At 37.6% G+C, this 1,153,433-nt stretch overlaps 13 protein-coding genes, 1 long non-coding RNA gene, 3 other non-coding genes and 3 pseudogenes across 49 annotated transcripts; 7 read left to right on the top strand and 13 right to left on the bottom strand.

Annotated features, from left to right (window-relative positions):
* The first annotated feature begins 31,304 nt into the window (after positions 1-31,304).
* On the top strand, positions 31,305-187,530 carry Akap9 (A-kinase anchoring protein 9). Of its 8 annotated transcripts, none has more exons than XM_074064767.1 (51): positions 31,305-31,572; positions 51,829-52,071; positions 55,558-55,602; positions 61,758-61,811; positions 62,167-62,337; positions 63,303-63,458; positions 64,291-64,488; positions 69,830-72,205; positions 78,443-78,656; positions 81,159-81,253; positions 82,810-82,945; positions 83,680-83,765; positions 86,591-86,705; positions 87,160-87,355; positions 92,950-93,046; positions 94,458-94,550; positions 99,830-100,183; positions 102,162-102,386; positions 103,469-103,609; positions 104,101-104,204; positions 104,982-105,077; positions 106,655-106,860; positions 127,395-127,621; positions 145,172-145,334; positions 146,071-146,283; positions 148,784-149,016; positions 150,192-150,311; positions 153,698-153,874; positions 154,364-154,468; positions 159,806-159,958; positions 160,308-160,487; positions 161,693-162,772; positions 164,182-164,319; positions 164,838-164,969; positions 165,748-165,811; positions 165,901-166,022; positions 166,603-166,794; positions 167,022-167,210; positions 170,400-170,544; positions 172,611-172,830; positions 173,657-173,807; positions 176,502-177,170; positions 177,420-177,628; positions 177,914-178,019; positions 179,468-179,650; positions 180,570-180,770; positions 181,619-181,851; positions 183,781-183,866; positions 185,004-185,130; positions 185,829-185,968; positions 186,980-187,530. In XM_074064767.1, the coding sequence occupies exons 1-51, from the start codon at positions 31,525-31,527 to the stop codon at positions 187,015-187,017; spliced, it is 11,445 nt and encodes a 3,814-aa protein (XP_073920868.1). In that variant the 5' UTR covers positions 31,305-31,524; the 3' UTR covers positions 187,018-187,530. The 8 variants fall into 8 exon arrangements, with proteins under 8 accessions (XP_073920868.1, XP_073920863.1, XP_073920864.1 ...); XM_074064762.1 differs by having other exon boundaries at positions 164,838-165,326; XM_074064763.1 differs by lacking the exon at positions 61,758-61,811 and having other exon boundaries at positions 164,838-165,326.
* On the top strand, positions 55,613-61,751 carry LOC109696872 (heat shock protein HSP 90-beta-like; annotated as a pseudogene).
* On the bottom strand, positions 136,531-136,602 carry LOC141421089 (small nucleolar RNA SNORD60). The gene has a single exon (XR_012445774.1). It is a non-coding gene; the product is annotated as a small nucleolar RNA SNORD60 (small nucleolar RNA).
* Positions 187,531-189,246: 1,716 nt separating the features above from the next.
* Positions 189,247-213,797, bottom strand: Cyp51a1 (cytochrome P450 family 51 subfamily A member 1). Of its 2 annotated transcripts, none has more exons than XM_074064770.1 (10): positions 213,663-213,797; positions 210,421-210,519; positions 205,525-205,701; positions 204,872-204,998; positions 203,302-203,476; positions 200,031-200,150; positions 199,443-199,638; positions 194,199-194,294; positions 193,278-193,446; positions 189,247-190,651 (listed from the first exon to the last, which is right to left on the bottom strand). In XM_074064770.1, the coding sequence occupies exons 3-10, from the start codon at positions 205,675-205,677 to the stop codon at positions 190,473-190,475; spliced, it is 1,215 nt and encodes a 404-aa protein (XP_073920871.1). In that variant the 5' UTR covers positions 205,678-205,701; positions 210,421-210,519; positions 213,663-213,797; the 3' UTR covers positions 189,247-190,472. The 2 variants fall into 2 exon arrangements, with proteins under 2 accessions (XP_073920871.1, XP_020016756.1); XM_020161167.2 differs by lacking the exon at positions 213,663-213,797 and adding an exon at positions 213,213-213,526.
* A 2,584-nt stretch (positions 213,798-216,381) lies between these two features.
* Positions 216,382-216,943, bottom strand: LOC109684668 (translationally-controlled tumor protein pseudogene; annotated as a pseudogene).
* Positions 216,944-237,674: 20,731 nt separating this feature from the next.
* Krit1 (KRIT1 ankyrin repeat containing) lies at positions 237,675-302,342 on the bottom strand. Of its 11 annotated transcripts, none has more exons than XM_074064753.1 (20): positions 301,802-302,342; positions 299,154-299,281; positions 298,338-298,497; positions 295,164-295,256; positions 293,867-293,996; positions 293,002-293,245; positions 292,696-292,811; positions 292,295-292,438; positions 286,741-286,897; positions 286,024-286,131; positions 283,284-283,440; positions 282,174-282,325; positions 275,917-276,083; positions 275,162-275,249; positions 274,005-274,211; positions 268,603-268,719; positions 250,705-250,903; positions 240,755-240,916; positions 238,492-238,612; positions 237,675-237,873 (listed from the first exon to the last, which is right to left on the bottom strand). In XM_074064753.1, the coding sequence occupies exons 2-20, from the start codon at positions 299,253-299,255 to the stop codon at positions 237,690-237,692; spliced, it is 2,808 nt and encodes a 935-aa protein (XP_073920854.1). In that variant the 5' UTR covers positions 299,256-299,281; positions 301,802-302,342; the 3' UTR covers positions 237,675-237,689. The 11 variants fall into 11 exon arrangements, with proteins under 11 accessions (XP_073920854.1, XP_073920853.1, XP_073920855.1 ...); XM_074064752.1 differs by having other exon boundaries at positions 299,154-299,257; XM_074064754.1 differs by having other exon boundaries at positions 301,818-302,342.
* Ankib1 (ankyrin repeat and IBR domain containing 1) lies at positions 302,310-431,952 on the top strand. 6 transcript variants are annotated; one of them, XM_074064750.1, is made up of 20 exons: positions 302,310-302,331; positions 335,288-335,568; positions 349,139-349,439; positions 360,691-360,873; positions 365,367-365,484; positions 382,681-382,889; positions 384,184-384,272; positions 391,352-391,496; positions 392,492-392,658; positions 402,959-403,047; positions 411,108-411,238; positions 416,501-416,635; positions 417,524-417,610; positions 417,705-417,771; positions 419,919-420,064; positions 421,925-422,103; positions 423,177-423,228; positions 427,170-427,266; positions 428,309-428,442; positions 428,770-431,952. In XM_074064750.1, exons 2-20 carry the CDS (start codon positions 335,381-335,383, stop codon positions 429,508-429,510), a joined length of 3,258 nt encoding a protein of 1,085 aa, XP_073920851.1. In that variant the 5' UTR covers positions 302,310-302,331; positions 335,288-335,380; the 3' UTR covers positions 429,511-431,952. The 6 variants fall into 6 exon arrangements, with proteins under 6 accessions (XP_073920851.1, XP_073920849.1, XP_073920850.1 ...); XM_074064748.1 differs by having other exon boundaries at positions 427,152-427,266; positions 428,306-428,442; XM_074064749.1 differs by lacking the exon at positions 302,310-302,331 and adding an exon at positions 302,666-302,810 and having other exon boundaries at positions 428,306-428,442.
* A 13,596-nt stretch (positions 431,953-445,548) lies between these two features.
* Tmbim7 (protein lifeguard 2) lies at positions 445,549-484,678 on the bottom strand. The gene is made up of 11 exons (XM_074064746.1): positions 484,314-484,678; positions 479,752-479,883; positions 475,873-476,144; positions 471,995-472,073; positions 464,519-464,572; positions 463,781-463,871; positions 460,395-460,432; positions 460,224-460,311; positions 456,195-456,284; positions 448,821-448,868; positions 445,549-446,038 (listed from the first exon to the last, which is right to left on the bottom strand). Coding segments are annotated over exons 2-11 (915 nt in total). The 5' UTR covers positions 479,754-479,883; positions 484,314-484,678; the 3' UTR covers positions 445,549-445,885.
* Gatad1 (GATA zinc finger domain containing 1) lies at positions 484,623-506,331 on the top strand. Its single transcript, XM_020161182.2, has 5 exons — positions 484,623-485,027; positions 485,550-485,675; positions 487,670-487,729; positions 502,876-503,059; positions 504,859-506,331. The coding sequence occupies exons 1-5, from the start codon at positions 484,773-484,775 to the stop codon at positions 505,047-505,049; spliced, it is 816 nt and encodes a 271-aa protein (XP_020016771.1). The 5' UTR covers positions 484,623-484,772; the 3' UTR covers positions 505,050-506,331.
* A 6,420-nt stretch (positions 506,332-512,751) lies between these two features.
* Pex1 (peroxisomal biogenesis factor 1) lies at positions 512,752-565,515 on the bottom strand. Of its 3 annotated transcripts, XM_020161183.2 has the most exons (24): positions 565,234-565,513; positions 559,694-559,837; positions 556,690-556,773; positions 556,064-556,178; positions 555,199-555,965; positions 552,269-552,388; positions 549,581-549,704; positions 549,252-549,379; positions 548,188-548,270; positions 546,915-547,047; positions 542,938-543,034; positions 541,573-541,743; positions 539,918-540,072; positions 534,603-534,792; positions 534,227-534,393; positions 532,566-532,700; positions 530,374-530,438; positions 528,696-528,838; positions 528,507-528,610; positions 527,550-527,726; positions 526,088-526,318; positions 515,963-516,160; positions 515,357-515,487; positions 512,752-513,260 (listed from the first exon to the last, which is right to left on the bottom strand). In XM_020161183.2, the coding sequence occupies exons 1-24, from the start codon at positions 565,360-565,362 to the stop codon at positions 513,176-513,178; spliced, it is 3,876 nt and encodes a 1,291-aa protein (XP_020016772.2). In that variant the 5' UTR covers positions 565,363-565,513; the 3' UTR covers positions 512,752-513,175. The 3 variants fall into 3 exon arrangements, with proteins under 3 accessions (XP_020016772.2, XP_073920843.1, XP_073920844.1); XM_074064742.1 differs by lacking the exon at positions 512,752-513,260 and having other exon boundaries at positions 515,354-515,487; positions 515,968-516,160; positions 565,234-565,515; XM_074064743.1 differs by lacking the exon at positions 512,752-513,260 and having other exon boundaries at positions 515,354-515,487; positions 515,986-516,160; positions 565,234-565,515.
* On the top strand, positions 563,543-563,672 carry LOC141421129 (small nucleolar RNA SNORA51). The gene has a single exon (XR_012445803.1). It is a non-coding gene; the product is annotated as a small nucleolar RNA SNORA51 (small nucleolar RNA).
* Positions 565,516-565,678: 163 nt separating the features above from the next.
* Rbm48 (RNA binding motif protein 48) lies at positions 565,679-574,361 on the top strand. 2 transcript variants are annotated; one of them, XM_020161185.2, is made up of 5 exons: positions 565,679-565,834; positions 566,351-566,541; positions 568,639-568,784; positions 571,029-571,597; positions 574,009-574,361. In XM_020161185.2, the coding sequence occupies exons 1-5, from the start codon at positions 565,724-565,726 to the stop codon at positions 574,093-574,095; spliced, it is 1,104 nt and encodes a 367-aa protein (XP_020016774.1). In that variant the 5' UTR covers positions 565,679-565,723; the 3' UTR covers positions 574,096-574,361. The 2 variants fall into 2 exon arrangements, with proteins under 2 accessions (XP_020016774.1, XP_073920845.1); XM_074064744.1 differs by lacking the exon at positions 566,351-566,541 and having other exon boundaries at positions 565,690-565,834.
* A 43-nt stretch (positions 574,362-574,404) lies between these two features.
* Positions 574,405-584,691, bottom strand: LOC109684689 (calaxin-like). The gene is made up of 6 exons (XM_020161186.2): positions 584,493-584,691; positions 579,439-579,591; positions 577,716-577,820; positions 576,090-576,241; positions 575,203-575,307; positions 574,405-574,461 (listed from the first exon to the last, which is right to left on the bottom strand). Exons 1-6 carry the CDS (start codon positions 584,548-584,550, stop codon positions 574,405-574,407), a joined length of 630 nt encoding a protein of 209 aa, XP_020016775.2. The 5' UTR covers positions 584,551-584,691.
* A 1,920-nt stretch (positions 584,692-586,611) lies between these two features.
* On the bottom strand, positions 586,612-615,575 carry Fam133b (family with sequence similarity 133 member B). Its single transcript, XM_020161187.2, has 11 exons — positions 615,445-615,575; positions 609,004-609,101; positions 607,364-607,442; positions 607,034-607,108; positions 606,870-606,902; positions 606,465-606,527; positions 605,947-606,039; positions 604,246-604,296; positions 594,079-594,171; positions 590,405-590,452; positions 586,612-588,172 (listed from the first exon to the last, which is right to left on the bottom strand). Exons 1-11 carry the CDS (start codon positions 615,466-615,468, stop codon positions 588,086-588,088), a joined length of 744 nt encoding a protein of 247 aa, XP_020016776.1. The 5' UTR covers positions 615,469-615,575; the 3' UTR covers positions 586,612-588,085.
* Positions 615,576-625,302: 9,727 nt separating this feature from the next.
* Cdk6 (cyclin dependent kinase 6) lies at positions 625,303-832,380 on the bottom strand. The gene is made up of 7 exons (XM_074064745.1): positions 832,143-832,380; positions 782,145-782,280; positions 738,448-738,615; positions 692,009-692,118; positions 641,254-641,304; positions 637,368-637,503; positions 625,303-634,567 (listed from the first exon to the last, which is right to left on the bottom strand). Exons 1-7 carry the CDS (start codon positions 832,373-832,375, stop codon positions 634,421-634,423), a joined length of 981 nt encoding a protein of 326 aa, XP_073920846.1. The 5' UTR covers positions 832,376-832,380; the 3' UTR covers positions 625,303-634,420.
* Positions 832,378-833,285, bottom strand: LOC141418024 (uncharacterized; annotated as a pseudogene).
* A 1,139-nt stretch (positions 833,286-834,424) lies between these two features.
* On the top strand, positions 834,425-1,022,044 carry LOC141420647 (uncharacterized). Its single transcript, XR_012445148.1, has 8 exons — positions 834,425-835,597; positions 962,997-963,145; positions 976,320-976,421; positions 999,466-999,574; positions 1,007,620-1,007,665; positions 1,013,285-1,013,376; positions 1,019,844-1,020,065; positions 1,020,447-1,022,044. It is a non-coding gene; the product is annotated as an uncharacterized lncRNA (long non-coding RNA).
* A 67,750-nt stretch (positions 1,022,045-1,089,794) lies between these two features.
* Samd9 (sterile alpha motif domain containing 9) lies at positions 1,089,795-1,115,092 on the bottom strand. Of its 2 annotated transcripts, XM_074064740.1 has the most exons (3): positions 1,114,820-1,115,092; positions 1,104,683-1,104,761; positions 1,089,795-1,097,286 (listed from the first exon to the last, which is right to left on the bottom strand). In XM_074064740.1, the coding sequence occupies exon 3, from the start codon at positions 1,097,276-1,097,278 to the stop codon at positions 1,092,521-1,092,523; it is 4,758 nt and encodes a 1,585-aa protein (XP_073920841.1). In that variant the 5' UTR covers positions 1,097,279-1,097,286; positions 1,104,683-1,104,761; positions 1,114,820-1,115,092; the 3' UTR covers positions 1,089,795-1,092,520. The 2 variants fall into 2 exon arrangements, with proteins under 2 accessions (XP_073920841.1, XP_020016740.2); XM_020161151.2 differs by lacking the exon at positions 1,104,683-1,104,761.
* On the bottom strand, positions 1,105,935-1,106,041 carry LOC141420990 (U6 spliceosomal RNA). Its single transcript, XR_012445698.1, has one exon. It is a non-coding gene; the product is annotated as a U6 spliceosomal RNA (small nuclear RNA).
* Positions 1,115,093-1,127,760: 12,668 nt separating the features above from the next.
* Samd9l (sterile alpha motif domain containing 9 like) lies at positions 1,127,761-1,149,943 on the bottom strand. 6 transcript variants are annotated; one of them, XM_020161155.2, is made up of 4 exons: positions 1,149,737-1,149,943; positions 1,148,127-1,148,204; positions 1,135,564-1,135,743; positions 1,127,761-1,134,754 (listed from the first exon to the last, which is right to left on the bottom strand). In XM_020161155.2, exon 4 carries the CDS (start codon positions 1,134,730-1,134,732, stop codon positions 1,129,984-1,129,986), a length of 4,749 nt encoding a protein of 1,582 aa, XP_020016744.1. In that variant the 5' UTR covers positions 1,134,733-1,134,754; positions 1,135,564-1,135,743; positions 1,148,127-1,148,204; positions 1,149,737-1,149,943; the 3' UTR covers positions 1,127,761-1,129,983. The 6 variants fall into 6 exon arrangements, with proteins under 6 accessions (XP_020016744.1, XP_073920840.1, XP_020016746.1 ...); XM_074064739.1 differs by lacking the exon at positions 1,135,564-1,135,743; XM_020161157.2 differs by lacking the exon at positions 1,148,127-1,148,204 and having other exon boundaries at positions 1,135,564-1,135,746.
* Between the last annotated feature and the right edge of the window lie 3,490 nt (positions 1,149,944-1,153,433).

Below are 1,153,433 nucleotides of genomic sequence, written 5' to 3'. Positions count from 1 at the left end.
AAAGCATTAAATACTAATTCTCACAATTATTTTTATGGTAAGCACATTGAACTGTTGCAACCTGTATAATTTTATAATTAAATAACTAATCTCATTCAAAACTCCAAGGAAAATGTGTTTTTCCTCCCCTTGATTAACTCACCTATTGTAGCTGAAACAAATAGGAATTTGTTTTTTCTGATATAACAAAAAGTCTGGAGGTGGGTAATTACTGTAGTGGCTCAGTGATTTAGCAATGTTACAACAGTCTCTCCAATTCTTTTGGTCTTTCAAATGACTGTGGTAACTCCAACAATCATGCCCTGGAGAAAAGTGATGGCTGACCTGGGCACTGGCAGCTCACACCTGTAATCCTAGATACTCAGGAGGCAGAGATCAGGAGGATTGAGGTCCAAAGCCAGCCCAGGCAAACAGTTCTCAAGACCCTATCTCAAAAAAACCCTTCACAAAAAAGGGCTGGTGGAGTGGCTCAAGGTGTAGGCCCTGAGTTCAAACCCCAGTAACCCTCCCCCCCAAAAAAAAAGAAAAAGAAAAAAGAAGAAAGAAAGAAAGAAAAGGATGACTGAAGGGCAGGCAAACTACTTCTGTTTCTTTTCTTTTTATTTTTTTAAATTGTAAATTTAAAAATTCTATTTTTAATGTAGTAAAATGAGCATACCTTAAATATACCAATGAATGAATACTGATGGATGTAAACATGAATGTGATTATCATACAAATCAACACATAGAACATCCCTTGAAACATACAGAACATCACTGAACACCATAGAAAATTACCCTGAAAAGTGCCCTTGTGGTCCTTTACAATCTCCTACCCATCCCAGAAGCAATTGTAGTTCAGATTGGCCTATTCTTAAATTTCACAAAAGTTAAATTTTACAGTATGCACACTTTTCTTGTTTTTTTTCAGTCAAATTTTGAAATTGTCTTGGGTTATGTGAATCAATAGAGAATACCTTTTTATATTGCCAAGTAGTATTTCATTGTCGGTTCCTTTTTTTGGGGAGAGGGTAGGACTGGGGTTTGAACTCAGGGCTTCACATTTGCAAATCAGGCACTCTACTATTTGTGCCACATCTCCAGACCATTTTGCTTTGGTTATATTGAAGATGAAGTCTTGGAAACTATTTGTCTGGGCTAGCCTTAAACCTTTATCCTCCTAGTCTCAACTTCCCATGTAGCAAGGATTACAGATGTGAGCCACTATGCACAACATTACTATATCATTTTTATACACTGACGGTAATGATCCAGTTAAGAGTAAACTGCAGGTAAAAGAGGGGAAATTACTGAAACAGTTCCCTAGAGCAAGAAGAGGGAAAAGGAGCTGGTGGAAAGATTGATCTTAAATAGGAGCGAGGTAAACATTGTTACAGGAGGGAAGGAACTTTTAGAGTAAGAAAAATGAGTACACATACAAGTATATTGACTAATATGGTGGTGGGAAAATGTGAACATTTTCTTCAGGTCGTGTCTATTTTCTAAGTAATCAGGAATAAATATCATTATTTATGAGTGAGATTTTCAAAAAAAGCTATTGGAAATTTATATGAATTAAGTAAAAAATGAGTGAATAAAATAATTGACTATGTAAATTTAAAGTAAGGTTAGTATAATTGAGCATTCTTTCAGCCAAGTTCAACTGCTGGGATACATTTTATCCACATGTAGGGAGGACAGATGGGGATCAAAGGAGTTAAGGCATGTGCAAGCAGCAAGTATAATAATGGCCATTCAACATGAGCTGTACAAGGCAGCTGAAAAACTAAGAGGGGGTATTAGAGAGTGGGTTACTTAGAGATTAATAAGGGGTGGTGGTGCAGACATTAGTGATACAAAGTCTGCATTGGAACAATGGATAAGAATGACTAAGGTAGTATGGAGGACAAGATCACTGGAAGACAGAAAGTAAACGAACCTGAGAGGTCAGGGTACTAGAAGGAACACCACATGAATACTGAAATCACAAAGAATTGTGACAGGAAGTACAGAAGAGTCAGTGAGGACAGGTCTAAAATCTTCAACCAATGAGGGACTGGGATTGCAATAAGGAGGTGATACTATGGGTGGCATGAGGTTCAAAAGGGCTCTGGGCAAGTAGATTCTTATCACATTCCCATGCTCAGTGATACAAAAGGTTTGGGGGAGAAAGAACTCCCACATAAGAGGGCTTCAGGGGAAACAACTGACTAGGGAAGATCAAGCACTGAAAGAAATATCAGAGGAAAAGTTTGAGATATTTGGGATTTTGCTGTTAAAAGGGCACAATGGGAAGTTTGATTTGACAGATAAAAAAGAATGGGAGAGGACACAGAAGGCAGGGGTTGTATACAAAATGTGAAAGATTCAGTTGAGTCTTAGTTTTGTTTAAAAAAAAAGAGCTTGGCATAGGCAGCTCATGTCTGTAATCTTAGCTACTTGGGAGGCTGAAATTGGGAGGATTGTGGTTTGAGACCAGCCTGGGCAAATACTTTGCAAGAACCCATCTCCAAAATAGCCAGAGCAAAATGAACTGGAGGTATGGCTCAAGTGGTAGAGTGTCTGCTTTGCAACACAGAGCCCTGAGTTCAAACCTGAGTCCCACCAAAAAAAGAAAAAGAAAGTGGATAATTGAAGCCACTAGTAATCAAATTAGCCAGCTTTCTGTTACTGTAAGAAAATGCCCAAGGTAATCAAGAAAAAAAGGGCCTAAAAATCTCCCAATAAGCCCCCTCTTAAAGGTTCCACTCTCCCCCCTCCCCAATAGTGCCATGCTGGGACCAAGACTTTACTACAATATACCTGGGTGACATTCCAGATCCAAACTATAACAATGAGTGAATTGCTTGTTCTGCTCAAATCTTTTATATCATTACATTAATTATTGTGTATAACTCTATTGTGCAGATTTAACTTTCATCAATTATCAAAGATGAAATTATGTGAGATTAGAGATCACAACTGAACTTAGACTCTGTGGATTCGTTGCTTCCACTACTTTCTCATCTCTAGTTTCCAGGGAGTGCAAAGATTGCTATAATAAATGGGAGATTAAAATACACAGAACAAAAAGTATATCACAAGAAATTTACTGAGAGTCAATTCATGTTTTTTTATTAACTGAACAGGTAACAAAGAAAACTTAGGGTGAAAAGTACAGCAATACTGATAATAGTCTGTGATCTATTTCTAATTTAATCTTCACATTTAAGTCTTTTTATTAGAGTATATTAATTGTGCAAAAATAATGGGTTTCATTATGACATTTTCATGCATGTATACAATATACTTTGATCACAGATATTCACCCCATTGCATTCTCCTGTCCCCACACCCTCCCCTGATAATCTTCTTTTTCCTAATAGGTTTGAGACTACTTGATAATTTTTCTGAGTCTGGCTTATCTCACTTAACATGATCTCCAGTTACATCCATTTTCCTGAAAATAACATGATTTCATTTTTCTAATAGCTCAATAATACTACATTGTATGTATACACTACATTATCTTTATCCATTCATCTGCCGATGAGCACTTAGCCTGATTTCATAACTTGGCTATTGTGAATAGTGCTATGGTAAACATAGGTAAGTGTCTCTGCTGTATACTGACTTTGATTCTTTTGCTATATGCCTAGAAGTGGTATGGCTTGATCATATGGGAGTTCTATTTTTAGGGTTTTGTGTTTGTGGTGTTGGAGTTGGCCATCGTAGATGTTAGGCAAGCACTCTACCATTAAACCACACGCCAGCCCCATTTGTAGTTTTTTGAGGAATCTTCAAGTTGATTTCCATGGTGGCTCTACTGACGTACATTCCCACCATCCATGTGGGAATCCCCCCACATCCTTGCCAGCATTTTTCTGCTTTGTTTTCTTGATTGTCATTCTGACTGGAATGAGATGGAATCTCCAGGTAGTTTTTGATTTGGATTTCCTTGATGACTAAAGATGTCTTTTGAAAAATGTCCAGTTAATTTTTCAATGTATTGATGAAATTACTTGTGATTTTGGTGGAAAATGTTTTTGAGTTCTTTATATACTTTATGAAGGATAAATAGCTAGAAAAGATTTTCTTTCATTCTATAGGCTCTCTCTTAACTGTCATTTTGCTGGTGCTATTTGTTAAAGAGGCTCCTTTTTCCAGTGCATGTTTTGGGCACTTTTGTTAAGAATTAGATGGCTGTAACTGTGTGGGTTTATTTCTGGGTCCTCTATCCTATTACATTGGAATGTGTGTCTGTTTTTGTGCTAGTATCATGCTGGGTTTTTTTTACTATGGCTCTGTAGTATAATTTGAAGTTGGAAACTATGATACCTCCAGCAATATTCTTTTTACTCAGAATTGCTTTGGCTATTCATGGTCTTTTGTGCTTCCATATGAATTTTAGGATGATTTTTCTAGTTCTGTGAAGAATGCTACTGGAATTTTGATGAGGATTACACTGAATCTGTAAATCACTTTTGGTAATATAGCAATTTAAAAAATATTAGCTGCTGACCAATGAACATAGGCTGTCTTACCATTTTATGTATCATCTTCTTCAATTTCTTCCCTTCTCCCCCCAACTTTTCTTTCTTTCTTTTTTTTTTTTTTTTTGCAGTACTGGGTTGAACTTAGGGCCTTGTGCTTTCTAGGCAAGCACTCTATCACTTAAGCCATGCCCCCAGGCCTTTTTGCTTTGATTATTTTTCAGATAGGGTCTCAAGCTTTTGTCCAGAGCCAGGCTTGGATCACAATTCTCCTATCTCTGCTTCCCACATAGCTAGGATTAAAAGTGTGTACCATTGTGCCTGGCTTGTTCTTTGAGATAGGCTCTCACTAACTTTTTGCACAGGCCGGCCTCAAACTGAACTCCTCCTATCCTGTAGCTTGGTGTGAGTCACCAAGCTCAGCAAAATCTTCAATTTATTTTTTCAGTATTTTAAGATTTTTATTGTAGAAGTCTTTCTCCTCATTTGTTAGGTTTATTCCTAAGGTTTTTTTTTTTTTTTCTTTTTGGAGGCTATCAAGAATGAGATTGCTTTCCTGATTTCTTTCTCAGCAAGTTTGTTAATGGTTTGGCAAAGCTATTGATTTTTGTATGTAGATTTTGTATTCTGCTACTTGCTGAAAGTGTTGATTAGAGCTAAGAGTCTTATAGAGAGGTTCTAAGGGTCTTTAAATAATAGGATTATACCTGCAAATAGGGAAAATTTGACTTCTTCCTTTCCTATTTGTATCCCTTTCATTTCTTTCTCTTGCCTTATTGCTCTGGGTAAGATTTCAAATATTATATGGAGTAAGAGTGGTGAGAGTAGACACCCTTGTCTCAATCCTGATTTCAGAGAAAATACTTTCAATTTTTCTCCATTTACCATAGTGTTGGCATTGGTTTCTAATATATAGCCTTTGTTATTTTGAGTTATGATTCTTCTATTCCTAGTTTCTTTAGGGCTTTCATCATGAAGGTATGCTGAATTTTGTCAAAGGCTTTTTCTGTATCTATTGAGATGATCATGTGATTTGTGTCCTTAATTCTATGTAGCATTGATTGGTACACGTTGAACCAACCTGGACTCAAGCCAACTTCATCATGGTGTATGGTCTTTTCAATGTGTTTTAAAATTTAGTTTCCAAGTATTTTGTTGAGGATTTTTGCATCTATGTTCATCAAAGAACTTGGTCTATAGTTTTCTGTCTTTGTTGTGTTGTTATCCAGCTTTGATATCAGGACAATACTGACTTCATACAATTTTGATCACGTTTCTTCCATTACTACTTTATGGAATAGTTTGAGGGGCACTAGTGTTAGTTCTTCTATTAAGATCTGTTAGAATATAACAGTGAATTTATCCAGTCCTGGTCTTTTTTTTGTTGGGAGACTGCTTCAATTTCATTTCTTATTATAGATCTCTTTATGTGGTTTATATCCTCTTGATTCAATTTTGGTAGATCATATGAATCTAGAAATTTATCCATTTCTTCTAGATTTTCCAATTGATTGGAATTAAGTTTTCAAAATATTCCCTAATGATCATCTGGATTTCAGTGGTATCTGTTGTAATAACCCCCTTTTCATCTGTAATTATATTAATTTGGGTCTTCCCTTTTTCTTGGATAGTTTGGCTAAGGGCTTATCAATCTTTTTAAGCAACCATTTTTTTTGTTTCATTTTCCTTTGTATTGCTCTTTTAGACTCCATTTCATTAATTTCAGTTTTGACCTTTATTATTCCTTTCCATCTACTAATTTGGGGCTTGTTTTTTTTTTTTTCCTAAAACCTTGGAGTACATCTCTGTTTTTTTAATGTAGGCACTATAATAGCTATGAACTTCTTTCTTAGAATTGTCTTCACTATATCCCACATATTCTGCTCTTTTCATTTTTGTTCATTTGGTGGTTATAGGGTTTGAGCTCAAACACAGGTGCTCTACCAACTGAGCCATGCCTCCAGCCCATGGCACATATTCTGATAAGTTTTGTTTTCATTTATATCTGATTTGAGGAGTTTTTAAATTCTCTCCCCCATTCCAAAATTCTTGTATGACCTAGTATAATTGCTCAAAAGTTTATCTTTTAGCCAGGTATGGTGTTTCACATCCAAAATCTCAACACTCAAGGGGCTAAGGCAGGAGGATTGTGAGTTTAAGGTTAGTCTGGGCTATATAATAAGACACTGTCTCCAAAAACTGTAGTGTCTAGTCTGCATGTGATTGTATATTATGCATAATTCCTCTTGTTGTTGATTTCCAATTTTATTAAATTATTATCTAACAATAAAAGAAATTATTTCAGTTTTTGTGTTTGTTAAGAGATGATTTATGGGGCTGGCAGAATGACTCAAGTGGTAAGACCACCTGCCTAGCTACCAAAAAAAAGTTGCATTATAGCCAAAAATATAATGTTTTGAAAAAAGTTCCATGGGATGCTGAGAAGAATGTGTATTCTGTTGCTATTGGGTGGAATAGTCTATGGATGTCTAAGTCTATTTAATCTATGGTTCAGTTTAATTCTGGAATTTCTTTGATTTTTTTTTTGTTTGATGATCTACCTATTGATGAGAGTGGGGTACTGAAGTAATACACTATTCTTGTATCTGGATTAATCTGTCCCCTTTAATTCCAGTAGTGTTGTGTTATGAAATTGGCTGCATCAATGTTTGGTACATATAGGTTTGCAATCATTATATCTTCTTGATTTATTATTCCCTTTATTAATATGTAGTGCACTATTTTGTGTGTGTGTGGTTTTGGGGGAATCTAACTTTGGGCCTTAAACATGGAAGGCAAGTGCTCTACCATTGAGACCCCACCCTCACTCATATAGTAATCACTTTTAATGTCTTTTAACTAATTTTGGCTTAAAGTCTGCTTTGTCAGAGATGCATATAGCTACTTCTGTTTACTTTCAGATTTTCTGTTCTTTCACTTTCAGTCTGTGTATTTCTTTGCCAGTGGTTTGAGATGGATCCTGTTTCTTAATCCATATGGCAAGACTGAGTCCTGTGATTAAAGAGTTAAGACTATTGCATTTAGGGTTAATATTGAAAGGCATGTTCTATTTCTTGTTATTTTGTTATTGCTATTGTTTCTGGTTATTTCAAATACTGTGTATTCTTTTTTTTTCCTTTTCATCTTAGTGATTTTATGGTTTACTGAATCAATGTTTGATTCTTTCTGAATTCTCATTTGGTTGTTTGTTTCTCTAGTGAGATGTGTTTTTTCCCTAAGCTCTTGTGATTGTATATATTCTTCTTCTTCATGTACAGTTCCTTTAAATATCTTCCGTAAGTTTGGCTAGTACTCATGAATTGGTTTAGTGTATGCTTATTTTTCCTTCAATTTTAGAGAATAACTTTGTGGATAGTCATCATGGTTAGCAGTTATTTTCTTTCATAGCTTGAAATACATCATTCCATGCCTACCTGGACTTTAATATTTCTGTTGAGAAGTTTGCTGTTATTCTGTTGGGTTCACCTTTGTAAATAACTTGGCACTTCTCTCTTAGAGCTTTCAATATTCTTTCTTTGTGTACTCTTGGCATTTCAAGTTTAAGAGTATATTTTAAGTGTAATATGATGTAGAGAGGTTCTTTTCTAGTCATGACTATTTGGGGTTCTGAATGCCCATTGTAGCTTATGCCCATATCGTTCCCTAGACTTGGGAAATTTTCTGCTATTATTTCACTGAATAAGTTTTCTATGGTTTTATTATGTATTTTGGCTCCCTTGTATGTGCCAAAGATTCATAAGCTTGTTCTCTTGTGCTTCAGAGGTCTTGGGTACTGTGATTATAATTTCTTATTTTTTGTTTATTACTATCTCAATATAATAACTCATCAACCTTATCTTCAATACTTGATATTCTTTCTTCCACTTGCTATAATGAGGCCATGTCTGGTTCTTCCAGTTTGATGACTTTGTTCAGCAGGTTCAGATGGTCTAGCCTTATCCTTTCATGTGAAGTTTCCTATTAGTCATATAACAAATATTTTTAACATCTATTGATAAAGGTTGTCCAGATTCATTGTTTCACTAGGATCCACAAAATGATCATTTTAAAATTCTATCATTTCTTCTGTATTTATCTTTCCTAAGTGTGGTTATGCCACTATATTGGTATACAGTGGGGTTTGTTTCTTCTTTTTTCTTTTTTCTTTTAGGGATTCTTTTAGTTTCCATTTTGATTTAGGCTTGCTTTTTCTTTGGAAACAGAAAAGAATTATATAATTTCACAATGATAAGTTCTATTCCTAGTTTCTTGGATGAAGGTTGTGGGGAATAAAATGAATATGAAAACATCAATCAATTCTGGGAATACAGAAAGATTTCAAATACTTTATATTATTTTACACATTTTATAAAATGGCAGATAGTGTATCTAAGATCTATTTGTTATGCTCCTTAAAAATACAAAGAAAAGTTATACCCACATCATCTTTGGCAATGGAGGATGTAAGGACATAGTGAGACGTAAGGTATTCCACAATGTTATCTTCTGAGTTATATAATTACTCTGGGTACTTCCAAGATTGGAAATTACAGCAAGGGAGACCTCGTGGAAAATTGGAATCCTGCCTAAATTCTAATGACTTGAATTCTATTAGTTCATAAGACATGTTACTTTCTAAGAAGGAGAAGATGTGCTTAGGGACTATACATTCAAAATAGAGTGGTATATTTAATTTGGATTTTATACTAGTCCAACTCACAGGTCTTCTTTGCTGAGTGTTTATAGTAGTCCAACTCAGTCTTCTTTGCTCAGTGTTTATAGTAGTCTAAATCCTTGTAGGCCAGGATCAACAGAGCTGATTTCACACTAAACCAACACTAGCTATTGCACCGTCCAGCAGCTCCCCCAAGAAGAGCAATGCAAAAATAATGAGCTTTTAACATTTCAGACTCTTGGCTACAAAAAAAGAGACACTGAAAGACTAACTACTTGAAATTTCCTTTTTATTTAAATCGAATATATTGCAAGTATAGTAACTGTATGGACCCTTGACTCTTTTGGGGACTCATTTTAGTTTATATTTTGTGACTAGTTAGTGGTATGAAAATCCTTGAAGATCTGAAATTAGTGTGTATATATTCTATTGTTAGGAGAAATTTATCCTGAGCTTAACACTTTTTATAATTATTTATAATTATCAGACTTATAATTACATCCTTTATAAATAATATCTTAAAATTCTTTAATACTTCATTGGATTATAACCCACTTAGAAGGAATATGAGTTTCATAAGTTATTATTTCAAAAGGCTTACTTTTTGAAAGTTAAAACACCAACAAATTTGTCCTAAATTTTATCTAACACATTCTGTAAGCATGAATTTATTCTTCTTAAACCTAACTACTGATTTTGTTTGGAGACACAGCTTAGTAAATGGAGTAAATTTTAAATCAGGGTGTTGAGGACTAGAATTAGCTAGGACTTTTGTTACCAAACCATGGAAAGCTGGCAAGTAATTTAACCTCTCAAGTATTCCATTTCTTACTTTATAAAATGTGGAAGATATGCCACTATACTTCCTCCTATTTTCTTTGTTTATATACACATTACTTCTATTTATTAGTACAAATAACCATGTTGGTTTTGGTGCTTAATATCTCTACTTAGCTTGAAAGTAGTTACAAAGAGCACTAGTCACATTTACAAAATTAGCTTAATTGTATGTCCCGTGAATCTTTGTACTGTAAAAACTATGACATTGGTGGTGGATTCCTGGCATATGTAAAATTTGATTATGCATGGGAGCCCAGTCATCAGCTGCCTGACTAGACTGAGAAAATGATGAAGGGGAGGAAAAGAAGTTAGGTCTACATAGTTAAATTGGGGTCAAATGATGGAGGGCCTAAAATGTCATTTAGGAATTTGAAGTTCATTTTGTGTGCAGCAGGAAGTAATTTAATGATGGGTAAATTTAGTGAAATTTGTATTTTAGAAAGCTAATCTTACAGTCTGGGGACTGGAATGCAATGAGGAGGAATGAAACAGACATACCAGCTTGGATTATCCTACAATTTTCACAATATGAAATTATATAGATCTTGTTTACCATGGTGGCAATGGAAAAGGAAAATAAGGGAAGAGATCAAGAGACACTGGGGAAAAAGCACAATAGGACATGGTACCTGATAAGATATGACAGATGAGATAAATGAAAGATGAGGAGTTGAGAAGACTGGAGGAAGGTCATTATCTGGAATAGAGAGGTTTGAAGTATTGGCACTGCAGGAAAGACTTGGACATAGTCTAGGGTAGTCTGCCTGACAAATGATAGTTAGAAATGTTCAGTGTAAATGGTAGCTGGCAAAGTCTTCTAAGGGGAAGCAAAGCCATGAAGACAGACAAAATGGTTAAGTAACTGTCATGGTTTGTGTATGACATGGTCCCAAAAAGCTTATGTATTCAAGGCTTCATACCCAGCAGGTAGAAATCATTGAGGGGTGACTGGATCATGAGGGTGCTAAGTTATCAACCTAATAATCCATTGATGAGTTCATAGCTGAATGGGCTATTAGGATGAAGGGCTCACATGGTGGAAGTGGGTCATTGGGGACATACCTTGAAAAGATATACCTTGTTCCTGGCCCCTTTCTGTCTCTCTCTCTCTCTCCCCTTCCTGGTCCCATGAAGTGAGCTATTTTTCTTCACCATATGCTCCCTGCCAGAATGTTCAGCCTTATTTCAGTCCCACAACAATGGAGCCACTGACCATGGACTGAAACATCTGAAACCATGAACCAACATAAATCTTTCTTCTTTTAAGTTGTTTATGTTAGGTATCTAGTCACAGTGATGAGAAAACAATACAGCAACTGATCTACCTGGTTTAACAAAACAAGCAAACACAAATGAAAGTTTTCTCTGAAAAATTTTGGTCCTGGTTATAATCTAGTAACAGTTTTATTACCATTGGATTGCTTATCTGGATCATCAGTATATTAATTTAGACTTGTAAAAATTGAAAAAATAACCAACAAAATCCCATGTATTTCAATTTTACAACAAATACTTTTGAAAAATGAGCCAAATGGCCTGTAATCCCAGCACGCAGGAACTAAGGCAGCAGTATCGTGAGATGGAGGCCAGCCTGAACTCCATAGCAGCAAGTCCAAGGCCAGCCTAGGTTATGTAGTAAAACTGTCTAAAAGACAGAAACAGAGAGAGAGAGAGAGAGAGAAATATTTTGCCTATTTATAAAGAGTTCTTGATGAGATGACTGAAGAAATATGACTCTGTACAGGTAACATTTTTAAAATGGTGGTTTGGATAACAAGATAAAGAATTCACCAGTGGGTGGTGAGGTGACTTAAAGAACTTGATTTGCACATTTTAGAGATTTGTGGACAATGACATGCTTGAATTGGAAGTTGATAAGTTAGTTATTTGATGAAAATTCCAGAAAGACACAAGCTATAGAGGAGGCAAAACCATCACTGTAAGCAAAAGACATATCTGCACTTAAATGAAAATGAGGTTAATAAGTCAATCATGTAGTATTGTCATTAAAGTATGTGGGACACAAGTAGGAATTAAACATGTAAGAATTATAATTGTGAGACGTATGGTTCAAATATTTAATGAAAATCACTAACTTATTAAAATAAGTTATAGAGAATTAGGCAAAGATCCAGATGATGACAACAAAAATCAAATATATTTTAAGTAGATCACATAAGCAAAGGCTAAAGAAAAGTTTTTTTTAATCCACAAGCAAAGGCTAAAGATAAACTGTAATGTCTTCCTCATGATTTAGGAGGTATATTTTGTCCTGAGTAATACAGGAGAGATGTATCTTGTATTTTTTTTGTTAGTTTTTACAGCTCTAAGGAATTGTCTCAATTGCTTCTGCAGCTTTTGAATTAATGGTCTAGTGATACACTGATGACTAAAATGAAATGATTGATGGGTTATTTCTGACCAACTTGTGAAAAACCAAATAACATGGAAATGACAATCAATATTTTGGGGTGACAGAGAAAGCTTTTCAAGATATGATTTAACTATTAGACCAATCTTATTTGCTGATCACATATGTACTCTACATACATTGTTTGATATATTGCCAAAGAAAAACTAGCACTATTTAAATGCAAAATATAAAAAGTACCTTTAGAAATCTTGAATTTAATTCCACTGGGAAAACAAGTTAGTCCAATATTCTTACCACTGAGTAGGCAAGTCAACACTAAAAGAAGTATAGTTTAATTAACATGAATCTTATAAATGCTACAAGCAGAAAATCACTAGAAACTAATTCCAATAAAGTTAGATTTCATTTCACTTTTCAATTCTGGTTTATTGGAAGTGACTGCTAGGGACTGGACTCTTTGAAAATATGACGTGGTGTTACTGGAATAAGGTCCAGTCTACTTACACTTGAAGGCCAATATTTAAGAGATGAGAGTTGCCAGCACCCTGGAAAATGGAAGGGTATTATTATTATGCTGAGCAGAGCATGTGTCTCCTTGTTTTTAAACTCTAGCCAGAACATCATGACATTGCATTGTACCTGGACACCTACTATGGGATAGTTTCTGTGCGTGTTCATATTCTCTCTCTCTCCAGTCCTGGGATGGAACCCATGACTCTATCTTCATAAAATAGACAGATTACTTTTCTGTAAGTAAAACCTCATAGCAATTTACAGACCTTGTGTTCACTGATGCACAGAACTAACCACTGAAGAGAGGCATTACTCGGTCACCAAATGTTCTGAGTTCTCTAAACCTAAACAAAGATTACTGAAGGGCTGGAGGCGTGGCTCAAGCATTATATTGCCTGCCTAGCAAGTTTGAAGCCCTGAGTTCAAGCCCCAGTACCACAAAAAAAAATTAGCAGTTATCATCTTAACCATTTTGATGGTATTTCTCATGCCTAATTTATATGTTTAAGTTATAATGTCCAAAATTGAATTCTTATTCAATTTTCTGGAGTCAACGTTGATTCTTCTTTTTCTCTCAAATATTCAATGTATAACTCCTATGACCCTATTAGCTGTTGTTGGGGTCCAAGGCCGGCCACCTTCTGATAGGACAAAAGACACTTGCGACAATGTAAGTCACAAAGCGAGGTTTATTTCTAGTTAGCTAGGGTCCGAGTATCCGCCCGGCACAGCGGGTTTCTTTTTTTTTTTTTTTTTTTTCTTTTACTATTCATATGTGCATACAAGGCTTGGTTCATTTCTCCCCTCTGCCCCCACCCCCTCCCTTACCACCCACTCCACCCCCTCCCGCTTCCCCCCTCAATACCCAGCAGAAACTATTTTGCCCTTATTTCTAATTTTGTTGTAGAGAGAGTATAAGCAATAATAGGAAGGAACAAGGGGTTTTGCTGGTTGAGATAAGGATAGTTATACAGGGCATTGACTCACATTGATTTCCTGTGCGTGGGTGTTACCTTCTAGGTTAATTCTTTTTGATCTAACCTTTTCTCTAGTTCCTGGTCCCCTTTTCCTATTGGCCTCAGTTGCTTTAAGGTATCTGCTTTAGTTTCTCTGCGTTAAGGGCAACAAATGCTAGCTAGTTTTTTAGGTGTCTTACCTATCCTCACCCCTCCCTTGTGTGCTCTCGCTTTTATCATGTGCTCATAGACCAATCCCCTTGTTGTGTTTGCCCTTGATCTAATGTCCACATATGAGGGAGAACATACGATTTTTGGTCTTTTGGGCCAGGCTAACCTCACTCAGAATGATGTTCTCCAATTCCATCCATTTACCAGCGAATGATAACATTTCGTTCTTCTTCATGGCTGCATAAAATTCCATTGTGTATAGATACCACATTTTCTTAATCCATTCGTCAGTGCTGGGGCATCTTGGCTGTTTCCATAACTTGGCTATTGTGAATAGTGCCGCAATAAACATGGATGTGCAGGTGCCTCTGGAGTAACAGTCTTTTGGGTATATCCCCAAGAGTGGTATTGCTGGATCAAATGGTAGATCGATGTCCAGCTTTTTAAGTAGCCTCCAAATTTTTTTCCAGAGTGGTTGTACTAGTCTACATTCCCACCAACAGTGTAAGAGGGTTCCTTTTTCCCCGCATCCTCGCCAACACCTGTTGTTGGTGGTGTTGCTCATGATGGCTATTCTAACAGGGGTGAGGTGGAATCTTAGTGTGGTTTTAATTTGCATTTCCTTTATTGCTAGAGATGGTGAGCATTTTTTCATGTGTTTTCTGGCCATTTGAATTTCTTCTTTTGAGAAAGTTCTGTTTAGTTCACATGCCCATTTCTTTATTGGTTCATTAGTTTTGGGAGAATTTAGTTTTTTAAGTTCCCTATATATTCTGGTTATCAGTCCTTTGTCTGATGTATAATTGGCAAATATTTTCTCCCACTCTGTGGGTGTTCTCTTCAGTTTAGAGACCATTTCTTTTGATGAACAGAAGCTTTTTAGTTTTATGAGGTCCCATTTATCTATGCTATCTCTTAGTTGCTGTGCTGCTGGGGTTTCATTGAGAAAGTTCTTAGCTATACCTACTAACTCCAGAGTATTTCCTACTCTTTCTTGTATCAACTTAAGAGTTTGGGGTCTGATATTAAGATCCTTGATCCATTTTGAGTTAATCTTGGTATAGGGTGATATACATGGATCTAGTTTCAGTTTTTTGCAGACTGCTAACCAGTTTTCCCAGCAGTTTTTGTTGAAGAGGCTGCTATTTCTCCATCGTATATTTTTAGCTCCTTTGTCAAAGATAAGTTGCTCATAGTTGTGTGGCTTCATATCCGGATCCTCTATTCTGTTCCACTGGTCTTCATATCTGTTTTTGTGCCAGTACCATGCTGTTTTTATTGTTATTGCTTTGTAATATAGTTTGAAGTCAGGTATTGTGATACCTCTTGAATTGTTCTTTTGACTGAGTATTGCCTTGGCTATTCGTGGCCTCTTGTGTTTCCATATAAATTTAACAGTAGATTTTTCAATCTCTTTAATGAATGTCATTGGAATTTTGATGGGAATTGCATTAAACATGTAGATTACTTTTGGGAGTATTGACATTTTTACTATGTTGATTCTACCAATCCATGAGCATGGGAGATCTCTCCACTTTCTATAGTCTTCCTCAATCTCTTTCTTCAGAAGTGTATAGTTTTCCTTGTAGAGGTCTTTCACATCTTTTGTTAGGTTTACACCTAGGTATTTGATTTTTTTGGAGGCTATTGTAAATGGAATTGTTTTCATACATTCTTTTTCCATTTGCTCATTGTAGTGTATAGAAATGCTAATGATTTTTCTATGTTGATTTTATATCCTGCTACCTTGCTATAGCTATTGATGATGTCTAGAAGCTTCTGAGTAGAGTTTTTTTGGGTCTTTAAGGTTTGGATCATGTCGTCTGCAAATAGGGATATTTTGACAGTTTCTTTACCTATTTGTATTCCTTTTATTCCTTCTTCTTGCCTAATTGCTCTGGCTAGGAATTCCAGTACTATGTTGAATAGGAGTGGAGATAGTGGGCATCCCTGTCTGGTTCCTGATTTTAGAGGGAATGGTTTTAATTTTTCTCCGTTAAGTATAATGCTGGCTGTAGGTTTGTCATATATTGCTTTTATAATGTTGAGGAACTTTCCTTCTATTCCTAGTTTTCTTAGAGCTTTTATCATGAAATGATGTTGGATCTTATCAAAGGCTTTTTCTGCATCTATTGAGATGATCAAGTGGTTTTAGTCTTTGCTTCTGTTAATGTGGTTTATTACGTTTATTGATTTTCCTATGTTGAACCACCCCTGCATCCCTGGGATGAAGCCTACCTGGTCGTGGTGAATAATCTTTTTGATGTGTTGCTGAATTCGATTTGCCATTATTTTGTTGAGGATTTTTGCATCAATGTTCATTAAGGAGATTGGCCTATAGTTCTCCTTTTTGGAGGTGTCTTTGCCTGGTTTTGGGATAAGTGTAATACTGGCTTCATAAAATGTGTTTGGCAGTTTTCCTTCCCTTTCTATTTCATGGAACAGTTTAAGGAGGGTTGGTATCAGTTCTTCTTTAAAGGTCTGATAGAATTCAGCAGAGAATCCATCAGGTCCTGGACTTTTCTTTTTGGGGAGAATCTTCATTGCTGCTTCAATTTCATTTTGTGTTATAGGTCTATTCAGGTGATTAATTTCCTCTTGGTTCAGTTTTGGATGATCATATGTATCTAGAAATCTGTCCATTTCTTTTAGATTTTCAAATTTATTTGAATATAGGTTCTCAAAGTAGTCTCTGATGATTTCCTGGACTTCCATGGTGTTTGTGGTTATCTCCTCTTTTGCATTCCTAATTCTACTAATTTGGGTTTTTTCTCTCCTCATTTTAGTCAGGTTTGCCAGGGGTCTATCGATCTTGTTTATTTTTTTCAAAGAACCAACTTTTTGTTTCATTAATTCTTTGTATGGTTTTTTTGGTTTCTATTTCATTGATTTCAGCTCTTATTTTTATTATTTCTCTCCTTCTATTTGTTTTGGGATTTGCTTGTTCTTGTTTTTCTAGGAGTTTGAGATGTATCATTAGGTCATTGATTTGGGATCTTTCAATCTTTTTAATATATGCACTCATGGCTATAAACTTTCCTCTCAAGACTGCCTTAGCTGTGTCCCATAGGTTCCGGTAGGTTGTGTTTTCATTTTCATTGACTTCTAGGAACTTTTTCATTTCCTCTTTTATTGCATTGATGATCCATTCTTCATTAAGTAATGAGTTATTTAGTTTCCAGCTGTTTGCATGTTTTTTGTTTTGACTTTTGTTGTTGAGTTCTACTTTTACTGCATTGTGGTCAGATAGTATGCACGGTATTATTTCTATTTTCTTATATTTGCTGAGGCTTGCTTTGTGCCCTAGGATATGATCTATTTTGGAGAAGGTTCCATGGGCTGCTGAGAAGAATGTATATTGTGTAGAGGTTGGATGAAATGTTCTGTAGACATCTACTAGGTCCACTTGATCTATTGCATATTTTAGATCTTGGATTTCTTTATTGAGTTTTTGTTTGGATGACCTATCTATTGATGATAATGGAGTGTTAAAGTCTCCCACAACCACTGTGTTGGCGTTTATATATGCTTTTAGGTCTTTCAGGGTATGTTTGATGAAATTGGGTGCGTTGACATTGGGTGCGTACAGATTGATGATTATTATTTCCTTTTGGTCTATTTCCCCTTTTATTAGTATGGAATGTCCTTCTTTATCTCGTTTGATCAATGTAGGTTTGAAGTCTACTTTGTCAGAGATAAGTATTGCTACTCCTGCTTGTTTTTGGGGGCCATTGGCTTGGTAAATCTTCTTCCAGCCTTTCATCCTAAGCATATGCTTATTTCTGTCAGTGAGATGAGTCTCCTGTAAGCAACAAATTGTTGGATCTTCTTTTTTAATCCATTTTGTCAAACGGTGTCTTTTGATGGGTGAATTAAGTCCATTAACATTAAGTGTTAGTACTGATAGGTATGTGGTGATTCCTGCCATTTAGTTATCTTAGTTGTTTGAAGGTTTGATTGTGTGTACCTAACTTGATGTTACTCTCTACTGTCTTGCTTTTTCTTATCCTGTGGTTTGGTGCTGCCTGCCTTTTCATGGTTAAGTTGGGTGTCACTTTCTGTGTGCAGGATCCCTTGCAGAATCTTTTGTAATGGTGGCTTTGTGGTCACATATTGTTTTAGTTTCTGCTTATCATGGAAGACTTTTATTGCTCCATCTATTTTGAATGATAGCTTTGCTGGGTAGAGTATCCTGGGGTTGAAGTTATTTTCATTCAGTGCCCGGAAGATCTCACCCCATGCTCTTCTTGCTTTTAATGTTTCTGTTGAGAAGTCTGCTGTTATTTTGATGGGTTTACCTTTGTATGTTACTTGTTTTTTCTCTCTTACAGCCTTCAATATTCTTTCCTTAGTTTCTGAACTTGTTGTTTTAATGATGATATGTCGTGGAGTAGTTCTATTTTGATCTGGTCTGTTTGGTGTCCTGGAGGCCTCTTGCATTTGTATGGGAATATCTTTCTCTAGATTTGGGAAATTTTCCGTTATTATTTTGTTGAATATATTACGCATTCCCTTCGCTTGCACCTCTTCTCCTTCTTCGATGCCCATGATTCTCAAGTTTGGTCTTTTGATGGAGTCAGTGAGTTCTTGCATCTTCTTTTCACAGGTCTTGAGTTGTTTAATTAATAGTTCTTCAGTTTTTCCTTTAATTACCATTTCATCTTCAAGTTCTGAGATTCTGTCTTCTGTTTGTTCTATTCTGCTGGATTGGCCTTCCGTTTTGTTTTGCAGTTCTGTTTCGTTCTTTTTTCTGAGGTTTTCCATATCCTGGCTGTTTTCTTCTTTATTGTTGTCTATTTTTGTCCTGAGTTCATTTATCCATTTATTCATTGTGTTCTCTCTTTCACTTTGGTGTTTATACAGTGCTTCTATGGTTTCCTTTATTTCTCCTTTTGCTTTTTCAAATTCTCTATTTTTATTGTCTTGGAATTTCTTGAGTGTCTCCTGTACATTTTGGTTGACCCTATCCAGTATCATCTCTATAAAATTCTCATTGAGTACTTGTAGTATGTCTTCTTTTAAATTATTCTTGTGGGCTTCATTGGGTCCTTTGGCATAGTTTATCTTCATTTTGTTGGAGTCTGGCTCTGAGTTTCTGTTCTCTTCATTCCCCTCTGGTTCCTGTACTAATTTTTTGCTGTGTGGAAACTGGTTTCCTTGTTTCTTCTGTCTTCCTGTCATTGTCCTTGGTGTTGTTACTGTCCCTGTACTGTGTGTAATTAAGTATTTTCTAGCTTGTAATAATAACAATGGTAATATTGAGAATGGAAGAGTGAGCTGAGATGGAAAGCAAGAAGTTAAAGAAAAGGGGAAAACAAATATACAGACAAGAGGGAGAAAGCAGAACAAGGTATCAGACAAGAGAGTTTCAAAGGTATAAACAGGGAGTGTTAGTGTACTAATCGACAGTAAGCTGAACAGACAATAGAGAGACAGAGAGAGGATTGAAAATCAAAGATAAAAAAAATAAAAAAATAAGTATATGAAAGTAATATCTATATATAAAAATGAATTAAAATAAAATGGAAAATAGAAAATTAAAAAAAAAAAAAACCAAAAAACTTCCAAGTTTATATGCAATGCAATTTCAGTCTTAATAATTTGGATGTCCGTCTCAATCTCCTGTCCTGGAGTTGGTGCCTCAGATGTTGTTCTGTAGTTGTCTCATCAAAGGGGATGCATAAAGTAGAACAAAACTACACTCACACACACACAGAAGAAAAAAAGAAAAGCCCTACCAAGTGTCCCCAGTTCAAATGCAATACAGTTTCGGTAAGTTTTTCGGCTTGCAGGTGTAATTCGGTTGTTCTCTCATCAAAGGTAGGGAGAAAAAGAAAAAAAAGCGTCTGGAGGCAGTTCTGAGAGTGGTATCTGCAACTGTGGCTTGCCTGCTTGCTGCTCTCAGCCTGTAGCTGGCGGCGTTATTTATGCAGATCTCTGGGGTGAGCTTAGCACTCACCTGGTCCCACAGGCTTTGTTTGCTCAGAGTTCTCCTGTGCGGGGGGCCTCTGCTACAGGCTTTCCCCTTTCCAAGCACTGGGAAAGGTGACACTGCCCCGCGTTGTCAGGCCTGCGTGTTTATTTACAGTTCACGTGGGAAGTGGGTCTTCCCTCCTCTCACAAGCGTCCCCGCTCCTGGTTGCTGGGCACGCCCGCTCCCGCCAGAGCCTCTCCGGCCCACCCGGCTCGTTTATTTACAGTCCCGGGAAGGATTCCCTTCCCCCAATCTTCAGCGCTCAGGGCGCCCCACCCTCTTTCCAGCGTGTCTTAACTGTTCTTATTGCTTAGGACTCAGTTTCTCTTTTTTTCCCGGGTGGAGGTCAGTCTGTCCAGGGGGCTATGCTGCTCTGGCCCAGGCTTGTCTGTGGGGCTACCGCGGTACCGCAAAGCTCACCTGGTCCACGTCTTCCCAAGCCGTATGGGCGCCGGCCACTGGCGGCCCCGGGGGCCTCCTTGTTTCTCCGTTTAACGTGAGGTGGAGATTCTCTACGCCAGCTGATCTCCTGCAGATCCTTGGTGGTTCAGTCCCTGTCCTCCTCTGACAGCAGTGCCAGCACAGCGGGTTTCAACAAGGACCCTGAATGCAAAGTTTAAGCAGGTTTTATACTCTCTTAAAACATCAATCATTGTCACACAGGAATTTTTCATGGCTTGGGGTCACATTTTTCTGACATTGCCCACATCCTGGTGGTGGGGTAAGATTACTTATTAGGAACTGGCAAAAACACCAGATGTTTACTTATCAGGTTTACTTGTCAGGAACTTGAAAAACACCAGATGTCTTAACATATTGACTCACATACCGTTCAGCAAGATCAATCAGAAACACTCCCTGTTCCCAGAAACCATTCCACCTCCCTTTGTTCCAGGAAGTGGGGGCTTGAGGTTACCCAAGGGTCATGCTAGCTATGGCTGGTTTTAGGCTAAGTGGGCTGCAAGTCAAAGGTACCCTAATATTCCCCCTCTTTAGTTGTTTATAATGAGGAATCATGCTCATCTAGGTGACAAGCGTAAACATTCTCAGGGCTAGGTAGCCTTTCATATTGCTGTCTCAGGACCATGAGTTGGACTGTACTAACTCAATCTTTCACAAAGGTCACTAGCTTATTCAGAATGCAAGGACCGAAGGTTAAGATAAGCAGCAGTATAACCAAGGGACCCACAAGGGTGGAGACCAAGGTAGTAAACCAGGGGGACCTATTGAACCAAGCTTCCAACCAATTTTCTTGGGTTTCTCTTCCTCGCTTTTTTTTTGCCAGTCCTTCCCTCACTTTAGACATGGACTCCCCAACTACTCCTGAATGGTCAGCAAAGAAACAACATTCCTCCCCTAGGGCTGTGCATAGTCCCCTCTGCTGAAGGAACAATAAGTCTAGGCCCCGTCTGTTCTGAAGCACTACCTCAGATAGAGAGGTAAGGGATTTTTCCAGGTGACTAATGGAGGCTTCTATTCTCTCTATGTCCTCATCTATGGCCGTGCGCAGCGAGGACATCCCGTTATGTTGAGTAGCCAGGGAGACTATGCCGGTTTCTGCCCTGGCCACTCCCAAGCTAAGTAGGGTAGCAATGGTTATGGCAGAAATAGGCTCTCTCTTCTTTCTCTCACCTGTCCTTATATTCCAGTATGAATATAGGCTCTCCTCGGAATGATAGATGAGGCGGGGCAGCACAGTCACTAGGACACAGAATTCTTTAGAGTCATTAAAGACCTTAGTTGATAGGCAAGGGGTAATCCCAGACTGTGAGCATACCCACCACCCATTGCCTCTCGGAATTACCCACTTAATACCATCGCCCCAGGTGGGATTGTTATCTATAGTAGCACATAGGTCCTGTTTTTTCCCCGGTACCTTCCCTAAGCAGGTTCCTTGGCCACTCACTTCTTGTATGGTCAGACCTCTCTTGTGGTCTCCCCAGGAACATTGAGTGGGATTTTCACTAGTTGAGGCATTGTAGGTGACATTTAGCCCTATCGCCTCATAGAATAGGGGCCTCACATCATAGCACAGCCAGCAGGAGGTAGTCATATTAGGGTTGGTGTGGTTTAATGTTAGGAATGCAGCATTTACCAAATTCCAGAGAGGATCTGTGGATCCAGGCGTGATATTGAGCATTCCCAGGGGAGGACCGGTGCCTAACGGTCCTAGGGTTTTAATGTTAGCATTTGTGCGAGGCCAGGGAGGGGCCAGGGTGGTGCGAGGTTGGAAAGGTGGCTCTACATAGGGTGGCTTGAGTAGTTTGTTGGGGTCTACCATCTTGGACGGTGGCCCTATGGGCTCAATCTTTAATCTGATTACTACGGTTGAGCCAGAATGTTCACCATATTTATAATACACAAGTCCCCACCTTCTGCCTTGTATCCACCTGGGGGTGTCCCTTTTGCCACTGTCAGTGAAAGTGACCTTGATTCTATCTAGATCGGTGGGCTGGCATTCTTGAGTGGGTAATGGCTTTTTAATTTTCTTGCAACACGTCCGAATCAGATGAGTCATGGCACCCCGGTACCTCCTTGTTTACAAAGGCAAATTTAACCAGGTCCGGATTTGTTATCCCCCATTTCCAATTACCATCATTAGATGTAACACATGCCCATGACTTACAGAAGGAGTCTTGCACCCCCCCACAATCTCTACTTATCTTGTGGCCGGGGCAAGCATAAAAACCATGTCAGGCTTGCTCCAGGGCAGCAGACTTGTAGGCAGAATTGAGGTCTCTAAAGCAGAATTGAAGCTCTGGCCACCAAGTTTCTGTAGGGGCAATGTGTGTAGTCTCGTTAAGGGCGGTATGGGTTTCCCCGTCGGTGATTATCCAGGTTTGCTTATAGGGCTGGTGAGGGTTGGTTTCTGTGAGGCTCTTGCTCTGGGCATTGAGCAAGATCAGAGCGACCAGCCAACCCATCCGTGGCTGTCCTTCAAGACTCTGCATGTTCCCAGGGCCGCAAGAGCTTCAGCTTCAATGGGTTATCTAGGTGCCGCCGTGCGGTCCACTCTCTGGCGTCTGTCTGTTCTTACTGACTGGCTTGACACACGTGGGAGTGATGGACCCAAGGCCCGACACCGTCAACCTTAAGAGCAGTGGGGGTAACCAGAATGACCATGTAAGGACCTTTCCATCTTTTTTCTAGAGTGTGGACTCTGTGTCTCTTTACCCATACCCAATCCCCTGGGACGATGCCATGTTCCGGGTTTGATGCATCCTTTGTCTCATACAAGGAGCGCACTAAGGGCCAGATTTCCCGTTGGACTTCCTGTAGGGCCTTTAAGCTGGCCAAGTAATTTGGGGCCGTACTGGAGTCTTGGTCCGGTAGAGCTCGGACAACAATGGGGGGCGGAGCCCCATATAGAATTTTAAATGGTGTCAATCCATGTACATATGGTGAATTTCGAACCCGGAAGATGGCATAGGGTAGGAGGGCCACCCAGTCTCCGCCAATCTCGATGGCTAATTTAGATAAGGTCTCCTTCAGGATCCGATCATTCTTTCTACCTGCCCTGAGCTCTGGGGTTTATATTTACAATGCAGTTTCCAATTAGTCCCCACTGCCCAGGCCAGTCCTTGTAGGACATTACTGATGAAAGCCAGGCCATTATCAGAGCCTAGAGTTTCAGGAATACCATATCTGGATATGATTTCTTTCAACAAAACCTTAGCTACAACCTGGGCAGTCTCCCATTTTGTAGGAAAGGCTTCCATCCAGCCTGAGAAGCTGTTTATTAGAACCAACAAATACTTATACCCATACCTTCCCGGCTTTACTTCAGTAAAATCCACTTCCCAGCTCCGTCCCGGCGCCCTCCCCTGTACCCGTGTACCTGTATGTAGGAGTCCCTTTTTGCTGGGTTTCATAGCCTGGCACCTGGCACATTGGTCCACAATCTTTTGAATCTGGGCTGTTTGGTGGGGGAACCAGAGGCGGGCCGACTCAAGGAGGGCAAGTAGTTTCTTCTTGCCTAAATGGTTGGCTCGATGTAAATTGGAGAGGAGAAACAGTCCTAACTTTTCAGGAAGGATCAGCCGCCCTTCGATATCACAATACCAGCCTTGCTGATTGGGCTCTGGGCATCGGTGCTCTTGGACCCACTGTTTGTCTTCCAGGGTGTACTCAGGTCGCGGTGGCAAGCATGGAAGCTTGGGCATGGGTAAGGTCAGCGCTAGGGTCATGGAGGCCAAAGCAGCATTTCAGGCCACTTCATCTGCACACCAGTTTCCCATAGCTTCCGGAGTCTGGGCAGATTGATGACCAGGAACATGTACTACTGCAACCGCTTGGGGCTTCTGCACCGCAGTCAGTAGTCTCTGGATCTCCGGGAGGTTACGTAGCTTCTTTCCTTCCACTGTAATGAAACCCCTTTCCCGGTAGATGGTGCCATGTACATGGATGGTGCCGAAAGCATTAACGACTGTCGGTATAAACAGTCACTCATTTCCCCTCAGCCCACTCGAGTGCCTCTGCCAACGCGATCAGTTCGGCCTTCTGGGCTGAGGTTTCCGGGGGTAATGGGGCACTCCAAATTTTGTTCCTACCTTGGTCCACCACTGCTGCGCCCACTTTACGCACCCCATCTGAGACGAAGCTACTCCCATCTGTATACCATACCAGCTCACTGTTGGGTAGGGCTGAGTCCTGGAGATCGGGGTGCACTTGGGTGATTTCAGATAGGATCTCCTGACAGTTATGGAGGGGGGCTTCCAGGTCCAGATTTGGCAGCAAGGTGGCCGGGTTTAGAGAGACTGGTTCGGAGAAGAGGATGGGGGAGCATCCAGCAACAGCCCTTGGTAATGAGTCAGTCGGGCGTTGGTCATCCATCTACCTGGATGGTGCTTAAGGACCCCCTCTACTACATGGGGGGTTACCACTTCTAGATGTTGCCCAAAAGTGAGCTTATCTGCGTCCTTTACCATGAGGGCAACTGCCGCTATGATCCACAGGCATGGGGGCCAGCCCGCCACAACTGGGTCTAACCTTTTGGATAGATAAGCAACTGGACGCTTCCAGGGCCCCAGGCACTGCATTAGTACCCCTTTCGCTAGCCCTCTCCTTTCGTCTACAAAGAAAGTGAAGGGCTTTAGAGGATCTGGCAGCACTAGGGCCGGGCTCTCAGGAGGGTGGTCTTGAGCTCCTCAAAGGCCTTTTGTTGCTCTGGCCCCCAACAAGGCCCAAGGGGCCTTGTCCTTAGTTGCCTTGTATAAAGGTTTTGCTAGTTCAGCATACCCCAGTATCCATAGCCGGCAGTAGCCCGCCATCCCCAGGAACTCGTGAACTTCTCGAGCCGAGGTGGGGATGGGGAGTCTGAGAATAGTTTCTTTTATAGCATTCATTAACCATCTGGTTCCCCTTTTAGTTTATATCCCAGGTAAGTGACTGTTTGTCTACAAATTTGAGCCTTCTTTGCACTGGCCCAATAGTCCAACTTCCCCAGCTTCTGGAGGAGGTCTCCAGTGGCTCGCCGGCACTCAGCTTCAGATGCAGCCGCCAGAAGCAAATCATCTACATACTGCAAAAAGGTGACGGAACTGTGGCTCCAGCGATATGAGTCCAGATCCTCATTGAACAGAGTAGGGGAGTTTTTGAAACCTTGTGGAAGTCTAGTCCATGTTAGCTGCCCGGGGGTTCCCGTATTTTCATTGTGCCATTTGAAGGCAAAAATGTGTTGACTGTAGGGTGCCAGGGCTATGCTAAAAAAAGCATCTTTCAAGTCCAAAGTGGTATACCAAACATGGAAGGGAGGCAAATGGCTCAGCAAGGTATAGGGGTTGGGGACTGTGGGGTGGATGTCCTCAACCCTCTTATTTACTTCCCTTAAATCTTGGACTGGCCTATAGTCTTTTCCCCCAGGTTTCTTAACGGGGAGGAGTGGAGTGTTCCAAGCAGAACGGCAGGGACATAATATTCCGGCCTCCAGGAGATGGTTAATGTGAGGGGCAATCCCCCTCTGTGCCTAGGAAGACATGGGATATTGACAGACTCGGATGGGCTGAGCTGAAGCCTTGATTTCTACTATTACCGGGGCTCGATGTTCCTCCAGCCCCACACCTGCTATTACTGCCCAAGCCTGGGGGTAGGTTTGAATCCAATAAGCCATTTCAGGGGACCACTCAATAGGTTTCGGAGGAGGGTCCCATAGGAGAACAAGTGATGTTCATCCTCGAGAGACATGGTCAAGACTTGGAGGGGCTGTCCTTGTCCATCTGTCACTTTGATACCATCCAGCTCAAAGTGAATGTGAGCCCTCACCTTAGTTAGCAGATTACGTCCCAGAACAGGGGCAGAGCACTCAGGAATGACCAGAAAGGAATGGGTCACCTGATGTTGGCCCAAATCCACCTGATGCCTGCTAGTCCATTGATATGCCTTGGACCCAGTGGCTCCCTGCACCAGACTAATTTTCTGGGACAGTGGCTCAGTAGGTTTATTAAGGACTGAAGATTGGGCCCCTGTGTCCATCATGCATCTCATGGGCTTTCCCTCCACATATATGGTTACCCAAGACTCGGGGAGGGATCCGAGTCCCGTCCCCTCTAGTCACTGTCCATTTTGGCTAACATGACCTGGGCGTCATTATTGGGCCTGCTATTTGGTCCTGGGCGACCCTGGAGTTTGGGACATTCCTTCTTCCAGTGTCCATATTCCTTAGAATAGGCGCATTGTCCCTGGTCTAGCCTGGGTCGATCTCTTCGGGGATGGGGTGGGGGGGGCGGTCCATCCAGAACTCGGTCCAGCCAAACCCTGGACTCCTGCTAGCAATATCTTAGCCATCTCCTTTTGCTGTTTCTTGTTTTCCTTACTCTGGTGTTCCCTGTCCTCCTGAATCCTTTCTTGTAGTTCCTGATTCTCCTTCCTGATTCTATCCTCTCGTTCTTCTGGGGTTTCTCGGGTGTTAAAAACCCTTTCGGCTACTTTCATCAGATCCCGGATAGTCATTTCTCCAAGTCCTTCCTGCTTATATAGTTTCTTCCTGATATCTGGGGCAGCCTGATTTATGAAGGACATTATCACGGCCGACTGATTCACCTCTGTTAGTGGGTCTAGGGGGGTATACTGTCTGTATGCATCGTAAAGACACTCAAGGAATTCAGCCGGGCTTTCATTTTCCCCCTGCATTATTGCCTTTACCTTAGCCAAATTGGTAGGGCGGCGAGCTGCTGCCTGGAGGCCTGCCATAAGAGTCTGGCGGTAGACCCAGAGACGCTCCCTACCTTCTGCGTTCCCAGAGTCCCAGTCGGGTCTGTTCAAAGGAAAACGATCATCAATCAGGTTCGGCAGGGTGGTCGGTCATCCATTGTCGCCAGGGACATTCTTTCTAGCTTCAGTGAGAATCCGCTCCCGTTCCTCGGTGGTGAATAGAGTCTTAAGGAGCTGCTGACAGTCATCCCATGTGGGACTGTGAGTATGCAAAATGGACTCGAACAGATCAGTCAGGCCTCTAGGGTCCTCAGAAAAAGGAGGATTCTGGGCTTTCCAGTTGTACAGGTCACTACTTGATAAGGGTCAATACTGATAGGTGTGTCCCCCATCGGGACCAGCACCACCCAAGGGCCCGCACTGGGAGGATGGGGGGCCCAGTGGAAGTGGAGGAGGGCTCCTCCTCTGAGGCTTCTTCTTGCTGTCTACGGGGCCTGAGTCCCCTCACCGGTCCGGAGACCGGGGCAGGGGGTGCAGATGGGGAGGCTGACGAGTGGGGAGGCTCAGGAGGGCCAGCTGCCTCTGGCTGGAGTGGCACGGCAGCGGCATATGGCAGGGGATGTACTTCAAAATCTAAGTCTATCAAGGACAGATGGAGAGTCGGTTCTTCCTGCAGAATAGGCTTCTTAGGGATTAATGGGAGTGGGGGTGTTCCCCGACACGGCCAGTTCGTGGGCCAGTCTGTAGGTGCCTCATGGATGAATGGCCGCAGCCAGGAAGGAGGGTCCTCTACTAAAGTCTGCCACATAAGGACGTAGGGATATTGATCAGGGTGGCCATGAAGACCGCATCTATTAATGACATCTCGGACCTTCTTAATTGTGTCCAAGGAGAAGGTACCTTGAGGAGGCCAGCCTACATTAAAGGTTGGCCATTCCACTGAGCAAAGGGTGTCAAACTTACCTTTCTTAATTTCCACGCCATAATTGTGTCCCTTAGCGCAGATTTCTGAAAAATGACTCAGAAAAAGGGTCTTAGGAGTTACCTGAGCCTGTCCCATGATGATCAAAAGAGATGAACAGAGGAGACAACAAAGAACAAGAGAGACAATCCAGCAGACAAACAAATTCACACAAGACTCTCCAACATACACAAGTACTGGCCGGTCAACCAGACTACTCTCACAGGTGTAATTCCATTCACACCAGATTCAGGATCCTTACCCAAAGACCACCCAAACGGCATCCACTGAGGACGTCGGCGTGGTTCCAGACTGTCAGGGATGTCTCCCACAACTTCCAATAGTGGAGCCTCCAGGGCTGTAACCCATTCCCTCCACTCAATGAGAATTCTCAACCAAATTCAGACGGGGACTCCAAGTCCCTCCAAACAGAGGTGGCCAATCCTCCTTCCACGGTCTTTTTCAATTAAACCTCGGTATCGGAGGCCGTTTGTTCCTCTCAGGGAGGGGCCAATCTCGCTGGGGCCTCCAGATGTTGGGGTCTGAGGCCGGCCACCTTCCGAGAGGCGAAAAGACACTCGTGACAATGTAAGCCACAAAGCGAGGTTTAGTTCTAGTTAGCTAGAGCTAGGGTCCGAGTATCCACCCGACGCAGCGGGGTTTCAACAAGGACCCTGAATGCAAAATTTAAGCAGGTTTTATACTCTTTTAAGCATCAATCATTGTCACACGGGAATTTTTCATGGCTTGGGGTCACATTTTTCTGACATTGCCCACATCCTGGTGGTGGGGTAAGATTACTTATTAGGAACTGGCAAAAACACCAGATGTTTACTTATCAGGTTTACTTGTCAGGAACTTGAAAAACACCAGATGTCTTAACATATTGACTCACATACCGTTCAGCAAGATCAATCAGAAACACTCCCTGTTCCCAGAAACCGTTCCACCTCCCTTTGTTCCAGGAAGTGGGGGCTCGAGGTTACCCAAGGGTCATGCTAGTTATGGCTGGTTTTAGGTTAAGTAGACTGCTAGTCAAAGGTACCCTAACACTGTATGTTCAGAATATACTCTGAATCTGATCCCATATCATTGTTTTCATTAACTACTATACTATGGTCCAATCTCCCATTATCTCTTTTCTGGAGTATTGCAATGATAGCCAAACAGATCTCCCACAGTCCTCTCTCTTCATAGCAGCCATTTCATGCCACTTATCTGCTAAGAACTTTCCACTGTCTTCTGATTTTATTCAGAGTAAAAGCCAAAGTTCTAAAATGACCTTCAGAATTCCATTAGATCTAGTCCCTGTCACCTCTCTGACTTTATTTGACTTTATTTCCTACTATTCTCCTTGTTTAGTCCATTCTAGACACCCTTGCCTCCTGTTCCTCCTATAACACATAAGCCATACTCTAACTTGAGGACCTTTGATTTTGCTATACCCTTAATTATTTTCATGGCTCACTACCTTATCTTTTTTCAGGTCTTTGCTGAAATATCAACTTTTTTTAATAACCTAAGTGAATGAATGAATGAATAGGTGCTATAAGGAAGAGCTATTTTCACATGCTTGCCCTTCTAACAGAAGTCAACACACAACTTTCAACATTTATCTAGGAGACATTATACATGTTGCTTTAGCAGGTGTTCTTGAACATATCCAGCACATAATGGAACAAATAGTTGGGATCCTTAGTCACTAAGAAAGCAGTATTCATTAGTAAACAGGAATATCAGATCTCTTGCGCTTCCTCCTTCTAAGCAATCAGAATCTGCAAGACATAACTACTCAGTTTAGGCAGTATTTAAATCACTGTACTATTAGAACATTTGGCTGTAGTCCAAGTTCTATATAGCATGATGAGTGACTCAGTAAATCACTTCTTTTTATTGTCTCAATTATTTTATTCCTATGATAAGATGTTTAATTTCACCCAGTTCCCAATTCAAGTTGTGATAATACGACAATATATACTTGGGTGCTTCAAGTTGGCACAGTTATGTATGTAATATGAAGCCTGAGGGGGAAAAACACCTTTCTTAAATCTAACAATTTCTAATAGGGCTACTGAAATTTGGTTCACAGTAGACTTAAAGTCTTTAGTCTTTCCTTTCTTCCTTTTTTTAACCCCACTTTCACTTAGCTTAACATCACTTCTTGGATTAAACTCAGCCTATTTTAGTTCTCACCTGCCAGTTTTTCAGGTTAACCTAGCTCAAAACCAAAGAAAAACGTTCAATCTGAGATATTAACGTGTGTAGTTCACCACAGGAATGGAGTTCACCATGGGCTGGAGGGTAGGGAGATAAAGAAAAGGACTGAGAAAGCAGATGAAAGTATAAAAGGATTGTAACATTCGATTTATAAACAGCTCACTTCAACCCAAGAAGTTTACCAGGGGCAAAGTAGCATGTTAGTTATTTTAGTAGTAAAATGGGCAAAATGATTATGCCATCAAGGAGTCAGGAGTCCTAGAATATGTGCCTAAAAAGCACACAAATTATTAAAACATAACTCAGAGGACATAAAGGAAATACTAAGAGAAATAAGACAGACATTAATTCAGAAATGTTACAATGCCAGGGATAGTCACATACATCAACAATCCTTCCAAAAATTCCAGGTAAGGTCAGAGGAAGGGTAAGTTTTTTATGGTCATAAAAGCTAGAAAGTTAATGTAGACTGGCTTTGTCCCCAACTTAAACCCCGAAGTTCATGCACCTTTCAGGATTCCGTCGCTAAAGGGAAGCTCCAGGGAGGAGTAGGAGAGCAGTGTCGGGATGCACACATTCGCAATCTCGCTGCAGGAAACAAAGAGCTCGGAGAAGCACTGTGGCTGCAGCACGGGAGGTGGGCCTGGCAGAAGGAACCCGAGATTGGGCGGGAACCAGCGTGGGGAAGAGGGAGGGGCTTTCAGGCTGAGGAAGACAGGCGAGGGGCATAACTGCAGTCCAAAAGCTAGTGCCCCTCATTCCCTCATCTTTCCTACCCCGGCTTTTCAGCGTTCACCGTTAGACACCTGGATTTCTGTAATCTGAATAACCAACATTCTAGAAGCACCGACCCCTGGACGGTGTGGGACAGTCAGGCAGGAGCCGCTGACCCCCAGGATCTCTCGGCCCCGCGGGCTCCTGGTCCCCGGAGGCCGGGCGGAGGGGGGCGGGCCGCGGACGCACCTGCCCGGCGCGGGGGGCGGGGCTTATGACGGCTGCGCGCTGACGTCTGCGCTGCCCCGCCCCGCCCCGCCGTGTGTTTACGTGGAGATGAAGATGGCGTCGATGACGGCGCGGCCCGTGCGGATGAGGACTATTCGCCAGTGAGCGCAGCTTGGTTCCGCTCCGGACGGGGAGCGCCAGCGCGGCCTTGCTGACCGGGACGCGGAGCTTGAGTCCCGCCTCCGTCTGAACCGACCTTTCCTTTCCCCCGACCCCTCCCTGCCTTCCCCGTAGAGGCCATGGAGGACGGGGAGCGGCAGAAGAAGCTGGAGGCTGGCAAAGCGAAGGTAGGAGCCCGAGGCCCGCGGGCCGCGGCGGGGGGCGGGGACCGGCGGGGGCCCCGAGGCCCGCGGAGGGAGGGCTGCAACCCGCGTGCTCTTCCCACGCCCCTCTTTCTCTCCGCGTTCCCGGAGGGACGCCGCTGCCACCACTAGCGGAGACACCTATGTTGTGACAGTGCTCTGGCCCCTTCCTCGCGAATGCGGGGTTAAGCCCTCTCCTGTGTCCCCGAAGCCGCTCACCAACTGCCTTTCAGTACCCAGCCTTTCACTTTCTTGAGGGAGTTTCTGGGCGGCGTAGGCACAGTGCTGTATTGCTAGGGTGGGGACTTAGGGCTTTTCTTTTTTCCGCGGGGGAATTGGCGCCCCGGTCACCAGCTCATCTGAAGTGGCACGTTGGCACCCAAGGGTGTGTATGATTGGCCGGTGACAGCTGCCTCGGCAGCGGCTTCAGTGCCACAAGTGCCAGCTGCGAACTTGGCTTTATGAAGGGGCGTTTTTAGCAGCATGTCTTTGTATGTCTGTTCGGAGGTCTTTGTCAAGCACGCGCTTTTATATCATGTGGGGTGGATCTGCTGGGGACCCAAAGATTCCATATACCAGAGCAATACCTATAGTTTCCTCCTTTAAGTAATCTGTTTGTTGTGTATGTATCTGGTGAGCTTCGATTTTGTGTGTGTGTGTGTGTGATCCTGTAAAGTAAAACAATACAGATTTATAGCTGTTGCCAGTGGGCTTCATGAGCAATTTTGACCTAGACGAAAGATAAATGGAATAGCATAGTCCTCTTAAAAATTACTTGTTTGAGCGTATCTTTTGGCCGGACTGAAAGGCTCTCTTCTTCTGTACAATGAAGGTACCTTTTTATAGATTATATTGCCTTTTTAGAGATCGTTGTTAGCAATTACACCTGCACTACATTTAAAGGATAATGTATTTAATGGTGTTACCTCGCCTTCCTTCTTTCTTTCCTCTCTCCCCACATAAACAAAGGAAACCAGGCTAGTGGTTTCAGTCCTGCCTGAAGGACCCTACTGCCGAGATGGAGTAGATGTCCAATGCCCGTTTGTTAAAGGAATACACACATTAACTAGCTTCATTTTTCTAAAATAGTATTGGTCTTCATATGCCCCCTCTGTCTAAGGTCAAGGCTTAAATGCGTGTGTGTGGCCAAGTAGATTTTGTTACTCTAGAATCTGTAAATGGAGGTAATCGGGAATCAGGACATTTTCAGAAGCCTAAATTGCTTGTATTTGTGCACCTGGGCGAGCTCTGTGTATCCAAGGAATTGGAGGTGTGGTGTGGGCTCCCTTCCAAAAGCATTGAGGTTCTGATGAGATGTCTTCAATATTTGTAACATCCCCCAAAATATCTTTCCTAAATATATGTGAAGCAGTCATACTACCTGTGGTTCACTTTAGGCAGACCCATTTCATAAAAATTAAATCATCTGCTATGAGTAGCTGATTTGCCAAAATAGAATTTTTCCATGTGTGTATTTCTTTGTCTTTCAGAATTCTACTTAATGGGATAAATATGTGTTTTTTTCTCTTAGAGTTAGCTTTCATTGTAGAATATTGTTTTCTTCTAGAATTGAGCCGTTTTTCCAGTGAGAAATAAATCTGTGAGACTTGTTAGGCAAGGTTATGCTTGCTGCACTATTAACTGCACAGTATAAAAACAGTCATAATAATCTTTGAAGACAACTTGAAGAGAATCATTTTCAAAATTATGTAAGTATGATGGAATATTAATATAGTTATACCTTTGTGAAAACTGAGAGGAACATGGGAAATAGAGTGAAAACAGCATCATCAAAAATAGTATGTGAGCCCAGTGTAGTGCGACATGCCTGCAATCCCAGCACTCAGGGGGCTGTGGCAGGGGAATGGTAAATTTGAGGTCATCCTGGGCTGCATACCAAGATCCTGTCTCAAAAAAAATAACATATGCATTGTTTTCATTGTATAAACATACATGCTTTTAGATTATATAAACCTAATTATAGATTATTAATTAACCTAATTATTAGATTATATAAACCTAATTATAAACCCTGAATTTATAAATGTCATTCAGAGGCTGAAGCTCTGTAATGCAGAGTGCAAGGCCTGAATTCAACACTAAAACATTTTAAGAATATTGAATTCCTGTTTTATACCAAGAACTAGAACTATAGAGGTGGTGCTCTATATTTCTGCTTTCCAGTTGCTCATAGTCACAGTGGCAGAGACTGACACTGGGTAGTAAGTACAATGAGAGAGTCAAATGTAGTGGGATTTGGGGTGATTTTTTTTTTCTCCCACAATTTGTTAAACATTTTTAATGCTGCTATCTCATTTTCTACAGTACTGTACAAAGAAGGCCCTTAGTATCGATATCAATACAGTCTAGCATAATACCTATCAAATAATTGGTATTTAATAAGTATTTGCTTATTGAATGAATGAGCAAAATGACTAATGAATCTTTAATGGGTCCTGGCTTTCTTAGCATGGTTATAATTTAATAATAGCCATTCAGAATGCTCTTATTCGGAGCTATTATTGCTGACATCAGAAACCACTTCAGATTATCCAGACTTGGTTCTCCAAATGTCTCATTTGTTCATTAGACTTAATTATTGTATTTGATAACCTAGTTTTACAAATCACAACTCTTAAATCTTTTTCTTGGTAACTGACTGATGAGATATTCCATTGAAATTTTGCTTTTACCTAGACCTCATAATTGATTTTTTTTTTTGTGGGACCTAATCCACTTGCTTTAACATTTGAGCCACTCCACCAGCCCTGAAAATAATACTTTTTAAAATAAAGCTTCGCATGACTACAGTAAAATATACTTTATATTTTATAGCAACCCAAATCTACAATAATAGAATAAATTATGGCATTTGTAGCCATTAAAATAAATCTATAAAGACTTTTTGTGTTGGGAAAATGTCAGGTTAAGAAATTACCAAGAAAAGACTATATTGATATATGAAGACAACTGGAAAAACAATTGCACCAAGAAGTAAGTGGTGATTATCTCTGGGTAGTGGGTTATAGGCAATTGGAAGTTTCTTACCCTTTTGGTATTTTCCAGTTCTCTACAATATATTTATTTCATAATCAGACAAAAATGTTCAAATGTCATGTGTAAAAAATAATAAAGACTGATCAAATACACTATGATAAAGAACACGTTAGATTGCATGAGCATAATACACAACAAGAACATGAGGTGCAGAAAACTAGGTGTCCTACTTTCTATGGTCTTGGAACTGTAATTCTTACTCTAGTACTGCTTGTATTATACAGTTGGGATTTGACATTATTAGACATGTATGGATCTTACATTCTTACCCTTCTTTAGGTCATTTCTCATTGGTATAAACATGTTCATTTAGCCTTGTTCCTCCTAATTTGCCTTTTCTCCTTATTTACCGTTCTGTTTTTTTGTTTGGTGGTACTGGGGTTTGAATTTATGCTTGCTAGGCAAGTGCCCTAACACTTGAGCCATGCTCTCAGCTCTTTTTTGTCTTAGTTATTTTTCAAATAGGGTCTTGTGCTTTTTGCCCAAGGCAGGCCTCATATCATGATCCTCCCCATCTTTGCTTACCAGTAGCTGGAATTACAGGAGTGTACCACCAAGCCCATCTTGTTTGTTGAAATAGGGTCTTGTTAAATTTTTGCCCGAGCTGGCCACAAATCATTAATTCTCTCTCCTAAGTAGCTGTGGTTATAGGTAGTGCCACAACACCTGGCTGGCCTTATTTGCTGGTTTAGATTTGCCCTGACTAGAGAACCCAGAAACAGATTAAGGGAATGGTTTGTAAAAATTGAAAGCCTGTGGAGCCTGGTGGAATGGACTTTATGTTCAATTTAGTTTTTCTGCTGCTTGGTGGTGGTTTGATTTAACTGTCAGGCTCCTAGCTACGTCTTCAGTATTGATGTTGCAAGAATCTGCCCCGACACCTGTAAATATAACACATTATTGCATTATTAACTAAGTATTTTCAGAGCTGGGTTAACCCCATTTACAATGTGCTGACCTGACCAGAATGGCAACACAAAGCTCTCCTTGTGTTGAAACAAACTATCTCAACTCCACTGTGATGACCTCCTCTTTTTCTAAGTAAAATGATCTCTGAGCATATAAAGAAATTATTGTAACCTTAGTGAACAAAATTAAGTAGAGTACAGTTGTATATTTAGTATAAAGTTATTTCTAGAGATCATATTAGGTATACTTTTTAAAGTTCTAAGGGAATCCAGCAGAACACAATCTATTCATCATTTTATGTAATTGGCATTATTTATTGAATAATTACTAAAATTTTTGCCGTCCGTATTCAGTAGCTTGTAATTATATGATTTCTTTTTAACAAGCATTTGCAGGTTGAAGCATAATGCCAATTCTGAGCAAAAAACTACAGGGTTCTGTGTGAACTGTCTTAAGTTATTGATAGCAAGACTTTTTGATTACTGTTTCCCCTATAATAAGCAAAGTTAGTTGTGAAAATTCTTCTTTCCATATTTCAGGTACACAACTTCACATCTAAGAAAGCTGTTCTCCTTCCCTGCTTTCTTTTGATGTTCTAGATTTCTATGCTTATGTGTCATAGAGCTTATTTAATTTTGAAAGTGCATGCAGCAGTTTGATGCCTTCATCAATATTCGTTTAACACTTGTGCATTTCTGTAATTTAAAACTAATTCATGACCTTCAGGCTTTGCTGAAATGAAAATCAGACTAAATGTGGTGTTCAGGGAGGTAAGATGGAGGAAAGAAGGGGCAGACCAGGCCTCTGGAAATGTATATTAAAGAAAGGTCTCTGAGCCAAATCCAAAAAGTAGTGGGACATGGACAGAAAAGACATGCTTTTGTTTGAAAGCAGTTTTTGTCCCACTCTGTCATAGTTTGCTCCCTTGAATATAGCCTATCTTTTTTTGCTGCTGCTTTTCAGTGTGCTGTCATTCAACAAGGAGGGTAGGTCTAAGGTGTTCTGTCAATGAAACTGAAAGCTGAAAAGAGGAAGTAAAGAAAGATAGGATACATCCAAGAGATTGGGCAAGAGTGACAAGAGTGGGACAAAAATTGTTTTCAAACAAAAAAACATGGCTTATTTTTATAAATAAAAAGTTATAGTGAGAGCTGAACTATGAGTAAAAAACATTATAGCTACTGATTTTTGAAATGTAAGTCAGTTCCTAATATGGCTTCTAGAAAAAATTCTCATGATAAATTGTTAAGTATTGATAGTAAGGGATGTTATGTTTATTTCTCAGTGATATTTCTCTAAAATTAAAGTTGGGCATCCCATTTAATTGTTTAAAATCTCTTTAAAAATTCTAACTTAGAGAAACTACTGAAAATTTAAAAATGTTTTTATGAAGATTTGTCTTGCATGTGTGAGCACATGTGTGTATCAGAGAGAAAGAATTTATAATACTGCCATTTGGCCTGGTAAAAAAGGCACTGGAACTTTGGAGACATTTATTTTCTTACTCGTTCAGTGAACATTTTTGAACGCCTACAGCTGCAGCTATGGACTTTTACTTAGTAAGTATTTCTATAAAATTACTGTAAGTTTCTATGCCTTATTGTCTTTGGAAATAATCCTATCACAGTATATGGAACACAAGCCAGGTTTTGAAGGATGGGTGAAATAATATTAGAGAACTTTTGAGTTCTTCTGGTGCTAAAAAAAATCTAGGATTATATTTTAAATTGAGATAGACTCACATAGCAAAAATTAACCATTTCAAAGTGAACATTACAGTGGTGTGTTGTAGCCACCACTTCTGTATAGCGCCACAACATTTTTTATCATTCCAGAATAAAACCCTATTCTATAGACACCTCATTTCCACCTCCCTGCAGCTGCTAGCCACTTTGTTTCTGTGGATTTACTTATTCTAGATACTTATATAAATGGAATTCTACAAGACATGACCCTTGTGTGTCTGCCTGCTCTCACTTAGTATTTTTTGGGTTCCTTCATGCTATAGCATGTATCAGTACTTCATTTGCTCTTCTGGCTGAATAATATTCCAATGTATCTATATACCACAATTTGTTTATACTTTTATCTATTAATAGGCATTTGGTTTGTTTTCACCTTTTGTCTGTTGTGTATAGTGCTGCTGTAAACATTTGTATGTAAGTGTTTGAGTCCCTGTTTTCATTTCTTTTGCATATATACCCATGAGGGGAACTGCTGGATCATTTGCTAATTCTGTTTTTAACCTTTTGAGGAATCATCACGTAGGGTTCCATAGTGGCTATACCATTTTACACCCCATTGGCAGTGTATGAAGATTCCAGTATGTCTCTCTCTCACCAACATTTGTACTCTCCATTTTTAAATTATAGCCATTCTAGTATATGTGAGATAGTAACTCATTATGGTTTTAATTTGCATTTACCTAATGACTAATGATACTAAGCACCTTTTCATGTGCTTATTGGCCATTGTAGATCTTTGGAGAAATGGCTATTCAAGTCTCTTGCTAATTTTTTTTTTACTGTGTTGTCAGTTTGTTTTATATATTATTATTTATGTATATATAATCTTTCATAAGCACATGTACATATACATGTGTATACTTACACACTGGAAACAGACATTACATTGTTCATGGAGAGAGAGAGTGCACACATACTTGTGTGCAAGAGAGGAGCAGGAGAAACTTGTTTCCAGTTGGATTATTTTTCTGGGCTCACCAAAATTTAAATTGTTGCTTCCTTTGAATAACAGGTTCTTGGTAGGTTGATTAGAGCATAATGCTAAAGTTTGATTTCTTTGTGAGCTAATGAGTCATTTGGTTCCATGGTCAGCTGTTCTACAAGTGCATGCAGTTGGTCAAAGTGACACCTGTTGGGTTTTTGGCTTGATCATTGCCAATCCATATCCACTGTGGGGGAATAAAACATAGTTCTCAATATTGAATGGCCTGTCATTTTGATATGTGAATGTGACAGACTTGCATTTATGTTTCACCAGTGTGAAATACTTTTGTTATAATACTGACTCTCCTTTTACTTTTTGTGATGGTTGTCACAAAATACAACTTAGGATCCTTAATTCCTGTCTGAGCCACTGTGGAAAGCTTTGGTTGATTTCCACGTGGGCTTAACACTATTCAAAAGTGTTAAACATTCAAACTACTCAAAAATTTAGCGTTGTAAAATTTAGCAGTAGTAGTTGTGCCCAAGTTGTTTATTTAAATCTATGTATTCTTTTGTACTGTGTAAAATGCCTTTATATTCTTTGTTCATAAACAGTGTAATATTTGTTTTCGTTTGCCAATGGGTGGGGGAGGGCGTTATGTTTCCTTCTGTAGGTTACTGTTAACTGAGATTTTTATGTAATCTAAGTTCAGGGGCTTTTTGCTTGTATGTTTGTGATTTTTTTTTTTCCCTCCTTTCAAGCTTTCTTTTTTGTTTGTTTGGTAGTACTGGGATTTGAACTTAGGGCCTCATGCTTGCTAGGCAGGCTCGGTACCACTTGAGCCACTCCACCAGCCATGTCTGAATATTTCTAATGAATTTACTTTTCTTCTTGAAACAACCAATAGCAGTTTTTTCACATTTTTATGAGTGCATATAGTTACATAATACAGGAGTTTCATTGTGATTATTTCTGTACATGCATATAATATACTTTGACCATATTCACCCCTGCTATTATTCTTTCTCCTCCCCCATTCCCCTCACAAATAATAGTTTTTAAGATAAAGTTTGAGAAAAAAAGATAATTAACATTTATTATTAGTTGAGAAGAATACTTTTTAATTGAAAGGATAAAATGAAGTAACACTTTAATCTTATGACAGAAGTGTTTGTCTATAGTTGTTTTTCACTAAGATCTAGATTTAAATTTTTTTAATGTTCTAAGTTTTCTATCAAATGTGCCATCATGTTTTCTGGCACAGTAGTTTATGCTTACCTTGGAAAGGATCCTGGTTGAAAACTTCTTTGAATTATTCTGTGATTATTTTCCTTCATTCTGCATCCTTAAAACCAAATCCCATTTTTTAATTCAAAATTTGCCTCATACTTAGTCTTTTTGTTTTCGTTCTCACACCATAACCCAATAAATCAGCCCCACCTCATCTTCCATCTGGTTTCCTTGCCTCAATTAATACTGTCCAGTTGGTTCTATACATTGTCACTAAATTAATCTTAAAACATCCCTTTTGTTGTGTTATTTAGTTCTTTTCAGTCTTTCAGCTCAAATCCTAGATTTATTCACTCATTAAGCATTTATTTGATTGAGCCTCCACTCATGGGAATTCAGATATAAAGTCACAGGCTGCTCTTAATGTTTTCACATCCTAATAGTGTAGGAAGTTACCACAGTAGAGTAAGTATTTAGAGTGAAGTGCAATGAACCATTTATTTATTTACTTGGTAAATATAATTGAGCTCTTACTATTTGCAAGGCACTGTAGATGTGAAAGACATGGACTTTGCCAAACACAGGACTTACTTACTTAGTAGACAGAAACATAAACAAAAAATTAAAAGAATTTTGGATCTGTGAAAAACTTGGGGGTGAGATGTCTAATTCCATTTTGGCAGTTAGAGAAAGTTTCCTGATTGTATAAACACTGCGTGAATCCTTAAAGGAGGGGAAAGAAGTAGCTAGGTGAAAAGGGAGTAAGGGATGCATAGAAACTTCCAGAAGAGTAGGACATGGTGAATAAAGCACAGAGGTGTGAAGTAGTTTGCCGCCTTTGGTGGAAGGCATACAGGAATTTGGTAGTATTGAAATATAAAATGATAAGCAGGGTGTGGCAAGAGATGAGGCTAATCAAATAGGCCAAGGCTCTATCTTGAAGATCCTTGAATCTCAGGTTAAGGAGATTGAATTTTGTCTTCTAGGTTGTGGGGATCTGTTGATGAGTTTATAAGCTGGGTCATAAAGTGGTTATGGATTTGCATATCATTTTAGTTTCTTAAAATTTTATTTTTAACTGATACATAGATTTGCATTTTAGTTGAGTATGGTAGCTTATGCCTGTAATCCTAACTACTTGGGAGGCAGAGATCTGAAGGATCATGGTTCAAGGCCAGACTGGGTAAAAAGTTCAACTCTTATCTCAACTAACAAGCCGAACATGGTAGCTTGCACCTGCCATTCCAGCTTTGCTGCTGGCGGATGTTGGAGGATAGCAGTTCCAAGCCCGCCCCGGGCAAAGACTCGGAATCCTATCTAAAAATAACTAAAGCAAAAAAGGACCGAGGTGATGGCTCAAGTGGTAGAGCGCCTGCATGTAAGCATGAGACCCCAGTACCAATAAAAAATAAGAAAAAGATTCACATTTAGATGGATCAGTTTGGCAGCTGTGTGGAGGATAGAATGAGAAGGACAAAACCATTTAGGAGGCTGTTGAAGTACAAGTGAGAGACAGTGAGGTAGAAATAGAACTGTGGATAAATCATGAATGCAATGAGGGTGTGACTAGCTGTTATTTACCAATGAAGATGCTTTTTTTTCCCTCCCACACCCCGTAGTATGGGATTTTAACTCAGAGCCTCAAGCTTGCTAGACAAGTGTTCTACCACATGAGCCATACCCTGTGTCCCAAGATGCTTTGTGATAGAAACAAACTGTCATGCCTAGAAAATTGAATAGCACATGAGACCAAAAGGGGAAACACATCACATCCAATCCAGTCCTAGATTGAATCCATCAGTAGTCATTGGTTGGTAAAAGAGAGAGAAGGTTGATATTACCACTAAGAGAGAAGAGTAATATGAAAAAGAACAGTTTTAGTTGTTGACTTTAGGTAAGACCGTGAAATCAGTTTTGGATATATTATTGTAGAAGTTCTTTATGAGACACCTGAGTGAAATTTTTCAAAGATTTTGTTGTGAAAAGCAGTATAATTGTAGTGGTGATGAGGTTGGCCTAAACTAAAACATCTGAGATCAAAATGTGACTGCCATTTACTGGTTTTTATCACTGAAATGTTACTTAAACTCTCTATTTGTCATCTTTAAAATGAGAGCAATGGTAGTACCCGCCTTAATTGGGGTGTTTGTGAAGATTTAGCTAATACGTGTAAAGTACTTAGAACACTGTCAGACTTTACAAAGTGTTCGAGACGTGTTAGCCATTATTATCAACATTTGTCACTCTGGAGCTGTGTAGCAGAAAATTAGAGAAATAGGCTGATATCAGATAATGAGGAACCATATGTTCCTCATTTAAAGTAGTATAGATTTTATCCAGAAAGTAGGAAAACACTGCTACAAAAATATTATTCATCATGTCAAACCTCTGAAAAGACTCTTTCCAAATAGTATACTCATTATTCAAGCAGCAGGTAACAGTTATATGTTATTGCCATGTAGATGAAACAGTAAAACATCGTTTAAAAAAATATGAAACATTGACTTGTATTAGCAAAAATGTAAACAGTATTCTTTTGTTCAAAAACAAACAGATTAGTTTAAAGGAAAAATAAAACAGGGTTATTATAAAAGATACAGAATTTTTGAAGGAAGGACAGAGTAGTTAGTCCTCATGGACCAACTGAAGAATCATTAGAAACATTCTCTCCATCATTCATTTATTCATTCACTTATTTGTTTTTCTGGCGGAACTGGGGTTTGAACTTAGGACTTTGTGCTTACAAAGCAGGCATTACAGTGCTTGTGCCACACTTCTAGTCCATTTTGTTCCGGTTACTTTGGAGATGGGGGTCTCACAGACTATTTGCCCAAACTGGCCTTGAAAAGCAATCCTTCAATCTTAGCCTCTCAAGTAACTAGGATTACAGGCATGAACCACCAATGCCCGGACTTTCCATCATTTCTGGTTCTACTTTCATAGTATCTTTTTCTCCTTTCTTTGCAGATGAGCTTCCTTTGCCAGTTTGTATGTGATCAAAAATTATGAATGAGTTCCCAAATCTGTTCTGTCCAATGGAGGTTTTTTTTTCCCCTCTCCCATTAAATACACTTTAAAAATAAAAAAGGAGGGCTGGGGGAGTGACTCAAGTGGTAGGGTGCCTCCATAGCAAGCATGAGGCCCTGAGATTTTCAAATCACAGTCTGCTAAAAAAAAAAAAAAGAGCAAATAAACTATAAATAATGAAAGCAATTCTACTCCCATTTTCTTAACCATATGTTAAAAGTACCTGGGAACCTAAGGTTTTGATGTCTAGGTCATACCCCCATACCAAAATCTGAAAATTTAGGGTTGGAACCAAGCCTTAGTATTTAAAAAATCCTCAATGAGCAGTAAAGTTCAAGAGCCACTTAGAGAACAGTTTTGCATGATTCTGTACCACTGAGTGATTATACTTCATTACTTCTTATAAGCAAGCTACTTTACTTGGTGTTCATCTGAAGAAATAGGGATGATTTAATGCCATAAATTAAATTGGCTACATTGGATAAAGAGAAGAGCTTTAGTTAGCAAGTTGTCTAGTAGGGTGATCTGTAAATTGTACTTCAGAAGTCTTTTAACAGAATAAAGATTTATATGAATATACCATCATACACTGATTTTAGAATCTGTAATATGTTTCCCCTGTTATTTCTTAGCTTTGCTGCCTTTTTCCCTAATTTCAAGAGAAGAATCCAATAGAGTCATCTCTCTTTTCTCATCAAATGAGGTGGGAAGAGAGGCTAATATGTCATGAATGGCAGAAGGCTGGGAGCACTAGCTAGTTCTCTAGGAAGGAAATTTTGCATATTCTACTTAAATGTTTCACCCACAAAAGAATATATACCAAATGTACACATAAGACAAATTATAAGAAAGAACACCTATCATCAGCTTAAGAAATACACATGTACAAATACATTTGAAACCTTTCCCCATCTAATCCCACCCCTTCTTACCAACTGAGATAGCTACAATTCTGAATTTGTTTATCATTACCTTGCTTTTAAGTACCACAAATCATATTAGTTTTCCTGTTTTAGAACTTCATGGTATCATATTACACATTGTATGACGTCTTCAGCGATTTGCTTTTTGTTAAATATCAGGCAGAGTATATTTGCTCCTGCTTAGTATTCCATTATAGGAATTTACCTGAGAATTCATTCTCATATTAATAGTTGAGTCTTTCCAGTTTTATTACTATTTCAAATATTGCTGCCTTATTAACTTTTGTTTGCACATGCCACAGCCTAATGTATTCGGGGTCATGATCCCATGGTCCCTTACTCCTTAAGGACTAGTAAGTGTGGTCTAGAATGAGGTGGAAGGAGGGAGTAAAGTCAAAAGCAAATCTATACTGTGTGTTTCTTATCTTCCTGATTTCATCACATAAATGATCTTTGACGGGTGTCACTCAGTGTCCATCAGCATGGCACTGAAGTGACCAGATACAGAAGTTCTTTTATTTTTTTAGTCAGTGTTTCCTATATAAAATTATGCTTATCAAAAGGAATCATCTATAAGCCAGGCTTACAAGTGAACCTGAGATGATAAACTGGCATGCATTTATGCTGCTGAGAATATGTCTACTTGTTACAGATACACTTTGGTTTAGGAAGTCTCCTTTATGACAACTATGAATTGTCATTTCGCCTCTATTTTTAGATTAAACTTCGTACTACGTGGAGACTGGATAAGGTTAGAGGTGAAAGGTGAAGTGCTGTTTTCCTCACTGTTCATTAATAATGGAGATGGCAGTGAAATGAAGCAGAGGTGGGTGGCATCTGAACAGCATTGCCAATTCTGAGCAGAGATGAAACTTCTTGTAGGTAGGCAGTTTTATTATCCTTTTAAAAATGGTTATATTAACACATGGGTCCCTGATAATTTTTATTAGTAATATTCCTTACAAATCTGTGGGGGAGGAAGCACAGAAGATCTTTCAAAGAAGAAAACAATCACCCATTGTCTCATAATCCACAAGTAATCAATTTAAAACAATTTGTTTACTAGGTTGAGGTGATGCCTGCTTGTAACCTCTGCACTCAGGAGGCTGAGATAGGAGGATTGCAAATTCAAGGGCAAACTGGGCTATATAGGGACTTCTAGGCCAGCCTAAGTCACATAGCAGGATCCTGTTTCAAAACAAAATAATTTGTTGTTTTTATTGTTTGTTTCCATGCATATGTATGTTTTAAACTTCACTTAATGCATACTCGCAGGTTTTTGTTTTTTGTGTCTTTTTTTTTTTGCAGTTCAGGATTTGAACTCAGGGCCTTCAGCTTGCTAGGCAAGCACTTCTACCACTTGAGCTACACCTCTTCCCTTTTTTGCTTTAAGTTACTGAGATAGGGCTTATGCATTTTGCCCAGGCCTGCCTCACACATGATGATGCCTCCATGTAGCTAGGATTAAAAGGGTGACTTGTGTGTTGAGATGAGGTCTAGCTAACTTTTTGCCTGGGCTGGCCTCAAACTTTGATCCTCCTGATCTCCACCTCCTTAGTAGCTGGGATTACAGTCATTGAATCACTTCGCCCAGCAGTTTCTTCTTTTTGCCCATTTTTATTTTGAGGACATTTTCCCACATTAAATTTTTGAAAACATTATTTTTGACAGCTCATAATATTACATTGCATATTTATACCGTGACGTAACCATGGACCTAATATGTCATCTTAGTTTTAAGAAAATGAGTATTCTCAAGTTCTGAGAAATAATGTCTAAAATTATTGTTTAATGGTACCTCTTTGCTATATAAAAATCAGTTTTTTTTTAACTCAACAAATATTTGAGAGCCTATGTGTAGCTATTGTTCTAGGCCTAAGAGTATATAAGATTTGATTTTGCTCAAAAGAAAATATCCCTGCCTTCCTAAAACTTACTTTCTAGTTATTTTTCTGAAACTGTAAGACTTCATATAATTAGTAACATGAAGCTAAAATAAAGTGATTTGTTCTAAACATCATTTGCATAATTCCATTTTTTTCTTGTTTATCTCTTTTCATTTGAGATAATTTAATAACAGTAGTTTCTTGTTTTTTTCAACTAACAGTTTACAGTGTTTCATAATGTATGTCATCGTTGTACAGTTGAAGAAACTGAGCTCTGTGGAGGTTAAGTAGCTTGTCCAGTGTCACATAGCCAGTTTGTTAGTCTTTGTATGTATAACAGTCCAGTACTGTATTATATGCAATCTAAATCTTCTTGAAATTCAACAAATACTTGCGTCTACTATATGCCAGGCAATGAAATGCAATAATAAAGTATGCAAAATTAACGTGATTCCTGAAGCTGCAGAATCTGCTTATTTTCTTCTTACACATGAAAGTGTTCAAACATTTTTATTTTTTTTTTTCAACAGCACTGGGGTTTGAACTCAGGGTTTCAGTGCTCGCTAGGCAGGCGCTGTATACCACTTGAGCCACTCCACCAGCCCTCTTTTTTGTGTTGGGTATTTTTGAGATAGTGTCTCATGGACTGTTTTCCCAGGGTTGGCTTCAAACTGAAATTCTACTGATCTCTGCCTCCTGAGTAGCTAGGATTATGGGTGTGAGCCACCAGCACCTGGTCAAATCCTTTATTTAAAAAACAAAAAAGCATTACATTGCATGAGATTACAGGACAAAAATATATTCAGTGGCTCAATAATGTAGTCTTATGGCCTTTTCCATTCTTGATTTCTGTAAGTCTATTTGGCACTGTTATTGTCCAGTAGGGCTTTATTTTGTTTTGTTTGTTTTTGCTTTTTGAACAGACTCTTTCTGTTAGCCAGGCTAGCCTCAAAGTCTTGGACCAAAGTCATCCTCCTGTGTTAGCCTCTTAAGTAGCTTGAGGTTACAGTGCCTGGTTTGTACCTTGTTGGTAATTGTTGGAAAATATGCTTCAGAGCATCCTTAAAATCATGCTTTTGTCTGCTTTGCTTTCAGTTGCCCTGCTTCAGTATAGGTACAAGTGGTCTTTAGGTCAATTGTAATCTTTTTGTTTCCATACTTAGATCACTAAAGTTTTGTTGTAACAGTTTATATAGCATTCTTGTTTATTGTTCATTAAGAAATATTTTAAAAGGTTAAAACAGCACTGACAAGTGCAAGTTCTGACATGTCACATAATTAGAATTAATTAGGATTTATTAAAATTTCTATAGAAAAACATGAAAAGTCATTCCATAGCTTTTTAAAATACTGTAAAGACTTCATATTTTGTAACATTCTCTTTGTGTGTGTGTGTGTGTGTGTGTGTGTGTGTGTGTGTGTGTGATGGTGTCATCTTTGGTTTTTTTCCCTTATAAAAAGATACTTGTCAATTTGGTGACTTTATTTGTTCATACCTTTAAGGTTAGTGTCTAGAATTGTGAGGTATAATGACAAATGAAGGAAAAGAGAGCTAAGAATACACAGAAAGCAAATTGATACAATGGGAAGTTGGATTTGAGTCATATTTTCCTTTTGTCTTGCCACTTACTGATTATGATTTTGAGCAGGTAATTCATTTTCATCTTTATATCTCAGCTCCCACATTCTTGACTCAATAAGGTGTTTTCTGACCCTGTTTATATCCCCATCCAAATTAAGTCTTTCAGTTGCAGGCTCTCATAATACTGTACTTTTTCTTCACAGCACTTTTTGTCACTTGAAATTACATATATCTGTATTTTATTTGTTTAATTTTGTTTTTCCTTCTGAATTACAATTCATGAGAACAGAGGGGGTTTTTTTGTTTGTTTTTAAAAATCTGTTTCATTCATCACTGTGTATCCTACCGTAGCCTTAGCATACCTGGACACATGATAAGCAGACAATAAATGTTGAATAAATAAACTACATATTTATTCCCTAACATGCCAAGTTATAGCCTTCACAGATGCAAAACTGTACAATTGCATCTCTTCTTTGAGAAAATCAGGACAAGGGAGGTTCCTATAACACCTCTTACATACATCCAGGACTATCGAGTTTAACAAATCTTACTCAGACCTTTGCTATTTATTTCTCACAGTTCAGTGAAGTGACAGGTTGGCATATACAAAAAGGTACTACTTTTAGGACCATATATTTTGACTCGTGTCTAGCAGAGAGCCTGGCACATAGTAAACACTCAGTGAACATGCACATTAACCTAAGCACATTAGCACTAGTTTTTGTTTGAAGTGACATAAAAATTTGGCATGTTTTTATGGCATTTTGAAAATTCATTATTTTATTGAGAATGATCATTTATAAAGTTACAAATCTTAAGTTTAGGAATAGATTTGTTATTTATATTTAGTCATTTATTCATGTTCCCCATAGAGTAAGACATTTGCTTGATTTGAACCAGTTTTGAAAGACAAGTGTATATGGATACAATATCTTTCCAGTAAATCTTGCAACTATTTCTGTGATTACATATGTTAACATTTTTATAATTGGCTTCCAAATGACAAACACAGATGGCTGTAGTCTGAATTTTTGGCATGTTTTAGAATAAATGTTTTCTCAGTAAAGTGCATCATTTCAGTATCAGATGGTTACCTAATTGAGTAGTGTTTTTTGCTTATCTGCTAGCATACCTTTTTTTAAAATTTAAAATAAAAATAAGTATAAGAAATTAAATACGTGATGTGATCTTGTTCCTTCTCTCATTTTTTCAAACAGGACTCTTGCCAGAAAGCTGTTGTGTATATTATTTTTCTGAGAATTTAAGTTGTTTTGATTTTTTTTCTTGGTAGAAGAGAGAGATTATAGTGAGGATTATTTTTGTTTTCATTCGTTTAATAAATAACTAGAAAGTTACTATTTTTTAATCCTTAAGTCATAGAACCTTTAAAAAGTAGAATTAAGTATGTGTCATATCATCTTAGTTCTCAGGTTCTGTGAAGCAGTGCTTAAAACTATGGCTTAGCCAGGCACTAGTGGCTCATACCTGTAATCCTAGCTATTCAGGAGGCAGAGATCAGGAGGACAACAGTTCAAAGCCAGCTCAGGCAAATACTTTGCAAGACCCTATCTCAAAAATACCCATCACAAAAAAGGGCTGGTGGAGTGGCTCAAGGTATAGGTCCCGAGTTCAAATCCCAGTACCAGAGGGAAAAAAACCCAACAAAAAAACCTCCCCCCAGAAAAGACTATTTACATAGTGGTAACTTTTCTGTAAAAGATAATTTTCCCCTGTTTAATTCAAAATATATTTATTGAGCATGATTCGAGGCTTTGAATATATAGAAGTAAGCTTACCATGGAGCTTACCTTCTGGTTAATTGTTCTGAAAAAAATAATATGGCTTCCATATGTTAGCATTATAGGCCTAAAACAATGTCTTTGTTTTGTTTTGTTGGTAGTACTGGGGTTTGAACTCAGGACCTCATGCTTGCCAGGCAGGCACTCTATCACTTGAGCCACTCTGCCAGCCCCTAAAACAATGTATTTATAATTTTATGTCCTGAGAAGGTGATTCATTCTAAATACTAAAGTAGATGCATTCTACTTTTTATTCCATGTCTGTCTGCTGTCTTTTTTCATTTGGGTTCATATAGTAATGAATAGTGTTACCTCAGAGGTTTTTTTTTTTAAGTCAAACTTTTTATAATTCAAGGTTTTATTTTTTCTCCTTTGTTACATACATGCACATCTGAATAGATATCATATATAAACTATATAACTTAACAGAATTGTAATTTTAAGCAAAAATTTCATCTTTACACTAATATATTCTGCTGTCTAAATGTATTCTAATGCAGACAACACAGTATTTCAAGAAGTTTCTGAAATTGAGTATAAACATATTAAGAATGTTATTAATATATTTTGGCATTACATTCTCTTTGAGGGATCTTCCCTTTTTAAATGATGTGCCTGGACTTCTGATTCTGTTTATAGATCATATATTTAATAGTATTTTAGTTTACAACATCTTAATAATGTTCAAATAAAGACAGATAGAGGCAACTGGTCTTGCACCCATTCCTTAAGCAGACACGAGTTGAAATAATGGGTAGTTGATAAACAACTAGAATAAAATTAAATGTGAAAAGTTTTTATGTTTTATAATGCTAGTGACTAGCTGCTGTTTCTCATTTCTTTTTTCATTTTCATTTTCCTGCCTACCTGCTTTCCTTCCTTCTTTCTTTTTTCATTTGAGACAGAGTATATGTAGCCTGTGATGGCCTCAAACTCTGGGTCCTCCTGCGTCGGCCTCTCAAGTGCTGGGATTACATGTGTGTGCCACCATGCCTGGCTGTCATTAGCTATTTTTTTGTTTGTGTGTGGTACTGGGGCTTGAACTCAGGGCCTACACCTTGAGCCACTCTTTGAGCCCTTTTTTTGTGTTGGTATTTTTGAGATAGGGTCTCACAAAGTATTTGCCTATGCTGGCTTCGAACCACTGTCCTCCTGATCTCTGCCTCCTGAGTAGCTAGGATTACAGGTGTGAGCCACTGGTGCCTGGTTGCTATTTTTGATTTATGAATTAAATATCTTTATTTAGTAAATAAGACAAGCATATCTATATATTTTTCTTTGACTACAGCAGATTGAGGGTAAGAATACTATGTTATTTATAGAAAATATATTTTTGTCACATATTTTAATAGTTAATAGCATTGACATCAATACCAAGAATGCTTTAATATTGCATAATAAAGCCATTTTTGTAATTGGTCTAATTAATAGTTATTCTAATTGTATATTCCCTCTATTTAAGGCACAGAGGAACTTGCACCTGGTCTTCTTTTGCTTTTCTCAGAGTGATTAAAGGGCTCAAATTAAATTTGGGACTTGGTCATTTGTAGTTGTTTCATGTAAAAATCAGAACATTTACTGCATAAAAAAGGAAATTCAAATTAGCAAAAGGAAAATCACCTGTAATCTCAACTCCAAACATACACCAAAGTTGTTATGGGTACATTCTATGCCCGTGAATACATTATTAAAATTCAAGCTAGATATAATTGTTGAAGGCCATTTGTGTGATGCCTTCCTTGTCTTTATTAAGAAGAGGTGTACATAGTCTTCCTTTCATAGAAAAGTAATTATACTGCAGTACTATTTCATACCTATTAGTGTGTCACGAATTTATTAGAACTAATGGTTTGCATTAATATTTTAATATGGATTCACTGTAGTTATCCAGTGTTGCTTAAAGTGTGTATTGTGTCCTTCTCATTTTATTTTTTAGCAGTATTGGGGTTTGGACTCAGGGCTTTACACTTACTTGCTAGGCAGGTGCTGTACCACCTGAGCCATGCTTCAGGCCCTTTTTGCTTTAGTTATTTTTTGGGTATGGTCTAGCATTTTTGCCTGGGACTGGCTTTAGATGGCAGTTCTCCTACCTATGGACTCCCTTCATAGCTAGGACTGCAGGCATGTGCCACCATGCCCAGCTTATTTGATGACATGGGGTCTCCCTAACGTTTTGCCATGGCTGGCTTAGAACCTTGATCCTCCCAATCTCTACCTCCTGAGTAGCTGGGATTATAGAAATGAGCCACTGCACCCAGCCATACTTGTGATTTTAGATGATGATGAGGTGTTTTATGTATATTCTGGTTCAGTGTTAAAAAAAAAAAAAAGCACTGAATAGTACTGTAAGAAAATTTTTACTTTTTCCTGTTTTCTTCCTGCTTATGATGGCCATATTTGATGCTCTTTTATCCCCACAACACTTTTAGCACTTGCCCATTTCTTTTATAGCCTTCAACAACTTCTAAATTTTAATAATGGATTTGTCATTTTTTTTCATTTTTATTTCTTTTTAAAAATAAAATCACAAGTGAGACTGACTTTTAATTTCTAACAAGGATTAAAAGTCTCCTTTTAAAAGTAAATTTAAATAAGAAAGGTACACTAGTTAGAACATATTAAGTAATGGCACATAAGTGGCACTAGGATATGGCAGAAGTCTTGATGACATGCAAATGATTAAGGGCTGGTACACAGTAGTTATAAAATTTCAGTTATTTTAAACTTTTTTCCTTTATAATTAAGCCTCAGTGACCATTTTTTGAGCTAAATCTTTTAGCATAAAGTAATTGTTTTTAATATAAAATAGAAATCCTAGAAATTTCACAAAGTAAATGTACTTGGAACTCCTTGTGTATGAGTGTCAATAATCTTAAATCCAGAGATTATACTCTTACCTTACCACACAATGAATTTGAGCACCTGTTTCCTCTTATTCCACCTACCTTAGCTAATTTCACAAATTACATTTTAATTTTTACTTCTCATTCAGAAATACCTAGTTTCTTTACAGTCCAGTAGTTATTTATTTTGTCAGTATTTTTCTTTAGTGATAGCTTGGTCTTTTAAAGAAAGTGACCCCAAAGCTACTTTATTCTTAATGGCAATAAAGAAAAATTCTTTGATGATAATGGCACTTTTCTTTGTTTCTGTAGCTTGCCCAGTTTCGACTAAGAAAAGCTCAATCTGATGGGCAGAATCCTCCCAAGAAGCAGAAAAAAAAAAGAAAAACCTCAAGCTGTAAACATGACATGCATGGCTTGTGTATTGATCAGAGCAATGAGATGTACGTAAATAGTTCTCAGGGGGTAGAATCACCCGTGACTCCTGATCCTGCAGTAGCGAGAACTCTGCACAGTGAAGAAATGATCAAGCATGACCAGGTCTTCTCTGTTGAAGTAAGTATTTATCCAGGTGTTTAAACCAGATAGTTCTAGGTTTGCTTTGTTTTGTTTTGGTAGTACTAGGGTTTTAACTCAGGCTTTGCGCTTGCTAGGTAGGTGCTTTACCAGTTAAGTCATGCAGTCAGTTCTAAATCATATAGTTCTAAATAGACAGTAGTTGCAATGAAAACAGTCATTGGTAGCCCATGCAATTTAATCATGATTTTTGTAAATTTCAGTAATCTAGTGACTAAACAACTAGAACTGAAGTATTTAGTAACCTCTGAGAGTGCTATTGTGAGTTTCATTCAATAAACATTTATTGAGTAACTGTAGTACACCAAGGATTACAAAGCAATCGTTTGTATTACCAGCAATACAAAGATCAGTGTGACAGTCTATGCCCTTTAGTAAAGTGAGTTTACTGGGGAAGGCTGATGTAAATATGTGCAGCAGAGCTATGCTAGCAACAATGCACATGGTACTCCGTAGACCATAGGGAATGCCCAAGTCCCTTATGTATGTTATTTGGGAAGATTTCTTGGAAAGGGCAATAGAACTGAGTATTAAGTATGGGTTGAAGTTAGCTAGAGGGAAAAAGTGGGGAAAGTACTCTCTGTGCAGAAGAAACAGCATTTGCAAAGACTGTTCTATGAACTGGAAACCATAGGTAGTTTGGTTTTAAATGGATCACAAAGTGATGGAATAGGGTGGTGGCAATGGTGAAGATCTGGAGATGGCACCTGGCCCATGACCCATACTAGGTGCTCAGTGAATGTTAATTCTACCAATAACCCCTACTCTGCTTAATGATGTAACTTTCTGGGGCAGATGAAGGGAAGTTAAGAGTGCATTGAGATGGTTGAGCCATTAACCGAGATCAGGCCAGAGAAGAGTGAGTTGCTTAGGAAGATGAGTATTGGACAGGGAAGATGATTATGCTATGGCATATTTATGTGGAAACAGCAACATTGTGATAGACAGTAATTTGAGCTTTATTCAAGAGTCAGGTAGCAGTAATAGAGATATACTGTTCATGATAAGAATGAGAGAGTCCTCTCAAAAGAATAAGAATACAGTGTAAAAAGAAGGCTGGAGAGCTGGGTGTGGTAGTGCATGCCTTTAATCCCAGCACTTTGGGAAGGTTAGGCATGAGGCTCACTAGTTTGAAGCCAGTCTAAGATGCACAGGGAAACTTTGCGTCAAACACACACGTGCGCGCATGCGCACACGTGTGGAGGGATGGAACCCTGGAAATGTAACTATATTTGGTATGTAATAATTATTCATTCAAATACAGGCAATTCCTGTCATCTTCCATAGCTGAATTCTATAAAGTTGCTATTAATGCTGAATTAGTGACTACTGAACCATTGTTCCTAGGAAAAATTAGATTTAGGTTCCTGTGAGCCACTAGTCAATTTGTCAATTGATAAATAATCTTGTTTTATGTATGTTTCTGTTTCAAGACCCTTTATTAGTATATGTTGTTGATTCAGTAACAGTGAACTGTGGTTAATGAATCAATAATACGTATGTACTGAATTGTCCATATATATATATATAAGTTGGAGACCTTGAATCAGAAACACACATAAACAGTATGACTTGTGCCTAAACCGTGCTTATCTAACACACATTTTCTCCATAAGGCACATCACAACTTTCCTCCTCTTAGAAGCACTAGATAACACTTCAACATTACACTTGGGGTCATTTTTCACAGTGAAATAATCAATAAAATGCATAAAAATGTGAAAAATATGCCACTACATAGATCCTGAACAATAGTTTACATTATGAAAGTTGAAACAAGAAGGCGAAGTGTTGCCTGTTCTGTGTCATTTAGGAATCCCTGTCTTAAGTGATTCAATTTTTCACTGTTCTGCTCATGTCCGCAAATGACCATGTAAGTGCTGTGACTATTGATTTGGGGGTTACAAATAAATTTTATTGAGGAGGTGAATTCAAAACTACAGGATCTGAGTAATGAAGAGCAGCTGTATTCTTAGATATATAATCTTACTCTATAGTGTTTTGTTTGTTTGTTTCGGGAACTAGGGATTGAATCCAGGGCCTCCCACTTGCTCTGCAAGTGTTCCTCCACTTGAGCCATGCTTTTAGCACTTACTTTCCTTATAGTATCTTTGATACACAAAGTTGTTAATTTTGAAAAAAGTGGTGAGAGCAGACATCAGTTTTTTACCTCGAGTATTCTATTAACTTACAGAATAGTGTAGAATATATACATTGAGTTTTTTGTAGGTGCCCTTTACCAGATTGGGGAACTTCCTTTCTTCCTGATTCATAGAGTTTGTTATGTATCTATCTTTCTATTTTAATTTTTTGCTGTGCTAGGGATGAAATCCAGAGTCTTGGGCATGCTAAGCAAGTACTCTACCACTGAACTACACCCTCAGCCCACATTGAGTATTTTTGTCATGGAGCAGTGTTGAATTTTGTTAAATGCTTTTTCTGTATCTATTGAGGTGACAATAACACAAAAACTTTTAGTACTGAAAAAAGATATTAGAAAAGAAATAATTTCAAACATTTAAAAAATTTTTTATCTTAATGGCTTTACGTGTGATCTTTTTCCTAGTCTTCATACTGAATAATTTCAATTGACATAATTTGAAGCTTGGTTATTCTTTCTTCTTGTTTAGATCTGCTCTTGAGTTATTTAGTGACTTTTTCATTTGTGATTGTTTTCAATTTGTTATTTTTCTTATCAACTGCAGAACTTCTCTTTGGTTCTCTTAAAATTCCTTTCTGTTTGGTGTGGCATAGTTCTTATAATTTTCTTTATAGTTTTTTTAGATGTTATTTTGTTTAGTTATTTGATAAACAGTGTTTAAAATAACCAATTTTAAGTCTTTGTCTAGTAAATTCAATATCCGTATTTCCATAGGGACAATTTCTGTTTATAGACCATTTTTCTTGCATACAGGCCATAGTTTTCTTTTTCTTGTGTCTTGTATTTTTTTAACTGGACATTTAAAATAATACAATGTGGCAATCTTGTTTATAATTTGGTTTGAGGATATACTTTCTTTGATGCAGAGCAAATATTTGGGTTCTTCACTATAGTTTTAGCATTTTGAATGCAATAACTATCTTGTTAACCATTTTATTTTCTATTCCAGTTTGTAATACATAATATACTCTTACCATTGACTATGGTACATGTTTGATATAAATAACGTCCTCATTACTTAAGAACCATTGTTGTAGAATTTCAGAATAGAGACAAGCTTATTTCTATTTCTGGTATCAGTTACTACTTCATGGAGAAGGCTAACTTGGATCTTGATCTTAGATGTTGAATAACATTTCCATAGGTTTCGATAAGAAAGTCAACAGTGACAATTAACGTTTGTTTAATGAAAAGGGAGAAACTCTGTGAGTCTCATACTAGATTGGGAATGGGGAACAGAATAAGCAATATTTAGCAGTTTAAAAAAAAGTCATAATTGTAACTGGTTTTTTATTTTGTTTTAGCCGGAAAGTGAAATTTCAACCACAGCAGATGATTATAGTTCAGAGGTAAGACTAACATAATGTCAAATGTCATAAGCAAAATCATATTTTATATTTTTTCTACTTTATTTCATATAAATTTACATGCTTCTATTGTACTTTTATAAAAATAAAAAAATAACAGTTACTTTTGTATGGCTAGAAAACCTACAGTATGTTTTACTGTTCTTTCTCTTTTTTTTTTTTTTTTTCCCATCACTGGTGTTTGAACTCAGGGCTTTGCGCTTGCTAGGGAAACATTTGACCACCTGCTGCCAACCCTTGTTGTCCTGGTTATTTTGCAGATAGTGTCTCACTTTTTGCTGAGGCCAACCTGGACTGAAATCTTCATATTTTACACTTTCCACTATAACTTGAGATGATAGGTACACACCACTACACCCAGCCTTTTTCCATTGAGATGTGGTCTCAAGAACTTTTATGCCTGGGCTGGCTTGGAACCCTTATCCTCTGAATCTCAGCCTCCTCCCTACCTTGAAATGACAAGTATGTACCACCATGCCCAGCTATTGTTTGAGTTGGAGTCTCACTAACTCTTTGCCTGGGGGCCTCAAACTGTGATCAGTCCTTTCTCAGCTTCCCAAGTAGCTAGGATTATAGGTGTGAGCCAGTGGTGCCTGACTTTTTTCTCAGATTTTTAGATGAACTTTTACTTGTTGAATAGCATGGTCCTATATTAGATAGAAGTACTGTTTTAGTTTCTGGGAAAATGCTTGATATTGGGTTTCTAGAATATATGACCATTACAAGGTATCATTATTTAGCACAGTAAAAATTTTATAATATAGTATATTTTGTTTTAAGTAAAGCTTTTTACAAATGCTCAAATTCTTGTTAACCATATGAAAGTTTTTTGACATTCATAATTATTTTAGGTGATAAACTATAAAATAGGCATTGTCCTCTTTAGGAAATATCTTCCTTTTATATTGGTAATAAATATACATCATTTTGATATCTTACTCTTTTAGATATAATTGTCATTTCTTTGGTCCAGAGTTAGAGGACATAGAAAAACTATTCCTTACTCTGAATGCTTCAGCAACTTAATGCATTCCATAAGTCTCAATTTATTGTAAACGTCAAAACCCTTTATGTTCTTCATTTAACTTATGACAGCTTTATATACAGGAACAAAAACTTTGACATTTAGAAGTTTGATGTCTAAAAGCTGAGAATATACTTAGTCTGATCAGAAAAATTATTAACCAAGTTTAAATAGATAAATTGGTATCTGATTTATGCTATGTAAAGTTGCCATTATGGGAAGTATCTTGATTTAAAATCAACACTTGCCATTCAGAATCTGCTCTTGTGACTTTAAGACTTATTTATGAAAACACTGTTTTGTCTTTCTTGACTGGAAGTTTCAGATGCTTTGGCACCTGAACTACCTATATTTTTGAGTCACCCAAACTCCACAAAGTTCATTTTTTCTTTATACCAAAGTGAAATTTTGTTATATGCCAGTTGGCTATAAGTGAGACCATACTATATGTACCCATGAAATTTAGTCAACATTTATAGTCATTTCCTTCCATTGGGATACAGAGCATAATTTAATTCTATTAACTTGATTCGAAAAGTTAGACTTCAACAAGTGGTAATATTGGAAATTCTTGTTATAGTAAGACACTGTTTGCCTCAAATTTTAAAATTAGGCTGATGGGGATTATTATAAGGTCCAAAAATGTATTGAAGTTATATCTTTATGATACCTAGTAAATACGTATTTCAAAGCATTATATAAGCATTGCAGATAAAATTTAGAATAGCTATCATACTTGTTTACAGTAAGAAATATATATAATTTCATATGTAGACATAATGTAGTTACATATATGTGGTTATATACATGAATAAATATATACATATACACATATGTATGCTTTTCAAACAAGTTTCAAGAAAGATAGTCTTACAAAAAGACATATCCTGTGATACCTGTTTGTTATTTGATGATCACAAAAACTATATTAATTCACTGCCTTAGAGTTTGGGAAAATCTTGAATATCTTTTTTTTCAATCTTAAAAAAGATTGAAAAAGATACAGTTTGAGTCACCCTTGCACAGCCTGAGTGCCACATGTGAATCAGACACAGTCCTGGTCCACTCTGCTCTCTGGTACTTGCAGCGCCTTTCATTCAAAATGGCTGAAGAAGCATACCATGCAAAGGAGGAGATGTTCTGGCAAAAACATCTTACATCACTTATCATCAGTACCTTCCATTTCAGCTAGGAGAATTTTCTTCTGGAGTTGACCTCTAAAAATTCTGATGCTTTGGACAAGGTTTGCAATGAGAGCCAAACACACACTTCCTGTTAGACAATGATAAAGAGCTGAAAATTGACATCTTCATCAACCCTCAGGAATGCAGTCTGGCTTTGTGGGATACAGGCATTGATATGACCAAGGCTGATCTCATATAATTTGGGAAACATTGCCAAGTATGGTACTAAAGCATTTGTGGAGGCTCTTCAGGCTGGTGCAGATATTTCCATGACTAGGAAATTTGATGTTGGCTTTTATTCTGCCTTTCTGGTGGCAGTGAAAGTAGTTGTAATCACAAAGCATAATGATGATGAATAGTATGCTTGAGGGTCTTCTGTTGAGAATCCTTCACTGTATATGCCAGTTACAGTGAGCCCAATTGGCTAGGTGATCCTCCACCTTAAAGAATACCAGAGGCTAGGTGAGTGGCTCATGCCTGTAATCCCAGCTACTTGGGAGGAAGAGTTTGGGAAGATCACTGTTTAAGGCTAGCCCAGGACAAAAATTAGCAAAATCTTATCTCAACAAATAAACTGGGTATTGTGGCATGAGCCTCTTGATTCCAGCTATGCAGGAGACAGGTAGGAAGATCATGGCCTGAGGCTAACCTGGCAATAAGCAAGACCCTCTCTGAAAAACAGCTAAAGTAGCTAAAGGGCTGAGGACATGGCTTGAGTTGTAGAGCAACTGCCTAGCAAGCACAAGGCCCTGAGTTCAAAGCCTAGTACCACCAAAAAATATACACATAATATATAAATATTTACATATATATGTATATATTTTTGGCCAGTACCACCAAAAACAAACAAAAAACAGAGTACATAGAAGAGAAGCAAGTCAAAAAGGAGGTGAAGGAGCACTTATAGTTCATAGGCTGTCCCATTACCCTTTATTTGGAGAAGGAACGAGAGAAGGAAATCAGTGATAATGAGGTACAGGAAGAGAATTATGATGGGGAGAAGCCCAGGATTGAAGATGTAGACTCAGATGAGGAGGCTGACAGCAGTAAGGATTGAAAAAAAAGAAAACCAAGATTAAGGAAAATTATTTTGATCAGGAAGAATTGAACAAGACCAAGCCCATTTGGGTCGAAAACCCTGACTGTGTCACTCAGGAAGCTATGGAGAATTCTACAAGAGCCTCACTAATGACTGGGACGATCACATGGCAGTTAAGCAGTTCTCTGTAGAAGGACAGTTGGAATTCAGGGCATTGTTGTTCATCCCTTGACAGGCTCCTTTTGACCTCTTTGTGAACAAGGAGTAAAAACAACAGCATCAAATTCTGTCCCCTCATGTGGTCATCATGGACAGCTGTGTTGAGTTGAGAGTACCTTACCTTTATTTATGGTTTGGTTGACTCTGAGGGCCTGCCCCTAAACATCACCTGAGAAATGCTCCTGGAGAGCAAACTCTTGAAAGTCATTCACAAAAACATTGTTAAGAAGTGCCTTAAACTCTTGTCAGAGCTGGTGGAAGATGAAGAGAACTCTGAAATTCTGTGAGGCATTCTCTAAGAATCTGAGACTTGGAAATCCATGAGGATTCTAGTAGCTGGAGACACCTTTCTGAGCTTTGCAGTCTGGAAATGAGATGGCTTCTCTGTGTGTGTATGTCTGTCTGTCTGTCTGTCTTTTCTGTAAGTATTTTTTGAGTTGAATCTTGAATTTATACCCCACTTGGCCTAGACTGTGATCGTATTTATGTTTCCCATATAGCTGAGGTGACAGGCACATGCTACTACAGCCAGCTTTCATTGATAGAGATTGAGAAGGAATCTTGCAAACTTTTTGTCTGGGCTGGTCTTGAACTGTGATCCTCTTGATCTCTACCTCCTGAATGACTAGGTGTAAGCCACTACACCTGGCTTGTCAGAGTATGTCTCTTGCATGAGGAGACACAAATCCATCTGCTACTTAATGGTGAGAGCAAGTTGCAGCCAGCCAACTCTGCTTTTGTGAATCAAGGCTTTGAGGTAGTATGTGTGACTAATGAGCCTATTTGATAACTACTGCATGAAGCAACTCAAGGAATTGATGGGAAGAGCTTGAACTCAGTTACAAGAAAGGCCTAGAGCTACCCAAAGATGAGGAGAAGAAAGTAAAGGAGAGCAAGGTGAAGTTTGAGATCTTCTGCAAGCTCATGAAAGAAATGTTGGATAAGAAGATTGAGAAGGTAATTATTGCCAGCACACTTATGTCTTCACCTTGCTGCATTGTGACTATCATCTGTGTCTGGCAGCCAATACGGAGTGAATCATGAAGACTCAGACACTTTGAGACAGCTCTATAATGGGCTACATGATGGCCTAACAGCACCTGAAGGTCAACCCTGGTCACCCCATTGTGGGACAGTATAAAGTTTGCTTAACTAAATCTTTAATTTAGTTCCTCTTTAAGGAATTAGACTGAACATTGGATGGAAGGTATTAGATTCAATTTATTATAAGTAGACAACAATACATAATAAGATAATTTAAAGACTGTCCTTTGCTAAATGTGATGTTTGAAGATATTTGTAAACACCCATTTTATTTCACTGTTACTCTAAAGTAAAAATTTTAATCTGCTAAAATCAGAATGCATTGTCTCTGAATCAAGAAATGTAATTAAAATTTAGCAGTTGAAAAAGAAATTGAAATGAAATATAACTTAAGTGTTATAAATTATATTAATAATCTTAATAGGGTTAGCACTCCTGTCTTCTAATAATTTTCACCAGTTATTATAATGTGTTATTATAAAAATTTTGTTTTCTTTTGGCTTTTTTTTTTCTTCCAAGAATTACCCTTAGGATAAATGGAAAATAATTAAGATAATTAAACTCTGATTAAAACTTTTTTTTTTAACACCTTAAGCCCCTTTTTAACATCAGCCCTTTTTTGTGATGGGTTTTTTCAAGATAGGGTCTTGCAAACTCTGCCCAGGCTAGTTTCAAACTGCGATCCTCCTGATCTCTGCCTCCAGAGTAGCTAGGATTATGGCATGAGCCACTGGCACCTGACTGGAAAAAACTCTTGATCAGGATTTTCACCTTTTAAAGTATGGCTCATGCAGATCTAATCCTAATCCTAGCTGTGTATTTCTACAGTAACAACTTCATTATTTTAGATTCTGTTTATATAGAATTGTGACTAATTAAGATACATGCAAGGATGGAGTTGTTTTCCGTAATGTTAGTGGGAAAGAGGGAATTATTATGTGAATTAACTGACCTGAAATTAATTTCTCATGAGGTAAAATCTGGAGACATAAGTTCTGTTATTCTTCTTTCTCCTACCACAAAATACCTGTGATAAACACAGATGATGATGTATTTTAAAAAATCCCCAAGCCCTCCACATGTATCTGGTTGGAATAAAGATTAGTAGTACTAGCTAGCCCCAAAGGAAAGTTCTTAGGTGGGAGTTGGGGAGTGTCTTTTTTTCTCTCTCTTTCATTCCAGTTGGTTTGCCTATCAGCCTTCAAGAAATTTATATCAGCAAATGGTTTTACTTGAAAATGAACAGGGCTTGATGAAAAAACAATTATTTAAATGATTTTAAGGAAGGATTTTGTTGAAAAGGATCTAGTAACTTGAGGTTTATAGTTATCCTTCTAAAGACTGAATAGAAAATACACTTAGTTAAAACTTTAATTTAAATGAAAATCTATAGAATGGTGTGTTTTGCATTGTAAGCACTCAGGTGTTTGAGAAGTGATTGGCATTTTAAATGATTGTGATGTCTTTTGGATACTACAATTAAATTTAATCAGCATATCTTTTTTTACCAATGAGACATTTTCCCTAATCATAAAAGACAAATAAACACAGGTAATAGAAATGTTATTGTTAGATAAATTAAATTCAGTTTAAGATCATAATGTATCAGGAAATTGTTTTTATACAGGTAAATGGTTGCAGTTTTGTGATGAAAACAGGAAAGCCTACAAATTTATTAAGGGTACAGTATTTAAACAACTCACAGTACTAATGTTTTGTATTATTTTAAACCATCTGGCTTACTAACAGAGCTTTTTTCTGCATGTATTTCTTTCTGTTTGTGATTTTTCAGTGCTTTTAATGTTTAACAAAACAAATGTTTATCTGTAACACTCCATTGTTACAAAATTTGCTGCTGTCCTGTTTATGCTCTTAAAGTATATATCACATAAACAAAAGTAGGTTGTCATACTAGTAAACTTCCAGGAGACGAGGGTGTTTTTAAAGTGGACTTTGCTATGGAATTCAATATTTGAATCTTTCTCCCTGAGGAAAGTTGCTAGTAGTGAATTATTAAAAACCTTGGGTTTATTTAGGAAGAAGAATTTGGCGTTGATGATTCTTATTCTGAACAAGGAGCACAGTACAGTCAGACCCACATAGAGATGATGGAAAATGAATTGGCTGGCAAACAGCATGAGATTGAAGAGCTAAACAGAGAACTGGAAGAAATGAGGGCCACCTGTGGGACTGAAGGACTGCAGCAGGTACGTTTACTTCTATGGCTTTTGGTTCCCTACTCAAAAAACAAAAACAGGAAATTTGAATGATAATATATGTACACTCTTTAAAATGGGGTCTTAAAGGGTAATTTATGGTCATCTCATAATTTTTGTGCTTGGACATAATATAAACCATCCCATTTGAGACTAGGATTGCACTAACAGGTAATATTTGGACTTTTTTTTTTTTTTTTTTTTTGCAGTACTGGGTCTTGAACTCAGGGCCTTCACCTTGAACCACTCTGCCAGCCCTTTTTTGTGATGAGTATTTTCAAGATAGGGTCTTATGAATTATTTGCCTGGGCTGGCTTTGAACCACAGTCCTCCTGATCTCTGCCTCCTGAGTAGTTAGGATTACAGGTGTGAGGCACCAGGGCCCAGCTTATGGACTTCTTTTATTTAATATTGCAAGATAGCCAGAAAGAAATCCGTAGGACAGATGTTTTTCTAACTTATGGCAAAACTGCAAAAAAATTATGACTTAAACCTATCAAGAATGTCAGTGAGTCCTTGATTGTGCTCTCTGTAGTTAAAGGACATCTGTTGTCCAGACCAGGTAGTTAGGAGATCAAGATGAAATCAAATATTGAGGAAGGTTTCAGAGAACATACTTCGGTTTCAGCCTTTTCACAAATAAGTTGGGATTAAACCTATTAGTATTGTCTAGGAACAGATTGGAGCACCCTAAAATGTAAAGGCACTTGTTCTTCTAGAAGTAGATGTATAGAAAAGCTGGGCCAAATGTATTTTTTCCTTAGGCAGATAAAATTTTTAAAAATTGATGTGGAAACAAATTGTGAGAAGCCAGTTACCTTCAAATATGGAAGGTTGCTTAAAAATTGAAAGAATTCCACCAATGTGTTTTGAGTCTCATATTTTTGAAAAACAATAATAAATTTTGTTTTGAAAAAGTAAGCCCAGCACCTAATCTTTTTACTGGTTTCCTTTAGTTACAAGAATTTGAAGCTGCCATTAAACAAAGAGATGGCATCATAACACAGCTTACTGCTAATTTACAACAAGCAAGAAGAGAAAAGGATGAGACAATGAGAGAATTTCTAGAGTTGACAGAACAAAGTCAAAAATTACAGATTCAATTCCAGCATGTAAGTATTAGTAGAACAAGATTTACTAGATTTTTTAGTAATGAATTAAATTTTTTCACTTTCTAGAACAAATTTAAATTTGTTGCAAAGCCATTTGCTTATTGTATTATATTAGAAAAGTTAGCGAATATGTATTGTATGTTAAGCAAAAATTTAACTCATACTTACTAAGAGGTTTCCTGCTGTTACTTTCTTTGTACTTCTTCCCTATCTCTGTTTTGAAATCCTACAAAATCTTACCAGGCTGACTAAGATTTTTGTAGAAATTAACTTTTGCCAACTCTGGTATGGTTTTATTTTAGTTAGGTTCTAAAAATGGTAACTAGACTGAGTATATTCCCTTACTTTTAGTTATAGCCACAGGAATCTTATTGCATTAATCAGGGTTTCTGATAGCAAGTAACAGAAAACAATCCAAAATAGCTTAAGCCGAAGGGAACAGTTTAAAGTACAAGGCTTGACTTGCAAAAACAAAATCAGGCCTTCGAAGAAAATTGGAACTAGGGTCCAGAAAGTCACTGGGAATCCAGGGGGTACTCTTTTTCAGTCCCTCCTTCTTACTGAATGTCTGTCTCAGTCCCGTTTCCCTTACTAGACCTACTTTCTCTTCTTTATCATGAGAGAGATAATTTTTTTGGCTTAGTCAGTCATGACAGCCTGTTGCTTAAATCTCAAGCCTATAAAGTAAGCTGAATTCCCAGAGAACTAGTGTGAACTGAGTGATGCCCTAAAAGATTCTACAAAAATCTCAATCAGCCTGATAAGAATGACTCTGTTCTCTAACATAATCATTCCAGAATTTGATATTTTGAGGTTCCTTTCTATTTTTAAGTTACAGGCTAGTGAAACTCTGAGAAACAGCACTCATAGTAGCACAGCTGCAGATTTACTACAAGCCAAACAACAGATCCTCACTCATCAACAACAGCTGGAAGAACAAGACCATCTGTTAGAAGATTATCACAAAAAGAAGGAAGACTTCAAAATGCAAATTAGTTTTTTGCAAGAGAAAATTAAAGTATATGAAATGGTATGTTTATTTGAAGAGAAAGTCAGCCAGCTTGTAGCAGCTTTGTAATTTAAAGTTTTTTATGGGCCAGGTGCTGGTGGCTCACACCTGTAATCCTACCTACTTAGGAGGCAGAAATCAGGAGGATCATGGTTTAAGGCCAACCTAGGCAAATAGTTCCTGAGACCTTCTCTCAAAAATACCCAGCACAAATGAACAGAGCTAATGGAGTGGCTCAAGTGTCAGAGCGTCCGCTTAGCAAGTGTGAGGCCCTGAGTTCAAACCCCAGGACTGAGGGAAAAAATTAATGAATGTATTTTTTGTATTGTGTTATTTTATGTTTTATGCACATAATATAAAATTTCATAATTAAGATAAACTCCTTGAGTATGTAAAATAATTTATTTCTAAAGCAATTAGAAATCTCAGTTAATGCAGTACTATTCATTGTGTTCCTTCAATGTGATCAATGTGTTAAAGTGAATTCTCAGGAGAATCTAAATTTATAAGTAGAATTTCTGCCTTTTTTTTTTTTTGCAATCTAAAAGTATTTCCACTTATTTTAGCCATGATTCTTAAAATTCTGAAAGTATTTCCTGAACAAAATGAAATTTTATGGATTTCAGTTAGAAAAACTGAATGATTTGATTCTCTTTACTCACATAGGTTATGTTCTAGTTATTGGAAACTTACTTAGCAAATAAGTGCTCCTGTGTGGGTGGGATTATGGATTATAAATTCAAATCCTAAGAAGAATATCCTGGTAGGGTCTACTTTTCTTGTTTTTCAAAAGAAATTTTCAAAATTCAGAAGTCATCTACTGCAAGCTTTCCCACTAACAGGTTGCAGGAGTTGCAATTCAAAACCTGTCCAATTGGTCCAGGGTCAGAGCTTCTTATACTGACTACACTGCCCTCTACCGGCTGCATCCTCTGGTTCTCTCTGGAAACAAGGCAGTGTAGTTACCTTGTTTGACCACAGCTGAAAACAGGTGTCCAGTAATTCAAACTTTATTCTACTCTGCACATCTGAAAATGATTCTGAAAGCACAATCATTGTTGACTTTGGGGTTGCAAATAAATTTTAGCAGTTAGGCAGATTTGCAAACATAGAATTTGTGAATATTGAGTATGGGTAGTGCATGGAATGCATTACTTTTTTTTTTTGGTGGTAATGGGGTTTGAATTCAGTGCTTTGTGCTTGCAAGGCAGGTACCTACTGCTTAAGCCATGCCTCCAGCCCTACAGAATGTTTTATAAATTTAGAAGATTCTTCTATAAGAAGTTGAGAAATACTGTTTGGATAATAATAAAAGTATTAGCTAGCATTTATTAAGTACTTGCTCAATAACGGGCAGTATTCATAGCATCTTACATAAACTAGCACACTGAATCATCACTACAACCTTGTGAAATAGAACCATTATTACCTTCATTTTATAAATGAGGACACTAAGATGAGGCAAGATGAAGGAAATTGTCCAGTGTCAGGTAATGAGTTGGGAGAGCCAGATTTTAAACTGTGTTTGTCTGAGTGTAGAGATTTCTCTTTGAAGAATAGAAAATATACAAATTGAAGACAGTGAAATTACAAAAAGGGCACTGTTTACAACTAAGGTAATTTAAAAATTGCATAGATATCCATAGAACATCTGTGTTGTAGCAGACCCTTGTAAGACATATAATGATGCTTACAATATGCCCTTTTTCTCATTGAAGCCATTCAGCCTCAAAATAATTGAGTTATGCCATGCACCCACAAAATAAGTGTAGGTAGAAAGGTGTTTTGAAAGTTCTGAGTGGATCTGGCTTCATGAGAGAAGAGATTCAGGCTTTAGCAGGGAGATGATATTTGAAATAAATGTGTAAATTGGAATAATCTCTTGTTGATTATATTTTTCCCCAGAAATTGTCATAATGTACAGAACACATTATCTAGTTAGTACTTCTTTGATTAATGACTGAGTAAATTACAAATCTCAGCTATTAGAGATGAGTGGGACATTTTAGACAGGGTGGAGTAGATATGATCCAGGCCGAAACGTGTTGAAAATGTAGAGGAAGCAAAAATAATTTGTCTAGAAAGCAGTAGCCTTTGAAAATGAGTCTTCCCAGGGAATAAGATTAGAAAGATAGTCTAGGTCTAGGTTAGAAGTGCCTGGATATTGTATTTATTATATTTAGTAGGTGGGATGACTTGAGATTATTTAAAATTCAAGAAATTTATTTTAGTATGAGGAATAGCCTTTGTTTATTTGAATGTTGGCAAGCATACTCAAAACTCTTTAATTACATATATATCTTTAGCTCTTTCTCTCTCTCTCTCTCTCTGGAGGTACTAGGGTTTGAACTCAGAGCCTCACATTTGCTAGTCAGATGCTTTACCACTTGAGCCATACCTCCAGCCCTTTCTGCCGTAGTTATTTTTCAGAAAGGGGCTCACAGTTTTTGTCCAGAACTGGCCTCAATCCATAATCCTCCTACCTACTGCCTCCCACATAGCTGGGATGACAAATATTTGCCACCTTGCCCAGATCATTTATTGAAATGAGGGCTTGCTCACTTTTAGCCAAGACTGGCTTCAAACGTTGATCCTCATTTCTGCCTCTCAAGTAACTGGAATTACAAGTGTGAGCCACTGCACCTAGCCTAATTTCTCTCTCTCTCTTTTTAAATTCTTTTGAGTAGTTCTATCAGAGCAGCTAAGGAACTAAGACAGTAGGGTCACAGTTGAAAATGTTTTGGTTCCCTAGACAGTTGGGGTCAAAGGTTCTTTCTCATTCAAATCCTCTAAACTTCCCATGGTACAGTAGTTGCAAACAGGAAGTGTCTTGTTTCCCACTCTCTCACGTATGTTTCCAAAAATAGAAGGATTGTATCTCCAGTCACAGGGTCATCAGAATTAGTGATTTAAAACCATGTTCTTTGAAATAAGCAGTAGTACTTAATAGTTGAATGAATTGTTACTATATATAATTTTATCACATGTTTTATGAGGGGACTCCACCATAAAGTCAAGAAGTGGGATGGTGGAGTGGCTCAAGTGGTAAGAAACACCTGCCTAGCAAGTGTGAGGTGCTGAATTCAAACCTCATTCTGAAAAAAAGAAAAAAGGAAGTAAAAATGTTAATAACTTTTATAGCAATGTTGACATTTTTCAAAACTAGTTATTTAACAATTTGAGAGTGACTATCATGTATTGATTACTTTTTTATAGGTTCCAAATACCTTACAGATTTCTTTCTTATTTATAATCATATCTGTATATAGCACAGTAAGAATCAAATATGTTAATATATTTATTTTAGCCTCAAACACATTCTTTGAGATAGAGGAAATAATACTGAATTGTACAGATGGAAATGCCAGGATTAAGTGATTAACCTAATTAACTAATGCCATAGTGTAGTGCAGAAATTAAAGTAAGAAAACATAGCGTGTGGTAATAACATTTGGTGACATTGAATGGGATATGTGACACCAAGACAAAACCTGATAGAACTTTGATCAAGAGACTGTTCAGGATATCATTCATTGCCTTGGTTAACTTATATAATGCATAATCTCTTGGCCTTTGATTTGTAGGCTCAGAAGTCTTTTTTTCTGTCAACTGAGACTTCAACTATATCAGAGGTGAACTCAGATTTTCCAAATTCAAGAGGCTATTTAAAGCTTGACTACAAGCTGCATGAGAGGCAGAGATAGGAAGATAACAGTTCAAGACCAGCTTAGGCAAAAAAAAATTAGCAAGACCCTGTCTCAAAAAACAGACCAGACATGGTGGTACACTGCTGTAATCCCAGTTACTCAGGAGATGGAGGTGGGAGGATCACTGTCTGATGATCACTGTTTGAAAAACAAACTAAAGCAAAAACTGCTGGGGGTGCATGGCTCAAGTGGCAGAGCCCCTGCCTAGCAAGCAAGAGATCCTGAGTTCAAATCCCAGTACTGCCAAAAAAAAAAAAGAAACCCTAAATATAAGAAAATTTATTTACAATGAGAACTAAGAACACTTATTTTTCAGATTGATTGGATTTTAATTTCTTTCCATGTACAAGTGAATTTAAAAAGCCAAATAGTAATTTTAAAAGTTGTTTAATGAGCATAAAATTAAGGGATGTTGGAGGAATCAGATGTTGAGTGGCATTCTACTGAGATAACCTGATGTATCCATCTCAGTAGTGTTCCTACCTATACACTGAAATTCTTAAATGTTGTTTGCAACAATTCCCAGTTTTGCTTTCAACATTAGGCATAGTTTTTCTAGAGCAACCAGAATACTTGAAGGCTGATGGTACCTTGGTCCTTCTATGTGGGGTGTACTTGAATGGGTCGGGCCAAGGTTTCCCTTTGAGCCTTTCCTTTTGCTAGGCTTTAACATTTTTTCTTTCAATGTGTTCATACATTCATTCAAGGTGCCTTTAAGTCCTGTTTGCCAAGGACTACTGTCCCCTTAAGGTAATTTTACTTACCTGCTTATACTTTGATCAATTCTGTGGATTTTATTTGTGGTTGGGATTACAGCCTTTAACTACTTACCAAAGCAACTAAGTAACTGAGCCAGAACTTTGCCCAAGGTTCTGCTGGATTTGTTATTCTGATATAATTGTGCTAATGAGTATACTTGGTGTGTATGTCTAAGCTTAGCATCGATTCCAGAATTGAGTCCTCAATAAGAAGTAGGGAGAAGTATTTCTTCAAATTTCTGTTTAACTAAAAGTCTAGGGCCAAGGTAACATGCCATAAATACTGTAGCTGTCTTACCTATCCCTAAATTTCTGATCCACTTAAGAGCCCAGGAATGACATTAAAGGAGACCATAGGAATCTTTTCCTTACTATTGTTTTTCTAATTTCATAGCACATGCTAATAGAATACCTTCAAGTTACTAGAATCCCTGGAAAGAACCTGGATTTATTTTTTATTTTCTTTGAGAGTATCCAGTAGAGTATGTAGTACTATCACTAGCTATCAAAAATGCTAAATATTTGATCAGTTAATTAGAAAAATGAAATATAATGGTTTATTTAGAGATATTTTAATCAGACTGGGGTTTTTTTTTTCTGTTAGTGCTGTCATAATGGCCTCACACATGCTAGACAAGGGGTTTTAAATTAAGCATTTTAATCATAGCAGTATATGGGATATTTGTTCTCAAGAATGCTATAACTGTTGTAGTGTAAGCTCACAAGTAGTGTGTGAGTATACAAGTCCCTAGGTATCATTGTTATGGGAAAAATTGGGGGTAGGCCCAACTTTTCATAGAACTATGTAAAAAGGAAATTTGGGGCTGTGTTTTGGTAATGAAGTTAAGCAATAGATATTGCCTGAAGTTCTTATATTTTCATATTTTCTTTCTTAAGGAACAAGATAAAAAAATAGAAAATGCAAATAAAATAGAAATACATGAAAAAGAGGCAATCATTGAAGCATTAAATACAAAAATAATAGAAGAAGAAAAAAAAACTCTTGAGTTAAAGGATAAAGTAACAGCTACTGATAAATTACTAGGAGACTTACAAGAACAGGTTGTACAAAAGAATCTAGAAATAAAAAATATGAAATCGGAGCTGACTAATTCTAAGCAAAAAGAGAGGCAGTGTTCTGAAGAAATAAAACAGTTAATGGGGACAGTTGAAGAACTTCAGAAGAGAAATCATAAAGATAGCCAGTTTGAAATTGATACAGTGCAAAGAATGGAACAAGAAACACAAAGAAAGTTAGAACAACTCCGAGCAGAGCTGGATGAAATGTATGGGCAGCAGATAGTGCAGATGAAACAAGAATTAATAAAACAACACATGTCACAGATAGAGGAACTTAAAATACAACATAAGGGAGAAATGGAGAATGCTTTAAAATCATATTTACATATTTCAGTTAATGAAGATCAAGTAAAGTTAATGAATATGGCAATAAATGAACTGAACGTAAAATTACAAGATACTAATTCACAAAAGGAAAAACTCAAGGAAGAACTAATGGTAGTTTCAGGAGAAAAGTCTGCTCTGCAGAGACAGCTGGAAGACCTTTTTGAAGAGTTGGGCTTTTTAAGAGACCAAATTCAGAGAGCTAGACAGACGGTAGCTGAACAAGAAAGTAAGCTGAATGATGCCCATAAGTCCCTCAGTACAGTGGAAGATTTGAAAGCTGAGATTGTTTCTGCATCTGAATGCAGGAAGGAACTGGAGTTAAAACATGAAGCAGAAGTTACAAATTATAAGATAAAACTTGAAATGTTAGAAAAAGAAAAGGATGCTGTGTTAGACAGAATGGCTGAATCACAAGAAGCTGAATTAGAGAGGCTGAGAACACAACTCTTATTTAGTCATGAGGAGGAACTTTCCAAACTAAAGGAAGATTTAGAAATTGAACATCAAGTAAGTATTGAAAAACTTAAAGATAACTTAGGCATTCATTATAAGCAGCAGATTGATGGCTTACAGAATGAAATGAGTCAAAAGATAGAAGCTATGCAGTTGGAAAAGGACAATTTGATAACTAAACAGAATCAATTAATTTTGGAAATTTCAAAGCTAAAAGATTTGCAGCAGTCCCTTGTGACTTCAAAATCAGAAGAAATGACTCTTCAAATCAGTGAACTTCAAAAAGAAATTGAAATACTCAAGCAAGAAGAAAAGGAAAAGGGTACCTTTGAACAAGAAGTTCAGGAATTACAGCTTAAAACAGAGTTACTACAGAAACAGATGAAGGAAAACGAGGATGACCATCAAGAAAAATTCGCACAACTTGAAGCAGAAAATAGCATTCTCAAAGATGAGAAGAAAGCCCTTCAAAATATGCTGAAAATGTATACTCCTGTTAACCAAGAAGAAAAATTGATTTTCACAGATTCTAGTAAGTCCAACCCCAAAGACTGTAGCTGGCAAAAAGAAATACAGATACTTACAGAGGAAAATGAGGACCTCAAACAACAATGTGTTCATCTAAATGAGGAGATTGAAAAGCAAAGGAATACATTTTCATTTGCTGAAAAAAACTTTGAGGTTAACTATCAAGAATTGCAAGAAGAGTATGCTTGCCTTCTTAAAGTGAAAGATGATTTAGAAGACAGTAAAAATAAGCTAGAATTAGAGTATCAAAGTAAGGTTAAAGCACTTAATGAACAGCTTCATTTACAAAGAGTAAATCCAACTATAGTGAAAGTGAAAAGTTCCATCTTTGATGATGACAAAACTTTTATCTCTCAGCCATTGGAAATTGGTGAGGTTGTTGAGAAAGATACAACAGAGCTTATGGAAAAACTTGAAGTAACCAAGCGAGAAAAATTAGAACTTTCAGAGAAACTGTATGATCTTTCTGAACAGTTAAAACAGAAACATGGTGAGGTCAACTTACTAAGTGAAGAAGTTAGATCTTTAAAGCAAGAAAAGGAGCAAGTTTTGTTGAGATGTAAAGAGTTAGAAATCATAATTAACCATAATAGGGCAGAAAATGTAAATGCATGTGATGTTCAATTAAGTGCTTTAGAAGATGGAGTTATGACTATGACACACAGGGATTCTGGAGGACATGTTTCTAAAAATAGTAAAGATTTTGATAGAGAATCAGAAGTAATGTTGGACGATCATAGTCGTTTTGAAAATATCACTATTAGAAAGAAAAGCAAGCAAGAACAGTTTTTGCCATCAGTAACAAATGAATCATTGCCTGGGCCCACTGAGCCATGGGAAAATGATAAACTCCAGCAAGAACTTGAGACACTTAAATCAGAACAGGTATGTTTACCTATTTATGTGTAGTATTGCATGTGAAAATTTTATTTCTTAAAAAAAGTTTTCATCTTCATAAAACATGAATTTACATCCTTACAAAAGAAAGCGAACCCTTTCATGTAATTTTCATTTGGGCCTGTCACTTACCATTTAGCTATTTTTTCTTAAACATTGTTGCCTGTCTTTTAATTAATTTGTTATATATTCTGCTCAGGCAATAAAACATTAATGGATTCACATTTTCTTTTTGACTGTATAATTTAATGAGAATCTCAGCTTTCTAAATTATTAATTATTGTAATAATTATGCAATCTCAAAGGTTGTTTTTAGTTTTTAGGATTCCACAATAATAAGTGAACACTTTTTTTCTTTTTTAATTGCTCTATTTAGTTTTTCGGTGGTTATGAGATTATATTTCCCTGGGGGAAATAAAATGTTAAATCCTAGAGTTCTCTGAGTCTTATTATACCTGAAGTGGGGAAAAAAAAACAGTATCAACTCTAAATATAGTTAAAGAATTAAAGAATGCATTTAATGAGTAATAATGGTTTACTTCCAATAATTCTTATTTGTCAGATACTGATATTAGAAGTAATAGGACAATTCTAGTGTGTATCTGCAATATAATGATGCTAACTACAGTTTTGTGTTTTTCTAAATTTACACAACAGATATTGAATTTATTTCCAGGTATAAGTATAGTGGTGAACAAGAGATAAAGGGTTCTCTCTTGGTCTCAAGGATCATATATTCTATTAAGGGAGGCAGGTAATAAATAAGAAAACAATTAGGGCAGTTAGAAATAGTGATCAATTCTATGAAGAAATGAAACAGACTAATGGGATAGAGAATGATGGGTGGTGGCATCATTAATGTAGTTGTCAGGAGAGGTCTCTTGAAGGAATTGTCTTGTGAACTAACATCTGAATGACAGGGAGGAGCCTGCCACATAGAAATTAGAGCAATTGTAAAGGCCTGGGTGACTTTGAGGAAGAGAATGAAGGCCTGAGTTTGAGAGAGTTGAAAAGGGAGAAAGAGTTTGAAATGGGAAGAGACAAATATTAAGAGACCTTTATAAACTTTATAGGAAGTTTAAATTTTATCCTAAGATCCTAAGTAAGAAGCCATTGGAAAGATTTCTGTTTTTATTTCTAATTTACATATGCTCATATTTATGATCCTATATCAAATGTAGAGTTTTTTTAATAACTAAAATAAAGTCAGGAAATTGTTAACTATTAATACCATATTAAATACCTAGAATTGTTTTCAAAAGTATAATGTGTGGTAATTACTCCTAAAATGCTAGACACCATTTAAATCTTTAAAAAAGCATTATTGTGAGAGGACCTGATTTTGAAGCTGTCAAAATGTTCAGCTTTCCTCAGTAAGAATTTTATTTTCTCTACTAAAAATAAATGGCATTCAGATAACCTGTTCATGTCTACGGCCATACCACCTTGAACACACCCAGTCTTGTCAGATAACCTATTCATGGCATTAACTACACAAAGTAAAGAAAAACAAGATTGGAGGCATGGATTACCAAGACCAACCTTTATTGATGGAAAGGGAGTAAGGCGTGCATGCATGTGTTAAATGGCCCACACACACAGATGGAAGCTTCCAGAAAATGAGTAGTGACTTACACAGCTGTAACACTTGAGAGCAGTCTAAATATGCTTAGAATAATGCAAAGGCCACAAAAAATACTCCTGCTCTTGGTACTAAGCTTAATAACTATAATAGATATGTCTCACTGAAACCAAAATAGTTGTGGCCATTAGAAGTTTTCGTTTCAACTGAAAAAAAAAGTAATTTTGAGTACAGTTCCATATTATTTTAATATACTTAGGAAATGTGGACAGAAAGGAAAAGATAAAAAGATCATAGAAGTCTTGTCACTGTTGGAATGCAAGGAAGACAGGAGTAGCAGGAATGTTATAAGTGCTGATTATTTATGCCAGAAAAGGCTATAGATTGAAGTGTGCCTGTTTAAAATTGAAGGTAATTATTGGAATTGAAGGAGATACTGGAACTTAGTAACTACAAGAGAAACTGCTACAGTATCAGTTCCTTGAGAGCAAAGATTTTTGTCTGCTGAATCCCTAGTTCGTAGAATAATGTCTGGCACACATTAGGCAGTTAATAAATTTTTATAAATAAATGCAAGGGGAAATAAACAGAGCCCACTTTTCAAGAATCAACAGTCACCCGTGCACCAGTGGCTCATACCTGTATCCTAGCTGTTTGGGAGGCTGAGATCCAAAGTATTGAGGTTTGAGGCAAGCCAGGGCAAATAGTTCTCAAGACCCCATCTCCAAAATAGCCACAGCAACATGGATTGGAGTTGTGACTCAAGCAGTAGAGCCCCTGCTTTGCAAATGTGAAGCCCTGAATTCTAAACCCCAGTCCTAAAAAAAAAGTGTAACAACATAGACCTTCACCAGAGGGAGAGGAACAGAATACCTTTTGTCATTTGCTGTACAGCATTGTTCTGTAAGTCCTAATGGTTTCCAAGAGAAAAAGATACATGGCATTAATGGAGAGTAAGATAGTTAATTCTCATAATTCACTGTATAATAAAAAAGAAATAAGAAAATCTAAGCAAATTACCTGAAAAGCCATAATGTAAAATAAGTATGGAAAAAACTTAACATAGAAATGTGTAAACCCAATTTAAGTAAAACTAATTCTACCAGGTGTGTTGGCACATGTCTGTAATCCAGCATACAGAAAGCTGAGGCAAGAGGATTTCAAGTTCAAGGCCAGCCTGGGCTACCTGTTGTATAAAATAAACAACAACAACAATAAGCCTACTACAATGTTTTAATAAAGGAGAATGCAAGACTGAAATAAATGAAAAGCCTCATTTTTAGTGGAAAAATTTTAATACTATAAAATGCCACTTTGCTTTATGTATTTCCAATCCAACTATCAGTGAAAAGTCACTAAAATTTGACTTTATTGGTTTATGGTTCACCTGGAAGAGCAAATACACAGGAAGAGCCAAGAATATTTTTAAAAAGGGAAGAATGAATGTAATGTGGCATATAGAAAATGAGTTTAGGCTTAAATATATCAGTTTAATGTAAAAGTATTAAAAATAAGTTAAGCTATTCAAGAGGGTAGAACAGTGTCAGAGTATCTACATTCATAGAAAGTAGACAGAAGGAAATAATAAAGTTAAGACCAGAAGTAAGGGAACTTGAAATAACCAAAAGGGAGTGTAGTGTTTGGGGATTTATTACTTGAAAAAAAAAATTGGTAAGTTGCCATTATTAGACAAATCTCCAAGAATATAATCAAGAGGGAAAAAGATGAAGAATGAAAATAATAAATATAGGCACAATAAATCAGAAATGAATGCTATAAATAAACTGCCAATAAATTTGTATGTATAGATAAACTAGATGGTTTCTGGCAGAATATAGGTTACTAATACTACCTCAAGCAGAAATGAAAATTTTTAGTAAGGCAGAACCATTAAAGAATTTGAAGTAGTAAGAATTTCTCCTCTCACCTCTTCTCTAATCAAAACTGTTAGACTGAGAAGATTTTACAGTTGGGTCTCATCAGTATTCAAAGATCAAGTGTATAATCGCTTACTAAAATAGGATTAAAAAGAGAATGGGAGGAGAAGAAAGAAAACAACAAAGTCAGAAGAACAGTTCATTATGTGAACCTGATACTGAAGTGCAGATTTAAGAAGAATGGTACAAGAATATAAAATTACAGATTGACCTCTCAGTGGTGACAGGAATCCTAAATAAAACACTTGCTAATTATCCCATGAATGGAAGAATAGTTCAGTTTCTGAATAATCTATGGAACTGCTACATTTATATATAGCAGGAGAAAATCCATATCATTTTGATACATGCTGGAAAAAAATCCCCCAAATTAACAACTCATTTACAATTAAATATAAAAACCCTTAGGAAATCAGGAATAGAAGGGAAATTTCTTAACCATGATAATGGTTTTCATCAAAACAGTTAGCAAGTGGCTTTTCTATTTAGAAACATTCCTATTGAAATAAAATGTGAGATCAAGGATACCCATTGTCAACTTTACTCTTTCAACATTGTTTTATAGCTTCTAACCAATGCAATATGACAAGAATAAGAAATGAGAAAGAATATGAACAGATTAAGCAAATCTGTAAACCCTAGGTAAAATGTTTTGAAATTTTGTTTAGAAAATTATAAAACATTGAAGGACATAAAGACCTAAGTGGCAACATATATCAATAGTGAAAAGATATGAAGAAAAATACCAGTGTTCTCCAAGCTGATGTCCACATTCAGTGTAACTCCAGTCAGAATTCTCAAAGGGTTTTACATGGACCTTGAAAAACTAGTTCTAAAATTGATGTAAAATAGTAAAAATACCTGAGAATAGTGAGACAGTCCTAAAATTCATGTATTAAGTCTGATATGAAGACTTGTTTCAAAATCATAATAGATGATATGGTTTCATATTAGAATGGATAAACAGATCAGTGGAACATAATAGTCCAACAAACACACCCAGATCCGTGTAAAATTTTACTATGTTCCAAGGTGTCCCTAAAAATCAGCATTTATTTAATAATACTTAATCAGCTTCTACTACATTCCTGGCACTGTCCTAAACAATGGTGATATAACAATAAAAATAGGCAATAATGAATAAGGTTTAGCTTTAGAGGCTTGAAGGGCATTAAAAAAGACAAATATACAATGTATCAAGTAGCAATATAAAGATTAAAAATTAAAGCTTAATAAGCAGGAGATCTAGAGGGTGAGTATGGTGTCTGTTTTACAAACAGTACCGTATAACAGGTTTGTGGACTGCAACCAGATGTTTGTCATATATATTGCAAACAAAACAAAGGCATATTAAGAAGATATAAAGGCTGTAACATACAAAGAGGTCCAAAAAATTTAAATGAACAAAAGATATGAATAAATGTGTCTCAGAATAGGAAACCAAATGGCTAATAAACATGAAAATATGCAACAATATACAAGCATTTTAGATTATACAGGTCAATGAAATAAGTCTGACAAAACGTATGGTGAGAATGTGGGGATAAGTACTCACTCGGCTGACAGCAGTGCAACCTACAGTTATATAAAAAAAAAGATGGTAAAATTTAATACAATTAAAAATGTGCTTTTATCTATGACCCAACACCTACATTTCTCGATGGTTCTGAAGAACCAGCAGCATCAGCCTCACTTAAAAACAGGTTGGACCCCTGAATCAGAAAAAAACAAAACCTCTGAGACAGAGTCTAGCAACCTATTTTAATAAGAGATTCTGATGCCTTTTAAAGCTTGAGAACTACTACAGTAGAGAAATATTAGCACATTTGTTTAAGATGGTATATATAAGATTTCTTACATTATTTTTGAAATATCCAAAAATTAGAAAACCATTTGATTTCGAGAAAGGAAAATGGGAGACATATTAAATGAAAAAGAAAATTTCACAATATATACCATTTTATACCATTTATGTAAATCCACAAAATATAAAATATGTGTATATATATATGCACAAATGTATGTTTGTAGATATATATATCTACAAACATATATATATACACATATATATAAACATATATGTATATATATACAATGAGAAGCAGTAATAGAAGAAATGGCCTGGATTTGTACAAAACCTGTGATAGTGGTTACTGGTGGCAAGGGGTAATGAGAACATAACAGATTGAATTTTATCTGCAGTGTTTTCTTTCTAAACAAAGAGGAGTGTGGGAGTAATGGAATGAAAGGGAAAAAAAGACAAAATGATAGCATTTGTTCATTTAGATTATGAGTATTTTAATGTTTATTACATTACTTTTTGCATGTTTTGGCATTTAATATTATTTTTAAAAATCAAAGATAAATCCTACTTGCTATAACAAGTATCAGATTTTACTATAAAATTGAGATAATGGAAACATTGTGTTCCTTTCCTCAAAAAAGAGAAATAGATCGATGCAACTGGATGATGAGAGAAAAAGATAGACTTTATCCCAACCTGTACAATGAATACATATTAATTTAAAGAAAGATACTAGAATAGTAGCAGTAAAAAAAAAAATTAGACTTTAGTTCTTTTATATGAATTTTTAAGCTGTAATTTAGTGTATTTTTTTCTTTGTAGTTCAGAATATGCAAAGAAAAAAGTTACATTGCTTTGTTATTTTTTAAAACATTCTAATATTCATATATATTCACCTAAAGAATGATTTAAGGCTACAGATGGAAGCCCAACGCATATGCCTCCCTCTGGTTTACTCAACTCATGTGGATCAGGTTCGTGAATATATGGAAAATGAAAAAGATAAAGCTCTTTGCAGTCTTAAAGAGGAGCTTATTTCTGCTCAAGAGGAAAAGATCAAGGAACTTAAGAAAATACACCAGTTAGAGCTACAGAATATGAAAACAGAAGAAGCAGGTAAATGGGTTTTAACTTGTAAATACTGTGAAGTAGTACCACTTAGAACTTACCATTTCATAATTCTTTCTTTCTTTGAGAACCCTTAGCAGATGGTGAGGCAGATTTCTGAGTCTTGGATTCACTTGTTCTTGTAATAATTACATACTCATTTAAGTGCTTGAGAAAGCTAAAGTTGTCAAATCACTTTCCCATAGTAAGTTGTAATCCATTCAGAAAGCATATAAAAATAAGCTGACAATTTTTGAAATAAAAGAATGGAAAGGAGAAAAGTCTAATGCTTCCTGGAAAGATGAGTAGGAAGAGGTGGTGGGCAGGAATAATTTGGGTTGCAAATTCAAGGAAGGCTTCAAAGTCTTGCGCATTGAGCTGTGAATGTGCTTCCATTCTGGAGAACTGGCAGTTCAAATTGTGTGAGAAAGTAGAGTGTAAAGCTGGGGAGAGTATTGAGAGCTTGATCAGAAAGAAGCCTTATGTACCCTGAATGAAACATGTTTAAGCTTTATGCTATTGGTGGTAGGACCTATTAACAGGATTTTTATGACACCAGTGGGATGAGTTGAGGAGGTTAGATTATTATCAGAAAGTCTTGGCCGTGATCCAATAAACAGTAAAAATTGAGTTTAAGTAATATTAAGAGTGGAAAGGAAAGTTCAAGAGTGAAAGCACTAGGCTATCATTGGTAGTTTATATTAGCAGTAAAAGCAGGAAGAATTACGAATAATCCCTAAATTTCTTGATTAAATAACTCGATGAAGTGTGATTCTAGTCACAAAGAAAAGCATATTTGTAGAAAAATTATAAAGCATTTGGAAAAAAACTGAGTTAAGTATATGTATTGACTTTGAAAAAGACATAATCAGTAGTCCAGTTGAAAATAAGTCTGAAAGTCAGAGAATTTTAAGCTCAAGATAAAAGATGTACAATCAACACAGAAGAGAAGATAAGAGGCTAAGAACAAGAATGTGACATCCTGGGAAATTGTGCAGAGTGACCCTAAAGACCCAAGATGGCACTGTAGGAAGCGACCATAAATGGTAGGCGAAACCTGTGTATAGCCTAGTTAGTTAACTTTTGTCTTTAATAATTATTTAGTCACCCAGTTAACTGTGCTTCCTGTGTTTAGGGTATCCACTTTCACCTTTAGGAGTGAGGTAGTTCATACGTTTTTCCAATGGAATTGCTCTTAAAGTGTGAAACCCTGAGTTTAAAGCCCAGTTCCACCAAAAAAAAAAAAAAAGAGTGGCTTAATCAAGAATACCATACTTTTTCCTTTCAGGAGTTCTATAGGTTTGAACACTTAGATTGAATAAGATTTTAAGCAAGTAGGACTGGAAGTATGTCTCAAGCGGTAGAGTACCTGCCTAGCAAAGTATGAAGCCCAGAATTCAAATCCCAGTACTGCCAAAAAACAATTTTAAAAAATAAATGCATAAATCCACTTGTTAGCCAGGCACCGGTGTCTCACACATGTCCTACCTACTTAAGAAGCTGAGATTGGGAGGATTGTGGTTCAAGGCCAACTCAGACAAATAGTTTGTGAGACTCCATCTCCAAAATAATCAGAGCAAAATGGACTGGAGATGTAGTGTGAATGGTAGAGCACCTGCATTGCAAGCACCTGCTTTGAAAGTGTGAAGCCCTAAGTTCGAACCCCAGTCCCACAAAAAAAAAAAAAAAAAAAAGAAAACCTTTTAAGCAGGTGGTATTGTTACTTTCATTGTTATTTTGTCAGGATTTTAATTTAAAATTGCCAGATTGATTCTTTATACATAAATTTTAGCTATCTTATTTGTAAAGAAATGATATTTAGAGAGAAAAAAAATCTTTGCTGTAGGAATGAAAATGTACTTCATTTTATTTTTTATTGGTATCCTCTTAAGATAGTCTGTCTAGTACTTTCAAAATTGCAAGTCAATTAGCGGCTCTATTAATTAATAGGCCTTAAAGTCAGTTTAGTGAATAGTGACCAGCATTTTTAAAATAAAAGGGTAGAATAGAACAGAAAACCTTAAAGTACATAGCATGTAGAAAGGGGTAAATTATTTTATTTTATTATCATTATTATTGTTTTGCTGTATTGGGAATCAAGCCCAGGGCATTGTGCATGGTGATCAAGTGTGTATCACTAAGCTATACCTAGCTTGAAAGGATAAATACTGCTTTGTGAAATTTTTGTTTCATATATATATATACACATATATATATGCTTATATATGTATATACATATGCTCATGTATAATAGATAATGATGTGTGATGTGTTTCTTGTATTGGAAAGTAGGAGAAAAAACTGGTAACTTTGAAAGTTACCAGTTTATATCATGTATAGAAGTTAAAATCATACAAATTATCTGAGGCAGTTAAGAATGAGCAGTGGAAAATAACTTTGTAAGAAATGAAAAATTTAAAACCAGTTTTATTGCAGGGAAGCTTCCAGTTGAAACATAATCTAAATATAATAATTGTACTAAAGTATGTAAATTAAATGTCTTAAATACAGGATCTGATCTGTTGGATGGTGAAGCAAAGCCTTTACAGATGCTCATTAGAAGACTTCAGAAGGCAGTGTCTGAAGAATGTTCAGACATCTCAAAGGTAAAATATTAATTAAAAGGTAGCTTGTGACAAGAGGCACTAAATTTTAGGTTGCTATTAATTTGATGAGCAGAATGATCCAACCTAGTTTTTTCCACTGTCACACTTCTAGAACTACACTTAGAAATATTTCTGAATTGTCAAGCTTAAAATGAGGATGAAAATTTTTCTAGTAATCAGTTTAAAACAAAAGAAATTCAGGATTGAGGTATGCCCCAGTGATAGAACACTTGCCTAGCACACATGAAGTCTTGGATGCAATCCCCAGTATCACTTAAAACAAAAACACATTCAGATAACTATCTCACCAGTACAGTAGACACCAATCATTGATGTTGCCATGGAGGAGCTACTTAATCTTTCTGGGTCACAGTTACCTCATCTATAAATTGAGTAGTCATTAAGATTTCTAAAACCAACTCTGATGTGGTAAAATTCCATTTGGGGCTGTGTTGAAAGTTTAGTGTACTCCAATTACTAACTAACAGTATAGTTTAATTTTTAAGCACATTTCAAGAAATCTCACAAAATAGCAGCAATAAACAATTCGCTTTTTAAATCTAAAAGTTGTTTATGGTATTTCCAATTGTTTGAGGGACAAAGGAGAAACTTATTTGGAGGACTTATCAAATGATTTCAGGTCATATATTATTTTTAAATGAGGATAGAGTTGTCTGTTGCTTAGGAAAACAAATAGAACAATGCCAAGTGTTTTTAATTTTTGTGTGGGTATAAACCACCAAAACTACTCTCAGATGTTATAGGAAGCATGTATCTCCTGTTGGATAAATTATAATTTCTGTAGATTTTATAGATTTCTAATCAATTCATCATTTCTGAACTCCTGTGCTGTGATGTATTTTCAAAGGTAGTTGACATAATAGATATATTAAGACTACAGAGATAACATCAGAATAGGATCCAAGGAATTAGATATATTTTATTGTGCTGGGTGTGGTGGTAGACATTTGTGATCCCAGCTACTTAGTGGGTGGAGATCAGGAAATTCATGGTTCAAGATCAGCCGGGCAAAAAATTAGCAAGACGCCATCTCACACAATACCTGGCAGGTGATATGTGTCTGTAGTCTCAGATACATGGGAGGCATAGGTAGGATGATCATGGTCTGAGCCTGGCCCCAGGCAAAATCACAAGCTGCTAAATGAAAAATAACTAAAGCAGAAAAGGGCGGGTGGTATGTCTCAACTGGTAGAGTGCCTGCTTAATAAGCCTGAGGCCCTGAGTTTAAACCCTAGTACTGCCAAAAAAAAGAAAAACAAAAGATATATTTTATTATTAGAAGGAGGCAAAAAAATTATAGTTTACTGCAATGAAGATTATCAATATTTTCCTCATGTTAGAATTTTCTGTCAGAGAGTAGAAAACATTTAAACTTGATTATTTCTTTTGCAGATTGATTGTGAGTGTGGAGGAAGAGTGAGTTCTGTTTTTTTCTCTTGACATTTTGACTCTTTTCATCTAGGATAATAATGTTTAATAGTATTTAGAGGTAGAAATCAAAAATTTCAATCTTAAAATACTGAATTTTTTAACAGACTTTATGCAGTGTCCTTGGTGAATATTATACTTCTTTAAAATGTGAAATGAATGTAGAAGAGAGAAAGAATTCTGGTGTTCACAGCTCTCCAAATCAAGAAGCAGAATTGCAGGAGTGTGGCTCTGAAGTTCAAGGTAAGAAAAGCTCGCTGCATTGTATTAAATGGTGCTTGAGTCAGTTGGTGACGAGCTGCTAGCTTAGTCACGGCACACTCGCCAGCCAGCTGGAGTCACAACCTAATATCCTTCCTTCTTTTCAGAAAGGAAATCTTGTATTTAATATGTATACTACCATTCTATGCTGCAGTAATTGTGCTGCGAAGATAGTGCCAACTATCTACAGACTTCCTTCTCGCTTTGTCCTCTATTCCTCTACTCTTACCTTTTTCCTTATTCTAATACCATAGATCCTAATTTTAAAAGTAACCTTTCTTAATGCAAATCTGGTCTTAGTTTATTTTAACAAATTACAATCTCAGTTAGTTTTTTGATGTTCCTTCACAGATGAAATGTTTCCTAGTCTTGTTCATGTGTATGGATAATAATTAAGCCATTTAATTAAAGAATAACAAAATAAATTAACATTTAATATGAAAATTTCAAATTTTATAGTGTTTCACATTAGTGAGCTTTATATTTTTCATTACTAAATCATGAGGTTTATCACAAGCAGACAGTTTCTTAAATTATAAATAGGTGAATAACATGAGAAAATGGGCTGAACCAAACCAAGGTATATTGTATAAATATATGGAAATGTCACAACACACCCCCTAGGGTACAGCTATTATATACTAATAAAAACGTTTAGAAAAAAAATTGTAGACTTTTACTATGAAGTGAAATCATTTTGATTATTTATCCTCTAGACTTTCAAGAAAACATGCATAACCTTCTCAACAAAGTAGCAGAAGAATACAACAAATTCTTGGTACTCCAGACAAGGTTAAGCAAGGTCAGTGAAATAGCAAATGTATCATGTATAATGTTTGCATATTTGTGTTACCTGCTGTTTTTTAAGTGGTTTTATCAACAATACATTCTAAAATAAATAAACATAAAAAAGGAAATTAGAAAAAGTAACATATTTATGTTTATAATAGAACGTTTGTATCTGTGAACTGAAAAGATTCCTATAAGTTGAATAATATATAACCCCCGAGAATGGTTTTGAAATCATGATAAAGTTTGTATCTGTGAGCTGAAAAGATTCCTGTAAGTTGAATAATATATAACCCCCGAGAAAGGTTTTGAAATCATGATAAAGTATGTATGTCAAATGATGGCTGTGTACACAATTGCATTTAATTGTATATAGAAATTACTTTTCAGTGCCAGAGATTGAACCAAGGCCCTTGTACATGCTAGGTAAACACTCTATTACTGAGCTATATCCCCAGCCCCCTGCATTTTTAAAGCAGTGGGTCTGTTTTTCTATTACAGAGAAATATGGTTATTAGTTTAGTTGTTTAGCTTATAGCCAATTAGTAACACATAGTGTTGTATATATCAATTTTATTATTAAGCAGTTGTCTTAAAAATATGTTCATAGAAAAATAGGTAAGAAAATATACATGGCACAATATAATTTATTAATTAGAGAAATAACAGCACATATTGGCAAAGAGAAGTGTTATAATCTTCATGCAGAAGAAAACCTGTCAAAGGAGGAAACAGAGTTCTTATCAACCCATTCGCAGATGACTAATTTGCAAAACATTGGTAAAGTTTGATGATACACCACATTGTGGTATTTTTATGCAAGTATTCATTAATTTGCTTTTTTATTTTAAAATTTGAGATAATTTGGTGACTGAGGGTATTTCACTGAAACTTACCTGGACTTAATTTTCTCATCCTTAAAATTATAGGTGTAGACTACTCAACTCTTTGTTCCTTTCTCTTTTCTTATGTTCTGTTTCTAAATTGTTTTAAATTTATAGATATAAAATCATTGAATTTAGAGAAATTATAGCCATGAGGACAAAAGAAATTATCTTGAATTACACTATTTGTTTTCTTCAATCAATAAATCAAATTGAAACTAAAGTTATTACCACTAAAAGCATTTTTCAAAGGAGAATAAACATTTTGTATGCACATAAAAAAGTGATTTTGTTATTTCACTGAGAAGTTTACATTCAGATGTGCATTTTATTCTGTTCTTATAACATAGATGTCAATCACAAAAGCAAGTTATCTTCTCTGCAAGATATCAAAATTAAACAACTTGAAGAGCAAGTTCAAGAATTAGAAAACTTCATATCCTCTTTGCAAAAACAAATGAAAGAATATAATACATCCCTGCCTAATCATCTGCCTCTTCAATCAGGTTTTAAATCTTTAGAATCAGGGAATCCTCTGTGTCTTCTCATCTCTTAGCCTAGTGTTTGCTTAGTACACAGTAAAGGCCCAGTAAATGCTGAATGAATTAAGTGAGAAAGGTCTTTGTCAGTTTATTTTTAGTACTTTTTGATTAGTTCTGTTAAAATGTTAGACAGATTTAAAAGTTTTAACTGATAGTGAAAGTTTTATTTCTAATGAGAGATGTTTGAGCTGGAAACCTACAAATTTACACAGTGGTCTTTATTTTCTCTGGAAAGTAGTTGGCATGATCCCCTATTGAAATAACTCAGGAGGTAGGAGTGGGATAAAGGACATTTGATAAGAAGTGACCAATTGGAACAGCCTTCATGAGAAGTAGCTTTTATCCTGTTACTTACCTGCTTTTATAGTTACCCTTTGTTCATCTAGTCTAGAAAGTCCAGATTCTTTTCCCTTTCTTTTAAGGTCCTCTAGAATTTAGAGTTACTTCATTTATCTAGTTTTATTTCCTACTTTTTTATCCAAATTAACCTCCTGTCAGCAAGGTCATTATCTTTGCTAATTACAACATAGGTCATTTATTCACAAATACGCTTACTCTTTATTGTAGTCTTTCAAAAAAAAATCATTTCTGAAAATGATTGAGGCCCAAACAAACTTGACTTCCTTCACAGTTACCTAGAGCCACATCAGTCTTCTGTGTCATTGTTGTTTCATTCAAACTCCATAGTTGGTACTTCTTGAATAGCTTAATTTTAATTTCTCCAATTACTTGATAAGTTCTGTGTGAAATATACATATATGTGAGTATACACACACACACACACATACACACATACACATATACTGATTTTGTACTACCTTGTCACAATGCTGGCCACATAGATTAAGTATTCAGTGAATGAATAAATTAATATACATGCATCTGACATTGCTGTCTAGTTTTAATAGTTTAGGAAGTAAGCTATGATTTACTTGTTTTCATTATTTTCCTTCCTTATGTTTATTGTAACCAGTAGCATGCCATTTGTCAGTTATCTGGGTTGTACCTGTTGTCCAAATAGGAACAACAGTTATGTTTTCAAGTATTGATAATAAAAATTTTGTGTATGAGTTGAAGTTTCAAAGATGAAGTTGGATTATAAATATTGTTACAGGGTTTTTACCAAAACTCTATGGAGCACTTGTTTTTGTGAAGATGAATTTTCTTTGGAGTATCATAGAATATTGCAAATATAATTTCAGTGCTGTGAAGGAAATTGGATGAATCACTAGTCAAAAGAGAACAGGAATAACCTACAAGGGAAATTTTTGTATCAGAATGTCACAGTTTTAGGAGGTTTTGTAAAAACATCTTAAGTGCAAAGTTGTTTTAATTGCTTTAATATATATTTCTACATCATATAAATACTACATCATGTATTTATGACACTGATCATTTGTTTTTTTCAATAGGTTCAGGGACAGCAAGCAAATGGTATAAAACTTGAATTTGCAGAAGAAAACCTGTCAAAGGAGGAAACAGAGTTCTTATCAACCCATTCTCAGATGACTAATTTGCAAAACATTGGTAAAGTTTGATGATATACCACATTGTGGTATTTTTATGCAAGTATTCATTAATTTGCTTTTTTATTTTAAAATTTGAGATAATTTGGTGACTGAGGGTATTTCACTGAAACTTACCTGGACTTAATTTTCTCATCCTTAAAATTATAGGTGTAGACTACTCAACTCTTTGTTCCTTTCTCTTTTCTTATGTTCTGTTTCTAAATTGTTTTAAATTTATAGATATAAAATCATTGAATTTAGAGAAATTATAGCCATGAGGACAAAAGAAATTATCTTGAATTACACTATTTGTTTTCTTCAATCAATAAATCAAATTGAAACTAAAGTTATTACCACTAAAAGCATTTTTCAAAGGAGAATAAACATTTTGTATGCACATAAAAAAGTGATTTTGTTATTTCACTGAGAAGTTTACATTCAGATGTGCATTTTATTCTGTTCTTATAACATAGATGTCAATCACAAAAGCAAGTTATCTTCTCTGCAAGATATCAAAATTAAACAACTTGAAGAGCAAGTTCAAGAATTAGAAAACTTCATATCCTCTTTGCAAAAACAAATGAAAGAAACTGAAGAAAACTATGTGGCAGAGATCCATTGTTTACAAGAGAAGCGTCTAGCTGTTAGTGAGTCCACAGTTCAGCCCAGGTATCTGTCTACTAATAGCTTCATGCAACAGTATTTGTAGCTTAACAACAACCATAATGTTACCTGGAATTGTTGTTTTAAGACTAAAATGTAACTTAAGCAAAAAGATAGGTTGTAACATTTTGAAAAAATAAGAGCAGGAGGTAATTCTGTACCTTTGAAATATGTGAAGTAAATGTTGGTGCAAACCAAAAGCATTTTATTATAGAAATTTTACTTACGCTTTTATAAAGATGTTGTGATTAAGCTGCTGGACTAAACTGGCAATAGATGTATATTTGTTGTTTATTCTGTATGTGGACTTTGCTACTTTGATGTGAATACCCAGGCACCATAAGATGGGATCATTCTATTCATGGCTCAATTTCCTCCACTTCATTGTGTAATGTTAAAATTTACCATGCCTAAAGTAGAACCTTAGATCTTCTCAACTTGCTCCTTTTGCAGTCATCTTCATCCAACATATGTCCATCTCTCTCATACCTCTCTTTCAGTCTCTGAAGAAATACTGTTTTCTCTACCTTTAAAGTACATCTGAACTGTACCATTCCTTACCACTCCACTGCCATCATTGTATCTTAGTTGGATTACTCTTAACTCCTCCCTACGGTCTTTTGTCTACATAGTCAACACAGGTGCTAGAACTTGACTTTAAACCTTAAACTAAAGCATGTGATTCCAGTGTTTTTCTGTACTTACAGTATCCTACTAGGTCCTACACAGTAACCTCCATGATATCTCTGGCTTTTATCTCCTAGTGATGTGGCTATCACTTTATTCTCAAGAAATACAAGCTTTTTGAGGTCCTCAAGAAGGACTTTAAACTTTAGATGGGTGGGGTCTTTACCCATTTAAGTAATTGGTATATTCTATTTCCTGCATATAGTAGGTGCTTAATAGATATTTGGTAAATGAATGCATAGTTTATAATTTAGTTGGGAAATGTGCTTTAGCATATAAGAAGCTCTGTAAAAGCCTTAAATTTATTCTCACTTCGACTGGCTCTACAAAGCTAGGACCAATGTCTTAAAAGACATTTAAAAAAATTTTTTTATTTTATCATGTTTACATTTACTTGTGTATATATTGTTTGGACCACCTCCCCCACTTACGCCCCCCACTCCCTAACATTTGTTAATGGAACCTCAAGAAACTTTTCTGTTGTGGTGGAGGGGGACAAAATACAGAATGTCCTTATTTCTTTGAAAGCAATCTGTTACTCCCTTTTTTACTCAGGGCCTACATACAGGCCTTGGGATTGGTCACTCATTATTGACACAATCTTAAAAAGCCCCCAGCTTCTTTGAATTCAGTGGTTCCTAAATATGACCATGCATCAGAAACACTAGAGGCTTTTGAAATTTAATACTTTTTAGTGTTTAGAATCACAAATTACTTAGTTGCACATTTAGAGAGTCAGACCAAAATGTTTTTAAGAAAATAATTCTGGCCAGGTGCCGATGGCTCATACCTATAATCCTAGCTACTCAGGAGGTAGAGATCAGTAGGATTGTAGTTCAAAGCCAGCCTGGGAAAATAGTTCATGAGACCCTAACTCAAAAAACCCCATCACAAAAAAAAAAAAAAAAGATACAGAATGGTTTAAGGTGTAGGCCCTGAGTTCAAGCCCTAGTACTGCAAAAGAAAAAAGAAAAGAATTCTGATGTACACAGCCCATGGATTGACATTTGGGAACCGTTGCTTTAGGCTTTCTAATATGAAAGAAATCTCTCTTAACCAGTTACTCTATTTCAAGTTGTCCTTCTTTAGTTAGTGGTGCTTTCTCTCCAGTGCATGAAGAAAAGGGTGATTCTGGAAATGTAGACTTACTTTGCTGTTCCTGCATTTAGGCTTCTGACAGCTCACTACTGTCTGTCAGACCTCCTGTAATAATCAGTAGAAATGTGTTGACAATATCTTTCAGCTAAAACTGTTGTTTACTGTCCTCTACGCTCCCCCAAATAGTTCTTTCTTACAATAATGAGTCAAACTTATTTCTTATAAATATCATCAAATGCGTCACATTTTGGACACATTTGTAACACATTTTGAATAAAGAGTTTACTCTTCTCTGGAAGTAGACTTGAAATAGTTTAAGAAAAATAATTGAGTCATTCATTTGATAAACATTTGGTGACTTCATTCCAGAGGCCTCCTAGAGAAATACCGAGGACTGGAAAGACCATGAGTTTTAGAGTCAAATAAACATGCGTTTGACCCTCAATTTTATCTTTATGTGATCATGAGCAGATGATTTAAACATTTCTAAATAGTAATAAGGATTATAACAAATACCTTTAAGATTATGAGGATTAAGTGAAACAGTAACTAAGAAGAACCTTGACTTGATCCTATGGAGAATATTAAAGTGACTCTTTCCAGAGGTTTCAGTGTAATCATTGAAATAAGAATTGTTACAAATAATTTTAAAAAGGTAGTGGTTGGGGGTTATAACCTAGTGACATAACCAGAGTGTTGGAATTTAAACCTATGTCCATATGGCAGTTTTCATTGCACATTTCTGTAATAATGCCTACAGGGAAATGGAAATGAAGGATGAATATTGAGAAAATGTGACAGAAGGAATGTTGAAATCATAAGGAAAAATAAAAATGATCCTGTATAATTTGGACCTAAGAAATATGAAGAATGACAGTGTATTAATATAAACAGTGAAATTTGACAGGGAGAAAGGAGTAAGAGCAGTGTTAGCTGGACTTTTTTTTTTCCATTTTGGAATAAACACTTTCAAATGCTAGAAGTCTTACAGAATGAAGTCATTGAGAACCAAGTAGTACTTTTTTGGAGTTTGATCATAACAGTATGTAATCCAGACTATGAAATTCAAAGACAAGAACTTGAGTCAAGGATCAGAATAGTGTGTGAAAGGGACAGTGAGAAAAACAGATAAAATGGTGAGAAAGATAAGAGAAGCGGGAAAGGTTAGAGATGAAGTACAAAGGAAACAAGGTTTTAGAAACCTGAGATTGGTACAAAGTATGAATGTGTAGTTCACAGCAGGAGAAACTTAAATGTCCGGAAGCATTTGAAAGAGGATGTAACTCAGAAATATATGTTCCAATAGAGTTTGAAGATTATAGCTACTCTTTGTTGTTGAAATTAAAAAAAAATTTATAATGATACTTTTATAAGATTGAGATTAATTTGGAATATTTAAAATGATACTCTTTTGAGATTGAGATTAATTTGGAATATGGTACTGTACCACAATTTTGAATATTAATCTTTAAAATTAGATCTTACCACAGAAATACCTAGAAGTATGAAAAGCCATATCTATAAGAATCAATATTATAACATTGTTTACAATAGTGACTATTTCAGAACAACCAAATGTCCATCAGAAGTTAGATGAGTTATGAAATTGGACAATGGCATATTTTGGACAGAGAAAAATGTGGAAGAGAATAGAAGAAAGAGGGTGGGTAGACAAGAGGTGAATGGAATGAAAAGCGCAGTATGGGTGCACCTGAAAATGGGAGTGACAAATTATGTTTGCCTAAAATTAAAATTTTCTCCTTTTTGTCCATTCTCTATGTTTCCTAAACACTAATCTTACCTTATTATCCAAGTTAAGCATTTTAAGGAAAGTGAATTATAACATGGTGATGGTTTGTAGAAGAATATAGCGTACAGACACAAATACCAAAAGATACATAAATAGATTAAAGACAACAAAGTCCAAAAGCCATTGTGTAAATTAAGAATCTTGTCTTTACTGCCAGTGTACCTCAGTTCCACTATAGGTAATCATTGTTACTTTTGATGTGTATTCTCTTCTAGACCTTTGTCTGTGACTATATATATATATATATATATATATTTTTTTTTTTTACATTTAAAACAGTTTTTGTTTTTAATTCACTCAGCAGAATTATTGGTTAAATTTGTGCCTAAGTGTTTTGTTGCTGTTGTTGTTTTGCTGCTATCATAAGTGGATTTTTCTCTTGGTTTCTTTTGTGGATAGTTCCTCTTAGTGTATGGAAACACCACTGATTTTTGTGTGTTGATTATGTATTACTGAATTGGCTTATTAGTTCTAACAGTTTTTTGGTGAGGTCTTTAGGGTTTTTCTATCTATAAGATCCTATTTTCTGCGAAGACAATTTAACCTTTTCATTTAAATTTGGATTCCTTTTCTTTCCTTCTCTTGCCCAAGTGTTCAGTCTAGGATTTCTGCACTGTGTTGAATGGAAGTGTTGAGTAAGCATTTCCTGTCTTGTCCTAATCTTTTGTTGTTGTTGTTCATATGTGCATGCAATGTTTGGATCATTTCTCCCCCCTTCCTCCACCCCCTCCCTTACTCCCTCCCCCACACCCCTTCCCTCTCCCCCCCACCCCCTCGCTACCCGGCAGAAACTATTTTGCCCTTATCTCTAATTTTGTTGAAGAGAGAGTATAAGCAATAATAGGAAGGACCAAGGGTTTTTGCTAGTTGAGATAAGGAGTTGACTCACAGTGATTTCCTGTGCATATGTGTTACCTTCTAGGTTAATTCTTTTTGATCTACACTTGCTAGGAAGCCCCTCTACTATTTATGTCACTCTGCCAGGCTTTTTGTGTGTTTGATATGTTGGATAATTTTGAAATAAGGTCTCAAGAACTATTTCCCCAGAATGGTTTCGATCCTTGATCCTTCTGATCTCTGCCACTGGTGCCAGCAAAGTTAACTTTTTTGGAAGATTAAATATTTCTCAAGCTTTTCACAGGCATTGTATCATTTAATCTTCATTATACTCTATTAGAAATGCTGTTCCTGCCGGGCACCAGTCCATAGATTTCATTAAATTTGCTCAAGACATCTAACTTTTTAGAAAACATTTTTATGTGAGAGGGAAGTCCTTATAGTCATTGACTTCTCTGCTCCCCTTTCTTTGCCACAGTATTAACTAAAAAATAAATGGCAAGCTTATGCTAAGACTGCTAGGGTTCTGGAGACTTCAAGGGCAAGGGGCCAAGTTCTAGGGGAAAGGGTTAACAGTTTTTCCTAAATTTTAAGAGCAATACTTTTTTTTTCCATCGTTTTTACATTTACTTACATGTGTATACATTATTTGGGCCACATCCTCCCCCCCCCCCCACCCAGTACAACACTTCTGAATAAACAATAGCAACCCTAAAAAAAAAAATTCTTTTTAATCTAACCTTTTCTCTAGTTCCTGGTCCCTTCTATTGGCCTCAGTTGCTTTAAAGTATCTGCTTTAGTTTCTCTGCGTTGAGGTATTTTTTTTTAAACAAGTTTTTAATAAAAGTAAGATTTTACCAATTTTTCTGTTAAATAATATACCTTAGGTGACTTAAGAAAATCAGTACCTTTAAATACTTACATCATACATTTGTAGTAGACTTTATAAAATGTCGTAAGTTTTATTTGGTGATCTGTTAAAATACTGTCATGCAATTATGTTACTTTCAAATGGAAAAATTCATCATAATGTGATTTAAGTTATAATACCTGTTCCTTTGACCTTTCGTTTTTTTTCCTTTCTTGCCCTAGCACTAATGGTATAAATTTTGGACAAATAGTAAAACACACAACTCTAATTCCTTTACTCTCTTTTATTTATATTTAGCTTCTCCATTGATTCAGTGCTAATTAAAGAATCTGATGTACAGAGAACAATGTACCCTGAAAACTGTCTAAAAGAGAATGTTGATGGTACAGTAGAGGTATCATATTTTTAATCTTATTTTTGAATTGTCTACATTGACTTTATTTTCCTTGTATCATTTTTATACCTATAATATTGTAACTATTCAATAATTGCTTTTGTAATTATCCAGTAAATCCCCATAATAGGTATGAGGAATAGTAACATCTATAAACGACCCCAATATTTAAAGAAATAATGTATTTTCATAGAAACCAGGCACTGGTTGCTCACGCCTGTAATCCTAGCTATTCAGGAGGCAGACATCACAAGGATCACGGTTCAAAGCCAGCCTGGGCAAATAGGTCACAAGACCCTATGTCAAAAATACCAAACACAAAACAGGGCTAGCAGAGTGGCTCAACTGGTAGAGTGCTTGCCTAGCAACCATGAAGCCTTGAATTCAAAGTCACAAAAAAAAAAACCCACAAAAATGTTAAAATCTTCCTCTTGAGTGTATTATGGTTTAGATTTTGTTTAATTTTTTTGTAACATTTATTTATGGGCTATATAACAAATCAATTTCAGTACCCTAGCCAGCATAATTTTTTTCTTCTACAGTGGAAAGTAGGACCAAGCCATCTTTAGTATAGTTCTTGGTAATCCAAAAAATCAAAGGTGCTAGGGCTATGATGATTGATGAGGCCTCCTGCTGTACCCTATATAAAAGCTCCTCATCTTTTACAGTGCATCCCATCTAGATAAATCACTCTCTGCCTTTCCTCAACATTGTATTATTTCCAATTCTAAAAACTTTTCTCAACCCTCTTAACTGTAGAACCCTAGTCTTCATCTTCACTCAGTAGATTTTTAGCTTGTATGTCCTAGAGAAAGTAAAGATCATTGTCCTTGCTCATTCTCTTTATCAAGGAGATACATTAGTGACATTTCAGATTCTTCTGAAATATCTGTTTGGATGAACTTCAGATAATTGGTAAATACACAGATACTTTTATGCTGAGAACGTGTTTACATTTACTTTAAAAGTTTATGGTTTTTCATATTAATATAAATTATTTGTATTTGTGTAAAATTGGTCCTACTAATAAATACCAAGAAAAGAAAAACTGCTTATAATTCACTAGCAAACATAGCCACTGTTTAGCATAATTACTTGAAATGTACATATATACATAATCATATTAAAGTATCCTTAACCCACTCTAGAATTATATTAGTAAAATTATAAATATGTAAATACATTTACCTCTTTTCATCTCTAGGTTCACAGAAACAAGTATAACTGGTAGAATTACTCACTAGAATTAATGTTTTTAGTTAAATGAGAACGAAAAAAAACTTTTTTACTGAAAATATCCAGAAGTTTTCTAAAAAGTAGTGATATTTTGAGAACATTTTGAGAGTAGGGGCTTAAAATAAGTGGTGTACAATTAGTGTAAATAAATGCCATATTTTGCTTTTTAATTTAGTTTTCTGGTGAATTTGGAGTGAAACAAGAAAAAAATATGGTGACGTTGCTGGAAAAACAGTATCAAGAACGATTAGAAGAAGAAGTAGCTAAGGTAAGTGTATAGTTTATCTGTAAGATTGTCTTGGTTAATATTTTCTATGAACCTTCAAAAACATAGGTTTTACTGATGATATACACCATATTTTTAGTTACAAGTTTCATATATAGCTCATCTTTAAGTCAAATGTGTGCCACCATACCTGGTGTTATAATTGCTTTTAAGTGGAATATCCTGTGACTTTTTCTTTGAAACAAACATTCTTCTCTTGATACAGAATAGTAATTAACAGCTTTTCAGAATGCCACAGGTCTTTGTTGCCTTGTGAGTGGTTATCTGTGAAGGAGTTTGACCTTCCTTAAAAGTAGGAGAGAAGGTAGTTGGTCCTCTGTATGTTACCTTTGCCTAGCTCTTCTCAGAGAAGGTACTGTGGTGTTAGATAGTGACTACAGATACTAAGGGAGGATTATCACTGAACATTAGCTGCTGGCTAAGTGGAGGAGTTTATCATTGTAAAGCTTGTTTATCTTTGTATCCCAGAGTCATTCTTTTAAACTCTTGAGCATAAACCATGTAACCTAGTCAACCATTATGGTTCCATTTAGTTTTTGCATTTTCTTTCAGAATGCGTATACCCAGTTCAATATAAAATTAGAACTGCTGAATTATGAGTTTGTTTATTTTTTATAATATTCCAACTATTCCAATATAGCAATCCAGGTGGAGAATAACGTACATGTTATAAAGGAGGAGAATTGATATACTGTACAACATATACATAAGATATTAGGGAAAACATAAATTACATGAGGAGTCAAGACCCAACAAAATACTGAGTCATGAAGACTTACCCATTTACTATGTCTGAGCAGAATGAATAGTTCTTAACAATCAAGGTAAAAAATTAAGCACCATCATTTGTATACAGGCCTCACTGGTTCTAAGAGAAATGCAAGTTTTCTCTTGCACTTAACTCCTACGTAAGTTGGTTAAATAAAATGTTACATCTGGTACCATATTATAATAAATAACATGAACTGTGATGTTGGGCATAGCATAATTTAAATTCTTATTCTTCTGGCTTACTATATTTGTGACCTTAGGAAAGTTACTTAACTTCTGAATCTTAGGTCCCTATATGTTAAAAGAGGAGAATAATAGTTCTTGTAAGGATTGTATGAACTAATGAATATAGAGCACATAACAAATCGGTTGATACATACTATAGATTCATAAATAATATTTTTGAAGTAGTCTAATCACCATGATAATAGAAAGATGATTTATATAACATCCTTCATCCAAGCTGAGAGCAGAACACCAAAGTACAGGTCATTGAAAACGATTTGTGTTTTTTAGTAGCAGGTATTGCTAGTAGCGCAGGCTGGCCTCTACCTCCTGAGGTAGAATTATAGGCATGTAACACCATTCCTGATAGCGAAAACTATTCTAAAGATCATTCTATGGCCCAGGAGACAACAGCTTGGTCTTAGAATAATATAAATTATTAGCAGTAGTCATCAGTACTGATGAGATTATTTTATACATTTGCCCTGAGATAATGGTTTTGGAAAAAGATTAAGAACCATTTTTCTAAAAGCTCAGGCAATATAGAAACCCAATAGGAGTGGTACAGATGCCAGTATAGATCCCTGTGATTTGGGTACTTACTGCTAAAAACAGACATTTATTTATGTTTCATTGCCAGGCAATGTTCTGGGTGCTGGGGTATAGCAAAGAAAAAGAAAAGATGAAACCTTTGTCCATAGACCTTACATTCCACTTAGAATAAATAAATGCAGATGGTGATAGTACTGCAAAGAAAAAAACAAGTAGAGAATAATACTAAGAAAATCCGTGAGGAGCAATGCAGTGTTGTTTTACATTGGGTTGTCATGGGAGACCTCACTTATAAAGTGATAATTAAAAGGGAATCCTGAAGGAAGTGAGGGAGTAAATTTATATACACACACATATTACACACACACACACACACACACACACACACACACACACTCTCACTCTCTCTGTCTTTCTCTCTCTCTCTCTCTCTTTCTCTCTCACACATATGCTGGGTTGAAGACCTTGTAAGGAATTGGGAAAAAAAGGTAACTGAGAGAGACAAGAACTAAAAAAAGAATTACTCTAACAAAGTCTCCAAAAGGATAGCAAGGTACCTTAAACAAGCAAAAATGTAATTTCTTGCAAAATTGGAGAACAGGTCCTCCCTGGTATGGGGGCAAAGGGGTTGATACCAGTGGGAGCTGGGAGGAGGTGGGGAAAGGGTGTAAGAGGTGAATATGGTGCAAATACTGTGTACACATGTGTAAATGGAAAAAAGGTAACTGTTGAAACTATTTCTTGAATAGGGGGAGGGAAGGATAAAGGAGAATGGTGGAGGAGGTAAATATAAATATGATATAGTTGATATATTGTAAGAACCTTTGTAAATGCCACAGTGTACCCCCACCCAGCACAATAAAGTAAAAATTTTTTTAAGAAAGGGTAGCAAAGAGACTTACTTAGCTGGTACTTGCCCAGCTGCTAAGTACATTAGGTTAGAGGAGTTTGATTGGGTTCTTTATTTAGTAGGATGCAAAAAACTGCAAAAGAGTAATTTTGAGAGAGTTGTGGAAGATAAAAGAATTTAGTTTTTGATTCAGTAAGTGGAAAAACATCATCTGAATGAATGTTCCATATGTACCTGGAAAGAATGTGTATCTTGCTGTTGTTCAAATTTCAGATTCCCTCTGGTATTGTTGGTCTTCAGCCTGAAAAACTTCCTTTAGCCTGCCTATAGTGAGTTCACCATGCAATGAATTACATATCATCCGGCGGTTCTGAATAGTGTATTAAACATTTTGAATATTATGTGTTGCAGACCCTGAGTCTCATTATAATCCTCTGGAGAATGTGAATTTAAAAAAAAAAAAAAGAAGCATGCAATCAGTCCAGTTAGGTTCAGACCACAGGTTCCATATTACCTTTCCCCTACAGATTACTTTTCTAAGTTTTGGCTCCCCTCTTCAGTCAGCTTGCCTTTGCTTACTTTACAGAGTTCTCAGGTAGTTGCTTGTTTACTTTCAAGGTTTTGAGTCATAATTATGCAAGAAAAGATGTAATGGGCTTACTATATGCTACCCAGAAGGAATGTTAATTATTGCTTTACTTTATATCAGATGTAATTAGTGCTTTATACCATTAGTATTTAAATTTGGGGTTTTTTGTTGTTTGCTGCTGTTGTATGGGGTACTTTGTGTTTTGTTTGTTTGTTTAGCACTATTGGGGGTTGAACTAAGAGCATTGTGCTTCCAAGCAGGTGGTCCACCACCTGATCCAAGGCACTAGCCCTTTTTGCTTTAGTTATTTTATGAATAGGGTCTCACTGCTATACCAGGGCTGGCCTGGACTGCGATTCTCCTGTTTACACCTCCTGCCTACTTGAGATGACAGGCACATGACAGGCACATTGAGATGACATGCCCAGTTTTTTATTGGTTGAGTTGGGGTCTTGCTTTTGTCATGGCTGGCCTTGAATTGCAGTCTTTGTGATCTCTACCTCAGGAGGCAGGCATGAGCCACCTGGCCTGGTTCTGTTTTGTTTTACAGTGCTAATGATAGAATCATGCTAGGCAAGTAATTTACCATTAAGCTACATCTGCAGTTTTATGTGAAATGTTTTTAATTTTCTAATTCTTTTTTGCATCTGAAGCTTTCCTTTTAGGATCATTGTTCTGCTTTTCAAAAGACATCCTTTCGAAGTTCTTTTACTGATGATTCATTGGGAATCAACTTTCTCTTTCTTTTATGTCTTTATTTTATGTTGGTCCATAGAAGATAGTTGTATTGGCCATTTGAACCAGGATTGGCAGTGTTTTTTGTCAGAACTTTGAAGATAGCATCCCACTATTTTCTGATTTCTCTTGTTCTGCTAAGAAGATCCTTCTCACCTTCTAGTTCTTATAAAGATAGTATCTTTGGAAGCCTTTATGATCATTTTGTTCTTGGTGTTTTCTTCATTTGTCCTTCTTACTAAGTCATATTATTTAGTTAACTAATTCATCTCTGTCTTTTGACATTTTGCTATAATGATGTGTGTTCCAGATGACCGTGTAGAACATTATTATCAAACCCTTTCTGTCTGAGCTAGCATAGCCATCTAAGAGGTCCAGTTTAGTAGGTAAGATGTAGTCATGGGATTGTCTGATCACAAGCAATGTAATATAGAGTGTTTTAAGGTACTTGAGCTCCATAGTTAGACTGCTTTCATACAAGTCTCTCTCTGCTCTGACTTTGATTAGGTTTGTGTCAGAATTTCTAAGTACCTGTGCTAGGGGGAAACTAAAATAACATGGATTCAGGGTCATAAATGTAGTAGAAACTCAGATTAGATTGAAATGTATAATCATACTTACTAGTCATATAAATCATATGTCCTACTTGAAGGAATTTATTGTGGAGAAGTAAGAAAGATTTACACAGTGATATAATTACAAAAGTTTCATCATAGTGATGTTTAAAATAGTGTAAGAATGGAATAGGTTGGGCATGGTGGTACACCTCTGCAATCCCAGCACTTGGGAGGGTAAAGGAAGACGATTATGGGTTCAACACAAGCCTGGGTTGCACAGCAAAGATCCTATCTCAAAAATAGGTAGGTAGGTAGGTAGGTGCATGGATGGATGGATAAATGGAAGGAATGAATGAATCAGCCTAAATATCCAACAATAAAAATGGTTGGATAAATTTATAATACATCTATATAGAAAACACTGAACTTATTGAAAATTATATAGAAATGTATTACTTGCCCAGAAGAGATGTTTACTATAAATAGGGTATAAAAAGTGATTGCAAATCGAGTATGGTTGCACTTTTTGTAGAAAAATGCATACTAATATCTATGTAAAGAAGAGGAAGAAGGTTTGGAGAAGTATTTACTAAAGTGTTTGTAATAAATTTTCTTAGAAGAAAGAATTGGAGACTTATTTTCTAGGGTTTTTTTTTACTGTATATTTATTGCTATTACAAGAAAAATTTTACTTGTATTTTACTTAAAAAAGCAAGCAGTAAAATAAATACTTTGAAATTCAGTTCATTGTAGGGCTGAGGGCACAACCCAAGTAATAAAGCAACTGACTTGCAAGGACCATTGTAAAATAGAGAATTTATCTATTTGTCACTGTATCATAAGATTTTTTTTTTTGCTTAAAAGTATGAGGCCAGATTTTTTTCTAATTCATATAAATTTTTGAATAGTAGCTTGTGTTTTAAATTCCAACTGCTGTTTATAAATATAATCTTTTTTTTTTTCACTTACTTTATTTCTTTAGGTCATTGTGTCAATGAGTGTGGCATTTGCCCAACAGACTGAACTGTCCAGAATATCTGGAGGGAAAGAAAATACTATATCATCAAAACAAGCACATGCTTTGTGTCAGCAGGATGAGCATTTTAAAGAAATGAACTTAACACAGAGTCAAGTTTGCCTTCAGACTTTTGAGGCAATAGATAAGAAATTTCAAGAAGAATTTAAACCACTTAGTAAAGAGTTAGGAGAAGATGAAAAAGAAGTTCTGATATCAAATAATTATGATCTTGAAGACATACTAGAATCAAAAGACCATGAATTGACTATTTCAGAAGAAATGTTCTCCAAAGATAAAACATTTATAGCCAGAGAATCTGTGAGTATGCTCCCTTAAATATAAAATAACATAAAAACAATGACTTCCTTCACTATAAAGTTGTTAATAGAAATACTTAATACAGGAGGAAAGTATCAAGTCTAGGCCTTTAATTTTTTTATTGGCATATATTTATTATACATAGTAGGAGTTTCATTATACTTCCATACAGGCGTGCAATGTGCTTTTTTTTTTTTTTTAATCTGTACTGAGGTTTGAACTCATGGCCACTGGGACTGGCTTAATTCACTTAACATGATGATCTACTGTTCCATTCATTTTTCAGCAAATAACACAACTTTATTTATTTATTTTTTCCAGTATTGGGGTTTCAACTCAGGGCTTTGTGCTTGCTAGGCAGTACTGTACCACTTAGCCATGCCCCCAGTGCATTTTTTGCTTTATTTTTTAGATAGGATCTCCTGTTTTAGACTGGGGACAGTCTCAGACTTCGATCCTTCTACCTACAGCCTCCTGCATAGCTGGGACTGTGGGCCCATGCCACCATGCCCAGCTTATTGATTGAGATGGGCTCTCAAACTTTTTGCCAGGCTGGCCTTGAATCTTGATCCTCCCTATCTCTGCCTTCTGAGTAGCGGGGACCAAAGGCATGAGGCACCATGCCCAGCCATAATTTCATTCTTCTCTAACGGCTAGGTGAAACTCAACTGTAGCCATATACCACATGTTCTCTTTTTTCTAATCAGCAACTCAGGGCCTCACATTTGCTAGGCAGGCACTCTTACCGCTTCAGCCACAGCCCTTTTTTTGTGATGGGTTTTTTTGAGGGTCTGGAGAACTGTTTGCCTGGGGCTGGCTTTGAACTGCAATTCTCCCAGTCTCTGCCTCGTGAGTAGCTAAGTTTACAAGTGTGAGCCACCATGCCTGGCTTTTCTTTTTTAAACTTTTTAACCATTTTCTTTATCCATTCATGCACTGATGGGCACCTAGGCCAATTCTACAATTTAGCTATTGTGAATAGTGTTGCAAATAAGCATGGGCATACAGGTGTCTCTGTGGTTAAGCTGACTTTCATTCTTTTGGGTATATGTCCAGAAGTGGTATTGCTGGGTCATATGGGACTTCTGTTTTTATTGTTTTGAAGAACAGTCATACTGATTTCCACAGTGGCTGTTCTAATGTGTATTCCAACCAGTGACTAAGAGTTCCCTTTTTTCCAACATCCTCATCAGCATTTGTTGTTATTTGTTTCATGATCCATTCTGACTTGGGTGTGGTAGAATTCAAAATAATTTTCTTTCTTTTTTGGTGGGTCTTGGGTTTGAACTCAGCTTCACACTTGCAAAGCAGGCACTCTATCATCAGTATAGTTTTGACTTGCATTTTCCTGATGGCTACAGATGTTGAACATTTTTGTCTGTACTTACTGGCCATATGTACTTCTTTATTTGAAAAGTGTCAATTGAGTTCATTTGTCCACTTATTGATTAGATTATTTGTTATTTTGGTGTTTATTCTTTTGAGGTCTTTATATTTTCTGTGTATTAATTCCCTGTCAGGTGAATATCTGGCAAAGATTCTATATGCTCTCTCTCTCTACTTTTTTTGAATGTTTGCCTGGGCTTGAGTTAATGATTCACATTATTATGTTTTATTAATTGTAGTATATGGTTAACTATCATAATACTGATATTACATAAAACAAATCTGGCTCATAGTAGTCTTGTTTGTCTGTACACATTATGCATATTAAAATCTCACTGTAAGTTACACTTACATTAATTTTGTTTCATCTAATTTAGGATTAATTATACCATAATTTGGCAATATCTGACTTAAAGATTTGCTCAGTTAAACATATAAGGAAAGAGCTACCTACTTAAGATAGTTTAAAGCATTTTATTGGTATTGAGAGAAATACCATTTTAAAAGTTTATTCATGCTGTTATTAAATTATCAGTGCTTACGAATTTGCAGAAAATGTGTATGGTTTAATTTTTTTTTTTTACTATTAAAGATCCATGATCAAATGTTGATGTCAAGCATGGATGCTTCTAAACAGCTGATGTTAAATGAAGAACAGTTGGAAGATATGAGGCAGGAACTTGTACGACAATATGAAGAACATCAGCAGGCAACAGAATTGCTGAGGCAGGCACACATGCGACAGATGGAGAGACAGCGAGAAGACCAGGAACAGCTGCAAGAGGAGATTAAGAGACTAAATAGGCAATTAGCCCAGGTATGGGACTTAGAGTCCCTCTTCTCCACAATTAAAATAGCAGTATTCTTTATTTAGTCTTTTTTTTTTCTTTTTAAACAAAATGACTGCCAAGATTTGTATAAACTACAAATATTTAGCATCCGGAACACACTCCATCATCACAACAGTTTTAGATCTTGTTAGGCACACCTAACTCAGTCTTGTAGTGTACATTGTGTTCCTGTAATTTTATTTTACTGTGTTTGAAAAAATGGCTACAAGGTTCATTAAAAACAAAAAAGTATTCTGTTGGTCATATATAGCAAAAGCACTTAAACGGTTTTGGAAATACTTTGTGCTGAGGTGCTTGTGTATGCAGTTGCTATCATTCAGTTTTCCCATATGCATTTATTCTTCTTTGAGTCCACCAATTAGCAGCTCCAAAGTTTACCTTTATCTATCTTTAATCTATCTTTAATCATGAATGGGAATCTTCTGAAGTAGCATGTTTCTAAAAATTTCTCCAGGGAAATATCTGTTGTTGATTTAAGAAATGGAAATTAATATAACACTTACCCCTTTCTTGAGTAAATTTTAATATTCTTTGGTACTTGGGACCTATATTCTTGTTTATTACTATATAAAATATACTCACAAATCATTGCAGAAAAGCAAGAAATATTTTAAAAATTCTTATGAAAACATCATTTTTGAAAACTAAAACTAAAAGAAATAAGAAATAGGGAACTTTCAACATATGTTCTTTCAAAAATAATAAGAAAATTGGGATTGAAGCATAAGTTGCATTATATGGAAGAATCAGTTTTGCTTTTCTTCATTGTATTTTGTGAATTCATATTTCTGAATTTTCAATGCAAAATTGACCTAAAAATACTGAACTGTACAAATTTCTGTATATTTAAACTAAATTAACTTTTTTCTAAAGTTTCAGATTTTGCATTGAACTTTGTATATGCCTTTTAACCCCTTATAATGGAATATGAATCATACTTAAAACCAAGGCCTTTTGGTTCCAAGGGGTTAAAAGAAACCTGCTTAATGTTTCTCTTCCTTTCCTCTGTCGCAAACAATATTCTCTCATGACCTTTTTTCTTATTTAGAGATCCTCAATAGATAATGAAAACCTGGTTTCAGAGAGAGAGAGGGTGCTTTTAGAGGAGCTGGAAGCACTAAAGCAGCTGTCTTTAGCTGGAAGAGAGAAGCTGTGTTGTGAGCTGCGCAACAGCAGTACGCAAACACAGGTAGTATGGACCTTGGCTCACCTAGGAGCAATGGATCAACAATGCAGTAGGATTTGTTTGTCTCTATTGTTGGTGTGACATGTATTTTTATAGGTATTGAGCTTAACATATTTGTGATCACTTACATGTAAGGTAGGTGGAGTCAAAATGCTTTGCATTTCATTTAAAGTAATTTGATTCTGGCATTGCTATGGCAGCAACTGTTGCTCCACCAAGGAACAGCCTAACAAACTTTATTGTAGCATTATATAGCATGCATTAGTTTGAAACCATTAAAATGTCTTTCATCTGTGGACTAGAATGTTTTATCTTTTTTTGATAATGCTAGACTCTTGGTAAAATGTAGTTAAATATTATTTCAAGTAGTATCTACTTTGTGCACAGAAGTTTCAGTTTCACCTCATACCAGTATATAAAAATGTCATGCTCTTTCCATGATGACAGGTTTTCTTTCTGTCTTGTCCTCTCTGCCTTTACACAAACTTAAACAGGATGGAACTGAAAACCAAGTGGAAGTTGAGGAACAGACGTTTAAAGAAAAGGAATTAGACAGAAAACCTGGAGATGTACCTCTTGATATTCTGTCCACTGAAAGGTATATAAAATGTTTTTTTTATAATGCAAAGTTGTTTCAGTGTAATAAACATTATTTGTTCTTATTTTTATCTTGTGAATTTGTACTTTGTACAGATCATACTATTTCTGCCATCATACTATCTGTGTACGAACCTGTCCATTTATGTGTACTGTATAAAGGATTATTAATGTTTTTATCATTAAATAGACTAGTGTTTTAAAACTTTTATAATAATATAATTTGTAATGGATATTGCTCATTTACTTGCCTTTAAATATTTAGGAATTATTTGGATATTGGACCTTGATTAATTTTATTCTTAATGCAGTTTTGTATCCTAAAAACAGTTGTACCTGTGAGCTTTATTTTTTGATTCCTCATTTATTTTATGGACATGCATTCGGTATTAGCTATTCCCTGGATTATTTATGCTGAGAAAAAAATTACTATAAATATAAATATTCTGCATTTAGCTTCTTTCATGCATTTGCTGCATAACAGAACTTTTAATCCATAGCCCAGTTTTATAGAGAAATAAATTAATCACCCAATGTCAACAAAACTTTTCCTTACTTTGATTTTGTAGAGGTTAATATAAAAATATTCAGTACTGTACTATCTAAGAAGTTAGCCCATATTAATATTAAGGCCTTTAAAAACAATGTTCTAAAATTTCTTTTGTTCAAATAAAAATAATTTCTTTAAATTAAAACTAATATCTACTAACTTAATTTCCTCCTTTTCCAATTTCTGTGACTGTCAACCCTTTTATGTCCTCCTAACCTCCTTCCTCAGCTTGCATGGAGGAATTTGGCCCCTAAGATTTTGGCTTCCCCATTGGATCATCAGTATGGAACACAGTCAGTATGGAACTCAAACAAGAAAGACAGTGTATGAAAATTAGAGTTACCATGGCAATATAAAATAAACAGTGTTTATTTTATATTATTTATCACTAATTTGTATATTTTGCAAATTTTTAGGAATTTTATAATGAGTGTTGATAAAAATGAGTATCTCTTTTTAACATTATACTTTAATTACTTCTGTTAAGTTCAAATATTGAACAATATTCTGCTGGGATTTTAGGCTTAAACAAAACTTCAGTAAAAGTTAAGGCAATAAACGCTTTACTTCCTGCTAAGTTATTTAGAGTTTTATTTTAAATTACTTGGTTATATAAACAGAGAACTTGAGTTTTATTTTTAATTACATGATTATATAAGCAGAGAATTTGATCTGGATACAAAAATAGGACTGTCTCTTCACTTGACAAATACTAAAGCAAAACTTGTCTTAAAATAGGTATATCATGTGCCTGTGAAACCGATATCCTTTAACTTGATTGTTGGTAATCTACAATGTGAAGTTGAGAGATAAAACTCTCGTAAGCCAGACACCTTTAGTCTCTTATTTTATCTACATGTATTAAATATATAGTTTGCTGTTAGAAAGAATGAGTTGTTTAGTTGTTTAAATATTAATCAGGTTATTTTTTTAATGACAACTTATGGAAGTACATTTTTTGACATGGTAAAATGGTCAATGTAAGCCAGAAAGAAAGCTTACAACAACACTTTGTCCAGCATAATCCCATTTTTGTTTTTAAAATGTATGTATGGGCATTAAAGTATAAATAGTGATTATTTCTAGTGCTGAGCTATTTTGGAAGATGGTTAACAGTATTTTCTAATCTTTAAAAAAATAATGCATTTTTATCTTTTAAAAAAAGTGAGACACTATTATTTCCATTTATTTGAAAATATTTTTTCTACTTACTAAAATGTGATGTGTGTAATTAGATACATTTTTGTCTCTAGAGCAGCTGTAATAATGATAATAGCTTATTATATTCCTTCTGCTGTTGGCAGACTGAAATTTATCTACAGACCTTCTTAAAAATTGGCCTCTGCCTATTACTTTTTATAATTTAACCATGCAGTTCATCACTACTAAATTGCAGAAATAATACATTTTTTATTCTAGAGGCATTTTTAAATTATATTTTAAAATATGTTGCAAAAATTCACATAATAAGAGATGAAATGTAAAATGTGCATGTGAGTAACTATGAATACTATTGCCAGCTCAATAAATTACATATGCTAAGGTATTACATACTTTTTCAAACTTCAATTTTACATGTCCTTAAAATTTTCTTCTGATTTAGCTACCTAATAGTTTAGTTATTTGATTTATTTTTCAGGTCAATAAGATGCATATTTAACAAAAAATGTCATAGTTAAACTGGCCAAACATTTAGAAGAAAACAGGTCTTTTCATATTTTTAAGATAAACCAAAAATACAAAGCACTTCATTGTAGGTGCAATTGCATATTATTTTAATAGAGAGGATCATATATGTGATTTTCCAATCACATATGTTAGAGTGCATTTTTGTGGGATATTAGCAAGGAGTTTTCTTTAAAAAGATTAATATATTAAGAAATGATTCTTTATCTGTACAGGTATGCACTGCAGAAAGCTAATAACAGACTTTTGAAGATTCTCTTAGAAGTTGTGAAGACAACAGCAGCTGTTGAAGAAACAATTGGCCGCCATGTCCTTGGGATTCTAGATAGATCTAGTAAAAGCCAGTCACCTGCCAGCCTGATTTGGAGGTCAGAAGCAGAAGCATCTGTAAAGCCATGTGTCCAAGAGGAACATGCAAGAGGTACTAGTTTCATACACTGTGAAATAACCATCTTTAGCAAATCTTTTTGTTGTTCTTTTTTTATTAGCATATATTGTGTTATTTCCATATATACAAATAGTGTACTTTGATCAAATTCATCCCCTCTTACTCTTTCTTAACCCCCCTCCATCCTCTTTTAAACAAATTTTAATGGGTTTCACTATTCTATTTTCACATATGCATATGAAGTAATTCAGTTATAGTCACCCTCCCTCCTTCACTGTTTCCCTTCACCCTCCCTTTTGTTGGTTCCCAACCCCTAACAGTTCCTATTTTATACTTGTGTCCTTAATTTTTTTAGATAGAAATTTCATATGTGAGAGAAAACATGCATTATTTGTCTTTCTCTGGCTTATTTTGCTTAACATGATGATTTCTGTATCTGACATTTTTCTTATGTACTCATTGTTTGATGGGCATATAGGCTGATTCCATAGTCTGGCCATTGTGAATAGTGCTGCTGTAACATGGTTGTACAGGATTCTCTGTTGTATGCTGATTTACATTCCTTCAGATATAGCAGGATCCTATAGTAATTGTATTTTTAGTTTCTTGAGAATCCTCCATACTGATTTCCATAATGGTTGCATAAATTTTCTTTCCGACCAGTAGTGTATAACGGTTCTTTTTTTCCTACCACAACCTTTCCTGCATATGTTAGTTTGTTTTCTTGATGATTGTCATTCCAACTGGGATAAGATGGAAACTCAGTGTAGTTTTTTTTGCATTATGGGTAAGGATGTTAAACATTTTTCATGCATTGATAAACAATTTGTACTTCTTTGAGAACTGTTCAATTTAGTTTCCCATTTATTAATTGGATTGTTTGTCCTTTCATTGCTCACTTTTTTTTTAACTCTGTATATATTCTTTTATCTGATGACTAGCTGACAAGATTTTCTACCATTCTGTAGGTCTTTTCTTGATTTCTGGTAATTGTTTCCTTTGTTGTGCAGAAGCTTTTTAATATTGATGCAATCCCATTTGTCAGTTCTTGCTTTTATTTCCTGAGCAATTCAAGTCCTAATTAGAAAGATCTTATCTATTCTTATATTTTCCCCTAGTATTTTCAAAGTTTTAGATCTTAAATTTAGATCTTTGATCCATTTTGATAGGGATCTAATTTCAGTTTTCTACATGTAGACATCCAGTTTTCTCAGCACCATTTGTAAAAATCAGGTGGTTGTACCTGTATAGGCTTATTTCTGAATCTTCTGTTCCATTGATCTGCATGTCTGTTTTTGTGCCAGTACCATGCTGTTTGTGTTACTATGACTCTGTACTATACTTTGAAGTCAGGTATTGTGATACCATCAGCACTGCTCTTTTTCTCAGGATTGTGTTGGTTATTTGGGATTTTGTGTGCTTCCATATGAATTTTAGTATTGATTTTTTATAATTCTGGAGTAAATAACATTGGAATTTTGATGGGAATTGCATTGAATCTGCATATTGTTTTCAGTAGTGTAGACATATTTATTATATTCACTCTGCTGAGGCATGAACATTGGTGGTGTTTGTCATCTTTGATTTCTTGTTCCAAGGTTTTATAGTTTTCAGGGTAGAAGTCTTTCACCTCCTTTGTTAGATTCATTCCTATTTTTTTCTAGCTATTGTGAATAAGATTATTTTCCTGAGTTTTTTTTCTCAATCTAGTACTAGTATGTAGAAAAGCTACTGATTTTTGTACGTTGATTTTTTTTTTTAATCCTGCTGCTTTGCTGAAAATGTTTATGAGACCTAAGTTTTTTGGGGTCTTTTAAGTATAGGATCATATCATCTGCAAATAGGGCTAATAAAGTTGGCTACTTTCCTATCTGTATCCCTTTTCTTTCTCTTAACATTGTTCTGGCTAGAAATTCAAGCACTATATTGAATAAGAGTACAGAAAGTGGATACCCTTGTCTAGTTCATGACATTGGAGGAAATGGTTTCAGTTTTACCTCATTTAGTAAGATGTTCACTATAATTTTATTGCATATAGTTTTTACCATTTTGAGGTACAGTCCTATTAGTTTGTTCAGAGTTTTTATCATGAAGGAGTGTTGAAGTTTGTCAGTGGCTTTATCTGCATCTCGAGATAATTGTGATTTTTGTACTTTATTCTGTTTATGTGCTATATTAATTTTTTTGATTTACTTAATGCTGAACCATTCTTATGCCCTGAAATGAAACCAGTTTGATCATGGTATATGATCTTTTAAATGTAGTGGTGAATTTGGTTTGCAAATTTTGGTTTGCAAATTTTGAGACAAACAAAAGAATTTTGGAGTCTATATTCATCAAGGAAATTGGTCTGTAATTTTCTTTTTTTTTTTTTTTTTTTTTGTCATGTCTGTATCTGACTTTGGTATCAGGGAATACTGGCTTAAAAGAATGAGTTTGGTAGTGTTTCGCTTCTATTCTATGGAATAGTTTGAGGAGCACTGGTGTTAGTCCTTCTCCAAGGGTCTGGTAGAATTCAGCAGGGAAGTCATCTGATCCTGCGCTTTTCTTTGTTGGGAGACTCTTTATTACTACTTCAGTTTCATTGTTGTAAGGTATGTTTTGATTGCTTATATCTTCTTGGTTCAATTTTGGTAAGTCACATCTATCTAGAAATTTACCCATTTCTCCTGCATTTTCCAATTTACTGAAGTATAAGTTTTCAAAATATTCTGTAATAATCCTGTGAATTTAATGGTATTTGTTGTGTTATTTTCTTTCCCATCTCTAATTTTATTATTTAGGTCTTCTCTCTCTTTTGGTTAGTTTGGCTAAGGGTTTCTCAGTCTTGTTTATCTTTTCAAGAACCACCTCTTTACTGATTTGTAGTATTGTTCTTTTAGTTTCTATTTCATTAATTTCTGCCCTGATATTTATAATTTCTTCTATCTACTGCTTTTGGGTTTAGCTTGTTCTTATTTTTATAAGAACTTAAGGTGTATTGTTAGGTGATGTATTTGATATCTTCTGATTTTTTTTTTTAATATGTATGCCCTTGTAGCTATAAACTTCCTCTTAGCACTGCCTTTGCTGTGTCCCAAAAGTTGTGTACGCATTTTCAATTGATTTAAAATATTCTTTTATGGCTGGGGGAGTGGCTCAAGTGGTAGAGCACCTGCCTAGCAAGCGTGAGGCCCCAAATCCAAACTCCAGTACAACACACACAGAAAAAAGATTTAAAATTTTTTCTGTTTTCACGTTTTTTACTTTGATGACCCACTTAGCATTCAAGAGTGAGTTGTTAGTCTCCAGGTGTTTCAGTATTTTCTGTAGTTTCTCTTGTTATTGGTATCTCATTTTATTCCATTGTAATCTGGTAAAATGTAGGAAGTTATTTCAGTTATTTAATATTTGTTAAGAGTTGCTTTATTTTCTAAGGTATCCATTTTGGAGAAAGTTTCGTGAGCTGCTGAGAACTTATATTCTGTGGCTGTTGGGTAGAATATTCTGTAGATGTCTGTTAAGTCCATTTGGTCTGTAGTATTTAATTCTGAAGTTTCCTTATTGATATTTTGTCTGGATCAACTGTATATTGGTGAGAATGTGATACCAAAGTAACCCACTGTTCCTATGTTGGGGTCTATGAATTTTTATGTTCAGTAATATTTGCTTAATGAACTTGGGTGAGCCGATGTTCAGTACACGTTTATAGTTGTTATATCCTTCTGCTGGACTGTTCCCTTTATCAATTTGAAGTGACCTTCTTTGTCTCTTCTAATTGTGGTTTGAAGTCTGCCTTATCAGATATTGTTATAGCTACCCCTGCTTGATTTTGGACTCTTACTTGCTTAGAAAATCTTTTTCCATCTTTTCACTTTAAGCCTATGTATGTCCCTGCCAGTGAGGTGCATTTCTTTCAAGCAAAAATAATTGGATCTTATTTTTTTATTAACTAAATACACCAGTCTGTGTCTTTTTGATTGGAGAATTGACACCATTGACATTCAGTTATTATTTAAAGGTATGATGTAATTCCTGCTGTTTTGCTGATTTTGTAGTATTTGTTCTTCCTTACTTCTCATTTGCTTACATACTCATTTAGTGACATTTATTCTTTCTCCATTTTCCTGGCTATATTTATCATCCTCTTGTATACATATAATTCTTTTGCGTATCTTCTGCAGTGATGGTTCAGTGATCATAAATTGTTTTAGTTTTTGCTTATAATGGAAGGTTTTATTTTTCCTTCAATTACAATGGGTAGCTTTGCTAGGTGCAATAATCTGTGTTCACAGTTATTTTCTTTCAGAGCTTTAAATATGTCATTCCATGCCCTCCTTGCTTTTAAGTTTAAGGTTCTGTTGAGAAACCTGCTGTTATTTTTTTCTCTCCTGTTTTTGTGTTGTTGTTTCAACTCAGTGTCTTACACTTGTTAGATGTGCACTGTGTTACTTGAGCCACATTCCCAGCCTTTTTTGTTTTAGTTACTTTTCAGGCAGGGTCTTTTATGTTTTGTGTGTGCTATTATGTCTGGCTTTTTTATTGAGATGAGGTCTCACTAACTTTTTGCCTGATCTGACCTTGAACTGCCATCCTCCTGATCTCCACTTACTGAGTAGGTGTGAGACCTGATCCAGACAGTCTCCTGTTACTCTGATTGATTTGCCTTTATAGTTGATAGGGTGATTCTCTCTCTTGCTGCTTTCAGTATTCTTTCCTTGTTCTGAATATATGCCTAATGTTTTAACTATAGTATGACATAGGGAGGTTCTTTCCTGGTCTAATCTGTTTGGAGTCCTAAAACACCCCTGTGCCTAAATGACCATCCTTTCTCATGATTTGGGAAGTTTTCTGCTGTTACTTTACTGAATTTATTTTCTATGCCTTTTGCTTGTGCCTCTTTTTTTTTTTCCACTTCTAAAAAATTTATTCTTCTAACTAGTCATTGTATGCATAGGTTTCTCTGTATGAGACTTCAGACAAGAAGCTGAGCCATGTAGATAAGTCTGCATCTAGTTTTTGTTCTTTTTGTGGTTTGTTTTGTTTTGGTTTTTTTTTTTTTGTCTTGTTCGGATGCTTTTAAAAAATCTTTTAATCTCAGACAAGGCTGACTTGCAAAAAATATGCCCACAAACACCTGCCCCTAGTGTCCACCTGTATCTCAACAATGAGACTTCTATCACAACTTGGGGGACACTGGGATGGTCTGGTCTCTTTGCGTTTTACTTTCCTCTGCTGAGGAAACGCAGAGTAAAACTTTGCGTTTTACTATCCTCTGCTGAGGCCCTGAGTCCTGTCAGGGCACCTCTAGGATACCCCTCCATGTGGGGTGTCTGAGGCTTGTTCCATTTGAACCCCGGGTGACAGGTTTCTTTATTGTCCCTGATGCAGAAAGCACAAGGGAGCCCATGCTTTGTAAGGCATCTTGGTTCCAGGGCTGGACATGGTGAGTACCTTTCTAGTGAGTGCAGGGCAATATAGCAGCGCATGGTCCTCGGAACCATGCGGCAATGCCACGCTACTTCTTTTTGTGTGGTCATGATTCATAGGTTTGGTCTATTAATTTAATGGTGTCTCAGAGGTCTTAATGTGTTCTGTTTATACTTCTTCAGGTTTTTTCTTTTCCTTTTTTTTTTTTTAATCCTCATGTACGTTTCCTAATACATCTGCCTTGTCTTCAAGCCCTGCTAGTTTGTTTTCAATTTGTTTCAGTCTGTGGGGAGACTTTTAACTGAGTCTTTTATTTGACTTACTAAGCTTTTCATTTCCAGAATTTCAATTTGATTTTTTTTTCAGAATTTCTGTATCTTTATTGATTTCCTCTTTCATGTCCTACATTATCCTATTTCATTGAGCTCTCTATTTGAGTTTTCCTAGAATTCATTCTGGCATTTATTCATGTCTTTAATTTCATTGATCGCTCTTACAATTATTGTTTTGAATCCTTTGAAATTTCATCCACTTCACTATTGTTAGTATTTGTTACTCTGGAGTTGTTGAGTTTTAGAGGAGTCATGTTGTCTTGTTTTGCTTTCGTATTTCTTATGTGTATTTAAGGTATTTGTGTACCTTGAAGCCAAGTCATTAGTTGGAAGTTTTAACCACATGTAGTCTTATCGGTTGAAATATTATCAATATTCAGGCAGAATAGCTGTAGTGGCTGGTTGAAGTGCTGTTTCTCACCACTAGACTGGAGGTGTGTATGAGTAGCAAAGCATTTGTTCACTGGGGCACTGGGCCTGATGCCCAGCCCTGCTCAGTTTGAGAAAAACCACCTGGAGTTTCTCACTGAAGGGATGGTTGTCAGCTTCTGGACTACTTTCACTATGAAAGCGTCCCCTTTTTTTGTGTACTGGGAGCCACTGCTGGCTGTAGGGAGCTTTATAGCCTATACTGAACAGGTTCCCACTTGTTCCATTAACCTTTCAGTTAATTTTCTAGAGATAAGTGTCCAAACCTGGGGATGATCCTTGAATATGTCAAGAGTGGGGGTAGCAAACAGGGCATTTGTTCTGCACTGGCAGGGGGAGAACTGAAGGATCTACATACTCCTCCTGCTGGTTTCTCTGCTTACAGACTTTGCTCAGTACTTCACCTCCTAGGGGGCAGAGGGAGGGCTATGAAAAATCATATGATTCCAGAGGCCTGGACTGAGCTGTCAGAATGGCTTCAGTGGTAGAGCTCCTGCCTAGCCAGCATAAGGCCTGAGTTCAAACCCCAGTACTGCCAAAAAAATAAAAATTTAAAAAAAAACAAAAACAGGCTTGAACTCAGGGCCCTCAGACCCACTTGTCAGCCAATGCATGTAGCCAGGAGGCAGTCCTTAGGGACGAGATACTACACCAGCCACTGGCCTGGTGCGTAGTTTCTACCACAATTCTCATGTAATGGGCCTCACTCAGCACCTGAGGCTCCCCCCAGCACCGCCCCCCCCGCCCCCCCCCCTGCCCAAACTACTGTGCCCTTCTCTGCTGGAGATCCCCACTGCCCACTGCTTGAATTTCTCTGCAAGTCTACATCAGACCGCCACAGCCACACCTCATGGACATCTGCCACACACTGTGCCAGAGTGTCCTAAGACTTTCTGAGCCATGATTGCTACTTATTTTCAAGATCGCCTTCCCCCAAATAGCTGTCTCAAACAACAGGCCCTCTCCAAAATGGCATCTTGCTATAGCTTTCAAAAATGAGGGAAGCCACATGTTTTTTTGTCACCAAGACTTGCCTTCCACACTGGAACAGTCACAGTGTTAGCAAATCCCTGCAGTAAGTGTAAATTTACTAAGCGTAATCCTGCAGCTAGATTTGCCAGCCTATCTCTAGGGCCCTCTCTGGCTTACCTTGTGATTGTATCTTTGGCTTCCCCTCCTTTTTATGGAGAGCTGCGGATGGAACCTGAACTGTTTGGTGCTTTTTCTGTTGCGTCTGTTTCTCTGTACTTTTCTCCTGTCCTGCCATCTCTTTCATGATTTCCAGTGCTTTTCCTCTCTTAAAATATAGCCTTCCTTTGTTACTTGACTGTTCTCATTCACAGAATCAAAACAGAAGACACTTGAATCTGATCTTAAGCAAATCTTGCTGACCTCAAGGCATTTTTCTACACATGGAAAATATAGAAGAGAGAATATTCAAGTATTTTCCAACAAATAAGCTTCCAAACATAAATGCATAAAAACTACTCTTCTTAAAACACCATTATTTGGTAGCATTTGCACGTTAGTGTCTTGAAGTTGTTGTCATAAATACCACTGGATATTACTGGTCACTACTGGGTCTACATAAACCAAAAAGCTGTTTCATTTTTCCATAGATAAATAAAAATTTCCACATAGCCAATTGTGATTCTTATGGTCACCTTATAAACTAAGGAAAGCTGAAAATGAAGAGATTTTAGGAGCCCAGCACCAATTTCACCTACATGTTCAGATGGTTAGACGAATGTCTTTATCTAAAAACCAAAGGTTTGGTTTTATCTTTGGACTATCCTCTGAAAGGTCCTTTTGGAAAAGTGGTTTGAAATATGACAGAATATGTCATATGTGTAGCTCTAGAGATTAGATCCTGTCATGACATAGCCATCTTTTCAATTTGGTATTTTTCTAGCTATCTGGACTGGCCTCTTTTTTCAGTTCCTTACCATCACATTGCTGGCCTTCCTTCAATCCCTCTTTGTTTTTTTTCAGCTCCCTATATCTTGCTAGAGAACAAATCAGAAAATCAAAAAAGGAGAAAGATTTCATAAGATGCAAAAAGATAGGAGTTTGACACAACAAGGGGATTGGACTTTGAGCACATGATAAAAGTGAGAGCACACAAGGGAGGGGTGAGGATAGGTAAGACACCTAAAAAATTAGCTAGCATTTGTTGCCCTTAATGCAGAGAAACTAAAGCAGATACCTTAAAAGGAACTGAGGCCAATAGGGAAAGGGGACCAGGAACTAGATCAAAAAGAATTAACCTAGAAGGTAACACACATGCACAGGAAATTAATGTGATTCAATTCCCTTTATAGCTATCCTTATCTCAACACTTGTTCCTTTCTATTATTGCTTATACTTTCTCTTCAACAAAATTAGAGGTAAGGGCAAAATAGTTTCTGCTGGGTATTGGGATGATGGGGAGAGGAAGGGGGCCAAGTGGGTGGTAAGAGAGAGGGTGGGGGCAGGGGGGAGAAATGACCCAAGCATTGTATGCACATATGAATAATAAAGCAATAATAAAAAAAAAAGATAGGAGTTTGAATTCAGGGCCTTGGGCTTGGCAAGGCAGGTGCTCTACCATTTGAACTACACTCCAGATAACATTTATTGAACTTTTAGAAACATCTATTGAACAATTTCTCTGTAGTTTCTGTTTTATAGACTCCTTCTATAATGAAGGAGTCACTGAGATTTCCATTCAATTCAAGATAAAGTAGTACTTAATTTACTTAAAACTATTATATATATATACACATATATTTTATATATATATTATGAGAGAATCACTTCAGTCCTTTATTATTTAACTGTTGTCTAATTTTGAAAGAATAATATTATGTAAAAAGAAAAATTAAATCCCCTGAAAAAAATGCAGTGTATAGAATATTATAACAGGTAATTTTGTTGATATTAGCTCCACTGGTTATAATGTGCACTTTTGAATTAATTAGCTCAATCTTTATGTCTTTTTTTTATGTTTGCCAATGGTGTGTAAATCTAATAAAATTATTATGACCTCCAGAATCACTGAGGGACACATATCAGATCCATTTTGCATCTTTTAAGAGAGAGTGAATTAATAGAATTTATGACTTAAAACATTTAATTTTTTTTAAACTCTGATAATCTTTTGGCTTCAAAAGATTGACAGTGTGTTTTGTGTGTAAGAATTTATTCCGTCATTACTTTGTATTTTTAATGGAAGCATTATTATAAAAGCTGAAACACATCTCTCAAAGATTGCTTGTGTGTCTTATTTAACATAAAAATACTGAGTTTTAATCTGATTCCAAACTGACTTTTGCCTTTCACCTTTTGCAACATGTGACTTTTGTTGTAACACTTGTGATCTATCTTCAGCCTTCAAGTTTGAACTTGTTTAGATTTTAAACATGTTTGAACTTGTTAACACTTGAAAAAAATTGACTTGCTAATATTTGCTTCCTTTTAAAGGTAAATGAGTTTATGAAATTAAAAGGAAATTTTGAGCCGATGTCAATCACTTCACCCGGAGTGAATATTAGATCACTTCATAAAAATAAGTTCCCCAAATGTGTTGAAAAAAAAAAAAATTTCCTTTAGATCTACATTGTGATAGTTCAGGGGTAGAATGTCTTCCTCTCTGATCAGAGACCAGGGACTAAAGTTGGTTTGCTGCAGCTTCCTCTTGGAGCAGTGTGAAGTTGGCCATGGTTCCTTTTTGGCTTCCTTTGACTTTGGGCAAATCTCTTAAGTATCCTACATCTTTAGTACAGTTTTCTTATCTGTTAGATACTAGGGTCAGAACTAGACTCTAATGGTTCCCAGCTGGTGCCATAGAGCTCATCAGAGAGCCATTGAGGCAGGGAAAGCTCTGTCATATTTCCCACTCAGCTTTAACTTGAAGAGTTTACAATCATCTATCAGAGAATGGATGGTATAATCCATAAAGTACTTGACTAAAGGACTTGAATGATAATTTGCTATGTTTGCAGTATAGAGCTGAGTGATTCATCAATCTGAAATGGTTCTGTTCACTAAATTGGCTGTTCTGAGATATCTGTTGGCATATTGTGAAATTTCCCTGATTATTTATATTGTCCTCCAATTTTCCCCAAAAAATAGTTTTATGAATAAAGTATAAACTTGGCCTCTTCTCCATTCCTTTATTTCATAGGAATTTTTTTAATTAAAAAAAAAACTGTTTCTTCAATGAATATGTCTTCAAAATGGTTTTTTTTTTTCCTTTTTTTTGGTTTTGTTTTGTTTGTGGTGCTGGGGGTCAAGCCTAAGGGCCTTGAGCACACTTAATCAAGTGTTTTACCACTGAACTGTACTTTTCCCCCTTCCTTCAGCCCTGAAAAATGTTATTAGTAAAATACATTAAGGTTGTTGGCAGCTTTTATCTTTTTAAGGTACTTATTTTTTATTAACTTTTCCAAAAACTAAGGTTCAGTGGCCTCCATTTCATATGTCCTCTGTATTTTGTGCTTGAAATTTGCCCCCAGGTTCATAGAATATCCTCAGTCTTTTCCTTACCAGATTGCCTTTCGATAACAAACCACAAAATGTACTGCAGTCTTCATAGTATTAAAAAAAAAAAAAGTGTTGACTGTTTTCAACTTTGCCCTCCCCTAGAAGTGTACTCTATTCTTCAGTACACTTAAGAATAGACTGGCTCCTGCCTTCATTCACCAGCTTTAGTTTTTCTTCTTATAGTACCAACACTGTTCTCTCAGAGAGTAGCACTGTCTTCCCAATCATTAAATCTATAACATCTTCTCAGTCCTTGCCTGAATAACATTGAAGGTTTTCCTTTTTGACATTTTCTCTTCTTGCCTCCTGGAACTTCTCTCTCTGTTCTTTGATATTTTTTATGCAGCTTCTTTTGTTAACTTAAAGTCTCTCTTTTCTCTCTCTCACTAAAGATTACTCCAAAAACATTCATTTCCAGTGTTTAAACTCTCGCTTTTCTACAAGACTACTAAGTCTGAAGATCCAAATTTACCAGTTTATACATCTCCACAGTTCTATAAACACTGAAGACCAATCCTTTTTCATGCCTACTGTATGTAACTTCTCCTTACTTTTTATTGTTCTTCTTAAAAACTCCTGTCTTTAGGTAAGAATCATTTAAACTAGAAACCTGGAATTATCTTTTACCTTTCTTCCCACCTTGCCTTATCTGTTCAGTCTTTTCCAACTTGTGTCCTTTTCCCACCCTGCCCCCAGCCCTATCTTATTTCACGTTATCATCTGGATACGCAATAGCCTTTTAGCCAGTCTTTTTCTGCTTCTCCAACTTGCTTCTGTGTGTTATACAACTCACTTCCTGATTCACAGATTTAATACTGTCTTCCTGCTCAAAAACATGATTTACCCTCCCCATTGTTTAGCCAGAACTCCTGCATTCCTATAAAATCTGAGACCATTCATAACTTGGCCTCCTTTCTACCCACCTTCTTTTAACTCTTTCCCTACTCCTTCCCCTATTCTCCATATAGTTTTGCTCTATAAAGCCTAAAGTTCCTATCATGTCAAACTGTTCTTTGTCTCAGACTTGTCCTAGTCTCTGAACCCATGAAAGAAAATGTCACTAGAATGCATTTAATGCCTCAGACAAAATACGGTATGCCATATTTTTAGTTTTTTAAGCATCAACTAAGAATTATTAACATTTCTTGCTTCCATAGCCTCTTCAAAATATCTATTTCTAGACTACATTAATTTAGTAATGTTGTAATACATGTTATTCTATACTTTGGTATACTTTGTGTATCATTTTGAATTCCATGATTGTTTTGAATTGAAATATTTATGAAGTATTAGCCAATATAATCATGGTATTCTGTTTTGAATACATGGAATGATATAAATAAATATCAGTGTAGTTGTTTTTTAATTTGGAGAATAAAATAAGTAAAAATTATGTTACACTAAAAAATAGAATTAGACAAACCCATGTGTAATAGCAGATATTTAAAATCATGTCCTAGAATGTAGTTTTGGACCCTTTAGGTAGTAACTTGTACTCAAGAGGTGTTTAGTGAAGCTGCATCTCATGTCACTACTGCATGAGATTGAGAGAACTCCATGTGGCACCAGCTACTTTACCAAGATGAGTGCTGATTTATTCCAGTGAAGGTGTCAAAGAGGATGTTTCTCTAAATACTTTGGACATTGAAGATTTCTCTTCTTTATTAACTTTGCACAATACTGAAAACTACTGTGTGCCCATGTAATAAAAGAATAAATAATTCCTCTTTGGGAAATTTCATTGTTGGGTTGTGATACACTGCCACAGATGAGTATTGTATTGGATGCAGTGGTGAATAACCTGTGCTTTCATGCTTTTACTTTAATTTAGGGAAAACACTTGCAAAGCTTTTCTTCTGTCCATGTAAACTCAATTTTCCTTACATAAGAGATAATAATACTGTCAGTACTGTGAATAACAATGTCTATAGTTAAATCAAAACTGGTTATCAGTCTACTCTCTTCCCAATTTACTTCTTACAAAAATAGCACACTGCAACATTTTCTTAGTCTGTGCGGCAGAAGCAAGTTAAACTGTCTAGTGCACAGCTCAAAAGTTGAAAGTTCAAATATAAGCACTTATTCTATTCTTCTGTATACTTGGAATATCTGATTTTGCACATTTTTGGTTTTTATTTTTTCTTTCTCATATGTTTGTGCATTTGTTTCTTGTTACCCTACAAAGTCTTTGAAGATAGGAACCAGATCTTGTCACCTGTGTGTCCTCCTTACTTAGCAAACCCTACATGCTGGATATTTGGTAACTATTGAAAGTTGTCTTAAAAGTTTTTATCAGGCTCAGCAATAGAGCACATTCTTAGAATGTGTAAGGCCCTGTGTTTGATTCCCGGCACCAAGAAAGAAGAGGTTTTCACCAAAGAAAATATTAATTTCTGCAAAGTCTTATTAGCATGGCATTATCCTTCTTATTCTTGTATACTTGGCTATTCAATATTATATTGTGCATTGGCATATTTCATTTTGTTGCAGTGCTGTTGTTAAAAGACCTTGTAATTTCAATTACTTCAATTTTTAATTTGACTAGATTTTGTTTTTTTGTTTTTTTTTTTTTTCATTTTTCTTTTATTATTCATATGTGCATACAAGGCTTGGTTCATTTCTCCCCCCTGCCCCCACCCCCTCCCTTACCTCCCACTCCACCCCCTCCCGCTCCCCCCCTCAATACCCAGCAGAAACTATTTTGCCCTTATCTCTAATTTTGTTGTAGAGAGAGTATAAGCAATAATAGGAAGGAACAAGGGGTTTTGCTGGTTGAGATAAGGATAGCTATACAGGGCATTGACTCACATTGATTTCCTGTGCATGGGTGTTACCTTCTAGGTTAATTCTTTTTGATCTAACCTTTTCTCTAGTTCCTGGTCCCCTTTTCCTATTGGCCTCAGTTGCTTTAAGGTATCTGCTTTAGTTTCTCTGCATTAAGGGCAACAAATGCTAGCTAGTTTTTTAGGTGTCTTACCTATCCTCACCCCTCCCTTGTGTGCTCTCGCTTTTATCATGTGCTCATAGTCCAATCTCCTTGTTGTGTTTGCCCTTGATCTAATGTCCACATATGAGGGAGAACATACGATTTTTGGTCTTTTGGGCCAGGCTAACCTCACTCAGAATGATGTTCTCCAATTCCATCCATTTACCAGCGAATGATAACATTTCGTTCTTCTTCATGGCTGCATAAAATTCCATTGTGTATAGATACCACATTTTCTTAATCCATTCGTCAGTGGTGGGGCATCTTGGCTGTTTCCATAACTTGGCTATTGTGAATAGTGCCGCAATAAACATGGATGTGCAGGTGCCTCTGGAGTAACAGTCTTTTGGGTATATCCCCAAGAGTGGTATTGCTGGATCAAATGGTAGATCGATGTCCAGCTTTTTAAGTAGCCTCCAAATTTTTTTCCAGAGTGGTTGTACTAGTCTACATTCCCACCAACAGTGTAAGAGGGTTCCTTTTTCCCCGCATCCTCGCCAACACCTGTTGTTGGTGGTGTTGCTGATGATGGCTATTCTAACAGGGGTGAGGTGGAATCTTAGTGTGGTTTTAATTTGCATTTCCTTTATTGCTAGAGATGGTGAGCATTTTTTCATGTGTTTTCTGGCCATTTGAATTTCTTCTTTTGAGAAAGTTCTGTTTAGTTCACGTGCCCATTTCTTTATTGGTTCATTAGTTTTGGGAGAATTTATTTTTTTAAGTTCCCTGTATATTCTGGTTATCAGTCCTTTGTCTGATGTATAGTTGGCAAATATTTTCTCCCACTCTGTGGGTGTTCTCTTCAGTTTAGAGACCATTTCTTTTGATGAACAGAAGCTTTTTAGTTTTATGAGGTCCCATTTATCTATGCTATCTCTTAGTTGCTGTGCTGCTGGGGTTTCATTGAGGAAGTTCTTACCTATACCTACTAACTCGAGAGTATTTCCTACTCTTTCTTGTATCAACTTAAGAGTTTGGGGTCTGATATTAAGATCCTTGATCCATTTTGAGTTAATCTTGGTATAGGGTGATATACATGGATCTAGTTTCAGTTTTTTGCAGACTGCTAACCAGTTTTCCCAGCAGTTTTTGTTGAAGAGGCTGCTATTTCTCCATCGTATATTTTTAGCTCCTTTGTCAAAGATAAGTTGCTTATAGTTGTGTGGCTTCATATCTGGATCCTCTATTCTGTTCCACTGGTCTTCATGTCTGTTTTTGTGCCAGTACCATGCTGTTTTTATTATTATTGCTTTGTAATATAGTTTGAAGTCAGGTATTGTGATACCTCCTGCATTGTTCTTTTGACTGAGTATTGCCTTGGCTATTCGTGGCCTCTTGTGTTTCCATATAAATTTAACAGTAGATTTTTCAATCTCTTTGATGAATGTCATTGGAATTTTGATGGGAATTGCATTAAACATGTAGATTACTTTGGGGAGTATCGACATTTTTACTATGTTGATTCTACCAATCCATGAGCATGGGAGATCTCTCCACTTTCTATAGTCTTCCTCAATCTCTTTCTTCAGAAGTGTATAGTTTTCCTTGTAGAGGTCTTTCACATCTTTTGTTAGGTTTACACCTAGGTATTTGATTTTTTTTGAGGCTATTATAAATGGAATTGTTTTCATACATTCTTTTTCCGTTTGCTCATTGTTAGTGTATAGAAATGCTAATGATTTTTCTATGTTGATTTTATATCCTGCTACCTTGCTATAGCTATTGATGATGTCTAGAAGCTTCTGAGTAGAGTTTTTTGGGTCTTTAAGGTATAGGATCATGTCGTCTGCAAATAGGGATATTTTGACAGTTTCTTTACCTATTTGTATTCCTTTTATTCCTTCTTCTTGCCTAATTGCTCTGGCTAGGAATTCCAGTACTATGTTGAATAGGAGTGGAGATAGTGGGCATGCTTGTCTGGTTCCTGATTTTAGAGGGAATGGTTTTAATTTTTCTCCGTTAAGTATAATGCTGGCTGTAGGTTTGTCATATATAGCTTTTATAATGTTGAGGAACTTTCCTTCTATTCCTAGTTTTCTTAGAGCTTTTATCATGAAATGATGTTGGATCTTATCAAAGGCTTTTTCTGCATCTATTGAGATGATCAAGTGGTTTTTGTCTTTGCTTCTGTTAACGTGGTTTATTACGTTTATTGATTTTCGTATGTTGAACCACCCCTGCATCCCTGGGATGAAGCCTACCTGGTCGTGGTGAATAATCTTTTTGATGTGTTGCTGAATTCGATTTGCCATTATTTTGTTGAGGATTTTTGCATCAATGTTCATTAAGGAGATTGGCCTATAGTTCTCCTTTTTGGAGGTGTCTTTGCCTGGTTTTGGGATAAGTGTAATACTGGCTTCATAAAATGTGTTTGGCAGTTTTCCTTCCCTTTCTATTTCATGGAACAGTTTAAGGAGGGTTGGTATCAGTTCTTCTTTAAAGGTCTGATAGATTTCAGCAGAGAATCCATCAGGTCCTGGACTTTTCTTTTTGGGGAGACTCTTGATTGCTGCTTCAATTTCATTTTGTGTTATAGGTCTATTCAGGTGATTAATTTCCTCTTGGTTCAGTTTTGGATGATCATATGTATCTAGAAATCTGTCCATTTCTTTTAGATTTTCAAATTTATTTGAATATAGGTTCTCAAAGTAGTCTCTGATGATTTCCTGGACTTCCATGGTGTTTGTTGTTATCTCCCCTTTTGCATTCCCGATTCTACTAATTTGGGTTTTTTCTCTCCTCATTTTAGTCAGGTTTGCCAGGGGTCTATCGATCTTGTTTATTTTTTCAAAGAACCAACTTTTTGTTTCATTAATTCTTTGTATGGTTTTTTTGGTTTCTATTTCGTTGATTTCAGCTCTTATTTTTATTATTTCTCTCCTTCTATTTGTTTTGGGATTTGCTTGTTCTTGTTTTTCTAGGAGTTTGAGATGTATCATTAGGTCATTGATTTGGGATCTTTCAATCTTTTTAATATATGCACTCATGGCTATAAACTTTCCTCTCAAGACTGCCTTAGCTGTGTCCCATAGGTTCTGGTAGGTTGTGTTTTCATTTTCATTGACTTCTAGGAACTTTTTAATTTCCTCTTTTATTGCATCGATGATCCATTCTTCATTAAGTAATGAGTTATTTAGTTTCCAGCTGTTTGCATGTTTTTTGTCTTTACTTTTGTTGTTGAGTTCTACTTTTACTGCATTGTGGTCAGATAGTATGCACGGTATTATTTCTATTTTCTTATATTTGCTGAGGCTTGCTTTGTGCCCTAGGATATGATCTATTTTGGAGAAGGTTCCATGGGCTGCTGAGAAGAATGTATATTGTGTAGAGGTTGGATGAAATGTTCTGTAGACATCTACTAGGTCCACTTGATCTATTGCATATTTTAGATCTTGGATTTCTTTATTGAGTTTTTGTTTGGATGATCTATCTATTGATGATAATGGAGTGTTAAAGTCTCCCACAACCACTGTGTTGGCGTTTATATATGCTTTTAGGTCTTTCAGGGTATGTTTGATGAAATTGGGTGCGTTGACATTGGGTGCGTACAGATTGATGATTATTATTTCCTTTTGGTCTATTTCCCCTTTTATTAGTATGGAATGTCCTTCTTTATCTCGTTTGATCAATGTAGGTTTGAAGTCTACTTTGTCAGAGATAAGTATTGCTACTCCTGCTTGTTTTCGGGGGCCATTGGCTTGGTAAATCTTCTTCCAGCCTTTCATCCTAAGCATATGCTTATTTCTGTCGGTGAGATGAGTCTCCTGTAAGCAACAAATTGTTGGATCTTCTTTTTTAATCCATTTTGTCAAACGGTGTCTTTTGATGGGTGAATTAAGTCCATTAACATTAAGTGTTAGTACTGATAGGTATGTGGTGATTCCTGCCATTTAGTTATCTTAGTTGTTTGAAGGTTTGATTGTGTGTACCTAACTTGATGTTACTCTCTACTGTCTTGCTTTTTCTTATCCTGTGGTTTGGTGCTGCCTGCCTTTTCATGGTTAAGTTGGGTGTCACTTTCTGTGTGCAGGATCCCTTGCAGAATCTTTTGTAATGGTGGCTTTGTGGTCACATATTGTTTTAGTTTCTGCTTATCATGGAAGACTTTTATTGCTCCATCTATTTTGAATGATAGCTTTGCTGGGTAGAGTATCCTGGGGTTGAAGTTATTTTCATTCAGTGCCCGGAAGATCTCACCCCACGCTCTTCTTGCTTTTAATGTTTCTGTTGAGAAGTCTGCTGTGATTTTGATGGGTTTACCTTTATATGTTACTTGTTTTTTCTCTCTTGCAGCCTTCAATATTCTTTCCTTAGTTTCTGAACTTGTTGTTTTAATGATGATATGTCGTGGAGTAGTTCTATTTTGATCTGGTCTGTTTGGTGTCCTGGAGGCCTCTTGCATTTGTATGGGAATATCTTTCTCTAGATTTGGGAAATTTTCCGTTATTATTTTGTTGAATATATTACGCATTCCCTTCGCTTGCACCTCTTCTCCTTCTTCGATGCCCATGATTCTCAAGTTTGGTCTTTTGATGGAGTCAGTGAGTTCTTGCATTTTCTTTTCACAGGTCTTGAGTTGTTTAATTAGTAGTTCTTCAGTTTTTCCTTTAATTACCATTTCATCTTCAAGTTCTGAGATTCTGTCTTCTGTTTGTTCTATTCTGCTGGATTGGCCTTCCGTTTTGTTTTGCAGTTCTGTTTCGTTCTTTTTTCTGAGGTTTTCCATATCCTGGCTGTTTTCTTCTTTATTGTTGTCTATTTTTGTCCTGAGTTCATTTATCCATTTATTCATTGTGTTCTCTCTTTCACTTTGGTGTTTATACAGTGCTTCTATGGTTTCCTTTATTTCTCCTTTTGCTTTTTCAAATTCTCTATTTTTATTGTCTTGGAATTTCTTGAGTGTCTCCTGTACATTTTGGTTGACCCTATCCAGTATCATCTCTATAAAATTCTCATTGAGTACTTGTAGTATGTCTTCTTTTAAATTATTCTTGTAGGCTTCATTGGGTCCTTTGGCATAGTTTATCTTCATTTTGTTGGAGTCTGGCTCTGAGTTTCTGTTCTCTTCATTCCCCTCTGGTTCCTGTACTAATTTTTTGCTGTGTGGAAACTGGTTTCCTTGTTTTTTCTGTCTTCCTGTCATTGTCCTTGGTGTTGTTACTGTCCCTGTACTGTGTGTAATTAAGTATTTTCTAGCTTGTAATAATAACAATGGTAATATTGAGAATGGAAGAGTGAGCTGAGATGGAAAGCAAGAAGTTAAAGAAAAGGGGAAAACAAATATACAGACAAGAGGGAGAAAGCAGAACAAGGTATCAGACAAGAGAGTTTCAAAGGTATAAACAGGGAGTGTTAGTGTACTAATCGACAGTAAGCTGAACAGACAATAGAGTGACAGAGAGAGGATTGAAAATCAAAGATAAAAAAAATAAAAAATAAGTATATGAAAGTAATATCTATTTATAAAAATGAATTAAAATAAAATGGAAAATAGAAAATTAAAAAAAACAAAAAAAACCAAAAAAACAAAAAACTTCCAAGTTTATATGCAATGCAATTTCAGTCTTAATAATTTGGATGTCCGTCTCAATCTCCAGTCCTGGAGTTGGTGCCTCAGATGTTGTTCTGTAGTTGTCTCATCAAAGGGGATGCATAAAGTAGAACAAAACTACACTCACACACACACAGAAGAGAAAAAAAAAAGCCCCACCAAGTGTCCCCAGTTCAAATGCAATACAGTTTCAGTAAGTTTTTCGGCTTGCAGGTGTAATTCGGTTGTTCTCTCATCAAAGGTAGGGAGAAAAAGAAAAAAAAAGCGTCTGGAGACAGTTCTGAGAGTGGTATCTGCAACTGTGGCTTGCCTGCCTCTGCTCTCAGCCTGTAGCTGGCGGCGTTATTTATGCAGATCTCTGGGGTGAGCTTAGCACTCACCTGGTCCCACAGGCTTTGTTTGCTCAGAGTTCTCCTGTGCGGGGGAGGGGGGCCTCTGCTACAGGCTTTTCCCTTTCCAAGCACTGGGAAAGGCGACACTGCCCCGCGTTGTCAGGCCTGCGTATTTATTTACAGTTCACGTGGGAAGTGGGTCTTCCCTCCTCTCACAAGCGTCCCCGCTCCTGGTTGCTGGCGCGCCCCGCTCCCGCCAGAGCCTCTCCGGCCCGCCCGGCTCGTTTATTTCCAGTCCCGGGAAGGAGTCCCTTCCCCCAATCTTCAGCGCTCAGGGCGCCCCACCCTCTTTCCAGCGTGTTTTAACTGTTCTTATTGCTTAGTACTCAGTTTCTCTTTTTTTCCCGGGTGGAGGTCAGTCTGTCCAGGGGGCTATGCTGCTCTGGCCCAGGCTTGTCTGTGGGGGAACCGCGGTACCGCGAAGCTCACCTGGTCCGCGTCTTCCCAAGCCGTATGGGCGCCGGCCACTGGCGGCCCCGGGGGCCTCCTCGGTTCTCCGTTTAACGTGAAGTGGAGATTCTCTGCGCTGGCTGGAGATGTGGAGGAGTCAAAGTTATGCCTTTTCTCGGTGATTATGCCTGCAAAGTGTGTCTCCAGCGTCTCTCCAAGATTTCACTATAGGAGGGTTGCTTTCTGCTTCCTACCTCTAGCCGCCATCTTGGAATTCCCTCATTAGGTCATTGATTTGGGATCTTTCAATCTTTTTAATATATGCACTCATGGCTATAAACTTTCCTCTCAAGACTGCCTTAGCTGTGTCCCATAGGTTCCGGTAGGTTGTGTTTTCATTTTCATTGACTTCTAGGAACTTTTTAATTTCCTCTTTTATTGCATCGATGATCCATTCTTCATTAAGTAATGAGTTATTTAGTTTCCAGCTGTTTTGACTAGATTTTGTAATGTTAAAATATAATGATTATACCGATATTCTATTATTATTATAGATGAATCAGTACCCTCTTATTCTGGAAGTGATATGCCAAGGAATGACAGTATCATGTGGTCAAAAGTAACTGAGGAAGGAACAGAGCTGTCACAACGGCTTGGGAGGAGTGGTTTTGCTGGAACTGAAATAGACCCTGAAAATGAAGAACTTATGCTGAATATTAGCTCTCGACTACAAGCAGCAGTTGAAAAACTTCTGGAAGCAATAAGTGAAACCAGTAGTCAGGTAACTGCTTTATCATGCTAATGTCTACTGAGTTAGAAGCAATGGAATGTTTCTCTTAGCTATCCACAGAAATGTCATTAAGCTTCCCTTTAATACTTGATTGTATTTGTGACAACCAACACTGGTATCAGGAGTATTCAGGTGGTAATAGGTAATGTAATATGCTAATTGGCTCTTCCATTTCTAAAATTCAGTTTTGTTTTAATTCAGATTGCTATACGTTACTTATTTTAGATTTGAAAGACTAGTATTAGGAATCTCTAAAACCATATGCTCTAGTATATCGTAACATACTGTTACAATCAAATTGAACTTATAATTCCTTCATGTGGTTTTTTTACATTCATTTTACAAATAGGACTTATAAACCATCTCTTGGTAGGAAATTAGTTTGGGAAGTTTTTACATCACAATACATTTTTATAGAAACTTTAAAAGTGGTATTTATAAACTGTATTTCTCTATCTGTACAATTTTTATAGCAGGTATGGTCATTTTCTCTTAAATTAACGTAGGCAGAATTTAGTAAATTATTTACTGCTTTAAAATAATATTTTCAGAATGTTTAACTTAAAAGTGTCAAATCCTAGCTGTAATGTTAATTAAATGAATAGCATCTACTGACAGGTGTTAGCATTTTCATTATTATCTTTATTCAGAGTATCTTAGATCCAGATGTATTTGAAAGAGAAGTTGGGAAGTTGAATGGGTCTCAGATCTCATTTCCGGTGTCTGGCTTTTTTTGATGCTACTGTTTTCTCCAAGAAATTATTCATTGTGGCATGTTTCTGCAATAGCACTAACAATTAGCTGTAGAAACTATGACAAGTGTTGTTATGTATTTTGTATTTTAATGCCAAATTTATAGGCCATTTCTTGAGTTAGTGACACTTAAAATAATTTGTTAACTACCTAGTATTTGGTTAGCTTATCATTATTAATCTATTCTTTTTTTTTCCTGGCAATTTGCTATTGGAATTCAATAAGAAAGGCATGATCCAAACAAGAAGTTTCTTTTGAACTGTTTGTCCTCTGAATAGTCTTCAGATGTGACACTTAGTTAGAATTTTCCCCAGATTTACTCTTTTGGTTTGGGAATAATCTAACTCATCTTCTGTGATAGAGTGTGAACTGTCTCTGGAAGAGCACAAGAATGTTGCATCTATTGAGATGATCATGAATTTTGTCTTTGCTTCTCTTAATATGCTGTATTATGTTTAATAATTTGTATATGTTGAACCATCCCTGTATACCTGGAATGAAACTGACTTGATCATGGTGTATGATCTTTCTGATACACCATGAATTCAGTTTGCCAGTATTTTATTGAGAATTTTTGCGAGTTTGTCCTGTAATTCTCTTTGTTTGTTGTGTCCTTGTCGATTTTGAAATGCATATAATATTAGCATCATTGAATGATTGTGATAGTGGTCCTTCCTTTTCTATTTCATGGAAAAGTTTGAGAAGTGTTGGTATTAATTCTTCTTTAAAGGTCTGTTAGAATTCAGCAGTGAATCCGTCAGATTTGGAACTTCTTTTTTTGGAGACTCTATTGCTACTTCAATTTCATTACTTGTTATGGATCTGTTTAGATTGATTTATATCCTCTGGGTTTAATTTTGGTTGGTTATTTGTGTCTGGAAATTTATCCATTTCTTCTAGATTTTCCAATTTATTTGAATATACATTTTCAAAATCTTCCCTAATAATCCCCCAGATTTCATTAAGTGTTTGTTATGATACCCCTTTTTTCTCTTCCAAGTTTATTGATTGGGTCTTTTCCCTCCTCATCTGAGTCTGGTATGTAAAAGGTTTATCAATCTTATTTATCTTTTCGAAGTACCAACCTTTTGTTTCATTGGTTGTTTGTATTCTCTCTCTTATGCATGCATGCTATCTCTCTCTGTTTCTCTCTCTCTGTCTCTCTCTGTCTCTCTGTCTCTCTCTCTCTTTCTCTCTCTCTCTCTCATTGATTTAGGGCCTTATTTTTATTATTTCTCTCCTGCTGGTTTTGGGTAGCTTGTTGTTTTTCTAGGAATTTCATATGCAACATTAAGTCATTTATTTGAGATCTTTCTGAGATCTTAATATATGCATTCATGGATATAAACTTTCCTCTTAGCACTGCCTTTTCTCTATCCCATAGGTTCTGGTAGGTTTTGCTTTCATTTGTGTTAGATTCCAAGAACTTCTTGATTTCCTCCCTATTTCTTTGATGACCCACTGGTCATGGAACAATGTGCTTGAGTATTTTCTGCTGATGTTTTGTTGTTGAGTTCTAGTTTTATTCTGTTGTAGTCAAACAGTATGCAGGGTTATTTCAGTTTTGCTTTGTGACCTTAAATATGATCTATTTTGGAGAAAGTTCTGCTGAGAAATATGCTATTGTTAGATGAAATACTCTGTAGAAGTCTCGCAGGTCCATTTGATCTATAGTGTCATTCACTTCTGAAGTTTTTTGTTGATTCTTTATCTGGGTGACCTGTCTTTTGGTGACAGTGAAGTATTGAAGTCTGCTATTATCACTGTGTTGGGTCTGTCTTTGTTTTTATGTCTAGTTGTTTTGCTGAATGAAGTTGGGTGCATCAAAATTGGGAGCATATAAATTAACAATTGTTATTTCCTCTAAGAAGTGACATTTGTCTCTTCTGACTAATTTAGGTTTGAAGTCTGCATTATCAGATAGAAGTATAGCTACTCCTGCCTCTTTTTGGGGCCCTATTTGCTTGGTAAATCTTTTTCCACCCTTTCTCCCTAAGCCAGTGTTTGTTTCTGTCTGTGATGTGGGTTTCTTATAAACAACAAATTGTCAGGTCTTCCTTTTTAGTCCAACATGTCAATCAGTGTCTTTTGACGGGAAAGTTGAGACCATTAATATTCAGTGTTAATATTGAGAGGTATGTGGTTATTTCTGTCATTTAGTTGGGTTTTTTTTTTTTTTTTTGGTGTGGTGTTTAAGGTTTTGTGTCTGTACAATTCTTTGCTACTGTATAATTGTCTTAAGATTTAATAATTCCTGTCCTTTCATGGCTATGTTTATTTTCATCTTCTTTGTGTAGGATTTCTTTGAGTATCTTCTGGAGTGTTGGTTTAATGGTCATACATTGTTTTAGTTTCTGTTTATCATAGAAGGTTTTTATTTCTCCTTTAATTATGAATGATAGACTTGCTGGGTAGAGTATTCTAGGTTTGAAATTGTTTCTTTCAGTACTCAAAAGACCTCACTCTGTGTCCTTCTTTTCTGTTGAGAAATTTACTGTTATTTTGATGGGTTTGCCTTTATATGTTATTTAATTTTTAAGTCTTCAGTGTTCTCTCCTTGTTTCCTGTTCTAATTGTTTTAACTATAATATGTCAGGGAGAAAGAAGTTCTATTTTTGTCATGTCTGTTCATTGTCTTAGAGGCCTCCTGTAGCTGATCATCATCTCTTTCTAGAAATTTGGAAAGTTTTCTACTTATTTTGTGGATTATGTTTCCTATTCCTTTCGCTTGCACTTTTTATCCTTTGATAATGTTCATGATTCATAGGTTTGGTCTTTTGATGGATTTGCAGAGTTCTTGCATAGTCCTTTCTTAACTCTTCACAATTAAAGATTTGTGAAAGGAACTGTTTTTTTCTTATTATCTGTTTTGTCTTCAAGTCCTGAAATTCTTCTGTCTACCAATTGGTCAGTCTGCTGGAATGCCTTTCAACTGTATTTTTTATTTGACTTAAGGAACTTTTTATTTCTAGGGACTCCATTTGATTTTTTCTTTTTGAGACTTAAAAGTCTTTAAAAGTTTTTGTCAAAAGTTTCGCTGCTTACTTTTTCTTCAGCCTGAAGTTCAGTAGACTTTATTTCAGCATTGATATAACTTGTTATGTGATCATGTGAAATTCTATAGTAATTAAAAGAAAATACACATTTTGTACCAAGATTTACTGTTTCAAATTTTTTTTTTTTCTATCTGGTGCCAGTGGCCCATGCCTGTAATTGTAGCTAGTGAGAAGGCAGAGATTGGGAGGATTGCAGCTTGAGGTCAGCCTGAGCAAAAAGCAAGATTCCTTCTCAAAAATACCCAACACAAAAAAGAACTGACTGACTGTCTGAAGTGGTGTAGCACAAGTCCTTTATTCCAACTCCAGTACCACCAAGTCTGAATTGGCTTTATTTTAGAATGCTTATCCATAAACCTCTTTTACTATATGCTATCTTACTGAGTCTACTGAGCTAATTCAAATATTTTCAGTCATTGTTTTTCAGCACCTTTAAGCTTGAGTGCATATGGATTACAATTATCCATTTTATTCTATGAAAGTTGAGTAGTATAGAATATATTATTTTACACTGAATTCCTGTTTTATACTGCTTTTTGTTTGGTTTTGATTGGCTTATTTCAACCATAGTAGTACTTAATTTCAGTGATTGGTACTTTCTTTCACTGTGAAAACAAATACTTTTTCTTTCTTTGCCATCATTAAATAATTTTGATATAGATTTTCACCACTGTTAATACTGTTGTTGCTGCTTGATGCCATTATAAGTTATGGACAGTCTGGTTAATGGAATATGGTATTTACCTTTTGATAAGAACCATGGAAAATGGCAAACAAATGACAAGTGATCAGCGGTTCCTACCGGCTATTTGTTCTTATAGGCAGCTAGAGAAAAGCTTCCTCATAATTGTTTATGCTGTCAAGTGGGTAGGATCCACCCAAAACACCTAGTTTCCCAGGCCAAGTCCACAACTCATAACAACCATCTGCTTTCATGACCAAGTAGTGAGGTACAGTAGGAGCCTAACCATGGCATTTTCCAGGTTATTCTCAAGTTTGTTAAATCTGAAAGCAACAGTATATTGTTTAGCTTTTCTGTGCTGTTGTGTTTTAAATATCATTCAACAGATCACAGATGATTTGTAGAGCAGTAATTCTATGTAGGGACTTCTCAAAGTGCAGCCACAGCACCAGCAACATCAATATCACTTAGCAGTTTGTTTCAAATGTCAGTTCTCAGGCTCCACCCCAGACCTATCTGTGTTTTAATGTCTTTTGGGTGGTTCTGATAAACAGTAAAGTTTGAGAGCCACTGATCTAGAAATTATTTATGTAACTTTATATTGTTCTGGCTTAATTTTGAGGTGCTATACCAGTGTCTATTATGTAAAACATTAAGTTAGTTGATGGTAGGTATAGAATGTTACAAAAATGAGGCATTTCTTAGGTGAATTATATTTTTAAGGCAACAGGAATAGGGGCTTTGTGAAAAATATTTTTAAAGTAAATTTAGTTCATAATGTTTAAAGTTATTGACTTCTTTTGTGTAGTTTCATTAATGACAAATTATTTTAAACCTAATCTAACAGTCAATTAGACTAACAGAAAACAATAAAGAGTATCTTTGTGAAATAAATACTATTCCAGTTTCCTCCTTAAATGTATCATCATTTGGTTCTTTTTCATAATAGAAATATTTCCCTTTTACCTTGCCTTTTTTTTCACTTGTTCTAACAAAATCTAAAACAACTGGGTGGCACTGCTGTAATATCTTTTTTCAGTAAAAGAGAAATTCAGGCAATTTGCTCTAGCAATTTCTGTCTAGATAATGGAGATATGATAGCAAGCAAAACAAAATCCATGCTTTTGGGAGTAAATTTAATGGTGGAGGCCAATAATAAGTAGAATCATAGTATGTTAGATGGTAATAACTGCTGTAAAGAAAAGTAAAATAGAGCATGATTCAGGAAGGAAGTGTTTTATATATGAAAAACAGAGAAGACCTCCTTGATGAAGTGCTATTCAAGCATATAGCTTAATAAACCAATTGGGGTTATAATACATATATACGTGGAAATATCCCAAGGAAACTGCCTGCATAGCTACCTTTATCTCAAACAAACTAAAACGTCATGTTTTTCATTTTATCTTTTCTCTTTTTTCTTCTACAAAATCAGAGGACAGTAGGGCGGAACAAGTTCTGCGGGGGATGGGGGGCTGGCACCAGTGGGAGAGGAGAGGTATTGGGGAATGGGGTAGGAGGGTAGGAGGGTGAATATGATGCAAAAAATGTGTACACATGTAAGTAAATGCAAAAATGATACCTGTTGAAACTATTCCAGATTGGGGGAGGGGTGGATGAATGAGAATGGATGAAGGAGAGTGGTTGAGGAGATAAATTCATGTATGATATATTTGATTCATTGTAAGAATCTGTGTAAATGCCACAGTGTACTCCCACCTATCACAACAATAAAGGGAAAAAAAAAGAAAATATGGAGTTCACCAGACAGGTGGAAAGAATGTCTAGATAGTAAATGTGCTTATAGTAACTGTAATGTCATTACTTCTAGGTTCTCTTTGTGAACAATTTGAAATTTGTATGTATACTGGTCCTTGTCTCTGTAGTTATTTCTGTTATCTGTCTCTATCTATACAGTAAAAAGAACCATAAATTCATACTGACACCTCTATCTCCAGTTCCAATCCATAGTATTCATTTTACCCTTCCCCTTTTTCTGCAGCATTTCTTCAACTGTAACATACACATAATTTCAGAATTAATAACTCATTCCCCTATGAGAAGCAAATTTGCTAGAATAGAGTATTTGTGAATACTACTTTCGTCTCTGCTCTTATAGTGTACAGTCAAGATACTGTTTTTCAAAGTTCCTTTGGTTAATTCTTTTCTACTCCAACAATTAGTTTTTATTATTTTTTATGTAGTTGTACTGACTTGTAATAGGTTTTTTGTTCCTTCTTGGGTTCCTGCTTATGGTGATTAATATTTTTTCTAAATTTATATATATGATAAAATTCACTCTATGTAGACGGTTCATAGAGTGACAGATACATAGAGTCATGTATTTATAACCACAGTCATAAAACAACATAGTTCCATCACCTCAATATTCCCCCCAACTGTCAGCCCCTTTCCACCTCCTGCCTTTGTCACACACTGGCTTGCTTTCCTTACCTACAGTTTTGCCTTTTTCACAGTGTCATAAATGAAATCCTACATTATGTAGTCTTTCTGATCTAACTTTATTACCTTAACAAAGTGTATTTATTATTCACCTGTGTTGTTATATGTAGTAATAGTTTGTTCCTTTTTTATCTATGAGGAATCTTTCATGGTAGGAATGTACCAGTTTGTTTATATATCTCACAGCCAGCGTGAGCAGGTCCCTTGACCTGACTGGGAGCGATTGGGGATTTAGAAAAAAGACACAAAGACAGACATACAGAAAAGCTGGGATCAGGTGGGTCTGACACTCCTGATGAGAGATGCCGGCGACCCCCTCCACCTCCAAGCGCATTTATTTATACAGCGAGTATGGGAAAGCAGGGTGAAAATGTAGGTCGTGTTCTCATGGGTCCAGTTGCATAGGAGCTAGGAACAGTGCAGCTATGGTATGTTGTTATTTACTACAGACTATCCTGACTACATCAGTATGTCCTGTTTTACCTGCAAGGCAGCCTGACTGAACCTTGCCTCCGCTTGGCTGGGCCCATGCCTATCAGCCAGGAGGCCCTTTGACAGAGCTTTGCTCATGCCATGGTCTGTCTCCACTGCTTCAGTCTCCCTACTTGCAAGGCAGCCTTGCTGAACCTTGCTCACCTCCTTCGTGCCAGGGCCTTGCCTTCTCAGCACAAAGGACTTTGACAATGGCCTTGCTCATGTCAGAGTTTCTTCTCAGTCTGTTTAGTTACTCATCTCCCACCATATATGTGCTGTGTAAAGGACGTACAGTTTTTTTCCATCTTTGGGTCATTAGAAAAATCTTCATGTTTCAAAATGATCACTGTGGCCATCTTGTTAAAAAGAGATAAGTAAGTAAGGAGTGATAGGTGTTGTGGGGGTAGGGGAAGAGAATGTGCAGGGCAGAAGCATAGAAAACAGCTAATCTTTGAAGTTAGGTGCTAGAGTTAGAATTTGAACCCAGACGATTTGGCTTCAGAGCCCATGCTCTCAGCCACTACTTCTACCCTCCGAAAATGAGTGACTCATTCTGTCATGCACTGCTGATATGTCATGCAAGTTACAAACCAAGAAATGGGTTTTGAGATCTGGGTATCATTGGTGACTCTATAAGAACCACTTCAGTGAAGTACTAGAGATGAAAGCCTGATTCAAGAGAGAATGAATGGAAAGGAAATCGAGATTTGTAAGAAGTAAGTACATGGTCAAGAAGAAAATTTGTGACAATAGGCATAGTGTGATAGTGTACAACACCACGATGTGTTTGATGTGTTGATGATGCAATAGATGTAGTTCTGTATTACAGACAACACCCAGAGCAGAACATGAGAAAATGGTAGAAGAGGAGAGTTGAGGAATATGCAGTGGTCACGTGTGAGCTGAATTAATTACTGTTTCAGGAATCTCTCTAAATAGAGGCACAAATTTACCATTATTGCCTGCTAAAATATTTCAGTGACTTCCACACTTTTCAGCATAATGGGCGGATGGGGAGGAGTTGGGGTACCAAATGTAGAGAAAAAGGAGACTCAGAAAAAGGAGTATTCCCAGTGAGAAGTCATAAAGATCAAGTTAAGGCAGGAAGAATGTGATTTGGAAACTATTTAGAAGGTTGAATTTGATAAAAAGTTGATGTAACTGATTGGATGTGGGGGCTGTAAATCAGGAATGCATTCCTGACTGAACAAGTTGACAGTTACTTCATTTAGTGAGGTAGGAGATGCAAAAGAAGTGAGTAATGAGTTCAGTTACATATGTGAATGAAAAGTGTGGCAGTCACTGAAATATTCTTAGCAGGAAAATAATACCAGACATAACAATAAACATATTTATTAAAGTCCAGAGTTTGAAAAGGACTAAATTGGAAGTTGTTACAATTTTAAGATACTTGCAGCCTTTCTTTTCTTTCTTTATTTATTTATTTTTCCTTCCCCGCCTCCCCACCCCCCAAGCTTCAGTCTTGCAAAATAATCAGATTATGTATGTTAGATGTCAGAAGTTAAAGGAATTCTTCACAGGCTTTATGGTTTTAGAGATATACAAAATGGTTGGTTGATTGATTTGTTGTCACTACTACAATACTGACATTTAAAAGAGATTAAAGATAGATAAGTCTACAGAGGATATTGAGAATCAGAGTTAAGTGGAAAATCAAAAGAATAATTTCATAAAAGCCAAAATGTGTCAGGTACCAAGGAGAAGTTAGGGATGCGAAGGATTTAGTGTCGCAAGAACAGTTTCATAGAGTGGTTAAGGAGAATTCAAAATTCAGATTATAAAGAAACAGTTGAAAAAGTAAAGATAACAATCTCATGAGACCTCATTCGATAAAATAGGAGAGCACTATACGGGAAGAGAAGAGTACTTTTTTACAAGTTGGATTAGTTTGTATTGATCAGAATGGAGAAGTAAGAGATGCAGAACAGAAAAGCCAGGCTTTGTACAGCCAGTTCCAGTTCCTTGGAATAAGTAGGGATGGACTGTAAACCACAGTTGTAAAGTGAAGCCTTTGCATTACAGAGATCTTGCCTCCATTAAGTTTGGAGAGAGGGACTATTACAGGTGATTATGGGGAGGAAAATTTCACTGAAAAGGCCCCAAGTCTAAGTAAATGTTGAAATTCAAGGTTCTTCTTTTGCAATTTTCTTTCTTAATGGTTTTTATATTATGTATAATTTTAGTAGAAGGTAAATGATTAAACTTTGTACTTCATTTTAAAGTTGTGGGCTGCCTTAGGCCCCATAGGCATATGCTGTTTAAAAAAAGAGCAGGTGAGCATTTACTAAGTATCAGGAACAAGTATCTGCCTTATATGCTGATTTTTTTCTAAAATAGATGACAGAAGTATTTTACTTTATATGTTTGATTTGAAAGGTAATTTGCCCAGTGGTATGTCCAAGATCATATAATGCTTTTTTTTGAGTTTTTTAATAGTATATTTATTTCAATGGGTTTTACTTCTTGTTTGCTCAGACTACTATAAAATGAAACTTATATTCCACATATCTGTAGTTTCCTATTGGTTGTAATAGCTTTCACTATAATGTGATGAAAAGTATTTAGGGACTGTATTAAAGCCCTTTAAAAGGTCACCTTAATAGTACAGTCTTCATTCAGTATTCTATGTTTCTGCAGAAAAGTCATCTTTGAGAGTATGGTTTCATAGATTCTTGACTCTTGGATTAGGTAGAAATATAAATGTTCTGTAGGAATAGTCTTTGCAGCAATTAAAGTTTAACATAATCGAGAGGTATTATATAGAGCCGTAGGAAATTATTTACCAAGAAATTCCTTGAAGAATCCCTTGGGCCAGGAGCCATGGCTCACGCTTGTAATCCTAGCTAAGAGGGAGACGTGAATTGGGAGGATCTTGGTGCAGGCTGGCCTGGGCCTATAAATGTGCCTAAAGCAGAAAGGGCCTCTGGAGCCTGGCTCAAGTGGTAAAGCACCTGCCTCAGTAGGTGCAAGGCCCAGAGTACCACCAGAAATTATTGAACACATAATTTGTCCCTATGGAATGATTTTCATGATGGAATATGTTCATGAGTTTACTAATACTCATTTTTGAGAATATAGGAATCAAGAATACATGAATCTCTATTTTCCCAAAGCAGAATTGGAATGAAGCATAGTATAAGATTTGTTTTGTCATTGTTGTATTTTAAACATAACTGTAATCAAATGCTGATTGTCCCATCAGGTGTCATCCCAGGCTGTTTAGCATTGGTCAGGGATATGTCCGGTAGTTATGCAGGATTTGGTTCTCTGTGAAATAAGAGAAATAAGTTTTAAAAAAGAAAACAGTCCGAAAGAGAGCAATAGAAGTGTTTTACAACTTGAATGAAATAATACATGGGGGGAAAGGTTAAATGGTTTGAAATTATATGACTAATGTAAAGCTGTTTCATTTTAGGAAACAGCTGTACTGTAAATTAATACCATTCAAGTATATATTAAAATCTTGATCTGAATCCCGGTGATAATCATCTTGCCTGCATAATTAAAATTGTTTCCTTGTAAAAATTGCAGTCATTTTATTTTGATGGTTTTTTTATTATAAAAGGGTTTATATGGTTCCTAAAATAGAGGAGGAAGACAAAATTGAATATAATTTGAGTTCTTCTAAGTCTCACCATATGCCACTATCCTGAATTATGTTTACTGCTTTTTTTTTTTTTAATAGGTCTTTTCCTCCAGTTTTACACTATGGTTAGTTTCTTACCTTGACCTATGTTCCTGATTATAAGGGAATACCTCTTACTTATAAGCTTTTGTTTTATATGGATGGAAACAAGTTGTACATGCCTTCCTCAAATGGATATAAGCAGTAGACTATAATTATTTTAATTCGGAATCTTTCTGAGCATCAATTAATATAATATACCATCAGTTAATACACTATTAATAAGGGCTGTTTGCCCCATTCTAAATCATCTTAGACTATTACTTTTTTGTTTATTTTTCCTCTCCCTACCCTTTTCTCTTTCTTTGTAGTTAGTGCTTACCTTGAGCTAAATGTTACTATTTATGAAGGGTTATTTCTTGTCTGCAGGTTTTCATTTTTACTTCAAGTGAGAGAAATTGGGTACCAGATTATCAAAATAAGCTATAATTTACAGAGAGAATAGGAAAATAGTATTTTAAGAGCTATTTGATATCTGCTGAAGCCTCATTAAAATCCCTCTTAAGCTGCGGCAGTGGTAAGGTTAGACCTCCATCTTTCATAGGGGGTAAGATATCTTCATAGACTAACTGGAGGATATAAAAAATTATAATAAGCAAAAATGTTCAGAACTGTAAGAAGTAGCTGCGCTTTCCAGCCACAAGCCAGCTCCTTGAATATTCTGGGCTTTGCAGAAAATCTCTTTTCTTCCCTAATTATTAGTCTACTGTGAAGGAGTTAAATACTAGCTCCTCAAAACAACTTCATGCACTGAGAGTGGCTATTGAAGGGATTTTTTTTGTTGATATTACCTGCTTGCTTTATTTTTCTACTTGGGTAAAGGCTTTGCGGGTTTTGAATATTTAGTTACCAGACAGAAAAAAAGTCACCAAAATGAAAGCCTTTCCTTTATTTAAAACAACTTTGGACTTCTGTATTTCAGTTGTGGTTCATAGGCTACCTTAAGTGGTATAACTACCAGCTATTATTCAAAGCAGCTTTAAAAAGGATTTTTTTTCTTTCCTAAGCACGCATTCTGGAAACAAGTCCAGAAATAGGTTACAACTGAATTGTTTATATTTAGTCTCAGTGACTACTCAAACATGTTATTTCTAAGGAAATATCAAAAAAGGATTCTAATTCAGTTTTCAAGAAATAATTATGATTATTTGGAATACCTGAATAACTGATGAGTAATGTGGATTCAAACATGCTTTATTCACATTTTTAAATTAAATGAATTTTTATTGGGATGAATAAATAGCAGCTTATCTTAGAAATGTAATAAACTTGTCTAAGTACCCTTTCAAAGGTCTGACGTGGAACTTGGATCCTGTTAGGCAGGCTTTTTGTAGGTGTGTTAATTCACATTCCACCTGTCAGCCAACATATAGACATAAAGCCACACCCTCTGTTCTGACCCTTCCCTCGGGGGACACTCACTAGAATCCTCTGGCTTCCTTGGAGACTATTTGAATAGCTCCTTCAGAAGAGCTTTTCCCTTTCAATAGGACAAAGCTGCAAGAACTAGGGAAATAAGGTTGCAGCTACATTTCTCCACACTGCTCTAGGGATTTAAAACCTGACCACCTTGCCAGCTTCTGCTTGGAAGGCCTCTTTATTACCACAGACAGACTTGGGAACAGTATTGTTGCTTAGCTAGCTGAGTATCTATTTTCATTCTTCCATTCATCAAGGATTTAATTATTTCAGTTAAAACTATTTTACATTTGTTTGTTTGGTTTTTTTGTTTTTATTGGTTTTGTTTTGTTTTATTTTAGATTTTTTTGGACTAATCAACCTTTTTTTTTTAGATTTATAGTTTTTATCTGGACTTTCTCACCCCCTTTTATTGTTGAATTGTAAGAATTTATGATAGTGCTAAAAAGAAAATTTCATGCTAGTATGGAATATCTTTATGAACTAAAAGGAACTTTTTAATGAAGTAGAAAATTGATAAACTCAGTAAAGGATCTTGGCAGCCTCATCTTCCAGAATGGACTCTTACAGGTCCTATTTGGCAACATTCAAACTCGGTGGCTCTTGGCTGGAAGAACAAGATGAAGACATTTATGAGGTTGAATCTAGAGTACCTTTACCATATCCTTTTCCTCTGTGTGAACATTTGGATGAAAATAACTCAGTAATTATTAATACTTCTATTTTTCATTTTATTCATGAAAGAAATGGGCACATATTAAAGCTTATTTCTAAAATTTCACTGCCTACCCCTCCTTATTCAGTAAGTATTTTAAAAGTAATTTATTTTAAGAACTAAATATAATAATAAATGAAAATTTTAAGTATCTTTATTAAAGTTAAATGGAATAGAATCTTGTTTTGTTATTGTTTGATGTGTTACTACCCATTCATCCTAGATTTATTGAAGGGCTAAATTTGGTCCTAGAGCCGCAACTTAGCCTAGAATGAGATAATACTACATTTCTCCAGTGCCAGGCAAGCTATTGAAAAAGATCCTGCTTGTACTTAAGATTCTTGCATTTGTGTGTTTACGATGCTGATCCTAAATTAAAATGAAATGCTGTCTTTGAGAGAATAGGCATTGTGATATCTACAACAGGTAAGTGACTTGTCATTGAGCCATTTAGGTGTTTATAATCATATGGCATATTGGTTTTAGTTCCAAACAGACAAGAAAAAAGGAAGCTTGAATTTTAAATTTTCTTAACACCCTAAGGAACTTACTTTCTGTTTTTAATATGCCTACTGTTCCTGTAAAGAAATACCCTTTTCTGCTTTCAATGTGAAGTGTATTTTCTCAGGGTTTTTAGCATAAAGATCCTGCATATTCAGTATTGCAGTTTCATTTGATACTTAAGTATGTTTGAATGATTCACCACAAACTATTCAGCACTTTTTATGACATTGTTTACCTATATATCCTAGCTAATATTTAACAAACCAGATGGACTTCATAATAGTTTTGTTACCTCTTTGTCAACTTTTATTTTAAAGTGACAGAATATTTACTGATGTTTTACTCATACTTTAAGTGTAATAATAAGTTTCCTAAAAACTTTTAAAATACTGAATTTGATTTTTTATACACTTCACATTGTCTAGATATTAGGAATAAATTGTACCCTAACTAGATGGGAGAGATTTTTTTTAAGTATGTAAAGTATTTAGATAAAAATTTGAAGGGGATCTTGTATCCCAATAAAGTGTGGATCCATCTACTATCATAAAATTTGTTTGCTAGGTTTACTGTATTTGGTTGCTTCATCTGTTTCGTTTTGTTTTGTAAAACCAGTTATTTATGTTTTTATGGTAAATACTTAAATGTGTTGTAAGGCTGATTCAGATCTTGTAAAATAAAACATACAAGCAAAGACTTACTTAATACTTACTTAAAGCAAGTATTTATCATGTTTTAAATACCTGATTCTGTAGTAAATTTGAAACAGGAAAAAATTTACCTGTTTTAATAATGGCTTTGAACTCTTAGAAGTTTCATGTATTCAATAGCCATTGGATAATATGCAGGGAAAATATAAGTCTGTACATATGTGTATATACACACATATACACACATGTAGAAGCAATTGACATACTTTTTAGTGTGGGTTATGGCCAAGTTCAGGAGAATAGTTATATAACTTCATATTTCATGTTCATATTTCTGTATAATAAATTGCAAGTTAAAAGTAAGGATGTTTATAAAGTTTTATCCTTTTTTGTGGCAACATCATATTTTCACAGATATTTTAGAAAATCATTTGTGATTTAAAACTTATGCTTACTTTTCTACTATGACTCTTACATGTGTAGTTATTTTCAAATAAGTCATAAATGATATTTAAAATACCTTACTAAAACTGTATACTAGATATTTTAAAAATAGATTTAGAGTGATCATAAGTTTTAGTAACACTAAAATCCATTTGCTATGATAAATGTCACTCAGATGTGGAGAGCAGAACTCCTTAGTTTAAAAATAAAATAGTCTTAAGTGTTATAATTTTTATAATACATCACTGTATCAGAAACCACCACATTTGAACATAGTTTAAGCATTAAACATGGTAGTAATATCTTTCAGATGCACAAAGTACTTTACATGTAAATTTAGAAATGTTTATGAGACTTGCTGTGAGCCTGTTTTTAATACATATAAATTTTTTTAATTTAGACTAAGTATAAAAGCATTAAGATCAACTCTTCACCTACAAAGTTGTTTCAGTAAGACAGATAAACAGATGTGATACTCGGGATAACTAAAGTAGAGACAGTGCTGTTCTATAATTTCATACAGCTGACCCAACAGCAGAGATCATCAACTCCTATCTGAAGACTTTGGCCTCAGAGCTGCACTGCCATTCCGAGAGGTTTTCAGGGGTGGAGTTAGTAGTGGTGCAATGGTAACATTTTAAGAAGACTGTACTTTTAATGCTTCTGCATTCTAAGGTTTTGAAAATAAGCAGAATATTTACAGTCTTTAGATTTTTCACAAAGGATAGAAACATAAAGCTTTAGTTAAATAAATTTGTGAGTTATAAATATAATTTCATTTTTGTGCCACTGTGATTTTGTTACTTGATACGATTATATATATTCTATATTATTAGTCCACCATAAAGTAGAGTAGATACTGTGGGAGTCATAATCAACAAGTGTTAAATATCAAAGAAATAAAATTTCTGTAGACCAAATAGCTATATAAAATTCCTTAGCAGATACAATAAAAGCCTGTACTTTACTAACTTTATACTTCCCTTTATAAGATATAATACATATCCATTAAAGTGGTTTATATTTATATAAGAACCATAGTGGTATTTTTTTTCCTTTTGTTTCCCTAGGTGGTGCTGGGGATTAAACTCAGGCCAGGCAGTTGCTCTACCACTTGAGCCACACCCCAGTCCTTTTCCTTTTAGTTTGTTTTTCACATAGGATATTGAGCTTTTGCCTGGGCCTGGCCTCAGACTGGGATTCTCCCACCTCCACTCTGAGTAGCTGAGATTACCGGCTAAGCTTCTTAGTGAGATAGGGTCTCCCTAACTTTTGCCTGGGCTAGCCTTAAACTCTAATCTTCCTATCTGTGCCTCCCAGATAGCTGGAATTGCAGGTGTCCACCACTTCACCTGGCCCAGAAACATATTATTTTGCTTAGTAAAACTGTACTAAATCTCTTATAGGTGTGGTACATAGCCAACCCACTTTTCTTTTTTTTTTTTTTTAAGTTTTCAGTTAGTTTCCACTAAAATCTTTTTTTTTTCATTTTTCTTTTATTATTCATATTTGCATACAAGGCTTGGTTCATTTCTCCCCCCTGCCCCCACCCCCTCCCTTACCACCCACTCCGCCCCCTCCCTCTCCCCCCCAATACCCAGCAGAAACTATTTTGCCCTTATCTCTAATTTTGTTGTAGAGAGAGTATAAGCAATAATAGGAAGGAACAAGGGTTTTTGCTGGTTGAGATAAGGATAGCTATACAGGGCATTGACTCTCATTGATTTCCTGTGCGTGAGTGTTACCTTCTAGGTTAATTCTTTTTGATCTAACCTTTTCTGTAGTACCTGTTCCCCTTTTCCTATTGGCCTCAGTTGCTTTAAGGTATCTGCTTTAGTTTCTCTGCGTTAAGGGCAACAAATGCTAGCTAGTTTTTTAGGTGTCTTACCTATCCTCACCCCTCCCTTGTGTGCTCTCGCTTTTATCATGTGCTCATAGTCCAATCTCCTTGTTGTGTTTGCCCTTGATCTAATGTCCACATATGAGGGAGAACATACGATTTTTGGTCTTTTGGGCCAGGCTGACCTCACTCAGAATGATGTTCTCCAATTCCATCCATTTACCAGCGAATGATAACATTTCGTTCTTCTTCATGGCTGCATAAAATTCCATTGTGTATAGATACCACATTTTCTTAATCCATTCGTCAGTGCTGGGGCATCTTGGCTGTTTCCATAACTTGGCTATTGTGAATAGTGCCGCAATAAACATGGATGTGCAGGTGCCTCTGGAGTAACAGTCTTTTGGGTACATCCCCAAGAGTGGTATTGCTGGATCAAATGGTAGATCGATGTCCAGGTTTTTAAGTAGCCTCCAAATTTTTTTCCAGAGTGGTTGTACTAGTCTACATTCCCACCAACAGTGTAAGAGGGTTCCTTTTTCCCCGCATCCTCGCCAACACCTGTTGTTGGTGGTGTTGCTGATGATGGCTATTCTAACAGGTGAGGTGGAATCTTAGCGTGGTTTTAATTTGCATTTCCTTTATTGCTAGAGATGCCAACCCACTTTTCTACTGTGACTTATACTGCCTGCCAATGTTAACGTGCACTGAAAGTATTTAAGTGACTATAATTCAATAGTATATCTTTATTTAAAATCTTTTTTTATTTTTTAGTTTTCATGAAAAATGACACTGGTAATCCCAACACTTCTTGTACTCTTTCCCATTTGTTTAGCTTGAACATGCGAAAATTACGCAGACAGAATTGATGCGTGAGTCATTTAGACAGAAACAAGAAGCAGCAGAGTCCCTCAAGTGCCAAGAAGAACTGCGAGAGCGCCTTCATGAGGAATCTCGGGCCAGAGAGCAGCTGGCTGTGGAGCTCAGCAAGGCTGAGGGTGAGCACCTGCCATTAGCAGCTGAAGAGTCCAGCATTTGAGTCTTAGCCTAGAGGTTCTGCTATTCCGACAGCTGTGGAGGCCACTAGTGTACTTTAGAGTGACTATGAAAATGTAGTGTAGAGTTCCTCCAAGCAATTTTTAAATTTTAAAATAAGAACACACATTTAGTTGTAAAAAGAGTTTATAGAATTTCAGAAAATACAGTAAAAATTTTAGAAAATACAAAAAAAATTGCATCTTTTAATTTAAAGATGAGAAAGCTAAAGCTAAAAGCTGTTATTAAGTAGTTAAGGTCTCCATTAAGTGGTAACTGTATGCTTTAAACCCCTGAAGCCCCAGGTTTTTTTCATGCTGTGTGTCTGCTGACCTTCTAGAATTACTTAAAATGTCAACCTTCTCAAGTATATGTAAAATGGGATTCAACTCACAAACACCTGATTTATATTAAGCTTTCCAGTAACCTATCTTTTATTAAAGTGAGTTGCATATTCATGATGTGGTACTTTAGTATAGGAAAGTTTAGAGAAAGTTTATATATATGCACAGTGGTAAATAAGAAAGTCTGTGTTGAACATACCATGGTAAAGGTTAAGAGTAGCTGCTGTCAGTAGCAATTCATTCAAACTTTTAATAGTTTGGAATGGTTTAAAGTTTTGCTTACAGAATATTAATATGAAAGCCCAATGGCAAATTTAAATGAGTAGTAATTCCATTTCCTGTCGATTCTTAACAGGTGCCATCGATGGCTACACAGATGAGAAAACTCTTTTTGAAAGGCAAATTCAGGAAAAAACTGATATAATAGATCGACTTGAGCAGGAATTGTTATGTGCAGGTAATAGATTGCAAGAATTAGAAGCAGAACAACAGCAGATCCAAGAAGAAAGAGAGTTACTAACCAGACAGAAGGAGGCTATGAAAGCGGAGGCAGGCCCAGTTGAACAGCGTATGTATTTTCAGACTTTGTATGATACATTCCTCTTTTTGCTTCAAAATTACTTTGTTCTCCTCTTTCAGTGCCATTATTCATACATTTTATATAGGGACTTGAAAAATTATAAGAAAATTAACCTTGTGTACACAGATGAATTGCCATTCATGTGCAATCAGGATTTTTTTTTCCTTTTACATTTGATAAATGTTACCAGGAAAGGATAGTTTTTTATTTATCCTCAAACCTCTGCCTCAAATAATGAGGCAGAATATTTTGTAAACTGTGTAAAGTTTAGTTCTTTTAATAGAAGAGTGGTACCAAAAATATATTGTTGGGTTAAGTGATTAAGAACAGTTTTCTGGTACAAGTAGTAGATGTGGGGGAACTTGAGCTCCCAAGCAGAACAGATTGGAAAGGTCACTTGCTGCTAGTAGCAGACTGACATCTAGCTTAATCTAGGACAAGTGCAAAGAGTATTTCAATTTACAAGGTAGAAATTAAGTAACATCTTAATGCTTATTTAGCAATAAATGTCAGTCTTTTTAATGATGGAACTTTAAATCCTGTTTATCTTGATCTCTTAATTTTATATATTAAACATAGTTGGAATTACAAATGTATAGTTTCTCTACACATTTCTATCTATTTAGAAATACAGCACACGTTTTTGTCATGGTGAAGCTTCTTTCTGGAGCTCAAATTAGTTCAGCAGAGGTTTAGGGCTGGAATTTTTAATGTGGAAAGAACACATATAAAATGTTTGCTATACACTGTAACTTCTCAACATGTCACCAGTGATAATAGTCAGAGGCTTCAACTTGTGCACATGTGTCATATTATTTTAGGAAATAGAAGATGTATAATTACATGCTTGTTGTTTTTGTTTGTTTGTTCTTCCTGTTTTCATAGGACCAGTAGATGCTGCAGTTGCTGCAGCACCTGGAGCAGGTGTGTGTGCATAATTGCATGGACTACTTTTGGGTGGTAGATTTAACTCAAAATTGAGTGACCCTTGGATTTTCAACCAACTAACATGTCTAATTTTTCAGTTTTGCTATTGTGTTCCATGCTTACAGTTTTTCACTTTCACAGCTCAACTTACTTTACAATAGAAATATATATTTCTATTTGAAATTAACAATTGGTGTTCATAGAGCTTAAAACTGTTTCGGTTTTTCAAAGAAAATGTTTATTTAAAATTTTTTTTTCATAGACTTTTCAGAGTGCTCCATCTAAATCAGGAAGTTTATGAGGTGATGATAGCTAAAGGATACATGAAATTTAGTAAGAGGGCTGGGCACCCGTGGCTGACACCTATAATCTTTGCTTCTCAGAAAGCAGAAATCAGGAGGATCACGGTTCAAGGCCAGCCCAGGGAAATAATTCAGGAGGCCCTATGTCAAAAACACATAGCACACACAAAAAAAATTACTTATAACATGAGTCCCTGAGTTCAAACCCCAGTACCACCAAAAGAAGGGGAGGACGGGCTTTCCCTGATCTAAGGGTGTGGGGGGTGACTGACTCCAAATAAAGGCAATTAAAAATTTTAGTAAGAGGCTTCTAGTTAGTATACTTCTACATTAACATCTAATATCAACATTGCTCTAAAAAGGAATGATGTTTTCTGTAGATTCTCAGTCCTGAGTACAGTATTGGCACATCAATTAGTATAAAAATTCTAGTGATCCTTTCTTTCCATTTTCTTTATTAGAGGTTTGTTTTACTTTTATAAAGTATATGTACTTTATAATTGTATTAATAGTAACTAATACTTACCATACCCACTGTTCTTTATTTATTTTAAGTCATTTGATTCCCAAATGTAAGAAATAAGTAAAGATGTTATTCCCATTTTACTTATGAGGAAACTGAAGACTATCACATTAAATGTCACACAGGAGAGACATGGTATAGCTAGGATTCGAACCCATAGTCTGCTCTTAAGTACTAACGGCACTGCCTTTTATATGTGTGAGCATGCAGAAGCAACTCAGGAATATGGATCTAATAAGGACCGAGACTCACAGAAGTTTTGTTTATAGTTGTAGGGAGGTTTTTTTGGTAACTTTTACTTGCCTTGGTTAAAGATTTACATTATTTGATCTTTGTGTGTATTGTATATGCATATAAAACTGACTTAAATGAATTTGGAATGATTTTGCCTGGGTAAAGAAAATGGTGAGTTTTTTCTGTTTGAATTTAATCAACCTTTGTTCCTTTTCTAATAGAGTAGATTATTTTGTTATTTATTATATTGTTTTTTAAAAATATTTTTGTGACAAGGATGTATTTGTTAATTCTGCATAATTTTATTACTACTGTCTTAATTATGTAGGAAGGAGTAAGATATTTTGATTGTTTCATAAAAGAATATTTACCTTTTTATGAGTATTTAAAATAATTCTCAGCTTTTATTTAATGAATATAAATTTAAATGTAGCTATGGGTGATTTCATTGTCATATCATTACTTATGATTTAACTATGTATACTTTCACATTTTTTAACAGAATTACTACAGGAGACAGAAAAACTAATGAAGGAAAAGCTAGAAGTACAGTGTCAAGCTGAAAAAGTACGTGATGATCTTCAGAAACAAGTGAAAGCTCTAGAAGTAGATGTTGAGGAACAAGTCAGTAGGTTTATTGAGCTGGAACAAGAAAAAAATGCTGAATTAATGGACTTAAGACAGCAAAACCAAGCACTGGAAAAGCAGTTAGAAAAAATGAGAAAATTTTTAGATGTAAGTAATTCTCTGTTTTAATACTGATTTTTCTCAATGGAATGCTACTCGCTACTAATCTAGGCTGTATACTTGAAAGTAAATTTAAATTAATTTAATTTAATCAATTTAATTTAAATTAAATTGACTTTTAAATTAGTATTTTCACCTATATGCACATTCTACCAAAATTTTTATTGTGCAGCAGTCAAAATTAAAAGTAGTATACTCTGGCCATAGCCATGTATGCCTGTAATCCCAGTTCTCAAGATTAGGCAGAAGGATGCAGAGGATCATAAATTCAAGGCCACCTGGGCTACCTAGTAAGTCCCTGTCTCAAAATAATTAATTTAAGTAAAATAAAATTGTAGTACATCTAGGACTGGGGTTTTAACTTAGTGACAGAGCCCATTTTTAGCATTCGTCTGGCTCTGGGTTCAATCCTTAGGCCCTCCCCTCCACCCCGAAAAAAAATCAGTAGTATATATAGCTTGTTTTATAAGTCCAACCAGTTATCGTTCCCAAGTTCAGAGTTTAGCTTATCCTACTCTTTCATTTAACAAATAGCAAAATGAGGCAGCAAAATGAGGCAGTAATTCCAAGAGCTCATTGAGCATGGCTCCTTCCCCCTCAAAAGATACATACAGGTAACAGTGGGGCACTCAGAATCAGGACTGGAACTTTTGTCCTGCGGCCTTCACTCTCTTCCAAAAAGTTGCTAAACTTACTGTTTAACATGGATTTTCTTGTTCGCATATCTGAGAATCAGTCTTGCACATTTTATCATTTTTATATTTAAAATTTAGGATTAAAAAATTGATTTACCAACTTGTTTACTTACTTTGTTTAATGACTACATTAGCAGAATTGCTCCTCTGTACAAAAAGGTGACTTCATTTTAAGAAGAATTTTTGTGTTGCATTTAAAATACTACTTGAATAAAAAACTGTACTTCAAATAATTTTTAAATACTAAATTTTTCATTGAAGAGGCAAAATAGGCTATGTACCATACCACAAAAACAAAACAAAACAAAACAATAGTTATCTTTTTAAAGCTTTGTGGTTTAGGGTATTCTATAGTCAGCAGTTCTTTATCTTCAAACCAAACTAAGCTGTAACTAAAGGGATATAAAGGAAATAATAGGTTCAGTAAATATTGCTTCTCCAGTTAATATTATTACTATTAAATTTCAGGAGCAAGCCATTGATAGAGAACATGAGAGGGATGTATTCCAACAGGAAATACAGAAACTAGAGCAGCAACTTAAGGTCATACCTCGACTCCAGCCTGTCAGTGAACATCAAACTAGAGAGGTAAGAACACTTACTAATATTACCTACCTCATATTAATTTGTATCTTGAGTGTAACATAGGAAACATGAAAAATTTAAATACTTTCTATTGTATACAAATTGTAATAATCAGAAAATTAAATATGAGGAGATCATTAATCCTAAAAATTATTTGTATTGAAATTTGGAATCATTCCCATCTATATCTAGTATTACCCAATTAAATAAACTTCTCTATCCCCATTGCCCCAAGAAACTGATCAAGAGAGTTATCTGTATCAGTCCTTACAACCCTATATCCCATTCTCTTCCGAATCCACTCCAGTGAGGTTTCCAGTGCCTCCATCTTGGGGTTTAGTACCCTCTGATCTATTTAAACTGACCTTGGAAAGGTTATCCAGAGCTTCATGGGTATATCCAATAATATCTCTACTTCATCTGCTCAGAGACATTCATTACAGTCTTCTTCTGGGAACACTCCCTTCTCTTGACTTCTGTGATACACCTATTCCACTGGTCTCTCTCCTCTAACATTTGTTTCTTCTCTGTTTGCCTAAAATAAGTAATGTAGCACTCCACAACTTAGTCTTCAGCCCCTTTTTCTTCCATGTATATATTCTCTTCACAGGCAATCATAGGTCAATGAGTCCTCATTTTTACCTTCATTGCTGACATTTCTGTGGAACTTCATACTTGTATATTCTACTGTCTACTCTGTCTCTACTCAGATGTCTCAAGGTTAACATGTCCAAAAGAAAATTGTTATGTTTTCTACACCTTCCTCATTGCTGAGACCTCGAATTCTTACTCAGCCCTGCTTACTACTCATTGATGGGTCAGATTTGTACTGCATCTTTCTATTCTTTCCACCTTCATTCATTTCACTACATCCTAGTTCTCATCTTTATTTGTCTGAAAAGTTGTAGTATGCTCTTAAAAAGTCTGTTTCTCCATTTTCACTCATGACTGCAATCTCAGCTCCTTGGGAGATGATGAAAACAACCTACTATCATGGTTCCCTCAGTAACCATCTCATGATCAGCCCTGATGCTGTGGACTCCTTCCTCACCCCTATCCCCAGGAAGCTGTTCCTAACAGTAGTTAGGGAGATTATTGAGAGGGGGACTTGAAGGGCAGATCGCAGGAGGTCCATGTATTCCCAAAAGATGTCAATTAGCCAGGGGAAAAAACGCCCTTTCTCCTTCCCATGAAACATCTATTCACACCAAGGAGACACTTCTCCTTTGACATTATCCACACCAAAATCTCCACCCTTGGGCAATAAAGATATAAAACCCAATTTCCAATCAGACCTAAGGGACCACTGGTTTCCAGGTCCCTCTGCATGACCCCCATGTGCCCTTTCCTTTCTCTTCTCTGCAAATAAAACCTTTTTGACCTTTGCTGCTCGAATCCGCCTTTGATTTCCATCTAAGAGCAGACCAAGGACCCTTACCAGCTCCCTTGCATATCAAGATCAGGAGGATAATAGTTTGAAGCTAGCCCAGGCAGAAGTGAGTGAGACTCCATCTCAACCAACAAGCTGGGAATGGTGGATCACTTTATAATCCCAGCTATGCAGGAGGCATAGGTAGAAGAATCACAAACTGTGGCCTACCCTGAGCAAAAATGTGAAATCCTATCTAAATAAATGAGGGAGGGAAGGGAAGAAAAGAAAAAAGGGTTAAGATGTGGCTAGCCTGCAGGGTGATCTACCTAGCAAATGCAAGGCCCTGAAGTTCAAATCCCAGTACCACCAAAAAAAAGAGAGAGAGATTGTGTCTGGGGCAAGGCAAACCTAGTTTGGATCATGGTGCTGCTATTTACTAGGTATTTAACAATAACTGAGTCACCTAGCTGTCAAACCTCTATTTCTAAAATCGATACAGGAATAGTTCCCACTTTATAGGAGTATTGGCATGGCCCATAGTGAACACTTTAATGTATTGTTTCTGAAAATAATTTTTATTTTTTAAACTAATTTGTAATTTCTGCGCATTTTAGTAGGCTAAACATATACCTAAGAAATATAAAATGCTATATACTACACCAGACGCCGGTGGCTCACACCTGTAATCCTAGCTATTCAGAAGGTAGAGATCAGGAAGATTGTGGTTCGAAGCCATCATAGGCAAATACTTTGCAAGACCCTATCTCAAAAATACCCATCATAAAAAAAAAGGTGGGGGGCTGGCAGAGTGACTCAAGGTGTAGGCCCTGAGTTCAAATCCCAGTATCTCAAAAAAGGGGAGAGATAAATAATATAAAACAAAATGCTATAAACTACTCAGTCCCCACAGTTTATAGCTATTCCTAACAAAGGTGTTTTCAGCTTTAAAAAAAAATAGTGATTTGTTTGTTGAAACTCAAAAGATTATTTTACTTGCTTTGTTGCCCTTTTTTCTCAGCTTTACTCTGAATCAATCTCTTTTTGCTAAAGCCTTTCCTCAAGAGCACTATTGCTGTCAGCCTTGAGCAGTTTTGAATTCTGAGGGATATTTGGTATTTGGGGTTAATATTCTCAAAATATTTCACTAAAAAAAGTCATATTCCTTTATTTCTTACCATCACATATTTTGGGGGGAAACTTTTTTCTCCTCACTTGATGAGAACTAATTTCATAAACTGTCTTACTGACCTTTCTTACACTCTTGGGTCACAGAGCCATTCACTGGAAGGGATCTGCGTGTCAGTCTTAGGGGATAAGTCTCACTTCATCCTTTATTTTGGTTAGAGGAGAAGCCAAGACTAGCAACACTTAGAGGACTTATAAGGTATACACACCTCTTCACCACCTATCCTCATTCTGGCTTGGTAGAATATATAAAGTGAAAAAGCTTTCCAAATAACTGTTACCAAAATGTAATCCATAAGACAGTCTTTTTAAAAGGTCACCTTATCTCAAATAAGAGTAAGTCAGTGACTCTGCAAATTTGTCATCTTTGGTAAGTCATTAGGTCCTGCTGTGGTTGTGCTGTTAGGTAACTCAACATTACTCAAAGTGAATTTTCTCCTCTTCCTAACTGGAGAAAGTCTTAGCTTTAAGAGAAATAATTTTTTAAAGCAAGGTTACTGAATGCAATATTACTTCTTTTTTACTAATACTGTCTAGTTTTAATCTGAAAAATGTCACCTTTGGTGGAGACAGTAGTGTCTATTCTTATTAAAAATGAAGTTTTTGCATAGTGCTTTAAAAAACTTTTTGAAGAGAAGTACTTTTGTGTATGTGTCTGTGTGTGGTGCTAGGATTAAACCTGGAACTTTGTACATGCTGGGCAAGTACTCTGCTACTGAGCTACATCCCCAGCCCTAAAAGAAAAAAAAAAACTTTATTAAATGAAGATAAATATGATTTATAGGTAGAAGCTTCCTAAATTTAAAACAAAAATTGCTTATCATATTTTTAGGTTGAACAGTTAACAAATCATCTAAAAGAAAAAACAGACAAATGCAGTGAACTTTTGTTGTCGAAAGAACAGCTTCAGAGAGATGTACAAGAGCGGAATGAAGAAATTGAGAAATTGGAGTTCAGAGTAAGAGAACTGGAGCAAGCCTTACTTGTTAGCACGGACACATTTCAAAAGGTGTGACGATTTATTTGAGTTAACTTTATCAGCAGCTTTAATGAAGATCATTCTTAGTTGCACAAACATCAGTTCTTTTAAAAAGATTGTATTGGCTTATCAATGTTAGTATGTAATGTATCTTTATGTCTTTTACTTCAGAACCATTTTTATTTTACATACAAACATTGCTTGCATACTTTAGTCCTGATAAAGGAAAATTAGTTAAATCGTAAGAGTTAATTACCTTTTAACCATCAATAAAGCTAGGTAGAAAACAGACACCAACTTAGGCTTATGCTTTACCCCAAAATAATTTGTAGTAAAACCATCCCCATTAATGAAAATTGCATTTAGTTTTTGAATATTGGGAATTTTGTGACTATACATCAATGTAAGTTTTCTCTTCTAACCAGAGAAATACAATTTCTGGTTGTTAAAACACGCACACACAATGGATAATCAGAATGTAATGGCTAAAATTTTGAGAAGATTCTTATGTATTTAAAGGTAGAGGATCGAAAACAATTTGGAGCTGTAGAAGCTAAAGCAGAATTATCTCTAGAAGTACAGTTGCAGGCTGAGCGAGATGCAATAGACAGAAAGGAAAAAGAGGTGAGTTTATTTTTAAATGACGAAATGTGGTTTGAATTATTTTAAATCGGTTATCTTGACAGGATCATTTGAAGATTGAAGTTTATAGTCTAAAACTAAAGTTAGACTATTTCTTAGTTCGGTGACTAAGTTTACATTAAAGATAATAAGCGTGAACAAATAAGTTGATGTAAGAAAGAGTGTTCCATGTGGAGAAGATAACCAGTGTGAAAGCTTGAAGCTAGAAAAAATTTAGAGGAGGGGGAAAAAGACCAATTTAGCAGATATGGTCTGATTGAAGAGGACAGGAAAGAGTGATGGTGTTAGGACAAAAGATAGTATTTCTCTTTTGTCCTATTCATTCCATAGACATTGAGTTATTTTGCTACTCGGGTTTGGGTTTTTTGTTTTTATTTAAACTGTTGCCGTGGAAGATAATAGTACTGTTTTACAATATGTGAAGCATATTCTTAAAATAAATGATTAACAATAAAGTGACTAGGGCTGAGAATGTAACTCAGTGTTAGAGCACTTGCCTAGCATTTACGGGCCCTAGGTTCAATTCCCCAACACTGCAAAAAATAAAAAATAATAAAATAACTGTATAAATTTTCCTATGTTTCTGTGTTCCACCTTGGCACAGAGGTATGGGCCTGTATCCCCATCTGCTCCCACAGCTAAGGCAGTAGAATTGCTTCAGCCCAAGAGTTTGAATTCAAGACAATGTAACAAGATCCTGTTTCAAAAGAATAAATATCTACTTTTAGAACAATAGTAATCTCAACTTCTAAATCATGTATAACTTATTTAAGCCTTTGTCTGCTAATAGTTTTCCTAAAAGATAATATAATCTATATTATCTAATGATACTGATATCTTTTTAAATGTTTTAAGTTATTTTTTGTTTCCATATAATTTTCTCAGGGCATTTAAGTATATACAAATATTGTTGGACTTAGAAGTATTAATAAGTACTTTGAAAACGACAAGAATAATTTAGACATCAGCTAAAAAAAGTACAGCTCAGAGAATTTGTAGTTTAGAAGAAGAAAAAAAGGTGTCTTTTCAAATGACTGTAGTTTATACCATTTCGTGAGGATGATTTTCTTTTTACCAATCATGTAATACTGAGTAATGTTTACCTGAGTGGCTCTTGTTTATTTTGTGTTTTGTTTTTATTGAAACAGAAAACACATTTGTTTATATGTAACCACTTCTATTTATTTGCAAAGAATTGATGTTTAAAGATTGCTCTTGGGCTAGGGGAATGGCTTAAGTGGTAGAGCACCTCCCTAGCAAGCACAAGGCCACAATACCATCAAAACAAAAACCAAAAGATTTCTCTTACATTAAATATGGAAATGATCTCTTCCCCAAAACATGAACCTTAAAAACTGGATCCAAAAGCAGTGGTAATTGATTATGGATAATTGTTTAAGCTTACTAGCTTTCATTTTTTGTTTTTGTTTTCTCCCTGTTGCTCAGGATTAGAGTCAGAACCACACATAAGCTCTACCACTGAGCTATATCTTCAACTCTGATTATGTATAGTTATACACACATGTTTTTTTATGCTTTGTATGGGGTCTTACTATGTTGCCTAGGCTGACCCTGAACACCTAGGCTCTGGTAACCCTTCTGCCTCAGCCTCCTGTACTGTTGCTGGGGCAACAGGCATCCAACACCATGACCCACTATTTTTATTATTTTGAATATAGTATAGCTTACTAACACCTTAATTTCTTGAATTAGTTATCTATTAAGTGTCTACCTTTTACTCAGAAACAAAATCATTTATAACTACAAGAAACCTGAGAGAGTATTTATCAGTGAACTCCCAGTTTTTAACAGATGACACAGGTTCAGAGATGTTGAGTGAGTTAAACTGACAGCTGACTCTCATCTACTAGTTTTTAATAACAGTAACAAGTATTCTGTCAGAACTACTCACTTACCTGTAACTGGAGAATAAGAGGCAGGAAAATAGAATTAAAACATGTCTTTTAATAAAAAAAAAAAAAGTTAAGCATTCTCTCCAAAAACTAAATATTTTCAGATATATATGTCTATATGTATCATTATATTTGAGTTACCTTCAAATACTCTCAGAGCCTAAATTTGTAAAAAAAAAAAAAAAAAAACACACATTTTTGGGGGTTGGGTGGGACTGGGATTTGAACTGAGGGCTTTGCAAAGCAGGTACTGTACTACCTGAGCCGTGCCTCTAATCCATTTTGCTTTGGTTATTTTGTGAAGATGGGGTCTCAAAAACTGTTTGCACAGGCTGGCCCCAAAACCATGATCCTCCTGATCTCAACCTCTCAAGTAGCTAGGGATCACAAGTATGGGCCACGGGTGCCTGGCCACAAAAACATATTTTAAGATTTGTTAAGCTATTCAGGATGGATAGAAAGAAACTAAGAATTTCAGAATTACAGAAGAGAGGCAATAATATAAAGAAAAGTAGGTTTTCTTTTAGAAAAAGATTCCTTCAATAAGTTTTAGCTCTCTGTAGAGCTGATGAGTTCTAGCTTATAGATGGCAGTAATAAATAATAATTAACTTTGTTGAGGACTGAGTGCTAGAAAGTGCTAAGTATTTTAAGTGCCTTACACCATTAATCCTTACACTATCCTTGGAAACAGGCTTCATTATCTCCATTTTGCCAATATATAAACTTAAGTGTTAAGAGAGTTGATGCTTAGCACAAAACAAGAATTCTCCCAGGTTTTGTTAATGCTTGAGCCCTTATGATATTATACTACAAAGCATTAGGGCATACTTTGGTAGTTGGTGAGAAGTGTTAAAGACTGTAATTCAACATTAATTGAACCCTTGCTGCATGTAAAGCACCTCTATCCAATTGCAAAATCAACACCGGATTTCAAGGAATGCTATCTAATGAGATACATGTGTATATTTGAAAGAGCTAAAATACTTTAAAAAAAACAAATAGGTACAAATTATTGTAATCCAAAATAGTCTAACTATCAGTTAATAGATACATGAATGAAGATTAGAACAAGTTTAAACCTTTATAAGTTCTTCTGTCTTGGTCTTTGGGAGCTTTGTAGTAAGACAGTCTGGGCCAGGCACAGTGGCTCATGCCTGTAATCCTATATACGTTGGAGGTGCACATAGGGAGGATCACAGTTCAAGGTCAGCCTGTGCAAATTAGCAAGGGACTCCCCTCCCCCCCAATCTCCACCAATAAAAGCTGGGTATGGTGTTGAGGGCCTGTCATCCCAGCTATGTGGGTCTAGGCTAGCCAGACATAAACTCAAGACCCTATTCAAAAACTAACTTAAAGCATAAAAGGGCTGTGAGTGTGGCTCTAGTGGCAGAGTGCCTGCCTAGCAAGCACAAGACCCTGAGTTTGAACCCCAGTACTCCCACCCCCAAAAAAGTATGGGCCTTTAAAAATTGTGAAAAAGAAAAAGAGGGGTATGAGAGAGTAGTGGGGGTGAATTCCATCAAAGTATATTATACGCATGTGTAGAAATATCACAATGAAATCCCCCCTTTGTACAATCAATATAAAGCAATTAAAAAAAAAAGCCTTGGACTGAAACTAAAGTGGCTAAATAAGAAGAAAGAATGTTCCATAGTGTCATTTGGAAGGATTAAATTCTCTAACATGATGTTCAAGCAACTACTTAAAATGTTAGTGATTTAGACCAGTGCTTCTCAAACTTTAATGGCCTCTGAATCACCTGGGGATATTGTTAAAATGCAAGTCTTGAGTGTTGCATGAGATTCTGCACATCTGTCATGCTTCCACATGGTGCCAGTTCTGCTGCTCCAGAGAACACACTCTGAGTACCAAGGCTCTAGATCACAGAGCCTTGAATTGACTATAAACTGATGCATCAAAAAAAGAACGTAAATGTCATGTGAGCTAGGGCAGTAATTTTGAACTTAAGTAACTACATGTGTGTTTTATAATGCCTTATCTTTGAGGTGTAAGTACTATTAGATGACTGAAGAACGTATAATCATCATAGCTTTCATCAGATAACCTGATAATTATGTATGCACAACCACTAAATGTATTTGTGTCTGCAGAGTTTAATAGCAGTGTTACAAAAAAAATTTAGATGTGTTAGGCATTAGTTATTAGAAACAAAATAAATAATACTTTATAATGGAAGGTTCCAGAGGTAAACTCCCCAGCTTCAAAAGGTGGCTTCCCTACATACTAATCATGTGATCTCAGGACAAGTTAGTCTTCTTTATGACTCGCTTCTTTATCTTTAAAAAAGAGGATAATCACAGAATAGATCTTAAGAGTTTGTTACACTTTTTAAAAAAATAATAATACATGCAAAGCATTTTGTATAGTGCCTAGCAATAAACTGTCTATAAATGGGGGCTGTTATCACTAGTTTTGATACTTTTTCTGTTTAATAAATATTAGGCTGATTTTTAAGGTCTTGCCAGAGCTAACATAATTCTAATTTCCGTGATGTGTCAATGTGTAAGCAGCCTATGCCCCTTTCCAGTTTATAATGCACTAAAAGATTTATAGATTACTCTAACCAGCTGCCACTGTATGCTACTCCTGCATGTTAGGTGGTTTTTAATGCAGCAGTTTTGATCATCAAATAATTACACATTTGGAAATTTGTTCATTGAACATTTATTCAGTAATTACAGAGCAGTGAGCTAAATGACTATTGGTCCTCAGTCAAAACTACTTTTAGTTTTATAATAATACCTAGTCATTAGGTTCACTTTCTATATAACTATTGAGCACAGTTGTTTTACTATTTATTGCTGATAATCTGTCTTCAGAAAATAGCTAAATTTCTATCATCCTACTATATAATAGGACGATAGAAAGGTCTCTATTATTCAGATCTGGCATCTCCTGGTCTGCTTCCTTCTACTTAGGCAAACCACAAAGCATCCAGACCTTTTCATTGAGTTAATTTGATATTCATGGACTAAATTGAGCTAGTCTTACATGGTGCTGAAATAACTGACTGAATTCTACAGCTTTTTTGAGCTTTTTGATATCAACTAAATTTAACATATATTGTGGTTTAGTATATAGACTCCTCCTTTCTCCCATGACTTTTTTTATGCTTCATCAGAAAATATTTTAGGTAGGAAATAGCAACTTTTGTTCTTCCTTAAGTTCTCCTATCTGCTTGGGGCAGAATAATTTATAAGGATGCAATTTGAGCATATCTAGGAATTACACATTACACCTGACTTAGTAAATCACTTTTCTTTACACCCATGGTTTACATATTTTAAGCATATATTTGTGAAACAAATATAGCACTCTTCTTCTGTCTTGACAAAAAAAATTGTATAAACAGTGTTTTTCTTTTGATAATTTTGATATTAAAGATTACAAACTTAGAAGAACAGTTAGAGCAGTTTAGAGAAGAACTGGAAAATAAGAGTGAAGAGGTTCAGCAACTACATATGCAATTAGAGATACAGAAGAAGGAGTCTGCTGCCCGCTTGCAGGAACTTGGACAAGAGAACAAGTTACTGAAGGTAATCAGTTTAGAAAAGCTTTTGGCTGTGAATTGGTTTTTGGTCTTTTGTAGCTTTACCAAGTATTTGCTGAATCCAGCTGTTAAGTAATATTAACAGAGGAATATTAATAGGCAAATAGATTTGCATGAAACTTACTTTCTGTTTAACCTAAATATTACAATTCATCATAAATGAAAAATTTTTAATTCTTTATCAAAATATTTTAAGAATTGCTGAAATGCAGTATCTATTTTTTTTTCATTTGCCCATCAGAGGCTGTATGTCTTTTATAAAACTTAATTGAAAATATGTTCTGAAAATGACATGTAATAACATATCCAACCACGACAATTATTTTTTTCCCTAGAATGAAATGGAAAGACTGAGATTTGCCACAAAGGAATCTGATGCTATCTCTACTCAGGACCAACATGAGCTATTTGGAAAATTTACCCAGATAATACAAGAAAAAGAGGTAGAAACTGACCAGTTAAATGAGCAAATTATAAAACTTCAGCAGCAACTTAAACTTACAACAGAAAACAAGGTATAACTCACTTAAAATTGATTTTTACCTGAAATTACTGTGTGCTAGAATTTTAAAGCACAAAATGGTGATAATTTTCACTTTCCCATTGAATTTAAAAGTCGAATTTTAATTCTTTCTTACCCATTAATTTTACTTTATTAAGAAATAATGTGGCCAGACATGGTGACTCATGCCTGCAGTTACTCAGAAAGCGGAGATCAGGAGGATCACAGTTCTAGAGCAGCCTAGGGAAAAAAGTTCACAAGACAACAGCTGAACTAATAAACTGGGCATGGTAGCTCACATCTGTCATCTCAGCCATGCAGGAAGCATAAATAGGATTGTGGTCCAGGCCAACCTAGGCATAAAAATATGAAACCCTATTTGAAAAATAAAAGCAATAAGAGCTGGAGGCATGACCCAAATGGCAAAGTACCTGCCTAGCAAGCACAAGGCCCTGAGTTCAGATCCCACTACCACCAGAAAATTAATTTAAAAACTAAATAAATGATGGCAATGTTTAACAAGCTATATGTATCTTTGACTCCTCCTAATATTTTCAGAAGGTGGTTTTATTTTTTTAGGGACACTCTGTGTCTTGTTTCATCATATCATTCTAACTAAATGTATTAAAAATTCTTCTATTTAAGAGTTGAATGGTATAATTACCTGTGAGTGCCATTTGTTATAAACATTATTTCAATGCTTCACCCCATTTTTTGTACTAGGATTTGAAGTCAGGGCCTCAAGCTTGGTAGACATGCATTCTACCACTTGAGCCACCACCCCACCAGCCCTTTTGTAGGTATTTTCTAGATATGGGTCTTGAACTATTTGCTGTTGCTGGCTTCTAAATGTGATCCTCTTTACCTCTGCCTCCTGAGTAGCAAGGATTACAGGCATGCACTACTAGCTCAGTATTTTATCTTTTCTAATAGAATGTAATGATATGGACTGTTTTCCTAATAGAAATCAATTACTAAAAGCATAAACTACTTTACACTTAACAGATCTTCCAGAATGAAATCCTAAATAAGGTTCCTGTTTGATATGATAAAGGAGGTGGTGGTCTATATTGAAAGTAGCATAGTGTGTGTGTGAAATATATTGTTTTTTTGTGCTTGATCATCTCTTTTAAAATCTGTTTAAGGTCCTGCCCTAAAATAAAATTTCCAAAATATAAATACATATATATTAGGTGTGTTTCCTTCTTTCATTTATAGGTCGTTGAAGAAAAAAATGAACTTATTAGGGATCTTGAAACCCAAATAGAGTGTTTGATGAGTGATCAAGAACGTATGAAGAAAAATAAAGAAGAAGAAATAGAACAGCTCAATGAAGTGATTGAAAAACTTCAACAGGAATTGGCCAATATTGAGCAGAAGACATCAGTGGATGCTGATTCCTTCCCAGAAGAAGCAGACAGTTTAAAACATCAATTGGATAAGGTTATAGCTGAAAAGCTGGCTTTGGAACAGCAAGTAGAAACCACTAATGAAGAAATGGCCTTCACAAAAAGTGAACTTAAAGAAACCAATTTAAAAATGAACCAGCTAACACAAGAATTATGCAGCTTAAAGAAAGAATGTGAAAATAAGGAAAAAGTCCAAAGTATACCTGAAGAAAGTGTTAACTTGGCTGTAGATGACCTCAACAAAGACAAATCTGAAATGGAAGAAGTAGTCCTTACTGAGGATGCTCTTAAACCCCTAGAAAATCAGCCTTACCTCAGATCCTTTAGAGAAAGCACCAAAGTTTCCACGAGAAGTTTGGAAACAAAATTGCTGCAACTTGAGAGCTCTATTAGTACAAAGGACTTAGAACTTATCCAGTGTTATAAACAAATAAAAGACATGCAAGAGCAAGGCCAATCTGAAACAGACATGCTTCAAAAAAAGATTGTAAACCTACAGAAAATACTTGAGGAAAAAGTAGCTGCTGCTCTTGTAAGTCAAGTCCAACTTGAGGCAGTTCAGGAATATGTGAAGTTCTATAAAGATAAACAAGCAGTTTTGCCAGAACCTGAAAGGATACATACACAGAACTTAAATCAACTCACCGAAAACAATATGGAGTCTGATGTGTCCTCATTAACCTTGAGAATATCAGAACTAGAAAGACAAGTGGTTGAAATGCATGCTAGTTTGGTTTTGGAAAAAGAACAAGTAGAAATTGCAGAGAAAACTGCTTTGGAAAAAGAAAAGAAGCTGCTAGAACTACAGAAGCTATTGGAGGATAGTAAGAAAAAGCAGGAAGGGAAAGAAAGGCTAAGCGGTCCTCAAGGAGATTTTGAAATTCTCAAGGTTAGTTTCATACATGATTTATTTTTACCTAAATACCTTAGGAAACTGTTTTTCCTTTGTTCATTAAGCTGATTGCTAACTTAACAGTTTATTTGAACAAAGTATGATTCGTGAATTATGCAGCACTCAGAGCCAGTAGAGATTCAAAAAGTTCCATTCTATATCAGCAGGCGGTGAGTATTTATAGACAGAAGTCCCAAGTAAAGTACAGAAAATCGCTTGATTGGTTACATCTAGGCCTTACTTGAACATAATCTGATTGTTTGGTTGCCTATGATTTGCTGAAGCATGGCTGCATGTGATTGGCTGAGACTTGGCTGATTATTATACTCCTAAATTAGATTATCAGTTTGCATACTTAAGTTACATTCCAGTTCTTCACATAGGAACTCCAGATACAGCAGGCCAAATTTAATTTAACAGTCTGCAGTCATATTATTATTCCTAGAATAATGTATACAAATTACATTTTGTGGTCTTCAAACATGGTATTTTTTCCATTAGCCAAGCCATTAATTACAGCATTCAGAAACATTAAGTTTAGCAAATGTCCTTGAGGACTTGTGGGGGTTTTTTTCCCTTTAATCTCTTTCTAATATGCATGTATGTCATCATTCCTTTTAAGTAATGAAAAATATCATGACATATTAGTAATCTACTGAATTAATGTGTCAAGTCATAGCTTTTATAAATTTTATGCCTGATAATAGATTTCATCCTTCTTAGGAAAAAATTTGTGTTTGACCTCTATAAGTCTGCTTTTGTAAATACCTGAAATCATAGTTATTTTTAGTGTATGACAAATATGACAAAGACTTTTTTCCCTTTAAATTCTCACTTTATAAATTTACAATTTTGACTAGTGAATGTGCAATGTTATGTGACCATCAGATTAATTGATATATCAGGATATTATAATATAATGTTACAAAGAATAATCCCACAGGCTTTTTCCCTCTAGCTCATTATAACTACATATTACTGTAGGTAATATGTGTTAAAATGCTAATAGCATTTCCCATAAGAAATGTCTTATTTATATCAGGTATCCTTTGAAGAAAGTAACATGAATATAAAACTCTTGAATAATAAAATTCTTAATAATTTATACATTTTTAAAGTACATACTGATGACATGATTTACCTTCATTCTCAGCAAATCACTCTTATTCCCTTAAGACTATAAAACGCAGAGGGGAAGGAGAGAGGGACAAAGGCAAAAAAAAAAAAAAGAGAATATGAAATGGTTTAGAAAAGGTTTGCCTCTTTGTTGAAAAAGTATTGTAATTTCAACCTCTTTGATCTGTAGGCAGTCATTTCTGGAAAAGCTTCATTAGAATCTGTAAGTACCTTGAACTTAGCTGTTATTTTTAAATGATGTGTTTCTTATGTTTTCTGCTGTCACTCAGGCAACTACTGAACTAATTCATACCCATGGAGAAAGTGGATTTTTTGGTGAACTTGAGGCTCTTAGAGCTGAGTCAGTGACTAACAAAGAATTTGCCAGTTATAAAGAAAAGGCAGAGAAACTTCAAGAAGAGCTTTTGGTAAGATAAGTACCATAGATCTAATTCATTCATTTCTACCTGTCTTATTTTCCTTTTAGAATATATTCTAAAAAATAAAACCCAAATCCATAATTTCAAATGCTAGAAAAAAAAATCTTTTGTAGATTTAATGAAACATTCACTGTTACACATTTCTTTACCAGCATCTTCTCCTTACTTGACTTTCCTGGGAATCTTTGTTAGGAGAATGCTTTTACTCTCTAGTTTATTAGCAGTAAAGGAGAAAGACAGGCGTTAAAGAGAACTATAAATCCCATGAAAACCAAAAGTAGAGGCTGATAAAATTATTTCACTCCTATAGTAGATCTGTGGCCATACATATGGTATATGTGACAGTATATGTAAACTCTGAGGGTTTCTGCAATGTTTTTTCTATTATTCAGAGGCAAATGAACATACAAGCATGAATTACACTCTCCCGTTCCTCACCTGAGTTCAATTAATATGCAAAAATTTTAACTGAATTCTCTATTGCTGTTTTATTCATTATGTTTTAGGTAAAAGAAAGAAATATAGCATCTCTTCAGAACGATTTAAGCCAAGTCAAGTATCAGCTTACAAAGGCAGAAGAGAAATTATCCTTCTTCTTAGACAAAGAAGATAAAACTGAAGTACAAGAACACAGAAAGGTCTGCATGTTAGAGCCACTTCCTGTTAAAGTGGGTAAAAGCTGTGCTTCTCAGATAGAGGGAACGCTCCAGGTCAGCAGCGGCAGTCAAACCCCACAGACTCTTGTTAGAAATGCAGGGATTCAGAGTGATGTACAGAGTGAGTGTTCATCAGAGGAAGTCAATGAGGTAATCAGTCAGTTTACTGAAAAAATTGAGCAGATGCAAGAACTACATGCTGCTGAAATTTTGGATATGGAATCCAGACATATCTCAGAAACTGAAACTTTGAAGAGGGAGCATTATGTTGCCATTCAGTTACTGACAGAGGAATGTGGCTCCTTGAAGGCAGTGATACAGTGTCTGAGCTCTAAAGAGGTATTTGGTTCTCATAATACATGTTTTGTTTTGTTTTTCCAACAATCCATGATTTTTCTTTTAACATTCTATGTTTTTAAGAAAATTTTTTTTAAATATGAGAAATGTCTATTTTTTCATGATGCTATTATGATTTTAAATTTTCCCATCATGTGGAATTAGGTAATAAAGTTCTTATATGGATTTAGAACCTGTTATGATTCCTTAATTCATGAATGTCTCTCCTTATTATGGCAATACCCATGAGGAAAAAATATATGTGTCATAAACTTTAGATAGTTTAATTTATTGTGACAAATATGGACATTAGATTTATTTTTCCTTTTTTAACTATATCAGAAACTAGAATGGTTCATTGGGTCTTATGTTTACTAAAGTAAAAAATACTTTTTTTTTTTTTGCTGTTTTTTCCTCTAATTAGGGATCCTCAATTCCCGAATTGTCATATTCTAATGCTTACCAAACTAGAGAAGTATGTTCCAGTGGTAAGTTTTTCTGAAATGGTTATATTATTTGTCTAAAAAGTGTTGTATTTGTATGTGTGAATTACAAATGGTTGTTTTCTTTATTTTAGATTCTGGATCAGACTGGGGTCAGGGAACTTATCTTACACAAAGTCAGGGATTTGACACAGTATTAGAAGGCCAAGGAGAAGAAGGTGAAAGTTTAACAGATTCATTTCCCCAAAAAATAAAGGTAATAAAAACTGAAAATCTCCTAATAAACTTAGCCAGTATTATTTCTTTCTTGAAGATAGTAGTTTATTTGAAATTACATAGTAGCATCCTTTCTGAAGAGAGAATTGCATAGCTAGAAAGCTCCTTGGGGATGGAGGGTCTGTTTCATCTTATTCCCATATTTCACAGATAATAAAGTACAGTATACTTTGTGATTATGCTTATGAAGGGTTTTTTTTAATAATTTTATTCCCAGTGTCTTTATTTGCCAAAATTATTAAAGCAATCTCAAGGAGTAAGAGTTACTTCCCACCTTCTTTCTTTTGGTCAAATCAGTGGCTAGTCATTAAATCTAGGAAGAGTACATTGGCTAAATAGAAAGAAGGAACTTAGAAATGAGAATTGTGAAAAGTCATAGAGAGTCTTGGGATTAGCTTACCCCTCCACAGGAAGCAGCATTTGGAAGAATCTGGCTGGGTCTCCTGTCTTCATTGACTTTTCTGAGTCAGACTAGTTTGATAAGTTACATTGCTTTAAATATACTTATTTTTATATGTTCAGTCTTTGAAGAAGTCATAATTTTGGGTTTTGGTTTCTAGGGATTACTGAGAGCTGTCCATAATGAGGGCATGCAGGTGCTTTCTCTCACAGAGTCACCCTATGGTGATAGAGAGGACCCTTCTGTTCAGCAAATTTCAGAATCTTGGCTAGAAGAGAGAAGAGCTTACCTCAGTACCATCTCATCTCTTAAGGATTTAATTACCAAAATGCAAGTGCAAAGGGAAGCTGAGGTACTCAATATTATGTTTGTAAATAGTTTTATATTAACGACAGTGATACAATTTATGAGTTAAATTATGTTTATATGTGTTTTACATGAATTACTATAGTTTCCAATTTGAAAATACATATGCTCTTAAGTTTTTAAATTTTTATTTTGGTTAGTAGATAATATTTTTAGGATGCTTTTAAAACATGCTTATTTGAAAACTAACTTTTGTATTTCATACTCTGCTAGGTTTATGATAGTTCTCAATCTCGTGAAAGCCTCTCAGACTGGCGTGGTGAACTCCTACTTGCCCTTCAACATGTTTTCTTGAAGGAACGCAGCACTTTACTAGCTGCATTTCAGACTGAGCTGACAGCTCTAGGCACTAGAGATGTAGCTGGACTGTTAAACTGTTTGGAACAGAGAATACAAGAACAGGTATCAAAAAGCAAACTTTCTTTTTAAAAAAATGCTTTACAAATAGTAATAAGAAAGTGAGTTATTGGTTTTACAATTTTGAATATGAAAATTAACATTTTAGCAGGGGCCACTGAGAATATTTAGGAGAAAAAGATTCTAAATGTTTTATCCTATGTTAGAAAGTAGTAAAATCAGAAAATTTCTGAGCTAATCATCAAACTCAGGAAGTTAGAAAAAAGCAACAGAATAAACCCAAAGAAAATGCAGAAACAATACAGACATTTCTCATTTTTCTCAGTAATTATGTTTTGTAAAATTGTTATGAGCCATTGCTTCTAGTGGAAACACAGGGTTAGGTTCCAATAAGCCTCCAGTCACACATTTTTATCAGCCATTCAATAGACAATCTTGTTTTCTGTGTGATTGTATTAAACTTTGTCACTGTGACAAAATACCTGACATAAGCAATTTACAGAGGGGTAAACTTGTTTTAGCTCACAGTTTCAGAGGTTTCAGTCCATAATCCTTGGCTCTATTGATTCTGGGCCTCTGATGAACCAAAACACCATGGAGTAGGTGCTATGACAGAGGCCACTCACCTCATGCCAGACAGGAAGTAGAGAGAAAGAGAGAGAGGAAGGAATCAGGTGTACCCCCAGTGACTTATTTCCTCCTTCTCAGCCCCTTCTCCTAAAATTTCCACTACTTCCCAAAATAGTGTCACAAGCTGGGAACCAAGCTTTCAGCCCATGAGCCTATGGGGAACATTTCATAGTCAAACCCTAACAGTGTTTCCATTTGAAGATATCTTTTTTAGTATATATTATTGATTCATTGACATTGAACATGGTCAAAAACAGTGTAACTCATGCCTGAAAGAAGTTTATGTGATACACATTTTTACCTTAAGATGCTGCACAGGTTTCATGTACTAAAAAACATGTGGTGCTTTACTTGGGGGCCATTTTAAACCATAAAATCACAAATAAAACACATAAATATGAAAAATAAGACACCAAACAGACTGAAAACATTTGTGTCTACACTATGAGAGCTAAAGTGAAAAGGCACAGTGTTCCCTTGTTTGACTTCAGCTAGGAACATTAATCAGTTTATATTTTTTGCTGTTCTGTATGTGTATGAATGACAGTGAAAGCAATACTAGTATTGATTTTGAGATTACACATAAATTTTAATGAGTAGTCAAATATGCAAGTATGGAATCTATGAATAATGAAGATTAAAGTTGGCTCTTTGAAAAGGCTAATAAAACAAGCTTTTCTGGAGAATTGTGTTAAGAAAAATAAAATATTTTTAAGCATTAAGAATGAAGTAGGATCATAACTAAAAATATAGCTGAGATATAAAAACAAAAAAATACTATGAATAATTTCCTACATTTTAAAACATGGGTGAAATGAACAGGTTTTCTTTTTTTAAAAAATTATGCAGATTCATTTAGTAAGAAATGGAAAACCTAAAAAGACCTATGACTAGTAACAGAGTCCTATCAATAGTTAAAAGTCTATTCATAACGCTTTTGCCCAGGTCTCAGTTTTTAAATATATTCTCCTTTAAAAAGAACTAGGGTTCCTTGGAGTCCTGGTAATATACCAGGGCTATATCAGGGAAGATACAGATGAACCAGGAATATCTTGTTTTGCTAACAAGTAGGAATTGTTCAAAGAACAAAATGAATATGTCAAAAGGACTCAGACGCCAGCTATTAAGGCTCTCTCATTGGCCAAATTTGGAAAATTTAAACATCAAACTAAATGGTAGTGACAGATTAAGAAGCAGAATAAAATAACAATTCATGAGCTCATACTTATATTATTAGATAAGTAAATATTATCACAGTAGAATGCTACCTAGTAAAAGGAATGATGGAATTAGAAAATCATCCTTTATTAAACATGACCTATTCAAGCAGTAATCATCAATGGATGCTAAAACTAGTATGAAAAAGTTGTTAAAAGCATATTTGCATAGTCTCAAAGTAAATCCCCAGAAGGTTCTTTTCATTATAGAGGGAAAAGCAGTAACTTTGTAGTGGAGAAACCTTGCAGACACCACCTTACCCAGGCAATCAGAGTTAATATTAGCAGCAATGGAAAAAGCAAAGACAGCAGATACTTCCTCATATTAAGGACACAACATCATTTTTGTGGTACTTCTGTTAAATGCATAACAAGAATCCCCACCGAATGCTGATGGATGTGCGAAGTGGGAATGTAAAGTGGGAAAGCCAAGTTAAACATACCTGTGCCTTATGACCTAGCAGTCACACTCATAAATACTTAGACAGGAATGAAAATTTGCATCTCCCTAAGCACATACACATGAATATTCATAGCTGTTTTATTTGTAATGTCCTCTAGCAAATAAATGGATGGACAAACTGTGATATATCCATATAATGAAATACTATCAAGCATTTAAAAAGAAACAAACTTGGTACTCTCAACATCCTTCGTGTTAGGTATGTTGAAATGGCAGAATTATGACAGAGAACAGATGAGTGGTTGCTCAAGTTAAAGGTAGGGAGAAGCTGTGACTACAAGTAGTCTTTAGTGAAGTAGTTCCGTACCATAATTGTGGTACATGTTTAAGAACCTGCAACAAGTGATAAAATTTCATAGTATTGTAACACCAAAGAAAAAAAGCTGCGTAAATAGTAATGAAATGTGAATAAACCTATAGTTTGAATAATATTGCCAGTGTTAGTTTCCTGATTTTGACAATGTGCTGCAATTATTTAACATGCTGTCATTAGGGAAAGCTGGCTGAGGGGTGCATGGGAACTTAAATTAGTACAAAATAAAAAGGTCTTTTTTTTTTTTAATTGAGGAGCATACACACAAAATACCTAGTCTATACTCTTTAAAAAGCTCAAGGTTATAAAAAACTTAATATCAGCACTTGCAAACTTTGAATAATCTCTATTAGATAATATTGTTTTAGTAATGTTAATTCCTCTGGATATTTGCACTGGGGTTACATAAAAGAATGTTCTTATTTTTAGGAAACACAGCAATATTTAGAGGTAAAAGAATATCTGTTTTCAACAAATCCTCACACATTTTGAACAAGAAAAAGTGAAATTCTTAAAAATATTTTAGCACATTTGTTTCATTCCTCCTTCAGACTTTCTGGTTGTTAATTTTATTGTCTTTACATTTGATTTTTCACTTTACTTTGTTACAGGGTATTGGCTATCAAGCAGCTATGGACTGTCTGCAGAAGGCAGATAGAAGGAGTTTGTTATCTGAAATTCAAGCACTGCATGCTCAAATTAATGGTAGAAAAATGGCCCTGAAAAGAGAACAAGAAATTGATAAACCAAGCCAAGGTATATTATATGACAGATTCATATGATTACACAAATAAGTGAAAATATTTCACCTCATTGTCCTTATTATTATTCAGTTAAATATTTCCACTTACTCACATTTTCATCTCATTATCATAACATAAGTAGATAATCTATGTTCATTACTGTAGGGTTAGAGGATTTACAAATTGCTCTTGTACAGCTGTATCTAATTTAAAACAAACACCCTTTACTTTGATCAGTCTAAATACATTAAGTTCTTTATCTTTGTTTTAAAACTGTGTATTAGTTGGGCAGATGGCTTGATGCCTATAATTCCACTACTTGGGAGGCAGAAATTGGGAGGATCATGGTTCGAGGGTAGCGTGGGCAAAAAAGTAGTGAACCTCCCCTTGCAACAAAAAAAGCCAGATGTGGTGCAGCGATGTAATCCCAGCTACTCAGGAGGTACTAGGTCCTGAGTTCAAACTCCAGTGCTATCAAAAATATTGTAAAAATAAGCCATATGTTAAGAAAACAGTCTTTCCTACTCTCTTTAGAGGATAACTGCCTAAAAGAAAAGGAAATCCATAATGAAAGTAACTATTTCCTCTTAATTCTTTGTTTACAAAATTGTGAACTATCCAGTACATATAAAAAAGTAAAAAATTCAAATACACAGTGTGACAAGAAATTTAATGAGTATTATCCTGATCTTCCTTTAGTTAAAACTTACCAGTTTATATATCTCTAAACCATGCATGTTTAAAGTTCCCTGATTTTGACCATTATCAGTCTATATATTTCATGTCTGGCTTTTTCATCTTTCTTTAACATTGTCCCAAGTTAAACATTTGGGTGTTTCTGCTTGTCAGCTATTATACTCAGTGCCGTTATGGACATTATTCTACAATGTTTCTGAGTCACACAACATGCATGAGTCTTCAGAGGAGTGGAATTGCTGAGTCATTGCATGAATATCTTCAAATTTATTAGATAATACCAAACTTTTAAAAAGCAGTCATATCAGTTTGTGTACTCAGTAGCAGTGTGTAGATTCTGTTGCTTCACGTCTTTCCCAACAGCTGGTATTGTCAGGCCTTTTTTGCTAATCTCTTGGGTGTGCAGTGGTTTGGAGAGAGGGTTATTGTGGAGCTAGGCATTGAACCCAGAAACTTGCACATGGTAGGCACTCTACCACTTGATCCATGCCCCTATCCACTTATTATAGTTTTAATTAACTTTAGTTACTGAAATAGTTTAGTGTTTTACATGATTACTGACTAGTTGGATTTTTGCTTTGGTGATAACAATCCCTCCTAGAATCACATAAAGCCTAAAATAATGACTAATATGTCTGCAGAGCTTTTCTCTGTGAGTGTGTGTGTGTGTGTGTGTATACATGTATAAATACATATATTTACATAAATGTAAAATCCTGGTGCATATTTGGAAATCATTAAGTGTAATGTTTTCACTTGAAGATTTAAGTCTCTGGATTTGTTTTTCTTGTAGTAAACATATATAAAGGGTTTGATTGGTTTTTAATGGAAAAAACAGAATCCAAACTGGGATTTGGACTTCCCATTTCTGGAGATACAGTTACATTAAAGTTCAAGTTTTTGCTGGCAATGATGGTTCACACCAGTGATCCTAGCTAGCTACTTGGGAGGATCTCGATTCAAGGCCAACCTGGGGAAGTAGTTTTTGAAACTCCCATCTCCAAAATAACCAAAGCAAGATGGACTGGAGGTGTGGCTTAAGCAGTAGAATATCTGCTTTGCAAGTGCGAAGTCCTGAGCTCAAACCCCAGTCTCACCCAAAAATAAAAAAAAGGTCTAGTTTCTTATTTTAAGTTTTACATCCATTAACATATTCTGTTAAACTTTTATCAGTCTTATATTTAGAGTTCTTGAATCTTGGCCAGTAGCCCTCTGAGAAAAACGGTTTATTTATATAAATTACCAATGCTAGAGATTCTAAATCTTCTCAAAATTGCTTTGCAGTAATCTCCTAAATTGTAAATCAGTTTTATCAATAAAGTATTTATAACCCAAGTATGAATTGCTAGATTATATTTTAAATATTTATCATGTTCCCTTTAGAACTGATGGAATATAATATGCAGCAGAAGCAGTCTCAAATGCTGGAGATGCAAGTGGAACTCAGCAGTGTGAAAGACAGAGCAGCAGAGCTGCAGGAACAGCTAAGTTCGGAAAAAATGGTGGTTGCCGAACTAAAAAGTGAACTTGCACAAACAAAATTGGAACTAGAAACAACCCTCAAAGCACAGCATAAGCACCTAAAGGAATTAGAAGCATTCAGGTGTGCCAAGCTTCGTATAGAATAAACATGTATTAGTGAAGGAATTAGCACAGTTTTGTCACAGACATTGTGCAGATATTACAGAAGCACAACAGTATGCATAATGTTTAAGTGTGAAACTTTAATTTTAGAAAAAGTGTACTAGAGAAGGAACACCCAAATTTTTCCAAATTATAAAGTCATGGTTATTTTACATTCTGTGCCACAGCTTTAGTTCTATTTGAGACTTGTAAAAAATACAGTTTTGACTTTTATTTTGCCACCAACTAATTTGAAGTGATCTCAGTCAGATTCATGGTTTAGTTAGCTAAAATATGCAAAGTATTTGAAGAGATAATGCTTGTAAAAAGAATAGATTTGTTGATGTAAATACTGAGATACTCTACTTTCTAAAGATATTGCAAGTGCAGTCATTTTATTTGAACATTGACTTCATATGCACAAATTCACATGATGATTTCCATGTTCAGTAAAAGACAAGGAAAAATCTTTATTGATACTATTTTAGTAGTAATAAGCTGCATAATTTTTTATAATGGTAAATAATAAGTTGTGCTATGAGAAACAGTTAATTTGAAATGAACCACAGTCAAGAATCTGGGGGCATGGCTCAAGTGGTAAAGCGCCTGTCAAGCAATCTCAAAACCCTGAATTCCAACCCCAGTACCACAAAAAAAAAAAAATTCTAAATCTTTATATTGTTTACATTTTCCTATTAGGTAGTTAATAATATGTCTCAACTTTTCAGTGGATGCTGTTTTCTCTTTACTCTCTATAAGTATATATTTGATCACTATAGTTTTATAAAAGCTCATTTGTCTCTTAGGTTGGAAGTAAAAGATAAAACAGATGAAGTACATTTGCTTAATGATACATTAGCAAGTGAACAGAAAAAATCAAGAGAGCTCCAATGGGCTTTGGAGAAAGAGAAAGCCAAGTTGGGACACAATGAAGAATGTGATAAAGAAGAACTTGAGGTATTGTTAACTTCATCTTTATATGTCTCTGGAGAATCCAGTCTCGATGCTTTCCTCTGTCTAAAGTGCCAACCTTATCCTGTTTAAAGAGTATCATAGGATAGATCAGGATCTTAATATCAGACCACAAATTCTAAAGTTGATACAGGAAAGAGTAGGAAATACTCTGGAGTTAGTAGGTATAGGTAAGAACTTTCTCAATGGAACCCCAGCAGCACAGCAACTAAGAGATAGCATAGATAAATAGGACTTCGTAAAACTAAAAAGCTTCTGTTCATCAAAAGAAATGGTCTCTAAACTGAAGAGAACACCCACAGAGTGGGAGAAAATATTTGCCAGCTACACATCAGACAAAGGACTGATAACCAGAATATATAGGGAACTTAAAAAACTAAATTCTCCTAAAACTAATGAACCAATAAAGAAATGGGCAAGTGAACTAAACAGAACTTTCTCAAAAGAAGAAATTCAAGTGGCCAAAAAACACATGAAAAAATGCTCACCATCTCTAGCCATAAAGGAAATGCAAATTAAAACCACACTAAGATTCCACCTCACCCCTGTTAGAATAGCCATCGTTGGCAACACCACCACCAACAGGTGTTGGCGAGGATGCGGGGACAAAGGAACCCTCTTAACACTGTTGGTGGGAACGTAAACTAGTACAACCACTCTGGAAAAAAATTTGGAGACTACTTAAAAAGCTAAACATTGATCTACCGTTTGATCCAGCAATACCACTCTTGGGATATACCCAAAAGACTGTGACACAGGTTACGCCAGAGGCACCTGCACACCCATGTTTATTACAGCACTATTCACAATAGCCAAGTTATGGAAACAGCCAAGATGCCCCACTACTGATGAATGGATCAAGAAAATGAGGTATCTATACACAATGGAATTTTATGCAGCCATGAAGAAGAACAAAACGTTACCATTCGCTGGTAAATGGATGGAATTGGAGAACATCATTCTGAGTGAGGTTAGCCTGGCCCAAAAGACCAAAAATCATGTGTTCTCCCTCATATGCGGACATTAGATCAAGGGCAAACATAACAAGGGGATTGGACTTTGAGCACATGATAAAAGCAAGAACACACTAGGGAGGTGTGAGGATAGGTAAGACACCTAAAAAATTAGCTAGCATTTGTTGCCCTCAACACAGAGAAACTAAAGCAGATACTTTAAAACAACTGAGGCCAATAGGAGAAGGGGACCAGGAACTAGAGAAAAGGTTAGATCAAAAAGAATTAACCTAGAAGGTAACACATATGGACAGGAAATTAATGTGAGTCAACTCCCTGTATAGCTATCCTTATCTCAACTAGCAAAAACCCTTGTTCCTTCCTATTATTGCTTATACTCTCTCTTCAACAAAATTAGAGATAAGGGCAAAATAGTTTCTGGTTGGTATTGAGGGGGTGGGGGGGAGAGGGAGGGGGTGGAGTGGGTGGTAAGGGAGGGGGTTGGGGCAGGGAGGGAGAAATGACCCAAGCATTGTATGCACATATGAATAATAAAACAATAAAAATTTTTTAAAAAGAGTATAATAGGCTACATAATGAAAGACCCTGTCTCAAAAACCAAAAAAAAAATCTAAGAGTATAATAAGTTGTTCACTATATGTTAAATAGTATTGTAATGTTACCTAACTGTATTATGAGGAAATGTTAGTGGTGATAACTTTTTATATTTTGCTGTATCCAAGGATGCATACTGATTCTTTGCTGCACCATACTTTGGAGATGTGAATTAGTGCAGTTACAGTTTAATAAATAGGGCAAGCATGTCACTTTAATGCAGAAGTTTTTGATTCCTATTTTCTCCCAGAGAAGGGGCGCAGGGATAATTTTCTGGTAGCAGGAGTACTTGCTGCTGTACTTGAAGAAACTTTGGTATGAGCATTGAACTCTATCAAGGCTGGGCTCACCCAGCCTTGCATGACTTTCGGCTCAAGGCACGTTGTCTTACATGGACAATAGCCTCACTTTCTCAGAGCTCTTCCTCTATAAATCTAATCCAGTATTCACTGACTATGGGAAAAATATGTTGCCAGCATTTTTGTCCTATTTTCTTTCTTTGTTAAATTTCTCCTGTGATAACAGTTGCACAGGGAAATGTTATAAACTTGTAAATCTATTAAATTTTTTGTGGTATTTTTAATAATTCTGTACATGAAACAAAGTTTGTTCATTAAATTATCAAATAGAAAAGGTGTCACTGTCTCATCCACCCTGTGGAAAATCTGTGGACAGTTTAGTAGTTTGGTATCATAATCATTCTTAACATGGCATTTATATGGTACTAATAAGTTATTTTCTCACATTTATTCACATATAAGTACTGAACAGTAAAAGCAATCACATGTCATTAATATATGAAAAGGTAATATAAGAACACTTATTTTTAAGGATTGTTATTAAGAGAAATGTCCCTGCTTCATATTTAGCCAGAGAAAGTAAATGCTTTAAGAGGAAAATATTATTGTACCTGTCTTTTATTTATATTACTTGATGAAAATCAGATGACTGTCCAAATAATTATTTTCGAGCCAATGAAAATTTAAATTAACTGAATAACAGTTCTGTCTTCCATTACCAGAGGCCACTGATTTGGTCTAAAGTCTTAGTTATATATTACAAAGTTTTTTCAATAATATTAATGATTCTTAAATTTGATTTCTCTTGCAAGGATCTGAAGTTTTCACTTGAGGATCAGAAACAGAGAAATATTCAGCTAAATCTACTTTTGGAACAGCAGAAACAACTACTAAATGAATCACAGCAGAAAATAGAGTCACAAAGAATGCTGTATGATGCCCAGTTGTCAGAAGAACAAGGCCGAAACTTAGAGCTTCAAGTACTTCTAGAGTCTGAGAAAATTCGAATTCAGGAAATGAGTACTACCCTAGCTAGGGAGCGGGAGTTGCATGCTCAGCTGCAGAGCAATGATGATGGTGTGCAGTCTCGGCCGTCCTTACCCTCGGAGGACTTACTTAAAGAGTTGCAGAAACAGCTAGAGGAAAAACACAGTCGCATAGTAGAATTATTAAATGAGACTGAAAAATATAAACTGGATTCTTTGCAAACAAGACAACAAATGGAAAAAGATAGACAGGTTCATAGGAAGACACTGCAGACGGAACAAGATGCCAATACTGAAGGACAGAAAAAAATGCATGAACTGCAGTCCAAAGTGGAAGATCTTCAACACCAACTGGAAGAGAAAAGACAACAAGTTTATAAGTTAGACCTTGAAGGAAAGCGACTACAAGGAATTATGCAGGAGTTCCAGAAGCAAGAGCTAGAACGAGAAGAAAAGCGAGAAAGTAGACGAATCTTGTATCAGAATCTTAATGAGGTAAACTGGCACTTTATTTCCTTTTAATATTTTTAAGGTTTTTAAAGTATTTTAAATTTTCTTTTTAACTTTTTGATCATAAAATTTTGATCTCGGACTCAATTTATTTAAATAGTTAATATAGTTATGTGCAAATCACTTAATGAAATCTATAGAACTTTATTTGTTATATAATTATGCTTTCTTAAGAAAATATGACATGCTGCTCATTTATAATTACTGTTTTATTTTTCTGTCCAAAATTGCCAGCCAAGCACTTGGAGCTTGAGTAATGATCGAACTAGAAATTGGGTTCTTCAACAGAAAATAGAAGGAGAGACAAAAGAATCAAGCTATCCAAAATTGATTGAACTGAATGGAGGAGAAACTGGCTGTAAACATGAATTGGAAATGATCAAGCAAAAGCTTCAACATGTGTCTTCAAAACTTGAGTATCTAGCCCAGAAAGCCTCTAATAGGTTAGACTTGCCTGATCCTCAAAAATGTCATTCTTAGACATACCAGCCCAGAGTGGGGAAGTAATTGTAAAACTAATGTTTCTTTACATTAAGAGATGATATTCTTTAATAAAACTCATACATCTGAAAAAAACTTAACGTTTTGACCCACAGAAAGAGAATACTCAGTGTAAGAAATAAGTAATAAGTGAAACAGAGCATCCCTTAATCTGTAATGTTTTTGTTAGGAAACACCCCTGAGAAGGTCTGTTTTGATTTTTTTTTTTTTTAATCTTTTTCTTGAAGACAACAGTTTGAAACAGCAGATGATGAAGCTTTCATTTGGATTGAGGAAAATATTGACGGAATTCTTTTACAACTACAGAAGTTAACTGGACAGCCAGGTGAAGAGGTAAGATATTTTTTTAAAGCTCTTCGTAAACCATAGGAAGCAGCGATATAATACAAATTATGACTTGTTTAAAACTGGCAGCATATTGTATAAGAGTTTCTACTTGCTCTTTTTTTAATTTTAAATATAATGTTTCCCTTTCCCCAATAAGAATAGTGAAAGCTTGAAGGAAAGTCATTATACATTATTCATTATTCACTATTCACTATTATTATTATTATTATTATTGAGTAGTTACTTTGCCTTCTTATAAAGAGACCAAGATTCTTTAAAGAGCAGCCTGGCTTCTCTTCACCACTCCCTGAAGCCATCCTTAGAATCTTGCTGGTGTCTACTGTTGACTAACCTGATGAATTTTTTTCACTGGCTGTCTTTAATCTTTGTAATTTTTGACCTCGTTACAAATTCCATCTTGTTAGAACCCTTTTTCCTTGATTTTGTGTGATCATTCTTCTCTCGTTTCATCTGCTTCTTCAGTCAGTCACCCTCATGAGTTCCTCTTTCTCCTCTCATCCTCTGACTATAGCTATGAAAGCTTCTTCATTCCTACAGCCTGAGCTCTCACTAGATTTGTTTATTAAACACTTACCTTAAGCCCCTACCATATGTCAGGTACTGTGCTGGGTTCTGGAGATAATAGTGAACAAATTTGGAGATTATCATCTGGTAGACTGCTGTTGTAGTATAAACCATGAATCTGTGGTCCAGTCTTATATTTTCAGTTAGTTATTAGATGTCTCTTCTTGGGAAAATGTTCCCCCATGGTGACCCCTTAGGAACCTCACAGGCACATTCCAAACTGAACATCATCTTTCCTTTATCCTTCCTGACCCAGAACCCACTTTAGAAAGATGGAAGTCACCATAGACCACCTTCCTTCACCCCTCCCTGTACATCTAAGCAGTCACTAAGTCAGGATTTTACCTCCCAAATACCTATCCCTATGTGCCTTCTACTCTCTGTCCCTAGTCATTGCCTTGGGCTTTCAATATTTCTTACCTGGACTGTTGCAACAACTTCCTGGTGGGTCTGCCTGATGCTAGGATATTTATTCTGTAAGTTTTGCATGCTGCTACCAAAGGAATCTTTCTAGACACATACATCTTGCTTGTGACATGCTCCTGCCTAAAGACTTTCATGACTCTCCTTTATCTGTATTCAGGTCTATCATTCATAAAGTGAAGCAGCATCTTCTCTAGTCTTACCATGAAACTTGTAGCTCCCTAAAAGCAACACGCTCTTGAATAAGCCTCTGTGCCTTTACAGATCACTCTTCCTGTTCTCATTGTGTCCTTCCCTCGCCTTTTTCCTGTCTGGCAAATTTCTACCTGTTATTTAACGAAGCACCAGTTCATGAAGTCTTTTGCTCTCAGTGTCTGTTCACACTTTTATGAGTTATTCAACATACATTTGTGCTTTTGTGACCTTACACCATTTTATTTTTCCAGTCCAACTTCATGTCTCCAGGTACTTCCTGTGGCTCATTGACTGAAAGACTACTGAGACAAAATGCTGAGCTGACAGGACATATCAGCCAACTGACTGAAGAAAAGAATGATTTAAGGAACATGAGTATGAAGCTGGAAGAGCAGATAAGGTGTTATCGACAAACAGGAGCTGGTAGAGGTTATGTACGTCTATTTTTAGAAGTAGCACAAAGTTACTGCTATCTAGTTTTCTTTTGAACCATATAAAAGTATCAAGTATCTGATTCTTAGGAGGAACTATGAAAAATTTTATAGAGATTACAATAATAATAGCTATTATTTTGTGGGAAGCTTTTCTGTACCAGACTCTGGATTGTATACATACAGAATTTCTAATTCACATCTCGCTTTGTACGTGAGAAAACTGAAATGAAGTCATAATCAAATCATCTGTTTCTCTCCAAAGTCATACACATGTTGACAGCAGACACATGTAAAGAAATACTCAAAAGCAAATCCTGACTATTCTCTTTGGTTGTTTATCAGTTGCTGTGTATATGACTCAAGTGAAAAATGCTGTTAAATTATATATTTCTGACTAAGAAACTACTCTGGGAGTTTAAATTTTTTCCATTTGAAAAGCTACAAAATAAATTACTGGTTTCTATAATCACCCATGTATTTACTGGAGAGACAAGTCAGACAACTGTACAGTCAAATAGATAGTAACACATTTGCCACCTTCCATATCTGCTTACCTATATATATAGTGGCTTACTTTGTCTCTGCTTCTCTAATATAGGCTCAACATTCTCTTCCCAGGTGGTCTGTTACATCTCTTTATCTTTTTAGTTCAAAGCTCTGCTAATTCTGCTAAATCTTCCCTGGCTGTGCTTTTGCCAGGGCCTGTAGTTATAAAGCTAGTCTCAGCAGCGGACCCTAAATTAGAGTTGCTGAATATTCTTTCACAGCATTTGCAATTGACTGTAAGCTTTCCCTGTATGAGGTTGGAGAGCTGAGACTAGGTATCCATCATGAGGTTACCTTTTAATATATTTAATTTAGATTCTTCTTCAGAAACTTGTTCTTAAAACTCATGTTAAGTAGGCTGTGGTCTCTCCAGTCTTCTAGGTTTGCATTTGGTGGTAGTGCTAACATTGAAGCCATCATTGCTTCTGAAAAAGAAGTATGGAACAGAGAAAAATTGACTCTCCAAAAATCTTTGAAAAGGACAGAAGCTGAAGTATGTAAACTGAAAGCTGAACTAAGAAACGAGACTTTACTTAGGAATCTGAGCCCTGACTCAGAACATGGCACCCTAAAGGTAGGAGACATCATCCATCCGTTTTTGTCGTTTCATCTTTCACTGACCTTAATTGAACAGCATAAAGACATATAGGTAGTGCTCAGACTGTGTCTTTAGGTTTCTTTATCAGTCTGTCACAATTGATTACAAGGACTCTAGCTGGTCACAGGTGGTTTATGGAGAGATGTGTCCAGGACTGGTACCAGATTAGGCTCTGTTAATTGTCACAGTGTCAGCACCCAGAGCTTGTGGTCTTATTTCCCAAAGTTTCTTCACCAAATAGGCAAATAAAAATGTTACCTTTTTAACTCCTAACAAAAGCTGTCAGTGTAAGAGCATCATGCCCTATAGGATGGAAGCCCTCCCAGTAGCCTCTCTAATGTCTCAAGAGTGAATATTGGAGTAAAAATACCTTAATCAGTTAGCCTGAAGTCCAAAACAAAAAGGAGGATAACTATTTGGAATATTTATTCCAGCTATGAAGGGAACATATATTTATGACTCTTACAAGGCCAGAAAACATTAACTTATTAAAAAGCTAAATAAATGAGCTTTTACATAGTTTTTTAAACCTGCATGATAATAGGATGGCAAAAATATTTTCAATGAATATGATGAACAGGAAATAAAATTCAAAACAAAACAAAAAGCGTAAAGTTGGTACTCACACGCCATTGACTAAAGAGAGGACAAGTATGAAGGCTAATTATGTTAGCTTTCAACTTTGCTGATAAAGCAGAAAACAGTGATAGATTACCTGACATTCTGCTGCTGTTTTTTATTTCTGATCTAGGTAATCTTCTCCTAAAGAACAATTTGAATGACTTCTTATGTTGTCTTTATGTTCTTCCCTTCTTTAAATATAGAGGATTTATGGTAAATACTTGAGGGCAGAAAGTTTTCGAAAAGCTCTTATTTATCAGAAGAAATACCTGCTGCTGTTACTGGGTGGGTTCCAGGAATGTGAAGAGGCAACCCTGACACTGCTTGCCCGCATGGGGGGGCAACCAGCCTTTACTGATCTAGAGGTGATTACCAACCGCCCAAAGGGCTTCACCAGGTTTCGTTCGGCTGTCAGAGTGTGCATTGCAATTTCAAGGTAAAGTCTTTGAAAGAAAATTCATTTTAATAGATTTTCTAAAAGACGTTTCTATAGGAAGAACTTGCTATCACTCAGACATGCCTACCTGCTTATTTATTTCTAGGATTTCATCTTTCCAGGAGGATTTTCTTTTTCTTTTTTTTTTTTTTTTTTTTTTTTTGGTGATAATAGAGTTTGAACTCAGGACCTTGAGCTTGCTTATTGTGCCACACATAGCACCATTTGAGCCACACCTTCAGCCCCTTTTTGCATTAGTTATTTTTCAGATAGGATCTTGCTGTTTGCATGGGTTGGCCTCAGACCACAATCCTCCTACCTGTTTCCTGTGTAACTGGGACTTTAGGTACATGTCACCATGCCTGACTTTGTTGTTTGAGATGGAGGTCTCACCATTTTCCCAGGCTGGCCTTGAACCATCTCCTCCTACCAATAGCTGGGATTACAGGCATGATCCACTGTGACTGGCTCAAACAGGAATTTTTTATACTTACACTGTGTAAACCCTTTGTAAAGGGCCTTCCCAAACACATGCATCTGTTGACTCAGAGCTGGCACATCCAGTCTGGATTGTCTTTTCTTAAAATAATTCAAATAAGCCCATGAACTATATATGGTATAGGCATATACATAGGTGAAGTCTTAGAGGGGAAAAAATGTTTTTGAAAAATTACTCCTTAAGCTGGTGTACTTTTATTTTCTTCACTACTAAATTAACCCACACATGGTACCCAATACAGAAAACCCTGACCTAATTCTGCTTCCAGGTATTAGTCTTTTGGGCCTTTGTCTCTGCTAATGCTCTTGCCACTCTTTCCCTAGTAGTTTCAGGCTAGGAACTTGGTATTTATTCTGTTTGTGGTTGAAATGGAATTAAAATCCAAACTGCCTTGAAGTCCTAGCCCCCGGTAGTCCTGACCTGTCCAGTATGTACCTGACATTCACTTCTCCAGGGATCTCTGCCCTTTTGTTTCACTGGGGCCAGAATCCCAAAGGAATTTTGCTGCTTAAAAAGTTGTATCTTTCAGGTCACATCTTATGCTTTTTCAAGGGATTTTGTTCTGCTTACTTATTTTTCTTTGAAAAATATAGCTCAATATCTTCTGTTTGAAATTACCTAGTCCAGAATCTGGACTGGGTGATAATGTTGATCAAAAAGACTTAAAATGTACTCACTTTCTAGTGGGGATGAGTATTATGCACAGAACTTAGAAGACACTGAGAGGTCAGAGGACTTAGGTATTTTGATTAGAGGAATAGTGGAGGCTCCATGAACATAGTGTGGAAGGAGCTTTTGAAACACTTCATTCTACAGCCTTCTTTTTCTTGTCCTTGTTTATGGTCATGTATTTTGACTCTCCTAAAACTGAGCCTTAAAACTGAAATTAAGAAATCACATCTGGCTCTCCAGAAAGCTCCATGTGCCAGGATGAGCCAGACAGCAGCAACTTAACGCAACTGCTTCATGACACTAACACCCCCTTGAAGCCAACAGTTTTTTGTTTGTGATCACATGGTCTGACCCCTCCTCTAGCTTTCCCAGTTAATTCTTACTGCCAAATTAAATGTCTTTTTTCTTCTCCTTTCATTCTCCACTCTCTTTTTTCATCACTTTTCATCCTTTCTTATTTATCCACATTTGCCCTCTATCTTGTCGGGTTCCTTTAATCCTTAAAGCTAGAAACAGACACTAGCAACATTAGAAACCTGTACTGCCTCTTGGGAAGGGGGTGAGGAGAACTCACAGTCCTGTCCTTCTTTTCCAGTTGATTGTGCCATAATCCTCAGAGGTTTTTGTTAAGTTTAAATTAGATAATCATGATTATGTTGAAATTTCTTCTGTTCATAATTGACTTAATTTTTTTTGTGGTTGTTACATATACTCTTTATAGATGTGCCATGAAATTTTTATCTTGGGATCTTTTTTAGAATGAAATTTTTGGTTCGGCGGTGGCATCGAGTCACAGGTTCTGGTTCCATCAATATTAACAGGGATGGCTTTGGACTGAATCCAGGTGAAGTTAAAATAATGTATTTTCTTGTTTATGGCTTTGAAATCACTGTATAATAGCTGCCAAATAATGAATTCTAAAGCCTATGTTGTCCAAAAACAGCCCTTGTAACTAACAAGGCTAGGGATCTCATTGTTTTAAGAGAGTAGTAACAGTTTATTTAATGACAGTCTGCACTAAGCCCAGCGGTTTTCATGTATTCTGCCAGTCCTATGATGTAAGCACAATTACTCTTATTTACACTTTACAGATAAAAACTGAGTCACTGAAAACACATCATTTGTCCCAGATTACCCAGCAGGAAGTAGTGGAGCCAAGACCAAACTGCTGGCTCCAAAGCCATTCTTCTTACAACATTTAAGTCTGCCTCAAGAAAGGATTGCTGTTAGCCATGGGAAAGAGTTATGGGTTGAATATTTAGCAATATTCATATACTTTCTGAGTTTACTAAGGGGTCATATAATAATAATAAGTTAGAAGTCCCTCTCTCTTCACCTAGAAGGAAATACTGTATTTTGAGCATCTCGGTATAAGGATGAGGTCAGAAGCTGCAGAGTATGTGGAGTTACAGAGGACACTGCATAGCTGTGCTGTGTTGGCACTGAATTACTTGTAGATACTCCACTAGTAGCTGAACTGCAGAGAAAAGGAAACACATTTGGCACACTGAAAATATTTTGTAGTACACTGAAACACCTGAAGTTTTTAAAAACCATAATGAGTTCTCTTTTATTGAAAGTTAACATCTTGATTGTTTTTTCCTATAATGGCATGATAATAGGACTCAGTCTTATATTTCTTATCCACGCTATCTTTTGTCCCAAGTCACATACACTCAGATACTCTTCACCTCTTACCTTGTTATAGCTAAAAAGAGATCTTTTAAAAGAAAATATTCCAATTAGTTTAGGTCTTTTTTTTGAAATTTAGTTCCTAATATCAGAAAGTCATGTTCAAAGGTAAACCAAATATTGAAAGATAAATTTTTTGTAGTGTTCTCTCCATTAACAAGAATAATTGAAACTGACTATCACTAGAACACAGTATAGTACAGTCATTTGAGCCTTTATTAGTTGTGTAGAAATTTTCCAAGGGCATGGCATTTTTTTCTTTACAGTGGTGTATTTTGGGTCACTTTAGGTGCTGAAAAGACTGATCCATTTTATCATTCTGGTGGGTTGGAGCTATATGGAGAAACAAGACATACAACATACCGCTCAAGATCAGATCTAGACTACCCTAGGTCTCCATTACCATTTCAGAACAGGTAAGAATTCAATTAAACCTTCGTGTAGCAAATAATTAATTTTAACAGCAAGATAGACAGTTAGGCCTTTGTCTTCTTTGCATTCCAGTAGCTAGACATCTTTAATTATGTGTGATTTATACAACCTAAGACTAAGAATCAGAGGTAGTTTAATTCATAATGGTTTCTAAGGGTTTAGAAAACCAAGTGTTATTTAATATATGATGTGATTAAACATTTGAAAAAATATTGACTAAAATTGATACTCAGTGGTCATTACAAAAAACATTAGAATCTGTATGACAGCTGAGCACTGGTGGCTCACACCTATAATCCTAGCTACTAAGGAGGCAGAGATCAGGAGGATCACAGTTCGAAGCCAGCCTGAGCAAATAGTTTGGGAGACCCTATCTTGAAAAAAACCCTTCACAAAAATAAAGCTGGTGGAGTGGCTCAAGGTGAAGGCCCTGAGTTCATGCCCTAGTACCACAAAAAAAAAAAAAAATCTGTATGACAAGATGCATTTATATATACATATCCAACATTTACTGAGAAACTCTTTGACATGCCTTGTACTGGACATTCTTATAATGACTTGGTACCTTTTTTGAAGAGTTACTTCTTTGTTCCCCTTTGGGAAGCAGGGAATGGGCAAAGTTGGTAATTTAGGTGCATTATTTCTGGATCATTTGGACTCATGTACATACTTTAATCCTTAGGTACCCAGGCACTCCAGCTGATTTATATCCTGGTTCCTTAGCATGTTCTCAGCTTCAGAATTATGATCCTGACAGAGCTCTGACAGATTATATCACTCGGCTAGAAGCACTGCAAAGACGACTTGGAACTGTACAGTCAGGTGCTCTGTTTTTACCACTTACTGGTAGCACCACAGGGTTTGACCCACAGCTCTTTTCTCTTTTTGAAACTCCTTGACTTTCATATTTTAGAATAATCAAATCTTCTAATTCAGTGCATAGTTACCAAGTTAGACAATGCTTAGTCTCTGAAACCAGCAGAGAAATTTACTTCAAAGGATTAAAGACATAATTTTCTCACCTCAGAGAAAATCCACTCCTCTCCAAAAGTGATGCCACACTGTCTTCATTCAGCAAAACTGTTTAGATAAAATATGCATGATGAGCACCATTGTGCAAGGAACTCTGAGGCTGTAGTCTGCTGGAGAATATGTTCTTAAGTAACACATGGTAGAAAGTGGTAAGGCACACAAAACAAGGTGGGAGCAGGTGGAGGAAGCAATTGCCTTAAGCATTTAATGTAATAATTCCCACTATATGTTGTGTTTTTATGTGTCAACCAAAAAAAAATCCATTTAAAAGACTTTGTAAGAATGGCCTCTCATTTTTCTCTCCTCAAAAATATACTCACTTTCATACTTTGTAATAGAAGTGGGTTCACCGTTTATGATGGAAAAACCTCTTTTCCTTGTCTAGTTTTAGTTCACTCCTGATCTGTTAGTAGCTTTCTTTATTCAAGAAATCATTTGTTTAAGCCAACCGAACACCTTATGATAGCTGAAGCTTTTTTGTTGTTGTTGGTTGGGTTTAGCTTGTTTTGTTTTGAGCATCAAAGTTCCTCAAGGCATAGATTTTGAGGACCCAAAAGATTTTTCAGTATGTATGAGGTCTACAACATTCAACCTCCAGAGGACTTAGCAGCATTAGTCTTGGTTACCTAGCTGTAGAGCCAGTCATGGTGGGTCTTAAATATATAATCAGAAATCTCTTCCAAATCAGTGCAGGTATGAGTAAGACATTTGAAGGAAAATAGAGTAATCTCCTGCCCTGTGTGCTGACATAGTTAGCAGTCCATTTTGAAATCATTTATATGTCCTCCTTTTCTCTTACAGGTTCAACTACTCAGTTTCACACTGGCATGAGAAGATAATCCTTTGAAACATCATTAACGTGATTTTAAACAAATTTCCTTTTGTAAATCAATGATTCTTTTGTGCTTTTGTATTGTGAATATTCAGTGGGACCAATTCAAACACGGCTTATGATTGTATACAAATCCCTCGCCAGCTCATGAAAACAAACTGGAGTTTGTATATAGAAGCATTGTGTATGTATTCATGCACAATAATCATTAAATTACATGTATATTTGTGGAATGCTAATTTAAATGATTAAATTATAAACCTTGTGTATTTATCAAATGGGTGAAAAGATTAAACTTTTGCAAATTATGATACTGCTGAATGTGTAGCTTGCGGTGTCCTGCACTTTTCTTACAAGGCTACTGAAGTTACATGTTTCTGCCTAATATATTTGCTACTGGTGATGAAGACAGAACATATCACTTGTAGAGACCTATTTTTGTATAATGGTAGAAGTTTTGAATTTTATGGGGTATTTTGTCAAGTACTGGAATAAAAATGACTTCACCATTTTCACCACACTGTATTTGAACTGTCTTCATTTTTAACTGAGGCGTAGTTCTTGGTGCATATCATCTTGTTCCATGTGAGGTAAGTAACTTCTTTGAGGAAGTCAGAGTTCTACTTGTAGAGCTGATACCAACGAAGAGAAGCTTTCCATGTGTCTGTGTCAACTTTCTGTCTAGAGAATGTATGGTATTTTTATGATCAGTCCGCGTGTGTTTTAGTGTTACTTGTATCTAATGATGTGTCCTCACAAATCCACGTCTTACTAAGATACAGAAACCTTTTAGCTCAGCAGGAATTCCTGCTCTCCAAGCCAACCCTAACAGAGATAAAACCCCCAGTGTTATTTTTCATCTCAAGTATCCCGACTAATACTGCAACTCACTAAAACAGCATTTAGAGAATTGTCTTATCATTTGATGTTCTGTGATGTATGCAACACAAATAGCTGTGGTGGCAAGTTGTACATTTTTGGAAGTTTCAATTAAGTTTTCTGTAGTAGCAGCTGTTCTCCAATAAGAGAAGTTGTAGGAATAACAGTGAGTTGAAAGGGAGAGCTATGGGTAAAAATCTTTCAAAGCTAACATGGTTGCCACTGAAGGGTGTCCTGTAAGACTGCAGGGAAGACAGCAAACGTGTAAGTACTCTGCAACTGAGTTCACTCCCATTTTTGACCATCAACTCTTCTTCCATCAAGGCCTCTGCCATCACTCTTATTCATGCTTCTCAATAATTAGTTGCTGACCTGACTAGCATGTACAAGGCCCAGGATCCTCTCCTCAGCACTTCCCCCAAAAAATCTGTTGAAGTCTAAAACTATCCACTAAAACAAGCTGGCCTTCCTTCAGGGTCTTAATAAGTCTTTTGTTTTTGTTTTGTTATTGATGGTACTGAAGTTTGGTCTCAAGGCCTCACAATTGCTAGGCAGGTGCTCTACCACTTAAGACACTCTACCAGCTCTTTTTTGTGTTGAGTATTTTTGAGATAGGATCTCTGGAATGATTTGCCTGGGCTAGCCTCGATCTATGATTCTCCTGATCTCTGCCTCGTGAGTAGCTATAGGATTACAGGCATGAGCTACTGGTACCTGGCTAGGCCCCTAAGTTTTCTTTTAATGCCATGAAACTCTTTAGTTCTGTGGTGAAACTATAGATCCCTTCTCAGAAAGATGCTGTTTTGTTTGGTTTTGGTGGGACTAGAGTTTAACTCAGGGCTTCATGTTTGTAAAGCAAGCACTCTACTACTTAAGCCACACCTTCAGTCCTTTTTGCTGTGTATTTTTAAAGATGGAGTCTCAAGCACTATTTCCCCAGTACTTAGGATTACGGGTGTCAGCCACTGGCACCCAGCAAGAAAAATGCTTTTAAAACCTTAAGGTATCTCGAATTGCAAAAGTAATCAATTAAACAAAGATTTGTCAAACTTTGTTTTTAAATTTGTGATATAATACCTACAATTGAAACATTAACTATGATCTAACAATAAGTCTAGAAACTTCAAAGTAGTGATGAGAGTAAATAATGCTTGAAGAGATTTGCAACAGCTGTAATTTATTGTGAAAAAACCTGTGGTTTCTATTGATGAATTCATGGGGTACCACTAATACTATGTGACTTGTCCAAAGTCATAAATGAAAGAAATAGTAAATTTTAGACAAACCAGTATAAATAAAGGTGTAATTTTCCCCATCCAGATCCCTGAACTCCACTTACTGAAGCAGACACTAGAAATCATGAATACAAACTGTGTTTTTAATGTGAAAAGATATCAAACAAAAAAAAGGCCTTCACAATTAGAGTTTAATATGAATCTTCCAGCCTCTTAAACAGAACTATAAATATACATCAGGAAAGAAAAATAAACTTGAGACAAGGTCTGGTTGTAGCCCCAGGCTGGCCCTGAATTTGTCATCCTGTCTCAGCCTCCTAAGTGCTGGGATTACAAATGTGTGCCACATCGTGCCCAGCAAGAGAAAATATTTCAACTTCATCCAGTAAAAACAGGTATCTCGTTACAGGTATCTCGTTAGCCCCCTCCCCTCACCCCTACCCTTGTTATAATGTGAGTTAGGTTGATTCCTGAACAGAGCCTCCAGAGATTATGATTGATGACACCATTTCCCAAAGAACCTACTTTATATTACCTTATCTTAAAGCCAGAGTTCCCTATAATTTCATATTTTATACTTTAAAAGTTAACCATTTGAATCAACAGAACTGGCAATAAGCATCCCTAATTGGAATCTGGAGAAGGTGCAGGGAACAATCTTGAGCCAAATAATAAAAACCCCTAAGAATTTGATTCTGGAATTGACATAAATATGGCCTTGTGGAACCAGATACATATTGATCATACTGTTCAGTATTATTATTTTTAAGAAATGTGATTATCAACATGGCCCTAGATATCTCAACTTCCAGAGGACACATTTTCATAAAAGCTCGTCACTACTGAGTATTTTCATGCCAAAACAGACCTCTCTTACCCATGGCTTTTACCATGAAATATTCCCTACCCTCCCATTTTCACACACAGAAACCTGCCCAGGTAAATCAATAACCTATGGCCTTTTGAAGTAGTTCACTGGGCATTTATACCTTGCTGAACTCGTTTCCAGATATCAATCTCCTGAGCCTGTTTGCCAAGAGCTATGTATGCTTTTTAAATGAGCACCTGAAGACTATTATTTACAATCTTCCAGTGATCTAGATTCCCCCTAAGTAAGTTTTTTACTAATAAACTTGGAATCTTTAAAACACATAGTATCAGAACTATTATAAAATGTTTCAAATCCCATTAGATTTGATATAATCATTCTATTAATGAAATATTAAAATCATAAACTGGCTTTTAGAATTACACTAAAAAAAAACAACAGATGTTTCATAAACTTCATTCTCTTCAAATGCTTTTGTAGCTTACAATGTTGTATCATGTTAATTCCTTGTAGTTTTTTTCATTTTGATCTTCGTTTGTAACGGATTAGTGGGTTTTCAGGAGTGTGAATCATGGTTGTGTAATTCACAACGGGAAAATATCCATCGATTAGATCAAATTCATATAAACGAAGCATAGTGGACCAAATTGTCTTAATTTGAACATAAGCAAAATTTTCCCCAATACAACGATGACGTCCTGTTTGAAAAAAAAAAAGTTATTAGAATCAATTTAATTCTTTTTGCCTTTTTTAGCCTGGAGTAATATTTGTTTATATACATTTTAGATGACTCACCTGACCCACATGTACAGATAGTCTAATAAAAGGATATCTTCATTGTGTTAGGGAAACAGCAATTGGCTAATTATGATGACTTTTCCAATGACCTTTTTTTGAAATGTAACATATATCCAGGTTAAACATACAGAAGGTTTATTCATAAAATAATAATCTAGGAGCACCCTCTCTTGGGACCCTCCTAGCTACTCAGGAGGCAGAGATCAGAAGGATCAAGGTTCAAAGTCAGCCCAGGCAAATAGTTCACAAGACCCTAGGAGTAGCTCAAGTGGTAGAGTGCCTGCCTAGCAAGTGTGAGACCCGGAGTTCAAACCCCAGTGCCACTGAAATAAAAGTAAAAACTAAAAGCTGATAACTGAGGCCACTCATTTGTCAAAACTCTGAGAACTGACTTAGGATTTGGGCATTCATTGTAAAATTTCCTATCGAAAGATAGAAAATAAAACTAATACCAAATGTTTAGCACAGTGCTTGCTTGACCCATAATGGCTCTTTCTTCTGGGAGCCACAACCGAGTTGGGGCGTTTACAGATTTGTCCATATTCAAAAAGAACAACTAAGATGATGTCTGGCTTACAGGAAAAATAGTTAAAGGGTTATTTTTAATAGGAACAAACTAGAAGTATCCCAGCTAAATCAACAGAACCTACAAGTTCTGAAGAATAACAAAATGATGTAAAATTCTAAAAATGAATGAACTACAATGCACCAATATAGATAAACAGCATGACTGCAAAGTAAAAGAATGGGTTAGCCAGGCACCATGGCATGTGATCCTAGCTACTTGGGAGGATGAGATTGGGAGGATTAATGTATAAGGCCAGCCTAGGCAGGAAGTTTACAAGACTCCCACCTCAACCAATAGCTGGGTAGATGTGTACTTCTTATCCCAGACTACACGGGATAAGAACTGAGATCAGGTGGGTCACAGTTCCAGGCCAGCTTGGGCAAAAAGCTGGGCCTGTCATCCCAGCTACAGCAGGAAGCATAAAGTAGGAGGATCGAGGTAGGCCAACCTGAGGTTTAAAAAGCAATACCCTATCTCCAGAATAACCAGAACAAAAAAGGCAGAAGCCGTGGCTCAAGCAGTAGAGCACCCTCTCTCAAACTTGAAGCCCTGAGTTCAAACCCAGGTACCACCTAAAAAAGAATAAAGCTGGGTAGGGTGGCGGTCCCAGCCTCCAGACTGCCAGGAATTTGGTGCCAACCTAGACACCATTGCAAGCCTGTCCCAAAAAAAGCTGGCAGTGTGGCTCAAGTGGTAGAAAATACAACAACGAAAAAACTGGTCGGGACAGATCTACATTCAAATAGCTCATAGATAACATAGCTTCAGTGACTGTGATTAGGACCAACTATAATCTTTGTTTTACTGTACTGGGGGGTTTGAACTCAGGGCCTTATACTTGCAAGGCAGGTGCTCTATCACTTGAGCCACTCTACCAACCCTTCTTTGTGTTGGGTATTTTGAGATAGGGTCTCACAAACTATTTGCCCAGGCTGACCTCCAACCTCAGTTCTCCTGGTCTCTACCTCCTGAGTAGCTAGGATTACAGGTGTGAGCCACTGGCGCCCGGCTAGGGCCTCCCACTTGATAGGCTGGTGCTCTACCTCAAGCCACATCTCCAGCCCAGGACCAAATATACATAGGGTGTTTAAAAGATTTAGTATAAGGTTCCAAAACTGAAATATGTTGCCCTATACGGTAACTGAGCAACTCATCATCTGAAAAGTTTAAGTGGAAGCAGGTAATTACCAGTATAGAAATGATTCCTCTCTCTCGCTGTAGAATTTGGGCTACATAGCTAATGACCACTCCAACTATTAATCTAAAATCCCTTACATGTTATGTTATATACCACATTATTAAATTTATTTAATAACTAAAGATCTAAATTAAAAATTCCCACAGACTTCACACTTTCCTTTATATGACAAAAAAGTCATCTGACACTTAAATGATCTCCTTGGAAAGAACAAATAAGCCAATAAGAGTGCCTACCAGTGGACACAGAAATTGGAGGAACAAGAGTCTGCCTGATTTATTTTAGGATCCTATTAGAAATGAAGAATTTTCCAAACCTACACACAATTTGCCCAAATTTAGAGACCATTTTGTCATGAGGATCTTCAGAAAGCTGAAATTTTGACTCATCAGAAAAGCTTCAACTTTAAAAGGCTGCCTTTGCTCTCTTCTGAAATGCTGGGAGTGTTATCTAACCTGATACAGGTCCCTAATTGTGTGCTAACTGCAATGGTTCAAAGAGTTCTAAATAGTATTACAAGGGAAAACAAGAGTGAACTATAAAAATTAGAACTAATAAAGCTAGGCACATTAGAAGGCAATGGAGGATGACAAGGACTCACAGAACAACTTCCCTTAATACAAATGAATTTTTTTCTTTCAACTTAGAAAAATTCTACTCCTAATGAAATCTGCTCCAAAGAAATTCACATGGATTATTTTGACAGGAATAAATATGTCACCAGGACAAACATTTCAAACTTAAAATACAATCATCTTACCAGCTCCAAAGGGCACATAGGCAAACTTCTCTGCAGATGCTGGGTTGTCCTGTAGATAGCGATCAGGGTTAAAGTCCAGGCGTTCTACCCATGAGTCTTTGAGTCTTTGATTGACAGTGGGAGAAACGCACACCTGATGTCCTGGAGGAATGGTATACCCTGCCACAGTCTACAAATGAAAGTATCACATTTCATTAATGTTTAGATATGCTGCCACATAAATAGATCATTTATTAATTAAAGCATTAATTAATACAAAGGAGATAAACATATATATCTATATTTAAAAGGTGGCTGGATCATAGGCCAACTAAAATTTGTTTTAGCTCAAAACTGATCTGAAGTGAGCCAATGAATGGAAAGTATATACACAAACCACCTCCTCATGCCTCAGAGGTAGAATGGAATTTCAAGGCGTCGTTCACCTGATGTGTGCAATTCATACTGTTAGACTTGTTTACAGCGAAACATTTTTAGCTCATTTTGTTGTTTGTTTTCTCTGTGGTGCTAGAGATCAAACCCAGGACCTCACATATGCTAGGCAAGCGCTCTGCCACTGAGCTACATCCCCAGCCCAAAACATTATTTTTAAAACCAAGAAAAAATATACTTCTATTTTTAAAAACCTCTATTCAGTGAAAATAACAAGCATAATACATTAGAGACTAGCATGTACAGTATCTGCAATTGTGTACAAGTGTTCATGTTTCTTATAAAGATTATGTGCTAGTGATGATTGACTTTTTTAATTTAAAAACGGTCTCTGGCCGGTACTCAGAAGGCTAAGGCCAGATGATTGCAAGTTCAAATCCAGCCTAGGCTACATAACAAGATCTCATATCTCTTTGATACTATTATATTTCCTGTTCTTGATAAATAAAATCTGGGGCGCAGAAGGGGCAATCTAGCCAGCAGACTTACCTGAGGAGTTTTGACCATTCTCATCATGGTCATTATCGGAGGTCTAAGTCTCAATGTTTCTTTTATGCAGCGGTCAAGTAAATTTAGATCCTTGAGCTAAAAAGAGAAAGTATTTCCTGATATTTAACAATCAATTAGCATTGTTCGACAATATAAAAATTATTTTAGTACAAGAAAAGCTTGCATTCTGGGTCGAAGCACAGAGTAAGTGGTGTTAGTTCAAGATGGTTGAGACTGTCATGTCTGAATCAGCAAGGGAGCAGTGAGGCCCCTGCAGAATGGTATGGAGAGGACTTTACAAAATTCATTCCTTTAAAAAGGGAAAACATTATCAAACATCATCAATGTCAACTGTTTCAAAACGGATGAATTAACCAAAGGCTTCTAACAAGCTAAGGAAAGTTAATTCAAGGGAAAAGAAAAAAGGTAAACCTTGGTGAAAACAGCAAGCCCTGTGGGGATGTCGGTTATACTACTGGCAGATACATGGGTGGCCTTAGAAACCCCAAGGACCACGCTGCGGCAGAGCAACCACAGCAGCCCAACTCCAGAGGAGGCAGAACCAACCTGTCAAAACAACCAGCAGAAACTGCAAAACATTGCAGGTGCCTGAGGTGGTAGTATGGAGCCAGCAAGAGATCAAACAAAAAGCTTAAAAGGAAAAGGGCGTGAGATGTGCACAGGAGACTGAAGGCGTCCAACACAAGGTGACCTTGCAGGCTGCATACAAGCACGGGCTGTGATGTGCCCAGGGCTCTGTTCGATCGCCCTGTGACTCATGGGAACACACAAGGGAGCAAGGGAGGCACGGGGACGCTGACATGTCTCGAAACACAAAGGCCCTTGGCAAAAGCTGGGAACTTAGTTGTCTAAGACACTTCAAGAAATAAGCAAAGAGTTCAGTGGTTTCACTAGACAAATACAAACTTTATGCAATTAATAAATAAAAGCCACCAAACTTAAACAGCAACAACAAACCCATGGAATGGGGAATCTGATTGCCAGAGCGTCGAGTGTTTTTTAAATGTGTGCTTTACAATCAAAATATTAGAAACACAAAAAAATAGCAAAGTATATCTAATACATAGGACAAAAAGCAAAAAGTAGTTTAATAGAAATTGTCCCTGAAAGCCAAAGATTGAATTTAGTAAATGATGAAGATCAATTATTATAAACAGATTCAAGGACCTAAAAGAAAACAATGTCTAAGGAATTGAAGAAAAATATGAATATCTCACAAAATAAAGAATACCAACAGAGAATTATTTAAAAAAAAAACAGAAACAGATATTCTGGAATTGGAAAGTATAAGAAATGAACATTTTAGCCAGGTAAGGTGGCTCATGCCTGTAATCTCAGCTACTTGGAAGGTAGAAATCAGGAGGATCATGGTTAGAGACCAGCCCAGGCAAAAAATCAGTGAGATGCCATCTCAACCAACAAGCTGGGCATGCTGATACACATCTGTAATCCCAACTACTGGGACTGGGGATGTGTGGCTCAAGTGGTAGAGTGCCTGCCTAACAAGCATGAGGTCCTCAGTTCAAAAAAATCCAAGTACCATCAAAAAAAAAAAAAGAAATGAAAATTTCACTAGAGTGGATCAGCAGCAGATTTGGACCTGCAGAAGAAAGAATGATACCAAACAGAATGAGTACATTTAGCAAAGGAAGTGGAAGACTTGTTCACTGAAAACTAAAAAACACTGTTGAAAGAAATTAAATGCGCAGAAGAGTGGAAAGACATCCAGTGTTTTTGGATCCAGACTACAATTGTTAAAAGAGGGCCAAACGTGCTACCAGCCACCGTCCACCATCACACACTTCGCCAGACTGACAGGCTGGCCCTAAACTCATAGGAAAGCCAAAGGAGCCAAGAAGAGCTACAACAGAATACAGAGGCAGAGACTGACAACCCCAAAGTCAAATTTAGTGCAAGACTAGGGTTGTCAGGCGCCAGTAGCTCACACCTGTAATCCTGGCTACTCAGGAGGCAGAGATCAGGTGGATCGCAGTTCTAAGCCAGCCTAGGGAAATAGTTGGCAAGACCCTGTCCAGAAAAACTCTTCAAAAAAAAGGCTGGTGGAATGGCTCAAGGTGGAGGCCCTGAGTTCAAGACCCTGTAGTACAAACAAACAACAAAAAAAAGACTAGGGTAATGGTTTAAGGCTGAACCTAGAGATCAGAGACGTGGAAGCCCGAGTCCAGAAGCAAACCTAAAATTCATGGGCAATAGTTTCTTGATAAAACCACTCAATGCAGAAAGGAGAGTCTTTTCAACAAATGGTGTTTGGCATGCCAGATTTCTACATGCAGAAGAGGTGAGTGGGTCCCCTACCTCACACTATATGCAAAAATTAACTCAAAATGGATCAAAAGCCTCAAGCTAAGCGATGAAAACACCTTTTGATAGGCAATGGTTTCTTAGACACTAAAAGCACAAGGAAAAAAACATGACTCACACAACTCAACAAAACCGGGACAAGAAACTGAGCAAACATCTTTCTGAAGAAGATATACCAAGGCCTAAGAGGACATCAAAAGACACTCAACGTCATTAGTCCTCAGGGAAGTGGCAAATGAAAACAGAATACCACTTCACATCCATCACAGTCGTAAGTGGAGCACAAAGCGTGGCAAGGACGAGCAGGGAGCCCTGACACGCTGGGTGGGGCTGAGGGTGGAGCGCAGCATGGGAACCACCCTGGCAGGTGTTTCAGCACATCAACCCTTAAGTTGCCACACTACCCAGCTAAGTACCCATGAAACTGCACACAGATGTCCCCACAAAAGCAGAGCACATTGCAACACATTCACAATAGCCTACTGATGCAATTAGCCTGGGCGCCCATCATGGATGAATGCGTAAAGAAAATCTGGAGTTTTGTTGACAATGGAGTTGCATTCAGTCCTAAAAAAAAATGATATTCTGTCATTTGCATGAAAATCATTTGCATGAGATCATGTTAGGTAAAATAAAGCAAACTCACACAAATACCGCATCTTTTCTCTCATATACAGAATCTAGATTTTAAGAAGACATGAAAGTAAAAGGGAGACTACCTGGGAAGAGGAAAGGGAGACAGGAGGGGGTTAAGAGACAGTATTGTATTGGGGGGTGAATATGATCAAAGTCCATCAAATACATGTATGAAAATGTCATAAGGAAACCCATTATTTTGTTCAGCTAATATATACCAATAATAAAGAATGGAAAAAAAGTTTAAAAAAAATAGCACAGCACAAATGTTTAAGTGGTGTTATTTGTTATATCAGAAAGGTGAAAACAACCCACGTGTCCATAAACTGATAAGGGGTATGTCCACCTGATGGAAGGTTGTGTAATCATAATTAAACAATGGTGATGACTCAAAGCTAATACATGCTACAACATTAACCTTAATGCTGCTATGACTTAGACCTTGTTTAATGTGTCCTCCAAAGGTTCACGTAGAGGGAATTTGGTCCCCAGTTCGGTGATGGTAAGAGGTGGTGCAACCTTTGAGTGGAGGTCATTTGGGGTGCTGGCCTCAGAATGGATTAAGGTAGCTCTCATGAGACCCTGAGTTAATTCTTAAGAGAGAGTTGTTACAAAAAAAAAGACAACCCATCCCTGCTTTAGCTTTCTATCTCACCATGTGATCTCTCCCTCTTGGCACGCTCCTGCCATGATGCCATCACCGTGATATGTCACAGTCAAGGGTGCCTTGGCCACAACCAGTATAATTCTTTGGGACTTTGATCCTCCCGTTTCAAAAACAGACTTGTCTATTATTGAGCTGTAACAGTTTTCGGTGTATTTTCTTGATGTGCTTTTGGTATCTAAGAAACCACTGCCTAATCAAAAAGCTTGAAGGTTTACTCTTAAGTGAACTAAATAAATCTTTTTTCTTTATAAAGTACCCAGCCTTGGGTATTTCATTACAATAATGGAAAAGTGAGTAAAACACATTAAGCGAAAGAAGTTAGTTATAAAAGACCACACGTTGTTGTATCATTCCATTTATACTAAATGTCCAGAATGGAAAGACCCACAGAGACAAAAAGTAGATTCCTGGTTCCCAGGGGGTAAAGGACAGGGGAATGGAGCCTGACTGCTCATGGGCACTGAGTCTTTCAGAAGTGATAAAAATGCTCTAAAAGTAATTGTATACTAACCACACAGTGGATATCATGGTGTTTAAGAGTTTCTAAAATTAAGAATGACAGACAAGGTATCACCACTGATCTTACAAAAATAATGATTATAAAAGAATACTATGAGCAACTGAAGTGATCAAGACGAAATGGACAGATTCCTGAAAAGACACAAAAAACAAATGGCATATCTGAACATAGCTGTAGCAAAGAAAATGAATCAGTCATCAAGAACCTTTCCACTGGATAGGTGCCTGCCTACGACCAAAAAAAGAAAGTCAGAAACTTCCCACAAAGAAAGGCACAGACCCAGCTGGATCCACTGGTGAATTCTAGTCATACAAAAAATACTAATCCTTCACAAACTCCAAAAAATAGAAGAGAAAGGGAACACCTCCAAACTTAGTCTGAGACTAGTATGAACCTGACAGCAAAACCAGTCAAAGAAAGCCGTCGCAATAAAACTACAGGGATCTCTTATGAATACAGATGGAAAATTCTCCCCAAAATACTCAGACAGAATGCAATGACATAGAAAAAGGACAGTAGACAAAGTAGGATTTATCACAGGAATAAAACAATATTAATACCAAATATTAATAAACGACCAAAACACAAAAAAATAACAGGAAGGGGATTTGACCAGGGTTTGCTTCGAAGATGGAATAAGGGTTGTACAAAGAGTCTGTCTCTCTCCCTTTGCGGAACCAGCAAGCTGAGTGTAGGGCTTGGATTTCTGGACCCCATTACTCCCACCACCATGTGAGATCTTTGTCTAATCCCAGGCCATCTAATGGACAGAAAGAACTGTAAGTGATTCGGAGGCCTCTGTAGTTCCTAAGACACAACACGCACACAACCTCTCACTGCAAGAGCCAGATGTTAATACCGTGAAGTACCAAGAAGCAACTCCCAAACGCACCACTCCAAAACATATCTGCTAAGGTAAGTGGAAAGAAGCAGTATATTAGGATTCTTTTCTTTATGGGAAATTTTCCAAAAATAAAAAAGTTTATCACTTAATGCTAAAGTATACAGAAAACCTCCAATGTTCCCTTTAAGAGGGGAAAGATTTAAGGTAGCAATGAAACTGAAAAATCCAACGAACCTGGTCATATGTTAGAGGAGGCAGACCCTCTCCACAGACGGTTTTCTGCTCCAGATAACACTTCTCTTGAAGTGTTTTGTCCCTGGCCAAAAAGAAGCCCAACCAGGCACCAGTTGTTGAGGACGTGTGCTGTCCCGCCAGGAGCAGCCCGATAAGCATCCCTGCTACTTCATCATCTGTCAGTGGGTGCCCGTCCCTAGGGAATGAACCACACACACCAGCTCATCATTGTGGCAGACACATCTCGTGCCTCCACCTTTAAATAAAGAGTTGTAAGGAACACCTGTTTCAGGTATTATCATCTCTTTCATTGGCCTACTGCAAATAAGAGTCCCCAGACCCACAAGAAGAGCCCAGCCAGTAGAAAACAAGATTACAAAAGATTTCATTACATATTAGCCAATTTTCACTATGCACAATCACTGGCTTTCCAGTAAGGCATGGGATCCCAATAATTTACATTTTAATAATTTAAAAGGGCCAAAGGTCATAGTTGTCACCTCCTGTTTTAACTAGAAATATTATTTAACCATGCTTCCATGGGTAATTTCCTGACTCAGCTTAACAGGTGATCTGATCAGCTCTTACTTGTACGTAGAGTTTAGTAAAGTTTGGAGAAAGTCATCAATGTTTTCTTCGGACTGCCTGCGTTTCTGGATTGCCTTATAGAAAATATTCTTGATCTCCCGATGGGCTCTGTCCCTGCGTCTGTAATCCAAAAATAAAAATGATTTTTTTTTAAATAGCTTAAGGCACTCTTTATTTATTTAACAACTCTAAAATAAATCACAAAAACTCAGAACCAAGGGGGGAAAAAAAGAAGTTATAAAACTCTTATACTGTTAAGAATTTTTATGGAGCAAGGCAGATTTCTTTCTTTTTTTTTTGGCAGTACTGGGTTTGAACTCAGGGCCTTGAGCTTGCTCTACCACTTGAGCACACGGTCCCCAGTCCATTTTTGCTTTAGTTATTTTTCAGGTAGGGTCTCACTTTTTTTGCCTGGGAACAGCCTCAGACAGCAAACCTCCTAAATACAGGTTCTTTTGTAACTGGGATGACAGGCACGTGCTACCATGCCCAGCGTATGGACTGAGAGGTAGTATGTCACTAACTTTTGCCCAGGCTGGCTTGGAACCACAATCTTCCTGATCTCCGCCTCCCAGGTAGCTGGGCTTTACAGCCACCATGCCCAAGAAAATCTCAGATTCTTATTAATGTATTACCTATCTTCTCACTAACAACCTAAAATAAGCATGAAATCCCTTTACAAGCATTTTTCAGTTCAACAGAAAGCTCAAACGCTTTTAAATGAACATGAAATACTAATTTTAGCCAAATTAATTCTTGAAGCACAACAGTCATTCTGGTTCCTCTAGAGATTTGAGAATACTTTTCACCTAAAACAACATAGTTTTTGCAGGGGTAAAATACTAATAGATTCAGAAAACAAGTTTCAGCTCCCAAAACTCTGCCCTTAAAAACAGTGCTATGTAGCAAGTTCTGAGACATAGATATTATTCTCCTATGTTCACAGAAGCCAGTAAGCAATGAACCTGAAACATAAAGCCAGACAATGACCCCAAACCCCCTTTAAATCAAGCCCTCTAATAAAAAGCTTGCCCTATTTTACTTGCAAGACTGCTATTGAGAATTAACTGAGATATGTACAGAAAGGAAGAAGACAACCCAGCTGAACAGTGTGAACAGAGCAGAGCCAGGAAAACAGAAGGCCTGTTTAAGAAGGTAAATGGAGGTGTGGCTCAGTGGAAAAATATATGCTTAGTATGCGTGAGACCCTGTGTTCAATCTCCAGCACCAAAAAATAAATAAAAGGAAAGTGAGTGAAATAATTTAATCAGCTGGTCTAAAAACTAGGCTCAAGAATTCTGATTTAACCCAGGAGATAGGCTGGATACACAGTTACAGAAAACCGACTACAGACTGAGAGCTGTGCTGGGTGTTCTAACGTAATCATGAAAGCATTTTTAAAAACTGCAAAACTTCTTAAAATATTAAGGTGCTACAAGTCCCAGAGAACTCTAGAGAACCTCTCCCGACTTTCCCTTTAACTTCTGCCCTTTTATTTGGTAACTAGAAGGAAGGAGGAGACATAAAAGGCAAGGGACTGTCAACTTAACTCTCCCAATCTCTCACCTAACAGAAGTGGTCCAGCAGAGCACAGAAACCTGTTCACATGCAGACCGCTAAGCTTACATCAAGTCCTAGGGAAAGTGCCTCTGAAACAGAGACAGCCCCTGCTCTCATGGAGCTCACAGTACAGTTGGCAAGGACACAAACAGAAAATTAAATGAAAGCACAAGAAAGACGTTTCACAATGTACACACTAGACACACTACGAAACCATCAGAGACTTTCAAACACATGCTTAAAAGCATGCTGCACTGTGTGGTCACCCACCATTCAATCGTGTCCCAATAAGTCTTTGTTTTCTCCAACTCTGTCTTGGTAAATTCTTTTACCAACTTGTGGCTTTCCAAAATTCATGACATAAAATGGGGGCCCTTACGGGGATTAATACAGGAATTCAAAGAACTCCTTTCTTTTTATACCAGACAAGGATACAATTGCAGGTCTCTGGCCAGGACAATCCCCAAGATGAGGTCCAAAAGTCTCCTCTTTCCAATGTCTAGAACCCATTTCCCTTAGGGGTGAAGGACCCGAGATTTACATAAACTCTTCGGTGGAACGACCTACTTCCTCTGAAATCTGTGGGTCTCTAGCCAGGTCAACTCTCTGGTGAAATCCCCCCACCCAAAAAAAAAACCAGAAAAAAGGGGTCTACTCACCTACCCATGAGGGTCAGGAGCCTGTCTGTCCTTTCCCCACCTCCACCATACAGTGAAATGAGCAGTGGAAACTCAGCAGGCCAACCTGTGTATGCTACAGGGGACCCTACCTCTCTCCTCACACTTTTACTTTCAAATCCTCTTACCTACAACTCTGATGACATCATCTCAGCCCTGTGGAAGGATTATTTTTGCCCTGTGGAAGGAGCTGCAGTACCAGTGGCCATAAAATTACAAATGATGCTGCAATGTAGGTTGCATCCCCTACCACTGATCCTCCAGTGCCTCTTAGCCCCCTGGACCAGGCTTCATACAATTTTATTTTAGTATTCAATTAGATCCTGCAATATCCCTGCAGAGTACCCCATCATCCTCTGCCAGAAAAACAAATACATCACCAGAGGCATCTTCATGACCTTACCAGCCTTGAAACAGCTACAAAATGACCTCCACCCCCCTAAAAGCAGGATTGCTTTTATTTTTCAGTCAGGGGGAATGTGGAGGAAAATCCCCCATTTATTCTGGCATGGCAGGAACAAAATACCAAAAGCCAGATGGAATGAGGAAGGAGAAGCTGAGTTAAGGAGATGTCTGTCAAACTCAAACCATGGTCAGAGAAAAGGAAAACCAATAATTAAGGTCCACAAAAAGGGAGACAGCCAACCAAAAGTGATCTAACCCAAAATATAAAACCTATTCTCAACCCTGTCTTGTCATGCTCCTTTGCATAGGTGCCCACCATTCTATCCCCTTTCAATGGTGTTCTAATAAATCTTTTTCTCTTAAAAAAATCTGGGGGGGAGGCTGTATCTTCCTCAGGTACAGTTCAGAGTCTTTCCTATGTACAAGGAGTGCGTGAGGTAGATTTCAAAATATAAGAAGCCACCTTTTTTAATGAAATGAAACTTACTTTAAGCGATCTCACTAAAGAAAATCTGCCTTGAATTCTTATAAAAGAATGTAGGTTCATCCTCCCCCCAAAGATGAAAACATACCAACATTATGTAGTTATGGAAAGTTTAAAAACTAAGTGCAATTGTGTTCATCCATACCTGAAACTAGGCAGAGGCAGCCAACCTGGCAACAGCCAGGCTGCATGGGTAAAACCTCCATCCAAATCTGCATACAGCTGTGCAACCTTCTCATTGAGTTGACTTCTGATTTCCTTTCCATGTAGACAATGGCTGGCTGTTAAAATTATGAGCTCAGAAAGCGCTTCAAACAAATCTGCGGGGGGAAAGGATCATTCTAATTAATATTTTCAAAGACTCTTTTGAAATGCTATTTTCTTGAAAACATAAAGATTATGAAGGAAAATTGAGAATAAAAAAACTAAAGAACATTCAAGCATGGTGGTGCGCGTATAATCACAGTTACTCAGAAGGAGAAGGGATGAAGATCATGAGTTTGAAGCCAGCCTGGGCAAAGTTAGCAAGCCTCTATCTCAAAAAAAAAAGAGGGGTGGGGGGCAGGGAGACATAGCGGAAGAGTGCTAACCACAGGGCCCTGGGTTCAGTCCCTAATATCCCAAAAAAACACCTAAAGAACAAGATCCCATTCATACCACAAAAAGTCCACAGATAAATATGTGGTTATGCAGAACACTGAAGGCAATAATCCAGAGGGATGCTCCTCTGGTCAGCCAAAAGAGATACCACAAATGCATCTCTAAACCTCATCCATAAGTTCTTCAATACAAAAAGATAAAATGGAAAAATAAATGTGCTTATCTGATTTCCAGATCACAGTGCAAAAATGTTATTTAAGGCATATGGACAGTAACGAGGTACCTCCCAAGAAACAGCAGTCCAAGACCAAAGACTAGATTTTCCCAATCAAATGCAGAAGATCGGACCTAACATTGAAGTCTTAGTGATATTTGGAAGAAAACCATAGAACTAATTACCAGTTGGTTATAGCCCAGCATTGGAGACAGATACATCAGGCAAGCACACTTTGTTGACACTTAAAAGTCATAAAAAATATCCCAATACTTCCCTGTCTTTAATTTTGCATTCATCAAATGAACTTCCAATTAGATTTGTCAAAAAAGAGCAAATATTCTGGTTCTCTTGATGCTATAATCATATACCTCACACGTATTTATTAAATTGGCATTCTGGCCAGGCATGTTGGCAAATGCTATAATCCCAGCAATAAGAAAACTGAGACAGAAGGATAGTGAGTTCAAGGACAGCCTGGGCTACACAGAAAGACCCTGTATAAAAAATACAAATAGGCATTCTAATATGTGTATATGTTCACTTCTTGTACAGTTAGAAAACACACATCACCTTTAGGTGTACTAAAAATAGAACCAAGTTTCTAGACCTTTTATAGAAGCTAAACTCAAACCACAATGAGGTGATGTGCTGCCGTGAGTCCGCTGGCTTGTGAACAAATGTTGCTTCCTGCTATAGACATGGTGCTGGCCTCTGACGGCAATGCTTGCTTCAGTCAGAGTGAAGGCTGCATTCAGTCACGACTCCAGAATGTGCCCCTCTCGTTAAAACCAAGGTACTTGCACGCATATAGAAAGTACTTTGTTTTACATATACACACATATACATACTCCACATCTCTAGTCACAGAAAGAATAACAAATGCAAAAGTTTTGCTTACTTTTTTCTCCACTTTCTCCCCAACTTTCAAAGTATTCTTTTGTTTCTTTTTCAATTATAGAAACATGCTGTTTAAAGTGGGCTATGTTAAGGCCACTTTTTAACATTTTCTTCTGCTCCAAGAAAACCTTCAAAAATGGAGTTACACAGCATTAAAGCACATTTTATCCTAGATCTGTTAGGTTACTCTAACTACATAACACTCAAAAGAAAACATTTTCAAAACTGAACATAAAAGTAGCAAAGGGATTTTTAAAAATTATACCAGAGATGGGAAACATGGACCATCTATACATATTTGATGTAACATGTAGAAAGGTGTCTGCTACCAGGGTCCTAGACAAATGACAAACTAGGGACCCACCTGTGTCCTTCCCATACACCCTTTCCCACCCTCTCATGTTCCCTTCTTCTATTATGGCTCCCTTCCAGTCTTCCAACCTAATACAGATGCCAAAATAATTTCCCAAAGGTCCACTATACTTTGATATTACTTTTATCCTCCTCAGTTTTTCTTTTAAATTTCTCATGATTCTTCAAATTTTTTAAACCTAGGAATCAATTCTTCCTACATTATAAATGTATCATATTATACTTCGAACTACCCTATTATGTTACAGATCTGTCTCTGCTCAAGATAACAGTGTCACCTACCGCATTAGGCACATCATACGCAACACCCTTTCCAAAGACGGGTGTTGTCAGACGGCCATAGACATCTTCTGCGTTCAGATCCTCATTTTTACTGTTAAACAGCAGTGCAGCAGCATCACTCCCCAGGAGGTAAGTAAACGTCTTTCCCACCATGGTGAAACTAAATACAGGTCCATACTAAAGAAAGAGAGGTACCCATAGTGATGTTACATAAAAATTCGCAAGACTAAGGCACTAATTTCTTAAGTCACAAAATAAGACACTGTTGAAAAACTCTGTAACATCATAAGTCTTAAAACAATACTGTTTACATTGCTAATTATATGCATCTAGTTGCAAATGCAGTATTAATGCAACTTTTGTTCTTTTTTCACTGTTTTTTTGTTTGTTTTGTTTTGTTTAAGGGACTGAGGTTTGAACTCAGGGCTTCATGCTTGCAAAGCAGGCGCTCTACTGCTTGAGCCACGCCTCCAGTACACTTTGCTCTGGTTATTTGGGAGATGGGGTCTCACAAACTATTTGCCTGGGCTGGCCTCAAAGCTCAATCCTCTCTTGGACTTGAACTGCAATCCTACTGATCTCAGTTTCCCAGACAGCTAGGGTTACAAGCATGATACACTAACATCCGGCCAGGGTTTGGTTGGTTGGTTGTTTGGTTTTTACTTAATATTCAGAATTCTATAATGAACATCTCTGAGAATATACTTTCTTTTCTTTAGTTAAAATAAACGTACAAGAGTAGCCAAAAGATAGGACCTTTTCTATAGTACTGGTTATTGAAGACACTAGAAGTTTACTTAATTATCAGTTTTACACTATCTCACCAACACTGAATGAGTTAACTTTGTGATTATTTTAACCTTGTTAGGTGTTAAGTGCTTTATCTTGCAGTTCTTTTATTATTATTGAAGACTAGTCCCTGAGGAGGCAACCATGAAAAAAAAATACTGTCCCTGACTCATGAAGTTTTATCTATTGGGAAAGTTACAAATTAATCAAATAATCACATTAACAAATGCAGAACTGCAAATACGACAAGTATACAGAAAGGAAAGCTACAGTGTGACTAGACAATCTAAAACACGGAGACCCAGTGAGGCGCTTGTGGCTCAGGTCTGTAGTTCTAGCTACTTGGGAGGCTGAGGTTGGGAAGATCGTGATTCAAGGCCTGCCTGGGTAAACAGTTTGCAAGACCCTCATCTCCAAAAATAACCAGAGCAAAATGGATGGAGGTGTGGCTCAAGCAGTAGAGTGCCTGCTTTGCAAGCATAAAGCCGAGTTCAAACCCTAGCACCACCCAAAAAAAAAAAAGGCTAAACAGGAAAACATACATGGGCTAAACCTCAAGTATGAGCATGAGTTAGGTCCTAAAGGTGAAAGGTTCTAAGCTGCACAAAGGTCCTAAAGGAGAAAAAAATAAAAGATAAAGGAGAAAAGATGAGATGAGATGATATGAGATGACATGAGATGACATGAGATGAGAGTCAAGAGTCAGGCAGGGCCTAGACATAAAGAGCCTGATGAGCCGGGCACTGGTGGCTCAAGCCTGTAAGCCTAGCTACTCAGGAGGCAGAGATCAAGAGGATCGTAGTTCAAAGCCAGCCTGGGCAAATAGTTCCATGAGACCCTATCTCGAAAAATCCTTAACAAAAAGGGGCTGGTGCAGTGGCTCAAGGTGTAGGCCCTGAGTTCAAGCCCCAGTACCACAAAAAAAAAAAACCACCTGATGAAACATATTAAGGAACTTTTTCCTTGCAAGCAATGGAAGACCATGAAAAAGTGGCGAAGACACATTAATCTATGTGTGTATAAATACACAGCATATATTTGGGAATACTGAGAAAAATCTCTATGCACTTTAAAAAGACGTTTCCCCTGCTGTGTGCAAAAGATGGAGAGGCAGAAGCAGAGCAGAGGGATGTGGGAAGACCAGTTTGAGCCCACTGCAGAAACTTAACAAGCACTTGAACAAGGTAATGGTGACATAAGGGAGGAAGAAGCAGATAGAATAACTAAGCTATTTTGGAGACAGAATATCCAGACGTGGCAATGGATTAAGAGAGGGAGAGGAAAATATCAAGAAAGAATTTTATGCTTCTGGTACATTGCAAAATAGGAAAAACAATGATAAAAGACTAGGATAGGATGACCAAAATTGGAGAGAGAAAAACGAGGGGTTAAACATTAGAAATACTAGCTTTCGGATGCCTTTGAGACAACTAAGAGAAAGAATCATGTGAGAATTGGACATCCAGGTTTGTGGCCCAGAGAAGAGATCTGAGCCAAAAGGCATTCGTGTGTCATCTACGTATGGCCCGCAATTGAAGCTGCAAGTAAAGAGAACACTTAGAAAATAAAGGAACAGGACTGAACCTTAAAGAACCCCAACAGTAATGGCCAGTATCTGCCCACAATCGAGTTACAAAACAGGTCAAGTCCACTGGACATGGAGCTCATTGATGAAGGGCCTAGAAGAAAGACCAGAGTGGACTGAAGAGTTTGTGGAAATAAGAGACAGAGAGTACAGACAAGTCATCAAAGTGAGAGGGGGATGAAAGGAGACTGGATGGTTTAGAGAAGCTCTTCTAGCCAGGTGCCAGTTGCTCATGCCTGTAATCTTACCTATTTGGGAGACAGAGATCAGGAGGATCACAGTTAGAGAGGCAGAGATCAGGAGGATCACGGTTCAAGGCCAGCCTGGGCAAATAGTTCATGAGACCCCCAGCCCCCATTTCCAAAATAACTAGAGCAAAATGGACTAGAGGTGTGGCTCAAGTAGTAGAGTTCCTGCTTTGCAAGAACAGAGCCCTAAATTCAATCTCCAGTTGCACCAAAAAAAAAAAAAAAAAATGAGAGAGAGAGAGAGAAGTTTTGCTCTTCTTAAATGAGCAACACTTGAATGTTTTTAGAGAAAAAGGAAAGAGACCCAGTTAAGAGAGAAGATGCACACTGAGAGCAGAAATAATATGTTACAGTTCCTGAGGCAAAAGAGAGGATGGAAAGTTCAGCCTCCAATACAATAAAATTAAGGTGGTAGAACACAGTGAGTTACAGCACAAGATTCTGGTACCAGATTTCCTGGGTTCAATCTCAGCTCCTCCACAGATTAGCTGTGTGACCTTCACCCCTTAGTCAGAAAACAACCTTTCTGTGCTACAGTTTCTCTCATCTATAAAATGATAATAACGAAAATAAGTACCCCTTCGTAGAACTGCTATCAAGGTTATATAAAATATCTGGAGAGGACAGAAAAAAGTCCCTCGGCCATAGTAAATGCAACTTTCTTTCTGTTATTATTATCACTACTATTATTAAAAACCTAGGCTCAGCCAGGCACTCAGGAGGAGATCAGAAGGATCACAGTTCAAAGCCATCCTGGGTAAACAGTTTGTGAAGCCCTATCTCCAAAATACCCCACAAAAAAAGGGCTGGTGGAGTGGCTCAAGTGGCTGAGTGCCTACAAGCATAAAGCCCTAAGTTTAAATCCCAGCAGAGCCAAAATAAATGAATAAACAAGTCAATCAATCCTAGGCCCAGAAATTAATTCATATACAGCTAAAAAGGTCAGCAATGACCACAACAACAAATACATAATCTCTGTTTCTCAATTTTGTTATCTGTAACATGAACATTCCCGAAGGAGTTTTTAAGGAGCTTCACTAAAAGAAATCTATGAAAAACACTGAATCCTGATATAAAGTAAATGTTTTATAATTATTTCTGTGATAGGAAGAGGACAGAATTATGTAGACATGCACAGGTTTGTGTGTTTGAAATTGAGAATATAAGGGAGTTCTCATTGGATGTTTTTAAATCACTTTTCAACTAGGAGGCAAAGTCAATTGCTTTGATGGAGAAGTAGAGTCAGAAGTTTACACAAGGTTTCAATTAGTCATCGTAGTAAGGGGGAAGCCAATCACAGGAACATAATAAAATTGCTGAGCAGTATTAAATCTCATGCAAGATAGGCAATCAAGAAATTAGCGGCTCAAGGAGTAGAGTGCCTACCTAGCAAGCACGAAGCCCTGAGTTCAAACTCCAATGCTAAAGAAAAAAGAAAAAATGCCCTTAAGAAATTAGGAAGGAACCAATCTAGTATGAGGATGAAGAAAATAAGTAACTGTCTCTCACCACAGTTGATGTTTTGCCAAGTGAGCACAACTAAAAGATCCAGAGACAAAGAAACTGAAGGTAGTGGCAACAGTGTAACTGAAGTGGTAGACCATGCAGCCAAAGTGGAAAAAGAAGAACAAGAAAGAAGGCTGAGAAATGGAAACAAAGTAAATAGGAAAATGAACTGGATCTAGTAGTCTAAGAATGATTATAATCAGGAGAGTTGCACCAGCAAACCAGGAGAAGGCATGGCCTAAGAATAGAGTGACTAAATTAACTTAATGAGGTGAAACAGTTAACAAGTCCAAAGCAGGACCATGGTGAATGGCAGAATTGACACGGGAAAGCTGATTAGAGAGGAGTGGGCAAAGATCTGAGTGCCCATGATACCCTGTGTGTCCATTCAAGTGGAGAGGGAAGTCAGGAGGATAGGTAGAGCAAGTTAGAAAATTCCAAAGTTGCATGCTTAAGAAAAAAAGAGGGTCAATTTTATCAATTGTAACTACAGTCAATGAAAAAAATTAGAAGTGTTTTTAAAACCATAATTGCCACAACTACAGGATTCCTCAGCAGTGTCTGAGAGACTGTTCCAGAACACTGGGAAAAGCTAAAAGGGTAGGGTCTACAAGTCTTTCCATCTCTTAAACAAGAGCGTTTTCAGTTTTATGTTTTCTATAGCATCAATAAGCATAGTGTCACAATTTTTTAATGACTCGTGATTAAAAAGAAAGGTTTGAGAAGCAATTAAGTAGTTTCTTTGCCTCTAATTATTTGAAAACTTACCTTATCATATGCATTTTCTAGGAATTCAATTGGACTTTTCCCAAATGCTATGGCATGCCCAAGGAATGGAATTGGAGAGTAAATGTACGGTGGACTTTTCTGCAAGAGAAAAAAAATTATTTTTCAGTTTTCATTCCACTTGAAGAGAAAAATCCAGTTTAGTTTCATGACCAAACAACTAAATGGACACCGGTAGTTCACACCTACAATCCTAGTTACTCAGGAAGTGGAGATCTGCCCAAAGCCAGCCTGGGTAAAAAGTGAGACTCTATCTCAAAAACACTCAACACACGCGCACACACACACACACACCCCAACAAAGAGCTGGTAGTGTCTCAAGTGGTAGAGCGCCTGCCTAGCAAGCATGAGGTCTTGAGTTCAAACCCTAGAACCACAAAACAAAAAAGTTACTTAAGTGTGAAGCACCAAAAAAGCAGCCAAACTGCCAGTATCTTTGAAGAGAAGCTACAGTTAAAAAGAATAGAAACTCAAAGCATAGCAAAAGATAAATGATTCAATGAATAGGGCACTGCAATTTTAAAAGACAGGCACTTCAAGAATGTCCAATAGTACTAGAGGCTCCAGGCAACTTTTCTAACCATAAGTAAAAAGAAAGAGAGAGAGAGAGAGAGAGAGAGAGAGAGAGAGAGAGAGAGAGAGAAGAAGGGAGGGACAAAGAAGAAAAGAAAGCAAGTCAAGCCATCTTTCCTTAACTTCAACTACCACTCACAATTTCAGCCCCAGAACCTTGCCTAGAGAAGGAATAGAAAAAATCAAACATCACAATAGCCAAACCACTGAATCAGCCTGGCTGCCCATCAATCAATCAATGAACAAATAAAGAAAATATATATACAATGAAGTATTATTTAGCTATAATAATGAAATTGTCATTTGCACACAAATGAGCTAGAGATCATCATAAACAAAGATAAGCCAGACTTGGAAAAACAAACACAGCATGTCTTCTCTCATATGTAGAATCTAGTCCTAAAAAAAAAAATCAAAACAAAAAAAAAAATAAGGACACACATGCAAAAGGGAACTGTTTGGGGAGGGTAACCAGTGAGAGGAGAAGGTGAAAGGAGAGCTGGTGATGGGGGTCAATGTGATTGAAGTACATTATATGCATGTATGAAAACAGAATAATGAAACACATTAAAAATTGTAAAAAAAAAAAAAAAAAAGGGGGGGTGCCAAGAAAGAGGAGGTGAATGTGATCAAAATACATTATATGCATGTATGGAAATATCACAATAAGCCCCACTGTAAAATTAAAAAGAAAATAAAAATATTTCTAGTTAGGACTATGTGAGTTAAAGAGTATGGATTTTTTTCACTAAAAATAGCATTAACATTTTCCATCTTAAAAATGCATATCATTATTATTGTCTATATTCTGTAGTACTGATTTTTTTTCTCCTCTAAAGGATTTATAGCTGTATTTTAAGTTTTTTGAGATAATTTTATATTTTCTTTCACCTTAATTTTACATATTATACCATGGTGGTCAGGAAAGAAAAAGAGAAGGGGAGAGGGAGAGGGAAGGAGTGTTGAGGGAGCAAGGGAGGGAGGGAGAGAGGGAGGAAGGAAGGAAGGAAGGAAGGGAGAGAGCCAAACAGCTACAAAGTAGAAAGCAAGGAAATGTTTAAGCTACACTACAGTGAACAGAACATAGACCATGTTTCTCTCACTGAAAAAGAATTAGATCCACTGATTTTAAGAAGTAAAACAACTCCAGAAGAAATTCTCTAGCACTCACCATAAAAGGTACTTTTGATGCTGTAAAACCTGCAGATTACACGACTAAGACTCCTGGAAATCAAACTTAGAATGATTTAAAAAAAAAAAGTCTTTGGCGGTCTCAAAAAGAACATCACAACCTCACAGCACTCCTCAGATAATAAGAACAACTTTGAACACTAATGGTATCTTTGTTTTCCAAATGATAAATACCACTTCGTCAAAAATCTCACGTGCAGGAAAAATAATAAAAGTTACTCGGCCTCATGCCCGTTACGGTTCCAACAAAAACTATTTTAAGAGCTACTTGGTCAGAACCTAGTGCTAAGTACAACGTACTTCAGTTGGCACGTTCCCTTGTCGGTGTTCAAAGGGTAGTTTTCAAAAGGTACCTGGCGTTGAATGTTAAGGGTGCATTTATCAAATACACTGGGAAGTTTGAAGCAAGTGGTCAAAAAAGCTGCTAAATTAGAGAAACTGATACGTGAACAGCGTGATAGGAAAGCCATGTCCACACTCTAGTCACCGCCTCTACCAAACTGAACACATACACCCTAATACTGAAATAAGTCGCTATTAGGGACAATGCCATGGCCTACCGGCCCCTAAACCACACAGGCAGGCCCCAGGGCCACAACGCCGCGACGCCAGCCAGCAAGGCCACCGGGGCGCTCAGGACCACAGCCAGGGCCAGGCTGCCAGACAGACCACGGCAGGTAAGGCCACCAGTACTACAGCCATCACTGCTCAGCAAGAACGACCTGATCGCGGCTAGAGAGGCACACGGTCCTCCCGGGGTGGCCGCGGTGCTGGGGACCGTGCTGGTCGCCGCGATTCTAGTGGCAGGCGAAGCCGCGGTGGTCGCGACTGTTGGCGCCAACAGCAGCAGCCGTGCAGTCGCTTCGGCCACCACCCCATCCCCCAGCGCGCCACGCCAAGCACGGCTGCGGTGGCCGCCACCAGCGCCAGGACAGAATCCAAGCCCGGCCAGCCGGGCGGGGGCATCGATCAGCACACAGTCGGTCCCGGACTCCGCAGCGCGCACGTACCGCTCCGGGTGGCAGCTGGACCATGTGGCTGACAGCGAGGCGGAACAGGTAAACCAGGCTGAGGGTGAAAGCGCAGGCGATCAGTAGCGTGGAGAGGAGGCTGCCGCCTGTCACCTGCTCCATTGCCTGTCCCAGCACCGACCCACCCGCCTGCAGTAAGCCCAGCAACACCATCCTGGCTGCAGCTTCACTCCACCGGAGACACTAGTGGAGGCCGAGGTCGCCGCCGCTCCGCAGAATAGAGGGAGCAAGAGAAGCTGGCAGATGCGCGTTGGGAGGCGGCCGCGTTGGGAGGCGGCCCCGGCCTCCCGGTTTCCTACTAAACCTAACGCCACCCCGACTCGCCACCCTCCCGCGCGCCACCCCGTGCGTCACGGAACGGGGCGGGGTCTTCCGGGGGCCACGCCCATACATAGCACTCCGTGATGCCGAGGTCTCCCTGCGCCGTACCGAGGGCCTGAGGCAGCGGGTTGCACCGGTGGCACGAGGGGTACAGGGATGGAAGAGAGTTGGCTTAGGAGGCGATCCCGCCTGGGAAGCCGCGGGTCGCCCGCGCCAGTGCGTCTGGGGTGCGCGGCGCCAGGACACCGCGCGGGAGGGGCCTGGCGGAGGGATCTGCGATGGGGCCGGCGCCGTGCGGCCGGCGCGCTGTGATTGCACCACGCGCGCCTGAGGTGATCTCGGCCTAGGTCGCGTCAGCCGCGCGGGGGCTGGGGCGCCGCCCCTGCGGGACGCGCGGGCTCGCGGCACCGGGCTGGCTCGGGTGTACCTCTCCCGGGCATTCCAAGAGTCCACCCCCGCTTTTCCCTGGGGACTCGGAGACCGGCAAAGTGAGGTCCCAAAGACACATCACACCGACGGGTGGGACAGTGAGGTCAGCCTGGTCCTAACTAATTAAACCAGTTGACGGTGTTAATGTGTGGCCATAAAGCTAACTGGTGATGGTGAGTTCAAAACAGCCCTTCCGAGGACTGGAGGCGTGGCTCAAGTGGTTGAGCACCTGCTTTGCACACCCCAAACATGAGTTCAAACTCCAGTACCACCGAAAAAAAACAAAAAAAGAGAGCGAGATAAACAGAAGCCTCCCACGGAAATGGCATTGGAAGTCGTGAAGACTTTGAGGCCACGTTTCCCAAGTACACCTGTCAGTCTGAGGATTCAGTGGTCAAAGATTTTCGGACAGTGTTACCTTGATCTCATACGGTCCTGTGGCTTCAAATGTAAGCGTCTCTGATAACATGACTACCAAACTTAACCCCCCTCCCAGACCAGATTCACTTATTTATTCAATCAACGTTAAGAGCTGGGTTTTGTGCTAAGCTGGGGATGCGGCAATGGACCAGACAAAACTGCAAGGCCCTCCAGGGATAAGTAGGAATGTCTAATTGCCTGCTACACGCCTGTGCCTAAAGATCTCGCATCTCATCTCAGCAAATACAAAAACTGAAATCATTATCCCCTCTCACCCCTCTGCCAAACCTGCCCTCCTGTAATGCCTGGGTAAAAAGGGACCACTATGCACCCTGTTTTCCTCCTCCTCCAGCCTTCACATCTGATCCAAATCCTAAAATCCTACCATCTTAAAAGTGTCTCCATTCCTATTGTCACTGCCTTAGGTCCTTACCTCATTTCTCATCTGCTTTACTGCAACAGAATCCTATCTGGTCTTCCTACTCCCTACCTTGTCTTTATCCTGTACACTACTGCCACTTCTTGAATCATTAAAGTGAGTTTGGGCCACAACTCCCAAAGACACAATCCTGAACAACATAATTCCAATTGTTGAAATCCTGAAAGGTCAAAATCCTTAAAATATAATTCTGGACAAATTAATTCTTTTTTTAAAAAAAAAGCATTTATTTACATTATTAAAGAGAGATTTATTTGAGAAATATAAAAAAGCAGCAAAATACTTCATAGGCCACTTTATACGAATAGGCAACAAAATACATATTTTTACAAGCAGAAACATTTAGGTATACTGATAGTTACACTAGTGTTAACAGTTATGAGAAGATGAATGGTTATTCATAAGGAAGTTGGTTAAAAATGAATATTGATCCATATCTTTGTAGCTGGTAATTGTGTGCACTCAGCTCTGTCACTACAGTCACCCGAAATACCAAAACAACACCCCAAGTCTTAAGGAGACTGATCAAAAATCACTAGGTGAGAATTACCAGTTACCATGCATATGCAGTGTGGAGTGCCCCAAACAGCCAAGACATCTCTCCGTTTATTGAGGAAGTTTCAACGTGCTTACATACACACACATAATGTTCACACACAAAATAAATGTGTAATGCACTTTTGCAGAGTCAAATTTACAGAAAAAAAAAAAGAACTCTCCCAAAGTCTTTACACAATTTAAATTCCTAGTACTGAAGTGATATAAAGCTGAAACACATACTATGGTGAGTTGTAAAAAATAATGCTGACAAATTGAAATCAGCAATGCTGATAATCATTTAAGTGGGACTAGGGTTTGAACTCAGGGCTTTGCACTTGCAGAGCAAGCACTCTACCACTTGAGCCACACCTCCAGCCCATTTTGGCCTGGTTATTTTAGAGATGGGGGGGTGGTCTCAAGAAATATCTGCCTAGCTGGCCTTGAACCTCAATCTTCCTGATATCAGCCTCCCAAGTAGCTAGGATTACAGATGTGAGCCACCAAGGTGCCCTGCTTCATTAGCTGCTTTTTTTTTTCTTTTAGGACATAGGTCTCTTTAAAGAATATATCACATTCATTTTCTATGTGGCGCTGCTCTTTTTGAAATTCTTTTGATTCAATATACACCAATATGAGCACTGTCTATTTTCCCATCTTCTGGGTTGTGCTTCTGTATTGTTTTGGGTATGTAGAAATCTACTCCACATGCACTCATCTTCAGACCCAAATTTTTGCAGAAAGAAGAGTAGTGATGGAAAAACAGCACCATTGTCAACTGGGAAATAAGGACACTTGTCTTTTTATCCTCTCGCACTTTATTTTTTAACAAGTCAGTAACTGCTGGCTTCTAAATGTGACCTTTGTTTTTTTTAGTTTAAATGCACTTTATTTGTTAGACAATCTACATGACATGCTTTTCTTCAAAAACAATGCCTCTGCTCCACATAAATCACAGTCAAGAGAAATGAAGAGCTAACGATGACATCAGTCCCATTTGTCTTAAGTCCAGGTGTTGTGTGATGACAAGCAGCAGCCAGTTATGATGACAGGTGCCCAATTTGTTAAAAATTTTTCCATTTCTAAACCATCCTTAAAAGAAAATCATAAATGGGGTCACACCATCATCAGAGTAGTCCAAGAGAGCACCATGCCATCTGGATTCATGTTTCACCAACAAAAAACTGGTAGTTATTGAAATTAGCAAGAATGTACTTGATTTTTTTCTGCAGCCCCTGTCATGAAGGGTTTTACTCTTTCTGGTCTCTGTTCTTCAAATTTGCCTTTGAGCAGATTTCACATAAGTTTTGATGTACTTCATGAGGGCTTCTTTTTTGTGAAGCTGGTTTCCTGTAAGTGATGGTTTACGACAATGCCAACACTAGTGATCACTGTGCTTTCAGTACCTTCACTCTCAGGATCTTTAGTGGAGGCATTTCCACCAGTGAGTCATTGAGCCCACTGCTCTTGCCCTCCACTTCCAGGCACAGCCCATCCTTGATCTCTCAGATCTTGTAAATGTAGAACACTCATTGTGGCTGATAAGGTCCTGGTAGATGATCATGACAGTGGCTGGAGAGTGATGGTGGCTGGAGGGAGAAAGCAGCTCTAGCTCAACAGGAGCCCAGAGCCGGAGCTAGATGCAGCCTGAGCGGTGCTGGGGTGGGAGTGAGGGGGAGCAGGCCTACTGGGCAAATGTGCTGAGTGGGGGTACATTGTGGCATTTACAAAAGTTCTTACAATATATCAAATATATTATACTTGAATTCACCCCTTCCACCATACTCCTTCATCGCTGCCCCCCCCTTCATGGATTTGTGTGCAGTATTTGCACCATATTCACCCTCCTTCACCATTTCCCCCATCTCCTACCCCCTCCCACTAGTACCAACCCCCATAGGCAGGATCTGTTCCACCCTCCTGTTCTCTGATTTTTGTATAAGGAAAGAAATGACATTTTTGCTTAAGATAGTTACACAGGGAGTTTCCTTGTGGCATTTCCATGTATATATGTGTTATAGCCTGATTTGGTTCATATCTTTCTTCTTTCTACCATAGGCCTTTTCTTATGTTGGTTTCAACCTGTTTAAAAATTCTGTGTTCATTCTTGTATAGAGAATACCCACCCCACCCCATTCCTGTAGTATCAGCTGGAAAGAATGCCATTTCAGACAGAGGACAAATTTTTAGTGGAAACTTTCATTGATGCCAAATCATGTGGCCAATCTCTTTCCCCCAAATTTGGATTTATAAACTTCTTATATGGACTTCCTCCCTCCCCATGGAAACTGCAGTTTTGAAATTTCAACTTTCAAAATTTTAGCATGGAAGATCTTAAACGTTTCCGGATGGTGATGGGGGTTTGAGATATTAGGGAAATTGATCATTCGGGATTATCTCGTTTTGGACTTTTGTCTCTTGGATTATGATGGCACCACTTTGTATCATATCTAAGAAACCATTGCCTAACCCAAGATTTATTCTCATGTTTTTCCCTAAGAGTTTTATAGGGCTAGCCCTTTTATTTATGACTTTGACCCATTTTAACTTAATTTTTATACGGTGTGAAGTAGGTGTCTAAATTCATTCTTTTGCATGTGGATATCATGCTGTTCCAGCATTACTTGTTAAAGAATTTTCCCCCAGTCTATCATCTGGCACCCTTGTTAAAAATCAACTGACTGTGAATGTTACGATTTATTTCTGGACTCTCAATCCATTCCATCAACCTTTATGTCTGTACTTGTGTAATACCATACTGTCTTGATTACTGTAGTTTGTACTAAGTTTGAAATTAACAAGTATGAGTCCTCTAAATGTGTTGTTTTCCAAGATTGGTATGGGTACTCTGGGTCCCTTCACGTTTAGTTTACTTTAGCATCAGCCTGTCATTTCTACAAAGAAGCCAGCTGGGAATTTGCTAGGGGCTTCTTGGAACCATAAACCAATTGAGAAAAAAATGCCATCTTAACATTGTCCTCCAACACATGAAAACAGAAGTCTTTCCATATATTTATGTATTCTGTATTGTCTTGAACAGCACTTGGTCCTTCTCTCCTCTAGGGAGCGTTAGCGATGTCCTGAACCCCGGGCAATATCCCTACGGTGGGATTGGGATATGGCCCAAGACAGACTAAGAGTAGAGGCAACGAAACTACAGCAATGTCCCTGAAAGACCACTCAGACACACTGTGCCCTCAGGAGGTGTCCTTTTTATGTGATTTTTCTCCTCCAGGGTGTTCCCCTCTTATGTCATTTAGTCCTCTGCTGATTGGTTACACCCAAAAGTGGGGATCCCAGCTTGCTGCTCTAGACGTCATCACGTCTTAGCTTAAGTAATCACACTGGATGCTATATTGATTGCATGCCTTATCAGTCCTGTCCACATAGACAGTGTCCTGGTATTGGTGACAGCTGTTTATCTATAGTCTAAAGGTCTGGTAGCTCACTGATTCTAAACTGCACTACACCCAAAGTTCAGACAAACATTGCAGCTTGTTAAGTGAGGCCCTATGTTCTTTACATGTACTTTCTTTCAATAATGCTTCATAGTTTCGGTTTCAAAACCTCGTACTTGTGTTGTTAAATGTATTGGTAAGTCAGTCTCCTTTCTGATGGTACTAAGATTTGACCTCAGGGCCTCATGCTTGCTAGGCAAATGCTCCACGACTTGAGCCATGCCTCCAGCCCTTTTTTGTTTTAGTTATTTTTCAGGTAGGGTCTTCATCCCATCTGGCCTCTGTCTGCAATCCTCCTACCCATAGCCTCCCATGTAGCTGGAATCACAGGCATTTACCACCTTAATTGAGATGGAAAGAGAGGTGTCTCGCTAACTTTTTTGCCCAGGCTGGCCTGGAGATCCTTCCAAGCTGTGCCTCCCAAGTAACTGAGATTACAGTCATGTACCACCACACCTGGCTTTTTACTCTTCTGGATGCGATTATGAATGGAATGGTTTTCTTTTATTTTCATATGTATTAAATTATATAGAAATACAATTGATTTTTGTATATTGATTTTATAGCCTGATCCCTTGGTGAGCTCAATTCTTAGTTCTAATAGGGTTTTGTTTGTTTTTATGAACACAGGAAAGACTTTAGTGGAGGCTTTGCCTCAAGAAAGGGGACAGCACTGATTGAGAGGAAACCCAGACTGCCCCCTGGACAAAAGAACCAACAAGCTTTCATTGAGTTGCTGGAATGGACTAGAACTTCCTATTCTCCACTGGGCATGAGTGTGGTATTTTTACAAAATGTTTTTTTCTAGTGTAAGATACAGCAAGTCGATGGTCCTTTAGTTTATTCTTAGAGATGTATGGTGTAAATATTATACTCTAATCTGGTCCTGATAGTCCATCTTCTAGGATGTGGATCATTATTCTCTCTCTTGTGCCTCTGTGTTTTCTTCTGCAGGTCAACTAGTAGTGCTTGTCACTCCACACGATGACTCAGGAACCCTGGGTGATTGTGGTGCCACTGTGCTATAGTTGCTATATCTAGGCTGTGATCCAAATTGGACACTGGTATTTCTGTGCTTTGCTTGGAAGTGATTCACTGGTCACGATTATTCCCCTGGTCCTGACTAACTGCAAGGGTGCTTGAAAACCTTTTACAAAGTGACATACTCTCTGATGTATTATTTTACATCAGATTCTAAGTAAATTCCTCATATTCCCCACCCAAAGGGAGATTCTCTTCTAGAACCTAGAGGGGTTTCAGCTTCAAATTCTGGGTTCCTGAGCCCTGGAAATCTCCTTCCCATCATTGAATGTCCAATTATAAGTAAATTCCTCATGTTCCTGAGAAATTATCAATTTTAAACCAATGTTGTTGTGTCACATGGCCATGATTTCTGGCTCCTGTGGTGTCCAGCATCTTTCCAATGGAACTCAGCACTGGTGGGTGACAGGGCAACAGAGGCTGTTGGCAGAGCCATGTCTAATAGTTTAATAGGTTCATTAGGATTTTCTGTATACAGGCTCATTTCATCCACAAAATAGAGATAATTTTATTTCTTCCTTTCTAATATGATGATGCCTTGAATTTTTCCTTGCCTAATTGCTATAGCTAGAAGGTCTAATGAAATGTTGAATGAATTGTCTGGAAGAAATATCTTTGCCTTGCTCCTGATCTTAGGAGAAAAACATTCAGTATACTGATTAATCTTGATTTTAAAGTTGATTGAATTGAGATTAGTAAAACACACTTCTGGGTGTGTCTGTGAGGGCATTTTGAAAGGATTAACTGAAGGGGGGAAAGACCTGTCCCAATGTGGGTGGACTCATCCCTTAGATTGGGAGCCCAGATGGAATAAAAGGGCAAGAAAATGAGAGGGCCTGTAGTGCAGGCCTTCCCTCTGCTTCCTGCTCACCATGGTGTGAACAGCTCTTACCTGCCATGCCCTCTTTGCCATGATGGACTAAAACCTCTGAGCCAGCTGCTGGTGGCTCATACCTGTAATCCTAGCTACTCAGGAAGCAAAAATCAGGATGGTGATTGGAAGTCAGCACAGGCAAGTAGTTGGCAAGACCCTGTCTCAAAAAACCTTCACAAAAATAGGGCTGGTGGAGTGGCTCAAGGTGTAGGTCCTGAGTTCAAGCCCCAGTACTAAAAAAATAAAAACCCTCTGAAACCATGAGCCAAAATAAAATTTTCCTCTTTTAAGTTGTTTATATCAGGTATTTTTTCCCCTTGATGAAAAGTCTAACACAAAAAATTGATAGCAGGAGTAGGGTTGATTGCTGTGACTAAACCTGAACCTGTGGTTCTTAAGTGTTTGGAACTGGTTTGAAAGAAAAATTTTGAGAAGTGGACTAGAGTAGCCTTGGAATGCTCTTAAGAGTTTAATGGGTAATTCTGGTGTGAGCTTAGAAGATCAAAATGCCAAAAGGAATATGGATAGTAAAGACTTTGCTCTTGAGGTTTCAGATGGGAAGAAGAACTCCATTGGGAATTGGACTAGAAGCCATTCATGTTATGCAGGAAAAGAAGTTAGCTACATTTTGTCCATGCCCTGAGACTTTAAGTAAAGCTGTATTTAAAGGTGGTAGAGAAATTTCAAGGCAACCCAGCACTCAGGCTGGTGTTTTTTAACCAAGTTTATAATGAGAAATCAGCAAAAAAGCAAAGAAAGTGGAAAGATTTGAAAAACTTGAGTTTGCTAAGAAAACAAAGCCTGTGTAAAATTGTGGCTTCTGAAGAGATTAATGCCATTAAAAAGAAGCCAAGTACTTTCCATGGAGACAATAGGAAGCATGCCTTGAGGGTATCTCAGAAATTGGCCAGACCCACCAATCACAGGTTCAAAGGAAATGAAAGAATAAACTCATTTGAGAAAACAGTGCCTTCAGAGCACTAAGATGCCCTGCTTGCTCCTAGGAAGTTGTTTCTCCAGGATTCAATTCACTGTGCTCAGCTGCCCAGGTGCTCAGCTGCCCAGGTACTCAGTGGCCACTGCAGCCACAGTTCAAAGGGACTCAACTACTGATTGAGCTGGCAGTAGAACTCTTCATCATCCTCATGGTGCTGGTTTTGCAGGCATGCAGAATGCAAGAGTTATGGAACTCCACCCAGATTTCAAAGGAATGTTTCAGGAGTTTTGGGATCTCAGCCTAAATTCCTGGGTTCCATAGGTCAAGTCTCACATCTCACTCCAGTATTCCAAATACTGGAATAATGATGGATGTCAGAGAAAGAAGATTGCCTCAGGAAGAGGCAAGGTATACATTTGAATCCATCTTATTTGTAGAAGTATGCATGTTTGTTTTAGGTTTGAATGAGGAGGAATTTGGGGGCAGGGAGAGAGGTCTGCATAACTATTACACAGTCCCTGTCACAGGTGTGTTCCAGTGGTTGTAGGTGTGGACCACAAGTGGTCTAGTAGCTCATTGCTGCAGGGTTGGCCAGGGGCCTTGTACAATAAGAGTCAGTGCTGCCTTGCATGGGGTAGCTTTATCTCCTTTCACACAATGTTTATCTATCAGTCTGTCCCTGCTTGATTACAAGATGGGTACAAAGCAACTGCAGATGAGAATGGCTCAGAGCCAAGGAAACATACACACAATCCTCCTGTCTCAGCCTCCCAGGTGCTGGGATTACAGGCGTGTGCACAGCCGTAGCCAGCTAGCCATATATGTATATGAACTTAGACTCCAGAATTTCTTGACAATGCAGGTAAAAGAGCTCTGAAGACAGGGACCATGGTGACCAGGTAAGTTTTGTGCACAAACCAAGACAAGAGACATCATGGGGGTAACCAAGTAATATCTTGGTGGTTGGTATACTGGAGGCTGTGTGATGTGTGAATGAGATGTGTCAGGTGATGAAGGGAAAGCGGAGTCCTGATCCACAGTTCTGTGGCGACCTCATACTGTTTAAGGCAGAATTAGATTCTTGAATCTAATCCAGGTCAGCCGCTTATACTGACCTGCCAGCTACCAAGAGGTCCCTCAAGCTCCCATGAGGGATATGGCTGGAGACAAAGAAAAAGAGAATCAGAGGCAAGAAACCTCCAAGGCAAAGGGGGGTTGAACTCCTGATAGAGCACAGTCAACCAGAAGGGAGAAATAAGAAATAAAGGCAGCAAAGGGGGGAGAAAGAAAACAAAGGCCCAAGATAAAATACTCTCTGAGAGCCACATAGGGAAGATATCAAAACATTGGAATGATAGCCCCCATACTAAAGGGAAAAAGAAACAAAGAATGGTTAAATATTGTTGTTTTATCTGGACCCTGTTGGAAATGTAGGCCCCAAAAGTGACCACGTGGAGAGGAGTGATCTGGCCAAGAGATTCTTTATTGCCGGGTGGGAGAGGGAGGGAGCCAAAAGAGAGAGAAGCAGGAGGGACAAGGGCTTAAATACCCCTCAGTGAGACTCAGCATGATCTGATTGTTTAGGATCTTATGGTTCATGCTGATTGGAGGTTGGGGCAGAAGGAGGATTCAAGTTAGACTTGAGGCAGGACTGTGACTCTGGAAAACAGGAGCTTAAGGGTGCAGTAAGAACTGAAACCTATTGGCGCCATTATTGCCAACATTCCTCTCTTTTTTGTTTGTTAAGGAAGGGGGCGTTGTGTTCGCTCTGGCTTCTTCGAGCTGGCAAGGGGCGGCGTAGGGGAAGGGAGGGTTAGTTGGCAAACAATGTTGGGGTGCTGAGCCTCATGATGGCATACACCCAGGCTCTGAAAATGAAGACTTCCTCTTCCCTGAAGTTGATGAAGGTCCCCTGTAGCCATAGGTCATAAAGAGTCTTGAGCCACTCCTCTGGGCCTCGTATGGCAGGTATTAGCCAGCTGTCCTCACATAGGGAATCAAGGAACTGCAGTAGGTGCCTCGTAAGGGATTGAAGTGGCTCATAGTCCAGTGTCCCGGTAGGGTTCATCGCGGGTGTCCTCTGGCTGAGCTATGAGGGGGTGATACCCCTGAAGGAGAAGCTGGCTGAAAGTTTGGTTAGAGATTCTGTTCACCTGAGATCTGAGAAACTGGAGTAAGCAGGGTAGGAGGGCGCAGAGAGTAGTGAGCATAAGAAAGGGCCCAAGAAAGGCAGGAGTCAGGTGACGAGAGGAGAGCTCTGCAGGTCAGTTAGGGTGTTTTTAGTGGGTCTTTTTAGGAGGTCCTCGGCCAAGTCCATTAATTTTTTGACATTCTTTTCCACAATCCCAGACTCATTAACATAATAGCAACATTCTTCCCAGAGGAAGAAACAGGTACCCCCTTTTTCAGCCATTAAGAGGTCTAGGGCCCTACGATTTTGGAGGGCCACCTGAGCTAGAGAGGTGAGCTGACACTGAAGGGAGGCCAGTGAGGCCGAGGTGGATTTAAGGGTGATCTGTAAACGCTCCTCAAAGTCCCTTGCTGAAATAACACTATGGCCAAGAGCCCCCACTGTGAAGCCTGCAGTGGCCATGGAAGTTGCCAAACTTACACCCACCATGATGGGCAAGAAGGTGGCACACTTTGGTTGAATGCCAAATAGGAGGAAGAATTCAGCTTCTCCATAAAGAGTAAGTTGGGGAACTATAATTACCAGTATGCAGGGCCCAGGAGTGTAGGGTGTTGTGGCACCAGAAATATAGCCCCAAGGGGGACACCAGTTCTGTAACCATGAGATTGATATGACAGGAGAGAGAAAGCTTGGACCTGGATGTTGAGGGCGGGTTATGACAGGTGTGTGTAGGAAGGGGACCTAGTGTGGAGTCAGGTGCCCATAGAGGTACCGATGACAAGGGAGGAGTGCATGAGGAGTTCTGTAAGGCAGGGGAAGCCTTGATAGAAGATGAAGCATTGATGGGGACTGCAGCCAGCAAGGGATGCTGGAGGGAGGCACAAAGAAAGCAGTCAGCGACATTAATGGAGGTGGTGAGGTTCATGAGTTGGAGTGAAGCCTGGAACAGTTGGAGCCAGGTAGGGGTGGAGGATTGTTGAAGAGCCTTTTGTGGGCTTTGTTCAGACTGGAGAACCTCAGTAGTCACCTCCCTTTGAGTGGGAACTGGAAGGGTGAGCTCCCTGGAAATCATAATGTGAGCTGAGGGTTTGGAGGCAGTGCACCCAGCATAGAGGGCTATCATTTCACCCCGGATCCATCTGTTGTCCCACAGGTTGGGGATGTGGGCCATGATGGACCCATTTTGTCCCCTACAAAGGTGAAATTCATTGTCTGGGCCCTTTGATCCTAATATCCAGTAGGACCAATAGGGACGTCCCCCATAGTCCTGGGTCCATGGGGACCCCCTTTTGCAATAGTCCTTAGTCTGGGAGAGGAAAGGACAGTGGCAGCCAAAGTCGCTATCACTCCTGGGTTTGAAGGGGACTGAGAGAGGGGTCTGGCACCCCTTAGGAGGGCAGTCTCTGGTGCCCACCAGACTGGTGAGAGAGGTTTGTGAGACAGTGTAGGTCTCCCGTATCTTAAACCTCCAAAAGTACCCTCTGGCGTTAGCCTGCCTACTCATGGAGAGGAGGGTGAGAACAGCGAATAAAAAGAGAGAGTCAAGGCACACCTTGGGGGCCGGGGAGGGAACATGAGCCCGAGAGATGTGAAGTTTCAAGGGGTTTCCAGGGGAAGGGGTGCAAATGAAGGGGGGGGAGGCAAAGGGTCACTGGGATCACTCTGCTGGTTGTCTCAGGGGAGCTAGGCTGGCTTTAGCCTGGAAATATGATTCCAAGATGTTAGTTTTCCTGGAGTCTCTTCTAATAGGGCTGCAGTAGGAGTGCAGAGGATGATTTTAAAGGGCCCTTTCCATTTTGGGGTGAGGGGTTTCTTTTCGGGGAAAGGGGGAGAGAAATAGACCCAGTCCCCCAGGTTCAAAGGGAAAGAGAGATGAGTGCATGAAGGGTCCGGAGATAAGGTATCATGGTGTCTCCACAGTTGGGTTCGAAGGAAGGAGAGCAGGGTAAAGGCAAGGTGTCCCAGGAGGGGGCCCATGGCAGAGGTGATCCCCGGAGGCAAAGCTGGGCGACCGAACATTAACTCAAAAGGGAATATTTGCGTGGGTTTCTGTGGGAGCACCCGTAGGCAGAAGAGGGCTATTGGAAGGAGTTGAACCCAGTCTAGGTGTAGTTCTAAGGTAAGTTTGGTGAGAACCTCCTTTAGTGCATGGTTGGAGCATTCTACCTTCCCTGATGAGGGGGGGTGGTAAGGGATATGGAACTGCCATGGGATATTAAGGGCCTTGATAGTTGTTTGGGTCACCTGGGACGTGAACTCCTAGGCATCCCAAACCTAGGAATGATGTTGAAGCCCTCTTATTAGAGGTTGGGAAGGCCTCTACCCACTCCGAGAAAGTGTCCACCAAAACCAAAAGGTATTTGTGTTTCTTTACCTTGGGCATGTTAGTAAAGTCTATCTGCCAATCCGCCCCTGGGATGCATCCCATGGCCTGGTGAGTAGGGAATGGGCTAGGCCTTAGAGGGGTGTGTAGGTTAGTCCTTTGACAAGCGGGACATGTGGAGGTGATCTGGTGTAGATATTGGGAATCCTCCAGGGTAAGGGGGAAGAAAGAGTTTAAGAAAAGTTTGAGATTCTGAGTGCTAGTGTGGAAGATGGAGTGTAGATACGAAAGGAGAATGTGTCTAGGGAGTGACTCATGGGCCGGTTCAGGAGTCTGGTCCTGAGGCTTTGCTAGGGCCAGAGTGGAATAGTTCTCCCCTGCCGCCTGTCGGGCAGCCTGATCTGCCTTAGAATTGCCCGTAGTTATGGGTGATGAATCCGTTTGGTGGGACTGGCAGTGGGTGATCCCAATCTTAGAGGGGAGGAGAGAGGCATGGAGAAGGTTGGTAATGAAGGTGGAGTTGGTGACAGAGGTCCCTCTGGTGGTTAATAGTCCCCTTTCCTTCCAGATAGCTGAGTGAGAGAGGAGGATGTGGAAGACATATTTAAAGTCAGTGTATAGAGTGAGAGAATGGTCGGCTGCCAGCTCAAAAGCCCTTGTAACTGCAAACAGTTCAGCCTGCTGATTGGTGGTACTGGGAGGGAGGGGCTGTGCCTTGATGACTTGGGTTAAGGACACTATAGTATAACTCCGTATACCCGCCTCTACATATGAGCTGCCATCAGTGAACCAGGTGTAGGTGGAGCCCTACAGGGGCCCCTCCTGGATGTGTGAAGGGCAGGGGAGAAGGGCCTCTGGGGTCTCAATGCAGTAGTGGGTAGGCATGGCAGTAGAGGTGGGCAGGAGGGTGGCAGGATTTAAGGAAGAGCAAGCACGGAGGGTAATGGAGGAGTCATGGAGGAAGGAGACAAGAAGCGACAGGATCCGGCAAGGGGGAAGGGTTCTTAAGCCCTTATATGTCAGGAGTTCCACCAGGTGATGGGGGGAGATGATTTTGATTGACCCCCAGAAAGTAAGTTTTTTTGCTTCCTGAACTAGAACATAGGCTGCTGACAAGGCCTGTAGACAGGGGGCCCATCCCCGGACTGTGGGGTCAAGTTTTTTTGATAGATATGCTACTGGGGCAAATGTTAGACCCTATCCTGACCCAGAACTCCCAAGGCTAAGCCTTTATTTTCATGGACATAGAGGGTGAACGGTTTTTGGGTATCTGGCGAGTGGAGGGCCAGGGCCTGGAGAAGTGCCTGTTGAAGGTGCCGGAAAGGGGTGTTGACAGAGGTAAGTAGGGGTTCAGAAGGGTCTCCCTTAGTGGCATCATATAAGGGGGCTGCCAAGAGGAAATAGTTGGGAATCCAGATGTGGAAGTATCTGGCCAGCCCCAAAAAGGAAAGTATTTCTTCCTTTGTCTTGGGAGCCGGTATTTCCCAAATGAACTGCTTTCTGTCCAGAGTAATTGCCTTGGAGTCATGTGATAACTGAACTCCCAAGTATGTGACTGTAACTTGGGAAAGTTGGGCCTTATGGAGGGAAGCCCGGTATCCTTTGTCAGCCAGAAAGTTTAAGAGTAGAGTGGTGTCAGATTGAGAGATGCCCAGAGAAGGGCTACACAAGAGTAGATCATCTACATATTGGAGGAGGATAGACCTAGAGAGATGGAGGTCCCTGAGATCTTTGGTAAGGGCCTGTCCAAACAGATGTGGGCTTTCCCTAAAACCCTGAGGGAGGACCGTCCAGGTGAGTTGTTGTGAGTGATGTGTGTGTGGGTCCATCCACGTAAAGGTGAAAATGTCCTGTGACTCGGGGGAGAAGGGAGTGGTAAAAAAGGCATCCTTGAGATCAAGGACAGAGAAGTGAGTGGAAGAGGCAGGAATAGAAGAAAGAATGGTGTAAGGGTTAGGAATGAGGGGATGTATAGGTTTAACAGCATTATTAATGAGTCTAAGATCTTGGACAAGCGGTAGGTGCCATTTGCCTTTTTTACAGCTAGGATGGGAGAGTTGTATGGGGAATGGGTGGGTCTGAGGAGCTCCTTGTGGAGTAAATCAGTAATGATTGGTTGTAACCCCAACAGGCTGGAAGTAGGAAGGGGGTACTGAGGCTGGCACAGAAAGTGATGAGAGTCTGTAAGAGGATCTTAACGGGATGACAAGTTGCCAGAAAAGGAGTGTCAGTGTCCCATACTTTAGGGTCCACCCGTGAAGGGAGGATTTGACCGGTGGGATCAGAGGGGCCATCTGTAGCCATAAGGGCAAGAAGGGGGATAGGCCTGAGGTTAAATGAGATGGAGGCCTGAAATTTGGTTAAAATATCTCTTCCCAACAATGGGGTGGGACATTGGGACATGACCAGAAACTGATGGGCAAAAGGATGACCTGAAAAGGAGCAGGAAAGTGTGGGAGTCTTTCTGGGAAAAATGGTTTATCCCCCTACCCTGACAATAGGGGTTTGTGATGAGCTGGTGGGCCCCCAAAACTCTGTCAGGACCGAGAAAGTGGTGCCAGTGTCCAGGAGGAGGCATATGGGGCATTCATCAATCAAAAGACTTAACTTGGGCTCCTGAAATGAGATGGTAGTCGCTGGGAGGGAAGTCCCAAGGCCCCTTCAGTTGTCTGTTGCAAGCCCAATGAAGTCAGGACTGGAGCGAAAGTCTGATCCAGCCCCCACTGGGAGCTGGGGCAATCAATTGCCCAATGTCCATGCAAATGGCATCTGGGGCAAGGCTGGGTTGGTGGCCTAGGATTTGGGCAAAAATTAGCCCAATGTCCCTCCTTTCCGAATCTGAAACAGGGACCCGAGAGGCCTTTGTTTGATGGATGTTGATTCCCTCGCTCGGTCCAAGGGTTTGGGCCTTGCATAGCCTGGGCCAACATTTGGCATTTTTGGTGTCTCACCTTTTCATCATGGGAGTGGAACACCTTGAAGGCGGCTGCCAACACCTCGGTCTGAGGAGTGAGGGGGCCTCTATCAAGTTTTTTAAATTTTACCTTAATGTCGGGGTAACTTTGGGAGAAAAAATAAGTCATAAGGAGTTGTTTACTGTCTGTGGATTCAGGGTCAATGTTGGTGTATTGTTGGAGAGCCCTGGTTAACCTGTCTAAGAAGGTAGAGGGGTTTTCTGTTCTGTCCTGGATGATTTCCTGGAGTTTTTCAAAATTCATGGCTTTTTGTGATGCCCATTTTAGCTCTGCCAGGAGGCAGGTGGCAAATTGGTCCCGGAGGGTAAGTCCAGCCTGGGTTTATAATCCCATTTGGGATCATGGTCAGGCACCGCAAGGGTACCTGTGGGGTGATTGGGATTTGTCTGATGGACCTCATCTGCATACGTGCGAGTCTGTTCCCAAACCCTTCTACATTCCTCAGGCAGGAGGGTGTTAGAGAGAATGATATAGATATCATGGTAGGTTAGGCTGTAAGACTGGAATAGATACTGAAATTGTTTGACATAGGCTGAGGGGTTAGTTGTATAGGAGCCCAGGCAGGCTTCAATTTGGGAGAGATTGAGCATGGAGAAGGGGACATGGACCCTGACAATTCCCTCTGATCTGGCTACCTCTTGAAGGGGTGCCAGGAGGCGGGGGCTGACAGCGAGTGTGCATGATCTAGTAGCAGGGGGGCTGAAGGAGGGGGAGTGGGGAGAAGAGGCAGAGGATATAGTGGGGGCAGGGGGAGGCGGCAATGAAGGGGATGAAGAAGGAGGAAGTGGAGGAGTCACCAAAGATGGCAGAGCAGGTCACAGAAGAAGAGGATTGGGCAGAGCCTGTTGGCGGTATGGAGGGGGCTCATTGGCCAGGTTGAAATCTGAAGAGAGGGCAGAGGTTGAGGTTGAGGGCTTCAGAGCAAGAAGTACATGTTTAGGTTTGCAAGTGGTGCAGAGAGCCAGATTTAGACAGAGGTATGAAAAGGCTTGGATATATGGAATCTCTCCCCATCGTCCTGATTGCTCACAGTAGTTATATAGGTCCTGTAGGAGATTGGGATCTAAAGACCTAAAAAGGGGCCAGTGACTTTGATTGTCTAAAGGATAAGTGGGCCAGGTTTGGGTGCAAAAGCAGATCAATCTTTTTGGTTTTATCTCTGGGGTCAGACCCAAGGTGTCTAAATTATTGAGGAGGAATTTTAGTGGGGAGTCAGACAGCAAAGAGGAGGTGGCCCCCATAGTGGGAGCCGGTTGGAAGGATATATGGAATCATGGAGCGTCCCCGCATGGCTCGAATATCCTGAGAACGGTACAAGGCACACGAGAAACAGTTGTCGCTGCATTCAGTGGCTTGTAGGGCCCCCAGGGCCCAGAGGCTGTGGGTCACCCAGCGCTGGGCTTTGCAGATGGGTGGTCTCTGACGACAAAAATAGACCCAAGCTGAACAGAGGGAAGGGAACCCCCTTCTACTGTCTGAGTCCCAGAGATATCCAAAAAGGGAGGGTGTTTAAACCCCAGAGACACCAAAGGAAGAGACCGCAAAGGGAGCCCAATAAGGGTATGTGGACTCACCAAAGAATGTCTGGTGTTGGATGCAAGCAGGGCGATTGGGAGGATGAGTTCTGGCCAGTCACGTCCTCAGGATGGTCGTGGGGTGAGTTGGAATGGGGGTCCCACCAGGATTAGTGGGGAGTCCCCATCCGAGTCATGGCACCAAAATGTTGGAAATGTAGGCCCTGAAAGTGACCATGTGGAGAGGAGTGATCTGGCCAAGAGATTCTTTATTGCCAGGTGGGACAGGGAGAGAGCCAAGAGATAGAGAGAAGCAGGAAGGGTACGGGCTTAAATACCCCTCAGTGAGACTCAGCATGATCTGATTGGTTAGGATCTTATGGTTCATGCTGATTGGAGGTTGGGGCAGAAGGAGGATTCAAGCTAGACTTGAGGCAAGACTGTGACTCTGAAAAACAGAAGCTTAAGGGTGCAGTAAGAACTGAAACCTATCACCACCATTATTGCCAACAGACTCAAGAACCTATCTTAACACCTTTGATTTTTTTGGCCAAAATTTGGGTCTGACAAGGACTGGGTCTGTCAACTATTAATTGAGCATGTAAATGACAAAGAGCCCAGTCACTCAAGAGGAGATGGAATATGGCCTCTGCTGGAGACAGAGTCATGTAGTCCTGTTTCCACTTAAAGAAAAGGAAAGAAGACAAAAAGAAAAAAACCCCAAACCCCTTCTAACTGGGATTTACTCTCCTCCCTCCCCCCTTATAACCCTGCTGTTCCTTCAGTTCAGGCATCAGAGCCAGCCCACTCCACCACCCCAGGCTTCAGCCTCTCCACCTCCCTCTCCTAACCCTTCCACCTCCACACCCCCCCTTCCCTCCCTACCGTGACTTCAAAGGTAGCTAGAACAATGTCATCAAGACATCGAGAATCTACCTTTTCCTCAGTCTGAAGAAGAAAACCCCACTCCCTCTTTCCTCTCAGGAGGTTCCCCTCAGAGGAGGTGAAATTGGGTTTGTAAATGCCCCTCTTAAAAGCTCTGAGATCTGAAATTTTAAAAAGAAGTTGTGAACCCTTCCCGAGGATCCCTTCAGGGTCTCAGAACAAGTTGATCAATTTCCGGGACCACAGAGCTATATTCTTGGGCTGAGTTAATGTCTCTTTTGGGAATTCTCTTCTCGGGGAAGGAAAGAGCCATGATTGTATAGTGGCAATGGCTATCTGAGAGCACAAACATCCCCCGGGACAAAGTGTCTTGGCAGCTGATGTTAAGTCTCCTAATCAAGATCTCTTATGGGATAATAGCACCCCAGGGCACTGAGAAAATATAAGAGACTTGAGAGATTTAATAATGAGGGGATAATTAGGGGGAGGTGATTAACACAACCATGGGAAGACAGGGACTTTGTATTTCAAAAACTAAGTTACAATTTGCTGAGACTGAAGTAAAGTATCTGTGACATTTGATCAGTAAGGGCCAATGAAGGATTGGTACAGGAAGGATTGGTTCAGAAAGGATAGAAGGAATCACTGGTCTCCCACTCCCAGGAGCAAAACAAGAATTAAGAAAGTCCCTCAGCTTAGTGGGATAGTGCCGTTTTTGTGGATAGATGCATACGCCCTTAAAACTAAATCTTTCTATCTCAAATTGACTCAAGAGGGTCCAGACCCCCTTCTATGGGCCCCCAGGGAGATAGAACATGTAGATGAGCTAAAACAAGCCCTTATCACAGCCCAGATGCTAGCTTTGCCCTCTCTTGAACAGCCCTTTCACCTCTTTGTAAATGTAAACAAAGGAGTTGCCCTTGGGCTGCTAACCCCAAAATATGAGGGTCAACATCAACCCATGGCCTTTTTATCTAAATTCCTAGATCCTGTCACCTGAGGTTAGCCTGAGTGCATTCAGGCAATAGTGGCTATAGCCCTTCTAACTGAAGAAATTAGAAAAATAATCTTTGGGGAACGTCTAGTTATTAGCACTCCCCATCAGAACAATCTAAAACGAAAAGGTGAGTAGATGGCTGACAGATTCCAGGATCCTAAAGTATGAGGCTATCTTGCTATAAAAAGATGACCTGACTCTAACTACTGATGAAGCCCTAAATCCAGCCACTTTCAGCAGGAAGGAGGAGCCCCGCACATAAATGTTTAGATATTATTAAATACCAAATCAACGTAAGGCCAGACCTCGGGGAAACTCCCTTCCAGCCCGGGTTCCATTTCTTTGTGGGTGATCCTCTCAGGTAATTGAGGAAAAAAGACATAATGGGTAGGCCTTAACTATAATATAATCATGCTGACTCCCTAATAATTGATCAGCACAGACTTTGAATTGTTTGCTCTAAATCAGACTCTTAAAAATCAGCCCACTATATAAGTCTTAGAGACCAGATTATGTTGGATTAAATGCCTTCCCATAGCACTACTCAGGGTTAGGACAACCTTTTGGAAGGACATTGGCCTCTCCCTCTATGAAAATGCTTTATGGGCTTCCTCCCCTTAGCTCTGTTACTGATGTACCTTCCTTTAAAACCAAAAACTATTTCTTCAAAAATTATATGCTTGAATTGTCCTCTACTTTACTTTGTCTTAGGAAAAAAGGATTGTTAGCACAGGCTCCTCCATTTGACTTTCCTGTTCATCCACACCAGCCTGGCAATCATGTGCTGATCAAGACGTGGAAAGGTCCTGCTGACCACAAAAACATCCTTCTGGACCATGGAGAGGGGGTGGACTCCTCACACACGGGTAAAGAAGGCGCTCCCACCTGACCAGAAGGAACAATGGACCATGCTCTCACATCCAGGAGACACCAGAGTAAACTTAAAAAGACTATAGTGAAATTATTCTTTCTCTTTCATCTGGGAAATGGTATGTTTATTATTAAGGTAACTCAGAGTACTTTTCCCTTAACTGTTGAATTCAATGCATGTCAGGTCCTTCCTTGTGGGAGCCTTATGTCACAACTCCAGCTCCAAGGATATTCCTTTTATATGTGCCCCATCCCGAGACCCACAGGGAAGCTAGTATCTGTCCAGAGTGGATGGATGTGGGGTAAGACACTGGGTAAAAAGGATACACTTCTCCCTTTTATGACAATCCTAAGGGCTGGACCAGACCCCGAGACACTGGTAAGACTCCAATTTCCACCATCCAGAACAGTCAACAGTCTGTTAAAAGACTGCAGTCAAAATTACTGCACGCCCTTCTCCTACTTGTAAAGATAAACAATGTAACCTACTTAGATTAGTCATAGAAAGCCCTTGGAGTATGACATGAGAACCATCTATATTTCGTAGATACAGGTTGGGGGCAGATGTCTCAGGGACAAACCTGTTAGGTGCCTTTGAGATCCATCTAGCTCCCAACCCCTCTCAGGTGACACCCAGTTCTACGTCCACTCCAGCGTTACCTCCACGTTTGCACAACAATTGAACTCAGGTAACCGTAGTAGAAGTCAAGGACCTAAGACAAAGTGTGGCTACTGAAATCGGGTACAGGGATACAAATGCTTGGATGGAATGGATAAAATATTCTGTCCACACATTAAATAAGAGCGATTGCTATATTTATACTATTGGGAGACCAGAGTCTCAGGTGGTCCCGTTTTCATTAGGATGGTCCTCAGACCCAGATGGAATGTATTGCATGTTGGCTCTGTTTCAGGATGCCAAGGCTTGGGGCAATGAATCCTGCTGGACGCTATCACTACTGTTAAAAGAGGTCAGAGGTCCTGTGGGTCAGCCCCTGAGGACTATTAGGCCACCTGCCCTAGGCGTTAATTATACCTCATGTCTCACCAGACCTGGGATGGGGGGAGGGGTGATTGACAAATGTAGGAAACCTGACAGGATGCAGTGAAAGCCCATCCTTCGACAGCTTCACAAACCAGTCCACACTCTCGGTGGGCAGAGCCAATGTCTGTTGGTACTGCAGAGGACCTTTATTTGAGATCCCAAGTAACTGGGCAGGCACCTGTGCTTTGGTGCAGTTGGCAATCCCTTTCACCCTAGCATTTAGATCCCCAGCCCATGCCACAACATCTAGAAAAAGGAGAGACATAGACATAGACACTGCAGTCAACTGCAGAGGCTCCTTTGATTCCCATGTTTACATTGATGCCATTGAGGTTCCTAGGGTAGTGCCAAATGAATTCAAAGCCAGGAACCAACTTGCAGCAGGGTTTGAATCAGTACTCTTTTGGTGGTCCACTATAAATAAAAATGTCAATTGGATTAATTATATTTATTATAACCAATAAAGGTTTGTTAACTATATCAGGGATGCCATCAAAAGAACAGCAGAGCAACTGGGACCAACTAGCCAGATGGCTTGGGAGAACAGGCTAGCATTACACATGATGTTGGCTGAAAAGGGAGGAGTTTGCATAATGATTGGAGTTTTGTGTTGCATGTATATACTAAATAATACACCCCTGATGGAACTATTACCAAGGCCCTATAGGGATTAACTACCCTATCCAACGAGCTAGCTGAAAACTCAGGTATAAATGATCCCTTCACTGACTTAATGGAAAAATGGTTTGGAAGATGGAAGGGCTAGATGACTTCAGTTTTAACCTCCTTGATTGTAGTGGCTAGAGTTTTAATTTTAGTAGGTTGCTGCAAAATTACTTGTGTCCGAGGACTAACACAGCAGTTAATTGAGATAACCCTCACCAAACAATCACCCCCACCCTACCAAAATAACTTGTTTCTATTAGAAACACAGGAACTTGAGAGCCAATAGCTCCTAAATGAGTTTGAAGAAAACAATTTAAATTAAAAGAGGGAGGAAACTGTAAGAAAAATGATCTTTTCTATCAAAGTATTTGTTACCCTCTTAAATTACTTAAACATTCTTCAGGTCACCATATTAGATGACTTGTATATTTAAAGGGTCCTTGCTTCTTCTTCCAGGTTCCTGTACAACTCCATTTTCCACTAAACTGTATGCCCTAACCCATCCCCCAAGCCTTTTTGCCATTCAAGGGAGATTGTAAACATTTGACCTGGCCAAATCCTGGGTTGGGGCAGGTACAAGTGCGTCAGGGGTCAGGGATGTAAGGAGGAGCCATGGTTGGCCATTTTGTGCTTGTGTGTCTGCTCAGCTGGAGTAAGTACATGGTTGCACCCTTTTGCTCAAAAGAAGTTGCCTTGTCAAGATTTTCTCTCTCTTGTGTGTCTGTTCAGCATCAGAGGGTCTTTAATTCCAACAATGGATATGTTCATTTTCTTTACTATGGTATTTATTTTACTATGTAAATGTATCTGAAAACATCAAACATCAAACTATACCTTAAATGCACACAATAAAACAAAAAAAATTCTCAAATGTTTAAAAGTGATTTGTGATTAGGAAAGTGACATAGTTACGTTGGCTTTGGGATTCAGAAGACAAAATGAGCCAGTGCCCCCATCCCATGTGAGAGCATTGTGGGCCCCACATCCTGTGAAGGGATGGACGGTTTCATAAGTCATGGCCCCCTGAGGATGCCTCAACAAGGCTGATAAGCAGGAGGCTTTCACAGAACTGTGTATATGTTCCTGCAGAGATATGTTAAGAGACCACTCCACTCCTGACTCCTGTACCTCTCCTCCACAACAAAGTGTGTTTCTACAAAAATATATCAAAAGATCACTCCACCCCTGACTCCTAACTCCCCTCCCAAACAAAAAGGACCAAATAAAAACCCTCTCTATGAATGAAAGAGTGCTACCAACTTTCTGGGCTCCCTGCTCTTTTCTAAGGGCAGCTTTTCCTTCCTCTATAATAAATCCTACTTGTGTGCTGAGTCAATTCACCTGCCTCACTGGCCAATTCTTTGTCTAGTGAAGACAAGAAACTTCACCACTGGCCTGCAACAGTTAGATCTGTGTTTTGAAAAGATAAACCTGGTAGCAATGTACAGTTTGGTTTGGGTGAGGTGAGTCTATACAGTAGGATATTTGTTAAAAGGTTATCGCAACAAAAGATGATAAGGATTGGAAATTCTCATTGTTCTGATATTATCCGTATCTCTCTTACCAAAGTTTCACCTAGAACATTTTCTATATATTTATATATTTATCGCTGAAGGAAGGACAGAAAAGAAGCTGGTTTGTATCACTTAATTTTTCTAGACCCTAAATTTCATTTGTAAAATGAGCAGATTTCACTAGAAATTTCCAGGGTCCTTTCCACTTTAGTGTTCTGTGGAAATACCTTGCCTCTAGTGGGGAACACTAACAACAATCATTAAGCTAACATAAACCTTAGATACTATTAGGTTACAAGCTACAAGGGCACCTCTACCTAAAATACGTGAAATATATTCCCCCTATGAAAGGGAGTTTCTGCAATCAATATAGACTTTAAAAAATGAAGGACAGGAAGGTAAAATACATCCTTTCCAGGAATGGGTATCAGTGGGAGGGGGGAAGATAAATGGTAAGGGTGAAGGTGGATGAATATGGTCCATGTACTTTGTACAGAACGATGATACCTGTTGAAATTGTTCTAACAAAGGAGGAGGGGGATGGGGGTAAATGACGGAGGGGGTGAGTCTAATTAAGATACTTGTAGGCACATATGTAAATATCACAATGAATCCCTCTGTATAACTATTATAGCCTAATAAGATTTAAAAAAAAAGTTTTCTGATAGCAGAAGGAAGGAAGAGGCACGTAGGTAGGAAGGCAGCAGATGGTCATTTCAGCAATCATATCATGACACTCAAGTAAAGGAATACTGGCCCTAGTCCCAATTTGTTAAGCTAAGTCACTAATAACCTTATTACCTCTAAGACTTGGGTTGTTTAAAAGCATTATATGTCAAAATTTTAATAGAATTATTTTCAAATTCAATATCACTGTAAGGCAACAGAACAATTATACAAAACTGTAATATTTTGCTAACATTAGAATGGTAGTCATAAATTGGTCTCATCGCTTCATGATGAATGAAAAGAGACAGGACATGCAATGATTCTCTTGTAAGATAACGTGAAGTCAGATAGCTCAGAAATCCAGTTTCAACCATATAGGCGCATCATCAGTTTTTATTATGGATTCAGAGGTTAGAATTTAATTGCACGTGTATAAAGATGTAAAGCTGTTATTTTGTCCATTATGTCATGTGCTCCTATCATTTTTAGTGACCGAACTAGTTGGTCTCTTAAAGCAGCAGCAGGTAGTGATAAATTATTTTCTGTTCTCCATTTAGCAAACGCTTGACAGACTCTTTCATTTAATGGAATAGGGCTGAAAAATTTAAATAACAATTATTTCAATTAATGATTAAGAACATTATTTTAAACTACTTAAATATTATATATCTAGGTTTTCAAACCAATGTACCAGATTAAAGTGAGTCTAAAATTAATTAGTGAAAAGTGAATGTGAAAGTTTGCCACAGAGCTTGGCGCATAGTGAATGTTAGCTCCATCCTAGCTCTTGTTTCCTTGTGAGAAGTCAACCCTTCACATCCATTCAGTTTCCAAGACCTCAGATAGAAATTGTGGATTATTTGCTCTAAATCAGCACAATGCTGCTACTGTACCACTGTACCACAAACTGAAGTGGACTTCACTTCAGTCTCATGGCAACTCTTAGGTAAGTGTATCCATTTTACCAGTGAGGAAAGGACTTGCCCAGTCAGAAAGCCAGCAGGATAAAAAGCCAACAGTTTGTCCTCAGAGCTCTTGCTCTTTATTATACTACATAACCTGTAAACACGGATCCCAAATATGTAATAAAGTAAAAGACAGCCTCTTATAGCAAATTAGAGTTTAATATGACTATTTCAAAACCATGTAATATTAATATGATATAAATCAATACAAGGATAAATTTATATCAAATGTTGTCATTCCTACATACCTCTTTGTGGTAGGGGCTTTAGTTTCTGAGTTTGCCAGTTTTAGTTTTTGACATAAAAATTCAAAATTTGTTTCGGTGATATTTTTGGCAACTATCTTGAATATCTTCTCTAAGATCTTCTCTACATTTGGAAATAAAAGAAAATTTTAGCTATTTCTTTTGAAAAAGATACTCTATTTTGACTTAATACTTAGTTTTCTTCTGTACGTCTTTCAAATATATGTCAAGTAAAATTGAAAACGACAATTCACATCTAAAATATCTGAAATTCGAACCATTCATCCCATTTCTTCTAAAATCTGAAAAGTCCTACAACCTAAAATGGATGCTTAAAAAAGGATAGCATAAGCAACTTTAAAATTGGTTTCCAAACTTTTTTTTTTGGGAGGAGGGGCTGTACTGGGGTTTGAACTCAGGGCCTATACCTTGAGCCACTCCACCAGCCCTTTTTGTGATGGGTCTTTTTGTTTGAGATAGCTCTAGAGCTATTTGCCCTGGCAGGCTTCAAACTGCAATCCTCCTGATCTCTGCCTCCTTACTTGCAGGATTCCAGGTGTGAGCCATTAGCGCCTGACTTTTATGTCCTTATTTATGAAGCAACTTGAGAAACCATCATCTACTAATAAATATAGTTTATAAATACATATTTATATTGCAATCACTTATTTAGTAAGCATTGGCTTTATAGTTTTTAAGAAAGCTTCTACCTAATTTGAACTAGATCCATTTCTCATTAATAAGGCACTATGAGAATTTTCAAAAGCTAGAACTCTCACACACCCTATAGTCATCTCAAATATATTCTAATTTTTCTGTTTTAAAAATTTGTGTATATGTTATTACTCCCTCAGACTAGATTGCATGCTAATTATGGAAATTCCAACTCCCTAAGTAAAAGATTCAGAAAGACACTCCCTGATCTTTGATAGCTGTAGAACAAATGCATCTCCTATGTTAGTTCTCCCTATGTTCACTGAGTGCCAGGCCTGCAGAAGGAAGACCCTTTGAGTATATAGAAAGGTGAGATATATCGGAGGTTCTCTCATTTTTGCTGGCTTTGATCTGTTGCCATTGCCTACTGCATTTTCCCCATAAAGACTACATGAATTCTTCCTTAAGACCTTGAAAAACAATTTAAGCAAGGAGGTCCAGTCATGTAACTTTACAGCCTTTCCCTAAAGTACTATACCTAAGAGAAATGCTTTATGGGTCCTTAAAAATCCTTAAATATTTTATAGAAGTGGAATTATCATAACACACCCCTTTTACAGAAGTAACTAGTACACCCTGCACAACAAATTAAAGAAGACAGCTGCTGTGACTTTTAATTTTATTTCTTAGGTTCCTTCTATCAGTGAGGCTAAAGTCTTGCAAAAGTTTCTGAATAGGCATCCTGTGAATGTATAATGCATCTTATAAAGAATAGTACCTAGATTATGAGATCATGACAGTATCCACTCATGGTTATGTAGACAAGGTACATGATAGAATGATGTGGGGACAATTTTAGATATTCCATTTCCCCAAATCTGAATCAGTACTTCTTGGTCTATTACATTAAATTGAAGGGTCAAAATCTGGATTGACTGTGAGGAGTGATAATGAGTGGAAAAGTCAGAGTTCTAAGGAGAAGCCTGACTGCTATAAACTCAGCCAAAGGTAAAGAAAGGGACAGTGAAGCTTCCCTCCCAGAAGCTTATGGAAACCAATCTCCATCTTGTTCACTGAAAGACCATTTAAACAGAATGGACTTGCTCTTAGTGGTACACACACACACTGGAGAAGCCCCCAAGGAAAAAGTGATGAAGACTATTCAAGGATATCAAACAGATGGTCCCAGTGGACCCCAAACTGACTGGTCCCAGTGGAAGGGATCCGTGGATGTCTTTACAGTATAGATGGCTGAGTGCTTGTAGAACAATTACATCCGGTAAAATAGATTAGAAATGAAGAACTTCACATGGGGATTCTCTGAGTCTGATCACAACCATGATGAAAAAGCTATTGGAAGGCATGGTGGGTGTGTGGGAATCAGCCCACTCCTTCATGAGGATTTGCTTGTTTTCAAAGGCTCAAATTGTATGAATCTACATTAAATAATCTGAATTATCAGACCCCCTAACCCTTAGAAAAGGAAAGCTGATAAATATTGTAATGTCTCTGCCAGACTGAAAGTCTCCAATCAAAGCAAGCTATCTTTTAATTTACAGATGATACCAGAAAATTACTTGTAAATATGATTTGTCAATCGCTCATCACCTACCATCTCTTTCATCTGCCTTCTGTAGATAGCGTCCAATAGTGTACAACTGTTTTCCTTTACAGATTTCCACTGGAGGTCTCAGCAAAGGGTTGTCATCAAAATTTATCTCCTTCAGTGACGAAAGACTGTAAATGGCACTAGGCAGAGTTGTTAGATTATTTCCTAGTAGAAAAATTTAGTCAAATTGTACCTTTCTGTAAAATAGAACTATGGAGACAAATAACTATATAAGAAGAATCTACTGTCCTAGCAAAGTATCAGAGGACGTTCTCAATGGTGGGAAGTCCTATGTTCTTACTCATGTCCACATGCTAGGAGGGTGTATAGGAGGGCTGTGGTCCCTCTCTTAGGGGTAGAAAAACAAGACAGGAGATTATCTCTTACAATACAGGACTTTACAGAGTGGTTATAATGGTAATTTTTTTTTTTAGTGGTGGTGGTGGTAGTAGGGTGTGCACTCAGGGCTTCACACTTGCTAGGCAAGCATTCTACCACTTGAGCCACTCCACCAGCCCAGTGATGATAATTTTTTAAATAAATGTTTTATTCAGAATAATTAATTGGTTTACAGAAAAGCTGCAGAGAGTGTAGTGAGTTCATATATACTCCTCGCTGTTTTAGTTCCTCTTAATGTTATCTACATCATATTTGTCCAGTCTAAGGAAACAACACTGGCACATTACTATTCACTGAACCCCAGACTTTTGGGATTTATTAGTTTTTCCATTGATGTCCTTTCTTTATTCCAGAATCCATTCTAGGACCCACACTGGATATGTCTGTGTCTCTTCAGTCCACTCTGGTATGTGACAGTTTCTCAGTCTTTCTGTGTGTTTAATGACCTGACAGTTATGCACGTTACTGGTTAGGAATTTTGTAGAATGTCTATGATTTGAATTTGTCCAATATATTCTTTTATGATTAAATTGGGATTCTGGGTTTTTGGAAAGAATACCACAGAATTGAGTTAACTTCATCCCATAATATCAAGGGCATCTGATGTCAACATGACATCTCTAGCATTGTTAATTTTGATCATGGCTAACAGAGTATTTACCAGATTTCTCCAATGTAATATGATTTTTTTTTCTCCTTCCATACTCCTCTGTTCTTTGAAAGTGAATCACTAAGTCTTAACCATCTTCAATGGGGATAAGGGATTAAGCTCCACCATCCTAAATATAGGACTGGGCTTTGAATTTCGGGACTTCAAGCTTGCAAAACAGACACTCTACTGTTTGAGTCATGCCTCTAGTCCATTTTGTCTTGGTTATTTTGGAGATGAGAGTCTCTTGAACTACTTGCCCAGGCTGTCTGAGAACTGCAGTCCTCCCAATCTCAGCCTCCCAATCCAAGTAGTTAGGATTACAGGCATGAGTCACTGGTGCCCAGCCTGAATGAAGTCTTTTCAATACCATATTAAGCCAACGTAGAACTAACATAAAAAGTAAAACTGTGGCAATAAAAATTTTTCAATCACTTTAGAAGACCTAATTTTTGATGACAATCCTTTGCTGAAAACTCCAATGGAAATCTAAAAGGAAAACAGTTGCCTTTACATTATCTATATATTTTATGTCTATATTATTTATAAATACAAATAAAGGGACATGGTTCCTTTTAGTGAAAAATGTTCTTTAGATATCAAGATCTGGGGCTGGAGATACAGCACGACAGTAGATAAAGTACTTGCCCAGCATAAGCAAGACTCTAGCTTCCACCCCCAAGCCGCCCCCTACCCAAAAAAAGAAATCAGGGTCTGAATACTATTCTTGTTTATTCTAAGTGTGTGTTTACAAAATACACATAAGTCTAGAATTATATACAAAGGTGTAGCATATATATGCTTAAATCACAGTGTATAGTCTTTGGGACATGACTTTTTCTCTTGTCACTTCAGATTCATCAGCGTTCTTGTATATAGCAGTAGTTTCATTCCGTTTCATTCATAAGAAATGTTGTATGATATGGGTGTAATTCGTCCATTCATTAGACAAAGGGACACTCCAGGAGTTTCCAGTTTGGTAGCTATGAATAAAGTCATTCTATACACTTGCACTCAAGTGTTTTTTTTTTTATTGTGAAGTTATTTTTATTGTGAAGTGAGTTTTCACTTAAAAGTGATTGATGGGTCATTTGGTAAGGGTACATACATATAGCTTTATAAGAAGTTTATTGAATTTTCAAGAAAATAGAAGAAAAAAATTAACAGTTTTCTGAAGTGACTACACCATTTTGCATTTCTACTAATAATGTATCAGAATTCCAGTTACTCCATATTTTAACTGATTTTTCTCAGATTTTTTTGGGTTTTTTTGTGGTATTGGAGTTTGAACTCAAGGCCTATACCTTGAGCCACTCCACCAGCCGCCTCCCCCCCTTTTTTGTGAAGGGTTTTATCAAGATAGGGTCTCATGAACTATTTGCCCAGGCTGGCTTTGAACTGTGATCCTCTTGATCTCTGTCTTCTGAATAGCTGGGATTACAGGCATGAGCCACTGTGACTGGCTCAACTTTGTTTTGAGAGTTGTTTTTTTATGTAGTCAGCAAATATTTTCTTCCAGTTGTGGTTTTGCTTTTCTTGTCATTCTTTTCTTTTTATTCTCTCTCTCTCTCTCTCTCTCTCTCTCTCTCTCTCTCTCTCTCTCTCTCTCTTTTTCTTTCGATGTTTTGAGACAAGATCTTTCTATGTAGCCCAAGCTGGCCTCATATGCCCAGTTTTCCTGCCTCAGCCTCCTTACTGCTGGGAACAATGTCTTTTGAAGAGAAGTTTCTACTTTTGTTGAAACCCAATGTGTCAATTATTTTTGCTTATAGGTTGTGATTTTTCTTTTATTTTTTGAGGTGCTGGGTTCAATACCCAGATGCCAGATAGATGATGTACTGCTGAACTATATCCCCAGCTATAGATTTCAATTTTTTCTTTATTCATTTATCCATATGTGCATACATTGTTTGGGCCATTTCACCCCACTGGCTTCCCCACTACCTCTCCCGCCCCACCTTTCTTGCTTCCAGCCAGTGGAGGATTTTGGTTTTTTTTTTTTTAATTTTTATTTTATTCATATGTGCATACAATGTTTGGGTCATTTCTCCCCCCTTCCCCCCGCCCCCTTTCTTCCCCCCTCACCCCACTCCCTCCCTTATCCCCCTTACCCCTCGCTACCAAGCAGAAACTATTCTGCCCTTATCTCTAATTTTGTTGAAGAGAGAGTATAAGCAATAATAGGAAGGACCAAGGTTTTTTGCTAGTTGAGATAAGGATAGCTATACAGGGCATTGACTCACATTGCTTACCTGTACATGTGTGTTACCGTCTAAGTTAATTCTTCTTGAACTAACCTTTTCTCTAGTTCCTGGTCCCCTTCTCCTATTGGCCTCAGTTGCTTTTAAGGTATCTGCTTTAGTTTGTCTGCGTTGAGGGCAACAAATGCTATCTAGTTTTTTAGGTGTCTTACCTTCCTTGTGCTCTTGCTTTATCATGTGATCAAAGTCCAATCCCCTTGTTGTGTTTCAGGCAGTGGATTTTGATTTTAGTGTAGTATCTAAGAAATCTTTGCCAAGGTCATGGAGTTATTTCTCTCCATTCTTATCTAAATGTTTTATAGTTTTATCTTCCAAATTTAGATCTGTGATTCATACTGAGTTCATTTTTATGTGGTGTATGGTGTGGATCAAAGTTTTGTTGTGGTTGTTTTTGTTTTGTTTTAGATTTGGATTTGGGGCATCTTGTTTTCAGTGCTGTTTGTTAAAAATTCTATTCTTTCTCCGTTGAAATACCTTTGTACATTTGTTAAAAATCAATTGATCATATGTGTGGGGGTCCATTTCTAGCCTTTGTATTCTGCCCCATCAGTCTTTATGACTTTATGACTGTCGTCTTGCCAATACTGCACTATGTTCTGCATTGTAGGTTGGCATAGCATGAAATCGTGCTGTATGAGTCATCAATTTGTTTTTCTTTTTCAAAATTGTTTCACCTACTCTAGTTCCTTTGACATCTTATATGAATTTTAGATTATCTTGTTGTTTTCTTTATTTTCTAAAACAAAAAAAACTGCTGGAATTTTTATTAGTACTCAGTTGAATTTTGAGATAAGTTTAGGAAGAATTGGCATATTAACAATATTGAATCTTCCAATTTATGAAAACTGCCTCTCTTTACTTCTTAAGGTTTTGGCTCATTTTATCTATGTTTATAGTTTTTAGCAGATAGCTCTTTTATATATCTTTTTAGATTTTTTTCTATTTCATCATTTTTGGTGCTATTTAGAACAGTACTTAAAAATCAGTTTCTGATAATTTATTTCTAGTATCTAGAAATATGACTAATTTTAAAATATTAACCTTGCATATTGCAACCTTGCTAAACTCACCAATTAGTTCTAGTACCTTTTTGTGTTGATTCTTTGGGATTTTCTGCCTAGACAATGTATCTCTATTGTCAGACACAGTTTTTTTCCTTCTCTAGTCTGTATCCTTTTCATTTCATTTTCTTGCCTTGTTGCATTAACTAGGACTTGTTTGTTTTAAATCATGATTGGAAACTGTATTTGTCATATGATGCTTGCTTTTTATATATCTATTAAGAAGTCCATACGGCTTTTCCTTTGCCTATTGACATAGTAAATTACAAGGGTTAATTTCTTTAACATTAACCCAGCCTTACATTTCCAGTGCAAATCCTACTTGATCATGATATGTTATTATTTTCATATTGATGGATTTGGTTTAATATTGTTGAAGAATTCTGCATCAATGTTCATGCAGGATATTGGTCTAGAAGTTTCTGAAAGTAATGTCTTTGTCTCATTATACTGTTAGGATAATGCTGGCCTAATAGAATTAGCCTTAATTTTATGAAAGACAACTTTTTAAAATTGAAATTATTTCTTCTTCAATTACTTGATAGAATTCACTGAAAGCATCTGGGCCTGCAATTTTGTGTGAAAGCTTTTAGCTACAAATTTAATTACTTGTATATAGGGCTATCTCTTAGCCCCCAATAATGCCCACTTCCTATTATTTAACCCCTTGTGTCATCCTTTCACATGTTATAACAGGGTTGGTTTCTTAGGCTTGGTCTGTTACTTTCTGGGTCAGTAGCTCAGAGAAAACCAGTTTGCTTAGATGACTAGGCTCATAAGGCAAGGAACTAAAACCTGCTGCCAGTAGCCACGTGGGGAAACTTGGAAGTAAATCCACGCACTAGTCCTAGTAAAGCTTGACTATAGCCCAAACTAACAGATTGACTGACTCTCATGTAAGACCCTAACACAGAACAAGTTAGCGAAACTATGCCTAGCTTCCTCGTTCTCATTAATTTAAGAAGCTAAATTCTGTGAAAATTGACAGCAATAATAGGTAATTAATACAATAGCTAGTGACTAACAGTACTGAAGTGAGATCTGGGGAGCTGCCAAATGCAGAGAAGGAGTTTATACTTGTAGTGCCTGATGACAAAAATGACAAATACCAATGTTCACTGAAGACAGAGTCTCTGATTCAAAGCAGAGATAAAATGTTGCTCACTCCCAAGAGGAACAATGATAAAATTGTTGTAGGTAGCATGTAAATTTTGATGCAGCTAATAAAACTATACTCAAGAATGTAAAGAAGATATGTCTATAACGAACGGGTAAAAACCCTAGGAGTAAATTATAAACTATAAAAAAATGAAACAAATGGAAATTCTAGGAGTAACTTTTTTGGTATTTTTTTTTTGCGGTGGGAGTACTGGGGTTTGAACTCAGGGCCTCATGCTTGCTAGGCAGGCGATCTACCACTTGGCTACTCTGCCAGCCCCAAATTGAAATTTTAGAACTGAAAAATATAGTATCTGAAATTAAAAAATTATTAAATGGATTTTTCTCATGAGAAGCAATAGAAGAATCTATGAACTTGAAGACAGATTAAGATAAGATTTTATATACTCACACACACCACAGATTTATTTATTTATCACAGAATGATGGGTACTTGTAAAATAATATAAAAAGGTAATTGGAATCTCAGAAGAGAATGAGCCAGAAAAAATGTTTGAAGAAATACTGGCTGAAAAAATCTCCAAATTTGTGAAAATAGACAAGAATCTCAGTGAAATCCAAGAGTATGAATATAATGCCCCCCCAAAAAAACCCACACAAGAAAATGTCATGAAAAATACAGGAGAGAGTACAGCAAAGTGTCAGTCTCCACTCAAATTATCATATCGGCAAAGGCTGACATTGGTAACTTTTTCAGAATTTTTCTGGAATTTAATCAAAATCTTACAGCAGCCAAGAGACTGCTAAATGATGAAGAAGGCAGAACATTGCTAAGCGCCTGTGACTTTTCCACTCACTTGCCTCCGCCCCCAGTTTCTCAGCATGGCAGCTGCAGCATAGGGTTGGCGCCCTAAGTTCCTACTGCAGCCTGCTGGTGCCAGCAGGCTAATTAGGACTTTGATTTAAAAATACCATGTTTGTGCATTTTGACCTGGCTTGTGGTTCCTTGAGGGACTGGCATAGAGGCTGACTTTTTTTTTTTTTCTTCCCATTCAGGTGAAAGCTGCTTTCCTAGAGATGGTTGTCATAACATGCAAAATCACATACCATCCTATAGTTTATTTGTTCCTCTTTTTCTCTCTTGCAATTTCCCTTTGCGTTTTGTTTTTATACACACACACACACACACACACACACACAAATCAAAACAGCACTAACAAATTCAGCAAAGCTGCAGAATACAATATTTACCTACAAAAATCAGTTGTGTTTCTAACAATGAACAGTCCAGAAAAGAAGTTAAGGAAACAATCTCACTGAAAATGGCATCAAAAGTAATAAAATACTTAGGGTTTGGTTTGTTGCTGTTGTTATTACTTGGGGAGGGAGTGGCACTGGCTAGGGTTAGCCACTTGAGCCACTCCCCCAGCCATTCTTGCTTTTTGTTATTTTTCAGATATGGTCTCACACTTTTTTCCCTGGCTGACCTTGGACCCCAATCCTTCTACCTACACCTTCCATGTAGCCGAGGGCACAGGTGTGCCACAAACTGACTTGCTCTTTGAGATGTGGTCTCACTAACTTTTTGTTCAGGCTGGCTTTGAACTGTGATCTTACTGTCTCTGCCTCCCAAGTAGCTGGGATAACAGGAGTGAGTCATTGCACCTGGCAGGAATACTTAAATTTAACCAGCTCTCCAGACAGACTGGAGAAAGAGAAAGGAATGCATGCAGTCTTTAGGGAGATAACAGTTTAGAATTTTTTAGGTCACTTGAAACACATCAATCCACAGATGCCAGAAGTCCAAGAAAACCCAAGAAGAGTAAATAAAAGGAAACCACTTAGTCATGCACAGAATAAACTCACATAAATCCCAAAATAGGACCTCTATTTGAAAAAGACATTGATAAAAGACCGTTACCACTTAAAATCCACCAATGAGAAAACAAACAACTAAATAATTAAGAAATAACCAAAGCAGCTTTCACCTGAGTGAGAGGACAAAAAAAAAAAAAAAGTCAGTCTTTATGCCAGTCCCTCAAGGCAACCCTATGCTGCAGCTGCCATGCTGAGAAACTGGGGGCGGAGGCAAGTGAGTGGAAAAGTCACAGGCGCTTAGCAATGTTCTGCCTTCTTCATCATTTAGCAGTCTCTTGGCTGCTGTAAGATTTTGATTAAATTCCAGAAAAATTCTGAAAAAGTTACCAATGTCAGCCTTTGCCTATACGATAATTTGACTGGAGACTGACTCTTTGATGTTCTCTACTCTGTATTTTCAAGACACGAATCTTGTATGGTGTTTTTGTTTGCCATTTGCTGTTTTCCCAACACTAGCAGAATCACTTTATGATTCCTAGCCCACCAGCACAAAGCAGCCCCAGCCACCAAGACTGTTCTCAGACATTGAGTTTCACCCCTGGGTGGCCCCTGGTCTAAGCTTCTAAGTTTTAATAATTCCAACTTCTTTTTATGTCCTTAGCCCTAAGTTTGGCTACCGCCTAGTGCTATTTCTACTCTGTGATAACCTCAGATTTCTTTCAACCTTTCCATTACGTAATAATATTACACTTCATCATCAGCTGCCTCCTGATTGGAGTTCGGTTTGGTTTTGTTTGTTTGTTCAGGTGCTGGGGATTGAAGCACGCAGCCCCGTACAGTTTTGCACTGATGTACTCAGTCGTTAACTGCCCCGATTGCATGCTCTTTTGCTTTTGTTTGTTTTGAGTGGGGATTGCCGCATTCACTGACTTACACCCCGGCCCTTCTGACTGGGTCTTGACTAAACAGTGGGTTTTAATTCTTTCTCATTTTTACAGGGAACAACAGAGAACTGCTGTTCCACCTTGCAGAAAAGTATATGATGTTCCTTTCCACTGTCTTGATCCTCTCCTAACCAGCATGCCTCCAGAGAACTGTGCTTTCCACTGGTATCTAGTCTTCAATAGGAAAATGGGTTCTGAAGGACATTTTTGTCTTTGCTTTTTGTTAATTTTTGTTTTGTTCCTCATACACAAATAGCAGGTAAATGGAGTATTTCCTACACTATGACAAAATAGATAACCTCCCTCAAGTAGAGTAACACAAATGAAACAAAAAAATCAATCGTAGGGTTGAGCTACTGAAACTTATTTCAATTTATTGTGACTATAATAGTTGGGAAATGTCCCAATTCACACCGTCCCAGCTAGCATGCTTGGGAGTTCTGGGTTGTCAGGGCACAAATGTCTGTTGCATTACCTCTGACTAAGGCATTACTAGTACTATTGCAGCGAGAAAGTGAGCTTTGTTTTTAATCTGAAAGACCTCCAGATTTATAAGGCATGGGGCACTGGTCACAAATGCCACCTGAAAGATATATACTCAACTGTTCATGTGGCTAGCTGGCACAACTATTATGGAGGTCAATTTGTTGAACTCAGATGAAGATGTACTTATGCTTTCTGGCCACTCTACTTACAGCTCTATGCCCTAGAGAAACTCAAGCAGATGTGTGTCAGGGATGTTCACAAAGATGCTTACCACAGTAAAGAAATTGAAAGCCACCGAATCATCCATTGACATAATGGATTGATTGTGTTTAACTATTCAATTAAATATTATATAGCATTTTAAATTAGTGAATTAAGTATATGTATTAGCGAACTAAGTATGGATAAACAAGGATGAACTTTAGAAATTATAGAATGATCTGTATAGTACTAAAAGCTCAAAATAGTGCAACTTTTTATGGAAAGATATATTAAAATATATATCAAAAAAGGTATACACCAATTTCAATGTAGTGCTTATTTTTAGTTTGGAGAAAAGTATGAAAAGGGTTTCAACTATTATTTTGTTTAATATCTCAAATATATTACAAAATGTTAATATCACAAAATGTTACCATCCTGTGTCTAGGAATAGGCACATAGGTGTTTATTATTTTCTGTAAGCTTGAATATTTCATAATAGAAATTACTTTGAAAAAATCCCAGCCTAGTATTTCTTGTACTTTGGAAAATCTTTCTGATGTCTCTCGAGTGAGTGATTTACTTTTTTTTCCCATGTCATTTTTTATTTTGTTAACTTTGTGAAAGACTGTGTGCAAGCTATTAGAGTATTATAGGGTATAGGAGCAGGAGCAGAGAAGCCAGAAAAGAAGGAAATGCAAATAAAATGGTGACTTGAGGTTGCACAAGTATGTGTAGGAGGGGTGAGGTCAGGTGTAGAAAGAGAAGAAATACTGAATGATTGGGTGTGACCAGAGAAGACAGAAATAAATGAAGATATGTTTGCCTTCTTGAGCTAGAGTATAAACTCTTTGGGCAAGAACTGGATCTTATGCTTGGCTTTCATTTTCTGTATCTATTTCCCTCCAGTGGGCCCTTAATGCATTTTATTGACTGTTTGCCACTCTGTATCTTGTCAGCAAAGTTTGTAGCTCACACATTAATATTCTACATATTGATTCTACTTGACACTCACCTCTTAGGTTTAGTTGCTGGAGAGCTGTTAAAGATAAAAACGATGGTGGAAGATAACTTATTTGATTGTTGATTGCATCTAAACTCACCAGGCTTCTCAGATCCCCTATATTTCTTGGAATCTCTTTGATTGCATTATCTGAGATATCAAGTTTTTTAAGTTGAGTCATATTAGACAGCTCTTCTGGAAGTCTTGTTAACTGTAACAAAGATTAAACAATTATGATTTTATAAATTCAGCTACATATACTGACGGTACATGGGTATAAATCGGAACTAAAGGAAACCTTATGTAGAAGATGACACTTGAATGGCCTGTTAAGAATGAGAAGGATTGGACAGAAGTTACGGGATACTAAAGCAAGGCTAATGCCATGCATAAACATGGCTAATGAGGAGCCGACCAGGAAGGAGTGGGAATGGGAGACAGGGAGATAGGTTTGGATAGAGAACCAGGCTATAACAAGCTTGAAAACCAGGCCAATAAAGAAGGGCAATTCAACATAGCTGCACATGCAGCCATTTGCATTTCCTTTAACTTGCTCAGCACTTATCAGGGAAGTATCTGAGAACAGTGTGAGACAGAATTCCTGTTGGGCAGGAGTAAAAGCCCCATAGTTAATCCGACTCATCTTTTTCAGATGACTCGTTAGCAATCATTTGTTAGATAAATTAATCTTTTGGGCTTTTCACCTTCACTCCCAGGGGGACATAAAGTCATATTTTCAAACATATGGGATATTCTTCTTGAGAGGAGTTCTTATAAACAATTCTCTCCATCTGGAAATCTTTAAAGTGGTGTTACAAGGATGTGAACTGGTGCCTATGGCAACCGTTCACTTTGAGTAGGCAATAGATATGTATCCTAGGTTTCCTTTCCTTGTGTGTGTGTGTGTGTGTGCGTGACAAGGTCTCACTTGTAGCCCAGGCCACCCTCAAACTGCCTGCCTTATCCTCCCAAACTGCATGTGCCACCTGCCCAACTGCATCCTGGATTTCTGAAAGACATGTCATAATTAATTGTAGTCCTCTGGAATGAAGTCTGATAGCTTTGATAAGAGCTGCTAAAAGGAGGAGACTAAGTCAGAGAGGTCGCCAGGAGGCTTCTGGAGTCACCTAGGCATGAAAGGCCAGGCTATAGTTCCGCTGGAACCCACAGGGCAATTGGAAACTGGAGGAGGAGCCCTGGCCATGACAGCTCCAAATAGGCACTTTCAGTGACTGAGCACATGCAAGAAGACAGGGCACGGGAAGGTCTAAGAAGTTAATAAAGCACGGAAAGTTAAGGATGTGATCTTGGGCATGCAAGCTACAGAAGAGAGTGAGAGAACAAAAAATTAGTCACAGAATTACCTGATGATTATATGACAGAACTAAAAAGAGTTATTTGATACAACAGCGACTTTTCAAAAAACACAATGTATATCATTACTTATTCCATCTACTTAGACAAATATTCCTTGGAGGATCCCTGCTGGAAATGTATTAAATAATGGATGGTATATTTAATTAATTAATTTTTTTGCAGTAATGGGGTTTGAGCTTAAGGCCTCACGCTTGCTTAAGTGGGTGCTCTACCACTTGACCCAGTCCACCAGCTCTTTTTGCTTTTAGTTATTTTTCAGATAGGGTCTTGAGTTTTTTGCCCAGGCCTGCCTTTGACTGTAATATACTTACTTATACTTCCCATATAGCTTGGATTATAGGCATGACCCATCACACTCAGCTTATTAGTTGAGATGAGATGTCATTCACTCTATTTACCCTGGCTGGTCTTGAACTGTGATCCTTCTGATACCTGCCTCTTAAGTACCTGGGACTATAGGCGTGAGTCATCATGCCTGGCCTAGATGTTATAATTTTAAAAGGTGAAATAAGTTTGGACCTGAGCTATGTCCCCAGCCATAGATAGATAGATGAATAAATAGATAAACATGCAGTTGTTGTTTTTTTAAACAAAAGTTCACAGAACTAGGGTTTTTACTATCAGACCTTTGGGAATCTTGTTTTAGACATTAGTCCAATATTAGCCATAGCTATAGCTATGGTTACTGAAATGTAAGATAAGTTGGTGGGGAAGGAGGGAGCCTATCTTAAAAAAGCATTTCACCTAAGTTTATAACACAGATACACTACATCTTTGATTCTGATCACTGTGAATCCTCTTTCCCCAAAGCACAAAGTATGTCATTTACCTTTCTCCCATTAGTCTGACTTATAATGAGCTCTTCTAGTGATTGAAGTTGGCACAGTTCAATAGGAAAACACATAAATTGATTGCTTGAGAAGTTTAATTTCTGGATTCTTTTTAAATTGCATATCTCTGAAGGTATTGTCTGTAATTGGTTTTCTGAAAGATCAAGTGCTTGCAAATTTTCTAAAGTACACAATTCTGAAGGGAAAGTTTCAAACTTGTTGCAGGATAAAATAAGTACATGGAGTGATACCATATCAGAAATAGGTGGAGGAATTTTCTCTATTTGGTTTTTACCAAGATCCAGGTATTCAAGATCAGTTAGAGAACACAAGTGCTCAGAAAATATGAGGAGTTTGTTTTCATTCAACTCTAAATGAAGCAGTTGTTTACTGAAAGATAGATCCACAGGTATTTCTGAAATAGAATTTCCATTAAAACTCAAATAATACAATGAGTCTAAGGCACACAGTCCTACTGGGAAATACACTATTTTATTATAATTCAATTCAACTTTAGTTAGTTTTCTGCAGCTTTTTATTTCAATGGGAACATATGTGATAATATTTCCTGAAAATTCCAGGCTATGTATATTATTAAGATGTGATATATGTTCAGTTAGTCTCACCATATTATTTCTGTTTACATGGAGTTTTCTTAAGTTTTTGAGCTTATGGATGCTTTTAGGAAGTTCTGTCAATTTATTGTCACTAAGACTAAGCCATTCCATCATCAGACAGTAGGAAATTTTTTCTGGTATATTTTTCAGTAAATTTTCATCAAGTATAAGAATCCTAAGTTCCTTGAAATTCTCAATTTTGTGTGAAATAACTTTCAATTTATTGTCAGCCAGTCGGAGTTCTTTCATTTTGGGTAACTGAAAAATTTCCACAGCCAAAAAGGTAAGTTTATTGTGATCCAATGAAAGCTTTTCTAAACATTTAAGTTCTCTAATTTCTTTGGGGAGACTTTCTATCAGGTTCCCAGTGAGGTTTAGTGAAATTAATTTTGGAAGGAAGCATAGAGCTTTAGGAAATATTTCTAACTGATTAAATTCCAGATTGAGAATCCTCAAGTTTTTCAAACTAGGCAGGGTGTCTGGTATATGCCTTAACTTATTTTTACCCAAAATTAAAATTTGCAAGTTTCTAAGACTTTCTAATCCAGAAGATGGGAAATTCTCAATATAATTGTTATTTAAAAAGAGTTGTCTTATATTCCCAAGGTGTGATATTTCTTTAGGTATATATGATATTTGGTTGTGACTGGCATTTAGTATCTTTAAATTATGAAGTAACTGAATTTCAGATGGAAGTGTTGATAACCCGTTTTCTTGCAAGGACAGAATTTCAAGCCTTAGGAGATCTGCTGAGTCTGCCCCTTGAAAAGTTTTTATTTGATTCTTGTCTAAGAATAAATATTTTATGTATTTGACTTTTAAAATATCCTTAGGGAATACTTGTAAACCTTGGGCTTCAAGATTAACTGTAAACTTATCAGATTCTAAAGCAAATCCTTCCTCATCTTCTTCAGAGGCCAGAGAACTAACTTTTCCTGCTTTTTCCTGAGCTGGGAATGTAACTGACACCTGATAGTCTCCCACCATCTCTGTTCCTGCTGCTGCTGAACTCTGTGAAGGTTCTGGCTTTACCAGCGAGCTGGCATCTCTGGCGTTTCTTTCAGAACGCTGAAGTTTTTTCTGTTTTTCATTTTTGTTAGACTTGGTTTCAGAGAAAGGTGTTGACAGTAATGTGGGGTGTGTTTCATAAAACTGGTTGGATGGTTTTAGTTCCTGGTAATAAGAAACTTCATTTAACAAATTTGATGTGTCTTTAATGAATCTTGTCTCCTTCACCAACTGCGATCTAGAATCTTTCCTGAATTGCGGGGCAGTGCCCTCCTCTTCAGACATCTTATTCTCCACTACGCTTTATACCAACTCAGGATTGTAACTCTACTTTTTCGTGCTTTCTCCTTTGAACCTACAAAATAAACAACATTAAAGAAGTATAATAAAGATGTCACAATTCCAAGTGAATGGTAACACAACTATTTTATTCTATAGGGAATAACTTAATAAGTAAAGACAATACAGCTATAACAAACTAATTTTATACAAGATAGTTTATTGATTGAATGTGTTTATCAAATGTTACTTTTTAAATTACACTAAAATTGTAGAAAAAGAATGAGAAAGATCAAAGAAAATAAGAAAGGAAACATAAATGAATCTAGAAAAGGGACAGGCAGTGGTCTACTGTGCCAGGTGCATTTGCATTGTGGACGTTTTAGGTTTCCATGTGGTACTAACGCGTTTGTTCTAACAAAAGCAGTACATCACAGCACTTTTCCAATGGATGGAAGTCAAATTCTCTTAAGGAAGAGGATGCTGTCTGTAAGAGTAAACAAGCAACACACACCATGGTCTGACTGAGTTTTTCGTGATCCTCTTGAGGTACCAACACCAGCTGGCAGCACCACTCCACAGAGATCTGGCTCCCTGCCTCAAAGTGTGCAGCTTCTGATAACCCCATGTCTTTCTTCCCTTTGTCCCTGTATCCCTAGGCATGGCAGCCATGTCTTCTATTTACTGTCTCTGTTACGCAGTTGCTGCAGTTACGGCTTTACATTTTTGGTCCTCTAGTACTCATGGCTACTCCATATATTAAATTCTATGAAATGGGTATTGTTTCAACATTTTTCAACACTCCCAGAAATAGAAAAAGAGGGGGCTTTTTCCAGATTGCTTAAGTAACCTTGGTATCAACACTTAACAAAGGAGGATAATATGAAAAAAGACAATTTTACTCAAGAACAAAAATGCAAAAATTCTAAACTTCAGAAAACGTTGTAAACATTACAGTTCTAGCAATATATGAAAAGATGAATATTTTATGAATAACTTGCAATTGTCTCATAAATGCAAGGCTGGACTTTAATATTAGAAAATTAGTATAGTTTGCCACATTGAGAGATTAAAAGAGGGGTAGGAGGAGAGCTGTATGGCACAGCAACTGCTTAGCATGCATAAGGTCCTAGGTTCAATATCATACCGGCCAGAACAAACCAATCACAATAGATGCAGAACCATTTGACAAATTACAACTCTTTCATGCTTTCAAAGAAAACTTTTAGTTGGACACCAGTGGCTCACACCTCTAATCCTAGTTACTTGGGAGACTGAGATAGGATTACAGTTCCAGGCCAGCCCAGGAAAATAGTTCACAAGACCCCATCTCCAGAACAACCAGAGCAAAGTGGACTGAAGGTATGGTTCAACAGTAGAGCACCTGCTTCACAAGTGCGAAGCCCTGGGTTCAAACCCCACTCCCACCAAAAAACCAAAAAGAAAGAAAGAAAACTTAGCAAACTAGGAATAGATTGGAATTTCCTTAATTTGCTAAAATATGTCCATAAGAAGTCTTTAATAAATAATTATACCCAGTGGTGGAACACTGAAAACATTTCTTTGAGATTGGAAGCAAAGAAAGATTGCCTTCATCATTACTTCTATTCAGTATTGTATTGAGATCTTAACCAGTGTTATAAGGCAAGAACAAAGGTATAAGATCACCTAGTAGCCAGAGCGATTAGGCAAGAAGAAGGAATAAAAGGAATACAAATAGGTAAAGAAACTGTCAAAATATCCCTATTTGCAGATGACATGATCCTGTACTTTAAAGACCCAAAAAACTCTACTCAAAAGCTCCTAGACATCATCAATAGCTATAGCAAGGTAGCAGGATATAAAATCAACATAGAAAAATCATTAGCATTTCTATACACTAATAATGAACAAACTGAGAAAGAATATATGAAAACAATTCCATTTACAATAGCCTCAAAAAAAATCAAATACCTAGGTGTAAACCTAACAAAGGATGTGAATGACCTCTACAAGGAAAACTATACACTTCTGAAGAAAGAGATTGAGGAAGACTATAGAAAGTGGAGAGATCTCCCATGCTCATGGATTGGTAGAATCAACATAGTAAAAATGTCGATACTCCCAAAAGCAATCTACATGTTTAATGCAATTCCCATCAACATTCCAATGACATTCATTAAAGACATTGAAAAATCTACCATTAAATTTATATGGAAACACAAGAGGCCACGAATAGCCAAGGCAATACTCAGTCAAAAGAACAATGCAGGAGGTATCACAATACCTGACTTCAAACTATATTACAAAGCAATAACGATAAAAACAGCATGGTACTGGCACAAAAACAGACATGAAGACCAGTGGAACAGAATAGAGGACCCAGATATGAAGCCACACAACTATAACCAACTTGTCTTTGACAAAGGCACTAAAAATATACAATGGAGAAAAGACAGCCTCTTCAACAAAAACTGCTGGGAAAACTGGTTAGCAGTCTGCAAAAAACTGAAACTAGATCCATGTATATCACCCTATACCAGTATTAACTCAAAATGGATCAAGGATCTTAATATCAGACCCCAAACTCTAAAGTTGGTACAGGAAAGAGTAGGAAATACTCTGGAATTAATAGGTATAGGTAAGAACTTTCTCAATGGAACCCCAGTAGCACAGCAACTAAGAGATAGCATAGATAAATGGAACTTCGTAAAACGAAAAAGCTTCTGCTCAACAAACGAAATGGAGAGAACACCCACAGAGTGGGAGAAGATATTTGCCAGCTACACATCAGACAAAGGACTGATAACCAGAATATATAGGGAACTTAAAAAACTAAATTCTCCCAAAATTAATGAACCAATAAAGAAATGGGCAAGTGAACTAAAAAGAACTTTCTCAAAAGAAGAAATTCAAGTGGCCAAAAAACACATGAAAATATGCTCACCATCTCTAGCAATAAAGGAAATGCAAATTAAAACCACACTAAGATTCCACCTCACCCCTGTTAGAATAGCCATCATTAGCAACACCACTAACAACAGGTGTTGGCGAGGATGTGGGGAAAAAGGAACCCTCTTACACTGCTGGTGGGAATGTAAACTAGTACAACCACTCTGGAAAAAAATTCGGAGGCTACTTAAAAATCTAAACATTGATCTACCATATGATCCAGCAATACCACTCTTGGGGATATACCCAAAAGACTGTGACACAGGTTACTCCAGAGGCACCTGCACACCCATGTTTATTGTGGCACTATTCACAATAGCCAAGTTATGGAAACAGCCAAGATGCCCCACCACTGACGAATGGATTAAGAAAATGTGGTATCTATACACAATGGAATTTTATGCAGCCATGAAGAAGAACGAAATGTTATCATTCACTGGTAAAGGGATGGAATTGGAGAACATCATTCTGAGTGAGGTTAGCCTGGCCCAAAAGACCAAAAATCGTATGTTCTCCCTCATATTTGGACATTAGATCAAGGGCAAACACAACAAGGGAATTGGACTTTGATTACATGATAAAGTGAGAGCACACAAGGAAGGTATGGGGATAGGTAAGACACCTAAAAAACTAGATAGCACTTTTTGCCCTCAATGCAGAGAAACTAAAGCAGATACTTTAAAGCAACAGAGGCCAATAGGAGAAGGGGAGCAGGAACTAGAGAAAAGGTTAGATCAAGAAGAATTAACTTAGAAGGTAACACACATGCACAGGAAATTAATGTGAGTCAACTCCCTGTATAGCTATCCTTATCTCAACCAGCAAAAACCCTTGTTCCTTCCTATTATTGCTTATACTCTCTCTACAACAAAATTAGAGATAAGGGCAAAATAGTTTCTGCCAGGTAGTAAGGGGATGGGGGGGTAAGGGAGGGGGCAGAGGAGTAGGGGAGGGGGTGGGAGCAGGGGGGAGAAATGACCCAAATGTTGTATGCACATATGAATAATAAAAAAAAAAGAATTATCTAGGAAGAAATAAAACTGCCATTGGTCACAGATACCATTGAAAACCCAACATCTTCCACAGATACATTATTAGAATACATAAGAACATTAAGTAATATTGCTAAATGCAGAGTAAACATAGTTTTCTAAACTTTAGAAAACCGTTCTAAATCTAGTTTTATATAAAAAGACATATTTCACAACTAATTTGCTTTTTCCCAGAAATGTTAGAAAGAAGTAATTTTCCTTTCTTATGCTGGCAAAAGGGACTTAGACAATGAAAGTTCAGAGAGCTATTTACAATCAACAAGAAATATCATTACCTAGGAATAAACCTAACAAAAAATGTGCAGGAATTCTACAGAATAATACTATTTACTGTTAATACAAAATATAATTAGAGAAATTAGAGAAGACCCAAATGAATGGGATTTTCATATATTGGAGACTCAGTGTTTGAATTATAAATTGAAAATAATCTCAATTAAAATCCTAACATTGTTTTTGTAGAACTTAACAAGTTGATTTGGGACAAAACAAGGGTCAAAAATACTCATGGTCATTTTTTTTTTTTGGCAGTACTTGGGTTTGAACTCAGAGCCTTGCACTTCAGTTGCGCTACCACTGAGCCACTCCCCCAGCCCTTTTCACTTCATTTTGTTTTTCAAATAGGGTCTTTCACCCACCTCTGCCTCCTGGGATTATAGGTATGCACTACCGTGCATGGCCCCAGGCAATGAAACTTTTTTTTGCGGTATGGGGTCTTGAACTCAGGGTCTACAACTTGAGCCTGTTGACCAGCCCTTTTTCATGAAGGGCTTTTTTGAGATAGGGTCTCACAAACTATTTGCCCAGGCTGGCTTCGAACCTCAGTCCTCCTGATCTCCGCCTCCTGAGTAACTAGAATTATAGGTGTGAGCCACTGGCACTCAGCAGGAATGAAGTTGGGAATGAAGCATTGTTTATGATACAACAGATTGGAAATAAGATACATGTTCATAACAGGAGACACATTAAATAAATTATTTTCATGCATAGACCTAACTTCAATAGAACCTTACCCACTCCAGGTTGGAATGGGATCTAGCCAATCCACTTTTGGCTTTTTTTCTAGAGTCATTAACATAATTCGTTTCCAAGTTATTTCCACTCAAAGTTTCTCAAAATGTATGGCTTATGGCTTTTACTATAATTTTTACTATGGGTAAGTCAAAGTATTTGAGTTTATAATTTTCTATTTCTAAGTGTATTTTTGTCATATTTTAATTTTAATATGGTTTTTGCTCTTCTTTTGTTGTAAACCAGGGGCTCTTTAATGCTATGCCCAAAGCTTGGCATTCTCCCAGGGATGCCATAGTCACTCTATAGTGCTGTTGCCCCGAGAAGAGAAAATTTAGCCACTCTTAATCATACCATGGTTGATGATATGGGAAAATAAATGTCTCAAAGTTAAAAAAATTCTTCTCTATTTACTTCTTTAATAGTCAGGGTTCCACAGGAAAAGTTGATCTCTCTCGAATTGGGTAATTTCAGAAAAATTTAACAAGACTACTGTTTTACAAAGTCACTGGTAGAGTGTAGGACGGCCACACATTTTAAAAAATCTTTGCTTTTCACACATAGTTATCCAGTCCATACAGAGGTTGCTTTTCATATGTTGTAAAGTAGAGATGTCATGTAATATTTTTCTCATATACCTTGCCTCCAACAATTTAATGAGTAGTAAATTCTTCAGTGATTTCTAGTGTTGCTTCAAATGTACATTGTGGATGTGTGGGAATGTTTCTGGACTTTCAATTCTATTTTTGTCTAATTTTGCATTAATACCATGTTTTAATAATTGTAACTTTATGAGCTTGATATCTGTCAGGGAAAGTCCTCTCATTTTATCTTCTTTCTTACAGCTATTGTTGTTATTCATAATCCTTTAGAAAGATGAATTTCAGAATCAGTGTATCAAGTTCCACAAAATATCTTGAATTTCAATTAGAACTAAAAGAGCAATTATGTTACATTCATGGGCAAATTATTAAAAGTCTACTTAGCTGCAGACCAATGCCATCTTATCTAAGCTGCTTTAACTTTAATAAAGGTGATATTTTCACCCCCAGGTTAGAAGCTTTGGCTAAACATTTTGACTGGTATTTGATGTGCTGAAAGACAACTGGAGAAATGAAGGCTATTAGGATCACCAAGTTCCAGATTGACAGCCTTAAGTTTGGACCTTGCCACTCTGTAGCAGCCAGATTGTGCTGTTGGCTTTTGTGAGGATGGCTTTTTCAGATGGCGTTAACTGTGGGCTTTAGTAAGCATGGAGTACTGGGATTGTGATCTTGATGTGTCAATGAAGTTTATGGTAGTTTTGTCTCCAGCTGTTTGGTTGTTTTTATGCAAAGCTCCCCCCTTTTGTGGTTTAAATATAAGTAACATAAAATTTATCATTTTAACTTTTTAAATTTTGAGAAAGGGTATCACCATATAGTCCAGGCTAGCCTTGAACTCAGGATCCTGCTGCTTCAGCCTCCCAAGTGCTGGGATTACAGGTGAGCACCACCACGTCCAGCTTGATTTTAACCATTTTTAAGTGTTCAGTTGGTGGCATTTGGTGTATTCACATTGTTGTGGAACAAAAGAACTATTTTTAAAAGATGCAGAACTGCCTCAGTGTGAGGACATCTATAGACTAACCTTGGACACTGTGACCAGCTTAGTACTGGAGAAGAGACCAGATCTCTTCCATTTCCCCATTAGGTCACATTCCCAACCCTGAACCAAGGTTCAGGAAATGGAACAATGCTGTTGATTTAGATAGCCCGGGTATGTCTCCCCCAAATCACAGGGGCTGTAGCGGGGCAACAGAGCAACCCAAAGAAGAATCAGATGCTGGAGAAAGAACCAAGGTAACTTCCTAGAGGTAACTGTTGTCAAACATCACCCATATGCTTTCTTTGGACAAAACTGAGACCCGAACTATGTACTGTCATTGTCCAAAAAGATAAGTTATCAAAATAAAATTACATAAAATTGCCTTTCAGCTCTCTGGTCACAGTGGCCGTATTTCAAGTGGTCTTGGCGGAGTGGCTCAAGGGGCAGAGCGCCTGTCTAGCCGGGGTGAGTGCTGGTTCAACCCTCAGTACTATATAAATAAATAAAAATAAATTATCAACCTCCTTACTGAGCAGTGCAGACGCCCAGCATTTTCATCATCACAAAGTACACTTAGTAGTTCACGTGCAATGGTTTGAAAACAAATGATTACTTGAAAAGCATATTTTTCGTGGCTGCAAAATTAGCCATTTCCATACAGGCATTTTAAAGGTTGAAACACACAGCTAAATAACATCCTAAAATGCATGTGAGTGAGTCTTTCTTCCTTCGTTCTCACAATCGTGGAGTTTCATTTAAAAACAAATATTAAAAAAATACATAAAAACAAATATTACACACTTGGTAAGCAAAAATAGATCCAAAGTTTGTGTTAACAAGTATCAGTAAAGTTAAAGACCCAAGGTACTTTGTCACCTATGTGGAAGTCATGGACTTTCAGCAAGCCATGGCACGTTTTCATATAGTGCAGCTGGAGGCAGAGCAACTGGGGACAGAATGCGAACGCGAACGCGCGGGCGTGGAGAAGGGGAGAACACGCAGGCGGAAAGTGATGCCCTGGCCTGGCCCAGAACTCCCACAGAGTTCCAGCGACCTCACCTGGGCTCCTCGCGCAGCCGGCAGGGTACGCGCGGGGCCAGAGCCCGCGATTGTGGCGACGGTGGCGGGGGCGGCGCGTTTGTGAGCTGTCCTCGGGCACACCGGAACACCCGAGCCCGAGGCTGGGCACCGAGGATCGCGAGCCCCCGGACGGAGCGCTGCGGGTTGGTCCTGATTCAGGGCTCCCCGCGGGATGGTCGCGCCCTGAGCGGCCTTCTGTAAGCTGGTTTCGGGGTCTGCTAACTGGGGCAGCAGGTAGGATAGGATCGGCGAAGATGGCGAAGTGATGGGAGGACCCAGCTTGCCACCCTTCAGCCACACTTTACTAAGTCAGATTTCCTGGGGTTTGAACTCAGGGAATTTCGCTTGCAAAGCAGGTGCTCTACCGCTTGAGCCAGGCCTCTAGTCCATTTTGCTCTGGTTATTTTGGCGATGGGGTCTCAAGAACTATTTGCCTAGGCTGGCCTCCAACCGCGATCCTACTGATCACAGCCTTCCATGTAGCTAGCATTACAAGTGTCTACCACTGGCGCAGCCAAATCTTGCCTTTCCTTAGCAGGGTCCCTGGTCTTCAGGGCAGAAGGCTGTGCCAGGAGCTGGTGGCAGTCACCTTGATAAAGGGACAGCCCTGCTTGTTAACAGGATGGTGGGGCTCTGGCTTTCCCTGGTAGCTTGCAACTATTTCCAAATTGTTTCAGTGTATGGACCCATGCTACAGTTTTCCCATCGCCACAATATTTCAGTTCTGAATTGAAAGATAAATAATGAATGCAGTTAACTTTCTAGAATTTATGAGAAGCAGTAATAGTCCCATTTCTGTAATTCTACATGTGTGGCATTTTAATGTTATTCTATGGATTATTCTCATTTGCCTCAGTTGTCAATCTAACAGAACCTGGTAAATGCTTGGAAATAAATATACTCTGTTAGCAGTACTGGGGGGTTGAACTCAGGGCCGCACACTTGCTAGGCAGGCGCTCTACCACTTGAGCCATTCTGCCCACCCTTGTTTCCTTTTAATAGAGGGCATTAGAAGCTACTTACTATAGTATATTTACCTGCTTTACTCAGGATAGAAGTGAAAAATTTCTTAATTTTAATTTAACAATTTATATAACCTTTGATCTTTGGAATACAGATAGTTTGGAGTGTGGCTCAAGTGGTAGAGCTCCTGCCTAGCAAATTCATCAGAGACTTGAGTTCAAGCCCCAGGGTGGTAAAAAGAGACTGGGTCCTTTTTATTTTTAACTTTTGCATATCTCTCTTTTACCTAATCAATATCTGAGTTCAGAAGCCAGACAGCCAGATTTTGAATTCTGACTCCCACTCACCAGTTTTTGACCTTACACAAGTAACACAGCTTCTCTCAATACAATTACATTCAAAGTTGTACGACATGTAAAATGAAAACATTTGTATCACTGTTAGAAACTTTGGCTCCTGAGCTTTTAAAATAACACAAAACAAATATCTCATATTTTCATGGGGCATACATGCTTCTGATTCACTTATATACTCTAGAGCCAGATTTCCTAGACGTGAATCTCAGCTCTCCTATTTATATCAGCTATATTCTCTTTGGCAAGTTACTTTAATTTTCATTTGCCTTATTTGTCAAATAGGATACAAGAGTACCTGCCTCCTAGTATCCCACTTGAGGACTGTTACGACGAGGAAATGAATATAATTAAAAGTGCTTCAAACAATGCTGGGCATATAGTGAGCATTATTTTAAGTATGAGCCATTATTTAAACAGTGGGCAAATAAGTCCCTAATTTCCCAGCCATCTAGGTACTCTTCCACTAAATTTTGAACAGCTCAGTGCTTCCCTTCTATCATAGAAGTTAACACAATATATTGAAACTATTTTTCAAATGTACCCTAAGATGAGTGAAAGACAGATCTTTGTTTCAAACTCTGTGGCCTCTAAAAACCTCCAGAATTTACCCCTTTTCTTCGTTAGGGTCTCTGTGTATTCCTGCCTCTCCAAAAACCATAGATGCCCAAAGCCAGGTATTATGAATCATACCATTACAGATGGATTTTTGTTGAAAGTATTTTCTGGTATGCCTATAAACCAATTTAATTTCTTAAATCAGTTTTCTACACAGTATAGCAAGACCAATTTATACTTGTTCCATTTTCATCTTGTTGAAATTATTTTCATTGGAAGCATTTCTTTCTACGTAAATTATAAGGCAAGGAATTGATTGATCAGGTTTTGCAAACATCAAATTCTTCCAATTACAGTTTTTGCCACTGAGTTCCTCAGAATCAAATTAAAACCTTAGTTTATTGATGCATTTCTTCCATTAAATTTAATCAAGAACTGTGGGAAGTTTTACTTTGCTGAATATTTCTAGCAAATCTAATTTCTCTAGCTAATTTTAAATCTTGTTCTTAGGTATTTTTCTCCAAAACATTTATCATGGGCAGTGTCAGCTGTTCTGATTTTATTTCTATAATGGAAATTCATGATTGGAGAAACCATTGTTTGAGCTCATATCTTAGCTAAACACAAGAAAACTGTAATTCCTCATCATTTCTCTGGGACTGTTCTCGAGGTCAAAACATTTCCCATTTTACTTCCTGTCAGCTACTTTCACGATTTAACTTCTGCTCACACCTCAGATTCAAGTCATATATTGCCTACTGTTCATGAAGGCCCTCCAGATCCCCAAGACTAGATCAAGTTTCTCTCCTTATGCTTAGACTGTATGCTTCACTTTTATCATAATTATTAGAGTTTATGACTGCATTTCCTTAAGTATTTATTGCCTACCTCACAAACTCTGTTTTCTGAGGGCAGGGACTTTGTTTTCCCTACTGGATCCCTGCCACACACAAAAAAAAAAAAAAAAAAAAAAAAAAAAGCACTCCAACTTACTGAAAGAAAAGGAAAAAAGAAAATGACATCTTATGTTTCACCCTCAATACAAATAATGCCTGATCACTACTACACACTCATTAAAAGCTGTTTGATTTCCCCATTATTGTAGTATTTCTGACTTGCTATGGTTTGACAGACAATGATCAATTTTTTAAATACTAATTTTGAAGACTATTTAACCACACACACACACACACATTTTGGTGATGAGGAACTGAACCAAGGGACTTGCAAAGAGCTAAGCTATACCCCCAGCCTGTAATGCTATGTATTTTAAAACTTTTAGTAGCTATGTTACTTTAATAGCCTCCTCTTCCTTTCTCTATAGCCTGTCATACCATACAACTCCAGAATGGGAGACTACTTTATAGAGCAGGGAAAGGAAAAAGGTCTAGCTATCTCCTTATTAAAGTGAGTTATAAGTAGTTTTAATCCCTTAGCCATATAACAAAAGCTCATGGGAGATGGGCATAGTGGCATGCACCTACAATCCCAGTCCCAGCACTAGGGAGGCAGAGGCAGGGCTGTAAATTCAAGGCTAGACTGGATATGTGAGACCCTGCCTCATAAAAACAAAAACAAAAAATCTGCCCTAAAATTGAATTAGAATGTACTAAATTTCCATGTGACTGCAAGGCCAAGGCAAGGAAACACTGGGTTGGAGCTTAGGATAAATGTGGGAAAAGTGGTTAGATATTAATCTGGACAGGTAGGTAAACTACAGAATATTAGGGACCTCTGTTCGATACTTTTTTTTTTCCTTGTGGTACTGGGGTTTGAACTCAAAGTCTCATGTTTGCTTGGTAGGTGGCTCCACCACCTGAGTAACGCCCCTGCCCAAGGGTAATGAAATAGTAATCTGGCATCAGTATGGCAGATAGGCAGTCAAGGGGTACATCCTGAGTCAGGCACAGGAAGCTATGTACTAAAAAGCAAGGAAAAGATGGCAAGGATTTGAACCAGGGTGGACGCTACAACCAGGGAGGAGGGAATGGCAAAGAACTCACAAGACATTAGACATCATGTGATCAACAAAATGCATACAATGAGAAAAGGAGGAAAAGTTGAAGACGACTCCAAGTTTTCCAGGCTAAGCAACTAAATAAAATTTGATGATTCCATTAACAAATAGGAACACAGGAAGGAAAGAATGGAGTAAACAGAGCAAACAATTCTGCTTCCAGCTATAATGAAAGCGAAGCTCCTCACAGGCCAATTCAGATGGGGATAGAATAACAGGAACTTGGGTTGAAGAGTTCAGAGAGAGGTTGAGGCTAAAATTTTAGGTTTGGGAGTCAACAGGGTATTTGGTAACAGTGAACTATTGGAATGAATGAAACAGACCAGGAAATTATTTATATAGAATTAAAAGTACCAAGCACAGAATTAAAGATAAATCAGGCTTTCTTATTAATATTCATTAACTACATAATCTTAATTTTAATAAGGGTTAGATACAGCACCTTTAAAATAAGCAGAGTTAATGGAAGAGTAGAAAATGATATATAAAAATCATCTGCAATCTGTAAGACAACTTTAAATAAGACCAATACATCTCTGAACTTAGCGTAGAACTATCAGCCTATTATTTTGGAAAGACTGTAGTTTCTACTTACTAAATAGCACATTAATCAAGTTGGCTCCTCATCTATGGTATCAATACTCTCCTACATGAAATCGGATGCTTGGTGATTTATTGCCTAAAACGTAAATGTAATATAAATATGCCATTGAGTCAAGTCATAAAAATACAGTGATTGTTTAACAAGTGAAACTGCTGACTTCTGAGATTATTACAAAAAATGCATGTATATGTTTGTGTGTGTGTGTGTATATGTGCTTGTGTGGCAGGCAGTGGTCTAATTTTTCAACTTTGATATAAATTACGTACTGGGTCTGAAATAATTTCAAAAGAAAAAAATACACCATCAAAACTTAAGAAAATATTCTCTGTTCCTGCTACTTCCAGAGAATGAATGAACTTGTTTGAAACACTCAGGTAGTAATCATGCAAGGTTTCAAGAACAATACATTGAAAAAAAATACACTGAGAAACACTATCTAATATTAGATATACATTTTAACTAAGAACTAAAAAAATGCTGAAAAAATGTTTATAAACTACAGAAAAATGTATTAAAAACAGTAGCATATAGTCCAAGTAGAAAATACATTTTCTTTATTCAAGTAATGTTGACTTTCAATATTATTTTAAAATAACACACAGTTATACCAAAGCTACATTTTAATTTAATCACAGTCCACTCTAATTTTTGCCATTTCCAAAAATAACTTCTTACAAAGCTTACTATTTTGTCTAATACTATACAGACTGTCAACCTATATTTTTGTGTTTCTCTCAAAAAGTAGAATAGCTTATGAGGATTATATAAAACTATTTGGTATAATACACACCAAACATAAGTACAGATTCTGTACAGTGTAATAGTATACATATATATTACAAGAGACTAAATGCCTTGTTAAAAGTAATGTTTTAAGAAATCTTTCATGGAAAAAATTCTGTATTATAAAACGTGGTGGCTTGAGTACCAGCTATTTTCCTTTCATGAATTTCTTTCAGTGAGTATTAACTGTCCATTTAGCTTCATTAGCAGTTTTACCACCAGACCAGCCTGGAAAGTAAAATACTTGTCAGCAATAAATATGAAACATATAGGAAAGTTCAAAAACATACATGGCAGTGGGCAGTTTCCTATTTATTTGGAAGGGAATTTCCTTATCAGGAGGCAACTTGTTAAGCAACTGGCACACAGGAAAAATTCAGTCAGGGTTTTTGAAGAGATTTAAGAAGGAACCTGACAGATTTAAGTAGTGTCTAAGATAAGACACTGGTCAAGAAGAAACATTACTTAATACCTTTATAGAAGAGACAGGGAATAACTAATTGGAATTAAAAGAAATGACAGGAAGGTCATAAAAAAGGAAGTTTTTATTTATTTATTTATTTGGGGTGGAACTGGGGTTTATACTCAGGGATTGGCACTTGCAAAGCAGGCATTCCACTGCTTGAGCCATGCCTCCAGCCCAAGTTTTAATCGTTTAAAGACAAATTATTCAACTAAGTTTATGGTTTTTCTATGTTCAGGAAAGGTCTTCCATTTTTCCTTGGTGTTAAATATTTAAATTTCATCAAATATTAGAGGTTTCCCTGGAGGTTAAATGGATATATCACTTAAAAAAAAAAAAAAAGAACTTTACTAAAACAGCAGTTCATTATTAGAAACCCAAAATAATTGATACTTACCTGTTTTGTGTGTACTATAAAGCTCATTTTATTTTCCATACTATGGATCTGAAAACAAGTATCAGCATCTCCCAACTGCCACATAAAACAACCATACTTAAGACTGATGAGCAAAGCCTGCAACATAATTAGAAATCATTATATGAAATATATTACTAAAAGCAACACTTAATCTTCTTTTATTGTTTACACTCATCTAGTCTGTTCTAAATATAAAGGTTTTGAATATTGTTAGTCTATTCATAGTGCCCACACTAACCCTGCACAATCTATATGGTAGACTTCAGGGGAATGCTATGAGCAATGTTCTTTAATAGTTTTAAAAACACCCACTCTATCAGTGACTTCCAGGAAAACAAAATGTACCACAAACTTTTATTTTCTTTAAGCTATAAGTGATTTCTTTATTCAGTACATTTTGAATATGCACATAGTACTTTCAAAGCTAAAACTTATGCAATAGTGTAGTAGGATGAATTAGGTAATTTCACTTCACTGAAAATACAGATATAGTATAGAAATAAGTGTAATTATAAAGATGAGCAACACATCCTTCATAAATTCAACGGAACTATTTAAAAAATAAGATTATAGTAACCCATTCCTATACTTTCCTAACACAATGTTACATTTATATACACATTCAACATGCTTTTACTTTTAAAACTTAAAACATTTTTTAATTGACAGAATTTTGTACATTTTTATGGTACAATGTGTTTTAATTCATATATACAATGATTAGTGATCAGTGCAGTATAACTGGCATGCCTATCATTTTAAACTTTATCATTTCTTCATGGTAAGTAGATTCAAATTCCTCTTTTAAGTAGTATGAGACATATTTATTTTTAATAATTCTTTTAGTAGTAACTTTCATTTTCTTGCCCTAAACATACTTTCTATGTATGTATAAACAAAGTGTTCAGACTGTTCTTTACAATAGGCATGTTTAGAATATATTCTAATAAAAATGGGAAAAAAAAGAACACAAATGCTTAAAGACAATTCCCCAAAGCAGCAGACAAAAAAATTCTACATTGGCCTGTTAATCTTCATCAGCACAGTGTCGAGTGTGCAAGTTTGTCCAGTCTCCACTCTTCAAATTCACCATTTCCAAGTAATATATTTTTTCCACTTTCTGGATATTTATGGAATTTAACTTAACTTAGTAGATATGTCCAGGGATTATATAAGGATTGGTATCTTTCTTTCATAATTGTTCTGGTATATGGTAGGATAACTGTTTAGTGTCTTCTGCTATTTTTCTTTGTTTTGTTGAGTGTAATTTTACTTGTTTTTTAGTAGTCTCAAATATGCTTGTCTCTGTACTATTGGCTCCTTCCAAGTTACTTTCTCTTATCTTTGTCATCAAAGTATATTTGTACCAGATATGAGAATGCATGTTCTTATGATTTATATTAATGTTTAATATCCTAGCTTAGTCTTATTCTGGGGATGAACCATCTTGGTTGTCTTTTTCATTGTGATGACAGAATATCCCTCAAAAATTTTAAATTTCTGTCCATTTTCATGTATACAAGTTTCAGTGACTGATTTTCACTTTTTCCTGTTTTCCCCATTTTCGTGATTTTTTAAGGAATGCATTATTTGTGACTTTTGAAAATTCAAGATATGTACAAATAACACTTTATTTCCATTATTTTTGATTTAATATGTGTATTAAATTTGAATTTTTCTTTGTCTTACTCATCTAGTCGCAACTGACTTATCTCTTAGCCTAGGTGAAAGACAGTAATGTAAATAGTTGCCTGCTGAGTTGCATTTTCCACTGAAAAAACTAAAGTCCTCAAACTTAAAAAAAAAAAAAAAAAGGCACATTGAGGAATATTAGCTGTTTATGAATGGCGATTCTTAAAATCTGACTGTAAATAATAAACTAAGAATATGCCAAAATGTGGTACTTTAGGGCATTTTTAAAGTAAGGTTCTGTAAGGAAACATGTATACAGAATGTACATTATGTACAATAAAAACACTAATGACACCTTGTTAAGAATGTAACTTTATACAGAGGATATGCTAAAATAGCTACCGGTAAATAGGTACAGATGGAAAAACACTGTGTCAAGATATCAACTATCTTTTGGATCACTTGAAATTTTTGAATGAAAGTCAAAAAACCGTCCTTTGACGTGCCTTCAAAACAGCATTAATATATATAAAAAAAAATCTGTGGTAGAGCAATTCTCAATTATATGTAGGCCAGATTTCCAACACAAATACTACTGAGCTCAAATGTTAAAAAATAAGTATTTTGTTGTTAAAGGACAACATGCAGCGAGAAATCTCAAGTAATGAAAACAGCCAAATGGCATTGAAAGGCCAGGATCTACATGGTGATTTTAAGTGATCAGTCTGCACCAGAAGGAAAAAGAGCCCTGGTGAGGTGATAAAACCTGCAATGGGCAAGGTGCTCAGTGAGGAAAGTCAAAAATCACAAGAGAAATAGTTGAGAGGGATAGTTGATAGCAGGAAAAAGAAACCATCAAAGTGAGCAGCAGCACAGAGATAACAGGAGAAACAGTGATGCAACACTGGTTATGTAGAATTGCTATTGGGGGGCGGGGTTTAACAACCAATTCAATTCAGGAGGGCATTCTGAATTTCTTCAGAATTCTTATTTCTAGAAATTCTTCAGAGCTTGTTTGGAGGTTCTAGCAGGGCAGCAAAGCTACCTGTATACCCTTGATTGAAGAATGGTCCTCTTCTATCAGGGATGGTAGTTCTCTTCAATCGAGCGCACAGCTTTGGGAAGGACGCATATGGAACCATGAGGGAGGAAGGGGACACCCGCCTAGCTAGCCAGATCAGCCAAATCAACCCTGGCAATCAATGGGGTGACACATGTTGCAGCCAGATCACCCTCACATCCTTATTCTAGAAATTCTTATTTCTAGAAATTGAACATATTATTTTGAAAAGGCTCTATTTACTAATACTCTTGCTATAATCCTTCTGCTTGCTATCTCACTTATTCAACTCCTGGACCAGAATATTATTAATAATATGAAATGTTTAAGGATATTTCTAAAACCCCCATCTTCATTATATATATATATACATATAAAATTTCTATTGTTGCCTAAATTTGGAATGCTACCAAAAATCAAACATAAAGTACAGCTCTGATAAATATCATACCATTACCATCCAGTTCTATGAAGAAGGATCTGTAAAATGTTGGTATAATATGCTCTTCACATAAATAGCACAGGAGAAAGTTCTTGAAATGATGGGAGGTATTTCTCCTTTATTTCTTTTAACAAACTTAGCACACAGAAATAAAAAACACGCTGCATAACCGGTAGCCTATTTTACATGAACAAAATAGGATTTGAACTCAGAGCTTCAAACTTGCTAGACAGGCGCTCTACCACTTAAGCCAAGCCTCCAGCAACTTTTGCTCTGGTTATTTTGCATACAGGGTCTCGCTTTTTACCTGGACCGGCCTAGACCAAGATCCTCCTGTTTTATGCTTCCCACAGTTGCTGATATGATAGGTATGTACTACAATGCCCAGCTTTATTTCATTAAGATGGGGTTTGCCAACATTTTTGCCTGGGCTGACCTGGAGCTGAGATCCTCCAGATTTCAGCTTCCTGTGTAACCTGGATAGGTATGAGCCACCAGTGCTCCTCAGCAAAATAGTTTTAATAGAAAATGATTAAACAGAGTAGCTAAAGTGATAAAAGCACCTGCCTAGCAAGTGTGAGGCCAAGAGTTCAAATCCCAGTGCCACCAGTAAACAAACTCCAGTTCAGCTACTGAAATCAGATGCTATTCTGCTCTATGTCTTCAGATATTTTCTGTCTCCATCCATGGGTTTAATCTAACAGCATACCAAAATAATTGTTGCTCATAAGGATGACACAGAGTTAATATGAAACGACTAAACTACCTTAAGAAGTTATATGATTCCATAATTAAGACCTATTAAAATGAGGGAAATAAAAATTTAGTTTATGAGAAAATTTCCTAACCTCAAATGACTTTTTAAAATGCTTAAATTTAGCTATGACTATAACTGGATTGGAAAAATCATCTACATTGATAAATCTATTAGCTTCCTACTATAACTAGAATGTTGTTCATCCTGCCTAAATGTGCTAAATATATTAAAATAATAATCTTCCATTTTATACTAATTAGAAAAGGAACATCACTGAGTATCAAACTTCAGTGTTCTAATGAACAGTCACAATTCTGTCCACACTAAATCCTGCCCCTAAAAGCTTCTTATCACTAACCCAAAATTTCAAAATGAAGTAACTGTGTCAGATATAATTTTTCTTTTTTGGGTCTCTCTCTCTCTCTCTCTCTCTTTCTCTCTCCATGGTCTCACGATGTAAACTCAGCCTTCTGGGTGCTGGGATTATGGGTGTGTACACCACACCTAGCTAAATCTGCATTTTTTTCATATAAACCTAATTGATATTTTAAACAGGTAATATCACATTGTTAAAAATTTTAAGTTGCAAAATGGTATTATTATGAACTGAACGTTTCTGTCTCTCTCCAAAACATATATGTTGAAATTCTGATTCTTAGAGTGAAGTCATCAGGAAGTGTGGCCTTTGGGAAGTAATTAGATCATGAGGTAGAGACTTCATTAACGGGATTAAGTTCCCTTATAAAGATGTCCCCAGAGAGCTTGCTCCTATTTTCCACTATGTGAGGAATGACAAGAAGTAAGCAGTCTGCAATCCAGAAAAGGCCCTCATGAGAAGCTGACATACTTGTGCCCTGACCTCAGACTTCTAGCTTCTAGAACCGTGAGAAATCAATTTCTATTGTTTATACTCCACTCACTCAGACTATGGTTCTTTGTTACAGAAGCCTGAGCAACAAGTGGTAGAGTGCCTGCCTAATAAGTGTGAGGCCCTGAGTTCAAATCCCAGTACCAAAACAAAACAAAACAAACAAACAAACAAACCAGAAGCCTGAGCAAAGGAATGGAGGTGTATAGTGAAGTTTCCCTTCTAACTCCAGTTCTCAGTTACTTGGTTCTCTTCTCTAAAGTCTTCAAGAGATTTTTAATACATACTTATGTAAGCATAGTCTTCAGTGCCTTCCAGATTTACAATAGTAGCACATAACACATAGTTTAACACCCTTTACAATAAATGTTATCTTATAAATATATCATTCTATATAAAAATACTAGGTTATTCTTTCATATGGCTGAAAGGTATTCCAATGCAGAAATGTTATTACGTTATAACCTCCTACTGATAGTTATTTAGTTTCCCCCATATCTTTCTCAAAGAATGAAATTAGAATGAACTGCTTTGTGTATTTGCCATGTCAGATTCTTCACGTAGGCTGGTACTTATTTTAAGTGTTGTATAACATGACTGGTCAAAAAAGCTGAAAATCTACCTTCGTTTCCATGTTGAGGAGATGAAGTCCTTTTATATTCACTCCCACATACACAGGGATGACTTTGTGATTGCTGGGGCTTGCCTTTGTAAATATCTGTCCTGTGAAGAAAGCTGCTCCATATGTAGGAATTTCCCAACAATTCTGCAAGAACATGCGCTGCAGGTGATGCATTTCCTTACTGACCCCCTCGCTTGTACTAAGGTTCTGAAAACAAATAAGGTAGAATAGAGTGATTTAAAGAATTATACCTTTGGAAATCTAAACAGGTTAACTAAGCATTTCTAAAATCAAGGTTATCCCCAAAGAATGAAATTATGGCACATTATCCTGAGTACCTTTTTTATTGTTTGGTGGTACTGGACTCAGGCCTTGGACTTGCCAAGCAGGAGCTCTACCTTTGAGCCATGCCTCCTGCCCTTTTCATTTTAGTTATTTTTCAGATAGGGTCCCCTTTTTCTCCTGGGGCTGGCCTCAGACTGAGATAGTCCTACCTATGTCTCTCTTGTAGCTGGGATTATAGGTGTTCACTACTATGCTTACCTTCTTCTTTGAAATAGGTATCTTGCTAACTTGTGTCCCTGGGCTGGCCTCAAACTGCTTCCCAAAGTAGCTAGTATTATAGGCATGAGCCTTGTTTCTAGCCCTGGCTTATTTTTTGATAGGGTATTGCTAATATTTCTGCCTCCTGAGAGTAGGTGGGATTACATGAACATGCCACCATGACCAACCTAAAATTATTTTTTCTTTTGTGATATATTAAAAATAAATAAGATCTAAAATTATTAATCTATTAGAGCACCTGCCTAGCAAGTATGAGGCACTGAGTTCAAACTCCAGTACCACTAAATAAATAAGCAAATAAATAAATGAAATTATTTACCTATTCTATTAGATTTTAAGGTGCTCATGCTCAGGGATAGTATATTACTTCAAATTCTTATCTCTCAGCTGTCAGTAGTATTTAGCATATAGAAGATATTCAGCAAAAGATTCTACATTACTAAAACTAAAAATATCTTCTACTTCTAGTTTCAGGCATTGTGAACTAGCAGGTCCAACCTTAATTTCAGTACTATGTATTTAATGTACTTATGTTTGAAACAGTAGCACTGACAAAATATAAAGTATCTTTTTATTTCTATGAAACAGCTTACCTTGTACTCGTGCAGTATTCGATTTGTCCAGTGAGGTGCCTTACTTTTCAGTTTGGTAATAGGTACAATGGATTTTAGATTTTCTTCACTGTAAGTACACATGTCAAAATCCTTTAAGTAAGTCACTTTTAGTAAAAGAAGTACAATAAACTTGTCATAAGTGGTTTTAAGTAACGTAATTTCTAACCTGAAAAGTACTACATGTTAACATATCAGAGATCTCTAAAAATTAGAGTTAAAAAAACTAGAATCTTAACATTATCAGGTAGAGAAATGTTTTTTTCTTTCAAAAACCAGAAAATGTTTTTGAAAATTGAGAATCATAATAAACAAGTTTTAGATGTGCTAAGATGCATTTTCTCTCTTTTCTCAAAAACTAAACGTGATTAGTTTTTATGACAGCATTCTCAAGCATATTAAATAGTCAAGTACCTGAAAAGTAACTTTAATAATGCTTTATTATAGTAGTTTTTTTCTCTTATTTCTATGCCTTATATTATTTAATTCTAAACCAATATATAAATATTTTCTGGGTTTATTTCTTTTATTTTGAGACAGAGCTTTACTATGCAGACCAGGTTGGCCTTGAACTTGCAATCTACTTGCCTCAATTTCCTGAATGCTGGGGATTACAGAAATGTGTCACCACTCTTGGCTACCAATATAGATATATTTTCTAATAACATTTTTAAATTTTCATGGTTAAATAAAATCTTGAACATAGCACAAGACCATGCATTGTATTAAATACTTACTTTAGGAAACCTTGTTTGTGTTTCTTACTCTCATAATTTCCATATACTATTTGTAACAGAAGACTTGCCAATGTTATCAGTTTAGCATCAGGAGCTGTATAAAAGCCCTTTAATAAATTATATCTGGCTTCATCAAAGAGAATAAGAATAGCTAGTGGGTCTTCAATCTTAAAAGAAAAAAAGTATAATTTGGTTATTAAGCTATAATTTCTTTTTAAAACATACAACTTGCTGCTATCTAATATAGAAAAATAAAAAGTTACAAATTTGTATATAAATGAGCTGTCATTATTTTAGAACAGGAATTAAGGGCTAGATAATAATATTTTGAGCTTTGTGACATACCACCTATGTTGCCAACTACTTAACTTTGCCATTACAGCACAAAAAAAGCCACAGGTAACACATTGACAAATGGGTGTGGCAATGATAGTCCAATTTTTTTGTATAAAAACTAAAATGTGAATTCCATAATATTGCTCTTTTGATATTTTTAACCATTAAAATATAAAAAAAGTTCTTAGCCTGCAGGGTATTAAAAAATGAGTAGCAGATAGGATATGGCAATAGGCTAGGTTAGTTTGTTAATCCCCAATTTCTCCTCTCATAATCTTATCACCAATTCATGGATATGAATAAATTCTAGTACAATAACCCCGCCCCCCCCTTTCTCACTTGTTTTTGGCAGTACTGGGGTTTGAACTGAGGGCTTCACACTTCCTGAGCAGGCAGTCTACCACTTGAGCTATACCTCCAGTCTATAACATTATTTTCTATTACCAATGCTTCCCTCAAAGAAGATAAAAGAGGTGAGTTACTTCTCAGATGGACAAATGTAGTTTTAAAAAGCTTGCTTTACAACACAGATTTCATTTCATCCCAGTCAGAATGGCTAGTATCAAAAAAAAACAACAATAAATGTTGGTAAGGATGCCAGGGAAGCAACCCTTATACACTGTTGGTGGGAATATAAATTAGTGCAACCACTATGGAAATCAGTATGGAGGTTCCTCAAATACCTAAAAATAGAACTATAATATGATTCAGCTTTACCACTCCAAAAGAATGTAAGTCAACACAGTAGAGAAACCAGCACACCCATATTTATTGCAGCCCTATTCACAATAGCCAAGTTATGGAGTCAGCCTGGGTGCTCATTAGCAGATGAATGGAGAATGAAAATGTGATATTTATATAAATGAGGTATTATTCAGACATAAAGAAGAATGAAATCATCATCTGCAGGAAAATGGATAGAACTGGAAATCATCAAGCTAAGCAAAATAAGCCAGACCCAGAAAGATCAATACCACATCCATTCAATCTACATGTTAAAAAAAAAAAAAGACATGGAGTTCAAACCCCAGTACCACCAAAAACCAAACAAACAAACAAAAAGACATGAAGAAAAAAAGGGGAATATTGGGGGGGAGCAAATACCAGCAGGCGACGAGAGGGGAAAACAAGAGGGTAGTGGTGAGAATATAATGGAAGCACATTGTATGCATATATGAAAAGGACATAAATCCTAGTTACATGGAAGGCAGAGATCAAGAGCATCACAGCTTGAGATCAGCCTGGGCAAAAAGTTAGCGAGACCCCCCCCCATCTCAACTAATAAGCTGGGCAAAGAAGTATGCACACATAATCCCACCTTGACTGGAGGCATAGGTAGGTCTAAGGCCATCCCCAGGGGAAAACAGTTAAGACCCTGTCTGAAAAATAACTATAAAGCAAAAAAAAGGGCCGGGGATGTGGCTTAAGAAGTAGAGTATGTGGCTGCCTAGCAAGCACGAGGCTCTGGGTTCAAACCTGAATACTCCCTCCACCAAAAAACAAAGCATGTAATGAAATCCATTTATAAGAGAGTTAAAAAGCAGTCAGGAGAGAGTGTAAGAAAGGATAACAGGGAGGGGGATAAATATGATCAAAGTATATTACATGTTTGTATGGAAAATACTAAAATGAAACCACTCACTCTGTACATGCTAATAAAAATAATTTTTAAAAATCTTGTTTTAAGACAAACTTTGATTTGAATAAAAAGACTGCACTCTGAAATGACATTAAAGGAGTGTGTAGTTTTTTCAAAGTTATAAAAATTTTACCCAGTAGGATTAATAAAGATTGAAAAATGCAAGCCTACAGAATGTGTTTCTACTTGGAATCGATTACCAATAATAAAATTTCTGGGTGAATACTTGAAGTATTTCCGAGTATAATTTCACAATGATCCCACATCCTTATAGTAAAAATGATTTTCATCAAAGTAAATAAAACAATTCTATGTTTCTTGTAATGCTCAGCACAATATTAAAAAACCAAAAAAATTTAATAAAAAAAAACAAACATGAGAAGACCATTCTTAATTAAGAAACTAAGGAGATAGGTGAATACAGAGTTTAAACCTTGACTAAATCTTGTAAGTGGGAACTTTTATAAAAGACTTTTTGAAATAATTGCAAAAATCTTCATCTGGACATTAGATGTTACTATGGAGCTATTAATTTTACTAGGTTGAGAATGGTATTGTGAAATGTAGGTATGTCCTTAGAAGATGCCAAAAGAAGCAAGAATGAAGTGCTATGATAGCTGCAACTCAATTTATAATGGTGTACAAAGGAAAAAAGATGAAGCAAATTAACAAAATGCTAGCAATTAGTGAATCTAATGAATGATTTATGGTGTAAATTATATTACTTTTTTAAGTTTCCTATGGCTTTTTTTTTTTGATTACTCAAAATGATGGGAAAAATGACTACATGAAAACTTATTTTTCTAATAAAAATTGACAGTGAATCTGAAGAGTTTGAGTATATAGGAAAATACAATTCTCAATAGTTTGTTAGATGACCTTTTAATCAACAACTGTTCTTTTCTAATGATATGAGGCTGTTTTAATCCTAGAAGAAAAAAATGACACTAACCAATAAATGCAGTTCTATTTTTCAGATGTTTTAATACCAATTTCTCAATTATGTGTGAAAAGATAAAAATATTTTACCAGATGATTACGTTCTGATTTACCCTAAAAATTTAGTAATCCTTGCTTCCTTTTTGAGTCCACTTTATTTTACAGTACAATTAAAAATTGTGGTAACAGTATTTGTCATTAGCCATATATATAGATATATCTATATATATCTATATAGATATATCTATATATATATCTATATATATATATATAGATATATATAGATATATCTATATATATATATTTTTTTTTTTTTTGCGGTACTGGGGCTTGACTCAGGGCCTACAGCCACTTCACCAGCCCTATTTTTGTGTTAGGTATTTTGTAGATAGGGTCTCGGGAACTATTTCTCTGTCTGGCTTCGAACCAAGATCCTCCTGATCTCTGCTGAGTAGCTAGGATTACAGGTGTGAGCCACCGGCACCTGGCACAAACCATTTTTAAGAGCATAATTGAGTAGCATCAATATATTCACAATGTTGCACTACCTCCACCCCTACTTCCACAGCTTCTATATCACTCCACACAGAAACTGTAGCCATGTTAATTCCCATGCTGGTGGTGTAGCTCAGTGGTAGAGCACACACTTAGCACAAAGACCTAGGTTTGATTCCCAGCACAAAACAAGAATTCCCCACTTCCTCTAATAAAACTGGTAAACCTCTGTTTCTGTATTTATTAGCTTACCTATCCTAGATTATTTAATGTAAGTGGAATCATGCAGTATTTGTCCTTTTGTCTTGCTGATTTCACTTAGCATGTTTTCAAGGTTCATTCACATTGTGGCATGTACCAGAACTCCATTCTTTTTAACTATTTCTGTTATACATACCACATGTTGCTTGCCCACTCATCTACTTGATACTTAAGTTGTTTCTAACTTTTTAGCTATTATGAATAACATTGCAGTGAGTATCTGTTTGAACCCTTGTTTTAAATTCTTTCAGGTGTATACTACCTAGGAATGGAATTGCTGGATCATATGGTAACTCAGAGGCTTTTGTTTTTGAGACAGGGTCTTGCTATGCATATGAGCCTCGAACTCAAATTTGAGATCCTCTTGCCTTTTTCCTCACCCTCCTGAGTGCTAGGATTATAGGCATGGACCACCATGCCTGGCCATACATAGGGTTTTGAAGAACCACAAAATGGCTTTCCTCAGCACTGCACGATTTTACATTCCCACCTGCAATTTACAGGGGTTGCAAATCCTCATTTGTCCCTGCACCCTCTGTAGAAGAGGCTATTCTTTCACCATCAGATGAATTTGGCACTCTTGGCAAAAATCAATAGCCCACAGATGTGAGGGTTTATTCTGAGACTCTCAATTCCATTCTATTGATCTACATGTTGATCCTTATACTAACACCACAACACTGTGATTACTAGAACTTTGTGAATCCTCTGACTTTATTCTTTCTTCAAGATTATTTTGACTATATGAGACCCATATTCCACGGGAATTTCAAATTTTCAAAATTTAGCAATCTTCTGTTCTGCTAAAAAAATCAAAACCAAAAACAAAACCTGTTGGAATTTTGTTAGATTGCACTGAACCTGTGGATCACTTTGCTAACACTGACAATTTAACAACACTAAATATTCTTATCCTTAAGCAAAGGGATGTCTCTCTAGTTATTTAGGTCTGATTTAATTTTTCTGTAATAGTTTGTATTTTTGGTGTACAAACCTTGAACTTCTTTTGCTAAATTTTTTGGGAGTATTTTATTCTTTCAGATGCTATTTTAATGGATTTCTTAATTTCCCGGTATATAGCAATTGCTGCTATACAGAAAGACAACTAATTTTTATGTGTTGAGTTTTAACCCTGCAAGTTTCTTCAATTAATTTATTGGCTTCTATAATTTTCTTGTGGATTCTTTGGGATGTCCTACATATAGGAACATGTCATTTGCAAATACAAATAATTTTGGTTTTTCCTTTCTGGTTTCTTATCTAACTGCTCCAGTTAGAACTTTCAGAACAATGTTAAATCTCAGTAGTGAAAGTGGGAATCCTTATCTTGTTCCCAATCTTAGGAGGAATGTTTTTAGTCTTTTATCCTTGAGTATGCTAGCTGTGGAGTTTTTCGTAAGTAAGTTTACAATTCCCTTCCATTTTCAGTTTTCTGAAAATGATGAAAGGGTGTTGGACTTTTGTCAACTGCCTTTTCTGCATCAATTGAGATGCTGCATGTATGTTTTTCATTCTATTAATGTATTTCTCACACATGTTTAATAACTAAGACTTTAGTTTCTGGTCAATTTCATACAAAGTACAATTTAACTCCCAGTCGTAATAGTGCAAGAAGGTGTAGCTCAAATGCTTGGCTAACAAGCATGAGGCTCTGGGCTCAATAGCCATCAGCAAAAATATTTTTTAAAAATTATAAATAAATAAATATATATAGACAATATAAGCAGACACAAAACATTATTAAATTTGGACATGGCCAATAAAAATTTCATGTGCTGAAATTTGCTTAGCCTAGTCTGTTTAACATTCCTTTGGATAAATCATGAAATGCACTGGATTTTTATTCTTAGCAATATGGTGAGACCTCAGTGATATTTTCTACCTTTAAATTTTTACAGCTCCTACTATATTTATACTGTCATACCTCATTTAAGTTATTGTCATCTCTCTCTTAGGTTTCTCCTTCATATATTTATCCTTCTTATAACATTCTCTCAACTCTTCTCTGAGATGTATAGATGATCTTGTACAGACTTGTTTGGAACACATCTTTCTATTAAACTTAAAATTCTATTCTCATTTTTTACTACCTATGTGGTTCTCTGCTTGAGTCAAGTGTTTAGAATAACTTTCTATGTTACCTTTGCAAATATATTCTCCATTCAAAAGTTTTTTTCGTTCTCTCCCACATCTCCAAAAATCACACAACTGATTAGTCCTTTATTAAATTTATCTTTGACACTTTTTCTTAATAATTTCAAAAATTATTTTCTTTAAAAATTCTCTCCCCATATGATTGTTTCTTTTCTTTAGGATAGTTTATCTAGCATTTTTCAAAAGGAATTTTTTGTGTATGGGTGTGTTCTTTAAGATGATGGAAATGCAAAGGAAAAAAATATGGATCAAAAGTTTTGTATGTAGACTAACTGAAATTCTGTAACTTATTTACTATGGGAATGTAAGGACTGAACAGAAACACAAGTAAAATTCCCTTCTACAGGAACAGCACAATTTCTGCCTTTTGTGACTACAGTGGGAACCCAATAGATTTTATCTAAATGACTGTAAATAAGATTTCCAAGCAAACCTTTTTTTCAACTTCTAAAGGAAGTCTCACATCTCTTCGTAGGAAAAGCTGTGGTGTTTCCCTTTGGGGATCCAAATTAGTCAATTCAGAGAGTATTTCTGGCCAGTCACGAACATGTTGCAAGGGTTTATGATAGGGCTTGAGCTGAAGGCCTGAAAAACATCTTTTCTTTTATAAACGGTAATGTAAAAATACATCAATTATGGCAATGCATAGAAATTTTGTATTAAACCATCTATGCTTAAGTACTGATAGATGCAAACTAAAGGTCTAAATTAAAACCAATACTTAATCATTATTAGTACACAATTTGTAGGTAAATGCTTGATTTTAAGAATATAATTATAAGAATAATTCTTGGGCTGGAGATATAGCTCAGTGGTAGAGCACTTGCCTAGCATGCATAAGGCACTGGGTTTACTCCCCAGCAATGGAAAATAAGATGCAGAACACTTCTTTTTCTTTCTTTTTTTTTTTTAAGCCAAATTTATTTTACAGACTAAAGCAGGAAAAACGGGGGTGGGGAAGGAGAAACATTTCCTGCTTCCCACACAAGAAATGGTAGACCCCACTCTCCAAAATACTTCTTAAATAAAATGTATCAAATGTACATTAAATTCTTAATTCCATTGTAGTTTAATTTTAAAATAATCAGTATAACTTGGTGTTAAAGATAACCAATGACATCAATTAATTAAATTCTTTATGTATTTGCAGTACTTTGAAGGAAAAATCTGTAATGATTTTACGCTGATTTTTAAATAAAGTGGTATGCTGGAAAAACTAATGTAAAGAAAAAAGAACATTTGTCTTATTTTGAGTTCAACACTAAAAAGAAAGGCAAGTTATGAGCTCTACATTTAATGGCATTCAAATCAAATGCATTGCCAGAGAAGGAAAGTTTTGTCTTTCACTACTTACCAAATGCTTTGAGTCAGGGAAGGGGCTAGAGGATAATCTATTCTAGTGGTTTAAACACTAATAATTTATAGAAAAGAGACCAGTAGTATTTAAAACTTAAAAGTCAACAATGAATGTTATACTGACATGTACCAACCCACCTCCAAAAAGGAATAATGAGATTTCAACAACAAAGTAAAAAACTCTTACTAAGATTTTCTGAGCAGATCCAAATAGTGAAATATTGCTGAGTTTCTGGAGAGAGACGCATCCCTTCCATTATCTGTTGCACTGTGGTATTATTTCCATGCTTTAGTTCAACAGAACGGTATGATCCATCCATTCTGTATATCCGCACTTTCTCATACTAGGACAAAATGATGGTAAATTATGCAATCTGCTTTAAAATTACAAACCACAATCCATCAAGGTACTTTACTTTCAATTTTCTATCCTTTATAATATAGATTTCTAACATGGAAGATATAAAAAAAAATTGGTTCAAATGGGAACTTGTTGACAATTTATTAAAAACACCTTTACTTCTATTAAATAATATTTGTATTTTCTAACTTATTTTCTTCTGAATGTTCAATGGTCAAACAAGTTTGGGAAACTAATGAAAGTGGCTATTAAAAAAATAGTATCAGCCAGGTGTGGCAGCACATGCTTGTAATAAACAGCTACTTGGATGACAGGTATCAGGAAGATTGTGGGTCAAGGCCAATCTGGACAAAATGTTAGTGAGACCCCCCCATCTCAACAAACTAGCTGGGTATGGTGGTTCACAGCTATATTTCTTGCTACAAAGGAGGCATAAGTAGGAGAGTTGAAGTCTGAGGCAAACTCTGGGCAAAAAGCAAGACTTTATCTGAAAATAACCTAAAGCAAAAAAGGGCCGGAGCCATGGATTGAATGTCAAATTCCTCTAAGTGGTTGTTTCAGAGTCTCTATACAATGTAAATATCATAAGGGAGATACAGACATGGCTATTGAATCCAGTGTCAATTAAATACCTCGTGTGTCTAGAGGTCCACAAATCATACTGAGAAAAATGTATTATCAATACCTTTTTTTTTATTCATATGTGCATACAATGTTTGGGTCATTTCTTCTCCCTTCCCCACCCCTATCAATACCTTGCACGAAAAGGCAATAATGGAAGACTCTGAAGGTAAAAGTTGTGGAATAATGGACTATGAGCTAGTTTCCTTCCTTTAGTTCAGAAAATCCCAGAGCTGTGGATTCCAAATAATTTTTTTTTACTAAGGGAAGTAGCCAGTCCTCCTACATAACTTCTAGGCCATTTGTTTTGGATCAAAGCAACCAATTCCTTTTATCCATTAACAATATAAAAATTATGCCAGAAATAAAAACACTTTAACTGCACAGAAAATAAATTAGAATGAAGTTTAACATAAGGTTGTATCTACTGCTTGTCTACTTCACTCTGTTATGCTCTTAGAACAGTGTTTCAACAAAATGTGCATGATTGTGTGGTGAGTATATGTGTGAATAATATTCCTTAAAGGCACAGATCATGTATTCTTTATCATTTTTCACACTTTATGGTACGAAACTCCCAAGAGATACTCAGCAACTACTTATTGTCTAGTTAATGGTTCATATATATCTATCTATATCTATAATAGATATAGATAGATATATATGGATTATATCTTTTGGTATCAAGCTTTCATCTTTTATCCAATGGTATTGTTTTATCTAGTTTGCAAGTTTTCAAATGACTTTTAAATTAATGATAGTTTTGTCATCACTATAACATTCAGGCATAACTGAGTTTCTTCTGTTAATTCTTCTCTATCTTGTTAAGATAATTATCAATTAAATGTCAGTGTATTTAATACAATTTTTTTTTTCTTTTTTTGGTATTGGGGCTTGAACTCAGGGCTTCATACTTGCTAAGTAGGCCCTCTACCACACGAGTCACTCCACCAGCCCTTTTTTGTGTTGGGTATTTTCAGGATAGGGTCTGGCAAACTATTTGCCTGGGATGGTTTCAAATTACGATCCTCCTGATCTCTGCCTCCTGATAGCTAGGATTACAGGCATGAGTCACCAGCACCCAGCTATATAATATTTTTTTAACAGCTATGTGTGCCCAGCATTAGATGTATGATTTAGTTTGGGTGTTATGAGATGGAAAGGCCAGGTTAAATTAATTGAATAAAAGAACTTGGAACTCATCAATTTCACTTTTGTGAGTAGGAAAATGAGTTTGTTATACATTGACTAACTGAGACAAAATTAATGAAAGATGAGCAATGCTGTTATTTACAAGTACAAAATGTTGCTTGGTAGGTCTAAGTAAAGGGATATTCTTCAACAAATAGATGTAATTGTAATCAACACATCAAGTACAATCAAGCTCCACTTAACATTTTGGCAATGAGAAAATCACATACATGAAGGGACCATACAGATGACAGTATATACATTTAGCCTACGTGTATAGCAGGCTATACACCTAAATCATCTAGGTTTGTATAAATAAACTGCGATGAAACTGCCTAATGACACATTTATCAGAACATATCTGTAGTGATAAGTAACACATGGTTATATAGAGATTATTCTGGAAATAAAGATTTTTTTTTTTCTAGTAAAAGAGATTGAACCTGGGACACTGCATGTACTAAGCATGCACTCTAACACTGAGCTGCAGGCCCAATACAGAAATTAGATTAATTTTATATGTCCTTAACAGTTTTATTTATTTGTTTTCTAAGTTCAATTTGGTTATGCAAGAATAAACATCTGAATGCTAGGAATAACACCAAATCAATACATATAAATTCTAATAATGAGGTTGTATAGTAGTAAAGAACTTAACTACCTAGTAATTTTTCTGCTCTTACTATGGATCCTCACATTACCTATGAATTTAAATACAATGTTTGGCTCTAACTATTAATGAGATAGTTCTTACTGGTTTGTTAATTGCTTCCTTTAACAATTTTGCTGCTTCTTCCCAATTATTTTGTTTGTTTTCTTCACAGATATTTAATGGGGATCTTCCTTGTTGGTCTGTTATGTGCTAGAAATGAGGAGAGGGGATAGAAAAAGTCATTACAAATATATGATATTCTATGGAAAAATTTTATTTGGTTAATATTAACTAAATTTGGCACAAACTAAAACAAGAATTGCCACAGATACAAGACTCAAAGCACTAATCAATGAAACTATTGTTTTTTAAAAGTTCTGGTATAGATATAACAAAGGTTTTGTTAATTCTATTTTCTCCTTTATAAAATACTTGTTATTACAAATTCTAGAAAATGGACAGAAAACCTTTCCAAGACTTTTGGGGAAATACAATGTAAAATGAATTTTATGTACATTCTGGAAATGAATAGCGGTAATAATTTTACAATAATGTGAATCTACTTAATACCAATTAACTGTGCACCCCAAAATGGTTGAAATTATAATTTGTGGTGTATTTTATCACAGTAAAAAATACAAATTTATGTTCGAAAGCACAGCTCACATGAAACTGTTACTTACTCTATAACAAAATTTGTTTTTTTTTTTTTTAGTTGACCTCTCAAGTGTACAAGTAAACACTTTGTGGTCATTACTTGTTACTCACAGTTTGGATATTAGAAACAACAAACAAACAGAACCCCATGAAATAACTTACTCTGTCAATCTCTGGATGGCTCAGGAGAATCTCAACTATTTCAGCATGTCCTCCTCCAGCAGCAAAATGAAGAGGGGAACTCAGCTGTCCATTTAAAAGGTTTGGGTTGCACTTTCCTTTCTCTAACAATATGCGAGTGGCCTCAACTTTCCCATACCTATAAAAAATGAAACTTACTAAAGAAGGCATCTAAAATATTTAAAAAATCCAAATTTTAGATGACAACTCAAAGAAAGCTAAGATTTTTCTAGGATGGAATGCAAAGGATTTGGATACTGACATGAATGTTTTCAATGTTTAGAGATTTTTTTCATGAATTATTCTAGTTCAACACAACTGTTTCTATTTCTGATCAAATGAGAGAAAATATAAGCTCAAATATGACAGAGAAGATGACAGAGAAACACCCCAAAGTACAAAAGTTATGAATTAGGAAATACCAAAAATAGGTTCAGAGGATGTGGCTTACTGATAGAACACATGCTTAGCATGCTTGAGGCCTTAGGTTCAATCCCTAGCCCCCCCAAAAAGGAAAAAAAGGCTCAGAATCAGAAATTAAGTCATAAACTCGTAAGAATGTTTTACATTGAGGCCTGACTGTGATTTACAATGCAGTTGCAATATTATGCAACTACAGACTCAAAGATGTGTAAAATACATGTGTTCTCTGCTCTGAAAGGGTTGCAATGTAATCAGAGAGACAAGACATAAAATAAACATGGATAAATTATATAATACTGTAAAGATTTCAGTAACAATCAATAAAACAAGGCACTTCATATTTGCTAAATCAAATTAGTATATAATTGATTCTTTATTAAAAAATTTCAGGTAAGACAGAACTGACTTCAATCTAACATGATCCTGAAAACTATTTTCAAAGAATAATTTGAAATAGATTTTTAAATAAGAAAAATCTGAAGAGGTGTTGAAGGAGGCAAAATATTCTATTCTATGTAGAGGGAAAAGGAGCAAGCAAACCAAGGTCTCTTTTGAGTACAAAGCAAGTACTCTCAAGATACAGTGAGTCAATCCTTTGGTTAGAGCCAAAGACCTATGTAAAGCTTCAATCTAAAGCAATGGTGGCAAGTAATTTGTTGCTTGGTAATAACAGGGTGGTAGGAAGAGAAGGGGAAGGGAAAGTTGGTTTTAGCTATTTGAAAGGAAAAGAACACGTACATCATTAGAACTGATCTGATTTAGGTGAGTGTCAATGGCTCACACCTATAATCCTAGCTACCTGGGAGGCTGAGAATCAGGAGGATTGAGGTTTGAGGCCAGCCCAGGAAAACACTTCTTGAGACCCCATATCCAAAATTACCAGAGCAAAATGGACTGCAGGTAGGCTCAAGAAGTAAAGCTCAAGCTTTGGGAGCTTGAAGCCCTGAGTTCAAACCCCAGTGTTTGTTTTACCAAACAAACAAAAACTGATCTGATTTGCCTGCACCTTCTCTTTTCTTTCTCTTCATAACCCCTGTGGTTTTCCTATACTCTGAATTGGTCACTTATATGTTAACCCTTCTTACTGGTATTAATTTATGCTTGTGTTGTTTTCTTTTTTTGTGAACTGGAATTAGAACTCAGGGCCTTATTCTACCACTTGAGTCTCATCCCTAGCTTTTTTTTTTTTTTTTAGTTGTTTTTTAGATAGGGTCTCATGCTTTTTTTTTTTTTTTTTTTTGGCCTGGGGCTGCCCTTGGAACATGATTCTCCTACCTATGCCACTGGTGTAGCTGGGATTACAGTTACACGACCAAACCTGGCTTACTGCGTTGAAATGGGTGTGTGTTCGGAGCAGTGTCTTGCTAACTTTTTGCCTGAGCTGGCCTTAAACCTTGACCTACCAATCTCTGATTCTTGAGCATGCACCACCAAGCCTGACTGTTTTTTGCTACGAAGGTGTCTTTTTCCCTTTCCTTATTTTGTTCAAGTTAAACTTCATTATTCCTTTCAAACAGTTTAAGATATAATTCCTCTATGTTCTCAATACATTTAATTTTTGTTTCTCTTACAGGACTTAACTTATTTTACCTAATTTTATCCTTGTTTATGTACTTCTTTTCTCTATCAGCCAGGAAGTTCTGTAAGAGTATGAATGGTGTCAGTGAATTCTCCAAAGTGCTTTATGCGTGAAAGATGAGTGACTAAACCATTTGGTAGGCAATTGAAAATGAAAGACTGGTACTTAGGAAAGAAGCAAAGGTTTAGACTATCTAAGAATATATTTAATCATCTAACTGGAAAGAATTACTATTAAGGGTAGAAGAATAGACAAAATCTTCTTGAGAATTTAGAGAAAGATGATCATCTTACAACAATGAATTGCATCTTAAAAACCACCCTTTCAAGAAAGGACAGGAAGAGAAGTGAAAATGCAATTCAAAAAGTAGTTAGCAAAAAATAAAAATGAATTTTGCAAGCTTTAAAGTTTTGCAGAACATTCTTATCTAATTACTTAATAGAATCATTTGAGAAATTATGAAGTAGGCAGAAGTAATTTCATTGCACAGATAAGAAAAATGAAGCTTGATCCAGTTAAGTAACTTGCCCAGCATCTCATGGTTACTAGTCTAGAATCTGTTTTTATAAATCTTAGTATTTTCCATGCTTTGGTACATGCTTGAATTAAAGAATGGAGGCCAGTATTTCAGTAAGTGCAATGATAACAAAATTATCTTGCATTTGTACTGACCTTCATTATAGTTCTATCGTGCCCTTTCAACTGTAATTTGCTCTTAGAATGATGGGGCGGTAAAAAGTATTCAATGCTGCTATGTAAGGCAACAGATTAAAAACTCAGAAAAGTTGAAAATCAGAGAATGTGGCCCATTTACCTTTAAAGTGGCTGTAAAAGGATGGATAGTAGCTAGAAGAAAAAATAGATTCAAATTAAGGTTGAAGGAGGGTAGAAAGAACCATGCATATGTGAAGGTAAGATCAAAGAAACCCTGATAAAGGAAAATGAATTTAATGAGGGAAAGGGAGAATTTTTATATGAACACCCTATGATGTAGGAGAGAAATGGGAAGAAACTGATCATTAGTGGTGAAGAGGGACATTTCTGTTTTCAATTTTCTTTGAAAGTAGAGGGTAAGAGAGTATAGGGGTTATGAAAGTAGACAAAGAAATTAGTGGAAGTTTAAGTACTTAGGAATAGAAAGGCTTGAACGGCTTGCAGGGGAGGATCGAAAGTCTGAGAATAAATGAAACAAAGAGGACAATCAGCTAAGCTATAGTGAAGACCCAAATGAAATCAGATAGAATAATCTGAAGGGAGTCATACTATCATAGTTCTCTAATACTCTCCAACAATGATATGAAGTCTAAAAGTGTATCAGAGAAAGACACTGAATTGATCAAAACAGAGGTCTGGCATAGGAGCATAGAAAAGATAAAGGGGTGAGAGAACAAGGGATAATGATACATGTACTGAATGACTGATATGTTTTCCATGTGGAAGTCAAAGCCAATTTAAATAGTTTGGGAACATGGTGATTCTAGAGAATAAAGAATAGTTTTTAGGTGCAAGGTCACTGACTTGAAATTTTAAAAGCTTTGAGCAATCCTGGAATTGATATGATTAAATGGTCCTCAAAAAGTGATCCAAAACCACAGGAGGATTCCTGAAACTTTTGCAGGGTGTTCTTTAAGTCAATCATAGTTTCATAGATATTATTCTAAAATATTATTTTCCCTTTCATTCTCATTTTCTCGTAAGTATAGTGTGGAGTTTTCTAGAAGCTATGTGAAATGTTTTGCAACAGATTGAAGGCAGAAGCAAATATGAGATTCCAGCTTTTTTTTTTTTTTTTTTTTTTTTTTTTTGTGGTACTAAGACTTAAACTCAGGGCCTTCACCTTGAGCCACTCTAGCCCAATTTTTGGTGAAGAGTTTTTTCAAGACAGGGTCTCTCAAACTATTTGCTTAGGCTGGCTTCGAACTGTGATCCTCCTGATCTCTGCCTCCTGAGTATCTAGGATTATAGGTGTGAAAAAACTGCTAAGCTACTATATACTATGTTGTTATTTTTAAATAAATTGATAAATATCTAAATATTTTTCTACTTTTATTTCTAATATGGTAGATAACACTGGATTAATTCAACATAAACAAAAACTCTTCATCTTACAACATTTAAGAGAAAAAGGGGTCCTGAGACCAAAAAGTTTGAGAACTGCTAATCTAATCAAAGCCTTCATTTTGAAGATGAGAAGATCAAGAGTGGTGAAACCTATTGTCTAACCTTATAAAGATAGGACCAAACCCCAGTCTCTGAAGTGGTAGCACAGGGCCCCTCCATCTTTTTATTAATTTGTGAATAAGAAATTAATAAATGAAGTAATTAAAAATTTTAACAAATAGTAAAACCATTGTTTATTAAATTCAGAGCAATAAAATGATACATCTGATTAAAAGTATTGCAAGATGACCCATATTACTAGTAGTATATTAAACTTGATCATTACTTCTATCTAACAGAAAATTTATCAAAAGATAACTCTCTTGTTGTACTCTATTAACAAGAAGTTGTAATAAAAAATACTATACATTAGGCTTGGCAAAGTAGCTGAAGTAATCCCATCTACTCCCTCCTGTGGAGATCAGGAAGATGGGCTATAGCATTCAGTTATCCACTTCCATGACTAAGAAATCAGCTTATCTAGGAAGCATTATTATTATTAGATAAGAAGAATAAGAGAGCAAGAGTCACATTGGGCTATAGTAGAAAGAACACTCCCTAACTCTGTTCCAATCCTCATGTCTAATAAAATGAAGGTTAGGATTCTAATGAAGGCATTGGGAGCCTTCTTTTTTTTTGGCGGGGGGGGGCGACATTATGGTTTGAACTCAGGGCTTTGTGCTTCCTAGGCAGGCCTTCTACAACCTGAGCCATGTCTTCATCCCTTTTTGCTATGGTTACTTTGGAGATAGGGGCTCACATTTTGCCCAAGCAGTCCTGGATCACGATCCTCCTATTTTACAATTCCCACCTTAGCTGAGATGACAGATATATGCCACTATGAGCAGCTTTTTTCAATTGAGATGGGGGTCTCACAAATTTTTTGCCTGGGCTGGCCTGGAACTGTTATCCTCTAGATCTTAGTCTCTTAAGTAGCTAGGGTTACAGTGTGAGCCACTAGCACCCAGCTTTTTGGAGGCTTCTTGATACCCGCAGTTTCCAAAGAACTAAAAAGATACCTTTCAAACATGATGCAAGGTGAAATCCAAACCAGTCAATACATGCATATTTCAGAGGAAGGATAAAGTGCCATAAAACAAACCCAATATAAAACAACAGAAACTGCCACAGTGAATATGGGACTTCATTCTTGCTAGTCATTATCTATCCTGCTTTATGACTTGGCAATGGCTAAGAATACTGAAGTACTTTTGTTGTGGGGCCAATCTTACAATTCTGAGCAGTAATAAAATCAAAATAGAAAGTTCAGAAGATATACACTATATAAAGTATCGGGAGTGAGGTTTTTGATACTAATATTTGTAACTACAAATTTATTCTTTCTAAAAAGAAAAGAATAAGCAATCTATTTACCAGCATGCATAATGAATGGGCGCCCAGTGGTCACTATCTAATTGGTTGACTGAAAATCTCTCATTGAGAAGACGGCTTAGTAATTCTGAGTCTCCTTCACAGGCACTTCGATGAAGAGGAAAATCATCCACCCACTGTCGTTCTCTAATCATTAAAAAGAAAAATTAAAAAAATACAAACAACACTGTTGAAATCTAAATGGTTTCAAAACAAATTTGATACATCTATGAAAACTACATATCATTGAGCAGCTGTAAGCTAACTAGTGATAGATTGTATCCTTACTGAACAATTTTAAACAACATTTTGATTAGATTGCATACTTACTGCACAAATAATTTTAAACAACATTTTAACATTAAAGTTTTTAAAGAACAATATGGAGTAAAACCAAACAATACTTGTCTTCTGTGACACTGCTCATGCTTCTCTGCCATTTTTCCTGCTTGGGAATTTGTATTTTTGAGTAGTCTGGAGCTCCTAGACCAAAGTATGGATTTATCACCACTTTATCTACCTAGGAAGGGAAAACAAAACAGAAACAAAAACCCCTTAAGAGCTTTAGATAGTTGATTTTTATATATGTAAATACAGCATGGATGTCATCTTAATGTTTATAATTAACAATACATGTATTTATCTCAGGGAAAAAAGTTACACTTAAGATGAAATGACTTTTGAAACCAGAGCCAAAATTCAACTCTTACCCGATTTGTATACTGAAGATCTGATCCAAACAAAGGATTGTAAATACAGGTATCTGCTCTCTCTAGGGCTAACATTTTACTCTTTATTTCTAGTGCACTATAGCCCATATGTAGTGAGTTTTCTGTCTGACCTGATTCAGTAGCATATGCAGGGTTTATCACATTAGTTTTTATCCGCTCAAGGGGAGAAGGTCGAAATAAAGCTGGAATAAAGTGAGATTGTGCATGACGTTCATCTAACCACCTGGCAAAAAGGAAAGAGGTAGAAGTATCTGTTCAAAAGTGGAGATGAAAAAGGCAGACTACTAGCTCACTCTGATATGTCATACTTTCTCATGTTACATTTAATTTTAATATTTTTAATTAGTATTAAGTACTTTATTAATCCAAGTTTTCTCAATGAACCTAGCTAACGTACTTTTAAATTTAAAGCACTGATATGTGACATTATTACTATTGTTACAAAAAGACAAGAGGTTAAATGATTTGTTCACTGATAAACACAACTACTAAATCTAGTTTATAACAAAAGAATCTCAATTCTTAAGCCAGGGTGGTGCTGGTTACTTTTTTTTTTTTTTTCTTTTTGGCAGAACTGGAGTTTGAATTCAGGGCCTCATGCTTGCTAGGCAGGCATTCTACCACTCTGCCAGCCCAACACTGGTTACTTCTGAAGGAAAAATTAACATGTTTTAAGTATATCACAGAGACTTGTCTGGGGCAGGCATTTCATTTTTTATACTGTAATTGAAGAACTTCATATTTCTTAATACAATGTTATTTTCATTACTTTATTCCAAAAGTATCCATATTAACAATGAACATGTATTTGATTAATTAAAAAAAATTTAATGGCATTTCTTACTTATCCAAGGCTATTAACATCCTTGCTGTAAGTGTTGCAAAGTGAGTACTGGATTCACTACAGACTCTCATAATGTCTTGTAAGCAATAAAAAAGTGGGCATCCTGGTGTATATGTATATTTAGTATTATCTGAAAAAGAAAAATGAAGAATTATGTCATCATATAGAGTTTTTTTTTTTAATCTTGCTAAATATAAGAAAGTGTTCTTGGTGTGGAATCAGAAAGCCTTGACTAAGTGATGGCTACCTCTGTAAATGTGTCCCCTTAGGAGAATGCAGCATTTACAACCTTTGGTGGACTTCAGAAATCACTCTTCTTCCTCAACAATGTTCTAAAACTTCTTAGTAAGATTTTCAGCACCATTTATATATATATATATATATATCTGTAATGCCAGAGCTGGATAATAAGATATATGTAAGTACTGTAAAGCAGTAGCTGATGGCCTGTCTATGGTGGCCATTTAACATTTCATCACAATTATTACTACCTTATGTAAGGCCAGGAATCCATAGCTTTCAGTGATGTTACATCTAATACCACAATTAATTTTTCCTGTACTATGAACCAAGTGAGGATAGGTAACAATTATTTTACAAATAAAGAGCTAAAGCTTAAAGAGGATTTTGGCCAAAGTCATAAAATTACCTACAAGGGAATGTGTACTGAAATTCAAAATGATTGTTATTATTCCAGGAAGTCAAAGACTAAAACTGAATTTTCATATTAGATCCTCATTCCTTAAATATTGTCAACAATATTATTGGGCCAAGTATTTTAGTGCTATTATTGACATTTTCTTGTCACCAGTACAAGACAGACTCTAACATAAGTGGTTAATTTTCTAAAATACTTAAACACCTATTTCTATTATAGTCTATCTATATCACATCCTTTGAAAAACTCATTATAACCTGAATACTTTTAATTTCAATTATTCCTTCCATCCTCATTTCTCCATTCTACTTTTTAAAACCAAAACAAAAGCATTACTGTTAAGCCAAGAAGCCTATATACTACTTTGAAATCAAAACTTTTTAAATTTTTTTGCAGTATGGGGATTTGAACTCAGGGCCTCACACTTGCTAGGTAAGAACTGTATCACTTGCGCCACTACACCAACCCAAAACATTTTTGATAGATAACAAATTTTCTTTTTTCTATTAATATAAAAGCATGTATTTTCACAACAGTACTATAGTAGAAAGTGTAAATGCAAATCCCTAAGATCTTCAATGGACTTTTAATTAGTATCTAAAGTAGATAAAAAATTTATAAGATAAATTTAGACTTAACCTTTGACAACTGATGGAACAATAAATAATGCTGCTTCTCTGCCCATCTTCTCTCCATCCAGAGGAAATTTCTTCATTAGTACCACTCGTCTTCCTACTCATTAAAAAAAAAAAAAGGTCAGCAAAGATAAAAATAGTAAAATTTTGTTTGTTTTGTTTTATTGAGATAGGATATGCTGTGGAGTCCTGGCCTAGAATTTTCCATTTAGACCTGACTAGCCTATAATTCCCAAATCCCCTGTCTCAGCCTCCCAAGTGCTGGGATTATAGGAATGTGCCACCTTATTCATGTAAAAATAATAGATTTTTAAATCTTATACTCTAAAATCCCTCATCCTCTAGATACCTTAAACATGATATTGAGCAACCCTTCCAGTCTCCTCACCACAAGAAAGAGAATAGCTAACTAGCATGTTGGATGCCATCTGTGGACAGGAAATGTAAAAGTAAAGATTTTAAACAGTTTTATGTATTCACAAAATACTGAGTAAATATTTGTGAAAATTAAGACCTATTATAGCTCCCAAAATTAATTTACAAAGTGGACACTTGCAAAAAATACAAGTGTTAGATACAATAACATTCTAATAACCTTTAGAGACATTATGTCTTCTATCTAGCTGGAGGTTCTATCTCTACTCGATCTTCCTTGGTTTGCTGCTTCCCCAAATTTAGTTATAATCAACTGTCTAATTGTCAACTCAGAAATTACATGTGAAACTATGAGATCTATAGTGGGGAAAAAGCACTGACTATAAGGTGGAATACGAGGGTTCCAGCCCTAATTCCTCTATTAACGGCAATATGTGAATAGCAGGTAACAACCCATGTCTGCATTGCCATTCACAGATGGAAAATGACTATATAAAGTAAGTGTGCTGGTGCTTTGCAACTACATATGGCACTGTACTAAATGTAAAGCATACCTATTGCTACTGCCATCATTTGTGATTTTCATGTGGTTCTTATAATAAGAAACTATAAAAATACCTCAGGGGCTAGCATGTAGCTCATGTGATTACAGTGCATGAAACCCGGAGTTTGCTCCCCAGCACCAAACAAATGAACAAAAACCAACACCAAAACCAAAAACCTTATACATTTAGGAAAACTCAGTGGAATAGGAAGACACTGAGGATATGGTATGGCTTATTAATATAATCTATTATTTAAGACTTTTCTATTTTAATTTCTCTTATTAAAAACCTACCTGAAACTGGACACACCTGCAATCTCAGCACTCTAGAGACTGAGGTAGAAGGATTTTAAGTTCAAGTCAGCCTTGGCTATATAGTGAGACCCTGCCTCAAAACAAACAAACCAAAACCAAACAAACAAACCAAAACCAAACAAACAAAAGCTATCTGAAAACATATTAATATATTCTACTGTCAAAGTGTAAAAGGCAGGGCTGGGCACGTGGCTGAAGCAGTTGCGCACCTACCTACCAAGTGTAAGGCCCTGAGTTCAAACCACAGTTACTACTTACACAAAACTATGACTTGTCTATCTCAGCTCAAATATGTGATTAGGCCAAGCAGATTTCTGTTTTAGGGATTCAGTTTTAGGATAAGTCCTGATAACTATAATAATCTAGCCATAGTAGAATAAATCTGAGGAAAATTTAAAAGAGAAATCCAAGATGGATGTAGAAAAGACTGACAAATTTGTCAGTCTTTACCCAAATGGACAGTTGTCTTCCCCTTGCCCCAACTTTATGCTAAAATTGGTTTCTAGATCATTTTATCAAAAAGTGCGTATGATGTCAGGTGTAGTACCACCTATAATTCCAGCTACTCAGAAGGTAGAGGCAGGAAGATCATAAGTTTGAAGTCAGTCCAGGCAAAGTTAGCTAGACCCTATATCAAAAAACAAAATACAAGCGAAAAGGATGGGGGCTTGGCTCAAGTAGCAGGCCCTGGGTTCAATGTGCAGTAATGTAAAAAAAAAAAAAAAAAAAAGTAAATCTGATAATAATTAGGGAAAACAGATTCTCCTTGTGAAATTCAGAATGTACTTCAAAGATCTGTAAATTTATGCAGGAACTTCTTATAATGTTGAGATATAATGCTTACAGTACCAACTCACAAAAACCCTTAAGGCCCTACTGTGGAAATGACGTACTGAGGAGGTATAATGTAGTGAATGGTACCTCCAGAAGTTATGAAATACAGACTTACAGTTCAGCTATGTTATGTCTAGAGAACAAATATCCAAAAAAACTAACACATAAAATCACAAGATATGACTGTATCTCTGTAACCATTGAGTGCTGAAACAGATTTATCAGACTAGGCACAGAAGTACTCTTTGCCTCACAACTGTTTACAACTGCTGATTGAAGTAAGCATTACCTTTTTAAAATTATAATGTTTGACTTGGACATAGTTTAAAATTCTCTGTAACTTTTGACTACTGTCTGCTCCTTATGAGGCTATAGCCTGAGAAAATGGATCATTAATTTTTAAGCACTTTCACAGGGTATATATTATTTAGTATTTTAAGTGTTGCTTCAATCTTTTAGGCTAATTATTTCTACAACTCAGTTTGGTTCTTTGAAAAGGATCTTCTTCCTATGACTAAATGAGAGGAAAATCTTTGCTACCTGGCTACTTAGAAGGATTTTTCCTAATTCATGAATATTAGCTTTTACTTAGTTATATAGAAATGTTTCTAGCTCTGTCTTGGAAAAATAATAATAAATAAAAGATACTTACGTAGAAAACTGTACTTCAAGCAAAAGTCATTTGTATTCCCTGTCTTTCCATTAAACATATCATTAACACTATGATTTCTTTGAATGCTTTTCAGGTTTTAAAAATATATATATACAGTTGATATTTGGGAGGAGGAAGGGGACTAGTAGGGGGGCAGTCAAGAAAGGGTAATGGTGGTGGTAAATGTGTATATATACGTAATATACGTGTATGAAAATATCACAATGAAACCATTTTGTACAATATATACTAATTAAAGAATGAGAAGAAATACAGTCAAGTTACTTCTTAAAGAAGGTTGGCTATAGCTTGAAAAACTGAGTCTTTTCCATTTCAAAAATGGAAAGTAACATAAAAGGAAATCATCTTAACATATTTTGAAAAATATTTTCCTTCACAAGTATTTAAAGCAAATTGTTGAAAAGACAGAAGTAAAGAAGAGAAAACAAGTTTCCTACCTCTGATACCCTGGTTTGCAGGAGAAATTGGTTTGGTAGTTTCTACTACATAATCCAATATGCCTTGTGTTATTTCACTGTTGCCTTGAAGTTTAGTTTCCAACAAAACTTTCTTTCTCTTTTTTTTCTGTCCTTCAATGGGAACTTCATGCAACAAAATCTTAGATGTGGAAAATAGTATTAAGAGAAAGTTAGTGCAGCCAGGAATGAGAAATGGTAAGCAAGAGCACTGTTGAAGTACCACCCTTGTGAGAACCCCTGCAATACCCATTAACAGGTTTCAGATAACCTTAAAAAAAAACAACTGAAAGAAAATGCTAGAGAAATTAGCATTGAAAGTATTTAGATTAAAAGTATTCAACAGTGCTAGAAATCTGTCTCAATTATATGTTTACTAGTATATGTACGTAATACAAGACTAAAAATTAAGGCAAAAAGATAATTTTAAATGATAATTTTTAAACAAAAAAGTTAAACATAATTTGAAAATAACCAAGCTCAATCTCTGTATTAAAATTTTTAGTGAGCCGAGTTTTGAATATTTTTAAATTTTCAAGCCATTCTATAAATTGTACAAACATCTAAGTACATAAACTGTAAGAAAAAGGCAAATAAGAAACTTTTAGTTTCTAATAACCTACATATGTAAATGAATAGCAAATGGGCAAAAGGCATGCAGCAGAAAAAAGCGATAAAAGATCTAGGATAACTAGCTTGTCAATTTATTAATTTACAGCATATGGTAAGGCTTTATCTGAAATGGTAGTACAGAGTGACATTCACTGGCAGAAATCAAATATTAGCAAATTTTCTCACTTCATAGGACTTAGCTCTGTATTCTCGAGAGTTGAGACTGGCAGCATTCTTTGGACGAATAACAGCAACATAAGCATCTTCTATGTTTTCTGGGTTTCCCATTGCTTTATAAGACAAACAAATATTTCCTTGGAAAATTAAATGGCACAATCGGTGGCAAGGTAAAAAAAAATACAGTATTATATCCCAATCTACAACTATTATTTCCACATAATCACTTTGAAAAACCAGCCAGAGATGACTTTGACTGGATTTATATTACTGAACTATTCAAAACCTTAGCTTCTAAATTGAGATTTTTTTTCCCCTGTATTCTGTTTATTCCTTTTCCATTAAAGGTAAAAAACATTTTAAAATGGGAATGCGTATTTTCATAGCTGTCTTTACTGCAGGGTAAGAATCTGTTTTTGGAGCTTAAAAAGTAATATTATTATAAAATATCTTGTAAATAGTGACTTGAAATAGTGATTCAGAATAATGCATACTTATTTTTCACATATTACATAAGTGAATGTTACAATGCTATTTGGAAGTTAGAAGTAGCTAGCTGCTTTATATCCATGGATATTTACTTCCAAATCTTTAGATATTAGGCATTTTTATTGGCTAATGTAGAGTTTTTCATTTTCTTTGGAGGTGCCTACTGTAGAACCAAAACCCATTTGGTCAGTTGATAAGAACTTTCTGACGATGATTTAAGAATCTTTTCCATCTCCCTTATCAATTCTCTAGATAATCCAAACTTTATCTTCCAAATATACTCACTTTGTGTGTCTATGTAAATAGACACACAAATTTATGTCCCTATACTAATTTCAAGTCTCCATGTTTTAACCACACTCTTGCTTGTTCAATGATCCCTTTGGTAAATGCTATTACAAACTTTTTCATGGCTAGTCTAAAAAGCACCTGTCTGAGTATCTTTTATTTACCTTTCTTGTTTTTAAAGGGTCTCCTCAGTGATACACCAGTAATTTCTAAAAGAATATCACAGAATTTCTTTCCTAGCCATGTTGACATGAACTTTCATCAGTTTTTTTACACCCCATAAGACATTTAAACGGGCCATTCATACTTAATGAGTTCCTTATTGCTCCAACTCTCAGAAGAGGAAAAAAAGACCATTTTCAAGAAAGGGTTTTGAATGTTATTTGAGAAGATAGAGTAATTTATTCAGTTTTCTCAACTGCAATTGATAATGTCACTTTAGAATCCTTAATTCACTTTCCTAAATAATTCAAAAATGGCTTATTGGAAAATTTCAAGAAAATCGAATTCATTTAAAACCCAGTAACTTCTGGTATCATTAAAAAATGTTTAGCTTAAGACCATAACTATTAAAATTACTGTATATCTTTTGTTTTAAATAAAATAATTTAAATAATTTTACAATCTGTTTTAAACTCTAAAAATTTTCATTGATTTAAGTCCATAGAAATTTTGTTTCACTTGATGAAACTACAGTGAAACGTCAGGACCCCTGCATTTAACTTTGTTTCAAGTTTGTGAACATCATTCATTCCCATTCTATGTTTTTGTTCTTTTTTTTTTTTTTCAGTTCAGTTTTTTCATAAAACCATTCATAAGACCCACACCATACACGAAGGCTTCTGAAATCATGTGAACAGGAGGGCTTTTCCATCTCAGGATTCAGCAATTACTTTTCACCTCACATTAACAATGACTTAAACATGGTGAAACTACAAATTATGAGATATAGGGATGCCTCCTTAAAGACTGCAAGCTCTCTAGAAAAGACATTGTATTGTGCAAACACTGAATAATACACATGGCACGATTACAGGAGCAGTGTTTTCTGTACAGCATCTAAAAAGAGAAATTTAGTACTTCTTAGTTTTCCAAACATAATTTAAAGCAAATCAATTCCTATCTTGACCAACTCATGCAAAAAAAACATCTATTAGCAAAGTGCTTTACTTGTTAATGCTCATCACTTACGGTATTTTTTTTTTTTTCTTAAAAATCATGTCATGTTAAAACATCCCCAAAAGACTCTTAAATTTGATTTTCGATAGTCAGACATACTTGACTATTTGAAATATACATTCTTTCAGCGACACGAAAGAATGAAATAAAGGTTTATGGAAGAAAAATAGTAAAAACTAGTACACGAAGGCTGCTAAGGCAGAAACACACAAAAATGATTTGGGTGAGTGCAACTTGAGCTAAGAACAGTAAAAATGTATCTAGAGGTTGAAATGTTTAGATGGGTTTTGCCTGACTGGAGATGCTCAAGCCTAAGTGTCAATATCCTAAGTAGAAGGGACACGGCGGGGGAAGCAGCTCTGACCACTGGGCGTGGTACCCGTCGGGGACAGGTGGAAATCCGCAGAGCGTTCTGGGTTGTCATGTAGTGCCCACGGGCACTTTACTATGTTGGATGGTCCCCTGGAGTGGAAAGGAATGGAGGTAATACTCTGAATTAGGCTAGCAAGATAAAAGACTTCTGAGCAATCTAAAAAACAAAACAAAAAGCCACGCATGTAGAAAACGGATCCGCTTCCTTCGCCGCCGCCCCCCATCAACATGCACGCCGGGGAAACGGCAAGTTTCCTGGCTCACAGGTGACTTGGGTCTCTCGGTAGCTACGTCTAGAACGAGCAGACATGCGACGGTTCGGTCCCCACCTCCGTCTTCTCTCACCCGAGTCGGGATCTCGCTTCTCCTCGGTGCCGCCGAGAAGACCGAGCGGTCGCACCCAGGCGGGCGCGCGGGCGGCCGGCTTTCTCTTGGGCTGCTACATTAACTCACGGAGTGGGACAGTCACCTGGGGACGAGAGCCGTCACCGTGTTCCCATTCCTCCTGCCTTGCTCGCAGGCACAGCGGCCCGACCCAACTTCCTGTGGCGGAAAGACCCTCGGCCACTGCAGCCGCCGGGCGTGTGCCGCCGTGCTCTCAGCCCCGCGCCTGGAGAGCGCGGGTTTCTCTGCAGTCGGAGAAACTCTCGCGCACCAGCTCTTTATTACTGTCCTTTCCTTTCCTCCTGCCTCAGCACTAGCTACCCTCCACCCTCTCCAGAAACTAGGAGAACCCGAGTCTTTCCAAAGGCCTCAGCTTTCCATCCTGCCGTTACCGGGGCGAGGAAATTGCTTCCGGGTTCACAGCCTTTGCAGCCTCGCAATTGACGGCGCAAGAACTTCCGGGTCGGCAGCTGAGGTGCCGCTGTTCCTGCTGTTATTTGCTGGGGCTTCAGGCTCTGTGGGGTTGTGACGGGCGGCGGGAGAGTCGGCTAAGGAACCCCAGGCAGGGGAGGGGAGGAGGGCGGCAGGGGCTGCGCGCGCGCAAAGCTGGAGTATGAGCTGGACTTGACCGCGAGGCGGAGGCAAGAGCCACCGCCCCCTCTTCCCCTCCCCCGAGAGGCGGCGGCGGCGGCCGGAGAAGGATGGGGGGCGCCGGTTCTGTCTGAGCTTCGGCGTGGTGTCTTCGGCTCGCGCGGGCCCTCTGTGCGCACCCTCGGCTCCAGCGGCGTCCGCCCGCGGGTGCACCTGGGCCGGCGGAGAAGGGGCGCCGTCCTGGTGGGTGGGGCGGGGAGGGTACCCGAGGTCACCGGCTAGGGGCAGGGGTGGCGGCGACGAAGGCAGAACTGCACACCAGCGGGGTCCATCCGACCCTCTCCCTCAGCTGCAGAAGTAACCGTAAGTCTCAGCTTCGCGCTTTTCTGCCCATTTTGGATTCCGAGTCCGGAGCTTCCTAGTTCACGCCCTCTCGAGTCTCCTGCGTGTATGCCGCTCTTCCCTTCTGGAGCACTGTCCCTCGGTCCACCATCCTCTGTCCGCTCCGTGGGGCTTTTCTCCCTACGAATTTGCAAGCCGCCTGGCTTCCGGGGCGCGTCCTATCCTCCCAGTGTGGATGCATCGCCGTGTCTGCCCCTCCGTCCTCAAGGATTTGTACCCTCCCTCTTTTTCTGTCAGCATCCCGAAGCACACAGCGTTGCCTGCCCATCTTTGAGACGTGTGTGCTGCAGACCTCATGAGCTAAGAGTCTTGAGCAGCGGGTGGGTTAAAGTGTTCTTCAGGGCTGGGATAGGTGGGGACAGGTGCAGATGGCTTCAGCGAACCTTTATTTTTTGCTGCTTCTGCCACCAAAACAAAAGAATGGGCATTTCCCTGTACCCTCATGCCTCTCCCTTACTAAGCGTGGGCATGAACTGCTTTCTGTACAGTGCTGTTTGAGTCGAAGGGAATTAGAACTCGAGCTGTAATGAGGCATCTCCCGAGGAAGGTTTGAGAATTAGGCTAAGAATCTCTGTGCTGATGGAATGGCACGTTGAACAATCTTGTATTGAAAGGAAGACCTATTTCCCAAAAGCTTTACTAGTAGATCTGAGAAAATACTGTGACAAGTCATGTTTCAAATAGTGTGTTTTGGGTACCTTTAGGTAATTTTTAGTGTTCTGATTTACAGTTCTTAATTTACATGTGTGACTGTATGAATGTGACATGAAAACCCTTCTTTTGAAAGCTTTTGCAAGGAGTCATAATAGTGGTTTAAAATTTTTTAATATTAAAGTGATTTTTAAAGATGTCAGATTGCATTTTTGTAAGATGTTTCTAATTCTTTTTTTTCTCATTTTTCTTTTATTATTCATATGTGCATACAAGGCTTGGTTCATTTCTCCCCCCTGCCCCCACCCCCTCCCTTACCACCCACTCCACCCCCTCCCGCTCCCCCCCCTCAATACCCAGCAGAAACTATTTTGCCCTTATCTCTAATTTTGTTGTAGAGAGAGTATAAGCAATAATAGGAAGGAACAAGGGGTTTTGCTGGTTGAGATAAGGATAGCTATACAGGGCATTGACTCACATTGATTTCCTGTGAGTGTGTGTTACCTTCTAGGTTAATTCTTTTTGATCTAACCTTTTCTCTAGTACCTGGTCCCCTTTTCCTATTGGCCTCAGTTGCTTTTAAGGTATCTGCTTTAGTTTCTCTGCGTTAAGGGCAACAAATGCTAGCTAGTTTTTTAGGTTTCTAATTCTTAATCTCAGAGAAACTGCTTTTACTAATTTGTATCAACCACCCCCAGATGTTAAACATGTTTGTGGCTATGTTCTTCCTGCTTAGTTTAAAATTTTATTGTAAATATCTTCAATGTGAATTTTCAGATTTTTGACTAGATTTTCTTTTCATTAAAATTTGGTTTGCTTTTTTAAGTTGCTACTACAGAACTTTCCAGAAATTAGAATAAGATATAATTTTTATGTTGTCAGTGGATATTAGCTGTCATGTGCCCTCATGCGTTTACTACTTTTCAAGACACCACAGAAAGGAACTAACTTAAGAATAATATTACTCTGTACATTGTAGGCTCATTTTTTAGTCAGTAAACTGTATAATGTAGTTTGGTAGCATTAGTGATTAAAACATTGTTATTTCGTTAAGAAAGATAGATGTATTTAATGTTTATCCCCCCCCTCCCAAAACCTTCTTTTAACAGTTGATACGCTGTTTAATTTGTAACCTTGCATTTCACAGATTTTAGTTTGATGCAGGATCAGGAAATTAGCTCCAGCTATCTCTCTGGAAATGTACTTTATTTGGCAAAGAAGCCGAGCAGTGGGCAGAGTTGAGTGGATTATGAAGGGTGTGGCTTTTGTTTTCTTTAAAGTTGATCAGCTTCTGAATGATTGATGGACAGTAGCTTGGAGAAATCTTTTTATAAACAATCATTAGTTCCTTTTATCCTTGGTTAGGGTGTGAAAGAAAAGACCACATTTTCTATACCATTTGTTCCATCATCCATAACGCTGAGAATTTTGAGTTTATAATGTGAAAAAGTCCTGAATTCATGCAGACTATCTCAGCAAAGGCTGTAACAGGTACTGCTGAGACATGGGAGGTAAGTTTTGTTAGCTACTCCTGTGGCACTGCCTACTTCTGAGAGAGTTGTCTTTCTTCTTCTATATATGGGTGTGTACTCAAACTTGTGAAAGTGAACCATGTATTTACAACTTATTTGTAGGTAAATGTTCAAGCTGATTTTCATGTCTGTCTGTCTATGCAGAGTAGATGGAAGAAGTATGAGTTAAGTTTATCTGATTCTCAATGAATGGAAGTTAGAAAAGATTCCTTGATGCTTTGGGTAAAATTTTTTCCCCTTTGAGGATGCACATATTTATTTAGGTTAAATTTTAAAATACTTTGTTCAAATATTAAACTTTAGGCTGGTTGTGGTGGATTATTCCTATTATCCCAGCAACTCAGGAAGATCATGATTTGAGACCAGCCTAGGCAAAAAGTGAGACCCCATCCATTTCAACCAATCCCTGGGTGTGATAGAGTGGGCCTGGCATCTCAGCTATGTGAGAAGCATAAGCAGGGAGATCTTGGTATAGCCTGCTCAGGTGAAAACATGAGACCTTGTCCCAAAAATAACTAACACAAAAAGAACAGGGGTGTGGCTCAAGTGATAGAGTGCCTGCTTGACAAGCTTGAGACCCTAAATTCAACCTCCATACCAAAAAAAAAAAAAGTTGACTTTATGTATAACACATTTGCCAAAAAGGGTTTGAGAGCAGGCTCAGTGTTCTTACAGACCAGCCTTAGGGTCATCATTCAATGCTTCACTATTATATTTCTCTCCTCTGATTTATTTTTTACATGATCTCATACTGCCTTTTTTTTTTCTTATCAGATAACTTTCATGCTCACTTCATTTCAATAAACAACTTTCCAAACAACTATTTGTGCAAAGTTCTGTACAAAGATAAATATATCAAAATTTCCTTTATTCATTGAATTTGCCAGTCTAGATATTTGACTATGATTCTATCCATACGCTTTTTTAGATTTTGCTAATAGGTTTTAAAATACTTGGGCCAGTCGCTCACTTAGAACTTGCTAACCAGGAGGCAGAGATTGTGAAGATCACAGTTCAAGGCCAACCCAGGCAAAAAGTTAACAAGACCCATTCTCAGCAAACAATTGGGCATGGTAGGACATGTTTGTAATCCCAGCTATGAGAGAGGGGAGTTGTAGGTAGAAGGATCATATGTAGGCCAGCCCCAGGCAAAAAGTTTAAACTCCTTTCTAGGCGAAAAAGCCTAGGGAAGTGGCTCAAGGGGTAGAGTACCTACCTATCTAGCAAGAATGAGGTCCTGAGTTCATACCCCAGTACCATTTAAAAAAAAAAAAGGACACTTTATCTTAATACAGAGTTTCTGTATCTTAATACCTTTTCTATAATAATAAGCATGATAACTGACATGAAAGTACTTAATTTGTGCTGGTCTTGCTAAGTGTTTTACATATATTATTCATTTAATTCTTAGCATAATCTTAAGAAATATTTCATCTCCATTTAAAGACTACACAGATTCTGGTTTTTAGTATTGCTGATTTTTTTTTTTTTTCTTTTTATCTGTTCTGGTGTTTGAACTAAGGGCCTCATGCTTGCTAGACTGGCTCTTAACCACTTGAGCCAGCCTGAATTTTTTTTGTTTGTAATATGCTATAAAAAATTTGATGTATGCTCTTTAAGTAACAGCTTTTAATTCTCTAATATTGCTTTAAATAGTAAAATCTTAATATCATATAGTATTAGTATCTTTTATGTTTTAAAGCAGGTAGACATTTTGACATCCTGTCAAAATGTGATTTTCAGTTACTATAATTTAAAACTTTGAAAAGACATAAATTCATTATGCTCTATGGTAGAGCATAGATCTTTTGCCATGTGTGATTTTTTTTTTCAAGTTGAGCAATTGGATCAAGAGCCTACAAAATTAATTTTAAAATGTATATATTCTCTAGAAAGGGTAGAATGTTGAGCCACGTAAAGTCCACTTAGCTTTTAAAAATTCTGAGTTTAATTTTGAAAGCTATCCATATGCCTTGGAAAGTTTTGCGTTTTGCAATGACAGTGTATTCCTTTGGATTTGAGAATGATTTTACTTCTCTGTTATTAATAAGATTATCATCAATTTGATACAGTCTAATGTAATAATTTTTCAGACCCTGTAACTTTTTTGTTTTATTTTCTCATAGTGCCTAGGACCTTGTAGGCAAGCACTTACACTGAGCCCTTTCAGCTTTTTTTTTTTTTACAAAAACATGGTCTTCCACTATCAACCCTTCTACAAAAGCCTTATTTATATTCTAGAAATATCTTTTGTTTTAAACCAAAAACAGTTAACAGTTTGCTATTCTGTAGGCTAATCCCTTTTGCTACTAGCTACACTTCTGTCTTTAGGATTGTAGAGCAGATAATACTTCTTGCATTCCTAAGAAAAGCATTTATTTATTTATTTTTCTGTCATCTGGGATTGAACCCAGGGCCTTTTGCTCGTTTAGCAAGTGTTCTACCACTTAAGCCATGCCTCCTACCTTTCTGTATTTTGGTTTTGAGATAGGATTTAACAAACTTTGCCTGAGCTGGCCTTGAACTCTGGATATCCTGCCTCTCCTCCCAAGTAGCTGGGATTGTAGCTATATACTACCATGCCCACTTTTACTTGATATTTTTCTGTTCTCAGTCTTATGTATATTTTAACTTAACACAGATAGTCCTTCCCTTTCAGTGTGATAGAATCATTGATGTTACTCAAGTCACTGTATTTTTCTGATTGGAACAATATTGGGGCTGAAATTTCTCTTCAAGGATACAAAATTATAAATGTGTTAGGTGCTGGGTGAACTTCCTTCAGTGAGCTGTGAAGTTCGTACTTAAAATCCATGAGGAAAAAGTTAATATAAAACATTGAGATGCTCTTAGTTCCCCAAAAGGTATAAACACATTGCCCTCCTTGTTAATGCGTCCTCTCAGAGTATGAAAAGGTGGTATGTAAATAAACATATTAAGCCATGTTTTTCATTCAGTTCCCTGTCCTCAGACAATGGATGATTCATATTTGTCCTAGCAGTAAATGTTCTATATTACATCTTTACTTCAGATTTTTAAAAAATCATTTTGAAGTAATGCCAGACTTAGAGAAAAAAATCCCAGAAGTGTACAAAGAGCTGCTGTATCTTCCTCATCTAGATACACTGCTAATATTTTGCTGCATTCTATTGCCTGCCCTCTCACTGTTTGTGTATTTACATATGTATACCCTTTATCAGTCTTGTCCTAAATCTGCTGAGCAAACTCCAGGCGTGGTGGACCATCACTACTGTGTGTACTTCTTAAAAATAAGGCACTCTGTTTTACAACCAACATACAACCCTCCAGGAATATATGTTGTGTTTAGTTGTCATAGCAACCTCAGTTTTCCTTATCTTTTATGTCTGGTAGTTTTATAAAGTATAAGCACTGCATTCTGTAGGATGATCCTCTTCCTAGATCTATATAATAGTTAATGTGACCCTAATCAGATGATGCTTTCATGGCAGGAATATCACAGAAGAGGTGCTGTGCCCTTCTCAGGGCTTTGTATCCAGAGACATACAGTATTGCTATCTCACTCTTAGTAATGTTAGTTAGCAAGGTCATATATGTGTCCCTTTGTAATTTGTGGAATGTATCCTGTTTCTTACCATGCCTTTACTCACTATGAACCTTAGTGAGTGTCATTGATAGCTACTACCTGAATTTATTGCCAAATGATACTTATTTATATTACTTCTACGTGATATTTTATTGAAAGGTACTTATTTTCTCCCTGTTTGTTAATTTAGTCAGTAAAGACTCATGGATTTTTGACTTCATGTAGTGCATTGTGATTTGTTACTATTATCATTTATTTTGTTTAAATCATTCCCAATTTAGTGTGTGGGGGGTTCAGGTTGATTCCTATCTCTCTCCTTGTGAAAATCCTTATGATTTTCTGGCTGAATGAGCTGTTCCTGGTTCATCTTGTGCTTTGCTTGATATAGTCCTGAAATTAGCCTGGTCTCCAAAGAGCCCTATTTTTGTTTTGTATTTTGTAAAAGTCGGTGTTTAAAAAGAAATATTTAGGACTTAGTGTATTCATTGCTACTGGGGACATAACTGCTTCAAAGCCCTCTTAGTGGACAAAATTAGGATAAATGTGTGTATGGTTTGTAAACAGATACATATATAATACACACATTTATATATAGATATTGCTATACCTGTGTGTATATATTATAAAATCATAAGTTTCCACAGTTTCATTTCTAGTCCAATAGCCAGGATTCTTTAAAAAACAACCCTTAGTATTAGCTTTAATGTATTTATCATTTGCCTTGTTTTCCTTTGTGTTACGATTGTCCCTGCCATGTAGACCATCTCCTACCTCCATCTCCCCCTGTATTGTTAACTGCTGAACTTGCTGGCCTGTGCCTCTTTGTAGACATACCATTCCTTGGGCCCATACAACACCTGGTGTCCTCCCCTCTGGGCTGTTTGGCCCACACCTCTGCTTGCCTTCCTCTGTGCCCTCACTGCTCTGCATCCTTAGCCAGCATGCTGACTTCTTTGCATATCTCAGTATGTAGCTAATTTTTAAATATATCTTAAGGATTTACAAACAAATACATGTGATAAACAGGTACATAATTACGCACACACACAAATGATAACATATTAAATGTTCTACAACTTGGTTTTTGTGTTTTATTTAGCATATTTTGGAAAACTTTCCATGTGAGTATGTAAAGCAACACCTCTTTCTTTTAAGCTTAAATTTCTATGGTTGTTTCTATAGTTGTGTCACTGTGTACATGTGAATGCATGTATATATCTAGACATACACTTAGAGCTACATATGGTAGAATGTTTAACAATTACAGATTTTTTCCATCTGCAGTGTGCCTTTGCTACTTCTTCCATCAAAAGAGGAATCTGTTTCCTCATCTCTTGAGTTTCAGTTAGCCTTGTGACTTATTTTGACCAGTGAATATGGTAATCAATTTGCAAGTTCTGAAGCCAAATCCTTAGGAGGCTTCAAAGAGTACTTTCCCATAGAAGAATAGGAGAACTAAGCTGCCTCAGCTGACAGCTGGCACCAGACATTAAAGTGAGTTATCTTGGAGCTACTAGCCCAGCTGACCCTTTAACTGGATGTACCTGCAGAGGAGCCAGAGATGAAACAAGCAGAAAAGCTGTAGATGAAACCAGCAAAGAAACTTCTAGCCAAATCACAAAGTTTGAGAAGTAACATAGTGTTTCAGTACTTGAAGTTTGGGATGGTTTGTTCTGTACAAACAGATAATTGAAAGCAAACTGTTCATTGTGACATCTAAGTCATCTTTACTTTTCTATTATGAATACTATGTTGCAATAAATATCTTTCAACATAGTATACACATTTAATTTTAGCACATAATGCCAAGTTATTTTCTGGAGATACTGACACAGATCTTACTGTTACCATTAATGTCTGAGAGTGACTATTTCCCCTGCAAATTCACTATTCCTGAATGCTTTTCTTTGACAAGAAAATTTAACCCAAAAAACAAAAAGCTTCTTACAGTGCTTAATTCTACATTTTGCTAACTACTTACGAGGCTAAGCATCTTTAGACACATTTATTGGTTATTTTAATTTTTAGTTTTATGAACTGTCTTCATGTCTGCAGTTTTTTCTTATTGAAATTTTTTCCTTTACTGTGACTATAATTATTTATTATGGACATAATCCATATTTGCAAACATGGTTTGTTAGTCTTTTGGTTTTTTGTCTTAATTTATGGTATTATTTACCATGAATTTTTCTTTGGGCATTTCACGTAATCACTTACGTCTTTTTCTGTATGACTTCCAATGTTCTTGTTTTGAGACTCTCTCCTAACTAAGTTATAGAGACTTCCCTAAATTTTCTTCTGATGTTGTATTGTTTTTACTGTTGAATAGGAATCATGTTCAGTTGCCACAGAAATAAAAAAATAAAGAGTTATATAATAAATTAGGAGAAGGTTGCAGTGGTGGTGCATGCCTGTAGTCCTAACTACTCCCGAGGCTGAGGTAGGATCATTTAAGCTCTGAGTTCAAACCATCCTGTCTCAAAACACAGCAAAAATGAGCTGGGGATGGGGGGGTTGTAGCTCAGGAATAGACTGCTTGCCTACCATTCTTGCAATGCTAGTTTTCATTCCCAGCATGGAAATAAACAAAGGAAAAATAAGAATATTTCCCTCAAGTACTAAGAAATTAGAGGTAGACTGTCCAGGGGTGAATGATGGCTCCACAATGGTTTCAGGAATATAGGCTCATTTCTCTTTCTGTTTGGTCATCTGATCTTGTCAGCTTGTGGTCTTGAGATGACATGCTAAGCTGAGCAGCAGCAGCTTTCTATTCTTTTGAGATCTATACTTCTGCTTGTTTTAACAGGATCATGTCTAGTTTGGTGACTGTAGTCTCTGGGGATAGGGCAAGACAAAGGAGGCCCCTCAGAATAACAAGTTTTTGTGCAGCTTTTTTTCTGTTCTTTGAAAAAATAGTGCTGGCTTTGCTTTTTGGTTCATAATAAATGTATCTGCAGAGGAAGGCCCCAGAAATTTTTCTCTATAACCTACTTAGTTTCCATGTTATTTAAAACAAATTATGTTATTTGTAAGCAGACAGGGACATAAACCTGGCTATGTTCTCAAATTGGAAACTAATGTTGGGAACACATGGGTTTATCATTGTGTTTAAAAGTAATGTTCATTAAAAGCATTTTATGTGCCAGTAGGTGTGATTAAGCAGGAAGTAAAAAACTGAATATGGCTTGGTGGCAGAGCACTTGTCTACCATGTGCAAGGCCCTGGGTTCACTCCCCAGCACTGGAAAAGAACAACAATGTGTGACCTTTTTCCTTAATGAGTTTACTACATAACTGGGGAAGCAGATAAACGTTTAATTAAAGTTTTAGTTGGTAAGTTGAGTGTACTATTAAGTTGGAGAGACAAGACATCTAACTTAGTCAGGGGTTGGGAAGCTATGATCAGAGAACTTGATAGAGAAAATGACTGTTAAGATGAGACCTGAATGACCTATAGGAGTTTGCCTACTGGGGAGGAGCTTGCCGGAGTTGGGAAAGAACACATCCAGGAACTTTAATAGTTCAGTGGTGGGCTGAGTTATAAGAGATAGGCTGGGAGGAGATAAGTACTAGTCTTGGTAAGGAATTTTTCTTTACAGCTGGGAACCTTTGGAAGATCTAGAATAGATTGGACAAGATCATATTTGATAAAGTTAATCTGGTTGTAGTAGGGAAAATGCAGTTGGGCATGGAAAGTGGAATGAAGTTCTTATATATTAAAATCAATTTTGTATTAATATTTATTAAATATTAAATGTTTATTAAATATTAAGTATTTATTGAACACGAGTAAATATAATGCGGGGGAAGTCATATAAAACATGAAGTTCCTATTCTCAAGGAATTTGTATTTTAACATATAGGTCAGATATCAACAATATGAGGCAGTTTGCTAATACTATTGTTTGTACCTTATACAATGAAGTCAAGTAAGGGCTAGAATTAAGACTTGAACCTCAAAGATCTTAAGCCCATATTCTTCCCATACATATATTGCATTCCACAGCACTTATTTCCCCCTGACCTATTTATTATCTGTATGTTGCTGAATCTACCACAGAATCCTTTTGAAATAAGAGCATAATTAAAATGGGTTTCAGTTTTGAACACAAATATGAACAAATTCTACTCTGGCTTTCTCCAGGACACTCTGTATTGGATGGAGTATAACCAGGAAGAAAAATGTGGGTCAGAAAAATTGCCACATTGCAGTGCTGAGATTAGTTTCTGAGAAACTTATTATTGAACCGATAGGGCAATAACACTGGCATGCATGTCTTTAGATAGCTGACTAGCACTCTTTTTAATGTTAAGATCCCTCCATATTTGTAACTCTTCACTTAAATTGATTAAAATAGCTACTTAGACTTAGGCCAGGTAAAGTTTAGACTTTAGGCCAGGATAGACTTAGACTTTAGACTTAGGCCAGGATAAGTTTATTCATTGGTCCTCTGTCTGCTTTTGTAAAGGATGTGCTTGCCATGTAGCCAGTGTGGCTATATTTTACCTGTATCTTGTGCTTGTCATATATTACCAATGTGGCCACATTTTACCTGTATTTGAAATGTGACTTGGCTTTGACATGGCATCTGTAGACTTAACTTTTAAAGTTATGTTATTCTGATTGGAAAACATTTTACTATAAAGTAGGGAGAACTAGGAAGGGAGGATAAAGGTTGGGATGATAATTTGTTATCCTGGGATGTGGAGAAACAGGGAAACTCAGAGGGGGGTTCTGACTTTGGAACTACTCAAAAACTGAATGTGGCTTTAATGTAAGGCAAGAGACAATGGAACAAATAAGGTTCTTGTGTTTAAGGATATTATAGTCTCATAGCATATAATAGCCAATTTTCTCATTTCTTGAGAAAATTGAACCTTAATGCTCCAGGCCAGAGGTTCTCCAAGTTTAGCGTGTATCAGAATCATGTTGATGGCTTGTTCATATACAGATTACTAGGTCTTACCTCCAGAGTTTCTAATTCATTATGTCTTGGTGGAGCTTGAGAGTTTTCATTCCTAATAAGTTCCCAGATGCTGCTGTTGTTGCTGTTATCTAGTGTATGGAATTAATTTATTTCCTATGCCTCTAGAGTGGTACTAGTTGTATATAATCACTGGAAGAATTTAAGAAATAGTTTTCATTTCATTTTTCTGTGTTTTCTATGCATTAGATGAAGAACTCTAATGTAGAAAACTTGAATGGATGGGCAGTTTTCTTTAAAATGGATGGAATTAGCTATAATTCCAAACCATAACTCACAAGAGAAGGTTAAAATAAGGGTGTATGTATAACCAAAGTCCTAGTTCAGTGGTCCAAGTGTGAGGTGGGGAGAAGGCAGGAGGTCCTAACACATTAAGTTTGGCCATCAAATGGAAACATAATGGCAGAAAGGCAGGAAAGGATTTTAACCAACATGACCATTCTGGAAAGATAGAGATCAAGCATCTCAGCCCATTTATAGATACTAACATGAGCTTTAGATTTAAATGCAGGAAGAATTGGGACAGGACAGGGGCCGAGAGGGATACATAGTTAAGCACTGTTGGTCAAACAGTGGTCTGGTTGGTTATTATCTCTGGAGAAGTCCTTATCATTCCAATGAGATGCTTGCTCTTGCTGGAGAGGGGCAGCCTTAGTTTTCATCATGGGGTATTTGCTTCCATTTTGGGGGTGATCTATCTGTGAGGCTTCATTGTTCCTGGAATCCAGGGTGACTTCAGGTTTAGGACAGAGACTTGAGAATTGAGGACTCTTTTTAGGGGTCTGGAACAGGACATTGTAAAAGCTGGTAGTAAAAATACTTTAGTCACTCTTACAGTTGCACTTTCAGTATTGAAGGGGAATTAGATAGGTTAGGTAAATTTAGGGCTGATCAATCTTGTATTCCCAATTTTTACAGAGTCACTTTTTGTGTGTGTGTGTGTGTGTGTGTGGTACTGGAGTTTGAACTCAGGGCCTCATACTTGCTAGGCAGGCACTGTACAATTGAGCCACATCTTTAGCCCCAGTACAGGCACTTCTTAAATGATTAACATGTCTGCATGCAGAGTTGAGCAGGACTCTGACTCAAAGTAAAGGAGACATAAAATATGAAGGCAGAGAGGCCAGGCTTTTTTCTTGCTTAATAGTTACCTTTTGGGCCCAAGTGAGAAATCAGTGCTTTTTATCAAAAGCAGTTTCTAAGTACCTGTTATACATGGGTATAGGAAGATTAATTTAGTATCATGTGCAGGATGGATCGAAGTGGGATAAAACAGGGTACAGGTCCATTTATTCAGGAGACTCTCTCATCTATCTGCTATCCAGAAAATGAATTAAAAAGAGACCTACCTCTCCATTTGGAATTTTTTGCCTTCAGACCTGGCACCATCAACTAACACGAATAATTCATTTTTTGAATAGCATACACCATGTCAGTATGCCAGTTTTTACCCTCAAAGTTACATAAATATTTAACCTTCTCCATGATGCTTCTACCCTCCTTATCCATACTCTCTTACTCCTTGGTTTAGTTATGTATACTTCTATCTCCACAATTAGATTTCTGGCTTCTAATTTTTGTATCCTATTTAACATATGCATATTAATTCATTAGACAGGCGGGAGGAAAATCTCACCTTTTTAAAACTGGGAAAATACAGGTGGGAAATAACAGTTTATATTTTTACAGACTTTTTGTAAAAGCAACTTAATACTGTCTATAAATTGTCAATTTCCAAATTGCGTATCCAATCTAGATCTTTCACTTTAGCTTCAGTTTTGTATATTCTTGTAATACCTAATAAGTCTCTGAAATAGAAGATCTCTCTCTTTACACTCAAACTTCACCTCCTTTAGTCTTCCTTTTTCAGTATTGGTAACTACATCCTACCATGTGCTCCAACCCAACAACCTTGGAGACATTCTTACCTTTTCTTTCTCTCACTCCTACTTCTAGCTTGTCAGCATGTTCTGTCTGCTCATTGTTTCTGAGTATATTCAGAGCCTGATTAAATATTCACCACATCTACTGCTACTTCCTATGTCTAAGCTACTGTCTTTTTTTTTTCCAAAATGAAAACTTTTTTTTAATCATATTGTTGTACTGGGGATACATTGTGACATTTAGAAAAGTTCTTAAAATATATCATAGTTGAATTCACCCCCTCTATCATTCTCCTTTATCTCCTCTCCCCCCATTCCTGGAATAGTTTCAACAGGTATTATTTTTCCATTTTTCATACATGAGTACATACTATTTCCACCATAATCATCCTCCTACACCCTTTCATTATATCCTTCCCCTTCTCACTGGTACCATCCCCCAGACAGGACATGTTTTGCCTCCCTGTTCTCCATTTCTAAGCTGCTATCATCTTTACTTGGATTAGTACAGCTACTTCCTAAATGATCTGCTTCTTGGTCTTTCCCCTACCCCCATTAGTTTTCCCAACAGCCAGTCAGGGTGATCCTAACTTGTAAGTCAGGTCATTACACTGCCTGTTTAAAACCCCCAGTGGCTTTCCTTTTCACCCAGAATAAAAGCATAGTGATTTATAGTATCCTTCAAGAACCTACCTGAACACACTTTATGCTCTCATTAGTTCTCTTGACCTTATGTCTACTGCTTTCTTCCTTCCTACAAGTATTTTGGCCTCCTCTGTTCCTTGAATACTCAAGGCCTGTTTTTGTCTATGTGCTGGCTATTCCCACTGTCTGAAATAGTCTTTCACCTAAATACTGCATGACTTACTACTTCATCTCTTTACTGAAATATCAGCTTGGAAAAGGCTTCCCTGATTACCCTTTTATACATTACATCATCCCAACACACTCTTCTTCCGGGATTTTTGTTTTTCAAAATAACTAAGGTTATTGAACATAGAGTATAAACTCCATGGGTTTAGTAATTTTAGTTTATTTTACTCCTGCTGTATTCCATTGTACCTAGAATAATAGCTGGCATTTGGTAGATGGTCAGTGCGTAGTTGTTGTATGAGTTTATCTGACTGAAAAAGTTGTACCTTTCCTCTGAGAAGTGCACCTGAAAATCATGTGGCTCTTTGTGTATAGGCTACCAGTCACTGACTTCCAATGCAATTCTGCTTTTCCCATTTCTAAAATCTGTAAGCCAGATGCCTTTCTCTTGCTTATATTTGAAACTATGATGTTTTTTGGAACATACTTCCTCTAATATAAACTAGTTACTACGCTTATGTATTATGTGGGGGAAAAATTAAGCATCCTTTAATCATCTATAAAGTTCATGAATTATTAATTACTGTCATTGACTATGGTATTTCCTAGCAGTCTTAGTAACATTTTGGTCTGACCAAAATGTTAAGTTAATATCACGATTCATAGATGTAACTATTTCCTCTTTTAAACGTGAATTGAGAGTACTTGTTCCTGTTTTGATACTTGAGTATTCTATAGATAGTAGTTTTGTGTAACCAGTGCTTAATAGCTTCTTACAGCAGTTAGGCCCTTCAGAAGTACCTTCTCAGTTTCTTTTGGTTCAGTAAGACTTGAATTTTATGTACTTGCTATGATAGCCTTAGATTTTTCATTTCAAGTAGTCTGCCCTGCTGTCAACTCATGTTTTGAATCATGTCCTAACCTTTTAATTTGAAAAAGTCACTATATCACTTACATTCATTCTCCTACCATTTCTTCAGGATATAAGGAAGCAAAGCACAGGTAACTTAAGCCTCAATTCTTTATATCTTTGTGAGATATATAGACCAGTATATTCTTATGTGACCCTTCATTGCCGTGTTAAGATATGTGGAATATAAAATGCATTCCAAAATATTAAGTCAAGTACATAGGATTCAGATTCTGCTTCCTGATGTTGGATAGTTTCCTATCTGAGATAGGGTCTATGGTTTTGGCAATAGACAATAGATATGAGGAAGCCCTTAAAATTAATTATATTTTGTTGCCATGGTGAGAGAATGTACTTAATGTTAAGACTCAGTATCAATAGCTAAAGATATATACAGTATAAATGAATTCTTTCTTTCATGTACAGACCAGGATTTGAATATCAACATGTTAGTGAATGGTAGTATCAGGATTCAAACTGAGGTTTATCCTCAGAATTTTCTCAGGAAACCATTAAGCCTTTCCAAAATAATTAACTTTCCAAAGTTGTTTATATTTATTGTAAAATGCAGGTGAGATTGTTTGTGAATTAAGTAACAGAAGATGTATTTAACAGGAGTAGGTTCTTTCCTTACCATCTTCCTATAAATCTAGGCTTCTGGCCTTTGGAACAGTCTGCTTCTGCACATGTATTATTCAAGCTTTGTTAATTATTTTCATTAACAACATTGTCTGAAATTTAGCTCTGTAATAGTAAATGTATAAATTACATTTCTTTCTCTTAAAAAAGCTACTGGAAAGTATAATGAATTGGGTCTTAGCTGATAGTTTTTGTTATAGTCAGCAAAATATAAACATAGGTACATAGATGATTTATAAAATAGGTGTGTATTGTTTATTCTTATGTTTAGTTGTGCCATTCTTTATGGATATCATAAACATACCTTCCAGAAAACCTATGACAAGTGTGATTTCAAGTGTTATATTTGGATTCTGCATTTTTCTACTTGTGTCTTAATTTTGGATTTGAAAAACATGTCCACTATTGCCTGTGGGAAATCAGAATTATAAAAACCATTTTACACACAGGTTTGCAATCGAATTGGATAAATAAAACATTCTTTTAGACAATGGACACGTACATTTATGTTTTGGCTACTGCATAGTATTCTATTTTATGATTAACTACCACTTATTTTATATACTCTTGTGATAAATAGGAAGATCTGCATTTTTAAAAACCGAACTTCAGAGTACTAGTTTTTCTGTTGCGACAGAGGGAGGGCTTAATTGTGTTATACCTTTAAAAAATAGATTAGAAACACTTAGGAGAAGATATGGCAATATAAACATGAAGTAAATTAATGTTAACATTTCACAAATTCAGAGAAGGAAGAGAATACTTTGCGGAATGACTCTTTTACTCTTTCAATAAACATTTGTTAAGCATTTTTTATATGCCAAAGTGCTTAGTGCTATCTTTAAACTGCTGAATAAAACATCCTTAGCAAACTTATAATTTAGTGAGGTAGACAACCACTGAACATGTAAATAAATCAAACAGCAAATGATTTGAATGGATATATATTTGAAATGATAGAGAATGATGTGAAGGCAGGAATGAATGTATATTTTGATAGGGTATAAAATGTGTCTCTGAGGACATGGTATTTCAAACAGAAATGGAAAGATGAGAAGATGTTAAGTGTAAGAAGAATGGGGAATGGAATAATGCTAAGAATGTTCCAGGTAGAAGTGCCTATGTAATGCCCTGAGGTTTAAAAAGAAACAAGGGAAGGGAATTGGTATATTCAAGGAGCAGGAAAGAAGCTAGTGTGGCTGGAGCATACTGAGCAAGGGATGAGAGGAATTTGGATTCTGTTCCAGTTATAGCTTTAATTCATCAAATTATGTTAAAGAGCAAAACAAAATCTTCACACTACTGTGTGGAACATAGATTATAGAGGTTGGGGGAGCAAAAATAGAAATAGACATACTTATTAGGGTGCTTTAGAAGTTGTTGAAGGAAGAGATGAAGGTGACCAGAGCTGGGGTTGTCCAAGACATGGTGAGGTTTGATAATATTCATAATGCATGTATTTTCAAAATGGACCTGACAGCTTACTCTTGGGATAAATATAGTAAACCCACCTTATTTATGGACTTATCATGTGGTTGTGACCATGTGCCATCAAAAAATAATAAATTTTTAAAAATCAAAAGAAATTTCGAAAACAAAAAATTTAAATTCCTGCACACACATTATGCAGCTCAGTTGTTGTGGCGAAGCTCCCAATCACTCTCATGTTATTGTTAGTTGTTTTTACATCATTGTGTGATCTGCTGAGTATTTCTCTGCCCTTGATTTTGTGAAAATATGTCTCACAAAATCATAAGCCAGATGAAAGTGTAGGTACTAAATTTAAGTTAGATTTGTTGAAAGGCCCATGTCTTTAATGGAAATTGGGCAATGTTATGGGAAAAATGAATTAAGCATCTGCAGTACAGTACTGAAACCTGTGCATCCTAACCTTCAAGATTTTTCCTCAGTGTGCTGTCCTTAGAACCATGTATGTGGATACTGAGTGTCTCCTGCATATGATAAGAGGATTCGGGATAACTTCTTTTGTTATTGGCCTGAGTGGTAGGTGGTAATGTCATTTATGACATGTAGGATTGCAGGAGGAACAGACTGATGGAAGGAATCAAGAGGACATGTCATTTAAGGTAGTTGATTATACTTAACATACAAGATGTCAGTTAGGACTTGATACGGGAATCTAGTTTTCAGAACAGAAGTCAGTATTTATGAAGTTGAGAGTCTGTATGTGTGTGTGTGTGTGTGTGTGTGTGTGTGTGTGTGTGTGTGTGTGTGTGTGTGTATTAGTTATATAGACACCAACATCTAGATACAGAACATAACCAGTATTCCAGGAGCCTCCTTTATTCATGCTATCTCTCAAGCAGTCAAAATTCTGCCTTCCAAAAGTAATGATTATCATAACTTCAACAACATAACTTTGCCTTTGTTGTCATTGTTCTTTATATAAATTGAATCATATAGAATATATGCTAATCTATGGCATCTTTCACTAAATTTATTTTTTCATATTATATGTTTTTTTTTTATTCCTCAGTAGTATTTCAATTTGGGAATATACCACAATGTATCCAATTTACTAATAATGGACTTTTAGTCTGTGTCCAGTTTTGCTAAAACAGTTTTACCTGTTTTGCTACACACACACACACACACACACAGAGATACAAATATCAGTGAGATACATGCCTAGGAATGAAATTGCTCAATGGTTGGACGTATATAAGCTCAACTTCACTAGGTAATGCCAAACAGTTTTCTGATATGTCTGTACCAATTTATACTGGTATATATTCTGTGTGAGGGCAATTTCTATTCTTTTCTATATTTTCTTCGAAAAGCGTTATTATCTTACTTTTCACATGTAAGTCTGAAATGCACCTGGAGTTTTACTTTGATGTGGGCTTTTAGGGAAGGTTCAAAATTACTTTTTTCATGTGGATATACATTTACTGAAGTATTCATTGAGAAGACTTAAGGAATGAGATTTCCCTCCTCCTTGTAATCATGTGTGTGAGTGTGTGTTTTACTCAGGGCCTTGCTGGTGTTAGGCAGGTAGTCTACCACTTGAATCACTGCACCAGCCCTTTTAGCATTAGCTATTTGTGAAATAGGGTCTCCCTGTGCCCAGGCTGACCTTCACCACAAACTTCTATTTATGCTTTTCTGAATAGCAGGCCTGAGAGGCACATGCCACTGTGCCCAGCTATTGGGTGAGATGGGGGATCTCATGAACTTTTGGCCCAGGCCTCAAATGGAGATCCTCCCAATCTCTGCCTCTCAAATGGCTTTGAGTGCAGGCTTGAGCCATTGCACAGCCTGTTTTTGTTTGTTTGTTTTTCATATAGGGTGCTCACTTTCCCTTACCTGCCCTGGTGTTGAATCACTGTCTTCCTATCTCTGCTTCCTGAGTAGGTGAGACCATAGGCGTGTGCCAACACACCTGGAGATTTCTTTGTAAAGACAGAAAATAGTTAGACATGTTTGCTGTTTATGGGTACTGTAGGCTATATCACTCTCTGGACTCTAGGGACTTGGTGGCATAGGAATAGGATAAGGTGAAAGAATGTAATGTTTTGAAAAGGAAGGAAACATTTTTTGAGAAGGAAGACATTCGTAGCATAAATAGAACATATGTCTTTGCTTTGAAGGGATGTAATCCATCATAAAAGGAAGAAGAGAAAAATAAGTTCAAGTACAAGATAGTTTATAAACTTGACTATGAGAAGATGAAGGCCTTTCTTTGCTTCTGTTTTGTTTGTGAGATAAGGATGGGTCCTGAGAAGGCAGGTCAAGAAGGGAATGAATTATGAGCATAGTAGGCAAGCCTCCATCACTGCCTATACTCTCAGCCTGAGGGAATGGTTTCTTTTACACATGGATGTCTAGTTGATTCAGCATCATTTATTGAAAAAAACTATTCTTTCTCCATTAAATTGTTCCACACCTGGAGTGGAACTAGTCTTATTAAACCTTATCATGATTGTGGTAGAAATGAACTTCTTCAGAAAAACTGAATTATTCTTACTACAGAAGGGATGTAATACTTGCTGGGTAAATAAAATTGTATTAGAATATAAGAGAGGAAAGCATTTGTAGCACTTTGATCTATAATGGAGTTTGATTGTCTTTTTGTAAAAAAATTAGTGAATTAAAATTGAGGTCATCATGTTGTAAATATAATCGTACTATAAATTCTTTTATTTTTTATTTTTGTGGCTACACTGGGGTTTGAATTCAGGGCCTCATGATTGCTAGGCAGGCACATTACCACTTGGCCACTCTGCCAGTTATAAATCCTTTTAGAATGTCTCATCTGCTAATTCCATGTCCTCTGAATACCAACATTGCTATAGCGATTGTGGGCATTTCCTTCTAGATTGCATCTCTTCCTTTATCTTACATTAAGTTTTGTTCAGTAAGTTTTGTAAAAGGGACTTAATGGGGGAAATACTCTTTGCCTTTAGAACAACCTATTATGGGGTATTTGGGGAGGGCATTACTCTAAAGTACAAATTATTCATCATAGGAAGATACTTTTGTAGAAATAGAAATAGGCCACAGTGTTTTCCAGACTCTTTAATGTTTGACTTTAAACAGAAGGAACAGTAGAAATTGTGTATTTTATCTTTTATTACCATTGAAAGTATTATATGATGCCTATGGGATAGGTTAACTATTTTCTGAAACCCCTTTTGTAATAACATATTTCACTCTGTTTCTTAGATTAAATTAGTGGGCTAGCATTGAGGGACAGGAAAAAAAAAATCCCCAGATGCTCAACCTGTTTCTTTAAGTTGTAGGCTATAGTTATTTAGCAGTAGGAGAATATACCTCTCATCAAATAAGCCTATGATTCTGAAATGATCTGTCACTTAAATTAGAGAAAAGAAGTAGGTTGGGATGGTAGTTCAGTGGCAGAGCACTTGCTTAGTGAGGCATTGGGTTTGATTCCAGCACCCCAAAAAATAAAATTCATAAAATTTAACCAGAAAGCTATCACAATATGCTCAGGCTGAACAACTGAATTTTTAAACATTTTCATAATGGATTTACATGATTTCCTCCCTTATTTTTCCTCACCAACTATGTATGAGCAGCTCAGGCAAAAATAGTGTCTTTTTGGATAACGCTGCATTTAGTAATCAAACTTCCTCACTGAGCTGTATGTACCAGGATAAAGGTAAGGGAAGTACCTTTATGGGTCCATTTTTGTAAATGGCTGAACTTAAGTCAGTAGTGGTTAGATATCCTCTATAGGAAGTCCAAAATCCATTATGTTTGGAGTAGATGGGAGGAGTCATACTCATTGTGGTATACCCTCTTCCAACTAGCAGCTTTTGGCAAAAATCACAAGTTAGGAATGCAATTAGCTACTGCATCAGAAATGCAGAGTTGATCAGCAGCCTAATTTCAGATTGTCCCATCAGAAAATAAGCCCTTTCCTGCAGCATTTGGATATGACCCAGACTATCCAGCTGGCATCCATTGATGTTTTTCATATTTTAAGGCCCGCAGAGGAGTGTTCTGAATCTGCAATAGCCCCAGAGTCTGAGTTCTGTTCATTGAGCCTGTGCCTATTTTCAGTTCAACAGAGCTCATGTTGAGGCTGACAAGGGCCCTGATTAGACAGTATCAGGTTTTAGCTCGGAGTCAGGACTGGACAGTTAATGGTCTGTGAATTCACAATTCTAAAAAAACTAGCAGGTAGTCTTTTGTGGCAGCAAGCCAAAACTGCAGTTGTGTTCCAAGTTCAAATGACAAACAAGGCTTCCTTAAGCTCTTTTAATCTTACCAATCTAATGTCCAAATTGGCCCACTCAAAAGTGTGTACATCAGGTTAAAAAATCATCAGCTCCTAAGGTCAAGCATTTGATTTCGTATCAGCTTGTTAGCAACTAAAATCTGGTTTTTAAAACTACTAAGGTGTATGTACTTCTAGAGGTTGTCTCATTTTATGTTATCACCTTTTCTGTAGAGTCTCCAGTAGGCAAAAATCATCAGTTATGGAGACTTAAATCTTTAGCTCATATTCAAAGTACTTAAATGTTAGTTTACTCACTAGCAGCAAAATACACAAATTTTGTTCCATTACTTTTTTTCCCCTTTTAGCTTTCCAGATTGGGATGATCCCTCTAGTGTTTATGAAATTACAAGCACATAACATTTTACATCAGCTTTATCATATATCCAGATACAATAGTCACAAAATACCAAACAATTTTGTAAAATTTTCTTCTTCCATTGCAAATTTTTGAAATTCTTAGCAGTAAATTTTGCATTTATTTATTAGCATTACAGCTATGGGGATGAGGAATGAGGGTGGGGTTTGGAATGTATAATAGCTGGAATACAAAGGAAATGGAGTTGATACACAGCAGTAGGTAGGCTGCAGAAACTGTTGAAAGGTACTCCCTCTCCTCCCCCCTTTTTTTCCCTCTTGAGTTTATCCAAACCTTTATTTCAGTCTAGGAATTAATGTAACCTTTTTCCCTTCTCTGTACTGGGGAAAGAAATGTAAACTCTTTAATATTTTTGGCCTACCCAACGCTCACCTTTGGGCATAAATGAGCCCTACATCCTCACTCTTGCAGGAAAGAGCAAGAATTAGACATTGCCCAGGTGTGCTTCTCCTCTCCCTGAGTTTGCTAGTTTAGCCAAAGGAGTCAGGATTGGCAAGCCAACTTTTGCCTGCTGTCAAGTCTATCATTTTCAAATTTCAAAGGTAACTTTTACCTCTCATAACAGAAGGCAGCTTATTTTACGTTTGATATTATAGCTAACTATCGCTACTCAAGGCACTAAGAGTTTATCATACTCCATCCTTCATTAGGCACAGTGTCTAATTCTCTTCTCCCTTTGGAGTCACACAAGATGTGCTTCACATCACACACATGAAATGTTGTCTACCAAGAAAGCTCATTAGAGACTCACTACCTAAGGTTTTGAATTGAAGGCTGGTCATGTGGACTCCTTCTGTCTAGCATGTACCAGATTCCCAGTAGGAAAAGCAGGTGTGTGGTATATACTACATTATTTTTACAGGTTAGGCACACTGAGCTACTCCATTCAGGGAATGGTAGGAGCCCTTCTAAAATCCAAGTTCCCAAACATCAGTGATGGGTCTTCTAAACAGACCTTTCTAAATGTAGCTGTCTCAAGTCTGCTATTTAACTTTTCCATACAATATGATAGAATATCTATGCATGAGGCTGAAATTATAATCTTAAACAGCTTAACTTGATAAATTCATTTAGGCTTAGGAGGACAATGAGTAAGAAAAAGTGAGGGCTCCTGAAAGAGAGAGTTTTATATCATGACACAATATAATGCTTCTAGATTTTTTCCTCCCAGAATAATTTTAAGAGTACCTTACAGTGGAGTACACAGCAAAACAAGGAAGACTTAGGATGAGCTGGTAGCGTGGTTCAAAGGGTAATAGTGCTTGCCTAGCAAGCACAAGGCTCTGAGTTCAAACTCCAGTGTCACTTAAAAAAAAAAACAGTGGATGATAGAATAAAGTCTTTCCAATGACAATAATTAAACAAATTTGTGTTGTAGCAAATCTGTGTTTGTTCTTTGTAGTTAGTTTGAGAAAGGGAATCATTTTCTTTTAATATTATTTTGTAAACTTTTACTAATTTTGTATGTACATAATACTAGAGATGTGTTAGGAAACAGTTTAGCTCCCTGAAATGTAAATATAAAATTCCCAATTACAATTTACTTTTAAAATTTTGAAGCATTTAATGCTGCTTACAAACATTAAAATTAATGATTTTAAAATAATATCTAACTACAGATTTCTAAGCTTCCATATATAGAATACATTTTTTTTTTTGATGGAACTGGGTTTGAACTCAGGGCTTCATACTTGCAAAGCAAGTGCCCTACTGCTTGAGTCATATCTAGTCATTTTTGCTGTGGTTATTTTGGAAATGGGTTCTTGAGAACTATTTGCCCATGCTGGCCTCCAACCAAGATCCTCTCTATCTCAGCCTCCCAAGTTGCTGGGATTATAGGCATGAGCCATTGGTACCTGGCTTCTTACGTTTATCTTTAACCGAATATATGATTGATTTAAGTTTAGGAAAAGGGTCCTTTTGGCAAACAGTAATTTTTGTCTTTGTTTAAAGTATATATATCAACTTTGAGACTGTGATTTCACTAATTTAAAAAACTTCCAATTTAACATTTTCAATTTATTTTTTAAAATAAGAAAATACAGTATTCAAAAATTATGAAAGCACACGATGCTGAATAGTCAGAGATACCAGAGTTGGTGAAATTAAACTAGCTGCTGACAGTACCATTGCATTAGAGTCTGAAGTGTTTGTTTGTTATGAAACTCTGAACTCAAAGTTTGAAAAATAGTTGATGGAGTATTTAAAGTAGCTGAAAAGTCAAATGTATGATGGCTGAATATTGCCTAAGAAAAAATTTAGCCCCTGAAAATTTTATTTATGTGAAGAGCTGTGATCATTATAGGTAATTATGTTTTAGGAGAAAATAGAAGGATGTTTCAGACAATGGTTGTATCCCAAGTCTGTACAGCTTCTCACTTGTGGACCTCATGCAACTATTTTCACTGTTCATTTGCTAGTTTGGCAAAAAGCAGCAGTCAGTTGCTGCCTTTACTAGTTATTTTCGTTTCTTCCTTTTCTAAATGTAATATTCTTTACACACTTTGAAAGCTTTGTGGATCTAAAAGATACCCAAAATGTGCCAGAATATGTTGGATTTTCTCCTTTCCTTATGTACTAGAAAGATTTTTCAGCTCAGGTCACTTTCACAATAACATGTAATACTCAGAAGTTTTTCTGTACATTATAGGTATTTATGAACCTCTACGAAGCCAACAAGATTGAACCCACATTTGATTCCATCCTAATATGCAGTTTGGCAAGCTAAACAGCAAATCTCTTAAGCCAGACTTCATTTTTAGCAACACTTCAGAAATAGAACCCTTTACTCACTGTCAAAGGGGTGTGTTTGTGTGTTTCATATACTGCCAGTGTGAGATCTGTCTCCTGCTCCTGACTTTGAACTTGCTAATTCTATATCCTTTCTACTTAGTATTTGTCAGTGCAATTACACAGGAGGGACGTTTGTTAATACTGCCATCTACCTAGAAAAATAATGAAAAATGAAATTAACCTTTGTTCAGAATACAGTTGAGAAAATGTATAATTTTTTAACTTGCCAAAGGTCACCCAATAAAGATAAAGTCTAGATTTCTAGTTATTTATCATTCCTGATATAGAACAGAAGGGACAATGACACTTTCCTTAAGGTTTCACTGTCTTTTATAAAAGATAAGTAATGAGTTCTTCCAAGGCAGCAATGTCTACCAATTGCTTGCAAATCCTAATAGGGATAAAACTTATTGAGTATCTGCTGTGTGCCAGGCACTTAAGTATTCTACCTGTGTGGTCATGAAAATTAGGTGTCATCCCCATTTTACCAAGGATGAAATTGAGATCCAGAGAAACAATTTATGATAGAATTGGGAAGTAGGTATGGGGTTCCAACACAAATTGTTCCATTCTCTGTTCCTTCTACCAAACCAGGGATTGGTAAAATACAGCCCATGGTCTAAAATTCCTCTGTTTTTGTTAATAATAAGATTTTATTGGAACCCAGTCATGTCCATTATTTTAGGTATTGACTATGATTTTGGAACTACAATAGCAGAGTTGAGTAGTTGTGACAGAGATCATATGGTTCACAAAGCCATGTTTACTATCTGACTCTTTCTAGAAAAAAACTCACTGATCCCTGGACTGAAACGATACATTTCTTGGAGGTACTATGAACTGTGTGCCTTAAGTAACATAATTTTCAATTTCATTGAAGCATTAGACTTAGATGAGAGCAGTAGATTCCCCATAATCTAATGAGGAAAGCAAAATATTAACTAGCGATAAGCAATGAATGTTCAGAAGCTTGTGGTGTTAAATTTGGAAAGATAATCCCTTTAGACAATCAATTTACGCTAATTTTTTTAACTTTGGAAAGAGACTAAGATGACTTAAATATAATCCTTTGTATGCCTATAATTTTCTTGTATTATAATTCATTAAAAAGTCAGTACTTGAAAATATTTCAGTTTTTTGTGAAGATAAGTATAAATTATTTTTCTTATTCTTTGTTCTATTTTTGGTGAGTACAGGTTAACATTTCGCTAGTTTATTTGTGACTTTTAAACTATTCTTCCAGTTGTGTTAATGTTTTCAGTCAAGCAGAATTGTTTATAACAAGATATAACATACCTTAAAAAATTAAATCTGTTGTTATAGGATTAAGATGAAGAGATGTAAATTGGAGAGTCAGAAGTACATAGGGACTACTTGTTGCAGTGAGTAATCTTATTGGTTACTACTTCTCAGTAGGCTCACCAGTTTGCCATCACATTTATAAAAGGTTTTGTTTATAGTCAGTTTGTCAATCAGACCTAACCTTTTTCTTTGAAGTTATTTTCTGAGTGAATAACACTTTTACCTTACTGTAATAATTTTAATAGTACTTTTTTTTTTGCCATACTGGGGATTGAATCCAGAGTGTCTGAGCAAGTGCTCTACCACTTGGAGCCAAGGCCTAGCTCTTTTGTTTGAATTTGTTTTTACTAATTTTGGTACCTCCACCACCTGAGTTGTCTAATAACACTTTTGTTGTTGTTGTTCCTAAAATCTTTGAGGACTTTTATGTACAGCAGTTCTCTAATCTTTGATATCTCAGTACTTAAAAGAATAAAATGAGATGTGGGGAATTAATATTGAGGATTTTTTTTTCCTGTTCTTTTTTTTTTTTCGTTCATATGTACATATAATGTTTGGGTCATTTCTCCCCCCTACTCCCTACCTTCCTCCTTCCCCAACATTGAGGATTTTTAATGAAAAAAAAATCATTTTAACTTTTAAATTTTCATGCTTTCTGGATGGAGGCATGGCTCAAGCAGTATGCACCTGCCTAGCAAGCATGAAGTTCTGAGTTCAAATCCTAGTACTACCAAAAATGACTGTTTTCTTAGTATTGAGAGGGACAACCTATACCTCACTAAATGCTTACAATACTCTGTCTTCTGTATGAAGTATGTTTAATAAAGGATTTCACTGACCATTTCATTGCCTAATTTACCACAGAATTTTTAGGAATCTATTGTAGAAGGAAATTACTTACTTAAAATAAGCTATGAATGTTAAGAGCTTTTGTAGTTAAATCTGGGAATACAGACTGGGAATATTTAAATGTAGTATGTTCTGTTCCTCTCATTTTTATGAACTACTGATAATTTTATGCTTTAAACAGTTTTCATTTAGAGAAGTATGAGGTATGACTTAACATTGGTGAATTTGATAGTTTTAAATGTAAGAGAGATTGTGTGATATTAATTATTTCTTATAAATTACTGAACTTTCTATACATTATCAAATCTAATCTTTAAATTGGCTGTCTGAAGTGAATATTATTTTCTAAATGGGAAAACCAAGGTTGACCTTAAAAGATTTGAATTCTAGACTAGCTCTGTCTATCTTAAAAGCAGCTTCAGCTCACTATACCACATTGCATTAATTAATTTGTCAAAGGAAACAGGATATATATACATGAGACTGAATTATGCTAGTCAAGTTCAAAGTAGTCAAAATAATTTGTGAGCTATATTAGAGGTAGGATATTTCATGACCTGAAATTAGGTTGTGGAAGTTAAAGCTAAAGCCAAACTTTAGTGTAAGAATCCCATTCAAGCCTTACCCAGCTATACAGCTTTGCCTCTGCTTATTAACTCAAGTAAATTTGCAGCTTCAGACAAACTATTTAAAAAAAAAAAAACAACTTTTATGATACAGCCTTAGTCATGCATTCCCTAAGAGTTTGCCATTGCCTCATCACTTATGGGAGGCAGTTGAAGATTTTATAGAAAGTAACGCATAATAATCACACTACCCCTTCCATCTGTTATACTTGCATTGAGAAATCCTAAACCCTGGTGTCACTGGAGCTGAATACATACTCAAAATTGTATGAGAAGCCAAGGTATTCCTTTTCCTTTATTTTCCTCCACATGAGATTTTTTTGCTTTTTTGGTTTTTGGAAATGAGATGTTTTAATGTTGGTCCTGAATACTAGGGTGTGTACTTATTACTAGGAAGGATGCAGATTAGATTTAGGCAAGCTAGTCTTAACCATTTTTTTCTCCACTTTGTCTCTTCTTACCATCAGAGATATATAGTATGCGGGAATGGGTCTTGTGATTTACACATGACATAGCTTAATATCCTGGGGTAAGAGATTATATAGAGGTTAGAGCTTTATAACTAAAATAGTGGTAAATAGCATTAATTTTTCTTGAAATGGCCTTTATATTTGTTTTCCAGTGGAAACTGATCTTCACTTGTGAATTTAGGACATTGTCCATTTTTATTCCATCTGTTACTTTATCAGAAGGCTAATAATCTGTACTCCTTGATTTTTGTACTCTTAAAGGGTATCCCATAAATACTGTTTAAAATGTATGCAGAGTCCAGACACTTCTCAATAACTCCACCACTCTGGTTTGACTGAAGTAGCTATCGTATTTTGCCTGAATTACCTTAGTGGCCTCCAATTTGGTCTCCTATTTCTACACATGCTGTCCTATAGCCTGTTAACAATATAGGAAATAGAATTTTTTCTGCCTTTCTATTTTTAAGTAATTTAATAAGACTTAGAGAAAAGTTGTAAAAACAGTATAGACAGTTCTTGTCTAACCTTCAGTTGGTTTCCTCTATTGTTTAACTTCTTGCATAACCATAGTTCAGTTATTAAAACTAAGAAATTAACATTGATGCAGTACTATAAACCACACTTGTTCTATGTGGGTTCTGTAGCCATGGGTTCAGCCAACTGTGGCTCAGAAATATTTGAAAAAAAAATTGTGTCTGCACTGAACTTTTTTTTTTCTTGGCATTAGTCCTTAAACAGTATGAGATCTTTACTTAGAATTTACCTTGTATTACATATTACAAGTAATCTAGAGGTGATTTAAAGGAAGAATTATGGAAGGATGTATGTAGGCCATATGCAGACACTGTGCCATTTTATACACACAACTTGAGCATCAATGGATTTTGATACCCACAGAGGGATCCAATCCCTCTGGATTATTGGTGAACAACTATATCTACTTTATTTGGATTTCACTCATTTTCCATTATTGTCTTTTTCCATTTCACATCTAGACTTCCACATTGCATTTAGTTGTTGTGTATCCTTGGTCTCCACTAATTGGTGAACAGTTGTATAGGGTTTTCTTATCATTCCTGGTCTTAACACTTTTGAGGTTGCTGATCATTTATTTTGTGAGAAGTCTCTCCATTTAAATGTTTAATGTTTTCTCATATTTTGATAGATGTTATTCATTTTTTTCATTAGAACTTAAGCTAATTTTAAAATCTGTTTATCTTTTATTGTTGTACTGAGGGTACATTGTGACCTTTACCAAAGTTCTTACAGTATGTCATAGTTGAATTCACCCCATCCATCATCCTCCTTTACCCCTCTCTGCCACCATTTTCCTGAAACAGTTTCAGCAGGTCTTATTTTTCCATTTTCATACATGAGTACAGAATATTTTCTCAACATTCACCCCCTCCACCCTTTTCTTATACCCTCCTCTTTTCTGCTGGTGCCAACCCCTAGACAAGACCTGTTTTACTTTGTTCCTTGTTTTTGAAAAAAGACATTTTTGTTTGTTCAAGATATTAAACTGCCTTTTTTGTGCATCAAATTAGGATACAGTATGTCAGTATGTTGCAGGGGGTGTTAGTCTGATTACTCTATTAAGGTGGCATTTCTCATGTTTCTCTACTATAAAATTGGTATTATTCACTTTATAATTTTTAAATATCCTGAGGGAAATGCTTTGAATGTATGCAGATAATGCTGTTTCTCCTCAAACTTCTGCCCACTTATTTGAAATCCATCCAGCTAGTGCATACAGTGAGGCAAGATAAAAGGAAGAAACACAACTGTAATCATTCATTATAAATGATGTGACTCTACTTTAGACAACCCCCCCAAATCTAGTTTTTTTAAACTCCTAAAAGTAGTAAGTGAACTTAGCAGGTTCATAGAATATAAAGTCAATATAAATTCACTTGTATTTCAATATACTGGGAAGGAATACTTAGAATTTGACTTTTTTGAGGTTCTGTGAGAATAAATCTGTGCAGAGTGGAGCTGTGACTTTTAAATGATGTGTTTCCTGGTGACTTTCAGGCTTAAAAATGCAACAGACTTGGTGATAACTGAAAGCCACAAAAAAGCTTCTAGATCCCATTTTCTACATAAGTAACAGTAGTATGTAATACACATTTAGAATATTGGTTTTTTTAGAAGTATCTTATTACTTTAAATAAGTCTCCTAAAATACTGTTGCTTTCATAGATACTTGGTTTTTTTTTACATCTTGGTTTCAAATTATTTTTGTAATAGAACATTTTGCTAAAGTAACACAGAACTGTAAATCAAAGGAAACGTGTTATTTACTAATCTAACCCACAACTTTGAAAAATTATACAAAAACAAGTGAAAGTTTACTAATCCTTAGAAAAGACTCCTCAGAACCCACATTATTTATGCTTGTATACATAAAAATATATAGTAATCTGAATGGAATTCTTATTAAGAATAATAAATATAAGTTGGATGTGGTGGTATACCCCCGTAATCCTAGCACTGAGGAGGCAGAGGCAGGAGGATCACCAGAGACCAGACATGGTGAGACCCTATCTCAAAAAAAAAAAAAAAGGCATAATAAACATTTAAGTGCTTAGACTTATACAGTAAAACACAATTGCTTCATGGAGAATAAGCATATCACTCCTACATATGCACACAAGTATATGTGTGTGTGTGTGTGTGTATGCCTGTACACATTATATAGGGTTATCATACACATTATAAAACAGTGGTTATTGTACAATAAATCGATGAGTTTTGTTCTTTTTATTTATGTTTTCCAAGAAATTTTATAGTGCATGTGTTTGTATAGTAACAGAGTACCCATAGAAGATCCAATTGGTGACTTCATTAAGTATATTAATGGGCTAGAAAATGTACTGCTATACTAAGTCAATAACACCTGCCTCTAAAATAGGTTTGGCAGATGTCCCCACATTTAGCTGGAAGAATACAGGAAACTTTTTATTTGTGATGTTTTATATTGAAATCACCCAAGGAAGTTAAATGTCAGTGCCTGGATGCTACCTTGATTGAAGTTTTTAATTGGTCTGGGATATAGCTTGATCAATAGGATACTTTGAGGTTCTCCAGGTTATTAGGATATACAGCCACTGTTGGGTTGTTGTCTTTTTGGCCAGTGTTACAGTTTGAACTCAGGACCTTGTGCTTGCTAGGCAGGCATTCTACCACTTGAGCCATCATATTCCCAGTTTTTTAAAAAGCAGCTGCAAAGCCACTATTTTATAGGAAACTTAAAATAACTCATTTGTTTTCTGTCTTTAAATTGTAATCTGTTGTAATTGTTACTACATTGAATAGCATGGATATAATTTCAAATGTTTCTTTAAAGCTATGTTTTAGTGTTCAGCCTGCCACTGAATTATTTGGCTAACATGATAGAATCTTACATTCTCTGCCTTTAAGTTTTCCTTCCTGTATTCTAGCTTCTATATTTTTACAGTAGTTAATTTTCTTCTTTTTTATTGTTGTGCTAGGTTAGGGTACATTCTGTCCTTTATAAAAGTTCTTACAATATATCAAGTATATCATATTTTAACTCATCCCCTCTATCATTCTACTTTTTATTTCCCCTCCATTTCTTGAATCATTTCAACAGGTGTCATTTTTCCATTTACATACATGTGTACACAGTATTTTGCCCTGTATTCACCCTCCCACACCCTTTCTCCACCTCCTCCCCCTCTCACACCCTTTCTCTACCTCCTCCCCCTCTCACAATAGTTAATTTTCTAAAGCCCAAAATAATTATAAATAAATACGTTTGACAATTTGTCCTTTTCCAGTTAAACTGTAAATTCCTTCTCTGGCCCAACCTGTTTTATCTTCTGTACATTCAATGCTAGAGACCCTAAATTCCATGCATACTCAGCAGTTCTTCCACAGGGCTTTTCTGGGTTTTTTTCATACTTGCTTTTGTTTATGCTATTTCCTTTGACGTTAATTTTAATAATTGTGTTGCTTTCTGCTACTGTGACAGAATACCTAATAATCAACTTAAAGGAGAGAAGGTATATTTTGGGTCAGGCTGTTTTCAGAGGTCTCAGCCTATGGTCACTTGGATCTGTTGCTTAGGTTCTGTGGTGGCACACATAGCAAAAACATGTAGCAGAGGTGGCCTGTTCACCTCAAGATGGCAGAGAAGTAAAAAAAAGTGAAGAAAGGTCTGGGGTCCCAATATACAATTCAAGTGCGTGGACCTAATGATCTAACTTCTTCTGGATAGTGCCACAGGCTAGGGACTAAGCCTTCAACATTTAGCCTTTTAGGGATTATTCAGCTATAACAATCATAATTCAATATAGATTCAGAAAGAACACTTATTTCAATAGAGCAACACTGGCATTGAACAAGAACTGCTCTAGGCACTTTACCAAAATTTGATTTTATATTCCTTGTAGCTATGCCTAAGAAATAGTCATTTTCCTTGCTGTACATATGGTACTTGAGGCTTTTAGAAGGTGAATAGCTTGCTTAAAATTACACTTTGTGTAGGTAAATATGATATTCCAAATTTCAAGTCCAGTGATTGTTTCTATGACTTACCCCCGACACACATCTCACATTGTGTTGTGATCTTTATCATAATATCTTTCTAAACATAGTATACATAAACATTTAATGTTTCAGCCTTGTTTTGAATTCTTTATAGTAGAAGGAAATAAATTTAATGGTTTTTAAAGGTAGAATAATCACTATCTCATTTTTTCTATGTGTAATCAGTTTTATTAGTTTGCTGTGGTTATCTAAGTATCAGTAAATTGTGTAGCTGTATATATTTGCACTTGTAAAGTCTTTGCTCTGATGTCTGTATGAGTGCTGAGCAGTTTCCCTTTTCCTTTATCATAGTTTAAGACTATTCTTCAGTTCTTACTCATATATTTTTTTACTATCCCACAAGTTGTCTGAGTAAGAAATTTAAGTGTATTCAACCATAAAACTTCATGAAACTGATTTCCTGCCCATGTGAAAAGGGAAATTAAAAAAGCTCATATATATGGATAACTTTTATGGGACAAAGTGCAGTCTGTGAAACCTTAGCAGTCTCTGTGTGGAAAAATGTTATAGTTTAACAAGAAGTTAATTTGGGTAATGTTAAAAATTTGAGATTTTTCTGCTAAGATAGATTTGGTAACATGTAATAGTGTTTGTTTCTTACATATGCTTCCCAGATTTTATTAGTGTTTCTAATTGCTTCTTTAGGATGTTGTTTTGTAATTACTGTTTTATAATCTAATTTGAATAACTTTTCCCTCATTAGAATGTGGAACATGTTGCAGAAGCATTCACGAAGTGGCTGAAGGAAGAAAGAAAAAAGTGCCACTGCCTATCAGAAAAGAAAAGAGAACAAAACATGGGAAATACAACCACCAAATTCCGGAAGGCACTCATCAATGGTGATGAAAACCTGGCTTGCCAAATATATGAAAACAATCCTCAGCTAAAAGAATCCCTCGATCCAAATATATCTTATGGGGAACCCTACCAGCATAATACTCCATTACACTATGCTGCTCGACATGGAATGAATAGAATATTAGGGTAAGTCTTACTGTAAACCAATTGATACACTATTGGTAGAAGGGAAAAACACTGTGATCTTTGAATATGATATGCAGATATATGTACATGCTGTTTGATACTGTAATGAGGTAAACTATTTAAAATTGCATGTACCTAAACTATTTGGTTATGATTTTCTTTGTTATGATTTAGTATTATTTTCTTTATTGTACCTAAATTAGACCACATATTGTTGCTATAAATGTATTTTGGTTGTTATATTTCATTAGTATGAATGAAATGTATTTAATCTACTACATAGAGTCTTTAATTTACATTTTAATTCTTAAAAAGTACTTGCCAGCTATCAAAAAATTGTAGGGTTTGTGCCAGAGGCAACGTTCTAAGCTCTGACTTGAATTTTAAGTTGAAAGCAGGTGTGTTTCCCTTGTCTAGTTATGGTCAGTTTTGAGTTTTATTTCTTTTATTGAGTTTCATTTACTTGAAAAGCCTTTTCTAAAGGCAGAACATTTCCTTAAAACTGAAAATACTAAGAAACCTTAAGAATAACTTTTCAATATGAAGCATAACTGACAGCAAATATATGAAGATTCTTACTTAATTACATATGAGACTTACTAGTTGACAAAATAAGAGGAATAAAGGACAGAATAGTACTTCTAAAACAATTTAACTTTTCAGTTTTTAGAAGTAGATGATGTAGCTAGGGAAGTCAAACTAAAAAAGAAAGAAAAATGCTTCTTGGCTTGTACAGTGAAATACGATCCTTAAACCAGTATTTGAAGCTCTTTAGAACTTGACAAAAACTTTCAATCCTGTTGAATTTCCTCTGTGTACACATTGTTCAAGTTCAGCTGCTGTTTTTGGTTTCCCTGAATGTGCCATGTGTATTCTATTTGCCATGTCTATGTTGCTGCCTATACTAGAAAATCCTCTTCCCCACTCTATCATCTTTCTCTTAATTGCCTCCATTTACTCCTTTCAAGGTCCTGTATATGCTACATGTATCTTCTTAGATTGTCACAACCCACAGTAACCTCTTTTTTAAAATAAACTTCTGCAGCTTTCTTTTGTTAGTGTCATTTATTTCTTATATATTGTCTTACTGCGTTTTACAATTTTGTATATTTTCTCCCTGTCCACTTTTTTTAAGGTACCTTTGTACTTCTAGCATCCAATGTATCTTACGCAAAGTAAAGAGAAGTTTTATAAAACCGTTACACAAGGAACTATCTATATGATCAGGATTTGTACTTCTAAAAAAATTTCATAAATAATTAAGTCATCCATGCCCATGATCTTATCAAGTACATCTGGACTTTTGTAGTTATTGCTACAAAAGTACTTCATTTAAAAATATATTTAAAATTTTTATTTATCTAAAAATACCTGTGTAGATGCCATTTCCAATTTAGCTAGTTTGAAATTTTATATTTTTACATCCCAAACTATATCTTCTGTATACTAATGACACCATCGTATTGTGCTGATACAATAATGTCAAATGTCTGTTTGGATGTACTATTTCCTCACTATGGTTCTATGAGGTAATTTACTATCTGAAATTTACAGATAAGAAAACTGAAGCACAGTAAAGTCAAGCAACCTCATAGCTTACAAGTGGCAGAGCCACTTACAAGCAGGCAGGTGACTGTAGGCTTTGGTATATAGCTTGTTATCTCAACAGTTAGATCAAGAGATGTGTCAAGGGTGCCTTAGTTACTTTATTACCAAGGCAAGTTACTTAATCACTCAACTTCAGCTTCCTTATCTATAAAATGAATGTTTATCTCAGAGTTTATGACAATTAATGTGTTGTGTTTCTTTTATGCTGCTTAGCATACAATGCATTGCTCTTAATCTTTATTACTTCTTACCTCTATAATCCTAATCGTCTTTGAATCATCTTTAATTTGCTCTTCTCCTTAACTTAACCTATTATTAATACTAAATTAATTATCACTTGGATTCACTTCATTTCATTCCCATTGCCCCAAACTTAGCTCACTATGAACCTCTGCTCCCAATACTTAAAGTATCTGGCTCCCAAATGGTCTTTCTGTAAGTCTGTTCCTCTTATAATCAAATGTCTAAATTAATATTCCTAAAGTATAGTCTTTCAGTAATCTTTCTGTCATAAGAAATATATAATACTATGTTGTCTACATTATTCTGTGGTTTCCAAAACATTCTTGACTTCTGTCCTCATTCTATCCAGTTAGCCTGATCTCTCATTACTGACTGACTTGGTCTTGTACTTAAATTAGTTGATTGACTTTTTCTGCTTTCCCCACCTTTAGGAATGCAATTCTCCACCCCCTCCAGCTTTACTCCTATTGCTTTGATTCTCAAAGGTCTTCTTTCTTCACTAATTATCTGTCCTTTAAGTCCTAATTTGGTTTTTATCTTATTTATCAAGTACTTCTCAACTACTGGAACCTGTTCTCTTAAATTCCTACAACTTAGATTTAAGACCATACAATCATTATTAAAGTCATCTCCTCCAGTAGATTATAAATTTCATAAATACAATGCTAGACCATATTGTTCTAAGTGGATTAACTATTGGTTGCTTAATCTATCAAGGAATTCTTATTTTGGTTTAAGTTAAATATTTTCAGTGTGGTGACTATTGGTTTTGCTTCGTAATATCAAACACTCCAATGACATTTAACATCAAATCTTACATATAATTAATTAAAACTTGTTTAGAATACCAGTGTAAAGCATATCTAAATGTTCTTTTTTCTAAAGTAATATGTATATTTTAACACAAAAGAAACAAGCAAAATATTTTTGATCACCTGTATGTAACTTACAAATACAGATAAATATACAATTCTAAATTAGCAAACATAAAATCATTTAGAGTTCAATGTGGTGGTACATGTCTGTTCCCAGCTACTTGGGATGAATCAGGAGGATCATTTGAGTTCAAGAGTTTGAACCTTGCCTGGGCAACATAGCAAGAACCCACCTCCAAAAAAAAGAAAAGAGAAAAATATTGTTACTCTTAATGTCACTTCACTTCCTTATATAAAAAGAAAATCATTTAGTCTGATAATTCTTAAAATGTGTTCTGAGGACCCCCCTGGATCCCGAGACTCTTTCAAATAGTATGTGAGATCAAAGATCAAAACTATTCTTTTTTTGTGTATGTGTGGTACTGGGGCTTGAACTCAGAGCCTACACTTTGAGCTACTCCACCAACCCTTTTCTGTGAATGGTTTTTTGAAATAGGGTCTCATAAACTATTTCCCTGGCTGGGCTCAAACCGTGATCCTCCTGATCTCTGCCTCCTGTGTAGTTATTATAGGCGTGAGCCACCAGTGCCCAGCTCAAAACTTTTTATAACAATACTAAGATGTGAGTTGGCATTTGCAATCATAGCGCTAAAAACATTGGGTTAAAACTGCTGGCACTAGGAGCCTGTGGCTCACACCTGTAATCCCAGCTACTCAGGAGGCAGAGATCAGGAGGATCAGGGTACAAAGCCAGCCCTAGCAAATAGTTTGTGAGACCTTATCTCAAAAATACCTAACATAAAAAGGGATGATTTAGTGGCTCAAGGTGTAGGCTCTAGTTCAAACCCCGGTACCAAAAAAAAAAAAATCAAAACTGCTGGCGCTTTTAGATGAAGCAAGGCAGTGACACCTTATTCTTCTAGTAATCATTGCATTTATCACTGTTAGGTATTTATAGTTAAAAACAAGTCAATTTCACTTAAAAATAATTTTCATGATTAGTAAAATTCTTATTTTTAATTAACCTCCATCCTTAAGTGTACATCTTTTTAATATTCTATATGATCAGAAAGTGTGCATGCATAAAGTACTTCTGTTGCATATCAAAATATGATAATAGCTCTGAGGCGCCCTGCTTGTGTTGTTTAACTTGTGAGTTGAACCACTTCTTTAATGGAATACCATTTTACAATCAAAAACATCGTGAACATGGTGGTTGCTCAGACTTGGGTACTAGACTGACATTTTCTTCAAAATACTAATTCAAGGAGAAAATCTCATGGTATTTGTTGCTAATGATAAAATTTGAGCTTTCAAGTGATTGATAAATGTTTGAAAAACTTCACTAACCTTCAGCTTGATAACTTGCTAATATTTACCTTTCTGATAAGATTGGTGATAGAAGCTAACCTAATTTTGTTTTTCATATTATATAATGAAATATGAAAAAAAGAGATATTTCCAAACATGGAAAGCAGCACCACTTCTCACTTATTTATTTTTTTGGTGGGATTAAAGTTTGAACTCAGTGCTTCTGACTGGCAATCTCCAGTCTATTTTTGCTATGGTTATTTTGGAGATGGGGTTTTTCGAACTATTTGCCCAGGCTGACCTGGAACCACAGTCCTCCTGATCTCGGCCTCCTAAGTAGCTAGGTTTACAGGTGCCACAGCACCAGCATTAATTTTTGAAGATATAGTTATTTTTTGTTTTAAAATCTTAAGTTAATATGTAATGTATTTTTTTAAATTAATAAATAGCCCACATAAACAAAAGTTCTTGAGAACCAGCAGCAATTTTTAAAATTGCCAAAGGGTATAAAAAATATAAGACTACTGGGTGTCAGTGGCTCATGCCACTAGCAATCCTAGTGATTTAGGTGGCAGAGATCAGGATTGTGGTTAGAAAAGAGACCAGGCAAATAGTTTATGAGACCCTGTCTCGAAAATACCCACACAAAAAAAGGTCTGACTAGAGTGGCTCAAGTGTCTACTTAGCAAGCACAAGACCCTGAGTTTAAACCACAGTATGCCAAAAAAAAAAAAGTATAAGACAAACAAATGCAGTAATGTATTAGACTTGGTTCACACACTAAGGGGAGAAGACATACAGGAGGAATAGGGAAAGGTAGGAAACCCAAAACTTGAAAGTGTTTGATGTGTCCACTGTAGAGGACCTAATATAGTAACCTTAAAATGACAGAGGTCACTATGGGAAGGTGACTGGGAAGTAATGAAGAGGTCTGGTAGAGATGAACCAATTCAGGTTGTAATATACTTGTGCATGGAAGCAATGCTAGGAATCTCTGTATAAGCTATCCTTATCTCAACTAGCAAAATGCTTTGTCCTTCTTATTATTGCTTGTCTTCCCTTCAACAAAATTGGAGAAAAGGGCAGTGAGGGAGTCGGAGGGAGAGGGAGGGAGTGAGAACAGGGGTGGAGGCGGGGGAAAGATGGCCAAAACAATGTATGCACATGTGAATAAATTAATAAAAAAAAAAATCACACTGTAAAAAAAAAAAGACTTGCTAATCTAGTCAGTATTCTTGGTTCCTTTATCTGTCCCTATCAATTAGTTATCATCTACTATGTAAGTACTTTAAAAATGTATGAAAAAGACAATTGTAGTTTCTCTTTTATTTACCATTTTGAGTTATTTTTATCATTTGACCGTATACATTCTACTTAACAACGTCAGCCTCCAATTGGCAAGTGTTTTCTGTTTTCTCTCCTTAATTGTTTGAAGAACACTGGCTCATAATTTCTTTACTACAGCATTAAGCCTACTATATTAGAATCAGAAATTACCTTATTGCTCTTCTTTCCTAAGAATAAAGAAGCCTAACTAATTTTTATTTAGGAAAATTTATTTAGGTAGTGTATATAGAGTCACAGATGAAATTATTTTTTTACCAGCTTTAGTGGGGCGTAATTAACAAATTGTATATATTTAAGGTGTACAATGTGACATTTTGATATATGAATGTGTTGATTACCACAGGCAAAATAATTAGCATATCCATTACCTCACATTGTTACCTTTTTCTCTGTGTGAGGTGAGAATGCTCAGACAGGCACCAGTGACTGACGTCTGTAATCCTTGCTACTTGGGAAGGCAGAGATCTGGAGGATGGCAGTTTGAGGCCAGCCTTAGCAAATAGTTTGTGAACCTCATCTCAACAAACAGCTGGGTGCTGTGGTGTGCGCCTGTCATTCCAAGGTACATAAGAGGCTGAGATCTGGAGAATCACATTTCTAGGCCAGCCCTGGGCAAAAACAATAACAACAAAAAGTTTGTAAGACCCGAGTTTCCTTCTTTCAAGAGAAGGAAAAAAGCTGGGTGTGGTGACATAGGCCTATCATCCCAGCTCTAGATGAGGTAAAATAGGAGTATGGCCATCCATGCCAATCCAAGTCACCCTAGGCAAAAAGTGAGACCTTATCTCCAAAATGGCTAGAACAGAAAGGGTTGGAGGCATGGCTCAAGTGGTACAGTGTCTGCCTAGCAAGTGTGAAGCCCCCAGTATAAACTCATAACCACCAAACAAAAAGGGGGGGATACTCATGATCTCTTGTTGAAGCAAATTTCAAGCGTATAACACATAATTAGAGACTAATCACTGTGCTGTACATTAGGTAATCTATGTAATAACTGATAGTTTATACCCTTTGATGAATATTTCACCATTTCTCCATACCATTTTACTCTCTAGTTCTGTGAGTTTAGCTTTTTTATATTCTACATAGAAGTGGAGTCGTGTACTATTTGTTTTTCTGTATCTAGTTCATTTCAGTTAACAAAATGTCCTTCAGGTTCATTCATATTGTCACACATGGTAAGAGTTGTTTCTTTTTAAAGATTGAATAATATTCCATTGTATGTATACAACAACTCCTTTTTTCATTCATCCCTGTTCATTCATCCTTCAATTAATATTTAGGTTGTTTTCTGGCTATTGTAAATAATGCTTCAATGTACATAGGAATGCAGATATCTTTTTAAAATAGTGATTTTATTGATTGATTGATTGACTAATTGAGTGATTGTACTAGGGATCAATCCCAGGATCTCATGCATGCTAGCCAAACATTCAACCACTGAGCTACACTGAGCCAAGAGATAGTGATTTTATTTCCTTTGGATATATTCCAAAGGTGGGATTGCTAGATCATATGCTTGTTCTTTTGTTAATATTTTGAGGAACTTCCATACTGTTTTCCTTAATGAATGTACCAATTTACCTTCTCACCAGCACTATACTTCAGTTTTCCATATCCTTACCAACACTTACCTTTTGACTTTTTGATAATAACCATCCTAACAGCAGTAAAGTTATACCTTTTTAAGTGTTTTGATTTGCATTTCCAGTGTGATTAGTGATGTTGAATATTTTTTCATGTACTTTTGGCCATTTGTATATCTGTGGAAAATGTCTATTTAGGTCCTTTGCCTGTTTTTAAAATCAGATTTTTTTTTCTTTGCTGTAGGGTTGTATGAGTTCTTTATATATTTTAGATTTTAACCATTTTCTTTCAGATGTATTGTCTACAGATATTTTCTCCCATGCCATAGATTCCCTTTTCATTTTGTCAAATTATTATTGCAAATAGTCAGTTGCTTTTGAGATAAAGAATTATGTCTTCTTAATACATCTATAACATTTATTTTCTTGACATTATCCAAAATAAGTATTTTAATTATTTGTGTTTTAAATAGCTTCATATATTTCACTGGATTTAACCTTAATTAACTTTCTAGCAAGTTGGTAACTATTATATTTTTAGACTGCTTCTTGTGTTCTAGAGTACTTGTCTGCTACTTTAGTGTGTGCTCTGGCTGTTTGGCTAGATTTCTACTCTGTGACATACATGTATAGAGAAACATAGATATACCTAGTCACGGCCATTTTAGCCATAAGGAAAAGTACCACTTTGGAATAAGTCCGTGATTCTTTTCTCATTTCCTTTAGCTTTAATGGTAACTGCAATAGCAGGCATCATTTTCCTCCTCAGAATGATAGGATAAAAGCAGAGGAGATTATAGTCCAGCAGCTACTTGATATCTATTTTTCTCTGATCCCAAGTGCTGAGTGTTTACATTATACTTTAACCACACTGCCTCTTTTATGGGAAACTAAATCCATCCTCACTGTTGCTGTTTAATGTAGCAAGAAGCTGTGGACTTTAGAGCCATTGTGTTCTAAGTTAGATATATAATTATTGGTTGTGTCTTATACAATAACTTCTTTTGTTTCTTTGGAATAAGAGGTCTGTCTTTGGGTATACACATAATATAAAATCTTTTTTAGAGCTTGTCTTTATTAGGCATAGGTTTGTATCAAGGTTCATAGCTTTGAGGACTAGTTAATACAGAGTTTACAATTACCGTTTTCTATTTTTTGTTTCTCTTAATAGTTTAGGAGTTAAGTTATTTTAAATGAATTGAAATGCAGACATCTTTTCCCACCCCTAAGAAGAAGAATTTACTCTGTTTTCCATGCATATATGCCTAACTTCTAGAACAGTATCTGGCTAATAATGCTTAGTTAGTATTTGTTGCACAAAGGAGGAGATTTTTAAAAAACTGAAGATGTAAGTAGATGGTATTGACTGGAAAGATAGGATTATATAAGAGAGAGGGGCCTATATGAAGTTGAAACATGACTGGGGATATATCTTAGTGTTAGCATGCATGTCTGGCATATGCAAGTTCCTGGGTTCAATTCCTAGTACCACAAAAAAAAAAGTTGAAATATGTTTTAGAGGTCGGATAAAATCATACAGGGTGACAGCACAGAAATAATAGTAGAAGCCCTTTGAGAGAATCCATAATTCTTCCACCACTGCCTGTCATTTGAGTAGTGATCATACTTTTAATTACAAAGTATATTTACAGAAACCACTGAAAAATAGCTTTGAGAGTGGATGTACTCTCTAAATGTAATATCAAGAAGGAAATTAATCAAGAACTGAAATTTGCTTCTAATAATGGGTGGGATTTTCTTCTCTTTTCTTTCTTTCTTTTTTTTTTTTTATTTCAACACAGCTTCACTTTTACCTGAAATGGCTGGGAAAAAAATTGCTATTGAAAAGGTTTGTGGTTAAGGAAACCAAGGTAATAAGATAGGAAGGTCTGGATAAAAATAAAACAGTTTCAGGTTTAGGAGAAAATTAAAAACAATGATGAAGAAATTAGCTTCTAGGAATTTCCTGGTGATATAAGAGAGTGGAATTTTGCTGGGCACCTGTGGCTCACGCTTGGAATTCTAGCTACTCAGGAGGCAGAGATCAGGAGGATCCTGATTCAAAGCCAGCCTGGGCAAATAGTTTACGAGACCCTATCTTGAAAAAGCCCATCACAAAAAAAGGACTGGTGGAGTGGCTTAAGACGTAGACTAGTAATACACACACACACACACACACACAAGTGAAATTTCAATGTAGTGATAAGAATAAGACATATCGAAGTGAAGAATGAATGTAGAAATAGAGATGACAGTGACAAGCTAGCCATTTGAGAATAAATAGTAAAAGAATGTAGAAAGCACATGACTGACTTCTCTGGATTATTAGGATCAAATGAAAGAGATGAGATTTCCCCCCTAAGCTAATGTTTTCCTTAATGCACTTTCCTGTTAATCCTTCATCCCTCCAACCTGTTCCAGAAATTACCTTGTATGCAAATAGTAGAAAGCATTTTATAACTACTAACATAGTTACAGAAAGGGGTCCATCTAAAACTTAGATATAGACTGACGTGCTCCTAACTTGCGTTAATTTTCATGGTGATAAGAACCTATGGTCACCTGAACACACTAAAAGAATAACTGATATATTAGAAATTTGACTCGGAAAGTGTAAATAAATGTGGCTTTACAGAATAGTGCTGAATTGGTATTCATTTAATAATTTCTAAATAAATTTTAGAGGAAATGAACATTTTTTGTTTTTAATATTATCACCTAAAAGAAATACTAATCTTGAAAACATTTTTTAGAGTATGGTTGTAATATTAATTACTCATTTTAATCTATCATCTGATCATTGTAAACATATGAAGATATGATTGGTAATTTTGTCAACAGCTGTTGATAAAAGGAAAGCATAGTATATTTGGTCTGGATATACAAACAAAAATTGCCCATATTCCTGTGTAATGTAGACAACTGTTAGAATTCTTCTATGTTCCCTTCCTGTTTTCAGTCATATATATTCAGGGTATTATCCCCTGAAGGGAAAAGGAATTATTTTCTTATGTTTCCACTTAGCTCGAAGCACTAGTGGATAGATTTTAAACAACTTTAATTTTCTATTGGATAGGTATACCATGATTTACATTTCCTATTTCTCTCACTGCCAGATATTTAAGTAGTTTCCAAATTTTTCTGTTGAAAAATAACACTGTTTTGAATTTCAGTGATCTATAGATTTTTATTTTTTTTAACTTCTTGTAAGATAAATTCCCAGAAATAGGTTTACTTGGTCAAAGGGAATGAATCATATATTAGTTAATAAGCGATATTATGCAAATTGCATAGCCTCACACAGCTAGAGAATGACAGCTGGGATTAAGACCTAGCACTCATTGTATACTAAATGCCATGTTCTTGACCAATGGATTCCCAATCCCATGTCACTGATCTAGATCATAATTTGCATTCAGAGTTCATCTCTGAAAATTTTAACGTGAGTTGGATATATATCTGGTAGTGTGCTAGGGATTCAAGACCAAAAAAAAGCTAAGATATAGGCCCAGCTTAGAAGCCTATAAACCAAGTGGAAGAAGGTAACAGACACATAAGAAAATAACTATGATGAAGTGAAATAAATTATATAATTAAGATGCTGCATGAGGACAAAGAAGAAAGTGGCCAATTCAACTGGGAGGAGCCTAGTTTAAAGAAATTTCTAAATAGGGTTGAATCTGCTTAGATGGTCTGGTCAGTTCCTGGGAATCCAAATAGAACAACAAGCCCTGGTGAGAACTGTGGGTGTCAGAAGTCCATAAAGGCTATGTGGAACTGTAGGAAGAAAATAGGCATGTAGAGAAAGTCTGAGCAAATTCACTGAAATTTGAGATCTAGTATCCTCAAGATGAGCTCTGGAAGTTAATTATGACTGATAAGAGATTTACCTTCCAGGTACTTAGCTACAAAGGAGTAGATGAGACTTCAGATCATGGACATACTCCCTAAATTATTAGTTAAAACCCAGTGTTTCCTCTCCTTTTAAATTCTGAAGGGTGGGAACTCAAGATCTTTCCCTAGGAGAATTTGTTTATACTTAGGAAATGGTTCCACCCCTTCCCCCAATCTCCAGAGGAAAGGTGATCATCAATACAAATCTCACTGTTTAACCTCCTAGATTGTTATCTTCAGGATACCTTGCTGTATTAGTATGTCAGTCAGTTTTTGTTTTTGTTTTTTTGTCACTGTGACAAACACCAAAGAGAAATGATTTAAAAGAAGGAAAGATTTATTTTGGCTTACAGTTTTAGAGATTTTATTCCATGCTTAGCTGGCTCCATTGTTTTGGGCCTGAGGTGAAGCAGAACATTATGACAGAGAGGGTATGATGATGAAGCAAAGCTGCTCTGCAGAGAGACAAGGACACTTCCAAACCATATTGTTACCCAAACCATAACAATTAGTTTCCCATTGGCTGCTGTCACAAATTACTACAAATGCAATGATTTAGAATAATATAAATTTGTTAACTTACAGTTTTGGAGATCACAGTAGTTCTAGTGCACTAAACTCTAGGTGTTAGTAGAGCTACTTTCCTATTGGCAGCTCTAGTACTTTTGTTTGTTTGTTTGTTTATGGCCCTTTTCTCCAACTTTAAACCCAGAAGCATAGCAGCTTCTGATCTCTCTCTTTAAAGGACCCTTGATTAAACTGGCCAGCTAGATAATCCAGTATAACTTCCACATCTTAAAATCCTTATTTAAATAAGGTAAATAATCACATGTTCTAGAGATTATGGAGTGGATATCTTGAGAGTGGAGGCATTATTCTGCCTACCACACTTGCCTACGGGGCAGAGCCTAGTAAATGCAGGGTGACATCTGATCATTTGTGCCATTGGGAAAAGTGGAATGTGAGGAACTGGTGTGATTATTACAAGTTAGTGGTAATAGTTTATTCCTGGTCTAGAGAACTTGTATTTGCTTCCAGGACAGTTCTTACAAATGTAGATGCTAAAAACCTAACAAACTAGATTTGAAAAACTGTGCTGCTGATCATTGTAGAGTCTTGAATTAGGAACTGAAGAGATCTAAAATGATTCTAAAGCAAAGGGACCTTTGTTATTAGACTAGAGTTCTTCCTCACAGCTTTCTAGCTTGCCTAATTCCTTCAAATGGAATAGTTTGTGCTAGTACCTTTATGTTTTCTTTCTGTCAGAGGCATGTGTTTTAAGCTAAGTCATCTTAAAAGCAACCGAAATGTAACTAGGATTTAAGGTTTAGCTCTCTTCCCTTCCCTTTGCCATTCTCGCCTTGGCTATAGGAATCCTAATGATCTCAGACCTACCTCTATATTGGTGACATTTATCTTCACACTTGTATGCCCATTTCATAGTATATTTATAGACTACTCTTAGACAAGTTCTTACTATGGTAGGACTCAGGTTGGCCCCAAACTCACAGTCCTCCTGCCTTAGCCTCCTGAGTGCAGGGGTTGTAGGTGTATACCAGCACACCCAGCCTTTTAAAACAGTTTTCAGTATCCTAGTATAACTACTCAACTATATTGAGTAGCTCAACTCTTTATCTTGAAACTTTAACTTACGAATTTATTAGGAGGTAGGCTCAACTCTTAGATCTGGATTTGGCCATATTTAAGGCAGTTCATTTAGATATGTCTTTGTTAAAAGCTACCAGCATGAAATTAGATCTTGGTCTTTTAGAAGTAAATACAAATGAATTCTCAGGAAATTTTGTACTGTGTGCTAGGGTTTGAATGTTTGTGCCCCTCCAAAAATCATATATTTAAAATCCTAATCACCAAGTTTATTAAGAAATGGGCCCTTTGGGAGGTCATGTGATTGGATCCTTCATGCAAGGGATTAGTGCCCTTATAAAATAGGCCCCAGAAAGCTGCTTTGCCCCTCCTACCATATGCAAACACAGCAGAGAGACTTCTCTGAAGAGCAGGCTCTCAGCAGACACTGAATATACTGATTCCTTGATCTTGAGCTTTCCAGTCTACAGAACTGTGAAAAATACAGTTCTGCTATTTATAAGCCATCAAATTTGTAGTATTTAAAAAAAAAAAAAGCATAAATGCTTTCTAATCCCAAAAGTCAGCTGATGACCTTAAAGTAGAGAGAATTTTTCCCATATTTAAAATTTAGTTTCAGGCTTATACATTACCTTCTGTTTTAAAATTAGTTATCAACATCCTTTTAAAATAAATGCACACATAAGATTAATAGAACAGAGTAATAAAGACAAAAATACTGGTATAGAATGCTTAATGTACCCCTAAGACATTTCTGTAATAGATATATTAATCTGCAAACTGTCCCTTTGCTTTCTTCTTTACCTTCCTGTCTATCCACACCCCTTCCTTTTTTCTTACCTTTCCTTTTTGTTTTCCCTTTCCTTACCTTGGTCTCCTTATTAACAAGTACTGTATAGGTATTGATGTTTACTTTTCTTAGTAGTAGTATTCTAGAATGGTGATTTTTTGAAATGTAAGAATTAGTCATTCAACCTATTGTAAGCCAAATATTTCAATAAAAATTTAACTTTCAGCTTTAAAGTAGAATTTATTGTTTAAATTTGTACTCTAATTTCCAGGTAGGAAAAAAGTGGTTCTCATCCTTCCTTTCCATTTTAGGACCTTTCTTTTTGGTAGAGATGGAAATCCAAATAAACGGAACGTTCACAATGAAACATCTATGCATTTGTTGTGTATGGGACCTCAAATCATGATATCTGAAGGAGCCCTCCATCCTCGCTTAGCACGCCCTGTGGAAGATGATTTTAGAAGAGCAGATTGTCTACAAATGATCTTAAGGTGGAAAGGAGCAAAACTTGACCAGGGTGAATATGAGAGAGCAGCTATTGATGCTGTTGATAACAAAAAAAACACACCCCTCCACTATGCTGCTGCCTCAGGGATGAAAGCCTGTGTAGAGGTAAAACTTTGTTTTGAATGTTCTGCATTATGAAATTTGTATCTTGATAATACATAATGATCAATGTCTGTTTTACTTGTCTTAACAATATTTTAACTAGCCATTTTGTCCTTTTTGTCCTTCAAAAAGAATCAGGGCCCTTTAAACACAAAGTTGTTTCATTATCTTGGAAGGGGACTGAAAGCCCACACTTAATAGTCAATGTTTGAAATAAAATGAAGAACAATTAACAATCTGTTAACATCTAAGATAATGATCATCAGTTAAGCACTGTTATATTGAGTAATCATTTTAGTCTGATTTTTTTTTTGCTGATTTTTTTTATAGATAATTTATAAAATTTAGATCCATTGGATATGGTAATTGGACAAATGGGACCTAGAGATGTATTATCTAAAATTGATTAGTTCACTAAGCAGTGGATAAATATTAACATTATTTGTTGAAGTGTTTTAATATAATTTTTAAATGTGGGGTTTTTTAAATCTGCATTAAAGTACTTCTGAATACATACTATATTACATTTTAGTTTTTTATGTATCTCATATAAATATTTATATATTACTAATATACCTATATATAAAACATCTAACAACAGGATTAGTTGAACTAACCCATATAATCTTGGGTTTCTTAATTAAGAAATCATTACTCTATACTATCATTAATACTGTATACACAATAGTACAGATTTTTTTCAGCTATCAATATTTGTGTCAATCCATACATAACTCATAGAAGTTCTTTTCTATAGACCTATTAACTATGATTAGGGAACATTTTAATTTGGATCACGGTATTTTCATTTCCAAAAAATGTGTGCTTTTATTGGAAAAGCAGTGATCCTTATGAAATGAAAAAATATATATCTATCAAAAGAACAATGCCGGAGGTATCACGATACCCGACTTCAAACTATATTACAAAGCAATAACAATAAAAATAGCATGGTACTGGCACAAAAACAGACATGAAAACTAGTGGAACAGAATAGAGGACCCAGATATGAAGCCACACAACTATAACCAACTTGTCTTTGACAAAGGCGCTAAAAATATACGATGGAGAAAAAGCAGCCTCTTCAACAAAAACTGCTGGGAAAACTGGCTAGCAGTCTACAAAAAACTGAAACTAGATCCATGTATATCACCCTATACCAATATTAACTCAAAATGGATCAAGGATCTTAATATCAGACCACAAACTCTAAAGTTGATACAGGAAAGAGTAGGAAATATTCTGGAGTTAGTAGGTATAGGTAAGAACTTTCTCAATGGAACCCCAGCAGCACAGCAACTAAGAGATAGCATAGATAAATGGGACTTCATAAAACTAAAAAGCTTCTGCTCAACAAAAGAAATGGTCTCTAAACTGAAGAGAACACCCACAGAGTGGGACAAAATATTTGCCAGCTACACATCAGACAAAGGACTGATAACCAGAATATATAGGGAACTTAAAAAACTAAATTCTCCCAAAATTAATGAACCAATAAAGAAATGGGCAAGTGAACTAAACAGAACTTTCTCAAAAGAAGAAATTCAAATGGCCAAAAAAACACATGAAAAAATGCTTAGCATCTCTAGCAATAAAGGAAATGCAAATGAAAACCACACTAAGATTCCATCTCACCCCTGTTAGAATAGCCATCATCAGCAACACCACCAACAACAGGTGTTGGCGAGGATGCGGGGGAAAAAGGAACCCTCTTACACTGCTGGTGGGAGTGTAAACTAGTACAACCACTCTGGAAAAAAATTTGGAGGCTACTTAAAAATCTAAACATTGATCTACCATATGATCCAGCAATACCACTCTTGGGGATATACCCAAAAGACTGTGACACAGGTTACTCCAGAGGCACCTGCACACCCATGTTTATTGTGGCACTATTCACAATAGCCAAGTTATGGAAACAGCCAAGATGCCCCACTACTGACGAATGGATTAAGAAAATGTGGTATTTATACACAGTGGAATTTTATGCAGCCACGAAGAAGAACGAAATGTTATCATTCGCTGGTAAATGGATGGAATTGGAGAACATCATTCTGAGTGAGGTTAGCCTGGCCCAAAAGAACAAAAATCGTATGTTCTCCCTCATATGCAGATGTTAGATCAAGGGCAAACACAACAAGGGAATTGGACTTTGATCCCATGATAAAGCAAGAGCACACAAAGGAGGTATGAGGATAGGTAAGACACCTAAAAAACTAGATAGCATTTGTTGCCCTCAACGCAGAGAAACTAAAGCAGATACTTTAAAGCAACTGAGGCCAATAGGAGAAGGGGACCAGGAACTAGAGAAAAGGTTAGTTTCAGAAGAATTAACTTAGAAGGTAACACATGCGCACAGGAAATCAATGCGAGTCAACTCCTTGTATAGCTATCCTTATCTCAATTAGCAAAAACCCTTGGTCCTTCCTATTATTGCTTATACTCTCTCTTCAACAATATAAGAGATAAGGGCAAAATAGTTTCTGCCGAGTAGCGATTGGGTAGGGGGCGAGAGGGAGGGGGCCGGGAGGTGGGGGTAAGGGAGGGGTTGAGGGAAGGGGGCAGAAATGACCCAAACATTGTATGCACATATGAAGAAAATAAAAATTTAATAAAATATCTAAAACTTTATTATGTAATGTTTCTTAAATATTTTTCTACTTCTAAATCAATGTATCATTTTTTTTAACATTTAAAGATTATAACTGCTTATGATTTCATTAGTATATCTCAAGTGTCAATTCTTTTTACTTTAGAACTCTTGTGATCTTGTCTTTTGTTTACTGCCATTATTTATGATACTTGTTAGAATCTTTTAGAATCGTCATTTCATTTCTTGTATTTGTGTGGCCTTTGCCTACTAATTAATGAGTGACAATCATTAACTTGAAGCTGTTTTTCCAAACAATGCATTCTAACACTGTTTCAGTATAGTGGAAGGATGTCTTTGGATTTGGGGGCAGGAGGAGTACTAATAGTAGAATTCCTAAGACTTTCTACACAAGCTTTTCTGGATATTGTCTTTTGCTTACTTCCTCTAGAGGAATCCCTGATAATAGTGACCCACCATTATTGATGCAGACTGCATCATATTTCTCAAGTGGGTTAGGGTAGAAAATAGCTTATTCTTGATAATAGTAATAATGCTGTTAAATTGCTGTTTAACATCTTCCAAAATTTCTCAATATGCATTGCTTTAGTAAGCATTGATTTTGAAATATATTTACATTGTTGTCTTATTAAATTGTTCAAAAATTTGAGTGCTGTATTTTTAGCAGCATTACTTTGTCTTCACTAAGGCAAATTGGTGCCAGGTTTATTCTTTACTGCCTGGAAGGCCTGATGATTTGCCTGATATGTATGAGTTTTATTTGTTACAACTGCTTGAGCTAACTGCAAATCACATTATGTAAGCCATTATTTGATCATTGTTTTCACTTTTCTGTATTCACAGGAACTCTTTGACTTAATGTAAAACCTTCTCAATGAACCTCATGAATACCTTACATTTATTTTAGTACAAATTTCAGGATATTGTTTTATACATTTAAGTTTAATCTCTCTTACTTGACTATACTTATGCCCAGTTTTAGGCCTATAATGACCTTTGATTATGTTTATTGTTATTTAAACTAGAAATGCTTCCCAGGGAAAGGTATTACTGTTTTCTAGTATAAATCCATAAGATAAATACATCGTAATATACAGCCCACTATATAACTGCACTTCCTAGACTATTAGTTATCTGGTATATTCAGATGATATCATACTTCTTTGATAAACAAGGAAGAGCTTAGATTTCTGTTGTAGAATTTACAATCATGATACACCCAAAGCCTGTGGCCTATGCCTGTAATTCTAGCTACTCAGGAAACAGATATCAGGAAGATTATGGTTAAAAAACATGCTGGGCAAATAGTTTCCAAGATCCTATCTGAAAAAATACTCAACCAAAAAACGGCTGGTGGGGTGGCTCAAATGGTAGAGTGCCTGCTCTAACAAGCATGAGGCCCTGAATTCAAACCCCAGTACCAATGGATAGATAGATAGATAGATAGATAGATAGATGATAGATTAAACAAAATTTACTATCATGGGTAATTTAAATATGTTTTTCTAAACTTTTCTACATCATTGTTTTTGGTATTTGGCTATAAGAATAATAGTGATAATAAATACCATTTCTGTAATACTTTTCAGTTTTCATAGCGTTCATTGATACCAAGCATGACATAAAGGTTAAAATTGAAAAAAACAAAAATCACTAGATACTTTTTTTTTTTCATAAAACTAAGAGATTGACTTATTGTGAAAAGAGCATTAGTGTCTAGTGTTGGTCTTCATAGCGACTATCTATAGAATCTTGGGTAAATCGTATAGCCTCTGTGATAGTTTCCTTCTGAATGGTTTGGATATACAATCTCAATATCATCTCAAGTGACCCCTTTTATCACTTAATTTTCTATGAATCTGTGATTGTAGTAAAATAGGTCTCTTTTTCAGTCTAGCCATTACGATTAAGGAGTTTTTTTCAAAGGTTAAGGCCAGCCTGCTTTTTAGCTCTCATTTTTATGGAAATATATCTTCTTTGTTGTAGAATTTTTTTTCTTTGTATGCTTATTTAAGGCTAGAATTGATACATTTCATAAATGCATAATCTCATAAGAGCATTTAATAACTTAAACAGTGTCCTGTGCCTCATTATTTTGAACTGTAGAAATGAAATACTCATTTTAAAACTCCTCCCTATTATTGTTTTTTTTATAATAATATACACACACACATACACATGTACAACATAAATTAAAACCTTTTAATCATAACATTCTTCTAGAACCTCTAGGTGTGGACTTGTTTTTGGTTACGTATAGAATTGCATTGGCATCTGCCTCTCTGATATCTAGCCCTGACTTCTCTGAAGTTGCTAGTGCTAATTGATGCCTAGTTGATTTCCTCACATGAATATTTCATCAGTCTTAAATTTGGCATTTCTGAAATTTTCATGAATCCTCTCTACTAGTAGTTTCTCTGTGACTATCTTTTTCTATTAATGATGCTACAATTCTCTCCATAACCATTTTGATACCTAAACTTATCTTCGATTACTCATATTCTATCTGTCTCTCTCTTTCTCTCTCTCTCTCTCTGTCTCTCTGTTTCTCTCTCTCTTACACACACACACACACACACACACACACCCATCAAACTAATTCCACTCATTGGCTGAGTAGAACTTTTCATTGTCACTTTTAGCCAGCCCTTTAATCTTAATTTAATCTCTTTGGCCAAGTGCTTTATATTGAATCTTCACATTGGTGTTTTTAAAACTTCCTTACAGGAAAATCTGTAGTTTCATAAATATAATCATTCAGAATGATTTATGAGATAGAAGTTTTGCAAAGAATAGTCTTAAATTGTTTGAAAATTGGAAATGTTCATATGACATTCATTGATAATTTATAGGTCCTTATTTTTCATATACCAAGAAATTATTTGGAAGCTACTAAACTTTTTTCTGTGAAACCCTAGATAGTAAATATTTCAGAAAACTCTGCCATTGTAGCCTGAAAGGAGCCATGTACAATACATAAACAAAGAAGCATAACAGTGTTCCAAAAAATCTTTATTTGTGGACACTGTTCATGTCATCTTCACATTTCATGCAATACTCTTCATTTTTTTTAAACCATTTAAAAATGTAGAAACTGTTCGTAGCTCATGGGCTATACTGAAGCAGGAACAGGATGGATTTGGCACATGGGCCTCGGTTTGGGACACCGCTTCACAATGCAAGAATTGAGAAAGGAAAGCAAAAGTGACCCAATACATCAAAAGCTTACTTTAAATACAAAATACAGCATTATAATTATATAAGAAGTTACATATGTTTTCATTTACACCGAGCACTTAAAAGTGCTGCTTGGGTGTCCAGAACATAAACATAAAACATAAAACTTTCAGTAATTTAGTATAATGAACAATATACTTTTTGGGGGGGCATACCTGATATTGAACAGGTTAAGACAGGTACTCTGCTGCTTAAGCCACAACTCCAGCACAAATAGTATGCTATTTTTAATTGCTGAGAGTTTTTGTTTCCCACTTTGCAATAAAAGGAACTTTGGGGAAAGATGAAGAGTTATGTGTATCAATATGATCTAATAAAAAGCCCAGTGATACTGTTCCCTCTTGGTAAACTTTCCAAGAGCAATCCTAGTCATTAGACCATATTTTGTTATTGCTAGAGTTCAACCTGTAGTTGTAATTCAGTGACGTGACAGAGTTTTTTTGTTCGTTTGTTTTGGTTTTGGCCTGACTCTGGTTTGAACTCAGAGTATTATTCTTGCTAGGCGAGTGCTCTACCACTTGAGCCACACTTCCAGCATCTTTTTTGCTGTATTTTTCAGATGGAGTCTCACATTTTTACCCTGGGTGACCTGAGCATCGATACTCCTATTTTCATCTTCTGTGTACCTGGGATGGCAGGTGCATGCCACCACATCCATCTTAATGGTTGAGGTGGAGTTTTGGTAACTTTTTGCCTGGGCTGACCTCTAACTGTGATCCTATTGATCTCTGCCTCCTTAGTATCTGGGATTGCAGCCTTGCAAATCCCAGATACCAGTGCAAACCCACTGTGCCTGGCCAGGTCTCTGTTTTTGATAGTTCTTTACTCTTTGTGAAAAGCACTTTTTAAAAATTAGTGTTATATGTATTTCCTGTATATTCCTCCCTAATGGTTTATTCAGAGCTATAAGTGTAGCTGCTTAGTGTCAAATCAAACAGAGATCATTAGACAACAAAACACTTTTCCCTTTATAGTCTTAGAGCTTGTTTGACGCTTTGGCACCTCTCAGATCATTTTATACTTAATTGAAAAGCAAAAAAAAAAAAAAAAAAAAAACCAAAAAACAAAACTTTAAAAGATCAGATTGAAGCGTTTATACAGCTCAGCAACTGAGTACCTTCCTTTCTGGGCCTCAGTAGTCTATTTTTAATCCAAAGAGAAAAGTTCTCATTGTTCCCAAATACTATTGATGTGTTAAGGGCTATATTAAGACAGTGACTACTGAAGGCATTAATTTCACAATTCTCGAAGGGCTTATAGGTAGTAGTAACATTTTAGTATTTGGAGGACTTATTTGGAGGTAGATACTGAAAATGTACATTTTGGACCTGCAGCATCAGTAATTTCTGTGAACTTGTATAAATACAAACTGCTGGTTTCACCAGGGTCTGTAGAGTCCACAGCAAAATCTCTAGGGGTAATTTCCAGGATCGTTTTGGCAAATTCTTCTACTGATTCCTTTGTATGGTAATTTGAAAAACACTTCTCAAGCATATGCAGGTTAAAATATTTCATAGATTAATACTAAGATAATTGACTGAAAAGGAAGACAGAGCCCATATCAAATATCAAAAAACTACTAAATGCCAGGATAAAGGGCTTGGGAGTTTCTTTTCCAGAAAATTGAATCATTAAAATAATTTGACTGGAGAAGTAGAAATATAAAAGCAAATGATTCGAATGTAGAGTGGATTTGAATTGGATACTTATATACCAGTGCTATTAAGAAGCACTAGCTTAGACTATAGTTTTGGGCACCCTCTGCACTGGAATTACTTGTAAAAATTGTAAATCCTCTTTACAATCCCTGCTCCATGTCCTCTTAATAATACTATCAAGCTACCCAGTTGAATCTTACACAGTTTGAAAACCTTGCACTAGAACAGTGCTTCTATCCATTGCTGACCAGAAACCTCATACCAATTCAGTCAAAATCTCTGAAGGTAAACCCCATGCACAAGTTTCTTAAAATTCTCTTGATGATCTTACTGTTCACTCTAGTCAAGGTTGGGAACCAGTGTACTAGGGGAAGTCATAGGAGCTAGGGGATTATTGCACTAATACTGTTGTAATTCTGGATTTGTATGGTAGTATTGGTTGTGGAATGAATGAGGTCAATAAAGGAGGCATTCAGAAGAATTGGTAGCATTGCTTGACATAAGAAAGCAAGGGAGAGAAAGGTTTAAAATGATGGTGTCTTTAAAATGTCAATGTTGACAATGATGAGCTATCTTTGAATGATGGAATTTTCTCTTTGATTTTCTATAATCTGCTTTTAACTACTATAGAGTAAAAAAATTAATTTTATTTCTAAGTAAAATGAACATGGTTTTGAACCTAAGTAACTTGGAAGCCTAACAATCACCAGACATTTGAAAAATGAGATGTGTTGAAGGGATTGGTTGGAAGGAAGGGATAATATTTATTGAATTTTTATTTAGGACAGAGATTAAGTTCTTAGATTATACATGCAGAATGTTAGGCAGGCTATTGAAGTTTAAAATAAAGAATATAGATTTGGAATTCAGTGTTATATAGGGTTGATAACTAAAAGCAAGATCATGTATAAATGTGAGATCCAAGGAAAAGACTTTAGGTTATAGATAAAATAACAGTATTTAAGTCATCGTATCAATTTAGAGAATTCCTATGATTGAAGAAAATGAGAACAAGAAGTGAAGCCAACAAAGGAAGCAGAAAAAATAGAGAAGAGGGCCAAGGATGCCAAGAGAAGAATTTTAAGCAAAAGAGGGTACTCAGGCATGTGACATGCTACAGAATGATAAGGAATTGAAGGACTGAAAAAAACTTGTACATTTGAGAGTTACAAGGTGTTGATGACTTTCAAGAATATTATTTCTATAAAACGATCAGTATACAAATCATATTTCTTGGAGTAATTGAGTCATTTGCTGAAGAAATAGTGAGATAGTGGGTATCAAATCATGTTTGAGAAATGTGGCTGAGAAAGAAAGTAGAGTCGTGTTTCACTTAGTGACAGGGTTATCTTCTCAGAAATGTGTCAGTAGGTGGTTTTTCTGTTGTGTTAACATTATAGTGGTTATGCAAATCTAGATGGTATAGCCTACTACAGCCTAATGTACATGATTGTAAGTGCAATAGTTTCATAGCAGTGCAGTACATTTGTTTACACCAGCATCACCACAAACATGAGTGCTGCATTGCTGTACAACTGCCATGATCATACCAAGCAATAGAAATTTTGCAGCTCCATCATAATCTTTTTGCATCTCCTTCGAACGTACACACCAAAATGTCATTATCCAGTACAAGGCTGTATTAAGAAAGTAATAGAAGGATAGCAATATTAAGCTAAAGAATTCCAGTGTCATGATCTCATATAGTAAAAATGGAGGAGATGGAGAGAATGATGGAGTGTTCAAGTTCATACAGGACACAGAGATGGTGAAGTGATAGATCAGACTTTAAGAACGACATTGTTACTCTGGAGGTGTGACTCAAGCAGTAGAGCACCTGCTTAGTAAGTGCGAAGCCCTTACTTCAAACACTTGTCCTGCCAAAAACAAACAAACAAGACAAAAAAGAATCATCTTGTTTGATAGTTTTCCTCAGTTATGTAAGCCTCATTTTATAGACAGACTGTATAAACTGAGACTTAAAACAGTCAGATGTCTTGCCCAGCATCACCAGGTATTTAGATTATGGATCAAAAGGGTGAAGTGCGATTTGTTTTGAATTCTATGAGTTATCCCTCTTTCTGTGGAATTCTGAGTGGAAAGAAGGGCAGAATAGAAGAACATGTGTTCATATAGTGATGATTTGATGTTTGTTTAAAGATACTACATTTTATGTACCACCAAGTGTTTGGGATAGGCTAAAAAAAATTACATTTGTATAAAATATTCGGTCCTCCTATTCAGTCCTCCTTAGCTTATTTGAGAGTGAGGAAATTGACACTTACTTAGTTGGGGTACTTTGGTTGAAGCACTTTAAAAATACCTCTTCAGAACCATATATAACTCCCTATTATGACAAAGCAAAACAACTGACTTGATGCAGCAACACTTTCATGGGTATGTCCACCTTATACAACTTTCACTTACTGATGTTCCTAATTTTATGCTTCAGAGGTGAGTACACTCAAGTACTGTTTAACATATTACCCTCCAATGTCTAGCAGTATTTCTGTTTCCTAGTTTTTGTACAAATGTAGCATGTGAGCAGATTTTCATCACAAAGACAAGTACTGCAAATATCGTTTCCATTCCTTCACTGATGATGAGGTTCTCTACAGATGGCTAGTTGCAGCAACAAGATATAGGTCTTTGGGGTCCCTTCACCCATTTAATCAAACTCATTTGGTGACTGCTTGCAAAGCAGATTACCTGGCAATCTCACCCAAGTGAGTCAACAGTTATTTCTCATACATTTCTTTTAAGAAGGTTTCTTTAATGGGAGTGAGGCTCAACTGCTAGAATGCCTGCCTAGCAACTATGAGGCCTTGAGTTCAACTGTGAGATCTTGAGTTCAACCCCCTAGTACCAAAAAAAAAAAAGGTTTCCCTAACAAAACTTCTGAAGTTTTATATCTTTGTTAAGGAACTAGGGCGTTAAGATGACTTGACTCATTTGTCTTAACTTTTAGTATCTCCTTTGTGGTAATATGTTCTGAGAGTAAATCAAATCATGACTTTGAAAACTATCACAGTGTGGGTTTTAAAGATCATGTTCTACAACCCTAAATAGCAAACCAAAGAATAAAACCAGCACTCTTAGTTATGCAGCAGTCGGAAGCACATAGTTTGCTTTGTGTTTAGGTACTAGATATCCTATGAAACAAAGGCCCCCAAAATAGTAATAGAACCTGTAGTTGGTATCAGCCTATAGACTTGCCACAAGTTCTCAGTATTGACAGAATAACTTTACAGATAGATGCATATATATCAGTTTCCTTAGCCACAGTGGTTGTACTCTAGGTTCATTGCTTCTCAAACTTGTATGTGCACAGGGGTCTCCTGAAGGGCTAGGGACATAGGTCAAGTGTGACATCCTAAATTCAAACCCTGTACTACAAAAAGTTTTTTTTGGGGGGGAGGGGTGTGGAATCTCCTAGAGATCATAATCAAACTGATTTCCAGGAAAAGGAGGGGAAGGTTTGTAAGAAAAATTTAAGTTTAAGGCATTAAATAATTGAATAACTATAAACTTCTTTGTTTTTAAGTAATACTTTACTATACAGGATGCTGAAGAATTTCTTTTTAAAGTTTATTGTTTTAACTAAAGGTACTTGTTACTGAAAAACAAGAATATCTAATCTTAAAAATCAGAAGGCACTTCTATGTAAATACCTATTTTTTAAATGTGTGGCATGAAGTAACTTACTTAATCTGTGGTTACAAGTTTTTGAACAAAAACGTTTTTTTAGCTTTTAGTAAAACATGGAGGAGACTTATTTGCTGAGAATGAAAATAAAGATACTCCTTGTGATTGTGCTGAAAAGCAGCACCACAAAGATCTAGCCCTCAATCTGGAATCTCAGATGGTGTTCTCAAGGGACCCCGAGGCTGAAGAAATAGAAGCTGAATATGCTGCATTAGACAAACGAGAGGTAAGTTTTTTTTTTTAATAATTATATGTAATTATAATTTTAGATTTTTATGTTAAATTTTATTTATCTGTTCTTAAAAACCCAGTTTGTGTGGTCATCTTTGCAATATGCTAGGTACTCTGTCATATCCATTGCAGTAAGTATAAAAATACAGCTAGAAAACCTGGAAGTGAGGTCTTTTGTCTAACATGTGAATATGTTTACTGACATGTAAATAGAGGTGCTGATGTGTGATGTAACTCCTGTCCATCCGTGTTCATGAGTCTCTCCTTCTCTTCTAGTGGTTTTTATTAACAAACATGCTTTGGTAACTCCCATCTAACCAAAATACAACCATTTACTACTCTTGCCCAGCTTTGTCCTTTGTTGTAGCCTCATGCCTCTGATCTTCATACAATAGAAACAAAACATAAGAATTGTCAATACTTACCAACTTCCTTACCCTCTGTTCATTCTTCAACCCACTGTATTATGACTTTCCTCAATTGTGCTAAGATAGAACTACACTTGCCATGGAGTCGTATGTTGCCTAATCCTCATCTTACTTGAATTCCTCAGTAGCACTTGACCACTTCCTTCCTAGTAAAATACTCTTCCCTTGGTTCCTGAGATACTGTTCTTTTATTGCTACCTTGTCTCAGTAAACATTTCTTCCATCTACTGAGTTGTTCACACACTAAGTATGGCAGATAGTCTTGATTCCTCACATCTTAATCATCACATTCAGTCAGAGAATTTTACCTTAAAAAATATAAACTAAATCTGTTTGTTTATCCCAATCTCTACTCCTTCCCCTCTGACCTTCATTATGCTCACTTCTTATCTGAACTATTGTTATAGTTTCCTTACTGGTCTACTTCCCTCAATTCTGGTCCTTTTAGAATTGATTTTGTGCCCAGGAGCCAGAATGACATTTTAAAACATATCACATCCTGTCACTTTAATCAATTGGTGACTGTATTAGTCAATTCCGTATTACTATAACAAAATACTGAGGCAGGCTTACTTCATATAGAAAAGAAGTTCGCTTATTATTTCACAGTTTTGGAAGCTGAAAGTCCAAACACCAGGGTCTAGCAAGGGCCCCATGATAAATAGTGGGAAAAAAATGCAAGAGGAAGGACCACATCTTGAAACAGAAAGCCAGAGGGAGACTGTGGTCACACATTCCCTATGTAGGAAATATCCCTAGTTGACCTAAGGACCTCCCACTAGGCCCTGCATCTTAAAGGTTCTACACTATCATTGCCACTGAGGATCAACCTTTCAACATGTGAACCTTTGGGGATACACATTTAAACATATCCAAACAGTAGGAATGACTTTCATTGTCCTTAGAATAAAATCTGAACTATTTGCCTTAGCTGGCTGGCCTGCTTAGCAGGTTTAATCTTCTCTGCTCTGTAGGAGAACTACCTTCCTGTTAAAGGATAGAATGGTCTAAGTCTCGATGCCCAGGAAAGAATAACTGAATGAGAAGAAAATGAAATAAAAGACCTTCCCTGTTTATTTTTCCTTTCTCTCCTTCCCAAGCTAAGCTCATGGATCAGCTAAGGAGAAATTTGTAGTAAAGGAATTGGAAATATCTCTTCTCTCCCTTAAATATCTTTTACAACTTTAAAATTTTTCACAGTTACCAATATATTTAGATAAATAAGTTCTTCCTTCCACTCCCCTTCTTCTAACAATGAATATGCTTCACTGATATGGGGGGGGGAGGATATTTTCATTGTGGAAAAAAATAAATGCTCTTTCTATAATGCCTTTATGTCATAATATTCATGAAACAGTTTTTGAAGATAACTCATTTTTTTACATGTATCAAAATAGTACAGTTTATACAATACTTTGCTTCTCCTTTTTCTTGTTTTGTGTTTGTAGCAGTAGTATGCATTGATACAGAACAGGTACTTTTATTCTGTTTCTTTTTAATTCGGTTTCCTTTTTCTTCATATCAGTGCTGACTCCTTTGAAGGTTGTTCCTAGATTGTGTTTATAGTCTGAAAATAGAAATAGTTTATCTTTGTAACAGGAAAAAGAGAAAAGGCACCTTCATTTTAATCTTCCTCCAGAAGAGAATTAGAGTTCAATTGAGACTGAGCAATGAAATGTATTGAGATGCTTCACGTGACCTAATTACATTTCTGTTGCAGATATTCAGAGTGAATATGTTACGTTTTCATGAAGACAATATGTCTTTGTCCTTGTACCTATTAGAAATATTGCATACATTTAAAAAACTTAATCTACACAGATTGCTTTATATTATCCCTTCATATATATCTAAAATCAAAACTCTATATATTATGTCAGAATTGCATGGAAAGCTAATTTTTTTCCACTCATTAATTACACTGTCAGTTTCTGGGTTACTGTAGAGTCAGAATTAAATTCACTATTTTCTCTCTACTTAGTTGACCTACTATGAATAAATGATGGTTAATCTGAAAAGGAACATGTAGGAAATAAGTCCAGGAAATATTCAATTGCTACTATTGGGAATGTCAAGAAATACTCTCATTGCTGAAGCATGGAGATGTATCAAGAGAAGAGAAGTACCTAAAATCCCAAGCCTTAACTTGGAACATTTTCTAGAAGCAAATGGCATTCTATAGAATTGCTAATTCTATACTAGAATGAGTACTACAGAGTTAACCATTAAAGGGTTTACTAGGTTTTTGCAGGGGAAAGTCTGCTTCATAATTAGTTTAAACCAAACTGTGCATTATGGGTTGGGGCTTTTTCTAAGGTTAATTAGGATTAAATTGCATTGTTTCTTTATTTAGTGATATCCCTATGTGGGATAGTTTGAATAAATATTCCATTTCTTTTTAGATAAGCTCATGAAATACCTGTATATATAGACATTCATGGCAGTATAGCTGAGTAGATACATAGGTGAAGTTGGCTGTTAATGCCATGTGATAGAAAATGAATTTAACATGGTCTGTACTGTAATTTTTTTTTGGAGGGGGTTGATGTTGGGAGTTGAACTTAAGGCCTCATGTTTGCCCTTTTCTTTAGCTATTTTGGGGATAGGTTTTGCTTTTTGTTCAGGCCAGCCTGGACAGTGATCTTCCTATTTTTGAATGACGTAGCTAAAATAACAGGCATGTGCCACCATACCCTGCTATTGGTTGAGAAGGAATCTCACTTACTTTTTGCCTGGGCTGGCCTTGAACCATGATTCTTCTGAGTAGCTGGGATTAGAGGTATGAGTCACAGTGTCAGGTTTTGCACCATAATTTCTTAAAAGGAAGACCACTGTAGACTGATTGTATACATTGCCACTGCTGGCAGCTCTTTAGCATCCAAATGGCTTTTCTTTTATTTTCAAGATATTTTTCTTGCAAAACACATGCTTTATAAAAAGAAGCAGAATGAAATCTTTAAATATTTATAATTCTACCACTTTCAAGTAAATCCTTATAGCATTTTATAGGATTACCTTTCATTTTTCTCTTTGCATATATTATATCATTGTGATGATACTATGTATTTTATATCCAGTAGGGTTTTTTAATTTCTCATCATGAAAATCATTTTGAATGACTACTGAATTATTGTAACATGGGGTTGTCCTATTACTTCCTTATATTTGTTAACTTTCCAGAGTGCTATGAGAACTATAAGAATTGCTGCCAGAGGACATTCTCATTGGTTGTTTATTTAATAAGTATTTGGTGATTTCTACTGCTCTTAAAGCTATGATCTTTAGTTCTGTATTCACTGCAGTAAACTAGTTCAATGACTAAAACTGAGGCTAGGTGCAGTGACGCACAACTGTAATCCTGGCCACTCAGGTGTGAAAATGGGAGGATCACGGTTCAAGGCCAACCTAGGCAAGAAGTTAGTGAGATCCTATTTAAGCAAGTTGACACATGCCTATAATCCTAACTAAGCAGAAAGTGGAATTAAGAGGGTCACAGTCTGAGGTTGGCTTGGGTAAAAGTACAAGAACCTATCTGAAAAATAACTAAAGAAAAAAGGGCTGAAAGCGTAGCTCAAGTGGTAGAGTACTTGCCTAGGAAGCAAGAGACCCTGAGTTCAAAACCCCAATACTGCCAAAAAACCAAAAAACAAAAAAAAAAAATCTGCTGAAACTGTGCCTAAGTGAGCACACATATATTCACACACAGTTGATTTGCAAAAAATACCAGATTGAATAAAAATCAGAACTGTAATAATGATTATTGTTAAATGGTGTGGTTATTTCATTTCTAATACTTTTCATATCATCCACATTTTTAAAACTGATACTTTTACTTTTAGAATTACAAGGTACATATTTCCTCTCATCTATTTTCTAGCATAAAAGTTACTTGTGAAAGGACAGATTAGAAGTCGAGCCTAAAAAACCCTTTACACTTCCATAATCAAAATTGAAACTAGAAAATTAAATAACTGCTAATCATATATATTTGTTCATAAGTATTCTGATACTTCCCTAGAATATAGTAGCCAATTTAACTTTATTTTTCTTCTTTTGAAAGCCATATGAAGGATTAAGGCCCCAGGATCTTCGCAGATTAAAAGACATGCTTATTGTGGAAACTGCAGACATGCTTCAGGCTCCTCTGTTTACTGCTGAAGCTTTACTTCGAGCTCATGGTAATGCAAGAAATGTCTTATGCTTCTGATAACACAGGTGCCTTTTTGTATTTTAATATAAAACAAAATGTTTTGTTAATAAACCTTTGTGGTTTTTTGTGCAGCAGTTGCTGCAGTAATTATTATCCCGTGACATTTTGTATTTTAAGCATCCAGTGCCTATAAATCAAAAAGGGAAAGTAGAAATTTCTATTTAAAAATCAGGCTACTTAAGTCAGCTTACAGAATGTCTCTTTTAGAAATGTAACTGATTTGCATGTGATTGGATGTTGGAATCCACAGTGCTGGTTTTAACAGTAATTTTTGCTGAAGTCATTCAAGTATAAAATTATAGTAGTACAATTAAATACCTAAGAATTATGGTATGAGTTTTGTTAGTTGTCTTTATATAAAAGCTATTTCTAACCATGAAATCCACAAAATGAAGTTAAAGATTCAAGAATATACTGTATCTTTTAAAGGTTTTGTTTTGTTCTTATTTCTTTATGACATAACTATCTTAGGAAAATTTTCCTAAGCTTGTGATTCTTAAGTCAGCCATCCTGTAGATGCTTGGATTGGACTCTCATTATACACTTGATACTTGACATTTTAAAATATTTTTAAAGAGAAAGGCAAATGCTGAATTTTAACAAAAATGCATTAAAATATAGTAAGGTAAATAGTTACTGTATTCCAATTATTTTGAGGCTTTACTTGTCTATTTTAAGCAAGAAAAAAACATTTTTGTTGGTACGTGGGTTTAATTCAGGATTTGTGCAAGCACTCTGTCACTTGATCCACATCTCCAGCTCTTTTTGTTTTAGGTTATTGTTTAGGTGGGGTCTCATGTTTTTGCCAGAGACATGCCTGAACCACATCTTTATCTCTGTGGCCTTCCACCTAGCTAGGACCACACCCAGCTTGTTTCTTGAAATGGGATTGCTCTAACTTTTTCCTGGGCTGGCCTTGAACCACAATCCTGATCTCTGCCTCTTGTATACTTGGTGTTACAGGCATGAGCCACAAGACCTGGCCAAGAAATATTTGTCATCCGTATCAAAATAGAATGCCACCTTTGAAAATGTTTATATAATCTTTTGGTCCGAAGACAACTTAAAATTCTTATTTCAATATCTATTGATCACCACTATTAATTTGTTAAATAAAACTCCAGAATCATTTCCTTCATTATTTATGTCTGTACAGTTCTGTCATTAGCATTCTTTTCTTTTGAGCTACTGTAATAAAGTAATTCCATTTGTATACCAATGATTTTTAAGTTTTAATATGTAAAGAGTGACCTGAGAAACTAAACATAGATTTCTACAACTAATTCTAAAGAGTTTTAAGTCATTAAGTGTTGGCTAAGCATAAAAATGCATTGTAAACAAGCCTATTAAGTGGGCTATCTCTCAGAAGCATTGCTAGGCACATTTATGAAGTGAAACCAGTAGTTTCAAAAACCACCTAAAACAATAAGGACTATATCTACAATCTGATTTTAATCAAATATTCTAGGCTGTGTTTCTACATGCCTATTTATCATTTCCTCCCCAACCTAAGAATGTTCACAGCTGCCCTGTCCCTTTCTCCTTGTCCCTTGATGAGGTGGGCACCTGCATTCTCTTTATTAACTCTAGCCAGAACTTGAATGTCAGACTTTTTTCCCCATCTCTGTTATATGTGGCCTCAATCCCATCATTTCTCTTCCTAAATATCTCTCACCCTCCATGTGTACCTTCTCTTGTTCTTTCCATTCCTGCTGCCGACTTAAATTCAGGCTCTCATTTTTCATCTAGAGTGCCCTGAGTCTGAGTCCTTGTCTCCACTTTGTTTTCTTCAATCCCATTAATTTTTTCATATTGCCATTAGAGTATTCTTTTAAAATGTCAGTCTGCGCATTACCCCTCTGAAACCCTTCACTGACTCTGTACAAACTGAAAACTGTTCAAAACTTTTAGCATATTTTATGACAATCTTCTTTACCGGGGCTGCTAGCCTCCCCAGTTCCTTACCTTACCCACTCCAACTTGTCCTTAAAATTTACCTCTCCCAGGAAACCTTATCTGACTATGTCTTCCCACTCTCCATTGGATCCCTTTCTATCTTTTCCTGTTACATAACATGCATATATGTGTTGTACACCTAGAATTCAATACTGCAGTATCTTTGCCCTGGGAACTCCTTAAGGGCAGGTTTTAATGGTTTTTGTTGTTGTTGTTGTTGTTTCCATGATATCTAAGATACATTAATCTCTTAGAAGATAGTTGTGGAATGAATAAATAATATTCATAATAAATAATATAACCTGAGATGTTATTTATGTATTTTTGAAAAATTCATGCGTTTGTTATAAAATAATATTTCTCTTTTGTCATCTTGTAAACTTTAAAGTAAATCCTGGGCCAAGAAAATCAAATTTAGAAATTCATGCTATCTCTTAAAATCATATAAGTATAAAATATTTTCTTTTTAGCTATTAATAGTGATTAATAATCATAATATAAAAACTTGTGTAGAAGCTGGGAATGGTGACACATACCTGGAATCTGAGCACTCTAGAGACTGAAACGAGAATCACAAATTGGAGGTCAGCCTGGTCTACATAGGCAGACCCTGTCTCAAAAGAGCAAAACCAAAAACAAAAAACTTATGCAGAAATATGAAGTACTTTAAATTGTGTTTCTTTACAGCAAGGTTCATAGCACCTGAAGATAGCCACTATTCTTTGCTTGAGATTTAATATAGAGCATGTATTTAAATATAATGTAGAATTGGCAGATAAATTGAAGCCATTAATCAGTGGAGAGATGTAGCATCACATCTGTGTAGTACTTCCACCAGCTTGTCTGGGGATTTGCTTTCCCTAGTTTCAGTTACCCATGGTCAACTACAGTTCAAAATTATTAAATGGAAAATTCCTGAATGAAACACTTCATAACTATCCTATCTCAGACATAAATCATCTTTGTGACCAACCTATGTATGCTATATACACTACCCACCCATTAAATCACTTAGTAGCCATCTCCATTATAACAGATTGACTGTTACATCACAGTGCTTGTGTTCAAGGAACTCTTTTGCTTAATAATTGCTACAACGCACAAGATTGTGATGCTGAGTTTTATTACAGTATATTAACTATTAACTATTCTGTTATCAGATACTGCTAATTTATAAATTCAACTTTATCATAAAGATGTATGTATAAGAGAAAATAATGCATATATATGAATATATGTATATTTTGTATCATATATTTTATATATATAACTGAATGCATCCACAGTTTCAGGCATCCAGTGGAAGTCTTGGAATATATATATATATATATATATATACACACACACACACACACACACACACATACCTGTGGGACATTTGTTAGTATTTCCTAATCATGTAATAGCTCAAAGCATTTCCATGATTAAGTGGAATGGGGGCTCTACTCCACATAAGACAATGACCCTGAGTGAGACCTTGCCATCTTAAACAAAATGGCATTTTGAATTTGTCCTGGGGATTATCTCCATTCCTTGGGAAGATTTTTGAGCTAGTCAGCAATTAATATTCAGCTAGATAATATAATGTGTCATAAGTCGTAAGGCATAGTATCATGTTAGTTATCTAAGACTAACTTTACCAATAACTTCACTGTAATGAAAAGGAACATTTTCATTTCTTTTTTTTTTACACAAGTATTATCAAGTATTAAATGATTAACCCCATTTTTAATTCATTGGTATTTCTTTATACTACTTCTTTCACACAATAGGAGCAAATTCTAATAAGGTGGAATGTAACTGAATTTTTCTACTTGGCATTTGTCTAATACTTTTTGCTGTTCATTGATTGGTGATTTTTTTCTTTATTTTTATTTTTTATTTTTTTTATTTATTTATTTATTTATTTATTTATTTAGATAGGCTCTTGCTCTGTAGTCCAGGCTTAACCAGAATTCATGATTCTCTTGCCTTAGCCTTTCAAATGCTAGCTTTCTAGGTGTGCAACATCCATACCTGGCTGTGATAACTTTTTCCATAACTTACAAGCATTTGTTCATATTTCATTTCCTTATTATACATAAAATACAGGCTACTGTAAGTTTTTTTTCTTTTTCTTTTGGTGGTATTGAGGCTTGAGTTGAGGGCCTCGCATATATGAGGCAGGCGCTATTGCTTTAGCTACTCCTCCAGCCCTTTTTTCTTTAGTTATTTTTCAGATAGAGTCTCATGTTTTTTTCTCATGAGGGCCTTGAACTGCAGTCCTCCTAAATGTGCCCTTCTTTGGCTGCAGCCACAGGTACTTGTGTACCACCAGGCCTGGCTTTTTTGTTGAGATGGAATCTCACTCACTTTCTCCCAGGTTGGCCTTGAACCTTGATTCTCCCAGTCTCTGCCTCCCAAGTAGCTAGTATTACAGATACATGTGCCACCACAACAGGCAATATTGCCTTTGTTTGTTTGTTTGTTTTAATGGTTCTGAGGTTTGAACTTAGGACCTTGCTGGTCCTAAGCGCCCAACCACTTGATCCATGCCTGCAGCCCTGTGAGTTTTCCAATGAGCATCTCTTCTATATTGTTTACGTAACTTCAGTGACATATGATAATCAAATAAAGTTTGCTGAGATAAATGGCATTAGGTGAATAAAATAGTTCACCTTGCTGTTGTTCATTGACAGGCTTTGCTTCAGAGCTATTAAACTAAACTGTCTGAAAGATTTATAGATTATATCCTTGGTAACAGTTGTTCAGAATTAAGTATTACACTGTCTGTTGTTAAATTTAGTTCCAAGATAATGAAGCTGGTCTAGATTTAGCAGAAAGCAGAAATGTTTGGCAGTATTTACTGAATAGTAATTGAATTTTAAGGACTATGTTAGGAATACAAAGTTCATTCTCTTGAATTTCCTCAGTAATTAAAGTAACTTACATTATTGAATACTAACTAATAAGAAAATAAAATTTACAAAATATGAAAGTGCTTCCACACCCAGCCTTTCTTTTCATTTCTGCTACCATCACCTAGCCCAGCTGCCATTATCTCTCACTTATACTATACAGTGATTTCTTCCTGGTCTGCCTTCCTTCCACTCACTCCCCCTCCAATTTTTGTTTTCCCATACTATAATCAGAATTATCTTTTCAAGTCTAATCATGGCAATCTGTCCATCTTATCTCCAGTTCTAGCTTTTCATTGATTTTATATCACTCTTAAAGTGACATTAGAACTGTTTATAAAATATTCTCTGTGACTCAACCCCTGCCAGTTTCTCCAGCCTCATCTCATACAATCCTTCACCTCTGGACTGCATGCTCTTGCTACATCGAACTATTTCATTTCCCAAGGGTGCCATCTTCCTCCTGCCACAAGGCCTTTGAACCAGCTGTGTTCCCTTTGTATAGAATGCCTTTCCCTCTCCTTTTCACCTGTTTAACTTTCAACATTTTTTAGTTAATGCACTCCATGCCATTTCTCCCCAGTGTCACTCTCTCTGGACTCTCTGACTGGTATTCTCTGCCTATTCTTCATGGTACTTCTGACAGTAATGATTTGTTGTTGTTGTTGTTTTGTTGTTGTTCATTTGTTCATTATATTAATGTCTTCTTACTAACTTTAAGTTTCTTTGAAGGTAGGGATTATGATTGCTTTTTCCTGCCATTATGTTTTTACTGCCTGACATAGTACATGGCACATAAAAAACATTCATTAAGTGTTTGCTAAGTGACTGCTATGCTAGAATCAAAACAGATACTGTACTGAAAAATATTTGTAGTAGATAATACTAAATTTTAGCACATTATATCTGTGTATGTCTAATAGTTTTTTTTTCCTTTATGTAGACGTCACATAATGGAAAGTTTTTTTTAAAAAAAAGAATCATATTGGACTGGAGGTGTGGCTCAAGTGAGTAGAGTGGCTGCTTTGCAAGCAGTCCCACCAAAAAAAAAAAATATATATATATATATATATCATCCTAAGAAAGTTATTTTTACTTAATATCCCTCACAATTTGATAATAATTAAAATATTTTTACTTGTTACCAATATTTATTACAATTTTCTTGAAATACATTCTAACATTTTTAAACAGTTGTAATAATTACCACTTTTATTGGCTACATCTTAGAATATTGTTTGAATGTCCTTAACTAAATTTGGGAAAAGGCACTTACTCTTGAAATAGTTTGTTATTACTTTATTCCAAAGAGAAAGGTTTTTGTTTTGTTTAGTTTTTGCTTGAGTTATTTTTCAGAGAGGGCCTCATGTTTTCTCTTGGGCCAGGCTTGGATTGCAATCCTCCTACCCATGCCTTCCACCTTGATGGTGTCACAGGTGTGTATAACCATGCCTGTTTTTTTGTTGAGATGGTGTCTTGCTAGCTTTTTTCCTGGGTTGACCATAAACCATTATCCTCCTAGTCTCTGCCTCTTGAGTAGGGATTATAGGCATAAAGCCACTGTGCCCAGCAAAGAGAAAGTTTTCAAGAGTTAATAGTACTTAAATGGTACCATCTCTTAGTGTTGTAGACCCTATACTAAATGCTTTACAAACACTGAGAGTTGAAAGAATTAGTCAAAGTGGGTATAACTTTTCTGGATTTTGCTAGTCCATATAGTTAAGAAGTAGTAGACAGATCTGGAATTTGAACTCAAGACTGATTCCAAAGGATGATCTTCTTTATTAAGCAGTGCACCATTGTAAACATTTTGAATGACAGCAATGAGAAAATTTGAGGAACTATATGGGGAATGTATTTCACTTGTAGTATATTGACATATTATCAAAAATTAGTAAGAATTATTTCCTCATAGGCACGAAGACATATTTTTTGACAATATACTTTTCAAATAGCAAAATACTAGTAGGAAAAAGTAAAAACTCTTATAGTTGTTTTTGTCACACAAAAATGACTTTTAATTTAATGACTTGTTTTCTACTTTTTTTCTTTGTCTCAATGATTTTTATGTTTTTAAAAATAACATCTATGTGAAAGAAAATCAAGTATAAGGAAATTACCATTTTTAACAACAACAGAATTAATCTACATATGCTATTATAATATGCTTTTAAAAATTATTACATGGTATAAGGCTTTCCAAATTAGATACATGCCTATTTAATCTTATAATTATTTAATCATTCCTTTGTTCATTATTTGTACCCTTTTTGCTGTACAAGTAATGCCTTGAGACATTATTGAAATAGACACATTGGCCGAGTATCATCTCCCATCTGGTTTCTGCTTGCTGCTCATTGCTTTATGGTGGCTTCAGATAGTTGTGATTTATGTTTTGTCCAGCATTTATAGTTATCTGTAGGAGGCTTGGTCTTATAGTAGCTACTTAACCATTACCAGAAACAGAACCCTACTTACTATATTTTTCAAAGCATCCTTTATGGTTTTCTTAAGATTACAAGGACATCATATCATTTGTGAGTCACAGTAATTCTGCCCCATCTTTTCCTTATTTTTTATCTGGTTTAATTACATTGACTAGCACTCCTGTATAACACTTGTTATTGATAATGCCTAGCATTTTCTTGGATTAAGTGGATACTCAGTCCTTCACCAGTTCATTACTGTGTGGTAAGCCATGGACTTTGAGAAAACCAAATGAGAAAATTGTCTAGCACTCAGAATCATTTGGGCAGGAAATAGATTCATGTAATGCATCAGGGAGTAGATGATAATTGAAATCCTAAGAATGCCTCTGGTATTTTAAATTAAAGGATGGCTATTGGTTTGAATCTGTTTCCTTTTATCATATTAAAGAAGTATCTTTCCCTTGGTATTTAAAGGCTTCTTTTTTTATTCTTTATTCATTTATTCATATGTGCATACGTTGTTTGGGCCATTTCTACCTCCTGTCCCCAACCCCCTACTTCTCCCTCCACCCCCCTCACTTCCAGGCAGAACCTTTTCTGCCCTTTTCTCCAATTTTGTTGAAGGGAAAACATAAGCAATAAAAAGAAAGACATAGTGTTTTTGCTAGTTGAGATAAGGTTAGCTATACAGAGAGATTCCTAGCATTGCTTCCAGGCACAAGTGTATTACAACCTGAATTGATTCGTCTCTACCTGACCTCTTCACTACTTCTTGGTCACCTTCCCATATTGACCTCTGTCGCTTTAAGGTTACTGTATTAGCTCCTCTGCAGTGGGAACATCAAACACTTTGAAGTTTTGTGTTTCCTACCTATCCCCATTCCTCCTATATGTGCTCTCCCCTTAGTGTGTGACCCAAGTCCAACAACATTACTGCCTTTTCCCTAGATCTAAAGTCCGCATATGAGGGAGAACATACAATTTTTGGTCTTCTGAGCCTGGCTAACCTCGCTCAGGATGATGTTCTCCAGTTCCATCCATTTACTTGTGAATGATAAGATTTCATTCTTCATAGCTGAGTAAAATTCCATTGTATATAAATACCACATTTTCTTAATCCATTCATCAGTAGTGGGGCATCTTGGCTGTTTCCATAACTTGGCTATTGTGAATAGCGCTGCAATAAACATGGGTGTGTGGGTGCCTCTGCAGTAACCTGAGTCGCATTCCTTTGGGTATATCCCTAGGAGTGGGATTGCTGGATCATATGACAGATCTATGTTTAGTTTTTTAAGAAGCCTCCATATTGTTTTCCAGAGTGGTTATGCTAGCTTGCATTCCCACCAGCAGTGTATGAGGGTTCCTTTTTCCCCACATCCTCACCAACACCTGTTGTTGGTGGTGTTTATGATGATAGCTATTCTAACAGGGGTGAGGTGGAATCTTAGTGTGGTTTTGATTTGCATTTCCTTTATGACCAGAGATGGTGAGCATTTTTTCATGTGTTTCTTGGCCATTTGAATTTCTTCTTTTGAAAAAGTTCTATTTAGTTCAGTTGCCCATTTCTTTATTGGTTCATTGATTTTGGGAGAGTTTAGTTTTTTGAGTTCCCTATATATTCTGGTTATCAATTTTTTGTCTGATGTATAGCTGGCAGATGATTTCTCCCACTCTGTGGGTGGTCTCTTCAGTTTAAAGACCATTTCTTTCGTTATGCAGAATCTTTTTAATTTTATGCGGTCCCATTTGTCCATCCTTTTCTTAGTTGCTGAGCTGCTAGGGCTCTATTGAGGAAGTCCTTGCCTTATTCCAGAGTATTCCCTGCTTTTTCCTGTACTAACTTCAGGGTTTCAGGTCTGATATTAAGGTCCTTCATCCATTTTGAGTTGATACTAGTACAGGGTGATAAGCATGGATCTAGTTTCAGTTTTCTGCAAGCAGATAACCACTTTTCCCAGCAACATTTGTTGAAGAGGCTGTCTTTTCGCCATCGTATGTCTTTGGTGCCTTTGTGAAAAATAAGGTGGGCATAGTTGTGTGGATTCATATCCGGGTCCTCTATTCTGTTCCACTGGTCTTCATACCTGTTTTTGTACCAGTACCTTGATGTTTTTATTGCTATTGCTTTGTAATATAGTTTGAAGTCAGGTATTGTGATACCTCCAGCATTGCTTTTGCTGAGTATTGTCTTGGCTATTCATGGTCTCTTGTGTGTCCAAATGAACTTTAAGGTAGATTTTTCAATCTCTATGATGAATGTCATTGGGATTTTGATGGGAATTGCATTAAACACGTAGATTGCTTTTGGTAGAATAGCCATTTTTACTGTGTTAATTCTACCAATCCATGAGCACAGGAGGTCTTTCTACCTTCTGTAGTTTTCCTCAATCTCTTTCTTTAGGGGTTTGTAGTTCTCCTTGTAGAGATCATTCTCCTCCTTTGTTAAGTTTACTCCTAGGTATTTGACTTTTTTTGAGGCGATTGTAAATGGAATTGTTTCCATATATTCTTTCTCAATTAGTTCGTTGTTGGTGTATAAAAAAGGTAATGATTTTTGTAAGTTGATTTTGTATCCTGCCACCTTGCTGTAGCTCTTTATGGTGTCTAGGAGTTTTTGGGTAGAGTTTTTTTGGGTCTTTAAGGTATAGGATCATAATGACTGCAAATAGGGATATTTTGACAGTTTCTTTACCTGTTTGAATTCCTTTTATTTCTTCTTCTTGCCTGATTGTTCTGGCTAGGAATTCCAGGACTATGTTGAATAGGAGTGGGGATAGTGGACACCCTTGTCTTGCTCCTGATTTTAGGGAAAATGGTTTCAGTTTTCCTCCATTAAGTATGATAAAGGCTTCTTTTTTAAAAATTCAGAAATAATATTTCAGGTTTCTTTCTTTTTTTTCCAAATCTTAAAAAGAAGTGATAATACTCTTTTTCTCTTGATATATTGGTATTATAAATTACCTTTTATAATACTGAACTAATTTTATATTCCAAGAATAAGGCATACTTGGTCTTGTTATGTATCATCCTATATTTGGTTTCCTAATTTATTTAGTGTTTGGCATTATAATATAGTAAATACTCCTGCCATTGTCAGTTTAACTTGACTTCTGTGATCTTCCTTGTCAAGTAGACTGAATGTTCTTGTCTGAGAAGCTCCTCTTTAGAATTTTTGTTCATTTAACTTGAATTCGTGCTTACCAAGTGTGATTATCCAAGTTGTACATTGTAATGTGATTAAATAATGTAATGAACTATTACTGATAAACCATGATTAAAAATAATTATTTCTCTGTAATCTAAATCAGATGCCCTGGAAAACCTTGACAAAAACAAGGTACTTTTATAATTGCTCTTTTGTGTGAGTGAAACTAGTAAAAACAAAGAGGGAGATCATAATGTAGGGCTCTACGTTCAGTTTACTGACTGTCTTTTCAATCTGACACTAAAGAAAAAACATTGTAGACAATGTTTTGTTGGTATAATTCAGGCAAGAAATAGAAAATAGCCAGGCACTGGTGGCTCATACCTATAATTCTAGGTACGAAGCTGTACCAGCCTGGGCAAATAGATTGCAAGACCCCATCTCCAATATAACTGGAGCAAAATGGACTTCTGGTGTGACTTGAGCAGTAGAGTGCTTTCTTTGCAAGGTCTAAGCCCTAAGTTAAAACCCCAGTCGTCATTGTTCCCCCCCTCCAAAAAAAAGAAAAGATAGAAACAGAATGATAGAAAAAAATGCCTTGGCCATACATGAAAAGATTAGTAAATTAATGTGTATGTTTTTATTAAAGGTTTGAGGCCTGTGTATGTAATTACTTTTTTGTAATTCCACATTTAACTGATCAGTAATGCTTGCTGATGATGTCAAGTAAGAGGACTTATTTTGTAAATAACACTGAGCTTCAGAGGCTCAAGCTTTTATAGTAGTTTTTAAAAAATGTTAGAAAAGATGTTTAGCTTTTTTTTGTTTTTAATTTATGCTTGTGAAATAACCTAATAATTACTTGCTACGTGAAAATTTGGGAATGTTTGCTTATGAAATCATGAACCCAGTACTTTTCAGTTTCTTCCATATTTAGTCTACTTAGATTTAATATCTTTTCATATGTTTTTCTGTTAGTCATTTACAATTCCCTAGAACATTGTTCACTTCACACAGATTTTAATAATGTTGACATGTAATTTTATATCCATTTCTTTATTTGGCAGATATTTATTAAATACATATTTTGATCTAGGCCCCATGCAGAGCAGTCGAGAAAAAATAGATTTTAGTTTAGCTGTATAAGTACTAGCTCTGACCTTTTATAAGTTAACAATTTGAAAGATACTTTGTTTCCTTGTATTTCTTTTAATTTTCTAGCTGTGTATTGCTGTGTCTCATTTTCAATTGAAATATGTATATCTTGAGATTTTTTTTCTACTATACCAATGTTGGCTTAACTTTTTTTATTTTTCAATTCATAGATTTTTATCTAACATTTAAGTGTTTTTATTTGAATCTCATTTAGGACCATTTTCTTTATTTGGCCACAGTTTTTTAAAATTATGTTGTTTTATGCTAATGTTAGTTCTTGCTATGTTCTTACTGATATTTTGTTTGTTATTCTCTTCTGCATCGTCAAAGAGCTCTTTATTTTAGTGGTTAAGTGTTCTGTTTGATGTTCACTTTTTTTTTTGTCATGGCAGTACCTTCTCTGCATCCATCTCCTTTCACTCTTAGCCCACTTGAGATGTAAACAGGAGACTTCAGCCTCCCTATTCAGCTTCTCAGTTTCATTAATATCAGAGAGATCAAGTACACACCACTGATTGCAGTGAAAGGAACGAGACTTACCTTAAAGTAAGGCTATAAACCAATGTAATTAAGTCAGTGTGGCACTTGCTCAAATCTAGACCAGTAGACCATAGAAACAGAACAGAGAACACATTTTCTAATATTTGAGATTTTAATTTACAGTAAAGATGATATTCTAGCTCAATAGGATAAGGATAGATAATTTAATATATCGTGCTGATATGACTGGCTAGCCACCTGGAATTAAGCAAAAAGAAATTTAAAAAGAAATTCACGTACATGTGATTTCAAGAACAGAGAAAGACCTGACTTCCTAAGACAGTAAACTAAGAAACTAAGGAAGAGATAGACATTTGAAGATGTATTGAATTTCTAAATTTTTGTTGCTAAATAAACTGTAAATTAAGCCAAGAAACAAAATTTTGATTTGGAAAATGCATTAATATTTATTGTATACAAAGACCTTCATTAAGTTGATTAAAATGTTGAAAGGATATGGATAAGTAATTCACAGAAGAGCAAATCTTAGTGGCCAACAAATACATGAAAAGATTTTTCAATTCATCAAGAATCATTACAATAGCAGTAAACCATCACTTTAGAAACATTTGAAAGAACTATAACATCCACGCTGGAGAAGAAACTGGTAAAGTCCAGCAATGCTGGCAGAAATACATTTACAGCATTTTTGGAATGCCATCATGCATTACCTTTCTTTTTTCTTCTTTTGTGTTATCTTTTAAAAGCATATGGTTCCTAAAATGATTAGCCCTACTCTTGGGAATTTATCCCAAAGAACTATAGACAGAAATACATACTTAAACATATGTAGTGATGTACAGTGCAGCATTATTGTTGTAGCAAAAAAGAGCCAAAAGCAGGAGAGTATTTAAATCATAGACAAATTGTTTCACATAATGGACACAGCCATTAAAATGAAGGAATTAATACTGAATTACTTGGAGAGCTTTTCAGGAGGTTGACTAAGTATAAAAGGAGATACAGTTTATAAGTATTTGTGTAAAATAATCAGAAAAGCCTCTTGATATCTTTGTGTTTGAGTGTTTTTTATATGTATTTGTATTGCATGGAGAAAACTGTGGAAGGAAAGATATGTGGTTGCTAACATAGATTAACTGACAAAGAAGAAAGATGGAGAAACCAATGAAAGAATAAAAGCTCCTGCTTTAAGCACATCTCTATCCTAGCATTCAGGAAGCTAACACAGGAGGATCATGAGTTTAAGGCTAGCCTGAGCTACATAGTGAGACCCTATCTCAAAAACAAAAATAATTCTCCAAAAAATAATAGATATGATATACCATGTGTACTTTTATGCATAACTATATACATGTTTGTATATTTATTAGACTTCAAGAAAATAATTTAGGGAATTTCCTTCAGTGTAGCAGATACTAAGTACAATGTAACTCTAAAGATCTTTTAAAAATAATGAAAATATTGGTCAGCCATACTTAAAAGAAAAGCTGTATCAATTCTTATACAGAGAATTGTTTTGTTGTTGTTGTTATTGTTATTGTTTTACTAGGCAAGCACTCTACCACTGAGCCACCCCCTGGTCCTTTTTAGCTTTACTTATTTTTTAGATAGTATCTGGCTCACTTTTTTTCAGATCATGTTCTTCCGACTTGTGCCTCCCTCATAGCTGGATTACAGATGTGAGCCACCATGCCTGCTTGTTTTTTTACAGTGGGGGGGTCTTGCTAATTTTTTGCCCTGGTTGGCCTCAAATCATGATACTTCTGATCTCTACTCCCCAAGTAGCTGGGATTACAGGCTGCCCAGCCATTAATTTTCCTTTATATAAAAATCTTTAAGTATGTTTTCAAATTATGTTATAGTGAATACATTTTTCATAATTTCTTTTATAAAACAAAAATGAAGGCTGGGCTTGGTAGCTCACACCTGTGACACTACCTGTTCTGGAGGCAGATATCTGAAAGATTGCTATTAGAGGCCAGACCAAGCAAACAGTTAATGAAAATCCCATCTTAACCAATAAAAGCTGGGCATGGTGGCGTGTGTCTGTCATCCCAGCTACTGGAGAAGCATAAATACAATCACAGTCCAGGCCGATCTGGGAATAAAAGTGAGATCCTAATTAAAAAAAAGAAAAATCTAAAGCAAAAACTAGAGCACCTGCCTAGCAAAAGTACAAGAGTAAGGCCTTGAGTTCAAACCCCAGTACCACTTAAAAAGAAAAGAAGATCCAAGCAAGGTATTTAAAATTGATTGGTTGGTTGGTTGGTTGGTTGGTTGGTTTAGCAGTACTGGGGATTGAACCCAGGGCCTTAAGCATGCTAGGCAATCACTCTACCACTTGAGGCATTTTAATAATGTGATGTTTTTCCATCATTTATTATTATAACTTTTAACCTATTCTTTTCTGCTTACTAGTATATTTTCAGTGGAAAACTTTGCCTCATTTTAGCATAAAGTTCTGTTAGTGTTTAAAATTTTATGTAGACACTCAGAAGATGACTAGTGATGTGTGAGATGTGTTCTGTACATGGCAGTCTAGAAAAGGTTGCAATCTTAGGAAAACTATTCCCCCACGTTTTTAATCAGAATTTTGTCAAACCTTTAATAAAGCTGAATTAATAGTAAAACAATTTATTCTGTCATTCTTTAAAGGACTAATTCCATCTCCTTTTGCTCCATACTTCTTTAAATTTACTAACCAAGCTTTATGGTGTGAGGGCAGAGATAAGGTTATTATTAAAGACTTTTTAGCTTAGCCTGTGTGCCGCCAGACATAGTTTATTTGCTCCTTAAAACTTTTTTAATTTTCCAAAGTAAGTTCCTGATTCCTCACTAGAATCCTCCAGCTAAAGCCCTCTTTTCTGGTTCTTGTAGTAGAACTCCTGAGATTATGAATCATATACCTTGAGATCACCAGGACTAGTTTGATAAGCTCTGAAATAATGCTGGTAGGTAATTATAGCTACACTTATTTATGCTGCCGTCTGCCATAATCTGATTCAAGCATATTACATATTATTTCAGTTAATTCTCTTGAATCCAATAGGATAGATGGTAATTATCCCAAATTAACACAAGGAGCTGATTCACAAAGACGTTAATTGACTTGCCCATTATCCTCTTCTGAAAGTGTTAACTTATGAAAGTGGACATGGCATTTTAATTTTTCCTGATAGACTGCAAATTCCTATAGCTGCTAAAAACAATAAATGATATCTTTATTTATCTTCATACCAGTCATTATCACACAAGTCAAGTTTTAAGAAACCATCATGGTATTATATGATGTCCTTGGAACTAAGAATAGTGAGGTTTACAGAAATGATTTTTGTGAGACATCTCAGGCAGACAAAAGATTTATGTAGTACTCTCATCTCTAATAAAATTCCTGTAAATACCTACTCAAATAAAGGATTGCTTTTATGCATTTAATGACTTTATACTGACACAGTTAGTAGATGATTTGCTAAATTTTATGCCGTATGTTTTAGAAGCAAAAGTCATAGTTCTTTCTAACAAATGTTAATGCCTATTTTAAATGTGAACTTGCCACACAGGTAGAAAATTTAGGTTCCTAATGCAGTATTTGAAACATGCAGAATTTAAGAGTGCAATCTGTAGAATATTAAGAAAGTGGCATACAGGCAGTGAGCCTATCACAGCAGTGACTTATCAGAACACTGATATCTACCTTGAAACTTTCCTGGAATGCATTCAGATGCAGTTTTTTTCAATTGTTAATTTTTTTCTTACCCTTTGTAAGCTGACCTCTATTTCCTATCTACTTTTTTCCATCTCCTCAAACCACAGCATCCTATACTGCACCTTTACTCAACTACTTAATTCTCTCACTTTATACTTCTTCACTTTTGTTCTTGTGGTTTCCTTAGCTAGAAATGCACATCTTCAGTCTTCGTTGAATGTCTAAGTCATGTTTATCTTCTTGCTGCGAAATGCATTGGCTTAATGTGGTTGAAAAAAAAATCTTGGGTAGAAACTTTCCATGGCTATTTGTATGTGAGCTATTAAATTTTATGGAATTGGACTCACAGTAAATAAATTTGCCCTTTTTAATACACGTGAGAAATAGTGTGTGGCAGTCGAAAGAACACAGCTTTGGCGTCACAAAAGAGGTTTCAAATCTGTTGAGCTTGGACAGATTGTGTAAGTTCCTGAGTTGTGGTTTCTCTACCTACATAGCTTACTGAGAGGAATAAATTAAATAATATGTGTAAAACATCTAGCAAAATAATTTTATATGATATATGTATGCTATATAATATTTATATTATATATATACACGCACACATATATATATTGTTTTTAAAGGATTGTGTTGTGACTCCAGACTTTATAATAACATGTTTCACTTGGCCATTTTATAAGTGTTTATGGTAGAAAGATAGTCTTTTTTAATTAAGCTACGTTTAAGTTCACTTAGTACAGAATTCATACCTAATTCACTAAAACTTTATTTATAACCCACATCCCTTGGGAAGTTCCTTCTTCTTTCAAGCTGTTTATCAAATGATATTTAGGATTTGCTGTTGGCATTTTGAGATGTTTATAGTAACTATAATCATTTCACAACTTGACACCAGTGAGGCCAATTGCAAAATTATATACTGAAAAAGAAATCTAAATTAAACTTATACCAACAAAAATTTAATAAATTCTAAAAGTGGTGTGTCATCTGTTTTGAATATTGGTAAAAATTACTGAGAATTTTTAGCATATTGTTAGATCTTTACACAGTTATGGAGCATGGTAGTTTTATTAAACGTAAATTCTGTTTTAAAATATTAATAAAAACTTAACATACCTTGATGTTCATTTGCAATTTACTTCTTTTTTTCCCCCTAAGTGACCTAAATCTTCATTTATTCTTACTATTACTTTTTTTGTTTGTTTTTTTGGTGGTAATACTGGGGTTTGAACTCAGGGCTCTCACACTTGCAAAGCAGGCACTGTTCCACTTGTGCCACATCGCTAGTCCTTACTATTTCTTCTATTACTATATAACTTTAAAAACATTGTCAAAGTTTCTGAGTTTTGAGAGATTTCCATTTTTCTTGAAGATTGGGACAGGGAGAAATTACTTGAAGCATGGATGTCCAACCCAGAGAACTGCTGCCAACGATCAGGTGTTCAAATGCCAACTCCACCACCAAGTGGGTATAATGCCTGGGACACACTCCCTTCTCCACGAACTCCGAGGACTACACGCTCTTCTGTCACCTCTCCAGATGAAATCAGTTTATCTCCTGGGGATTTAGACACCACTTTGGTATGGCTTAGAATTCATTGTACTTCCCATAACTTTGTTTCTAGTCTTTTAGCTTTTAGATTATTTAATGCTATTCCAAGGAGTGTCTGGTTGTGTTCTTGTTATTGAATCTTATGCCCTTCTTTAAAGGTTCAGTTATTTTCATGCTTTGGTAAATACTATCACAGCCTATTTTTATGATCTCTGAACTGTAAATCAAAACCAAAAAGATTTTCTTTTCTCATTTCAAAACAGGAGACAGTTTGGGGAACCCATCTGTATTTCACTTAAAAGCTTCCATATGTTTAAACACAACACACTTCAGTATTAAAAATTGAGTTTGTGTTAGGCACTTTAAACCAAAAATACATGAACATCTTTTATAGTTTCTTAAAAGCTGTTAATTTTTAAACAGTTACAATATATTGATAATCATATATTTTTTTCAGCAGAGCTTCTGGAGTTTGTCATCCAGATGGATTTCCATAGTAAATGTTTTCTCATTATTAAGGAACAGAACTGCCTTTGTGTGGGATAAATTGGCATACCATTGGTGTGCTGTGTAGGAAATTTTGATGGTTCTTGAGTGGTTCAGCCACTCAAAATTTGTGACAAATTACGAAAGAATTCCTTGTTTTATGTAGGCTATTTTGGAAAACAGAACCCTATTTCTGTAATTTGCATCTGTAACATTATAAAGCAAGTACTTGTTGAGCAGACACATAGTTTTATATCAGGGTTCCTTGCTTAGAAAGCCTTAAATTGCTACTCGTTTAACATCCTGAGTTGCTGTGCTAAAAACACAAAGTCACTCTGTTCCCAGTGTACAGTAAAGGACATAATACTGAAGTGACTGTTTTATAGCCTGCAATTTGATAATCACCTGAATAGATTGTAATGATTTGTTTTCTTGGACTTCCTTTTCCAACTGCACAGATGCTGATTGATAGGTAATCTTAGAATTTAAGACTTTGACTTTTGCATTAAAACATCTAAATCCCGGGGTTGGGGATTTAGCTCAGTGGAAGAGCGCTTGCCTGGCAAGTGCAAGGCCCTGAGTTCAGTCCCCAGCACCGGGGGGAAAAAAAAGGAAAACATCTAAATCCCACAATAGTTTATATTGAGGTCGTCATAGCATTTGTTTTTCAATCAAAGGTAGGCACTTTAACTGTCCTTATAACTTTGAAACACTTAACTTTTCAATTTTATAATTACCATACTAATTTTTCGCCTTTAAACTAATGAGCAAAATGAATGTATTGTTCTCTCTCCCAAGTATGACCCTGTTTAAGTCATTATTCATCTTCATCTCCAGTGTGACATTTGTATGTGCAGTATTTCTGTATTTGAAGATCCAGTGGATATGCCCTGTGGACATGACTTTTGTAGAGGATGTTGGGAGTCGTGAGTATATGAGCAACTTAGTATCTCTTACTGCATGACAGTACTCTGAGTTGGTAATAAAAATTGTTTGTTTTCCATATTCATTGATACAGATTATTGGTTTCTGTGTTCCCAAAAGTGTATTAACATTTTACTACTAAGGAAGAATATTTCTGTTTTTCTTATTTTGACCTCAAAGAAAGTATCTAAATAATTTTTCTTTGTATTACAATTTATGTTACATCTTCTATAAATTTTAAGCCTAGGCCTTAATATCAAGAATCAGTTTGTCTTGTGTTCTGAGCATTTTATGCATTCATTTTTGTGCTTTCTCTGGTATTTTTTTGTGACAAGCAAATAGCCTTGAAAAATCTATAAAAATATGGATTTTTAAAGTTCCTATTAAGTTAAATCAAAATTAAATGTCTCCACTAGATGTGATTGGGTATATCTTACTAATGAAAAATTTATTTTCCTTCTCGTGTTTATCTAGTTTCCTTCCTATTTCCTTGCGTAGATTTGTACTTTCTCATTATCCATTAACTTTGCTCTTAGTATGCAATTTTTAAGAGATTTGTAAACAAATGCAGATCAGTTTAATGAGCAATATAATATCTTGTTATCTCTGGAGACACACAGTTATTATTTGAGGACTTAAGCAAAGTATGTCATTAACATTTAAGGAAATCTTAAAAATAAGTTTCAAACTTTTTCTCATGGAGTACTGAGTACCAATTGTAGGGAGCTAGCAAACACATGGGTAAGAGAGCAAGACCCCAGCACTTCCTCTGGTTTTGGTGGTGGTGGTGGTGGTGATTTTAAGAGCTTTTTGGGTGCAGTTGACATACATAAAACCACATGTTTAAAATAAATATTTTGAAAATTTTTGACATATATGTATACCTGTGAAACCATCACCACAATCAATATAGTGACTATATACACCTCAAAATTTCCCTTCTCTTTCTGCCTCCCTATATAATCCTCCCGTACCAACTCCCCTACACCAAAATCTGTAGTCAGATTACTGGCCTGTCATTTCTAAATATTTTTATTCCTTTTTTTTTTTTAATCTGTTCTCCAAAATGGAATATGATGCAAGATCTTATTTAGAGGGACAAAACTATTGCTTTTTAAGAAAATCAAAGTAAGTAAGAGTATCTGGTTGTTCCCTTTAAAACATAGGCTTGACTTTAAGCATAACAGATAGGACCAGATTAGTGTAGCTGATATAAGTAAACTAATTGCCAAGGGTGTAAAACAATCTTTGATCAAGTTCTGAAGGTAGAAAATCTTCCCCAGGTACAGTACTTTATTTAGCTTAAAATGTATGGCTCAAGTAGTAGAGGGCCTGCCTAGCAAGTATAAGGCCCTGAGTTCAAACTGCACTAGTTAGAAAGAAATAAAGTCATTTTTTAAATCATTAACTCTACCGTTGGAGGAAGTCTTACCTGGGTTTTACCAAGTTAGTGAGCTCACTCAAGAATTACTTGAATTTTTTTGAACTTTCTCACCTAACTCCCAGGAACTATCTCCCATACTCATCATAGACTAGTCATGAGAACTTTATGGTAAGATTTAAATTTTAAAGATTTAATTATTGTTTTCCTTGGTATCTTACCAACCTTCGTAAGATTTTTCTCTACCCAGTCCTGCTCGTGTCTTATCAAACACCAGTAAAGCAAGTTCCATGTTGAGTGATTCATATGTTGATAAAAATCATTTTTAAATTAATTGTAGTCTTTGCAGCAACATATAGAAAAGAAACTTGTCTTAAATATCCTTGAATAGTTTGCAAGTCCCTCAGTCTAATTACTCTTCCCAACTCTATCCTATCAGTACAAAGTGTACGGATGCTCTGAGGCATCAATACCTAGAGGTTATTATTTTCTGTCCAGACTAGAATGTTCTTCCTGATAGTAAGGATAAGAGTTTGGGTTCTGTATGTAATAGTCTTCTGTGTTGTGAATTTCAGTTCTGCCATTTATTAATTGTTGATAACAGTTGTTAGGTAAGTGATAACCTTCCTGTGCCTCAGTTTTCTAATTTCTAAAGTGGTGATAAAAGAAAGTACTTCATAATATTGTTGTCAGTTTATTAAGTGACTTAATATATATAAACTTAGTACAGGACACGTAGTAATCATTCAATAAATGTTACTTATTTTCCTAAGCATTGTAATAAGCAAAAAGCTTAACTATGATAGCATCTGACGCTGATGTACTAGACAAAAATGTAGGTAAAGTTTGCACCAAATTTAACTCTTACTAACACTCATCAACTCCATGTTCTACTCATAAACTTAATGGAAAATTGTATCTTAAGGAGAATTAATAACATGATTAACAGGGAACCAAGGTTTACTCCATTCTTTCATTTAATTCAGGGATAATTAAATCTGCTCTGATATGTTTAGAATACATACGATTCAAAAGTTCTTCGTTTTGTAACTATGTCTAAGCAAACTGTGCACTTTCATAGGGACTATATGTATTAAAACAAACTGTAGCCAACTTTCCAGGGAACCTATTCATAGCTGAAAGGAAGAGCTTCCAGTGATGTGAAAAAGGAAAGACTACAGTTAGTAGTTCACAAAGTTTACACTTTTAGAAATTATTGAGAATTAGCTGAGTACCACCAGTGGCTCACACCTACAATCCTAGCTACTTGAGAAGCTGAGATCAGGAGGATTACAGTTTGAAGCCAGCCGGGGCAAATAGTAGGCGAGACCCCATCTCCACAAACAGCCAGAGCAAAATGGACTGGGCGTGTGGCTCAAGTGGTAGAGTGCCTGCTTTGCAAACGGGAAGCCCTGAGTTCAAAGCCCAGTCCCAACAAAAATAAATAAATAAATAATAAAATTTGTTGAGGGTTCTAAAGAACTTTTGTCTTTTAGGGGTTATATCTATCCTTATGAAAAAAATAATATTCATTAAAAATAACAATAATAAATATGTATGTTAACATAAATAACACTTAGTATGAACAATATATACATGCTTCCAAAAAGTTAGAAGAGTGGCATTGGTTTACACTTTTTTTTTTAATCTCTGTCTTAAAGAAAAACCATTAGTCTCATATCTGCTTCTGCATCCGATCTGCTGCAATATGTTATTTTGGTTAGAAAATTACAAGTCAGGCATGGTGATACATACCTACAACCCCAAAACTAAGGAGGCTGAGCAGCAGGATGGAGAGTTTAAGGCCACTGGGGCTAACTTGTGAGACCTTTTTGAAAGAAAGAGAAGGAGGAGATGGAGAAGAAGGGAGAAAGGAAAAAATAAAGAAAATGAGGCTGCACACAAATGTGTAGATGGAAAAGGTTGTATGTCAATGTATAGTTCAGATAATTTTGAATCCTCTGATACATATCAATACCCACAAATAGATTTTTAATGGTTAGTTGAAAGGTAAAATCTGAAATCATTATTAGTCAGCTTTTATACTCTCTTGCCTTTAAATCCATTGATCTCTTCTGATTTTGACAAGATCTTTTTACCTATGCATGGTTTTGTAACATCGTTTATTGATCATTTGGAAAATATTAGTTCCTTGAATTATGCAGATCTTCCAGTGCTGGCATAAATACAGTGAACAATCATAATAGTTCATCTCACCACCAATCCTATCAGAAAAGACTCTTAAGTGTTGGGAAACTGACAGGCTTACAGTAACAGATAAAACTTTTTCAGAATTCTCATTTTTATTTGATGGCTTCCATTTTATCATTGGCAACAAATACTGTCAGACTTTTCCCTGAAGTAACAGGCTCATTTAACTCACTTCCAAAAAAAGAAAAAGTGTCTACCATATTCTTAAGTGTAGATAATCGTTGTTTATAGTCACTTTTTCTAAATGAAAATAGTGTTTCATTAAAAGGAGCAGGTATAGAGCTTTTAACTTGAACATCGTCTCATAAGAACCTTTCTTTAGTGCCTGTGCTGTGGTTTGTACTAAGGCCCTAGCAGTTTTAACTAAAAGAAAATAAAGTCTTAATAACTTGTGAAAATAGTCTTGACCTCATAAATTCCCTAAAAGGGGTCAGGAACCTCCCAGAACTCCACAGATAATATTTTGAGAACTGATGTACTACATTTTCCTTGAGTGCTTTATCCATCCAAAATGTTTACCCTGACATCTAGAGGAATGCAGTAATTTTTAACTGGCAACCAAGGTACTGAAAGCTCTTCTTCAGGTTGTGTCAGTTTCATAGGAACAGATAGTTTTTCAATCATACAGAAAGTAGAGGGGGAATTGAAAATGCTTATGGAATATTTAATGCTTATGGAATTTAAAATGCTTGTAGAATGTTTAAATATAAATACACTGTGTGTAATCAAGATGTGTACCTAAGGTGGGGAGGTGGGATCTGGATTTTTAGTGTCATTCATTAACATATAGTTTAAGTTAGGCATGTTCAGATCACTGAGGGAGTGTATATTTTTGTGGTGGAACCCAAGAAACAATAAAATGTAAGGCATCAAGAACAAAAAGGCACTAGTGAGAAAAAAGTAAGAGCTGCTACCAGTGGTAAGAATAGCAAGAAAAAGCTTGGCACAGTGGCTCAAGCCTAATTGCAGCTACTCAGGAGGTAGAGATCAGGAGATTTGTGATTCAAGGTCAGCCCAGGCAAAAAATTGAGAAGATCGCATCTCAGCCAATAAAAAGTTGGACATAGTGGTTCACACCTGTCATCTCAGCTAGGCAGTAAGCATTAATAGGAGGATTGGGGTCTAGGCCTGCCTAGACGTAAACATAAGACCCTACCTCAAAAATTACCAAAGCAAAAAGAGCTGGGGGCATGGCTTATGTGGTAGAGTGCCTGCCTAGCAAGTGCAAGGCCCCAAGTTCTAGCCCCAGTACTGACTTAAAAAAATAAAAATAAAAAAATTAATTGCAGAAAGCCAAAAGGAAGAGAACATTTGAAAGAAGAAACTGTTCAGCAGCATCTGATGCTCCAGAGAAGTCTTGAGTAAAGTGGCCTAATCAGTAGGTATCATGACCTAGTTGAGCCAACCATTCAGTGAAGTGATGAAAGCTTGAGTGCTACAGGTAGAACAATGAATGGGATGGACTTGAGGAATGAATGACAAATCATCACAATCTATTTTGTCAAGAAATTTTGATATGAAAGTAAAAGAAAGGGGAACTAAAGAGTCATTTGGTTAGAAAGAGTTTTCAAGATTGGAAAAACCTGAGCATGGTTATTATGCCCAAGGCAGGAACATGTTAGCAAGGGACAGAGGAAAAGTACATGAAAGGACCCATCCCAGAGCTAGCCAGAGGACTGAAGATTATTCAAGAAGTAAAGCACAAAGCCTCTTTTCACTGAAGTAACTGGGAGAAAGACAAAGATAGCTAGATACTGCTAGGTTTCAGGTTCAGCAGAGAACTTAAGGAAAAATACATTATAGTCAGTGGAATAATCAAACTTGTTGATGGTGATAACTAAAGAATTTTGATTCAATTATTCTTTTCCATTTATTTTCTCTAGGCCAATAGAATCTAGACTTAAAAGTTTGTATCTTAAATAACAATAATAAATTGTTGCTAAAATTTATAGGTCCTTATCAGTGTCAAGCACCTTGCAGGTACTTCCCATGTATGATCCATGTAATAGCACTGAGAAATACAGATTATCATACCCATTTTATATATGGTGAAACAGAGGCAAGGCAGAGTTAAATAAACTTATCATTAAGTCCTAGAATTAATTAATTAATTTATTTTTTATTATTCATATGTGCATACAAGGCTTGGGTCATTTCTCCCCCTGCCCCCACCCACTCCCTTACCACCCACTCCGTCCCCTGCTTCTTCCCCCCCCTGGCCCCCTCAATACCCAGCAGAAACTATTTTGCCCTTATCTCTAATTTTGTTGAAGAGAGAGTATAAGCAATAATAGAAGGAACAAGTGTTTTTGCTGGTTGAGATAAGGATAGCTATACAGGGAGTTGACTCACATTAATTTCCTGTGCGTGGGTGTTACCTTCTAGGTTAATTCTTTTTGACCTAACCTTTTCTCTAGTTCCTGGTACCCTTTTCCTATTGGCCTCAGTTGTTTTTAAGGTATCTGCTTTAGTTTCTCTGCGTTAAGGGCAACAAATGCTAACTAATTTTTTAGGTGTCTTACCTATCCTCACCCCTCCCTTGTGTGCTCTCACTTTCATCATGTGCTCAAAGTCCAGTCCCCTTGTTGTGTTTGCCCTTGATCTAAAGTCCACATATGAATTTTTTTAGCTCAGAATTCTGTTCTTATGACTTAATTCACCCAGGGTATTTTTCAGGATGCCTTTTTTTTACTACCTCAATGATATATCTAGAGTAGAACAAAGAAGTCATTTTAATATTCATTTAAATGAAATATAAGGAGAAACTTTTCTTTAAAAAAAAGCATGCTGTGGGCATGGCTCAAATGGTAGAGCACCTGTCTAGCAAGAGCAAGGCCCTGAGTTCAACCCTCCAGAACCACCAAAAAAATTAAAATAATAGCAAAGCATGCTATATTCCAGTGCTACCCCCAAAATACCTTGAATTACCTATGGTTAATTTTTGTACCATTGCTTTGCTTTATTTAAAGTTGTAGAATATTGAAAATTAAATATAATGTTTCTAAGACAGTCATTCCTAAAATTTTAATGTTAAATGTTTCAAATTTTTAGAGGATAAAGCAAAAGCAGAAATATTAAAATCTGTAAAATATATATATGATCATTCATATGTATAAATAATTGAGCAGGTACTCAGTGTTACAATTGATATTCCATGCCATGTTTGAATTTTTTGGTTGTAGTTTTGTTTTTTTGAGACAAGGTCTCACTGTGTAGCCTAGGATGGCCTCAAACTCATAATCTTCCTGCCTCAGCCCCTGAGTGCGGGATTACTTTCTTTTTCCACCACATCTGGCTTTGTGTATGTGTGCTAAAACCCGGGGCTTGGTCCATGCTAATCAGGTTACCACTGAGCTATGCTATGCACCCAGCACTTGTGCTATTTTAAGTATACTCTTAAAAGAAAATTCAACACAAAGAAAAAATTCTCAGACAGTACAAATAACTTACATGTTTGCATTTTTTTCTATCAATTGATAATTTTAATAGGTTTTTGAATCTGAAAATTCAAGAAGGTGAAGCTCACAACATTTTCTGCCCTGCATATGATTGTTTTCAACTTGTACCTGTGGATATCATAGAAAGTGTAGTTTCTAAGGAGATGGACAAACGATACCTACAGTTTGATATTAAGGTATGCTGCCATTTATTATTTTAATTTTATTAAACAATATTTTTGTGTTATTTCTGAGAAACAAAATAATCTCTAATTTTTGTTTCTCAGAAAAACTGACTAAAGGAATTATGACATCAATTAAAATTTTGAGCAATTATTTTATAAAAATAGCAGGGAAAATGAAAGGATAAAGTAGCAATTCTCTCCCCAAAAAATGAGTTATTGCTCAGAAGTATTTACTAATTTGCTTATTGCACATTTATAACTGTTTGGTCAAGATAATGGTCAAAGTATATAGGCCCTACTTTAAGTTTTCTAAAAGATTTTATCCTAAAAATAAATATTCTTTAACAATTTTTTTAAGTTAGAAATTTGTGGGGTTTTTTTGTTCTAAGTAATAGTTTCATATAACAAATTTTAATGTTTCATCTTTTTTCTTTATTTTCTTTCAGAAATTATTCAGCAGTATATGAAAATTACTCTGATTTTATGTGATTTAAAAGCTACATTTTAATTGCTTTCTGCAGATTTTTCTTAATCTATACTAATTTTATGTACTTTTAAAAAGGACGCACTGCTTTAACATCAAAAGCATCATCATAGTTTTGATTTTTGTGTATTAAGTGCCATTTATAAATTTACTTTTCTAATACAACTAATGATTATATATAAGAATCTACTTAGAATATTTTATCTGAAATGTGGCACATTATATGACAAAATATTTTCTGTGTAAATAATTACATTTTTACTTTGTCATCATTTATCTGATTTTAAGATTAAAGAAAATAAGTTTTGAAAATCATGTCATTTTCGAAAAAACTGAGGTTTTTGCTACTTTTTTCTGTAAGTTTTTTTCAGTATTTTCCAATACTATTTTTAGTATCTTTTGAGACTAATGGCTCCTTGAATTTTTGTTTCATTCTTTTGCTTTTAATTGCTGTGGAGCTACACTCCATATTAGAATTTACACCTGAAATAGTTTTTGGTTTTTGTTTTTACTGCACAAACAGGCCTTTGTTGAAAATAATCCTGCCATTAAATGGTGTCCTACTGCGGGATGTGAAAGGGCAGTCAGGCTAACGAACCAAGGGTCAAACACATCTGGAACTGACACACTCAGCTTCCCATTGCTGAGAGCCCCTGCTGTGGACTGTGGGAAAGGACACCTCTTCTGCTGGTTAGTACAGACAAGTTACAATCAGCCTCACCACTTTCCTAACAATTCTATTTTGAATCAAGCATTTAAATTGTGCTATTCTTGATGTTATTCTTATTAACTTAAACATGTGTAATAAATAGTGACATGCCAGGCACTACGCAAAAGTTTTTTTTGGTAGTACTGGGATTTGAACTCAGGACCTGGAGCTTGCTTGGCAAGTGCTCTACCACTTGAGCTGCACCCTCAGACCTTTTTGCTTTAGTTATTTTTCAGATAGGGTCTTGTACTTTTTCCCTGGCCAACCTTGGACCATGATCCTCCTACGCCTGCCTCCTGTGTTACTGGTATTACAGGCATGAACCACCACACCTGGCTTGTTTTTTTTTTAGATAGGATCTTGCTAAGTTTTCCCTAGGCTGGCCTCAAATCATGTTCCTCCTGTTTCTGCCTCCTGAGGACCTGGGATTACAGGCATGGATGACCAAATATTTTTTAAATATTGAATTCTTCCAGCAATGTTATGGATAGAATTCTTTTATTATGCCCATTTTGAATGTAAAGAAATTCAGGTGCATACTAAAAGCTAGGTAGGGCTGTCTAGGTCTTCCTCAGACAGACACAACTTGTTCCCTACTGCTACCTCTTCCCAAGATCACCGCTTTTCCACCTCCAAGTTCAATACTTTGTGTTTTCTGTTGTTGGGCACTTAGGAGCCTAGAACCCCTGGGCCATTCTGTTGAATGGATGGATGGGATGGAAGGGAGGGAAGGAAGGAGAGAGACAGAAGGGAGGGGAGGACAGGCAGGGAGGAATTCAGGCAGGAAAGAGCAGAAATGATATTGTCTATAATAACAAAGTTGCTGACCATAGGTTTAAAAATATTACAGTTTAACTTCTCTTCTTAAAACATAAGCCTTTAGTAATGATCTTTAACTGGGCCCACACAAGTGAGATTTTGATTTAGTAGGTTTTTGAGTGGTGTTCAAAAACCAAACGAAAAGAAACACCTATATCAGTTGATACTAATACATAGTTCTAGTTAGGAGGCAATAACTATAGGCTTTTTCTGTGTCATGTTTTGTTTAGTTTTTACATCTTCATAGATCCTGAATAAGGATGACTTGATAATAAACAGCAACGGGAAGGATGTAATTCTGTATGCTCATTGAACTGTAAATAAGTCAGCATTCTGCTTTTTTCATAGATTTGGTTCACTGTCTTGTTTAAATAATTACATGATCAAAAAAATAGGTATTTATTCTGCTTTTTATTTTCTGAAGTAGCACACATGAATGGTTATATCATAGATGGGTATAAAACTCTAGTTTTTCTAATAGGTATAGGCAAAGACTTTCTCAATGGAACCCCAGCAATTCAGCAACTAAGAGATAGCATAGATAAATGGGACTTCATAAAACTAAAAAGCTTCTGCTCAACAAAAGAAATGGTCTCTAAACTGGAGAGAACACCCACAGAGTGGGAGAAAATATTTGCCAGCTACACATCAGACAAAGGACTGATAACCAGAATACACAGGGAACTTAAAAAACTCAATTCTCGCAAAATTAATGAACCAATAAAGAAATGTGCAAGTGAACTAAGCAGAACTTTCTCAAAAGAAGAAATTCAAATGGCCAAAAACACATGAAAAAATGCTCAGCATCTCTAGCAATAAAGGAAATGCAAATGAAAACCACACTAAGATTCCACCTCACCCCTGTTAGAATAGCCATCATTAGCAACACCACTAACAACAGGTGTTGGCGAGGATGCGGGGGAAAAAGGAACCCTTTTATACTGCTGGTGGGAATGTAAACTAGTACAACCACTCTGGAAAAAAATTTGGAGGCTACTTAAAAACCTAAACATTGATCTACCATATGATCCAGCAATACCACTCTTGGGGATATACCCAAAAGACTGTGACACAGGTTACTCCAGAGGCACCTGCACACCCATGTTTATTGTGGCACTATTCACAATAGCCAAGTTATGGAAACAGCCAAGATGCCCCACTACTGACGAATGGATTAAGAAAATGTGGTATCTATACACAATGGAATTTTATGCAGCCACGAAGAAGAACGAAATGTTATCATTCGCAAGTAAATGGATAGAACTGGAGAACATCATTCTGAGTGAGGTTAGCCTGGCCCAAAAGACCAAAAATCGTATGTTTTCCCTCATATGCAGACATTAGATCAAGCGCAAACACAACAAGGGGATTGGACTTTGATCACATGATAAAGCGAGAGCACACTAGGGAGGTATGAGGATAGATAAGATACCCAAAAAACTAGATAGCATTTGTTGCCCTCAATGCAGAGAAACTAATGCAGATACTTTAAAGCAACAGAGGCCAATAGGAGAAGGGAACCAGGAACTAGAGAAAAGGTTAGTTTGAGATGAAGTAATTTAGAAGGTAACACACATGCACAGGAAAGCAATGCAAGTCAAATCCTTGTATAGCTATCCTTATCTCAACTAGCAAAAACCCTTGGTCCTTCCTATTATTGCTTATACTCTCTCTTCAACAAAACTAGAGATAAGGGCAAAATAGTTTCTGCCGGGTAGCGAGGGGGTGGGAGGGTAAGGGACAGGGCCCTGACCTGTCTATTTCTGCCATCATCGTTAACTACAGATATTTATCAAACTATCAACGTATAGATAACACCAAGTTGTAGGTCAGAGGTTAGCAAACTACTGTGTGTGTCTGATTTTGAAGTTTCATTGGAACACAGCCACACAGTTTGATGCCACTTGATTTATGTATTATCTGCTTCTGCAGAATTGAGTGAAAGCAAAATTGAGTAGTTACTAGAGAGACTATGGCCAGCAAAACTCTTTTGCTGACCCCTGCCCTATGTACTTGGATATAGTTGTTAATGAAAAGAAAACACTCATTATACTGAGCAAATAAAACAGCAGCAAAATACTGAGCAACAGGTTATATCACATGCCTTAAGATAATTTTTCAGAACATATAGAAGAGAAATTCTAATCTTGAAAGTTTAACATTTTATTATTCATGTTTGGTTACTAATTACACCTCACCAATGTGACATGAGAGATAAGGCTGGAACTATAGAATGAGAAGGAAGTTAATTTGCTTTATTGCTAGCAAATAAATGGAATTTAGATGAATATGAATCTACTGTAAAGTAAAAACTTTAAAGTATAAATGAACATCTCTTCTGAGTCAGTGGGAGGTTTCTTGAGAAAATTAAACTCTGTTCCCCTAAGACACCCATTGTGTGCTTCCTGTGCTTCTGGAATAGTACTGGTTTTTTGCCATCCTTGAGAATATTGAGAAAAATTAGCACATAAATCATTTTATGAGTACTCTGGTTCACATGATGAATCCTTGCTGAGAAAGGCTGATTCTTAGTGGATTAATTGGAGATATGACAGAGAAGGAAAACAAAAATTAGTAAAATGTCTTAAAGACAAAACAATATAGCATTTGTGAGATCACAGAAAAATAAAAATTTTGAAGGGAAAAGAAAAACCTGTGGTTAGCATTGTCTTAAGCTCTGTGGTTTCTGTGGTTTAATTTTACTAGCTGTCACTGTAGTTTAGCTTTTGCTTTTTTTGTGTTCTTCCCCATTCTGTTTGTGCTATGCTCCAAGTAGTAAGTTTGATTTGACCCAAGATAAGTAAAACTGCCAGAATAGGTCATACTCTTAAAACTGTGTGTATACATTCATATAAACATAGACCATGTTATAAACTGTAACAATAGTTTTTAGACCAAATTTGGACAAATGTGTTTTTTTTTGTTTTTGGTTTGTTTGTTTGTTTTGGTTTGGTTTGGTTTTTGGCAGTAGTAGAGTTTTAACTTGGAGCCTTTTACTTACTTAGGTGTGCTATCACTTGAGCCATTACTCCCTGCCCAGTCCTTTTTTGTTTTTTAAGTATGTTTTAGAAAGGACCTCACATTTTTTGCTCAGGGCAAGCTTGACCATGATCTTCCTACCTATGACTTTCTTGCAGCTAGAACCATAGGTATATGCCACATCTCAAGCAACAATAAAAGAACTTAGCAAATAGAATCATCATTTTCTAGACTTAGCACCTGGGGGAAAGTGAATGAAGTAACTTGAATGAAATAGGTTTTATGAAGGCCAAACTCAGATTTAAGTTCTTCAACTTAATTGTTTTCTGTTCAGTTTTGATATTCATTAAGCTATTAGTTTGTGAGGTAGATTCTCTAGGATTTTACATTGTCTATTTCACCTTTCTAGACATTATTTTACAATCCCTGTGTTTACATTCTTAACCTCTTACTCAGAGTGTGAGAACTTTGACTATAATCAGAAATTCAAAATAGAAATGATCACATTTTCTGCTGCTGTCATTTCTTATTTTAGTAAGAAATAAAATCTATAAAAGGAAGTTCTGCAAGAACTACATGTGACAGAATCAGTTGAGCCATGCCCAGGAGATATCTTTCTGGGTATAACTGAATGTATCATTGTTGGGCGAGAAAGTATTATTTGCAGTTTCCTTTCCACCACAGGAGAGCCTTTCTTTTGTAACTTGTTCACCATTGAGTTCTGTGCCCTTCGTAACTGAGTGCAGGATGCTTTCTTCCCTTGGCCATTATAATTAGAGTTTCTGATCTGGGCAAATGGTATTCAGAGCTGGGTGGAATTTGACTTGGACCAATGATCTTTTTCCCTTTTTCTTCGTATTAAGTAGAATATGCTGCTATGTAACTTCTCTGCCCTCTGAGCTAGCACAAAGTCTGTCTTTTCTTAGACAATACTTTCAAAGATTTGTTGTGAAAAATACTTCTTGGCCACCACTATTCTTATCTGTCAAGAGAAGAACTCAAATTTAACCTGGTATAATAAGTCATTTCTCTTCTATTTTGCTTCAGAGTGCTCTCTGTCCTTAATTTTAATCATGAATATGTCTATTGAAAACTGAGAACCTTACTTGGAATTCTTTTCATAGTCCAGAAACAGTAAAACGTATTTCAGAGTTATTTGCTCACATTTACTGGCAAGAATATTCTAAACAATAATGTGATAGGTTTGTAATATATCACTCATTGATGGAGTATTTATTTACTGAAACCGTACAAAAAAGCTATCATAATAGTTTCACCACCACCAAGAAAAACACTTAAACCCCTACTCGGAAGGTTTGAATCATAGTGATGCACAAGTTGAGAAACGACAGTATCCCACTTAAGTTTCCAGTGATACACTGTGCATACTTGTCAAGTATTCAGGGAAAACTCCAAAAGTGAATTTGCATGAAAGTTGTCATCAACTCATTCTGGCTTCATCCAGTATCAATAAGGATTTTGATAACACTTACTCCCTTGTTAGGATCCTGAGTCCTAATTGAAGTAAAGCAATAGTTTCATGTTTCTTCTGTCTCTACATCAACATCTTGGGCAAAGAAACTCTGTAAGAGTCCTTTGGGCAAAATAGATGAAGATATCAGTACTTGTGGATGTAATACTTATATTTCATTTTCTCTTGAAAATCAGTTTCATTCAGACCCTTAGCTTAACAACAATCATTATGGGGAAAAATATTTCAGGTTGGTGGTGTTTATCTTTTGAAATATCAGAGTGCCTCCAACTAGCACAACATTTCCCGGCTCTTCATAACTAGAAATAAAAACATGAAGCCAGGTGTGGTAGGTAGCACATACCTATATACCCAGCACTCAAGAGGTAGAAGCAGGGGGATCTCATTTGAGAATGGCTTGGGCAAAGTTAATGAGACCCTATCTCACTAACAAAATAATAAAACAAAAACAAAAGGGCTGGGATGTAGCTCAAGTGGTAGAACAATTGACTAGTGAGCAAAGAACACACATAAGGCCCTGGGTTCAATCGCCAATACAAAAAGGAAAAACCCTCTATTTAGCAGAGTTCAATCGTAATAAATAAATTAATAAAATACTGCCTGCCAATTTAATTTACCAAATTTCAATAGAGCACATACTGATATTTTGGGAGACTCAGAACCTGTATTTGAGACTTAGCTCTGCCACTACCTAGCTATGTGGCTTGGTGATCAACAAGCATCCTCTCTTACAATGCAATAATAAAATAAAAGCCTTCTTAATTGATGTAGTCAACATGAAGTGTTCCAGTAGCAAATATTGAGTTTTAAATTTTAGCCCATCCATCTGCTACCTATATGACCTGTGGCAAAATACCAAACTTGTCTATGCAAAGTGTAAAGTGGGGATAAGAAATACCAATTCCAAAGAGTTGTTATGAGGAATATACGAGTCAGTAGATGTGGTGTTAAGAATATTGATTTCTAGACTCAAAACTCTAGCTTTAGAAGATAATTTTTAAAACAAAAGTTTCTACTTAATCCACTTTAGGATTGGTCATTAATAAAGTTCTAAAAATGGCATGAACTGAAGTCGCCAACTTCTTGATAGGAATTTCTCCCATCAAATAATGAAGCTTGAAACTTGTTTTGTTTGTTAATAGGGTCTCTCTGTAGCCCAGGTGGGACTTGAACTCTAAGCAATTCTCTTGCCTTGCCTTCCTAAGTGCTGGAATCATAGGCATCCACCAGCAAGCCTGGCTGAAGCTTAAATTTTAGTAAAAGATTTTTCCTTTCCCAGAGCCTTTTGGAGCCACTGTATGTTTCTGCCAGTAGTTTTGCATATTGACACATATTTAAGGAAAGAGCTATTCCTTGATCTGCTGATATTATGTTTACCATCCAGATATACTTATACTCAGTTGAGGACTTTTGTCTTTAGAATCTCTTACCGAGTCACTTTCTTTTCTTGAAAGATTCATTCCATTGGTGTCTCCAGCCAAGATTCGGTCGTGTATGTGCCAAGATTACCCTCCCTATACACATTTTACTGAGATTTCAAGATGTGGTTTCAGCAACAGGTAGTAGGCCTTTCACATTACAATCACAAGTTATTGATTAAATTAGGTGTGGTGGCACATGCCTATAATCCCAATGCTAGGGAGGCTGAGGCAGGAGGATCATGAGTTTGAGACCAGCCTAGGCTACAAAGAAAGACCCTGTCTCAAATAAACTCTAGGAATTTAATTCTCTAGTGTTAACAGAACTACATTTTAATCCAGATTATCAATCATCTATTACTGCTGGTACCATTTTAAGACTTTCCAGAAGTTATTTTCCCAGATACCTCAGCACTCATTTAATAGTATTAAATGATACCCTCTAGCTCACTTTCTAATCTGCAGAGCTTGCTGTAGCTTCTTTATTTATAAGCTTTTCCCTTTTATTCCCACTCTTAGTATTGCACTGAAAACTAGTAGATACTGCCAAGCTGTTACAGCACTCTGAAGAGATTCTACTTATTGGGCTAGCACCCGAGGAAGCAGCAGGTCTGTGTCCTGTGAGGTTCTGGAAAGGACCTTGTGTCTCATGCAACATACCCTCAGAGAGCCAAGCACATTGATAAGTGATAATGGCCTTTTGAAGAAGTGCTGGCTCTTTCAGATTCTGTTTGAGATTTTTGAGCTTTTTTTCCCCATAATTGTTTTCATTTTGTCTCAGAAAATATTCTTGCAGCAGGACCAGTGTACTAGTATTGATTCTTCTTGGAATATGCTGTTTAATCTCCAAGGAACAAAATCTTAAATTTCATGTAAACAGATTTTTCATTGATTTCATTTGTTTGTTTTAGATACTGCAAACGTATAAAGGTATTTGTATCCTAAGACTTTTTATAATCACTTTTTTTTTGGTGGTACTGGGGTTTGAACTCAGGGCCTTGTGCTTGCTAGGCAAGCACTCTACCACTTGAGCCATGCCCTCAGCCCTCTAAGACTTTTTTTCTAGCTTTATTGAGGTACAATTAACAAGTAAGCTTTTCTTAAAAAAAAAAATAATAAATTGTGATAAGTGTAGATTCTTCATTCCCACATGAATTCTCAAGCACCATATGGAAACACTGTTTCTAGGTCAATGGCATATTTCTTATTCTTGTGTGTGCTAGTAGATGTACTAAGTGATAATTTGCAGTTATCACAGATATTCCTTACATTTCTGGAAAGCAGAGGTAATCTGAGTATCCACTTAAATGAATATAATACATGTAGTTTCAAACAGCCCATTATTTTTTTATTAACATTTAAGTTACCACTAAGATACTAAGAGCTGTATTAAAAAAAACACATTTATAAGAATAATGTCTAAAATGGTGGGTTTTTTGTTTTCTGGGTTATTTTGGTGTTTTATTTTTGCATTGTAGCCATTTTCACATATGCAAGTCAATGACATCAGTTGCATTCACAATGCATTTTCAGAACTTCTTCATGTTCCCAGAGTTTCTATAACTAATAAGCAATAATTCTAGTAATAATAAAACTAATAAGCAATAATTCTCCATCTTCCTCTCCCTGGGCAGTGATAACCACTGTTCAATTTTCTGTCTCTGAATTAGCCTATGCTAGATATTTAATATATGTGGAATCCTACAATTTTAGTTCTTTTGTGTCTGCTTATTTCACGTAACAAAATGAAGGATCATCCATGATGTAGCATGTATTAGAATATCATTCTGAGTAATATTCCATTGTGAGTATATACCACTCTTTGTTTATCCATTCATGTGTTGATGGACACATGTTTCCAACTTTTGGCTGTTGTATCCTGCTATGGACATTGATATACAAGTTTGAATCTTTGCTGATAAAGGACCATCAGACTTTTCCATAACAACTACATCAGCACCCACATTTCTTTTTTCCTTTTTTGATGGTACTGGGGCTTGAACTCAGGGCCTCACTTGCTAGGCAAGTGCTTTACCACTTGAATCACTCTGCCAGCCCCATTTTGTGTTGGATTTTTTTGAGATGGGGTTTTGCAAACTATATTGCCTTGGGACTAGCTTCAAACCACTATCTCTGATCTCTGATCTCTGCCTTGTGAGTAACTTCAGCGTTACAGACATGAACTAATAGCGCCCAACTAGCATTTACATTTCTATCATTACATCCAAGCCAAGGGTCGCAATTATTGTAAGTCCTCATCAACACATGTTATTTTCTAGTTTTTAATAATAGTCATCCTAATGAGTGTGAAGTAGAAATGGTACATTCTTAATATAATGAAATATTACCTCTTAGTTTGTAACTCTACATGAGTCAATTGGTATATCTTAACAAACTTAACTTTGGCGGGTAAGATCTTTATTTAAAATGACAGTGGTGATGGTGATATCATCTCCAGCTTGGGTTTGTCTCTCCCAAAAATGATATTTTATTATTACCTGAAGTAATGACCTTTGTCCTGCACAATATAGCATAATGTTAAATTAAAATGAGCAGTTCAGGGCTGGTGGAGTGGCTCAGGCAGTAGAGGGCTTGCCTAGCAAGCATGAGGCCCTGAATTCAAACCCCAGTACCGCCAAAAAAAAGAAAAAAAGGTTTAAAATGAGCAGTTCATAAAGACTTTAGGCTCTTTTTTTTTTTTCTTGACTCCTCCCCCTCCACACATGCACACAACTAGGGATTGAACCTAAGGCCTCAAGCGTCCTAGATAAGCACTTTACCACTCGATTTATGCCCCCAGCTCTTTTGCCTTTATTTTGTTTTTAAGACAGAGCTTGCTAACTTTCCCAGGCTAGCTTTAAACTTGTCTGCCTCCTGAGTGGCTGGGATTACAGTCATGGACTACCATGGCTTACCTTACTGTGTTCTTATAATAATCATAGAAACAATATAAAATTAATTTGATGTTTTGAATTATTTAAATCAAAATTTCCCTAATTCCAATAAAAACACCTTAGATTTTCTTAGCAGTTACTTGAGAATTTAAAGGCAAAAAGTAAGTATAAGAAATTGACATTAAACAGTGCTTCTCAAACTGTAAAATGAAGAGTAGTAATTTTGATAAAAGTCTGTTCTAATCTATAGGTCTCATAGGGCCTGCTATTCTAGTTGTCTAATAAACCCCTCAGAAGTGGCAATATTGCCTGCCAGGGGAATACTCCTTGAGTTGCAAGAATTTAAAGTGTTAATGAGGGTAAAACCTAATTGACAAAAAATGTTTTGTAGCTCTTAAGTTATTCAAAACAATGTTACGTATCTTCGGTAATCTATTTGGAACTTTTAAAATGTGTAAATGAATTTACTGATTCTTTAAAAAAAAAAACTAGTCTGATGGTATCAGGCTTTGGAATCATATTTTCAGTTCCAGTTTCTGTTGAAATGCCTCATGTCTCATTAGTCACTGGGTTTTAGTCTTGTCTCACATCAGAATTGTACAAATACTTCCCATCTTTGTTTTCTACCTTGATACTGATAAAGAATATTTCTAAGTGCCTTTTTTATTTTCTTCCTTAGGGAGTGCCTTGGAGAAGCACATGAGCCTTGTGACTGCCAAACATGGAAAAATTGGCTACAAAAAATAACTGAAATGAAACCAGAAGAACGTAAGAAGGATTTTAGATAGCTATACTACATATTTCCTAATAGCATTCAAAATATAATGTAACCTTATTTCTTATAATCTTTAAGAGGTTTTCATGTTTGTTAATGCTAGATCTCCCATATTTAGCATTGCTCCTCTAGCTGACATCCTTTTTGGAGATCAGAGAATTTATGAAAGGAGGAATCATAGACAGGTCCCATGCTTCTAAAAAGACTTTACAACCTAAGGTAAACAGAGCAAATGGAGGTCACATTTAGCCTTCCCCTTTTACCTGATCTTTGGGTTTTGTTTTGGTTGAGGAGGGGGTTGTTGTTTTTATTTGTTTATTTGTTTTTTGTTATACAGGGGATCTAACCCAGGGTTTTTCACATTCTAAACAAGTACTGTCTTACTGAACTATAACCCCAGTCCTTGTAGCCCTTTTTTTGTTCTAGAGTGGGCCCACCTATTTTTTTTTTTTGTATTTTATGCAAAGGTAGTATATGATCTGAGCTTGTCATTTTCTAAATGCTTTTAGTGAAGAATAAGACAAGTTAATTTCTTGCTATTAGGTGGTTCTATGATTCTAACTACATGAAATAACATGTCTGTAACTGTTGTTATTGAGAATTCCATAACACATATTATCTCTGTTACCTTCACAGAAATGCTATGAGGTAATGTTAGTAATCCTATTTTAAAGATAAAACTACTTCTTAGGTTGGGTTGAATGACACAGGACAATACGCCTAGTGGTGGAGTAGGTTGAATCTCTGAGGAGAAGCCTTTTTAAAACCTTCCCAGTATCAATTACTACATTTAATAAATTACATCTGCTTTGTAATAATTTCCCATCTCCTAAAATGTTTTATAGCATGGACTATGAATTGGGTTTGAACATATTTGCAGAGGCTGAGATGTGAAATGGCACTGGGAGAGACTGGATAGCAGCTATGAGACCTTACAGGCTTGCATTCTATCAGGGAATTTCCTGTTGCTCAAGGGTTGGTGCTCAGCATTTTAGGTCCAAGCATTTTGTTCATTGAGGGTAGAATGTCACTTACTTTTAATAGAATAAGCCATGAGTACATTATTTAAGTTACGAAGTAGAATTATCAGAGATACATTTTTAATAAAATAGCTGTACTGTGAAGGGTGAGATAGAACAGAGTTAGGGAGAAGACTCTTAGTTTGGGCCAGAGAACAGATGCTATTAATCAAAGTTAGCAGATTCAGATAAAGGTCTTACTTTCAAGGAAAAATAATGGGGCATGGTGTAGACATTTTAAACTTGAGGTAGTTGCAGGACATACATGTAGAGTTGTCCTGTGGAATTTTAGAATTACTTGTGTCAAGTTCAGAAGAGATGCCATCAAAATTTAGAAGTAATGTTTTCATTTTTAAATGGTATTTTCATTATTTATAAGTGCTCTCATGTGTTGGAATACAGAAATAAGATGCCTTCTGTGCTTCTGAAATTTATATTTTAGGATGAGATATATTACAAATCTGGGAGAACATTGTTCCTCTGGTAAATTGTGGAGGAGGGGAATAACAAGAACAAGGTAATCAGTTATCTCTGGGAGATGTATCAGGGTCTACTGAAATGCTAGGTAAGAATACCATACCTGAGACCTACTTCAGAATGTCCAGGTGAGAGGCTCTGAGAGCTTAAACAAGATGGACAATGCATATGGGAGAGATGTGCTTTACAGAAAGACAAAGAAGATATAATTTTATTAAGCTGGAACTCTAGTGTGCTTACTAGTTGCCTAGAAAGTTAAAAGCACCACAAGAAAGTAGTCTAGGGTCCTATTTTATTTTTGAGTAAAAAAAATGACCTAAAGTATCTGATTTGAGTCATAAGGCAACTTTTTTTTGTTGTTTTATTATTCATATGTGCATACAAGGCTTGGGTCATTTCTCCCCCATGCCCCCACCCTCTCCCTTACCACCCACTTTACCCCCTCCCTCTCCCCCCACCCCCTCAATACCCAGCAGAAACTATTTTGCCCTTATCTCTAATTTTGTTGAAGACAGAATATAAGCAATAATAGGAAGGAACAAGTGTTTTTGCTGGTTGAGATAAGGATAGCTACACAGGGAGTTGACTCACATTAATTTCCTGTGCGTGTGTGTTACCTTCTAGGTTAATTCTTTTTAATCTAATCTTTTCTGTAGTTCCTGGTCCCTTTTCCTATTGGCCTCAGTTGCTTTTAAGGTATCTGCTTTTAGTTTCTCTGCGTTAAGGGCAACAAATGCTAGCTAATTTTTTAGGTGTCTTACCTATCCTCACACCTCCCTTGTGTGCTCTCGCTTTTATCATGTGCTCATAGTCCAATCCCCTTGTTGTGTTTACCCTTGATCTAATGTCCACATATGAGGGAGAACGTACAATTTTTGGTCTTTTGGGCCAGGCTAACCTCACTCAGAATGATGTTCTCCAATTCCATCCATTTACCAGCGAATGATAACATTTCGTTCTTCTTCATGGCTGCATAGAATTCCATTGTGTATAGATACCACATTTTTTTAATCCATTCTTCAGTGGTGGGGCATCTTGGCTGTTTCCATAACTTGGCTATTGTGAATAGTGCCGCAATAAACATGGGTGTGCAGATGCCTCTGGAGTAACCTGTGTCACAGTCTTTTGGATATATCCCCAAGAGTGGTATTGCTGGATCATATGGTAGACCAATGTTTAGCTTTTTAAGTAGCCTCCAAATTTTTTTCCAGAGTGGTTGTACTAGTTTACATTCCCACCAACAGTGTAAGAGGGTTCCTTTTTCCCCCGCATCCTCGCCAACACCTGTTGTTGGTGGTGTTGCTAATGATGGCTATTCTAACAGGGGTGAGATGGAATCTTAGTGTGGTTTTCATTTGCATTTCCTTTATTGCTAGAGATGCTAAGCATTTTTTCATGTGTTTTTTGGCCATTTGAATTTCTTCTTTTGAGAAAGTTCTGTTTAGTTCACTTGCCCATTTCTTTATTGGTTCATTAGTTTTGGGAGAATTTAGTTTTTTAAGTTCCCTATATATTCTGGTTATCAGTCCTTTGTCTGATGTATAGTTGGCAAATATTTTCTCCCACTCTGTGGGTGTTCTCTTCAGTTTAGAGACCATTTCTTTTGTTGAGCAGAAGCTTTTTAGTTTTATGAGGTCCCATTTATCTATGCTATCTCTTCGTTGCTATGCTGCTGGGGTTTCGTTGAGAAAGTTCTTACCTATACCTACTAACTCCAGAGTATTTCCTACTCTTTCCTGTATCAACTTTAGAGTTTGTGGTCTGATATTAAGAACCTTGATCCATTTTGAGTTAATATTGGTATAGGGTGATATGCCTGGATCTAGTTTCAGTTTTTTGCAGACTGCTAACCAGTTTTCCCAGCAGTTTTTGTCGAAGAGGCTGCTATTTGTCCATCGTATATTTTTAGCTCCTTTGTCAAAGACAAGTTGGTTATAGTTGTGTGGCTTCATATCTGGGTCCTCTATTCTGTTCCACTGGTCTTCATGTCTGTTTTTATGCCGGTACCATGCTGTTTTTATTGTTATTGCTTTGTAATATAGTTTGAAGTCAGGTATCGTGATACCTCCTGCATTGTTCTTTTGACTGAGTATTGCCTTGGCTATTCGTGGCCTCTTGTGTTTCCATATAAATTTAACGGTAGATTTTTCAATGTCTTTAATGAATGTCATTGGAATTTTGATGGAAATTGCATTAAACATGTAGATTACTTTTGGGAGTATAGATATTTTTACTATGTTGATTCATAAAGCAACTATTTTAAGATTGGCAATTATTTGTAGTTGTCTCTTACCATTTTAAGATTATCAGTCATTTCATACCAACAGATAAGTTTTTTATAGGGAAGGAGAGGAAGAGAGACCTGGCTATTGGAAAAGACTATTGGTGGGATTGTGAAAGAATATTCTTGCATATGATAATGATCCTGATAAGAAGAAGAAAGAAATAGAAGACTAGAAAATGGTATACATGTTATGAACATGGTTACTTCTGGAGTCTAGAGAAGGACACTGCAGATTAAAAACTCACCCTTGAAGAGCCTAAATAGAATTTGATTCAGAAAGGTAGATGAATGTTAGGAAATAGGATATGTGATAAGAGATCACCTGAGAATGAGCCAACACCAAGACTGCAAAGAAAGTTCCAAGTGTCAAGAAAAACCTAGGGGTTTTCTTACATACTGATGTGTGTCCTCCACATGTGAAAGAGGATGACCAATAGGCTACTGTTAATCACCACCTAAATTTGTGAAATTTAGGGTGAGGCTTACAGCAGACAATTATAGTTCTAAAGTAAAACGTGATCATTAAATATACATAAAATGATATTCTAAAAAAAGTATGACAGTGCTATTTTATGTTTTTATTACTTTGTGTCATAAGCATTTTTATCTGCATTTTTATGCAAAAAATGGCATAAGCATTTTTTTGTTGCTGTCTGTTAGAGACAGGGACTTGCTATGTTGCCCAGGTTGACCTCCAATTCATGATCTTCCTGCCTCATCCTTCTGAGTAGCTAGGATTATAGGCATGTGCCACCATGTCTGGCTCTCATAACATTTTTAATCAAGCTTACAGATTCATAAGATAGTTTTCGCCCTTAGACTCAGTTTTCCAAAGTCTTTGAAAGGGTAAAACTTAAAAGGAGTGACAAAATCTAATGAGAAGAGGTATTAGAAAATATACTAAAAATCACTTGAAAGAATTAACTTCATATAAAGATATAAATGGGTTTTTCTTGGGGGAAGGAGTAGCTTGTCTTTGGTGGCACTAGGGTTTGAACTCAGGGCTTTGGACTTGTTAGGAAAGCCCCTCTACCATTTCAGCCACACTACCAGCCTCACATTGTTTTTTTAAGCACTAAATTGCCCATATTGTGTCAGAGCAAGAAGTTGGAATGATTATATTTTCTGTGAAATGGTGAATAATTTACAATTTTTTTCATATTTCATATTCAATAAATGGTTATAGAATGGAATTCATATTGTCTATTAAAAATTCAGTCATTTAAAATCAACTTTTCAAATTCTGATTCTACTACTAAGTCTTAAATTCTATATATTCTTATATTCTATCACTTTATTAAGTGAAGTCATTGTCTCTTACCAAGAGATTTAAACACTCTAGATTATTTTAAAAAACAAGATCAAGATATAATAAACATGTAACTGAACAGAAGAGTTTCCAAATCAGTAGGGGTGAAGAAGACTTGGCAGATAGTTTGACGGGAGATGAGGTATTGCAGATGTTTATGAACAGTATGTACAAAGAAACAGATATATGGAATATGCCTGTTCAGAGAATTAGAAGTGAAAACATCTTCCCCACATAATATTTTATTATAGTAATAGTTGGTTTTTTCCTGACCATAATTCATGCAATCCACTAGAATGCAGTTAGGAGATAACATTCTCTCCGGGAGAAAACTTGTTACGTTGCATACTACACAGCTGCTTTGTTTAATGGCTTTGTGCTTTATGATGACAATGGACAATAAGGGTCATAAAAAATGATGTCGGTGCTGAAGAGAGGAGAACAACCACTGCTTTTATATTAAAATTTGATATTTTAAATGTGGAAAACACTCAGTGATTATAATAATACCTTTTTATGAACAGCATTGCCTCCACAGCTTGACCATATTATCCATAAGTATACAAAAGTCCATTCAAAATTCCTATCCCCACCAAATTATCTGAGAATTCCCCATGTTAGCACCCTCATTGAACTATCTTCTACAAGTAGGTTTATAACTGGAGTGAAGTCTGATCGCTGCATTGTTGCTGTTGTTTGTCTCTGCTACATAGAATTGAAATATTGTGCTTGGTAGTCTAACATGTTGGTAGAAATTTAAATGGGTAGTTACTCAGGGTTCCTGCAGTAAAACAGCCCCACTCCTCGACTGCTAGGCTTCATCAAAGGGTGGTGCATGGTCCCAGCCCCTGTACTTCATATACAGAGCCACTTCTCAGGCATTGGTCAGCCCAAACCTTTGTCCTCTTTCCCTCTCCAGTAGGTTGTATCTGGAGGTTGGGTAATTTTTAATCTTTAAAAATTCAAAAGGTGTGGTTTCTCCCCTGCTTTGAACAGTGGGGCTAAACCCTTGCCCATGACCCTTTTGAAACTGTCTTTATGTAGTCAAAGCCTCCGTGGGCTCGGTGCTGGTAGCTCATGCTGTTATCCTAGCTACTCAGGAGGCAGAGATCAGGAGGATCATGGTTCAAAGCCAGCCCAGGCAAATAGCTCCACACAGACCCTATCCCGAAAAAACCCTTCACAAAAAAGGACTGGTAGAGTGGCTCAAGGTGTAGGCCCTGAGTTCAAGCACCAGTACCGAAAAAAAAAAAAAAAGCCTCAATGGAATGGAGCACTTTCAATAGTTCTAAAGTGATTTTCTGATGTATGTTTCACTAAAGAAAAGGCAGTGCTAGAAAAGAAAACAAAAGCTACCTAATCACTGCCGTTCTTGAAGGAAAAAAATGTTTGTGTCTCTAGAACTCTCTCCAACTCTACCCCACCCCTCCATTAGAAGAGAAGAGTTTATAAAATACAAAATTTAGATTCTTTTGAAAATCACGGCATTCCTTAAGATTGCAGATTTCAAATTATAGTAGGGTAAATTGAATTTAAGAAGATTAAGTGTACCAGGCACCAGGGGCTGATGCCTATAATCCTAGCTACTTGGGAGGCTGAGATTAGAAGGGTCACAGTTTGAGGCCAGCCCAAGCAAAAAGTTTGTGAAATCCCATCTCAAAAGACAAAAAGATGGGCATAGTGGCGCGTGCCTATCATTCCAGCTACGGCAGCAAACAGAAAATAGCATGGTCCAGGCTGACCTCATCAAAAAGCAAGATCCTATTCCCAAAATAACCAGAACAATAAGGACTGGAGGTGTGGCTCAAGCATTAGAGTGCCTGCCTAGCAAATGTAAAGCCCTGAGTTCAAACCCCAGTACTGCCCCCACCCCAACCCAAGAAAAGAATGAAAAGTTGTTGAGAGGGTAAGAGAAGCTTACCAAGTAAATGGGCCAGATCATGAAGGACTTTGTATTCTTTGCTAAAGTAATTTAATTTTATCTTGTATGTAGTGGGGAGCAATTGAAAGATTTTAAACAGATTTTTATTTTGAAAAGAGCACTGTGTAGGCAGCATGGTTGAGAGTGAGTGAGGGAATGAGCTAGGGAAATAGATTGGTTTTCTGTGCTTTTGTTGTCTAGGCAAGAGGTGTGGAGGGCTATTGCTAAAATAATAAAAAGTGGAAATGGGGAGCAAACGGGAGAAAGTAGTAGAATCAATGGGATGTCCATTAGTAAGGGAACAAGGAGGGTGTTCCAGTACTCCTCGTAGATTGATTATGGACAGATGATCTGGTCATTTTTCACGATAGAGGATAGAAAGAAAAAAAGATTGGACAAAATGTTAGTTTACTTTAGTTTTAGGCATATCACATTAGATTCATTTTAAGTTTACCCAAAGTAATCATGAATTAAAAAAGATGTTGAGCCAGACATAGTGGTACACACCTGTAATCCCAGCATTTGGAGGCTAAGGCAGAATTCTGAGTCTGAGTTTAGGCAGGGCTACACTAACGAGACCCTGCCCAAAAAAAAAAAAAGTTGGTATCTCATTCTTTTCACTATAGTAAAAAAAGTTTCCAGTAATTGTGTTTGCAAGTACCCTGTTTTAGAAATTACTGTCTAAAGTAAATCATTCTTTCTATAATTTTCTTGAATAGTTATTTTAAACAAAGTAACATTGCTTTTTTTTTTTTCTTTTTAACTTTGGATTTTTTACTTTCTGAATTCATTTGGATACAAATTCACAGAGAAATCTCCTTTAAACCATGTTTTATAAATAGGACTTTTGGTATACAACACCTTTTCTAATAATTATTCAAAATCAAGTAGTCCAAAAACTTCGCAATAGTCTTTAATAGGAGCATAAATACTTAAAAAGGAGAAACAACCTGCAAAGAAAAGTCTGTTTCTGCCCACCCTGCCCCGTCCCGAAGTTGTGTTCTAAATCATTTACTTTTATGTTTGTGCTTACTATCCCAAAGTTGTAGGAGTTAGTGAAGCTTATGAGGATGCTGCCAATTGTCTCTGGTTGTTAACTAACTCCAAGCCTTGTGCTAATTGTAAGTCTCCGATACAGAAGAATGAAGGCTGCAATCACATGCAGTGTGCTAAGGTAAGACATTAAAAAGTATTTTGCATGCTTTACAGTTGGAATCTTAATTTAGTTTCTCAGTTCAAAGCAGAAATGTTATTCTGTTAATGAAACCATCAATAAAGTAAGTAATCCAGTAGTATTACTTACCTAAAATGCCAACAAAGATCCACTTGGCTGAAAACCAATTAATATAAATAATGACTTTTAGAGGACTGCAGTCTAGATAGAATATGCCCACCTGACTTCATTGCACAGAAAGAAACTGCCATATGTTTAAAACAAATATTCTGGAGTGAGAGTAACAATATTTTGTTAATGTACACCTGTATTTCTAAACATTTTTGCTACAAAATTGTAATGTCATTCAATTTTTTTCCTTTTATTCAAAGTGCTGTGTTAAAAATGATTATTTAAAATTATTTAATCGACAATGTAATTTTTTCTAATTTAGAATATGAAAGACTAAAATTCCAATAAGATATGTGATTATAAGAATTACTCTTGAATTTTAACCTTGAAGCTTAATGATCATTTTATATATATAAACATATTTATGGTTTTTGCAAGTTATTATATATTTGGTGGTTACTAATTATTTTATGACTCCATATAGTTACAAAATTAATGTGAATGAATTTGCTTAGTGAAGCAGTAATGATTCTCTAAGAGCCAGAAGAAAAAACCTAGTACAGTGTTCTAAGCAAATTCTCAAAAGTGCTTATTAGCTTAGCTAAGGATTAAATTAAAAATACTTTATCTTATTATGATCTTATCTTCAATGTCTTTAGTTTTTTTCTTGTAAAATCCAATATAGACTCCCTAGGTGTATTAAAGAGTATAGATTGACTATAGAAATCAGCAGTTAGCTGCTGAGGTAGAATCCAGCAGTACCTTTATATCCTTCCTAGCACCTAGCTGTAGTAAGTACTTAATAAATATGTATTGAATGAAGGAAAATTAACCATAATAATGACATAGAGGTACCAACTTGAACATATTCTGCTTAAGCTTCTATGGCATTTAAAACAAATTTTTGCCTACATGCTCTGTAAATGTAGTCATCTTATTTAATATGCTATCTAAAATAATTGCAATGAAAATAGAAACTGAAAAGTAGTATTCTTATTATGACATAGAAGACTTATCTAGAAGGTAATAACCTTGCTGTAGAAAAATTGAATACTTTCAGAATATTTTTTAAAGATACGACTATAACATCATGTCACATACAATTGAGCCCAAGCTCTAACACAAAGACTAAATCATAATATGCCTCTGTGTTGATTATGAGTCAGTAGACTTTTTTTTTTAACTGTCTGGAATCAAATGTGTTAAGCATTTTAAAAGAATGACAAGTTTATTATTGTTATTATTTGGCTATGTTGGGGTTTTGAACTCAGGACCTTGTACTTGCTTGCTAGGCAGGTGCTATACCATTTGATCCATGCCCTTCATCCCTTTTTTACTTTAGGTATTTTTCACATCATGTCTCACATTTATGCCAGGGCCTGCCTGAGCCATGATCCTTATATTTTAATGTTTGTTGCATAGCTGGAATAACAGGCATGGGCCTCACACCCATCTTTTATTGGTTGAGATGAGGTCTGCCAAACATTTTTTGCCCAAGGTGGCCTCGAACCACAATTTTCCCAATCTCACCCTCCCTACTAACTAGGATTACATGCATGAATCAATGTACCCAGGTCACTCATTTATTTTAAAAAGATTTTATTCTGTTTATTTCCCCCCTAGATAATTTTTGGTTACTATTTAAGTTTTTCATCCTTAAATATGTTCACTTATTTTTCTTCATCTGAGTCTGTATAAGACATGTGCTCCAACTTAAAAAAAAACTATCATAGTTCTGTATTCTTTCCCATCATAGAAGATAATCTTTGGCTGTTTTATAAATGTTTTGTCTCTAATTTTGAGAAATTAGTAAAGTTGCTTTGAAGGCTATTTATATCAAATCAGGCACAAGATTTGCTCATACTGGGCAAGAAAACAGTTTTCATCAGAACCATGAAATAAGTTCACAGCTTATTGTGTAAGCACATGTTGTGAAGGGATAGATGATTACAGAAACTTTAATTCAGTTCTCTGTCCATGATGTATCAGGCAGACAAAGAAATTAGTAAAGAAATAGAAGGTAGAAATACCATATTACTAAGGTATATGTGATTGTTAAATATATTCAAACTCAATATCCTAGAAATGAGGACAGTGCTATCTTTTCAAGTACCTGTGGAGCACTCACAAAAAAGTTGTCCATTGACTGTCAAAGAAAACCTTTATAGCATTCCAGAAAATCAAAAATAGTAGTAAACAACATTCTCTGGTTCTAAGGGAATAAAATGGAAATTAATAATAAAGTTACTAATGTCCTTTTCACATGGAGATTTTTAAACTTTTAAACAACTCAAGTTAAAAAATGGAAATTAAAGAACTTCTAGAAAAAAATAATGAAAATATTTATCAGAACCTGAGGGTTGCAGCTAATGCAATGCTCAGAAATATGTACAGCCTTATGCACTTAAAACTATACAAAATAATGAATTAAGAATGCACTTCAAAAATTTAGAGAAACAAATGAAGGAGAACCAGCAAGAGGATTTTGTAAGCAGAAATTAGTGAACTAAAATTCTGATAAAGATTGCAGCAATAAATCCAAAAAGTAGTTTTCTGAAGTAAAATAAGATAGGTAAATCTCTAAGCTAGCATAATATTAAAAAAATAGAGTTGAAAGAGTTCACATATGCAGTATTAGAAATAAAGGAAGTAACCAGAGAAACAAACTAAAACAATAACTTTACCTTACCCTTGCAGATGTATTTCAACTTGGATTTCAATGTATTGATTTTCTAAGAAAAAGTCATTAAAACTGATCCTAGAAGAGAGAGAATATCCAAATATTCTCATTCACATAGAGGAAATAAAATTGTTTTTCAAAGATCTCCTCACCGTAGACTGCCTCCATTCCTCTCCATGGGCCCTGACAGTTTCACATTAGAATTTTTTCAAACTTTGAAGGATCAAGTAATTCTAATGTTATTTAAACTATTTCTAGGAATTTTTTTAAGAAAACTTTCAAATTATTTTTATAAAGTGAGTAGAACAGTAATGCCACTTGACAAGATGATGAAAATTAAGACTCTACAGTAATCTTACTTGTAAATAGCAATGCAAAAGTCCCAATAAGCTTTTAGAACACATACATCCACACACAGGTATGCAACGCACACATATGTTAGGAAATATAATCCAACAGAACACATAGAGAGTAATTGACAGGCAGGTTGTTCCAGGAATACAAGAATAGTTCTACATCAGGAAAGCTGTTGTGATACTTATCTTATTGTAGATCCAAAGAGGAAGATCTACTAGTATATATATTTTCTGTAAATACTACAAGACATTTGAAAAGAAAAAATTAGAATGGAGACTTGCCTTAAGTGGTAGAGTGCCTGCCTAGCAAGCGTGAAGCCCTCTGTTCTCCCTGCCCCTAAAAAAGTCAACAAGCTTTCTTTTTAACACACTCAAAAAAAAAAAATGGGAGATAGAATGGATTCTTGTTAAGTATGATAAAAATAAATATATCCGTCCAAAAATAAGCATATTTAATGGAGACACCAAAAGTAATTTCCCTAAACTGAGAACAAAATGAGGATGCCCTTCATCACCAATATTATTAGCATTGAACTGGTAATACCAGTCACCATAATTAGACAATAGAAAGAAGTGAGAAGTGAAAAACTTAGAAATGAGGTGATAAAATTAATTGTTTTAATCCAGGCTGGGTGTTTCACACCTGTAATCCCAGTACTTGGGAGGCTGAGGCAGGAGGATCATGAGTTTGAGGCCAGGCTAGACTACATAGAGAGATCTGTCTCAAAAAAAAGAAAAAAAATCACATGATTTTTACCTAGAAAATGCATGATTGTATACCTAGAAAATCCACAAGAATCAACTGAAAAGCTACAAACAATAGAAATTCTATTAAGTAACAGAGCACAAAATTGGTACATAGAAATAATAATGCACACCAACAGCATCCAGATGAGTACATTCAGAAATATGTCATGCATTTAGAAATAAGCCAAAGTGTGCAAGACTTACATAGAAATAGTTTTAAAGTCCTCTTTAGGACAGAAAAGATGACAGACAAACGGGAATACACCCAAGGTCTTAAATAGAAAATTACAACAAAAATATTAACAAGTTTTTTTTTCTGCATCTTAATTCAAATGTCCTATGGGGGTTGAGGGGTTCACATCCCACTTCTGCCAAAAAAAAGTTCATATGGAAAATCAAGGTAAGAATAACTAGGAAAACTGAAAAAGAAAAGTACAGGAGAACTAGCCTTGTGAAATAATAAGCCATATGCCGTATTAGCCTTACTAATTAACAATATAATGCTGGCATGTGAATAAACAGGTCATGAAACAGAATAGAAAGCAAGCCCAGAAAATGTACACACTTACATAAGAATTTAATATATAATAAATGTCATATCTTACCCAGTGAAGAAACATCAATATTCAGTAAGTGGTTTGGGGATAAATGAGCAGCTATGTGGGGAAAAAATAAAATTAAATTGCTACTGTAATATTATATACCCAGATACTTTTCCAATAGTTCAAAGATTTCAATGTTCCTTTAAAAAATAAGTTTAGTACAGAAGACAAATAGATTTGGAATGGAAGATCTTTCTAACTGACTCAAAATCCATAAGCTTAAAACCAGAAGATTTCATTTTATTTTCATACTGGAATGCTCATATTTTTGGCATTGTCTTCTACTTATGGTATACAAGGAAGTGACATTTTCTTTAAAATGGGAAATAGATTTTATGTCAGTTGTTGTACCTTTTGAACTTATTTCCAGTTTCAATTTGTCAAACTTACCAGATGTTTTCAACATAGACTGGTGAAACTTTATAGACCAATGTCAGATTACTACACACTTAAAAAATGAAACATTTATCAGTATCTTTTTTCATTATTTGGAAAGTGTCCTGTTGATATTTTTAATGATTCCTTGTGATTGCTTCACATATTGATTTTCAATTTAATTTATCCATCAATAATTTTAAACTACCCCTGCATCTTTCCATAATACAGATAAGCTATCCAAAGGAAACATAAAGGGGACACATCTCTGAGATTCATTTCTGGTCACACAAGCAGGATTGTTTAATCATTACACATCGTTTTATGAGAAAGCAGAACATCATTTGTCTATTAACATAGAAATGTTTACATAATATGTTTTCTTTTGAAGTGCAAGTATGACTTTTGCTGGATTTGCCTAGAGGAATGGAAAAAGCATAGCTCTTCCACTGGAGGTTATTACAGATGTACTCGTTATGAAGTTATTCAGCATGTGGAGGAGCAGTCCAAGGAAATGACTGTGGAGGTAAAGAGAGCCTGTTAAACCAGCACCATTGCATAAGCCTGTTAATACCATTTCTTCTTTTCCTGTCTTCATCTTAATGAAGCATCAAATTGAATGCACTTTAGAGTGGCCTTTAATTTAAATAAATAGCTCTAAAACTTAGGATTTTTTCTTTTAAGTTTTCTATTTTTTATTTTGGTTAAAGATATGAAAAGTCCAGCTTCAGCCTGCCTCTCTAAAGACTTAAAAACAATTTTAACATAATTTCAACAATACAATATTTTATTACAACATACAGTTAAGTATCTTAGTATGTTCAGCTACCATAGTCTGGGTAGCTTAAACAACTGACATTTATTTCTCATACTTCTGGAGGTTCTGACATTAAAGATCAAGATTCCAGGTGACTGGTTCTTGGCAGGCGTTCTCACCTTGATTTACAGACAGACAGCCACCTTCTCACCTATGTCCTCACGTTGGCTGGGAAAGAGAGCTGTGGTCCCCTCTTCCTCTTATAATGGTACCAGTCCTACCAGAATAGATCCTACCCTAATGACCTTATTAACTTCTGTTACCTCCTCACAGGTCTTGTCTCCAAACAAGACACACTAGGGGTTAGGGCTTCAACACAAATTTTGAGGGGACTCAAATCAGTCTATAGCAATAACCATGTAATAAAACATTGAAGATGTGGGGTTACAGGTTTAGTGGTTTATCATGGGAATACAAATGTAAGACTTTGTTCTAGGAGCCTTTAAAATGTATTGGATTTTATATTTGCTCAACAGAATAATCAGTAAATCTGTATGTATTGCTATCTTTTACTAATAAAAACATTAAATAATTCTCCCCAAAACCAATTTTAATAGTTGTTTTTTAAAAAGTCATCCATGGACTTTTGTTTCCTAGGCTGAGAAAAAACATAAACGATTTCAGGAACTTGACAGATTTATGCACTATTATACAAGATTCAAAAACCATGAGCATAGTTACCAGGTATGTCCCAAATCATTTCAAATGAGCTAAACTGTACTGTTATGAATGAATAAATAAAGAGAATGCTTTAAATTATTTATTTCTGTTCCTTTAGCTAGAACAACGCCTTCTTAAAACAGCCAAAGAAAAGATGGAGCAATTGAGTAGAGCTCTCAAAGAAAGTAAGTTCTACGTGGTATATGTGATAGTTAATATAAAATATCCTTCCAAACTAAGTCAGTTTACTGGTAGGAGGTTAGGCCCCTATAGGTATACATTAGATCCATTAGCCCCTTTTGGTACTGCTTTGAGTTCTTTTAAGCCCTGAGTACAGCCTAACAGATGAGGCCGCTGTGATTGTGTTTTCTACCAGGCACCTAAAAGCTCCTTTTAATGCAGCCTTCACTGTAGCAGACAAAAACACATCACAGTTTTGTTTACTCTGTGCTTTGCTGATGTTCTAGTCTTGAGAAAAGTGGATTGGTGGTTACTCTAACCTAGTTGAAGGGAACAAGATACACATGCTATTCAATTGTTAAGTAACTGAATATCCAGAAATCTTTTAGAAAATTTAGCATAATGTCTAATGGAGTAGAAGCCAAATGCAGTTTGGGGAGTAATCATTTCACTGGCAAATAATGAAATTGAGGTCAAAAAGCAAAGCTATGAGAAGGGTTAAGTTGTGAATCCTTAATTGAAAGTTATAAAAAACAAATCCCTAAATATGAATTCAGTGTTGGTTGGATCATTAGGACGTTATATCCCACAATGACTCCATTGAGTTCAAATTCTTGTATGTTTGTTTTTAAAAGTAACATTTTTTAAATAATCATATCTTGTATATGAAAACTGTATTTTAAGCCTAAAAATGTGATACTTACATTTTCTCCATTTATAAAATGAGTACTAACATCCATTTTGTGAGATTAATATTATAAGATAGTAAGCATAAGTTAAATAGATTCTAATGGAGTAGAGAGTGTCCATATCAGCTTAGTCTCCTTGTTAATTATTAGTTTGTAGATATCAATAATACATTGTACCAATATCAAACTTTGGAAGTACTGCCTACAATGAAATTGAAATGAAAAGTCTCACAGAGTGTATAGTTCCTTTAGCGAGGATTTTTGTCTATTTCATCACTAATGTATCCCTCGTGCTTAGAACTGTGCCTAACATACATTAAACACTCAGTATTTGCAGATTCAAATTATTGCTTTTGTTCAACATACCTGAAGTTCCAGGCAGCATAGTAATATATGAAAAAATATAAAATCAAATGTATAAACCAGGTACCAGTGACTCATTCCTGTAATCCTAGCTACTTTGAGGCTGAAATTGAGAGGATCACTGTTCATGGCCAGCCTGAGCAGATAGTTCATGAAACCCCATCTCCAAAATAACCAGAGTTTTTACTGGACTGCAGGCATTGCTCAACCAGTAGAGTACCTGCTTTGCAAGCACAAAGCCCTGAATTCAAAGCCCAGCCCACCAAAAAAAATATATAGCAATTGAAAAGGGAAATGAACTTCATAAGCTTCTCACACACACAATGAGCAAGGGGGAGGGGTGCTTGGTTTGTTTTGTTTTTTACATCTTAGCTCAGATGCCAACCCTTGGGACTGAATGTACTCAGAAATTGTAGGACAGTCTATAGATCAGTTTGTGTACATGCACATGTAATAATCTTTGTAGAGGCATACAGAACAAGCTGATTTTCAGCATTATTTATTTAGTTTCTATAGCTTAATTTCTGTTTATTTGCAGCTGAAGAAAAAGCTAGAATGTTATAATGATATCTTTGCCTTATTTTATTAAGAGAATTTTCCCCCCTCCTCCTCAATCTTCTTCCCTTTTTTTTTTTCTCCCTAACATTGTTATCTAGTTGTTCCTCACAGTGTAGTGTCTTTTATCATACAATGGTGTTTTTACAGAGGCATAGTTATTATTAAACTTATTTTTTTTCAAGCAGGCAAGCAAGCAACTTAGCAAAAGCATTGATTCAAATTCTTAAGCATCAAAATTCCCGGGGAGATAATATGAAAATTTTAGTAACGCGGTATCCTTTGTGTTGACCTAAAGCCACATTTGTTTTCCAGTAGGGTAACAACAGAATGAGTATGTGCATTCCTTCATGGCTACTGGGCTGTGGGAGCAGTACTTTACTTATAAATATAGACATGTCACCTATGAGTGTTTTATGTAGATTGTCAGTCTAGTTCAAATACTTTACTTTTCTCTCAGGAATTCTTTTATTTAAAAAAAACATAGTTTAATTTTATAAATAGAATACTTACAAAAATTTCACTGTGCCTCACTTATTTTATAGCTGAAGGAGGCTGTCCAGATACCACTTTCATTGAAGATGCAGTTCATGTGCTCTTAAAAACTCGGCGTATTCTCAAGTGTTCTTACCCATATGGATTTTTCTTAGAACCTAAAAGCACAAAGAAAGAAATATTTGAACTAATGCAAGTAAGATACCTTTTTAAATTATATTTAAAAGGGGTAAAGTTATTATGAAAACAGGTTTTTCTCCTCTTTCAATCACTTAACTAACTTTTGACTAATTTGGGTGTGACTACTAAAACAATTTTGTTCTTATTTTAAAAATGGTTTTTAAATGTCAGCTTATTAATGCTGACATTTTCTTATGTTTAATTTTGTTTGAATGAGTTCTGGGCTGTGCTAACATTTCTTTGTTTTCAACTGATTAAAGTGGAAATCTGGCCTATTTATGATCAGGTTATTTTGTCTTCAAGGATAAAACAAACCACATTACATACTAGATTAGAAAGTTACTTTTTTGCCAGTCTATTTTAAAAATACAACTCAGAATATTACAGTATTTTTTTTTATTTCTTTTTTTTTTTACAGTGTATTCAGTTTTTTTTTTCATTTTTCTTTTATTATTCATATGTGCATACAAGGCTTGGTTCATTTCTCCCCCCTGCCCCCACCCCCTCCCTTACCACCCACTCCGCCCCCTCCCTCTCCCCCCCCCCAATACCCAGCAGAAACTATTTTGCCCTTATTTCTAATTTTGTTGTAGAGAGAGTATAAGCAATAATAGGAAGGAACAAGTGTTTTTGCTGGTTGAGATAAGGATAGCTATACAGGGCATTGACTCACATTGATTTCCTGTGCGTGGGTGTTACCTTCTAGGTTAATTCTTTTTGATCTAACCTTTTCTCTAGTACCTGTTCCCCTTTTCCTATTGGCCTCAGTTGCTTTAAGGTATCTGCTTTAGTTTCTCTGCGTTAAGGGCAACAAATGCTAGCTAGTTTTTTAGGTGTCTTACCTATCCTCACCCCTCCCTTGTGTGCTCTCGCTTTTATCATGTGCTCATAGTCCAATCCCCTTGTTGTGTTTGCCCTTGATCTAATGTCCACATATGAGGGAGAACATACGATTTTTGGTCTTTTGGGCCAGGCTAACCTCACTCAGAATGATGTTCTCCAATTCCATCCATTTACCAGCAAATGATAACATTTCGTTCTTTTTCATGGCTGCATAAAATTCCATTGTGTATAGATACCACATTTTCTTAATCCATTCGTCAGTGCTGGGGCATCTTGGCTGTTTCCATAACTTGGCTATTGTGAATAGTGCCGCAATAAACATGGATGTGCAGGTGCCTCTGGAGTAACAGTCTTTTGGGTATATCCCCAAGAGTGGTATTGCTGGATCAAATGGAGAATATTACAGTATTTAAAAAACAAAAACACCTGTCCAGTTTACATCACTATAACTAAGTAGTGGCACTGTACATTCCTTTTGTTTGAACCCACCACACTTTCTCTTCTTTACAATTTTCATTTCATTCTGTTTGAACTTCCCTCTACTAAATGATAGCCTACACTTCTTTCAAAGCTTAATATTCATTTTCTCCATAAAGCTTTCTAGACCTAACCCCAAATCACAGTAGTCTTGCCCTGCCTGAAATTCCTTTGGTGTTTCTGTGTAGTCTGCACTATAGCATTTGTGCTTTTTCTTGTACAGCACCTTGAAATGTGCTAGTTTTTTTTCACAAATTATAAATTCCTTGTAGACAGTTGCTCTACTCAACTACTTCATAATCGATACCATCTATGTTGCTATAAGTGCCTGTCAAATGAGTGCTATTTTTCTGAATTTAAGATGACTGTATATGGTCCTTTCATTACCTGGAAAAAATGTACAAAATAGAAAATACATTGAACAGAAAATTGTTTGAAAATTTGGATTGATTTCTAACTTTAAAAGAGATTTAACTGAGAAACCAGATAGTCTCTGGATTTGCTATTTACCAACCAATGCAGCATGTAATCTTTTTTCTCCCTCTTCTTTCTATAGACAGACCTAGAAATGGTCACTGAAGACCTTGCCCAAAAAGTCAATAGGCCTTATCTTCGCACACCCCGCCACAAGATCATCAAGGCAGCTTGCCTTGTGCAGCAGAAGAGGCAAGAATTCCTTGCATCTGTGGCTCGCGGAGTCGCTCCTGCAGACTCACCAGAAGCTCCAAGGCGCAGGTAAAAAAGGATGTGGTCTGTGGAAAGGACCCCAGCTTGAGTCACAAATGCCAGAACTTTTGTTTTTTTTCTAACTAACATTCATATTCCTGGAAGTTACTTACATCTAAAATATAGATAGCTGATAAAAGTATGCTAACTTCTTTTGTGATGCTTTTTCCTCAGTACTACTTCTATTTTTCTTGGTGTTTTGTTTCTTATCTTGGAATTCCTCAGACTAAATTAGGCAAGGTTAATCTCACATTTCAAGTAAATTCATAATTTAAAGAGAATTCTAACGTGTAATTAAATGTGTAACATTTGTAGTGATATGATGACAGTTATAAACATCTTAGGATCTAGGATTTGGGAACCTTGCCACCTTGTTTTGGTCATAGTTATACTTTTGTGTAAAGAAATTGTAAAAAAACACTGTCCTGGCTCCAGTGGCTCACACCTATAATCCTAGCTACTCAAAAGGATTGTGGTTTGAAGCCAGCCCAGGCAAATAGTTCCGCAAGACTCTTATCTTCAAGTGACTCGAAGGTGAAGGCCCTGAGTTCAAGCCCCAGTACCACCAAAAAAATAAAGAAAGAAAGAAGAAATTGTAAAAAACAAAAAATGTGAAAACTTCAGTTAGTAAAGTTATTTATTTAAGTAATCCATAGTCATCCCTTTAACAACAGTTGTGTTGGTTGTTCAGTTTTTTCCCCAGATATTTATACCACTTCTGCCATTATAAACTGAAGCATGTTTTCTTATTTAAGAATTATAAGTATTACAGATTCCATCAACTTTATTTTTTACAAAATTATTTATAATGAAATGTATTAGTTATTTATAAAATAAGATTAGAAGTAATCATAAAATACTTTGTTGTATCATAGTCATTTTTATTTTTTTTCCATCATTTTCACAAACTTAAACCTAGAATTTGAAAGGATTAATGAAAATAATTATATTTTAAATAGTTGATCTACTTTGGTTAAGCAAATTCTGAGCAGAAGAATTAAAAGTTCAAAGGACAAAAGTCTGGTTGTGTGTACTTTGTAGTGCTGACAATAAATCAAATGGTATGTCTAATTTCTTTATAGCTTTGCTGGTGGAACATGGGATTGGGAATATTTAGGATTTGCATCACCTGAGGTAATTGTTTGTTGGGGGTTTTTTTGGTTTGCTTTGTACTTTTCCTTAGTGAACCCTGCTTGCATTTGCACCCTCATCTATTCTAAACCCTATGAAATTATTAGCAATACTTTCTCTTTCTTTTGTAACAAAAATGCGTCAGCAAAGCCTACATTCAGATATTTGTTATACTGGAGTGTCATATAGTTAATTGCATTCCCCTTTTATTTTTCTTACTTAGTAAACAGAATTTAAGCAAATTTACAACATACATTTTTAAAAGATAGTTTCTAATTTAATAAGTGCTGTAATTTTGTTTTAAATGTTTTTCTAATTATCCTGTTACTCTAGCCTGTATCTATTGAAAACCTAAATGAACAACCTATGCTTTGAAGTTAATGCAGAATCTTAAGATAATTCATTTATAAACAATTGTGAAGGTAGAAAATTTCACAGTAATAATGTTTATATAGAAAGAAATGTTTTGCTTAGTTGCTGCAGGTTCCCTTTAAGATTTTCACATTCTTCCTTTTTTCTTATTATTCACATTGTTCTTGTTATTGATAGGCCATTTTAAAATATAGAGGTAACACTGCGAGTAGCAATCATGACAAATGAAAATAAGACAGTGAAAATCTTAGCTGTCTAGCTGTTTTCTGTGGTTTAAATTACCACTGTCACTCTTACGTCTGATTTTAAGATGATTTTAGCAGTTCTTTCCACCTCTCCACTGCTCTTTCCTTTGCTCTTTATAAAATAGGATACCATTTGATAACATAGATTATGATAATTCTTCAACTTAATTCTTATACAGACAAATGATACAACCATTTGTTTTCTGGAACTGAAAAAAAAAAAAACTGTCATTTTTATCCAGAAATGACCGTGGCTTATTTAAATCAGATTTTGTCTTTTCAGCTGCTGAGGATACTTGCAATCACCCTGTGGCCTTTTGTATTGTTAGATACAGGAAAATACTGACTTGAGAATATAACTGCTTAGAGCACATATGGAAATTTTAAGTCCACTTAAATTGCACAAAAATTAATATACTAATGAACTTCTATTGTAAAACAAACTAAGAACTTTTTTCTTTACCTGATTCTGAACTTAATTTTCTGTGTTATAATGTGATTACAGTTTGGGGGATATTATGTAAAATTTCTGCCTAAGCAAACGAATAAAAAAGTTTCATTTATCAAAAAACGAACACAATTTAGCAAAAATGAAAACTTGATCAGTGTATTCACAGTTACATATATAACATCTTGCAGCTTTGGACTCTGGCAGTAACTTCAGGAATCCTGAAATATTTGTCCTGAAATACAATTAGCAGTTAAATTTTTTTGTGTGTGTGAATTGACAAATTTGATGAAAATTGCTTTATTTCCTTTTATTTTTCTTTAAAGTCTTGCACGTTGTAACACCAGGCTTTTATGTAAACTTTACTGTAAGTCTAGGGTTACCACATTGTAAGACTTTCAAAGTTTATATGTATGTAACTGTCTCAAGTAATTGCCAAAATTACACTTTTTAAATTAGTTCTTTGCCCTTAATACAGACTATAGGAAACAAAATAATGTTACCAGACCCCATTTTTTCACTGAAGTTAATTCATGTTATTCTCTTTAAATTAAATTGAATGAGGTCATAACAGGAAATATTTATTTCATGCCACTTTAAAGACAGTAGAGCTTGTAGAAACAGCATAGTCCTGAAATCAGAGGGACAGTTGAATTCACATTTTAGTTCTTAACTTGTTAGATCTTAGACCGTGTTTGTCCTTAATGTCTCATCTTTAAAATATGCGCAGTCCCAGATACCAGTGGCTCACGCCTGACATCCTAGCTACTTAAGGAAGCAAAGATCAGGAGGATGGCAGTTTGAATCCAACTTAGGCAAATAGACTAGTATCTCAAAAATACCACAAAAAAGGGCTTGGTGGAATGACTCAAGTGGTAGAGCACTGCCTAGCAAGCATGAGGCCCTGAGCTCAAACTCCAGTCCCACTATATGGGCAGTGATACCCAGTGGAAGTTCTGGAAGGATTAAAGCATCTCATTAAGGCAGTGAGAAGACTGATGCAAGTAAATGTTGTCTATTATTATTTAAAACAAAAAAATCCTGGTAGGTTTTTTTTCCCCTATAAATCTGAGAACTTTTTAATCTTCTTTGTGACCTTAATACTCTCAAACCATGAGGAGCATCCTGACTAAAGGCCTTTTAATATTTTTTACTTAAAGATCTTAAGATTTCTTGGAAATTTTTGGATAGTTTTATGAGAACAGTTCTTTTAAACCACTCGTATCATGAAAGAATACCACTTGAGGGTTTTGTATCAGAATAGTTAAAAATATAACAGGTTTCTTTTGCAGCTGTTTTTCAAATTAGATGCATGTATATTCTGGTCAGTAATAGTTTATATAATTCAGAATAACTTTGTATTGTCATCAGAGCTACAGAATAAGCAAGTTCTGCTTAACTATAAACCTTTAATTCAGATAAATTTAATATAATCTTTAAGAAATATTGTGGTCTTCAGTAATCTAGAAGCCATGATGACACATAAGTCAACCAGTTTGAGATTATGGGCCTCCAGGAAAAGAGGAAATAATGCCCCGGCCCACAAAGAAATTTTTAAAGAAACTAAGTAATCCCTTACAGGATTTTCATTACAGTATCTTTCATTCATTGATTTCTCACCTCATAAGATGCCCTCCACCTCTTAATAAGAGTCATCGGAACTCAGATAGATGGAATTTGAATAAATTTAACCAGAATGAGCTGGGGGTGTTGCTCAGTGGTAAAGCACTTAGCATGCACAGGGCCTTGGATCCAATTCTCAGTACCACAAAAAATTAATTTAACTAGAGTAGTACAATAATATTCAATGATATATAACTTATCTTCACCTATTACTCATACTTTCACTGTACAAGTATATTGAATATTCTGGAGTAACTGAGATAATCATAAACCCAAGGATCTTAGTGTTTAGCACTGGAAGAGTCTACAGTGATTCTTAAATCCAGTCTTTTTACACTGTCATATACCTTGGCTTCCCTTTTATTCTAATTTCTCTGTCTCTAAAATCTGGAAAAACACACTTGTAGCTAAGTTATAGTAGATACTCCAAGGTCATAGCCTGTGGTAATAACAAACCTACCTTAAACTGTTGTCACAAGGACTGGAGGTGTGGTTCAAGCTGTAGTGTTCCTGCTTTGTAAGCTTGAAGCCCTAAGTTCAAACCCTAGTACCACCAAAAAACAAAACAAACTATTGTCACAAATGTAAATTAGATTCATGAACATTTGCCTAAATATGTGTTTTTCCCACATGCTAAATAGAAAACATGTCCCTTTCCTATGTTGTAGATAACACCACATATTAGCTAATAGGGAGAGGAACCCCAGTAGCATCTTACTTTAAAGCTAACCTAACATTTTTCTTTTTCATCTAGTCATTTGACTTGTGAGTATGGTATATAGTATTTGCAAAGAATAGAAAGTTCAACTGTGCAAATACTTAACAAGTTTGGGTTTTCTGTTGTTTTTTTTGTTCTTCCCCTGTCCCTCTTGCATTTGTTAGTATAATGGTTATGATATTAGTTATAATATTAGATAAGAAATTATAATATTAGGTGACAAGATAAAATCATCAAGCAGATAAAGTAGCATTCAGTTGTAATCTAGCATTGGGCCCTGCAAGTATTCCTAGTTTATCTAGGCACTTGTAATGAGTATTTGAAATTTTTCTTTTTCCTTTTGCTTTTTCCATTTCCTTGGCATGGCAAAACTTGAAGTTTCTTTTTCTAAAGTCAAGTGATTTTATAATATGTATAAAATCACACATTTTTCCCCTGGAAAAAAAGTGTATTGTCTGTTTTATTTGCATTTTTAAAAATTGCATGCTCTCCCGTATTTTATAACCTTTGGTTTATGCAGGAATATGCTGAATTTCAGTATCGGAGGAGGCACAGGCAGCAGCGCCGGCGAGGAGATGTGCACAGTCTGCTCAGTAATCCTCCTGACCCTGATGAGCCAAGTGAAAGCACTTTAGGTAAGCTCTTTGGTAGAATATGGTTTAATCTCTTAGTTCTCCTGAGCTTACTTTTAAAACTGGCTGATGTCAATCCTTGTGAATTTATAATTTAGAAACACAGTAAATGTCACAGGATACCACAAAATGAGAGTTATAAGCATGTGTTTAGGAGTTGGACAGACCTGGGTTTATGACACCATCTCTGCTGTAACTTTAGTCAAGACATTTAATCTCTCTAATCTTCAGTTTCCTCATTCTAAAGAAACAATAGTGCCTCCTCATAGACTCATTGTGAGCATTTAGTTAGATAACACATGTAAAACACCTCATGAGCATGTTACTGTGTTCATAGACTATTTTTCTCATAGCCTTAGTTTTCCTAGAAACATTCTTAAGCGCTAAATTATTAGTTGAAGATCTCCAAACTATAATGTCAGGATCTCCAAACTATAAAGTCAGGATTAAAGATTTGCTCTTCAGGCACTAATTCCCCAAATTCTTTAAGAAATCTGAAGGCCAGGAGTGATGACTCAGGACTGTAATCCCACCACTCAGGAGATGGAGTATCACAGTCTGAGGCTGTGAGGCTGGCCTGACCAAAAAAAAAGAAAAAAAGACCCTATCCAAAAAATAACTAAAGCATAGAAGGGCTGAAAGCATGACTCAAGTGGTAGAGCACTTGCCTGACAAGTGCAAGGCCCTGAGTTCGAACTCTAGTACTGCCCCCCCCCAAAAAGAAGAAATCTGAAGACAGAAATACCTTTATTTGTTATTACTTAAGGAAAATGATAAAGGAATGGACAGTAGCACTTGTATTTAGAGGAAATACAAAGTGCAAGCAAAAATGTAAAAGTAGTCACAGAATTGAAGTGATGGTGTTAGATACATATTACTGCTTACAGTGAGATAAATACACAGAGAAATCCCAGGAAGATTGAGTAAACATGTATGTGAGCATTGGCTCTGAAAGAGAAATTGTCAATTTAAATAGCAAGATGTATAGACAAAGGAATGAATCTTACTTGTCACTAAATTATCTGTTCCAATTGCTTTGAAGCAGATATTCCAGAGGGTGGCAGCGGCCGCAGGCCTGGTGCATCTGTGGTAAGTTCTGCGTCTATGAGTGTGCTGCACAGTTCTTCCCTGCGTGACTACACGCCTGCCAGTCACTCTGAAAACCAGGACTCTCTACAGGTAACTTTTCAAGACATTCTCATGCCCATGCTTTTACTCTTTCTCTGTTCAGCATGGTTCCCTATTTGTACTTTTACTGCTTTCCTTTTCCTTCCATTGTAAAATGTTCATTTCATAGACATTGTAGAAGAAAAGATTCCTATATTTCACATTTATCTTGGTCTGTTTTCCCGTTAGCATAGACAAAGAGAAAATTATAGTAAGATTTGAATGTATAATTTGTAAAAATAAAAAATTACCTGCTTGATAAAGGAAGAATGGTAAATCTGATTCAGTTATTTTTGCATTAGTCAAATTTTAAAGTGGTTTTATTTTCTGTTGGCTCAGGCTCTGAGTTCCTTGGATGAAGATGATCCCAATATACTTCTTGCAATTCAGTTGTCACTGCAAGAGTCTGGACTGGCCATTGATGAAGAAACTAGAGACTTCCTCAGTAATGAAGCATCCCTAGGAGCAATAGGCACTTCTTTACCCTCCAGACTGGACTCTGTCCCTAGGAATACAGATAGCGCTCGAGGTGCACTGAGCAGCTCTGAGCTGTTGGAACTTGGTGACAGCCTCATGAGACTAGGAGCAGAAAGTGATCCATTTTCAACTGACACCTTGAGTTCACACCCTCTCAGTGAGGCACGAAGTGATTTGTGTCCCTCATCCAGTGACCCTGACTCAGCTGGCCATGAACCCAATATCAATGACAATCTTCTTGGCAATATCATGGCTTGGTTTCATGACATGAACCCTCAGAGCATTGCCCTGATTCCTCCAGCAACTACTGAAATTAGTACAGATTCTCAGCTTCCCGGTATCAAAGGTGGGTCAGAAGGTATGAGGGCCATGGAACTGGTGCCACCAGAAGAAGATGCAGTATTTGAAGATGTTGCTGTCAGTGAACGTGGAGGAACCCAGATAGAAGAGAATCCTTTGGAAGAGAATATTCTGGCTGGGGAAGCATCGTCTGAAGCTGCTGACAGTGGTAATGAAGCAGCCAACAGAGGGGTCGGTTCAGATGTTTCAAGTCAAACACCTCAAACCTCAAGTGATTGGCTTGAACAAGTACATTTAGTATGAACTGCACACATCTGGGCTCCAAATGAATCACAGGTACAGATGGTATGCTAGGTGGAGTATGCTTTATAGAGACTTTGATCCACTTAATTCCAATTCAATTATAAACCACTGAAGTTAGGATTGAATACAAAGAATTCCTCTTGAATGGTAGCTTCATTGTTGATCTAAACTTACAGGGAATTTCTTTTGTGTTTAGTTGGGTAGCTTTTCCCCTTTTTACTGACAAAATGAAGAGCAGGAGAGCAAGAAAAACACAAATGGAATAAACAAGTTGTAATCCACATTCTAAGAAAATGCAGTGCTCTGTTTAGCCTAGAGTTGGCAATACTTAAATTGAACATTTAAATCAAAGACTTACTCCCTAATCTTTGATCTTTGGATGGCTTTCCTCTTTAAAAAGACAAAAAAAAAAAAGCTTTCTTCATTTTAGAAGTTTGGTTTGGACCAATCTGATGACATGTATGTCCTCAATCTCTCTGTGCTCTTTCATAACTTTCTTTCTCCTTTTTTTGTCTGAGCAGTGTGAATTGAGCTATCCAAGGTCTCTCTTTAGTGCTGCAAATACTACAGTATAATTAATTTTAATTTTTACATGAATCAAATATTTTTTCTCATGTCTACTTACAGTCCATTGTGCCAAACTCTGACTTATGTGCTGACTAACAAGGCATTCAGGTGTGCAGCATCCTAACATGCTCCAGGGCAGTGTCAGCATTCTTGGAAGTAATAGGTGCCATTCGGTAGTAATGATGTTCCAGAATTTAATGGGCTTTTGTTGCCATGGAGACTGCATTTAAATAAATGTAGCCTGTAGCTTAAGTTAACTAAACCTAATGCTGCTGTTAAGAACAGTTTATTTTCATATTAAAATACAGTTGATTAGCAACAGCGGTGCTGTATTTTAAGAGACACTTTATTGGAAGTGCAATCATAGTTCTTTGTTTTCACAGTTTTACAGTGCATTCTAATTACTAATGGGTGCAATTACTTTTAATGGTGTTTTATAAAATAGAAAAAAGTGGAGTTTTCATGAGTTATAGTAAATCCCACAATTATTAAAAAATTGAATAAAACATCCTGCGCAACATGTTACTGTGCCTTTGCCTAACCTAAATGGATAGTTGCCAGTTAAATAAGTCATTAATTCCAATTTCATGTTTCTTCTGAAGTAACTATGCTACGGATTGCAAAGACCTCCATAAAACCACCCATGGCCTTGCCTTTACAGTAAATATAACAACTAAATGTCCATTCAGTTTGTTTGCCTAAAGAGCAAATGCTGACAAGTGTTTGTTCTCTTGCACAATACTCATTTGCTGTGTGATTACTGTTTAGTATTGAAAAAAACCAACTTCCTAGTTATCAGTGTCGTATAACTGTGAAGAAAATACTGGTCTTAGCTGTAATTAAGATACAATGGTACAGTGTGTAATTAAAACCTAGAGTAAACTGTTGAAATGGCTGTTTTACTTACATATTATCAAAATTAGCATAACATAAGCAAAATAGATATGTGCAGCACTCCATTTAATGTTTTGCCAGATTGTTACTAGAAATCTGCAGAAACCAAAATTTCTGTTCTGTGTGTGTACAGGCAAGTCCTAGGCCAGGAAAAAGGTAATTTTTACTATCAATATCTATGTGAGTTTTGATTATAGTTTTTGATTACTTTTTTTTTTCCAAACTCTGCTTTTGAAATATCCTTTACTTTGAATTCATAAGGCCAGGACAAATTATATTAGAGTATTGAAAACTCCCCATGTTTCCCCAAGATAAACTGTGTGGGAATTACTCCTATGCCATGAATATCGAAGGTTGACATTAGTTTTTATTTCTCCAGTTATCAGAAACACTGATATCAAATGCCTATTAAAGTTTGTGGAGGGAAATATTAACTTTATCTACAGTGTATTACTGTATATTAAACTGAAATAGTCCATAAAGGATTTTTTTACAATTATTTTGGATTAAACACATTAACACCATTAAGTTTTTAGACTGAGAAAATGGAGTTTGCATCACATTGAGGTGTCTTGCACAGCTGCAGTGAGGAGAGAAGTGCTCTGTGTGAAGATCCATTCGTGCTGGGTTGTGGTTTCCTTGCACCTTGTGCAGTAGCCTTTGTTTCTGTGTGGTCTCTCCTGAGCATGAAACGTGATCATCCAGTTTGTATTTCCTTGGTACATATTTTAAAACAACACAGTCATTGACTTTACAATTCAGTAATAAAGTTTGGCAAAGCCTATTTTGTAAACAAGTTAATTTTATAATGTAAAAAAAAAATAATCTAACCTTGACTTGTTATTTGCACTTTCATAGTCTATACTTGATACATTCCCACTTTATATACAGTAGGATTCTATGAACGTGTAGATGTTTGGCCAAACGAATGCTGTTAATAATATGTAAAATTCTTTGATTAAACATTTATTACTTAAACTACTTCCATTTTGTCTCATTACATTATAAGCTTCATTTTAAGCTAGTCAGGAACTTAATTTTGTTCAAATTAAATACCTTCCAATACGAATTTGGTTGTAATATGTAATTGGTTAGCGACTAACATTTTTATACTTACACACTTAGCATTTTATACCCCTAAACATAACCCTGATAAAGTGATATGATCCTGTGTTAAAACATCATGATTTAAGTGCTCATTTTATTTTCATCACTGTAGATTTCAAGAGAATAATGTTATTATTTTCCTTTGAGATCTAATAGAAATGCAGAAAAATATTGTGGAATTTTCAGATTTTTTTTTAAATTGCTTAGGGGGGAAAAATGTGCCATATGAATAAAATCGCCTGTTGTCTCCATCACTTTATTTTTCTGTACCTTCTGATTTACCAAAACAACCTTTGTCATCTGACCTTAATGCACATACATAAGTTCCAGGTCAGCAGCTCCTTCTTCATAGTATCTACTATTGATATCAATTAAAGTCTTATGGTTTTGTGTGGATCTGAAATATAACTACCAATATCCTTATGCTGATTATTGTGGCCATTGATCTCTTCTTTGTTCTTGTTTTAGTCCTAGATACTTGTCCCTTATACTGTTATGAATTAAAGTCTAGGACTTATTAAAGTTTGGTTGTGATTTTATAACAATTATAGTTAGTGTGTCTCTAAAGAATAAAACCTTGGAACCTAAATATTAAACCATGGTACACATTTTTCGGGGTTTTCTAAGACCAAAATAACTCATAGGAAAAAGATTTTTTCATATGCTCAGCTCTTAGACTGAGTGGTAGTTTCAGCATTGTGCCAAGGGCATAATTACTGGATCTTCTTTGCAACAGGTAGTTGTTGCCTTGGCAGTTCTATAACCTCATCAGATCCAGGAGTTTTCTAGAAAAATAGAAGTGGCCCTTCCTGGACTGTATTTTATGACAGTCCTTATATTAGGGACTGGCAGTAATAATAGTTCTCTTAAGGAAAGATGGACCAGAAAAGTTTCCTACAGCTCTCAGTTCCACTTGCAATTGACAAGTAGCTGACAGTGATAGCCAAACTTTTGAAGGAATTATTCTTCAGTCTTTGAAACTATAATTTGATAGTATGTTTGATCAGGCTATCTGTCATTTCTTAGCCCCTTGTCTTATTTTTTATTGCATAAGGACCTATTTTGCATGAGGCGTCAGTTTATAGACAGGTTAAGAGTAAAATACATGAAAGAGTGAACAGAACAACATAGAAAAAGGATAATCGCTGGAAATTATGGTCAGTCCTCTTGAGTCTCTAATGTGCCTGCATATCCTGCTGGATGTGCCAAAACTGCTTGTAGTTTTGATGAGTTTTTCGTGAGCCATCTGTCTGGATTTATGTAATGAGTGACCTTGAGGCTTAACTGCATGCTATAAAAGTGCTATGTGCCTCATGCTTCGTATTCTTCTGTAGCATGAACCTACTCATGCCCAGAATCCATCCAGATCCATTGTGTTGCCCCTGTGAACTGGAGACACAAATGTGCCAGGATGCATTGTGTGTGCTGTGCCATAAGTGAAGTCCTTTGCTTCTGACCCAGGAATCTTGTGTCTTTTGTCAAGATGAATAAGACAGAGGGTAGCAGGCCAACCTTCTGGTTTGTAAGGATAAAATGAATTCCTAAACCTGACGATTTGGCAAAGAAGATGGAATGCTGACCAGAGACATGATTTTCTGGAAAAGAAACCACCACCCAGGGGAAGGTAGAACACCCTCACAGAAAGAATGAAGTGCTGGGTGCAGAGTAGCAGATGGTACCAAACGCTGGGAGGTAAAATGCAGCCATGTATGGGGAGGAGACAGCTCCAGAGCCCTGGTTCTCTAACTGCGGAGGCATCACCACTACCACAGGAGGGTAATTGTTCAATCCCTTAGCACTAATCGTGGAGCAGAAGCGGTAGGAGAAAATGGGCTATGGTTCTTGCCCACAGCTAGCCTCTTCTGCCTTCCTGGCTCCCCACCCATTTTCTGACTCTTGCTCTGCCACATTTAGCTCACATTCTTGGCTTCTCAGTAGGTTCCCGTGGTGGAAATGGGTTGGGGACATGTTCTGTGATGGGGAAGGGAAGCTTAACAGATCTTGTGGTTGGGCAATTCAATGTAATGTGGCTTCCAAATCGGAATGAATAATGGAATTGATGCATTGTAGGCCTGCACTTTCTGTTTCACAGTTTTCAGTGGGTTCTCCCTTTCAGGAGCTTCTACATATAAAGAAGTAACAAATGGAACATGTAAGTCACTCCTCAGCCTGTCTTCCTGTCCCCTCCCTGGTGGCCCAGCAGAAATAATGTAGAATCCTAGGAGGAGAAAGGAAAAACTGCTTCAGAAGGCCAAAAGCCACATGTTTTCTCTCATGTGGAATATATACCTAATACAAATAAAAACAGGTCATGCTAAGGAGAGGTCACATATGTGAGGTGGAGGGTAAAAGAAGTTAAGAAGGTGAGCATGGTTGATGTACTCTACAAGAATGAATGTAGAATATTTAAAACTCTTGAAACAACCATAAGAAGGGAATTAAGGTAAGTAGGAGAAAAATAGAGGAGATGAACCAATTTGGGTTCTAATACACATATACATGGAAATGTCACAAGGAAACTCCCTGTGTAACTATCTTAAACAAAAAATGTCTTTTTTTTTTCCTTAACCGAAATCGGGAGAACAGGAGGGCAGAACAGGTCCTGCCTGCGGGGGAGGGAGTGGGAGTTTGGTACCAGTGTGTGTGGGGGGGGGGTAAAGGGCATGGGAGGGTGAATATGGTAAAATAAATATATTTATATACACATGTATGTAAATGGAAAAATGAGACGTATTGAAACTTCTAGGAATGGGGGCAGGGGATAAAGGAGAACATTGGAGATGGTGAATTCAGGTATGATGTATTTGACATATTGTAAGAACTTTTGTAAATGCCACAATGTATCTCCACCTGGCACAATTTTAAAAATTAAAAAAAAAAAAACACCTTAGCCTAAATTAACACTGAGGCCTTTTCCTAGTACAACATCGCCACCTGCTTGATGAGGCCTCCAAGTACACCCATGAATGCCTGATCTTGCTTTGTGACTTCCTGATCTGACATGACTTTGGAGTAGGTCAACTCAAATTAGAAGATTAATTAAGATGGAAAGAGTCCAATGGGCCTCATACATGCTAGGCAAGCACTGTACCATTGAACAAGATTTTTTGTAACTATAGATAAGATAATCCTGAAATGTATATAGAAAAGCAAAGGAACAGGAGTAGCTAAAACAATTTTGGAAAATTAAACTAAAATGAGAAGAATCATTCTATCCAATCTCAGGACTACACTAATCAAGACTATGACCTACTGGAGAGCAACAGAATGAAATGGAGGACCAGAAATAGCCCTACACAGTTACTTTCAACTGATTTTGACAAAAGTACAAAAAGAGAAATAATTTTTTCAACAAATGATACTGAAACATTTGGTATGAGGCAGGCAAAAGTACGAACCTCTGCATAAACCTCACACCTTATATAAAACTTGAAATGGATTATAGATTTAAGTGTAAATTCTGAAACTTTCAAAAACTCCTCAGAAACTAGGGTAAGAAAGAATTTTTAGATTTGGCTCCAAGAGCATAATCTATAAAAAAAAATGAGCATCAAAATATAAAACTTTTGCTCTGTGAAAGACGTGATGAAGAAAAGGAAAAAATGTATAGCCTGGGAGAAAGTATTTATAAACCATATACTTTCAACAATAAAAAGACAACCCAATATAAAGTGGACAAAAAAAACGAGAGGCATTTCACCAAAAGAGGTAAATGACTACACATGAAAATATGTTCAGCATCACTCTCCATCTGAAAAATGAAAAATAAAATGACAAAAAGGCACACCACACATTACCAGGATGACTAAAATAAATACTAGAGTCAACACCAAATGCTGGCAAGAAGACAGAAACTAAATTACTCATACATTGCTGATGAAAATATAAAATGGTACATCCACTGTGGAAAATGGTAGTTTCTATAAAAACTAAGAATATACTAACCGTATGGTCACACATTTGGATTTGTGGACATTTCTCACAGGGAAATGAAAACTTACATCCATACAAAAACCTGTGCAGGATTGTTCATAGCTACATTATTTGTAACAGTCCAACTGAAATCCACCAAAATGCTAATAATAGATGAATTGCTAACTGAGGTATGTCCATAAAGTGAATACTACTCAGCAATAAAAAATGCACAAGTTGTTACACCCAACAATGATGGATCTTAAGGGTATTAGACTACAATTTCACAAATGTCACATTTCATATTCATTTAATATAACATTTTTAAGTGACAAAAGAATAGAAGTGAAAACAAACTTGTGGTGCCAGAAATTGGCGGGGGAGGGGGGGATGTTCAAGAAGTTTTGTATGTGCATGTGAGAGAGGGAAAGAGAAAGAAGGCACACACGGCACAAGGGTTATTTTTGTATCAATGGAATAGTCTCCATACATGACCACTTTTTGACAGATGTTCAAATTGCACTCTTTTCTCAAAAGAATTTGCAATATTGAAGACAGATTAATCTCATTTGATAGACTGAGCCCAATAAGTGTGCCTTGCCCAGAGCCTACACAAAACGCATACATCAAAAGATTGTCAAAGAAGGATTAGAATTTCTTTAATCAAGTCACCACCCCCACCAAACAGCACATACAGTAGGTGCCTGCAATAGGCTGTGTGTGGGTAGGAGCACTGCTGAGGCAGCAGCAATGTCTGATGCTGTGCTGGGTCAGCAAAAGCTCTAGAAAGCAGTTAGCCTATTGTGTGCAATAACGTTCTCCTGCTGCCCAGGAGAATTCGCAAAACTCCAGCTTCCCAGTTGCATTTGCCTGCTTGTATGAAATTAATTCACTGTGACTTTGGTACCAGTATATACACAGTGACATTTATTTAGGTATCCAGGACCAGGAGCTTTGCTGAGTCCTCCCAGATTTTTTGCTGAGTGACTTTAAAGTTCCATTTGCTTCTACCTTAGCTCATGTTTCAGAGGTGAATATGTATTCCAGGACTTTTCTAGTAAGGAGGTTACAAAATACAATATGAAACTCTGCTAGAGTCCCCTTCTGAGAATTACCACAATCAGAAAATAGTGAAATAGAGGACTCTGAAGCAAGAGATCATAAGAAAGTCAGGTGTCAGGGATGCACAAAAGGCTGTACTCACATCCAACCATCTTTCCCCAGCTCTGCAAATCCAGCAAAACCGCAGCCTTATTTCCACTTCTGATGAAAGAGGAAGGAGTTACCTCATCCTCTCTGATTGACTTTGTTGTGCACAACTGGATCAAACCTCCACTGTTCTCTAAGCCCACTCCTCCAGCCTTCATTCCTCTTTCCTCTGCTCAGTGTCTTCCTGCCTCCACCTCAAAAGAGGCTGTCCTTGGCCTATCTACCTATGCCTCCTTGCTTTGTCTCAGTTTCTAGCACCTTCACTTCCTTCTGCCTTAACATGCCCAAATCTTCTCCTAACCTGTAAAGTCTAGAAGCAAAAGCACAGCCTTCTCCTGCCCCTGCTACTTCTCTCCTCTCTGGGGGTGAACTTCTTATTCCACACCAACCATTCCTTCCCTGCAGTCTAGACTCCTCCCTGCTGCCTCAGAGTTGGTGATTCAAATAGTCATTGTCAAGTTCATTGGCACTGTTCTTCATTTCATTGTGCTTTGATCTTTTGATGATGAAAAGTCTCAGGCATTCTCAAGGTCCTGGGTCACAACCCTGGATGAATTGTAGCCACACTGCACTACCTCCCCGAGAGCCTTGGCTGCCTCCACTGTGTTATGCTGTTGCCTTTCTCATATTTTGGTGACCAGTGTCTTTTTCCTTCCTTCCTTCCATCTTCGAATTCCAGGCATCCTTAGAATTCATCCTTTACATTCTCCCTTTTCTCTCACTCCTGCCAATTGCATCTGTTCTCACAGCACCAGTTCAAACCAGACTGCAGTGGCCCCCAATTCTCTCTCTCCATCCCTGAGTCCCAGCTCCCAAGCTTCTACCAAGTGGTTTCTACATATTGAAAATGTCTAAACCTACATTTATTGCCTTCCCCCAAACTCCCCAAGCCATTTTCTCCTTTCTTAAGATGGCCTTTTTTAGTGACAATTGCCCACAGGAAAACCTGGGACATCCCTAATTTCCCCTGCTCTGCAGATCCATCCAACCAAAACATCAACTTCTTTGTCCATTATCTTGATTACATAATTAGTTCACTACCCCCATTCAGCACCCTAGCTCTGGCCTTTCCTGGCTTAGGTCTAGGTTGTTGCATTAGTCCTTAAACTGCCCTTCCTCCTCCAGTATCTCCCTTCTCTGCCTTAATCCACCCACTGTGACCAGACAAATTCTAAAGCAGTGCCTTTGCCATGATACTATAACCCAGCCTTGTGCCTACAAGTGTGAAATCCTAAGCCTTTGAGGATTATTTGAGGGTCTACATCTGGCACAACCATCCCTCCTCATAAATATTTCTAGTTTCCTCCCCAGACCACCTGAAGTACACAAGTGATGCACAGCTGACATACGCAGGAATTTCAGGTATTCAGGGTTCTTGAGTCCACTCTGAGAATGAAAGCACAGGCGGTCTCCAGCAGCAGAGGTCAGAAAGATTTTATTTGTAGAGAAGAGAAGAGAAAGGCTGCACAGGGGCGGGGGGGATACAAGGGGACCCAGAAGCCAATGGTTCCAAGTGTTAGGAAAAATGCCGCTCTCAAAGAAAGCTCAGGAGAAAAGTCTCACGTCCATAGAGCAAAGTTTAATGGCAGGCCCAAACTGCCATGCTGGCCGGGGAAAGATGGTACAGCCCCAAGTCTGGGTGAGCAGTGGCTTTTATGGAAGGGGGGAGAGTAAGGAAGTTAGTGCATGTGCAGTAGTCTCTGGTAGGGTTGGAGCTGTCTTAGAGCACAGGAACTTAAGGGTGGGGGTGCCAGTTTGGCTAATTCACAAAATGGCGACATTATTGTTCTATCATTCACCCGTTTTTTCTTTAATAATGATGAGGGTAGGGGCTGAGGATCAGGAATTGGGGTGAAGCATTGGTCTCTTTAGCTGCTTCCTGCTGGCAGGAGGTGTTGTATGGGGCAGGATCCTCAGGCTCCTGTGTCCTGGTGGGGGCCCTCATAGCAGTCCTCTGCACGGTTTTGGAGAGGTTGGGATCCCTGGAGATACAACTGGTTAAAACTTCTGATTAGCAATAGCAGACATGTAGTATGATACAAGGGAGGAAGCTTAAGAACAGGAGAGCAAGAAACATAGACATTAGGATGGGCACTGGGCAGGAGAACCACTGTGAAATGTTGTTCCCTAGACAATTTCAAGAGTCCTCCAATTCCCTTCTCCATTTTTCTAATTGTTCTTGAGAGGTGCCGCCATTGGGGGAACCCATTGAGCTTGACAGCAGTGGGTGTCATGAGAATGACCAGATGAGGGCTGGTCCATCGAAGTCCCAATGGAGAGGGTAAAAGATCCTTTTTGGAGAACAAGATGCCCTGGTTTAAAAGAAATTGTTATAGGGTGGGGCAGGATCTGGTTTGTATGTTTTTTGAGAAGGTTAAGATAAGGTAGTAGTCAGCCAGAGGAGCAGAGTCTGTTGGAGGCAAGATTTTCTAAGAGAAATGGGTGGGCATACATTATTTAAGACCCAAATAGGAATATTAGGAAGAGCATAAAAAGGTGTCTGATCAGGGACTGCATACCTAGGGATCTAAATTCTGCAAAATCCTGTAACTGCCAAGAAAGCTGTAAGCTGTCTTATGGGTATGGGGGTTGGGAAATGGAAGATTGGGTTGATGCATTTATGACACAGGGAGTGAGTCTGTCCCTTTAAGGCCACACTTAGGTAGGTGACCTGTGGGAGGCAGGGCCTGTCAGGATTTAAATGTAACACTCTTGGATAAAAGAGAGCTTTAGCTCATTATTTTATATAAATTGACACTTTTAACTTATTAAATGTTTGTACCATATTTAGATAAAGTATAACACTGTTATAAGGTGGTCATTTAAGACACATAAGCAAATATGTAAATGAACTCTGATTTAGTAGTACTTAAAGCTTAACAAGATCAGCAGAAAACACAAATAATTTCTTTAATAAAATCTTTCTCTGTAATGGTTTTTTGTAGATGTTACTCAGAGCAGAACAATATTAAGATAACTTTATTTTATAGACATAGAGCATTTGATTTTAGTTTGACATGACCCTAAAAATCTTTTAGGCAACTCTTAGATTATAGTCAGCTTTAACTTTATTACACATTGAAGCTTTTTATACACTTTTAAAACTTACTTACACCTTTATGTAACATACTAAACCCTTTGATGGTTTGTCTTTATCCCTCCTATTTGAAACAATCTTTAGGATAAACCCTTTTTACAAAACCCTTTCTCATCCAAAAACATTTCTTTTCCTTTAACTACCTATCTACATCTTTTTAGTTGTTTACTTTGTAGCTTGTATTTTAAAATTAGCTTTTATAAGAATTTTAAATTTATTATATGGACTGGAGTAACTAATTAGTAGCCCTTGTTGTTTTAAGGAATAGGCATAAAGCCTCATCATCCCTCAGACTTGATGGGATATTGTTTTGGGTGCAGAAACTGTGAGGGATTTTTGAGTTTTATTTGAATAGGGAGGGCCATCCTGGCTCACCCTACACTCATCTCATCAGTCCACACTGTGGAATCTATTTGTCCCTGAAGGAGCAGGCAGCAGAGATAGCTGCCTGGGGGGAGGAGAATTTGAGCTTTTAATTGAGATAGTAAATCCTGCCCCATCAGGGACACTGGAGTTTTAGGTACTATGAGGAAAGAGTGACAGAAGAGGCGGTCTCCTCAAGAGCAGGCCAGAGGCTGGGTAAACTAGCACTCTAGGGGCTGGCCAGATTTGCCCCAAATGATAACTTTTGTCATTGGACCGGGAACCAGGAGAAAAAGATAAAACAGAGAAACGGGCTCCACTGTCTAGGAGGAAAATGACCTTTTGTTTTTCTGCCATAATGGCTCCTCAACATTGATACCAAGAACTGGAGCATGGACAGGAGGCTGGGACCCATCAATCCATAGGAGGTAGCACCTCACCTTCCATCTTGTGACGGGGGCACTTAGACCTCCAGTGGTTACCCTTGCAGAGGGCAGGGTCCCGGTTGGGGGTGGGGCCGTCTCCTGGGCTGTCCCCCCTTAAACATTCTCTGCAGAAGTGCCCCTCCTATCCACCATGGTAGCAAGTTCATGATACAGGCCCCAGTCAGGTAGGGCCCTCTCTGAGAGTAGCAATGAGGCCATGGTGTCTCTTATCTTTTTCTCTCCTGTTAGTAAGGTCCCGGACATACAGACATAGCCATAAATACAGATATGGCTAGCTGTATTACTTGGTTCAATGACTTTTTCCCTTCAGTCACAGTCTGAGTTTTTTATGAATACCTGGGGCTGACTGTTAGAAATTTATCTTTGAGGAGATCCTCTCTCACCTGTGACTCTGGATCCATCGTGGTATGCTTTCTGATAGCTTCCTTAAGATGCTATAGAAAGTTAAGAGGATTTTTTTTTTTTTAGGTTGTTGCTGTAAAGTAAAGTTGTTATTTTACATTGACACCTGACACCCTGGAGAGCAAATCTCTGAACTGTTCTGGGCCTCAGTTTCCTCACTTGAAGAATGAGGGATCTGGTCTAGGTAAACTATGTTTTTCCACTATGAGATGGCTGAAGTGACATTAATGCCACTTATCTTCTTTACCTTTTTTTTTTTTTTAGTAATGCTGGGGAATTGAACCCAGGGCCTTGTACATGCTGGGCAGACATTTTTTCATTGAGCTATGTCTTTATCCCAAATATATATATTTGTTTTCCTTTTATAGAAAAGGTCTAATTGGAATATGGTATTGTAATTTAAGGAGCCCTGTGAAGTCCACTTCTCTTGGTCACCCAAGGCATACTGAGGCCAGGCCTCAGTACAAAGCTTCCAACATCTACCAGCCAGAAGACTGGAAGATCCAGGTCCCATCTAGAAAGAACAAAACGTTAGGATCCTGTCTTTTAGCTAACAGCAGGCAGCCTCTTTAATAAAGCCTACCTTTTTAACAAAGAAATCATTTGTAAAGTTAGAGAAGGGCATTCAGAGGGCATTTCAGGCCAATACCAGTGCCATATGGGACAACTAGTGCTAATATTTGGAGAGAAAAATTTATGCTGAGGCCAAAGGTATAGAAAATTCTAAATGAGAAGTTTAGAGACCACAGTAGTGTCTATTTTGTTATTTCTGGATCTATAACCTTGAGCTAACAATTGACTTACAAGGGTCTGATGCACCAAGGTGTGAGGTGGGGCTAGGAGCAGGGTGTGTGTAAGGTGCCACTCCCTGCACACACACCTGGGACAAATTACCCTGCCTAGGCCTGATCCTGCAGCCTGTTGCCCCTCCCCTTTCCTGTGTACACGTTTATTCTAGGGGAAGTGGTGGCAGGCTGCAGCCATCGCCATGTGTGGCTGGTGGCCCAGGATGTGCTGGATCTTCTCTATGGATTTTCTTAGCTATGGGAGGTGTTTTTGCTGTGTCCAGGAGCTGGCATCCTGTGCACAAGCGTGCCTGTTTGCTTTCCCTCCTCCCCTTGTGGGGGCAGAGTTACGGTGTGATTTGTAATGCTTTTGTAAAGCAGCTGATTTAAAGTTACTTTAGACTGAGAGGCCTGGCAAACTAGTTGGAATAGCTTAAGTCATAAGGTACCATGCTACAGGTTTTTCATGGGAGGCAGGGTCCCAGTAAGCCCAGGGAGGGGAAGGCAGACAGAGACAAAGGACATGTGGTGAGACCATGGAGGAGGCAGAAAAGGTGTGCTGACATCTTAGGCAATGGAGGGGAAGGCAGAGCCTGGAGGCATGACACACGCCTATGGGGTTAGCCATCACCTGTGTCCCTAGGTCGCTCCCATTGACTGGTACTGGAACACTTTCAGCAAAATGAAACCTCCACTCTCCGGTCGCTGTCTCAGGAAAAAGGGACATTAGCTGGGGGGGGAGGGGGTAAGAGAAGCAGTCATCAGGTGACATAATCAAACAGGGCTCCGCCAATGTAGCATGAGGCATACTTGAATAAATCCGGGGCTTGGTCTCAGCCCACAGGAAGGGAGCATGAGCTCTCCCAGAGCTGGAATCAACTTGAGGCCAGAATTGGCAAGGAGTGGCTTGCTTAACTCCATGACGGGGAAAGTTTTTCAGGAAGATAGGAAGAAATAGTATGGTAAGCAGTGCAAGAAGTCTGTTTACATGAGGAAGGAGGAGGTTTGGAAGAGGAATTGGTTGATTTAGAAACTGGTTTACAGGCTAATAGAATCTGCACAGGGGAACAGAAAGTACAGAGGGAGGGTTTGATGCAGAGATAGGGAAAGGATTGGATGTAGGAAAGTTCCATTTACCAGCATGCTTACAGAGATTGTATAAATCCCATAAAATACTGGGATTGAAAGTGCCATTAAGTGGCCATTTGGAGGCATTGTCCAATGGATATTAGGGCCAGGCCTGATTACAGAGAAAAATGAGCTTTTGTGGCTTAAGATCAGGTGTTAGGCGGAGGGGCCCAAGGTTGGCCAGGAGACATCCCAGTGGGGAGTCTGAAGGAATTTGGGATGGTCCAACTCCCATGGTGAAGGCCTGACCTGAGGAGAGATATGGCGGGCATCCCCAAAATATCAGGTCCTCAGGAGAGAGAGAGAGAAATGTGGAACACAACACCCAGAAGAAACATCTTCACCATAGGGGTGTCCACAGTCCCTAGTGAGGAACCCAGTTCCCAGAGACAAAAGTAAGCTGCAACCTAGCGCTAGGGTTTTCGAGGAAATGAGAGAGACCACAGCTCAGCGTGAGAGGAGGTCTCACTGAGGAAGAGAGGACCTTGAGGGAAGATTGGCCGGTGGTGGATGGCAGTTGGAGGCGTGCTGGAGCAGAGGAACTTCCCTGTGAGCTAGTGAGAGAGTGGCATTTTCTAGGATCAGGGGTCCCGGTAAAGCAGCTCAGATCCCAGAGGAAGGAAATGGGAATTGGGGTGGGGGGATGGGATAGGGAAGGCCAGGAGAGCAAGGTCAGTGCCAGGAACTGAACCCAATCTGAGTCACGGCACCAAATGTTAGGAAAAACGCCGCTCACAAGAAAAGTCTCATGTCCATAGAGCAAAGTTTAATGGCAGGCCCAAACTGCCAGGCTGGCCGGGAAAAGATGACACAGCCCCAAGTCTGGGCGAGCAGTGGCTTTTATAGAAGGGGGAGGGTAAGGAAGTTAGTGCATGCGCAGTAGTCTCTGTCTTAGAACATGGGAATTTGTTTAAGGGCGGGGCTGCCATTTTGGCTGATTCACAAAATGGTGACATTATTGTTCTATCACCAAGGATCGGGGTTGGAGATTGGGTTTTTTAGCCTTTATTGCTCAAGAGCGGAGATGTCTCTTAGGTGCAGACAGAAGTTTCCTGGGAAGGAGAAGTGTCCTTGATCAATTATCACCTTTTGGAACCTCCTGAAGTCCATCCTTCACAAGGAGTGGGCCTGCTTAGTTAATGCTACACCAATGACATACTCTTCCTACGGGGGCAAGTACCAAAGACTGGCTGATCTGGGACTTAGAATCAGAAATAGGTGAGGCAGAGATGCACACGTTGGATGGACTTGAAAATTGTTAACTTATCAACAAATCAAAAGTTGTCTTATCAAGTCTCTCACTCCGGCAAGTTCGTGAGACTCAAGGAGGGGGTGTAAGGATCTATTACAGTCTATGATCTTCAGGAACATAAACTTGTTGTATAAGGTATTTATAAATACATAATTCAATTCAGAATGTTATGGGACATCTTGTTTAATGAGTATAGAGCTTCAATTTGGCAAGATGAAAAAGTTCTGAAGATAAGTTTACCATAATGTAAATACACTTGACACTCTTGAACTGTACATTTAAAATTGTTATGTTGACAAATTTTATGTTTATATTTTATCACAACTAGAGTAAAAACTATATTAAAATTTTTAACATTAAATTAAATTCAAAGGAGGCCAACCAACTGCCCTAGACCATCAGAGGAGGTTGTCTCTAAGTCACAAGTACAGGTATGATGGTGACAAGAACAGCCTTTCATGTTCAGTAACTTGGTTAATCCTCTCTCAGTACCATGTAGCAGATATTATTCTCTCCAGGCTGACTCTGAAATCAAGGAGAATGCCAATTCTTTGGTTTACCTTACTCTTTAAAAAAAAAAACCAGAGTTGGGCGTGGTGGTGCACACCTATAATTACAGCCCTCAGAGGGCTGAGGCAGGAGGATCACAAGTTCAAGGTCAACCTGGGCAAAGGCACTGCTTTAGAATTAAAGACTGTGACTCACAAAAACCAAAATCAGATGCCAAAATATTCCCATAGAATGCCAAATCAAGAGAAAAGAAAGAAGAAGTGCTGGGGGCATGACTTAAATGGTAGAGCACCTGCCTAGCGAACACAAAGCCCTGAGTTTGACCCACAGCACCACAAACAGGAAGAAAGAAAAAAGTTTCTGTGATCCATTTTATTCATGCAGAGAGATGTTTACAGTCAAATAATGTCTGCAAAACTTCAACAAAACAATGGCATCTTCAAATGTCTGTAAGTATATGTGTTTATGACACTCATCTTTTGAATTTATAAAAATTAGAAATGTCCCCCAGAGGGTTTTGCTATGTGACAATGGAACTAAAAGTACTGAATGCTTAGTTTCATTGTCCCAAAAAAAGTGTCCTTAAATATTTTTTTTCAACAAAAGGACTATGAAGCGGTAATCTTTGCATGCTTGAGCCTGGCAACAACACACAACAACGTCCTTCCTTCCTTCTCAATGGAAGCCAGCCTTAGCCATAGCACTACCGTCCCAGTCCAATCAGTTGCAAAATAAAAATGAAAAGGTTGATGATGTCCAAGTAAATGTTCAGGGCAGCAAAAACATACTCTTCAGGGTCCAGGTTATAATGATGATGACTGCCTCCCACCATAAGCTGCACATCCATCACCAGGTACTTTAAAAAAAAAAAGGAAACAAATTAGCTACTGAAATTGTACATGGTATGTCCATCAAGTAAGTGTCCTAAATGGTCTGGGAAATTACTTTAACACCGAGAAAAACGTAGAAAGTCAGTTTCAGGGTGAGTATGTTACTCTTACAGCCTCAATCCAAGCTTGTACTCTGTAAGCACACGTGCCTCTCCTGAAGCCTGCCAACTTCCTTTGCTTTCCATGCCCAAAAACCATCACACCTTTAGTCAGTGACGTGAACCAGATGGACAAAGTGGACACAGAAGTAAACTAAAACTACCCTGTGCTTGTGATTCCTCCATGTTTTTGTTAAACAGAGGAACAAAATTATGCTCATTCCTAGACACACAAAGAGTAATAATTGCATTGTTTGAGCTTTGGGTGACAGCAAACCTCACCATTTAGAGAGGGCTTCATGGTAGTGTCTGTATATCCAAAATAGAGTGAGGAGAGAGAGCTCAACTGTGGCTAAATAACACTACCAACCCCTCCCCCACCAAGAAACATTTCAGTTCAGCCGCAGTAGGTAAAATTAAGAGTTTCAGGTCCTAAAATATGAAGATGAAAAAGTCAAACAGCTTTGTGTTTGTTGTAAAGTGAGGAGACCTGGGCAGCATGGACAGTGAACCCAGTCATCGGTGTCCAGACACTAAACTAAGAGCCCAGTGAGGCAGAGCCCAGCAGACAGACCAGCACTGGCATTAGCAAGAATTCCTGGGGTTTTAAACATTCTTCAAACTTTAGAACAATATCCACTTCAGTGAAAGCTGTCCTAAGGAATTCAGATATCCCTCTCTCTCTGGCTGGTTTTCATGTGGACTTGTAAAAGTGAGAAGGAAGAAACCAGACGGAAGTTACTGTCATGACCTGGGCAGTCTCACACTGGCTTCATGACAGATGTCTCCTGTAATGTGGGTACAGCCCCGTTGGGGAGGTGGGATTTAACTGAGCCTTGCAGAAGGGAAGGACATACTATGGTGGGTGATAGAAAAGAGTCCAACATGAGCTAGGAGGATGCCAAAGCAGCACCCACCTGAACTGCTGAGCCCCATTCCCCTTCCTCTTACATCTCGTTTTGGCAACTTTGGAAGGAAAAACAGCAAACTAGGACATTTGGTGTCCCAAAAGACCGCCAGGAGCTGAGCACCCAGCTTTGCTCTTTGTCTCCCTCTAACACTCTTGAGTCTGATTCATAGGGAGAAGTGCTTCTCTCTCTTCCTCCCCTCTAGAAATCCCTAAGTTTATTCTAATAGGGAATTACAATTTTTTAATCATTTCACAGGCATGGGTTGGATGGCTGGGAATGTGGCTTCTGAGCAGAGGTTGTATATTTGAGGGCAGAGGGAAAAGGAGCAAGGAGGATGAGCAGGGATGCAGTTGTGCCCAGTCCCCTCCAAGGAGACCATGGCTCAGGGTACCATCCCAGACACAACCAACCCACAGAAGTTCCAGCCAGGATTCAGACCCCTGGGAGTACTCTGTCTTAACACCATCACAACTCTTTTAAACACACACACACACACACACACACACACACACACACACACACACACACATTTTTTCACTGTTGGGTAAACTGCCTGACCCTACAATGTTTGCTCTGCCTACAAATGGGGAATAGTACACCAAACTACTTTTGCATGGAAACAAACTGCCTAAACAGGCCACAGGAGATGCCACAGCCAGTATCAGCACACAAAGGCTGAGCACACAGGAGCAAAGGAAAATGGGCACAAATCATTTCCTTTATAACAGGAGAAGAAATGAGAAAGCTGAAATATACAGGTTTAACCTCAAACTCCTGGTATAAAATTTTCCAACAATTAAAAGATATGACACAATTACAACAACAAAAAGAAATACAATGAAGTAAAATGTGTGTGAATGGTTTTAAAACTTGGTACTGTTTATGGAGCTCATTTGATCATTCTCTCTACTTCTGAGTATGCTTAGAAATTTTAAAAGTAAAATTTTTGTTTAAAAACCCTAGGGGGTTGGGAGTATAGCTGTAGCTCAATGATAGCATTCACAAGGCCTCAGGTTTGATCCCCAACACTACAAAAAATGTTTAAAAACCCTAAAACAGGTGACATGATAAAAGCATAAAGTGGAATACCATGCAGCCCTTGAAAAAGAATGAGTTAGACCCTGATCTGCTTATATGTGGAGACCATTATTTTTAAGTGTAAAGCCCAGGACAAAACATTATCTGTAGTATGACTGCAATCATGTAACAGGAAATGGTGCGTATGTGTAAAGAACCACTGGCAGGATTCCCAGAAACTTCTATCACTGATTGCCTCTGAGCAAAAAGGAGATTTTAATTTCCATTTTGTAAATCTGCTGTTTGAATTTTAAAACGTAGATGGATTACTTATTTTTGACTATACTAGCGTTTGAACTCACTACCGCTTGAGCCACACCTCCACCCCATGGATAACTTTTAAAATAGATGGTGCTTAAACTAACTTGAAATAAAGACAGGACAGCAAGTGATGGCCTAAATGCAGTCCCAGGTGCATCCGCCTGCGCGCAGCCTGCAGGAAGGTCCTGCTGAGAGAGACCACACACTGCTGCAGGATCTTTGGCCTTATCAACAATGCTTTCTCCTCTTCTTAAATGTTCACTCTTTCAAGAAAAGCCATGCTTTCATGGGTGAGGAAGGTCTTCCAGCCGGACCAACCACCCTCTCCAGGCAGAGCGTTGCCGGAGTTACTAGCGCTCACTGACCACGGCGCTTCATCCAAAAGGGAGGGGTGGACTTACCAGGGAGAAGAGCACCGTTCCCAGCGCAGAGTAAATTAGATGGAGCCACTGCAGAGAGAAAGGGAACAATTACAGCTCAAGAAGGAGATTTGGAATAATGAAAGGGCTTTTTTAGTCACTGCCATCGGATAAGGACCAAATATTAAGAGAGTCAGCCAAGGGGTGGCTTGCCGGGAAATTTAGGACGCTGAGGCAGTAGGATCACGAGTTTTCAAGGCCAGCCTGGGCTACATAGCCAGACCCTGTCTCAAAAAAACAAAACAAAAAAACAGAGACAAGAACAAAGGAGAGGAAAGGAGGGGAGGGGAGGGGAGGAGAGGAGGTCAACCCTGTGGGAGAATTAAACTTTTCTTGAACATAGTCAATACCATACATTCAATTCCAGTAATAAAGCAAAGGAAAGCTAACTTTGCACCTGCCAAATAATATTTATCAAGTAAGCGGGATAAGGCAGGAAGAATGTATTTGACATATTCCACTTTTTGCATCATCCTCATAGTCCTTCTAGAGAGTCCACCCTCCCCTCCGCTCTAGAACAGTAGCCCTGAGAACACAGTGATCTCTAACACCCTACCTAGAGGCGATGATGAGAGGCAGCAGACACCCACCGGGAAAACTGAGCGCTGACTCATGAGAAACTTGTGCAGTGACTAGGCTTCAGCAAATGAGCTCAGTTCTCAGGACAGAAGAATCTAGGCAGCAGAGGCTGCTGTCACTGACAGTGCTAGAGCCCTTGCTGCACAAGTTGAAAGGCAAGTCAGATCGGCCCCAGATGGGAAGGTAGGGTTCTGCTACTGTGAATTCTGACTCTTCTAGACATCCAGGAGTTCTGTGAGACTCTCTAGGTCCTTGCCTCCTGCTAGTCTGAATGGAATCATTCCTTGAAACAAACACAGCCCTGATCAGAACACAGAATATGGGACTAGTTGAAATGCCCAAGGGTTTGGCTCATATAGGAAGAAAATAAGAAAGTGGTGTACAACACTTAAGAAAAATGTGGCATAAACTCTACAGGAGAAAGCTAGTGTCTAAGAGGGATGGGCAGAGCACCCATTCTGCTCCCCAGGAAAGGTTCTTAATGAAGGGAGATCAGGAATCAGTAAGGGAAACCCAATAGTTCCAGACTAAGCTAATAGTAAGAAAACACCTGACACCTAGAGTCCAGAGACTTCAAAATGGCTCACATCAAGCATATGGACTTTGAATGAGATGCCACCAAAATCTTTTATTAAAAAAAAAACATGTAAAGTTGTAGATATTTTGAAAAGAAATTTAGGATGGCAAACAGGCCATTTTATCTAGTAGGAAACACAGTTTCTTAACTAAGTGATACTGTAAGACCTATGGAATCCATCTAATAAATATTTGTATTGCTATCATTGTCTCTGCTACCACCAATAAAAGTACATGGAGAGCTGTGGCCTTTTAAGATATATCTTTGAGTTTGTCTTCAAAATATAGATGCCACATCTCTACATATAAAGTATGTACTTATTCACAAGGCTTTTTAAACCAACCCAGACAGAACTTCTGGTTATATGTCTGAAAATCATGTAACAAGTCCACTTGTTACCAAATTCTTTGATTCAGCCTTTGTTCCAGGTTGACCTTGGAGCTTCAGTCAATGGGTCACAGGCCCCAGGCCAGTCCTCAGTGGGCCTGACCTCCAACACAGAATACTCACAGACACCATAGGGCCATATCTTGTGTCTCTTGGTCTTCGTACCCACCCAAGAGTCAGTCTGCACACAATATATGATAAAGAGCTAGAATATGAGAGTCACACAGACCTGGCCTCCATGCCACCTCAACCCCTTACTCCTTGGGTTAACTTTTTAAAGGATTTATTTAATTTCTCTGGACCTGTTTAATTATCTATAAAATAGACAAGTCACATACTTTCAGCTGCTGGGAGTTGAGCGTGATGCTCCTATGAAGCATGCAGGCCTGTATCTGATATTTAGTAAGAACTCAGTGAACATACAGGAAAGGGAAAAGGCTGGAGCTAAGGAGCCCGAGCCACCTCTCGGCCGCTATTGAAGGACAAAGGAGTTTATCATTCTCATTCCCATGCTTTCCAACAACAGCACCATACAAAGAAGAAGCAGTCAGACCTGCCCCTGTGAGCAGGGTCACCTCAAGACCCTCTTTGGGAAGGACAGTTGTCACCAAGAACAGGAGCTCAGTATTCACACACTAGATCCCTAGTCCATGAATGACACCTGTGTGGTGGCCTCTGGGATGGACCTTACGAACCTACAGGTACTGGGAGGAGAGTGCAATCTGTTGGCAATAATGGCACCGATAGGTTTCAGTTCTTACTGCACCCTTAAGCTTCTGTTTTCCAGGGTTACGGTCCTGCCTCAAGTCTAGCTTGAATCCTCCTTCTGCCGCAACCTCCAATCAGCATGAACCATAAGATCCTAACCAATCAGATCATGCCAAGTCTCACTGAGGGGTATTTAAGCCCCTGCCCCTCCTGCTTCTCTCTCTTGGCTCCCTCCCTCTCCCACCCGGCAACAAAGAGTCTCTTGGCCAGATCACTCCTCTCCACGTGGTCACTTTTGGGGCCCACATTTCCAACATTTTGGTGCCATGACTTGGGGCGGGGCTCCCCACTAATCCTGGTGGGACCCCGATTCCTACTCACCTCATGACCACCCTGAGGATGTGACTGGCCAGAACTCATCCTCCCAATCACCCTCGCTCACATCCAACACCGGACATCTTCTTGGTGAGTCCACACACCCCTATTGGGCTCCCATTGCGGTCTCTCCCTTCGGTGTCTCTGGGGTTTCAATATTTCCCCTTTCTGATCATCCCTGGGACTCAGACGATGGGGAAAGATCTCCCTATCTACCACGGGCTTTGGTCTATTCTTGTCGTCCTCGGCCCTCACAGGCCACCCTCCAAGAAAAGCGTGGTGCGGGGTGACCCATAGCCTCCACGGGGCTTTTTGGCCTGCAAACCACCTGAACTCAGCGACGGCTGATTCTCATGCGCTTTGCGTTTTCTCAGATATTTGTGCTGCGCGAGGATGCTCCACAGTACATAATATCCTCCTTTCCCATTCTGGGACCAGGTCCCTCATAATGGGTGCCTCTACATCTTCTCTGCCGTCTGACTCCCCACTGAGATGCCTCCTCAATAATTTGAATGCCTTGGGTTTGACCCCAGACATAAAACCAAAAAACGTGATCTGCTTTTGCACCCAAATCTGGCCCACTTATCCTTTAGACAACCAAAGTCACTGGCCCCTTTTCAGGTCTTTAGATCCTGCGTGCAGAGTACACAGGAAGTGGGGAGGGGCGAAAGGCCACAGGATCAGGCCTAGGCAGTCAGGGTCATTTGTCCCAGGTGTGTGTGCAGGGAGTGGCGCCTTGCACAAGTCCTGCTCCTAGCCCCACCTCACACCTCAGGGCATCTCATTAGAAAAGCAATGGGTTCTAGCCCAGGCCACTCAGGTTGGAAATGATTATATGGATCAAGCAGTAGAGTGCCGCTTTACAAGCATAAAGTCCTGAGTTCAAGCCCAGTACAGCCAAAGTAAAAATAATAATAATAATAATAATATTTGGGGCTGAGGAAGTAGCTCAATGGGAGAATGTCTGCCCAGCATGTGCAAAGCCCTGGGTTCAATTCCCAGCATTACTAAAAAAAATAAAAATAAAAAAATGGTAAAGATAAGTGGCATTAATGTCACTTCAGCCATCTCATAGTGAAAAAACATAGTTTAACCTAAACCAGATCCCTCATTCTTGAAGCGAGGAAACTGAGGCCCAGAACAGTTCAGAGACTTGCCCTCCAGAGTGTCAGGTGTCAATGTAAAATAACAACTTTACAGCAACAACCTAAAAAATAAAATCCTCTTAACTTTCTATAGCATCTTAAGGAAGCTATCAGAAAGCATACCACGATGGATCCAGAGTCACAAGTGAGAGAGGTTCTCCTCAAAGATAAATTTCTAACAGTCAGCCCCAGGTATTCATAAAAAACTCAGACTGTGGCTGAAGGGAAAAAGTCATTGAACCAAGTAATACAGCTAGCCATGTCTGTATTTATGGCTATGTCTGTATGTCCAGGACCTTACTAACAGGAGAGAAAAGGATAAGAGACACCATGGCCTCATTGCTACTCTCAGAGAGGGCCCTACCTGACTGGGGCCTGTATCATGAACTTGCTACCATGGTGGATAGGAGGGGCACTTCTGCAGAGAATGTTTAAGGGGGGACAGCCCAGGAGACGGCCCCACCCCCAACCGGGACCCTGCCCTCTGCAAGGGTAACCACTGGAGGTCTAAATGCTCCTGTTACCAGATGGAAGGTGAGGTGCCACCTCCTATGGATTGATGGGTCCTAGCCTCCTGGCCACACTCCAGTTCTTGGTATCAATGTTGAGGAGCCATTATGGCAGAAAAACAAAAGGTCATTTTCCTCCTAGACAGTGGAGCCCAGTTCTCTGTTTTACCTTTTTCTCCTGGTCCCCAGTCCAATGACAAAAGTTATCATTCAGGGCAAATCTGGCTAGCCCCTAGAGCACTAGTTTACCTGGCCTCTGGCCTGCTCTTGGGGAGATCTCCTCTTCTGTCACTCTTTCCGCATAGTACCTAAAACTCCAGTGTCCCTGATGGGACAGGATTTACTATCTCAATTAAAAGCTCAAATTCTCCTCCCCCCAGGCAGCTATCTCTTCTGCCCCCTCCTTCATGAACAAAGAGATTCCACAGTGTGGACAGATGAGATGAGTGTAGGGTGAGCCAGGATGGCCCTCCCTATTCAAATAAAACTCAAAAATCCCTCACAGTTTCCACACCCAAAACAATATCCCCTCAAGCCTGAGGGAGGATGAGGACTTATGCCTATTCCTTAAAGCAACAAGGGGTAATAATTAGTTGCTCCAGCCCCTGCAATAAATTTAAAATTCTTATAAAAGTTAATTTTAAAATACAAGTTACAAAGTAAACAACTGGAAAGGATATAGATAGGTAATAAATGTATTTTTTTGAAAAGTTAAAGGAAAAATAAATGTTTTTGGATAAGAAAGGATTTTGTAAAAAGGGTTTATCCTGAAGATTGTTTCAAATAGGAAGGATAAGGACAAACCATCAAAGGGTTTAGTATGTTGTATGAAGGTCTGAGTAAGTTTGAAAAGTGTATAATAAAAGCTTCAGTGTGTGATAAAGTTAAAGCTGAATATAATCTAAGAGTTGCCTAAAATATTTTTAGGGTCATGTCAAACTAAAATCAAATGCTCTATGTCTATGAAATAACAAGGTTATCTTAATATTGTTCTGCTCTGAGTAACATCTACAAAAAACCATTACAGAGAAAGATTTTATCAAAGAAATTATTTGTGTTTTCTGCTGATCTTGTCAAGCTTTAAGTACTACTAAATCAGAGTTCATTTACATATTTGCCTATGTGTCTCAAATGACCACCTTGTAACAGTGTTATCTGAATATGGTACAAACATTTATATAAATGTCATTTATATATATGTCAATTTATATAAAATAATGAGCTAAAGCTTTCTTTTATCCAAGAGTGTTACATTTAAATCCTGACAGGCCCTGCCTCCCACAGGTCAGCTACCTAGGTGTAGCCTTAAAGGGACAGACTCACTCCCTGAGTCACAAATGCATCAACCCAATCTTCCACTTCCCAACCCCCATACCATAAGACAGCTTACAGCTTTCCTGGCAGTTATAGGATTTTGCAGAATTCAGATCCTAGGTATGTAGTCCCTGAACAGACACCTTTTTATGCTCCTCCTAATATTTCTATTTGGGTCTTTGATAATGTATGGCCACCCATTTCTCTCTCTGTAGTTGGAGGACTCTTGAAATTGTCTAGGGAAGAACATTTCACAGTGGTTCTCCTGGCCAATGCCCATCCTAATGCCTGTGTTCTTGCTCTCCTATTCTTAAGCTTCCTCCCTTGTGTCACACTGCATGTCTCTATTGCTAATCAAAAATTTAACCAGTTGTACTTCCAGGGATACCAACCTCTCCAAAACGCGAGGATAGTTGGCTGATACCCACCATGCGTGGTCGGGGTCGGAGGATTGGCTCGAGACTCTTTATGACCTATGGCTACAAGGGACTTTCATCAACTTCAGGGAAGGGGAAATCTTCATTTTCAGAGCCTGGGCGTACGCCATCATGAGGCTCAGCAACCCCAACATTGTTTGCCAACTAACCCTCCCTTCCCCTACGCCGCCCCTTGCCAGCTCAAAGAAGCCAGAACAAACACAACGTCCCCCTTCCTTAACAAACAAAAAAGGGAGGAATGCTGGCAATAATGGCGCCGATAGGTTTCAGTTCTTACTGCACCCTTAAGCTCCTGTTTTCCAGGGTCACAGTCCTGCCTCCCAGGGTCACAGTCCTGCCTCGAGTCTAGCTTGAATCCTCCTTCTGCCCCAACCTCCAATCAGCATGAAACATAAGATCCTAACCAATCAGATCATGCTGAGTCTCACTGAGGGGTATTTAGCCCTTGCCCTTCCTGCTTCTCTCTCTTGGCTCTCTTGGCTCTCTTGGCTCTCTTGGCTCTCTTGGCTCTCTTGGCTCTCTGCCTCTCCCACCCGGCAATAAAGAATCTCTTGGCCAGATCACTCCTCTCCACGTGGTCACTTTTGGGGCCCACATTTCTTTTTTTTTTTTCCTTTTATTATTCATATATGCATACAAGCCTTGGGTCATTTCTCCCCCCTGCCCCCACCCCCTCCCTTACCACCCACTCCGCCCCCTCCCTCTCCCCCCCCACCCCCTCAATACCCAGCAGAAACTATTTTGCCCTTATTTCTAATTTTGTTGTAGAGAGAGTATAAGCAATAATAGGAAGGAACAAGTGTTTTTGCTGGTTGAGATAAGGATAGCTATACAGGGCATTGACTCACATTGATTTCCTGTGTGTGTGTGTGTTACCTTCTAGGTTAATTCTTTTTGATCTAACCTTTTCTCTAGTTCCTGGTTGGGGCCCACATTTCCAACACAATCCACAAGCCCTGACTGCTGGGCTGTGTACCCACTGCAGCTTGTCTGAGGCATGTACATACCCACCCTTGCCCGGGAGTGGCAGGGCCCTCTGGGAGGCCAAGGGCTTTGCTCAGCCTCCCTAGACTATACCATGTCTAGAATGCTCCCATCCAACCCACCTTCCCTCTCCTTCCCCTGGGTCAGGTATCATTATGGGCTGACAGTTCAGCTCTCCCAACCTGCACCCTCACTCCCTCTTTTCTCCCATGGATGTTTCTCCTTTAAAAATCTTTGTATACTTAGCCAAAAGTCCACATCTGCTTCTCAGAGAACCCAGACTAATACAGTCAGTAATAAGTTTAACAATTTTCTGAGGTTTCCAAATGAGAGTCACTTACATATGATCGTACGAAGATGATCATAAATCCATAGATCATAAGTACAAAGACGAAAACAAACAGCACTCCATTTAGCAAGGTAAAATCCCACTGAGGAAATATAAACAGCACACAAATAACTCCATTAACATCTAGTAGGAATTTCAGGATGTTCAGAGGTGCGTTTTATACCCCGTAGACAGAAACCAGCCATCACTATCAATTGAGAGAATCATGGAAATCCATTAGCCCCAACCACTGAAAACTGCTACACAAAAAGTGTTACATTGGGATTTGCTTCAGGAGGGTGGAAAATGTAGGAGTGTGGATGAAATGATGGGGGCCAGCAGTTGAGAATTTTTTAAGCTGGATAACGGATACATGGGTGTTCATTGAACTAATTTTTATATTTATATGAAATTTCCTATAATAAAATAGGTCGATTGAACAAGTAGGATGTAAATTTGTATTATAATATGATCATAATTATTCACATTTTAAGAACATATGTACAGAAAATATTAATGGAATAAAATATACCAAGATATAAGCTGGGTATCTTTTTCATGTATATATGCATATAATTTATAGTCTTCAATTCTACCAGTTAAGCTATCAAAGGGAGGTATATACATATTTACTAAACTTTCAAAACTTACTATTAATAATTCTTTTGTAATTTCAAAATTTATTAGTGTGAATTATGTTTTTGCCTTTATAGATTAGTGACCCAAATCAACTTGGAGAGATCAGAGGCTCTTTTTTTTTTTTTTTTTAAAGAAAAGGAATATTCATCTAATGACCTGAAAAAAAAAAAACTGAATTATACAGCAAAAGAAGAGCCCCGATACCAAAAAGATCTAAGATATTTTCTTACATTTCCCCTCCTGTCCCTACCCTTAACATACCAGGGGAATGATCTAAAGCACTCTTTCCCTACTTCTCAGACCTATAAGTGTCCTGCAGCCCCACCTGGGAAGTACAAATGGCCAAGCCTCTCCCACAGACACTGATGCATGTCCAAGGCTGGGTAACAACATGTTTCAGCAAGCCCCCAGGGAACTGCAATGAACAAGAACCTGGTCTTCAGTCTGCTTGTGACACAGTAGCCATTAGCCACATGCTTTACAGAGCACTTGAAATGTGGCTAGCCCTAATTAAGATGTGTTGTAAGTTTAAAATACACACTGGATTTTAGTTTTAGTTCACAGAGAGAATGAAAACTATTAATAGTTTTGTTATATTAGATTATATGTTGACATGTTAACACTTCATAGATACTGAATTAAATTAAATATATTATTAAAACTAGTTTTCTTCTGTTTCTTTTTACTTGTCAGTGTAGTTACTGTGAAATTTAAAATTATATGTATGGGGTTGGGATCCTGGTTCAAGTGGCTCAAGTATAGTGCCTGCCTAATAAGCACAAGGCCCTGAGCTCAACTTCTCCCTCCACCCCCACTGCAAATAAAATAAAATTCTAAGTATGACTTGGATTTGTGGCTCACATTAAACCCCCTTGAACAGCACAGATCTAGACAGCACAGGGCTCACAACAGTGAAACCCTAAGGCTTGCTTCTCCCTGGCAGGAAAAGGACAACTGGAGTGAGTTTGATTTGGGGAGGAATGCTGTCAGCTTTGACCAGACCCAAGATCAACAGGTCGGAGTCACACCAGGAGTGGACTTTCACCTTTGGAGACCCAGAGAGCACACAGAGAGTCAGGGACACAGAGACCATCATTCAGGAATAGCAATGAGTCATGGCATCTCCAATCCCCATACTGTTCTCGTTGGCCACACCCCCATCTCTCATTCCCAGACCTCACTTCAAAGAGAAAGGCAGGCACAGCAGGAAGCTGAGAGACTGATTATTGTGTATCTTATCACTTGGTCCAAAAGGAACTGTTTCAAGAATGGGATCAGATTAAATTTAAATCAAAAGAACATTTAGTTAATTTTCTCTCTGCTAAATTGATAGTTGGGGTTCATAAGAAAACTCAGACTCATTGCGTGGCTACATTTCCTCTATAGCCCTTAGGTTGTAGTGGGAGTGAATTTTGCACATCACCCCCCATCACATAACTTAATCAGAAAAAAAAAAAAAAGTTTAGTTGCCCATGAGTTCAACTGCCTTTTAAAGTCATCTATGCAAATACAGTGACCAGCTTTAAAGTGTTTGTCAACATAATGTCCATTCTCCTCAACTCAGGTCATAGGTGACTATGACTTAAAATACTAGTGGGCTTAAAAAGAAAAAGTAGTCTCACATTTTAGAAAAGTTTAAATAGTTAAATAAATCTGTGCATTCAGCAGTAGCTCACCTCACTTACTGCAGGGAGACAGTAAAATAAATGTAATTAAAATAAATTAAAGTTGAGTCCCCAGCTTTTGATACAATTTGATTAAACATTTAATTGCCCCTTCTGCCTCTCAAACTTCTTCCTTTTTCTATCAAGAGAGGCTAAAATTCTACGTACATATAAAACCTTCCTTATGATGTGTGTCAAACAATGGAAAATATACTCCATTCGATCTGTGTTTTAAAACTGACTGAGGCGAGCTCACCATTTACTAAAAGAAGGTAGCCAGAACTGAAAGACAGTTACTAGAAGTGAGGCAGGCTAGAATGTGGGAAAGTTTGGGACTGGGATTCCTCCCTGACACACCTCAAAAGCTCTTTTGTAATTACAATAAGTTAGAAAGTATGGGAACTTCCTCCCTCATGGGTGGGGCATCTGAAAATTAACATAGGTGTATTGTGGAGTCTGCCCAGCTCCTTCCCTGGCTCAAAGGGAACCAGGTAACATGCCCAGCTCCACTGGCTGGCTCTAAGGTCACTGAGCCTGGTAATGACATGCCCTCACCTGGCTCAGGAACCACCCATACGCTTCCCCACTCATTGATTATTGGATGGGAATCACCTTGTTCTCCTCTTCCCATAGGTCATTGTAGGTTTTAAAAGCACCTGAAGGGCAGAAACATGCTCTCTTGGCTTCCAGCCCCCATTTGGGCCCCAGCATGCTTCCCTTTGTATTTCTCTTCCCTAACTTTTAGTAAACTCCCTTTATAACCACGTGTCCTGCCATGGATTCTTCCCACTGGGATACAAAAAATTTGGAAGTCTTCTGATCACAGATTGCACCAGCACCATTAACAAAAGGACCTCACTACATATTAAGGAGCATCATGGGGCTGGAGAGATTCTGACATCACAGTTAAAAAGGAATAGTGCTGGGCTAGCAGAGTGGCTCAAGTGGTAGAGCACCTGTTTAGCAAGTGTGAGGCCCTGAGTTCAAACCCAAGTACAGCAGCATAAAAACAAAAGAATAGTCCTGATGAGGATGTAGCTCAGTGGTAGAGCCAGTATGCTCAAGGGCCTGGGTTTGATTCCCAGTACCATAAAAAAGAAAAGAAAAAAGGAAAGGAAATTGGGAGAGAAGGAGAAAAGGAGGGGAGGAAAGGAGGAGGAGTGGAAGAGAAAAAGAAGGGAAGGAGGGAAAGAAATAGTCCTGAATTATATCCTGGGGATCTTGGCACTTTTGAACTCTGGTGAACTGCACAGCTTTCTGATATTCAAACTCCCTGTATCAGTCAGGGCCCCAGCAGGAAACAGATGGTGAGCTCAAATAGGATGGTTTGAGAAGGGTACAAGTGTCTGCAGGGGAACCAGCAAGAGTGGGTCTAGGCTAGTAGCCAGAGAGCTGTGACCACCTGTATGTCCAAAGGAAAGAGGACAGTGAGCCTGGGAGTTGGACTGTATTGGGTTGTCCCCCTTGACACAGGCAGTGAATTTTTGTAAGAAACATGGCTAACCCAAGAGGAACTTGTTGGGAGGACGCCATGGAAATAAGTGCCTCTCTCTTCCCTCCCAGTCTCCAGCTGGGGCTCTCAATGGTCCTAGCCCACAGAAAGCATACAGGCAAGAGGGCCATAGTGGTGAGGCCCACAGATAGCAAAGTACAGGAGGAGGATATGGAACAGGAGAGACACAGAATGTATCCAGCACACACACATACTCATACCCCTTATGACAGAAAATAATACGCACTTTTGTTTGCAGAGCAAATAAGGTGAGAGCTGATGTCACCAGAGTTGTTGCTGCTGTTGCCCATAGCACTTCCTCGGCCTTATAGAAACTAGAACCAGAAAGTGATTATTCTTCACATTCATTCAGAGAAAAGCACACACAAAGAAAAGGCAATGTGTATTAAAGACTTACACTGATACGGTCCCCAGCAGCAGAGCTTCAAGAAGTGTCTAAAAACAAAATTCATATAAATCAGAAGACTGCTTTTCCAAGCATGAGGCCAGAATCCAGGGGACGTAACTCGGGGTGTTTGAGTTTGGGCAGCATCTAAGAGAGCAAGTGGGGAGTCAGTGTACAAGCCTGAGGCACACAGCTGTAGGGTGGTTATGGGGAACAAATAATACAACTAGCCATTTTTACCACATTCCCCCTAGGACTGACAAGTGAAAATCATTTTTTAGTAGATGTTTCTTAGAACATAAAATCACTTTAACATATTCAGTGAGCTAACTATGTATTAACTATGAATCTGGAAACCAAGATAAAAAGTTCATTTATGAACTTTATCCTTATTAATCAAATGGGGCTATCCATATAGTATCTTAACATTTTATCAGGACAGGGTATGCTAGATTTCCATTAATTCTTCACCCACGCTCTGGTACTGACCTTTCCATAGTACAAGCTGAGTATCTTTCAGACCTGGGATGAGAACTGAGACCTTCTCAGTGCCAGGGGACCAGGGAAAGGGCAATCATCTACAGAGGTGCCAATCTAAGGGGGTGGTTAGGAGAGGGCTGCATTGAAGGATTCCTACCCAATTGGAACTAGGCTGGGGACAGTGTGGGACAGGCAGGGACTGAGAGCCAGTGAGGCCAAAAAGGCAAAAAGGTGTGTCAGGCCCACTGTCAGGCTCAGGATGTCCACAGTCATGGCATGAGGACAAGAGCAAGCCGCACTACAGGATGAAGAAGTTCCCCAGCCCACAGGACACTGTCAGAGCAAATCAGGGACTTGGGAGACACAGTGTTCCATGGGAAGGACCAGGAAAGTATCCTCTAGTCTCAGGGAATAAAAAAGGAGAGCACATACTAACCAAAGTACTAGGACTAGATTGGCTTTGAACTTTTCCAGCTGGCAAATGATGGGCAGGGTCAGAGGCTGGAAAAGAACTGGAGCCCCAGAAGTCTTGGATTGCCTGTCTGGATTTCTAGACCCAATGGGTCTAGAATTCCATGATTCTCTGTCTTGTGAAGTTTACTTAAGTAGGGAGTCTTTATCTCCATTAACGGGATATTTTCTTCCTCTTCTGGCTAAGTTGCTTCATATTTCTCCAGCACATGAAAGAGAGAAAGAGAGAGAGAGAGAGAGAGAGAGTGTGTGTGTGTGTGTGTGTGTGTACCTGAGAGAGAATGGGAAGACAGGTAAGAGAGAGGAAGGAATTGATTCCAGGCTGTAAGACACTGTGAAGTCAAATCTGCCTGGTGACTTCAAGAGCTCAAAACAGTGGCTAGAGAAGTCACAATTCTAGGGGACCAAAGCTGTTTGCAGTGAGGGTGTTTCCTGCTTTCTCTCAACTCCTTTTCTGAAATGGCTTTTTCTATATTTTTCCTAACACTTGGGCAAGACATAGAGCCAAGAAAACAGAACTAGTTCTTTGCCCCTCTACATTGTATCTCTTCATAAGCTGTTACTTGCTTTGAAGTAAAACACCAAAACCGCAGAAGAGCTTCTTTGGAGATCAATAACTTGTATCTTTTTTTATAATAGCACTTAAACCATTTTTAATTTTTAAATTAAAAATTCAAACATTTCTAAAAAACTAAATAGTCCTGCCTCTCTGTCCTTCCCTCTACCCCATTTGCCTCTGCTTCAGGATCCCCGTGTCTTCCTTTGTATGGCTTGTAACCCCAGCTCCACACACCACACCCATTCCACACACACGTGTGCACATAGCACACACAAACACTCCATACACATCCCCACACCCCCCCCACACATACACAAATACTCCACACCACACGCACACACACACATACCCCTTTTCGTGTGCTGCTGGTGAACTGTGAAGCAGTTGAGCCAGGAGAAGAGAAAGAAAATACCCTGTGAGGAAGGCTGGAAGCAATTGAATTATGACAACACCATGTGGTCTGTTCCTGGCCTAGGCAATGAGCAGGGCATCCACGCCAGCTGAGAAAGGCTTAATGCAGTTGGCAGCAGACAGCCAGTCTTCAGCCTCAGGAGAAAGCTATTTCTCCCAACATGTAAATCACAGTGAAGTTTGCTTAGTAGAGATGCTGAAATTCACATTTGTCATGTGTCTTTGCTTGCTTTACCAACAGAGGGTGCAGAGTCAACTCTAGGTCAGCACCATTGAGTGTACGGGACTTAGTGTATTTTACACACTAATCTAAGCTATGCTGTTTTCCCCTCCACCAGATTTCACCATCAATTTATCATATCATCTTATATCACAGATGCTTGTATAAGCTACCTCAAATCAATTTGGATCTAAATAAGGAATTAATTGGCAAGTAAATCTTCATAGGCAGAAACAAAAACCCAAATACCAACACTCTCCTGAACCATGCTGGATTTTTCCCAAGAGGCATACAACACCCTACCAATTGCAACCAGTGAGCTTTGGAGAGACAAAGGCCTCCAGGAGGTGATGGTTTGGACTGCCTCTGTTACATGACAGTTGAGGTTGGAGAGTGACTCTTAGATACTGCTGAGTCCTTGGGGATGAGCCCAGTGATCTTCCAGAGAACTGAGCCTTGGGATGGAGGTAGAATGATAGAAATTCATATTGTATTCAGGTTTTAAAAAATCTAGCTCAGGTGCCTGCTGATAAGTGGCAAGATCCTGGGGTCCCCAAGGGCAGAACAAAAAGTAATTGACTGCAAGAAAGGGAGCCCCATGGTTCGGTGTGGCCTTAATCAGTGCTGAATGACAAGAGGGGCAGATGTAATGAGGGCCTTGTGGATGGAAACCACCCTGATGAGTTGTTGGGGAACCAGGAACCAGACTTTGGATAAATGGGGTAAGACAAGGGCCAGAAGCCTCCCCAGGACCCCAACTCTCTGGTACTGGAAAAAAGCCACTGAACTGAGAAGAAAGGTGTGGAACTGGGAGACAACCTGAGCTCAGAGATGGCTTCAGCTCCTAGGAGAACTGGAAAAAGAAATAAAAGGCATTTTACAAAAATAAAGAAAATAACATTTCTAGATCCTGAGTTTGTGAACTAGATGTGAGACCCACTCGCCATAACAAAATGTGTTTATCCTGCCTGGCAGAGGTCCAGTGACAGCTAAGTTAACTGCTGGTGAAATGCAGCCCTAACCTGGGTGTGGGTTCTCTGTGTTTGCCCGCACAACAGAGCAACTCAAATCCTCTAACTCACCAAAATGTGACTACTGTGTTACAACTAGAATTCCTCCAAGACAATGTTTCTCAAGCAGTTTATACCTGTGCTACTCCACAGGAGGCTTTTCCATAACAAAAGCAATGAATTTAATAAGGTGCCAACTGTGTATTTCAGAGGTGAGCTAGAACAGGTACCAGCAGGGTTTACTTACGAAGAATGCCAGGAGGATGTAATTGGCAGGCACCTGACGGCAGAGATTCCCACAGCAAGCAAGAATGATCAGTACACAAAAAAATGCTGGTCTGTAGGATAGTGTAAAACCGTATGTTATTTGCTTCCAGTGATGATATCCTATGGTATGTTATATACAGACAAAGAAATAGATGGATATAGGTACAGCTAAATATCATTGTACAAAATTGTTACTTGAACAAAAATGTTACTTCTTTTATCTCTCTCTCTTTTAAAGATAAAAGCTTGTGTGGTGTTTAAAAATGTTCAATTTAAAAATAGAGTTTCACAAAGTTTCAAAGGCAAAGACAGGTCCTGTGAACTCTACACTCAAGTTTCTGCCAATGATTGCAATTATATATTTATAGTAGAATATCAAAACCAGTAGGGTGACATTGAGATAGTGTACTTATGTAGTTATTTGACATAAAACTATGACATGAATCTCTGTGTAGACACATGTAACCACCACAATTAAAATTCAGAATTATGCCATCAACAACATATCAACAGAGTCCCTCCTGATACTACCACTTTATGGTACCACCCCTCCCCACCACACACACCTAATCCTAACTCCTGATGGCACTAATTTGTTTGCTCCCATCTCTATAACTGTTCACTTCTATAACTTTTTTACCTCATTTTAATAGTTAAAAAAAAACTTAGTAGATTGTTAGTAGAAATACCATGTTTTATTAAAGTCGAGGATACTTACAAGAGTGCATAGGTGAACCAGGGGTTTGCAATTACCCACACTTTTAAAGATATCCTGATTAAAAAAACATAGATTTACACAATAAGTAGTATATTTTGGTAATTAATATTAAAGTAGAACCAAAACAATATCATAAGAAGAATAGGGCAAACTCTAAATAATAAGGATAGATGGGATTAAACAATGAAATATTTCTTTTTAAGAGAGAAATAGGGGGCTAGCGGAATGGCTCCAGTGGTACAGTGCCTGCCTAGCAAAAGAGAGAAAAATAGACAGCTGGTGTAGTTCAGTGTAGCTCAGCTGCTGGTTGACGTGGTATAGTACATGCTTGGTATGCATAAGGCCCTAATTCAAATCCCCAATGCCAGTAAAAAAAAGACACACTTATAAAAAAGATATTTTCTTAAGTAATAAGCCAAAAAGAATTTTTTTGGGGACAGAGCCACACTACATAGCCCAGGCTGGCCTGGAACGCTTACTCCTCCTGCTTCGGCCTCCTAAATACAAAGATTACAGACACGTGTCACCCAGGCCACAGTCAAGTTTAATGCAAACACCTAGTGAAGTTCCTTACTTAAAAAAAAAATACTAAGACTCATGTGTGCAAATTAAAAGAAATCAACTCATATATGTGCTTTGTAAACATAAATTTTCATAGCATGCACTTGAGCAGTGACAGAACAAAAACCCTCAGATAATTTCTGAATTGAACAGTGTTCCAGCCTCCAAGGCCGCCATAATCTCACCTATTTTCCTTTATCCAGTCTTGTCCGTGAAAACAGCTCAGGGAAAATAAAAAAAGAAAATAGTGCTCAAAATAAGTGTAAGAAAAATGTTTTAGTGTAAGAAGTGAAGTTCTAGAAACCAGCCCTCACTTTGGTCTAGAAGTTGCTTCAGAAAAACAAACCTATAGAAATATATTATCTAGAAATATATTCTATATATTCAATAATATAGAAACACTGTGTTCTATGAATTGTTGGGGACCAGGAATGAAACATGGACTGGGAAATAATAGAGCTTCCAGAGCCTCTCTGTGGTAGGAGTTTGCACGCTTCTCCTATCATAATTTCCCCAGCACCTGGTGTCTTGACCTTTGTTCTTGCATCTCCTTGAAGAAAACCTGCTGTGTCCACATACCAGTCCCCTGATGCAGAACTAGATGAAGTACCAGAACTATTTGGAGACTCCCTGATGCCAGATTAATCAATACCTTAGATAAGGTGTCCTGCATGCCTTGATGATTCCAGAACAGATGTGTTGTAATTGAGCTTCTATAGCCTTAGGAAAATCATCCCGCCAAACCTCATTCCTTTTACCTTAGATCTAAGACTTGTTGAAGCTTGATTTTTACCTGAGTCTTTTCCTTGTACTGACCTATAAAATAAACACTCTGGCTCAGATAAGGCATGCACGTTTCCCACCAGGAACGTGTAACACTCCTGATTCCAGTTTTCTGTTTTCTGTCAGTGTGTCTATATGTCTGTGTGTTCTTTTATTTCTCATCCCCCGTTGCTCCTAGTCAAGTACACACAGCATACCCACACAGGTTGTGGGCAAGTGGCATCCAACGTGGGGCCTGACTACAGGAGAACTCATTGGATAAGGCAAGGAATGCTCTCCAGAAGGATGCATCCGCAACGAAGATAAGGTAGGGGACAGCGCATATTGAATACAGTCAGGAGCAATAAATATGGGACAAACTGGATCAAAACAAAGAAATCTCTATGTACAGATGCTTAAAACTAGAGGTCTTCAATGTCCAAGATTGCACTGAAAATTAATGTAATTGTTTTGTGTTTCGTTGTGAAAATTTTGTGTATGGCATTGAATGTTTAACTTGTTAGAGACAAAAACCTTATTGGTTTGAGACTGAGACTGACTCAAAACACTATTCCTAAAATTGACTGTTGCCTCAGCTGTTAAGCTGCTCAAAATGAGTCCTAAAAGAACAAGAATGGAACTTCTCAATCTGCTGCTAAAAATTTAAAAAAATAACTGATCTATGTACTTGTGGCCACTTAGTTAATTTTTACATGTTCTTGAGCTCTTAAATCTATATGCACACTTAAATTGACATTTATGGCATTCCTAATTTAAAACCTTTTTTACATATGCATATATTTAAACATCTTTAGGATGATTCTTATTATAAAGTTATTGTAAATAAATACAAGCCTTCTGTTCTCTTCTCTCCCCCACCTCTTCTGTTGGTACTTTTAAGAAAAGCCAGTTTTTCAAAGGTTATGTCAATCAGGTCTAACTAAATTACAGGCATTATTTTATGGACAGTGACCTTAGTCTGTTTCATTTTATCATAAGTAATTTACATTCAATTATTTTATAATTAGATCTATTAATAAATTATGTATTCTTATAAAAGTTATTTTTAAAATACAAATTACAAAGTGAACAAGTAGAAAGGATATAGATAGGTAATAAATGTATTTTGGGGGAAAAGTTAAAGGAAAAAAGGAATGTTTTTGGATGAGAAAGGATTTTGTAATGAAGGGTTTATCCTAAAGATTGTTTCAAATATGGAAAGGAGGGATAAGGACAAGCCATCAGAGGGTTTTAGTATGTTGTATGAAGGTCTGAGTAAGTCTTAAAACATATAATAAAAGCTTTGGTGTGTGATAAAATTAAAATTAACTATAATCTAAGAGTTGCCTAAAATAGTTTTTTTTAGGGTCATGTCAAACTAAAATCTAATTCTCTGTGTCTGTAAAATAACAAGGCTATCTTAATATTATTCTGCTCTGAGTAATATCTGCAAAAATTGTTATAGGGAAAGATTTTATCAAAGTAATTCCTTGTGTTTTCTGTTGATCTTGTCAAGCTTAAGTACTACTAAATCAAAGTTCATTTACATATTTGCTCATGCAAAGGCCTTTTAAATGACCACCTTATAACTGTGTTTTGTGTCTATACTTTATTTAAATATGGTACAAACATTTACAAAGTTTAAAGTGTCTGTTTATGTAAAATGATGAGCTAAAGCTCTCTTTTATCCAAAAGTGTTACACTTAACTGACCAGGTAAAGTTCTTTATCCAAAAGCATTACATCTAAACCTTTGACATATAAAATGCTTAATAAAACTTTTGACAGGTGTGCTGTTTATAATCAGTAACATTCAGAAAAACCTTGCCATTTGAGCAATCCTGCTACTTAAAACCTAGCGTATATTAGTTTGAGTCAAATAAGTGTTACTGTATGTGTATAAAAGGTAATTGTACATCAAAAAATAAGACTATTTGGGATTACAGGCATTGGCCCCCTAACTTGAAGAGATCTAAATGCTAGACTTTTACAAGCTTGTGTCCACATGTTCCTAATTGTAACAAAGAACATTAGTGCTGCTGTTTTAATACTATCAGTCATAATTATTTTCCTACAAATACAGTCTGCAGTGAAAATAACTAAACATCTGACAATTCCCAAACTACTTCTCAGTATTTTAACCATGGCTATTCTAAGTCTTTTCATTCTCAGTCTGGGTCCTTCTTCAGAGCATTTTCAATTACCCAGTACCTGTTTTTCAATATTTAGTTTTGTTGGCTTTTTTCAAAACCTTCAACTGTTGTCTATTGACATTATGCAGCATTTTTAAGTTGTCTCTTTTGTTGCTTATAATTTGGTCAAATGGGTCTTATTGTAACTCCCTTTTCATATTTGGGCCAGCTTATTGAGGGACAGACTATCAGCCCCCCAAAAATAGAAATCCGTAAGGATAATTTAAAAACTTTAAATGATTTTCAAAAATATTAGGTGATATAAATTGGCTATGTCCTGCCTTAAAACTTACCACCCTGTGAACTGTCTCCTCTCTTTAAGATCTTATAAGGAGACACTCAACCATCATCTCCTAGATATCTCACACCAGAAGGTCGCATGGCCCTGGCTAAGATTGAACAAGCTATTCATAACTCTCAGAGAACTTGTGTTGATTATTCTCAACCAATACAATGTATTATTTTACCTACTACAAATCTACCTATAGGAGTTCTTTGGCAGTCTCAGGGAGTAATAGAGTGGTTATATTTATCTCACTCCCCTGCTAGGGTCATCACTCCTTACCATAATATGGTAAAAAAAATTAATAGCCATGGAACATTTTCATACTGTACAACTGTTAGGACTAGAACCATCCCTTATTATTGTCCCATTTACCAAGGAACAAAAGGCTTGGGTATGGTGTACTGATACCATGTGGAAAATGCATTAGCTAACTTTACAGGACAGCTTGGAGAACATTTGCCTTCCTCTAAACTTCTTAATTTTGCTTCTCAGCATGCTTTTATATTTCCTCACAATATCTGAGAGGATCCCATGCCTCAGGCTCTTGTGATTTTTACTTATGCTTCAGGTTCTGGAAACACTGCTTACTTTTCCTCTCAGGGACAAATGGTTGTACAAACAGGTTTTTCCACTGCTCAGTGTGTGGAACTTCAGGCAGTTATATTGGGCTTGTCAGGACTTTCCTTACTAAAACTGATAATGGCCCAGACTATATATCTACTGCCTTCAAGGCATTTTGTTCCTTCTACCAAATTCTTCATACCACAGGCATACCCTACAATCCACAAGGCTAAGCTATAGTGAAACGAGCTCACCAAACTTTAAAACTTCAATTACAAAAACAAGAAGGGGGAGATAGCTCCCCGGCCACTCAAATTAACAAAGCTCTCTTTACTTTAAATTTTTTAATTGCTCTGAATCTGGTTTTAATCCAGCTGAAAAACGTTGGGAACATCTTAATAAACAACATTTGCTACAGGTATTGTGGAAAGGTGTAATGACCAGAGCTTGGCAAGGCCCTTGCCAGGTCTTGTTATGGGGCCGAGGCCATGCTTGTGTTTTTCCTGAAGGTGAAGAAACCCCACCTTTCATGTGGGTACCCTCATGGTTTGTGAAGACCCATGGAACCCATCAGCCATCAGATGCAGAAGCTCCATCTGACAAAGGAGGAGAGGAGCCCAAGCCCGCCAAGAACCAATCCTACAGAGATCCTGCCACTGAAAGCGATAAGGAACCACCCTTACTGGTCCTACAAGAGGCAACATCATCACTTTAACAAACACAGTAAAACAACCTGGAGATCTCCCCCCAACCCCATAACTTGGGGCCAAATAAAATGCTTGGTGGATATGGCCAAGAATGCCATTAAGGGGTGGGGACAGGAAAAAACTCCTGCTGTTCTTCTGCTAGCTATCATTACCATCATTAGTCAGCAGGTGAAAACTGCAGAAACCCAGAACTTAGTATATTGGGCTTTTGTGCCTTATCCACCTCTGCTTCATGTGGTTATCTGGAAAAGTCCATCTATATCAGTTTTTACTAATGACTCTGAGCTGGTAGGAGGTCACTCCAATGGACACCTGGTTCCTACTTTCATTAATTATAGTCTTATAGGACAAGCTGTTGCTTTACCCATATGTTTATGAAATTTGCCTTATTGGCTCCCTCTCACATCTATTTGGAAAAGTGCTCTGTTATGGAATGGTACTCAGTTTCTTGATAAACAACTAGAATTTTTCAGCTTTAATGTCACTGAGCCATATAATGCTACACACTGGCCTCACACTCCCTGCTGTCATGACAAACACAATCCCTGGCACCTCCATAAGGGAACCTCATGGGAACAATGTATATTTGCTTCTCCAATGGCTATTTATGTTACAGGCTACAAGCTTGGATATTGGTCTTATAATGGCACTTCTGAAACTAATATTATGGGGTATTGGACCACTCCTCTGGTGGGACCAGACGGAGGAACAATTCAATCAGATACATGGAAGCTCAGAGCTGCTACTGCTAATATCAATCTAACTAGCCATTCAGGCAGCTCTGTTATTAAAGGCTTGCAAGCTTGTGTTCAACATCCTTTTGCTTCATTGGCTGGATCAATTAACATCTCTAAAAATAGAACTATTTTTGATATCTCTTGTTCTAATTGTAATTTAACCTCATGTGCAGACAATTACATAAATGGCAGCCTACTTATAGTAAAACAAAGCCTCTATATTTTGGTACTGACAAATTTCACAGGACCATGGTATCATGATAGGGGACTACAGGTTGTCAAAGAAATAAAATCACTATTCGTAAGAGAGAAAGATTTGTAGGGCTCTTGAAAGCAGGCATTGTGGCAGCCATCACTGCTATTGCCACCATGGCTACTGCTGCAGTGGCCCTCACCCAAAGCATTAAAAATGCTCATTACATTAATACCTTACCACAAATGTCAGTTATGCCTTTCAACAACAAGTTGCTATAGATGAAAATATTGATATCCACTTAAACTCTCTAGAAGCTGCTTTGCTGGCTATGGGAGATGAAGTTCAAATGTTAAAATTCCATCAGGATTTACTGTGCCGTGCAGTCTTCCAACATATTTGTGTCACTGTAGCACCTACAATGCCACAGACTTCCCATGGAAACTCGTTAAACACACGTCATGGGAGCCTGGGAAAATAACAGTGATTCCCTTCGCCTACAAGACTTAAGACAGCAAATCTTAGCCATGGGGCGAGCACACGATCAGGTGGCTGCTCCTGCAGATAGAGCAAAAACTATGTTGCATGAATTACAAGGATTTAACCCTTTAAACACTCTGAAATATTCCTTCTGGTAGTTCATTGACATTACATTGCTAATAATTTGTTGTTTTTGCTTACTTTCAGTCGGAGCTCGAAAGTTCAAAAGGCGACTCCTCAGATTAGATACAAATGCATCATGAGCTTTTAAGAAATAGATTAGGGGGAGATGTTGGGACCAGACATGAACCCTGGACTAGGAAATAATGGAGTTTGCACAGCCTCTCCATGTAGATAGAAGTTTGCACAGCCTCTTCTACCATAATTTCCCCAGCACCTGATGTCTTGACCTTTGTTCTCAAATCTCCTTGAAGAAAACAACCTGCTGTGACCACATACCAGTCCCCTGATGCAAAACTAGATAAAGTACCAGAACTGTTAGGAGACTCCCTGATGCCAGATTAATCAATACCTTAGATAAGGTGTCCTGCATGCCTTGATGATTCCAGAACAGATGTGTTGTAATTGAGCTTCTATAGCCTTAGGAAAATCATCCCGCCAAACCTCATTCCTTTTACCTTAGATCTAAGACTTGTTGAAGCTTGATTTTTACCTGAGTCTTTTCCTTGTACTGACCTATAAAATAAACACTCTGGCTTAAGTAGGCACTCAAGTTTCCCACCAGGAATGTGTAGCCCTCCAGATCCCAGTTTTCTGTTTTCTGTCAGTGTGTCTATATGTCTGTGTGTTCTCTTTTATTTCTCATTCCCCATTGCTCCTAGTCAGGTTCATGCAGCATACCCACACAGGTTGCAGGCAATGAATGATTAACAAAAAATATACACTTTCCTAAATGAGCAAAGTTAAAGCAAGCTGATTCAATGAGAATTAATGTGAACAACTCAACACTTAATTCTATCTCAGTAATAAAGACTTACCAGAAAATAAACATGCTGATGATTGCAGCAGTGACTAGCAACTGAACCGACAGGATGAGGAACACTTTTACAATGAAAGCTGAGGAAACAGAAGCATTTTTACAACACAATACTCAAAAGTGAAGCTATATATGTAATTATCTATCTTTGGTACTTAATGAAAGGAATTTTCCCTTTTTTTTTTTTTGGCAATGCTGGTTTATAGTCAGCAAATGGAATAATAACAAAAGTACAACTCTGCAGAACTTTTAATGAATATTCAATCAGAGCTGGGCATAGTGGCACATTCCTGTAGTCCCAAATACTCAGAAGGCTGAGGCAGGAGGATAGCTTAAGACCAGGAGTTTGAGACCAAAGCTGGTAACACAGACTCTCTATCCCAAAAACAAAAAGAATAAACTAACAAAAGAATATTCAATCTGACTGTTAAAGGTGATTATTTGGAGACCTTAAGGTTTACCCATGGAAACCCCAAGATTTCAAATACCAACTGAGGGATTTAATTCCTTATGAGGCACACCCCACCCTCCTTAAAACCAAAAATGCTCTGAAAGCCGCAGGATGTGGTGAGCCATCATGAGGGATCCAGCTACATCTTGCTCACAAGGGGCAACGGCAAAGCCTTGGGAGGACCGAAGAATTCTAAGCAGACAATTCACAGAGCACAGCGCACAGAATGCTGGCATCTCTTAGTTTACTTCCTACTGCACAGATTTTCCTGGGCCTCTCTGATTATGGTACTGGCAATGACAATGTCCTTTTAAGTGTGGCTTTGTTCCAATTTAAAAAAGAAAAAAATGAAATACTGCTGCTTAAAGTTAACATATAGGAGAGTCAACTCTGTTCTTTTACCAGTCAGTTTTTGTGCATAGGAAGTATGATAACAAAAAAGTGGGACTGAACCTTCTCAATCAGAATCCTGAACATATGTAACAGATGTGTGCTGCCTACATTAAAATATTAATTTAGCTAACATTAATTTGGCATTACTGTGTAGCAGGAAGTGTGAGGGAATAAATATTAAAGGCGTCCAGACTCATACAGACCAATGGAACACTTGAGAATCCAGAGATTAAATCCCTAGTTTTTATAGTCAATTGATTTTTTAACAAATATGTCAGAACGATCCAAATGGAGGGAGAGAATAGTTTTTTCAACACATGGTGCTGGCACCTTTGGAAATACACATGCTAAAGGATGGTTGTGGACCCTTTCCTCATTTCATGCACAAAAATTAATTAAAAGTGGGTTGCAGACATAAATATAAGAAATAAAACTCTTGGAAGAAAGCATATGTGTAAATCTTTGTGAGCATTGATTCGGTAATGATTTCTTAGATATGATACCTAAAGCCATAAAAGAAAAAAAATTGGATTTCATCAAAGTAAAAGTTTTGTGCTTTAAATAGCATCATCAAGAAAATGAAAGAAACTTCACAAAGGGTTTTCTGATAAGGGACTTCTGATTAGAGACTTATATCCAGAATACAAAAAGAACTCTTACTTCAATAACAAGAAAACAGCACAACTAAATATGGGCAAAGTCTGAGTCATAATCTCTTACGTTGAATCTGCTTGGTCACATGACTTGCCTTGGCCAATGACACATTTGCATTTGTGGTACAAGCAGAGGCTTGAAAAGCTGAGGGTACATTGGGGCTTGTCCACAAGGAACCCAGACAGGTACCGTACCTTGAGACCAATGTAGTGAGAAACTCAGAAGACAGCCAGCAGTCAACACTGCCTGCCAGCCATGCCAGGGGGACATAGGGCCACAGTACAACTACAACTGTGTGAGGGCTCCCACCCAGACCAGGACAAGAATTCCCAACTGAGGCCAGCGGACCCATGGAATGATGGGAAATAATAAAACGGTTGCTATTCTTCTTTAAAAAAAAGTGGGCAAAGGACTTAAGTATTCTCCAAAGAAGACATAGAGATGGCCAATAAGCATGTGAAAAGGATATCTACACTACTAGTCACTAGAAAAATGCAAATCAAAACTACAATGGGATCCTACTTCACACACACTAGAATGGCTGTAATCACAAAGACAGAAAAGAACAAATGCTGACATTCCACATAGGTGTTCCCTTAAAAAATTATAGTCTTCAGCTCTGGGCATGGTGGTACCTGCTTATAATTTCAACTACTCGGGAAGTATACGTACGAGGATCTCAGTTCAAGGCTGGCCATGGGCGAAAGTGGGAGACCCTACCTGAAAAATAACTAAAGCAAAAAGGTCTGGTGTCATGGCTCAAGTGGTAGAGCATCTGCCTAGCAAGTGTGAGGCCTTGAGTTCAAACTCCAATACTGCCAAAAAAAAGTTTCTTTTAGTCCTAATATTCAAAACTCTTAATCCATTACCCTGCTGTTATTTCCCTTTTGTTCCATGGCACTCCATCCTCTTCTTCTTTTCTATTCTTTAAGTAAAAATAATAGTAAAATTTATTAAGAAAGAAATTTATTATAATAGGATAAAAGTGGGGAAAAATGGAAAAAAAGAGAGAAATGTTTCCTGCTCCCACTCAGGAAGTGGGGGCAAAGACTACTCCATCTTCTTATATGCTACACAACTTACAAAGATCAGAGAGGGCACAGCCTCTGCCATCCAGAAGTGAATACAAATAGCTAACTCTAACATGGTGAAGAGACTTTTACCTATTTTTCATTTCTACTCTCTTAGGCCTCATTTCCACATCTCTTAAACGGTAATATTTCATTTACAGGGTTGTTGTAGGGATGAAATGCAGAGCCATGTCCCTTGCATGGCACCAGAGATGATTGGTTGCTCAGTGCCATTCACTGGCCCTAGCTTCTTCACTCTCTGACCCAGACCTTACCTTGGGCCCAGGCAGTGGGCCCAAAGGTACAGACAGAGTAGCTGTGCAATTTAGATACGATCAATGACATGCTGGTGAAACTCTTGGGTGCAGTTTCTGGAGCAGCCTCTAAAAAGAGGTCAGGTTTGCTGATTCTCAGGACACCTCTTCCATGAATGGGCCCCTTAGAATTGTCATTTCAGCTTCCCTCTCTTGGCTTTTCTTTGTCTTTAGCCCTTTTCATTTTCCTTTCACTCTCTGACAGGCTAGAGTTCCCAGAGACATCTTTCTAATTACAGGATAGAGGGTGAGGGCCACAGGGAGGCAGGACTAGAATTTGAAGCTCACAGTTCTCCTGAAAGCTTCCAGACCCTAATAACCTGTGGCATAAGCATTAAACTGACTACCTTTGAATACCATATTTCATGAGAGAAAATATCTCATTTATTTAAGCCCCAGTTTTTCTTTTTTGGTGGGACTTGGGCTTGAACTCAAGGCTTTGTGCTTGCAAAGCAGGTGCTGTACCGCTTGAATAACATCTCCAGGCCATTTTGCCCTGGTTATTTTGGAGATGGGGGTCTCATGAACTATTTGCCCGTCTGGCCTTGAACAGCAATCCTCCCCATCTCAGCCTCCCAAGTAGCTAGAACTACAGGTGTGAGCCACTGGTGCCCGGCTAAGCCTTAGTTTTTTAGGTTTCTATTATTCACTGCTGAATGTATTCCTGACATACAGAATTAACATCTAGGATGCTGAATTAATATTTTTAAAAACTTAAGCCAATTTTATGCTATCACATTGTGTGTAGGTGAGAATATTTTATAGCCAATGACTAATTTGTATTTCCTAAAAGTAATCCAAGAGTTTTCACCATGGTTTGTTACGAATTTCTGAATCTCCCAGACAACTTTGGAGTAGTCTATTATAGAAACCCTACATCACATTCATGAGAAAACCACGAAAGACAATGAAGTCTTTCCAACAATCCACATCACAGAACATCACACAGACAACGTTTGCTCCTCTCTCCTAAACAAGGCAATTTCTTCATTCTCACCTCGGCGGATGAGTCTGTCTGAAAATGGACCGGTTGCGTTTTCACAACTCTCATTTGGGGTTATCTCCTCTGTAATTTGTACCACATAGCTATTTCCTTGCTTGGTAGCCTTTACGTGTGGATTCCCTTTAGTTTCTCCTGGCCCGGCAGTATGTGAGGATCTGTAGGGCTGACTTGATTGCTGATCATCTTTATCTGCTGCTTTCCGAGCCAGATGTTGGTGATCTCCAGAACTAAAGTCTATGGGCTCAATGATCTCCAAATCCACTTTCCTGGAGGAGAAAACCAGTTATTCATGTCCGTATGCTCACACCTCTTCCACCTTAATATCCTCAGAGCATTCAGGGGATTGTTCCCTAATTTTAACTGCTTTGGCTCAGTGTTTACCAAGTTGGTCTTAATAAATATTTGTCAAATGAATGATAAACAAAATACTTATAAGATGAGGCCTTTAGGGTAAAATAACTCACAACCTACATTGGAATTAACATTTTAATAAATTTATTAAGCAAGGATGAACTTTCATCCTCATCCCTGTCCTCAAAGAGCTTACACTTTGGAAAGGAAGGCAATGAGACAAGAAGTAATATGAGAGGCAATATAAGTAGGCCAGGAACATAAGAGGATTATAGGAGAACCCTCTACGTCATCTGCAGGAACAGGCAGGGAGAAGGGGTTTTCAAAATCTGCCAGAGAAGCTGGAAGCTGAGGAGGGGTTAGTCAAGTGAAAAGCTGGGGAAAGGTTTTCCCAAGCAGAGAAACAAGCCTAGAAGGGGACCAGAGAAAGCAGAGAGAACAGGTCCCAGAAACTGAAAGAAGGTCATGTGCTAGACTAGTGAGCTTGAGAGTGTAATGAAGTTAAAGGTGGGGTGGGGTGGGAGGAGATATGACAACTTAAGGAGACTGGACTTCATCCTGAAGGTCATGGGTATGACAGGCAGAATAAGTCTCCTGATGATGTCCACATCCTAATCCTTGGAACCTGTGAATGTTACCTTGCCCATCGTACTGCAAGTGTCATTAAGGACATTGAGATGGGGAGGATCTTGAACCCAGTCAAATCACAAGGGTTCTTATGATTATACGTAAAACAGGAGAGACAGAGTTAGAGGATGTGACAACAACAGAGTGACAACAGAGTGATACAAGTGTTGTCTTTGAAGCTGAAGGAAGGGGCCAGTAGCCAAGAAATGCAGGTGGTCTCTGGAAGCTGACAAAGGTAAGGAAATGGATTTCGCCCTAGAGTCTCCAGAAAAGAATGAAGCCTTGTTGGTACCTTGATTTTAGCCCAGTGAATGGATTGTGGACTTCTGACCTACAGAACTATAAGATGACAGATGTGTTCTTTTAAGGCATGACATTTGTGGTGATTTGTAATAGCAGCAATAGGAAATCAATGCAATGGGTAGTCGCTGAAGGGTTCAAGCAGAGAACCTTGGGAATCTGACTAGAGACCACTTTAGAGACAGTGTGGAGAATGGGCCAGAGTGGAAGCAAACAGACCAGAAGTATAGACAAGAGAGGAATGTGGGCTTTGCCACAGTGCTTTGCAGTCAGAACACAGTTCTTAGAAAACCACTAGATGGACAACAGTGTCAAAGGAAAAGTCCCCCAGTCATCTCACGGGGAGTATGAAGACTCAGGTAAGGATCCTGTTTTAAGTCTCTGCTAGCTACAGAGAGCCTTGGAGGAGTTTGAGGAGATCACTGAGAAGCAAAGTCTTGGACAAACTGAAAGCCAAGTGGAAATGGTGTAAAGTGTAGCAAAATACCAGGCCCCTGGAGAAGCAGGTATGGTGTGATGAAGATCTTCTTGCCTGTAATCCTAACTACTTGGGAGGCTGAGATCAGGAGGATTGTAGTTTGAGGCCAGTCTGGGCAAATAATTCCTGAGACCTCCCCATCTCCAGTATAACCAGGTCATAATGGACTGGAGGTTTGGCTAAAGGGATAGAGCACCTGTTTTGCAAGCACAAAGCCCTGAGTTCAAACCTCAGTCCCATTAAAAAAAAAAAAGATGTCTCTAAACTTTGCAAGATTCAGTGTGATTATTTTTAGCACTTGAAACAATAACTCCAAAGTTAATCAGAAAGAGAAAATGTAGAGAATAAGCAAGAAAAAATTTGGACGAGAAGCACTATGAGGGAAGCAGAAGTGACTTACTTTATCAGATATCAAAATATCATAAAGCTCTATGATCAAAACTATGCTACTAGTGTAGCAACAGATAAATGGATAATGCGATGGGAGATGGAAGAAATTCAAGGAACAAATGGATATATATGTGTATATACACAAATATATGAGAGCTTAATGTTTGATAAAGGGGGGATTTCAAATTATTGCCCCACAGTGTTAGAACAATTACCAATACTTGGAAAGCAAAATAAAGTTTAACAGCTATTTTATATATCATGCAAAAATGTATTCCAGCTGGGTGCTGGTGGCTCACACCTGTAACCCTAGCTACTCAGGAGGCAGAGATCAGGAGGATTAAAGTTCAAAGCCAGACTAGGCCAATAATTCGTGAGACCCTATTTTGAAAACACCCAACACAAAAACAGGGCTGGCAGAGCAGTTTAAGTAGTAGAGCACCTGTCTAGCAAATGTGAGGCCAAAAAACTAAAAAGCAAAAAACAAGTATTCCAGATAAATTAAAAACATTATCATATATAATTACTGCCATATTCTATCAGAAATCACAAGGAATATTTATGTAAGTCTTTGTAAGAATGATACCATAAAAGAAATAAACACTTGGCAGATGGGGGGTACAGGAACACTTTTGATGCTATTACATAAAGGTGCCAACAAATCTGTAGTGCAAAATGGTAGAAATAATATTTGTAATGTTTACTACACTATAGAAAGGGCTTTAACAAGGAAAATATTGGCAACCCAATAAAAAAATGAGAAAAGAACATAAACAGGCAATTTATAAAGAAAATTTAAATGGCCATTAAATTTAGGTGATTGTGCCTCACAGCCAATCAAAGAATAATAAGTAGAAACATAGTGAAATGTCTTTTTTTTGCATAAAAGATGGGCAAAGATTAAAAAGATAATTCTCAGAGTTGCAAGAATATAAGGAAATAGATAATCCAGGGCCACATTAGGATTTGCATGAGGCCTACACATGCTTGCCCTCATTGAGCTCCCAACTCCACAAAAATTAAGTATATGTTAATTTAAATAATTATAAAAATTAAACATATTTTTAAAAATCACCTTTTATGACTGTATTGCTACAAAGATGAATATAAATCAATCTGGATAAATTATACATCAGATATTCACTATTATATTCATTTTCCTCTGATTTTAAATCAAATTAAAATATTTTCATGGCCTCCATAACAATGAAGGGCCATATGCTCTGACCCTACTGTGCCTACTGGACAAGTTAGCCCTGGGGTGGCCTCATCGCAGTGTGAACTTGGGAGGAGCAATTTTGCAGCATCTATCAGAATTCAAAATGTGCACTGCTGTAGACACCACAGTTACGTGTTTGGGAATTTATCTCATAAACATACTTATACCAATAGGCAAAGATACATATAAAAGGAAGTTCATTGCATCATTCACTGCTTATAACTGCAAGAAATTCACAACATCTAGTATCTTCAGGGGAGTGGCTAACTTTACTTTGGCACAGGAAAAGGCAGATGAGAGTAGGTGTGGAAAGTTTACTGTGATATACTTTTATAAAGTAATATTAGAGAATAATATTTAATAAGATTGCAGTAATATTTACACACACACACACAGGGACTTCAAACTGCAGGTGATTATCTTTGACGCAGCAAAGTTGGGGATCCCATGCTGAATGACATGACTTTTTACAATGACTATTCCCTATAATAATAATAAATATATTTACATTTTGAAGAAGAAGGAAATATATCTCTGTCTCTGATAAACCCTGGCGCTCCTCTGAGAGAGTAGCCTTCACACAAAGCTGTGTGGGGTTGAGAGATGTTCAAATAACCAAGTTGGCTTCTTCCCTAGTGTCCTGCAAATCAGAGGAAGGAAGATTTCAAAGCACTAAAAAACAAAAGCAAGCAAGGACTAGAGGCAACTGAGTTTGACATTCGGCTGGTGTCAGAATCACAAAATGAGATTTTCACCTGGTCCCCAGAAAGTTCTCCCAGCTCCAAAGCAGGTAGTCATCCAAAGCAGGTGCTGGGCTGGAAAGTAAAGTTCTGAGCGACAGTTACGGGAGTGGCAGTTGGAGCGTGGGCTGGGCTGAGTACCCTGCCGCCTGGGAGAGGGACTCTTGGTCAAGTCCAAGGTGCCCGGCTGAGTGCTAACCAATGCACTCTGCTGGGTCTCAGGGAGGCCTATATCCCAGTCTCCAAACCAACTCCAAGCACGCTCCATCCAGGAGGAAGCTGTGCTCCAACCAGGCCAACATTTTTCTCAGTAAAAGGAAGGCATTCATGAAACTCCAATGCACAGAGACCCTGTGCAGTTATTTCACATAAGTAAGACTCATTTTTAATAAAGTAGACACTGATCTTTCTCACGGATGATGATGATTTTAGTGCCCCCTCCCCATAGTATAGGGCCCTATGTTGAGGGGCCTGAGTCAGGATGCTCGGTGAGAGAAGAGAGGTAACTAGACGGAATAACTCGCATGAAATCTGCTTCTCCCTGGGATTTCTAGTCAGGGAGGGGAGTGGGAAGCAATTTGTTGCTGAGAAATAGCTGTTAAAGTGCTTATTAGTGCATGTGTACTACGCAAGGAGTAAGGCAGTGGAAAAAGCACAAAGGGTATCTCCTCCCTCTACAGCTAGAGGAGACACGTGTACAAAAGTGCACACCTAAGGCAGGAGGAGGGGAGATCCGCAGAAAGGAACAGGTATTTAGAGTTAGCGGACTGGAGGTGTAATTTCTGTCATTGGTCTAGTTGGCTCTTGAGAGATGGTTAGGGTCAGAGGGGAAGGGTTGGGCAGAAGCAAGAGAACACCCTGAGCCAAGGCACAAGGCTGGGAGCATACCCTACACATACCCCCACAGATAGCTCATGAACTTGTAACACAAAAAGTGCAGAAGGTACACCTGCAGTGGAAGACAGATGTCATATTGCTCCTTCTGAGAACAGAAAAGAAAAGATCATTAAGAATACCTGTTGGGCTCTCTTCCCTTGAACCTTCTCACAGCTCATTTGTTCTCTGTCCATTTCTCTCTCTCTCTCTCTCACAATCTCTTGTTTGTTGAATGTTGACACACAACTTGAGGTGACTGCATTTTCCCAAAAATGTACTTAATATGATTTACATGACTTCATGTCAGAGTTATAACTAATGATAGCCACCAATTTGGTCAAAAGAAATACTTCCTGCTCCTCCTCCTCCTTTCCTACCAGCATCATATATTTGACATTAACTAGGCATTTGATAGTTTACAAAAGTAATAGCTGTTTACAGCCTCACATGTACTAATTCAGTTAATCCTCATGTCAATTCTGAGTTATCTAGTTTCCCTCATTTGACAGGCGAGTGAACCAAATGGAGACCTAGTGACAGTGCCCCTCCCACCCCCCTGAAAAATATAGGGCAAGGGTATAAGTGCAAGAAAAACTCCGTCCATAGTTAAGAGATAAAAGGTGGAGATGCATTTGATGTACCAAATTTTTCTAGTCTTAAGTTAATGAACCATCCAACACTTAAATCATGCAAATTAGGTCACAGCTAACACTGACAATCCCCTGAGGAACCCAGCTTCATTCTTTTCCCACAGTGTGAACTTTTAACATCTTGGGAGGCATTTGTATCTGTCTTCAGTTTACACACACACACCATCAGCACAATTTTCTCAGTCCACAGGTACCAAATTGTCTCTGTGTGCTCCAGTTGAACCCTTTCTCTGGCTCCAGGGTATTTCTCGCTGTGTCCTATGGTCTGCATGTGTTCCCCAAATTCATGTGTTGATGCTTAATCACGAATGTAATAGTACTAAGAGGTGGACCCCTTAGGAAAGATGAAGTTGTGAGGGATTACCAACCTCTACAAAGGCTGGAGGAACTAGTGACCATTTCCTTTTGCACTTCCATCATGTTAGGACGGCTACTCAGCCACTCATGAGGAATGAGCCCTCACCAGACACCAAATCTGCTGCTGTCTTATCTTGGACTTCCCAGCCTCCAGAATCATAAGTAAATTCCTGTTCCTTATAAATTACCCAGTCTCAGGTAATTTGTTATAGCAACAAAAACGGACTAAGATATTGTGTCAGTCTGAGATTCCCTCCTTTGGCACCTCAGGGAGTCATGGCCTGGCTTATTGCAGCTCATGGTCTTCCAGAAGCACCAGCTGAGGGAGCAGAGTACTGTATCTTTCATTGATGTCACTTTCTTGAATTCTTTTTCCTACCCTTTCCCTTATCTCTTGCTTTGACCTTCCAGTCATCTTCTCTGCCTCATGGTCCTTATTTGTCCTCACAGTACATGCACAAGAGTTTTGTGATACTATATCTACTGCTGTTTGGAGAAGTCCCCACTTACTGAATTAGCACTATGTGCCAAGCACAGTAACTGGTGACAGTTTCACAGGCACTGAGCTGGGCAGGATCACCCTCAATTTATAGGCAAAGACCTGAGTTCAGAGAGGAGATCCAGCTTCCATTCCCTAAACCAGGTCTTGTCCACTGTGGATTTTGCTTCTAGCTTGGAAAGGGATGTTTAGGGTAAGAAAAGTCTCTTTCCCATTTGATACTTTTTCCTCTTTTTATTTTTAAAAATACAAGTAATGCATGCATGTGTTAAAAAAAATGTCAAATACACAAGGGTGCAAAAATTCAAAATCCCCCCTATGGGAGTAATTTGGAACTGAGGAAGAGATACTAATGAGAAGCATGGGATTTAATGCCTAGGTCCCTCACAGAGTGTACTATAGGGTGAGAAAAATTTCCTTCTGTCCCCTTAGATTCTGTGGTTGGGCCTGAGAATTAAACTAACATGAGCCAGGTTAACAGGAGAAAAGCATGCATGCTTTATTTAATATTTGTATATGCATAGGAGCCTTTTTAAGAGAAAGGGCAGGGGATATAGCTCAGTAGTAGAGTGCTTGCTTAGCCTGTGTGAGGCCTTGAGTCTGATCCCCAGCAGTGAAAAAAAAAAAAAAATGAAAATGAGTAGAAGCTGTCAGGCTCCAAAGCTTATACGCCCTTTTGAACAATGAATGATTAATTGTGGGAATGTGACAAAAGAGCTTGGGCTAAGGATGATAAATTGTGGGAAAGTACAGAAAACATAGGGGCACACTGACGGAAGATAAGGGTTCCAAATTTTCATAATGTTTGATTGTAGTTTCATCTTGACATCAAGAGGAATGCAGGCACAGTTTGTGCCTCTTGGCACAGTTTGGGCACATTTCACAAGGCAAATTTCATGTCCTGCTCAGGCAGAAAGTGGAAGGTCAAAGAGAGTTCTCTGCATCTTCTTGTTACTCCACTGCTTTCAGTTCAAAAGAACTAATACTCCAAAGTGGCCTATTTTGGGATGGCTTGCTCTGAACCCCTTCAGCATTGCTCTAAAATGAGACTATACTGTTTACCCATTCTCCTCAGTCACTTTTACTGTAGGTCTTTCATAACAGTCCTGGGAAGTTATTTTGCTTTACTGTAGGGGAAACCTACACATATAGCAGTGGTGACTGAGCTACTGCCCTTTGTGTCCTAAGCCCTGCTCTGCCCAGAAGTGGTGCCCAGAGAATGGCTGTGATGAAAGTCAGTCCAAACCGCAATCACCAGTTAACAATAAAATTAGGGATATCTGTTCCAAGGTCGTCATAAGCACTAAAGAAGATGTGACATCATATGCATTTAATACGTTTCTTCTTCCCCCAACATATTCACCAAGAACTCTCCGAGGATGCCAGTCTAGAAACTTCCCCTCCATCACGAAGAGTGGTATGCAACCGTTGCTCCACCAAGACTCCTCTCCCTGGAGAGGCCTGTAAGAACTAGGGGCATTAACGGAGGCCATTTGGCTTCTCATCACGGCTTGGCCTAGGACAGCTGTTTGTTCTAGAGTGTGATCCTAGGACTGCCGGGTCTCAAGATCTTCTCAGGAAATCGCGCGGTCAGAGCGGTTTACCTTTGTTCAGTCAGTCATTTGCCGTTCCACTCCCATTTGCTCAGTGGGATACCGTCCAGAGGCTATAGGACAGACAATGGCACCTCACCCAACACCTGATGTGTGCTTGATGTCTCAGCTCTAACTTCCATGGACATAACCCACATAAACAGAAGTACTGAGGGGAGGATTCCAAACTGTAATTAACAGTACAAAGTGGTCCTGGGTAAGATTGCTATAATTAGCAAAAAAAAGTACAAGATGGTCAGTTAGATGTGAATTTCAGTTAACGATTACTGCACGGGATACTCATACTTTCGCTCTTTATCTGAAATTTGCATTTAACTGGGCACCCTGTATTTTACCTGGCAAGTCTAGTCCTTAGATCGAAAAGTTTGAGAATCGTTCACCTAGACGACAGTCAGCTGAACCGCAGTGAGAGCCAAGCCATTCCCACAGCGGCACTTCCGGACTGGGGGTTGGGCTACGGGCGCAGGCCCCGCCCACTTCCGGAAGCCTTCATAGGTTGCGTTCGGGGCCGCCCTACCTCCGACGCCTGGGCGGTTCCGGGCTGGTGCTGGGTCCCGGGCTGGTGCTGGGTCCCGGGCTGGTGCTGGGTCCCGGGCGGGCGGAGTCCGTTTCCCGCCTCCTGGGGGCAGGGGCTGTGTCCCGGTCCCTGCGCCGAGGGCTCAGCATCCTGGCTCTCGCCTTGCCTTTACCATTCTTCCTGTCGCCGGGGTGGCGGGCCGGCCAGCTGGCGGCCGGGACAGACGACCGCCATTCCCGTGTCGCTGCGCCCGCGGGGGCCGCCCGAGCCGGCCACCATGCCGCTGGGCCTGAAGCCCACCTGCAGCGTCTGCAAGACCACATCGTCCTCCATGTGGAAGAAGGGCCCGCAGGGGGAGATCCTCTGTCACCACTGCACCGGCCGGGGCGGCGCGAGCGGCGGGGGCGCCGGCTCGGGGGCGGCCGTCGGGACAGGGGGCGGCGGCGGTGGCGGCGGCGGCTTGGGCGCGGCGACCTTCGCCAGCACCTCGGCCGCGCCTCCGCAGAGCAATGGGGGCGGGGGCGGCAAGCAGGTGAGCGCCCCTCACCCCCGCGATCATTCCCTCCGTTACTTAGCGTGGGGAATTCAGAGTAGAAAGGAGCAAGATCGTTACCGCCCTTCAGAAATTCTCCCATTGTAGTGGTAGGTTGGGTGGCACCCTGACATCTCAATATACTCACGCTTACCCAGTCGGAAACGGTCAAACCACGGAGGTTGTAGGCCCTGGTCCTTGTCATTATATCATGTTATTAATACGATTATCATGCCATTTAAAATGACAGCACACGTATTCCTTTGGCCCTGGGGAGTTGAATGCAACAAATGAATAGCTCCTGCCTTGGCCCGCATTTCTATTCCTGTCCCCTCTCCTGTTGTAAGCCACTCCCACCTTTTGGGAGATGTCTGTTTGCCTGGGCCTTCCTTCCCTGTCTTAGCCCTTAATTTTTAAGTACCTTTGCAAAGTGTATATATACTCTTATCCGTGTAAGATGGTTGTATTTTGACAGCAACCGTTCTACAGTTTTTGTTTCTCTTTTTGTTCTTTATGTAACAGAGTAAGCAAGAAATTCATAGGAGGTCTGCTCGGCTCAGAAACACCAAATACAAGTCTGCTCCAGCTGCTGAAAAGAAAGTTTCCACTAAAGGAAAAGGGAGAAGACATATTTTTAAATTAAAAAATGTAAGGTGCTTGTGGACAGTGTCTTCAGCTGTAATGAAGTGTGTAGAGTGTGTCCTGCCACTGCCTTTGTTGCTCCTAGGAGCCCTCCTACCATATTCTGAAGAGTGGCTCAGACTCCCCAAAAGAAATAGATGTGTTGTATGAGACTTACTGTTTTAGTAATCCATCCATCCTTCCATCCTTCCATCCTTCCTTCCTTCCTTCCTTCTTCCCTCCCTCCCTCCTTCCCTTCATCCCTCACTTTCTTCCTTCTCTCTTCCTTTCAGCTTTTTTTCCCTCTGGAAAATATAAAATAAAGAAACATTAACCTTGAGCCCTTTTTTTTTTTAAAACAGATTTTCTATGCAAAGAAGAGGAGTCTGGTTCTTGCTATGGCCACATTCACTAGGAAAACATTTTTTTTTTAATCCTTTAAAGATCTAACTAAATAATACTGGAAGTCATCATTTCCATATTCGTTTGTTATTAGAGCCCCAGAAAATATATCTTACTGACTCAAGATTAATTTGACGAATATGAATCAAAATTTTTCTTAAAACCTTTATCTCCTCTTCTGCTACATGTAATGAAAGAGATTGTTGAAAGACCTGTGCTGGAGAGTTGAAAGCACATTTTTGTTGTAGTTTTATTTTTGTAAACATAAGGGGACAATGCACAGTGCATTACAGACTTATTTTTTTAAACCTCTGTATGGTATTCCTTTCAGGCCAGGGATGCTTCACTTACCAGTAAAGGTATTTCTGAAGTTGGGCACATTCATTTATAAAAAATAGGAATTTTGTGGTAGATTTCAGTTGTTTCATTGTCCATTTCTCTGAAGCCCCTTTCTTCAGGATGATACCAAGACAGATGGGGGAGGCCTAATTTCTGTATTGTGGCATTGAGGTGTGTATTGCAATTTAAGAAGAGATCTCAGTGATGCTTGCAGGATGGCAGGTTACTAAGAACTCCCAAGAAAGCTTCTAAAGCTTAATTCATCTTTGCTGCAAAATTGATAATGTTGACTATCATGGCAAGTTCTGTTGCAGAGATGGACACTGTCTTTAAGGTGATGTTTTTTCACTTCATATTCCCCTGTACATTTTTATTACTTTGATCCTGTCATGCTCAGGCTATTACATTTAGTGCATTTTGTAATTGAAATGTTAATTTCTAATGGAGCTGAAGAGAACTTTGTGTTAGGTCTTAGCAGCATAATCAGAAGCTTTCCTCTTTTTCAGCTTTTTTTTTTTCTTGCGGTACTGTAGTTTGAACTCAGGGCTTTGTGCTTTCTAGGTTGATGCTCTATAGCTTGAGCCACACCTCCAGTCCTTTTTAGTCTGGCAGTTTTAGAGATAGGGTCTTGCTTTTTGCCTAGGCCAGCCTGGACTGAGATCTCCTATTTTTGATTTGCCATGGTCACTGGAATGACAGTATGCCCCACCATGCAGCTGTTTTTCCTTTAAGATGAGGTCTCGCAAACTTTATTTGGCTGGGCTGGCCTAGAACTGAGAGACTCCTGATCTCAGCCTCCTGTGTAGCTTGAAATGACAGGTATGTACCACCATACCCAGTTAACATTGAGATGGGGGTTATTGGGGGTCATGGGGTCACATGAACTTGCCCAGACTGGCCTAGAATTGTGATCCTCCAGATCTCATCCTCCTAAGTAGCTAAGCATGAGCCACTGGTACCTGGCATCTCAGCAAATTTTACGCTAATGATAGCAGAAGTAGTACATTAAAGGATTTTTTTTCTTTTTTGAGACTGGATCTCATATAGCTCAGGTTTGTTTGGAACTCATGATCATCCTTTATTATTTTCCTGAGTGCTGGGATTATAGGTGTGAATCACCACACTGGGCAGAAATTCATCTATCTTTTTATTGTAGTTCTTGGTCACCAAACAGTAAATTTTAGAATTTCTCAAATCACCTCTCATATGTGGCTAGAAGAATGTCTATACATGCATACATGCTATGAATGTGCTAATGCTTTTACTTTTGTTTCTTATAGCCCATCAAAGCTCCTGAGTCTGTTTCCACCATAATCACTGCAGAATCAATCTTCTACAAGGTAAGCTTCCCTGGAGTTACTGAAAGAAGAGTTGGGCCTGTGTATAATGTGCTAGAAAAAAGTTGTTTCGATCTAACCGTCTCTAGTATTCTACATTATAAAGTGCAGTTGTGCATTTTGTTCTCTTCTAAGATGTTTTCCCCCATAGTTGGCTGTTGTAAAACATCTCATCCAGAGCTGAGATGAGAGAAGTTGTCTGTGGAAATCATGATGTGAGTTGATGTTGCTTGTAGAGTATGTAGACCACAATGTCTAGTTGGTAGAGCAGGCCCAGAGATTCCAAAATGCCTTTAAGCAGAGATGAGAGAAATAAGGACAGCAATGGGAATTAATACCTACTAGAAGTTCATGGTGATAGAGTCCAAGAGTTTTTGATAAAATAAGAAGATTAGTTCCCCTAGGCCAAAGCCCACAGACATCTGTTACTTCAGTGACAGGTAATGTATCATTTAAGCTGGAAAATAGTTGGAACATGGAAAAGACCTCTAAGGCCTGGCAGGCCTGGTAGGCCTGGCATAGGCAGCAATCATTAAAAGCTTTCTTGGTGTTATGGTGTCTGAACTGTCACTTAGGAGAGAGTGATGGGAGTTAGTGCTTATTCCTGACCCAAATGGATAAAACCGTGAGGGCTCAAGTGGTTATGACCTTTTGAGTATATTTATTTTTTGTTAGCCCACAATCAGTATAGGCAAAAAGCCTTCTATACACAAACATCCCTCCTATATTTGTAGCATTTCCTATATTGTTAATAAGAAATAAGATAGCTAAAATTTAGTTTGTGCTTGCTATGTGTCAGGCACTGAACATTTGTATGTTTTATTTCATTCAATCTACTCTGTAGGATGGGCAGTATTTTCCTCATTTTATGGATGAGGGTTTTAAGGCACAGAGATTAACTCGTTCAGGATTGCACAGCTAAGACAGGTAATGCTGGAGCCTAAACCCAGACCTCAGTTCCTGGCTCCCCCACTTTGTTTTTATTTCAGTGGTACTGAGGTTTGAACTCAGGGTTTCATACTTGCTAAGCTGGCATTCTAACACTTGAGCCACTCTGCTAGCCTATGGCTCTACCACATTGCAAGTGGCTAATGACTTGACTAGGACCATCCTCCCTAATGTCACTTCATCTGTAAAATAAAGATTATAAGGACTGTAAATAGTAATTACCTCCTGAGATGATGCATGTTAAACAATTATCAGGGTTAAGTAAATGGTAGAAATCATCATTTTTACATCTTAAATTTGTGTATCACCTTTCCAACCGAACATACATTTTAGATTAGTCCAAAAGCAAAGAATTTAGTATACTAGTGATTGCCATGCATGTCTCAATGGAAAGGCACATGGAACTTGTTTCCACAGGTGTCAGTATATTCATATTGCTGTCTCCTACCCATGTTTACTAAACAATAAGCACAACACACAACAAAATGCCAAAGATATCCAGATTGTAGACACTGTCACAGCAAAGTCAATACCATGGTGATGAGTTCCAGAGGTCACAACCAGCTGCTGATCTAGAACCCAGATCAAACATTCAAGAGGGAACTACGTGGGAGTTACTGGAGATGACAGGAAAGAGTGTGGACACCCAGGATCTAAAATGGCTAAATGACCTGCCTAGAGCCTGGCAGCAGCAAAGCAGCTCCATGAACTCATTCTGGTTACTCCTCAGTGTTCATTGCTGTGTTGCATGCATTCCTTTCTGCCAGAAATCCTGAGCTCTGCAAACCAAGGAGAAGCTGTTTAGGTCAAGTGTCTTAGTCCACTTAGTGTTATATATATGATGGTAGTCTCCCTCACAGGCAGTTTCACCTTTTTTATTAGATCATATTCAACCCTCCATCACCCTCTCCTTTCCCCCCTTTCACTGGTTCCCTTCCCCAAATAATATCCCTTTTACATTCATGTCATATATATATATATATATATATATGTATATATATATGTGTATATTTATATGTGTGTATAATATATGGTCTAGATTCTACATATGAGTGAAAATATGTGATATTTGTCTTTCTGAGGCTGACATCCCATTTAACTTGATGATCTCCAGTTCCATCCATTTTCCTGCAAACAATAGAATTTCATTCTTCTTTATGGCTGAATAATGCTCTGTTGTGTATATAATACCACATTTTCTTTATCCATTCATTGGTTGATGGACACCTAGGCTGATTCAATTGCTTGGCTATTGTGCATAGTGCTGCAGTAAACATGGGTGTCCAGGTATCTCTACTAATGCTGATTTACATTTCTTTGGATATATGCCCAGACGCAGTATAGCAAGATCATATAGTAATTCTATTTTTAGGGGTTTTTTTGGTTTTGTTTTGATGGGAGTGGGGTTTGAACTCAGGGTGCTGCACTTGCAAAGCAGGTGCTCTACCTCTTGAGCCACACCTCCAGCCCTATTTTTAGTTTTTTGAGGAACCTGTATATTGATTTCCATAGTGGTCACACTAATTTACGTTCCTATCAATAGTGTATAAAGGTTTTTTTCCCTGTACCCTGTCTCTGGCATCTTCATTAGAATTTGTTACTTGTTTTCCGAATAGCCATTAAGACTGAAGTGAGATGAAATTTTGATTTTCATTTCTTTTATAGCTAAGGGTAGTATACATTTTTCATGTATTTATTGGCCATGAATAATTAGCAAGTTTCTCCCAATCTGTCAGTTGTCTCTTCATTCTGGTGATTGCTTCCTTTAATGTACAGAGCTTTTTAATTTGATGCAATTCAATTTGGCAGTTCTTGCTTATATTTCCTGAGTTACTGGCATCCTATTCAGAAAGTCATTACTGTGCCTACATGTTCAGGTGTTTTCCTCATGTAGTTTCAAAGTTGCAGGTCTTATTTTGATCTATTTTGAATTGATTTTTACGCAGGGAAACAGATAGGGTTTTAGTTTCAGTCTTCTACCTGTGGACATCCAATTTTTCCCAACATCATTTGTTGAAAAGGTTGCCTTTAACATGCTTTTGGCACCTTTCTCACAAATCTGATGGCTGTAGATGTGTGTGAGCTTATTTCTGGATTTTCTATTCCATTGGTCTGTGTCTGTTTTTGTGCCAGTACCATGCTGTTTTTGTTACTATGACTGTAGTATAATTTGAAGTCTAGGTATTGTGATACCTCCAGCATTGCTCTTTCTGCTCAGGATCGATTTGGCTACTTGGGGTCTTTTGTGCTTCCATATGAATTTTAGGATTGATTTTTCTGTTTCTAGGAAAAGTGACACTGGAATTTAGATGGGGATTGCATTGAATCTGTAGATTGGTTTTGATAGTATAGCCATTTTCACAATATTAATTCTGCCCATCCAACAACATGGAAGGTCTTTCCATCTTCTAGTGTCTTCTTGAATTTCTTTCCTCAGTGTTTTATAGCTTTCATTAATGAGTTATTACACCTCCTTAGTTAAGTTTACTCCTAGGTATTTTATTTTTGCGAGGTTATGTGAATGGGATTGTTTTCCTGAATTGTTTCTCAGCCTGTTTGTTGTTGGTATATGAATAGCTACTGATTTTTATATGTTGATTTTGTATTCTGCTAATTTGCCAAAGTGTTTATAAGATCTAAGAATTTTTTTGATGGTGTCTTTATAGTCTATTAAGAATAGGATCGTATCATCAGCAAATAGAGATGATTTGACTTCTTTCTTTCCTATTTGTATCACTTTTATTTCTTTCTCTTGCCTTATTGCTCTGGCTAAGAATTCAAGCATTATGTTGAATAAAAGTGGAAAGAGAATACCCTTGCCTCATTCTTGATTTTAGAGGAAATGCTTTCCGGTTTTCCTCATTTACTATCACATTAGCTGTAGATTTGTCATATATAGCCTTTACTATATTGAGGTAAATTCCCTTTCTACTTTCTTTTTTTTTTAAACATTGTTTTCTTTATTGGTATTTAAATTTTGTTCATTTTCTTGGGGTGTGGTCCTGCACATATATTTACAGCAAGTAAAGATAATAAAATTTCACTTTTGAAAACAAAATTTATAGTAGGGATTGTGCTTGATTTTAGTTTTGCCCCAGCGTTTCCCATGTGACCTTTGTTCCATCCTCATATCCAGGAAGCCTTCCCTGATCATTCCGGGTTAGAGAAAGGGCTGCCCCAAGGTCCCACAATCCCTTTCATTGTCTCCTTCTTGGTAGTGGTCTTTTAGAAATGTGGCCACGAATTCTCTGATTCTACTCCCATGGAAATGTACAGACTCTGCCCCCTTCCCATGGAACTCGGTAAGGTCTTTGTGATCAGCTCAGACTGAATATGGTGGGAGTAACAGAGGGACTTCACTGTGGCCCACAGAAATCCCCAGAAGGTGCTAGGGTTAAGACCAGAACTCCCCATATTCAACACAGGGAGCCCCACATCCCAGGCTGCTTTGCTTCTCTGTGCTATGCTATTCTTGTCACCAAGGCTGAGGTTTGTGGGGGTCTTAACTGCCCCTGACTCCCGCCTGGCCAGTCTGGTTTCTCCTGAGTGGCAGCACTGAGCCTTCTGTATCCTGTGGTGGAGCTTCCACAGGAACTAGAAGGAAACTGATTTGTTGTTCTTGCTATTTTTGCAGCACAGAGGTTTGAACTCAGGGTTTTGCAACTGCTGGGCAGGTTCTCTAATGCTTGAGCCACGCCTCCAACCCTTTTTGGTTTGGATATTTTGGAAATAGGGTCTCGCTTTTTGCCTAGGCAGGCCTGGACTGCCAACCTCCTATTTTATACTTCCCACCATTGCTGGGATGACAAACACATACCACCACACTCAGCTATTGGTGGAGATGGGGTCTCACAAAGTTTTTGCCTAGAACCTCAATCCTCTTTTTTTCATTTATTTATATTTTTATTATTCATATATGCATACAATGCTTGGGTCATTACTCCCCCCTGCCCCCACCCCCTCCCTTACCATCCACCCCGCCCCATCCTTCTCCCCACCACCGCCTCGATACCCGGCAGAAACTATTTTGCCCTTATCTCTAATTTTGTTGAAGAGAGAGTATAAGCAATAATAGGAAGGAACAAGGGTTTTTGCTAGTTGAGAAAAGGATAGCTATACAGGGAGTTGACTCACATTAATTTATTTGAATATATCAAAGTAGTCTCTGATGATTTCCTGGACTTCCATGGTGTTTGTTGTTATCTCCTCTTTTGCATTCCTAATTCTACTAATTTGGGCTTTTTCTCTCCTCATTTTAGTCAGGTTTGCCAGGGGTCTGTCAATCTTGTTTATTTTTTCAAGGAACCAACTCTTTGTTTCATTAATTCTTTGTATGTTTTTTTTGGTTTCTATTTTGTTGATTTCGGCTCTTATTTTTATTATTTCTCTCCTATTTATTTTGGGATTTGCTTGTTCTTGTTTTTCTAGGAGTTTGAGATGTATCATTAGGTCACTGATTTGGGATCTTTCAGTCTTTTTAATATATGCACTCATGGCTATGAACTTTCCTCTCAGGACTGCCTTTCCTGTGTCCCATAGGTTCCAGTAGGTTGTGTTTTTATTTTCATTGACTTCCAGGAACTTTTTAATTTCCTCCTTTATTTCATCAATGACCCATTGTTCATTAAGCATGAGTTATACAGTTTCCAGCTGTTTGCATGTTTTTTGTCTTTACTTTTGTTGTTGAGTTCTAGTTTTACTGTATTGTGATCAGATAGTATGCATGATGTAATTTCTGTTTTCTTACATTTGCTGAGGCTTGCTTTGTGCCCTAGTATATGATCTGTTTTGGAGAAGGTTCCATGGGCTGCTGAGAAGAATGTATATTGTGTAGAAGTTGAATGAAATATTCTGTAGACATCAAGTAGGTCCATTTGATCTGTTTTATATTTTATATCTTGAATTTCTTTATTGATTTTTTTGTTTGGATGACCTATCTGTTGATGATACTGGGGTGTTAAAGTCTCCCACAACCACTGTGTTGGAGTTAATACATGCTTTTAGGTCTTTCAGGGTATGTTTGATGAAATTGGGTGCATATAGGTTGATAATTGTTATTTCCTTTTTGTCTAGTTCCCCTTTTATTAGTATGGAATGTCCGTCTATCTCATTTGATCAATGTAGGCTTGAAGTCTTCTTTGTCAGAGATAAGTATTGCTACTCCTGCCTGTTTTCAGGGTCCAATGGCTTGGTAAATCTTTTTCCACCCTTTCATCCTAAGCCTATGCTTATTTCTGTCGGTGAGATGGGTCTCCTGTAAGCAACAAATTGTTGGATCTTCCTTTTTAATCCATTTCGTCAAATGGTGCCTTTTGATGGGGGAATTAAGTCCATTAACATTAAGTGTTAGTACCGATAGGTATGTGGTGATTCCTGTCATTTAGTTGTCTTAGTTGTTTGAAGGTTTGATTGTGTGTACCTAGATCGAGGTTATTGTCTACTTTCTTGCTTTTTCTTTTCCTGTAGTTTGGTGCTTCTGTCCTTTTATGGTTATGTTGGGTTTCACTTTCTGTGTGCAGAGTCCTTTGAAGAATCTTTTGTAGTGGTGGCTTTGTGGTCACATATTGTTTTAGTTTCTGCTTATCATGGAAGACTTTTATTGCTCCATGTATTTTGAATGATAGTTTTGCTGGGTAGAGTATCCTAGGGTTGAAGTTATTTTCTTGTTTTTTTTTTTTTTTTTTACTTTTATTATTCATATGTGCATACAAGGCTTGGTTCATTTCTCCCCCCTGCCCCCACACCCTCCCTTACCACCCACTCCACCCCCTCCCTTTCCCCCCACCCCCTCAATACCCAGCAGAAACTATTTTGCCCTTATTTCTAATTTTGTTGAAGAGAGAGTATAAGCAATAACAGGAAGGGACAAGGGTTTTTGCTGGTTGAGATAAGGATAGCTATACAGGGTATTGACTCACATTGATTTCCTGTGCGTGGGTGTTACTTTCTAGGTTAATTCTTTTTTATCTAACCTTTTCTCTAGTACCTGTTCCCCTTTTCCTATTGGCCTCAGTTGCATTTAAGGTATCTGCTTTAGTTTCTCTGCGTTAAGGGCAACAAATGCTAGCTAACTTTTTAGGTGTCTTACCTATCCTCACCCCTCCCTTGTGTGCTCTCGCTTTTATCATGTGCTCATAGTCTAATCCCATTGTTGTGTTTGCTCTTGATCTGATGTCCACATATGAGGGAGAACATACGATTTTTGGTCTTTTGGGCCAGGCTAACCTCACTCAGAATGATGTTCTCCAATTCCATCCATTTACCAGCAAATGATAACATTTCGTTCTTCTTCATGGCTGCATAAAATTCCATTGTGTATAGATACCACATTTTCTTAATCCATTCGTCAGTGGTGGGGCATCTTGGCTGTTTCCATAACTTGGCTATTGTGAATAGTGCCGCAATAAACATGGGTGTGCAGGTGCCTCTGGAGTAACTTGTGTCACAGTCTTTTGGGTATATCCCCAAGAGTGGTATTGCTGGATCAAATGGTAGATCGATGTCTAGCTTTTTAAGTAGCCTCCAAATTGTTTTCCAGAGTGGTTGTACTAGTCTACATCCCCACCAACAGTGTAAGAGGGTTCCTTTTTCCCCGCATCCTCGCCAACACCTGTTGTTGGTGGTGTTGCTGATGATGGCTATTCTAAGAGGGGTGAGGTGGAATCTTAGCATGGTTTTAATTTACATTTCCTTTATTGCTAGAGATGGTGAGCATTTTTTCATGTGTTTTTTGGCCATTTGAATTTCTTCTTTGAGAAAGTTCTGTGTAGTTCACTTGCCCATTTCTTTATTGGTTCATTAGTTTTGGGAGAATTTAGTTTTTTAAGTTCCCTATATATATTCTGGTTATCAGTCCTTTGTCTGATGTATAGCTGGCAAATATTTTCTCCCACTCTGTGGGTGTTCTCTTCAGTTTAGAGACCATTTCTTATGATGAACAGAAGCTTTTTAGTTTTATGAGGTCCCATTTATCTATGCTATCTCTTAGTTGCTGTGCTGCTGGTGTTTCGTTGAGAAAGTTCTTACCTATACCTACTAACTCCAGAGTAGTTCCTGCTCTTTCCTGTATCAACTTTAGAGTTTGTGGTCTGATATTAAGATCCTTGATCCATTTTGAGTTAATCTTGGTATAGGGTGATATACATGGATCTAATTTCAGTTTTTTGCAGACTGTTAACCAATTTTCCCAGCAGTTTTTGTTGAAGAGGCTGCTATTTGTCCATCGTATATTTTTAGCTCCTTTGTCGAAGACAAGTTAATTATAGTTGTGTGGCTTCATATCTGGGTCCTCTATTCTGTTCCACTGGTCTTCATGTCTGTTTTTGTGCCAGTACCATGCTGTTTTTATTGTTATTGCTTTGTAATATAGTTTGAAGTCAGGTATTGTGATACCTCCTGTATTGTTCTTTTGACTGAGTATTGCCTTAGCTATTCGTGGCCTCTTGTGTTTCCATATAAATTTCACAGTAGATTTTTCAGTCTCTTTAATGAATGTCATTGGAATTTTGATGGGAATTGCATTAAACATGTAGATTACTTTTGGGAGTATAGACATTTTTACTATGTTGATTCTACCAATCCATGAACATGGTAGATCTCTCCACTTTCTATAGTCTTCCTCAGTCTCTTTCTTCAGAAGTGTATAGTTTTCCTTGTAGAGGTCTTTCACATCTTTTGTTAGGTTTACACCTAGGTATTTGATTTTTTTTGAGGCTATTGTAACTGGAATTGTTTTCATACATTCTATTTCTTTTTGCTCATTGTTAGTGTATAGAAATGCTAATGATTTTTCTATGTTGATTTTATATCCTGCTACCTTGCTGTAGCTATTGATGATGTCTAGAAGCTTCTGAGTAGAGTTTTTTGGGTCTTTAAGGTATAGGATCATGTCGTCTGCAAATAGGGATATTTTGACAGTTTCTTTACCTATTTGTATTCCTTTTATTCCTTCTTCTTGCCTAATTTTTCTGGCTAGGAATTCCAGTACTATGTTGAATAGGAGTGGAGATAGTGGGCATCCTTGTCTGGTTCCTGATTTTAGAGGGAATGGTTTTAGTTTTTCTCTGTTAAGTATAATGCTGGCTGTAGGTTTGTCATATATAGCTTTTATAATGTTGAGGAACTTTCCTTCTATTCCTAGTTTACTTAGAGCTTTTATCATGAAATGATGTTGGATCTTATCAAAGGCTTTTTCTGCATCTATTGAGATGATCAAGTGGTGAAGTTATTTTCATTCAGTGCCCGGAAGATCTCTCCCCAAGCTCTTCTTGCTTTTAATGTTTCTGTTGAGAAATTGCTGTGATTTTGATGGGTTTACCTTTGTATGTTATTTGTTTTTTCTCTCTCACAGCCTTCAATATTCTTTCCCTAGTTTCTGAACTTGTTGTTTTAATGATGTTATGCCATGGGGTAGTTCTATTTTGATCTGGTCTGTTTGGTGTTCTGGAGGCCTCTTGCATCTGTATGGGAATAGCTTTCTCTAGATTTGGGAAATTTTCTGTTATTATTTTGTTGAATATATTACACATTCCCTTTGCTTGCACCTCTTCTCCTTCTTCAATGCGCATGATTCTAGGTTTGGTCTTTTGATGGATTCGGTGAGTTCTTGCATTTTCTTTTCACAGGTTTTGAGTTGTTTAACTAATAGTTCTTCAGTTTTTCCTTTAATTACCATTTCATCCTCGAATTCTGAGATTCTGTCTTTTGTTTGTTCTATTTTGCTGGATTGGCCTTCCGTTTTGTTTTGCAGTTCTTTTCGTTCTTTTTTCTGAGGTTTTCCATATCTTGCGTCGTTTCCTCTTTAATGTTGTCTATTTTTGTCCTGAGTTTATTTATCTCTTTATTAATCGTGTTCTTTGTTTCACTTTGGTGTTTATACAGTGCTTCTATGGTTTCCTTTGATTTTTCTTTTGCTTTTTCAAATTCTCTATTTTTGTTGTCTTGGAATTTCTTGAGTGTCTCCTGTACATTTTGGTTGACCATATCCAGTATCATTTCTATAAAATTCTCATTGAGTACCTGTAGTATTTCTTCTTTTAAATTATTCCTGTGGGCCTCATTGGGTTCTTTGGCATAGTTTATCTTCATTTTGTTGGAGTCTGGGTCTGAGTATCTGTTTTCTTCATTTCCCTCTGGTCCTGTACTAATTTTTTGCTGTGGGGAAACTGGTTTCCCTGTTTTTTCTGTCTTCCCCATCATTGCCCTTGGTGTTGTTATTGTCCCTGTACTGTGTGCAAATAAGTATTTTCTGGCTTGTAATAATAGCACTAGTGATATTTAGAATGAAAGGGTGAGAGGAGATGGAAAGCAAAGAAGTTAAAGGAAAAGGGAAAAACAAATAAACAAGTAGAAAAAACAAAACAAAGAAACAAATAAGAAAAGTTTCAAAGATATAAACAGGGAGAGACAGTGTACTAATCAACCGTAAGCTTGTGGTCCATGTCTCTTCAAGCCACTTGGGCACCGGCGTCTGGCGGTGGCCGGGGACCCCTGCTGGTTTCTCCATTTAACGTGAAGTGGAGATGCTCTTTGCAGGCTGGAGGTGTGGAGGGATCAAGGTTTTGCCTCTTCTCGGTGGTTTTGCCTGTGAGGTGTATCTCCAGCATCTCTCCAAGATTTTACTTTAGGAGGCATGTGTTTTGCTTCCGCCCTCTAGCCACCATCTTGGAATCCGACCCGTTCTACTTTCTTTATGGTTTTCAACATGAAAAGCCTTCTCAAAGGCTTCTTCTGCATTCATTGAGATGATCATGTGATTTTTTTTGTCCTTCTTTTTTTTTTTTCTTGTGGTATTGGGTCTTGAACTCAGGGCCTATATCTTTTTTTTTTTAATTCATTAATACATACAGTGTTTGGGTCATTTCTCTCCCTTCCCCCCTGCCCCCTCCCTTCCTTCACCTGCCCCCTCCCTCTCCCCCCCACCCCCTCGCTACCAGGCAGAAACTATTTTGCCCTAATCTCTAATTTTGTTGAAAAAAGAGTATAAGCAATAATAGGAAGGACCAAGGGTTTTTGCTTGTTGAGATAAGGATAGCTATACAGGGAATTGACTCACATTAATTTCCTGTGCATGTGTGTTACCTTCTAGGTTAATTCTTCTCGAACTAACCTTTTCTCTGGTTCCTGGTTCCTTTCTCCTATTGGCCTCTGTCGCTTTAAAGTATCTGCATTAGTTTCTCTGCATTGAGAGCAACAAATGCTATCTAGTTTTTTTGGGTGTCTTACCTATCCTCATACCTCCCTGTGTGCTCTTGCTTTATCATGTGATCAAAGTCCAATCCCCTTGTTGTGTTTGCCCTTGATCTAATGTTCAGGGCCTACATCTTGAGCCACTCCACCAGCCCTATTTTTGTGAAGATTTTTTTGAGATAGAGTCTCGCAAATTATTTGCTTGGGCTGGCTTTGAACTGTGATCCTTCTGATCTCTGCTTCCTAAGTAGCTAGGATTATAGGCGTGAGCCACCAGCACCCAGCTGTCCTTAATTCTTTATATGTGTTACTTATTTATTTGCATGTGCTCCACCAACCTGCATTTCTGGAATGAAAACAACTTGCTCATGATGTATGATCTTTTTAATTTGTTGTTGAGTTCCATTTGCAAGTATTTTATTGAGATTTTTTACATCTATGTTCATCAAGAAAATTGGTCTATACTTTTCTTTATTTGTTGTGTCCATAGCCAGTTTTAGTATGAGGGTAATACTGGCTTCAAAAATAATTTTGATAGCAGTCCTTCCCTCTATATTTTATGGGATAGTTTTAGGAGCACTCATATTAGTTTTTCTCTAAAGGTCTGGTAGAGTTCAATGGTGAACCCATCTTTTCCAGGGCTTTTCTTTGTTGAGAGACTGTTTATTACTGGTTCAGTCTTGTTGCTCATTGTCTATCTGTGTAGATGGTTTATAACCTCTTAGTTCAATTTTGGTAGGCTATATGTAGCTAGTGAGTAATCTGTTTCTTCTAGATTTTCCAGTTTACTAGAATACATGTTTTCAATGTATTCCCTAATGATCCTCTGAATTTTATTGGCATCAGTTGTAATGACCCCTTTCTTATCTCTAAGATTTGGGTTTTCTCCCTTTTTCTTTTGGTTAGTTGAGCTAAGGATTTGTTAAGTTTGTTTATCTTTTTAAAGAAACAACACTTTGTTTAATTAATTCTTTGTATTACTCTTTTTGTTTGTATTTTATTAATTTTAGCCCTGATCATTCTTCCATCTACTGATTTGGATTTGGTTTATTCTTGTTTTGCTAAGACTTTGAGGTACATCATTAGGTTATTTATTTTAGATCTATTTTTTTTTTTTGTCAGCATTGGAGTTTGAACCCAGGTCCTCAAGCTCGCTAGGCAGGTGCTCTTACTGCTTGATCCACTCTGCCAGCCTTTTTTTGAAATGGGCTTTTTCAAAATAGGGTCTCATGAACTATTTGCCAGGGCTGGCTTTGAACTGTGATCCTTCTGATCTCTGCCTCCTGAGTAGCTAGGATTACAGGTGTGAGCCACTGGCACCCAGCTTCATTATATCTTCTTGATGGTTTATTCCCTTTGTTAATATGAAGTGACCTCTATCTCTTCTAAAGTCTACTTTGTTAGGTATTTGTATAGCTACTTCTGCTTGTTTTTTACTTCAGCTTGCTTGGTAAATTATTTTCCATTCTTTCACTTTTAGTCTATGTAAGTTGGATTTTGTTTTTTAATCCAATCAGCCAATCATTGATTTCTGATTGGAGAGTTAAGACCATTTTGAGTTACTGTTGAGGTATTTGCTAATTCCTGTAATTTTTTGGTCATTTTCCTGGTTGATTTGAGTATTGTTTGTTGTTTTCTTTCATTCTTGATCATTTTAGTATTTTCCTAGTTCACTGAGTTGAACGTGTTTCTTTCCTGATTTTCTCATGTGTTTATTCCACTCATAAAATGTATTCTTTCCTGAGCTCTTGTTTTTGTGACTGTCTTTCTTCCTCCTCTGTGTGGAGTATTCCTTTGAGTATCATCTGCAATGCTGGATTAATGGTCATGAATCACTTTAGTTTATTTTTAATCGTTGAAGGTCTTTATTTCTCCAGTTTTGAATGACAGTCTTAGTGGATATAGTAATTTTGGTTGATAGTTATTTACTTTAAGGGCTTGAAATATATCATTCCATGCTTTCCTGGATTTTAGGATTTCTGCTGAAAGGTCTGAGGTAATTTGATGTGTTGCCTTTATAAGCTCTTGCAGCTTTCCATACACTTTCTTTGTTCTCTATAGTTTTGGTATTTTTAACTAATGTTGCAGGGGGAGGCTCTTTTCTGGTCATTTCGATTTGGGGTTCTAAATGCTTCCTGTATTTGGATTTCTTTATCTTTCCTGATATTTGGGAAGTTTTCTGATACAATTTCATTGAATAGGTTTTCTTTCTTTTGGTGGTGCTAGGGTTTGAACTTGGAGCCTTCAGCTTGCTAGACAGGTGCTCTAACCACTTGAGCCACTCTGCCAACACATTACATTTTCTATGACTTTGTAACTCAGATCCTTCTACCCCCATGGATTCCTGTTTGATCTCTTGCTCATGCCCCAGAGTTTTTGAAGGTTGTGGTCATGCTTTTTTATCTCTTTTTCTTAATAGCTATCTGAGTGTAATATTTCCTTGATCTTATCTTTAATCTCTCCTGTTCCATTTTCTGCTTAATTTTGTGTATTGATTATGTGTTATACTGTGTTTTTTTTTTAAATTTGATTTGTTGAACTTTTGTTTTGTTTCACAATCTCAGATTACTTGCTGAATTTTTCATTTATAACTTTGGCTTTCTTATCCAGGTCTTGAATTGATTTCCTTGCTTCATTTCTTTGTTTGATTTTTCTTTGAGGTCACTGATCATTTATAAAAGTACACTTTTGAATTCTTCGGCATTTCAGCTATTTGAGTATCTTTGGATTCAGTTACTGAGGTATTATGAACTTTTGGAGGAATCACATTTCCTTTTTCATCTGACTTGCTTTCTATGCTCTGATTTGCACATCTGCTAAGTTGGATATCTCTTTTACTGCCACTCAGAGGAGAGGAAGCAGATAGTGGTAACAAATCAAGAATTCAAAAACAAACCAGATATTTAAGTGTAGAAAAAAACAATTGGAAAACATCAACTATTTCCCCAATAAGTTTGCAAGGGAAATGGACTAGAACATTTATAGTATAATCTAGGAGTTAAAAAAAAAATAGAGCTGTAGGTATTAATAATTAGATAATAAAAAGAAAGAAGAATGGGAGAATGAAAAGTGAAGAAGCAGGCTATGGATGAGGAGAAAGTACATGTTATGAAGGTATTAGAAATAATTGTGAGGGAACATAGTAAAATATGTAGAGAGAAAGATGAAACAGAAAAGAAGATAAAGACACAACAGTAATGATTGCAATAAAAAGTAAATTATTCCTTCATTGTTGAGGGGAAGGGTGGCTTCCCCTCCACCACCCCAAAGCAGGTTCCTTTTCTTTTTTTATTAAGTCTGAACAGGTAAGGCCAGAGAGAGTTGTCTGGTTTAGGAATTTAACTCAGTAGCAGAGCATTCACCCAGTACCTGCAAGACTCTGAGCCAGAACTCTAGCACAGCACATAGAAGTACATGCTACCTTCAAGTCTCCCTCCTGGCTCCCAGGGGCTGGTGACTCCTAGCTCACTACCTACTGGTGTAAACACTGAGCTTGCTCCCCACCCTACCTGTGGTGACCTCCTGTCATCCAGGCCCCTTCCAACTCACAGGTTGCACTGTTCAGTCTGGACAATTCACATGTCACTGACACTGCACCAACTTCCAAATTGCTTCCCATTCAACTCACATTAGGTGCTGTCCTGGCAGTCACTCTTTATACAGGATTCCTGTATCACTCTGGATCATGTGATTTCCCAACTGGCCCCCTACTCAACGTGCACCAGAACTCACCTAAGGCTAGTGGCTGAGCTATGCCAGTAATCCCTGCCTGTGCCAAATTAAAAAAAAAAAAAGTATAATAGGGTTAGTACTGCAGTGATACAAAATCAAGGAAATTGTATGGACAAGTGATTTCTCTGGTGCAAATTATATGTAATTTTTTAATCAAAAATGAAATAAACATCAAACATAAACATTGATATATTAGTCCTTACTTGCTTTCTGTTTAGAGAAGTTTCATTCATAGCTGTGATCAATTTTTTAAAAATAGGACATTATCTTGTTTCCCCCAGGGAGTATATTACCAAATTGGCGATGTTGTTTCTGTGATTGATGAACAAGATGGAAAGCCCTACTATGCTCAGATCAGGGGTTTTATACAGGACCAGTATTGTGAGAAGAGTGCAGCACTAACGTGGCTCATTCCCACTCTCTCTAGCCCCAGAGACCAGTTTGATCCTGCATCTTATATCATAGGTGAGTTTGACAAGTGACACAGGTCACTTGAGCTTGTTAAGCCTTCAATATTATGTAAAAGAATATATTAGTCTGTTTGGGCTGCCATGACAGACTGGGTGGTTTAGACAATAGACATTTAAGCTTGTTAAGCCTTCAATATTATGTAAAAGAATATATTAGTCTGTTTGGGCTGCCATGACAGACTGGGTGGTTTAGACAATAGGCATTTATTATCATCTCATGTGGTTCTGGAGCCTGAAACTCTGAGATCAAAGAGCTGTGGGGATTAGTGTGTAGTGAGGCCTGGCTCACTGGCCTACAGAGGGTCATCTTATTGTTGTATTCTCACATGGCCTTTTCTCTGCATGTGCACATGGAGAGAGCTTTCTGGGTCCCTTCCTATAAGGACACCCATCCCATCAAATAAGAAGCCCACCCTAATTATCTTTCTGACAGTTTCATCTCCAGCACTATCGCATAGGGGATTAGGCCACCAACAGATGAGTGCTTAGGGTGGGGGACTATTATAGGATAATTCAATCCATAACAAAAAAGGTATAAACATCATTAAATACAAAAAACATAGAGAGCTTTGTAGAAAATATGAGAGACACTTTAGTTAGCTGGAGTTTGAATGAGATCAGTTATTTTGGCTAGAGTAATTTGTACTTACTAAAAAGTGATGTGGACAAGATTTTTCTTGAGTGACCCAGAGTTAAACTGTATAAAAAAAGTTACTCAGGAACTAGATTATTTAGGTTACCTTTACAAATCTATTTAAAAAAATGATTTCTAAAAGAACTGTCCCATTTACTTCTAAAAAATCTTACAAATTCTCAGTATGCATCATTCTGCGTGCCACCGATGTCATCCTAGACCTTTCACCATTGATGGTTGAAGTGGCAGCCACTGACTTTTGATCATTGGTACCACAGGTACAAATAGTTCTTGACATAGACTCACAAGAATTTACTGATTAATAAATACACTTTTGAAAGTGTTCAGTTTCCTTTTTTTTTTTTTCTCCAGTGCTGGGGATTGAACCCAGAGTCTTGCATGCTAGGCAAATGCTCTACCATGCATCCCCATCTTCAGTTTTCTTTCTGTAAGGAGTGTGCATTAGTTTTTCATCCTTTGGGGAAAAAAAAGCAAAAATTTTTTAGGGAGAACTCCAAAGACATACAATATCCCACTGTTATTTTCTCCCGCATGGCAAATTTTGATACATGACCAAATTGTTCTTCTCTTTTGCTTATAAGTAGAGAGGACAGTGGACTTTCATTTACCTTAACTGTGGGACAGGATCCCAGCAGAAGCCATGATGTGTTAGAATCACTTTGAGCCTCCTCTCCCACCTATGCTTTCTGTGGTACTCTCCTGCCCTAAAAGAGGCAGCATAGTGTGAAGGTCAGAGAATAAGCTCGGGAGCCAGATTGCTGGGTTGACAGCCTGCCACTTACCTACTGTGTAACTTGGGCAAATGCCCTACTCTCTCTTGCCTCACCAACACAGTATAGTGGCAATAGTAATACTGCCCACATCATAGGGTTGTTGTGAGGATTCACAATTGTGATACATATAAAGTACTTGGAACTGTGCAGGCACATAATAAACTCTGGTGTTTAGTATTTTCAGAATCCTTTCTCAGTCGAGTCATTGTTTAGGGAGGAATGCCATATTCCAGTAGAAAAAATAATGTAGAGTAACTTCAGAACAGTGCATGTTTGAAGGCTAACCCCAGAATGTTTCCTCTTAGTGTCTAAGAATATTAAAATTTTATGGAAGTGATATATATTTTTTCATTATCTGCCTTCTAGGGCCAGAGGAAGACCTTCCAAGGAAGATGGAATACTTGGAATTTGTTTGTCATGCACCTTCTGAGTATTTTAAGTCAAGGTCATCACCATTTCCCACAGTCCCCACCAGACCAGAAAAGGGCTACATCTGGACTCATGTAGGACCTACTCCTGCAATAACTATTAAGGAAACAGTTACCAACCACTTGTAGTTACAAAACTAAAACTGGAACTGGGAATGTAGTTCAGTGGTAGAGCCCTTACCTAGCACGCATGGTTACCTGGGTTCAATCCCCAGTATCGCCATCCTGAAAAAAATATAGAACTGGGTTTTCAGTTTTTTTAATTCATACTACCATGAGAAATGCCAAGTCTTATGAAATTTTTACATGGAAAAATGACTAAAACATTTTTCCCTACTACCCAGTAATTATTAACTTGTTTATTATTCATTGCTTAGAAAATTATAAAGGATAGAGAAGAATGAAATGTATTTAAAGGTAAATGATGTTATATTCTGCATGTATGTCTTAACAGGCAAAGGCTGAAATTTCCAGGAGACTGTTAAGAATATGTAATATCAATTTTTCTTCATAATTTATTTCTAAAAACAAAATGGATTGTATTTTTATACAAGTACAAAATATTAAATTTCAGATTTCTGATCAAGGGCTTAATCAAATTAAATGTAACTATGACCAGCAATATCTATCAAAAGCCACACAGCTTTATTTCCTTATCTAGAAAATGCTATGACATTTCTGGCTGCTTTAACCCCAAGGAAAGCAATTGGTGGATGATTTTATTAGCCCAGACTTCTTAAAAAAAAAACTTTCATATGATTCTTGTGTAGCAAACAGGCATTCAGTTGCTCTCAATAGAGCTTCTCTCACCTCTCTCCATGAGACTGAGGCTTCCAGCCAAACCACTGATTTGCAGTGCAGACATCACCCTCCAGAGCACACAGGAGACTGCTGCTCAGGCATCCCCACGAGAGAGTTTCCCAACTACTGGCAAACGGCAACTGGCAGTCAAAGGTGACTGATCTAGACCATTAGCTTTGATAGTTAGAAAAGTCCACCCAAAGTTAAACCATATGCTCTGGACTCCTATTAACATGCTTTGGACTGGGAAGGCCTGTTCTCTGTGCTTCAAGTGCAGATTGGTCCCTGAGGGAGCAGAATGGTGAAAAGGAGAGAGAAGTGGGTCAGCATACACTTGCCTTCTCTGTCCTGACTTAACCAGCAGTTTGCAACCTTAGGAGAACTTACGAGAATATGATTTGATCATAATGACTTTCACTGAAGCACCTTCAACTCTTACCCTTTTTCTTCACAATTACACAGTGCTATGCAGTTGGAAAGAGGCTCTGTATATACGGTCATCTCTCTGTTTACAAAAGCTACAGTAAAATTGAATGTAAATACCATTTAAATAATTTTCTAAATGCTAATGTTTAAAACTTTTGGATTAAAATGTATTTTTCACAGTGTATTTACTTTGGATTTAAGTTAAATAGTTTAAATGGGACTTTCTAGCCAGGTGCCAGTGGCCCATGCCTATAATGCTAGCTACTTGGGAGACTTTGATCAAGAGGATTACAGGTGGAGGCTAGCTAAGGAGAATAGTTCACATGACCCCATCTCCAAAATAACCAGAGCAAAATGGACTGGAGGCGTGGCTCAAGAGGTAGAGCACTGCTTTGCAAGCGTGAATCCCTGAGTTCATACCCTAGTCTCACACACACAAGAAAGTTTTCTTTCCAAGAATGTTATGAAATAGAAAAACTAGAATTGTAGTACTCAGAATTTGGAGTGGGCAAGATTCATCATCAATAAGTAATTTCAGGAAAATCAAATGAACATTGATACATTTATTAAAATGAGGGCATTTGAAAAACGTTTATACTCTGACCATTTAGAAATTGGCAGAGACCTGTGTAGTCTTCACTTCCCTCTTCAACCAACCACAGTGACTTCCACTGTTGACAGGGCTGATCTCTTCTGTTATCTCCAGCCCTAATGCGGCCCTAGCCTGCATTCCCAGTCTGCTCTCCCTCTTCTTGCCATTGAACTGTTGCTCCTGTAGATCCACCTCATTTTTCTGGTGCTGAGCCCCGTTTATACTGTGTCCTCCTATTCTACCAAAGGCCTTTTAAAGACCTTTAATTTTTTTTTTCTTCTACTGCACACTAAGCAAGCATTCCTACCACCAAGCTACACTTCCAGCCCAAGGCCTTTAAATTCTCATGTCTTCTTGAAATTAATCTTATTATCTGGTTGCATTTCAGTTTCAACTTCCATCATCCCACCCAGAGGATGATGAATGTGATGAATAAGTTTTATTTACTTATCTTTGCAATTTCCACAGCACCTAACTCAGGTCCTCACTTATGGTGGATGATTAATACAGAGCCCAACCTGTATACTGTCAACTAAAATACTGGTTGATATTTTAGCTAATGTTAGTTCATACTAACTTAGTTTTAAGTTCACATTTTATTGTGAACAGAATTTCACATTGTTATAGTTTGTATTAGTATTAGAGTGTTTAAGCCCTTAAAACATTTCTTTTGGTGATGATGGAGTTTGAACTCAGGGCCGCATGCTTGCTAGGCAGGTGTCTACCAGTTGAGCCACTGGGAGCCCTTTTTTTGTGTTGGGTATTTTCAAAGTAGGGTCTCAAGAACTATTTGCCCAGCAGGCCTTGAATAGCTATCCTCCTTATCTCTGCCTCCCAAGTAACCCAGATTACAGGCATAAGTCACCAGTGTTCAACTTGTTTAAGACTTTAAACAGGATTTTTTTTTTTTTGTGGGACTGGAGTTTGAACTTAGGGTTTTATGCTTGCAAAGCAAGTGTTCTATCACTTGAGCCACACCACCAGGCCATTTTGCTCTGATTATTTTGGAGATGGGGGTCTCACAAACTATTGGCCAGGACTGGCCTTGAACCGTGATCCTCCTGATCTCAGCCTCCCAAGGAGCTAGGACTGTAGGTGTGATCTGCTGGCACCCAGCATTAACAAGATTTTTAAAGATGAGCTTTAAATGGTTCTCTTACACAAATATTAACATGAGTATTTGAGAAAATGATCACAAACCATCCAGGTTCTTGAAAGACTTACAGAACTTGAATAAGTTTTCCATCAAGAAGTTTGAGTTAGAGTGCCTGGCTACTAAGTGTGAGGCCCTGAGTTCAAAGTCCAATGCCACCAAAAAAAAAAAAAGTTTGAGTCACAAGCCATGTGCCAGCGGCTCATACCTATAATTCTAGCTACTTGGGAGGCAGAGATCAGGAGGATCAAGGTTTGAAGCCAGCCTGGCCAAACCGTTTGTGAGACCCTATCTTAAAAGTACCCAACATAAAAAATGGTTGACAGAGTGACTCAAGTTGTAAAGTACCTGCCTAGCAAACATGAGGTTGTGAGTTCAAACCCAAGTACTGCATGAAAACAAAAATAAGAAATATGGTTAAATATGGCACATTTTCTGTTATTTTAACATAATAGATTTCAGCCGGACATTGGTGGGTGGCTGAGCTCAGGAGGATTGCAGTTCAAGGCCTGCCCTAGATTGCAGTTCAAGACCCCCACCTCCAAAATAACCAGAGTAAAATGGACTTGGAGGTGTGGCTAAAGTGTGGAGGTGTGGCACCTGCTTTGCAAGTGTAAAGCCCTGAGTTTAACCCCAGTACCACAAAAAAAAAAAAAAAAAGGTATCTAGGAGTTAAAGTCAACATCATAACCAACTGGAAATAGAGGATAAGGGGAAGGATGAACTAAGGAAGATGTGTTAATTTTATGGAAGATGAAAAAATAGTGGCAGCTTTCCAGGTGGAGCTCTCCAGGTGAGGCACTGTGTGTTTTGTTTTGTAATGAGAGGTCAATGACATGATTCTTGACATTAGTATCCATTAGGTAACTGAAATGTGGTGTGAGGGGGCAGGAGATGAAAAACAATAATAAAACTGCCCGCAGTGTATTTTGTCTCCTCATCTAATGTTTTATGGGACAAACTGCTTGAGTCAGGTAGCTGGCTGGGCAGCCATGCTATCTGTGGTCCCAGGCTCTGACTCATGCCAAACTTAAAGCCCATCCAAGCCCGCACAGTCACAGCTTCCTTTCTCAATGTTAGGCCTGTGCACAAATATCCCAAGCCCAGAAATAGTGCTTACCAGGTCTTGTGTCCTGGATTGTGGACATTTAGGGAAAGGTTTTAGGAATACAGAAAAGTGGCAAATCTACTATTGCTTCCGCCAGCTTCATCTGCAAGAAAGTCAGTGAAGTGGGAGTCGTGGGACAAAACAGAGGCCACAGCAAAGGCCTTTCCCACAGCATACCAGCAAATCCTGCCAGCACCCCCAGGCAGGGCCACTGGTGCAGGGTTAGGCCAGGGAGCAATCCGGCATGTTAACGCCCTGAGCAGCAGAAAGAGTTCAGGTCAGGCTTTTTGTCAGTTTGTCTGGTTTTGCAGTACTGAGGTTTAAAACCAGGGCTTGAAGCATGCTAAGTAAGCACTCTACCACTTGAACCACATCTGTAGCCCTTTTGGTTTTTTATTTTTGTTTTACAGACAAGGTCTTGCCACTTTGCCTGGACTGGCCTTGTACTTGAGACCCTTCTGCCTCCCTTTCCTGAGTAGCTGCAGCTTTTACAATTCAAACTGATTTTTAATTATATTTGTTCTAATTAAAAAAAAAGTCAGTGTTTGTTAAAATATTAGATTTTGTTTTAGTTTTCTTTTCTTTCTGTCAAAATAAAATCAGGATTGGGAGTGTGGCCCAGTGGTAGAGCATGCTCAAAGCCTGGATTGAATTCCTAGCAACACATAGCAAATGGGAAAAAAACTAGTTTATTGTGCATATGAAAGAACAGCCTAAGGCCAGGTGCCCAGCTAATTGGGAGTTGGAGATGGGAGGACCGACAGCCCTGGCACAAAGTGAGCCCCCCCCCCCCATCTCAACTGAGCATTGCGGTGCACACCTGTTATCCCAGCTATGCTAGAAGCATAAGTAGGAGAATCACATACAGGCTGGCCCCGGCAGAACTCTCGAGACCCTCTCTGAAAAATAACCTAAGGCAAAAAGTGCTGGGGGCATGGCTCAAGTGGTTGAGCACCTGTCTAGCAACTTAGGAGGCCCTGAATTCAAACCCCAGTTCTGCCAAAAATTAAAAATAGTTTGAGTGGAGACTTGTGTCATACCAGCTTCATAAAGGATAAAGGAGGGAGGATTTTGACCTTTCTCATACATGATTGACTTATAAATTAACATTCTTTTAAAGGCAAAGCAGAGCTGTCTAAACCAACTTGTTTGTAGCTGGTGAGTTTAATTTCACTGTAGAGTTTATATTCTGTGTTTCTTTTTTATTTGAGCAAGCATTTGTGAAGTCAGGTTGACTTAAGTTTTGATTACAAGGTTGGCCTTGAAATATATTTAAACTGTGGCTTCCATTTTAATTTTTTTCTTTAACACTCCTTCTTATTTATTCCAAAGAAGGTATCTCAATCTCAGTTGATAAATAAGCATGACTCACAAATAGTTATTGTTTATTTATTGAGTGAATTCTAGTGCCAGGTCACGTTTTAGGTTTCTATAGAAATAACAGCCAAGAACCCAGCTCCCTAAGTTTGCAATATACCAAAGAGACAACTGGATATGGTAAAAAATAAGAAAAAGGTTAAACCCAGCAAATCAGTCATCTGTGCTCCACTGTGTGTTCTCTTAATCAGGCTCTTAACAGATGACTATCAGGTTAGAAATTGTTAATATTGACCAGGGAAGTTAACAAAGGATGAGACCATCACTCAATATCCTGAAATAAAATAAAGCTGAATTTATTCCTCAGTACAGTGAAGGGCAAGAAGTGTGGGTCAGGCCTAGGCTCCCAAGGCAGAGCAGATGGCTGATCTTACATAGGGATGTGGGGTAGGTGGAGGACTAGGGATAGGCAACCTTGGGAGGCATCAACAGGTGATGTCACCCCAGGTGGGGAATGATTTTGACTGTAAGAGGAGCACTGTTCAGGAGACTGAAACAAAGGGTTCACTCTGTCTCTGGCTTTAAAAAGTCTTGGAGTAGGACATTCAGGGCTGCTCTGTTAGCTCAGTGATTGCCATCAGGCAACCAGGATCAATGCTGTTTGCTATCATCAGTGGCCTGTGGTTTTTCACCCTCATTGTGCAAGATGGTTGGAGTATCTCCAGGAGTTGTGCCCTATTTCAGAAAGGAAGTCTGCCCTGAGACTCTGTCTACTCACTGTCCAGAACTATGTCATGTGACTGTAATGGAGAGCACGTGACTTATTCCCAGAGAGTATGGAAATGCAAGGTGCTCAGAATGGATGCTGAATTAGTCAACCTATGGAAACAGCAATATCAGGATACAAGAGGTAGATGATGCAGTAGAAACAGACTGATTTTACAGGGATGGAGTGAATCATGGAGTAGCAGAGTAGTGTGATAAGCGAGCTGGATGTGACTATCACAGCTGCCAGCAAAGCCAACATGTTCATTTACACTGTTTTTTACCCCACGGGGAGCTTTGGTGCTGCCTGATTGTTGTATCCTTAGGACCAAAATACACAGGCAAAGATCTTTATAAGTTTAAAAAGATTTCCCTTCAGTCAACAAAGGCCTGATTTGTTATCATAATATACAGTCACGGCCCCTGGCCCAATTCTCAGGCCTAGTTCAGAACAATGAACAAGCAAATAGATAGAGGGCCCTGCAATAACTTCATAAGTACTTGCCACGAATCTTCCCGCCAAAGGATCCAAGGCCACTCGCTAGGCCATTTGCCAGGTGACATTTGGGGATTATCAGAGAGCCAGTACCTATACTAACACTGATTCCTGGAGACTTAGAACTCCACTGTGACCCAGCCATCAGAGAATGTATTACTGCTGTATTGAGGGGGTGGCTCTGACAGTGGTGAAGGGAAATCTTTTCTTTTCTTTGCTTTTCTCTCCTCTCCTCTCTTCCCCTCCCCTCCCATCCCCTCCTCTTCCCCCCTCTCCCCTCCCCTCCCCTCCTCTCCTCCCCTCTCTTCTTTCTCTCTCTGTCCCACTGTGTACCCATGCTAGCCTTAAACTCCCAATCTTCATCAGTCTCCCAAGTGCTGGTATTACAGGTGCATACCCATGCCTAGCCTGTACCTAGTGACCCACAAAACCTTCCACTTCTTATGATTCTGGATTTGCTTGTTGAGAATAACCAAAGAAGGAACACTTCTACCAAGGGAGCATGGCAATGACTCCAGTGGCTTAGAAGGGCAGAATTATGATGTTGGCTCAAGGAACTGATTATAATGAAGGGCTAGAGTTGCTGCTATACAATGAGGAATAGGAAAAGTGTAGATGGAACCTTGTGATAGACTTCTGTAACCTGAATCAGAAAGGCCTACCAATGGCTCAGAGGAAAAGAAGGTTCCAGGTCACCTCGCCTAGGAAAGGTTTCTTACTCACTGAAGTGCTGGCTGAAGTCACAGTAACATGGAACAAGTAATAGAAACAAGAGAAGAAAAAGACTACCATGGCCTCAGGAATGGCTGTGGCAGGGCAATGATCACTGCTTGCACATCTGCTACTACTGACTTGTGTGTTTATTTGTGTATTTTAATTTTCTCCTTTTTCCTTTCCCCTTACCGAATTACTGCATAGACACTAGATACATAGTTGAACTGATGGTAGCTGACTTCACAATTTGGTCCATAGGTTAAGGGGATATCAAGATAAAATCGTGGATTGGGAGAGGAAGACACATCATTCAAAAATCCTGGACTTGGAGCTGGATGTGGTTTACCAGGGGAGGCGATCACATTTCTGGCTGAAGGATAATTAAACTGATTTGAATTGTGTGTAAATTTCACATTTTATAGGGAGAGGAAAATAACATAAGACGAAAAGATAATTGGATTAGTAGATAACAGGATTTTTTTTCTAAAATAGTCAACAAATTGCAAAGCATAGAATTTGTCAAATGCTAGAAATACATGATAATGCCATCTATGAGTTCCAGTAAATTACCTTCTATTATCTTTCCTTCAAAAGAAAAATAGCTACTTCACTAGGTATTTAATATAGATTTAGAGGAAATAAAATATATAATCTGTTACAAATATCTCAATTTATTCTACAGTATTAATCTCAAGTAATCCTGTTTATAACATAATCACAGCATTTACCAATCTGTGATTTTATAGATAACCAAATTTATTAAATTAAAAAGAAATTTACAGACACCAATTTCAGTGTTACAATGTAAGGGACAAGCCAGACACAGACACACACACACACACACACACACACACACCCCACTCCAGAAAGTCAGAAGTACATTTTATGCTAAAGTTACTTTCTGTCCAGGTCGAAACACTGTTCCACTTTGATTTTTTCTCTTCTTTGGATTTTGAAAGTTTTCATACCTTAAAAAAGTAAGAGAGATAGCAAAAAATGATTGTTTGCAAACAATTATATTTTAAGAAATGAAAAGAAAATAAATAATAAGCTAGACAAAATTTTTGTATGAATTAAATAATTTTTCAAAGTTGTACTCTAATAGAAAAAAGGAGCAAAGGGAATGAAAAGACAAGTTTGAAAAGATATAATACAAAAGGTAATGAATAATATAAAAATGGTTTTAATCAGAGAAAGGCCAATTACTAAACAAGATATAATTTTTCTGCAATCAAATCGGCCAAGGTTAGTGAACACTGTGACACTCAGGTTAGCGAGGGTGCTACTGAAAGACTCGCTGTACAATATTTCTAGAAGGCAATTTGGCTATATTTCAAAAGCATTAAAAAACGTGAGTATGCCAGGTGCCAGTGGCTCACACCTGTAATCCTAGCTACTCAGAGGCAGAGATTGGGAGGATCTCGTTTCAAAGCCAGCCTGGGCAAACAGTTTGTGTGAGACCCTATCTCAAAAAAGCTCCTCACAAAAAAAGGGTTGGTGGAGTGGCTCAAGGTGTAGACCTTAAGTTCAAGCTCCAGAACCATTAAAAAAAAAAATAAAAAAATGAGTACCCTGTAAGGCAACAATTCTACCTCCATCCTAGTGAAATAATTAGGGGTATGTGCTAACAGCTACAAAAATGTGCATTACCATACTGCTGCTAGTAGTGAAAGCCTGGGAACAACACCAAATGTCAATGAATTGGATATTATGGTACAGCTATACTATAAAATGACAAAAACAACAAAGTAGTAACCTTCTTAAATGTTCAAGTTGTATGGATGGCTAAAAGGGAGACAGCTATATAGCAATATGTGTGGAGTGTTCTTATCACAGTAAGAAAAATGTAAAAGCATACAAACTATATGAAATTAAGGAAAATGTCATTCTTTATTGTTCTTTATCTTTGTTTTTTGACTTTTCTACGGTAAGGACACATTGCTGATGTATGCACTCATACATGCCTCAAAGTACTGCAAAATTAGAGTTGAAATATTTATTGAGAGACCAGGAATAAATATTTATTGAATTATGTCAAATCACTCATAAGGAATGGTTGACAGTTCATTGTTCTCAGCCTCACAGGTAGCCACAGAGTCAATTACAAGAAGTCTAACTTGTATGGATTGCTAAAAGGGGGCAGCTATATAACAATATGAACAGAGTTTCTTTTCTTTCTTTTTTTTTTTTTTCAGTTCTGGGGCTTGAACTCAGGGCCTTCTCCTTGAGCCACTCTACCAGCCCTTTTTTTGACAGGTTTTCTTGAGATAGGATCTCCTGAACTATTTGCCTGACCTGCCTTTGAACTGTGATCCTTCTGATCTCTGCCTCCTGAGTAGCTAGGAATACAGGTGTGAGCCACAGGTGCCTGGCTCAGTGTTTTTTATCATAGTAAGAAAAAATATAAAAGTGTACAAGCCATGTGTACTAAACATGGTCCACAAATAAAAAATATGAATATAAATGTTCTTGAGATCGATAAAACTTAAATTATTTTAAAAACTGGAGGTGTGGTTCAAGTGGTAAAGTGCCTGCTATACAAGTGTAAAGCCCTGAGTTCATACTCCAGTACTGCAAAAAAAGAAAAAAAAAAAATTATTTTGAAGTCAAACAGGTATTTACTTTTTTTTTAAATAAATCTTGCAAATCATACAACCAGAATCATTTAGGAGCTATTGATTTTCCTATTTTTCAAAGTTTCTAAAATTAAATTAGTTGATGATAAACAATGCAATATGATCAAATTAATTAGTTAATTAAAATTCAATTTTGACTTCGGCACTCCTCAAGTTTCTGGGTTAAATACAGAGCTATTACCTATTTTTATTTATTTGCTTGTTTGTTTTATGGTGGTGCTGGGGATGGAACCCAGGGCCTCATGCATGCTAAGCATACACTCTGCCACTGGCCCAACACCCCCAGTCCAACCACATAAGTCTTTTGAATTAATTTCTTAAAATATTTAAAAATACTATTTTTTATTTTAAATATAAACTTTTAAAGTTTAAGTGAATGATGATGCACCTGTAATAAGCCTGTACGTCCACAAGAAGTCGTTACTTACAGTTCAGCAAAATTCTTCCAGTCATCTTCACTAATGGACGGTCTTGTATGACTGAGTGCAGTCATTAAATGTGACTGACTAATAGCAAGACTGGTCTTGACTGGTCCTGGTTGGGGAAGGGATTCATCCTCCTTAAACAAAAGACAGATTAACAAAACGTTAACTTAGGAATAGTTTTTACAGAGGACCATACACTCCCTTTCTTAGCACTAAAATGGTTTGGAAGCAAGAAGTTCATACCATTTGACAACTTGGTATGTTTTAATACCTTGTTTATAAATATAGCTCACTTACAAGTCAAAAGAATATATATCAAAAAGAGAAACGATTTTTAAAAAGTTTTTTGGGGGTGGAACTGGGGTTGAACTCAGGAGCTCATGCTTGCCAGGCAGGCCCTCTACCTCTTGTGCCATGCTCCCAGGCCTTTTTTGTTTTAGTTGTTTTTGTTTTTCAGATACAGTCCCATGTTTTTGCTGGGAGATGGCTCTGAACTGTGATCCTCCTATCTATGCCTCCCCCATAGGGAAGATTACAGGAACACACTACTACATACAGCAAAAAAAAGAAAGTTTTAACAATTATACTGAGAAGGAAAAAAAGCCATACTCCACTTTGGCTTCGATATCTGCCTTTGATAATACTGATCTCTGCCCTCAGTTGATCTCGTTGCTCTTGTGTAAGTTCTTGGTAACCTTCTTGTGAAGCTGCCCTGAACAATGGAGGTTGTGAAAACAACTGTTCTTTCCCAGGAAGTCCAGGCAAATCCTGAGTCATGGAGCTTGGTGCAGAGAGACACTGTGAGCTCTGCATGTAGGTATGGTAGTGGAAGAAGGAAGAAAGAACAAGGAGGGGAGCAAGAGAGAAAAAAAATCATGTGCTTACTAAAGACAAAAACATAAAATTTTAAGTAATAAACCTTAACACAGATTAAGTTCACATTTCAATTCACTGAAATTAAGCAAGCCTGAAAGATGTTGGCATTCTATAAAATCAAAGTTCACTGATATTTATCTTATAGAGTCACCATTAAATCAAAACTGCCATAACACAGGGACTTTTTTTTTCTGCTTTGTTACTCAAATCCACAATATCAATGGCCAATGATAGGTTCCAAATGAGCCTTACTCTTAGTTTTTGGCAAACACTTACAGGAAGGTTCTAGGACATTTCTAGAAAGAAGTTAAGAAACAGAAAACACAATTAAAGACTAGATTTTAAAAAATACTATACATATGAACAAACAAATGAGCAACTTTTATACTATTAAAAAATCTGGAATAAGCAACAACAACAAAAAGACACGTAGCAAAGAGGGCGGGGCGCCCTGAGCACCAAAGGGGGGGGCAAGCAATTTCTCATTGAACTGTAAATAAACAAGCCACCGGAGAAGGCAGAAGTGGGGGCGCACGCCCAGCAACCAGGAGCAGGAAAGCTTGTAAAAGTGGTGTTGGGAGGAAAACTCCACAGGAGAGGGGGGAAGACCCACTTCCCACGTGAACTGTAAATAAACACGCAGGCCTGAGAAAGCTGGTGCAGTGTCACCTCCCCCAATGTACTTTGAAAGGGAAAACTTGTAGCAGAGGCTCTAGCACAGGAGAACTCTGAGTAAACAAAGCCTGCAGGGCCAGGTGAGTGCTAAGCTCACCCCAGAGATCTGCATAAATAACGCCGCCAGCTACAGGCTGAGAGCAGCAAGCAGGCAAGCCACAGCCGCAGATACCACTCTCAGAACTGTCTCCAGATGCTTTTTTTTTCTTTCTTTCTCTCTTCCTTTGATGAGAAAACAACCGAACTACACCTGCATGCTGAAAAACTTACTGAAACTGTATTGCATTTGAACTTGGGACACTTTGTGGTGTTTTTTGTGTATATGTGTGTGGTTTTTTTTTTTTTGGTTTTTTCCCCTTTGATGACAAAGACAGAACTATGTCTGAGACACCATGTCCGGGATTGGAGGCTGAGGGACGAACACAAAAATTATTAAGACTGAAACATTATTGCATTTGAACTTGGAGTTTTCTCTCTCTGTCTCTCTAATGCCTGTTTAGCTTACTGTTGATTAGTACACTATCTCTCCCTGCTTATCTTTGAAACTTTTTGTTTTGTTTTTTTTACTTGTTTGTTTTCCCTTTTTCTTTACCTTCTTTGCTTTCCCTCTCCTCTCACCCTTCCATTCTAAATATCACCATTGTTATTATTACAAGTTAGAAAATACTTAATTGCGCACAGTACAGGGACAGTAACAACACCAAAGACAATGATGGGAAGACAGAAAAAACAGGGAACCCAGTTTCCCCACAGCAAAAATTAGTAGAGGAACCAGAGGGAAATGAAGAAAACAGATACTCAGACCCAGACTCCAACAAAATGAAGATAAACTATGCCAAAGAACCCAATGAGGCCCACAGGAATAATTTAAAAGAAGAAATACTACAGGTACTCAATGAGAATTTTATAGAAATGATACTGGATATGGTCAACCAAAATGTACAGGAGACACTCAAGAAGATAGAGAATTTGAAAAAGCAAAAGAAGAAATAAAGGAAACCATAGAAGCACTGTATAAACACCAAAGTGAAACAGGGAACATGATTAATAAAGAGATAACTGAACTCAGGAAGAAAATAAAAAACATTAATGAGGAAATGACCCAGGATATGGAAAACCTCAGAAAAAAGAATGAAACAGAACTGCAAAACAAAACGGAAGGCCAATCCAGCAGAATAGAACAAACAAAAGACAGAATCTCATAACTCGAAGATGAAATGGTAATTAAAGGAAAAACTGAAGAACTATTAGTTAAACAACTCAAAACCTGTGAAAAGAAAATGCAAGAACTCACTGACTCCATCAAAAGACCAAACCTGAGAATCATGGGCATAGAAGAAGGAGAAGAGGTGCAAGCGAAAGGAATGCGTAATATATTCAACAAAATAATAACAGAAATTTTCCCAAATCTAGAGAAAGCTATTCCCATACAGATGCAAGAGGCCTCCAGAACACCAAACAGACCAGATCAAAATAGAACTACCCCACGGCATATCATCATTAAAACAACAAGTACAGAAACTAGGGAAAGAATATTGAAGGCTGTAAGAGAGAAAAAACAAGTAACATACAAAGGTAAACCCATCAAAATCACAGCAGACTTCTCAACAGAAACATTAAAAGCAAGAAGAGCTTGGGGTGAGATCTTCCGGGTATTGAATGAAAATAACTACAACCCTAGGATACTCTACCCAGCAAAACTATCATTCAAAATAGATGGAACAATAAAAGTCTTCCATGATAAGCAGAAACTAAAACAATACGTGACCACAAAGCCACCACTACAAAATATTCTTCAAGGGACTCTGCACACAGAAAGTGAAACCCAACATAACCATGAAAGGGCAGGCAGCACCAAACTACAGGAAAAGAAAAAGCAAGAAAGTAGACAGTAACCTCGATCTAGGTACACACAATCAAACCTTCAAACAACTAAGATAACTAAATGACAGGAATCACCACATACCTATCAGTACTAATACTTACTGTTAATGGACTTAATTCACCCATCAAAAGGCACCGTTTGACGAAATGGATTAAAAAGGAAGATCCAACAATTTGTTATTTACAGAAGACCCATCTCACTGACAGAAATAAGCACAGGCTTAGGATGAAAGGCTGGAAGAAGATTTACCAAGCCAATGGCCCCCGAAACAGGCAGGAGTAGCAATACTTATCTCTGACAAAGTAGACTTCAAACTATATTGATCAAATGAGATAAAGACGGACATTCCATACTAATAAAAGGGGAAATAGACCAAAAGGAAATAATAATCATCAACCTGTATGCACCCAATATCAATGCACCCAATTTCATCAAACATACCCTGAAAGACCTAAAAGCATATATTAATGCCAACACAGTGGTCGTGGGAGACTTTAACACCCCATTATCATCAACAGATAGGTCATCCAAACAAAAAATCAATAAAGAAATCCTAGATCTAAAATATACCATAGATCAAATGGACCTAGGTGATGTCTACAGAACATTTCATCCAACTTCTACACAATATACATTCTTCTCAGCAGCCCATGGAACCTTCTCCAAAACAGATCATATCCTAGGACACAAAGCAAGCCTCAGCAAATATAAGAAAACAGAAATTATATTTCTGTTATATTATGCATTCTATCTGATCACAATAGAATAAAACTAGAACTCAACAACAAAAGTAAAGACAAGAAACATGCAAACAGCTGGAAAATGAATAACTCATTGCTTAATGAACAATGGGTCATTGATAAAATAAAAGAGGAAATTAAAAAGTTCCTGGAAGTCAATGAAAATGAAAACATAACCTACTGGAACCTATGGGACACAGGAAAGGCAGTCCTGAGAGGAAAGTTTATAGCCATGAGTGCATACATTAAAAAAACTGAAAGATCCCAAATCAATGACCTAATGGTACATCTCAAACTCCTAGAAAAACAAGAACAAGCAAATCCCAAAACAAATAGAAGGAGAGAAATAATAAAAGTAAGAGCTGAAATCAATGAAATAGAAACCAAAAAAAAAAAAAAAAAAAAAACGAAGAATTAATGAAACAAAGAGTTGGTTCTTTGAAAAAATAAACAAGATGAACAGACCCCTGGCAAACCTGACTAAAATGAGGAGAGAAAGAACCCAAATTAGTTGAATCAGGAATACAAAAGGGGAGATAACAACAAACACCATGGAAGTCCAGGAAATCATCAGAGACTACTTTGAGAACCTATATTCAAATAAATTTGAAAATCTTAAAGAAATGGACAGATTTCTAGATACATATGATAATCTAAAACTGAACCAAGAGGTTATTAATCACCTGAATAGACCTATAACACAAAATGAAATTGAAGCAGCAATGAAATTGAAGTCCAGGACCTGATGGATTCTCTGCTGAATTCTATCAGACCTTTAAAGAACTAACACCAACCCTCCTTAAACTGTTCCACGAAATAGAAAGGGAAGGAAAACTGCCTAACACATTTTATGAAGCCAGTATTACACTTATCCCAAAACCAGGCAAAGACACCTCCAAAAAGGAGAACTATAGGCCAATCTCCTTAATGAACACTGGTGCAATAATCCTCAATAAAGTAATGGTAAACTGAATTCAACATCAAAAAGATTATTCACCATGACCAAGTAGGTTTCATCTCAGGAATGCAGGGGTGGTTCAACATACAAAAATCAATAAATGTAATAAACTACATTAACAGAGGCAAAGACAAAAACCACTTAATCATCTCAATAGATGCAGAAAAAGCCTTTGATAAGATCCAACACCATTTCATGATAAAGGCTCTAAGAAAACTAGGAATAGAAGCAAAGTACCTCAACATTATAAAAGCTATATATGACAAACCTATAGCCAGCATTATACTTAATGGAGAAAAACTAAAACCATTTCCTCTAAAATCAGGAACCAGACAAGGATGCCCACTATTTCCACTCCTATTCAACATAATACTGGAATTCCTAGCCAGAGCAATTAGGCAAGAAGAAGGAATATAAGGAATACAAATAGGTAAAGAAACTGTCAAAATATCCCTATTTGCAGACGACATGATCCTATACCTTAAAGACCCAAAAAACTCTACTCAAAAGCTCCTAGACATCATCAATAGCTACAGCAAGGTAGCAGGATATAAAATCAACATAGAAAAATCATTAGCATTTCTATACACTAACAATGAGCAAACGGAAAAAGAATGTATGAAAACAATTCCAGTTACAATAGCCTCAAAAAAAATCAAATACCTAGGTGTAAACCTAACAAAAGATGTGAAAGACCTCTACAAGGAAAACTATACACTTCTGAAGAAAGAGATTGAGGAAGACTATAGAAAGTGGAGAGATCTCCCATGCTCATGGATTGGTAGAATCAACATAGTAAAAATGTCTATACTCCCAAAAGTAATCTACATGTTTAATGCAATTCCCATCAAAATTCCAATGACATTCATCAAAGAGACTGAAAAATCTACTGTTAAATTTATATGGAAACACAAGAGGCCACGAATAGCCAAGGCAATACTCAGTCAAAAGAACAATGCAGGAGGTATCACAATACCTGACTTCAAACTATATTACAAAGCAATAATAATAAAAACAGCATGGTACTGGCACAAAAACAGACATGAAGACCAGTGGAACAGAATAGAGGATCCAGATATGAAGCCACACAACTATAAGCAACTTATCTTTGACAAAGGAGCTAAAACTATACGATGGAGAAATAGCAGCCTCTTCAACAAAAACTGCTGGGAAAACTGGTTAGCAGTCTGCAAAAAACTGAAACTAGATCCATGTATATCACCCTATACCAAGATTAACTCAAAATGGATCAAGGATCTGAATATCAGACCCCAAACTCTTAAGTTGATACAAGAAAGAGTAGGAAATACTCTGGAGTTAGTAGGTATAGGTAAGAACTTTCTCAATGAAACCCCAGCAGCACAGCAACTAAGAGATAGCATAGATAAATGGGACCTCATAAAACTAAAAAGCTTCTGTTCATCAAAAGAAATGGTCTCTAAACTGAAGAGAACACCCACAGAGTGGGAGAAAATATTTGCCAAATATACATCAGACAAAGGACTGATAACCAGAATATACAGGGAACTTAAAAAACTAAATTCTCCCAAAACTAATGAACCAATAAAGAAATGGGCAGGTGAACTAAACAGAACTTTCTCAAAAGAAGAAATTCAAATGGCCAGAAAACACATGAAAAAATGCTCACCATCTCTAGCAATAAAGGAAATGCAAATTAAAACCACACTAAGATTCCACCTCACCCCTGTTAGAATAGCCATCATCAGCAACACCACCAACAACAGGTGTTGGCGAGGATGCGGGGAAAAAGGAACCCTCTTACACTGTTGGTGGGAATGTAGACTAGTACAACCACTCTGGAAAAAAATTTGGAGGCTACTTAAAAAGCTGGACATCGATCTACCATTTGATCCAGCAATACCACTCTTGGGGATATACCCAAAAGACTGTTACTCCAGAGGCACCTGCACATCCATGTTTATTGCGGCACTATTCACAATAGCCAAGTTATGGAAACAGCCAAGATGCCCCAGCACTGACGAATGGATTAAGAAAATGTGGTATCTATACACAATGGAATTTTATGCAGCCATGAAGAAGAACGAAATGTTATCATTTGCTGGTAAATGGATGGAATTGGAGAACATCATTCTGAGTGAGGTTAGCCTGGCTCAAAAGACCAAAAATCGTATGTTCTCCCTCATATGTGGACATTAGATCAAGGGCAAACACAACAAGGGGATTGGACTATGAGCACATGATAAAAGCGAGAGCACACAAGGGAGGGGTGAGGATAGGTAAGACACCAAAAAAACTAGCTAGCATTTGTTGCCCTTAATGCAGAGAAACTAAAGCAGATACCTTAAAGCAACTGAGGCCAATAGGAAAAGGAGACCAGGAACTAGAGAAAAGGTTAGATGAAAAAGAATTAACCTAGAAGGTAACACCCACGCACAGGAAATCAATGTGAGTCAATGCCCTGTATAGCTATCCTTATCTCAACCAGCAAAACCCCTTGTTCCTTCCTATTATTGCTTATACTCTCTCTACAACAAAATTAGAGATAAGGGCAAAATAGTTTCTGCTGGGTATTGAGGGGGGGAGCGGGAGGGGGTGGAGTGGGTGGTAAGGGAGGGGGTGGGGTCAGGGGGGAGAAATAAACCAAGCCTTGTATGCACATATGAATAATAAAAGAAAAATGAAAAAAAAAATCATTAGCATTTCTATACATTAATAATGAACAAACTGAAAAAGAATACATGAAAAGAATTCTATTTACAATAGCCTCAAAAAAAATCAAATAACCTAGGTGTAAACTTAACTAAAGATGTGAACGACCTCTACAAGGAAAACTATAAACTTCTGAAGAAAGAGATTGAGGAAGACTATAGAAAGTGGAGAGATCTCCCATGCTCATGGATTGGTAGAATCAACATAGTAAAAATGTCCATACTCCCAAAAGTAATCTACATGTTTAATGCAATTCCCATCAAAATTCCAATGACATTCATTAAAGACATTGAAAAATCTACTGTTAAATTTATATGGAAACACAAGAGGCCACAAATAGCCAAGGCAATACTCAGTCAAAAGAACAATGCTGGAGGTATCACGATACCTGACTTCAAACTATATTACAAAGCAATAACAATAAAAACAGCATGGTACTGGCAAAAAAACAGACATGAAGACCAGTGGAAGAGAATAGAGGACCCGGATATGAAGCCACACAACTATAACCAACTTGTCTTTGACAAAGGCACTAAAAATATACAATGGAGAAAAGACAGCCTCTTCAGCAAAAACTGCTGGGAAAACTGGTTAGCAGTCTGCAAAAAATTGAAACTAGATCCATGTTTATTACTCTATACTGATATTAACTCAAAATGGATGAAGGATCTTAACATCAGATCACAAACTCTAAAGTTGATACAGGAAAGAGTAGGAAATACTCTGGAGTTAGTAGGTATAGGCAAGAACTTTCTCAATGGAACCCCAGCAGCACAGCAACTAAGAGATAGCATAGATAAATGGGACTTCATAAAACTAAAAAGCTTCTGCTCAACAAAAGAAATGGTCTCTAAACTGAAGAGAACACCCACAGAGTGGGACAAAATATTTGCCAGCTACACATTAGACAAAGGACTGATAACCAGAATATATAGGGAACTTGAAAAACTAAATTCTCCCAAAATTAATGAACCAATAAAGAAATGGGCAAGTGAACTAAACAGAACTTTCTCAAAAGAAGAAATTCAAGTGGCCAAAAAACACATGTAAAAATGCTCTAGCCATAAAGGAAATGTAAATTAAATCCACACTAAGATTCCACCTCACCCCTGTTAGAATAGCCATCATTAGCGACACCACTAACAACAGGTGTTGGCGAGCATGTGGGGAAAAGGAACCCTCTTACACTGCTGGTGGGAATGCAAACTAGTACAACCACTCTGGAAAAAAATGTGAAGGCTTCTTAAAAATCTAAACATAGATCTACCATATGATCCAGCAATACCACTCTTGGGGATATACCCAAAAGACTGTGACACAGGTTACTCCAGAGGCACTTGCACACCCATGTTTATTGCAGGACTATTCACAATAGCCAAGTTATGGAAACAGCCAAGATGCCCCACTACTGACGAATGGATTAAGAAAATGTGGTACTTATATACAATGGAATTTTATGCAGCCATGAAGAAGAATGAAATGTTATCATTTGCAAGTAAATGTATGGAACTAGAGAACATCATTCTGAGTGAGGTTAGCCTGGCCCTATAGATCAAAAATCGTATGTTCTCCCTCATATGCGGACATTAGATCAAGCGCAAACAAAACAAGGGGATTGGACTTTGAGCACATGATAAAGTGAGAGCACACAAGGGAGGTATGAGGATAGGTAAGACACCCAAAAAACTAGATAGCATTTGTTGTCCTCAATGCACAGAAACTAAAGCAGATACTTTAAAGCAACTGAGGCTAATAGTAGAAGGGAACCAGGAACTAGAGAAAAGGTTAGTTCAAGAAGAATTAACTTAGAAGGTAACATACATGTACAGGAAAGCAATGCGCGTCAGCTCCCTGTATAGCTATCCTTATCTCAACCAGCAAAAACCCTGGTCCTTCCTATTATTGTTTATACTTTCTCTTCAACAAAATTAGAGATAAGGGCAGAATAGTTTCTGCCAGGTAGCGATGGATAAGGGAGGGGGTGCGGGGAAGCGGGGAGAAATGACCCAAATATTGTATGCACATATGAATAAAATAAAAATTAAAAAAAAATCTGAATAAACTCAATGTACCCAAAAAAGTAACTAAATATATGTAAAAATGTTATGTGTACCAAAAAGTAACAGTGAGCCATTATTAATTTGGGGGGGGATATATGTTGAATGCTATTTTAATTAGGTACAAAAACAATAAAACTGCCCACATTTAATCTAAATATTTTCATCTTGATTCATTATTAGTACTTTCACTGTGCTTTTATTTTCAAAGGAAAGAATCACAAACAGATATCATTTTTGTTGTCAGGAATTTTTTTTTGCTGTACTGGGGGTTTGAATTCAGGGACTTTACCTTGAACTACCAGCCCTATTTTTGTGATGAGTGTTTCCGAGATAGAGTCTTGTGCACTATTTGCTCAGGCTGGCTTTGAACTGCCATACTCCTGATCTCTGCCTCCTGAGTAGCTAGAATTACAGGTTTGAGCTCCTGGTGCCTGGCTTTGTTGTTAAGAATTTTTGACATTACTATATCAAATTTCTCATTATCCTCATTTGTTCTACTATAATAAAATTTGTATTTATATTTGTATTTATAAAATGGATAAAACCTAAAGAGATTTTAAGACCTTTTTAGTTAAAAACCACTAATAAGGAGAGATAAGCTGAAAAGAAACCAAAGGGTAAGTAATCACATCTACTTAGCTGCTTGGATTTCCCTTACTCCCAGCCCTGTTTTCAGAAGGAACAAAAATCGCTAATTAGTGTAAATAAAAATACAACACCATTTTTACTGAAGAACAACCAACCAGAAAGAATATGTGGGGCAGATCAGGAGATAAACCACTGTTCAATTTTACACCAACACACAAGCTGTGTATTTCTGAACTGTATGATGATAAATGTGCTAGATACCAAATCAGAAGAGGTTCCATTTCCAAGTTCTGATTCATAAGAGCTTCCAAAGTAGAGCCGGTACATATTAAATTTTGACTCATCTGGAAGGATCTCAGACATCTCTAGAGAAACAAGGGACTGGTCTAAGCCATATTCTCCATCTCCAGCTGAGTCATCAGAACCACTGCTGTGGTTGAGAAAGACCATTGAAGACAGACTTAGGTCACTATCAGAGCTGGAACTTCGATCCTAAAACACACAAAAGGAGAATCAGTTCTAAGATCTAAATCATTCACAACTCAAAAATGAGTAACATAGACAGCATTCTAATAGAACCATACAAGGAACTCAGGCATTTTCAATGAGCTCTTGCTGTTTCTTTAATGGTTATAAGGCAGATAATAAAATTTCAACTATTAAAATAAGGCAAGATAGGATGGAATGTGTAGATAGCTTGCCAACCATCCTCCCAAAAAGTCTATAACAAAGCTAGGATTCAGACCTGGGTTTTACTTTTTATGTCCTTGCCTGTCCATTCACATTTTCTATACCAAAATGATAAATAAACCATGTTATAGAGTATATATGTAGAAATACATATTTGTAAATCACTTCATTATAAGAAAGGGGAATTAAAAAAAGAAGAAAGAAAGTCAGGGCTGGGGATGGAGCTCAGTGGTAAAGTATTTGCCTAGCATGTGCCAGGCCCTGGGTTCAATCTTAGTACTGCCAAAAACAAACAAACAAACAACACCACCAACAACAACCCCCACCCCCAAAACAAAACAAAAAGCTCCCACTTCAAAGGCTTGCCAAAATAAGCAGTGGAAACTTGAGACCATCTGTATCTAATTTAAGAACTTTGATCCTGCAAAAATCTCCAACAAAAAGTGAGGGAGAAGAATATATAGAAAAACTTCCTAGTAAAGCCTGTGATGTACAAATAATCTACTATAGCAATTAAAAACAAAATACTATACTTAGAGAAAAGGCTGATTCTAGTGCTGGGTTACAGAAAGTGTAAGACAAAGAACATCTTGTATAGTAAGAAAGTGATCAAAGAATGAGGACATAAAACAAGGACACAGTTGTCATCCAAAAGAGGCTCAACTGGCCAGCTGATACAATTTAATCTTCAAAATAAAAAACAACCTTAATTGATTTAAAAAAAATTTTTAAAAAGAAAAGCCTCAGTTATTTTTCTACTTACAAGGACTCATATCCCAATTTAAAAAATATCCTTCTAAACACCAACATATTTTTGCCAATATAGGTAACGCTAAAGAAACAGATACTAAATTCTTCATAATTACAAATTCTCTGCTAACCCCCCCTTCTAATTATGGAACATTTAACTAAAGGTAAATTTAAATTTCTATACAATTTTAGGAAAGTTTCTTTATTATTTAAAGCTGAAAAATTGATACTGAACTGTTCTTTCTCTGATAGAACTTCACAGCAGCCTTCTGGCATAACTGACCTGGAGTCTGCTCAGGAGCAGCCTTCCGTGCAGAGCCTCCAGCTGGGCATTGTAGAGCAGGGCTTTCAGATCGGCTCCGGTGAAGGAGTTGGTCACAGTGGCCACGTGCGGAAGGTCCACATCATCTGCTAGAGGCAGAGTGTCACTGAGAACGCTTAAAATTTCAAAGCGTGCAGCCTGAAGGAAGAAGCAAAAAAAAAATAAAATGAATTATTATCTTAAACGGTGTATTTTGTTGTTTAAATAACTTACCTTTACATATCTAATGAGCTTTACAAGTTAGCTGAAAATGTACAAGTGTACTATGCATCTTCCTTGGAGCATTTTCCCTATCAGAAAAGACATAGTAGCATTCTAACTATTCAGTGTAAATACTTTCTTACTCAGACTGTGGTTATTTTTTAGATTTGAGCAAGTGTGCTAATAAGGGAAAATTAATTTAAATAATGGCTACATGTGACATATATTCTGATATTTTATACCTCTGACCATTTGTTATTTCATTCACTTATTAATTTCTAAATTTGAGGGCAAGAGCTGGCACAACACATAAATAGAACAGTTGAAAAATCCCATCTTTATGATTCTGACCTGATCCCATGCTTACTAATCAGATATGCTTGATTCTGTAGCAGAATTTTTTATAGGATAATAATGGTGTGAGACCTTGGAACACAGAGAACATGGACATGTAATACTTTAGGTTTCTTGACTTTTTTCCCAATTGGTCAACCCTGGAGGATTATAAAATTTTCACACTTGAATGAAAAACAAAAACAAAAAAAGATGCTCTGCATCTAACTCAGAATTTTTTTATGCTTTGAGCAAATGGTGACTAAGCGTTTGCCTAAGATAGCTGGTCTTCTAAAGCCATCACTATTACCTGGCAGAAGTAAAGTTCACATGAAAAGAGCGAAGCACTTGTTGGGTTTTGGACTCTAAATATGAAATGGTCACCTGATCAGGAGGAGGGCAGTATACACATTTATCTAGTCGGCCAGGCCTAAGCAGAGCGGGGTCAATCAAGTCAGGGCGACTAGTAGCAGCCAACACATAAACACCTGAGGGGAAAAATGACACTTCTTAAAAACTAAAATGTGGTGAAATTTTGTTATGCTAGTATACTTTTGTATTTACAGTGATTACCCTGTAAGCCTTCCACTCCATCCAACTGAGTCAGCAACTGGTTAACCACTCGGTCTGTAACTCCTGTATTGTCGTGACCTCTGCGAGGAGCAATGGATTCAAATTCATCAAAGAACAGAATGCAGGGCTTTGCCGCCTGTGCTCTGTGAAAAACAAGCATTTCAAACTTCTCATGTGAACAGGGCTTCAGAGCCTACAAATGGATTTCATATACATAGGTGATGTATATGGATACATATATGTATATATTTTTTGTATTTTAATTTTCTCGATAAACCCTTATGGAGGCAAGACATAGGTAGTTATCCTCATTTTCAATAAACTGAGTCTTAAGAGAGGTTAAGGCATTTGTCTACAGACCCCTGTCTTCTGGACAAATAAGGAACAAAAAACCCAGGTCTTAGGAAGTGAAATATTTCTTTGATTCCTACTTATTAGAGAACCATTTTAATATCTATTTTACATTTTTTCCTGATTTGAAGTTTGATTTTTTTGGGGGGGTGCAAAGGTTGAACCCAGGGCCTTCTGCATACTAAGTACATGCTCTACCACTAAGGTACAGACCCAGCACCACATTTTTAATTTTATTAATTTACTAAATAATTTTGTTTTGAGACATGTCTTGCTGTGTAGCCCAGGCTGGCCTCACGATTCTTCTGCCACAACCTTTCAAATGCTGGGATTACAAGTATGTGCCACCTCACCCATATCCTAATTTTGTTTCAATTCAAAAGATGAAAACATTAATTCCATCTCTGGCAACAGTAGACTAGATGTCTGGAGAATAGCCCCTAATACAAACACTTGACATGCTGACAAGAAAAACCAACAGATGCCTCATTAAATGCATGAAAGTAACATATTTTCTGGATCTAAAAATAGCCTGGAATTATCTGCTCCTTGAATGCGCAGCAAAACTCCCACCCGAGTCTGATTTGTGTAAAGATTTTTAAGCTAATCACTCAACTTTTTTCTACTAACAAGACTATTAACAATGAAATCCCCTTGTATTAATGTATAATTTGAAAATAAAATTTAAAAATAAAAAATACTATCAAGATTGTGTTTCTAATGGCTCACGTGTAATCCCAGCTACTTGGGAGGTAGAGCTAGGAGGATCATAGTTCAAGGCCAGCCCAGGCAAAAAGCTAGTGAGATCCCATCTCAAGGAACAAGCTACTCAATGGGAAGCAGTAGGAGGAGGATAGCTGCCCAATGCCAGCCAAGGAAAAAGCACGAGATCCTCCCTGAAAAAAACTAAAGCTTTTAGTTTAGCACCTGCACAGCAGGTACTCTTCTTGAGTACACCTCCAGCCCATTTTGCTCTGGTTATTTTGGGGGGAGATTCTTGAGAACTATTTGGTTGGGATGGCCTTTAACTGGAATCCTCCTGATCTCAGCCTCCCAAGCAGCTAGGATTACAGGCGTGAGCCACCAGCACTTGGCTAAGGATGCCATTTTTACGAATACTTCAAGAGAAGTAAATACAAAATCAAATAGCCTCCAAAATCTAACACTGAAAACCTTTTATGTTTAAGTAGTATTTGGTGAAATGGAGAATCCTTGTGCTTTCCTTTATTGATAATTGATATTAGTTCTTCAAAAAGCAAGACCAAGAAGCACTTACTGATAAATAATAATGAAGTCAGTTATTTTAAAACATTCATAAAGAACCAACCTAATAAAAATATCCCGAACAGCTTGCTCACTGGCTCCAATATATTTGCTGAGTAATTCTGGCCCCTATAAAATAAAATAAAATTAGAGTTGATATGAAATTACTTAAAAACAAAATATAACTCTGGTTTTTCTAAGTCTAAATGAATCACAGAAAAATGCCAATATGAACAAGTAAATGTCTATGAAATACATTTTACAAATTACTGTGCTGGAATAAGTATCATGAGTTCCCACCCTTGGGATTTCCTCTGCCAAGAACATTTATCCCCAGATCTTCTGATAGCTTATGGCTCTATTAAGTTGAGATTTCTGTCAAAATTCTACCTTTTCTGGAAAACTTGCCTGATGATGCCATCTGTGACCCCTTTGTGCCTCCTCACCCCGTCTTTCTCCTTACAATCTTCCTGGCAGATTATATATTGGATATGTCTATTTGCTTATTGTCTCTTTGCACTCGTAGATTACAAGGCTTCAAAATCACTTTTGCTCACTTGCTGAATCTCCAGTGCCAAAACAGTGCCCGCCATATGGTTCACTAAACCATTTGTTTAGTGAAGTGATGAAAGGTTTAAAAAGGAACAGAGTCTTATTTACCTCAAGTCTTTGGAGATGCCAAGAAAATCTGTAGAGACATGGCATCCTTTAATCAGTCTCTTCAATTACTGAAATGAATTTATTTGTATGGGAATTGAAAGTCAACTGAAAATACTTTCAAAACAAATGAATCTTTCCTTAAACCAAGATCGCTTTTTAAACTGAATAGTTACTAAAGAGACCTCCAGTGAAAAATCACTACCTGCAAAAGACCAAATATGTGACCTAATTAAAGAATGTCAAATACTTATCTATCTAGCCATCTACTAATAAACTAGTATTTAATTATATTTCCTCAATATGGTCGAGGATTAGAGGATAACACAAGAAATAACTGAAGCAAAATATTAGAAATGAGGGAAGACATGAGTGTCAGGGAGGGTATCTCCGATGTGTATTTGTAGGATCTGACTCGCCCAGAAATCTTACTGAAACCTTTGCAATAGACTACGATATATGATTCTTTTGCCTGAGAATCAAATCATTCTTTGGTAAACTAATATTGCTGAGATGCTGGAAGTACAGGATTAAGATACTAGACTCTAGAACATGGTGACACCCCAGGGGTAGACTGGGAGGCACCACTCTTAATCACCACACTTACTTTATACCTAAAAAAAAACTTGAGGTCTAGTGTGACACAAGCAGCCAACAAATAACAGAACAGTAAAAAAAACCCAAAAAATAAAAACACAGAAAACCCAGCTTCCTTGCTCAGTATAGTCTCCAACTTCCAGAGGTTTTCTTTTCCTTTAAGTTTAGTTTGCTCTTTTTAATATGAATTTTATACATATTCCTCTTCAGAGTGCATGAAGATATACCTTAAGCAAGAACATAAAAGCCATACGAGAGTTGGCTTATTACTCAACTTCTTACAGCTTTAATCTAATAAATGGATCAATCCTCCCTACGAGTTTTCCAAATATGAAGCTACCCGCAATCAAGAAACATAAATGGTATTGGCAAGGCTGTAGAGAATTAGGAACTCCCACATATCTTTGATGGGGGATATAATAAAATGGTGCAGTTGTTGTGAAAAAAGAGTTTGGTGGTTCCTCAAAAAGTTAACATGTGAATTACCGTATTACACAACAATTCTACAACTCGTTCCATAGCAAGAGAAATGAAAACATATGTCCATACAGAAATTTGTACATGAATATTTATAGCATGTTATTGATAAAACCCAAATGGTGGAAATAACCAAATGTTTATCAATGATAATGAATGGATAGGTATGTAATGGGATGTTATTCAGTCATGAAGTAGAATGAAATATTGATACATGCTACAACATGGATAAAGCACAAAAACATACAAAGTGAAAGAAGATAGAGAAAAAATGTCACATGTTGCCTGACTCCTTTCATAGGATATACACAGAACAGGCAAATCCAGAGATAAAAAGCAGATTAATGACTGCCAGGAAACAGTAGAAAAGGAAATGGGATGAAAAAGTTTTGAAACTAGAGGGAAGGGGTGTTTCCACAGCTTTGTAAACACAATAAACACTGATGAACTGTACACTATAAAAAGGCTAATTGTATGTTATGCAAATTTTAACTTAATTAAAAAGAAAGATAAGTGTACACATACCTTGATACTAATAAAATTCATTCCACTCTCTCGTGCAACTACTCCAGCTAGTAAGGTCTTTCCTGTTCCAGGAGGACCATACAATAGTATTCCCGTTCTCTGACGTATGGGCAAATTTGCAAATAATTCTGGGTACTACAAAATAATAAAAATATGGCAAAGAGTTCAAATCTGGACAGAAATGACTAAGCCACAGCTAAAGATCAACATAAAGAAAAAAGTACTCAGATGTTGACGACTGCCACCACAGTGTAGAAAAAAAATCCGACTAAAACAACTAGTGAACTCAAAGAACTACTAGATTTTCTCCCACTGGATCATGGGCTATATTTCATGTAACATGTACATAACTGCAGCAGAATTCTTTCCATTTTTACTGTTGCTCCCCCCTGCCTCCTGGTTATTAGGGACTGAAATCAAGGACTTGTTCACTCTAGGCAAGTGCTCTATGGAGCTACACCTTCACTTTTTGTTTTTTTTTTTTTTAAGCATTTAGGAGTACTACATTAAGAAAACAAAAACCAAAAGGCCATTCTTTTAGCAAGTACACTTCTACCTGTATGGTTCACGGATGATTTAAGTTATGATACTTGTGTATATTCAAATATGCAATCAAAGAAATAATAGAGAAACCATGTGAAATTAGTAAAATCTCCTAAGAGTCTCTAGGCTAAACAACTGTTGACTGCTTCTCAATTACCTTCTGAGTCAACAGCTGCTCAGAGAGCAAAAACCTTTTGAAGTGAGCCAAACACTGAAGTGACTCAAATGTCAGGCTTCTGTCAGCAATATCCTAGTCTCCTCTATTAGGTATGTGCATTTAATTCCACCTGTTGAGAAATTCCAGTCTGACTTCTGCCTGCATTTTAACCTGAAAGAGGCTTTGGGTATTAATGCCTGGAGCCCAGCCAGACCTAGGTTTGGGGTCATGAAGCTGCTGGCTGGTACTTCCATGCCCACATTCTCTCACACACGCTTTAATACACAGTCCTGTGCCACACTCAACCTGTCCCACTCCCTGACAGCAACCATTGCCAGGAAGTACCGCCCAGCTATAGGCAATCCTGGGTCTGTCCTCATTTATTTCTTTGCTCGGGTCCCTGATCTCATGCAATGATTCTCATTTCTCAGGTCTCCGATTCAAATATACTACATATTAGACTCCACTGTGTGAGCTTTTTAATAACAATCTACGTCAGCTCCCTTTCTCTTGCCATCTTCCTAGTTTATACTGCCTGCCAACTGTTCCTTTCTAGGACTGATACTCAAGAGTCTGGAAATCTGGTTTAATTCTACCAGTCCTATGATCTAGAGGACTCTTCCAACCTCCTAGACCATTCCTATCTATTTCTGTTTAAATCCCAACAGACAGTTCATTTTGTTTTAGTAAAATCTGAATGATTCAAGTAAAACAGAATTATGAAATTCATACTTCATGTAATTACTATAAATATAACCTGATCTTTCCTTATAAGTTTCTGGTGAGCAAGTTGTGTATCAAATACTTAGAAACATAAATCTGTTAAAGTAACTGACATTTATTTGATAACTAAATACTTAGTCAAACTGAGGTTGGGCAAGCCAACAAATAAAGTCAAAGCCAATAAGTCAAGGTTTCTTCTGGGTACTTGGTGTTTTTGTTTGTTTGTTTTTTAAGGTACCTTGGCTGGTAATTGGATAGTATCCATGAGTATCTGCCGAACTTCATGTAATCCACCAATCTTATTCCAGCCCAGGTCTCTAGGTTTATGCAGGTTGACATTTCTCAGAGATGCAGGAATAAATCCTTGGAGAGCCTTCTGGAAGTCCAATGTTGTTAAAAATAATTCTGTTTCAAAATAAATAAAACCTCTTTTGGGTCCTATTTCAATATGTGAATTTTTAAAATATGTAATCTCCTTTGCTAGAAATGATAATTTTCTATTCAGATAAAAACTTATTCAAATACTAAAATGAAATATATTTAATTCTTACCTTACTACAATTACACTTCTCCACCACAGAAAGAGGACTCCCAGGTTCTATAGGAAAACATACCTTCCCTGGCGGATATACACTGATGAGAGAGACGAGAATGTATGGCTCGATCCACAAGCACTGTAAAATCTCTAGCCACAAACCCTTCAGTTTCTTTAGCTATACGTTGCAGGTCAAGATTAGTAAACTTGTTTATATCACAGTTCAGTTTATTTTTTATTACATTATGCAGAATTTCGCATCTTTGTTCCTAAAGAAAAAACACAAAATTCAAGTTACAAATTTTATTCAATTGTATATTTTAGTACAGTCATATGTCACTTAACAATGAAGGTAAATTCTGAGAAAAGCCTCACTAGGCAATTTCCTCACTGTGTGAACACTGTAAGAATCCACTAATACAAACCTAGATAGTACATCTACCATACACCTGAGCTGTGTGGGATGGCCTAAAGCTCTGCCAGACTTGCTCTGCTAACTGCTCTCGCCAGATTTCTTCTGGCAAGTAATTTCTCTCCAAAATCAGCTTGTGTAGTTTCTACATGCTTTCCAGCTGCCTTCACATCAGATTTACCTACTAGTTTCATACTGTGTAATGAATAACTCTTGAGTCATTTAAACCACAGCTAACAGTAAATTCAACATCATGGTTGGGTCTAGCCTTTTCTTTTAGCATCACAAATACAGTCTGCTTTGTCCATAATCATGGTTTTAAGAAGGGTATACTTTTGTGTCTGGTCTTTAATTCCGGAACTAGAAGTTTCTCCATATCTGATGCAAATCCTTTTGTAGTTTTTGTTAGTCTGAGGCCTTTCAATGAAGCAATTCCTTTAACAACTTTGTTCTTATTCTTTAAGATTGTAGCTGCGATGGAGTAAGACATGCCTGATGGGTAAGCAATAACCATCACTGATTTTCCAGGTCCTTTATCACACTTAATTTCAATTCCAGGTCAATCACTTGATTTGGCCACTTCCTGGTAACAATGGTAGTGAATATTTGTATGCTTATAGGCCATGATGAACAGAACAACATGCCATTAAGTCAAGAGCAAGAGAAAATGATACAACCAAGAGATGCGGTAAACCTGAGATTATGAGGCACACTGTTTTATAGTAAACTTTAAAAATCAATGGAAGAGGTAAATTCTAAAACAATGATAAAAAGAATAGTACAATAAATATATAAACCAGCAACATAGTCATTTATTATCATTTTTAAATATTACATACTGGGCATAAGGGCTGGAATTGCAGCTCAAATGGCAACATGCTTACCTAGCAAGCACAAAGCCCTGAGTTCAAACCCCAGTACCACCAAAACAAATAAACAACATTCTGTGATAATTGTATGTACTCCATTTTTATATGATTGCCTGTTTACACCAACACCACCATGAACTCTTGGGTAACTCATACAGGATATTGTGATGAAGTCACTAAGTGACTCCATCATAATCTTTTGAGCCACTTATGTGGCTCATCACTGACTGAAGTGCCATCACGTGTGCCTGCCTAGCAAGCCTAGCATGCATGAGGCCCTAAGTTCAAGCCCCAATACTGCCAAAAAAAAAAAGAAAAGAAAAAAAAATGCCATTATGTAATATATAACTACATGTTTGTGGAGAAAAATCAGTTGGTATAATTTATAGTGAAAGAAAGCAGATTAGTGATTGCGTGGGCATGAACTGCAAAAGGTACTAGGAAACTAGTGGGAGTGATGGAAATATTTCTTACCTTAAGTGTGGCAATGGTTTCATAGTGCATACATATGCTAAAACTGATTAACTTGTACACTTTAAATGTATGACTTTGTTGTACTTTAAGTATACATCAAAAGTTGTTTAAAAAGTCACACTGATAAATGATTGCCATTGCTTTCTCTAATAAGAAGCATTTGTATTAATGTATGGCTCCCTTTCTTCAAGCTGGGAGTGGTAGCTCAAAAGTAACCCTAGCTACTTGGGAGATGGAAATTAGAAGGATCGATCACGGTTTGAGGCCAGCCCAGGCAAAAAGTTCACAAGACCCCATCTCAAAACCAACAATTTGGCACAGTGGTGAGCCCCATCATCCCCAGCTAAGTGGGGAAGCACAAATGCACAAACAAGAGGGTCAACAGTCCAGATGGTTCCAAGCATAAAGCAACCAACACAGTGGCTCAAGTGGTAGATGTCTGCCTAGCAAGCATGAGGCCTTGGGTTCAAACCCCCAGTACCACCAGAGTGTTCTTTTCATTCCTAAAAAATTTATTTCTAAAAACATACTCAAAATAAAATAAAAAAAAAAAAAACATACTCAATGACCAGTATCACTACCATTCTGTTATCCTCCCCCCCACCTCTTTTTTATTTTTTTCTTTTTTGTTTTATTCATGTGCATACAATGTTTGGGTCATTTCTCCCCCCTTCCCCTTGTCCCCTCCCTCTTCCCCCCACCCCCTCGCTACCAGGCAGAAACTATTTTGCCCTTATCTCTAATTTTGTTGAAGAGAGAGTATAAGCAATAATAGGAAGGAACAAGGGTTTTTGCTAGTTGAAATAAGGATAGCTATACAGGGAGTTGACATGCATTGATTTCCTGTGCATGTGTGTTACCTTCTAAATTAATTCTTCTCGAACTAATCTTTTCTCTAGTTCCTGGTTCCCTTCTCCTATTGGCCTCTGTCGCTTTAAAGCATCTGCATTAGTTTCTCTGTATTGAGGGCAACAAATGCTATCTAGTTTTTTGGGTGTCTTACCTATCCTCATACCTCCCTTGTGTGCTTTTGCTTTATCATGTGATCAAAGTCCAATCCCCTTGTTGTGTTTGCCCTTGATCTAATGTCTGCATATGAGGGAGAACATATGATTTTTGGTCTTTTGGGCCAGGCTAACCTCACTCAGAATGATGCTCTCCAGTTCCATCCATTTACTTGCGAATGATAACATTTCATTTTTCTTCATGGCTGCATAAAATTCCATTGTATATAAATACCACATTTTCTTAATTCATTCATCAGTAGTGGGGCATTTTGGCTGTTTCCATAACTTGGCTATTGTGAATAGTGCTGCAATAAACATGGATGTGCAGGTGCCTCTGGAGTAACTTGTGTCACAGTCTTTTGGGTATATCCCCAAGAGTGGTATTGCTGGATCATATGGTAGATCTATGTTTAGATTTTTAAGTAGCCTCCACATTTTTTTCCAGAGTGGTTGTACTAGTTTGCATTCCCACCAACAGTGTAAAAGGGTTCCTTTTTCCCCACATCCTCGCCAACACCTGTTGTTGGTGGTGTTGCTAATGATGGCTATTCTAACAGGGGTGAGGTGGAATCTTATGTGGTTTTAATTTGCATTTCCTTTATTGCTAGGGATGGTGAGCATTTTTTCATGTGTTTTTTGGTCATTTGAATTTCTTCTTTTGAGAAAGTTTTGTTTAGTTCACTTGTCCTTTTCTTTATTGGTTCATTAATTTTGGGAGAATTTAGTTTTTTGAATTCCCTATATATTCTGGTTATCAGTCCTTTGTCTAATGTGTAGCTGGCAAATATTTTGTCCCACTCTGTGGGTGTTCTCTTCAGTTTAGAGACCATTTCTTTTGTTGAGCAGAAGCTTTTTGGTTTTATGAAATCCCATTTATCTATGCTATCTCTTAGTTGCTGAGCTGCTGGGGTTCCATTAAGAAAGTCCTTGAGTATACCTATTAGTTCCAAAGTATTTCCTACTCTTTTCTGTACCAACTTTAGAGTTTGGGGTCTGATATTAATGTCCTTGATCCATTTTGAGTTAATATTGGTATAGGGTGATATACTTGGATCTAGTTTCAGTTTTTTGCAGACTGCTAATCAGTTTTCCCAGCAGTTTTTGTTGAAGAGGCTGCTATTTCTCTATCGTATATTTTTTGCACCTTGTCAAAGATAAGTTGGTTATAGTTGTGTGGCTTCATATCTGGGTCCTCTATTCTGTCCACTGGTCTTCATGTCTGTTTTTGTGCCAGTACCATGCTGTTTTTATTGCTATTGCTTTGTAATATAGTTTGAAGTCAGGTATCGTGATACCTCCAGCATTGTTCTTTTTACTGAGTATTGCCTTGGCTATTTGTGGCTTCTTGTGTTTCCAAATAAATTTCACGACAGATTTTTCAATCTCTTTGATGAATGTCATTGGGATTTTGACGGGAACTGCATTAAAAATGTAGATTGCTTTTGGGAGTATCGACATTTTTACTATGTTGATTCTACCAATCCATGAGCATGGGAGATCTCTCCACTTTCTATAGTCTTCCTCAATCTCTTTCTTCAGAAGTTTATAGTTTTCCCTGTGGAGGTCTTTCACATCTTTTGTTAGGTTTACACCTAGGTATTTGATTTTTTTGAGGCTATTGTAAATGGAATTGTTTTCATATATTCTTTCTCAGTTCATTATTAGTGTATAGAAATGCTAATGGTTTTTCTATGTTGATTTTATATCCTGCTACCTTGCTATAGCTATTGATGATGTCTAGAAGCTTCTGAGTAGAGTTTTTTGGGTCTTTAAGGTATAGGATCATGTCGTCTGCAAATAGGGATATTTTGGCAGTTTCTTTACCTATTTGTATTCCTTTTATTCCTTCTTCTTGCCGAATTGCTCTGGCTAGGAATTCCAGTACTGTGTTGAACAGGAGTGGGGAGAGTGCCTCCCTTGTCTTTGTTTATTTTTTGCTGTTGTGGTGGTGGGTGTCAAACCCAGGGCCTCATGAAAGCTAGGCAGGTACACTTGTACTGAGATACATCCCCAGATTTCTGTTACACTTAACAGGTAAAATCCTTTTGTTCTTCAAAAAAAAAAAAACAAAACAGTTAAGTAACCTAAAGCCTGAATATTTGACACTAGATGAGACTTTTAAAGGAAAATTTAAAATATGATTGCCAGCCCCAGACCATACTTCTTTACATGGCCACTAAACCCCTTATAAGCATGTGTCCCCAAAGGGAACAGGATATGTGCTGGTAGGAAAAAAAAGTGTTTAATAAAAAAAATTTTTTGGGTGGTACTGACATTTGAACTCAGGACCTGATGCTTGCTAGGCAGGCGCTCTACCCCCTGAGCCACTCTGCTAGTCTGTAATGAAAATTTTAAAAGACTTCCATCCACATTTCCTACTGTTCTTTGTCATTCAGGAAAAAAATACTGTGTTTCAGAAACAACATTTACTTACAAAGTACTTGGTAACATTTCATTTCAGATGGTTATAAATTATAGCTTGTACACATAACACAGTATGTACAAGTTTTGCTTTTTAACTATCCTCAAGATCACTTACAAGCAATAAGCTTAAAAATATAAATCATTAATAAAACAAGGAATAATTTCTATCAAGGGGGACATATTTCAGTGGTCTTAAGTAGTATATTACCTGATTAGGAGGCTGAATGTGTTGGACACACTGAAAGATATGAATTCCTTGAGCAGAAATAAGCAAAGGATGGAGAGAATGTTGAAACTGGCTTGTGGCAATCAGTGCAACCAAACTTCCCATGGAAATAAAGTCTTTAATTATATCATTCAAAGCTAGAAATTAAGAAATATAGTGTAAAAGCTCGGGAAAAAAACAAGAAAATTTACAATTATATCTTACAATTATTAAAAAGAGTGATAATATTAGGCTTTAATGATAATATTAGGCTTTAAATTTTTAAAATTTTTAATTTTAAAAATTCATTCATTCATTCATTCATTCACTCACAGATTTATCGACAAAGGACCAAATATGGGCCAGGCTGTAATCAGTCTAATGGAGGTATGAGAAGTTCTGTAAACTCAGACTACATATTTAGAACAATGTCTAGTAAGGTTCCCTACTCCTGGATCTTATAAAGGAAGTGAGTGAATAAAAATAAAAAAGACATTTCTACAATTAATATTCTAGAAGGGTGATAGATTTCCATATTTTATTCTATTAATTAAAGCAAAATATAGCTCATATTTCTATCAATTCTTAAGCAATCTCTTTTTAACCCAATGTCTTGCAAGGTTTAATATGAGAAGGTCAAAGCTGAAATAGGTATTAGTGATGTAGATTTGAGTCCTGACCCAGAAATTTGCAGCCCTCCTTTAACCACTATACTAATAGACTCAGTGTTCGAATTCATTGTAAGACTGGTTAATGCTACTTTTACAGCAACTATAGAATTCAAAGGTTGAGATTAACACTAGTTAATAATAATGCAAGCCACACTTTGTGTCAATTTCAGCTCTCAAGAACCTTGAGGCAGTTCAATGTTGCCAGAACTTCCAGCCTCACCTCCCAGTCAGTTCTCTCCTTGCATTCTAAGGTCCAATCAGTGGCATATTCCCCAGCACACTATGGTTTCTTATACCTCCGTGCCTTCCCCTGTGAACTACATATATTTCCTTTGCTTCTTCATTAGCATGAAATTGCTTCATACTAATTTATCTTCCTCCATCAAAACTCAGCTCAGTTATCAACTTCTCCAAAAGTTTTCCTTGATAACACCTCACCCCCAATTTAGTTATATGCTCCTAGGGTATCATGCACATACTTCTAGTGTGGTATACTTTGCCACCTTCTAGTGCTCACCCTGGTCCAAACAGTTCATCTCTGAATTTCCACTTACTAACTTATAAAATCAGGAGAATACCTGCATGTAGAGTACAAAGCAACCCCTAGTCTAGAAAGGGCACTCAGTAGCCTCATTATTACTATCATTCTGCACTAAAATCATCTGTTTACTTTTAGTTGTATACAAGCATTTGACAAATATTTGCTAAACAAAAACAAGAGTAAATCTGTAAATTAATCAATTTCTAGAAAGTAAAGGAAAATGAAAAGGCCCCAAAAGACTAACCATGAGACTGCAGGATTTTCACACTGCTCTTCCTCTACCAAATTTATAAACACAGAACAACTGCAGAACCCTAACCGAGGCCTCAAAGGTTAACATGTAACACAGCATATATACTCTTCTCTGAGGACAGTAGTAAACCATTAAGGCTAAACATGCTGACTGCCAAAAGTGAAAGCCCTGAAGTCAGTAGGGGATGCGTTACCATGTGCGAGCCGCTGGCTCTGCAGAGCATCAGGGCTGTGCTCATGCTCTGGGCCAGCAGGCAGTCCAGCAATGAGATCGAGGTCGTCCAGCAGAACAACAGATGGCTGCCTCCACACTGCCTCCGAGAAGGCTGACTCAAGGGTCTTCTGTATGCTTTCAAGCCTTTTTCCTTCACACAGATAATACGGCTTCAATGTTATTTCAGGGCTGGAAAATTTCAGGCTACCCTTTTGGAAGCACTAGAAGAGCTCAATACTGATTTAACTATAATGTTTTATTAGTATACCAATCATAAAAATGTATTGACCACTGACACACTTCAATTATTATAATCTCAAAGGACTCAGTAAAGTGCCAAATTTTATCTCTAAGACAAGGAATATGCTATGATAATTCTGTATATATGTATTTATTTATATGGGGTGTCACTCCACAGAGAATTTCAGATGGTTTGCAATAAAATAGTAAACTAAAAATAGGATGTGGGAAACCATAAATGAGCATAAAGGGTCAAGATTCAAGTAAAACTGACAAATATAACACCTGGAGATCCTAGAGTTGCTTTATTTGAACCACAAATTTGGCTTCAAATTTGTTGGCAGGTTGCAAAGTTTTAATTTTCAAAGAACAGAAAGTAAAGAAATTCATAAGCCGATATGATTTCCTGTTACTTAGCTCTAACTTAAAGTTTTCTCACGAGGCTTCAAGCAGGACACAGAGAATAGGCAGTGCCACTAAAACCTCCTTTATAGCAATAAAGCAATGAGTTTTCAAAGGCTATTTCTTAGTTTCTCATTATATACCTGGCAAAAAATATAGACTAGTTGGAAATGTTTGGTAGCAGAAGCCAAGGGAAGAAAAGGAGCTGTTCAAAGTGAAAATCTTGTCAATCTCTTGTTTTAATTGAGTAGACAATACTGTGAATGCTAAAGACTTTTGAGAGAGCACACAGCGCTATGTGGCAAATTGAAATTCTTCACAGTGCTCTCCACAATTATCCACTTTCCCTCCCCCTGAGGCAGCAACTTGATCATTTCCCATAGCAATTCAGAGATAATTTATACCCATTTAGCATATATTCTAAATACTAATTTTCTCAGAGTGATATATGTTGCCATTTCCAGGAATGCAATCTACAAAGAGCTTTGGCTAGAAAGAAAAAAAAAAATAAGCCTCCAGCAAATATAGTTTTAGAAATTTTATCAGAAACATTAGAAAGACTTAACATTTCTAAGGATTTTCAATGAGTGACACACAGAAAAGTTAAAAATTAGGTGATCTCTGTATCTATTAACTAATGGCACTAACAATAACATTTCTCTCTACTAGGAAAGGGATTTATATACTGTAGCCACATTCATACCTCGTAAAGCTTTACAGTCAACTATCTCCACGTGGGTGTCCAATATGTCAAATGTTTCTTTACAGACTGCTTTGGCTAAAGTTGATTTTCCACTTCCCTAGAAGATAATTACTTCATCAGAGCTCTCAATATATCTAACCAGAGAAATAGCTTCTGTCATCATGGCAACCTCCAAGATCCAGCCTCATCAGTCAGCAAGTACTCAGCAAAAGATTGCAGTGTGGGATTCTGGTGCTGCTGAAATATGGCTTTTCCTTTAAGCTGTTACTGTTCAAAGAGTTGGCTGTATCTTATGTTCATTACAGTAAATAGACTTAAACATCTAATTTATTTTTTATAACTTGCTAGTTAAAATGGATACTAATATTTAAATCAAATAAAAATTAAATCAATTAAAACATTTAATTAAAAAATTAAATCAATTAAAAACAGGTAATGTTTTATTATTCCTAGAAAGGACTAATATATGTAAAATAATTTTTCTAGATAAATGAAACATAGTCCCATTTAATTTCAATGATTTTTGTTGTTGTTTTGCTTTTGAAACAGTGTCTTACTATGATAGCCCAGGCTGGCTTTGAACCATGATCCTCCTGCCTCCACCTCCAGAGTGCTGGGATTACAGACATGATCTACCATGTCTGGCTCTTTCAATGACTTTTTAAAGGAAAAAAAATGTATTATTCATTTCCCTGTTATCTTACATTAAATAATTTTAATTAGCACTCCGTTTCAAGGCACTATCACTAGCAATTAGTGTACTGTGCAACCTTCAAAGATGTTCATTTTGGTATGATGGACACAATTGTAACATCTGGGTTTGTTTGAGATGGGATCTTGCTATGCAGCCCAAGGTGACTTTAAACTCTCAATCCCCCAGCCTCAGTCTTCTGAGTAGCTGTGATTATAGGTATACTCTGTAGCACCTGGCTCTTTAGAAACTATTAAGGTAGACAGAATTGTACTTTTATTTTTATACTAAATGATTCCACTTGTTTTAATCCAATGTATACTTTTTTTTTAAAAAAAGCTTTGTTTTTTTCTTATTATAAAATAATATGTAAAAATGCAAAATAATTGTAAATAAAAGTAATCATTTCACCTTACAGAAGTAACTATTATCAGTTGTTTTGATATTTACCCTTCTCTACACATTCTATATTTTATATAAATTTATAAAGATAGGACTAAAATATTCATAATCTGAATAAATATTCAGATTCAGTTCTACAATCTGATTATGCTACTTAATAAGTCACTGTCTTCCTTCTTTCCATGTCACACACAGCTCCATTGCCTCCCTGGTACTTCAGCACTGTGTACACATTGACCATACTGTATTTAACAAGGGACTTACTGACCAACAATGCTTAACAAGTCTCTTCTAGTCTATATTCATGCTGCTTCCAATTTTTAACTATTATAAAGTCAAAACAAACCTCCACTTAAATATACTTACTGACTTGTCAGATTATACCTTCAGTATAAATTTTTAGAAATACTGTTGACATTAGAGGATACAATATACATATTTAAAATTTTGCTAGGCATTGCTGTGGTGTCCTCTGGCAAGGCTGAATTTGGTAGCTTTTTAATAGTTCTTTTCTCATCAGTTTCTTTCACCAATCTAGTTTTTTTTTTTTTTTTGCAGTGCTGGTGTTTGAACTCAGGGCTTCATGCTTGCTAGGCAGGTACTCTGCCATGAGCCACTCCCTCAGCCCTATTATTTTTTTCCACTGTCATTTGTCTAACTCCAATGGCTGTGAATCAGCTTTAGTATTTGTCCTGACTACTACACACCAGAAACATGCAAGATTGATATGTGAAGTCTGAACTTTTGGAGGCATTCAACAAATATGTACTATCATTAAAGTTTATAGAATTGCAATTATAATATTTAAAGTAGATGGGCTCTGAACAGTAAAGAAACTCTGTGGATGTTTGGTATCAGCCCAACTTGTCATCATCATTTTCCTAGTCAAAGGGCCTTTTCTCCAGCTGGGCACTAGTGGCTTCCACCTGTAATCCTAGTTACTCACGAGGCAGAGATCAGGAGGATCTCGGTTTGAAGCCAGCCCAGGAAAATAGTTCATGAGACCCTATCACGAAAAACCCTTCACAAAAACAGGGCTGGTGGAGTGGCTCAAGGTGAAAGATCCTGAGTTCAAGCCCCTGAGTTCAGGCCCTGAAAAAAAATAAAATAAATAAATAAATAAAGGGCCTTTTTTCTTGACTCAGTAATTCACACTTAAAGAGTACTTTTCAGTTGCACAGCTCTTTCATATCTATTTTCTCCCTTATGTGAGGTTAATCTTATGAACGCAGATAGGACTTTGAAACTTTAACTATTCAAGGCCACAATCAGTAAGTATTTGACAGAGGTGGAACTCAAATCTGGTCTCCTGCTTGTTGTTTTTATTAACCATACTACACCCAGGTAAAACTCTGGAAGTCTGGTATCTGAATCAGTAGGATATAGCAACTATGCAGTTGCTTTATTTATTTGTTTGTTTATTTATTTATTCATTCATTTATATAGGGGCTTGCTATGTAACACAGGCTGGCCTCAAACTTACCATCCCTCTGGTGGAGGGCTCACCTCTGTCTCTGCCTCCCAAGTGCTGGGATTATAGGCATGAAATACCACACCCAGCCTCAGTTGCTATATTTAAAATAAGAATTAGGAGAAACTGGGCTAGTAATAGGAAAAAGTTATTAAAATGCAGTGAGTAGTGAAATAGGGGTGAAGAAGTCTTAAAAATCTGAATTAAGAAAAGCACAAAGACTCACAAAAATCACACTATGGTCTTTGGATCTTGGAAACAACACAGCTTTGGTACAGAATACAGTAAGCCCCATTAAAAGGTCATGAGCCTTGAGCAAGATCATCAAAATTAAAAAAGAAAGAAGATGCCAATCACCAAAATTGGGAAATAGGCTATCAAAACAGATCCTGCAGCCAGGCCCTGGTGGCTCACACCTGTAATTCTAGCTATTGAGAAGGCAGAGATCAGGAGGATCATGGTTCAAAGTCAGCCCAGGCAAATAGTTCATAAGACCCTATCTTGAAAATATCCAACACCAAAAGGGGCTGGTCGAGTGGTTCAAGTGGTAAGAGTGCCTGCCTAGCAAGCACGAGACCCTGAGTTCAAACCCTACTGCCGCTAAAAAAAGAAAAAAAACCACAAAATCAAAAAAAAAAAAAAAAAAACAGATCCTGAAGGGATTCAACGATAATAAGAAAAAAGAACCTTACACTAGTAAATCTGACACTGTAGAACTATACCAGATCTTTAAAAACCACTAACTACTTGTCAACCAAGAGGAAGTAGACTACCTGAATAGTCCAATAACCATTAAAGAAACTGAATTTGCAACTAAAAGGTAATGATGAAGGAATCTCCAGGCCTGGATTGTTCCACTGGAGATTTTACTAAACATTTAAAGAAGAATTAACACCGATTTTGTATAATCACCCTTCCAAAAAAGACGAGCAAACACTTCCCAACACATTTTATGAGGCCAATAATACTGTAATAGCAAAACCACACAAAGATAGTACAAAATCAATAATCTTCAGACTAATCTCTCTCATAAACTTAGATATAAAAAAAGTCTCAGCAAAGCAATAGCAAATAGAACTCAGCAATGTATAAAGAATGATATACCACAAGCAGGTGGGATTTATTGTAGGGATACAAGGCTGGTTCAACATTCCAAAATCAATCAACACTATCAATAGCCTAAAAACCAAAACCATATAACCATTACCAGTTGACACAGAAAAAGAGCAGGGGAAAATTAGTCTCATTCATCTTTACTTCCCCAATATCCAATAGCAGGCACACAAAAGTATTATTGAGTGAATGACTGCTTTATCTCATATGAACAGCCCTTTATACACATAAGTAAAACCCAAAGAGAGTGGAATTAAAAGTTATTAGTTAACAAAAAAAGAACACATTTTAAGTATGTACCTTTCCTCCAGTGAGTAAAAGGGCTCCATTCCTAAGTCCTGCAATAAGGGACATCAGCTGCCGAGACAAAGGGCGTCCCAGGAGGCTATGCGTGATATGCTCCATGCAGGACATGCCTAAAGAATTCACTCCTCTGCAAAATATTTAAGTTGTTACATGATAGAAGACTGAAGCAGGATAAAATCTAGCGAGTAAAAAAAAAAAATGCTGAAACTTTCCTTCCTGGTTTAATTAATGAATTTTAAAAGAGTAAAATCTTAGCATTCTCCTCTACTTGAAAGCAGGCATATTGATGGTGCTACATCTGATTCACAGCTTTCTAAATTAGTTTTTTACTTTCAAACATGTAACAGTTACTAACAGTTTTGCTCTAATAGGATTACTTAACAGAAGTAAACATTCCCCTACCCTCAAATAATTTTTAGCATATAATCAATTAACTATAAATGGGTACTTCTGAAGTACTTAGAATAATAACATATTTCCTCATAAACACCATCTTTGAAATCTCGTTACAATCTATAGATTATATAAATATGAACTTTAAGCTGTTTCTTGACTTCTATCACAATTTCATTCATGTTAATAGAAATAATAGTAGCAAATTTACAAAATTAGAACCTAAAGGGACTATGTTAACACATACTGTGTTACATTTAAACATTTTGACTTTATGGCTTAATTCTTTTGTGAAAACACTGATAGATTATACAATAGTATAAAAGAAGTTATATCACTACTGCATTTACTAAAAGCCACTGTGAAGAATTTTAAGGGGTAATGTTTCTATGAGATTTTCATATTGCATACAAATAAAGAAATTATAAGGAGGTTCTTTTTGAGATGTTTGCCTAAAAAGTTAAGAAAACACAAAAAAATCCCAATTATTATAATAAGACAGTGAAGGAATAACTTAATTTGAAATATTTTTAAACATTCAAGTAATGTTTTGGATTTAAAATTTAAAATACATTTTTTATTCTAAGAATTATTGTTTTATTCAGGCCCATATAATCCAAGTGGTACCTAGGTGCTTTCTTCTCACAAAATCAATTCTCTTAGTAAAACTTATAATATGATCTCTAGTTATCGAAAAAGAAAGGCAAATTTCCAATCTATATGCGAAGATGGAGACAATCCTTGAGAAAGTACTACTATAGCATTAGTAAGCTCGTTCACTGACATTCACATCCAGTTCAATATTTACATAGAAATCCTGCACAGAAAATGTCAAACGTGTTTCCAAACATGCTAGTGTGCTACAACTTCTTACCCCAAAGAGTTCAGCTTTAAAAAAGGAAGAGTAAAGTCAATTTCCTCACTGCTTTCTTCTTTTACCATAGGATCTAGAAGGACCTATAGTAGCAAGGAAAAATTAGTTTTACATTTCAAAGTTATGTCTTTTGCTTGCTTCTTGGGTCCCAGAAAAGTGATTGCTGATTCTGTTCACCAGAGAGAATAGCTAAATTGTGCATGCAATATCATTACCTAAAACACTGTGGATAACAAGATACTCATCCTCAGAGCGAAAATATTTAGTCAATTAGCAGAAAGAGTGCTGTTTCCTTAATTCATTCTACAGATATATAGATACACATATCTATATATATTTGTAATTTTGATTTGCACCACATTTGTTCTTTTCACAATTATACATTTGTATTTTTACTGAATGGTATTCCCTCAATTATATTTCAAAAGTAAAGAAACTATGACTAGTTCTGAACCTCTGAAATTTTAAATAACTAGTGCATGTTTGATTCTGCAAGAGTGACTATCTTAACTAAAACATAATATTCTAAAAAGACCAGTCTTAAAGTAGTTCTGGAAGAAAAGAGATGTGACGATATTTGTGAAGAATTGAGAATTTAAGAATAGCCAAAATAATACAACAAAACTGAATGTAAAAATATGAAGTTTTAAAATAAAACCTTTAAAACTAAGTTTTCATTTGATTTAAAAATAGAAGAATTTGGGCTGGAGGCATGGTTCAAATGGTACAGCACCTACCTAGCAAGTGCAAAGCCCTAAGTTTAACGCACAAGTAGTAACAAAAAAAATATGAAAATCACGATCCATTTGCCAGTTAACACAATCAGCTCTATTCTTGAAACTTACTTGTGCTTAATTGATTTTTAAATTTAGGGAAAATCAACAATTTAGGTAGATAACTTTAAGAGATTATTGGACAAAATATTTTAAATCAAGTTATTCCTTACTCTTATCATTTGGGGTTCTAATATTCTCTTATACAAGTTTTTACAAGGAAATCATACTTTCTTATCAATCACATGTAACAAATATTGTTTTACTAAATATTCAATAATATGTAATTACTTGTATTGAGGTCTTCTGTAACAGACTGCTACTCAACAAAAAAGTATTTTTTTCTTTTTCTTTTCTTTTTGCTTTTTCCTTTTCTTTTTCCCAAAATTGAACTATACTCAGAGAAAACTCTTTCAACCCTATTAAAAAGAAAGTAATAAATGGAGAGTTAGTACTGGAATTAAGATGAAATAATTTTGAGATTTTAATATCAAACTTCAAGTTAAAGGCATTCTTCAATATGTAATTACATTTCACTGTTCATACTTGATACAGGTTGGAAAAACAAAAATGTTATAATGATCTTAGTAGAAAAAAGTCAAAATAACACATTTACCCACCATTTTTAGTTTCCAGCTTTATAAATTCTTCCTCTGATATTATCAAAGGAAGCATGGTGGTAGCAGACTGCTGTACCCATGAAGAGAACACAGTTTTTACATCTTTTTCACTTATGTCTTTATGCTGTCAGAGGAAAAAAAAAAGGAAAGAATGGTAATCAATTATCCAACTATCTCACTTAACTTTAACATTCCTGTTTTAACATCTTTTCCTAACCAAATGCAAATGTTACCAAACAAAACCAACACAGGGTGTTCACATTCTATAGGTAGACAGGGGCTTGACATTATAGTTACTGTGATGAGTACAGTAGAGTCTGAAGGAACATTTATGTAAGTGGCAAAGTTTTAAGTGCACTTTTTCAATATGCTCAGTGAAACAAATGTCATAATTTGATTAACTCAATAACCATGTCAGCCCCATTCTCCCTTTACGTAAGTATGCCTATTAGCATAGTAAACATCTTGCATTTAAAGGAGGAAGTCACAGCTAAGGATGGCAAGAGAGACAAAGTGATGCACTCTAGATTCCTGAAAATATAGTTTAAATACCTATGAGTTCCTTCAAACTTCCTTGTACGTGAGAAAATTAAATCTCTTATATGATTAAAGCCATTGTTTTGAGTCTGCAACCACAATCCAGATATACTCAATGAGGAGAGTGTTACTGAATCATTCAAAGGTATAAAATAAATTCTAAGGAAAATACTGCTAATTTTTAACACTTTTAAATTATGTTTTAACTTATTTGAAATTAGAATAGTAAAAACTCAAATAGAAAAGATGATGTACATAAGAAGAGGGTGTAATGAACCCACCAAACACTGCTTGAAAGAAGGGAATGGGAATGTGATGAAAGGGATGAACTTGTTCAGATACACTGTATACATATATGGAATTATCACAATGAAATCCCTTCATATTAATAATGTATGATAAATAAAAAATTTAAAAATTAAATAAAAGTCATACACACAAGTGAAGATGACAGGTATTTGTCTCACAAAAATAAATCTCTATTCTACCATTTCTCAGGCTGGTCTATTTCTGTTCTCTCCAGAGTCAAGTTTAGATCTACTGATTAAAGTTCAGAACTTTATCACTCTCAAAAGTAGGCTAAGAAAATGCATCATTTCTTCATTCTTAAAAGATCACAAAAATAGCTGTTTCTTATTGGGCAATGTGATCAAACACCTAAACAAAGTCATAAAATAAAAATGAGAACTATTTGAAATTCAACTCACAGTTCCTTTGGAACCAAACATCTTTATTGATATTATCATAACCCACAGAGATCTGACAAAGGTCATAAATGTTCCACTAAAATATGTAACTCAGGATAGGAAAAGTATTTATAGTAGTATCTGAGATTTTAAAAACATCTAATGACCAGTGGCTAATAATTTTCTTACAAGGGACCTATCATTTGACAAACACCAAGGTCAATAACTAAAATGTTAAAAGAAAACCTTCTGCATTGTTTAGTCAATATGTTAAATGTTCAGTTACATACTAAGAAAATGGCATTTATTCTGTTTGTTTTACTCTTCGCCAAGCACATAATATAAATTATCTGGTGTTTCACCAACTAGAAAATTCTGTTAGGGTGGTTCTTCCACGTCATAACAATCATTATGATTTGGAGAACCCAAAAGTTTCATATGAATTATCAGGGAAGGATTAGGTCATGTTTAGAACTTCTTGAATATATAGTAATTTTTCTGCATTGTAATTATTTGAGAACTGGTAACCTAAACTGGACATATATCTTATTTAAAAGATTTTAAAATTAAGTTCAAAATCTCATGTCCTGACCATACCAGTTTCCAGAACTGAGTAGAAAAGTAAAATAGTCTAGAACTCTTTTGGGCTATAATATTAATATTAAAATAACATGAAAGAAAAAAATTTTCATTTCACTGATATAGCAAAAATATCAATCTTTTAAAAGACAATTTTATCCCTATTGGCCCTAGCACAAACACACATAATATGTGAGTTGCTTATTAAGGATTTCTTGGCTTCTCAAAAAAATTAAATATACAATTGCTATATGATCCAGCAATTTCACTCCTAGAATTGAAAATAGGGGCTTAAGTAGATATCTGTAGTTCACTGTTCACACAGCTTTATTCACAATAGCCAAAAAAAAGAGAAACAATCCAGTTGTTCATCAATATGAATGGGTAAACAAATGTATATACATAGAATGGAATGTTCTTCAGCTATAAAAATGAATGAAGTTCTAACGCATGCCTCAATATGAATGGGTCTTGAAAACAGTGTGTTAACTGAAATAACTCAGGAAAAACATTGTATTATTCCACTTCTACAAAATATGTAGATATAAACAAACTCATAGAGATACAAAATAGACTAGCGGTCAGGAGGGGATGGGTAGAGAAAAGGATGAGAAGTCATTACTCAATGGGTGCAAAGTTTCTTTTTGCAGTCATGGAAAAGTTTCAGAAACAGAGGCAATGGTTGCACATTATGAATGTAATTAATGCCACTGAACTGTACACTTAAATGGTTAAAATAGAGTATTTTATGTTAAATATCTTTTAGCACAAAAAGGAAGAAAAGATTTCTTTGTTCTAACAAAAAGGACAACATTATTACTTAGAGACTAGAAATTTTACAACACATGGACAAGAATTTTGATATAACATATATATTTGAACTCACTAAATTCTCTCTAGGTTGTAATTTTAGAGATCTTGGAATTTTAGGGGTAATTTCCACTGGAGTTATTCTGACTACTGCATGCATTTCTATATTCAGTCTCTTTCTCAGGTCATCTGGAATCTGAAATTTAAAAATAAACAAAAATATAAATAGTTCAAAGCTTGATTAAAAATATTTCATAACATCAAGATTGATGTATGCTTCTATGAATTCAGCTGAAATGATAGAAGCTACCACCATGATTCATATTTGTCTTTTCTGCTTGGGCTTCTATAACAAAACATCAACTGGGTGGCTTATAAACAGCAGAAACTTTTTTCTCATTTTGCGAACTGGGAAGTCTAAGATCAGGGCACCAGCACATTGTATGGTGAGGGCTGTCTTCATAGTCCTCCGTGTGAGAACTCACATGGTAGAAAGGGTGAACCAGTTACCTTGGGTCTCTCTTTAGAGGGGCACTAGTCAAATTCATGAGGCCTTCATCTTCATAACCAAATTAGCTTCCAAAGGTCTCACCTCCTAATACCATCACCTTGGGATTAGGATTTCAACATAGGAATTTCAGGGGGACATAAACATTCTGACTATAACAATAGCATAACCAGATGCAAGTGCAGATATTGTTATACCACAAGCATTCCAATCTTCTGCCCCTGTATTTCTTTCTTTTTCTTTTCCTTTCTTGAAATGAGATGGTGAGGAGGGTGGGAAGTGTTGGTTCAGAGTTAGAGCTGTAAGTGGAAGTATTTGACTCTATCCGCAATAAAAATATTTTAAGCCATAATATTACACTCAAATTAAATGTTACTTGCAAATCTTTGGCAGTCTTCGTTTGTAAAAGTTTAGAACCAAAGCTAATCACTTGCAATCTTGCCATGGGTACAACTGAATCCAGATAGAAACCCAATCTAAAATACAAGGGTAAAATTTCTCACCTCCATTGATGAAAATATTTTAGACTTAGATTATGGTGTTGGTCTCATAACTATTACACTAAAAACTTTTGTACATATCACATTGTATTTGTTTTTTTTGACAGTATTGGGAGGTTGAACTCAGGGCCTCACTTGCTAGGTAGGCTCTCTACCTCTTGAGCCACTATGCCAGACCTCTTTGCTTTGCTTATTTTTGAGATAAGGTCTCACTTCATGCCTGGGGCCAGTCTGGAGCACAATCCTATTTGTGCTTCCTTGCATAACTAGGATGTCAGTTGTGAGACACCACATCTAGCTATTGGTTGAAATAAGGTTCCAAAGACTTTTTGCCTTGGCTGGCCTTGAACTATGATTCTCCTGATCTCTGCCTCCCAAGTAACTAGCATTACAGGCTTGAGCCACCACACCTAGCCAATTATACACTTTAAATTTTATCTCAATAAAGATATTCAAAATTTGTCTTATCTGTCTAAATACTGGTAAACTTCGAGGGCTGGGCTGGACAAGGTGGTACGTGCCTGTAATCCCAGCTACTCAGGAGGCAAAGATAGGTGGATGGGTCCAAAGCTGGGCTGAGGAAAAATGTTTGAGAACTCATCTGAAAAACAAAATAAAAGCCAAAAAAAGGGCTGGGATGTGGCTCAAGTGGTAGAGAGTTCAATCACTAATACTGTCAGGAAAAAAAAAAAAAAGACTTTAATCCACTTTACTACCTCTGCTAATTTCTAAAGAGAAGGTATTTCATCTACCAAACCATTATATGGTACACCATTAGTATCACAATTTTATGCAATGCTTAAAAATAAACTTAATAACAGAAAGAGTAAAAAGAAACCCCTCATCACACTTCACAAGAAAGGCTCAAATCAACACTAATTTACTAGTGATCAATTTGATCTCTCAAGTCAAGCCTGCTTGAGTACCTGAGGGCAAGTACTTCACTTCTCATTGCCTGTAGTTCTTTAACCTTTAAAGCTGAGTGGACTACTCAGGAGGCAGATCAGTAGGATCGCAGTTCAAAGTCAGCCCAGGCAAATAGTGCCATGAGACCCTATCTTGAAAAACCCTTCACAAAAAAGAGCTGGTGGAGTGGCTCAAGGTGTAGGTTCTGAGTTCAAGTCCCAGTATCGCAAAGAAAAAAAAAAAGCTGAGTGCAAGTGCAGGTTCATGCAGTTTACTTACTGCTTTCCTATGGGGTCCCCAGTTCTCTACCACCAGCACTTCCAACCTCTCCTCACCATCTCATTTCAAGAAAGTAAAAGGATACTTCTGTCTAATGGTAGAAACAGCTACATCATAACAAGTTCAGTGTTAGACAATTCGAATTTGAAAATGCAATGGAATCTCTTAAATTAACAGCTTAAATTCAACAGAAAATAATAGTAGGGGAGTCTAGAAAATGATATAGGCCAAAGAGACGAATATATTCTAAGCCATTTGCATAAAAGTCACACATAAAACTGTAGGAGTAAAAGAAATCTATGAGCCAGGCAGTAGCTCATGGCTGTAATTCTAACTACAGCCATGAGACTGGGAGGATCGCAATTCAAACCCAGCCTGGGCAAAAAATTCATGAGACCCCATCTCAACTAAGTTGTGTGTGGTATTAAAAGTAGGCATTAAAGATGAAAAACTCTGTAGAGCACTCCATGCTGAGCACGAACCCTATAACCAATCTGCCTAGACTTGAGTCCTAGCTCTACTACTCAATAGCTATGCAACCTTGGGCAAATAATTTTGACCTTTGTGGGCCTATACCTCTCCAAGCTTACTGGTCAGACAGCATACAATCCTTACCCAAATAAGAAATTTATAGTGGAAGCAGAAAAGTGTCCCCATCCCTCCAGATTTCAAACACTATGTTTCTTAATATATTAGCTTTCAATTTATGTATGTATATATATATACATACACATAAATATATATAATCCTAATTCAAAATTTAGGGAAATTTAGGTAGTATAAATTTTCTCCCAAATTATAACTCATACTAACCCAGACTTTCCCAAGATGAAGAGGTTCTACATTTTTGGTGTATTTTATGGCATTCCTTAATTCCTCAAGTCCATTCCAGACTATCTTTACCACACAGGCCTTATCAGCTTCTTGATTATGATCTGAGCTAATCTGTTTTTGATCTGGTGGCTCTGATACATGCTTCTCTTTTTCAGGCAACAGGGCACTCTGCTTTGTTTTATTTTGCTTTTGCTTTGGAGAAAGTAACTTAATTAGCTTTCCATAAGTTATGGTAAAGCGAGGCTCCATGTCAAAATATTCCTGGTCCCATGGAAATACATGAATGGCACAGTATTTGTCAAATGTAGAAGCTGCTGATATATTACATATACTGGGAGGTTGAGATCTGCATACTCTGAAAATATTGTCTACAGGAACAACCTGTGACTGCATGTTTTTAAAGGCATTGATTTCAGTTGAGCCCCAGGATGTCTCTTGTTTCTTCTCAGATCCAAAAGAAAAAATGCTTCCAATCATAGACCACAAGCTTGGTGTCAATGACGAAGCACTGGGTGTCTTGCAGTCTGTTTCATTAGATCCAGTTACTCCCATGGTATTTGACTGAAGCTGCTTGGTTTGAAATTCTTCTGTCATTCCTTTTTGGTCTCTTCCATAGCTATGAAATTTCCCATACACATCATCTGCTTTAGAAAACGTATTCTCTTTGACTTGGCGTGTCTTTGGCTGAATAAGGAGTTTGGTGTCCGTTTCCAGCCTCCCATAAAGAGCAGTTGGTATGAGTGCAACTGTGTAGAAAACAGAGCTCATTAGAGCATATTCATCTCTGCTTTGCACTCAGTGCTCTAGGGTAGCATATGATGGCAAATATTACAATACCACCTACCAATCTGGATAAATATGTAAGTCTGTTGATCAACCCAAACAGGAAAAGTGGCTTTTGGAAAAACTATTCGAATTTGATCTAGAAGATGTTGTTCAAGGGAAGCAGCATGCAGCTCCTAGAACCAAGACAGAAAAAGATCACATTTTGTCCATTCCACGTCTAGTATGGAAATCTCACTCCATTCTTTTTTTTACTTTAAGTTTTATTGTGTCCATTTAAGGTATACAACATGACGCTATGGGATATATACAGTCAAAAGGTTAGTATATCCATCATCTTGTACCTTTTTTTTTTTTTTGTGGCAAAAGCAGTTCAAATCTACTAATTTAGAATCAATTCCAAATTCAGTACAATTTTCTTATCAATAGTCCTCACATTAGACATTAAGAGCCCTGTCAGTTCATTCTTATAATTCAAACCAACTCAGAATATATTATGAAGCTCAGAGAACCCTGAAGACACTGATATTTTGAAATACTTTAAAATGAGATAGTTGTTAGTTTTTTTTTTTTTTTTTTTGGTGGTACTGGGGCTGGAACTCAGGGCCTCACACTTGCTGAGCTTGCTAGCACACACTCTTATTACTTGAGCCACTTTGCCATTCCGAGTTGTTAGTTTTTCTTTACCAGTATCTCCCAATCGTCTGCTGACAGGGGTTCCACCTCAACTTGCTGGCAAGACACCACATGGGAACATGGCTTGAGAAATACCTAGAAAAAATAAAAAATTTCAAATGACTTAAAAAGATTTTTCTTAGAAAAGAACAGATTCCCTCTTTAGGTAAATAACTCTGTGTCTCTGTGTGTGTGTGTGTGTGTGTGTGCTGTCTGTCTGTCTGTGTTGTTAGTATTTCATGTGACAGATATTTAAGCATTTACTCTTAGCTAGGCTTTGATGTACTCAGTAGTTTAGGAAAAACTGTTTCACAAAAAATTATAGAATAAAGGAACACCTTAGCACAACACATTTTTTTCAAAAGGATATAAAGATAAGCATTAGGGAAAAAATGTAAGAACCAGGTGCAGTGGTATGAGCCTGCAAGTCCAGCTACTCCGGAGGCTGAGGCAGGAAGATTGTGAATTCAAGGCCAGCCTGTGCAATATAGCATGACCTTGTCTCAAGGAAAAAAAAAAAAGGAAAATATAAGTAAAAATACAAAAAAAGACTGTCATGTCTTGAACTAATATAAACACTCATTATTTCTAGAAATGTCTTGCAACTATCAGTTTTATAATTAACTTCAAGACTTGCTGCTTCTACGAAAGTAAAAAACACACTGAATTAGAGGTCAGACCAATAATTTAGAAGTATAACCTGTCACAGCATTTTTGCTGTAAAGCAAATACCCCCTCATTCTAATCCACAAATATATGAAATGCTGGTATGGCTCAACATGCTGGAGGCCACCATCTTACTTTCTGTCCCCTTCCATAGGTACTTCTGGGGATTAAAGGAGTAAAGTCCAAAGCCATTGAGTATTAAATGTTCTAGGTAACTAGTCCTCTGCTTTTGTAGACTGGAGCAGAACTTCCCCAAGTGCCTCATCTCAGACTCCTCAGGGAATTCACCCTTATTCTCCCCGTACACTTTATTTGAATGGATGGTCCTGAGGGAACACAAGCAGCTCTTGCCCACCAAGAAGCTCAGGCCACCTGGGCTAAGTGCACACTCTGCTCTTATTCTTTGGGTGACAGTGTCTTAGCAGTGCTGCTATACCAAAGGAGCTACAGAAAATCAAAGAGAAGTTACTTAGAAGCAAATGGAATGAAAAACAAGTAGCACTGTTCACAGTAGCAGGAAGCTAACCTGCACAGAAGTGCTACATACCCAAAGCCAGATGAACTGTAACTTGCTACATGATCCTTACCAAAACTGGATTGTAGAGCAAGACACCAAAGGTCCTTTGGGTGCTAAAATGTTCAAATTCTAGCAAAAAGTTTGAAGGAAGTGAAAGGTAGTGCAAGGCTGATGAATTTCTCATGAATGGTCCACTCTCATTATCAAAAACATACATAAATGTAATTAGTCTATGTTCAGAACAAGTTTAAAAGATGTGGCACTCTCATGCACTGATGTGGGAAATTGGTAATAGAGCGCAATTTATCCCCATCCATCGAAACTTTCAATATATAGCCCCCTGGACTTGGTAATTCAATTTTTAATATTATATGTCATGCCTACAGATTGAGTACCTTAATCTGAAATGCTCTGAAATCTCAACATTTCTGAGTACAGTTTCAAATTTTGGAACATTTCAGGTTTTAGATTTTTAAATTTTATTTATTTATTTGACAGTACTGGGTTTTGAACTAAGGGCTTTACACTTGTAAAGCAGGTGCTCTACTACCTAAGCCATGCCCCTAGCCGAGGTTTCAGAGTTTTAGATTAGGGATGCTTAACTGGTACAGTCTATGCAGATATTCCAAAATCTGAAACACTTCTGATCCCAAGCATTTTAGATATGGGATACCTATCTTATGTATGTAGAATTCAGAGGAAGCACAAAAGCAGCTCTAGACCAACAAGAAGGTAAGGCCCTCTAGGCTAATCAGTCCACCTTCTGTTCTCATCAGTGGCTCTTTGAGAGACAGTATCATAGGGGTACTGCTACAACAGATCACATATATACAGAGAGATGTTCAATGCATATCATTTGTAATGCAGTCAGTCCTCTGTATCCATGAGTTCCACATCTTCAGATTCAACTAACTAGGGATAGAAAATATTTGAGGGAAAAAATTGTGTCTGTACTTAACAGGTACAGACTCTTTCCTTACTGTAATTCCCTAAACAATAGAACTATTTATATAGCACTGTCATTAAATTAGGTTTACATGTAATTTAGAGACTATTTAAAGTATATGAGAGGATGTGCACAGGTGATAAAAACACTATACCATTTTATATAAGGGACATGAGCACTTGCAGACTTTGTATTCATGGGGGCTCCTAGAACCAACCCTCTGCTGCTGTTACCCAGAGATGGCTCTTCATGGAAAGGTATTTTTCATATATTTTATGGGATAAAAATTGCAAAAAAAAATATTATCTCATTCTTTAAATCCTAAAGGTCCAATGTGATCTCAACAAACAGTAAACATTCATTCCAAGGCTGCAGTTGGGGAAAGGGAAAAATGCATGTTTTCACTTTCAACAATAAAATATTTGCAATGAATATCTGTTACTTCCATAGTTTAAAAATATAGAAAATGAATAAATTGATGTACATTATATATATGCATATATATGTATATATATACACTTGTGTGTAATTTTTAATCAAATTGAAGTGATATTTTTAATTGCATAAGACCATTGAGGGTTAGAAAATGTCAGGACAAGTGAAATGAAATTCAAGAATAGAATGTCAAACCTGGTAATTCATAAATGAAAAATAATTTCACTAGAAAGTGAGCAAAATAGAATACAAAAACAAGTAGGGAGCATGGTTAACTATAAAATAATGACTTAACAACAAAGTATAGCCAATTTGAATATACTAGATTGGTTATAAGAGCCTCCAATTGTCATCTCACCTCCTTTAAAAAAAATCTGAACTTTAATTTTCCTTTCCATTGCTCTATTAGGTGACATCAGAAGAAAGTCACTGGCATCACGTTTTGTGCTTACCTGTTCCCCATTTGAGAGTCCAAGTTTATGACCAACTTGTCTGCTAACTTCAGCAACATTTTCACCTTGATCTTTGAAGTGCCTGCCTTCTATCCAGCTCAAGAATGCAGGCTGCTGACCCCAGGTTACTTCCAGAGCTTGATTCTATTTATATGAAGAATGGGAGGGAAAAAAGTTTTAAAAGTTTCTACATGTTTTCCCAGATTCAGATAAACTATTATTGCATCCCACACATATAAAAAATGCTCTATAGATATTGATAACTCTGGTATCTACATTTGTCATAGCATTTAAGAAGTTATAATCATTTTCAACACCAACACTGGAGATTCTATACACGAATCCAATACCCTTATGCTCTATGACGGCTTTACAAATGGATTCAGTCACTTCAAAATTCAAAATGGCAATAGGTAGCTGGATGAACTCACATACTCTTTAAGTCACATATATTTGAGTATTTATTCTAAAGTAATGATTCAACAAAGGAAAAAAATCAGAAAATCTGCAGTACTGCCTATAATAGTGAAAACCCGGGATTGTCTTAAATGTCTACCAATACAGAAATTATTAAATAAGCTAAAATTTACTATGTTTAAAATAAAATATCAGTCGTTAAGTACAGTAGGTCCTCTTAATTTGCTTTCTGTAGTTTCAGTTACAGTCAATTGCAGGCAAAAGTATCACGTAGGAAATTCCAGAAACACTCACAGGTTTTAAATTGCACACTGTTCTGAGTAGCATGAAATCTCTTATGGTCCTGCAGTGTCTCACCTGAGAAGTGACCCACCCCTTTGTTTAGCATACCCATGCTACCTATACTACCTTTTATTCACTTTAAGAGTTGTCTTGGTTATCAGATCGATTTCATGCTATCACAGTGCTTACACGTAAGTAACTCTTATTTTACTTAACAGCTCCAAAGTACATAAGTAGTGATGCTGAAAAGTTGGATAAGCCGAAGAGAAACCATAAAATGCTTTAAAAAAAAAAAAGGTGGGAAAAGTTCACAATTAAAGGGAAAAAGTTCATATTCTACAATTGCTAAGAGCTACAGTAAGAACAAATCTTCTACCTGTGAACTTGTAAAAGAAACTCATGCAAGTTTGGCTGTCACACCTCAAACCATAAAAGTTATGGCCTCAGTGTGTGATAAGATGGAAAAGGCATTAAATCTGTGTAGTATGTACAGGGGGAAAATGTATATATAGGGTCGGTACTATCCTTGATTTCAGACATTCCGTAGGGATCCTAGAATGTGTCACCTATACATGTGAGGAATTACTGTGTATGTTATTACATGTTCATATAATCTTAAAAAAATGTAACACTATAGTTTTACAATTATAAAACACCAATCAGCTGGAATATGCAAACGCTTATAGATAGATTAGTTGATCAGAAAAGTAATAAAAGCATATGATAAAAGCACAAAAAAATATAAAAGGGTAAAATGTGAAACACATTTGTGTTCCCAGAGGTAATTGCTCTTAAGAATTTCTTGTGTACATTCCTAGAAATGTTACATTATGCAGCTTAATTTTTCATAATTCTTAAAGTTTATAGAACTATGAAAATATGCTTGTAAGTCAAAAAGTAAAATATAACATTCTCATCAAAAGAGCAATTACATGAAATGTGTAAGTTTATGGCAAAGGGCTAAAAAACAGTGTTTCCATGATTAAAGAATTAAATTGTCAGGTGTGGTGGTACAGCACTTGGGAGGCAGAGATAGTAGGGTCAGGAGTTCAAGAGTGGCCTGGGCTACTTGGCAAGAACCTGTCTCAAAAAACCAGAAAAAAAAATTACACTCATCATAGAAATCTTGGAAAATATATGAACTTGAAAGGAAAAACAGGAATTACTGATATTTCCTGCTCCCAAACAACCAAATGAATGACTTTGGTTTCTGCTAATCCTTCAATATATGTCAACTTTTTGCATAGTTGCATATCATAGGCAATATTTTTATTCCTTTTTCCTCACTTAATATTGCATCATGAACATTTTCATACATTCATCTTTTTTAATGAAAGACTTGATTAATAGACATGAAAACTTATCTCAGAAAGCTTCAGTATTATTTAATTCATTTATTTATATCAAAATAAATTCATTAAGCTTAAAGTATTAAGTATAAAATTTATTCATCTATACCAAATTTCAATACCTTATGTTTCTTTAAACAGGACAAATTTGAAAGAACATTGGAGTCATCCCTTACAATGTTCATGAAATTAATCATTATTAAAATTTTGTATACAAGAAAGTCATTGTGTATCACTTAATTGTGTAATTTTTCTCATAATTTTTTCAGAACAACTCAATTGTTTTGATAAGATAAAAAGAGCCCCAGATTTGTAATCAGAAGTCTTAAGTGACTGCTTCCGCTTTAAGTGTGTGAGCTGAGATCATAGGAGTAAAGGTGACCAAGCCCCCACATACTTTCAATGGGGTTTCTCACAGTTAGCAACGTTTACAATACAAATAAATTCTCCTATTTCATATGAAGAAACCTTCAATTATTTGTTCAGCCAAAATGTAAGGAACTCTACAAAGCCATAATCCATGCACCATTAGATTTTTGCAAGCTTTACAAACTAACATTCTGAGTTCAGTTTTATATCAATTTTTTTTTTCATGTGACCCCAGGGTCCCTGGCTCTTCAGGTAGGAAGAATAAACACACTAGAAAGGAGACTCTTTTCTAGTTTAATCAATAAATCTCTTGCTAACAACAAGGAAACAACAAATCTGTACATGGCAATTTCTAGATGGTGACTTAGTTCCTTTTTTGCATTCAGCATGAATATGAATCCTCCTCCCCTGGTGCAATCACAGCAAGTTCTGAATTCAGAGTACAGACAAGGTAACCAAAATAAGGCAGTTCTTCTTAACCAGGAATGATTTTTGTCCCTCAGGGGACATTTCACAATGTCTGGGGACAGTTTGGTTATCACAACTGTGGAGTGCCACTGGCATCTAGTGGACAGGGGCCAAGGATGTTCTTAAACATCATAGCATACAGGACACCCGCCCCACCCCCACAAAAACTATTCACCAAAATGTCAGTAGGGCTAAGGTTGAGGAATCCTAAGCGAAACATCTATTGGGTACCCAGTCCTTCCCTTGCGAGAACAAGGGAACTCAATACTTGAAACTAACAAATGAGATATGTCACATAAACACAATCATCAGGTTTTGAAAAGGAGTCGACTGTGGGCAAGGGAGAAGTGGAAATCTGTGTGGAAGAGGTAGGACTACCCTGTTTTAAATGCATGGAATTTGTGTGCAAGGAGGAAAAATGCCTTGGAGGAGCACAGCACAGAATAGAAGAACAGAAGTGGGAAGGAGATTGGGTAGAGAAGCAGTGACAAGGCTAGTCTGTGCAACACAGACTACAGACACGAGGGTGGCCTTGGACACCACTTCCTTTGTTTCAAAGCAGGGAAATCACCTAGATACCTAAGTCCTTTCGCTGTTAACATTTTATGATTCTACAATAGTGGATCTCAATGCTTTTTGCATCCACTTAAGTAGCCTGAATATGTTTTTTTAAAAAAAAAATTACAGTTGTTTTAAAAATATGTTCCCCAAGATTCTGATTCAGTAGGTCTGAAGAAGAACCAGAACATGTATACCTTTAAAGCTTCCAGGTAAATCTGAAAAAGATCAGACCACCACTGTTCCAGCCCTTCTTCCCATTACTGCATTATCTGTATTAAGCATTCACTGCTTCAGCCAGAATAAATTGGTTCGACCTATTATTCTGGTTGAACCAACTCATGAACCTTTCTGCATTAATGACCCCCAACTCATGAAGCTTTCTGCATTAATAATTATCTATTCTGACCTCCTGATGCTTACCACAGGCTGTTTTTACAGTGACTGTATAGAAAGAGGAGGCAAAGTAAACCTACTTTGTATACACCTCAGCCTGGGCCCTGTGCCTGGTCTATATGGTGAATGGAGAGAGATAGATGGGAGAAGAAAAAAAAATCTATTCCCCTTAACTCAATAATTCTGAGAATCTATCCAAAATAACTAGAAATGAAAACAATGGCTCATAAACAAAGATGTGCTATTTTAATGTTTTATTAAAACAGAATTTGAGTATCACTTTTAATTTATAAGAATTAAATACAATGTAAGTGGTCAATCACAGTGAGCAATTATATAAATCATGACAAGATTACACTAGAATAGTAACTGACTACCAAAAATGATGGTGACCTTTTAAAAAAATAAAACAGTACATGGAAAGGGTAAGACACAAAATGCTGTGTGTATGACCTTATTTCTGTTAAAAACACAGATTCGAAACAGATATGGAAGACTTGGTCCAACCTGTTAATATAAATTATCTCTAGGCTCTGAGATTATAGGTAGATTTTATTTTCTTGCCAATAATTTTTTTTATAAAGCAGATGCACTACTTTGATAGTAGAGGGATTGGTCTATACAGGTTGAGAAGAAACAGCAATTTGTTCCACGGATGAAGGGAAGGCATTTAAAATTCAAAATGATGCCTTTGAAGTAATTCTAACACTTCTTGAAGGTTTGAAATGCAAAGATCAAGACCACTAAATTCTTAAATAGTAATGAATGTAACATTTTGGGACAAAATTATTAGTTACAGAAAGGAAGCATCCTTGTAAACTCATTAAGCAGGTAGTTTATTCCCGTAATCTCATTAGGTTTGCATTTGAAAGCAGGTTGAAAATCTCTTACCAGAGCTGAGAAAGAAAGCACTGAGCCAAGTTCTACCTGGAACCTGATGACAGTGCTAACTACTTCCAGCCGTGAAGAAAGCTTGTCAGGTCCCAAAGACTTTACTCCGTGGTACAAATAAATAAATTAACAATAAGAAGAATGGAAGAATTCTACTGAATCTGGTATGTTTTGAGAGATGGGCAAACAAAACAAAACAACACAACAACTACAACAAAACCACTGGTTACCGAGAAGTAGCTCAAGAGGAAAGGTAGGACACCTGAAATTATGGCAGTTACCTATTTCTTGCATGAGTTACCAGTGGTTTGGTACGATGCCTGGAGGATTTTTGAAGATTTCCAATATGCTACCCTTTGCCCCCATGAGTACACTCAAACTCGTGAGGTTATGTGCATGCATTTTTAATTATGAAAACATGACCAGGGGTTAGAACTGTGACACACTACCAGCCCCGAGTCCAACAGGTGACACACCTAGCTACCCACGCGCCTAATCCCACTGCATATTCCCTGCACGCCCGGCAGGGGCTGGCTCAGGCCCGCAACCCAGGGAGGAGCTGAGTTTCAGGAACCTTTGGCGCTCCCGGGATGCGGTGCGCAGGCCCTGCTCGCCGCCCTCCAGGTGTCACAAGTCTCCAAAGCCAAGTGAGGATTGTGTCAGAATATCAGGACGAGTCAAACCCTGGTCTAACCGATTTAACACTGCCTGGACCAGCCCCGATCGGCCTCCGAGCGGTCCCGTAGCTGTCAAAGTCCCTGGAAGGCCGCGGCCATGTCCGACCCAGGTGTCCCAGGGCCGGCGCGTTACCTGCAGCAGGTGCAGCTGGGCCACGAGGCGCCGCGGCAGATGGAGGAAGCAGTCGCGAGCGTTGGTGAAGACCACAGTCACGGCCACCCCTCCTGTCCCCGCACCCGCTAGGCGATCGCTGACCCACATTTTCCCAGAGCGCAGGCCCACGCCGCCCGCCACCGCGCGGAGTCTGAGCCCTACTCCAGCAGGCCGAGGTCGTCGGAGCCCGAGAAGATCGATCAGCCCCGCCCCCTGTCCCTCAGTGCGTGTGGCTGCGCGCGGGTAGGGGGAGGGATAAACCGGCTCCTCTTACCCTCCCGACCTCTCCGCCGAGCCGCTAGGGGGCGGAACCTCGTTCGCCGAAATTTCGTTCTCCGTAAGTGATGTTCGATGCTAAAGATTCTCCAGCCAATCACGGCACGCCTTGGCCCATCTCGCTCTCTTATTGGATGAGCGGGAGTGCCGTAAAGCGGATGTTGCTCTCCCAGCGAGGATTCAAGCAGGCAAGATGGCGTCGAGTGACGGGAAGCTCGGGAGTTTATTCGACCACCACGTTCAGAGGGCGGTGTGTGACACGCGGGCCAAATATCGGGAGGGCAGACGCCCTCGCGCTGTCAAGGTAAACTGATTTTGTTGCTTTCGTTGTCTTCCGTAGCTTTATGTGTGCGCTAGCTTCTTCGTGTCTAGCTTTTGTAAATACAGGCTGACAAGACTGCTGTCAGTTCTCTGTCCTTGCAGATGGCTTGAGGAGTCCAGGCTCAGGCACCAAACGTTATCACCACCCCTTTGGTTAACTTTTAGAATGTCACCATTGGAACAGGACTTTGTTTTAGTCCTCGTACCTTCCGTGTTTACAGTAGTGTGACAAGCACTCAATGACTATGACCAGTAACTTCTAACGAGCCAACTTTTGGGAAAAAAAAAAAAAGTCAACTGGGGTAGTGCATTAGTTAGATACTCTCACACGTGGAGTTCGTTCTCTATTATGCAGCCAGTAGCATTTCAAAATTTTTAGTGTTTTTTGCAGACCAAGTTGAAGAGAGTATTTCTTGTTTTCAAAACTCCCTTTTTAAAAAATAAGAGATTTGTCTCAGCCTTATTTGTGAAATACGTTTAACGAGTCTATTTCTTTTAGGTATATACAATCAATTTGGAATCGCGTTACTTACTAATACAAGGAGTTCCTGCTGTGGGAGCAATGAAGGAATTAGTTGAGCGATTTGCTCTGTATGGTGCAATTGAAGAGTATAATGCCCTAGATGAATACCCCGCAGAAGACTTTACAGAAGTTTATCTTATTAAGTTTATGAATTTACAAAGTGCAAGGTAATGTGCACATCAAGCAGCATCTTATTTTCTCCATTCTTATTGCTGTCATCTTGGCCCCAAGGTTTCACTCATTCATGCCTGAATTACCCAAAAATTTAGTCTTGCACTATAGTACTCTCATCTTCCTGCATTTTTTTTTTCAGTGCTGGGGATTCAGTTTCACATATGCACAGCAAGTGCTCTACCACTAAGCCACATCTCTAGCTTTTCCTGCAATCTTTTGAAAGGCTATTTCCATCCCTTCATTCCTATGCTTAATATGTTGTTGGTTTGGCAGTACTGGGGGTTGAACTCTGGGCCTCGTGCTTGTAAGGCAGGCTCTCGACCACTTACCCCATTCTGCCAGCCCTTTTCATATTAGGTATTTTTGAGATAGGGTCTTGCTTCATGCTCCAAGACCATAATCCTCTTATTTGTGTTTCCCTGTAGAGTTGGAATGATAAGAAAGCACCAGTATGCCCAGCCCAGCCCAGCCCAGCCATTGGTTGGGATGGTCTTGCAAACATTTTGCCCAGGCTGGCCTCAAACTGTGATTCTCCCAATTTCCTCCTCCTCCTAAGTAGCTAGGATTACAGACTTGGGCCCCTGCGTGTGGCCATTTTATTTATATATATTTTTTGAGACAGGGTCTTGCTGTGTGCCTCACTATGTAGCCCAGGCTGGTCTTGGACTCTGTCCTTCTGCCTCAACTTCCCGAGTGCTGAGATTACAGGTATGCTCTACCACATATAGTTTCGATGTTTAATAGTGTTCCAACTTATACTATGGTTGGTTAAAAAATGGATTTGAAGTAAATTTTCCCGTCTTACTGCTTACTGTGGTCATGGCCTTGGATAAGTTATTTAACCCTGCTAGACCTATTTTTCTTCTTCCTAAAAAAAAATCCACCTGGTAAATATACCAACTTCTTGAGGTTGTATGAGGATGAAATGAGATAATTCATGTAAAGGGTTTAGAATAGTGCCTCCTGTTCAAAATACAGTAGACATTAGCTATTGTAGTTCTTACTGTTACAGCTGCATGTGAACTAACCCATCTTCACCACACTTCTATATAATATAAACCTTCTGTTCCAATAAGGCTAAAGTATGCAATGCCCTTACCTACTTTCATGTTTATCCCTTTTCTCATCACTAATTTGATTTAAGGTCCATCCTTCCTGATCATTACCATTTTTTTCCTGTGCTACCAGTAACACGCAGTATGCCTAAAAGCCACTTGATTTTATGGAATTACGTGTTTTTCTCAGGTTGTTCTTATATGAAATCTCACTTTCCCAACCAATTTGCCAGTTCTTCATGGTTAGGAAAGCATATTTTCTAGAGCTTTTGTATCTATCTCCACAGTACCTAAAATAAGTAGACTGTGGAGTAAGATATCTGGATTAGAATCCTAGCTCCACAAATGAGTATGTAAACTGGCCAAATTCGATAATGTTCTAGTGCCTCAGTTTCATCATAAAGTTGCTATGAAGTGTTAATTAAAATGAAGCACTTATGACATTGCTTGGCATGGGGTAAAATATCAATAAGCATTTATCATTATCCCTGGATATAAAAGTACTTAAATATGTTTTATAGTACTGAGCCAACCATAGATGTTCAGTAAGTATTTACTGATAGACTACTTTGAATATTGTTCTTTATGTTTTCTCATTGGTTAGTTCTATATTCAGTATTTGCTCAGTTAATGAAAGTTTTACATTGCAGTATTGTTAATTTTTTTCTTTTATATGAGTCCTGTTATGCAACACACTGTGCTGAAAATGACCATAGTTTCTTTACTTTAGACTAACAAGCTGTGTTCTAAGTTGGTTGAAAAAGAGTCTGGATATGTATGGATGGCTTAGTGCAAAACTTGTTAACCCTGTGGGACAGGAAAGGAATCAACAGGGTCCATTCCATCCACAAACAGTATCCTAATTCCCAATCCATTGTGTGTGTGTGTGTGTGTGTGCACACTGTGGACTTGGGGGAAAAAATAACACACACACCTGAACTTTGCTGCTTAGATCAGTGTGTTATATACTTGTTAAGCTTTCATCCTATGTAAATCAGATTAATAAATTATGCTATCCCCTGTATTTCTGTTTAGGATAGCCAAGAGAAAAATGGATGAACAGAGTTTCTTTGGTGGATTGCTTCATGTGTGCTATGCTCCAGAGTTTGAGACAGTTGAAGAAACTAGAAAAAAATTAGAAGAGAGAAAGGCTTATATAGCAAGAACTACTAAAAATAAAGGTATGGAAAGCCTGTTATTAGCACCTCCTATGTGTCAGGCACTGGTAGGTATACCTTTCATGGAGTTCCTGGTCTGGTGGGCAGCAAGTAGATGATCACAGTGTTCAACAACTATGACTCACTGGGTTCTGTGCAGCACTGACCATGAACTGGACTAGAAAGGAAAAGATACTGGTATATGGAAGATTTCCTAAAGGATGTGAAAAGTGGTTGGGTTTTAGTAAATACTACTCAGAAGGAGAGCAGGATAGAAGGATGAGCCAGGAAATGTATTTATTTATTTATTCACCCTATAACAACCCAGACAACGTGTTTAAATATCTAGAGAAATAAATGAGCATCATTCTTTAAGGAACTGTGAGTAGTGTAGGATAACCAAAGTACAGAGGTTTTGGCAAGAGACAAGATTAGAAACATAGGTTAGTGAATCATGAAGGGCCTTGTGTCCCAAGCTAAGGAATTGAAGCTCTTGACCTAAAGGCAGCAAGAAACAATTATGATTTGCTGCCTAGTTACCAACTGCTAATCATCATAGAAGAGTTCTGTTTTTGAATCAGTGGACTTAACCCCCCACAAGCCCGGTTGAGTTTCCCATGACACAAATTTCAAATGCCTTGAGTAGAATAATGGAATGTGGTACTTGGATTAAAGGAATAGAGCAGTCATAATTAGACTAAGGAAGCTGACTGCAGAAGGGGCAAGTACCAGTGTAGAGAGAGAAGGTGGGAAGTTCCTTGGAACTTTCATCTAGAAATCTCATTAAAGAGCTGTTGAGAATCCCTGGTCATTTTCAGTCATTGAAACGACCTTTATCTTGTGCGATATATAAATAACTAACAGCAGGAAGACTTATGTATGAATGGCAAAGGAATTTACAAAATATTAGTGTGGAGAAAAAGACTTGAGATTACCTAACCCATGTCCTGATTTTTATAGGTGAGAAAACTAACGCTCAGAAAGTTTATGACTAGTCTACATCACTAGAAGTAAAACAGATTAAACAGGGATTAAAACCCATCTTTGAATTCTGTCTAGAGCTTCCTTTTGAAGTACTTTATTCGTCTCAATGTTGGTGATAGAAGCCAAGGATTATCTTTTTTTGCTCCCTTTCCTGTTCAGACCTTTTTTGCCTTACCCCTGACTTCAGAATTAGATTATTGCTTCATCTTTGAATGACAGCATGACACAGTGTTTGTAAAACTATGACTTGATTGGTCCCAGACACTTCAATTGAGCTGCTTTTCATCTGCACAGTTCTAACATTTCCATGATACCTTCACATACGTGATTTCACTTTTTAAAAAAACTTTTATTTGGATAATTTCAAAATATACAAAGAGAGACTTAAATTATGTACCTCCTAGATATTAATGTCAACAGTTATTAACACAGCCAATTTAATCTTTACCATACCTTCTACATCCCACTCTGGTGGTAGTCTGCTTTTGGAAGGGTAGACCAGGCAAAAGGGTTGTAACAGGCCCTAAAAGTGGGCCCAGCATATTGTTTGCTCTAATAACTAACAAACACAAACCAAGCAACATGGTAGTCCATACAGTAGAATATTCTGAAGCTGTAAAAAAGAAGCTTTCTAGCCAGGCACCAGTAGCTCATGTCTGAAATTCTAGCTACTTGGAAGGTTGAGATCAGGAGGATCATGGTTCAAGGCCAGCCCCAGCAAACAGCTAGTGAGAACCCCATCTCCAAAATAACCACAGCAAAATGGACTGGAGGAATGGCTTAGACAGTAGAGCACCTGCTTTGCAAGCACAAAGCCCTGAGTTCAACCCCAGTCCCACCAAAAGGCAAACAAAAAATCATGAAGTTTTCTATGTAATGATTTGGAAGAGCTCTTCTTAGATCTTTAGTTAAATGGAAAGTGCATAGGTACAGAGAAAATGCAAATAGTTATCTTTTGAGTGAAGACACAAAGGGGTTGCTTGGAAGTAGTAAGACACACTAGACAGATAAATAAGAAAGAATAACGAATACATATGTGGAGGGGAGGGAGGCAAACCAGGCATACGAGGAGCAAGGAAAAAGTAAAGTTTGACAGTATAATACCTTTGTATCCTTTAAAAAAGCCTTTAAACCATATGAATGTATTCCCTTCTCAAGAAATAAAAATTTTGTAATAGAACTTAACATTTTAAAGTTTGTTTTAAAAATTATATGATTCTGAATGATAACAATTAATGGACCATTTATTTCCTTTTCCCTCAACTTTTAAATTGTAATATAAAGACTACTGCATGACAAAGAAGAAACTGGTTCCAGAGCATAAAGACACAAAAGATTTTAGACAAGACTTGCACTCAAATATATCTGGACTTCATGCAGCTGCTCTGAATACGTCTACCGTGAACTCAAGTCCTTCTCTTCCTTATTCTTGTGAATTACCTTTATGTTATTTTGCCTCAAATTGTGCATATTCATCCAGGGAGCATGTGGACAGAGCATCAAACTTCTGCAAGGATGGTAGAAGCCATAATGAAACTGTGAAGCATTGTAACCACAATGACTCTTCACAAAAATTACAGATGAACGCTTTTAAAAATGCCATACCTTGTTCTGATGCACAAAAGGCCATTACTTCTTCAGAGGCAATTGACAGATTTATGCCTAGAACAACACAATTGCAGGAGCGTAAAAGAAGACGAGAAGATGATCGTAAACTTGGAACTTTCCTTGAAACAAGCACGAGCAGTAATGAGGTTATGATTGGGCCTCAGTTGCCCAACATACCTAAAGTGGACCTGCAGGATGACTCCTTGAATACCACAGCAAACTTAATTCGGAATAAACTGAAAGAGGTGAGAGCCTTTGAAAAACCGTTTGAAGTAACAATTTAGTGATAGGACTGACAACTAGAAGGAAAATTATTTGTGGGAGCTATAAAATTGTATTTTTTTCATATTTTAGTTTTGATGTTTTCCTACAGTTCTACATTCAGATAACTTAATTTGACTAATATTTATTTCTTTGACAGTAATTCTTACTTTAAACCGTGAGCAGAGGCTGGCAGAGTGGCTCAAGTGGTGGTAAAGTGCCTGCCTAGCAAGCATGAGGCCCTGAGTTCAAATCCCAGGAGTACCAAAAATATACTATTATTTTATTGGGCTGGAGGTGTGACTCAATTGGTAGAGCACTTGCTTTGTAAGCACAAAGCCCTGACTTCAAGCCCCAGTCCCACCAAAAAAAAAAAAAAAAAGAAAACTTTAAACAGTGAGCAAATGTATTTTATGTCACAGTAAATACAGAATACTAAAGCAGTGTTGTCAGTCAATTAACCCAGTCAGTGGTAGTGGATTCCAGGCCCCCTCCTTTTTAAAGCTCCTTATGTACATAGTTCTAATATAAGCCAAAGCTGAGGAAGAAAATTATTATAAATTATGTCTTAAGAGACATATTTCAAAGTTCTTACAGATTTAGTCAAAGCTGAAATGCTTACTTTGCTGCTATGATAAAGATAGTGATAGAAGGAAGTGAGATTTCTATTTATTTATATTTTGTGGTGCTGGGGATCAAAGTCAGGGCTTGTGCATGCTAGGTAAGTGCTGTACCTCCAAATTAGAACACAACTAGATTGTGCTATTAGGTAGTTGTTTTTTTTTTTTTTTTTAACATTATTACATAATCATTTTCCACTTCCTAAGCTCAAGTAAAAGAAAGTTAACATTTAAGTTAGCTTTTGTGTTTTCATGGAACTGGGCTTTGCACTTACAAAGCAGGTGCTCTACCTGTTGAGCCATACCTCCAGTTCTTAAGTTAGCTTTTGAAAGATGCCTTTTTGTTGGAAGGGGTAGCGGAGCCTTTTAAAAAATCATAAGCTGAGGGTCATAACCATTCTCTTATATTTAATTCTCAGGCTCAGAAAGTGCTTTTCACATAATGGTACATATATTTTACAGTGTGATAAAGGATGACTAAGGCGAACCTAATTTCTTTTACTGAGATTTTTTTTACCTGAAAATTGTTACCTGATTAAGGATGAGGGATTATTTATTAATAATAAAAGTCCATGGATACAGTTTTTATACTTGAACCTCCTTAAGTTTTTTAGTTAGTGCTGGCAGGTGCATCTGAATTGAGGCATAGATGTAGATACATATCTGTCTTAGCCAGGGCTGACTGCATTTTCAGAGTATAAAGTCCAAATTCTAAAGCTAATAGAAAATACAAAAGAGAAATATTCAGCACAATTTCTAATAATTTTCCATTTCAGTTAAAGACTATCTTAACTCTGCTTTGATTTATTGCCCACACTTTTTCTGATGATGTTTTGACACTTAATTCTCAGTCCTCTGAGAATTATACAATTTTCTGTTCATTTCTCCAGATTTTTCATTCTGTCCCCCTAAGTACCCATGTCTCTATATCTCAGACATTATCAGTGATTCAAGAATGCAATATCTATTTGTATTTATAAATAACAAATTATCTATTTGTATTTGTAAAATAAGTTATGTTAGATCTATGAAAGAATGTTAAAGGAAAGCAATGTTCACTTTTTCATTTTTTGGCAATCTTTGGGATTGAACCCAAGGCCTTACAACATGCTGATAAAGCACTGCCCACTCACAGCCCTCTTTCCAAATTTTTTCTTAGTAAATGGCTTAGAAATTTTACTCCTATCTGTGTTTAAAAAGAGAACTTTTCTCTGTGCTTACATTGTAAGCTGTACCTTGAACTTGGGTCAACTTTGTCTCAAAAGTGATGGCAAGCGGCTGGAGGTGTGGCTCAAATGATAGAACACCTGCTTTGTGAGTGCAAAGCCCTGAGTACAAATCTTAGTCCCATCGAAAAAAAGTGACGGCAAGGACTGAACTCTTACTTATATATGCTGTTCCTTGTGAGTTTGTCCCCACCCCCGCAGTGCTGTGGTGAACTCAGCTTAGCAAACACTACCACAAGAGCCATGCCCCCAATACTTTTGTTTTAGTTAATTTTCAGATAGGGTCTGGTGTTTTGCCTGCCTTGGACCACAGTCCTACTACCTATGCCTCCTGCATAGCTGGATTACAGGTTATTTTATTGAAATGGAGTCTAGCAAACTTCTTTTGCCTGGACTGGCTTCAAACTGCAATCCTCTCAATCTCCATTTCCTGAGTAGCTGGGATTAGAGGTGTGAGCCACTACGCTTGCCTGTATCCTTCTGACAATTTATTTACTCCTGTACTATAAGAAATAAGTTGTTTAGTGATTCTTTTTTCTTTTTAATTAGGTAATTTCATCTGTGCCAAAACATCCAGAGGACAAGTTGGAAGATGTGCATATAAGTTGTCCATTAAAGCAAAGAAGAAGAATATAAATTGCTAGTAGCAAGTTGGTAGTTTCTAAAGAGAATATTTATTTTTAGCCTATTATTTTAATTCTTTGAGAGATTTTACTATTATTTTTAAATGCACTTCTTTTTGTAATTTCATTCAGACTATCTGTCTAAATAGCTCCATCTTTGATCCATACTTAATATTGCAGAAACTGTTCTTGTCATATAGCATTATCTCACAGCACCTATATGAAAACCAATTGAAGCAAATATAAAAGCTGCAATAAAAATAAAGATAGGTAACCGTTGGATCTGTTTCTGATTTTAATGTAACTATTAAGCAGTTTACATTCAAATACTAGAAGACGAGATGTTTCTGAATACTAGGGCTTCAAAATGAAAACAATTCTGTAAAGTAAAAAAGAAAACTGTTAGAACAAAGTTGAAAATAGAAGCTTACAATGCTTTTGGTCCTTGTAAGAAGAATACTTGATTTATGGCAGTTGAAAAACAAATGAGTTTTAGAAAATATAGCTTCGTACCACTCCAGTTTTGGCATATCCACACTTTTCCCTCTGTCTGTGAAAAGTACAGTTGATCAAAGTAAGAATAAGGAAGTAAACTTTATGAGCCAAATGAATTAAGTAGGCTGAGAAAACTTTTCAGATTCATACATGAGAAGCCTTTATGAACACAAATGAAACACTATAAAATACTATGTATGTGTTCAAAAATTTAAAACTTATTTTAAACTTATTTCAAACAATGATAGCAGTTGGGTTGGAAGAGATCAAGCAGTTTATGGTGGGTACTTGCTAAATCTACTCTTTAGTCAATGTTCTATCACTTAATAAAGCCAATATACTCTGATTTGAGTTTGAGCAAATGTTGTCACACTACTATAGATGATAGGAACTGTGTGTGGTTAAAGGTTCATGCTTAATAAAAACCTGCCAAATTTAGTTACTGAAGTAATCTGTGATAGCATCTTTGTAGTGCCCCAAACTAGGATGAGGCCAATTCCTTTATGATTGCCTAGTCTTCAGCAGTGGGCTGCAGCTACAGGGGTGAGAATCTAGCAAATATTACTTTCTGGACCTTTAAATTTTCCCCTCAGTCAACTTGGGTTTTTGGTACTTGTAACTCTACCTTTGCTTCTGGCAAGCATGGGCCAAACACCTCCAACAGAAGTGTGTCTTCTCTCACTGCTTTTTCAAAGTCTGCAAAAGATATCTTGCCATCATTGTCATAATCCTATAAAGAAAGATGTTTCTTAATAAGTAATAGTCTTAATTTTTGCCATACCAAATAGCTGTCTAGACTAAAAGATTTTACTGAGTAAAACTGTAAGTTCATACATCTGAAGATACTTTTTATATAAATCAGAAGGTATTTATAGAAGACACATATTTTATTCATATTATTCTAGTAGGTAACCTATCTTATCAATATAAAATGAAGCTCTGGCCTAAAAAGTGGGGAAATAGAACAAAAAATTGGAAAAACCGTTTTTGTTCTCGTTTTTTTACAGTACTGGGGCTTGAACTCAGGGCCTCATGCTTGCTAGGCAGGCGTTCTACCACTCCACTAACCCTGTTTTGTCTTGGGTTTTTTCAAGATAGGGTCTCACAAACTGTTTGCCTGGGCTGGATTCAAACCACAATCCTCCTGATCTCTGCTTCCTGAGTAGCTAGGATTACAGGCATGAGCCACCCGTGCTTGGCAGCAGCTCCCAATTTTATATGAAGTGAATGTGGTCTCCCCCAAAATTAATAAGGTTTTACTGATTGTAAAATATTTTAATATAATAAAATTAACATTTATTTTATATAGTGATTATTTAATCACCTAGCCTGTCCATAGATATTTATTGGGCACTCACTTTCTGCAAGGCAATGGATAAAGTAGAGAACAAATAAAATTGCCTTTATAAAAGTCACATTCATTATTGAGGAAAATAATAAGTTGTCTTTTTCCTTACCTTTGTGAAACAACTACTTGATTGAATGTAGTACATTACAGTTTTTCATTCTTACCATTTTCTTCAGTGTTATATCTACCAACTCCTTTATTCCTTCATCATTCTCTTCTTCTGGTGACTGTTGATAGAGACTGTTCTTCAATAAGTCAAATACTTCTTCTCGAGAAATATAACCATCTCCATCCAAATAGTAAACTTCAAAACAGACTTTGTAAAGCATAAGAAGTTTAAAAAATTAAGAACAGTTAAAATTTCATCAGTCTTCTCCTTAGTTATTTCAACATGTAATACCAAAGTTCAAAAGCAATTTATCCACCATACAATTACTTATCTAACTTATTATATGGTGGGGAGATTTGGAAATAAGTACTGCACCAAACTTACATGGGAACCATACTTAAATGTTATCTCATGAAAAATCGATGGGGAGGAGGTGGAAATAAAAAAATCCATAAATGTAGATTTGATAATTTTAAAAAAATGCCATAATCTTTTTGTTGGTTCTGGGGTTTGAACTCAGGGCCTTATGCTTGGTAGGCAGGCACTCTTTACCACTTGAGCCAGTCTACAACCATTAATTTTTTTTAAATGTGTCCTTAATTTAGAGATCTTTTCAGTGTCCCAAATCCAAATGTAAGTGAAAGAACAAGAAGGGATAAAAATTTGCTCATTTATGTGTGACTGCAGTTTTTCCTTAAGCAGTTAGACATTTTAAGCAACTCATCTCCTTCTCAAAATGTTCCTGTTCTCTTTCCAGAGTTCCTCTGACATAGGAAATGAACATCACCCCAATAGGGCAAACCATTGCTGGTTCTAGACAAAATTGTGAATTAAGATTATTGTCTTTGGAATTCCTAATGTTCCTTTTAAGTAGGAAGTTCCATTTATAACACTCCTTGCTCTGGACTTACACTGTCTTCAGACTCCTCTCTTTACTTCCCTCTTCCTAATTGATCTAAAACAACTCCAACAGTGGAATATTAATGTCTGGTGGCTAGTGTGTATTTAATCTCATCCTATATCAACCCCTCACATATTATTTGGTAGTGAAAAGACCAGAAGGAATGGCCCCAAAGTAACATATGTACAGCCCTATATCAAGGCCTGTTTCCTGCTGAGCACAGAGGCAACCTCAGAAACCTTGGCCTTGCCAGCTAATCAGAGTTGGCACAAGCCTGACCCTTAGCTGCTATTCTTAACCTGGCTTGTAAATCAAAGACCTAGTCTGATGAGCATTATAGAATCAACTGGTGAAGCAAATGATTTGGGGCTCTGGGGCTATACCCCAAAATGATTTGGAGTCTTGGGTTTGGGACTTCCTTGGCCTTACAATGAGGCTACCCATTTCATCTGTTTTCTTTTTGTTTTGTTTTGAGCTGTCATGAAACATTTTTGCAAGGTTGTTACAGAGAACACTGATTTCATGTTTTTATTTATGTATTTTTTGGGAGTACTGGGTTTTGAACTCAGGGCCTCATGCTGCTAGGCAGGTGCTCTACCACTTGAGCCACTCTGTCAGCCCCAATTTCATTTTTTAAAAATTTTATTGTTTTTAGATTTACTCGAATGTGTATACATTGTTTGGGACACCTTCCCCCACCCCCAATTTCATATTTTTAAATACATAAGCATTCACTAAATATGGAGCTAACAATACATATCACTAAGCCAGGAACCTTACATTTCAGCTTTTCTTCAAGAGTCCCTCGAAGAAATACTGTTAATCCTTCAACCCATTCTGCTGCACTTATGTAATTATCATTGTCTTTATCAAATGCAAAAAACACTGAAAGAAAAAGAATGTGTTTTAAAATTCAAATGATGAGAGAGAAAAACTTTTTTCCCACATTGAGGAGGAAAAAAAGGTTTGGATACTGTCTTCTTGAGAGTCAAAGGTACTGGGTATGTGTTTCCTCCTAAATTTTTTTTTAATTTTTATTTTATTCATATGTGCATACAATGTTTGGGTCATTTCTCCACCCTTCCCCCACCCCCTCTCTTAACTCCCTGCCCCCCCTCCCCCCCACCCCCTCGCTACCCGGCAGAAACTATTTTGCCCTTATCTCTAATTTTGTTGAAGAGAGAGTATAAGCAATAATAGGAAGGACCAAGGGTTTTTGCTAGTTGAGATAAGGATAGCTATACAGGGAGTTGACTCATATTGATTTCCTGTACATGTGTGTTACCTTCTAAATTAATTCTTCTCGAACTAACCTTTTTTCTAGTCTGCCCCATGACTAATGATGACCCTCATTTGTGATATTTTAAGTTAGTAGGAGCTAAGAAGACAAACCATAAAACCAATCAATGACAATTGGCAGAAAGTCTGTTCTAAAGAGTTGCTGTAACACCAAAGGTGTTACACTAAAGTAATGCTGTGTGTGCGTGTGTGTGTGTGTGTGTGTGTGTGTGTGTGTGTGTGACTGGAGTTTGAACTCAGGGCTTTGTGCTTGCTTGAGCCACTTCAGCCCTTTCTGTTTTATTTTGGAATAAGGGCTCATGTTTATGCCTGTGCCAACCTGGACCACGATCCTCCTATTTATGCCTCCTTTGTAGCTGGATTGATAGACATGTGCCTCCACACCCTAATTGTATTGGTGGAGATAGGGTCTCACTAGCTTTTTGCCCAGGCTGGACTCAAATAGTATCATCTCAATCTCCTTATCCTAAGTAGCTAGGATTATAAGTGTGAGCCCACAGCTGAAATACATTATTATTTTTTATTTTATCATTTTTACATTTCCTCACATGTATATACATTGTTTGGGCCACTTCCCCCCACCCTCCATGTAATACATTATTTTTAAAGTTACCAATGAAATCTTAGTACTTCCTACAGAAGATAAGTAAAAATGTTATCTACTCTTTTAGAGATGTAGATATGTGAATTATTTTGATTGTGGTGATGGTTTCACAGGTATATACATGTATCAAAACTTACCAAATTATACCTTTAAGATGTTGCTAAACTAATAAATTACACTGAATAATTTACTATTTAAAGTATATTTTTCTTTGATATTTCTAACATAATGAGTCATTATTATTTTTATACTGACTGATACATTCTCCATTTTTCTAAAGAAAAAGAACTCAACTAATAATTTATGTATGAAAAGCATGATTTCAAAGTCATCATGACTAAAATCTACAAGTTGCTTATTTTTTAAAAATTCTACTAGTTTATGTGGTTTAGTGATTATTTCTCAAAGGTGAACAACTGAGATATGAAATTCTGAGTGAGTTTGTGTTAAAACAATCCTCACAAACTAATTACTGTTTGTAGTACACACTACTAGAATTATGTCTTCCTAGTTTGGCATTGAAAAAGCTTTGGTCTTTGATGACAATTGAATACATACAATTTTCATCTCAGATGGTTAGGTTTTAGTCTGACGTCTTACCCCTGTTCATCAGCATATCATCAGTCATTCCAAATATGTTGAACAGGATCCCTCGAAATGTGTTACGGTCTAGCCCTTTGTTACCAAATCTTCCATTTCTTCTCACCAAGCTGTGATAAAGGCCTATGAGACACTCTACTTCACTTTTTTTGACTACAAAATGAAAAGAAAAACAAATATAAATCAGATTTAATTGCCAAGTTGTTCAAGTCAACTACATGTATTTTACTACATAGCTATTTTGTTCCTATGATGCCAGGTGGCCTGGTGATACAAAAAAGTGTATGATAAAGATTTGTCACTTAAGAGCTCACAAAATTAAGATGGCCTAACTCAGAAGTCTCGTAAGGCTATGACTCTATAACTCTCTATACTCCTAAGGTTACAAATGCTGAATTACGTAACTCTTACTGCCGTAGACACATAGGTAGAAAATTTGCTGTGGGAAAGAGAATTTGGGATATTTCCATAGGAGCAGTAGCTTTTGAACTGGGCCTTGAAGGATACACAGTGTTTACCTAGAAAAGAATGTGTTTTGGGGTGGTAACAAAGTGGAGAATTCTAGGAAAAGTGAACAAATTAGTTGAGTAGTTGAACGACTACCCCTTACTGGGGGCAGAGCAAGAGCTGGGAAAGAAGTGAAAAACAAGATGGAAGAGGATGGGCTCAGGTAGAGGCTCTCAAATGCCTGCCCTAAGGATTAATGTTTACCATGCAGGAGCAGAGTTTCTTTCTCATGGCATTGTTTTTGGACTGCCTGTGACAATCAACCCCCTTTCTACTGCCCCATGCTGGTTAGATATGCAGATTCCCAGGACATGCTCCAGATGTGCTAAATCAAGATTGCTAAAAATAGGCCCAGGAATGAACTTTTAAATAGGGCTTAGTTGATTCTTCTCTGCCCTAAAGCAACAGAATCTTTGGGCTAAGTCATTAAAGATTTTGGAGTCAGAGACCATGACAATAAAAGTGGTTTTAGGAAAATGTATCTGGCAAAGTTATATTGAAGCAGGATAGCTGGAAGGATGGAAGCCAGGTGTGGAGTGACAGCTTTGGCTAGTGAAGTGGAAGGACAGAAAACCTGAGAGGGAGCCTGAGATGCTGCAGAAAGTAAGTAGGGGTTTGTGATAGCCGTATTTGCAGCTTTTAAGTGGAAAACTTTAAATATTCAGAATCAAGTCTCACTCCAGACTTAATAAAATGCTATTTAGAAGTGCAGAGGTGGTTCTGATGCACTGCTAGGACTGGCTTTGTGAATTGGGGTACTAGACTTAAGCATCTGAATTCTACTTCCATTTCTTACCCTGAATTGCTGGGAGACCTATTATGCCTTAGTGTCCTCATCTGTAAAAAACTGGGTATTGTCCTGGATGATCTCTGAGATTACTTGATCTCTAAGAGTCTAATTCTATGAACCAAAGATCACTTGAGAGAAATAGAAGAGTTAGGAGTGAAAGCTGGCTACTATTTTTTAATTTCCTTTCTCCTCTCCTTCCTCCTTTTCTTTTTGGTGGGGAAGGTGAGGAAATAAAATTATTTATATGTTGTCTTTGGGGTGATTGTAGGTTTCAAGTGATATCAATACATAGCAAATACTCCATTTACAGTATGTGGGTTTCTATGGGGTCAGAAGAATGACTTTGTTTTTAGTATAGCGACTGATAATCTAGAGAATAAAAATTTACAAAGATGACTAATAATACTATTTTTATTAATAGAATTAAATTTACTGTCTTCTTGCTTAATATGTCACACTGTAACAATGAAGTCCTGTAATAGAATGTAAATGTTATTTTTATTTAACCAATAAGCATTAAGGACCTCCCACAAACTAGACAATGAATATTCCATGATTTCTGCCCTCAAGATTGCTACGATCTGGAGAGAGAATGAACTAAGAGGGTTGGAGTGTAGTTTAGTGGTGGAACACTTGACTAGCATGTGCAAGGCCTTGGGTTTGATTTCTAGCACCTCTTCCCCACCAAAAAAAAAAAATCTTTGTGAAGAGGTGAAGAAATAAACACAAGAAAGTATTAGAAGCACTGTGATTGAGGGTTTGGCCATGCCCAAAAGAAGGGATAATAACTGGGGAGGTGGTAAGTGATCAAGAAGGATTCCAAGGAGGAGGTGTCACAAGCTGTCCCCCAGCTTGAAGGCTGGGAGGGATGTTCTCAGCTGTGGGTGATGGTTTAGTGTGGCCAGATGGCAGTAGCTTAACTTTGCTGCAATGGGAGCTTACTGAAAAAGTCTGGCTGGTAAGTTAAGTTGTTTGAGTTAAGGCAAATCACTTTGGCAGTAGATTCTTGAAACTACTTATGGTGAACCTGATGGTGCCGTTTGTATTTCTGTTTTCCTAGATGATTATAATAATCTATCCCATCACACATACTTTTCTTACATTGTGACTTTGATCCTCTTCAAGAGATGGGGTCTTTGTCTCCTCTTAAAGCTAGTGAGATTTTTGTGACAGTTTTAGTGTACAGTGGAAACGAGGCTGTGATTTACAAGGCTAGGTCATAAAAGGGGATGCAGCTTCTTTGAGGACAAAAACTCTTATTTGGGCCATGAAGAAAAAGGAAGTTCAGCTGTGAGTACACTGTGTGGAGTGTCTATTTTGGAATAATGTTGATGTACTTAGCAACGTTTAGTTTGGAAGACTTACTTTAGAATAATTTTAAGCTTACATAGGATATGTAAAGATAGTGGAGAGTTCCTGTATCTTCACACAGTTTCTCCCTAATGTTAACCATCTTACGTAACCATGGTGCATTTGTCAATGCTAGTGTATTAACTTTGCCATATTATTCTTAATGATAAACTTTAATTGGATTCCAGCAAGTTTTCCACTAATGTCTTTTTTTTTTTTTATGGCGGTGGTTATTGTAGGACCAAATCCAGGATGTTACATTTGGTTATTTATCCTCTAATCTGTGATAGTTTTCACTCTTTTCTTGCTTTTCATGACCTTGAGTTTTGATTTTGTAAAATTTGGTTTTGCCTGTTTTTTCATGACTGGACCATGGTTGAGTTTTGGGGAGGAATGCCACAGAAGTGCTCTTCTCATCATGTCATATGTATCAACATGATACATCACTGTGATTGTTAACTATTGTCACTTGGTTAAACTAGTCTGCAGGTCTCTCTTTACTGAAGTTACAATTTTTCCCTTTCTGCAATCTTTTGAAGTTAGCTATTGAAAAAGTGAATTAAGTTCTACTTTCTGGCAAGTGGTATCTATACTATTAATGTGGAGTTCTGTTGCAAATCTCTTTATTGAAGGATGGTATTTAGAAACCAAGGTCTGGGCAGTGGGTATGCTTGTTGCTATTGGGTGTTACTACTTCCCATCCTCTCAGAAGAGCTAAGTAGGAAATTCATGCATACCAACCTATTTACACACACGTTGCCCCATGTTCTTTGTCTCACTATACTAGTTCTAGAATACAAAACATTCTAGATTGAGCTGAAAAAAATGGAAATGTCTTCCACTGGAGGTAACTAGCTTTCTGAGGGTCTGGGAGTCACACACTGGACTAGAAGAGACTTTTTGCTCATGAGGCCTATAAAGGTTCCCTCCTAAAACAAAACTGTAAAGGAAAGCCCAGGGAAAACCACTTCAACTTTCTGCCACATGGGACAATTAGAATTTTATATGCCAACAGAAATAAAAAGATAATACCTCTTGAGAAGGCCGAGGCAGCACTACCTCTGTTAGCTCTGCTCACTCCTACCTATTCAGAACCAAATTCCTCTCATGAGATGAAGACCAATATCTGCTCTGGTCTCAACTGGAATGATCCAAGAATTGAGCTACATTCAACAAGTATTTACTGTGCACTTAGTATGTTAGAGCACCAGACAGAAAGACCACGAGAGTTGTCTATATTGCTGATCAGTAGGATTTGAGAAGTAAACATTTGAGCACAGGGACCAGAATCAGAATCTGGGTGCCAACTCTTTCTCCAACAGTTAGGGCCACTAGATGTTCAATTTGACAAAAGAACATCTAAGACTGTTTCTATTTCTGAAAACAGGAAAAAATATCACCTACCTCATTGGGTTTGTCCTTAGAATTCAAAGATGATTAATATAAGCCATTCAGCAGTGTCTAACTCAGGAAGATCTCAATAAAACACCAGCCATTTGAAAATTTGTAAGTATGAAACATTTCCTTTTCGATGTCAGAAAACTTAGGCTCCATTAAAAAAGTAGTAGCTGATGGTAGTATTTATTATCTTACTATACTCAGCACTGGCTAAATATATAGGACAGATTTTAAGGGCTTCAAAATAGCAGGACTGGAAAACAGGCCCTTAGAAGTGCTAGAGGAACTCAGATTAAAACCCAATTGAAATGAAATTGAAACAAGTCTGAGTCTTAGGGTGGCACCTATCCTTTGAGGTCACCCAAGGAAAAATGGAAGTGCTCTCAGCAATGATTCTGTAACTATGCATGAAATTAACTTCCTTAATGTATGTAGGACTGAGGCTTGCCAATCTGTACTGCGGTCATGTCAGAGAAACAAAACTCACAAGATTGCTTAAGGTCTTCCAGGGCAAGGACTTAAAAAAAAAAAGTCTGTTAAAGTCACTAGCTTTTAATAAGCAAACACTTGCCATGTGGAAAGCATGTTGTGACTTCTTCAATATCTTAAGTATCTTTATGTATCTCTATTAATTCCCTGAAGTACAGCAACCATCGACCACTTTGAGTTTTGTGCTAGAAAACTTGGAGGATTGACCAAGACAGACTTTTATAATTTAGTAACTCATTAAATTTCAATATGACTGTAACATCAGTCTTGGGTTGGCAGATAATCCTTTAGCATTTGTCATGTAAATTTTAAGCTATTCTTCCCACAAGTACTTTCTGTGTAATTGCTTGCTGGCTTATCTACTTTTAAAACAGCCAAAATATTAGACATAGGATCACTCTAGGGTTACAAAACACTCGTTAATGCCAAACTAGTATGTCTCCAACTATTGTGTTGGCCAACATTTGTATCTGATTGCATCAAGATGTTCAGGAACTGTTGGTATCTGGTCCCTACTTACAGCTCTTGACTGTTTTACTGATGGATTCCACCAGCTTCTTCAGTGCCCTCTGCTCCATGTTGAGTGTGGCTTCAACACCCTGCGGCTTCCCAATCTAATTCAGAACTTGGGTGTCTTAAGCTATACCAGCCTTTCCACAGTTCACCATCCAATTCCAACTTAGAACGTGGACACGGCAACTTCCCAGCAACCAAACACAAGATTCTCAAGTAGTTGGAAAAATAGGCAACGTTTGCTACCACTTAGTACATATGCCGGAATTTCATCAAGGTTACTGCAATCTGAAGCACTACTGTATCTTTTCTTTGGGGTTGAGCGTCATTTAAAGTAGCATTTCGTATTATTGCCACGTATATTCCCTCAGCACAAATTAAAAATGTTTTTCCCTATTTGAACACACCACTAAGAATGATCACAAAAATCTTATTCTTTAAGTGAGAATAAGAACTTCCTCTAAACTCTAATCAAGAGCCCTCTCATGAGATCCAGAGGCTTCAATCTGGGACCTTCAAGAATGTAAAAACCCACTTTCATGCCTCTGGTAGGAAAACAGGTGTTAGTAAGTTAAAGCTAACCAAAACATCAACTGTTCTAACTTGTCTTTTATAAAATCCTGGTAGAGAAAACAAACATCACATCTACCTGCTGGGCTTCACATTGTAAGGCAAGAAAATGTACTAAAATTATTTTTAGAATTTAAGACCCAATATTCTCTTATTTTGTTGTTGTTGCAAGGGGTCAAACACAGGGCTTTGTGAATGGTAGGCAAATGCTTTAGTGAGCTACATCCCCAGCTCTAGAATGCAATATTCTTATCAATTTATTTTTATTTTGGGAATTAAACTCAGGGCTTCATGTTGTACCACTGAGATATATCCCCAGCCTCTCTTAAATTTTTATTAAGAATAAAAAATTTTATAAGAAGGCAGATACAATTTTAAAAAAAGTTTTCCCAAAACCTCCCTTATAAAAAATACTCAGTGAATGCAACTGACTTTAAGTTAAAACATGGCAAAAATTTTTAGCTGTGAAATCTGTCAGTTAAGTCTGAAGAACGCTGTATTGGTTTCCCAAGAGCAGTCTACCGTTTACTATGAAATGAGTAGGTTTATAGCACGTGGTGATTGAAGGAATACAAACCTGTATTCTGAATAAAGACACTCTTGTACTTAAAACTATAGTTATTCTAATTCAGAGTAAATGAAAAATGTAGCAGTGGTATAGTCAATTTTCCTAGGGCTGACAGAGTGGCTCAAGTGGTAAAGTGCCTGCCTAGGTAGTGTGAGGCCAAGTCCAAATCCCAGTACCATGAAAAAAGCCAATTTTCCTATACAGAACTCATCAATTTCTGCCAGTTATCCTGGTGCCATAGTAACATGTCTTGTTTATAAAATTGGTGTAAACTTAAGAGACAGCGGAAGAGATGTTACTATCTTGCACTCTATAGTAGCTATGGAATCAATATAACTGACATTACTCCATCACAGATTCTTTTCATACCTTAGTGGAAGACTGTCAAGGTTACCTCAGAGGAACAATGAAAAAGGTGTGTCCCAGAGTCAGCAAAGTGAAAGGGGTACAAATTTTTTGCCCAATCACCTTTCCCCTTTTCTCAGATGGACAGCTGCTTCTAGTTGGCTGTCATATTCTAGATCAGTCTGTAAAGCTGCACTTTTACAGTCACAGCAAAATTGTCCAACAAATGACCTAATAAACTTTTAATGATTTTCAAGAACAGTATTTTTGAAAAGCTTTCTTTTGGAATATAAACTGTTCCTCAAATTTTCTGTGTACTCAAGTGCATTCAGATTTTTTTGTTTGTTTTGAGATAGGGTCTTAAACCCACTATGCAGCTCAGGCTGGACTCAAACTTGAGCCTCCTGCCTTAGCCTCCCTAGTGCTGGCATGCATATAGGTATCTTTTGTGATGAAATAATGGGAAACTTTAAGTGTAAAAGTTAAGGAAACTTTCAAAGGAATGTTTTCTGTTTGCTTTTAAACCACTAAAAACTTGAAGATATATCTTACCTGTCTGTCACTAACACTAATATTTTCCTTTATAACTTTACTTGTAACCCAAAGGGAGATATAAGAGCACAGATTTTTTTTTTAAGTAAAATAGCTATTTATTCAGCTTCTTGTCATGCCAAAATGCTTTGTGCATATTCCACTATAATTAGCACACCTTCTGAAACAGGCAAACTTGTACATCAAATTATATTTAGTATTATATAAAAATGTAAAATGAACAGTTTATCAATTCCTTTTAACATTCCTAATAGTTCAGCAGGAGATATAAAGCATAAAATCTTAGTAAAATATGACACAGGAAAAGCAGTAATGTAATTCTACTGAAAGTTAACTTGTCATAATTTGTTATTAATATACAAAGACAACAAACTTTTAAAACACTGTATTTACTAAGATTCTGGCAATAGCTTTATGTAACAAGATACAGCATACCAGGCCTGCCACTCAACTTGCTTATGGTGAAGTCTCAGCTTCAATATGAAGCTGTTAAAAAGAAAAAATCAAAACCCTGCTTTTTACATGCTAACTTGGCAAGTATGCCATTAAACAATAATGAACGTAAGATAACAAGAGTAAGGAGTTAACTAAAACTAAACATTGCAGCCTAAATAAAACCCATACAAAAAATAAAGTAACAATCACTGGTTACGTAAAATTTTCTTGACTGGTTAAAACCCAACAATATAAAACATGCATTTAGGAATCTTCAGCGATCAAGTTCAAAAAGTACCAGTGTCAATTTAAACGATTCCTCTCCAAAGCCAAAATGTAGTCAAAATGAAATCAAACAACATAACATATTTCAAATGCTAAAAACAATATTGTTATTATTGAAGTGGAGGTAAATGCCAGAGCTTTGGGGGCTTTCTCATGCTGCAAAGGGCTGTGTATCTCTGGTTCACTCAAAGCAGCACACAACAAAGTCCAAGGATGTCATTAGCTCAGTAAAGGGCAAATGAAGGTACCCAGCTCTGACCTTCCCAGGAAGCATGGCTTCTGTGTCCGCAAAAATAGGACATGAGGATCAAAGGCACGCTATTCTGCTAGCTAAAGAGATAACAAACCACCCCTCCCACCTTAAGATCTCCTTCCCCAGGTAAATAAAAATATACAGGGAAAAAATTAAAATACACTTATCTACAGAGTAAGGATTTTTGAAATATTAATGTAATCCTTACTTTAAAAATTTTAACTAGAATCATCTGGTCACTTCTGATTATATCCAATAGATGTATCCAGATTCAGTTTCTGTTTATTTATCACTGGATGCTTCTAGTCAAAATATTCGCTTTATTCCCAAATATCTTAACCACTAGTACAACTGCAGTGTATTATCTCCCAGGATATTCAGCACTGGAAGAGGAAAAAGTAGATGCTCAAGCAGCAGGCAACGATCATGGGCCTTTCACAGAGCAGCATCTGAGTGGTTACTCAACAGTCCAGGAATAATTCTAAGAACAAGAAAACTCATGCATTTTAGTGAATTATGTCATAATTTTCACAGTTGAAATCTCCTTAGACATTGCACTTTCTTTATAAAGGAATTCTGTTTTTTCTACATGTTATGGCGAGTCAGGACTTGAACTAGCAGCCTTCTTTTTCTTCTTCTTACTGTGTTTCTTATGCTTCTTTTTCTTTTTTGTTTTTTCCTATAAAGACAATTCCATGTTAGACATTACTTCAGGAAAATGTGCAAACTAAAAACATCTTTACCGTGGTACTTCTAAGCTACCACAAGCAATCCACATACCCAGGTAAACAAACCTTTTTGAATGAAGTCTTAATATCAGTTTCACATGAGGACTAAGAGTTCTTATCAATTTTCAAAAAGACGGAAAAACTCTTAAGTCACTGGCATGTTATCATAGTTTCTAACACAATTTCTTATAGAAAATAAACTCAATTGAATTATGCAATCAATTGCTATTTCTTGCTATATAATTTCTAAAGATAAAGTAATCACAGCTACTGTATAGGAGTATCATAACAGCAAATTGTTTTGACAAAATGAGTTTCCAAGGGGAGCAGAAAACACTCAATCCACTATTTTTATGTATATAGAACACATTGTGCACTCCTCAAACTGCTAACAACTTCTTAAATTAACACCAACTCACTAATGCAAAGTACTGAAGTACAGGTGGAAAGTCCATTTTACTCAAAAAATAAACAGATGCTTAATCTTTTGAGGGAAATGTCACTGCAGCCTATAAAAAGCAGTCAAATTGAGTGGATAAAAGATGCTGGGATTTTGTTGATCTCCTATTGCTTCTGTTGTGCAAGTAAAAAGGTCGAACTTTCAGAAACATACATAACTTGAAAAGGTGGCACCAAATGAAAGACTACTCCTAGTGTTAATATTCAGGAGAAGAAAACAGAAAGGGAGAAGGGAGAAGAGCCAAACGTGTAAAGCAGGGCTTCCTATCCACTTTCATGTCTATTAGCACTATATCCAGTCTCATCTACTCTCAGAGACTGCCACCACTTTATAGCACTAAGATAACTTTCATGCTCTTTCTTTTTTTTGTGGTGCTGGGGATCAAATCCAGGACTTTGTGCATATTAGGCAAAGACTCTACCACTGAGCTACATTCCCAGATCATTATCACTTTTTTTTTTTTTAACTACATATAGAATTTTACAGAGTTCAGAATATTATAACTTGGGTTATTTATTTACTGTAGTGCTAAGGATCAAACCCAGGGCCTTGTGCACACTAGGCAAGTACTCTATCACTGAGCCCCACAGTGCTTTTCTTTAGCCCCACAGTTGCTCTCTCACATATACACCTTTATCTATCTTGTACTTCACTGTACCTCCTCTGTAGAAACCATGGAACGGTACAGAGATGCTAAATAAGTATATACTCCCTGAAAGAATGAAACAGTACAAACATATACTAGAATTATCCAAAATGAAGAATATAATTGTGTTAATCAATCTGAACCACAGACCAAAGCAGTCTCCACTCAAATTTTTTTCCCACTCACAAAAAGTGTCGCTCTTGTCACCTTGGTCTTGAAGTATGTTATTTATGAATCATATATTACCAGGTGAACCTTTATTTGTTTTTGACGACACCGGTGTTTGAATTCTTGCTAGGCAGGCACTCTGTCCCTTGAGGCAAATGCCCAGCCCCCAAGGAACCTTTCTATCAGAAGCGCTTCCTTATTTTAAGAGCTAGGGAAGTTCTAGGAAGGGGAAACTCTGACCTACAAATGATGCTGTCTTCATTTTTCTTTCACCTCTCCCTGAAGAAATACCTTCAAAAGTCATCAGCCACATTTATTCTGAGGGCCTTTACACTACTGTGCTGATATGGTCTGCATTGCTCTCTGAAAGTCTCTAGTAACTACTTTCCCTTTGTTGATCTGATTCTCGTTGGACACCAGTGCCATTCTCCTTTTCCTTCTTTCTCCTTTCCTACTTCTCAGTGTGCACAATAGCAGGAATAATCTATATTGGTGAGTCATTTATGTTGTACTTTCCTGCTTATTTTGCACTTCAGAAAGTGCTTTGAGAGGCTTTTTCTGCTATTACAGGTTTGGTGGATCTGGAAGTAACTTACTTTAGAAGACTGAGGAAATTGCCATACTTTACTATAGCTTAAAAAAAATCATTCAAAGTGAGATTATATTTCTCACCGTAAGATAGTGGAATGGAAATGAGATGTTTGCTGCCAGGGATTTCTTTCTTTTTCCTGAGTCAATTTGATTTTTTCTCCTATCCATTAAGTGGAGCTGTTGAACACCACACCTTTCCCAATTATTTATCTGTTCACCATAAATCCAACCATGCCATTAGCATGCTACTATTATTAATTACTATTTTAAACTGAAACAGCCCTGCTGTTGTTATATGAAGACATAAGAGATACTTGCTGTTGTTTTTTCTCGTTCTTCACTGCTTTTCTTCTTTTTGGCTCGTACCTAAAAAGTTGAAATTTTTGTGGAAAAGACAAACATATAATTTGTATTCAATGCCTTTTTCTTTCACTCTAATATATTTTGTATCTTCTACAGTTACAACATTTTGACAATCGAACTGCATCTTAAATTAACTGTTCCATCTCAATGAGGTTTCAATGAAAAATATGTAAAAGAAAGTAAATTAAGATTTTGAATTTCTAGAGGAATTCACTTAAGTCATTTTTCAGCACCTAAAACAGGCAGCAGGCTACTGTGGAAGAAATCAGGAGCTCTGAAATAACAGAAAGCAGGATCTGAATCCTACCTCAGTTTCTTCATCTATAAAAAGAATATCTAAGCCAGGTTAGGTGCCTGTGGCTCATGCCTGTAATCCTAGCTACTTGATAGGCTGGGACTGGGAGATTTGAGGCCAATCTGAGCAAACAGTTCACAAGTCCCATCTTCAAAAAAATAACCACAGCTAAATGGACTGGAGGAGATGTGACTCAAGCAGTAGATTGCCTGCTTTGCAAGCAGGAAACCCTGAGTTCAAACCCCAGTCCAAGAAAAAACAGGACTAATTACCTTCAAGGGTCTGTGCATGGAATATAGTAGGTATTTCTCTTATTCGATGGTGTCAACAAATGGTAGGTATACATACAATATACTCGGTAGAAATCAAATCATTAAAATCCCTTTAATAATAATTATCACCATTTACATTTATTTTAAGCTTTTAAAGTATGTACATTGGATTTAACTTAAATTGAAAGTTGGTAAACTTCATGTGTATTAAGTATTAAGTTCAAATCTAAGCTATTTTGCATTAAATTTCACTTGTTATCATTTAGTAAACATAGTTAATATACTAGAGTATAAAAACTGCCTAAATGTTCAATTCTGTGGTATACCTGTTAGGTGACTGTATATTAAATACATGATAAAAATACATGAAAATGTAACTAATGATATAAAGAAGCATAAGCACTAGAGGAACAGACAACAAACATTACAGACCATTAGCTTACAACAGGGTGGCAGCTCTCTTTAGAGAGCACTTAAAAAATTACAGGTGTTTAGCTGCATTACATCCATATTTAGGCAGGCAGAGATAAGGGATGCTGTCATGCATGGTCCAGGACAGCAATGTACATCCTTTGTGACTTTTGAATAGCCTGTTAACAATTCATATAATGGATCTGTTTATGATGGAAGTAAATTTACTATAAATTGAACACAAAGTATTTTGTTCAAGATTTTAAGATATAGCTGGGTACCAGTGGCTCATGCCTGCAATTCTAGCTACTTAGGAGGCAGAGATTAGGAGGACTGTGGTTTGAAGCCAGCCCAGGCCGATAGTTCGAGGGACCCTATCTTGGAAATACTCATTATAAAAAGGGCTCGTGGAGAGGCTCCAGATGAAGGCCCTGAGTTCAAACCCCAGTACAAAAAGTAATAATAATAAAAAGATTTTAAGATATAATGCATGCCCCAGAAATATCATATAAACAGAGAAAAGACTGGGGTTTTTTTTTTTTTTTGTTTCCCCTGAACTGGAGATTGAATTCTGGGCCTTGCACCTGCTATGCCATGCTCTACTACTTTAGCCATGCCCCAGCTCTTTAGTTTATATTTATTTTTTTTGAGGTAAGGTCTTTTACTAACTTTGTCGAGGTCTGCCTTGAAATTGGGATCCTCCTGTCTCTGCCTCCAGAATAAATGGGATTACAGATGTATGCCACTGAGCCCAACTGTGGAGACTGTACTTTTGTTTCATTAAAAACTTCACTAGGATGAGAACTATTGAAACTATTCCAGGAATAAAGGAGGATAAAGGAGAATAATGGAGCAGGTGAATTCACCTATGATATTTAATATATTGTAAGAACTTCTGTAAATGTTGCAATGTACCCTAGCACAACAATTAAAAAAACAAACAAACAAATTTCACTAGGGCTGGTGGAGTGGCTCAAGTGGTGGAGTGCCTGCCTAGCAAGGTGAAGCTCTGACTTCAAGCCCTAGTACCACCAAAATCAAACAAACAAACAAGAACAACTACTTCACTAAATTTTGTTCACATGCTGGAAAATGTCATTGGTGACAATGCCACTGAATGGTTTCTGAAGGGCTTATGTAATGTACTATCTACAGCCTACATTTTGTTTTGACTCAAGATTTTTTTTTTGTATTCTCATACTTAAGCATTTATAAACTAAAATAAAATATAAAATTATACATTATTATTTACATTTGTTTCTTCTGTATATTTCTGTTAGGGGACAGTCATATAAAAATTAGTGTCAGGTGTGGTACCACACAAATGCAATCCCAGCTACTCAAGAGGTAGATAGGATTGCAGTTTGAGGCCAGCCTGCCACAAAAGTTACTAAGATCATATCTTTAAGAACAAGCTGGGCATGGTGGTGCACACCCACAATCCCAATTACTCAGAAGGCAGAGATAGAGGATTGTGGTTTGAGGCTGGCCCAGGCAAAAGCACAAGACCCTATCTGAAAAATAACTAAAGCAAAAAGGGCTGGGGGTATGGCTCTAGTGGTAGAACATCTGCCTAACCTGAGACACTGAGTTCAAATGTCAGTACTACCAAAATTTTTTTTTTTAAATAGCATAGTTTATAAATTAGCTGCAAATTTCATTTCAGGGGGGTTTACAAAATATTGGTACAAAATGGTGGCAACAGGTCTGATAAGACTGAAGGCCATTATCATGGAGCAAGCTTAGTGACTCAGAAAGAAGGCACAAACAAACAAGAAGGCAGGACCCAGGGAGCATGGAGATAAGAAGCAGGACAGGCAGAGGCAGAGGCAGAGGCAGAGCTGGGCAGGGCGGATGCAGGAGGAGGATAGTACAGAAAGGAGATGGAGTCAGGAAAACCAGTAGCTCTGGCAGTCTGCTTCTGTGATGCCTGTCACAGAAGGCCAGACCCTCAACATTATTTTACACTACTGAAGGGGGATGAAATGTTGATCTCTAAAGAAAGGTGCAACTTTAAAATTCTACGACTTGGGTTAGACTTTGTGCCAAGAGTTCAGTAAACTTTAGGGATCTTGACCCAGATCTTATATAAAGCCTTTCATAATTTTTCATCTCATTTACTTGCCATAATTAAGTAATATGATAGGTTCCTATTTTACAGATAAGGAAACCAATGCCAAGAGAGAAACAATAAAACTGATAACTGACAGAAAATTAACTCTGGACTCTAATTCTAACGGAGTGCCAAATCTAAGATATGGACTGTTAGAGCTGAAAAGGACTACTGACATGACCTAATTCTCCTCCCTCACTTTGTAGACAGGAAAATGGAGGTTATGCCAACAGTTCTGCACCTTTCTAATCCCTAAAGATTAAGCTCAAAACAAAAACAAGATGTTGGATAGCATGTGCAATGTTCAATTTTAACCATGCAAGCAAATGCTAGGTTTCAATTTGCTTTAAATTATATACGGCCTCTTTCATATAATCAGAATGGTAGTACAAGATGATAATAGAGTAAAAATAAGTATCTCAGATTAGAAGGTATGGGGAAATATGGTTAATTACCAAAATAATAGCCATCTAATTATCTTCTGGAAAAATGCAAAACTCATCCTGAAATGGAACAACTTTTATCTCTTTTAACTCACCTCCTCAATATAATCTGATTCTGACAAGGACTCAGATGATAAAGGTTTATCTTCAGGATACATCTTTCTTTTTTTGCTGAGTCCTTTAAAGTCCTATGAAAAATAAACACAGTTGCAGAAAAGAAAACCAGTGGTTAATTATTTGTAATGGTCTAAAAGGATCTCAACACATTCAATTTCTTTATTACACTTAAAGTATTAAATTTACATTTAAAAACATCTCAATTGCTAATGTTAAGAAATGAATGATTCTTGTGAAGAAAAGGGGACTAAGATTGGGAAGAATATTTAAATTATGAAAACATCTGAAGCAAGTATGGCAGAATGTTCAGGTTTATAGGAGCTGCACAGTGAATATTCTGGCTATCATTTATTATTTCCCACATTCTTTTTCTGTATGTCTGAAATAGTTCATAACATAAAACCACACAATGGACACAGTGCTCAACACCTACTCTTACACAGGAAATTTTTACAAAGTAAAACTTTACAGAGTATGTGTCTAATGTTGAAGACCCACTCCCCCTAAAATTATGTAGAAAATAAACTAACAGTGATGATGCCTCTATGTGCTGTAAGTAATTTCATTTTATTTCTGAACATAGCTTTATTATTTTGGTTGACATGATATTCATTGCTAAGAACAAGCACCCAAATGCAACTATAGATCAAACATCATTATTTTTTAAAATCACCTCTCTGTGTATGCTTACAACTTCACATGAATACTTGCCATTTGGAACTGCTCTTCTCACCTAGTAATGTCTTTCCATGCCAACTATATCATACTTTATGGCTGCCTTTGACACCCACTGAGAGAAATAGGCCAGAACGTATTTAGCCCATCTCTCTTTGGAGGGCAGGCATATGGGCTCTTTGCTATTTAAAAACAAAGTTGAAACAGAGTGCAGGGAATGTGAACACAAAATCTTTACCCAATAATAGTAAAATCAAAGACCAAGGTAGTCTTCACACAACTTGCTCTCTTACTATTCTCTAAATCATTTCTTATTTGTCACTCATTTACAAATTCCACTCCACCAAGAGGCCTCATTACGCTGTGTATTGACCTATCAATATCAAATAAATAACTGGAGTATATAGTTTGTATGTTCTTTTTAAATTGCCTATGTAGGAGAGATTCCAAGATGGCGGCTAGAGGGAGGAAGCAGAAAGAGTGCCTCCTAATGTAAAATCTTGGAGAGACGCTGGAGATACATCTTACAGGAAAAACCACTGAGAACAGGCAAAACTTTAACTCCTCCACATCCCCACCCCACACATACCATCTCCACTTCACGTTAAACAGAGAAACCAGGAGGGCTCCCAAGTTGCCGCCAGACGCCAGCGCCTAGACGGCTTGGGAAGACATGGACCACAACGTGAGCTAAGCGGGATGCGGTACTCCCAAAGACAACCCTGGGTCAGATCAGCATAGCCCCCTGGACAGACTGACCCCCACCAAGGGAAAAAAGGAAAAAAAACTGAGTAATAAGCAATAACAACAAAAAAGATATGTAGCAAAGAGGGCAGGCACCCTGAGCTCCAAAGAGGGGGGAAGGGGAAATCCCTCCAAACAAGCCAGCTGGAGAAGGCAGGAGCAGGGCACACGCCCAGCAACCAGGAGCAGGAAAGCTTGTAAAAGTGGCGGTGGGAGGAAAACTCCACAGGAGAGGGGGAAAGGCCCACTTCCCACGTGAACTGTAACTAAACATGCAGGCCTGAGAAAGCTGGTGCAGTGTCACCTCCTCCAGTGTGCTTGGAACAGGGAAAGTTTGTAGCAGTGGTGGTCTTGCCCAGGAGAACTCTAAGTAAACAAAGCCTGCAAGGCTAGGTGAGTGTTAAGATCACTCCTGAGATCTGCATAAATAAAGCCTCCAGCAAGAGCAGGCTGACAGCAGCGGGCAGGTAAGCCAAGCCTTAGATAGCCATTCACAGAACTGTCTCCAGACTCTTTTTTTTCTTTCTTCCTTTGATGAGACAACAACAGAACTACACCTGCATGCTGAAAAACTTACTAAAACTGTACTGCATTTGAACTTGGGACACTTTGTGATGTTTTTTTTTTTTGTTTTGTGTTGTTTTGTTTGGTTTGGTTTTTTTCCCCCGTTGATGCAACGACAGAACTACTTCTGAGACACCATCTCCAGTATTGGAGGCTGAGGGATGAACATCAAAATTATTAAGACTGAGACTTCATTGCATTTGAAATTGGAGATTTTTATTTCATTTTATTATTCATTTTTTATTTTATTTTTTTTCAATCCTCTGTCTCTCTAATGCCTGTTCAGCTTAGTGTTGATTACTACACTATCTCTCCCTGTTTATATCTTTGAAACTTTTTTGTTTCTTTGTTTTGTTTTTTTCTACTTGTTATTTTTTCCTTTAATTTCTTTGCTTTCCATCTCCTCTCACCCTTCCATTCTAAATATCACCATTGTTATTATTACAAGCTAGAAAATACTTAATTACACACAGTACAGGGACAATAACAACACCAAGGGTAATGACAGGAAGACGGAAAAACAGGAAAACCAGTTTCCCCACAGCAAAAAATTAGTACAGGAACCAGAAAGGAATGAAGAAAACAGATACTCAGATCCACACTCCAAAAAAATGAAGATAAACTATGCCAAAAGACCCAATGAAGCCCAAAGGAATAATCTAAAAGAAGAAATCCTATAGGTAATCAATGAGAATTTTATAGAGATGATACTGGATACGGTCAAACAAAATGTACAAGAGACACTCAAGAAATTCCAAGACAACAAAAATAGAAAATTTGAGGAAGCACAAGAAGAAATAAAAGAAACCATAGAAGCACTGTATAAACACCAAAGTGAAACAAAGAATATGATTAAAAAAGAGATAAATGAACTCAGGACGAAAATAGACAACATTAAAGAGGAAACAACCCAGGTTATGGAAAACCTCAGAAAAAAGAATGAAACAGAACTGTAAAACAAAACGGAAGGCCAATCCAGCAGAATAGAACAAACAGAAGACAGAATCTCAGAACTCGAAGATAAAATGGTAATTAAAGGAAAAACTGAAGAACTGTAAGTTAAACAACTCAAGACCTGTGAAAGGAAATACAAGAACTCACTAACTCCACAAAAAGACCAAACCTGAGAATCATGGGCCTTGAGGAAGGAGAAGAAGTGCAAGCAAAGGGAATGCATAATATGTTCAACAAAATAATAACAGAAAATTTCCCAGATCTAGAGAAATCTATTCCCATACAGATGCAAGAGGCCTCCAGAACACCAAACAGACCAGACCAAAATAGATCTACCCCATGGCATATTATCATTAAAACAAAAAATACAGAGACCCGAGAAAGAATACTGAAGGCTGTAAGAGAGAGGAAAAACAAATACCATACAAAGGTAAACACATCAAAATCACAGCAGACTTCTCAACAGAAATATTAAAAGCAAGCATAGCTTGGGGTGACATCTTCTGGGCACTGAATGAAAATAACTTCAACCGTATGATACTCTACCCAGCAAAACTATCATTCAAAATAGATGGAGCAATAAAAGTCTTTCATGATAAGCAGAAACTAAAACAATATGTGACCACAAAGCCACCACTACAAAAGATTCTTCAAGGGATTCTGCACACAGAAAGTGAAACCCAACATAACCATGAAAGGGCAGGCAGCACCAAAATACAGGAAAAGAAAAAGCAAGAAAATAGAGAGTAACCTCAACTTAGGTACACACAATCAAACCTTCAAAAAACTAAGACAACTAAATGACAGGAATCACCACATACCTATCAGCACTAACACTTAATATTAATGGACTTAATTCCCCCATCAAAAGGCACAAGTTGACGAAATGGATTAAAAGGAAGACCCAACGATTTGTTGCTTACAAGAGACCCATCTCACCGACAGAAATAAGCACAGGCTTAGGATGAAAGGCTAGAAGAAGATTTACTAAGCCAATGGCCCCCCAAAACAGGCAGGAATAGCAATACTTATCTCTGACAAAGTAGACTTCAAACCTACATTGATCAAACAAGATAAAGAAGGACATTCTATACTAATAAAAGGGGAAACAGACCAAAAGGAAATAATAATTATCAACCTATATGCACCCAGTGTCAACGCACCCAATTTTATCAAACATATCCTGAAGGACCTAAAAGCATATATTAACTCCAACACAGTGGTTGTGGGTTACTTTAACACCCCATTATCATCAATAGATTGGTCATCCAAACAAAAAAAATCAATAAAGAAATTCTAGATCTAAAATATACAATCGATCAAATGGACCTAGTTGATGTCTACAGAAATTTCATCCAACTCTATACTATATACATTCTTCTCAGCAGCCCATGGAACCTTCTCCAAAACAGATCATATCCTAGGGTACAAAGCAAGCCTCAGCAAATATAAGAAAACAGAAATTATACCATACATTCTATCTGATCACAATTCAATAAAACTAGAACTCAACAACAAAAGTAAAGACAAAAAACATGCAAACAGCTGGAAACTAAATAACTCACTGCTTAATGAACAATGGGTCATTGATGAAATAAAAGAGGAAATTAAAAAGTTCCTGGAAGTCAATGAAAATGAAAACAAAACCTAACAGAACCTATGGGACACAGCTAAGGCAGTCCTGAGAGGAAAGTTTACAGTGATGAGTGCATGTATTAAAAAGAATGAAAGATCCCGAATCAATGACCTAATGATGCATCTCAAACTCCTAGAAAAACAAGAACAAGAAAATCCCAAAACAAATAGAAGGGGAGAAATAATAAAAATAAGAGCTGAAATCAATGAAATAGAAACCAAAAAAACAAACAAAGAATTAATGAAACAAAAAGTTGGTTCGTTGAAAAAATAAACAAGATCGACAGACCCCTGGCAAACCTGACTAAAATGAGGAGAGAAAAAACCCAAATTAGTAAAATCAGGAATGCAAAAGAGGACATAACAACAAACAAAATCGAAGTCCAGGAAATCATCAGAGACTACTTTGAGAACCTATATTCAAATAAATTTGAAAATCTTAAAGAAATGGACAGATTTCTAGATACATATGATCATCCAAAACTGAACCAAGAGGAAATTAATCACCTGAATAGACCTATAACACAGAATGAAATTGAAGTAGCAATCAAGAGTCTCCCCAAAAAGAAAAGTCCAGGACCTGATGGATTCTCTGCTGAATTCTATCAGACCTTTAAAGAAGAACTGATACCAACCCTCCTTAAACTGTTCCACGAAATAGAAAGGGAAGGAAAATTGCCTAACAAATTTTATGAAGCCAGTATTACACTTACCCCGAAACCAGGCAAAGACACCTCCAAAAAAGGAGAACTATAGGCCAATCTCATTAATGAACATTGATGCAAAAATCCTCAATAAAATAATGGCAAACCGAATTCAACAACACATCAAAAAGATCATTCACCACGACCAAGTAGGCTTCATCTCAGGAATGCAGGGGTGGTTCAACATATGAAAATCCATAAACGTAACAAACCACATTAACAGAAGCAAAGACAAAAGCCACTCGATCATCTCAATAGATGCAGAAAAAGCCTTTGACAAGCTCCAATGCCATTTCATGATAAAAGCTCTAAGAAAACTAGGAATAGAAGGAAAGTACCTCAACATTATAAAAGCTATATATGACATACCTACAGCCAGCATCATACTTAACAGAGAAAAACTGAAACCATTCCCACTAAAATCAGGAACTAGACAAGGATGCCAACTATCTCCACTCCTATTTAACATAGCACTGGAATTCCTAGCCAGAGCAATTAAGCCAGAAGAAGGAATAAAAGGAATACAAATAGGTAAAGAAACTGCCAAAATATCCCTATTTGCAGATGATATGATCCTATACCTTAAAGACCCAAAAAACTCTACTCAAAAGCTCCTAGACACCATCAATAGCTACAGCAAGGTAGCAGGATATAAAATCAACATAGAAAAATCATTAGCATTTCTATACACTAATAATGAACTGAGAAAGAATGTATGAAAACAATTCCATTTACAATAGCCTCAAAAAAATCAAATACCTAGGTGTAAACCTAACAAAACATGTGAAAGACCTCCACAGGGAAAACTATAAACTTCTGAAGAAAGAGATTGAGGAAGACTATAGAAAGTGGAGAGATCTCCCATGCTCATGGATTGGTACAATCAACACAGTAAAAATGTCTATACTCCCAAAAGTAATCTATATGTTTAATGCAATTCCCATCAACATTCCAATGACATTCATTAAAGAGATTGAAAAATCTACTGTTAAATTTATATGGGAACACAAGAGGCCACGAATAGCCAAGGCAATACTCAATCAAAAGAACAATGCTGGAGTTATCACAATACCTGACTTCAAACTATATTACAAAGCAGTAACAATAAAAACAGCATGGTACTGGCACAAAAACAGACATGAAGACCAGTGGAACAGAATAGAGGACCCAGATATGAAGCCACACAACTATAACCAACTTGTCTTTGACAAATGCGCTAAAAATATACGATGGAGAAATAGCAGCCTCTTCAACAAAAACTGCTGGGAAAACTGGTTAGCAGTCTGCAAAAAACTGAAACTAGATCCATGTATATCACCCTATACCAAGATTAACTCAAAATGGATCAAGGATCTTAATATCAGACCCCAAACTCTTAAGTTTATACCAGAAAGAGTAGGAAATATTCTGGAGTTAGTAGGTATAGGTAAGAACTTTCTCAATGGAACCCCAGCAGCACAGCAACTAAGAGACAGCATAGATAAATGGCACTTCATAAAACTAAAAAGCTTCTGCTCAACAAAAGAAATGGTCTCTAAACTGAAGAGAACACCCACAGAGTGGGAGAAAATATTTGCCAGCTACACATCAGACAACGGACTGATAACCAGAATATATAGGGAACTTAAAAAACTAAATTCTCCCAAAACTAATGAGCCAATAAAGAAATGGGCAAGTGAACTAAACAGAACTTTCTCCAAAGAAGAAATTCAAATGGCCAAAAAACACATGAAAAAATGCTCACCATCTCTAGCCATAAAGGAAATGCAAATTAAAACCACACTAAGATTTCACCTCACCCTTGTTAGAACAGCCATCATTAGCAACACCAGTAACAGTAGGTGTTGGCAATGATGTGGGGAAAAATGAACCCTCTTACACTGCTGGTGGGAATGTAAACTAGTACAACCACTCTTGGGGGCTACTTAAAAAGCTAAACATTGATCTACCATATGATACAGCAATACCACTCTTGGGGATATACCCAAAAGACTCTGACACAGGTTACTCCAGAGGCACCTGCACACACATGTTTATTTCAGCACTATTCATAATAGTCAAGTTATGGAAACAGCCAAGATGCCCCACTACTGATGAATGGATCAAGAAAATTTGGTATCTATACACAATGGAATTTTATGCAGCCATGAAGAAGAATGAAATGTTATCATTCGCAGGTAAATGGACAGAATTGGAGAACATCATTCTGAGTGTGGTTAGTCTGGCCCAAAATACCAAAATTCCTATGTTCTCCCTCATATGCGGACATTAGATCAAGGGCAAACACAACAAGGGGATTGGACTTTGATCACATGATAAAAGCGAGAGCACACAAGGGAGGTATGAGGATAGGTAAGACACCTAAAAAACTAGATAGCATTTTTTGCCCTCAATGCAGAGAAACTAAAGCAGATACTTTAAAGCAACTGAGGCCAATAGGAGAAGGGGACCAGGAGCTAGAGAAAAGGTTAGATCAAAAAGAATTAACCTAGAGGGTAACACACATGCACAGGAAATCAATGCAAGTCAAATCCCTGTACAGCTATCCTTATCTCACCTAGTAAAAACCCTTGGTCCTTCCTATTATTGCTTATACTCTCTCTTCAGCAAAATTAGAGATAAGGGCAAAATAGTTTTTGCCGGGTAGCGAGGGGGTGGGGGGAGTGAGGAAGGGGGTGAGGGAAGGGGGAAGAAATGACCCAGACATTGTATGCACATATGAATAAAATAAAAATAAAAATAAATTGTTAATAAATAAATAAATAGCCTAGGTATTTCTTCAGTTTTTCTCTGTATGTATGGTATTCTTTCCTCCTTACTATTAAAGGCTATGATTTTGTCTTACATATCTCTGTAAGTTTCCTTAGTCTGCTCATTATATTTAAACTTCATTTATACCTTAACTTTTATAATCTCTTTTTTTTGCCTTCCAGAATTTTAGAAAGTAGAAAGTTTGCGAGTTTTGAGGCACAGCCTGTACCAATGTTATAAAAATATTCACCTCACTTTTCTATATAGCTTTATACATTTAAATTTTTGATCTATCAGGGATTTATTTGGCCTTAAGGAGTGTCCAACTTTAGAATTTCCAAATATTTTGTCATTCTGTCCAAAGAAATGCCACCTTTACCTTATACACATGTCACTGAATAGACTTGAATAGTTTCCTCAAATAAGTCCTGCTCACTTTTAACATTTTCTATAGATTTTTAGTTACTATTCTACACACACACACACACACACACACACACACACACACACACGCATACACGTATATTGTTTGTTTTTTTTTTTTTTGAAGGTATTGGGGCTCGAACAGGGCCTTGCATGTGCCATCAGATGCTCTACCACTTGTGGCATGCCCCCAGCCCCTACTATAAAGTGGGGTATTTTCCCTCATGATCTTTTCTAACTGGGTATTACATTACCTAGTACTTTAGAGCAATTTGAAGTAATGGGGCTAAAAACATTGATTGATATGTGTCTTATGTTGTCAATCATGTGCACTAAAGATTAGTATCCAATATGTCTAACTCTTGAAACTAAAAACAAGAAAGAGTTAAGGTGTAGCTTGGGGGTAGAGTGTTTGCCTAGTATTCATGAGGCCCTATGTTCCACCCCCAGGTAAATACTATGGGCAGGCAACGCACAGAAGATGAAATCTGAATGGCTAAAAAGCAAATGAAGAGGCTCTGTATACCTTAAACTGGCAAGAATGAAGTTTTGTTGTGTGAAACAAGGGGATTTTCCTACACTACTAGTGGAATGCACTATGCCAGCCCTTCAAAAGATTTTAAAAATTTATCTATGGTATACTCAATTTGAAACAGAAATCCTTGGGGTTTTCTTTTATTTGTTTTGTTCTATTTTTTTACATTTAAAGGATCTTCTTTAAAATGTCTTGTGGAGCTGGAGGCATGGTTCAAGTGGTAAAGCGCCTGACTCAAATGCAAATCCCTGAGTTCAAATCCCAGTACTGGAAAAAAAAAAGCCCAACAAAAACTAAAAAACAAAAAAACCCTTGAAGAAAGAAAGAAACAAACAAACCCTTGAAGGAAATGTTTAATTTCTATTATTATTATTTCTGTGGTACTGGAGTTTAAACTGAGGGCCTTGCTCTTATGAGGCAGGAGTTCTACCACTTGAGCCAGTCCTCCAGTCCTCCAGTCCTTTTTGTTTTTACTCATTTCTTAAATAGGGTCTCATGTTTTTGTCTGGGCCAGCAAATTCTCCTCATCTCCTAGAGAGTATCTGGGATTATAGGTGTAAGACACTGCACCTGGCCATTATGTTATATTTTAAATCTAAGATAATTTATCAGTATAGAGTATAGGCATATAGAGAGTTTTACCTTCAACAACGAATCTACTATATGCCTGGGCTGGCCTTAAACCAGGATCTACATTAAGTTTTTCCTTATATCAACATGAAATGCCATAAAGTAAAAGGGATTTAAACAGGTCCAAATTATTTATTGTTAGTTTCTTGAAGTCAATTAAATGTTATATGACAGATTATCTTTTCTTTGTTTTTTTTGGTGGGACTGGGGTTTCAACTTAAGGTTTTGTGCTTGTAAAATAGGCACTCTACCACTTAAGTCATGCCTCCACTCCATTTTTGGTCTGGTTATTTTGAAGATGCCTGGGCTGGCCTTAAACCAGGATCCTCCCTGGTCTCAGCCTCCCAAGTAGCTAAGATTACATGCATGAGCCACAGACAGATTATTTTAAGGCAATGTAAAAACACAGTTACCAGGCTGGAGGTGGGGGTCAAGTAGTAGAGTGCTTGCTTAGCAAGTGCAAAAGCCTGAGTTCAAACCCCAGTACCACAAAACAAACAAACAAACAAACAAACAAAAACCATAGTTACCTTTTCTTTCTCAGTTGCATCCTTTGACTTCTTTTTCTTTTTTAAACTATCCTAAATAAACAAATATATATATGTATATACATTAGTTTTAAATGTAAAAGATACACCTTCCCAATCATGTCACATTAGTATGAGTATTTTTAGGTATAGATTGTGCATGTGAGCAAAAACACACAATAATTGTCTTTCTGTCATGTGGCTTATTTTAAAACAGGACTTTGTCACTGCCCATCTTTTCCTGTGATGGCCACATGCATCTGAATTCTAATTCACACTGTGCTCAGCCACCCAGCAATCTGATTTGCTGACTCTCCTCCTCAAGAGTGGAGTTTGAATTCCTTAGTTCTAACTGTTAACCTCCCTGAGCTTCAGTTTTCTTATCCATAAAGTGAACTAACAAATCTCATAGGGTTGTTGAGAGGATCAAATGAATTCACAGTCAAATGCTTAGAACAGTTCCAAACACATAGTAGGCACTCAATAAATGTTGGCTATCATTATCACAAGACTGCTGTTTTATAAGACAGAGGAGGAGACAAGGGTTAAGAAAAAGTAACAGTGATGGGATGAACTTGATCAAAGTACATTATGTGCATGTATGTATATACCACAATGAAACTCCTTTGTATAATTAATTAGATAGTAAATATATACCTATACACAAAGAGAAAACCAACACTTGTTGAGCACTTTCTAGATGCTAGGTATTTTGTCACAAGAAATCTCACTGGGGCAAGTTGACACCTTGTATAAAATCCAAATTGTTTGCAATTGTTTCCTGAAACCCTAATACAGTGTTAGTCAAATTGTGATCTATGGACACTTCTGTATAAAAAAAATCATATAGGGTTCCTATCAAAAATATATACTACTTCTGCACCTGCTCAGACTTAAGAAATCAAGACTCTGGGGATGGAGCGAAGGAATCAACTTTTTCTGTTTTTTGAAGCCTGAACACAGGGCCTTGTTCATGCTAAAGCATGCGCTCTACCACCAAGGCCCATCCCTGCCCATTGAAATCAACATTTTTATAGAAAACCTCATGCCTTTGAAAATGATCACTAAAGTCTAAGAGCCAATTGTACAATTCTGGTTGGTATAGAACAAATTTGGATACAGTACAGAAGAAAGGATACTGGACCAGATAGTAAAAGGTATTGGTTCAATTTCCAATTCTAAAACTAGCTATATGAATTTAAGCACAATTTTTTTCTCTGAATTACAATTTTTTTATGAAAATGGGGGAAATTATATGGAATTTGCAGACATGGGGACATCCATGAAAGTTGGAGAATTATTAAATGGTACATGGAAACTATTAGGTACATCAGTTAAGGAGCATAAAACCTCAAGTATAAAAACCCATCTTATCATCTTATTTCTAACTTGAAAGCAATTTAAGGTAATAACTAAAAGAAAAATTTCATTAAATGTTTTTGCTATCAAAAACGTTAATAATTTAGTAGGGTGTGGTGGCTCATGCTTGTAATCCCACTTGGGAGGCTAAGATTGGGAGGATTTTGGTTTGAGACCAGCCCAGGCAAACAGTTTGAGAGAGTCCCATCTCCAAAATAACCAGAGAAAAATAGTTTGGAGGTGTGGAAGTGGTAAAGCATCTGCTCTGCAAGAATAAAGCCCAGAGTTCAAACCCCAGATCCACAAAAAAAAAAAAGTTAATTTTAATAATTTCAATAATCTTACTTTACTATCTGATTCAGTTTCTGACATGGAGCTTTCAGAAGATTTATGTGAACGATTCTTCTTTTTCTTTCTCCTTTTTGCTTGCTTCTTATCCTGTATAAAACAATTTTAGAAACATTTGCTTTCTATTTTAGAAATATAATTTATACATTTCACTAATATCAAATGAACAGATGAAAGGACCACCTTAAAAATATTTTTCCTTAATATTCAAAATGTATCATGCCACTTTCCTGCCTTATAAAAAAGCCAAGATAAAATTGAATCACATGTAATTCCTAATATCCAGTCACCTAACACTTGAGATTTATCAAACCTTTTTATTCTACTGATATTTTAAACAAACAAATTTTAAACGAGTAAAAAATATATACGAATGTTTAAATTTATTTCATTTATGTCAGTTCTCTAAGTGAGGAATAATTAAAACTGGGACATAAATATTTCTAACAAATATTTTACAGGTTTCCTCAAAGAAATTAGATATTACTTTGTGAACAATTACAAGCAAACCTTACCTCATCTTCAGAATCTGAAGAACTGCTGGAAGAATCAGAGCTTGATGAAGAAGAAGATGAATACTTGACCAAGCACAAAACAATTAAAGCTTGTGAGATGCGGGAATTGTTTTCATTTATCAAGTCTCTCAAGTACTTAGTGAAATCAATCTAGTGTCTGAGAAACAGATGCCATATTCATAAGATTTAAATATTAAAATGCAAAAGTCACACACACCCCCCAAGAGAGCTCAATAAAGTGACAACATGTATGGTAACAGTCATCGTTAATAACAACAGAGAAGTTACAAGGTTACAGGAGGTTAGCATCTTGCTACCTTTAAAATACAGGTTAAATAAATTATTCTTACTTTTTCTATAGGCTCTTAGTTATACTATTTTAAAAAATGGAAAACTTTTGCTCACCCTACCAGATTTCTTCTTTTCTTTTTTCTTTCTCTAAATAGAAACAAATACAAGTCTGAATAAGTTGACGTGAGTTTTCAAATGCATCTATTAATAGTAATACATAGCATTAATATGAAAATCCAACTATGAGATTAAGAATAGCAATAAACTAATGGCATTACCTGTCTTTTTTTGGATGAGCTCTCATTTCCACTTAATAATTTCTCCCTGTGTTTTTCTAGTTCTTTCTTCCAATTCTGTACAAAAAGGTTATAAACACCATCAGAGACTATGGAGCTATTTCTAAACAGACCTAATATAGAAAGACAATCACTACTTCCCACTACTTCTTTTCCTCCATCCTCCTAGGCCTCTTACCCATCTCGGCTTCTAATTATAGTCCTGATTATAGTCTAATTATAGTCCTGATTAATTAAAAAGTAAAACATAAGAAGATTTCATTTTTATGTTAAGAAAAAAGAATACTATTTCTTTAAGAGATATTTACAAACCTCATTCATTTTTTCTTCAAATTCAGCCAAAGCCTTAGAGCCTTTTTTTTTCTTTTCTAGTTGCTCTTTTACTTCCTCCCTTAAAAAAAAAAATTAGAAGTACGAATAAATTTTCAAGCACTTCAAATCAGATAGATGAATGTTTACAAAGGAGACAAAAAATTTTCACAAGTAAGATTTTAGTATTTTTGGCAGTTCCTATTCAATATTGATATATTTCAAACTTCTTTGCTCACATCTATACGAATAGTAATAATAAAACCTATCAGGTAACACTAACCGCTCCTTTTCTTTTTTCTTTTTTAAGTTTTAGCAAGGATTTATTTTAGTATAACAGGATAAAGTACAGTCAAGGCAAGGGGAGAGAAAGAAACTTTTCCTCTTCCCCATGCAGCAAATGGGAGCAAAGACTCCTAACCACTCCTTTTCTAAACCTGAATTGTAAGAGTTAACATACCAAGTATCTGAGCACTTATATACAATACATTTTCATTTAATCCTCACAACAACCCCTACTTTAGATAAAGACACTGAAGTTTGGAGAAGGTAAGACATTCGCCATAGGTGACAGTTTCAGTGAGCTCAGGTCTACCTGACCACACTGCTACATTCTATTGCTGTCTCCCATTTTATAATGTACCTGACATGCCTGCAAAAAAGAGTTAATGAACTGATACAGTCTGACTACTTATTCTTAGAAAGGCCTGCTTAGAGACTGGGCACCAGTGGCTCACACTTGTATTCCTAGCTACTCAGGAGGCAGAGATCAGTAAGATCTAAGGTTTGAAGCTAGCCAGGGCAAATAGTTCGAGATCCTATCTCGAAAAACCCTTCACAAAAATAGGGCTGGTGGGGTGGCTCAAGGGGAAGGCTCTGGGTTCAAGCCCCAGTACCCCCACCACACACACACACACGAAGAAAAGAAAGACTGACCTAAACTGGGCATCTGGACAGGTGTCTCAATGCTGTAATTCTAGCAACTTGGGAGGAGATTGGAAGCACTGCAATTCAAGGCCAGTCCAGGCAAAAACTACACGCAACCCCTCAACCAATGGCCGGATGCAGTGGTACATACCTGTCATCCCAGCTTTGTGGGGAAGCAGAAATGGGAGGATCAAAGTCCAGGCTGGCCTGGACATAAAGTGAGATCTTATCTCAAAAATAACCAACGATAAAAGGCCTCAAGGAGTGGCCAAGTGGTAGAACGCCTAGCAAATGTAAGGCCCTAAATTCAACCTCTAGCACCACAAAAAGAAAAAAAAAAAAAAATCACTCAAGGCAGGCATGGTGGTTCACACCTGTAATCCTACCTACTCTCTCTACCTCTACAGAAGTAGAGATCTGAAGGATCACGGTTTGAGACCAGCCCAAGGTAAAAAGTAAGTAAGATCCCATCTCAATCATTAAAACCAGCATAGTGCTATATCTGTAATCCCTGCTACCTAGGAGGCTGTAGCTAGGAGGATGATCCTGGGCAAAAACAGGAGACCCTACCTAGAAAATAACTAAAGCAAAAAGGGTCTGGGAGTATGGCTCAAGTGGTAGATGACCTGCCTAGCAAGCATGAGGCCCTGAGTTCAAAACTGTGCTGCAAAAAGGTTATAAAAAGCTTATAAATAGGCAAATCATTTCACAAATACCAGGTAGGTCTAGGTCGATTCAGATAATCTTGGATCGTTGGCCCTGAAGACTGGATTGGACCCCGTGATCTGGCCATTGCTATCGGATTCATGTAGGCCTTAAGGAAAGAACAAAATTAATCCCATTAAAACAACCATTAAAAATGTAAAAGCTCACTTATCATAATAACTTATTACAACTTACCTTTATTATGAATGCATATTATCTCCAACTAAGCATGAACAACCAGACTAATCATCTATCAAGCTTTCAAAATTTGAGGTAAGTAATATTATTTCACAGAAGATGTGCTGTGAGATTTGATGAAATGATAGCTCTCACCTCCTGATGACTTTATACAATGACCCAGCGAGGATGATCATAGTATGCTTGCTGGCAAATTAAGAAACTTAATTCCAAAGAAGCTAAAAAAAGATCTAAGTCCAAATTTACTGTTTACTCTAGGAAATACTGTGCCATACTGATGGTAGTTTTATTTGTAAATTAACATCAAAACTTAAATTGTACACAGGCCAACAACAAAAAATAGGACTTCATATAAACTAAAAACGTGCATTAAGGGACATTATGTAAAAAACAAGTGCCAGAATGGGAGAAAATATGTTCCCATCATATACCTGGTTAAGAGATAAATACACGGAGTATAGAAGGAGTTCCTTAAATTTAACAAAACCCCAATCTAATTCAAAAAGGGACAAAAGAAGCTGAGTGTGTGGGTCACACCCAGCTACTTGGAAGGCAGAGATGAGAAGATCTCTGTTTCAGGCCAGCCCTGGGAAAAAAGTTATCAAGACCTCATATCACCTGATAAAAATGGGTTCATGTCTGTCATCCCAGCTATGCAGGGGGCATAGTTACAAGGATTGCAGTCCAGACTGGCCTTGGTAAAAACCGGAGACCTTATTTGAAAATAACTGAAGTGAAAAAAAGGACTAGGGATATAGCTTGACTGGCAGAACACCTACCTAGCAAGTTTTGAGGCCCAAAGTTCAAACCCCAGTAAAATACACACACACACACACACACACACACACACAAACAAAACCAACTGAGCAGAGCACATGGATAGACATTTTTCCAAAGATATACAGTCACTAGCCAATAGACACATGAAAAAAAACTCAACTAGTCATCAGGGAAATTCAAATAAAAAGCACAAACGCGGCCAGGCAGGAGGTACATGTAATCTCAGCTACTCCCGCTTCAGAGATGGATGCAGGAGGATTGAGAATTCAAGGCTATACTTGGAAGTTAGCAACATCCTATCTCAAAAACAAAAGGCCGAGGGCGTGGCTCAAGTGGTAGTGTATTTGTGTGTGCAGGGCCTTGAGTTTAGTCCCTCCCTAGTACCATATCACACAACAAACACAAAACTCCACAAAGACGTGCAACCTCACACCCAGCAGTTATTAAAGGAACAGAAATTTATAAGGGTTGTCAAGAATGTGAAGAAATTCGAAAACTCTTGTACATTACTGGTGGGAATAAAAAATGGTATAGCTCTTGTGAAAAGTTATTTGGTAATGTCTCATTTACAGATGAATAAACAAAATGTGAGACACACACACTCATCTTTAAAAAGGATTGATACATATTGCAACTGAATGAGCCTTGGAGATAGCTATGGTAAGTGGGATAACACAAAGGCAAAAGGTACCTAGAATAAGCAAATTCATAGAGGTACAAAAACAGAATACAGGTTATCAGAGACTTGGGGGAGGAGGAATTTGGGAGTTACTGTTTGATAGGTTTGTTGCTTCTTTCTGGGATTGTGGAGGTTCTGGACATGTCCAGTGGTGACAATGCACAGCACTGCAAACCCACTTGATGCCACTAATTGGAAGCTTAAAAATGATTCAAATGCTAAATCTTACACTATGTGTTTTAGATCAATAAAAAATCCATAAACAATTAAACACTTACTATAGCAGAACACACATATTTCCAACTTGTTCAGAAACACTGAGATAAGTTAAGCAAAAGGTTTCTTTATTAATGATGGTATCTAGCAGAGTTGATGAATTATTAAAATTCACTTTGCTACAGACATAAAATCTGGTCTTTAGCTTCAACCTCTTGATCCTCATATTCAGTTTTCCCAAATATAATTCAAGTCAACAAACATTTATACAACTCTTCTACTTTTCGAGTAATAAGAATTTTGGTTGAAGATGGCTACTATCAAGGTTATTTCTAAGGCCTTACTCCTAATAACCTAACATTTCAAAAGAAGCAAAATGTAACAATATATTTGTTGTATTTTATTTACCAAAATCTATAATCTTTATAACATATGTAAGTTATATAAAATTGACTTCTCTGGCAGAGTAAACACAAAACCACTATACACAGTGTATTGAGAACTCTTCCATCAACAGACACAGTCTGAAATGAACAACAAATTTGACATAACACAGGGAAAGGAACACCAGAAGTGCTTAATGTCAGGGATGCTCAGAGAACCAGGGCAAGATGTGGATATCAAATGTGATGCTAAAGAAAGAGGCATACTTTACTTTTTATATAAACTTACCCCCCAAATATTTCATTCAGCAGACTTTGCTGAGGATTTCAGTTGGGGTGGAGCGTAACAAATAATGGGCCTGAAACAGGAATTGTTAGCCCAACTCACAGCACTGCCCATCCTTACCAGAGCAAACAATATAACAAGCAAGTTCACCATCTCGCAACGTATTAAGTCGTATCTCTGACCTTGTCTCTTCCATACCATGTCATGATTTTAGTTAAATGTTCATGTCTAAATTACTACAACAGCAAACCTTAAAACACCTAAACCATCACGAAATTGGGATTCATTAAATATATAAAATATATTGCCAAATGAAATACTATGCAGTCACTAAAAAAAGAGGTAGATCTATAGTTTGTGACCCAAAAAGATGTCCAAGATTTCTCAAGTCAAGGGCAAAAACAAGTCGCCAAAAAATTAGAGATGCTGTTCTAATAAACACATACAAATTTTTAAAAATCTGAATGCACGTGTACCAAAATGTGAGGAGACACCTCCTTTCACCATGTCAAATACCAAAGAAAACATTTTAAGTAACTCATTACCTTTGTAACAGAAAAAAAAGATACAAACATTATTAAAGATCAAGGTAAGTAAAATGAGAAAAATTCAACCATAATATTGCCATGCCAATTCAGAAGCTGAGTCATGATTATATAAAAATTAACAAGTAGTAGTACCATGACAATTTTTCATTCTCATTTTAAAAATCATAAACGATATTCACCATGAATTAGTCTTCAATTTTTTTAAACATCTCAAAAATTCATTAACATTTTAGTGTGTATTAACGTTAGCTGTCAAACTACTTTACAAAGTACATACCAACCTATCTCATTTTTACTTCAGAGGAAAATAATAGTGAAGCATTACTCACGTGCTAGGAGTACTAATTATAGGCAAATGCAGGCACAATCATATGCGCTACTGTTGAAGTAATAAGGCTTACTTTTAAACTTTTGACCATAAGTAATAATCTCATTCTGCTTAAGTACACTCCAAATCTATTATTTACTTCAATTATAATAGCAGTATTTATTAAGTGCATCTTCTAGCTAGGTTCCACGCAAAAACACTTAATACTCTGCTCTTAAGTAAGCCAACAATGCTGCTGCTTCTTTTTTTTTTTTAAAACTATGAATGTTAGAAAGTTTTTTAAACAAACAAAAAAGAAACTATTTTGCAAAGGTAAATCCTTCTGAGTATAAGTCAGTGTGAAACATAATACTCTCAACATTAAGGGGGTGAGGTGGTTAAATATTAGTTAAAATATGGAAATTGTGCAATTTCTTTAACATCTCACTATGCATTTTAAACACTGTGACCTTGTAAATCAAACATTCATATTCATACGTGACTAGAATGGTCTGTGACTCCAAGCTGCTGCATGAGTTTAGTTAACAGAAAATGATTTGTTCTTAAAACTCAGGATAGCAAATTGGGCTTGGGGGGAAGAGGGGCAGGCTCTATTGGGCAGGTAACAAAAGAGCAGTGTAGTACAACTGCTAAAGACACAACATAAGAACTTAATTTGTTGTTTTAAGTACCTATTTTTACCTAGAGGACACATGCATTTTAGATAACATAAACAGAAATAAATGTGAAAGAAACATCCAGAAAACAATAGGCACCAAGTATGGTCATCATGAACTTAAAGAGCCCTTTAGAAAGGTTGAGAATTAAAATGTTCAGTTGGTCAACCTGCTGAACAATGTACATGAAAAAGGAACCTTAATGTAAACTGTAGAGTGTGGGTGGTCATGATGTGTTACTAATGTAGGTTTACTGACTGCTAACAAAAGTACTCTGGTGTCAGATGTTGATAATGGAGGAGGCTGTCTATGTGTGGGACTAGGTATGTGGGAACTCTCTGCTTTAGGCTTAATTTTGCTGTGAACCTAAAACTGCTCTAAAAATACTCTATTAAAAAAAAAACTGTTCAATCAAATGCAAGTGGTTTCTGGAGAGTAATCCTATCATACCTAAAATCATGAGAGTATAAAGAAAGAACTTGACACACAAAAAAAATCAATATTGTAACATTCATTTTGTTATTCAAAAATTAAAGTTATGGCAAAACTACTGATCAGTAAAAAGACCAGTGGTTGTAGTGGGTTGGAGGGTAGGGTGACTAGGCAGAGCAGAGATTTTTAAGCAGTGGAAATATTCTGTATGATGTCATAATGGTGGCTGCATGTCTTTATAAACTTGTCCAAGCCCACAGCACCAAGAGTGGGCCCTAATATAAACTACTGATTTGGGATGATAATGATGTGTCACTAACAAATGCACCATTCTGGTGGGGGATGTTGATAATGGGGAGGAGGGATATAGGCTAGCTCTGTACTTTCCTACCAATTTTGATGAGAACGAACCTGAAAGTGCTATTAAAAAATACAAAATCAAGAATCCAGGCAGTGGTTCACGCCTGTAATCCTAGCTACTTAGGAAGTTGAGATCCAGAGGATCAAGGCTTGAGGCCAGCCTGGGCAAATAGTTTGTGAGACCACCTCCATCCCCAACCAAAATAACCAGAGCAAAATGGACTGGAGGTGTGGCTCAAACAGTAGAGCTCCTACTTTGCAAGCTCCAAGCCCTGAGTTTAAATCCCAGCTCCACAAAAATAAATAAAATTTAAAAACCCCTAAAAATTATAGTTGTGATGTTGAACTAGGTCTCAGATGATACAAATTTTGCTCCCACCCTGTCCTCTAAGCAACCAAGAGAGTGAATTAGACGATCTGTCTTCTACCTCTTAATTTCGTTATTTCCATTCTCCTAATCTAAGAAGTGGAAACAAAATGTTACCAGAACACACTGTACCATGAAAGCATGCCAAAAAAGTACAGACTTGGTATCAAAATGCTCCAGCAAATCAAGCTAATTTGATGTTTTTCAGATGCCTTAAAAGGAATGTGTAAACCTAAACTCTCTTCCCAGTAAAATTAAACACCTGAGGATTGTATAAGAAACTGCACCCAAGGTCAGATGAGTTCTAAGCTTTAGGAGACCTCAAAAAGAGCGCAACCATCCCAACATCTCAAACCTAGACATGCCCTAGCACAACACGATTTCAACTCCACCGTCATCAAGATAAGGTCGACCTCATCTACAGCCAGGAAGAAAGAACATCCTTCATCCTTGTAATCAAAGTTCAATACCACAATGGTTCCTGAACATTTCCCATGACGAAGCCTACATCATATTAAAAGGATGTTTCTAAGATAGGTAACGCACTAACTAATTTCATGGAAGGCATACACACACACACACTCGCTTGGGCATTTTGCCTTTTGTGGTCCTAAATATTCTGCAAGATTGTGAATGACAAGGACCTGCCTTAATAAAGAAAGAAACAGGTTCAGAGAAGTAACTGGTTCCGAAGGACCAGCACTGACATTCCAGCCTGCGGAACTCCAAATACTATCACGTTCACGCCAAATCCATTCCTTTGCATGGTCTGCTAGATGCAAGGCCGCCCTGGGCGCTGGAGACTCGAAGTTAAAGGCTGCGATCTTGGTTCTCAAACGCGAGCCCGCTTTTGTTGTTAAAGCCCAGGAGCAGAGGCTACCTCCATCCCACTGTGGCCTCCGACTTTGGAATTACACACAAGAAGGGACACGTCCCTCGGCCCTGGTGGCGCCGGGGGAGCGGGAGGGAAGGGACAGAGCCAGGGCCACAAGAATCGGTGAAGAGAGGGACAGAAAGGGGGACGCGCAGTGTAGGGACCCGAGGGCGCCATCTGCGTGCGCGGCGCACGCGCAACGCGGACGGCGGAGGGAGCTAGTGTCCGCGCCCCAGGTCCGAGCGCGGCCGCTGGCCCTCCAACCCGGCCCGCAAGCGCGAGGACTCCCGCTCTCCAGCCGCTCGGCTCCGGGTCACCCCGTTGTTCTCCTCTCCGGGTACTCACCACTCGATTGTCCCGTTTCCCCATGGTGCCGGGCTGAGCGCACAGTAAGATGCCGAGAGAGACAAGGCCAGAGAAGCAGCCGATGCGGGACCGCCGCAGGTCCTTCTGCCGCTTCTCCAGCCCGCGCAGAGAGCGGCGCCGCGCGACTCCGATGGCCGCGCAAGACCATAGCGCCCCCTGCCGCTGCGGAGGACAGGCCGGCGCCGTCGGTCATCGCGGTTCCCAGTATCTGCGGAGGGATTGTCGTGCTGCATTGTCCCCGACCGCACTGCTGCTGTGCAGCTGCCTCACCAGGGCAGCTCACTTCGGTTTGGTCTTGGCTTTCTTCTATTCTTAATGCTCTGAAATACTCATTCCGGGGAATACAAAGATTATTTCAACTCTTATTGTATGCTTGTCATGGTGAAAGTGCTTTGGGATATTGTGAGGACCAAGACCAACTGGTCCCTCAGAGTCCATCGGCTGATGGGGGAAGAAAGTGCGTCTGAGACTTTGCTAACGAAATTGTAAGTTCAACTCCATTAGTCTATCAACCATGCATTCATTTTACACTTTTTCCCTCCAGTGGTACTGGGGTTTGAACTCAGGGCTTCACGCTTGCAAAGTAGGTGCTCTACCACTTGAGCCACATCTCCAGTCCATTTTAAACTTAAGTTTTGATCGTCTACTTTGTATAGTTTTCACCAGCCAAGTGACTTAAGCTGGATTTGGGGCCAGGCACAAGGACGGTTAAGACATGATCTCTACCTTCAAGGGACAGGTTTATAGACTCCCACAGGAGATAAACATACAGAGGACCGACTTTACTGCTTGGCCGCTATAACACTGTCAGCACAGTACTGAAACATCAAGGAAGATGGACCTGGGTGTCAGAGAAGGATACATCATACTTATCAAATATTTATAGACCTGGATAAAGTGGCTTCTCTGGACTCATGTCAGGGTCATTAGGAAGTAACTGAAAATCAATTTGGAAAATGGCTAAATGGGACTTACTTTCATTATGCCTTCCCCGCGCTCCCTTTTTCTCATACTATATTGGTCAACAGGCGCTCCCAACCCCCACCTTCTTTCCCAGAACTTTCCCAAACTCTGTCAAGTGCAGTCCTTGGTGGCCCTGCTCCCTGCTCAATGTTGATCGTTCCTGAGGAAAGTGCTTTGCTTCCCACTGTGAATCAGGCTGTCTTTCTACTCCTCCTCCCTTACCCCTAACTTAAGCTGAGGACACTGATGGAGGTCAGGCTTGTCTTTCTGCACAAGAGGATGAGGACAATCTGTGAGTATTAAAATTCTTCTTTCTTTATGGTTCATTTATAATGTTTTAAATATTCTGGCATTGGAAGATATTATATCCAACATTCCAACATGAGAGGCATGATAATATTTGAAAGACAATATGGGAATTTTTTCTCCTTACCTCCTTCTTTTCACTTTCTTACTCTTTGATTTTACAGACTACAGAGATTTTAAAAAAATATATTATAATGCTGTAAATCAATGGAAAGGTTTGTGTTTCCTTCAGATGTCTCCCCCTCTGGTAAGGGATCCAGAGCCTCCTGGATGGGGTACAGATCCCAGAGGACAGAGAAACAGGAAATGACTGAAGTAGATAATGAAGACTGCCCAAGCTGTTGGGCCATTACCTGAGTGGACTTTGTCAAGACTAGATCAGTTCAAGTCTCCTCAGGATACAACTCACAGCAACTCAATGAGAAGAATAAAGGAATGCTTCACACAGCTTTTTTTTTTTCATTTTTCTTTTATTATTCATATGTGCATACAAGGCTTGGTTCATTTCTCCCCCCTGCCCCCACCCCCTCCCTTACCACCCACTCCACCCCCTCCCGCTCCCCCCCTCAATACCCAGCAGAAACTATTTTGCCCTTATTTCTAATTTTGTTGTAGAGAGAGTATAAGCAATAATAGGAAGGAACAAGGGGTTTTGCTGGTTGAGATAAGGATAGCTATACAGGGCATTGACTCACATTGATTTCCTGTGCGTGGGTGTTACCTTCTAGGTTAATTCTTTTTAATCTAACCTTTTCTCTAGTACCTGTTCCCCTTTTCCTATTGGCCTCAGTTGCTTTAAGGTATCTGCTTTAGTTTCTCTGCGTTAAGGCAACAAATGCTAGCTAGTTTTTTAGGTGTCTTACCTATCCTCACCCCTCCCTTGTGTGCTCTCGCTTTTATCATGTGCTCATAGTCCAATCCCCTTGTTGTGTTTGCCCTTGATCTAATGTCCACATATGAGGGAGAACATACGATTTTTGGTCTTTTGAGCCAGGCTAACCTCACTGAGAATGATGTTCTCCAATTCCATCCATTTACCAGCGAATGATAACATTTCGTTCTTCTTCATGGCTGCATAAAATTCCATTGTGTATAGATACCACATTTTCTTAATCCATTCATCAGTGCTGGGGCATCTTGGCTGTTTCCATAACTTGGCTATTGTGAATAGTGCCACAGTAAACATGGATGTGCAGGTGCCTCTGGAGTAACAGTCTTTTGGGTATATCCCCAAGAGTGGTATTGCTGGATCAAATGGTAGATCGATGTCCAGCTTTTTAAGTAGCCTCCAAATTTTTTTCCAGAGCGGTTGTACTAGTCTACATTCCCACCAACAGTGTAAGAGGGTTCCTTTTTCCCCGCATCCTCGCCAACACCTGTTGTTGGTGGTGTTGCTGATGATGGCTATTCTAACAGGGGTGAGGTGGAATCTTAGTGTGGTTTTAATTTGCATTTCCTTTATTGCTAGAGATGGTGAGCATTTTTTCATGTGTTTTCTGGCCATTTGAATTTCTTCTTTTGAGAAAGTTCTGTTTAGTTCACATGCCCATTTCTTTATTGGTTCATTAGTTTTGGGAGAATTTAGTTTTTTAAGTTCCCTATATATTCTGGTTATCAGTCCTTTGTCTGATGTATAATTGGCAAATATTTTCTCCCACTCTGTGGGTGTTCTCTTCAGTTTAGAGACCATTTCTTTTGATGAACAGAAGCTTTTTAGTTTTATGAGGTCCCATTTATCTATGCTATCTCTTAGTTGCTGTGCTGCTGGGGTTTCATTGAGAAAGTTCTTACCTATACCTACTAACTCCAGAGTATTTCCTACTCTTTCTTGTATCAACTTAAGAGTTTGGGGTCTGATATTAAGATCCTTGATCCATTTTGAGTTAATCTTGGTATAGGGTGATATACATGGATCTAGTTTCAGTTTTTTGCAGACTGCTAACCAGTTTTCCCAGCAGTTTTTGTTGAAGAGGCTGCTATTTCTCCATCGTATATTTTTAGCTCCTTTGTCAAAGATAAGTTGCTCATAGTTGTGTGGCTTCTTATCTGGATCCTCTATTCTGTTCCACTGGTCTTCATGTCTGTTTTTGTGCCAGTACCATGCTGTTTTTATTGTTATTGCTTTGTAATATAGTTTGAAGTCGGGTATTGTGATACCTCCTGCATTGTTCTTTTGACTGAGTATTGCCTTAGCTATTCGTGGCCTCTTGTGTTTCCATATAAATTTCACAGTAGATTTTTCAATCTCTTTAATGAATGTCATTGGAATTTTGATGGGAATTGCATTAAACATGTAGATTACTTTGGGGAGTATCGACATTTTTACTATGTTGATTCTACCAATCCATGAGCATGGGAGATCGCTTCACTTTCTATAGTCTTCCTCAATCTCTTTCTTCAGAAGTGTATCGTTTTCCTTGTAGAGAGAGGTCTTTCACATCTTTTGTTAGGTTTACACCTAGGTATTTGATTTTTTTTGAGGCTATTGTAAATGGAATTGTTTTCATACATTCTTTTTCCGTTTGCTCATTGTTAGTGTATAGAAATGCTAATGATTTTTCTATGTTGATTTTATATCCTGCTACCTTGCTATAGCTATTGATGATGTCTAGAAGCTTCTGAGTAGAGTTTTTTGGGTCTTTAAGGTATAGGATCATGTCGTCTGCAAATAGGGATATTTTGACAGTTTCTTTACCTATTTGTATTCCTTTTATTCCTTCTTCTTGCCTAATTGCTCTGGCTAGGAATTCCAGTACTATGTTGAATAGGAGTGGAGATAGTGGGCATCCTTGTCTGGTTCCTGATTTTAGAGGGAATGGTTTTAGTTTTTCTCCATTAAGTATAATGCTGGCTGTAGGTTTGTCATATATAGCTTTTATAATGTTGAGGAACTTTCCTTCTATTCCTAGTTTTCTTAGCGCTTTTATCATGAAATGATGTTGGATCTTATCAAAGGCTTTTTCTGCATCTATTGAGATGATCAAGTGGTTTTTGTCTTTGCTTCTGTTAATGTGGTTTATTATGTTTATTGATTTTTGTATGTTGAACCACCCCTGCATCCCTGGGATGAAGCCTACTTGGTTGTGGTGAATAATCTTTTTGATGTGATGAACTTGTTTCAATATCCAAACTTTTTAATATTTTAGTTGACTTTCCTATATTTTTCACTGTCCTGAAAAATATGTGGGTGTTTGAGAATTTTAACAATGAGGAAAGATACAGACACCCAATCCATAAACACAAATTTCTGTTGGTTGGGCACATTCCAGACTGGAGATGGAAGCAACAGGGCTTTCATGTTTGAAGACAACAGCCATTGTAATTATCTAACTATATTAATGAGAGAGCAAAAGACAAGGAACAGGTTCAATACCCATCACAGAGGGATTAATTACTATACAGGTATTTCAGAAGTGATGTAGGACTATAGGTGTTGATATGGAAAAACAGCTACTATGCATTATTAAGAGAAAAAGAATCAAAAACTAGCATATAAGCTGGGCGCTGTGGCTCACACCTGTAATCCTAGCTGCTCAGGAGGCAGCAATCAGGAGGATTGGAGTTTGAAGTGAACTCTGGCAAATAGTTCTTGAGACCCTATCTCGAAAATACCCAATGCAAAGTAGGGCTGGCAGAGTGGCTCAAGCAGTAGGAGCACCTGCTTAGCAAGTGTGAGGCCCTGAGTTCAAACTCCAGTGCAGCCAAAAAAAAATACAGTACAGATTATGACAGCATTGTATAAACAGCAGGATATATTGGTTGAGCATTATGAGATTGCAGATACCCAGCAAATTCTAAACGATAATATTGGCAATTTCATATTTTTCACCTTTTACATATATATGCAATATATGTATACATATGATTGAATATGTCCAGGAAATTTTCTGAAAAGTTTACACAATAAACCCTTACTGGTGGTTACTTCATAAATAGTATTGGTGAGTCAGGAGGATAGGCATAGGAATTTTAATTTTTCTCCAGATTTCCTTCTTTTCTGATTTGTTTTATGAAAGGACTGCTAGGCTAATGGCTTTTCCTTCCTCTGATTCTGCACTCATTCTGTAACTTCGGAATTTAATTTTGCCTACAAAGTTCAGTGACCAGTCCACATGATCATCTTGCATTCTCACTGTGAAAAACATACAAAATAGTTTTTTAAAAAAGAATTTGAACCATGAAAACCAAGTGACCATTCATTTTAATCAATTTGTCTTTTGAAAACCCCAGGTTGAGTCCTTTTAATGGATGAAGAAGGTAGAAGTTACCAAGAAAGTGAGTCAGGAAAGAAAAGTCATGATACCCAGGGGAGCTTCAATCAAAGGTTATGGTTCTGCTGTAATTGTCTCCTTGTTCCATCCTTGTTGAGGTGACTCACAAGTTATAGAAGTTCTTGGCCAATTATTTCAGGTTGGCTTTTGTGAGCACTAGAAAAAGGACATCTTTAAATTTTTTAAGAATCAGTTTTATTAAGGTAGATCTTAATAAAAATCATATAAAATCCACCAGCTTACAATGTAGTTTAATGAGTTTTGGACAAATGTATAGTCATGTAACCATGACCACAGTCAAGTTAGCCAGTATTTCTGTCTCTAAAATGTTCCCTTGTGCCCTTTTACAGTTATTTTCCTTCTGCCTCCCAGTCCCTGAAAACTCGAATCTATTTTCTTTCACTTTAGTTTTGCCTTTTCTAGAATTTCATGTAAATGGGTTTATGTTGATACAAAACACTACATAGTTGTATCAATAGGTCTTCCTTTTTATTGTTGAGTAGTAAGTATTCCGTTGTGTTTAGAAAGCACCAGGTGTTTATCCATTTACCTTTTTATGGACATTTGGGTTGTTTGCAGTTTTTGCCAACAAAAAACTGCTATAAACATTTATATACAAGTGTTAGTGTACACATGGTTCCACTTCTTTCTAGTAAACATTTAGAAGTAAGATTGTTGGGTTGAATTTTAAACATATATATATATATATATATATATATATATATATATATATTCATTTTTGGCAGTGCTGAGAGTTGAACCCAGGGCCTTAAGCCATGACTTCAGATCTTGTGTTTTTAGTTTTTAAGTTAGGGTCTCAGCTAACTTTTCTGGGACTGGCCCCTGTCTCCCACCTCTTGAAAAGCTGGGATTATAGGCACAGACCACTATGCCTGTCTTCTAAGTTTATGTTCACTTTAACTCCTCAGATCCTTTCAAAGTAATTGTATCATGCTGCATTCCCACCATCAATGGTGAAGATTTGACATCCTCACCAACTTTTGGAGTCGCCAGTTTTTAAAATCTTAGCTTGCTGCATAGCTCACTGTGGCTTTAATTTTCTTTTCCTTAATGATTGGTGTAGCTAATCACTTCAGCTACTTACTTCTTTATCTGCTTTGGAGAAAGGCTGTTTCATATGTTTTGCCCACTTTTATTTTTATTTGTGGTGGGGCTGGGGTTTGAACTTGGGCGTCACTACTTTGCCCATTTAAAAAAATTGGGTTATTGGTCTGAATACTAATCCTTTATCAGAATATGCTCTGTATTTTTCTCTTAATCTGTGAGTTCCTTTTTCACTTTCTTAAGTCATGTCTTTCAAAAGCCTAGGTTTTAAAATTTGATAAAGTATCATTCAGCGAGTATCATGCCCTGTCTAGGAAACCTTTGTATAACCCAATCACAGATCTTCTCCAAGTCCTATACCCTCAGCTCTCATGTTTAGGTTCCTGCTATGAGGACGGCACATGTAACAGAGGGGACTGTGGTGGGAACATCCCTTGGTTCATTTGGTAAATATTTACTGAGCAGGTGCTACGGACTAAGCACTGTCTTAGGCACAGGGATAGTTGTAGTAAACAAAATACACATTTCTTTCTTTTATGCAGCTTATTTCCTAGTTGAGGGGTGAAGAACAACCACTAAAATAAACTGTTTTCTTTTACCTTGAGTCGGTTGCTGCCCAAGAAGGTATACTTTGTTTATCTCCCTTGTAGACCTCAGGTTTCCGGGACCCTCAGTTGGAAAAGTGCAGGCTGTACTATTTTTGCTTGTATCCACACTTAAACAAGGACAGTATTCTTCCACTTAGCTTTTTAATACTTTGAATTACAATACACAGCAAGGACCCCAGACTGTAGTACTGATCCGGGGCTGTCTTGGGATTTTTATGGCAATTAATAGAAATTTTCTTAAGCTGCATTAATTAAAAAGGCAAAAAGAGCTGAAGGCAGAGTTCATCATAAAGTTATGGGTAACTTCAGAGCCCAGAGAACTAGAAGGAGTTAATTTTTGTGCATTTCCTTTTCTATCCACAGATGTGCTTCGCAAGATCCTTTGTGGATGTGGAGAGAAATAAGGCCATCTGCAACCCTGAATTTACACGTATAACAGATGGACACAGTGTCTTGTTCCCAAATCTATGAAATAATCTGGTGGCTACATCTGCTATGTGCAGGAGAATGGAGGGGACAAACATGGCCTCCTAGGACCCATTCCTGCCACTAATTCTCTAGAGAACAGGGGACTGTAAATTGGGATGATACTGCAACGGGTGTTATCAGTGGCAGTGAGCTATTTCTTAATGGAATGTGGTTCTAAGTGAACACAGGGAAGATGACAAAGGATCTGTTGGTACACAGCTTTGGAGAAGAGCCCAGTGAAACACAACTGTAAATGTCTTTGGCTTGTAGAAACATGTATTGTTATGACTGACCTCCTAATCTACAAATTTTCAGTTTCCTCATAAAGACCAAGTTCTCAAACTTGTATTATCTGTCATGAACATTTTGAATTTTTAGAATTTAAACAAGATTCAGGGCCTATAAAATGAACCAAGTCCTAATGGGAGTTTCCAGAGAATTCTAAAGGTCTAATTTAAATGCACCTAGAATTATATGCAGAGGGGAGTATATACATCAGATAGAAACTCTGGTATTTTTTGGTTTATTTTGTAGTATCTCAGAAGCTGCCATGTTCAGTAATCACTCTTTGTCTAGTATGTAAATAGTCAAGCAAAAGTATGCAAACTAACAGAAAAATCTTCCTCTAAAATCCTTCAGTATTCCCAAACTCCTTTATCTGTTATGTATGACAACTCCCTTATCAATTGTTTCTAAAATGTAAGCCATGTGAAATCAACTCTAGTCACCAATATTTCTAGAGAAGAGAATACTAAAATAGGAAACGTGTGAAACATACAGCATCATTTTGATGATGTAAGAACAAACATGGTCTCTTGGATTCCATCTCCACCATTAGTTTTTCCCTCGAGAACAGAAAAGTAGAAATTGGGCTGAACTCTAAAGAGTAAAATTAGTGACAAAGGACTATCAGCTCTTAGTGGAATGTGGTTTTAAGTGAGTATAGCAGAGATAACTAAAGGAGCTGTTGGGACACAGAAGAAAATGGTCCAGAAAACATGCATGTGTGTGCTAGATTACACACCTTTCTGTAGCTTATGATCCAGATATTTGAAAGCCACTCCCAGGTCCAGGCAGACCAATCTTCCTGCCCCTCCCTGCCTTCTCTTTCATAATTGCAGGCCTTTGCATAGGCAAACTATTTCTCCTTGTATGGCTGGCAAGTGTTGACCTTTGCTTTTGAGTCCTCTCAAGCCTTGTTTCTGATGTGAAACCTTTGACCTTTGCTCATCTCCAAGATTTTGGCCACTGGTAACATAAACCTTTTCCATAGACTCTTCTCTCATTCATTCATAAGCTCTTGGAAAGGACTACCCACATCTTACTCATTTTTGCATCTTTAGTGTTTAGCACAGTCAACTAATAATGGCTCAATAAGTATTTGTTGAATGAACTGTAAGTTCAGTGGTTGCTATTTACTTTTCTAAACATTGGAAACTTGAATCTCTTCAAATAAAGGTTTAAAACATTCTACTAACATATGTTACTCTAATTATATTCATTTTATATTAAAGTAAAAACAGTTAGTAGTGATTCACCCCCAAAAAAAGCAGTTTAAAATTGCTGTTTTTATTTGCTACCAATGTTTTTATTGTAAGAAATACAAAAGGTAAGACAAATGTACAAACCATTTTTGATTCAATCGATTTAGCTTGTGCATATGTGAACACAATGGACAGTGACATTTCAACAGCAATTTTGAAAAAAAAATTAATTCCATTGTCTGACAATAAATACCTAAATTTGCATTCTAGCACCCAGTAAGACATCCAGTTTCCAAAGGATGATTGATCTGTAACCCTCTGAATTTTCTGAACTGTTACCTTGGCTATTGCAACAGAATCACCACTGTGGTTGTCCCTCTTCAAGTGTCTTAGCATAAGATGCCTGCAGGAATGGCTGGCTCCCTCTGACTTCAGAAACCCCAGGTCCTAAATCATACCTCACTTGAGCTGCTTTGAAAAACACATTTCTTGTGATGGGGTATTTATTGGAAGTTGTGTGATGGTCCTTAGATGACATATTTTATATGATATGAACACTTATTTTTCTATTCTCCTCTTCAAGTGGGAAGGGTTTAGAGGATCTGACCAGTATTTTCATCTGCCTCAAAAGAAGGGAACCAGAGCACTCAACTCAGGACATGCTGAAGAGGGTTACCTTATAGATAATCAATGATAATCGATCTTTCTTTCTTTCTTTCTTTTTTCTTTCCTGTTCTTTTTTCTTTTTGCCTCAGTAGGGCTGTGTAGAATGGGGGATAGTCACTGGAGTGACATGGTCCACTCAGCCCTTCCCATTCTGTTGCTCTTTGTACTCAAGGTCATTTTTCTTTGAGGGCTAATAAGCTGGACAGGTAGGAAGGTCCCTGCTTTCAGAGAGGCTGTGCTATGCCTACTATTGAGTAGAGCATGGCCAGTGTGGTAACTCTCAATCTTGTGTGCAGAGAAAAGAAAAGAAGCAACATCTTAACACCAAGTCATCCACCAACATTTTCCTAAGACTGTGTTCCAAGCAGTGATCTTCCACACTCCTTCTTTGACCTGCTGAACCCAAAGCACCAAAACAGCGCATTCTGTAGCAACATGAGCAAACGGAATGAGTAATTATGCACCTTGAGGGAACATGCACCCTGATGTCTGTCTATACCCTGATATTAAAATAGCAGAATGAGTTTCAAGTATGAAGAAATACAGTAAAAGTATGGCCAGTAGACGGATAGAAAACAGCAGCCTGGAATGTGGTTTGCATTCTTGATTAGTTTTTCTCCTGGTACCACAGCCAAAAACTGAATTCTCTGCAAAATGACTTGGTTTAGACCTCAAGATGCATACAAAGATGCTAGGGGGCATTTCTCAATGACATCACGAGAACATTCTATACCTGGCATGAGCAACCATCTCTGGGTGACCATGGCCACCCAAAGGTCAAGTTGGGGTGGTGGCCAGGCCTAAGTAGGAACACTCTGATGCCTAAAATATTGCTCATCATGTCTTTGATGCCCAAAAAATCAGCAGAGGAAGATGGAGAGCACCAGATTGATAGGTCTGGGTGGTGGCAGGGAGCACCTTATTGGAAGGGAAGAAGCAATGCAAAGTATGGGATGTATGGTGTGGGAACACTGGTCGTCCTGGGTGGGTACACACAGCCTAGACAAGCATCTGATGTGCACAGTCTCTACAGTTCTAGAACTGTGATTTCAAACACAGAAACCAACAAGTCGAATGTCCAAATTAAGTGTGTTTACTTTTAAGATATTTTCTATTATAAGAATAAGTCAGACAAAAAGAAGCTGACAAGTGTATACAGCCTTGCTGACACCTAGAAGAAAGAATATTTTAAGTAGGCCCTATGAGAATGCAGAAACACTAATACATTTTGCAGTGAAAATGTACTACACATCTCAGACATGATAATCCTATAAAACTCTCTGGCTCTGCTTTGCACTCTACGGGAACTCATATTGTGCTTTTCTTAACACACACTTCTCTTCTACACCAAACACTTGCCCTTTAACCTTCAGATCAAACTGAAAATACAAGAAATGCAACCACTTTTCCAGGTGTTGGGAATTTTGGCTGTTAACATCCCTTTTTTGACGACTATACTTGCAATCCTTGCCTTTTACTATACATAGCTAAGCTGACTGAAGCCTGGAAACTTAGACTTCTCCATCTGACATGCTCTGGAAGCCTGCTTTGCTCTTCACAGGACTACCTGTTCCCACTGCTTCACAGGACACCTAGGAGGGCACTAGCCTACTTGGAGAAGCTTCTTCACAGGGCCAGGCAAGAGGCACCGCCCAGATGCCTGTCTGTGCCTAGCATCTACTTCACTGGTCACCTGGCCCAAATCCTAAATTAAGACAGCTTCTAAAATGCTTTTCTACTTTTAGCTTTCATTTTGGTGTAATTTCACACTATACTCTATGCATATTTGACTAAAGCGACAACTACAAAGTCCTTTGCTTTAATCCCTTTACATAATAAGACACAAGACACCAAACGTTCTACATCTATAGACTTAAATATATGAGTCATGTTAAAAATGCATGCAGCTTATTTGGGGGCTTAGTCTAATTCTTATTTTCTTAGCTCCATCAAGACCATGATAATGAAAGTTAAATGCAAGTCCTAACACTTTCTGCCTTCAGTTGTATTTTCACAGAACTAGTGTGATTCAGAAATAAATAACATATATAATAATAGAAATAATTTATGCAAATGTAGAACTTGCAAAAAATTCCCCACTTGCTAAGTGCTGTTTCTAGGATGCTATTAATTCCATGTGCTAACACATTTATTACTGATCATGGGAAAATAACAAATAAAAAGTGAGGAACTATAATATCTATGTGTATATTGTTGCAAACAGAAGGTTAGAGTGAAAAGATAGTTGATGCTTGGGGATTCAAGAAATGTATTACAGCTGGAATCTATTTTAATTATTCAGACTTCCAGGTCAAACTGAGTTGCTGGTGACCACGGAAGTATTGCAAGCTAATACACGTTAATGAATTTAATAACACTTAAGATAGAAAATTTCAAGTAAGGGCACAGGGTAGCTACAGAACTTTAACTAAAGCACATCAGTGGAATCTGGGTAGAAACCACAAAGAATTAGGAACTATGCAATTGCGTGGCTCTGTTTGATCAGTGCCAGTCATAGTTCTTGGCAGTCAATATGCTATGAGCTCCCCTTAAGAAATCCTACATTTAACAAACCAACTCCTAAAATAGAGAAGGGGGCCAATTTGTGCGAGCAAACAATTCACACAAAAGATTCCTCTAAATGAGAAAATCCTGTAATTTGCTTACATACCTCTAATTCCCTGACAAAGAAGCAATTGGAACTAAAAAATTAGCTTTTGCCAACTGAAGATGAAACAGAAAACAATTAAAAAAAACGTTTCCAAGAATCTTTTGCCATCATATATGCATAAATAAAAAAATAAAATCTTTCCTGTAATTATACATCTTCCCTTAAAATAAAAAATAGCTGAGCTTAGAGCTGGAGATGGCCGGCAGAGCTGGCACAGCGCAGCGCCCGCCGCATCTCGATATACCTGAACGTGGACTTGTGTTGTACTTACTGATGCGCAAAGCGCATCGTTTGTTTCTAGGGTCCTCCACTTCCCAGGACCGCACGGTTGCCGGGGAGACAGCAGCAGGGCTCCTCCTCCCCCGACGGAAGCCACGCCCCTACCACTCTACCGCCGGGGGCGGGGCTACGCGACCACGCCCCCGAGGACTGCCAGGTGTGCAGGACGACCCAGGAGTCTACCCCGTGGGAGGAGGGGGTGGAGACTAGTGTGTGTGGCATCATCGGATTCAGTGTGAATTACTGGGACTTGCCTGCATGCCACTCTGGGGTAGTCAAGCAAGGCCAGTGTCTGCCACTCTTGTGTTGTGCTGCACAAACTCTCGAAAAATACTGTAAATTTCATTCCTCCTAAATTCCGCCAATCATTGGGGGAGGGAGGAATGGGTCTGTGAGCAAAAATGTGAACTAAGAAAATATGTAGCAGAAAATTGTCAAAAGGCTTAAGAACTGGAGAAACCAAAGGTTTACATACTTTCCTAATTTCTCATGTTCATATATTTAAGACAAAATTTAAGAACTAGAATTTCTTATGAATTGACATTTTCATTTATACAAATATAAAAAAGGCCAGGTCTTTTAGGGTTCTTTCAATACAGTAATTTAGAAGTTTTGTCGATTTAATTACTGATGTAATACTTATTTTGCTCACCTGATTTTTAAACTGGGATTTAAAAAGTGAATCAGTGTCAAAAGCCCACCATGGTAAGGAGTGTGAAAGCAGACAAGAGGTGTGGGTGCTCTGACTCTGGTCATACTCCTAACAAAACTATCTCGTTCATAGATGAGGGTTGCCTTTTTAGTTTATATGCCTGCATATACTAGAAAACTGAAGTAATTAGGTACCTCCAAAATGTCTCCTGAACACAGTAGGCTTTCTTGTGATCAAAATGGGTGTATAAACCACTCTCAAGCATAATTTATTTACAGATAGCCATTCAAAACCTAGCTAACAAGTAAACTAAGTTGCAGGACATCATGAATACTACAAACTATTCTGAGAAACAAGTGCCAGGCAAGAGCTGAAGATGTGCAGGAAAACAAAGGTAGACGTCTTTATAAGCACCTCTTTAGGCTTGGTTAGATTTGTGGTTTTACTCTGAAAGCGCCACCTTGTGGAATATACTGGAATAGAATAAAAAAGCCCAGCTCTTAGGACTGAATTTGAAAACAGAAATTTGCAAGAGAACTACCTGACATATTAAGTTTAAATTGCTGTAATAGTATTTCAGTAGATAGTTGGAAAAAAAAAAGCCTGTATTTATTTTCAGGTGGCCCTTGTTTTCTTCTTGAAGGCCAGAGAACCATGGAAATGTAAATATCCTAACAGAAAGTCCATTCACTAATCTAAACTAATTTCCCTAAATGCTACTAGAAAACACATCTTGAAAAGGCAATTGGCACCTCATTAAAACAAAAAACTGATTTGAGAAAACCATTTAAAAATTGGCGTCTGGGGTTTTTCTAAAAAAAAAAAAAAAGGACAAGTAAGTTACAAATGCTTGAGATACACATATCAAAATTGGGTTGAAACTGTATGATATAAAAGGAAGCAAGTAAGAAGTGAAGATGCTACTTTCTCAAGCATCTGAGGAAAAACCACTATAATTATCCTAGGATTTACATTGCTTGTCAGGCTTTGGTAACCTGGAGTTTTTCCATTGTGGAGAATTAACATATGAATACCTTCCTAATTATATACCTGAATACAGTTAATGCAAAAGAATTTTGGGGTAAGGCTTATACTTTTTCAAAGTTCACCTGTCATAGGAAACAAATGCCTTTTAAAAACTTTTTTTTCTGGCAGTACTAGGTAGGGTTTGAACTCAGGGATTCATGCACCTTGCAAGGCAGGTGCTCTAGCACTTAAGCCACACCTCTAGCCCTTTTTTGCTTCAGTTATTTTTTTAGGTAGGGTCTCATGTTTTCACCTGGGGGCTGGCCGCCTGGATCCTCCTGATCATCTCCCTTCTAGCTGGGATTACAGGTATGAGCCACTGTGCTCAGCCTTAAAAACTAATATTTATACTTGACTACAGTAGACACATGTAATAAGTATAGCTTCAGGTGGCTACATTTCCCATGAAATGAGGAAGGAATACAAGTTTGCTCAGCTGAACCTCTGAAATGATAATCTGTGCTTGGGATGCCTTATATATAAAATTTGCTTTTGAACAAGTCCATAGTTACCAGGTGACTTTAATATAAATTCTCACAATATATTTAATGATAAAAATATATCCTTCAAAATATATGTAACTTTGAAACTACCATTTGAGTATCTTCATTTTCTCCAGAATTTTCTGTCCATTCTCCACTGTTTTATAAATAATTTTTAAAGATTTAGAAATCATACAGTATCTTTATTTTTGTGTCACAAAGTAAAACAGCATTCTCTTGAATTCTATCAATAGTACTAACACAGTTAAGTAATTATGATGGTATATTAACTTTTAACATCATTCTTTCCTAGACCTAACTATGCAACAAAGTGTGCTTTTGGAAAATAAAATGTGAGACACTCATGTGCTTATCATAAAAATAGTCAAGTTGTCACTTAAAAGAAAAGAAATTCTTTGGACAGAAGAATTTTAGTATATTTATGATATTAGGAAGTTTACATGATTTAATTTCCATATTGGAATAACTGCCATTACTGACTTTAATAGGCACCACTTTTAAGAGAAGCAGCTATTGTTATTTAAAAATCAATTTAAATACATAATTTAATGTTCAAAACGTTTGCTACTGTTGGTTTTCTCAGCACAATGGATATACCACATTCTAGAGTTAAACAATATGTTTTTCTATTAAAAGCAACATGCTTTAAGATAGCAATATCCTGTGCATTCTGAAATTTTCATTTTTTCTTAAAATTAACATGCTGAGATTCTATTCTTAGGTGAATAATCTTGAGCAATTTTTAGTAAGTCACCTGGGGCTAAATGGAAAGTCTGCCATTCACAGTGTGTGCTTCCTGAGAGAAAGTTGTGAGAATACAGGGGGCTGAAATGGCCCAGAGCTAATCCAGACAGATTCTTTGCTCTTGAGTGCCCACATCTTCAAAGAGGACGAAGTGGGAGGCTCCAACCCACTGGGTCCTTTACAAGCTCTCAGAAACAGTGTTTTTAGTTAGGTCATCACTACTCTTTACCATGTCGATAGCTTATGCTGACTCAATGGACAGGTTTCTTTATCTCGTTATGCAGAGGCTGCTCCAATTTCACCCTGCACAGCAGCAACCCCAGTGCCAGTGTCTGGGCTGCCAGAACCAAACCCCCAACAGAAGCTGTCAGGTACATTCTCATACTGGTCCTAGATGTCTTCAAATCTGCCGGGGCACTTTAGTCGTTATAAGCTGCTTCCGACAGAACCTGGGGCAGCGGACCTTTTCAGTTAACCACTGTTTAGCTTCTGACAAAGATCTTTGAATCCATCTGGCACTGAAGAATATGCCGTGTTCACTAAGTTCTCATTCTACCATATGCTTCTATATGCTGTGTGCTACTAAGGGCTTAGATGGCAAGGCCAGGTGATCTGGATGTCAGAAGTGGGGAGCCTGGGTGGAAGGACATACATCCAGAAAGCAATTGCTCAAGCATAACTACCACAAGGATGAAGAACCAGGGAGAGACTTGCCAAGTTCAGAGCGGCTTCGATGGACCTGCCTTCTGCACCAAAGGATAATGTGCCACGTATCTAATGCCAGTATGTTTGTGCTTACATTTTCCTTTTTAAACACTACTTAGGAATAAGCCCAAAGCAGATGACAGAAATAAAAACTGAGCTCTCTACTTGTATAAAATTCTAAAGAATGCTAAATTCCAGTTTAGAACAGCTGCATTTTTCTTGAGTGAAGTTATGAAAATACTTTTGCAAAAGCAAAAATCCTCAAAGTTATGTTCACTTTGCCACATGGATGCTAATCAAAAAAGTCATGATAAATCAGTGCAGTGAGTTTTAAAATTCTATTTCTAGGCCCCGGCAAAAGAGTCTTTGTACTTGTAATCTTGATCAAAGGAAAGGCAGAGCTCATTTTCCCGGAGAGACTCTGCATGTACCTTGCCCTGGACGCTCTGGATTCATTCTGTCTCCAGCATTTACAATGCTGACAACACATTACCAATCCTGCCACAGTGAAGAAGAACAAGACATTTTGATGGTCCATCTTCACTTTTTATCTTGCTTTAGAAAAAAAATCCCTGTCCCACAAGCTACTGAATTAGAACAATGTGAAGCAATGTACATACCAAAGAGAATGGTTCCCAACCTCAGAAGTCCTCAAGGTGAGACATCTAACATTTCTCTATTTTAGATAGTCATATGCAATATGAAGCTGTGAGTAACTCCGGAGGGCCTGACAATGCATAAACATCATCTGAAACATTTTCTACTGAGTGAAGCAACAGCTATTCTTTGGAAGTCCTAAAGCTAAACATGATCTAGCTTTTTCCTATATGCACTCAAAACACGATTCAGAAAGCACAGGCAGCTGAACTTCCCAAAGGATACCTTCTGTGTCTTCTGGTGACTAGTGTCAGCTCAGCACTAAACTAAATATAAGGCAGAGGTGGTAGGAATATAAAGACAGCAAGAGATGAAGTGTAGCTGCTACAATGCCCAGGCCAGGCTGGCTCTGCAGAGGGCAGGAGTGAGCACAACAAGGCACAAGAAACAAGCTCAGCATAGTGGATGGAGAAAAAAAAAGATCATTTTAGAGAGTAAAGAGGTATCTCTAAAAAAGAGCTTGAAGACATTCCCTCAGATACTACACTAACAATATAGTCTGCAAAAATGTAAAACACTAAGTAACAGTTTCTAGTGATCCACTAAGTGTTGGTGACAGAGCAGGACAAGTAGCCTACTCATTGCCTAGGTAACATCTGTGACTGCAGGTAGGAGGATTACACATGAAGAGTCAAACAGGGTTGCAGAAATGGAACTAAAAACTGTAACAGGAAACTGCACATTTATGAAAAGCTCATTGAAAGAAAGTAAGCAAGCAGGCAGTGCAAGGAACAGCTTCGACAACCTGGTATTAGTTATATAACGGTAGCAGTATATACTAGGGGTGGTGAGAGATGGATGAGGTGGACACTTTGCAAACAAGGCAGAACACAGCAGTGCTTCATAGGAAGTACAGTGTAATAGGTGAAAATTTAAATGGCATTACTGTCCCCAGACAGAGAACTACTCTCCAAATCCAAACAGGAAAGTTTCCGACCAATTCCTAAAAATAAAACAGAAAACAAAGTAACAACAACAACAACAAAAAACAAAAAAGAAAATAATGAAATTTCAACCCAGAAAATAAAAGCTTTCTCTACCTTTAAAAAAAAATCTACTTGAAGTATGTTCCCTAAATCTAAGGCAAGGAATAAAAAGCTTATAGGGTATTCTCCAAAAGAACAATAAAGTATGATACTAAATAGAAGGACTTACAAGGAGTAAATTCAGCTTTTCAAAGAGAAAATAGAATGCATGATTTAAAAAACAGGTCTCTTAAAAGATACGAGAACTTTTTTTTTCTTCCTTTTTGCTGTGTGCCTAAAACTTCATCTTTTATTGCTAGCAAAAGCTTTTGGCCAGAAAGAAATGCTAAGGACATAGGCTCAACTTTCTAATTTGAGAAGACCATTCTGGTGAGTCACCTTCAATGAACAAGCGCCTGTTATTTATCAGTCACGTTGAGTCTATAAAATTCAATTATTCTTGTCGTTTACAGAAAGTAACACTTTAAGAGATCACAGGACCTCCCTCACACATACTAACACACACACTCAAAAGTACCAAATCAGGCCCGTCAGCTGCAGAGCGATTACATCATAACTCAGCTGTGCCTGGATCACCCACTCTACACTGGCAGCATTCAAGGTTAGAATGAAATGGCAGCACAATGGTCAGCAGCTTCTCTTCTTCTGGAATTTTTCCAGGTTCTTGAAACAGACAGACAAACAGACAAACGAATGAACATAAAGCTGCAATCACTCTTGCATTGATTTCAAAACAGTAAACTAGGTGGTTTCCTTGGAGAAGCAGAGCCCATCCAGTAGAAGGCAGCTGGAAGGCCTCCAGATAGCCATTCTCAACAGGTCTGCAGGGCTTGCTCAAGGGGGACCCATCAGCCACCAAGGGTGTTCTCCAGAAGATCAGCTCAAGGCAGCCGTGGGGACCTCAGGCTGTGTTCAGCTCTGAGGTATTCTGGCTGGGTGGCAGGTGGGAATCCAGGTTTTCCTTGCACCTCTCCAGGTCTTGGAAGTATGGGTGAGACAGGGCACTGTAGGCAGATATTCTTTTGGCTGGATTAAATGTCAAGCACTTCTGCAATAAAGAAAGAAAATAACTGATACAAAACATGCCAATGCAAATAATGTGCCTGCTCACATAGCTACCCATATATTCACTACTGTGTACTAAGTGTATCTATGATGAAGATGAATTTTTATGTCAAGAGACACTAAATAATATCTAGACAGTCCTCATCTTATGTATGTCCAGAAGGCATGAACTTCCCCTCAGGAACAAGAAACATCTTTTTTGGTGTCCATAGACTGTTACCTATCCAAGATTTCTCTCCAAGCCACTTCAGGTCACTTAAAGAAAGTTAACATTATATTTGCAATAATGTGTATAATTTCACTTAGATATCAATTTTTCTAGTGCTAGCAAACTTTGTGCTACAGTCGGAGACTTGACTCTAACTCCTTGCCCTGCCTCAAGACTTCTCAATGAGCAGGAAATAGAGAGGGTACCCTGCTGAGGTACAGAGGCTGATTACAGAATGGGAGTGCCCAGTGTCGAGGGTAATTCAGGTCTAAAACCTAGGAGGCCTGTACAACCCCAGCCATACACCTTGCTCTAGGGCTGCCCCACCCAGAGGAAGGGATGCTTCCTGCTTCCTTTGAATTCACAGGAAGGTGCCACATGGACTGGCAACAGCTCTCCAATGAGCCCATCACATTCGTGTCAAGTCTTGGAAGTCTATTGCAGGTTGACACTCAAGCAGAGGGACACTGTGGCAAATAAGCTGGTCCCTGCACTTTAGGGAGTGCCGGTCTTCGTCAAGTGGTTGGGTCAGTCTGACTGGGCTACTGGGGTAGAAGGTGAAGGAGGAAGAGGTGACTCTTTGGAAGAGCAGCAATCTCCATCCCCAAACTGTCAAGTATGTCCCTAACTTCAGTCCTATTTGCCCTGTGAAGGTACTCTTATTCCTCAACTAGCCCTCCTCTCCCTCCACCAACAACTCTTGCAAGCGCTGCCATACAATGAGTGCTACCACCCTGCCCCACTGCTGACGAAGCTCACAGGCAGCAGAGCAGCTCTTGAAGCTGAGGCCTCTAGCAATGTAGTACCTATTGCATTTCAGCCTCTCTGAAACGTCTGTGAATCTGAGTCCTCTGCATAACCTAAAGACTTAACATTGTTATGGTTATGCAGCCCCCTTCCCTCAGTCTGCATTCCTGCTCACAGTCCTCACCAGGTTCTGCCTGGTGAGGGACCCTGCTAAAATTCTGTTGAAAGCTACTGGCCTAGAAAGGTGCATACCAATAGAAAATTTCATGTATAATCCCAAGGGAATTCTTGGGTGCCTGAAATCTATAGATGCTAGTCTCCCTGTTGGATCTTCTAAAAATCAAATAGCTGAAGGGCAAGCAGGGAAACAGCTTCTTTGTAGAATGGTTGCAATGTCTCTGACAGTGATAAGCATCTTTAGGAAAGGTTTGCAACGGCCAAGTTCTCAAAGGACAGAAAAGCAGGGACAAAATTCTTGAGCCTCTCTTTCTACAATCCAAGAAGGAGAAAGTCAGGCAGCAGCAATAGAAAAGGAAGCAGCCATTTGAATCCCAGGACACAGGAAAGAGGAGCAAAGTGTGGTGGGAATATGTCCAGACAGAGACAGGTCCCTAGAGGATTATCTGCGAGGAAGCATGATTCCCTGCAGCTTAGAGCTGGCAGGAGGGTGGAGAGGAGAGTTCTTAGCCCCATGTGGGTGTGTGAGACCCTCAAGGGGAAGTCCTAAATACATTTGTCCTAGAGAAGTACAGTTAGAAAAAGGTGTTTAAAAGCTCAATCACTGCTCTACTTCAGGAACAACGTAGCTGCAATAAGAATTAACTAATAGGCCTTGTGTTATAATATTGCTTCTGTAAGAAAATTTTATTTGTTAAATAACTGACTTAAAAAAATCAGTTTTTAGAATCATAACTTAGTTAAACTGAGTTGAGTACTGTGGTAGGCTGGATAATTTTTTTTTTTTTTAGCACATAATAGCACATATTCTATCTCTTCTCTCCCTTTCCTCCATGGGAGGAACATTCTTTCCTCCATTCAACTTGGCTTTGTACTTTGCCTCGGCCTTGTCAGGGGTACCATATGTTTCTGCCTGTTCTTCTGGGAGCATCTACCTGTGGTGGTGAGAAAACATGTCCCAGGGTGGTGCTGCCTCTCTGGACTGGGTGGCAGAATATGACACACAGAGAAGATCTACGTTTGACCCACAGGTTGAAACAGATATCAAAGGCTCTTAATTCAGGAGGTAAAGAACATCTTCATTATTCACTGTCAACAAGACCACCCCAATAGGTACTCTGTTCTGTACCTACTGTTCTGGTTCCCAAATGCAGGAAATTACGTACAAAGGCATGCATTATGAGTTTGAGTCTCAGAACACAGAAGTCTTTATTTTTGGTGAAGTATTTTATATGTGCATGACACATTAAATACTTACTAAATTGGTAACTAGAAGAAGTATTGCTATTTGGTTCCTTTGGAAAAACATCTTTGCAAAGATGTGACTATTCAACATTAAAATGACAAACAAGTTGCTTCAAGTAGCTTGAAACTGTAAATAAGGAAACATAATATTTACTTCAAAAGCATATGTCCAAGCAAATCTCAAGTCTTCTAAGACTGTGTTCAAATACATATTCAAAAATGGTGCATTTAAAGAGTGGGGATCAGAAAGACATTCCAGAATCAAAAGACACCAGACCATGGAGAGCCTACAGCTTCCTGCCCCACATGGCTGTGGCTTGTGATGCACCATAACCACAGCTGAACTGATATTTGTGTGCAGCACAGACTGGATAGGATCAGTAGACTCTGTACCACATGAACTTACCAGAAGTAGGTCTTTGCCTAGTTCATCAATATCTGTTACAAACTTCTCAATGGGTTGGGCAGATTTGGAATGAAATGCCTGCCTGGGAAGGGCAACATCTCTAGGCCAGTCCTCTTCTCCTGGGAGTCCAATTACACTACAAAGGAACCACACGTGAATGTGAGTACTGGCTGCTATGCAAAGTGTTTTCCACCAAATTCCAGAGAAAGCAAGATCTGGGGGGTAGGCATTTGAGGATAGGAAGCCCCAAGAGAACTTCACCTTCTGACTTGGATCTCTCATTTATCTCTACCCTTGTGAAATATGGTAGTCATGGGGTCAAAGGTAATCTCACAGCACTGTAAAATTCATTAGCAGGAGATAAGAGATCACTCTGGAAGTAGATACTAGATGTAAGATGATGTAGAAATGGAACATATATTACCAGATGTGAGCCCCAACATACTGACAAAGCAGAACTGACTACACTGAAAGGAGACCCACCTGGGCATATATATTTTCCTTTATGTGCAAGAGTGCTTTAACTTTTTGGGTTCTGATAGAAACCCTCAGTGAGGACAAGCTCATGATGTTCATCCAACATGACTTATTAACACATCAATTTGGTTCAACTTTTGGTTAAAGAGTAATTCCCATCAGGTGCAGTGGCTCACACCTGTCATCAGCAACAGGGGAAGCATAAAAAGAAGGCTCATGGACCAGACTAGCCCTGGAAAAAATGCAAGCTCCTATCTGAAAAATAACTAAAGCAAAAAGGGCTAGGGTGTGGCTTGAGTGGTAGAGAGCCTACCTAACAACAAGTGCAAGGTCCTGGATTTAAGCCCCAGAACAGCCAAAGACACTTTGAAACTTTCTTTCATTCCTTTTTAGCTTCCTTTAACATCAATATTTGAATACCACACCAGTCACCCAGAAGTTGATAATAATAATGAGTTATAGAAATAATCTGAAATCTTATTATTAGCAACTTTTTGTTTGGTATGGTTTTTGAGACAGAGTTCTTGCTATGCGGCCCAGGCTGGCTTTGGGCCATGACCCCTAGCCCCTTCCTCAGCCTCCTGAGTATTATTAGCAGGTATGAATATATCTATATTGTGTTAAAATCTTACAAACATGGCAGCTAGGAGCCAAATGCCTTCAGAGAAACAGCACGACTCTTACATATGTATGGTATATAATTACATATGTAACTATATATAACTGTTATATATAAAGTTTATATGTATAACTTTAAGTCTATCACTTCCTCTGATTCCTGTAAAGACCTCCTAGACACATAGGTCAGGTGTATTATTTCCATTTTATAGATGGGGAAGCTGAGAATGAGGAATGAGAAGATGACTGCCAAGTCACACATAGCAAGTTCAGTCACGAGGCTCAGGGTGAACCAGTTCTCCTTGTTTCAAATTCAATGTTTCATTTCCATTTAACTCTGACACTGCTCTTAAAAATGCTCTAAAATGTCACAGGCTAAAAGCATTGTTTCACTTTCAAAGTACTTGCTGTTCCTTTGAAGTACAAATATTCCCAATGTTTGCCTCTTTAAGAGTAGGTGAATGTGGCTTTCCTTTAAGAAAAATGCAGTTCTCTGTCCTGTGTGAACTTCTATGGTCCATAGGTGAGCATTGTGAAATTCTGATAGATTCATTAAAAAGTGCTTGCATCACATTCCACTCCTTGGACAGCTGAATGTAAGCCTTAAAAGCTGACATTTATACTGGAAAGACTGACAGGGCACACAATCTATAAATGGTCATAATGGCAGGGACAGAAATAATTTTTCAAGTATGTTAGCAGTGACACTAGGGTGCAGCATTGTCCCTTTTCTCTGGCAAGGCAAAACATTTAGAGAAAATAAAACCTAAGTTCAATGAAGCAGTGCCAGAAACCAAGAAGTAAAATCTAAAGGCACAAAATATATAGGACTTGACAGCTTCTTTTCTGCAGGCCTCTGCCAAAGTGGAGCTGGCTTTCCATGGGAAGCCAGTCAAATGTGCTGGTCAGATGTTTCCCGCACTGTACTGCCCTGGCTGCACGCACTAAGGGGTACTGACGATGCTAACAGGGCTGCAGACTGCCCTGGAGGTGTACAGAAGCTCCAGGAGGTGTAAGGAGGGGAACCTGGTGACGGCCTGCAGCGCCAAGCAAGCAGATTTCAGTAAAGATTGTCTTTCCTTTCAACAGAGGGACACTGGAAGGTCTCACTTTCATAGTTCCCTGTTTAAGGTCTCATGCACACAAAGTATATTTAAGATATATTTTTCATGGGAAAGTATATTTTCATGGGAAAAACATGAGAGTTCAGCAGTGAATGGATCAAAGAGCTTGACATCTAGAAGCAGAAGTAACAGGAGGGCTTTGTATAGAATTTGTCCATCTTATGGGGTGCCCCAGACCTGGGAAGCCCCAGACCAAGAAAACAAATCAAACTATAACAAAAAACAGAACTCCAAAAAAGCAAAACTAACAAAACAACAACAACAAAAATGGAAAAGAAAAGGAAAGGAAAAAAACCCTCAATAGCAAAACCCCAAAACAAAACCAGCAAATGTTCTTTAGGCCTTGAAGCCAGCGGTTGCCTCAGCAGCAGCACTGGAAGTAACAGAATTCTGCTGAAGCTGCTTCTAGTCACCAAAAGAACAAAGTCAGATTCCACGTTTATTCTGCAGCCATGCTTGAATAGATAGTGCTAACTTGTAATTCTGTTTTCTGGGGGCACTTTTTTTTTTTTAACAGTCTTACAGACTTCAAATTTCATAAAAATCCCTATAAAATGTCACAGACATGACCAGTGGTCATGAATATTTTTAGTCAGAACTTCCACTTTCTTTCTACTCCATCCCAATTCTGATGGGGCTTGGCAAAAACGCAAATCCAGGAAGGATGCCTTACCGCATGCTTCAAGAGAAGAAATGCCCCAGTTACACTGCAGAGACATGAAAGCACACACATGTCTACATGCACAAACACGTAGCCATGAATGGAATTCTGTAAATCATCAAGAAGTTACGTACAAACAACTGGAACCAAAGAATTGGAGCCCAAGACAAGACTGATGGAGAACTTAAGTCAGTTTCATTTCTCATATGAAAAAGTGAAATAATCTCAGGATGGATTATAAACAACAATTGCTAACATTTTAAAAGCACTCACTATGTGCAGGCATTGTGTAAGCCCTACAACAGGGTGTTTTACATGACTTCCTCAAGTTTCCACAGTTATTTAGCCACAGATCTAGGAGGAGCACCTAAGATTCTAATCTCCTATTTTGGTGCTCCAAATAAAAAATAGGATTGTGAAGCATCTTATCCCTGGTCCAGGAAAATGAAATACAACCATGTGAAGCCAACATGGATAACCAAGGATGCTAGATGGGGGCAGGAATCCCCCTGGGCAAGGATGGTTACTTGGCTACCAACCACCCTATCTCTGGTGGGGGAGTGGTGGATTTGAAATGATCACAAGCTGACAAAACATCTTCATGAAAGAGCTGGAGCTCAGGGCTGGTGGAGTAGCTCAAGTGGCAGAGCATCTGCCTAGCAGGAATGAGGGCCCTGATTTCAAACCCCAGTACAGCCCAAAGCAAAAGAAAACAAAACAAAAAACAAGAGCTGGAGCTCAGCCAAGCGACGAAAGAATTGCAGCAAAAGAATCCACGCAGGCAACACAGTAGCTTCCACAGCAGAACAGTCAGGCCATACATCATGATGGACTCTGCATAAGACAGTAATTCTACCCTGTCCCCACTCACCACACAAATAATAACACTGCTGCAGCAGCTTGAGGTAAGAAAGACAAGAGATAAACATGTTACAAGAACGTCAGTGGAAAGTCATTACGAATGTTTCCTTGTACGGCCATTGATGTAAAATTAGTTATTACTTACTCCAAGATTTTTCCTAGCTGATCCACATCTGAACTTCCACGAAAAAGAGGCCTAAAAGAATAAAGATACATCTTTAAACAAGGAACTTCATGAAGTTACATTTCAATCACATTGGTCATTGTCATTGTTCCATAGGGAGCAAAATATTCTCTACGGGAGTGGAGGGAGCAAAGAATTATGACATCTTTCCTCTGTTCAATGAAGTCTTTCCTTCCATTTTACTTACAGTAATGATCTCTCCTGAGTACCTGGTGATAACTGATTCCCAGGTTTCATAATCACAGGTATCCCACTTGTAGACATTGTAACAACAATGCTACTCATTCATAGGCCCAGGTTTCAAAGTCTGACCTAACTTTGTGATAGGGTGAAACCCATCATGGTCCTAGTCTTACGTCATGGGCAGGTGTGACTGAGAAGCTCTTCTTGGTGAGAGACCACCATTCACACCACTCCTATCAGAGTGCTTCCTCATGGACCTCTCTTTTTTTTTTTTTTCTTTTCTTGGCAGTACTGAAGTTTGAACTCAAGGCCTCATGCAAACTAGGCAGGTGCACTACCACTGAAGCCACTCCACCAGCCCTGTTTTGTGTTGGGTAATTTTGAGAACTGTTTGCCTAGGTTGGCTTGTAACCTCAGTCCTCCTCAACTCGATGCCCTGAGTACCTAGGATTATATGCGTGAACCCCTAGCCCCTGGCTGGGCTTCTCTTGTTTGTCCTGAATTCTGCAGCAAGCTATCTGCTATCTATTTTCTTGATTATACCCTTTCCTTTTTCTCAGTACTATGATTGCTGACCATTACAACTTCAAAATCTTAATGCTGGGCTTCGGAGACAACTGTGTCCACATTTAAACACTCAGCATTCCTTGTCTACATTGAGCATTTAATTGTAATTAAACAAGCTCCATTTGACATTTGTGGTTCTTTTCCAAGTAGACCAAGTAACTCTTGGAGGGTGGGTACTTTTCTAGATTTTCCAGAACCCTTGCCCTCATTCTTTACCTTAACTGGTACACAATTATATTTTGTTTGATTTTGTATACCTATGGTGCAAAAACAAATCTTCTGTAACTCCTTGTTCAAGGAATGACATGAACAGTTATTTTTCAACACTAATGTATTTAAAAGTATTTGTAGCCTATTATCAGGAATCATATTTCTTTTTTATATTAGATTTATATTTATACATGTTAAATATCTTATGACCTGTTAAATATTTTCTATGCACAATAAATGTATTTGCTACATAGGTCAAATATGGGGAAGCCTGCAGGATCATAGCATTTCACTTAGAAGACACCTGAAAATTTCTCATACAACTAAACAGTATCTTAGAATTTGGTTGTATTTGCAAACAGGGACTTTAAAGAGGTGATTAAGCTAAAATAAGTCTGTTAGGGTGGGCCCTAACGCAATCTGACTAGTGTCCTCATACCAGGAAAAATCTGAGCACATAGAGAGACATCAGAGGTACACATGTACACAGAGAAATGCCCACACAATGGAAAGGAGGAGAGGCCTCAGAAGGAACCAAACCTGCTGACACCTTGATTTTGGGCTTCAAGCCTGCAGCAGCAGGAGAAAAAAAAAATTCTGTGGTTCAAGCTACTCAGTCTAGTATTTTGCTGTGGCAGCTCCCTCAAACTAATACAGGCAACTTGTGCATCAATAATGAAGTTAAATTCATAAAAGAATCATGGAGCTGGGTGGTACTGTGGATCAAAGCCAGGGACTCACAAATGCTAGGCAAGCTCTCTACCACTGAGCTACATCCCCAATCCAAGACAGGTCTTAAAAAATAGCAAAATGAGAAGTGAAAGTCTTTCCTAAAACTTTCAAAAAAAAAAAAAAAGGCAAAAGCTGGAATCTTAACAGCTATCTTTTATTGAGTAAATGCAGTATCTGGCATAGTACCAAGTGCTCCCCTAGACATGATCTCCCTCATTTAATTCTCACAGAAATTTCAGGATACATGCAACCATCATTATTGCTATTTTCAGATGAGGAAACAAGATTGCAGATGTCACATGATTTAACTAACACATAACAAATTGCAGACTGAAAATTCAAACCAGGTCTGTCTTGTCCCAAAGCCTGTACACTTCACTATTATGTTGTAATATTTTTATTTTGGTAACTAATGTTCTCTTAGCTCAGTCTTTGCAGCTAAGCCTCTGGGGCAGAAACAGCATAGGACTCAGTGAAGTGGACTTGAGAGACCTGGTATTTCACAAGCTAGTGCCTGTGAGATCCTGCACTCAGATTGCTTTGCTAATGTGCCTCTGTGTTTTTACATTCTTGCTGGACTTTAACAAGGAGTGAAGCAACCCACCAGATTAACTGATGTTCTCTGTTTTCTCTATAAATTTATCAAATGATCGATGCTACTGTCTGAATACTGGTGTCCTCCAAAATTTGTATGTTGGAACCTAATACCAAGAGCAGTACTATTAAGAGGTGGGGCCTTCTGGGACTTTGCCTTTATGAATGGGACTAGTGCCCTATTAAAAGAGGTTAAAGGAAGCTGACTTGGCCCTTCTGCCATGTGAGGAAGCAGCAAGAAGTTGCCATTTTTGTAGCAAAGACCCTTCACCAGATATCGAATCTGCTGGCATCTTCATCTTGGACTTCTCAGCCTCTAAAACTGGGAGCAATAAATGTCTGTTGTTCATAAATGATTACCCAGCCTAAGGTATTTTGTTATAGCAGCCAAACAAACTACAGCAGTGGTCTTTCTAGATTCTTAAATCCTCACCTTCCAGGTCTAATCTTTTATAGTTGTTTGTCCACATTTAATCAATATGCTATTTTTTATTCCAGGTCCAATCTTTTATAGTTGTTTGTCCACATTTAATCAATATGCTATTTTTTATTCTTTCCAAAGCATCAAACTTGCATTTCAGAGAAACAAGAGTTCTCTTTCTTTTCACACTCATCTCCTTCCTTAATATTAGAGTAAATCATGAAATGACAAAAGCTCAGTGTAACTGGCATTATGAGGTCTAGGAACAAACACAATTGACCTCTCCTTGTTAAGCACACATTTTACATGGTGGAGTGAAGAGCATGCCAGGTCAGAAAGATGATGCACAGAATCGAGCATTAGTTGACTTGATGAGCTGATTAAGTGGCTGTGTAAACATGCCAATCTCATCACTGGTGATGAAGACTGGTATCCACAGGTGTGGGTGTGAAACTACCTTAAGCATGAATGGAGCAGCTTACCATGAATTCCTTGACCATGGCTATTGAGAAGCAAACAAAGCAGCCTAATTCAAAGGGTATTTCTCCTTAGGCAATGGCATAAGCTATCTTTTGTTCTGAGGTGTGTGTCTTGGTCTGTTTGGGCTGCTAAGACAGAAAACCATAAACTCGGGGGAAAGCTTAAAAACAACACAAATTTGTTCCTCATGGTTTTGGAGGATGGGAAGTACAAGTGCGGACCCACTTCCTGGTTCATAGATAGTTGCCGTCTTGCTTTCTCATAGTGACAAGGGAAAGGGACCTGAGACCTTTAATATGGGCTCTAATTCCATTTGTGAGGGTTCCAGTCTCATAACCTAATCACCTCTCAAAGGCCGAATCTCCAAAAACCTTTCAGGTTAGGATTTCGATATATGGATTTTGGGGGGGACATAAATATTCAGTCTCTAGCAGTGGCACGAAAACATAGTCTGAAGCTCAGCTGTAGCAGTGGCTCGGGTCCTAACTGCTTTGATTTTCAATTCCCTTTTCATTTCTGTCCCCTGGCAGTATTCTTTCTTTCTAGCTCTACTTACACTTTAAACAAATGTCTGGTTTATTTTCTCTAACATTCGCTAGGTGTTTAAGCAGAAGATTTTCAGGTCATCTAATTTTACCACAAATCCAGGACCAGAAGTCTTATTTCTCTATTTATCAGCTGAATGTGGACAATAAAATCAAGTGTGCTCGTCGCCCTTGAGTTAGATCTGACCTATCAATTTGGCCTCCTTTAATAAGGAGTGCAACAAGCAGAGGGTCTGAATCAGAATTGTTCTGTGAACACTTGGGAGGCTAAGGGGAGTATTAGAATCTCCGAGGCAGCAATTGGTGTACAGGTTAGAATGCTGTCAGCACCTTATGGAGACCTGGTATGTGACTGTGAGCTCTATTAACTTGGCTTTGCAGTAGATAATAAGTTGGCTTGAATTACACACAGCCACTGAGCGCTGGTTGTATGCATTCATCTCCTATTAAAATGCATCTTTGGATGCAAACACATAGTCACAAGATGTTGGAAATAGGTCACAGCAAGGACAGAACAGGCCAAGAAATGGATAATGAATGTGTTCAGACTTTCAGAACAATCTGTTCTGTTTTTGGCTGAAAATTCTGGACAGTATGTATGAGCTGGTTTTATGACACAGGATACTGTTTATGCATACCAGGAGCATGGAGAGGTAGAGTGGATTCAGAGGAAGTATGAAATATTTAACCTATGCTATGGAAGGATATGGAGACATTAGAGTAAGACATCTACAGGAAACTTACAGGATATAATTTGCCTTTAAATAAAGCTTTCTGTTAAAAAAATCTTGGAGATACTGGGACTGTGTGTTCTCAGGAAACACATAAGTCTATGTTTTCATCACAGTCATTTGAATAATTATTCTCTCCTCAGATAAGCTATGTAAAATATCCTTAAATTCATATGATTTATGGCATATTTTAGGTGGACAAATATGAACATAAATCTGATTGAATTGTTTGGTTTTCTGGTGAAGGGGAGTTTAACTCTATTGCCTTGGATAATTTTGTAACTGCAGGAATTATTCAGTTAAAACACACACACACACACACACACACACACACACACACAAAATGGAGCTTTATCATGACATAGAGCCAAGCTGGAAGACCCTGAAGGAGCAAATAAAAGAAACAGAAAGACTGAAAGAGAAAGATGTCAAGACAGAAACAACTTGAAGGCCTAAAATAACTCTAAACTGTTTCATCCCACTGCCTGAAAATCTATCCCTCCTGGAAATCCTAGACATGCTTAGAAAGACCCTGCATAAAGAATGAAGATGGAAGAGGAATGCTTTATTATATACAGTGAGGCAGAGACCCACAAAAGATAAAACTATGCAACTTTTTCAAAGAATGGATCCATATCATCTAAGCAAAACCATACCATCTGTTTTTAGACACAATCCCTCTAGGACTACTAATTATTTAAAGACACAGCTAATAATAGAGATAATCTATTGAGAACAGCAAATGTGAAGGCTGTACTTGTATTTTTAAACATATTTCTTCTTTATGCACATATTTCCTGGGGTTAAGTAGCAAAGTGGAAAGATTACACCTACCAAGAATGACTCAAAACAAAGAAAATAATTGCTTTTCTAGATTAACATAAAAGGAAACATCTTTTTTTATTAGCATTACCAAAGATCAGTGATTTTCATACATTTTATGATCCAGGTGCCATGGCTCACATCTGTAATATCAGTTACTCAGGAGGCAGAGATAAAGAGGATCACATTTCGAGGCCAGCTTGGGACTTACTGGGGTAGAGACCCAATCTCTACCAATAAAAAGTGGACGTGGTGATGCATGCCTGTTATCCCATCTGAGTTGGAAACATAAATAGGAGGATCTCAGTTCAAGTCAACCTGGGCATAAACATGAGATCCTATTAAAAAAATAACCAATGCAAAAAGGACTGGGGGCTCAAGTGGTAGAGCACTTGCTTAGTAAGCACAAGGTCCTGAGTTTAGTCCCTCAGTATTGCCAAGACTAATCAACCAATCAAACACCCTCCTTCCCTTTGTAATTGCTTGCTTACTTTAGATGACTTTCCAGTAGTTTAAACCAAGCACTTAGGTAACAGTACATCAACTTTTATCTGCTAAAGACCTTTGTTGGCTCCAAATTTCATGAACCCAATTTCTAATCTTGAGCCCACTTTTCCTGTCATCTAGCTTATGATTCTCCTTTTGCTTCAGAAGGTTGTCTCCATAATTCATTTTTGAGACTATTACACTATTGCATGAGCCCTCCCATCACTATGGAAGCCTCCTCCTATTTTGGACTCCCACATAAACTAGAGGAGCCTACTGCAAGGCCTTCAGAAGCCAATTTACTTGAGACTATTTTAGAGGAAATGTCTGAAAACTTAACATTGCTATGAAAAAAAAAATTGGTGAAGGAGTTTGAACTCAGGGTCTCACACATGCTAAAGCATGCATTCCACCACTGAGCTATAGCCCTAGCCCTGTTGCCATGGATTTTTATGAAAGAGAATTTTAGGTTATTTCCAAGTGTTTCCTTCAAATGTACTCCTTCACTACAACACTTCATAACAGTTAATGCTAAGAGAAAATTCTTTATTAAAGAAATATATTTTCATTTATAAAGCTAAGCATTTTTCCTACTAATTGAAGAATAATGCAAAATACAATGGCAAAATTTCATTCCTTTCAAACCACAGCAGAGCCAACCGCCTCCTCAATGTTACTTAAGGTATTATCATGCCAAAACAAGTATTCTTCTTCTTCTTTTTTTTTTTGGCAAGGATTTCCCTTAAGGCTTTCTTGAATTCTTTTTTAATGATTGTATAGTATATAATAGTTGCACAGGGCATTGTGCTATTCACCCGTGTTTAAAATATATCTTAGCTGGATTTACCCCCTCCATCATTCTCCCTTTTCCTACCACCCCCTCTTAGAACAATTTCAACTGGTTTCATTTTTCTCTTTTCATACACAGATACAAAATACATTCACCACATATACTCTCCCATTTTTCTTGTGCCCACCCCCCTCCCATTGGTACCTACCCCTAGAAAAGATTTATTTTTCCCTCCTGCCCTTCAGTTTTTAAAATTAAGTGTATACTGATGGTCCAATGGGATTTCTCCTTGGTACTTCAGGCCTGTGCATAGTGTGCTTGTATCAAATTAATCCCTTCCCCTGTTACTTACTCCTTCTCTATCACCATGCTCCCCTAATATTCAACCCCTTACTGTATATTATATTATATTATATTATATTCATGTATAGATGGGTTGTTTCAGTATTTTTCATTCTCTAACATTTTTTTCCTCTTTCCCACCTTCCATAGCTTCCTCAGACAGACTCACTAATTTTTTTCTCTCTGTTACTATATATATATATATATATATATATGATCATATGTTTCTCTCTATATATTTAACTTACAGGTTTAGCTTCTACACATGACACAAAACATACAACCTTTGCTATTTTGAGCTTGGCTTACTTTGCTTAACATGAATTCTCCAGATCCATCCATTTACCTGTAAACAACATAATCTTATTCTTCTTTATGGCTGAATAAAACTCCATTGTGTGTATATACTACATTTTCCTAATCCATTAGTCAGTTGTGGGGTATCTGGGCCGCTTCCAAAGCTTGGCTATTGTAAATAGTGCTGCAGTACACATGGGTGTACAAGTGGCTCTATCATATCCTAGAGTACATTCTTTTGGGTATATGATCAAGAGTGGTATTTCCGGATCATATGGTCGTTCTATTTTTAGTTTTTTGAGGGACCTCCATATTGCTTTCCATGGTGGATGCACTAATTTACATTCGCACCAACGGTGTTCCTCTCCTTCCACATCCTCGCCAGCATTTGTTGTTGTTTGTGTTATTGATGATAGTCATTTTGACTGTGGTGAGGTGGAATTGCCAAGTAGTTTTGATTTGCATTTCCTTTATGGTCAAGAGTGTTGACAGCTCTCTTGAATTTGTAAGAGGCTGAGTCTTAATAAATTTTCCCTTATTTCTTTATTTTTCTATTAATATGCTGATTTTTTTTAAGGATCCTTGTTGACTGGGGAACGACTTTGGTGACTGAATTCAGAGAAATGAATCCCTACTCATCATTTCTCCCCAAATGATGTTAGAAAAGTCCTTTAACCTCTTTAAACCTTATTGCCTCATTTGTACAATGGAGTTGATCATAGGATCAGCTAAGTGAGATCTGAATCTGCATCATCCACCAAAAGTAGTAGCACACACACACACACACACACACACACACACACACACACACACACACAGCAGGACACCTCTATTGCTCCTTGTCAATATTATACACAGGGGATAAAGTGTTTGAGATGGTAAGCAGGAAAGTTAAAGGGCTGTCTGTCACCATGTGGTCAGCTCCTGAGTCATATTTAAACCTAATAGTCCTTTCTTGGGGTCACTATATATTCACTACACGTTAGAACTATTACTAGTTTTTAAGGAAAGAGTGAATTTTGTAAAAGATGAATACTAAAATTCCCAATGAGAATTAATTAAGTCTTAATTAGCAATATCATTTCCTCTTCTGTACGCAGTCTTGCAAAAAACCTTAATCACCTTGCATTAAAGTCTGTTAGCAGTGAGGTAAATTTTTTCAACCTGAACTACCAAGGGAAGTCTCAGATTACATGTCTTTCTAAACAAACAATGAAAAGAACATAGAAATATCATTCATAATCTCAATGAACAGTGGAAAAAAACATTTAGAAGTGGGATATGTTTCCTAGTAGATGAAATATACATTACTGACATGTCTGTTATGGAAAGGAAATGACTCATGCATAATGGAAGATAGAAGAGTTCATGTGTAAGGACTTTCTTTGTACTAAAAATACAAGGAAGTCATGAGCCACCCTATAGAACACCTTTGTAACCTGCACTTGACCTGTGGCTATACTTTAGCTGCTAGCTTTCTTGATTAGTAGAGGAATTTTCCATGTTCATAAAGTGACCTTTCAAAAAATATCACTCTGCTATTTTATACTTACTCCTCTGTTCTGTTCTACAGTTGTAATCTGTTAAATTAAAAAGTTAATTTATCACTTTACAATTACCACCCATTCAAATAACCAGATTAAGTGGAAAATCAATTAATTGATTTACTTAAAAACACTAATTGAATGAAGCTCATAAGGCTGCAATGGGAGCAGACAGATACACTCTAAAAAGCATACATATAAGATATAAATTATATTCAAAATTATTTAACATTATATATGGACTTTACATATAATGTACATAATATTCATAAATAGGTATTTAAATTATATTATAAATTCAAATTTATATACACAAATGTATTGCCTAAGGCAGACTGCTAATGGGTATGGAGTTTCTTTTTTGGGGTGATAAAAATATTCTAAAATTCAATGCGCTGTTGGGGGCATAATTCTGGACGTAATAAACTAAAAAAGACTGAATTGTACACAATTTATACTGGGAAATTTGTGCATCAGATCTCAAAACAATCAGCTAAAAAGTAGTTAAGAAATTATATTCCTAAGCAAACATTAGATTCAGGACAGTAAAAACTGCTAGAAAACCACTTCAGGCCTAAATGCATGAAAGGCTAAGTACCTGGAGGTGAAGCTGAGTGACAAGCATGTACTTCGCCATACAGTTAATCAATGCTCATCTGAAGACCCATGTTCTGCAAGTTCTGAATAACCTAATAATGATGCAAATCTCTCCTAACATCTTATTTATCAGGTTAGGATTAAATAATAAACCAACTGCTTATGTTTAAAAAAAAGGCACCCTACTGAAGTTATTATTGTATGCTTTACTCTGGATGGTGAGGTTGAATAATTTATGTTTTTATGCTTTCAGCATTTTATAAGTACTACTTACTTTAATCAGAAGGAAAAATACCAAACATATTGCTGCTTGCATAATTGCATTCCATACTCCTATACTAACCCATCCCTATTACTCCTTGACTTTTGGTTTCTGTGCTGTCTGGAAGCTCTCTGAGGGCAGGCTCAACCTCCCTTGCTTCCGCATCCACAGCAGTAATTTACCACTGAGTCTGTTTGTAATCGGCACTCAGTGAATGCATACTGAATGCTTACTGCTCCTCCCTGCAAGACGGCTTTCCTTCCATCATTTTAAGTTCCTAGCTTCAAAATTTGCTTTCTTGGTCCATCTTCATATGAATAGATATGTACACCCTGAGAGCCAAAAGTGCATTTAACTTGTATCACCGTGTCTATTTATGCTTTATCCAGCCTGCGCTAGGCACTCAACAATATTGTCCTGGAAATAATGGACATTTAGAAACTGGGGATTGTTGATAATTACTCTCCCAAAGCCACAATCTTGCCAAGGTCACTAGAGAAAGCAGCACGATGCATGCAGGACCGGAACTCTGCCTCAGTGATGACTTCACCCCGCTATGCAAACAGGGATGGGCTCCTTGGAAGACCAAGAAAGAAAAGCCCTGAGAAAAAGTGCAGCAAAGGGAAAATAAAGAGTAAAGGATCAGAACAGCATGACGGGGAAAGAGGCACTTGAAGGAAAACATTTCAGAAAGGGAGAAAGGCTGGCAGGAAATGGCATAGAAAAAAAAAGGTGAAAAGCTCAGTAATAAAAAGAAAGGGGAATCCGAGATGATGCTCTGTCACTGAGACTCAGATGAAGAGAAGACCTTCACCAGGGAAGGGAGGTGCCACTGACAGGAAAGACTGTCTCCAATAAGTTAGAGCGCTTGCATCTCTGTCCTTAGAGGGACTGAGTCTAGTTATTTCCTTAAAAATAAATAGCTGAATTAATTCTTTTCTTGTTACCAGATGTGCATAACTTATTGTTCCAAGGAGGGCTCACATTTACTAGACTATAAGTAACTTCTGAGAGAAAGAGAGAGAAAGGAGAGAAAGACACACACAAAGAGAGAAAGAACAAGGAAGAGGAGGAGAGGATAGTCCATCACTTTTTAATTCAAAATTGAAAATTACAATTATACTAGTGCTTATCAAACTACATGAAATTTCTGAGCCAGTGGAAAATTCAATACATATTAATAAAAACTACTAAAGTACACTAAGTGTTCATTAAGATAAGATAGTCATTTCTAATCACTTCAAGAAATATTGAATGAGTATCTTCTATTTGCCAGAAGGAATTATTTTTCTTAAGTACTTAAAGAATTGTCCTTCCATTCTTTCAATGCTATTTCTTCTATCTTAGTCTGCCAAGACTGTTATAACAAAATACCATGGACCATATAACTCAAATGGCAGAAAACATTTTCTCATGGTTCTGGAAGCTAAATCTGAGATCAGGGTACCAAGCGCAGTAACTCAACAATTTAGGGTTCTGGTGAGGGCTCTTCTTGGCTTGCAGACAGCCAACTTCTTGCCCTGTACTCACATGGCAAGAAAAAGAGGGACATAGAGATAAAAGAGAAGAGAAGAGAGCAAGCTCTCCAGTATTGTGTTAAGGACGCTAATCCCATCTTGGGAGACCCACCTTCATGACTTCATTTAAACATAATTACCTCCCAAGGGCTCCATCTTTCAATACCATCCTAATAGAAGATAGAACTTAAACAATAATTTTGAGGAGGAAAAGAGACAAACAGATATTCAGTTAATAAACACTTCCTCATATTACTGAATACAATATACCTACCTCCTATCTTTAAATTTACAAAGCAGAGCTGGCATGTTTTCATTCAACAGCAGCAACAAATGTATTTGTCTAATTCTGTGACTTGGATACAAGTATTCATTTAATATATTTTCTGATCATTTTTCTTGCTAAATTTTATGTGCTTTTCTCCCGAAGCCTCGCTTATCTTCTGCTCTCCAATTAAACTGCTCAGGGGCATTCTTAAGACAGGGGAAGGAATAATTATGCCATTGATATTTTGATGGGGACTGTATTTAATCTGTAAATCACTTTGGGTAGTACTGGCATTTTAGTAATATTAAATTTTCCAAACCACAAACACAGGAGGTTTTTTCCATTTTTTGTATCCTCTATACTTTCTTATATCATCATAATTGTTACGATATGGAATCAACCTAGATGCCTGTCAATGGATGAATGGGTAAAGAGAATGTGCTATAGATGCACATTGGGGTATTATTAAGATACGAAATAATATTCTACCACTTGCAGCAAGATGGATGGAACTGAAGGACATTTTTTTTTCTTTGTGTCTGATACCCAGTGTCTTAGGCTGCAAACCTGCCCCATCTTCCTGAGCATAACAATTAATCATTGAGTAAAGAAAAATACAAATCTCTGTAAATTGTGACTGCCTGTGCTGAAGGACATTATGTTTAGGAAAAGTCACATACAGAAAGACAAATACCACATATTCTTTCTCATATGGGAATGTGTAATAGTGATTACCAGAGGCTGCGATGGGTAGTGAGGTGAAGGCAGCTGGACAATGGGTATTCAAACACAGTTGGATATAAGTGGGGGGACTACAGTTTATAATAACCTATTATACATCTTATGAATCTAGAGAGGAGCTTGAAGCCTCCAAACATAAAGTAATGACACGGAGATGGATATTATAATTATCCTGATTTGATCAGGACACACTGTATACTTGTATTGAAATATCAGACAGTACCCCATGAATAAGTACAATTATTACGTGTTAATCAAACAAAAAAATTTTGAAGATTTTTCAAAGGAAGAAGTCCAAATGGCCAGAAAACATGAAGAAATGCTCACCATCCCTGGCCATAAAGGAAATGCAAATCAAAACACGTTAAGATTCCACCTCACTGCTGTCAGAATGGCTGCCAGCAAGGACATAAACAGGAACAAATGTTGGTGAGGATGTGGGGAAAAGGAACCCTCATACACTGCTGGTAGGAATGTAAATGAGTTCAACCACTGTGGAAAACAGTATGGAGGCTCCTCAAAAAACTAAAAACAGACCTTTCATATGATCCAGTAATTCCAGTCCTAGGGATATACCTGGAGGAATGTAAGGCAGGTTACAATAAAGGCACCTGCACACCCATGTTTACTGCAGCATGACTCATAATAGTTTAAGCTATGGAAGTAGCCAAGATGCTTCACTACTGACAAATGGATTAAAATGTGGTGTTTATATACAATAGAATTTATTCAGCCACAAAAAAGAATGAAATTTTGTCGTCTGCAGGTAAATGGATGGAACTAGAGAACATCATCTTAAGGGAAGTTAGCCAGGCTCAGAAGGCCAAAAGTCACATGCTCTCTCTCATATGTAGAATATAGACTTAATATAAATACAAGCAGTATTATGAAAAACAGGTCATGCTAAGGGGAGGTCACATACGAGAGAGGGAAGGTAAAAGAAGGAAGTTAAGAAGGTGAATATGGTTGATGTGCTCTCTATACAAGAATGAATATAGAATTTTTAAGCCTATTGAAATAACCATAAGAAGAGGACTAAGGTAAAAAGAGAAAAATAGAGGAGATGAACCAGTTTGGGTTATAATACATATATACATGGAAATGTCACAGGGAAACTCCCTGTGTAGCTATCTTAAACAAGCAAAAGTGTCAATTTGTTTTTCTTTTACAAAATTGGAGAATGGGAGGGCAGACAATTCCTGCCCTGGGTGGAAGGTTGGTACCAGTGGAAGAGTGGAGGGGGAAAGGGTATTAGGAGGGTGAATATAGTACAAATATTGTGTCCACATGTGTGTCACTGGAAAAATGATACCTGTTGAAACTGCTCCAGGAATGGAGGATGATGGAGGGGGTGAATTCAAGGATGATATATTTGATACATTGTAAGAACTTTTATAAATGCCACAATGTACCACCCACCACCAAGCATAACAATTAAACATTTTTTTTTGAGACAGGGTCTCATTACATAGCTCAGGCTGGGCCTTGTCTGCCTCCAAAGTGCTACAATTATAGGCAAGTATCGCCATGCCCAACTGTTAATCAAAAAGTTAAAAATATAGTGTAAGGAGATGGACATGTGGACTACTGATTTGATCACGACACAATGTATACATGTATCAAATTGTTACACTATGCCTCATAAAGCTATACAATTAAATATTTTTAAAAAGCAATGATCACACACAGAGCACTTCCATAAGAACTGGGTTCCTCCTTACATTATTGCACTTGAATTTTAATGTAAGATGTAAGATGACTAGTAAGTACTGAACAACTTTGTACTTGCAAGTTTTGGAATCAGGAAGAGAAATTGGAGTCAAACCTAGAAGCTATATAAAACTTCCAACGGTGAAGTACTTAATGTTAGCATTACTAAGGCACTGGAGGCAAGTCAAGGGTGTCATACCCTCAAAGAATCACCCTCTACTAGGAGCTTCTTTAATAGTCAGACATCTCAGGCTTAGTTCTCTGGGGAACACTTTCTCCTCTCCCTCATATACCTGTAGAGTTTGTATGACCATCCTCTTCCCTTGTGGAAATTCTAGCTATAATTCTCACTGCACAGGTATTTTAAGTTTGGCATTGGTGTTGAACAGCTGTAATGGCAACATGCTGGAAGACCATTTAGAGCAAAGGTAATGGTGGTGTGTGAAGACACGGAATAGGTTATTAGAGATGACCAGGGACACCTGGCAAAATCAGAGCCACAGATTAGTCAAGCTTCAGTAATTAACAAGGCTCAAGGCTTATCAATTAGCTCTGCAGAAGATACTCAACCAAGCTGGAAGGAAACTCATCATATCACACATACTATTCTGTTTCATCCCTCCTAGTCTGCTTCATAATGTGCTTCTTGGTGATAAGAACAGCTTTAACAGGTAGTTTGTCCATGGCTAAGAACCAAAACTTGGCTACTTGGGTAGGCGAGGGCCCAGGAATTGGATGACCAACCAATTCAGTTTGCCCAGGACAGCTCCAGTTTCATATTGCAAATTCAGTGTGCTGAGAAGCTTCTTGGGTCCCAGGTAACTGGCATGGTTCATCACCCTATCCAGAAGAATGGGCACAAGAGGTTATAGAAAGAGGTCTTACTCCTTTTTCTTATAGCTCACTGATTTGTGAAATAAGGGACTAGATATAGTGGGGACTGGCTCCCTCTTCACACCACAATTCAAGATTTTACTTTTCTCTTTCAGCAAAGGACCTTGTAAACTATATGCCTCTTACCTCTTTTGCGGGGAAAAAGGGTTGCCTGGAACACATGGTTAAAGTCACAGTTTGATGGAAGTATGATCCAAAGAGACAGCTACCAATGGAGACTTATAGGAATGGAGCTACCCAGGAGAATTCATTGTCCAATCTGATTGATTGGTAATGGCAGGCTGTGAGCTGGGTTGAGAATGATTGTGAAATGCTAGGTGGAGCAGGAGAGTACTGAGATTAATCGCCAGCCCCCTAGCTAAGTGGGTCAAGTTTTCTTTCTTTGAGAGGCTAGCTTCAAAACAATACATAAGGAATAAAGGTTAGAAAACGCAAAGTAAGTCCATCTAATGGAGACATTTCTTTAGCAAATAACACATACATTATGGTAACTGAAATATGGCTTTCAAAACCACATTTTACTTTTAATCTCTGCATCCACTGGTCTCGTCGTCTTTTTTTTGTTTTTCCCCAAACGCTGCCATACCAGCTCTGCTATGGGTGTGATCACTTCTACTCATATACACACGATTTCTTTTGTAAAAACTAATGCTGACACCAGACAGCTGTCAACAAAATGTCATCTTTCTAAGGCTGAAGGTTTTAACATTGATTTGGGAAGAAATAATCACTAGAAACTTTTTTTTTCCACTAGAAACTTTCTGAAATGGAAGTATCTATTGGCTACAGAGTTTTTTTTTTTTTTAAAGAAGCTTTTCTCAAAAAGGAAGCAAAAGTATCAGTCACAGAGTATTACAAATGATCTAAAAATAGCCTCAAATTGGATTCAATCACTGGTTATAAATATTATAAATGGTAGAAGACTGATTTTCTCATTTTTTTCCTGAAAAAATGAGAACTTGCTAGTATCCAAGTCTGGCCTCTGGCCCTTGACAATGATGTTGTCTACATTTATCTAGCATTGAAAGATTAGTGTGGTGCTGTCAACAAAAGTTATTATGTATCTTATCAGGATAAGATTTTACTGACCCAAGATCCAGCTTATTTACAAAAGGCTTATTTACTGTATTTGTATTTTTAATGATGGATGGGCACTTTTTAAAAAAGAACCAATTATTTTGCTGCTTATAAATGTATGTATGGAGTGTAGAGAACTTGGAAGACAAAAGCATACAAAGAGAAATCACATGGCATCTCTTAAGATGTCTTCTTTCTCAAACAAGTGAAATTGTCACCATACCCCAAGCAGGATGTGAATCCTGGTTGTACAGTCCTTGGTTTGAAAAGTTCAAAGAGACAAGAAAGTGGTTAGCAGTCAAAACAAAGCTGCAAATAAAAGCAACTCCAGTCTCCAGGAAGAAAAAAAATCAAGGACACATCTTTAAAAAAATCACTTTCTCCTACTCTTTCAGAATTTATATCTTATGACAGGGAGCATATTTCCTTTTTGCTTTTACAATAGGTAAAGCAACTAGTATCCTGAATGAATTAATATTCCTTTAATCCAATGCATTTTGGGTAGAATCCAATAATGTGTGATATGACAATTTAGTATAGGAAACACAAAGTCTGCAACATTCTTCAGAAATTTCACAGACTATCTAGATGGAACAGACTCAATTTGAATGGGATTTTTTTTTTTTTTGGTAATATTTGAAGGATACAGTTTTTCATGGTGGACACACTGGGTTTGTGACAGATGCATATTCAGATGTGACTAAAACACCATTAAATGACTCAGACTTGTGCTGTGCTTCCACAGACCTTATTTCTGCATGGGTCAAACAAAGGAAAGTTGGTGTTTGACAACTGTGATGACTCACTGGAGGAAGTTCTTACCCTATGGATGTGCTTGATGAAATAAAGCTGGTGAACAAAGCTAGCCTGTTTTCTCCCTGTGGGCCAGTGAGGGTTTCATTTTAGGAAATGCAAGTGTCAATGTGGACAAACTGTCCTCAAGTATTTATAGCACAATGTGAAGTTTCCTGAAACTGCCTCTGAACAAAGAATATGTGAATGGAAAATAAGGCCTGCATTTTTTTTTCATTTTTTTTTGTGTCCCCTGAACTGTATTGTTTATAAAACCCAATTAGTCTTGTGACACTTATGTAATGTGGACACGAGAGTGGTGCAGCTACACTGGGGTATGATGATTTCCCAATTACTTTCAAGAGTTCTTTATGTATTAAGGATGCTATACCTTTGTCATGATCATTGCAAACATTTTCTCCAGAATTAGCTGTATGCTTTTTCCCCATTTTGCAATTTAAAATTTTTACATAGTGAAAGATATCAGTGTTTTTGTTTGTGACTTTTTAATGCTCTGAAAGTCTATCTTCATTCCTGGGTCACAAAGATTTCCTATAGCTTCTTTATTCTTTTATGGTTTCATTTTAGTATTTAACAATTTGAGCCATCTTGCCATTTGTTCTGTGGTAAGGAATAGTGAGAATCTAGTCAGATCACCATTTTTTCCTTAATGAGTTGACCAGTACCCTACCACATTTATTGAACAGTCATTCTATCCTCACAGATTTGTGATCTGTGATAAATATCTTGTCTTCACTTGGGGTCTCTACTCTGGCTCCCTCAATGTCCATTGCTTCTTTGCTTGGTACCATACTGTTTTTACCATTATGGTTGCATAATACATTTTTGTATTTGGTAGTAGAAATTCCCCTTTGTAACCTTTTTTTCCCAAAAAAATTCTTGGTGATTGTCACCAATTTAACTCTTCCAAAGGCTTCAGAAAATCCTGCTGGGATTCTGATCGGAGTGGCAAAAAACCCCATGAAATAATGTGGTATAACCCCTTATAATACTCAATCTTTTCATTTAGGAAAATGGAATATTTGTCTAATATTCAAATATTCTCTATGTCTATGTAAGTCTTTTATGTCTCTCAATCAAGTTTTACAGTCTTCTTGATATAGCTCCCACACATTTATTTGTATTTGTCTACTTTTTATTTTTATGCTGGGAATGGGGTAGAGCTGCCACCAGAGCTACAGAAATTTAACTGTTGTTCTCTTTATCTGAAGCCATCATCCCAAATAATGGATTAATTTAGATTTGAAAAGTGGAAGTAAAAGAAAAAGGGACATGTTGGGGATGAAGTAGTCTGTTTTATATTCATAGTGAGAAGACTCTGAGCCTCCCAGAAGGGCTCTAAAGGTTAAAAAACATGCAACCAAAAGCACCTAGGGTAGTAAAAAAGAGAAATGATGTACTAATAAGTGTCAGAGTGATGACTCATTGCATTGGATCATCCTTGGGAAACCACCTACTAAGCAGAATTTAGCAGCTAATATGTTATTTTTAGTGCACCATTTATTGCTACTTCCTTTGTGTGTGTGTGTGGAGGGGGGTGAGGAGTCTGTGGAGATCAACCCTAGCTTCCCAAAACACATGAAACTAGTCATCCTGGCAGATCAGCCTGTCAGGTAACAATGCTATTTCTAGAACAGGACAGGGTTGTGTCCACTGTAGAGATTTCTTTAGAACAAGACAGAAACACTTCATCATGTATAATTGGAAAAGAGTATAAGATCAGGCGACAGAAGACCCAGCTCTTCCACTGGCTCTGTAACTGATTAACAAATCACTGAGTGCAGGCAGGCCACTTAAGCTTTGCTCATCTGTAAACGCTCTATCTCAGCTTGTAGCTGCATCACAGATGAGGAGAATATAAAAATAATAAACCATGTGAACAAAGCAGTTAGAACTGCTGAGGAGTAAAATTATCTTGCTCTGTCAAAGTAATGTTACTAATCAGGTAATAGATACAGTTGATCGCTCACTCATCCCAATGTTATTCATCTTGCTTACTACTGTGTTGCCTCTTCTTTCTTGTCCTTCGGTTGATTCTTTTCCTTGTTTTATTATGACTAAATGTGCAAGGAGAAGTCAATGCTGTTACGTTTTGGTACTTTCTCTGAACCAAACATCTAGATTTAATTTACTCATGATATTCTGCCTGTGCTAATTACAAACATAACCAGATAACTTTAAAGACGATCTATTTAGGAAAACAATAAATACAGTACCCATGGCAGGAAAGCTCAGCGGTGATGGCGTTCCCCCCTCTCCTTCTTCACGTGCTCCTGCATGTGGTCTCTTCCTCACATTGATAAAGGTCCTGAGAGATCAACAACTAGCTGGAAGTTTGACATTTTGTTCATTTGTTCATTCACTCATTTCTTTAAGAATATTTACTGAGTGTTGGATGCTGTTCTGGATGTTAGGAATATAGTAGTAAATTAAATATACTTCCTGACTCTGAATGCATTCCTAAATTGTTTTTAGAATGTGCATTTCCCTGATTCATGGCAGGGGGGTGGGGGGGAGGGGGGGCTGAACATTTTCATTCATGTTTATTTACTGGTCCTGTTACTTCTTTCTTTTTTCTGGTTTTTTTTTTTTTTTGGCAGTACTGGGGTTTGAACTCAAGGCCTTAGTGCTCTACCTCTTGAGCAGCTCCACTAGCCCTGTTTTATTTTTGAGATAGGGTCTTGCAAACATTTGCCCAGGGCTGGCTTTGAACCACGATCCTCCCGATCTCTGCCTCCTGAATAGTAGGATAACAGGCATGAGCCACTGGCGCCTGGCACTTCTATGGATTTTTATTTCTCAATTTCCCTTATTGCCAGATGATTTGGCTTATTGAACCAGGATAGAACTGTAGTAATCCTTACTTTTCTAATTCTCACAAACCACCCTGAAATAAAGGCATTACAACCCTCACTTCAGAAACATGACTGGGGAGAGTATAACTTAGACACTGTGTAGTAAGTACTGGAGCTGGAATCAGTATTGTATACTGATGTATTTTCTCAAATATTTAAATGCAACTTATCATAGTACATTAAAATATGTTACATAAGACAAATATAAAGGTCAGTCTTTGGCTTTAGTACAAATTGCTTAGTTTATTTGTGAAACAAATGAATTTGTATGAGAGTCTGATTCATATGCCCTGCACATTCTCTAGAGAGATATGGCTCTATCCGCCATATTTTTTATTTTACAAAGGTAAGAGAAAGATATAACTGGCCAAGATTTTATGTCACATACAAATGAAAGCTTTTTGTAAAAAGTCATATATACTATATATTAGTGTTATGTTGAATATATATAAAAAGACTAGAAAGAAGAAAATAAACACTTATATATCTATGGATTACAGGTAATTTTCATCCTCCTTTTTTGATTCTGTGTATTTTCCTATGTCAAAATTTCCAATCCTTTGCTAAGACATTACTTTTTAATATGGAGAATACACTAAAAGTTATTGAAAATGAAAAGTAAAAATGCAGTTAAGTGTTTCTGTCTCTAAACTTACGATCTTAGAAAGACGAAATGAATACACAGACATTGAAAAGAAAAAGCTTTGACAAGTAACCATCTGGTCACAGGGCTGTAAGGCTACATGAGATTTCATAGGCCTGTAACACAAAAAATTGAGTGTTTTACTCAAAAACTGCTTCTTGATTTAGAAAATAATTTGGTCAGATTTTAGACAGTAAACAAATAAGTGTCTATTTCCTAATTAATGTTTAATTTTTGTTTTTGGCAATACTGATGTTTGAACTCAGGGCCAGCCTCAGGCTTGCCAGGCAGGTGCTCGACCACTTGACCATACTTCCAACCCTGAAGTTCAGCTATTTACTAAACTTACGGATTTTCTTATATGACTTCTTGATTGCTCTTGGTAGTCATGGAATTTAACTGAGGGACCTATTTTCCTTGAAAAATAAAATTTAGATTCTTTCAACTTATAAAAGAACTTGGACTACTTTTGACTAGATTAAAATCCTGAAAGGAATTGTAAGGAAATGTACTAGAGTCTTTAACCTTAAGGTCATTGCTGTTCAGAAAATATATGGATAAAAACCACTGCAGCCTAAAAAAATGTTGAGAAGGTAACTCTTCTTCAACACCAACTACTAAGTACATGTTACCAAGTACTTATTTCAGGGAGGGCTGGTTTACTCAATTTTACATACATCATTTCAATTACTTCTCACAACACTCTGCTAGGTAAACATTATCTTCATTTTCAAGAGAGGAACTGAGGCTTAGAAAGGCTTAGTCAAGATCTAGTATCAAACCGTAAAACTCTAACCCCATGTAATGAACAGCCAGGAGCATATCCGATGGTATACATACAGGTATTACGTACTTTGGGAAAGTGAATACAAAGTGAGCTCAGAGATAAATTAAAACTCTGAAGATATGTACTGCATTTCTTCATCCCAGGTAATTAATTAGAGCCTTTTAAAGGGTACAAGGCATTATGGATAAAAGTAATATATTACAAGTGACATTTGGTATAATTTGGTAATAAACATATGCATTGCTCACAAAATGCCCTTTGAAAACGCACTTTCAGGTTTGGCATATAACTAATACCCATTTTAGGTCACTTTGGTTTTACATGCTAGAAAGTCTAAAGGACATTTAGAATTTCTTTATATGGCAATCAAACTGCTCTTTATTAATTTGCTAACATATATCAAAACCAAACTTTCAGTGTATCTTTGGCATTATTTTATTAGCAGATACTATTTTTAAATAAATGATTTATTGCAAAAGACGAGCCTGGCATCTAAGAAGCAGGAAGACCTTGCTAACTGGGAGAAGGCTGCAGGCTGAGCACCCAGCAGTCAAGTACAGCACCATGCCAATCCCACGTCCCACCACTGAACAAAGTTTTCCTGTCTCCCTTCTTACTGACCCCCTTATTTGAGGTGAACCTTCCTGGTACCTTTGCCTACTCATTTGGGAGTTCTGCCAATGTCCAGATAGAAGGATGCTTCAGAGCAGACATGGTGTCTGTCTCACTGAGTTGTGCTCTGTGCCTGCTCTGATGGACAGCAGGACAACACATCCTGTGTAGACCCTCCAGGCTGGGCGGGAACCCCACGTCCTGCTCTGCCAATGACCGGCTGTGAAGTACAAGGGCAATACTAACTCTGAACCTCAGTTTCTTTGGTCTATTCCAGAGTTAAGGTTCTTTGTATGCCTCAAAAGAACATCACTTACATGCTAAATTATAATTAAAACATCCACAAATTAAATGTGTTTTCCTTGCCCGTGTCTGAAAATGTCTTTTGACACTCGGCATTAATCAGCCAGCCACTGGATGCAGTGACATGCAGAAAATAATGAACACTGGCTTTTCAAGTAGGACCATCATATTTCAATGAATCTAAGATGCTACCAAAGAATTGTGATTCACACTCTGATTTTCAGAAATAACCAAATGTGGACAGCAACGAACACCTTAGAAACATGAAATGCTGTAGGCATACTGCATTCAGACTGTCCTCGATGTTACTCTTACATTTTCTATTACTTTACAGAGCCATTTAATTTTTCAGCTCATTGAATTTACTGGAAGTTTTGTCTCCTTAAAGTACTAAAGAACAGTTCAGAGTCTGGTGAACTCCTATGGAGAGCTGCCAGTCTAAAGTTCTCAAAATAAAGAAAATAAACAGGAGACAGACTTTGCTAAGCACTTCTTGGTTACAGCATGCATTTCTGGATAACTGATGAATGGCAGCAACATTAGTGAACATTTGATCTGGAAAATCCAGCAAAAAGGACCATGAGGCAAACTCCTTCAACATAACTTGATGATCAGACTCCCAGATTCCTTTGAGTATTAGTGGTCTGAGGAGTAATGTTAGGAAACTGACAGAAATAGTCTCAATTAAAGGCCAGTCACTCACTTCCTTCAAGAAAAGCTTTCTTGCTCAGCAGTATTACTGAAGAGCATGGTTTGGTGCCTAAACCCTTGCTGTTTTCACTGGAAAATTAGAGTCAGTGCTCAGGCACACCACCATACTAGCTAGCCTCATGCCTCGTGGTCACATCAGACTGTGTAGGCTCATGCTGCATTGTACAATTTCCTTTGTCTTCCCCTCCTTCTCTGTAATTTTTTTGTTGTTGTTGTGTCGTTGTTATGGGTAGTGACAGTTTCTGGTTTCTTTCGTTTATCAACGGTTTCCTTTACCACAGCCTCTATTCCTCCCACTGGAAGCCTGGCATGATTGGAAGCTGGAAGAAAAACCACAACTGAATAGCCTGGCACTTACTTTAACAGTCATTTCCAACCACAGATTAATACTGTTACTGGATTTGACTAACGGCTCTCCATCAGCCCAACTGTCATCACTTGAGCATGCAAGCCAGTTTAAGACAAAAGGGCAAAGCAGAAGCAAATCCAAAGCATGGGGTAGTTTTATTGACTGCTCATCTTCTCCATCAAAAGGTATCAATGAGTACCCTTTTCCTGCTTTTCCATAATACTCTGAATTATGTGTGGATCAGGAGATAATACACCCCCTACCCGTGCTCCAACTAGTGGGAAGCTTAAGCCAGCTGGTCAGGGTTGCCATGGGCAACAGTTGGCATAAAAGGGGCACAGTGCTCAGCTGCCTGAAGAACATGAGTGTATCCTGCACCTTGCCCTCCCCACCTTTGGAAGCCTGCATTCATGTGTGCCAAGGAGCTGGCATCAAAGTCCAAATGAAAAGAGGACCTCTTGACGCTTAGGGTGGTAACAGTGGTGCTCAGTGCAAGCCTATCACCAACAGAAACCAACATTTTTCTCTTTATAGTTCACACTGACACTATCCACTACAGGCTTAGGGCAGCTGACAGGATTTTCCAATAGGTACAAAATGAGGGTGATATGCCATGTGATATGGTGTATGACTGCCTCAACTAAATCCAGATTCTATCCTAAATGGAGCTTTCTGCATTAACAAAATATATTCCCCTGCTCCAAATAGATAGGAGAGAGGAGGCTATGGGAACCTGTTGATAATTACTATCTTTGGTTCTGACAATCTAACCTACACACAAGGAGAGAAGGAATTGAGTGACTATTCTTTTATTTTTCGGTCAGTGTCCACATTGCTCAGGCTGCTCCAGAATTCCTGGTCTCATGCAATTCTCCTGCCTCAGTCTCCTGTGTGCTGGGACTACAGATGTGGATTTCTGGGCCTGGCTAGTATTTTCTCACTGATGACGGCTAGGTCCTACTCCGGGTGTTTCACACACATTAATCCCAAAGTTCCTCCTTATAATTGTGGTTCAGTGGCATGTATTTAATACACCTCTGGTGGGAAAATCAAGTACAAAAATCTTTCTGGATGGCAATCTGGCTCCATGTATCAAAAGTCTTAGGTTTTTACAGCAAAGGAAACAATTATCAGAATCCAGAGACAACCTACAGAATGGAGAAAAATCTTTTCAGCTATTCATTGGATAAAGGATTAATATCCAGAATATATAGAGCTCTAAAAATTAAACACCAAAAGAATAGAAAATACAATTAATAAATGGGCAAATAAAAGGACAGTTCTCAGAAGACATCCTTAGTCATAAAGGAAATGCAAATAAAAACTACAGTGAAATTCCGTGTCACCCCAGTCACAGGGCAAACATCAAGAAAACAAACAAGAAATGCTGCAAATATTACAGGGAGAAAAGGGAGCTCTTATACACTATTGGTGGGGATGTAAGTTAGTGCAGCCAGTCTGGAAAAGAGTATGGAGATTCCTCAAAAAACTAAAACCAGAACTAGCATATGATCCTGCTATACCACTCTTGGGTACATATGTGAAGGAACGTAAGTCAGCATACAATAGCAATACCTGCACATTCGTTTTTTAGCAGCACTGTTCACAATAGCCAAGCACAGAATCAGCCTAGGTGCCCATCAACTGAGGAATGGGTAAAGAAAATGTGATACACATACACAAAGGAATAGTATTCAGCCATAAAAGAATGAAGTTACGTAATTTGCAGGAAAAATGATGGGAATCATTATTAAGCAAAACAAGCCAAACTGAGAAATAGCGCATGCTCTCTCTCACATGGGAAATCTAGACCTAGAAAAACAAAAATAAGAATGATAACAGTGTAAAATGGGGGGGATGTTTGTGGGGTAGGGCAAAAGGAGACAGTGAGGGAGGATGAATATCAAAGTACTTTACATGTATGTATGAGAACAGAATAATGAAACCCATTAAAATTATTTTCAAAAGGTGGGGAAGGGGTAAGAAAAGAGTAACAATAGGGGGAAATCTGACTGATGTACATGACTTGTATGTATGGAAAAATCACAATGGAACCCCTTTGTACAATTAACCTATACTAATACAAATTTAAAAAAAGCAAAAACAAGTCCTGGACTTTTGAATATTCTTTACCTTACTAGTTCACTTCCAGAAATTAGCTGTGAGAATGCAGAATATTTTGGTTACAAAAATGTGCATCTTAGCCTTGCTTAAAGATGTCTTGCCATATTTCATTCATTCCACAAATATTTATTGCATGCCACCATGTCCTAAGGGAAATTTAAAGATAAGTAAATGAGATCATGATTTATTTTTATACAAGAAAATAAGGATTTCAAAAGTCATGATTTTATAAGAAAAATTTAAATGTTACAAAAACTCATAGGAAAAAACTTGAAAAATACCATTAAACCACTAATAACAATCATTTCTTGGTCACTAACTTATTGTTTATATTTCTTTCTTCTTCCTTTAAAAAAGTAAGTATAATATAGAGAGCACTTGGGACTAGATCTGATCTGCATCAAGTTTTCACTCACAGTTTTAGCACTGCTGATGGTTTTCTGACTCCATCATTTTTTCTATATTTATTAGCTGCCATCCTATCCTAAGAAAGAGCTTTCTCTTCTCTCCTGTCTCTACAAGTGTGGACTCAGATTTTTATTTTATTCAGTGGGTCACAACCCATTACTAGAAGTATGTATTTTGATGCTTGAAATATCTCAGATTTGCACAGTGAGCCCTTCAAGCTAAATCCTGTGACTGTCTGATAGGATTCCATTATTTTTTGAGCATTTTCTTACTTTCTGGTAAAATAAGATGTTTCTGGCTTATCTTGGACTGTTTGACCATGTTTTTGAAATGTTTTACAATAACCATGTTTACCTTTGTCAAATAAGAGAACAAAATGCATACAACTGAAAAAGAATCTTACACAAAATGTAATGATCTTACAATGTGTGAATTTTATGTAAGATAAATTTTTTTAAAGTGCAGGTTGCACTTTAAAAAGACAAATGGGACTCCTCTTTGAGTTCCACTTGAAATGGGAGAGGGGAACACTTGCCTCACAGACCAGTGCGAAAGGCAGCTGTGTCCTGTGAGGTCTTAGATGTACAAGCCACTACTCTATTTTCGACCAAAAAACAGTGAGCCAGCCACACAACCCAAGATATGAAAGGGAACAGTTAAAGTACATTCTGTTCAGCTAATTAATGTTTCAGAGCCAAATGTCTCCTTGTTCCCCCCTCAGAACATGGCATAGAAGAACAGCAAGAGAGTCGTTTTCATCATGCTTGAGTTTCTTTCTGCTGACTGTTTGGAGTTTCTCTATGAACTGGTGCGAGGTACTTCTTCCTGTGGCTCAGAACAAGACTCTCTGTGAGGGCTTTGGGACTGCACTCTAGACTCTGTGAGGTACTATGGAAACAAAGGCAGACCAGGTAGGAGTCCTCCCCAACCCTTTGTCTAGAAGCTAGTAGACTCCTGACCCCAGAGAGTCCAGCCTAGTTGTTTTACTGTTAGTGGATGGGTTTCCTGAACCTTCCTTACATACTCAGCCTCTGACAAGAGTCCACGACCAGTTCTAGCCTTGGTAGTGATTGTGGTGGGGAGAGGGGTAGGGACATGAAGAGCCCCACAATGCTTAGTCATTACTTCACTACTGAGTCATCTGGCCATGCTGTCAAGTCTGCTGTGACTCAAGTTCAAGTTTCGTATATAGGCTTGAGGTAGTGCCTAGAATCTCAACACTACAGGGCCCAAGTGACACTACATAGGAGCTATAAATTAATATCCTCATTGTGCACTTGAAACTGAGGTTGAGGGGATGGTTAACAATGAGTCATCATCGCCTAGCTAAGAAGTAATAGAGACCAAACTACATGTGCCAAACCTGGTCTCACCACGACTCCACTATATTGTACCCTTCCTTTAGGATTATGGAACGCTTAGTAGACAAGAGACTCAGACTCAATAGAAACTCCAGGTTTTCCTCAAAGAAAAACCAATGACTGGAAATAACACTGAGACCAAGTAGATTGTCAGAAAAGAGGTGATCTCTGCAAGTCCACAAAGGACTCAGAACAAGTTGACCATGTAGCACTTCAGTAGTTCATTCATTCATTCAGCACATTGGGGGAGTCTATGATATGCTCTTTCCTGTGCTGAGTGCAGGGAAACACAGAAATGGTAAGACTGGGCTGGGCACAGTGACTCACAGTTGTAATCCTAGCTACTCAGGAGGTGGACGTGGGAGGATCATGGTTAAGGCCAGCTGTGGGCTAAAGTGTGATACCTATTTGAAAAATAAAAAAAAAAGGGCTGGGTGCAAGGCCCAGTTACACCCCCTGCCCCCACCAAAAAACAAGTAAGACTGTCATGGTGCCCATAGTTTATGGTAAAAGAACACTAATCATTAAGCGATGAGTGCTATGAAGAAAATAAGCTACTCTGGTGGGGAAGGAAAGGCTTCTCTATGGAGATGACATTTAACTGAAAGGATGAAACAGAGGAGGCCAAGCTGACCAGACCTCTTCACTTCCCTTTTATCCTTGGAGTACTTTTCAAGAGTATTTTGATGTGAGTTCTGTTAAGCAGGCGACCCATTATTTCACAGTCTACATGTTTTATCACTAATGTTTTCCTTTGCCTTGTTCAAAACGTCACAAATATGATATAAATGACATTTGTACTACTCAGACTAGGACTCGCTCTCTTTTTTAATATAGAAAAATCACTTCAGAATCAGGGGTAAGATCTTTGTGTTTCCCAGAGTTCATCCAAGTGTACTATTTATTTCTTCTCTACGGAATTGTCATATTGGCTTTAGGAAAGATGATGAAAAATAAGAAATGGGCCCAGAGGGTCCTACAGAAATAAGGCCAAACTTACTACGTGGACAATAATCGGGAGAATGGAAGGCAAAAGCACAGAATTGAGTCCAGTTTTTTCTGTCAGTGCTGTCTGTACAGTGGTCAGATGTGGCACTCAAACGAAAACTGAAACTAAGGACTTTCAGCCAGCATTAATCAGTCCTAACCTACCTTCCCCATAGTTTCAGAAATGAAAATTTTACTATCTCACAAGTACAGATATTGAGAGTCCACTGCAGCCAACAGCACAGGAAAACTGGGATTGTTCTGTGCTATAATCTGACTGCATTTTTCCTTGGAGAATAGAAACTCCATAAGGATATGTGGGCTTGGGATCAGGGGTCATTTGCAGCTAAGAAGGGAATTTTTTGGGGGGAGGGCAGAACTAGGGTTTGAAGTCAGGGCCTTGCACTAGCTAGGCAGGTACTCTACCACATGAGTCACTCCTCCAGCCCTTTATACCTTCCTTCTTCTTCTTCTTCTTTTTTTTTTTTTTTTTGTGGTACTGAGGTTTGAAGTCAGGGTCTCATGCTTGTTAGGCAGGTGCTCTACCACTTGTGCCACTCTGCCAGCCCTGCTTTGGTTATTTTTGAGATGGGGTCTGGATGCAATCCTAGTATTTGTACTTCCGGTGTAGCTGGGATGACAGGTGTGCACTAGTGTGCCCAGCAATTGGTTGAGATAGGTTCTTCTGAACTTTTTGCTTGGGCTGGCCTCAAGCCACGATCCTCCCAATCTCCTTCTCCCAAGTAGCTAGGATAACAGGCTTGAGCTACCATGCCCAGCAAGAAGGCAGTATTTTTGATGTTTACAGAATTTAGATCTTGATTATTTTCTTCAGTTCAATGGCTGTTCATGGAGCAACTTGATGTTCTGAGGACCCCCTACTCTCAGGTTTCCAGAAATCTACTTTTTCTCCGTCATAATATTTTCTCTAACTACTGACCAATTAGCCCAATGACTAACATAACCTCACAGGAAACAGGCTTGTGAAATCTGCTCCTGATTCATGTAGTAAGTGCACAGCACATTAAGTAATGTGTAGAGTCTGGAAAGGCCAGAATTCTTTTCTTAAGGCCTCAGCCACCCTGAAAAGAGACAGAAGAGCTTGTACTCTAATTGTGACAGCAGCCATCTTATTGCTTTACACAGTCTCATATCCTTAGAGGTTTCTCCTATCACACAGAAGTGACAAAGATCAGTCTGGCTTCCCATACTAACTGCCAGGAGTCCAAAGCTGTTCCCAACCCAGGCTGCCAGTGGGGGTCTCCAGATTGTAAGGCCACAGGGTCAGACTTATGATGCCACAAGGCTGCGTATCCAGAGAGGCCAGCAGCCAGGCAGACCCCATTCTGTGTAACAGCCTGGCCTCCTGTCTGCGAGGAAAAACAAATCTCATTTCACGAAGTCTGCCACGGAAAGCAAATGGTCCATCCACACATCTAAGCACACTCGAGTGGAAGAAGGAAAAGGAAACAAGGAGGTAAAAGTGGATCTCTTTGGGCTGTCTTGGATTGGATTCCAAGGTATTTTCAATTGACTCTCACCAATTTTAACCCATATTTACAGTTCCCAGACTCTTAGGATAATTCTCTTAATGAAGTAATACAATGCCAAAGAAATGGCATGAAGGGTTTTGCCCTTTCCTCATGTTTAAAGACTATCAAAACCATCATTCCCTAACATACCCATGCAGGAAAAAAGATGAGGTTTTTATTTTGTTTTTAAGCTACTGTGTTACCAGTATTTCAAAGGCATGAGAAAGGTTAAGCAAATGCTTACAAAATAAAGTCTGACCCAAGCTTCACCTGATATGCAGTTTCTATCTTGCTGAGTGCACATGATAATAAGATTTCAAACTCGGCATTAGAAACCAGAGCTGTGTCCAGAAGTGTGCTTCTACAATGTTGGGAAGGCTCCTGATTGCTTTGCAGTGAAGCCACCGTCACAAACAGGATTTCCTAAAGAGGTCTTAGGGCAAGGAAGCTTCATTCTAACTTTGGCTCTGCCATCTGGGCAGCCCTGCTGCTCCTCCCCTACTGTAAACAGGCAGTTGGGGGGTGCTGGGGGACACTCCTTCCTATTGTTCCTCATGCCTCTCACTTCCCTTTCATCTTCAGTAATAGCTGGAATTTATGAGTACATTGGATGACCTTCCAAGTCTTTTCTTCAGGGTTTATTTACTTCATGGAGACTCCTTAGCAGGGATCCATCGTTGGTTTCCCTCACCCCAGTTGTATTTGCTTGAAGGTGTGGCTTCCTTTCTGTATGGTTTGCTGTTTAACTGAATGAACAAGGAGTCATAAAGACTGCAATTCTTATAACCCAATAGTGATTGTGCACATAAGCCACTATTTCCCAACTTATACCTTCCACTCTAGCCAGGTCTTGCTTTCCCAAGAATACACTATGAACTTCTTGTTAAATATGCAATTAAACATCTCCAAAATCTGCCTCAGAACTTCATGAAGCCTGTATTATTCTAGTGCAGTTTAGGGTAATATTTAACTTTTCTATATTCTTGCAGTTTTAAAAAATTGTACCATGTAGCTTAGTACTTACACATGTCTGGTCTAATACTGCCTGCTAATTATTACATGCTAATGAATCATGCACATCTCTTATTTGCTCATGTAGGTTGTAACTCCTTGAGGCTTTTCTTTCACTTCTTTGCTATCTTCCACAGTGCGCAGAATAATCTCAAGCACCTGGAAGGTTTTTCAAAGAACTGAGAATCTTGTTCATTCATTCTAAGAGAGAAGAATTCCAGTAGTCCTGGTTTTAGTGAATTTCATTTCCTTACAAGGTAAGTTACTTGAGTATATAAGTTAAAACATTACAGTTACCCAAAGGAATTGGGTATTGATTTAATACATTTAGATTAGTAAAATGATACAGAATTACCAAATTAAAATTAAATGCTTCCTGAGAATATAAAGTTAAAAGATGATTAAATCTCTACTCAAGAAGAATCCTGAGATTGGGTGATGGGGGACCAAGGGTGGCAAAACTGTTTTGAGAAACACAGGGTGAAATAACAATTTTAGCTCATTCTGTGGCAAAATTCTCATGGAGTGAGAGGCTCTGAGTCACAAGATGTTCGTTCATTCGTTTGTCACTTACTTACCAAGCAGCCACTTTATGCCATGCTCTGTTAGATACTAGCTATACCAGAGTGAGCACATAGAGATGGTTTGGTCCATCTTCCCAGTGTTTTGAGTGATGGGAAAACACTAAATTTTTATGGGTGCTATGAGTTTAATACCAGAGGGTACAGATTTTGTTCTGAGCCAGGAAAGGTCTCTTTGAGGAAATAATGTTTATGATGAGATGTGAAGGAGGAGATGGAGCAGTCAGAAGGTGAGTTGGGGGTGGTAGTGGGGAAAGCTCCACCTGGAACCACTGCAGAGTTTCCTGAAGGTGCTGCTATCATTGTTGCTTCTGTATAGCAAGGCCAGTAACTTCCAAACTCCACTAAGAAGACAGGAGTTCATCTACTCATTTGACAAATCTTTACTAAGCACTGAGTATGTGCCAGACACAGCTCTATGTCCTCAGGATATCCATGTAAACAAAGCAAAGATCTCTGTCCCTGTGGAGTTTAAGTTGTATGACAAGAAATAAAAGCATTAACTTACATTCATCTAAAATAAAGAAACTAGCACTGTCTCATAGGAAGGAATAATGGAACGGAGAATGGAGAGGAGCTGTTGGGAAACTATGATGCATGTCCATTGTGCTTCTGCATATCTTACAAGTAGAGGCAATGGCTGTACTTGTCCTAGATTAGATGTGCAGGTAAACAGACTTGGAAGATACAGTGCCTTTCTCTGGAATATAACAAGGTATTACTCTTCAACACAGTAATGATTGCTGCTGGGGTCAAGCTGACTTATTCCCATTGTAAAAGATTCCAGTTTCTTTTTCTTTCTTTTTTGGCAGTACTGGGGTTTGAACTCATGGTCCTGTGCTTGTAGTCAGGTACTTTACTACTTGAACCACACCTCCAGTCAAGATTCCAGTTTCCTAAGCATGGGGTTTCTCTTCTGTAACACAACCAGTTATGTGTGAAGGTGTCACCTGACCATCTTCTCATTTTCTGGCTATCTGGTGCAAATGTTGACACTCTGGGTCTTACTAGTGCTGTGAATAATAAACTCCTTTGTCTCTAACCCAAGAGTCTTGTGTCTTCAGTCAGCATCTAGTTTGTTAACTTGCAAGTAGGGGAAAATATCATACCCTTCACAGATCTTGACATTAGTCAACTTACAACCCCCCTGCCAACAAAAGGGGGGTAGGGCTTTTTCAACTTAGAAAGATAGACTAAGAGGAGGGATAAGGCTTGAAGTTTATAAAGTCAGTAATGGTAAACATGGCTGTGTTCACCAATTCTGACTATAAAATCAAGACTTGATCCTTAACATTTGAGAGAAATTTCTTCACAGAGAATGCCAGTCTTACAGAACTCCATAAATGGTGCTGGAGGAAAATACAAATGTTTTATAAAAGGCCTCACTAAATGTACAAATGACAGGCTTCGAATGCCCAAAGCAGTAACGATTTGATGACTCATTCTTTGCTAAGGAGAGGACCATGCCTCCTACAACATGGCCCATTAGCTCTATCAGAGAAGGACTACTGGGAAAGTCATTATGCAGCCTGACAAGGGCCATTTAAATCTACAAAGTAAGAAAACTTTACCGCTTTACCTAATCATAATCTCACTACGGATGCACACAGATAAATACCTACATATTGAGATCTATAACTATAAAATCCCCTTTACCACAAAGTACAATTCATATTGGTCTTAATTCATGAATGCTAAATAATCTTAGTAAAATGTGCTTTTATTTTAGTGCAGATGTTTTCCAAGTTGCATGTGCAGAATGTGTTCAGGAAATTTTGAGGCACAGATTGAAAACACTGTTTTGTGGTAAAGTTTTGTTTTTTTTTGTGGGGCAATGAACGATTTATCTGAGGAAATTCAAAATTTACATTAATGGTGGGACCACTTGTAAGTCCTGAGTACAGAAACCTTTGTTCAACCTAAACCTAGCATTTACCAAATTAACAGTGCTAATGGATCACTTCACAGCATGCCTATTATCATCTCACGAGACCAGAAAATGTCCTACAAAGTTCTCAAAAATGAAGATTTGTATGTAAAGAATATACTCCCCCACTGCCAATAGTAAGTATGAAGGTTCACTAATTTGAAGTCGAAAATAGCAGTGGGGTCAGGGAAGGGAGTGTAGAGAAAGGGCTTGACAGGTGACCAGATGTCCTGCTTTGGCTGTGTTATGTAAGATGTTTAGGCCATCTCCACTTGGGGAGAATCCTTGGAGCCAACTGTTTCTTGGGTCCAAAGAGCCACAAAGCCCTGAACAGTATGCTTCCAGTGTCAACCCCCTATACTCAAAAACCTTTGGAATTATGGCATATGTTATTGAACTTCGGTATTACCAGTATAATTTATATCACAAAGCAATTTCCTGTACCTTCTGTTTGGGATAAAGCCTTATGTAACTAGCCTTCAGAACTTAGGAACCATGAAATAACACCCAGACCTTATGAAATGTGTCTTTAAAAGCTTGTCTAAATTTTACAGTTGTACCAGAAGAAATAAAATACAAATGGAAGAGCATGTACTCATTGTCAAAACAATCTCTTTTGTATAATTTCTTCCTCTCTGCAATTCGTTATTATGTACAATACTGGCTTTAAATAAACAAACAAGTATCTATCAACACACCTAATCTCTTAATTACAGCACTATGCAAGGGCCCCTTTATTGACATGGTTCATCTGTAAAATTTTTTTTAATTTTATTTTTGGATTAGTATACATTAATAATATAAGGAGGCTTCACTGTGATAAAATCCTATACGCATATGGTGAACTTAAATAAGTTCAACCCCTCCATTATGTTCCCATCCTCTCCACCATTTTCAGAATATTTGGTGGACTTCTTCATGCTGTCTTCATGTATATATATGTATGTAGCCTAATTTTTCACCCCTCCATATCCTTTCCTTTCCTTTCCCCGTCCTCTTCAGCTGATGTTATGGTAATTTCCCATTATCATCATTTTAGGTCTAGGTTGCACAAATGAGCAAGAACATGGAATATTTGGCCTTTTGAGCTTGGTTTATCTCGCTCAACACAGTGATTTCCAGTTCCAGCCATTTTCCTACATATGACATAATTTCATTTTTCTTTGTGACTGAGTAATAGTCCATAGAATATACACACATCATAATCTTTTGCTCCATTTATTGGTTGTTGGGTAATGTAGCTGATTCTAGTTCGGCTGTTATGAAGAGAGCTGCAATAAACATGGGTATGCAGCTATTTCTTTTGTATATTGATTTATGCTCCTTCGAATACCTGCCCAAGAGTGGTATTGAGGGGTCATAAAGTAGGTCTATTTTCAGTTTTTTGAGGACCCTCCATACTGATTTCCAGGGTTCTATCAGCTTACATTCCCACCAATGGTATATGATGTTCCCTTTCCCCTTTGTCTTCCTTGCCAGCATTTGCTCGTATTTGTTTTCTTGATGACAGCCTCATGACTGGGGTGAGATGGAACCTCAGCGGTGTTTTGATTTGCATTTTCTTTATGGCTAAATATGCTGAACCTTTCTTCATGTGTTTATTAGTCATTTGTGTTTCTTCTGAGAACTGTCTGTTCAATTCCTTTGCCCATTTATTTAATAAATACATTATTTGTACCTTATCATACATTATTATACAAATACATTATTTGTTTTTTTGCTGTTTAGTTTTTTGAGCTCCTTGCATATTCTAGATATTAATTCTTTATCAGTTGAATAGGTGGTGAAGATTGTAAAGCACTTTTCTTACAAAAACGATACACATACACATACCTATTCCTGCTGTCTCCCAAGTTCCCTGTGAGACCTCCTGGCTTTCTGAGCTGCTGGTTTTTATTGTGTAGACATGATTAGCCAGAGACCAAGGGACAGCCATTCTGAACTGTGTGTTCTACAGTGTTTACTGCTTATTCCACTGTGTTCTGCTGGGTTTTGTTGTTGCCATTATTTTATATGTTGGTTTATTAATATTCTATTGCTGCTGAAACTAATTACCACAAACTCAGCCACTTAAAACATCACCTATGTGCCATCTCACAGTTCCGTAGGTCAAAAGTCCAGCTATGGCATGGTTCCTTATTTAGACAAAGTTGACCACAAGGCGCTGGCAGGGCTGTGCTGCATTCTAGAGGTTCTGGGATAAATATGTTTCCAGTCTCATCCAAGTTTCTGGCAAAACTCAGCAAAATGTGCTTGTAAGACTGAGGGCCTGAGGTCCTTGTATCCTTACTGGCTGTCACCTGAGGCTGTCCTTAGTTCCCACATGCCTCTCTAACTCCTAATACAGTCCTATAAACATCTCAGAGCTAGCAACAGCAGACCAGCTCCACTCACGCCTGGAGCTTTTCTGACTTTTCCTTCTGCCGCATCTCTTTTGCCTCAAGCCTGAGAAAGTTCTCTGCTTTTAAAGGGTTCATGTGATTAGGCTGGGCCCATCCACACAATCCTGAATAATCTCTCTATGTTAAGATTTAAAATCCTAATTACATCTGCGAAAGCCTTTTTTTTTTAATGTGACAATAAATTCCTAAGAAATTAGGGCTTAAACACATTTGAGAACCATTTCGGGCACACTTTTGATGAACTTTTCTATAAAAAACAACAAATAAGAAAGAACAACAAACAAAATAAACAAATATGGAAGATTTCACAGCTACATCTAAAATTCTAAGTTTTATCCATTTCCAGAAGACTTTAAGATCTAGAAAACAGGATAAAGATAAGCAAGGAGTCAGGAACTGGTCAAAGGTTTTAGAGATTAAAAAGAGCACAATCAATTGCCTTAGATGAGCAACTTTTCAAACAGTAGCTAGAAGAAACACCTGCCCGAAACAGGATGACTTGAGGGGATTTAAAGAAAATACAGCCAGAAAAATTCTGTGTGTGTGTGTGTGTGTGTGTGTGTGTGTGTGTGTGTGTGTGTGTGTGTGTGTTGTATGGTACTGGGGTTTGAACTCAGGGCCTTGTACTTGCTAGGCAGGCTACCACTTGAGCTATGTCCCCACTAAGATTTTTTTTAAAAAATGGAAAAATCCTGAGTTGTAGAGAACACTGGTATGTTATCTGGGAACCTTTTAATTGCTGGATTCTAGGGAGGCCCTGGGGACATTTGGAAAGAGAAGCAGTGGCCCCTTGCCAATGGACATGGAAATACATCAGTACTTTACTGAAGGGTCAGGGATGGATGAGGGATGCAGTACTGTGATTAACACGAACACATTCAGTAACGAGAGCACTTTCACTTCTTGGGAGGAACATTATAGCACAAGTACTTTCCAATTTCAACACTAATTTTATTGATACATTATTATTTATTAAGCAGTTCCATGAATGGTGAGTAATTTGACCAATTCCAGTTTCTTTGTGTGAGTACAGATCATCTTTAAATAGAGAAGTGTTGAAGAAAATGAGAAAATGTGAGAAATGAATTACCAGAAAGAACAAACCACCTCCCTGAAAGTTTAACCCGAGTTGCCTTTTGCATCACTTCCTCAATCAGTTGTGCTCGTTACTGCCTGCCTCCTATGGGGCCTATAATTTGGTGACTCCATTTTTCTTTATAATGCTTTCTTAATCTCATTCATCTTCCTTTCCATTTCATCTTTAGTTTTTCACTCTGACCTACTCTTCTCTATTTTTTTTAAAGGTCTTTAGAGACCATTTCTTTTTAGTCATAGGTGGGCTAAAATGAAACATACTTTTAGTCATACTTAATTAGACTTTTAAATTTGATGGTACATTCTTGCCTGAGGCTTTTTAGGGGGATTTCTGAAGTTCAATTACAGAGCTATTCTCATAATAAGGACTAATAATTCATAATGAAATTATTTGCTTTTAAGCCTCATCCAGATGCTGTTGTGAAAAATATCCTAACCCAACCACATTCCTATAGGGTCATTAGTGTGGCCAGTACAAACAGGTGAGGTCTGCTGATGCCTCAGCAATCCTGAGAGCCTCTGTGAAGAGGAAGGTGTCGGGTCTGTGGTCAGTCTCACTACAGTCCACCCAAACAATCCTTTCACCATGGCATTCTCTTCTTGAGGTGCTGTTTTGACATCCATCTCAGTTAGCTCAGGTATGTATAATTGATATTTAACCAATAAACACAGAGTAACAAAATCCTGCAGAGCTACAACTTTTTGATGCTTTTATACATTTAGGACAACTCAGTGGAGTACAAAGTTCTTGGATTATAGATTCTTCTCCCTCCCCCGAAGCTACAGAATTTTCTCTATTCTCTTCTGGTCATTGGTTAAACAAGAGAAGTCTGAGGCCAGCTTGATTTTTCCCCTTTTTGTAAAGCTTTAACATAAATTTACTCGATCCTTATAGGCATTTTTCTTTGTCCATGCAATTCAAACTTTTTCCCAGGATGTACTCTGTTATCAGCCTTTGGAGTGGCTCCATGGTATCTCCTCAGAGTCGTCTTTTCCCTTCCACTTTGTAAGACAACACTGACATTCTTCAAATTCCCACATATCTGATCAGCAAATTCCACATTTTTGGCCTCAGTAACTGGCTCAAACATAGGTATATGTCATAAGCAAACCTGAGGACCAATCTTAGGACTCCTGTTTGGAATCATGGGATAGAAGAATGAGTTGTTAACCTAGACATCCTAGTGTGCAGATGTGAAACCTGGAACAACTACAACTACTTTCCATGAGTGAAGACAGTCTTCGAAAATGCCAACCAAGATACATACAGAACTGCAGCTTCTGGGTTAAGCTGGCCCTGAAGCTAATCTATCTCTAGAATCACATTTAAGACTGGTAACAAATACCTTATTCTCTAGTTGATTCAAACTGAGTCATCTGTACTCACAGTCCTCAGCATTCCAACAACTAGTCTCTCTTCAATGATTTTCCCCAGAATATTCCATGACTTTTCTGCATACTCAAGCCTTTTCTCAGTTTAGGAACATGTTTCTTTGGTTATGGTTTTGATGACTGCATTTTAAGACCATCAGCTTCTCAGCCCAAATTCCATTCTCCACCCTTTATATTTGTCGTTTTCTCACCATTTGAAATCTTCTATTTTCATTAGCATTTTGTGAGAACTTGTGATACTGTCTTTTATATTAGTGATTCTATTTCTTACAGTATTAATTTTACTTGTTATTCCATCCTATCAGACTTTAACCACTTACTTTAATAAGTAAGTGCTACTGACTTGGGTAGCCTTACAATTTCTCATTTGTTCATCTCCCTTTCTGGTTCTATTTGCTGTTTATACATTTTAGAATGTGCAATTCTTGTGACTTTTTTGTTTCTGTTCAAGAGGATATATCTTCCTGCATTCTTTTACATTAATTTACTGATTCTTAAAAAATTTCTTCTGATTTTTCTAATTAATCATTTTCAGATTTTTGTAGCTTTGTTTCTGAGCCTTTTGGATAATGTTACTTTGCCTTCTTCAGTAGCATTTTCCAAGTTACAGAAATTTTTTCCTTTGGTTTATTTTCCCATTCCTCTAAGTGAAGCGATTTACCCAGATAATCTGTAGTCTATACAATATAGATATTACTTTGAACTCATTCTGTAAACATTTAATGGTCTCTGAATAGCTCAACATTTTAACATTCAGCATGTTTTAGTTTCATCTAATAATACCACTCTCATGTCTCTATCCCCAGCTACAAATATTCCATTCCTTCAGAACTCTCTCTCCCTGTGGCAAGTGTGTTTTTCTGGTATTTACAGCATTCTTCCCTAAGAGGAAAGAGAGTACTGATGGCAGAGGTAAATCCACAGCACTGTGGAACTCTCAACAGAAGATGGAACTGCTGTCCATTTTTTGAATTGAAATCAATCTGTATTTTTCAGACAAGGTGGGTGAGGCACATGAAAAAAGGTCTATTTCTAGTTGCTCATAACAAACCTGCATCACCATTTCTTGAAGCCAGGCCCTTGTATATGCTGAGCAAGCTCCCCACCAATGAAATACATATTCCTAGCCACCAAGTCCAGTTCTGGCTAAATGGGAATTCTTCCAAATAATTTTGCTAATTATTTTACTGCCAGTCTTAGTGTTTAATGTTGGATGCTTCTTTATTTCTAGTAGGAAATTGAGAAAGGGTAAGATATCATTTTGAACTAAAAGCTCATAATAGTGTTAGTAAATTTTGATGGAGGGCTCACAGAGGTAATGAAACAAGAAGGTATTAATGTACAATTTGCAAAAAAAAGAAAAATGTAACAGCTTAGAGGAAAAAAAGAGAAAGGTCTAAGTATTAAGTCCACTGCCATTTTATTTATTTATTTTTGGTGGTACTGGAACTTGAACTGAGGGCCTCAAGCTTGCTTGAACCCCCTGGCCAGCCCTCTTTTTGTATTGGGTATTTGTGAGATAGGGTCTTGTGAGCTATTTTCCTAGGCTGACTTCAAACCATGATCCTCCTGGTCTCTGCCTCCTGAGTAGCTACGATTGTAGGCATGAGCCACAGTGCCCAGCTCCAGTGCCATTTTAAGTCACAGCTCTATACCTCTTAACTGAGAGCCTTTAAACTTAACTTTCTTGTATGCTGATACCTGGAGAATGTAGTATGACACTGATAAGCAAATATATATAGCCAATTGGCTTCTAAATGACTTCTGAATGTTGATATATTACCAGGTCAATTATTACCAGTTAAATGGATGGGCAACAGAGCACAAACACATCAGGTAGACTCTTGTTGTTTGACTTTCAAAGTTTTCTATCTCCTCCCAGGTTTTGGACAGAAAATGCCTAGTGAACTGTAACTGTGCCAGTGATAATATTGCAATATGCAAGAAAATACAGTTCCCATGTCTACAGCTGTCTCTGCTACCCTTTGTTCTCATATTACAGAAGTGTATGCATGCACATACAGAGATTCACTTACACTTTTAAGTAACCAACCATGCTGGACACTACCTAAGAATAAATTCTAATAGCTAAATTTAATCTAGCAAGCAAGCAAAACTGGAGCAAGAAATCAGGAATCCAACACTGTCACATATGATCAGAGGCCAGCATGAAAAAATCATGTTGAATTCTCCATATTTCCTAAGGTTAAAATGGAAAGGGGGGGTGGGTAGAAAGCAACTGAAGAGAAAGAGAGGGAAAGTGGGGCAGTAGAGAAGAAGGGGAGTGTGCAGGGAGGGAAGAGAAGAAAAGGAGATGAAGGAAGAGAGAAAATGAAACTGGTTAATCTTTTATTTTTATGAGAAAAATGCCTAATACTTGTAACGAAACCAAGTAGTAGGTCTTACCATCTCCTCCAGCCATCATGGCAAGGCCAGATAGATGCAGGCCCTCAGTGCAAACAGGGGAGTCTGGACATCAGACACAGAGCACCCCATAGCAGTGGGTTAAATGGGGTGTCCTACAGATTGTCACTACAACCTATCACTTTAATACAAGACATAATCTTCTGTCACACTTTACTATTTGTTGTAATTCAGTAACCTTAGTATTGTCTGGAAGGAAATTATGTAGGTCATACAATGAAACCTCATGAACTTGCATTTATCTAAGATATCTTTTATTATTTACTTATATTTAATTGTCTTGTCTAGTAAATTTGCATGAATGTTATAAAACAAGTATAAATCTTACATCATGCTTTGAGGGAATTACCATGGCCAGAATGGCCATAAATGAATTCTATTCAGAATGAAGATTCATGTTCCAGCTAAAATAATTCCATGCAGGCCTGATACTTTTTATTTTGTAAGGCAGGGAATTACCTCCTATTCAGGAGAAAAAGATGATAAGGACCTTATTATTCACTAAAGATCAGACTGGTAACAATTAGCTTTCACTGTATCAAATGTCTCCTTTCTCTGCCAGTGTTTTAAAATTAAAAACTGGGTGGCTTCTTGCCTCAAACTAAGTATTTTTTGTCTATCTTAGTGGCTGAAAGATCTGATCAGGTAGACCTGAGACTTTATGACTAGGTAGACTTGAAACTACTTCCTGTTTAGAAAAAGTGGCTGATGGAAGGGCTTCCGGAGTTACTCCAAGGTATAGGCCCAAAAGGCAAAATGTCAAGTAATGATGCTTTAGCTTTGGCAACTAACAAGGAAGAATGAAAAGAGGTGAAGAGAGAGTGTAGCTCCAGGTCCTACCTGTGAGGATCAGAACTCAGTATACATTGTTCCCCAAGTATAGGCACTATGGAACTCTGCACAATGATCTTTGGACTGCCTGTGCACTAGAAAAAAAAGTCTGAAAAACTGCTTGGAACTTTATCTAAGATAATGCTTTTTAACTGACAAAAAGGTTGATTCCTTCCCTATCACAACCCGACAGATAAAAGGAAACCCACAGTGAATTCTACAGTTGAAAGAGGTCTCTTAAGCATCAAACCAAGCTTAACAATGGTTTTATAAAATTACCATATTCACTTATGTTTTCAAGTTGGTATCATTTTTAAGTAGAAGAGGTAGCCAAAGCTTATGTAAGAATTCTCATCTTGCTTCATTCTTGACAACCTTTCTTAATGTTTAAAAATCTCAATCCTACCTCCCACCTTAAGCTATAAACAGATTTTAGTTTCAGATTTTTGGAGGGTAATTTAGTTTAACTAGCAAAATTTTAAAAATATGCATGTCATTTGACCCTATAATTTTGCTTCTGGAATTCACCATACAGAAATACTTTGACAAACCAAAAAATAAGCACAAGGATTTTACTTCACATTGTTTATAATAGGACTGAGGTGGGGGGGGGTTGTGTGAAAACAAAGGATCAAACTCTCAATGCTTTTTAACATAAAATTGTTAAATTATGAAATAAAGAATACAGCTTTTCATTAGCTTAAAATGAGTTAGAAAATATTGTACAAGCCCATTTCTGTGTTTACAGAAGAGCACATGTACATATGTATTTATGTACTTACAAAAACACACACAGAAGATCTGGAAGTACATGCATGGGGTTACCATCTTTGGGATTTTGGATGGGAGTACAGGAAAGACAAGTTTACAGTTTATACTTCTGTACCATTTGACATTTTTACAAAGAGTATTTCATTGTTATTTTTAAAGTATAGCTAAATAACATCTAGATCTAACTTGATCCTTCCCTTAGCAATTCTTGTTTCTGAAAGTGGCATGTGGAGTGAGAGCATGATGAGGTTCCCCAGGTGCAAGCAATTTTGAAAGAAGACATGTTGGGGAAGATCTGCTAATGCTGATAAACACTATTTAATACTTGTAAATTGCTGCTCAAGAACCGCTAATTCAGGGGAAGAAGGCCAGGTGGCTCCACCAGCCTCAGCTGTGCTGGTTTTACATGCAAGAAGCCCAACTTCTATCTATAGCCCCCACACAAACTAGAAAAGAAGACAGCATAAGGGATAGAAGAATGAGAAATTAATGAAGCTAGGGAAAAGGGCACTGACTTGTTTTCTCAACCCTTCACAATAAACAGCAAGTGGTTTGTTTCATCTTCAATATATCATTTTATTTGATTGTTTAGACTTATACTGTCTCATATAATACTTGTGGCTACCAAACACTTGAAATGTGGTTACTCCGGACTGAGGTATACTGAAAGTGTAAAGTACATGTTGAAAAGTTTTTAAGTCTTAGTATGAAAAAGAAAAGGAGTACTGAGGTGACTGGGGTGTGGCTCAAGTGGTAGAACTCTTGCCCAGCAAGCACAAGACTCTGAGTTTAGTCACAAGTACCACTAACTAACTAGAAGTGTAAAATACCCGAATGATTCATATTTTATATTTATCACATGTTGAAATGGCAATATTTCAGATAGCTATATTATGCCTGTCTAATTCCCCATGTAGCTCATTGGTAGTTCAGTGTTGATGTTGCTGGTCATACAACTCCAAGTCCAACACTGCCAGTGACCAGAAGGGGATCTGGGGCAAGACACTTGGGAGGATTAAATTGAATAATGTATGTCAAGTGCTCAGGACAGGAGGTAATGATGTATATAATAAGCTCTGTCAACAGTGTGAGCTGTGCTAGACATGTTAAGAGTTCCAGAAATGATTAAGAGATGGGTCTACCCTGAAACCAAGACTACCAGCATTGAGTACATCTTGGATATCATTCACTCCAACACTTTAGGACCTTTTTAAATCTCGGAAGGTCACTATATAAAAAAGAAGGAAGCAAAGGGCTGGGAACTCCCCAGACTCTACATAGGAGGGGGTCTGAGGACCCTGAAGTGACCTCCATAGAAAGACACTAGGCTTCACAGGCTGATGGTTTGCCCTCAGTCACACGGCTGGAAGGACTGGAACACAGACTTCAATGTCTGGTTCCTAATAAAGAACACTGTGCTTTGCATCCTTATTGCCGCTATGGCAGACAACATGTGTGCACAGGAAGAGCATGGTTTAAAAACGTGCCCCGAGACAAGTATAGACAGACTGCCATGGAGTCAGTGAGGATAGACAGAATACTGCAGGCCTCTTCCTGAAAGAGGCAGCTTCAAGGTTCTACTCTGGAAGACGAAGGAAGGAAGATGGGCACTGGGGATAGGAGAAAGTCAAGGGTTTCTCAGGAGGAAAATCCTGAGATGTGCTTTGGAACCAAAAGAGAATATTTTCATAAATAATGGCATCTTGGGGAGTAATATGTGCTAAGACCAGAATAAAGTAGGAGCCTTCTTTACAAAGGTCTTGAGGACCAATGATCCTACACTAGTTTTGTTAAGTTTTTGACCCAGGGAGATAATAGAAATATTAACTTATCATAAATACATAAATAGGTGGGAAACAGATTGGCAATTACTGCTCCTGGCTGGGTAACCATTAAAGAAGGCCCAAGTTCGAGTGATAGAAACCAGGGGAAAGTCCAAAAGAACAAAAGCCACAGGACTTGGATACTGGAGGAAGAAGATGACTCCAAGGTGACTTTGAGACTCTAGCTGGATAGATGTGGAGATGTGGGTTCCAGGAGAAGAACAAAGGAAGGTGAGAGAAGAAGTTGGTTTGAGTCGGCTAGTGAAAGGAAGGCACCTGTGAGATGGACGGTGGAAGAATCAGTTCATCACAAAACTGATGTGGCTCTGGAGCCCATATGAGGTCATCTGCATCTTACCTATACAGAACTCTTTGGAAACACCTGGGTTTTGGAGAATGGATGCAGAGATGGGCTGGTAAAGAGGATAGAAGCACTGGCAACCAGGAATATGCTCTGCACTAACAGCAAGGCAGGCAGGGTTTCACCAAAGGAGAGCACCAAAGAGCTGCAGACACGAAGCAGGAAGTGGGAGAAGGTCCTTGGATGCAATGAGGAGTCACTGTCAACTTCTAAGGCAGCAACCTGAGTGCCTGGGGGATGGTGCAGTCTGATACACCTGGGTTCAGAGCTTCTCTCATCATTTATTAGCTGTGGAACTGTGCACTACTTAACATTTTTAGGCTTCAATTTTCTTATCTGTAAAACGGAGATGGCAAGAGAGCCCCCCTCTTAAGTTTGGCCATGAAGGGAAGGAGGGAGACTGGGAACATAGAAAGAGGAAGGAGAATCTTTTCCTAGGATGGAGAGATGAAAACTAGTGGCTAGGGACTCTGAAGGGGCAAATCTGAAGGGGACAATGGATGAAGTGAGAGTCTTCTTACTTAGAAGAAGGGTAGGATCAAGAGGCCAGGTTGAGGGATTTGCCTTGGAAGAAGGGAAAAGGGAGAGAAGGAAGCCAAAACGTGAAGATAGATTTCTGAGCTGAACGGAAGTAGAGGATCTCAGTTTGATGGCATTACTCATCCTAACTAATTGGAGATGAGGGTGAATGTTGGCTTGGGAGAGTGGGAATCGATAGGGGGTAAGTCGGAATAGTTAAAGGGAATAGTTGGAAGAGGAGAGAATCCTAGCATGAGGCCAGGTAAGAAACCAAGGGGAAGCTGGAGAAGACAGGTCATGCCCACTGGTGCTAAATAAGCACATGTGCTTGAGTCATCCTTAACTTCTGTCCGTAATCAGGGACTATTTGAATTATGCTATTTATGAGAGGCCATGTCACTGAGAAGTGAGCAGAGAACCTGAGTTCACCACAAGGGTCACTGAATGCTTAGTACTGGTTTGGAGGACAGGGAGATCATGAGTAATGCAGCTGATAAGCCAGTCAGGACCATCAAACTGTTCTGCCTCCACTATATGCAAAGCACTTATCAGTGACATTTCTCCTTATTCTGTGGTGGCTCTATGGTCTCCAGGGGATGCAATGAAGGCTGGGAGTTGGAAGTGATAGAGGATGGCAAATAGAAGTTGAGAGACTTTGGCAGAATTATGACCCCAAGCATCAAGACTGGCTAAAAACACTGCAATTTACTTCTCGGAGAAGATAAAGCATCTAGGAAAGGAAAAGGGTTGGCTTCAGTAGTTACCTTGAAGGAGACTATGAAGAAAAGTTCGGGAAAACAGCCTAACATTGTCACAGAACAAGGATTAAGGATTCCAAGAATAGAATGAGTAACAGAAGTAGAGAGAGTCAGGGAAGGGAAGTACTGGTTGCTAAAAAAAGGGATGATAATATGAAAAGTAGGAGATGATGGCAGAATGGTTGGAAGAGGGATTTGGGAGTATGACTGAAGCAGTACAGCACCTGGCTACCAATGCAAGGTACTGAATTCAAACTACAGTTTACCCTCCACCCCACGCCCCCCAAAAAAAGAATAGCTGGAAGAGTACTAAGGAAGATATAATCTCATTTATGGAGAAGATTATAAAACACAGTGCCAAAATGGAGGGGCATTGGTTTGGGATGCTGGAAGGCTGCACAGCTGCCATACCAGGGGAAAGGCCAGGCCTGATGGTGGCTTCTCAGTGAACACTACAAAAACAAACAATTTTTCAAATTCATTTTAAAATAAGTTATCCATTAAGAATTAAAAAATCAGTATTGATTACATTACAAAAGTCTTCATTTGCTCTTGCTAGACTTAGTACTAAACCAAGATTGGTCTTTTTCCTGAGTACCATCTTGGATATTTCTTTACTCAAGAAAATACTCCTTTAGAGTTTTTCCAATTTGGTTGGTTCCTTAAAAGAAGAAAATATCCAAGAAGAGGTAAGAAATGCCCAAGTCCAGCTAAGTGCCCTGGCTTCTGCACACGTGTTCTGACCTAACTGAGGTGATACGTTTCCTTTCGTGAGCCTGGACTTGCCTTCTGGTGCCTCTGTTGAGACAGTTAAGGACCTTATTTCCTTGATGCCACTCAAATATGGAGAAGCACTATAACACAATGACTGATAGGAAAATTGGCAAGGAACTCAGTGACATTTGCTCACTGGCTACTGACCCACAAACGACAGTTTCACTGTTAGTTTCTCAGCTACTGGGTGTTTAATTCATAGAAATCAATGACGACAAGCCTCAAGAGGCCACCAGACAAGAGGCAATATAACCATGAAGCCTCTGTTGTTTCTAACAGTGACCATATTTGTTGTATTCTTCCTGGTGGCATTTGGCATTTCTTAGCTAGGGATCAGCAGAGTGGGGAACCCAGAACTTCTAAGAATTACTATCTGTTTACCACAATCTCCACATTCAAAGAATTAACTAGCATGTTTTATTTTTTAAAACATTTTAATGACTTTGCTGTAACCTGGAAAACCCCATAACTTTTAAACCACAGACAACAGTTCTGACCAGGATCATAAGGCAACTGATAGCTATCTGGAGAGTTGACACTGTGAATTTATTTTATCATGAAATTAAAAATTAGTCTATCCCAACCATCCCTCCCTTCCTCTCCATCCTTTAACCTGACTAGCCTGCTACCAGCCAAATTCATAACAAATGTTTTTTAGTATTAAAAAAAAAAACTCAATGTGGAGCAAAGATGGATTACCCATGGACAAAGAGTTAAAGGAAGAAGATAAATCTAGCTCTAATCCACTTTGTAGAATGCTTCTGCAGGTCAGTGTGGGCAATTATTAAACCCAGATAATAGTGACAGATGGTATTTAATTCTCTGGTTCTTTATCAACCATATGCCTTAAGATTCTCTATTTGAGTTCATATTTCCTAGGTATTCAACTTTAGAACAGAAGGCATATAATTCTTAATATGATAGAGAATTAGTCAACCTTTTCAATATTGGGGAATATAGAAATCAAAGTCATTATTTGTATGATTTGCTTCTTGGCTTCTTTAAAGTATCATTGCTGCTATATTGCAGTAATACTATAAAACATTCCAGAAAAAAATATGACACCAAGAGCAGAAGCATAGCAAAGTAGAAACAGTCTAAGGCTATGGAATCAGGAAGACTTGGGTTCAAATTTGGCTCTGCCATGTAACATTTGTGTGCTCCTTAGACAAATTATTCACTTTTCTGTGGAAGGTTTAACATGTGCAAACTCTAAGTAACTGCCCTTACCTCAGAATGTAGGTTTGATGAGATAATGCATGGCCCTGGCCTAGGCTTTTCACAAGACAGGTGTTTAATTCCCTTGCTTCTTTTCTTCTCCCTAGGTTATGGAGGGTGGTGCGTGTTGGGTGACACAGAAATAATTACTCCTCAAAGATTTTATATGAACAACTTGGATGTGACTTGTGGGGAAGGTTAATCCTGACTTGTGGCCTTCCATTGAGAAATCTTCACTGAGTAGGAGTGAGTCTTCTCCTACTCACTCACAGTACCCCACACTTCTTCACAGCACTTAGGCCAACTCTGGTTAAGTAACTCATCTTGTATGTAATGACTTTCTTGTCCACTAGGGTTTAAATTATCCCTCTAGCAGTGGACCTTGCATATAGCAACCACTCAATAAGTTATTTGTAGATGGAATGGAATACCCTATTACAGAGCTTTCAACAGCAGACATATATTGCTGGTGACAGTGTGATGATTTTAGGGGATAAACATGGACAAAGTTTCTTAATAATTTCAAGGGTTATGAATTCTAATGTTAGACAAATAACTGGCTCACCGAATCTATGAGTTTATGTATTTTTGTTTAGGATGATGCTAAACTTAAAGAAAAACAACAACTTGATTTAGGTTACTAAAAAAGTAAGTAAATAATAGATTCCATAAAAATACAGCAAAAACAGTAAAGATAATAAAGAAATGACAAAATTTAGGAATTACTGCCTCAATAACATGGGGGAACCCAAAGTAGACATGCCAGGATTCCCCAATTTAGTATTAAGCTACAGTAACGAGGGAGTCTGCTTTCCAAATCCTTGGCATGTGAGTTCTCAACTGCATCAACACTGAATCAAGAGTCAAGCTGGATCCAGACCAAGCTGGGGGGCTGGCCCCTAAACCACATGGGTAAGAAGTATGCCATGTTCAGATATCTGGGTGGTATAGTAAGAACTGAGCAGGAACAAACTTCAAATACGAGGTCAAAGCCAAATCAGCAGCAACTACCAAGGGTATAGGGCAGCACCTACTCTAGGTCTTGGTTTCCATGGACCTGGATTTGGATATTGCTTCCCCCTCCAAGTAACTGTTTCTTAACCTGCTATCTTTGCATAAGATTCCAGGAGAAAGGGTACTTTCTTATGTGCACATTTGAAGAGCCACAATTCCAGCAAAATGAAACAATGTTGCCACTAGCACCGCACTTGACTCTCCAATGTCCAAGTTCCCTTTCTCAGTCCCAATGCCAGGGTGGAGAGGCGGGTATTTCTGTCACGTTGGACTGGAATATAGAATGAATTCTCTTGCAGAAAAAAGGTTTTGATGAATTAGCACAACTGATGTTTCATGTATGTTCCAGGTTATATATGGGCCTGCAAGCTAGCCTGGGAACCAGTTACACTGCCACTTCAATGCAAATATTATGAATGCTTGAAAATAAAACTTGAGATTGCAATTGTTCCAGGGCTGCGAACTGCCTACGCTTAAAAACAGAGAAAATTCTTCACTAGTGAATACTTAATTCTACATATCTCAAGTTTCATCTTTTTTTTTTAATAGCTTTAAAAGATAATGGTTTTTATCACCAATTGTGGCTAATATTTAAGTCTATATTGTTGAAAAATAATTGTCCTTCCCCACACTATAAAGAGGTACTCCATCTCTACATTGAGGGAAATTCTAGACACATATAAATGTGATTCTAATAATAATTTCTGTAACCAATTCTTAACCATATCGAGTAATTCCTTGGATGACCTGGAATACTATCCTAACTCCCATCCTGCTTTACTGACAGTAATTTATTCCCTGCTGTGACCATAAGCTTTTAACTCAATGTGATTTACAATGGATGAAAAAATTACCTGGGATACTTTTAAAAACAAGCGTTCCTGGCCCCTGTCTAGTAATGAACCAGAATCTGAACGGAGTAGCCTGGGACACACACTTTTAAGATTGTCTATTGCTGGTAGTTCTGTCATCCAATCCTAGTGGTTCCTACCCTGGAGTATGTATTAGGATCAAGTGGATGCCCTGCTGAAACACAGGTTGGTGGACTTCAAGAGCTCTTAATTCATTTGGTCTGGGGTAGGCCTGAGAATCTGCATTTTTAGTAAGATCCCAATGATACTGATGCTGCCACCCAGGGCCCACACACTCAAAACCACTTATTTAGCCTGTTCGGTAGACACTATGACTGAGTTGAATGTTACTTTTTTCCTTCCTTCCCTTGTAGGAAGGGAACAATACTGCATCAGAACTCTCAAGACTTCCTTTCGATTCATATCCCTGCTACTTCTTAGCTGCCTGATGCTAGACAAATAAATTAACCACTCCATTTTAGTTTCCTCTTATTGTAAGGATTAAAAAGGCTACAGTGCCTTGGCACTGTACTTGACATACATGAGGTTAGCATCAAACATTTTTGTGCTCTGATCCCCATTCCACAATCCTATCCTTTGAGCTATAGATGAATCTGCTGGGTTCTAGAAAGAGTCCCCCAGATTCATTGTACAAAACTTCATCTGGTTAGAACAAATGAACAAACAGCAAGCAATGGCTGACCATTTCTTTTCCTTCTGAGCTATCATGCAGCTGCATTTTGAACAAACCATGTCCAATGGGAATATACTCAGCTTCCCAACTCACATTTTCCCATGGATATAAAAATAGAAAATAAAGAGAGTAGATTATAATTTGGTTTTTTGTTTAATTTTGAACAGGCCAAACTTAGTATCTAGGTATGGATTATTTTCCTGGCAGATCTTTATTATATTGCTTGGTTATTTTTTTTTGTGATCTGAAAGCCAAACAAATGAACCACAGACTTTCATATATGGAGTGGTGGCCCCTGGAGGTCATCAAGCTTGACCACTTGTCCTATGAATGCTGCTAAAAGCATCTCCAATGTGTGGAGGTCCAAACTCCTCTCGGACATCCCAGGGGAATGCACAAACTCCAGGCCACTTTTCACATCACTGTATAATCATTAGATTGTCTCTCCTCTGAGCAAATATCTTTATTTCTTAAATTTCTACATAGAAATTAAAGTATGCCCGGTCTCTCTTTACATGGCAACCTTAAAAAGTATTTTGAAACAGTACAAACAATCCTCCTTACCAATTTCCTTACAGCCTAAATTTTTCTTAACAATTCTCACCATCAGAATTTCTGCTAAAAATTCCCATGAACTTAATGGTCTGGGTTCTTCTTCTGTGGATAAAGTCTACTTTGAGGATACTTCTTCAATTAAAAAAAATACTATAACATGTTTCACATTCACCATGTCTTATCCTCACCAACAAAAGCAACAAATGGTGATAACAGTGGGGTGTTCTGTTCCAAACAGAGTTTCCAAGAGCTGGAAGCTACAGTCACACAAAACTACACTGTAAGGACTGAGAGTGGTTTCAGGACAGGTCTAGAAGGAGTAGCCAGGAGCAGACGGATCCAAATCCTGACCCTAATTGAGACAAACACCATGCTGCTGTTCAGATTACTAAAGATTTAAAAACAAATTGTATTTCTTACTTTCTACGAAACATTTCTGCAAATATGCAGCCAACACTCCAGAGGTCCACGGGGGTAGCATAGCTGGACTGGAGCAAGACTTCTGGAGCCCGGTACCACAGTGTGACGACCTGCAACAGCAAATGGATCTGAGTGTTATTGAGGAAGCGGCCATTGGCTTCAACCCCCCCATCCTGGGTGGTTTAGCCACAAGATCCAGTTCAGAAAGAACTCCTATAAATCGTATGGTGACACAGTGATAAATGCAGTAAGTACACAGGATTCACAGGCCAGGAAATTGCATCATCCCCACACCCTGGGCTCCCACCTCAAACTCTTTCTTAGTAGGATGGCAAAGTAACACAAGCTTCAGAAAGTAAAGACAAGACAAAAACAAGTAAATGTCTCTCCCCCCTCCCAAAAAAAAAACCTCTTAAAACATTTTTTTTCCCCTTAAGGGACTTATAAAAATAACACATGGAAAACAAGCGATGACAACAACTCCAGCTCAATTCCCCCCACCCCCAGGTCAGTATTACTGGCAAATTACAAGATCCCAGTGGCTGCTGCATGTTGACCCTAACGTGTACAGCACATCCAGGACAAGTCAAAACTTCTCTTATCATGATACTATGGGAAAACAAAGCAAAAACCCCTTCCATGCTGCTCTTAAAAAAAAAACCCCAAAACCAAAACAAACAAACAAAAAAAACCAAATAAACACCAGGGAAGAACTTAAGAGAGAATGTGCAACCCAATTATTTATACCATGTGTAAAGAAGTCATCCAGAGGAAGAAACTCTAAAAACAGAATAGCCCACTTAACACAGAGCAGTATGAAACTGGTGAGACAAATACGACTGTAATTATTTCTGCCAGGTTGAGGGTAAGGAAAACATATCATGTTAAGGATTCAGACTTATGTGTGTATGGGGATCAAGTGCTTCCTTTTTTGGAGGAGAGAGACAAACACTGCATGGATACCTGAAATGAGAGGGTATTCTTTATTGTCAGATAAAGAATTCAATATATGAATTGATTACATAAGCATTTTATATTATTCAGATCTTTTACCCTTACTGTTTTGTCTAACTGCAAAATTATTGGCATCTATCAAAATTTCCTGAAATTTGGATATATATATATATATATTTTTTTTTTTTTTGGGCACACACTGCTCTTTCCCTTAAGGGATGGAGTTTATTCACATTTCACTGAATATGAGTTGGTCTTAGTGACTTGCTTGACCTACAGAATCGATAGCAGTAATGTCTGAGCTACTAAAGCTGGATCTTAGGAAGTCTTGTGGCTTGGATCCTTTCAAATGCTTGTTGTGAACTATCTTTAACACTTAAGACCAACTGATCCCCAGATGAATGTAGTCAACCAACAAAATTATGAGTAATAATTAAAGGGCTGTTTTAAGTTTGGAGGTGATTATATAGCAATACTGACAGGTCCATCCTCTTCATCTCATTTAATATAAGTTTGCTTTGAATTCACCCAGGGGTCAAGTTCTGTGTAAGGGATATTTGGTTAATATCTAATGAAGAGATCATGGTGATGTAAGAGAAATAAAAAACAACACAAAAACAGACAATTTCAAAACCATGTCATTCCAGTTATCATTTGGCTCCAATATATCTTTCTAGCTTCATCTCCCATAGTACTTCCACATCAGAAAACCCTAGTCACATGCTAGAGTTTATCACTGATTTTCAACCTTGACTGTGAACAGAATCATCCATGGGGGCGCTTTTAGAAAACATAGGAATCTGGACCTTATCTTTTGCCCTCTCTCCCTCCCCTCACTGAATCAGATCCCCATGGGTAGGCCCTTGATTTTTCTTTAACATTTTAGGAACCCTCATCCTCTGCTAGGTTTGAGTTCCATTAGATTATATAAACATATACTGTAGCTTCTGCTTCCATACTTTTGTTCACATTGTTCCAGCCTGAGAAACTTTTTTCTCCTCTGTCCTTATTCTATAAGGCCCAGCTTGTACGTATTACCGCCCTGAACCCACTGCTACCTAAAATCACACCTGTAACTGTTCATAATACAGTTTATTCATGAGGGGAAGGCCCTGGCTTTATCTACAATATGTCTGTGAACACCTATCACACACTGTATCCATAATAATAAGGATGTAACACATATCAGTGCAATGATTTTAAGGCAATCAGTCCTAGAAAGATAACTAGGCAAAATTCAATGAACCAGTCTTTCCCAAAAAGAGAAAGTATTATTTTTCTAAGGAGAGTATCCAATTCTGTACTTTCATTTTTATCTCTGCTTTATTAATATTTCTAGCTGGAGGAGTACTTCTTTGCTTCTTCAACACACTGTAAACAAAACTGCAGGTGCAAACTGTCTGTAGAGTTCCACTTGAGTGGCTTATAGACATATGCAGACATTGTAAAGGCACACATTTTTATCTTTTCACCTTAATTCAAAATAAACTTTAGCATCATACAGGATGAAAAGTTTAATCTGAATATAGCATTATTTAAGATGTTCTTAGGAAACTGATTTCTGATTATTCATCTTAAAAAACTTTAGTAGGGCTATCTTCATTTTTAATACTTTACTTTGCTGTACCAATTATTATCATTAAATGGGGTTTTTAAACAGTAAAAGTAACAAAGTATTTGTTTGTTTAGGAAATTCCCTTCATAATTTAGTTGCCATTCAAAATGTATAATGATTTATAAAATGCTTCAAAAAATACTAAGAATGACCATATAATTGCTCTTCTTTATTTTATTAATGACATATCAATTATATTAATAGATTTCCTAATATTGCATCATTCTTGCCTTCTTGGAATAACCATTCTTAATCAGTGTATTGTTTTTTTGGAGACACTTGACAATTCTATTTGCTAATATTTATTTAGGATATTAGCTTATATTCATAAATGAGACAAATGTATAGTTTTCTTTTTGTGTTAATTTTTCCTGTTTTAATATCAGGAATATGCAAACTTTCCATTCTTTTTTATATTCTTGAACAGTATAAACAATCTAAGAATAATTAGTCTCTTGAAGGGTTGAATTCACCCATAAAGCTGGGTCTGAATCTTCGATAGCAGTTTGTCTTTAACAATCTTTTGGACTTCTTTTTGGTAATTAGTCTGTTTAGAATTCAACATCTGCTTGAGTCAATTTTGATTATGATTTTTTAGGAAAATCCTTAATCTAGATTTTAAAATGTTATTAGCTTAAGTGTGTAAATGTTCCCTGGCTTATAATTATTTTTTTCTTTCTTAATGCATACTTTTGCATTCTCTGTATCTATCAGGTTTATCTGTTTACATTATTTATTTTTAAAAACTCACATGGGGTTTTATTTCCATTTTGGGAAGATTATTGTTATATAATTTATTGATTTCTATTTTTATCCTCTTAAATTTCTCCCTCTTATTTTCTTTGTATTCTTTTTAGTTGAAACTTTTATTTATTTTCAATTTTAATTGATAAAAATTAGTTTCTTATTTTAGTTCATCTCTGATTATGTAATTTATCTTTAATTTTTTCTTTAATCAAAGAGTACTTTGAAGAATAAATTAGTTAGTAAAGTGTTTTAACATCTCCATACAGTCAGGTTATTTTTAGTTTTTTTTTTTTTTGCACTGCTAAGGATAGAACCCAAGGCCAAGTGCTCTACCACTAGTCCATGTTTTTTTTTTTTTATTGCATTTTTATTCCATAACAACCAGAGAATGCAACCTGTACAAATTCTATTTAGAATTTATTTTTGCTTTATGACATGCACATTTAAAAAACAGAGGTTTTTTTGTTCTGTGGAGTATGAGGGAGTACTTTCTTCTAAGTGTAAAGTACTTTATTAACAAGAGTTTGTTTCATGTAAATCCTTACTTATGTTGTTCTATACCAAACTCTTTTCTTTGCCAAACTCTGAAGAAGGACTGATTTTTATTTTCCTTACTCCAGTATCTACTTGGATTTCTAAGGCCATATATACATGTTGTGTATATAATTTTCTAATGAAAATTTAGATGCTGGTAGACATGGATATGGAATAAATTCACAAGTCCTGGTTAATTCAGTTACAAAATATAATGGAAAAAAGGAGCCCATTCATAAAAGTAAACTTGTGATCCTTCTGTATCAGTCTCTCGAGTGCTGGGATTACAAAGTACCATACCTGGCTAGGTATTCCTATATTAACACAAAAAATTAATATAATCCACTAATTTTGGGGAGAAATTTAATTTTGACAGTGAGGTGCCTATGGTAGACTCATGGTTAAGAAGAACATAAAAAGCAAAACTCAAAACTGTGAATATCAAAACAAAGAGCTGTTTGAAAAGTTAAGGATGAGGAAGATTTTCTTTCTGGTACCAAAATATGTAAAATATATGTATTAAGTAGCAAATAAACCAGTAGGTCCTAAAAGATTAAAAAAAGAATAAAGTCCAGAAAGAGACTGATACAGTTATGGAGTTAACATTCTTAATAGGTAGTTGAATTAAGTCAAAGAATAAAATATCCATATTACCTAAAGAACCTGTATAAGTCAATAAGAAATAAAACAACACAGCTGAAAAACAGATAAAGTGCATGAAAAAGAAATTTATAGGAAGTGGAAATTATCAAAGATACTCTAGCTCACGAATGGAAGGAAAGGAGGAAGGAAGGAACGAAAGAAGGAATTTCCCTGTAATGCTTTCAGTGGAAGGTGAGATATAAAAATTTCATTTGTGTAAATCACTGTAACAAAGTGAGTGGAATGAGATTAAATTTGTGCTTATACTACATTTTGAACATCAGTGCTGGTCTAATGAGATTTCTTTTTGGTTTAGTTTTTATAGATTTGATCATGCTTGAATTCCAAAAGAAACTCTGAATTGTATAAGACTTCTACTTCTTTTTAAAATACTTCTATTTCTACCTAGTTCTCAAATAGAATAATCTCAATAACACATACTACCTATATCTAAAAATAACAAATTACTACCTTTTGCAATAGCTATGAAAGAACAGCATTTTCTAATAGTTGTTCCCTGGCTTATGAATTATTATCCTATATATCATGAGAGTTTACCCAGTATTAATTTCTTAATTTACATAGCTTTTCTACAATCTCCAACCCAGAGTCCTTCAATTCTTACATTAAATCACTGTAATCTTAAGATTTCATATCTTGTACAATTTAAAATATTTATTACAACTAATTCTACTTTTAAGCTTTTGAGAACAAAGTATAACAGATTTCCCTGATGGTAAAACGTAACTTAATTTTTCTTAGGAATTACTGTACTTCTGTGCATCTAAAAACTTCTGATGGAAGATTGTCTAACTTACAACCAGTCTAAATCACATGCAAGCAGAAATATATTAATTTTTACCAGAAAGCTTTATATGGAGTGAAATGTTTTAGTGAGGATAGTATGACAACATAAGCAATTAATTTTTATTAAAAACTCTCTACATTAAAGAATTCTAAATAGCCTTAAAGTCAGAGTGTAATGGTAAATCAGAATTTAAAAACATTACTGAGGGAAACAATGAGTGCAATATATAAAGATCAACACTCAGAAATCTGTGACAAAGGTTGCTACTAATGGTAACAATGCAGTTGTCTAGTAAGCAAAGATAACAATAGGAGCTATGGACAGAGTTTGGTGGTTAAAGCCAGCTGGAACCAAAGCAAATACAATGTTTATTACAATCATTACATGAATTAACAGCCTCTAGAGGTGCTGAATGGATTTGGCAACAGTAGGGGGAGCGGAAAGTGGGGGAGGAGTTAAGGATATTTACACAAGTGAATATATCTGTTTAAACTGCTTTGATCTCTATGCACAATTTTTTTGAACCAGTTCAATAACACTGTATGATAAAGCAGAGCCAAGGCCAACTGTGACTCAAAAATACACGTCAGAGTAAACTGCTCTCACTAAGATCCTGAAGAAAAATGAAAAAACAAACAAAACTACAGATGTTATCTGATTCATTCTTAGAAGATGGCTACAACAGCAGAGAAACCTGTATGAACACTGTGCTGGGCATCTTCCTTTGGCCTTTCGGAGTGGTCTTTGTCTTGGAGGCAGACCTCTTATCTGCCATATGCTTCCAATTCCTCACTGGGTTTGCCCAATGGCAAGCCTTGGCAGGAGTTCAGAGAGGCCAGGTCCTTAACTCCTTGATTTCCTCTCAGCAAATTCTGTACAGCTTACTGTATTGCGTCACAAAGTCAATGCCTACCTCAGGTAACTCACTCTCCTGGATTCTGGATTTCAATAACTGCTCCACCCTCCCCTCTGAGCCTGGGAGGCCTCTAAGTCTCAAGGTAGGGCATCATGCCAATCCCTCCTAAACCCCATCTTTGTAAATCACATCTCAGTAAACAAATTCTCCTGTAATTACCTGTTTGGAGTGTGCCATTATTTCCTGTTGGACCCTAACTCATACACATACTTTACAGATAAAGAAACATTAGCATGGTTGGAAACTTCTCTAAGCCTTAACTTTCTCATCTGTCAAAAAGAACACTGGACTGGGTGACCTTTCAGGTGCTCTTTGTTAACACTCTGAGAATCCCTAAATGATGTGGCAATGGTAATGAAGACTTAAAAATAAATACACTGTACAGATCCAAAAAGTCCTTGGATATCCTTGTTCTCTGTCAATTTGGTTAATTCTTCATGAAGTATATGAGTGTGGTGATAGTCTACTTCTGGGGCCCACTTTAAGTGTCTCTAACACAAATGTAGGTAATGGTTTATGAGGAACATAGACACAGACAACATTCTTCAAAATATTTTTTCAAAGTGAAGGCTTTCAAAGCTGTGTTTTAATTTGTTTGTTTGCTTTATACCAGCACAAAATTCTCTAATATGTTTTTTTTCCCTACAGAAAAGTAGTGTGGTTTTGCAAAATCAAAATTAAAACTAGTGGTAATTTCATTGCCTTTAAATAAAGGTCTAAATAATCTAGTTCTTTAAAATTATACATTTAAATTTAAAATATTACAGAGTAAGAATTTGAATCCTTCCAAGTCTTCTCATTATAATGCTAGTCAAATGGGAAACTATTAAGGGGTTAACTATCAATAAAAATTAACATACAAAATACTTTGGAACAGTAATAATAGAGTCACCTCAAATTCACTCATTTGTAATCTAAGGGCCTGAAGGAAATGTTTTGGTCTATTACAAAAAGTGGCCAAGCTCTGAAGATGGGATTTTCAGAGCATGGAAGAGTATGTGCCCCAAACTCTGCCCTCTTCTCTGATGCACCCATTACCAGCAGAAAGGCTGACTGTTCTTCCTTGGCCCTAGTGCTGTTGTAGGTCACGTGGGGTCAGTGGCTCTCCTTAGATTTCCCACCACCTGGCTGTCATTTATGTGACTCTGTCTATGGGATACTCTTTCCCTAAAACTCTGCAGGTCTAAATTCTATCCATCCTTCAAGACCTTGCTCAAATACTGCCTTCTTCAGTAAGCCTTTCCTGACCCCCCCATCTAAAAGTGGCAGCCCTACTTCGAGCTTCCACTGCCCTTCCATGGCACTTGACTCCTTCTATTTTTGATTGTGTCATTTGATTCCTGGCCACAATGCACATATAATGTCAAGCATGGAAGGTGCTCAGTAGTTGTCTAATGATAGGAATGAGTCACAGGAAACTCCTGACAGCAGTGCTAAAGATGGATGGAAGAAATCCCCTAGACTGGGGATGATGCTGTCCAGTAAAAACTTGGTTCCCTGAATACTCAGGGATTTTTTTTTTTTTTTTGGTGCTTCTGAGGTTTGAACTCAGGGCCTTGTGTTTGCTAGACAAGCGCTCTACCACTTGACCCATGCCCCTAGCTCTCTCAGGTATCTTTAGGAGGTGGACTTATGGAGAAGGTGAGGATGTGCCCATTTGATTCTGGGATGTGTAACAGAACTCACAGGCAATGAACAGCGCAGGGAAAATAAATTGTTATAGGTGTTTCCTCCAAATGGTGATGAAGGGCATCTTGAGGGCAGAGAGTCACTCAGTAAGACAGGCTGTGAACTATGTCCAGGAAGGGACAGGAATAAACTGTTAAAAGGCTGAATGAAGGTGAATTCTAGGAACTGTGTTTTTTTTTTTTTTCTGACTTTTTGTGATACCAGTGGCACTTGGTCTCTCTAAGTCTATATTTCTCATTGTATTAATGCCTAAGCAGATCTGACAAGGGCTTTATTCCAGACAGCAAGCCTCATTTGTAGGTCAAAGTAAGCTTCAATTTAGTCCATCATGTGTGCACCTACTCTATGCCAGGCATCATTCTAGTAATGGACAGCATGGTCACAAATTAGGAAAGCAGCAAGTCAAATGAGTTGGCTGAAGGACAACTGGGGGTAGTGAGTGCTGTGTAGTGTTTCAGTGCAAAATACTAGGATCCTGTTCTAGTGTTTATTCCAGCTTTCTCTTCCTTAAATAACTGCTTTCTCCAAGACTACAGATCCTCAGGCAGTTGCTTTTCTTACATGATCTCCAATCCTTGGAGTACAACTGGCCCACAACTTCAATCGTCTCCTAGACATCACCACCTAGTCCTCCTATAGGAACTTCAAAATAAATTTTACTATTTAACTAATAAATCTGTGGCGCTACTGAGGTTTGAACTCAGAACCCTTCACTTGTTAGGCAGGTGCTATACCACTTGAGCCATGCCATCAGTCCTAGGAACTTCAAATTCAAAAGGCATGCACTATCTTTTCTCTGAAACTTGCTTCTCCTCTTATATTCCTTCTCTCTGCAAACGAATCACCACTTATCCAGGTCCCCTACTTATCTGCACCATCAGTCAAGCCACCAGATCCTGACAGTTACATGATGAACCTGTCCTCTCCAGGTTGGTACCAGCAGAAGCTCTTGGATCTTTTCCTCCAGTCAGCCTTCTTCTACTCTGTCTTCTCAAGTGCAACTGAAGTTTCCTGCTTAAAATCCTTCATCCATTCCCCAAGAACTTTCAGGGTCAACATCAAGTCCAGTTTATCCTCCACACTCCCACTCTTTCTGGCTTCCCCTTACACAAAGACTTCTCTCAACCTGCTCAGAGGCTGAGGTTCTTTAGGTATGTGTGCTGTGTCATGCCTTGTGGCATTCCCATATGCCAAGATCTTTCTCTGGAAGATCCTCTCACAATTCCCTTCTTAATTCTTGTACTTGTGAACCTTTTCCTGCCCAGTCTTCCCCAAACCCCAACAATTACAGCATTTACTTATCACACTGTGTCCCCTTCACTGTGTCCTTACAGCCCACAAGACTCACAGCTAGCCTTTTGAGGGTAGCTAGGAGGTTCTAGAGGTATTTCAAGCCCAGCATCTTGTATTTTATGCTTGCATAAAATAAATGCATATTCCAACAAATGTGTGAGTAGCCAGAAGCCAGCAGAATGGAGGATTCCAGAGTTAGGAGGGAAAAGCTAGGACAGGACATAGGTTTAAATTTACAGAGTATGGTTGTGTCCTTACACCCATGCCAGGCATTCTGAGAGTTCACCAACACTCTCTTTAATCAACTGATGACTTTTTAATAAAGTGCCAGGACCACTTTATTTTTCTAAAATGAAGTTTTAAAATGCCTGAAGGACCCATGTTTTCATTCAGGCTGCATTGTTTAAATTTCATCTTGAACTTGTGAAACTTAAAATAGTTACCACTTGCTAAATGTCTATTACATTTCAAGCTACAAACTCATTCTCTTTGTAGAAGTACAGTATGGCATAGTTTTGATTTTGTCACTAAACAATCACCCACTTGATCTCTCTCTGTGTTCACCATAGAAACCAAGTAAATATTTGTAGACATTCCTTCAACCTTTACAGATAAGTAGAAATGAAAATTATTCTGAACACAGGATATGGCATGCTGCACAGCTCATCATTTCCTCTTAAAAGTTATTTTAACTCTTAAGGAAATCTATATGCTTTGGGAAGGCCCATAATTACTCAGATTTGTAAGACAACTTGAAAATTGATTTTTGTTGTTATGGAAACAATCAAATGCCCCTGAAGTCTGTGCTTTCTTTCTCCTTGGTCACTATGTTCATTTTCACAGGAACACAGTAAACACATGTAAATCTACTAGATGAGTTCCAGCAGCGGGTTATATAGCTAGTGCAAGGGTGGAGAGGAATGGAAGCATAGTTTTAAAATGAAAGCTCAGGCACACACATTCTTGAGCATCTTAGAACTCTACAGCCATGATCTTCCTTAAATGGGAAAGAGTCGGAGAACCTCAGCTGGAAACGCCACCAAGGTACAGGCCACTCTGCAGCATGCACTCCCCACACATTTTCCCATACCTACCTCCATTTTTAAAGGTTCACAGAAATGCATGCAGGAAAAGAAAACCAACTATGTAATTTCTAATTAACCTGGGCTACCAGAAATGAATTTCAAGTACAGAGGACTCCAGAGCTCTCACAATATTTTGTGTGTTCAAATGTTAAAGGCAAGAAATAAAGTATGCTTCTGAAGATTAGGATGTTTCATGCTGCTCATTCAGCAAGATTAAAACTGCAAACAAAAAAGAACACAACTGAAAGAAGGACTTAAATTGTAGCATTAGGAATTTGGGTTAGACAGAAGGAAGTATTTTCAGACAAGAACTGTTAAATGTCAGAATGGGTTACTATGGGATTTTTGTGATCTTTTCTCTAAAGCTTTTCATTTTTATCTTATCTGAGGGTAAAGAAGGGGGCTAAAGAAAGAGGGGAAGAAAACATTTGTAAAGCACAGCAGACATAAAGTACTGTGCTGGACTGACCGTCTAGTACTTCGTATAATCTTCAGTTCAGTAGTGTAAGGCAGGTACCAATGACTTAGTTTCTACAGATAAGGAAGAGAAGGCACAGAGAAGTTAAGGATCAGTCATTAAGTAAATGGTAGAACCAGGAATGGATACGGGTCTTACCTGACTCAGGTTCATTCTCCTAAGGGTCTAAGTGACCTCAGGTCTTTTGCCTAATTATATATATAATAAAAAAAAAGTTGCCAACTAACATTTCCACAACAATGCAGATTTACCCAAAAGCTGAGAAGAACAAAAGATGTTTTCTAGGATAATGCTATCCTGAAGGATTTCACAAAGATGGCCACTGGTTGGAGGATGGGGTCATGGATATGCCAACGGCTGGGTCCTGGATGAAGCATATGGAAGGTCTGCCTGCCCACACTGCTCTGCATGGGGCCAAAAGCTTGGTACTGTATGTGCAGGCATATTTCTACTGTCTCCCCCTCCCCCACACCCTTTCCCTGGAGACCACAGCATCAGCCTTCCTTCTAAGTCTGTTCTTCTTTTCTATTCTTCTATCTCCACAAATGAAGTCACCCTCTAACCAGTTCCCTAAATCAGGCTCTTCCTCAAACTTACCCCTTACCCATTTATACAGACTTGATGTGTACCTTCTTGTTTACAAATAGCAAAATGCACACAGAAAGAGAGCTAGGGAAATAGGAGAAGGAAAATACAGTTAGGGGAACCCCAATGCCATCACTTATCATTTTATAACACAATTCTAAGTGCCCCACCCCCCAAAAATCATGTCATTAGACACGAGAACTTTTCAGGTTTAAACACAGCACAACTGCATAGATGTGATGACAGCACTCTGGATTTAGCCACCTGATTCCAAAGTTGCTAAAAAGAGTCTGTTATGTAATACCTATATAGATGTTTTAGCCCTTTCTTTAATTTCCCCTTCTTTTTATTTAAAAAATAATATTCAACAAATTTTAAATACCTTTAAAAATTCACTTCCTGTATCTTCTATAAGCAAAGGTGAAGAAAGGATCATTGAAAAGGAATAGCGTTGCATTAATTAAGTAGATAATTATACAGCACATGAATTGATTTGCTCTTAATAAGCCACAATGCTTCTCTTAAACAGTTGCCTCAGTTTCTAGGAAGAACCACATTAATACCAAGGACTTTTCAGAGTATTTCTAGGTACATCCGCTAGTAGGAGAGACATGTGTGAATATAAAAACCAGCAGAAGGCTTCTCACCTAGACTCAGGAGCTCTCGCTGCACGCGTGTTTAGGGCAGTGTGGTTGCTGCTTGCAAACACTACTTGAAAGGAAAAGTAACCCTCCAACTTCAGCTTAAACTTGGCTTTTACCTCAGACCTAATTCAAAGAAACACTGCCATTCCATTTATAAACATTTCAAAGAATGTTGGTGTTTCTAGATAGCTGTGTCAAGTAGCCTTTTATCCTTTAAGCTGGTGGTCTAATGGTTTGTCCCCCACCCACCAGCAGATCCAAAAACAACAACAAAAAAGAAAAGAACAGTAACAAACCAAACCAAACCAGGAAGGGAAAAAATTAATTTGTCTTTGCATTATTCTGAAATATGAAAAACATTCTAGAGTCACAAATATGGCAATAAAATCCATTTTTATACATCATATCCTAAAAGGAAATCTCTTGTAAAGAGTAAATTAAGTTTTAGCCACCAATGGAGGGGATGAACCAAACCAGGGTACACTGCATGCATATATAGAAATGTCACAATGAAACCCTCTATATAAGTATTTTAAGCTAATAAAAACATTTTAAAAAGTTGTATCCACTATTAGCATCAGTTCCTATATATGTGTGTATTTGTCTAAGATATTAATTTACTGATTTATATTTAGGTGCACACAACTCTTAACATGTACAATGTATTTTTACATAGATAGACATCTGTGTAACCCAAACTAAGACCAAGATATTTAATATTTACATCACCAGAGAAGGTCCTCTTGTACCTTTGATGGCCCACTTAGCCCCCTATTTCGACTTGTGTCACCATGGATTTATCATGCTGGTTCTTGAAGTTCAGATAAAGGGATCATGTACACTTTTGAGTATGGTTTCTTTTTCTTAGCATAACGTGTAAAAGCTGTCCAAGCTATGCCTATCAGTAGTTTATTCTCTTCTATGACATTGTATCCGTATGCTAGTCATTTTTTCTGTTGATGGGTATTTTTAGTTTTTGGCTACAGGGAACGAGCATCCTGCTTTGAATGTTTTGTACATGCCTCTTGTTGAACACGGGCAAACTCATTGCTCTTGAGTATGTAACACACAGAATAGGCAGATATTAAGTAGATACTAACAAACTGTCTTCCAAGTGGTCCAACCATTTTACATTCCCCCCAGGGATGGATGAGAGTTCCAAGTTTTCCATATCTTGCCTACCACTCAATATTCCCAACAATTCTAGTTAGTGTGTGCTGAAATTATCTGTATTTTTGATGAACCAATATGGAAGAATATAAGGTTATAAAGATGATAATAATAAATATATTATGATATTTATTTATTTAAGAGACAGGGTGTTGCTATGGTTGCCTGGGCTGGTCTTGAACTCACAAGCCCAAACAACCCTCACACCTCAGCTTCCTGAACAGCTGGGACTATAGGCATGTGCTTTAAATAAAGTAATGTTATCTATCATTTGGATACAGATGTATGACTCAGTAGTTTAAGGCAACTGAAATATGTTTGACTTCTCTCACTTTTGTCCCTTTATGTCTGACTTTAGCAAATTCTCAACTCTTTTAAGTATCTGTTTGCTCTTCTCTTTATATAGAATTCTTCTCTTTATATAGAATTAGGGCATTGAATAGGGAATTAAGTCGAAAACTACTTAGAAATGTTTAAATATTCAAAATGTGAAAGTTACAGATGTTGTTGGACAATGATTTTTATTAGAGATCCTCTATGACAAAATTCTGTAACATGAGATTGTGAACTAAGATACAGAACATAGCCCTGAAGCTTAGTTAAGGGGCAATACCCTAAGGTATTGGCCTCTGGCACCAATTTCCATCTAAGGAGCTCATGCTGTCCCATTTCTATCTGTAGTAAGCCTATGTTCACAATCACCCAGGAAGGGAATTTAAATCTGGGGAACCAGAGTAAATACTGGGGCTGGGTAAGGACTGACTGAGGGACAATAAACCTTTACATGTGGGACCATTTTCCCTGGTGGTTTACAAACTCTGAATAACTACAGAAATGATTTATATAGTCACCAAGCATTTGCAGGGTGCTACTTGGCAGCTGTACTGAATGCTAGGGTGTGGCTCCTGTCCTTATAGGACAGGATTTGAAAAATGTGGTGAGAAAGGTGGGAAGGAATACTGTGATCTAGCCCTGAACCTTGTGTATTTTAAGGTAAACATAGTGAATCTGTGAGGCTCTTCATCTGACTTTAGAAGGAAATGAATTAAGAATGATTCCATCAATATTTTTCATTAATAAAGACACTTTCAATCAAAGTGTTTGGTATTTGATGGTATTTGGAGAAGATGTCAGAGGAACCCATCTGACACTGTTAAATCCTGATTGTTTTTATGCCTGTTTTCTAAAGGGAGTTTATATAATGCTCAGAAATATTCTATGAAAAACAGTTCTAAATCAACAAATTTGGGGATATGTTGATGTTGGATCTACCTTTTTAACATTCACATTGTGCACTGACATATTAAAGGCTCTGAGAAACCCTGCAGTTAAAAAGAAAACAATTTAATTCAACATTTACCAGGTAAAGTTTCTCTTTCTCATATAACATTTATTACCACTATACAGACTTAGTGTTCCTTGGAAAATGCTTTGTAAAACACCAATTTATGACAATGTACAGGGTTGGGAACATAACTGAAAATAAATTTTGAAATGTAACTATGCATACATTTAGCACTCTTAACTAATGTCGTCCTAAAAAATAAGAGCAGGCATATCTTTTTTTTTTTTAATCAACCAACATATATGCAACTCTAACTTTGTATTGAAAATGAAGTCCAAAATAAAAGTTATAAAGTACCCTTCAAATCTAGCCATTATGGGCATCTATTACCACTACATATTATTACAGATGTAGGTGGTGAATATATCTTGCTATGTCTGTATGAATATACTTTTCGATTGGCACAGATATATGCCAAAGTTTTAGCTAAAGGACATTCTGAATGAATATTTTTTTTACTTTTGATTACTTCTTCATGGTAAAAGTAGAATGCAGAAAAGATTCTAATTACTTACACTTTTCTGGCTATTTGTGTATCACATGGGAAGATATTTATAATGTAATGTTGAAATTCACCAAAATTTACTGGGCAATCAATCCAGCATAATAGGAATTGAGACCATAAGGACAAATACTAGACTGGGCCTGTCCTGGAAGAGCTCATAGCCCAGGAAGGCAAATATAAAAAGAAATAACATAATTCAGTGTGGCTGGAACTATAATAAGGAACTGAGAAAGTGCTATGGAAACACAGATGACTTCATTAAATGGAATGGGAAATTTATTGCTCCTACAATAAAGTACACAAAATCTGAGTATAATAAAAATATGGCTGCAACCAAGAAACTAATAAATATTTATTGAGCACCTAATATATATAATGTAAATCTGCGTGACAGACTTTCTTAATTATCAAATCATTACTAGTCTTAGAATTTCATATTGTTCTCTAAAGGAAAATAAAATATCTCTTGGATTCTTGGGTAACTTTACATTCAGAATTAGAAGGAGTCAAACTAAAGTTTAATTTTGCACTTTGGAAAAAGTCTAAGGCAAAGAACATCAAATGCAAACATTCTCCAAGATTCCTGATCAGAACTGTACTTTTCCCTGCTTTCATTTCACAGCTAGAGCCAGCAGAGGGAGTAAACTTCTTCAAGAAAAGCCTCAAATATATATTGAGAAATATACGACTTCGGATGTCAAGGTCTTTGACATAAAAGTTGAGTGCAGAGACACCTATTTCAAATATAAAGATGCAATTTCACTATACTGCATAAATTCATTAAGTATAAATGTAAGAGAGTAACAGCCAACCTTGAATAAACTGAAGGATGTCACCTTATTGCTCCAATGAGACGTATAGGACTGAAAGAAAGAACTGCCCCATTTGCATGCCATGGCAATACAAAAACTTCTGCACAAGAGATCCTGGGATGAAATCTAACTAATTGGCATTAATAGGAAACAACATGCATGTGTTAACTGGCCAGAACTGCCATCCTGTGAGTAGCTGTTTCACTCCATATAAGTCCACATACTTCAATCACAGTGCATTTCCAAGACCAAGAAGCTGCTACCTATGAAAAGAATGGAGCTTCTACTTTGGAATTCCAAATTCCTTGTGACTGTTCTAATACATTCACTTTTTAACAGAGCTAACTAAACAGGACCAACCCTCGTGATTTTCCTCATGAGGAGTACAGTGAGAGAAAGTTTCATTAATGAAAACCAAGCATTTTTATTCACTTCACTTCTGGTACAGCCGTAATATTTTATCATCATTGCTCTTTACTGGCTACTTCTTGTATCCTTCTCCAGTTGTTTTTTCCGTTTTTCTTTTTTGCCACATTCTGCTCACCTACCTAACCATAAACCTCTGAAGCGTCATTCATACGTCTGCACATTGCATACCCCAGTACTCACTGCCTAAAACAGAGGTCATGTACCACCAATGGCTTTTAATGAGTTTGAAAATTTACAGGAATATCTGTTTTGCATGGTTCTAAATTTTCTCTTTTCTTTTTTTCTGCAGTTCTTTTGCTTGTATGCAACCTACAACATATGTAAAGCATACATACTTTTCTTGCCTGGGCTAGAGGAAACACCCATGGGGGTGACCATGCCTGAGACCTGGGGATGGACTGGGCTAATGGAGGAGCCCGGATCAGCTCTCCCTCCTGCCCTATCTGAACCTGTCTCACAAGTGACAAGTTCCTGCAAAAGTTCTCCCTCCCAGTAGCAAAGTGGAATTGTCACATTGCTAGTCTTTATGTGAGGTCAACCCTCAGGTTTGTTTTTTCATTTTACTATTATTCTGTTTTCTAATCTGTTATATTTAAAATTTTTCCTGTCTTCTAGTTCATAAAGGTATTTTTAAAAGTAATTTATCATTATATATCTTATTTATATTTTTATTTTTCATATTATATAAGTCTTTCAAAAACTAAATACAACATATGCTTGTTGTTGGCAATATATTTGTGGGTCTTAGATAATGTATAGCCACCCCTTTCTCTTAGAAAAACCTGCCTCCAACAGACTCTGCTCCTCTGGCTGACTACCTGCCTTCTCAGCGAACTTCTCAGAGAGCATGCAAACCAGATCCTGCCCACCCTGTAACAATTTCTGTTAAACCAGGGCATCTTGTTCTCTAAAAAGGATCTTCTACCCTCTCCATTGGGACTTCGATGGACCAGCCCTCATCTGGTCATTCTCATGACACCCACTGCTGTCAAGCTCAATGGGTTCCCCCAATGGTGGCACCTCTCAAGAACAATTAGAAAAATGGAGAAGGGAATTGGAGGACTCTTGAAATTGTCTAGGGAAGAACATTTCACAGTGGTTCTCCTGCCCAGTGCCCATCCTAATACCTGTGTTCTCGCTCTCCTATTCTTAAGCTTCCTCCCTTGTGTCACACTGCATGTCTGCTATTGCTAATCAAAAACTTAACCAGCTTCTCCTCCAAGGATACCAACCCCTGATAGCACAACCAAAGGACACCTATAATGGACCCTACCAGGACACCGGGTTATAAACATCAAGACCCCCTTACAGGACGCCTGCTATGATTCCTCCACTCCCGATACCCACCATGTGTGGTCGGAGGATTGGCTCGAGACTCTTTATGACCTTTGGCTACAAGGGACCTTCATCAACTTCAGGGAAGAGGAAGTCTTCATTTTCAGAGCCTGGGCGTACGCCATCATGAGGCTCAGCACCCCAGCATTGTTTGCCAACTAACCCTCCCTTCCCCTATGCCGCCCCTTGCCAGCTCAAAGAAGCCAGAGCAAACACAACGCCCCCCTTCTTTAACAAACAAAAAAGGGAGGAATGTTGGCAATAATGGCGCCGATAGGTTTCGGTTCTTACTGCACCCTTAAGCTTCCGTTTCCCAGAGTCACGGTCCTGCCTCAAGTCTAACTTGAATCCTCCTTCTGCCCCAACCTCCAATCAGCATGAACCATAAGATCCTAACCAATCAGATCATGCTGAGTCTCACTGAGGGGTATTTAAGCCCCTGCCCCTCTCCTCTCTCCCTCTCCCACCTGGCAATAAAGAATCTCTTGGCCAGATCACTCCTCTCCGCATTGTCACTTTGGGGCCTACACTTGTTGAAAGATTTTGTTTTCTTTTGTGCATTTTTGGATCAAAGGCTTTAACAATTACAGTCAAGCTTTCTCATCAACTTATAAAAACACTGCTATGAATTAGCCTCAGGGCACAGCTTTGGTCTGTGACTAGCTTTGTTAGCTTTATGTAGCACTCACAGTGGTAATATAAAGTCACTCTTACTTGTTAAATGGGGAAGAGAGAAAGAGGATTCTATAGATTTTGTGAGAAACTTAAGAGTGAAATTGAGGTATGGCAAATTGATAAATGAATGATTGGAAATGTCACCAGAGCCTTGGGTACAAGTAAAGACCCAGACCTCACGTTACCACCTGCCATGTATAAAACATTTGCTCATAATCACTACATAGTCCCACTATCTGCAGCAGTACGACCAAGAAATAAACAGCCACTGACTAACTTACCTTTCATCACTAGGGTCATCACCCACTATGCACTGTAGAGAGGTGTAACAGTACAAGGCTAGATGAACTAAGAGGAACAGTTCTGGACTGAGATTTAGAGAGCTGGATTTTCCTTCCAGAGATACCTGTGTATATTTATTATAAATAATCTCTGTAGATGTGTCTCGCAAAAAAGATAATTTCCTATTGTTGGACCCCAGTTTCCTCAACTACAAAATCAAAAAGTCACATTAGATTATTTATAAAGTTCTTTCAACCTCAGAATCAACTAATTAAATTCTACATGCTCAGTGATACCATCTGGACATTGTACTATGTACCAATATATCAGGTTACTGACGTTTGCAGAAACTTGGTATTTAAAGAAAAGGAAATTTGATCAATAGGAAAACTGAAAGGACATTAGTAAGTACCCAATAGAGTTTGTGATTCCATAAAGTAAAAATTGTAATTCCCAAAGACACTGTGAATCCTTTAAGGGTCATTTAGACCCTTATGTCAAAGTCAAAGCTGTCTTAAGAACTGCAGCTACAGGCTAGGGAACACTCATGTCTATGCAGTATGATAGAGGCTGTGTTCCAATTCCTTATTCTTTTCAGAGTCAATCATCGCTATTTAAACAGGAATGTATAGTGATTGGCTGCACTTTCTGTAGGCAATCACCTAAATTTATTACAAAATATGCTCATTGTAGCAGTTTCAGAAGGCTAAGATTTTATCTATCTGCCTCGAAAAAGGAGTCATTTCTTTAAAAGAGACCATAGCAAAAAGGAACGGTAAGGGTATAATTTTTTGACCCTATGTATTGCATGTAATATATGAATCTACCAAAATGAATTCTCTGTTCCTATCTTCAGAAATCACTGAAGGGAAAAAAAAATCATATCAAATAACCGAAATTACATAAAATTATTTATATGCAGAATAATATTAATCCCCCTTCAACATATTAAAAAGTTCATGAAGGAGAAACTTCAGCTACATATATTCTCTCTGGAAATTCCATTCTGGTCTCATGCCACTGGATCAATGAGGTTTACAATAACAATGAGTCGGTCTGATAAGAGACTTTTGAAGCATCAGGCATAAATAGTAACACAAATGCCTGAATCATCTGGATTCCTTTTAAACATTACCAAATACGATCCTAGGACTAAGACAATTTTATTTAAATTACAGTAAAAACAACAACAAAAAAGTCCCACAGTGTCTCTGTGTTGAATAAGGAAGTCTGAGTTTTAAAAAAGGAAAACAAGAAGCAATGCTCAAGGTAGTAGTAAGTGCTTTCATGGTACCAGTTCTCATATCTGAGGGCACTGGATCGAGCTAAAGGACAAAGCGATAAGGGCAATATTGCTAGTTACTAACAAATGGCAGATAAAAGGGCTCTTTTGGGTTCTGATTAAGTAACAGCATTCTACGCATTCTTTTGATTTAAGAAAGACTGAGAGCAGCAGCTAAGTTCCATGGGAAGCACAGCTAAAAAGCATATCTGCATGCTCTCACATTCCGGCAGGACAGGATTCCTCCCCTCTCACTGAACAGAGACATGTTCTCTGGGCTCCCAGCAATATCTCGCCTCTGCTTCAGCTTCCATAAAAAAGCATAAAATGTATATGCTGAAAGCACAGAGAGGTTCTGTGCTGTGGGGACTCGGTGGCTGGGAGCCAATGTTTACAATCCCCTGGGTGGGGAAGGCAGGCTGAAAGGCTCAGGACGGCAGGCTTTAAAAGTCTTTGCTCTTGCCGCCAGTGACCTTCGCCTCTGTTTTCAAAGCAGCTCTCAGGTTAACCCCTTGAATTCTGTGTGCGCTGGAGCCGCACAAAGAAAATACCTTTCTTTGAAGGATACCTCTCTGGAGCACATCGGTTTCTGATTTCAACTGGAGTAGCTCAGAAACATTGGATTAAGAAAAAAGTATGTATTCAATCTGCCGTCAAACCCCCCGCCCCCCGGGCATTCAGGGGCATCGGATCTGGATTTCCATGTGGGCTGTGCTCTACAAAGTGAAAGTTTCCAGCTTCAGGCAATGGACTCAAGCTCACAAACCAGGGAATTGTGAAACACCAGCATATTTGGTCTCCAGGGGAGAAGGAAGCATCCAATTTATGCAGAAATGCTCTTTTCCCAGCTAGCCAATGGGAAACGAGGCTACAGGAGTGGGGCTTCCTATTGGGATCTGACTAGAAGAATGGTGCTTAAAATTAAAGACAGGCTAAATTGCTAACAGCCCAGCTTAAAAAGCAGCTGAAGAGAAAATGCCAGTTGTAGAAATGAAAAGGGAGTTTTCCAGTTCTTAAGTCAAAGCCGACCATATTTGGCTTGTTGGTGTTGTAATTGTTTTGGTAGGGGAGAACTGATTTTATTCCTAGTGCTAAGATTCCATAAAAACTTACCACACATGTATATGTTTTATTGCAGTCTTTACTAAATTACTCAAAAGATGTTTTTCAGCAGTGATATTAGTTAAGGCCTCAAAATGTTTTCAGGAAATAAGAGTCTCTGAAAACAGCTGGTCTGATTTCATAGGCTCATGCCTATTTAAATAAATGCTTTGGTCTATGAGAAGTTTTGTGGAACATCGAAAGATGTTTGGGATCTATACATTTATCATCATTACTACTGCCACCCCTTTACTGAATAGACAGCACACTGAAACCTGGGGTGTTGAATGTGCAATTCTAGTATTTGGAGTCTATGAACTCCTAACATGTTTCCTGCTTTCAAGAGGGTTCACGTTTCTGGAGTAGAAAATGGAAAACAACATACACCAGAAAGTATAACTGATGTGTAACAAAAATCATTAAAATAGGTCTTATGAAAAATCAGCCAAAGAAATACAAGACTGTGAGTAGGGCAGATATCCTCTTCACATTTGGAGGTGAAGCCCTTGGCTTTGTGTTACCAGGCAGCATCTATAACGTCATGAAGTATGTGTATCCTGTAGCTGCAAGCCTATCTCAGTGATGCTACTTGAGAATACTGCTTTCCACAACTAATAATTCTTAAGTGCTTCAGAAGAAGAGCTTATTAAAATTTCAGCTTCTCAAAGAATGCATAACAGTAATACAAAAATTATGGTCCCAGCTTTCATCACAGACCAAGCAACTTCCTCCTTTCTATGGTTTATACAAGTAAATATATTCGAGTCTAATGTAGACACCACCTGGAAGAATGTCTGAGAAGTCTGAAGAAATCCCAGAGCTTTACAACAGAGGAGATATCGCAGTACAGTCAAAGTTTATCAAAGGTTTTCCATATGCCTGGCATTTCCCTAAGAACTAGACATATTTCATGTCATTTAAATATTATAAAAACTTGTGAGATAGAATATACCTATGATTTTCAGAACATGTTAGTAACTAGGCTAGAATTCAAACCCAGGTGTGTAACACTGAGCTGACAACCTCGCAGACAGATTTCTACTAGTGCAGCCAAAGCTCCTGGGAAATCTGTCTCACTGCCCTCACTGTTTGGTATACATTACAATTATTGCCGTTAGGGAGACTCCAGAGCTTATCAATCTTTTAAGAAAAGAGCTGTGTTAAGCTAGAGCTTTTCCACTGTGTTCATGAATTAAAACAAGGTCATGAAGTGGTAATACTTTGTCTCTGCAACTGACTAATATTCATTCACTTTTAAAACAGAACCTAAAAGTAGCAAATGGGATTATTCCTATTACAAATTTTCATATTTTACAAATCAGTTAGAGATTATTTTTATTCACAGGCTAAGATCTGTATTTTCATCACAATCTAAGCCCCTCCCCCCAACTCTTACTTCAAGCTTTTAAGACATTGTTTCTTGGTTGTCTCTATAAATGACTTATTGTCTCAAAAAAGAAAAAAAAAACTGTTGTGAAATCAAAGAAAAGAATTGTTGCTACCATGTACAGTAATAAATGTCACTTAAAAAACTTTTCAGCTTAGGCTTGGTTTTTGAAGCCACTTCTAAGTAACTTAACAACATCACAGCTTTCCGTGAACTTTTAATTACTGCAATAGAATTATTAGGCACAGCCAGTTACAACTGAGCTTCTCCACACACAGTATAAAGTTAAACTGTACAAATGAAGCCAAAATATGCACAGCTAAAAGGAATGTTCCAGGGGGGCCTCTCTTAGTGAACAAAGCAAGCTCAGTTTGGCTCTTTCTCCCTCTCGCTACCACATCCGCACATCGTTAGTTGGAAAATTCCTGATATATGCTGTAATTTTTTTGTGCTTTTCTTCTCCCCCCCCAGTACACTTGGGGCTTTAATGTCCAGATGCCATTTCCCCCCTTATCTGTCCCTGTTTGGGGCTCTGCCAGCTATGTTCAACAATTAATACAGCTGAAGGGAAAAAAATACAGTACACTCCCTGGCAACTGGTACAGCCTCGCAGGAAATACCAAATAAAAACTTGATTATGTATTGTTTAACCATTTTGTTTGCCTGTAGGCCACCCTGTAGCCGGTGTAATTCAGACGAGCATGCTTCATCTGGACGGTCTGTGCGCAGCACCATTGTTCCCGGAGTCTGTCACGCACAATCACTGGCTTCAGCCTGTGGCCCTCTAAATGAAAGGAGCAGATTTGTGGCAGCTTTCCAACCTGCATTCCTTTTAATTAGTCAACTTGTGGCCTAATGTTATAATAGATAAGTAACCTCTTAATATTCATGTAATTAATTAATTTTTTTCCTCATTCAGTTATAAGCCTTTGCATGGCATGGGGGGAGCAAACAGCTTTTTCCTATATGGACTTTGGTTTATGAAATAAGCATGCTACTACTGCAAAGAACATAAGCCACCATGTTTCAACGATTCTCCACAAGCACAATTCCAGAAACCATAGTATGCATGTACCTATATTTTAGGCATCTTTTACATTTAGAATAGTAACTGAAATCTTTCTTTTGTATACATTTGATACATGTTAAGATCAGGGCTTGGAAGTCTCCTTTCCTTCTGGACTGATAATCTAGCTCACTGTCACAGAGGTAGAAAGCTTTTGCTTTTAAAGAATTCTTTGCAAAGTAAGGCTGACATGAAAAGCAGGTAGCAGTCCTCAAAGTGCTAGGCAGTCTGTCTGTCCAAAGACCTCAGTAAGTCATAACTAAACTGGTGATTCTGTTAGGTATTAGCACATATGATGTATCCTTAAACAGATAATTTCATTTTTATAAAAATTAATACTATCCACTGATATCAAGAATAGAATGATTTAAGTTTCTCAACTAAACCAATTCTCCTGAAAGGCAGTAATAACACATTGTGCTTCTTTTGTGCTCCTCACAGACAATGCACATGGTAGATGAAATACATCTGTACTGCCTTAACATATTCTTAGCATAACTTCTCTTGCAATTTATGAAACATTTACAATGTTACTTCAACAATTCATTCATACACCTATATGCCTACTATGTGACAAGCACTGGATCCCAGTTGTAAGGATAACTGAAGACATCCTATCTGCTCTCAAAAGCTCACAGTTGAGCAGAGGAGGCAGAAGTGTAATTATAAATTGCACATGCTCTGTGCTACTCAGAGGTATATGATTGAAAAGCCTGAGTTTAAATCCTGGCTCATTTTTTACAAGCTATTATTATTACCCTGACTAAATATTTTAATCTTTCTGTGCCCTCATCTGCAAAATGAAGAAACATAGTAGCTTTTTCACAGGGCACTTAGAGAACTGTATGATGTATGGGGCATAAAGTATTTTTACAGGTGCCTGGTTCTATAAATCCTAGCCATCAGAAAATGTTACACATCCACTGCCTTCACAAGAGTGGGACAGGGTACAGGATGGGGGTGAGTGTACTCTATGGGCTAGAGGCTGCAGAGAGAGCTGAAAAGGTATGATTAACAGAGGGAGCAGCTTGAGCAGAAGTTGAGGATTATGAAACTACAAGGACCAGATCACAAAGGACCTCAAGTGCCAAGTGACAGAGCCAGGGACTTTATCTGGAGGGGAAAGGGAGACACTGCAGGGTTTTATGCAGAATATGCAAATTTTGCATTTACATTCCAGTAAAGGTGGAGAGTGAAACTAGAGATGATCCTGGAGGCAGGGGAGTTCAATCAAAAGGTCATATGTTTTCTCTTATATGTGGAGGATAGATCCAAAAGATAAATGTATACACAGATACAAACATTATGATATATATAAATACATACACACATATAACTTGCTTGGAATAGTGGGACTGGTTTGAGGGAACTAGGGTGAGGAAGGAAAGGAAAACAGAATGACTGAATAATATTAAAATACATGGCATCTGTGTAGAAAGAAGGCTAAGGAAACTCACTGAAAGCTATTGAATAATAGGGGAAAAGGGACAGGGAGAGCAACAGAGGGAGTTAGACTGGCTAATGTACAATATACACACAGGTGAAATACCATGGCAAAACTCCTTTGAACTATGAATATACACTTAAATTATGAAGAACAGGAATGTAAAACAGGTCCTGTTAGGGGAGGGTACTAATGGGAGGTGGAAGGTGAATGGAGAGAGTAAAGGAGGATGGACATGGTCACTGTATCATATACCCGTATGAAAATAGAACAATGAAACCTGTCAAAATCATTTTAGGTAGGGAGAAGGGGGATAAGGGAGAATGATGTCAGAGATGAACCTAACCAAGGTACACTGTAAGCATATACGGAAATGTCACAATGAAGCCCCTGTTCAACTAATACATGTTAATAAAAATGTTTTTTAAAAATGCCACAGTAACACAGGGGAACTAGGAGAAAGACCTAAGGAAGAAGACCAGTGATGAGGGAGAGGAAAAAAAGAAGGAGAAGGAGACGAGGGAAGAACAATTACATGAGTCAGATGAGGCAGAAAGTAAGAGAAAAGGAATCTAGGACAAGTCTAATGTTTCTGGCCTGGGTGACCAGTCGGTTAGGGGTAAATGATGGTAAACAACCAGGCTTGCTGCTTTGAATAATGAGAATGTGGGACTGGGGCTCGAGGGAATGGACTGAGGTGGACACAAGCTAAGCTCCTTGCCTCTAGGATCACCTCCACAGAGTAGAGGAGTTTGTTTGGGAGAGGAAGTGCAAGTGGGCTCCCATATCACAGAACCTATGGGGAAGGCAGAGGGGCATTCAGCAAAGAGGAGTGAGACCACAGGCGAGAGAAACAGCAGGACACTATGATATGGCAGAAACAAAGTTGGTATTTACAAGAAATAAAGAAGAAAGAAACACACAGGTACCAGAAGATGGCCAAGAAATCTGAAGAAGGGTTAACAGCATCCAGAATGAAAGTAGCCTTCCTTGGGTACAGAAGAAAGAAGCTGACGGCAGAGCCACCCAAAGCAGCAATCTTTGTGTTAGCATGCCTTTCCCACCTGCCCTCCAAATCTGCATAGATCTTCTAAACCCTTTTAGACTTCTTTGGATGACAGGGGATGAAGATTATGGTTGAAGGCACTGGGGCAGCAGAGACATAATGCAACCAGGATCTAAAGGGCATCAAATGGACAGAATCTCCCCCAAGTAAGGTTACAAGACTCCTGCCTCTACTGCTGCAGACATGGAAGTGAGCACAAAACCGATAAACATGAGGTAATTTGCAGGTACGTGTGGTAGTAATGGAGAGCTGACGTAGTTCACATTCAAAGGTTTATTCACTTGATAAAAATATAAGTCGGCACAATCATGAACAGGGATCCCTGGTTTGTGAAGCCCGAAGCTTACATGCTTTTAAAAAGTAGTCAAACACTACAATCACCACAAAATGCAGAAATAAAATCTTGATGTTGTGACTAGTAAGTTGACAACTCCTTCCTGGTAACTTTCTTGTTCTCTTTTTTTGGCTACACACTATATTTGCCTTTCACCTGGCAACTTTTGAAATGTTTTCTATAGAAAGAATAGGAAGATAGTGTGGTTGATCACAGTTATTTTTATTGACAGCTGTGATGTAAAAATCATGACACATGTACTTGCTGTGTGTAATTCAGGTTTAAGCCTAAAATGACAGGAATTTTGATAAAGATCTATTTTGAATGGTGTGTGAGTATGTGGGTGTGTGCATACGTGCATACACTGGGGATTGAAGCCAATGAATGCCTCAAGCACACTAAGCACATGCTACACCACTAAGCTACACTCCAGCCCGTGGGGTGACTCTTTCCTTAAAAATGTTTTGAAAAAAAAAAAAAAAAACTAAGTACATTCCATTATCTAGTATCTTCTTACAATGAAACACCATTTTAGCTAGGCACTGATGAAGACAGAATCCTTTGCTTGTAATTTACATGTCTATGGCCTCAAAAGAATTTTCTTCCCATGGAGCCCTGGATGTTTAAAATCTTGTTTCTCCTCTTCTACTCAAAGACTTCTGGTGCCAGACCCCATGGCCATGTTCCCATTGTGGAGTGACCTCCGACACCCAGGTGGGTATGAACAGTGGTAGTTCCTGGGAGGCGATTCCCGGAAACCGTTCCTATATTGGCTCTGGGGCCAGTCACACCTATTTTAGGGGGTTTCACAACCTAGGCACTTTTGGCATTTGCAGCTAGATAGCCTGTGTCCTAATCAACTGTCCTTTTTTTCTGCCGTTTTGGTGCTTCTGTTTACTAGCCTAATTCCTTCCTTAGTTTCTGCTTCTGAAATAAACTAAGCTCCTATTTAAGACCTCTAATAATTCCTATTATCTTAATGAGTTGACGCTTTCACCCAGTCTCCCACAGTAAAGCTGGACCTTGGGTTACCTTCTCGATCTTAGATAGCTATGTCCTGTATATTGTAGACTATGAACATCACTGGTCTATACCCACTAGAGGTGGTGCAAAATCCTTTCCAGTTGCTATGTATAAAACAATAGTGAACACCATATTAAGTGTACAAAACCTAAATTAACTCACTATCCCCTTATAAGATCTAAAAGTGCTTGTGATCATTCCAGTGCCACCTGAGAGAAGCAATATGGTGGGTGGGCTAGGCAGTCAATAAGCTGCATTTAAACTAGCTTATTTCCACAAATAAAAAAAAAAAAAGACTCTGAACATACTGCTAGGGCTTCTCCTACGACCTTGGTGAGTAGGGGAAGCTGCAACTGAGGGGTTCTAAAGCTTAAACTCATTAGGCACAGTAATGCCAGTTGTGATCAAGAGTAATCCAAGCTGTGTTTCATTTAGTCCTAAGCATTGACAGATTTTTAAGAAGTCTCTTTTTTTTCCTGCATAATAATTAATGATTTTACTACTGACTTGACACTCACACTGCACATCTCAGGATGGGTGAAAACACATTTCAAATGATCTCATTAATTACCACGTATCATCTACAGTTAAGTAATCAAAGCACAAAAGTACTCTCGATTCTCTAAGATGACAGTGATGTCATATTATGATATGAATGTGCCACAAAAAGTGTGTGTGTGTGTGTATGTGAGAGAAACAGACAACAGAAACAGAATGTACACAAGAAATATTTTAACATCTTCTTTATCTGTTAAGATGAACAAAGTTTTTTTTTTTTTTTCTGCTGTTTTGGTGCTGCTGTTTACCAGCACCCTAGATTCTGCTTCTGAAGTAGACTAAGCTCCTATTCAAGACCTCTAGTAACTCCTATTATCTTAATGAGTTGATGCTTTCATCCAGTCTCCCACAGTAAAGCTGGACCTTGGGTTACCTTCTTTAAGCTTCTCGGCCCTTACAAATTCTCTCCTGGTCACGCTGCCTCAACCACAAACAGGCCATATTCCCTCCTGCCTTTAGATTACTGTACCCTCTGCTGCAGTGCTCTTTCCTTGAAACAAACTCAGATCCGGCTTTAGATAAATATTCTTTAAATCCAATTGAACATTCTCTTTTTTTTTTAACTGTTAAGTTTGTCCATTTACATTTATTATGATCAGCAATTCATTTTGGCATATTTAACAATTTACATGCTCACCACTCCTTTCTTGACTCTCAGACATTCCTTTTGGAATTATTTTCATTTCTTTCTTTTTGAAATACATTCTTTAGCGAAAAAGTCTTGGTGGTGGTAAATCCTCCTGGGTTTTGGTTTCATGAAAATTTCATGAGATCTATACTTACAATCCCACATATATGTAAAAATGATAGTAGATGCTCAGGACTAGTGGTGGTATTTCTACTATGATGTCTTTTAGGTACCGATTTTGGAAATAGTCAATAACCAAGTTATCACACATCTCCTAGGTTTTTGGTCCACACTAATGGTGCAAGCTTAGCAAACACAAGATCATTCCTGATCTCAAAGAGCCTTGTGCACCATGAAGAAGAGGAGAAGGGAATCATGTGACATGTAAGTCACGTGAAAGGCTTCACAGAAGACTGAACTGGGTGGCTTAAAAAGTACTGTGGGAGTTTAAAGCAGGAAGTGTTCAAAGAAAGTTGGATCCTAGTCAAGTCATGTTGCAGAAGCTCCTGAATTACATTTCCACACAACACTGTTTATGTGGCCAAACCACATCTTTACCTTGAATCTAAGAAAAGCCAGAGCATGCTTTCTTCAGAGACAATATTGTGGTTTAATCTGAGTCCTGAATTGGGTATAGGCAATAAGAGCAATACTAAGACAAATGTTCTTAAAAATTAAATAACAGTAATCAATTGTATAAATGCCACCCAGAAATTTCCAGAATGACAGGCTGCCACCAAGTTATTAATTTAGGTACAACTCCTTTTGTGAATGGGGTATGGGGCATTCCTGAATGACTTTGTAAAACAAAACAAGACAGTGCAGGTTATGCAAGGGCTGGGTTGAAAGCCTCAGGAATTTCTTTTAACTAGTTTCTTTGAAAGGCTAATAGCTAGAAGAGTTCTTACGTGACATATCTTAAGTAGACTAAGGCAAAGAAGTGTATGATATTTGTGACATTAATTCTTAATCCATGGTACAATGAGTCACTTATTCACTAGAGAAGAATCCAACCTGTTTGGGAAGAAACTTTCTGAATGAATATTAACTACTTCCTATCCCTAAGAGAAAACGGTAACTGGAATGAAAAATGACTGAGTAAAGATAGAAGATGAAAATGCTTGTTTTGACTACAGACAGGAAAGAAATTTACAAATTGCTACCTTTCAGTCAACTGCAGTACACCCTACAGAGATTAAGTAACAAAATGTCTGTCTTGAAACATTTTTTTTTTTCTTATCTTTCTCTCAGTTTTTCCTGCAGGTGGTAAAGAAAAGTACAGCCATGAGTATGTGTGCTAGGGCCAAAACTCAGTTCCTCTTCACTCTCTTTACCTACTTGTCTAGCAGGTTGAAGTTAGCAAGGAACAAGGAATGAACAAGCCCTGCTGGATTTCTCACACTGTGAGAGAGACCTCACCACTGAGAGATGGTGCCTGAAAGCTTACAGTTCATTCACAGTAATACACTCACACATTCTTAGCCTCTAACTGAAAATTCTGCAACTGCCTGAATTTGCATATTCAATTTCCTATATTCAAATGGGTAAAGAATTTATTCTCAGGCTGGCAGAGTGGCTCAAGTGGTAGTGTGCCTGCCTAGTCAAGTGTGAGGCCCTGAGTTCAAACCCCTGTACTGCCAAAAAAAAGAGAATTTATTCTACTTTTTCTCAATGTCAATATTGTTTAAAGAATACTGATAAAAGGGGAGACTTCTTCAACATATTCATTTTAGGAAGAATGGAAATACTCTCTGGTTTGAGAAACAAATAATAATAAAGGAAGAAAGAATGATCTAAAATGTTAAAAAAAAAAAAAAAACAACAAAAAAAAACCCAGCCTCTACTATGAGTGGTCTCTAAGTAACAGGCTGATAGTAAGAAAATGGTTTAATTGGTTATAATCATTTCCTTACCTTCCTCGTATTCAGGTACAAACAGGAATATTGCTACTACAAAATTCAGTTACAGGACTTTACTGAGTACGTTCTCTTTTCATAAACGTGTTAATTAATTCCCACGACAATCCTACAAGTTAGGTTCTTCTTTTTTCTCCAAATTAACAGAGAAGAAACTCAGGACACAGAAAGGCTGAAGAACTTATTCAACGTTAGACAGTTTGTTGTAGGAAGATAAATTTCACATAGAAGATCTGTTCCACAATCTGTTCGTTCATCAATGTGCTGTTCTGTACTAATCAATGGAGCAAGAGCTCTCAAAAAATGATCTTTTTGCCTATAGTTGAAAATGATAGGAGAGAAAAAAGGAATATTCTGGGAATACCTGAATCAATTTAAGACTTCAAAAATAGTGTTTCCAAGAAGGAAGAGAGAAACAAGGGAAGAAATTCTAAAATAGGATCAATAGAGTCACTGTTCAAAGAAAAGAAAGGACTTATTCTCTTGGGAGGGTGTAAACTATTTATCCACGAATACCTGATGAGATATAGAACACACACACACACACAATCATAGAAAAGCAAACGTATTATTAGAAAGAACACCAGATGTATAATGTTTTAAATTCTCACCTTCCCAGATCCTTCCAACTTAACACCTCAAGAAAGTGGCTGTGTTCTTAAGAGACATGGTCATCATCAAGTGTATTATTAGGGGGACAGGGCACATGGTGGTGATGGTGACATTTTTAGTTTTTAAGACATTCTCCAACTGACAAGATTTTTACTAGAATATATATCCAATTACCTTTTTCTCCCCCTGTACTGAGGATTGAATCAAGGGTAAGTATTCTACCACTGAGTTACACCTTCAACCTTCAACATCTAATTTTTAAACTTGTTATTCCTAGGAGCAGTGAAAGAACAAAGGTAAAGGTAATTAGCACCAGGAGAAAAATCTAATAAAGGGCTGAAAAAAATATTCAGCAGTCAAATTTTATAGTCTGTCTTTCAAACCCTACTTTGAATTTCTGACTTTGAAAATAAAAAACAATCCATGTTATAATTTTTAAAAAATGAACTGAACCAAGAATGAGGAGCAGAGATAAACTGAGACCACACGAATTTGCCTATAATAAGCATACATTACTTTTATAATGGACATAAACATCTGAAAAGTACATCCTCATTACCAATTACTACTGAGGGAGCATAATCTGCACGATGCCCCATTTCGTCCCTCTAGGTGCTTGTTGTCTAATGAAAAGAGTAAATTATGGTATTTTGTGGCTGTTTACATTACATAGCCATCATTAGGGCTTAGTCATATAATGACCACATGTGAAGTATATAATTTGCCAACTTTAGTAAAAGCTGGATTATAGGGATAAAAAAACAGGAACAGGAGACAGGTGGCCTAATTAAATAGAACAGAACCATGTTGCTTTAGGCCCAATAAGGTAAAGCATCTGGCATTTAAGTCCTGAGGAAAAGGAGTATTTTTTAAGAAAAAAAAAAAAAGGCTGTTTCTAAAGGGGAAAAAAAATCATTTTATGATAGACATCTGAATTACAGTTGAGATCAATGTGAAACCAGGAGAAAATTTCTGAATTACACAATTCCTAGTGGGTTGTCTTATACAGATTCTTCATTACATAATATGCCTGACTTTGAATGGAAATATGAATCCAATTAGGATAAGAATCCTTATCACTGGTAACAAGATTATATCAGCAGTGGTCACTGCACCCTGAGCATGTGTCTACTTGATGTATACCACAGAATAATATGCAGTTATGAGCACATTTACTTGATTTAGAGGAATATTATTTTTCATTTCTTGTTTTTTCTCCTGTAATGTAAATTTCATATTAGACTTCAGCATGATGGGTTTTTTTTTTCCCCTACTTTTCTCTGGATCTACACTTAACAATCTCCAGATTCTGTTCCCTCTTTCCTAGCCTCATCACACATCTGTCTTTAACAGCCATCACAACAGCAATTTCTTAATTCAGACCAAACTCTCCCTACCAATCCATTTGTCACATTGTATTAGATCTTTTGAAAAAATGTTTTGATCATGTTCTCCTAAGACAGCCCTGCTCATCAACTCACATACTTCTTGCTGTTTTGTGAGCACACTCTGTCTTTTCTCAACTCTGTATTTAGACACATCTTTCCACCTTAGCTTGCCAGGCAAACTCATTCTTAGAGAACTGGCTCAAAAGTCAGCAATCCTGTGAAGCTTTTCTTGACTCTCCCAGATCTAGCAATGCTTATCTCCTGGATGTGCCACGATTTACATGGCTAGGTAAGATATGTAGAGGCAGTTTTGGATTTACATATATATGCAATTAAAAGAATCTACACATATATACATACACGTATCCTAAAGTATTCATATAAAATCAATTAGCTATTATTTTAAAGAATATATACACAGGAAATTATTTAGGTAATATGAATTAAATAAATGTCAATGCAATTCATCTTTTAAAAAATAGCTTAACCACATTTCTCTTCTGCCTCACTATTTTTAAAAGCCATCTTAGCTTCTGACATACCTAGCTGAATTTGCATGTGAAGATGTTACCTATAAATTATTCATAGATTGCTCATGCTGAAAAAGCCTTTGCTAATTGTTATTATTAAAGAACCCAAGTACCCATAGCTGTGGTGAACGTTGTTACGCATTCATCTTTGGCCTAACTGACATCTCTGTGAAATCCAGCTTTGGACATATGTGGAACACTTACAGAAAAATGCACTGTTCTTCAAAAATCATTTTATTGGAGATCACTGAAGACATCCATGCACCTCTGAAAGGAACCAACAGCAAGTGTTTCTATCCACACAGTGGCCCTGACCGATGAAGGGCCTGTCACTGGTTATCTACCCAACAGTCACTCTCCTTCTCCTGGCTACTATAATCTGATTTCATTTGGGCAGCAATTTGCTTATCTACAGGGTGGCTGGGCTATGGATAGGTGTATGATCCAGTTCTCGGTGACGAAACCTAAGTGGGCATCTTAGGCGCGCTAGCTCGTGTGGTTCAAGGCCAACCCAGGAAAAAAGTTACTGAAATCCCCATCTCAACAAATGAGCTGGATGCGCTGACATGCAGCTGGTAATCCCAGCTACTTGGGAGGCACAGATAGGAGAATCATTGTCTGAGGCCACACTGAAAAAGAACTAAAGTAAAAAAAGCTGGAGGCATGGCTTAAGCAGCAGAGCACCTGCCTAGCGAGTGCAAGGCCCTGAGTTCTAACCCCAATACCTCCCCCAAAAACCCAAAACAAGAGCTTTTGGAAAAGATTGTCTTCTCTGATCAAAGAAGCAATAAAACAGTTTTTGGCCCTTGCTTCTTTATTCAGTGCTAAGAACACTGGTGTATGCAGATGTGATGCTTGAAGTTGTAGCAGCCATTGTGAAACAATGAGAGAGGGCATAATTCACTGAAAGAAGAGTGGAATTTTCTCAATGTTTGGTTATAGGAACCAAAGTGACATCACTGAGCAATTGCAGCAACTGCAGAATTATCCATCTCCAGATTTCTTATGTCAGATTAAAAAATTCCTACTATTCAAGACACTTTGGTTTGGATATTCTGTATTTGTAACTGAACATAATGCTGACACAAATAGACTCAGAGAAAAACCTGAAGATGCCAGCTTTGATGATTGCTACCCATAAAATTAAAGAAGGGAAAGTGGAGAAGGACTGCTCAAGGGAGGAAAAGCTAGTGAGTGACCTTTCCATTAGGGTATGCTTCTGTTGTCAAGGGACAACACATGGAGATGTGAGGGCTGAGGCTCAGGGGGGGATCCTGCAACAGGACAGATGACCTGGATACCTTTGCACAGAGCTGGAAGTTAAAGCCATGGACCTGGAAAAGGGCTGAGGCTGGAACACTTAGGAGAAGAAAGGACCGTGAGGGACATGTCCAGAGGCACTCAGAAGAGTCAAAGACGATGGGAGCTCACTTGCATTCTGTTAACAGGAGAGCAAGAGTTTATATGGGGAACAATTGGGCAGTGTCTACTAAATTTTAAAACGTGATCTCTCTTTGTCCTTCGTCCTAATAATTCTGGTTTTAATTTCCCCCAAAAAAATATTAGCATGAAGGAGAAAAAATATACTCAAAGATGTCTCAGAGAGGGAGAGAAGGAAAGAGGGAAGGGGGAGAAGACAGAAGAGAGAGAGAGAGAGAGAAAGAGAGAGAGAAACCATTCAAATGTTCATCCCAGGGGACTGGATAAAAATATCATATACATTCACACAGTGAGGCAATAAAAAAAACAGGCTATATGTTAGATATAGAAAAGTGCCTACGGTAAATTAAATGGAAAAAGTAAACTAGAAACCTCAAATGAGCAAGTAAAATGCCTGTATGTATACTACAAACGTCCGTATACCAACCCACACTCAGAGTTGTATACATAGAAAAAGGTACAAAAGTTCACTCAAACTCTAAATTGCCCTGAGTTCAAACCCCAGTACCACTAAAAAAGTAGATGGATATAAACAAAATAAAAATAAAATAAAAATTACTAAAAGAAAGTTATCTGAAGAGGCTGTTCCTACTTGAAATGGATTGTGTGTTCAATCTTCTCAATGTCTTAAAGGTTATGCCATATTTTTCATCACTCCTTGTCAATAAAAAGAAAGACAATGGTGAATTTGTGTCCAGGTATAAGAAAAAACATGCAAGACTGTTTTTTCCCTAGACTTCACAGCTTTTAAATTCATCATGGACATTTTCAGCCTTTTCCTACTACAGTGCCTTTGTACACATGCCCAGAGTGAAGCAGAGTGGTCAGGTAGTACATAAGCTTGTTTTACATAATATGTAATCCAGAGGAGCTTAAAAATGCAGATTAAATCACATTTTAAATGCATAGGTAGGTTTTGGAAAATTTTGCCAAAAACCCATTGATGAAATACTTGATTATTTATTGCGCCTATTTAAAAAATTATGCAGTTTTTTGTTTTGGCTGTGAATATAGCTCAGCAGCAGAACATCTGACATTACAAAGATTGTGATTAGAACAAATATCATTGAGCTCTTGTGCACTCTATGATAACACCCAACCAACAAGTCATGTATCTCAGTAAAAGCAACGAAATTTTGGTTCAGAATATAATCTAAATATAAACACCGATTTTAATTAAGAAAAGTAACTAACAGGACAAACTGGTTCCTGGCGCTGAAATTTCAAGATGGATGCAGGCAGAAGCTGTAATGGCACCTTTCAGGGAAGCTAGTGTTTAGAGGAAGGCATCCTTCCAGACCTCAGCCTCCTCCACCTCCTCTATTTAGAAACCTCTTATTTTATCACACATACACATTCTACACTCACTCACTGAGCCACTACCATGGGTCTGTGTGGTACCATAAGTGCTGAAATGGGTACTGTACAATGCCAACCTTGTTAAAATGGTTGACAGAGGCCAAACAGATGGGATACTGTCAGAAGAGCTACTCCATAACAGGCAAATCAAAACCACATAGAAGAGGACGTGTGGGGCTATCCTAGGGAGTCAGGCAGACTTCAGGGAGGTGCACTGGAACTAAGTCTCAAAGAGTGAGTGTGTTAGGCTTAGGAGGGGAAAGGCAATGTGAGCACAGGCGAAGAATATTCAAGGACATGGAGGCTTAAAATCTCACGGCAGGTTGCTTCTAGGAGGAGGAAAACGGTCTAGGTGGGCAGATCGCGGGGTGGGTGGGAAAATAGGAATGGACAGAAAGATTAAGAACAACTATTGCATTCCAGAGCTCAGAGAACACAGACTGTGGACAATGGGGAGTTACTGGCAATTTGTACTCCTCCTTCGTCACCCTGAACCTGCTGGTTTCCCACGGTGGTCCATGGTGCATGGCTGCTCCTCCTGTTCCCTTCTATAAATCAGTCCTGTCTTTCTAGGAAAAAGAAAATCTGCTTTTCTGACTAACTGTAATCCTGATCTTTCATCCATTCTGCAAAAACTGGGGGTTTTATAGTCAGGTGAAGAAATATTTGTGAATATATGGGAAGATCATCAGTTTAGGAATTTGCTTTACATTCTTGATAGTTACTTGTTCTATCCTTTACAAAAGCTTTGGTTGTGTATTTTTTCTTCTAATTTGCTTTTTCTGAACTAGTAAAAGCTAGTTTTCTGGAACTAGGTTACAGACAGACCTTGGCCCATTTAACAAGGTCAGACTGTTTATTCTTGACAGAATTCTTTCCCACTGTAAAAAGGTACTTTTAAATGCCACATTCCAAAACCAGTGCCAGTAAGCCACTGAAGCATATTTTCCCACAAGAACTGATACCATGTGCGGTCCCTACCTTACTAAAATCACCCAGCGTTACATAAGGTGCAGACAGTATTTAACACCACCATGAAACCTATCAACTGAAGTGTATCAGCCAAGTATTCAGAAAAAACACTTCCACACAATTCAAAGCATTGGTAACCTTTAAGCAATAATTAGTCAAAATAAAAAATAGGGAAGAAGTAAAAGAAGGACAGTTTTAGAAACTGAAAAAAAATTAAGACAACAGAAAAAAATAAAATTTGTAACTTTATCTTAGTATCCAAACCTAGAAGTAGTAGAGCTTTTTATTCCTTATTTTGGGGTTTTTATGGTTGAGCTGTTAAATTTACAGCCCCGTTTTTAGATTCTGCCAAGCCTTCAAAATAAATATATGAGCAGCACTAGAGTAAATTCTCCTACGCTTTTCCCTTCTTTCATTTGGATGCTTCCCCAAGACTTGAAGGCAGATTATTCCTCCACGGCCAACTGTCAAGTTTAACATTCACATTTATGAGGATTTAAAAATCATTGGTGTCCTTACATATGCTGGGTGCAACAGTATCACTCACCCTGTGTTTCAATCCCTACTGCAAAGGAAAACCGAAGGCAGAGGTTATAAAAGAAGGAACAGCTACCTAAAGAGCATCATTTAAAAACAAGTTTGCGAAAGTAGCAATAAAGCTAATAAAATGAGACAGAAATTACAAAATAATTGTTTAGAAGTTTGACCTTAACTTTTAGAAGGACTTGTACAGCGAACAGAAACATGTACCTAATCTTCTCAAGGACTTGAGTGGACTAAAGAAAATAAGAGACTGCAATACAGGCACTTTCAACCTTTTTCTCACATACTGTGTTTCCTCCAAAGAGTCTAAGAAGTTTTAATTTTAAAGGAAAAGGTATCATACAGAAAACAAAAGTGCTCAAGTTAGGGAGGTGTAGGAAGGCTTATCATTGAGTAAGGCAGGATGAAACACAATAATGATTATTTGAAGGTTAGGAATGGCTGTTCAGACAGACAATCAAAGTGTAAATGTTACTCCCTTGGAGCCCGCACTATTATCAGGGAGTGACGCAGGCAGCTGGGAAGATTAGCAGAAAGTTGCGTCTAAAACAAACACAAAAAAATCTTTAGGTGCTTATAACTGATGATGCAATGCAACAAGCAGTAACACGGAAAATGCAGAGTTGGAAATTCATTCATCGATTCATTTATGAAAGCAGAGTTGGGAAACAATTAAGTTCAAAGAATAGTGAGATGTTTGATGGAACTACATGATAAATGTGTTTATGTGCACAGGGGTTGTCTTTGGATGGGAAGGGTGATGGGAAGATAGAAAATGAGGTTGGAGATGGACTACAAAACAACACTTGTATGCCATGTTATAGGTCTGAAATCCATTCTTTAGGCACAGGAGAATCATGAGGACTCATTCATTCATTCATCCACCTTGTATTTCTTAAGTAATTTCCATGTGCAAGGACGGCACTATGGGGAACACTAAAACAGTACAAAATTTGGATTGAGTGAATAAAAATGAGCACGTCCAATGTTACAGAATTTTATAACTACAAGATTATTGAAGCCCAGCTAAAAACAAAGACATGGCTACCTTTCCCCTCCTTACAAGGCAGTAGTGACGGCTGTAAAAAACGAGAAGCTCACCTATCTAAAGAATCAAAGAGAACACAAATACCCAAGTTACAGATATATTGTTTTATGTTCAACTCCAAGACCATATCTCATAGTCTAAGTATGAAAAAACTCTTGAGTTAAGGAAATACAGAAGATGGAATTGTCTCACAAATGTTCTTTCTTGTTGCCCCCGGCCCAGCACAGAAAAGGTAAAGAGGCGACAACATGTTGTCATCTTCTGGACCCTGAGAAACCTTTACTTGCACAAGCTCTCTAAAGCATCTGGTCTTGTCCACATTAATATAGTGTTCTTATTTTTCAATTTGGTCTCAGGCTTCTGAGATTTGAAGGGCACCATATGGAGTGTTTATGATGGGATATAAAAAAAGTTTGGTGACAACCAGACCCTATCTATTCCATACCTTGATAAGACATGCTAGCTGAACACATGTATGGGAGAAGTGAGGAACATCCAGACCTTTCCCTGAGTGAAACATCCTCCAGGCAGGAGCATTACAGTTAAACTTGTTTTCATCCAGAACTAATTTGCAACAGTGACCATTTATGAAGGAGCTAGAATTAGGTGAGTCAAATGAATGGCTATCTTTTACAAACAAGGACAGCAGTCATTTGATTCACTTTGCAAATATAGTCGGTGTAATTAGATACCCACACGCATGCACACCCACCTACAGCACCTTTCTATGCAGTATGGAGTTCATCCTCTTTCTGCATGGAAGAAGTTCTCACAGTGGTCATCAGTGTTTGCTGTTACTGTGAGGTAGAGTCAACCTATCAGATGGTAACTCCGAATGTGTTTTATTGCCTCTGAGAATGTGTGACAGAGGATCTGGATGGGTTTTCATGTTTGTTTTGGCTTTGGCATTTTCCACGTACCCAGCCCTGGGAATCCTGAAGAAAACGTGTCCTGTTCCCAGCTCTGTGCACTGCCCCCATTGTGCTCCACTTCCCTCACTGGTGAAAGTGAAAACGAAACCAGCACAAACACTCCATTGTTAATATGAAATATGTACTGGCAACTGGAAGTTTTAACAAAACAGACCTGGTTGTGTCATGGCAAGAGGCTGAGCAGGGAGGGAGTCATAGGAGCCTTTCCTGCTTCAGAGGTGTGTCCTGCACTTTCACTGAGGTGCTGAGGCGACAGGGCTTTGGGTTTTTTCCATTATCCTCATGTAATGCACTGGTTTGATTTATTCAGTGTGCACTGGCTGCCTTTGAAGGCTTCTGTGGGAGCAACTCAGCTGCCTAAGCTGAAGCACAAACCTTGCCAGGTCTCCATAGTAAATACAACATGCACGAAGAGGAAACAAGCATAAACAATTTATTTTCTCCTGTAAAAGATGACATTGTTCTCCGATCTCTGATTCTGCCTTCACTTTGTCACTTGGTAGAGCCAACTGGGTGCTATACAATGAGCTATTCCAAACACATACACAGAAAACAAGCACAGTGGTCAGGCTGCTTCATGTGCAAATCCATGGGGCGTGTATATAGACAGGTTCTGGAAGGGGTGTGCTCATCACCACTAAGCACCCCACATCCTGGCATGGGAGGCCAGTGAGGGCTTCCCTGATCCCCGGCCTCTGCAGGTTCCTGAGTCATGTGGCCTGGCAGAACCATGTCCTTTTCCTTTTTGCATTTATCTCTGTTTCTAACTATACACTCCTTTGTGTCGCTGTTTTATTGAGATCTTCATCTCTCCATTTTGCTTGTAAGCTCTTTGATAGCAAAAAATTTATCCATTTTTGTTCACCATCATCACTCAGGTTCATTGACAGTGTCTGGCATGTGGACAGTGACCAGCAATTATTTGATGACTGAGAGCCACTTCTTCATTTAATTACATTTCTCCCTGAAGCTTATAAAAAAAGTTTCTGCCTGAATCCAAAAAGTTCTTTTAGTGTTTTAAATAAATGGTAATTCAAAGATTAACATTAAAAGATTTTATAATGGTTCTGAACACACTATAAAACTGTTCAGTGCAGAGAAGGACTGATTTAAGGCAGGCCAATTCTGGACTTCATCTCAGGAGGTAAAGTTAGAGGTACCAAAAGGAATCACCTCGTTTTTGGGCACAGACTTCTTCCTATCCACAAGAGTATGACTGTCCTGAGGAGAGACTGACCTTACTGACTGGGTGTTGGCACTTACATCTAGGTATAAAAACTTCAGAAAGTTGTCTCACGTGCAGTGAGTATAGCACAATTCATGCACTGTCACGATATGCACTTGGATGACTATTAGGGAGTGGACACAAACAGGAGTGAAATGAGAGATATCTTTTTTCATTATCAATGATATGTATGCAAAATACTCAGTTTCATAAGCATGTAAGAAGTTTTATTCTAAAGTCTTCATTAAAAAGAAAACCAGGAGGCACCAGTTCATGCCACACTGTTTCCTGTTTCACTGAGTCAAGATGTGGCACCTGCTGGTTTTTTTTTTTAAAAGTTACAATTTTAACAAGACTTACTATATTTCAAGCCAGATGTCAGAGGCTCATGCCTATAATTCTAGCTTCTTGGGAGACTGAGATCAGGAGGATCTCAGTTTGAGGCCAGCCTGGCAAATAGTTGTATAAGACGCCACCTCCAAAATAGCCAGAGCAAAAGGGACTGGAAGTGTGGTTCAAGTGGGAGAGTACCTGCTTTGCAAGCACAAAGCTCTGAGTTCAAACCCTGGTCATATATAATACACATGCATATATACTGTATAATATTTATGTATATATTTACATATGCATATACATTTATGTATATATGTGTATTTAAAAATGGACTCAAAGATTTGTAGAACATCTAGATATTTTTTGTAGAAATGAGAGTTTCTCAGAGCATAGTTTGAGATCCTTTGAGGTACTGGAGTTGTCAGTGGAGAGACAAGGGAAGTGGAGATTGTGGGTGAGAGCCAGGATGTAAGCATTAGAATTCTACAAACCTTTTACAATCTATCTGGTGAATTCAGACTTAATTTGGTTTGAATTTCAGTTTCTCCACTTCCAAAATGAGATGGTTGATAAAGAGTTTCTAAAACATCAACTCCAACAGCTGCTGAATCACCTTGAATGCTATATGGTTAGGTTTAGTAAACAAAATAATAAAGATTGTGCATCATAAACAGAAGAGAAGACTGCTCCCCGCTGGGCTGCTGGTCACTGGCCTTCATTAGAGTCCTCAATGAGGCTGCCGGGGTGGCTGAATATTGGCTGAGTGGCTGGTCTGATTTTCCTTACTTGACAGACAAAAATGAGTGTGTCATATGCTACATTTCACATGGGAAGTTGACTTTAGAATGACTCTAAATATAATTGTAGGTAATGCCAACAGTCACATATGTATGCATTCTTAAACCACTTTTACCACAGAGATTATAGAAGTGTGAGAGTCATGATTCTTACACACTACTTACATACAATGGCAAGATCTCTCTGAAACCTGGGTTCTTTGACATTCCACAAATATAATAGTTTGATGTAGGTTAACAGAAAATGATTTTTTTCATGGTTTTGGAGAAATTTTTCTCATAAAAACAACCCTCATCAGGTGCTAGGTTTAATAGGCCCCATTTCTCTTTACATTTCCAGTTCTTTCTTGACCCACAAGGGACCTCACATGCATGCTTAGGGATATCCCAGTGCATTGCCAGGCTTTGCCCACAGGCCTACAAACAGATGTACTTAAGTTCAGGGGGAACAAAGAAGGGGGAAAATCTGCCATCAGGAGGAAGGATGAGTGCATAAAGCTCCCATTTCCGGGAAACTTCAATGTCCTGGTGTGGGATGGAGGTCTCAAGGACAGCCAGGAAAATATGGGTTTTATGCAGGAGGTGGGTTTTCACCTCAACAAATGATTTAAAAAACTGAAATATGTATAAATCTTTATCATGAATGCACCTATACAGTGCATGCATTAGTGTATATAGAGCAGCAAGAATACATATATTAGTGTATATAGAGCATTAGTGTATATAGAGCACTTAGGTATATCATGATACCTAAGTGTCATACTGGAAGCAGCTTAGTAAAGTCAGATATCTGTAGTGTCCTTTAACCTTGAAATAAGTCCCCAATTTATCAAGTAGAGACAAGCTAAGTCACTTATGTTGCATACTATCTGCCGCTTTGACTAGTTCAGAATTATTATGATTGTCCTAAGATAATTCTACCAAAAAGGCCAATGTATCACATGTTTCATTTATGAAAAGAATAACAGAGTGCCAGGCTTCATCTGTAGTCCTAGTTACTAGGGAGACAGAGATGGGAGGACTGCAGTCTGAGGCCAGCTCTGGGCAAAAAGCATGAGACCTTATGTGAAAAACAAACTAAGGAGAATGTTGGAGGCAAGGCTCAATTTGTAGAGCACTTATCTAGTAAGCTCAAGGCCCTGAGTTCAAACCCCAGTACTCCAGTACTCCTCCCGCTCCCCCAAAAAAGAGAAACGTTTTCATTAAAAATATAAAATAATAAACAATGGTGTATAAAGGTTTATACACTAAGATGACTGAAAAGCTCACCTGTCTAGAACAACTATTTTCTTAATCCAGAAAAGAAGAACAGTGGCATAGAACATACTGGTTCAGAAATTATAGTGCAGGATCTATCAGGTGATACCCTATGGAAAGTACCTATTTAAAACTATATATTTATAACTGCCTCTCAAAGGTCTAGGTTATATGTAAGAACACTGTGGTATTTTTAGAAAGACCTTAGGAGTACAAGCTACTGTCCATGGTCCAAATATAAAAATCACGTTTACAGAAATACAGTATCAACAAGGATAGAGAGACAGTAAAATTCTTCCATTTGGAGAATGTTAATTATCTTTGAAGAAATATGAAACCTCTTCTAAAGCTTGCTAACACCAAAACACCATGGGTTAAAAAACATGTCTTCAAACAAGTGGTAGAATTACTATATGCTACACTCCTGCATGTCCACAGCTTTCTGTTCAAGACAGGAAGTTCCGTTCATACAGTTAATTCACTCAGGAGGCAGCAGACAAAATGACTATAAATATAAGGAACAGATTGTGAACTTGGGTTCAAATCATCCTTTCATTCCTAACATGAGACTGAGCTAGAGCACATAGCTTTCATGACTTTGAACACAATACCCACAAATGACTCAATCAGGATGACAGTGCAAAATGGGCTCAGACTTTTTTTTTTTTTCAGACGTTTTAATATATAAACTTTCAGTAAGTCCTTCAGCTCGGTACCACCAACCTTCAGCTCAGTACCACCAACCTTCAGCTCAGTACCACCAAGCAGCTATTTAGGAATACTGAGACCACTAAATGTGAAGTAACTCTTTTCCTAATTTTATTGTAAATCAACTGCTTATATCTACATATTGGCATTTGTCAATTTATTCATCAAAAGTGTTTCTTAAATGCCTATCAAAATAAACAAGGTGAATGAGATGCAGCATCTGCTTTTAAAGGACTTACAGCTTGATGAAAAAGAAAACCTCAAAATAACTACAAACAAGACAAAAAGCAATATTATCAAAGACATTACTTTAAAACATTGAGGCAGAAAAGAAGGATCAATTTCTGGAGGGGGGTAACAGAAAAGGACATATGAATCAGGCTCTGAAAGTAAGTATTATGTTAGCATTTCTCATGGCAGTAAGATGTCAGTGTGAGATCAGCTGACTTGTAATTTTTTTACCATTCCACAAATTAAGTTGATTCCCAGTTCCTGTATGACATAACCTACTGAAAAATGTGTTTTCACATTTCCAGGAAGTGGAGTGTAGTCTCTTCAAGCGATACTAAAAATACATACCAGTTCTGTCTGAAAACCTGTGATTTTTCAGTTTTTAATTGTGTATTTAAATCAAAGCAGCACTATATTAAGTGGATTTTTCCTTTAAGTAGAAAATATAAAACTGTGGGAATATTTTAAAATGTAGTATTCTCTGGGAAACATACCTTTTACTATTGCCATGAATTTCCACAGAAGGGCACCACAGAAAATCCAGAGTACCCCGTACAAACTAGGTAGGGAAAAACTGTATTTATGCTTGCCTTTCCCCTTTTCTTTGAATATGAAATAATCAGCATATATTTTTCTGTTTGAACATACCAACTTTCAGCAAGAATGGAATGTTAACTGGTATTACTCACAAGCTGGGCTATCATTCCTCCAACTTAACAAGCAAAAAAAAAAAAAAAAATCCAAACAAAAAAACAACTGGGTTTCCTGTTTTTATTAGGGCCCACTTGGGTGGGGGTTAAAATAAAGTGTCTGCTCAGTTACAGCTCATCCTTCCTTTGATTAATGTACCCTAGGAGATCAGTTCCTTCATCTGCCCCCATGACTCTCCAGGATCACAAAGCCTATTCAAGCTTCTCCCCAGGGCCCCAAAACAACATGCACAATGACTTCCTAGGGAAGCCTAAGCCTACCTCACCCTTCCCACTGGGGAAACACACAGGCTCAGCCCTTTCTCCTGTGATTATGTAAGAATACAAGCGTTTGCTTGACTCCACCCCAAGCCCAGGCCTATCCTTTAAACATCAGCTTGTGTCTTATCTTCTCAAAAGTACTGGTGTATGCTGGGCAAAGAGGAAATGGTAGGATTTATCTCTCAACAATGGCAACATAAATCTTCTTCGGAGGAAATTCTGATGCTCTGGGTATAGTACATGAACTTGGGAATGTGAGGAGCTCTACATGTGCTGGCTATAGTATTCACAGTCTAAGTGGGGGTGGAGGGAGCATATAGCAGAATTTCCAACTTCTCTCCTGAACTAGTACTTCTCAGCTGAAGCATTACTGCAATTTGGGGAAACAATTTTTTGTTGTTGTGCATGATACAAGCTTCCTTGAAGCAAAAAAACTAAATGCCCGAAGCAGCCACCCTATCCCCCAAGTCACTGTGATGGCCAAAGATACCACCAATTACTTTTCAACAATGCCCCCCACTCACTACTCAGGCCAGTGCTGCCCCTGTTTTGAGAACCTCTTCAAGGCTGAAGATGGACTCTCTTTTCTCCCCCTGCCCCTCTCTGTCTTTTTGTGATCCTGAGGATCAGAATCCCAGGGCCTCATGCTTGCTAGGTAAATGCTACACCATTTGAGCCACACTCCTGGCCCTTTTGTTTGTATTTTGTTTTTGAGATATGGTCTTTTCTTGAACTGGCCTTGAACTTGTGATTCTCCTACCTCCTACTTCCACCTTTACAGTGGTTTGGATTACAGAAATGCATCACCATGCCCAGCTGGATTCTTTTCTTAAGGCTTAACTTAATGCATTTGAGGGTAACATTTCTGTAGCTTTCATCAAATCAAAGGGATTCTCTCCATCAGCCTTCCAGCCCCAAAACAATTAGCATAGACATTCCTTGCCTTTTTGTATCTTCGTACAAATCCACTGTGCATAAAACAGGATTTTCAAAGAAAAGGGTTATAATATCTACCTCCAAGCTGCTCTTTTTATAGTTGGGGGGTGCAGAATTCCACAAAACTTCATCTCAAAAACAAGGAACTATAAGGAGAAATAAAAGCTAACCAAATAGCTATTACAGTTTTGCATCTGAAAGGAGACAAAGAACAGGATCTCATAACCATCATTCTTTGCCAAAACAGGGCCTTTGGGTTCACTCTGGCTATTCTGGCTCAGATGAAGCCTTCACCCACAGGGCAGGGCTACTTGTTCAAGGGTCATCCAACTTCACAATTAACTTAATTTCTTCCTCATGGTCAGCCCCACAACTTCAGAGGAGTGCTTTATCACACCTGGGCAGGCACTGGCTGCTTCTCAAGCCAGGATGATGCAGATGGGTCAATGTTTCTAATGCCCTCTCTACCCTGAGCTCAAGCTGTGTGTTCCCGCATCATTACATACTCAGCTCTGAAAACAGTGGTTATGGCAAAAAGCATTTGGAAACTTGTAACTGATTCCTTTCTGGTGGCTAAGATGCAACAGACTATTTCTGCAATGAGTCCTGTCCACAACAAACCCATCCTGGATGTGTCCATAGCAGTAAGCAGAATACTTACCACTGCTGTATGCGAAAGTGCAAAGACATTGTGCCTAGGGACTAACTGCAGACAGTAAGAACATTAGGAGCATGGTGGGGGTCGGGGGAGGTTATCATTCAAAACAGGATAAATCAATTTAATGAAAGGGCAGCCCTTTTTTACTCACCACGGAGGTAAGGGCCATCTGAAAACTGTAGATGCGGGCAAGGCCGAAGTCAGCCAATTTTATTTGTCCATTGCTGGTCACCAGAATGTTCTGTGGTTTCAGATCGCGATGCACTACTCGGTGAGAATGAAGAAAGTCCAGACCTCGGAGAAGCTGAAACATCATATCCTAAATAAAAAGAAAAAAAAATAAATGCTCAAAAGAGAAATTCAGTTGGATTCAGGTTTGTATTTGTTGTGGATCCCAGCAGTTACTCAAGCACTTGGAACAAAGCAGACATCAGATGAATACTCACTGAATAAATGAGTTGGTCTCCTGCCTCTGTAGTTTCCCATTCTCAAGAACACTATAAAAATGTTCACTTTCAACCTGGATTTTTTAACTCATCAAAGGACAATTTAAAATAGTTTTCAATGATGGCTGGCGGAATGGCTCACATGGTAGAACCTGCCTAGCAAGTGCAAGGCCCCAAGTTCAAGCCCTCATACTGCCAAAAAAGAAAAAAAGTATAGGAAATGTTCTGGAAGGTCAGAGACCAAGAGGTGTCAATGGTTCATGCTGACATGAACAGAAGTAGGAGGTGTGCGAGGGGGATGCAGTTCACTCCATTTACTTTTATATTGTTTAATATGTTATTTCAATGATTAAAATCTCATGAATATTAATGTTATTAATGGTAATTATTTTCATAGTGCCTAACACTAAGCAACCACAGTATGTCAAGCACTATTCTAAGCCACTTTGGTTTAGTAACTCATTTAATCCACACCACAAGGATGAGGTAAAGCAGCTCACCACCCACTGTATAGGTAAGAAACTAATATACAGAAATAGACTGGGTGACCGACCCAAATAATAACAGCAAGACACAGAGTCCTGATTCAAACCAGAATCCAGAAAAAATGGATTCAGATCTTCAAGGTACTCCTTTATTAGATCAATGAATGAATGAGTATGTAAAATGAAGCCCCCATCTTTTCATCTATAAAATGGGGAAAGAACAAAACCCACTTCATAGGATCCTTGTGTATAACGCACTTATCACTCAATAAGTGATAGCTATTAGTGGTATTATTATTAACCAGTCAGGAGTGGGCTGTGGGGCGGGGCATAAGGAAAATAAACCAATCAGATTATTTTTCTGATTTTAGGTCCAATAAAATTAGATACAAGCTATAAAACTCAGAAGCAATACCTGAAAGTAGGAACTTAAAACACTGGCATGACATCATGGCCCTCTAAAATCCAGAATTAGTAAGAGTGATGTATGTAAGGCAGGATGAACCTATTTTGTTCATATAAGGGTTATAAGAATAATCAGGTAGCATCATGCACTTCTGAGGACACACTTGTTCATAAGGGGAACCACTAAACCAATTCATCCAGAACAACATAGTTTCTGGTTTATATTTTTGGTTCTTTCTCTAGAGTTCAGAGTTCTGTCTTGACATGACAGTTTGCTTAACACTAAAGCCTTAGTTTTTCCATCTATCAAATGGAGAAGATACGGTTTACTTTTACTAATAGTAGGAAGTTGAAGTGAAGTAATATATGCAAAGTGGGAGTGCTATTTCTGCACATGGTAAGCATTTAACAGATGGTAATTATTTGGATGATCATTGCCATGATAGGTGTCCTGTGTTCAGGGGAGAGACAGATTCGCAAACAACTGTAAAAATATATGGCCACTTCTATAAGGTCAGTGTGAACAAAGTACTTGCTAAGACAGGGCATGTAATGACACACGTGTATGGGAATCATTTGTGAAACCTGCTTAATGGACATTCTGAGCTGGCAGAGGTTACCTTCTAGGCTTCCAAAGTGAGAGACGACCTTTCAAGACTTGAGAACCACTTCAGGTAAAACAACTCACAATGAGTGAAGAGTGTGAAAACGAAGCACAGAATACTGAAAAAAAAAAGTCATTTTCTGCTGTGGCAAATACATCTGTACTGTAAACACATGCACACAACTTGTAAGCACTGGGTCTAAGAAAGCATGACTAACTTAAAGTCACGTCATGCTGTCACTTCCTACATGCTAAGCACCACCCCCTGAAAACTGCACCGGGAAAACAGCTGCCTGCTTCATGCTGCAGTGTTCAATTTAACAGCCAAGTAGCAGCATAAAAATTTTAAATTTGGGAATTCCAAGATGGCGGCTAGAGGTAGGAAGCAGAAAGCGACCCTCCTATAGTGAAATCGTGGAGAGACGCTGGAGACACACTTTACAGGCATAATCACCGAGAAAAGGCATAACTTTGACACCTCCACATCTCCAGCCGGCACAGAGAATCTCCACTTCACGTTAAACGGAGAACCGAGGAGGGCCCCCGGGGCCGCCAGTGGCCGGCGCCCATACGGCGTGGGAAGACGCGGACCAGCTTACTGTCGATTAGAACACTAACACTCCCTGTTTATACCTTTGAAACTCTCTTGTCTGATACCTTGTTCTGCTTTCTCCCTCTTGTCTGTATATTTGTTTTCGCCTTTTCTTTAACTTCTTGCTTTCCATCTCAGCTCACTCTTCCATTCTCAATATTACCATTGTTATTATTACAAGCTAGAAAATACTTAATTACACACAGTACAGGGACAGTAACAACACCAAGGACAATGACAGGAAGACAGAAAAAACAAGGAAACCAGTTTCCACACAGCAAAAAAATTAGTACAGGAACCAGAGGGGAATGAAGAGAACAGAAACTCAGATCCAGACTCCAACAAAATGAAGATAAACTATGCCAAAGGACCCAATGAACCCCACAAGAATAATTTAAAAGAAGACATACTACAAGTACTCAATGAGAATTTTATAGAGATGATACCGGATAGGGTCAACCAAAATGTACAGGAGACACTCAAGAAATTCCAAGACAATAAAAATAGAGAATTTGAAAAAGCAAAAGAAGAAATAAAGGAAACCATAGAAGCACTGTATAAACACCAAAGTGAAAGAGAGAACACAATGAATAAATGGATAAATGAACTCAGGACAAAAATAGACAACAATAAAGAAGAAAACAGCCAGGATATGGAAAACCTCAGAAAAAAGAACGAAACAGAGATGCAAAACAAAACGGAAGGCCAATCCAGCAGAATAGAACAAACAGAAGACAGAATCTCAGAACTTGAAGATGAAATGGTAATTAAAGGAAAAACTGAAGAACTGTTAATTAAACAACTCAAGACCTGTGAAAAGAAAATGCAAGAACTCACTGACTCCATCAAAAGACCAAACTTGAGAATCATGGGCATCGAAGAAGGAGAAGAGGTGCAAGCGAAGGGAATGCGTAATATATTCAACAAAATAATAACGGAAAATTTCCCAAATCTAGAGAAAGATATTCCCGTACAGATGCAAGAGGCCTCCAGGACACCAAACAGACCAGATCAAAATAGAACTACTCCATGACATATCATCATTAAAACAACAAGTTCAGAAACTAAGGAAAGAATATTGAAGGCTGTAAGAGAGAAAAAACAAGTAACATACAAAGGTAAACCCATCAAAATCACAGCAGACTTCTCAACAGAAACATTAAAAGCAAGAAGAGCGTGGGGTGAGATCTTCCGGGCACTGAATGAAAATAACTTCAACCCCAGGATACTCTACCCAGCAAAGCTATCATTCAAAATAGATGGAGCAATAAAAGTCTTCCATGATAAGCAGAAACTAAAACAATATGTGACCACAAAGCCACCATTACAAAAGATTCTGCAAGGGATCCTGCACACAGAAAGTGACACCCAACTTAACCATGAAAAGGCAGGCAGCACCAAACCACAGGATAAGAAAAAGCAAGACAGTAGAGAGTAACATCAAGTTAGGTACACACAATCAAACCTTCAAACAACTAAGATAACTAAATGGCAGGAATCACCATATACCTATCAGTACTAACGCTTAATGTTAATGGACTTAATTCACCCATCAAAAGACACCGTTTGACAAAATGGATTAGAAAAGAAGATCCAACAATTTGTTGCTTACAGGAGACTCATCTCACCGACAGAAATAAGCATATGCTTAGGATGAAAGGCTGGAAGAAGATTTACCAAGCCAATGGCCCCCGAAAACAAGCAGGAGTAGCAATACTTATCTCTGACAAAGTAGACTTCAAACCTACATTGATCAAATGAGATAAAGAAGGACATTCCATACTAATAAAAGGGGAAATAGACCAAAAGGAAATAATAATCATCAATCTGTACGCACCCAATGTCAACGCACCCAATTTCATCAAACATACCCTGAAAGACCTAAAAGCATATATAAATGCCAACACAGTGGTTGTGGGAGACTTTAACACTCCATTATCATCAATAGATAGGTCATCCAAACAAAAACTCAATAAAGAAATCCAAGATCTAAAATATGCAATAGATCAAGTGGACCTAGTAGATGTCTACAGAACATTTCATCCAACCTCTACACAATATACATTCTTCTCAGCAGCCCATGGAACATTCTCCAAAATAGATCATATCCTAGGGCACAAAGCAAGCCTCAGCAAATATAAGAAAATAGAAATAATACCATGCATACTATCGGACCACAATGCAGTAAAAGTAGAACTCAACAACAAAAGTAAAGACAAAAAACATGCAAACAGCTGGAAACTAAATAACTCATTACTTAATGAAGAATGGATCATCGATGCAATAAAAGAGGAAATTAAAAGTTCCTAGAAGTCAATGAAAATGAAAACACAACCTACCGGAACCTATGGGACACAGCTAAGGCAGTCTTGAGAGGAAAGTTTATAGCCATGAGTGCATATATTAAAAAGATTGAAAGATCCCAAATCAATGACCTAATGATACATCTCAAACTCCTAGAAAAACAAGAACAAGCAAATCCCAAAACAAATAGAAGGAGAGAAATAAAAATAAGAGCTGAAATCAACGAAATAGAAACCAAAAAAACCATACAAAGAATTAATGAAACAAAAAGTTGGTTCTTTGAAAAAATAAACAAGATCGATAGACCCCTGGCAAACCTGACTAAAATGAGGAGAGAAAAAACCCAAATTAGTAGAATTAGGAATGCAAAAGGGGAGATAACAACAAACACCATGGAAGTCCAGGAAATCATCAGAGACTACTTTGAGAACCTATATTCAAATAAATTTGAAAATCTAAAAGAAATGGACAGATTTCTAGATACATATTATCATACAAAACTGAACCAAGAGGAAATTAATCACCTGAATAGACCTATAACACAAAATGAAATTGAAGCAGCAATCAAGAGTCTCCCCAAAAAGAAAAGTCCAGGACCTGATGGATTCTCTGCTGAATTCTATCAGACCTTTAAAGAAGAACTGATACCAACCCTCCTTAAACTGTTCCATGAAATAGAAAGGGAAGGAAAACTGCCAAACACATTTTATGAAGCCAGTATTACACTTATCCCAAAACCAGGCAAAGACACCTCCAAAAAGGAGAACTATAGGCCAATCTCCTTAATGACCATTGATGCAACAATCCTCAACAAAATAATGGCAAATCGAATTCAGCAACACATCAAAAAGATTATTCACCACGACCAGGTAGGCTTCATCCCAGGGATGCAGGGGTGGTTCAACATACGAAAATCAATAAACGTAATAAACCACATTAACAGAAGCAAAGACAAAAACCACTTGATCATCTCAATAGATGCAGAAAAAGCCTTTGATAAGATCCAACATCATTTCATGATAAAAGCTCTAAGAAAACTAGGAATAGAAGGAAAGTTCCTCAACATTATAAAAGCTATATATGACAAACCTACAGCCAGCATTATACTTAACAGAGAAAAATTAAAACCATTCCCTCTAAAATCAGGAACCAGACAAGGATGCCCACTATCTCCACTCCTATTCAACATAGTACTGGAATTCCTAGCCAGAGCAATTAGGCAAGAAGAAGGAATAAAAGGAATACAAATAGGTAAAGAAACTGTCAAAATATCCCTATTTGCAGACGACATGATCCTATACCTTAAAGACCCAAAAAACTCTACTCAGAAGCTTCTAGACATCATCAATAGCTATAGCAAGGTAGCAGGATATAAAATCAACATAGAAAAATCATTAGCATTTCTATACACTAACAATGAGCAAACGGAAAAAGAATGTATGAAAACAATTCCATTTACAATAGCCTCAAAAAAAATCAAATACCTAGGTGTAAACCTAACAAAAGATGTGAAAGACCTCTACAAGGAAAACTATACACTTCTGAAGAAAGAGATTGAGGAAGACTATAGAAAGTGGAGAGATCTCCCATGCTCATGGATTGGTAGAATCAACATAGTAAAAATGTCGATACTCCCAAAAGTAATCTACATGTTTAATGCAATTCCCATCAAAATTCCAATGACATTCATTAAAGAGATTGAAAAATCTACTGTGAAATTTATATGGAAACACAAGAGGCCACGAATAGCCAAGGCAATACTCAGTCAAAAGAACAATGCAGGAGGTATCACGATACCTGACTTCAAACTATATTACAAAGCAATAACAATAAAAACAGCATGGTACTGGCACAAAAACAGACATGAAGACCAGTGGAACAGAATAGAGGATCCAGATATGAAGCCACACAACTATGAGCAACTTATCTTTGACAAAGGAGCTAAAAATATACGATGGAGAAATAGCAGCCTCTTCAACAAAAACTGCTGGGAAAACTGGTTAGCAGTCTGCAAAAAACTGAAACTAGATCCATGTATATCACCCTATACCAAGATTAACTCAAAATGGATCAAGGATCTTAATATCAGACCCCAAACTCTTAAGTTGATACAAGAAAGAGTAGGAAATACTCTGGAGTTAGTAGGTATAGGTAAGAACTTTCTCAATGAAACCCCAGCAGCACAGCAACTAAGAGATAGCATAGATAAATGGGACCTCATAAAACTAAAAAGCTTCTGTTCATCAAAAGAAATGGTCTCTAAACTGAAGAGAACACCCACAGAGTGGGAGAAAATATTTGCCAATTATACATCAGACAAAGGACTGATAACCAGAATATACAGGGAACTTAAAAAACTAAATTCTCCCAAAACTAATGAACCAATAAAGAAATGGGCACGTGAACTAAACAGAACTTTCTCAAAAGAAGAAATTCAAATGGCCAGAAAACACATGAAAAAATGCTCACCATCTCTAGCAATAAAGGAAATGCAAATTAAAACCACACTAAGATTCCACCTCACCCCTGTTAGAATAGCCATCATCAGCAACACCACCACCAACAGGTGTTGGCGAGGATGCGGGGAAAAAGGAACCCTCTTACACTGTTGGTGGGAATGTAGACTAGTACAACCACTCTGGAAAAAAATTTGGAGGCTACTTAAAAAGCTGGACATCGATCTACCATTTGATCCAGCAATACCACTCTTGGGGATATACCCAAAAGACTTACTCCAGAGGTACCTGCACATCCATGTTTATTGCGGCACTATTCACAATAGCCAAGTTATGGAAACAGCCAAGATGCCCCAGCACTGACGAATGGATTAAGAAAATGTGGTATCTATACACAATGGAATTTTATGCAGCCATGAAGAAGAACGAAATGTTATCATTCGCTGGTAAATGGATGGAATTGGAGAACGTCATTCTGAGTGAGGTTAGCCTGGCTCAAAAGACCAAAAATCGTATGTTCTCCCTCATATGTGGACATTAGATCAAGGGCAAACACAACAAGGGGATTGGACTATGAGCACAGGATAAAAGCGAGAGCACACAAGGGAGGGGTGAGGATAGGTAAGACACCTAAAAAACTAGCTAGCATTTGTTGCCCTTAATGCAGAGAAACTAAAGCAGATACCTTAAAGCAACTGAGGCCAATAGGAAAAGGGGACCAGGAACTAGAGAAAAGGTTAGATCAAAAAGAATTAACCTAGAAGGTAACACCCACGCACAGGAAATCAATGTGAGTCAATGCCCTGTATAGCTATCCTTATCTCAAGCAGCAAAACCCCTTGTTCCTTCCTATTATTGCTTATACTCTCTCTACAACAAAATTAGAGATAAGGGCAAAATAGTTTCTGCTGGGCATTGAGGGGGGGGGAGTGGGAGGGGGTGGAGTGGGTGGTAAGGGAGGGGGTGGGGGCAGGGGGGAGAAATGAACCAAGCCTTGTATGCACATATGAATAATAAAAGAAAAATGAAAAAAAGAAAAAACACAAAAAAAGGCTGGCAAACCCCAGAACCACAAAATAAAACAAAAGATTTTAAAAATAAAAAAAAAATTTTAAATTTGAATCAATAATGCCAATCTAAATTGATAAAAGCCTGAACTACAGAGTCAAAAAAGTGTGATTGATTTTGTGTTATTTATTTTCATAACAAGTAGTATATTTTCATAATTGTAAAACTGATAAAGTGAATATACAACATGCTTAAAGCAGAAACCTATAAATCAAGAGTAAAAAGAATAATCATTCAATATCTCACTGTTCACAGAACAGAGAAAATGTCATTGTTAAATAACAATTTTTGTGTGTCTTTCTAATCTGTCTTTAAAAAATTACATATATTTTCACATTTTTATGAATAACCAAAATACGTATGTTATATTGAAATAAAAATGGTTATTCTGTACACTTTATTTTGTGGCTTTTTAAAAACTTTAGAACAACTTATTTTATTTTGCCATTTAAATAAAATTCTTCTACAATGTAACTTTATTTGGGTGGCATTGGAGTTTGAACTCAGGACTCATGTTTACTAGACAGCTTGAGCCTCCCTGCCAGCTACAATGTGATGATGCAATGTGATAATGGCTGTACAGTTTTCCTCCTGGAATATGCCATGGTCATCATTATTTGGTTTTACTTGTGTTATTTTGGTACTTAGACCTTCGCTTAAAGGCTGGAGTAGATAGAAATGACTGGTTAGCATGATGAAAGTACAGGTTACAGTGGTATACACGTGATCACCCTAACATTGACTCCACGTCATTGACACCTAGAGAGAGAAATTCCTTCTAAGGAAGAATTACCATTCTGAATTCTGGTCTCAAATAAGAACAGGACCTGGTTTCCATTCCAGAGAATGATATAAATGAAGACATTAAAACAGTAAACAAGTACAAAATATCTTTGCTTCAGAATTATGGAGTGTTTGCACCAAAGACATTTCAAAGGATTCTCTACTTTAGCTCATTAGAGGCTCTATCTCAATTTATAGTATCAGAAGACATACTTTCAAATTAGCTCAAGATTTTAATCTAAATTAATCTTTTCTATAGAAGACCCAAATAATTCACAGAAACCCAAGTGACACAATGCAGTGAAACTAGGGAAACTTCCAATTAAAACTTTTAAAATTAAGGCAGGTTGAAAAGTTCCCCTTATTGTGTTACAAAGCACAGTTCTGGTACAAAAGGTCTGAACACCTAGTCATACCTGTGGTCAGCAGTCACTTGGCGCCCTACTCTCCAGCTTCTGAAAACATAGGACCTGGGAGCATGTTTCAACAGGTCACCATGGGACTGAAGTGAGGCTCTGGGTGACCTGAGGTGGGACTCTGTCTTTTGCAAACATCCCGCCCCCGAAGACCTGAGCCGTCCACTCGAATACCAAATCTTTAAAGTCTTGCAATTGTTTCCAGGTGTTCTACAGCTCTAATCTTTTATTTCTTAAAAACCCAAACAAACAAACTAAAAACCTACCTCAATCTTTTCTAATGGGAAAAGGATTTATCTTGGGGCCCTATTTTCTAACTCCAATTGATACAGGTTAGCTCCCTCAGGATACTGAACACCTGACTCACACCACACAGTAAATCACAGAAATGGCAGCTTTAAAATGGACAATCCTGGATATCTGGATCCAGAATTGCTAATATGAGCAATTAATATATGCACATCCTCAAAGTTTTAATTCCAGAGATGGACAATAGTTTAATTTTTTTTGAAAGACAACTTATAGACAAGGATAATAATTTTTGTCTATATAAACTATAGATTATATAGATTACTTTTATATAATCTATAAACTGCAGTCTTTTCAAATGTTATCAAAAACATCACAAAACCAGGTATGTTGATACACACATTTAACCCCAGCACTTGGGAGGCAGAGGAAGGAAGATTACAAGTTCCAGGTCTGCCTGAGCTACACAGCAATAACCTGTCTCAAAAAAATGAAAATAAAAATAAAAACAAAACAAAACAAAAGCCATTTTTCACAGAAAAAGCTTCACAGTGCTTTGTTTACTTCCCAAGATGAGTGTTAGAGCAGTCTATGGCCTAAAAGGCATCACATATAGTCTCTGCTTTTAAACATATTGAATTAAGGTAGGTGTTGTGATTACAGGAACAGAGGTAAAGGTCACCCAAGCCTACCCATAAATGAGAATAAAAAAAAATAATGAAAGTAAAGGACTATTGACAATAATAAGGGAGAGTCTCAGGATCTTTTTTCTCATTACTAATAAACGTATTTAAAATTTTTAATTGTAGTAAAAACTCGTATGATTTACCATCTGAGACCACTTAATAAATGCATGTTCAATATGACATGTATTCATATCTCATCTTACAAAACCGGACTTCTACAGATACTAAACTGTAACACCCATTTTCCTCTCTTCTCAGACCCTGGCACCCACATTCTAGATACCTCATGTATGTGAGTCACACCGTGTGCATCTTTTTTGTGAGTGGCTCATTTCACTTAGCACCATGTCCTGCAGTTTCATACACGTGGTATGTACCAGAACTTCCTTTTAGCCTGAACAATATTCCACTGTACACATGTACAATACCGTTCATCCTTTCTTCCACTGATGGGTAAGGGCTATGTCCACTTGCTGGCTATTGTAAATAACGCTGCTATGAACACAACTGTACAACTGTCTCTTTGCAACCCTGCTGTCAAGTCTTTCTTTTGGATATAGACTCAGAAATAGAATTACTGGAACTAGTTCCAGGACGTTAAAATCGTTGGTCTCCCATAAAATATTGGTACCTAAGCAATCAGTGAACTCCAAAGCCATGTTAAAGTCCTGCAGGTTCTGCCAGGTGGGTCATTAACTCCCTGAAGTTTTCACTAACTCCCTTCTGCATCATGGTCACACCACATCAAGCATACTGTATGCACACCCCTATTTTCTTGCTTTAAAACAAGACAGGGCTCTGCTTGCATATGCTTTCTCTGACCAATTCACAACGGTAACAATGGACTTCAAAGATTGTTTCCTAACAATAAAAGGAATAAGAGGACCTACTTTTGCTTCAGTCCCCAAGAGAATGTATCACCTCAAATCAAAGAACCAAATTCTGAGAAAACAAGGAGTGTTAAAGCAGATTTCTTAAAACTTTCATGTCACCTGGGAAGTTGTGTAATTGAATTTAAAAGCAAGCAATTAATCAAAGGACCTGGACACAAGCTACAAGTGTCACATGTAAGCTTGCTTTGTTCCAAAGAAGAGCACAATGAAGCTGTGTCATACTGCCTGTTACTTAACCACTGGGCATGAGGGGGGAAGAGGCAACTAAGGTGACATGTCACCTTGGGGCCCTAACTAGAAGTGCTAGATTTCTCTTTCACTGCTTCCCAGTAACTTGATGAAAGCTGCTGACTGTATATAAATTTTCTTAATCAAATGTAACTATTCTGAAGTGAGAATCTGAAGAACCCACGTTATACATTTCTAGAAGTGAAGAAAATGCTGAGAAGGTAGAGAACCAGCCTCAACTAACCAGAAGTTAAAAAATTACAACTAATTTCCACCAACTCTGAAAATGTTGCTGGTATTTAAGGGACAATGTAATGACATAAATGGACAATATGAAAGAAATACTCATTATGTCATCACAATGGCCATTATTAGCCCACTGAGGAAAGTCATCAGGAATCAAAACCACCAATATGCAATGTTAATTATAACCTATTATGCAGGTTATAAAACTCAGCATTGTGTAAATAAGAAAATATGAGGCACAAGTGCTTAGGAGGTTGGCTAATGACCCAAATAGTTTTTATTGCTTTTAAATATATTCAACACAATACCACTCTTGAGGATATACCCAAAGGAATGTGACACAGGTTACTCTAAGAGGCACTTGCACACCCATGTTTATTGCAGCACTATTCACAATAGCCAAGTTATGGAAACAGCCAAGATGCCCCACTACTGACGAATGGATTAAGAAAATGTAGTATTTATACACAATGGAATTTTATGCAGCCATGAAGAAGAACGAAATGTTATCATTCACAGGTAAATGGACGGAACTGGAGAACATCATTCTGAGTGAGGTTAGCCTGGCCCAAAAGACCAAAAAAACCAAAAATCGTATGTCCTCCCTCAAATGCAGACATTAGATCAAGGGCAAACACAACAAGGGGATTGGACTTTGATTACATGGTAAAGTGAGAGCACAAAAGGGATGTATGAGGATAGGTAAGACACCTAAAAAACTAGATAGCATTTGTTGCCCTCAACGCAGAAAAACTAAAGCAGATACTTTAAAGCAACTGAGGCCAATAGGAGAAGGGGACCAAGAACTAGAGAAAAGGTTAGATCAAGAATTAACCTAGAAGGTAACACACATGCACAGGAAATCAATGTGAGTCAACTCCCTGTATAGCTATCCTTATCTCAACTAGCAAAAACCCTTGGTCCTTCCTATTATTGCTTACACTCTCTCTTCAACAAAATTAGAGATAAGGGCAAAATAGTTTCTGCCAGGTAGCGAGGGGATAAGGGGGGGTAAGGAAGGGTGCAGGGGCGGGGAGGTGGGGGGGGTAAGGGAGAGGGTGGAGGGCAGGGAGGAGAAATGACCCAAACATTGTATGCACATATGAATAAAATAAAAATTAAAAAAAAAAAGATAACATTGGGTATCAAAAAAAATTTAATAATATACGGTGAACATTTCCCCATTCAACACTTATCTCTCTTTTATGAAATTATAATCGTACACCTTTTAAGAGCTGCATTTGCTGATCTTTTTCCATTCTCTCCCTCAATTCCCTCTTTTGAGAACTTTCCCCTCACTTTGTACTTCCCTCCTCTCTAAATGAGGTAATGCATAACAGAAGTTGGTTTCCCACAGAGCAGGGCATATTACTGTATTCTGAAGCAAACACTGATGGTTAGTAAAGGCTTGGTCCAAGCCAGTCAAGACCATCACATTTCCATTTGCTAGAAATTGATCCAGGAATGGACTTAAGACCTAGCCCTGTGTGGGCAAGTTGGCTAGAGAGATTCAGAAAGTATTCTCCTCCTTGATAAAAGGAGCACAATAGAAAGCTCTCCTTTGTATTTCCTTCTCACTGCTCAGTCCTCTCATGTCTTATACTGAACTCTGCATGAGGGCATGAACTTTCAACTGCAGAAAACATCTTGAAACTTAGGGGGAGACATCATCTGCACACATAAAAGGCCAAAGTATAAAGAGGGAGAGTCTGACATTTGATAAATAGCCTCTTCCCTTGTAGTTATGTACACAATAATGCTCAATTGTTTTCCATTGAGTATACTGTAATTTTCAGTTAAAATTATTCTAAAATATATAACATAACTAAAATTATGCTGACAGAAACTTGTTAAAGACATTACCTTTCATTTATAGCCACCATCTCTCATCTTCTGCCCAATGGTGCCTGTAACAACTTTTTTTTTATTGACAATGATCTTTTTCAGATGATTATCCTTTTCTCTGAGACCTAAACCTACTTCTATCAATGTTCCTGATGTCCCCTTCATCAATATCATGTACTGTCAACTTCCTATATTCCTCAGGGTCTATGGCTTAATCTTCTCTGCTCCACACTGGCCATTCCTCCAATCTGTTTTACCCACCAACTTCAAATGCCACTTATCAGGCTCTAAGTTACTTCAGCTCATTTCTGGGCCTTTACTCTTCTGTCTCTGCTTGGCTCTATTTACATAACCTCTCTTTTTAAATTATTGTAAATTCACAATCCATTTTAGTATCTGGTAGGGCAAGTTTCCTCTTTCTATTCTTTATAAAACATTCCTGGATATTCTTACATGTTATTTCTCTGAACTGAATTTAGGATTATTTTATTGAGTTTCCATGCCTTTCAAAAATACCTTTGTTATTTCACCGAGTTTTAAAAGGTAACAGATTACTCTGGGGAAAATGAATACCTTTACAACACTGAATCTTTCCTTTTCAGAACATGGTGTGGTCCTTCATTTATTTAGGCTTCTTCTGAGTAAAGCTATGTGCTTTTCTTTTTCCATACAATTCCTATACCTCTGAAGTCCCACATTGGTGGGCCTGGTCCTTATTTTTTATCACATGCAGCATGTAGAATACTTATTGTTCCTCCACCCATCTCATTCCTCCAATCCATCTTTCATCCTCTGGCTAGCCTGATCTTTAGTGTGCAAACTTGAACCCCTAGACAATGCCCACCTCACTCCTGGCTTGCTTCCTGGTACTCTGGACTTCCTCCATCACTGTCCAATGGTCCCATCTTTGGGGAATGGGCTCTGCTCTGAACACTCTTCCTTCTGATTTACTGGCATCCAGAACATTGCATTAACAAGTGTTAATAAATTTAAATAACTTTTCATAGAGAAGTGAGGCCCACACTAACTGCGAAATGGCCATGAAATCTACAAAGGCCGTTACTCTAAAGAGAACTCACTGGCTCCTCCCAAGGAGGAATACTGTAGAGGGCAGTAAAACTCCAGAGGAATCAGAAAAGTAGGTTTGAATTAGGGGACAGAGACTAAAGAGGCTCAGCATATAAATCAGTATTCATACCTATTAGCTATTAAGAAATGTGTGTTAAGATTTTTGGTTCATTATTTTAGAGCTACAATACTCCCAAGCTTATAAATGAACACCAAAGCTTAGACTAAAACAGTGAAAGATGTTTCCTTTCCACTCTGCCATCTCAGTCAGAAGCAACTTGCCCACAGTGTCAAAGGATATGGATTTAAGCACACTGCTCCACAGCCAGCACTATGACTATAAGGAGTCCCTTTTCTTTTCATCTTTAGATGCAGCATCCTAGGGATCAGATCACTTTGCCTCAGTTATCACTTGGATGTGGAATTGACTATTTGCTCCATCTCCTAATAAAATTTAAATTTCATATAATTACACCTGTATTTTGCAAAATGTGATCTCTTGTTCCAATGCTTACTATCAAGTTCCATGTTTATTTTAGCCACTCTCCAACTGCCTAAGGAAGTCTGAACCTCTCTGAGCCTCAGTTTCTCATTTACAACATCAAAATGAATCCTGCCCATTGGATTATGGAGAGAACAAAAACATTTGATTTTTTTTTTCTGGCACTGGAGTTTGAACTCAGGTCCTTAAACTTGCTAGAGTCGCTCTTAACACTTGAGCTACTCCACCAGCCCAAATAGTTGTTTTATCATAGATGACATCTTTTTTTTTTTTTTTTGGTGGTAGTGGAGTTTGAACTCAGGGCCTCATACTTGCTAGGCAGATGCTCTACCACTTGAGCCACTTAGCCAGCCCTTGATTATTTTATATTATGTATTTGTTTGGTTTTTAAATTGCCAAGAGCTTTTCAGCTTGACAGTAAATTCCTTGAGGAACAAAAATGTGGTATAATTTTTATATTCCCCACAAATTCACACAAGTCACCTTAAACAAGGAAATCTTTGGTTTTACTTAATTTGATGAAATCACCCAATAGGCTATGGAGGGCATTTGGCCCCTGGCTTTGTGTATAGGAGTTATAGAATAGTCTCACTTACTAAACTGATTTCTGAGTCATTCTTCAGCAAAAACGCCTTGATCCTGCCTTGTGGCTCACCGGTTACTCACTATGAATTAACTGTATGTTTGCCAAGCAGAGGCACAAAAGAAGTACAAAAAAGTTCCTCTCAGACATGTATAACCTGTATATGATCTGTAAATTTCCATTTTTGAGGGCAGTGTGATTTAAAAGAAAAGCACTGGCTCTGAGCTAAAAGCTTTGGTTATGAATTTGTGCTCACTGGTTATCTAAGACAAGTCACCACAACCTTTATGAGCCTTGGTTTCCTTGTCTATTAAGTTGGAAATAAACTCACAAAGCAGGGATTTAAACAAGAGGCTGTAATATTCGGTATAATTATATGCAATTCCATGTGTTATGGTTCTATATAACACAGTAAATAGAAAATTACATGTAAGTGCTTGATCTATCATTTATTCAAAAGAACTATGAAGCCCCTACTGTGTATAAGGTGTTATGTCAGGGGATGTCACAGAGAAGTTACTGAAGACTGAGTCCTCCCAAGGACTATTTTAACAGGAAGACAGGACACAGTTACACACTTAATGTTGGTATGGGGCGAGGACCACAGACACACATGCTGTGGGCACCGAGGAAGCACCTTAGTGAGGAAAGAGCACCTACACTATCTGCGAAACAGACTAGTATCTTGCGGAAGCATCAAGGAAGGCAAGTGCTTACGCGAGTGGAGACCAGCCATAGTCCCAACTGGCCAGATCCCGGAGGGGCCACACTGCAGAAGGCCTTCTGGCTGAGCATGTTACTATGAAAGGAAAGCATGTTATTACTGATATTTTAGAATACAGAATGGATGCAAGGTCATATAAGGAGGCTGTTTATCTATACTGGGGTGAACTAATATATTCAAAAGGCAAACCAAGGAGAAAGGCAATTCAGGAGGCAAATGAAAAGATGTGGACACTGGTATGCACAGGTCAACTGCAGTGGTGTCTTCTGAGGGCTCTACTGCCTCTCCACGGCACATGCCCGGTGACGCTGAGCTTATTATTTAACCTCCCTTCCTCCAGCATCTAACCTTAGTTCCTTTATTTGTAAAGTGGGGATGACACTGTTTTGTAGGATAGTTGTGAGACTAAAAATGACATGTGAACCTCTCAGCATGGGTTATAAGTTCTGAACTGGCAACAGTGCAAGTTCATATTCATTAGTTTTCGCTACTTAGCACACATCAGCCTCCCATCTTCCCTCACACTCATTTGTCAGATCAACAAACACAAGTGTGCTCACACTAATACTATTTTAATTACATCCAGCGTTATGTTGCCTATTCTTAATTTGAAAGTCTAAAGACTAATAGCATTTTAGATCTAGAAGGATCCTTAGAAGCCATCTTCTACCTTTTACTGTACGCTTTATATGTCTCTTTTTGTAAATAACCCAACTTTCTGAGGTGGTTGTAAGTTACTTTTCACTTATACTAGAAAGACTTTTCTTTGGATCCTCCAATTTTGAGGTTTTTCTCAAACTGTCCTTTAAATGCTTTCATTGAATAGTAACCATGTAATATAAACGTTTACTTAATTGACATATACATTCAGAAGCTACTACCAAATAGGGAAGAAATTACTAGTGAACTTTCTTACATAATTAACTGTGGTTGCTTTCCCAGCATAACAAACAGAACTAGAATTTGTGACATTATTTCCTTATGTTATCCATTAATGCCCAACTGTGTGCATTCCAGTGCAGAGAGGGGGAGAGGAGCAAACGAGGACTTTGAAAAGAACATTTAGCTTCATTTGGTCAAAAAATGGTCTTTACAAGGGTTTTTATTATGGATCATAAAACACTGCTTACCACAATGTACCTCTTCCTTGAAAAAGAAAAGAAACCCTTGCCATGGTGAGCTGAAAACAACACACTGAGAGTACTTGTGCCTTCCTCCCATAAACACATCTGTGCCTATTATCTGTTTTGGGTACAGCGGCCTGCACAGCTGTTTATGAGGACTCTGAAGAGGTGGTGCTTAAGCATTTTTTAAATCATGTTGTTGCAAAGACTGAATTTTTTAAGCTAAAGCCTGTTAGAATACAGACAGTAAATGTATCTCCAGCGGAAGGAAGACCATATGTTTTTCACCAATAACTTCTTCAACCTACAGGATGAAGCTCTGGGTGGTCACAGCTAGTCAGGAAAAGCATGGACGAGGCCAATAGCAAAGGTGATTGTTAGGCCAAATGGAACGGAAGAGCTAACCACCAAGTCAACAAGACCTGTTTTAATAACATGATGGCTTTCTTATAAAGGATTGGACAGGTTAACATTAAAACTGGCATCACAACAGCAAGCGGGTCATCACCACGGCTAGAAAAGCCTTAGCCTTCGTGGTCCAGGGGTCCAGGAACAGGTACATCCATGCACCAAGACCTACTTAGGTTTAAGGATGACCCTTCTTAAAATGCAGGTTCTGTACTTCTGGAACTGGTTGTTCTCTTGAACACATCCCTCTTGCCTTCAAATTTTTTCTCGGCCCACCTAAAGCTCCCAGTCAGTTTTTTGGGTCTTTCTCTTTCCCAGTGCCACAAAATCAACTTCCATTTTTCCTTACATGGGTCCTCCAAGGCCTCACCCACAGGAACAACCTGCACGTCCCTACTCTTACAATAAAGACTGACACAAAACCCCCTCCCCAACAAAAAACTGGAGTGATTGTACATCATGGTCTTCAATTTCAACTGACCTTTCATGCTGCCTTTTCTGAGACTGTGGTAAGCTCCCTTTTCTGTTGTCCACAATGGCTACTACAAGCATTCACCCTTTGTTTCTGTTTGCCAGCTCCTTTTCTTACAATTATGCTTCTCAAAAGCAAATTAAATTCTGAATTCTTCCTCCACTCCTTCACCTCATTCATGCATAACTAAATATTCTGAGACATCCCAAGTCATATTAGTGATTAGGACTGCTCCCAAGCTCCACAAATGCAAACTTCAATGCTTCCTACTATATCTTCTAGAATATTCCACACTAGGAGCAATCTCAATCTGTCCCAAATTAACAATACAGGTTTTTGATCCCCCTCAAGACACAGTTCTTCAGACTGTATTTCTTATCTACTACAACAGTATCACCGCCATTCAGCCAAAAGATCTATTCAGAAATCTTCCTTCTCTCCTCCACGTAATTAGTCAATCATGGAGTCCTGGTGATTACAGTTTCTACATTACCTTTCTTTCCTTTCTCCATAGCCCTAATCAAGGTGTCTGGATCTTTTGCCTGGATTACTGCAATAATGTTCCAACAGAGCTGGTCTTTACATTTATGTATTTTTAATCTTTCCTCCACAGTGTTGACTAAGTGATATTTCTAAAATGTAATTCTGAATCATTCACAAGTCTCCCACTGCTCACCGTAGGGCAAAGGTAAAGTTTAAGATGACAACCTCAGGTACTTTACTGTCTCATACTTAACTACCTCTGGTTTCATTTCCAGCGGTCCCTTATCCCTCTTACTATGCTCTGAAGGTGACATGGCCTGTTCTATCTTTGTCCCTTTGCAATGCTACTTCCTGTCTCTGGAATGCTCCCTCCATTACTCCCCCCAACATACACTCACCTTCCAATACACACACCATGTTTCTGTGGCTCCTTCCAACTGGTCTCTGAGGACTGACTTTAAGTTTCTTGGCCAAGTCCTGGGCACATCCATAGGCTAAACTAGCCACCTCTTTTCTGTAACTACACAGCACTCTAAACATAGTTTGGTTAGAGAGTTCATCCCACTTTTCTGTAAGGGTAATGAATCCTAATTCATTACACTCTAATAAAGTAAGTGGAAATGAGAGTGGAATGAGAAAAATAAAGGAGCATCCCAGGCACTCTACATGTTATTTTTCCCGTCACTTTGCATGTTATTTCATTTAATCCTTACCGCAACCCTTTGAGCAAATTCATATTCCTTCCTTCCTTCATTCCAAGTTTGTGTCATGGTCCAGCTCTTTTGTAAGGCAATGTGTACTAGGCTCAAGAACACTGGTGCTTGGCCTCCCTAAGCTGGCCATGGGAGAGGGGAAATTGACTCTGAGAGGTCAAGCAGGGTGCCCAACACCCTCAAGTCCACTTCACCAGAGGCCTGGGCTCTTCTTGACCTTGTGGTTCAGGTGCACCTGGCCCTTCGTCAGCTTCTCGTGCCTTCAGCCTCAGGTGCTGAATATGCACAAAAGGAATAACAAATGCTGCTTTAAAATATGCAATGACCTAGCAATTCTACTTCTAAAAACTCACCCTACAGCACTAACAGCACACTTTTATGATGAGTCATTACAAATAGGTTCAGTGCTATTTTGTTTGAAGGAGCCAAAACCCAAAAACTCTTAAAATACCTACCAATAGGGGAACAGTAATTTAACTATGATGTGTCTTATAGTTTGGATCTGAATGTTCTCCAGAAACCCAGGTGTTAAAGGCTTGGTCTTCAGCCTGGTGCTAACTGGAAGATGGTGGAAACCTAAAGGGGTGTGCCTATGGGAGGTCTTTGGTCACTGGGAGCCTGCCCTCAGGGGATTGTGGGATATTGGTCTGTTCCTCTCTCTTAACGCTTTTTGCCATGAAAAAAGCATCACTCTACCACACACTCTGTGATGTGCTGCACTGCGACCTCCCCTGAGTAATAGGATCAACTGATCATGAACTGGAATCTCTAAAACCAGGAGCCATAACAAACCTTTCCTCTCCATAAGTTGATTATATCAGGTATTTCTGCTACAGCAGTAGAAAGCTGATTAACATAATGCATCTTCAATGTAGTATCAAGTAGCCAATAGAAAAGTTGGTAATTCTAACATGTAAACTAAATAAATTGATAAGGGAAGGAGTGATCCTTAGAGTGATATATAATGTCTGGATTCTACTTTGATGAAATAAATGTGTACACATTTACATATGTGTAGCTCTGTCTGCATCAGAGTGGCCAGATAAAACACAGGACAACTTTTAATTAAATTTGAATTTTAGATAAATATAAATATGTTTTAATTCACATATGCCCCGTGAAAGAAGCATTTACATGAAAAAGTATTGTTTATCTGAAATTTAAATTTAACTGAATATCCTTATTTTATCTACTAAATCTAGTAACCAGAGTGTGAATAACATAAAAATGCTTGGAAAGAGATATAGTTATATAGTTAAAGGTTGTTACTTCAGGCTGTTGTATGGGATGGAGGAGCAAAAAGCAGAGATTCTGCCTTTTTATGTCACATGTTCAAAGTGATAGGGTTATGGGCAATTTTTAACATTTTGTATTTTTCTGAATTATAAAATTTTTAAAAATTATTCATATGCATTAACATTCCTTTTATCAACCATAATTTTTAAGTTAGTAGGCAGTGATATTTTGAAAATAAAAAATTTAACAAGTTTCTGATAAAGCTTGTAAAATAAGTCCTGCAAAGATCATTTAAAAAATATTCTACAAAAAAGAAAGTTTCAGAGTTTTCTAAGAAATGACACATCATTTTCTAAGTTATAGTTAAACAGTGTTGCTTTATGTTCTCAACAGATTATTGCTATTTAAAGATGTTAATACATGTTTGTTTATTTTTTTTAACTTCTACTTGCTGGCTGGCACAGATCTGGGGGAATTCTAGGCATCTGATAAATTAATTTTTTCTAATTTTTAATTTGACAAGTAAAAATTATATATATTTATCATGTACAATATATTTTGAAATGTATACATTGTGAAATGCTATGTCAATCTTATTAGCATGTGTTATTCTTTGCTTGTTTTTTTGTGGTAAAAACACTGAAGATCTACTCTCAGCAATTTTCAAGAAAGCAACACAATAAATTTCATATTTTTAATATTGAAAGATAAAAGTATTGGGAAAGTGAAAGCCAGAGATGGTTCTGAAAAACAACTCATTTTAGAGAACAGTAATTATACAAATAGGTATTGGGTTGTTTTTTAGACTCCTTACTTAACTGTTCAAAATATTTTATAATGAAAGCTCAATCAATAATGTCCTTTCAGAACAACCCTGAACTTTCTTTAGGCTTAGAGTAAAAAGCTTAAAGTTTACAGGTAAAACAACCAATGTAAGACCCCTAAGCAACCCTCTCACAAGGAAGACCGCATTTCATCTTTCCTTGGCTTCTTCCAAACCTGCTTCCTTCTTGTGTGTTGGAGTCAACAGCAGAGTCTTTCCAAACGCCTCTGAAGCCTTTGTTTCTGGTCTCTATGGCTATATAGTAGGACATTTTTAACCCAGATTGGTGTTGCCTCAGACTGTCAGACATAATACTTGCTATTGTGCCCAGAGATACCAGGCTTGCAAATGTGTATTGGTGCTTACTGGTGCAGTTTGCTTTTAGTATGTACTTTGTGGTATATCTATGAGGAATACAGAATTTACGTTCTTTTTTTTTTTTTTTTTTTTTTCCAGTATTGGGGTTTGAACTCAAGGCCTCATGCTTGCTAGGTAAACACTGGGGTAGGCCTCAAACTGCAATCTTCCTACCTCTGCCTCTCAAGTAGCTGGAGTTACAGACGTGAACCACACACACACACACACACACACACACACACACACACAGTCTACGTGCTCATTTGCAAGCAATGCAATACAGAAGCTAAAAGGACTGGGTATCTTCTTTACAGTTTATTAACTCTTCCTATTTTCCTTGTTTCTAGAATTGTATTATCAGAACCAGGTGTGGTGCCTGTAATCCCAGCTGTAGGAAGTGCAAGCAGGAGGACTGTGGCCTGGTACCAGCCTGAGTGAAAGTGCAAGACCCTATATGAAAACAACTTAAGTAAAAAGGCTATGGGCAGGACTCAAAAAAAAAATGTATTATTAGTACTGGAGAAGCTATACAAAATGCACACTGGATATTGAAAGTTTCGAATATTTGTAAGTCTAGCAACCAGGCTTCTCTATCTGTCACATATATTTAGTGTACACCAGAATGGGACATTTGAATTCTATGTTATGTCTTGCTAAAAAAGCATTAGAGAAATCTTTTACCTATCTCTCTTTCTCTACCTCTCTTTTTTTTTTCTCTCTCTCTCATATATCTATGGCACTCATCACTTAAGCCATTCTGCCAGCCCCTGCCTCTATAAATTCTTAAAGTGTTCACATTAAGAGGTCCAAGTGATATTAAGAGCAACAATCTGCTGTTTTACTTGGGTGCAGAAAAAGGGGAATGATTGTATTTACATTTCAATGTATTGGAAGAAGATTTTCACATTGCATATATCTACCAAAACTGATACAAACAATACATAAGGAACTCCTATCAATAACTTTAAAAAAGACAAACACCAAGTCACACAAGAGAAACTGCTATGAAGTCAGAGGGTGATGAAGAATCTCTTACTTCAGATGCTAGATTATTGTTGATATCTTAAAGAGGAAGGGGGTTGCCTAAACTAAGCTGAGATCTCATTGATAGTTGCATTAAGGTTTGTGTGTCACTCTCCTAGAATTTTAAAAGCCTAGGTGGGGGACTGAATCTGTTCATTGGCGGGCAGAGAACGTAAGTGGAGACTATCCTAATATGGACTCCTTTTTTCAATGACAACAATGCAGCAACCATAAACAGGCGACCACATACACATCTGTGAGGACATACATAGAAGTTTTAACCACATGGGCAGTTCTTTGTTAACTTTTAACAAAGAAATGTCACTGCATCTTTGTGAAGCACATGTATTCCTGATTGCTTGTAAAGTAAATCTGCAGAAATAAGAAAATATTCTTCGCAACTGCATATAATTTCAGATGCACTAAGCAAAAAACAATGTATGTAATGAGAATAGCCAAAATCTAATGAACAGCTTTATTTCTGTATCCTATCATTGAATTATGGGGTTTAATACCAATAAAATTGAATGTATCGGTCTTAATTTCATTTCTCAATGTATTTTATACACTTAGAGGCTTATAGTAATTAAAATTATAAAAAATAAATTACTTTAATGGTCCAGAGGGCACGGAAATACTAAAACATTTATGCAAATAGGACTTACTCATTAAAGAGCACTGACAAAGATATGTAAATTATATTTAATTCTACCGTAGTGGCCGAGATGAAAACAGTCTAATGGATTATGCAAGAGTCACACATTTACCTCCTGGCTGTTTACTTGTGTGAACTTGGGCAAGTCATTAATTAGTTATGTATGCCAGCTGCTTCCATCTGTAAAAGGAAGACAGTGCTACTTCCCAAGTACAACACAGCAGCCCAGCTCAGCTCTGAGGAATTTCCCTCAGAACCTCATCTTTTTAAAAAGCCAAATGCAACGGAGATAAAAACATACAGGTTTTTCCTTAAATTTGCAGCTGAGTCAACATCTTCCAATGGTATGACAGGGGCTGAACCAGTCCACTGTTCATGAAAATAGTCATGCTGATTGATTCACTAGGCTTGTGTCTACATGAGAGAATTCTGAGGGTAAACAGGGGATAAGTTCTAGGGAAAAGAATGCAGTGAGTCATTAGGGCTTGAAGTGAAATGAAATGCTACACCAAATCCTGTCGAAACTTCAGGACTTAAAATGAGAAACTACTTTTTCCCATGAGAACTCAGCAATTATAATTTTAATGAATGCTAGGAAAGAGTTTCAAGTTCTTAGCTGACATGTTTAAGCACAAGTGTTTCCAATGAAATATGCCATTTTATAAAATGCAGTCACTATTCATGAATGCCAAAACTAAGAGAATTTTTGTGGAATTACATATGGACACATGACTACCCAAGCAGCTCACCATGATTGACATTATTATTCTGAATATCACAGTAGTTAGTAATGACTTGGTGTCTTCCCATGAAGTTCAAGCCAATGATTTTGCCTAACTGGCTCATCGTTGTTCACTAAGTTGGTATCGTCTCTGTTATTTCTGTTTCTAATCATCTGATGTTCCTTTGGAGTTCACACAATCTTCAGGTAAGTGTTTCAACTGAAGTCTGACATTATATGATGGATGCTAGAATCAGGCCTACAAAACAATTCTGAGAAAACAATGCTATTTAAATATAAAGCAAGTATAACTGAAATATGAATCCATTTCTGATCATCAAATTATGAAATTTATTAATGTATGCAATTATATGGTTTCATATTCACCTAAACTCAAATAGTTTGAAGTTAATTACTGATTATCCTCCTAAAATCAGAAATTAATGACATGACTAACATAAAAATGATATATAGTCTACCCATCTACAAGATGAGATCCCATAATTAGGAACTGAGTACATGTCCATGTGGGCTCATGTTTAAGTGACTTTACTTTGTTATTCAATGTTCAAAAGTTGAAAAAATTTTTTATCCAAATCTATACGTTATTTTTACATTAAAATTAAGAAATACTTGTATATGTAATTAGATATACCTAAAGTTGGATAGGAGGACCATCTTCTGAAGTTGGCATCTTAGTCTAATAGGACCAATTAATACTGATGCCTCCAATTTATCCTGACTTCATGGCAGAAGTTGACTGTGTCCCTTACTGACAAAAAACTGCCTCTACCCTAGATTTGTGGCTCTTTCCTACTTCCTATTGTCAACAAGATAAGATCCTTTTGTTGTTGCTTGGATTGGCCATAACTCCTATACTGACTCAGCTCATTGGATTATATAAATGAAAATGAGATCTTGAGTTCTGTCTCTGCTTCACTGTGAAATCTTAGAGAAGTCCCTAGGCTCCCAGGCTTCTCTGCTTTCTAATATATAAAATGGGGGTCTCAGATGTCACAGGATTGGTATAGCACTAATATTCACCACTAACATAACTCCAAGCTTTCCTTGGTGATATACCACCAATTCTTTTACATAAAACTAAATGTTTTCTAGATATTATGACACAATGTTGCTGGTACTCAACTGTCCTAATGGTTACTTCTATCCCTCACTTAAAGTTGTTTTAAATGGTGCAGAATATTCCTTGGTCACATTAAGTATTGAAATGAAATCCAAGTACGATTATCCCCTCCAGTATTTTGACTTTTGGTATAGCCATTCAAACGAACATCCTTTACTCACCATTACTCATCATCGTTTTGGAACTCCTGTTATTTTCATGATCCCCAAGGCAAAATGGTATCTTTCTGGATAGGAAAATTCTAAGTTCACAAAGCCATTAACCATTGGAGTTAAAACATGGTAAGAAACCATTTTTATCCCCTTGCCTCCTGGACAGTTTTTGTAAGTTTCAACAAATAATTCACACGGATCCATCCCATTCATCTGTCCCTGATAAGCTGGCAATCAGATTTTCTGAAACAAGTCCTCACCAAAGCACAGTACATGCTTACAAAACCTCTGTTTATCTTAAGAGTTTCCTTTCTCATCCTGGATAGGCGCTTTCCTCTGAAACTGGTTCTCATTTCCCACAGCTCTCGTTTGTGCTTTCTGCAAGCACTATAGCTCCTGGTGAGGATGGATTAATACATGTCTGCATGATGAATTTTTGTGAAAATGGAGGTTGTCTGGAGCTCACCAGTTTCAACTACTTCAGAATGAAATGAGGAGTTTATGGAGCTCTATTCCTCTTCCCTGTGGCAGTAAATTGCCAACCATTAAAGAGACTGTTTCCTCTCACCCTCTGCCCCACCACTTTTCTCTGCTCCCAGCAAAAACATAAAAACGATCCCCAAAGGACAAAACCTGCCACCAAAGCGGCAGCACTGTGGTAATTTCCCAAGGCATTATGATTGATAATGATCAGCAGAGCGTGGGATAATAGCTCCCCTTAATTTACCGGTTCCTTTGAAGGGTTAAAATATGGCAGATGTTGATAGCTGACACTCCTTGCTAACAGGAAAGACACATTGCTGTGGGGCCCACATCTAGCTTTCCCCTCTCCGCAGCTGTCTGTGTAGGGCTAATTGTATCCACTTGTTTAACCTCGGGGAACGTCTGGAGGGGACCCAGTGCCACAAGGGTACCTTTTTTTTTTTAACGGTCATTTCCTCTCTGGTGTAACTTGCATGACAGTATGTGACAAGCAGAAATTAATGGGGACACTGCTGTGCCAATTCCTCCTGAATTGCTGACACTGGCTACAGGCTGCCTGCTTGCCACCCAGCCAAGACCTCACATGAAACATGGCGAGGGGCCCACAGCTCTATTCACCGACAAGGCAGCTGGTCAGTGATGAGAGGAGTTGAGACAATGTGGTGCGCACAAACCAGGAAGAAAACGCTTTACAGACGGATTCAAACCAACAAAGTGGCATTTGCTAGGAGTTAATATGCCCATTTATTTTCCCGAGTGGCAAACTGCAGGATTCCAATCTCCAAAGTATTTTCCCTGTATGTATGCTTCTCCCAAGGCCATTTAAGGTATAAGTTATGACAGGAACATCATTCAGGCAAAGGAAAGCCGTGTGAGATTCATCCCAAGGATGCTGCTTCCAGGAAAGCCTGGGAGCCAACAGGGTATCTCTTGCCTCTAGTTAACTGCCATGGAGCTGCCCAGTTTAGAAATTCTATGCATGGGTATCTCTTTCACTCTTTTTCACACGTACAAGTGCACATACAAGCACACACACAAAAGAACCTTCAGTTCAAGCCCATTAATTGCCTGCAACGTTTTGCAGAATTGGGGAATATGCCCAACCTTGGCAAGACCTACTTTCTCCTCTGAATGTAATCAGGAATCAACCTTGGCTGGTGGTCACTTAAAATGGTGGCTCTGTTACAGATCAGGTTTTGATGGTTTCAGCACAGATGAATGCATAAACGCGCATTTTAGAAAAAGGCACGGCAGAAAAGTCACATATGATCTTGTACACGACTCCAAAGTCAAGTTTAAGGAGAAAAGATGGAAAGTTGCAATGGGGAAATTACACTGGTAAGAATCTTCTAACAAATTCAAGAAACTTGAAGGGCATTTTAAAAAAGGACTCCAAAGAAGCTCCTCGATTCTGTGGCCTCAAGTGAAACTCTGGTGCGCTGAAGTAATAAAAACTCTCATAAAAGCATACTAAAATTCACTTTTTCTCCCAAAGTTCTGAAGCATACTAGTTGATAAGAATGAGACATTGTTTCTGAGGAGAAAAAGGAACTTAAAAATTCAGCAAAACAACAATGTGCATGTTTTGGTTTAAGTTAGGGAGGCCTCTCTTTTGGGAGGGATAAAGGGGGAAGCTAATGCACCAACCTACAGAGTTGCCAGGTGGACTCTTGGGAAAAAGAAGACATGTGTTTCCAAAGCAGGTGCTGTTATGATGGCCCAAGGGAACTTTTCCAAGCCAGCATCTGAGTGGTGATTTAGGATGGTTCTTCTTTGGCCACAAAGAGTTAGTTACAGGGACAGGTAGTCTTATCTTTATACCAGTCAATGGAAGTAACAAACTTCTCCAAACTCACTTGAGCAAGAAGCAGAAGGCCAGAGAGGAAAATCCAACAGACTATGCAGGCCCACCTCCGCTGATAACTTCAGTGGAGGAGCTGCTATTTCTGTAAATTTAATTTGTAAGACATTTACTACATTTAAGAAAGGTTTAAACAGTTCTAACTCAACTGAAATACAGGCTCTGAAAAAAACACAAAGGAAGAAGTCATGGAAATGGAAACACCAACTCTTAAACAAACACACTTCTATAAAACACGAATGCAATCTGAGCCTTTTAAAATGTTCACTGCCAATACAGTCTTTAAGGGTCCCTGCTTTCTGATAACAAAGTAATATTTTGGTGAAAATCCAAATACTCTGATCCAAAGAGTGCTCAGAATGTGCTCTAAATAATAGGTCCTTTTTGCTCAAGACTAAGGTTAGAAACACTAAAAAACAGAAAACCCATTCAACTTAAGATACTCCTTCCTATGTGATAAACTGATGAGCTGAATACGGGTCGCTCAGAATCAATTCTGCAAGTGTCACTGAGGATATGTGAAAGTGAAATCCCGAACTTCGCCTAGCTTGAAGCATGATTTCCCCAGCTTCTGCAGTGGCTCTGCAACCTAGCTGATTCCAAGGGCTCTGACAAGAGATCCAATGTGGGGCGCTGGTGATGACACTGCTCTTGCCTCCAAGGAAGTCAACTCACTGGAGGAAAGGCTGGAAGACCTGGTCCAACTGTGTGGCCCAAACGGACACTTTCAACATTGATTTGTATTAGTTAAAAGTATCATTTGCACTTATGAGTTTAGCTGCAGTTCATGTTCCTGAGCTCCTAAGTTTTTCCAGACTACAAATATCGAATTTAAAAGAGCCAGAAGAAGTGCCAAAATTTTATATATGGAATTTCATCACATGGATACTTTTAAGAAATACACATTTTCTTCAGCTAAATGAGCATAACGATACTCATGAAAAATAGCCTTCTCTTGGCTCACTGTAATGGTCAAAAAGTTTCAGGGCTTGTCAAAGGCTATGTAACCACCCACATGTTCAATTTGTGAGACAGGGAACTATGAACTGAATTTTTAAAGGTGATCAGCAAAGCAGCAGAGGTAGCACATTTCTAGACTTTACAGTTTTTCTTGATGCTTTGTTAGGCCTCCTATCAGAGCAAGAAGAATGCAGATCTCTGTTAGGGCCTCCCTGTAGCAAGTAAAATGCAAGGAAGGCAATGATTTTCCAGTTCATTTCCCCTGGCAACATGCTCATCAATCACTAGAGTCTAGGACTTTGTTATTCTGACTGGGGAAAAGAAAGCTCAGTGGTTTCTGCGCTAGTGACAGGGGACAGCCACAATTTAGGTTATCATCAGGGCTTGCAGTCTCCATCATAATAGCACCTGTTTTGGCAGGTGATGAGCTCACAGGTCTAACCTGGAGCACAGCAATTTCAGCCACTGTAGAGATGGCTCGGCCTGGGACAGAAGCTATTTTTAATGTGTTTGATGGTGCCAGTTTTTAATGCTTTGGGTATTTATCCTTTTGTGAGTCACATGTCCTCTGCAGTTTTCATTGTCATACAAACTGGTCTATTCTCACTTTCATATGTTCAAAAGGCTACAAAAGGAAGTGCAAACAGACTTCAAAGCAGAGCCAAAGAAAAAAAGGTTAGAAATAATACACATTCTACAATTTCCCTTTATTTGCCATTTTCCCTCCTTGTTTAATTTTGAAGAAACATTGAAGAAATGGTAGAGTTATAGACATGTTATTTTATGGGTATGCCCATGTTATGAAAATTGTTAGCACTGAGCTTCAAATTAACTTTACTTCAAAAAAAAGTTGGAAAGGCATCTGATACTCCTTCATTAAGTCAATTCTGCATTCATAATACCTTATTTATACATGGGAAATCTCACTGTACCAGCCAACTTCCGGATTTGAAAAGAAATTTTTTTTTTCTTTTAGCAGGCACAAAGTAACACATACCTCCTAAAGAGCCTCAGCTCAAGTATATGATGTAATTGCTATGAGCTCACGTTAACAAGAACATGGAAAAAGTATTGCAAACCTAGAGACCATCAAAGAAACATGTACCCTTGTTTGCCACTCTGGTAAAAAAAAAAAAAAAAAAGGCTTGTAGCTTTATTCTATAGGCAGACATTAGCTTAGGAATTTAGTACTTACCAGAAATTGCTTCTGATTACAGTTAAGTGAAATACCTCCATAGTCCAATTACACTTATTTTATGGCAAAATGGCAGCAAGATTGAAGGAGATAGTAACAATGGGGTTGGGAAGTCTCATTAGTAAGCTTCTCACATTATTTTTTTCTAGTCCTTCAACTTATCTATTTTGTCAAAATCATTATCACTAGGGAGGTATCTCAGTGGTACAGCACTTGGCCCTGGGTTCAATCCCTTGCACCACAAAAACCATAAACGCACACAAACCCACATCTGTGTCAGTATTTGTGTACTCAATATCTTTAATGTATACACACTGATTATTTTATAAGATCTGTCCAACTGTGTTGGTAACAGCAAAGGAAGTGACACCATGTTAATTTTTTATGGAGGGCTACAAAGAAAAAATTTAGATGTATCAATATTTTGATAATAGAGGGCATCTCTATTAAAATGTATGTTAAAATGTCCTTTTGTTAGACTGCAAAAATATTAGGTTGAGTCATATGAAATCGCCACTTTCTAAGGGCAAAAACAACTGGGACTTTCATATAGCCTAATATGTAGTAATACATGCTCACATTAGGCTATAAATATAAACAACTCAAAATACTTCAACAGAGATGTACATTATTAGTATTTTAAATACTAGTTTTTAAATGTAGATATTGGAAATGTATTTCCAAATTGGAAACATAACCGTAAGATTTAGATATTGTCTTTCTTTAGATAATTAATTATTCTTTTAAGATGAAGTTTTTGAAAATATTCTGTAAGTTAGATAAATTTTCAGAACTTATTTAATCATCTTTTGCCATGGTACATAATGATTTTCAACATGTATTTCTAATTATTTGTGAGGTTGAACTTCCCCCTTTCTGGATATTCTGTCCTGGTGAATTTGTCTGTTAAAGTTCCTTATCCATACCTAAATTACATAATAGTTTTTCTTATTGGTTTGTAAGAGCTTTTTATATATTAAGGATGTTAAACCTTTGCTATACTTTTTGCATTTTATCATTTTTCCTTTTAGTATTATTTGTATTATAAATTATTTTTTCTAATCTAATTTATGAATCATTTATGATATCTTCTTTTTATAAGCAAACACTTTTCTATTCCCAGATCTGACAAGTATTTGCTTATATATTATTCTACCCATTAAAAAAAAACTGTAATAGTAGCCCTTTCATTTATACACACTCATCTTTTCCCACTATAAAGTATTTGGACTTTCTACAAATAATGACAAGGTACTTACTTGGTATCCAAAGCTGAAAGTACTGTCTTCAGCCTCCTAACTGGCACTAAATGTTGCTAAGTCAGGCCTGTTTCTAGCAAAATTTACAAGCAAACTCAGCTGTCTCTTTTCGAAGGAAAATTTCCTGCTGTACAAAGGGTTACCTCTAAACAGTATCTCCATTATTTCACTCATGACTCCATTCCTAATTTTCTGTTTTCTGGCAGCTGCTCTCCAACTTACAAATAATGTGTGTCTTTGTTTAGAGTTCCTTAAAAAAACTGTATATTCTAAATGCGGATGAAAGCTCAATTTATTTTACTTTGAAACCTGAGAAATCAATAACACAAACCATATGTCAATTATGGAACTTGGTGATAAATAAAGTAAGAAGTCCTGTGGAACTGTGGTGGTGAAAGTGATGGTGGGATTAAAGCAGGAAAGGAAAGAAGTCCTTTCTCTTAGTGTGTGGATGCTTTCATAAACCTCTCCACATGGGAGGACACCAAAGTGCAACTCTTTTCTTAATTCATTCTAATGTAAGTTGTATTTTACTTTCTTCCAAGTTCCTAAGTGTTTTCATCAAGACCTTCAAGCAAAGATGAGATGACTATCAAGGGTTGTTAGTATAGTCACAACATTTACAACAGATAATGTCAAAGACAAAACTTAACCAATATTTATGTTCTTGTGTGTTGTTCATTTGGATTCGTAGAGTTTTGCCCTAAAGATGCAAGTCGATCCATCTTCAATATGTGGTTTAAATATTAAACTTGAGGTTCACAAGATAATTGTTGTGGTCAGAGCAGTAATCACAATGGAGGGAATAAAAAGTTGTTAATGTAATGTTTCAGACATTTATACTCAGCATTAATTATGTGCTTTAAACAACATATTTTTGCCAGGCATGGTAGCATATGCCTGTAATCCCAGCACCTAGAAGGTTGGGACACAAGGATCAAGAGTTCAAGGCCAGTCTGGACTACATTAGCAAGACTGTGGCTCAACCCTCCCCAAAACAAACAAACACACAAATTTACTTTGGGGAGGGAGAGGATTTAATTATAGTACATAAATCTCAATCTCTCTCTCTACCTCTCTCTCTCTCTCTCTCTCTCCCTATTTGAGGGAGCCAGTTAATCAGTTCTCCCTGTGACCACTAACTGTTTCCAGATCAATCTGTATCTCACTGCTAAATGTAGGCTGCACCTTTTGAGTTCCAGTCCTACACCTAATTCACAGTGAACCTGCCTATGCCTCACAGTCCTCGGTCTCTTTCGTGTTGCACTTTAGCATTCGAATCTAAAAGTGGGGTGACAACTCTTCAGGAGAATGATAAATATGTTCTTTGGTTTTGTCTAAGAAAGAAAAAATTAACAAGCACAGTCAGGAATAGCAGTGATCAATAGTAAATATAAAAAAAACAAAGCTACTAGCTCATACTTGTTAAAGGCTTAGAATCACAAGTAGAAAAAAAGGTAGATTCGGAGCACTCAGTGGCTTCTAATATACGAACTTCAAAAGACAGAACTGTATTTGGTCACACTGATATCAGCACTAAAACCTATGACAATGTTTCACTTAATTTCATATTGCTTTGGTTTCTCACCTATAAAAAAGAGCTAAGAATTCTAGTAATGGTTTACTAATTTGAGACCATGGGGAACTGTGAAAATGTTAGTATATGAAATAAAAGGACAAATAATGATGTATCATGAACACTTTTTTGAAAAGGTTAGACTCTAGGTAGCTTATGAGTTTTCAGTTAGAATTTTCCTATTTCTAAGCATTTCTCAGTCATGTCTCCAATTAATGAGTTAGTATTTTTCGATAGAGTGACTTAAGGAATAAAAATTCATACTGTCTTTTGTGGCTGGGATCGAACTCAGGGTTTCCACTACTACTTAAGCCATGCTCCCAGTTCTTTGGCTGTTAGTTTGTTTTTCAGATAGGGTCTCACGCTTCTGTCCCAGGCTGGCCTCAGATCACAATCCTTCTCCTGCCACTTTCCAAGTAGCTAGAATCAGAGCCATGTACCACCACACCTGGCTCGTTTTCAACATAGGGTTTTGCTAACTTTTCTTCTCCAGGATGGCCTTGGACTTTAACCCTCCCATCTCCTCCTCCTGCGTAGCTGGGATTACAGGCATGTAATCCTGTCAAACTGAGCAATTTCAAACAAGTTTCATATGTATGGATGACTTTAATTCAATGCCACACCTTACTTCATCTTAGAGCCTCCTGGTTTCTCTTCCTAGAGCATCCAAGTTCCATTCCTCATTCCTCTCTTCCCCTCCCCTTCTCTTCCTTCTTTCTCTCTGAGAGAGGATCTCACCATGTAGCCCAGGCTGGCCTTGAACTGTGATCCTCTGGCCTCTGCCTCCTGAGTGTTGAGATTACAGGCCCGTACCTCTATACCCAGCAATCTTACAGCTTTCTGATTTGGAGTTACTTATGCACAGGCAAGCAAATATTCCAGAGATATGAGTCCTCTCAGAACAAAAGGAAAACATTTTCCATTTCCCTGTTGTGTCATATGTCAAACTGTAGGGGAGACTTCTTAAACTGTAGTGTCTATAACAAACCATAGAGAGTACTTCTTAGAAATCTCCTGAGACTCACATTTAGGACTGGGAGGTCAGTTAGACCAGGGATATCATTTTACATGAGCATGCCAGGTGGTGGAGGTACAGGTGATTCACTAACCACACTTAAAGAAACAGAAAAACAGAACTCAGCGTTTAAGCCTTTGTCAACCTTTTATTAGACGGTAACTCATTTTTGCAAAATCTGTTGGGTTTAGTGTGTTTTCCAGGTATCCTAATCAAGCTAACCATTGTGTGGTAATATCCAGGGTTTTTAAGGATTAGAATGATAATCCAGGGTTTTTAAGGATTAGAATGATATTTGGTCATTTCTACAATTTAAGGATTCTCTTTTTCTACCTAAGACTTCAAATGTCACAGTGCCCAGAGACTTGGCATGGCATCTCTGATTTAAATATGTAAATCCCAAATCTAACCAATTCTCCTTATTTGACTGATTTTCCATCAGAGTCAATCATTTTGGAGAATGTTGCTCTTAGAGGGTGATGATGATAAGGAAGAAGAAAGGCAGAATGACAGTAATTGCAGTCATATTTCATGTACGTTTCATAACTGGCACCATTGGGCTCAGAAGGCTTCATTTACACAATCTTTCGTGCAACAACTTATTCATTCAACAAATATTTACTAGACCCAATGGTTATTTTTCCTAACTGCAATGAAAGTCTGACCAATCTTTCCTACCTTGCTTAGGAATGAGGAATAACATATTCTCTTCCATAAGTGACAGATCAGTTCTCTAGAAGCCTATCAGTAACTAAAAATTCAGTGATAATAATACTGAAAATAGCCACTGTCTAGTGGAGCTCTGCTTCTTTAGTTCCCAAATTCCACAAAACTACATACAGGTATCTGAAATTTCTGAGTAAGAATAAATATTCAAATAAATAACATATAGAATAGCATTTTAAATTAAATTTTAAAATAATTTAAAATTTTGAAGCTTTTACTTATTATAGCGGGGACAGGGAAGACCTTTGCATATAATGGTAGATATATGGAAAGCAATCTTTTAACTAAAAAAATGTGTAAATACCAGATTATCTGCTAGATATACACTCCCAAGAAGTAAGAATAAGGTCTAAGCATCAATCTCATCATTGGTCTTGTTTCTTATCTTTAGTATAAACATATTTAACAAAGTCCAAACCAGAATGAAAATTATTTTTGGAATTGAGTTAAATCAGTACCATATTAAAGAAAAAATGCTTTAGAGTTCTAATACACATCAGTTACTAGTTTTAGATTATATCTAAACCAACCCAACCAGGTAAATTCTTTGGTACAATATGGGTTATCCCAGGGTCCCTAACCCCACAAAGAACTGAATGTGTAAGACCAAGGTTGATATGATCAGATATGACATCACCTAGGCTTATTCTTCTATAATATAAATATATATTTAAAAATCTGTATTTGAAAAGTACTTTAACCTCACTTACACGATGGGAATATCGAGGCCTATATTTCAGAATCATTCAAAGTAAGTACCTAGTAGAATTATGAACACACGCCTCTAAGTCTCAGGAGGTATCCTGGTCCTGGAGGTACTACAAAAGATTAGAGTTCTGATTTCAAGTTCCTTCGTTGGGAAGATAAACAACAAACATGAAAAATAACAGATAATTTCAGTTCAGTGCTATGAAGAGGATAAACTAGGGTAACAGGGAATCTGATGAACTATATCTAGATGAGGAGTTGGGTGAGGATATGACATGAGCCAGGAGGCAAAAAGTATTCCAAACTGAATGGACAGTAAGTAAACACTCTGAGCTAGAAGCACGTTGGAAGAACAGAAAGAAGGCCAGTGTGACTAAAAGTGAACAAGGGGAAGGGTGGGAGTAGACCAGAGCAGCAAGGGAGCGAAGAGGATTCTACAGGTTATGGGAAACCACTGGAGCTAAGTTTTTAATGGGGAGTGACAGTTTTGCTCATGGTTTAAAAAAGTCTCTGTGGTGTTATAAAAGGATGATCTACAAAAGGCCAGAAGCAGCACGTTGAGTTAAGAAACTTGTTTGATGGGTTAGACAAGGACTTTAAATAATAAAGATATTGAAAAGTGGTTGGACTGGAGATTATCTTTTGAGGACAAATCTTTAAGTCCTTAATAATGGACTGGATGAAGACTGAAGGAAAGCAAGAAATCATGACTAATATCTAGATTTATGGAAGGCTTGACCCGGGGAGAAGATTCCTAGCCAATGTTTTGGCAAGATGTTAAACTGCTGGCCTACCATATACATCAAAAGCATAGGAAAGAGGTCAGGCTGGAGAATAAATATCCAAACATTCTACACTTGTAAGTGTAGCCAAGGAAGAGAAGAGGGCTGAAGGTAAAGCCTCAGATGTTCAACTTTCAGAGGAAGAAGGAAAGGAAAGGTAACCAGGGAGCTTAACTAAGGAGCTAAATTTAGAAGAGGAATATCCCTCTTGGGTGCAGAACATCACTCTGCTGTCATTATAGTGATATAGATAGCATATATACTGCATGTAACATTTTAATGGACTCTATAAACACATTTGATGCCTAAGGTGAGGAAGCATTTTCTAAAGAGAGCTCAACTTATCTGCTATTAGTTTATTCTAAGTATCATTTGTCTACTTAGTGAGTCTGTATTTATTTTAGTGAGTCAGTCCTATGGTACCTTTAGAAAGATACTCGCTTTATTTTTTTTTTTGGTAACTGTATTTCCTGTTGGGGTGGGGGAGGAACCATTAAATAACTCTATTATAGTATGTTATTAGAATTTCAGGTATTTGAATAATTCTGTCCTTTTCTCCTCCAGATAGTTTCAGACACTACAAAAACCTAGGAATTTGCATAAAGATTTGTTTCTGGGATAGTCCTCAAAACCTAGATTACCTAAAAATTGGTCTCTCAAGAAATTTCTTGAGTTACTTAAAGTTTTCACTTGGAGTGTAAGACAACAGAAAACATACTATGTGTGTTTCTGATGCCGAGAGGAACAAATAGAAATTACTGTATGTGAATGAAAAACTGTATTAAAAAGTTTATGCCTCTCTAAATTTTAGATGTGGGCTTAAGAGTTTAGGAGCATTAATTACTGTAGCTGTTACAGTTCACTCACTATTTCTTCCTAAATTTGGAGTAAAGTCCATGTTGACTCACTAACCTTCCAATCATCTCCTATTCTAGTCAATAGCCCAATGCTGATGCTACTCTGACTGACTGTTGATCTTTTCTCAGCAATATTTCTGATATTCCTCTTCAAAAAGTCCCTACCCTATGTATGTACTGCAAAGAGAAACCACATATATGGTGTGGTTTCTATAGAGAAAACATTTCTTTTGAGTCAAAAAGATTATCTTAGAAGCTGACTTTCCACAGAACACAGGCCCTCATTCCTGGTGAATGTTGGGATCCTATTCTTTAAAAAAAAAAAAAAAAAAAAGAATGTCTTTAAATGCAATAGTTAATATATTGTAAATGAATACTTGTTATAAAACACAATAAGGATCTAGAATGTGCATGAATGACTTAGGTAAAACATAATAACCAATCCTATAAAAGCCACAATAAAGGGCACTAGGAATTAAAGGATTGGAGGGCTTAAAGCTGGGGACTAAAGAGGAGGTTGACAGTAGCAGTGGTGGAGGGAGTGGGGTAGAGGTGTGAGACAGGGAAAGAAAAAGGATATAAGGAGCATGAGGTCTTAAGCATCAAGAAAAAAATAAATTGGAAAGCCATGGTAGGAAGCCAACTGTGCAGCAAAAATGAACTATTTTAGGCCAAGCTGCTCTAAGTCAAGGACCATCTTATGATAAAAGTGCACAACTGGCCTGTGAAATCCTTTACACCAGAACTAGTGTTTTTGCAACATTTCACTTTGCTTATTAACAGAAATTTTACTAAATAGTCTTATCAGGTATCTTTCACATATGTATTTTCTTTTCCTGTTACTGTAAAAAGGAATATATATTAAACAAGGAAAGAGGTGTGTGTTTGTGTGTGTATGCTTTAAAAAACAGGTTCTATTCATTTAGTCCAGCTACGGTATCAGATTGAAAAAAATTTCCTTCCAAGATCTTTATCATTATTGTGGAGTACTTGTTCTTTGAATTTCTTGCCTTGTTTTTGGGATCACCTTATTATGCAACATCTGCTCTGAATTTTAAATGTGATAAACAGAGTATGAGTGTTGGTGGCAGATGGCTAATGACCAGCAGTGACAGGGCATTCAAGCCTGCCTTGTTTTCTGAGAAGCGATATTTTCATGTTAATTTGCTCTGTGTCCTGCAAAGATGAGACAAATCACCTGCTCTTAATTCAGGCAAAGTGGAGGCCACCAGGAGCCAGAGGGGCCATGACTGGAATCCTTTAGGAGTAGGAGGAAAGGAGGATCTGGGAGGCTTTCCTCATCTGCAGGACAGGGAACCAGTCAGTCACTTTGCATTATGTCAAATGAAGAAAGATGAATCAGCCCTGGGCATCCCATACTGACATTAGAGCCACTGTCTATTGCAAGCAGATATTAGTCATGAAAACAGATATTTCCCAGAGGCAGAAAACAGGTGCTATTAAGAGTGTGTGTGTGTCAGTTTCTGAAGTCTGGGTTTTGTAAAACGAACCTAATAGTATACTTTATCTCTTATTGAAAATATTAAAACCAACAGAAATCTCTAAGAAACATTCAATTGAAGATAAACTGAAATCTGATCCACTGAGACACAAGCCTTGAGATTTTCTGGTCCTCTCAAATTCATCATAGGGACACATAAACATAATTGTAATCTCAAGACTGAATCATCAAAAGAGGCCATATGGTCGTTAGCTGAAGGAACCCTGTCCTGTCTTAGAGGGGTGCTGCTCTGTGTGACCGTTTAGTGCTTCAAACTCGTGAAACTATATTGTCAGTTTTATCAAACATGTTACACACACAGAATATTCAAGAAACAATACTAAGTAGTTTCTCTAAGAGTTAGTTGAGAAGCCAATTCACATCCTAGGGAAGATAATACATTTACAGAACAGGCAAGCCCAAGCACCGAATGAATGGCCATACATTTTGCAAGTTCATACTGGAGAATATTTTATACATGGGAGTCTCTCCCCAAGATATATCCTGCCATATGGTTCTTTTTTTCTAAGGAAAACAGAGAGGGAACTCATTTACAGTTCTTTGTGACCCATTCTCAGAGTGGCAGATAAACAGCATGAAAGAAAAAAATAAAAACCTGAAAGCCCCTTTTCATAAGTCCTCCCATCAAAGGAAGGTACTATAGAAGCAGATATGCTAGACTTACCATGAACCCTAAAAAAAAAGTAACATGATTATTAAGGAGTCAAAGCAAGATATGTTAATAATAAGCCTAGGAAACATTAGAATATTTGTTGATTTAATAGTACAGCAGTCAACAGGATCCTTTACGTAAATGTCAGTATCAACCAAGAATGGATGCACCTCATAAATGGCAAGAAAAAATATTAAAGAATGTGATGAAAACCTCAAGATGAGATATGAATAAGATATACATGCTTGTTTACTTATTTAGAATAAGGTATCTTTAAAATGCTGCAAAGAACCACCTCTGGTTTTATTTTATTGATTGATTGGTTGATTGACTGATTAGTGGTGCTGGGGTTTGAGTTCAGGGCCTCATGCCTGCTAGGCAGGTGCTATACAACTTGAGCCACTCCACCAGTCTCTTTTTGGTGTTGGGTATTTTTGAAATAGGGTCTCAAGAACTATTTGCCTGGGCTGGCTTTGAGCTGAGATCCTCCTGATCTCGCCCTCCTGAGTAGCTAAGATCATAGGTATAAGCCACAAGCACCTAACTTTTGAACATACTAGTTGAAAAGCTCACAAAAATAAAATAATGTTTGGCTTGGGTCTATATCCTGAACTTACTTTATCAAAATCTGACATGAAGACCATGCAATAATGACAGAATTTCCTTTATGAGTTTATCCAAGTATCAATCTTTACAGCTACTTACAGCTTCAGGTGTGTTTTTTGCTTTTTTATTTTCTTCCTGAAAACAAAAGTTATGCAAACATTTGGAAAACTGTTACATGGTATTTGGAAACCTATTGTGGGCTCTTTTCTAACAGCACATGTTGATGAAATGCAAACAAAATTAGATTTTACCCCTACTAGTGCTATAGAAGCTAAGGAACATTCTTGCTTTCTGCAAGCCCTGCCTGCTCATACAATTTATGTGCTGAATGTACACTAGAATATTCTTAATTTTAGTGCCCTGATTTTAGTGCCCTGTTATCAGGCAAACAGTACTACAGAAAACACAGTGGAAAAAGCTGGGAAAGGAAGATTCCCTTAGCACAGGCGATCTTACATGAGGTTTTAGCTTAAGTTTCTGTTTTATATCTATTTCACGTTAAGATATTTTATATATTTATAATTTCTTTGATGAAATTCTAATATGTAAGACAATGTTAATACTATCATTTAAGAGTCAAATCCTCTGAAAAATATTTTAGGAAATATTTTTGAACTGTAACACAGAGAGTTAAATATAGATTGTTCTCATTGATAAATAAGTGGTTTATTTGTTTGTACTTAAAATACTCCTAAACTATTTAAATAATCATAGAGAATGCATACCACATGCTTTTGTGTGCATTTTATTTCTTCTTTTGCATGCCAAGGTCCCTGAGAATAGGTTTACATGTAGTTCAGTTTTGTGTCTACAAAGTGCCTAGCATAGAATCCCCTGAAAGAGTAAATAGTCAAACAAATATTTGTAAAAATACATTCAGAAAAGCTTTTTTTTTTTTGAAAAGCATTCTTCATAAAGAATCCATCTTGTGTTCTCAATAAGTTATTCAACATAACGATATTAACTTGATCAAGTTACTGAGACTTCCCATAAATGTTCCCTGGTGTTTGTCTGAAAACTTTAATTGACCAGAAATAAACTAGTCTGTATTGCAATTGCTAAAAATTAGGTCAATCACCAAAACAATGTACAAGTGATTGTTAAAAATAAATTTGCATCAATTATATATTCAGCATAAAACTATCCTTTTTATGGTTTTGTCATGCTTTTAAGTGATTATTTATGTTTTCAACCATGACCTTAAAGCATCATCACTCGTATTAGCAAAAATCTAATATTTAGTAAGGAGAGTAAATTGGTACAGTTTAAAATTTTTTTTAAATTAAAGATGAAGACAAAAAAAGGGACTTTTGATTAGTCAGTTAGCAAAAAGATGCTCAATTAGCTATTAATAAACAATACCTGTAATATTTCATATAATCATGGTTGTATTTTATTATGAAAATATCGATACAACATAACTATAAACCATTAACCGTAAATCACCAGAGCCTCTCACCCTCACCACTACTCCTCCAGCTAATTTGGTCTCTATAGGATCACTAGAGGACTGACCCCGAAGGTTGAAAAACTTCCAGGAGAATCTTCTGCTCAGCCCAGAATGAAGTAACACTCCCTTTCCTTGGAGACAGACCAAAAAAAAACCTCACAAAAATCTTCTCACAAGTCCTTTCAAAAACTTCTGATAACAACCCCATCCCACCCAATTCTGGCTCAGACATTCCTCGACTCCTTCCCTCTACCACACTTTGGTGACCCCCGCCCCATCTGTTCCTCTTCCTGCCCTGCTTGTCCCTCCATCCCACTCTGGAGAATCTCCCCAGTCCTCTTCATGTCTACTTCGGTCTGATTAAGCTTCAGTCTAATGTATTGCTCTGGCATATCAATCATTTCAACTGCATAGATTCCATGTAGCAACCTCTCATAATCTAGGAGGATGTAACATGAAGCTCAAAAAAAAAAAAATCCACGAAGATGGCAGTGCATGTCATAAATAAATGGCTACTTTGTCTTGCTGTCTATTGTTTTTTTTTAAAAAAAAAGACACTCCTCAAATAACTTTTAAATTAGAAATGTATCCAAAAATAGCTGGTGATTATTTGGGGAGTCTATTTTTAAAGCAATTTTGAAATAATTATATCTGAAGAAAACTTGATAATAATTTTTTTTTTTTTTTTGCTAAGAGTTGGGTTTGAACTTGCTCTTCACACTTGCAAAGCAGACACTCCACCATTTGGATCATATCTCCAGTGCATTTTGCTCTGGTTATTGTGACTAGAGCAACTATTTAACCTGGCTGGTCCTGAACCACAATCATCTCAACTCTCTGCCTCCCAAGCAGCTAGGATTACAGGCCACCAGAACCTGGCTCTTGGCAGTGTATCTTATTTATTGAGAACCTATGCGTGCAGATCATTGTGTATGGCATAGTCAGGATACAAAGATGAATACAAAGACAAGCTACGTACCTAAGTAATCACAACTGAAGGAAGAGAACACAATGAAGAAGCAGAAACGTGTAGAACAAGTGTTATAAGGCTATCAAAGCGGATCACACGGTATCTGGGTGGCCTTGAAAGATCTGAGGCAGATAGTTGGTGGAAGGGATTGAAAAAAAATTGTGAGAAACAGAATGTCACAAAGGTGGGAAATCACAGATCACACTAAGAGCACTGTCATTAGTCCATGCTGGTCAGAAAACAGGGTAAGTAAAAACAGTGCTCTGCATGCTGAACATGCTGGGGTTTGTGACAAACTCATGAAGGCAAGGAATGAAACCACAGAAATGGAACAAATGCCAGAGGAAAAAGAGAGGCAAAAAGAGGAAAGCCAAGAACTGGAGGTCTACTGCTCAGGAAGAAATGGAACAACTGCTGAGTATCATATTCTCAGCCACTGTTCATCTAATCAAATGAATAAACCACTCATTACCTTAAACTCTAAATGTATCGGTGTCTGGGAACTTTTAGCTATCACTCAAAGGCATTTCCTATTCTGTTGACGATACACTACTTCCATGGTTTAACTCCTACATAAAACTGAATTCTGTAATTCATTTCTAAACAATAAAAGAGAAGTCAGGAAGTCTGTTTAACTCTAATTCACACAGACAAAAAGGCCTTCGTGAAAACCTGTGCATGAGGTGCACAGACCTCACAGATCTACTGGAAATTCAGGTAAGACCAATAAAACTTTATAGGCAGCTTTTCCCATCAGACTTAAAGAAAGAAGAAAACTGGTGAATACTCTGCATACCACTTGCTGACCTTGGAGGGCAAAACAGTGCCTTTTAATCATCTTTGAATCGCAACACTTCAGTGTATTACTTGACACTTAGGCTTCAGATAAACATTTTATGAATGAGAAAAGGTAGAGACAGTACTGGTGAAACAACCAGTAATTCAGATTTACATAAAAAAGGTACGTCCTAGATTCAATTATAATACAGTGTGCTCACAAATGATCTCTCAAATTGTATTCTTAGAAACCGTGAGCCACCACAGAAGACTAAACTATATTCTCTATGCTGTATTTCTAAAGTTAGGGCCAGATAATATATACAAATAGATATTTTAAAATAATTTCAATAGGCAATATTTCACTTTACTTCAAAATTAATGACCTAGAATATATAAAATATTCTTTGAATATTTTACTTAATTGATATTTTAAACTACATACTGAATTGCAAAAGCTCTAATTTTGGCAATTTTCATAAGGAATGCCACTGTTCAGTATGTAGACTTATAATAGTGGGCTCCCTGATCAGGCAGAAAGAAGATTCTCAGTACCTTTATGGTCTCAGTAGGCACTCCAGGCTCTGGAACTTTATCCAAGTAAGTGGTCAAGTCTTGATCAACATGTTCAAACACTAGTGTTAGTTTGGTTTCTCTGTCTGTTCGTGACACTGTGCACACATCAAACAACCTAGAAGGAAAAAGAAGGAGATTAAGTAGAGGGAAATAAGCAAAGAACTAACCTGTATGTCTTACACATATATCTCAATTTTATCACACGATAGTGTAGAAGGACCAGCATATACCACTCCTGTGATCATATGTGAACACAACTAATGGAATCTGATACTTTAATATTAATATGCAAGTTTAGAAGAGGAGGACATGAGCACTTGCTTAAGCAGAGAGAACATTCACAGTAACAAAGGCAAAGCAACATGGCGGGAGGACAAGACCCCTTTGCTTAGACTTTCCTGAAGCTAAGATCTGAGATCTCCATCTACGGATGGAGACAGTTTTAAACTTGTAGTCCAGGCAAAATATGCTTCTTCTTAGCTCACAGTTTGAGAATTATTAGAGAAAAATTAAACATTCTTTGGAGATTCTGGACTCTGCCAATGAAGATAGGAAAGGAATTTAAGGTGCCATGACCATGCCTGTGAACACAATGATGATGAAATATGGAGAATTTTACTCTCAGACAGCCTTCTTAATGCTGATGAATAACATGACTGCCCTGCTCACGGCATAAATTCTTAATTAGTTCTGACATTCCAAATATGTTAATCCACATTGTGACACGTTTAAAATGCTTTTTAAATTTATTTTTAATTGACAGATAGTAATTGTATGTACTTACGGGGTACAATGTAATATTCTGATATACTGCTTAACTATTATATAGAATCTGACTAAGGCACTAAGAATTTTTAAATTGCTGAAAGAGTAGATTTTACTTTTTTTTTTTTTGGTGGTACTGGGGTTTGAACTCAGGGTCTCATGTCTGTTAGGCAGGCACTCTACCTCTTGAGCCACTCCGCCAGCAGTAAGAGCAGATTTTAAATGTTTTCAGAAATCACAAAAAATGTTAAGTATGTAATACAGTAGATTTGTTAGTTTGATTAAGTCATACTTCAATGTAAATGCTGTGAAATTTTAAAATTTCTTTTGAAATAAAAAAACAGACTATATTGTCCTTCAAAGATAAAAACACAGATTAATAAACATTATAATTAAGTTTGGATCAGTAAATCCAGTTTTTCCCATAAAATCTTAGAACAAATTCACATTTTAAGTTTTTGTTTTGTTTTTTCCCTAAAAAAGTGATCTTTCAGTAGTCAAAAGAATCTTCAAGCCCAGGGACAAAACATCCTTTAGTTTTAACTATAGCACGCTCCCTGGCATAGGGATTCTCAGCAAATGTTTGAAGAATTAAATAAATCAGCTATATAAAGAAGCTGTGAATGGATGTCTTGATAACAATGTGTTATAAACACTGAAAAGAAGCAAATAAAGTACTATTCAAATTCTTTTTTTCATTTAAACAATTGAATAAACACCCTCTTCAAACAAACTAATTGTGGATGTGTACAAAGCCCAATTACTAAAATGCAGGGTTCACTCTCACTTGTCCAGTTTGTGTATTATTTTAATTAAATTTTAAGGCCTAGTTGGTTTACCATGCTACCCTACTATATTTCTGGGCTATCTGGGCCCCCCAACATTTGGTATTTCTCAGTGAATCTAAACTAAGTTTTAATAGAATCTAAAGACCACTGTAATTAATTTAAATCTCATGGGGCAAACAACAAAATGCCAACAACTATATAAGCCTCTCAGCCACAGCCAAACTACTATTTAATAATGGGCAGTTTGAGGTGCATTCTACAACAATATTAAAATTGACCAACCAACTCAGCATTCTTCTCACATCTATATACTTACAAATATTTTTACATTTTAATACTTACTTCTAAGCTTAATACCTTTTCCCTAATGTGACTCATTCTGGAAAATTATTTTGAAGCATAAATTCCTATTTATAACTTCATTAAAGATAGTGTCGTGAATCATATAAATCCCATACAAAAAGCATAATTGCTGTCATGCACAGGTTTATACTTGGGAAGTTTATCAACAGCTCTTTGAACTTGATAATTTGAGGTAACTACTAGTTATTCATAGGTTCATGGACTGCACTTTTTCCTTTCTTTGAATGAAAAAGAGTCTGACCCAAGCTCCTTTAAATCGGTGGCTTCTATTTTTGCAATAAGACAGCAATGAAACAAAACTAGCATATACTAAAATCAAATACAAATCAAATCAAATACAAAGAAAGAAAATAGAATATACTATGCCCTTTATAGCTGTACTTCTCAAACATTACCTTAAAAACCTTTCCCATTTTTATAAACACATTTCCTGAATGGAAAAATACACTGCTCATTATTGTCTGTGTTGAACAATGACTTTAGCAACTCTAGTACTCAGTCGCACTTTTAGCTTCTTTAATATAAACATAGATTAGAGAGAGATTATATAGGTATAGATACAGATTTCATATATATTAAACTAAAAGTGCAATATATGCAACATTTTGGTAATTTCCAAAAGATAAAATATTTTGATGGGGACATAACACTGCTGAATCAAAAGGTTATGTGTTCCCCAAACCGTTGTCTTAGGAGTTACCTAACAGCCCTGGCAGTACACTATATTGCTTCATCTTACTGAACCGTTTTTTAAGCTCTCTTTGCATGACACAATACATGAATAACATCAAGTTGATTTTCTCAAAGTTATATAATATTAAAATTAGCTGATGCTACTTACAGAATTTCTCCTTAGAAATTCAGAACCAGCATTGAGGGAAGTAAATGCCCTGAGAGTACCTCTAAGGCACCTCTTCCCTTTTTCACTCTAATGCTGGCCATTGACAACCTACAGACTCATTACCTCTGGGAAAATACTGCTCTCCACTAAAATATGAAATTTTGTTTGAGTTAATTGTTTAGAAAATACCACTGTAATAAAAGTTAACAGTTATGTTAGTCATAATGGGCAGAAAATGCATTTTAAGTCAACAGTTGTTAAGTATTAATCTTAGAAATTTTAGAACATAGTATTTGTGATGGTTTTCCATATGTCTGCCTTTAGAATGATCCCAAATCAAATAATAGTTATTTTGGTGGGAAATATGATGTAGATACTTGAATATTGAGAAAGGATTTCACAAACACAAAAAGCAATTGAGCTAAACAAGAACTGAAATGCCCAATATTTGGTTGGAGGTTCATCTGTAAAATATTATATAAATCAATGAGAAATGTGGCTAGGCTGCCTATAGTCCTTACACTTAGAAAACAATAGAGCAAGACAGGTCTGAACACTTGAACATAAACACTGGAAAGTAACTTCTACTCCATGATTCCTCTTGACCAACATTGTATATGACTTTCTAAAACTGTTTTTAATAAGTTTTTTTTTGCTAGCTATTCAGTACACCAACAAAAAATATCATTTTACTGACTACACTTTCAGTGCAGTTCTACAAGGAAACTGTAATCATACTGTATGAATATGAAAAAATATCTCTCAGATGACCTTCAGAGGAAAACTGCCACTCAATATTTACCCACTAGAGCTTCATGTAATACGATCCAAGTGAATGCCGATTCAAAAAGTAGGAAGAAAAAGTGGTTCTCAGTATTTACTAAGGCTGTACATTGAGTTTAGCTGTGTAAATGCAATCCAAAAGGCAGATAGGCCGTTATCATTGCACAGTGAAGTCAGCCAAGCCCTAACTATTCATAAAGCACGTTCTCTTGCTGTCTGTTGCCCTGACCCTCCAGCTGCAGGGCAGAGAACAAACTCTGCAGTCCAGCACAGTGCTCAGCTCTCCAGCTGTCCCAGTGATGTAATTATGTCATAACAAAATATCTCCCTGAATTAACTCTGCATCGTACCTATTGTAATTCTGAATGACTGCTTCCTGTTCATGTTCTCAGTTTAACTTGCTAGCCAGCGTCTATTGCATAGGTGAGCTGCCTTCATCTAATGGATGGGATTATATCCAATAGGTTTGGGATTTCCAAAGATTACAATTTACAAGTCTCCCAACCAACATGCTTTATAAACACAATCCCTGCCTTTCTCTTGTGGTTACAATAGAAGAGAAAGATGCATTATTTGCTGTGATTACACTTTGATCTGTTACACAAAGATCTATGAGGATTTTTTTCCTGTTAGTATGTTTTTAAGGTTATGTCTGACACTGCTGCCTTAGTGCCACAACAGAATTTTATTTGAACTAGAGCCATTATTTGCAACAGGGAAGATTTTTTCTTCTGTATCTAATCTCCTCGGAAGTCTAGAAAGCACATTCTATAGGTATGGCTTGTATGTACCAAGCTGATGTTCACTAGCCCTATACCACTGGACACTGGCCAGGGTATACTCTTTTTGCTCATTAAGGACTGTGTGTATACAAATTCTCCATCAACACTAAATGACAGAGTTCCATAGTATTGGCCACCAACAATAATAAGAATGCTGCTAGAAGATAAGCAGCATCCCACAACATTTATCAAAATCAACCATGTGCAGATGCTATACTCAGTTTTAGAATCTGCAACAGACATAAGACAGGTATTGTCTTTAAGAGCTTTATTATCTGGGCTGGGGGCAAAGTTCAAGTGCTACAGCATTGCCTAGCAAGTAGGAGGTACTGGGTTCAATTCATAGTACCACCAAAAAAAAAAAAAAGGAGGAAGGAGGGAAGAGGAGGGGGGGGGGAGTATAGCTTTATTATCTAGCTGTGGGATAGAATACTTAAAAATACAAATAATTATATACACCTACGTGCTAGTATGAGATAAAACACCACGTGCAACTTGTCTCATTAGAATGAATTCATTCTACATCTTATCACAGTAGACTACGGTGTCCCTCTTTCTCCAGCATCCATTTACCTCTTCTGGAAGCCATACTCTCCCTTACTTTTTGTTGAGAAGTCACTCCTGCCCCATATTCATCCAATATAGTTTTGAGGATAGAGACCCAGCAATGGCATGTGACCAACCCTGGATAAACAGAGTGACAACGATTAAGGGATGGACAGGACCATGAGGTCAGTCCCAGGAATTTTGCTAGAACTTCTGGGAGAGTAAAGCTTCTTTATTCTAGGATTACCAAATTGGCAAGGCATAAACCTGCAGCTGCTGGTGGCTGTCTTTGCCACCACTTTAGTAAGCCTATCACAGAATGCAGCCAACACAGAGGAGAGCCTAGAGGCAAGAGATTCTAGGTGACCTTGGTTAAGAACTGTGTGCCTGACCCACACACTGGATCTATTAGTTACCTGAGCCAGTGAAGTCTATTTTTGCCCACCCACTTTGAGTGGGGTTTTCACTACTTGCAACAAAAATTTGTCCTAAGACATCTATAAATATTTTGAAATAATTAAATAACTTCAAAACATCAACATTTGACCGCAACTATGTTCTAAATGGTTGACAAAATGAGTTAAGTTCAAGCATACTGGTCGCAATAGTGTCCCCTATGAGAATGTACCAGTCATCTGACTTTAAGTGATTCCTCCATTTGCATGTCTTTAGGGTAAAAGGAGATGACAGCACTAGACCAGATGAATCTCTCTAGAGGCTTTAAGGAGCCATGAGGCTTCCTTCCAGGATTCCAGGGACATTTTATGGAGAAAAAGCTGACAAAGGAGGAAGACAGACAGGCAAGCTCATCTCAGACAGGCATATGAAACCTACAACAGGAAAGGACTCAAAGGGTAAGAGGAAGTGAGGAGGGAAAGAAAGTCCTTAAGAATGACATAAAGATAAGAGCTGAATTAATTTAAAAGGTTGAGTTAAATGCTCAAAGGCATATTCTCCTAAAACCCTCAATGAAACAATGCCCTTTTCATTGGCTGTAAGTGAAAAGTGGAAATGCATAGATATGTAAGATTCACAATAACTCTAAATAAAGCAGGGAGAGCCATTGTGTTCATAACCTGACAAGGGAATGCAAAGCTATGTTTTTTGTTTACGAAATCGTTTTACTCCCACAAGCTTAAAAAGAATGTTCATAAGAAAGTTTCAGTCCATCGTCTTTCAGTTCATCTTTAGAGTTGCTATAATCTAGTTTCGGCTTCTATTTACATGCACCTGGCAACTGTAGCTGAGTGAGTTAATATCTTTTGGATCTGTTAACCAAAAACTGTTTCACAGATGAAATGGGAATCCCCTAAACTGGGAGAGTTTACAAGATGCTACTTGCACTACAGTAAATACTGAAAATAAAGCAAACAGTGAAATTTGTGTATATGGAAACACTCCTGCTCATGGTCAGCAGCAAAATTGGTGTGCTACTAGTCAAGCCCCAAGCAAGTTATTTGATGGCTCAATGAGTATCTGAGATGCCTACATACCCCTCTGCTTGTATGTACCTACCATGAATTCTTGAAATGGATAGTAAGTAACAGAATTGAGACTTCTTCCAAAGGCCTCTCCTACAGCCAACACTAGCCCTGCTCATCCATTATCAAACACAGTTCTTCAAACTGCTAATGGATTTGATCTGGAGTAAAGGCAGAGGGAATAATGAGGCTGTAGCCTTACTCTGTTATGCTAACTACATGCTACCATGGGAAAAAAAAAACATTACTTTAGATCTGAAACAAATAAGAAGTATCATAAAAACATTTGTGTCCTGTAGGGAAGAGAATGGTAACAGAAGCAAAATATTTGATTAGTGAACTCTGAGTCATCACCTGGATCATTATCTCCCTGAAGCAAAAGGAAAACACAGGCAGCCAAACAATGGTGAGGTGGTGCTTCTGATAAAAGTCCAGTGCTGACACAAAACAGTTTTGGAGTTCAAAAAGAACATAAAGCCAATTTTATCAAAGAAAAAACCTTCCAATTGAGGAAATTAGACACTATTCTGTCTAAATTAGAATAAACACCAATTCACCAACCGCTCCAGAATGGGATGTCACCTTTTTACCTCTTGAGGTAACAGTTTCCGTATAGAACAGTTAACTTCCACCAAACACTTCACACAGACATATTGGTCAAAACAAGGTCCCAAGAAGAGCGAATGGACAAGAGATCGCTAAACTTCAGGCACCTGGTGAGAAGGCGGGGAGAAGGACCCTAGGCAAAACTCTATAAGCAGGGGAGAGATTACAGGTTAGTCAACCAAAGGTAACCTTAAATTGCATGCACGTGTTCAAACTTTTGCTTATTCTTTTCTTTATTAAAAGAAACTCACGGCACCCAGTACAGTGTCTGACCCACAGCAGGCAATCAATAAATGTTTACTGAACAAAAGAAAATTTCCAAAATTGTAACAGGAAAGTCAGGAGCAAAGCAGAAGAGAAGATCCTTAGAGATGTCACCAGGAAAGCATGGGACTCTCAGTAAATCAGATTTTCTAACTGATGTTAAGTGAAGACTAAGACACTATTACTATATTGTACTTATTAGTTCATATACATTTGTTTGCTCCCTATCTACTAGCTAGTTCTACATATTTTGATTTTTTAAATCCTCACAAACACACACTGTAAACAAATGTTCATTCCACCATCATTCGTAACAGCTAAAAAGTGAAAACAACCTAAGTGCTCATTAACTGATGAATGGAGAAACAACCTGTGGTATACCCATATAATAGAATCTTATTTAGTAATAAAAACTGAAAGAATATGAATACATGCTATGACATGGATAATCCTTGAAAAGATTATGCTAAGTAAAAGAAGCTATTCATGAAAGGCTGCACCATTCCATTTAAATAACATGTGCAGAAACAGGCAGATTCAGAGGCAGAAAGTAGATTAGTAATGGCCTAGGGTGTGCAGGTAGGCAAAGGAATGGGGACTGAATACTAGTGAGTATTGGGTTTCTTTCTAGGATGATGAAAATGTTCTAAATTCAGATCACTGCACAACTTAGTAAATGTACTAAAAATCACTTACCTGCATATTTAACACAAGTGAATTTTATGGTATGTAAATTATATCTCAATAGAGCTGTTTAAAAACAAGCAAACAAGGGCTGGGGATAATGGCACACACCTGTAATCCCAGCTACTCAGGAGGTGAAGGTAGCAGGATGGTGGTTCCAGGCCAGCCTGGGCAAAAGTGTGAGACCCTATCAAAAACTAACTGAAGCAGAAAGGGCTGGGGGCATGGCTCAAGTGATTTGCCTAGTAAGATGGAGGTTGAGTTCAAAAACCTCAGTACCACCAAAAACAAACAAACAAACGAAAGAACAGAATAATAACTTTTTTAAAAAAGCAAACAAAAGAAACAGCAGCAGAGAGGTTAAATATGGCCCCGGCAGAAGCTCCTTTCCTAACCTCGCCTGTTCTACCTCTCTCTGCAGCACAGTAGACACTGTAGACAGGCACTGTGGGGATAGCAAATTTGGAGATCCAGTATGTACTCTACATGCTGGGCTGAAGAAAATGTTCAGAAAACCCTGAAGACTGTTGATCTCCAACCTCTTATATTCTTCCCTGACAAGTTAGAAAAATGACACAATTTACCCAACAGGACTCAAAAAAGATACTGTGATCTCAAGAACATATGAGTTAAGTGATACTTTTAAAAGCAAAGCGAACAGTTTTGGCTTCAGCCAGACAGTGTGTGGAACATTTTGGACAACTTTCAACATTTAGTTCTCTTTCCATTTGTGACCTGTAAAGGCCCTGTTCTCCAGCTTGGGCCTCTCTTGAGGAAAAATGATAGAACAGCCAAAACTAGGCAGCCATCTGTGCTGAAGACTGTCTGCACGGTCTTAGGAGAAAACCAACCAAGCTTTCCCTACGCTGTAAGCCAAAACACTTTCCTCATCACACCCTTACTAGGTGAGTAAATTTATTCCAGCACGACTCACTCAGGTATTTATCTCATGAAACAACCATTAAAGTGAGTTCCTTTTAAAGTGACACCAATAACAATTAGCGGATGAGAAAATGTTAAACCTTAGTAGTAACTTAAAAAAAAGAAATGAAAAATTCAGTGATATGGTATTAAAAACCCTTCAAATGGGGCTTAAATTATCACCATTTTTCTCTGATGATTAAACCACGCAGCATTTGTGAGGATTTGTGAAAATGGGCCCACAACACTGTGGGACTTCAAATTGATAAAACATCTGTCTGGATACAGAGACATACTCTATGTAGCTCTTAAAAATGATGCTACAGATCCAATATTTATTGAACATGGAAAGGCATTCATAATACATCATTAAAAGAAAATGCAGGTTTCAGTGAGTGTATACAGTATGATTCCACACACGTAAACAAAATACTACAAGGATGAGACAAGATGCCACACATGGCTTTCTCTAGGTGATGAAATTATGAAATTTCTGTTTTCTGCTATTTGCTTATCGGGTCCCTCTGAAGTGCAAACCTATTAATTTTTAATAGGAAAAAAAATCTGTAGGTTGAGGGTTTAGCTCATTAGCACATACATCTAGCATGTATAAAGCCGTATTCAATTCCCCCCCACACACACACACAGAAAGAGAAAGAGAAAGAAAAAAGAAAAAAGAAAAAAAGTTAGGTGCAGTGGTTCACATCTGTTAATCCCAGCTACTTGGAAGGTAGAGATCAGGAGAACTGAGGTTTGAGGATAGCTTAGTCAAAAAGTTAGCAAAACTGCATTTCAATAATCCAGGCGTGGTGGCCAGCTACTCAGGAGGTGGTAGGTAGGAGGATCTCAGGCAAAAAGGTGAGACCCACCTGAAAAATAACTTGTAAAAGGGGCTAGAGACATTGCTCAAGTGATAAAGAGCATGCCTAGCAACCATGGGACCCTCAGTCCAAAAACTCCACTACTGCTGGACACCAGTGGCTCACACCTAATCCTAGCTACTCAGGAGGCAGAGATCAGGAGGGATCATAGTTCAAAGCCAGCCTGGGTAAACAGTTTGTGAGACCCTATCTCAAAAATATCCATCACAAAAAAAGGTCTGGTGGAGCTGCTTAAGGTGTAGGCCCTGAGTTCAAACACCTGGAACTGCGCAAACAAAATAAAACAAAACAAAAAACAGTAGTATCCAAAAAAAAAAAAAAAATCACTATTTTAAAAACGAGAATTATTAAGGATTGTTTTCTCATGCAAGTTTTCTTCCTCCTACCCCTCTGTCCTTTTGTTTGTTCAACTTGCTCCTCTAAATTAATCAGAACATCTTAATCATCAATCCTGACAATTTAGTTTTTAAAATTAAGTATGTGAACAATGGAAATTCTTATTTTCCCAACTTGGTGTAAATGTAAAAAAGAATACAGGAGAAATGAAATTTTTTTTTCTGATACCTGGCTAGAAGTACAAAAGTTACCATGAAACAAAAGAAAAAAAGCAATGTGTAGCTCACAAAATATTTAAATTACTCTAATGTTCTAAATATGAACCAACGAAAAATCCTGCAGGGAAGAGTTAGGGACTTTTATGATTACAGGGAGCTGTAGAGAGTCCCTCGTGCTGTAGAGCTGTTTCACAAATGAGAAAACATGGGCAAAGTGAGATGAAAGCGGGATGGAAAGCAAAGTGAATTCATGAGACACCTGAGATCACAGTGTCTCTTCTAATATAACAAGGTACAAGCAACCAAAATAACTAGAACACGTGTTCTAAAAAAGGTCCTCACAGAAATTAACATCTAACATCTTATATTTTTAAATTAGATCTATTCCAGCAAAACTTCCAGGAACTATTGTGTTAAGAATTGAGACAAATTGTGTAAGTATATTTTAAGGACATTAATGATAAACTATACGAAAAGATCAGAAAACAGTTACAGCCAAAAAAGGTAAAAGAACTGTTATTTCTACCCACAGCTTAAGCTTAAGAATCTAAAGCTGAGTTCTTTTGTTCAGGGTGTAAAAACTTGTAAAAATTAAAGTATGATTTGATATATTTTCATGAGCCAACTTTATTTTTGAATTTGATCTTTGCTCTAGGAATATTCCAGACAATAAGGTAAATATTTCACGGTATTAGTATAATCAAAAACTAAGAAGGATTTGTAAATGTAGCTGCAACTATGTATTTCTTCCAAGACAAAGTTCTTTTGCAAAGAATCACAGAACCTTACCCTGGGAATCTACTGAGCAGATCATGTAGGTACTCCGCATTAGTGACTATTTTGGGTACCTGATTTCTCATTCATCATAAGTCCCTAAATTATTTTGTAAAATTAAAATTTTAATGGACTTCTTGTAGTACTCACTGGAACATTTCCTTGACTTTTTAAGCATGATACTACTGATTAAACGCCACTGGTAGGTGACTGGTGGTTATTACGATTACCATAAGTTATTATAATTTGTGTGAAGTCCTGAGTTCAAACCCCAGTCCCACTGCCTAAAAAAGTTATCATAATTTAATTGAGCACCATTATTATGATCATTTATTTGAGGGCTTACTAGATGAAGATGAGGCAAAAAGATCCACATTCATTTAGATACATTATAATCAAATCATTAAAAGACAAAACAAAGAATCTTGAAATTACAAGGTAAGCAGATCATGTACAACAGACATTTATTTTTTTTTTTTTTCATTTTTCTTTTATTATTCATATGTGCATACAAGGCTTGGTTCATTTCTCCCCCCTGCCCCCACCCCCTCCCTTACCACCCACTCCACCCCCTCCCGCTCCCCCCCTCAATACCCAGCAGAAACTATTTTGCCCTTATCTCTAATTTTGTTGTAGAGAGAGTATAAGCAATAATAGGAAGGAACAAGGGGTTTTGCTGGTTGAGATAAGGATAGCTATACAGGGCATTGACTCACATTGATTTCCTGTGCGTGGGTGTTACCTTCTAGGTTAATTCTTTTTGATCTAACCTTTTCTCTAGTTCCTGGTCCCCTTTTCCTATTGGCCTCAGTTGTTTTAAGGTATCTGCTTTAGTTTCTCTGCGTTAAGGGCAACAAATGCTAGCTAGTTTTTTAGGTGTCTTACCTATCCTCACCCCTCCCTTGTGTGCTCTTGCTTTTATCATGTGCTCAAAGTCCAATCCCCTTGTTGTGTTTGCCCTTGATCTAATGTCCACATATGAGGGAGAACATACGATTTTTGGTCTTTTGAGCCAGGCTAACCTCACTCAGAATGATGTTCTCCAATTCCATCCATTTACCAGCGAATGATAACATTTCGTTCTTCTTCATGGCTGCATAAAATTCCATTGTGTATAGATACCACATTTTCTTAATCCATTCATCAGTGCTGGGGCATCTTGGCTGTTTCCATAACTTGGCTATTGTGAATAGTGCCGCAATAAACATGGATGTGCAGGTGCCTCTGGAGTAACAGTCTTTTGGGTATATCCCCAAGAGTGGTATTGCTGGATCAAATGGTAGATCGATGTCCAGCTTTTTAAGTAGCCTCCAAATTTTTTTCCAGAGTGGTTGTACTAGTCTACATTCCCACCAACAGTGTAAGAGGGTTCCTTTTTCCCCACATCCTCGCCAACACCTACAACAGACATTTAGATGATTACTACTATCAAAACCAGAGCAGAAGGCAGTGGGTGACAATTTTTAAGGTACTTGAAGAAAAAACTGTCGACCACATGAAGAAATAAAGGTAACTAAGTATGTGGGTAAATATAAATCACTATGACTTTATTTGGTCTGTAACTCTTTTTTTTCCTATATGATTTAAAAGAGATATGACAACTTGCAACATGACAAATTGCAAACTTATGTTAATGGACACACAATGCATAAAGATGTAGTCTGTGATAATAACCACATAAAGAAGAAGGAAAATGCATATACTATTAAGCTAAATTAGTGTTAATTCAACCCAGATTGTTTTAAGTTTAAGATGATAATTGTAATCTTCAGGATAACCACTAAGAAATTCTTTGTTTTGAAACTGACTTCAAATTCTGTCCTAAGGAATTTTTTTTTTTTTTAAACATCCATCCTATCATTTAAGAGTACCTGTCATGAGCCTGGACAGCACCAGGGACTCCATATAGGTAAATTTATTAAATCCTATCAATGATACAAAAAAGTGTGCATTATTCTTATTTTATGGATGAAGACATTAAGATTCAGAAGAGAAAATGCACAGAACCAGAGTTGGTATCAGAAAACTTCATAGGCCTCTCTCTCCCCCTCCTTGGTCTGGACCTTCAACAGCTGGAGTTTCACGGTCCTATTCTCTTCTCACCTAATGAGCCACCATATAATCAACAACAGGTAATTATCTCCTTAAGATCACAGCTTCAAAGTGCACCTAAGAGCTAGCAATGCTGCAATCTGTCCCTCCAACATAGTTCTCTCTCCAAACTCTACATCCAGTTTTAACTTGGACAACACTTCAACCAACATTCTGAATACCTCTGTGATAGACGTCACCCCTCAGGTGAATCATACCATCATCAAAACATCTATCTAAGCCCACACATCATCCAGTAGTCCTAGATCCCAACATTTCCACATATACCCAATTTCACCCCCCTAAATATTTCTATATCCACTGCTACTTAGCTCATGTACTTGTGTCTGCTGTCTAGTCTTCTATAGAGGCCCTTTCTCCTGCTTCCCTGCTTGTGGAGACTCCTATACTTACCCTCACTGTAACCAATGAAATTTCTACACTACACAACTGATCATAACCTTGAATAAATGCATTTAACAACAAATATTTATTAAGCATTAATTTTCTAAGCATTATATCACATGCTAGAGAAAGATCAAAGGAGAAAAACAAATGTTCTAAGTGGTTCAAAGTCTAGCAGGGAAGGCAGATATAAGAAGATGAAAATCAACTACCCTATAAATGTTGAGATGTGTATATATCTTAAAATACAATACATATATGGTATTTTAAGAGATAAAATGGCCGGGGCTGTCATCCAACCTAGACATGTAGGAAAAAGTCTGCAGAAGAAACAACAGTTAAGCTGTCTTAGAATGTCAGAAGTTACCTAAAAAAGTGGCAAAGAAAGGGTGCTTGAAACCAAGAGAAAGTGGGAGCAAGGACACAGCAAATCCCTCTAGAGAATAAACCCTGCATACTGCAAAAAGTTTTATCCTCTAGAAAATGGGTATCTACATTTTAATTTTCAAATAGCTCAATCTGATGGCATGGGTAAGAGGGGAATCGTGGCAAGAAGACCAAAAAGGAGCCTGTTGCTGCAGTAGTACAAGGCAAATAAAGAGGGCCTGTCCTAAGGAACTGGCAGCAAGGACGGAGAGGAGAGTACAGATTCCAGAAATATTTAGGAGGTTGACTTGGCAGGACTTGCTAAGTGTCTGAATGTGGCGGGGGTGGAGGGATGGGAAAGGAGAAGCAGCCAAGGATGACTCACAGGCTTTTGACATTGGGGACTTGGTGCCACCCCATGAGATACAGCAGTGTTCCCAAGACCTTTGGTTTTCAGAGAACTGTAAACTTTCCAACAACTTTAGAGCTCTGACCGAAAGTTGCCAACTAAAGGCATAAAAATATACTCTACCATCTACTATCAACATCATTTCATAAAGAAAACACATTTTAACACCCTAAACAGGAATAGATGTAGCTTTCTGAAAAATTCACCACAGGACTCTTATTTTTCTAATTGCATCACAGGTGATGAAAAATTGATACAAGATCTCAGACAAACACTGTGAAACCCTGAGATAGAGATGTAGGAGAATAAGTTGATTCAGCAGTAAGGTGATGAGTTGAAGGCAGGTGAATACATAATGCTTGTCTTCACTAACTCCCAGACTTATAGGTGCAACTATCCCATATATCTTAAAGGTTGTAAAAGAAAGTTCAAGAGTTGCTGGAGGCCCTTTAGAAGAGGCATTCGACTGTGCCCAGCGGGGAAGTGGCTGGGGAGCTGAGTCTCAAAGGATGGTCTGGAATTTGCCAGATAAACAAAGGAAGCTTGGTATGGTCCTGGCAGAAGGGACAGTATGTCCAAAGGCATGTAGGTACACAAGAAAAGTCATATTTGGGGAATTGTGGATAGTTTGGCATGACTTGGCAATTATCTTGGAAAATGGCAAGAGAAGAGCTGGAAAAGTACACAGAAACAATATTATAATGAGTTTGGTAATGCGGGTTAAGAAGTCTAGAAGTTATTTTATGGCACGGGAAAGAGCCAAAGGATTTTATGGCAGGCATTGCTATGGGTAGATGTGCTACTTGGAAATACCACTCTGGCTGCAGAATGGAAGCTGGCAAATACAACTGGAGGTGAGGAAAGCAAGTAGGCAATGTCTGCAAAAGCCCAGGCAACAAGCGAGACCCTATCTCAAAAATAACCAAAACACAAAGGGCTGGAGGCATGGCTCAAGTAGCAGAGTGTGCCTGCCTTAAAAGTTTGAAGTCCTGAGTTCAAACCCCAGTACCACCAAAAAAAAAAAAAAAGATGAGGTTGAGCCCCAACCTCAGAACATACACAAAAATCAAAGTAGAGTATAAACGTAAGTGTAAAAGCTAAAAGAAAAAACACAGGAATAAATCTCTGTGAACCTGGGTTTGGTAACACCATCTTAGAAATGATAGAAAAAGCACAAGCAAGAGAAAAAGAGATAAATCAGATTCATCAAGATTAAAAAATGTTCGTTCATTTTTATGAAATGGCCAAATAGAAAGTAGATTAGTGACTTCCTAGAACAAGGGAAAAAGGGAACTGGAGAAAAATGGATGTGTTTCTTCTAGGGAGTGAAAAGTTTCTAAAATTAAGATTGGTAACAATAGTTGCATAACTCTGTGAACATACTGAAAACACTGAATGGTCCTCTTTAAATGGGTGGGTTATAAGGCGTGTCAACTGTGTCTCACCAAAGTTTCACCACTGCGTATTTCTGTGACGAACTAGGACCTTCATAACCTTGCCGTACTACCACTCCAGCCTTGTCTTTTATTTACTAGTCCTACGCATCCTGAAACATATGTAGCTCCTGGCTTTTGTGCTGTATCTCAACACAAGCTGTCACCAGCGCCTAGAAAGTCCTTTTCTCCTCTGTCCATCTGATGACCTCTACTCATCCTCAAAGGTTCTGTCCTGGGTAAACATTCTCCATGACCCTAATTTGTCCCCCTCCCATCCTCCCGTTCCCAGAGCCAGAACTCCTCTGTGTTACCACAGCATACCTGACTCACTGGAGGCACTCGGCCATGACTGCTGAATGAATAAATAAATGAATAAAAAACATTCAATTGTCTTATAAGCGTGTGCACTGTATTTTTGGAAACAGCTTGTGCCAAGTCTGATAAATTAAGTGGAGATCAGGCTGAGTAATATTCTTCTGGGTCCAAAAAGAGGTGTGATAATAAAGTAAAGATGTTGATTTTTTTTTTTTTTTGGTTGGCTTGTGAAACAGTTCTGAAGACAATTCCAAAAGAGTCTGAAAATGTTTTGCTCAATTAGAATAGAGCTAGAAACACTGGACTGCCTCTCATGGGATAAGATTTATTTGGTCATATAAGTTCTAGTGTGGCTTTTTTTTGTTTGTTTGTTTGTTTTCCTTTGTCTCATTATTTTCACATGATATTAGGCAATTGTCTTTTTATTAAACATACTCTATTATGTAAGGAGCAAATCTTTGAATAAGTTATCCCCACTTTTCCCTCATATGCCTTTTTATCCTCAATAAGCATATTACCATGCTAAAGAAATATTTTATTATCGGAAGGGTGTTTTTGCTTATTTCCAGAGAGAAGCAATTTGCTACTCTTTAATTTAAGCCTACCCTTAAATCCAAGGAACGTTTGGCTCACGAAAGGAAAAACAAGGTCCAGAATCTATTAACTTGTGATCCACAGCTTTCAAAGCAATTTATATTCAGTATACATTTGTGTTCATTTAGCTGTCAGAGTAAACCCTAAATCCCTGGTTGATCTTGCCAGTACAAAAGTATACTTAGATCAAAGCTAGGTCACAAAATGTTTTAGAATGATAATATGATTCACTCTTCCAACATTTTGAGAAATGTTCAGGGAACTACAGAAAGTTTCCTAAAGGACAGACTTCGTACTATAAATCACACCCTATGTAGGCCTCCATGAGATGTGAACTTAGGGTGCCATCAAAACAACAGAAGAAACTGACATGTGCCACAGCATACAGTCAATCACACTGTTTCCTCCAAGTCTAAATCTTGATACACAAATAAGCCTATCTGTGTTTAAATGTCCTTCAAAGATATTGTCCTATTGTCTAAATAAAAGTAACAGATACTTTAACCACCTTTTCTTATGTCAGAATTTTACAGATTTTTAACAGTATATATGAGGAATTGGCAGATATAGAGATTCAATTCAAGCATTAGTCTAAAAGTACATCGCTGCTAATATCAACTACTAGTGTTTCTTAGCTCTTCTCAGGATGTCACTGTACCCAAACTACCGTTTTGTCTTACATATAAGAGCTTGTGAGTTTAAGATCACTCTCTGCCGAATACTCACTGAAACTAAGATGGGAAATTGTAAACACATACAGCACTGCTATCCAATAGAGAACAAAGCCAACATCACCAGCAGCTGAAATTAATTTGAAAAAGTTCTCTCCCTCAAAAAAAAAAAGAATTTCACTTAGAATATTTCATTTTTGAAATGAACAATAGATTTTTGAAAAAACAAGTTTAAGAGTAAGTATATTTATACAATTTTTTAAAGTTATAGACATGTGGATATTTAATCACTACCCTCTTGACTTGTATTAGTTTGTTAGAAGTAAAATAAAAGTAAACTTGTTACATACCTCTAGGAAATTAGTTTTTAGTGTACTGAACATTACTTGGATAAACAGATACAAAGGTGTCCATAAGCAGGACATGGAACACATAACATGAAGGGCAAATTCTAAGACTAAAGGAGGTAAAATGAGTATGCAGGTGATAAGGATGAGCTTTAGCATACAAGGCTCAAGAAACCATCATCACTCTAAACCTAACAAGGGGAGGCTGTGATGGCAATTAACAGACCTAATGCAACCAATCAAATTGTGCTTTTACAAAAAGCATGTATTTTATCTATATAAAGCAAAATCTGGAAAGATACAATTTGGCATTGTGGCTTGGTCCTGTCATAGATAAGTGAGTTTGTATGACAAATGAAACGTTTTCCCCTATAGCTAAAATGGATGTATTGAGCACCAAAGCTTGAGGTCACCAGAAATCAACAGCTCCACACGCACAATGCAACTGTCCCACTATAATCTGGCTTTTTCATTGATAAGTATGCAAAGAAAGACAATGCCTTGGTTGGCAAATCCAAGTACATTTACAAAGTTCAGCTTTTACTGGAAGACATTAACATTTTAGTTCAAACCTCAGTTTCTTGTGAGGTTGGCAGGACTGTGTCATCCTGGTCTCTCAGTCCCTCTAGGGATACTAATAAATTTGGGTTTCCAGCATTTAATGCCAGGCAGATCTTGGAACATGGCAAGTACACCACAGAATTGGCTCCCCATTTGTGGGCAGTCAGCCATCATCCTGACTGACTCCAGAAAGGCAACAGTGCTTACCTTGACCTTAAGACACACCTTTTCTTTACACTGTAATAGAATGTTTCTCCATTTTGACTCAACTCCTACAACTTTTAAACTGCAAGAATAAGGACAGTACCTCAGGACATGTTTACCCAGGTTTGTTAGAAGAACTTCTGAAGAGATTATCTCTTGGGCAGCAGGGAAGAGCACTTTTAGAAAAAGCTAATTCTTAGACTAGTTTTTATTGAATTGTTTTGGTTATGAATTGTACCGTGGGATGGCAATGGCTGGAGGGCATAGATGAGATACAGTCATAGCAAAATCCCCCTTTGACTTTGTCAAACACCAACTTGCCCTCCACTGTCTTATCTGTCAGGCAACAATGGGTTCCTGGATATCATCGATGTGCTATGCGCTAGAGATACTGGAAGTTACTGGAATTACTGTTCTAGGGAAGCCACTGTAGGTGATGAATAATTCTTTCACAAGTACGTGATGGTGGTAATAAGATTGAAAATGACTTTTCCTGAAAGATGACTTGAATTTTCAAGTGAATTCTGTCAACATGTTACAGAGAATTTTGGGAATTCAAAACCCAAAGTTGTCCTATTTGTCTGACGTAAGACTAAACAAAACCATTTATTAATAAAAAGCAGAGAAAACAGTGCCAAAATCTTTGTATATTTTAGCACATAATATATTTATCTTCTTCCAAGTGAATGGCATGCAAACTGTTTCTAATTCAAAGAAAGACAAAGGAAAAAACTGTTTAGGTAGAACAATGTTCAGTAAGTCATAGCTGGATGATCTAATGAAATTACTTTAAAATGTCAAATATCAAAACACTGTCATCAAATCTCTTCTTTGCATTTTAACTGTAAGTTAACCTTTTGATGAAAAAGGAATTTAAAAACTGTAGCTGTGGGGGTGGGGGGAGGTGGCACAAACAATGTATATACATGTAAGTAAATGTGAAAAAAGGAAATAACTCTTATGGCAGCAAAAAAAGTACTCCATATCTAAGAATCTTAGTGTAAAATCCTGACATATTTTGAAAATTCACTTTAGAAATGTTTTGTAGACTTTTTTTTATTATATAAATGATAGCTAAACACAAAATGAATTTAACAGGAACTTAAAAAAAAAAAAACTGTAGCTGTGTTTTAGGAAAAGTTTGCCTGACTTTTACCTAAGCCCAATTAAACACAATGATTTATACAGACTAGGTATGTTAAAAGTTCTTAGTTTTTATAAAATAACTTATCCTAAGAAATTTTAAATGTCTACATAACAGTGAATGAATCCACTCTTGGCATGTACCAAAAATCTGTGTGTGTGTGTGTGTGTGTGTGTGTGTGCTCTACACAATAAACAACACAAGAAAGAAAACTACTAACATCTAAGTAAACTCACCTTATGATTTACCCCAGGCAGAGTAGAGCTTGAGAAATGTTAAATGTTCAATTAAAGATTAGTTGTGAGATGGCAAAACTTATTGCTTACTTTTATTTTTAATTATGTATTCATATTTTTATTTATGTATGAAGTTATGTTTTACAGTATGAGGCTGCCCTTCACCCATCTTTTTATAGTCTATAAAGTCCCTGTTTACTGAATGAAGAAGAGTCTCTCTAGGGCTAAGGGAACACACTCTGGATTCATGTTCAAGTCTTCCTTGTCTTTAACATCTGACTCTTTTTCCTACAAGCTTTCTGCCTAACTCCAGACACTTCCAACAGCATTTACAGAGGACTCCCAACTCCTCCTCGCTTTCCACACATGGTCTTTCCTTACAGAAAATAAAATTAAAGCCACTCATCCTCCTATGGATCTTTTGTCCCTCATGATTCATTGACCCTAGGGAAACTGGAATATGCCAGAACCAATGTCCCAGTCTTTTCAGAAAAAAGATACTGAAGAAGCAAGTTTTTGTATTGGGATATACCACAAACTCTTGTATATATCCAAACTGTCATTCTGAGAGTAGAAAAAGGAGAAAATTACCGAGGCTTACGTAATTTTCCATCTGTCAAACAGGGTACCTTCATCATTTTGTCTGAAGCCCAATAGTTACTAAATGATGGAGTAAAAAGCCTTAATAAAGCTTCCAAATGTGTTTTACTTTTATAGACATTCTAAGATCTGGAAGCATCTACTTAATATGAATTATGTGGAAAAAGTGTTATTAAAACTATTAAAATGTTTTCTTTGTACTAAAAATATAAAAAATGGACATCACTTTCAAAATTAGCTAACAATGACATTTTAGAATCAGCTATAAATTCCACTGACTTTATTTTGTTTGGGGGTGGGAGAAAACTTAACTTGTAATAGGAAGTCCTTTCTTTAAACAACAGAAATAAGCCTTTATATAAAGGGATATTTCTGATGTTTCTAAGAAATGAACTAGAATAATTATTGCCTTCAAAGATGCTTTTATAAGCGACTTGTATAAACAAACCCCTTTGTTTACCATTTGAAATTATAAAAACATGGAATTTTAAAGCTAGAGGTCATCTAGCTATAGACCTTCTTTTTGAAAAAGAGGAAACTGAGTCAGGGAATGGTTAAGGTGACCTAACCAGGATCATTCTGTGAACTTTCTCTCCATTACACTACTCTGCCATGGAATGCAGCAAAGGTACTTCCCAAAATTAAATATAAGAAGGAAAACATATCGTTCTTATGCCTTAAAACTTGTCAAGTATTCTTCAAGGTACCTTTCAAAATATTTGGTAAAACAGAAGGCTGTATGTTTCATTATTCTAATATAAATAGCAATCCTTGTAGAGGAATTCCAGTTTATTAAAAACTTGACCGAAAGTTTCAATTTGTCCTTCTGGAACAGCAAATACCTCTCCTTTTCTAAAATCATGAGCAATTTTGCATCCAACATTAACAGAATTCTCTCTACCACCATCCATTATTACCCAAAAGATAATCTGAATTTAAAAAGTGCCTGTTTATTACACAAGCAGCTATTATACATCTTTCTACCTGTCAGACTATTCTGGTTTGTGTACATAGCTGCAGTTCCCACCATTTAGGAATTTATAATGTGTGTTCAGTTCCTCTATTTAGAAATGCACTGTGTTTTTTCATGTTCTCATTCTATTAGGTAGTAAAGTACGCTGATGGTGATTCCCACACAGAGCTATAAAACAGGGTTTCTCAACCTTGGCACTACTCACATTTAAGACTGGGTAACTCTGTTATGGGGTATGGTCTTCTGCACTGTATCAAGTTTAGCCGCTTTCCTAGCTTCTACTCACTAGGTACCAGTAGCATCCTTCCATTTGTGACAACCAAAGACATTTGCACATGTTGCCAAATGTCTCCTGGAGAGCAAAATTACCTTTACTGAGTATTACTGACATAGAGGGTAGTTCACTCTGAGTATTTGCTCACATAATTTTAAAGAAATACTCTTGTTGGGTGCTAGTGGGAGACATCCCACTAATTGGGAGCTAATCCTAGCTAATTGGGAGGCTGAGATCAAGAGGAATGTAGTTCGAGATAGACCAGGCAAGAAGTTCATGATACCCCCATCTCTACCAATAGTATGGTGGTGTACACCTGTCATCCCAGCTACAGTGGGAAGCACAAAATAGTTGGATCATGGACCAAACCAATCTGGGCAAAAAGAAAGACTTTATCTCAACAATAACCAGAGCAAAAAGAACTGGAGGTATGGCTCAAGCAGTAGAGCACTCGCTTAGCAAATGAGAAGCCCTGAGTTCAAACCCCAGTACCACACACACACACAAAAAGAATAAAACATACTCCTCTTCCCATGTAATCTCAGATGATTGAGAGTAATTAATCTTTTCAAGAACTCCCATATACTACAGTTGTTACTGTATTTGTGATTATCTCAATGTAATTAAAAAAAAAAAAGACTACTTCACATAATCTACCAAGCAGCAAGGATGTCATTAAATATCAACAGTTTGGTTTGCAGGATGCTAATCATCAAAGAAACATAAGTGTAGATTCTATTTGCAAGGACCTTTCACTACATTTGAGGAAGACATGAAACCACCATGGCACTGGAGGATAAGATCCAACACAGAGAGCTAAATCAGATGATATACTCACTTCTCAAAAGAGTGAGTACTGTTAGCATTGAAGTTCCCAGAAATGCTCTTAAGGAGCTGAGGAGAGCCAAGCTTAACCTCTGAGGATGAATGCCTGTCAGCTAAGTAAGAAAAGATAAGCCACATAAAAAGGCTGGAGGAAGCAATCAGGCTTGGTTAGAGAGCCAAGCAGGCAGAGGGCTCACTAAGATCACAGCAGAGCATGAATGTGTAACAAGCCTCCAGATTACTGACAGAAAAATCTGGGTTTGAGGTGATAGATCTGAAAGACCATCCATGATTTGGGAACTAGAGGATAGTTACAGTAAAAAAACAAGTTTGTCATACAGCTCTACACTGATGGAACTCTGGAATAGTAACAATGACGATAAAGAGGAAAAAATAGACACCAAAGACATTTTAAAGGGAAAACCTATCAGACGGGTTTGATGTCTGTGCATGTCAGCTAGAAGATAAATTAATCTTCAAGTTTGAGTGGCTAGAAAAACAAGTGTAGCCTCAACTTACATAAGCCATCTATAACACTCATAGGTCTCAGTATTACTCACCCTAAATAAGCCTGAGAGTCACTTCTTCACCAATTGTTTTATTACCTCTCATGGATTAATAGCATTTTATAAATGGAGGCATTAAAATGAAAACTATAAAACAACAGCCAACCACAATGACACACAAAGAGAATAAAGAACAGATATGAAGCAATGCATCCTTCATTTGGAGGGCACTCTTGATTCAAGGGGTCTACTGCCTGAAATTCCCTCAGACTTTCACTTATTCTCCTCTTATAAGATAGTCACTGAGTCACCCTACTCCTGAGACCTCATTCTGACTAACCTCCTTTTTCAAAGCCCCCAGTTTCCCAGCAGCATCCAAATACAACTAATTCAAAAACCCTGTAAACAATAAACAAAAAACTCAACCACCTTTTGACTTCTAGCCTTCACCCTGGGTTCTATTCTGAACCACACTCTAAGCAAATTGCAAATTTTTCAGATGCCCTTTAACTCCATCCATCTCAGCCACCTCACCTTACTATCATTTAAACAACTAAGGAAAGAAATTATTCATTCTCCAGGTTTTCCTCTTCTTACCCATGGAGGACATGGAAAGTAGTCCCATTGGGAGTATCAGCTTATTATACTGGAATACAAATTTTCAATTTGGAATGAGGGAAGATTCTGGAGACAGATAGTGGTGACAGTTATACAATGATGCGATTGTACTTGATGTCACTGAATTGTACACTTGAAATGGTTAAAAAATGATAAAATTATATTGTGTCTGTTTTGTCGTAATAATAATAAAAAAAGAAATATAACCCAAAAAAATAAGAGTAAAATATTCTGTTTATAGAAGTTTTCAATCCTGAACATGAAGTAAAAACCTAGTTGAGGATTTTCCCCTATACTTATAGAGTATATATAAAAGTGTGTTCCAAATTGTTCTAAAACTCAGCAAATTATTTTGAAAATGTATCTAGGACTATTAAAACAGCCCTGTTAAAGGTGAACAACTGCAGGCTCTGCAGTGATGCTTTGTTTTGAGTGACTCTGCCCCTCCATTCCTTTATTGTAATTACTATTTACTACTTTGTTAGCATCCTTATAAATATGTCATTAAATGCAAAATGGATATGTGGATGTCCCCATATGAAGAACAGTGTGGGGGTGAGTTTTGAGAGATGTGAGGAAGGAATGATGAACCCAGATTCCTATACTGATTACCAATTATCTATATGGTTAAAGAAGTCAGTTTATATTTTACTATAGCATGGCAAAAATACCTATGCAACCAGATGAAGGGCAAGTATATCATGTAGAATAATGTCAGCAATAAAAAACCCCCAGAAATTTAAAAGCATGTGAAACAGACCAAAAACTCTTGCTGATGCATCAAGCACAACAACTCTTGGAACCAAATTTCTCTATAGGAAGACCAAAAGCTGTATGAATGCAAGGTGAATTTATCTAAGTTTCCCATAACAGACATAATGAGGAGAACAACCGAGTGCATGTTTATTTAGGTTTTGGGCTGCAAGTCCACCATTTACGATAAGCCTCACTGCAGTTGTAGACTGTACTCCTTTCTGAGCTAATCTTATTTTAATTACATAATATTTCCTTGAGCTTTTACATTTGTTTCCTCCTTTTAAGTTCATTTCTTCTCTTCAGTCTAGAGTAGCCTCTCAGAATCAGAAGTCTTTGCCATACTAATTTTTATTTTTTAATATTTTAAAACTTTAAAACATCATTTGTTTCTGAAATTTGATTCACTACTTGAGCCACTCCACCAGTTCTCATTATTTTATTCTCCATCTGAACTCCCAGACGGTCCTTCACTATCTTCTCAGCCCTTAACTTTCCTTCCATAAATGAATTTAAAGAGGGGAACTTTATAACTAACCCAAATATAAGACAGCAATTGGTTTTGTTTTTCCAACAGACATGACGTCTTTCTCTCACCTACCATGAATAGACAAACTGTGTAACCAAGTGACAATTTTATTTGCTACAACTCTTGTAGCAAGCACAGACATAGTTCATCACAATTGCCATCTTATTAGGATTCCAATAAAGGATAAATCTTGAAGTATCTTCTCAGTAATCACAAAAGTTAAATTATGAGTTTTAGTCTTAAATGTATTTTGTCATATTGTAACTCTTTGATAGTGGGACTTACCTTGTATAGTATCTTTCATTTTTAGTAATCACTTAAGTAGAATTTTCTGCTATAGCTCAACACAAAATTCTTACTAAACCAGCACAAAATGCAAATGAATCAAAATGTCAGTTTTCATGTTGTGAGGCAGCCTCAGAAACCTGCAGTCTTTTTTTTTATTCATATGTGCATACATTGTTTGGGTCATTTCTCCCCCCTTCCCCCTGCCCCCTCCCCTGCACCCCCTTCTCGCTACCTGGCAGAAACTATTCTGCCCTTATCTCTAGTTTTGTTGAAGAGAGAGCATAAGCAATAATAGGAAGGACCAAGGGTTTTTGCTAGTTGAGATAAGGATAGTTATACAGGGAGTTGACTCGCATTGATTTCCTGTACATGTGTGCTACCTTCTAGGTTAATTCTTCTTGATCTAACCTTTTCTCTAGTTCCTGGTACCCTTCTCCTATTGGCCTCAGTTGCTTTAAGGTGTCTGCTTTAGTTTCTCTGTGTTGAGGGCAACAAATGCTATCTAGCTTTTTAGGTGTCTTACCTATCCACATACCTCCCTTGTGTGTTCTCACTTTATCATGTGATCAAAGTCCAATTCCCTTGTTGTGTTTGCCCTTGATTTAATGTCCGCATATGAGGGAGAACATACGATTTTTGGTCTTCTGGGCCAGGCTAACCTCACTCAGAATGATGTTCTCCAATTCCACCCATTTACCAGCGAATGATAAGATTTCATTCTTCTTCATGGCTGCATAAAATTCCATTGTGTATAAATACCACATTTTCTTAATTCATTCGTCAGTGGTGGGGCACCTTGGCTGTTTCCATAACTTGGCTATTATGAATAGTGCTACAATAAACATGGATGAGCCTGCAGTCTTAAACCTTACCAATTCCCACATTTATATGGCAGCATCCCAGAGAGCACACAAAAAGAGAAGGGTTTCATTTGGTTTTGTCTGTACTGGTCACTATTCTCACTCTCTTACAAGTGATTGGTGATGCTCCAGAACCCCATCCTCTAACATACATTTGGGCAAATAGTTTAGTAGAAATTGCTACAAACATGTCTGAAACGAACCAAAAAGTAAATACTCTTTAAAAACAACTTACTCTTAATTGGACAGGTATTCTGCCTAGTAAAAACTGGGTTTGCCAATTATGTTTAACTTTACTCATTATTATTTTATTTTAATCATCACTGGAATGAAAGTCCATCTTCAATTTTCCAATGGCCAAAACTCTTCTGAAAATCTTTGCTTTGGAATTTTGAGGTTAGGTGGTTAGATGAACAACCAGAACATAATCCATTTCAACTTGTAGGACAGTTAAATAAACAAAAATATGTTTTTGAATGAAAGACATTCAAAGGAACACATATTGCTGCATATTTTCAGCTTGATTATGTAACAAGACTCCACTTCAAAGCTAAGTTTTCTTTTGGGTTACGTGCATAAAAAGGCCAGGGCTGTGTTTTCTATAGGAATTTTTACTTTTGCTTATTTGGAAGTAGCTAAAGGACAAGCAATTGTCCCTACTTATAGGCCTGTATATAGGTGTAAACATATAAACAGATTTACTAATATGTGTGTTTTAAATATAGCTATATTCTTGCTATAACATAGCTATTTCTTCACTGTAAATAACCAGCATACTATTTTTCTTATTTATAATAAAATATATTTCTAAAGGAACATTGTGTTCAGGTAATCTATAAAAGTTTTACTAATCAAATTGGCTGTCAATAGTGAGAAACTCTTAACTGTGTCTTACAATGAATGCTTTGACAACCTAGGATAAAAATCAGATAAAAGAATGTCAAGGTTTTCTGGAATTTTAAAGGTTTTCTGAAAAACTTTATCTCCATCTGTACTCAATGTTAATAACTTAAGGGTCTGTAATTTTTGGCTAGACTAAATATAAAAGTAATTAATACTAGCGCTGGTTTCACTCAAGTAGCGGGCCTACTGGGACCACTCAGAAAACGATGAGGGACCCAAGGAGCAGATCCATGAGTTCCCTTGTTCACTCGACTTTATTGGTCCCTATAACCTTCTTAAAAATGAAATAGCAAACCCTGCATAGTTTGCATAGAGACAGTAAATAAAACAAGTGAATTATAGCACGATTACCTTAACTTGAGAGGAAAAGATATATTTATTGATGAGTCCAGGGCCTAACCTGGACCAGTTAGGTCCAGTGCAAATTACAATGGTTCATCAGAGCGCTGCTAATTAATTAAAAACAAATGAAGAAATGATCTCACATTTTTGACGATGAAAAACCAAAGGTTCCCTAAAACCTTGAGTTGGGACCAAGGTCATCTGATACTATCAGCCAGTAGGGCTGCGAAGAGAAACCAGGAAATGCTGAGTCATCAGGAGCACATGCCACAGACAGTCAGCACTTTTCCTGCCAGATTCGAAGGTGAGCCTGCTTCCTTTGACTGCTGCTCTTCCTTCCTTTTCTCTCGGGCCTGATTATGAAACGATGAATGCCACCAAGCGCGACAACAAACAACAAACAATACAACTTGACATCCTCAATCCCATGTGCACATCTCTAAACATGCATATTAAAACAATCTGTTTAAAATACACACACACACACACACACACCCCTGCTCAGTGGTAGAGTATGTGCAAGGCCCTGGGTTCAATTCCCAGCAACAAAAAATTAAAGGAATGAAAAAATATATATATGCAGCATTTAAAATCTGCTGCAACTAAGTGATTAAACCTCTAGTTTTTAGTAATGAAAGGCAAGATAGCTTCCTCCTCAAAATATCAGTGTGCCAAACAGACATTAAACAAAGCAGTCAGATTCCAAAGATCACTGCATGGCTGACACATGTGCAGTGTTACAAAATAAAAAGTAGGGGAAATAACATCTTAGAGTCAAGATTTGTGTTTAGTCCTGAACTCTGTCTCCAGACAGGTGACTTGAAGCAAGTCATTTTAATTCTCCATGTCTGTTTCTTTATCTGTAGGATGGGAATAACAATATTCCCCCAGCTTCTCTTTCTCTTGCTTTGAGAACAGCACTGAAATGGACAACTGTCATGGAAAAAAAAAGAAAAAAAAGAATGACACACTCATTATATATTTTTTTAAGACAGAAGTCTTCCTATGTAAGCGAGGCTGGCCTTGAATCCACAATCCTCATGCTTCTACCTCGCAAGTGCTGGGATTACAGATGTGGACCACCACACACCTCACCTTCGCTATGTATATTTTTAAAAACAGAATTCTGATATTGTGTTGGTTTCTATGCATTTCATCAGAAGCACTCAGTAATTTCACTACAGATGAATGTTTGTCACTTTTGCTAGCAACAACACAAATGGATAAGCCTGGGGACAGGAATAGTAGTACATGGGACAGTATGCAGTACTACTGTGCTCTGTAAAAGTGTAATTTTTCAAAAAGCCATTAAATTTTAGAAATATCACAATAATACTCTATTGAGAAAAAAGAAAGTGTGAAAACATACAGAATTAGTACCTCACATTTTCCTACAGACTTGTAACAGGCTCTGTCAGGTCTCCAAATACCTTATTCAAATTAAACCAACTTTTCCTCAAACATTAGCATTTAATTTTTCAAGTCGTATTTGATGTCATAAGCACAGTAACCGGACAAAACGAGCAAGCATTGCTTTCAACAATATTTTATTCATTATGTATTCTTCAGTTATATAAATAAGCCTTGTGAACCAGTCTGGGATTCATCACCAATTACCAAAGTGGCTTCTACTAAAAAGTTTGAGTTTCCAAACCTCAGTGTAGCAGGAGCTTTTAGGCAATCATCTTTTCAGCACCTTTCCCAGTTTTCACAACAGAGATGTGACCAAAAAGACATACGCTCTCCCAACTGGGTGTTAAAAAAAAAAAAACCAAATTCCTCTCCGGCCCTTGACTCTCAGTCACAAACTACCATGGCTTTAAGTGAATGTCTTGACATTCAACATAGAAATAATTCTAGCACCTGAGGACAGCAGAGCACTCAGGATGACAGCATAGCTCTATCAAGGGGCAAACATGGACTGAATAGCCCCTGGGTCCATGCCATGCCTGGAAACTCCTACCTGCTGCAGCATCGTGCCTGCCCAGGAAGAACCTCGCAGATTTGGGCAGGACTTAATCATTTTGTGCACGAGAATGAGAGATGCACATAACATGAGAATTTAAGAGGACTTGGTAGAGTACTAAGAAGAAAACTACCCCCTTCGGTCCGAAACATTCCTGTTGAATGGCTGTGATACAAGGAGAAGAGGAAGCAGCAGTCATATAACTAATTATTTGCCAAGTGTAAAGCACCTAACTTCAAAGACATCACTTAACGTGTGACCTACTACAAGTGAATCAACTGAAGCTTAAATGAAAGAAGCGTAATGCGGCCAAGCAGAATTAGAATATGATCCCATATTTGACCTCCACTCATTGAGTAATATTCAATAATCAAAAAATAACTGCATGCCTATTATTTCTGAGGCCTCAGGTGTACCCTCAAACTTTTAATTTAAATTTTCACATTCAAACTTTTTAATTTAATGTACCAGAAATAGTACCTTGCACAAGAAAATCATATATATTAATTGCTAATCTATGATTCATGAATTCACTCATGGTTTACCCTACAGATAGTAACTCCCTGCTCAATCACTCTTCACTATATATATGCACACACACATATATATACACACACACATACACACACACACATATATACACACACATATTTACATACATATTTATATATATATAAATGAAGCAGGGGCTAACCTACAATCAACAGAATATATTCGTAATTGTTTTACTAACTGGGTGATCAATCTCCTAGCTAAGAAACAGGTCCACGCAGGTGAGATTATGGCCTAGCATGAGGACTGCAGGCTTCTGACCAAGAACAATTTTCTCCTCTGTAAGCTACCACCAAGTCCTAATCCTGGTCTGTGTACCCATGACTGAAAGTCTTTTTTAGCCTCTCCCAACAGTGGCCAAGAAAGTACATGTATTGCATAGAATTTATGATTTGGAGTTTTACTTCTATGTAAAAGCAAGATAAGTTTTGGGGACTTCAAAATCCTATACTGATCATTTTAAGGTAGCAATCTATACCTGCCAGAATCTATTCATTGGAATTACTAAGTAATGATGAAAAGGAACTGAGGGTGAAAATCAAGGTTGAAGAAAACTTGGGAGAGAAGGAGAAAAAGAATCAATCCCATATAATATTGCTTGTCTCAAAAAAAAAAAAAATGCTTCAAAGCTTTTTTCATTCAAGTGGTCGGTTTTGTTTCCTAACTGCTCCCTCTACGTATCTCAGCGCAGTGAGTACATTCCCAACTCCTACTGCCAAGTTAAAATGAAAACGTTCTCAGTCTAGAAATGATTGAGGTGGTTTTCTTTAATCAAATTAGAGCGGCCAAATGTTCCTTTCAAAGGTAACTGTCTACTCTGCAGCTGTATGCAAACTACCACATCAAATGTGAGGGGAAAAATAGCGATAGAATTGTGTCCTTACAGTACAGTCCTAGCTGCAGAGATGGAGAAACAAAAGCTCAGTACAGCTAAGAAGTACATTCACAGTGAGCTTCCAGAAATATGCTGACTTCACAAACTATGAACAGTGTACTGAAACTTCCAGTATATAATTAGCTATTTTGGGAGGGGAGAACACAGGGGGAAATTCCCCCTTAAAAACAGCTAGGCAGCAACAGATACCTTGAGTCATTCACCCTAGCTACCAAAAAGCCTCAATGAGAAACATTAAAAGACTGGCTGAGACTTCACAGAAAAAAAAATCTCATAGACCTTGCTTTTTTCACTTCCTGTCTCCATCAAAAACACACCACAGTGAGTAAACTTGAGTATCCAAAAAGCTTCAATTAAGTTTGTAATGATTCATTTGCATGCAGAATATATTCTTTTAAATCATCAGACAAGGAAAATTCCTGCAAAGAATTAATCTATAGTGGGTTTACTTTTCTAGTTTGTTTCCCATAAGAAAAATCAATTGGCTAACATTCCCAATATGATGTCAACTGATCTTCTGTGTGTCATCAGCTATTGGCTTTAAGGATGGCATATTAACAGAATGAAAACTGAGAGTATGACAATGAATTTAGGCACCAAGGTGGAACAGGCATTGAAAGAATGAGACAATGTTCTTTCTACATTTATGGCCCTTTCCAGAAGATTATCCTATCTTCAAAATTAAAGAACGTAGAATACGTAGGGCAAAAATATACCTTACATGATCCCCATATTTCTCCAGAGCAGCTATTCTTAAACTATTTTGCTCCTGGTGAAATCTGCAGACTACTTCCTTGGTCCACAATTCTTTTGACATATCCAAATTTAAGGACTGCTGCATAAAGAAAACTTCCTGCAGGTAATAAGCAATTCTCAGGCTGCAACCCTTCTGCTCCTATCAGAAAGCAAGCTGAAATGCAAAGTGGCAGACTCATCAAAAATATGTTTGCAGTCTTTCTCTGATACTGCTGAAGAAAAAGAAAAAAAGAAAGAAAACCTTGACTGTAGAAGGGTGTCACAAAACAAAACAACAGCAGAGAGGGTTTAGTAAATTTTGGGGATGGATGGAAATAAACACCAGTGAAGAGACAATGAATGATTTCCAAAATGGAGAACACATAATCAGATATATTCAGAAAATACCTTCTATTTGTAGGTATTTTTATATCTTCATTAAAATCATCATTTTTTATTTGAATATATAACACTTTATGTGTACATGTACATAATCTTCATAAATCAGTAAATATTAGTGCCATACTCAAATGTTTTCACTGAAAGGGATTCCGGTGCCCTAGAACAAACTATGAGGATTCTGTGCAGGAGCTGAATCGAAAGTCGGCAGGTGCAATGGGAAAAGGAGGAAGAATATAGCCCAAACAGAGAAGTCAACTAAATGTCTGACATCGGAGAACTGACCTTGTAAGCATCCCTGCTGCCACCCCACACCCAGGACCTTGTAGTAAAACCTTCCTTATTACTGTATTTGGAGGTTCTTCCACATCTCAATAGTTTCCTCTACTCATCCAAAACTAAATCCTCTGAACCATATTCCCACCTCAAGTTCCCTACTCCAAATGAGCCTCCCAGAAATTTATTCAAAAATGAGAACAGCAGGGAGAAAAGGTTCTATTTAAATAGCTACTCACTCTTTATTTAAAAACTAACAGCCATCCAAAGCAGGAAGGAAGTAAAAGGGCTCAGACTTCTCACCTGTCATAAGCAACTAGAAACTGAATAAGTACATGAAACAGTTGTTTTTAAGGTTATCACAATACAAGCAGTATAGGACTAATGTCTCTGAGAGAGGGAAAACAAATTTATTGAGCCCTAGATTGCCCCAGCTTTCTGTTTGAAGGCAATTTCCAGACCACAGGCACAGGAGGAGGAATGCAGAGGACTATAGTCTCACCGGGGATAGCAGAGGGAGACCACCACTGAAAAGGCAAGGAGGTTCAAATAGTTAAGATTTGTGAGACAGAATAGTAGGGGATAAAAACTACCCAGAGTAAAAGCTTCAGAAATCTACATGGGATCTATTGAGATCTTGATTAAATATCAAACTGTGATGAGGCCAAGTGAAGAACAACTTTTGGAGAAAGATCACCACAGAATTATAAGTTGAATGATTCGTGGAGCTTTCAGAGGTACAAGCAATTTTTCAAGATGCTCATAGCCAAAGAGGAGAGACCACCAGATTCCATCTCAACATGACAATAAACTAAAAATAAGCCTTGGAAGGATTAAACTGCCTATCAGAGCCAAGTCTAATACTCTTTAAGTGGAATGGAACAAAACCAGCAACTAACAATGTAATATTCACAACAATAATTCAAAAATAATAGTCAATATTATTCAATAGTAATTTAAAAACTCAGACATGCAGATTTACAATGTGGCCTATAACCAGGAGAAAAATCAGTGAACAAAAGGAGATTCAGAAGTGACAGAACTTATGGAAGAGCAGACCAAGACATTAAAGCATTTATTATAAGTATTACAAACACAGTCAAAGAGTTAAAGGAAATGTGAACAAAATAAGGAGAAAAATGAGAAACAAAAATCAAACAGAGCAGGTATCCAGACAGAGTATATGCTGAACTAAGACAAGTCTCATTAAATTTTAAAAGGACTAAAATCATACTGAGTGGTTCTCTGCTTATAACAGAATTTAATTAGAAAGAGATTTGAAAAAAACCACTACATGTTTAGAAATTTAAAAATCCATAGGTCAGAGAAAAAAACAAGTAAAAAAAGTTTAAAATATTTTGAATTACATGAAAGTGGAACCACAACGTAGCAAATGCTATGGGAAGCAAATAAAGTAACATAATTGCTAATATTAGAAAACTTAAGCTTCTATTTTAAGAAGTTAAAAATAAAATGGATTTCAACCCAAATTAGGTAGTAAAAGGGATTAAAGATAAAAGTAAATGTCAAGTAGACACCACAAAACAGTAGAGTATTAATGAAACCAAAACCAGTTCAATAGAAATAAAAACTGACAAAACTCTGTACTATCAAGAAAAGAGGAAACATACAAATTATCAGTATCAAGAAAGAAAGAAGGGCTACAGCCAATAAAATGGTAAGAGCACAAAATTCAGAATAAAGAGTTTGTAGCGATAAACTAAAAGACTTGGACAAAATACACAAATCCCTCAAGAAATACAAATTATAAAATGTGATTCATCCTATAGAGCCCTATATCCTTAAAGAAATAGGAGGTCCAAATGACTTCATGGCAAATTCTATCAAATATGTAAGAAAGAAATAATAACTTTTCCATTCCTTTATGAGGGCAGCATTACCTCAAAACCAAAATCTGAGTGATATGAAAAAGAAAATATACAGACCCATATCCTTCATGGATGCAGACACAAAAATTCTTAGCAAAATTTTAGCAATACATAGAAAGGATACATCCTGATCACGTGAGGTTTAGTCTAAGAAGGTGAACTTAGTTTAACTTTCAAAATTCAATTTGCGTAAATCACAGCATACTAACAGAGCAAAAGAAAAACCGTATCATCAAATCACGATGCAGGAAAAACACTGAAAAAACTCAATATCCAATCATGATGAACTTTAATCAAACTAAGAACATGAAGGAACTCAATCAACTTGATGAAGAACCCACGGCTTGCATCAGGCTTCAGAGCAAAAGACTGAATGCTCTTTCATTAATTGGAAACAAGGAAAAATTATCTGCTTTTGCCACTTTTATTCAACACTGTACTGGAGATTATGGCCAATGCAAATGAGCAAAAAAATAAATGAAAGACAAACTGGGAGACAGTGCAATTCTCTATTTTCAGATGTTGTGACTATGGATGTAAAAATATTACTAGTATTAAAGAAACTATTAGGCAAATAAATGAATTTTCAGATCACAACATACAAAGTCAATGCAAGAAGAAAATGACTCAGTATCTATATACATTAGCAATAAATACTTGTAAGTTAAAATCATGCCATTCACAACAACATCCAAAAATGTAAAAAAGTTATGTGACACTGAGAGAAACCAAAGACCTAAATACATGGAAAGATGTAACACATTCATTATCAGAAGTCTCAGTAGTGTCAGTATTAATACCTTCCTCAACTAAGAGATTAAATGCTATCCTAATCAAAATCTCAAGAGACTTTTTGTGTTAACTGACCAATTAATTTTAACATGTCCAATTAATTTTAAATGCAAAGGAACAAGTTTGAAAATGAATAAAGTTGGAGAGCTTACACTGTACCTGACATCAATACCTACTGTAAAACTGTAATAATCCAAACATCATAGCATCAGGAAAAGTACAGATTCATAGCTCAATGAAACAGGGCAGAATCTAAAAGTAGACCAAAATTTATATGATCAACTAATGTTGGAAAAAGCTGCTAAGGTCATTCAAAATTAAGGAAAGTCTTTTCAACAAAATGGTGCTGAAATAGTTCAATATCCATACAGGAAAAATGAGTCTCAACTTTTACTTCAAGCCATGCACAATGAATTAACTTCAGTATACCACATTCTTAACATAAAAGCAGTAAGTAATAAATTCTAGAAGAAAACAGGAAAAATTCTACCCTTGGGGTAAACCAAGATAAATTAGCCTTAGCCTAAATTGAAATCTTCTTTCAAGATATACCATTAAGAAATGAAATGAAAATATTTTCTCCAGCCAAAGACCTGGAGAAAATATTTGCAATACATGTAACATTGGTAAAAGACTACTCTAGAATATATTAAAAGCTCTTATAAATGATCAAAATATTTAGATACTTCCAAAAAGAAAATATCAGAATGGCCAACAAGCAAATAAAAAATGTCCAACAATATTAGTCATCAGGTAAATACCTGGAAACCACAATGTGACATCAGTTCACACTCAATATAGAATGGCTAAAATTAAAAAGACTCATAATACCAAGTGTTGGAAAGGATGTAAATCAAAGGGAATCTTCATAGTGAAAATGGTATAACCAGTTTGGAAAAGTTTGGTAAAGTCTTTAGAAATTAAATACTTTTGTCTTAACAGTCAGCAATCTACTTGTAGGTAATTTACCCTAGAAATGAAAACATATATCACATCAATGCAATGACCTGTACGTGAATATTCATAACAGCATTACTTATAACAGCACCAAACTGAAAACAATACAAATGACTATCAACAGATGACTGAATAAACAAATTCATATAATGGGAAAGAATGAGCTGCTTAAATAGTCAACAACATAAATGAATCTCAAAAATATCCATAAAAGCTAGGAAAGAACACAGTACTGTTTGCTATCATGCTCTAGAAAGGACAAATCTAACGGATAATGACAGGAAGATTAAATGTGCCAAGGGTCCAGGTAAGAGGAGGTCATTGACTGAAAAGGGCCATGAAGGCCCTGTGTGTATGGCGGGGAGGCAGGGGGCAATGAAAATATTGTAAATCTTGACTGTGGTGGTGGACATATCGGTATACGAATCTGTCAAAACTCATAAAACAGAATTAAAATGAGTGTGTTGTACTACATATAAATTACACTTCAACAAAAGATTCTTCTCAAAAGCCAAAGATCATTGGGCATTTAAGGAGTCCATCACCAGGAAAAAGCACAAAGTTAAACAAAAAACCTAAACGCTAACAGAAAGAGGTAATATGAAGCCCTTTTAAAATTTTTAGAGTAAGTCAAGGAAATGTTACAGAAAACCAGAAATAGGGTACTTAAATAAAAAAGCAGAGAAACAACAACAAATGATTCTTTGAAGTTAAAAATACAGTTGTCAACAAAGTAAACTAATTAGACATTTGGAAAATAATTCAGGATTTTCTTTGGAATACAGAGCAAGAGAATCAAATAAAATAGATTTAATTAGAAAATAGAGGAAAAGAAGATAAGAGACAGAGTTCCAACTGGTAAGATGGAACTTTAAAAGACACAGGGATCTCAAGTGAAAACAATGGATATATGGTTAACAGGAGAACCTCAGAAAGAAAATAGAAGGAACAGAGAATAGATTTTTTTTTTTAATAAAATGAAGCAAATCTGCTTCCATGAAAGAAAGATTCCATGAAATGCCCAGCACATTGAATGAAACAAAACAAAACACCACACCTAGACACAGTATTTCTCAAGATCACAAATTATAATAAAGGCAAATAGGACAAGAAAAAAATAAAAAGGCAATCATAAACTCCAGGAAAAACAAAATGGTACCAAAAAGTTACAGTCAGAATAAGAAGTATACTAAAATAGGGTATATCTTTTTATTTTATTATTATTATTATTTTAACAGCATCTTACTATGTAGCCCTAGCTGGCCTCAAACTGTTAATCCTTCCTTAGCCTGAGTGCTAGAATTCCAGGTATGTGCCACCATGCCAGGTTCTGGGGCATAACTTCAAATGAATGATTTAGAATAAGAAAAGTAAATCCAGCCTGGCACCAGTGGCTCACACCTATAATCTTAGGAGGCAGAGATCAGGAGGATCAAGGTTCCAGACCAGCCTGGGCAAACAGTTTACAAGATCCTATCTTGAAAAACCCTATCACAAAAAAAGGGTTGGTGAAGTGGCTCAAGGTGAAGGCCCTGAGTTCAAAACTCCTGTACCTCAAAAAAGAAAAGCAAATCCAGATGCCTATAGTTAAGACAAGAAGGACTGGAAAAGCTTCACAGGGCTATAAATTGGGACTCCCAAAAGGAAATGTGCAGAGCAACATCCAGAACTAAATTTTATTTATATAGTTAGAATTGTGTTAAGCATTCAACTTCCAAGGGTCAACCTTGAGAGGAAGCAAGGAAGGCTACTGTGGTGGCAGAACAAAATGCAAACATTTAACAATTTAAGCAAAGCAGCTCATAGGCATTATGATGTTAAAGAAAGGATACAGGTGGAGGAAAGGTTAAGGGAGATAAAATATCCTCTTCTTACTAAATGAAGAATCAAGAGATATTCTTAGATGTGAAATATACTATTTAAGAATATCATGCGAAAATATTTTAAAAAAAAGCAAAAAGTGAAGGAAATCAACAGAAAATGGTAATGATTAACTGAATCCTCATAGAACTCAGTTATCGACAGAAGTTTCAATAGCAAGAATGAGGGTGTAGCGTATTATCTAGATTTATGTAGGTAACCACCAGCAGCACCAAAAACAGAGTTAAAAAAAGTTGTCTATCAGAGTCCTGTGAACAGATTGCTATGGCAGGGGCCTTCCTTTTTAAAAAAAACAGAACAAAACCGTAAGTCCTTCTGTACAAATCACTAAGTATTAATGCCATGAGTACAAAAATAGCTGAGAGGGTGTGTATAAATTCTTTAACATTCCTTCCGTTAAGATGTGGCATATTTTCCCTTGCCTTGAATCTGTGGGCTGTACGCGCTCACCTAAAACCTCACCTAAAACCGACAACGCGGGGCAGAAGTGTCCCTGCTTGTTTCCAGGGACACTGGGTTTTGGAGCCGTGAACCAAGGTGTAAGTCCAATTGCTCTGAATCTTTGGTGCTGAAAGGAAGCCCATGCCAGGAATACAGGCTCTGACCAACAAGCGCCCCAGCTCAGGTCACAGTCTAAATCTACAAATGCACATCAACCACCAGACTTGAGAGTGGAGAAATTTCTAGATGAATCAAACTCCCAGCTGTTGAGTCATTTCCAGTTTATGTCTAGGAACAGACAGGCCATTCTGTGTTCTCTCTGACTTCCCCATCCACTACATCGTGAGCATAAGAAAATGGTTGTTTCAAGCCTCTACATTTTGGGTAACTTATTATACAGCAATATTAACCTGAACAATTACTTCAATAGAAAAATGTAACTACTGTAAATAAAAACTTGCAAACAATTCCCCTCCCATCAATTATGGTATTGTACTACAATAATATCCTTGACATTTTTTTTCTTTTCCCACCCTCCCTCCCTCTCTCTTTTCTTCCCTGTTTCCCTTCTTTCCTAAAAATTATTTTCATAATTATGGTTATAATGAAGTGATGTCACAATCCATTAGATGATCAGAGAAGGAAGGTGTTTGTAATACTGGGGGGCAAGGTTCATTGTGGGACTGGCCTCACTTGAGCCTCACTACATCTAAGGAATTACATGTACAGCCATTTATGAACAAGGGCTTCAAAGCTTACAATCAACTCTTTAGGGGAATGTGTGAAAACAAACTTAGAAAAATTCACAGTCCAGAGAATATGAAACCATGTCCTCAAATTTCCACCAAAATATCTAAGTCAAATCTGTCAAAAAAAAAAAAAGCACTTAAAGTCTCATTACATATCATTCACTGTTATTGATATAAAAATTATGTTCATAAGGTAACGAAAACAGTCGTGAAGAATGAGCTTAGCAGGGCTCTATCTCGGTCCAGTCTGCTTGCTAATCATTATGAAATAACTCCTACTTCTTAACTCAGAACCCAGTTTACTACTACAATTATTAGACTAGTTCTATAGAGTCTTAAATGAGTGAATAGAAAAACAAAGCCTGCTAAATTGTGGTGTTAAATTTGCATTTATTATAATCGTCAACAAAATTACTGTAAAAAGAGTAATCTTTAGTCACAGTTTATTCACTTAGCCGTTTACTCAACAGATAGTTAGGGAACTATGTGCCAGGCACCATTCTAGATACTGGTAATAAAGTAGTGAACAAAACAAAAATATCTGTCCTCATGGAGCTTCTATTTTAATGGGAAGCAAATGTTCCCTATTAATTTGGGCAAGTACTCAAATATTTGACTGCTAGGGACAGTGGGCAATGTAGAGGTAGTTAAAACAAGGTTCTTAAGAAAATGCAATCAGACAACTATACCATTTTATTACCATGGAATTATAAGGATGACACACTGAATTTATTCATTCAACAAGTACCGGCTTGAGGGCTTTCTATACAGGCCAGTTTTCATTTCATTTCCGATGAAGTCCACCAAGAAACTTCCAATCTCCTTGCTATCCCAGATTCTCATCTCTAGCACAATTTAGCTCATCTCCCATCTTCTTCCCTTCTTTTAATGAGTATATAATCCTTTCACATCCAAGGATATATCCTAGACCAATCTCTCTTTGCCTAATGATGGATTCACCTTTAATTCTATCAACTAGAGTGAGAAACATCTATATCGTCTTTCATAAACAAAGATGCTTCCTTGGACTCATCTCGAAATCTGTTTCTAGGACTGGAATTGATACTACAGATGTAACCACACACAGTTCTCCTTGAGATCAATCCCATCACTCAATCAGAGTCAGCCAATATTTGAGAAATGAAAAGCAATGTTCTGAGAAAGACTTTTGCCTTGCAAAACCAGCTGGTATCTCAGAGCACAGCTGGCATCAATTCTATCCTAATAAACTAGTAGTTAATTAAATAACCACTGATAAATCCCTCAGGCTTAAAATAATTTATAATGACTAGGAGGATGTCACAACTTTCCTATTGTGTTAGAAAGTGTTATTTCAAAGGAACTGTGCTCTCCCAATTCTTCAGTGAAACTTACATTATTTACAAATTTACATGCCCTTCACTCATAATTAGTTCTGGTAGTCCTTTCTGGGCCAATCTCCAAATCTGTCTCTTGATTGCTCATGGCTCAACAAGAAAGTATCCCATTTTTACCCAAGACTTTTTTCTTTTTTGGTGGGACTGGGGTTTGAACTTAGGGCTTCCTGCTTAAAGCAAATGCTCTACTGCGTAAGCCAAGCCTCTAGTCCATTTAACTGGTTATTTTAGAGATGGATTTTTGTGAACTACTTGCCTAAGCTGGCCTTGAGACTCAATCTTCCCTATCTCAGTCTCCCAAGTAACTAGGATTATGGGTGTGAGCCACCAGCACCCATAAAGCCCAAGGCTTTTTAAGTAATTCTATACAGTTGGAATGTATACTACATCATCTTAAACTTGCCTAGCAAGCGTGAGGACCTGCGTTCAGCCTCCTGTACCACACGAACAAGTTTTAAGATGCACTGGTCACAAACAATACCCTAAAGTGTAAAAGTCTGCCCCAGAAATGCTATCTTTTGTTTTTTCTTGTTCTGTTGCCGAGTAAGTGTGTTAATGTTTCGAACATTATACTGTCATGCCTTCTAAAAATAAAAGCATTTTAGGAAAACTAAATGTTTTATACTAACCATTAGGAATACCTAACACAGAAATTATGAGATTACTTAGCAATAAAAGGAAGCAAAGAAAAAGAGAGGATTCACTAGCAAGTAGTGCCCCTGAAAAATAGCTTTTTAAGACAGAATTTCTTAATGATTTAAACAGAGTACATGGAACAAAATGTTAAATGTCATAAAGCAATTATGCCATAGGAACAGCCGCAGAAAATAAACAAGGAGAAACTCCAATTATGTTACATAAAAATGGATATTCTGTTTGAGATTTTGACATTTCAAAAAAGGACAGAAAGAACAAGCATAGACTCTAACTTGTTTTTGAATTGTTTTGAATAGTGAAATACAGAAGAAATTATCGAGCTCCTATGTGTTCTCAACAGGCTTTGGTTCACAGCCTCTCCCACAAAAAAATCGATTAACAACCAGGATGCAGCCCTAGATATACCTGACACCAATCTCCAATACCTAGAAAAAGATTGTACTTTACTATAACTACTATAAATCTAATACACATCGTATTTTCACATGGGGTACGGGGAACTGAAGTAAAAACTACCAATCAGTAATTCAGGTATCTGTGTTGATGCCAGATTTCTCTATGAAGTAAACTACTTAATGTCAAGAATTAGTTTTGGGCTGGGTGCCAGTGGGTGGCTCACGCCTGTAATCCTAGCTGCTCAGGAGGTTGTGATCAAGAGGACTGCCCAGGCAAAAAAGCTTGCAAGACCCTATTTTGAAAAACCCTTCACAAAAAAGGGCTGGTGGAGTAATTCAAGGTGAAGGCCCTGCGTTCAAACTCTAGTAACCAAAAAAAGTTAGATTAATAATTACTTTCACTTATATAATATTTAGTCTTTGAATTAATAATTTCATTTAATCATAACAACTCACTAAGTTCCAAAGTGTAGAAATAATTTCCTCTTTTATTGTGGAGAAATGGCAGCCAAAAGACACTGGGAATTTACCCAAGATCACATAGCTAATAATTTGAGGAATCAGGATAGACTCAAAGTTTCCTGAATCTTAGTTCAAGAGCTGATCCATTTTTTAAACTTATTATTATGAAAATTTTCAAGCATATACAATGAAGAGAGACTACCACAGGAGCCTCCCCAGCTTCTATAATGACCAAATCACAGTCCAGTGCATTTATACACAATTTTGAAACAAATTTCACACTTCATACTTTTTTTAGGGGGGGACACACATTTCAATATTTAGGTACTTTTTGTGATTACTGTCTGAATCACATTTAGCAGAACTGAATATACCAGATGCTCAATAAATACTTGCTGAAAGCTAGAAACTCTGCCTATGTTTGCAGATATCCTATCCATTTCTGACAAAATTTTAATGTTGAATTCCTAAATGGAACATATGCATTCCTTCATTCATAAACATCTATTCTGGGCTACAAAATGCCAGGTACCACGCTAAGTGGTTGAGTTTCAGCAAAGGAACAAGACAACAGTTTCTTCTCTTGGGAACTTTGCATTCAGTTGTTCTGCATTTACATGTGCTGGAACAGGTGGGTACACACTCCACCCCCAGGTGTGTGTCTTGAGGAACTGGAATTAGTCCACACTGGAAGAATTCTTCCTAACTAAATCTATCAGTATGTCAAGGTGAAATCCAAGTTCTCTGTACACAAATTATGTGGAGGAGAAGACAAGGCCTGGATAGAATTCAGGATCATCACCTTTTGGAAATTACTGGGAAGGTTTTACCGAATTCTGCTCTAACAGTTTTTCCACTATAGAAAGCCAAAGAAATGAAAATTAATGGGAAAAAAACAAATGTAAAAGCAATTCAAGAATTCAAGCAATTGATTAAAATGCATCCACAATTCTTACATTTTAAAATGTTCAAATCGTTTTCAACTTTTACTGAATGTGCTCATTTCCTAAATATTATCTTCTTCACAGTATATAAATTAAGTCTGACTGCACAGTTAACTATGCCAGTGAATTGCTTTAAAACTCACTTCAATATAAACTATATAGATTGCAGTAAAACAAAAATGAAATTTTCTTTTTTCAGTATTTTAAAAGTCATTTCCCCGGAAACTCACTAAGTGTAATCCAATACACAAATCTGTTCTCCTTCTTTATTTGACACTCCTTAATATTAACAGTCTTTCATATAATGGAAAGAACCTATAGGGTCCCCTCCTTAATAAATGGACCCTTTTTCTATGATTTTATTTATTTATTATTTATTCATTTTTTTTTTGCCACTGAACGTAGACTGTAAATAGAAATGATCATAAAGACACTCCCAGCCTGAGGAGCTTTAAAACTGAGGAGTAGAAGAGTAAAGAAGTAGTTGTAGGCAGAAGGAGGATTAATATTATATTTTATTTAACAGAATTAAGATAAAAGAATAGATATATGCTAAGTGACAAAAAGGAGGTCCAAAGTTGTCAGGGTTCAAAGAAAGCAGAAATGTACCCAAAAGGAAGTATTAAAGAGTGCACCAAAAAGATGACATGAAACCTTGATCCTGAAGGATGAGGTAGCATTTCAACATTTGGAAAGAGCAGCACAGGGAGGAACACCAAGTGCACATCTGAGATGGTCCAAAATAAAAGTCACAGAGGGCATGTGGAGGAAATAGAAGACTCTGTCTTCCTGCAGCATACATGTATAGCATACATGTAACAAATACAGGAAAATACCACTAAAGCCAAAATTAGTACTGAAGACAAAAATGGGAAAGTCAAGGAAAGTTTAAAATAAGAGCATGTATTTGAACACTATTACTCCACAGACATGTGTCTGCCTTAGAGTTAATCCCCCAAATCTCCCAAACATCAGTGCTAACCTGAGACATCTGCTAATGCTTTGTGTACCTCTTTTCAATTTTTTTATCCTTTTGTGTTTTTTTTTACCCCCTCCAAATATGTATCTTTAAAAGAATAAAAAGTGTCCATACGAGGGGTTTCTAATTTCTATTCTATCTCGTTCATTCATTTATTCAGAGTACACATACGGGTCAACCACCAGTTACGGAGACCATTTTGTTTATGGGTGTAGTCAGCTCAGCAGACTACAATCATTACACTGAACATACTTTTACATCTCAAGGGAGTTTTCTGGTATGCAATGACCATCAGTCATCCTGTCTTGCTAATGCTGGACACATAAACCTCTGTCTGAACCTTAGCTATCCTTAATCAATCTGTATCTACAATGTATATAATTGTAAAACTAAATAGTTGGCTAAAAATAAGACAGTTTTTTAATAAAACAATTCCTACATAACCACAGGGGTTCAGACTAGAATAAATATAAGATCCCATCTAATTAAAAAATTCTCATGCTTGAGGTGGCTACTCAAATCACAAACCAGTACATGCCAAAAAATTTAGGCAAACAATTATAGGCAAAGGATGGGTCGAGAATGTTTAGTATTGTATGTCAAATGGACTTGCAGGTGACAAGTGTACACATGCACAGATTCCTGCCACATGTTTCATAGTGCCCTTTCTTCACTTTAAGGTGATTGTAACTACATGTGCAGCTGGTAAAACAAAAGTCAGGTATAGCAACAAACTGGAGATACTCAACATGGAGCTCTTATAAAAGTTCTTTTTTCTGGCTGCTGATCTGCCTGCCCCACCAGACTTAGCATTGATCGCTCACACTCAAATGTTGGCTTGTAGTAGGAACACTTGCTCTCAACCAAGGGTGACCATCGTCAGCACTGTCCCCTGGAGCTTGGACAAAGCCCAAGATCACACACACTGCCTTCTCCTGTTACCAGTTCACCTGCACCCAGATTTCATCTCTGCCATGCTTCTTGCTCCATCAGAAAGCTCACCATTAATTACTTCCTATAAAAACAGCTTCTGAAGCTCATCAGAACCTCATGAGAGGCAGCAATGGTGTGATGAGTAACCCAGAGAGCCTGGGTATCACCAATTTGCTTATGTGTCTGCGAGCTGTTATGCTGCCTAACTTTTAAGTGTTATGGTGTTTATTTTATTAAATGAATTTAGGTGCCAGGGCCACATAATATAATACTTCATTCATCAGACAAGTACCCAGTACCTCAATTTTTCTTACTGTTCTTTGTCTGAAATGAATTTAATATTACTGAATTATTCAATTATATTATTTACCCATATTATTACATAGCTACAACTATCTAAATGATCATAATTGTAACTCAAATTCTTTAAAAGCACAATTTAATGGAATAATTGTTTTCTATAGATATGCAGAAGGGCACACTGCAGAATTCAGGAACTTCCTGAATTGATATGGCATTTAGTCCTGGCAAACCATCACCTTTGTCTACATATAGTTCATTTATTCCAAACTAGAAATGCACTTATTTGATTTACCTTCTTACACCAAACAAATGAAAATGTTTAATTGCTACCCAGATTTAAGAACAAGTCCACCACCTTACAATGGCATGACAGATGAGCTGCTTGACCTCTGGGCTTTAGTTTCCTTATCTGTAACATAAAAAGGCTGAAAGATTTACAAAGTGTCTTCTAACCCTAATACCCATGATTTTTACAGTGACACAAGTATGGGGCGTTTCCTTCTTTTAAAAAGTTCCTTAGGAATCATTAATAGTGAGGCATATTTCTTTTTCAAAAAACAGAAAAATTTACTGTTAACAACAAGTCTATCCCAACAGGTACTAGCTTATCCAAATCTTAAACACAAGAAAGTACCTTCCTCCCCTCCGAAAGGTATTCAAGTTTATATAATTTTCCCTCTTACAGCCCATTTCTCCCTTGACTTTATAGAGAAATTCTAATAATTCCATGATGATAATAGTTATAGAAAAAAGGCTACAACTGCAAAGTTACAAATTCAGCATTATCAAGTTCTTCTGTAGAATCAGGAATGAGCAGAATACCATTGTGAAAATGTCTGTTTACTAATCAACCTTGCTAACTTGGAAGCTTTTCAAGGAACTCTTTGAGAATGAAGGATCGATCCTACTTTTTTAACATACTGAAATTTAAATGGAGATGTAAACTCACTGAAACAATTCCTATCAAGTGGATTATTTACTCCCCTCAAAAACCACTGTCATTTACAGGATCCCCATGAACTAACCCACCAAATACCTGGCTTTATGCTGAGCCAAATAACATGCTATATTTTTCTACTCTGTAATGAATAGGTTTTTCTAGAGAAAATCGTATTTTTACTCTTCTTTTATACATTTTTTTATACATTCCTGAGAATTTTAAAGAGAAAATTAGAAGCATGTCCTTGAATGATCATTGATCCATGCAACTTTTTCTTTGTTTTCTTTGAGTTTTTGTTTGTTTTTAAAGTAGTGACTAAATATTCTAATAACAATTTAACTCGTTTAGAACATTTAGATATCAAAAGTTTATCCACTGATATGCAATGACCTTTAGTTTGTAGAACCAATTCTTGAATGTGAATTACTTTTACTGCTACTCTAATAAAATTTAATCCCTAGCACTTACCTATATCTCACTTGTGGCACATGATTCTTTCACGTATCAGTTTTATGATGATCACTCAAACACAGGGGGAACTGTGAGAGTGATTTACCCAGGTATCTATCTTTCCCAGCACCTAGCCCTGTGGTTTTTAGAGACAAGGTCTTTCCTAAATACTTGTGAAATAAATGGAGCTCAAATGTTCATATATTTATTAGTTACATGCAAATACCTTCTTATATAGATCAATTTGTATGTCCCTAAAGGGAAATTTAACCTTCAAAAGCATTTGATTCTGATTAGCATTTTGTTTATTTGCCTACTCTATCATTAAATTCCTAGTAACTAAATTATCACAAATATAAACTGTTTTATAAAACTGGTTAGGCTAAACAATGTAAAACAAGGCAACTAAAATGAAGGCTAATGAATTCTTAAAAGAGAGAGACGGAAAAAGAAGTACTTGTCTGTTACAAGGTATGTTCTACAAGTGTAAAGACTTCTGACTCACTGTGACATCCAAGCTTCTCTAGAAGTGGTCTGGCAAGATGGTTTTATTCACTTGGTGAATAAAAACACTGCTGATAAAACATGCAATTTTCTTTTTCTCTCTGTGGTTTTGTTTCAAGATGGAAAACAGAACTTATTTGTGGAGTGCAGAAGCTCCAATTCGGGTACATACTGACGTCCAATTCTGGCAAAGGCTTCAGAATTCGGGATTACCAAGAGTAAATTTACATTGAAGACACTGTTTGGCTGATCAAGCCTGGGCCTGGGAGACTTCAAGCGCAGGTAAGCAAGAATTTCAAGTCCTCATCCCTGTGTATGCATGCAGCATCACTGCCAGCAATAACAAGTCAGCTTTTCTGGCAAATCCATCAAAATTAAATCTTAAACTTTTGAAAAAACTAATATGTTTATTGAACTTCTTCAAGTTTAGAGGCTTACCTATCTGCAGAGAGAGCCTACAATTATGATCAATTACTTATGGCCTGAAGGCACTTAAAAAGGCTCTGCCCTTTTAAGCAACTTTTAAAGAACCAGGGGTAAGACTATAAAACTCTTCCTAGAGACAACAACAAATTACAGGTTTGGGGGCCCAACTTTGGCACTCTCCTTTGGAAAGAGAAGAACTGTTGTCACTTTATCCTTGATTTCCTGACCCTGCCTGAAAAAATATTAGCAAACCTTTAATATCTGGAATTCCCAGTCTGGCCAAGCAAGAGGGGGTGGGGTGGGGGGAAGCCAGTGGTTGCCCTAAGGCAGAGGCAGAACAGAAAAACAGGAAGAAAACAAAACGGGAATGAAGATCTATGCTCATGAGGGTGACCTCATAATAACTTCCTCAAGTGTCACGAATTTCATGGCATATTGTCTTTTCTGACAAACTTCAGGCTAATTATATTGAAACACCTTCTTGGTCCTGAAGCCTGTGATGTCTGGGTTTGAAAATGATTTATTCTACTTAAAAAGGACAAAAAAAAAAAAAGTCAGGTGAACTGACATCAGCCTTCTGGAAACCTGTTTCAGGGCAAGTATCCCTCATCTACTGAAATACAAATACTCAGACACTTGAAGTTCTTTTAAATTTACAAAGTGCTTTCACTTACGTTCTTTTACTTTCTCCCCACAACTCCACATAACAAGTAAAAATAATTTTAGAAAACTCTGCCTTTTTCTTCAATAGCATATCCTAAAGGTCACAGTTCAGAATACAATTGAGTTAGAAATCTCTAAAAACACATCAACTTAAGAGGATAAATTAAGAGAATAAAATGAATTAGTCAAAATCTACCAGCACAATGGTGAAACAACCGTCTGATACAAGAATGGATGTGTTTATACAACAGCTCTTCATTGGGAGGACATCATTTTATTTGCATACATGATAATCACCCTGAATTGGGCACTCCATAGATAACTAACAAAAATAAAACCTTTAGTCTTCAAATTCATGTGGTGAAATCCATCCTTTAGGAAGAGCTTCAGTGATTCCTCTGGGAAAGTAAGTCACTGGGAAATAAACGTATCCTCCTCTTTTCCTCCAATATAACAAAGACACCGCTCCCCCAAGGGTTTTTGTTGTTTTTCAACACATACACACACAAGGTAATCTATTGCTTTTATATAAACCTCATCTTTTCAATTTCATTACCAGTTGCCTCCTCCCCTAACTGAAGTACAGGTCTAATGGAGTCCCATCTTCATAACCCTTTACTACCTTATTTATGCATTTATGCTTCTTTGCTGCCTTCTAGCCTGAGTCCATGTCAGGAACAAAGCACCACACAAATCACCCACCCTAGGATATGAAGAAACAGCTAAAACCTCCCAGGAAGATTCGTGGTCTCCAAGTGTGTAGAGGGCTTGGTATTTCAAAGATCAGTCTTGGATCTCTCCATTTTGATGACTAACGTTAAATTGTTTGACTTTTTTACAAAAATATTTAGCTGTGCTTATTTACATAATTTCATCCATAGCACACACAGTAGGCATGTATTTGAACAGAATCCCCAGATGGATAAAAACAAAGGAGGATAATCCCAAAACCTCCTTTCTCCAACACATTATCCAGAGTTGAGAAAAGGTACAAATCACAACTTAATTTGTAGAAGTTTTTGTGCTCATTCCTTTTTGACTTCAAGCTATGCAGTATGCATCTCTGTTTAAAAAAAAGAAAAGGATGACACACCCACACAATGGGGAAATTCCAAGATCATTAAGAAAACACCATTATCTTAAATCACTCACACACACACACACAGGAGAGAGAGAGAGAGAGAGAGAGAGAGAGAGAGAGAGAGAGAGAGACTGTTAAGAACTGCTGCCTCTCCATCCCCTGGCACAATCCATCTAGGGAAAGCAAGGGTAGAAAATTTAGAATCTAAAGATACCACATCGTGGACTCACGACTAACCCTTGAGAGAAGTGGTCTAAGGACTGTATCAGTCCAAAAATACGAAGTTATACAAACAGGTAACAGTTTTGAAAGACTAGACCAGGCTGGCCTTGAACTTTCGACCCTCTCCTTCAGCCTCCAGATTGCTGGCATTACACACATGTAACCCCATGCCTGGCCTTGGAAGACACTTTTTAAACGATGATGTCTGACACTGGACATCAGTATTGAAACTCCTTAAACCATGAGAAATCATTATTATGCAACTTTAATACCACCAACAACAACAAAAAACTGTGGGTGTGATTGGCAAACATATTCTCATGCATTTCTGCATTTTCTTTCTTTTTTTTTTTCTTTAGTGGTACTGGAGTTTGAACTCAGGGCCTCACGCTTGCACCAGGCTCCACCCTTGAGGTTCCCTTCTAATTATTACAGGGCAACCTACTGCCTCTTTCATTCTGTCTCTCAAAAATTCCCCCATGAGGAAAAACATGTGGGGGTTGGCGGGACATGTCTGATTGGTTTTGTCCTTAAAAGGACCCAACTCCCCCAGACCCTTTGGGGCTGGCAGGGAGAAAACATTTTGGAGCTGCCCAGGGGCAGGGAAGCCTGCGCAGGTCTTCTTTTTCTGTCTTGGTCTTTGGCTGGCTGGTTGGCAAGGTCACTGGCTCTGGTGACAAAGCCTACTCTCACTATGTCAGGCCAGCCAGTCGCGCAGGGCCGCCCGGGCCACCCACTACCCCGCACCTCCCAGGGCCGGAGGATTCCCAGCCTGGCCTCCGAGACGCACGGGCGCCCGACGGCGCGGGCGCGGCTCCCCCACTCACCTGACCACGTTGGGGTGCTCGAAGGTCTCCAGGTGCCTCAGCACCGCCACCTCGCGGATGGTGGAGAGCGGCATGCCCTCCTCGCCAGTCTGCACCCGCACGCGCTTCAGAGCCACAAACCGGCCTCCGTTCTTCAAGTCGCGGGCCTTGAACACCTTCCCGTAGGCGCCCTCCCCGATCTCTGCCACGCACTCGTACTGCTGGTCGGCGCGGCTCAGGCCGTCCTTCTCCATACCGCCCGGCGCGGCGCCGCTGGGGCGGGCAGGGGTGCGCTCGCTAGCTCGCTCGCTCTCGCTCGTCTCCTCCGGGGGAACTCGGGCTCGCTCGCCCTCGCCCCGCCGGATCCGGAGCTCCGGTGCTGGGGCTCTTGGCGGCCGCCGCGGCTGGATGGAGCGACCTCCTCGCTGGCTGGCGCAACCCTGGTGCCGCCGCGAAACTCCGCCTGCCGCCGGAGGAGCGAACCGATCCCTCCTCTGCCCTCCCCGAAGCCAAGTCCTCGACACCGACACGGAGGCGGTTACATAGTCTCTGCCCCAGCGCGTCTCAGCCCACAAGCCTTGCACCTAAAAAGAGGAGACGGGAGGACAAGAAGAAAGCGCAATCAGACATCCCCGGAGCCTTCCTCGGGGTTCCTCCACGACTCCCCTCTTCCTCCCCCACCAAGCCCCCATCGCCACCCTCCGCGCGCTCCGGCCCTCTCCCTAGGCGCCTAAGCCTTCCTGGTTTCTCCGAGAAAAGCGAAGTTACTTTTCTTTCCCTGCAGGGCTGGAGCCGTCTTCGCGCGGAGGTTCCAGGGGCCCCTCGGGGATGAGCGCCGCGCGGGACGCAGTGGAACGGGAGGGGGCGTGCCGAGCAGCCCAGAGTGTGCCGGGAGCGCGGGGGAGGGGAGGCGCCGGGCACGTCAATGTCACGGCTTAATATTTATACCTATATCATTGTTGCTCCGCTGCCCTCTTCGCCTCCTAGGGTCCGGACGTGCAGGGAAAGAGGGGTCGGGGTGGGGTAGGGGGCGTCCAGGGGTCGTGAGCAATCTGGTGGGAAGGGACTGTGGGTCCACCCGTGTGGGGCCGCAGAATGTGGGTGGGGGCTCCCGGGACCCTGTAACCCGATGCTGGGAGTGTGCGAGTAGGGGTGGTCAGACATCTGCTCGGAAATTGCTTCCTTTCTTTCTACTTTCAGTTTTTCTACGAGGAGACATTTAAAAAGGACTCGCACACACAAATGGTCTTAAGGGTAAAGGAGTCTTGTTGGGAAACGGCATTCTCCCTCCGACTCGGAGGACCTCCCTGGTGGAAACCCAGAGAAGACAAGCCATCTGTTGGGGAGGGCTTGGGCTACTCGGGTGGACGAGCAAGGGGCCCTGGAGGGGGGATAGTCTCCCCCAATACATATGGGATCTCAAGGGTAAGGGAAAGGGGTGTCCGACACACTTTCGCTTGTCGTGTCCTTAAAGAATAACTTCAGGAGCAAGATGGCATAACCATGACTCGTCCTTAAGTTTTCAACTGATTTCAACCTGGGCAAAACGCAACCTCCCTTTAAAAAGGTGGAGGTGGGGGAGTAAATGGTGCGCCTCCTGGGGTAAGAGAGAGGGGGCTGTGCTCTGGGGGCATGCACTGGTGAACAACTCCCCACTGCCAAGAGCGCCCCAATGTAGGTAGCAGCGGAGGTGGCTGCTTCTTCCCCCCTACCCCCTTCGGCTGGAGGCCAGGTTGGGGCTGCACCCAGGCGCCACCCCCTATCCCTCTGCACAACAAAGCACCGGAGTGGCGGGGGGTGGAACCCTATTTTCCCTCCCCATTCAGTCGCTATCCAGGACCAGGGGAACCTCCCCCACGGTCGCCGCAACCTCGGCGGGGCATTCGCCACGCCAGCCGCGTGTCTGGAATTCCCGGGAAACCTCGGAATTACCTGCCCCGCCACCGCGGGCCCGCTCGCCTTCTGCCAGGAATTAACGAGACGACAAACGGCGCGACCCCCACGGCGTGCGGGCGGAGCGGACCGCGGCGAGGGCACAGCCTCTCACATTCGCTCCTTTCGGAGCTTTCCTTAAAAGCCGAGTAAAGAGCCCCCCGAGCGTGCCCGGGGGGCCTGCGCCAGGTCGAGGGCCACACAGGTGGCGGGGGAGCCGCCGCGGGCCGCCCAGCCCGCCCCTCCCGCGGCCGCCCTTCCCCTGCCGTGGGAGTCCGGCCCCCGGCTCCACGGCGAAGGAAGCGTCGGGGACGTCCCACCCCCGCAGGGAGCTGCGCCCGCGCTCCCCCCGCGCCTCCCGGACGGTCGGCTTCGCCAGAGAGAAACGGGAGCCGCAATGCCTTTTTCTCCCCCTCGCCTCCACTTTTTTTTGTTGTTGTTGTTGCTTTCCCACGCTGGCTGAATGTGACTTGACCCCATTTCAAAAAAGTTTGACATAGTGCTTCAACATTTCCGCATTCCTCCGCGACTACAAAGGCTGCAGCCGCCTCCTTCTGCTTTCTGTCTCTGCTCTCTGTCTTCACACTCAATGAAATCCTTCATGTGCCTCTCCCGAAGCCTGCCAAGCACCGCAAGGGTCGCCACCAGCGCAGCAAGAAGAGGCCGCCCCGGGGACCGCGACTCCCGCGTGTACGCACACGCAGATGTGCCCACGTGCACCCGAGCGGGTGCGTCGCAGGGCCCGGAGCTGCTTACTGTGGCGCTTGCATTTTAACTTATATTTTTGATAATAAAAATAAAAAGTTGGGAGCTAGGAGCTTGGAGCTTGGGCACTGGCCGGCTGCGTGCACTCCTCGGTGCACAACACGCCCACAGGGCTTGCCAGCAGGAAGCCTGCGTTAACTTTTATTTCACGATGGGGAAGATGGAGCCCACACCCACACCTCAGAAGCTGCAGAGGGAGCTTTCGTGGGGAAACAAACATGAGGCACGAAAACACATTCTTGGGCATGGAGTCCCCTGAGACAGTGCATTTTAAACCTTGCATGTGGATGATTCTGTAAATGTCCAAGTGGAGTCCAAGTTCCGTTTGGAGAACCTGGATGAGAACTGTATGTGTGGGCGTTTGTGCGCACGGGCATGTGGAAACTGGCACAGGATCTTGGTGTGGTGGTGGTGGTCGGGTGTCCCTGGTATGGGCTATCCCCCTTTCTCCAGATTAAGAAAGACTCCGCTAGCTCCCCCAAACTGGCCCCTACAGCCTAGCCTGCTTCAGTTCCTAAGGGGTTAACCGAAGCCGATTCCTAGGACACACAGCCCCCTCCCGACACTTATCCCCTCCACACACACACACACACACACACACACACTCAAATCCCTGTCTCCCACCCGGGCAAGTCCCAGAGGTCCCCCGAGACCCCGCATCCCGCAGCCCACCCGCCCGAACCCATCGCTCCTTACCTGAGGGCCCAGTCGCGTCGGGTCTCCCGAGGGGCCGCTAGTGTCCGTCGGACCTCCGCACGTGTCCACCGCGCGCGGAGCAGGTAACCCGACTGGGGACGCAGTCCGCTGCGCACTCTCCCGCAAGGGGGTGGGCACAGCGGCGGAGGGCGGAGGGACGGCGGAGGGCGCCGCCCGCGCGGCTCGCTGGGGCGGTCGGGGGCCTCGGGGCTCCGGCCGGGACTGGGGGGCCCGAGCCGGGGAGGTGGCGGGGGCGGCCGCCGCTCGGGGCGGGGCGGGGCTGGGCGGAGACCCGCGAGCCTGCTTTGCTGGAGACCCACCCGGCTGCCGGGCCCGGGGGACTCTGCGCGGTGGCCGGCCAGCAAGTGTGCAAATTAAAGCCTTCCGGAGAGAGGGGAGGCGACTGAGCCCCGGCTGTGCTAGGAGCCTCGCGGCTCCCCAGCCATCCTCACGGATGGGGGCGAGAGGGGCGGAGGGGGGAGTTAAAAGAAAATTTCCGGTTTTCATTGCATCTGGAAGGGGGGGATCCCGCGACTAAAGTAAGCCGCGTGGAAAGGAAAGTGGGGTGTGTCATCTGGAGTCTGCGGAGTTCATACACCCGAGGTCGCCGGAGTTGGGGTTTTGACAGGGTGAGGATTGGGGGGGGTGGTAATCAGCCGCGTGGGATGGGGACGGATGAGGAAAAAAAAAAAAAACAACAATAATGAGGGAACGATGGGGATGGTAAATACCAAAACTTTCCAAGAAACTGAAGAATCAGACCAAAAAAATAAGTCTTCTCTCTTAAGGGGGAGGGGGTGGGAAGCTTGGCAGGATGCCTTGCAGAAAAGAAAATACTAATCTATCCAAGCACTTTTCACTTTCAGCATGAGCTGCATTTGTTTTGTTTTCTTTCGCTTCCTTTCGGCCTCACAAAGCCCTATCTTTTCCTTTTGGACAGAGGATATGGTTTGGAAATTGTCAGGCACTCTTGTGGTTAACGATCTACTTGAAGGGACTGACGGGGTCACAATTATTAAGTGGTTAGCAACTGCTGAGGGGTCCCTGAGGTATTCCAGAGGAGCCAAAAAAGACTAAAATTTAGTGTAAATAACAGAACTGCAAGATAATACACACACGCGCACACACAAAGAGGCGTTCTTAGCTAAATGCATGATTAGAATTTTGAAATTTGAAACCTTGTAAAAATGTATACTTTACCTGCTGAGAAAAACTGAATACAATGATTTCAGGTGAAAATGAGATTTTGGAGGGGGAACAGTATGTAAGACTTCTTACAGTGGACTAAAAGAACAGTCAAATAGCTTCTTTTTGGAAAGAATTCAATGTTCTCCAAAATCCTTATCTGTAGAATACTTGAAATACTTCTAAGCATCTTAAAGCAAAACTAAAAAAAGAAAAAGCTATTTCAAGACTTTGTAGAAAAATTAAAGCCCAACAAAATTCTGTTTGAATTGGAAATACTACCTCTATAAATCTTTTGCTTATAAAAATTAGACCATGTTATTAATTTCACAGCACATCAAAGTTTTGCCTTTATAAAATTAATTCTGTGTTACAATGTGAAGTAAGGTTAGGGAAATAAAAATTGATGCATTTCCACTAGCAAACATTTTCCAAATGCATTTAAAAAAATTTTTTTAAATAATAAAAGTGAATATGTGTCTTTAAGCTTAAGACAATTTACAAAATGCATTTTGTGTTAAAGAGCATATCTTCTAAAATCAAATCAAGTTCCTGAACAAATTTTGTATTTGTTGTTGTCTATAATTTTATATGCAGTATTTACTTCAGAATGTAAATCATTAGATTTTCTATTTATATAAAACATTGAAAAACTACAAATCATTAATTGAACCTTAACCTGCAGGCATAAATGGGAGTCCTTCATTTGGATAATTGCTCACACTTCTCAGTAATTTTAAAACAAGATTTTCTTTCTAGTAATTAACATGTTTATATCATCTTAAAATAATGGTCAATAACGAGTCATAGGAATCAGCACATGATGGCAAAAATTTATTTGAGTAAATAATTTGTTTAAAAATTAGCAAACAGTAAATATCTTTAAAATTAACAGAAGAGTGTATTTTCTACACTGGGTAGTATTTTTAATTACTGAAGTTGACAACTAACCATTACTAGATTAGAAATTCCATGGTTTATAGGTTACTAGATCACTTGAGCAATGTAAAAAAAAATTATTACATTATATATGTTTATCTCAGGTGTTAATTGTCTGTGTCCTATTCTTTTTCTGATATTGCTTATGTTTTATGTTAATTTAACATTGTTCACTTTAAATTCCAATTGGTTAAAAATTCAAACCCAAGAACGTTTTACAATAGATTGTGTAAAATTAGTAAATATCATATTGTTTTTGTTTAGGAAAGTCCTCTGTGGGTAACAGGTTATCATTACAAAATTTGTGTGAAGTTTGTAAACTGTGAACCAAAGTCTGACTCCTCTGTTTAAAAGTTTTCTACAAATGAAAATACAACATTCAAGAATAATGACTGGACCCAGAATTTTCATACCACATATCAGATATTTTAGAGTTTCAAATCAAAATCATCTTACAGGTTTTTAAAAATAAGAATTCATAACTTTATCTCTAAGCATATCTCTTACACAAAGTATTCTTAGTGTTACATAAGGGATGTGTTTCATGTGTGAACAATTTCATATCAAATATCTGTAAATTTTTGTTTTCCTTTAAATAAAAATTAAATTTAAAGTTCTGATCTATAATTTTTATCTTGTTAAAGAAATGAGTAGTTTATTTTAAATAGTTATTACATAATGTATAGTAATTCTAAATCATATGTGATTTATATTGGCAACTCAAATTTGCAAAATAAATATTTCAGAAACTTAGCAGTGAAGTTTTGCTATAATTTACAATTGTTTTAATTGGAGGTCCATTTAAATGTATGTTTTTGTCTATAAAATTCTCCTGATTATTATTTTGAGAAAAACTTTTCTGCTTTTATCCAATAACTTTGGAACGAGTTACCCTACTTTTTAACCTAATTTGTATATGTGTAAAGGTTATCTTTGTTGAATAATTACCACCAAAAACTATAATTTTGATAGGAATAGTATAACATAGTACAATGCATTTTAATGCATTCTTTTTCCCTTGCCAGACATTTCCAAGGTCTTTTCTTGGGTTTTCCACTAAACTAGAAAATTGAAAGTTTCCTAAGTACTCTAGAAAAAAGTCAATTATTTAATCAACTTTTCAACTGTGAAATTTTGTACTTTAAATGATTTTTAAAGGTCAGGCTTCTAAATGAATTACTTCAATTCATTTGGAAATGACCTGGATTTTTCTGTTTTAATTGTTGCACGTGATCTACTGTGGTACCTTTGAGCAATGAAACTTGAAAAGATTTTGATATCTTCCATGAGGGGAAAAAAAACATTTAAGTAGTAGCTTATAAAATTTAAGGAGAAAAAAACAGACATTATTATCTTTTGGAACATTCTGTTTCCATGGGTTCTACTACTCTATAATTATCTCTGTGCAACATGTCTGTACTGTGCTCATATTTGTATAATTGTCATCATCTTTTCTAATTTTTTCCCTTTTGATAGACACTCATATCTTCTTTTTCCTTTGTGTATGTGTTTATGTGCACATACCTGTATGTTCTTAGCATATTGTTATGACATGTTCAAGGCATGTTCTTAAGGTCCTTTCATCATCTATATTAGAATTCTGAATAATCAGAAATGTAACTATGGAAATATACGTAGGAGAGCTGGTGATAATCACATTAAAATACCTACATTTTCTTTCAATTTATGATAACCTGTTTTTGTTATTGGCATTTATCATTTCTTTTCTTAGATAATACTCACAGCTTGACTGCACACATGGCCTAATGATTGTGTGGTCCTAGCTGTTTTTGGTTAAGCTAAAAGGTGTGTACACATCTTAGATTCACCGTTCAGATAGGGCAGTGAAGGTACAACACAGTGGGATGAGCGATAGATGACAGAGTGGGATCTGGGAGGTAGAAGAAAGACAAAGAAGCCACCCAGGGAGAAACTTCTGTGAATGGCTTGGCAGCAGGGGCAAGTGAAGGAGGCACATGCTGAGGTCATGGGGCCAAGAGATGCAGCCTCAGTGCCCTAGGTACGGGGTATCCAGGCAACCCGATTCTTTCAGAGTGAATGGCATTCTGTGTCTCTTCTTTTATGCAATTAAATGAGATTGTATAGAGTGTGTGTCCATATTCATGTGACTCTATTTTATGTTGTCTCGTTCTGCGTTTTTCCTGAAATAATCTTTGCAGAATGGAAATCTTTGCAGAATTGTTTGAATGCCTAGAAGAAGGTACATAATAACAGTTTGTGGAGCAAACATTTTACCACAGATCACAAAGATGGCCTGATTTTTAAACTGTATTATAAATTTATTCAACGTTACATATACGTTTGTATCCCCATTACCTAGCACAGTGACTGACAAGTATTTTGTGTCCAATAAATGTTTGTCTACAGAAAAGTTGCCTTTGTACCCTTTTGTCCCTCTTCTTTAGGATGACTTCTATTTCCTTCAGGGGAATATAGTGAAATAATTTTTTCTGTAATCCAGTAGAGAATTTCAGTAGCGTTTAAGGATCAATGTACTGTTTTCAGGACCTCAGAAGCATATCTTTGTTTGCAATTTTTCTCCTTTTTAGCCCTCTTCTCTGAATCCTGTCATCCTTTCAAGGTTCAGCTCCTCCTGAAAACCTTTAGACTGCCTCAGCTAGTGGATATACCTCTTTCCTCCAATACCTTGAAGCCATTCTCCTCTACCTTTTGTAAAAGCTCGGCTCCCTGAGTCCCTGGAGCATCCACCATGCCTTGTTCACTTTGACAAGTCAGTGTCTCCTGGCTATTTGTAAGTTGTCAATGAATACAGCAGTGGTTCCTGTCAACTTTCAAGAGTGTTACTGAATCAAGCAGACACAGAATAGATGGGAATATTTGTGACATAAGTAGAATAACATTTGAGACATGAGAAATTGGTGTTGCAAGTTGCTTAAACAGGAAAGAACCAGATCATCCTGCTACTTTGGGTGAATTTGATGTTTTCTTTTGCACTGCAGAAATTGGTCACTTAAAACGTTTTGGTCTAAAAGAAAATGTTTTTAGATCAATTTCTCCATTCCCTACCACTCAAAATTGCAATTGAATTAATTTTCCTTGAAAAGAGCAAATGTTAAACTATGAGGTAAATTAAATATGGTTTAGATCAGAACCTGGAAATATTACTAATTTTATTTGCGAATATCTTTAACATTTATGTGACTATATCCTAAGAGACAGACCTTGATTTCTAAGTCGGGAGACTTGTGTTTTTATTCCTAGCTCTTCCTCCCTCAGTAATATTCACTGTGCCCTCAAGGACCAGCCATTTAACCTTTCTGACCTTCATTGTCTATGCCTATTAAATGAGTTTGCTAATTATTCAGGAAGATATAATGAAAAAAGCTTGGTGAGAGGCAACAGAGAATTTTTTCTTTGCAAGGGAAGGTATGGAGGTGTAATGCAGGTTACTAGTCTGGCTGTCAGAAGATGTGAACTTTAATCTGGAGTTGGCCACAAACAACCTGTGTGAGCTTGGGCAACACACGTAAGCCATTAATGTCCTTGTCAGTAAAAAAGATGATTGGATTGAATGATTTCTATAGCTGCTGCAGCTTGAAAATGCTGTGGTCCTGTCCAGCATGTCAAAGTCTGGCATCATCATTCTACATCTATTTTTATAAATCCCCTTAATAAGAGGGATGCCAGAGGACGAGAGGGATCTAGCAACTGAGAGAGATGTCTGGATTTCAGATACAAATTATATTGGGCTCTCTGTAACTTAAATTTCTAGGTTTTAAAGACAAAAAAGAAATGAGCGCTTCTAGGGTATTTTCATTAGAGATGTAGAGGAAGGAGGCAGACTTTAATTATTTGGCTAAAACTAATTGTGTTAAATGGATCAACCATCATTGATAAAATACAAGTAAATTACAATGGTACACCTAGAGCTAGGATATCCAAGATTAGAGACCTTGGATGATCACAGGAATTCTTCAAAAGTGGCATGAAGTGTAACTTTGGAGGATATGACATATCTATAAACCATTAAAGGCATCACTGGCCACCAGTCTTCCGTGAGGCAGGGGATAGGAATGGGAGGACCAAAGACAGTACAATGTAAATTTTAGGGACTTTAGTAATAACAGATATTCCTAGAATTGCTGATCAACTCTAGGCTATTTTAAGAATATGCATAGAGGAAGAGGCTCAGCCTCTGTGTTCTTATTTTCCACTATATCAGGTCATGTGCATGGGTTTAAGTTCATCCTTAGATGTGCAGGAGAGGGAAACATAGACAGTTAGCACCAACTAGTCATTATTAGAAGTCTTGCTCCTTCTTTGTGACCTTTAATCAGTAAGGTAGGAATACTGTACTCTACCACAACACATTGACTTGAGGATCACATAAGTACCTGCTATGTGTATTTTGCCTTTAGTAGACACTTAACAAGTATTAGTATACAATCAATATTCCCTTTACAAAATCACATTTCCCATCGTTTCTCTTTTTAGGAACAGCTAACCCTTTCATGGACATGGCTTTCTTTTTAGCTGAGTTGGAATATGTACTCATTACAGGAGAAACAACCCAAGAAGCAGAACACACCCATATTATCTTGGGCCATGACAAAACCACAGTATCTCTGGGTGTGTATATATAGAGGGTGGGTTGTCTCAGCCAAGACTTCTTTGTTGTGTTTAGATCTTACTCCAGTATAACTCACTCTTTTTAGTCTTTTCCTTACCTGCATCTTCCTTCTTGGTGCTTCCATTTTCCACTACTTTAATGTGACCCCAGGACTACCTTCTTCTGCCTTTTATATCTGTACCCCAAATATTTACTGAGCTTTGGCTTAAAAACCCGGCACTTTGTTGCCTTCCTTGTGCTGTGAGAGCTCTTCCATAGTCACCAGGTCCCCTCCCATTTCTCTTGCTTAAAGTGCTGTTGCTCCATTTCTCATCTTGTCATCTGTTCCAGGCCTGTGCCAGGCTTAGTTTAACAATGTATTTCCTGTCCCATACTCTCTTTTAGGAGAGCTAGCCTACTCCCCCTCTTTTAACATTTCCATTCTGCTTTGATTTTCATCCTTTGATACTCAAATATTTCTTCATCAGCCATTTTCCTTACAGCTTTCTTATCCTTAACCATGGGCCATAAGGTGTCTTGACTACATAGTTGCTGGAACCTCTGTTCTCTATCAGCTCCTACAGTGAGATGTTAAAAATGTGTTGGATTATAAGCATTGGAATATAAAAGAGGATAGACTACTGCAGGCAGGGTCTGGAGATTTTGACATTTGTATCTAAGTTCTAGCCCGGAGTCAGTGAACAAGAAGTGTTGGTTGAATGAAAGATCTAATAGCACGAGGAAATAGATGCTCTTACAATTTTCCACGTCAAAAGTCACCTGCTACTCTCCCAGGCCACATCTTTCTCCCCTATATCTTCCCTGTCCTAAATTCCATGTTATGAAACTTAAGGATGAACCCTTAAGCAGAGTAGGTAAAAGTCTCCATTTTTGTTGGTTCAGCACCCCTAGTCTCCACCTCTGGGTTGCGTGACCATGTGAACACCAAGAATGGTGACTCCTGAGTTGAGTCAATCTGACTCAGTTGGGTTCACACAGGATAGGAGGAGACATAAAATCCACACAGGAAGTTGAAACACACTAGGGAAAAAAACTGATTTAAGATTTGTGAGCAAAGAAAGTGGCCCATGGATCAGTGAACTGAGTCAGGACTTTCCAACATCACCAGTTGGAAAGTTTTTCCCTTGTTAGGCGTGGCATTTTTAATGCTGATTTTCAATCTTTTCCAAAATTCTTCCTTCTTAACTGTCATGACACATGACTTCTGCCACTTCTTGATTTGATGTTCTTTTGTCTTGCATTGCCAGCTTTTCCTTGTGGTCCTACCCAACAATTGGAGACACCTTCTAAGACTCAACAACCAGTGATGGAATTGTTTTGCAAACTCATTTATTCTCATACAAGTGATCAGACCTTCCCCTGTGCATCCACATAAAAATGGGTTATTCTGAGCTGTGTGTGATGGTACATGTCTATAATCCCAGCTACTTAGGAGGCAGAGGATTAGAGGATTACAGTTCAAGGCCATCCTAGACAAAAAGTTAATGAGATTCCTGCTCAACAAATAAATGTGATCCCAGCTATGCCTGAGGTATAGGTAGGAGGATTGTAGTCCAAGGTCTGTCCTTATCCAAAAATTAACTAAAGCAAAAAAAAAAAAAAAAAAAAGGTGGGCTGCAGCGTGCCTTAAATGGTAGAGTGCCTGCCTAGCAACTTTGAGGTCCTGAGTTCAAATCCCAGTACCACAAAAATAGGTTTCCATTATCTTTGTAGTATTTATCACCTCTAACCTAGCCACAAACCTGTTTCACTCTCCTTTTCCTTGCCTGTGTTTAATTTTTTCATCTGCTGACTTCATAATTCTTTTCAAGAAATTTATGACCTCACAAAGCCCTGAGTTCAAACCCCAGTACCACCAAAGGGAAGGAAGGGAGGAAGGGAGGGATGAAGGGAGAGAGGGAGGAAGGAAGGAAGAAAGGAAGGGAGGAAGGAAGGAAGAAGTTTGTGGCCTCCTCTTCTCTGTTAGCCTCCACCTCTGGCTCAACCACCACTCAGTCCTCAGTCATAGGGAGTTTGTTGACTGAAATGGTTTTAGGTCAACCCTAGAAATGCATTCCCTGGTCTTTCATCTTGACTGCATACTAGAGGCTGATGATCCAGCAGGGTCCTTAACTTCATTAGTGTCCTCTCCCCAACCCCGCAAATCTACTGTCCTACACTGACGCTGAGCAAGTCTGACATTGGGTTTGGCAGTTTGGAGCCAGTGCTACCCCTCTTTCCCTAGTCAGTTCTCTGGCCTGGTTTCTAGGACATTTCATAACTTCTTCTCTCAAGTCTCCAGTACCTTCCCCATCCTAATTGTCATGAGGCTCTTGCTTTTGATTCCACCGAGAAAATAGAAGAAATCTGGGCAAAATTCCCTCCACTGTTGCCGTTCGCCCTCTCACACCATCTACAGGACAGGACGCCACTGTTTGGCTTCTTTCTTCCTCACACAGCCACTCCTATTCACTCTCCATGTTGGCCACTACTCATCTTCCTCACCTCTACGCTGGTGTCTTCAGGGGCTCAGTCATTAGACTTCATCTTCCCTCTCTCCACTCTCTCACACTCCTGGGTAACTTCCTCTGAAGTACCATGCGTTTAAATATCATTTGCATGCAGACACTTCAAATTTTGTATCTCCATTCAGACATTCTCTTTGAATTCCAGAGAGATATAACTAACACTTACTTGCAATTTCTGCATGGATGTGTAATAGGCATGTCAAACATATCACATACCAAAATGATCTGTTTTTGTTCCAAGTCCACTTTACCTGGTTTTCTCCATTTTACTAAAACCTGCATTCTGTTTGCTTAGTCCAAAATCTAGCAACATCTTTCAGCTCCTGTCTTTTCCTCATACCCTAAGGCAATCAGTCAGCCCTACAGTCACAGCTGGAAAGGCCTTAGTCTGTCACTTAGTCTACTGGAATAGCCTCCCAACTGCTCTCTCTGTTTCTGTCTCTGCCCCTCTACCCGCTCCACGCAGAAGGCAAAGTGATCTTTTAAAAAGCAAAGTCAGACTCTCCTGTACCTGCCAGGGGCATCCCACCTCTCTCATGCAAGATCTATGTCCTTTCTGTGGTTTGCAAGACCTTACATGCCCTGACCCTTGTCCACCATTCTCTGATTCTTCTCATCACTCTCTGCTTCCTCTGCGTCAGCTACACTGGCTTCCTTGCAGCCCTTCAAACCCACCAAGCACATTACACCTCTGAACCTTTGCACTTGCTGTTTCTTCAGGCTGAAATGCTCTTTACCCACATGTCTGCATGGCTGGTAGCCTTTCTTCCTTTGGCTCTCACTCACAAGTCATCATGGGGTGCTGGGAATGTGGCTCAGTGGTAGAATGCTTGACCAGCGTGTGTGAGTCCTTGGGTTCAATCCTCAGCACCACACACACACACACACACACACACACACACACACATACACACACACATATCTCATCAGAGGGGTGTTCTCTGACTACATAAACTGTATCCACTCCATCTTACTTCACTTTATTTTTCTTTCTCAGGACTTATCAACATTTGACACATTATAGGCTTATTTATTTATTTGTTTAGTATCAGCCTCCACCCACCTCCTTAGAATGTAATCTACAAGGGAGCAGGAACTTTTTTTTGTATATATACTCTGTATCACTAAAGCAAACATTTGTGGATTTTTTTCAATTTTAATTTTATTTTTCATTAGTTTATTAATTGAACAAACTTCAGCAAACATTTGGCAGAAAGTGAATAAATGACTCTCCTCCTATTACAATTAGCTCATCCTTGGCTGGCTGACATTTTATTAATTAGGACTAACTATCTATAATATATACCTTAGTATAATACCCCTAAATTCAGTGTTTTATATCAGCCAATTTCCTTCTTGTGGCCTTCAGCTGGGATTGTTAAAGGTATTGCTTTGGGATAATTTGTTTCACAAATTAGATCTAAAATTACTAAGACTATAAAGTAAGTGCAGTATTCAATTCATTGAAATTAGCCTCACATTGGAATGCATCTATAACGAATATCAATTTTGTTTAAAACCTTTGTCTCTCCTGAAAGGAAGAGCAAGATACAGTTTGGAAGCCAGAGGTGGCTGTTCCAGGTTCTTGCAGGCCCAATGAGAGCCCAGGATGGGGAGTGGCATAGTGCCTAAGAATAGGGACCCTGGTGGGGCCAAACTCTGCAGGTTCAAATCCAGGCTCTGTCATTTGTTAGCTTTGTGTCTTTGAGTAAGTTTGCTTAACTTCTTTGAGTCTCAGTTTCTTTGTCTGGCTTGATAATTAACAAACCTCCCTGCTGCATAGGATTGTCCTGAGGATTTCATGAGCAATGCATGTAAGGCATTATAGGATTGGTACCCAGAAAGTACACGCTAGCTATGATCACTGCTAATATTCTGCCTGACAAAACATCTGTTACTTTTTAGCATTTTACTGTCCTTTTTCCCAGGCACATGGATTTACTGCAAAACACTCTGTGTCTACCACCTTTAGAGCACTTGCTAATTATGTTACATGCTAAGTCTTTTCCTTCCCTACTTCCCTCCTGTCTTCCTTGAATAAATAAATGTTCATTCCTCCCTCCATCCTTCCCCCTTTATTTCTTTCCTTCCTTCTTTCCCTCTCACCCTCCCTCCTTTTATCCCTTCCTCTTTCCTTCCATAAGTTCTGCCTTTCCTTCCTCTTTTCTCTATTTCTCTCACACAAACTGTTGTGCATTCACCCCCTCTGTCCCCTCCTTTTTCCATTTCTGCTCTTTTCATGGAGCTCTGGAGGGAAAAGACCTGTTGTGTCACCAGGAAGAGTCTTTGGAAGCAAATCTTTCACAGCTCTTACTTCTTGGGTAGCATTTTGCTCTTTCAAAGCAGCCCCTTCTATAGCAGTCACTGTGTGAGAGTCGCTTTCAAAGACTGCTTGTTGCTCACGTTGATCAGAAACGCCACCTCAGCACTTCTGACTCTTATGTGGGTTATGCCAACAGCAGTTATTGCTTTACAGAGCCCTGACTTGTCTTATCAACAATCGTGGGTTAACTGTAAAGTCAACCATAACCAATTGCCTCGCTTGCTGTTCTAGGGGACATCCGTGAATAATTGCTTTGTGCCTAATAAAGTTCAACTCCAAGGATGGTGAGAACATAGAAATAAATGAAAGACATGTTCAGTGGAAATGTGGATTTCCCCCTCTTCTATTAGATTAGGAATTTCTTGAGAAACTGTGTATGCTGCATTCATTTTTCATGTATACAGCTAGAACCCAGCTTTTTAAATGCTCCCAGGCTAGGGGTGTGGTCAGTGTTAAAGTGATTGCCTAGCATGCACAAAGACTTGGGTTGACTCCCTGGCACTGTAAAAGAAAAGAGAAGAGAAGAGAAAGAAGAGAGGACAGGAGAGGGGAGGGAGGAGAGGAGAGGAGAAGGAGAGAGGGAGGGAGGGAAATGGGAGGTTGGGAGTGGAGAGGAGAGAAGAAGGGGGAGTAAAGGGGAGGAGTGGAGAGGAAAGGAGAAGAGAAGAGTGGAGAGTAAGAGAGAGAGAAAGTATGCTGGGTTTGGCTTGGTGGTACACATTTGTAATCCCAGCCCTCAGGAGGCTGAGGGAGGAGAATGGCCAGCCTGGGCTATATAGTGAGACCCTCAAAATGCTCCCTGAATTTTTGCTTCCCACAAATTAGTCAAAAATTTAAAGCACAAGCCTTAAATTGTGATTAAGGGCGATGATCTATGTGATCATCATTCAGGCACTTTGAAAAATATACTTCTAAGTGCTAAATTCTCATACTAGTAGAACAATTATCATAAGATCTCTATTACGCTGGTGGTGAGACTCAAGTAGTAGAACACTGCTTAGCAAGCATGAGGTCCTGAATTCAAATCCCAGTACTGCGTTTTATCTTTTGTGGCACTTATTACTATAAATCCTAGCGATATGGAAATGTGTATGAATTTTATTACTTGCAAATGTCCCTGGGGAACTAGCTCTTACGTTCATACTACAGATACCCTGTCCTTTCAAAATCTGCTTGCTTGTTAGAGTGGCTCAAGCATAAGAGTGCCTGCCTTGCAAATGTGAGGCTCTGAGTTTAAACTCCAGTGCCACGAAAAAAAAAAAACCTGTAAAAAATAAAACCTGCTTGCTTAATTAATGTGTGAATGATTAAATGGGTAACATTATACTCACATTTATTCAGAATGTTTGAAGAGGTTTTACATATTAAGTAGTCTTATTGAATGAAAGTTACTATCTAAATAATCTATATGAATTGACGTATTAGAATATAAAATTAAGTAAATGCAACATTATATGAAATATAATGTTACTTTTATAATTTAAAAGACACTTCTATTTTCTTAAGTTACAAAATTAAGAGAAACCAACAGATCCCCTAAAAAATAAACCTTTGGTTTTTTGTTTTGGTTTCCCAGTACTTTGGCATGCCTTTAAAAATAAATCTGCTTTTTCAAGCTAAGTAGTTGTATGGATTCTAAACAAAAAGCAACTTTATATTCTGGTTGGAAAGTTCTCAGAAGGCTAAATTACCTCGAGGAGGACATTGTAACACTGACCTGAAGTGATGAAAATGGTTGTATTTTCATTTTTCTTTAATACATTTGTATCTCTACATATTAAATTTTTAGACAAAACTGGTTTGTACATCCCTGTTGCTTGAGCAGGAGGAAATCATTATAATGAAAAGAGTTATTGAAAATGGTCCATGTTGTGTAATTCCCAAGATAAACAGGCTGAGTAGCAAATGTTTCTGTTGTGAGCTGTTTTATACTGAACTGTGCATTATAAACCCATTTGCTGAACACATTGAGAGATGGACTAGCTTCCTAAACCGACACTGGATAATGTTTATTTGCCATTCCTCTCCTTCCTCTGCGCAGATCTTGTTAGATATGTTTCTATGTTTCCTGGAACTCATCCACATCAGAGCAGGGAAATCACAGATGAACAAACCAGAACAACAGAATTTACAATTTATAAACACATATTTTATACAAGATCATAAGAAAAACTTAAACCATGTACATAACAGAAACCGCATTAGGGAAGCAGATAGAGCAATGTGGTAGTGACCATTTTTAAAATGATCATAAAAACCCCCTGGAGTTGAGGAACACAAAAAACATACAAGTGACCAGGATGAAAGAATTTGGATCTAGTAAAAGGAACACATGTGATCAGGATGTCTTAGAGGGTGATGCTGGGCTCCTCCTGATTACACAACATGTGGCTGTAGTATTCTGTGTATTTAAGTAATATTCTTAACTATTAACATATTAATAATTAATATATTTAACACATTGTAAGTACAATATACTTAAGACATTGTGTGTTTTATTTCAGTTAGAGTAATCTTTTTTATTTTTGTGGTATTGGGGTTTGAACTCAGGGCCTTGCACTGGCTGGACAGGTGCTCTATTGCTTAAGTCATACTTCCAGCCCAATAGAGAAATCTCATGTGCACCCAATTTTGATATTTCAAATACTTCCAGAAAAAGACCTCTGTTGATAAACACTCTGATGCTGAGACATGGTGGCTCTCACTTGTACCTCCAGTTGCTTGGAAGGTGGAGACCAGGAGGACTGCAGTTCTAGGACAGCCCAGACAACAACTTAGTAAGACTCCATCCAACCAATAAGCCAGGTGTGGTGGTATGTGTTTGTAATCCAACCTACTCAGGAGGCATAGATAAGATAAGATCATTGTCCTTGGGCAGATATGTGAGACCCTATCTAAAAAATAACCAGGGGGCATGGCTCAAGTGACAGAGCACCTGCCTAGAAAATGCAAGACCCTGAGTTTAAACCACAGTAGCTCCACCCTCAAAAAAAAACCCATAACACAACAATAAGACACTCTTTGAGTGTTGTAGAGTTGAAGGAATAGAAGTAGCAGGAGTGGAAAAAATAAAAAGTTCCTTTCTACTCCCAAAGAAAAGACTTCATTAATGGTCCTTTTTCTTTGTCTTCCAATAGCACCTCTTACCTAGAATTTGATGAAAAGTAGCATGTAGATGTAAATTAATTTATTCATTCATTTATTCATAAATACCATGTACCTCATACCATGTACATGCCAACCTATGCCAACTCTGGACTAAGCACTGGGACATGTTATAAATTGTCAATGTGGAATTAGGCTTTTGGGGATATCTCAAAATTAAAAATACAGACCTGAAAAGTCAGATAACTGGTGGTGCTAGTGCCTTTGAGGCAGATGGAAATTGAGGAAAGTGAAGTGAAGAGACAGCTGTACATTGAGAAGTGAGGGAGATAAGCTCTGTCATCACAAAGTTTTTGCTGTGAGTGGAAAGATACAGGAGGCTTGGGGGTTCATAGATAAGAATCACATGTGTAGAGCTATTAGGGAGAAGTCTCTTGCAATGAATTGGAGGATTTGTTGGTATTGCCAGCACAGAATAGGCTGAGAACAGAATTAATGGAGGGTTAAACTATGAGAGATTCAGTGTTCATTGAACTTGGTAAGCAAAAATCAGGGAGGGAGAGTGAGAATATGGAAGGATGTATGGTGGACGTGGGTGTGTGTGAATGGAGAGTGGACATTCCAAGGATTTGCAATGAATACATTTGGGAAGTGGTCTTACTTTTATATGGCAGGGTGGGGTTGGAGGATGGTAAGTATCAGGATTATGATCTATTCGGTTGAAGTTTCTGATGGATCCTTTGCATGAAGGATCCTTTGTTGAAGTTGACATAGGTGATGGTGAAGAATGAGATGTGGAAGCAAATCATAAGCTGGGTTCTGTATTCACTTAGAAAGATGAAGTGGGTCTCACAGCAGTGCAATAAACAGCAGCTATGCTACTGTTAGGATGATGGAACCAAGAACTGCTCTAAATTCCAAATGATAAGAAAAAAATGAACAATTAATTGATTAGTGCAAAAGTTTAAAATATGGGTTTTTACATCACCAGAAGAAAAGCCTCAAAGGACCAAAATTTATTTTGAAGACAAACAATTGTATACTCTACATATTGTATACACCCACAGATTTTTTTCCAGGCTTACTCCAATCAATGTTAATTTGTTGTTATTGAGCTGATTTGTTCATTATTGTACTCTCTCTGGTACAAAAAAATTGTTGTTTCATATTCTGCCTCAATTTCTTTCTGACAGTGTTTGAGGTATTTCTTCACAGTTACCCAACCTTTAAAATGTCAAATGGTGGGAGGATACAATTTCCAAAATATCGTATACTGTAGGTTTTTAATTTACATCAAGAATGAGATCCAGTTGGCAGAACCACTAGAGAGTTTGTTATTTTTCAAAGTAATCCTCTGCATCTGAAAAGGAAGCACTATATTATTCCTAATAGTTTCTCCCTGAAGACCATACTGTATTTAAGTTATTTGTCTTACTCATACAATCATAGTCTTGGACTAGTTTTTAAAACCACCATTATATTAAGTATGTAAAGTATAACCAATGTAACTATTGAATTACTTTTTGCATTAGAACAGAGAACAAAGATTTCCATAATTTTCCTAACATATGAATAATAGTGAGATAACTTCACAAACACAGATATATCATATTCTGACTATCATAAAACCAGTTTTTTGTCCTCGTAGCTACCTAATTGAAGCATAGAAAATGTTGTTTAAATCACAATATAGCAAGTCTTTTCCAGGAAAATTTTTTCATGGTGCAGAATATGGTAGCAGTAAAGACTGACGTTGGTACACACCTGCCCTTTACAGTTAAGTGCTAAAAGGCAGGTGTTCTTACATTTATGATGCTTCTATTGTGCTTTCCATCACTATTATAACTCCTATCTGAAAATTGATCATTTGAAAGATTTCATAGCTGCAATACTGTTTGTGCTTTATCACTAAGAGCAAACAAACCCTAATCATTCATTGGGATGAACTTACTACTTTTCAATCCTTATTTAAACAAACCAAGTTCATGAAGTTCCAAAGTAAGATATTACTGCTTTCCTACCTTCCTTCCTACAGTGTTAATTCTCCTTTGGAAGATAGTCTTCTTGCCTGCTGGATTCTTTTCTTGGCCAGACTCTGCTTGATAGGAGATCAAAGAGCTTTCGTTTTCTGTTTTCTGTATCAATTAGGCTGGCTGTCTTCTCTCAATGAGATTAAGTAGCCTCTGGAGAGGAGAGACACCAGGAAGGAGGGAGATGTGCTGATGGTTAGCATACAATATGGCTGTCTTAATTCTTTCTAAATGATAGTTTGTCTAGTCTGATGTCTTTGTTTTAAGATTGTGTTCGGGACTCATTTGTTCAGTGCAACCATGCAGCACACACCAGACCTGTTAATCAGAGGTTTGGATTTCTAAAAAAGCTAGAAAGACACAGCAATTTGTCTCTAGGTGTACATTTGTCCTGTACTAGAGAAAGACCCTACTCGTTTTCTGTTTCTTTAATTTTTTTGTAGGACATGCACAAAGTACCAGAATATTTTATTCCAAAGAAATTCTAAATCTTATACCAGATATTTACCCTAAAGTTGCTTAAAGGAAGAGTTATCAAAAGCAAATGTCGTCCTTCAACAATTATGCCCAGCTATGTAAGCTGCTGTCAGTCCTGCTATACTTAGGCTCTATATCTAGGAGTCTCTAGCTCGACTTTTCCACAGCCATATTGAACCACCTTTCTTCAGATAAGACTTGCATTATCTCATTAGAGAGAGTGAAGCAATGTTTTTAAAAGAACAAACAAGATAGTGGTATTTATTAACAACATTCTCTCTCAGCATACTTTCTTTCAGAGATTCTTGCCAATCCCTTCTCCACGTGGGGGGAAAAAAGAGGTCATTGGGCATATATTCCCTGAGTTTGCCTTCCTGTTCTTACCTACTTCCTTATACCCAAGAAAAATTTCTACAGCTTTTACTCTGTGCCCAAAAGATCTGGTTTCCTCAGCCATTTCCCCTGCCCTGATGATTTTGACTCATCCTAACTCTTCTGGCTACATATGAACTCCCAACATTAGAAGAAAGAAAGATCAGCAGCCAACCAAAACAACCACTCTTTCTTTATCTCAGCCTCCTTTCTTACAGGGCAAATTAATGAATGCCTTATATATCTCCATCATTAAAGTCTTTAGGTTGGGCAAGGTGACTCAAACCTGTAATCCTACCTACTCCAAAGGCAGAGATTGGGGTGGAGGTGGGTGATAGAGGTTCAAGGCCCACCCAGGCAAAAAGTCCAAGAGACCCCATCTCAACCAATCACTAAGTGTGGTGGCACCAGCTTGTTATACCAACTACACAAGGGAGCACAAATGGGATTGCTGTTCCTGTAGGCCTGGGTATAAAGTGAGACCCTATCTAAAAAATAAAGCAACACAAAAAGGGCTGGTGGAGTAGCTCAAGTGATGGAGTGCCATATCCTCTGAGTTCAAATCTCACTACCATCAAAAACAAAAACAAAGGACATTTATGTGAGTTATTCCAATCATTGGTTCCTAGTCTTTCCTTAACCCACCCCTGGCTGATTTCTGTCCCCAGCTCACTGCTCTCCCTAAGGAAAATATTCAGTTACCAATCAAGGGACACTGTTCAATTCTATTCACCTCCCTCCTCTATTTGCCAGTGGTAATTATTAATTTCTCCACCAGAAAGTGGTTTGAGTTTGGTTTCAGTTCCTTCTCTTAGTATCCTTCTAAGTATTGTATTTCTTCCTCTATTTTTTACTTTCTGTCCATCCTTTAGAGATTGGGGTTCTTTCCTCCCCATTCTCTCCTCTAGGCAAGCTCATGTACTCTTAGGGCTTTAGCCTGACTTCTCCTCCAACTATAGGTCTATATCTCCAACTGCTCATAAGAATTCTCCTTCAGGCACCTCAAAATTCAATATACTTAAAGAACTGGCACGACACCCTCCCTGTGGACTGCTCACACAAAAATTCATTCTCTTATTCTGCTATTTTAGTCAAGACCCCCGCATCCTCCCAAATACCTAAGAGTGAGCCACAATTCTCTTATCTCTTATTTCCTCTCAGTCTGCTTCTTGAAAAGCCCTTTTCTCCCCTTCCACCATTTCAGTCTAGATCTAAGCTCATTACCTGCAAGATTGCATACAACTTTCCCTTAGTCATCTTTCTGCAATGAGATCAGCTCATTCCAGTATTAAAGACCTTCAATTTTCAACTGCCTCAAGATATGCTTCAGTCCAAATTCCTTTTCATAATATGGCCAAGCCCACTTCTCTAATTACTCCATCATCTCCCACCCCTGTATACACTTACACACTCCAGAATGTTCCCCATCTTGCCTTCAAAGCTAGCTTCAAGGTGCTCCTTTTCCATGGAATGTTCATTTTTCTTCTGTCTCTTTGCTCATCAAATCTTTATTCCCCATTTAAATGGAGCCCCAAAAGCACTTGCTTTCTATTGTCCTAGTCTTCACGGACCACAGCATGGACTCTACTCCCATATCTCTCACTAGATTAATTACTCTGCCTTTGATGTTCCCACAGCATTTTATACATGCTTTCACTTAAAGTCCTTGTCTCATTGTATTCTGGCTATCTGCAGAAATAACCTCCTTTACCAGACTATCAGCTCTATAAAGTCATTTTACCTTTCCCCCTGTGAAGTATGCTTCTTCAAGCTTCAACTTTGTCTTCAAGGTAAAATAGAAGGCCTTGGATGACTGCCTCAGTTAGAACTCAATATCCAGTCCCCCTACAATTTTCTGTTCATGTTGCCTATTCTATAACTTACTGTATTGAAGTTATCTGTTTACTTTTGCATCTCTTCCTACTGGAATGAGAGTATCTCAAGAGCAGATGCTCATCTTACTCATCATTGCCACTCAAGTGGTTAGCATGGCCACCTAGCACACAATGGGTACCAAATAAATTTTAAACTGTCAACCTTTTAAGCCTCTATTATGTTTTTTAGTTATTTTGAGTATTTGAGTTATTTTTAGATGTCAAATGGTGCTTTTGTTTTGAGTAGCCAAGGAAACACTTTCCTAAGCACTTATTATTTCACCAGGAACATTTTACCTACAGTAACTACCACCAGCATAGATAACCAAAACATTGCACTTGCTAGAGAAGAATCCTGTTAGGATGGTGGAAAACAATTCTGATTTGCGGGAAACTGAAACTGGGAGAGCAATGAATTAAAAGGAAAGGACTGAACACATAGAGTGATAGATGGTGTTTACTCATGGCATTGGAATGCCAATAAATGTGTAACATCCCACACCCTGGAATTCGTTATAATTATTAACTCCACTGATTATAAAAGAGTGAATAAAAAAGAAAGTAACTGAAGTTGTTTAACAAATTTATGCTAAAACCCAAGGTAACTGACACTAAAAATCACCTTAGTCTCAAGAACTATAGTGTCTCTGTGAGAGTGCCTTCTACTGGTGTTTTCTTAGTCATCACCAAGTTAGGGAACAGAGGAAAACATAATCACATTTTGATCTGGTGAGGTGGGCTTGAGGGTGAGCTGGGGGAAGTTATGGTGGAAGAGAAGATCAGAAAAACCAACTGTCGGCCTTCCCCTAACAGTCCCCTGTCCTTGTTGGTTGGCACAAATAATGCATGCTCATTGTGGAAAAGTTCATCAACCTGGATAATCTCCATAGCCATAAATTGGAATATTGATCTGAGTGAACTTGGGCTTAGAGCCCACACATTCTATATGCTAGCAAGCTAAATTACTTTGTGAACTTTCCATTAACTATTTGGATTAAGTGATTTAAATTATTAGTAAGACTAATTAGTAGTTATATTAAATAACTTTACATTTTCTTTTAAGATGGTGAGCGCTTTCAAAATCAGATTACTTCAGCCAACCAAATACATAAACCTATTACTTTACTTTTCCCTTCAGTTTTTTCTCTTTTATTTCTTCTTTTTTGCCTTGAGTCATGCTATGCTGTGCAGTGGGTATTTCCCAATATCACCAACTCCTATACATATATCTCCACTTAGCACATATCCTGCTTCCTACACCCTTCGAAGTTTCATTTATGAATCACTCAAAAATTTTACATGTTCTAGAAATTACACATTTTCTTTTCAGTATATAGCAACCACTCTTCCTCCCTTATTTGAAATATTTTTAACTTCCCTGTTAAGTGAGCTCATCATTGCTCACTGCAGTGAGCATAATTATGGTTGGATCTTCTGACCCATTACCCACACTCTTCTCTCTCTCTCCTCTCTCTCTCTCTCTCTCCCTCTTTCTCTGTTTTCATTGCTCTTCTTTTTATTTCTTTTGGAGCATGGGGAGTTGGGAGGAGTTCTCTGATAGGAAAAAGAAGGCACCAGATTGTGAGGGTACTCCACAAATAATTAATTAACTATTGCGTGATACTCAGTTCAAGAGTATTAGGCAAGAATACTAAGTAGGTGAAATGAGTACTTCTCATTTCAAGGTAGTTTAGGCTAAAATTATAAGAAGCTTCCTGGAAATGAGTCTTTAATTGATTATTTAGGGAGGATGAGATGTTCAAGAGTTCGTAATTGTCTAACATATAACAAATATAAATAAGTATATGCATAATGAAGACATAGTTTGGCTGAAAAATTTGATTAATCATTTTCTTCTAAGGGACCTTTAGGTTGTTTGCATTGTCTACCATATGAGTTATACTGTATCATGATTGAGCAGAAAAAACAATGTGAGTGTCTTCTGATGGGAGGGGTGGAAGCAGGGTTGGGGCAAATGAACCACTACTCTGACATAAACCCAATATTTTTAGGTTTCCATTCACTGTCAGTCTCATTGCCATGATAAATAAAAACTAAGCATGCAGAAGATCCATGGTAGGACCATTTGCTACTGTTCATTCGGTTAGGCACATTTCTACTCTGTGGTGCTATTATCCCAAGGTAGAGGTACTTGTTAGGAATATACCTGAGTTATTCCAGAAGGCAACTTCATTGTTGTGGAAAAAACATTGGGTTTGAGTCATAAGAAATTGGTTCAAGCCACCTTTCTATTATTGATGTAATATTTGAGAGCAGCTTTAGTTTTTCTGAGCCTTGTTTTCTTCTGTTAAGTGGGAAAAGCAGTGCCAAACTCATGCTTTGAGGATTGAATAAGATAATAATAAAATAATTGTGTCAGCCAGTGGTCCTTAAACTTTATCATGCACCTGAATCATGTGAGAGCTTGTTAAAATGCAGATTGCTGGTCTCCAACCACAGAATTTCTGATTGGGAGCACTGGAGTGGAGCCTGAGGATTTACATCTCAAATGGAATCCTTCCTGTGTACTGCTGATGCTGCTGGCCTGGGGAGAAGGATTTCAGAGGCACTGGTATAAGCCACAAGGCACTAATATTATTATTGTTTTTGTCATCACAGTTATTCTCAAGAAAGAATAGTCCCTTTGCATACATCCTTAGAGAAATGGAGAGGCAATGAAATTTATACTTTGAATTAAAGTAAAAATCCTGCCAGCCAATTTAAGTATAATGAAAGCCACAAGAATCCATAAAGAAATTAAACTTGTTGAGGGATATTAAATATGTAATTATGCACACTTTGGGTTTATTTCAATATTTATATAACTCTAAATTTGCTGTTAACAGCACTTGACAGGAAGTGGAAGTACAAAAATAAACAAGAAAGGCTCATCTCGTGGCATTTCTGGGTTAACTGAACACAGGAAGTCCTGGAACTCTTGCAAGGCTGTCTGTTCCTTTAAGATGCCTAGCTTGATTTTATAGACCCCAAAGTTTTTTATGTTGATGAATATCTGAAATTAGCTACTTCCAATTTGCTTATCACTGGCTTTATAGGCCACAATGCTATTTTAAAAATATCTGATGTTTCAAGGAACACAAATCTCAATTGTGACTATATATAGTGTTTCCTTTTCTAGTTGTCACACACTTTATAGCAAAACATTTTAGTTTAAAATATGTTTCAATAGAGAAAAATTTTAAGTAATGATAGCCAGTTACCATCATTGACATCATCACTTTTATTATTTTTATTACCAGAGAGATGATGTTAACAGGTTTGTCTGCCAATATATAAATATTGCTCAGTATTTAAATGTGTTAACAATAACTCAGAACTATTGATGTACTGTTGTCACAAATGTGTGGTAATGTATACATACAGTATTTTTTTAGCAGTGAAGTATTATATTTGGGAAATTGTCATAGATATTCCCCTTATTCCTATCTTAATGAAATAAATACCGCACATACAACTGTACACATAGCACAATACATTTACAGAATTCCAAGAGATATTTTAAATGACAAATAGCAACATTCATGAGATCACACCACAAAAGTTTGGTGGTAAATTCCTAATAGCCATGAAGGAAAATTTTCAAACCACAGCACAGCAAGATGTCAAGTTTCTATGTGACACTGCTTTTGTGAATATGACATCTTACTGTGGTGGGTTTCCTTGCTTTCCTTCGCATCGATTCCCTTCTTGACATTGTGCAGCTATTTCCTTTGTAATACAGAAACTTTCTCTTACAGAATCTTTTCCACAGCTGGCTTTCATCACTTCTTGATAAATATTTCAGTTTTTTTCCATTTTATTTTCCTTTAACAATAACTGCTGCCCAATCAAATCATTCATCTTCTTTTCCATCTTAGTATTTGTGGTATTGAATGAGTGTACATCAAACACCATTTGGAATTCCCTATATTTTTTTTTTCTTGCTTGGCATTTTTGGAGATTCTTAGTCTCAATTACACTTGGCAGTTTGAATTAAGTTTACTGAACCATTCTAAAATTTAGAGTTCAAAATTCATTGTGAACTTCTTTTCTTGCCCTATAGAGACTTTTGTGTGTAAATGAAAGATTAATCTTAAAATCCAAGACTTTCTTTGTAATTAGCAAAATAGATTCTGTACATTTTAGAACTAATATTCAGGCATATGGTGCAGAAAAACAAATATTATGCTTTAAAATGTTCACAAGTGATAATAAATAATGTGTATTTTCTGTTTACCAGGATATAGATTTGTGACTAGTTCTTTATGAGGATTAATTTTTAAAAATTTCCATCAACCATAAAAGTCAAACATTATATTATAAGCCCCAGAGTGGTTGCAGAAGTTGACCTGTTCTGCTGGAAATTATTGACCAGGGAACCTTATGAGTCTCACTCCTAGGTCATATGCCATTCTACCTGTCAAAGAATGCCTATATGTCAGTGAGTTGAACAAAACAAATACCACCATGGTTCTTGATTCTAAAACACCAAGGGTATCACTTATTTAATATCATCTTTTCAGGAGTCACTACAAATTACACACACACACACACACACATATTCACACACAAACACACACGCATAATCACACTCTATTTAGTTTCTTGGTCTCAAATTATATTTTTTGATATTGAGAACATATACATAGATATTTGCAAATATTGAAGTACATTATACAAATTATTTAAATATATACTTACTGTATATATTACATATACTTAATATGTTGTATAATTAACTGTATCATTGAACATATTTGTATACATAAAATTTAAAAATCTGTCCTCACCTTAATCCCTATTTTAAGCCTCTATTCTTGGCATTATTCCCTAAAGAATGTAATATAAAAACTCTTTACATAGATTCTACATTGCATTATGTATTATAAATAATGTAGAGATGAATTAAAGTATATGGGAAGGCATGCATATGTTATATACAAATACCATACCATTTTATATGAGGCACTTGAGCATTCACAGATTTTGGTATCTGTAGGTGGTCCTAGAACCAATCTCCCACAAATATTGAGGGGCAACTATACACTGGACGGGATGTTTATATTAATGAGATGAGACAAATTTTAATGAATCACCTTCTTTCACTTAAAGGTTGAGCTTCTGTTAGACCAGACACTGACCATTATAGAAATGACCTTGGAAGTCAATGATCCTTAGGCAGAAGATTCAGAATTTTACAGTCTGCTATGATTTGATTATTTGTTCCCTCCGAAACTTATTTTAAGATTTAATTGCCGTTGTAACAATATAGAGAAGTGGCACCTTTAAGCAGCAAGTAGGTCATAAATAAGGGTGAGATCAGCCCCTCTTTGTTTCTTTGTTCTTCTGTCATGTGAAGACAACCTTCTTCTTCTTCAAAGAATATAGTGTTCAAGTTCCATCATGGAACTGTCACTTATCAGATACCAAACCTGCCAGTGTCTTTATCATACTTCCCAGCCTCCAGAAAGTGATAAATAATTTCTATTCTTTCTTTTCTTTTTTTGGCAGCATTGGGTTGGAACTCAGGGCTTCACACTTGCTAAGCAGGCACTCTTACCACTTGAGTTACTCCGCCAGCCCAATTTCTATTCTTTCTAAATTACCCAACCTTAGGCATTCTATGATAGCAGCACAAAAGTACAAAGACACAATGTAATTAAATCAAATTGAACAAAATATTTATTGAACATACACTCTATGCAAAATTCTGAATAAAGCATTGTAAAGAGTTCAGATAATTAAAACAACTTCTGAGTTGAAAGTCCTATAGTCGGGACTATGTATAAATTATGTACTGAAAAGAAGATAAAATGGAAGCTTCATAAAGACCAAACATGTCCTGATCATGGAAGGGCTTTGTAAATTATGAAGTCATAGAATTTATAGATCTTAATTAATAATTATATATAATTATACTGGACTTGGAAGATAGCAGGGAACCAAAAAGTTAGAAGCTCCAAAAACACAAAATAATGAATATTAAAACTGAATGTACAATCAAATTAGAAAAAAAAAAAAGAAAAGTTACAATGTCAAGTATGCTGAAAGAGCAGTGACACAAGCATGCTCACACCCTGCTGCTGGTGGTATAAATTTAAACTACCTTTCTGGGAAATCATTTCTTACTCATGAGTCAAAGTTCTTAAGCATGTTTGACCAAAGGAAATAATATCATAAATATGCAGGAATGCATTAATAAGGAATTTCATTGCAGCAAAATTAGGAATAGCCAAAGTTAAATAAGTTGTATAATTTTACAGTAAACTCCTACCTGTTGATTTTGCAACCATCTAAGCCCTTTCTCCAAAGAGACCCTCACGCATCTCTTCCCTCTTACTTGATTTGGGCTGCCATATAGCTGTCTGGTAGGTCACAGTTGATGGAACTAATTAAAGACATTGCCTGGGAAGTTTAGAAAATAGTAATATAAGAGCAGAAGCCAGTGTGTATACAACAAGGAGAAAGACACCAGGCTGTCTGTGTAGCTGCCAAGAACACACACACCAAGAGCTGTTGACAGACTCTTTACCACCATATGATCGGAAAGCTATATATACAGGAGAAAAATAAACAGGTGCACATTAGAGACAGTCCTGATAGCTCAACATCCTCTGCTTCCAGTCAGCTTCAAGGTTTAAGTGTTTTCTTATCCTTAGTGTTGGTATCATTATAATAGTCTAAGTTATTACCCATAAAGTAGTCACTTATGGAAACATGCATGTTATCATGCATGCATGTGTCATTGTGGGTGTGTAAGACAGCGTTTATCCCTGGGAAAGAGAGACCAGAAGTAAAAGAACAGAGCTCTGTCATTCTCATGCCATTTATAAAGACTGAATTTACACAATTCCAAGATAAACTTGTGGGGAAAAGAAAAATAGCACACACCAAAGATTGGGGCCAGAAGGATAACTTGCAGGTGGTTTACTTGTATGGCTCTATGGGGGGGATTCAACCTTAGAAGAAAATCTAAAGATATGAGGGGTTGAATAGGTAAAGCATAAATATGACTTAGAAACTAGAGCATAAAAATTTATACAATTATACTTTTCCCTGCCTCCTTTGTCCACCTTTGATCAGTTCCCACCAAATTAGCTACTGTAGTTAATATCTTATATAAATGTCAATAGTTTCTTCAAACATATACAAGCAAAAACAAATACAGATTCTTACTTTTCTTCATTTGTTTATAAAGGTAGAATTTTGTAATACCATTATGCACCTTGCTTTCTAAGAAAATATATGTTGGGCTTCTTTCCATATCAGTATAAAGAATGCTTTCTTACTTTTAAAATAGCTGCCTAGCCAGTGGCCAGTGGTTCATGCCTATAATTCTAGCTACTCAGGAGGTAGAGATCAGGAGGATTGCGGTTCAAAGCCAGCTTTGGCAAATAGTTCATGAAACCCTATCTTGAAAAACCCTTCACAAAAATAAGGCTGGTGGAGTGGCTTAAGGTGAAGGCCTTGAGTTCAAGCCCCAGTACCTAAAAACAACAACAAAAAAATCTTCCTAATGTTCTGTGGTATATATAATCGTACCACTTATTTAACTAGGTCCTGTTGATAGATATTTGGGTTGTTTCCAATCTTTGTGTATTATAAACTATACCACAATAAATAACTTCACAAAATCATTTGTCACTTGTGTGTGAATACTTGTGCAGTAATTAGTCCATAAGTAATTTTGAATCTTACCGGCTTTCCTGATTTGAAAACACCTACCTGGTTAACTTCTCTGCATGGATGCACCCTGGTGAGAGAAAGGATGTCGGTATAAAGCTAAAAAGCTGTGACATCATAGGGCCTAAGCCACCCTGAAACACAAACCTCCCAAGAGAGCCTATCCAAGGGAGAAGAGCCACATCAAGTCCAGGGAAAATCCACTTTCCCAATAGGCCAAACAGCAGCCAACAATTAAATTTCACTCCTGAATCTCAAATTTGGATCTTGCACCCATTTCAGACACCATCAGAGCTGTCATGTATTTACTATAACATTGTCTCTAGCAGCCAAAAATCAAAATCAGGAATATTAAATAGGACAGATTTCTGTGAACATTTAAGAGTGAACATTTAAAAGAGTGAAGTAAATCTTTATATGCTAACTTGAAAAGATATCCAAAGTATATCTTTAAAGTAAAATCAGATAATTATAGAATAATGTGTTGTTCAGATCTCCTGACTCCTTGGAAACTGACTTAGAATCAACTTCCCTGGAACCACAGTAGCCAGGGAGGAATCAGCTGTTGCTGAAAGGAAGGTAATTAGCCTTTTGTTTTGTTTTGTTTTGTCATGTTTTTTTTAGTGGTGCTAGGGATTGAACCCAGAGATTATGAATATTAAGCATAGGCTCTACCACTGACCTACACCTCCAGCTCAACTGAGGTAGATTGTGGGTGGCTTAATCCAAACAGTGGCTTCTAATTGTTGTCATTTATTGGATAGAATTGTAGTTTTTTTTCTGTAGTTAAGTCAGTCCATGCTTTCCTTTACTGCATCTGAGGTTTTTGTCTAATTTAATTTTTTTTTTGTTGATTTTTTTTTGTTTAATAGTCTCACTTTATTATTTTTTTCTTTGTTTGTTTTTTAAATTATTTTATTATTCATATGTGCATACAAGGCTTGGGTCATTTCTCCCCCCTGCCCCCACCCCCTCCCTTACCACCCACTCCGCCCCCTCCCTCTCCCCCACCTCACTACCCAGCAGAAACTATTTTGCCCTTATTTCTAATTTTGTTGTAGAGAGAGTATAAGCCATAATAGGAAGGAACAAGAGTTTTTGCTAGTTGAGATAAGGATAGCTATACAGGGAGTTGACTCACATTAATTTCCTGTGCGTGTGTGTTACCTTCTAGGTTAATTCTTTTTCATCTAACCTTTTCTCTAGTTTCTGGTCCCCTTTTCCTATTGGCTTCAGTTGCTTTTAAGGTATCTGCTTTAGTTTCTCTGTGTTGAGGGCAACAAATGCTATCTAGTTTTTTTAGGTGTCTTACCTATCCTCATATCTCCCTTGTGTGCTCTCGCTTTTATCATGTGCTCAAAGTCCAATCCTATTGTTGTGTTTGCCCTTGATCTAATGTCCACATATGAGGGGAACATATGATTTTTTGGTCTTTTGGGCCAGGCTAACCTCACTCAGAATGATGTTCTCCAATTCCATCCATTTACCAGCGAATGATAACATTTCGTTCTTCTTCATGGCTGCATGTATAGCTTTTATAATGTTGAGGTACTTTCCTTCTATTCCTAGTTTTCTTAGAGCTTTTATCATGAAATGGTGTTGAATCTTATCAAAGGCTTTTTCTGTATCTATCGAGATGATCAAGTGGTTTTTGTCTTTGCTTCTGTTAATATGGTTTATTACGTTTATTGATTTTCTTATGTTGAACCACTGCTGCATTCCTGGGATGAAGCCTCCTTGGTCGTAGTGAATGATCTTTTTGATGTGTTGTTGAATTCAGTTTGCCATTATTTTGTTGAGGATTTTTGCATCAATGTTCATTAAGGAGATTGGCCTATAGTTCTCCTTTTTGGAGGTTCTTTGCCTGGTTTTGGGATAAGTGTAATACTGGCTTCATAAAATGTGTTAGGCAATTTTCCTTCCCTTTCTATTTCATGGAACAGTTTAAGGAGGGTTGGTATCAGTTCTTCTTTAAAGGTCTGATAGAATTCAGTAGAGAATCCATCAGGTCCTGTACTTTTTTTTTGGGGGAGACTCTTGATTGCTGCTTCAATTTCATTTTGTGTTATATATCTATTCAGGTGATTAATAACCTCTTGGTTCAGTTTTGGATGATCATATGTATCTAGAAATCTGTCCATTTCTTTAAGATTTTCAAATTTAGTTGAATATAGGTTCTCAAAGTAGTCTCTGATGATTTCCTGGACTTCCATGGTGTTTGTTGTTATCTCCCCTTTTGCATTCCTGATTCTACTAATTTGGGTTTTTTATCTCCTCATTTTAGTCAGGTTTGCCAGGGGTCTATCGATCTTGTTTATTTTTTCAAAGAACCAACTTTTTAATTCATTAATTCTTTGTATGGTTTTTTTGGTTTCTATTTTGTTGATTTCAGCTCTTATTTTCATTATTTCTCTCCTATTTGTTTTGGGAATTGCTTGTTCTTGTTTTTCTAGGAGTTTGAGATGCATCATTAGGTCATTGATTTGGGATCTTTCAGTCTTTTTAATATATGCAGTCATCACTATAAACTTTCCTCTCAGGACTGCCTTAGCTGTGACCCATAGGTTCCGGTAGGTTGTGTTTTCATTTTCATTGACTTCCAGGAACTTTTTAATTTCCTCTTTTATTTCATCAATGGTCCATTCTTCATTAAGTAATGAGTTATTTAGTTTCCAGTTGTTTGCATGTTTTTTGTCTTTACTTTTGTTGTTGAGTTCTAGTTTTATTGCCTTGTTATCAGATAGTATGCATGGTATAATTTCTATTTTCTTATATTTGCTGAGGCTGGCTTTGTGCCCTAGGATATGATCTATTTTGGAGAAGGTTCCATGGGCTGCTGAGAAGAATGTATATTGTGTAGAGGTTGGATGAAATGTTCTGTAGACATCAAGTAGGTCCATTTGATCGATTGTATATTTTAGATCTAGGATTTCTTTATTGATTTTTTGTTTGGATGACCTATCTATTGATGATAATGGGGCGTTAAAGTCTCCCACAACCACTGTGTTGGAGTTAATATATGCTTTTAGGTCTTTCAGGGTATGTTTGATGAAATTGGGTGCGTTGACATTGGGTGCATATACGTTGATGATTATTATTTCCTTTTGGTCTATTTCCCCTTTTATTAGTATGGAATGTCCTTCTTTATCTCGTTTGATCAATGTAGGTTTGAAGTCTACTTTGTCAGAGATAAGTATTGCTACTCCTGCCTCTTTTTGGGGGCCATTGGTTTGGTAAATCTTCTTCCAGCCTTTCATCCTAAACCTATGCTTATTTCTGTCAGTGACATGGGTCTCCTGTAAGCAACAAATTGTTGGGTCTTCCTTTTTAATCCATTTTGTCAAGCAGTGCCTTTTGATGGGTGAATTAAGTCCATTAACACTAAGCGTTAGTACTGATAAGTATGTAGTGATTCCTGTCATTTAGCTGTCTTAGTTGTTTGAAGGTTTGATTGTGTGTACCTAAGTTGAGGTTGCTCTCTACTTTCTTGGTTTTTCTTTTCCTGTGGTTTGGTGCTGCCTGTCTTTTCATGGTTATGTTGGGTTTCACTTTCTGTGTGCAGAATCCCTTGAAGAATCTTTTGTAGTGGTGGCTTTGTGGTCACATATTGTTTTAGTTTCTGCTTATGGTGGAAGACTTTTATTGCTCCATCTATTTTGAATGATAGTTTTGCTGGGTAGAGTATTCTGGGGTTGAAGTTATTTTCATTCAGTGCCCGGAAGATCTCACCCCACACTCTTCTTGCTTTTAATGTTTCTGTTGAGAAGTCTGATGTGATTTTGATGGGTTTACCTTTGTATGTTACTTGTTTTTTCTCTCTTACAGCCTTCAATATTCTTTCCTTAGTTTCTGAACTTGTTGTTTTAATGATGATATGTTGTGGTGTAGTTCTATTTTGGTCAGGTCTGTTTGGTGTTCTGGAGGCCTCTTGCATTTGTATGGGAATAGCTTTCTCTAGATTTGGGAAATTTTCTGTTATTATTTTGTTGAATATATTACGCATTCCCTTTGCTTGCACCTCTTCTCCTTCTTCAATGCCCATGATTCTCTAGTTTAGTGTTTAATGGAGTTGGTGAGTTCTTGCATTTTCTTTTCACAGGTCTTGAGTTGTTTAATTAATAGTTCTTTGGTTTTTCCTTTAATTATCATTTCATCTTCAAGTTCTGAGATTCTGTCTTCTGTTTGTTCTATTCTGCTGAACTGGCCTTCTGTTTTGTTTTGCAATTCTGTTTCATTCTTTTTTCTGAGGTTTTCCATATCCTGGGTCATTTCCTCTTTAATGTTGTCTATTTTTGTCCTGAGTTCATTTATCTGTTTATTCATCATGTTCTCTGTTTCACTTTGGTGTTTATACAGTGCTTCTATGGTTTCCGTTATTTCTTCTTTTGCTTTTTCAAATTCTCTATTTTTTTTGTCTTGGAATTTCTTGAATGTCTCCTGTACATTTTGGTTGACCCTATCCAGTATCATCTCTATAAAATTCTCATATAGTACCTGTAGTATGTCTTCTTTTAAATTATTCTTGTGGGCTTCATTGGGTCCTTTGGCATAGTTTATCTTCATTTTGTTGGAGTCTGGATCTGAGTACCTGTTTTCTTCATTCCCCTCTGGTTCCTGTACTAATTTTTTGCTGTGGGGAAACTGGTTTCCCTGTTTTTTCTGTCTTCCCATCATTTTTTTTCGTGTTGTTACTGTCCCTGTACTGTGTGCAATTAAATATTTTCTAGCTTGTAATAATAACAATGGTAATATTTAGAATGGAAGGTGAGTGGAGATGGAAAGCAAGAAGTTAAAAGGGAAAAACAAATAAACAGACAAAAAGGAGAAAACAGAACAAGGAATCAGATAAGAAAGTTTCAAAAGTATAAACAGGGAGTGTTAGTGTACTAATCGACAGTAAGCTGAACAGACATTAGAGAGACAGAGGATTGAAAATCAAAAATAAAAAAAAGATAAGAATAAAAATAAAAAATAAGTAAATGAAAGGAATATCTATATATAAAAATGAATTAAAATAAACTGAAAAATAGAAAATTAAAAAAAACCCAAAAATCCAAAAAACCTCCAAGTTCAAATGCAATGAAGTTTCAGTCTTAATAATGTGGGTGTCCATCTCAGTCTCCAATCCTGGAGATGGTGCCTGAAATGTTGTTCTGTAGTTGTCTCATCAAAGGGAATGCATAAAGTAGAACAAAACCACACACACACACACACACACACACAAACCCCACTAAGTGTCCCAAGTTCAAATGCAATAGTTTCAGTAAGTTTTTCAGCATGCAGGTGTAATTCGGTTGTTCTCTCATCAAAGTAGGGAGAAAAAGAAAAAAAAAGAGTCTGGAGACAGTTCTGAGAATGGTATCTGCGGCTGTGGCTTGCCTGCCTGCTGCTGTCAGCCTGCTGTTGCTGGAGGCGTTATTTATGCAGATCTCTGGGGTGAGCTTAGCACTCACCTGGCCCCGCAGGCTTTGTTTACTCAGAGTTGTCCTGTGTGTGAGCCTCTGCTACAAGCTTTTCCCTTTCCAAGCACATTGGGAAAGCTGACACTGCACCTGCATTCTCAGGCCTGTGTGTTTATTTACAGTTCATGTGAGAAGTGGGTCTTCTCCCATCTCCTGTGTATTTTTCCTCCCACTGCCACTTTCACAAGCTTTCCTGCTCCTGATTACTGGGCGGTGCTGCTGCTCCTGCCAGTCACCATGTTTGTTTACAGCTCACGTGGGAAGTGGGTCTTCCCTCCTCTCCTGTGGAGTTTTCGTCCCTCTGCCACTCTCACAAGCTTTCCCGCTCCTGGTTGCTGGGCGCGCGCCCCTGCTCCCACCGGAGCCTCTCTGGCCCACCCGGCTTGTTTATTTACAGTCCTGGGAAGGATTCCCTTCCCCCACTCCTCAGCGCTCAGTGTGCCCCACCCTTTTTCCCATGTGTCTTTATTGTTCTTATTGCTTATTACTCAGTTTCTCTTTTTTCCCCCGGGCGGGGGTCGGTCTGCCCAGGGAGCTATGCTGCTCTGGCCCAGGGAGCTATGCTGCTCTGGCCCAGGCTTGCCTGTGGGGGTACCGCGACACCGCGAAGCTCACCTGGTCCGTGTCTTCCCAAGCTGTTTGGGCGTGGGTGACTGGTGGCCCCGGGGGCCCTCCTTGTTTCTCCGTTTAATGTGAAGTGGAGATTCTCTGCGCCTGCTGGAGATGTGGAGGGGTCAAAGTTTTGCCTCTTCTCAGTGATTATGCCTGCAAAGTGTGTCTCCAGCATCTCTGCAAGATTTCACTATAGGAGGCTCATTTTCTGCTTCCTCCCTCTAGCTGCCATCTTGGAATCCTCTGTCTAATTTAATGTTAAGATTACAAACATATTTTCCTATATTGCCTTCCAAATTTTTCATGTATTTAAAATATTCAGCTCTTAATTTATCTGGGCTTAGTTTCTGATAATGACTTTTAAAGATTGAACAAAAATGCATACAAAATAAGAAGTAAAAATTTAACAGATCAAGAATATTTTTCTAAAAAGTAACTTATTCTAGAGAATAAAATCCAAACCAAATCTTGGGAAACACAAAGTTTAAGACATGTTAAACTTAAAAAAATAAAGGCTTATTTTCTTAATCAACCCTCTGAATTATGTTTTGTTGTTATAAAGTTCAGTTCTATTGAAAACAAGTGTATTTATGAGGTAAGATAATATGTCAAACATAATAGAAAACCATGTAAGGTGTAAATGATTTACTGAACCAAGGATGTATGCCTATAACTGTACCTGGTTTGGATACACAGATTTAGACATATTCAATGAGACAAAGCAGACAAACATACATAAGCATTCGTTTTATCTAGTTACTATGATCATTAATTCCTTTGCTCTCCTCGAACTTCAAAACTGGCAAAAGAACAAAGTTAGAACTTAACAGAGATGCTATTTTTAATCAGTCATGTGTTCCAAATACATTAATTGCATACCAACTCTTTAAAACCAGTGTGCTTGGCTAAGAGACAGGACACTGTGTTTTTGAAACTAAGCATTTCCCCAAATATCTACTAATGCATGTGGTGATTTTATTACAGATTAACTATGGATGTCATATTGACTATAATACCTTTTCCACATTTGATTCTTTTTGCCCATAGGCTGCTTTCATTGAAAAATTCTGTCTATATGGAGGGGCTCATTCCTCCTAAATCAAGCAACAGAGATTCAGGGTTAAGTTATGAGATTTGAATAAAAACAGAGAGAGGAATCTAGGAAAGAAGCAGGCTGCTATATTTTAGCCAGGACTTAGAAAGCAGAGCAGCTTTGCCAAGTTAAGCTCGGGAACATGTCACAGTTAGTAAAGCAGGGGAAACACTGCATGAAGGATAAATGGACTGCAGACATACCTCCAACTGACCCCACTTATCAGACAGCCCCCTATTTGGCCAATCCATGTTTTTCCTTGGATATAGCTAATAGTATGTTCTATGAAAACAAGCTGTCTGTCAAGGTAAACAGGATGTTTTTGAACCAACATGTAAAGGCATGTTTCTTGAATTATCACACTAGCAGTGATGATGAATTTTGAAGGGCCCAAAGTTTCCCTTGAGATATGATTGTGAGCACCCACATGACTTGGACTATCTATTGGTTTGTGTTTAAGGTCATTGTACAGAATAAAACCAGTTAGAGATTAATATCTTGACTTGGGTTTTAGTAGTGCTTTTCTCTACCATATTTGAACTAGTTTGCCATAGAGAGACTCTGATCCAATTTTGGATAGTGAACCAAAGGGAAGGGAATTTTTAGATTCTTCATCTTTAAAATTCAGTTTTTAACAGCTTATCTCAGGCTTCTTTTTTAGTCAAGATAGCCAATCATTTAATAAAAGGGGATATGAAAGGGTATGAACAAAAGAGAAGATTCTTGATAATTTCTTGTTGTTGTTTACTGTCAGGACTTTTATTTCTTCCAAACATAAACTCCCCACATCCCACATCCTTTATATTTAGGAATAGGATGTTACTGTAATGAAATATTTTATAATATATTCCCACACTTGACTACAGAGAAAAATTTGATTATACAATTACCTGATACTGAACTTTTCACTTGTTTTTGAATGCTGCATAAAGGGTAACAAGATTTCTTTGGGAAAAATCAACTTTTCTACATTGTAATAGGGCATTCCTGTTGTGAATACAAAGCAGTTTCTTTTTATCTCTTTGATGTTATCACTTTCAGTTTCTAAATCAGGAATCAGTATGATTTCTCTATAAAGAGTATACATTTAAATTCTTCTGGGTCATCCCTTTTCTCTGGCAATGATTCAACTCTATAGAGTCAAAGTAACCACAACAAAATGCAAATTTAGATGTGGCTATGTTCCAAAATCCAAATTAACAATCCAAGTGATTGGATTTGGCTCTGTTTGTTTCATATTATATTTAGAAAATGTAAAATACCTATTTTCTTTTGATGGTAATAATTGCCAGCATTGATTAGATACATTATATACCAGACACTGTTGTGAAATCATTATTAATTCACCTAATACTTACGCTAACTCCAATTATCTTTTTCCATTTTTTTTATTATTATTGTGCAGTATTACAGCTTAAATTCAGGGCCTACATCTTGAGCCATTCCACCAGTCCTTTTTTGTGAAGAATTTTTTTGATATAGGGTCTCAGGAACTATTTTGCCTGTGTTGGCTTTGAACCATGGTCCTCCTGATCTCTGCCTCCTAAGCCACTAGCACCCAATCTCCAGTTCTTTTTTTTGAATAGATTAAGTAACTTGGTTAAAACATCATACATCCAGCAAGTGTTAAAGCAGAGATTTGCACCTTAATGGCCTAACTCCAGAGTCTGAACTCTTTACAATACAAAGTAGACATCAGCCAGGAGATAGTCTACCCTTTTCCAGTGTCACCTTACAATTTTGCACTTAGCAGGAAGATTTATCTCATAGGCCCTGAGCCATCTACCTGGTGCCTGTTTCTCCCATTTCATGACTGGTTGGCCCTAATTCATTAGGTGTAGCTTCCCCAGGTGGACAGACCCAGCACAAAGAAGGCAAGCAGGCCTCTTCCCTATTGCTGTTCTGGCTATTTATCTTTCACAACTCACCACATGGACTTGTAGAGATGAATACAAATTATCAAGAAGGCATGGTGTGATTAATGAGATTTCTGACTTAAAAGGCAGCATTTGAAACTGTACACTCTGAGGGTCATATTCCATGCCCAGAGGAAAAGCACACATAAGAAGAAAACCTGGCATAGGGCTGTCTTTGATGGACACTCCTATGTCTCTCCTTCTGCTATGATTTGGATCTGGTTTGCATCCCTGCAGGATTCGTTGTGTTTGAAGTCTTAGTCCCTAAACTGGTGCTGTTAGGAGGTGGTGGAAACTTTGAGAAGTCAGGTCCTTAGATCATTGAGAGTGTGAGGTATTTCTCATGTGACCTTTTTTGGTAGTTCCTGAGAGAGGAGTGTCATAAAAGGAGCAAGTCTGACCTCATCCAGCCTCTTTTGACATTTGCGTGCTTGAGATATGAGCATTTTCTCCTACCTGTGCTCCCACCATGATGTGCCACCATCCATTGCCTCACTATTAGTCAAACAATGAGAACTGTCTGATCTTAGACTTTGGATCTCCAAAATAAACTTTAGAGCTAAATAAACCTTTATAAAGTTAGCTGCCTCAGGTGTTTTGTTGTGGTGATGCAAAGCTGATTAATACACTCCTTCCTCATTTTGGAAGTCCTCTTTTTTTCATGGGATTCTTTTTCCAAAACTGATAGTATGAATCCTCGTTCACCCTTTTTGAGGATTCTCACCAACTCACAAACTGATCTGGAGCTTGGTTCTAGTTCCCTTGCCTATACTCTAGGTAATCTAGAGTCCAATAACCTGAAGGACTCCCTCAAGGGGTTCCATTCCTTTGACCACTTGTTGGGCTCAGTTGATGAAAAGAGTATAAGATGGAAAGAGTAGAGTGAGGTCAGAATGTGTGACCAGGCTCACTTCCTTCAAGATTAGCTCAGATAGTGTTATGTATCAACACGGCTAGACTATATAGTTCCCAGTTATTGAATCAAACACTATTCTAGGTGTTGCTGTGAAAGTATTTTATAGATATGATTAAAGTTCATAATCAATTTTCTGTGAGTAAAGAATATTATCTTAGTCAATATGAATATATCTGACTTAGCCATTTGAAAGGCCCTAAGAAAAAGAAGAACAAATTCTACCTGTGCACAGTTACTTACACTGTACCAGAAAGTTTTAGCCTGCCCTTTCTGACAGTGTCCTGCCATACAGATTTTGGACTTTTCTTGTCAGCCCTCACACTCACATAAGCCAACTTCTCTCTTTGTGTATACCTCCTACTAGTAGTTCTGTATCTCTGTTTGAACCCTGACCAATGCAGTAGCCTTGAGCTGACTGTCCTTTAATCAAGGCCCATGCTCAAGTGGTTAAATCTACCTGACTTTCTGGCCTAAGGATGATAACAGCACATTACTGTCCCATTACAAGTAGTCCTCATACTTATACATAATCCCGTGGTAAGTCAATTGTCTGAATTATTCTGCTCTGAGTGTACTGTTTCCACTTTGGACCCAGTCATGCATATGTTAATTAATACTCAAAATCCAAGACAAATATATTAATTCATTTATTCAAAATATTTTTGAGTGTTTATTATGAACCAGTGAAGGGCTTGCCTCAAGGGATGTGATGCTGAATAAAAACAAAGGAGTCCGTGTCTTCATGAGCTTACAGCTGGTGGGACAGAAGATAATTAAACAAATAATTATTGTTTTGTGTGGGAAATTCTACAGCAGAGACAGGATAGCATGCTATAAGGGTATAGATAAGGTCCTTCTAACCCAATGTTGAGTTGATGTATTAGGGAAAACTCCTAGAGAAAGAGGTACACAAGCTGAGATCTAAAGTAGAAGACAGAAAAGCCAAGAAAAAGGTAGATGTGGGTTAAATGATACATGTGTGTGGGGGAAGTGTTTCAGACAAGGGTGTAGCATGTGTGAAGGCCTAGAGACCTAAGAGAGTGTGGTTTCTTTAAGATCCTGAAAGACTTGTTGACTATAGAGGAAAAGAAGATGGAGTAAAGAATCCTAGCACCAGATCATGAAGGGCCTTGCAGCCATGACAAAACAAGGGTAGTGGAAGTGATTGGAGGTTTTTAGGCTTGGTGATGTGATCAGATTTGAATTTTAGAAAGATCATTTTGCAGAGTAGAAAAAAATTAAAGAAGTGAGGTGGAGCTCTACCCTCTCTCCCCCCTCTCTTTCTTCCTTCCTTCCTTCCCTTTTCAAATCATTTCTGTCTTTATACCCCAGCTGGCCAGGACCATGACCCTCCTATTTATGTTTCTTGCTTAGTTGGGATGTCAGGCATGTGCCACCATGCCCAGCTACTAGTTGAGAAGGAAACCTGTGAACTTTTTGCCTGAGTTTGCTTGAACCGTGATCCTCCCAATCTCTGCCTCCAAAGTAGCTAGTATTGCAGGAATGAGCCACCTCGTCCATCTAAAATCTACTCTTTTAGGTGACAACATACATGAACCTAATGTAGTGAATTATTTACATGGCTAAATATATTCAATTTAATAATTGCCTGTTTGTTCTTAAGGGTTTTTTTTGTTTGTTTGTTTGTTTTTTTACTTTTTGGTTGTTAAAATGGTTTTGTTTTGTGAAATAATGGTAACAATAAGTGACATTTATTATTATTATTTTGCATTTCTGGGGTTTGAACTCAAGGCCTGATACTTGTTAGCCTGGCACTCTACCACTTGAGCCATTCCCCCAGCACTTTCTCACTTTTAATTATTTTTTGGATACAGTCTCACGTTTTTGCCTGGGCCAGCCTTGGACAGTAATCCTCCTACAAGCCTGCACCAAGAAGCCTGGCTTGTTGGTTGAGCTGGGATCCTACTAACTGGCCTCAAGCCATGACCCTTCTGATCTCTGCTTTCTGAGTGCTGGGCTTACAGGCCTATGCCACTGTGTCCAGGCCAATAATCATTTATTTTAATGATCTTTCTTTACAAGATAAAATAGTGGCAAACTATTTATTTTAATGGTCTTTGAAATTTCCATGTCTGGAAAACAACTCATTGTTTTTCATCTTTGTTAATATTTTCTTTAATGTGATATAATTCTTCCATGCCTGTTAGGAATTAGGAAAGCGGTACTTAAATGTTTTTTCCATGTACATCTGTTGGTTGCCAAGGAACTCCATGAGTATGCCCTTTGGAACACCTTTTGGAGAAGCCAGTGGAGATACCAAACTCCAAGAACAGAAGGTTCTTCATTTGAACACCCTTGGTAACCCTTACATGCCAAATCTGTCTCCTGGGTTCCATAAGGCACACATCACATGAAAAACTGAGACATTCTGGAATCAAGAAATCAATTACATTGTTTTTGATGGTTGAAAAAACAAAATTGTTTGTTGCAAAACAGAACTTTGCTGGCACACATAATTAACATCTTCCTGGAATGGTCTTTTGTTGAGAACAATTTGAGAAATGTTTGAATAGTTGCTCTTGAAAAATAACCAAGTATGTATCAATATGCTGCAATATTGCCAGATATCTAAGGAAATCCAATCAAAACTTAAGCCTATTCAACACAATTTCATTTGTTTTTAATTATGTCATACAGATTTTTTAGATACTTCAGTCTGTTGACCATGCTCAATAATAACAGTAGCAAATAGATAATACTGCATTTGCAATGTTTCAGGCACTATTCTAAGTACTTTACGTGTATTAACTCATTCATTCCTCAAAATCACCCATGAGGTAAGTCCTATTGTTATCCTCATTTTATAGATGAAGGTACTGATGCATGGAGAGTTTATGTCACTTGGTCAGGTTCATCCAATTGAGTTCAGAGTTCTAACCATTGGTCACTCCGCTGTGCTTCTCTCTGATAGTTTCCTCATGGTCAGCATATGGTCTCACCTCTGCACAGTGAGACTGGTTACCTGTAAATTTCTGGAAGAATGAATGGTAGATGGAGGTGCATTTTACTTATTCAGTAAGGATACACTTGATTGTGATTCTCAGACTTGATCCTATCACAAGACTCTGAATGTTTCAGAGACTTTGGAAATAATAGCAGCTGTGGGTAAACCTTCTTTGAAAGGAGTTACCATGGTGTGGATTGACCATACCTCTAAGGAACCAACAACTTGGAGAGGCATCCCTCCAGCCTCTCTGGAAGGACTTAGCCAGGATGGATTTAGTCTGGATGATTTGCTGGGGTCAGAGGGAGCTGTGGTTTCAGGGCTCCCAAGAAGTGGTTAGGCTAGACATGCCTGGGATTTAAGGAAAGATGTGCTGGTAGTGGGGGTCTGATGATTCTTAATTTCAGTTATTTTGGGCCACCACCACAATCTTCTGCTCTTGTGTAATTAACATTTCATATGAGAAGAAATAAAATTCTCCCTTCTTGTCCCTGAGGAAAATGCTTACATCAAATCAATGACTCAGTTGGCTTCAGTAAAACAATTATTATATGCCACTTTGCGAATTGGGTGAACTGGTAAAAACTAAAAAACTAGTTGGAGTACTGGAAGGTTTTGGTACTAATTTAAATTCAAGATTGTTCTGCTCTCCTTTTGTAGTCAAATTACACTGGGAAAACACTTCTAAGTGCTTCTGGGTATCTTCAAAGTTCATTCTGTATTTCAATGATAAAACTTAGTATACAAAGTCCAGTCCTTTTGAGTACATGGACTTGGGGGAAGGGAGACTGTAACGTTTAAAAGACTTAAAGCAAGAACAAAATTATAAAATTATTAGGGTGGAGTTGAAATTAAAGACATTTATTGAACAGCAACATACTTTTAACAAAACCATCTAACATTGTTATGTACACAAACAAAAGCAGTAAATCTATTTGGCTAATTTGGAGTGTTAGAAAGTGGGAGAAGGTGTTTGTTGGTTCCTAAAGCATTAGCAATAAAATCCAAGGGTGGAAGGAGAGAGAACTTTTACTTCTGTGAGTTTCTTTCTTTCTTTTTTGTAAATAAAAAGTTTCTCTTTTCTTGGATCTGTCTTCCTCACTAAACTAGCAGAAGAAATTTCAATTTATTGGAGTGGTAGATGATCGGCCTGGAAATCAAATGGTAGGGAGTCTTTGTAATCACTTGACAAATCCTCTTGAGATAAAAGCACTTTGTCATTCAAACATGGAGTAAAATATTTGTGGTCTGAAACTGGTTCATAAACCAGATGCTGATAAGCTCCCATTTCAGAGAAATTCGACAAGCTTTTGAGAAATCCCACCCAAGTCTTTTGGGTTCCAACTTTGTTTTTACTAGTAATTGCATATTAAAATACCACTTTGTTTCACTTAACAGATGACATCCAACACCATGGATGAGAAAAGAAAGATTACTAAGGGAAATTGTGGAAAATCTTTCTAAACTATTTTAAGAAAAGAAAAAATTTAAACCAGTAGTAATTAAGACCAGCCAGACCTAAAGCCAAGATGCATAGACTGCATGTTAGGGTCACTTCTATCTCTGTAATTAAACACTTTTGTGGTTCAGCCCAGTCTTTTGTGCAGAAATGAGTCATCGTTTGATAGAGCAAAATAAAACAAGAAAAATCGTAGCTGTAACCAGGTCAGCTACAGTCAACAATAGATTATTTTCTTAATTATTTGTGGTCTTGTCAAACATGCAGAATAAGGAATGCCTATAAATATCTCAAACTATATATTCACATCTATTATTCTCTGAATAGCTTACAAGATATTTAATGCCTTTTTAGGTATTTATTTGATTTTGCTTTTAAATAAGGATATATATATATATATATGAACAGTGGCATAATAGCATAACAAGAATTTTACATGAGTAGAAAAATGCCTAGAGGGCTGCAATGCCCTCTCAATGCCTGTTCATTCTCCAAGCCCAAAAGTCACATTTATGGTCTTGGAGATGTAGCTCATTGATAGAGCCCTTGTCTAGCATGCATGAAGGCCTGGACTTGATTTTTAGCACTGGAAAAGAAACAAAACCCAAACTGACAAGTCTCAACCATGCATTTCTATGCAGCATATCCCATGAACCCATTCCAAGCAGTGACTGCCTTATCTCAGAGCTTAGTCTACAGCCTTACTGAACTACAGAATTCCAATAGCTGTTCTACCAAATGGAGAATATAGCCTATGACCTTCCATGACCAGAAGCAATTATAGTGCCTAATCAGTAGTTCTGCTGTCTGGACTGCAGAGCCCAGCTAATGGTCTCACTGGACAGCAGAGCCCAGCCAGCAGTCCCACTTGACTAAAGAGAAAAGGCAGCAGTCAAGCCCAACTAGAGCAGTTAACATTAAGAACTGCTTACTCATGGTCATAATCAAATGGCTTATTCAGTATCCTAGGCTAGACAAAACAGCAAAGATCTATCCTTATGTAAAATATCTGTAAAGTCCAGAAAGAAGTGTCTGCTTCCTCAAATACTCAGGCACCAATGAAAGAAACAAGGATTACAAAGAATCATAGAATTAAGACACCACCAAAAAAAAAAAAAAAAAAAAAAGAAAAAGAGGCAAATAAAGCTCCAAAAATTGACCCTGAACAAATGGAGACACACATAGACTGAAAGTGAAGTAGAAAAAAGATTTCAAACATTAAAATGCAAATGGAAACCAAAAGAAATAGTAATAGCTATAATTATGCAGATAAAATAGGCTTTATGTAAAAAAACTGCAAAAATAAAGAAGGTTATTATACAATGATAAAGGAGCCCATTTATAAGAGTATATAACAACTGTAAATATGTATGCACTCAACATAGGAGCACCAAGATATAGAAATCAAATATTAGATGATCTGAAGGGAGAGATAGGATGCAATATAATAGTTGTAGGGAACTTCAATACCCCACTTTCAATAGTGGATAAAATCATTCAGACAGAAAATTAACAAAGAATAATTTGAACTTGAAATATTATACTTTTAAACTTTATGGTTTTAGACCAAATGGACCTATAAGACCTATAGAGAACATTCTATCCAACAGCAGCAAAATAAACATTCTTCACAAGCCACATGGAACATTCTCCAGGATAAATCATATATTAAGCTACAAAATAAGTCCTAACAAATTTAAGAGAAATGAAACCATATCAAGTATCTTTTCCTGTCACAATGACATAGAACTAGAAATAATAAGGAGATTTTTTAAACAATATGTCACTGAATAACCAATGAATCCAAAGAGAAATTGAAAGGGAAATCAGCAAATATCTTGAGACAAATTAAAATGGAAACACAATATACCAAAACGTATGAGGGGAGTTAATAGAAATAAATGCTTATATCAAAAAAAGACTAGAGGTCTCAAATAAATAGACTTAGCTCTAAAGAAACTAGAAAAAAGAAGCACAAAATAAACCCAAAGATAGCAGAAGGAAAGAAATAATAAAGACCAAAGCAGAAATAAGAGACTAGGAAAAAAACCCAACAAAACTAAGAGTTGGTTTTTGGAAATGAAACAAAATTGACAAACTCCTAGCTAGAACTAGCTAAGGAAAAAAGAAGACTGAAATACATAAAATAAAAAAAAATTAAAGAGACATTACAACCGATACCACAGAAATACAAGGGATCATAAGAAACTACTGTGAACAATGATATGCTAAAAATTGGATAATCTAAAAGACATGGATAAATTTCTACCAAGACTGAATCATAAAGACAGAAAATCTGAGCAGACCAACAACACAAATAAGGAGATTGTGTCACTAACAAAAAAATCTTACAAAGAAAAGCCCAGAACCCAATGGCTTCACAGCTGAATTCAATCACAAATTTAAAGAAGTAATATCAATCAAAAATGTTGAAGTGGAGGAAATACTTCTGGACCCATTTTATGAGGCTGGCATTACCCTGTTCCAAAGCCAGAGAAGAACGCTATAAGAAAAGAAAATTATAGGCCAAATCAACATCCTTTCATGACTAAAACTCTGAACAAATTAGGCACAGAAGGAATGCACCTCAACACGAGAAAGAGTATATATAACTAGCCCACAGGAAATACCACATTTGATATTATTAAAATTTGATACTTTTCCTCTAAGAAAAGAAACAAGACACGGATGCCTACTCTCATCAGTTCTATTCTCAGAAATGGAAGTCTGAACCAGAGAAATTAGGCAGGAGAAAGGAATAAAAGACACCCTACTAAGAAAGAAAGATGTGAAATTGTCTCTACTAGTGATATGATTTTATTTAGAGAGAAAATAATAAAGACTCCACTAAAATGGTATTAGCTCTAGTAAATGAATTCAGCAAAGTTTCAGTACAAAAATAAACCTTAAAAAGTCATTAACATTGTGTACACTAACATTGAACTGTTCAAAAAAGAAGTTAAAGAACAATCCTATTTATGTTAGCAATAAAAAGTTAAAGTACTTTGGAGTAAATTTAGCCAATGAGGTGAAAGACTTGTAAGCTAAAAACTATATAAAAATGAAGAAGGAAGAAAAAGAAAATACAAATAAATGAAAAAATACCTCATGTTAGTAGATTAGAAAATATCCTGTGTTCATTGATTGGAAAAATTCATATTGGCAAAATGTCCATACTATCCAAAAGAGTCAATATAATCCCTATCAAAATACCAGTGATATTTTTCATGGTAGAAGAAACCAATCCAAAGATTTAAATGAAATAATAAAAGAACTGCGTTCAAATTATACTACAAAGATATTGTAATTAAGACAGCATAATAGTGGCATTTGAGTGGGTAGAGCAAGTTAGAGAGTCCAGAAATAAACTCTGCACTTATTCGTAATTCATTTTTTATAAAGGTGCTAAGAACACAGTAAATTGTGCTGGGAAAACTGGATACTCACATACAAAAGGGCTCTTGTCTCACTCATACTATGCATAAAATCATCTCAAAATGGATTTCAGACTTAAGTGTAAGATCTGGAACTAAAACTCCCACAAAAAAAACATGGGGGAAAAGTTCTATGATGTTGATCTGGGCTATGAGTTTTTTGGACATGACCATGAAAGCACAGGGAACAAAAAGCAAAGTAGACAAATTAAACTAAAAAGCTTCTGCACAGCAATGGACAAAATGAATAAATTGAAGAGATAATTAACAGAGTGGAAAAAATATTTGTAAGTCATACATCTGATTAATGGTTAATTTCCAATTTGTTTATATAAGGAATTCAAACAACTCTCAAGAAAACAAATAATCTTATTTAAAAATGGGCAGAGAAAAAGATAGCCTCTTCAACAACAGGATAGCTTCATGTAGAAGACTAATCCTAGATCCCTGTTTTCTCACCTTGTATAAAAATAAACTAAAAATGGATCAAAGACCTTAATGAAACTTTGACCAGTTTCCATATATCCAAAATTAGTCACATTTGTAGCTAATTCATTTTGTTCACTTTAGGGGTATGGCTAGGCAGTATTTCTATTATCCAGCTTTTAATTTAACTTAATTTTACTGTGATTTAAAAAAATAACAGCTTTATTGTGGTTCACACCTATCCTCTTCACTTCTTTAAAGTGTACAATTTAACCAATAGTACTAATGCCAAACATTTTCACTACCCGCACAAATCACTCTGTACCCATTAGTTGTCATTCCCCATTACTCTCCAACCCCTATCCCCCAGCTGTAGGCAACCACTAATTTACTTTGTATTTCTAAAGATTTGCCTCTTGTGGATGTTTTATATGAATGGAATTTGTGTAAATCATTTTGTATAAATCATATAAGGTGGTCTTTTATGACTGGTTTCTTTCACTTAGTATGGTTTCAAAAGATATCCATGTTGTAGCATCTATCATCTCATTACTTTTTATTTATGAATAATATTCCATTATTATACATATATACAAATATTTTACTCATTCAATCATCAATGAATGGACATGTAGATTGTTTCCATTTCTTCGCTATTATAAATAGCGAACATTTCTGTGTTCTATGAACATTTCTGTGTTTTTTTGGTGTGGACATATGCTTTAATTTCTCTTGGGTATGTTCCTCACATTGGAGTTGCTAAGTCACAAGCTAACTTCATGCTGACCTTCTTGAGAAGTTCCCATTCTGTTCAACAAAAGGCTATACCATTTTACACCACCACCAGCAGTGTATGAGGTTTTCAATATCTACAATACTCATTATTGGTTTTTTTTATTACAGTCATCATAGTGGTTATAAACTGGTAGCTTGCTGTGGTTTTGATTTATTTTACTTGATAACTACTGAGGTTGAATATTTCTTCACATGCCTATTAGCCATGTGTATACCTTCTTCCCTCCCCAGAAATGTCTGTTTAGATACTTTTCCCATTTAAAAAAAATTTTTTTATTGAGTTGTAAGAGCTATTCATACATTTAGGTACAAGTTCCTCATGAGGTATATGATTTGTAAGACATTCTGTGGGTGATTTCTTCACCTTTCTTTTTTTTGCCATACTGTAGTTTGAACTTAGGGCCTCATACTTGCTAGGCAGGCACTCTACTGAGCGCCACTCCACCAACCCTTTTTTGTGTTGGGTATTTTTCGAGATTAGGGTCTTGCAAACTGTTTGCCTGGGCTGGCTTTGAACCGTGATCCTCCTGATGTCTGCCTCCCAAGTAGCTAGGATTATAGGCATATGCCATTAGAGCCCAGCTCTCTTCACTTTCTAGATGGTAATTTTTGCAGCATAAAACTTTTACTTTTAATGTAATCCAGTTTTATCTATTTTTTTTGTTGCATGTGTTTTTGTCTTGTATCCATGAAACTGTTGCTTTATTTACAGTAATGAAGATTTAGGCCTCTGGTGTCCTTTAAGAATTTTATAGTTTTAACTCTTATATTTAAGTCTTTGTTCAATGTGTGTTGATTTTTCTATATCGTATAAGGCAAAAGGTCTATATTTATGGAAAGACAGTTTTTCCCTACCCTGTGGATAATTGTCTGTCAATATGAGGACTTACTTACGGAATCTTAATTCAATTCCATTGATCGCTATGTCTGTCTTTGTGCCAATACTACCATTACTTGAATATTGTTTCTTCGTAGTGAGTTTCAAAATCAGCAAGTTGGCATCCTTCAACTCTGTTTTTCTATCTTCAGAATTTTGTTTATTCTGTGTTCCTTGGATTTCCATGTAAACTTTAGGACTGGATTATAAATTTGCATAAAGAAGCTGGTTAGAATTTTGATGGGGTTGGAGACAAATCTGTAGGTCAGTTTGGTAAGTATTATCTATGAACATGTGTATATTCATAATATTCAATATATAAAAATGGGATTTTTTTCTATTTATTTAGCTGCCTTTAATTTCTTTCAATATTTCATAATTTCCAGAATATAATTTTTGATTTCCTTTGTTAAATATGTTCTTAAATATTTTATTTATTTATTTATTTATGGTATGGGATGAAATTGCTTAGAGGAAAACATAGGGAAAACACTTCAAGATATAGGCATGGGCAATGACTTCCAGAATAAGAGTACAATAGCAAAGGAATTATAATAGCAACAGTTGACAAATGGGATTACTCCAAATTAAAAAGCTTTTGCACAGCAAAGGAACTAATTACCAGAGTGAAAAGTCAGTCTACAGAATGGGAGAAAATCTGCCTGATATTCATCTGACAGGGGATTAATATCCAGAATATAGAAAGAACTAAAAAAATTAAGCATCAAAACATTCCAAATAAATAATGAAATCAATAAATGGGCAAATTAATTTAACAGACAGTTCTTAAAAGAGGAAGAACACATGGCCAATAAATACATAAGAAAATGTTCAGCATCCTTAGCTATAAGGGAAATGCAAATCAAAACTACATTGAGATTCCATCTCACCCCAGGAAGAAGGGTTAACATCAAGAAAACAAACAAAAACAAATAACTGGTAATAATGGGGGTTGGGACTTACACACTACTGGTGGGGATGCAAATCAGCTACTGGATTCCCTGAGCAGGGAAAAGTGCAGGCTTTTAGAGTGGCAGAAAGTATCAGTGTGCTTTCTAACACACTGGCTGTGCTTAGGGACTCCACCACCCTCCCCCAACTGCTACCCCACATGCCTGGAACTGCCCTACTGCAGACCACCCCCTGGGAATTTCCACTACTCCACCGGACCTGCTCCACCTCACCTGAGTAGCTGCTCCTGATCCAGAGCCGTAACCAGTCACGGAATGATGTTCCTAAACGACACGTGCTCTGAGGGATACATGAGTAAACACAACAGGAGAACTGCTGATGACCAGAGATTGGAGAAGAGCATCCATTGTACTGATATAGCCCATCAGACATACACTCTTATCCTCAACAAAGAATACTGACTTTAAAAAAAATTCTTTTATATGTCATAATTTCTTTCTCTTTACTTTTCCTTTCCACCTTTCTTATTGCTTGTTTAGAAACTATGATTCTTAACTTTTCTATGACTTTGCAATCCCTGGGGAAAGAATCCCTCCTAGCTTTCTTCTTATTTCTTCCCTAAAGTTCCTTATTTTTATTACCTAATTTTCAACTCCTATGCAAATAAGTTTACTTTTCTAGCTCCCTACAGTCCAAGCAGATGGACCCTGAAGCCAAGCAGGAGTAGCTGTACTCACATCTGATAAAATAGACTTCAACCCAAAACTTGTCAGAAGAGACAAAGAAAGTCACTTCATATTAATAAAGGGAACAATCCATCAACAGGAAAGAACAATTCTTAACATATAAGCACCAAACTTTAGTGCATCCCACTTCATTAAAGAAACACTACAGAACTTAAAATCATGGATAGACCCCAACACAATGAAAATGTGAGACTTCAATACCCCAGTGTCACCAATAGATAGCTCAACAAAGAAGCCTCAGAATTAAATGACATTATAGACCAAATGGACTTAAAAGACATCTACAGAGCATTTAATCTAGCTGCTGTATAATAAACATTTTCCTCAACAGCCCATAGAACTTTCTCCAAGATAGACATATTATAGGATACAAAGCAAGTCTTAGGAAATATAAGAAAATCAAAGTAACTTCCTGTACCCTATCATATCATAATGGAATAAAACTAGAGCTGAACAGCAAAAGAAACCCCAGAAAATATTCAAACACTGGATACTGAACAACAAATTGTTGGATGCCCAGTGGGTCATTGAAGAAGTAAGGGGGGAATAAAAAATGTCCTAGTGTTGCGGGATTCTTGAACAGAGAGACAGGGCACAGAGGCAGTTCAACAGGAAGCAGTGTTTATTGTACTGGCACCGACTCAGCAGACTCATGTCCAAAGGCTGAGCCCTGAGAACAAAGGGGACTTACTTTATATGCCCTTGCAAGCAAATATAGAAGTATATGGTTATATACTATTTTATTGGCTACTTTATCTTCAGTGCTACATGACCATTCTCATGTCCGGTTTCTTTACGTTTCAATTTCTTGCCATGCTGCCCCCTCCTCCCTGCTACATTATTCCCGCCTTTGATGCTTGAACCCACCTAGGGTCAAAGAGCATCATCTTGATATAGGAGTTTTTATTTCCATAGCATCATTACATAGGCAGCTGTTTTTCTGACTATAGTGGCCTCCATAATGGTCCTGATTGACCACAATACCAAGGGAACCAAGCAGGGCACAATTAAATATGCTCCTGAGACAAGAATCACTTGCCCCTGTCAGGGTCTTGAATCCCCCAAGGCAAAGAACCATCCTCCAAACAGGTCACTGGGATTCCATCCTTGCTATGTCTGGACGGAGACATGGGCAATTTTTCTCATTCTGTCTGTGATTTATTTTATGACTATTTTTAAAAAAATCATCAATCTGCAATCAGCAGTTGTTTAATTTTCCACAAACTCCTCCCTCAGAAGCAAACAGGTAATCTAGGCTAAGTGGTTCTTATAGATAGCATTGCGTATTTTAGTGCTTTGTTTTACCAGCAAATTGATGGCTCTTGAGGTTTTGTAAGTAATAATTTCAACAACAGCCTGTAGCTTGATAATGCGGTTAAGCATATAAACAGGGGTGCAATAGCCCCAGGATCTATCTTCTGCCCAGGTGGCAGGACCATAATACTGGATGATTCACTTGGTAGGCCACTCTTCATCTTTCCAATTGCCAATTTGCACTCACCCTGTTTTTGTCTACTTAATTTTTCTTCATATATGGAAACTCCCAGCTTTTTATCTTGTCTGAGGAGGAGTAAGAAGAAGGATGGCCTGATTGTGCTCAGCATGCAAGACACAAACTACCTGTTGAGTAGCACTATGTAAGCTTGCTTCCCAGAAATCCAATATAGCCCGCTGAGCGCTCCCCAAATCTATGTTTGCAGTGAGATAGTTCCAAGCTTTTCAGAGAGCAGAGAAGTTGGCCAACGGGTGGGGCTGTGGTTCTGTGTGGTTTGGAGTTCCCCACCACTGCATCTTTTGTGTGGTGGTGTTGTAAAACCTTTGTCCTAAGCAAGCTAAATCCCCTGTACTTGGGTACAGAACTTGACTTTGGGGTGGGAGATAGAGTAATTTCCAATGATGGAAGTTTTTAGGAGCCAGATGCCTTTCCTGTGTTTTGGGAATGCGGTCTCATTAAAAGGCTCCTGTGGGTTTAATTCCTTTGCTTCCCATGGCCAATGAACTCCTATAATAGTTCATTGCATAGCATGAAGTGACATTTAGTGTCTGGGCTATGGGCTTCGCCAGTGAGAGGAATAAGTTCTTGGTCTGGACAGAAAAAGGGACTCACTTTTTATCTCCTCATAAAACGAATGAAATACTTGGTAAGAGGAACTCTCATGAATAATAGTTACCAACTTGAAATGCAACATAGTCCCAGGGTCAGTTCCCTTTCCATATAGCCTTATTTCAACCTTATGTACCTTCCCCCAATCTGTGGGATAGTGAAATTAATGGGGTTACAGGTATCCTTCTGGCAGTTTGGGTCAGCAACTCCCTTTTCAAGAAGGGTGGTATCCTCTTTCACTGGCGAGGTTGCCCACTTTTCATAGCCTCAGTAAGGGCAATAGATCTCCTCATAAGATGCACAGCTGGATACCCAGCTAGTGGTTTCCAGATGCATATACTTGTCATCCAACCTATAGGTTCTGGTCTTCTCCCAAGCCAAATTACCGCAGTTGGACCCCATTCTAACCCAAGTGCTGGGACTCTTAGCTGTGGTGGCACTCACGTCAAAGTATATGGATACAGGTTTGTTAGGGTCGCTAACTCTGGTGTGGTTAATGAGGTCCCCAGCCCTGTGAAAGCTTCGGACTTTTAGCCATTATTCCCGAGGGTAGTAGGTGGGGTTGAAGCAGGTATGTTGATTCCCCTGGGAGAACACCGAATAGGTGGTATGGTTATGGGTGCATGACCCAATGACAGTTCTTGTACAGGAATAGTAAGTATGGAAAAGCACAGTCCTGGTGACAACACTTCCTGCATGGGTAGTATGCATACACAGGTCACCGTTTGAGGTTTGGGGATCCCCGAGCAGAAAACTGATTTAAGTTTGACAAAAGGAAAATATGGAAGAGGCTCATCCTTGAAGAGAGATGGGAATGATTCCTTAGCCTTCTGCTGTGTGTAGACTAGTCAGCTTCTACAATGTCTAGAGCAGGGCTGTTGTTCCATCATCTGTGGTCCTCTGTTGTTTCCTGGAAGCACAGTCCTGCTGAGGAAGGGCACAGGCATTCTGGAGGGTGATCTGCAAGGTGAAGCCAGATCAGGGACGCACTCCTGCTCCATAAAAGCTGGCTTCACTTGGCTGTGGTGGATCTAGGGAGTGATCTCTGCTACCTTAACTGTGGTGGGTTCTTCTAATGGGGTTTTAATTGTTGGGCATTCCATTCTTCTACCCAGATGGCATCCCCTGGTTTGTAAGGGTGCATGGGTGTGTCAAGCTAATAGGAAGTCTCTCCTGGACCCAGCTGGTAGCTAAGGGCTTAGGAATCACCTGGAAGTTGCATATGGCTTACTGCCCCCAAAGTTTAGAAAAAGTGGAACATATAAATAGGACCCTAAAATTACTGTTGGTAAAACTATGTCAGGAGGCCCGTCTTCAGTGGGATCAATTACTACCCACAGCATTACTAGGGATTAGGTCTAGCTCCACAAAGTGGATAGGACTTTCACCCTCTAAAGTCCTTTATGGACATCCACCTCACCCACTCCCAATCAAGGGTATACAAAGGGACCTCAAAGAAATAGGTGACCTTACCTTGAGACAGCCACAAATGCTGGCCCATTATCTGACTCAATAGACACAGGTATTCCAAACTGTGGGACAATTTCCTTTAGCAGACATCTGGCCACCTCCTGGGCCTTAGTCTGTGTGGGGAAGGCTTCCACCATCCTGAGAAGGGGTGGACAAACACCTATAAATATTTGCATCCTCAAGCTCATGGCAGTTTAGTGAAGTCCATGATCAGGCTTTCAAGAGGAGTTCCGCCAATGCTCTGCTCTTGGCCCTTGCGGAGGATTGTTTTTGGAACAAAGGCTACACCTTTTGCATACCACTTTACTGATGCTAAAGAGCTTGGGGACATAAAAGTGATGAGCCAGGATGGTCTCAAGGGCTCTTCACTCTGAATGTGTTCCTTCCTGGAACTGCTTAACAAATGCGGGAGCCAGTAACTCAGGAATGGCAATGCAGCCATCTGCAAACTTCCACCATCTGTTCGGTAGAAAATTTCCCTCCTCAGTCTTGAACCAAGCCCATTCTTGTGGCATGTACTGTGGGTCCCCTTCAGCTAAGGGACACAGGAACAAGGCAGCTGTCAGGGTGGCTGGGGCCAGTTGCCTCATGAGGGCTGCCTATTTGGTATGTCAGCTCTCCAGTTTCCTCAAGTAATTGTTGAATCTCCCTTTTGGTGCCCTCGGCAGTGTATAACTGTGACCTGTTTAGGGACCCGTACAGCATCGAGCAGTTTGAAGATTTCCTGCCCATACTTGATACTTTTTCCTTCCAAGTTAATGAGGCCCCTCTCCTTATATAGGACCCCATGGACATGAATGGAATGAAGGCATGTTTAGAGTCAGTGTAGATGTTTATCTGTACACCTGCATGAGCTGGAGTGCCGAGGTGAGGGCAATGAGTTCAGCCTTTTGTGCAGAACTTCCAACCGGCAGCTGGTGGGCTTCAGTGATGGAGTCTAGAGTCACCACCGCATACCTGGAAAAGCATGTGCCATCCTGTACAAAGCTGCTGCCATCTGTGAAGTATTCAATGTCCAGATGACCAACAGGCTGAATGGTTAGATCCAGCTGGCTTGAGAAAACCTTGTCCATAACCTCTAGGCAGTCATGTTTCAGGGGGCCCAAATCAACCAGCAATAGAGTGGCTGGGTTTAGAGTCTTACCAACCTCCAGCTGGATGTGTGGATTTTCACATAGCATACTCTGGTATTTGACCATCCAAGAATTGATCAGCCAATAATTTCCCTTGTACTCCATGAGAGTCAGGGTGGAGTGGGGAACCCAGACAGTGAGTTCTTGCCCTAGGGTAAGCTTGTCTGTTTCTGCCATCAGGACAGCAGTAACTGCTAGGGCACGCAAGTAAGGCAGCCAACCTCAGGAAACAGCATCAAGTTGTTTTGACAAGTAAGCTAGGACGATGCCAGAGCCTAGTAGCTGGGTGAGGACCCGAACAGCTGTCCCCTTTTGCTCATGGACATACAGGAAAAATGGCTTTATCACAACCAGCAGGCCTAGAGCAAGGACATTTGTGAGTGCCCTCTTGATTTTTCTAAAGGCTTTTTCTTATTCCTCTTCCCATACTAAGCCTTCCCATTCTCCCACACTTTGTGGCTGCATAGAGGGGTTTGGCCAAGAGGGAGTAGTTAGGGGTCCAGATTTGGCAGGAACCTGCAGTTCCCCAAAACTCCCTGATTTGTGGGTGGGTCTTGGGGCCTGTAATGGAGCAGACAGCTTGTTTCCTCTTGGGGCCAAGCTTGTGTTACCCCTGACACAGGTGAAAGTCAAGATATTTGACAGTGTCTTGGCAAATCTGAGCCTTTTTCCAAGAAACTTTGTATCCTGCCTCCCATAAAAGAGAGAGAAGAAGGTGAGTCTTTTCCATACAGTCCTCCTGGGTTGGTTCAGCCAGAAGGAGGTCATCCACATACTAGAGAAGTGTGTAGCTGTGATGGTTGGCTGAGAAGGCCTTGAGGTTGGATACCAAGGCAGTCCTGAAGATAGTGGGGGAGTTTTGAAATCTTGTGGCAACTGAGTTCAGGTTAGCTGTCCCTTTTCTTGTATTGGGATGTTCCCACTGAAAGGCAAAAACAGTCTGGCTCTTTGGGGCCAGGCAGATGCAGAAAAATGCGTCCTTAAGATCTAGGCAGGTAAAAAGCTTTGCCTCAGCTAGGTCAAGTCCTAGAAGCATGTAGGGGTTTGGGACTACAGGGTGCAGAGTAATGGTTGCTGAATTTACTGCTTGGAGGCCCTGAACTGGCCTGAAATCCTCCGTCCACAGATTCTGGACAAATAAGGGGGTGTTCCAGGATGACTGGCAATGTCAAGGGATCCCATATTTTAGGAGTCTGTCAAGGTGTTTTTGAGCTCCTACCTGGGCCTTGCAGGGAATGAAGTACTGTTTTGGGCTGACAGGGGTGGCTCCCAGCTTTAGTTTCCCCACTGCTAGGGCCATGTCTTGGGCCAGTCCTGGGGAGTTATCTTCCTCCCACATGCCTGGAATTTTGAAGGGAAGCTCAAAAATCTCAGGAGATCATCCCTCAGGGGAACAAAGCTGCCACTCCTCTTCTTGTGTGACTGTGAGGGTTAGAATTCTTGCCTCAAGTTTCCTCAGTTTTAAGGCTGCCATACCATCAGAATCAAAGGTTGTTTGTGCCTCCAATTTACATAACAAGTCTCTACCCATTAAGGCCATGGGGCAATCAGGGATAAACTTGTGCTTTACTTCATGGTACCAAAGATTGCATTGTCTAGATAAGAAGAAGCAGAGGGCCCAGTTTCCCATAGCCCCAAAAACAGTTGCATGCTTCTGTGAAAGGGGACCCACTGGCTGGGTCACAACTGAATGTTTTGCACCTGTATTCACCATGAGGTCAACAAGATGGCCCCCTATTTTCATTCAGACCATAGGCTCCTGGGGGGCCAGGAGAATGGAGCACAGTCTGTCCTATTCCTCCTCATAGCCTTCCAGGGCTGCCAGTCTGACAATGTTTCCTTTCCAGGGGCCGGCTTCCCTGCAGGCAGACTGACACTTTCCCTTGACAACTCAGCCTCTGGTCTGGGCGGGGGGAGGGGGTGTGCTTCTGAAAGTCCCTGGCCCATTGGAGACATTTATTCTTTCAGTGCCCATCCTGGCAACAGTAGACACATTGATCTCACCCCAGTTCCTCCCTAGGGCAAGGGTGTCCCAGGGGCATTGGTCACTGTCCATGGTGATTGCCTCTATCTGGGTTAGCCCTCCAGGGCCTGCCTGACCATTCAACAAGGGCTACTGCAAAGAGGTCCACTTTTCTTTTCATCTTCCCTTGACCTCCCATTTAGCCTCCTGATCTTAATGGACAAAAACCTTTGTGGCCACCTGCAGAGGCTGGCTGGCGTTTATTCCCACAAATCTCTCTAATTTTTGTAATTTTCACCTTATGTACCCTTGAGCCTGGTCAACAAAAGCAGCACTTATCATCTGCAGTTCTCAGTGGCTTCTGGGTAAAAAAGATGTACAAGTGGAAGCCCTCACAGAAATACTCATAAAACTGGCTGGGACTCTCTTCTGGTCCTTGGAGGACTTCTGATGTTTTATTCATGTTTATAGCCTTTTCCCCTCCTTTCTTCATGCCCCTTAATAGTGTCTCCTGATACCATTTGAGCCACTGGTAGTCTAGATTGTCATTAGGGTCTCCATGGGGGTCTTCCTTGGGGAGCTAAATCTGAGCATAGGCTTGGGCATTTAAAGTACTGGCATGGACATGATCCTCCAATCACTTCAGAGCCTCCCACATTATACAGTGTTGCTTTTCAGTATTGAATAGAGTCAGGAGAAGCAGTTGACACTCTGTCCAGGTGGGTTTGTGAGTCTGGATGATAGACTGCATCAAATCAATCAAAGCCTGAGGTTTTTCTGTGAAGGAGGGGGTGTGATGATTCCAGTTGAGGAGGTCTGTGGTGGTAAAGAGCTGGCAGGTGAATGTCCATCCTCCTCCTTGTATTTGACCATGCTGGTCATAATATATTGAGCCTTGGGCTTCTCTCAGGGGCATCTGCAGAGTGGTGGGAGTCTGAGGAGAAAAGGGTCCTCTCTGGGACTGGTTAGGTACCCCCAATGAAATGGGGGGTATGAGGTGAGAACTGGTTGTCTTTGAGTGGACTTAAGATCCACAGGACTTGGAGAAGTTGAGGGAGTTGAGGGCCCAGAGGCTTCTGGACCAAATTTTACAGGTCTGGCCATCTCCTGAGCTTCCCCATTTGATGTTGAAGGTGAGGGTGTGGAACTGGGTGCCAGTGGCAGAGGTGGTTGAACTGGCACATAGGGCACTGGTATTTCCTCAGATTCCTCAGCCAGTACAGGCTCTTTTGGTTTCTCCCTAAACTTGGAAGTTGCAACCATCCTATCTACCATAATCATACCTATCTACCTGTCTCTTCCAGACAGGGCCTTAGCCATGTGGGTTGGCTGCGGACAGCATCCTGTCAGCATTAATATAGGGAAACTGATCTGGGTGCCCAGGCTTCCCTACAATTACCCTATAAACTTCATTAACCACAGTTTTGTCTAGTGACCCTTCTGAGGGCCGATCTACTTCACAGATGGCCCTAAGCTTGTTAGGTGTTAACTTGACTCCATAGTCTCCATTAAATCTCTTTATAAAGTGCTTAACCATACACTCCAAGGGGGTGTTTTTACTCTGATTTCCACCCATTTCCTCCTATTACCAGATATGAAGACAGAAACAGAGGGGTAGAGGTTTTGGAGGAGAGGTAAGGGGTCCCCTTCTCTGACACATAAGGGAGAGCAATATATCACTCACTTCATCTGTTTCTGGCCATCCCTCATGGGAACTTTAGGTTCCTCTTAGCTGTAGTGCATCCATATAAACCCCAGACCAGGGGCCCTGTTAGGGCTCTCCCTAGACCATATGAGTTCTCTATGGACCCACAGATTGGGACACAGATCTGCAGATCAGGACTCAGTACTTGCTTTGTAGCCAACCTCCCTCTCATTCACACATGTTCACATCAAGGCATCCAATGTTTCTGCCCCACTTCCAGTGCCTAGAAGTCACGGTTTTGCTGTTGCTCAAAGCTACTCAGGTGACTCCTGGAGGTGATCAAGCTCTTCTTGTGCCACTTAGGGATAGGCCTAATATTTGAACCCGGGTTCTTATCAGTCTGGCTGGTGGCGCTCCCCTCACTGGTCCTGCACCTCTCTGGGTTCCATTGTGCATTCCAGACCCTCACCCTAGCTCACCGGGAAGGCAAGTCCCTCCTCCGGATCAAACTGTCTGTTGGCACCTGGTGGGGGTCACTTCTCCTAGCAGTCTGGGGGATGCACCCCATGACAAGGGAGGTGAAAAAACACCATCTCCAAATCCCATGTCTGGGGGCGGACAAGAGCCCCCAGAAATGTTGAACAGAGGGATGGGACACAGAGGCATTTCAACAGAAAGCAACATTGATGTGCCAGCACAAACTCAGTGGATTTGTGTCCAAAGGCTGAGCCCCAAGAACAAAGGGGACTTGCTTTATATACCTATGTAAGCAGATAATAGAAGTATATGGTTACATATTATTTTCTTGGCTACTTTATCCTCAGTGCTACATGACCCTTGTCATGGTCAGTTTCTTACATTTCAGTTTCCTGCCATGCTTCCCCCTCCTCTCAACTATACTAGAATCTGATTAAAATGAAAACACAACTTATCAGAAACTTTGGGAATCCAGCAAAAGCAGTGCTAAGAAGAAATTACTATGAGCGCTGACATAAAAAAACCAAAAAACAGAGATCTTAAATAAATATCCTAATGATATATCTCAAACTCCTAGAAAAATAAGAACAAGCCAAATCTAAAATTAGCAGACAGAAAAAAATAATAAAGATTAGGATAGAGATCAATGAAAATGAAACAAACAAAAAAAACTATACAAAGAATCAATGAAACAAAGTTGGTTCTTTGAAAGGATAAATAATATTTGTAAATCCTTAGCCAATTTGACTAAAAGATGGAGGAAAAAGACTCAAATTAATAAAATTAGAAATGAAAAGGGGATATTGCAACAAATACCCATGGAATTCACAGGATTATGAAGGTATACTTTGAAAACCTATATACAAATAAACTAGAAAATCTTGAAGAAATGAATAAATGTCTACACGCATTTGACTTACCAAAATTGAACCACGAAGATATAAACCACTTAAATAGATCTATAACAAGCAATGAGATTGAAGCAGTAATCTTTCTTACTGCTTCCAACAACGTGTTCCAACAAAGAAAGCCCAAGACCTTTAAAGAACCAACACCAATGCTCCTCAACCTTTTCCATGAAAGAGAAAGCAAAAGAACACTACCTAACCCATTCTATAAAGCCAGTATTACACTCATTCCAAAACAGGACAAGGACACAACAAAAAAAAAGAGAATTATAGAGCAACTGCTAATGAACATAGACACAAAAATTTTCAATGAAATATTTGCAAACCAAAATGAACAGCACATTGAAAAGATCATACACCATGATCAAGTTGCATTCATTCCAGGGTACAAGGATAGGTCAACATATGTAAAACAACATATGTAATACAGCACATAACAGAATCAAGAAAAACCACACAATCATCTCAATTAATGTAGAAAAAGCCTTTGACAGAATTCAACATCCTTTAATGATAAAAGCTCTGAAGAAACTTGGAAGAGAAGAAATGTACTTCAACATAATAAAGGCTATATATGGTAAATTTATTACCTACATCATACTACGTGGGGAAAAACTGAAAGGATTTGCTCTAAAGTCAGGAAAAAGACAAGGGTGTCCACTCTCCCTACTCTTATTCAATATAGTACTGGAATTTCCAGCCAGAGAAATAAGGAAAGAGCAAGAAATAAAAGGGATTCAAATGCAGAAAGAAGAAGTCAAGCTATTCCTGTTTGCAGATGATATGATTCTATCCTGAAAAGACTCTAAAGATTCCACCAAAAAACTTGTAGATTTTATAAACTCTTTTAACAATATAGCAAGATATGAAATCAATATACAAAAATCAGTAGCTTCTTTATATGCCAGCAATGAACAAACTGAGAAAGAATCAGAAAAATAATTCCATTCACAATAGCCTCAATAAAAGAAAAAGAAAAAAAAAACCCTAAAAACCTAGGATTAAACTTAACCAAGAAGGTGAAAGACATCTACAATGAAAACTATTGAAGAAAACAAATTGAAGACACCAAAGATGGAAAGACCTCCCACGTTCATGGATTGGCAGAATTAATATTGTGAAGATGGCTGTACTACCAAAAGCAATCTACAGATTCAATGCAATGCCCATCAAAATCCCGATATCATTCTTCACAGACATAGAAAAATAAATCCTAAGATTCATATGGAAGCATAAAAAGACCCTGAACAGCAAAAGTAAACCTGATTTAAAAAAAAAAAGAGCAGTGTTTTAAGTATCAAATACTGGACTTCAAATATATTGTTCACTGTCCTACACCCTTTCCTTATATCTTCTCCCCCTTCCACTGGAACCAACCCTGAGACAGGACCTGTTTTACCTTCCTGTCCTCTGTTTTTGAAAAAAAAAAAAAATTTGTTTGTTTAAGATACCTAAACAGAGAGGAAGTATGTGCATGACATACTTTTCAAAAACAATACATCCATACCCAGTTATGTTGGTGTTTTTATTCTATGCTTCACAATCAAATTTATCTTTTCCTTTACAGTTTCAAGGGTGACACACCTATGGCTCACAATTCAAATTTGGTTTGTAGACATGTTTTACTTTAGGCCATGAGCTTTTGAAATTTATATATATGCATGTGCATATGCAATTATTGGGGCTGGCTAAGCAAATCTGAAATCTGTAGGGCAGATCTTCACAAAGGGAATTTCACAGGCAGGCTCGAATTTTGTCTTCTTTTGGAAAAAGTCTTCATCCTGCTTTTAAGGCTTTTTTTACCAAGATTTTCTATGATACTATCATTTACATAAACTCAAGTGTCTAGAGTCTTTAATTACATCTGAAAATATCTTCACAAGAGGACCAAGATTAATGCTTAAGATTAAATAAAGCCTATCACACATAAATTAAAATTTTATGTATACAAAAAGATAAAGGTAAGCTACAGACAGTTAAAATACATTTACAGTACAGGTAAAAGAGAAAGGATTAATATACAAAATTTATTGAGTTCCCCTAATAGTCTCATGAAAAAGTAAAAAAACAAAAACAAAAACAAAAAAACACTCCAAAGTCAATAAGACAATGGGTCTTTTTTTCTGATCATTGTAGCAAGCATTTAAAAAGATGGGTAATATCAAAAGTTGGCAAAAATGCAGAGGAATAGGCCTTCTCATTCATACACATAAACTTTGGTGACAGTGTGTATTGACAAAAGTAAAAGAATTTAGCAGTATTTGTGAAAATTTTAAATTAGCATATCTTTCACCCAGTGAACTACTGCTAGTACCTGTCCTTTCTTACTTCCTTTGTTAATCACCAAAACCCAATGTTTAATGCTTCAGGATTAAATCTTCCAACCAAATTTCCCAATTATTTTCTCCCTGAGTTCAACTTGCATACTAGTACCAGATATATTTTCTTTTTCTTTGTTTTTTGATGGTACTGGGGTCTGAACTCAGGGCCTCACACTTGCTAGGCAGGCACTCTACCACTTGAGCCATTCTGCCAGCCCTTTTTTGTGTTGGTTAGTTCTGAGATAGGGTCTTGGGAACTTTTTGCCTGGGCTGGCTTCAAACCTTGATCCTTCTGATCTCTGCCTCCTGAGTAGCTAGGATTACAGGCATGTGGCATCAGATAGATTTTCTTAATTCCCCTCCCCTCACTCTTTTTCTCTTCCTCTGTCCCTCCCTCATTCTATCACTTCTCTGTCTTCCCCACCCCACACACAATGTGTCTCGGCTTTGTTTGTAACAGCTCCAAACTGGAAACAACTCTGTGTAATGAGCAACATGGACAAATAACTCACAATATATGCCAGCAATGGAATATTAACAATAACGATAGTGAAAAGACTGAACTATAGCCATTAACCATTAGCGTGGATGATTCTCAGAAAATATTGTTAGGCAAAGAAGGAAGATGGAAATGAAAACAACTTTTACACTTATACCCAGTTCACAAAAGACAAAACCAAAGTAGTTTGCTTTGGGATGCACATGTAAGTGGTAAAACCTTAAAGAATAGCAAGGAAAGATTATCTAGAACATTAGGTTGGGAGGGGGGAGGAGGGAGTTGTAATTTGGGAGCTGAATACTGGCTATTTCTCGGGTGCCATTAATCTTAGACTTCTCAACCTTGATGACAGTGACATGTAGCTGAAAGTGTTTTTGCTTTGTCTCTATTTGGTTATAGTTATGAACAATAAAAAATATCATCAGGCAACTTTTTTTTTTTTTTAATGATACTGGGGCTTGAACTCAGGGTCTTACATTTGCTAGGCAGGTGCTCTACAACTTGAGTCCACAGGCAACTTTCAGAAGTGCTGGCGGTGTTCTGTTTCTTGATAGGCATTATTTTTGCTTTATAATTTTTGTCATATTTATTTATGTTTCCTACATTTTCCTGTTTGCTGTATTTGACTAAAAAATTGTTAAAAATGTTAGTTTAAAAGCCTTTATAAATTATTCCTTATCTACAAAACAAAGTTCAGACTCTACAGTCTGAATTTCAGATTCTCCCCCTCATACTGTACTGACTAGCAGAGCTTTTCTAGTCTTCACTTCTACCATTGCTTTTAATGGAAACAAACAAAACAAAAACTGAAAATCAAACAAACAAACAAAAAAAACAAAAAAGGAAAAATAGAAAGCAGAATGAAAAATGCCCAACAGATACTAATTTTATGAAATTGCCTTGGACAAAGAAAAATGTTTTGACCTTTCCTCTTATTCTTGATTTGAAGGTGACCAGGGAGAATTTTGAATTGCCTACCACACATTTTTCTAAGATGAGTCAGAGGAGATTAAAATGCCTGCCTAGTCTTTGATGATAATGAATATGTGTGTATAACACAATTCTCAAAAGGAACACATTTCTCCCAAATTGTTATCTAGCTCAGCTGGTATTGTTTTAAGATTTTTTTTTTCTGATTTAAACAAGCTAAAATCAGTTTTAAAGGCATGTGTGTGTGATGTTAGATATGCTCTTAGATCAAAACAGTGAAAAATAAACAACCTGATTTCAGCCCTGAATCTTCATGCACAGACTACCAATTTCACACTTAGTCACAGTCACCCTCACACATAGATGCTGCTGAAAGAAACAGGGCCCAATATTCCTGGAAAATGGACTTGTTGAGTTCACAGCCATTTGTGGCAAATACCTGAGCTCCATGCTTTGGGTGGAGGGCTCACGGAGAGGACTAACAGGCAGCTTCCAGGGGAAAAGACCAGGGAGGGGCAGGATGTGGTCTTGTTGATTCAGAAGTGGCCCCCCTTCTTTGTTCTTCTGAGTCAGCAGGCAGCCACAGGGCCCCACATGGTGAACTCATGGCTCTCGGATGAGCTGTCACACCAGGTCGGCCCTGCCCGCTTTCATTAAAGCACTTGGTGATTTTCAGAATTGGTCATATGGAGCCATCTCTCTAAATCATTCAAGCAATACATTGTTGAAGCTTTCTGATAAATGACGTGTGGCTTCAGGAATTTTTGGGCTTGCTTGCTTTACCTGGTCCTTAAAATGGAAAGGTGAGCCAGGCAGCCTGGCACAGTTGAGCCCTGAAGGTTGGAACCAAGCCAACTGGGCTCATCTCTCTTCTCGTCACAGTCCAGACTTGTGATTTTATAATTTTCCTTCTTTTCCCCAGGGCATGAACTGTGTGCTGCTAAACTGGTTGGTGTGGTGGGAACTGAATGTCAGATGGTAGTGCTGATGGCAATAGTTACTGCAGCCTCTTGCAGAGCAGTGGCAGTTTTGCTGTGGCCACAGCTGGGTTCCAGAGCTTGTGTGGCAGAGTGGGTCATACTGAACAAGCTCCCTGACTTGATTTGGGGCATTGTTCATAGATGCAGCCCCCGCAACCTGGATGCCCTGGCAATTCTGGCTTTGTGCATTGCAAATGCACAAATGCACTGCCTTTTCCTTTAATCAAAACAATGGCTTCTTCTAAATGCGACCAGGGATGTTGCTGTGGATTGGGTTTGTGCTCCTCAAAGGTCCATTGTCAAAGCCTTGGTCACCGGGGTGCCACTATCAGGAGTTGTTGGAACCTTTAGAAGGTGGGGTGGGGTAGTGTGGGAGGTCCTTGAGTGATCAGAAGTGTGACTTTGAAGGGGGATTATGGGTCCCAGTCCCTTTCTCTTCTCTCCTTTTTCTCTCTTGCTGTTGAGGTGAGCAGTTTTGCTCTGCCATGTTCTGTTGCTCTGGTGTGCTGTCTCACCACTAGCCCCAAGCACAGGGACCAAGCAATCACGGACTGGAATCTTCAAAACCATGATCCAAAATAAACCTTTTTTCTTTTTATGAGTTAATTGTCTCAGGTATTTTGTTATGGTGAGAGAGGAATAACTAATCCAGATGTTGACCAAAGAGCGAGCTCAGGAAAGTTTTCTTTCTTATCTGTAAAATAGGTTAGTAATATCTATTTCTTAGGGTTATTGGAAGGCTTATATGTGCTAAAACATGCAAGCACACAATATGATAACTGGCAGTGTCCCTAAAATATTAGCTATTATTATCATTAACTTGTTGGGCACAGAACTTTCTGTAGTCAAATGAGTCTTGGTTTCAGGAGGGCGTCACCATTCATCTCTGAGCTAGGAATGATGGCTTAGAGTCTTGGAAATCAGAGGTCATTACAAGTCAGCTTCGAAATTCAAGTACACTCTAATACAATATGATTTGAAATTTTTGGCTCATTCATTTATGGTTGCTTGATTTAGGCAATTATATATCTTTTGTTTTTGTTTAATTTATATTTTACATATGGACTGAAATCGTTTTACAGTTTAGTATCCAAAGAAACCTATTGAGGATCACCAATACCAGACAACAATCTCATGGTCCTGACCGTGTGTGACTTCCTTCAAAGGTGACCGCTGTATGGATTTTATTATAGGAATTAAGGGTCAGCTGCTTGCTTCATGGTAGACCAATCATATAAGAAACAAGGTTCTGAGGACAAAGTGTCTACAGAAGTCAGCTCAAGAAGACCGGGAATGCTGTGTCAAAGGCTTTTTGCTGGGGGCTGATAGGGTGGGTTCTACAGGTGTCCATGGAGGTTCCCTCCCACTGGTGGCTAACTGGGGCAACAGGAGACTGGATGATGCATATCCTATCCTGATTACTTAAGTGTTTTTCAGTTTCTGAAAGTCTCAAAAACAAAGACCATTATTTCTTTGGGTTATTCCTGTCACTAATTAGCTACATATTATACCATGGGCAGACTGAGGGGGAGGGCAGCTACTCCCATCCCTCTTGTGGATTGCCTAACTCTCGGTAACAATGAAAACATCCTTGCTTAATTAGTTACATACTATAAACTCTAGGCAATGGACATAAAACTTCCCCAATACTTGTTTTCAGTTTCTATTCCCATAAATTAATGTTGCCAGTTTTCATGTGTTATATAAATGAAATTATTTTTCTTACTCAATGTTGTATCTTTGGGATTTTACCTGTGTTGTTACACCCAGGAATAGTTTTCTTTGCTGCATAGTATTCCATTGCACATGTATAGCACACTTTATTCTGTCGTTAATGAACATTTGGGCTGCTTCTAGTTTGGTGCTGTTAATAGTATGCTAAAAACATTCATTTTTAGTGCACATTTCTGTTGGATGTAAATCAATGGAACTGCTGAGTCATAAGGTGGGCATATGTTCAGCTTTACTGGCAACAAGGTTTCCAAAATGGTTTTATGTGTTATATTCCCACCAGCCTCCTGGGGATTTCTGTTGCTCTGCATCCTCACCAATACTTGACACTATCAATCTTTTAAATGGTAATTATTCTAGAGTGTGGGTTGAGATGGCCTTATTTGTTTTCAAGTCACACTTTCCTGAGAACTAATAATGCCGAGCACTTTGTTGTGTTCGTTGGCCATTAATAATCCTCTTTTGTAGAAAGCCTCAATCTTTTTTGCTCTATTAGAAAACAATGTGAGTCTGTCTTTCCTTACTAATTTTTAGGAGATATTTAGTCTAGATATGAATTTTTGTGTGATTTAAATATGACAGCTATCTTTTCCCACTTTGTATCTTTCCTTTCCTTTCTCCTAACAGCATCTTTTGATGAACAAAAAGTTTAAGTTTTAACAAGCTCAAATGATCAATCACTCCTACTACAATTAGTGTATTTATTTTAATTAATTGATTTAACTTTTTTGATTTGACTTGTTAAAGCGGTTTTAGGCTTACAGGAAAAATGAGAGCAGATCCCCATATACTGACCCCTCCCCAAATTTCTGCTGTTATTACTATCATGCATTGGTTGGTAGGCCTGTTACAAGAGATGAACGAGAATCTATACATTGTTATTAGCTAAGGCCCATAATTTAACTAGGATTCGCTTTGTGTTTTATGGTTTTTTGGGTGATGTGACAACTGTATAGCGTTATGTATCCACTGTTAACAGTATCATACCCCTGTCCCCCAAGTAGCTGGGATTATAACCAACGTGCACCACCACACCAGACTTGTTTTTTTGTGGTAGGGTCTCCCTATTTTCTTTCTTTTTTGGCCTGGGCTGGCCTTGAACTTTGATCTCCTATCTCTGCTTCCTGAGTAGCTGTGATTATAGGTGTTTGCTACCATGTCTGGCCTTAATATTTACTTTCATAATAAAATTTCAACTGTTTTCCCAATTGGCAGCACCATTTTATACCTTACAAAGATCTACAATAGAGAAATATATCTGAGAGTTGGCCTGATTCAATGCACGCATAGAAATTAATTCCAGGTGAATTGAAAAGCAAATCAATAAACCTTCGAGAAAATCACAGAGAAGAATATCCTATTTAAGATCTTTTTTCAAGCATTACCTTAAGAGACAGCAGACTAGGAGAAAATATTTGCAAACACATATCTAATAAAGTTCTTGAATCCAAAATACATAAAGAACACATAAATTCAATAAGAAAACAACCCAATTACAAAGTGGGCAAAAGAGATGAACAGCACTTCAATGACAATGATATGTAGAGGGCAAGTAAATGTGAAAAGATGTCCAATGTCACATACAATTGGAGGATTTCAAATGACACCACACTATCACGACGCACCTGTTAAAATGGTTAAAATCCAAAATGCTGCCCACATCAAATGCTGACAAAGATGTGGAACAATTAACCCAGCATCATTTACTGAAAAGACAACTCTTTCCCCTCTATGGTTGAAAATCTGAAAAGGGTCTATTTCTGAACTTTATGCTATCCTCTTGGTCTCTTTCTTTCCTTGTGCCAATAGCTCACTCTTTTAGTTACTGCAATTTTGTCTCTTTCTTTCCTTGTCTCTTTCTTTCCTTGTGCCAATAGCTCACTCTTTTAGTTACTGCAATTTTGTTTTTGTTTTTGTTTTTTTTGGTGGGACTGGAGTTTGAACTCAGGGCTTCATGCTTGCAAAGTAAGTGTTCTACCTCTTGGGCCACATGCCAATCCATTTTTCTCTGGTTAATTTTGGAGCTGGGGGTCTCTTGAAGTTCTCCCCACCCCCTCTTACCCTCTCACCCCTTCCCCCCCCCACTACCAGGCAGAAACTATTTTGCCCTTATCTCTAATTTTGTTGAAGAGAGAGTATCAGCAATAATAGGAAGGAACAAGGGTTTTTGCTAGTTGAGATAAGGATAGCTATACAGGGAGTTGACTCATATTGCTTTCCTGTACATGTATGTTACCTTCTAAGCTAATTCTTCTTGAACTAACCTTTTCTCTAGTTCCTGGTCCCCTTCTCCTATTGGCCTCAGTTGCTTTAAAGTATCTGCTTTAGTTTCTCTGCGTTGAGGGCAACAAATGCGATCTGGTTTTTTAGGTGTCCTACCTATCCTCATACCTTCAGGAGCCCTTTTTATCCTTAAAAAGTTACTGAGAGCCTTTATTTATGTAGGTTATATCCATTGATATTTACCACAATGGCACTGAAAATTGAAAAAGTTTAAAAATATTTATTACATCATTGAAACAATAAACCATTATTTGTTAAAATTATAAGTAATATATTGTATGTAAAATGGTTATACTTTTAAAACAAAAATAATTGGTAAGAATAGCCTTGTTTTACATATTTACCAATCTCTTTTTTGTGCAGCTTAATAGAAGACAGTTGGATTTTCATATCGCTCCTGTGTTCAGTGTATCATGATATGATATGACTGAGGTGTGAAAAAAATATGACCTCAGAGATCTACATAATTTTAAAGGGAAGAGTTAATAGTCTTTTGAGAAAATTGGAGGTGTTCTTTGGTACTTCATGAAACACAAAAAGTGAAAACTCTTTAAAGTTTAGTTGCAATGTTTGATTCTTTTTGAAAATAGATTTCAGTCCTCTGGTGAAATTCTTCATCTTCTCATCAGTTTTTCTTTCAAAATGTTGGTCACAGCTGTTTGAAAGCCCGTGTCTGATAAACTCCACTGTCTGGATTATCTATGGGTCTATTTTTATTGTTTGTTATTTTTCCCTCCTGATTTTGTTCATTTGACCCTGTTCTGGTATATTCGGTAATTTTCTACTATCAGAAAAATCATGGATTGTCTCAAGTGGAATCTTTTCAGAGAGGATTCATTTTGTTCTAAGGCAGACATTGAACATGCTGGGCCCCAGTCTCTTTCTGGATTGTCCTCACCCTCCTAGTGTCTGTCATTTTCAGTGTCTTATCTGAGAACCTGGAGTGTTTCCGAGGGCCACTTTTCCTTGGCGGTCCCTGAATTCTAATTTTTTGTTTCCTTGCCTCCGTGAGATTGCCCAAATCTCTGTTTAACTTTTTGGCTTTCTAGTAGCTACTCTCTGCTCAGTTTCTGCCACCTTGCTGCATATATGCTCACCTAGGAATCTGGAGAGTTTCCTTAGCAGAATTGTGTGCAGAGTGTTGGGCTTTCTCGTACTTTACTTGTCTGCCTGTATCGGAGTACTTCTCTCTCGGGCCTTCATTTCTCTCGTATACACTGAAAATATGTAGGTAGTAAATTGGAGATAAGATCACCCACTTCTTTGGATTGTTTGGGGGATTAATGAGATAATTGTATATACATGTGTGTATCTGTTATGTGTGTATACATATATACATAATAAGAATTCTTATTCTTCTTCTTATTATTATTCTTAATATTAACAATGAGAGGTCAGCTACAGAGGCCAGTAATGAATTTTCCATTTCTTCAGTTCCATTAAACACAGGTAGGCTATGTTCATGAAAGGTATGATTACAGTGTTTAGGAGAAATTGAGAAGTAAACTAATGATCTCATAAATATGGGGAGCACAGTTGTGGTTATGGGAGAAGAGCATCCCACATTGCACAGAGAGATATTTTTTTTTAGCCTGGATCAAGGCAAAGGAATGCTGTACACTTACAGAATTAGAAGATTCTCAATTTTAGAAATGAGCCTATATGGGCCAAACTAGTCAGGAGAATACTGCTTACCTCTTATCACAATTGGTTCAAGGATTCTATGTGATCCTGAATTAGGCCAATCAGTATTTGTTATTTTACTGGTCACAGTGGTTGGTACAGGTGTGCTCAGAAGTGAAGATCAGAGGTTTCTTAGATGAGGGAAACAGTTTTCTCTCCCTGTGGGTAAGGCAATGTGTAACTCAGTTTCTGCTGGCTGCCATCTTGTGACCTTGAGGGAAGTCTCAGAAGATGTCTTCACTCGTAGGAAAACAGAGCCAAGAAAAAAACAACCAAAATAAACAACGCCAATCACCAAAGAAGCTATAACTCTGGACTTTTCAGTAATGTATTTATGCCAGGCAGTAACATGTTCTTATAATTGTTGAAAGTGGTTAGAATTGAATATTCTGTTTTCTGACAGCATAAATCATCTTCCTGGAAGCTAGTGGGTCTATGTATTGAGAGAAAGATTTGAGCTAGAGATACAGATTTTTGAGTCCATGTGTTGTGGTTTGGATCTTAAATGTCACCTAAAAGCTCATGTATTAAAGACTTTGTTCCTAATTAATGGGCTACTGGAAACTTCAGAGGTGAAGCCTTAGATGGAAGAAGTAGGTCATTGGGTTGTGTGTCCTTAAAGGGTATATTGGGACCCACCCTTCACTCTTCCCTCATCCCTGCTCTCTCTCTCTCTCTCTCTCTCTCTCTCTCTCTCCCCTGTTGCATCCCTTCTGCCATGATGCATTGCTTCAACAAAGGCCCAGAAACAATGGAGCCAGGCAACCTTGGACTGAAACCTTGAATCAAAATAAAAATTTCCCCCTTTAAGCTGATGTTCTCAGGGATTTTGTCATAGTAATGGGAAGCTGACCAACACACACTGTGTAGGCAAGAATTCAAACTGAGAGTTTTGGGGTTACCCACAGAGAATGCTACATGAAAACAGTCCAGATGTTGCAGGAAATATTTGTGTTGGTCAGGGGGAGCTTAGGACATCATGAAGGGAACAATACACACTGGGGTGTATGAGCTGCCAGCAACTGTTCCAGCACTCAACTACTACATTGAGGTCATAATTCAAGTAATACTACTGTGAACTCTGTAAGATAGGTGACATTATTTGTAATATAATTTATACATAGTTAAGACCACTTGTACATCCAAGTTCACTTTTTTTTGGCAGTTGTGAGGTTTGAACTCAGGATTTTGTGCTTGCAAGGCAGGCCCTTTATCTCTTAAGCCATGCCTCCAACCCTTTTGCTCTGGTTATTTTGGGGATAGGGTCTCTTTTTTGCTTAGGCCAGCCAGGACCATAACTCTCCTATTTTAAGCTTCCTTGTATAGCTTGGGATAATAGGTATGCACCACCACACCTCATGCTCTTGGTTGAGATAGAGTCTCAAAAATTATTTGCCTGGGCTGGCCTTCAGCCACTATCCTCCCAATCTCAGCCTCCCAAGTAGCTAGGATTACAGGTCTGAACCACTGGAGTCCAGTTTAGTTAATTCTCGTCAGGTAAGCAGCCTAACAGCAGTGTCATTTCTGTTATTGTTCCAAAGATATAAAACAGGTGGGATGGTTCAGAGCTTAAGAGCTCAGACTTTGATTTGGGTTCAGATTTCTGCTCTATGCTTAACCCTGCATAATGGGAAAATACTCCTCTTAAGCTCCAGTTTTATTACCTGTAAAGCAACAATAAGTATTTTGTAGGATTATTGTAAGGATTAAATGAGATAAAACATCAGATGTTGCCCTATGGCAGGACAATAAATAGTAGTTTCTATTAATATTATAGTAAGAGGTAAGGCCAGCATTTTTTGAATTTATTTATCTTAATATCTTCAAGGATTAGATTAGTATGTGGGCTTGAGAGGAGAGAGTATCCCTCAGACACTGAGGCAGTGAGTTACCAAAGAAATAATTAAGAATACTTAAGCAAATAAGGGTTTTAAGGCCAGGGAGTGGTAGTATTGATAGCATATGTTACTGAAAGTACGAAAAGAAAATTTTAAAGAAACTGGTGGTTTGCTTTAGAAATACCAGTAAGTTTCAATGCAGTGAGAGGTTATTTCTGAACTCAGGGATAGTACATTTCTCAAACCAGCGACCGTGCATGATTTCAATTGTCTAACAGAAATCAGTTCTTCATTTTCTTCCACTGTTCAAATCTCACAAGAATCTTTAATTTCTGGTTTTAGTTTATTATCCCTCTTGGCTAGAATGTGAACTTCATAAGGGCAGGGATCTTGTGATTTGTTCACTGAGATACTTTAAATGTCTAGAACTGGATATGGGACATTAAAAATCCTCAGTAAATATGATTGAGTAGATGAAAGGGAATCTATTATTTTATACAAGAAGAAATCCCAAGTTGAGTGGACCTAGGATTGTTGGTTCTGTGCTTAAGGATATAATTGAAAACTACGTTCTTTCCATCTTCCCTGCCTGCCAGTCTCAACACTCTATCTGCCTCTTTAGGCTAACTCTCTTCACGGTTGCAAGAGAGCTGCTGACGTTCCAGACATCACGCTGACAAGATTTGTGCTGCAGCAACACAAGGATGTCTGCTGGCTGTATCTCTTCTGTCTCCATTTTCTTTTTTTCAGTCAGCAAAGAGTAATATATTATTTTTTAAAATCTATACTTGACATGAATATAAATGCATATTATTACATTTCTACCTAGGCCAATCATTTAATACATATTATTAATACAAATTATATAAATGCAACAATTACTAGTTTTAGAAGAAATTTGACAATGTAAATCCTTGGAATATTAAGAAGGCATTTCTGGAAACAGTAAGTTTAGTGATTTGGACATTGCTTTTGAAAAGTTTAACATAGGAAAAATTATTTAAAAATCTATTTTTAGATTCTTATTTTGATAAAATTCTTAGAGAAAAAAACATGAGGAAATCTGCCATGGAAATGACTAAAGGAAAGACATTCTTGAACATATTAAAGTAAGACAAAGTATGTGTAAAAATTATGAAAATGAATTACAAATAAAAATTTTCCATAGGGCATACTACAGCCAAAATGTATGAGAGACAATTTATACCTTTTTTGGGTCTAATCAATGGAATACATATTTTTAAACTTAGGATGTAGGTTAGAGGGATTAAGAAAATTCACTTTTGCTAAAAACATGAGGTGTTGGTATGGGGTCTGTTTGATTTCACTTAATATGAACTCTTTTGAGTGTACAATGTCAAAGTGCTCATTTTTTTTTTGTTTTGTAAAAGGACTATATTGGTTATAATTAACATATATGTAGGAGTCCTGCTTATGAAGTCCAAAGTGAAAATATCTACATATCACTGCTAATCCGCTGGGCATTCCTAGTTGAATTAAGTTTGTCCTTGTTAAAGAAATGATCTTTTTTCTCCCCCCCTTAGGCATGCATGTAAAACAGCTCCTGTCTGAATGTAGGCCTCAGGCAGAAAGTTCAGCACTCAATTACCTGCTGACTGGAGTCTAGCAGTTTGCTGTAAGCAAGTGAAATCATTTTAGTCTGAAGTCTTGACCTCTGGTCCTCTTTTCCCCTCACAGCCCTACAAACTATTTGCCATATGAAGGTCCTGACCTGAGAAAAGCATCTTGAATAACCATGGCAAGGAAAAGGAAAAATGCAACACCTAGGAGATTTCAGTAAACAGTAGAATCATGCCAACCTAATCTGTGTTAAAATGCTTGGAATGCAGGAGCCGCTGGTGATGCCTGTTGTCTGTGTGTCTCACTGAATCCTTTCTTTTCTCAGAGCAGCAAAGCAAAGCCTGGGAACCAGGCCAAATGCCTGCCACTTACCTTAAATTGATCAGCCACTTTGAGATTAAAACCCCTGAAAGCTGCCACACCGTGAAAACAAGGCCTCCTTCACATTAAAGGCAAGTTGCGACTTTGGGTTCGCTGTGATCTTTTTTCCATTTTATCCAGTTTTTCACACTGTGCACTTTTTTTTTCCTTTCCATTTATGCTCCCATGTCGAAGCCAATAGTTACAGCATCTTGGCCAAGCATTCATTAAGGTTTATAAGAACAAAATTTATGGTTATTTAGGAGTTGGCACAAAGGGAGACTTGCTGGAAAAAGAAAGAGGAACACAGGTGGGAAATAGAAGCTTGACAAAGGGCAATGCTATATAAAGTGTGCTAGGATCCTAGTAGAGGTGTGGGAGGAAAATTAAATAGTATTGGAAACCAGTCACTCTTCTGTGCTGAGTCCTTCCCATCTTTATGGTCTGTGGATCACTGAAAAGTGATATATCCTGGTCATTCCAAGGGAGCTTTCTGTGTGGTGTAAATTTTAGGAGTGGGCAGTTGTTAGAGATAAATAGATGTGTAGTAACGTGGGTGATGATCCATCAGTTTGGCTAATGGACTAGATGCATCAAAAATACAAATATAAATTATGCACACACACATATGGATCAGAATAAGGGCTCACCCATGAAGAGAAAAGTCATATTATCCTCTTCAGTAGAACTTACATAATGGCAGTCTGTGTTCCCAAAAATTTAGGGTGTGGGCAAGACACACCCTCAATCTTTGAATTCTATATTCTCCCTCAGGAAATACTGCTAATGACTATTTTTTTTTTAATATTCTGATTTCCTTTAGTAAGGGAGTAAGAAGGAGGCTCTTCCTCTATTTTTGGCAATATTTGTGAAGCAAGCATTTTAAGAATATATTTTAGTTTCTACTCATTTTTCTTCAAGAAGTATCTAGGAGGACTTGTATTTGTTGAAAAAATATACAGCTTTAGTGTTTCATATTGCAAACACTGTTCAAAATACTTATTTTAATATCGGTAACTCACTGACTTGGAGGCAAGTTAATTTTAAATGTCCAGCCACTTTCTATTATCAAATAGGAATATTAATACAAATCATCATAACAATATATTGTTTAGGAGGTCCACCATGATAAAGCATTTTTTTTTATTCATATGTGCATACAATGTTTGGGCCATTTCTCCCCCCTCCCACCCACCCCCTCGATACCCGGCAGAAACTATTTTGCCCTTATCTCTAATTTTGTTCAAGAGAGAGTATAAACAATAATAGGAAGGAACAAGGGTTTTTGCTAGTTCAGATAAGGATAGCTATACAGGGAGTTGACTCACATTAATTTCCTGTGCATGTGTGTTACCTTCTAGGTTAATTCTTCTTGATCTAATCTTTTCTCTAGTTCCTGGTCCCCTTCTCCTATTGGCCTCAGTTGCTTTAAGGTATCTGCTTTAGTTTCTCTGCATTGAGGGCAACAAATGCTATCTAGTTTTTTAAGTGTCTTACCTATCCTCACCCCTCCCTTGTGTGCTCTCACTTTACCATGTGATCAAAGTCCAATCCCCTTGTTGTGTTTGCCCTTGATCTAATGTTGGCATATGAGGGAGAACATATGATATTTGGTCTTTTGGGCCAGGCTAACCTCACTCAGAATGATGTTCTCCAATTCCGTCCATTTACCTGCGAATGATAACATTTCATTCTTCATGGCTGCATGAAATTCCATTGTGTATAGATACCACATTTTCTTGATCCATTCGTCAGTAGTGGGACATCTTGGCTGTTTCCATAACTTGGCTATTGTGAACAGTGTTGCAATAAACATGAGTGTGCAGGTGCCTCTGGAGTAACCTGTGTCACAGTATTTTGGGTATATCCCCAAGAGTGGTATTGCTGGATCAAATGGTCGATCAATGTTTAGCTTTTTAAGTAGCCTCCAAATTTTTTTCCAGAGTGGTTTGTACTAGTTTACATTCCCACCCGCAGTGTAAGAGGGTTCCTTTTAACCCGCATCCTTGCCAACACCTGTTGTTAGTGGTGTTGCTAATGATGGCCATTCTAACAGGGAAGAGGTGAAATCTTAGTGTGGTTTTAATTTGCATTTCCTTTATTGCTAGTGATGGTGAGCATTTTTTCATGTGTTTTTTGGCCATTTGAATTTCTTCTTTTGAGAAATTTCTGTTTAGTTCACTTGCCCATTTCTTTATTGCTTCATTAATTTTGAGAGAATTTAGTTTTTTAAGTTCCTTATATATACTGGTTATCAGTCCTTTGTCTGATGTGTAGATGATAAAGCATGTTATTCTATTTCCATAACCTTGCAATTTCTAGAATACTTGCTCCTTCTCTTCTCCATGAAATTAAGTGCATCTCTTTTACTGATTTTATTTTGGAAAAATTTTATTCCTTTTTTTAGTTAGTATTACCTTAACATACGTATACATACAGTGTCTATTGACTTGGATGTTTTGCATGTTGTTCTCTCAAAGACCCATTTAATCATGATTTCTCTTAACTACATACACTGAAATTCTCCAAAACCAGGGGTCATGGCCTTGTTTATCTCCTTACCAGACTTATTAGAATCCTCTGTTCTGATGAGATACTCATTAAGTTTAGAAAATTGAATATGAACAGACTCCGTTACATCATTTTATAAAATGTCAAATACAATTCTGGATGCATGGTCATGCAATGTGGTCATCATTTTGCAGATAATACTGATTATTTCTGGATGAGTCTGTTTACTGGTCATAAGAAGTCATTTCCCCTTTTTCATAGAATGCCAGGAAGCCAGGACCATGATAGAAGGAAACAGAATAAACTGGTGTTCAGTCTATTTCTAATCTTTCACTGCCTCTTTTTAACCAGTTTGTACCAAAGCTTTGTTATCTAAATTTTCCATCACATCTAATAGACTTTTATCTTGACTACCAATGCTATCTCAACTTCCAAGTCTTCATATTTAATATGATTCTTTTGTATTTCATCAGTAATCAAGCATTTGTGGAAGGCTTTATATATATTTAATGTTAGGCTAAGAGTAATTGGAAAATCCCCATGTAACAAGAAGCAATTGGTAAGAAAACATAAAGCAAGCAAACTGTTTACAGATTCATTTTACATTTTGTTGTGCAGAGTAACAATTTAAAGACAATTTAAGAGAATGTATAATAGAGTATTAGTTCATAATGCAACAGTCAATATGACAGTTCAGAAAGTGTGCATTGAAAGAATCACAGAATGTATGAGTTGAACAGGGCTTAGAAGGATGATGGAGAAGGGAGGGAAGACACTCTAAGAGAGGGGAATGGTGTAAACAAAGGTACAGAGGTGGGAATGAATTTGGAGGTTTTACAGATCACACAGGTATGCTTTGAATGAAAAAGTGATAGTATGGTGGGAAACAAAAGGGGTGGGGGGAGACCAGGGAAGAGAGAGAGAGAGAGAGAGAGAGAGAGAGAGAGAGAGAGAGAGAGAGAGAGAGAGAGAGAGAGCCATTTAAGACAACTAATGGAAGACCTGAAAAGCACAGAAGTTGTGATTTGTGATTGTCTTGAGACAATGACAACCCTCTTATGGTTTTGAGTCCCAGAATGAAATGTTATGAAGTAATTGTCATTTTTAGTTGGGTTGCAGAGAGCCCTGAACATGGAATCAGAACACCTAGGCTCTAGTTTCAGTCAACCTTTTCAAGACTGGCAATCTCTAGCAAGCTAGTGAATCTTTCTGAGTCTTAGTTCTTGCATTCATAAAATGGGAGTAACAATCTCCCCAGATTCAGTCCACCATTAAGCCATGGCAGCCACACAGTTGTGAGGGAATGAGCATCTGGAAGGGGGTCATAGATGTAGAAATTGAGTGGAAGAAACAAATCAGAGAGATGGTGTAGCCATTGTATTGTTTAGGTGACTGTGTTCTGCTGATGTCCAAAAAAAAAAGAAAGAAAGAAAAGAAAATTGACTTCTTTCCCAGAAACCATTTTGTCACTTGAGCTCCACTACAAACATATTACTGCTCTCTGTCTTACTTTGTCCCTTTTGGAAAGAGTTTTTCTTCTCCCAAGTTATGCCACCCAAGAAAATTGACCCTGTCTGAGAAGTCATCAACCAATTTCCAAAAGGCCTTTGCTGTCTATTAAGTTTCTTCCCTATTTTCCTTATGTGCTCCCTTCTAGTAACATAATTTCTTAAGAATATACCTCCTTATTTTCAGTAGATATCCTGGATTTCTGCTGGCTCTGATCTAAATTATTTTTGATTTTCCACCTAAATTACTGAAAGTGATGAAACCAAGTTGATGGGACATCTCCCCAGAAGCATCAATTTTAACAGGCAAACATACTTGAAAGTACCATTGTGGAAGTCTGGGCATCTATCAGAGAAGTGCTCGCAGACTACTGAAGCAAAAAATCTGAGAATGAATGCATTGAAGAGGGGAAGAAGGAAAGTCAGCCCTCCCCTAAGGTGGCACAGCTCAATGCCAAGAGAGACACCCTTGATCTGTGATTTCTCCCACAGAGGAAAGTGAGAGCATACTAGCAAACTACCTTCCCTGTCTGTACAGGATGATGCCCAATATGCCCACTTATTTCTGTACTCACCCAGAATATTGAGGTGAACAGCAGAGCTAAGTGGTTGAGAGAGTTTGGGAGCCAGGAAGAAAAGCAGAAACTAATGGTAATCAGGATACAGAACTCAGCAAAGTACAACAGATCTTACTAACTGCTTTCAGGACTCCATTAGGAATCCTGCCCATGAGCTGTTTGGGAGACCTTGCCTTTGGAGCACCTCCCTCCCACTGACCCAACAGCACCTTCAACACTTCATGCATCTCATCACACCACATTATGGCTGGCTTCCAGCACATGATTCTGTGGACTGCAAATTAAGTCTCTGTATAGCTTTCTATCATGCATAAATAACCAGCCTGCCTTGCAGGATTGGGAGAAGACACACAAACAAGACACCACCCTAGGCAAAATAAGTGGTAGGCTCTCAGCACTCAGTCTATTTTTGTGGGATTGACAGAAGGTATAAAATCTCAAGAATTCTTTCCTCCCCAGGAGGAAATAAGAATTGTGGAGTAGGCAAATCCATAGAAAAGTTCTGAGAGATCCTCAGAATCCCTAGTCAGGCTAACTGGTGAAGGTGTTTCTCTCCTGAAGCTGGAAGGAGTAACTATTTTTTGAATGTGAAGACAGCAACTCAGTGTTTTAAAGGACAAGTGAAATCAAGTTCACATGACAAAAACCAAAGAATGCAATAGAGTTCCAGTAACTAACTCAAAAAAATAAAGATCTACAATTTATCTGACAAAGAATTCAAAATAATTGTTTTAAGAAGGCTCAGCCATATTTTGTGTTCTTTAAACATAGATACACAACTCAACAACAACAATAAAAAAAACAGGCAAACAATATTTGGACGAGATGAAAATTTCAACAAAGATATAGAAGTCATGAAAAAAACTCAAATTCTGGAATTGAAAAATTAAATGAGTAAATGAAAAATACAACAGAGAGTACCAATAGTAGGTTTGATTAAGCAGAAGAAAGGATCTGTGAACTTAAAGACAAGATATTTGAAAATACTCAATTAGAAGACAAAAAAGAAGGAAGAATGGAAAGGAACAAAGAAACAGCAGAAATAAATGAAACAGGGACTGGAAAAGCAATAGAAAAGAACAGCAAAGTTGAGAACTGATGTTTTGAAGAAAACAAACAAAATCAACATAACTTTAGCTAGATTAGGAAAAAACAAGAGAGAAAGACTCAAATAAGTAAAATACAACTGAAAGGAGATATTACAACTGATACCACAAAAATACAAAGGAAGATAAGAAATTACTATGAAAAACTATTTCCAACAAATTGTATACTCTTAAAGAAATGGATAAATTCCTAGAAACACACAATTTATACAACAAATTGAGAGGATTGCAGTTCAAGGCCAGCCCAGGCAAAAAGGTAGTAAGACTCCATCTCAACAAATAATCTTGGCTGTAATTTCAGCTCTGCAGGTTGAGTAGGTAGGAGGATCATTGTTCAAAGCTGGTACCAGGTAAAAATGTGAGACTCTGCAAAAAAATAACTAAAGCTAAAAAGGGTTGGATAGATGGGTCCAAGTGGTGAAATGCTTGTGACACACTGTGTAAAAATAAATCAAACCAAAACAAAAAACACAAGCAAACCAACCAAGCCAAAAACCCCCTAAACATCCAAGAATGAATCATATGAATCATGAAGAAATAGAAAATCTGAGTAGATCAATAATGAGTAAGGACATTGAATCACTAATTTAAAAAAAATTTCCAAACAAATAAAAGTCCAGGACCTGATGACTATACAGCTGAATTGTACCAAACATGTAAAGAATACTTAATACCAATCCTTCTCAGACTCTTAAAAAGGATTGAAGAAGAGGCATTCCCCAAATTCCTTTTGTAAGGCTGGAATGACTCTGATCCAAAAGCCAGATAATGATGCCACCAGAAAAAGAAGTTAAAGGACTATATCCTTGATGACTATAAATGCAAAAGTCTTCAACAAAAAGTTAGCAAACCAAATTCAGTAGGACGTTGAAAGGGTCATTCTGTTTGATCAAGTGGGACTTATCCCTCAGATGCGAGGATGGTATAATGCACACAAATCAATAAATGTGATACATCACATTAAAGAATGAAAGATAAAAGTCATAAGATCATGTCAACAGATGCAGAAAAACTTATGCCAAAATTCATCATCCTTTCGTGATTAAAACTCTGAACAAATTAGGTACAGAAGGAATGTACCTCAATATAATAAAGGCAATAGATAACAACAAGCCTACAGCTGACCTCATACTCAATGAAGAAAAGCTGAAGGCTTTTTATCTAGGACCATGAACAAGACAATGATCTCTCCTCTTGCCACTTCAATTCAACATGATGCTGGAAGTTGCAGCCAAAGCAATTAGGGAAGAAAAAGAAATAGGAATGTTTATCAGAAGAAAAGAAGTAAAATTTTCTCTGTTATTAGATGACATGATTATTATGCTTAAATGGTTGGTTGAACGCTTGGTCTCCAATATAGCAATGTTCAGAGGTGTGACTTTGGGGGGTTTATTTGGTCACGATGGCTCTTATCTAGTCAATGGATTAATCCATTTATGGGTTCATAATTTGATGGGTTATTGGGAAGTGTTAGAAAATTGGAAGGTGGGACGTACTTGATGGAAGTGTGTCTTTGATGTTATGTCCTTGGGTATATATCTTGTCCCCAGCCCCTTCCTCTTTCTCTTTCTGCTCTTGGTTGCCATGAGATGAACATTCTGCCCTGTCATACCTTCCCTGCCTTAACATTCTTCCTCACACAGGCTCTCAGTTATGGAGCTAAGTGACCATGGATTGAAACTCCTAAATCTGTAAACCCAAATAAATTTTTACTCTTATAAGTTAATTTTCTCAAGTACTTTGTCATAGTGATGGAAAAGTAACATGATTATATAGAGGAAACCCTAAAGACGCCACCAAAAAACTGTTAGAACTGATAAACAAATTTAGCAAAGTTGAAGAATAGAAAATCAACAGACAAATAAGCATTCCTGTACACTAAGAACAAAGTATACAAAGAAAAAAATTTAAAATGATCCCATTTATAGTAACATCAAGAAAGAATAAAGTACTTAGAAAAAAAGCTTAAGCAAGAATATGAAAGATCTGCAAACTGAAAACTATAAGACCTTGATGAAAAAAAAAAGAATCTAATAAATAATAAATGGAAAGGTATTCCGTGTTTGTGGACTCAAATAATTATTATTGTTAAAATGTCCACGTTATTCAGTGACCCAAAGATTCATTGCAATTCCTTTCAAGATTGTAATGACATTTTTTTCCACAGAAATTGGAAAAAAATCCTAAAATTTGTTTGGAGTTACAAGAAACCTTGAATGGTTAAAGCAATCGAGCAAAAAAAAGAAAGCTGAAGACATCTGACTTCCTTATTTCAAATTATATTGCAAAGCTAAAGTAATAGAACAGTATGGAACTGGTATACAGTGAGTATATAGACCAATGGAGCAGAATAGAGAGCCTAGAAATAAAATAGTGCCCATATACTCAACAAGTCTTTTGAGAAGGACCCAAAAATAATCCACAATTGGGAAAGGTTATATTGGTTTTGGGGATAGGATATCCACCTCCCCACTAAAAGGAAAGAAATAAAATATAATTGGCTCCTATTATGCCACACACAAAATAAACTCAAAGTGAATAAAATGAATGTGAGATCTGAAATAGTAAAACTCCTAGAAGTAAAATTGGGGGAATAATCCCTTGACATTGTTTTTAGTGATATGTTTTTGGAAATGACACAAAAAAGCACAGATAACAAAAGAACAAGATACGTGTGATTACACCAAACTATAAAGATTCTGCATAGCCAAGGAAACAATCAACAGAGTGAAGAGACAATCTACAGAAAAGAATATAATATTTATAAACCAAACATTCATTACTGGTTATATGCAAAATATAGAAGGACCTCACACAACTAAATTAAAAGATGGTCAATAGACATTTTTTCAAAGAAGACATACAGATGACAATACTAAAAATCGGGGAATTAAAACCATAATAAACTTTTACATCTACTAATGAGATCTTACATCTAAGATTTATTAGATCTTACATCTATTATTTATTAATATAAAAAAGTCTAAAGACAGAAGTCAAAAGTTTTGGTGAGGATGTGGAATAAAGGGAACAGACATGAAAAGCAGTATGGAGTTTCCTAAAGAAATAAGAAACGGAGCTATCAGATGAACCAGCACTATCATATATATATCCAAAGGAAATCACTGTGTAGAAGAGGCATTTGCACTCCTATGTTCTCTGCAGCATTAGTTGTAATAGCTAAGTTTTAGAAACCACCTCAGTGTTTGTTTGACGGATGATTGGATAAAGAAAATGTGCTCTATTCACTATTCAGCTTTAGAAAAGAAAGAGACTCTTATCTGTATCAACATGAATGGACCTGGAGGACATTATGCTAGGTGAAACACGCCAAGCTCTGAAATAATAAATATTGCATGATCTTACGCACATGTGGAAGCTAAGAAAGTTGAAGAAGTAGGGAGTAGAGTGGTGGTTATGAAGGGCTGGAAGCATAGAAAACTGGGAGATGTTTGTTGCAGGATGTAAACTGTCAGTTACAAGATTACTAAATTCTGAACACCTATCGAATAGCACGGTTACTAGAGTTAAGAATAATTTATTATATACTTGAAATGTGCTAAGAGAGATCTAAAGTGCTCTTAACATACACACACACACACACACACACACTCACACAAATGATAACACTGTGGGGTGCCTTATGTCAACTAACAATGATAGTGACAATCATTTTGCAATGTACATTTAGGTAAAAACATCACGTTCCACACCTTAAGTATATACAATTTTATTTGTCAATCATGCCTCAGAAAAATCTGGGGAAAGAAAAGAATCCCCTTTCCCCTGCTTTCCCAAATCTTCCAGTAATTCTTTCCTTCTTGTGGCTTACTCAATCTTTCTGATTACTCATAACCATCATACTTTTCTTTCCTCCTGTCCCCTCATCATTTTATTAAGTCTCCTTGAATTTGAAATAATGATGAAGCCACAGTACCAATGACAAGCCCTGGTGAGGATCTGGAGAACAGAAATTCATACAGTGCTGGTGATAGTGTAAATTGATACAATGCATTAGAAATCAATCTGTCATACTTATTAAAGATAGCTATGCTCAGATCCTGTCCCAATAATAGTAATTACTCTTGTGGTAACACCTAGACACAGGTACCTTACTGTGTGCAAGATTCTGTTTTTTGCTACTTTATTCTTTTAAAGGGGGGTGCTGTCATTACTTAATTTTACTAGTGAGGAAACCAAGGCAGAGAGAAGTTCAGTAACATACTCAAAATCACACTGTAGTGACTTTCTGGTAGAGCTTGCATTTGGACTAGAGCACGTGGGCTGCAAAGCACCAGACTCTGCCTTAGAAAGACTTATGCCCAAGAGTGGTTTATGAATGTTCACTTCAACAGTGCTTACTAAAAACAATAAAAAGGTATGAATAGCTCAAAACTACTCTTCCAAAGAGGAATGGATGGTTATACACATGAGCTGTTGTTCAATCACTATAATGAATGAACATAAATATTAGCATGGGCCAATCTAGAATCTTGTAGGAAAACAAGGAAGATGCAGCAAGGAATGACACAACAGATGTAAAAATTTACAACATAAACAATGCTACAGAGTTCATAGATAATTACATATGTAGTAGCTAAAAATCTCAAATGTGAATAATACATATTAACTGAAAAATACCTGGAGGGATGGAGTAAGTGAGAGAAACAAGGGTGATTTTTCTCTGTGTTTGTAACTTAAACACAAAGGGGAAAGTTGATGAAAATATGGCAATATGCAAACATCTGTTAATCTGGTACTGGGTCCATAAGTATCAGTACATTTTGGCTCATTCCTGAATATATATGAAATATTTTGTATACATAATTTATAAGCACTTTAAAACAAAATGGGAAATTAGCATAATCTTACAGAGCATGCCTTATTCCATTTTGTACTGCTGTTACCAAATATTTGAGACTCCATTTCTCCCAGTTCTGGAGTCTGGGAAGTCCAAGATCAGGGTGGCTGCATGCTCAGTACCTGGTGAGGGTGTTATTATGCTTTTGTCCTCACATGGCGAAAGAACACAAAAGGATGAACTCACTCCTGCAAGCTTTTTTATAACGTCTCTAAACCCACCCACGAGGACTCCACCTATAGGATGTGTCCTTTAGGCCCTACTTCTTGTTAAAATTTTTTCATGCCTAAATTTCATTTAGGGTGTCCAACGAAAGTGATATGGTTCAGACGAATGTCTCCCAGTGGTCCATGTGTGAAAGGCTAGGTCTCCAGGGTGGCACTATTAGGAGGTGGTGTGGCACTTTGGTAGGGATTTTGGGTGAGGCCCTTTGGCCTTTGAGGGTGTGCCTCTGAAGGGGATTGTGGGAACTTAAGTCGTTGGGACGTGCTTTTGAAGGTGATGGTGGGAGCTTAGCCTCTTCCTCTTTTGTTTCCTGGCTGTGAGGTGAGAGTTTGCTTTTACCATGTGCTCTCCAGCATTGCCCTCCAGTATATACACCAGAGACCCAAAGCAAATGGTCCACTTGATCTTGGCCTCAAAATGCCAAAACTGTGAGCCCAAGTAAGCATTTACCTGTATAAGTTAATTATCTCAGACATTTTGTCAGAGTAACAAAAGGCTAACTAATACAGATATACACATGTATACTAGTAACATGGTTATTACAGTGGCACAAACTAACATTTTCACCACCTATCATACTTACCTATTTTTCCCTCTGTGGCAAGTAAAGGCATAATCTATGCCTTTAACAAAAATCCTGAATTAACTACAGATCTGTTGTTGTATATTATATGTTTCTACTTTCATATGTATTTACTACTTTGTATCCTTTGATTTACATCTCCCCATTTCTTAATCCTGGAAATCACTGTTTTATTCTGCCTCTGTCCATTTGATTTTTTTTAAAAAATTACACATGTAAGTGAGCCTTTCTGTGTCTGGCTTATTTCACTTAACATGAGTCTTCTTTGTTTCTTGTGACAGTTATTGACTTGAAGTCTCATTTATCTGATATAAGTGTGGCCATTCCTACTCTAATCACCATTTGCAAGGAATATCTTTATTTATCCCTTTTCTTTCAGCCTATATGCTATCATATGGCTAAAGTGGGTCCTTTATAAGCAGTAAATAGGTGATTTTTTAAACCCATTCAGACACTATGTTTTTGACTGGAGAATTTACTCTATTTGCATGCAAAGTAATTATTAGTAGGTGAAGACTTACTGTTGCACTTTGTTAATTGTGTTTTTGTTGTTTCACAGATCCTATATTTCCTTATTCTTTCTTATTGTTTATCTTTGTGATTTGGAGATTTTCTGTAGTACTAAGTTTTGATTCCATCTCTTTATCTTTTGTGAATCTGGTGTATATAGTTTTTTGCTTTGTAGTTATCATGAGATTTGCATAAAACATTAAATAGACTGTTTTACACTGTTAGCTACTTAACTTCAGTTGCACATATAAAATAACTCTAGAGCTTTATCCCCCTATACAATTTATATTTTTGATGACACAATTTTCATTTTAATATTATATTTCTTAACTTATGTAACCATCATTATTTTTGACTGTTTTGACTCTACCTTCATACTAAAGTTTCAACTTTAACCTCTATATGTACATGTGTATACATGATTTATAGATACCATAATACTATTTGAGTATTCTAGAAGTGACTATGTATTTGCCTTTACCAGTGAATATTATACTCCATATGTTTTTATTTGGAAATTATTGTGCTTTCACTTCCATTTGAAGAACTCTTTTAAGCACTTTTTATATGGGAGATCTTGATTTTTGCCTGTCTGAAAAAGACATTATTTCCCCTTTATTTCTGAAGGACAGCTTTGCTGGCTGTAATATTCTTGGATGGCTTTTTTCACCTTTCACACTTTGATGATGTTCCCTATTCTTTCCTGGACAGCAAGGTTTCTGTTGAAAAATATGCTGAGATTCTGTATTGGAGTCCTTTGTATGTGGCTTGCCTCTTTTCTCTTGCTGCTTTTACAATGATCTTTGTCTTTCACTTCTGACAGAAAGCACCCTTTAAGGTTGAGTCTGGGGACTTCTGAACTCCACAGGTCTGGATGTCTATGTCTCTTCCTAGACCTGGGCAGCTTGCAGCAATTATTTCATTAAGTAAATTTTCTGTCCCTATCATTGTCTCTTCTTTTTTTAACTTCCACAATGTAAAAGTTGGTGTGTTTCATAATTTTTCATTCATTATTTTCCCCCTCTAATAGAGTAATTTAAAAAGACCTATATTCATGCTTAGGGAGATTTGTGCTTGATCTAGTTTGCTGATAAACTCTATTATATTTTTTATTTCGCTGATTAAATTCTTCAGCTGCAAGATTTCTTTTTGATTCTTATTTATGGCATCTATCTCTATTTAATTTCTTGTTCAGGTCATTGAGTTGTCTATTTGTATTCTCTTGTATCTCACTAATTTCCTTAATATCATTATTCTGCATTCCTTCTTAGGTAACATGCAAATTTCTTTTTTGGGGGTCAATTACTGGAAATTTTTGTGTCTCTGTGGTGGTGCCATGTTGTTTCCTTGCTCTTTAGCGTTTCTTGTGTCCCTCTCTCCCTTGATGTCTGTGCATGTGCTGGAACAAATTTTCCAAATACAGAGTAGCTTTTGTGGCAGAATGCTTTCTCCTACTTATCATGTCAGTTGGGAAGGAAGTGGGGGCTCTGGTGCTTTTTGAGTAAAAGTGATGATATAGTCTCCTTGAAGCTTCTTCAGCTGCGATTGTCAGTGATAACTGTGGTTGACTCAGAGGCCTAGGCTATCGGAGTTTGTGGTGGTGGCAGCAGCAGTGTGGATTTTTAGAGTCCTTGGTGGCAAGGGTTTTTAATGTCCTCCTGTTCATCTTTTTCCCCATAATGAGGAGTCTTAGCTGATGTGATATGGGCCTGGCATAGCCCACAAGCAGCTATAGTGATCCTGGGTTCCAGAGTGCAGATGTCAGAGCAGTTTTGGGGGTGAGATCATGGGCTCAGGTCCTTGTAAACCTATTGTGAATGGAAGTTCACTTCCTAAGGCAGGGTTGGATGCAAATTGTCCAGAAAATTGGGGTCTGTGACTCTGAGGCATCCCATCCCCAGCTCAGACCCAGAAGGTAAGGTTGTAGCTGTGACTCTGATCCTAAGGGCAGAGCACAGCACTGACCCAGCACCAAGAATGAAAAGATGCTATAGAGCTTTGGGTTCTGGGAGTAGGACAAGCTGCAATTCAGGAATCAGTTGCAATAAGGCAGTGGCAACTTAGGCCCTGGAGGATGAGGCACCACATAGCAGTGACTATGGACCTTGGGATGGTGGGTGATGAGAGTATCCCAGACTCTGTGAGGCCAGGTGTAGCAGCAACAAGGACTGTGGAATGGCAAAGCACAGCTGTTGCTTGGGCCCTGGAGGGCAGGGAGTGGCACAGCAATGATTATACTCCCTAGGGAGGGTGTGTATCAGCAATACAGACCCTAAGGAGCTAGTCCAAATTCAGAGATGCAGGATGCTGTAGTTATTTGGCCTATAGGATGAGGTGTCCCAGTTTAGCCAGTGCTGTTTCCCTGGGATGCTAGGCACCATATCAACTTAGCCCTGGGATGTTCAGTTAGTTGGTTTTGTCAAGGTACCAGCTCCCGAGAAGGCAATGGGCTGCCTCACCTCAGGTCTGGGAGCTGTGGCTCTCTGACCAGCCAAGTCATCATTTTTCCATTTACCTGGGAGGCAGTGCTGCCGCAGCTCAGGTCCTGAGTGGCAGGATTGGAACGAATAATTAGAGCTTGGTCTCAAAGGGTAGAGTGCAACAGCTGCTTGTATTGAGGATAACAGGCCACCAGGCAGGGGTGATTCATGGATGACAAAGCTTCAGGGATAGAAGGGTTACATGGCCATTCAATCCTGAAACAGGACACATGCTGGCAGTAGTTCTGGTTCCAAGATGGTACAATGTAGTATCCATGCAGGTCACAGTGTCGACTCTTCAACAGGGGACGCACAGTTATGTGGACTTCTGACAGTCCCATCTGCTGGGTTTAGTGACTTTGAAGATTGCAGGAGTCTTCAGAGATGATGACGATAGGTATCTAAGGTAGTGATGGAGACTGCTTATCCCACCCTTTCCCCCACTCAGGGAGAAGTCTCTCTTTGTTCTAAGCTGATCCCAACTGGAGGATGGAGTGGGGGAGGCAAGAGATTCCTTGTTTTCTATGTGGCCATCCTAGGTGTCTATCCTCTACAGGGTTTCTGTTATTCCTTGATGTACTCTGGCACTTGCCTTTAGTCATTTCCCTCAAAATGTAGTTATTTACTCATTGTTTTGGCTATTTTTGTGTGTGTTATGGGAAAAGGGGATTTTGTGTGTAGTTGGCCATCTTGCTGATGTCTCCTCTGATTTCATAATGGCCCCTTTGGCCGTTAAGTTTTAGCACATGAATTTTAGGGGACATTCAGACTATAGAAGGGGGAGACCATTACTGTTGTTACTTTTCAAGTTAAAGTGAGGAATTCTTGAGCTAATTAAGTGCCCAGTATTGTAGGAGAATTAAAAAAAAAAAAAGAAGAAGATACTTTCTGGAAGTGTAGAGTTTAGTTCAGGTTATAGAACCAGACTTATGCACAGCTAAGAAACAACATATGCATAGGTAAGAATTGTGAAAAGTAATCTGCACCTGTTGGAGGAATTCCACCTGAGAGGTTTTTAGTAGCTTGGCAGTGGTTGATGTTGAAGGGGAGAGATGAATGTATTGGGCCAGTCTCTGACCTATTGCTGGTCCTTTGAGTGTGATTGCTAGAGCACATGGTAGCTGGGACTCAGCTCTCAAGGGGTGGAGGTTAGGAAACACCTCGACTATCCATTTACATTGACAGCCTGTTTCCGAAGAGAGAAGCCAAACACATACTTTGATTATTTTGTAGCCAGCCCTGTGTTTATACATCTCGTGTCTCTAGATTTGACATAATTAGAGTCTAGATATAATATGTAGGGTATTTATTGAGCAAGTTTATTCTGAATGTGTAATATTTGCTTTTTATTTAGCTCTCTAAATGTACACGGTGCTTGACAAATATGTAGAAAGACAAGTTGCCTGCCCTGGGGAACTTATGTTCCAATGCAGACAAACAGAAGAGAAGGGGAAGGGTTTTGACTTGGGAAAGATTTGGCAGGCAGGGAAAGGCTGGCTAGGTCAGAGAAAAGGAAAGCTGAAAACTGTGGAGCAGTGAGGATGGGAATGTGGAAGGAACGGAGGGTCTTACAGAAATCCTATAAAAGTAAACACAAGGGTCAGTCAGGGTAATGCTGTTAAAAAATCTTTTTGAGAGTAGTGTAAAAGATTAAGAAAAACAGTGAGATGAGTTGCAGAAACCTTAGTCCTTCTGCAGTAACTACAATGGACTGAAGCCACCTTCTACCAGGTAATGGTATGGTGTCAGACTCCTTATAGATACTGTCCCGCGGGTTCAGAAAGGCTGAGTTTAGTGTCATCACTTTACACACGTGGAAACTGAGGTTCAGAGAAGTTAGGTAACTTGCCCCAGGTGGGAATGCTAGGAAGTGGATAAGCATGAATTCAAAATCAGAGTTCTTTTAACTCTGTTTTGTCCCCCAGGCAAAGATAACTGTTAAGGAATGAGGAACAGATGTGGGTGGTGGTGTTAGAACATGGTCAGGCTAATTGTACACCCATGGCAACAATACCTTAGCATTTAAGGGAGTAAATTTCCGTATAGGAGGAAAAGTTGAGTCATAGCCAGTAGGTTAAATGACTGAACTAAATTGCATTTATTACTAGGAAATAAAACACAGAAAAAATTGTTGAGACCTATGCCAAAGTCTTGGGAATGTGAATAGGGTAAGCTTATAACTCCTCAAGAAAGGGACATTTAAGACTCTATAAGTAAAGGTAACTTTCATTTCTGAATCTGTGGTTAGGCTGTGTTTCCACTGCCTGCCTCTTTTTACCCCAAAGAGCACACTTTTCCATTGTAATGGAAATCAATCTATGCCATTTATTCGTCATTAATTATCTATCTATAATCTGTCTTTCATCTGTCCATCTTCTATCTATCTATCATCTATCTTTTCCAAAAAATATTTAAAATAAACAAGGTATAGCTATTTGTAAGTTTAATAAAGTAAAATGGCTTTAAATTTATCTGAAATACTCTTTCCCAACCCCTCTAAACCATCAAACTCTTCTCAATGTTTTAAGACTCAACCAAAAATTCCTTCTCCATCTGATGCTTCTCTCTTGTCCTATCACTGTTGTGTGTGCATAACTTTATGATAACATTTGTTATTCTGTCTCACTATCCGTTGTTTCATGTAAGTTTTCTCACTGGATTACGAGGTCCTTGAAGTGTCTGGCATGCACTGGTTATTGAAATAAATATTGGATAAGTGAATGATTAGCTAAAAATCAGAATCAAGGAAAAGAGGAGGAAGCAAGTGTTCTAAGTCTATGGGTTAACTTGTATTTCTATTGTTGAGCATCAGATTTGGCTGTGGAAGCAATAGCAGAAAAGGACACAATGAAAGTTACATGATTCTCATTGTCAAAAGGAAAAGGCAAACATATTCTCAAGGAGGCAGTTTTATAGCTGATTGTACTTAGTTAACCTTTATTTGAGGGCATTTGAAGCATGTAATATGTTATAAGTAGCATGTTGTGAGTACATATGCAATATGTTACAAACTGATTTTTCCATGCATAAGTTTCATATTAAAGAATATCTTCTTATCTATAAAATCATGGCCAGGTTGTCAAAACCTAACCAGACTGTCCCAGTGCCCTTGACAAAAGATCTCTACATTTATTTTTTTTAATTGACTAGATTATCATGAAAATTCTTTTGACTTTGTTGGTGGTGATTTAGTATGCCACCAAAGGAAATCATTCTAGTCACCTATCAATGTAACTCACAACAGCATCTTAATAATTACATGCCAAGTATAAGTATAGAAATACACTATATTTTATTTGTAGTTCTTTGCCATAAATTTTATTTTAAGTTCTTTGGCATAAATAAAATTTATTATTTTTTAATTATTATTGTTGTGCTGGGGGTACATTGTGACATTTACCAAAGTTCTTACAATATATCACCGCTGAATTCTCCTTTACCCCTTTTCTCCCATTCCTGGAATAGTTTCAACAGTCTAATTTTCCCATTTACATACATGTGTACACAATATTTGCACCATATTTGCCCTCCTACACCCTCTATCCACATCCTCCCCCTGCTACTGGTATCAGCCCCCCAGATAGGACCTGTTCTGCCTTCTTGTTCTCTATTTTTGTAAAAAGAAAAAAATGACATATTTGTTTGTTTAAGATAGCAATATATTGGTTGCCTTGTGACATTTCCATGCATTATAAACGTGAAAAATAAAATAAAATTTTATTTTAAGGTAAGTGCCAGTGGCTCATATCTGTAATCCCAGCTACTTGGGAGGATTGCAGTTGAGGACAGCCAAGCAAATAGTTCATAAGACCCCCCATCTCCAAAATAATCAGAGCAAAATGGACTAGAGGTGTGGCTCAAAAGGTAGAGCACCTGCTTTGCAAATGCCAAACCCTGAGTTTAAACCCTTGTGCCACAAAAAATTATTTAGTTGAGAAATAATAATTCTGCATATTTATGGGGTACAATATTATGTTCTGACACAGGCATACATCATGGGATGACTATATCACATTGATTAACATAGCAGTACTTCACATACACACATTGTTTTTTGTAGTGAGAACATTGTAAATCTATTGTTTTAGAAATTTTGAAATAGACAACACACGATCACATTTTTATTAACTTTACTCACCTTGCTGTACAATAGATCTTGAAAGCTTATTCCACCCGACTGGAACATTCTGCCCTTTTCCCTATATCTCCCCTCCTTTCCCTCCAGCCTGTAACCACCATTCTACTCTCTCCTGCTATATGTTCTGCTTTTTAAGATTCCATATAAAAGTGAAATTCTGTGGTATTTGTCTTTCTGTGTCTGTTGCATTTCACTTAATATAATGTCCTCCAGGCTCATGCATGTCGTTGCTAGTGCAACTTAAAGGTTGAGTGGTATTCCATTGTGTATCTATACCAGATTTTCATTTCATTATGTATTCTTTTGCTGATGGACACTTGGGTTGATTTCATATCTTGGCCATTGTGAATAACAGCATATTTGCTTTGGAATACTGTTCTCCAGTAAGCACAGGGTACATTCTTGGAGCCAAGCCTCCCTAGATTTAGTCTCTAGAGCTACCATTTATTTGCTACATGACCCTAGAAAGATTTCTCATGTGTAAAGAGTCTAGAAACAGTGTATGAGACAGTATATGTTAAACACTTAGTGGCTGTCATATAGTAGCTACTTGGTCAATGATGCAACCATCATTAATTAGTAAATTATTGATTATTATTACTATTAAAGACAAAAATCCAATCCTCCCCTGATTGCTTTTAACTAGGATACTTGAAGTCATTCCATACGTTGGAAAGGTTAAATGTAAAGTGAATACCTTTCGTGTTGTTCCTCTGGGGCATGTTGCTATTGACTGTTGCCCTGCCCATTATGGCAAAAGCAGTCACAGTCTTAGCACTCACCCTGGGGGTGACGCCATGTGTTGAAACAGAGAAGCTGGAATTTTTGCCTATCTGAAGCCATCTTGCTTCAGGTGGTACCATTTGCCTCTGGTCTCTATTTTAATAGAGTCCTGTTTAAGAAGACAATCTAATTTTCTTAGATTTATACTTTCCCTTTTAAATCCTCATAACCTGCACCCTAGTCTTCATCGTCTATCTCCACTCACCATGTTGAAACTGAAGTTCATTCTGTATAAATGATCAGAAGCATCTTCCTCAAACTCTGAGTTCAGGATGTAATTATCCCTTTGAGAATTTAAGATACAAGAGATACTCACCTGATCAGATCATTGGTTCATCCATATCAGTACTTTGTTTCTACAACAAGGAACATTTTATGAGGAATCTTGGAAGGTCATGAAAATGTTCTAGTTACCTCTAACAACTTCCTAAAAATCCATTGTCTATACATTTAGAACTTCTTTGTTTCTTAATGATGTTTTTGTGAGATAAATAATGTCTCTGTAGAGGAGAGAGAGAGCCCCAAAGGAAAAAAGGATATGAATCTTTTTTTCTCACTTTAACCCCAAATGTTTTTGAAGAGACAGTTTTTTGTCACCCAGGCATATAAGCTAGAGGGACTTGAACTAAGGACAATATTTAGGATAATGTGTTTATTTCAACACAGTACTGGACAGAAAAATGTCCTGATCTTGTGATTTCTGTATTTCCCAGAAAATGGATCACCAGAAGGAAGAAGCATGGAGATATCTAGGTCTATACAGAAAAGAAACAATATAGCTCTCTCTATAAGAAAGTCTGGTAATAATTATTATAATAGGCACTATTGAATAGACCTTTTGGTACCTGCATTTTTTATCTCCCCTTTTTTTGAATCTTGATTTGTACCCACTAGGAAAACAAAACAAAACAAAAACTCCAAACCTCAATATTTAGGTGCTGAATTCTTAGCTCCTCCTTTATGCCTTATAATATTAAATCTAAACCACCCAGTTTTTCATCAATCATAAATAATTATTTGCTGACTACTGCCAAAATGGAAATGAACCACGGGCTGTAGCCAAATAGAGCACCATATGACCACAGTGGACATTGATAGGACTTGGATGCTCTTGTGTGCACTTATTGAAGCTCCTTCTTATTGGGGGAGATGCCCTAGGGTGGGGTTCTGAGGCATGAAAGCAGAACAGGACAGATGTCTTTTATCCTCACCCTTCTTGTGGCTAGGGTATGGAGGGCTGATACAAGCAGAGGTCTTTTTTACCCTTGGAAGGAAAATATTTAACTTGAAAACAGTTATCCAAAGAAATAAAAACTTGTTTGTGGCAGTAAAGAGTGCCCAGCAGCAGGGATGTGCACCGGGCAAGGAAGGCATGGCAAAGCAGCTCTAAGCCATGTAGCTCTTAAGGCTTCGTCTGCAATCTCCATTCTTATTGTTGAGTGTCTGGTTTTTCCTACTTTGTGGACCTGGTTCTCTAGCTTCCTTTTGATATTTTGTCTGGTTTCTGTTGCTTGTCAACTAAGAAGTGTGCCTGAGGAAGTATAAAACGCAGTTCCTCCCTCACATCCTGTCTCAGGGATTCGGTTATGCCTCCATCTTTTCAACATGGCTTTGGGATTGCTGCAGCAGAAAAAGAGAGGATGTGCGAATTCTTTCTCATTGTTAAATGCTTTGGCCCAGAACACACATACCACTTCCTCTCGTAACTGTCTGTGGCCCAGAGACAGCCACATGAGTCCACCTGATTGCAAAGCAGGGTCACGTACGGGTGGACACAGAAATCTGTTTCTTAAGAGTACAGGTGAAGTGCTAAAAGTTCATTAAAGGCAGAAAAGTGATGAAAATTTGGAAAGTCAGAGCAACTGAGCATGGTGGTACATGACTATAGCCCCCGCTACTCTGAAGGCTAATGTGGGAAGATAAGCTTAACCAGGAATTCAAAACCAACCTGGCAACATAGTGAGACCCTATCTCAACTGGGGGGAAAAAAAAAAGTTGGAACAAGTGTGTCAGAAACAGCTTGAATGCTTTCTCACAGTCGCTAGGTCCCAAGGTCTCCAGAACCATTAATCTCAGCTGCAGAGCCCAAGTGGTTCCAGTACTTGGTGCCACTCTGTCACTGGGAGGGCTGGGCTGTGTAGCTTTTGCTGTCTCTTCTGGGTTTAAATGAAATGCTGCACAGGGGCGTGTGGAATCTGGCTTTCCAAGTCAATGCCAAAGGGCTGAATGTAGCTACTGAAGAGCTGGGAAACAAACTTTCTGTGAGCCAAACTGTGACTAATGGAAAGCAGGAGTCAGGAAGGAAGTAGGCAAATTCATTCCCTCTTCCTCATTCCCTTGAGACACAGTCTATGTACAGTCACTCAGGATACCTGCTGTGTCCCTTTAGGGCTCATTGTAATCCATGGCTAGTGTGGAACTCTTCTACTTTGTTTAGCTTCTCATCTTTTTTGTTTTTTTTCTCCCTTACTCTTGCTGGCTTGGGATTGTATTTCCAAGTAAAATATCAGCACTTAATTCCTGTCTTGAGTCCTACTTTCTAGGGAACCCAGACTAAAAGAAAGTTTCATGGAAAATAATATCATAAATGTTTATTTGAGGTTTAAAAACACTAATTGTATTTAATATTTGCATGAAGAAAACTTAAATAATAGAAGTTTAACTGCTAATAAATTAAGAGATAATTGTGTATTTTTGGAAAGGATTCTCTTCCAGTCTTTCACTATCAAGGATGGAGACTGGAGAATTTTAGGAACTTCAAGATCTTAAAAGTTTGTAAGTCTCAAGTTTGATGAAACTAAAACTATATTGTTGTGAAGATACGTCTAGCCATTACACAAAATTGAAAGTAGCACAGACCAATGTAATGCTAAAATCAACAAAGAGAATTTATAATGTGGAATATTTAATACCCACGATCTAAACTAAATCATTTAAGATATGAATAGGAATAAGTAGGCAAGTGGAATAGAGCTGAATCAATTAGTCAAGTCTAAAACCACTTAATTGCTTGAGAAAAAACTTAATTTCAGATTGTTCTAAGAAGTGTGAATGTGATGGCCTAGACTAACACACTTTCTACTGGAAACATGTCAAGGAAAGATATTAAGAGAAGGTTATGCTACAGGTATTTGCCATGTAAAGTTCTACTTAAGGACTTAGAAATGTAGTTTCCTTCCTCTCATTCTCCCTTACGTTACCCTTTGCTGCGAGTCTTCAGCTTCTGCCTGCAGAATTCTAACCACGGGGAATTTGGTGTCTCTATTGAAAGGTGATTTCTGATGGCACTGGTGTGTGTGTGTGTGTCTATGTTTTAAAAGCAAACTCTGCCACCCTTTAGCAATCATAGGTGCTCAAACTGCATGAAAATGGTTCAATGATTCCCCTTCCATCTGACAATCCTTCAAGTACTTGGAAAGAGTTTTCATGTTTCCCCTGGATGTACTGTGGTCCAGGCTAAATGTCTAATATGTCATCTATTGATGAATTTTGTGTTTTAGTTTTGGCATGGTCCATATCAAGTTTCTAAGTGAAGGAGGAGAGTTTTAGTCACTTTTTCTGATTAAGGCATTTGTGTTCTTCAAAATTGTGATGTCTACATTGTTAAGAAACATAAGATAGGCACAGAAAGGCAAATTCCATGTTCTTACTCATATATGGAAGCTAAAAAAAATCTTAGAGAAATAGAGTAGAATAGTGGTCACTAGAGATAGAAAAGAATGGAAGAAAGATTGGATAACAGGATGTACAGTTTCACAGGAGGAATAAGTTCTAATGCTCCACAGAAGAGCGGGGTGACTGTAGTTCACAGAAATTTATCATGCATTTTATAAGGAAGTAGAAGTCTGGGCATAGTGGTAGAGGTCTGAAATCCTAGCACTAGGGAGGCTGAGGCAGGAGGATTGAAAGTTCAAGCCTTACTGGGCTTCATAGCAAGAGTATGTCTCAAAAAAAAACTCAAAACACAAAAACTAGAAGAGAGGAGTTCAAAGGTTCCCAATACAGGGAAATGGCAAATGTTTAAGGAAATGGAAATGCTAATTATTTTGATTCAATCATTATACATTATATACATAAATCAAATTATCACGCATTACCCCATAAATCTATACAGTTATATTTAAAATTTTTCTTATAAAATATGATGACTAGACCAGAACACAGTATTTTAAGTATTGACAAACCCTCAAAATTGATAGTACTGCCAATTTCCTTCTTGTTCTTGTGTATTGATTTTTCAAATCCAAATTTAGTGCCTTATATGAATTATTAAAGGTCATCTTATTTGATTCAGGCTATCATTAATGCCTGTGGACTTTTTTAAAATTCAGAATCTATGACCTAATACATGATCTGTTTAGATTTTGATCATATAACATCAATAATAAACAAATTGACAAAACAGAACCAAGGATGGTACCTGGTGGCATATCAGTTGATAGTTCAGGTTGGCTTTAACCTGGTGCTCCATCAGTACTTATTGGGTGCCACCATCAATTTGTTAAAATGCCATGTGGTTGGATCCAGATCAGAGAGACTTTGTCAGAAGACTTGCTGAAGTACATTTCCACTTGGTCTACCACTTTTTTCTTCTATTACCTTCGTAACACTTGAGGAAGAGAAAAGCAGACCCTGGTATCATGCTTCATGGCAGGCACAATCAGCAAGGTTTTGCCTGGCACAATCAGCTAGTCTGGCACTCTCAACCAGGTCTTAGTGTGTTCTACTTTTGAACACAAGCAGTCTCACGGAACATGACCATTTGATAAGCCAACTCAGTGTCCATGATGGAAGAAGACCCTGTAATCATGCTTGAACACAGACAACACATCAATACTGTCAAACCTACAGATTCCCTCCTGGCTAGTGTAATGGACAGCTTGCTCTGGTTTGCTCTTCCTATACATAAGGTTTATTGAGATATCTAAATGTAGACATGTCCTTTCTGACATCGCCAATCTTTTTAGAGTCTCCCAAATCACTCAGCCAAATGCCAAATCCCGTATCAGTTTTCTTCTAACACTCTTATACCCCATGGTTTGCTCATAGTGAGTTATTCTTCATTGCAATGAGTATAACATCTGAGTATAGGTGTGTCCTGGTGGTCGTGGCTAGAGAACATTGATACTCTGTCAGAAAAGAAGGAGACTGTTGTACACACACACACACATGCACACACACACCAGATTTGTTATTTTCACTTTGGCTTTGAGAGTCAGTCACAGAACACTTCCAGTATTTTTTCCACTCAGGATTCAGAATGGCCTTTGGCTTTCCTAAAGAAAAAGGGAATCAGCAAATTTCTCCCTTTTCCGTGGGACAGCTCTGTTCCTGCTAGCTCAAGCTCTACTGGTGGAACTTGGGGCAGAAACTGCACTATCCTGGCTCTGTGTCCCTTAGCACAAGTCTTTAGGTCATGCTGCTGTCACCAAATCCATGATTCGTTCTATGCACTCTATTCAGTCTTGGGAGGCATAAGGAAGCTACTTTGCTTGTGGTGGCTGTGGTGTCTGGCTTTGAGAGTGTGAGTCTTCTCCTGAGCCATGGGAAGCTTGGCTCATGGACTGAGGCCAATGTGGAATAGAGACAAAAGCCTTTCTCCCCCTGCAGTATCCAGTGAGAACCAGATTCACTGAACCAGACCCACCATTACAAATACCATACTCAGTTGTAGCTTTATATATTCATTTGGTTTCAGGGACTATCAGTGCTTTCTTGGCATTGGTTTCTATTTGACTTGAAGTCTGTGATTTTTTTTCTATCAGTTTATATTTTAATTAGTGCCTCTTTCCTTTAGTACCAGACTTTCTCTTTCCATGTAATTCAGTAAATATTTTCTCAGCACCTACACAGAACTGTGGAGAACACAAAGATGAATCAAATCTAACTTTGATCTTAAGATATAATCTAGAAAAGAATGTCAGCCATGTTCATGGGCAACTCTTTTATCAATAAGAATTTATTAAGCAACTACTCATCAAAGAAGTTCTGACTAATAATCTATTTATTGAGCACAGTCTATGTGTGAATAAACCTTCACCTGGAATTTCCCCTTCACTCTGAGGACAGCTCTGTAAGATGTTACCCTCCATTTTGCACACTAGACAGCTGTGGTCATGGTGGAACTTGCTAAGGTCCTGGAGTTAGGTAAGCACCAGAGCTCTGATTCAGACCTACTCAGTTCCAGTTTGGATACGTGCCCTTGGTAAATACTTTTAATTTGCATTTTGTTGTTCTTTTTCATCCATACTTTTTTTTTGATGTTGTTGATCTCTAAGAACTTCTGCTTTAGGGAAGCATTAAAAATGTACAACGCATCTGGATATTTAGAAGGGCCTTTGAGTTTTTTTTTTTTTCCTGCAGTTGCTTCATCCAGGAGCACATGTGAGCACTCAGGCCCCAGAGCAGACCCTGGAGTCTGCAGCTGTGACTGTGCTCCCGTTGTTCTATGCATTCTGTACAGTCTTGGGAGGTTATTTTTAATGCAACATGCCAGAGTGGCATGTTGAAAGATCCATAGTAACCAGCTAACAGTAACAGCAGGGCCTGCCAAGTAAAAGTTCTGTAAATCAGTCATAAACACAGTCACAGAATCGGGGCCAACATCGTGTGCCTGAGGGAGTGTCTCTGGAGAAGGCACAATTTAGGCACAGTTTCATGGGATCGCCTGGAAATTCCATAGGAGTGAAAAGCTACTGTGGCAAGTTTATTTTTCCAAGGGGATTAAAAAAGGAGCGAGAAAGAAGCATCCTGTTACTCTATTCTAATGGGGAGTTCTCTCAGGCCATCAGGTAACTCGGAAAGCCAAGGAAAAGCCTTGGAGTGACAAATGCTTCAGATACCAAGTATCCTCCTTTCTCCCGTTCTAGTATTTTTGGAATCCTTCTTTTTCCATTACTGCAGCCCATATTCAGGCCTTAATAACTTGGTGTACTGAAAAACCTCCTTATTTGGCCCTATCCTTTCTCAAATCTACAATATTCATATTAGTAAAAACACCTCACGTGGGATTTTAGAATCCTATCCTTGGAGTGAGAATTTTATAAGGAGCTCCCAAATGGTACCAAACCACATCAAAGCTCACAATTTGAAACTCTAGAGGCTGTCTCCTCTCATTAACTTATAGCACACTTTTTTGAGAGGCAAGATGCTTTTTTTGGGTATAGAGAATTGTGAGACTTTGGGAACGGAAAGGACTTGATTATCAGGCATTGGGTAGGTACATTGCCAACAAACACCAGCAAGAAAGGAAAAGTCAGAGAATTTACCTGTTCTGATTTGGCTACTTGCTGTTCCAGAGAACCAAGCATGGAGAGCAGGTCATTTATCACCCACGGGAATTATTGTCCAAGGATAAAATACACCACAGGCAGGAAATGGGAGCATTGACAACTTTGTTCTCAATATATGAGTTAATCTTTGCTTAGAGGGTGGACTCCAGGCCCATCCCCCATATACCACCAAAGCATTCATACCACACAAGCTTTTTTCACTTGATTTGCAAATGGCTGGCTCTCTCCTCACTTAACTGTTTGTTTACAAATCACTGTCCTCTTTTTAAAGGAAGATGTTGGGTAAAGGCAGGAAAAGACTGTAGAACCCAAAGGGATGAGTTTTGGTGTAATGCTACCTGAAGAACAATTTTACATTACCTAAAACCCTCTGCCTATAACTTAAGTTACTGGAAAAATGACTTCGCGCTTTAGAGAAACATTGGCACTGCCAAAACAGGTGTGGCTGTGTACCTGGACAGGCTACAGGTAAGACAAGTGGAAAGCTCTTCCCAAGACACTTGTTCAAGATACCTACTGGTGGATAGGAATTCCACTTCCAGGTCTTAAGGGACAGAGGGGATTTGGGAGGCTGATTTTTCTGTTTTTTACTGTGAAGGTTTTTGTTTCAGGTACTTTAATATTTTGGACACTTTCTTCTTGTTGTTGAAGTACACATACATTTAGCTATTTTGCCCATTTGAAGTGTACAATTCAGTGGGATTAAATATGTCCACAATATGGTACAGCCATTGACCATTTCCAGAAACTTTTCATTATTCCCATAGCAACAGTTCCCATGACACTTGAACTGCCCAATCCCCCTTTCCCCAGCCCCTGGTAGCTTCTATTCTGTTTTCTGTCTCTATGAATTTGCCTCCTCTGGTACCTGATATAAGTGGAATCATACATTTGTCCTTTAGTGTCTGGCTTATTTTCCTCATTGTGTCCTCAAGGTTCACTGATTTTGTAGCATGCATGAAAAATTTTATTCTTTTTAAGGCTGAATTAATATTCCATTGTATAGGCAGGGGAGCAATGGCTCAAGCCTGTAATTCTGTAATCCCAGCTTCTTGGGAGGGAGAGATCAAAAGGATCATGGTTCAAGACCAGTCTAGGCAAAAAGTTCCTGAGACTCCATTTCAACCAGTGGTTGGAAATGGAGGTGTACACCTGTCATCCCAGCTACCAGGGGTAGCACAGATTGGAAGACAGCAGTCCAGGCCAGCAAGAGCATAATGCAAGACCCTATCTCAAAACTAATCAGCACAAGAAGGATAATCAACGCAAGAAGGATAACCAACGCAAGAAGGGCTGGAGGTGTGGTTCAAGTGGTAGAGCACCTGCTTAGTAAGCTGGAAGCCCTGAGTTTTTTGTGGGGGAGAGTTGTTTCTCCCTTCCCCTGCCAAAAAAAATATGTTCCATTGTATGTAGATATCACATTTTGTTTATCCATTCATTCACTAAGGACTTGAGTTGTTTTCACCTTTTGGCTACCTTTAACCATGTTTCTATGAACATTACTGTATGTGTGTCATGAATGTCTGAATCCCTGCTCCAGTTCCTCTCAGTATATACCCAGTAGTGACATGACTGAGTTCCATGGTAATTCCATGGGACTTTAACTTTTTGAGAAAATCTGGACACTTTTTTGGGGGGCGGAGTGGGGGCAGGACTAAGGTTTGAACTGTGGACCTCACACTTGCTAGGCAAGTTCTTTCCCACTGAGTCATGCCCCTGACCCTTTTTGCTTTTAGTTATTTTTCAGATGGGATCTCACATTTTTGCCTGGGACCAGCTGTGGAGTATGATCCTCCTACCTATGCTTTCCAGGTAGCTGGGATTACAGGCATGAACCACCATACCTAGCTTACTTGTTGAGATGAGGCCTTTTTGTCTGGGCTAGACTTGAACTCTGTCCTAATCTTTGCCTCCTGAGTAGCTGAGATGATAGGTGTGCACCATCATGCCTAGCTTACATTATGAAGTGTTTTAAAGAGAGTATAAATAATAGAGGCAAACTCATTTCAGAGTCTGAGATTTCAAATCCAAATGAGGAGTGTCAACTGGATTTTGGTGGGGGGGGAGTAGGGAAGATAGGTGGCTCTGATGAGCAGTTAGATTGGACACTTAGTCATTCTGTGCAGACAGGAATGGGAGTGAAGCGAATGTAGAATATGCTGTATGTAGGAAATCATGCTGTGCTACAATGGAAGGCATTTTTTAAAAGCCATGACAAGGGGTGTGAATTGGGAAAGCCCAAGGCAAGCTGAGAGGAGCAGTCACACAGTGCTATTCTGTGTTGACTTTTTGCAGATTTTAGATAACATTAGGGTTTCAGAAGAATCTGAGAAGTACTACAGTAAGGAAACATGTTTTCTACTGGTGAATCTAGCATGTCCTAGATGTGTTTGAATCATGGGACCCTTGCCCTGCTTTTTTCTCCTCATGAGCACTGGTTAGTGCCTAAGAAATGCCCCAAAGCAGAGAAGTGGGTACGGGGAGAATTTGGTTTGCCATGAAGAACCATAAAAGATGCGCTCAGAACAGTGACTGAGCCACATTCCAGGGGACCTTGAGGGATGCCGTTAGGGCTTTCACTCATAGCAGCCAGCAGAGTATGTACCTACAAGTGGAAGAATTTCAAAGAATCAAGATTTTCAGGAGGGAAAATGGTAGGTTTTTCCTTGCTTTCCTATTTCTGCTCCTTCTTCAATCCTGAGATTAAGGGAAATGAAATCCTCGTCTAATTTAGCAGCTTTCTTTTGTTCATGAAGGTTTTTTTTTTGGGGGGGTGGTACTGGGGGATTTGAACACAGGACCTCACACTTGCTAGGCAAGAGCTCTGCTACTTGAGTCATGCCTCCAGCACTATGCTTTATTTTTCAGATAGGGTCTCACTTTTGCCTGAGCTGTTCGGACTGCAATCCTCCAACGTATGCCTCCCACTAACTGGGATAACAGCTGTGCACAACATGCCCAGCTTGTTTATTGACATGGGAGTCTCACTAACTTTTTGCCTGGGCTGGTCTTGAACTGTGATCCTCCAGATCTGTGCTTTTCTAGTATCGGGGATTATAGCTGTGAGCCACTAGGCGGGGTCCAGATTTGTTTGTGACGTATTAAGGGCTGAACTGTGGAATTCCTATTTGGAGTCATGTCTTGCTCTGCTTTCATCTGTGTCCTCTGAAGCACAAAGGGGGTTCTGAAATGAAGCGTTGCTGTCGCCTATATTTCATTTGTAGTGTGGGTGCTCCACTCTGAGGCGGATATCCAAAAGCAGACTTGCCTCGGAAGGCAGTGTGGAAATGACAGGAACATGACCACGGCTGTCCTCTACTTAACTACACATCACGTGTCTGGCAATCTGGTTTGCAGGACAACAGACAGATATGAAGCAGCATTTACTAAAACTAAACTCCTTGAGAAGTGTATAGGACACAGGTCTTATATGTGCTACCGGCCAGCAGACAGTTTCCAGAAAGACTGTCCTTTCTTATTTGCACACTCACACACTTCCTGTAAATTTAGTGACCCGGCTTTCTGGCACACAAAAATTTAACACCAAATTAAAAGAGTAGGAAAAATTGAAGACCGGGAGTTACATTTAAGTAAAAAGGAAAAGTATAACGCTATAAAAATTCAATGAAAGAACTCACATCACATGGAGCTGAAGACATTTTGAAGGTAAAAATTCCACCAAATCTCGACTGTTCCCTCTAAGGGTACTATTCAACTCTACCACAAAATTCAACCTGTTTACAATATCCTTTGATTCATCAAAGGATATTAAATTTAGTATGCAACATTACACTGTTTAAGATGGCAAGAAAGCAAATACAACATTTTGGAAAGATTACACTATATGCCTGATTTCATGTATTTCAATGTCTGCTTGTCATTTTAAAGGTGGATCACTGAAAAGTATCTGTTATCTGGAGCAGTCCATGTATAAATGTGCTGTCCCATCCAGGTGGCTTTTCCTGTAGAAAGGAGTTCATTGTCGATTTCTTCCAATCACATTTGCACATCAATTATTAATCCTCTAGGCCAAAAGAGGATCAACATGGCAACAAAGTGTTTTGAATACAGCCTCTTGTGATTTGAAGAGTAAATAAATCATTAAATTACATTACTCCATAATCAACCGTTTATGGCTGTTTAAAGTTAGCTGGGCAGCGGGAATCTGAAAAGGGACACCGGCTGAATTATGTCATAAAATACAGCGGCTAAGCTCTCTCTTATCACCTAACAGCCACTTGTGGTTCTTATATGAGGATGTCGGCTGTTCGGGTTGGCAGGCAACAGTCCTGTATGTCAAGAAGCAGCTGTGGTCATTGTATCAGCTGCCTTCCAACAGCACAGCCCACAGGGAACTGCCTTTTCTCTTCAATATTTGATTTTGAAGTGCGTTTTCTTACTTTAAATGCACTTGGCAATTTTTACCTCATCAAAAACTGGAGGAAAAAACCAAATAAAGCTGCCTTTAAAGTAAACACAAGTGGAAGTTGGAAACTCTGAAGAAGTAACAGTAATGCTCAGTTTGCCAGTGGTAAAAATCATAAAGCCCAGTTTTAACATATGGCTGTCGCTCTTATTTCTTGGCAAACAATAGCATTTCTACTTCCCATTCCAAATTGAGCTAGACAGCTGAAGAGCAGATGATAATTGGAAAAGTACATTTCCTCTCTGATAATTTGAACATGCTAAGGTTTATTAGTGTTTTATGTTATAATTTAAAATGGTTTGCTTTTATCTATTCTTTATCAGAAATACAGATGACTTTTAAAAAAAAACAAAACAAGACTCGTCTCTAATCTTTAATTTTTTAGCAAATCCTGAGATTTAAAAACAACTAGGTATAAAAGCCTACTTTAAAAGTCTGTAGGACACTCTTGGCTGTTTGAGAACAACAAACCAGCCATTGAATTTGAGAGGCTGTGAAGGACACAGAGTGGTCCAATTCACACAGCTTGACTTTTGAAAAAGTAGTAGAATTTTAGGGTCTGAGAAATCCCAAAGTGTGACAGTGGACCAGTAACACAGCAATCACCTGGGAGCCTGATGAATTAAAAATCCTGAACCTTGTCACTCCAGGACACTCTCAGGATAGAGCACAGTAATTTGGCTTTTATAAAGCTCTTCCAGGTGATTTTGGTATATACTAAAGTCTGACATCATTACTGAGTGTCTTTGACTCTACATTGACTGTCTTGAGGGGCATCTGTGTCTTCCAAGGTAGCCCATTCTCTATTTGGACAGCTTTGGCTTTGCTGACATAAATCTTCCAAATATTGAGTTGCTGGAATCTGTATCTCCAGATCTCTCTCCTGTGTCTTATTCTACTCTTTAGGAGCCATGCAAATAGCCCAGTCCCTTTGCTCTGGGGTACGTGGGACAGCCCTGAGAGATGAATTTAGCACATACTGATCATCATTACTCTAGGTGGTGACGCTAAAATATTTTAACACAGCTATCATGTTGCCCTTCCCAGGCTGTTTCAGCCGATCTCTCCATTGTCTCCAGTGGCGATGTTCTCCCCACTATCGATATTTTGATGTACTTTTGAATCCTCTCACCACTCTTATTGGTTTTCTTTAACTACCCTTCAGTGTCTGTATCAAGGTCATTACCAAAATGGAAGGAGTTCCACATTCCAGAACATATATCTGATCTTAACATAGTTGAGTTTAACATTATGGTGGTGGTAAATTTTATTTTAAATACCATTCTTCTGTCAGTGTAACCAAACTTTGTTATTTTGACAGTCATTTCTTCTAGTGGACTCATACCTTACTTTCAACTAAAACACTGAAGTCTTTTAATTATATAAATGATACGTGTTCAATAAGCAAAAATAAAAAGTATTTACTGCACAGTGATAGCTATGGTTAAAATTTTGACATGCATCTTTCTACACAGTAAAAAAAATAGTATTAGGTGGTGAGTGTTTTTGAACTTTGCTAACAGCATGGTCTTTGGAGCCTAAGAGGTCACACTCAAGTTCTGAAAAACTGTGTAACATTTGAAAAGGTATAGACTCTTTCCTAATTCCATTCCTCACTTGTAAAATGGAAAAAATAACATCTATATTATCAGTTGGTGGATTTATTTTTTTATTTTATTTATTTTTTTTTTATTGCTCATATGTGCATACAATGCTTGGGTCATTTCTCGCCCCCCCCGCCCCCACCCCCTCCCTTACCACCCACTCTGCCCCCTCCCTCTCCCCCCTCAATACCCAGCAGAAACTATTTTGCCCTTATCTCTAATTTTGTTGAAGAGAGAGTATAAGCAATAATAGGAAGGAACAAGGGTTTTTGCTGGTTGAGATAAGGATAGCTATACAGGGAGTTGACTCACATTGATTTCCTGTGCGTGTGTGTTACCTTCTAGGTTAATTCTTTTTGATCTCACCTTTTCTCTAGTTCCTGGTTCCCTTCTCCTATTGGCCTCAGTTGCTTTTAAGGTATCTGCTTTAGTTTCTCTGCGTTGAGGGCAACAAATGCTAGCTAGTTTTTTAGGTGTCTTACCTATCCTCACCCCTCCCTTGTGTGCTCTCGCTTTTATCATGTGCTCACAGTCCAATCCCCTTGTTGTGTTTGCCCTTGATCTAATGTCCACATATGAGGGAGAACATCCGATTGTTGGTCTTTTGGGCCAGGCTAACCTCACTCAGAATGATGTTCTCCAATTCCATCCATTTACCAGAGAATGATAACATTTCGTTCTTCTTCATGGCTGCATAAAATTCCATTGTGTATAGATACCACATTTTCTTAATCCATTCGTCAGTGGTGGGGCATCTTGGCTGTTTCCATAACTTGGCTATTGTGAATAGTGCCGCAATAAACATGGATGTGCAGGTGCCTCTGGAGTAACAGTCTTTTGGGTATATCCCCAAGAGTGGTATTGCTGGAACAAATGGTAGATCAATGTTTAGCTTTTTAAGTAGCCTCCAAATTTTTTTCCAGAGTGGTTGTGCTAGTTTACATTCCCACCAGCAGTGTAAGAGGGTTCCTTTTTCCCCGCATCCTTGCCAACAGCTGTTCGTGGTGGTGTTGCTAATGATGGCTGTTCTAACAGGGGTGAGGTGGAATCTTAGTGTGGTTTTAATTTGCATTTCCTTTATTGCTAGAGATGGTGAGCATTTTTTCAGTGTTTTCTGGCCATTTGAATTTCTTCTTTTGAGAAAGTTCTGTTTAGTTCACTTGCCCATTTCTTTACTGGTTCATTAGTTTTGGGAGAATTTAGTTTTTTAAGTTCCCTATATATTCTGGTTATTAGTCCTTTGATGTGTAGCTGGCAAATATTTTCTCCCACTCTGTGGGTGTTCTCTTCAGTTTAGAGACCATTTCTTTTGTTGAGCAGAAGCTTTTTAGTTTTATGAAGTCCCATTTATTTATGCTGTCTCTTAGTTGCTGTGCTGCTGGGGTTCCATTGAGAAAGTTCTTACCTATACCTACTAACTCCAGAGTATTTCCTACTCTTTCCTCTGTCAACTTTAGAGTTTGGGGTCTGATATTAAGATCCTTGATCCATTTTGAGTTAATATTGGTATAGGGTGATATACATGGATCTAGTTTCAGTTTTTTGCAGACTGCTAACCAGTTTTCCCAGCAGTTTTTGTTGAAGAGGCTGCTTTTTTTCCATAGTATATTGTTAGCGCCTTTGTCAAAGACAAGTTGGTTATAGTTGTGTGGCTTCATATCTGGCTCCTCTATTCTGTTCCACTGGTCTTCATGTCTGTTTTTGTGCCAGTACCATGCTGTTTTTATCGTTATTGCTTTGTAATATAGTCTGAAGTCAGGTATTGTGATACCTCCTGCATTGTTCTTTTGACTGAGTATTTAATGCCTTGGCCATTTGTGGCCTCTTGTGTTTCCATATAAATTTCACGGTAGATTTTTCAATCTCTTTAATGAATGTCATTGGAATTTTGATGGGAATTGCATTAAACATGTAGATTACTTTTGGGAGTATCGACATTTTTACTATGTTGATTCTACCAATCCATGAGCATGGGAGATCTCTCCACTTTCTATAGTCTTCCTCAATCTCTTTCTTCAGTAGTGTATAGTTTTCCTTGTAGAGGTCTTTCACATCTTTTTTTAGGTTTACACCTAGGTATTTGATTTTTTTGAGGCTATTGTAAATGGAATTGTTTTCATACATTCCTTTTCAGTTTGCTCATGTTAGTGTATAGAAATGCTAATGATTTTTCTATGTTGACTTTATATCCTGCTACCTTGCTGTAGCTATTGATGATGTCTAGAAGCTTCTGAGTAGAGTTTTTTGGGTCTTTAAGGTATAGGATCGTGTCATCTGCAAATAGGGATATTTTGACAGTTTCTTTACCTATTTGTATTCCTTTTATTCCTTCTTCTTGCCTAATTGCTCTGGCCAGGAATTCTAGTGCTATGTTGAATAGGAGTGGAGATAGTGGGCATCCTTGTCTAGTTCCTGATTTTAGAGGGAATGGTTTCAATTTTTTCCATTAAGTAAAGTGCTGGCTGTAGGTTTGTCATATATAGCTTTTATAATGTTGAGGTACTTTCCTTCTATTCCTAGTTTTCTTAGAGCTTTTATCATGAAATGGCGTTGGAGCTTGTCAAAGGCTTTTTCTGCATCTATTGAGATGATCAAGTGTTTTTGTCTTTGCTTCTGATAATATGGTTTATTAAGTTTATTGATTTTCATATGTTGAACCACGCCTGCACTCCTGGGATGAAGCCTTTTGATGTCTTGTTGAATTCGGTATGCCATTATTTTGTTGAGGATTTTTGTATCAATGTTCATTAATGAGATTGGCCTGTAGTTCTCCTTTTTGTGTCTTTGCCTGGTTTAGGGATAAGTGTAATACTGGCTTCATAAAATGTGTTAGGCAGTTTTCCTTCTCTTTCTATTTCATGGAACAGTTTAAGGAGGGTTGGTATCAGTTCTTCTTTAAAGGTCTAATGGAATTCAGCAGATAATCCATCTGATCCTGGACTTTTCTTTTTGGGGAGACTCTTGATTGCTGCTTCAATTTCATTTTGTGTTATAGGTCTATTCAGGTGATTAATAACCTCTTGGTTCAGTTTTGGATGATCATATGTATCTAGAAATCTGTCCATTTCTTTAAGATTTTCAAATTTAGTTGAATATAGGTTCTCAAAGTAGACTCTGATGATTTCCTGGACTTCCATGGTGTTTGTTGTTATCTCCCCTTTTGCATTCCTGATTCTACTAATTTGGGTTTTTTCTCTCCTCATTTTAGTCAGGTTTGCCAGGGATCTGTCGATCTTGTTTAATTTTTCAAAGAACCAACTTTTTGTTTCATTAATTCTTTGTATGGTTTTTTTGGTTTCTATTTTGTTGATTTCAGCTCTTATTTTTATTATTTCTCTCCTTCTATTTGTTTTGGGAATTGCTTGTTCTTGTTTTTCTAGGAGTTTGAGATGTATCATTAGGTCATTGATTTGGGATCTTTCAGTATTTTAATATGTGCACTCCTGGCTATAAACTTTCTTCTCAGGACTGCCTTAGCTGTGTCCCATAGGTTCTAGTAGGTTGTGTTTTCGTTTTCATTGACTTCCAGGAACTTTTTAATTTCCTTATATTTGCTGAGGCTTGCTTTGTGCCCGAGGATATGATCTATTTTGGAGAAGGTTCCATGGGCTGCTGAGAGGATTGTATATTGTGTAGAAGTTGGATGAAATGTATTGTAGACATCAAGTAGGTCCATTTGGTCTATTGTATATTTTAGATCTTGAATTTCTTTATTGATTTTTTGTTTGGATGACCTATCTATTGATGATAATGGGGTGTTAAAGTCTCCCACAACCACTGTGTTGGCGTTTATATATGCTTCTAGGTCTTTCAAGGTATGTTTGATGAAATTGGGTGCATTGACATTGGGTGCATATAGGTTGGTAATTATTATTTCCTTTTGGTCTATTTCCCCTTTTATTAGTATGGAATGTCCTTCTTTATCTCATTTGATCAATGTAGGTTTGAAGTCTACTTTGTCAGAGATAAGTATTGCTACTCCTGCCTGTTTTCAGGGGTCATTGGTTTGGTAAATCTTCTTCCAGCCTTTCCTCCTAAATCTGTGCTTATTTCTGTCAGTGAGATGGGTCTCCTGTAAGCAACAAATTGTTGGATCTTCCTTTTTAATCCATTTCGTCAAATGGTGCCTTTTGATGGGTGAATTAAGTCCGTTAACATTAAGTGTTAGTACTGATAGGTATGTGGTGATTCCTGTCATTTAGTTGTCTTAGTTGTTTGAAGGTTTGGTTGTGTGTACCTAAGTTGAGGTTACTCTCTACTTTCTTGCTTTTTCTTTTCCTGTGGTTTGGTGCTGCCTGTCTTTTCATGGTTATGTTGGGTTTCACTTTCTGTGTGCAGAATCCCTTGAAGAATCTTTTGTAGTGGTGGCTTTGTGGTCACATATTGTTTTAGTTTCTGCTTATCATGGGAGACTTTTAATGCTTCATCTATTTTGAATGATAGTTTTGCTGGGTAGAGTATCCTGGTTTGAAGTTATTTTCATTGAGTGCCCGGATGATCGCACCCCACACTCTTCTTGCTTTTAATGTTTCTGTTGAGAAGTCTGATGTGATTTTGATGGGTTTTCCTTTGTATGTTATTTGTTCTTTCTCTCTTACAGTCTTCAATATTCTTTCCCTAGTTCCTGAAGTTGTTGTTTTAATGATGATATGTTGTGGTGTAGTTCTATTTTGGTCAGGTCTGTTTGGTGTTCTGGAGGCCTCTTGCATCTGTATGGGAATAGCTTTCTCTAGATTTGGGAAATTTTCTGTTATTATTTTGTTGAATATATTACACATTCCCTTTGCTTGCACCTCTTCTCCTTCTTCAATGCCCATGATTCTCAAGTTTAGTGTTTAATGGAGTTGGTGAGTTCTTGCATTTTCTTTTCACAGGTCTTGAGTTGTTTAATTAATAGTTCTTTGGTTTTTCCTTTAATTGTCATTTCATCTTCAAGTTCTGAGATTCTATCTTCTGTTTGTTCTATTCTGCTGAACTGGCCTTCTGTTTTGTTTTGCAATTCTGTTTCATTCTTTTTTTTGAAGTTTTCCATATCCTGGGTGGTTTCTTCTTTAACGTTGTCTATTTTTGTCCTGAGTTCATTTATCTGTTTATTCATCGTGTTCTCTGTTTTACTTTGGTGTTTATACAGTGCCTCTATGGTTTCCTTTATTTCTTCTTTTGCCTTTTCAAATTCTCTATTTTTTTGTCTTGGAATTTCTTGAATGTCTCCTGTACATTTTGGTTGACCATATCCAGTATCATCTCTATTAAATTCTCATTGAGTACCTGTAGTATTTCTTCTTTTAGATTATTCTTGTGGGCTTCATTGGGGTTCTTTGGCATAGTTTAATCTTCATTTTTTTGGCGTCTGGATCTGAGTATCTGTTTTCTTCATTTCCCTCTGGTTCCTGAAGTAAGTTTTTGCTGTAGGGAAACTGGTTTCCCTGTTTTTTCTGTCTTCCCATCATTGCCCTTGGTGTTGTTATTGTCCCTGTACTTTGTGCAATTAAGTATTTTCTGGCTTATAATAATATCACTAGTGAGAGGGGATGGAAAGCAAAGAAGTTAAAGGAAAAGGGAAAAACAAATAAACAAGTAGAAAAAACAAAACAGAGAAACAAACAAAAAAGTTTCAAAGATATAAACAGGGAGAGACAGTGTACTAATCAACAGTAAGCTGAAAAGGTATTAGAGAGACAGAGAGAGGATTGAAAATAAAAATAAAAAGAATAAAGGTAAGAATAAAAATAAAAAATAGGCAAATGAAAGAAAAAGTACATAAAATAAAATAAAAAATTAAAAATAAAAATAAAAAACATCTCCACATTCAAATGCAATGAAGTTTCAGTCTTAATACTTTTGGTGTTCGTCCCTCAGCCTCCAATCCTGGAGATGGTGCCTCAGATGTTGTTCTGTAGTTGTCTCATCAAAGGGGAAAAATAAAATAGGACAAAACCACACAAAACAAAACAAAAAGCCCACAAAGTGTCCCAAGTTCAAATGTAATACAGTTTCAGTAAGTTTTTCAGCATGCAGGTATAGTTCGGTTGTTTTCTCATCAAAGGTAGGGAGAGAGAAAAAAAAAGAGTCTGGAGACAGTTCTGTGAATGGTATCTGCAGCTGTGGCTTGCCTGCCCGCTGTTGTCAGCCTGCTGTTGCTGGAGGTGTTATTTATGCAGATCTCTGGGGTGAGCTGAGCACTCACCTGGCCCTGCAGGCTTTGTTTACTCAGAGTTCTCCTGTGTGCAATGCCCCTGCTACAAGCTTTCCCCTTTCCAAGCACACTGGGGGAGGTGACACTGCACCCGCTTTCTCAGGCCTGCATGTTTATTTACAGTTCACATGGGAAGTGGGTCTTCCCCCCTCTCCTGTGGAGTTTTCCTCCCACCACCGCTTTTACAAGCTTTCCCTCTCCTGATTGCTGGGTGTGTGCTGCTGCTCCTGCTGGCTGCTGTGTTTCTTTACAGCTCACGTGGAGGTGAGTCTTCCCCCCATCTCCTGTGGGGTTTTCCTCCCTCCAGCACTCTCACTAGCTTTCCCGCTCCTGGTTTCTGGGTGCGTGCCTCTGCTCCCACCCTCTCCGGCCAGGCCCCACTTGCTTATTTACAGTTACAGGAGGGACTCCTCTCCCCCACTCTTTGGCACTCAGGGCACCCCACCCTCTTTGCTACGTGTCTTTTTTGTTCTTTTTTGCTTATTACTCAGTTTCTCTTTTTTTCCCTGGGTAGGGGTCGGTCTGTCCAGGGGGCTATGCTGATCTGGCCCAGGGTTGTTTGTGGGAGTACTGTGTGCCGCTTAGCTCACCCTGTGGTCTGCATCTTCCCTAGCCATTTGGGTGCGGGCGTCTGGCGGTGGCCCAGGGGCCCTCCTGGTTTCTCTATTCAACGTGAAGTGGAGATGCTCTGTGCAGGCTGGAGGTGTGGAGGGGTCAAAGTTTTGCCTCTTCTTGGTGGTCTTGCCTGCAAAGTGTGTCTCCAGTGTCTCTCCAAGATTTCACTTTAGGAGGCACGCTTTCTGCTTCCTCCCTTTAGTCGCCATCTTGGAATCTACCCCAGTTGGTGGATTTATATGAGATGCTGTTTGTAAACCACAAAAGAAGACTTAAGAAAATAATACCTATTGTCATGATCACATGAATTATATGTATACTTTCTAAAAAGGTGAAATTATACTTTCTAATTTAATATCAGTTTTTTTCTGTCAGAAAAGCTTTTTTAAATCAAGTTTATTTTTTCTTTTCATTTTTGAAATTATTATAGACTTACAAGAGTTTGAAAACATATTGCAAAGGAGTCCTGTGTACCCTTTGGTTAGCTTATTCCCAATGGCTCCATCTTACGTTACTATAGAACATTATCAGAAATTGATATTAGTATAGGACCATTAACTCCCTTTGATCTTATTCCTATTGCAGTGGTTTTAATAAACTTATTTTTATATGATTTTAAATTACTTCACTGTATGGAACACAGTTTATTCAACCATTTCCTATTGTAAAAATTTGTATGAATATCTATGAGTGTGTATGTGTTCCCATCCCTAACTGCCATTATTGACACTCTGGTAGCTAACTACTTATGAAGCTCGAAAATTCCTGGAAGTATAAGTATTAGGACAAAAGGGCTACATAATTTCCAATTAAATAATTAAAATTAAAATAAATTTAAAATTAAATAATAATAATTTTATTATTATTAATAATAAAATACAATATTTTGTTATTTATTTATATATTATTTAATAATAATTAAAATTAAATAATTTCCTATAGACATTGCCAAATTGTTCCAGAAGGACTTACCAATTCATACATTTACATGAAAGAGATGATAATGCCTATTTCTTTTTTTTGTTGTTCATTTATTTACATGACAATGCCTATTTCTTGTCAGCAATGAGAATTATCATTCTTTCTAACTCTATCAGTTTGGTAGACTGTGGGATTACTTTGATTAATAATGAGGACAAACAGTTATGCTTATTAATCATTTATATTTCTTCTTTGTGTGGTTGTCAGTTTAAGCCAATTCAAGCTTGAGTCTTTAAAACACATGACCGTGCACACACACACACACTCTGGGCCTCTCCCATCCTGTATTTGTACACAGTGTTTTTGTGTGAGCCAGAGCACAGGAACTTACATTTTTCCCATTGTAATTATCTTGTTAATTTCAGCCAAATGTTTTAGCTTTTTGGATCCTGATTTTCTCATCCTGTGTTTGTCGTCCTTTCTTTTTTCTTTTTCTTTTTAAAAATTTTATACTTTTTACATTTACTCACATGTGTATACATTGTTTGGATCACCTCCCCCTCTACTTCTGAGCTGAACGTATTCTGCCCTCTTGTTCTCCAATTTTGCTGAAGAGAAAACATAGGAGATAATAAGAAAGACATAGTGTTTTTGCTAGTTTAAGGTAAAGATAGCTATACAGAGAGATTCTTAGCATTGCTTCCATGCACATGTGTATTACAACCCACATGGATTCATCTCTACCAGACCTCTTCACTACTTCCTGGTCCCCTTCCCATAGTGGCCTCTGCCAGTTTAAGATGACTATATTCACTCCTCTACAGTGAGCACATCAACCACATTCAAGTTTTAGGTTTCCTTCCCTTTCCCTATTCTTGCTGTGCACATTCTCTCCTTAGTGTGTAACCCTATGTCCAATAATATTACTGCATTTGTTTTGGGTCTGCATATGAGGGATAACATGCAATTTTTGGCCTTCTGAGCCTAACTTTGCTTAAGATGATGTTCTCCAGTTCCATCCATTTTCCTGCAAATGACAAAATTTCATTCTTCTTTATGGGTGAATAAAATTCCATTGTGTATAAATACCACATTTTCTTAATCTATTCCTCAGTAGTCAGGCATCTTGGCTATTTCTATAGCTTGGCTATTGTAAATAGAGCTGCAATAAACATGGGTGTGTAGGTGCCTTTGTAATAACTTGAGTTACCTTCCTTCAGGAATATCCCTAGGAGTGGTGTTGCTGGATCATACAGATCTATGTTTGGTTTTTTAAGGAGCCTCTGTATTGTTTTCCATACTGGTTGTACTAGCTTACATTCCCAGCAGTGTATGAGGGTTCCTTTTTCTCGGCATCCTCAACAAATTTGTTCTTCTTGATGATTTGCTGTCCTTTCTGATTTGTTTTTAACAGCAAATCTGAAGATTAAATAAAATATCTTTTGATTTTCATCTATCAAAATATTGTCAGCAGGTCAAAGCTCTGCCCAGAACTTGTGACAGTCCAGCAGGAACCAGCCCCTTTCTTGACATCAATCTAGGGTTACTTCCTAGTACACAGAGTGGCTATCCCCACTGTGGATGTTGTTGGAATCTCAAGCATTCAGATACTTTCAGCCTTAGCATTGATCATTCCAAACTATGTATTGAGCTCCTCTATGCAACAGGATCACAAAGTTTCCACTTCCTGGTGGCTGTAAATGTCTAAGTGGTTGGTCATAGTATCTCACTCATCTTTTTATGTCTCTCCTCAGCCCTTCCCCAGTTTCTTGCCATATGAGTAATTCAATGAAAGCATATAAAATTCACTGTAAGCTTTCTGGTTGTTTTGCACACAGGCACAAATGATTTACCTCTTTTTCTTCTCCCACAGTTAGACCTATCAATCCTGTATCAGAGTAGCCAAATCTGCAGGAGAAAACCACAACTAACTAAACCAAGAAGTGAGACATCTCTATTAATTAGATGTCATGCATTTCATTGCTGACAAGGGAGAGAAATTTCATGGGAAATCATATACCCTCTATTTTTTTAAGAGTAATTTATTATGTGGTTTTGAATTTATTAATCTATAATAAAACTTTATTGTTAAAAAAAAACTTTATTGTTGCAAGATGGAGTGGAAGGAAGCATTGACAGTTTCTAAGTGTTGGAATAAATACTGTCTTCTTCAATGAGAAATGCAGCCCAGTATACCTTAAAATATTTTCAAGCTTGACACTTAAAAATACATGCCTGATTATACAGTGATGTGTGTGTGTGTGTGTGTGTGTGTGTGTGTGTGTGTGTTGGTTTGGTACTGGGACTAAACTCAGGCCCTCACACTTGGTAGACAAGTACTTTACCACTTAAGCAAAACCCTCAGCCCTTTTATTTTACTTTGGTTTTCAGATATGTTCTTGTGCTTTTACCCAGGTGGCCTTGGACCTTGATCCTCCAACCTCTATCTGAGTAGCCAGGATTAAAGATATATACAACCATGCCTGGCCCTTGATAAAACTGTATTTCAACCCATAATACTTATACATCTTGTTAAAATAAAGCAAAGAAAAAAATTAGGAAAAACTTAGGAATCTAATAGAAAGGAACCTAATATAAACTAATATGTCATTGAACAATATGTGCTCATTGTGATCCATGGTCTTGTGTGAACTTTGGGTTCAATATAGGAAAGAAAAATTTACATTGACTTGATTCTTTCAATTTTGAGCACTACAGGCTGTTGTTTGAATCATTATCATTAGTTTTCTTCTTAATTCATGATCTTGCCTTTAACCTTAACTCTTTGTTTTAATGGGACAATCATTTGAATAATGTACCCTCCCAAAATAATACTAACATTTGAAAAATTGCTTTATGACAAAAGCAATTTTGTCAAAAAATTGCTTCCAGGTTTGTTTATCATCACCCTTACTGCTAATGAACTAGGACAGTGTGTATGTTCAGAGCAAGCTCCACAGTCCTACACTGGTGGTGTCTGCTATCCCAACAGCTGTGGTGGCCTATTGGAATCTGATTTTATTACCACACATTGTGTGATGGCTGGTTTTCCCACTTTTCTCTATTAAGGACTCTCAGCCTTTCACCTGAGTATCTTGTTTGAGGTGTTTTGATTTTTCACATGGTGAGAAGAATATTGTAAATACAAATAAAGCCTGTGCAGTAATGTTTATATTTTTTCTGGGTTTTGTTGAGAAAATTTTAAATTAAAATTTTTCTTAGGCAATGATACAGGGATTAATATTTTCAGAAACATTTTATTTTATTTTTTTTTAATTTTCATTTTATGTTACCACCAGCAGTGAATGGCAGCTCCAATTTCTCCACATCCATGTCAGCACTTATTATTGTCTGACTTTTGATTTTAGTCATCCTCATGGCTGTAAAGTAGAATTTCACTGTGACTAATTCTTCCTAAACTGTGTTCAGTACTAATTTTGTTTGTCTGCTTTTAATTGTTCTTTCTCTCTTTTTTGGTAAATAAAAATCAGTCCTTTGTTTTTTATTTGGATACTCTAAAGTTACTTATTAAATTCATTAAACTGTTTTATTAATTATTTTCATCTGGAATACACAAATCTTCTAATTGCTTAGAATACTTAGTCTATCTTAGTATTACATTTCCTTAAATATTTTGGAATTACAGTGTATAGACTCAATTTCACCTGGATTTAAATTGATTAAGACTTCACCTCATTGTGCTCACTTTTTCCTGTCTAAATGTTTTGTGGTGGGATTGCCGGGGTCACCATGTTCCTATATCCAGAATTTATAGTAGCACTTTGCAGACTCATCCTCAAAGCTGTCCTGGTGATATTACAAATCCAGTTTGTGAGCCACCAAGAGATTTTATTAAGAAGTTGTGCCTGAGTGTCGATTTTTACCTTGCTGAAAGCATAGCCTTTGTTGGTGTCAGTAATGGTTTTCCCAGCTTTCTTTCCCAGGTGTAGCCTGAGGGAATGGTAGTACAGAAGTTGAGAATGAAGTTGGAATTGGAGAGAAAGCCCAACTTTGCACTTAGCTTTAAGAATTGAAACTGTCATTGCCGAGCATGGTGGCTCGAACCTGTAATCCTAGCTACTTGGGAGGCAGAGATCAGGTGATTGTAGTTTGAGGCCAACCCAGGCAGAAAGTTGGCAAGCCTCTATATCAACGAATGAAAGCTGGGAGTAGTGGCACATGTCTGTTATCCCAGCCATGTGGGAAGCAAAAATAGTATTATAGTCCAGGCTGGACTTGGCATAAATTTGAGACCCTATTGGAAAGACAACTAAACCAATAAAAGGGTTGGGGGTATGGTTGAATTGTAGAGTCCCTGCCTAACAAGTGTAAGGCCCTGAGACCAAACTCTGGTACCACCAAATAAAAAACCACACAAGAGTCATAGTCAGGTGTGGTGGTTCACGCTTGTAATCCCAGTTACTCAGGAGGTGGAGACAAGAGGATTGCGAGTTCAAGGCTAGCCTGGGCAAAGTTAACCCTGTCTTAAAAACAAAATACAAAACAAAAAAGCTGGAGGTGTGGTTCAAGAGGTAGAGCGCACAAAGTGCTGAGAGGCCCTGGGTTCAATTCCCAGAATCACAAACCAAAAAACAAAAACAAATAAAACTATCATATGTCTACCAACTCCAGCTCTGTTTAGAGCTTTAGGTTGCCTCTACTGCTTCTAGTCTGCAAAGATGCTTATTTAGTTTTTGTGCCCAGTGTTTTGTAGACTATTCTATCCTATCTTCCCTTTTCATATGGTTGAAACAGAGGGGTGTGCTAACGTGTACATTCTGCCTCAGCTTGACTGGAAGTCTTACTGATGGGGCTGGGAGATTTTTGCAGCAGAAGCTGAAGAGAGTAAACAGTTTTCCAGGTAAGGAAGTAGAATGGAGGTTTTGTTTTTGTCTTTCCAGAATCCTTTCTCACATTAGGCAATGGCAGCTTTTCTTTGGGAACCTCCCCTTCCCTCTGCCATCAGTCAGTGCAATCCGGGCTTTGGCTCATCCTACTCCCATAGAATCAGTATGGGAATCAAGGCCCGCCTGCAGTGATTGGCTCAATGATGAGTGCATAATCCAAGTTGTCCAATGAACTCTTCCTCTGTAGTGTTTCCATCAGGAAAGAGATCCACTTTTCTTCCTCACTTGCCAAATGGGGGTTAAGAATATTATCTATAGCTGGGTGCCAGTGGCTCATGCTTGTAATCCTGGCTACACAGGAGGCAGAGATCAGGAGGATGGCAGTTTGAAGCCAGCCCAGGCAAATAGTTCGTGAGACCCTGTCTTGAAAATATCCAACATAAAAAAGGACTGGTGCAGTGGCTCAAGGTGTAGGCCCTGAGTTTAAGCCCCACTATTGCAAAAAAAAAAAAAAATATTATCTATCTTGTAGAGAATTAAAGGGTAGGAGAGCCCATCACATGTTGGCTATTATTTATTATTCTTCCATGTGAAACTTAGAGGAGGGAGAGATCTCCTTTGACTGGCCTGCTGAAGGCAGGATCCATACACAAAGTGGGAATTTAGGAGTATCTTAAATAATATAAGGTGGTTGATGGATTGATGGAGAGGATCAAAGTAAAAGCATTATATAGAGGTAGAAAAGGACAATATGATGGGGGATAGGAGGGGCCAGGAGGAAGAGAGTCAGGAGGAAGCCAAGGCTGAGTGTGGCAGTGTAGCACAGCTGGGAAGCTCACTGGGGCCTGAATCAAGGGGTTGGGACTTTACTTGACAGGTATTGGGAAAACAAGGAAGATTTTGGATTGGAAAACAATGTGATTGGAATAGGATGATTTATAATGAAATAGTTCTCCTATAAGCAGAGGGAGGAAAAGTAAGCAATTACCCCAAGTACTCCTTTACCATAATCTCTTGACTGCAATAAACTACAAGCACACATAGGAGATGGTCTGGGAAAGAGAAGGAAAAAAAGAAATAAAGGAAACATTTTCCTCCTCCTCTACTGGCTTCACATCTTATGTTTCAGGTTTCTGTGTATTAACCAAGTCAGTTTCCTTTATTGCTAGCCCATGTGTCCTGAAAGGGGTGTGTGTGTGTGTGTATACACACTCATACACATATTCATATGCATTTTTTAGCAAAGTGTAAGTTTATTCAAATTTACATCTTAAAAACAAATGTGTGAAATATAGAAAAAACAGGAATCCTAATGACTTATGAATTTGTTATAGTTAGTTGTGTTTACACGATTCGTTGTGGGGACTCTGGCAAGTTGTGGACACACTAAATCTAGCCTCCTTTGAAATAGTTGAATACATGGCATCAAAAAGGCATACTGGAACAGTGATTATTGCCTTTGGAGAAGTGAGTTCCATACTGAGCTACAGTCATCACTCCCCTACCCTGAGCTTGAGCATCGGTGACGTTTATCATCACACCAGTCTTGTTTTACTTATATCCAGATCCATACATTCATTTTCATTACTTTCTTGGCCTCTATGAACATTTTAGTTTATGACTCATGGATAAAACCAATTTCATTTTTTCCTGTCTGAAGTTAAAATTTTTATAGGCATGTCTTCTAAGTATTCTAAGACAAGCTAAGAAGTAGTGTTTGTTATCCTATATACTGAGCGGCTGAGGTAAGGCTAATTCTGTCTTGATTGTAACTCAGGTATGCCACCTTTCTTTGCCTGCTAATTTTTTGTATTCACTGAGAAAGGAGATCTGCCAGGAGTTGTTTTCTAATTAATGGTAGGCCAACAGATGCTGTGAAATCATGCTTACATATGCCAAACTGTCAACCTCTCCATCTCTGCTTATCAGGGGGCTCATTGTACAAGTCCCCTGTCTACTATTACATCATATTTACTTCTTAGATAGATAAAGATCCATGCCCAGATGAACAAATTCTTAGGAAGGTGTTATTTTAACCCAATTCCCTAAACCACATATGAGTGACAAATATTTCCATAGGATTAATGAATAGGTATTTCAGTCTCCTCCACCCTTATTAAATACTAGCTTTTTCTTTCATACTTGGAACTCTGTTGAACTTGTGCATGAGAAACATTTTCCATATGTAATGAGTCCAAGGACTTTTTAACCTATTAGGTTTTGTTGCACGTATTGGTCACTCTTTTAAGGAATGGTTTCCAATCTAACCAAGAATCAAAAAACCTGAAAATCCAATACTCTTTCACTCAAATATTTTTATATTTTAAAAGTGATATACATAGAGCTTATTTTTTTGATAAGATCAAGAACTGGCCAAAGGAATCATGCTGCTTTAGCCATCTGTATTTTTATCATTTGCCAAAAAATTTCCTAAGCTTCATAGAAACCACATAGACACCAAATTACTTGGTTTTATTTCCACTTCTCTGGGCAACAAACCAATTTTTCAGTCTCTATGGACACCCAGTTGAGCAACAGTACTGAGATCTGTAAAAACTGCTATCTGACTTGGAGTCTTATGGTGACCTGATGAGGATCCTGGAGTGCTAATTCAGTCTTCTGAGGGACTGGTTATACAGAGATCGCATGTAAGTATACAGGACAGTATCAAGCTACTAATTCTCATGCTTTACCAGTTTCTTAACTTGTGGCAATTCACAAATTATTATGAACCTTGTCTTGATAGGTAAGTGATTAGAAATCCCCAATATAAAGCAGTAGAATTGGAAACCACACATACAACATACACATACATACATCCACACATGTGCAGACACATTCCTCCAAAAAACCAGATCTTATTAAAATGATTTTTGTTTTTTGGTTTTTTACTTTCTACTTGGTTAAGCAAGAGGCCCCATATGGTAAAGGGTATATTAACTCAGTTAAGAAATGATACATATTTGAAAATCCTTGTGGAAAGCTGAAAATAATTTGTGAAATGGGAGAAGTCATAGACATAGGTTTTAGAACATATAAAAGATAGCTTTGAATCTAAGTAGTGACCAGAAAAGGTGTGCCCATTGTTCACACACCCTTTCAATCTCTGCAGAAATGAGTGAACTGAATTGCTCTGTGTCATGTATTAATTCTCTAGGAACCGTTCTCTTCAGCCTAAGAGAGTGATTATTCCAAAAGATGATTCTGGTTTCCTGGTTTTGAATACATGGTTCTTTTTTCTTGCTTGCATTTCATAAAACTCTCCATTTCTCAGTTGTTCCAAGATTAACAAATTAATATGTGGGTCTTACAGACCATTAACCAATGTTAAAAAAAAAAAGGTATTGCAAGTTAGTGAAAATGGTATTTTCGTTGGCTTCAGAAGACATGACTCTGCCATAAATATGCTAGGCCATTGTAGATAATTCATTTCTTCTTTCTGGCTCTCAGTCTTTTCCTCTGTGGTGGGCAGGGAATGGTTGCTAATATTCCTTCTAGCACTTAGGTTCTATTCCTTGATGAAAAATCAATTTTTCATTTCATATACAACAAAGGGCACGTAAGGATCTTGAGAGATCTAGTTTTCATGCAAAGAAAACCTTCAATTTCATGGTCACAAGGAAATGGATGTAAGCATCAGTCTTGTTCTAATATAAAAAGCTTCCAGTCACTTCTATTTCTCCTTGCATTATGAGGGATTCTGTGAATACTGCAGAAAATGGATTTCTGGAGCAAAAGAGTGGATATATTTCTGAAATCTTTACTTTTGATTTGCTTCTAGAAATTTTAGATAGACAAATAAAACCAGAATTTTTAAATGTATTTTTTTAAAAAGAAGAGGTAGAAATAGAGAGTAACTAGTTAGCAGAAATCAGCCACATAGTGACCTGATGATTTAAAGTGATAATGCTTTAGCATTAGCAAAAGCTAACTTGGGAATAGGAGAAAAATTTAGGAAAAATGTTACCTAAAAACTTTTTGGCTTTCCAAATCCACAGGTTGACACATTTATATACCTCACTGTGTAAAGTTTCAAAGGCATTCCAAGAAGTAACACCACTGAATAAAGAGAGGGAAGTGTGAGACAGCATGGTGTGTGGAAGCAGTGCAGGAAGTTTGCTTAATCCTCGTGGAGTATAAAGTGTAGAAAGTGGCTGGATTATTCCGAGTTCAGGTATAGATAATAAAAACTACTTTAGCAATTTTAAATAGAAAGATCTTGAACAGGCCTGAAATGTTTACAAATGTGTGGGGAGAATTCGAATAGCAGACTTTTGGTGGGTCCTTCAGGAATGATTCCTAAGGATTTGCCTTCCTCTTGGCCCCAGGAACACAGACCTTAGCTGTTGTCTGGGTACAAGCAAGCTGAGTCAGAACCAAGCTACACAGGCTAGATCCTTTTTAGCAAAATGGATTCTTCATGCTTTGCCCATCTGTCCATTTAATTCAAGTCTTTATAGTGCATCTGATTGGGGGAATTTAAATCACTTCCAGAATCTTAAGTGCAAGTGACTTTGGGAAACAAATTCTTTGATTTTCCATTTCTTATTGTACTGGAGTAGACGCTGAGTCTGCAGAGCTATCTATCTCCTCCTTAGCAGTAACATTTTTTTTTTTTTATAAACCTGAAAATCAAACCCAGGGCCTCACACATGCTACATAAGCATTCTACCATTGAGCCAGATCTCCAGCCCCTCCTGTAGAAACTACTTCAGACATCTGGGACAGTGATGGGGAAGACCTGAAGTAAGACAGTGAGGATGGTACAGATCAATCAGGCTTTCTGAAGTCAAACCTCAGGACCACTTCGAAGGGAAGGGAAGGGATGATTTCCAATGTTCTAGTTTAGTCTAGACTTGATAGAAGTTATATGGGAAGAAGAGATTTTGGATGCAATAGTGGAGACTTTTTTTTTGTAGTTATTCATTTATAGGAAGCATCCAATAAAATAAAAGAACCTGCTAAACTATGTCACAAGTGTAGCAATCAACAAAAGCCACACCAGCAAATTGGACAGACAGGCAACCTAGCTACTTCAACAGAAACCTTGGAGAGAGATGGAAGTGAAACCTACAGCAGTAAAACAAAACTTAACCAAGAGTAATATATGACTCTTACTTGGATTCTGACTCTAACAGACAGTTACAAAAATAATTTATGGTATTTGGAACAACTGAAAAATCTAAACGCTTGCTAGATTTTGATATTAAGGGAGTACTGTTCATTTTAAAAGAAGTGCTAACAAACAATACATGGCTGTCATTTTTAAAGTGCCTTATTTTTTAAAGATGATGCTGAAACATTTATGAAAACAACAATTAAAAAGTCAAACCATCCCTATAAATACTACTCCAATGCAACACAATGAATAAACACATACTATACACCTGAACATTTACAGTGCTCTTTTTTCTTTTAAGCTCACCATTATCTACCAAGTTCAATAAAGGCTTTCCTTCATGAACTCTGCCTAGGATGTGGTAACTTCTGTCTATAGACTTCCACCGCCACATTTTCTTCCATTATGGCCTGTAAATTCTACATTGGCACTTTGTGAACTGTGGAGGTATCCCTTCCTAAGTCACAACACTGACACATCCAGCAATTACTGCAGGGAGACATTTATTTGAAGAAAACTGATAAAAAAATAGTTATTTAATTAACTATTGAGATGGGGTCTTGCTATGTAGTCCAGATTGGCTTTAAACTCATGATCCTCCTGTCTCTGCCTCCTGAGTCCCGAGACTACAGGTGTGTACCACTGTGCCTGCTCTAGAGTTATCTAAAATAATAATAGTGGAGACTTGAAAGTGAGAAATGGTGATCAGTTTAGTTTATGAAATCTGAGGCACACAAAGTGCCAAAGAAGTTGATAAAATCGATAAGTTCTTGGATTCTTGGCCCAGGAAGTTCCAGAGAAAGTCTTGAGTAGAAATGGAGATTGAGAAGTGTGAAATGAAAAAGCCTGAAACACAACAGGAATTAGTGATGATGGGGGAGGGGATGCAACAAATGGAATTCTCAAATACTGCTGGCGGGGATGAAAACACTTTGGAGAACAGTTTCTCAGTTTCTTAGAAGAACACACACACATACACACACACTCCATAAAACCTAGTCATTCTATTCTCAGATGCTATATTTTTGTATAGACTACTTGAAAGAAAAAGAAATATATGGTATACAAAGATGCATGCAGTATTCTCAGCAGTTTTATTTGTAATAGTCAAAAATAGAAACAACAAAACTATCCATCAACAAGTTAACTGGATAAGCAAATTGTGGTAATCCATATAATGGTGTACTACTCAACAGCAAAAGAGAACAAGTTATTGATGTTTAGCAACACGGGAAGGTCTCAAAATAGTTATGATAGTGAACAAAGCCAGACAAAAGGCAGTGCATAGTCTAGTATTGCACTTGTAAAATAATGTGGAAAATCTAAACTAATCTACAGTGACGGTAAACAGATCAGAGATTGCCTGGAAATGGGGTAGGAGTGGGGAAGAGTAGGAGAGAGAGATTACAAAAGAGCACAAGGCCCTGAGTTCAATCCCCAGGACCATACACACACACACACACACACACACACACACACACACACACACACACACACGGCATAAGAGAACTGTTGCGGGTGATGCATGTGTTTGTTATCTTGTTTGTGTTGATGGTTTTACAGTTACATTCACAGATCAAAACCTACCAAATTTTATACTTTATATATGTGCAGTTTGTTGTACTTTAATAGACCTGTTATAAAAAGAAGAAAATCTGTATGTTCAAACACTGGAGAGTGATTTAATTGTTATATCATAGTACATTTTTGAACATTGTATCTTTTAAAAATTTTTTGAGAAGTTTTTATAGCATCAGAAAAATGCTCATAATATTCAGAAACAAGTGTGATTCTGATTTGTTAAATTCATAAATTATTTAGTGAATGTTACTATATTTTGAATGTGTCCTCCCCCAAAAGTTCTTGTTTTGCAAACTTAAATATCCAGAGTATACGTTGTTGATATTTGGAGGTTGGGCCTTTGGGAGGTAATTAAGATAAGGTAATAGGAACCCCAAAATGGCATTAGTGGCTCTATAAGAAGAGGAAGAGACACATGAGCTGACATGCTTTGCTTTGTTTCACCATGTTATATCCTCTGCTATGAGCTAAATAAATCTGTTCTTTATAAATGACCTTGTCTTTGGTATTTTGTTACAGCAACAGAAAACAAACTTAGACAAATGTTAAATGAATGATAAAGTGTTAAATAAAAAAAAGAAAGAAAAATACATATATAATAAAATATGATTCCAGTTATGGTAACTTTTCTTCCATGGTTGAAAGGAAATATTCCAAAATGTTAATATTGGTTGTGTCTGGTAGGTGGGATGACACATGATTTTCATTTTCTTTCTTATATCTTTGGAGCTTTTCTAAAATTGAGCTCCAATTATTTCCAAAAGGAGACAAAAACCCAATAAATGCTCTGTTAGTAGATTCTAACCAAACAAGTGGATTACTGTTGAAAGTGTTTTAGAAAATATGTCACTCTAATTGAGGCACAAAGCATCTTTCCTACACTACTTGCACATTCATGTATTGCTAAATGCTTTTCAGGAATTTTTGTATGGAAAGGTAGATGTGGCTGGAAAGAGGGCTGTCCTACTAGTTCAGTCTGTAAGCTGTGTCATACTGCCTTAGAATGCCTCAGATAAATGGGTCTTATGTGGCCTCAGGAGTTTTTTTTTAATTAGCATGTAATAGTTGAATGAGGGATACACTGTGATATTTGCATATGTGTTTACAGTACATTTTAGTTAGATTTTCCCCCTCTATCTGTCTCCCTTTACCCCCTCCCACCTTCTTGAAACAATTTCAACAAGTCTCATTCTTTCTGTTTTCATACATGAATACAAAATATATCCACTATATTCACCCTCATTCTCTCTCCTTATGCCCTATCCCCCACACTGGTACCCACTGCCAGGAAAGACCTGTTTTTCCGTCCTGCCCTTCATTTTTTAATGACAATCAATTGGGGGGTTTGCCTTGGCATTTCAGATATGTGTATATCATGCTTTAATCAGATTAACCCTTCAAATATTTACTCTTTCCCCATTACCCTGCTCTGTATTATTCAATGGCTTACAGTACATTGGATTATATTATATTCACATATAGATTGGATGTTTCAATATTTTTCATTCTTTAACATTCTTTTTCCCTCTCCTGCTACCCATACTCCCCTCAGACAGACCCACTAATAAAATCTTGTTCTATCACCATATATATATATTCATATATATGATCATATATATATATTTATGTATACATTTAACTTATAGCTTCCACATATGAGGGAAAACATATGACTTTTGACTTTCTGAACCTGGCTTACTTCACTTAACATGATGTTCTCCAGTTCCATCCATTCACCTGCAAACAACATAATTTCATTCTTCTTTACGGCTGAATAAAATTCCATTATATATATATATATCAGATTTTCTTAATCCATTCATCAGTTGTGTTGCATCTGGGCTGTTTCCAAAGCTTGGCTATTGTGAATAGCGCTGCAGTAAACATGGGTGTGCAGGTGCCTCTATCATATCCTGTAGCACATTCTTTTGGGGTATATGCACAGGAGTGGTATTGCTGTACTTTTAGTTTTTTGAGGAGCCTCCATACTGTTTCCCATAGTGGTTGTACTAATTTATATTCTCACCAGCAGGGAGAAGTTTCAGTACTATGTTGAATAAGAGTGAGGAGAGTGGATATCCTTGTCTCATTCTTGATTTTAGAGGAAGTGGTTAAGTTTTTCCCATTTAGTATGATGTTTCTAGTAGTCTCTTGATATAACAAGAAGCCAAAGACGAGGACAATAAATTCCCTGGGTTACTCTTGGCACAGTCATCAGGAAATGTCCATCAAAGATTTTTTTCTGCTCAGAAAAGGGGAGCCATTGTAAGTAGGTTTTCCTATGAAATATATTTCTTTGGTTTTTTGTCTGGTGGATCGTGAGCCTTTGTTCTTCTTGAGTCAAAAAAAAAAAAAAAGAGTAGAGGTAGGCTTGTACTGTTGGAGCAAAGGAGAAAGCCTTTCTATGTGAATGTGAGAGTCCTGGTATGAAGTGTTGGAGTGTTCCCATGCAAAAAAGACACTCCCTGAGATGTACCTTCATTACTCACAGGAGCCTGAGAAACATTTGTCTGGTGGGACTTCCAGTCTGATTTCCTACCTGCGTGAAGAAGGACAATACTGGGTGCTGCCGCAGGGAGGAGTAAGTGGCAGGGGAGGGTGGGGTTAGGACATGCAGAAGGGACATTGGTAATATCCAAAGTAGCCTTTACGTCCTGCTTTGCCAGGACTTTAAGATAGAATTTTATAGTCAGGTTTGTTCTTGTCTAGGAACATGGAAATTAAAAATAAAACAGACATGTAAACTTCTTTTTGAAAATCACTGGGTAGCTTTTTATATTTTACTTTTAATTTCCTTCTTTGTTAATCATTTAAAGAGTTATAAGCAAATTCTTGAAAATATTTTTCTTCACATATCCTTGGGACCTATTGTAATGCTTTTGCTATGTAAAGAATCTTATCCTTGAATTGATCAGCTTGCAAATCCAGATCATGAGGTACTTACGTTAAGTATTCTGTGTTTCCTCCTCCAGACTTCCCTAGAATTCTAAGAAGGACATCTGGTTGCTCCATCCTGGCTGTTCAGCCTCTTTGTATCTCTTCAACTGAGACTGTCATCATTGAAAATCCAGTCCCTGTCGCCTAACTGCAGTCAGGGGTGGCAAGTGCAATACAATAGGGAGTAAGTAGAGTCTTCTATCTGGGAACAAGGTTTTGAACAATTGCAGATGCTTTATGCCTTAGAAACATTGTTATATATGGAAATTAATTTCTAGAATATTATGATGGTGGAGTTTAATGCATTTGTCATTAAATAAGATTTGGTGGGCTCATTTGGGCATTGAAATTCTTTGAAAGGTGTCATAAATGTGTGCATACATAGTATATACCATACATATCCATTACAGATCTACATTCTTTGTTAAACCAATCTTTTGTTTATCTTGAACCTTTAAGGAGAACAACATGTTCCCCAGTTATCTTGATAACCGGATTGGCTACATGTGGAAGAATGTAGAGGAGTTTATGTGTTCATGGATATATTTTCTTCTTTGTAGAAACACTCTTCTGTTACATTTTCTTTCAGCATAGCATAATATCTAGTCACTGATCTGAGTTCTCTCATTTTATAATTCATCCCGAACATTTAGTTAGACAATAACTAATTTATTGTTCATTCACCAGACTATTGAAGAATTATTTAATTTTGTATGGTCAGTAATTGTTTCATAAAGTCCTTTTAGTTTTTAAAAATGTTTTATTCCCCAGGTAGATTATATACATTTGTGAATAGCTGGTAAAATTCTGATTATAGTATTGATTATCATGTTTTAAAGACATTCCTAAGACTTTGTAGAATGATCTTGGAATATATTAACATTCAAAAATGAGATACCCAAAATTATTTTTGGTGGGGAGAAATTTCTAAGGAAATAGACTGTGTGAAATCTTCAGTAAAAGCATATAAGAACTCTGAAATAAAACAGACAATCTAAGTCTTAGGAACCAAATTTAAAATACATTAAAAATACCATTTTCAACATTTAAACCCTAAATTACATTTCCAAGAACAGTTTATTAAGTACTCTAGTCTATGGACAAGAATAAGCATAGATATATCTCAGATGAGAAATTGATTATTGTATTAATTTTTGAGTTCTGAAGATTTATGGATATTTATCATTTATATTCTCTTGGACACACAGGAAAAAAAGTAATTTTGAAACAGAAAACTGCTTCATTTCATAAGCATGCCATCAATGCATGACTCAAGATGTCATAGTTTGGATGAGATAATCAAATTCCTTGGTGAATCAGCTGAAAACAGCTGCTTCATTTAGGAATGATTTAGAGATATGTAAATTGATGACAGGAGATAGAAAGAAAAAAACAATAAATATAAGTTTATTACTGAAAAGGCAAAATGATTAAAAATTATCATTGTAACTATTGTGCCAATTAAACATTTTTATCTTCATTCATTTTTCAAGAAATTATTTCCAACTGAAAGTATAGCTCTCGCTTTGCTAGTAGCAAGTAGAACTTGCTTGATGTTGGCAGACTTAAATGCCATCATTTTCAGAACTGTGCATTTCAAGCCTTTGAAAGTCATCATGCAATAACTAATATTTTTGAAAATCCAAGTCCAAGAAGGTTTGTTCTTGGTAATAATAACATTTCATGTTTGTAAGGTGCCTTTCATTCAACCCTTATGACTTCATGGATAGATGTGTTTAAATATACAAGGTCGTATATCACTGTCTTCATACACCATAGCCTAAATGGTTTCAATTCTTTAGACATAAAGCAGCTTTTTATTTCATATGTGAAAATATAATCTCTACCCCGCCACACAAATTCTCTACAAATAACACCTTCTTACTCCTGCTCCTGTATTGCTCATACTGAAGGATTATCAATGCAATCTTTTCTTAAAGCAATGTTTAAAAAAATTCCTTAAAAACAAAACACCTGTGTTTTCTGGCAGAACAACGATGTATCAGCCAAAACAGTTTTATTTAATGACTGACTGTGGTTAGCTAGTGCCCCATAATTCATTTCATAATTGGGAAAAAATGTAACATTTGCTGACATCATCCAGTGCTGATCTGGACCCATCGAATAGGGAGTTTTCCAACAAAAATGGTTTAATTTTCCACTTCACAATTCAGGAAGAATTTAGGATGAAGGCATTCATGGAGTCTAGAAATGGTTTTAATTTCCAGGGTTTTAGTTCAAAATTTGGACAGGAAGGAAACCTGGACATAGTTTCATTTCCAAGACAAAATTTCATTTGTAAGATCTCACTTCCTGTTGTACATGTTGATGACAGTCTGAGATAAAACATTCTAAGTTCTGATGAGAAGAATAGTTTTAGAAATGAAAAAATTTAGTAAGTGAAGAAAGTTAGTTACCTAAAATTCTGTTCTGAGAATTTCTTAAACAAATATGTACTCACCTGATTCTTCATACTTGGACTTCCAGTGTGTCTGAAAGTTTGTTGTGCAAAATCTATACGGAACATCTCCATGATGGTTTAAAAGTACTGTCCTATCAGTTGTAGTAGCATTATTTGTTGTCAATATGCTAATGGAGTCACAATTTTATATACCTCACTACAAAAATAGTCAAAGCATTAACTACCCTAATTCTTTCATAAGAAACCTTATCTTTGTATCAGAGAGGAGACAAATTTTTTCAAGTTGCTATTTTCTGCATTTTTGTCTCTTATTTAAACACTGTTTTCTGAATATCCTTAAAATCTCTATTTACTTCTTCTTGTGGCTGGACTTGCCTCCAAAGTCATGACCTGGGTTAAAACCATTGACTGCTTACCCAAAGCCAACATCTGAACAGTCAGAGTTGCTGAAAAAAAAAAATCACGCAAGTGTGTGGCTTGGTCTTTCTTTAAGCTCATAAATCTCAAATGGACACTCAATATGTCCAGAATCTTAGTAAACTTTTAGAATATTTCTTCAGCATACATTTGCAAATAACCATTTCATGTCATTTTTTTGGAATTCCTACATTACACAGCCTCTCTTCTCCCTCATGTGTGTTGTGTTCATCAGGAAAGTAGGGGCAATTAAATAGGAACTCCCTCATCCTTCCCCAAGAAAACCACCAGTCAACCACACGATTACTCCTCCTCTTTGACTTCCTTCTGACTACTATGGAGGATGTGTCTTGGCCCAAGTCAAAGGCCTTCATTGTATTCCAGATCCTTTCCAGGGACTTTGTTTCTAAAATTATCCCCTCCCTCCTGTCCACATGTCTTTTGAATCACTTTATCATTTCTCTGTTCTCTTTCATAGGAATTTAAGAGTTATCTAGAGTCTTATAGGCTCAATTATGTTCCCCAAAATTGATATATTGACGTCCTAACACCTGCCCAACATGGCTGTATTTGGAGGTAGGGTATTTAGGGAAGTAATTAAGGTAAATGAGGTTACAAGGATGGGGCCTAATCTGATAGGACTGGTATCTTCAACAAGAGGATGAGGGCCAGGAATGTAGGTCAGTGGTAGAAAGCTTGCATTCACAAGGCCCTGGGTTGAATCCCCAATACAGAAAGAATTTAAAAAGAGAGAGAGAAGAAGAGACACCAGACATCTCTTTATCTATGTACACAGAGAAGCCATGTGAGGATGCAGCAAGAAGGTAGCCATCTAGAATCCAGGAAAAACACTAATTGATTTTCTTTAATTGTTACAAGCCTATTCATATTTCCCATTTCTTTTTTAGTCAGATTTGCTAGTTTGTCTACTTTCCTGGCATTTGTCTAACTAAACCAGTTTACCTAATTTATTAGCATGCACTATGCCTACTATGCCTTTATATTTATTTATATAATTTCTGTACTAATGTCTTCTCTTTTATTCCATGTTTTAGAAAAGTAACTTTCTTTCTCTTTTCTTCGTTAGGTTAGCTAAAGGCTTTCCAGTTTTAGTGATGTTAAAGAATCAACTTTCATGATCTTTGTTCTTTTTCTATCCCATATTTCATTAATTTTTACTTTAATTATTAACATATACTTCATTTTGCTTCCTTCAGGCTTAGTTTTCTCTTCTTTTTTCTAGTTCTTTAAAATGGAAAGTTACTTTATTGACTTGAGGTTTTTATATTTAAATATAGGGCTGTACTTAACATTATAAATTGCTTTAGCTGCAGTTCATAAGCTTTGGTATGCTAAGTTTTCACTTTAATTCATCTCAATGTATTTTCTAGTTGTCCTTTCGATTTCTTCTTTGACTCATTAATTATTTAGGAGCGTATTGTTTAATTTCCACATATTTGTGAAATCCCCAAATATCCTTTTGTTATTTGTTTCTATTTTTAATGCATTGTAGTTAGATATCATACCTTGTGTTATTGGTTCTTTAAATTTCTTTAAAATTGTTATAGTTTAGCCTATGTTCTTTCCTAGATATTATCTCATATGCACCTGAGAAGAATATGTATTCTGCTGTTCTGTGGAATGTTTTGTAAATGTTTGTTAGGACTATTCAGTTTATGGTGCTAAGTCTTCTATTTTCTTGTTGATTATCTTCTATCTGGTTTTTCTACCTATCACTGAAAGTAGGGTATTGAAGTCTTCAGTCACTACTCTGGAATTATGTATTTCTTTCTTCAGTTCTGTCTGTTTTTGCTTTGTTACTTTTGAGGCTCTGTTATTAGGTGCAAATATGTACATATGTGCTCATTATTGCTATGTTCTGATAGACCATTTTAAGCATAAAATATCCTTCTTTATCTCTAATAACAAATTTAGTTTTAAGGTCTATTTTGTCTGATATTAGTTTAGTCATTTTAATTTGTTCCCCCTTCATGCTTTCTGTTTCTCTCATTACTGTTTGTATGGTATATCTTCCCCATACTATTGATTTTAACTTATTTGTGACTTTGAATTCAGAATGTGGCTCCTGTAGATGGCATATAGTTGGATCATGTAGTTTTTAAGTCCATTCTGGAAATCTTTGCCTTTGATTAGAATGTTTAATTCATTAAATGTAATACCTTTCAGATGTTAGAATTTGTGTGTGCCAATTACTCTTTGCTTTCTACATGTGTTTTTTGTTCCTGTATTTCTCCATTAATGCATTTATGTTAAATAGATATTTTGTAATGTATCATTTTAATCCTCTTGTTCTTTATTGTACTTGAGTTATTTTCTTAAAGGCTTCCCCTTCTCCAGAGAATACAAGTAATACCTTAAGTGATTTATCTATTGCATAACTTAATTTCAATAGTATGCAAAACTTTTCTTATGTCTGGCTCCATGTTCTTTTCCTTCCTTTGTGCTATTATTATCATCATACAAATTGCCTCTTTATGTATTAAGTGCTTATTTAAACAGATTTGTTCTTATTGTTTTATGCAACTTAAAAAATCAGAAAAAAGTTAAAAACACAAAAAAGACATTGATTCTGTCGTTCATATTTACCTCTTATATCAGTTTGCTATGGCTCCCATAACAAACTATCACAGAGTAAATGGCTTAAATAACTGAAACTTATTTTCTCATAGTTCTGGAGGCTGAAAGTTCAAGATCAAGGTGTTGATAGGTTAGGTTTCTTCTGAGGCCTCTCTCCTTGGCTTGCATATGGCCACTTACTGTGTCTTCTCATAGCTTTGTTTCTCTTTGTCTATCTCCTTGATGTTTCTCTTTCTTCTCATAAAAGAATCAGTCATATTGGTGTAGGGATCACCTTTATGACTTCATTTAACCTTTCTGGGAGAACATCTTTAAAGGCCCTGTCTCCAAATCTAGTGACATTCTGATGGTACTTAGGGTTAGAACTTCAACATATGAATTTTAGAGGGACACAATTCCGTCCATGACACAATTGATACAGCTATCTTTAACAACATTCTTTGTTTCTATTTGTGATTTGAGTTACTGTTTAGTTTCCTTTTATATCAGCCTGAAGGAAGCCCATTGCAAGTCTGCTAGCAATGAATTCTGCTTTTATTTATCTGGAAATGTCTTAATTTGTCTTCCCTTTTTTAAAGGACAATTTTGTGGTATAGAATTCTTGTTTGACATCTTTTTTCTTTTAGCAGTTTGAATATCCCAGCTTATCGCATTCTAGCCTACAAGGTTTCCAGTAAGAAATCAGTGGTAACTGTTGCTGAAGATTCCTTATATGTGTTGAGTTACTTCTCTCTTGTCTTCAACAGTTTGTCTAGGTGTGCATATCTTTGACTTTATCTTACTCGGCGTTCATTGAGCTTCTTAGGTGTTTTGATTAATGTTTTTTCATCAAACTTGAGAAGTTTGGGGCCATTATTTCTTCAAATAGTCTTCCTATTTCTTTTCCTACCTCTTCTTCTGTAAATGCCATTATGCTGATGCGGTATATATGGATATTCCTTTTTTGATGTGACATCATTCTTATATTTTCCTCTAATTCTTTTTTTTAATTCTTTTATTCACATGTGCATACATTGTTTGGGTCATCCTCTAATTCTTGAGACATAACTTTTTTCATTTTTGTATGATTTTTAAAACACCTGATGTAAAGTTTTTGTCCTGTAGTCCAATTATTTTTTTTTAAGAACAGTTCTTGTTGGATGCTCCTTATTTGCTACAATTAATATTTCTGTCCCAGGTAGCTGCATTGCAAGCACTTATGTTTTTAAATTTTTTGACAAATGCATTTGCAGGAAAAGATGTTCACATTAAGTGAAGTCTCATGTGAAACAAAGACAGGTTCCAGGCGGTTTGTAGCAAATTGCCAGACCAGGTCAGATAATGATAATTTTCTAAGTACAGTGCTTCTGGGGAAACTCCAAACCCATTCGCTATTATCAATGACTGCAATGCTGCTGTTTTCACTGTGATTGTAAGGCTGTTGGTTTTTAAAACTACTTTGGAATTTTTGGAATTGGGGAGAGGAGGTGAGGTTAGGCAAATAAAATTACCACAAATCTTGTTTTGTTTTTTTTTTTTTAAACCAAGATGCATTGATTTTTCTTGGATAAATCCTCCTTGAATTCTTAGAAGACTTTGGGTAATTTCCAGAGTTCTTAAAAAAAATTGAATTGGTCACTTTTTTGCCACTTTTTTTTTCCCCCTGTTTTTGTGGAGAAGCAGCTTTTCAGAAGACCTTATTCCACCATTCTCTCAGATATTCCTCTTCAGTTATTACTGCTCTATTCATATTTGTTGGCATCAAATATAAATAGTATTTCTGTATTTGTGTGGTATTTCTTTCACTTTGTGTCTTAATGGCAACACATTAACTTATTGTTTGTCTGGAAATAATTTTCTTTTGCCTTCAGTTTTTGAGGATATTTTCACTGTAAACTTTCTGGGAGAACATTTTAAAATACCATTTCATTGTCTCCTGACTTCCATTGTTTCTGTGAAGGCAATGTTATTCCTTTGAAAACAATGTGTCCTTTTCCTCTAACTGCTTTTAATATTTTCTTTTCCATGGTTTTCATCAGTTTTATAATTACATGTTGAAATGTGGTTTCTTTATATTTATCCTACTTGGGATTTATATAGCTCTTGAATATGTGATTTAATATCTTGTCATAGTCCATTCACTGTTGTTGCTAGAATACCTGAGACTGGGTAATTTATAATTTAAAAAGTTTTGTTTAATTTACAATAGCCTAAAAAAAACATCAAGTATCTAGGCATAAACTTAACGAAGGATGTAAATGACCTCTACAAGGAGGACAACAAACCACTGAAGAAAGAGATTGAAGAAGACTACAGAAGGTAGAGAGATCTCATGTGCTCATGGATTGGCAGAATCAACCTAGTAAAAATGTTTATACCACCAAAAGCAGTCTACATGTTCAACACAATTCCCATCAAAATCCCAATGACATTCATTACAGAGATTGAAAAATCTACCCTCAAGATCATTTGAAAACACAAAAGTCTGTGAATAGCCAAGGCAATTTTGAGCAAAAGACCAATGCTGGAGGTATCACAATACCCGACTTCAAACTATACTACAGAGCCATAGTAATAAAAACAGCATGGTACTGGCACAAAAACAGACATGGAGACCAGTGGAACAGAATAGAGGTCCTAAATATGAATCCACACAGCTATGCTCACCTTATTTTTGACAAAGTCACCAAAAACATATGATGGAGAAAAGACAGCCTCTTCAACAAATGTTTCTGGGAAAAGTGGTTATCTGCCTGCAGAAAACTGAAACTAGATTCATTGTTTATCATCCTGTACTATTATCAACTCAAACTGGATTAGGTACCTTAACATCAGACCCAAAACCTTGCAGTTAGTACAGGAAAGAGCAGGGAATACCCTGGAAGCAATAGGTATAGGCAAGGACTTCCTCAGTAGAACTCCAGCAGCCCAGCAACTAAAAGAAAGGAAGGACAAATGGGACTACATGAAATTAAAAATCTTCTGCACAACAAAAGAAATGGTCTCTAAACTGAAGAGACCACCCACAGAATGGGAGAAAATATTTGCTGGCTATACATCAGACAAAGGACTGATAACCAGAATATCCAGGGAGCTCAAAAAACTAAACTCTCCCAAAATCAATGAACCAATAAAGAAGTGGACAACTGAACTAAACAGGACTTTTCAAATGAAGAAGTCCAAATGGCCAAAAAATACACAAAAAAATGCCCACTGTCCCTGGCCATAAAGGAAATGCAAATCAAAACCACAATAAGATTCCACCTCATTCCTGTTAGAATAGCTATCTTCAAGAACATCACCAACAACAAATGTTGGTGAAGATGTGAGGAAAAAGGAACCCTCATACACTGCTGGTGGAAATGTAGGCTAGTATAACCACTTTGGAAAACAATATAGAGGCTTCTTAAAAAAGTAAAAATAGATCTGCCATATGATACAGCAATACCACTCCTAGGAATATACCCAAAGGAATGTGACTCAGGTTATTCTAAAGGCACCTGCATACCCATGTTTACTGCAGCACTATTTGCAATAGTTAAGCTATGGAAACAGCCAAAATGGCCCACTACCGATGAATGGATTAAGAAAATGTGGTATCTATATACAAAGAAATTTTATTCAGCTACAAAGAAATTTTATTCAGCTGCAAAGAAGAATGAAATTTTGTCACTCACAGGAAAATGGATGGAACTGGAGAACATCATCTTAAGTGAAGTTAGGCTCAGAAGGCCAAAAATCGCATGTTCTCCCTCATATGCAGACTATAGAACCAAAATAAATGCAGTAATATTAGTGGACATGGGTCACACATTAAAAGAAGAATGTGTATGGGAGGAATAAGGAAAGGGAAGGAAACCTAAAATTTGAATGTGGTTGATGTGCTCACTGTAGACGAGCAAATACAGTAATCTTAAACTGGCAGAGGCCACTATGGGAAGGTGACCTGGAAGTAGTGAAGAGGTCTGGTAGAGATGAACCAACTCGGGTTTTAATTCACATGTGCATGGAAGCAATGCTAGGAATCTCTCTGTATAGCTATCTTTATCTCAAATAGCAAAAACACTGTGTCTTTCTTATTATCTCTTATGTTTTCTCTTCAATAAAATTGGAGATAGAGAGGGCAGAACAGATTCTACCTGGAAGTTTTGGGGAGGGAAGGGGGAGGTGACCCAAATAATGTATACACATGTGAGTAAATGTAAAAATGATAAAATAAAAAGAAAAAAGTTTTCTACTGTTGCTTAGCTCACAGTCTGGAGGCTGGAAGCTCAAGATAAGTTGCTGATATCCACTCAGTTTCTGCTGAGGCTTCATTATGCTTGAAGTCATGGTAGAAAGTGGAAAGCAAGTGGAAGTGTGCAAAAGAGAAAAAGGGGACCAAACTCCCACAATAGCTGACTCATTCCCTCCAGAAAGGTATTAATCCATTCACAAGGGCTCCAGCTGCCCTACCACCCAACACTGCCACATTGGAGACCAAGCCTCAACATGAGTTTTGGTGAGGATAAACCATATTCAAACCATAGCATGTCTCTTGAAAGTTTTGGAAACTTTTCAGTCATTATTTTAAAAATATTGTTTATGCTTTACTTTATTTCTTTTCCCTTTTTGATTCTCCAGTTACACATACATCTTCCCATCTGATCTCATACACTATTTTCTGTACTTTTCCTTATTTTAGATCCCTGTGATCTACTCTAGACCATTTCTACTGACTTGTCATACAATTCACTAATTCTTTTTTGCTGCACCAAGTCTATTAAATTTATCAGTTGTGTTCTTAATTCTAAATTTAAATATATATTTTAATTCTATAATTTTCATACTTTTTTTATTGTTTCTAGTTCTATGGTGAAATTCTTCATGTTGTCATCTATTTTCCTCAAATGCATAGTATAGTAATTTTAAAGTTCAGATTTATTAGTACAGTAAGTTGGTCATCTGTTTTATACTGTGCCTGTTAATTTTGATCAAAAGTGTTACTTCTAGGACCAAGACAGTAATTTAATTTTAAATGCAATTATCTTGTTTAATAAACTCTATAAAGAACAAAATAGGCCCTCAGTCTGAGCACTGTCATTTCCTGTGCCTCATATTATAAACTTATATAAAATTAGTCATTATGGGCTATATATCTCAAATTTTTTATATTTATATTGAATTTGTAGACAGCTGTGTTTCCATTTTATTTCTTTGGTTTCTGTCTCTGTGGGATTTTCTTTTTTACTGAAAACCAAAAATCAAAAAGACCCTTGATTTAAGAATCTAAGTAGATTCCTCTTTCTCTTTTCTCCATTTATTCTTTTCCAAGTTGGTTTCTTTTTCAGGTGTATATATTTTCCCAATCCTAAAGGAAAGCGAGATCCTATCTCAGCCTCAGTGATTGGACAGCTTGGAACCAAAAACTCTGGCTTTTGGGGCTCCCATAACACAATACCTTAGACTGGATAACTTATAAACAATGGAGATTTATTGCAGACAGTTCTAGATGCTGGAAGCTGAGGACCAAGGCATCACCAGATAGCATGTCTGGTCAGGGCCTCACTCTCTGCTTCATAGCTGGCTCCTTCTTGCTGTGTCCTCACATGGGTGGAGAGCTAAACAAGCTCACTTGAGCCTGTTTTATAAGGCACTAATTCCATGAATGAGGGCTCTGCCTTCATGACCTCATCACATCCTGAAGGCCCCATCCCCTAATACTATTGCATTAGGGATTAGGTGAGAACATATGAATTCGAAGAGACACAAGTATTCATACCATATCACCCACCTCCCCATTGAAGCCAATGTTGGAATCAGCCATAGCCACCCGCAGGAATTAAAGTCAGGAAAGAGTAGTTTCTCAAAGGACTTTCGTGGTGCTCTTGCTAGAAGAAGGAGGAGATGCTGTACTAGCAAAGGTAACAAGATGACCAACGTTCCTAAGGTGTTAGGCCATAAGAATCACCAGAATGAGAGTTTAAAACAGATTCTTGAACCCTAACACATTCTTCTTAATTCAGAATCACTAAAGGAGTTGTCTAAGAGTTAGTGTTTTAAATAAAATTTATGACTGTTCCACTTCAGTCATTGCTTTTGTTAAAATATAAGGAAGTAATTGGAAAATTCTCTTTCCATCCATCTTCAGATATGCTTCTCAGGTTCCATACCCAACCCAAAGAGGGCTGAATAATTGCTGATTGCATTTGGATCATATAAATAAACACTTGAAATTTAGCATGGGGATGATCTGAAATAGATTTTGATACTCCTCTAAACTACCATGGGATTATTCATTGGCTCATTTGACTTCTGCAGTGTAAAACCAGAAACATGTTTTATTTTAAAAAGAAAGGAAAAAATTTTAAAAATAGAAAATTTTTCTAATCCAACTCTTTTTTTCCTCCCAACAAGCAAATGTAGATGAATACTCTACTCTCACAATTTGTTAAAGAGAAGACCATCATTTTTCATGTCTAGAATTGTACCACACTCACCTGCTACTAGGCTAGACATCTAAAGAAAAGGATGTCCTCAGCAGAGAGTCACAGTGAGCACCAGTGAGTTACCTGCTGCTGTATCACTTGTGTTAACTAATTTAAATGTGTGGTGTGTGAAGTGGCCTTGAGAAAGGAGGTTTACTATCTCCCTTGCACTTTCAGAAGGTGCATTGTCTTCACTTGAGTCTATGCTCCAGTGAATCTGAGTTTTCTAGGCAACATATACCAATAATAGAATAATCCAAGCCACAACACATACTGTCATATGAATAGCACCATGGAAGTCATGTGCTGTGAGATATTCAATGGCAATAACAGTAACAGCTGTTACTTACCTATTGCCTATAGCAATAAGTTGAAATAAAAATGAACATTTATTGAGCATTTTCTACACGGCTACCATTGTGTGAAACACTTTATATGGATAATCTCAAATCCTTACAAAACCCCTCAGAGGTAGTTGCTATAATTATCCCTATTATATGACAATGGAATGGAAATACCAAGAAAATTAAGTAATCCACCTAAATTTACACAGCTATAGAATGACTGAGACAGGATTTTAGGACAGTCTGTCTCTGTCCATGTCCACCTACCCTTTCATTCTAGTGACTAAAGGATTAACAGTACCAGTAGGAATATGTTCAGTGGGGATGCATTCAGTTAACACATTGGAGGACAAGATTAATAGCAGGATTAAATAAAGACCGAATCAATGACCTTGACTTCATTGACTCTACACTCCTCTTGGCTAAATGAGACTAGCAGATTTGGAATTGATTTCAGACACTGTCATCAATTAAAGCCTTACCTCAGTGATAAAGGTTGCTGATTTGGGAAAGAACAGGCTTCAGGAAGTTCATGTGTTGGTGTGGGACAGAATAGAGTCACAGAATAAAGGCAAAGAACCTATGAACATACAAGTGGAAACCTGTACCTTTTAAGTTCAATGAAAGCAAGAACAGAACACATTCATTTATGGCCACCATCAACCTGTGTCTCCAAGGGAAACTTTCATTTAAAAAAAATAAAAAATGACTCATTTCCACATTAATTGTAATTCTTTAGAAATGATGGTAGAATGCTCACAATCTTTTCTCCATCTTTGCATTAGCCTCTGAGAAAGTTAGAAGTAGCCCCCGTGATCTCCAAACTTGGTTAGAACTTGATAGACAATTATTAGCCATTAACCTTTGGAAATACAACTTTCTAATGCAGGTTTAGCATACTGTTTCTAAACTAGAACAAAGAGCTCTCAATTTGTTTTTACTTTTAATTGTTGTTGGTCCTTGAGAAATGTACATATCTGTTGCAATAAGCAGGTGTCCTGGCATGCTCTGTGAAGATGGGCCAAACCTCTTACAAGACTGTGTGAATGGAATTCGGTATACGTTGCAGCCTAAAAATATTGTAAGAGCATTCCATTCTTCTCATGTGACTTTTCTTTCTTTCTTATTCAGCTGCTGTACTTGGATCTCTATGGGGAGCAAGAGAGAGTCTGAGGATTCAATGAAATGAAAAAGCAGTGGAGACTTCCAGAGAGCCTTCTTCCATCCTTCAAGGTTTTCATTTGTCTACAACACTTGATAGATCAGCTTAGTCCAGAATTCACTGATACAAGAGCGATATTGACTTTCCCTATTGTCAAACATAGAAAGCCCCAAATGAAAACCCCTGCCACTGACCCCAAGTCCCAAGCTCTAGGAACTGTGGGATTGAGACAAGAAATTGTGAGAGCCAACGATGCCCTTGACAGCCATACGTTATTGAGTCAGACTGATTGGAAATTAAAGCACCAACCCCAGAGGAAATTTTGCAAAGAAATCAGGACGTGCTCGGATGCTCTGAATTTCAGAGCTCTTGTTCTTGCCTTGTCTGGGTCATTATTAGCAAAGACCAGTAGAAAAACTACCAAATGTTTTTGTAAGGTCCTTTTGCTTTTAAAAAGTTTATCATTTACTAAGGTGCCATGTGAGAAGGCTGGATGGGATTAATACTAAGTTTTGCCTCTACCTTTGAGCAAATGTGACTTTAGGGAATTCATGTCACCTCTTGAAGGTAATTGTATCTTCCTCTTTCCTAATCCTCCAAGGCAATTACCTGTCAGGATGTAGACAACAAAGTGTTGAATTCTAAGCAAAGAAGACTGATGCCATTCAGGAGAATATTCTTTCTCCTCTTGCTGTACTTTCCTCTTGTGAAGCATCAGTAATAGTTCCCAACAGTATAGCTCAGATAAGTCCTGTCTTGTTCCTGGTACCGGCCTTATCTCCAAAACATTATCAGTGACTTCACCAATAGTTCAGGAGAATGGGTTTGTCCGTTAACTTGCACTCCCTCTGCTGGTTGGATGGCTTGTATTTCTTTTTTCCATGACTCCTAGTCACTAAATTTTATTTATTTATTTATTTTTGGTAAAGTGGGAAATTATGTGGGTTTTTTTTATTCCAGGCTGGGGTGAGGAGAGTGAGCAACTTAGAATGAGCTTGTGGTATTGTGTCTTTTTTAGTATCTGGAAGAGTTGCCATTTTATTTAGCAATTACAGGTCAGGTTCATAAAACTAGGTTTCATTGAGGTGGTATTATCAAGGATTAAGAATTCTATCCAACAGCTATTTGTTGACCTTACATAGAACTAAAGGGATAAAAAATAAGTACTTATTTGAAATCAAGTATCAGCCATGGCCTTTAAAACAATGTAGGAACAGCTCAGTGCACATGGGAGTAGCCTAATAAAAGCAGCCAGAAATATCAGATGTGTTTAAATTCTTGAGTTCAGAGTAATATGAATAAAAGAAAAAAGTCCACTTGATCAGTTATATTGGGGAGATGGTAGGAAAGCAATTCATTATTTTGAAAGCTTATAAATGTTTATTTTAAAAAGTACTCTAGGCAGTGTAAAAATTGGTAGAATACTAACCATTTTGCAATTCCTAATTGATTAGTAGCTCTAGGCATCAGCATGAAAGGCTATCAATATCACATAAAGAGTTATGTCATGTGCTTCCTGGTGAAAGCTTACCTCTACCTGTGAACTTGCCGAAGGTATTGAACCTAAATCTGATCAGTCCTCTGAATCCGCTGCCAATTTGCAGCAGATAAAGAAGTTCTCATGTCATGACCAAGCAGAACAGCTAGGAAAAGAAGAGAGTCAAGAAGTTCTGCTTCTATTTTACTAGTTTTCACCTCTACCAGAGAAATTCAATTGCATCAGTGCCCACATTGCCTTAAATGTTTCTCATTGCATACTTTTGTACACTTACATAATTTCATATTCCTTTTAATTTGGCTTATCCTCTTAGATCTAAATGGTAGACCTAAAAATAATATGGGAAATATTTTAAATAAAGGTACTAAGAAACAACTGATTAATTTTGTTGAGTACCTTCTTCAAGTCACGTATTAGGCTACAGAAGTTATAAAAGATAGACGCTACCATTTATTAAATACCCATTATGTGTTAGGCAGTTTACATATATTATCTGCAATCTTGCAAAAGATGTATTATTTCTACAAGCTGAGCATTGTTATCCTCATTTTACAGATAAGGAAAGCGAGGTCCTGAAGGGTAAAATGATTTGCTCAAAGTTAATTAGATAGTTGCTTGTGGAAACACAATTGAACCCATATACTACAAAGTTCATTCCTTTTTACCTTGTAATGTTGATTAAGTATTGATTTACTGTATAGCAGTTTTCGTTATATTATTAAAGCATCATTTAAAAAATTAACCTTATGGACTTGAGTTCAGTGTGTTATAACATTGTGTATGATGATGTTTTGGGATTGGCTATCCTTCTTGTCATGAGGATAAAGCACAGCTGTTTGGCAGACAGATAAAATCATGTTTGAGTATTAAAAATTAAAGCTAATGTTAGAGGAGACGTCCTAAGCTCTCTGCCAACTGTCGCTTTTCCTTTTCCACTTCTGCTATGGCTTGAATTCAGTTTACCTCTTCATTTGTGACTTGTTTTTCTCTTGCTAAAGTGTGATGGGGGTAATAACACACTGGCAATAATAAATTAGTGGAAATGACCTCATGTGGATTAATAGGCTTTGATAAAGAACTGAAATACTTACAAGGAGAACTGACCCCATGTCATGTTTAGTCCCAGAGCTCTTTTGGATTCAGGCATAAGAGAAAGAAAATAAAATCAGAATAAAAGACAGTATGTACATTTTATTGTACAATTGTTCTTCATGTGACCTTACTGTCACCTGGAGAAAAGTCACTTGATGTTGGAAGATTTTCTATTCTGAGGATTGCACAATCCAGTTTTATTCACAGCATAGGAACAAACACGCATAGGCAAGGGAGTGAGAAATTGACTGAGTTTGTTTTGTGACAAAAGTCTGAAAAAAATTTATTTCGTTAAAAATATTTGATTTTTAAATTTTACTTCTCCTTAAGGTCTTTGCTCTCTTATAGCTTTTCAATTACAATTTGAAAAGAACTGTGGTTTTTGGCATGTGGGGTGGGAGGATGGGAGGAATTGTTTCCTGAATTGTTTAAGCATTAATATATTGGCAGGCTTTTGTTTTATTATTTAAGTAATCTGCCACAAATCCATCAGAGGAAGCATTAAAACAGATTCATTTTTGTATGAATCTTACCTTCATAAAGTGATATTTTTCATGTTCATGAAAGTGTAGATATTACTGATAGTTTTTTCTAAAAGAATTCAAACACACACACACACACACACACACACTAACTAGACCAAAATCTGTGCTATTCTTAATTTTCTTCAAGAGAAAAAAAATGTCCTGTATTATTAATGTGTACATTAAATGTAATATTTGGAAATGAGTTTTTGGCTATTTTTGCTTTTTATACAATGAATGCATAACTTAATCCTGAGAATTATTCTAGGCTTCCTTAATTTCCAAAATTGATCAAGTTAAATACCTTTCTTTTTTGATTTTTTGTTTCTTTGTTTCTGCAGTACTGGGGTCAAACCCAGGCCCCATGCATTGTAGGCAAGCACTATAACAATGAGCTACGTCCTCAGCTCTAAATACCTTTTTTTGGAACAGCCTGGTTACCATAAGAGAAACTCAAAACACTTCACACACACACACACAGCACTGATGTGTAGAGCTAAAGATTACTTAAAGGTGGCAGTGCAAGGTGATTGACTTTTCTATATGAAGTGAAAGTCACTTGGCCAAGTGAGATGCTACAGTTAGTGGTATTACAACAAAGAAAATCCTATAATAATGAAAATACAGAGCTTTTAAAACCAGTCATCCCCCAAGCCCAGTGAGTCTCAGCTTGGCTGTTTCTCAGAATTACCTAAAGGGAGTGTAAGTGAATGCTCCACTTGTGACACCAGAGAGTCTGAAAGTTTTTCAAAATGATATGTTTCTAGACTAGAGAAGATTAATTCATTCAAGGTAGCATGAAACAAGAGCTGGGGTGGGGTGGAAAAGATTTTTACATAAGGACATTTTGGAAAAATGAGTTAGGGAGGCTTCTCCTTTCCCTTCTTATTTTCTGAAATATATTGATGATGCCTGGGACTGGTCAAGGTCTGATGATGGTCACCTGAATGGCACAAAGTGATGCTTCCTGACTTAAGGAAAGTGTGGTGAAAGCCCAAAGATGAAATTTTGTATTACAACACTGATCCTCACTTTTTCCCGTTGATAACAACTTCTGGTTTCTCGTGTTCTGGTGGGCATTTTGCTGGGGTGAGAGGCATTTGGTTTGCTCAGTTTATCTGATCTGAAACAAGTGTGGTATGTGGAATGGATTTGCTTTCTGGACTGACATTTTGGTATAAAAAGATCAGCCTGTGTGGCTCGTTCTAATTTCTCAAAAGCTGCCAGGCTTGGCTCCACTGCTGGTCTAGCAATCCACTTTAATGTAAACATTTTAATTACAATTTCTAACATTTGGCTTTCATTAAAAGTTAGAGAAAAAATTTAAAATTTTTTGTAAAGACTGGAAAAGCCGCTTAAAGAGTACACACACACACACACACACACACACACCCCACAGTTTTTATTTCAAAACGCAAAAGAAAATCCACACATAGAAGACAGAGAAGGAGAAGAAGAAAGAGGGAAAAGAAGGGAGAGAGGGAGAAAGGAAAAGAAAAGAAAAGAAAATACCCTAGCAACCTAATAGCTCAAACCTGAAGACAAGGTTTAGGTCTTAAGCACATGAATAGAAAAGAAGTAACCTTTGATCATTTCTGAAATGCAAAAATATCTTTCTGGTAATGGACTTTAAAGTATAATGCTTGGTGAAGTTTAACATTTGAGGGAGGATGAATTTTTCCTATCCACTCTTAGTGCTGAGGTAGAACTTGCACTGTCTGACAGACACTGAGGGAAAGCTGGTACCAGAAACCAGCTTACTTCATCTGAGCAACGGATTTACCTTGCCTTTTTTTTTTTTTTAAGTTAAGGCATAAAATGAAACATGTGGTTTTGCACATTTTATCTTTCCTTTCCTTCCTTCATTTTTCCCCTTCTGGCAAAAAAGAACATAGGAAGTCATCATAGAGGTGCAATTGTTGTAGACTTACAAGAAGTTGCAAAAGGAAATGTTTTTAGTAGTATGCTTCTTTTCTTCAAGCTCATTGCATCACTGCAACTCTCACTTTTGTTTCTAGCTTTGAAGTATATAGATATATGTATATTTATTTATATATTTTAATATGTATACTTAAATGTATATAGTTTAATGTATACTTATAAACAGATATGTATATTTTAAAGCCAGGAGGTGACAAAAAAGAAAAAGCTCTAGTGTAATCACTGAGTTCTTCCCATTTAAGGGTCATGTGAAGTTTGACTTGGCAGGTGTATAGGGAGTGTGTTCCCCACACTATTGGGTAATGTGAGTTTCAACTTCATTTTCCCTCCTTTACCGGGGGTGCTACAGTGGACATAAGTCTGTAGGTCTGACATGTGACTAACTCTGTGCTGTGGTTAATCTTAGCTGAAAAACTATCTTTGAATTTCTATTAAGTAGTAACATCTCCAAACCTTACTGGTGCTTCATCCAATAATAACATGTTCATATTACAAATAATATGAGAGTATGCAGAATCAAACACAATTTGACTCATAATTATCATTAACTTTTAAAAGTCTTTCTTATTTTTAAATTTTGGGGTTGTGAGATGAGCAAACAGCTCAAAAGATAAACACTGAAACTGGGAGTTTATCTTACATACACTGTGGAGAAATCCACATGGATATCACCCCAAGATTTAGGTACTGAAGTAACTTGAAAGGAACCATTGCATCCTTCGTGAACTGGACAAGTCCAGGAAAGTCACCCTTTCAGAAAAGGTCACCATATGCACCTGAAGTATTCTTGGACCGAAAAGAATATTAGGTGAAGTAGAGTAGGAGGCTGATAGAGACATTTCTTCCTATTACTAAAGAACCAAGTCTTTAGAGCAGAGCATAATATATAGGAAAAATACAGTTCATACTCAGATGTGTGTGAGAAAGACTTTTGGTGGACTTAAAAAGCATTCACGAGTCTTACCCTGTATTTGAGTTGTCCTCTTATGACATGCTTCACTTTCTTCACGTGTAGAGCAATGACGTCAGACAGTTTAAAGATGCTGTCAATGGAAATCCCAGCTGGGAAATCACCTGGTGTGCTGGTTATCTTTCTGTTCTTCCTCAGCTCCCACCTGTCCTGAAGACCCTGCTTTCTCTGTTTCCAATTTGAGGAATAGCAGAATGTGGAAGAGGAGAAAGGTAGCCTTCCATTTCTCCTGTTCCGGTTAGTATCACCCCAGTGACGTAAGTCTCCATTTCTTGTAGTTACTTACAGAACCAGCTTCATCTTACTTCCTCCATAGCTGCCAGGCAGCCACATCTTTCTTAGGGACTCAGCATCAACTCACTGGGGCCCCTCTTCAGTTCCTAGGTCCTGGAATACCCATTATCTTCTACTTTGTCCTTCGGTATGGAGGGGTGATGCTGCTTCCTGTAGGAATTATCTCTGGGTTTGTTCATGTTCCCTTCTTACTCTTTCAGCTCTCCAACACTTGTGAAACCAATTCTCAGCATTAAATTCTCTTTTCCTTACTGGACAATCTTTTCCTGATTGAGATACTAGGAATACTTATTAAATGCTATGGTCTGAATGTTTGTGATCTCCCCAAAATTCATAAGTTAAAATTCTAAATCCCAAGGTGATGATATCATGAAATAAAGGCTTTGGAGGATGATTAGGTCATGAGAGTGGAGGCCTCATGAATGAAATTAGTGCCCTTATAAAATAGGTCCAGGGAGCTTGATCTTCCCTTTCACCATGAAAGGACACAGTGAGGTACCATGTTGGAGAAGGCAGGCTGTCATCAGACATCCAGTCTGCAGTGACTTGATCTTGGACTTCTAGACTCCAGAATGGTGAGAAATAAATTTTTGATCATAATTAGCCATGCAGTCTATTTTTTTGACAGCAACTAGAATGGACTGAGATATCAAATAATAGAAATCTCTTGGAATCTGATTTGGGGTTGGGGTCTAGGGAGCTATAATATTCTGAAGCACTGATTCATAGCCATAGGAAAAGATAAAATATAAGGTCTCTTTGATCATTAACATTAAATTATTCTTTAATCATCAATCAGAGAAGTCAATGACATGGACTATGTAAACTTGGATTTTTAAAAGATGGATCTTGGAGAGTGTTTCCTTATATACCATGCTACAGTCTGTTATAGTGACAAGGGCCCTGCTATTTTATTTAGCTAAGCCCTCCTAGTACACAAATGAATTCTAAGCAGCTCTCTTAGAAAGAACATAAACTAAAGTCTGGATTCTTTTCAGGGGCCAGTCCATGTCACTGATGTTTCCATAGTACAGTATGGAAATTCCATAATTCTTTCACTGTGATAAGTGGCCTTGATTAAGATTATACTTGAATATGTATTAAATCCTTTGTATGAAGAAACTGAAAAAAGTATCCATGGAGTCGGGAGAATGATTCAAGTAGTAGAATGCCCGCCTAACAAGCACATGGTCCTGAGTTCAAATCCCAGCACGGGGAAAAAAAAAGTAAGTGTCCATGTAGAGATACCAAATGATGTTCGGTATCTTTAGAGGTAGAGAGTTCAAGTTATCTTAAGTCCAGTGTCACTGTATTCTAAAGAGAGCACTCCCAACTAGTGCAAAGACCATCTTTAAAATGGAGAGGTTTGAGACAGTTTGGCGCAGGGAACTAGAACAAATCAGTTAATAAAACTTTTCTCTACACAGGGAAGAATTGCATCTCTACAGAAAAGGTAAACTGAAATGCTTTCCTTTTCTAAATACAAATTGAGACCAGGGTAGAAACGTGCAGGGGACAGGTGTGGTCTGGAACCTGGTTTTGGGCAGCCTGCAAGCTAAGGGTGCTTCTCACATTTTTTAAATGGGTAAAAAAATCAAGAGGAGAAGATTATTTCATGATACATGAAAACTATGTGAAATTCCAATGCAGGGTCTACAAACAAAATTTTAGTGGAACATCTTTGGCCATTCACTTACAAGTTGTCTACAATGATTTTTGCACTATAATTGCAGAGGTGAGGCTTTTCAAGAGATACTATGTGACCCACAAAGTTAGAAATATTTAAACTCTGTCTCTAAACAGAACAGAAAAAGTTTGTGAATCTCTAGTTTAGATCACACTGTATTTGAAAGCTGATTTTGTTTTGTTCTTGTGGAAAACTGTGTATCTGTGTCTGTGTGTGAACACACAAGCACACTTAAGCAGTTGCTCACTGAAGATGGGGAATGAAAATGCAGAAATGGGATATAAAATCAGGATTTTGATCTTGAGGGCACAGAGATGGAGAGATTTTTAAAAAGGGATCAGTTGGGCATGAATGGAGCCGGACCTTACAGTTATATAAACTGTATGTGTAGTGTTCCTTTTAAATCTGACTACTGTGGACTCTTGGAAATACAGCAAGATGTACTGTCACTTCTTGATTTTGTTTTAGAGATGAAGGGCTATCTTAGCTACATCCCAACCATGTGGATTGATCTGCTCACTCAGTCATCCAGGGAAGACTTCAACTAGAGGCAGAGAAAGGAGCACTTAGAGAAGCAGTTCCCACACTGTGGCTTTCTAGGCAGTGGGACTAGACTCTAAGGGAGGTGCAACAATGACACTCCCTGTTACCTTTCCCTGGGTCCACTACTCATCTCCCCCTTTGAACTCAAACTATTTCCAGCTCCCACACTCCCTCATTGCAATACTTTGTCCTTTTCTATCTCAAGACCCTCACAACCCACCCACCACACACACTATTTTTGGATACATAGTCCAGGCTGTCCTCAAACTCACCACCCGTCTGCCTCAGACTCCCTCTCCCTCTCTCAAACTAGAAATTAAACTAAGGTCGTTCCACTTGTTAGGCTGCACCCCCAGCCCTTTTATTTATTTTATTTTGTTGAGGTAGTATTTTGATAACTTTACCCTGGTTGACCTTGAACTTGTGATTGTCCTGCCTCTACCTCCCAAGCAGCTGGGATTACAGGCATGAACCACCATACCTATCTTTTGCCTTGATAATATATGACCCTGGACAAATATAGCCATTTGCCTTTCCTTACTGAATGTTTCTGCAGAAAAATCACACAACAAAAGCTCATGGTTGAAATTGTAGCCTGGCCATATCTCTTTATTCAAAGAGAAAAGAGACTATCATATGGGATTCTTTACTTCCTCACCTACAAACCTGTCTTATTCTGCTGAATCCTTTTCTTCCTCTGTTCAGTTGCAAAGTGACTCTCTCCCTGTCCTCCCACACAGGAGTTTAATTCCCTCCTGGCACCTTAGGTGGGGATCCTTCCCTTTTCATATGTACTTGCTCTGTCATTGATCCCCTCCCTCCTTTCTCTGTTGTCTTTTTCTCCTGAGCATGTAGACATGCTCGCAGCTCACCTTAGAGAAACCTCTTTTATACAATTTATCAACATTGCTTAATATGTTAAGTGTGCAGCCCTCATTGAGAAATTCTGTTTTGAGGAATTTATAGCGTGAATATCAGGATGTTCACAGTAGTTTTAGACACAGTAAAAAAAATTAGAAATAACCTTAAGCCTATAGAGATTTGATACATACAAAGAGCTGCAGATTCAGTAAAAAGAATGAGATTAAGCTGTATCTACTGGCCTGGAGAGATACAATGATACATTGTTAGGTGAGGGGGGCCAATTGAAGAACACACACATCTATACATAGAGATAGATTCAAATTTGTAAAATGCAATTGAATACATACATTAAGTGTTAATGTACTTGTAGCAGGCAAGTCACACATACCACAAACCTAAGTATGCATCATTATTTTTCAACAGCCTATTTTCTGACTGCTGGCAGGAACTTACTCTGCTTCAGTTCACAGTAAAGTTAACTGATCCAGAGCTGCCTGAGGTAACTTGAATCTTCTCTTCTTCCCTTTCTCTGTAGAAAAGCATCTGATTTCTAGGATGGCTTTGTGTGGCTTCCAGGAAACAGGCATCAACAGTTACTTTCCTATTCATTCGTTCATTCATTCATAATATTAAATCAACAATTTTTGATTACTTGTGTATAGCACGCTACACACTGTTCTAAGTTCTAGGAGCACATCAAAAAACACACCAGAAGCAACAAGAAAATCTACCTCTAAGGAGGTAGAGGCAGACAATAAAAGAATTAAGAGCGTATATAGTGTATCAGGTAAGAGTTTGGGAAATAGAATAAAGGAAGGAAGCATGAAGGGTGAAGGCAAGGAGGTGAGGGCTGTTTTTAAAAGGGTGGTCAGGAAAGCTCACTCTGATAAGTTGCTCTTTGAGTGGAGACCTGAGGGAGATAAGAAGGGGAGTCATAGAGCATCAGGGAAAGAGGATTCCAGGCAGAGGTGAGATAAGTATAATGCACTGAGGCAGGCGCATGCCTGATGTGTTTGAATAAGAACAAAGAGATTCAGCAGGAGCAAAACAGGTTACAGAACATGGCGGGGAGGGACATGGGAGTAGGAATCCCGTTGTTCTTTAAATTTTAATTTTGAGTTCAAAACAAAAGATTGGGTACATTACTGTTTTTTTAATTTTGATCTTCCTTCTACTGTCCATGTCATTATCTAAAATCTAGATTATATATATGAGAGAAAATATGAATTTGTCTTTCTGAGTCTGGCTTATTTAGTGTAATATGAGGTGCTCCAGTTCCATCCATTTTCCCCTCAAATAACATAATTCCATTCTTCATGGCTGAATAATGCTCCACTGTGTATGTACACCACATTTTCTTTAGCCATTCATCCTTTCATGGTCACCTAGGCTGATTTATAACTTGGCTCTGTGAGCATGCTGCAGTAAACAGGGATGTGCAGGTGTCTCTATTGTGTGTGAACTTTTGGCCTAAATGTGATTTATTTTGGAAAAGTTCCATGGGTTTCTGAGAAGCAGTTAGATGGACTATTCTGAAGATATCTATGATTTCAGTTGAGCTATGATGCTATTTAACTTTCAAGGTTTTTTTTTTACCAAAAATCGTATGTTCTCCCTCATATGTGGACATTAGATCAAGGGCAAACACAACAAGGGGATTGGACTACGAGCACATGATAAAAGCGAGAGCACACAAGGGAGGGGTGAGGATAGGTAAGACACCTAAAAAACTAGCTAGCATTTGTTGCCCTTAACGCAGAGAAACTAAAGCAGATACCTTAAAGCAACTGAGGCCAATAGGAAAAGGGGAACAGGTACTAGAGAAAAGGTTAGATCAAAAAGAATTAACCTAGAAGGTAACACCCACGCACAGGAAATCAATGTGAGTCAATGCCCTGTATAGCTATCCTTATCTCAACCAGCAAAAACTCTTGTTCCTTCCTATTATTGCTTATACTCTCTCTACAACAAGATTAGAAATAGGGGCAAAATAGTTTCTGCTGGGTATTGGCGGGGGGGAGAGGGAGGGGGCGGAGTGGGTGGTAAGGGACGGGGTGGGGGCAGTGGGGAGAAATGAACCAATCCTTGTATGCACATATGAATAATAAAAGAAAAATGAAAAAAAAAAAACTTTCAAGGTTTTTTTTTGTTGATTCCTTTTTTCTGGATCTACCTATTGATGATTGGGGCACTAAAGTCACTCACCATTATTGTATCTGGACCTACCTGTCACTTCACAGCAAGGAGTGATCATTTTATAAAATTGGGTTTCCCAACATTTGGTGGATATATATTTACAATTAGTACATCTTCTTTATAGACTGTTTCCTTCATTAATACATAATGACCTGCTCTATCTCTTCTGACTAATTTTGGTTTAAAGTCTGCTTTGTTGTGGGAGAGCACTTGCCTAGCATGTGCAAGGGCCTGGGTTTGATCCCAGCACCAAAAAAAGAAGAGGAAAAAAAAAAGTCTGCTTTGTTAGGTATATATTTAACTACTCCTGCTTGCTTTTGGATTCTGTTTGCTTGGAATATCATTTTTCTTCCTTTCACTTTCAGTGTCTGTGTGTCTTTGCCAGTGAGGCATGTTTCTCACAAACAGCAAATGGTTAGAGCATGTTTTTTTATCCATTCGGCCAGTCTGCATATTTTAATTAAAGAATTAAGACCATTTACATTTAGGATTATTATTGAAAGGTTTGTACTAATTTCTCCCTTCATCTTAGGGATTTGCTGGTTCACTGAGTTAATAATGTTAGATTCTTTCCTGAGTGTCATTTCTTTCTCTATTCTATTAGTGATATTTATTCCTTCCTAAGCTCTTATGACTGTGTGTATATTTTTTTCCTCATCTCTCCATAGTATGCATTTAAGGATCTTCTGTAATGCTGGTTTAGTGTTCATGAATTGCTTAGTTTGTGCTTGTCATTGAAGGTACTAATTTCTCCTTTCATTTTTAAGAATAACTGCTAGATATAGTAATCTTGGTTGGCAGTTTCTTTTTTTCCCTTCAGGGTTTGAAATACATCAGTCCATGCTCTTCAAGCCTGTAGTGTTTCTTTTGAAAGATCCATTATTCTGATAGTTTTGCCTTTGTGTGTAACTTGGTACTTATGTCTTTCAGTTTTCAGTATTCTTTCTTTGTTCTGTGCAGTGGCATTTTAAGAATAATATATGGAGACTTTCATTTTTGTTCATGTCCATTTGGTGTTCTGAATGCCTCATGTACTTGAATGTCCTTTTCTTTCCCTAGGTTTGGGGAATTTTCTGTTATCATTACATTGAATAACTTCCCTATTCCTTTATTCTGTCTCTTGGTTCCTTGTTCTATGCCATAGATTTGTAAGTTTTGTCTCTTAATTGTGTCCCAGAGGACTTGAATGTCATGGTCATGATTACTTTTTTTTCTTTTTTGCTATCCAAACATAGTAATGTCTCAGCTTTGTCCCCAGTCCCTAATATCCTTTCTTCTACCTGGGCTGGTCTAATAGGGCTGCTTTCCAGTGAAGTTTTTTGTTTTGTTTTGTGTGTATGGTTTGTTTGTTTGTTTGTTTCTTACTGGAGTTTGAACTCAGGGCCTTGCTTTTGGTAGACAAGTTTTCTACCACTTGAACTAGGCCCCCAGTTCTTTTTTCTTTAGTTTTTTTTTTTTCTAAGTGGGTCTTGCATTTTTGCCTGGGCAAGCTTCAGACCTTGATCCCCCTACATTCACCTCCTGAGTAGCTGGGATTGCAGATGTGAACCACCATTCTTGGCTTGTTTTTTTTTGAGATAGGGTCTCACTAACTTTCTTCTTTTTTTTTGCCTGGACTTACCTTGAACCATGTTCCTCTTATCTCTACATTCCAAGTATCTGGAATATAGGCATACACCATAACCTCTGGCCCTCTGTTGAACTTTTTGGTTTGATTTACTGAGCATTTCATTTCCATGATTTCTGTTGATTTTTTTCAAGATCTGTATCTCTTTGCTTAATTTCTTACCCAAGTTTTTGAACTGCTCATCTAAGTTGTTGAATTTCTTGTCCAAGTCTTGAATTTACTTCTTTACTTCTTTCATCTATTCTCTGAGTCCTTTTTGAGGTCATTGGTCATTTTTAAAACTAGACTTTTGAATTCTCAACCATTTCTATATCTTTGGATTCAGCTATTTAAGAGTTATGAACTTTTGGAGGAGTCAAGTTGCCTGATTTTTCATATTTCTTGTGTTTCCATATTGTAATATTTGCAATTTGTTTGGATGGATAGCTCCTCTAGTTTTCAATGTGGATTTTCTTAGCTTTTGAGGACTTCAACCAGAGAAGAGAAACAGCTGCCATCACAGGAACAACAACAAAACAAACCAGATATAGAAATGCAATAAAAAAACTCAGTTAAAGACTACTACATCACCAATAGCATAGAAATAAAGTGAAAAAGTATGGAATAAAGTATGAAGCTGAAGATTTATAAAATAAAAACAATAATAATAATAAAAGAATGCAATAAAGGTAGAGCAAGGGAAGGGGAAAATAAAGAATAAACTATAAGGCCAAATAAAAGAAGAAAAAAAGGAAAAGAATGTGAAGAAGTAGAGAAAAGAGCAAGAACTAAGAAAACCTGATTACAAAATAAAGGAAAAATGCATAAAGTTAGATAAAGGTAGAAAGGGGAGTAAAAAATTTTTAAAAATTTAAAAATAAAATAAAAACAATTCTAAAATACATTGAAAAGAAAAATGTTTAAAAAAAGAAAAAAGATTTGGAGAAGACTCTTTCTGCGTCTTCTAATGTTGAAGACTGCCAGGTCTGGAGGGGATGCAGTGGGTTGCAGCTGGAGCCTATGGTAGTTTCTCTGTGCTGCCACAGTCAGGTTGGTGCTCTGGGCAGACTGAGAGCCAGGGCAGCAAGACTATGTTGTCAGAGGCAGGGCTGCATTCACATTACAATCTTCCCTTCTTTGTACACCAGGAGCCACTTCTGGCTCCAGTGAGCTCTGCAGCCAGTGTGCCTACCAGGTTCCCACTTGCTCGAGAGGCACCATAGTTTGTGTGTCTAGGGGTGGCAAATGTTCAAGGGGTGGCCCCTGAGTTCTGCAGTAGAGATGAAGAACCTGCCTGCTGGTCACATTGCTTTTAGAAGCTATCTAACAGTAAGCCACTCTGGGGGACTGAGGAGACTGGGAGTCCCGAGATTCACTGGAGATGGGCTCAGAGCTCTCAGTCTTACCTGGTAGCAAACTGCAATGGCCAGGAGGCAGCTCCAGAGTCTGAGTAATCTGCTGGCCATGGGCTCAGAGATCTGTCTTCACAGTAATCCATAGGCAACTGAGCTGCTCCTTGCCACAAACATGGGAGCCACAGGCCACGGTGCTCTCCACAGCTCAAGCTCACCATTGGTTAAACTTCTCAGTGGGTCCACATTCAACCCTCCTCCTCTCCTTAGCTGCCTCTTATGGATGTCACCTACTCAGGCATGATATCAGAGTGTCCTCAGGGTCCCTCATTTGTGATTATTACTTGTTTTCACATCCCCAGAGCAGCTCTATCTCAAACAATAAGCCTTTTCTCCAAGATCTGAGGATGATGAGATGGCTTTCTCTCCAATCCTGGCCTGCTGTACAGAAGAAGTCACTGTGACACAGAATCTCCCATTGGGTTTAAGGCTTGTGAAAACTGTGGGTGTTTCCTGCAGCAAGTACTGCTAGTTGTTGTTACCAGGGCTGTCCAGCTTAATTTGTGGTTGCATCTTTGGTTTCTGCTATCCCATGGAGTCAGGGTTAGAGTTGCAGACTGTTTTCTACTTTGCTTTGCCTTTCTGTTTCTCTGTGCTGTTTTAGCTGTCTTGTCACCTCTTTCTTGATTCCAGATGCACTCCATTTGCTTCTGTCCTTGGTATATAGTTTCTCCTTTGCTGCTCTGACTCTTCCCTCTACAGATCCACGGTGAACACTTCTAATTTGCCATGTTACCCTGCAATTCTCCTGTGCTCTTTATGACTTCCTGCAGCTCCATGCAAGATAGCTAAGGATTCTCAGTCCCCAGTCAGGAATAGTAACCCGTCTTGTCACTCTTGTTTTCTTCTGCTTCTGATCCTCTGCCTTTCTTCCACATTCCTCTCCCTTACCTCTGTGATAGGAAAACATGGTCTTATATCACCTGCTATCCTTCCCATTGAGCCAAAAACTGTCTAGGGTCCAGTAGAACCTCAACCCTGAAACTCAGAACTTCTCTCCCAAGATTTTATCTCTGCTCAAATTCTAAAAGTTTTTCGAGTCTCAGAATTTAAAATGGACTTTTTCTTCTTTGCAGAGATTTTGTTCTCACTGCCCTTCTCTGTCACTTGACCAGTTTAAAAAGAGAAAGTACAGGAGTCAACACAGTATAAAATGAATCTCTGGGGATAAAAACCACATCGATTCAATATTTTAAACTATTACACTTTACCTTAATTTCCTGATAAAGGTATGAAAAAGACACACCAACTATTAACCATAACTCTTATGCTTTGCATCACAGAAGACTACTTTATGCCACACAATGTGGTATTTCCTTAATGTGTAGACCCTTTTCACAGGTGCCATGTATTAATTTTGCAACCATGCAAAACTATAAAAATAAGCAATAAAATTATATGGAAATAGGACATTGTCTTTCGGTGTACTTTCCCTTTTTATTTCTCTTTCCTCTCTTCTCTATACCTGTCAACCACACTTCTTGAAAAACAACTGTACGGTCTCTTCTCCTCTCCTTAGTGCACAAAAGGCTGACATCAGTCTCCAACTCACTATTGGGACTGTTAGGGGTTCAATTACCTCTGAAATGCCAAGCAAATTGTTCAATCTATTATCCCACTTATCTTGTCTGCAATGTGTGATGCTACTGACCATTTGTCTCTCTTGACATTCTTTTTTCCTACCTCTCTGTCTTCTTTCTCAGTCTTCTTGAAGTCTCTTTTTCTTTGTACCCTATAAATGCTGATGTTCCACCAAATTCTGTCCTCCCTCTTTCCCTGGATAAGCTTATTCTCAATGATGTATATAACTGTTGATCCTTAATAGGTATTGTCAACATGGAAAACAACTAGTGACTGATTAGATATCTCTGGCTGACAAACTGACAACTCAAGTTTGGCTTTTAAAAAATAGCAGGTGTAGGCTGGAGGTGTGGCTCAAGCCGTAGAGCACCTGCTTTGCAAGCACAAAGCCCTGAGTTCAAACTCTAGTTCCAACCAAAAAAAACCAAAAACCAAAAAAAAGATGTGTGATTTTCCACTCTGTTGAACTACCTCTTCATCATTTATTTCCCTTCTCAAAGATTAGCATTACCATATCACCCAGTTTCTAAAGTTAAAAAATAGAGTCATCTTTGCTTATATCTAACTATAACTACCTATGCACTACCTTTGTTCTCTTCACATACTCTACATTTAATTGGACTCCCAGTCCTGGGAGTTCTGTTTCTTAAATATTCATAAAGCACTTCTTTTCCTGTCCATCCCACATTGCCTTGGTTTTGTCTTTACTAACTTCTTGCTTGCACTGTTGTACCAGACAACTGGTATCAATTTTCTCCTTTTCTATGCTGTCATTCAGGCTGATTTTTGAAAACTGAAATCGTTCGCTGTTGTTTCCATTTTTCCATTTTTAATGGCCATTTATGGTCTTCAAAATAAAATCCAGATTCCTCAGCATTACATACGAGGTGTCCCCTCATTTAGCTCCTGCCTACCTCACCAGACTCATTCCTACCATAAAGACTGCTTTTGTGATAGTGATCTGCTTGGAATTCCCTTAATGGAGCTCCTTATTTTCCATTCCCTTTTTCCCACCTTTTCAATTTGCATCTGTTCCCCTCCTTATTTCAGTAGTCCCCACTATCTATGGTTTTGTTATTTAACCACAGTCCAAAAATACTAAGTGAAACGTTCAAGAGATAAATGATCTGTTAGTTTTAACTTGGGTACTTTTCTGAGTGAAATGAAGAACTCTCACTCCATCCTGCTACATTCTGTTCAGGACATGAACCATCCCTTTGTCCAGTGCACCCATGCTATATATGCTGTCTGCCTACTGGTTACTTGGTAGTTTTCTCAGTTATTAGATAAACTATCTTAGAATCAGTGCTTGTATACAGGGCTTAGTACTGTCCTCAGTTTCAAACATTCACTGAGGGTCTTGTGACACAGGGACTACTCTATTTCTTTTCTGTGGCTGCAGAGCACCATTGCTCTGCATTATCATCATTGAATTTTTGTCTATCCCTACACTAGACTTTGGCTTTCTTAAGCATAAGGACTGTGGGTGATTCTTTCATGAGCTAGGCCATGGGTTCTTTTGTAAGGCTATTTGACAAATGATAAATGCTAACAAATGCTTGTTGTCTGACTTAATAGTCTCCAGAGACCTTTCAAGAGAGTTATCTTCCATGATATATGTTTGAAACAGATTTTTTGTTTAGTATAAAAAGCAGTCTGTTTTGCTCGAAATGCATCTCTACTGAGAGCAGGAAATAGTGCATCTGAATGTTCATAGCAACACTATTTGTAATAGAAAAAAAGTGGAAACAACTCAAATATCCATCATCTCATTAAGGAATGTACATATTATGGAATATTACTCAATCACGTAGAGGAGATAAGTACTGATTCAAGATACAATATGGATGAACCCTAAAGACATGCCAAGAGCAAGAAGCCATACAAGAATGATCACCCACACATGAGTGCATTTATATGAAAGTCCAGAATAGAGAAATCTATAGAAACAGAAAGAAAGTTAGTGTTTGTTTAGGACTTAGAGTGGGGCGCAAAGGGAGGATGGAAGAATGGGGGGGGGTGATAGCTAAAAGGCTCAGAGTTTTCCTTTGAGATGATTAAAACATAGAAGACTAAAATTGACCACTTGTGATAGTTTTACTTATCTTTGGATATATTAAAACTCATGAAACTGCATACTTTGAGTAAATTATATGGTATGTGAATTATATCTCAGAAAACTGAATCCAGTGACCAGTATTGTGACCTTTTCCACCCTGGTCTAGATTTCAGTCATGACCTAATAGTGTCTGAAATGGCCATAAATATTTCTGACTAAGTTAGCCCAAGATTAACCAGGTCACACTGAAGATACCAGGAATATCAAGCAGGTCTGTGGACAAGTTCTAGTAGGTGATGAGTGTTACCCCTCAGTATTTAGAGTTTAATCTGTGACATATACTAAGAGGAAGAACCACAAAAGCCACACTAGCCTCTTCTTAATTGTAACGTAGGTTCACCTTCAAAGTTAAGGTGTGCTCTCCTTTCTCTTTCCACAGGCATAATTGTGTGGCTGTTAGTACAAAGCTGGGTGTGGCTTGTGGTCAGTAACATTTTCTGGGCCCCATTGTGCATGTCACTGTGGTTAGCTGGCCCTTACCCTGGCTGTAGGTATCTGATAATGCAAGGATTTGGACCTAAGTTGTAGGTGACTCCTATCTTAAGGCTCCTGCCCGGATCCTAGGGGAGTTTCCTGGAAACCCTGAGCTCTATTGCTTAGGAATCAGCTCTACTCTAAAGGGCCCCCAGGAGAGACTTGGCCTCTGAGGAGAAAATAACCTGACAAGTATTAAGAATTACTGAGTGGCTCTTCAAATTCTCTATGGAATTTATTTTTGTCTTTCCAGGAGCATAATACCTTGGATTGTTGTCACCATAATTCATTTTGCACAGAGTGAGAAATAAATATGGTGGTAGCTACCACCTTCCATCATCCCACTTCTTTTTTTTTTTAAGAAAAATATTCTAGACAACTTTATAAGTTGACCAATAAATGTGCAATTTCACTTTTAAATTATGCTATATTTTTACAGTGTAGGGAAAATTTGCATAAATAGTATTTTTAAGTTACATAGAAAAACAATAGATCTAACTATATAGTTTGGTTAATGAATCATATCAAATATTAAGAAATGACCAAAGTTCCTTATGCTGGATTTAAGCCAAGTTGTGTGGAGCCAGTAAAGAAGCATATGGAGTAGTCATTTGCCAAAAACTCAAGAGTCAAACATCGAAATAAAGTGAAAGCTGTTCTTAGCTGCATACTCAGGATGTCTGGGAAGCTCACAGATGTAAGGGTGGGCATATCAGACATGACAGCATTTAGTATATGTTTTCTAGGTATTTTACAGATAAGGAATCTGAAGTCCACAGCAGTTAACTGTCTTGGCAAGGTCACATAGCTAGTTGGCAACAGAGGCTGGATGAAAACTTTTTTTTTGGGTTGGAGCTCATTCCTTTTTCTAGTACCCTGTGTAATCCTGTGATTAAATTTGGACTTGGTGATTTTGGTCACTGTAGAGCCACACAGATAAAGAACAGAATAGGAAGGACAGTAAAATTATATGAGAAAATTAACTAAGCAGAGTTGCAAAATTAAAATAATAGGTCTGATTAACCTTTCCAGTTTGAAGGAAACAATATGTAACTCTTCAAGGAGAGAGAGGGCGTGTGTTAATAGAAGAAGGGCACTGTGAGCCATTATTTAGTATTTAGTTTAGGAAATGAATTAATAATCCAGCTTTAAGAAAAAGCTTGAAGTAGTAGTTTTCACACACACACACACACACACACACCAGGCAAAGTGTGAAAAGGTCCAACTAAGAAGCTTAGCTGAGAGAAGACTCTACCACACGTTGAATAATTATATTGCCCTTCGAGTTGCCAGGGAAGAGGGTGGAGATCTGTTTAAACCGTACAATAGACAAGGCACTACAAGGAACCCAGATAACAGCCAACAGAACTGGTTGTAAAAAGATTAGAAGGACTTGAAGTTGACCAAACAGCAGCTGCAGATAGCACACATCTGCAAGTTCTAAAGGTGCAAGCAGGGGAACTGGTGAACCTTTCAGCCTGCTTAGTCTGAAGGGCAAGACTGAGCAAGGGTCTGAGTCACTCAGGTGTCAACTGTTTAAGATATTTTCTAAACAAAATTGTTCTTTAATGTAATCAGGCTTCTGAAAACTGACTCATAAGACTTTTCTGATAGTTGTGAGAAAGAGCACTCATACTCCCAGGATATATGAGTCAGAAACTTGAGAGTAGTGTTCTAAAAAAGTGAGAAATAAAACTCTAGATATTGAACAACTCCTGTAACCAGGCACCATGCTGGACTCTTTTAATTTAAGAATCTGCCTGCTTAGCTGACATTATTTCTATTATATAGAAATTACATTATTACTATTCAATAATTACATAATACTATTCAATTATTACAAATTACATTATTATTATTCAGATGGGTTGATCAATTTGGATGAGGTTATTCCACTAATAACTTAGTGATAGAGCATGCATTTTGACCTAGGGTGTCTGCTGCCTACCCCTGTCTCATATTCCCAAAGTAGATCTGTGGGAAGAGGTGTCACTTCTCATTATCCACTTGGTCAAAATTGGATTGAAGAAGGTTAGAGAAGGCAGGTCATTGTGACTTGTATTGGCGAATGTGTGCTTGGATCTATAGGAAATGATATGCTACACAATTTCCTATGTAGGTGTTAGTGAGAACTTGGATGGAGGTTATCTGGCTTAGCCTTAAATAGCATACAGATAGCCATGATTTCCTCATTGCTAGGGGATAAAATTTAGTATTTGGATTATATATACTCAAGACCCTCATCAGTCTGGCTCTTTGGCTTATACAGTGTGCATTGTGAACTATATCAAATACATAGAAAACGACGTAAAACATGACAATATAGTTAAAGAAATGATAATTTGTAAGACTCTCGTTTATACATTCTAGGAAGTAAGCAGTGCTTTCTTCCTATTATATTTGACCTTCACAAAAGCCAAAGATATCCTTACTTTATGGAGAAAGAAACAGAACCTATGAGTGGGTGGGGGCATTTAAATAACTTGCTTTAAGTCATACAGTCACACAGGTAGCAAGAGAGAAGGATTTGAACTTCTGTCTGTTTATCATGGAACTGGATACTTCCTGTTTGGCAAAATGTGTTTTCCTAAACCTGCTTAGGTGTGTATCATCAACTTTTTCCTGCCATCACCATCCTCATCAGTCATATACAGCCTTGGCCTCAGAGGCTGTTCATTAAAGCTATCCAGTATCCTAGGTGAGGAGAAATGGTCACAGGGCAGGAATGCTCAAGAAACAAAGATTAGTTTATGGGGGTGGTGATTATTTTGTCATTGTTTATTTGTTTTGGGAAAAAATTGTCCTCGTTGGCAACTGTACATTGTTTGGCTGCTAATAGGGTTGAAAGATAAGTTGCTGGAATAAGTATGCTCCAAATATTTCATGAGACTAAAGAATTATATGTTGCTTATTTGAAACTCAAATCTCATTTCCCATCCTGTACTTTATTTGCTAACTCTGGAAATTCTAGTCTCTGAAGAGAGCGCTTTCCATAGACTTCCATTCTTAAAGTAAAAAGTGATTGAAAAGAGCTACACTAAATGCGAAGCCAGAAGCAAGAGTCCATGATCCCTGAATTCTCCTTCAAGCTCAGCTGTTGGAACCATCACCATTGAAAGCAGGAGCTCTAAGAAAAAGGTTCATGTGAACTGAAAGTTGGACTTCTAACTCTGAAGGAGAAAGCTTGAATAGTCCAATTTATTTAATTGAACCAAGTTTTCTCATTTGTAAAAGTATAATGTTGAGTGACATAACCTGAGAATATTTTAAAAAATATTCTTTGCATAAGGAGAATTTTCTGATCAAACTTTGGTGAATGTATATTGAATACCTAGTATTGTACAAGACACTTTAATATAGTATCTTGTTTAGTTCTCATAACATAGAGAAGCAAATTGTATTGTCCTTGAATTAGTACATGGCTGACTATACTCCCACTTTGCAGGAAGAATACTTAGATGAATTGTAGAAGTAAGTTAAATTGCACAAAACACTAACTAAAAATGGATAGTCTGATGACGATTTGGCCAGGTGTCACACTGACACCACACCAGCAAACCTTTCTGTTCTTATTGGTGAAGTTTCAATCTGGCACCAGCTACCCTTTCTCATCTCAATTCTGAAGTTTTTTCCTTCCAAGCCAGTCATGTCCCTAGTCTTATTCTTCAAAGGGATCAGACATTCAGGACATTATCAAAATGTAGAGAGGTTGTTTGAACTGGCCAAGTATCACCAGTATCGGCTGATGAAAAGCTTCTGACTGATTCTCAAAAGGTCTTTAAATTTCATTGCTAAGCAATTCAGTTAAGGAGGAAAAAAAGCACTATGAGTTCAACCAAATGGGAAATGCGCATGAAAACTTTGTAGTTTGCAATATGCATTTGTGTTAAGCTGCAGCTGCAATTGTGTTAAAATGGCCGAGATAAGGAGGATGAATCATAGTAGGAAGCCTTTTGGTCACTCTTCATCCAGCATCATGCACTAGATTTTTTTTTTTTAGAGTAGTATTCTGTTGTATGGATGTACCCACAATTTGTTTATCACTTAGTTTATTTCCAGCTTTTGATGACTGTGAAGAAAGCTGTTTGAACATTTGTGTATAGACTCTTGAGTGGATGTATGCTTTTATTTCTTTTGGGTACATACCTAGAATTGGAATCTCTGTACTGTATGGTAAGTTTATGTTTAACCTTAATGTTTAACTGCTAAACTCTTTCAATGTTGTATCATTTTATACTACTAGCAATATATGAGAATTTCTGACACCCCACATTCTCCTCAACACTTGCTATTGTCATTGTCATTCCTTTACAGTTTAGCCACTCTGATGGGTGAGGGAAGTATGACATGATGGCTTCATTTTGCATTTCCCTGAGAACTGGATCATTTTATGTGTTCACTTGCTAGCTGTGTCTCTTTTTTGGTAAGTTGTCTATTCAAATCTTTTGCCATTTAAAAAAAAAACTGGGTGGTTTGCTTCCTTATGTTTTGAGGGTTCTTTTATGTATCCTGGATACAAGTCCTTGATCAAGTATGTGATTTCTAAATATTTTTTCCTACTCTGTGTCTTGCTTTTTTCATTTCTTTACATTATCTTTCAGAGAGCACATGTTTTTAATTTAATGCCCATTTACCAATATTTCCTTTTATGATTCATAATATCTGTGTCCTAAGAAACCTTTGCCTAACCCAAGGTAATCAAGATTTTCTTCCTATTACTTTTCTAGAAGTTTTTAAACTTTTATCACTTACACTTAATTCTGTGAGCCATTTTAAATTAATTTTTATATATGGTGGCAAAATTTCATAATGTCTGCATATAGGTGCTCATTTTTTCTAGTCTCACTTATACTGACTATTTGCCCCGTTAAATAACCTTGGCATCTTTTTCAAAAATCAGTCAACTATAAATGTGTATATCCTTTTCTGACTCTTCTATGTTTGTCCTTATGTGAATACCACATTGATTTAATTACTGTAGCTTTACACTATATCTTGAAATCAGATTGGAAGACCTCCAACTCCACTACACTCTTTATAGAATGTTCAAGTTTGGATATACTGGAAGGGTACATGTCTTTTTGCACATAACTGCTCTGAACATGTGTACATATTCTGGAACCATACCTCTGCTTTCTGTAGTAGTTTATGTTGTTTGCTACTAAGCCTTAAGTATTCCAAGAGTTTCCTTATGAGTTCTTCCTTTGATGTTCTGTCACAAATGAACCCCTTAAATGGATCACTTCATGTCCATGATGTGTGCAATTTGTCACAGAGATCATTGATCCCAGGTCCCCATCACCATGAGAGGCAAGTGGGCAGCATTACTGAACAGCTCTACTTTTCAGACTGTCAAGTTATCTTGCTCTCCCATGGTTTCCTTATTCTGGGGGGCCTGTCTCCTCACTTCAGTGGCTTTTTAAATGGGTTGTGCAGGTTGCATCAGAAGTGGCAAACAGTTTTAAGTCTTGGGAATTCCAGGGAAAATTGAGTCATTCAGTCCATGGAGGTGAGGAATCAAAAACCTTAGTTGTCATAGCCCATTAATAGAAGCAAAGACAAACACCACTTGATCATCTCAATAGATGCGGAAAGAGTCTTTGACAAGATTCAACACCACTTCATGATATAAGCTCTAAGAAAACTATGAAAAGAAGGAATTTACCTCAACATACTTAATGGAGAAAAACTAAAACCATTTCTCCTAAAATCCAGAATGAGACAAGGGTGCCCACTCTTATTCAACATAATCCTGGAATTCCTTGCCCGAGCAATAAGGCAAGAAGTAATAAAAGGAATACAAATAGGTAAAGAAACTGTCAAAGTATCCTAATTTGCAGATGACATGATCCTATATCTCAAAGACCCAAAAAACTCTATCCAAAAACTCCTAGACACCATAAACAGCTTCAGTAACATGGCAGGATACAAAATCAACTTAAAAGACTCAGTTGTCTTGCAATACACCAACAATGAACAAATTGACAAAGAATACAGGAAAACAATTCCATTTAGAATAGCCTCAAAAAAATAATCAAATACCTAGGAGTAGTAAACTTAGCAAAGGATTTGAGTGACCTCTACAAGGAGAGCTATGCACCTTTGAAGAAAGAGATTGAGGAAGACTACAGAGGGTGGAGAGATCTGCTGTGCTCATGGATTGGCAAATCAACATAGTAAAAATGGCTATACTACCAAAAGCAATCTACAAGTTCAACGCAATTCCCATCAAAATCCCAATGATATTCATCACAGAGATTGAAAAATCTACCCTAAAGTTCATTTAGAAACACAAGAGGCTGCAAACAGCCAAGGCAATACTCAGCAAAAACAGCAAACTGGATGTATCTCAATACCCGACTTCTTTTTTTTTTTAATTTTTATTGTTTTATTATTCATATGTGCATACAATATGCTTGGGTCATTTCTCCCCCCCCGTCCCCACCCCCTCCCTTACCATCCACTCTGCCCCCTCCCTCTCCCTCCCACCCCCTCGATACCCAGCAGAAACTATTTTGCCCTTATCTCTAATTTTGTTGAAGAGAGAGTATAAGCAATAATAGGAAGGAACAAGGGTTTTTGCTAGTTGAGATAAGGATAGCTATACAGGGAGTTGACTCGCATTGATTTCCTGTGTAAGTCTGTTACTTTCTAGGTTAATTCTTTTTGATCTAACCTTTTCTCTAGTTCCTGGTCCCCTTCTCCTATTGGCCTCAGTTGCTTTTAAGGTATCTGCTTTAGTTTCTCTGTGTTGAGGGCAACGAATGCTAGCTAGTTTTTTAGGTGTCTTACCTATCCTCACCCCTCCCTTGTGCTCTCGCTTTTATCATGTACTCAAAGTCCAATCTCCTTGTGTTTGCCCTTGATCTAATGTCCACATATGAGGGAGAACATATGATTTTTAGTCTTTTGGGCCAGGCTAACCTTACTCAGAATGATGTTCTCCAATACCATCCATTTACCAGCGAATGATAACATTTCGTTCTTCTTCATGGCTGCATAAAATTCCATTGTGTATAGATACCACATTTTCTTAATCCATTCGTCAGTGGTGGGGCATCTTGGCTCTTTCCATAACTTGGCTATTGTGAATAGTGCAGCAATAAACATGGGTGTGCAGGTGCCTCTGGAGTAACCTGTGTCGCAGTCTTTTGGGTATATCCCCAAGAGTGGTCAATACCCGACTTCAAACTATCTTACAGAGTCATAGCAAAAAAAACCCAACATAGTACTGGCACAAAAACAGATATGAAGTCCAGTGGAACAGAATAGAGGACCCAGATATGAGTCCACACAGTTATGCCCACCTCATTTTTGACAAAGGCTTCTGGAAAAAGTGGTTATCTGCCTGCAGAAAACTGAAATTAGATCCATGTCTCTCATCCTATACTAGAATCAACTCTAAGTGGATTAAGGATCTTAATATCAGACCTAAAACTCTGAAGTTAGTATAGGAAAGAGCAGGGAATACCCTAGAAGCAAAGGTATAGGCAAGGACTTCCTCAATAGAACTCCAGATCCCAGCAACTGAAAGAAAGGAAGGACAAGTGGGACTACACGAAATTAAAAATCTTCTGCACAACAAAAGAAATGGTCTCTAAACTGAAGAGACCACCCACAGAATGGGAGAAAATATTTGCTGGCTATGTATCAGACAAGGGACTGATAACCAGAATATCCAGGGAGCTCAAAATACTAAACTCTCCCAAAATCAATGAACCAATAAAGAAGTGGGCAACTGAACTGAACAGAACTTTTTCAAAGGAAGAAGTCCAAGTGGCCAAAAAACACATGAAAAAATACTCACTATCCTTGGTCATAAAGGAAATACAAATCAAAATCACATTAAGATTCCACCTCATTCCTGTTAGAATAGCTATCATCAAAAACACCACCAACAACCAATGCTGGCAAGGATGTGGGGAAAAAAGGAACCCTCATACACTGCTAGTGGGAATGTAAGCTAGTACAACTACTTTGGAAAACAATATGGAGGTTTTTTAAAAAACTAAACAAAGATCTGCCCTATGATCCAGCAATACCACTCCTAGGGATATACCTGAAGAAATGTGACTCAAGTTATTACAAGGTTATTCTAAAGGCACCTGCACACACATGTTTATTGCAGCACTATTCATAATAGCGAAGCTATGGAAACAGCCAAAATGCCTCACTACCGACAAATGGATTAAGAAAATGTGGTATCTATACACAATGGAATTTTACTCAGCCACAAAAAAGAGTGAAATTTTGTCATTCACAAGTAAGTGGATGGAACTGGAGAACATCATCTTAAGTTAGCAAGGCTCAGAAGGCCAAAAATCTTATGTTCTCTCTCATATGTGGACTTTAGACCTAAAACAATTGCAGTAGTATTATTTGACTGGGTCACACGCTAAGGGGAGACTGTGTACAGGAGGAATAGGGAAAGGGTAGGAAACCTACAACTTGAAAGTGTTTGATGTGCCTACTGCAGAGGAGTTAATAAAGTAATCTTAAACTGGCAGAGGCCACTGTGGGAAGGTGACTGGGAAGTAGTAAAGTGGTCTGGTAGAGATGAACCAATTAGGATTATAATACATGTGTGCATGGAAGCAATGCTAAGAATCTCTCTGTATAGCTATCTTTATCTCAAGCTAGCAAAAATGCTATGTCTTTCTTATTATTACTTATGTCTTCTCTTCAACAAAACTGAAGAAGAGGGCAGAACAGGTTCTACCTGGAAGTGAGGGAGGGAGGGGCTGAGGGCAGGGGAGAGATGGCTCAAACAATGTATACACATATGAATAAATGAATAAACAATAATAAAAAAGTTAGCAGTAACTGTTACTATACAAATCCTGGAGGTTTATGCTGAAGGCAAGTGCTGAGTGCAAGGACTCTTTCTTTTGTCATGAAAGAGATTTTTTTTGAACAAAAACATTTCATTTTTGCTGGAGTAATTTCACATTTGAAAACAATGTGTGTTATTAAAAAGCACTTAATTCTATAATTTTTATGTGATTTATAATTTTTTCTCCCCAAAACTAGAGAGGGATAAAAGTTGATAAATATGTGTTTAATGATGAGTGACAAGTGTCTCTGCATAATAATTGCTCATTAGCTTAGGAACAAAATATTGGCTTAACTACTACACGTTTTTTTCATATATGAATTTCACACTTCCTAGTCTTCATAATAGAATATGCTGTACATAATTTAATCTTATCTTGTAACTCAGGGACTATTATAGGAGTAGCATTGTTTGTCCTTTGACTAAAAGGTCCAAATTCCTGTATTTTTAATTTGATGTGTTAATTTCAAAGCTCCCCTTCAATGAGATAATGAGGTTATTGAACAGCTGTATTAGAAATGAGATAATCACTCTTGCTGGGATTGAGAGAAAAGTAAGAGCACATGGGTCTGCTTCTCTTACGAGTTTTTGATTTTTTTCATTAAACTTTCTGACATGATATGCCTCTTCAGTGACTCAGAGTTTCTTGGGTTTGTGGTAGATAGTTAAAATAGCTAGAAATGACCAATTGTGTGTGTGTGTATTTTGTGTGTCTATGTGTTAAGTATGTAAGAGGCAAATGAAAATTCTACATATTTCATATTCATATAATCAATGAATTTTAAGTGTCTCAAGAAATCTGTATATACCCATGACAAATGTAAACTAAGCTCTCAATAAATGTCCATTCAATTAATGAAATTTTTATATTTCATATATTTTTATTTCAATTAAAGAATTTATATTTATATATAGATAAGGAGAATAGAGTGAGAGAGAGGGAGAGAGAGAGAGAGAGAGACTTTGCATTTCTTGATTGGTGACCACCATGGCAACGTCAACAATTTTACAGTTCCTTTTATAATGTGGAAAAAGTGTTATGTCCACCCTGGAATGATGCCCTATTCCTTTTGGAAAGGATGGTTATTCTGATAGTGTTGCTGTGACTACCAGCCACACTTGCTGAACTTCCAGGTAGCCAGCTTTGTGTGGATGGGTGATTAATGCTCTACCCATGTCCACCCAACTCAACACCCCTCTCTAAGAAGTGGGACTCTTTCAAATTTATTTTTCTTCAAAAACTAAATCACTTTCTGATTAACAAAATGCTGACTAGAATATCAAAAGGCAGTAGCACTATCCAGATTTTTCATACTTCTATGAAAAAGAGAAGTGGAATGCACTTTTTATGGACGGTGAGCCTCTTATCTTCACCTCCTAGGAGCTGGGTTTATAAAGTGCGCACCACCACACATGGCTCTTTCATTATTTTTATTCTCTTTAAATATGTTAGGGTCAGTATCCATGAAGGACCACAGTTATTTCTAACAGCATATGTGCCATTTCTCTTCTTGATGATTAGATGGGTTTTTGCATTCACATTTTCTTCTAAATCATACTGTGCTCTGATGCTTAGACAGAAAAGAAAACTGTGTGAAGTTGACTTTGATTTTGAGTACACTTACTTTACCCATTGACAGTAAGTTGTACCAGTGGCAATGAACATTCAGTTTACACTGTAATTCCCGACCTTAAGGTAAGAAGCAGGGAGAAACAAAAGAATAAAGAATTTCATGAAAGACTCCAGGGCAAAACCTTTGACTGTCTTTTGTGTGATCAGAGCATCTTCTAGCACTCTACAAGCCCAATTCTTCATGATCTTCTACTTGAACTGAGGTTATCTCAAGTTCAAAACTAAATGGAGCTCAACTGGAGCTCAAGTTCGAAATTAAGTGTCTACCTGTCAGTTGGAAAAACATGATGAAGAGTTAACTTTATGATATGGAAATGTTAATATGACACAAATCTATGCAAAACAATAGCAGTCTATCTTATTGCTGTCACAGCCCATCTTTTAATCTGAGCATTGTACAATTGGCCCAAACTGTATTTGTGCAGCATGCATTTTGTATGAACTGTGTTGGGAAGCCAATGAAGCTTAAACTCCTGGGCGCTTCACTTACATGGATCCCTTCTAAATCAGTCTTCACATTCATACATAATTTTGCATTTGTTATTTTAATTTTTTCTTAAAGAAGGCCCCCATACTGTGTAAACTTCTTGTCCATGAGACCTGGTTCTGCCCAGCTATTTCTAGTGGGGTTTCTACCTGTGGATGATGGGATTAAAATGCTGATTTGGAGGAGAATAATGGAGGGAGTGAATTCAATATATTGTAATAACTTTGGTAAATGTCATAATTTACCCCCAGTACAACAATAATAAAAAATTGTGAGGAAAAAAATTGCTCCATGGGAGGGTGGAAGGGATGATTGATTTGGGAGTAGTAGCCTCTTTCAGGAGGCACACACATCGAAACATTACCCTTTGTGTTTACTGCCTATCCAGCATGAGTCTGACTCTACCATGTTGTCTTAGAGTTTTAATGATGAGTCTGTCCAAAAGGCATTTCCCTATGTCCAAACTTTCCTGTGCCAGGCTTGACTGCCACCTCTTGAATTTTACTTGAAGCTGTGAATCACTCCTTCAATTGCACAGCAGCCACAACTGCTCAGACATTCTACACAAGTCTGCTCTGGTGCAAATAGGAATGGTCAACCTTGCTTGTGGTTTGTTAAACAGGCAGTTGTACATGAAAGACTCATGTGTACTGCAAATCTCAAATTTGCTTTTTTTCTCATCCCAGACGTTGTATGCACCTGCTGCAATATTTACAAATATCTTTGTCTCTGGTCTGCTGCCTGCTCAAATATTACCGAATATTATTGTGGGAAGCATTTAGTGTGTGTTTGAGTAGCATATAGCATCTAACATTAGAGGATTTCTGGTGTTAGGATGAAAAGATGCAAAAGTCTGAAAAGTTAGTGTAAAATGGCTTGCAATTACACAAAGTTGGAATTGTTCAATAAAAGTGTTCTTTCCTGATGTGCAGGCCCAGATTTCTTTATTGATTTTTTTAGAGGCCTCAGAGGCACTGATACTGGTGCAAATATATACCTATGATAAAGATCAATTTATAAATTAGGCACAGTAAGAGATTAGCAACTACTACTAATAAAATAGAACAATTGTAACATATGCTGTAATAAAAGTTATTTAAAACTTATGACTTATTTATTTCTGGAATTCTCTATTGAATATTTTCAGATTGTAGTTGACTGTGAGTAACTAAGAATACAGAAAATAAAACTGTGGGTAAGGAGTGACTACTGTATATGGCAAAGACCCTCTCCTCACTCTCCAGCCTTTCTGTCAAGGCAATTCATAGGGTCAGTGCTTTTGAAATCCACTGCTCTGGTTACAAACTAAAGGAAGTTTCTTAGATGTTCAGAATCTGCTTTCCAGGCAGAGGGTCTGACTAATGTCTCTTTTCAGATATGATGCTCTTTGATTTTGGTGATAACCTGTGTGAGGGTGAATTCTGGCACTGGCTTTTAAAGAAGTTTAATGTTTAAATTGGTAAGGCTAGGAAATATCCACATACTCATTGATTGAATGGTTCCTTTTCTTTCCAGGTTTTTATGAAAATGAGATGTCATAGTGTGACCTAAGGATAGTGCAGTAAGTAACTTGCAAAATAAAAAACTTTATATAAGAAAGAAACATGTTTTTCTGTCTTTCTGGGCCTGCATGCAACAGCTGCAGCCCTTCTCCAAGAGAGATGAAGAATTAAGTCTCTTGCCTTTCCCATCTGCTGCTGCTTCTTAAAAATTTTCTGAAGTTTTTTTTCTGCTGCTTTTTCTGGGATTATGATAGAAGTTCACAAATGAAGACTAATTTCAAATAAACATGTCAGTGCAAAGAATTGAATAAAGAAAAATGGTGGCTTAAAAGAATGTGGAGATTTACAGAACTGATGTACCTCCTGTAAAAATCCTAACAGCTCAGAGACTCTGGGTTTCATGGAATGCCTCTTTGGAATGATTTTTTCCCCCAGTGGCTGCAAGACACAGAGGCCACTGAAACTTGCCGCTCCCCTCCCCCTGCTTTTTATAACCCCTCAAGTCTGGGTCAGTTTTCACCCATCTAAGCCCGGGTGCCAACTCTGGTTTAAATACCATTTCATGCCTGATAAAATTTCATTAGGCATTTTAACTTTTTAATTTCTTTTATTGACTTATTGGTGCAGATGGAGAGAAATGTTTAGAAAGGGCAAAAAAAAAAATTTAAACAGGGATTTACTGAAATCATGTTTCAGTAAGGAAGGAAATACCATTGACTTTATTACAGCTGCCTAATGTTTTCCACAAACTGTAGGAATAATGCGTTGTATCTTGGTGACCTACCATAGCAGCTGACTGCTTGCACATGATGGAAATGCAATCTGGGCTGCCTAAAAATTAACTATTTAATGTCCTGGTGTCCCTGTCTCACAGCATCTTGTGTCTGATTTGTTCTATATGCTATTTTCAAGTTGGGGGACAGTCATTTGCTACAGGCTGGAATACAGTGCAGCTTCCTGCAAAGGGGCTGAGAGGGATAGGGAGAGGCCACACCAGCACACCAGATGCCTGTGTCTGTGTTCCCTGAGCCTACATCGTCCTAAATGCTGATGTGAATGTTTCTTCTGCCTCCTTCCTGCGCCCCTTCACCTGCACCCCCACATCCCCTACCAGTCTAGCCAGAGGACCTCTCTTCGCTCCCTTTCTCCCTCCCTTTGCTGGGCCTTATCTGATATGTTCAGTGATGCGATAAAAGAAAAAGGGAAGTTTTTGATTGCACGAACACACCCTTTGGAGAGAGTCCAGCTAGAGTCCGTTAAGGAAAGTGAGAGCAGTGTGGGGAGGCCCGGGTGCCGGGTGTGAGGAAAATGAAAGCTTAGGAGGAAAAAATAATAGCATGCTAGAAGAGCAGTGGTGGTTTCGAAGGTCTGGAGGGTGGAAAGAAAGCTCAAAAAGGGAACTTGCCTAATGAGGCCTCTCTGAAGATTTACTGCTGTGGCCGCTGCCGAGAAGAGGATCCGGAGGAAAGATGTTCTGCCCTGACTAGCTTCACAGGAAGTCAGGCAGGCTTGTATTCTCTGGCAGGGAGAGGAGAGACTGCTCGGCCAGAGCATCCAGGGACTTGCAGTTTAATTGCTTTTAAAGAGGGCCCTTCCATACAGCGTTTGTGAGCGTTCTATAGCAGTTCTCAAGGCAAAAAGTCCAGAGAAACCACTCTGGATGGAAGCCGATCCTGTTGTCTTAAGGATGAGCACATCTGTCCCAGGGGTACTTTTTACTCCCGTTACTGCACATCTCCTGTGTTCTGGGGCTCATCCTGCAGCCATCAGACTCTTGGCTGATGAGGACATCATGGAGGTTGGAATGCTGTTGGCCTTTACCCGATAGATTAGGGCCTGGCCTCTTCCCATGGGACCCCAAACTCTTCTTTCTTACAGAGACTGGAAGTGAAACTGTGCTGTGGAAATATTCCAGCCTGCTCTAGGGAGGATGCCCCTCTTGCTGAAAAAGTCACAAGGATATAACCACAAGGGGGAAAAAATGCTAGCCTTCAGGCTCAAGTGCTTTGTCAATTCATGCTTGGAGAAGATATGATGCTGCCATTTTATTGTAAGTGGTCCCTTAGTGAGCAGAGGGATTTGCGCAAGGACACAACAATATTTGGCCTTAGACCAGACCCCTCCCATCTGACACCAGAGGACACATGTACTCCTCTGGTGGATGAGCCGATGTCATCTTGAGAACTCATTCTGGGTAGTAAATCAGAATCCTTCAAGGGGAAGAAAGACAAATGGGGTTCTGGGTGTTTTTCTCACAAACGACAGGAAAGCAACCCATCTGGCCCAGTATGTAAATCATAGTAAGTGAGGCAGAATACAGACAGAACAGAGTTTAGGATTCCCTGCCCATGCCACAAGCTGAGGCTGACCTGGGCTTAAATAAAGTGAACTCCCTGGGAAGGCTTATGGTAGATCCAAGGGCTGAGTTCAGCCATGGCGTGGGAAGAACAGCAAAGGAATTCTTTGATGACAGAAACAGGTTCTTTACTCATATTTTTTTTAAAGACTGAGAAAAAAGAGCTATGATGTGTAGCAGCAGATAGGACGCCCAAGGAATCCCTAAGCAGAAAATAACTTCATTGACATCTGTTTTCATAAAAAGACATAGTAGACTTTTGGTAGCCTCTCCAATGTGTTTTCTCCTTCATCTATAGTAACAAAATCCTGATTTCTTTTTTAAGAGGGCAAAGCACTTAATTTTGGCCAAAAGGATATAAATAGCTAAAATCGTGGTTCTAGGCCAACCAGGGCAAAAGGTTTGGGGGACCCCTTCTCAACCAATAAAAGCTGGGCATGGTGGTGTGTGCCTGTCATCCCAGCTACATTGGAGTTGTAAATAGGAAGATCATGTTCCAGGCTAGTTCAGGCACAAAGCAAGACCCTATTTGAAAAAGAACTCAAGCAAAAAGGGCTGGGAGTATGGCTTAAGTGGTAAAGCACCTGCCTAGCAAGCATGAGCCCCTGAGTTTAAAGCCTAGTACCATCAAGAAAAGGAAAGAAAAGAAAGGATGACAGCTTTCTTGCCATCATAAGATACAGAGCTGGATGCTAAAGATGGCGGAATGGACACCTAGAAAAAGTCTGTCTCTTAAGACATCTCATTAGCTATAAAGACTCTGGTGTGCCTTTTCTCCAATTCGTTCACAAGACAGAGTAAATCCCTAATTTTTAAGCCCCCGTGACAAAGTCTCTGTTACTAGAAGGCATAGCCAAATCCTGACTGATAAGAAACCAGACTTACTTTTTTCTCACTACACAGGTAGTACACATAGTGTAAAGACATAGATTCTTAAAGTAAAAAGTAAGCCAATAATACTTAGGGTAGATCCAAATTCATTACACTCTCCCTTTAGATGAGAATATATTAATCTTTAATAACATAAACCTTTTGAGAAACTGTAGAAGTTACAGACAGTCTCTTCAGGAAAATGCGCATACACATTTACATATGAAGTCTTCACACAAAATCTCAAGAATTTTATGGAATTAGTGAAGTCTGTCCATATAGCCCATGCTAAGATTTCTGCCATAGGTTATGGTTACTTCAAAAGACAGAAAAGGGGGGATTAGATCTGGCTTAGCTAACAGTCTGAGCCTTCAAGATCTTTTTCCTAGAGAAACTCACAACTAGATTGGATTACGTGGGTAGTCAAACGTCTTTGTAAGAGCCTTCCAGGAGGGTAGGCAGGATTTGGAGTTGGGTGGTGCAACCATTCGTTTTAGGAAAAGTCAGAGTAGAGGTCTGGGAGGCTCCAAGGACACAGAGGCAGGACAAGCCATCACAGAAGCTTCAAATAGCTTTTGAAGCTATCTGAAGCCAAATAGTAATTTTTTTAAAAGAGTTGATTTAGTTTGCAAACCTGCACAAAGGGCATTGGGAAGTGCTTCATTATCAAGTGTGAACCGTCTTTGGAGTATCCATTTCTGCTTGTTGGGTTTTAATAAATTCTCAATAATTTTACTGGACTTTGTACATTTGTATCACACACTGATAAGACAGTCTGAATAGCTGGTTGGTTAACAAAATGTAACAAGATATTTTACTTACAGTGCAGCTGTTCAATGTTTGGGCATTCCATTTCAAGCTACCATGAGCTGATTTAGTCCAAAGAGGCTTTACTGCAAATATCCTGCAGTACACAATGTCCACTGGGTGAATTTGCTTAAATAGTTTTTTGTGCATTATGTCTGTGGGAAAGGACATATGATAGTTTGGAAGCTGTTTTGATTTGATTTCCCAACAAAGTAATCTTTCTCTCATAGATTCTGATTGGATGATGTCATAGAACAAGCTTTATCTAGGTTGTGAAAATGTATAAATCCTTCCATATTGATCCCCCACTGGAGGAAATATATAATGAACTCATTTAGATCTTTATCATGTAGGATTTCCTCTTGAATTATTTGCCTTTCACTCCTTTTTAGAAAACAAAATTCCACTAACAAAACAACAAATATTCCTATTTATTCATTTCAACCTCCAAGATTACATGAGGAACATTAATAACACAGTGCTTGTGAAACATTTTCTCCTATTTTGATAGTAAACCAGAATATTTTGAAGCAATTCTTAAATTTTAGTATGTGTAACAGTCACTGGCAGAGTATGTTAAAAGGCAGGTATGCAGCCCCTCCAAAATATCATTCTGGGGGCTCATGCTGCAGTTGGTAGCTGTTGTGTATTAAGGCACAGCCATGACCTACATTTATAGAGCTGAAGTCTGTTTTGATTAAAAAAAAAAACAAAAACAGTGAGATTATTTACTTACTTTGATTCTTTCCACTTGAAGACTGTGCAAAATTTAAAATACTCTCATACTGGGTATAAATGGGAATAGTGATATACAGAAACCTCTAGGAGGGGGCAGTTGCTGGGTAAGACACAGGGATACATTTGACAACTCATGAGACGATGTACATGCTGGGAACATCAATGGTGCTCAGTCATTGGAGAGAATTCTGATGGACCCCATTATTTCTATGGTGTTCCCTGAATACCGTGTCACCTTAGCATGTGACATGTGAAAACACCCTTTTCTCGTAGACTACTCAAGTGATGATTGAATTGATGACAATATCAGGAAGAGAAACGTTTCAACTTTTCTCAGATGTGGGTCCATCTGTTTCATGTCATAAACCCACAGATGGTCTCTTCCCTCTTTAGGGGACTTCTAGAATTGTTTTACAATGTTAGGAATTATAATATATACAATATGTCGTTTTCAAAGTGTCATTTATGTTTGTAATATACTGTTCTTTAGCCTAGAAGCATGGAACATGTAAATTCCAGATGGTTATTTTTATTTTTATTTTTTTATTTATGTGGGGTGTCTCAACTTCTCGCTGTCTGCCTCCTGGTGCAAAGAGCTTTTCTCTAAGTTTGATTCCACTTTTGAGAGGCAGGGCAAAGCTGGGTGGAGGGGTGGAGCTTCTGAGGGGGGTTACACTGAGGTGGGGTGGGCTAGGCCATAGTAATTGGTGTTCATTAGGGAGAAAGGTCAAACAAGGGAGAGCCCAATGCAGGGGGAGGGAGGAGGGGAGAGACAGAGAAGGTACACATTGACATGTAAGTACTTGGACTGAGTTAGTTAAAGAAATAGTGATGGATATCATTACTGAATGTATTTGCATTATTTAATCATAGCAAGAAACTAAAAGGTTTTAAATTCATTCAACAGACTTTTATTGAGCTCCTACTGTGCCTCAGGCAGTGTGCTAAGTACTTCTATGGGTTCATCAGGTCAGAAGCTGATAGCATCTCTGCACTCAGGTAACTTTGAATCTAACAAATCCCAAATTATTAACAATGTTTGTAAATACAGGTAACTGTACAGGATACAATGTAAGCTCTAGGCATCCCTGTGCTCACACACTACTGTGTTGTTTAATAGATGGGTGAGGAGGCCGATGAGAGTTTTAGGGGTGTGAGGAAGACCACGAAGAATCATGGTAAAGAGTGGATTAAAAGAGAAAAGAAATTAAAGAGAATTTAATTTCCACGTCAAAGACCATTCCAACAGGTTGACAATAATCCCTTCCAAACAGCTCTGATTTCAAATGGTCTCTTGATTAGGATCCAAGATGGCAGCCCTGAAGCAGTTAGGACTCCAGTCCAATCGCGTGCCACTTTTGGCCTGACTCACAGATAGTGTCATCCCAGAAAAATGGATATTTGGGGAAAATGGAAATTGGCAAGTTTCTTAAGAGTTTTATTGAGAAACTTCTGTAATGAAAGCAAAGTACTTTGTTTTTGTTCTGTGAATAGATTATTTAAAGCATCTATAATTACTAAAATTTATAAAATTATTTACATTTACGGTTATTTCTTATGAAGCCATCACATTTCACCTAAAATGGGAGTATATAAAAACAAAAATTTCTTATATGTTAAATGAAATCTAAAAAACTTTGGAAGGGCTGCTAAATCTTGTGCAATATGTACTTTAGTTTGCAAAGTTAATGATTGTTTAAAGGATTCAGAAATCATAAGCAGCACCTGCTACTGTGTGGTGCTACGTGGTACTGTGGAAGTTGGATTTCAAAACATTCTCGCTCTCTCTTTCTCTGTCAATAGTACTGGGATTTGAACTCAAGGTCTCATGCCTCCTAGGCCACCACTCTTGAACAAAGACCTTTTTGCTTTAGTTATTTTTTAGGCAGGGTCTCTTTTTTCGCCCATGACTGGGTTTGGACCAAGATCGTTCTACCTATGCCTCCCATGTAGCTGGGATTACACATGTGTACCACCACACCCAGCTTGTTTATTGAGACGGGTGTCTCACTAACTTTCTGCCTGGGCTGGCCTTGAACCTTGACCTTCCTGATCTCTGCCTCCCAAATACTGGGATTACAAGTGTGTGCCACCAGGCCCAGTTGATAGTTTCTCTTTTAATCTCATTTAATCTTAACTAAGCGTCACTCTGTAAGATACCTTTCATGCTCATTTTATGGTAGGAAACAGTCTCGGAGAGTTTTTGAGAGTGGTCCAAGATCATTTGCCTGGTGGTAAGAAGAACCAGCATTTGAACCTCAAGCCCAGAGATTTCTCCACTGGGGACCAAGTGTTGGCACACCGTTTCCACGGCTAACAGTCCTGGCAGCTTGGATTTTGCCTTTTATGTGAAAAAATGGTTTATAGTTTATGGTTGCAACTCTGGAAGGGATGAGGATTAAGTTACTCCATGGAAGCAGTTAGCCTGGCCTGGAAGGGACTTTGAATCACTGTATGACAAAATTACAAAGCCCCTTAATGTTCTGACCCCTGGGCTGCAAGAAAAAAGTTGAGTGGAAAGGTCGGCAAAGGGCATCAGAGAAGGGGAGGGTAATAAGCCTTCAGTGCAGCACGGAGGAGTCAGAGACTGATTCTCACGAGAAATTCCCAAGTGAACGAGGGAGTGACCCTGTCTGGGCCATCCACACCTGATTACCTGCCCATTCAAGGCTCCCACCGGGCCATGGGCCATTGTCGAGTTGCTGTTTACAGCAGTAAGATTGGGCATCAGAAGTCAGAGCCCTCCTTTTTCAGGACTTCACTGACTCACTGAAGCTCAGAGCTTTGTAGGCAGACTCATAAAGGATAACAGCCAAATGCAATTGGATTTTGGGTGATTCCTGCAAATGTGTGAGCTCTGCTTTTGAGAGTGTGTGGGCAACAATCTGTCCACTTCCCAGTATTACCTCTGATGCATATTCTAGACCTGGGATGAGCAGTGATGTGCATGCTTCCTCACGAGGGATTTCTCTGCTCAGCTACCGTGAGCTCTGCAGGTGAGAGAGCCTCCCAGGTATTCGTTGGGGGTGAGAATCCAGAATGAGATGCTACACCCCATGTACTTCCCATTCACTCTTTGGATGTGGTTACAGTCATGGCCCTAGACTGAGAGTCTCGGTTTGGGTCCCAACTTTGCCAACTTCTAGCCATGTGGCCTAGAATGCCAAAATCTGTTAACTAGGAGTGTGCTAAATTAGCATAATCAGTATTCTGGGTAGGTGATAATCCTTGTGAGGCATTTGACATACAGTAAGGGCTTAATAAATGCCTGCTATTAGAGCTTAATTCATCCTTAAACAAACTTCAATCTCCGAATATATGATGTGCCTTTTCACTCAGGAGGTACAGGAGGAACTAATTTCTTCTGTAATTTAGGCCAGGAAGTCTAAGGGAATACAGAGAAAGCCTTATACCACAACTCCAGGATGAGAGGACTAATGTAATTTTTGTGGGGTAAGCAGAAAGGGAAATGACCATGTGCAGAAATCAAGGCATGGGGTGGCCTCAAATTAAAAGATGTTTCCATTTTAAAAATACAGTTGATACCTGTTTCAGTAAAAATCCAAACAATTTAGAGACATGACATTTGGAAATTCTGCTGTACATCTATGGACTTTGATGTCACATTTGATTATACACAGTAATTTTGTTACTTTGGTTTTTACAAAGGAAATTTTTTTTCTAGATATCAAAAAATTTTATTAGCTACAAATATGGCTTTAAAAAATTTGTGAAAAACAGTTATCAAATGCTCAACAATAAGTCCAAAATGATAGTGTTTTCCTTATCTTTTTTTTCTCTTTTTATTTTATCATTTTTATAATTTACTTACCTGTGTATACATTGTTTGTGCCCCTCCTCCTCACCCCACAAAAGAAATATTTATTCAACATAATACTATGTGCCAAACACTGTGCTAGAGCTTACATCAGAGCAGTAACTATGTTAAACATGGTTTCTATCCTCAAGAAGTCTTTCAGAGAGCAGAAAACCTATAACTGAGTGTGTAGTAAACATACACATTACTAGTATATATAAATATAATATCTATGATACATATTATATGAAGTAATACATATAGATTCATCAAACCTAAAAATAATTGGAAGATAGGTAATTAAATATGGGATTTAATATGCTCTGAAATATAATCTGGATGATTTAAAATTAATTTAAGATTAACTTTTGATATCATAATTTTTAGATAATAAGTAAGACGAATTCTGATCATCTGAATTTTCTGGGGTTTTTTTAGATTTTGGTTCAATAAGGGTTTTATTACTCTTAATAACCATATTTTGGAAGTAAATTTAAGCCACTACAAAGTCTATCATGGTCCATGGACAACCATGGACGAGGCTGAGTGATGAGTGAGTGACAGAGGTCTGTGGGTCTTTCCTTGGGTCTCAGAGGTGACTGAGACTGCTCTGCTCCTCTTGGGAGAGCTGACAGGAATTCAACAAGGATCTGAGCCCTCTGCTGGCCTCATAGGGCCATAGGCACTGCAATTGATTTAGGTGGTTGGTGTGATTCAACTCTATTTGGTTAGCTCAACAGTTGTACTGTAGTGGTGTGGACATTGCTGACTTTCTCAATTCCATGCATCTCATTGAATGCCTGTGGTAAAGTCCTGCTCTCAACAACGCTGGGCCAGAGCCACCATGGAGGAGGGGCAGTGTGGAGGTGAGCGCTTCTCCATTGGAACTTTCCTCCTTATTTCCACTCTGGGCAGTTGGTTGAATGAGTGTGGCATAAGCATATGGACCACTTCACTCTGGATTTAATTGTATTGCTACCACTGTGTTCTTGGCACAATCAGCTTCTTTTGGAAATTTTTCACCAGTTGACTTTTGTGGAAGTAGCTGTTTTGTATAACACAATCTTGCTTCTTGTCTATAATTAATTGGTGCATAGATAAGCATTTGTTCATGTACATAGGTATGTTGGTCACCATCCATTACTAGAACAAATCCCTGAGATAATTGACTTCAAGAGCAAAGGTTTACTCTGGAAAACAATATGGAGGTTTCTTAAAATACTAAACATAGATCTGCCATATGATCCAGGGATATACCCAAAGGAATGCGACTCAGGTTGTTCCAAAGGCACCTGCACACCCATGTTTATTGCAGCACTGTTCACAATAGCCAAGCTATGGAAACAGCCAAGATGCCCCACCACTGATGAATGGATTAAGAAAATGTGGTATCTATACACAATGGAATTTTATGCAGCCATGAAGAAGAACGAAATGTTATCATTCGCTGGTAAATGGATGGAATTGGAGAACATCATCTTAAGGGGAGTTAGCCAGGCTCAGAAGGCCAAAAATCCCATGTTCTCCCTCATATGTGGACTTTAGATCTAAAACAAATGCAGTAATATTATTGGACATGGGTCACACAGTAAGAGGAGAACGCATACAGGAGGAATAGGGAAAGGGAAGGAAACCTAAAACTTGAAAGTGTTTGATGTGCCCACTGTAGAGGAGCTAATATAGTAATCTTAAAATGACAGAGGTCACTATGGGAAGGTGACTGGGGAGTAGTGAAGAGATCTGGTAGACATGAACCAATTCGGGTTGTAAAAAAAATGTGCATTGAAGCAATGCTAAGAATCTCTCTGTATAGCTATCTTTATCTCAAGCTAGCAAAAATGCTGTTGCTCTTATTGTTTCTTATGCTTCCTCTTCCACAAAATTGGAGAAGAGGACAGAATAGGTTCTGCCTGGAAGAGAGGGGGTGGGGAGGGGAGGGTGTTGGGGGCGGGGAGAGAGATGGCCCAAATAATGTCGACACATATAAATAAATGAATAAACAATAATAAAGAGCAAAGGTTTACTTTGGTTTACAGTTTTGGAGGTTTTAGTTCATGGTCAGCTGACCATGCTTCTGGGCCTGTGCCAAGGCAGTACAGCATGGCGGCGAGAATGCATGGTAGAGCAAAGTTGCTCACCTCATGGCCGCAAAGTAAAAGACAAATGGAAGAGCTGGGACCCCACAATGCGCTTTGAGGGCATGCCTCCAGTGACCCAAAGATCTCCTAAGAGGCCCTATGTCTTGAAGTTTCTGCCCTCTGCCAATATCACCACACTGGAGACCAGGCCTTTAAACATGGGCCTTTGGGGAGCATTCCACATGCAAACTCTAGCAGCATAGAGCAGGTATGTAATCTACACTGGGCAGAAATAGTCCCTTTTTCAGGCTTTACCTGAACAGTCCACTTCTGTGACAACTAATCTAGTTATTAATGTTTGTATCACTGACTCATGCCCATCTTAGTCTGTTTTGTGTTGTTATAAAAATAAAATAAAACCCTCGATGCTGGATAATGTATAAAGAAAAGAGGTATATGTAGCTCATAATTCTGGTGGCTGGAAAGACCAAACAACATAGTGCTGGCATCTGGTGATGGCCCCCCTCTGGATGCATCACAACACTGTGGAAAAGCTCAAACGGGATTGCCTGGATGCAGAGGAGGTCAGGCATGGGGTGGTCTTGATTTATGACAGCCCACTTCTGTGACAACTAATCTAGTCACAAGACATCTGACCCACTCCTGTGAGATAGCATGAATCTATTCTGGAAGGTGGAGTCCCTCTGACTGAATTACCTTCTACTAGGTCCCATCTCTTAGATATCCCACCACCTCAATGCTGCAGTGGGTACCAAGTTCCCAGCCTGTAAACCTTTGGGGGACAAACCCTATCCAAACCATAGCAATCTAACTCAAGATAGACCAGTTAGAGGCTTCCCTGGAATAGGAGAGCAGAAACCCAGAGGACAGAGTCTCATGACTGAAGTTTCAGAGTATGAAAACCTCATTGCTGTGAGTAGAGCATTTAACTGCCATGTAGAAAAAAAAAAATCAGTCTGCATGAATACGAGGGTGAAACTGACAAGCAGAGCAAAACTGACTGCCACAAGATGGCATGTTGCATAGGGCCCTGGAACTAGTTGTTCCCAAGGTTGACCAGCATCTGTGCCTTTTCAAAGGTTTGATGTGATTGTTTCAAAATGAAAACAAGTATTTTTCTTATTGCATTAGTCAACTTCCTGCCACTATAACAAAAACGTGAGATAAGTAACTCATAAAGAGAAAGGATTTATTTGGGCTCATAGTTCTAGAAGTTTAAGTCTATGACTGGTTGGTGCTAATGCTTTGGGCCTGTGGTAAGGTAGCACACCATGGCAGGGAGCATGTGTGAAGAATAAAATAGAGCCAGAAAGCAAAGAGAGGAAAAGGAAGGGGCACGGTCCACAGTTCTTTCAAGGGCATGCCTCCAATGACCCAAGGACCTCTTGCTAGGTCCCAGCTCCCAAAGGTTCCACCATCTCCCATTGGCACCACACTGGTGGACCAAGCCTTTAATAAATGGTATTTGGAGACATTCAGCATCCAGACTACGGATTTATGATGGCGAGATTCCTGCACAAGTCTTTACCAACTTTTCTTTTTTGTTTTAGTTTAATTTATGCTGCTGTGTTAAAAACTTATTTTTCTACGGCCACTGAAATCTTTTGGAACAAAGGAAGTTATAAATCTATCAATCAATTGAGGAGAACATACATGTTTTACATGTCTGTTTACACCTGATACATTTGTATTCACATCTGTGTGTGGACTAAAGATGTACCATGGGTAAAATCAGCAAGGAAGATAAAAGTTCTGTCTAGCTAATAATTATGGTGAGTAGTTTTCTAAAGAGCCATTCTTAAAGTTAGAGACCCAAGGTTTGCAAAATGTATCTTGCTCTCAAATAATATACTCTCAGAATACTTTTATTTCTACTTAACTCATTTTAAAAGGGGTTTATCACCTAGTCACAGTCTTTATTGTATTGTATTGCAGACAGTCAGCAACTACTTTTGAATGCATGTATACTGTGCCCCAGCTTTGAGGATCAGAATATTTAATTTAATTGACCTTTGGAAAGTTCCTTAACTTTCATCTCAGTTTCTCTTATGTTAAATGGACATTGCAATTCAGGACATATGGAAATTCAGCATGAAATTTTGAAATTATTTCTGAAAAACAGTCGGTAATATAACTATTTTTGTTTTTATCAGGTGTTCATCCTTTATAATCCTGAAGTGAAACATTGGTTCAGCATGTGCCCCGTTAATGAGTTGTCACACTCTAAATCTGTACGACCTGAAGAGGATGACGTGATCTACTCAGTAACTCCACACCTTCACCAAGTCTGTCGGGTTCTCTTGAGCCGTGCATAAGTCTGCATCCCATTATGGAATCTCAGTAATGCTATCCTGTCCATTTTCCCATTTCAATATGCTAGGAATAACTTTGCCATTGTTTATCATTTCCTACAATGCTAAAACGATGAAAATAATAAAGAAATAGAACAATAATGGAATCAGATGAAAGGAAATAAGAAATCTTCACTGTTGAACCATGCATTGGGTTTCTTAAGTGTTGCTTACAGAATTGCACCATTTAAAAACAGGGAATAAAAGGAGTAAGGCGATGCCACCTTGCAGTCTTTTAAAAGCTTTTGTTTGCACAATTGAGGACTTTTTTCATTTTCTGCACACATGGCAAAGGAAAGACAGATGACGGATGAAAGCAGTAGTAGATGAACCAGGGTCTCTAGACTCCTCTAATGCGGGTGACATTGACCACAGCCTGAAGTCTTAGGCAAGATTCTTCCCATAATGATATTCTAGGTGACCCCCCCACACACAAACTCAAGAATCAATAATCAACAACTTATTTCTAAGGAAAGAGAAGACTACAGGCCTTCTCATCTGTTTAGTCATTCAACAGGAAGGACTTTACCAACTAATACTTTGCAATAAGAACTTGAGCCGTTCTGTTTTGCCAAAAGGATATTGAAAGTGCTCTTGCTTCAAAATTTACTTGATATAGTTTCTAAGTGAATGAACACTGAAGGTAAGTGTGTTTACAAAGCTAATTTAGAAAAAAAAGATGATATAGATAGAAGTGCAAATTAATGCAATTGATTATTTTCATTGGTTTTTTAAATTTAGAAATAGAAAGGAGATTTTTTTTACATGTAGGGAACAGCAGTCTTTTTGAGAACAAAATTTTGATTTGTCAAAATCTCAAATATGTCATATTTGATAAAACCAAAAGCATTATTAAAGAACCAGGAATAAGGTAAGACCTTTATAAAGAAGTATTTGAAATCTGGAATCAGAATTTACATTGTGGACGTGATACAGATGCTGCATGACAGGTGTAAGGAGTTAGTTGAATTTTGAAGACACTGCTCAAACAGGTGTTATGGTTTAGATCCCCAAAGACTCAGGAGTTGAAGGCTTGGTTTCCAGCAGTTGGGAAGTGGTGAAACCTTTAGGAGGTGGGGGCCTAGTAGAAGGAAGTTAGGTCATTGGGGTGTGCCCTTGAAGGGGATTTGGTCCTTCCCTTCTCTCTTGCCTCCCAGCTACCATGGGGTGAGCAGCTTTGCTCCATCATACACTCTCTCTGGTGATGTTATGCTTCACCCACAGGTCCAAAAGCAACGGCGTCAGCCAACCATGGGAGGGAAACCTTTGAAAACATGAATCAAAATAATCCTTTCTTCCTTAGAGTTGTTTATCTCATATATTTTGTCACAGTGATGGAATGCTAACACATTGATTACCAATACCTTCAAAAGCAGGGAAATATGGAATAAAAATTTGGATTCTTATTAAAATTTTGAACTTTCTTTACTTTATTCTTATTTTTTCAATTGTTTGTGAAGTGACTTACAAATATAACAAATACATAAATTAAAAAGTCGTTGGCACCAGATGGTGAATGTAATGACTTTTTCCTGACTTTATACTGAAGATTATTAAGCACTACTAGATTTCAATGGATATCAAAGAGTGAATGGGGAGGGACTAGTGGAGTGGCTCAAGTGGTAGAGTGCCTGTGTAGCAAGCATGAGGGCAAGTTCAAACCCCAGAACCACCAAAAAAAAAGTGAATGGATTCAGGAACGAGTTTAGATCCAGTAAGAATATGAGGTGAATTTCACAAAGAATATACAACAAAAGAAGAAATAAAGAGAAGATTGAACTGAAGGAAAATTAATTTCTTCATTTTCAGGCCTTGAGGAATAGAGGCAACTGTGGCTGGACGCTGTGACTTTCTAGCTCTTGGGAAGCCACAACTCCCTGCTCATCGTTGTTTCAAGGTTAGAGGGTGGACTGGAGTCCATGGTCCAGAGCTGTGCACACCTACAAGGAATGTTATCTGAAAGAACACATTGGAGAACAAAGAGAGTGTCACAACTGCTTAAAAATATCTATTAAACATCCAAGTTGAACTTTTATTGGGTCTATTTTGTTTCTATAAGCGAGTTTGAGCTCAGACCCCCTGCCTTGAACCTTGCAGCTTTATACTTCATGTAACACCCACGTGACATTTCTTGCTGACCCTCTATGCTTTCTTGATGGTTTCAGTTTCCTTAGAGGCAAGGACAACTGCATTTAAATATGTACTTAAAATTTTTGATGTATATGCAAGGATGTTTTGTAGCATTATTTATATTACTGAAGAAGTTGAGATAATTTAAATGAACATCAATATAAGGACTAAATAATATCAAATACACTGATATTTTAGAATATTATAGGGCCATTAAAAAGAAGGTGTATGCTAGCACAGAAGGCTGTCATGACATATATTTGTGAGTGCAAAAGGGAGTATAGAAGTATAATATGCTTAACAAGATCTCACTAAAATGAATAAATTCTCTCTGTGTAAGAATACTGAATTATACTGCACACACAGATGTTCCTTGACTTACACAAGATGGAGTTACCTCCCAACAAAACCATCATAAATTGAAAATTAATTCAATACACCTAACCAACCAATATCATGGTGCAGCAAGACAGTGCACTGTCAGGTATCTGTTCCTTACCTGGCCATCTCCTGGCTGACTGGAAAGCTGACTGGAAGGTATGGCTCACTCTCCAGAGTCTCAAGAACTATTGTGCTACATATGGACAGTTTAGGAGAAGTCCAAACTTCAAAATTCAAAGTATGGTTTGTACTGAGCACATATGTCCTCCACACCATAGTCAAACTATTATAGGTGAGGGATTCTGTATATGCACACATGTATTGTGTGTGTGTGTGTGTGTGTGTGTGTGTGTATGAAAAGACAAGAAGGATACGCAGGAGATTTTTAAGTGATTTTTCCTGGGGAATGAGAATGGTGATAATGTCTAGCTAACTTTTTGCAGGGGCTGACCTTGAACCAGGATCCTCCTGATCTCAGCCTCCCAAGTATCTAGAATTACAGGCATGAGCCACTGGGGCCCAGCTCTTCTACCCTCTTTTTAAAAATTTCATTCATTCATTTATTATATATTCATTCATTTTTTATCCTCCTACCCATGTCTCTTCAAAGCTGGAATTAGAATTGTGTACCACCATGCCCAGTTTACTGATGGAGGAGTCTTGTTAACTTGGGAGGTGGAATGCTGGAGGATCATGGCTCTAGGCCAGCCTGGGGAAAAAGTGAGACCCTATCTCCAAGTTATCTGCTTATAGGCATGTGCCACCACACCTGGCCCATTTTTTAATTTAATTTTGTTTTGTTTTTTGTGGGACTGTGGTTTGAACTCAGGAATTCGCACTTGTAAAGCAACCCTACTGCTTGAACCACACCTTCGGTCCCCATTTTTAATTTTAAACATTTCTGTATTGTTTCCTTTTTTATTACAAGAAGGTAAATTCATAATTTAACCAATTTTTAAGATAGAGCATATCTGCTGTACAGGTTGTACTTTTTAAGTGGATGTTCACTTTTATGTGACCTCCAAAAATGCTTTATGTGTTACACGGGGTCTTCTGCACTAACTTTCCATCCCAGGTTCAGATGTGTTTCCTAGACTCTTGGATTTGCCACTGTAACTTTCTGTTTGAAGCACAGAAAAGGCAAAGAATAGTAAAGTGAATTTTTGTTACCACCCACGCTCTCGATGGTGGTACATCTGATTGTTTTATATCCCAAGGACTACATGTGGGATTAGCAGAAGACCCTTTGGATTGACTTGTCATAGCAACAAGCAAACAAACGAAACAAGACAAGGGTAGTTAATTACCTTTACCAAACAAATCAGAATTCATATTTTGGTTAGTCAATGATGAAATGATATTGTATTTTGTTAAATATGATGCATTAAAACTTTATGTCAGAAACAAACACAAAGCATCCACCACCTGGGAGACTTCCCTGTGCTTCTGAGATGTGCAGCCTCAGACTGTGCTGTGTTTTCACTCGCAGGCTCAGTTACATGGAGAAACAAAACTGAATTTCAAATTAATTTTATAGGGGCAATTTTTCTTTTTTGCCTTCCCCACTTACAACTCAATTAAGGAGTGTTCTGGTTTGTCAATTACCTTTACTGTAGGATATCACCAGGTAAACCCCAAATAATAAAATCATGGATAGATATAACAAAGTTGCACATTCCCAGATATTGGTCTGTTTTGCAAATTCACCTCACTTCAAATTGCCCTTTTTTAATTCTTTTTTTTGGTAGTACTGGGATTTTGCAGGCACTCTACTGCTTGAGCCAAACCTTCAGCCCTTTTAGCTCTGGTTATTTTGGAAGTAGGCTCTCTCTTTTGCTGAGGCTGACTGTGTCCTGATTCTCTGTTTTATACTTTTTGCTGCAGCTGGGATGACAGGCAGCACCACCACATCCAGATTTTTTTCATTGAGATGGGGTCTTGCAAAGATTTTTGCTGGGCCTGGCCTGGAACCATGAGCCTACTGATTTCAGCCTCTCTGTAGCTAGGATGACAGGTGTGAGCCACCGGGGCTCAGTTCTTCTGCCCTCTTTTTAAAAAATTCATTCACTCGTTCATTCTTGTGAAGAATGAATGTCCTCAAATAGGTGTGAACACACAAATGCATGCAAGAAGCCTGCTACTGAGGACGAAGTGGTAAACCAATAACTTACTTAGTAAACCAATAGCGTGGGCCAAAGAGACCTTAGTCCTCAGGCCTCCAAAGTCAGTGCAGGCAGACAGCTGGGGGATACAGTGGTCCTCCAGGTCTTAGCTCTGCGCCCCAGCGGTTGGCGTCAGGTCACCTTGCCTGCTGGGCCCTGCAGGCTCCAGCTCCATCCCCATCCTCTTGGGGAGCAGGAGTTTTATCTGGAAAGTGTGTCCGGGGGTGGCGACCCCCGCAGGCCCAGGGCATGGCAAGCACTCCATCTGCCCTGGTGCTCATAAGTCAGGCAAAAGGGAGACCCCAGAATCACCACAAAGCCATCTCAGTCCTGGCTTGGTAGCCCCATTCAGCCAGGAGCCATCTTTGTCCTGCAGTGAGCGTGCTTGGGCTCTGTGTACGTATGCATATTTCTAAGGATGAATTCTGCTCCCGGTTTTCTTCTCTGCAAATAGACTGGGAGGAGGGAGCACCAGAATGCCCGTTAGAACGGGAAGGGATTGGTTTTCACTTAAGAGAGCTTCAGAAAGGAGGAATCCCTGAAATTATCTGGTGGCGGCTTCTGAGGACATTTCTGTGGATTCACTTTTACATTTCAGTTCATTTGAAAGCCAGCATAGTTAAATTAACCAAAATCTAAATAAAAAAAATTCCGAGATCCTTCCAGGCCTACTTCACATCATCAAACCAGGCCCGGCTGGAGACCCCATTAAAATGGCAGCTCCCACTGAGCGGGAGACAAAAGCCCCCTCTCTGAATGGGGAGCTGAAACAGTGATGGACTCTCAGAACTGCTTTTTTTTTTTTTTAATCCATTAAAAAAAAGTTACCTCTGCATTGACTGTGAGAGAGTATTTATTTAGCTCTCCCCACTGTGGGAAACAGAGGCGGGCTCCCTTATGAGGACATCCAGACCTTCCTGGGAGAGGAGAAAGATATGAATCTATAACATGGCTGAACAAATTCTTCCTCGCAACTGAATTCATGGAATGTTTGGGACGTGAACAGCTTAATTTTGGTGTGGGACAAATGAATCCAGCTCAAAACCCACCTCACACAGGAAGCTGAATGCACTCACTTCCCTCCCCATGCTGGTCAAACTTAGTCTCTAGAACATTTAAGTGTGGCTCCCCCAGCAAGAAAAAAAAATGTACAAAGGAATGGGGACATCAAGAAGAAAATAAAAATATATCCACACATCCTGTCACGTGTTCAGCATGAGTATTTTATGCCATAGGAAGAAGTGAGTTTTTATGCAACAGAATAAAAGTGTGTAGAGGGTAGGTAGTCTAGCACCTTTGTGCTTGGGGAGTGGACAGATTAAACTTGATGGTCACACATCCAGTGTTTTTCATGAAGCCCCAGGAACAGTTACTTCAACCACTTAGGCTTAGGAACTCACTGGCACATGTCACTCTTCTTCCTCAGAAGATGAGCTGGGCTTTGCACCTGACACACCTAGAGACACGCAGTCCCTTTAGCAGGGAAAGGCAATTACATTCTCATTAAAACATTGATGGGATCTTATCTTCTCCAGGATTAAATAGTTTTACTTTTGCCAAGTGGCAAAATTGTAATTACCATGTGTGGGAGTAGGTTCTTGAGTGAAAGCTACTGAAATATCAGATATGTGCTTTGGAGTTAGGGCATTGTCCATCCTTGTCACCTTGTATTTACAGACAGGATTAGTGGGAAGGATAACTTTCCAGTGGTCAATGGTAGCAATCACTTTTATTTGGCTTTGACATGCAGCCTATGATTATTCTTTCTGCAGATTTACATGCGGAATACTGGTGGAATTGGTTACCATTCAAACTAGATTCTTTTCCCTTGAAACACTGTTAATCAGGAGAGCTTCTCCAAGAAGTGAGATGGGTTGCTAGGCACTTTGGGGTAGAAGGCCAAGCAGGAAGCCATTTCTGAGATGCTCTTGGGCTGATGTAAGCAGATGAGGACCGCAAGACTTAGTGACCATGAAATGTGCACAAGCCCAGTGGGGGCAAATCACCTGTGGGGATCTCTGAAGTGGTGAGGGCGCATGTGCAATCTAGAACACAGTTTCCATTCAAGATGGGGTTCTCAGAACATATGCGTCTTTCCTGACGCATTTGCCATATATCACTTTTCTATCCAAATAGTACACTGGTCAAGAATCAATAGGAGAGAGATGTAACTTAATTTCACTGTTAGTAACCTCTGAAAAACTGATTAGCAACAAAAGGTACAGGGTTGGGATGTAGCTCGGTGGTACAGCGCTTGCCTAGCATGCGTGAGGCCCTGGGTTCGATCCCAGCACCAAAAAAGAAAAGACAACAACAAAAAAAAAGGTACAAAGTTATGCATTTAGCTTTTATTATAAGAATCATAGGGGCTGGGCACCAATGGCTCATACTTGTAATCCTAGTTATTTGGGAGACTGAGATTAGGGTCATGATCTAAGGACAACCATGGGCAAAAATATCAGTCCCCATCTAAAAAATAACTAAATTAAAAAAAAAAAGGTGGGGAAGGGGAAGGAGTGGACTGGAGGCATAGCTCAAGTGGTAGAGCACATGCATAGCAAGTGTGAGGTCTTGAGTTCAAATGCCAGTATTGCTAAGAAAAAAAAAAGACTTATACACCATCCTTGGGAATTGGGTTTCAAATGCTTGTTTCCACCTGGAATGGACTTAAAAAAAAAAAAAAGAACAAATAAAACAGTAAAAGCCTACATGGAATTCCAATGTGTAGAATAATATAAGGGTGTCCTAATGAGCTAGAGAAACAGGGAAATTTCATAATTCATTCTGAAAACCACTACTTAACATGTTTTCTAAACTTCCTGAACGAGAAACAAGAAGTTACACCAATCAGCTGAAGATACAAAGGCATAGTAACAAACACAGAAATCCTAAAATACCTGGGAAACGGGATCATTATACAGAGACATCAGATACACAGATGGAAGAAATGGAGTCTGATGACTTGCAGCAAGTGACCAAGTGTTACTTGACTACTTTGTGACAAATTCAGTCTCCCACCCCCTCCCCCACCACACACTTGCAGACTACTTTATGATGCTGTCTTGGGATCTGGAATGCCTTTGAAATCAGGCTGTATGACACTCCAATCAATTTTAATGATCTAAAGCTTTCTAAAGTTGATTTAACAAATGTATAGCAAAGAACAACTTTCTATACTGTGCTGCCACATAACAGCTCATGATTCTCAGGGATATTTTTATGTTCACATGTTGATAATAACCATTCCTCATATTTATTCAGCCCAGTGTGCGTGCTTGAAACACCGCCACATGCATTCTGGAACTGGATAGAGGACATGACATCCCTGACCGGTAAATCCCTTGAATGAGTGCGTTTTCTCCCTCTGTGCATGTCTCCTTCTCGTCCATTGTCTGTCTTCTTTTCATGCCTGTCAGGCGGTGGCCATGACTGTGCACTTATGAAGGTCAGTGACCCAGCAGGGTGAGCAAGCCCTGCAGAAGGCCTGTGGGTGAGGCATCACCATGCATACTGAATTTGTTAGCTCTCTGGCTTGCTCCCAGGGGCAGGCTACAATGGCTTCATTAGTTTCCCTTTTTGCTGTATCTACCTTTAAGTAAAGCAGTGGTGTTTAAAAAATGGAAACTTGCAATTCAAGAATGAAAGGCTCATCCTCAAACTGCTACATTTATGCTGCAGGTAAAGATTTTCGGCTTATGTGAGATGGAATGAAAAGTGGCCTGCACCTGTTCTTGATGTGGTTATGCTGGAATAACATCAGACTGCCTTCGTACACATAGCAATGATAAACTGGTGACAAACTATTTAAAAAATCAATTTAAATTTATTGGAGAAGGCCAGAGTAGGCAGGAAGTGGAGGCAATTTGATTTTTTGGAAAAAGGAATCACACTGGATAAGACTGATTTTCCCCAAAGGTGCTCTACCATCTACCTGGTGCAGGACAGGGAGAACTCAGGAGAAAGTCAAAGTCTTAGTGGCCCAGGAACCAGAAGATGGTATGTGAGGCTAACACAGTGACTTGAAATTGAGGGGTAAGGTGTCAGAGACAAGGATCACAAGAAGGGGTGGGTAGCCCCAAGAATGCTTGTGCTCTTCTCCAGATCCTTAGGTGAAGCCGCAACTGCCCAAGTTCAGGGGAAACTCCAAGGTGACCAGTGGAAAGCTGTGGCTGGAAGACTAAAAGAACAGAACAAGGGTGTCAACTCCTGGGTGCTGCACGTTACAGGTTAGAGTTTGAGTCTTGCTAGGTGTGAAGGAAGTGGTAAATTTTCAAGATTTCCACCTTAACTCTACACAGTCTAAAGACTAGATATCAGATTTTTGCCTTCAGACTAGTGACACAAATGAAATAGATGCCATCAAGGCATAAAACCAAGTCCCTACAAGTTCCATGTGATATGATGGTAATTTAGTGCCAGCTATAAAAAAATTCAGTACTGTTCAGAGAAAAAATCAGAAACCAGAGTCCACAGTGTATCTCTACAATGTCCAGTTTACAATAAAAAAATTGCTAGACCTTTGAAGAAACAGGAAAACATGACTAAGTAGTAAATGACCTGACATGACCAAGATGTTAGAAAAGACTTAAAGCTACTAAGATATATTTATTTAAGGACTTAAAGGCTAAAATAGTTATAATGAGTGGACAGATGGAGGATTTTAACAAAGAATAGAAACTGTAAAAAAAGAGGCAAATAAAAATTCTTGAACTGAGAAAGTATGATAATTGAAATAAAATTCACTGGATGATGTAAGAGCAGTATAAAGGGTCAGGGAATTTGAAGACATCAATAGAAACTATCTAATCTCAAGAATAGAGAGAATTCTTTTTTGTTTTGTGAAAAGAGCTTCAGGATCTTGTGGGAAAATGTAAAATAATTTGACATAATATGTGATTGAATTTTCAGAGGAAGAGGAGAGAGGAAATGAAAGAAAATTTAAAAAGAATAGAAGCAACTTTCCTAGATTTGTTGGAAAACATCGATTTGTAGAGATTCAAACAGCTCAGCCAAACTCAAGCAAGGCAAGTACCAAAACCTCCCCATGTCCTGGCACAGTTCAGTCATGTTTCTACCAAGCAAAGATAACTTAATCCTGAAAGGTGGCAAAGGGAAAGACATCACATACAGGGAAGAGTGTTATCACTGATGACTGACTTTGTAGCAGAAAAAAATGTAGACAGAGACAATGGAATAACATCTCAGAAAGTCCACTAAGCCAGAACTCTACATTTAGCAGAAAAATGTCTCAAAAATGAAGGCAGAGCCTGACCAGTTAACAACATGCTAAAGGAAAAATTTTAGGCTAAAAATGATACAAGGTACAAACTCAGATCAATAAAAGGAATAAAGAGCACCAGAAATTATTCTTTTAAAAAAGTAGATAGATATAAAATATCTTTCTCCCAGCTTTTTAAAAAAAGCAGCTCATTGCTTAAAGCAATGTTTATTACGTTGCATTGTGGAATTTATTATAGTGTATGTAGCTCATAACGGAGCTCACTATTTCTTGGATTTTACATTTTACATGGAGAAAGTATTCACTCCAAATGGACTGTGTTAAGTTAAAAAATGCATAATCTAATACCTAGAGCAATTACTTTGAAATGATATAAAATTACATTTAAATCCAAATTAAAATTAACATTGAATAGTGTGATTAATCCAAAATAATGCAGGGAAGGAGAAACAACAGAAAATGATGAGAAAAATAGAAAACAAATAGCAAAATGGTAAACATAAACCCAACTCCAACACTACTTAGATCAAATATAAATGAAATAATCACTAATTAAAATGTAAAGATTGCCAAATGGTACAAAAAAAGCAAGATTCAAGCACATGAAGTCTATAATAACAGCATCTTAACTATAAACACACAGAGAGGTTGAAAATAAAAGTAAAAATGTAAGGCAAGCTGTATTGTATTAACTGTAGACACAGGTGGACTTTGAGCAGAGGAATATTGGAATTTAATGGCACTTCATAATGATAAAGGTCATTAGGAACACAAATTTAGCTAATAACAAAATATAAAAAGCAAAACCTGGCAGAACTAAGGAGGAAAATAAACAAATCCACAATCATGGTTCAGGATTACTTCAACATCACTCCCATAAGTGATGGGAAACTAGGTGAAACGTCAATACTACAGACTTTAACACAGTAAGCCACCTTGACCTAACTGACACATATAGACTGCTGCACCCAAGAACTTCCGGATATGTGCTCATCTTAAGTACACATACAGTGTTCACCAAGATAGACCACATTCTGGGATATAAGATATCTCAAATTTCAAGGGATTGCCATTTCACAGAGTTATTTTCTTACTACAGTAGAACTAAATTAAAATGAATTATAATAAAATATCTTGAAGACTGCCTAATGAACTGTGGACCAAGGAAGAAATTACAAGAGAAATCAGGAACTATTTTGAAACGAACGAGAATGACAATACAACACATCAACATTTGCAGAATGTAGCTCAATCAGTTCTTAGATAATAAAAACTTTGAGATGTTCCTCTTTTAGTAAAAGAAAGGTATAAAATCAATGATGGGACTTTTTACTTTAAGTTACTATAAAAAGAACACAGTAAGCTCAATTAATATATGTGTACACATGTATGGAAATGATAAAATAAAAGTTAGCATAAAAATCTATACAATATATAACAATAGAGAAAATTAACAAAAGCCAAAAGTTTTCTCTTGGAAAACATTAATAAAATTTATAAACTCCTAACAAAGTTAATGAAGAATAAAACCACAAATTACTAATATCAGGAATGAAATCCAGCTATATATTCTACAGACATTCAAGGGACAATAATGACACATCATGCCTATGACAATGACAGCAGTGAATAATGGGATCAACGTGTAGAAAAACACGAGCCATGGCTCCCACCTCACACAACACGCGAAATTAATTGAATGGATTGTTATAGATCTGAACTGGAGGGTGAAAATGAGTAGTTTACCAGCAGAAAACTGGACTCAGCAGAAAAAAAAATGATAGGTGTGGACCGTGAGAGAATATTTATAATTCCCATATCTAAGATTTATTCAGAGAACAGTGTTAGTGGGAAGACAAAATGTACTATCTATATGGAATTCTGTTTCATGATTTCTTTCCTCTCTCTCTCTCTCTCTCTCTCTCTCTCTCTCTCTCTCTCTCGGCAGTACTAGAGTTTGAACTCAGGACCTTGCACTTTCGAGGTAGGCACTCCACCACTTGAGCCAACCCACCTCTAGTCCTTGTTTGGTGATTTCTTATAAGGTTAAATATAGAATAACTTTATCACTCAGCAGTTGTCCTCCTACGTACTTACCCAAAGGAACTGAAAACATGCCCATGAAAATACATGAATGAGAATATTCTTAGAAGTTAGAATTTATTGAAAGGGGGTATAAATGAACTTTCAAAGGCGATGGAAATAGTCTATTATATCTACAAAAACTCACTGGATCATATTATATACTTCAGATTTATGACCTCCACTGTGTATTGATTTTACACCCTTCCCCCAAACCAAGAAACAAGTAAGTCTCATGAATGCCACTTTTCCCCTAAGAAAAAAGCAAATTCCACAAAATAGGAGGAAGATGCTGAAGCTGCTATCACTCCTTCATCGGTCTTGTTTGCCTGTTTTGGGAACATAATGATGGTTTCTAATTTAAGCAAAGTGTTAAACAAACAAACAAACAAAAAGCTGAACTAGTAACTGGTAGAAGTGCAGCTTTCTAGAGACTTTGAGAAGGACATTGGCAGTCCCTCTCAACACCCTCATTGCTCCTCCCTTTGACTCAGACATGAGATATCAGGTCCCCCTTGTTGAAACCTGTCCTTCAGAAACATCCACATTAAATGCATAAAGATACATGGCAAGAGCTCACTGCAGCATGACTTGGAATAGGAGCTATCTGGGGGCAGTTTAAATATCTACTGATAGGGGAATGGTTAACAAACTCTGCCAGGTCTGTTCACAAAGACTACTTAGCTGCCAAAAGAAATCCAAACATTCCTGTTGGAGATACTTCTGTGTGAAAAAGCAAACTGCAGAATATGCAATATTGTTTCAGTTTTACAGAAATGACTTCCTGCCTTTTCTTTTCCTTCTCTTGCTCCTCTCCTTCCAGTTTCCTTATGAATGCACAGATACACTTTGAAGGACACACAGGAAACTATTATAGTTACCACCTGGACAGAGGGTGAGGAGGGATGGCAAGTGACAACTTTAATCTTTGCCACTTTCTGTCTGCTGTATTGTTTGATTTTTCTTCTTGATGTATGTGTGGTTGTTTTGTAATTTAGAAAAATGAGAGAGAAGAAGAAAGAAAGGAAAAGGGAAGGAGGGAAGGAAGGGAAGATGGGAGGAAGAAACAGAAGGAAGGGGACTAGGGATAGGGCTCAGTGGTACAACACTTGCTTAGCAGGCTCAAGGTCCTGGATTCAATCCCAGTAAAAGAAAAAGAAAAAAATGGAGGAAGAAGAGAGACGGAAGCACAATCATTTCTAGTCCATACCTTGACTTCAGCATCTCTTCTGCCAAGATTGTTGCTAGTGTTTCTTATTTTTAAAGACCAAGTATTAGATTCCAGAACGTCCTGTGGTAGCCATTTTCATATATGCTGTTCTGTCTCACTTCTTAATAGCTGAGTGCCTCTGTCCCCAGTGTTGCAACAGCATGGCTGACCATCATGTGTTAGCACACTCACTGTCAACTTTTAGTTGACCTTGTTAAAGGAAGAAACACACCCCTGGTTACTTTTATTTCTTTCTGTTTTTTAATTTTTAAACTGAAAAAAAAAAATTGAGTCCACTGCCTAAAGCTGGAAAAAGTTGGACAACGGAAGCGCACTATATGGATGTAGCCTTGGGAGTCAGACAGGACTGAAAGCCAGCTCTGCCTCCTACCAGCTGTGTGTCTTTGAGCAAAATTAACTTTTGAGAGCCTCAGTTTCCTTACTTGGAAAACAGTTATAATCATAATAGTAGTGATGATAATAATAAGCTTGCTTCTACCTTAGAGGTCTGTTTTATGGATTCTCAGTGGTTCATAAAGCACCTTGCTCATGGTGGATGCTTAATAATGATTATATTTAAGGGAACCCTCAGAGGTAATCCAGAATGCTAATGGTGAAAGAAGACCTTGTTATCTCTTTAATTCAAGGTCATATATTTGAAGGTTGGATCCCTTTATGGCAGGTTTTGTTGGAGAGTTTTTTTGATTGGTAACTTTGGGGCTATTATTAGTTTACTTGACAACTGCTCATAGCTACCTGTCTGGCTGAGACCCATTCTGAGCTCCCGGGAGCTCGTGTGCACACCATCCAGGACAGGAAGGGTTACTTTCTGTGTCCACAGATGTCCTCGGTCGTTCTGGAGAGCCTCACACGAGAGAGGAAATGGGATTAAGCTTCATCAGGAGGGATTTAGATTAGACGGGAAGAAGAACTTCCTGACTGATGATTTCCTTCCCTGGACTCTTTAAAAATAGAATAGCTTCCCATTTGTCAGTTTTTAAGGTGAAAGCATTTAGAATAGATGGTTTCCCAAGATCCCTTCCAATTCCACGATAGTACTTAAATCACTGTATTTTTAGAAAGATTTAATTTTTTTCTGAAGCTTTAGCTTTCTGTCCTATATCTATCTTAAAGGGCCTATAGAGTCATATGAAACTGACAGCAAGCTAAAAAAATAACTAATGGAAAATATGCAGAGATTTAGGAAACTATTGCATGGCAAAAATTTGCATTTGTATTGCACATTAAGATGACTTAGTCTAAATATTATTGCCTTTTTATTGTTTAGATATTTGAATCAACCTTAAAGGGCGTGGAACTGGATGTGAAATCTGTGTCTTTGAATTTGGGTCTCAACTCCGCTGTGCGGGCCAATGAGAATGAATATAGAGCAACACTGACATCTAGTGGTTGTTGTGTGTTACTGCCACTGCTTGAGGTGGTGCTTACCCTATTTTACAAAATCGTGACTGGACTGAACAGGACCTGAGAGTAAGTTCGTTCTTCTCATTTTAACAGTATGTTAAAAGAAGTTTCCAGACGCATGTTAGTGCTTGTCTTTTCATCGCCGTGTTTTAATTATTGTGGAATGTAATGCGATCTGTGTGGTAAATGATAATTGGGAATTTGTTGAGATTTCTTTTGAAAGATCTGTGGTGGGTTTTCTGTTTTTGTTTTTTGTCATTGTTCTATGTGTAAGAACAGATACACTGTTTATTTGTATTTTTTGGGCAGATTTCTATGCATGACAATGGGGTCTAAATATTACTTTGGTTGTTTAAATTTTCTATAATCTGAGAATTTCAGGTGCAGCAGTTACTATTTTCTGAAGCAGGTTGCAGAAAATCTTCCTCTGTGACTTTGACTGGTCAGCGTTGCAGTGTACTTGTGTCAGGTTTTTTTGCTTTTGTCTGTACATTAAGTGCACACAAATATAAATTACATCTTCTTAGTGAAATGCTCCTAATTTTAGATAATGTGGTTGTTTTCTTTATGTCCAAGATTGAATTTTGCCTTCAGTTCTCTTTTACCCCGATATTAATATTGCTACTATAGTTTTCCTCAGGAAACAGTTTGTTTGGTATTTCCTAAATCCCTTTATTTTCCCCCTTCTGTGTCATTTTAGTTAATCACATGGCTGCTGTTAGAAGAAACCCGGAGGCTCCCTGTCTTTTAGTGGGCGAGTTAAAGCTCTTTCCGTATGATTATTGTCTTAGTAATAACCTCCACTGTATTTTGTGTTGTTAGTTCACCACTTGTTTTTTGCTTTTTTTCCCCTCTCTTCTATGATCTTTTGGATTTTAAAAATTCTTTCCTCTGCTGTTTTAGGACAGATTGTATTACCTCTTTTTACATTTTATTTTTTTATTTTAGCAATATTTATTATGAAGTCACTCAAGTATACAGATTCATATATGATGACCTATGTGCCCATCTGTAAGCTTTATGAAGTTTTAATAAATCTAGTCTTCTGCTACAATTTGCTTCAGATTCTTTTAAATAAGAAAAAAATGACAGATTTAGTGGGAGTCTTACGCACCCCTCCTCAGACCCATGTCTCCCTCTCTTCTCCAGAGTTAATCTCTACCAAATGAATGTAAATTTTAATACATGCATGTTTTATAATTTATTCTTCATTTTCTTGTCAAACATTATATTTAATAGTTTTAAATGTTATTTTGTGGGTAAAATGTTTATGCAAATAAATATCTATTGTATTAATATGCTTTTAACAGTCATGCATTGACTCTGGTTGGTTGATCATTTTAATTTCTGTGGTGTAGTGTTCATTTACACATATACGTTATACATATTTTTATGTTTTTGAAATTCCCTGTTCATTCTCCTGTCAATTTCTCCATATGTGCATAAAACAAATTTTTGTTTAGGCAACCCTTAAAATGATATTGAAAAACTATATAAATTCCTTGCACGTTTGTAAGGTAACAGCTAAAACTTCTTTTTTACATTTGAATGACATGATTTTTGGCTAATTGTAAATATTAACATTTTAAAATACAACCATTCAAATGTCAAAGCAGGTGGCCAGGCACTAGACACATGAAGAAGTTGTAGCACCAGCTGAAATTTTACATTGTTCATTTTTCTCCTTGAACTACATTCTCATTCACTGCTCAGTTTTATCCTGATGCATTTTTAACATTTGAAAATATTTTCTCAATCACTGAATCATATTTTTCTACAACAAAATATAAATAAAAATTTTAATAAGATTTCTTCTTTGTGACCAAAAGCTCTGAACGCTTTTTATAAGTTGAGTTATTAGTACTATGCTTATGTGTTCCAGTGTGTTTCTAACTATTTTTTGTAGTTGTTTCAAAGTTTCAGGTCTTATTTTAAAGTCTTTGATCCACTGTGAGTTGATTTTGGTACAGGGTGAAAGACAGGGATCTAGTTTCAGTCTTCTACATGTGGATGGCCAGTTTTCCCAGCAGCATTTGTTGAAGAGGCTGTCTTTTCTCCATCGTGTGTTTTGGGCTCCTCTGTTGAACATCAGTTGGCTGTAGATGTGTGGGTTTATGTCTGGATCTGAGGATCACCTTCGATTTTTTTGTAAGCAAAGATTTGGAAACAAATTGATTTGCAAAATATTTTGTTATATAAGCAGTATAGTCATTAACTCTCTCAGTTTCTGTGAGATACACCAAAATGGTAATGTGGAAAAACTATGAATTACACCTGGTTTAACCCAACATAATCAGAAAGCATGGAACTTCGTTATAGCTCTGTCAACGTTAAGTTTCAATAAACTTTGTGATCTTGGGTTTTAAAGATATTTTCACCAAAATCTTCAAATTAGAGATTTATCTAATTTAATGCATTGGAAATGGCAGTCTATAATTTAATTTTCATAGTAAGTCCTTATTGTCAAACCTGTCAAATTAAGCTTTATTTAGCAAATGGTGTCTTCATGTTTTTAATGCAAATAAATGTGTTAGTACATATTTTGAAGCATATTATAACACCAATGAGAAGTAAAAATGCATCTTGTAGGGCTGCCGGCATAGCTCAAGTGGCATAGAGTTTGCCTAGCAAGTGTGAGGCCCTGAGCTCAAACTCAGTCCGTACTGCTTAAAAAAAAAAAAAAAGAGCTTTGTAAAACACACATCTTACTAAAATTAATATGAGATTAATGTGATGTAGTTCAAATAAAAATCATTCATGTTATAAAGCCATACAATAAAGTAGGAAAATAACAAAATTTATCATTACTTAATTTGAAACAACACAGTACAATATGTACTCAAAATTACATGCTATGTGTGAAACAAGGAGTAAGCCAGGACCCGGGCTTCTATTTGGCATGAGAGAGAGAGAGAGAGAGAGAGAGAGAGAGAGAGAGAGAGAGTGTGTGTGTGTGTGTGTGTATTTAACTCAGGGTTAACTTTTAGGAATAATTGAAAACCATGCAAAATGAGAAATAACTTCAGTAATTTCAGTAGGTGTCATAATCAAACCTTTTCTGTTTATTTAAAAATAGGGGTATATTTTCTGTAAATACATTGAACTGAAGTTTAATGAGAAATGGATGCAATTGATATTTTATAAGGTGATAGTACCTTATAAATTGTATATAATTGCTATTATATAAGAGTATTGTAGTTGATATAAATACCTTGTAATTTGGTAAATATGCTTTGCCTCATGGAGTTTTTAAATTTAGTTATTTTTGTTTAATAAAATAACAATTACTGTGTTCAAAGCATTCTGCAAATGTTAATAGGTGGATTTCTGATAGCAACCTCATGGGCTAGTTACTCTAATTACCCTCATTTCGTAGCACAGACAAGCGCCCTAACACTTCCACAAGTAGTGAGAGCACAGTAAGTTTACATCAAATGTCATACGTTGAATCTGAAACAAAGCCATGGTATTTTATACAGCATGTTTTCTTTTTATTTATTTTTTCATTAGCACGTAATAGTTGTACAGGGGGGATACATTGTGACATTTACATATGTGCATACAATATAACTTAATTAGATTCCCCCCTCTGTCCATCGTTCTCCCTCACCCTCCTTTCCCCAGCATAGTTTAAAAGAGTAGTTAGTTTAGAAATCTTTTTAGTTTCTTTGAAAAGAATCAGCATCATTAACTTATCCTGCTTCAGTTGTTCAAAGACATGTTTCTTTGTAGATAAAGACGCTTCCCAGGATTCTGAAAACTTTTTTTTGAATTCATTATTTCTTACTACTCTTGTTCTTGCACTTCCCCTATGGGACTCTGTCAAAAGGGACTGCTTGATAATAAGCGGGAACCCGAAGGGATGGGGTCACTAAATGAGAGCTAGTGCTACTTCCCATATTACAATATGATTATATTTATAATATCCTAACACGGGCCAAAATGTCCTGTTCCTAACACCTTGTTTCTCTGACTTAAAAGAATATGTATGAGACATAAAAGGATCTTTGGATTATAGAGACTGGTCAATTATTAAAGGAGAAACTAATGTGTTAACTTGCTTCTTTGGTAACCCTAAGGTTTTTACACCTGGAGCAGTGTACCATTAATTAAGTTTAGAATGGGCAGAGGTATATCTTTGCATCAGTCAATATAGGCAATTTGTGTTGCAGTAACCAACAACCTCCAAATTTCATTGGCTATAAGCAGCAAGCTTTAGTGATTTCGTGCCTGCATGCTATCTTGGGTTAACTAAAGCCCCTGGGCTTTACACTGCCTCTGCTCAGGATCCAGAGTGGCATAGCTGCCTTCACCTAGGGTATTGCCAGGTATTGTGATGAAGGGAAAAGATTTCTGGATTGGTTTGCTCTGGTAATTCAATGTTCTGTACATTGTAAAGTGAGGAGGCTTTGTAAAACTGGAGGAGGGAAAGGAGAAACTGTATGAACCTTAGAGTGAATGGTGGGCACTTTCCCAGGTAGATCATTCTTAGGAATCAAAAAATGTGAAGGGTGAAAGTCCCAAACCAGTTTCTTCCTGCATGCCCTAGTATGCTTTAGAACACATCCTTCAAAACTGCAAGTATTCCAGTTTTGAGATCCACAATTCAAGGGGATACACATAGAAGAGCAATTGCTGGGTTACAGCATGCATATTTTCAACTTACAGATTATTGCTGAATGGTTACATGAGGGTTTACACTAATTTGCATCCCCATTGGCAGTGGATAATTGTCCTTTTCTCCTTTGTAAACACTTTGGAGCGACTTTAAGCATTATTTGTTTTGCCAGTTCTGTGGGTGTGTCTTGTTATGTCTCTGTGATACTCAAATTCACATTTTTTTCTCTTCTACTGAGTTTGGACTTGTCTTCATATGTTTACTGGTCATTCACTTTCCTTTTCTATAAACTGTTTGTTGTTTCTTTTTGTCCCTTTTCTATTGTTTTTGGGTTTTTTTTGTCAATATGATAAAATATTCTTGTGTGTTACACATTGAATCTTTATTTGTTATGAATATTTTTCTGTATTCCCTTTTCTACTGCTTTTTGTCTTTTCTTGTATGTTACATAAGGAGTTTTTGTTATCTCTGTTACAAATATTTTTCTCTAATCCCTTCCTTGCTTATTATCTTTGTTTATGGCACATATTCTTAAATTTGGAATCAGCTCCCATACTTACACCTCCAGCCTCAGACTTCTTTCCCAGGCTCAGACTCTAATACATAGCATGTACCTGTCATAACCAAAACTGGAAGTCCTGGTCTTCCCTCTACACTACCTCCACCTCAGTTACTGTCAGCTCAGTGTTTGTGGTATTTGGAGCAGAATTAGCTAGATTAGTGGAGAAGAGGTCAAGTATTGGAAACCAGACGCCACAGGGCCTTGACTTTGGATTTTACTCTCAGTGAGCTGCAAAGTCAGTGGAGGATTTTGAACAGAAGAGTAGCAGGATCTGACTTATGTTTTCATAGAATCCCTTTGACATATGCTAAGACTAGGCAAAGAAAGGAAGCAAGGATGGAAGCAAGGAAGCTGCAATCTAGGTGAAAAATAATGGCAGGTTGTACCATGCCAGTAGCAATGGAGGTGGTGAAGTGGTTGCATTCTGGAAACACACAGAAAGAACAGGGAAAGTGATTTGCTACAAGATCAGATGTGGGGTGTGAGAAAATGATGGAAGTCAGAGGTGGGTTTAGAGTTTGATAGACTGGAAGAGAGAAAATTTCAATTTTTTATTTGGAGAAAACTGAGAGGAGCAAGTTTGGGAAAGCTCAGAAACCAGGTTTGGATATGTTTGAGATTTGCAATGCCTATTAAAGATTCACCTGGAAATATTAAGAAAGAAATACAGATGAAAGGTGTTGGATGGAGAAATCAATGTGGGAATCCTAAACATATAGAGAGTATTGAAAGTTAAGAGTTGGTCACCACTGAGTAGTGTAGACAGAAAAGAGAAGAGGGCCTAAGATTCAGCTGTTGGGGCTTTTAAAGGTCTTGGGGTGTGGGAAATGTTCATGTTAATACAGAGCATGACTGTATACATTTCCCATCATATTGGACAAATAACATTCGTACATTTCTATATCATTATATGTAAATTTCATGAAAAACCTTAAACAAACAAATGTTCTCAAAGCAAGACAGATGAAGGATGACCAGCCAGTGAGCTTAGCAAAAAATCAAGTGAAGTGTCTTCTATATCAAGTGAAGAAAGCATTTTTAGGAGGTGGAAATAATCATTTATAATTAAACGCTGCTGAGAAACAAACTTATAGCCACATTTTCAGTGATGTGGTGGCAGTGATGATTACACTAGAGGATGAGAGGGAGTCAGAGACAGCAGATTTTCACCAGTTTTTGAAGTTTTGCAATAAGGAGAAGAAAGCTATGGAGATGATATTTAAAGGGAAGAATCAAGATGGGGCTTCTAGGGGGAATTCCAAGATGGCAACTAGAGGGAGGAAGCAGAGAGCATACTTCCTAAAGTAAAATCTTGGAGAGATCCTGGAGATATACCTTACAGGAAAAACCACTGAGAAGAAGCAAAACTCTGACTCCTCCACACCCCCAGCCCGCATATAGCATCCCCACTCCACGGTAAATGGAGAAACCAGGAGGGCTCCCGCGTCACCAGACGCAGGCTCCTACTGGCTTGAAAGATGCAGGCCACCAGGTGAGCTAAGCAGCACATGGTACTCCCACAAACAACCCTGGGCCAGATCAGCATAGCCCCTGGGACAGACTGACACACACCTGGGGGAAAAAAGAGAAAAAAAAAACTGAATAAATAACAACAACAACAAAAGACACGTAGCAAAGAGAGTAGGGCACCCTGAGTGCCAAAGGAGGGGAGGGGCAATCCCTCACAGAACTGTAAATGAACAAGCTGGCCAGAGAAGGCAGGAGCGGCGGCACCCGCCCAGTAACCTTGGAGTGGGAAAGCTTGTTACAGAGGCCATCCTGAGGAAAGCTCTGTTGGAAAGGGGGGAAGGAACACTTCCCACATGAACTGTAAATAAGCAAGCTGGCCAGAGAAGGCAGGTGCAGTGCCACCTCCCCCAGTGAGCTTGGAAAGGGGAAAGCTTCTAATGGTGGCTGTTGCACCCAAGAGAACTCTAAATAAACAAAGCTTGTGGGGCGAGGTGAATGTTAAGCTCACTCCTGAGATCTGCAATCAATAAAGCCTCCAGCAACAGCTGGCTGACAGTAGCAAGCAGGTGAGCCACAGCCTCAGATAGACATTCACAGAACTGTTTCCAGACCCTTTTTTTTCCTCTCTTTTTTTCTTTTTCTCTTCCTTTGATGAGACAACATCTGAACTACAACTGCATGCTGAAAGAGTTACTGAAACTGTATTGCATCTGAACTTGGGATATTTTGTTGTGTTTTGTTTTTTTGTTTGTTTGTTTAGTTTTTTTTCTCTGATGAGACAATGACAGAACTACTTCTCCAGGATTGGAGGCTGAGGGACTAACACCAAAATTATTAAGACTGAAACTTTATTGCATTTGAACTTGGGGATTTTTTTTTAATCCTTTCTCTGTCTCTCTAATGCCAATTTAGCTTACTGTTGATTAGTACACTATCTCTTCCTGTTTATTTCTTTGACACTGGGTTTTTTTTTGTTGTAGTTGTTTGTTTTTTTCTTTTTACTTGTTTGTTTGTTTCTCCCTTTTTCTTTACCTTCCTTGCATTCCCTCTCCTCTCACCCTTCCATTCTAGATATCACCATTGTTATTATTACAAGCTAGAAAATACTCAATTGCACACAGTACAGGGACAGTAACAATAGCAAGGGTAATGATGGGAAGACAGAAAAAAGAGGAAAACCGGTTTCCCCCTAGCAATAAATTAGAACAGAAATCAGAGGGAAATGAAGAAAACAGATACTCAGATCTAGACACCAACAAAATGAAGATAAACTATGCCAAAGTAACCAAAGAGCCCACAAGAGCACTCTGAAAGAAGAAATCCTGCAAGTAATCAATGAGAATTTTATAGAAATGATACTGGATATGGTCAACCAAAATGTACAGGAGACACTGAAGAAATTCCAAGACAACAAAAATAGAGAATTTGAGAAAGCACAAGAACAAATAAAAGAAACCATAGACGCACTGTATAAACACCAAAGTGAAACAAAGAACACGATTAACAAAGAAATAAATGAACTTAGGGTGAAAATAGACAATATTAAAGAGGAAGAAACTCAGGATATGGAAAACCTCAGAAAAAAGAATGAAACAGAAATGCAAGACAAAATAGAAGGCCAATCCAGCAGAATAGAACAAGCAGAAGACAGAATCTCAGAACTTGAAGATGAAATGATAAAAGGAAAAACCAAAGAACTATTAGTTAAACAACTCAAGACCTGTGAAAAGAAAATGAAAGAACTCACCAACTCCATCAAAAGACCAAATCTGAGAATCATGGGCATTGAAGAAGGAGAAGAGGTGCAAGCAAAGGGAATGCGTAATATATTCAACAAAATAATTACACAAAATTTCCCAAATCTAGAGAAAGATATTCCCATACAGATGCAAGAGGCCTCCAGAACACCAAACAGACCTGACCAAAATACCCCATGGCATATTATCATTAAAACAACAAGTACAGAGATAAGAGAAAGAATATTGAAGGCTGTAAGAGAGAAAAGACAAGTAACATTCAAAGGTAAACCCATCAGAATTACAGCAGACTTCTCAACAGAAACATTAACAGCAAGAAGAGATTGGGGTGAGGTCTTCTGGGCACTGAATGAAAATAACTTCAACCCTAGGATACTCTACCCAGCAAAACTATCATTCAAAATAGATGGAGCAATAAAAGTCTTCCATGATAAGCAGAAACTAAAACAATAGGTGACCATAAAGCCACCACTACAAAAGATTCTTCAAGGGATTCTGCACACAGAAAGTGAAACCCAACATAACCATGAAAAGACAGGCAGCACCAAACCACAGGAAAAGAAAAAGCAAGAAAGTAGAGAGTAACCTCAACTTAGGTACACACAATCAAACCTTCAACCAACTAAGACAACTAAATGACAAGAATCACCACATAACTCTCAGTACTAACACTTAATGTTAATGGACTTAATTACCCCATCAAAAGGCACTGGTTGACGAAATGGATTAAAAAGGAAGATCCAACAATTTGTTGCTTATGGGAGACCCATCTCACCGACAGAAATAAGCACAGGCTTAGGATGAAAGGCTGGAAGAAGATTTACCAAGCCAATGGCCCCCCAAAACAGGCAGGAGTAGCAATACTTTTCTCTTACAAAGTAGACTTCAAACCTACATTGATCAAACAAGATAAAGAAGGACAGTCCATACTAATAAAAGGGAAATAGACCAAAAGGAAATAACAATTATCAACCTATATGCACCCAATGTCAACACACCCAGTTTCATCAAACATACCCTGAAGGACCTAAAAGCATATATTAACTCCAACACAGTGGTCATGGGAGACTTTAACACCCATTATCATCAATATATAGGTCATCCAAACAAAAACTCAGTAAAAAAATCCTAGATCTAAAATATACCATACATCAAATGGACCTAGTCGATGTCTACAGAACATTTCATCCAACTTCTACACAATATACAATCCTCTCAGCAGCCCATGGAACCTTCTCCAAAATAGATCATATCCTCGGGCACAAAGCAAGCCTCAGCAAATATAGGAAAATAGAAATTATACCATGCATTCTATCTGATCACAATGCAATAGAACTAGAACTCAACAACAAAAATAACGACAAAAAACATGCAAACAGCTGGAAACTGAATAACTCATTGCTTAATGAACAATGGGTCATCGATGAAATAAAAGAGGAAATTAAAAAGTTCCTGGAAGTCAATGAAAATGAAAACACAACCTACCAGAACCTATGGGACACAGCAAAGGCAGTTCTGAGAGGAAAGTTTATACCATGAGTACATATATTAAAAAGACTGAAAGATCTCAAATCAAGGCCCTAAGTAGGTAAAGAAACTGTCAAAATGTCCCTATTTGCAGACGATATGATCCTATACCTTAAAGACCCAAAAAACTCTACTCAAAAGCTCCTAGACACCATCAACAGCTATAGCAAGGTAACAGGATATAAAATCAACATAGAAAAATCATTAGCATTTCTGTACACTAATAATGAACAAGCTAAGAAAGAATATATGAAAACAATTCCATTTACAATAGCCTCAAAAAAAAAAATCAAATACCTAGGTGTAAACCTAACAAAGGATGTGAATGACCTCTACAAGGAAAACTATAAACTTCTGAAGAAAGAGATTGAGGAAGACTATAGAAAGTGGAGAGATCTCCCATGCTCATGGATTGGTAGAATCAACATAGTAAAAATGTCTATAGTCCCAAAAGTAATCTACATGTTTAATGCAATTCCCATGAAAATTCCAATGACATTCATTAAAGACATTGAAAAATCTACTGTGAAATTTATATGGAAACACAAGAGGCCACGAATAGCCAAGGCAATACTCAGCAAAAAGAACTATGCTGGAGATATCACGATACCCAACTTCAAACTATATTGCAAAGCAATAGCAATAAAAACAGCATGGTACTGACACAAAAACAGACTTGAAGACCAGTGGAACAGAATAGAGGACCCAGATATGAAGCCACACAACTATAACAAACTTACCTTTGACAAAGGCACTAAAAATATACGATGGAGAAATAGCAGCCTCTTCAACAAAAACTGCTGGGAAAACTGGTTAGCAGTCTGCAAAAAACTGAAACTAGACCCATGTTTATCACCCTATACCAACATTAACTCAAAATGGATCAAGGATCTTAATATCAGACCCCAAACTCTAAAGTTGGTACAGTAAAGAGTAGGAAACACTCTGGAATTAATAGGTATAGGCAAGAACTTTCTCAATGGAACTCCAGCAGCTCAGCAACTAAGAGATAGCATAGATAAATGGGACTTCATAAAACTAAAAAGCTTCTGCTCAACAAAAGAAATGGTCTCTAACTGAAGAGAACATCCACAGAGTGGGAGAAAATATTTGCCAGCTATTCTGATAACCAGAATATATAGGGAACTCAAAAAACTAAATTCTCCCAAAATTAATGAAGCAATAAAGAAATGGGCAAGTGAACTGAACAGAACTTTCTCAAAAGAAGAAATTCAAATGGCCAAAAACCACATGAAAAAATGCTCACCATCCCTAGCAATAAAGGAAATGCAAATTAAAACCACACTAAGATTCCACCTCACCCCTGTTAGAACAGCCATCATTAACAACACCACGAACAACAGGTGTTGGCGAGGATGTGGGGGAAAAGGAACACTCTTACACTGCTGGTGGGAATGCAAACTAGTACAACCACTCTGGAAAAAAATTTGGAGGCTTCTTAAAAATCTAAACATTGATCTACCATTTGATCCAGCAATACCACTCTTGGGCATATACCCAAAAGAATGTGACACAGGTTACTCCAGAGGCACCTGCACACCCATGTTTATTGCAGCACTATTCACAATAGCCAAGTTATGGAAACAGCCAAGATGCCCCACTACTGATGAATGGATTAAGAAAACGTGGTATCTATACACAATGGAATTTTATGCAGCCATGAAGAAGAACGAAATGTTATCATTCACAGGTAAATGGATGGAATTGGAGAACATAATTCTGAGTGAGGTTAGCCTGGCCCAAAAGACCAAAAATCGTATGTTCTCTGTCGTATGTGGACATTAGCTCAAGGGTAAACACAACAAGGGGATTGGACTCTGATCACATGATAAAGCGAGAGCACACAAGGAAGGTATGAGGATAGGTAAGACACCCAAAAAACTAGATAGCATTTGTTGCCCTAAATGCAGAGAAACTAATGCAGATACTTTAAAGTGACAGAGGCCAATAGGAGAAGGGGACCAGGAACTAGAGAAAAGGTTAGATCAAGAAGAATTAACTTAGAAGGTAACACACATGCACAGGAAATCAATGCAAGTCAGCTCCCTGTGTAGCTATCCTTATCTCAACTAGCAAAAACCCTTGTTCCTTCCTATTAGTGCTTATACTGTCTCTTCAACAAAATTAGAGATAAGGGCAAAATAGTTTTTGCCTGGTAGTGAGGGGTTGGGGAGGGGTAAGGGAGGGAGAGGGGTAAGGTAGGGGGCCGGGGGAAGGGGGGAGTAATGACCCAAACATTGTATGCACATATGAATAAAAAAATAGTGGACAACACCAATTAAAAAAAAAGATGTTCTTCTACTTAAACATTTCTTACAAAATTTCAAAATATATGGTTCATATGTTCATATTATATTTGTACACAGTTTAAAAACTGTTGTAAAGCTAATACCTATCTAATTACTAGCCAAATTCAGAGCAGAAAATGTCAATACCTTTCCTTCTCAACCTTCACCCACTCCTGCAGGTGATAAGGAAATACTAGTCAAAACCCCACCCACTGAAACACAGTTAATTAGATGGACTAAAGTTTTAAGCCTGATAATACTTAGTGCTGGAGCAGGTTTAGGGCATCAGGAGGTCTCATTCTCTGTTGATGACTATGTTAAGTTGGTACAACCACTTGCCAGTGAAGTGACTGCCTCATAGCTTGTTTTCAAACATAACCAATATTACTATTCTGTTTTCCAGAGTGATTGGGCCACTATCACCAGCAGAATATGAAGTGTCCTGATGACCTGTATCTGTGCCATCATTCTAGTTAATTTCTTCCTCCCTCCCTCTCTCTTTCTTTCTTTGGTGGTACTGGGGTTTGTACTCAGGACCTCAAGGCAGGTGCTCTACCATTTGAGTCACATCTCCCTCAGCCCCTTTTGCTTTAGTTATTTTTCAGTTTGGGTCTTGTGTTTTTGCCTGGGAGCTGGCTTCGGATGTGAGCCACCTACTTACGCCTGTGTGCAGCTGAGATTGCATGTTCATAGCACATGCCCAGCATAACAGTCGAGATGGGGGCTCCCTAACACCTTCCTTTTCTGGCTACAAAGATAGGTCCTTCAGATCTTGATCTCTACCTCCTGAGTAGATTATTGGCATGTGCTAGCATGTCTGCCTTAATTGTAATTCCGTAGGTTTTAAATAGTATTTCTTTTTTTTTTCTGTATTTTTTTTTCATTTTTCTTTTATTATTCATATGTGCATACAAGGCTTGGTTCATTTCTCCCCCCTGCCCCCACCCCCTCCCTTACCACCCACTCCGCCCCCTCCCTTTCCCCCCCCAATACCCAGCAGAAACTATTTTGCCCTTATTTCTAATTTTGTTGTAGAGAGAGTATAAGTAATAATAGGAAGGAACAAGTGTTTTTGCTGGTTGAGATAAGGATAGCTATACAGGGCATTGACTCACATTGATTTCCTGTGCGTGGGTGTTACCTTCTAGGTTAATTCTTTTTGATCTAACCTTTTCTCTAGTACCTGTTCCCCTTTTCCTATTGGCCTCATTGCTTTAAGGTATCTGCTTTAGTTTCTCTGCGTTAAGGGCAACAAATGCTAGCTAGTTTTTTAGGTGTCTTACCTATCCTCACCCCTCCTTTGTGTGCTCTCGCTTTTATCATGTGCTCACAGTCCAATCCCCTTGTTGTGTTTGCCCTTGATCTAATGTCCACATATGAGGGAGAACATATGATTTTTGGTTTTTTGAGCCAGGCTAACCTCACTCAGAATGATGTTCTCCAATTCCATCCATTTACCAGTGAATGATAACATTTCGTTCTCCTTCATGGCTGCATAAAATTCCATTGTGTATAGATACCACATTTTCTTAATCCATTCGTCAGTGCTGGGGCATCTTGGCTGTTTCCATAACTTGGCTATTGTGAATTGTTCCGCAATAAACATGGATGTGCAGGTGCCTCTGGAGTAACAGTCTTTTGGGTATATCCCCAAGAGTGGTATTGCTGGATCAAATGGTAGATCGATGTCCAGCTTTTTAAGTAGCCTCCAAATTTTTTTCCAGAGTGGTTGTACTAGTCTACATTCCCACCAACAGTGTAAGAGGGTTCCTTTTTCCCCCGCATCCTCGCCAACACCTGTTGTTGGTGGTGTTGCTGATGATGGCTATTCTAACAGGGGTGAGGTGGAATCTTAGCGTGGTTTTAATTTGCTTAAGTAGTATTTCTTTATCAACAGATGTAGTTGATCACCTATTCAAGTCTTTATTGGCTAAGTTCAAGTTTTTTGCCAATTTTTATTGGCTTATTTTCCTTACATTCACTGATTTGTAGCTTTAAAAATACCTGACTGCTAGACTACTGCTGATTATAGGCTGTTAATAGTTTGCTTGTGGCTTTGTATTCTTTTATGATGCTTTTTAATATGCAGACTTTCCTAATTTTAAGTAATCAATATTTTTTCTTTCAATTAGTGCATTTTGTGAGTCGCTTAAGTGATCCTTCTGTACTGTGAATCTGATGAGTCTTCTAAAATCTTTTTATTATTTTCTGCTTTCATTTATTTATATCTCTAGGTTGCCAGGAAATGATTTTTGTGCTCAGTACGAAGGACTCAATTCTACTTTTTCCATATGGTTAATGAATTTACCATTCATGACTTAGTGGAAAACCTGTTCTGATATGTCACTGCCATCTTTGCCATAAAGCAAAAATCCATACAGAAGTAAGGGTCAGTTTGGCTGTTGAATCTATCCCCTTTTTTCTTTTTTTCAGGTTCGGCCTCCAAGAAGCAGCCTGAGACTGTGAGAGAAGGGACTTTGTTAGGGAGAATGACAGAAATCAACACGGAGAAATGGAGGAGAAGGTAGGATGGAGTGGATGGAAAAGCTGGACTGCTATTCAGTCTCAACAAAGCCTCAGCTGATTATATGGGAAGCTCTGAAGCTAGGCTGGCTCTTCAGGGTTGCTCTGAGTTGGTGCAATGTGGCTGTGGCCTTTATAGTCCATATCAACTGTTAGATGAAGGCTTTTATGAGCTGGGAACATTTCAGAAGAGTGCTCAAAACTGAAGATTGCTCCCATCTTCTGGAGGAATAAGTTCCTTTATCCCCAAAGGGGATTGAGCATTTCTTCACAGCACTGACCACAGCTCATGTCTTGAGCTGGTTGGCTGTCTTTCCTCATTGAAGACCCAGGTACAGATCTTCCAGGACTCTAAAGGACTTCTTCCAGGAACTGATAGAAGAAAGGTGAGTAGGATGAGATGCAACCCTGGTAGGGTGGCCATTCTCAGGACCTGTCTTTGCTTTCTGGGGCTGTGACAGAATACTCAAGACTGGGTGATTAATAAAAGAACAGGGTTCTGGAGACTGCTGTGTAGCATCTGTCCAGTTTCTGGTGAGGGCCTTGTACTATATCATAGCATTGTAGAAGGCAAGAAGGGGCAGTGGGCTCCTGAGTAAAAGCATGAGAGGTGGATTTGTGTGGTCACAAAAGCAAGTATTTCCTCTTGACCTAACTAACACACTCCGGTGAGAATGACATTAATTCACTCATGAGTGCAGAGCCCCATGATCCAAATATTTCCCATAGGCCCTACTTCCCAACACTGACTCATAGGGGACCAATTCTCTAGCACTTGATTTTTGGAGGATGGTAGTGATAATCTCTTCCTCTATTCTTATATTCTCTACTTGAGATTTCCTCATCCTCATCTAACACCACCACTGGCCCTGATGGCTAACTTGATGATGTGAAACTTCAATCTTTTAAGAGTTTGGAGTCCTTGGTCACCATGCCTTTCTCAGGCCATATCTGCATTTGTTCAGCTATGGTCGATATTGACAAGGGAATACCAAGAGACACCCAGACGAATCAATTACATGCAAAACATATTCCTCTCTGCTATCACTGTGTAACAGCACCTTCACTTCCTCTTGATGATAATGTGGGAAACAGTGAGGGAAACAAAGTCACTGAGACTACTTTGCAGGAAGCAGGAATTTTATTATGCTAGCAGACTCAGGGGAGATAAGGTCTTAAAGCCATGAGCCCCAATCAGCGTCAGGAGATGGGTTATATACCCCCGGGAGGGTTATGCAGCCAGGGTGTTTTTGCAGTATATGGGTCAGTTACAGGAAGACAAGTTGGTTACAGAATTTGCCACCCCCACCCCCTTATAGAATGTGCGTAGAGTTACAGGAAACCTTGCAGGGCTAGCTGGGGGTGTGCAATATTGCAGAGTTAGCAGAAAGCTGCTTGCAGACTCAGTGTGGGGAAACCAAGGTAAAGTCCAGATTTACAGTAAGTCCCAGAAAAATGACCAAGATGGCTCCAACATTTCCCCCCTTTGATGCTTTGATGTTTTATTTGTCAAAATGCATCATCTCTTTCATCCTCAGGAATGGGATTTACTCTTTGGTGACCTTGTAATAGAATTGTGCAGCTGTTTTCCGTTCCACTATGGCTTCTATTAGGGTCAATATGGACCCCATGACTAGCAGCAGTAAGCATGGGAGTTTGAGACAGCCTAACACTATAATTACTACAGCCCAAACATTGTTTTAAATCCTCCTATTGTAGAGAACCATCCTCCAAGCAAGTCATCAAGTTTCCACCCTTTCCAAGTCTGAAGTGGAACATGAGCAACCTTTCTCATTTTATCTGTGATGTCTTCTATTACCTTTCCCATGTCATCAATCTGAAGACAACAGTTGCTCAAATTGAATTTGCCACAAACTCCTCCTTCTGAGGTTAAGACATAGTCTAGGGCCAAGCGGTTTTGATAAATTGCATTGCTCATTTTGGTGTTTTGCTTAGATAGTACATTGAGGACTTTTGCAGTTTCATTGGTTATGATCTCTACTACTGCTTGGAGCCATATGATATGGTTGAAGCATATATATTGGGGTCTGGTAATCCCAAGAGCCATCCTCAGCCCAAGTGGCTGGCCCACAATACTGAACTATGCGCTCTGGGGGCCATTCATCATCTTTCTGGTTTCTAATCTGTACACTCCTTTGTATAGCCTTCCGACTCCTTGGGTGCCTTCTTTCCTCATATTCTGGAATTCCCAGCTGTTCACCCTGAGGTAAGGGAGGAGGAAAAAGGAAAGACGTATTGTCCCTAACACACAAGCCCCGGCCTAGTACCGGGGCAGCCTGGTATAGGCGGTCCTCTCACATATCCAGTATAACCCTCCTGGGGCCCACCAGTCTATGTTTATGCCAACCTTGTTCCATGCACGTTGTAGGTGGTTGAAACTGGACAAGGGGTGAGGGTTTGGCTCAGAATGGTTTGAAGATCCCCACCACTGGGTTTCTTGGGCACAGGCATTATATAATTTCTGACCCAGGCATGTCAGGCTCCCAACAGGGTTGTTGAACTTCTCTCCCCACTGGGCAAGACAGTTTTTACCAATAATGGAAGTTTTTAGGAGCCAAGTTCCTGCTTTGAGATGAGGACGTCCCGTCTCATAGGGGGTTTGGGGACATCTAATTCTTTGGCCTCCCAGGGTCATTGATCTCCCATATTTGCTCTACCCACACACATAGCAAGAAGTAACATTAAGAGATTGAGCTATTATCTCTGCTAAAGACAGGAACAAATTTCTGGTAGTGGAGGAAATGGGAGGAGGGCCTTTTTCCATCTCCTCATTGAAGGAATGAAAAACCTGGCAGGATGTGGTCTTGCATGAGACTACAACCCTCTTAAAAACTAGCTTTGCTCTTGGGTCGTTCCATAGGCCATCTATGCAGATGCCTATCATGTGGCCTTTTTCCCAGTTCTACCTAGGGTCTGTGAAGTTAAGGATGGTGAAATTGACAGGATTGCAGGCTCTCCAGGAACAGTCAGGTGGGGCAACTCTCTTTTGGAGAATGGCAGACTTATTGTTTTCGCAGACTACAGCCTATGTGGCTTAAGTTACACATTCCCAAAAAGGGCACATAGGTTGTTCCCATAACAACCATATTTATATCCAGTTGGCTGTTCTTCACACAGGTACTTGTTTTCTTTAGTATAGCGCCTTACCCACCGGAGGGTTGTACACCCAGAGATATCAGCGTCAAAATTATAGCTAGCTGCTACACAAGCATCAAAACAGACTGATACTGGCTGATGGGGGTTAATGATCTGGGTCCGAGTAATTAGGGCCCTCTTGTGTGTCGGACCTCTAGCCATTCTTGAAGGGAGCATGCACAGGGTCAAAGCAGGTGTGCTGATTGCCATGAGAGCACCCTGAGTAAGTCATACCATTGTGCAAACATGACCCAATTGTTATTGTTACTGCACACGAGTAATAGTTATGGAATAGCAAGGTTCTGGTGATGGCATCCCTAGTCCGAGTAGTATGTAAGCACAACTCACAGCATGAGGGGTTTAGGTTTGCAAAAAGAATCCAGGACAGAAACAACCAAAAACAATACCCCATACTGTCAGCAGGAGGAGAAAGTTTGCCAGAAAGAGCCTTTTGATTCTGTTCCATCATGCTGGGGCAGTTACTGTTATTCCTACTGACCAAAGCAATGTTATAATACCAAAAAGAGAGATAGATAAGGGATGCCAGAACTCAAGCATCATCATAGAACACTGTCTATAAGAAACAGCGGTCCATTAACTGTCTATCCAGTTAACTCCTTAAGCTTCTGCTGTGAGTTGACTAGTCAGCTTCCAATTTGTGCCTAGGGTAAGGCTTAAGTTCCCCTCCTCAGGGTCAGTTTGAGTGGATCGCTGGAGTCCAGTTGACTCTTCCACTCAGGAGCTGCTTTCTTCACTCTAGTGTAGTGGATATGGGGTGACCTCATATCCACTACACTAGAGTAGTGGGGGTAGTCAGGATCACTGAATAGGGCCCTCTCTACTGAGGCTGAGAGGCTGAAGATTCCACTTCTTTATCCAAACCTGGTCACCTGGCTTAAGGGAATGTACATCAGTGGTTAAGCTAATAGGGAGTCTCTCTCGAACATGGTGGTGCAGGTCATTGAGCACTTTTCCCAAACCATGCATCTGTTGGAGCAGGGTTAGATTACCTATTTCTTTAAAATATCCCTTAATGTCTTTTATTAGTGGGGGTGGCCTTCCGTAGAGAATCTCGTAGGACAAGAACTCAGTCTGTTTGGTGGGGCTACACCTGACCCTAGGTAAAACTAATGGCAAGACCTGTTCCCACAATGACTGTGCATACAATCACCAGAAGATATTTCTAACCTCTGGTTCGAGGCAGCTCAGTGAATTCTATTTCCAAGTCTTCAAAAGGGGAACTACCCACCTACTGGACTCCTGGTTTAGGGAGTGGCCCCTGTTTGGGGTTATTTTTTGGCACATTTCACATTGCTTACAAATATTGCTGGCTAGGCTGGTGAGGCAGGGGACATAGAAATGTTGGCACAGCAATTGCTCAAGGGCTGACTTCCCCATATGAGAGTACCGATGAACATTTTTTACAATGGCAGGGGCTAGTGTCTCTGGAATCACTGTTCGCCCATCTGCAAGCTGATACCATCCCCCTTTGCAATATTTTCCTTCTTCTTGAGTAAACCACTCACATTCATGACTGGAGTAATGTGGAACACATTCTGTCAGTGGGGTCGGGAGGAGTGTGGCAGTTACAGCCACAGGCTGGATGGGTAGAGCCTGGAAGGCTGCTGCATGAGCTTCCTGATCTGTTCTCTGGTTTCCCAATGCCACTGGAGTCTTGCCCTTCTGATGCCCTGGACAATGCATAAACGTGACCTTTTGGGGGCCCATACTGCCTCCAGGAGCTCAAGAATCTCTGACCTATACTTTATGTCTTATCCTCCTGAGGTAATGAGTCCTCTTTCTTTGTATATAGCCTCATGTACATGAAAAGTGGTAAAGGCATATTTAGAGTCTGTGTATATGTTAACAGTCTCTTCAGCTGCCAGTTGGAGGGCACATGTTAGTGCAAGGAGTTCAGCTTTTTGTGCTGACATGCCTGGAGCCAATGCCTGAGCTTACAGGACTAAGTCCAGAGTTACTACTGCATAATCACACATCTTGTTCCTTCTTTAAGGAAGCTGCTCCCGTCTGTGAACAGCATGAAGTCAGGCTGAGCTAGGGGCTGGTCGTGGAGGACAGGGTGGCTTGAGAAGACCTCATTAATCACCTCAACACAGTCATGGTCTGGAGGACCCACAGCCGGTGGGAGGAGAGTCACCGGGTTTAAAGTCCAGATACCTTCTAGCTTCACTTGTGGATTTTCACAGAGCACACTCTGGTACCTGACCATCCTGGCATTTGTCAGCCAATACTGTTACTTGTATTCCATCAGAGTCATTACAGAGTGTGGGACCTGGACAGAAATTTCCCCTCCCAGTGCTAGCATTTCTGCCTCTGATACCAGCAAGGCTGTGGCTGCGAGAGCGCTCAGGCAGGGAGACCATCCCTTTGCCACTAAATCTAACTGCTTGGAGAGATAAGCCACCAGCCAGTGCCATGAGTCCAGGTATTGGGTCAGGACACCAATTGCTATGCTGCTTTTCTCATGTACATAGAGGAGGAAAGACTTTCTCACATCTGGGAGTCCCAGAGCATGGTTACTGACTAACACCTCGATGGCACAAAAAGCCTGTTGTTGTTCAGATTCCCATATTAGGGACTCCCTTTCTTCCCCCTTTGTGGCTTTATACAAAAGCTTTGTTAGTAATGAGAAATTAGGTATCCAAATCTGCAGAATCCAGCTGCTTCCAAGAACTCATGGATCTGTTTTCTTGTAGTCAGAGTCAGGATTGAGCAGACAGTTTGTTTTCTTTCTGTACCAAAGTTCCACTGGCCTTGGGAGATGTGAAAACCCAAATGTTTGACTTGGTCTTGGCGCACCTGAGCCTTCTTTTGAGATGCTTTGTATCCGTTTCCCATAAGAGATGGAGTAAGAGCTCTGTCCCTTTAAGACAGTCCTGGTGGTTAGCTGCTGGGAGGAGGGCATCCACATAATGTAAGAGAGTGCAGCCAGCTTACTCTGCTGGGTATGCTCACAAATCTTATGCCAGAGCAGTTCCAAAAGTGGTTGGGGAGTTTTTGAAGCCCTATGGGAGATGAGCCCAAGTTAACTGCTGTTGCTCCCCTGATTGGGGGTCTTCCCATTTGAAGGCAAAGATGGGCTGGCTCACAGGTGCCAACCTAATGCAGAAGAATGTATCTTTCAAATCCAAACATGAGAAGTAGGTTGCTTCTGCTGGTATCAGGGCCAGCAATGTGTATGGGTTTGGAACCACTGAGTGCAGAGTCACTGCTGCTTGATTGATTGCCCAGAGATCTTGCACTGGGCAATAATCGTTGGTGCCTGGCTTCTGAACTGGCAGCAAGGGAATGTTCCAGGCAGATTGACAAGGTCTCAGGATTCTGTAGTTTAAGAGTCTCTGGAGGTGATGAGATATCCTTTTTCATGCCCTCATTGGGATTGGATATTGTCTCACTCTTACTGCCTTCCTGCAGCTTGCTGTTTGGATTACACCACATGGGCCTTCTGGTCTCCCTGAGGGGTATCTGGAAGTTACCTGAGCTGTTGAGTGGGTTTTTGGGTGAGCTCTGGACTGAGCAGGGAGTATGGTTGAAACTCCTGATGAGGGAGGAGAAGAGGGGTCTCCTGAGTCCTCAGGTTCTGATTCTGTTGTGGGTTCCTCTGGAGGTGGGGGTGCCCAAGGCATGGGTGGATAAACTAGGGCATATGTTGGTGGGAACAGGTCAGGCTCAGCCTGGAGCACTGGGGGAGGATCCTTTTCTTTCTTTTCCTTTCTTTTAAGAGTCCCAGTATTTGTTGCCCTTGCCATTATAGTCTTATAATTGTCTTCAAAGCATTTCTTAAGCCAAGGAGGAGGATGAGCTGCCAATGTCATATGTCTATGTAGGGGAACTGGTCGGGTTGACCTTTTGTCCCTGTCACTACCTGATAGACTCTATAAATGGTTTCTTGATCTAGAGATACCTCAGAAGGCCATCCGACCTTAAAGGACATCCAATTTTTTGACAGAATTTCCAGTTTCTGGGGTGTGAGCTCCACACCATAATCACTTGTGTACCTTCTCTTGAAGTTGTCAAACATACATTGTAAAGGAGTCTTTTTACTCTGGCTCCTACCTGTATTGAGACAAGGTACAAGAGGATCAGGGAGTTTGGAAATGAGGTGTGAGGTCCTCAGCTTCCAACACAAAGGGAAGACATAAAACTTTTGCTTTGTCTGTCCCTTGCCATTCTCCTCACAGAGATATTTCAGTCATCTCATAGTCATAGCAAGTCCATATAAACCCTGGGTCAGTGCCCCAAGGGGAGTCACCGTCATCCTAGATCAAATGAGAGCATCTCTGACTTCTGGAAACCAACTCTGTGCACCATGTGGTGATCAAGTCACTCTTTTCATGCTCTCAGTTGCACATCACACATTCATCCAACCCAACAAACCTAGTCTGGAAGATATCCCAGCTTCCCCTGGAATAATCACAAAAACAAAAACAAAAAAAAACAGATTCAAGGGTACTGGTGGGTACCTAGGGGTTGATCAAGTCCCTCTTCCATCCTCTCATGGATGGGCCTATTCTGATGGACCCAAGTCCTACCTGTTCCAGATGGGCACCGCTCCAAATTTTCCTGGTTCTTGAGGCCTCTACCCAGGTTCCATTTGCATGTACAGACCTGAGGCTTCAGTCTTCATGGGAGGCTTCCCTAGCCATCTGGACTAAATGGCCTGTGGTGCCTTGGCTGGGTTTCATCTCCAGGAGTTGGGCCACAGCCCAACAGCCAGGGAGGCAAAAATGCCAACTTTGATTTCTCCTGTTCCTAGCCAATGCACCAGAAATGTTGTGGAAAATGGTGAGGGAAATAAAGTCACCAAGACCACTTTGCAGGAAGCAGGAATTTTATTATGCTAGCAGACTCAGGGGAGATAAGGTCTCAAAGCCCTGAGCCCCAATCAGCGTCAGGAGATGGGTTATATACCCTTGGGAGGGTTATGCAGCCAGGGGGTTTTTGCAGTATATGGGTCAGTTACAGGAAGACAAGTTGGTTACAGAATTTGCCACCCCCACCCCCTTATAGAATGTGGATAGAGTTACAGGAAACCTTGCAGGGCTAGCTGGGGATGTGCAATATTGCAGAGTTAGCAGAAAGCTGCTTGCAGACTCAGTGTGGGGAAACCAAGGTAAAGTCCAGATTTACAGTAAGTCCCAGAAAAATGGCCAAGATGGCTCCAACAATAAGAGTCAATAGTCTCTGCCAAGAATCCTCTTTTGCCTGCTGAGCTTTGATGTAAGAATCTAAACAGCTCAAAGAACAACTCTAGCTTGGCATTCATTGGAACTCTTATTGAGTGTCAAGAACTGTGAAGAGTTGAGGTTTTATACTACTTGCAAGCTAACATGTTAGCCTGCCACAGTTTCATGAATACCAGTGGCAGACATCAGACTCCATTTCCTACAGAGTGACATGAAAAGGACCAGGTAACCCTAGCACATGCTGTGGGTTGCATTATAGGAGATTAATCCCAAGATTAGAGGAACTGAATCTTTTGTAAGTGTATTAAGCCTCCTGACTATTTCCATCTTCAACACTATTCACTTTACAAATATTCTTGAAAAGATATTCTAGAACAAGGAAGTCAGTGCTCACAGCTCAGAAAAGGTAGAGAAATACAAGATACTTGTAGGGAATTTTCTCCTGGCACTATTGTTTTATGTTTTACTTCTAGATGTTCTAAATGGTTTGAATCTTTTTAAAAATTTTTTTGCATTACTGGGGATTGAACCCAGGACATCCCATGTGCTAAGAAAGTACTCTACTACCGAGCTATAGCCCTAATTGATTTGATTCTTAAATATTCCCCAAATGCCTCATGTGTTGAAGGTTTGGTCCCCAACTCAGCAATATTCAAAGGTGGGGCCTTTGGATAGTGATTGTATCATGAGGGCTCTGACCTCATTAATGGCTTCATCCATTTATGGATTTATATTTAAATTGGGAGGTGGTGGAAACCTTAGGAGGTGGGGTCTAGTTGGAGGAAGTTGATCATTAGGGGATTGCCCTGGAAGGATATATTTTGTCTCTGCCTCCTCCTCCTTCTTGTTCTTCTTCCTCTCCTCCTCTTCCTCCTCTTTCTTCTCTCTCCTTCCCTCACTTCTTCTCTCCCACTTTTCTCTCTCCTTCTCTTCCTCCTTCCCTCCCTCTTTTTTCTCTCTCCTCTCTTCTTTCTTCCCTCCCTCTTTTTTCTCTTTCCCTTCCTTCTCTCTTTCTTCTCTCTCTCCCTCCTTCTCTCTCTTTTTCTCTTCCCCCCATCTCCCCTCTCTCTCCCTCCCTCTTCTCTCTCCCTCCCTTTTCTCCTCTCTTTCTCTCTCCTCCAGGAGGTGTGCATTCCGTATGTTTCTGCTATGAATGGGCCTAAAACCCACCAGGTTAAGTGACCATGGACTGAAACCCTTGAAACTGTGAGTCATGAGAGATGTTTTCTCCTTTGATTTTTCTCAAGTGTTTTGTCATAGCAACTGAAAGCTAACAAATACTCTTGTCATTATTTTTGATATAAAGTTGTTTTCTTTTAAAATTATTTTTAAAATTGCCTTATATTACCTACATTGTGCTCCTCTGTGCCTTTCTGTAAACCCACAACTCCATTTGAGAAATAATATTTCTCTCTAGCTTAAACAACTCCCTTAGCATTTCTTGTAGTCTTGGGTCTGATGGCTGTGGATTATTTCAGGATTTGTTTCCTAAAAACATATGCATTTTTTATTTAATTTTGAGAGATATTATATATCTCTTACTTGATATACAATTCCAGATTGGTTTTTCCATCATTGTAAAGATTAGTCCATCATGTTTTGTTCGTCTTTGAGAACTCATCTGTAATTCTTGTTTTCCCCTGAATGTCAAGTGTATTTCTTCCTCTGACTTTTTAAAGACTTTTTTTGATTTATCTTTTATTTTCAGAAGTTTGAATATGATGAGTTTTTACCTGCTTTTTTATTTATTGGTCTTCTGGATTTGTGAATTTACAATTAAAAGTCAAATTGGGGAATTTTGAACATTTTTATTCAAGTATTTTTCTGTCTGATATATTTCCTTTCTTTCTGGAGCTCTAATTTATACCAAAGGTGATTTGATATTGTGTCACAGGTCACAGGTGTTGTGTTTAGCTTTTAAATGTATTCTCTGTTCTTCAGTTTGGATAATTTTAATTGATCTGTCTGTAAGATCATATATTATCTCAATTGTAGGGTAGAATCTGCTGTTAATTTTGAATTCTTCAATTCAGAAATTATATCTTTCAGTTTTTCAGGTCTTCTAATTTTCTGCTAAGGCTACCTGTTTATTCATCATGATATGTTTTCCTAACTTTTTTTGTGGTACTGGGGATGGAACCCAGAGCCTCACACATGCTGGACAAGCACTCTATCACTGATCTACATCCCAGCCTTTCTCCTAAATTAAAAAAATGAATTGTAATAATTTTCTTAAAGTCTTTACTAACTCCAATGTCTGGGTTGTATTCAGATTTCTCTCTACTGATTTGTTTTGGTTATGGGCTATAGTGTTATTTCCTTTATTTAAATTTTTTAAAGAAAAGGTTTATTTTATTTTTAAATCAGCAGACATTAATAATACAAGGGGATTTCCTTGTGATAATTCCATAATGGATATAGTGTACTTTGAACAAGTTCACCACCTCCATTATATTCCCATTACCTCCTTTCTCCTCCCCCGTTTTTTAGTGTTTGGTGGGTTTTATTATGCTGTCTTCATATATATAGTGTACTTTGATCCTTTTTTGCCCCTAAGTATTCTTTTCTTTCTCCCCTCACCCTCTTATTGATATTTCTTTTATATGTTATAATATTTTTAGCTGTATGCCACACCCCATAAGTAAGCAGAATAGAGGCTAAAGTTAATACATTTTTGCATTTTCTTTTTCCCAAGAAAATGCAAACTTTTAATTTTTTTTCTAATGCATAAGGTGAGAGGCTGAGCAATCAGATTTCACCAAGAATTTAGTTGAGCTTTAATGAAATTCTTTTTACTTCATATTTCACATGGTATTAAAGATACTTCTCTGTTTTGGGCCCAACCTTAACTCCCCATCTTTCTGTGATGTGGAAGATCCCTTTGATCTTTTCATGACTTGAGCTTGGATAGGATTGGGTTGCAGCTTTAGTTAGTTTTGGCTAACAACTGAATTCAACTTCAGTATGGCCTTGGGATCTAAACATTGCAAGATTGCATAAGACTGAAAAATTATTTTCTGCTTTCTATCCTATTTCCCACTGCTACTCAGCAAAAATTACTATGGAAAGAATTGAGAGTTGAAAAACTTAAAACTATTTTTGCATTTGGGGGTCTTCCAGGTTCTCATGCTGCTCCACGCTGTCATTGAAATTTGACTGGTTTCCCCTTGTCCTTGGAAAATCTTCTCCTCCTGTTGTTTTTATGTGGCTTAATTGTTTCACTCCAGGTGTGGGAGTAATTCCAGTTCTTTGCTCATCTCCTCTTCCTCTCAAAGATTTATTTAATTAAGATCTTCCACTGTTCTTTATAGCTTTGGAAGATAAAGCTATAACTTGAATTTACTTGGTGTTTTCCTGTTGTTACCATGGAAAACATAATCTTTCTACATAGCCTTCTACATCCAAGCTGGGAGGGGAATTCTCTGGAGCTTTAAACAAAATTCAAGTATAAGCCACACATAATAAACTGCTCATATTTCAAGTATAAAATTTGTTATATTTGACTCTATGCTTTTGCTAGTCTTTTTCTCTCCTGTGTCTTTGGATATTCTTCCACATAATTTAAATGTTTCTAAGTTTATAGGTCATATTCCCCAGTAGAATATCATTTCCATAACCATTTTTAACTTAGGATTTAGAATAATGTCTGGCACAATGACAGTATTTAGTTTTATTTCATGCAGGAAAAAGTGAGCGAAGAAACAATGAGTACAGGTTTTGAACAAAATTCAAATCTCTGCTAAGTACTTACTAGCTATGTGATTCTTGCAAAATACTTACCTCCCCCTGCATTTTTTTAGTCTGTATGTCTAAGAGGAGTGTATCCTTCATGTGAGATTTAAAGCAATGAATTTAAACATAAATACAGGACAGGGAGAACTGGATTTGTAAGGATTAATGTGAAAAAATGAGAGTCCCATAGGTGGTCAATATCAGACAGGATGATGAGGTTAGTTACTGCTAAAAATTATGTCTTGGTGACATAATTAGTCTTTTGCAAGGTGACTAGTAGGCTCAACTGATCACAACATGCCTCCTGCATTGTGCTCTATACCAAGCACAAATTCTAAGAATAAAGTGAAAATGGGACTACAGCAAAGAAAGAGTTAGATGAGGGGTCTGGCAACTATCAAAGTGCTCAGTGGATTAGTTTTGTATCCAATGATAATGGATGAATTATGTGGAGAAGACTAAATTAAGACATGAATACTGTCAGCTAATATTTGAAGAACTTTCCTATCAATAGGGAGGAGACTTGATCTTATTCGCACAGGGAATGATTAGAACTAGTTGGTATTGCACACAGGATGTACATTTTGTCTTAATATAGAGAAAAACTATCTCACAGGAGGAGTAGCCTTGTAAAATAGGGCCACTCATGTTACCTGAAAGCATTCAGGTGGCTGATTGATACCTGTCAGGGAAATTAGAGCAGTATTTGTATAGAAGCGAGAAGGAGAGCCAAGTATCCTTGCCGGCCCCTTTCAAGTCCAAGTTTCTGTGCATCCATGACTCACAAATTGGGAGCCACTGAATAATACTAGATGGTAATTGCTGAGGGCTGGTTACTTTTTAGTCTAGAAAGAGTTCCTAGAAGAAGATAAGAAAAAAAAAAAGCCTAGAAAAAGTCTGATTCAGCTGGGATTTGTAAATAAACAAGAAGGAATCTGTGTTGACAAAGAAACAGATCATAAAGGTTTTTGAGTAGTTGGGGATCATTATGGGGTGTAATCTGAGGGGCACTGGAAGGGAATAACCTGAAACTGAATCTCTGCTCTTCTAGTTCTACTTCTGCTGTTATCTGTAGTTCCACCATCAGAAGATTCTTTTTTTATTCCCTATTTTTGGTGGTACTAGTGCTTGAACTCAGGGTCTGCACTCTACAACTTGAGCCACACCTGGAGTCCTCTTTGATTTTAGTTTATTTTTCAGATAGGATCTTGTGCTTTTGCTCAGTGTTGGCCTCAGACTACTATCCTCCTACCTCTGTCTCCTGAGTAGCTGGGATATAAGCATGCACCACCACACACAGTTTATTTTTGCCTTTTGAAGCTAAGATTACAGATGTGAACAACCACACTTGGTCCAAAAGTTTTTTTCCAAATAAAAATTTATATGGTAACACAGCATATAAATTTGAAAACAATGCTTTTAAGGTTCTGGATGAAATGGGTGCCACAAACCCCTGCCTGCTCACTTCATTTCCACTGTTGCTATACTTTCTTCCTCAAAGAACCTCCTAAAACCCTCCACCAAAATTTTGAGCTCTACAGGGCAAAGATTGGAAAACTATCCATGAAACTACTCTCAGCCTTCAGGTAAGCAAGGTAATATAGGGTGTCTGACTTGAGGGGAGAGGAGGAAAATGTCCAGATGTGAATTTTTTCCTGTTGTCTTATTTAGGTGAGCCTAAGACTCTAAGCTTCCTTATATAAAGAGTGAGACTTTTCTTCAAAGTGTATTTTCTTTCAGGAATTGACTAGGCTCATTCAAAATTAATCACAATAGCTAGTAGGAGATGCTTCTGGGTAAACACAGAGTATAAATTCATTGGTCAGATCCCAGCAGGAAATAGGTAAGAGATGGAAATCAGGATAACTTCAGGAAGATTATTAACAGGGAGACTCTGCATAAAAATGAGAGTGTAGGGAACCCATACCACTGTCCTGGAGTTGCACTGTAAAAGAGGAAACTATTCATCATTCTTCTAAATCCTTCAGCAAAGATTCAGATTTAGAGAGTCATTCATCTTTGGGGTGTTGCATAGTGGGATCCAGCATCAATGATTTTACTATCACTTGAGCATGTCATTCTTTCTCTTTATTGCATCAAAAGAAACTAGTAATCACTAACTAATTCCATCATCTGTGTAGTACTATTTTCCCTGTAAGACTCAAATGACAGAAGTATTACCATACAAGAGTACCTCCTTTCTCTGTACCCCGCCCAAACTTACCATACCTTAAGTCTTATTTAGCTACAGCACACTGGGAATTATTAACAGTTAAGTTAGTCTCTCTCTATATATAATTTATGTGCATATTATATATAATATATATTTATATCTTACATGCATATATATGAATATTTACATGCAAAAAGATATTCATAGCTATTCATACTCAAGTTTACTTAAGTTATAGTTATACTTACAAAAACTGACTGAAGAAGGCAAGCTGTTACTATTAAGGAAATTGAAATCATAGTTTTAAATCTTCCCACAAAGATAATGTAAACCAGACTTATTTATACACAATTTCAGGAAAGGATAAATAATGTATGAATATATATATTTCCATATGCATGAACTTATTCATTTTCATAATTGTTGGTATAAATTATTAATAGTTTTTAAAATCTTTTTGCAATTAAAAATTTTTGAGATGATTGTTGATTCATATGCAGTTGTAAGAAATAATGCAAAGAGCTCTAATGTATCCTTTGCATAGTTTCCCTCAATGGGAACATCAGTAGGGTTTGAACTCAGGGCCTCTTTTTAATTTTTATTGTTGTGCTGGGTGGGGGTACATTGGGGCATTTACAGAAGTTCTTACAATGTATCAACTATAGTATACTTGAATTCACCCCTCCACCGCTCTCTTATATCCCTCTCCCCCCATTCCTGGAATAGTTTCAACAAGTATTATTTTTCCATTTACATATAGGCGTACACATTTTTTGCACTCTGTTTACCCTCCTATCCCCTTTCTTCATCACCTCCCCACTCCCATTGGTAGCCTCCCTCTGTCCCAGGAAGGACTTGTTCCGCCCTCCTGTTCTCTGATTTTGTAGAAGAAAAAAAATTAAAAAATAACATTTTTGCTTGTTTGAGATAAAGGTGCTACACAGGGAGTTTCCTTGTGATATTTCCATGTATATATGTGTGGTAACCCCAATTGGTTCATCGCCTCTATTTTTCTTCATTCTCCTTAGTCCCTTTCTTATGGTGGTTTCAGCTGGGTTAAGAATTCTACATTAATTCTCATACAGAGAATATATCAACCATATTCATCTTCTTAGTTTCCTTCTTTTACCTTACCCCTCTTGTATGTGACCAGTTTTTCATTTTATTGCTGTATTTGTATTAGGTCTGTATTTCACATATGAAAGAGAACATGTGACTTTTGGCCTTCTGAGCCTGGTTAACTTCACTTAAGATGATGTTCTCCAGTTTCATCATTTACCTGCAAATGACAAAATTACATTCTTTGTGGCTGAGTAAAATTCCATTGTATATAAATACCACATTTTCTTAATCCATTTGTCAGTAGTGGGGCATCTTGGCTGTTTCCCTAGCTTGACTATTAATAGTGCTATAATAAACATGGGTGTGCAGGTGCCTTTGTTGTAACCTGATTCATATTCCTTTGGGTATATTCCTAGGAGTATGGCAGTTCTATTTTTAGTTTTTTAAGGAACCTCCATACTATTTTCCATAGTGGTTGTACTAAATTACATTCCCATCAGTAGTGTATGAGGGTTCCTTTTCCCCCACATCCTCACCAACATTTGTTGTCATTTGTGTTCTTGATGGTAGTTATTCTGACAGGAGTAAGGTGGAATCTTAATATGGTTTTGATTTGTATTTCCTTTATGGCCAGGGATGGTAGTATTATTTCATGTGTTTTTAGTTATTTGGACTTATTCCTTTGAAAAAGATCTGTTCAGTTCATTTGCCCTTTTCTTCATTGGGTCCTTGATTTTCTAGGAGTTTAGTTTTTTAAGTTCCCTATATATTCTGGTTATCAGTTCCTTGTCTGATGTATAGATGGGAAAGATTTTCTCCCATTCTGTGGGCAGCCTCTTCAATTTAGAGACCATTTCTTTTGTTGTAAAGAAGCTTTTTAATTTCATGTAGTCCCATTTGTCAATCCTTTCTCTTGGTTGCTGAGCCAGTTGAGTTCTATTGAGTAAGTCATAGCCTGTGTCTATTGCTTCCAGTGTATTCCCTGTTCTTTCCTTCACTAGCTTCAAAGTTTCAGGTATTATATTAAGGTCCTTAATCCACTGTGAGTTGATACTTGTACAGGGTGACAAACATGGATCAGTTTCAATTTTCTGCAGGCAGATATCCAGTTTTCCTAGCAACTTTTGTTGAACAGGCTATATTTTCTCCATTGTATGTATTTGGCACCTTTGTCAAAAATTAGGTGGGTGTAGCTGCATGGATTCATATCTGTGTCTTCTATTCTGTTCCAGTGGTCTTCATAACTGTTTTTTGTGCCAGTACCATGCTGTTTTTATTGCTATGGCTCTGTAGTATAGTTTGAAGTTGGGTATTGCTCTTTTTTGCCTAGTATTGCCTTGGCTCTTCACAGTCTTTTGAGTTTCCAAATGAACTTTAGGGTAGGTTTTTCAATGTCTGTGATGAATGTCATTGGGATTTGGATGGGAATTGCACTGAACATGTAGATTGTTTTGGGTAGTATAGCCATTTTCACAATATTGATTCTACCAATGCACGAGCATGGGAGATCTTACTATCTCCTGTAGTCTTCTTCAATTTCTTTCTTCAGTGGCTTCTAGTTCTCTTTGTAGAGGTCATTTATAACCTTTGTTAAGTTTATTCCCAGGTATTTGATTTTTTTCTGAGGCTATTGTAAATGGAATTGTTTTCCTATATTCTTTCTTAATCTGTTCATTGTTGGAGTATAGATGGCTAATGAGTTTTGTAAATTGATTTTTTATCTTGCTACTTTGCTGAAACTGTTTATGGTGTCTAGGGGTTTTTGGGTCTTTTAGGTGTAAGATCACATCATCTGTGAATAGGGATAGTTTGACTTCTCCCTCACCTATTTATATTTCTTTTATTTCTTCTTCCTATCTTATTGCTCTGGTTAGGAATTCCAAGATTATGTTGAATAGGAGTGGGGAGAGTGGACATTCTTGTCTCATAGTTGACTTTAGAGGAAATTGTTTCAGTTTTTTCCCATTAAGTATGATGTTGGCTATAGACTTGTCATATATAGTCTTTATTATATTGAGGTACATTCCTTCTATTCCTAGTTTCATTAGAGCTTTTATTAAGAAAGGATGCTGTATTTTATCAAAGACTTTTTCTGCATCTATTGAGATGATGAAGTGGCTTTTGTCTTTGCTTCTGTTAATATGCTGTATTACATTTAATGATTTGCATATGTTGAACCATCTCTTCATCCCTGGGATGAAGCCAACTTGATGATGGTGTGTGATTTTTTTGATATACCATTAAATTTGGTTTGCCATTATTTTATTGAGAATTTTTGCACCTATGTTTATTAAAGAGTTTGGCCTGTAATTCTCTTTTTTTGTTCTGTCCTTACCTGGTTTGGGGTGGTGATAGAGGAGTATTAAAGTCTCCCACTACCACTGTGTTGGGGTCTATGTGTGCTTTTATGTCCTTTAGTGTATGTTTGATGAAGTTGGGTGCACTAACACTGAGTTTATATAGGTTGGCAATTGTTATTTCCTTTTGATGTGTTGCCCCTTTTATTAGTATGAAGTAACCTTCTTTGTCTCTTCTGACCAAATTAGGTTTGAAGTTTACTTTATCTGATATAAGTATTGCTACTTCTGCCTATTTTTGCTAAGCATGTGCTCTCCACTTGAGCCACTCCACTAGCCCCTGCTTGTTTTGGGGGGCCATTAGCTTGGTAAATCTTCTTCCACTGTTTCACCCTAAGATAGTGTTTGTTTCTGTCAATAAGGTGGGTTTCTTGTAAACAACAGATTGTTGGGTCTTCCTTTTTAATCCAGTTTGCCAAATGATGTCTTTTGATGGGGGAGTTGAGTTCATTAACATTCAGTGTTAATATTGAGAGGTGTGTGGTGATTCTTGCCATTTAGCTGTTTTTGCTTTTTAAGGATTTGTATGTGTGCTACTCTCTGATCACTTGTCTGTTCTTCTCTTGAGGTTTAATATTTCTCATCATTTCATGGTTATGTTTATTTTTGTCTTCTGTGTGTAGGATTCTTCTCAGAATCTTCTACAGTGGTGGTTTGGAAATAATGTATTGTTTTTGTTTCTGTTTATCATGGAAGACTTTTATTCTTCCATCAATTTTGAATGATAGCTTTGCTGTGTAGAGTATCCTAGCACTAAAATTGTTTTCTTTCAAGTGCTTAAAATACCTCATTCCATGCCCTTCTTGCTTTTAAGGTTTCTGTTGAGAAATCTGTTTTTATTTTAATGGGTTTGGTTTATATGTCATTTGATTTTTCTCTCAATATTCTTCAATATTCTTTTCTTGTTCTCTGTGCTGGTTATTTTAATGATAATATGCCATGGAAAGATTCTATTTTTGTCATGTATGTTTGGTGTCTTGGTGGCTTCCTGAACCTGAATGAGCATCTCTTTCATGAGATTTGGGAAATTTTCTGCTGTTATTTTGTTGAATACATTGCATATACCTTTGGCTTGCATCTCTTCCCTTCTTCAATGCCTATGAGTCACAGGTTTGGTCTTTTTATGGAATTGGTCAGGTATAATTCAGCAATAACAAATTCACAGATGCAATGCCAGACCAGTTTTTTACATAATACATAGACAATACCTTGGTGATATTATCTATAAACAGTGGCAATTTTGGGGTTTGGATAGACATAGATAGTTAAGTAATTAAAAATATGGCACTGGGGTAGGGGCAGAAATGAGAATGTGGGGTGAGAAGGGAAGAAGTGTGAGGTGTGGTGGCTATAGGGTAATAGGGCCCTAATGTGTGTTAAGGTATAGTTTGGTTGTTGTGGGGGAGGGTGCTTTTTTCAGGGATTGTAGAGGGATAGGATGGATGGGGGTAATGTGTACAGTTGGTTTAGTAGACCATTCCGTGAGTGATGAGTGTGGAGGAGATAGTGGCAGTAGGGTAAAAGATAGTGGGAGGCAAGAAGGGAAAGGTGGATAAAGAAGGAAAGAATGGAAGAAAAGGGCAGAAAAAATAGTGAGGGAGAGAAAGGAAAGTGGGAAAAGAGAGGGCCAAGCAGGTTGATATTTGGACAGAGAGGAAGAGGGAGATAGGTAGCAATGGATTGTAGCACCAAAAAAGAAGAGAAAATGAAGAGAGTAAGAATAAAGATAAGAAAATAATAGTAGTAAAATTAAAAATACTAAAGAAAGGGGAAAAATAATAGCAACAATAAGAAAAAAATCAGTTCACTGAAAGCTCTGGACTTATTCCTTTGGCTTCAAACACAGGTGCTGGCGCTTTTGACAGGGGCTTTTTCAATGTCCCTGTCCCTTCTCAAGGGTGGTATGCTGGGCTGTGTGGCAATGGATGTTCCCCTCCTTCTCAGACAGCTTTGGGGGGAGGTGGCTCAGGGTGTTTGAGCCCAGTGCTTCCTTGATGTGATGGGCTGTCTGGTATAGAGCAGGATCTCTGAAGACTCAGGGTCTCTTGTTTGTTAGGCAGGTGCTCTATTACTTGAGCCACCCCCTCACTCCCAACCCTTTCAGCTTTAGTTATTTTTTAGGTAGGGTCTCACAGTTTTTGTCAGGGTTGGAGTTGAACCATGATCCTTCTGATCTCTGCCTCCTGAGAAGCTAGGATTACAGGCATGAGCCACTGCTCTATTGCTTTTTTTGGTTATACCCACTTTTCTTTCTTTCTGTTTCCCCAGATCCTGGACTATTGGCAATCATTAATATTATAATTCTGGTATTTTCAAGAATATTATATGAACAGAATCCCTTAGTATGGTAACTTTTGGTTTTAGCCTTTTTAGTTAACCAATTCCCTGAAGATCCATCTAAGTTGTTGTGTGTATCAGTTGTTTATTTGATTTTATTGAGTAATATTTCACAGTATGGATGTTCTGTGGTTTGCTTAATAACTACCTTGCTGAAGGACATTATCTGGGTTGTTTCCAGTTTGGGGGTATAACAAATAAATCTGCTTTAACCAGTTAGGTGCAGGTGTTTGGGCAAACATAAAATTTCATTTCTTCATTTTATTTCATTAATGCCAAGGACTACAACTGTTGGATTGTATGATAGCTGCATATTTTGATGTTTTAAAAAACCTCCAAACTCTTCCAGAGTGACTATGTCATTTTATAACCTGTAAGTAATGCATGATTGATCCACTTTCTCTGCATCCTACCAGAATTTGTGTTGGTACCATTCCTTATTTTTGGGATTCTGACAGGTGTGTAATGATATCTCACTGTGGATTTAATCAGCATTTCCCTAATAGCTAATATTGTTAAGCATCTTTTTATGTATTCATTTGCCATCTGTACATCCTCTTTGGTGAAATGTCTCCTCAAGTCCTTTACTGTTTCTAATTGATTTTTTGTTTTGTTTTTATAGTTAAGTTTTAAGAATTCCTTGTATATTCTAGATGTTAGTCCTTTTCAAATATGTGGTTTGTAAATATATTCTTCCCTTCTGTATCTTGTCTTTTAATTTTCACAGACTGAAAAAATTTGATTTAGGGTCTGGGGAGTTCAGCAGTAGGGAGCATGATTAACATGCCTGAGGCCCTGGATTCAATATCCAGTATGATAAATTGTTTTAAAACTATTGATCAAGTCTAATTTATTAACTTTTAATGGATTTTATTTTTGGTGTCATGCCAAAGAATTCTTTTCTCATGTCTAGATACCAAAGATTTTTCTCCTATGCTTTTACCCAAGGGTTTGCAATTTCATAAAATTATAAAAGTTTAATATTCTGTAATTGAAACTGTGATCCATTTTGAGTTAATTTTGAGAAGAGAATGAAGTTTATGTTGAGGTCAATTGCATTGCCTATGGGTGTCCAAGTTCCATTTGTTGAAAAGGTATTACTCCCTCATTGAATTACTTCTGCATATCTAAAAAAAATCAGTTGAACATATTATGTGAGTCTATTAATGAATTTTCCTGTCTGACCCATTGCATCTGTCTGTTAACCAGTGCCACACAGACTTGATCACTACAGCTGTATAATAAGTCTTGAAATCAGAAAGGCTAATTCTGTCCACTTTATTCATCTTTTAAAAATAGTTTTAGTTATTATAATCTATTTTCATAAAAGTTTTGCAATAATGTCAATATCTACAAAAACCTTGTTGAAACTTTGATAAAAATTATGTTAAACCTGAATATCAATTTGAGGTGGACAGATGCCTTACTGTATTGATTCTTTTAATATAGGAACATAGCATGCATTTTTTTGATTCTTTTAATGACACAATGGGGATATAATATGTCATTTACAAAGGTTCTTACAATGTGTCAACTATATCATACTTGAATTCACCCCCTCCACTGCTGCCCTTTATTCTGCCCCCACAATTCATGGAATAGTTACAACAGGTATCATTATGCATTTACATGCATGTGTACACATTTTTTTGCACTGTACTCATTCTCCGACCCCTTTTCTCTGCCATGTCCCCCCACTCCCTCACACTGGTGCCAGCCCTTCCCCTTGGGCAGAACCTGTTCCACCCTCCTGTTCTCTAATTTTGCAGAAGAGAAAAGATAAAAGATAAAAAGGAAAACAAGGTATTTTTGCTACTTTGAGATAAAGGTAGCTACACAGGGAGTTTCCTAGTGATATTTCTATACGTACATGTGTTATACCCCCAATTTGTTCATCTTCTCTAATTATGTACATTCTACCTTAGTTCTTTTCTTATGGTGGTTTCAGATGGTCTAAGATATCTATATTAATTCTTGTAGTTAGAGTATTTAGAGCTTTGACTTATTAGAATTTTATAGTTGTCAGCATAAGACTTCTATACATGTTTTGTTATATTTACACTTAAGCATTTCACATTTTAAATGGTTATGATTAGTATTGCTATTTCATTTCAGTGTCCATGTTCTCATTGCTTGCATATAGAAAAACAGATGATGTGTATGTTTAATCTTGTGGACTACTTGAACTCCCTTATTTGTACTTGATGTTTTGAATGGATTCCCTGGGATTGAAATAAATTTCCTAAGTACAAGGACTTAACTCTCCCATCAAAAGACACTGTCTGGCAAACTGGATTAAAAAGGAAGATACAAAAATCTGTTGTTTACAGGAGACCCAGCTCATTGACAGAAACAACCAATGATTTAGGGTGAAAGGCTGGAAGAAGATTTACTAAGCCACTGGCCCCTGAAAACAGGCAGGAGTAGCAATACTTATCTCGGACAAAGTAGAGTTCAAATTTACATTGATCAAATGAGATAAAGAAGGACACACCATATAATAAAAGGGGAAATACACCAAAAGGAAACAAGAATTATCAACCTATATACACCCAACATCAGTGCACCCAATTTCATCAAACATACTCTGAAGGATCTAAAAGCACATATGGACTCCAACACAGTGGTAGGGGAGACTTTAATACCCCCTTATCACCAATAGATAGGTCATCAAAACAAAAACTCAATAAAGAAATTCTAGAACTAAATTACACTATAGATCAAATGGACCTAGCTGATGTCTACAGAATATTTCATCCAATATCCACATTCTTCTCAGCAGCCCATGGAACTTTCTCCAAAATTGATCATATCTTAGGGCACAAAGCAAACCTCAGAAAATATAAGGAAATAGAAATAATCCCATGTATTCTATCTGATCACAATGCATTAAAACTAGAACTCAACAACAAAAACAACAGTAGAAAATATACAAACAATTGGAAGCTGAACGATCAGTGGGTCATCAATGAAATAAAAGAGGAAATTAAAAGGTTCCTGGAAGTTAATGAAAATGAAAACATGACCTACCAGAACCTATGGGACACAGCAAAGGCAGTCCTAAGAGGAAAGTTTATAGCCACGAGTGCATATATTAAAAGGACAGAAAGATCTCAAGTCAATGACCTAATGTTACATCACAAACTCCTAGAAAAACAAGAACAAGCAAAATCCAAAACAAGCGGAGAGAAATAATAAAAATAAGGGCTAAAATTAATGAAATACAAACAAAAAGACCATACAAGGAATCAACAAAACAAAAAGCTGGTTCTTTGAAAAAATAAACAAGATTGACAGACTCCTGGCAAATCTGATTCAAATGAGGAGAGAAAAAACTCAAATCAGTAAAATCAGAAATGCAAAAGGAGAGCTAACAATACACACCACAGAAATCCAGGTAATCATCAGATACTACATTGAGAACCTATATTCCAATAAATTTGAAAATCTTGAAGAAATGGACAAATTTCTAGATACTTATGACCATCCAAAATTGAACCAAGAGGATATTAATCACCTGAATAAATCTATAACACAAAATGAAATTGAAGCAGCAATATAGAGTCTCCCAAAAAAGAAAAGTCCAGGTCCTGATGGAATCTCTGTTGAATTCTATCAGACCTTTAAAGAACTAATATCAACTGTCCTTAAACTTTTCCATGAAATAGAAAGGGAAGGAACACTCCTAACTCATTTTATGAAGCCAGTACTATACTCATCCCCAAACCGACAAAGACACCTCCAAAAAGGAGAACTATAGGCCAATCTCTTTAATGAACATTATGCAAAAATCCTCAACAAAATACTGGCAAACTGAATGCAACAACATATCGGAAAGATCATTCACCACATTTGCCTACATGGGGCACAGACCTGCTTCTCAGCATGGGCTGGAAGCCCTACCTAGCCAGCCAGCCACGGGGCACTGACACACGGTGGTAAATTGCAGCAACCATGACCTCAGGGGCAACAGTCCTGATGGTGTATGTGCTGCAATAGATACAGCTTCAGCTGTAGCATGCAAAAGGGGCTGTAGCACTGGTGTGCCATGCACTGGTGTATATGCTCAGAGTGCTGCAGGGGCAGCAGACTCTGTCCAACAGCCTCTAGCTATAAGGCTCCCAGTGCCTGAGATGGCTGAGAGAGGCAATGCAAAGGCATGGCAGCTCCACTGCCAGTGGGGAAGCCAGGGGAGCTTGGGACATTGGGGACAAGGTAGTGAGATGCCACCTCTGGTGACCAAGGTCCCATGCCTAACCAAACTGCCTTCCTATCTGCACCTTCTCTCTCCCCTCTCCTCCCTTTTTAATACTCAGGCCTAGGCAGCCACTTGGCCCAGGAAGCAAGCTAACAAGGTGGTCCTCAGCCATGCTGGCCATCCCAGTGAGTGATAGGGGTCACGTTTTAAGGCTAAAATAGTTGGGTTCTTTGGCCCTGGTGTGGTTTTCTGAGTTTGGGTCATTGTCACGTTAAGAGAGACATTTATTCTACTGGTTCCTGCTCTAATGGATGTAAAATTTGTGTTTAAAATTCCTAGCTTTTGCTCTGCCTAGCTCTGTAGTTTTTTGTTTTTTTTTTAATTCACTTGTAAAAACCTCCCTGCTGGAAACTTAGTTGTTTAGGACATGGCTTACTCTAAGGTGAAAAGTAAATTAGGTTTTAGAGTGAATTTAGGCTCACTTTAGAATTTCCTGTAATGGCTTCTGGGCTCTGGCTACCTAATCTTAAACAGAGATTAGTGGAATTGGAAAGTGATTTCTTTCTGTGCCCCTCTCCCCTGTTCTCTGCTGATAAAATTAGGCTTATAGTCAAGAAGTTAAAGAAAATGGGTTTTCATATGTGGACATTTTAAGTAGTCAATTTAATTAAGGGTTTTATTCTTACCAATTAATTCTTTTTGTTTTAAAACTAATAAAATTTTGTTCTCCATAGCTTAAAGTACTATGTCAAATTCTAAACTTGATTAATGTCCTTTCTGAGCTGTATATCTGTAAATGGCTGGGTTCTACAGGTTTTGGATTCTTGGCTGTCTAGGTAATAACAAAGCCAATTTATAAGAAAATCCAGGATCTAATTATAAATACCAAACTGGACAATAACAAAACCTTTTAAATCCCACCTTAGCTTGCTTCAATTTATCTGGTCTTTTCATTAGCATGCCTAACTCATGGACACCTGTCTCTCAGGGGAGATGTCTTTTATTCCTATGAAAGACTGCTATTTTGAGCCAGTATGTTGCATGTAATATGTCTTTGTGTTCCATTTGAGAGCCCTTTGGAGAGACCGTGTGGTCACAGAAAATGCCTCCATCATGGAGCCACCATGTGTCCAGTACCATCTTGTCACTCCCTAGGGATAGGAAACCCATGGGTGATGCCATCTTGCCTTACTCTAGGAAAATTATAACTAACTTGAGGTTAAAATTATCTAGATTAATATAGTTTCTATACATGTTGTTTTTACTGCATTAATCTGTTAATGATTGGGCCAAAATGAGAGTATTTATGTTAAAGATCTGTTATAAACTACTTAGGAGTCTAGCTGACAAATCTTCTAAAAATGATGCCAAAAAAATAGTGTAAGAGTACACTCTAAATTGATGTGATTGTTTTATGTGTCTGTGTGTTTTCTGTATGTTTTTATCTCCTACCAATTGTGGCCACTTAATTTTTACTTTTTTGAGCTCATTATTCATGCTTATATTCATTGGCAGGTCTAGGTCATAACATCTATGTTTCTCTGTGTGTGTTTAGATGTCTTTAGGATGGTTCTTAACCTACTTTTACAAAGTTAATGTGCACAACTGTCTCAAAGGTAATCTAAAGTTCTAATCCCAATCAGGCTAATTATTCTGTGTTTAGGACTAAAGAAAATTTTATAAACAATAATCTCAATCTGTTTTATTCTACCATGAGTGTAATTTACATTTAACTTTTTTTATAATTAGGTTTTTTGACCCATGTGTTCTCATAGAATGCTATTATTAAAAGATGATTTAATTTAATTTTCTTCTTAAGTCTTTTAAGTTATAAGGTTACTAAGAGCTTTATTTAAAACAATGTTATCTAAATTTGGGTTTTTACAAAGATTATTTCAATATACAAATTAAGGTCTTAAAACTTATGAGTTTATAATTTAAAATTTGCCTAAAAGTTTTCTAAGGTTAAAATTTAAGGTACCAATATGTATTTAAAGATGGGTTTCTGTTTTTCCAAAATAACTATCAAGATCTTTTGGTTCTGTAGTCTAATATAAAATTTTACCAAAACCAAACAAAAGCTTACCCTCCAGATGTAGTTATCTCTGTTTTTGTATCTAATATTTAAAACATTAATCTTAATTGGTTTATTATTGCAATTTATGCATGTTCTCTCATTTTTCTCAATTTACAAGCTGACTGCAACCCCTGAAATAAAAACTTACCACAATTGATGGGTTGGTATCAGCCAAGCTTACTTTGGTACAATTTAGATTCTGTACTGGTCATAATAGCTCTGATGTTTTAATAGTTGGGTCAACATTTAGGATCAACATCCCATCAAAAAACCCTTGTGCTGGGTTGGATGAGGCTGGCCCTTAGGGGAATGGTTAACTCGGAAGCCAGGGTACCCTGCCACTAGCTTGCTCCACAGACATGATGTAAACAGGTAGAAAGGACCTGTGTTGAGGCTTTCAGAAAGTTCAAGAAGGACTCTTTGAAAATCTAGAAAGTTCTGTTTTTTCTCTCTCTGAAATGGCAAGTGTCCACCTCCCCTTTCATCTCTTTCACTCTCCACCAGCCAGCATAGGGAATTCCATTCAGGAGCCCTTGTGCAGGGGTGGAGGGATGAATGGATTCTCCCTCTTCCCTTTCCTTCTCTCACTTTCCACTCAGCAGCAGAGTGAAAGCCAAAATATTCATTTGGCTGTATCCTTAAGTGTTAGGAGATGCTTTGATCCTGTTAACCAAAAATAATACGAGTAGTTCCTTCATAGCCCATTTAAGATCATGTACTATTCTTTACATCCTGCTTAAATTTAGTCTTATGCCAGACACAAAAACCTAAGGTATTTTTCCAATAACACTAAAGAAACTAAGTTTAAACTAAGTAAAAATTCCTTGAATGGTTCTAATACTCCTAGTGCCTTATATGTGTATCTAGATGTCATAAAATCATTTATAGAGTTAAAGGTATATACATGTAAGCAGCTATAGTTCTTTTACCTAAGGTACTTTCTAATAAGGTCTTTGACATTTCTGCTGTTTTGACAAATGCTAAAAGTTCTATCATTTAGGCCTGACATCTGTTTGTCATCTAAACATGGGTTTATCTGACATGTGTTCATCAGATGAACTTTGGTTTATCTGACATTGACTAGATAAACATCATTATGTACATATATATATATGTATATATATATATATATATATATAATTGAACATCAAAACAGGGGTATTTAAAATTACAACACTTCCTTCCTTTTCCCGTTGGAAAATTATTTAGGTTTTTTTTATTGTCAGTACTATATTGACATACTGACAACTACTAACTTGTTACTTTACCTACCAAAATTCCAGGTTTAAATTGTAATTAACCATGTTTACTTTAAGTTTTGTCATTACAGTTCTGATCCTTCAAAAACACTCAGAGGCAAGTCCATGAAAAGTGACTCTGACAAGTGCTTATCTATCAACCAGGACAGACATCCTTAAGTATTTGGGTCATTTTGTATTTTGCTCATAAAACTTTGTAACTGATACCTTTGTAACTGATACAGCAATGTAAAGGTGTCAGTACCTCTCCTGTGGGACAAGCAATTAGATTGATTAAGCCCAGCCTAAGAGCCACTTTTTATAAATCTCTTTGTTGCTTAATTTGGCCAAAGCAGTTGCATTGGCACTGACTTCTGATCTGTTCAAGTCTCCCTCTTCTATGAGACAAAATCTGACTTTCTGGAAAAAGCCACACCTGCACTGATGGACAAAAACTGCCAAATTAGCAAAATCTTCAGAGATGACTGTTCAGAGAAACAGTTTAAGAGGATAAGACCGCCCCAGTGGTCAGCATTCCTCAACTTCTCAAAGGAACAAGTGGTGTTCAGCCGTCCAAGACAACTCAAAAGGACTGCATAGACGAGGAGACATCTCCAGATGAAGATGGAGTCAATTATGCCACACCTTCAAAAGTAACCAAAGCTGAGAGATTTTAAAAAAAGGGCTCTTATGCATGTGCTCTAATATTTAAACCTTCTGAGCTTCTGGCAAAAGGCAAAGTCACGTCTTTAGCCAAGGCCTTCTGTTTAAACAAAGGCAATATAACTTTCAATGGTATCTAACTTCTGTTTAGGGATGCTGTGAGTTTTTTTCCTGTACAGAACTGACTCATTGATGTTTACTCTCTAATTGGACTGACACCTGCTCCCTGGTATGCTTGACCCTTAATGTAGTCAGACTTTAATGACAGTCCAAAATACAGGGCCATCTAAGAGTTAAAAATAGCTACAGGTGTAAACACCTATAGATAGGTAAAGTAACCATAAGACTCCCTGTCACTTAAAAAAATGTATATTTATTTATTTTTTTAATAAGAAAAATGAAAAAGTTTTATTTTTTTATTTTTTATTTTTTGTTCATTTGTTCACATGTGCATACATTGTTTGGATCATTTCTCCACCCTTCCCCCCTCTGCCCCCCAGTTCCAGGCAGGTCCCGTTCTGCCCTTATCACTGATTTTGTTGAAGAAAAGACATAAGCATAATAAGGAAGACAAAGCGTTTTTGCTAGTTGAATTAAGGATAGCTATACAGAGAGATTCCTACTATTGCTTTCGTGTACCCATGTGTTACAACCCATATTGATTCAACTCTAACTGATCTTTACATTGATTCCTGATCCCCTGCTCATGATAATCTGTCATTTTAAGGTTTCTGTATGAGTTCCTCTGGAGTGCAGACATCAAACGCTTTCATGTTTTGGGTTTTCTACCTATTCCTATATCTCCCGTATGTGCTCTCCCCTTGTCTTGTGATCCAAGTCCAACCACCTTGCTGCATTTGCCCTAGATCTAAAGTCCGCATATGAGGGAAAACATACGATTTTTGGTCTTCTGATCTTGATTGACCTTGATCAGAATGATGTTCTCCAGTTTCATCCATTTACCTGCAAATGATAAGATTTCATTTTTCTTCATGGCTGAGTAAAGTTCCATGTATACAAGTACCACATTTTCTTGATCCATTCATCAGTAGTGGGGCATCTTGGTTGTTTCCATAACTTGTCTATTGTGAACAGCGTTGCAATAAACATGGGTGTGCAGGTGCCTCTGGAGTAACCTGTGTTGCATTCCTTTGGGTATATCCCCAGGAGTGGGATTGCTGGAACAAATGGCAGATCTATGTTTAGATTTTTAAGAAGTCTCCAAAATTTTTCCTGAGTGGTTGCACCAGCTTGCATGCCCACCAGCAGTGGATGAGGGTTCCTTTTCCCCCACATCCTCACCAACACATGTTGTTGGTGTTTTTGGTGATGGCTATTCCAACAGGGGTGAGGTGGAATCTTAGTGTGGTTTTAATTTGCATTTCCTTTATGGCCAGAGATAGTGAGCATTTTTTCATGTGTTTTTTGGCCGTTTGAATTTCTTTTTTTGAGAAAGTTCTATTTAGTTCAGTTGCCCATTTCTTAATTGGTTTGTTGATTTTGGGAGAGTTTAGTTTCTTAAGTTCTCTGTATATTCTGGTTATCAGTCCCTTGACTTATGTATAACTGGCAAATATTTTCTCCCACTCTGTGGGTGGTCTTTTCAGTTTAGAGACCATTTCTTTTGTTGTGCAGAAGCTTTTTAATTTTATGAAGTCTCATTTATTCATCCTTTCTCTTAGTTGCTGGGCTGTTGGGATTCTATTGAGGAAGTCTTTGCCTATACCTATTTGTTCCAGAGTGTTTCCTGCTCCTTCCTGTAGTAACTTCAGAGTTTCAGGTCTGATATTAAGGTCTTTGATCCATTTTGAGTAGATACTAGTACAGGGTGATAAACATGGATCTAGTTTCAGTTTCTTGCCAACAGGTAAACAGTTTTCCCAGCAACATTTGTTGAAAAGGCTGTCTTTTCTCCATCATATATTTTTGGCACCTTTGTCAAAAATGAGGTGGGTATAGTTGGGGGGATTCATATCTGGGTCCTCTATTCTGCTCTACTGGTCTTCATGTCTGTTTTTGTGCCAGTACCATGCTGTTTTTATTGTTATTGCTTTGTAATATAGTTTGAAGTCAGGTATTGTGATACCTCCAGCATTGCTCTTTTTGCTGAGTATTGCCTTGGCTATTCGCAGCCTCTTGTGTTTCCAAATGAACTTTAGGATAGATTTTTCAATCTCTGTGATGAAAGTCATTGGGATTTTTATGGGAATTGCATTAAACATGTAGATTGCTTTTGGTAGTACAGCCATTTTTACTATGTTGATTCTTCCAATCCATGAGCACGGGAGATCTTTCCATCTTCTGTAGTCTTCAGGAGTTTGTAATTCTCCTTGTAGAGGTCATTCACATCCTTTGTTAAATTTACTCCTAGGTATTTGGGTTTTTTTTGAGGCTACTGTAAATGGAATTGTTTCCATATATTCTTTCTCAACTTGTTCGTTGTTGGTATATAGAAAAGCTAATGATTTTTGTAAGTTGATTTTGTATCCTGTCACCTTGCTGTAGCTATTTAAGAGTTTTGGGGTAAAGTTTTTTTTTTTCTTTAAGATATAGGATCATGTCATCTGCATATAGGGATATTCTGACAGTTTCTTTACCTATTTGCATTCCTTTTGTTTTTTCTTCTTGCCTAATTGTTCTGGCTAGAAATTGCAGTACTGTGTTGAATAGGAGTGGGGATAGTGGGCACCCTTGTCTCATTCCTGATTTTAGGGGAATGGTTTCAAATTTTCACCATTAAGTATGATGTTGGCTGTAGGTTTGCCATATATAGCCTTTACAATGTTGAGGTACATTCCTTCTATTCCTAATTTTCTTAGAGCTTTTATCATGAAGTGGTTTTCGATCTTGTTGAGGGCTTTTTCTGCATCTATTGAGATGATCAAGTGTTTTTTTGTCTTTGCTTCTATTGATGTATTACATTTGCATATGTTGAACATCCTTTCATCCCTGGGGTGAAGCCAACTTTGTCGTGGTGAATTATCTTTCTCACGTGTTGTTGGATTCGGTTTGCCATTATTTTATTGAGAATTTTTGCATCGATGTTCATTAAAGAGATTGGCTTCCTTTTTGGAGGTGTCTTTATCTGGTTTTGAGATGAGTGTAACACTGTATTTATAGAGTGAGTTAGGCAGTGTTCCTTCCCTTCGTATTTCATGGAAAAGTTTAAAGAGAGTTGGTATTAGTTCTTCTTTAAATGTCTGATAAGAATTCAGCAGTGAGTCCACCAGGTCCTGGACTTTTTTTTTGGGGGTGAGGCTCTTGATGGCAGCTTCAATTTCTTTTTGTGTTATAGATCTATTCAGGTGATTAATATCCTCTTGGTTCAGTTTTGGGTGGTTGTAAGTGTCTAGAAATCTGTCCATTTCTTTGAGATTTTCAAGTTTATTAGAGTATAGGCTCTCAATGTAGTCTCTGATGATTTCCTGGGTTTCCATGGTGTTTGTTGGTATCTTCCCTTTTGAATTTCTGATTTTACTGATTTGGGTTTTTTTCTCTTTCCTCATTTTAGTCAGGTTTGCCAGGGATCTATCAATCTTATTAATTTTTTCAAAGAACCAGCTTTTTGTTTCATTGATTCTTTGTATGTTTTTTTTTTGTTTCTATTTCAGTGGTTTCAGCCCTTATATTAATTATTTCTTTCTTCTGCTTGTTTTGGGATTTGTTTGTTCTTGTTTTTCTAGGAGTTTGAGCTGCAGTGTTAGGTCATTGATTTGAGATCTTTGTATCCTTTTGATATATGCACTCATGGCTATAAACTTTCCTCTTAGGACTGCCTTTGCTGTGTCCCATAGGTTCTGGTAGGTTGTGTTTTCATTTTCATTAACTTCCAGGAACTTTTTAATTTCCTCTTTTATTTCATCAGTGACCCATTTGTCATTGAGTAATGTGTTGTTCAGCTTCCAATTGTTTGCATGTTTTTTACTGCTGATTTTGTTGTTGATTTCTAGTTTTAATGCATTGTGGTCAGACAGAATGCATGGGATTAGTTCTATTTTCTTATATTTGCTGAGGTTTGCTTTGTGCCCTAAGATATGATCAGTTTTGGAAAATGTTCCATGGGCTACTGAGAAGAATGTATGTTGTGCAGAAGTTGGATGAAATAATCTGTAGACATCAACTAGGTCATTTGATCTATGGTGTGACTTAGTTCTAGGATTTCTTTATTGATATTTTTGTTTGGATGACCTATCTATTGGTGATAGGGGTTATTAAGGTCTCCCACTACCACTGTGTTGGAGTCTATATATGCTTTTAAGTCCTTCAGAGTATGATTGAGGAAATTGGGTAATTGGGTGCATTGATGTTGGGTGCATATAGGTTGATAATTATTATTTCCTTTTGGTATATTCCTCTTTTTATTAGTTTGGAGTGTCCTTCTTTATCTCATTTGATCAAAGTAGGTTTGAAGTCTACTTTGTCCGAGATAAGTATTGCTACCCCTGCCTGTTTTCAGGAACCATTGGCTTGGTAAATCATCTTCTAGCCTTTCACTCTCAGCAGGTGCTTATTTCTGTCGATGAGGTGGGTCTCCTGTAGGCAGCAGATTGTTGGATCTTCCTTTTTAATCCAGTTTCCAAATCAGTGTCTTTTGATGGGGGAATTTAGTCCATTAACATTCAGTGTTAGTATTTATAAATATGTGGTGATCCCTGTCATGTAGTTGTCTTTGTTGATTAAGGGTTTGACAGTGTGTAGATGAATCAGTGTTACTCTTTACTTTTTTGCCTTTTCTTCTCCTGTGGTTTGGTATTGCCTGCCCTTTCATGGTTTTGTTTGCTTTCATTTTCTCCGTGCAGAATTCTTTGGAGAATCTTTTGTAGTGGTGGCTTGGTGGTCATATATTGTTTTAGTTTCTGCTTATCATGGAAGACTTTTATTGCTCCATATATTTTGAATGATAGTTTTGCTGGGTTGAGTATCCTAGGATTGAAATTACTTTCATTCAGTGCTTGGAAGACCTCACTACATGCTGTTGCTTTTAATGTTTCTGTTGAGAAGTCTGCTGTGATTTTGATGAGTTTACCTTTGTATGTTATTTGTTTTTTCTCTCTTATAGCCTTCAATATTCTTTCTCTTGTCTCTGTACTTGTTGTTTTAATGATAATATGTCATGGAGTAATTCTAGTTTGGTCAGGTCTGTTCAGTTTTCTGGAGGCTTCCTGTACCTGAATGGCCATAGTTTTCTCTAGATTTGGGAAGTTTTCTGTTATTATTTTGTTGAATATATTATGCATTCCTTTTGCTTACACCTCTTCTCCTTCTTCAATGCCCATGATTCTTAGGTTTGGTCTTTTGGTAGAGTCAGTGAGTTCTTGCATTTTCTTTTCACAGGTCTTGAGTTGTTTAACTAACAGTTCTTCAGTTTTTCCTTTAATTGCCATTTCATCTTCAAGTTCTAGATTCTGTCTTCTGTTTGTTCTATTCTGTTGGGCTGGCCTTCCATTTTGCTTTGTATTTCTGTTTCATTCTTTTTTCCGAGGTTTTCCATATCATGGGTTACTTCCTCTTTAATATTGTCAATTTTTGCCTTTAATTCATTTATCTCTGTGTTTATGGTGGTTTTAGTTTCAGTTTGGTGTTTATTTAGGACTTCTATAATTTCATTTATTTGTTTCTGGGTTTTCTCATATTCTTTGTTTTTATTGTCTTGGAGTTTCTTTAGTGCCTCCTGTACATTTTGGTTGACCATGTCTAATAACATCTATATGAAATTCTCATTAATTACTTGTAGGATTTATTCTTTCAGGGTGTTCTTGTGGGCTTCATTGGGTTCCTTGGTATAGTTTAATCTTTGTTTTGTTGGAGTCTGGATCTGGGTATCCATTTTCTTCATTTCGCTCTAAATCCTGTACTACTTTATTTTTAGGGGGAGAATGGTTTCTTTCCCCTTTTCTTCTTCCCATATTTCCACTAGGTACTGTTTATATCCCTGCAGCATGTGTAATTTAGTATTAGCTGGGTAACAATATTAATAGTAACAAAACCAAGAAAGAAGGATAAAAAAGAGAGAGAGATGGAAAGATAAAAGGAATAGAGAAGACAGGAAAAGAGAAAAAAAACAGGGAAAAAAAAAAGAAACAAAAATGGGAGAGATGGTGGATGATCAAACAGCAAACCAGCCAACAAATCCCCAAAAGAAGGGAAAAAAAAGAAAAAAATATCACCAGTTTTGGAACAGTAGAATTGCAGTCTTTGTTGTTCTGATGTTAGTTCTTTAGCATCCAGACCTGTCTGTGTGTGTCTCTTAGGTAGGATTGGAGACTTCCTGTGGTGAGTGGCAGGTGGGTGGGGTCCCATGAGACAACAGGTGGAGGCCTTTAGCTGAAATGAAATAGTGGGCCTTTGGAGTGTGGATCTGGAATGCCTGAAGGGCACAGGCCAGTGGAGTGGAGAGTCTTCATGTCTGTGGATCCCCGGATTGCCAGGCCTGGGGGGCACAGCCCAGCGGAACGGAGATCCTGTGTGTGTGTGTGTGTGTGTGTGTGTGTGTGTGTGTGTGTGTGTGTGTGTGTGGTGTGTGTGTGTGTGTGTGTGTGTGTGTGTGTGTGTGTGTGTATCTCAGGCATGGCAGGCCTTGGGGTTGTGGCTGGGCAGAGCAGAGATCATGCAGGCCTGTGCAGGCCTGGGGAGCTTGGCCCAGAGGGACAGTGATCGTGTGTGTGTGTGTGTGTGTGTGTGTGTGTGTGTGTGTGTCTCTGGAGTGGCAGGCCTGGTGGGCAAGGCTCACGAAACAGAGATCATGCAGGCCTGTGCAGGCCTGAGGGTGTGGCCTGGTGGAGATCATGAATGTATGTGGATCCCTGGCTTGGCAGGCCTTAAGGGCTTGTCCAGTGGAGATCATGTGTGTCTGAGGGGGTGGAAGTTTGGGGTAGCACAGCACTGGTGGGGCAAACGATCAGGGCCAGAGGATTGGTGGTCCCACTGCGTGTGGAGCAGCAGCTCCTTGAGCCTAGGGGGCGGGGCTTGGCATGCAGTGCTAGCTATTCTTTTAGTGTATAGTGGTGTGGAGAGGCTTTCCATGAGCTAGGGGTTCAGAGTACTGATGTTTCAGTTCTCCCTGTTGCTTTATCTCAGTCAAGCATGTCTCCAGCTTCTCATCAAAGTCCCTGGGTCACGGAGGTCAGAAGGTCTGTAGCATGTTCTGGTCACCATCTTGGATCCTCTCTATCTGTCACTTTTCAAAATTACTTTGTCCTTCCTGCCACACCTGGAAGTCCCCTTCTGATACTCCTATCAGTGTTAAATATTCAGGTCATGCTGTCTAAATCACATTTATCTCTTCCAGAATAAAAGCCTTTAGGACCCAAATCATGAGGCAATAAGGCTAGCAAGCTCTACAAATGAATGAGATCTCCATGAACAACCTAGATCTCCATGAGAAACCTTAACTATACTGGACAATAATTCAGACACCTTGTGTCCAAATGAGCCCCAAGGGAAAGAAATAGGAGAGACAATTTCTCTTTATAAATAGTGTCTGCTGTCCCTTATCAGCTTGAAGCAGATATTGAAGATAGGTCATCTCCCTTCAGCAATTCCCTCAAAAAGAATTTTTTGGGACTATTGTCTCTCAGGGGGAGTTTGAAGCAGTCTAGAATTAGGAAAATAGTGGGGCTTATGTAGGTTGCCTAGAAATGGGCCAAACCACCCTCACCTGGCTGGAAACTACCCATGCCTCTCCCCACTTGTTCATTGTTGGGTGGGAACCTCCTGGGCCTGCCCTCCCATGGGGTAGTGTAGGTTTTAAAGGCACCTGAAAAAGAAAAACTCTCTGCCAGGGGACTCCACCTGTGCCCACTGTGCCCTCTTCTTCTTCTTCCCTTCCTCACCTGGTGGAATGGGTGACTCCCCTTTTCTCAATAAAGCTATCCTACCTTACCCCATCCATGTGCTCTACTTGGATTTTTCCATTTGGAGCACAAAAACCAGGATCTTCTGATCACAGACTGTACCAGCACCAGTAACACAAGGGTTCCCTTCTCCATCACATCAGTCCCAGCATTTGTTGCTTATTGTTTTTGTGATGATAGCCATTCTCATTGTGGTGACATGCAATCTCAATGTTGTTTTGATTTGTATTTCCTTTTTTTCTTTTTTTTTGTGGCACTGAGGCTTGAATTCAAGGCCTTTACCTTGAGCCACTCTACCAGTCCTTTTTTGTAATGGGTATTTTCAAGATAGGGTCTTGCAAACTATTTGCCTGGGCTGGCTTGAAACTGTAATCCTCCTGATCTCTTCCTCCTGAGTTGCTAGGATTACAGGCATGAGCCACTGGTGTGCCCAGCTGATTTGTGTTTCCTTGATGGCTAAAGATGTCAAATATTTTAATGTATTTATTGGCCATTTGTACTTTTTCACTTGAAAATTGTTTGTTCTGTTCATTTGCCCATTTGTTGGTTGGATTATTTGTTATTTTGTTGTTTATTTTTTTGAGTTCTTTATATTTTCTGAATATTAGTTCCCTGTTGGATGAACAGCTGGTAAATATTTTCTTCCATTCTGTCATCTATACTCCATTGTGCTGTTTTTTTTTCCTATGCCAAAGTTTTTTAATCTAATGCAAGCTCATTTGCCAATTTCACTATTATTTCCTGAGCTGCTGAAGTCCTCTTCAGAAAGTCATTGCCTAGGCCTATTGTGTTTTTCCCTTTGTTTTCCTCTAGTAGTATCAAAGTTTCAGGCAATTTGTTTATTTCCTCTTTTTTTTGGTCAGTCTTGTTAAAAGTTCATCAATTTTATTAATATTTTTTAAGAACTAGCTTAAAAAACCAATTTTCTCTACTGTTATTCTGGATTCAACTTCACTGATTTCTGCTCTTATCTTTTAGTGTGTCTTGTTGTGCATCTTTTAAAAAATTTTGTGCTTAGCTTTTTGAATCTGAAGTGTTTATGTATTTTGCCATGTTTGGGATGCTTTTAGCCATTATTTCTTTAGTACATTTTCAGTTCTGCATTCTTTATCTCTTCATTTTGAGACTCTCACCAAATGGATATTATATAATATATATATATATGTATATATATAACATGTACATATATATAATATTGTTGCATGAAGTAGCAACACAAATATATACTTAATTACATATATTTATAAATATATAATTAGGTACATTTATAATAAATATATTCTATATTTATAAATACATATAATTATATATTAAATATATTTGTTATATATAATACACACACACACACACACACACACACACACACACACACAGAGGTAAATAGCATTTGTTGTGATCCCATGGGTTCCTAAGTATCTTTGCACTGTTTAGTCTGTTTTTACTTTTTTGCAGAGACTGAATGATTTAAGTTGCTCTTTCTTCAAGTTCACTCTGTCTTTCCTTCATCTCTTTAATTCTGCTGAGTCCATCATTGAGTTTTCTATTTCAATTATTGTTTTCAGTTCTAAAATTTCCATGTGGTTTCTTTGTTGTATGTTTCCATTTTTGTTTCTGAAACTTTTTTTTTTTTTTTGGTGGTCCTGGGGTTTGAACTTAGGGCCTCATGCTTGCTAGACAGGCCACTTGAGACACTCTGCCAGCCCCATGAGACTCTATTTTTTGTTTTTCAAAGCATCTTTTAGTTCATGCAGCAATTTTATGATATTTTAAAGTCTTTGAAAGATAATTCTAACATTTTCATTGTGTCTTGAAAATTTTGAAATGTAATGTTTTAAGATTTACTTATTTATAAGCACTTAATTTTTATGATTTTCTCTTTGTTTCATGTTTTAAAAAGATTTCCAAATATATTGGAGTGATTTTATTTATTTGTATTATCCTCTTCAACTTCATTGCATTATAGTCAGAGAATGTGACCATGTTTATTACTATGCTTATTACTTGAAGTTAATAAAACCTCTTCTCTAAATGATGGAGTGGGAAAATCTAAGATATATTGTAAGCACATATATAAATATTAAAATATACCCCCTGTACAATGATTATATGCTAATTAAATAATAAAAAATTATGGAAAAGCAAAAAGAACCCCTCTTCTCTAGACAATAAATTGTCACAATCTAAATCAAATAGTAGCTGCAATAGTAGCTGCCTTGACAGATGTGGCATCTTTGCTAGAGGAGATTGAAATGAACTCACGCATAGAGTGTGAGGTTATTGACTTAGGCAATATCCTTTATTCTATCCTTGACATCACAAAAAGGATCAGAAATGGATAATATACATTCATAGTTTTGCCCAGGACTATGTAAACTCGTAGGTCTGTAGTTATGATATCACCTAAATAGAGCCATATACATCCTATAGAATGTCACTTTGACCCCATATATTGGTAATATCATGCTAATTGAGTCAGATGAGTGTGAAGTGGCAAGTACATTGAGAGGCCTGGTAAGATGGAAGTGCCCCAGAGGATGAGTGATAACCCTTATGAAGATTTAGTTTTAACTGTTGCATTAGATAAAAGTATCTGGGTTTGCTTTCAGGAGATTGTGACCTGCCAGGGTTTATTATTAACTCTAAAGATAATTGAGCTATTGTAGTATTTAATGTAGGGTAAATTAAGTTAAAAGAACATTATCACAACATTTCTGCCTATTGTTTTTCTGGTGCTGTATGTAGATATGTTTTCAATGTGTTGGCATTTTAAAGCTGTGCTTCAGATTTCAAAAATCCCATGAAACATGATATGAGAATGCAGTAAATAGCTCATTTCCATGGATGGTTAACTCTCTTGCTTTATCCGATCCTTAGCTCCTTTCTATGAGCCAGTGGTTCTGAACTAAGTAGAGATCAACTCTTTCTTTCCTGGAACTATCAGTTTTACTTTTCAATGTATCATGATTTTGGATTATTGGTAGGATTTTTTTTTTTTAAATACTGTCTTAAGTGCTTATTGGAGTATTGTCTCCTGGACAGTACTCAGGAGACTCTTATTTCAAAGAACAGGGTTTTTACTCAAATTCACACAACACTTTCCTATGGATCCTAATGCCTGTCTCTGCTACCCTAGCCAGCCAGGAGTTACTCAGACCTTCCCCCAAGTCTCACTCACCGTGCGCTGCCTTCTCAGCCGATGAGGGGGACATAGCTGTGCCCCAGGGGATCCTCACAGCCGCCTTCAGTGCAGGTCCAGTTCATGGTTCACTGGCGACACACAGTGCTCACCGGGAGAAGGGGCACACTCACAAGCGGTGGCTGCCTGTACGTCAGGGTCTTGGGATGGACTCTGACAGCGTGGTCTCTGATGGGTGAGGAGATGAGCAAGGCTTTGGGTTCTGGCCTGAGTTTATATACCCTGTGGTGACCTCACCACTTCTGTTTTCCACACTGTCACCTTAGGGTTGTCTTATTAGTATATCAGCCACCACCTTAGGTTTGGCTCATTAGCATATCAGCCTGTCACACTCCTGCTGGCTTCTAAGTCCTAACGCACACTAGCTAATACTTCTTATTTCAACAATTTTTCATACTTTAACACAATACAATCCATCAATACAACAACAATCTTATGTGTTCACCACAACAATCCTTCAATACAACAACAATCTTGTATGTGCTCACCACAAATACTCAGCTCAGTTAGCGCTTTCTATAAAGACTTTATTGAAAGAATGCATATGTTCACAGACATTCAGAAATCAAATTGTCTTAGTTTAGTAAATGTGACTATTTTTATCTTAGACTTGGGACTTTTCATTTTTCTTTATTTGTGTTTGGTCTTTGTGACAGCCACGTGAACATATTTGCAGATTTCTAATGGCAGAGAGTTTAATTGACCAGGGACCCTAGCTGCTGGGTTTTAAACCCACTCATGCATTTATACCAAGACCACACATTCTGTGATCTCCTGGCCAGTGACTGATCACAACAAGGATACTAAGGAAGATGATTTTTGGAGAAGAGGGACTACCCTGATGGATGAAATGTGGTTCCAGGAACAAATTACCAGAAAACATATTGATAGTATATGAAAATCTCTCTCTCTTTCTCTCTGTATATGTATGTAGTTTATAGACTCATATATAAAGACAGAGAGAAAGAGAGAGAGTGTAAATGATCAGGACTGGATTCTACTAAGTCTGAGAGATTCATCAGACTGTGATGATGCAAGTCTGACTGCAAGTAAAGGAAAAAGGAAAGGCAGGAGCATCTTAGAAATACCAGATTCCCAATTTTCACTCTTTGGCTTTCTACCTAAGGAGTGCTAGTGAGGTGGTGAACTCATTCAAAGTACACTGTCCATGTCTATGAAATTTCCACAATGTAATTCCCTTGTATCATTAATGACTCCTAAAATAATTTGTTTTGGCAGTACTGGGATTTGAACTCATTGATTTGTGCTTCCAAGGCAGACGCTCTATGTCTTGAGCCACACCTCCAGCCCCTTTTGCTGTAGTTGTTTTGGAGATAAGGTCTTGCTTTTTGCCCAGGCCAGCCTGGACTGCAACCCTCCTGTTTTATGTTTCCCTGTTGTTGTTGCAATGATAGGCGCACATCACCATGACTATTTTTTTCATTGAGATGGGGGTCTCACGAACTTTTTTTTGCCTGGGCTGGCCTAGAACCCAAATCCTCCTGATCTTTGCCTCCTAAGTAGCTAGGATGACAGGGTGAGCCACCAGTGCCCAGTGCACATTCACTTTTACCTTGCTTTTTTCTTTTTGTGTGATTTTCTTTTTGTGAGGCAAATTAAGAGCAGGAAAACAAGAGATCACACAGGATTTAAATATCACTGAGGATAATCCATGACTGACTGAGAGCTTCTGTATATCTACTGAGTTGTATAATGTATATGGGGGAACTAAAAAGTTTGTTTTTGAAATTTCTTTTGACTTTTTAGCTATTATTATTTTGACTGCCCTTTACCAAATCACATGCAATAAATAATAAATAAGGCGGGCTTACTGTATTTATTCTTCCAGAACTTTCCCCTTGCAAGATACCCCTAGCTGGTTACTTTCTTCTACTGGATTTCATAATTCCCGTTAGACATTATGCAGTCCTCTACAGAAGACCACCCCCACCCCATTTCTCCTGCACTTTTGAGCTTGCTGACAGTAGGGCCTCCTGATGTTATTCATTAGCTCTTTTGACATTTCTCTGCCATCTACCTGTGCTTATGTAAATCGTTACTTTAGTAAACTCTCCTCAAATTATTTCCTTTTAAGGGGCCCTGCTGATACTTTTGCTTACTGATTTTCGTCTTAAGTGAATTGTTGAAAAAAGGCTTAAATTAGTTATAGCAACTAAAAAGAGATGAGGACAGCATCTCACTAAAGGATGGGTTTCTGGATTTCTGTCAACAGTCCCTCCTTCCATTAAAGAAAGGGAATGCACTTTTGAATTTCTTGGAATATTTTTAGAGGACTGTCAGTCTCAAGTGCTGCTATAGAATTTGAAACTTGGCTATGGTTATGATCAAGGTATATGTATGGGTTGAAGTTTTAAAATACCAAAACCAGAGTATACATAGATAGGCTCTTGATGCACAATCCACTACTCAGCTGTTCTTTGGAAAAGTGGATCTGGATTATTATAATGTGGAAATATATTTATCTGTTAAAATGATGGTAAAATAATTTCGGTTCTAAAAAGACAAAAATCAGATACCAAAATGAGTTGATAAATCAGAATACATATTTTCAAAGTAAGTGTCCAAGAACCAGCAAGATAATAAAGACATAATAGAGTGACAGAAGAGAGTAGGGGTCTACTAACGTTTTTCTGTAAAGAAGAGAGCAAATATTTTAGGCTTTGTGGGCCATATCATTTCTGTTGCAACTACTCAATTGTCGTTGTGGCACAAAAGCAGTCAAAGAGAATACTTACAGGAGCAAGCATACCTATGTTGCAGTAAAACTTTATTGACTGCAATAAAAGATGGGCAATAGACTTGATTTGGCAGACAGGCTGTAGTGTGCTGATTGTTGGCACTGAGAAAGTAAGGATTTATAAAGAATTTCTTCTTCCTTCTTTCCTTCCTTCCTTCCTTCCTTCCCTTCCTCCCTCAGTCCCTCCCTCCCATCCCGCTTTCTTTCCTTTCCTTTCTTTCTCTTGCAGTGCTTGTGTTATCCAAACCAAGGAAGACATTTGTTACTTTCCATATCTCTCATTCCTCCCTTCTTCACCATAATCCTCGTAGGACTCATAACATGAATAGTATGAGAGGAAATTAAATACTATTTGTACAAGATTGAAAAGTAGGGGCTCTATTTATAAATGTGCTAGTTTAAAGTACGTATCTGTATCTAAGAAGAAAAAAGGTGGTACTGGGACCACGTTCCTGTAGGGAGAGAGTCAAGCTTTTAAACAATTTCAATGTCATAGGCAAGTGGACCTCCAATGGAAAATCCCAGATAAAAAGACACTTTTTCTATGCTTCTGCCACTTCTGAGATGGCCCAAATAGGCGGGTGTGATGGGTATTGTAATTTTTTCATTGATTCCATACTCTATGTATAAGCAATTATTTTCAGCTCGTCCCTGTAAACGAAGTAAAAGGTCTTGGACTTTCTTCTCCTTCCATACATCTCCACTTTGCCACAAGGAATTAATATCAGGTGTCTTACCAAAGCACTGATCAATTTTTCCTTTGTGGACAAGTCTGTTCATATTGTTACCTTTTCCAAGAAAGAAATATGCAATTGGCTGCTTTGTACGATACATGTGTTTATATTGTCCCCTGAAAGAATTTTGCAGTGATTGAGCATACTTTTCCATTTGTTTAGAATCTTGATCTAGCTGTTGGTTTTCTGGCCAAAATAAGAGTGAAGCTAGGAAATAAGGTTCTGAAAATCGATGAGTCAGTCCTATTTGCTGCAGGACTTCTCGAAGCTGATCTTTCAGTTTTTTAATTGACCTCACTGATTTGGAGGTAGGTTTAATACAAGAGAGAATGATGTTGGCTAAGATGAAATTTTGCTTTTCCTTTGGCTGGACTCTGACAACACATTGTTCAAAGAGAAAAGTGTATCTGTCCACTATATATTCCATAGTGTAGGTAGCATCTTCTTGATTTTTGATAAGATATTCCAAGAGTCCAGAAAACTTGTCTGCTTTTAAAGCTTCTAAGCTTCTCCGATTCCTCTCTACTTGAAGTGGCAAACTGAGCTTTGATTCAAGGTTTTGCAATTCTTCTAAGAGACCAAATATGTCTATGTACTTCTTAAAATATGCAGCCACCTTTTTCCGAGTTTTGTTCTCTTCATTTTGCTTAATGTTGTTCCTGGGTTTCAGGAGGACAAAGTAATCATCAAAAAAATCAAAGGACTTTTTCAAAGAAGATTGCAAATTAGTTAGATAAGGAATAAAGTTTTTGAGAGCTAATTTAAATTCATTTAGATCCCCTGGAATATCACAATTTCCAGATATAAAATTGATCATATCTCGTTTAGATAGTTCATTTCTATTGTCAAAAAAAGGAATGAGCTGGAGAATTTGGATTGTGTAGAAGCCTACTTCTATCTCCCCTTGATAACCAGCTATGTTGTAAGTGTCATACCTCCTTTTGGACTTCTGATACAACCTTTCCTTCACTTCATATTCTCTGTCTTCACTTTGCTGCTGCGATTCTTTGAATGCATTTGAGGCTTGTACTGCTAAATCCAAAAGATCAGTTAGATCATCAACTGAAATGTTCCTGTTTTTGCTATTGTCCTCAATCCACCATCTTATTTTGCTTTTATAGACTTGACCCAGTGTATCTGAGATGTAAGAATTGTCAGGTTCAATCTCTTTTGCTTGTTTTGCCCAGTTTAGAGCACTGCCAAAGTCCTTTTCTTTAATGTAGAAATATCTTGCCAAGGCTTGGCAAATGAATGCATTTGGGTTGAACCGGTGGATACCCTCAAGCAATACATTTTTAACAGCCACATTTCCTTCATCTTTGTGTAACGCTTCAATGAATGGGGAAAACCAGTTCCCTGTTTCACCTTCATGTTCATTGCGCTGTCTTGTGAGCAGCAGTGTTTGCATATCTTGGAGAAACTTGCTTTTTCCTATCCCAGGATCATAGAACAAATTTTCTGTAAGCATATCCAGAATAATTTGACTTTTATTCAAGTTATAGCTTTTCTTCAACTCCTCCAGTGAGAGACTTGCAATCAAAGGGTGGATGATACGTACTCCACAGTATTTTCCACATTCTTCCACCTCTGTTTTTATCAGAATTGTAGAGTAGGTGCCCATTTTGTCTTCAAGTTTTTCTGTTCCCCAGAAAGCCTTCTTGTTTGCAATTCCTAAGTACTTCTCACACTGTGATAGTGAAATGGTAGTATCTGGAACATATGAATTAAGAAGAGCCAGAAAAGAAAAGAGTTTTGCTTCCTTGGTAAAAACATTCTGCCCTTTCAGAATATTCCTGACTACCTTTTCTATATACTCTTTATTAAAGTTGGTTTTCATGATCATGAAGGAATAAAAGTCTTCAAAATTTTTATGCTGTTCTTTGATTTCTTTCAATTTAAGCTCAAAAGCTCTCTGTTCTTTGGGAGTCAGTTGTTGTATTAGAGCAATACTGTCTGGGATCTTTGCACTTTTTTCAGGATTTTGTGATCTTGTGCAATTTAGGATGATCACGAGAGGTTTCTCATATCGAATGTATTTTTCAGCGACAGCTGTTTGAATGGAGGCCTGCAGAAGGTAGACATTATCTTGTTCTTCAAAATCGTCAACAAGGAGCAGTACAGGTAGGTACTCCTGATGGTTTGTTGCCCCATAGGTAATTAAATTGGTCACCTGTCCTCCAATTTCTGAAAAATCTACTGTCTTATTTTTTAGCACAGCACATCTGAATTTCTCCCTTAGTTCCCAGAGAATATGCATAGCCAAGGTAGTCCCCCCACAGCCAGGATGATGATACAGATGAATAATTTTGACACATGTTGGTTTAGAAGAATCTGCCCAGTTCTGAATCATTTCTTTAAGTTTTTCATATTTGTCCCTTTTGACAAAAGGTGAAGAATAGTTTTCGGAAGAAAAGTAGAAGTTCCACCATGATACTTTGCCACCTCGATAGAAGTCTTCCTCTTTTGATGCCTTGAATTCAAGAAACTTCATTTTATCTTTCTCTAAGAGTGTACCTTTGCATTCATTTTCACAGAGAATTTCTAGAGCAGTCATGATATCTTCTTCTTTTTTCAGAAGGACAGTGGATGAACCAACAGATGGCAAAAATCTCTTTGAAGATTGAGTGACAGATTTTAGTTTAAGAATAGTGCCATTTATCTCTTCAAGATTTAAAGCAGAAATACATTGGTTTGATAATTCATCTTGTTGTCTTGTTAATCTTGCTTCAAGTAGGTCTTTCCATACCTGACATATGTTTGAATGTACACAAATGCACAGTATGTTTTCCATTCCTTTGAGATCTTGGTAGAAAGCACAGAAAGTCTCAATGAGGGGGTCTCTTGGGTCATCCACAGAGGAGAGTAATAGAAATACCACCAAAAGCTTCCCTCTTGGCATGATATCTTCATGTGTAAGAAACGAAATCAGTTTCCTGACTTCGGAAGCTCTTTCTCTTTGCCAGGAAATTGGATCTAAGGGTTCATATTTTTTACTACCAAGGTCTGATCTGCCATTGCAGAAAATCCAGCTGGGTTGCTTGTAAAGATTCAGATTAGAAATCTTCTCATTTGATGTTGTTTTCCCTTCTACAAATAGACTTGGGAAGTGAAGGTTTGCTACTCGGCTTTCTTTGAAAGATTTGACCACTCCATTGCTCTCAGATTCAGGATCAAACTCTAATACAGCAAACAATTTAGGAATTTCCTTTAGGAATTCCAAGTGTTTTATTTGATTTGGATGGCATTTATTTGTGACAAGAATGTACCATTGATAGTATGAATTATCTAACAAATCTTGATTTCCTGTTAACAGTTTAACCAGCTTTTGTCCCTCAGTCTTGTTTTTAGCTGGTTTTTCTTTGGCTTTTTCTTCTGCTTCTTTCCTAGACTCTGCCACTGTTTTTAAATCTAATTTAAAAGCTTTGAAATCAGCTTTAGTTTTAATGATGTCTTTAGTTTTGGGCCCATCTCGCACAAAGACTGAGTATTTTGAACTTTGTTCCCATTTGCTGTTGCTGTAGTTTTGCATTTTGATCTGGAAATAGTCATGTTCACATTCCGAGTATTGTGGAATGACATCTACTTCCACGACAAACCTGTCAGATAGCGTACTATTTGGCAGTAGGACTTCCACGAATCTTGGCTCTCGAATGCACTTCTTTGCTTGTTGGACCTGATGGGCTTCAAAATACTGGTGTATCATCAGATCAAAGTGGTTGATTAGGTCTTCTTTGGTGACTTTTGTGACTTTGATGCCAACAATTTTCCCATGGGGTTTGTCTTCAACTCCCAAATGAATGGTGCCATTGGTACGTGAATTCATACAAGCTGAAGCAAATCGGAAAACCTCATTGCTGAATTTCATCTTAATGTCCTCTTCAGTGGCTGTTTCTGTATTTGTGAGGGCTTTGAACTCATGGACTGGATCAATGAGATTGAGCGGTCCTGTTTCAGGCTGTAGATGGAAGTGTAGTTTATAACGATATGGATCATTGAATTCATCAAAAGGATAAGGGACACATGTTGGCTCTAGGGACGGCTGCTTTCCCAGTAGCTCTCTCTTGTCTTCTGGGGGCTCGCTTTTTAGTGGCTTAGAACCTTTAGCTCCTGAACTTCCATTAGAGGCATTAGCCATATCTGAGTTCTCTTGATCCCTCTGTTTTTGCTTTGACATCTCTCTACTTTCCATTTGCGTCAAAGTTTCCTTTTTAGGACTGCTTTTCCTGCCTTTTTTCCTCTTAGATGTCCGAGTAGGATCTGCAGAGGATGTTTGCTGCAATTCTTTGAGTAGTTCTTCTATTTGGATAGCTGGTCCATGTGTTATGCCCATATCAATAAGATGTTTTTTATTTAACAACTTCAAGATCATTCCATTCACATCCTGTGCAATCAAGATTTCCCTGTGTTTTTGGTCAATCTTACGACTTTCTAACCACCGGTTTACATCCTCTTTTGTCCAGTCATCTGTATTTTCTGGAAGGTTTAGTTGCTCTGCCATTCTGATAACTGTATAGAGAAAAAGAAAAATGGGTTAGTATTTTACAAGTAAAAATTTTAAAACAGTAGGGTTTTCAGTAGGTAATATATGAGTATGTTATAAAACTTAAAAAGTTCCTAACACCAGTTTCTTCCATAGCCTCTCAGAGAAATAACTACCAAATATAAATATATGAGCACTTTTTCCCGCACATGAGTAATAGTGTGCTATGTACGATTCTCTTTATCTAGCTTTATTCACTAAGTATATGCTGGAGATGATTCTAATCAATATCTACAGAGATGCTTCATTATTTTTTATGGTTGTTAGCTATAATGTGTGTTTGAAGTATTATTTAAGAATGTTCAGTTTTGTTGTAGAAAATAAGAGAAAAAAGAGAACATGTGAAAGTAAATGAAGAAACAATTAGTTTGTGAAATATGTTATAACAGATATAGATGAACTAAATACAGCATGTGTTTAGTACAGTTTAGTATAGGAAGGAATAGAAGTACCAAACAGACATTAAATATTCATGAGACACATGGAGGACTTAACGCTTTGGGAATATTAATTGGATCAACCATTGGTAATACCATCTGATCCTTTGTGTTATATACTCAAGAAATATGAATAAAATCCAGAGTAGCTTATCAGGATAATTAATGGCCAATAGCTGTGGTCAAGCATACTCATCCCTCAGTGTCTTTCTGATTGGAGCAAGTGTATGCATTTGACCTAGCGCTTTTTCTATCCACTGAACCCTTTTAGACAGATTTGACTCTAGGCATATACAGGAAGCAAGGTTTCTACATTTTAATCTAACTGGCAAAACAATGCTATCAGATTGCCATAAGTTATAAATATGTGTGGTGTAACAGCTACAGCAATCACTAAAAAACTTATCCAAGATGATACACAGAAAGAAATGTTTATAAAAATGTAATTGCAAAAAATTTTCAAGTTATCTATAAGAAGGCAGAAAAATAATATAGATAAGGAAAAGCAGAGAGAATAGAGAACAAAATTAAAATGTCAGACTCAAACCCTAACATATCAATAGTTATATTCGATGTAAGTGGTTTAAATATAGAAATTAAAAGAGTTTGTACAGTGGGTTAAAAATGTGACCTGATTACATACTGTATGTATGACATTCAGTTAAAAATAATGAAAGGTAGGTTGAAAGTACAAATACAGACAAAGCTATATCATTCAAATATTTATCAATAAACACTGGAGTGGACATATTAATGACAGATAAAATAGACTTCAGAACAAAGAAAATTAACAGAAACAGGAATAATATGTGATGATATAATGGTCAGCTTAACAGGATGTCATAAAAATCCTAAAATGTATGCATCAAAGTTGTTGCAAAGTGTGAAGCAAGTGCTAATTGAACTTTTCAGTTTTAAACAAATCCACAATTATAATTGGAGACTTTAATACTTTTGCCTTAGCAACTGATATAATGATTAGATAGAATATTCAACATACAATAACATCAACCAACATATTCTAAACTACATCTATGGAACATTCCATCTCAAAACAGTAGAATACCATTCTTTTCAAGTGCCCGAGTAATCATATCATAAATTATTAAACAAACTTCAACAAATTTAAAATAATTGAATCATACAGAATGTTTGTTAACCATAATGCAGCCTTTTTTTTTTTTTAATGCGGAGATTGGACCCAGGGCCTTACACTCTACCATCTGAGTCATACCTCCAGTCCCTTTGCTTTTAGCTTGTTTTTCAGATAAGGTCTTGCACTAGCTTTGCCTGGGTGGGCTTCAAACTGTGGTCTTCCTGTCTTTACTTCTGAAGTAGATGGAATTACAGGCATGCACCATAATGCAATCTTTTTTTTTTGTAGGAACAGTGTTTGAGTTCAGGGTTTCATGCTTGCAAAGCAGGCACTCTTACTACTTAAACCACACCTCCAGTCCATTTTTCTCTGGTTATTTTGGAGATGGGGTCTCACAAACTATTTGCCTGGGTTGTTCTCAATCTGATCCTCCTGATCCTAGCCTCTCAAGTAGCCACAATGCAATCTTAATTGAAATTAATAACAGAAAAGTAAGAGGACAATCATAAAACACAAAGCTACATACGTCTAAGTTCATGGTCAAAGAGGAGGTCTCATGAGAGGTAAAATATGTTACAATGAATGAAAATGAAAATACAATATACCCAAATTTGTGAGAGGACACAGTTAAAGCAGTGTTTAAAGGGAAATTTATAGCAATAAATGCAAACATTAGAAAAGATGAAGTCTCAAAACAATAATCTAAAAATTTATCTTAAAAACTTATAAAATAAAATGAAGAGTAAAATAAACACAAGGCAAACAGAAAGAAGGAAATAAGGAAGATAGGAGAAGACATAAATTATACTGAAAATGGAAAAATAATGGAGAACATTAATGAAACAAAGATACATCCCTGAAAAGAGAAATAAAATTAACAAACATCTACAAAAAGTGACAGAATGAAAAAAAGATGACTAATTTACCAATATGAGATAGATAATTTGAATAGTCCCATAATTTCTAATAAAACTGGCTTTTTAATTTTAGAAATCTCCCCCAAAATAAAAATTGCCAGGCTCAGACAATTTTCTTGAAGAAGTTTATAAATGTTTAAAGAATTAATCCCAATTCTACACAATTCCAGAAAACAGAAAAAGAGGAGTATTCCCCAATTCATTTATGAAGCTGGCGTTATCCTATTAGAAATACCAAAAGGAATATAGGTCAGGTTACAATAAAGGCATGTGTACACCCATGTTTATCACAACATTATTCACAATAGACAAGCTATAGAAACAGCCAACATGCTCCACTACTGATGAATGGATTAAGAAAATGTGGCATTTATACACAACGGAATTTTACTCAGTCACAAAGAAGAATGAAATTTTGTCATTAGCAGATAAATGGATGGAACTGGAGAGCATCATCAAATGAAGTTAGCCAGGCTCAGAAAGTCAAAGGATGCACACTTTCTCTCATGTGTGGAATATAGACCTAATACAAATACAGCAATGTTATGAAAAACAGGTCATGCTAAGGGAAAGTCACATATGAAAGGGGGGAGAGTAAAAAAGGAAGCTAACAAGGTGAATATGGTTAATGTACTTTCTATATAAGAACGAATACGGAACTGTTAAACCTGTTGAAATCACCATAAGAAGGGGACTAAGGTAAAAAGGAAAAAAATAGAGGGGATAACCCAATTTGGGTAATTTAGGTAATAATACACTGAAATGTCACAAGGACATTCTCCCTATATAGCTATATTAAACAAACAAAAATGTTCTTTTCTTTTTTTTTTTTTTTTACAAAAATGGAGAACAGTAGGGCAGAAGATGTCCTGTTTGGGGATTTGGTACCAGCAGGAGGGAGAGGATGTGGGGAGAGGTAGTAGGAGGTGAATATTGTGCAAATATTATATACACAAGTATGAAAATGGAAAAATGAGACCTGTTGAAACTATTCAAAGTATGGGGTTAAGAGGGATAAGAAGAATGATGGAGGGGGTGAATTCAACTATGATATATTATAAGAACTTGTATAAATGTCACAATGTGCCCCCAGTACAATAATAATAGTAAAAAAGAAAAACCAGACAAAGACAGTATAAAGCATAAAAATTAATCTGTATCCTTTACGGATATAGAAGCAAAAATTCTTTTTTTGTAGAGTTTTCTTTTGTATTCCTTTGTTTTTAATTAGATATGATTAAGTACACAATAACTGTATAGAAGTAGATAAGCTAAAAGAAAAAACATGACTCAAATCCAATACTTTGAAAACCCATTAACATTATTTTTTTGCTTTTCAAAAAAATTTTTTTTATTCTTAAACATAATAAAATCATCTTTAGATTATTCCTAATTGATTTTTAATGTTTTTCTTATTTATTACATTATTGTTGTATTGGGGGTATATTCTGACATTTATAAAAGTTCTTGTAATATATCATAGTTGAGTTCATCCCTTCCACCATTCTCCTTTATCCTCTCTCCCTCCATTCCTGGAACAGTTTCAACAGGTCTCATTTTTTCATGTTTTCATACATGAGTACATACTATTTCCACTACACTCACCCTCCTTCACCCTTTCCTTATATCCTCCCCAATGCCACTGGTGCCAATCCCCATACAAGGCCTGTTTTTTCCCTGTTCTCCATAATAATTCAACACACATCATAATTAAAACTTAGGAAACTAGGACTAGAGTAGAGCCTGATAAAAAGCATATACAAAAAATCTATAGCTAGCCAAGTGTTGTGGCACATGCCTGTGATGCCAGCTACTTGGGAGGTAGAGGCAGGAGGATTGAAACTTTAAGGCCAGCCCCAGAAAAAAAGGAGTGAAACCCAGTCTCAAAAATAAATAAAAACAAAAGGACAGGGGGTATAGCTCAAGTGGTAGAGTGACTCTCTAGCAAAAAAATAAAAACCAGAAAACAAAACAAAAGGTCTACAGCTGGCATAATTAATGGTGAAAGGCAATGCTGTTTCCTTAAGATTAGAAACAGGCTAAGATGTCTACATTTATGACTCTTATTTGACATAATGATGGAAGTTCTAAACATGTAATAAAAGAAGAAAATAAAAAGACATAGGTGTGAAAAGGAAGAAATGAAAGTAGTTGCATAGAAAATGGTGCATAATGTACAAAAAATTCACAGGACTAACGTGAGTTCAGCCACTCTTCAGAATACAAGATAAATTTTTAAAGAATCAGTTATCTCTCTACATGTGAGAAATGAACATATGGACCCCCAAATTAAAAATTGATTCCATTAATAATCACTAAAAATCCACGAAATACTTAAGTATCTAACAAAACCTGTAGAAGACTTTTTTTTGGCTGAAAATTACAAAACCTGATGAAAGATTTAAAATCCTAAATTAATGAAGAGACATACTACATAGATAGATTGGAAATTTCACGCAGTGCAGTGCAATCATTAAACAGGTTTAACATAATTTCTATCAAAATCCCAGTATGGAACTAACAGAGTGGCTCAAGTAGTAGAGCACCTGCTTAGCAAGCATGAGACCCTGAGTTCAATCCCACAGTACTGCTAAAAAAAAAAATCCAGTATGGTTCTTTGTATATGTAAATAAGGTTATTGTAAAATTTATATGGAAAGGCAAAGGAAATAGAATAGTTAAAAAAATTTAAAAAGAAAAATAAAGTGGGAGTATTTTTTCTACTTATAACTAGAATGAGCAAGGCTGTATGGTACTGATGGAGACACAGATAAATTATTAACAGGACAGGATACTAGAAGTAGACTCATGCAAATATACCTAACAGATATTTGACAAAATGCAGAAATGATTCTATGCAGATAGGATAGTTGTTTCAACAAATGATGTTGGAGTAATTGGACATCCATCTTATACAAAAAAAAGTGATAAATTGAATCTTATCAAAGCTAAAAACTTTTTTCTGCAAAATAAGTATTAAAGTCATAAAAAAAACCCAAGCTGTAAACCTGCGTGTTTGTAAAACATGCAAATGACTTTTATCTAGATTAAAGAATTCTTAAAACTCATAAGTTAAAAAAAATACAAACTAGAAAGGTGGCAAGGGAAAGGAAGAGATGCTGCTGCAAAAATATGGTAATAAACACATTAACAGATGCCAAACATCATTACCCAAATGCAAATTAAAACCACAAGGGGATATTGCTACCCAACAATTAGATAGATGGTTACAGTAAAAAAAGTAATGATACTGGCAGTTCTGGGGCAAGATGGCAAACTAGCTTCATGTGACTCTGAATGACAAGAGTTAGGGTAGCAAAGGAGAGACTATGTCCTGCGAGAAAGAGAGGTAGAACATCAGGAATCAAGAAACAGGTGACAGGACAGCTAAAACATACAGAGAAACAGAAAGGTGATGAAGAGAAAAGTAGGAAATAATTCAATCCAGCCTCCTTGGAAGGTTGTGGTGGAGGAAGAGCTGAAGCTTCAACCACAAGCAGCACTGGTGACAAGAGATTGGCTGACCTAGGTGCAGGAAGAACCTGTAGATCTCCCAAGCCTTAAATCCAGGAGGGAGGCAGGAGGGGATCTGGTGTGAGAATGACTTCCCTTGCATGACAGGATAGCAGTGGAGAGAAATTGATTGCATTGCTACACATAACCAGACACCATCTGGGAGTTACCTATTGTTTGAGACTGTGCTGCACTTGGGACCTGAAAACAGAATAATAATAAATCAGGAAGCCTGAGGAACCCTGCTATAGTATCTGGGAGGAATACAGGCACGAGAGGCAGTTGTGGAGAGGGAGAGGTTGGACATGGACCAGCTGAGATGTTTAAACAACAGGGAGTTAGGGCTGTGTGGGTGTTTTGTGGCCCTGCCTTCTGTGGTGAGGAGTAAACACCATCACCTGTAGTTTACTGCAGAGGCTGAGAGCTCCAAGCCAGAAGCCTGCAATTGTTCAGCCTACAGAGCTGCCTCCCTGCCATGTGGTTTGCTGTAGGGCGGGGCTGAGAACTCTAAGCCCAGGTCCAGTGGATCACTTGGTTTCTGCAGCTTCCTCTCTCCTGCAGGTTGATTTCTTTCTGGATGGGGTCTGAAAGCCCTGAGATCTAGCAGGCAGAATGTTGGGTTCCTTTGGTTCTCCCTCTCCAGTGCAGAAGTCACTGCTTTGTTTGCTTGCCCCACTCACTAACAGTCAAAGGATACCCCTCGGCTTGGACATTTGCCATCTTGGTTACAAAATCTAGGGAGCCTCTGGAGTGAGTGAGAACCTGCCCAAACCACAAGGTTGCAAAGCTCACTGGGGCCAGTAGAAGTGTCCAGTATGCAAAGAAGAGAAACTTCTTTAAAAAAATTTTTAAATTATCATATTATTGTTGTACTGGGGGTACATTGTGACATTTATAAAAGTGCTTACAATGTATCTTAGTTAAATTCACCCCCTCCACAATTCTCCTTTATCCTCTCTCTCCTCAAAAGAGAAGCTTCTAAAGCAAATGCAGCCCTGACGCTGATAGCATACCCTCGACCTTTCTGGCACTTAGGTAGTACCAACCAATCTTGTGGGAACAGAGAGAGAGATAATAAACTGCAGCTGTAACCCATTATCACTCCCTGCCCTGCTTGGCAGATTCCAATATTAGCAGAACTTGAATGAAGTTTCCCCATTTCTTTTTTAAAATTTTTATCTTTTTACTATAGTTTAGTATTGTTGTTGCTTTATTTAAAAAAATCTCTTATGTTTTTATTGTTTAGCTGTCTTCTTATCTAATTTTATTTATGCATTCTTCATTTTCATTTTACTTTCAAAATTCTTGCTCTTTTCTCTCCTCTTCCTCATATCCTTTTCCCTTTTTTCGTCTCTCTCTCTATATATATATTTTATTTTATCATTTTTACATTTACTTACATGTGTATATGTTATTTGGGCCACCTTCTCCCCACCTCCCATTTCTGGGCAGAATCTGTTCCACTCTCTTGTTCTCCAGCTTTGTTGAGGAGAAAACATAAGAGATAATAAGAAAAACATGGCATTTTTACTAGTTTGAGATGAAGATAGCTATTCAGAGAGATTCCTAGTGTTGTTACCACGCATATGTGTATTACAATCCATATTGGTTCATCTCTACCAGTCCTCTTCACTACTTTCTAGTTCCCTTTCCATAGTGGCCTCTGCCAATTTAAGACAACTATATTCGATTCTATACAGTGAGCACATCAACCACATTCCAGTTTTAGATTTCCTTCCCTTTCCCGATTTCTCCCATGCGCACTCTCCCCTTCATGTGTGACATGTCCAATAATATTTCTGCATTTGTTTTAGATTTATAATCTGCATATGGGGGAGAGCATATGATTTTTGACCGTCTGAGCCTGACTAACTTTGCTTAAGATTATGTTCTCCAGTTCCATCCATTTACTTGCAAATGATAAGATTTCATTCTTCTTTGTGGCCTGAGTAAAATTCCATTGTGTATAAATGCCACATTTTCTTAATCCCTTTGTGGGCAGTGGGGCATCTTGGCTATTTCCTTACTTGGCTATTGTGAATAGTGCTGCAATAAACATGGGTGTGTAGGTGCCTCTGGAATAACCTGAGTCACATTTCTTTGGGTATATCCCCAAGAGTGGTATTGCTGGATCATATGGTAGATCAATGTTTAGCTTTTTAAGAAGCCTTGATATTGTTTTCCAAAGTGGTTGTACTAGCTTACATTACCACCAGCAGTGTATGAGGGTTCCCTTTACCCTGCATCCTCACCAACATTTGTTGTTGGTGGTGTTCTTGATGGTAGCAATTCTAACAGGATTGAGGTGGAATCTTGGTGTGGTTTTGATTTGTATTACCTTTATGGCCAGAGATGATAGCATTTTTTTCATGTGTTTTTTGGCCATTTGGACTTCTTCCTTTGAAAAAGTTCTGGTTAGTTCAGTTGCCCACTTCTTTATTGGTTCATTGATTTTTGGGCAGTTTAGTTATTTGAGCTCCCTGCATATTCTGGTTATCAGTCCTTTGTCTGATGTATAGCTAGCAAATATTTTCTCCCACTCTGTGGGTGATCTTTTTAATTTAAAGACCATTTCTTTTGTTGTGCAGAAGCTTTTTAATTTCATGTAGTCCCATTTGTCAATCCTTTCTCTTAGTTGCTGGACAACTTGGAAAAAATATGTAAAGCTTCATGGATTTGCACATCATCCTTGGGCAGGGGCTGTGCTAATCTTCTCTGTACTGTTCCAGTTTTAGTATATGTGCTGCCAAAGTGAGCACTCCTTTTTCTTCTTGTTTTTATTTAATCCTTGCTTCTTTTTTTGCCTAACCTGTCCCTCTTTTAATTAATTCCTTTATTATTATTAGTTTTATCTTTACTAATTTTTGTCTTCATAGTTTATTACACGTTATCTTTTCTACAGTTATTGTAGTTTAGTAGTTATCTATAATTGATTTTTAATTATATTTTTATATCTTTTTTATTGTTGTGCTGGGTGGGGGTACACTGGAGTATTTACAAAGATTCTTACAATGTATCAAATATATCAGACTTGAATTCACCCCCTTCGCTGCTATCTTTCATCCACCCCCCCAATTCCTGGAACAGTTATAATGGGTATCATTTTTGCATTTACATACATGTGTATGCATTATTTGCACCATATTCATCATTCTAGCCTTTTCCCTTTCCCCTTTCCCTCCCCCCAAACCACCCTCCCAACTCCATCTGGTTTGTTTTAGTGTTGTTGCTGTTACAGTGGTTTGTTTTCTCTTCTCTGAGTAGTACTAGAGATTCAGCTCCCCAGAGATGGCTGCTCAGTAAGAGCATAAACCTCCATATAAATAGTGCACAAATCACAACATAGAACACAAGAAATATGAAAAAGCAAGGCAATGTGACTCTTCCAATAGTTCATAACTTTTAGTAGCTGAATCCAAAGTTACTGAAATGTTTGAAATGCCAGACAGAATTCAAAAGTCTGGTTTTAAAAATTATCAGCAATCTCAAGAGGATTCAAATAAGTATATGAATGAGGTACAGAAATCAATTTAAAACCTTGGATGAGAAATTCAACAAACAAGATTAGAAATTCAACAACTTGGATGAGAAATTCAGTAAAGAGATACAGATTTGGATTAAAAAACTCTAGAAATCTTGGAAATGAAAATTTAGTAAGTCTAATAAAAACTGAATGGAAAGCATCACCAGTAGACTAATCCAGGAAGAAGAAAGAATATCAGGAATTGAAGACAAGGTTGATAAAGTATTACATTCACATAGCAAAAAAAAAAAAATGCAATCATAACCAGAACATTCCAGACCTTTCAGACACGATTAACAGACAAAACCTACAAATTGTGGTATGGAAAAGAGAACCAGCATACAGACTAAAGGCATAAAAAACTTATTCAATGAAATTACAGCAGAGAATGTTACAAATCAAGAGAAAGAATATGGGAGGCATTTAGAATCCTAAATAGACATGACCAGAAAAGAACCTTTCCCCATCATATTATAGTTAGAATACCAAGAATACAGAACAAAGAATGCTGAAAATCAAAAGAGAGAAGTGCTAACTCGCAAAGGCCAACCTAACAGAATAAGAGCAGACCTCTGAGCAGAAACCCTAAGTGCAAGGAGAGCATGGACTAATGTGGTTCATGCCCTTAAGCAACATAACTGTCAGCCAAGATTACATAGTCTGCAACACTGTCTTTTAAAATAGAAGCAGAAATAAAGAACCTCCATGAAAAGTATAAACTAAAGCAATTCATGACCACTGAACCAGCAGTGCAAAAGGTACTTAAAGGAATGCTATGTAGAGAAGAGAAAGAAAACTACACAAACTTGTGAGGGCTTGGAAAGGAATAAATATCACCAGAAGAGCAAGTAAAGAAATGATAATTAGGAAAGAATCAAACATAATTAACTCAGCAAAGCAATAAACCTTTAAGACAAAGAAGGGAGATATTAGTACAAACCTTTTAATAATAACACTAAATGTTAACATTCTTAACCTTTCAATTAAAAGTTTTAGACTGACTGAATGGATTAAAAAATAAGATCAAACTATTCACTGTCTACAAAAACACACTTCACTAGCAAAGATACACACAGACTGACAGCGAGGGGATGGAAAATGATATTCCAAGTAAATGGAATTCAAAAGCAATAGCTACACTCATACCTGACAAAACAGACCTCAAAATCCAAAATTAGAAGAGATAAAATGGTCACTATATATTAATAAAGGCAACATTTCATCAAGAAGATAATTGTAAATATATGTGAACCAAAACTGGTGCACCCAGTTTCATAAAACAAACACTACTGGACATCAAGGGACAGATAAATCCAGGCACAAAAATAGTGGGTGACTTCAACGACCTATTCTCACTGATAGAGAGATCACCCAGACCAAAAAACCAACAAAGAAACTTCAGAGTTAAGTTGCATCATAGATCACATGGACTTAACAGAAACTTACAGAAGATTCCATCCAACAACTGCAAAATGCACATTCTTCTTAGCAGCCCATGGAACTTTTCCCCAATAGATCACATTTTAGGTTATAAAGCAAGTCTTAACAAATACAAAAATTAAAATAATTTCTTGTATCTTATCAGATCATAATGAAATAAAACTAGAAGTCAACAGCAAGAAAAGCTATGTGAAGGATACACACACTTGGAGATTAAACAATACGCTTTTGAATGATCAGTGGGTCATTGAACAAATCGGGAGAATTTAAAAATTTCTAAAATCAAATGAAAATGGAAACACAACTCACTAGAACATTTGTGATACAGTTAAGGCAGTTTTAAAAGGTATTTTATAAGTACATTAAAAATGAGAGAGATCTCAAATAAATAGCCTAATGATATACCTTAAGGTCTTAGAAAACAAGCCAGGTATGGTGGGACATGCCTGTAGTTCCAGCAGTCAGGAAGCTGAGGTAGGAGGATCCTAAATTTGAGGTCAGCCTGGGCTACACAGAAAGACACTGTCTCAAAAACAACAACAACAACAAATCATAATAAGAACAAGTTAAGTCCCAAATTAATAGATGGAAATAAATAATAAAGATCTGGGTAGAAATTAATAAAATGAGACTAAAGAACAATATAAATAATCAATGAAGCAATAAGTTGGTCTTTTAAAAGATAAGTCAGATTGACAAACCTTTAGCCAAACTACCCAAAAGAAAGAAAGAGAAGACTCAAACTAATAAAACTACAAATGAGAAGGGTGATATGCCACAGATGCCACTGAAATCCAGGGGATCATTAGAGGATATTTTAGAAACTTATATTCCAGTAACTTAGTAAATATAGAAGAAATGGATAAATTCCTAGACATATGTAACCTAATGAAATTGTAGCAAGAGGATGTAAGCACTCTAAACAGATCTATATTCATTGAGCATGAGATTGAACTAGAAATAAGGTCTTCCAACAAAGAAAAGCCCAGGACTGGATGCAGTCAAGACTCAGGTTGGAGGGGATAATGGGGGAGGGTAAGAGGATCAAATTGCATTGTAAGCATGTATGAAAATGTTACAATATATGCTAATGAAAATTTGAAATAGTGTCATACCCAGTGCTTCAGGATGTGAGAAATTAGATCATTTGTATACACATTACTGATGGGAATTAAAAAATGCAGTCACTCTGGGAAATAAGCATTTTCTCAAAAATTAAATATCCAACTACAATATGACTCAGAAATTGTACTCTTGGGCATTCGTCTTAAAGAAAGTAAAACTTACAAACACCCAAAATCTTGCACATAAATGTTTATAGCAGCTTTATTCATAATACAGCCCCAAACTAGAAACAACCTACATGGCCTTCAGAGGGTGAATGATAAAAAAAACCACTTTACATCCCTACCATGGGATATTACTGAGCAATGAAAAGGAATAAAATCTTGATACACACACTGTCTCCGTTACTTTTCCATCTCTGTGACACAATATCTGAGTAAAACAAAGGAGGGAAGATTTATTTTGGCTTACAGTTTCAGAGGTATCAGTCCATGGTCATCTGGTTCCATTGCTTTTAGGCCATTGCAAAGCAGAAATATGGAGGGAGGGAGGACATAGTGGAGGAAAGTTGCTCACTTCATGGCAGCCAGGAAGCAGAGAGAGGGAGAGAATCAAAGAGGAAGGGTCTGGGGAGGAGATATACCCTTCAAGGGCACACCATCAATGACCTACTTCCTCCAATTAAATCCCTAGTTTTTCTACCACTTTCCAATAACACCATCAAATAAGGAATCTATTAATGGATTAGTCCATTGACTAAGTGAGCGTTCTCATGATCCAGTTTCAAAATGCTCCTCCTCTGAATATTACATTGGGACCAAACTATCAACACACGAGCTTTTGTGGGACATTTCATATACAAACCACATACACACCAGGTCTCTTAAGTCTCCAGGGAATTATGTTGAGTGAAAAAGACCAACCCAAGATGTTGCATTCTGTACAATTCCATTTATATAGCATTCTTCTTCTTCTTTTTAAAAAAAATGATACTGGAATTGAACTCAGGGCCTCAGGTATGTTAGGCAAGCACTCTACGACTTCAGCCGTGCCCCCAGCTCCTTTGCTTTAGTTGATTTTTGGGCAGGGTTTTGTATCTTTGACTGGGGCTGTCCATCAACTGTGATCCTCCTCCTTACACCTCCCAGCAGCTGAGATTGTAGGTGTGCACCACCACATCTGGCCCCCATTCAACATTCTTGAAGCAGCAAGATCATAAGAACGGAGGACAGATTGCCAGTTACTGGTGTTCAGGAGGGGTGGTGGCTTGACGGAAGGAAGCATAAGTATTAAAGAGACACATAAGAAATCTTTGTGCTGCTGGAACAGTTTTGTGTTTTGAATATATGAATACCAGTGTCTTGGTTGTGATGTATGTAGGATAGGAAGGCTTTACCATTGGGGAAGTTGAATAAAAGGCATACAGCATATCTCATTATTTCTTACAACTGCATGTGTGTGGCAATGATCTCAAATGAAAAGTATAATTAAAAAATAAAAAATTCTAATGGGATACACCAAAGAAGAAAAATATTTATAACTGAACAGTAATAAAAATGCTGCATATCAAAACTTGTAAGAAAGTGTCAACAATATCTGTAGAAATATTTATAGCCTTAAATGCTTTTAAAATAGAATGCTTCTATAAAATAGAAGTATGACTGAAATTTTAAGCTAAATACCAACTTTAAAGTTTAAAGAACAGAACAAATATGAAGAAGGAAGGAGGAGGGAGAAAGTTCAGAAGTGGTTCTGAATAAAAAGCGATAAAATTGACTCACCTGTGGAAAGATTAGTAGGATAATAAAAGAGAGAGAGAGCATAAATACACATTCTCAGATGCTATAAAAACTAAAGGGATTAGAGGCTATTGCAACCAACTTTACATGAGTAAATTTGAAGACTGAGATTAAATGGACAAATTTGTGAAAAAATATAATTTACCCAAACTGACTGAAGAAGAAATGGAAGGAGTCCCACTTCCCAGTGTGAGGCAGTAGATCACAGAGGCCACTGACATTTGCACTACAAAAACCAGAAAGATTAGTAACTTATCACCAAGCTGATGATAGACTTGATGGCACAGATTGGATGAGCTAACATTCCAGAAAGGGAAGATCCTGGCTTTTGGTCATTTGCTAATTCTGCACTTGGGTTGCGAAAAGATTGGCTTACTGGGAAGATGAGAAACCTAAGGGGCTTTTGACAGTTACAGGGACTGATGTGGTGGTTTGGAATCTAGAAGTGCCCTGGAGTCTTCAGCCATCACAGACATGCAAAGTGAAACTGCACTGAGATGATACTACATACCCATCAAAAGAGCTAGAATTAAATTCTGATGACACCAAATACCAGTGAAGATGTGTAGTCAGTGGGGCTCTCAGACATTGATGGTGGTAATAAAAATTGCTTTAGCTACTTTGAGAAACAATTTGACAGGTTACACCAAATATAAAGTTACACCATCATATTTGGCAGTACTGGGGTTGAACTCAGGGCCTCACAATTGCTAGGCAGTCACTCTACCATGTTAGCCACTCTACTGGATCTTTTTGTGTTGGTTACTTTGGGGATAGGGTCTTGTTTTATGCCTGGGTTGGCCTGGACCGCAATCCTACTATCTGTGCTTTCCTACATAACTGAGGTGACAGATGTGGGTACTGTGTCCTTGGTATTAGTTGAGGTGGGATCTTGGGAAATTTTGCTTGGGCTGGCCTCAAGACTCCATCCTCACAATCGCAGACTCCCAAGTAGCTAGAATTATAGGCTTGAGCCACTGCACCCAGCCATCATCATATTTTTTTCAACTCAGCTTGATCAACATATTGGGTAGGAAAATAGAGCTCAAGAGCAGCGATTCCCACGTCCTTTGGCCAACAAGCTTCTGCATTCAAAGGAAGTGATGCAGGCCTAGTGAAAGAGCTGTGCAAAGGACAGACAACTGTGCTCTCCGGGTCTGTCTTCCTTTGGACATCAAAAGTGATCAGGCAGTGATGGAGGAAAGGGACTGAGGTGTGACAGGACAGTACCCACACTGGCTTCATAGTTGTCTAATGTCTCAGTCTACCCTCCTGTAGTTACTCTCATATCTAAGTAAAACCATATGTGCGCATGTGTATTCATCTGCTGAGTCACAACTGCTCCACCCATAAATGGTAACAGCTCACTTTTATTGCCACCCTCACTTCTGTGACACCAAGCAGGTGCATTCTGATCACTGTGCTGCTGGATGTTCTCAGGTTCCTGAGCATCATGTACAGGGTTTTCATGTCCTGTTTCTTGTTCTATCCTATCGGGACACTTTTCCTGGTATCTCTCTGACTTTCTCCATCAGTTCCTCTTACAGTTGAACACACTCTGGTCTTAGCCCTTTGGTGATATCCATAAAACAGATTACGGACTGAGTGGTGAGTGAAATGGATTGTTTTATGTGCATGAGCTGCATATCCATGTCAGAACATAAACTTATGTTCTCACCTAGGGTTGGGGGGTAGAGAACTGTGCTTGACCATGTGTTTGAGAAAGTAAGCAAATTGAAAAAGGAGTGAGTTTCCACTATTTTCTCTCTCAGATTATGTGATTAAACAAGCTTCCTTTTTCACATGTGATTCTTCCAAAGCCATTGCTGGAGTTTTGAAAGCGGTGCCCTTCAATAAATTATTAAAAAATTGTTGAAGTGCCATTCAGGGGTAATACACACTACAGAAATGAATTTTCCTCATATACATCACTATTCATAGGTGTTTCACTCATCAATGATTTCTTTATACCTTCTCATTTCAAAAAGGTTTATAGCTAATTTAGAAAGTGATACAGGATGGTACATATATCAAAACTCTCAGGTAAAGAAAGTAGGGGAAAGGCTAACTAGGAGTAGAAGGGAAAAAAAAAGTGTGTGTGTGGTGTACTGATGCTCCAGAGTAAAGTTAGTGCATAAAACAGCTGTTTTTGATTTTATATACTTTTAAAAGTGGCCTGAAAAGTTTCTCCTAACAACCAGTATAAAAAAAAGGAACAGCAGAATTTGTTACATGATTGAATCCACATACACTTTTTCTTTTTAAAATTATATTATTGTTGTACTGGGGCGGGAAGGTACAAGTTCTTATAATATATCATAGTTGAGTTTACCCCCTCCATCATTCTCCTTTATTCTCTCCTCATCCCTAGAATAGTTTCAGCAGGTCTCATTGTTCCATTTTCATACACGAGTACATAAATAGTTCCACCATGTTCACCCGCCTACACCCTTTCCTTGTATCCTCCTCCCAACTGGTATCAACCTCCCAGACAGGACCTGTTCTACCTTACTGTTCTCTGTTTTTGATAAAAGGTATTTTTATTTGTTTAAGATAACTCTACAGAGAGTTTCCTTGTGACATTTCCATGTGTATATGTATTATAACTTGAATTGATTCATGCCCTCTATTTTTCTCCTTTCTACCTTAGTCTTCTTCTTATGGTGATTTCAATAGGTTTACAAATTCTATATTCATACTTGTGTAAAAAGTACATCACACATATTCATGTTCTTAAGTTTCTTCTTTTGTCCTTTCTCTCCTGTTTGTGACCTCCCCTTAGTGTGACCTGTTTTTCATAATATTGCTTATATTTGTACTGTGTCTATCTCCCACATTTGAGAGAAAACTGTGGCCTTTGTTTTTCTAAGCCTGGCTTACTTCACTTAACATGATGTCTTCCAGTTGCGTCTATTTACCTTCAAACCACATGGTTTTATTCTTCCTTATGGCTGAATAAAACTCCATTTTATATATATATCACCTTTTCTTAATCCATTCATCATTTGTAAGGCATCTGGTTGTTTCCATAGCTTGACTATTGTAAACAATGTTACAATAAATATTGGTGTGCAACTTGCTTTATTGTATATATTTTTAGTATTTTTTAGGAGCCTCCATTTGAGCTTTTAGGGCAACTGTGGGGTTTGCTGGCTTTTCTAAAAGGGGGCCTTTATTCAGAAATGCAATCCCTTATACTCTTGCATTATTTTATTGGTTGCTTTTGGGAGAAAATCAGACATAAACCTATGACTCCTATCCAGAACATAAAACTGCCATTATTCTCAGGACTCCCTGTAGAGGTCTATCTGACTGTCTCTCACAGAAACTTCCCATTTAATATTAATATCTGAGAAGCTATCAGGGAGTTCTATTTCCTAAGCTGCCTATTTCTTAGAATAGATGGTGGAAGGAAACTTTGATTAGTGTAAACTTTAAAATTTCCATTTTATGTTCTTTCTGGAAGATGCTTTTATACCTTGGAAGATTTCATTAATAAAAGTTCCTCTAGTTTTCAATTGCACTTTAATGGAATATTATGACCCATTTTTTAACCAATAAAAAGCAGACTCATGTCACCGAACAAAAGAGTCTAGAAATTCTAGGCTTAGAATATTATTAATTTTGTTTTAGAGTATTTTTCAACTTTCTAATTGCAATAAATTGCTAGTATAAGTAACAACAATATTAATAAGAGCTATTGTACTTACCCAGATTGTCTTTCAAATGTCTTCTACACAAAAGAGGGGGAAACGATCCATTTTGGTGCAGAAAACATCTGATGTCTGTGTTTTCTTCTTCCTAGAACGTTAGAGAAAAATATTTTCTGCATTCTGGGTTTTTTGGCGAACGTTTCTGTGTCCTTTTCTATATCAGTGCCAGCTCAAGCTGACTGAGAAACAACCGGGTGTGCCTGATACTGAGGGTGGAGGAAGGAAGAAAGCAGATGTAGTTTTAGTTTCGTTTCCTGGATCTGAGAAGAGCCTTTTCTCTCTGAAATGCTGTTTTTCCTTAGACACGACTATGCCACCTTCTGGTATGTTTGTTTAAAACCCAAAGGTTTTCCATCTTTGCTTAAGAGTTTTGAGGGTTGCAGAGAGCCCTGTTGTCTTGGCTACAGACAAACCATGGGATAGTCTGCCTTCATAGGTCCCTTGGGAATACCGGTTTTCTTTCTTTTATTATATTTAAATATAGTTTTAGACTGCTTTCTGTTGCTATAACTGAAGACTACAGACTGGGTGATTTATAAAGTACATAAATTTATTTCATACAGGTTTGGAGGTGAAGATGTTTAAGGTCCAGGTCTGTGTCTGGTGAGAGAGAGCCTTCTTGCTGTTGGGGACTCTGCAGAGTACCACAGTGGCTCAGAGCATCACAGGGTGAGATACAGCTAGCTTACCTACTTGGGTCTCTCTTCCTCTTCTCATAAAACCAGAAAGGAAGACATGAGGCCTGCTCCCTCCTCACCTCATCTAATCCTAGTTATCTCTGAAGGCTCCGCCTCCAAACTGGAACAACATAAAATTTTGGGGATTAAATTTCACCATTAGTTTTAGAGGGCTCAAATGCCCAGATCATAGCACTTGCTGTATGTCAATTATGTTTCAATAGCGCTCATATTTTTATAGCAGGAAAACGCTTTTCTATTAGTAAATTAATAATGTTTGTAAATCTTTACACTATACTAATATGTCATCCAACAATTACAAAAGGATTTATAAATCATATATAATTGAAAGATGCTAAATGATAATTTCGCATCTTTAATTGCATTAGAAGTGTCACTTAAAGAATTCTACAGCCTTCTCAATGAAAAAATTTTTTTTCTCAGAAAGGAAAAAGACCCTGTTTGTTGGGAACTAGGCATGAACCCTGGATTGGGAAATAATGGCACTTGCACAGCCTCTCCATAGTAGGAGCTTGCAGAGCCTCTTCTACTCTCATTCTTCCCAGCACCTAGTGCCTTGACCTTTGTTTCCACATCTCCTTGAAGAATACAACCTGCTGTGTCTGCATACCAGTCGCTTGATGCAAAACTGGATGAAGTACCAGAACTGTTAGGAAACTCCCTGATGCCAGATTCATCAATACCTTAGATAAGGTGTCCTGCGTGCCTTGATGGTTCCAGAACTGATGTGCTGTAATTAAGCTTCTGTAGCCTTAGGAAAATTAGTCAGCCAAACGTCATACCTTTTACCTTAGATCTAAGACTTGTTGAAGCTTGATTTTTACCTGAGTCTTTTCCTTGTTGTGACCTAATAACATAAACACTCTGGTTCAGGTAGGTGCTCATGTTTCCCACCAGTTACATGTAACCCTCCCAATCCCACTTTTTTGTTTTATGTCTGTATGTCTGCGTGTTTTCTTTATTTCTCATTCCCTGCTGCTCTTAGTCAGGTTCATGCAGCATATCCATGCAGGTCACGGGCACCTGTCTGTATGACCTGGCCTGGCATTCAGCTAGGCTGTGATGTTTGATATTCACTTGTTTAACATCAACAGTTTCACAGAGAAGGCCACCATGTTATCATAATGATTAAGACAGCTATGTGATCAATCTGTAATTATGAATGAACATTGCAAAGCCATAAGTATGACCAAAAATCTCCCTGTCCTGGCTAATAGGAGTAACTTTTGTTTCTTTACGAATCATAGCTTAAGTCGCACTCCTTCTCAACTTTGAGAAAAGAGTTATTGCTTCTGTTTTCTTATAGCGTCCATTCCAGAATAAAGCCTCATTTCCTGAACTCCTTTCCCAAATCATGTAACACAAGCATGGAGCTAGTAACCCTACAACAAATCCTTCCTGATGCGTCTTACTGAGACAGCCCTCCTCCCCAGCTCCTATGGTATACCTTCTGATTCTCTATAATGAGTCGATAAATACAAATTTGTTCAATTACAAATATGCTCCTGATGGTCTCTGGGTAAAGGGCATTGACATTTCAGATGTAAATTTTGCTTAGTTATTTCAGAATTACAAACTGACAATTTATAATTATATGAATTTATGAGGTACAAAGTGAAGTTAAGATTTGTGAGTGCAATGTGGAAGAATTCAGTTATGCTAAGTTGAATAAGCCACATACAGAAAGAAAAATACTGCAAGTTCTCACTTATATATGGAACCTGAAACATTTGGGTTCACAGAAGCAGTGAGTAGATGGAGTAGATAGGGAAGGAGAGAGGAATAGAAAGATGATGGTCAAAATGTACAAAATCTCAGTTAGACAGGGGGAATATGTATTTTTACAGATCTTTTGCACAACACGGCGAATGTAGTTATCAGTAGAGTACTGTATATTTGAAAAATACTGTAGGCAGATTTAAATATTCTTTCCACAAAAATGGTAAATCTTTGAGGTGATGGATATGTTAACTAGCTTGGTTTAATTACTCTACATTGTATTTGTAAATTTCAACACTTGGAACAGGATTTTCATTGTAGTCCCCAGCCTTGTAGAGATTGGTCTGTGTGGGGATTTCATGGGCCTTTCAAGGTGGACTAATTGTTCACTTCTGTTTTCCTGAAGGTACAGGAATGTGTTTTGGGGGACATCTTTGAGCTCCCCCATAAATGCTACGGGCCTCTGGATTGCGGCAAACCAGGGCTGCAGACCTATGTTCACATTGTAGGAACTGATTTTTTTCTAAGTGTCAAGGCCAGGCAGAATGGTAAGTGAGGACGACGAAAATAGCAGATATTTAAAAAATTAACAGCAAGTGCCAACATGTATTGTGTATATTTAATTAACTTAAGGTTTCCACAATTGATTTACAACTGACTTAGATTATTTTAAAGCAATGACTTAGCACTTACCACGTACCAGGCATTACCCTAAGTGATTTATATTATTTATTCTTTCAACAATCTCCTGAGGTACATATTATTATTATTTCGGTTTTACAGGCAAAGAAACAGGCACAGAGAGGCTAAGTAATGTGATTGGAGTTCTTACAGTTGGCATATGGTAGAGATTTGAACTCAGTGCTCTTAAATCCTGAGTTTTAGGAAGAAAGAAGGTGACTGCAATAGACAGCTTAGATATGACTTAGGTATGGCTTTTAGACTCATCACCGCCCCCTCAACCCCCCAGGATTCATCCTGAGCGCTGCAGCCTGGGTACCACTGCCCATGTGGATCAGAGTAATGGTAAATTTTGTGGCTCAACCTGATTGGGCCACAGGGTGCTAAGATATTTGGTCAAACATTATTCTGAGTGTTTTGGTGAGGGTATTTTGGGGTGAGTTTAACATTTAGATTGGTAGACTGAGTAAAGCAGATTGCCTGCCATCTTGTGAGTGGGCACCATCCAATCAGTTAATTCTTGAATAAAACAAAAAGATTGAGCAAGAGGGAGATCCTCTTGCCTGACTACCTTTGAGCCAGGTTATGGTTTTCTTTATTGCCTTCCAATTCAAAGTGCAACATCAGCCCTTCTTGGGTCTTGAGTCAGTTGGCCTTTAGACTGTAACTACACCAACTCTACCAGTTCTCAGGCCTTCGGTCTCAGACTGGAACTTGTGATATAGGCTTTCTTTAGTCTCTAGATTGTCAGCTGCAGGTCCAAGGACCTGTCAGTATACATAAATGTGTGAGGCAATATTTTATGATAAATATTTGCACATATAAATTTATTTAAAAGTTTTGTATGTATGCATACACACATAGCCTATTTGTTCTGTTTCTCTGGAAATCTGTGACTAATGCAACCAGGTTATAAAAATTAACTTTAATTATAGAGTTTTTATTCTACTGGCTAAACTAGTTGTTCAGAGTCCCTGTGAAGCCAAGTCCCAGACCTTGGGCATGGACCATTCTTCTTTTCTCTCCTGTGACTCTCCTTATGCTACCTCTCTAACCACATAGTCAATATTTCTCATTTAAAAAAATTTTTATTTTATTCATATGTGCATACAATGTTTAGGTCATTTCTTCCCCCTTCCCCCTTCTTCCTCCCTACCCCCCCCACCGCTCCCTCCCCTACCCCCCCTTACCCCTCACTACCTGGCAAAAACTATTTTGCCCTTATCTCTAATTTTGTTGAAGAGAGAGTATAAGCAAAAATAGGAAGGACCAAGGGTTTTTACTAGTTGAGATAAGGATAGGGAGTTGACTCACATTGATTTCCTATGTATGTGTGTTATCTTCTAAGTTAATTCTTCTTAAACTAACATTTTCTCTAGTTCATGGTCCCCTTCTTCTATTGGCCTCAGTTGCTTTAAAGTATCTGCTTTAGTTTCTCTGTGTTGAGGGCAACAAATGCTAGCTAATTTTTTAGGTGTCTTACCTATCCTCATACCTCTCTTGTGTGCTCTCACTTTATCATGTGCTCAAAGTCCAATCCCCTTGTTGTGTTTGCCCTTGAGCTAATGTCCGTATATAAGGGAGAACATACTCAGAATGATGTTTTCCAATTCCATCCATTTACCAGCGAATGATAACATTTTGTTCTTCTTCATTATATTTTTCATTTTTATTCAGTTATTGCCTCCTGGGGATGCTTATCTAGTTGTCCTCTTCCATGAAATTTTAATACTACAGGTATACTATGTATCTGTTTATGCATAATATGTGCTTTCTACATATAAAGGACATTAGATATTATTAGGTAATTGCAATTTAAGACAGTGGGTACAACTACATACCTGATCAGAATGGCCAAAATCCAATACACTGACAAGGGCAATTGCTGGTGAAGATTTGGTGCAGCAGGAGCTTCCATTCATGCCTGGTAGGAATGCAATATGGTATAGCCACTTTGAAAAGGAGAATGATAGTGAATAATATCAAAGTACATTGCATCTGTGTATGAAGATAGCATAACAAATTCATTGAAAGCTGTTGCATAATAAGGGAGCAGGGTAATAGAGAAAAAGTAACTAATAGAGAGGGTTAATCCGACTAAAGTCTAGTATATACATATGTGAAATGACCGTGGCAAAACCCCCATTAGAAGTCAACATACAGTTAAATAAATGAAATACAGGGAGGAAAAATGGGTTCTGCCCAGAGGTGGATATCAATGGTAGGGGGAGGGTAAATGGAAAGGGTGATGAAGAGTGAATATGGCCAATGTACTTTGTATATGTGTATAAAAATAAAACAATGAAACCTATTGAAATTGTTCTAAGAAGAGGGGAGGGAAGTTAGGGAGAATGATGGAGGGAGCGATGAAGCTAATTAAGATACATTGTAAGCACATATGAAAAAGCCACAGTGAACCCCTTGTACAACTAATATATGCTAATAAAAGTGTAAAAAAAGACAACAGTTTGTCTGCTTCTTGCACGAGTAAATACACTTGACATACAACAGAGTGGTTGTACTCTGCTATTTATCTGAATGAACTGAAAACAGTGCCCACACAAACTTTTGCACATGCATGTTTATAGCAGTTTTATTCATAGTTGCCAAAACTTGGAGCCAACCAAGATGTACTTCAGTGGATGAATGAATAAATGAACTGTGGTGCCTCTAGATAGTGGAATATAATTCAGCACTAAAAAGATATTATCTACAAAGCCGAAAAGACATGGAGGAGCCTCAAGTGCATATTAAAAGACTTCAATCGAAAAAGGCTACTATATGAGTCTGGTAATATGGCATTCTGGAATTGGCAAACTATGGAAAGAGTAAAAAGATTAGTGATTTCCAGGGTTAGAGGGGAAGGAAGGATGGACAGAAGGGCACAGAGGATTTTTAGTGAGACCAAAGTACCCTATATGACACTCTAATGGTGGATACATGCCAATAATAATTTGTCGAAGCCTGTAGAATGTTCAGCAATAACAGTACACCCTAATATAAAATATGGGCCCCAATATGAACTACCATTGTGGGTATTAATGATGTGTCAACGTAGGTTCTCCAGACATAACAAATGACAGCATAGGAGGTTGCACATTTGGTGAGGGGCAGGGAATATGTGGGAAGTCTCTACCTTCTGCTCGGATTCACGATGAACTTAAAATTGTTCTCAAAAAAGGCTATTTTATAAAAATGTATGAATTTTAATTGCTCCTAATACCTGATTTTTACCCACTTTGTGGTGATAAAGCCCCAATGAAGAGTGTCTGCTCTAGAATTGTGTATATTGTCTGCCTGGATTTCTCATTGTTTCCCTTCCCTGTTTGATCAATCCTGATATCGCACATGAGTTTATTGAGACAGTTGTCTTCTTGAACCACTCCTGTAGGGTATGAAAAGCAATTATGCTTAACCACCTCAGAGAATTCTGATGTTGTCTCCTACCCCTCTCCCTCTGATGACCTTAACGCAAGTCTGGTCATTGACCCATTAGCCCTCTCCTGCTACACAGAATCCTGTGATGTGACTTGTCTCTTTAGAGGACATTCTTTATGTTTGCACAGATTCTCTGCTAAAGATCAGAGGAGGGTCCATCTCCTTTTCAGGCCTTCTTTTAAACACTTTGTTGGAGTGAGGTGGGTTTTTTTGTTTTATGTTTTTAGATTATTATTATTTTTTAAACATTGAGATTCCAATTTTTAAATTATTATTACATTATTGTTGTACTGGGGGTACATTGTGACATTTACAAAAGTTCTTACCATATATCATAGTTGAATTCACCCTGTTCATATTCTCCTTTGTCTCCCCCTCACCCATTCCTAAAATAGTTTCAACATGCGTCAGTTTTCCATTTTCATACATGAGTACATAATATTTCCAGTATGTTCACCCTCCTACATCCTGTCCTTATAGATTATTTTGAAAATCCAAACACTAAGAATTCCCTTGTTAAGAAGGGATTTAAAATTATTTTTAGGTATAGGAAACTCAACAGTGTACATTTAACCAAGTTTAATAGCAAGCTCTTTAGCCTTTGCCTTTTCCAGTATGGTGTGCAGATTCCTTTCTTAAAAGAAAAAAGTCCAAGTCAAGTTCTTTGAGTACCATCTGTTATGGTTTTGATGTAGTTTTTCCCCCAAAGGTTCTTGTGTTGGAAGCTTGGTCCCCAGTATGGCACTATGGAGAGAGGGCGGAACCCTTGATGAGCCAGGCCCAGTGGGAGGTCCTTTGGTTGTCAAGCGTGCTGCCCTTGGAAGGAATTAAGATAGTTATCATGGGATCCTGAGTGAGTTATTTTTTTGTTTTTTGAGAACAGATGTAATAGCCCCTGTCTGTTCTCTGGCTTCCTGTAACACCATATGATTGCTCTTCATGTACCGCCCCCACCGCACTTTTGTGATGCCATTTGACATCAGGTCCTCACCAGGACTGAGTTGATACTAGTACCATGCCCTTGAACCTCAGAACTTAAGCTAAATAAACCTCTTTTTAAAAATAAAGTGTCCAGCCTTGGGTATTTTCTTATAGTTACAGAACATAGACTTATATACCATGTGATAAGTGTTTCTCTTTTAACTTATCTTTTATTCTGTAATAAAATTATTATAAAGCACAAACATTTTGCCATGACTTAGAAAGATTAAAGAGTATCTAATTCTTTCATTGTTTTTATATAAAATTTCTCTTGGGAATAGAAACACTAAACGTTTTGCATCTTATCACATTCCTCTTTATCCCAATGAAGTAAGTATTGATATATTACAATACCAAGAATTCTGTTGATTTGTGATAAAGGATTTTCCCAAATGTCTTGAGTGCATTTCTCTTCTTGATTTGAGTGATTAAGACCATTTTTCTGTTTTTTATTGTTATTCCTGGTTCCTTAAAAGAAATCAGTATGGTATATTTTTCCTTTACCTTTTTTTGAGACAGAGTCTTACTATGTTGCCCAGGCTGGCCTAGAATTTGAGATCCTCCTGCCACAGTCTCCTGAGTGCTGGGATTACAAGCACCACCATACCATCTTCCAAAGGCCCATGAGTTAAAGGAGTGCTCTCCAGAGTGACACTCTTGGGAGGTGGTGGAAATTTTACCAGATGGGGTCAAGTGGGAGGTCTTTAGGTCATTGGGGGTGTGCCCTTGAAGAGGAGTATGGGACCCTGGTCTCCTCCTTTCATTCTCTTTTGCTTTCTGGTCATGAGGTGAATGGTTTGCCATGTGTTCTGTCATGATGTGCTGCCTGCCACAGGCCTATGAGCAAGAGGGACAACTAATTTCAGACAGAAACCTCCAAAACTGGGAGTCAAAACATTTTCTCTTTGTAAGTTGATTATCTCAAGTATTTTGTTAAAGTGCTGGAAAAATGACTGACAGCATGTTTTGTTATTCTGTATTACTAAAGCATAGATTCTGTATCATCACATCATTAAACAGAACTTGATAATATAATTACAATTTTTTTATTTGGAAAATTTAAATGAAAGGTAAGTAAAAACAATAGCATAATAAACCCTCATATTCTTCACTCAGCTTCAAAACTATTATCATCCTGCTGTCTTTTTCATACTTTAATGCTTTTGTTTTAGTTATTCCTCCCCAGGGTAAAATTGGTATACAATATACTAATATGAAATTTTGACAAGTGATTTGTCTGAGCCCCAAATATAAAGGCCATTTCTGTTACTGAGTATCCCTTCGTAGACACTCTCAACCACTCTAAAAGAAACCACTCTTCTGATTTTCTTTTCACCATAGATTGTTTAGTTTTACTGACCCAGGTGTTCACATACATGGACTCATACGGTAGATGCTCTTTTCTAATCGGTTTCTTCTACTGCACCTACTGTCATTAAAATTTGTCTTATTGTTGCAAATTTCAGTAGTTTGCTTCTTTTATTGATGAATAGTATTCTATTGTACAAATGCACCATAGTTTGTTGTCCATTCTCCTTTAGATAGACATTTGAGTTACTTCAATATTGGGCATTCATGTGTAAAGCTGCCGTGATTATTTATGTACCCATCTTTTTATGGACATGTCTTCATTTCTCTTGGGTAAATAGCTTGGCATGAAATTATTGGATCAGATAGATGTTTAAATGAAATTGCCAAGCCTTTGTTCAAATTTTTACCAGAAGAATACCCTTTAAGGCATGGTGGTTTTTTGGCCACTGTAAAAGTCAAAATGAGATAAGGAGTTTGTGTCATCTCACTTGGTAAATTTAAGAGTAAGAAATAATCATATGTAGCACATCAGTATCAAGAGTCTGAGGCTGCCAGTCATGTGTAATTTTACACTAGGGTACCATCTGAGGGTACCAGGTGTTTTATTTTAATTGATACCTGTAGTATCTGATCTGATGTCACAGTGGTCTAGTATGTTCTCATCATCTTAGAAGTAGTCAGCAAATGTATATATATTTACAATATCTATAATGAACATCACTTCAAATTCCCACGATGAATCAGCAAAATGACTCTGCTTTGTACATATTGAGTGGGCAGTTACATATTTAACATAACTGGCTAAAAGAACAAGGCAAAGGATATGACCAGTGTCACATATGGATATTACATCCTCTCAGGGAATAGATCTCACTCCTCCACACACAGTTGACATCTTTTAAATAATAGCTGCTCACCTGGTGGATATATTGCCTATTAACTCTCTATGTATTCATTTTTCTTTATGAGTGGACCTATAAATTTTCTCATGATACATTTTGTACTTTCCTATTACTGTCAGATAAGTAGGATATTCCTGTGGCTAATATTTAGTCAATGCATACCTTAGGTCTTTTGGAGACACCAGGTTCCTTGAGGTACCTGTATCCCTCAAGGTATTGGCTTGGACCCTGTGAGCTGCAGTAACATTGCCAACTGTTCCCAGGGCAGGCTCAACTTCCCTGTAGGGGCTGTGGGATAATATTCCAGAATGTTTTTAAAAAGGTTGGTTAGACCCAGAGCATTTATGCGTATGCTTTATTTATTCACATACTATTTAGCATTAAGCAGAGACATTCGACTTTTGATTTCTCTTCAGAAATTTCTTCCCTCTTTGTTACATTTCTCTGTATGAGTCTGTTTATAACTTTTAGTACTATTCACGATTGTAAATCCCACATGTAGAGTGTATTTCATATCATAGGTATTTCCAAATGCGTACACAAGATATCCCTTTAGAATAATAACAACCTTAACATAAATTTAATTTTTTCTAATCCTCTGTGTTAATCTAGTCATTTTTTGAGTAAATATGTATTGTTAGTATTAGAACGCAGCATGATTATTCTCTAGGTGCTTTGTTGATCTGAAGGGTCCATATTTATCTGTTCCTCATGAGATATTACAGTGTGGGCTTCACAGTGAGTAGGAGCTAACATGGCTCTAGAAGCATATTTGACACTCATACTATTTGATACTGCTGTGGTATCAAACTGTTGAAATTTCTCATTGTGTGATGTTAAGAGGTGGGACCAGTCAAGACCTTTAAGAGGTGATTAGGGCTCTGCTCTCAAGAATGGAGTAATCCATTCATAGGATTAGTAATGTGTTAATAGGCTATCTCCATAGTTAGTCTTTGATAAAAGACACTCCTGTTAGATCTGTCACACTCCCTGCCACTCATCATATTGTGTCCTGTACCACCTTAGGCCTCTGCTAGCAAGATGGCCATGGACCAGAACCATAAGCTAAAATAAACCTTAACTAGTAGGTGGCATTGTGTTGTTAGCAACAGAAAACAGACCAAGACATAATAATCAGGAATAATGGTTTCTTCCTTAAATAAAAATGAAAAAAATAAAAAAATTCAAATTGTCTGAAGGAATTCTCAAGCTGTACTGTTTTTTTTCAGTTAACTTGGAGATGAGTAATAAACTAAAAATATCTATAGGTTTATTTTTTGTTTTGTTTTTATTTAACTGTTTCCTATTTCTAATGATAGTTTTTTAAGTATTGAGCTAGGGTTGTTTTTATTTAAAGTTATATATCTTGATATATTGCAACATACCTACATGTGAAAGTGTGTATGGGAAAAAGTGTAAATAAAACTGTGGAAATTGGGGTTGTATGGTTAGATAATGGGGCTTTAGTTAGAAGATCAGTAATAAGTTTCTTTTTGCTAATGACCGAAATGGAGTGACAAAGATAGCATTTAGTATTTAAGTTCCAGAGGACCTAAGTAATCTTAGAGGTAAATTACACTCTGGTCAATAAAACAATATTAATTTAGTGTTTGATAAAAGTAAATTACTCTTCACAACTGGATTAAAAAAGTGCGATATATCTGTATAAAATTTTACTTGGCAGTAAAAAGGATTGAAATACTGATACATGATACAACATGGACGAACCTGGAAAACATGTAAAGTGAAAGAAGGCATTTACAAAAGGCCACATATTATGTGACTTCATTTACATGAAGTATAATCTTCATCAGATACTTGTAAATGGTGTTTTAGCCTCAGCTGTGTAAACTCAGTGGCTAACCAGGAGAGTTCAGCTTGCATTCTAAACCCGCTTTCCAAGAATGGACTTTTTCTACTAGCTGTCTCGGTTTTTACTCTGTTTCTGGTACCAGTTGGGAGAGGTGCATGGATGTGATGGTGTGCTAATGGCTTCAGTTCTTTGGATACAGTGTCTAAAATTAGAATACTGTCCCAACTGCAGAAAAAGAGAAAGGAAAGTGCAGTTGAGAAAGATACTTTCATTATGAAAAGGAAGAGATTTTTTTTCTTTTATTATTCATATGTGCATACAAGGCTTGGTTCATTTAAGGAAGAGATTTTTATTTAAAATGACAGTGTTCCAGGGCTGTACTCTGCTTGAGTCCCAGTCTTTGTACTGAAATTTCAGCGAACGAAGATCATGGACAAGGAGAGTGAGCAAAGTGTAAGAACTTACTGAGCTAGAAAAATAGCAAAGAGTGGGGAGGGTCCCGAGAGAGGATGCCAAAGAAGTGACATGGTCTGAGGTTTTTATCCATTATCTTGAGGCCTTACTCAATTTCTCTGTTAAATTTGGTGTGTGGAAAGCAGCATTTTGGTTGGCTGTGCCTGCAACATTTTCATTGGTCATGCCCTAGTCCTCCTACTGTCCTTATTCTGGTCTGTCTTGCTTTTCTTTCTTTCCACCCTTTAAGGTCACAGGAAGGTCATAGTGGAGGTTTCCAAGGGCCATACTATCTTAGCTATGCTGTCTAATTTCAGTTAACAGCCTGACCTACTTGCTCAACAGTAAGCCTCTGTTGAGGCCTCTGAAGTGGGTATTTGATCAGAATCCAACTTCTTCAAGGTATAGTTGTGCTGGGTCCTTTCCTAGGCAATGGAGAGTAGAAGTCTCTTGGTGCCTTTGAGTCTGCCCTTAATTCTGCCTAAATGAGCCAGAGCAGGTACACATTTCCTGGTTGTGGGAAGGCAGGCCCCTAGGCAGTAGGAAAAGTGAGGTCAGATGGTGTATGGGGTGGATCCTTTTTGCCTTTCTCTATCTGATGCCACTTGTGAGGGTCATGCAGTGGTCACCTGTGGCCTTTATATTAAGCATGTGTATGTTTGGCTTTGAAATGAAGATGTCCCTCTAGGAGGGTTTCATTATTCCTAAACCCAGGGTTGTTGTTATATTTGGAATGTTTCAGATGGGGGTGGGGGCCTTCCTGTTTCCCCACTTATGTCTGCCTACTCTTAACATTTTCAAATTAGAAGATCAGCTGGTGCAACCATTCCTTGTGCTGTTATCAGTTATGTTAATCTACCTATGTAGGTGGAACTTGCTGGAGACAACATAGGAGAACTGAGTCCTCAGGTGGTAGAATTCACACACAGAATCACAAAGTAGTAAATATTCAATGCAATAGTTTTTATTTTCAGGTTTCCCTGATGACAACTTTGGAAAAAAGAAAGGGGAGGTTGTTTAAAGATAAAAGCTAGTTAAAATTGTATTTTGTTGTGTTTTAGCAGACTTTGCTGAGCAGAAATTAGATTCCAGTATTTTTGAGATACAAATGGATAGGCTGGAATTTAAGGCTATTATAAATTTTCCTGTTTCTCTTCAGGAGGACAGGATTGGTTTGCATAAATCATTTTAATGAGCTCTTTGGGAAAAAAGTAAAGGCTTCACTCTGAAATAGGAAGTTGAACTAGTTCTCATTGGGTTATTGTGACATTTCAGCATAAAATTCTTTCTGGGGACCTCAAAGGGTTTTCAGCCTAAACTTGAGTCATGAATATATGTTTAGGATATGTCTCATTTGGGAGAACTGAGCAAGGACAAGTCTACCTCATGGCTGTTGAATTGGGTGAGGAGAGAGAAGCTCCCTATGTAACCTGCTAGATGGGGCAGATATGAGGACAGTTATGGCTCACAGAAACAGTTAATAGCTTTTCCTCCTTTCATTATAACTTTTTCCCTTTGTAGCATGTCTTTAGTTGTGTCTTACTAAATGCAGTAGCCTGGCTTTAGCTGCATTCTGAAGAATTTCAGGATGGGCCTATGTCTACAAATCTACGAATACTGCAGAAAGTGCTACCACTTGGAAGAATCTGTTGCCAGATAGACAGGTGGACAGTAGAAGATGAAAATAGCTGTGGGGAGTAGAGTCTCCAGCAGATATGACTTTGAGAACCAGGGGCACGTTTGTGGACCATGTGAATATTCCCTAGATTTGCAGAAATACTGGTTATGAGAACTCTGATAAGGCATGGACCTTTCAATGTCAATAGAAATTGGATCTGAAGTTTAGAACAGTTAGGTTACTTTGAAGGATACAAATATATGGATAAACAAACATTTTTTAATTTTAATATTCTTTTAGCATGTATTTCCTTTTATTGGCATCAGGTAGCTCTTAAATTCCAAGCTCTAGAATGATGTTTAAAGCTGCTGAGGCTGTTGTAGGTGTGGAATTGAGCTCGGAGATGCCATTCCTGGTAGTGGAATATGAAAAGCGCATATTGCCATGAGGAAACCATCTAATCAGGCAGGGATTGGGGTGGTCAGGGAAGAGGTCCGTGGTGGAGGTGACCCTTGAGCTGAGTTGTGAAGAACAAATAAGAATAACTATATGGAGAATGTTGGATAAAAATAAGGGAATCTTGGAGAGAGAACAGCATGCACCCAGCACAGGTTAAAAAGTAGAACAAAACAACACAGTGAATGGAAAAATGAAGCTGAGGGAGATGGGATCTAAAACTCAGATGGAGATAGGCTACATGCACAGGAGACAAGAATGGCGAAGGGAACAGATTCATGTGGAAAGGCGGCAAGAGAATGGAGAGAATTCAAGCAGGACTTCTTTGGGGTGTGTGTGTGTATATGTGTGTGTATGTGTGTATGTGTGTGTATATGTATGTGTGTGTGTGTGTGTATGTATGTGTGTGTGTGTATGTATGTGTGTGTGTGTGTATGTATGTGTGTGTGTGTGTGTGTGTGTGTGTGTGTATGTGTGTTGGGAGGAGTTCAAAGGAGAGTAGGGAACAAAGTATTTAACTTTGATGTACATTTTTTTTAAGGTAGGGTCTTGCTTCATTACCCAGGCTGGCCTTGAGCTTGCCATTCTCCTGCCTCAGCCTCCTGCATACTGGTATTACAGGGGTGCACCAACACACCCAGTACTTCCACAGAAATTTTACTGATGCCAAGATAAGGTGGTTCTGTGGGTTTGAGGTCAATGTACCTGGGACATGCTTTCATATTCTTTAGTTAAATCTCTGTATTCACAGTGAAGAGATAATTTGGGAAATAAGAAAAGTCAATTTAAAACCCTATTTATTGAGATTTAACCAGTTACGTTGAGAAAAATGGATACCCATTGCAACTTCTTAATGAAATATGCTCATCTAAAAATACATATTTGAAATATTAAATGACTACCTCTACTGTATGCTAAGTTCTGTGGTGTAGACACATTGCATGTCCTAGAAAGGTTTCTAATTGATTTAGAGAGACAAAAATGAAATTTGTGATTAGAGTTAAGCCAATAATGTCAAGAAGATGTCATAGGGTAGAGAAGAAGTGCAATCTTAGACTGACATGAATGAACATTTGAATTAACATAGCTTCTTAAATTACTTCTATATCATATGCCAGAGGGCCTTCAATGGAGAATCCTAGGTAGAAGGAAACTCTTTCTATGTTCCTGCCACTTCTGAGTAGGCCAGAGTACACAGAGGTCACTGGTATTTTTAGTTTTTCCTTTGTTCCATATTCTATAGAGATTAGTTTGCCTTCAGCCTGACCAACTAGCCGACATAGGAGGTCTTTGACCTCTTTGATTTTCCACACCTTGCCATTCTGCCAGACAGAATTTGTATTTTCTGCTTTACTAAAGTACTGCTCTATTTCAGCCTTGTGAACAAGTCTATTGAGACCCTTGCTCTTCCCCAAATAGAAAAGTGTGCTGGCCTGCTTGGACCTGCACATTCGCTTGTACTGCGACCTGAAGGATCTATTTAAGGACGAGACGTACTTTTCCATCAGTTTAGAATCTTGATCTAGCTCTTGGTTTTCTGGCCAGAATAGGAGGCAGGCCAAGAAATAAGAATATGGATATGGGTGATTTAGTTCTACCAGTTGCAAGACTTCTCGGAGCTGTTTTTTTAGTATGTCAAATGGTTGAATGTACTTGGAATTGGGTTTTAGACAACTGAGAATAATGTTGGCTAAAATGAAATTTTGTTTCTCCTTTGTGAACCGTTTGTTTGGGTTTTGATGAAGTAGGAAGGTGTAATGTTTCACTATATTTTCCATGTTAGTTCCAGCCTCTTTGTGGTTTGGATTAAGATATTCCAAGAGTCCAGAAAACCTATCTGCTCTCAAAGCTTCCAGACTTTTCCTGCAATTCTCCTCTTTGAGTAATTGATTCTCCCTGCCCTGTAATGGACTCAAGTCCAAGTGGCAGAAAAGTTCTGTGTATTGCCTGAAACAACGACTGACCTTCTTGCTCAGTGTGACTTCTGTCATTTCTTTTTGGACATTCCTTGTTTTTAGAAGAACCGTATAATCAAGAAAAAAATCAAAGCACCTTTTCAAATCTAATTGTAAATTTTGCAGGTAGGGTGTGTACTTGCTGAGAGCCAAATAATATTCATTTTTTAGGTCAGTTTTTATCCCCTTTCCAGATAAAAACTCTACCACAGACTTTTTGGATAGTTCATTTTCTTTGTGGAAAATGGGAGTGAGCTGAAGAATCTGGATAGTGTAAAGACCGACTTCTATTTCGCCTAAGAAACCAGCTGTATTGTATGTGTCATATCTCCTTTGAGACTTCTGTGGTGACCAGGCCTCCATTTCATAGTCTTTACTATCAGTTTGCTGTTGAGACTCTTTGAAAGCTTTTGAGGCTTTTTCAGCCACTTCTAGGAAATATGTAAGATCATTAACAGTAACATTCCTGCAGCTTTTATTTTTATCCAACCACCATTTGATCTCACTTTTGTAGACTTGACCAAGTGTATCTGAGATGTAAGAATTTTTAGGTGCTCTCTTTTTTGCCTTATTTGCCCAGTGTAGAGCAGTGTTAAAGTTCTTCTCTTTAATGTAGAAATACCTTGCCAAGGCTTGACAAATGAATGCATTTTGTGGGAATCGATTGCTTCCTGCCATCAAGACTCTTTCAGTTTCTTCATTCTGCAGAGTTTCAATTAATGGGGAAAACAAAGTGTCTGTCTCATCTCCATGTTCCCTGCGCTGTCTTGTGAGCAGAAGAGTTTGCACATCATGCTGAAATTTTTCCCTTCCTATTCCAGAATCATAGAATAAATTCTCACTTAGTATCTTCAATGCAATTTGATATTTATCCATGTGATAACTTTTTTCCAGTTCTTTTAGACAGTGAATGGCAATCAAAGGGTGAATAATACGCACACCTGTGTACCGTCCATATTCTGCAACTTCTGTTCTAATTAGAAGTGTAGAATAGGTTCCCATCCTGTCTTCTAGACTTTCAGGTTTCCAGGGTGTGCTAGTGTATGCGAGTCCCAAAAACAGTTCACACTGTGACAGTGAAATTGTAGAGTCAATAACATAAGAGTTGAGTAAAGCCAGGAAAGAAATGAGTTCTGCTTCCTTGCTGTCTTCTTTCTGTTCTTTCAGGATATTCCTTACTACATTTTCTATATATGCCACATCAAAACTGCCTTTCAACATCATAAAGGAATAAAAGTTTTCACAGTTCTTGTGCTCTTTTTCAATTTCCTCCAGTTTGGCCTCAAAAGCTCTTTGTTCCTTGGGAGTAAGTTGGTATTTTAGTGAAATACTATCTGCCAATTTTGCACTTTTATCTGGATTCTGGGATCTCATGCAATTTAAGATAATTACCAATGTTTTTTCATATTGCAAACCTATCTCTGCCAAAAAGGTATGGATGGTATTCTGTAGAATGTAGATATTTTCCTGTTCTTCAAAGTCATCCACGAGGAGAAGAACAGGTATGTAATCCTGGTGGTTGGTTACCTTGTAGGCGATCAGCTTGCTTACTTGTTCTCCGATTTCTACAAAATCAGTTGCTTTGTTTTTTAGCACAGCACATCTAAACTTTTTCTTTAGGTCCCAGAGAACATGCATAGCCAATGTAGTACCTCCACAGCCTGGATGATGGTAAAGGTTGATGATTTTTGCAAATATTGGTTTCGGAGAATCTGCACATTCTTCTATTATATGCTTAAGGTTTTCATAACTGTCTCTTTTCACAAAAGCTGAAGAATAGCTTTCAGAAGAAAAATAGAAGTTCCACCAAGATACTTTGCCACCTCGATAAAAGTGTTCTTCTTTTGATTTCCTAAACTCTGAGAATTTAGATTCATCTTTCTCTATGTCTGTGTCTTTGCACTCATTTTCACAGAGGATTTCCAGTGCAGTCAATATGTCCTCTTCCATTTTCTCTAGGATAACTGAGGAAGATCCATAGGAGGGCAAAAACCTTCTTGATGACTGAGTCACTGATTTCAATTTAAGGATAGTACTGTTTACCAGATCTATATTTAAATTGGAGGTACTGTGGTTTGCTAACTCCTCTGCAATTGTCAGTCGTGTTTGTAGCAAATCTTTCCATCGCTGGTAAATCTGCGAGTTGACACAGATACACAATATATTTTCCATTCCTTTGAGAGCTTGATAGAAAGCACAGAAAGTTTCAATGAATGGATCTCCTGGGCTTTCCACTGAAGAGAGTAAGAGAAACACCACCAAAAACTTCCCTCTTGCCATTATATTTTCATCTGTGAGAAATAAGATCAGTTTCCTAATTGCAGATGCCCTATCTCTCTGCCACAAATGTGGTTCCAGAGGTTTACATGACTCATTTTGCAGATCTGATCTGCCATTGCAGAATATCCAACTGGGCTGCTCATAAAGTTTCAGAGTAGAAACTTTCTCCCCTATGGTTGTTGTCTTTTCTTCATACTGACTCGGAAAGTGAAGGTTTGCTACTCGGCTTTCTCTGTAAGCTTTGACCACTCCCTTGATCTGAGATTCAGGATCAAATTCCAACACAGCAAACCATTTAATTTCCTTTAGAAAATCTAAATGCTTTATTTGATTTTGATTACACTTGTTTGTTACAAGAATGTACCAATCGTAGTAGGAGGTATCCAGTGAATCTCGGTTTCCAATGAGAAGTTTAACCAACTTCAGTCCTTCACTCTCTTTCTTAGGTGCCTTCATCCTATATTCTTCTTCTGCCTGTTTTCTACATGCTATCCATGACTTTAAATTGTCTTCAAATTCTTTGAAATTTATATCCCGTTGCTTTGCATTAGCCAGGATATTCTTACAGCTAGCTCCTTCTCTCACAAACAGTGAATGATCTTGGCTTTGTTTCCATGTTTTATCTGTAAAACTTTGCATCTTAACGTAGAAATACTTTTTTTTACATACAGAATGTTTGGGAATAACATCTACTTCAATGACAAATCTGTCAGATAGTGTATTGTTCTGCAGTAGGACTTCCACAAACCTTGGCTCCCGAATACACTTCTTGGCTACATTGATCTCACTGTCTTCAAAATACTTTTTGATCATTAGATTGAAGTGGTCAATGAAGACATTCTTACTGGTGACTTTCACACCGACAATTTCTCCATGAGGTTTATCTTTAACTCCAAAATGGATGGTGCCATTGGTGCGTGAATTCATACAAGCTGATGCAAATCGGAAGACTTCGTTGGTAAATTTCATCTTAATGTCCTCTTCTGTGGCTCTTTCTGTGTTTGTGAGAGCTTTGAACTCGTGTATTGGGTCAATGAGATTGAGTGGTCCTGTTTCAGGTTGTAGAATATGATGTTCTGTGTAGCGATGGCTCTCATGGAAGTGATCAAATGGGTATGTCATGCAAGTCAACTGTTCAGTTTTCAATTTATTCTTTTCCTTGTCTTCACTTGTTTCAGTTAATGCATTTTCTTTCATAAGAATCAATTCTTGTTTGTAGGTATCCCTGATCTCTCTGACATCATGATCAATATTGAATGATGTTGATTTTTCCTCTTCATTTTTTGTCTGTTTTGGCTTTTTTTGGTGGTCTTTTTTGGAAGGTTTTGTATGATCTAATTGTCTAGAATCCTGATTGTCACTTTCAGGGGAACTATTACTTAATTTGCTATATGTACGTTTTATCAAAAGTGCTGGGCCCCGTGGGAGTCCCATTTCCTTGAGGTCCTTCTCAGTTAATTCCTGCAGGACCAATCCTGTTACTTCTTCACTAAACAAAATTTGCCCATATTTCTCATCAATCTTGAGGTCTTCAGTTACCCATTTTTTAACATGCTCTTTGGTCCAGTCTTTGATCATTTCAGGTAGAGTTACTTGTTCATTCATGTCAAAACTTCAAATTTATTCCCTGGAAAAAAAAATAAGTATTTTAGCATTATATTTTATCATTGAAATCACATAGCCAATTATGTATATAATTTTATACAAATACTATATATAAAATAGTTTTCAATATGAACTTAAAACTGCTTGACATTTATTCTCATAGTTTTGCAGTCCCAAATAATACTCTCATTTCACAGGCAATTGTAATTCTTATTATGAAATAAGCAGCAGCTTCTAACTAGGTGATATACACTTTTAATCCTTATAATAATTTTCCTTTGTGCTTAACTTGGTGAAAGTTTTGTTTTTATAACTTAAAACCAGAGTCTTTAGTAACACAGAAATTGGTTTCCATAGCAGAATTTTGCAAATAAACTTAAAAAAAAGAAACTAAATAAGTGGAGGTCAATTGGGGAACAGGAAGCCCCATTTGTATCTTGGAAGCTAGCCACTTTAATTACTTTGTAACAAAGAAATTAGTTAAATCATCACCTTTTTTTTTTTTGGAGCTCAAACTGTTGGGCCACAAGTCTAGAGCTTTGGGGGACTTGGAAGCAAATAGTTGACTAGGGTGACTAATTCTTCTAGCTCTCAGAGAGTATGAAAATAGACTAGCAGTGGTTCAAACTTGTCTTGCTTGCCTGAAATAGGTAGGAAGAATAGTACAAATTTTTAACCTGCATTTAAACCATTTCCACCAGAATTATTGATATGAGACTGATGAAAACCCACCATTAGGTACTCTGCTGAATTGCAAGGGCTAAATATTCTGGATGCTTAGAACAGACGTTCTTAACTTGGCTAAACACTAAAATCACCTGGATCCCACACCTGAGACTCTGCTACAATTGGTTGAAGGAATTCAAGGGTGGTGTTTTCAGGCACTAGTCCTTTAAAACAAACTTCTGGATGACTCTATTGTGCAGACCAAGTCAAGAGTGGCAGTTGTCAAGGTGTGTTATCCAGACCACCACCAGCAGCTGATAGAAATTTTCAGACTCCACTTCAGATCTGCTGAGTCAGAATTAAAAAACTAAGTCAATAAATTGGTTTAACTTGGGAAAAGCCAAGAAAACAGATATTTTAATGATAAGTAAATGAAAAGCAACCTGGGCTGAGAAACCCAGAAGTATCAAGATAAATTATGAAGAGAGAAAATATAAACACTTAAAAAGATTTGTAATTTTTGCAATTTAAGATTTAAGGAATGTATAACTAACCAGTCACAAATGCTAGACAAACTGCAATTTGACCCAACTGTTTAGCATTTCTTGCAAAACTCACACAGAACATCTTAAAGGAAGAGAACCAATGGACAAAAGTGGGGCACAGACCTATCACATTGGCCAGAGAAGAAACTCATGATACCTGTTTAAGGATGTGAATACCATATTTGCACCAGAATGATTTGCCCAGGCTCTAGGCTTGCAACCACAGGGCAAAGGAGACTCCACTCGTCTTGATAATTTTTTTTTCTGGTTGTTTAGTGTTTTGAATTATCTTAATTACTCTTAGCTTCAACCTACAGGTCATGATTAATATTGAACTAACTGGCAGGACTATGGGCAGCTGGCATAATGAACCATATATACATGATCAATGTTTTTTATATGTTGTATAGAAGGAGTGATCTTAGAGAAGTCCCATAAAAGTTAGTGTGTATATTATAGCTAGAAATAAACATTTTTTACATTAAATTGTGTCCTTTTTCATTCATTCAACAAGTATTTACTGAGTACCTCTTCTGTACCAGGCATGCTCAAGAAAAACTGGTAACCAAAACAGTTCTTTCATGATACTTACTCATAGTTCATTGTAAAAGATGAAAAAAATAAGTCACGGGGAATTCCAAGATGGCGGCTAGAGGGAGGAATCAGAAAGCAAGCCTCCTATAGTGAAATCTTGGAGAGACACTGGAGACACACCTTGCAGGCAAAACCACCAAGAAGAGGCAAAACTGACCCCTCCACAACTCCAGCTGGCGCAGAGAATCTCCACTTCATGTTAAACAGAGAAACCAGGAGGGCCCCTGGGCCTCCAGTAACCTGCGCCCAGAAGGCTTGGGAAGATGCAGACAAGGTGAGCTTAGTGGTACTGCAGTACTCCCACAGACAACCGTGGGCCAGATCAGCATAACTCCCTGGACAGATCGACCTCCACCCAGGGAAAAAAGAGAAACTGAGTAGTAAGCAATAAGAACAATAAAGACACATGGGAAAGAGGGTGGGGTGCACTGGGCGCTGAAGAGCGGGGGAAGGGAATCCTTCCTGGAACTGTAAAGAAACAAGCCGGGCAGGCTGGAGAGGCTCCGGTGGGAGCAGGGGTGCGCGCCCAGCACTCAGGAGCAGGAAAACTTGTGAGAGTGGCAGAGAGAGGAAAACTCCACAGGATGGGGGGAAGACTCACTTCCCACGTGAGCTGTAAACAAACATGCAGGCCTGAGAAAGCAGGTGCAGTGTTACCTCCCCCAGTGTGCTTGGAAAGGGAAAAGCTTGTAGCAGAGGCTTGTGCACAGGAGAACTCTGAGTAAACAAAGCCTGCAGGGCCAGGTGAGTGTTAAGCTCACTCCTGAGATCTGCATAAATAACGCCTCCAGCAACAGCAGGCTGACAGCAGCGGGCAGGCAAGCCACAGCCGCAGATACCATTCTCAGAACTGTCTCCAGACGCTTTTTTTTTCTCTCTCCTTACCTTTGATAAGAAAACAACTGAACTACACCTGCATGCTGAAAAACTTACTGAAACTGTATTGCATTTGAACTTGGGATACTTTGTGGGGTTTTTTTTGTGTGTGTGCAGTTTTGTTCTACTTTATGCATCCCCTTTGATGAGACAACTACAGAACAACATCTGAGGCATGATCTCCAGGATTCGAGACTGAGACAGACACCAAAATTATTAAGACTGAAACTTCATTGCATTTGAACTTGGAAGTTTTTTTTCCTTCTATTTTTCATTTTGTTTTATTTTATATATATATATATATATATATATATATATATATATATATATATATATATATATATTTCTTTCATTTACTTATTTTTTATTTTTATTCTTATCTTTATTCTTTTTATTTTTTATTTTCAATCCTCTTTCTGTCTCTCTAATGCCTGTTCAGCTTACTGTCGATTAGTACACTAACACTCCCTGTTTATACCTTTGAAACTTTTTTGTTTGATTCCTTGTTTTCTTTTTCCTACTTGTCTGTTTATTTGTTTTTCCCTTTTTCTTTAACTTCTTGCTTTCCATCTCCTCTCACCCTTCCATTCTAAATATTACCATTGCTATTATTACAAGCTAGAAAATACTTAATTGCACACAGTACAGGGACAGTAACAACACCAAGGACAATGACGGGAAGACAGAAAAAAACAGGGAAACCAGTTTCCCCACAGCAAAAAATTAGTACAGGAACCAGAGGGAAATGAAGAAAACAGATACTCAGATCCAGACTCCAACAAAATGAAGATAAACTATGCCAAAGAACCCAATGAAGCCCACAAGAATAATTTAAAAGAAGACATACTACAGGTATTCAAACAGAATTTTATAGAGATGATACTGGATAGGGTCAACCAAAATGTACAGGAGACACTCAAGAAATTCCAAGACAACAAAAATAGGGAATTTGAAAAAGCAAAAGAAGAAATAAAGGAAACCATAGAAGCACTGCATAAACACCAAAGTGAAACAGAGAACACGATTAATAAACAGATAAGTGAACTCAGGACAAAAATAGACAATATTAAAGAGGAAACCACCCAGGATATGAAAACTTCAGAAAAAAGAAAGAAACAGAACTGCAAAACAAAACAGAAGACCAATACAGCAGAATAGAACAAACAGAAGACAGAATCTCAGAACTTGAAGATGAAATGGTAATAACAGGAAAAACTGAAGAACTATTAATTAAACAACTTAAGACCTGTGAAAAGAAAATGCAAGAATCAAAAGACCAAACTTGAGAATCATGGGCATTGAAGAAGGAGAAGAAGTGCAAGCGAAGGGAATGCGTAATATATTCAACAAAATAATAACAGAAAATTTCCCAAATCTAGAGAAAGATATTCCCATACAGATGCAAGAGGACTCCAGGACACCAAACAGACCAGATCAAAATAGAACTACCCCACGACATATCATCATTAAAACAAGTTCAGAAACTAAGGAAAGAATATTGAAGACTGTAAGAGAGAAAAAACAAGTAACACACAAAGGTAAACCCATCAAAATCACAGCAGACTTCTCAACAGAGACATTAAAAGCAAGAAGAACTTGGGGTGAGATCTTCCAGGCACTGAATGAAATTAACTTCAATCCCAGGATACTCTACCCAGCAAAACTATCATTCAAAATAGATGGAGCAATAAAAGTCTTCCATGATAAGCAGAAACTAAAACAATATGTGATCACAAAGCCACCACTACAAAAGATTCTTCAAGGGATGCTGCACATAGAAAGTGAAACCCAGCATAACCACGAAAGGACAGGCAGTACCAAACCACAGGAAAAGAAAAAGCAAGAAAGTAGAGAGTAACCTCAACTTAGGTACACACAATCAAACCTTCAAACAACTAAGACAACTAAATGACAGGAATCACCACATACCTATCAGTACTAACGCTTAGTGTTAATGGACTTAATTCACCCATCAAAAGGCAACACTAGACAAATGGATTAAAAAGGAAGATCCAACAATTTGTTGCTTACAGGAGACCCATCTCACCGACAAAATAAGCATAGGCTTAGGATGAAAGGCTGGAAGATTTATCAAGCCAGTGGCCCCCGAAAACAGGCAGGAGTAGCAATACTTATCTCTGACAAAGTAGACTTCAAACCTACATTGATCAAACAAGATAAAGAAGGACATTCCATACTAATAAAAGGGGAAATAGACCAAAAGGAAATAATAATCATCAACCTGTTTGCACCCAATGTCAATGCACCCAATTTCCTCAAACATACCCTGAAAGACCTAAAAGCATATATTAACTCTAACACAGTGGTTGTGGGAGACTTGAACACCCCATTATCATCAATAGATTGGCCATCCAAACAAAAAATCAATAAAGAAATCCAAGATCTAAAATATGCAATAGATCAAATGGACCTACTTGATGTCTACAGAACATTTCATCCAACCTCTACACAATATACATTCTTCTCAGCAGCCCATGGAACCTTCTCCAAAATAGATCATATCCTAGGGAACAAAGCAAGCCTCAGCAAATATAACAAAATAGAAATTATACCATGCATACTATCTGATCACAATGCAGTAAAAGTAGAACTCAACAACAAAAGTAAAGACAAAAAACATGCCAACAGCTGGAAACTAAATAACTCATTACTTAATGAACAATGGATCATTGATGAAATAAAAGAGGAAATTAAAAAGTTCCTGGAAGTCAATGAAAATGAAAACACAACCTACCGGAACCTATGGGACACAGCAAAGGCAGTCCTGAGAGGAAAGTTTATAGCCATGAGTGCATATATTAAAAAGACTGAAAGATCCCAAATCAATGACCTAATGATACATCTCAAACTCCTAGAAAAACAAGAACAAGCAAATCCCAAAACAAATAGAAGGAGAGAAATAATAAAAATAAGAGCTGAAATCAATGAGATAGAAACCAAAAAAACCATACAAAGAATTGATGAAACAAAAAGTTGGTTCCTTGAAAAAATAAGCAAGATCGATAGACCCCTGGCAAACCTGACTAAAATGAGGAGAGAAAAAACCCAAATTAGTAGAATCAGGAATGCAAAAGGGGAGATAACAACAAACACCATGGAAGTCCAGGATCAGAGACTACTTTGAGAACCTATATTCAAATAAATTTGAAAATCTTAAAGAAATGGACAGATTTCTAGATATATATGATCATCCAAAACTGAACCAAGAGGAAATTAATCACCTGAATAGACCTATAACACAAAATGACATTGAAGCAGCAATCAAGGGTCTCCCCAAAAAGAAAAGTCCAGGACCTGATGAATTCTCTGCTGAATTCTATCAGACCTTTAAAGAAGAACTGATACCAACCCTCCTTAAACTGTTCCATGAAACAGAAAGGGAAGGAAAACTGCCTAACACATTTTATGAAGTCAGTATTACACTTATCCCAAAACCAGCAAAGACACCTCCAAAAAGGAGAACTATGGGCCAATCTCCTTAATGAACATCAATGCAAAAATTCTTAACAAAATAATGGCAAACCGAATTCAGCAACACATCAAAAAGATTATTCACCATGACCAAGTAGGCTTCATCCCAGAAATGCAGGGGTGGTTCAACATACGAAAATCAATAAACGTAATAAACCACATTAACAGAAGCAAAGACAAAAACCACTTGATCATCTCAATAGATGCAGAAAAAGTCTTTGATAAGATCCAACATCATTTCATGATAAAATCTCTAAGAAAACTAGGAATAGAAGGAAAGTTCCTCAACATTATAAAAGCTATATATGACAAACTTACAGCCAGCATTATACGTAATGGAGAAAAACTGAAACCATTCCCTCTAAAATCAGGAACCAGACAAGGATACCCACTATCTCCACTCCTATTCAACATAGTACTGGAATTCCTAGCCAGAGCAATTAGGCAAGAAGAAGGAATATAAGGAATACAAATAGGTAAAGAAACTGTCAAAATATCCCTATTTGCAGATGATATGATCCTATACCTTAAAGACTCAAAAGACTCTACTCAGAAGCTCCTAGACATCATCAATAGCTACAGCAAGGTAGCAGGATATAAAATCAACATAGAAAAATCATTAGCATTTCTATACACTAATAATGAACAAACTGAAAAAGAATGTATGAAAACAATTCCATTTATAGTAGCCTCAAAAAAAATCAAATACCTAGGTGTAAACCTAACAAAGGATGTGAAAGACCTCCACAAGGAAAACTATAAAGTTCTGAAGAAAGAGATTGAGGAAGACTATAAAAAGTGGAGAGATCTCCCATGCTCATGGATTGGTAGAATTAACATAGTAAAAATGTCTATACTCCCAAAAGTAATCTACATGTTTAATGCAATTCCTATCAAAATTCCAGTGACATTCACTAAAGAGATTGAAAAATCTACTGTTAAATTTATATGGAAACACAAGAGGCCATGAATAGCCAAGGCAACACTCAGTCAAAAGAACAATGCTGGAGGTATCACGATACCTGACTTCAAACTATATTACAAAGCAATAACAATAAAAACAGCATGGTCCTAGCACAAAAACAGACATGAAGACCAGTGGAACAGAATAGAGGACCCAGATATGAAGCCACACAACTATAACCAACTTGTCTTTGACAAAGGAGCTAAAAATATACGATGGAGAAATAGCAGCCTCTTCAACAAAACTGCTGGGAAAACCGGTTAGCAGTCTGCAAAAAACTGAAACTAGATCCATGTATATTACCCTATACCAATATTAACTCCAAATGGATCAAGGATCTTAATATCAGACCCCAAACTCTAAAGTTGGTACAGTAAAGAGTAGGAAACACTCTGGAATTAATAGGTATAGGCAAGAACTTTCTCAATGGAACCCCAGCAGCTCAGCAACTAAGAGATAGCATAGATAAATGGGACCTCATAAAACTAAAAAGCTTCTGCTCAACAAAAGAAATGGTCTCTAAACTGAGGAGAACACCCACAGAGTGGGAGAAAATATTTGCCAGCTACACATCAGACAAAGGACTGATAACCAGAATATATAGGGAACTTAAAAAACTAAATTCTCCCAAAAATAATGAACCAATAAAGAAATGGGCAAGAGAACTAAACAGAACTTTTTCAAAAGAAGAAATTCAAATGGCCAAAAAACACATGAAAAAATGCTCACCATCTCTAGCAATAAAGGAAATGCAAATTAAAACCACACTAAGATTCCACCTCACCCCTGTTAGAATAGCCATCATTAGCAACACCACCAACAACAGGTGTTGGCAAGGATGCGGGTTAAAAGGAACCCTCTTACACTGCGGGTGGGAATGTAAACTAGTACAACCACTCTGGAAAAAAAATTTGGAGGCTGCTTAAAAAGCTAAACATTGATCGACCATTTGATCCAGCAATACCACTCTTGAGGATACACCCAAAAGACTGTGACACAGGTTACTCCAGAGGCACCTGCACACCCATGTTTATTGCGGCACTATTCACAATAGCCAAGTTATGGAAACAGCCAAGATGCCCCACCACTGACGAATGGATTAAGAAAATGTGGTATCTATACACAATGGAATTTTATGCAGCCATGAAGAAGAACGAAATGTTATCATTCGCTGGTAAATGGATGGAATTGGAGAACATCATTCTGAGTGAGGTTAGCCTGGCCCAAAAGACCAAAAATCGTATGTTCTCCCTCATATGTGGACATTAGATCAAGGGCAAACATAACAAGGGGATTGGACTATGGAGCACATGATAAAAGCGAGAGCACACAAGGAAGAGGTGAGGATAGGTAAGACACCTAAAAAACTAGCTAGCATTTGTTGCCCTTAACGCAGAGAAACTAAAGCAGATACCTTAAAAACAACTGAGGCCAATAGGAAAAGGGGACCAGAAACTAGAGAAAAGGTTAGATCAAAAAGAATTAACCTAGAAGGTAACACCCACGCACAGGAAATCAATGTGAGTCAATGCCCTGTATAGCTATCCTTATCTCAACCAGCAAAAACACTTGTTCCTTCCTATTATTGCTTATACTCTCTCTACAACAAAATTAGAGATAAGGGCAAAATAGTTTCTGCTGGGTATTGAGGGGTTGGTGGGTAGAGGGTGGGGATGGAGTGGGTGGTAAGGGAGGAGGTGGGGCAGGGGGAGAAATGACCCAAGCCTTGTATGCATATATGAATAATAAAACAATAAAAAAAAGTCACACATGCACACTCCAAAAAGCTTGTAATGGCAAATCGTGATAAGTGCTTTGTGTAAGACACAAGAAGGGGTATAATTCTGGGATGTGAGGAGGGGGTATCCTAGTAGGAGGATGTATACTGCAATTGCATTTGGCATTGATAAAAGCAATGTTTGACACAGCGGTGTATTTGAAACAAGTGACTGCTCTCTCTTAGTTGACACTCTCAGGCTTTCGGGCTACCACAACTTCCTCTTGTCTTTCTGGCTGGTCCTTCTCTGTTTCCTCTACTGATTCTTCCCAAACTGTCCACCTCTAAATGTCAGAGTGCTTCTCAGGCTTAGTCTGTATCTCTCTTTTTTAGGTAGAGTTTCTCTCTATGAATCTTACCCATCTTGTATTTAATTATAGTCTGTGGACCCCTGACTTCCAAAGTAATGTTATCATCTCTGATTTTTTTCTAGGATGGCCACATATCTGCCTTCTCTAGGTCTACGTGAATATCTAAAAGTCCTTCTAAAATGAATGTGGCCAAAATAGATCTGATAATTTTCCCCTTCTAGCTCAAACTGCTCATCCCACAGTCTTATCTGCCAATTGTTCAAGGCAAAAACTTTATCAGCATCTTTCACTGCTTCCATTTTCACACACCTCACATTCATTATTGTAGCAAATACTTTTTCTAAGAATTCCACAATTTCTCACATTCCTTTTGTCACCACCTTGATCCAAGTCACTGTCTCGTTCTTGTATTATTTTAATAATTTGTTACCTGGCTTCTGTGACTCTGGCTTTGCCTCTACTCTTCACCTTGTTCATTCCAACAACATGATTCTGTTCAAATGTAAGTGGAGTCCTGCTGTTCTGCTAAAAAACTACCAATGACTTCTCATCTCACCTGGAAGAAAAGCTGAAGTGCTCAGATAAAGTCTTAATGATCTACCCACCCGTCTATGTTTATGTCCTCATTGCCTCTGCTCACTTCACTTCAGCCTTGCTGTTTCTCAAATAACACCTACTATGCTCTGCACATCAGGTCCTCATACTAATCGTTTCCTCTGCTTGGAAAGTTCATACCCACTTCCTCTAGCCTTTACTCAAATTCAATAAGGCCTTTGTTGGATACCTTTCCTAAAATGTCACATCAAACACTTTCATTCACTCTTCTCTGCTTCAATTTTTCTTCTTAAGATCTATATACAATATATTTTACTTAATTGTGTTTTTCATTCAATCTTAGTAATTAGAATATAATCAGTCTGAGAACAGATATTTTTGCTTTTCACTTATTGGAAAATCCCTGGGGTCTGACATTAACTTAGTATTCAGTGTTTTGTTGAATGAATAAGTTAAGGTTTTTTTGAGTATTGAAACATTTGAATTGTACTATTGGAGTCCATGAGGTAGCAATGCCTATTGGAACAAAGGGCTTGGAAATCTCTTCATTTTGTTATCCATTGCACCAGAACCTAGTGCAGCGTCCAAGTCAACTGATCATCATGTGGAAGAAAGGAATTTACTTTTTTAAGGAAAAGTTAGTAAACATACATCTTTCAGGGACCTGGAGTCCCACCATGAGCCCATGTTTCCTTATCAGCTTTTGCTGCCTTACAGTTTCTGAGTGAGCATATTTCTCACACACGTTTCTCCCTGGAGGAGGTTTGTTTCTGCTCAAGATCCTCTGCCCTCTACTCTTCTTAGTGCCCCAGTGCCCCGGGCAAAGGCACCTTCCTCTGGAGATACTCTTACCACACTCCACAAACTGGCTGTGCTCTGATCCGAGGCACCATCTTCACTTAGTCAGAGTACTCTCCCAGCAGCTCAACCTACCAACCCTCTCCTTAGGACACCTCAAAGAGTGTGAGGAAAAGCTCCTGGGTTCCTCTTTGTTAGCTGGTGATTACAGCAATTCTCAGATTCAGAACTCTGCAAGAAGCAGCACATTAAGGATATCCTGTTTACAGACTTCTACATGCTCAACGATACTCGTGTGTGTGTGTGTGTGTGTGTGTGTGTGTGTGTGTGTGTGTGTGTGTGTGTGTGTGGCAGAGAGAGAGAGACAGGGAGAGGGAGAGGGAGAGGCAGAGAGAGAGAGAGAGAAAGGCTGGTCCATCATAGGGTGACAACTTTTCTCTCGTGTTCTTTACTGTTTGAATTCTGGGGAGATAGAAATACTCTTCTCAGATAGGGTGACAGCCATTTGCCATCCACAAGCCTATTATCTTTTTATCTCTATCTTATCTTTACCTTATTTTCCTCATTGTTCAAAGATGAAGATCCATTTATAACATCAAAAACTTTCTTAGGTGCCCCACTTTTATGATGGCAGCCAAGGAGATGCATAGTGACTTCCAGACACTGTATCTATCTATCATTTATATGTGTCTGGTGTGTGTGTGTGAGTGTGTGTGTTTGTCTTGCTGCTGATAGAACCCAGGGCCTTACACATGCTAGACAAGTGCTCTACCACTGAACTATATCCCTAGCCTGTAGCTACTATCTGTTTGACAGCACTTTCACATCACCTTTGCCATCTGTCAATTATAAGGGCATTTTATATGGCTTGAGGGAGCTATTTAGTTCAAGGTGACAATGATTTGGGTAAAAAGTTTTACTAATGCTTTGATATAATACCTTGACTCCTTCAAATTCTTCATGTTAACATTTTTCAAACACAATGGAACCTAATAGTTAACAAAAAGCAACATAGTATACATAAAGAGGAAGGAGTTGTGGTAAGGAAAACTGTCATGATGAATTAGGTTAGCTCTCAGCCAGCCCATTTCCCAGTTCACCATAGAGGGGAGTTGGGTAAGAACCAGTGTTGTCTTGGTTGTTGTGTTTGCTTTTGCTCAGCATCATTAAAGTAAATGCACGTGAAACTTATATCTACTATGGGCCAAGTACAGCTGGCTGGAGCTTGGGGAAATCCTCTACTTTATCCTAAGGCAAAGAGAGTAATTCTGAAACTCAGAGTTTCCTTTTAGTACTCAATTTCAGAATCTATTCCCTAGTGACTTTTATTTCCTCCCTTTGGGGTTGACCAGCATGCTGTCAGAGTTGCAGGTTTCTGATGCCCACCTTGCCACTAGGAGGCCAGGCCTCAGCAGCAGTGCAGGTATCCCTGCCCCCAGTCTGGCTGGAGCCCAGCGAGCCCCACCTTGCTCCGACGCTTAGTGGAAACGAAACCACAGTTAAGTTTCATGTTCCTGAATTGCATGATTCAGTGGTGTATTTCTTCACATAGTCTGCACAATAAGCTAGTTGCCAAGGAAAGTCTTTAAGAAAACTGTGATTAAACAGAGGGTTTTGTCTTTAATTAGATGCAAACTTTTGATATCATCTTATGTTACATAGGACAGAGTTTGTAGCTAGCTACAATTTTCTGCATGGTTTGCTATGCTTGGATTCCTGATCTTCTGGTCTACATTTTGCCTTCATGTTTTAGCCTCATCCCCACAGCTTCCATCTGCAGAAATATTGTTCTTGCTCACTGACCATGCTTACTGAAGGCCTTCTTTTTAATTTAAAGAATTCTGTAGTCAGCACTAGTTTCATCTAGTGATACACATATTTCTCATTATTTTTAGAATCATTTCATAAGATATAGCTTCTGTGCATATAAAAGTATATCATTTTAAAAGATCTGTATTAGTTTTCAGAATTTATTCTTAAAGATTTTAAAAAAGAGTTGGCTAAATAAGGCTTTAATAATTAGAAAATTATCAGGGCTTTTCTGAAAACTGCTTTGTATATTAGAATCTTAAAATATGTCTTTATGAAGCTCTTTGATTTGGAACTCGTCCATTTTCAAACATAAAGAAAACTTGAAAGAATAGTGAAAGGGACATCCTTAACCTGGATCAATCATCTCTTCTGCTTAAATACTTTTGATAAAATAAGTATCCAAAAATATGTTTCAGACATGCTTTTTCTCTCCTCCGGTATTCTATATGTAATGTGCAGCAAATCCTATGCCAGTCAGACATGCTCCCACTTCCACCTGGGCCAAGCCCCATCTTATCTCTGTTGGGCTACAAGAATAGTTCCCTTGCAAGACTCCCTCTTGCTATTATGTATCTCTTTGGGGACTTTTCAAAATAACTGCTGAGTGACACTGTCAAAATGTACATAATATCATACCAATATTCTGTTCAGTCTCTCTTTTTCTGTCTGACTCAGGGTGAAAGTCAAGTTCTTTATTATGAACTAAAGAGTACATGTGGTTTGGCACCTGTGACCCCTCTCATATTACAGGTTACTTTTATATTTCTAAATCTGGTCTAGCCCCCTGACTCCCTTACTGCTCCTTGTAAATATATTTTTTCCTGAAGTTCTCATAGGCATCCAGTTTCATAACTGACTTTCTCAACTTTCTGCTGTGTCACTAATAGTCCTGAACTAGGCCATTTCTTCTACAAGGTGTCCACAGGAGGAGGGTCCTCAAAGTCAGCTGTTGTCACCTGCTACCTTTGTCCTGGTGAGGGGCTTCCCTCTTCCCACAGACTCACCCTGATCAGGTCTTGCGCAGTACCTTCATTCAGCACGAGTCCTTTTCCAGTGTTTAGCCATCTACCCTCTCTTGTATCCTAAATGAAAGGATGAACTCCAGATTTTCTCTTTTGGTTTAGCCAGAGAGCACAGCAATTCCAAACAGCACCCAACAGTCCAGAAGCAACATATCAGGCATTTCCCTTTGTAGCCCATCCCTCCTTTTATAGCTCTTTGGCCTCACCTAGCCAGTGAGTCATTCTGTGTCTGTCTGCAAAATGAACTTGGTGCCATGTAACAGGGGACAGATTTCTCTAGTATTTGTTCAGATTCTGCCAGTAAGATAACCATGGAGATAGAAGTATTTTTCTCAGATAGGTACACTGATGTTTAGTCCCCAAATCTGGAGCCTTCTGACAAATGGAAAAATTGACAATGCCTTGTTTTTGTCTCTTTTCACTAACAACCTTGAGCCTATTACAATGTCAAAGATTTCTCAACCCTTCCTCTTAACATGATAGCAATTTTTTTTTTTTTTGCTTTTATACTTTTTTTTTCTTTTTTTTTTTTTTCATTTTTCTTTTATTCATGATAGCAATTTTGAACATATGATGATGTGAACCTGTGACATTCAATAAAGCTTTAAAAATAGTTTGCCCTTCATGAATTTTGGAGCCTGTACATCAAATCACCATGATTGGTGAGGACATACTTTGAGAATGCTTGGTGTAACTCTTGGCTTCCTAGATGTCCTCAGCTTCCTGTTTTTAAACAAATGTGAAAATGAATCTTATTATTAGCAAGATTAGTTATTGACAAAGCAGCTATAGGATGTCATTTTCAAAAGAACACTCCAGTTTTCTCTTTTTTTTTTGTTGAGCAGTAATTATGAAGTTAGCAGAGCTCTTGGGGGTAAGCACGGAGGCACACTTCCATCTCAGGGGATCCTCAGCAGCACTCCAGCTCTCCAAAGTCCAGGAGTTGCTCTGCAGGACTCTTAGAGCTGCTTGGGTGGAGCTTCAGAGTCTTGGCTGCAGCCCAGGAGATCTACACACACCCTGACGAACTGAAACTACACACAAGCAAGCTGGTTTTGTTTTCCTTTGAATTTTTAAAGTTTCAACCAGATCGTTGTATGAGATGGAAGTGAATGAAAGATTTAAATAGAAAAATAGCTAACTCCTGGAAGGTTTTGTCTCCGATGAAGTGTAAAACTTTTAATAACATCTTTTATTTTAGAAGACAGAATTTTGCATATTTATACAGTACTACAGGTTCTGTTACAATCTTCTATGCTAAATTTCTGACTCTCTTTGGACTGTTTTTCTATCCTTTTTCCACTGCCCACTTGCCACAACCAGAAACCCTCTCACTATTCTGATTCATTCTTATCATCCTAATTACACTTAATGTTACATTTCTTTTTTAAAAAGCATTTGCAAGTTAATATCAGTTAAATATACTCATATGTATGCAATATACTGGTATTTCTAATTACTTTAATATTTTTACAAGTAACAGTTTATGTACAAACATGTATTGATATAAAAAGTATAGCTGGAGTCTTTAAGAAATAGTTGTCCCCCCACAGGCATAAATGATAAAAAGATTGAATCATTTAGGAACTCACCAGAATTTTCCTGAAAACTTTTTATGTCAGAAACTCCAAACCAGTCATTTTAGCCTTTGCTTTCTTACTTCTGTATGGATGGCTATGAGATATATGATTACAGGATCCTTTAAAAAAGCAAAAATAAAAACAAATAACTAAACCATTAAGCTGTGAGGTTTTCTGTCCTCCCGATTCTCTGACTCTTTCTGAATGTGAGCATTCTCAGGCAGAAGCAGAATGAGGAAGTGGAGCACAGAGGGTTTCCGTTTTGCTGAGAACACATTTATTTAGATTTAGAAGGATATAAAATATTTTTTGGGTTAAAGCTATAGTTCAGTGGTTGAATGCTTGGCTAGCATGCTTGAGGCTCTGGGTTTAATTCCCAGTACCATCAAAAAATTAAAATAACATAACAGAAAATTATCAATAAACTGTGACCATTGTTTTCCAGACTTATTTTTAAGTCATAAGAAATCAGGGGGAAACTCCACTACAATGTAAAGACAACAGAAATACCAGAAGGAACATTAAGTCTTGGTGTGGTCTAAGTGCCGTTATTGGGTTGAATTCTTCCTCTTCTAAATTCATATGCTAAAATTCTAGCTCTTAGAATATGACTGCATTTGGAGATAGGGTTTTTTTAAAATTTGTTTTGCTATTTTTTTAATTTTTATTTTTTACTTTTTAAAACATTCGATTTTCAGGTTTTTTTAATTGCACAAAAGAATGGGTTCCATTATGACATTTCCATACATGTATACAATGTACTTTGATCACAGTTACTCACCCGCTTTTCACCTCCTTTGTCTCTCTTATCCCTCTCTCTAGTCCCTTGTCCCAAATAGTCTGGAGGTTAGGTCTTTAGGGAGGCATTTGAAGTTAGAATGAGGTGCCCTTTAATGAATTAATGAGCTATTTAATTAAATTTTCGTTGAGATGTCCTTTTAGAAGGGAAAATTTGGGCATAGACATGTATAGAAGGAAGAAGATGTGAAGACATGGGGTGGAGATAGCTATCTGTCAACCAAAGAAAGCATTCTCAGGAGAAACCAATCCTGATGACACCTTGATTTCAGACCTCCAGCTTCCAAAATTGTGAGTAAATAAGTCCCTGTTGTTTAAGGTACCCATCCAGTCTTTGTGGTACTTTGTTACGCAGCCCTTGCAGACCACAGTGGTGCCCCTAAATTCTTCTGCTTGCTGAATCAGCATTTATCTTTTGAAAATTAAAATACTTCCTTTTGGAGGAGGTAGTAAGTTGGTTGTAATGATGGTACCACAGGTGTGTGTGAATGCCCAAACTCATCCAGATGTGTACGTTAAATGTGTACAATATTTCAAATGTCATTTACACCTCAATAAAGCTAAAGTTATTGTTTTTTCCATTCCAAATATAACAAAAGTTTACTTTCATACTTCAGAAATATAGGAAGAGGGAGAAAGACCATATTATCCAAACTCACCCTTATTTTCCTATTTTTGCTTCCTTTCACTTTTGTTCTTATATTCCATTAATATAAATTTAATATTTAAGAAAGTTTGCTAGGTTATGAAGCTTATGAAGCTTATAGTTTTAATGGGCAATATCCACTGCCTTGTACTCTACTGTTTTTAAATTAAGCTTCATCCTTCTCTCTCCGTAAGCATTATTTCATAGATTCTTCACTTCTGGTCCCTGACAATTTTGGCCTCTGTAATTCTTAACTGATAACAGTTATTTCTATGTCCTGGACAAAACTGAAGCCATCTGATGGGCTTTTTCACATTCACCTGCACTCAATAATCCTTTTTGCCCCCACTAGAGCAGTAGTTCTCAACACACAGTACACATTAATGTCATCTGGGAACCTTCCATAAAACAAGATGCCCATGATCTGTGCTGAACAATCTTACATCTCTAGGGATAGGGTCAAGCATCAATAAAGTTTAAAAGCTCCCTGAGTAGTTCTGATAAGTTGCCAGACAAGGATATATGGAATTAAATAAATGAACTCTTCCTCTTTCCTTTCCTGCCTCTTCCTTCTTTCTTCTCCTTCCATTTTCAAATAATTCAGTCCTAAAACCATTCTATTGACAGAGAAAAGTAGATGTCTGTAGTGAGAGAGTGATGGCCCAGAGCAGGAAGTAAGAGCCCAGGAAGGTGGCCCTGAAGAGCAGTGATCTGTGGGAATCAGAGCTAGAGTAGACAGAGGAAGGTGTATATGCAAAGGAGTGGCCAGGTGTGGGATGTCAGACCTGAGCAGGTAAGAAGATGTCTGAATGGAGGACTGCCCTGGTGTGAGATAACAAGGCAGTGTCCCTCTGGGATGGTAGTGTGGAATGAAGAGTGTCAAAGCAAAAATTGCACTAGATAAAGCTGAACAGGGAGGCAAGATTTTATTTAAGACTATTACAATAGAGAGGAAGAGATTGAACTCAACTCTGCAGAAACAAAAGAAGGTAGGTCTTCTTTTCCTGGTACTGGGGATTGAGCCCAGGGCCCTTGTGTGCTAGGCAATCATGCTCTACTACTTGAGTCACACCTCCAGCCCCTTTGTATTTTGTTTTTAAGGTAGGGGTTTGCTGACTTTGCCTGGGCTGGCCTCAAACTGGCAATCTTTCTGCCTTGGCTTCTAGAATAGCTGGGATAAAAGACAATGTGCCACTACCCTGGCAGAAGGGAGTTTTTCTTACCATTTTTTATTTTTAGATTTTATTTTTTAAATTGACAAATAAAAATTGCATATCTTTATTTGATAGTACCAGGGTTTGAACTCAGGGCTTTGTGTTTGCTAGGCAACCACTCTACTGCTTGAGCCATACCTCTAGCTCATTTTGCTCTGGTTATTTTGGAAATAGGGTCTTTCTTATTGCCCAGGCCAGCCTGAACTATGATCATCCTGCTTTTAAGCTTCTTGCCTTTGCTGTAATGACAGGTGCATGCTACCATGCCCAGGATTTTTTGCATTGAGATGGCTGCTCACAAACAGGCTAACCTGGAGCCATGATCCTCCTGATTTCAGCCTCCCAAGTAGCTAGAGTTTCAGGGATGAGCCATTGGTTCCTGGCTTATATTTACTATTTTAAGCTCTGGGGTGAGCTAGGGGAAAGTTCTGGAGGACTTTACATACATTTTAATAGAACAGAGAATGAATTTGCAATTACAAATTCTAAAGTAAATGCTCTAAGAAGAGGGAGGCCTTTAGTCAGGGGCTTATTGGTAGCAAAAAGCCTATACAAAGCTTGTTCAAGCTTTGGGGACTGTCAAAGTCATCTTGGTCAAGAGTCTGAGCTATGTCTGGTAGTTGGGCATCTGTGCCAGGGATGACTGCAATGAGACAGAAGATGGACTACATAGAGAAAATGATCGAGTAAGAAAATGTATTAAGGAAATAAAAGACAGATTTCTCACTATTGGAGAAGTAGGTTACAAATATGAAAAGAGAATAATTGTGGTGTGAATTATAATTGAATATACATGTGTGAACTCATGACTTTCAAAAAACAGAATAGAAGCAAATATAGCTGTGAATGTACTGTCAAAGATGACCCACTGACAGTAGAAGACAGATACTTCAATAACAATGAACACAACTAGTCCCCAGTCATGGCTTCTAAACATTGCTTTTCTTTTTTTTTTATTGTTTTATTATTCATATGTGCATACAAGGCTTGGGTCATATCTCCCCCCTGCCCCCACCCCCTCCCTTACCACCCACTCCGCCCCCTCCCTCTC

This window comes from Castor canadensis, chromosome 2 (genome assembly GCF_047511655.1).
Source record: "Castor canadensis chromosome 2, mCasCan1.hap1v2, whole genome shotgun sequence".
Classification (NCBI taxonomy): domain Eukaryota; kingdom Metazoa; phylum Chordata; class Mammalia; order Rodentia; family Castoridae; genus Castor; species Castor canadensis.
Note: the sequence above shows the minus strand (reverse complement) of the source record. Positions and strands in the feature narration are given on the sequence as shown.

Excerpts from the sequence above, each read along its gene's own strand:
- Akap9 (XM_074064762.1), top strand. The coding sequence starts at position 31,525 with ATGGAGGACGGGGAGCGGCAGAAGAAGCTGGAGGCTGGCAAAGCGAAG. Across the intron at positions 78,657-81,158 it reads TATGAAAACAGAAGAAGCAG|GATCTGATCTGTTGGATGGT; the intron begins GTAAATGGGTTT and ends TCTTAAATACAG. Across the intron at positions 173,808-176,501 it reads GTGATAAAGAAGAACTTGAG|GATCTGAAGTTTTCACTTGA; the intron begins GTATTGTTAACT and ends TTCTCTTGCAAG.
- Cyp51a1 (XM_020161167.2), bottom strand. The coding sequence starts at position 213,386 with ATGGTGTTGCTGGGCTTACTGCAGGCGGGTGGGTCGGTGCTGGGACAG. Across the intron at positions 205,702-210,420 it reads TAGAAAATGCATATGATAAG|TATGGACCTGTATTTAGTTT; the intron begins GTAAGTTTTCAA and ends CTCTTTCTTTAG. Across the intron at positions 204,999-205,524 it reads CGTATGATGTGCCTAATGCG|GTTTTCTTGGAGCAGAAGAA; the intron begins GTAGGTGACACT and ends CCATTTTTGAAG.
- Krit1 (XM_074064753.1), bottom strand. The coding sequence starts at position 299,255 with ATGGGAAACCCAGAAAACATAGAAGATGCTTATGTTGCTGTTATTCGT. Across the intron at positions 283,441-286,023 it reads AGGAAGCAATTAACAAACCA|TATGAGAAAGTGCGGATATA; the intron begins GTAAGAACTATC and ends ATTTTGTCCTAG. Across the intron at positions 237,874-238,491 it reads AAAGCCCCTACCACAAAGAG|CCCTATTCCATTAAATGAAA; the intron begins GTATGTAGGAAT and ends TAAATTTTTCAG.
- Ankib1 (XM_074064748.1), top strand. The coding sequence starts at position 335,381 with ATGGGAAATACAACCACCAAATTCCGGAAGGCACTCATCAATGGTGAT. Across the intron at positions 360,874-365,366 it reads CTGCATTAGACAAACGAGAG|CCATATGAAGGATTAAGGCC; the intron begins GTAAGTTTTTTT and ends TTCTTTTGAAAG. Across the intron at positions 391,497-392,491 it reads ACCTACAGTTTGATATTAAG|GCCTTTGTTGAAAATAATCC; the intron begins GTATGCTGCCAT and ends CTGCACAAACAG.
- Tmbim7 (XM_074064746.1), bottom strand. Across the intron at positions 460,312-460,394 it reads CTGCTGGGGACCGTATCAGT|TTTCTATAAGGCCGAGGAAG; the intron begins GTAAGTCTTTAA and ends TTCTGGTTCTAG. Across the intron at positions 456,285-460,223 it reads TATTTGCTCTGCAAACAAAA|TGGGATTTTACCTTGCTAAA; the intron begins GTGCGTATTATT and ends ATATTTCCTCAG.
- Gatad1 (XM_020161182.2), top strand. The coding sequence starts at position 484,773 with ATGCCGCTGGGCCTGAAGCCCACCTGCAGCGTCTGCAAGACCACATCG. Across the intron at positions 485,028-485,549 it reads GGGGCGGGGGCGGCAAGCAG|AGTAAGCAAGAAATTCATAG; the intron begins GTGAGCGCCCCT and ends TTTATGTAACAG. Across the intron at positions 487,730-502,875 it reads CAGAATCAATCTTCTACAAG|GGAGTATATTACCAAATTGG; the intron begins GTAAGCTTCCCT and ends TGTTTCCCCCAG.
- Pex1 (XM_020161183.2), bottom strand. The coding sequence starts at position 565,362 with ATGTGGGTCAGCGATCGCCTAGCGGGTGCGGGGACAGGAGGGGTGGCC. Across the intron at positions 556,179-556,689 it reads CAGACGATTGGGAGATACTG|GAGCTGCATGCTGCTTCCCT; the intron begins GTAAAGAAAAAC and ends TCTTGGTTCTAG. Across the intron at positions 543,035-546,914 it reads TTTTACTCACTGGAGGAAAG|GGAAGTGGAAAATCAACTTT; the intron begins GTACATACTTAA and ends ATTATCTTCTAG.
- Rbm48 (XM_020161185.2), top strand. The coding sequence starts at position 565,724 with ATGGCGTCGAGTGACGGGAAGCTCGGGAGTTTATTCGACCACCACGTT. Across the intron at positions 565,835-566,350 it reads GACGCCCTCGCGCTGTCAAG|GTATATACAATCAATTTGGA; the intron begins GTAAACTGATTT and ends TATTTCTTTTAG. Across the intron at positions 566,542-568,638 it reads ATGAATTTACAAAGTGCAAG|GATAGCCAAGAGAAAAATGG; the intron begins GTAATGTGCACA and ends ATTTCTGTTTAG.
- LOC109684689 (XM_020161186.2), bottom strand. The coding sequence starts at position 584,550 with ATGGAGCAGAGGGCACTGAAGAAGCTGGTGGAATCCATCAGTAAAACA. Across the intron at positions 577,821-579,438 it reads TGATATGCTGATGAACAGGG|TGTTTTTTGCATTTGATAAA; the intron begins GTAAGACGTCAG and ends TTTTTCTTTCAG. Across the intron at positions 576,242-577,715 it reads TCTTGAAGAAAAGCTGAAAT|TCTGTTTTGAAGTTTACTAT; the intron begins GTAAGGTTCCTG and ends TGCTTTACAAAG.
- Fam133b (XM_020161187.2), bottom strand. The coding sequence starts at position 615,468 with ATGGGGAAACGGGACAATCGAGTG. Across the intron at positions 609,102-615,444 it reads GGAAACGGGACAATCGAGTG|GCCTACATGAATCCGATAGC; the intron begins GTGAGTACCCGG and ends TCTTTCCTTAAG. Across the intron at positions 606,903-607,033 it reads GCTCATCCAAAAAAAGACAG|AGAAAGAAAAAAGAAAAGAA; the intron begins GTAATGCCATTA and ends GTTTCTATTTAG.
- Cdk6 (XM_074064745.1), bottom strand. The coding sequence starts at position 832,375 with ATGGAGAAGGACGGCCTGAGCCGCGCCGACCAGCAGTACGAGTGCGTG. Across the intron at positions 738,616-782,144 it reads TGCCTACTGAGACCATAAAG|GATATGATGTTTCAGCTTCT; the intron begins GTACTGAGAATC and ends CTTTTTATTTAG. Across the intron at positions 637,504-641,253 it reads CAGCTAGGAAAAATCTTGGA|TGTAATTGGACTCCCAGGAG; the intron begins GTAAGTAATAAC and ends GTTCCTTTGTAG.
- Samd9 (XM_074064740.1), bottom strand. The coding sequence starts at position 1,097,278 with ATGGCAGAGCAACTAAACCTTCCAGAAAATACAGATGACTGGACAAAA.
- Samd9l (XM_020161155.2), bottom strand. The coding sequence starts at position 1,134,732 with ATGAATGAACAAGTAACTCTACCTGAAATGATCAAAGACTGGACCAAA.